The 958,226-nt window shown below is 38.4% G+C and overlaps 3 protein-coding genes and 5 pseudogenes across 4 annotated transcripts; 4 read left to right on the top strand and 4 right to left on the bottom strand.

The window, feature by feature from the left end:
* Positions 1-713: 713 nt before the first annotated feature.
* ORC5 (origin recognition complex subunit 5) lies at positions 714-95,561 on the bottom strand. Its single transcript, XM_045827932.1, has 14 exons — positions 95,391-95,561; positions 90,746-90,838; positions 87,641-87,841; positions 73,633-73,707; positions 70,298-70,409; positions 64,599-64,729; positions 55,635-55,683; positions 55,463-55,553; positions 44,972-45,024; positions 43,471-43,583; positions 42,476-42,523; positions 33,696-33,806; positions 9,852-9,964; positions 714-1,488 (listed from the first exon to the last, which is right to left on the bottom strand). The coding sequence occupies exons 1-14, from the start codon at positions 95,460-95,462 to the stop codon at positions 1,443-1,445; spliced, it is 1,308 nt and encodes a 435-aa protein (XP_045683888.1). The 5' UTR covers positions 95,463-95,561; the 3' UTR covers positions 714-1,442.
* Positions 95,562-249,740: 154,179 nt separating this feature from the next.
* Positions 249,741-871,107, top strand: LHFPL3 (LHFPL tetraspan subfamily member 3). Of its 2 annotated transcripts, XM_045828481.1 has the most exons (4): positions 249,741-250,186; positions 665,203-665,439; positions 793,449-793,495; positions 869,466-871,107. In XM_045828481.1, the coding sequence occupies exons 1-3, from the start codon at positions 249,763-249,765 to the stop codon at positions 793,463-793,465; spliced, it is 678 nt and encodes a 225-aa protein (XP_045684437.1). In that variant the 5' UTR covers positions 249,741-249,762; the 3' UTR covers positions 793,466-793,495; positions 869,466-871,107. The 2 variants fall into 2 exon arrangements, with proteins under 2 accessions (XP_045684437.1, XP_045684436.1); XM_045828480.1 differs by lacking the exon at positions 793,449-793,495.
* Positions 250,310-327,567, bottom strand: LOC123812069 (annotated as a pseudogene).
* LOC123812070 lies at positions 359,539-359,950 on the bottom strand (annotated as a pseudogene).
* LOC123811938 (F-actin-capping protein subunit beta-like) lies at positions 397,681-398,594 on the top strand. The gene has a single exon (XM_045828479.1). It carries the CDS (start codon positions 397,708-397,710, stop codon positions 398,524-398,526), a length of 819 nt encoding a protein of 272 aa, XP_045684435.1. The 5' UTR covers positions 397,681-397,707; the 3' UTR covers positions 398,527-398,594.
* LOC123811940 lies at positions 542,251-543,050 on the top strand (annotated as a pseudogene).
* Positions 871,108-941,517: 70,410 nt separating the features above from the next.
* Positions 941,518-944,010, bottom strand: LOC123811225 (annotated as a pseudogene).
* A 4,786-nt stretch (positions 944,011-948,796) lies between these two features.
* On the top strand, positions 948,797-950,818 carry LOC123811226 (annotated as a pseudogene).
* Positions 950,819-958,226: the final 7,408 nt, after the last annotated feature.

The following is a 958,226-nucleotide window of genomic DNA, read 5'->3' on the forward strand; positions in this document are numbered from 1 at the left end:
CACATGAACATTCTTTCCAAAGTTCTTCAGAGGATTATCCATAGGATATATACACAGGCACTGATGTATAATAAAAGTTCAAAAGTTTATGTTTCCAGGCCAGTTAAAGCAAGGATACGATTATTTCCTCAGCCTCAGCCTACTTCATTTTAGTAATTTATCAGCTTGACTATACTGGTTCCATTTTTTTTTCTTTACTCTTTTCTCACTACTGTAATGATACATGAATTTCTATGTGCAGGAAACCTAAGCTTGAATTTGCAATGCACATGGCTTTCCCTGGATGCTGGTTTCTGTAAACACAAAATTTTACCATCTTCTGTGGGACAAGAGACTCAGGGTGAGACAGCTCTATCACCCTTTGTGGATGCCACCCTTTGGGCAAGAAAGTCTTCCCTTGCTGTCATATGTAGGAAGACAAAAGGAATTCCAGTCTTCTCCTCCTACTCATTACCGCCAAGTAAACGCAAGTAGACAACAACTTGTTTTCTTTGACCCAGAATGTGTTATATAATCATATTTTTAAAAGGCTTCCTATCTGAGAGTGCCCAGTGTGAGAATTTTTCTTCAAGATGCCACTGAAATTTAAACTAGTTTCTGTAATTGAGTACTTCAAATCTGCTCAAAACAATTTTCGATTATTCAAATGCTAACAGAAATCTTCCTTAAAAATATGAACAGACAAGAAAATCATACTCAAGGTTACACTGATATAACAGAAAAAAAATTTTATTGTGGAACTATAAAGGTCAATGGTTAAATAAAGAAAACCATCATGTGCATTACAAAGCTAAGCTGGGTAGTTTAATTGCAGGAATGACCAGATGAACCTCCCACACTAGTTATCAAGTAGGCTGGGGGTGGAAAGTTGGCCTATTTTTAATCAAATTACCTTGCCTTTTGAGAAAAGCAGAGTGAAAAATAAGCATTACAAGCTTGGATTTAAAAAAAAGACTTCTATTTATTATTTTTTGCAACTATGATCTTTTAAAACAGGGGCCTTAGGAAAATCTGCCTTGGCAAGCAACTGCAAAGGCTCCTGTGGAGAGGAAGTGAAAAGACTGGGCTTATATACAAGGGCTGCTGGCACCTTCAAAGCACAGGGGATAGTTCACAGCAAAATGGAGTCCTAAGTAAATGGGTTTCAGGCAATTTCAGTGTTAAGATAACATCATTAAGAGTAGAACAGATTGTGTTCAAACCCTGCTGTTTATAATTAACACGTTGCTTCCAAATACTCCAGGGTCTCTGGTAAATAGTCTTCTGCTCACATCCACCCAGACCAATCAGAGTATTTTCATCAGATTCCATGCTGGGCCAGCACCTGTCTGGACAAATCCAATAGAGCCAAAGAACTCCTCTCCCTGGCCAGCTAAGTAGTTGGATGAACACAGCTTGGCTTAGTCATTGTCACAGTGTCCATATGGCTTTGAAGCTTGTTTTCACAAGAAATCATACAAGTATTTTATTATGTCAAAGTTCACCGTCCTATAAACAAAAACAGATAATAGGTTAGCATCCTCACCCCCCAGACTGCTCAGCTTTGTATGTATGACTCTGGGAAGCATATGCAAAATAATTCACAACTGGTGGTAAATAAATCTATAGTGCGGTCAAAAGCACCATGATAAGACTGACATTAATTTTTCAAAATATAACTAAGAAAAGAGTTTCTTTAAAAAGTTTATTTTCCCACTTATAAACTTTGTTTTTCCAAAAAAGAACAGTTAGAACTATTCAACATCGTGTCTTTCAATTATACTACATAAAGTTTAGATTTCATCTGAAAGCTATTTGCTTTTTGTCTAGTAACCAGAATAAAGTAATTAGAGATGCAAAAGTATTTAAATCTTTGCTTTTGAACACTGTTTATCTTCCAAAACACCTGTTTTATCATTATAGAATGCACAGCTCATCTGTCCTCGCTTGAAGTTTTCATTCTTTTCAGTCTTTTAACACTGGCTGACCTGTGTATGTATTGTAACTAAATCTGTGTGATCCAAGAATACGATACAACAGACTGATGTAAATGTATATTTTTGTACTCTGATAGCAGGCAGAATAAAATAGCAGGGAGAAAAAGACATATAATTATTTCCTTTTCTCCAAACTCATTTTTCACTATAAATATTCAGACTTGGAGGTTTATTTTTTGAATAAATGGTCAAAATAATTAGATATAATGATCTAGCAATAAGTATAAAATTAAAGCCTTAAAGTATTCAATTCTGCAAAAATAATCATCCATGTGAGAACAGCCTTTTAAAGATTCACTAATTGCATGCTCTTATTTATTAAACCATCATCAATTAATGTTTTTGTCTAGCATTTTGTAATATACTTTCTAAAAACGTTTCTAAGCAAATGACTGACATCTGAAATATTTTAAAAATTTGGAATGTGGAATTATAGATGTCTCTTATGAAAACACATTTAAAAATAGCTGAAATTCGATGCTATGGCTATTGTGGTACCTAACAGCGGATTGAAAAATACCTTAATTGTTTCATTACGACTGTGCCTCTCTGAAGAATACTTAACCTTTCCAGATGCATACAGCACTGCCAAAACAAACCTATTATCACCAGAAGTAATAAAACAACTAAAAATAGGCACTAAAATAAAAAAAATCTTATCTCAGGCATAAAAACATAAAAGGTATAATTATATATCATAAAAGCTATTTTATTTTTATGTACTTTTCTTTTATTGAACTATGGGACACTCCCACACCCCTGCCAAATGTACCATCAACAAGGTACTGCTAACAAATCACTTAAAAAAAAATCATGGTATTGGTTGGAAAAAAATCTTTTTAGAAGATCTTAGAAGAAAACAAACATAGTAGGCTATTTTTAACCACAAACAAAAAAGGAAGTGAAATTTGTACATCTCTCCAGGCACATTTCCCTATAATGACTTTGGATTTTAAGGTTATAAACCTAACGTGACAAGGTGAAGTGAACTTACTGTTAACTTTTAATGTTATTTCCTGGCATTGGGTGAAAAAAATAGTTTAGAAGAAGCTAAGATTAAAATAATTAAAATTCCAATACTATGGTATTAGAAGACATTCTTTGATAGAATATTACATAGCCATACAAAATGATCAAATGAGAGATACCTACAATATTAAGAGGGGACATGAGAACAGAGAATTGCACCTATGTTGTGACAACTAAGAAGAAATGTTTGTATAATGAACTAAAACTAGAAGAGAACATAAACAAATGAAAATACTATGATGTTAGTGGCAGAACTCCTTTACTTTATTCCATAATCTATTTGTGTAACTATAGCATAGTTTGTGCAATAAAATTTCCTTTAATGGAATGAATGAACTGACTTAAAAACACTAAGCAATTTAAGTGTATTTGTTTATAAAAGCTTCACTACATTCTATTTTTTTGCTTTGCCACTGGGAAATACTCAAGAATCCTGAACCATACAGTTAAAATTTTTGGACTTTTTAATTAAAAACTAAATTATTCAGGAACTGAATATGTAAGATCATTCCTTTAAAACATATTTGCTCCTCAACAAGTATGACTACCTTTTTTCTATCATCCCTCCATCCCCCAACAAAAACAGGTGAACCTGCCAATGGATCCCCCACATATATTATTCTAAGACATGGCAGAATAACCACAAGGACAACATAAAAAATTATGTAATATAGTCCAAAGAGAACTTTTTTGCTTTAAGGACCTGGAAACAAACAATTCACTTTAAAGAAAGTCTTAACTTACAAAGGGACTCATGTACTTTGCAAGTACTTTCTCTAGTTTTTCATAGCTTCGGATGCATACTAGATCCATACGAATACATTTTTGAGATTTTGGATAGTTTTCATAAACTACAAGGAGATATTCTCTCACAGAACCCAAATGAGTTATTTTCTAAAGTAAGCATCTAGAAAAAAATTGGATCAGCACAAACAGTGCTGGTGGCAATTTGTCTAGTAATTTTTAAATCAGAATTTAGAATATTTTAATATAAGTTAATTACATATATAGCTAAGGAGATAATTAGTCTTTATCCTTTTATTTCACTTTGTTGATTCTTTTATGACACCAAAATACTTCTTTCCTATGGGATACGTTTATTTCCTTTTACTTTAGTGGATGATTTGAGTTTGAATTTTGTTTGTTTGTTCTGACAACTTGCAACTGTACAACTTCAAGCTGTAAGCCTAAGTTATCTTGTTGTGTCTTCCTGCTGACTATGGAGGAAAAACAAATTGGAAACTCAGAACTACCTTTCACACAAAAACAGTCCAAGGACAATATTTAGTAAGCTTCTCAGTCATCTGTCTTTTCTCATACTCTACCTGTGTATTCTGTGCTCCCTTTCTACAACAAGTCTCCTACTGCTTCTCTGAACAAATCTTTCCACTGTTCCCTATGACCTCTATCTCTTCCATGAACTTGTTTTTCTCTTCTGGGCTAACTGAACAATGGCTCCTCATAAGGACCAACCCTCCTCTGACCAACGCAGTTATATTTGCTCCTGTACCCAGATAGTCCTGTCAGATGGGGTTAGTGTCCTGACATAAAAAAGCTCTTCGCTGAGACTCGGACCATTCCATTCACCACCCCAATTCCCTTTATCACTGAATAAGGTAGCACCCAGTTTAGACTACCTTACCATCCCAAGATTTATATGAGCCTTACGGACTTCTCTGCACACTTATCTTTTTTACCTTCTATGGCCTTTCCAACTCTCTCATGATCCATGATCAAACTCAGAAATATCCTACCTCTAAAACCATATGTGTACATTTTACCCTCTCACCCCCATCTCTTCCTTTAAGGTACCTGGAACAACTTGAAATAACCAGTTCATAAACCCCATTCATTTTCTCCTGATCAAATACTTACTATCTGTGTGCCAGGCACTGAACTACTAGCCATCTACTGGCTTTATGTTTTTCCTTCCCTTCCTAGCTTAAACTCCAGTTTGTTCCTTTAAGCTTTCATTTGCTAGCATTCACTGAATTCACCTGGCAAAACCCCAATCTTACATGATTTCAATTATATCCTTTTCCTGTCCCAGAACCTAGCATATCTCCAGAGTGCTGTTGGAGAAGATCACAAATTTCACAGATTCACGTCACTGTAAATTCAAGGTCAGGAACTTCAACTGGACCATCAACACTCCCAGCAAGTTGCTTTCTGTTGTCAGTACTTTCTTCCACTCCCCATAAAAGCTATTTCAAATCTCTGTATTCCCCTCCAACTGCTACCACTTCTGTCCTTAATCTCAATTTTGCCCCCTCCTTTACAGGTAAACTAGTAGTCATCAGATCAGAATTCCTCCAACTTCCTGCTACTATCTGCACCTTTTCCTCTTGTTTTAATATAAAAGGATTCCCCTCCTCATCCAAGGCTATTTCTTTCTAAATCCCATGCTATATACCATTTTAAGGTCTTCATGCTTTAAGTTAATCTCTCTTTTGTATCATTAACTCCCTTCTCTAGCAGTCTTGTCAGCATTTAAATATGCTCAAATCTTTAAAAATAATGACCCTCTCAACACCTTTCGTAGGTAATAATCCTCTCTCTTTATGGTAAAACAATCCAAAATACAGGGTCATGGACATGGTATATACATCTATTATACTTGTTATGATGTCACCAAAGCCTAGCATAGTGATTATAATGGGCAACACATTAAATGTTAAATGAATGAAGCCATTTTCTCTATCTGCAGCTTCAGCTTTCTTAGAAATACTACTTAAACACACTATTATCTGCCTTCCACTCCACTGTATTCCTGAAAGTATTTCTGATAGAGAAACAGTGACTGCTTTATCATTAAATTGGATGGACTCTGCTTTATTTCTTTGTAGCAATTGACAGTTTTGACCATTAATCCCTTCTCTTAGGTTTTTCTTGTATATACAACTTTATAAATAACTCCTTTATCTGTTTAAGCTCATAATTATCCATTTAACCTCATGTGTTCCTTCAATAGTATGATTTTTAATAACTATACAGTGGTTTTTAAATAAGAATTTACAATAAATTACTAACCCATTCCCTTATTTGGGACATTTAGGTTGTGTTCTGTCATCTAATTGTTGGTTTTCTGCCACAGGCATCTGAAACTAGGCCTACCTACCTCTCCTTTCGTAACTATCCTTGGGATAACCATCCTTGGAATCTCCTCCCCCCACTAGGCCTTGATTTGGAAGGAAACTTTGTCTCTTTAGCTTCCTCCTTCTTGCTGCCCCAAAAGACAAGTCCTTTTGTCTTAGGTTTTACTCTTTCTCACTATAGGAAAATATGTGATATTTATATATTTGGCTAAGTTCATATATTTATAGTAAGTTTAAAGCACTATACTAGGTTTGAAGTAAAGTGGAGACTGACACAAATACAGTCTCTTTTGACTTTTATGGACTTATGAAGACAGAAAGATGAATTCTAATTGTTAAATTAATTAATCAAAACTATGATAAGTATCAGAACACATCAATGGGACCTGGATGATTGTATGTGCGCGTGTGTGTGGGGGGATAATATGATGGTTGTCAGATGTCAGGGTATATTTGAGGCTTGTTAAGCAGTAAGCTAGATAAAGGAGAGAAGGAGTTGAAAATGCTACATATATGCAAAGATGGAAATCACAACAGTGAATATCAAGAACTGAAAAAGCCAGGCAGGCTGAAGTACAAAGACCTAGGAGAGAAGGGTGTGCCAGATATGGCAGGGCACAAAGGCAGGGGCCAGGTCCTGGAGCCTTGTCGGCTATTTCAAAGATTCTGTTGTTATCCCAATTTAGAATTAGGAAAAACTATTTGAGAATTAAGTAAGAAGGTGACATTAAATTTTTACATGATCATTTTGGCTATAGTGTGGATAACAAATTACAAGGAATAATAAAACCTGATAAAAGACCAATGAGGAGGCTACTAGAGAAGAGATGATGGTGGCTTGGTTTAGCAGGGTAACAGTAAAATGACAAAAGTGAATGATTTTGTGATCTATAGGTGGGAACTGTAGGCTCAACAGGACTAATGCTTACATGGTAGGAGTGTGAGAGAGAGCAATGTCAAGAATCCCAGGTTTTAGGCCTGTGCAGAATACAGTGCTAACTGCTGAATAAACAATGGAGGAAAGATAGATCATTCCATTTTTGTTGGCAAGCGGAAGTAGAGGTTAGAATTCCTGAGTTCGGTTTTGAAAATATATTGATGTAGCTGAGAAACATCCAATAAAGACAAAGAATACAGAAGAAAAATCTTGACTTTATAATGAGGGGGTTATTAATAATATAGGTGTTGTGGAAGTCATGGGTATAGCTAAAACTGACTAGGAAAAAACAGCCAAGCCTCAAGGACCAGCTACACTTAAAGGTTAGGTAGAAAAGATAAGCTAACAAATGTGCCTTAGAAAAAGCAGCCAAAGAATAAAGAGGAAAACAAGAGATTGGAACCATGTGCTTTAACAGAAGAGAGTTTTAAGAAAGAGAGAGCGGTCAACAGCCTTAGGTGCCACAGAGTAAACAAATACCCTGAGGAATAAAAATTGTTCTAGGGAAATGGAGAAAATAGAACTCAAAGCAGAGGTGGAAGAATCCACTCTAGATAGAAAGAGGCACTGCCCCTAGTGAAACAGGAAAGAAGAGATGGATACCAATGCAGGCAATCGAAGGAATACTCAACTGCTGCTTTTAATTTGTTCTGTGAAACAGAGAGAATGCTGAACAGAGTGAATACAGATGTTAGGATTTGTAGTTTGAAGAGTCAAGAGTCTAGGTTGAAGTCTGTGAACCACATGCTCCAGTCTTCAATACATGAAGGAGAATGGTTGCGAGGTTGATGGAAGATAATCACAGGAGAATAGGGAAATAGAGCCAATTGCACGAGTCTCAAAAAACCATTAATTTTTACAAAAATTTGGGGTAACAATCTGTAAGTGGCAATGAGAAAACAAGATGCCACTCAAAGTGCTGCAACCCCAACTGGGGTTTGAGAAATAAGTAGCTACCACTACAGAGAACTTCAGGGAGAACTAATATCCCCAGATAAGAATCAGGTTTTCATTAAGGCAGAATATTAGGAAAAGACAGAAGAATATGGGAAAAAAAGAAAGAATGGAAAGTTAAATCAGCAAAAAAGAAGTGGAAGGGGGCAATGTAGGACAACAGAGGTTTAGCCTTTGGACACTGTCCATGGAAACTGAGAAGAGTCAAAAAACAAAGGTAACAAAAGCAGGTTACAGAGTTGCCAAGTTCTATGGCAAAATTCCAGGTCTACAATTCCTGCTCCCTTTTGAAGTGCATTCAAAATTAAGAAGTGCACTCCTCTGGATGTGTCTAGTATCACTGATGCTGTGGATTAAGTAATGCTCAATTCAGTTGGTTCACTGTATATTCACCATATTGGGCATTGACAAATCTCTGTCCTATTCATGATTATGTTGGGGCATGGCCCAACATATTCAGAGCAATGACAAAATCCCTGAAATGAAGATATTTCATTCAAACGTTATACATTTCATAGAGTCTCTTAGATATAGAGTTATTAACATTGTTGTTTGGAAAAAGAAAGTTATTGCCTTATGTTACATTGAATACATTCAAAACAACGTTTTGCTCAATTTCTTCTGTGTAAAAATTTGCTCAGTTTTATAACAACACATTTCAAAATCTTCATTTTATGTTTTTAGAGTTTACATGCCATCAAAATATTTCAAATACCTGCAGCACATTATCATTTTTGATTCACAAGAGGCTTTCAGGGTACAGCTGCCAACCTGTACACTTCAGAACTTCAAATTAAAAGTCTGCAAATCCATAATGTCAAATTCTGTTTTAAGTCTGAATAAATAATGTGTCATGCCTATATGTTATTAATTTTTAATTTTTAAATAAATGTAAATATTTTCATGATTAATTTTAAAAGGATATTAAAATAAAATCTTCATATTCAAAAAGGCTAAGAAGCACTGTCTTATGGATTGTCTTATTCCACACACCAGTCTACACACATATCACCTCTTCTACCATAAATCCTAACAGGTCGTTATCCAGCTACAACCATGAGATGAAGTTATTTATTCATATAAATGGCTAGAACACTTTCCATAACAGTAAATATACTTCTTTGTGAGGAAACTCATTACATTTTTAGACAGTTCTCATGTTGCCACAGTTTTTTCCTAGAATTTCTAACACTCTACAATTACTCAGAATTAGTTTCATCCATTTTGCACATGACAACCCTGAAATACTTGAGACAGTTACCATATCCTTCCTAAGGCTTTTTTTCTCACACCCCAGCCCTCAGTCAGGGATGTGACATGGTCCCTCATTTTAGAATGTCCTCATTCCTCCTCAGCATGTACCTGTTTGTCAATGCCCCTCTTAAAACTCCAAGCACAGCACAGCACACCAGATTTGACCTGCCTAGGGCAACACATAGTAGACAGACCTATTACATTCCTTACATGAGACACCAGAATTTTTAAAACCTTATAGTTAGCTTAAATACTCAGAACTTCAGCCAAACCTCCCCGACCTTATTTGAGTATATATGAGTTTTTTGTAGTAAACTGTCTGTTAAATCCTACCTTGCTACTATGGGACCATTATTCTGTTCTGTTAAGGTCCTTCAGAATCTAGATTTTTGCCATCTAACATATTAGCTAATTCTCCCAATTTTATGTCATTTGTAAATTTGATGAGAAGATTCATTCTACAGTGAAAGTTACTCATTCTTGGTACTTCAATGATCTTTTCTTGCTTAAATGACTAATTGCATTTGGAAGACCATTAATTTTTATATTTAGTATATAATTTACACAATTCAAGACATTTTGTGGTCATCACCATTCTACGCTTACCTAGCAATAGCTCTGATGAAGTCCAGAGATACTGTGCATTTGTATTTTGGTCCATCAAGCTGGTCATCATGGCCAACCAGGGTCAACAGCTGCAGGGTCACTAGAGAGGTAATCTAAACATAAGAAAACATTTTTATGAGAAAATGTTGCAATGAGATTACACGAGGTCCTTTTTCTAAAACATTTTATAGTTCCTTTGATAAAGACATATAACTAAATTCACAAGAATATCTGCAAAGAATGTCACTACTTTGAAAAATGTATACACAAATTTGTAGATATGCTTCAAGTCCTAGTTAATCAAACTAACAGTCTTTAAGGATTCACAAGAAACACCTTTGTTTCATTAATGACTCATACATGACTGCTACCCTTTAAAAACTACAAATAAAGCACATTCCTTCTCTCTACATAAGGATTTTATGGAGTTCCTATCTAAATACCTCAGAATATCAAATCTACACTCCCTTGAGAATCAAGCAGTTAAAATGTAAATGTGGGGTTTTTTCAAAGTTGGGTAGCAGCTGGTTACACGAACAAAAAGTAATACATTCTTCAGACGTGGGTTTATTCTTGCTTTCAAAACGGTTCACTAATTAGGTAGTCAGGAAACACCAGAAGACTAATCCAAACTAAAAACAACCAAAGGTTTGCTATCGCACTCAAGGGACTGCACCTCCAGGAGAACGTGGCCCTAGTTAGGAGGTCTGAAATGTAAGGAATGAAGAATGAAGAAACTGGTAAATATGATGGTATAGCTGAATGAATTTGCCTGTATAAATTATAATGATAACGTGTTATAAGTTTAAAGATAAAATAAATACTCAATATTAGTAATATATAAATTACAACTGGAGAAAATAAAGTTTGAATGTTCTAAGGTCCTATGGCATCTGAGAGAAAATTAAAAGTACTCATTAAATTTCAACTTTACTAATTTAAGTATGAATATGTACGTACATTATAATTTTTAAAGTAACAACTAAGGGAGTAAAACAAGAGTGTTTGCTTCTAAATTAGTAGAGGGGGAAAAACTGAATTATAAAAATAATCCCCCCCAAAAGAAACAAAAAAAAGTTGGACAAATATGAAATATAAGACTTCCAATCAAGATGGTGGCATAGGTCAGTAAATAAGGCTTGCCTTCTTGTATAACCACATCAAAATTGCAATAAAACTGTGGAACAACCATCACTTGGAATCATCAGAAATTGAGCTGAGTGGAAGTCTGACAACTATTGAATTAAAGAAACCACATCCATCAGACTGGTAAGGGGGGTGGAGATGTGGAATGGGCTGGAACCACATCCACACGTGGTGGACAAAAATTTGGGAGGGATATCTTGGAAGTAGTATGTCTCAGCCCCACACCAGGCCCCCCAAAGCCCAGGGTTCCAGTGCCAGGAATATAAGTCCCCATAACTTCTGACTGCAAAAACCAGCAGGGATTGAGTCTGTGGAGGAATTTCTGGAGTCCTAGGCAGTTCCTCTTAAAGAACCCATACAAGGCTCAGTCACTCACTCCCTCAGAGCTCTGGCACCACTGGCATACAGGGAGGAAATGAAGTGTCTGGCATCCAGGTGAGAGCTGAGGGACAGCTTCCTCCAGAGACAGAAAGGTGAGTAGAGGTGATTTTCCCTTTTCTGAACCCTCCCCACAAAGAACCACCGAGTCGGCAGGTGGGTGCCATATCTGAGACTCCATCAACCACACTAACACTGTTAGCTCCACCCAGGAGATCCCCAGGGGTACCATCTCACCCAACTTATGGGCCTACCCAAGCTGTTAACAGTGGCTTTCCCATATGAATGGCTAGTCTTGGCTCATGATTCACAACTTCCTAAATCCTCTCAAACAAGCAAGAACCGGCCTCAGTGAGCTCCCAAACCCCCTACCTCTAGTTAGGTGGTCTCAGGCCCAGCACAAGCAGCCATCTCAGATTGCTGTGTACCTCAGACAGGGTGGCCTGGGGTGAAAAACAGACGGAGGCTGACTTTGGCCTGCACAACTTGGGAAACCCTAGAACCTGTGGATCCAGTGGACAGCTACAGACCACATCGGAGCACCACCACCTTATTGCTGCACAGCTAATATTCCACAGAGGGCAGAGTTTGGTGGTCACTGGTCATGGCATGTCCTTGCAGCTGACTGGCCTGGGTAAATCCCTCCCATTGACCTACCAATAGCAATCAAGGCTCAACTACAAGAGGAGGATGTACTCGGCTCTCACAAAGGGCACACCTAGAGTACCCAGCTTGGGTGATAGGGGAGTCTGTGCCACTGGGCCCTACAGGACACCTACTACATTAGGCCACACTACCAAAACAGGGGGTCATGGCAGCTCTACCTAATATATAGAAACAAACACAGGGAGGCTGCCAAAATGAGGAGACAAAGAAACATGGCCCAAAGGAAAGAACAGATCGAGACTCTACGAAAAGAGCTAAACGAAATGGAGATAAGCAATTTATCAGATGAAGAGTTCAAAACACTGATTATAAGGATGCTCAAGAAACTTAGTGAGGACCTCAACAGCATAAAAAAGATCCAGTCAGAAATGAAAGATACACTAATTGAAATAAAGAACAATTTATAGGGAAACAACAGTAGAGTTGATGAAGCTGAGAATCAAGTCAATGATTTGGAACATAAGCAAAAAGCAACCAAGCAGAACAAGAAGAAAAGAGAACTCAAAGAAACGAGGATAGCGTAAGCAGCCTGTGGGACAATTTTAAGCAATCCAACATTCGCTTCATAGTGGTTCCAGAAAGAGAAGAAAAAGAGCAAGAATTGGAAATCTATTTGAAAAAATAAGAAAGAAAACTTCCCTAAATTGGTGAAGGAAGAGAAACACAAATCCAGGAAGTACAGAGTACCAAACAAGATGGATACAAAGAGGCCCACTTCAAGACACATCATAATTAAAATGCCAAAGATTAAAGGTAAAGAGAGAAACTTAAAAGCAGCAAGAGAAAAGCAGATATTTATCTCTAGGAGAATTCCCCTAAGACTGTCAGCTGAGGAGCTTCCTGACAAGATGGGGGCATAGGTAGATATGCTTCACTTCCTCACACAACCAAAAGGATAACAACCAATTTAAAAGCAAAACAAAAACAAAAAACCAGAACTGCCAGAAAGTCAAACTGTCTGAAAACCAAGGAGTTAAAGAAGAACCATTCATCCAGACTAGTAAGAGGGGCAGAGATGGGCAGCTAGGGCAGAGAGGTAGTAGGGCGAGGCAGTGGGTGGTAGACTGGGTAGGTGAGGCAGCAGCTGGCAGATGGGTAAAGTTAAAGGAGTTCATCATCACAAAGCCCTTACTATATGAAATGTTAAAGGGACTTATCTATAAAAAAGAAGTTCATAACTATGAAGAGTTAAATAACAACAAATTCACATATCAACAACTGAACCTAAAAAAAAAAAAGGAACTAAGCAAATAATTAGACCAGGAACAGCATCACATAAATGGAGATCACATGGAGGGTTATCAGTGGAGAGGGGGCAGGAGGAAAATGGGGGAAAAGGTACAGGGAATAACAAGTATAATTAGTAGCTACAAAATAGACAGAGGGATATTAAGAATAGTATAGGAAATGGAGAACCCAAAGAACTTATATGTATGACCTATGGACATGAACTAAGGTGGCGGGAATGCTGGAGGGAATGGGGGTACAGAGTGGAGGGGCGCAAAGGGAGAAAATTAAGATAACTGCAATAGCATAGTCAATAAAATATACTTTAAAAAAGACTGTCAGCTGATTTATTAAAAGAAACTTTGCAGGCTAGAAGGGATTGGCAAGAAACATTCAAAGTCATGAAAAGCAAAGATCTACAGCCATGACTGCTCCACCCAGTGAAGATATAATTTAGAATTGAAGGGTAGATAGTTTCCCAGACAAGAAAAAACTAAGGGAGTTCATCACCACCAAACCTTTATTATATGAAATGCTAAAGGGACTTATTTAAGAAAAAGAAGATCAAAACTATGAACAATAAAGTGGCAATAAATATATATGTAACAATTAAATCTAAAAAAACAAACTAAGCAAAGAACAACAGAAACAGAATTATGGATACAGACAGCATTTGATGCCTGACAAATGGGAAGGGTGTATGGGGGAATGGGTGAAGATGAGAGAGGATTAATAAGTACAAATGGGTAGCTGTAAAATAGCCATGGGGATATAAAGTACAGTGTAGAAAATGGAGTAGCCAAAGAAATTATATGCATGACCCATGGTCATGAATAGGTGTGTGGGGACTGCCTGAGGGAGTAGGGAATGCTGGGTGGTGGGGGGCACTTGGCAAAAAATTAGGACAATTATAATAGCCATAATCAGTAAATTAAAATTTTTTAAAGATTTTATTTGTTTATTTTTAGAGAGGGAAGGGAGGGAGAAAGAGAGAGAGAGGAACATCAATGTGCAGTTGCTGGGGGCCATGGCCTGCAACACAGGCATGTGCTCTGACTGGGAATCGAACCTGCAATACTCTGGTTCACAGCTCGCACTCAATCCACTGAGCTATGCCAGCCAGGGCAGTAAAATGAAATTTTCTAAATATGAAATATAAAACAAGTTAACAGATATAAACAAAATTGCAACGGTAATTGTACGTAAACTAACTAAATGCTATAAGTAAAAGACAAAGATCAACTGATTGAAAAAATAAATCCAACTATATAATGCTTAGACAGATACATCTAGAACAGAATATGGGAAGATTAAAAATCAAAGGACAGATCCATCAACTACTAACAAAAATAAAAATTAAGGTATATTAACACAGACAAAACTGATTATAAAAGAGATTTAAAGAAAGGTTCATTTAATAATGATAAAATGCAAGCTTTGAGCTCATATGTCTTACAATATGAGTTGTCTGAGATCTTTACTATGAAGGAATGAGACAGAAAAGGATGGGAAGTCAAGGAGTAGGGGAGTCGTTGGGGGACAGTAAGTACTGCTGAAAAGTCAAGACAAACTTGTATCATTCCCAGTTTAGAAACAGGTAGGATCCATGATGAAAACAGGCCTCAAATTTTAACAAATGGAAGACAGAGAAAATCATTAATACAATCTTTCCTATGGCAAAATATATTCATTAACTTCAGTCCTTCCTATTCTTCTATAAGGGATTCATGTGCTAAAGTAGGTTAATAATAGTCATTTGAAACTCACACATTAATCTCCCTTTACTACTAAAGGCAGATTTCTTTAGTAGTTCTTTCTCTATTAATATAAAAGAAACCATTGATTACCTTTTATTCTGCCAGTGGCATTTCCATATATTATTCTTATGATTTCTACTTTCCTGTATTCAAATATCCTCATATATTTATTTAATCAATTATTTAACTCAAATAATGTACTGAAATACTCTTCCATGTGTTTTCAAAAACACAAAATCTGCCCTTAATTAAGTTAAAATTTCAAGAATATTTTCAGATATCATATAGTCTTATTACTTTCACCATATTAGTTACAACACATTTCCAATGATAGTAAGTTGAACCAGACAATCCCTTGAGGTCACTCAATTCTACCAGAATTCCATGGATAAATTAATCATGTAAATTGTGCAAAGAATATTACTTCAAGACACAGAGGTCAAAAGGCATTTCCAAAATACTAAGATAATTGGCTCAAGTTTTGTGGGGGAAGGGTCTGATTTAGGAAAAGCTAATACACAAAAAATTTAAACCAAAATGAAGCAATTAAATTAGAATGTGATTTTTCACATTAAAAAACATCAATTTCAGAGATTTGTTATTCCCAGGCCTTCTCATATGAACAAAAACAACATGCAAATACAGAGTTGAGGAGAACATTACATGAAGCACTGTACAAATGTATCAACAATGTAAAAGTACTTTGCCAGTTTATTAAAATATTGCTAGAGTAAAATGGAAAAAAAAGTACCAAGATTAACTTATGCGGCCAACATTCTGAAACTCAAACATATTAATTTATACCTATATAAAAAGTTCTGGAAAAAATATACACAACTTTGGGAAAATTGTTTCTATACATGCATAAGTACAAGAATATTCACTTTCCTCTCCATTATCCAATTCCTAAAATTATTTTGTTTTGCAATTGCATATTCATGAAACTCTTGAGGACTTGCTCTAGGTACTACACATTCAAAGATAAATAGATGACAAAAATATTAATTTATTTCCTTGCCCAAATTTAAATGTTCATGACAATGTGATGATGTCATATCTTCACACTGGCATTAACACCTAAACAGCTTGATATGGTCTGTAGGCACATAGTAGAAGGTTTTAGTGAAGGTATTTGGGACCAGATTCTTAGTGGTGTCTCGATTTTGTATGTATGCATGCGAATGCAGAATATGGAGGTGGGACCACAGTCTTTCCCATCTGCTGCAGTAACCATTCTTGTTGTTAGGGCCCCAAATGTGACATAGAGTAAGGGTCTAGTCCCAGTAAAGAAGTTTGGAATATTTTATAGCCAATAAAATCAATGCTTTAGAATGACAATCTTTGTTGGAGAAAAGCTCTCTAATGGTAAAACAGCCCTGGCTGGTGTGACTCAGTGGGTTGAGCACTGGTCTGTAAACCAAAGGGTTACTGGTTCTATTCCCAGTCAGGGAATGTGCCTGGGTTGCAGGCCAGGTCCCCAGTGTGGGGGACACAGGAGGCTACCACACACTGATGCTTCTCTCCCTCTCTTTCTCTTTCCCTTCTCCCCTTTCTAAAATAAATAAAATCTTTTTAAAAAATTACAGTAAAACATACTTAAACATGCTGAAATGTTTTTTAGCACCTAGTTATAAAAGGCTTCTCATGCAATTAAGCTTTGAATTACCTTGGAACATATTTCACAAATACTAAACCTAAATACTAAACTAAACCAAACTAATAACTAAACTAGAGAACCTAAACTGAAGGGTTAGAAAGAGGAGAAAAGTACAGGAAGATTTTTTCTTGAGACAAGATGGCACAAATTCTTCCCTGCTAAGCACAACTATAAACCCTGGAACTGACGTTAAGAGACAACAAAAGGAGGGTTCTGCAAGGTAAAAGAGGAAGGTAGACTGCACAGGGACCTAAGACTGGAAGAAAAATGCAGAGGCAAGGAATCTTGTGACTCCCCATCCAACAGCACAAGGTGACCCAAGCCCAGTATCCTTCAATCCCCAATTTAAAAGAGAATGCTATGCAGGTAAGTTCATTCTTCCCCTGGACTTAACAGGAACCCTGCCAAAAAAAAATGGAAGTTGTGAATTCTGTATCTCAAAAAACTATCCATCTTGAATAAAGTAGAGAAAAAAAAAGTTGTCACATGAGAAAAAACTAAAGAATCTGTTATTTGCAGACCTACATAAAGAAAGTTCTTAAAATAAAAAGGAAATGATAAAAGAACCTTAAGAAGAAAGACAGTTTGGTAGAAGAGCAGAAATATGAATAAATCAAATAGACTATCTCCCCCTAAGTTTTCTACATGACATTTGATTAAAAAGTAAACCACTTACCTGCTACTCTTAAAAAGTGGAGATGTAAAGAAATCTAAATGGAAGTGAGGGTATCATATTTCACTGAGAGAGGAAAAACATTGATACCACTTATAAAACTAAATATGCAATTACCATATTGCCCAGCAATTGCACCCTTGGACATTTATTCCAAAGAAGTTCATGTTCACACAAAAACCTGTACTATGGTTTATAGTAATTTTATTTACTTTAAAGTAACTATGTTCATAGTAACTTTATTTGTAATAGCCAAAAAACTGGAAAATACCCAGATGTCCTTTGATGGGTGAATGGTTATGCAAACTGTGATACATTCATTTCATGGAGTATTTACTCAGCGATAAAAAAGGAATAAACTATTAATATGTACAATAATCTAGATGAATATAAAAGGGTTTAATTATACTGAGGAAAAAACAACCTCACAATTTACTCACTATATAATTCTGTTTATATAAATTCTTGAAGTGACAAAAATTTTAGAGGTGGTGGTTAATAGCCACCAAGGATTGAGGGCAGAGGCAGTAGGAAGGGGGGTGAGGAGGGTCCTTGATAGGGACAGCCCTGGCCTGGACCTTGACCGGGGTGGCAGATATACAATCTTACACATGGAGTAAAGTTTCACATAACCAAATATGCACACACATATGCAAAAGTAAATACATGTAAAAATGTAAATTTTGAATAAGATCAGTGGACTGCATCAATGCCAATTTTCTGGTTGTCATATTTAGTTTTGTAAGATGTTACCATTGGGGGAAACTGAGAAAAGGGAACATGGGAAGAGAGAGCCCATATTATTTCTTACAACTGCAAGTGAATTTACAATTACTTCCAAAACTATTTAATTAAAAAATACACAAGAAAAAACATTTTAACTTATATGGTGATGCATGTTAACTAGACTTATTGTAATGATCATTTCACAATATATACAAATATGGAATCATTATTTATACATTTGAAACTAACAATGTTATGTCAATTAGTACCTCAATAAAAACATAAACAAACTGATAAAATACACAAAACAGAGAGGGCTTTTAGAAAGACCTTATAATGTGCCAGAATAAATTTTACTCAAAATGTTTAAGTACCTATGAAGTCATAATATTCTACTTGTAGAAATAAAATATTTTTTGACCCTAATTTACAGAATTTTAAAGAAACTACTTGATAAAATATTGCTCAACATGGGCAAATTAGAGAATGTTCATTATTTCATATTGATATGTTACTCGGGTGAGGCAATATGGGTTTTAAAAGTTTATAGATTTTTACAGATTTTCTTATTGAAAAGTCAAATGATTACTTATGACTTGTGGTTCAGCTGCAAGAGGGGTTTGTAACTGCTGGTTTCATGTTGTAAGCCCATAAGGCTGCTACAAACATGTGGCTTGCACAACTTATCTTTATAGAATAGGATTATCCTAAAACTATTATATAAATTCAAACCTGAGTGTTACTACATTTTCCAAAACTCTACTGTTTCTTTTCCTCTTCTCTTTTAAAATAGCAGATTTTTTTGTGTGCTATAAAAATCAACTTCACTTCAAGTTTATTAAAAACTGAAATGTTCCAATGTAAAAATTATTACCATTTAAAATTCAGAGCTAGCCTATCAGGACTAGCTGAAAATCAATGACTCATTTTACGGATGAAAAAACACACATCATAAAAGGGTAAATGACATTATCAGTCCCTATTCAGTCACCCCAAACAAATAGGTTGAGGCACTTAAACCGATGCTTCAAAATTATTTAACCCAAAAGCCCCAGTGAAAAAAAATATAGCACATTTACCATGCTAGAAAAAAACAACAAATTTTAAATTAAGCACTGAATCTTAAGAATGTTTAACATATTAAAAAATGTAATGCCTCATTTTGGGTGTTGATGAATATTAAAGGTGGTCTGCCAAGACTACTAACTATTGGACTAAAGACTGCAGTCAGTGCTGTTTTCTTCTATTGCCCTTCAAACACATATGTAGTCTTGTATCCACTCCTTTCCTCAGGATCTAGCAGAGGATATGGACAAAATTTGAGAGGGAGGGTAAAAAAAAAGCAATGAGAACTAGTTAATATCAGGACCATGGGTAATTAGGAGTATAGGGATTAGAATTTATCCAGGCACTCAGAGCAAGTCACTACAGACATTGATAGACCTCTACCTATAGATTATAGACAGACATTGTGCTAGGCACATTACAGTTGACCCTAGATCATGGGTTTAAACTGAGCAGGTACCTTTATATGCAAATTGTTTTCAGTAAGTATGTACAGTACCATAAATGTATTTTTTTCATAATTTTCTTTTCTCTAGCTTACTTTATTGTAATAATACATATAACACGAAATATGCACTAATCAACTGTTCATGGTATCAGTAAGATAGCCAGTCAATGGCAGGCAGTAACTAAGTTTTGGTGAGTCAACTTACATGTGTTTTGATGGTGGGAAGGAGTGAGAATCCATGTCCCTAACCCCTGCATTGTTCAAGTGTCACCTATAATTTCTTCAGTCCTCGTGACAACCCTACCATGAGTTAGGTACTAAAAATAAACCTATTTTTCCAGATGGGGAAACAACTTCAGAAAGGTTAGTAAATGTTCAGGGTCACTGAGGTACCAGCAGCTCTGGATTTGAATACCATATGAATTCAAAGCCCATATTCCTCATACCACCCCAAATAGGGAGCTGCAGAACCCAAGCAAGAGGTAACTTTGTTGGGAAAGACTAAGGAAAGTTTAACAGAATAAGTGAGTAAAATGACAGCTCTGAAAGCATTCCACACTGAAAGGGGTTACTATGAATATGCGGGAAGTTAGAAATGCCAGCCGCACAGTGTAGAAAAAAAAAACTTAAATGAAAGTGTAAGAAAAAGGATAAGAAAATATCTCAATATAGGCAAATATTGTGCCCACAGACAATCCTGTGAACAAAATGATCAGATATGAGGGATTTGATGTCACCAAAATAAAATACTAATGTGACTGTTCAAGGAGGACATACAGAGGGTCCAGAGACAAATGAAAAGATGCTCAGCATCACTAGCCATCAGATATATACAAGTTAAAACAACAATGAGATACCACTTCACATTGGTCAGAATGGCCATCATAAACAAAGCAACAAACAAGTGTTGGAGAGGATGCAGAGAAAAGGGAACCCTAGTGCACTGTTGGTGGGACTGCAGACTGGTGCAACCACTATGGAAAACAATATGGAATTTCCTCAGAACACTAAAAATGGAACTGCCTTTTGACCCGACAATTCCACTGTTGAGATTATACGCTAAGAACCCTGAAACACAAGTCCAAAAGAACCCATGCATCCCAATGTTCATAGCAGCACAATTTACAACAGCGAACTGCTGGAAGCAACCTCAGTGCCCATCAGTAAAGAAGTGGATCAAAAAGTATGGTACATTTACACAATGGAATACGATGCAGCAGAGAGAAAGAAGGAGCTCCTACCCTTTGTGACAGCATGGATGGAACTGGAGAGCATTATGCTAAGTGAAATTAGCCAGGCGGGAAAAGACAAATACCATATGATCTCACCTATAAGTGGAACCTAATCAACAAAACAAACAAGTGAGCAAAATATAACCAGTGACACCGAAATTAAGAACAAACTGACAGTAACCACAGGGGAGGTGGGAGGGCATAATAGGGGGAAAAGCGGAAAGGGTTTTCAGGAAAGGACACATGGACAAAACCTAAGAGGGGTAGGATTAAGGGCAGGAAGTGGGGATGGCTGGGGTGCAGGGGAGTGGTGGGGGGATAATGGAGACCACTGTATTTGACTAACAATTTTAAAAAGTAAAAATAAAATAAAATTTAAAAAAAACAAGTTGTACACACACACAGAATAAAATACTAATGTGAAATGTATTCACCTAAAGATTTAACTTTTCATAAATCCGATTGCATATTATATTAGACAGAAAATTACTGTTTTTAAGGTTTAACTTTTAAAAGATAAGTAATTCAAGGAGGAGAATGAAAGCACAATTTCTTAAAATGTGAAATTATTAGACAACACTGAAAATGTTCTCCTAATGCAAAATTTCTTATACATTCTGGATTAAAGATCATTTACAAGAAAATTTGTGACTATAAATCACACAGAATATACTAATTATTAAATAAACTAGGTTAGTATAAATATTAACATTTTAAAAAGCAAAGGCAATAAAAAGATCTTTCCTGAAATACTGGAATAATTTTAATTGTTTTAATTACTTAAATAAATTTAAAAACTTATGGGGAAATTATTATTGCCTTTCTTGGTTGCTGTTACCTATGAAGATATAATCTTTTGCCAATAATATTCAGATTTTAGGGTTTATATACTATTTTCCACAGCTGCTTTCTTGTCTATTGTATCAAGTTCAAATTTAAATAAATGAAATTCAAGTAAATAAGAGTAGCCTAGGGAACAGATTTTCTTTACCAAAGTGAGGACTTTAGAATGTATGCTAGGAAATACCAAAGTTTTTTTTTTTAAGCTGTACTCAAAGTCAGTGACTTTACCTCTAAGTTTCAGTCATATGTTTCCATTGTCAGTTTTCCTCAAAATATAAATTCTGGTTTAGAGTTCTTGGTTTAAAAATAAACAAAACTCCCTAAAATCTTAAATGTCTTCCTATCAGAGAGAATGGTATCTCCCTAAATTAAAAAACAATCATAATTGTATTTTTTCCATTACCATTTAGTCTTCTTATACCCTCTTTCCTCCAGCAATCACCACACTGTTGATTATTAGCAGCATATTGACACTAATTATAAAAGATTTTATTTTACTTTAGCTTTAAAAATCAATCTAATTCAAAGCCAAAGTATTTCCCTCTGACCAGCTCCTATGGTATGACTGATGCATTCACAAAGAAAGAGAAAAAAGTGAAAACTTCCTTATACATAGGATATATTTTAATTTACACCTTAAATGGCGTTGTGCAATATTTGCTTAGTTAATCTTTATTCTGTGTACTATTATGTTCTTTGTTCTCATTCGTGTAGGGGATGAGCTGATTAGTCTTAACAATAGGAGTTCATGTTCCACACTGAGGAATTTTTTTTCTTAATCTGAGAGGCAGTCACTAACAAGCTTCAGCTGGAAGTAAGTGCTTGATGTTAAAACAGTGTGAACCTGTTCCCAGGCTAATAAACTATGTTCATTCTGCCAAAAAAAGAAAATCAATTTACAACTGTAATTAATTTTGAACATGCTCATTATTTTTATACTTGCATAGGTTGGTATACATGTCAATTGATTTGTGAAACAGTCTATCCTGCCTGTCCTGAAGGAACTTTCCAATCTGAAACGTATTAAATTATTTAAATTTTAAAAAACCTTAGTGTGTGATATGTCACACACTAAGGGTCAACCCAACAAGCACTACATTTGATCTGATTTCAGGTGATGCAATAGTTCATGAGTATGTGGCATATAACAAGCAAGTTCAAATGACATTTTTACACTTACAAGGTAGAGGTGAGGAGTACAGCAATGGAAGAGATACACAAATATTTTTAAAGCTATTCAACTTAAAATCATCACCTCTGGAAAATCATCTTTTCAATTTCTAGTCAACCCCCCCAAAAAGGCAGGAAGTAGACTGTTAGTCTACAAATATGCTCAGATAGAAGACAAAAAGTGAAATATATACTACACAGAGGTAAATTAAAAATGACAACTCTCATCTCTGGAACCTGTTAGCATACAAATGACTGTAAACCTCTAGTACCCAGAAAGACCATAATGACAGGTTTAATGGAATAGAAAGTCATTGAGTGAGTGAATCTCATGTTCAAGGTACTGTGCCAGAGTCACAAAAATTAAAAGACAAGGTCTTTGCCCTGAAAGAGGTCAAGGTACTGGGAAAAAAATGCAATAAATGGCAGTAACAATATGAGAGCTATGCTAGAAATATGTATAAATGCAATTATGTGATTATAGAAAAGCGAATGACTAAGAGGGAGGGAGGCAAAAGGTAAATTCATTGAGAAATGACATTTGGGAGATGAACCATGAAGCCTAAAAGAGAGCTCAACAGTGGTACAGAAACAACACATGAAACAACACAAAAGAAAAACTGGTAGGTTTTAGGGAAGAAACAGCTTATTGTGAATGGTGTATAGGGTGACTGAAGGAGTGGCAGAAAATGGGGCCAGTCTGTGAAGTACAATGCAAGAAATGCTATGGAATGCAGACTTGATTTTACAGATAATGTAATTCATTTAAAAAGTACAGTAAAAAAATGAGACCAAATTAAAAAAAATTACTGATGAATGAATGGAAGTTGAATTGGAAAGTTTGTTGACAGGCAGACCAGATAGGATGCAGTGCAAGTCTAAGAAATAATGATGCTATGGATTCAAGAAGTGGCAGTAGGGTTGGGAAGAAAGGAATAAATTTAAGAGACCTTTGTATTTAGGAGGTAAAACAGATTGGACTTGTTGACCAACTAAATGGAGTGAAAACAAAAGAGGGTTTAGAGATAATTTCTTCATTTAACTAAACTAAAAACTAAAAAACATGTATTTGATTTTCTAGCATCTAACTGTACATACCACAAAGTATGCACTTAGTAAAAATGAGTAATAATGACTAGATTTGAAATCCAAAAAAAAAAAAGAACAGGAAAATGTTTAGGGAATATTTTGGTTTGACACATTTAGGTATTATTGTTCAGGTGGCAATTTGGGTCCAGAGCTAGAGGATAAGGGCTAGAAGTACAAAATACAAAAGATATCAGTGTACACATATCATGTGAAGCCAGGGGAGTAGGTAAGGGATATCCAGATAAGCCTAGTTACTTTTCTTCTTCTTAACTATAGGGACACAATTACTTCCTATTCTAAGAATTCAACTCTCCCATCACCATTCACAGTACCCAAAGTAAGGGAGCAACTAGGTTCTATAGTGACTTAGGACTGAGGATCCTAATTTCTCATCTAGGGAAAATGACAAGGGCTTTTCTGCAATACCAACTACTTAAAGATGTCTATGTATAGGCAGGTGAGGCTGGGCTTCCCCAAAGAACTCCAATTAGTTGTGACTTGACAAGGAATGAAGACAAATTTTCATTGGAAACCATTTCATTAAGCACCAACATTTCTTTTCATTATCTTTTTTAAAAATATTTTATTTATTTATTTTTAGAGAGGGAGAAGGGAGGAAGAGGACAGAAACATCAATATGTGGTTGTTTCTAGCATGCCCCCTACTGGGGACCTGGCCTGCAACCCAGGCATGTGCCTTGACTGGGAATCGAACCAGCGACCCTTTGGTTTGCAGGCCAGCGCTCAATCCACTGAGCCACACTAGGCTCAGGGCTCTTTTAATTATCTTTTTATAGGAATATTTTAAAAGTGTAGCAACCTTCCATAATGTAGATTTTTCCAAATCATTTATCTCCTAACTCATTTTCTTAAAACTCCTTTTCTAGACATAGATCTCTGAGGTTTGTGTTTGCCTATACAGTCACTATATTGACAGTACATATTTTCCTAAATAGGCATGTGCAAGCACACATTCACACAAACTTTCTTGTGTGTTTTCAGCAAAAAATCTGCCAAGTCAAATGAAACTTATTGCTGTTAAAAACATTTCCTCAAAAATGTGAATAAAAAGGATACATTTGGTATAGTTATTAGAAATAAGCTTTGAGAAAGACAGTTATAAAATATTGTCTACAAAATTATCGATGTATTATTTATTCAAAAGTTGAAAGCCTAATTTATGCATTTTTTAATCCTGTAAGCAGTATTTAGATGTCACCCTTAAGCAAAGGTTCTATTTTTCTAGAGTTCAATAAAAATGCCTACTGCTGGGCTGACAGATTCACAAAGGCAAAGTGGACACACTGAAGATATTTAACACCAGATTTAGGGAAGATGAGAATAGGAAAAAATGATGTTCTTTTACAAAGGAAAACAAGAAAGACAACTTTTTACTACTAGACAAGAGAGTAAAATATACCCTCCTTTTCATTTTTTTTGGTAACAATTAATATTAGTATCTCTTACAACAGAAGTGCTGCTATGGAAAAATCATAGATCAACTTTACCCTTTTCCAATATGAAGTATCCCAAAACAGTTTTAAAAATTCTCCTGAAACAGGCACCTATTGCATAGTGATGTGATGGCAGAACAGTGATACATCTACACCAGGGAGAAGAGGTTACGAATCTACTGCCCCGGTGGAGACTGAGCATCAGAGCTCTTCGCTGCTAGAGAAGGGCCTGTCTCTATCAAACAACACCCTTGCTGACCTATTCATCTGCTGATTAGGTATTAAGGAAGGTTTCTTCACCATCTTTGGAATGGAATGCCTCACAATCTCACTAGTGGTAAAGAGAAAAAAAACCCATAATAAGATTATTAGAAAATGTTAGCATTCAAGGTACTTCCTGTTATTTACATAATTTACCTTAATAGCATAAAATATTTAAGTTAGATATTATAGAGACAGTGGAATACTAGCACAATGCAAATGATGCATTGAAAAAGAATAAATAGTGTTTCACTTTTGCAAATATACTAGTGTCCAAGGAATTTGTTTTCAGGAAAACTGTCTCATTTATTCACCAACTTTAATACCTATAAAAATAATTCTCATACTTGAATCACTTTATGTGAATATATTATAGCTAGATTTTAGGATGTTACACTTTGTGTTTAACAGATTCCAATTCTTATCTGATCTTGTCTATCTGGAAAAAGTCCATCCATTGTTAATGTAACAAGAACAGTTTGCATGACATTGATGTAACCTGGCAGCCAAGGAGAGTGGACTGGAATGCACATAGGTGAACAATGACAACTTCACTGTACTAGTCAGTAGGAGCAGTAGATGCTGCTGAGTGAGCATGTCTACTGTGTAGCTATAGCATTCAAAATGACTGAGAAAGTAGAGCAATGAATCTGCATCAAATTTTGTATGAAGCTTGAACATTCCTCTGTGGAAACTATTCAGGTGATTCAGAAGGTTGAGCTATGGGCAACTGGTGATTGGCAGCTTCATCACGACAATATACCCACTCATGCATTATGTCTTGGTGCAGAGTTTTTGGTGAGACATCAAATTTCAACACCCCTACAGCCCAGAGTTGGTACCCCGTGACTTCTGGCTTTTCCCAAAACTAAAATCACCTTTGAAAGGGAAGAGATTTCTGACTGTTGATGAGATTCAGGAAAATATGATGAGGCTACTGATGGCAATTGGGAGAACTGTTTGAGGTCCCAAAGTGCCTACTTTGAAAAGGCATCATGGTCCTATGTACAATGTTTCTTGTATCTTCTTCAATAACTGCCTCTATTTTTTATATTACATGGTGGATACTTTCTGGACAGACCTCATATGCATTTGATAGTATTTCATTAACTATGATCTCTGATGTTATATAACTAGCACTTAATAAATGTTATTTTTTTTATAAAATAGAAATCAGCCACATTATATAACATATAAAAATAATTTTTTAGGGCAAAGGAAATTATAAATCAAGTTTATAAAGACAGTTATTTGGCTGAAGTGCTTTTGGTTAAAAATCTATAATAGTAATTTGAAATATATATATAAAAGTCATATGAGTATAATATTTAATCATAAAGTATTTGAAAGTATAGCCATGTAACTTTTTAAGGGCCACTTAGTTTGTAATAGGTCACATACAATACACTACTCATTTGTCCATACCTTAAGTTTCAAGTTTTAATATACCAATAAACATAACTAACTAGTTACAAATAAATTTAATTGATAAATAGCAAAATTTAGTTATGACATAGGTATCAAACAATCATGCTCCACAACACTAAGTTCAAGGCATGTCAGGAGACATTCAACAAGAAGATTTATTATTTTACTCAGAACACCCTTAAATACATATATTATCAAATAACAGGGACTACCAATGTGAAAAATTCTACTTTTACTTAGTTATTTTAGGTATTTAAGTTAACTTTCACTTAAGTATTCAAAGCAGCTACTTCAGTATGTATGTCCTCTCACTAAATACATTTACACACCACTAACTCTAGTATAAGCTAGAATCTGGCAACCACACCAAGTAAGTACAAAAGAAGGGCAGTAGAAGCCACAGACTGACTGTAAGATCCTGGAGGGCAGGAATTCCATTTTTCTAACTTACGTATTCTCTTCACTCAACACAGTACCTGGCACACAGTAGGCCTTCAATAAATGTCTCTTAAACGGAATGTTTAAGTACAGAAAGAAAAATTTAATTTCATCTAGGAAAAAAAAGTAAAAACTGACTTTGAATTTGAAGCTTGAATTAGATTAAAATATTTTATATTAAAATGTTTTTGAATTAAATAATATTCACAAAATCTTCTAAGTTGAAAACTGTATAAATTTACTATACATCAACCTATATTTGAAGGGAAAATCCAAAAATCTGTTTATGATTGAATAAAATGTTGGCTGCCCTAATAAGCATAGCATAAACATCTTCCTATGGCTATGGTAGAAATAAAGCATCTGCTTTGAAAAACTCTCCTAGATGTGGTAGGGAGGGGTAGAGGGGTGGGCTGGGATGGGAGTAGAAGACAGAAAACTGTACTTGAACAACAATTAATATTAAATTAAATTAAATTAAAAAAGAAAAGAAAAACTCTCCTAGATGAAATAACTAATCATTTTGCTTTCTGATTAATGACAAATTCATTTGGAAAATATAAAAATAATGTTTAAATATATTCTGCATGGTTCATAAACCAATACCCAAATAAGTAGAAAGCATAAGGTTTTATAAATGCTACTAGAGTTAATGTAACCTTTTTAAGAAAAGATCAAATTGATTCATGACTAATAATTAAAATGATGTAACAAAATTAGTCCAAAAAATATTCCAATATCATGATTTAAGTTCAAGAGCAAAGAGATTATAAATGGAAATGTATATTTTTGAAACAATATATTTGTACATTATACTTTGCTCCAAAATGCATTTTATACTTTAAATAAAGAAAATATCTTTAAGGACATTTAAATTTAAGTTTTTCTTAATTAAATTATACACAACTAAATATGAAGCCATATCAAAATTAGATCTTATTTATTAAAAAAAACAATGTAACCTGTCAATAACATACAAAGAACTATGTTTAAGGCACTATGCTCCTTTTAGCTATTTTTTAATATTAATTTAGAATACACTGTTTCTTCTAATAATTATAGAATTACAGTGATTTGCCATCAAAATTAATTTTTCAAAACAATAACTGATTAAATAAGTTTAATAATGTGATATAATGCATGCCCCTAATTTTTTAAAAGATAACTCTTCTTTTAAAAGTCACTTTAGAAAGCTGTAGCAATAATCTTAGAAATAAACACCAATAATTCTATCATCTGGAAGAAAATAAAGCATTATGGCTTAATATTTTAAATAAGTAAGATACCTGATGACAGTCATAAAGAACTGTGTGTACTCCACTGCCTACAGCTAACTACCAGACTGTGGTGAGGGTGGGCAATGATAATTAAGAGAGAATACAGAAATCACACAAATAAAATATACTAAAAATTTGCAAATAAATTATAAGTTTTTTTCAAGAAAAAAGTAAAAAGGCATAACTTGTTTTAATATACCTCTGGAAAAAATCGTCATTTTTCTTCAAGAAAAATGGCATAACCTGGTTTTAATATACCTCTGAGGAAAAAAGACAAGTCATTAATATTTCTTTAAAGGTGATAAAAGCTCTTCAATAATATATCTGATCAAAGTGTTTTGAAAGTAATAATCTTTACCATTTCCTGCATGTAAATAGCATAGTTTATACATTCTATCCATGCTGAGAAGGAAAGAAACGAAAACACCAGAAGTGAAGCTTTGTCATTCACAAGTTCAAATATATATAGGACTACATTTATTTTATTTGATTGAAAAGCTTTAAAATGATACATGGTCATGACCGTAAAATTGCAGTAAACTGCATAAAGCAAAAATTATCTCACAAGGGTTAGAAAATTTAAGAACCACATTTCTATTTCAGTAAATGAGAATTATTATAACATAAAATTTAAATGTACTAACATCCTTTTATTCACTTTTGAGATTAAAAAGTTAATAACTGTATTCAAAATTTAACTAAGAATAAAGAAATTCAGAGGAATACCAACTATAATATAATACTATTATTACTACTATGAATTTGAATATTATTAATTGCAATTTTAATAACTAAAGATTCCTTATACTACTATTTTTATAAGCTTATTACAGAATAGATTTAGATGAAATGCACTGGAAATAAACTTATGCTTCAAGAGATACTGAACATATATACCACATTTGATAAATTGATTATATTTAAAACATTATAAATAATTATGTAACTGGTAAATCAAGCTATTCAATAGCATATTGCTATACAACAGATCCTTAAAACAGTTGCCATAAAATAAATAAACAGAAAAAGTAGCAATTATCACATATAAACCCATTACAGCCAATAAAAAGAAATTTACTTCCAGGTGGAAAATGCTTATGCAAACACAATAACTTACCAATTTTATTTACATTTTCATGAAAGTGTGTAGAGCACCCACCTATATTATCATTAAATATCTCCAGTTCATTGTTTTTATTCAAATAAACCAATGTATTAAATGAACAAACAGCTTTTCTAAATATCAAAACAGTATTAACAAGTTGTTTCCAACTTCATCTTAAAGCTACAATGTAACAACATTGCCATCTAGTGTTCCTATTAAATGAGCACTTCCAATATAAATGTCACACTTCTATTCTTCACTTCAAAAATTAAGTGTGCCTAGGTTAAATACAAACTTCCATTTCTATTGACAAGAGTATAGTTTTGATAGATGAATAAAAGGAGAAAAACAGAAAAGGTAACTGGGAATCAATGGAAAGAAAAAGAAAATAAGGCATATGGGAGAAATATCCTTCCTATATATATATATGTGGTTTTTGCCACACTTGGTTCTTTTATTAATTTTTATTTATTGATTTTGGGGGGGGAGGAGAGAAAGACATGTTTTTCTACTTACTTATGCATTTACTAGTTGATTCTTGTATATTCCCTGACAAAGGATAAAACCTGCAACCTTGGCGTATCAGGATGACACACTAACCAACCAACTGATATACCTGGCCAAAGTCCACATTTTGTTCCTAAACACAGTATATTTGTGACTTGACTGTCTTGTATATTTTATTGACCAAGCAAAAGCAAGGGACAATACCATACTGTTGGTGGCATCATCCCTTTGTAGCCCTCTCACCCTTTGTATTGCAAATGGCAACCAAGTAAGATCAAGTCCTAAGTGATTTGTCAACAAATAAATATCAATTCTTAGAGCCAAATTCTATACAAAGTTTATCATTTTGATTACTGCTAATCAAAAAGAGATAAGAAAGCAAAAATTTATTTTGGGCTGTTAGGGTCAAAAAGAATATCACTATTGTTAAGGTGGAAAACAATTTAATTTGGTTAAAAAATAGAAAGATATTTTGGGCCAAACTGTTTCTTAATTACAGCATTAAAAGCATTGTTGAAAACAAAAAAAGTAAATCCAACCACCTCTATAAATATCACACTCAAGGGGTGAATTCAGTGGGAACCAGATCCCACTAAAGTAAGTCCTGCTCTATAGGGTAGGTCCCTGTACAGCTGATGCTCCATGGTGGTCAGCAGTCACCGCCAGTACTTGCAGCCGATTGGTTGGGGTACAGGGGCAGGTGGGTGAATCCCTCCCATTGACATGCCAACAGCAATCAACTACAAGAAGAGGGTGTACATAACCCACCCAAGGATGCACCTTGAGTGCCCCACTTGGGTGATCAGGTAGGCTGTGCCACTAGATCCTACACAATACCTTTAGTACATACATTTCTATCAACAACTGAACCTAAAAACAAAATAAGTGAACAAAGAGAACAAAAACAGATTCATAGATACAGAGAACATTTTGACAGTTGCCAGATGGGAAGCTGTTAGAAGGGAAGGATGAAAAAGGTGAAGGGATTAAGAAGTACAAATTGGCAGTTACAGAATACTTATGGAATGTAAAGTACAGCATAGGGAATATAGTCAATAATATTTTAATTACTATGTACAGTGTCAGGTGGGTACAAAATTTATTGGGATGATCACGTAGCAAGTTATGTAATGTCTAATCACTGGGGTATACACCTGTAACTAATATAATGTAGGTCAACTGTAATTGAAAAAAATAATTTAAGTATGGGAAATAATAAAAGTAAAAAGGAGATAAAGAAAACAAAGACAGATGACACTGTTCAATTATAATCAAAGCCTGCTGTTTGGAAAATCTTCAACTCTGGATGCTACCTACCAATATGGTAATTTACTACATAGCCTTGGACAAATCTCTTAGGCATTATGAGTTTCAGTTTCTTTTCTTTAAAGATTAACTTATTATGTAACAAGACTATAAAATGTAAAATGCCCTACCAATTGTAAGGTACCAAGAAGCAAGGTATGATGGGTGGTGGTAGCACTATTACCACTTACTAGATTGCAATAATGACTGCTACCACTACCACAATATAATATACATATTTTTCAATTAAACCAGCTTGAGAGTTGACAAATATGTCTTGTTTCTTCCTAATCCTATCCCTTTGGTCATATTATCTACCCTTCACAAATCTTTAGTCTACCAAAGTCTATCTATTGGAAATAAGGTGTTAGCTAATTTTATGTATTATTTTTCCTTATTTACCTATTTTCTCTTTTCTGTGTAATAAGAATGAATCATTATGTAAATCAGAAGTGTTAAAGAAAAAAACCCTACTTATTCTCCACAACTCAGCTCCATTTTTCATCTTTCTTGCATCCTGCCCAATCCAGAAGTGATCCCTCTGTTCTAAATCTCTCAGAAGCACTAACTAGGATTCATTTCCAGACATAAAACATTATTTTCATGTACCTGTTTTATCCCTCAAGAATAAATTAAAAGCTCTCTAAAGGAGAAAACCATTTATTATCCTTCTTTGTATCTCCCATAAAGGTAATTTTGGGGTGCCTGATAAGTACAATCACATGTATTTTAGGAGCACCTCACTTCCTTAGGCTTTAGTTCTCAAAGATTTACATGTGTCACATTGATTGGCAGTATCATTTAACCTCTCCAAGGCTCAATTCCTTACAGTAAAAATCATAATTCCCATTTTACAGTTACTGCAACAGCAAAAACAGACAAAAACCTTAGGTATCAAATGAAGAAAGCTAAGTAAAATGTAAAGTTTGAAAAGCATTTAAAAAATAAATAGGAAAAAACTCACTGTAAAACATTAAATCTGAATTGGAGTTTTTTAATTATTGGCATTAAGACTACCAATCTATCTACCTATTAGTTAGTTATATGCATAACCTAATAAATGACTACATTACCTCCTTTCAAGGACACAGTAAAGGTAGATGAAATTTTCTATAAATGCTGACATAAAAATTATGTAACTTAAATGCTGAGTTAAATGAAGAATGAAAAGTTACTACCACACACTGGATTACAATGGCTAACATCCATTCAAGAATCAAATTTATTTGCAGTGAATTAAAATGCAAATTCTATTATTTACATATTACTTAACCTAAAAACTTATACATAAAACAAAATCCCCACTGCAACATCTCATGTGACTTTGCTCTTCAATAAATACTAGTCACGTCATTTGCTTTTTCTTCTGCTTTTCTAGATCATTTACGAAATACAACAACTATATTTCTAATAAAGAAGTTTTTCTAAAAATAGCAACCAAAAAATCAACTTTATTAAATATGTCATGGTTCCTATTTTTAATACTACTGCTGCCATCTAGTGAAAAATTTGAGAACTTAATCATTCTAGAAATAGGAGCACTTTAAAAAAATCATGCACACTATCAACCTGAAAGGAATATATGCGAGGAATAAGAATATTACCTCCTTACCAAAAAAGTTTTAAAATTTTGTTTTCATTAAATTATATTTCTATCATCAATAATCACATCAATATCACAAAGCCACTTATTTGTTTAATTAAGATCATTATAATCATAATTTTTAAATTCCTTTATTAAAAACAGGAAAAAAAATCCAGTAATACTGAGCTGTTTCTAATCATCCAGTTATACTTATAAGGAAATTCAGTAATACCCTAAAGATTTGGAATTTTCAATTACTTACCAAGAACAAATTTTCATTACATAGTTAAAACAGTTATCACCTACTAAGCAAAATTATACATCCTGGAACTATACCATACCAACTATACTACCTGAAAAATTCCATAAAAATAAAGATGATAGATAATAATCTATCACAAAGCTTACCTGGGAAAAGATATTTGCTGTTGGAGCAACTCTGCTGTCCACAATACTATATAATATTGCTAATAATCTATCTAGTGGAAACACTTTTGGTCCGAGAAGATGATTGCTTGTCTGTAAGAAAAAAGAACATGGATTTTCTTCTTATAGCAGAAGACTCAACTCACTTTGTGTACTATAAATTCCCAGTAATGAAATATTTATGTCCTATGGTTTCCCAAAGATGCTACCAAATCTAACTTGCAATCCCTACGTGAAAATTTTACCTGATATAATCATGACTAATCCCTGAGCACTTTCTTCAAGATTTTCTGACTTAGCATCAACAAATATTATTAAAGAACTCACAAGTCATCCAGACGAGACATAAACATCACCTCTATTTTGCTGTTGTAACCAGATGTTAAGTGACTTAGACACATCATTAGTAAAGACAGTACATAACAAAAAGCAGGGTTGAGGTCCTAACTCCTAGCCTAGAACTTACTACTTTCTTCTCACCATTTGGCTTTGTGCAACAGACTGGAAAATGCACTTATTCAACATTAATAGTTCAAAAAACATCAGTTATAGTAAATACTACATTAGAAAACTAATAAAACATTTCATAATTTGTGAATAAGCCATTGGCTTAAAACAATGTAAAAGTCATAAAAAGTTTAAAGACTGTAAAATGTTCATACTGGTATACACAATCATGTGATACAATTATTTGTCATTAGAAAACCGCAATGTAAGTGCTTAAGTACTTTATATTAGCAATGGCAAATAAAATGAGAAGCTACATTTACATGCATGAAAATAATTATTTCTTTAAAGAGTGACTGTAGAGGAAAACAGCTACTTAGAATTACAAAATGAAGATATATTTACCTCAGCTATTTACATCTAAAACATAGTTCAGAAAATATTTTGCAAGTCTTGAATTTTATATGCTTTCATCATTAACTACTTCAAACACTTAGAAAGTAATGATAATACAATTAGTACCAACGAAACCTCAAATTTTATCAAACCCTAACATGCAATACAAAAGAATAAAAGTACAAAGAAATAAAACATTAAGTCACATTACAGATAAGCTGAAGCTCCCTTTCACTCCTCTCACATCCCATTCTCTCCCTCCATAAAAGAAACCACTATCCAGATCTGGTGTTTTTATCACTATTATGACAGTTTTTATACTATATACATGTTCATAAACAATATACAGCATTGAACTTCCCATCAAGATGGTGGGGTAGGTAAACAAATGGGATATGCACCTCCTCCCACAATCACATCAAAATTACAATAGAACTGCAGAACAACCATCATTCAGAACTGCCTGAAATCTGGCTGAATGGAAGTCCCACAACAGGGAATTAAAGAAGAGGCCACATCAAGACTTGTAAAAGGAGCAGAGACCCAAATGAGCTGGTTCCTCAACCATGTGTGGTGAATAAAAACTGGGAGGACTATCTTGGCTGCAGAGTCCCCCCTGTAGAGCAAGGGGTCCCAGCCCCACACCAGGCCCTCAAGCCTAGGGTTCCAGTGCCAGGAAGAGAACTCCCCATAACTACTGGCTGTAAAAACCAGGGGGGACTGAGGTTGAGGAAGGCAGAGGGCTTCTGGAGTCCCAGGCAGTTCCTTTTATGGCCAGTGCATGGACTTACTCAGGCTCACCCTCTCTGAGCTCCAGTGCTGGGGCAACAGCATGAAAGACACCAGAGACATATAGGGAGGAACTGAATTGTCTGGCACCAGGGTGAGAGCTAGGGGAACAGCTTTCCCAGAAAGAAGTGTGGCAGAGGCCATCGTTCCTTTGATGAGCCCTCCCCCACAGAGCCAGCAGGTGGGCACCATATATCTGAAATTCCATCAACCTGGCTCAGACTGTTTGCTGCAACACAGTGATTCCCTGAAGCCCAGCCCCACCCAAGCTGTTTCTGGTGGCTTTTCCACAGGAATGACCCGTCTTGCTCATTCTTCAGATTTTTCTAACATCTCTCAAACAAGCAGCATATGGCCTCAGTGTGCCTTGTACCCTTAGCTAAGTGTCCCAGGCTCAACAGTAGCAGCAGCTAGCCTTGGTTCACAGCCTGGACACCTCCAAGCCCAGCACAAGTAGCAGCCATATGCACTTCATTTTGTAGCTCATGCCAGGTGGCCCCAAGCAGAAAACAGGCAAAGGCTAACCTTGGCCTGCACCTCCTGGGAGGCTCCACAGCCAGAGCACCAATCGGACAGCTCTGACCACAATGAAGCACCACCATCCAACCACCTCTACAGGCAACATACACAAGAAGCAAACTCAGTGGCACAAGAGCCCCACTATATTAAGTCCTGCTCTATAGGGTGGGCCCCTGTACAGCTGATGCTCCATGGTGGTCAGCAGTCACTGCCAGTACTTGCAGCTGACTGGTTGGAGTGCAGGGGCAGGTGGGTGAATCCCTCCCATTGACATGCCAACATCAATTAACTACAAGAAAAGGGTATACATAACCCACCCAAGGATGCACCTTGAGTGCCCCACTTAGGTGATCAAGTAGGCTGTGCCACTGGACCCTACACAATACCTACTACTCTACCAAGCCTGGAAGACACAGCAGCTCTGCCTAATACATAGAAACAAACACAGGGAGGCTGCCAAAATGAGGAGACAAAGAAACATGTCCTGAATGAAAGAACAGAACAATACTCCAGGAAAAGAACTAAACAAAATGAACGCAGGTGACCGACTAGATACAGACTTTAAAACACTGGTTAAAATTATGCACAATGAATTTAGTGAGAACACCAAAAGCATAAAAAAGGACTAGTCAGAAATGAAGGATACACTAACTGAAATAAAGAATAATTTACAAGGAATCAACAGTAGCATAGATGGAGCCAAGACTCAAAGCAGTGATTTGGAATATAAGGAAACAAAAACCACACAATCAGAACAGCAAAAAGTAAACAGAATCCAAAAAAAATTAAAATAGTGTAAGTAGCCTCTGGAACAACCTCAAGCATAACAACATTCCTTAAGGGAGCTCCCTTAAGACTGTCAGCTGATTTCTCAACAGAAACTTTGTGGATCAGAAGGGATTAGCAAAAAATATTCAAAGTCATGAAAAGTGGGGACCTACAACCAAGATTCCTCTACCCATCAAAGCTAGCACTTAGAATTAGACATATAAAGAACTGCCCAAACAAGAACAAGCTGAAGGAGGTCATCACCACCAAACCAGTATTACATGAAATGTTAAAGGGTCTTCTCTAAGAAGGAGGAAAAAAATCAGAAATTTGAATGATAGAATGCTTTAGTACATACATTTCTATCAACAACTGAACCTAAAAACAAAATAAGTGAACAAAGAGAACAGAAACAATCTTACAGATACAGAGAACATTTTGGCAGTTGCCAGATGGAGAGCAGTTGACATCTAGGGGGTGAGGGAGGTTAGAGAGTGGAGGGATTGAGTAAAAGGGGAAAAAGGACTCATGGGCATGGACAACAGTGTGGTGAATTCTGGGTGGAGAGGGTAAAAGGGGGCTAAACAGTAATGGAAAAAATACAATAAAGGTTAAATAAAAAGTAAAAAGAAAGACATTGTGAAAGATGTTGACAGTTTTTAAATTTTCACTTTTATTTTTATTTTGTGGTTAGAAAACACATTTCTAAGTTAAAAATAAAGTGTTTTAGTTATTTTCATCACTGAACTGTATGTGCTATAAACACAAACTGACCTTCCACTTAGAGAGGAAGGCAGTCTGAGAAATACTTCTCCAGTTCCACTACAGGTTATTAGAGACTGAATGCTTATAACAATGGAAGAAAGAATCAAAAAAGGAAGCCAAGTAAAATAATTTTTGAGGTCGAATATGGAATGAAAAGTGATGTAACATGAAAAATAGCCCTAGCTAGTGTAGCTCAGTGGAATGAGTATGGGCTTCCGACCAAGGAGTCATTGGTTAGATCCCCAGTCAGGGCACATGCCTAGGTTGCAGACTAGGTCCCTGGTGGGGGCCACACAAAAGGCAACCACACACTGCTATGTCTCTCCTTCTCTTTCTCTCTCCCTTCCCTTCTCTCTAAAAATAAATAATAAAAAAAAATCTTAAAAAAAAAAAGTAAGTTCTGGCCATGATGGAGGCATAGGTGTGTTTCCTGGCACCAAAAGTGCCAGGAAATCAAACTACATGGAACTCCAACCACCACAGAATTAAAGAAATGGTCAAACAGAACAACCAGACCAGTAAGGCAGCAGACAGAGAAACTGCAGTGAGGCGGTGGACCATGGGGGCAGAACTGGCTCTGCTGGCAAGGTGGTAGGCTGAGCAGGAGGGGCTGACTTAAGCGGAAAACTGAGACTCAGAGGTGGCTGTGGACTATGCCAGTTTCTGGTGGGAGGAACTCCCAGTCTCACGAGAGTCCCTTGGAAAGTGCCCTAGAGATGAGCAGGCAAGCTCCATTGTTCCCTCTCTGGCCCCTCCCCCACAGGTAGTGCTGCAGCACAGCAAGAAGGTTTGCACTGCCTGGGTGAATACCTAAGGCCCCGCCCCCTTACAACTTAATCAGCTGTGCCAAGACAAAGAAATATGGCCCAAATGAAAAAACAAAGCAAAACCTCAGAACTAAGCAATGAGGAGATTGCCAACCTATCTGATGGAGAATTTAAAGCCCTGTCGATCAAAATGCTCACAGATCTGATTGAGATTGGTCAAAAAATGAAAGAACAAATGAAGAATACCCAGAGTGAAATAAAGCAAAATATTCAGGGAACCAACAGTGACAGGTAGGAAACCAGGGCTCAAAGCAACAATTTAGAACAAAAGGAAGCAGTAAACATCCAATCAAAACAGAATGAAGAAACAAGAATTCAAAAAAGGGGAGAGATTCTTACAAACCTCTGGGACAACCTGAAACATTCCGATATCTGAATTATAGGAGTGTCAGAAGGAGAAGAGCAACAGCAAGAAACTGAAAACTTACTTGAACAAATAATAAAGGAGAACTTCCCCAATCTGGTAAAGGAAATAGACTTTCAGGAAGTCCAGGAAGCTCAGAGAGTCCCAAAGAAATTGGACCCAAAGAGGAACACACCAAGACACATCATCATTAAGTTACCCAAGATTAAAGATAAAGAGAGAATCTTAAAAGCAGCAAGAGAAAAGGAAAGAGTTACCTACAAAGGAGTGCCCATAAGGCTATCAACTGATTTCTCCAAAGAAACCTTGCAGGCAGGAAGGGGCTGGAAAGAAGTAGTTGAAGTCATGAAAGGCAAGGACCTACATTCAAGAATACTCTATCCAACAAAGCTTTCATTTAGATTACAAGGGCAGATAAAGTGCTTCCCAAGTTAAAGGAGTTCATCATCACCAAGCCCTTATTATCTGAAATGTTAAAGGGCCTTATCTAAGAAAAGGAAGATCAAAACTATGAACAGTAAAATGACAGCAAACTCACAAGTATCAACAAATGAACCTAAAAATATACAAGAAAGAACAACGAAAACAAAACCTAAGCAAACAAGTATAACAGGAACAGAATCAGAGAAATGGACATCACATGGAGGGTTTTCAGTGGGGAGAGGGAGGGGAGGAATGGGGGGAAAATGTACAGGGAAGAAGAAGCATAATTGGTAGGCATTAAATAGATGAAGAGAAGTCAAAAATGGTACAGGAAACAGAAGTGAAAGAACTTACATGTACAACCCATGGACATGAACTAAGGTGGGGGGAGAATGCTAGATGGTTGGGGGAAGCAGGGGGAAGAGGGCATAAAGGGGGAAAAATGGGAAAACTGTAATAGCATAATCAATAAAAGTACTTAAAAAAGAAAAGGAAAAATAGTGACAGCAATATAAACTTAGTTATGAATATTTATATCAGAAAAACTAAAACTATAAACAGTTAAATGAAACTGTGTGGAAAGGGACTAAGGGTAGGAGAGGAAAAGGACCATTCCTTTTCCACATGAATTAACCGGCAAATAATCTGGTATAATATACATGCACTTATTGAATTAAAAAGTAAAATATTTAAAAAAATCAATGTCCACTGAGGTTACACAGTGAAAAAGAATTATATAATTGAAGATAGATAACAGATTTAAAAAGCAAACATGTGTTTTGCTTTTTAATGCTTGATGCCTGATTAAATCGAGAGCTTCTTGAGGGCAGAGACAATGACTATTTTGTTCTCCACATTATCTGTGGCATCTAGCAGAGTGCTTGGCATAAAGTTAGCATTCAATCAAAATTTCAGGAACAAAGAGAACAAAAATATAAAGAAACTAGTAAGTGAACATAGGGAGCTTTCAGTTAAGTTCAGACTTTAAAACATGAACCAAAGACAAAAGAGGCCTATAAAGGTCATATTTCAGAATAACATCAAAGGAACTAGAATTCATCTAGAACTAGATACATCTTTCTTCATGTCTTTGCTCAGACAGCTCCCTCAGTCAACACTGTCTTTTTCCGAGTTTTGTACAAATCCACCCGTTCTACATGGATGGTCTCAAGTGCCAGTTCTTTCATAGTCCTCATTGATCATCACTTTGTGTCTCCCTCCTAAAATTTCTTAAACGATTCTCTGTCTGAAAGATAAAATTCTTAATTTTATATTCATTCTTTAATTTTCTTCACTCATTAATTAAATTTATTCCTTTTTTTTTCAATAAACAACCATCAAGGATCACTAAGTGCTGAGACACAGAGGTGAATAAATGGGCTTCCTTCCCTTAAGAAATTGGTCAGTTGAGGACATTCCTCCATAATTTTACTTCAATTGACTTTTCTCTGAAACTCACCATACATGGCAGCCAATTATATTTCATTATTTATTTTATATAGCCTACACTTCTTCACATCTGCTTCTTGGCTTAACTCATTTCGTCAACTGAAAAGCTTTCCTCTCCCATCACTGCACATCCAATCCTCATCATTCCTGAGCACCCAAATGCAAGCCCTACCACAAATCAGTCCCTGACCATTCTAGCTATTAAGTACTCTCTTACCAATTCTTTATGATCCAAAGCAGTCACAAACAATAAAAGAGGGTACAAAATCAATAGTCTGCCTATGGTGGAAAGCCTAATTAAAGATGTCTCAGTTAAAGGGCATATTAGGAAAATCTTTCCATCCTAAGCAGATGGATTTATTAATAAAAATTCCCTTCCAGACTCTGGCATGGTATGAAGGGAGGAAAAAAGTCTTCCCTGAGAATTTTAATTAGAAACCAGGGCTAACAATGATTGGAGGCAGAATTCACACTCCTTGTGATCCGAAAATCACCAGGTGAGAGTTGAATTCCAAATGATCCCAGGTTATTGGTGTTCCCGAGTGACTGCACACAAGTAAATGTAAAACCTTTTTAAATGAGCACACCTCAGGTCTCAAAAATTCTAAAGATTAAGTTGAGCAAACATCTAAAAATAACAAAATGTTCAATAAACAAGGCATAAATGCATGAGTCAGCAAAAATGGAAAATTTAGAATTAGACCACCAAGGACTTCTAATATGGTGTAAAATATAGAATATAAAATAGGTGTTTTTATGTTAAAAATATTACTAGCAAAAGTGTAAAAGTGAAAAAACTTGAACCAACAGAACTTCTAAAAATTAGAAATAAGATTACTGAAACTATAAAGTTAACATAAACAGAAAAAGAACAGACAAAACTGAAGAGAAACATCTCAACACGGAACTGAAAAAATTACTCAGAATATAGTATACAGAGACCAAAGGGAATGAAGAATGAGAAGGACTTCAAAAAGTTGGGCACAGTGAGAAGACTTACCCATATATCTAATCAGTATATCATAAAGACATGTTAGAATGGAGAAGCAATATTTGAAAAGTTAATGACAGAGAATTTATGAGAACTAAATAAAGGCATTATTATTCAAATTCAGGAAGCAAAAGTAATTCCAAGTAAAGAAAACTTCAATCCAGACACACCACAGTGAAGCTATAAAAATGCTAAAGGAAAAGGAAAAAAGAACTTAGAAGCAGCTAGAGAAAACACAGATAAAGAAATTGAAATAAACAGACTTTTTAAAGCAGGAACACTAAAGCCAGGAGACAGTAAAACGATGTCTTCAAAGTCCTAAGAAAACACTATCAGTTTAGAAGTATATCCTGAGTTTGTAAGAGTAAGAGTGAGAAACAAAAGTCACAGCTTCTATAGTGCCAAGTTTATATTTCAAACTTCTTCATCTTCTGCCAACAGACACAGAAGTGGTTTAGATATACAACAACATGGAACAAAAATGCACCTTTGAAGTTCTTCTTGTCCCACACTTCCACCCTCAAACGTATTCAGTGCCTTTAATTCCTATGCATCTCCAGATTTCCTCAGATCAAACCAGCTTGCACTGGGGTTTAGGTTTCATTCAGCCTCTCTGGTCTGCTTAGTCACCTGCATATCTGTGTACTATGCAAGTCCAAATTTTGTGGGTCTCTCATCTACTTATTCCTTATATATTTACATTTTTATTTCTTCAATGCCATTTTTGTGGATGTTTCAAAGAAGAAAAGAGGAAAATCTTCTGTGTTTAATTAAAAACTACAGGGTGATCTTTTCTATCTATTAATTCACTAGAAAAAGTTGTCAATTTTTATCTCTAGTACCAACTCCCTTGAATGTACCTGCAGTCACTGTATTCAACATAGCAAAATACTAGTACTGTATTATAATGGTACTGTAGCGATACAAATAACTTCTTATGTCCAACTGACAGATAAAAGCATGCATTATCCCCATAGTATCCTAAATTCATGATTTTTTCTTACAGAAATTAAAATGTGAATACCTTTTCATGTTTCTTTAGAAAATTGGTTTTCTTGATTTTCCCATGATGCTGAAATTAAGGAAAATAATTTTAAGATTAAAAAAAGGTAGTATTCCACAAAACCAGAAAACATACTTTGTTTAAAATGTGGCATGGATAACACTAATTTATGTATCTTAAACTTTTTTATTTTATTCTGCTTATCACCTCAGATATCACCTTAAAATATCAACATATTTTAGCCGGATTTTACTGAGATTTTGATTGTAAAGATTACTTCTATATATAGAGAAAAAGCTCTTAAAATAGTGATACTTCCTAAAAGAACTTACTATATTGATTTATTATAGCATATTTATTTTTATAAAAACAATAATTCTAAAGATAAATGGGTTTTTACACATCCCTTAAGGCAGGCTGTTAATTCATTAAAAAAAAAAAAAACTTAGTTGAGAACATTTAATTAAGCACTTGGGATTCAATAATAGGAAAAAAAATAGATGTGGTCCTTAACCTCATGAAATGAAAGATATGACAGAGATGGGCAAAAAACCAAATAAATAAGTCTATTACAAATATATTTAATAATATATAAAATTGCATATTAATTTTTCAAAAAGAAATGAATTCTAAAATGGGATTTCTTCAGCTAATATATATGCAGAAGAGGCTCCTAAATGTTCTTGATAATGATGTATGGAGTGTACAATGTTGTGGCAGTTGTGCTACAATAAAGAAGTTACCAGCCTTAAATTTATTCCCATCTCTCATACTTCAAACAAAATCTTATGTGTATTTAAAATCCAGAATTATTACCTAAGGTATAGTTGAACTCTTCTGCGAAATTATCTATTTTTCCCACTTAGGTTGTGATTGTAATTTAAAGCCTTTAGAGGATGAGTCCTAATTACATATTTAGTAGTATCTCATTATAATCTCTGCCCCTTAGAAATGTACAGGTATTAAAAAATTTCAAACTATTCATGGGATCTAACAAAATAAAAAAGAATTATTACCTTTAGGAAGAACCTCTTGTCAGTTCTTGCTGGATTATATGAAGCAAGGTATGCAGCAATTAGAATAAACTTAGAGTAATACGGAAGTTCCACATGAGTGTATGTCGAGAGACCTATATAACAAAAAACTTTTATGAAGGTATTTAACAGGCTATGATGAGATTTTAAGTATCTCATTTTTTCTCACTTATCTTTTGACTTCCATATGGCATTACCTCATCAAAATGGCCTTCTCCTTGAGCTTCAAGTACCATGATAATGATGGTGGTGGTAGTGATTATTACTGATATGCTTTGCTCATTTTATTATTTTTGTTTGGCTCCTCCTATTCTAAAGTCTAAATCCTACCCAGCCTACCCTTCAAAGCCATACTCTCCCTTTAACCTTCTCTGATGCTCCCCAAACATACTAAAATGGAAAAATCTGTCTCTACTATTGTGAATCCCTACTTTGTGTTTTTCACTTACGGCCCACGTAACTTTATACCTATATTATTAAAAGTTAACTATACTGAAATTATATTTCTTACCAACCTATACCGTTCACTGAAGGAGCCATGTCTAATTTTTTTTCTATCACTACAGTGCCTTTCACAAAGGAAATAATGAATGAACAGATAAATAAAACAACTGAGTCACTCAAGCAGCACTGATTTTTACAGGAGAAGAAGGAATCTGATATTTACTGAAAATATAGTAGGTGTCACAAATTGTGCTAAGTATGCCTGAATCTTTGCAGTAACTTAAAGCTAGATATTTTTCCCATTTTAGATGAAGACACTGACTGAGTTGGGGTCAAGAGCACACAATTAGGGAGTAGTGCAGACCAATTATTGCAGGTTTTCTAACTCCAGCATCTATTTCTTTCCATTAAAACACACACCTAACAGTCACCTGTATAACATCTAGAGCACTGAGAAACCAAAATAGGCAAAATGCAATCTTAGTACTACTTCATTCCATACCAGTTTCCTCAACCACTAGCCACTGACCTATTTTTAAATACGAATATTTTAGATATTCTCTTATTTTTTTTAAAGTAAAAGCTGTTCTACTGGGATAAAACCAAAGTAACAGTTTCTTTAAAGAAAACAAAAACACAAAGCTTTTAAAACATAACCAACTGAAATGTATCCCGCAAACTAGATTAACATAAAATTGAATTTTATTCCATAAAACTCATGAAATATATATATATATATATATATATATATATATATATATATATACCGAGATGAAACTGTCATATAATTGTTTTAACAAAAGTATTTAAAAAAATAGAAACCACTTGATTCTTGCATGACAAAATTCCAACATTCAGAAAACAGAAAACTGGTATACTAACTTTACCTCCTCCTATTAAGGTGGAGGTTCACTTAAAATATCGGTATAGCTTACAAAGTAAATTTACTTTTATAACACTTCTGACTGACGTTATCTGTAGTATTAACCTCAGTATCTTGTTTATTAGTAATAAAACAGTCTTAATATTTTCTTAATACCTTCCAGTTGTCCTGGATCTGCATCATCTTTCTGTAGCTTTTCCCACTGTGAACTTAAAGAAAACAGAAAAGCAATAATGGGTTGAAAATATACAAAATCAATATACCATACTTAAAACAGAGTTCTAGAAAAACTAAAATTTATGTACAAAATAGACTCAATTTCCCTATAAACAAAATACATACATGCAATATGTATGTTTGTACCTCTACAAAATCATATAAAGTATATTAGACATAAACTTATATAACATACCCACATACTAATTATTTTTAAAACTTTGATCATAATTGTAAAGCTATCAAAAGGTATCAACAAATAATATTACTTGTCATTCAGTAAAACGCCCAATGTTCCAGTTACCATATTAAGTAACAATTGTTATACACTATGTCTAATTCAGTAACAATCCTTAAAATAAGCATCATTGTATCAGGACACTGAGGTCCACAAGTTAAGTTGCTAGAACTGAATCCTTGTAGGTGTCTGCAGAGTTAGTTCATGCAATTTCCATTGCCTCATTCTGATCTTACTTGCAATTACAACTATTTTTTTAAAGATTTCATTTATTTACTTTTAGAGAGAGTGAAAGGGAAGAAGAGAGGAAGAGAAACATTAATGTGTGGTTGCCTCTCACACACCCCCTACTGGGGACCTGGCCTGCAACCCAGGCATGTGTCCTGACTGGGAATTGAGCTGGTGACCCTTTGGTTCACAGGCCAGTGGCATTCAATCCACTGAGCCACATCAGGCAGGGCACAATTAAAACTAGTAAACAGCCCCAAATATTATTAAGACTATGAAGTGATTAACATATGTCAAATCCAGTTCATAAGAAAACATACCATAGTGTAGTGAAAAGACTACCCTGGGAGACCAAAGATTTAGTTGTATGACATTGAATAAATCAATAACCTTCACATCAAAAAGTAATGCAATTAGATGCATTGATCTGTAAGAACTTCCTCTGACTTTTAAACTCTCTAATAAAGCTCTTAAAATGCTAATTGAAAAGAAAATGCCAGAACAATTAAATATACTAAATAAAACTAAACAGTTTTTCAAATCTGTAAGCACAGCTGAATATTCTAGGAATACAGAAAAAGGGAAATTTTGAGAGGCTACTAGTAACCTATGTGAAGAGCAAACCTAGTCTAACAAGTTGACTTTCAAAACATAATTTCCAGCCCTGACCAGTGTGGCTCAGTTGGTTGGGCATTGTCCTGCAAGGCAAGGAGTTGCAAGTTGCATCCGGGCTGTCTGATTTCTGGTTGGGGCACATAACTGGGTTGCAGATTTGGTCCCCAGTAAGGGCACATTCAAGAGGCAACCAATCAAAGTTTTCGCTCCCATTTTTTCTCTTCTTTTCTCTCTAAAAATAAATAAATAAAATCTTTTAAAAAATAGATCATTTTTTCCATCTCACAGTTACTTGACAGCACATCACAGATTAGAAGGCATTTTCACGTTTCTTACTTCTTATAAATGGAAATAAAAATAAATTTTTACCAGTTACAATATTATAACCCAGGCTTTGAGACAGTTTAAATTAATATGATTTTCTTATATAGTGATCACCCATTTAAGGTTCTTATTTAACCTCTCAAAGGACAATAGGAAGAGAGGAGACTATAACATTTATTAACTGTCTACTATTAACCCAGGTCTTAACATACCCTATTTAATCCTCATAACCTTATAGGATAGACTTTCATTTATTCTTTAGTTTTTTTGTTTTTTTTTACAAATGGCAAAACTGAGAGTCAAAGGGGTTAACTAATTTGACAAAGGTTGCAAAGCTACTAAGTGTTGGAACCAGCTGTCAATTAAGATTTGACTAAAAAGTCCACCAATGTTGTAAATAAATATGAACTATTAATTCCCAAAGGTGAATCAGAGTCACAGAGTACAACTGTATTAATTGATAGAATAGGCTAGAAATCATAGCCCCGACCAGGTAGCTCAGTTGGTTAGAGCATCATCACAATATGCCAAGGTTGAGGGTTCAATCCTCGGTGGGGACACATACAGGAGGCAACAAGAAAATGCATAAATAAGTGGAACAACAAAAATCTATCTACCTCTCACTCTTTCTAAAAATCAATAAATAAAAATTAAATTAAAGAGAAACAGTAGGCTAGAAATCATAATTGTCCAAACTGCTTATAAAAGCTATATAAAATCAACATACATTCCAACAACAGCTTGTTGAGTCAGAATCTAGCCTTCTATGACTATTCTTTTTCTTCTGCTTATTCCAAGTATTTAATCTCAATTAGAAAATATGAAATATGTGGTTATTATTTTTAATTTAATAAAATTTATTTTACATGAATAAACGAGGTCAGGGATATTGTGGGGGGGGCAAGTCATTTAACTTAAGCAATTTAAACACTTTCAAATGGATCAGTAGATATCACCAGTCTTAGATGGAAAGTCTCACTGGTCCTTTATGCCACTTTGAGAGAAAATAATGGGACTATGGGCATTATGTGTAGTATGAGTAGAAAGGTAACCATTTGGAATCAAAATGGAAACTATCCTACCAAAACTTTAAAAAAAAAAAAAGACAGAAAATAACCACATAAAGAAATTCAGCAAATTAACATGACAAAATTATAAAACATATATACTTCATATCAATAAATACAAATGAGATAATTCACCCATTAAAGTAAAAGGTTTTCAGAATGCTTCAGTGAGACAGCAGGTCAGATCAGCTTATTTCTGTGCTCTATACCTTTTTGTGAAAAAAGCACATTGCAGATTACATATCATTGCAAATTGCAAAGGGAAGATGCTTTTGCACATGTAAAGATACATATGTACATATTTGAACACTTTTGAAAAAAGATACAAGAATAGGCCAGAAAATCTATACGGTTAGGAAAACAGTGAAAGGGATACAGATGGATATGTGGCTTCTTCATAGTTTTAACTTCTGAATTTTTCTGGTACCCTTCTCTTCCTTTTTCAATAATCAATGAGTTTGCTCTCCTTTGTCCTTTCTCTCTCCCTCTTCGCATTTTTAACTTTGAAACTATGTTATTCCTACCCTGTTAGAACATGTAATGTATATATTGTATTCTTTCAACCTTTTTCCCATCTTTTAGTTTTGAGCTAAAATTAATTAAATTAGTGCTCACCATAAATCCTTTTCGTAGTTTTCCCCAGTCATCTCTGTTGTACCAACATTGTCAGTAAAAGACTCTTCTGAAGGGGTTTGTGAACATAGTGTTCTTTGAGTTCTTACATATTTAAAACTGTTTTTCTACAGCCCTGATAACTTGAACAACAGATTGGTTGGATATAATATTCCTTACCTGAAGAAACTCCTCTCTCCTTGAGTTTTTTGAAAATGTCATTCTACTTGTCTTTAACAAAGATTCACTTTCCCTGGTAAGTGAACTTACCTTTCTGCATGGGAGCTCAGAGACTTTTTTTCTTTAATATTTATTTTTAAAGTGAAAAGCATAAAAAGATCTCTGCAGTAGGCTGAATAATAGTCCCTAAAGATGTCCATGCTATAAGCCCTGGACCCTGGGAATGTTACCTTACATGGTAAAAAGGACTTCTGAGGATCTTGGGATGGCGATGTTATTCTAATTATCTAGGAAATGCAATGCAATCACGGGATTCTTATAAAAAAAAAGATAGCAGTTCAGAGAAAAGAGAAAATGATACATTGCTAGCTTGGAAAACAGAGGAAGGAGCACAAGCTAAGGAATGCAGATAGCCTCCAGATGCCAGAAAAAGCAAAGAACCAGATTCTCCCTAAACACTTCAGAATGGATGCAATACTATGCACCCATTTTAGACTTCTGACATGCAGAAATATAAGATAATAAATGTTCCTTGTTTTAAACTACTAATTTGTGGTAATTTGTTACAGAATAATGGACTAGGACAGTCTCAGAATTGACTGTTGTGAGTGAAATGGAGAGATGAACCCCTTAATATACAGAGTTGCCTTTTAACTCTGGAAAAGTTTTCTTGGAGTATAGTTTTAGATCTTAATTCATATCCATTGTTTTATTTTATTTCTTTAAGAATCCCAATGATACATATATTGAATCTTCTTTGCTTGTAATATTTATTACATTCTACTTGATTATTTTTATGTCTTTAGGTTTGTCCTCTTGGTTTTCACTTTCCTCCTCAATATCCTTTATTACATAGTGGAACCTCTGTTCTTGAGCTTAATTTATTCTGGAAGACTGTTCAAGAAGTGATTTGTTTGGAAAGTGAATCATTCATATTCATGCATCCTCTCCTTTGTCAGTCACCTGAGAGATGTGTAACTAATCACACAGGTATCAGCACAAAAGGGCTGTTGGGTCAAGAACCAAAATTTTGTTCAGCAACCAAGACAGTTTTTCTGTGAACAACTTGGTCCAAGATGGGAGATGTCAAGAACCAAGGTTTGACTATGTTCTCAGTTAAATCCACTCTCCGTAGGAAACCTTAAAATTTCATTTTCATTTCTGAGACGATTAATTTTGCTTGAATTCCATTAGTGAGTCTGGTTAGTTTTTGTTTCCCAACCTCTTCTTCTTCAGCCATTTTTCCTGAGTTGTTAAATTTCTAAATTTAAAGTATTTTTCCATATCTGAAAATGCTAGTTTAAAATCTTTACATCAAGTTGGAATATTGTGTTACATCTTCCTCTACTCTATTTTGGGTCTGAAGGGGTAATTTCATCAGCTAAAATGTTTTTATTTACATATTCTGTTTCTTCCTATAATAACCTTTTCATGCCTTTTCTATTTCATTTTCTCTTCACTTTGAAATGCCCCAAGTTTGCTTGGATCAGTGAACAGATGATTCTATAAATGCAGGTGTGAGGGTTTTGGATGACTTAGTAGACTTCTTAATTCTAAAGTACTTTTTTTCTTTAAGAATAATGAAGCAGTTTCTTTAATACAGGTATAGTGCCATTTTAACTGGGATAGACTGGCTTATCTTCTTGTTTGACAGAGGTAGGTATAAGAACTGGAGAGGGTGTTAGCCTTAATTTCTACCCCTTTCTTCTTTCTTCACTGCCAAGCCTCCAAGGAGATGGCATGTCCTTCCAAATCATCTCTCAGCCTCCCTTCAGAAACAATACTTTCCCAAGACTGCCATACTAATTATTATCCTAAATAGTCATAAGACACTTCCTTTTTTTGGATTCTTTAATAGACAACACTCTATGCATAGGGTCCAGATCTGTTGTCAATATTTCCTAATCAGGGTTAGACTCCCTTTCTGGAGGAGATTTCATCTGTATTTCACCACTACTAGTCAACCCTATCCAAGGCCCCCACTACCCTCTTGTCTTTTCCATGCAGTCTTTAGCTTTTCACTTTAGCATGAGCTCCAGAGCTGGCTCCGCAGGCTTTAGTTACTTCACTATCTGCATATAAATTGAAGTTTTCAGTCAACTCTACAGACTCCTAGTATGCTGCAGGAAAGGGATACCCCTGCAGGAAAGTGGTGTTCTTTGCTCTTCTTATCAATCTTGTGGAGAGAACTGGATTAGGTGGCCATCATTATCCTATGGAAAACTACAGTTCTTTCTTTCATTGTTTTGTAAGAATTATTATAACAAATAGACAATTTTTCCCACATTTAAAATACCACAGGGTTTTCTATTCCATGACTTCCAAAACCTCTCATGAATAACTTTTTATAACTGAAAAGAAGAATAACAGGCCCTGGACCAGCCAGTTGGCCATGGGCACATTAAGAGACTTCCAGCCAAGATGGAGGCGTAGGTAAACACTCTTTACCTCCATGCACAACTACAACAAAAATTACAACTAAATTATAAAACAAGTATCACCCAGATTCATCAGAAAATTGAGTGCTATGTAAGTCCAACAACCAAGGATTTGAAGAAGCCACATTCATCCAGAGGGGTGCCTTTTCTACATAGGCCATGCTACCAAGGGAGTCAAAGCAGCCCTACCTAATACACAGAAACAAACACAGAGAGGTTGCCAAATTGAGGAGACAAATAAAGAAATATGGCAAATCAAAGAACAGAACAAAACGCCGAGAAAAGAACTAAATGAAATAGAGATAAGCAACCTGTCAGATGCAGAGTTTAAAATGCTAACTATTAAGGTGCTCAAAGAACCAGTGTGCACTGCAACAATACAAAAAAGACCCAGGCAGAAATGAAGGCTGCATTAAGTGAAATAAAGAAAAATCCACAGGGAACTAATGGTGGAGGGGATGAAGCCAAGAATCAAATCAACGATTTGGAACACAAGGGAGGAAAAAAGCATTCAATCAAAACAGCAGTAAGAAAAGGTATTTAAAAAAAAGAGAGAATAGAATAAGGAGCCTCTAGGACATTTCCAAACATAGCAATACCTGAATCATAGGGGTGCCAGAAGGAGAAGAGAAAGAGCAAGAAACTGAAAACTGAGTTCCAGCCAAGATAGAGGTATAGGTAGGAAACTTTCGCTTCCTCGCACAACCAAAAGGAAGATAACAACCAATCTAAAATCAATAAACCACCAAAAGCAACAGAAAATCAAACTGCATGGAACTCTGACAACCAAGGAATTAAAGCAAAAAAAAAAAATCAACCAGAACAACCAGACCAGTAAGGTGGCAGACTGTACGGGATGACCCAGAAAAACTGCAGTGAGGCAGTGGACCATGGGGGCAGGGCTGGCTGCCCAGCTAGGTGGGCTGCACGGGAGGGGCTGACTTAAGCGGAAAACTGAGACTCAGAGGTGGCTGAGGGCTATGGCTGGGGTTGCAGCTGTGGGAGAAACTCCCAGTCTCAAACTAGAGTCCCTTAGAAAGTGAGGTGCAGACGAGCAGACAGGTCATCTGCACTGTTGCCTCTCTGGCCCCTTCCCCACAGGCAGCGCCACATTCAGCAAAGAGGGTAACCTTGCCAAGGTGAATACCTAAGGCCCCGCCCCCTTACAACTTAATCAGCTGTGCCAAGACAAAGAAATATGGCCCAAATGAAAAAACAAAGCAAAACCTCAGAACTAAGCAATGAGGAGATTGCCAACCTATCTGATGGAGAATTTAAAGCCCTGTCGATCAAAATGCTCACAGATCTGATTGAGATTGGTCAAAAAATGAAAGAACAAATGAAGAATACCCAGAGTGAAATAAAGCAAAATATTCAGGGAACCAACAGTGACAGGTAGGAAACCAGGGCTCAAAGCAACAATTTAGAACAAAAGGAAGCAGTAAACATCCAATCAAAACAGAATGAAGAAACAAGAATTCAAAAAAGGGGAGAGATTCTTACAAACCTCTGGGACAACCTGAAACATTCCGATATCTGAATTATAGGAGTGTCAGAAGGAGAAGAGCAACAGCAAGAAACTGAAAACTTACTTGAACAAATAATAAAGGAGAACTTCCCCAATCTGGTAAAGGAAATAGACTTTCAGGAAGTCCAGGAAGCTCAGAGAGTCCCAAAGAAATTGGACCCAAAGAGGAACACACCAAGACACATCATCATTAAGTTACCCAAGATTAAAGATAAAGAGAGAATCTTAAAAGCAGCAAGAGAAAAGGAAAGAGTTACCTACAAAGGAGTGCCCATAAGGCTATCAACTGATTTCTCCAAAGAAACCTTGCAGGCAGGAAGGGGCTGGAAAGAAGTAGTTGAAGTCATGAAAGGCAAGGACCTACATTCAAGAATACTCTATCCAACAAAGCTTTCATTTAGATTACAAGGGCAGATAAAGTGCTTCCCAAGTTAAAGGAGTTCATCATCACCAAGCCCTTATTATCTGAAATGTTAAAGGGCCTTATCTAAGAAAAGGAAGATCAAAACTATGAACAGTAAAATGACAGCAAACTCACAAGTATCAACAAATGGACCTAAAAATATACAAGAAAGAACAACGAAAACAAAACCTAAGCAAACAAGTATAACAGGAACAGAATCAGAGAAATGGACATCACATGGAGGGATTTCAGTGGGGAGGGAGAAGGGAGGAATAGAGGAGAAGAGGTACAGAGAAGAAGCATAATTGGCAGGCATAAAATAGATTGGGAGAGAGAAAAATGGTATAGGAAACAGACTACTCAAAGAACTTATATGTGCAATCCATGGATATGAACTAAGAGGGGGAGGGAATGGTGGAGAGGTTGGGGGTGTGGCAGGGAGGATAAAATGGGGAAAGTTGGGAAAACTGTAATAGCATAATCAATACAAATACTTTAAAAAATGAAAAAGAAACCAAAAACTTATTTGAAAAAATAATGCAAGAAAATGTCCCTAATTAAATAAATGAAGGAAACAGACATACAAATCCAGGAAGTACAGAAAGTCCCAAACAAGTTGGACCCAAAGAGCACCACAACAAGACACATCATAATTAAAATATCAAAGGTTAAAGATAAAGAGACAATTTTAAAAGCAGCAAGAGAAAAGCAGAGAGTTACCTACAAAGGAGTTCCCATAAGACTGTCAGCTGATTTCTCAAAAGATACTTTGCAGGCTAGAAGGAACTGGGAAGTAGTATTCAAAGTAATGAAAAGAATGGACCTATAATCTAGATTACTCTATCCAGCAAAGTTATCATTTAGAATTGAAGGGCAGATAAAATGTTTCCCAGACAAGGTAAAATTAATGCATCATCATCACCAAGCCATTATTATATGAAATGTTAAAGAGAACTATACAAGAAAAAGATCAAAACTATGAATATTAAAATGGCAACAAACACAGAACTATCAATAGCTGAATCTAAAAGAACAAACTAAGCAAACAACCAGAGCAGGAGCAGAATCATATATATGGAGATCATTTGGAGGGTTATCAGCTAGGAGGGGGAAAAGAGGAATAGGAGAAAAGGTGCAGAGATTAAGGAGTACAAATTGGTAGGTACAAAAATATACAGGGGGAGGTTAAGAATAGTATAGGAAATGGAGTAGCCAAAGAACTCATATGCATGACCCATGGACATGAACTAAGGGAAGAGACTGCTGGAAGGAATGATGTACAGGGCAGAGAGGGGCAAAGTGGGAAAAATTGGGACAATTGTAATAGCAAAATCAATAAAATGTATTTAAAAAGAAGAACATTATCTTTGTAATGTTCATATTTATTGAGAAACTATTAAATTTTAACCTTAAATATTAACTATTAAATTTTCAGTAGCTAATTAAACTAAAGACAAAATTAATAAACCAGCTTTGAAAATAAGGTATTTAAGAGAGAGAAGTAATAAAAGACTAGAAAGTAAGAAGAACAGATAGCACTGTTTTTAAATTTCTAATGTTGCTTTGTAACCTAGGCTTCACATTTAACACCTATAAGGTACTTCATATTTCAAAAATCATTCTTATATATATTATTTAAATCTTCTAAGGATTATTATAGGAGGAAGCTGAGAAGTGGCATTTTTAGGTAACTAGCTCAGACCCCATAAGGCAAAAAATGTCTGAGCAGGAAATCAAAACCATGTTCTTCCTACTGTACTATGTGCCACTGTGTCTCTTGAGCAGTTTTGTTACAGTGAAATTCTAATAAAAGACAAATACAGATTTATAACTTGATTTACACATTTCTTTAATGATCAGAGTTTCATATCACTCAAATATCTCACAGAAATATATAGAACAAAGCTAAAACTGACTTTTCTGTAACTATCCAGATTTTTTAAATTTTACAATAGTTAGATATACAAGATCTGTCAAGAAAAAGTCCAACTACTGTTAATATAAACAAGAATGTTATGAGTGACATCAATGTAACCTGGCAGCCAAGAAGAGTGGACTGGAATACGCATTTGAGAACAATTTTGATTTCACTGTACTAGGCAGCAGGGACAGTAGACGCTGCTAAGTGAGAGTGTGTACTGGGTGGTCGTCACATCCAAAATGACTACATGAGTACAGCAATGACTCTGCATCATATTTTGTATAAAGCTTGAACATTTCTCTGTAGAAACTATATGGATGATTCAGAAGGCTGCAGCTATGGGCAACTGGTGATAGGCTGCTTCATCATGACAATGTGCCCTCTTATGCATCATATCTCATGCAGTTTTTTGGGAAAATATCAAATCATCCAGGTAATTCAGCACCCCCACAGCCCAAATTTGGCAAACTGGGACTTCTGGCTTTTCTCAAAACTAAAATCACCTTTGAAAGGGAAAAGATTTCAGACCGCTGATGAAATTCAGGAAAATACCATGGGACAGCTGATGGTGACTGGGAGAACTTTGTGAGGTTCCAAGGTGCCTAGTTTGAAGAGGCATCATTGTCCTATGTACAGTATGTCTTGTATCTTGTATCTTCTTCAATAAATGTCTCTATTTTTCCTATTACATGGCTGGATACCTGCTGGACAGACCTTATATAACTCATGTCAAATTATGTCCTTCCCTAAACAACAAGAAATAATATAAACCTCTAGAGTTTTTTACCTTGCTCACATACAAAAGAAAACTTGTATACTATAGTAAATATCCCAAATAAATATATGGAAATAATATACCTACTAAACAGAAAATTACCTTGATATTTCCCTGAGATAAACAGTCTGCATGGCCTTCTTCAAATGAGGTTCAATATTTCTCCAGAGTTTGCGAGTATCACGTTCACTTGCTACACCAAAGGGAAGAAAATTTCAGTAATTTAGAGCTTACAAATTTTTTTTCAAAAAAGTAAATAAAATTACATAGTTACCTTCTCCTTTAACCACAGGTTCACAATATTTAGGAAAATTAAGTACTGCCTGTAAATAACAACAACAAAAAAGTAGTTATCAAAGGGAGAAAACTGTACTTGAACAATGATTAAAATAAAATTAAAAATAATAAAAATAAAAATATCCATGTTTACTAAAAAAAAGTAGTTATCTACCACAATTAAGAATTATTTTTTAAGTAAAATTTTTATTACAATTCAGGCTATTTTATTTTGATATAATTGTTGAAATAGAAGGTTATTATAGCTTATTACTGCAATAATAAAACAGCAAATACCAATAATGGTAGTAAAACATTATGTAAAATATTTCTTAATTGGCTAAATTCTGACTAATCTATTAGTGCCTAGATATAAGACAATGCAACAAAGCTAATTTGCCATTTTAGAACAATTATGTTACAAAGGACCATAAAACACAATGAAATACCCCTAGCCCAAAGAATTAACCTGTTATTTGCCAAGGTCTCTTCATTCTCTCAAATTAAACGTCATCTAGTTCTGTATAACTCAAACTATTTTGACTGGCAGCACTGCTGAAGACTGTTATAAAATCAAATTCTTAACACCATCAGAATCCTGGGGATGAGGCCCAGGAATCTACGTTTTAACAATCTCACTAGGAATTCTATGGATTCTAAAGTCTAAGAAGCACTAGTTAATCATAATTACTTAGTAGTTTTCCATAAATCTACACTGAATTCTACTGAAAGGTAGTTTAAGCAAATTGAGTACAAGAGTTGTCCAAGCAGAGTCTCTATATTTAAGTACACTTATAAAACCTAGCTCTTACTAACAAGTGGAATTTTAAAAACAAAATATTTGTTAAATACAAAATACTTTTCACAACTTTGGTTACTGACATTTAAATGTGCTCTCCAACATTATGCCCATTTCTCCTATACTAATCCTTACAGATAGGCAAGTCCCCACTTCTTTACATTAAGGTTATTTACAATGGAACTGAAGTACCAGACCACTGGTATTTTAAACTGCCCTCTCAAATACCCAGAGAATGAAAATATATAGAATACTAACAAATCACAAAAATATCCAAAGACTAAGCAGAAATCATTTTTATATGAATTTTTATATTATGAATTTTTAAAACCACTGTACATTCTCCCATAAAACTTCCCATTATTCCTTACCATTTAAGTATACAATTTACTCTTAACTAGTCTCATTAATGTAAAGGGGGGGTAGGAGAAGTAAAACTTTATTAAGAAATGACCAAGTGCTCAGAGCATTTTAGTACTCATAACAGTAACAGAAGGAGCATAATTATCAAAAGTTAACTATGGACACTAGTTCTCATTACTGACAACTGAACTTTCATTATGCCCATTTGTCGGCTGAGGAGAGAGAAGCAAAAATTTGCCTATAGGCACACAGAGATTCCACTGCCTGAATTTATGATTGTGAATCTGTGAGATGTTCTGGGAATTTACCTCAAAACCAGTAAGATGTTGTGTTGTCAGGCCTGATTCAGGTGAAACAGAGAATACAGACATCCCTAGTTTTATTGTGCTTCACAAATGTTCTGTTTTTTTACAAATTGAAGGCAAGACTGTCGTCCACTGGACAAAAAGTTAAAACTCAATTTATTGCAAAACTGCAAAACTTAATTATGGTGATCTGAAATGCAACCTGAAGTCTCTCCAAGATATACCTGTATTTCCCTTACATTGCAAAGAAAAACCTGCATTACTTTAAGAAGCAAAACAATCTGCGATGAGTCCTGAGTAGGTTGCCACAAGATAGGACAGGCAATTTGAGAAGCTTTTCCACTCTTTCTCAGTGAGATTTTCAGAAAGCCCTCACTATTATATTTGAAATTGTTTGTTAGAAAATAATCTGATACATGTACATTGTAATAAGCAAAATCGTAAGACAGATGCCAAGACTCCTGGCCCCTAGTGTACACACATCTTCTGTTATTCAATCAAACATTTATTTAGGCACTGCTGTGAAGGGACACTGTAATACAATAAAGGTCTCAGAGATTATACAATACTATTTATGGAAGAGTTAAAACAAGGAAGTGATCAGATAAGTCAGACCTAATCACACAAGCCCTTGAAAAGCAGTTTCCTCTGGCTGGTCCCAGAAGAAGTTAGAGATTCGGTGTATGAAGATTCAATGTGCCCTTGCTGGCTGGTAGATGGAGAAGGCCAAGTGGCCAAGAATGTGTATGGGCTCTAGGTCTGAGACAGACTCTTGGCTGACAGCAAGCAAGGGAATTTGGAACCTCATTCTTACAACCAAGAGGAACTGGATTCTGTCAGAATTCTGAATGAGCTTGAAGAAATTTTTCTCAAAATGAGAATTTAGTTCAGCTAAAACTTTATTTTTAACCTTGTGATGTCCTGAACAGACAAGCCAGCAACACAGTGCCTGGATTTCTGACCTGCAAAGTTGTGAGCTAATAAATGAGTGTTGTTTTAAGCCACTAAATCTGTGGTAATTTATTTTGCCAAAATAGGAAACTAATACATGCATTAAGTACAAATATAAAAACATACTCCATGGCTAAGCACAAGTAATTTCTCAACTGCTTTGCCTTCTTTAAGAATACCTACATTTTATTTCAAAAACATGAGAGGGACAAAAATCAGAAGTGAGAACATTTACATTAACAGTAATTTTTAGAAATTTTCATCAAGAAATGAGACCTTACCATATTCCAGGTCTTACTATTTTAAGTGCTCTATATGCATTAACTTATTTAATCCTCCAAATGATGCTATAAAATAGACATTATCATAATCCCCATTTTACAGAGAAGTTAAATTATGCTTCAAATCTCTGCCTTCCACTTCTTTGATCAGCCAGAGAAAACTAGCCCCCTTTAAAGAAAGGACTCATGTGATTAGGTGAGAACCACCTTGATATCACTGTATTAAAATAGGATATCCTGAAGCCAGAATGATATAAAATATTAATAAGTTGAAGTTAAGATGAAGAATAAAATATTTACAAGGTTTCAAAGTACCTCCCCACAAAATACCACCTTAATCAAATAATCAAAATGAACATTATCAAAAATGAAATAAAATCAAATCTTGTAATAACTGCCAGGAGACAAAGAGAACACTGCATCATTTCTGTGATATTCCTGTCAGATACATAACCTAAATCTAATCAGGAAGAAACATAGATGAATCAAACTTTAGGGAGAATCTACATACAAAACAATTAGCCTATAACCTTCAAAGGTTTTAAGATCATGAAAATCAAAGACTGAGGAACTATTCCAGATGAAAGTTCAAGAGACATGACAACTAATTGCAAAATATGATTCTGAACTGGATTCTTTTGCTAAATCTGATGTATACAGGTCTGTCCAGAAGGTATCCAGCCATGTAATAGCAAAAAGAGACATTTATTGAAGCAGGTACTTGATACAAGAAATACTATACATAGGAAATGATGCCTCTTCAAAGTAGGCACCTTGGGACCTCACAATCGCCCAATCGCCCCATCATTTTTTCCTGAATCTCCCAGCTGCCCCGTCATTTTTTCCTGAATCTCATCGACAATTTGAAATCTCTTCCCTTTCAAAGGTGATTTTAGTTTTGGGAAAAGTCGGAAGTTGCAGGTTGTCAAATCTGGGCTGTAGTGGGGGCTGAGTCACCCGGATGTTTCACCAAAAAATTCTGCATGAGATGTGACACATGAGTGGGTGTATTGTCATGATGAAGCAGCCAATCACCAGTTGCCCATAGCTACAGCCTTCTGAATTATCTGAATAGTACCATTTCCATGGAGAAATGTTCAAGCTAAATGCAAAATTTGATGCAAATTTGTTCCTCTAGTCACTTAAGTCATTTTGAATGCAATGACCACACAGTATACATGCTCACTCAGCAGCATCTACAGGGGGGCCCCACTGACTAGTACAGTGAAGCTCTCATTGTTCACACATGAATATTACAGTCTGCTCTCCTCAGCTGCCAGGTTACATCTGCATCATGCAAACCACTCTCATTATATTAAAAATGGCTGGACTTTTTCTGGGAAGACCTTATATTATTGGAACAACTGGACAATCTTGAGTAGGGTGTGAGCATCAGATTGTAGCAATAAACCAATTTTCTAATTTCAAAGGGTGTACTGTAGTTATGTAGGCAATGTCTTTGTAGAAAATTGCACGCTAAAGATTCAGGGGTGATGGGGCATTGGTCACAAACTTACTCTCAAATATTTTGGGGAAAAAGAGGAAAAGTTCTTTTTACTATATTTGCATTTTTTTGAATATTAAAATTGCTTCTAAAATTTTAAAATAAATTTTAAAAGCATCCAACATTTTCACTATTTTGAAAATACCATACCTAATAAAATAACTAGAAGAAATTATTAATGTCAGTACCACTGAATGTGGTTGTGATGCAAAAGAATTCTTAATTATCAACGCCATTAATAAAGGCATCCTCTGCAGGCCTAACTAGGAAAGCTGTCTTAAATACCACTTTCTGCTTATGTCATATTTAAAGACTGTGTGACCTGTCAGATATGCCAGAGGTACATTTAACATGGATGAATATCACAAATAAAATGTTGAGCAAAAGTAGATAGATTAAAAAAATGCACACTGTATGTTTACACTTACAGATAGTTCAAAAACAAGCAAAACTAATCTTTTATATTATAAGAATAGTAATGACTTCTGAGGAGCTTCAAACACAAGCAACTAATCTTTTATTTTTTAAGTAAGAATTATGATTACTTCTAGGGAGGAAAGAAGAGGCAGAAATTGGAAGCATGCAGTAGGCTCCTGAGATGCTGGTAATTTACTACTGCTTGACCTGGATTATATTTACACAAATGGTTTTTGCTTTGTGATACATATTTATGGTTTCTGTGCTCTTCTTTATGTGTGTGATATACTTTAATCAAATAGTTAAGAAAACAGAAAAGGAAAACAAAGCTCACTAGATTATTTCTCCTTTACTTTACAGTAAGTAAAGACCCCACCTCTCCCTGAAGTACCCTTAACCAAAGAGTAACTCTTCTCTGTGAAAAAGTCATTCTCATGCATAAAGAAATCAGTGCAGTATATAAAAGGGTGCTAAAGAAAACCCATTTATCCAGCCATCTGTCAGGCCAACTCTGACAATCGATGGGGTGATATCTCTTCTGCCAGATCACCCTCAAACTTCATATGACTTTAATATCTGATACAAACTTACAACAGGTATTATCAGTCTCCATACTTTGGCTCCGGTTCATGTTCTTGCAGTTAGTAAAATCTCAACCTATTTTTAAGCCCATGACCTTTTTGCTCAGCAGAAGGAAGCAAACTAAAAGTAACTGATCCCCCATAGGTTATCAGGCATTTTACCTGTGTTCCTTTCTTTTTACTTCACAATATATCTACTTAACAGAAGAGAAAAATCACATTCAAAAAGGTTAGGTAATTTGGCCAGTTCACAGAGCTGGTAAAGGAAGAAGTTTCTTCATCTGTAAAATCAGGATTCATGATGGTACTTTCCTTCATGGGGCTGTTGTAAGAATTAATTGAACTAATAAAAGTAAAAAAGTTTACAACAGTGTCCAGCATACAGTAAGTACTCAGTAAAGGCTGGCTCTTATTTAAGAGGTAGCATAGTATAAAGCTTATGAACATATGCTATGGAGGCAGACACCATGATTCTTTATCCACAAGCTTCTATAATCTTTTTCATTTCAGTTCTCAGAAAGCATTTTTTCCTATCATACAATCAATCCCAGGGTAAACAAGCAAAAATAACTAGTATGTACAGAAACACTTTAGTGTATACTGTCTTTATGAATCCACTGACAGCTGAAGGACAAATCTGCAAGCATTTCAGAACAATCTTTCTTTCCCTCATCAAAAATATTGTTTTAAAAAATACATGAAAGAATTTGAGATCTGAGAATGTCATGATACCACCTGAACTAGCCAGAGATTACCTTGGGGTTAGTCAGATGCACATGAGAAAGCTAAGTTATGTGTGAGGCATCAGAAGTCTATCTGCACTTTATGGAGCTTCTCTGTGCCAGCTCCTTCGCTGCCCTGCTGCCTAGTGCCCTCACCTACTCTTCTAACATCCAAGAGCCCATCTACCTAGCCCCATGCGCAAAAAATGAATGCAAAACTTCTATTCCCCAGGAAATGCTGGGTCCTGGCTATAAAAAGCAGCTGAATTATTTAATTCAAATAATAGCAGTGATCCTCATAGGAACTATTTGTATTTTAAAAGGAGAATATTTATTCAAATGACAGTGTTATCAGTAATATCACCTAATATCTTTACAGATATTCTTTATAAGCACTTTAATGTAGAGCATTTCTTTTTACACTCATAAAAATCATGTGAGGTATATATTCTTAGTCCCACTTCAGAAATGAGGAAACAAAAGTACGGAAAATTAAATATCATACCCTACATGACACCACTGGTAAGCAGTAGAGCTAAGGTATTTCAATATAAATCCTCCACTCATTCTACCATATATACACTTCAGTTATTTGGCATTTTCTTATTAGTCACTATGTCACTAGCCACTACCACTAGCTACACAGTCAAACAAATCAACAACAACAAACAGGCATCAGAAAATTGGAATTGCACTCTAAAAGACTGCTAAGCTTTAGCTAAGCAATTCATTTTACTGAGTAATTTCTAAGAAAATTATGATATTGGGAGTAAAAGTTTGAAATACAATAAATATAATGTGTAACAGATGTTTAAAAATATGCAAACTATAATTTAGAAAATAAATTATTCTATGGACGGCATTTATGAGTATAAAAATAACTTCTTTAATTAAACTTTTTAAAAATTATAATTACTATTTCTTAGGAATAATATATGTAATGTCAGAAAAGACAAACCTAAATGAATTCTCAGAGTACTACTTTAATTTTTCCTATCTTGTGTTACCTGCAGAACTAGCATCCAAAAAATAAGCCTTAAAGAAATACCAATTCCTAAAGCAAATTTAAAAGCACATAGAAAAGATGACTGAAAAAGAATCTTTGGCAGGTGATTTATTAAATTTTCAAAAAATATGCCACTTGCAAACTTTGAAATAAGTAACACTATCCATTTGAAGGAAAAAAATAAACTATATTTTTAGTCTCCTGTGTTCTACATATGGAGGAAATAAGAACACTTATTTTTCCTCCAATGGTTAAAGATCATTTTTTAAATTTACTAGTATTACTAATAGTAATAAAGCCTTAGACCATACTTCAAGCTTCAAGTTTATGAATATGATGTAGTAACAAGAAAAGCTGTAATCTTATCCCTAAAAAGAAATCATTCCTCAGTGAAATCCAAAGGACTTTATAAAATATAATTATTTAAACATATATTTTTTCCTTTTACATTTTTTTTCTAGAAACAGTTTCCATAAATAATTCTTCCTTCTTGTATAATCTAGTTTTAAATGGCTGCCATCACAGATTCCCACCGATTTCAAGGACATCAGTGCTACAGAGCAGAAACTGCAAGTTATTTCCTAGGACAGACAGTGGATGACTACTTGCTCCCAATTCCATCTCACCCAAGGACAGCTCTCTCCTCTCCATAAACCCCTCTGCTGTCATTTCCCTTGGGCACCAGGGATCCAAGACATTCAAATCTGGAGAGATGTTGGTGATTGGCTTGAATTACAACACCATGTCATTTCTTTGTTCCTTACCCACAAGATGCTTGAATCTACATCTAAATCAGCAGAGGCCTAAAATCTGAAACTTCTGAAAAGTACTAAATGTGAATATAAGTTTTAGATGGTTATCTTCTCCTAATACTGTCTCAAACACACACTGAATCCTTCTCAGTTATACTTCAGAGAAAAAAGAAAAAGAGCAAAGCAAATGTGCCAATCAGAATCTGTTACTTTAAAAGTAACTGTTTTCCAAGGGGGTGAGAATCAGGGGAGGGAGCTGGGGATAGCTGGGGTGGGGGGCAGTGGTGAGGGGAAAAGCAGACAACTGTACTTGAATGAATAAATAAATAGACAAAAGTAACTGTTATCCAGCCTTAGATATGTTACTACTTGCTGTTATATGGAGAGATCTTAAGTATTAATTGAAGGTTTCTAAAAGGAAAGCCAAACTTTCTTGCCTCCTTTCTTTCTCATCACCACAATTAAAATTAAAAAGTTAAAAAAAAATTAAAGTAAATATAGGATCTGGCACAAATAATGCCCCTTTTTACTACAAAATCTTTTATTACAAAATCATAAGCATGTAATTCTGTAACATAATAAAATCACACTCAAGCACATTATATGACATTTTAAGTGAAATGTTCAAATTAAAACTAAAAATTATTACACCTACATTATTACCCTACCAACCACACTCAAGCAGGCCTTACTTCTGCTGGACCCTATATATTTTCCAAACTGCCTATGAAATATAAACAGCTTTTCTAATGTTTAAAAATATTTAAGTAAATTTTCTATAAATTATAAAAGTAATATATTTTATAATTAGTAACTCAAGGCTAATGGCTAATGAAAGACCTATAATTAAAGCTTCTGACCATTTTCAAGTTCATCTAGATTCCAGACTGCTATCACTATATACATACAACCTGAAAGATATTTCTTACAAAGAATTATCAAGAGATATAAAATTGCTTAAGTTTTTACACCTTTGTATTACTCTTTATTTTGATTTTCACAGAGTTCTACCTTTTCTGCAACTAGGGAAAAAAGGAGAAAGGTGGGAGGGAACACTCCAAAGGACAAGTAAAAAGACCTAACTAAAGATAATGGAAGTTTTCTAATCAGGTCAAAATTTGTACTAACCTACAGATTTCTTCCTTTGTATGGTGTATTAGCCTCAAAGGGCCAAATAAAAATTTCCAGAATAAATTTTCAATTTCCAACCTATCACACACCATTTCTTCATTGAAAAATTTTAAAAGGCATACTTTTCTTTACAACAAAATGCTCACTCACCAAATGACTGAGCTCTTTCAAATCCCGACAGACAGTGTAGAAAACTCCAAGAAGAATATTAATGTAAGCAGCATAGAAATCAGCTGAATATTCTGGAGGATGATCATGGGATAGGATCTTCTGAAGGTTCCCTGTTCCCAGGACACAAACATAGAATGATTATTACAGCACCCTACTTAAATCTTCCAGCATTTACAACAAAGGTTTAAAATAGCAATAATTAAAGAGTAATAAAACTGTTACAATAAAAAAGTAATGCAAATCTTGAAACTGAGATAAAACAATTCTAAATCTAATGTTTAAAAAAACTTAAATGTTGCTTGAGACAAATATTAAACAATGATATCTAAAGAAAATTTCAAGAATCTTATTACTGGCAAAATCAATATCAGAGACAAAAAGTAATACATCCTATTTTATTTTTCTGCCTATTAAGGATAGCAACTTGTGAAAACAGAAGGGGCACTACTTAAACTAGGAGTACTACCACTAAACTAAAAAATGCTCATTTTTTTGTAAAACTATTTACAAAAGAATTTTATAAAAACATTTTTGTAAAAGAATTCATAAATATTTTAATGACAATCATCATACTTACTTTGTCATTCCCCTTTTAATAAACTGTTTTCTTACTACAACTTTGGTATCTTAACTCTATATCTCTTCTATATTAAAGTCTTTATATAATATCATACATTTAGAGTCCTAAACTTGTATTTATTAATTTTTAATATTTATTGCTTTTAGAGAGAGTGGGGGAGAGAAACATCAATGTAAGAGAGCACCCCGACCAGGGACTGAATCTACAATGTAGCCATGTGCCCTGACTGGGGACAGAATCTGCAACCCTTTGGTGGTGAGATGATGCTCCAATGAACTGAACCAAACTTGTATTTAATCCTGCTAGAAATATTATAGAAGTGCAGTTAAAATTAAAAAGAAACAACCACCTATTATTCAAAATTTCCCAGATACAGTAATGAATCAATTCCTTATTGCAATCCCCTCTGACTTCTTGGTGCAATGGTCATTTTTAAATTAAATTTATTGGGGTGACATTGATTAATAAAATTATATAGGTTTCAGGTGTACAATCCCTCAACACATTATCTGTATACTGCACTGTGTGTTTACCACCCCATGCAATGGTTTCTTTACATTTCTCAATTAAGAACTCTTTGAATTTGACTGATACTTTAAACAGTTCCACAGGGTTCAAGACTTTTGCATAATTCCTTATACTTATAGAAACTATATACTTATAGAAACTCCTATAGAATGTTCTGATCATGTCAATTCCCTTTTGTTTAATGTTCCAAATAAGTGAGCATTTTTACCATGGTTAGTATGCCATCTACCAATAGCTCCTCACTTTAACCATTGTTTTATTCTCTTGTTCCTTAAAATAAGTTGGATATAGGTGCAAGATCAAACAATATATGTGGGCTATCAATAGCTATTCATGAACAGAAATTTAGAAAAAGCTATATTCAGGGAATCTTTTAAACAAGGCAGTGATTTAAAAAAAAGACTGTTACTTGATTTACATTTCCATGTCACAGCTACTATAAAAAATATACAGAGGACAAAGCTTGACTTTGAAGTGTATGTGTTTTTATATTCTAGTAACAAAATGTAAATCTAATGTCAGTAAGATTTTTCAGCTATGCATGGGAAAATATGATACACAGATAATTTCCAAAGATGCCTTAAAACTTGGAGGTAAGTGTATTTTCTAATACAAGTCACCAAATAACTGGATAGATGGAAGGAAAGACGGGCTAAGTGGCCAAACGGATGAACATACACAGGCAAAAAAGATGGTGTATGGATGCATGGATGAGGAAATTTGGAGAAGAGTTAAGTCTCCAGCACAGACTGCACTCCTGAGTTCCTCCTGAACATCTCTGTCTAGCTATCCCTTACTGGTGACCTTCAGTGCCACATGTGAAAGTTGATTAGATGTTACCATTGGCCCATTTCAATCCTGATGCAAGTCTTGTAAGAATCAGAAGTCTTACTGTGTTGCTATAGAAGTAATGAGCTGCTCAGTTATAGGCTACAGACAAAGTCTGAGACTACCACTTGGCATAAGCCATGTCAGCTCTAATAGTCTAGGACTATTCAAACTTATTTTAAAAATACCCCATCTCTAACAGGAAACTAAAAACAGTGCACTAACTGGTAGTAAATAACAGGAAGAAAAAAACCATTTGATTGGTCTTCTGGTGTCTTAAAATTTTGCTATCAAATTACCATTTCTAACTTGGAGAGGAACTTCAGTTTTCAGTCATGAGGGTGGAAGAGGATCCAGAAATTCTATCCTATAATAAACAACTAAAAACTGGACAAAATACAGAAAACTACTACTTTCAGACTCCAAACAATAGGCAGTAAAGGGCTGGGATATGTGAGAAAAGGGAAACAAATGAGATGAGTCCCACCATCAGGCAGGCTTTCTAACTACAGGTAATTTTAGAGTTCCAAAAGAAGTACATTAATCTCACTGAGTTAAAGAGACAGAGCTGAGAGTATAGGGAGCTAAGGTAGCTAGAATTTGTGGAGCACAGGACATAACAGAGCTATGTAAGAAAGAGCTCCAGAGATCTGCAGAGGTTCCCCTTGAGTCTTGGTTGAATACCAATGTGTATATGAACAGAGTAAACCCCTCTAAGGAGAAAAACAGTTATTGGAAAGCTGTAACTCAAACAGTTCCCAGAGTTCACACATGTAAACCATTCATGTTGTCACTAGTCAAAATTGAGAAACTGTTGAATACGTGGGACATTCAGCTGAGGTTCCAGAAGGGCTACATCTTAGAAGTGGAGCTACAATTAGCCATGGAATAAAGGCTAGATTTTATCTCCAAAAAAAAGCTTAAAAAATAGTCCTGAAAGGGTCAAATATATAGCTTCAACTAATTTAAACACTTACCAGAAAAAAGTCCAACATGCAAAAACAAAAAACACAATATCATACAATCAAAAATTGCTAAAAACATGAAAAAGCATACTGGACACCCGTAATAAAGAAAAATTAGTCAAAAAAGAAATACACAAAATGAAAGAGGTAATAGAATTAGTAGACAAGAGCACTAAAACAACTATTACAAATATGCTCAAGGATATAAAGGAAAACAAAAGTATAATGAGATCTGAAATGAAAAACACTGGATGGGATTAACTGCAGATCATATACAAAAAACAGTGAACTTTTAAAGATATAGAAACAAAAACTATCCCAAATAAAACAGAAAACAAAGTATTTAAAATTTAAAAAAACAGAGATTTGGTGGGACAATATCAAGTGATCTAACATACATATAATACAGTCTCAGAAAAAGGGGAGTGGTACTTAAATTTTTGAAGAAATAATGGCTGAAAATTTTCCAAAATTTACGAAACTTTACATTCATGTATCTAAGAAGCTCAACAAATCCCAAATAGAATAAACAAGATTTTTCTTACCATTTTATTTCTTTAAAGCCCAAATAATAAAGTATCATAGGATTTATAATAAATGTAGAAATAAAATGTAGGGCAACAACTGCACAAAGGTGGTAAGGTAGATAATTACAAGTCACTGAGATTTTCATATTATTATTAGGGCATAACTTATCCTAACTGTTACAATAACTAAACCAAAAACCTGATCAAGGGCATTATAATTCACTTGAAGAAAAGAAAAATGCACTTCCAAAAGATAAGCAATCTTCATGTGACAGAGACCAAAAAACAAGAATTCCAAATTTTGCCCCTAGCCTCCGAGTGACGAGGGTATCCTTAATATCAGACACCATATTCCTAAAGATGGCATATGTATCAAAGTATTACATAATTAGGTGACTTAGCTGCTAAAATTATCCTCTTGCTCTGGTTCCATGCTTAATTATTCTGACTCCAATTTGGCTTATCCAATTAATGCTTCCTTTCTGAATGCCTTTTTGTGTGATTTGGTATTTTTGCTTTAAAAAAACACTTAAAATGTAAAAAGCACTAGAATTTAATAATTAGACTAAATTAGCCTCATTATTATATACGTTTCAAAAATCTATTAGCTCACATTTTTCTAAAACTGGCAAGATCACTTTAGTAATTTAATTATGCCCTTAAATTTTCTCCATCTATGGTGCTTTGTATCTTTTCACTGTTTAAAATTTTAATCAAATTCTACAATTCATTATACCATACTTTAACTCAACTTTACTAAGATATAGAAAACCAGAATTTTTCAAGAAGATTTTATTTATTTATTTCCAGAGAGGGAAGGGAGGGAGAAAGAGAGAGAGAAACATCAATGTGCAGTTGCTGGGGGCCGTGGCCTGCAACCCAGGCATGTGCCCTGACTGGGAATCGAACCTGCGACACTTTGGTTCGCAGCCCGCACTCAATCCACTGAGCTACGCCAGCCAGGGAGGAAAACCAGCATTTTTATAATCTTAAGTATTTTAAATAATTTTTAATACTAACGCCCAAAATGGGTAATGAAAAAATTTAACTTCAGTGATGACATAGGTATAAAAATTTTTTTTAAAGATTTTATTTACTTTTAGAGAGAGGGGAAGGGAGAAAGAAACAAAGGGAAAGAAATATAGATATGTGGTTGCCTCTCGCACACCCCTAACTGGGGACCTGACCCACAACCCAGGCATATGCCCTGACTGGGAATCAGGCTGGTGACCCTTTCGTTTGCAGGCTGGCACTCAATTCACCGAACCATACCAGTCAGGGCAAGAAAACTTTTTAATGAAATCCTTTGATTTATTCTGTTCTTCCTACCCATTTCTCTTCTCCTTAGTTTGTGATTTTCATGAAATAGAAGCTATTAAAAATAAGGGCTCCTATCATTTATTTTGGGGTTTGTTTTTTTTAAATCTCAAGTTAATTAGTTAAGGCAGGAGGTATTTTTGATTGCTGTTCTTGTGAAAATAGGCAAAAATGTGTTGATCTAAATAATGAATGTTCACAGCTGATTAGTTCAAAAGGCTGGTGTTAGTGAGTCCAAGGTCAGGGAATACTATTTTTTTCAGAGCCTGCTAACCACCTTGTGCTTCACAGTTATAATCTTTGAATCAGAAGAATCATATTTGTACAGTGATATCACAGTATTAATCTACAAAACTATTCAGGAACACAAAAAACTATTGTTTTCTCCAAGATAAAATTATCAGGATCTATGAAATGCAAGATTAAAGACAAACCAAAAAGAAATAACACAAAGGCTAGCAATTGGCACTCTAAGAGTCACAGTAATAAAAAGTGAAATTTACAAAAAGAAAAATACATCTCACATAGTTCTTAAACCAAGTTCATGGTAAATAAAGATTTCAATACAATTTTAATGTGCTTTGCCAACCTGATCTGATCTTACTTGTGTGGGTGTTACAATTGCAATATATAAATATAAATTACTAGCTAAAAAATGTAAAAACACACCATTAGCACAATTGTTAGAAACTGCTTATTCAAAAAATTTGTTATTACACAAAAATTACCCCTCAGAGTTCCAAAATAAAACCTATATAAATGCAGAAACATAAGCAACATTTTATTTGAAATTGAACATAAACTTTAACAATTTAAGACATTAGAGTATTAAAAAAAAAGACTTAGAGTACTCCCAGCTGAACATGCTAGCTTAATCTTCCAAAGATTATTTTACTGAATTATCACTTGTCAAAACAATGTTTTAAAATTTACCTATGCTATAATCAGGGAAATACAAGACAAATGGCTCAAAGCATCCAGTATTTGGACGAAACTTTTCCCAAACAATTTCACTGAGAAAGATCACAGTCACATTTCTGTCACACTGGAAAAGAAAAAAGAAGTAACTTTGAAACATTTAAAACTCTTAATCAGAGTAGTAATTCCATTTGAATTTTTCTTTCAAATAAATCTAGCAAAGTTTCAACATATAACAAATTATTTGCATATTAATATGCCATATTTAGAAAACCTAATCAAGCAGCTCATCCACTTGCAAATTTTCATACATAATTACTTGGAATTTCCATAAAACGTTTAGGTTAATCAACATTTCAGTTACCATGAATGCTAGGACTTATTTTATAAAAATTAAGCAACACATTTGCTTAAATAATTAAGGCAAAACCTTTTTATGGAAATTTTCAAAGAAATCATTGTCTTTTAATCAGTAAACAAAAAAGGCAAAACTTAACATCTCTCATCATTAAAATGGCTAACAACAACCCAGAAAAAAAAAGAAATATGATTTGAAGAAAACACAGATAAGCCATACTATATAACCATATACCCATTATTGTTAGAAAAATTTAAAGTTTTTTAAAGGTTATTTTCACACAAATTAGTACGTAAAACTGACTTTACATATACATTAAAAATATAAACAAGTATGATCTAAAACACTAGCATTAAGTAACTAGACATCTTTTGAAGTATATTTACAAATTATAATTAGTTTTAAAAAAGAACACTAAGAGAAGAGACCCCGTGTATGTTATCCTTCTTCAGAGTGGCCATGAATGCCCTATACATGCTAGTTAGAATCTATCGGGAAGAATCTATTGGGAGACACCTCTGCATTCTCAACATAAATTTTAGCTTTTTCCACATTCTTTTACATCTCCCAAGTTGACAAGCAGCTTCACCAACAATTTTCTTTCCTGGTAGAGTGGAAATTACTGTGCATCTTTTAATTTTCTTCAATTTCCATAATTAAAACTAAAACAAAAATGAAAGCTGTTTTGTTCTGTAACTATTCTTAGGACCCTATTTCATAAACAAATTATACTATACTTTGATGGTGATTTACTATTAATTGATTCCTAACTTATGGGCAATTTTCATTATTTAGAAAATATTACTTTGGCTAACAAAGGCAGCTGAGTTCAATAAATTTATAATTCTACAAAATCTAGCATCTTATGAAATAAAGAAAAGATTTTACTTGCAAATGCTCTTTCTGTCTTTACAACATTAACTTGTAAGAATTCTTGAATTTACTTCTATAGGGATAAAAAAAAGTATACTCTGAACACAATCTTAATTCAAAGCATTAAGTTGTTTTGGCTTTAAAATAATTTCCAAGGGAGATCAATAGTAATAGAAAAAATATAATAATAAAGAGAATAAATTAAAATGATTATCCAAAAGAATTTTATAAAATCAGTTAAAAATATTAAGAGATTTTTAAAAATGTATTTTTCAGTCTGAAAGGATTTTAAGTTGGTAATATTCTCATTTGTTCATCTGAAAGTATTTCATTTCACTAAGATAAATATTTAATATAAAAAATGGGAAGTACTTTTGCTATATTACTCGTAAATGAAGTACATTTTTTTAAAAAATCAACCATGTTTTCAAAAATATCAAAAACAATTCTCTTTTCTGGTACAGTGAAGATTACAGTACATCTTTCCATTTTCTTCAGTTTCCATAATTAAAATTAAAACAAAGTGAAAGGCCTAACTAACTACTGTGAAGGAACACAACATCACCATTATTGGACAGGAGAGGAAAAAATGGGGTAAGCTATACTGGAAGGTCAAGAAGACATCAGGAATGCACTAGGGATAACAGATAGGGAGTCTGAGACCAAAGCAATGGGAAATACTGGATGGGGATGCAAACACAAAAAAAATAAGAGTAGTCCCTGATCTCAGTAGTAAAATGCTTAGAGTTAATCAAACTGAAAAAGGCTAAACTACTGGCTGGCGTAGCTCAGTGGATTGAGCGTGAGCTGCAAACCAAAGTGTCAGAGGTTCGATTCCCAGTCAGGGCACATGCCTGGGTTGCAGGCCATGGCCCCCAGCAATCGCACATTGACATTTCTCTCTCTCTTTCTCCCTCCCTTCCCTCTCTAAAAATAAATGAATAAAAAGAAAGGAAGGAAGGAAGGAAGGAAGGAAGGAAGGAAGGAAGGAAGGCTGGCTAAACTGTCTGAGGAAACTTCCAGGATAGGCCACCAGGAGCAACACATAATACACTTAATCTCTTCCTGCCCTTTCCATATTGGCCCCAGAAAACTATCACTAAAGGTGAATTTTAGGAGTTGGCCTTAGGCATACAATAATTTTGTGGTACTTGGAAAGCCTATCTGAACTTCTAGCAGTTTCTCATATTTGAGTGTGTTTATCTTTTCAAAGATGAAAAGCATTATCTCCCCAAATATTTACTTAATTTTTATTGTAATGTTACTTAATACTTAAATAATACAGACATAAAACTAGGTAGATATAAATTATTTATGCTCAAAGCAACTTACAAATTATAAAGCCAACATCAATTTGTAAATTAATGCAAAACTAGAACACCAATAAAATTTAAACTGGCATTAACTGACTAAGACAAACAATACTGTTGGCTCAAACTAAATCTTTGCTGGCTTTGTGAACATGGTTCTAACACAAAAACAGCCACTGTTCTTTTGAATTTAGCATAACTATACCAACTGGTATTGGTGAACAATGAATTCTCTCACCAATTTTCTTTACTTAAATGACTGTAAAACCCCATTGTTTGCCCTAATAATATTTGGCTTTCACCTGACACATACTCACGTGAAAAAAGATGCCTGCTCTTTTCCCAGGCCACAACAATTAGAGTAGTATTAATATTATTCAGTGCCAACACAATTGAAAATTGAAATATAAAGCTGGTCCTGTTGCTGAGTAAACATGACACAGAACTCAAGATAACCCAGAACAGACACACCATTCTTATTTTAAATTACTACAATGAAAAGAAAATTTTAAAATTCTTGCAAGTTTAATTCAAGTCTAGCCACTGCCGTTTAGCAAACACCTAAAATCTTTTACTAGAAAGCAGTGTTAGTCACAATTAGAAATAAAAGCTAAAGTTGAAGAATAAGTGTTACCAAGTCACAAATTGCTATGACTTTGAAAAGAATGCTAATATCACTCATACCAGATGAATGCAAATTAATATATCATGATATCATCTCTCACTTATCAGACTGGCAAAAGGAAAAATGTTGACAACACAATCTATTGATTAGGCCATAGGGAAAGGCCATCTCATACATTACTTACCAATTCTTGTAACCTAAGAAACCCAGGCAAAACATTCACTTCCATATCTCTGAGATACTCTGCTTTATCGAGAACCTTATAAGAAAAAAATGAAGCATCAAAATCAATTTACAAAGCTCTTTACAAAACATTTACTATTATGTTACAAATATTATAAATATTAATGTACAATTCAAGAATTAAAGTTTCCATATTAAAAATTGTAATTTTCAATTGCTATTTATATTTTAAGATATTTTAAATAAGTTTAAAAAATGGACTATAACGTCTTTTAACTCAAATTTCTAAATAGAAAATGAGTCATTTTGAGCTACATTAAAAAGGTTTACTTTAAGGTATACTATGAAAAAGATATTAATATGCTCTAAGGACATTTTCTTAGGTTTCCAAGAAATATAATCATGTGCATTTTTTATTCCACTTGATAAAAGGTAAATGTCCACTGTGAACCAAAAATTACAGTTCTGACTTCTGGCAAAGATGGAGGTGGTGGGTAGATATACTTTGCCCCTCCGACAACCAAAAGGACAATAACAAATTTAAAAACGAAAAATAACCAGAACTGCCAGAAAATCAAACTGTATGGAAGTCAGACATCAAAGACGTTAAAGAAGAAACATTCATCCAGACTGGTAAGAGGGGTGGAGATGAGCAGTCAGGGAAAGAGAGGACACTGGCAAGGTGGCACTGGCAAGGTGGCGCTGGCGGACAGGGTAAGGCGGCAACTGATGGACCCACAGCTGTCCCATATTTGTGTGTGGATAAACCGGGAGGAACAACTGGGGAGCGAGACAGACCACACAACCCAGGGTTCTAGAGTGGGGAAATAAAGCCTCAAAACCTCTTACTGAAAAAAACCTGTGCCAGCTGAGGCAGCAGGAGAAGCTCTCAGCCTCACAGAAGAGTTCATTGGAGAGACCCACAGGGTCCTAGAATGTACACAAATCCACCCACACAGTAATCAGTACCAGAGGGCCCAATTTGCTTGTGGGGTAGCAGAGGAAGTGACTGAAAGTCTCCAAGAGCTGAGCAAGTGGCATTGTTTCCTCTCTGACCAACCACCCCCCCGAACATACAGTGCCACAACACAGGGATGTGGGTTGCCCTGTGCCTTTGAATACCTAAGGCTCCACCCTTACTACATAACAGGCACACAGAGACAAAAAAATATGGCCCAAATGAAAAAACAGATCGAAACTCTAGAAAAAATACGACTAAGCAATGAAGAGACAGCCAACCTACCAGGTTCACAGTTCAAAACTGGTAATCAGGATGCTCACAGAAATATTTGAGTATGGTTGCAAAAGAGAGGAAAAAGAGATGGCTATGAAATGTGAAATAAAGGAAAATATACAGGGAATCAACAGTGAAGGGAAGGAAACCAGGACTCAAATACATGGTATACAGTAAGGGGAAGACATAAATATTCAACTAGAACAGAATAAAGAAACAGGAATACAAAAAAAGAGATGTTTAGGAACCTCTGGACAACTTTAAATGTGCCAACATCCAGATCATAGGAGTGGCAGAAGGAGAAGAGGAAGAGCAAGAAATTGAAAACATAACGAAGGAGAACTTCCCCAATCTGGCAAAGGAAATAGATTTCCAGGAAGTCCAGGAAGCTCAGAGTCTCCCAAAAAGTTGGACACATGGAAGTACACAGCAATGCACATCATAATTACATCGCCCAAGGTTAAAGATGAGGAGAGAATCTTAAAAGCTCCAAGAGGAAAGGAGACAGTTACCTACAAAGGAGTTCCCATAAGACTGTCAGCTGACTTTTCAAAAGAAACCTTGCAGGCAAGAAGGGTCTGTAAAGAAGTATTAGAAGTCAAAGAAAGGCAAGGACCTACACTCAAGATTATTCTATCCAGCAAAGCTCTCATTTAGAGTGGAAGGGCAGATAAAGTGCTTTCCAGATAAGGTCAAGTTAAAGGAGTTCATTACCACCAAGCCCTTCTTATACGAAATGTTAAAGGGACTTATCTAAGAAAAAGAAGATCAAAAGTACAAACAGTAAAACGACAACAAACTCACAACTGTCAACAACCAGACCTAAAAAAATAAAAATGAAGTATGCAAATAACTAGAACAGGAATAGATTCACAGAAATAGAGATCACATAGTGGGTTAACATCAGGGAGGGAAAGAGAAGAGAATGGGGGAAAAGGTACAGGGAATAAGAAGCATAAATGGTAGGTAGAAAATAGACAGGGGGAGGTTAAGAATAGTATGGGAAATGGAGAAGCCAAAGAACTTATATGTATGGCCCATGGACATGAAATAAGGGGAGGGAGTGGTGGTGGGGGGGTACAAGGTGGAGGGGAATTAAGGGGAGAAAAAATGGGACAACTGTAATAGCATATTCAATAAAATATATATATATATATATTTAAATTACAGTTCTTTCTGACCCAAGAGACACACACAGAAAATTCTGAATTTCATCACGTGAAATTTTTCTTGCCTGAACTTTAACATCATGCTAAAACCTGTTTAACTTAGATAATGAATCATGTTAAAAAAATAATAAAATTTTCAGTGTTAACACAATGCTATTGGCGCTGTGTTTTTTCAAAAAAAGGTACTTAACTATTAGAAACATATAGTACAGTACATGTACACAGATTTATGAATCAAATATATATGATATACATATACAGTAGAAATATAGCATAGATACATTATACACATATATTTTTATGTACTGATGTGATTCAGGAAACAATGAATGAGGTACAGGTGACATAAAAGTCTGACCACATGTTAGTAATTATTGGAGCTGGATAATGAGTTCATTTTGGTGTACTATACTATTCTTTTTATATTTTTGAAATTTTCTTTAAAAACTCTTTAAAATTTTTTAAAAAATCTGTTGAAGATGTTATCCATTTTTCCATAAAAAAATCAAGGTCTTAAAAACATTACTAAAACATTTATTCTAGCCCTGATTGGGTGGCTCAGTTGGTTGGAGTGTCATCCTATAGACCACAAGGCTGTGGGTTCAATCCCTAGTCAAGGCACATACCCAGGTTGCAGGTTCTATCCCTAGTCAGGGTGCATGCAAGAGGCAACTGGACATGGACGAGAGGCAAGTGATTGATGTTTCTCTCACATAATGTTTCTCTCACATGATGTTTCTCTCTTCCTATCCCTCCTCCCTCCCTCTCTCTCTGAAATAAAAAATACATATATTGAGTGAGAATAAAAAAATTTTACTCCAAAATTTTTTACTTTGTTATGGGAATTTTAAAATATACACAAGTTAGGGAGATTAGTGCCAGGAATTCCCATAAATTTCATCCAACAGACATCAACCAATAACCAATCTTGCTTCTTCTATCCACTCCCCACTTTTCCCTCTACCATCTTGCTGACAGTTTAAAGCAAATCTCAGACATACCATTTTCCACAAATACGCCAGTATACAGCTACAATTGGTGAGGTTTTTTTAAAAATATAACTACAATATCATTATGCCTAAAAACTTGAACAATATTCCTTAGTATCATCTAATAACCAGTATTCAAATTTTCCCACTTATTCCATGAATATCTTTTTTTTTCTATCCACACCAGAGGACATTATTTTTTATTGTTTTTTTGTTTTATTTCATTTTGTTTTTTTAAGAGAAAGAGGAAGGGAGAGAAAAACATCAGTGTGAGAGAGAAATATCAACTGGTTGCCTCCTATTCATGCCTGGACCAGAAATGTAACTTGCAACCTCTAAGTACGTGTCCTGACCAGGGATGGAATCCTCAACCCTTCTGTTACAGGACAACAATGCTCCAACCAACTGATCCACACCAGCCAGGGCCCATGAATGTCTTCTTAGAGTAAGCTTATTTGATCAGGATCCAAAAAGGTCCAAACATTGCATTTATTATACTTGACTTATTTGTCATCTAAGTCTGTTTCAAATAACAGTTCCACTGACCGTTCTTTTTTCCTTGCTATTTGTTAGAGAAACCAGGTCATCTGTCATGCAGAATTTTCCACATTCTGGATTGGCTGATTGCATTTCTCCAGTGTCATTTAATGTGTTCCTATGTACCCTACATTTACTATAAAATCATAGGTAGATCCAGACTTTTGATCCAGGTTTGAGTTTTGGGCAAGAATACTTCACAATTAATGCTGTCTATTTCTTACTGCAAGCATACAATACCTGCTGTCTCTCCTTTTTGTTAATTTATACTGACAGGTTCAGGTGGTGTCAGCCTGATCCATCCATTAAGTTCCCACAGCAGTGTTTCACCTAATGATTTCAGCATCAATTGATAATCATTGCCTATGTACATTATTTAATTAGGGATTCCAAAACTATAATCTTTATGGTTCTTTCTGCATATATTAGAAGGCATTTTTCTAGAAAGAACTTTCCCTCATTCCCTATTTGCCTACCCAGAAATAAAGTTTAAACAGTACAAAAGGGATTAATGCTTGAATCTTTCCCTTTCTGTACCAATTTTCAGAATAATGAGTGTGTAACTGTGTTAGCTCTCTGTGGTTGCTGTAACACATTACTACAAATTTGGTGCCTTAAAACAGACAAAAAATTATTCTTTCACAGTTCTGGAAGTCTTAACGTCTGAACTAAGTTTTACTGGGCCAAAATCAAGGTGTTGGAAGGGCCATACTCCCTCCAGTAACTCTAGAACATAATCTACTTCTTGCCTGTCCCAGCTTCTGGTGGCTGCCAGCACTCTTTGGTGACTGCACAGTTCGAATCTTCAGGACCAGCATCTTCAAGTTTCTCACCCTTCCTTGCCTGTTTCTGTTACCTGGCCATCTCCTTTGTGTATGTGGTATAATCAAATTTCCCTCACCTCTCTCCTACATGGACATTTGTGATTATACTTTGGGTCTACCCAAAAAATCCAGGTAAATCTCCTATCTCAATATTTAACTTAATCAAATCTGCAAAAACTCATTTGCCAAATGAAGTGACATTTACAAATTCCAGGGATTAGGACCTGATGTCTTCAGGGGCCACTTATTCAGCCTACTGCAGTGCCCTAGTAAACTCCCATGGTAACCAAGGAGCTGGGGTTTTATGCTTTTTATATATTTATTATCATGAATTCATGGGTTTTAACATAACTAATATGCTAGCATCTACTGAATTCATTATTCTTTTTGATGGTCAAATTGCCCCATCTTTAGCCAGTTGAAGCCCCTTCAAATTGACTTTGTCTTTTTTTACTCCCATCTTTAGTAAAATATAATTGACACATGACACTGTGTAAGTTTAAAATGTATGAGTTGATTTAATACACTTAAGTATTGCAGAATGATTACCACCATGACATTTGCTAACCCCTGTACCTCCCACATAGTTACCATTTCTTTTCTGTGGTCAGAATGTGTAAACTGTACTCTACTCAGTAACTTTCAAGTATATAATACAGTATTATTAACTATAATCACTATGTTTTACATTAGAATCCTCAGAACTTAAAGCCTATACCCTTTGACCAACATCTCCCCATTTCCCTTTACCACCTAACTCCTGGTAACCACCATTCTACTTTGTTCCTATGAATTTAGCTTTTTTATAGATTCCACATATAAATGAGAACTATAGCATTTGTCTTCCTCTGACTTGTTTCACTTAGCATAATGCCCTCAAGATTCATTCATATTGTTGCAAATGGAAGGATTTCCTTCTTTCTCATGGATGAACAGAACTTCATTGTAAAAAATACACTAAGCCTTTTCAAAATGGAGGCAATTCTAGAGCATGTCTTTTCCTTGAATCTTTGTGCTCGGTCAGACCTTTGCACTGGGTTAAAACATTCTTTTACAAACAATTGTTTGTAAAGCCAGCAGGAAAACAGATATCCTGACCACAAGACTGATGACTGTGGATTCTCTATCTGAAGACAGAATCAATAACCAATCATATACAGCCAAGAGTTGCTCAGCCTGTTAGCATCAACAGGAATTCCTTCTTCTTTTCATGTCATTATTTCTTTCCTTTTCTCATTAAAAACCCTTGTTTTCACCCTGTAACTGGGACAGTATTGGGTTTCTGCCTAAATCTGTACTACCCAAACTAGTTCTTTGATCCCAAATAAACACTTCTTGCCTCTCATTTCAGCTTTTTAATTTCAGGTTAACACCATATACCACATCTTCACCCACTGACAAATATTTAGGTTGTTTCCATATCTTGGCTACTGTGAATAATGCTGTAATGAACACAGGAGTGCATATCTCTTCAAGATTCTGAGTTACTTCCTTTGAATATACAAGGTCTGTCCAGAAGGTCTCCAGCCATGTAATAGGAAAGAGACATTTTTTGAAGAAGATACAAGATACAAGAAACATTGTACATAAGACAATGATGCCTCAGTCTCCTTCAAAGTAGGCACCTTGGGAACTCACACAGTTCTCCCAACTGCCCTCAGCTGTCTCGTATTTTCTTCAATCTCACCCACAATCTGAAATCTCTTCCCTTTCAAAGGTGATTTTAGTTTTGGTAAAAGCCAGAAGTCACAGGGTGCCAAATCTGGGTTGTAGTGGGGCTGAGTCACCTTGTGATTTGAGTTTCCCCAAAATACTCTGCAAGAGATGTGATACATGAGCAGGTGTGTTGTCATGATTAAGCTGCCAATCACCAGTTGCCCATAGTGGCAGCCTTCTGAATCATATGAATAGTTTCTACAGGAACATTCAAGCTTAACGCAAAATTTGATGCAGATTCACTGCTCTACTCACTCAGTCATTTTGAATGTAACAGTCACACAATACGCATGCTCACTCAACAGCATCTACCACCCCTACTGACTAGTATAGTGAAGTCATCATTGTTCATGCATGTGCATTCCAGTCCACTCTCCTTGCCTGCCAAGTTATATCAATGTACCAAAACAGTTCTTGCTATATTAACAATGGCTAAACTTTTTCCACACAGACCTTGCATACCCAAAAATGAGACTGCTAGATCATACAGTAATTCTGTTTTTAACTTTTGAGATACTTCCATACTGTTTTCCATAGTAGCTGTACCAATTTACATTTCCACCAATAGTGCAAGTGCTCCCTTTTATCATATCCTTGCCAACACTCAGATGTTGTCTTTTTGATGCTTGCCGTTCTAATAGGAGTGAGGTGCTGTCTCACTGTGGTTTTGATTTGCCTTTCCCTGACGATGAATGTTGTCAAAGGCCTTTTCATGGATCCATTAGCCACTGGATATATTGTCTCTGGAAAAAATATCTTAAGTTCCTCTGACATTTCTTAATCAAACTGGTTATTTTGCTACTGAGTTGTATGAGCTTCTTATATATTAACCCCTTATCAAATATATGATTTGCAAATTATTTTCTCCCATTCTATAGGTTGTTTTTTCATTTTGTTCATGGTTTCCTTTGCTGGACAGAAGCTTTTCTTTTTAAAAGCTTTTTTTTAAAAAAATATTTTTATTTACTTTTAGAGAGGGAAGGGGAGAGAGAAAGAGAGGGAAAGAAACATCAATGTGAGAAATATCAATTGGTTGTCTCTCATAATTACATGCCCTAACTGCGAACCAAACCTACAACCCAGGCATGTGCCCTGATCAGGAATCTAAGAGATGACCTTTTGCTTTGCTAGACGATGCCCAACCAAGTGAGCCACACTGGTCAGGGCTGGGCAGAAGCTTTTTAATTTGATGCAGTCCCACTTGATTATTTTTGCTTTTGTTGCCTTTCCTTTTGGTGTTAAACTCAAAATATCAATGCCAAGAGTGATGTAAAAGACATTTTTTCCTGTTTTCTCCAAGGAGTTTTACAGGTCTTACATTCAAGTATGAATCAATTTCAAGTTGATTTTGTGCATGGTATAAGATACTGATCTAGTTCATCCTTTTGTATGTAGTTAGCCAGTGTTGCCAGCACCAACTATTGAAGAGACTCTCCTTTCCCCACTGTATATTCTTGGTTCCTTTGTTGGAAATTCAGTGACCACGTATATATATTTGGCTTTATTTCTGGGCTCTCTATACTGTTTCAATGGCCTATGTGCCTATTTTTATGCCAGTACCATACTATTTTAGCTTTATACTACAATTTAAAACCACAAAGTGTGATGCTTCCATCTTTCTGAAGATTTGTTCTTTCTTAGGACTGCTTAGGCTACTCAGGATCTTTTGTGAGTCTATACAAATTTTAAAAGTATTTTTTCTATTTCTGTGAAAAACTCCCCGAGAATTTTCATAGGGATTGCACTGAATCTACAGTCACTTTGGGTAGTAACGACTTTTTAACAATATTAATTCTTTTGATCCATGAAATTCTGTGTGTGTGTATGTGTGTATAAATAAAAATATGTGTGTGTGTGTATATATATTTTATATTGATATTTATTTATTTATTTATTTTTAGAGAGAGGGGAAGGGAGGGTGAATGAGAGGAAAAGAAACATCAGTGTGTGGTTGCCTATCACATGCCCCTCACTGGGGACCTGGCCCACAACCCAGGCACATGCCCTTACTGAAAATCAAACCGTCAACCCTTTGGTTCACAGGTCTTCACTCAATCAATCCACTGAAATGCACCAGCCAGGGCAAGATTCTTTGTCTTCTTAAAGTAACCCTAGAAGTAGTTAATAGTTTCTCCGTTTTCTATTATGTCAAGATGTTCTAGGTTTCTCTTGTACATTTTCTTCCCAGAACTGAAATCACTCTTTTTCTAAAGACAGATGTTTAATCATTTATACTTTATTAATAAATCTTACTGCAAATTATAATTATTTAAGTAAGAAATAAATTGAAATGTAGGGAATATAATATTGTTTCCCAAAATGGTCCACATTTTTTTATATTTGTTTTATTAATAGACAGGTTTGAAACAGTATATGAGTAATCAACTTATTTCATTTCTAATTAGTTTAGATGAAATAAAGCTAAAATTATTTATTGCTAAAAAATACCAATTAGTTTCTCCACTATGCCTTCACATTATTCAATTTTCCCATCAATCTCCATTTAAATAGCTCTCTAATGCAGGACACAGTTTAATTCAAATAAACTGGTCAATTTTTATCCCTATTTTAATACAAAACACAAAGCTGGAACCACAAATTAATAGTTCATTCTGATTTGATATAATTAACCCACTATAATTTTATGGTATTTTAATAAATGATCCTTCTTCAAAAGCAATTATTAGCCCTGGCTGGCATGGCTCAGCAGATTGAGTGCCAGACTGAGAACTGAAGGGTTGCCAGTTCGATTCCCAGTCAGGGCACATGCCTGGGTTGCAGGCCAGGTCCCCAGTGGAGGGGCACTCGAGAGGCAACTATACATTGATGTTTCTCTGCCTCTTTCTCCCTCCCTTCTCTGTCTAGAAATGGAAAAATAAATTTTAAAAATAAGGTTATTACTAGATAACAAAGACAGAAGTAAAAATTTTAATTCGGATCCAAATTATTTTTCTTAATAATTTAGATGAAGGCATTCTAATCAACTCTTGATTAGTAAAGTGGTTTACTGACTAGAAAACATTTTCAACCACCTTTATGTGTTATTTCCTAAGTACTGAAGTTTACCAATTCATATATTAGATAGCTAAACAGGCCCTGGCTGGTGTGGCCCAGTGGATTGAGCACTGGCCTGCAAACCAAAAGGTTGCTGGTTCGATTCCCAGTCAGGGCACATGCCTAGGTTACAGGTCAAGCCAGGTCTCCAGTAGGGGGCACCACACATTGCAAGAGGCAACCACACACTGGTGGTGCTCTCCCTCTCTCCCTCCCTACCCCTCTAAAATAAGTAAATAAAATCTTAAAAAAAAAAAAGATGGCTAGACAGTCTATAGATTTACTCTAACAAATGTTCTACACTAAATATATGCAAACTTTTCCACCTATAACATTTAATCAACTAACACATAATGAATGCCTACTTTGATCCACTTGGTTTGAAAAATGAATAGGGTCTGAATTACTCCTCTTGGTTATTTCTAGAAATTGGTTTATTTTCCCTCCTCCCTAAAGACACACAGCTTTGAAATTCTACTTGTTGAAGCCATCACATATTCTGGGGTTATTCCTCTTTATTCTTTTTTTTTTAATTTTATTTATTTTTAGAGAGGGAAGGGAGGGAGATAGAGATATAGAGAGATAGAGAGATAGAAAGATAGAGAGAGAGAGAGAGAGAAAGAAACATCAATGTGCGGTTGCTGGGGGTCATGGCCTGGAACCCAGGCATGTACCCTGACTGGGAATCGAACCTGCAACACTTCGGTTCGCGGCCCGCGCTCAATCCACTGAGCTACTCCAGCCAGGGCTCTCTTTATTCTTAAATATTAGTTTCTGACTATCACTTCTCTAATACAACTTCAATGATATTGTCCCCTACCTTACTTCAGTGAAAGACCAACTGGTTTTGAAGTGTGATCTTGGCCCCCGGCAGCAGGGAGGGAAGGGGAGACGCATGTCCCTGAAACCTTTTCAGGAGGTTGGCAAGGTCAAAACTATATTCATAATAATATTAAAATATGACTTTCCTTTTTCATTATGTTGACATTTACACTGGTGGTGCAAAAGCAAGAGTAAGTTAAACTCGAGCCTTTTTAGTGTAAATCAAGGTGGTAATTATAGGGAACTGTTCCTCGAGGCATGGGAAATGTAGCCCAGCCCCCACTTGGAAAGACCAGTGGGGAGCGAGGTCCAGCACACAGGACCCACATCCACGGATAGGTTTTCCCGTGGGGAATCAGGCCTGCATTGTACCTGGACTGCTACGAGACTTGCTTTTGCTAAAACTCCCTCACCCTGGATTGAGGCAGCAAATGTTTACTACATAGCTCTAAAGTAACTTCCTAAAATCTGTGCTAAACCTTCCAGGTATGGAGTGTAACCAGTTCAACCACTTTTCCCTTTGATCTGAAACATCCTTCTCTTTGAAGTAATTAGCAACATTCTTTTCTTTGTTATCTGTAAAAAGTAATCATCTACAGCAAACCTGTGCATAGTAAGTGAGGACCATCCTCAGTGTAATGTACCCAGAAAAGCAATAAAAGCCTGTCTAGGCAGGACCCAGGGCCCTCTCTCTCCCTCAGAGAGTGGCCATGCCATCCCTTTTTCTCCACAGGACTTCTGTAGTCCATGCAAATTTGTATCTTGCAGCCAAAACGCATGGACTTTGCAGGCCAGAGTCCGCATCAGGTAATGATGCCAGACTTTACTAGTAGTTGCTGTATTCTTCACTATGCACTTGCATAAAAGAAACAGACTTATGCTTCTGGAAAGATGGAGCAAATGTACTTTTTCCTATTCTTCCTCCTAAGGGAAATTAAGAATCTTGAATATTACGTATAAATCAAACGGAGATCTGAAAGGTGAAGAGAAGGCAGACCAGCTAGGAACTTCAGATCAGAGGAATGGAAACTCATGTCAGGGAGTAAACTGCCTGAGTATCCTTCTGTCTCACATATCCCAGATGTGCAGCTGAAGAAGCCAATAGCACAGAAAGGCCAACAAGCATAGCCTAAAAAGTCCCAACAAAAGTCTGCTCTCTAGCCAAAGGACAAAGAAAGGGCCACTCAGCAAGACTTCTGGGACACTGCATTCTCCCAGTGTTCTTTGTACATCACTGATTTCTTCTGCCTCCTCGTTTGTTCTTTATCATTTCCTTATCCCTTAGCACTGGAGTGCTACAGTGCTCAGTCACTGGACATACCTCTTTTCTAACTCATTCACTCTCTTAGTGGCTTAATCCAGTTCACAGTTTAAAGTACTACTCCCTATAGGCTCATAACTCCAAAATAGCACCTCCACAATGGACCTCTCTCGTGACTTCAAACTCAAGTGTCCAAGTGCCGATTCAACATCTCTGTTTGGATTTAACAAGCTCAAAACTAAACTTCTGATAACTCCTTTCCCCACAGAAAGACTCTACCTACTATAGTTTTCGCCAAATACTGACACTGCATCCTTTCAGGTACACACAAACTTTTTTCTTTCTTTCTTTCTTCCTCCACACTCAACCTACCATAAAATTCTGTCAGCCTCTCCTTCAAATATATCCAGACCATTTCTTACAACCTCCATTGCTACTACCCTGTTCTAAGCCAATATGATTTTTGCCTAGATTAAAACACCTCATAACTAATCATATTAGTTTCCTGAGGCTGCCATAACAAAGCACCACAAACAGTATGGCTCAAACAATAGAAATTATATTGTTTCACAATCCTGGAAGTTAGAAGCCCAAGATCTAGGTGTTGACGTGGCCATGCTTCCTTTGATGTGCCAGAGAAAAATTTGTTCCAGGACCATCTCCTAGTTTCTGCTAGTCCCTTGGCCTGTAGCAGCGTACATTCAATCTCTACATGGCACTCTCTCATGGGCATGTCTTTCCCTATATTTGCTTTTTATAAAGACACCAGTTATACTAAACTAGAGGCCCAATCTATTTTATTATGACCTCACCTTAATTAATTACAACTGCAATAATCCTATTTCCAAAAACATATTCTGAGGTATCAGGGGTTAGAATTTCAACGTATGAATTTCTGGAGGAAACAAGTCAATACATAACACTAGTCTACAAGCTTATATCCTTGCAACTTTCTGTTGATCTCAACCTCCACCTTATTTAAACTATTTCAGCCTCAATCCCTGATATTCTTTGAATATAAAAGGCATGCTCCAACCCTTGTACTCTCATATAAATCTCTGCTTGGAATATTCTTTTTTGCAGATCTTCTCTGTCTTCCCTATTTAGAAAAAAATAACTACTTTCCCCCATCCACTGGATTTGCCCTTCCTCTACTAATATATCATATCAGACAGACATACTAATTGTTAACTTGCTTATTGCCTATTTTCTTCAACCACACTATAAGCTATAAGTGGGCATGAATTTTGTTCCCTGTTCTATCTCCAGTATCTATAATAGTGCCTAACACACAGGAAGTGCTCAATAAATATTTGTTTAATAAATAAGTGAAATTAAAATCTGGAAGAAACTGGAATCTGGAAGAAACTTTATACAAGAGTGAATAAGATTTGGTCCCTTCAGTTAGTTAATAACTTAGTGTTTTAATAGATTCCATAATACAATTCAATTCTAATTCAGAGAGAATCATTTTTTAAAAAACATTCAAGTGTTATAAAAAATTCACTGATGTAAAACACATTATATATTTTTAGTTATCTGCTGGTCGTTTTCACATTGGTATAACAACTACAATTCAAATGCAGCCAACCTAAAATTAGTTGATGCATCTTTCCCCACAAACCTACCCCACAGAGAACTGATAAGTTTGACCTTTACTATCTCTTCCATATATTCCTTTCTTTGTCTCCTGTCCCAACTCTAGTCCAGGCCCAAATTTCCTCTAATGTAAACAGCTACAAAAGCCTCAAAAATAACCTTTCTAGCCTTCAGTCTTTCATCCCCTCCAACCCACTTATTCAATAGGTTTTCAGGGTACTCTTCCTAAAGCATATTTGTAGCTCCAAAATTCTCACTACCTCCTCTCACTATCTAGAAAACAAAATAAAGTGTTTTAGTATAGTCTCAAGACACTCCATGATCTGCCACAACCTACTATTCTAGTCTTCTTTTTATCCCATCATATTTATAACCCAATAAAACTAGCCTATTTGATATTCCCTGGCCTCCACTCCCATCTGTATGTATTTGCTTATATAATTCCTCCATCTGAAATTCCTCTTCTTCAGTTTTGTCCTATTAACATCCTGACCATTCTTTTAGGTCTCTCTCAAATATAACCTCTTAAAACTGTACTAGATGTGCCTAAGTCAGTATTTTGCATTTTATGGTTATCACTTATCACATTCTGCATATAGTCATATGCCAATTAATGTGTCATAACTCTTCTATTAAACTAAAGCTCACTTTAGGTTAGAAATACACCTAAAACATTTTTGTACCCAAAAAGCACCTTGCATGGTGCACTGTACATAGTGAGACTCAAAACAAATATATGGCAATTGAACTAATAAACAAACCAATTTTCAAATAAGAGATGATATAATGAAATTAAATACTTACAATATATATAGTCTGGTCCTTGAGATTTTTAGCTTTGGTTACTTGTTTAAACAAGCGAACAAAGTCATTAAATGTGTCACAGGTTATTTGAGTAAAACATCTATCCTCTGAAGAACTAAGATGATTCAGCTTGTTTAAAATTTGTTCCAAAAGCAGCCTCAAGGTAAAGCATTCAACACAATTCATAAAGACATGTGGGAGCTGAAAACAAAATACAAAAAAAATAATGTAAACAGTAAACACACACATACAATTTGGCTCTGCTGTATAGTTCCCACTGGCCCTTCTAGACCTACACCCCATACTCTCCCAACCAGCTCTGTGTCCCAGGAGTCTGTACATTATACACTGTATCACCCAGACTCTCTTACTTTCCCACACTGACTGGATTCAGCCAATGGAAAGAACCAGCAGAGGACTGAAGGAGAGTAGTAAGAGAAAAAAGTTAAGTATTTATTCTCTTGATTCCCAGCCCCACCCCTCAGGGGCCTACAGTTTGACAGTGGCTTTGCCCTTCTACTAAAGGCCATACCTCCAGCTGGGTAGCCCTTAATGGAAGGCTACAGTTCTTAAAGGGGGCCAGTAACAACTCCTTCCTGTGACTCACTCAGGTCTGGGAGATAAAGACTATCTCTGCTTTACTACCCCTTATTGGTTCCCTTAACATTAATTAATTCAACCTTTGTAAAATAGTCCCTTCATTAAATTCATTTCAATTATGTAAGTTTGCCATTTGTTTCCTACAGGGATTCAAAGCAAACTTGTACTTCTTCTAAAGAATTATATAAGGAAACCCATGTATACTTGAAGGTTAAAATCCTTAGCAGAAATTTCATATTTATAATTTTAAGATAATAACCTTAGTGATCAATGAACCTCGACCAAAAAAAGAATTTTAAGAGTTAAAAACTCTGAGGATTGAGAACTAGCTCTTCGTTTAGAGAACCATCAAAATGGAGGTAATTTCTGAAATAACAAGGAAATAAAAGCCTTCCTCACAAATACGGTCTGTTATAAGGATGAAGTCACAAAAGCAGTACTGATAATTCAGAGGAACATAACTTATGACATATGGCATGAATAATGGAACCTAAAACTATTTTTAGTAATAGTCTATAAATCTCACCCAATAAAGGGGCTTTTCTTTCTTTGAGTAATGATATAACTAAGGTTACATTACATTTACTTAGGCACAGTTTTACCAACATTTACTCCTTTATCCTCATTCCTTTATAAACTAGAAGCTGCAAGCACTCCATTATGAATGTGTCTTATGTACGACTACGCCCTTGCACATGACCTTTAATGGCAGCATAGTCTAAGTGTCTCTTTGTGTACCTGTACCAGAAACAGCAATAATTAATTAAATGATTAAACAGCAGTGAAAATTGTGTGTTAAAAAGTGAAATATGTCTTAAATATGTAACTTCCTTATTCAGTTTTCATGCTTTTTTCAATATATATATATAATTAGACACTTCATACAAGGGGTTCTCAAATGCAAATACCTGACCCAGGACCTTGTACACTCAGATTCTGAGTCTCGAATGAATGCCAGGTATTTGTTAAAATGCACAGGTGTTTTTAGGTATTGAAGGCTAAAATTCAAAGTTGGTAAGGTGTTGAGGATAACCTCAATAAACTCATAGTCTTGAGCCAGCAAAACACAAATACAATATAAAAGCTAAAAGCACTATATATTATGACAGAATTAAGCACCGAATACTTAGGTTGAACAACAGAGGAGAATCTAACACACCTTAGGGAGTCAAGAACAGCTTCCCAGAGCATAAGCAGAAGAACACCTAGCAAAGTACATATGCATTTGCGAAGCAACAGGGTAATAGAGGCCAAGTGAGTGAATACATGGAAGCTACTCCAAGCAAAGGGAACACTAGGTGCTAAAGTCGGAAAGTAAGAGAGAGCAGGAACTAACAGTTGTGCAGTATGCCATATAAACATGCACCTTCAGAGCTAGAGCTTAGGACTGCAGCTAGCAAACTACACGGTCTGTGGGGCAATTGTTTTGATAAAATTGTGTGAGAACATAGCCACATCTGTTCAGATAGATAATGTTCACAACTGCTTTCATGCTAAGGCAGAGCTGAATAGTTGTGATATAAACTATATGGCTCATAAGCCTAAAATACTTATCATCTGGTCCTTAAGAAAAAGTTTGCTTACCCTGGATTAGAACATGATAGAGGGTGTGGCAATAATCATTAATAATAGCAATTAACCTTTACTGAGTGCTTACTATATACTAAGTACTGTACTAAGGACTTTTCATGTATTAACTCACTTAATCCTCACAATTCCAAATGTTGTCAGTATTAGTGCTAGTTTTCAGATGGAGAAAGTACTAAGTGGTAAATCCAGAAGAACATGAGTCTGCCAGACTCTATAGCCCAAATTCTTAGTGATTATGAAAGATAAACTGAATCCAGCTCATGAAGGGTCTTACATATCAGACAAAGCATGGATTGCACTGCAGAGACTATTACAGAAATACATGGAAGAAACAATGGTAACTGAAACTGAGTTAGTTATAGCTATGATTGAAGGTACATGAGGTTAAGACATTAACAATGTGGAATGAGTAGAACATATTTACTGGGTCAACTTACTTAACAAGAGAGGATGAAGCAGGAGTAAATAGTAAGTTTTGACAACTATGTGAATATTGAGACCATACACTGTGATAGACAATATGGAAAGAAAGACAGAGTAAAGGTGGTATATTCAGTTTAGTGTACATGGAGATTCAGAATCATCAGTATCAATATTCTAGATACAACAACAACAAAAAAACAGATTTTAATATTTTTGAAGAATTTATCATGTGTTTTTTTCCATATAGTGTACCAGCCAATTAAAATTAGAAATAAAAAATAACTTTCTAATATCAAGGCTAAAATTATCTAACAATCCTTTCTGAAGCTTACTGTCTTTGAAGGTATTCAAACAAAAGCTGGTCAGAAATGTTTTATGTATACAATATTTCTCCATAGAAAAGTAAATTGGATTAAATAATCTCCCAGATCCCTTCCATTTCTAAGACTCTGAGTAAAAATCAATTAACACTGAGTATGGGGTTATTCTTACCTCTAAAGTTTTCAACAAGGTTTGTGTGACATAGGTCTTTCCACTGGCAGTATGTCCATAAATAAAAATTGAGGGAAAGCTGAAATGATGTCTCTAGGGGAGAAAAGAAGATTATCAGCCTGGAAAATTGAACTAATTGAAAATTGAACAAAACAGAAAATTAACATTTATTAGCTTGCAAGAAAGTTTTATGTGATAAAGTAAAATATTCAATCCAAATTATTTCAACAGTGAGAATAATGGAGTCATCACCACATCTTAAATTTACTTGACTCAAGCCTAAGCACTTTCTCTAAGACATTAAAATTTCTTAAAAATTTTATTTGGCTTATTTATTATATACTACATGTTTATACTTTTATATTATTGTACAAGTTTATATGAACAAACTTATATTTTCAAAGAAGATTTAAGAAATTTTTCCAGAATAATTTTGACCATACTCCACTTTTATCTTAACTCTTTTGTAAAGAATATAATCTTACAAAAAACTACTTCATTATACATTTTAAAGCTCTCAGAGCTAGTAGGATTTCAAAAGTCCTCTGTTCTAGCCCTGGCTGGCATAGCTCAGTAATCTCATGTAATCTCACGTAATCACAGAGCTAGAAGGATTTCAAAAGTCCTCTGTTCTAGCCCTGGCTGGCATAGCTCAGTGGACTGAGTGCGGGCTGCAAACCAAAGTATTGCAGGTTCAATTCCCAGCCAGGGCACATGCCTGGGTTGCAGGCCACAGCCCCCAGCAACCACACATTGATGTTTCTCTCTCTCTCTTTCTCCCTCCCTTCCCTCTCTAAAAAACAAACAAACAAACAAACAAACAGATAAATAAATAAATCCTTTAAAAAAAAGTCCTCTGTTCTTAGGAAAACTTACAGGATACTTTTGAGGTATGCACATTAAATTTACTTCAGCCTAAATGTCATTTCACCAAATAAAACATAGTAAAATCTACAAAGCATGTATTTCAAAAGACCTACTTCCAAGATTTTCTTGCAGAACATTGTTAGCTGACTAGCAAAAAGTAATTATTACAAATGTTTTAGTCATACAACAAACATTTATTAGACACCTATTAAATGCTGAAAACAATTGATATTTATCAATTAAATAAAAATTTAATTGATAAATATCAATTAAAGCCAAAACTACTGTGGAGAAGTTCATAGTCTAGTGAGAAGACACACATTTTAAAAATAATTACAAGAAAATTGGAGGATTCAATTTTCATGAGAAAGTAGAGTATCTATGATCATCATCTACCACTACAGTAAGTTATAAACATTTATTATATTCTAGCCACTAAGTTATACATTTCCTTTTGCAAGACAAATTGGAAATGAGATTTATACAGGAAAAACTTTTCTAAATAAACTAAAAATGCATATTTTAACACACTGATCCCTTTTTGAAAATGTATATACAATCTTGTAAATTAACTGGCTCAAAAATTCTGCCCCAAGAGTTAACCACATGCTTGCTGAGCATCTCTGCTATACAAATACTATATTTTACCTTTAAAGAAAAATTCAAGACATCCTTTAGCCAATTTTTTCAAGCTACACTAAAACTCTCCTTTTCTGGAATTCTGCCACACTTGTCTGCATCCATTATTTGGTGCTTAATAATATCCCACCTCATAACATCTTTTCTTTTTTTTTTTTTAAATTTATTTACTATCTTTTCTTCCCTTTTCTTTCTTTTTTATATAATCTTTTTTTTTAAGATTTTATTTATTTATTATTTTTAGAGAGGGAAGGGAGGGGGGAGGAGAGAGAGAGAAAGAGAGAGAGAGAGAGAGAGAGAGAGAGAGAGAGAGAGAGAGAGAGAGAGAGAGGAAAACATCAATGTGCAGTTGCTGGGGGTTATGGCCTGCAACCCAGAAATGTACCCTGGCTGGGAATCGAACCTGGGACACTTCAGTTCCCAGCCCGCGCTCAATCCACTGAGCTATGCCAGCCAGGGCACATCTTTTCTATTGTTCCCTCAAATTAAACTGAACTCTTGCATTGTTATTTAACCTTTTACCTTCATAGACCCCCCTAATATAAACTGTAATAAGCCAGGATCTGACCCAGTGCCTGACACAGAGAAGGTGCTCAGTGAGTATTAGTTGTTGAACAAATAAATAAATTTGCTTAAAAGTATGAACTAGTTTTTTGTATGTCCCACATGCAAAGCACCTTGCAGAAAAGTGGTATTAACATTGTTAAACATGATCTGCAAAAAGAGTACAGGTTAAAACACTTTCTGTGGTCCATACCATGGTGATATGGCTCATCTCTATTTGTCAATATTCTCTTTCAGGAGGAGCATTTCTGGTTGGAGTGATCTAGGTTTAACAATTCCAGAGAAGGAATGCATAGAGAATAACCAAGAAAACATTTCAGTGATAATATAGCTAACTGTAACTGAAAGCATTATGACTAAAATACTGAGGATGCAGTCATTGTCCTCTTACTTCCCTAACTAAGGTGCCCCTTAAGAGGAATGGTACTTTTCCCCTAATACTTCATAGGCCACCTCAGACTGCCATCCAACATTACCAGTGTGATGAAAGTACTTAAAGGATTTAAGACTGCAAAACATAAAATGGGGGATGGGAGGGGGACACAGATAATAAGAGTAACTCTAAATTGCCATCTTCTCTCCTTACAGATAAGATCCAAGTCTGAGTAATTCCATGTCTAAATAATGTGCATATAAAGATGGTGCGAATTTAAAAAAAAAAAAAGAAATACAAAGAAAAAAATAATAATGTATATGGTATAAGTTGGTGGTCTAGTTTCGTTTTTTTTTCCATGTACCAGTCCAGTTCTCCAAACCTCATTTATTGACAAGGCTAGGGCAAGAGAAATAAAGGGAAAAATTAACAAATGGGTCTATATCAAATTAAAAAATACAGTGAAAGAAACCATCTTCAAAATGAAAAGGGAACCGACCATATGAGAGAACATATTTGCCAATGATACATCAAAGGTTTAATCTCCAAAATATATAAAGAACTCATACAACTCAACAACAGGAAAACAAATCCAATTCAAAAATGGGCAAAGGACCTGAACAGACACTTCTCCAAACAGGACATACAGATGGCCCAAAGACATATGAAAACATGCTCAGTATTACTAGCCATCAGAGAGATGCAAATTAAAACCACAATGAGATATCACCTCACACCTGTCAGAATGGCCATCATTAATAAATCAACAAACAAGTGCGGGCAAGGATGTGGAGAAAAGGGAACCCTAGTGCACTGCTGGTGGGAATACAGACTGTTGCAGCCATTTTGGAAAACAGTATGGAATTTCCTGAAAACTTTAAAAATGGAACTCCGTTTTGACCCAGCAATTCCACTGCTGGGATTATATCCTAAGAATTTTGAATCACCAAGTCAAAAGAACTTAAAGCACCCCACTGTTCATAGCAGTACTATTTACAATATCCAAATGATGCAAACAGCCTAAGTGCCCATTAGCAGATAAATGGATTAAAAAAATTTATGGTAAATTTACACAATGGAATACTATGCAGCAAAAAGAAAGAATTCCTACCTTTTGCAACAGCATGGATGGAACTGGAGACTGTTACGCTAAGTGGAATAAGCTAGTCAGTGACAGACAAATACCATGTGATCTCACTTATAAAAGGAATCTAATGAACAAAATAAACTAACCAGCAAAACAGAACTAGAGGCATGGAAACATGAAACAGACTGATAGTGGCCAGAGAGGAGAGGGGAGGGGGATAATGGTGAAAGAAGGGGAAGAGGCTAGTCAAAGAACATGTGGGAATGACCCATGGACATGGACAATTATGGGGATTGACTGGGGGGTGGTGCTGGGGAGAGGAGAGCAAAGGAGGAAAAATTGGGACAGCTATAACAACTAAAAATATTTTAAAATAAATAAATAATGCATATAATCAAAAGCCCCCTCCCCAGGTGAGATTATAATAAAAAACAGATTAAGTTTTGAATTCGTGAATACTACGTCCTGCCTACGATTAAGACTCCCCTGCTGTGTCCATCCAGAGAAGATACTTAACCTTTCCTCTCTGATAGCACCTGAGGTGCTAGTCTAGAAGTATGGACTAGATCTGTTCAGGGACCTTACAATTCTGGAAAAGCCGATGAAGTTTTAAACATGAAGCACTGCTTTAGCCCTGACTTGTGAAAACCACCACCTTTCTATCCATATTTGACTTACACCAACTGTTATAGTTCATACTGAAATGTGCGAACTTATATTTGAATAAGTAACATTATTCAAACACTCCTGTTGTATTAAATGCCATTCAGTTGGGGAAAGATAAGAAACAACTACTATTGGCTACTGTGAGCTAACACCATCTCAAAAGTGCGGCGTGTGTAAAGGAACATGCCCTGAGCTAACATACTAAGCCAACGTAGAGCAGGCCGGTCCTTCCGGTGCAGTTTTCTTTTAAAGGGACTAACACAAGTTACTCTGGATGGAAGAGTGGGGTAGGTGTACAACACTCTCTATCTCAACGCAAAAGATGATTTACTGCCCCTCAATCCACACACCAAAAGTAAATAAATAAACAAGTAAACAAACACATCACAAGACCACAGAAACGTTTGCCCCCAGGATTTGGAAGAGAAAAAATAGTTTGACCGTAATACCTCTCCAAATAGGGACCGCAACGTGGACACTTGCGACTCGCGACAAAGCACCAGGTTTTCGAAGTGAGGCATTCTGGCGGCTCCCAGGGAGCGCCCCCGGACAGCTAATCTCACGAAATTAGCAGTACCTCTACCTCCACTTCACGGTAACTGCTCCCGCCGGAAACCTGACCAGAGGGGTTATGGGTGGGACTAGCGTGGCCGTGCGTCAGCTCACGTCAGCGCGCACAAGTACCTTTGTCCCGCCTTAGTTTCCAAGGGAACGAAGTATCTGTGTGTTCTGCGCTGAGGGACAGTTTTGCTGAGGTTGCTGGCTTCGGATAGACATCTCCCTTCTTGTTCTTTGCCACAAAGGCCGAGAGGACGAGAGGACGCAGGGATGCGCAACGGAGTTGGGGCTAGAAAGAGCTAAGGAGGTTGTGTAAGGAGGTCCGCAAAACCGTGGCTTCGATTTTCCCTACTTGAGGCCTCAAATTTAGAAACTTTGGGTACCCAGGAGCTTTAGACATGGAGCTCCACTGAGGAATGGAAGGTGGTCGTGGAGCGGAGGCCCGCTGCCATTCAGGGACTTCGCCTCCTTAAAGAAGTAGGGAAGCCAGACTCAGGATTTTGTTTTATTATTATTTTTTTTAACCTGAGGAGGGGGTAGGAAATTAGTGTCATTGCAGGCCAAGAAAAAACAAAAATGTTTGATTGGTTGAACAAACAACTTGGAACTGCTAGCCTTCATGCAAGCCTGAAACCGGACCTTGAAGTTCCTATACCCAAAGGGAGGGAGATCTAATGTACGTCCGTTAAGGCGTGGCAGAAGTGGAAATAATGCTACCTTCAGCATAAGGCCTCCTTGTGTATTTATTTATTCATGGGACACCTGCTAGAAGCCACACACTAGAAGATTCTGGAAATAAAAAGATAAAGAACAAGACAAATGTATGGTGAAAAGAGGACTTGGGGCCCTGAAACCCTGGATTGGGGCCACTCAATGACTTCTGAACAGAGGCCTTAGAAGAATCACTGAACCATTCATCTTGAATCTCAACTTCATTATCTATAAAACAGGATCCCCTGGCCAATGTGGCTTGGTTGGTTGGAGGGTCCTCCCATAATAAAAGGTCGTGGATTGGATTCTGGTGAAGACATATACCTGGGTTGTGGGTTGGTCCCTTTGGAGCGCCGAAGGCATCCAATAAATGTTTTTTCTCCCACACATAAATATCTTTCTCTCTCTTCTACCCTCCCTCCACCTTCTTTCTCTAAAACCAGTTAATATATCCTCAGGCAAGGATTTAAAAAATATGATAATAATACTAATAGCTGTTATTTCCAGAAGTAAAAGATTATATACTTAGTGCCTGGTACACCTAGATTTAAATTGTGGACATCATGATAAGATTTTTGCATTTGTGATGGTCCAAAGGATCTTTTGATAATCATAAGCTCCTAGAACTTATTAACTAATCAAAATCATATTTTTAAAGCAATAACTTAAATGCAGTTGCCTAAGTACTTTAAGAGAGAATTACAAAGGATAAAATGGGACTGTCATTCTTTCAATAGCTCTTCCTAAGGGAAACTAGCCCTACCATCTTAAGACTGTTACACGTTTTTATAAACTACATTTTTATAGCATTCAACAAAAGTATAACTAAATAATTATCTAAGTGTTGGTCTCCCTCTCCAGATGCTTTATTAGAGCAGGCCACCATGTATTCTTCACAGCTCCATTTCAGCATATACTGTAGTGCCTAGTGCATACATAAGGCAGTAAATGATTGTTGACCTAAGAGGAAATGCTTTTTTTTTCATTGTTCAACTACAGTTGTGCCCATCTTCCCCCCACCACTCTACTCTGCTGCACCCAGCCATACCTTCCACACTCAATCCTACCCACCCCACCCCTGAGTTTTCTTTGTCCATGGGGTCCTTTATACTCGTTCCTTGCTGAACCCCTTCTTTCCCCTGTTATACCTGTCCCTCTCCCCTCTGGTTACTATCAGTTTGTTCTTTATTTCAGTGTCTCTGGTTATATTTTGCTTCCTTGTTTGTTTTGTTGATTAGATTCCACTTATAGGTGAGATCATTGTCAGGATAGATTTAGCAAAGTTTCCCAAAGGAGGGAACCTGGAAACTAAATCAAAAGAAGGGTTCATGTAGACACCAGTATGGTGATTGTGAGGGATATGGAGGGGATAAATGATGATTGACAGAGACTTGACTTGCTTTGGTGAGCACACAATTCAGCCAGATCATGTGTTGTAGAATTTTGCACCTGAAACCCATGTAATTTTGTTAATGTATTCATCTTAATAAATACAATAGAAAGAAAAAAATAAAATATATAAAATAAAGAAAGAAAAACTGTTCACCTGTGAGACCACCAAAGGCATTCTAAGCAAAAGAACAAAAAGGAAAGAAAAAGACAAAAAGTGGCAAATTGGCAATTTCATACCAGGGACTAAAAAAAACTGCATGGCAGTGTGTCAGGTTGGGGACAATTTATGTCATGCTAAAAGATGGTATCCTAAGGAAGTCACAGGGAGCCAATGAATTTTAGGCAGAGAGGCAAATGATGAGACTTGACTTGTAGAAAGATCCCTTTGGCTACAGCTTGGAAAGTGGAATCAGTTTGACTTGTTAAAAAGACTATTGTGATGTTTAATTTATAAGTCATAATGGCTTAAACTAAAGCAATAAGGACAGGGGTGAGAGGGAATGACAATGAAGGTTTATTAAACATAATGTGGCAAGCACTGTGATATGTATATTATCCCATTTAAGCTTTAACAATGTTATAATAGAGATACTGTTGTTGTTCACCAAGTGGACAAACTAGCCAAGGTTAAATAATTTATCCAAAGTCTCACAGTTACTGTATACTTGAGCTTAGGTCTGGTGGATGCCAAAGCCCTTAACCTTTTCATTATATGATACTGAGAAAAAGCTCAATCTAGAGAAATTTAGAAATACATTTCATAGACTTAGTAGCTGCGTATATGAGATTGAGGGGTGAGTCACTGAGAATAGTGTTTAGGTCTGACTTAGGTGATTTTACATTTGTCAGTAATTAAATAAAAAATAAAGAATGAGAACATTTATTGACTTAGTTTTATCTTTATGACCAAAGTGAGTTTGTTATATTAAATTTGAAGTGTCTTCAGGATAACCAAGTAGAGAAGTTGAGTAAAAATAAGATCTGGAGCTACAAACAGTATCCTAGAGAAGGAATTAACAGAAGTCATCACCACATGGGAGTTGAGCCAGTGCTGGTTTAGATTACCCACAGAGAATGTGTTTGTTATTCAAATAATCCTTTAACAAATGTAGTAGTAGATGAAATAGTGTTTGGTGTTCCAATACTATAAATTATTTTCCTTAGAAAGAATGTGTTTTTAAGAAATACTAGTAAAAAGCTCACTGAAATCTTCTGCATGTATAATAGCTATTGTTTTGCCTTACTGTACTAAAATTCAAGTTTTAGTTAAAGGAAAAGTCAGGAACACCTACAGTCATAAGTAGATTGTTGACAGACCTAGGTAGGCCTAGGAGAAATGGAAAATCACCGGGCAAGAAAACTGTACTGTAGGAAACTGTAGCCTGGGAAAATACCTTCCTGGGAAACTGCCTGCTGACCCTACCCAGGACAAACAGATGCCCAGCTAAGATTAGGGTCTGGGGTTGGCCTACCTGGCATAACAGGATGCAGCTTTAACTTGAGCATGACAACATGTATCAAGAACAATGGTCGGCAGAAATGGAACCCAGCAACCAGCTCTAGCCAATCAGACTCTGACACCCCAACCAGTTACCCTTGGTGGGTTTTTGCGCTTAAAAACCCTGCCCTAAGAACAACTGAGCGAGTCCTAACCTCCCTTGGTTGGCTCCACTTTTCCCTCTTATTCCCTGCTAATGAACCCTGTTCCTTAGCTCACTGTGTCTGATTTCTTAAGTGACTCTGACCTAACGATTATTTCACTAGGCTTTCTACTTATCAGACTTAATTTTGTATACCCAAAATTCTGACAATACATATGACCCTAGTTTAAAGAATATAAGAACAATAATGTAGGAATGGTTTCTTATAGAAAAGAAAAAGTGAACACATCACAAGCCATGGATCACCAATAGTTATACAGTAAGGATGTTTTAAAGGGTCTTGAATATTGCCAAGTCTTTCAATCTGTAAACATGGAGCAAATAAGTATAGTATTTATGAATTAAAAGGATCTTTAACCCCAATTTTGATCTCTTAAATCTCAAACATTAAATAAATATGAAATGCCAGGAAATTTTATTTTCAAAACATAGCTCAAATGATTTATAGTAGTGAAAAGGAAATAAATGAAACTGAGTTTCACTATACTTTTAATGCTATCAATAATATCTTTGTACTCTTTTAATATTTGGTTACTTATTCTCTAGTTTTTAACTTACTGAGGTGTTTGCAAAACAAACATAGAAGCTTTACTCCTAAAATATCAGGTGACAAAATGTGCTTTCAGGTTAAATTTTTTAATGCCATTTTGAAAGTCTGATATACATTATGATGTTCTGTTATCCTAGGACCAATAAAGTACAAATTAATTGTTTAAAAAGTAATCAGGTATATAAATGTCATAAAGTTGTACACCTGAAATTTATTAATTAGCTGTGGGGGACTCCGGCCAGCAGAGTCTGCCTGTTGTGACTGGAGATGAGAATAAATGCACAGGAGACAGCAATCCTGTAGAGAAAAAGGGGACAGCACAGCTACTCTCTCAAGGGGAGAGTGTGTGTGAATGCCTCAGCCACTCTCTCAAAAGGAGAGCGCCCCGACACTTGCCTAGACAAGTTTTTATTGTTTTTCTCTGGTCTTACACCAGAGAAAGATTTGTTATCTATTACATAGAATATTATTGTCTACATTTTAGGTACAACCAAGGAAATGAAAATTACATGCAGAGGGGAATGGCAGTGAGCTAATTAGCTCTGTCCTTGGGAGAATTCACACAGGCTTTGGAAATTACCTTGAAGATAGACAATACACATTTGTTGTTTTAGACCAGGGTAATGGAGTTTTAGCAAGAGCAAGCCATAACAGTTAGTGTGCATTTTCTAGGCCTGATTCCCAAGGGAAAACTTGGTTTGAAGGTCTGGCTTCTGCCCACCACTTTGCTTCTGTAGGTTTTCCATACAGAGCTGAGTCAAATTCGCCAGACTAAAACAAACCAGTCCCCTACAATTAGCCAATGTTATCTCAATAAATTTAATTTAAAAATGTGAGGGTTGGATAAGAAAAAAAATCAAGCTGAAAGAAAATCTAAAAAATTGTGGATCTTAGTAATGGTGTCATAGAAACTAAAGATAAGCCCAAAAGTAGATGGAAAGCTTCAAGAAGATTTTATTTTAGCAAGTTAATAAATTAACAGTCTGCAAGTAAATCCATTGTTCCCCTCTGCTCAAATCTTCTTTTCTCCCCTCCCCACCAGGTCCTCACAATATATAAGACGGCGTTGCCTCAGGCCAGCATGGCTCTGTTGCTTGGGTGTTATCCCACAAACTGAAAGGTCACCAGTTTGTTTCCTGGTCAGGGCACATGCCTGGGTTGCTGTTTTGGCCTCTGGTCGGTGGGTGCTCATACAGAAGGCACCCAACCAAATGATGTCTCTCTCTCACATCGATGTTTTACTTTCTTTCTCCTTCCCTTCCTTCCTCTCTCTCTAAAACAAAACAATGCAAAACAAAAACAAACAAAAAACAGTATAGAACCCGCTCCCCACCTCACCCCTTATTTCCTTACCTCATCTGCTCCTCTCCCTTCATCTCAGGACCCTTCAGCTTCACTGGTCTCATTGCTTTATCTAGAAAATGCTGAGTATGCTCCAGCTTTTTGTGAATCTGCATTTGCTCTTCCTCCTGGAGTCTTTTCCTCAAACTTACTCCTATGGCTCACTTCTCAACTCCTTCAGGTGTCTACTTCAATGTCATCTAATTAAAGAGGCCTTGTTTGACCACCAAGTCTGCTACGCTCCATTCCGTTTTTCCTTTGTTTTGGTCCACAGTACTTATCATCATCTCTATATTTTCCTTGTTTATTATCAGTCTCCCACACTAAAATGTAAGCTGTTTTAGGGGCTTAAATAATCTAGAAAGGTTCCTGGTACAAAGCAGCCACTCAGTAAATATTGATTGAATTAATGACTTAGTCCAAATGACTGACATGAGTTCTGGCACAGACTACATGCTTAACTACATTTGTTTACTAAAATAGACTACTAAGGGAAAATTACTGATAAAGCAAAATACAAAAAAAGTCCTAGTTTTAATTGCAAAGATGATTGCTTTCTGTGTCTTTTAAATATGGCAGCCCATCCTTACTCAGCAGTCTGATTATTGTAGTTATAGCCACTTTAAGGACTACCCTGAACCTAAAATAAAGTAAAAAATGGTTGTTGTGCAAAAAATAAACATATAAATAAATACAATTGGGGTAAAGTTCAAATAGTTTGCTCTGAAATTAAATTAACTTTAGGTCCTTTGGCCACCTACTGACAAGGAAATTTGAATGTTAAGGACCATCATGGTATTTAGAAAGTGGGTAATACATCCTTAGTACCATTTTAGACATTTATGAAAGTCACCCTAAATAGATGAGGACATTGTTTAGGGTATTATCTGAAAATAAAGCAAATATTTTTTCCAAAATAAATATATTTCATAACATATAAATAGTGAATAAATAACAATTATCTATATTCACATATTAGGAGAAAACATGAAGTAGATTTAAAAGCATGTCATACTTAGGCAGGTTGCTATATCATTACATGTACCTTCTCTAACATTATTATAAATCTCTCTTTAATTCAGTCTAAGCATAATGTCCAACTTTCTCCCTCCCTCTATTTACCCCCTGTAGTAAGTAGAATGATTGCTTTCCAAAGATAGCCATGACCTAATTCTAGGACCTGTGAATATATTAGATAACATGGCAAAGGGGAATTCAGACTGCAAATGGAATGAAAGTTATCAGCTGACCTTGAGATGGGGAGAGGAAACTGTATTATCTATGTGGGCCCAGGATAATCACATAGCTCATTATTAGTGGAGCAGGGAGACAGAAGGAGGAGAACCAGAGAGAGACAGTGTGAGAATGGTTTGTCCTGACATTCTTGCCTTGGAACTGGGAGGGATGGGGACATGAGCCACAGAATGCAGGCAGCCTCTAGAAGCTGGAAAGAGGAAGGGACTGGATTGTCCCTTAGAGCTTTCAGAAAGGGATGCAGCCTTGTCAAACCTTGATTTTAGTCTAGTGAGAATTATTTTAGACTTCTAACCTCCAGAACTATTAATATAAGAAAAAATTATGTTTCTTTAAGCCACTAACTGTGTGGTGATTTGTAATAGCAGCAATAGAAAACTAATACACCACCTGTTATATTAGAGTTCATTCTGATTTTTATGCTAGGACAAAAAGTTATATATACTCCACTGATTAACACTCATATTGATTAATTTTCATAAGAATCTAGTTTTGAAAAAACTCAGGGATATTGAAGTGATTAAAAAGGATATTTCTCTCATAGACTTTAAGAGTGAGGGTTATTATACAATATACCCTGAAGTATTATAACTTTTTTTATTGCATCAACATATAGAACAACTCCATTAGAATTACATCAAAATATAAAATACAAAAAATGGTGGAAACAAAAACCAGGAGGATACATACCAGACCTTTGCTTGACTAGTTTCAAGAGATCTTGCCTGGGAGAGTATTTCCCGCTCTGCTCCTAGGAGTAGAGGGTTTTTTCTTTTTACCCTTCTTTCAGCTCTACAGCTTTTCACATGTAGCTTGAAAGTGACAATGTTTGTTGCCTTTCTGCCAAAGACTTGTCATAAATCTTAAGACCTTTTGGGCTCACTGCCAATGTACATAGAAGCTAATATTATGGCACTGGCTTTTGAGAAAAGAAAAAGCTTTTATTGTGAAGTCTAATGGCAAAAAGACAGGAGGCAAGGCTCAAATGTGTCTCCATGATTCAGGGTGAGTTTTAAGGGTTTAGGAGGAACAGGCTGGTATTCACAAGTGCTGGCAGGGCAGGTTTTGGTTTGGAGGGCTTTGAAACTTGACCATTTATGATGAGATACGGTCAGTGGCTTTAGCACTGACCTTCCTGGACAATGGACTTTTTGCTTCAAAAAGGGTTTCTCTGTTCAAGTTCTAGTCATGTCCTAGTCCTTTGGTTCCATTGGGGTGGTGGGGGCAAGACTTTGGTTCCACTTGCAACTGGAGGTCAAATTGCTTTCCTCTGCACATGGTTTGGCTGCATGACCTAAAGTTTTGGTTGGTTGTCTCTTAAAAGCAACTCAATATCTTGTTAGGATCAGTTTGAGCAGGTTGTGCAGTTACAAATCTCCCATTTTTTGCTATTTAGTCTTTTATATAGAGAGAATAGGGAAAAAAAGCCTAGGCTCAGTTAAAGAGTGGATAGCTTCAAGATGGAGTCAGATTTGTTTATCCATTGTATTTTTTTCATTTGGCACTTACAATCTCACATGCCTATGTCTTCCTTCCATGATGGTCCCTGAGACTTACAGCAGGCATTCTGGGTGTTCAATCTGCAAGGGAAGACCACAGCAACAGTAGAGGTAGCAGCAGGCCAGGACACCTGTACCTTAGTTTGAGATAAAGAATAAAGAGTAACTTTTATCATTATGTCCTACAGCACCTGAACCATGACCACTGTGATGATCATTAGGGAGAAAGAAAATTTGAGGTTTGAAAGCTGCTTCCTGATGATTAGAATAGACTGTGCTGGTCTGCCTGCAGTCCTCTCAGTGCACTCTCAACCTCCTTTCCTTGATTTGTTCTGATTTTCCTCTCCCTCCTTATAAAAACCCCTGCCTTTACTGAAGTGGAGAAAAGGGCTTTGGGATGAGAGTCCCCCATTCTCTCATGTGGCCAGCATTTGAATAAATCTCTTTCCTTCTCACCAGCATCTGTGGAACGAGTTTGGCCTTTGTTGTGGCAGGCAACTGGCCCTGTGTTCAGTAACACTCCCATGCCTAACCCCCTTTCCCTGAGCCTCCTTAAAAATTGACAAAAGCACTACTATAGCAGGTGGTTTCAACAGAATATCTCTAAATTATTGTTAGGTTTGAAAAACAATTAACAAGCTTGATATACCAGACAAAGTCATGCAACAAATAACATAAAGAACTCACCTTTCTAAGTTAAGCTGACTAACAGCTACCAGGGAGTAAAGCAAAACTAACCAGATTTTAAAGGATTGGTTTCATAAAGATCATATGCATTTGGAGGTCAGCAAATGTTCTAGGGGTGAAATGCCTGAAGGTTGAGTCTTTATCTTTTGAAGTTAGTTCCTAGGATTCTTATACAAACATGCTGTTTATCGATAATTCCCATATTAGTCAGAGTCAACATTTACAGAGACAATGTCAGAAGAATGATGGAGTGGGTTGTAATTCCCCAATGTTACAGGAGGACCAATTTTAAAGAACACTTTCCAAGGGATCGCAGCTAAAGATACTGCTTGTATTTCTTTTGATTTTAGAAAGAATTTTTAAGGTGACTAGGTCAATGACTTCCCAACTTCAAGCCAATTAGTGTGGGATTCCAATATCCAAACTTACCATAATGCTTTGGATGCTGAATTTTGTTCCCCTCAATGTAGACAATGTGATGTGTGGTTCTTTGCAAGAACCAGACACCTTTTATTCACTCAAAGTGGAGGGGGCTGACATCTTGTCACTAATCAAGCAAGTATTCACCTGGTAGAACAGCCCTGAATTAGGCCTGCCTGGCTACTGTTGGCAACTCTCTCAGGACTTGATAAAGAGTAGCAAATTATAGAACCGTTCATTTAAAACAAAGCGTACACCTCACAAGACCAACACACACATACAATACAGTAAACTGAGTACAGAAAAAGAAGTCTAAGACCCTGGGACTTGAACTCAAGGTTGAGGACTCAAACCCGACCTTTGAGGACCTCAGCAATTATAACTTTTTTTCCAGTTGTCTCCTGAGGGTAGGGTTTCAACCCACAATCCTAGCACTGGGACTCTAACCCAAGTCTCTGAGGATGGGACTTGAACCAACAATTTTCAAGTGATTCTTAGACAATTTAGGCACAAGCAAATATTAGCAAGGTCATTCTCCCAAAAAGTATCTGATCCAGGAGCTGTTTCTTAAAAGTGAAAGTGGTACCAAGGATCCTGGAGTTCCAGCAGAGATACAACAACCTAGCAGCAGAGTTTCTAGACAAACCAGTCTTAAGTGGCCACTCAGAGTTGGTTGTGGGGACCCACATCATTTCCTCCAGGGTTGGGGTGGGGATACAGGGCCTTGGTGAGGCAGTTACAAGATCCTGGTTGCTTTTAGTGACCAAAATTGTTACTGAGCAAGAGCTCACTGCCTGCCATGGATAGCAGCCAATACTATAACATTGCTTTTTGAAAAAGGAAAAAGGTTTTATTATGAAATCAACTGGCAAAGAGACAGAGGGCAAGGTTCAAGTCTGTCTCCCATACCCAGAATTCAGGGGAGTTAAGGGTAACAGGCAGGGATGTGGAAGTGCTGGCAATGCATATTTTGATTTGAGAGCTTTAGAAGTTGGCCATTTGTAGTAAGGTATCAGTAAGGGGCTTTAGCACTGGATCTACCTGGACAACAGACCCTTTGCTTTAGAAAGGGTTCCTATGTTCAAGTTCTAGTCATTCCAGTCATGTCCCGATCCTTTGATCCTACGTGGGAGGAGGTAGTGAGACTTTGGTTCCAAGTGCACCTAGACATCAAAGTTCTCTCCCTCTGCACATGCTTCAGCCACAGGCCTTGTGATTTTGGTCTGTTGTCTCTGAAAAGCAACTCAGTATCTTGTTAGAAACCAGGTAGAACATTTTGAGCTGGTTCTGTGATTATATATTTTTTTACATAGTCAAGGTCCAGGCCCAGCTTTGTTCACTTCCCAATTTCCAACATTCCTATTCCCCAAAGAAGAAGTGGCCACTCCTCTTCCTCTAGTGTTTCACTTTTTAGGGAGGCTTTCTCTTGCTCTGCCCTCGATCTTGCTTTTGAGCATCCAGCAGAAGTCCATGGAGATGAGACTGTGAATGATAGTGAACTCCCTTTGTGTCTCTGACTCTAAATTAGCATTTAACAGATGATTTAAAATGTTAACTTTTAATATTTTCACCTGATTGTGTGGCACCGGCCTTCTCCCCCACCACCTATTTTGCCACAGGTGAGTCAGGTCTTGAATTCCATCTCTTCTAGAAGGAGCCTGTCTTTTCTTCCATTTTAGGCTACTTGGTTTCCCTGTCGTCTTAGCTATCTGATGAGTTAAAGAAAAATTATTTTTAAGTTATCCAACTGTGATATTGTTACCAAACAAAAGAGGGATTTGGCTGCCCACCATTGAACACAAGCATAAAACAAAGATTGGTGGGGAAGGAAAAAGATCTTTATTAAAATGTTGCATGATTTGGGGGAGTGGAAGGCTCCATGGCTCTAGGCGGCTCTCTTCTGCAAACTACAGAAAACACTCATTTGTTCTCTAAAAGACTGAAACCCAAAATTCCACTCCATTCCTATTTGTCCTTTGGAGCATGAGGCTGCTACTCAGACCCAGTTTCATGTTTCCTCTCTGGAGTGCATGCTGTCACCACAGCACCACAGTTGATTCCCACTCTGGGGACCTGGGGCCACTGCCAACCACTGCAGCCTGTCATGAAGGGGTTCTGTCCATGAGGCCCAGCACCCAAGGCTGCCCCAGCCCACAGGGCCAGTGAGCTCTCTGGCCCACGCATCTGTATGATGATCTCAGAGGAAGAGAAGAAGGCAGTCCAGGACCATCCATGTAGCTAAAGATGCTACAGTATCTTAACGGCCTCTGCAGAGGCATACATCCCTAAGGCATGGTCCAGCACATGAGACCCAGCCTTGGTACAAGCCGGCCCCCAACTTGGCGAGTGAGGGAAGGAGATGGGGGTTGGTTGCCAGGATAACCAACCTAGTGATTAGATGATTGGAACATTCAGTCCCATCCACCTGATTTCCAAGGAGTGGTGAGGAGGCTAGAAGTTGAATCAATTGTTGATGGCCAGTGACTGAGATAGTTATGACTATGTCATGCAACCTCCATAAAAACCCAAAAGGACAGCTCATAGATTCCTTTTTTGAATAGTTTGGGGAACCAGAACACTCCCAGAACAAAGGCTTCAAGCTCTACCCTTCCCTTTTTCCATCTTGGATGGAAAACTTCAGACATGACCTTAACTTACCACCTATTTCACTGCTCCTCCCTCACTTATTTCCTGTAATGAGAAGACCCCCAAAAAGTCACTATCTAGAGAGGAGAGAGAAAGATGAGCCATGTTGGCAGTTGCCCCACCAGCATCAGAAGCCAAGGACCACCCTAACCTCTCCTTGTCCATGTTTAGTAAGAATCTTTACCCAGACACCCTTCAACAGTGTGTCTTCTTTTCTGAGGTCACCTGCCCTCACTTCTCAAGTGTGTACTATCACTTTAGTAAACTTACTGTGCTTCGCTAAATCATTTTGTCACACTCTTGAATCTTTTCTTGGACCATGACAAGAATCTGAATCCTGGGTTGAGGCCTCCTTTGGCCTCCCTGGGTGCCCTTCATTTGGGACCTTCCCCTATATGTCTCTTCATCTGGTTCTTGATTCATATCATTTAATATCATTTTTAATAAATCAGTAATATAATGAGTAAATAAATGGGTTTTGAGTTCTGGGAGCCATCCTAGTAAATGAATCAAACTAGAGGGGGTCTGATATATAGCCAGCCATTCAGAAGTGGAGGGGAATTTGTGAAACTCAGCTCCTTACCTGTGAAATCTCAGACACCCTGCTGGTATCCTGTGCTTGGTGGTATGAGGAAGCCTCCACACACACATTAAAATTGGGTCCAGAAACCCTTTTCTCCAGTTTTTCTTGTTGTCAGGGTGAGATTAATGCTCTTTCTAGATTGTTATAATCTAGATAGTAGAACTCAACTAGTTATTTTTTAGAACCAAGTTCATATATGTTCTCTTATCTTATTTCCCTTTGTACTCATCCTTTCTGTTCTTCATGTGAACCTTCTATCTGAAAGCACTTTCATTATTGGCTCAGGAAACCAAACCTAAGATATCTGCCTATCTTAAGTCCAAGTTCCAATGTTATGAAACTACCCCAATTTCCTCAACAAATTTTCCAGTCTCTATGGTCTCATAAGATTTATTATTTACACCTGTTATAACACCTAAAATTCTTGACCTTGTATTATGAATGTTTTTATTGTTGTTTATTGAACACCAACTGGATTAAAATACCCAGAGACATTAACTTCATTTATTAATATAGTCTTTATTGAGGATCTATCATGTTTGATTGCCAGGGTTACAGTGTAACCAAGAGGGACATTGTACTCATGCTCGTAAAACTTACCATCTATTGGAGAAGAAAGAAAGTAAAGATGTGATTAGAAGCCTATCAAGTGCTACAAATGCCAAGTCTCAGTAAATAATAATAATATAAACACACATAATAAATAGATGTGTGATTGAATAAATGTGTGAATAATAATCCCTTCTCCACAATTTCCCCCTCTCTTCTTTATATCACTTTTAGCTTAAAATATGTTTCTTAAGGTCTCTGTCACATTATTTGAGAATTTCAGTGTGTATACCTCCAGGAAATATTTTCCACAAAACATTTTCTTTCATAAATAATCAAAAAGTAACTCTTTGTTTTGAAAAAATATTTTATTTATTTTTTAGAGAGAGGGGGAAGGGAGGGAGAAAGAAATGGAGAGAAACATCAATGTGTGAAGAACATCCATTGGTTGCCTTGCACATGCCTACAACCAGGGGCCCGACCTGCAACCAAGGCATGTGCCCTGACTAGGAATCAAACTAGCAACCCTTCTATATTCAGGCCGGCACTCAATCTGCTGAGCCACATCAGCCAGGACAAAAAACTAGCTCTTTCTTAAGTGTTGGATTTTCATTATAGGACCATAGTTTCAGTGCTTCAATTTCCCTGAGCGCTACTAATGTAAAAGACTTTTACATTAAAAGTCTTTTTAAATATTACATTAAGTAGGACAAATATTTTGAAATTCAACTCAAATTTATAATTTCTAAAATTATATCACAAAAGACAAATAAAGTAATAAGGACATGTGATGAAACTATATTCAAAAGTAATTTATGTAGTAAAATATAAGAAAATCCAATATCAGAGTGAAATTAAATCAATATTAAGTTGAGTCCTGGCTGGTGTAGCTCAGTGGATTGAGTGCAGGCTGTGAACCAAAGGGTTGCCAGTTCAATTTCCAGTCAGGGCACATGCCTGGGTTGCGGGCCAGGTCCTCAGTATGGGGCATGCAAGAGGCAACCACACATTGATATTTCTCTGCCTCCCTTTCTCCTTCTCTTCCCCTCTCTCTAAAAATGAATAAATAAATTTTTTAAAAAATTTAAAAATGTCAATATTAAGTTGAAAAAGCAATTCAGTTAACTTTCAAACTAGCAATAGCCAAATCCGTTATTTTTACATTCTTTTAAAACTTTCAAAATTGTATTTCTAAGGAAAATTTATTGGCTAGGTTAATCTGTCACTACTTAAAAGATATTATAGTCACTTTTACTAGTGAGTATTCATGAATACATTCTTACTCAAAAGATAAATAATAAAGCATAGTCTCTAGAGCCAAACAGACTTCATTAGAATCTTGGCTTCAACACCTGTTAACTGTAACCTTAGGCGTATTATCTTTTTCTAAGCCTTGGTTTCCTCAACTGTAAAGTGGGGGTGAATAAAAATAATAACTACCTCACAATGGTAACATTTCAGTATCTCCAAGGAGAGATTATCTCCACCCATAGTGAACTTGCTCAGCATCCTGACTGTAGCATGCAAGCACCACAGTGGAAGGCAGAGATTTTGCTGGCAGTGTTTTTTATACTGTATCTCCAGCTCCTACAATAGAGACTAGCAGGTATAAGATTGCTCAATTAATATTTTCAAATAAATGTATGTGATGTGTTTAACACAGTGCCCAGTACTAGGCAAATGCCTACTAAATATCATTATGATTATAATTATTCTGTTAAAATATTTCCTAATGTTTGACCAATAATTTTTCTAAAACACTAGAAATCAAAAAACTTTTTGAAAAAAATTAGAAAAAAAGAACACTTTATATATCAAAAAGATTATATTTAATATATAATGCCCAAACAAAACTTCTAATTCTTGCTCTGCTGCTACCATAGTCATTCCATCTCAGTAAATTGGCACTACTTTTTGCTTAATTGCTTAGGGCAACTATTTTAGGTCATATATATTTTCTTTATCTTCATATCTCACAAATCCATGTAAATCTTGGCTCTATCTTCAAGGTGTTGTTGTAAGACATATCCCATGGATCTCTCACATTTCTCCATATTTTGTGAGCAATGTACTGACTGACCATTTGTTACCAGGCTAAAGGGTCCATTTGCCTGGATGCATTAAAGCCCAGTAAAACATGAACAGGAGCTTGCAGCAAACAAAGTAAGGGTTTATTATCTGAAACAGTGGCCCACACCCAGAGCCACAGCTGAGTTAATGCTCATAGAACTGGCTCCCTGGTGGCTTCTAGGAGTGAGTTATATAGGGGAAAAATCATTAATCATGGTGACTAGGGAAGTTAGGGCCATGGTCAGCATTGTGTTCTCTACTAACTGGTCAGTGCTAGTGTAGGGGGTAGTTGATCAGTGCATCTGGTCCTGATAAAAATGATGGTGTGGCATTATCTAGTTTCACAAGAATGTAATCAATGGGGTCATTCTGGAGCTGAAGTACAACTCAAACCTAGATGTTATGTTTAGATTGACTGAAACTCTCTGGGTTAATAGGATTGAGACAGAATAGTAAGAAACTGGAAAATTTCTTAGCAAATGGAATAGGAAAACTGAGATAGCTGAACACAATGTCCAAGAAATTTACAGCCAGATGCAAAAGGTCACATCCCTAGAGATGACATCTAGACCTCAACTGTGTTTCAGCTGCAGGCCCAGAAAAGCAGCAAAAACAGGTAGGTGACAGCAGAACCAACTGCAATGACTGCCCTGCCTCTAACCCATCAGAGGAGACTATGACTCTGAAAGACCACACCTGAAGAACTGATGAATATTCTGTTGAAATCCTCCTCTGAGATCTCCCCTAAGATTCCTACCTGCAGAAAAGAGATAAAAGCCTCAAGACAAAGGCCCTGGCATGTGTGTGCCCTCCCTCTGTGGAGGAGCTAGAGCTATTCCCTTTCCTTTCTTCCACCACCCCCAACTCCTCCCAATTCCTTTCTTCACAGGCACGAGTCTCCTAAACTCGAAGGCAATAGGCAGCTGGTAGCTTGTCCCAGATTTATTCCCTGAACCCATCCTTAACACTCCTTTTCTCCACTTCCCAGTGATCTAAGGCAGCCTAGCCTAGGCTCTCCTGTTGCTTCTTCTAAGCTAAGTCTTTTCTAGCCATGCTTGGAAGGGCTGTTCTGTCCCTTGAAAATATACTAATAAAGCCCTTACTCATCCACTTTCATCTCAATGATCTGTAATTCTTCACTGTGTCAGTGAGAACCAAGCTTCCTGTAACAAGGACCAAGACTTTGTTCTTAGGGTTATTTGGCACTTACCAAAACTTCGTTATCCTGAGGGCTTAACGATTAAGGGAGTGGACATGCCAGGGAGAAGGAGGCAAATGAGTCAGGTTGGTATCTGTGGCCAGTTTAAATCAAAGGAAAGAAAGAAGAAAAGATCATATTAAAGAAATGAAGTTTCTATTTAGTTACTGTATCCTCTCCAGTATGTTTATTCAGCACACAGCTTTGGAAGGTAGAGATAGTATCTTTCCCTGGGGCAAAGGGGCAGACAAATTTTCTGTCCAGCATAATAAATATAATATCTCTTTCAGGAACAGAAATCAGGTATGTCTATAGCTAATTCTAAAAAGATTGAAATTCCTCAAGTTCAGGGTTTCCTCCTATAACAAAACTCACTGCATGGCTTTTGTTGTGTTGCCCCGTGGAAATTAGGGCTTGGGCAACTCACACAAAAATGCTGACACTGAGACACAGGAACAAAAGCACACATCATAGCCTTCCTAGAGGAAATGTCTGATATAAATGCTGAAATATAAGTAAGAGTTTGTCAGATGTGTAAGGATCCAATGTTAGAAAAAGTGTGAACACATTAGAAAAGTTGCAGATATTTCACTAGAGTAAGTGTTGGGTACAAGGTAGAAAGAAGAAAATAAAAGATTAGGGGAGAATGTCTGAAACTTTTGGAGAGGTAAGGGAGTGCTGGGCATTAAAGGTCATGAATTCCAGGATATGGAATTTAGATATGATCTTGAAGATTATAGGGAGCCACTGAAGAATTTTAAACCTGGATATTTGCGTTCAGGAAAGGTCACAGTGGCAGAAGTATTGAGAGCATTGAAATAGGAAGATTGAAAACCAAGAGACCTTTTAAGCCTCCGATTTAATAAACTGGTTTAGAATTTTTAAGGAATTCAAATAGTGAATGGCAGAAACTTGATGCAGACACCAGCCCACAGTGTCCGAGTCATTATGGATGAAATGGGACATTCACACTGACTACCGAGCCTGTGGAGGAAAAGGGACAGCATGGCTTTTCTCTCAAGGGGAGCAAAAACTGAGGCCTCAGCCATGACAGTCCTTTATTGGGTTTCTCTGCCAATTGCATGATGGTCCTCATTTACTATGCACAGATTTACTTTAGGTGGTTACCTTTTACAGAAAACAAAGGAGCCAATGCTGCTAATCACATCACAGAAGAGGGATATTTGCAAATGGAAAGGCAAAAGTGTTTGAACCCCTTACACTCATCCTTGGAAGGTTTAGCATGGATTTTAGGAAGTTACTTTGCAGTAAATGTCCTCAATTCAGGGTGAGGGAGTTTTTTAGCAAGAGCAAAACTCAAAGTGGCCTAGGTACATTGCAGGCCTGATTCCCCACAGGAGAACCTATCCATGGGCATGGGTCCTGTGCATCTCTGAGTGGGAGCTGGGCCCACACCACATAGAACAGTCTCCTACAGAAGCTGGGTCAGATTAAGGATTTATGTCTTGCAAGATTATGATGTTTTCAAGTTTCTCCCTATGTGGATTTCAAATAAAAACTTAGTAAACCATAAAAATATTTGTAAGTCAATTCAGTTATGTTCTTATTTTCTTATATTGAATATAATCTATTTTGATACCTCAAACATTCTTTTTCTAATTTTTAATTAAAAATTTTTTAATTCCTAATGTTTTAGGAAAATTATTGGTGAAACATCAGGAAAAACTTTCTCCTGCTTGTCAGGGAGTAAATTAATTACATGGTTTAAAAGTTGCAGAACATTAAGTGACAAAATTCAAATGGTTTTTAAACAAACTCTTTTTTAAAAATTTTCTTTAACACTTTTTAAGTAATAATCAGAGATTATCTATGTTACCAAATTAAAGTGGTTATTTGCCTGCATGCATCAAAGCCCAATAAAACTTGAAGAGGAATTGCAGCAAAGAAAGAAAAGGTTTATTTAAGAAAATAGCACAAATCCCAGAGAAACAGGTGAGATGGGTAAGCCAGTGTCCGAGACCAGATTCCTCGATGGTTGCAAGGAGATAGGTTATATGTAGAAAAAATTATTAATTGTTGTGACTAATGGAGTTGAGGTCCTGAGTTCCACTGATTGGTTGGGGCCAGGGAGTAGCTAATCACTGTATCAGGTCCTGATGTCAGCCATGGCTGTCATTCTGTCTACATACATGAGGGTGTGGTAGGTAGAGTCACTCCACTTTCACAGGCCTGGGACTGAAACACAACTGAGGTCACAATGTTATATTTAATTTGATCCAAACTCTGTTTCTCTGGTCAACAGGCCTGAGGCTTCTTTCTTAAGACAGTTTGATGCTGACCAAAACCAGATGCTCTAAGGACTTAATGATTCTGGAAGAGAAGGGATGTGCAGTATGTACAAAGGTGGTAGTGATGTCAGAGGGGCATGTCTTTAGTGGGGACTCAAGCCCTAAGCCAAGGGGGTTCTTTGCTTTGTGGAAGAAAAAAGTCAATAATGAGCGGTGGTATAAAGTGGAAAAGTAGGTTTTACTGAACGGAGAGGACAAGCAAGAAATGCCACTCCACAAATAGACTAGTGCTCTTCCCTCATAGGAGAAGAAAGAGAGGTGCTTAATTTAAGCCCTCAACTTAATTTAAGACTTCAACTGCTCCTAGAAGTTGAGGTTATATCTGTTTGTAGTTTCTATAGAATATTACTGGTGTTGGGAGATAGAGAGAGAAAAAAAACATTAGGTTTAACTTTCATCTTTACTAGGTATATTTTGTGGTCTGTTTTTCTTTTATGGTATGAGTAATTAATCTTATTTCATGACTGATTAGCCATGTTTTGAATTTGGTGGCATATAGCAGGCTATGAGTCTAACATGGCTTCATTTTGCTTTATTTGTTTAGTTCTCATGACCCTTTTCTATTTTAGAAGAATCTGGTTGAAAAGAATAAAGTGTGGCATGGTGTTATTAGACAGGACAAGGCTAGTTTGAATTGAGGGAAAAGTCATATGAAAGAAATGAAGTTTCTATGCAACTGCATCTACACACTGGTTTCTCAGTTCTCTACTGGGAAAATTTTTTTCCTGGAACTGTCCCATAATTCGAATAGTGAATGCCTCCCTTGTAACAAGAATAGCTGATAAAATAATGCATATTTACAATTTTATATAAACTCTGTGGAAACAACCTGGTCACTTCTTCTCTGGGTGATGAGTGGTGCAAATTAAGCACCTCTGTCTTGTGATTGAGATGATTGATAGCTGGAGTGTCTCAGTATAAGTTTTCTTTTCTTATTTAGGACAATTCAAGGTGGGCTTCTTTTATTGTTTATTAAAAATAATACAAAGTAATAAAACTGGATCCTAACACTGAAACCAGACCCTAATAGTTATTTTTCCTACACTTAAGTGTCTTTCTGGTGCTAACAACAGGACTCACAGTGCTCAGACTACCAGATCAAGTTGGATCAGACTGGTCCCAGAAGCTTGAGCAGCAACAGTTTAGACCTAAATAATCTTAAACTGACCTCAAAAGCAATGTGGGACCAAACTCTTGGAATTCAAGAAGCAGAGAGAGACAGTGGCTACCACTCAGGTGAGGAATATAGGGCAGAGAGGTTTTAGGAGGAGGAGGAAGATGAGTTCTGTTTGGGGCAGGCAGAATTTGAAGACCCTGGAGGACATCCAAATGGTGATACCCAGCTGGCTAAATGGTTTTGGAGTTTAAGAAAGCCATTTGAGCTAAACACTCAGATTTGAGAGTCATTAACATTTAAATGGTTGTTAAATTTGTAAAATAGTATTACCAGAGGGAACAGGGAATGGGAGGACATTTAAGACAGTAAAGTACAAATAAGTGGCAATGGAAGGAGACTTTGAAATAGGTAGAATAAATGTTCCGAAAATTTGCTCCATCAAGTCAAGCTTTGCTGGAACTATGGTGGTTATCAATAGGTAGTTATAAAACAATGGTCCAAGAACTATACTCACTTCTTTCTTTTTAATATTTTATTTATTTTTCAAATTTAAATTATTTTATTGTTGTTCAATTACAGTTGTCTGTATTTTCTCCCCAGCCCTCCTTCCCACTCCCTCTAAACCTGTTTCCCTCCCTTGCTTCTACCCTCCTCCTTGGTTTTGTCCATTTGTCCTTCATAGTAGTTCCTGAAAACACTTTTCACTGTTCCCTCCTGCCTCCCCTCTGGCTATTGTTAGATTGTTCTTAATTTCAATGTCTTTGGTTATATTTTGTTTGCTTTTTTCTTTTGTTGATTATGTTCCAGTTAAAGATGAGATCATATGGTATTTCTCCCTCACCACCTGTCTTATTTCACTTAGCTTAATGCTCTCCAGTTCCATCCATGTTGTTGCAAAGGGTATAAGCTCCTTCGTTCTCTCTGCTGCATAGAATTCCATTGTGTAAATGTACCATAGTTCTTAGGTTGCTTACAGTACTTGGCTATTGTAAATTGTGCTGCTATGAACATCAGGGTGCATAGGTTCTTTTAGATTGGTGTTTTGGGCTCTTAGGACATATTCCCAGCAACAAAATGCTGTGTTAAAAGGCAGTTTCATTTTTAGTTTTCTGAGATAATTCCACACTGTTTTCTATAGTGGCTGCACCAGTCTGCATCCCCACCAACAGTGCACTAGGGTGCACTAGGGTGCACTGTTCTCCATATCCTCTCCAAGATTTGTTTATTGATTTGTTTACGATGGCCATTCTGACTGGTGTGAAGTAGTATCTCATTGTGGTTTTAATTTGCATCTCTCTGATGGTTAGTGATGCTGAGCTTCTTTTCATGTGTCTCTGGGCCCTCTGTACGCCCTCCTTGGAGAAATGTCTGTTTAAGTCTTTTGCTCATTTTTTAATTGGGTTTTTTGTCTTCCTGGAGTGGAGTTGTGTGAGTTCTTTATACATTTGGAGATCAAGCCCTTGTCCAAGGTGTCATTGGCAATTATGTTTTCCCATACAGTTGGCTCTCTTTTCATTTTAATGCTGTTTTCTTTAGCCATGCAGAAGCTTTTTATTTTGATGAGGTTCCATTTGTTTATTTTTTCCTTTATGTCTCTTACTTTAGGGGACATATCTGTGAAGATGTTGCTGTGTGGAATGTCTGAGATTTTCCTGCCAATGTTTTCCTCTAGGACTTTTATGGTATTATGACTTATATTTAAGTCTTTTATCCACCTTGAATTTATTTTTGTGTGGTGTAAGTTGGTGATCGAGTTTCATTTTTTGCATATAGCTGTCCAGTTCTCCCAACACCGTTTGTTGAAGAGGCTATTTTTGTGCGATTTTATGCTTCTCCCTTTGTCAAATATTAATTGAGCATAGGGACTTGGATTTATTTCTGGGCTCTCCATTCTGTTACATTGGTTTATGTGCCTGTTTTTATGCCAGTACCAGGCTGTTTTGATTACAGTGGCCTTGTAGTATAGTTTAGTGTCAGGTATGGTGATCCCTCCTACTTTACTTTTCTTTCTCAAAATTGCTGCAGCTATTCAGGGTCATTTATGGTTCCATATAAATTTCTGAAATGTTTGTTCTGTATCTGTGAAATATGTCATGGGTACTTTAATAGGGATTGCACTGAATCTATAAATCACTTTATGTAGTATGGTCATTTTGATGATGTTAATTCTTCCAATCCATGAACATGGTACATGCTTCCATTTGTTTGTGTCTTCCTTAATTTCTTTCCTCAGCGTTATGTAGTTTTCTGAATACAGGTTGTTTACCTCTTTGGTTAGGTTTATTCCTAGGTACTTTACTTTTCTTGTTGCTATATCAAATGGATTTTTTTCTTGATTTCTGCTTCTGCTGTTTCATTGCTGGTGTACAAAAATGCCCTTGATTTCTGGATATTGACTTTGTATCCCACTGTTTTGCAAAATTCATTTATTAATTCAGTCAGCTTTTTGCCCCAGTCTATAGGATTTTCTATGTATACTATCATGTCATCTGCAAACAATGACAGTTTTGTTTCCTCTTTTCCAATTTGGATACCTTTTATTTCTTTCTCTTGTCTAATTGCAGTGGCTAGAACTTCCAGTACTATGTTGAATAGGAGTGGTGAAAGTGAACAACCTTGTCTTGTTCCTGATCTTAGTGGAAAAGCTCAAAGATTTTGTGCATCGAGTATGATGTTGGCTGTAGATTTCTTATATGTGGCCCTTATTATGTTGAGGAATGCTCCCTCTATTCCCACTTTGCTGAGTGTTTTTATCATAAATGGGAGCTGTACCTTATCAAATGCTTTTTTCTGCATCTATTGATATGATCATGTGATTGTTGTCTTTCATTTTGTTTATGTGGTATATTATGTTTATTGATTTGCAAATATTGTACCATCCTTGCATGCCTGGGATGAATCCCACTTGGTCATGGTGTATGATCTTTCTAATGTACTGTTGGATGCACTTTGCCACTATATTGTTGAGAATTTTAGCATCTATGTTCATCAGCATTATTGGCCTAAAGATTTCTTTCTATGTTGTGTCTTTATCTGGTTTTCGGATTAGGATGATGCTAGCTTCATAGAAAGAGTTTGAGAGTCTTCCATCTCCTCAAACTTTTTTGAAATCTGTGGAGGATGGGGGTTAGCTCTTCCTTAAATGCTTTGTAGGATTCTCCTGTGAGACCATCCAGTCCAGGGCTTTTGTGTGTCAGGAGTTTTTTGATTACTGCTTCAATTTCATTTGCTGTTATTGGTCTGTTCAGGCTTTCTGCTTCTTCTTCATTGAGTTTTGGAAGATCATATTTGTCCAGAAATTTATCCATTTCACCTAGGTTTTCAAATTTCTTTGCACACAGTTCTTCATAGTAATTTCTTACAATCCTTTGTATTTCTGTGGTGTCAGTTGTAATCTCTCCTCTTTCATTTCTGATTGTGTTTATTTGGGTCTTCTCTCTTTTTGTCTTGATGAGCCTGTTTAAAAGCTTGCCAATTTTGTTTATCTTTTCAAACAACAGCTTCTGGATTCATTGATCCTTAGAATTGTGCTTTTAGTCTCTATGCCATTTAATTCTGCTCTGATCTTGGCTATTTCCTTCCTTCTACTTGCTCTGGTTGTCTTTGTTGTTGTTCCTCAAGTTCTTGTAGGCATACAGTTAGGTTGTTTATTTGAAATGTTTCTATCTTTTTTTTAGGTAGGCCTGTATCACTATGAACTTCTCTCAGGACTGCCTTCATTGTGTCCCATAAGTTTTGTGTTGTTGTGAGTTCATTTTCATTTGTTTTCAGGAACTTTTTGATTCCTTCCCTAATCTCATTCTTGACCCATTCATTGTTTAGTAGCATGCTATTCAATCTCCATGATTTTCAGTGTTTTGGGTTTTTTCACTTGGGGTTGGTTTCTAGTTTCAGTCCAAACTGGTCAGAGGAAATGCTTGGTATGATTTCAATTTTCTTGAAATTGTTGAGGCTTGTTTTGTGTCCTGTCATGTGGTCTATCTTTGAAAATGTTCCATGTTCATTTGAAAAGAATGTGTATTTAGCTTCTTTGGGTCTATATACATCAGTTAAGTCCATTTCATCCAGGTCATTGTTCAATGCCACAATATCTTTGTTGATATTTTGTTTGGAAGATCTGTAGATTTTAGAAGTGGGGTGTTAAAATCCCCCACTATAATTGTGCTGCTGTCAATACCTTTCTTGAAGTCCTCTAAGATTTTCTTTATGTATTTGTGTGCTCCCATGTTGGGTGCATATATATTTACAATGTTTATGTCTTCTTGATTATTCTTCCATTGAATATTATGAAGTGACCTTCTGGGTCTCTTTTTATGGTTCTATTTTTGAAGTCTATTTTGTTTGATATTAGTATTGCTACCCTAGTTTTTTTTTCCTGTTCATTTGCTTGGAAATTTGTTTCCAGCTCTTCACTCTCAGTCTATGTAAGTCTTTTGTTCTGAGGTGTGCCTTCTGTAGGGAGTACATGTCTGGGGCATGTTTTCTTATCCATTCTACTCTTTTGTGTCTTTTGACTGGAGCATTTAATCCACTTACGTTTAAGGTTATTGTTGATAGCTACTTATTCATTGCCATTTTTTGTACCTGTTTTCCTCTCTCTCTCACTGTTTTACTTCCTGTTCTTAAAGCAAACTGTTTATCATCTCCTGCAGAGCTGGTTTGGAGGAGGTATATTATTTGAGGCTTCTTTTTTATAGGAAGCTCCTTATTTGGCTTTTCATTTTAATTGAGAGCCTTGCTGGATAAAGTAGTCTTGGTTGGAGGCCTCTGGTGTTCATTACTTGGAATATTTCTTGCCATTTGCTTCTGGTTTGGAGCATTTCCATTGAGAAGTCAGCTGCTAGCTTTATTGGGGCTCCTTCCTGTTTTTCCCTTACTGCCTTTAAGATTTTCTCTTTATCTTGGAATTTTGCCATTTTTAATTATGATGTGTTTTGAGGCAGGCCTCTTTGGGTTCCTCTTGATTGGGACTCTGTGTTTCCTGGATTTGTGTGACTTTTTCTCTAATCAAATTAGGGAACTTTTCCATCATTACTTTTTCAAATAGGTTTTCTATCCCTTGCTCTTCTACTTCTCTTTCTGGTACCCTATTATATGGATATTATTATGTTTCATGTTGTCCCCCATTTCTCTTAACCCTTCTCTATTCTTTCTGAGCCTCTTTTCCTTTTCTTCTTCATTCTGGGTGTTTTTTTTCCTACTTTGTCCTCCAGCTCACTGACCCAATCCTCTGCTTCATCAAGACTGTGTTTGATTCCTTCTACTGTGTTCTTCAGTTCAGAAATTGTATTCTTCATTTTTTCTTGCCCCTTGTGGATAGTTTCTATTTCCTTTTTCATGTTGGTATAGTTTGCAGTGAGTTCATTGTAGTTTCCCTGTGGTTTTTGGTAATCCTCTGTGAGCTCATTGAGGTTCCTTATAAGCATTGCTTTGAACTCAGTATCTGATAGTTGAATTGCCTCTATTTCATTTAGCATCCTTTCTGAGGATTCTTCCTTTCCTTTCATTTGGGGATTGTTTCTTTGTCTTCCTATTGTTTGTGAGACTCTTCTTATTAGCCTCTGCTTCTTAAATTTATCTGTTCTGACTCCCTGAGTTTATGGTGTGAACTTCTATGGTGGAATACCTGTGAGATTCATTGGTGTCATTTCATTGATCTCCCTAGCTCACTGGTCTTGGGCTGTAGTTTATGTTGGCTCTGTGTATGTCTTTGGTTTTGATATTGCTGGGTCTTTCTTTGGTAGGTCCTTCCCACCAGGTGGTTAACTGAGTGTCACTGTGCCCACCACGTCTTATATTCTGTTGTGCAGGTGTGGGCAGATTGTGTTGAAACTGGTTCTTCCAGGTGTACAAGGTTTTGAGGATTCTCTCTCACTCTTGTTCAGTTGTTTGTTTTAGGTAGTTTCTCCACCATTTAGTTGTATTTCCAGATAGATCCTGGGTTGAGTTAGTGTGGCTTCCACTCCCTCCTTCACCTTCTTCTGTTGTTATCTGTTGTTGGTTCCTTTGTTGGTGGGTTTCCTCCTCCATCAGGTAATCTGGTATTCACAGCTTCCACACACTCTTTTTTGTGATCACTTGGAGGGGAAGGAAGAAATGGTTTAAGACAGCAAGAGTGTGTTCTATGATATTTACAGAAGCAGCCAGTAGAGAAGAAATAGGAGATCCTTTGGATATGCATAGTGTTAACCATGATATTTCACCAACTAACCACTTTTTAGAAAGGGTGGAAAGAAGATAAGACTCTTGTCGAGAGGGAAGGATTGTGAGTTGGATCTAGAAAACTGAGGTTGTAGGAGGTCAGATTATGAGGTAAAGTGAGAGTAAAGGATAGAAAATAGGTGTAGTGTGTGAGAGAATAGAGTTAACCACAACAGTAATAAAGTTCAGGAAACCGTGAAGTGGGCTAAGACCTGGGAGCAGTGCTGTGTAGTATTTACAATTGTATGGACAGGCTATTATTTACAATAATAATGGAACAACAATCATATGACTGAATCTATGTGATCTGGATAACCAGAATAGGAAGTATAGGTCCTAAAGTAGTGTGCTAATAGAACACATGTGTAGTGAAAGACAGGAAATTAACAATACACTATGAAAGAGAGAGCAAGGGAAACCAGTCAAACAATGCAATTTAACCAGCCAAGTGAAGAAGACTAAACAGAAAGAAGAGAAATACAAAAATACTTATAAAAGATGTAAGAATAATGAAAAATAATAATAAAAATATGCAATAACTTGTAAGTTCTCTACAGTAGCAAAGTGAAATTTGTCTCATTGTTTCACCTGTTATGATGCCCCCTCTTTGGGCCCAACTCTGGTCTTTTCTCAGTTCCAGGATTTTTGTCTCACTTGTGGGAATTAAAAAAAAGAAGGAAGAAAGAAGATATAAAAAGGGAAAGAAAAGAAGAACAATAAAACAATAAAGGAGGAAAGAGAGGAAGAAAGAGTTAAAAGATAAAAAATAATAAAAAAATAAAGAATTACTTAAAAAATAAAAAAGAGCCTCCTGCTGGCTTCAAACTGGCCAAGTCAGTTTTGCTGGTCTTCCTGGCTGAAGCAGGCTGAGGGAGCATTGGTTTCACTTTTCTCCCTTTCTAATCAGTACTCACCATCCTCCATCCCAGTTCCCCAGCAGCCTCAGACCCTGTGGGTTTGGGCGTGCAATCTCCCAGGAGCTGCAGGCATGAGCACTTGGTGGGGCCACCTCTGATCCCTCTTGTTTGGGTGAGCACTCTTCCCAGGGCTACAAGACTGTGCTCAGGTTCTTCTGCATCACCTTCTGAGCACTTCGGCTGGGTGGGGAGGAGGCCAGAGTGGCTGCTGCAGGAGAATTCCCCAAACAACCACAGAGTGCCTCTTTTTTCACTTTTTCTTTTTGAGAAATTCCTCCTGTTCAAGCTTGCTGCATCATACAAGGGCCTGGCCTCTCATACAGCCCAGTTCTCCAACCAGACTGGGAAGTATCTGGGTCAGGGACCATCACAAGCCAACTCTCAACTCTTCCCAGTCGGAGTTCACAGACTCCATGGGTGCTCACAGCCCCTGTGTCTTTGCCACTTAGTCCTTATTCCCCTCTCTGTGACTTCAAGCAACCAGGTATCTCCTGGTGCTGCTCAAAACCTGTTTGGCAGGGGAGGGAGCCATTGACCCAACTCTCTCCCAAGAACCCTGTGGCAGACCCGGTGGGTGGCAGGCCTGGGGCTGTAGCCACCCTGCTCCCCGCACTGGTCCCAAGGACCTTATTGTCCCAAGCACTCTCCTTACCGTTTGATTTTTCAATGTCCTCTACAATTTTTCTTCTCCTATTTTCATATATGCTAGGGTACTGTTGGCTGTTTGCTCTGTTCCTCAGCAGATTGGCTAGGTGTTTCACCTGTGTACAGGGAGAAGTGGACTCTGCTCCCACCTATCTCACCACCACTTTAAGACTTATTGTTTATTTATTTTTAAATATTTTATTTATTTATTTTTAGGGAGGGGAAGGGAGGGAGAAAGAAAGAGAGAGAAATATCAATGTGTGGTTGCCTTTCATGTGGCCCCCACTGGGGACCTGGCCCACAACCCAGGCATATGCCCTGACTGGGAATCAAACTGGCGACCCTTTGGTTTGCATCCCATGCTCAATCCACTGAGCTATGCCAATGGGCTGTTGGTTTATTTTTAAAGAGAGGAGAAGGAAGGGAGAAGGAGAGGGAGAGAAATATCAATGTGCAAGAGAAAAATTGATCTGTTGCCTCTAACACACACCAACCAGGGACCTGACCTGCAACCCAGGCATGGACTCTGACTGGGAATTGACCTGGTGACCTTTTGGTTCATGGGACAATGCCCAACCCACTGAGCCACACTAGTCAGGGGTACTCTGACTTCTTTTAGGTTTGTTTTTCAGATCTAAAGCCAACAATACCCAGTTGGTGAAGCCCCTTCCTGCATTCCTTAAGTGCTGCACAATTCCAGAATGCTTTGATTTGCTCACATATACCTGGATATCAGTGTTTCAAAAAAGGAAAATCCTGCTAACTCACTCTCTGATTGGTTAACCACAGCAACTTCTACATTCCCAAGCCATAAAAAACCCTAAGCCCCACTTTTGAGACCCTTAACCCAGGATCTTTCTCAGTGTTCTTGCCTGCCCTCTGCAGAGCTTCAATAAATCTGCCTTTCATTTTACCAGTATCCTTGGTCTAAATTCTTTTATATCAGGAGAAAAATATCCAAACTCATTGGTAACAACTTAACTTGGGGTTGTGAACACACAATAAACTATACAGATGATGTATTATAAAATTGTACTTCTGAAACCTATATAATTTTATTAACTAATGTCACTGCAATAAATTCAATTAAAAATTAATATCAACAGAGCCATTTCAAAATGCAGTTGGAGCTGCTATCTTAGAGGAACTGTCCTTGAATATCTTTTTTTAAAGAGAAGAGGGAATTTCAGGGGAGAATAGGTAGGGTTTATAGGAACAAATTTAAAGGATACATGGACAAAAACTAGGGGGAGGGTGGTAATGGGAGGGAAGTGGGGTGGGTTGGATGGGTGGGCTGGAATGGGAATAAAAGGGAGAAAATTGTACTTGAACAATGATTAAAATTAAAAAATAGGAAAAAAATAAAGATTTTATTTATTTCTAGAGAAAAAGAGGGAGAAAGAGAGGGAAAGAAACATGGATGTGTGGTTGCCTCTCACACACCCCCAACCAGGGACCTGGCTGACAACCCAGGCATGTGCCCTGACTGGGAATTGAACCAGAGACAACTTGGTTCTCAGGCTGGCACTCAGTCCACTGAGTCACACAAGTCAGGATGCCTTACATATCTTACTCCTCAAACCCTTGGAATGTTTAATAGTGGGAAAAATAACTTTTGGATTGGGCCTAAAGCAGCATTGTATTCTGAACCAATGTTGGCAAAGCCAACAGAAAAGCAGATGTCATAACTACAGGACTGAAAATAAAAGGCATTCTTTAGAATTAGCATCATGGGTACTAGCTTAACTGCACCTATAGAAATTCCTTTCTTAGCTTGTTAACACCTTAGAAATTTATTTATTTTATTCAGGCAGTTGTTCCCCTTCACTTTTCATAAATAGCCTTCATCTCTTCATCAGAATACTATTTGGGTTTCTGCTTGAATCAATGATTCCTAAAAGCTATCCTTTAGGATCTCAAATAAATGCTTGCTGGCTCTCACCTTGGCCTTTTATTTTCAGGGAAACAAATTCAAGTAATAAGTAAAGTTACTTAAGGAGAGTGCATAGATTGAGAAGATAAAAGAAGGGAATAGGGAAATCTGAAAAAAAAATCAACATTCAGAAGTGGGCAAAAGAATAGATTAACAGATTGAGACAGTGGAGAGAGAGAATTAGGACTAATGAAACTGTCAATAAACCTAAGAATGGCTCAAGAAAGAGCAAACAATTAGCAGGGTCAACTAAAATATCTGTGGAAATTACATTATTTATGCTGTCCTGTAGACTCCTTTTTCCTTACAGGATGTTGCAAACAGTTTTTTTATTTTAATAACTATAGATCTGCATTGTAATTTAAATATACAATGTAGTTGCTACATAGAATTCGATTGTATGGGTGCATAATTATTTAACCAGTTACTAAATAAACCTTAAATTATTTCCAATTTTTGCTCTTATAGATATTCCTATGACTATTTTTTAATGTAGATCTTGTCAGGGTGGTTGGTGATGTGGGCTGTGAAAGAATTCACAAAGAGAAGAAAGTATAGAGAGTAAAGTTTTTATTCACTTTCCAAGGAAGGAGAGGGGCATGGTGTGGAGAGATAACACCAGCTTTGAGGTCTAGGGACTTTGAGCTTTTATTGGATTATAGTTGGATTAAAAGGGTGGGGGGAGGGGTTGCTACTGTGAGGCCCCTGGGCTGTTGGGGGCGTTGCAACAGGAGGCTTAAATTTGTTCCCATGTTATCTTATGCCTGTGGCTATAGGGAACAGTTAGTCACATTCTGTTCTTGCTTTTCAGTAATTTCCAGTCCTGGAGATATAAGCTCAGAAGACTAAAATAGCAGACATGTTTAACAAGGTCATAGGCCTGCTCAGCAAACGGCGCCGTAATAGCAAATGGTACTGACTTTAACCTTTCATTCTTCCCTCTGGTTTTAAAAGGGTTTCATAATGACCTGGCCTGGTTTTTGTTTTGGGGAGTATGGATGAAGATCTCTTCTTCTGTAACTACTTTATGCAGGCTAGGGTATAGAGCTGCTCTGTCTGTGGGTTGAGGTATGGGTCATTAAGGAGAAGAGGGTGGAATTAGACAGCCTGAATATTGAGAGCTGTGGCTGGAGGCCATTTCTGGAGGGAATCTTCTAGAGCCTCGAGGCTCTGTTGAATGAAGGATATGAGATATTTGAGGAGACATGACCTAAAAACAAGAATAAAGAAAGTCTGCTATGGATTCTCAAAAGGGAGTTAGCCAAGAGAACCAGGACCAGATATTGGCCTTAAAATCCCAAAAAGGGTCAGAGGCAGAGTAGGTACAGTGCATTAGTAATTTAATGATTCCAATTCAAAGGATGAAAGAAAAAATTAAACACTAGCTTAGAACAAAACTAGAAAAATTAAGATTTAATTAAGTTTGTAGGTAACAGTTGGATATTGTGATTTTTGTTTGAAACACAATTTCTTTCCCTAAAATCACCCTCATTTTTTTAAAGAAACTGCATGTAAGTCCATTTACAATTTGGCCTGATTATTTGCATGAACACAAGAATAGTAATTGATCATATAGGCACTTTCAAATCTACTTTGCTGGAATTTTACCAGCATCCTGCAGATTGAGCTTTAGTCAGCCCTTCAGGGCACAGAAGCCAAGCCACACAGTTGACACCTGGCTTTTCCTGCAATACCTATAGGGTTGGGTAGATTTCTCAAGTTCTACTGGTGCCTGAAATGTCTTGAGTTTCTTTCCTTGCCATCTTTCAGGAAAGCAACCTTCATTCCCTACCTAGAAAGATTGTCATGAACCAAGTGATCAAGAAAGGGGCTCTTGGGAGGGAAGATGGTGGTGTGGTAAGAGGGAGCAGATTCCACTTTCCCTACACATGGGAGAAAAACCTACCTGATCTACAGAGGAACAGAGCAAACAGCCAACAGTACCATAGCATATATGAAAATAGGAGACCAAAATTTGTAGAGGACATTGAAAAACCAGACAGTGAGGAGAATGCTTCAGGACAATAAGGGCCCAGGGATCAGTGCCCAGACCAGGGAGGTTGCAGCTCCAGGCCCAGTGCTCCTGGGTCTGCCTCAGGGCACTTGGGAGAGAGCTGAGTCAACCGCTCCCTCCCAAGCCAAACAAGGATTGAGCAACACTGGGGGAGGCCCAGTTGCTTAAAGGCACAAAGAGGGGAGTGAGGACTGAGTGGCAATCACACAGGGGCTGTGAGCACCCACACATAGCCCTGGGAAGAGTGTGTGCCCAAGCCTGTGTGACAAAGAGCAGCCTGGCTGTGGGCCCACACCTGTAGCCCAGGGAGAGTGTATTTTGTGGAATACCCAGAGCTCATAGTCATGAACCTAGGAAAGGTGGGGCACTCCACAGGATCCCGGGAGCCCACAGCCATGAACTTGGGAGAGCGTGCTTAGGAGGGCCCATCCCCTACCCAGAGCCCTACAGAGAGGCACCAGACTTGCTCTGGGGAGAGTGTGCAGTTAGCCCTGGGGAGAGTATGCACAAGAATGACTGAGTGCTGAACAGGAAGGGAGAAAAGTGATACCAATCGCCCCTTAGCCTGCTGAAGCCAGCAAGACCAGAAAAAATGGTTCGGCCAGTTGGAAACCAACGAGAGGTTTTTTTGTTTGATTGTTTGATTTCTTTAAGCAACTTTTTATTTTTTAATTCTTGTTATTTTTATATCTCTCAATTCCTATTGCTTCTCTTTCCTTCTTTCTAGGGTTATTGCTTCTTCCTTTCTTTCCAATTTTATCTTTTCCTTTTATCTTCTGCTTTTTTCCTTTCTTTCCTTTTTTGAAACTGCAAGTTTTTTCATATTGTGTTATCATTTTTTTCATTATTCTTATATTTTTTATTTTAATAACATTTTGGTATTCCTCTTCTTTCTGTATAGTCTTCTTTCCTTGGCTGGTAATATTGTATCATTTGACAGGTTTCCCCTGTTATCTCATTCATAGTGTACTGTTAATTTACTGTCCTTCACTCCATTTGTGTTCTATTATTACACTACTCAAGGTTCTATACTCCCTATTCTTGTTATCTAGATCTCAAAGAGTCTGTCATATGATTCTTGCTTTAATATTACTGTAAATAATACCCATTCCATACAATTGTAAATACTACACAACACCCCTCCCACATCTTAGCCCACTTCACAGTTTCCTGAACTTTATCACCATAGTGGTTAACTCTATTCACTCACACACTACATCTATTTACTATTCTTTATTCTCACCTTGCCTCAGAATCTGACCTCCCACAACCCCACTGCTTTTTAGATCCAACTCACAATCCTTCCCTCCCCCACAAGAGTCTTATCTATTTTCCATCCTTCCTAAAAAGTGGTCAGGTGAGTGGAAGATCACAGTTAACACTATACATAGCCAAAGGATCTCCTATCTCTTCTCTATTGGCTGTTACTGTAAATATTATAGAATACGCTATTGCTGTCTTAAACCATTTTGCCTTCCCCCTCCAAGTGATCACAAAAAAGAGTGGGTGGAAGCTGTGAACACTAGGATAACCAAAGGAAACCGCACCACTGAATCTCACAGGTATTCTACTACAGAAGTTTACACCATAAACCCAGGGAGCCAGAATAGATCAACTTAAGAAGCGGAAGCTAACAAGACGAGTCTCACAAACAATGGGAAGACAAAGAAACAACCCCAAATGAAAGGAAACAACCCCAAATGCCTCAGAAAGAATGACAAATGAAATAGAGGTAACTCAACTATCAGATATTGAGTTCAAAGCAATGATTATCAGGAAGTTCAATGAGCTCACAATGAGCTACCAGAAACTACAGGAAAACTACAACAAAGTCACTGCAAACTATATCAACATGAAAAAGAAAATAGAAACTACCCACAAGACACAAGAGGAAATGAAGAATGCAATTTCTGAACTGAAGAACACAGGACAAGGAATGAAAAGAAGGATTGATAAAGCAGAAGATAGGATCGGTGAATTGGAGGACAAAGCAGAAAAAAACACCCAGAAAGAGCAAGAAAAGGAAAAGAGGCTAAAAAAGAATGAAGAGGGATTAAGAGAAATGCAAGACAATATGAAATGTATAATAGCCATATAATAGGGATACCAGAAGGAGAAGAAGAAGGGCAAGGGATAGAAAACCTATTTGAAAAAGTACTGATGGAAAAGTTCCCTAATTTGATGAGAGAAAAAGTCACACAAATCCAGGAAATACAGAGAGTCTCAATCAAGAGAAACCCAAAGAGGCCCACCTCAAGATGCACCATAATAAAAATGGCAAAATTTCAAGACAAAGACAGAATCTTAAGGTAGCAAGGGGGAAACAGGAAGTAACATAGTAAGGCTAGCAGCTGATTTCTTGATGGAAATGCTCCAAACCAGAAGAGAATGGCAAGAAATATTTGAAGTAGTGAGAACCAGAGGGCTGCAACCAAGGCTACTTTACCCAGCAAGGTTCTCAAGCAAGATAGAAGGTCAAATAAGAAACTTCCCAGACAGAAGAAGTCTAAAAGAAGACACCTCCACCAAATCAGCTCTGGAGGAGATGCTAAAGGGACTGCTCTAAGGAAAGGAAGGAAGAGAGAGAAACGGTGAGAGAGAGGGAGAGAGAGAGAGAGAGAGAGGAACACAGGTACGTAAATGGCAATTAGTCAGTACCTATCAATAATAACCTTAAATGTAAATGGATTAAATGCTCCAGTCAAAAGACACAAAATAGTGGAATGGATAAGAAAACATGCCCCAGACATATACTCCCTACAGAAGGCACACCTCAGAACAAAAGACTTACATAGACTGAGAGTGAAGAGCTGGAAACAAATTTCCAAGCAAATGAACAGGAAAAAAAAAACTAGGGTAGCAATACTAATATCAAACAAAATAGACTTCAAAAATAGAACCATAAAAAGAGACCCAGAAGGTCACTTCATAATATTCAATGGAAGAATAATCAAGAAGACATAAACATTGTAAATATATATGCACCCAACATGGGAGCACACAAATACATAAAGAAAATCTTAGAGGACTTCAAGAAAGGTATTGACAGCAGCACAATTATAGTGGGGGATTTTAACACCCCACTTCTAAAATCTACAGATCTTCCAAACAAAATATCAACAAAGATATTGTGGCATTGAACAATGACCTGGATGAAATGGACTTAACTGATGTATATAGACCCAAAGAAGCTAAATACACATTCTTTTCAAATGAACATGGAACATTTTCAAAGATAGACCACATGACAGGACACAAAACAAGCCTCAACAATTTCAAGAAAATTGAAATCATACCAAGCATTTCCTCTGACCACAAGGGACTGAAACTAGAAACCAACCCCAAGTGAAAAAACCCAAAACACTGAAAATCATGGAGATTGAATAGCATGCTACTAAACAATGAATGGGTCAAGAATGAGATTAGGGAAGGAATCAAAAAGTTCCTGAAAACAAATGAAAATGAACTCACAACAACACAAAACTTATGGGACACAATGAAGGCAGTCCTGAGAGAAGTTCATAGTGATACAGGCCTACCTAAAAAAAGATAGAAACATTTCAAATAAACAACCTAACTGTATGCCTACAAGAACTTGAGGAACAACAACAAAGACAACCAGAGCAAGTAGAAGGAAGGAAATAGCCAAGATCAGAGCAGAATTAAATGGCATAGAGACTAAAAGCACAATTCTAAGGATCAATGAATCCAGAAGCTGTTGTTTGAAAAGATAAACAAAATTGGCAAGCTTTTTAAGCAGGCTCATCAAGAAAAAAAGAGAGAAGACCCAAATAAACACAATCAGAAATGAAAGAGGAGAGATTACAACTGACACCACAGAAATACAAAGGATTGTAAGAAATTACTATGAAGAACTGTGTGCAAAGAAATTTGAAAACCTAGGTGAAATGGATAAATTTCTGGACAAATATGATCTTCCAAAACTCAATGAAGAAGAAGCAGAAAGCCTGAACAGACCAATAACAGCAAATGAAATTGAAGCAGTAATCAAAAAACTCCTGACACACAAAAGCCCTGGACTGGATGGTCTCACAGGAGAATCCTACAAAGCATTTAAGGAAGAGCTAACCCCCATCCTCCACAGATTTCAAAAAGTTTGAGGAGATGGAAGACTCTCAAACTCTTTCTATGAAGCTAGCATCATCCTAATCCGAAAACCAGATAAAGACACAACATAGAAAGAAATCTTTAGGCCAATAATGCTGATGAACATAGATGCTAAAATTCTCAACAATATAGTGGCAAAGTGCATCCAACAGTACATTAGAAAGATCATACACCATGACCAAGTGGGATTCATCCCAGGCATGCAAGGATGGTACAATATTTGCAAATCAATAAACATAATATACCACATAAACAAAATGAAAGACAACAATCACATGATCATATCAATAGATGCAGAAAAAGCATTTGATAAGGTACAGCTCCCATTTATGATAAAAACACTCAGCAAAGTGTGAATAGAGGGAGCATTCCTCAACATAATAAGGGCCACATATAAGAAATCTACAGCCAACATCATACTCGATGCACAAAATCTTTGAGCTTTTCCACTAAGATCAGGAACAAGACAAGGTTGTTCACTTTCACCACTCCTATTCAACATAGTACTGGAAGTTCTAGCCACTGCAATTAGACAAGAGAAAGAAATAAAAGGTATCCAAATTGGAAAAGAGGAAACAAAACTGTCATTGTTTGCAGATGACATGATAGTATACATAGAAAATCCTATAGACTGGGGCAAAAAAGCTGACTGAATTAATAAATGAATTTTGCAAAACAGTGGGATACAAAGTCAATATCCAGAAATCAAGGGCATTTTTGTACACCAGCAATGAAACAGCAGAAGCAGAAATCAAGAAAAAAATCCATTTGATATAGCAACAAGAAAAGTAAAATACCTAGGAATAAACCTAACCAAAGAGGTAAAAGATCTGTATTCAGAAAACTACATAATCCTGAGGAAAAAAATCAAGGAAGACACAAACAAATGGAAGCATGTACCATGCTCATGGATTGGAAGAATTAACATCATCAAACTGTCCATACTATCCAAAGAAATTTACACATTCAGTGCAATACCTATTAAAGTACCAATGGCATATTTCACAGACATGGAACAAACACTTCAAAAATTTATATGGAACCATAAATGACCCCAAATAGCTGCTGTAATTTTGAGAAAGAAGAGCAAAGTAGGAGGGATCACAATATCTGATACTAAACTCTATTACAAGGCCACTGTAATCAAAACAGCCTGGTACTGGCATAAAAACAGGCGCATGGATCAATGGAACAGAACAGAGAGCCCAGAAATCAACCTAAGTCCCTCTGGTTAATTAATATTTGACAAAGGGGGCAGCAACATAAAATGGAGTAAAAATAGCCTCTTTAACAAATGGTGTTGTGAGATCTGGACAGCTACATGTAAAAAAATGAAATTTGAGCACCAACTTACACCATACACAAAAATAAATTCAAGGTAGATAAAATATTTAAATATAATTCTTGACACCATTAAAGTCCTAGAGGAGAACATAGGCAGGAGAATCTGAGATATTTCATGGAGCAACGTTTTTACTGATATGTCCCCTAGAGCAAGGGATATAAGGAAAGAATAAACAAATGGGACCTCATCAAAATAAAAATCTTCTGCATGGCTAAAGAAAACAGTATTAAAATAAAAAGAGATCCAACTGTATGGGAAAACATGTTTGCCAATGATACCTCAGACAAGGGTTTAATCTCCAAAGTATATAAGAAGATACACAACTCCACTCTAAGAAGACAAGCAATCCAATTTAAAAATGGGCAAAGGACTTGGACAGAAACTTCTCCAAGGAGGACACACAGAGGATCCAGATACACATGAAAAGATGCTCAATATCGCTACCTATCATAGAGATGCTAATTAAAACCACAATGAGATACTACTTCACACCAGTCAGAATGGCCATCATAATCAAAGCAACAAGCAACAAGTGTTGGAGAAGTTGTGGAGAGAAGGGGACCCTAGTGCACTGTTGGTGGGACTGCAGACTGGTACAACCACTATGGAAAGCAGTATGGAACTTCCTCAGAAAACTAAAAATGGATCTTCCTTTTGACCCAGCAATTCCACTGCTAGGATTATATCCTAAGAACCCTGAAACACCAATCCAAAAGCTCCTATGCACCCCAATGTTCATAGCAGCTCAATTTATAGTAGCCAAGTGCTGGAAGCAATCTAGGTGCCCATCAGCAAAGGAATGGATCAAAAAACTATGATATATTTACACAATTGAATTCTATGCAGCAGAAAGAAAGAAGGAGCTCCTATCCTTTGCAACAGCTTGGATGGAGCTGGAAAGCATTATGCTAAGTGAAATAAGCCAGGCAGTGAAAGACAAACATCATATGATCTCACCTTTAAAAGGAACCTAACAACAAAACAAAGAAACAAGCAAAATATAGCCAAAGACACTGAAATAGAGAACAGGCTGACAGTGACCAGAGTGGAGAGAAGAGGGAACTTCAGGGGAGAATAGGAAGGGTTTACAGGAACAAATATAAATGACACATGGACAAAAATTAGGGGGGTGGAAATGGGAGGGAGGTGGGGAGGAATGGGTGGGTGGTCTGATATGGGACAAAGAACAGAACACTGTACTTGAACAACTATTAAAGTAAAATTAAAGAAAGGAAAGGGGCTCTTATTGGCTTCAAAATTTAATCTTAATTCCTTAAAACTTTTTGGTGACATCCAAAGTCCAGGTATGACTCTTTCAATCATGACATTACAGACAAAGACTTCGTTAATAAGTCCCCCTTTAGAAACAGGTGCTATTATGAAGAGAACAGATTCTTTTTGGGTTTATGCAAATAAACATTTTGCCATGAAAATAATACTCATTTGTGAAGAGTGGCCAAATTTTGGAAGGATTAAATAGGCAGAAAAATATAAATGTTTCAATATTGCTTATGAGGGTATAATTTATAAATTATTCTAGGGAAAAACAAGTTTCCTTTTATCCTGAGAACAAAAAGATTTAAATTAGCCATATTTTAAACAAAGTGATAAGAATAACAATTTTTAGTTCATTTAGTCCCATATAACCAATTTTGTTTATCTTGATTATTTGCCAGTATTTCCATGAATCCAGTTATTCCATAGGGTTCCATGAATCTTCATTTACTTCAAAGATACACCCTGCTTAGATATCTGTAATTAAGAGTAAGTCAGAGTCCTTTCCATGAACCTTTTCAAAAAATGCAATATATTGTAAAGGCACTAGAGTAAAACAGTGCCTGTTTATAAATGACCAAATTTAAAATGACATGTTTGTAGATTCTATTACAATGCAATCAATAAAAAACTTTGTTTCTTTATAAAATATAATATTTCAAGATAAGAATTTCTTGGCAAGTAATTGCTTGAAATGTAATTATGTCATTATGAAATGACATAAAAGAACATTATAAAGCCCATATTTTTATATTTAACACAAAACCTTTCTGTTTAGCAAAGTTTTCCATGTAACTGAGTGCATTAAATAGAACTAATTAGTTCAAAAACTTTTATTTTATAAGGAGAGTGAATAAATCCTTGAGGTATTCCAGGGGCCCATTGGAATAACTCAAAGTCACTTCTCATTTTTTTAAATTTAAACTTTGGGAAGGTTGTCAAATATACTTAACCAAAAAAATATAAACTTTTGTAAACCTAAAAAGATATTAATTAAACTTAAAACTGGTTTTAATATCAAATATTTTTTCCAGAACATAGAATCCTTCTTAATTTATATCAATGCTTAATATATTTAGTCTGATAAAATATTATACCATAATTATGCCATCTGGAAGCAGAAAGTGCACCACATGTAACATACAGACAAGTATATATCATGCAAAGACCACACACATGAAGCCTGAACACATAAAGATTGTACACAGAATTTGAATTACTAATTTTTGTAGAGAAAGTATAAGATTTCTCTTATTTGCTTTTGACAACTTTTAAGAAGATTGGAAAAAGGATGGAAGGTCCTAAATACCAAGCAAGAAGGCCTGTTCAGACTCTCAATAAAAGCTTGAGGAACTGTTAGTTAGTGGTGGAAATAAAGCCTCAGTTCCAACGAGTTTAGTAGCAGGGAAGAGCCTGGACAGGGCTTCTCTGACTCCCTGAAATGTCAGAAACCTGGTGGCAGAATATATATGCTGCAGATGGAGGACTGGAGTTATAATCCATACCAGCAGAGACATACAAAGAGATAGATGTGTTTACCCTCTGCCTGAGGGTGACCTTACCAATTACAAGAGTGACAGTCAGATGTCTTGGGAGTGGATTTAGCCCACTCAGAGAGGAGATTCAATAGAAAGCCCTTTTGAGACAGCCACACTAGCAGAAAGAGAAGGCATGTTTGAGAGAGAAAGCCCATTTGACCTATAGATGTTTACCCCATTCCCTTAGGGTGGCCTTACCAATGACCAGGGTACCAGTCAGATGACCTGGAAATGGATTTACTCCATGGAGACAGGGAACTCAACTCCATGCCTGCCTGTGGATGTGTTATTGTGGATGGTGCCATGATAGCAAATGACACTGACTTTATCCTTTCAGATCTTGACATGTGTTCAAAGATGTCCTTAGTTTAAAATCCTAGAATCAGAATTGTTAGGTCAAGATGTCTATAGATTTTGAAGACTTTTGATATACCTACCAAACTGCCTTCTAGTAATGTGTTTTAATTAACTAAACTTGGGACCTCTGCATTAAACCCCAGAAACTGAGAAGAGTAGGTAGTCACAAGTAATAAAAAACTGGAAAAGTCATTATTCATGCTGCCTATCACTACCAGAACCAATAAGTGGAGACAAGGATTGCACCTTTACGGGCACTTTATTCAGATAGCCCTCTGAGAAGATGGGGGGTTGTGTACCTTGAAAGACTGTCTCACAAACTCCCAGCCTCATAGGAGAGTTTGTTGGAGAGACCCACAGGGTCCTAGAATGTACAAAAACCACCCACCTGAGAATCAGCACCAGAAGAGCCCAATTTGCTTATGGGTAGCAGATGAAGTGACTGGAAGTCTCCAAGAGCTGAGCAAGTGGCACTATTTTCTCTCTGAACCCTCCCTCACATACAGCACCACAATTGGCAAAGTGGGTTGCCCCACCCTGGTGAATACCTAAGGCTCCACCCTTTACTACAAAACAAGAGCACAAAGACCAAAAAATATGGCCCAAATGAAAGAACAGATCAAAGCTCCAGAATAAAAATACAACTAAGTGATGAAGAGATACCAACTTCAGATGCAGAGTTCAAAAACTGGTAATAAGGTGCTCACAGAATTGATTGAGTATAGTCAGAAAATAGAGGAAAAAGTGAAGGCTATGAAAAGTGAATTAAAGGAAAATGTACAGGGAACCAACAGTGAAAGGAAGGAAACTGGGACTCAAATCAATGATTTGGAGCAGAAGGAAGAAATAAACATTCAACCAGAACAGAATGAAGAAACAGGAAAAATTTTGAAAACTTTTTTTTCAAAAAAATGAGGAGAGGCTTAGGAACCTCTGGGACAACTTTCAACATTCCAACATACGAATCATAGCAGTGCCAGGAGAAGAGGAAGAGCAAGAAATTGAAAACTTATTTGAAAACATAATGAAGGAGAACTTCCCCTAATCTGGCAAAGTAAATAGACTTCCAGGAAGTCCAGGAAGCTCAGAGAGTCCCCAAGAACTTGGACCCAAGGAGGCACACACCAAGGACATCATAATTAAAGATATTGCCATATGATAAGGAGAGAGAATCTTAAAAGCAGCAAGAGAAAAGGAGACAGTTACCTACAAAAGGGCTCCCATAAGACTCTCAGCTGATTTCTCAAAAGAAACCTTCAAGGCAAGAAGAGACTGGAAAGAAGTAGTCTAAGTCATGGAAGGCAAGGATCTACATCCTAGATTGCTCTATCCAGCAAAGCTCTCATTTAGAATGGAAGGGCAGATAAAGTGCTTCCCAAATAAGGTCAAGTTAAAGAAGTTCATCATCACCAAGTCCTTATTATATGAAATGTTAAAGGAACTTTATCTAAGGAAAAGAAGATCAAAACTATGAACAGTAAAACAACAAACTCACAACTATCAACAACCAAATCTAAAAAAACAAACACAGAAACAAAAATGAACTAAGCAGACAATGAGAACAGGAATAGTTTCACAGAAATAAAGATCACATGGTGGGTTATCAGCAGGGAGGGGGAGGGGAGAGAATGGGGGAAAAGGTACAGGGAATGAGAAGCATAAATGGCAGGTACAAAATAGACAGGGGGAGGTTAAGAATAGTATGAGAAATGGAGAAGTCAAAGAACTTACATGTATGACTCATGGACATGAATTAAGGTAGGGGAATGATGGGAGGGGGAGTACAGGGCAGAGGGGAATAAAGCAGAGAAAAAAATGTGACAACTATAATAGCATAATCAATAAAATTATATTTAAGAAAAAGATTTTTTAAAAAAGACTGTCTTAGATTTCATCTCAAATGAAATGTCTTACATTTCAACTTGTACAAGAAAAGTTTAGGTAAGGGGTTTGGAGTTCAGGAAATTAAATAGGTAAGGGGTTTGGAATTCAGGGAAAACTTTAATCAGAAAAAGGCTGCAGTTCACCAGTTTTCCTAGCATCCTTTCATCTGTTGACTGATGATTATTTATCTGTGCCCTGGGTGATGAACATTTCTCTTTGGAGCACAATGACTCAGACACCATCTTGATTGCTTGCAGCCCTCCTGGGGCACAAAAGTCAGATTGCTTGTGCTCTCCTGTAGTCAGACTGTGTCATACCTTTAGTTCCTGGAGTAATAGCTTTTTACATGCTTTAATTACTATGCTTATTTACTATAACTTAAAACTAAAAATGTTCCAACTCTTGAGTTCCCTCATCAATAATATCACCTGATTATAGGCAGAAAAAAATGAACATCTTCTATAGAGGAAAGTATTTATGGACAGGATCTCCACTAATTAAGATCTACCAATCCAAGGTCCTGCTTTGCAGGGTAAATTGCTGTACTGACCAAAGAGGAGGGACAGTTAAACAGAATGGGAGAAGCCTAAAGGCATTCTCTGAGCCTGAGAGTGTGCCACCTGGACACAGCATGACAAGTTAGAAGAATCCCTCAACTCCCTGGCTGGCGTAGCTCAGTGGATTGAGCGCGGGCTGGGAACCAAAGTGTCCTAGGTTCGATTCCCAGCCAGGGTACATGCCTGGGTTGCAGGCCATGACCCCCAGCAACTGCACATTGATGTTTCTCTCTCTCTCTATCTCCCTCCCTTCCCTCTCTAAAAATAAATAAATAAAATCTTAAAAAAAAAAAGAAGCCCTCAACTGAGCAGTAGGTTTGTCAAGGAAAGCGATGTATTTATGCTCACGAGCAGAATTCTTTGGGTGTTTGTGGGCAGTGGCAGCTGTAGGGTGAAGAGAGAGAAAGCCAGCGTACTGATAGAAAAACCCTGATTGGATCCACACAAGATGCCCAGTGGATGGGTACATGGGAAAGAAAAAAGCTAGAGCAGTTTTTAGCGGTGGAAACCCTTCTGGAAGGTCATTTATAAAAGCAAAAAACATCCCTGGAGATGGTGAAATTCAATTTCTTTTAGAGATCAGGGATTTTGTCTTTGCCCTCCAAACCCCAGCCTCTCAGTTCCAGAATGTGAGGGTGACTGCCTGTCAACATAAGAAACATCCAGATATGTAAGAGATTTTATGAGCTTTTTTGAGCCAAACTGATGACTATTGTTAGGAAGTAAAGCCTCAATGGGTTGAGAATATGTCCTGGAAAATAGCAATTTTGTACCTTATTTTATACATTACAACAACAAAAAAGGAGGAATGGGAGTTACATGAAATCCAACGATGATAGATTAGGGAAGTAGAAGAAAGCAAAGTGGGGAAACCTTTGAGATTGGATAAAAAGGCAAAATGATAAGCAAATACTTCTTTTACATAAGGGGATATAGGACAGTTAAGTCAACAATTGAGGGGATTTGTGGTCTATGCTCTGGTGATTGTGCCCCAGGGGGTTGGAAAAAAAATGTTACCTGATACTCCAAAGGTATGTTATCATAGATGCAAAAAGACAACAGACAGGCTCAATTAAGGTAAAGATTGACTTTTTGTCACTGAATATTCTAACCTAGGCAGAGAAGATTCTAGCCTAGGGCAATGACTGTCAGCCATGACCTGCTTGCTGTTAATAAATTTTAATTTCAGACCCTCCTTCATGGTTACTTCAGGTCTCTGAGTTTGTAAGGTTGTCAGGCAGGCTTTCCTTGAACTTGTCAGGTTTTGTATGTGACCCCTTTTCATCCACACACCCATGCCTCTCCCATTGTTACAGAAATGTCCACATTTGTAAGAATTTTTATGAGTTTATTTGAGCCAAACTGATGAGAAATGCTGGCAATCTCGATGTATAGAGAATATCATCCAGAAAATTGCAGTTTTATCCCTTATTTTATGCATTAAAATCAAAGAGGAATACTTAGGGGTTACATAAAATTCATTGATGATAGATTAGGGAGGCGAGAGAAAGCAAAGCAAGGAAACCTCTGGGATTAGATACAAAGTAAAATGATAAATACACACTTGTTTTACATAGGTGGCTATAGGATAGTTAAAGGTCAACAACATGGTAATAATAACAATGAGATTTGTGGTCTCTGCTCTGGTATGGTGGCTACATTTTGAGGGGCCTGGAAAAAGATTTGCTTTGCTATTTCAAAGGTATGTTATTGTAGATGCAAAGACATTAAATATGTGCCATTTAGTAATGGCACAGCTACATACCATTACTAAAATACTGGCCAATTTCTTTAGATATGCAAAGTAACTCAATGGTTCTTCTCTGCTTCCCCTTGCCTCAGCCAGATTAATGTGGGAATTTCCTCATTTTGGGGGACCCCCACTATTCCCTGTTATACTTTTAGTTAGAAAGTTTTAATTTCAAACCATCCTATGTAGTTTGTATTTTCTCTGAATTTGTGAGGCCATCATGCAGGCCTCACCTGAGCTTGTCAGGTTTAGTATGTTGCCCCTTTCTCATCCACACCAAACATGGACAAGGCAGAAATGGGTCTGCTTCAGGCTGGCCTGTAATGTGTGGGTTCTTGACTTAGTGCAGGAAAAACTTCACAACATGAGTCCAGATGATTTTGAGTGTATGTTTATTAAAGCTGGGTGCAATGAAATAAGGAAGGACTTAGGACAGAAGAAGCAACAAGAGAGAATCTAGGCAGAGCTGCTTTGGCTCTGGGAAATTTTGGGTCTTTTGGCTCTGGAAAAGTTATGGCGAAAAAGTGAGCTAAGGTGGAGCTACTGTCAGCTCACTAGAAACTCAGAAAAAGAGGTCCTTGGGGATAGGTTCAAGGGGTTAGCCCAGGATGAGCTGCCAATGCCTATTGCTTTTTGGTTGCAAGTCTTGTGGGATACCTTGGAGTTTAGGAGATGCATGTCTATGAAGGAAGATGAGGGGGAAGGGAAAGGAGGAGAGAGAGCACATGCCAGGTCCTTCCTCTTGAGAGTTTTACAGGCTGGGAGCTTAGAGAAGGATGGATCTCAGTAGAATATTCATCAGCTTTTCCAAGTGTGTCCTTTCAGTGTCATGGTCTCCATTGATTGGTCACCATCAGGGCAGGAAGTTAATCATCCCAGCTGATCCTAGCATCACCCACCTGCTTTTGCTGCTTTTCTGGGCCTGGAGCTGAAATACAGCTGAGGTCTAGATATTAACTCCAGGTAGCAAAGGTTGGGGAATCTAAACTGTATAACCAGGGATATATCAGGGGAAGAAGATATACTTGGGGGCAGGATTCAGCACCAGTTTTGCTAGTTGCTTTGCACCCAGGGCTTTTCACCCTGGTGACCCCTATCTGGCTGTAAATTGCTGAGCCAGTTTGTTCAGCTGTCTCAGTTTCCTCATTGCACTTAATGCCAAGAACTTTTACTAGCTTCTTTTTAAAAAATCCTCACCTTGGGATATGTTTAGTGATAGGGAGAGAGAGAGAGAGAGAGAGAGAGAGAGAGAGAAACATCAACGTGAGAAAGAACCATTGATCAGTTGCTTCCTGTACATGCCTAGACCCTCAGATAGTGGATTGCCCTACCCAGGGAAACCTAGACATGTGCCCTGACCAGGGAGCAAACCTATAAGCAACATTTTTTGGTGTATAGGATGACGCTCCAACCAACTGTGCCACCCAGTCAGGGAGAATTTTCTTAGCTTCTTATTATCCTGTCCACCATCCACCCAGCTCTAGTATTGCCCTGCAAACCTAGCTAGTCTGGCCCAGGTCAGGTTGGGTCTGGGAATGAAGCCAGGTCTTGAAGTTGCTGATGTTCACAGCCAGAAGAACTCCACTTACCAGATTTAATTTTGGGTCTTTTGGTCATGAATGCTAATCATATCTTCATGTTGATGATTTTTAGTATGGAGGACAAGCCAAGTCTAACCAGAATGCAGTTCAAAATGGGCTGGAGGAGTCAGACCTCACAAGTGCAGTAATGGCTACTGCACCCTGGCAGGAACCCTGGTCAATGGGGAAAAGAGGGCCTCAGCAGGTGGCTGAAAGTACTGTATACAGATTGCTTCAGGCAGCTCCACAGCTACTCTTCTCTGCCCCTAGATGTTGCTATTAGAGTCAGAATAACAACTGGATCTACTAGAACACCACAGCACCCCAAGAAAAGGGTTTGGATTCTACCTTGTCCTAAGGGGGAATGACAAACCCAACTGGTTAAAGATACATACTTAGATACATACAACACCAAAACTGAAGGACTGTGAGTGTGGAAGTGGGGAGCAAATAACTGCTCTCTTTCCTCTCACGTCAAATATATGAGGGGACTGGAGGTTAGAGGCTGGAAAAATGGTACAGTAAGTGAACTGCCTGAAAGAGACTGGGAATCTCTGTTGCCCAGACAATAAACTAGTTTGGACCCAAGTTACCTCCTAACCCCAATAGGATAAGCTGAAACTTATCATCTTCAGGACCTCCAAAGTGCTGGGCAGTTGGGTTTCCCAGAAAACCCCTTGTAAACCGCTGATATCTGAGTAATCATTTCTGGGAAACTAGGGAATCTCAGTGGTTGCCCAACCGAGATCATTCTCATGCTTGCTTAGTAAAAGAGAGGGGTGAGGGGGATGAGTCTCCATGGCAACAGCAACTTGGTTGTGTGGCTCATAGTGGCATAGATCTCTATGAGGTGGAGGAAGAATTGAGACACTTAGGTCTTTGCTTGGTGCCCTTGGCTTGTGAATGTCCCCTAACAAAATCTATTTTTTATTTATGTCATGTGATATTGCAGAATCTACCTTTATCTGCCTTACAATACTGTAAAAAAGTGAAAACAAACATGAGATCATAAAAACAGCCCAAGAAAGTCATAAACATAACAAAAAACCACAAGCAGACTGGCAGTAGACCTCCTACTCAACAAGGAAGACCAGGAGAGGAAAAATATCTACCAAGGGCTGAGAGAAAATATCTATCTCAAATTATGTGCCCAAAAGAATCTTCTTTAAAGACTGAAAAGAAAATTAATTTTGATAACTAAAACTTAGAGAGTTTGCCACCAGTTTGCCATCAATACTTAAGATACATTTAGAAATTGTACTTGAAAAAGAAGGAAAATTATATCAGAAGAAAGCTCTAAAATGCAAGGAGCAATAGTGAAAAAGTGTTAAACATAGAAAAATCTGTAAAATCGCTGGCAAAAATATGATGATGATAGTGGACAGTATGAAAATTTATTTAAAATTATTTATCAAAGCAATAATAATAATAATAATAATAATAATAATAATAATAATAATAAAAGAAGTTCCTAGCAATAAAGCTAAAAAAAATAAGCAAGGCTTTAAAGAAACCATGAACTTATCACTCTAAAAATATACAAGGTGTGAAAACTTTGAGCTATTTGGTCCCACCTCTAGTCACTTGGCAGCAACACTGGCAAAATCTTCAGGACCACTTTCAGGAAGACCCTGGGAGATGGGAAGGGAGGATGTTGAGAAGGCCTAGTAAGAAGATGGATGTTTCTCTAGTTGCCCTCAACCATATATTGCTCCTTTTTCACAATACCCCCCAACCAGACAACTATGGCCCATTCAAGATATGGAATGATATCTGAAGAATCCATTAGTAATTGTTCATAAGCAATATTCTACCACATCTTGGGAAGGCCTTCCTAGTCCCTAAATATCTTTGACATATAATTCCTAAGGTTCATCCATACTTCACCTTTTTTTTGTTCTCATAAACATAACACAGACTGAGTGAAGTCAGTCATGGAGTATTGTTGTGGTTATGGAGGACTTTGTTCAAGGCACTTCACACATACTTATACTTGCCTACTGATATTCTCTGTCAGCCTAGCAGCAAAGAGGATAGACCTATTAAGTGCCCAAAGCATTCCTACTGTCAGTCTCTGCTCCCATTTGCCGGACTAAGCCGGAGCTTTACCTAAGAGAGGACACCACTGTGTCAAGGGTCTTAGGTAGAAACAAATGTGATTTTAACTATTTGCTTGTTTTGGTGTTTGTGTTATAGAAGGTCACACTCAAGTTTCCAAATTCTCTATTCTTGTCTTACTGGGTCATCACAAAATCTTCTGGGAAGAAATTCTTTCTCATCAAAAAAAGAGAAAAAAGAAAAGAAAAGGAAAAGAAAAGAAAAGAGAAAAGAAAACAGAGTGGTAAGGAAGAAATGTGAAGAAGCTTAAAATGTAAGAGAGAGAAAGAAAATATAAATCAAGCTGTGGTAACTAAGAGTGGATAGCAATAAATCTAAAAAAGCAGCCAAGAGATAAGAAAGGTGAGATAAAGATATTGGAAAATTAATGATGCCGAATATGAATCCACACACTTAGGTGCACACAATTATTACCTCACTTAAAGTGTAATTTAATATGACTTTGGTCCCAATTCCCATAACCAGGTGGGCAGAAAGTATAATCTCAGTCATATTAGAACCTCCTGCCCCCTCACCCCAATCCTAGGAGTCCAGGGAACTTAAGAAACATTATGGGTTATATTTCCCATCTCCAGTCCAACCTAGTTACCATTAATATTTCCACTGTTTTTTGCTAGACCTTCAGAGGATCTTCTTCTTTGGGCATGTGAATTTTTGCCAATGCTAGGTGACTGTCTTAGTCTGTTTGAGCTGTTTTAACAAAGTAAACACCACAGGGTGGGTGTCTTGAACAACAGACATTTCTCACAGTTTAGAGACAGGAAAGTCCAAGATCAAGCACAGAAGACGTGATTCCCAATGAGGTCCTTCTTCCTGGCTTGCAGATGGCTACATTTCTTGCTTGTCCTCAAATGGCAGAGAGAGAGAGAGAGAGAGAGCACACGGGAGCACGAGCTCTGGTCTCTCTTCTTCTAAGGACACTAATCTCATCATTGGGCTTCCCTTTCATAAACTCTTCTAAACCTAAATAACTCCCAAAAGCTCTACCTCCAAATACCATTTATTAGGGATTAGGGCTTCAACATATAAATTTGGGAAAAGGAAATAAACATTTAATCCATAACAGTAACCATGAACCCAACTTCCCATCCAAGTTCTGCCAACTTTCCCAACCTAGCCTCAGGTCCCCAGTCTCTGTGGGGACTGCTGACCTCCAAACTCTTCCAAGTCTTTGAAAAATCTATTTTCTGTCCTTTTCTCTCACTTTTCAAAATCATTCACTTTTCCTTTCTTCCTAGTACAATTTCCTCAGGGACTTCAGGCTTTTGGAGAACAAATGCCAAGGAAGGAGGTTGCCAATGCAGAGGCAAAGGAACATAAAAAAGCAGGCTACCTTCTTGGAATCAAGGGATTAGGGAAAACACTAAGAAAAAAATACAAAGTAATATCTCAAAAATTATCTTTTCACATTAAAGTAAAAAAACAAAAACAAAACAAACAACCTTGTATTTTTTTCAGCCAGACTCAGTATTTGTTTAGGAAACAAACAGCTCACATAGGAATGGGTCCTTGCACTTCCTAGACTCAAGGATAGGGAAGTTATGAGTGGCTGATCCAAGAACCTTGATTCACAGTGCTTATAATGCAACATCCTCCAAAGGTGATTGGCTACTCCTGAATAAATAATCAAGCACTACAATTGGCACCCAACCCATTGTTAGCTACTGTCTACGATACAGGTCCACAGTTCAAAAATGTAGAAATTTCTGAAAAATGAAAGGTTTTTGGTAATTATTTCGAAGTAATATCTGGATTGATCTGACTTGAAGCTATTCATAGTTATTACTTGCCTTATTTTGTGTGAATAACCATCTTTTGCTAGGGAGGGATTAATGTTTGATAATAGGGGTTTGTCTCAGCCTTTTTGGGGATAGTAAATAATTTATGTGGCCCATGCACCATATTTTCTTTATAAAGTTTGAAAAATTCTGAATTCCAAAAGTCTAATGATTCTGTGTACTTTAATCTTACTGGTTCCAGATAGAACAACTGTACAGGGATAGACTCCTCAAATCACTTATTTCCAACTATAGGGAACTACAACATCCCAGTAGATCCCTCCCAAGGTTGACTCACTGAAGACCTGTTTTCCTCTAAGGGTAGACAGAGAACAATGAAATGTAAGGAGAAGTAGCATATGGCTGGGGTTCCCTGGCTCTCTATGTGGTGTGTAAGTCTGTTGGTCAAGGAAGCAATAAATTTGGCATAGCAGTAATTTCTCCCTATTAAAGCTCCCTATTGTGTCTGAGCTTTATTTGCACATTGGGAACTAAAGCGGAAGCTGTTCTATGTCCTTGAGTTGGAGGTGCAGAGTAAGAGGAGAGATGAGTGGGCAATCAGCCTTACCCAGCCAGAAGCTTATTAGCAGAAAAGGATATTTTGGGGAACATAAATCCAGGTCTTGCAGCTTACTGGGATATTTTGCCAAGTAGCAACCACATGCTTATTAGATCTTAGTTTTATATGAAAAGGAAGATGTGGTTGGGAAAAGAAAGCAGTAAATGAAAGGAAATAGGAAGTCACTTCAATAGGAAATGGTTTATTTCTTTACATGAGAAGATCAGAGCTAATACACAAAGAGGAAATTCTCTAAGAGGTAAAGATGCAGACAAGAGTCAAAGAAAATCAAGAGATAAGGTAGTGACATGAGGGCCTCCTTGCAGCTGTTGTGTAGTGTAAAAACACATCTGGGTGTGATTTTCTCTAATAGAAAGCAACCTAATGTGAAGACTTTATTATAAAAGAAAAAATTCATATGAACTAGTTCAAATGCTTTACTGAAAAAAAGAGGCTTACTTAAATAAATAAACAAGTATAATATAGTTATCCACCAAAACAAATATAAAATATCTTGGAGATCTTCAGTGTATTTTTTACATAATACTATTACAGTGAGCTTTAAAGAGCTCACCATAGGATATGTTTGACTGGTTTATAATCTTTCATCATCATTTGAGACTTGGCAACCTGTCTGTCCTATAGAGATCCTTGTTAACTACATTTATTAGAGTAATGTTTGCTCCATAATGCACCTTCTCATGAAGAGGTTGGGGCAGAGGGGTGCAACCCTCACAGGCTGATTTACTCAGTAGATGTGGCAGGGTGGTCTTGGATCCCTCTGTCTCATTGCGGGTGGGGGGTCCACTGGCAGGTTTCCAGCACAAACTGTAGAAAGAGCCTCTGACCTACTTTCACAAGCTGCTTGTTCTCATCTGACATTACCTCCAGCATCTTGCCAATTGTCTTCACTCCCAGCTTTTGACTGTTTTCTCGCAATTTCTTGGCTGCCTCCTGGGATTACCTTCTGTTCACCTTTGGTTTGTGTTTTACTTCCTGGCTTTGGAATGTCATCCATTTTACTTGTTTGTGTGGTTCTCACCCGGCATCATGTCTGGCTAGATTCAGTATCTCTATTCCCTCAGGCCTCTTCCTGAGAGAGCTATATTATTTTACCTCTAATCAGCCTCCTTCTATGCCACACTGTTATCCATCCTCTTTTTGATTATTCACACATTTAGAGACCAGAGTGTGCCATGTATGTCATTTAAATTCTGCATAATGCCTATCTTTTTAGTTGGACAATATTAATTGCTCATTGAATATTTGTCAAATTAAATATCAATCAAACTAGTTTTTACAATTAACTGTAATCATAAAAAGACTTTGGTAAATCAGGACAAGGGTTTTTAAAAAGTGGAGTAGAATGTGAAGAAATAAAAAATAGGATTGCATTGCAAAACAGAGTATTGTTTTGTGAAACTTGTGTTTTATAAAAGTTGGGGCCTTAGGATCAAGTTATTTATTTTCATCACTGTAGGTCACAGTTAAAAATGTTCAAAAGTCATGAATTAGATTTCAGAGTGTGTTACACAGATGAACTAGACATTATTCTTGTGTGACACCTTCTCCAGTTGAATTTCTAACAACAGAACCACTTCAGTTTCATGCTTCTTGGACAGACTCACCCACCCAGCCCTATCTTTAGAGAACTCCATCCCCAGGTCATGTGTTTTACTAATGAGGAAGAAGAAAATACAAGCAAATTACAACCAGAGACATTGAAATAAAGTAATCAGAGAAGAGGAGACAAAGGGATAATAGGGGATAATGGGAGGGTGTCAAGGAACATGTATGAAAGACACATGGACAAAGACAAAGGGGGTGGGTTTAAGGGTGGGAGGTGGAGATGGGTGGGATGGGGGGCATGGTGGGGTGAAAATGGAGACAACTGTTCTTCAATAACAATTAAAAAATTAAAACATTAAAAACAAAAAATAAAGAACATACACACACACAAATAAATAGTCAAAAAAAGGAGCAAATGGCACAAGCTAGTCTAATCAAGTGCTTCCTGGGTTGTTGTTGTTGTTGCTGTTGTTTGAGCTATCAGGAAAAACTCATTCTGTCCACTGGAGTTGCTAAATTGGTAGAATATAATTTTTAAAAACATATTTTATTGATTATGCTATTATAGTTGTCCCATCCCCCCTCTTTATTCCCCTCTGCCCTGTACACCCCTTCCCACTTGCATTCCACCCCCTTTAGTTCATGTCCATTGGTCATACATATAAGCTCTTTGGCTTCTACATTTCCCATACTATTCTTACCCTCCCCCTGTCTATATTGTACCTACCATTTATGCTGCTTATTTCCTGTACCTTTTCTCCCTTTCTCCTCCTCCCCCGCTTATAACCCTCCATGTAATCTCCATTTCTGTGATTCTGTTCCTGTTCTAATTGTTTGATTAGTTTGCTTTTCGGTTTTTTTTTTTAGGTTCAGTTGTTGACAGTTGTGAGTTTGTTGTCATTTTACTGTTCATATTTTTTATCTCTTTTTCTTAGATAAATCTCTTGAACATCTCATATAAGAAGAGCTTGGTGATGAACTCCTTTAACTTGACCTTATGTGGTAAGCACTTTATCTGCCCCTCCATTCTAAATGAGAGCTTTGCTGGATAGAGTAATCTTGGATGTAGCTCCTTGCCTTTCATGACTTCAAATACAGAAGTATTTTGTACTTCCAGTCCCTTCTTGCCTTCAAGATTTCTTTTGAGAAATCAGCTGAGAATCTTATGGGAACTCTTTTGTAGGTAATTATCTCCTTTTCTCTTGCTGCTTTTAAGATTCTCTCTTTCTCTTTAATCTTGGGTAACTTAATTATTATGTGTCTTGGTGTGTGCTTCTTTGGATCCAAGTTCTTGGGGACTCTGAGCTTCCTGCCCTTCTTGGAAGTGTATTTCTTTTGCCAGATTGGGTATGTTCTCCTTCATTATGTTTTCAAATAAGCTTTCAATTTCTTGCTCTTCCTCTTCTCCTTCTGGAATTGCTATGATTCATATGTTAGAATGTTGAAAGTTGTCCCAAGGGTTCCTAAGCCTCTCCTCATTTTTTTGAATTCCTGTTTCTTCATTCTGTTCCAGTTGAATGTTTACTTCTTCCTCTGGTCCAAACTGTTGATTTAAGTCCCAGTTTCCTTCCTTTCACTGTTGGTTCCCTGTACATTTTCCTTTAATTCACTTTTCATAGCCTTCACTTTTCCCTCTATTTTGTGACTATACTCAACCAATTCTGTTAGCATCCTGATTACCAGTGTTTTGAACTGTGCCTCTGATAGGTTGGTATCTCTTCATCGCTTAGTTGTGTTTTTTCTGGAGCTTTGATCTGTTCCTACATTTGGGCCATTTATTTTTTGTCTCAGCATGCCTGTTATGTAGTAAGGGGCGGAACCTTAGATATTCACCAGGGTGGGGCAACCCATGTTGCTGATTTGTGGTGCTGTATGTGGGGGAGGGTTTAGAGAGGGAACAATGCAGCTTGTTGAGCTCTCGACTGGCCTCCAGTCACTTCCTCTGCTACCCATAAGCAAATAGGAACCTTCCAGTGCTGATTCATTTGTGGTGGTTTTTGTACATTCTAGGACCCTGTGGGTCTGTCCAACAAACTCTCCTGTGAGGCTGGGAGTTTCTTCCACCACCTCACCCCCCACAGGTTTTTTTCAGTGAGAAGTTTTAAGGCTTTATTTTCTCACTCGGAAATGCTCAGTTGTACAGTCTGTCTCACTCCCCAGTTGTTCCCCCTGTTTTATCTGCATGCAAATGTGGGACCACCTGCTCTGCCAGCCACCACCTTGCCCACCCCAGTTCTCCAGACACCCACCACCTTGTTGTGAGTCTTCTTCACCCAGCTGCCCACATCTGTCCCTCCTACTAGTCTGGATGAATGTTTCTCCTTTAAGTCCTTGGTTGTCAAACTTCCATACTGTTCAATTTTTTGTCAGTTCTGGTTGCTTTTTGTCTTTAAAATTTGTTGTTGTCCTTCTTTTGGTTGTGCAAGGAGGCACAGTGTGTCCACCTATGCCTCCATCTTGGCTGGAGGTCGATAGAATATAATTTTAAGGCTACCAGTGGAAATATTGGAGAGACTTGGAGAAAAGCATTGCCCTTATCTCAATGTTACACCTGAGCTTTTTCAGCGAATGATCCAATAGACTTTCTTTTTGGCTTAAGGTAGTTAAGCCAAAAAAAGCTACATGAGAAGCTATATAGGCGTCAGTTTTCTCTTCCTCAGAAATAAGAGAAGTGGATCAGATAGTAACTCATGATCCTTATTGGTCATCAGAGTTTCCTGTGGGGTTTTAAAACATACAGGTGCCAGAGCTGCCTACTAGATTTCCTGAATCAAAATTTGTAAGAATGTGGTCCAAGAATTTGTAATTTTTAAACAACCTTAGGTAATTCTGATGCATAGTCACCAAGGAATAAGTGCTGGACTAGGCCACCTCTAATGTGTTTTCTATCCTATGGCTCTGTGATTCCTCACAGATCACATGGTCTGATCAAATTTTCAGCAGTTGACATAGTGACAAATGCAGAATCTGGATTCATACTACTTTTGTTGACTGGTTTGAGATGAATAATGCAATGTAAATGGTAATAATTATTAATTAAGATGTGCTACCACTATCATTAATTAGCCTTACAGAGAAGAAACACTCATGCATCAATCACTTTTTCTCAGTGCATACATTTCCAGAATGGTTTGCTATCATAATGAATCCTCTTTTTTTTCTGAGAAGTTAAGGCTGGAGGTGAGGAATATCGAAGTAAGAAAAAATAATAATAGTAACTGCAAGAAAGTCAAATTATTAAGTTTGCTGTGTGTCATTACAAATATTTCTAGTATCCAGAAGTGTCACATTTTGGTTCTTTCCTGTGTCAGAGCACAAATGTAAATTAGAAATTTAATACAAATGACAATACAATAGCTTCAGTGATCTTTAAGTAATTTTTTTCCTGCCTAATGATTTCATTCTGTATAGCAAAGGCATACTTTCTCATCAATTAAAAAAACTCAAAGAGGTAAGTGTTATTACCCTTAGAGATTTGTGTCTATTTTCCTTTTTAGAATGCTTTAAAATAATTCATCAGTATTCCGTGTTTTTCACAGGAACACTAACAAGACTAGCAGACTTGAAATCCTTTGTCTAGGAGACTGATGCCTTAGTAAATTTTCATTATGCACCTCTCATTTTCACCCTTTGGTAAAAAATGCAGTGAATTATGGGACAGCTGCAGAGATGTATACAATGCCTTGAAACACACATATTCAATTCAGTGTTTTGGGGTCTCTGGGGCAGTGGCCACAGAGGGAAGAAATATGTGTAGGTCTGTTCTTGAATGATTGATGATGACCTTTGGGAGGGAGGAAGAGGATGCATAAGGACAAGCAAGTGGGCAGAATGGGGGAGGCAAGATGGGAGACAATTTTCCACCTAAGGAAATAACTATTTTTGAAATGTTAAAGTAGCCTGTCAGGCTTGAACAATGTTTTTTTCAGATTCAGAGGAAACTGGTATGAGTAATTATAGGCAGTAACTGTCATTGTCAAGATAGTTCTGTAATTAGAGAAACACAAAATATGTCTCTTTTAGAGGTAACTCAAATAAAGCCATGAGAGCAGCCATCACATAGAAAAGGTTAATAAAGTCAGAACAGTCAGACAATGGTGCCGAAGCTGAAGAGTATAACAACGTCCACGACAGGAGAGGACATTCTGTCATCCTTAAAGCACAGACTTGTTTTAAAGAAATCTGGACAGATCAGTCTGGAATGAGAAATAGGCTCTGGAATCTGCAGTAAAACTGAAGGGAGGACACAAAAGAAAAGCCTACTAAATTCCTTTCCATCACCTAGTCAGATTTTTATACTCATTTTTTTCTTATGTTAATGAACTAAAAATGCTTTGTTGGGGAGGAGGTAAGATTTTTTTTTAAGATTTATAATACAGTTGGAATTCATTTTTGCTCAGGTGGAAATCCAACAAATAGTTTAAGTGAGGCAGCTCACTGTCTAAGTAGTCAATGTTTTAATAAGTATTGAGCCAAAATTTTAATTACCTCGCAATTTGGAAAAACAAGAATACTCTACCCAAGAAAGTATGTAGGAAACAAATGTGTATGAATTGAGGTGCTCCTTAGAGAGATATAATCTTCACCATTTTTTTTCATAAACAGAAAAAGCAATTGACTGAAGCTGCCTTCAGGGATCTGGTTCAGATTTATGGGCCCAAATAGACATTCAAATTGTAATGAAAGCATGTAATCATAATAACCGATTGCAAAGATAACTTGTTATGTGTGGTTTTGTTTTGCTTTTAAATTCAGAAATATCTCTCTTGTTCTCACCACATCAATAAAAGGAACTTAAGAAAAAAATATCTTTACCTTTTTATGTACTGGTAGTCACATATTTAAAATGATTTTCAGAATATAAGAAAAATCCAAAGAAGTCTAAATTTCCCATAAAGCCAGGTAACGAAAGTCTCCCTTCCTCCTTCTCCTCCTCCTTTTCTCCTCTCTCCCCTTTACTTTGTGTTTTATGTTTAAGATATGAACTTTCTCTAAGCTAAATGTGAGGAATGTGTGAAAATTAGGCTAAAATGAACTTTCGTTTAGGAAAGCTTTATCATCAGCCACAATAGATGCAATCTTTAGATACATCATATTTTAATCTGGATGTAAGAATGATTTTAAAAGTCAGGTTTAAAAAAGAAAACCAAAGTATTAAGGTTTCAATTGACTAGACTAAAGTGAAGATGTTTGTCCATATACTCTTTCATTCCTCAAGTATTTATTAAGATATTAGGATAGAGGTGCTGGGGATATGAAGATGAAGGAGACATGGTCTCTACCATCAAGAAGCCCCAAATTTAAGCAAGAAGAAATTTACAAATACCTGTGTATTAAGTTCAGACATGGAAATATTTCAAATGCTAAGAGAGTGTAATCTGCCAGAAGGGACAAGAGAAAGCTTTGGAGAATATTTGATGTTTGAGTTGAGTCATGAGGGATAATGAGAATTTTCACAGGCAGGTAAGACTGTTCTAGAAAAGTGAATCACCTTTGAAACGTCAGGAGTTATGTGTGAATGTTTGAGAGGAACAATTAGTTTAATTTATTTAGAATAGTGATTGAAAAATTAGGTAAGATTAGAAAAATTAACTAAAAATAAGAAGACAAGAAAGACAGATGGAAGTCAGATGGAATTTACATTTTATCCAACTGGCCAGTGATTCTTAGCCTTAGAAAATACACACATACCATTCTTCAAGAAAATTCAACATGATTTGTAAATTCCCTTTCCCCATTTCCTGCCCACTACCTCAGGTTAAAAATCCCTGCTAAAGGCAATAAGGACCACTGAAGTATTTTAAGTCAGAAACAGACTACATTGTTGAGAAAGACTATACTTACAACAGTGTGGAGGATCTTACTTGATCAACTCTTATGTATCAGGTTTGAAGAGAGACAGACTACAGCCAAGAGAGCCATTAGCATCTCACTCAACAGAGTTTCTTTAAAATCTGGGTCTCACTCCCATAGGAAATAAAAACACTTGAGAGGGAGATGTCAGGAAACAAGTAGTATGTGTGTATCTCTCGTTCAGTCTAGCTTCTCTAACCTGTCACACCAAATGACTCTTCCTGATCTTTTCTTCGTGACCTTTTGATCTACTGTTTGGATTATGATTAAGATATTTCATTTTGCAGGAAATCTCACAGAGTAATAATTGGTTACAAACACTCTTTTGGCACAGCTTAAAGACCTCTTGCATGTTTCTCACAGGCTGCATATACCAGATTTTCTCTAGCTGGCTCTAGGCAGTAGGAGGCTAATGTCACCTCTAGGTGAGAGGTGATACAAGACTAAATAAAGATGGGGGTCTTGGGAATAAAGATGGGTAACATGAAAAATAATGAGACTTAGTTCCCAATTGAATGCACAGGATGAGGATAAGGGTGACACATTGATGACTTTCAGGTTTTCATCTTGAGAGACTGGGATGCCTGACAGAAGGATGTAAGAGGAAGAGAAAAATGAAGGTAAGTAAAAAAGAGATGAGGGGGTTTTGGGGACATGCCTGCTGATTTTGAGCCCTCTTAAATTCATCTAGGTTCAGTAGAGCATATTCTGGCCATCTATTAAATGTTGATGAACCCTAGGGTGTGATTCTTATTTGCCTTGTCTTACCCTTACAAACAGACTTTGCATGATCTTAGCCAGTCTCATGGCTTGAATCATCACCTGCCTGATTTCTGGTCTCTGTGCTCCTAGTTTCTCCCCTTTCCAGTTGGATTACAGGAACTAAATAAATATTCACTGAATAAATGGTGTGTGGCTAGGTAAAATCATCTTCCATAATGTCTCAAGAGTCTCTTTCTAAAATATAAACATGAGTCTGGAGTTCAGGATTATGATCACTCTGGAGCCAAGAAACAGCTTAGAATCAATTAAAGAAGGCCTGGCAACAGAAGAGTTCCCTCAGGGAGAGTATGTGACTAGAGAAAAGACAATAGAGGGCAGAATTTTGGCTATCAATAGCATTTATAAATTAGGCTGAAGAAAGTGGATCAGGAAAAATTACTGAGAAGGGGTAAACATGGATTGACAAAAAAACAGAAGAACCTTGTATCTTAGAAGTTGAACCAAAAAAATGTTTTGACAGGAAGGCCCATGGATAAAGTGGCCATAGTGGCAGGGTAGAGGAATGGGCCCAGCAGCATGGCTCCCATTTACCAAGACAGATCTAATTGCTGCTACTGCTGCTGCTATTATCCAATCTTTTATTAGCAGAAACCAACACTGATCTCCTATTGTGTTACTATATCTTGAAGACTACTCCGGCTACTTAATGGCAAGTTGACTGCATTGGATCTCTTCCACTCTGGAAGAGCCACAAATTCGTTCTGACAGAAATTGATACATATTTTTGCATAGGTCTGCCTGTCCTCCCTGCAAGACTTCAGCCAGCACCACTATTCGAGGACTTAAAGAAAGTTTGATCCACAGACATAAGATCCTACATAATATCATCTCACATTAGGGGACTCATTTTATAAAACAGGAGGATTAGGAGTAGGTCTTTGCCTGTGGGATCCATTATTCCTATTATTCTGCATTACCCAGAAGCACTGAAAACACACCCACACAAAAAACATTTATGTGAATGTTCATAATAGCATCATTCATAATAGCTGAAAAGATGAAAATGACTCAACTGTCTATCAGATAGTGATGAAGGGATAAGCAAAATGTGGTCCATTCATACAATGGAACATAATTCAGTCTGACAGGGCATTGGGATATCCTTATGTTAAAGGCATAAATGATGTATAAACTTGGATCCATTAATTTACAAGACTGTAAGGACATAATATAAACTCTAAATCAAAAAATGTAATACGGTTCTGTATCTCTAGCAGGAAGAATAGATGGGTCCCTAAACCAGAAGGTGAAAGCAAAAGTAGCTCTGCTTGCCGTCACTCCCAAGTGACTCCTATTGCTTCCCATATGAGGAATTGGTTCTTCCTATCCCTGAAACTCTGACCTCTGCAGGGTTAGGGGTCCTGATGACAAAAGTATAGTATATCCACCAGGGGACAAGGCAAAAATCCCATGGGATTATAAACTGTGACTACTGAGACACGAGGTTCCTTGTGAGAAGGGAGTGTGGTTAAGAAGGGAGTCACCATTTGGCAGTGATAACTGACCCTGATCATTGAGCAGGAGCACAGTTTCACAATGGAAGCAAAGAAGAATTTGCTTGACACTTAGGTGACTCACTGGGGCATCACTTGGTACTTACATACCCAATTTTTATGGTGGATGAAAAAGTGCAGCAAACTTGTCCTGGGAAAATCAGGGTCTGACCCCTCAGGGCTGTGCTAGTTGAGGGTGAGGAGAGTCTGGAATGGACAGTGTGGGAGAGAAATGCTAAGTATCAGTTGCAATCTTAAGACTAGCTGGAGTGGCAGGGGCATAATTCAACCCAGTAATCTTCTCTGCTAAGTTCCTCGAGGAAGAACAGTCAACTAGAATCCTGGCACAGCTGCTTCCAGAATATAAATGAAGTTCCAAGTCGCACAACTCTTTTACTGTGGTAGACACTGAAAAGCACTGTCCAGGTCCTGCTTCCAAGGAAGACCTGTTACCCCAGTTGCTGAGAGTGCTAACTTTGTTGGTCCTCTCTACCTCTAGGGTTCATCTTAAGGTCAGCCAAGGCTGCATCTCCACTTCATCTTCCTTCCAATCATGCCTGACATGTGATAGTTCCCTATTGACTAACCATGTCATTATACCTGGATGAGAGTTCCCTTAACACCAATGTTTATCAATACTTCAGACCTGTAATCAGTCCTCCTTAGGAGTCTCAAGCCCTTGGTTTCAGTTTATGGGGTCCTCTTCCATGTACAAGTCCATCTGGCCTGGCATCCTCTCTCAGCCAGCTTCAATCATTCACATTTCCCTGGAATGAATGCTGTTAAAACATGAAGCCTTGGAATAACACCCTCCTATTCTGGCCAGGTATTATACTTTTTTTAACAGATCACACAGAAAAAAAAATACAATCCAACTAATATTTATTGAACACCTACTGCAACAGAAACACCAAACTATCTTCTGGGAAGGTAGATGAGTTAAGTCTTTTCCAAAAAGAATTTACAAAAATGTACTGGACTAGCAATTTCTTCCTTTGGAGACTAACCCAGGAACAATGGGAGCCTTTAGTTTTTCACACACTATATGTTTCCTTTCTTTGAGAACCAACTATTTCTATGAGTGTCAAAAACAACATTCACAAGCACTGAATGAACACATCCCAGCCTATATGCTTGCTCTACAGACAGCCTTCAGCTATCAGCCCTATAAATAATTGTCTTAACTGCAGAGAGTGCCTTTGCCAAGATCATGTCCCTTCCCAGGGCATCCCCTATCTGATGACTGATTAATGTAGGAGTATAAAAATCTTACCATCTTGACCCAATTCAGGATAATTTTGAAGGTCCTTTCTAACTCTAGGGTTCTCCTTGTGGTCAGCCAAGGCTGTTCCAACCACAGGGTTCAGCATCCAGCAGTTTCTTTCACATATGTGCTTCATACCTTAGTCTGTGAATAGGCAAAATACCACATTGAGACTTGATGGTCTACTGACTTATTCTTACTGGGTGGTGGATAAGAATGATTGTACCAACCAAGATGCTCGTGGACTAATCACTGAGCCCCATTCTGCATGACAAGAAATTCTTCCTTTTAAATTTATTTTAATAATGTTATTTTTAATTACATCTTACATTCAATATTATTTTGTGTTAGTTTCAAATGTACAGCATAATGGTTAAACAATTACATATTTGGCAAAGTGATCTCCTTGATATTTCAAGTACCCACCTGGCAACACACATAGTTATTACAGTATCATTGGCTATGTCCCTTAATGCTGTAGTACACAAACCCATGACTACTTTGTAACTACCAATTTGTACTTTTTAAAATTTTATTTTTATTGAATTTATTGGGGTGACATGGGTTGGTAAAATTATATAGGTTTCAGGCATACAATTCTATAATACATCATCTGTATATTGTATTGTGTGTTTACCATCCCAAGTCCAGTCTCCTTCCATCACCATTTCTCCCCCTTTACCCTCTTCTACCTCCAGCATCCCCCTTTTCCCTCTTGCAATCACCATGAAGTTGTCTGGGTTTGTGAGCCTTTCTTTTTCACCCATCCCCCTAACCCTCCACCCTTTTGACAACTGTCAGTATGTTCTCTGCATCTATGAGTCTGTTTCTATTTTGTTTGTTCATTTATTTTCTTTCTTAGATTCCACATAAAGTAATATCATATGGTATTTTTCTTTCTCTGTCTGACTTATTTCACTTAATATAATATTTTCTAGGACCATATATGCTGTCTCAAGTGTTAAGATTTCATCCTTTTTATGAGCAAGTAACATTCCATCACATATATGTACCACATCTTCTTTCTCCACATATCTATTATGGGTACTTGGGTTGCTTCCATACTTTGGCTATTGCAAAGAATGCTGCAATAAACATAGGGGTGCATATATCCTTTTGAAATAGTGTTTTGGGTTTCCTTGGATATATACCCCAAAGTGATACTGCTATGTCATAAGGCAGTTTCATGTTTAATTTTTTAAGAAAACTCCATACTGTTTTCCATAGTGGTTGCACCAATTTGCATTCCTATCAATAGTACACAAGGATTTCTTTTTCTTCACATTCTTTCCAGCACTTGTCATTTGTTGACTTGTTGATGATGGCCTTTCTGTCAGGTGTGAGGCGATATCTCATTGTTGTTTTATTTGCATTTCTCTGATGACTAGTGACATTGACTACCTTTTCATATGTCTATTGGCCTTTTGTATGTCCTCCTTGGAGATGTGTCTATTTAGGTTTTCTGCTAATTTAGAAAATTTTTATTTATTTATTTATTCATTTATTATTAATTTTTTTACTTTAAAGAGAGGGGTCAAAAGGGAGAGAGAAAGAGAAACATCAATATGAGAGAAAAACATATATCAGCTGCCTTCTGTAGGTGCCCTGACTGAGAACCAAACCTGCAACCCAGACATGTACACTGACTGTGAATCAAAGCAGCAACCTTCTGGTTTGAGGGATGATGCCCAATCAACTGAGTCACACCAGAGAAGGTCCTCTGCCCATTTTTAAATTGATTTTTTTTACATTGAGTTGCATGAGTTATTTATAAATTTTGGATATTAACCCCTTATAGGTTAATATCTTCTCCCATTCAATAGGTTTTCTTTCTGTTCTGTTTATGGTTTTCTTTGCTGTGCAAAAACATTTTAGTTTAATGTAGTTGCAAGTGTTTACTTGTTTATTTTGTGTCCCTAGCCCCAAAATATATAGCAGAAAAAATGTTGCTAAGAGAAATGTCAGAGTTTATTGCCTATGTTTTTTTCTAGGAATTTTATGGTTTCAAGTCTTACATTTAGGTCTTTTATCCATTTTAAGTTTTTTTTTCTTTTATATGATGTAAGAAGTTCACCCAGTTTCATTTTTTTTGCATGTATCTGTCCAATTTCCCCAACAGCATTTGTTGAATGGACTATCTTTACCTCATTGTATGTTCTTGCCTCCTTTGCCACATATTAATTGTCAATATAGACATGGATTTATTTCTGGGCTATCTATTCTGTTCCACTGATCTACGTGTTTGATTTTATGCCAGTACCATGCTGTTTTCATTAGTATAGTGTTGTAGTATAGTTTTATAACAGGTAGTAGATTTCTCCCACTTTGTTCTTTTTTTTTTCAAGATCACTGCAACTATTTGTGGTTCTATATAAATTTTAGATTATTTGTTCAAGTTTTGTGAAATATGCCTTTGGTATTTTGATAGGAATTGCACTGAATCTATAAACTGTTTTGGGTAATATGTGCAATTTAACAATGTTAATTCTTCCTAGCTATGAGCACTGTATATGCTTCCATTATTTGTAGCTTTTTAAATTTATTTCTTTAATGTCATAATTTTCTGAGTACAGGACTTTTACATCCTAGGTTAAATTTATTTCTAGGTATTTTATTCATTTTGATGCAATTGTATATTGAATTGTTTTCTTAGTTTCCCTAATTGGTGCAACTAATTGGTTGCATAAACTGCAATCAATTTCTAAATATTTATTTTGTATCTTGCTACCTCACTGAATTTATTTATGAGTTCTAGTTTTTTGGTGAAATCTTTAGTGTTCTCTACATATAATATCATGTCATTTTTTAGTAATGACAGTTTTACTTCTTTCTTTCCAATTTTAATACATTTTATTTCTTCTTCTAGTCTGATTGCTGTGGCTAACTAAGACTTCATTACTATGTTGAATAAGAGTTGTGAAAGTCCTCATTCCTGTCTTGTTTCTGATCTAAAGGAAAAACTTTTAGTTTTTCCCCATTGAGTATGATGTTAACTGTGGGTTTTGTCATATACCTTTATTAGGCTGAGGTATGTTACCTCTATTCCCACTTTGCTGAGAATTTTTTTATCATAAATGAGTGTTGGATTTTGTATAATGCATTTTCTTAATCTATTGACATGATCATATAACTTTTATCCTTCATTTTCTTTATGTAGTGTATTATGTTCATCAATTTGCAAATATTGTACCAACCTTGCATCCCTGGAATAAACCCTACTTGATCATGGTGTATCTTTTCAATGTATAGCTGGATTTGGTTTGCTAATATTTTATTGAGCGTTGTAGCATCTATGTTAATCAGGGATTATGGCCTATAATTTTCTTTCTTTGTAGTGTCCTGACCTGGTTTTGAAATTAAAATCATGCTGGCCTCATAAAATGCGCTTGGGATTCTTCCCTCCTCTTGTATTTTTTGGAATACTTTGAGAAAGATGTAGGTGTTAATTCTTCCTTGAATGTTTGGTAAAATTCACTGTTAAAGCCATTCCATCCAGGACTTTTTTTGTTGAAAATTTTTAAATTACTGCTTTAATTTTGTTGTATGCAATCAGTTTGTTTAGATTTTTTAATTCTTTTTGATTCAGTTTTGGAAGATTACATGTTTCTATGAATTTATCCATTTCATCTAGGTTATCCAACTTGTTGGCATGTTGTTGTTCACAATATTTTCTTACATTCCATTGTATTTCTATGGTGTCAGCTGTTGCTTTTCTTCTTTGATTTCTGATACTATTTATTTGGGTCCTCTCTCTTTTTTAATGATGAGTCTGGTTAAATGTTTTTCAATCTTGTTTCTCTTTTCAAAGAACCAGCTCTTGGTCTCATTAATGTTTTGTATTTTTTTAGACTCTATTTCATTTACTTCTGCTCTGATCTTTATTATTTCTGTCCTTGTACTTACTTTGGGTTTTATTTGTTGTTGTTTTTTTAAATTCCTTTAAGTGTAAAATTAGATTATTGATTTGAGATTTTTCTTGTTTCCTGAGGTAGGCCTGTAATGCTATGAATTCTTCTCTTAGGATTGCTTCTGCTGTGTCCCATGGATCTTGGTTGTTGTGTTTTGATTTTCATTTTTATTTGTTCCAATGTTTGTTTTTATTTCTTCCTTGGTATCATTGTTAACCCATTCATTATTTAGTAACGTTTAGTGACATATTTAGCCTCTATGAATTTGTGTGTTTTTTAGGTTTTTTTTTTCTTGTGGTTGATTTCCAGTTTCCTTTCATTATGGTCAGAGAAAAGGCTTGATATAATTTCAAACTTCATAAATTTTTGAGACTTGTTTTGTGTCCTATATGTGATTCTATACTAGAAAATGCTTTATGTGCACTTGAAATGAATCTATATTCTGCTGCTTTGGGAGAAATGCTCTGAAGATGTTAATTAAATCTATCTACTCCTGTGTGTTATTTAATGCCACTGTTTCCTTATTGATTTTCTGCCTGGAAGATCTATCCATTGGTGTCAATAAGGTATTAAAATTCCCTAGTATGACCTTTTTTTACTGTCAGTTTTTCTGTCTTTCCCTTTATGTCCACCATAATATGCTTTATACATTTAGTTTCTCATATGTTGAGTGCATAAATGTTTACAAGGGTTATATTCTCTTATTGGATTGCTTCCTTTATTAAGTAGTATTCTTTGTCTCTTACTATACAGCCTCAGTTTTAAAGTCTATTTGTGTTTGATATAGCTATTGCTACCACAGCTTTTTTTTTTCATTTCTCTTTGCTTAAAACTTCTTTTTCAATCCCTTTACTTTTTGTCTGTGTGTATTTTTTTTTCCTGAGGAGGGTCTTTTGAAGACAGCATATATATGGATCTTGTTTTCTTATCCACTGAGCTATCCTATGTTTTTTGATTAGAGCATTTAAGCCATTTACATTTAATGTGATTATCAATAGGTATATATTTATTGCCATTTTTATTCTTTTTATTACCTTCTTCTGTGTTTTTTTTTATTCTCTTTCTTCTTCTAGTTCTTAAAGCATGCCCCTTAATATTTGTTTTAATACTGGTTTGGTGGTAACAAACCTTTTTAGCTTTTTCTGGTCTGGCAAATTCTTTTTTTTCTTTCTTACAAAACTTTTCTTAACGCCAGAAATAAAATAGTAAAAACACAATGAACTTTTAAAATCAGCATGATTGTGGGTACAAAGATGTTATAAATGGGGACTGTGGAAGCCTTGAGGAGATAGCTGGTCTGGGAAATTCTTTATTTCTCCTTCAATTTTAAATGATAGCCTTGCTAGGTAGAGTAGTTCTGTAGGTCCTTGATTTTTATCACTTTGAATATTTCATTCCAATTCCTTCTGGCCTGAAATGTTTCTGTTGAGGAACTCGCTGACAGTCTTATGTGAGTTCCCTTGTAGGTGATTAACTACTTTTTCTTGCTGCTTTTACAGTTCTTTGTTTGTCTTTATCCTTTCCCATTTTAATTATAATGTGTCTTGGTGAGGGGCTTTCAGGGTTCATCTTGTCAGGGACTCTCTGTGCTTCCTGGACTTATGTATCTTTTTCCTTTGCCAGGTTAGGAAAGTTTTGAGCCATTGTTTCTTCAGATAGGTTCTCAATCCCTTGCTCTCCCTCTTCTCTTTCTGGCACTGCTATAATGTGGATGTTGTTATGTTTTTTTTTCTTTTATATTCTATTTTTGGACTATGAAAAATTGAACAGAATTTATAATTCTGAACAACATATTGTCTTAAAGGTCCCTTAAACTATCCTCATTTGTTAAAATTCCTTTTTTCTTTTTCTACTTTTATTGAATGTTTTTTCTACCTTGTTTTCCAAATCACTGATTCAACCCTTTGCTTCACCCAATGTACTTTTTATTCCTTCCAGTGCACTCTTTTTTTAAGTATGTTTTATTGACTATGCCATCACAGTTGTCTCAATTTTCCCCCTTTTGCTTCCCTCTACCTGGTACCCCACTTCCTTCTAGCAATTCCCTCCACCTTATTTCAGGTCCATGGGTCATGTGTGTAAGTTCTTTGGCTTCTCCATTTCTTATGCTATTCTTCACTACCCTTGCTCTTAATCCCTGCATCATTTCCCCATTCTCCCTCTTCCCTTCTGGTAACCCTCCAAATGATCTCCATATCTATGATTCTATTCTTGTTCTAGTTGTTTGCTTAGTTTTTATTTTCTTTTAGATTTGGTTGTTGATAGTTGTGAGTTTGTTGCCTTTTTAATGTTCATAGTTTTTATCTTCTTTTTCTTAAATAAGTACCTTTAACATTTTCTATAATAATGGCTTAGTGGTGATGAACTCCTTTAACTTTACCTTGCTTGGGAAGCACTTTATCTGCCCTTCCATTCTAAATGATAGCTTTGCTGGATAGAGTAATTTTGGTTATAGATTCTTGCTTTCCATTGCTTTGAATACTTCTTGTCAGTCCCTTCTTGCCTGCAAAGTTTCTTTTGAGAAATCTGCTGTTAGTCTTATGGGAATTCCTTTGTAGGTAACTGTCTCTTTTTCTCTTGTTGCTTTTAAAATTGTCTCTTTATCTATAACCTTTGGCATTTTAATTATGATGTGTCTTGGTGTAGTCCTCTTTGGGTCCAACTTATTTGGGACTCTATGGTTCCTGGACTTGTACGTCTATTTCCTCCACCAAATTAAGGAAGTTTCCTTTCATTATTTTTTCAAATGTTTCCAATTTCTTGCTCTTCTTTTTCTGACATCCCTATGATTCTGGTGGTAGTATGTTTGGAGGTGTCCCAGCGGTTCCTTAGCCTCTTCTCATTTTTTTGAATTCTTGCTTTTTCTTTTTGTTCTGGTTGAATGTTTATAGTTCTTTATGTTCAAAATTACTGGTTTGAATCTCAGTTTCATTCCCCTCTCTCTTGACTTCCATTGGATTATTCTTTATTTCACTTAGTGTGACCTTCATTTCTTCCTTTATTTTCTTGCCATATTCAAGGAGTTCTCTGAGCATCCTGACAACTAGTGTTTTGAACTCTGCATCTGATAGGTTGGCTATCTCCATTTTGCTTAGTTATTTTGGGAGGTTTTGTTCTGTTCTTTCATTTGGGCCATTTTTCTTTGTCTCCTCAATTCAGCAACCTCTCTATGTTTGTTTCTGTGTATTAGGTAGAGCTGCTTTACCCCCTGTCTAAGCAGTGTGGTTTATGTAGAAAAGGCACCTGTAAATTGTGTGGGGTAAAGCCTTAGATATTTGCCAGGTTGGGGCCACCAGCTTCAATACTTTGTGTCCAAATGGGGAGGGCTCTGAGAGGGACAATGTTGCCACCTGGATTTTGGTAGTTTGCCCAGCACTTGCCCCATTTCTAATCACTTCACCCCCTTCCTGTGTGTGATGGCACCCTTCCAGCTGGTTCCCCAATGGTGAATCCCAGAATGGGAGGGTTTGCATATGTTCTAAGGCTGTACTGGCCTTTTAAATGGTGAAAATCTGGTAGTTTCTTCTGCTGTCCCTACCCCCACTGGTTTTTATAGCCAGTGGTAATGGGGATCTATCTTCCCAGTACTGGAACCCCAGGCTGTGTGGTCTGGCCTGGGCCTGGGATCACTTGCTCCCAAGGTGTATCTCCCATCCATTCAACCACAGCCATTGCTGCCACCCTTCCATGCCTCACCACTTCTCTACCCATCTCTGAGATCCTGACCTCCTACCTGTCTGGATAAATGTATCTTCTTTAAATCCTTGGTTGTCAGACTTCCATACAGCTTGATTTTCTGATGGCTCTGGGTGTTATTTGTTTTGAGATCCAGTTGTAATTCTTTCTATGGTTGTACAAGGAGGCAAAGCATGTCTACCTATGCCTCCATCTTGACTGGAAGTCCTCCCAGTGTATTCTTGATGTGAAATATGGTATTCATTTCCCACTGGTTATTTTTTATGTTTTTATGTCCATTTTCATGCTGTTGTAGTTTGCACTAAGTTTCTTGAGCATCTTTATAACCATTACTTTGAACTCTATATCTGATAAATTGCTTGCTTCCATTTCATTTAGCTCTTTTTTTGAGAGATCTTCTGTTCTTTTATGTAGGGCCTATGTTTTTGTCTCTGCATTTTGGCTGCCTCTTTGTGTTTGTTTCTATGTATTAGATAGATCTTCTATGACTCCCAGTTTGGGGAGAGGGGGTGGCCTTAGGTAGTAGATGTCTTGTGGGATCCAGTGGTGCAGTCTCCTGATCTCCTGAGCTGGGTGCTCTAGGAATATTTCTTGTGTGGGTTATATGAGCCCTCTGTTGTAACTGAGTCTTGACTCCTGCTGACCTGTCCATGCCTGGGATCAACCCTCAGGCTGACTGACTGTGAGGCTCAACCCTGACCACTATATGTGAGCTTTTGTACAGGTGCAGCCTTGAGGTGGCTTACTCTGCAAACCCTTGGTTATAAGACTCCTTTTCAGCTAGTTTTAGTTGGTTATTCAGGATAATTATTCTCTAATTTAGTTATACTCCAGCTTGGTCCTGGGAGAATGTGACCCCAGCTTTTACCTACTCCATTCTTTTGTATTGTTTTTTTAAATTTTCTATTTCATTTATTTCTGCTATGATCTTTGATCTTTATGATCTATGATCTATGATTTGATGTTTATTATTTCCTCTCTTCTACTCATTTTGTGTTTTTGGGTTTTGTTTTGTTTTGTTTTTTAATTCCTTTAGGTGTAAGGTTAGATTGTTTATTTGAGATATTTCTTGTTTCTTGTGGTAGGCCTTGAAGTAGATATTGCCATGAGTTTTCTTTTTAGGACTTCTGTCACCATGTCCCATAAATTTGTGATTGTGTTTTCATTTTCATGTGTTTCAAGGTATTTTTTTCTTTTTTAAGTATATTTTATGGGTTATGCTATTATAGTTGTCCTGATTTTCCTCCTTTGTCCACTCCACCCAGCACCCTATACTCCCTCAGTCAATCTCCCCACCTTTCTTCATGTCCATGAGTCATGCAAGGAAGTTCTTTGGCTATCCCCTTTCCTATGCTGTACTTTACATTCCCATGGCTATTCTGTAAGTATCTGTTTGTATTTATTAACCCCTTCACCTCTTACCCATTCTCCTACAACCCTCCTTCCATCTCTTTATCTTTAACCTTTGGCATTTTAATTTTGATGTATCTTGAGGTGGGCCTCCTTGCATTTATGTTGTTTTGGACTCTGTGCTTTCTGGGCTTGCATGTCTATTTCCTTCACCAAATTAGGGAAGTTTTCTTTCATTACGTTTTCAAATACATTTCCAATTTCTTGCTTTTTCCTTCTCCTTCTGGCACTACTATGAACTGAATGTTGGATTGCTTAAAGTTGTCCCACAGGCTACTTACACTATCCTCATTTCTTTAGATTCTCTTTTCTTCTTGTTCTGATGGGTTGTTTTTTGCTTCTTTATGTTCCAAATCATTGATTTGATTCTCAGCTTCATCCACTCTAGTTTTGTTTCCCTGTGAGTTGTTCTGTACTTGAATTTGTGTATCCTTAATTTCTGACTGGGTCTTTTTTAAGTTGTTGAGGTCCTCACTAAGTTCTTTGAGCATCCATATAACCAGTGTTTTGAAATATGCATCTGATAGATTGCTTATCTCCCTTTTGTTTAGATCTTTTTCTTGAGTTTTGGTCTGTTCTTTCCTGTGGGCCATATTTGTCTCCTCATTTTGCCAGCCTCTTTGTATTTGTTTATATGTATTAGGTAGACCTGCTATGACTCTGTATTGGCAGTGTGGCCTAATGTAGTAGGTATACTGTAGGGCCCAGTACTGTAGGGCAAAGCCTCCCATATCACCCAAGCTGCATACTCAAGGTGCACACTTCTTGTGGGCTGAGTACACCCTCCTGTTGTAGTTGAGCCTTTGTTGCTCTTGGTCAATCAATGGGAGGGATTTATCGAGGCCATTCAGCTGCAAGGATAGGCTGTGACCATTTACCACCAACCCCCACCCTCTGTAGAGGATCAGCTGTGCAGGGGCAGGGTGGTGGTCCCCTAATGTGGTCTGTAGCTGTCCACTGGATGTGCTGGCCCTGGGGTTTCCTGAGTGGTACAGACCAAGATCGGCCCCCACCTGCATCTTGCCTGGGGCCACCCTGCCTAAGTTATAAGGCAGCCTGAGATGGCTGCTACTTGTGCTTGGCTTAGAGATTTTGAGACGAAGCCAAATTGGGAATCTAGGCTGCTAGTTCTGGGCCTGGGGATCACTGAGGCCAGCTGCTACTTGTTTTTGAGGATTTAGGAAGTTGTGAAGAATGAGCCCAAACCTGACATTCATATGGAAAAGCAACTTGGGTGGGTCTCTAAGTTGGGTGTGGAGGAGTCTCTGGGGATCTCCAAGGCACTAGTTGATGGAATCTAAGGTATGGCATCACTTGGCCAGATCTCTGGGGGGTGGGTCCAGAAAAGGGACAATGGCCTTTGCTCACCTTGATGCCAAACACCTCAGCCTCCCCCTACATGCCACTGGTGCTCCACAAGCTGCCACTCCAGGGTTGAAACTCAGAGGGAGTAAGTCTGAGTAGGTGAGTCCACATGTGGGCTCTTTAAGAGGAAGTTCTTGCGGTTCCAGAATTTTTTTCCACTAACTCAATACCTGCTTGTTTTTGCATTTGAACATTGTGGGGGCTTATCCTCATGGCAGTGGAACCCTGGGCTGGAGGGGCCTGATGTATTGCTGGGACTCCTCGCTCCTGAGATATCCCTTCCAAATATTTATCCATTACATGTGGGTGAGGGACCAGCCCATCTGTGTCTGTGTCCATTTTACCAATCCAGATTGTGGTGGTTTCTTTAATTTTGTAGTTGTCAGACTTCCATTTAACTTGATTTCTCTCAGTTCTGAGCAATGGTTGTTCTCTGTTTTAGTTGGAATTATGTTGTGGTTGTGCAAAGAGGTGGGCCATGTCTGCCTATGCCACCATCTTGACCACAAGTCTCTTGATTTCTTTATTGATCTTATTGTTAACCCATTCATTGTTTAGTAAATATTGTCTAGCTTCCATGTCTTTTTTTTTCAGTTTTTTTCTTATACTTCATTTCTAATTCCATACTATTTTGATTAGAGAGGGTGCTTGATATGATTTTAATCTTCTTAAGTTTATTGATAATTTTTTATGTGGCCTAGCATATGGTCTATCTATGTTCCATGTACACTTGAAAAGAGTGTATATTCTTCTGCTTTGTGATGAAATGCCCTAAAAATATCAATGAAATCCATCTGGTCTAGTGTGTCATTTAAGACCACTATCTCCTTGTTGATTTTTTGTCTGGAAAATCTATCAGTGCTGTCAATGGGGTGTTAAAGTGCCCTACTTTGACTGTATTACTGTTGATCTCTCCCTTTATATCCATCTTTATATTTGCTTTATGTATATAGGTGCTTCTGTGTTGGTACATAAAGAGTTACATGGGTTATATCTACTTGTTGGATTGATTCCTTTATCATTATATGATGTCCTCCAGTTATGCCAAATAATTCTTTAAGGATGATGGCCCTAAAATGCTATTTCCACTGAACTATATTTAAGCACATTAATTAAGAAGGTCAGTGCTCAGAATCTTGGCTTTAGACAAATGAGTTCACATTCAGCATTGTATACTATGCTCAGGTGCTACTCTAAAAGGCTAGACTTTATGAGGAGACTTCCCCAGAGAAAAGCTGCTATACTGATAAACATCTCAGATAACCTTACTTGAATAACAATTGCAACCTCTTAGGCAGATAGGAGTGAGCTATATAACCTTTATTTTCTTGTCCATAAAAGAAGCATAACAATCCTTGTTCAGGTTGTGTTATTGTTTCTTGTTCAAGTCAACTGAAAACATGTGAGTTCACTTCATAAAAATTAAAGCAGTAATCCAATGACCTCAACCACATAGCTCAGTGATGTCTCTTTAAATTTTTTTTTCAAATTCAGCTGCCTTTAGAATGACAGTCACCAGGTTTAACACCTGGTAGGCTTCATTAATCTACATGTATAAACGACCTGACTCTAAAGACTTTTGAGCTTGAATTTTGCTTATGCAAATGCTTATCAATGCTTTAAAGGAAACTCATAATATTACAATGATGCATACACCATTAACAATGTCTAATAAATTATAGATTAATCTCTTATCAACTGCAAATACATACCATTTGATGTGAACTCACTAAAGAAAAATGCAGTATCTTATTCATTATTATATTTCCAAAGCCTAAGACAGTGTCTGGGCATTGCAAATGCTCAATAACTAACTCCTTGTTGGGTATAATTGAGCCAGATGGCGGGGAAAGTGGGTCATTGTAATAGGGTTGATGTTAAGGAGAAACAGGATATTAAAATGCAAAATATATATAGAAGTTATAGCTCTGGCTTTGTGCCTCAGTTGGTTGGAGCATCATCCTGTATACCAAAAGTTTGCAGGTTTGATCCCCAGTCAGAGCACATGCAGGAGACAACTGATTGATATTTCTCTCTCACATTGATGTCTGTCACTCTCATTCTCATGCTCTCTCTCCCTTCCTTCCTCTCTCTTTAAAAATCAATAAACATATCCTTGGGTGAGGATTAAAAAATAGAAATATAATAACTGTGGAAATAATTAGTTAAGTAGAAACTGGGCTTCACCCCTTTAAAGGAAAAAATACTAAAACAACAAATACTGAGAACCAAGTTGACACAGGGATATATTCAGGACAGTTTAGACTCCAAGAAGTGAGGTTCAGGTTCAGGAAAGACCAATAACTGAGAGCTGTACCTATCCTATAAGAGTAAAGCAAAGCTTCTGAGTGTCATTGATTGGCAAGCAATATCTGGGCGTGTTGGACAGATACATGCAGAGTTATGACATCAGCTGCCTCTGTTGCTTACACAGATGCCTCTCTGAGGATTATGGTATTCAATTCACCTCTCTTCTGTATCCAAAGTGCCCAAATCGGGATTATATCACCCAGTTCTGTCTGCACAGGTGGCCATATCATGGTTTATCTGCCTTCAATCTTTCTTCTCTCTTCAACTTCACATCTGTTAGTCACAAAAGCCTTTGATCTCCTTCAGTATAAGCCATAGACTGCACTGGACAGTAGACTTTAAGCACTCCATGCCACAGCCTAGATATTGGTCTAGATACTTTTTGGCTTCCGGACTGCAACTTCTTCCTGCCTCAACTCTTACAACATTGGGTGTGTTGCTCTCCTTCATAGTCCCCACTTGCTTTCCAAATTAAATTAAAATTCCAACTTCTTATCTTCCATGGAAACTTTCTGCTCTATTCATTCATGAATGTGCATGCTCTTTCTTCCATTAGGCTTTTCTCATACCCTCACACTCTCCCTCTCGTAAGTCTGGACCTATTATATTTTCCATTTGCAGTGGTATCCCCACTTTCCTTCACCAACTATTTGTAATTTTAATTTAATATTTTAATTTTGAAATGTAGACTTATTTATGATTTTTGGAAGTTCTAGCATAGGAATACATTGATTCAAAAAGTCATTGCCCCAAGAATGGCATATCTATCTGAGCAGATGACCTTGTCAATTTGGAAAGGACACACACCTATGGTGAGGAAGGAAGGGGAGTCCTACATATACCATCATACTGATCATCCATAGGAGTGTAGATATAGCAAAATTGCCTTCACTTGAAGCAGGGGTCAGCAAACTAGGGCCTGTTGGTCAAATCTAGCCTGCCACCTGTTTTTGTAAATGAGGCTTTATTTGAACACAGTCATATTCATTCCTTTACACATTGTTTGTGGTTGCTTTCATGCTATAATGGTTGAGTTGAGTAGTTGCTACAGAGACCAGATAGGCCACAAAACTTAATATTAAATATCAGTATCTAGCCCTTTACATAATGATTTCCAGCACTTGACTGAGTTTTCTTAATTATTTTAGCCTGTTTCATCTCCTCTGTTAGACTACAGACTACTTAAGAACATGCCCATATTTCTCCCGCTAAGACTTGTGATACACTTCATACAATGAAAAAGTTAAATTTCTGATTGAAATTCACCCATGAAACATTTTTAAGTGTATCAGATAAGCAGGAAAATCTAGATATGATTTGTATTTTATGTAGTAGAAAGGCTATATCCATGCCTTCTCAAAACATTGATTTTTTTTAAAAAAGTTTTACTCCACAGGGGCACCATAATAAAAATATCTCAAACTTTGTTGAAATTGTTTTTAGGAGACATAGTGTCTGATGAAGGGGACTGTCTCCTTCATGCGGCAGCCATGTCCTCTGCAGTGCTTGGTATAGAGATGCTAGACAGATATTAGTCCAATGAATGAGGAATAAACAAGCTTCCTCTTCATGTTGTAAATAACTTTATTTAAAATATGTTGTTTGGAAGCATATATAAACTTGAATTTCATAATGTTCATAGCTCCACAATAACACCCAGGCATATGTTTGTTTGGAGAATGCCAACATATGTGCAGGGAGATAATCTAAAAAATAAGCATTTTCAAGATGGTGACTTAGGAAGATCCTGAACTCAGCTCCTCCTCTATAAACACTCCATCTACAGCTACATCTGAAACACTTGCTTCTTAGGAAAATCTAAAGGCTGGCCGAGTAACAACTGTACATCGGTAAACTCTAAGAAAACCACATCCAAGCAAGAGAGGCTGAGACACAATCTTGCCATAAACCCCAACCCTCGTGTGGAGACCCATGACAGGGAGCAAAGGGTTTGAGGCTCACATAGGGCACCCTAACTTTTAAGACATACACTTGAGAGAGGAGCTCCCAAATCATGTAGCTTTGAAAACCGGTGGGGTACACATGCACGAGCCCATAAAGCTGAAGCGACCTGAGAAACTGCTCTTTTTTAAAAAATTATTTTATCATTGTTCAATTACAGTTGTCTGCATTTTTCACTCACCACTCCCTCCCACCCCAGCCAAATCCACCTCCCTCCCTTGCTTCCACCCTGTCCCTTGATTTTGTTCATTTGTCCTTTATAGTAGTTCCTGGAAATTCTTCCCTAACATTGTACCTTCCCCTCACCCCTTTGGTTTTTGTTAGATTGTTCTTAATTTAAATGTCTATGGTTATATTTTGTTTGCTTTTTTTTTTGTTTTTTTGCTGATTATGTTTCAGTTAAAGGTGAAATCATATAGTATTTGTCCCTTACCTTCTGGCTTATTTCACTTAGCATAATGCTCTCCAGTTCCATCCAAGCTGGCACAAAAGGTAGGAGCTCCTTCTTTCTTTCTGCTGCATAGAATTCCAGCAAATGTGTAAATGTACCATAGTTTTTTGATCCACTCATTTACTGATGGGCGCTTAGGTTGCTTGTAGTACTTGGCTATTGTAAATTGTGCTACTATGAACATTGGGGTGCATAGATTATTTTGGATTGGTGTTTCAGGGCTCTTAGGATATAATCCCAGCAGTGGAATTGCTGGGTCAAAAGGCAGTTCCATTTTTAGTTTTCTGAGATAATTTCATACTGTTTTCCACAGTGGCTGCACCAGTCTGCATCCCCACCAACAGTGCACTAGGGCTCCCTTTTCTCCACATCCTCTCCAACATTTGTTTGTTGATTTGTTTACAATGGCCATTCTGACTGGTGTGAAGTGGTATCTCATTGTGGTTTTAATTTGCATCTCTCTGATGGCTAGTGATGCTGAATATTTTCTCCATTTTATTGGTATGGTCAATAAAATGGAGAAACTACCCCTGGCGTAGCTCAGTGGATTGAGCGTGGGCTGCGAACCAAAGTGTCTCAGGTTTGATTCCCAGTCAGGGTACATGCCTGGGTTGCAGGCCATGACCCCCAGCAACTGCACATTGATGTTTCTCTCTCTCTCTCTCTCTCTCTCTCTCTTTCTCCCTCCCTTCCCTCTCTAAAAAATAAATAAATAAAATCTTTTTAAAAATAAAATAGAGAAACTGCTCTTAAAGTGCTCCTGCAATTGGACTCACCTACTCCAGGGCTCAGCTCAGGGGTAGCTGACCACACTCAGATTTAAAGTGAAGGAAGCTCACCTGCTTATATTAAAGGATAAGACTGAGGGGCAGGCATCTATTTAATATCTGTTTATCTAGAAGCTTGATCATATAGTCTCAGAGAACAAAGACTAGCAAATGCCATCTTTACACTCTCCCTTTGCAGTGCTCCAGGGCAAGTTTCTCCCAGAAGAGAGCTTTTACATATATCTGAAGTCCTGATTTTTGCAACTGCACCTGGCTCTGGGGGCTAGGGGAGCTTGTGTTCCCGATCCCATGAAACACTATGTATAATTTTGAGAATAGTTTCACCACCTTAAATATCCCCTATCCTTCACCTATTATTCCTTCTGCTCTCTCCTGAACCTCTGATAACTGCTGATTTTTGTTGTTGTCTCTCTACTGCCATTTCAAAAATATTATATAATTGGAATCATATAGTCTTTTCAGGCTGGCCTTTTTTTTCACTTAGCAATATACATTTAAGTTTTCTCCATATTTTTCTGTGGCTTGATAGCTAACTTCTTTTTATTGCTGAATAATATTCCATTGTATGGATGTACCAACATTTGTTTAGTTATTGCCTATTGAAGGACATCTTGATTGCTTTTAGGTTTTGGTAATTATGAATAAAACTGCTATAAACATTAGTGCACAGGTTGTTGTGTGAACATAGGCTTTTAACTCAATTGGGTAAATAAGTAGAGTACAAATGCTTAATTTCATGTTAAGATTATGTTTAGCTTTATAAGAAACTGCCAAATTATCTTCCAAAATTGTTATACCATTTTGCACTCCTATGAACAATAAATGAGTGTTTTTGTTTCACATCTTTGCCAGTTTAGTACTGTTCACTATTATTATTTATTTATTTTGACTTTAACTATCCTAATCGATGTGTAGTGGTATCTCATTGTTGTTTTTTTAATTTTTATAATTTTTTATTATTGTTCAAGTACAGTTGTTTCCATTTACTCCCCTCCACACACACCCCATCTCACCCCTCTCCACCTCCCACCCTTGATCCTATTCCCTTTGGCTTTGTCCATGTGCCCTTTATACATGTTCCTTGATGGCCCTTCCCCTATTTTCCCCCATTATCTCCCTCCCCACTCCCATCTGGTTGCTGTCAGTTTATTTTTTATTTCTATGTATCTGGTTATATTTTGCTTTTTTGTTTGTTTGTTTTGCTGATTAGATTCCACTAATAGGTGAGATCATATGGTACTTGTCTTTCACTGCCTGGCTTATACCACTTAGTATAATGTTCTCCAATTTCATCCATGCTGTTGCAAAGGGTAGGAACTCCTTCTTTCTTTCTGCTGCATAGTATTCCATTGTGTAAATGTACCATAGTTTTTGATCCACTCATTTACTGATGGGCACTTAGTTGTTCTTTTTTGCATTTTCCTAATAAAAATGATGTTTAGCATCTTTTTATATGTTTCTGTGTAGTCTGTATGTATTCTTAGGTGAAGTGTCTGTATGTTTTGCTAATTTTTTAATTGAGTTATTGCTTTTCTTATTGTTGAGTATTAAGAATTCTTAGTATACTTTTGCCCTGGCTGGTGTAGCTCAGTGGACTGAGCACTGGACTGCGAAATAAGGGGTCACTGGTTTAATTCCCAGTTGTGGTGCATGCCTGGGTTGTGGGCCAGATCCTCAGTGGGTCGCATACAGGGCACAGACACACATTGATATTTCTCTCCCTCTCTTTCTTCCTCCTTTCCCCTCTCTAAAAATAAATAAAATCTTTTTAAAAAAGAATTCTTAGTGTATTTTTGACAAAAGTTTTTAACAAAAATAGTATAGTCATACTTGGGATATACAGTAAAGAATTCTCACTGAATATTGTTGACTAGGTCATATTGAAGTACATCATATATAGTTATTGATTTTAAACACAATTATTTTATTCTGAAATTTACATAATTATACAGACTTTCCTGATTTATTTCTTTTTTTAATTTTAATTGTTGTTCAAGTACAGTTTTCTGTCTTTTACTCTCATTCCAGCCCGCCCCCCCAGACTTCTCCACCTCTATCCCATTTCCACTCCCTCCCCCCCAGGTTTTGTCCATGGGCCCTTTAACTTGTTCCTGTAAACCCTTCCCCTTTTCCTCTGAAATTTATTTCATGTTTAAATTCTTATATCCACTAATTTTTTAAAAATTTTCTTCATTTAGAACAGCTAGAAAATAATATGTCCTATGTGTATAAATAGAGATTGGCTGAAATTGTATGAGTAATAGAAAGGTAAAATGAGACCTCCTTCCAAAATATTCTGCTTCTCCAATATTCATTTATTAAAAATAGGAAGATAGAGTTAGAGAAATTTAAGATTTGTAAAAAGGCATTTTTAAACATTGCTTTGCACAGATAACAATAAATAGATTTTGCTATAGAGTTTTTATTATGAGACTGAAGGGATAGAAAATAAACTGTGGCAGTACAGGAATAGTTGATAGTAGCAATTAATATTCATAACAGCATCATGTACCTATAAAATAGTACTGATTGTTATAGCTAGTATATAAAATCCAGTTGACTTCCTCAGGATTAGCACAGAAATGCCATTATTATCTGAAATCATGTTATAAAACTGTAATTATACTGGCCTAAATAAAATGAGAATTTGTATCAGAAAAAATTAATTCATTTACTCACATTTTGTATTTGACTTAACTGAAATGCTTCCTATCTATATTGTACATCACATAATCCTATCAGAATTGTAAAAATGGGAGAAAATGGAAGGCACATGCCTTCCACCCCCTACCCCAATTAAAGATGGAAGAATTCTGAAAAAAAAAGAAAAAGAAAAAGAAAATGTTAGTTACTGTGGGGATATCTGGTAAATAAGAAACAAGCTTTTGGCTACTATCTGGGATGCAAGATATGTAAGAGCAAGGTCTCAAAAAGCAAAGCAAACTACAGAATCAAAGGAGGTAGTTAATCACCATTTTTTAGTTGACTGGAAGGAGTAAATGCATGGTTTAAATAATGAGCTACCATCCTCATTTGTATGTGATTTTATATTTTTCTGTGCACTAAATCAAATAAAAGTATCATTTGCAAAAAGTTATTTCACTATGTTTGAATTGTCCAGAGGACATTTTGATGAAATAAGAACTCTCAAAACTGGAGTTAAGAGATTTGGATTCAAGTCCAACTGCCAGTTACTAGTCGTATAATTTTGGACTGTGACTCTTAAAAGTGTGGCCTCCAGAAGCCAGCTTCTGGATTTTAATTTTCTCCATTTGTTTCTTCCCCAGTGCTTTGTCCTTCCCTTAAGATCTCCTACCATCCTCTAGTTTTTTTTTCCCCCATCAACATGTCCTTAAGCTTCTTCCCTCTTCCTCCTACTTCTCTCTTTCATCTCTGCCCTCTGTTTTTTCTCATTTTATTTCCCCTAGTCACTATTGTTTTCAATCTTTCTACTTCTATTTCTGAAATATATTCACAAAGCTTGTTTTTTAAACCATCTACCAAATGTTAATAAAATAGCTATAAGGTCTTTCATTAATGTCATTTTATTTTCATTATTGTGATTTTCAACTGTCATGTTTTCTTGCTGCCCAATTTATTTTTTAATATCTTTGCTACATTTGAGTAGTTTGCAGCTTATGAATTCAAGGCCTCCTCCCCAGCCTTCTCTGCAGCCAAAGCACAAGCATATGACTTCATTAGATTCCACCAACAGTATTTACCCACATGGCACTTAAGATCTGGAAGAAGGTAACTTGGAGCAGAAGAGTCTGAATGCTGGCAAAGAAAGGTGGCCAAAGTGTGGCAACTGTGAGGATGCATGCCAGACATCCAACAATGGGGAGCATAATTGACCACAGGCCCCAGCTGTTGCCCTCTGAGAGCCATTATAGAATTTGTACTGAGGCCACAGTTTCTACACAGCTGGTCAATGAATGATGCAGGAATACTCAGAAAGACCCATTCCTTTTCAGTGATGACCAACTTCAGCTGAAGAACTCCCTGAAGGACCTTCCAGAAACTTCCTTAGACAGCAGCAGTCTAGCTCACCTGTAATGACCTTCTTTCTCTTTTCCCTTCATTGAGGGTCACACTTGATTGGAGGTCTGATGCCTCTTCTATCCTACTACAGTACTCTCTATTTTCTCTCACATGGGCATTTTCCCTAATAAAATCCTTGCATGTGTAACTCTGCCTTGGTGTCTGATTCTAGGAGAATTCGAGAGGTTTTTCAACTGTGAGGGAAGGCAGTGGTTGTAAGGTTGAGTCCCTAGCACTGAAGTAGTGTAGCAAAGTGAGGGCTATGGTGGATGTTTCTTTATCAGATCAGTTCTAATGTGTGATTCTGGTATTACATGGAACACATGCAGCGGCAAAAAAAGCTTAAGTAATACAATTAACACCTATAACTACATGGAGTCAAGTGGCCATTAAAGGGAAGACTTTTATGATCAACTTCCTGCTACCACAGAAAAAATATGAAAGTGGTGAGGAATTTAATTTAAAGTCTGCAGGATAAGCTGGTTGCTTCTAATTGTGCTGACTAGCTTAAAAAAGAAAATTAAATCCTCAATTTATTAAATTCTCAGCACACAGAAAACCATGAAATACCTATGATTATGATACAGAATTTCTTATCAAAAGTATTTGTAGGATGATATTTTAGAAAACAAAACTCAAAATTTGATTCTCTGGATTGCTTTATTATATTAGTTGAATTCACAGTCGTCTGTGCTTGTTCTCTATAAGAAATTAAGGGAAAGAATGGGACCCCAAGAATTGGAATGGGGACTTATGGAAAGATTTGAGTGACTCAGGGTATTTCAACTTCACAAATCCTCCTGTGCTCTCTCTTTAGGAGAAACCCCAACTACTCCTCTGTCCAAGGAGATTCTTCCTGACTTATTCAAAAATGCTGTGATTATCTCACCTCAGTTTCCCTGCAAGGGGAAGGCAGTTCCCCTCATGCCACTAGTACCATCTCCCATTGTCTCCAGATCTTTATCTGGAATTAGTTCCCAGTAAGCCCAAAGTCAGCAAATATGAGGTTACCCAAGAGTCAAAGATTCACACTCCAAAAGAATAGCAAGATTTTGTTAATTTGTGTTGATGAATGGAAGGAAAGAAGGAAATAAAGAAAGTAGAGGAGAAAGAAGAAAGAGAATATGTATAGTAATATGTTTTAAAAAGAGATAGAACATGAAGAAGGGGATAAGTAATTTTATATTGGGTTAAAAATATGAGTGCCCTTAGTAGGGTTAATGGATTAATATTATGTAGATATTGTTTGCTTTGTTTGCTAGGTTGGTTGACTGAAACCTAGACTCAGTAGCATCTGTGAATGCTTATCAAATGCCCCTCTTAGTGATTCCCAGGATCTAGGCAAAGTCTGTCAGACAACTCCTCTGAACATCCAAGGCTTGCTTATTCAGTGGACTAATGTAAATCATAACTCACTTAGCCAGAGTCAGAATCTTGCTTAAACTAAAGACTCTGATACAACATATATCTTTAACTTTAAAAATCAAATACAAGGTGTATTAGTCAGGGTTTTCCAAATATATACACTCAAATGATACAAATATAGATTAATATATATGCTATTTAATTTGAATTTTTTTTATTTTAAGGAATTGACTCATGTTATTATGAATGATGAGAAGTCTAAAATCTGCATAGTGGACCAAGAGGCTGGAGATCCCAAAAAAGCCAATGTCACAGTTTAAGTCTGAAACCTATCTGCTGAAGAATTCTCTCTTGCTCAGGGGAGGCTAATCTTTTGTTTTATTCTGGTCTTCAACTGATTGGATGAGTCCCATCCAATGGGAGCCACTCTATTTTACCCAAAGTCCACCTATTTAAATGTTTATCTAGCAGAAGGTGATATTTGCAAGTAGCAGCTCAGAAAAGGGGTTAATATTAACAAATATAAATGTATAACCATACAATTCAACACCAAACAAACAATCCAATTAAAAAATGGGCAGTGGACCTGAAAAGACACCTTTCCCAAGAAGACATACACTAATCAGATATCTGAAAAGATGTGCAATTTTAACTAGCTATTAGAGAAATACAAATCAAAACAACAATGAGAAACCACCTCGAGGACTTTCGGCCAAAATGGAGGCATAGGTAGACACATTGTGCCTCCTTGCACAACCAAAATAAGGATGACAACAACAATTTAGAAACAAAAAACAACCAGTACTGACAGAAAATTGAACTGTATGGAAGTCTGACAACCAAGGAGTTAAAGTAGACACATTCAAAGGCAGCCAGACTTGTAGGAGGGGCAGAGTTAGGCAGCCGGGCAGAGGGGGGTTGCAACAAAGTGGTGGCTGGTGGACACTGGGTGCGCAAGGCAGCAGCTGGTGGACTCAGTGAGGCAGTGTATTGTGGAGGGGCATGGTGCACAAGGCAGCTGGCAGACCAGAAGGTCCTATATTTGCACACAGATAAACCAGGCGAAATTGGGGAGTGAGACAGACCTCACAATCCAGGGTCCCAGCATGGGGAAATAAAGCCTCTAAACACTGATTGAAAACACCTGTGGGGGTTGAGGTGCTGGGAGAAACTCCCAGACTCACAGGAGAGTTTGTTGGAGAGACCCACAGGGTCCTAGAATGCACACAAGCCCATACTCCCAGGAATCAGCACCAGAAGGGCCCAATTTGCTTGTGGGAAATGGGGGAAGTGACTGAAATCTGTCAGAGAGCAGAGCAAGGACCATTGTTCCCTCTCTGATCCTGCCCCCACATACAGCATCACAACACAGTGACATGGGTTATCCCACCCTGGCAAATACCTAAGGCTCTGCCCCTCACTACATAACAGGCACACTGAGACAAAAAGGAATGGCCCAAATGAAAGAACAGATCAAAGATCCAGAAAAAATACAACTAAGTGATGAAGACAGATAGCCAACCTATCAGATGTACAGTTCAAAACATTGGTAATCAGGATGCTCACAGATTTGGTTGAATTTGGTTGCAAATTAGATGAAAAAATGAAGGCTATGCTAAGTGAAATAAAAGAACATGTACAGGGAACCAGTAATGATGGAAATGAAACTGGAACTCAAATCAATGGAGTGGACTAGAAGGAAGAAAGAAACATCCAACCAGAAAAGAATAAAGAAATAAGAATTCAAAAAAAATGAGGAGAGGCTTAGGAACCTTCAGGACATCTTTAAACATTCCAACATCTGAATCATAGGGGTGCCAGAAGGAGAAGAGGAAGGGCAAGAAATTGAAAATTTATTTGAGCAAATAATGAAGGAGAACTTCCCTAATCTGACAAAGGAAATAGACTTCCAGGAAGTCCGAGAAGCTCAGAGAGTCCCAAAGAAATTGGACCCAAGGAGGAACACACCAAGGCACATCATAATTACATTCGCTAAGATTAAAGATAAGGAAAGAATCTTAAAACCAGCAAGAGAAAAGGAGAGCCTTACCTACTAAGGAGTGCCCATCCAGACTGTCAGCTGATTTCTCAAAAGAAACCTTACAGGAAAGAAGGGGCTGGAAAGAAGTATTCAAAGTCATGAAAGGCAAGGATCTACATCCCAGATTGCTCTATCCAGCAAAGCTTTCATTTAGAATGGAAAGGCAGCTAAAGTGCTTCCCAGATAAGGTCAAGTTAAAGGAGTTCATCATCACCAAGCCCTTATTATATGAACTGTTAAAGGGACTAAGAAAAAGAAGATAGCCCTGGCTGGTGTAGCTCCGTGGATTGAGTGTGGGCTGTGAACCAAAGTGTCACAGGTTCGATTGGGCACATGCCTGGGTTGCAGGCACAGCCCCCAGCAACCACACATTGATGTTTCTCTCTCTCTCTCTTTCTCCCTCCCTTCCCTCTCTAAAAAATAAATAAATAAAATCTGAAAAAAAAGAAGATAAAAACATGTATGGTAATATGACAGCAAACTCAAAATTATTAACAACCACACCCAAAATAAAAACAAAAATAAACTAAGCAAACAACTAGAACAGAAACAGAACCACAGAAATGGAGATCATATGGGAGGCTAGCAACAGGGGAGTGGGAGGAGGAGAGAGGGGGAAAAGGTACAGAGAATAAATATCATAGATGGTAGGTAGAAAATAGACAGGAGGAGGATAAGAATAGTATGGGACATGTAGAAGCTAAAGAACTGATAAGTATGACACATGGACATGAACTAACGGGGGGAATGTGGGTGGGGGGATAGGGTGGAGGGGAGTGAATGGGGGAAAATGGGACAACTGTAATAACATGATCAATAAAATATATTTCAAATAAAGAAAAAAAAGAAACCACCTCATATCTGATTTTTATCAATAAGATAGGTAATGACAAATGTTGGAGAGGTCGTGGAGAAAAAAGGTCCCTTATTCACTGTTGGTCCACATGGAGACTGGTACAACCACTATGGAAGATAGTACGGTGGTTCCTCAAAAACTAAAAATAGAGTTACTATATGACCTAGCAACCTCTCTTCTGGATATCTACCTGAAAAACTCAAAAACATTTATTTGCAAAGATATATGCACCCCTATGTTCATTGTAGCATTATTTATGGTAGCTGGGCCATGGAGACAACCAGTTTCCTATGATTCCTGTGGTTGAGGATTTGATAAATATGTGGCATGTATATACTATGACACACTACTGAGCCATAAGAAAAGATGATATACTGCCACTTTTTGACATGGAAAGACCTTAAGAATATTATGCTAAACAAAATAAGTCAGTAAGAAAAAGCTAAGAACCATATAACTTTACTCATTTGTAGGATATAAAACTGAAACCCATAGATTAACAGTATGGTGGTTACTGGAAGAAAAGGCAGGTAATAAAGTGGACCAAATACATGGTGATGGAAGATGATTTGATTTTGGGTGGTGGGCACATAATGCAATATACAGATCACATATCATAGAAATGTACACTTGAAAACTATATGACCCTATCAACCAATGTCACCCTAATAAATTTAATAAAATAAAAAATTGTGTATCTCATCTTAAACATTCTCACAGAAACATCCAGAGTAATGTTTAGCCACATACTTGGGCACTACAGTCCAGTCAAATTGACATGTACAGTTAACCATCACAGCAGATAAATATTTTTGTCAAAATACTGAGAATCTGCATTATAAATTAAGAATTATTTCTATAGATGTCTGTCTTTGATCTTTTTATAAGTAACCCCCAAAAATGAATGCTTAAGACAATGTAACTTGAGTCCAGTTTAAAATTCCAGTTGAACGTAAATGGTACAGAATTTTCTACTATACACCTTTTACAATTGCTTGTTCTAATGACTAATGGTTAGAGTAAGAGGGCACAAGTCTATCATGCTCACTCTCAATTCTTTTTTCTGAGTCAATATGCTTTATTCAGAGATTCCAAGCAGGAAAACCTGGTATTCATGGTACATGCCTAAATCAAAGCCTCTGAAAGATAATGGATAAACATTAAGATTCCAAAGTCCTGATCCATGGGGTCATCAGGCTATTGATCTTGCTTGTTTATATTTGTTTTACGAATGTAAATCCTAAGATATGTTGCCTTAATGTGTTATTACTAGAAAATAGCGGCAAAATCACAGAATAGGTCATACACTTCAGTGAAAGGAAAACAGATAAAAATGATTGAGATTTAGAGAACATTTTCCCTTAGACAAATGGAGACTTAACAATAAAAGTATATCCTTCTGTATTTAATTCAGTCAAGGTTATTTTTCATGATGTTAGGGTGATAGAGGCCCTAAGAATATTATGAGCTAATATTCTCATAAAATTTCCCTGCCAAATATATACGCTCAGATGAGATATTTAATAGAAGTATTCTATTGAAAGCAACATTTTATAAGAAAAATCTACAGAAAAATATGAATTAATGTTATGCATTATGATATAATTATTTGGCCTCTTTTGAGCTGAGAATTGCAAAGACTCTGAGAGTCAGACAAAAAAGCTGTTTAGTTTCACTGAAGGGTTTATAAATCTCCTCTTTAGCCAACCTGTATTCAAGGCTTAAGGTAATTATTACTTAGTGACTCACATCAGGATGTTCTTGGCCATTAATAGAAGTAGTACACTAAATGCCCTAATTTTCACCTGAGGTTTCCCATATCAGAACCCACGAGAGCTCCCCAATCCTGCATTTGCATAAGCCTGACTATTCTGGAAAGTGTCATAGAAGTACATATATAAATTTACCTTTTACAGTATATTATTTAGTTATTTTAAATCATCTTCAACAGTTTAATGATATAACTGTGTATGGTATGGTAAAATATCTCTCATGTCTACTTTCAGTTCATAAAATGCCAGTGCAATTTGTGGCTGTTGCAGTAGATGGCAGTGTTTTAAAACTTCCTCCATTTGTAATTCAGGACAACTGGATGATTATCTTTAATCAGCCCATTTACATTATATATAGATGAGTCTGTACAAAACAGTCATGCTTTGATTTTCACATTTGTTGCTTCCTGGGAAAATGCTGAAAAGCAATGAAACTTAAATTAACAAACATTACTTGTGTACTTGAGAGGTGCCAGGTATTACTTGGAGAGTACATGAAATTCCCTGAGCCATGGGTGCAGGAAAAGTTACATTAAATTGTGCTAATAATGGTTATCTACAAATAGAAAGAGAGCCCAGATAACATTAAATGTGTTTTTAAAAGAACCTGATGCTTAAACAGGGGCCTACATCTTATATAATAGGCATATAGTAATCCCAGGAGAGGGGGAATTACTCTCCATTGAACAATATTTCTGTCTCTCAGATTTTCATTGCAAATCTTTAGAAAATGCTTTTGCTGAGTATTATTTAGCTCCACTAATGTGTTATTTATTTTCATTGACTATTTTAGAATATATGTCCCTGCCTTTTATCAGCTTTACCTAGAAGCAATTATTTAAGTTTTGCTTTTTTTTTTTTTGTTACTGCACCTTTCACCACAGAGCTACATTGAAAATAATTATCCCTGAAAATAGGTAGAGGTTCCTATAATTGGAGGAAGGCCTGTAGAAAACCAACATAGCTCCTGATTATGCATTTGTGGAATTCACTCTTCTCCAACTCGGCACTTTATTCTCCTCCAACACTTCCTGAATGCAGAATATTAAACACTTCAACAACCAATGCTGAGTAATGATCTGGAAACTGCTTCACACACACTCAGTAAGTGGTTTTCCTATTTTAGATTAATCCTGTCATGCCCTTGGTCCCACTTCCCACTGCTTTCATGGGAGATTTGCTCTGCGAATTATGTATTCTGTCTTCCATCTCAATGTTTCCTTTTCATTGGCTTCCTCCTCTTAGCCTGAAAACATACTCAATCTTTCCATCCTAAAAAAAAGTTAAAATTAAAAGCCTTTCCCCCAAGACCTTATTTTGGTTACTGCCTGTGGTATTTTTGACAGGATGTCAAAATAAAATGCCATAGGAGTTTAATAACAGAAATTATTTTTTTCTCAGCTCTGGAGGTTGAAAGTTCAAGATTAGGGTGCCAGCATGATGGGGTTCTTATGAAGGCTTCCTTCTGGGCTTGCAGAGAACCACCTTCTCACTATATCCTGAGAAAAAGGGATCTCTCTCTCCCTCTCCTTCTTCCTCTTCTTTTAAAGCCACTAATCCCATCATGAAATTCCTATTCTCATGACCTAATTTAACCTTAATTATCTCCCCAAAGCCCTATCTCCAAATATTGCATTGGTGTATTTGTGATGGCACCCTACATCACAACATATGAATTGGGGTGAGAGGCACAAACATTCAGTTTATGACATTGTCCCATCAACCCTGCTCTGGAAATTTGCTGATAACATTTTAGAAAAAATAACTTTCACTTGCAACTTCTCTTCCTCACTTCTCATTTTCTCACAACTCTCCAAAGTTTGTCTTCTATCCTCATAATATGACTGAAATCACTAAGATTACCAGCAACCTTAATATTTAAGTTCAAATACTGCTATTCAGTTCTTATTTTATGTTTCTTGAGTGTTCAGTGCTGCTGATCATTCTATTTCTTCTTGGCTTCTTCCCCTGGCTTCCAAGACATGATGCTGTTATCTGACTCTTCCTAGTTCAAGAATTTCTCCTTTGTATTGTCTTCCTCAGGTACCCCAATGTTAGGGTTCCATCTCTGATATCTCTGATGCTCTTCTCTTTGTAATCTATATCCTCTCCTTCTACTCACTTCAGGGTTGTTGTTGTGTGTGTGTGTGTTTTTTTTTTTTTTTGCTGAGTTGCATATTTTATTTTATTTTTAATTTTTTTAAATATTTTATTTATTTATTTTTAGAGAGGGAAAGGGAGGGAGAGAGAGAGAGAGAGAGAGAGAGAGAGAGAGAGAGAGAGAGAGAGAGAGAGAGAGAGAGAGAGAGAGAGAGAGAAAGAGAGAGAGAGAAATCAATGTGCGGTTGCTGGGGGTTCTGGCCTGCAACCCAGGAATGTACCCTGTCTGGGAATCGAACCTGGGACACTTTGATTCCCAGCCCACGCTCAATCCACTGAGCTACACCAGCCAGGGCTTTTTTTTTTTAAGATTTTATTTTTATTTTTATTTTTTCTATTGTATTTTTCCATTACAATTTAATCTCCATACATCCCCCCCCCATTCAGTCACCACACTGTTGTCCATGTCCATGAGTCCTTTTTCCTTTTTGCTCAATCCCTCCACACCCTAACCTCACCACTCCCAATAGCTGTCATCTGCTCTCTATCTATGCGTCTGTCTCTATTTCATTCAGTTTGTTCACTAGATACCACATATAAGTAAAATTATATGGTATTTGTGTTTCTCTGATTGGCTTATTTCACTTAGCATAATGTTCTTCAGGTCCATCCATGCTATCACAAAGGGTAAAATCCTCTTCTCTTTTATGGCTTAGTAGTATTCCATTGTGTAAATGTCCCTTGTTGTTTTATCCAGTCATCTACTGATGGGCACTTAAACTGTTTCCATATTTTGGTGATTGTAAATACACTGCAATGATGATAGGGATGCTTATATTCTTTCAAATTAGTGCTTTGGGTTTCTTTGAATATATTCCCAGAAGTGGGATTGCTGGGTCAAAAGGCAGACCCATTTTTAATTTTTTAGGTATCAGGAATCACATTACCTAATATCAAACTATACTATAAGGCCATAGTAATCAAAACAGCATGGCACTGGCATAAAAACAGACACATAGACCAATGGAACAGAATAGAGAGCTCAGAAATAAACCCATCCCTTTATAGTCAATTAATATTCAACAGAGGAAACAAGAACATACAATGGGCTAAAGACAGTTTATTCAATGAATGGTATTGGGAAAATTAGACAGATATGTGCAGAAAAATGAAACTAGGCCACCTACTTACACCGCACATAAGAATAAATTCAAAATGGATTAAAGAGTTAAATATTAGACCCCAAACCATAAAAATCCTAGAGAAAAAACAGGCAGTAAAATCTTAGACATTGCTTGTAGCAATATTTTATCTGCTCGATCTCCCCAGGCAAGGGAAACAAAAGAAAAAATAAACAAATGGACTACATCAAATTAAAAAGTTTTTTCACAGCAAAGGAACCCATCAACAAAATTAAAAGACAACCCATGGAATGGGAGAACTTATTTGCCAATACATCTGATAAAAGGTTAATATCCAAAATTTATAAAGAAATTATACAACAACACCAAAAAAGCAAACAATCCAATTAAAAAATGGGCAAAGAAAATGAATAGACACTTCTCCAGAGGGGACATACAGATGGCCAATAGACAAATCAAAAGATGCTAAACATCAATAATCATCAGAGAAATGGAAATTAAAACCACAATGAGATATCATCTCACACCTGTCAGAATGGATATCATCAATAAATCAACAAATGACAAGTGCTGATGAGGATGTGGAGAAAAGGGAACTCTTTTGCACTGTTGGTAGGAATGCAGACTGGTGCAGCCACTGTGAAAAGCAGTATGGAGATACCTTGCTTTACATCTTATTCACTGCATCTGTGCTGTTATAACTCAGTCTGGGACTCTCTGTCCATAATGCAAAGGGAGCTCCTGCCTGGCCAGGCAACCTGTATCACTGTCCTAGTTACTGAAACAAGTATTGTTTCAGATGGAATAAAAATCTCCCTCCTTACTAATCTGATGTGTGTGTGTGTGTGTATGTGCGTGTGTGTGTGTGACTATAAAACAAATTTATTCTGTGTGTGTGCATGCCAATACACAACAAATTCATTCTCTCATATCTTTAGGAAAACACAATATATATTTTAATCTCTATAATGGATTTTCTTAATTTTCTCTTATCAATACTAAGTAGCCTATTACTTTCTATGTCCTCAGTAGGTATGATTTCCAGGCTGTTTCAATGACCTCTGGATACTTTATTATTTGTCAATTTCTATCTTAAAATGTGCCGCTACAAAAAATCAAACACAATGCCCCAGAAGTAAAGGAACTATTTGTCTCATGATCGGGACACTATTCATTTTAAGATAGCATGATCTTTTACAAGATGTTTTCATGAAAAACAACTTGCTTCCAAACCACACTTCCAAAGCACACTTGGGGTATTCTTTTTGTAATGAAAAATACACAAATTTTCATTTATTTCTATTGAATTTTACTCTATGGATTTTTATCTAGTGTTCTAGCTCATAGAAATAATAAATTGTAATTATATAATCTATTGTGTAGTTTATTTTTATTGAATAAATCATCATTTCTAATTTTACATTTTGAAATTTTAATAATCTTGCTTTCTGGAACTTTCTCAAAGTCGCTAATATCATTGAACAAGATGAAGTCAGGAAGAACCTCTAATTCTTTATTAAAGATGCTGCCTCACTGGCAGTGCTGTGTGCTTTACTCAGGGTTTGCTCTGGAAGTGGGCTGACTCACCCAGTGTCATTTTTAAGCACCAGCTGTGTTTTGTGCAAGCTTCCATAACTCACCAATGATGCTCTCATGTCAACAACCCACCCATGAGGCTGTTGTGGAAATCTCGAACATTTATTAAAAATCAACATACATTAAATGTCTATGATGTATCTGTGTTCCACCAAACTATGTCTTATCAAAAAAGGAAAAGGTTCATTTAATATGATAGTTCTTGCTGAACTTGTTTTTATAGCTAATGAGCACTACATTTTTTCGTTAAATGCTCTGTCTTATCATATGTCTTGAATTTTATTTCAATTTTCAGGCAAATTTTAATTTGCCTTTCCCATTCCTTTCTCATTTTTATACTTGCCTTGAATAGTTAGGCCAGGTCTCTGGCCAGAGAGAATTCCTTTGTTAGGAATTCCTTCATTGTTCTTTAGTATTTTGTTGACACATTTCTGCAGCATGTTTTGCCACAGTGATGAGAAACTCTCCATAACCTGGGAAATACAGATAACTCCTCTGAGGTGTTTTACCATTGTATCACACAAGATTCCCCTCCCCCCAAATAAAAATGATACTTTTATTGTCCCTGGCATATCAGTATCTCCCAAGTATGTTAGGAAAATTCAGAATGAGATTTTCATTCAATATTTTAATCCCAGGCACATGAACATAAACATGTTTCAGGAAATTCTGATTAGCTATATCATGGGTTTGTTTCACACACAGTTACAAACCTTCCAAACACTTTAATTGCAGTGTAAATGCTCAGTCTCAAAATTCTTCCACATTTGAAAATATTGCTTCAAAACTTCTGGTTGAGAATCTGTTTCTCATGTTTTCACAGCTTTCCAGAAACATCTTGATCAAGCACACATATATGAATAAATGGCATCACCATTTATATCTCATTTATTCAGTTTTGCCTCTTCTTAACTTCCCCTGATCTGGTTGTCATTAGGGCTCTCTCTGGCACATCAAAATACTCTAGCTGCTCTCTTAGCCCTCACCACCTGTACTATCAGGCTGCATTTCCCCTGAACTTCTACTGTCTCTTGTTCATCACTGACAACTTCACACCTTCATTGCTGCTGTTCTAACTTTTCTCTTCCCAAGCTTACGTAACTGATCCCCATGAACAGCATTTGCAGTTCTATTAAATCTCATCTTCAATTAAGTTTAAATTTTCCAGGTGTTTGCCCTTGATTTCTAGCTGTGAAAGGAGACACTTTGATTCCAGTGAAAACAATTTCAGGCCAGTCAGCAGGTAAATCAAAGTTTTTCTCCTAGTGGGAAAAGTTATTTTCTTCTTGTTCCTGAATCAGATTATGTCTAAGGCTGAACATGACAGTAAAGGGTTTTTTTTGGTTGTTTGTTTGTTTGTTTATTTTTGCCATCTATTTAGTGTTCCTATCATAAAGGGCACCTTGGTTAGAATGAGCAGTGGAGAGTCTGGGCCTGTCCATTAAGTCAACTATTTCAGGAAAACTACAGGGAAAGAAATTTGGGAAAAATAATAAACAGTTTCTCCCCACCCCAACTTTGGTGATATGTAGCGATAAATTTGACCAATTATACATAATTCTTAGACTGATAGTTATCTTAATCTGCAGAAAATTCCAACATAACAAAGCGTAAAATATCCCTAGGGTAGACTGAAAACTGAAATTACCACTTAACCTCTGGGATAGCCAAAAGGAAATGAAACAACAGATACCTCTTTCATAATTTTCTGGGCTGTAATTTAATTCTATAAGAACTCAATAGCTGCATTGACATTGTATTTTTGTTTCACAAGTCTCATAGGTTATAATGAGTTATTGAATAACATGGTGAGCAACACATGACTAAAGTTGATTCTACAGTAGGTTTACAGTTGTGAGGTGTGTAAAACAGTTTATTCTGGTACTATATTTATTAATGTGTTATTTTTCTCTTTTAAGCATTTTAATTGATTATGCATTACAGTTTTCCCAATTTTTCCCCCTTTATCCCCTCACTACCCTGCCCCCTCAACCCTCTAGCAAAATCCCCTCCTTAGTTCATGTCCATGGGTTGTACACACAAATTCTTTTGAGTCTTCTGTTTCCTATACCATTTTATCTTTCCCACCTATTTTATGCCTACTAATCATGCTTCTTTTTCCCTGCACCTTTTCCCCCCTATTCCTCCCTTCTCCCTCCCCACTTAAGTCCCTCTGTGTGATGTCCATTTCTCTGATTCTGTTCCTGTTCTGGTTGTTGGCTTAGTTTTTGTTTTCCTTGTTTTTCTTTTCTTTTAGGTTCATTTGTTAATAGTTGTGAGTCTTTTGCCATTTTATTGTTCATAGTTTTTTATCTTCTTTTTTCTTAGATAAGTCCCTTTAACGTTTCATATAATAAGGGCTTGGTGATGATTAATTCCTTTAACTTGACCTTATCTGGGAAGCGCTTTATCTGCCCTTCCATTCTAAATGATAGCTTTGCTGGATAGAGTAATCTTGGATGTAGGTCCTTGCCTTTCATGACTTCAAATACCTCTTTCCAGCCTCTTCTTGCCTATAGGATTTCTTTTGAGAAATCAGCTGATAGCCTTATGGGGACTTCTTTGTAGATAACTGTTTCCTTCTCTCTTGCTGTTTTTAGGATCTTCTCTTTGTCTTTGATCTTGGGTAACTTAATGATGATGTGCCTTGGTGTGTTCCTCTTTGGGTTCAACTCCTGTGGGACGCTCTGGGCTCCCTGGTCTTCCTGGAAGTCTATTTCCTTCACCAGATTGGGGAAGTTTTCCTTCATTATTTGCTTAAATAAGTTTTCAATTTCTTATTGTTGTTCTCCTTCTGGAATCCCTATAATTTGTATATTGGAACATTTCAGGTTGTCCCAGAGAATCCTCAGCCTGTCTTCATTTTTTTGAATTCTTGTTTCTTCATTCTGATCCAGTTGGGTGTTTATTTCTTCCTTTTGTTTCAAATCATTGCTTTGAATCCTGGTTTCTTTCTTGTCACTGTTGGTTCCCTGAATATTTTGCTTTATTTCATTTTTGGTATCTTTCACTTGTTCTTTCATTTTTCGACCAAGCTCAATCAGTTATGTGAGCATTTTGATTACCAAGGCTTTAAATTTTCCATCAGATAGGTTGGCAATGTCCTCATTGCTTAGTTCTAAGGTTTTGCTGTGTTCTTTTGGGGGGGCCCTATTTCTTTGTCTTGGAACACCTGATAAGTTGTAAGGGGTGGGGCCTTAGGTATTCACCCAGGCAGGGCAACCCTCTTTATTGCCCTGACTATGGGGGAGCAGCCCAAGAAGGAACAATGCAACTTGCCTGCTGGTCTCTAGAGGACTTTCCAACAGACTCTCGTGTCAGACTGGAAGTATTTCCCACTGTGGCAACCTCAGCATTAACCCAGAATCAGCTCTGAATCTCAGTTTTCCTCTTAAATCAGCTCCGACCCTCAGCTGTGGTTTTTCTGAGTCAGCAGAGCAGTCTGCGTTACCAGTCTGGTTGATTTTTTCTTTAATTCCTTGGTTGTTGGAGTTCCATGCAGTTTGATTTTCTGACACTTTTGGTTGTTTATTGGTTTTAGATTGGTTGTTGTCCTCCTTTTGGTTGTGTGAGGAAGGGAAGGGTTTTTACCTATGCCTCCATCTTGGCCAACTCTCCAATCACTGTGTTATTTTTCATATGAACAACTGTAAACCTACTTTTGCCCTTCCTTAAATATGCCTGATAGAAGAACAAGTCCCACTTGAGGTCAATTGTAATTTTTTAGTGAAAATTATTCATTCATGGCTGTTAACAAGATTAACTGAGACAAAAATATTGTTCCCTCTGACAAGTAGCCATGTTGGAGATAAAAAAGATGATACTTTCAACTAAATTTGGGGTTCTCCTGTAGCACTTTATATAATGACAAGCTACTGGTGATTCCCCATGCAAGACTAATCTTACTCAGGAAAGAGAAAGCAGAGGAAGTATAAAAGTAACCTTTTTCATAAAACCTCATCTATTTCTAAAATTAATTCATCATAAAAAATGTAGTACCTCATTTGAAAAAATTAAATTTGAACTTTTAACATTTAACATGTTGAAAAGGTGATATTTTAGCAAGGCTGACATTAGTGGAGGCAGATTAGTTGGTTGCTCAGATAATGCAGCCATTTCTGTGAATCTCACAAAAATTCTTTGCTTAGACATTTTGAGCAAATATCTTCCAAATAGCCCTCCCTAGAATGAAAGGGAGGAGCTGCATACATAGATATATTTATCTTCATTCATTTATATTGGTATGTTTTCAAGGAAATTGAAACCAGGGAAAGGTATGAAATCCATTATAAACATATGCAGTACAGGTTTCAGTGAAATTGGTATTCTGTCAGAAGGTAGGAAATTGTCTAGTTACCAAATGTGAATGAATGAATGACCTGCTGACATATCTAATTTCACTTATATAAAACAGATGGCCTTCTCAGATTCCCCACTATCTCTTGGTCATGTTTCTTCTCTCCAACTAGGGTTAATATCGATAGACTGAAAAAGATGGTGGCCTTCTTAATCTGTTTCTGTTGCTATGATATTAGTGTTTGTACTTCTGTCTTTTTTTTAATGTGACTTATAGAAAATAGTCAGAAATAAGTCTTCAGGTTATCTATTCCTATAAGAGTAAATACATTTAGCCAAATAGAGAGTCACAAGTATCTTATGAAACATTAGAGAACTCTGCACCAGAAAAAGCAAGTGGCCCAGGAATTGGAATCTAGTTCTTTGGTCCATCAACTTCATGGGAACTTCTGGGTATATAGTTTCAGGTTTAGCATCTTCTACAACATTGCATTAAAATCAGATTCTGCTGATCTTGCTTAGAATTTGCATTGTCTTTACATCAAAGCTCTGACTTTGGGAAAGAGTGGCAGCAGGGACCACAAATTGAGTGGCAATGAGAAGATTGCTGAAAGATTTCAGTGAAGGCAGACCATGAGGCAAAGAATGTGTGTTTTATTTGATTCAAGTTCTATAAATAGCAGTCTTTCTCAAGGAGTACCTCTGTCCTGTGGGGAAAGAAGAGCTGATCACAAATGGACATTTTTGGCTTCAGATGGGCTCATGTACTCAGGAGGTTACAATAGCAGAAGCTGTAGCAGCAGCAGTCGTATGAATGTGGATTTGCATGTTGGTGCCTGTGTGGTGTGTTACTTATATTTATGGATGAGATATATCTCAAGTTGTGGGTGAAGCTTATTCATTTAAGGAAGTGGCATTTGAGAAGTACTTTATCTTTCAGTAATCTGTGTTCTCCATTAATGTAAAAATAATCTAGTGCTCTCAGTAAAGACCCATTTTTGCATGGAAAAAAAAGCCAAATTTGCATTTGAAGAGTCTTAAAATATGGCAGGTGATGAGGAGAATAGACTGGTTTGATACATAATTCCCAAAGGCATGGAAATCAACATTTTTACCTCTTGAAAAGATATAAGGAAAAGGAAAAAAATATATTTAGCAATGGACTGACATTTGCCATTATTTGTAACTCAGCCCATTGCACATTGAAGAACAGTTGCAGTCCTTCATGATTTACATGACACGACAATTTATTTACAAAAAGATCCTTTGATGTGCTGTTTGAAACAGCCCAGTGAAGTAATATTTTTTCCATACAAATAACATTTGATCTGAACTCCAAATTCAATCCTAGAAGGGACTGCAGGCAGTCAAGCAAATTTGCGGTGGAGGTGAGCCATGTGCAAATCCCAGGCCTCCCAGAACCCAGGTCATAGTTGCTTTGTCCTCTCTGGGTCCCATAAGGTCTCCTGAGCCTGCCTTCTTTATCAGCATTGTACCCTGGAGTCAGTGGTGGTGGTCACTGGGATGTTTCCCTGTCTACCATCCAGTCTCTCTTCTGTCATTTTTATCCCAGTTTTGCTCTGAAAAATTATCCTTCCCTACTTCACTAGATGCAAAGTTGATGGGCATAATAATCGAGACATCCTGCCATTCTCTGGTTAAGGGGTAGGACTATGACCCAAGTGAGGCCATTAGAGACGTTCTTCTAAGAAGCTGACTCTTGAACTGAGGCTGATACAAGAAGCTAGCCCATTCCATTGATAGTGTTTAGAAGAGACTGTCCATTGGTACCGAAGTCCCCAGACTGCCCTGGGCCCTGTCCTTACAGTATATTTGCTAATTTGAATTTGCAAGTCACCCTGACAACATTCTCTCTCCCTCTCCCTTTTGCTTAAATTAGTTATTTTTTCCTCTTGCTTACAGATGAGAAACCTAACAGCTGAGCTATGCTTCTTAACCTGTAAAATCTTTCTGGAATACCTATCCCCAAGGCCCATCTTTCCATTTATTCTACTCACTTCACAATCTCTAACTGACAGTGAGTGATCTGAGGACTACTAAGTGGAGATTCTTCAGGAGAAAAGTGTAAGAAGAGGAAGAGACGAGGATTTTAGTAACAAATATTTGGTATTTTGATGTCAAATCCTTTTTTTCTTAAGATTGGAAGTACTTCCTTACACATCTGAACCCCTGATATACTGAATTTGGATCCTACTTCATCAGCAATTCAAATAAAGATGTTTATCATGGACAATCAGCAATTCAAATAAAGCACCTGGCAAACTGCCAGAAAAGTCTGCACATCCTACTGTTCTCAGGAGTGGTTTTTTTCTCTCTAGCAAATTGTGTACCAGGCAGGCTCTGTTGGGAGATTTCCCTTCAGCGATATCCTGGAAGCTACCCTGGTAAGAGCCAAATGTGCTTCCTCGAAACTTTCTCTCTACCCATATTTTCTCCTATACTTCCTTGTTCTTCAAAGTCTTCCAGCTCTATTTCATATTCACTTTCCTTAACACCTAGACTCTGGCTTGGGGTACAGAGGGCTGGTATGAGGTTCTTAATCCAAAGACATTGTTTTTCATTCATTTTTAAGTTTGCTTTTCCTCCTTTTTCTTTCTCAGTAGTCTCTTTGACATTCCAATATGTTTTTCAGTGATATTAGAACATAGTAAAATTTTTCTATTGCATTGAAAATAAAAAAATGTGTAAATCCTCACAACAAATCCTAAAGCAGTGTTCTTCCAACTATGGATCAAAATCCACTTGTAGGTTGTGAAATCAATGTAGAGGTTGCATCCAGTGTTTTTAAGAAGTAAAATAACATAGACTAGAGTAGAACTGAATAGAAAATATCACAGTACCTTACTCATAATATAAATTGTTTTAAAACAAAAGCTTTGTCTCTGCAATGTGTAATTCATAGTCTGGTCTCTTTGGACTAGGTCAGGACTCAGTTAAGCTGTCTGACATGATTTCCTCTCCTCTTCCACTCTTTGAGAACAGCATGTCTGCCACATCCTCCACCTTGCCTTCTGGCCTATTGGAGGATGCAACATGTCAATTTAAAGGTGGCATAACAGTCTGGAGCTTTGTCTTTCAAGTTTAGTATAGTAAATTTGCCAATGTGGAGGATGAGGGAATTTAGGAAATCCTCTTTCAAGATCAAACCTGGTTGCCTAATTCTATTTTATATGTCAGAAGCTAAGTTTCACATTACCATGTTTTACTCTGTATTTCTTCTTTAAATTTCCTAATCTCTCAGACATATTATCTTTCACCCACATGTAGATATTCCAGACCAATGGAATAAAGGTTAAGTACCTGAGAAGGCAAAAGAGAAAACCACTCATTTAAGAACTATTATTAGGTTACACATATAAATGTTTCATGTAGTACCAAACTTGTAGTGTTACCATGTTTCTCTAAATGAGAGTTTAGGTTTGACAGCCTCTAAATTCCTTTTCAATTCAAGGCTCTACTATTCCAAGAACGTCTGTACTATTTCCTCTTTGACCTCCCCACCTATCACCCTTTCCACCTTCCCAAGGGCCAAGGGCCCTTTTGTTGTTTTAATCTTCCTTCCTCCAGGTTCATCCATGTTGTTGCAAAGGGAAGAATGGCTGAATAATATTCCACTGTATATAAAGACCACAATTTCTTTATCTATTCTCCTGTCACCAGACACTTAGGCTGTTTCCATATCTTGGTTACTGTGAACAATGCTTCAGTGAACATGGGGGTGCAGATATCTCTTTGAGGTATTGATTTAATTTCTTTTGAATATATACCTAGAAGGGGAGTTGCTCGATCATATGATAGTTCTATTTTAAGTGTTTTGAGGAATTTTCATGCTGTTTTCCTTTATAATATAACCCTCTGAAATATGAACACTATTCTGAAAGGTCACAGATGACTTTTTATTAACTGATCTTTTCACTTCACATTCTACCTGATCTTTTCAGAGCATTTGATGCTGTTTTTCACTTTTTTTTCCAACTCCTTTTTCCTATCATGTTAATTACCATTTATTCATCAATAGATTTATTGACCACTTACAATGTGTCAGGCACTGTGCCAGAAGCTGGGATAAAAAACAATGAAACACAGCAATAACAAAAATTCCTGCCCTTATGGAACTACTTCTCAGCAGTGAAGGAAATTTTTGTTTTCTTGGTTTCCTCGCTTGTGCAAGTCTCCTCCAAGTTCTCTGATAGTTCTTCAGGCTTTTCCTTGGCTTCAGATTCTACGCTTCTTGTTGACATGTTTACGCTCTCCCACATTTCCTCCCATGGACCTCCTCTTTGAATTCTCTATCTGCTCTTTCAGGGTAATTTTGCTCCATCTGATGACTTCAACTTCCATCTACATAAATTAACATTTATGTTAAGATCTTTATCCTGAGCATCAAGTCAAACTTCTGACTATTTACTGGTATGTCCTACAGCTCCCCAAATAATATTTATTATATAAATTAAGATTAATAATCTTTCCTCTCAAAACATTTTCACTCTCCTAAACTGGTTTGTAGCAGCACCCATGGATTAAAAATTTGAAGTCATCTTTAATTTATATCAGCCAAATATTTCCATAAATCCTACTAATGTCCCTTTTCCATTTCTACTTTCTTTTTTTTTCTGCACTGAATTTATTTATTTATTTATATGTTTTTGAAGATTTTATTTATTTACTTTTAGAGAGGGAAGGGAGGGAGAGAGAGAGAGAGAAGCATCAATGTGTGGTTGCTGGGGTCCGTGGCCTGGAACCCAGGCATGTGCCCTGACTGGGAATCGAACCTGCGCTGCTTTGGTTCACAGCCCATGCTCAATCCACTGAGCTATGCCAGCCAGGGCCCATTTCTACTTTCAATGCCTAGGTTGTGGGTCTCAAAACTTATCAACTGTCCCATTGAAACAGTCTCCTAACTGGCCTCTTTGTCACTCTAAAATCCATTTTTCACACTGTCACCAGAGTATTCTGGGATAGAAATCTGATCATGGCATTCTTCTGCTTAAAAATGGCTAACTTCTTTTTTTTAAAGATTTTATTTATTTATTTATTTAGAGAGGGAAGGGAGGGAGAAAGAGAGAGAGAGAAAAACATCAATGTGCGGTTGTTGGGGGCCATGTCCTGCAACCCAGGCATATGCCCTGACTGGGAATCAAACCTGCAACACTTTGGTTCGCAGCCCACACTCAATCCACTGAGCTATGCCAGCCAAGTAAAATGGCTAACTTCTTAGAAGATAAAATCCACGGTCCTTATAGAACACCTGAGGCCTTACAGAATCTGTGTTGACTTTATTTCCCACCAAGATGCTTCACCCTTCTGCTGGAGTCAAACCAAATGCATGGCACTCCCATCAATCAAGCTTTGCACATATAAGTCTTTTTGCCTGAGGAAAAAAAAAAGGTAACCAATCATCACTACATGTCCACTATGTGCCAAGCATTGTGCTATCCATGTCTTCCTTCAATACTCCTAGAAATTGTCTTTTCTATTTTGTAAATGATAAAAATTGTGCACAGAAAAATTTTAGAAACCTTATTCAAATTAATAGAATGATTAAGAGCTAGAACCAAAATCCAAATTCTAGTATTCTTGTTTCTAAAGCCCAAACACACTTTTCACTAAATGTGCTCTGAAACTTATCCTTTCTTTGTCCTTCAAGATCCAGTCTAAAATGCCACTTCCCCTATAAACCTTTTTCTGATACTCAAGGCAGAGTTATAACCTCTGGTACCACAGTGTACACCTCCCTGTGTTTCTCATCACACTATTATGTACATGTTTGCCTTCTCCTCAGCCTATGGGACAAGGGCCACATCTAATTCATCAGCAAGGAGGCCAGCTGGGGAGGCTGAAACAGCAACAACTTGCCAAAAGTTTAATCCCATTTATATTATTGCCAATTTACTACACCTCACAGAATTTCTTCACCTGCCTAACAGTGGTAATTGTAGGCAAGATTTCTGGTACATGGAAGGTTCTCTGTAAATGTTGGAAGAAAAACTGGTAAGTATATTTGATAGTTTGTTCACCCTTTCAAGACCTAAATTCACATTTCAAAGAATTTTTTCCACAGAATTTTAATATTGGGATTTTTGGTATTTGCAGGAGACTGGAAAGAGAGGTGGTTTGGGTCAGGTAGAACATTGGTACCTCACCCTCTCCTTATATTTTGTTATTCCCTACCAAGAATTGACTTAGTGGGACAGACCTGACCCCTAGCAGAAACAACTTACTCTAAGATCTGTTACCACCTCTTAACAAGAGCCCAAGTCTAGCTAGCCCTTTCCTAAACAGGTGTACCCACTGATAGACTGAGTTGCTAATTGAAAACTCTTAGCTTTATGAAATAAAAATCATGTGTCTATTATTGTACATTCATAAAAAATACTCAGTAATAGACTGTTTCACAAAATATCTTTTAAGAAAAATGTAACCACAAAATATCTTTTATAAAGCTAATTATTGTGTTTTAATATTTATGTGAATCCTTCTATCTAAATAGACTCAAAAGCATTTTGCAAACAGATTTATTACCTATACAGTGTGTTCCAGTCAATTTAAGTAAAATTCAATTAAAATGCAGCCACCTCTGAAGTAGGGCACAGCAGATGTTTAACAGCTCACAGCGACACCTCACAGCAGTGTAACTTAAGCAATAGTTGACAAATGAAAATGAAGAATTACATTTTCTATTTAAGCTACAGGAGTAACAGAGAGAAGCAGAATGTAATTATCCAAATTAGATATTTTTTGTGACACTGAGGTCACCATTTACGTTATTCACAGAAGGACCAAAGGATATTTATTGATCACATGCAGCCAAGAACACTGCTTTATATTTCTGCTGATGGACAGCCCACCAGGCACATGGCCTCCAAATACCCAAGTGATGAAAATTCATTACAAAGCTGGGAATGCTCTTCAGGACTTAAAAAAGGTACCCCCTGACTTCTTATTCTCCTACCACAGAGCTCAGAAAAGGGCTTGACCACCAGACTATCTACTGAACAAGCAGAATACAATGTAAAAAAGAATGCAACTACAGTGTCTCTTTTGGATATTGTTCATATTTGACTCACTCCTAAGTCTGGAGGGAGTGGAAACTATTCTGACCACTTTATTCTGTGATTTTCACTTTCACTGCTGCTGAAGACCAAGGGATACTGAGGTGGATTGAGGTTTTATCTATACATAGAGATGTAATTTGAAGAGGGTGACTACACAATATCAAAACAGCCTTACAAAGAGTAAAAGAGCCAACCACTAGTCCTGGCCAAATGGCTTAGTTGGTCAGAGCGTCATCCCATACACCAACATGTGTGAGTTCCATCCCCAGTTGTGGGGTTCAGGAGGCAACCAATTGGTCTCCCTCTTTCTGTCTTTCCTCTCTCTCTCTAAAATCAATGAACATGTGCTTGGGTAAATATTTTTAAACAATTTTTTAAAATTCAACCACTATAGTGAAAAATGTCTGGATAGAGATTTGAGTATGTCTCCCTTTCTTCCAGATGTAAACTTGTTCTGCAGCCATAAGCCAGCTTAATTATCCTGTATGTACTAACCAAATGCCTGTTGTATTTCATTTAATTTAAATGCTTGATAGAATAGGTTTCCAGATAGAAATGAAAAAGAACAGCCTTTTGACTTCACTTTAGGTTGAACCTAATGATAATTTGACTCAGTTTTGCCTCAGATAGAATTCTAAAATTAGAAATAAGCAGAAACATATTAATTGATTTGTCTCTGGGTCAAATTTCTACATCAAATAGCCATTGCAACATTATATAATTCATTCATTTTGATAACTGACACCTGCAAACAAACTGCTGATACATATGGAATGAACAATTATGCTGTCTCTGCATGTTGAGGGACAGACATCTCTACTGTCTGAAGGAGAGGGGAGCCAGCAGCTTTTGGTTGAGGCACTGTTTACCTCTAAATCATGATCTTTTACATGTTGTTATAATAATTTTACCCACAAAGAAATATGACCTCACTTCTTGCCTATGGATTGTAGAGATTAAATACTGTGATAGATATTTTCCTCCTGTGTAAGAAGAATAGAAGTCTTCCTTAGGAGGTTTATATGGACCTGATTTTGTCAAGATCAAGCAGAAGCATATCAATATGTTTATTACATGCCCACTTTGAGCACACAACTGTGCTGAGCACTAAGCAGACATAAAAATGAATGCAATGATCTCCTGAATCCTTACAATATCTCAGAAATCTAAGCAGATGAGAAGGAGCAAAAACTAAGAAACAAAGCCTCACAGAGCATTTCTGGTAGACCCAGGAATCAGATTAGAACTTCCTTTTTAGTCCCATGCTTTTCCTCAGAAGACTTTTGGAGTAGGCCTTAGAAATTTGAAATTGTTTTCAAGAGTATACATGAAAAGTGATGGAACCAAGTAGGTGACTTTCAAAACAGCAGAGGCAGAATCTTTCCTGGTCACAGATGGTAGACTAAAATTGGAGATTAAAGTGAAGGCTGCCCTCTCTCTCCAGATTGAGATTTCTCCTATCACCTGGCAAACTTGATTCAATCAATAATCTTCCGCTTCTATATCTACCAAGCCTCTCCTTGACCACTAAGTCCTTCTCAGCACAGAATTTGATCAATTTCCTCATGTCTAAACTAATCATATAAATAAGCAAAATCTTATTTGAACCCTGAGTGCCTTCTACACATCTCAATCTTTCTCCTTCCCTTAACAGCCAGATTCAGAAATGGAGTTGTCTGCACTAACTGCTTTTGCTTATTTATCTATTCTCCCTGGGCACCAGCAATTTAGCACCATACTATTGAGATTGCTTCCCTAAGATCACTGACAACCACTTTCCTGTCCTTGTTGTCAGGGCTGCAGTGATCCTCTATCATCTTGAATCTCTCTCCTTACCATGGCCTCTGTGATAACACATTTTCTAATTTCCTTCCTCTCGGATTGCTCATTTGTGGCCCACTTCACAGACACCTCTTCTTTCACCCACCATTTCAGTATTATTCTTTCCCAGGATTCCATTCTTGGTCCTCCTGCTTTGTCAATGTCCCAGAGAACCATGGAGAGTGGAAGTAATATAAGCTTCTGTGACACTTATTAGCTATATGATCTTGAGTAAGTTATTCTACTTCTCTGAACTTCAGTTTCCTTGTCCTCAGTAATACGGGGCTCATCATGCATAATTCAGCAAGTCCTTGTGAGAAATAAATGTGAAATCATAAGTAAAGACACCACCTCAGATCTGCCTCATGGTATATGCTCAGTTAAAGTGCATTCTTCTTCACCTGCTAACTCTGTTGATAATGCCTTACTTTATTTTTCTAGCTCAGACCTTCTCTCGGTGAAGGTAAGCATCCAACAGGGCCTACAAGTCACCTTAGATTCTATCTTCTAACTCATTCCCATGTAGAGTCCCATTGTTCTTAAAGCTCTTGAATCAATTACTCTCTCATTTTCCAACTAAAACTCCCATCTCCTCTTTTATCTGGACTATTGCAGTAGTCTTCCTGTTTTTCTCCCTCCAGTTATTCCCACTACCATCCCCACTCCATTCCCACTTCATAGCTACAATCTAATACATCTTCTCTACTAGAGAACCTTCACTGGCTCCCCATTGTCTAAAGAAGAAAACCCACACCCTTTGAATGGCAGACAAAGCCTTTTAGAGTTTTCCTTTTATTATAACTTTCTACCTTTATCTCCAGCTCCTACCCACAGGTATTTTGTCCTCCATTCTTACCAATGAACTGATGAATTTCCTAACTCACAAGTCCTTACATTCTTTCTGTCTTTTCCTTGCTGATTCCTCTATCCCCTCTTGTTCATCCTTCAAACCTCAGATTAGTTATCACCTCCTCTATTGGGTTTTACCTAATATTTTCCATTTTTCTAAGCTTTATGCATTTTCCAATTTAACAAATACTTTTTTATTCAACAAATACTTATTGGACACTTAATTAATTATCTATCACTCCATAAAATGTTACCCCCATATTTATCAGGCTAAGCAACATTTGTTAAACAATAGTTGCTGTGGGTCAGGAATTTGGGCACAGTTTTGATCATTCTCTGGCTCAGTCTAGCTCTGTCACAAGCTTCAACAGGGCAGCATCTAGTGCTGCAGTCATCTTAAGTTTTGACTGGTGAAGGATTAACTTTCAAGCTTAGTCATGATAGCAGGATTGAGTTCCTGGACAGCTGTTGTACTGAGGACCTCAATTACTTGCTGGCTGTGGGTCTAAGGTAACCCTTAGTTCCTTGCCTCTCCACAAGTCATGTCATAACATGGCAGCCTACTTCATCAGGGAAAACAATGAGGGATTGGGGCAGGGCAACTGGCGAGATGAAAGTTAGAAGTCTTTTATAACCTGATCTCAGAAATGACACTCCCATCTAATGTACCATAAAATATTCATTAGAAGCAAGCCACTATTTCTAGCCCACATATAAAGGGAGGGTGATGCAATCACCTTCCAGCAGAGACCACAGAATGCTGTGGATGGCTCGTCAATATGTGAGAAAAACATATACAGAGACAACCGAGTCCTGTGGGGAAGTAGGAACATAATGGCCACTCTCTCTGGTGAAGACAGCACCCTGTCCCCCCTCTGGAGAGGCTTTTTATTGGTTTCATTTGCATAGGGATTCAGGTAAAAGCTCATTAAACATTGCTGGGAAGGATCAAACAATAGATAGTAAGGAAGTCTGAGGGCCTATTTTGAGTCAGGATCAAAGAGCTGTAAAACTTTAAAGAACAAACTTACTTCTTCCTTGGACCTTTATCATTCAACTGAGAGCATTCTAAACAAAGCAGGTTTCACACAATCTTACAGATTCTTTCTTAGGCCTGATCACACGGGGAACCCACCCTTTTCAGCACAGAGCTGCACCACCCTGTCATTGTTTCAGGCTTAGGTGGAGTAAGGGAAGTAAGGCAGCCAAGGGATAAGGAGATTTTCTCCCAGACGATGAGGACTCCGGCTATATCACATCCAAGGAGCAAGGGTCCATCACCCCCTTTTGCTGTAGCCCCCAAAATCCTTTCTTGGGGGCCTCCCACGTGATCGTGCCTGTCTTAGATCGTTCTCCCCTTGGGGAATCTTACCTGTCATTGGCTAACCGACCAAGCTTTGGGGTTCAGTTATTAATGAAGCAGCAGAAGCAGCACTCCTGCCAGGGAGATAAGCTTTTGTCTCCTAGCTGGCTTACCATCCAAGGCCACTCCCTCAGCCTTAGCCTAGGTGGGGCTTACAGCTTCTGATACCAGGCAGGGCAGTTCCCAACAGGAGGGGATAACATAAGGGCATGAATCCAGAAGTGGGGGTCATGGTACCATCTATTACCAGTATTAACTACTGCCAGTAAGGAACACCCAGTCTAGGAAAGGAGGGAGGTATGTGTAGAAATAGTTGCAGCAATTTGAAAAGTGATGTTGTTACAGAACACAACAAGGGGGGCCTGAGACAATATACTATTATTGAAAGAAGGCCCCGGGTCTGTTATGTCCGCCACCAGAGGAAAGACGTCTCTCAATGCCAGAGATTTGTGAAAAGGAAAGGAAATGTTCATTTAATGCTATACAAACTTAAAGTAGTGACCTAATGTCTTTATCAAAAATCCCAAGGTCCCTTAAAACACCCCCAAACACACAGTCCTTCCTTCCTTCCCCCTTTGCCCAGTCCAGAGTACCGTATCTCAGGGAAGGAAAATGAAGTCCATGGCTCAGACAGTCCTCTGGTTCTTAGTTAGTCCTCCTTCTCGACTGGGAGACCTTCCTGGGTTCCTGGCACCCTCGGCTGAGTCGCCAGGATCTCTGCTAAAACCAGGTGGTGGTTCCCCCTTCTAAAGGTGTGGGGGTCCCCGCTCTGTCCAGGCCTCTGGTTCTCCCTTTCAGGGCTGCGGGAGTCTCCACTCTGTCAAGGCCGCGTGGTTCTCTTTCCTAATGGCCACCAAGTCTGGGTTTTAAATCCCCGTGGCCAATCTTCCTCTGCAGCCTCATTTCCGACTCCTCCCACACTCGGCTTCACTTGCCAGAATTCATATCCTTCCATCTTTACTGGGCTGCCATTTTGAGCCTGGGCAGGCGTGGCCCCATGTCCTGGAGCCAATCTTCTCCGAGTTCCCACGCAGGCGCTGTAGCTTGGGGGGATCTGCCCCCAGTCACGTGTTGGTGGGGAAGTTACTTCCATTCCCCTGGCTCAGAGATGATCACAGCTATTTAACATATCTAAGCGACCAGCTAAAGGCTATAGATATGTTAAGTGACCACGCCAGAGGGTAGCTGCAAGGCTGTTGCTATGCAAAACAGATCTCAATGGCCCTGCTCCATTTGTCCCTTCCCCCAACCCACACCCTGGGGGGGGATGGAGACATCTTAAAATCTCCTGGACACCTTAAGTTCTGGACCCCATTTCAAATGCCCATTTGGGGTCCCCCCTCTTGGCTGCACCCTGTAACAATGTAATGGGGTAGTACACAAGTGCTTTGACTAGAAAGATGCTTAGCTACAAGTTACAGCGATCTGACCACAGTGGATTACACATATAGACGTTTAGTTTTCTCACATAATATGAAATCCAGAGGCAGATTATCATTACCATTGGTTTAGTGATCCACAACAGGAGGTTCAGAATCATTGCAATTTTCTCAGTCTTTAATTCATGCTTTTCCTGCCTCATGAATCCATGATGGTTACTGCACCTTCAGATATCATATCATGTTTAAGGTAAGAAGAAAGGGATCAAAGCACGAGACTTTCCCCTCCCATAGCTTCCTTTTGTGTTATGGAAGGAAAGCTGTCCTCAGGAGATTTTCCCTTGGAGGCAAGGAAGTGTCACAATGAAAGGTATGGATTTTAAAGCCAGACTCAGGGGCTCAAATCCAATCCAAGCCATTCATTAGTTATTTGACTTTGTTCATGTTACCTAACCAATCTGTATCTCACTTTTCTCATCTGTGAAATGGTTATACCAACTTACTTCACAGGATTATTGTGTGGATTAAATTATTTGACTTATGTAAAGATCTTAGAATAACACCTGTGTACACTTTATATATCTTGCCATTATATTATTGACAATTTAATCAGCCAGAACTAGGTCACACACTTACCCTCAGATGAATCACTACCTAAAAAGATCAGATTCTGGCAAAGATGGAGGCATATATAGCTATGCTTTGCTTCCTCACACAACCAAAAGAAGGATAACAACCAATTTAAAAACAAAAATCAACCAGAACTGCCAGAAAATAAAACTGTACGGAAGTCCAACAACCAAGGACTTAAAGAAGAAACATTCATCTAGATTGGTAGGAGGGGGCAGAGAGAACATGTTACAAGGCTGCAGTGAGTGGACCTGGGTGAGCAAGGTGGTGGCTGGTGGACCTGGCAGTAGTATACTTGCCTGTGGATAAGCTGGGAGGAATAACTGGGGAGCAAGACAAACCATGCAACCCAGGCTTGCAAATTGATCATAGTCCAGTGAGACTTATTTTGGATTTCTGACCTTCAGAACTTTAGAAAATACATGTATGTTGTTTAAGCCTCTAAATTTGTGGTAATTTGTTACAGCAGCACTAGGAAACTATGACAGGACAGAAAGGTGGAATCCTACCTCTGCTCCTTTTCTTCTCCACTTGCATCCAAGGACCACTGTCACTATAGCACTATCACATTCCTTTCACTGGACCAAAAAATCTTTGGGGGAAAGTATAGTCTTATTTACTTTTGTATTCTCATGGCCTACCATACTTTATGACACACATTAATAGACACAACTGTTTTCTTTTTTAAAATTATATTTTACTGATTATGCTATTACAGTTGTCCCAATTTTCCCCTTCCCCCCCTCTATTCAGCACCCCCACTCCCTCAGGTAATCCCCCTACCATTGTTCCTGTTCATAGGTCATACATGTAAGTTCTTTAGCTACTTCATTTTCTATACTGTACTTTACATCCTTATGGCTATTCTGTAACTACCTATTTGTGCTTATTAATTCCCTCACATCTTCATCCAACCCCCAAACCCTTCTCCCATCTGGCAACCATCAAAATGCTCTTCATATCCATGATTCTCTCTCAGTTCTTCTCATTTGCTTGTTGGTTTTTTAAATTCAATTATTGGTAGATATATATTTATTGACATTTTATTCTTCATAGTTTTGATCTTTTTTTTCTTAAATAAGTCATTTTAACATTTCATATAATAATTGTTTGATGAAGATTAACTCCTTTAGATTTTTTCTTATCTGGGAAGACCTTTATCTGTCCTTCAATTCTAAATGATATTTTTGCTGGGTAGAACAATCTTGGCTGTATGTTCCTGTTTTCATGACTTTGAATATTTCTTGCCAATCCCTTCTAGCCTGCAAAGATTCTTTTGAGAAATCACCTGACAGTCTTATGAGAACTCCCTGTAGATAAATATCTGCTTTTCCTTTCTTCTTTTAAGATTCTGTCTTTATTGGGTGACAGAAGATGGCGGCTTTACTCTAGGCAGAGTTTTTCTCAGCTTCTCTGAAGATGGGGGAAACTCGCGGATCGGTGGAGAAACAGAGCAAGTGGAGTAGGTTACCAAATCACTTTTGAAAGCAGGACATCAAAAATTATTGCACTCACTGAAAAACCAGATGGTAAGGAGGCTGCTTCAGGACAAAAGGGGCCCAGGGATCAGAGCGGGGTCTAGGGGTGTGCAGACCCCAGGCCTGGTGCACCCGGGTCTGCCTCAAGGTTCCTGGGAGAGGGGAGTCGCTGCTCCCTCCCCTGAATACGGGGGGTGAGCAACTCCAGGGGAGAGCGTGTTGCTAGAAGGAACAGATTGGCCAGTTGGAGTGGGAAAAAATCACCCAGGGACTATGAACACCCGCCCAGAGACCTGGGAGTAGTAAGGGCCTCTAGCCGACAGGACCAGGGGCTACCTGGAAGAGCACCTGCACCCCTAGCCCGGTGGAAGTGCAGATAGGTGGAGAGCACAGAGCCGGGCCACACTTGGCTCGCCCCCATAGGGAGGCCTGAATCCTGCCGTGATCCGGGGAGGGATGTGGTGCTTGGTGCATTCCTACAGTAGTGGCTCAGAAATTTCCAGCCAGGCCAACTGGGGGAGCTGGAAAAGGCGCCAACACCTGGTCCGAGTGCGGTTTGGCTGGGAACTTGGAGCTGGAAAGGGCTAGGCTCGCGCACCGACGGGAAGACTGACTCGGGAAGACTGACTCTCGCACGCTGTGATCCCGGAAGGGTCCCGGCGAGGCGCTTAGGGCGATTTTAGACCCCAATCCCAAAAGTTTGGGGGAGGGGCACGCTCTTTTACCATTCCTAGGGAGGGCACAGAGAATCCCAAAAAGTTGAGGGTGCCTCCTGAGATCAAAGAGCTGGAACCCTGCAGGACCCCGGAGTCCGGAAGAATGTGGAAGTGAGATCCAGAGAGCCAGTGTGTTCGGGAACGCCCAGGGTACCTGATAGACTGGCTGAGATCTGGCTGGGAGAGAGAGAAGCATTTCAAAGGTCCCTCAGCCAGCTGAAGCCAGCAAGATCAGAAAAACTGGTCTGGCCAGTTAGAAACCAACAAGAGGTTTTTTTTTTGTTTTTGTTTGTTTGGTTTTGTTTGGTTTGGTTTTGTTTTTGTGGCTGATGTTGGTTGATTGATTTTATCTTGTGTTTTATGTGACATTTTATTTTTCAATTCTTATTATTTTTATCTCGCAATCTCTTACGTTTCTCTTCCATTCATCCTAATATTATTCTTTCCACTCCAAATTTATCTCTTCTGCATTCCATCTTCTGCTTTTCTTTCCTTTTTGTTTTTTAATCTTGCAAGTTACTGTAAATTTGTATTATCTTTTTCTCACTTTTCTGACATTTTTTATTTTAATAATATTTTGGTATTCTTTTTCTTTCTGTATAATCTTCTTTGCTTGGCTGGTTATACTGTCATTTGACAGTTCCCCCTGGTATCTCAGTCACAAGGTGTTGATAAGTTACTATCCTTCATCTGCGTTCCATTAATACACTTCTCAAGGTTCTATACTCTTTATTCTTGTTATCTTGACCTCATCGATTCTGCCACAAGACTGTCACTTTACTATTACTGCTAGTAAGACCTAGTCTATACCATTGTAAATACTTCTCAATATCCCTACGTTATCTCAGCCTACTTTGCAATTTTCTGAACTATACTATTGTGGGGGTTGTCTCTATTCTTTTTACACTACTCCTATATACTAATCTTTAGTCCAACCCTACCTTAGAATCTGACCTCTCACAGACTCACATCTTTCTAGATCCAACTAACAATCCTCTCATCCCCAATAAGAGTCTTACCCTCTTTCCATCCTTTCTAAAACGTGGATAGTGGGGTGGAGGGTCACGGTTAACACTATAAGAAGCCAAAGGATAACCCATCTCTTCTCTACTGGCTGCTAATGTAAATATCATAGTATACTGTCTTGCTGTTTTAAACCATTTCGCCTTACTCCTCCAACTGATCAGAAAAAAGAGTAGGGGGAAGCTGTGAACACCAGGATACATGAAGGAGATTGCACCACTGAATCTCACAAATATTCTACCACAGAAATACACACCATAATTACAGGGAATCAGAACAGATCAAATGAACAAGCAAGAAGAAAAAAGAAGAAATCCACGAGCAATGAGAAAATAAAGAAACACCCCAAATTGAAGGGAAATGAGGAAGCCTCAGGAAAAATGCTAAATGAAATAGAGGCAATTCAACTATCAGATAGTGAGTTCAAAATAATGATTACCAGGAAGTTCAATGAACTCACAATGAGTTTTCAGAAATTAGAAGGAAACTACATCAATCTCACTGCAAACTATATAAACATGAAAAAGGAAATAGAAACTCTCAACAAAGGTCAAGAGGAAATGAAGAATACAATTTCTGAACTGAAGAACACAGTAGAAGGAATGAAAAGGAGGATTGATGAAACAGAAGATCGGATTAGCGAGCTAAAGGACAAAGAAAAAAACAACATCCAGAAAGAGCAAGAAAAGGAAAAGAGGCTCAGAAAGAATGAGGAGGGATTAAGAGAAATGCAAGACAATATGAAATGTAATAATATCCATATAATAGGGATACCAGAAGGAGAAGAAGAAGAGCAAGGTATTGAAAACCTAGTTGAAAAAGTAATGATGGAAAACTTCCCTAATTTGATGAGAGAAAAAGTCACACAAATCCAGGAAACACAGAGAGTTTCAAACCTATCAATAAAAACCTTAACCATAAATGGATTAAATGCTCCAATCAAAAGACATAGAATAGCTGAATGGATAAGAAAAAATGACCCACATATCTGCTGTCTACAAGAGACCCACCTCAGGATAAAAGACCTACACAGGCTGAAAGTGAAGGGCTGGAAACAAATCTTCCAAGCAAATGGACAGGAAAAAAAAAAAAGCCGGGTTAGCAATACTCATATCAGACAAAATAGACTTCCAAAAAAGGTCCATAAAGAGAGTCCCAGAAGGTCACTTCATAATACTCAAGGGAAGAATCCATCAAGAAGACATAAATATTGTAAATATATATGCACCCAACATAGGAGCACCCAAATACATAAAAAAAAATCTTAGAGGACTTCAAGAAAGATATGGACAGCAACACAATTATAGTGGGAGATTTTAACACCTCACTATCAAAAATGGGCAGATCTTCCAAACAAAATATCAACAAAGATATTGTGGCATTGAACAATACCCTTGATGAAATGGACTTTACTGATATATACAGAACCCTCCATCCCAAAGAAGCTAAATACACATTTTTTTTCAAATGTAAATTGAACATTTTCAAAGACTGACCACATGATAGGACACAAAACAAGCCTCAAGAATTTCAAAAAAATTGAAATCATACCAAGCATTTTTTCAGATCACAAGGGACTGAAGCTAGAAAACAACCCAAGGAAAAAAAACCAAAACATTCAAAATCATGGAGATTAAATAGCATGCTATTAAACAATGAATGGGTCAAGAATGATATTAGGGAAGAAATCAAAAGGTTTCTGGAAATAAATGAAAATGAACTCACAACAACCCAAAACTTATGGGACACAGTGAAGGCAGTCCTGAGAGGGAAGTTCATAGCGATACAGGCCCACCTAAAAAGGTTAGAAACATTCCAAACAAACAACCTAACCCTACGTCTACAAGAACTCAAGGAACAACAACAAAGACAGCCTAGAGCAAGCAGAAGGAAGGAAATAACCAATATCAGAGCAGAATTAAATGGCATAAAGACGAAAAGCACAATTCTAAGGATCAATGAATCCAAGAGCTGGTTCTTTGAAAAGATAAACAAAATCGACAAGCCTTTAAGCAGACTCATCAAGAAAAAAAGAGAGAAGACCCAAATAAACACAATCAGAAATGAAAGAGGAGAGATTACAACAGATACCACAGAAATACAAAGGATTGTAAGAAATTACTACAAAGAACTGTATGCCAAGAAATTTGAAAACCTAGGTGAAATGGACAACTTTCTAGAAAAAATATAATCTCCCAAAACTCAATGAAAAAGAAGCAGAAAGCCTGAACAGACCAATAACAACAAAAGAAATTGAAGCAGTAATCAAAAAAACTCCCAACACACAAAAAGCCCAGGGACCAGATGGTTTCACAGGAGAATTGTACAAAGCATTTAAGGAAGACCTAACTCCTATCCTTCACAGACTATTCCAAAAAATCCAAAAAGATGGGAGTCTCCCAAACTCTTTTTATGAGGCCAACATCATCCTAATTCCAAAACCAGATAAAGACACAACAAAGAAAGAAAACTTCAGGCCAATATCACTGATGAACATTGACACTAAAATCCTCAACAAAATACTGGCAAACCGCATCCAACCATACATTAAAAAGATCATACACCATGACCAAGTGGGATTCATTCCAGGGATGCAAGGATGGCACAATATTCGCAAGTCAGTAAATGTAATACATCACATAAACAAAAGCAAAGACAAAATCACATGATCATATCAATAGATGCAGAAAAAGCATTTGGTAAGGTACAGCACCCATTTATGATAAAAACATTCAGCAAAGTGGGAATAGAGGGAGCATTCCTCAACATAATAAAGGCCATATATGAGAGACCTACAGCCAACATCATTCTCAATGGGCAAAAATTAAAATCTTTTCCACTAAGATCAGGAACAAGACAAGGCTGTCCACTTTCACCACTTCTATTCAACATAGTACTGGAAGTTTTAGCCACAGCAATCAGACAAGAAAAAGAAATAAAAGGCATTCAAATCGAAAAGGAGGAAATAAAACTGTCACTGTTTGCAGATGACATGATAGTGTACATAGAAAGTCCTATAGACTCCACCAAAAAACTGCTTGACCTAATAAATGAATTCGGCAAAAGAGCAGGATACAAAGTCAATATCCAGAAGGCAAAGGCATTTCTGTACACCAACAATGAAACAGCAGAAGCAGAAATCAAGGAAAAAATCCCATTTTAAATAGCAAAAAGAAAAATAAAATATCTAGGAATAAACCTAACCAAAGAGGTTAAAGACCTGTATTTAGAAAACTACATAACACTGAGGAAAGAAATCAAGGAAGACACAAACAAATGGAAACATATACCGTGTTCATGGATTGGAAGAATTAATATCATCAAAATGTCCATACTACCCAAAACAATTTACACATTCAATGCAATACTTATTAAAGTACGAATGACTTATTTCACAGACATAGAACAAACACTTCAACAATTTATATGGAACCATAAATGACCCCGAATAGCTGCTGCAATTTTGAGAAAGAAGAGTAAAGTAGGAGGGATCACAATACCTGACACTAAACTATACTACAAGGCCACTGTCATCAAAACAGCCTGGTACTAGTATAAAAACAGGCACATAGACCAATGGAACAGAACAGAGAGCCCAGAAATAAACCCAAGTCTCTACAGTCAATTAATATTTGACAAAGGAGGCAGCAACATAAAATGGAGTAAAAATAGCCTCTTCAACAATTGGTGTTGGGAGAACTGGACAGCCACGTGCAAAAAAATGAAACTCGAGCACCAGCTTACACCTTACAGAAAAATAAATTCAAGGTGGATAAAAGACTTAAATATAAACCATGACACCATTAAAGTCCTAGAGGAGAATGTAGGTAGGAAAATCTCAGATATTTCACAGAGAAACTTTTTTTACTGACATGTCCACTGGAGCAAGGGATGTAAAGGAAAGAATAAACAAATGGTATCTCATCAAAATAAAAAGCTTTTGCACAACTAAATAAAACAGTATCAAAATAAAAAGAGAACCAACTGTATGGGAAAACATATTTTCCAATGATACCTCAGACAAGGGTTTAATCTCCAAAATATATAAAGAACTTACACGACTCCACTCTAAGAAGACAAGGAATCCAATTAGAAAATGGGGAAAGGACTTGAACAGACACTTCTCCAAGGAGGACATACAGAAAATCCAAAGACACATGAAACAATGTTCAATATCGCTAGCTATCAGAGAGATGCAAATTAAAACTACAATGAGATACCACTTCACACCAGTCAGAATAGCCATCATAAACAAAACAGCAAACAAAAAGTGTTGGAGAGGTTGTGGAGAAAAGGGGACCCTAGTGCACTGCTGGTGGGATTGCAAACTGGTACAACCACTATGGAAAGCAGTATGGAACTTCCTCAGAAAGCTAAAAATAGATTTGCTTTTTGACCCAGCAATTCCACTGCTGGGACTATATCCTAAGAACCCTGAAACACCAATACAAAAGAACCTTTGCACCCCAATGTTCATAGCAGCACAATTTACAATAGCTAAGTGCTGGAAGCAACCTAGATGCCCATTCGTAAATTGAAGGATCAAAAAATTATGGTATATTTACACAATGGAATTCTATGCAGCAGAAGAAAAATAGGAGCTCCTACACTTTGTGACAGCATGGATGGAACTGGAAAGCATTATGCTAACAGAAATAAGCCAGGTAGTGAAAAACAAATACCATATGATCTCACCTTTAACAGGAACCTAAACAACAAAACAAACAAACAAGCAAAATATAGTAAAAGGCACTGAGATAGAGGACGGGCTGAAGTGACCAGAGGGGAGAGAAGAGGGAATTTCAGGGTAGAATAGGAAGGATTTACAGGAACAAATTTAAAGGACACATAGACAAAAACTAGGGGGGGATTGGTAATGGGAGGGAAGTGGGATGGATGGGTGGGTGGGCTGTAATGGGAGTAAAAGGGAGAAAACTGTACTTGAACAATGATTAAAATAAAATTTTTTAAAAATAAGAAATGTCCATACTATCCAAAGCAATTTATAGATTCAATCCAATCCCTATTAAAGTACAATGACATACTTCACAGATGTACAACAAACACTTCAAAAATTGATATGGAACCATAAATGATGCTGAATAGCTGCAGCAATTTTGAGAAAGAAGAGCAAAGTAGGAGGAATCACAATACCTGATTTGAAATGTATTGCCAGGCCGCACTAATGAAAACAGCCTTGTACTGGCATAAGAACAGACACATGAACCAAAGAAACAGAATAGAGAGCCCAGAAATAAACCGAAGTCTCTATGGTCAATTAATATTTGACAAAGAGGGCAGCAGCATAAAATGGACCAAAGATATCCTCTTCAACAAATAGTGTTGGGAGAACTGGACAGCTACATGCAAAAAAAATGAGACTTGACCACCAACTTACACCATACACAAAAGTAAATTCAAGGTGGATAAAAGATTTAAATATAAGTCTTGACATCATTAAAGTCCTAGAGGAGCACATAGGCAGGAAAGTCTCAGATATTTCATGCAGCCATGTTTTCACTGTTATGTCTGTCCCCTAGAGCAAGTGATATAAAGGAAAGAATAAACAAATGGGATCTCATCAAAATAAAAAGCTTCTGCACAGCTAAAGAAAACAGCATTAAAGTGAAAAGAGAACCAACCATATGGGAAAACATATGTACCAATGATACCTCAGACAAGGGTTTGATCTCTAAAATATATAAAGAACTCATATGACTCCACTCTCAGAAGACAAGCAATGCAATTAGAAAATGGGCAAAGGACTTGAACAGGCACTTCTCCAGGGATGATATACAAAGGGTCCAGAGATATATGAAAGGATGCTCAGTATCACTAGTCATCAGAGAGATGCAAATTAAAACCACAATGAGATACCAACTCACAGTTGAGAATGGTCACCATAAACAAAGCAACAAACAACAAATGTTGGAGAGGTTGTGCAGAAAAGGGAATCTTAGTGCACTGTTGGTGGAACTGCAGACTGGAGCAACCACTATGGAAAATAGTATGGAAATTCCTAAGAAAAATGAAAATAGATCTGCCTTTTGACCCAGTAATTCCACTGCTAGGATTGTATCCTAAGAACCCTGAAACACCAATCCAAAAGAATCTATGCACCCCAATGTTCATAGCAGCACAATTTACACTAGCCAAGTGCTGGAAGCAACCCAAGTGCCCACTGGTAAATGAGTGGATCAAAAAACTATGGTACATTTACACAATGGAATCCTACACAGCAGAAAGAAAGAAGGAGCTCCTACCATTTGTGACAGCATGGATGGAACTGGAGAGCATTATGCTAAATGAAATAAGCCAGGTGGTGAAAGACAAATACTATATGATCTCACCATTAACAGTAACCTAATCAACAAAACAAACAAGCAAGCAAAGTAGAAGCAAAGACACTAAAATGGAGACGAGGTTGACAGTGACCAGAAGGGAGAGGGAAGGGGATAAAGAGGGAAAAGGGTGAAGGGTTTACAGGAGCAATTATAAAGGACACATGGACAACAACAAGGGGGGTGGAAATGGGGGAGGGAGGCGGGGAGGGTTGAGGTGGTGGGAATGGATGGGCGAAAAACAGTAAAAAAAAAAAGAAAACTTTGCAAGACATATTGAAATTGAGTTTTCATGGTTGCATTTTAAGCACTGTGTCTAACACGTAGCAGGAAAGATATTTTTGGGTAAGGTAGATAAGACCATAGTCTTCTTGGCCATATTATATACCCAACTGTTTACCCTGCTACTCGCATAGCAACCTCTCCCTCCACAATCTACCTCACCAGACTGGAAAGCCTGGTCCTATTCATTTATAGTATTGCCTATTGTTTTTGCCATATTCTTCCATAACTAACCAAACTAGCATTATGATTACTTCAACCATGACACATTTTAAATTTAAATTGAGGCTCAATAATTATTTTCATGTCTTTTAAAAGATTTGAACCATACAAACCAATGAATGTGGTCCGAAAGCAACTAAGATAGTTATTCATGCCTTGTAGTTTATCTGGTCATGGGTTATAACAAATAAGAAATAACACATACTGGAAAAGTGAAAGGCAGAAAACAATAATGCAAAAACTTAGTATTTTTTTTTGAATGATAGCAACAGCTCATCAGAGAAGAGCCTAGAAGTTGCCATGGCAACAGTGATACAGGAAGTGAGTCTCTAGTTTCTAAGTGTCCTTTTTCTTTCTCCTAGTGCTGGCACTAAATAGTAAAGAATAGTCCCAGATGATGTGTAAAACCCATAATGTTTGTAAATTAGTCTCAGTTAACTTGTACAATAACCTTGAATTTCTAAGCAAATAATGTGCTGATAAACATTAACAGAGTAGAGACATCTCTGATGAATGAATGTACAATGCATCCAGGTCCCATATGTTTGGGTTTACTAACAGTCTCTTCATATCAGTCCTGATTAGGATTATGTATCATTTCAAGTTCTGAATTTTGGTCCATTTCTATGACATTTTACTTTAATATAGCTCATATCAGCCTTCATATCCCTTGTCTTCAATCACATACACTTAGCTAGTAGAACAGGGTGGTTAACATACTGATGTTTGGGACTAGATAGACCTAAGTTCAGATTCCAACACTGCCACTCATTTGCTGGACAACCTTTGGTGACTCACATAATATCTCTAAATTTCAATTTCCTCATCTGTCAAATGGAGATAACTGTAATTATAATTATAACTCCTCACAAAGTAGTTGTGAGGGTTAAATGAGAAAATGTGCATAAAAGCACTTAACTCAGAACTTAGCACATATTGAACACTTTGAGTATTATTTATTATTATACGTAAAATACAGTTCAAGGCTTATAGTCATTGATATTTTAAGCAATTTTTATAATCACAGAAAAGGTAGAGTTTTTAGAATTGTAATTCTCAGTCACTTTATTCTACTTCTGTTTCTATTTCTGATTTGTTGTGCTTTATTTCTCATTTAATCCTATTCAAAAGCACTATTCAAAGATGACTTGGCCAACCTTCTGTAGTTCTTGCTGCTTTATTTTGCTTCTGCTTGGGTGCCAACCTTATTCACAATTAAGACTGGCAAGTTCTGAAAGACAAGGCTCAGTTTAGTTCCTTTTCATTTATAGTTTAGTAAGTGAGATAAATAAAGGATATAAATATGTCATGTCTGTGAATATAAAAAACAATAGGAGATTGGACAACAGCCAGCAAAAAGCTCAAATCCATAAGAATAATGTGAGATGACAATCCCATGGCAAGAATTAAAACACTTACTCAAAAAGATATATGCATGCCTATGTTTACTGCAGCTTTATTTATAATAGCCAAGATATGGAAGCAACCTAAGGGTCCAAATGGATAAAGAGGAAGTGGTACATATATACAATGGAATATTCCTCAGACAATAAAAGGAATGAAATCTTGCCATTTGTGAAAGCATGGGCAGACCTAGAGGGTATTATGCTAAGTGAAATGTCAGACATAAAAAGACCAATATCATATATTTTTATGCATGGAATATGTAAAACAAAATAAATTAACAAACAAAACAAAAACAAACTTCTAGATACAGAGAGCAAATTGATGGTTGCCAGCTGTGAGGGGTGTGGGTGTATGGGTGAAGAAGGTGAAATGGATTAAGAAGTATAAATTCTCAGTTATAAAAATAGTCACAAAAATATAAAGTATAGCATAGGGAATATAGTTAATAATGTTGTAATAACTGTGTGTGGTATCGTGTGGGTTTTAGACTTATCCAGGTGATCACTTTGTAAGGTATTTAAATGTCTAATCACTATGTTGTACATTTGAAACTAATTGTATGTCATCTGTAATTGAAAAATAAATTTAAAAAAGAATTAGTCAAAAATGTGCAGAAAAGACCTTGTAAGTTCTAATAAATTGAAGAAGATTATTATTTTTTAAAGATTTTTTATTTATTGATTTTTAGAGAGAGGAGAAAGGACAGGAGAAAGAGAGGGAGAGAAACATTAATGTGTGGTTGCCTCTCACATGCCCCCTGCTGGGGACCTGGCCCACAATGTGCCCTGACTGGGAATCAAACTGGTGACCCTTTGGTTTGCAGGCTGGCACTAAATTGACTGAGCTACACCAGCCAGGGATAGAAGAGGATTATGATAAAGCTCATTGTGTCCACTCTTTCCAAAGGCAAAGAAAGCTCACAAACAGCCAATTGAGTACCCATTCATTTTGGTCCAAGTACTTCTGGTAGTACAACAGAGACAGATTTGGAGAACAAAGAGTGAGTGTCTTGACCCAAAAATAAAACCTTCACCATCATCTAAGAGCTATGGGTTAGGAGTATAGAATTGAGCCAGGCTGCTTGCCGTTTTTAAAAAATTGAAGCATGATATACATATAGAAGCATAGACAGTTTGTGTACAGTCTGATGTACCTACTACGCAGAAAGATTAAAAAAAAAAAAGAACATTAGCAGCACAACAGAAACCTTTCTCGGGCCCCTTCCCAGTCATTACTGCTTTCGAATGTAACCACTCTCCTATTATTGTCAATTAGTTTGGCCTATCTTTGAACTTTGTAAATATTTTAAATATCTTTAAACAAAGATATAGTACAAGGTATGTCCAGAAAAAGTCTAACAATTGTTAACATAACAGGAACAGTTTGCATAACATTGATGTAAACTGGAAGCCAAAGAGAGTGAGCTGGAATGCACATAGGTGAACAATGATGACTTCACTGTATTAGTCAGTATGAGTGGTAGATGCCATTGAGTGCGCATATGTACTATGCGGCTATTGCATTCAAAATGACTTAGTAAGAAGAGTAACAAATCTGCATCAAATTTTGCATTAAGCTTGAACATCCCTCCATAGAAACTATATGGATGATTTAGAAGGCCTCAGCTATGAGCAACTGGTGATTGGCAGCTTCACCACAACAACACACCTGCTCATGCATCACATCTTATGCAAAGTTTTTTTTTTCCTGAAACATCAAATCACCAGATGACTCAGCATCCCCTACAACCCAGATTTGGCACCCTGTGAATTCCGGCTTTTCCCAAACTAAAATCACCTTTGAAAGGGAACAGATTTCAGATTGTTGATGAGATGCAGGAAAATACAATGGACAGCTGATGTTGATTGGGAGAACTGTGTGAGGTCCCAATGTACTTACATTGAAGGGGACTGAGGTGCCATTGTCCTATGTGCAATGTTTCTTGTATCTTGTATCTTCTTCAGTAAATGTCTCTATTTTTCATATCACATGGCTGTATTCTCTCTGGAGAGACCTTGTATGTACTTCTGTGCTTGGTTTATTTTCATCAACAATATTTTTGTGTGACTGTGCTCCATAATAAGAAATATATATATATATTTGATCTTTGACCTTGCTTTTGTTACAGAGCTCCTAAAACCCTTGGGATTTTCTTACTGATGAAAATGATAAAGGTGTCTTTTGTTAATGAAGTGATTTTTGGAAAACCCTGAGGTAGCTAAGGATGAGGCTCATTGCCAGGGGCACCAAGTTTACTGATTAGACAGTTGGAACTTTCAGTCTCAAACTCCCAACTTGATGGAGTAGAAGGAAAAGAGAAATGTTGGAGGTTGAATCAATTGCCAATGGCCAATGATTTAATCAATCATAACTATATAAAAAGCTTTCATAAAACCCCCAAAAGACTAGCTTCAAATAGTTTAGGGATGGCGAACATGTGGAGGTGCTGTGAGAGTTGTGTGCATAATGCTCTTCAGACCCATTCATACTGGTACAAAAGATAAGATTTCTTTCCTTTTTTATGGCTGATTAGTATTCCATTGTGTAAATGTACCACAGCTTTTTTATCCACTCATCTACTGATGGGAACGTAGGCTGCTTCCAAATCTTGGCTATTGGAAATTACACTGTGATGAACATAGAGGTGCAGGTATTCTTTCAAATTAGTGTTTCAGGTGTCTTTAGGTATATTCCCAGAAGTGAAATTGCTGAGTAATAAGGCAGTTTTAGATTTAATTTTTTGAGGTAACTTCATACTACTTTCCACAGTGGCTGCACCAATCAACATTTCCACCAACAGTGCAAAAGAGTTGACTTCTCCATTCATATCCTCATCAACACTTGCTATTGTTGACCACCATTTTGACAAGCGTGAGGCAATATTTCAATGTGGTTTTAATTTGCATCCCTCTGGTAATTAGTGATGTTGAGCATTTTTTCATATGTCCATTGGCCATCTGTATGCCCTCTTTGGAGAGGTGTCTGTTCAGGGCCTTTGCCCATTTCTTAATGGAATTGTTTCTTTTCTTGGTGTTGAGTCTTATAAGTTTCTTACAAATTTGGGATAGTAAACCCTTATTAGATGTATCGGTGAATGTGTTCTCCCATTAAGTGGGTGACTTTTCATTTTGTTGATGGTTCCCTTTGCTGTGCAAAAACTTTTTAGTTTGATGTAGTCCCATTTGTTTATTTTTCTTTTGTTTCCCTTGACCAAGGAGATATATCATATAAAATTGCTATGAGCAATGTCTGAAATTTTACTGCCTATGTCTTCTTCTAGGAATTTTATGGTTTTTGCATCTAATGTTTAAGTTTTTAATCCATTTTGAATTTTTTCTTGTGTATGGCATAATAACATTGTCTACTTTCATTTTTTGCATGTATTTGTCCAATTTCTCCAACACCATTTACTGAATACACTATCTTACCTCATTGTATGTTTTTGCCTCCTTTGTCAAATATTAATTGACTCTAAAAACATGGGTTTCTTTCTGGGCTCTCCATTCTGCTCTATTGATCTATGTGTCTGTTTTTATGCCAGTACCACACTGTTTTGATTACTATGGTCTAGTAGTAAAGTTTTATAGAAGGTTGCATGATTCCTCCAACTCTGTTCTTCTCTTTCAAGATTGCTGTGGATACTCAGGGTCTTTTCTGGTTCCATATAAATTTTTGGAATATTTGTTCTAATTCTGTGAAATATGTCTTTGGTATTTCAATAGGAATTGCATTGAATCTATAGATATCTTTGGGTAGTTCAGACGTTTAAATGATGTTAATTCTTCCTATTCCTAATCACAGTGTGTGCTTCCAGTTATTTGTATCTCCTTCAGTTTCCTTAATTAATGTCTTATAATTTTCAGAGAACAGTTCTTTTACATCCTTGGTTAACTTTATTCTTAGGTATTTTATTCATTTTGAATAAATTGTGAATAGGATTTTTTTTCTAAGTTTGTTTTCTTTTCTTTTTTCTTTTCTTTTATTTTTCTATTTAATCTTTGTTGTATTTTTTCCATTACCATTTAGTACTCTTACCCTCTCTAGCATTCACCACACAGTTGTCCATCTCTATGAGTCCTTTTTCTTTTTTTGCTTAATACCTCCACTACTTAACCTTCCCCTGCAACAATTATCTGTTTTCTGCTCTCCATCTATGAGTCTGTCTCTGTTCAGCTTGTTAGTTCAGTTTGTTCATTAGATTTCACATATAAGTGAAACCATATGATATTTGTCTTTCTCTGACTGGCTTATTTTACTTAGCATAATGTTCTCCATGTCCATCCATACTGTTGCAAAGTGTAAATTTTTCTTTTTCTTTTTTTATAGCTTAGTAGTATTCCATTGTGTAAATGTCAAATAGTTGTTTTATCCACTAATGTACTGATGGACACTTGGGCTGCTTGCATATCTTGGTGATTGTCAATAATACTGCAATGAACACAGGGGTGCTTATGTTCTTTCAAATTAAGTGTTTTGGTTTCCTTTGGATATACCCCCAAAAGTGGGGTTGCTGGGTCAAAGGCAGATCCATTTTTAATTTTTTGAGGAATCTCCATACTGTTTTCCACAGTGGCTCCACAAGTCTGCACTCCCACCAACAATGCAAAAGTGTTCCCCTTTCTCCACATCCTCACCAGCACTTCTTGTTTGTTAATTGATGATAGCCATTCTGATAGGTGTGAGATATTATAAGTGGTTTTAATTTACATTTCTCTAATAATTAGTGATATTAAGCATCTTTTCATGCCGGCCATCTGTATGTCCTTCTTGGAGAAGTATCTATTCAGATTCTTTGCTCATTTTTTAACTGGGGTTGGTTTAGTTTGGTGTTGAGTTCTGTAAATCCTTTATAGATTTTGGTTATCAACCCCTTATCAGATGTATCAACAAATATGTTATTCCACACTCTGGGTTGTCTTTTTATTTTGTTGATGATTTCCTTTGCTGTGCAAAATCTTTTTAGTTTGATGGAATCCCATTTGTTTATTTTTTCTTTTGTTTCCCTTGCCTGGGCAAATATATCTGATAAAAATTTCTACCAGCAATGTCTGAGATTTTACTGCCTATGTTTTCTTCTAAGATTTTTATGGTTGTGGATCTAACATTTAAGTCTTTGATTCATTTTGAATTTATTCTTGTGCATGGTGTATGAAGGTGGTCTAATTTTATTTTTTGTATGTACCTGTCCAACTTTCGCAACACCATTTATTGAATAAATTGTCTTTTTTCCATTGTATGTTTTTGCTTCCTTTGTCAAATATTAATTGACAATAAAGACATGGGTTTATTTCTGGGATCTCTGTTCTGCTCCATTGATCTATGTGTCTGTTTTTATACCAGTACTATACTATTTTGATTACTATGGCCGTATAGTAGAGTTTAATATTAGATAGCATGATTACTCCAACTTTGTTCTTCTTTCTAAGGATTGCCATTGCTACATGAGGCCTTTTGTAATTCCATGTAAATTTTGGGAATATATGTTCTAGTTCTGTGAAATATGTCATTGTAATCTTGATAGGAATCGTGTTGAACCTATAGATTGCTTTGGGTAGTATGGAGATTTTGAATATATTAATTCTTCTTATCCATGAACATTGTATGTGCTTCCACTTATTTGTATCTTCTTGAGTTTCTTTCTTTAATGTCTTATCATTTTCCAAGTACAAGTCTTTGTACAGGTATTTGTCATGCTACTTTGCTAAATTCATTCATCAGTTCTAGTAGTTTCTTTGTGGAATCTTTGGAGTTCTCTATGTGCAGCATTATGTCATCTGAGAATAAAGGCAGTTTTCGCAGTCCCTTTTGAATTTGGATGTCTTTTATTTCTTTTTCTCTGATTGTTGTGGTTAGGACTTCCAGTACTATGTTGAACAAGAAAAGTGAAAGTCAATGTCCCTGTCTTATTCCTGAACTTAAGGGGACCACTTGTAGTTTTTGTCCATTGTGTAAAATACTGGCAGTTGGTTTGTTGTATATGACCTTTACTATGTTTAGGTATGTTTCCTGTATTCCCAAATTGCTCAGAGTTTTTATCATAAATCAATGATGGATTGTATCCAATTCTCTTGTTAGGATCATGTAATTTTTATGTTTCATTTTCTTTATGTGGTGAATCACATTTATTAATTTGTGAATGTTGTACCAAACTTTCATTCTTAGAGTAAATTCCACTTGATCATGTTGTATGATCTTTTTGATGTAATTAGTTTACTAATATTTTGTTGAGGATTTTAGCATCTATATTCATCAAGGATATTGGCCTAAATTTTCTTTCTTTGAAGTGTCTTTATCTTGTTTTGGAATTAGGATATTACTGACCTCATAAAATGAATTTGGGAGCCTTCCCTCCTCTTGAATTTTATGAAACAGTTTGAGAAGGAGAGGTTTTAGTTCTTCTCAGCATGTTTGGTAAAATTCACCTGTGAAGCCATCCAGTCCAGAGCTTTTGTTTGTTGAGAGGTTTTTAATTACTGCTTCAATTTCATTATGTGTCATTTGTCTATTCAGACTCTTCCCAATTTATTTTTGGAAGACTGTATGTTTCTGAGAATTTATCTATTTTGTCCAGTTTGTTAGCATATAATTGTTCATAATATTTTCTTACAATCCTTTGTATTTTTTTGGTGTCAGTTGTTATTTCTCCTTTTTCAATTTTGATTTTACTTATTTGAATACTTTTTTTTTATAAATGTGACAACCTAACATTCATTTTATTTTATTTTATTTTATCTTATTATTTTATTTTATTTTTATTATTAATCATTGGTCATATACAGTTTTCTCCTTTTTACTCCCAATCAAGTCCCCCCCTCCCACCCTCCCCACTTCCCTCCCATTACCACCCTCCCCTTAGTCTATGACCATGTGTCCTTTAAGTTTGTTCCTGTGAACCCTTCCCACTGTCCCCTTAAATTCCCTCTTCTCTCCCCTCCGGTCACCATCAGCCTGTCCTCTATTTCAGTGTCTTTGGTTACATTTTGCTTGTTTCTTTGTTTTGTTATTTAGGTTCCTGTTAAAGGTGAGATCATATGGTATTTGTCTTTCACTGCCTGGCTTGTTTCGCTTAGCATAATGTTTTCCAGCTCCATCCACGCTGCTGCAAAGGGTAGGAGCTCCTTCTTTCTTTCTGCTGCATAGAATTCCATCGTGTAAATGTACCATAGTTTTTTGATCCATTCATTTACTGATGGGCATCTTGGTTGCTTCCAGCATCTAGCTATTGTAAATTGTGCTGCTATGAACATTGGGATGCATAGGTTCTTTTGAATTGGTGTTTTAGTATTCTTAGGATAGAGTCCCAGCAGTGGAATTGCAGGGTCAAAAGGCAGATCCATTTTTAGTTTTCTGAGGAAGTTCCATACTGCTTTCCATAGTGGTTGTACCAGTCTACAGTCCCACCAGCAGTGCACTAGGGTCCCCTTTTCTCCACAACCTCTCCAACACTTGTTGTTTGTTGCTTTGTTTATGATGGCCATTCTGACTGGTGTGAAGTGGTATCTCATTGTGGTTTTAATTTGCATCTCTCTGATAGCTAGAGATATTGAGCATCGTTTCATGTGTCTTTGGATATTCTGTATGTCCTCCTTGGAGAAGTGTCTGTTCAAGTCCTTTGCCCACTTTTTTAATTGGATTCCTTGTCTTCTTAGAGTGCAGTCGTGTAAGTTCTCTATATATTTTGGAGATTAGACCCTTGTCTGAGGTGTCATTGGCAAATATGTTTTCCCATACAGTTGGTTCTCTTTTAATTTTCATACTGTTTTCTTTAGCTGTGCAGAAGCTTTTAATTTTGATGAGGTCCCATTTGTTTATTCTTTCCTTTATGTCCCTTGCTCTAGGGGACACGTCATTAAAAAAGTCTCTTCGTGAAATATCTGAGATTTTCCTACCTACGTTCTCCTCTAGGACTTTAATGGTGTCATGTTTTATATTTAAGTCTTTTATCCACCTTGAATTTATTTTTGTATATGGTGTAAGTTGGTGCTCAAGTTTCATTTTTTTTGCACGTGGCTGTCCAGTTCTCCCAACACCATTTGTTGAAGAGGCTATTTTTATTCCATTTTATGTTGCTGCCTCCTTTGTCAAATATTAATTGACCATAGAGACTTGGGCTTATTTCTGGGCTCTCTGTTCTGTTCCATTGGTCTATGTGCCTGTTTTTATGCCAGTACCAGGCTGTTTTGATTACAGTAGCCTTGTAATATAGTTTAGTGTCGGGTATTGTGATCCCTCCTACTTTACTCTTCTTTCTCAATATTGCAGCAGCTATTCGGGGTCGTTTATAATTCCATATAAATTTTTGAAGTGTTTGTTCTATGTCTGTGAAATATGCCATTGGTACTTTAATAGGAATTGCATTGAATGTGTAAATTGCTTTGGGTAGTATGGACATTTTGATGATATTAATTCTTCCAATCCATGAACACGGTATATGTTTCCATTTGTTTGTGTCTTCCTTGATTTCTTTCTTCAGTGTTGTGTAGTTTTCTGAATACAGGTCTTTTACCTCTTTGGTTAGGTTTATTCCTAGATATTTTATTTTTTCTTTTTGCTATTTCAAATGGGATTTTTTTCCTTGATCTCTGCTTCTGCTGTTTCATTGTTGGTGTACAGAAATGCCTTTGATTTCTGGATATTGACTTTGTATCCCGCTGTTTTGCCAAATTCATTTATTAGGTCAAGCAGTTTTTTTGGTAGAGTCAATAGGATTTTCTATGTATACTATCATGTCGTCTGCAAACAGTGATAGTTTTGTTTCCTCCTTTCCGATTTGGATGCCTTTTATTTCTTTTTTCTTGTCTGATTGCTGTGGCTAAAACTTCCAGTACTATATTGAATAGAAGTGGTGAAAGTGGACAGCCTTGTCTTGTTCCTGATCTTAATGGAAAAGGTTTTAATTTTTTGCCCATTGAGAATGATGTTGGCTGAAGGTCTCTCATATATGGCCTTTATTATGTTGAGGAATGCTCCCTCTATTCCCACTTTGCCGAGTGTTTTTATCATGAATGGGTGCTGTACCTTATCAAATGCTTTTTTCTGCATCAATTGATATGATCATGTGGTTTTTGTCTTTGCTTTTGTTTATGTGATGTATTACATTTACTGACTTGTGAATATTGAACCATCCTTGCATCCCTGGAATGAATCCCACTTGGTCATGGTGTATAATCTTTTTAATGTATTGTTGGATGCGGTTTGCCAGTATTTTGTTGAGGATTTTAGCGTCAATGTTCATCAGTGATATTGGCCTGAAGTTTTCTTTCTTTGTTGTGTCTTTATTTGGTTTTGGAATTAGGATGATGTTGGCCTCATAAAAAGAGTTTGGGAGATTCCCATCTTTTTGGATTTTTTGGAATAGTCTGTGAAGGATAGGGGTTAGCTCTTCCTTAAATGCTTTGTAGAATTCTCCTGTGAAACCATCTGGTCCCAGGCTTTTATGTGTTGGGAGTTTTTTGATTACTGCTTCAATTTCTTTTGTTGTTATTGGTCTGTCCAGACTTTCTGCTTCTTTTTCCATTGAGTTTTGGAAGATTATATTTTTCTAGAAAGTTGTCCATTTCATCTAGGTTTTCAAATTTTTTCGCATACAGTTCTTCGTAGTAATTTCTTACAATCCTTTGTATTTCTGTGGTATCTGTTGTAATCTCTCCTCTTTCATTTCTGATTGTGTTTATTTGGGTCTTCTCTCTTTTTTTCTTGATGAGTCTGCTTAAAGGCTTGTCTATTTTGTTTATCTTTTCAAAGAACCAGCTCTTGGATTCATTGATCCTTAGAATTGTGCTTTTAGTCTCTATGTCATTTAATTCTGCTCTGATCTTGGTTATTTCCTTCCTTCTGCTTGCTCTGGGCTGCCTTTGTTGTTGTTCCTCGAGTTCTTGTAGACGTAGGGGTTAGGTTGTTTGTTTGGAATGTTTCTAACCTTTCTTTAGGTGGGCCTGTATCGCTATGAACTTCCCTCTCAGGACTGCCTTGGCTGTGTCCCATAAGTTTTGGGTTGTAGTGAGTTCATTTTCATTTGTTTCCAGAAACCTTTTGATTTCTTCCCTAATATCATTCTTGACCCATACATTGTTTAATAGCGTCCTATTTAATCTCCATGATTTTGAGTGTTTTTGGTTTTTTTCCTTCGGGTTAGTGTCTAGCTTCAGTCCCTTGTGGTCTGAGAAAATGCTTGGTATGATTTCAATTTTCTTGAAATTCTTGAGGCTTGTTTTGTGTCCTATCATGTGGTCTATCTTTGAGAATGTTCCATGTACATTTGAAAAGAATGTATATTTAGCTTCTTTTGGATGGAGGGCTCGGTATATATCAGTAAAGCCCATTTCATCAAGGGTATTGTTCAATGCCACAATATCTTTGTTGATATTTTGTTTAGAAGATCTGTCCATTTTTGATAGTGGGGTGTTAAAATCTCCCACTATAATTGTGTTGCTGTCCATATCTTTCTTGAAGTCCTCTAAGATTTTCTTTATGTATTTCGGGTGCTCCTATGTTGGGTGCATATATATTTACAATATTTATGTCTTCTTGATGGATTCTTCCCTTGAGTATTATGAAGTGACCTTCTGGGTCTCTCTTTATGGACCTTTTTTGGAAGTCTATTTTGTCTGATATGAGTATTGCTACCCCCAGCTTTTTTTTTCCTGTCCATTTGCTTGGAAGATTTGTTTTCCAGCCCTTCACTTTCAGCCTGTGTAGGTCTTTTTATCCTGAGGTGGGTCTCTTGTAGACAGCAGATATGTGGGTCATTTTTTTCTTATCCAATCAGCTATTCTATGTCTTTTGATTGGAGCATTTAATCCATTTACATTTAAGGTTATTATTGATAGGTACTTATTCATTGTCTTTTATGTACGTGTGTTCCTCTCTCTCTCTCTCTCTCTCTCTCTCTTTCTTCTCTCCTCCTTAAAGCTGTCCTTTTAGAATCTCTTGCAGAGCTGGTTTGGTCGAGGTGTATTCTTTTAGACTTCTTTTGTCTGGGAAGCTTCTTATTTGGCCTTCAATCTTGATCGAGAGCCTTGCTGGATATAGTAGCCTTGGTTGCAGACCTCTGGTTCTCATTACCTGAAGTATTTCTTGCCATTCTCTTCTGGCTTGAAGTGTTTCCATTGAGAAGTCAGCTGTTAGCCTTATTGGGGCTCCCTTGTATGTTATTTCCTTCTTCTCCCTTGCTGCCTTTAAGATTCTCTCTTTGTCTTGAAATTTTGTCATTTTAATTATGATGTGCCTTGGGGTGGGTCTCTTTGGGTTCCTCTTGATTGGGACTCTCTGTGTTTTCCTGGATTTGTGTGACTTTTTTCTCTCATCAAATTAGGGAAGTTCTCCTTCATTACTTGTTCAACTAGGTTTTCGATCCCTTGCTCTTCTTCTTCACCTTCTGGTATCCCTATTATACGGATATTATTACGTTTCATATTGTCTTGCATTTCTCTTAATCCCTCCTCATTCTTTCTGAGCCTCTTTTCCTTTTCTTGCTCTTTCTGGATGCTGTTTTCTACTTTGTCCTCCAGCTCGCTAATCCGATCTTCTGCTTCATCGATCCTGCTTTTCATTCCTTCTACTGTGTTCTTCAGTTCAGAAATTGTATTCTTCATTTCCTCTTGACCTTTGTTGAGAGTTTCTATTTCCTTTTTCATGTTTATATAGTTTGCAGTGAGATTGATGTAGTTTCCCTTCTAATTTCTGAAAGCTCATTGTGAGTTCATTGAACTTCCTGGTAATCATTGTTTTGAACTCACTATCTGATAGTTGGGTTGCCTCTATTTCATTTAGCATTTTTCCTGAGGCTTCCTCGTTTCCCTTCAGTTGGGGGGTTGTTTCTTTGTTTTCTCATTGTTCGTGGGTTTCTTCTTTGTTCTTCTTGTTTGTTAATTTGAACTGTTCTGGTTCCCTGTATTTATGGTGTGAACTTCTGTGGTAGAATTTTTGTGTGTTTCAGTGGTGCAATCTCCTTTCGTGTATCCTGGTGGTCACAGCTTCCCCTACTCTTTTTTTGGGATCAGTTGGAGGAGTAAGGCAAAATGGTTTAAAACAGCAAGATAGTATACTATGATATTTACTTTAGCAGCCAGTAGAGAAGAGATGGGTTATCCTTTGGCTCCTTATAGTGTAGCTGTGATCCTCCACCCCACTATCCACGTTTTTAGAAAGGATGGAAAGAAGGTAAGACTCTTATTGGGGACGAGAGGATTGTTAGTTGGATCTAGAAAGCTGTGAGGCTGTGGGAGGTCAGCTTCTAAGGTAGGGTTGGACTAAAGATTAGTATATAGGAGTAGTGAGTAAAAGAATAGAGACAACCCCCCACAATAGTATAGTTCAGAAAATTGCAAAGTGGGCTGAGATCAGGTAGGGGTATTGAGAAGCATTTACAATTGTATAGACTAGGTCTTACTAGCAGTAATAGTAAAGTGACAGTCTTGTGGCAGAATTGATGAGGTCTAGATAACAAGAATAAAGAGTATAGAACCTTGAGAAGTGTATTAATGGAACGCAGATGAAGGATAGTAACTTATCAACACCTTGTGACTGAGATACCAGGGGGAACCTATCAAATGACAGTATAACCAGCCAAGCAAAGAAGATTATACAGAAAGAAAAAGAATACCAAAATATTATTAAAATAAAAAATGTCGTAAAAGTGAGAAAAAGATAATACAAATTTACAGTAACTTGCAAGATTAAAACAAAGGAAATAAAAGCAGAAGATGTAGTGCAGGAGAGATAAATTTGGAGTGGAAAGAATAATATTAGGTTGAATGGAAGAGAAACATAAGGGTTTGCGAGATAAAAATAATGAGAATTGAAAAAAAAGTCACATAAAACACAAGATAAAATCAGTCAACCAACAACAGCCAGAGAAACCAATAAAAACCAAACAAAACCAAAAAACAAACAAACAAACAAACAAAAAACCTCTTGTTGGTTTCTAACTGGCCAGACCAGTTTTTCTGATCTTGCTAGCTTCAGCTGGCTGAGGGGCCTTTGAAATGCTTCTCACTCTCACAACCAGAACTCAGCAAGTCTGTCAGGTACCGGGGTGCTCCCGAAAACACTGGTGCGAGAGTGTCAGTCTTCCCGATGAAGGTGCTGGAGCCCAGCCGTTTCCAGCTCCGTGTTCCCCGCCGAACCGCACTCTGACTGGGTGTTGGCGCCTTTCCTGACTCCCCCGGTCGGGCTGGCTGGAAATCTCTGAGCCACCACTGAAGGAAAGCTCCCAGCCCCTTGTCCCTCCTGGGATCGCAGGGCGAGATTCCGGGATCGTAGCTCGCGATTCCTGCCTCCCTATGGGGCGGGAGCGGAGCATGGCCGGCTTGTGCTCTCCACTGATCTGCACTTCCGCCGGGCTAGAGATGCCCCTGGTCCTGTTGGCTAGAGGGTCTCACTTCTCGGCCTCTGGGCGGGATTTCATATTCCCTGGGCAATTTTTTCTCAGTCCAACTGGCCAATCTGTTCCTTCTAGCAACCCGTTCTCCCTAGAGTTGCTCACCCCCCGTATTCGGGGGAGGGAGGGAGCAGCAACTTCCCTCTCCCGGGATCCCTGGGGAAGAGCCCGGAGCACTGGGCGGGCCTGGGGTCTGCGCACCCCAGACCCCCGCGCTGATCCTTGGGCCCCCTTTTGTCCTGTAGCCGTCTTCTTACCATCTGGTTTTTCCAGTGAGTGCAATAATTTCTGATGTCCTGCTTTCAAAAGTGATTCGGCAACCCAGCCCACTTGCTCTGCCTCTCCACCGATCCACGAGTTTCCCCCCTCTTCACAGAAGCTGAGAAAAACGCTGCCTACAGTAAAGCCGCCATCTTCCTCCTCCTGAATCCTTTTTTTTTCTTAATGAGTCTTGATCTTGTTAATCCATTAATTGTTTAATAAAATGTTATTCAGTTTCCATGTCTTTGTGTGTTTTCCCCTGTTCTTCTTGTAATTGTTTTCTAGTTTCATGGCATTGTGGTTAGAGAAGATGCTTGATAGGATTTCAATATTCTTCAATTTATTGAGGCTGGTTTTGTGTCTTAACATGTGATCTACCCTAGGGAATGTTCCATGGGTACTTGAAAGTATGTACATTCTGCAACTTTGGGGTGAGATAGTCTTAAGATATCAATTAAATCCATTTGATCTACTGTGTTGGTTTTGGTCACTGTCTCCTTGTTGATTTTTTGCCCAGAAGATATGTTCATTTAAGTCAATGGTGTGTTAAAATTCTCAGCTATGACTGCATTTCTGTCAGTCTCTTCCTTTATGTCCATGAAGATTTGCTTCACATATTTAGGTGCTCTTATGTCAGGTGAGTAAATGTTTATTACTGTTATAGCCTCTTGTTGGATTGTTCCCATTATCATTATGTAGTATCCTTTTTGTCTCATACTATTGCCTTGGTTTTAAAGTCTATTTTGTCAGATATAAGTACTGCTACCCCAGCTTTTTTTTCTATCCCATTTTCATGAAATATGTTTTTCCATTCCTTTACTTTTAGTCTGTGTGTATCTTTCAAGCTGAGATGGATCTCTTGGAGACCGTATATAAACAGGCCTTGTTTTTTTATCCATTCAGCTACCTTCTGTCTTTTGGTTGGAGCATTTAAGCCATTTACATTTAAGGTGACTATTGATAGATACATATGTAGTGCCATTTTATTGTTAGACTGTTATCCTCTGTTTTTTTTTATTTTTCTCCTCTTCTTCCTCCTCATCCTCTTCCTCCTTCTTGTTCTCCTTCTTCTTCAAGCAAGTCCTTTAACATTTGTTGCAATACTGGTTTGGTATTAACAAATTCCTTCAGCTTTTTCTTGTCAGACAGCTCCTTATTTCTCCTTTGATTTTAAATGATAGCCTTGCTGGGTAAAATAGCCTTGGTCATAGGTCCTGGCTTTTCATGCCACATTCAATATTTCATGCTACTCCCTTCTGGCCAGAAATGTTTCTATTGAGAAATCAGATGGTAGTCTAATTGGTGCTGCCATGTAGGTAACTACCTGCTTCTCTCTTGCAGCTTTCAGGATTCTCTCTTTGTGTTTAATCTTGTCATTTTAATTATGATATGTCTTAGTGTAGGCCTCTTTGGGTCCAACTTGTTAGGGACTGAGCTTCTGGGACTTGTGTGTCTTTTTCCTTCACTAAATTAAGGAAGATTTTGGTCATTATTTCTTTAAGTGGGTCCTTGATACCATGCTTGCTCTCTTCTCCTTCTGGTATTCCCATGATGTGAATGTTGTTACACTTCATGTACAAAATGTTTTTTAAGCTCTCCTCATTTTTTAAAATTCTTTTTTTTTCCTTTTTGCTGCTCTGCTGGGTGTTTTTTTCTACCTTGTCTTCCAAATCACTGATGCAATCCTCTGCTTCATCTAACTTACTCTTTATTCTTTCTAGTGCATTATTTATTTCAGATATTGCATTAATTATATCTGACTTTTTTATAGTTTCTATGTCTGTTTTCATGCTTTTGAGTATTCTTAAAATCATTACTCTAAACTCAAACTCTATCTGATAAACTGCTTGCCTCCATTTTATCTAGTTCTTCTGGAGAATTCTCTTGTTCTTTCATTAAAGGTCTATTTCTTTGTCTTCCCATTTAGGCTGCTTCTTTGTATTTTCCACCTTAGCTATGAAACTAATCAGCTGTTAAACTAATCAATCTGTAATCATCTTCCACAGAGTTCCACAGCATTCCACCGGGTGGGGCAGAGTAATTCCTGTGGGCTTCCCCTCAGGCTGATGCCACTTGGAGAGGAGTGCTCTGACTGAGAAAGATAGCTTCTGTAGTATGGAGAATGACTGAGCACTGGGATCCTAGTAGCTGTTCCTTCAGTTCTCTCCACAGAGCCACCAACCCCAGACTTTCTACCGGCATCTCTACTCCACTCTGCCCTTCCTCTGCTGGAGCCTAGAGTAAGTAGCTGCAATAAAAATTTTGTGTGTTGGCCCTTTAAGAGGCTCTCTACATCTCCAGCTATCTCTCCCTGGCAGAAAGAAGCCATAATGCCTCTCACAGCTGGATGCTATCTGGCATAGCTTGTATCTAGGTTCCTTTCTGGCTCTGGTACTGTAGGCTAGGAAGCCCAGCTTGGAGTTTAGAACCCACACTTCTCAGGGGAACCCCAAGCCAATGAAATATCCCTCCAGATTTTAAGCTGCCACATCTGGGAGCCCAACCAGCCTCTTACACCTCTGCATTCCCTACCAGTCATATTGTAGTAAAATGGTTTCTTCTGCTTGTCCTTTGTTACAAAGCTTCTCTCCAGCAAATATTCAGTTGGTTATTTGGGATGATTTCTCTACAATTTAATTGTTATTCCAGATTGGTTCTGGGAGGATATTTGTATAGCCTCCACTTACTCCTCTGCCATCTTGGACCCCCTGCTGTTCCTCTTAAATAGCCCACACAGAGACTTACTCAAACTCACTTCTACTGAACTTTAGCACCAGAGGATCAGTTTGAAAGGCACCAGTGGCATTAAGGGGAGGAACTGAAGTGTCTGGCATCAGGACAAAAGGTGGGGGATAGCTTTCTCCAAGACAGAACTGCTGGCAGAGGCCATAGCTCCTCTTCTGAGCCCTGTCCCTATAAAGCACAGTGGTCACCATACCTGTGACTCCATAAACCTGGCTCACAGTTTGCCCCACCCAGGTAATTGAGACTCTGCCCCACTCAACTTACTGGCACACCCAAGTGGTTAACAGTGGCTTTTCCATACAATTGACTTGTCTTTGCACATACTTCTGATCTTCCTAAATCCTCCCAATAGCAGCTGGGCTTAGCAAGCCCCTATACCTTACTAAGTACCCCAGCCTTGGCACTAGCAGCATCTGGCTTTGGTTCACAGCCTGGCCTCGATAGGGCACCTCTAAAGCCAGCACAGGAAGCAGCCAGCTGCTGATCACTTTATATCTTATGCCAAGTGGCCCCAGATAGAACACAAGGGGGTGCTACAGCCCTGCTGAAGTAAGCCCTGCTCTGTGGAGTGACCCCTGCACAGCTGATCTTCCATAGACGACAGGGGTTGGTGGCCAACATCACAGCCAGTTCTTGCAGCTGATTGATCTTCAACTACAAGAAGACAGTGTACTCATTCCACATGGAGGATGCACATTGAGTACCCAGCCTGGGTGATAGGGCAGGCTGTGCCACTGCATCCCACAGGACACCAACTACATTAGGCCATGCTACCATGACAGGGAGTCATAGTAGCTCTACCTAATACATAGAAACAAACACAGGAGGCTGCCAAAATGAGGATACAAAGAAACACGACCCAAATGAAAGAACAGAACAAAACTCCCCCAAAAGAAGCAATCTTTCAGATGCAGAGTTCAAAACACTGGTTATAAGGATGCTCAGCAAATATAGAGAGTATTTCAACAGCATGAAAAAGATCCAGTCATAAATGAAGGATGCATTAATTGAAATAAAGAACAATTTATAAGGAATCTATAGTAAAGTGGATGAAGATAAGAATAAAATCAATGAAATCAAGGAAGCAAAAAACAAACAACCAGAACAGCAAGAGGGAAAAACACCCAAAGAAAACAAGGATAGTGTAAGGAGCCTCTGGGACATGTTCAATTATTCTAACAGTTGCTTCATAGGGGTGCCAGACAGAGAAGAGAGAGAGCAAGAAATTGGAAATCTATTTGAAATAATAATGAAAGAGGAACTTCCCTAATTTGGTAAAGGAAAGAGACTTGCAAGTCCAAGAAAAACAGATAGTCTCAAATAAGATGATGCAGAAAGGTCCATGTCAAGACCCATCATAATCAAAATGCCAAAGGTTAAAGATAAAGAGAGAATCTTAAAAGCAACAAGAGAAAATCAGGTAGTTACCTACAAGGTAGTTCCCAAAACACCATCAGCTGATTTCTCAAAAGAAACTTTGGAAGCTAGAAGAGATTGTCAAGGAATATTCAAAGTGATGAAAAGCAAGGACTTTCAACCAAGAGTACGCTATCCAGTAAAGCTATCATTTAGAATCAAAGGGCAGATAAAGAGCTTTCCAGACAAGAAAAAGCTAAAGGAGTTCATCATCACCAAACCATTATTAAATGAAGTTTTAAAGGGACTTATTTATGAAAAGAAGATCAAAACTATGTACAATAAAATGGCAATAAACATATATATATCTATCGACAATTGAAGCTAAAAAAAACAAACAAACTAAGCAAATAAAGAACAGAAACAAAATCATAGATATGGAAAACAGTTTGATGACAGCCAGATGAGAGGTGGTTTTGGAGGATAGGTGAAAAGGTGAAGGGATTAAGAAGCACAAATTTGTAGTTACAGAATAGTCATGGGGATGTAAAATACAGTATAAGAAATGAAGAAACCATGGAATTTATATGCATGACTCATGGATGGGATCAAAGATGTGGGTTTTCCTGAAAGACTGGGGCTGCTGGGCAGAGGGGTGCAATGGGGGAAATTGGGACAACTGTAATAGCAAACTCAATAAAATATAATTTAAAAATAAAAATGGTAATATAAGCTCTAAAGTTGGACTGATATGTTAAAATCCCAATTCTGACTCTTATCAACCCTGTGAGATTAGGCAAATTGTTTTACTTCTCTGAGCTTGAATTTTCTCATCTATAAAATAGGAATAATAATTTCATCTCCCTCATGGTACTACTTGTGAAGATTAAATAGGACCATTTGTATGAACCTCCTAGAATACTGGTAGGTGTGCAAATTGTTATTATTATGCTTCACATCATTATCAATGTAATGGTCATTATTTTACTTCTATGTTAAAATATCCATGTAATGAAACCACAATTTTAAAGTTCACATCATGGGGTAAACACAATCAATTTGTTCATAATAACTTTAATATAGGAATATAATTTTCTGGCACTGGTTGGTATTATATTACAGGCCTGGATCAGCAGTGGAGAAAAATTACCTCATTTTCTAGAATATATGACTAGAAAGTACTTGATTTGCCAGCACGGATGATTTTCAGTCCTCAGTTGTCTTAATCCAATTTTATATTTAACCGTGTCAGTCATACCTTAATATAATGAAATTCCACTGTATATGTAGACATTTGTTTGAAAAAGAAAACATACTTTATTATTCTCCCTTTAACATCACTGAGAAAACATTCTTTTGATCACAGTTAAACACTTATCTAGATTTACCTGGAAGTTTATTAAACAATTCCCTGGATGTAATGTAGGCATTTCTGGGAATTTGTTGAAAACACTATGGTATCAGTCTATGTACTGTGCTCTTAATTTTTTAAATGATATTCTGGTTCCCCAAGATCCTACAGCAAACTAAGAATTAGGATTGTTCACATAAATTTGTAATAAATGGAAACAAACATGAAGACAACCGAAGTGGGAGGGGGAATGATTTAATATCATGAAGGCAGTTTTAGAAATTGTAAACTAACTCATTTCCTTCAATATTGTTTCACACACACCATCTTTCAAGGTCATGCAGAGATTGGCTATCTAGAATGAAACTGGAAGCAATGAGTAGTGATCGATACAATGTAAGGCTTGGTGTTTAATGAGCACATCTATAGTAAACACTTTTCAATGCTTCATGTGGATTATCTCTTTTAACCTTCCCAACAACCCTCCAGAAGAGGTACCATCTTCTACCCATTGTGCTACTAAAGAAACTGAGCCTTGGAAAGAATAAATAATTTGGCTACAGTCATACAAATTAGTAAATAATTAGCCAGAATTCAAGCCCAGCTAGCCAGACTCAGTATCTTCCAATCTTTATTCAAAATATACTATGTTCTATTTGTATTTTGTCAGTAGACACTTCATTTTTCGGGGGGGGGGGCCTGAATAGCGCTTCTCAAAGTGTACTCCAGAGAGAGATTATAGTTAGGTATGTATCCCTTGACACAACTATGATAATCTTACCAGTTTAAGCATCAGCTTTGTCATGGTGAATCCATTAAGTCCCTCAATTTCCACATATCCAGTAAGACACATGCCACAAATCATGAACAAGTAAAATCAATAACTTATACCATCCAAGATACTTTTATCCAGAAGAGGTGTCACTGAAAATTTCCTTGATCATGTATTTCTATTGTCCTTGCAATGGTGTTTTAAGCTGCTTCTATAATAATCACATAATTTTCATCAGCTTGAACTCTATCAAAATGATTAGAATGAGAAAGGAAAAGGTTTGGTCAAAGAACATGTATGAATGGTCCATGGGCATGGACAACGGTGTGGGGGTTGACTGTGGGAGGAGGTGGTGGGCTGGGCAGAGGGAGGACAAAGGGGGAAAAATTGGGACAACAGTAATAGAATAAAATACCTTCTCTACATACACATTCAATGATTAGAATAAGGCTCTGTATTAGATTTCAAAATCATAACAATAGGAAATAAAGATAGGAAAAGAGAGACTAAATAAGAATAAGAGAGTGGCTAGAAATAAAGTTAGAGTTTGAATATAGGGATGTAGACTATGTAAAAAGACATAAATATGTAATTTCTTTGTTACTCTTTGATGTGCTGTTTTGGTGGTTTGTTCTACTCTGTTCAGTTACTAGAATGGTTGATTGAAAAGCACTCTATGAGTGACCCAATATTCAATCTTCCTTAGTGATCTTGACAAACTAATCTGGATATTTTTTTCAGTTAAATACAAATCTCACTTACTACATAGTCCAGTTATCTCTTGCTGTGTAATAACATCCCCCAAACTTCATGGCTCAAAATAATAGCAGTCATTTATTTGGGTGCAATGCTTTACAGAGCTGGCTTATCACTGCTTCCACACAGTGTTAGCTGGGATAGGTCAACTAAAGGCTGAAGGATTCATTTCAAGATGGCTCACACACAATGCTATAAGATGGTTCAGCCAAGACTGTGGAATAGAGGGTCTCAGTTCTTCTCCACAGGCTGTTTGGACTTCCTCATGGTTTGGTACCTGATTTCCAAGAACAAAGCTTCAAAAGGACCAGATACAAACTGCTGCCTTTATGGCCTAGCCTCATAAGCCACATAGCATCACTTATGCTGTAATCATAAGCCAGGCTAGTTCCCACCTCTCAACAAAAGAAAAATTCAAACTACACATTAAGAAGAGCAGGTGAAACAGAAGATATTGTCATGACCATTTTTGGAAAATGTATCCTGCCACACCATATGTGTTCATTCAGTCAGTCAACAAATATTTAATAAACACTAAATTGGAAGTTGTGTTTTCAATTGTGATGAAAAACATATGCTTACTGTCTAGTGAGGGAAATACACATTATGAAAATAGTTACATAGATAGATAATTATGATGGTGATAAATGGTGCAAATGAGAGATCATAAGGAAGGGTGAGGAGGTCTAAGAGGTCAGCAAAGGCTTCTCTCCAGAAAAATAAATGAGTTTAATTTAGATCTTAAAGATGAGGAAAGGTAAATTTCTCAGAGAACATTTCATGCACAGGGAAAAGCATGTGAAAAGGTCCTATGACAGAAGAACAGAACATGGTGAGAACAAGGGCACAAAGAAGGCTTGTGTGACAGTAGAAACAAGTGACAGAGAGAGAGAAGAGAGTAAATTGAGGCTAGAAATCTGATAGAAGTGTCCAAGCAGCAACGTGTTAAGGCATTTTGTCTTTAGTCTCAGAACAGTGAGAAGCCATTGAAGAGTTTTAAGCAGAGGCAATGGCATAATCAGATTTTCATTTCAAAAAGTATGCTGTCCTCAGTATGAAGGATAAATAGGAAAGGGTGAAAGCAAGGAGGAAAATGATGTGGCTATTGTAGTATTTCAGGCAAAAGGTAATTAATATATTACAGTAGCCTGGTGGTAGAAATGCAGAGAATGGAACAGATACAAGAAGCAGATAAGAGGTCCTACATTTACTCAGGTCTCTCCTGAACTACTGAACTCCAGTTCCTCTAGAGTAGTAATAGGGTCAAATTCTAATAACCTTTGAATCCACACCACTTAGCCCAGTATCTGGAATTTAAGAAATAATGAATGAATGTTTGTTTCCATGGATAGATGGATAGATGGATGAATGAATGGACAGAAGAATGAATAAGAAAATAGAAACACCTCTCCACTTCAATTCCAAGTTCTTATACCTCAGTGACATTATTCCTATTGTTCTCTCTTCTTATAATATCCTCTCTGCTTGTTCTTACTTCTCTTCATCCTCTCGTCAATCCAACCTCACCCAGGGAGCTTTCTTGACTCTCAGTCTAGTTAGATGGTTCCCCTCTGGGCCTTCAGAGGGCATCTCTATCAAATGTTAGAATGACAACACTGCAGAGCAATATTCAATCTGTATCTATCTTAAGTAAGAGCTCCCTCAAGCAAGGACTGTGTCTTGTTCATATCTGTAACCCTTGCAACTAGCACAGTGTACAACCTAGTAGGCTAGTATTTGTTTATATCAATGAATGATGGAAACATATTCTTTGAGTCTAAGACCCTCAAATGCAAAGGTGTCAGAGCTGACATTCTGTGGGGGAAATTAGGAGTTCAACTAGTCTTCTTTCCCAAAGGGTTTCCATTGCTTCTGCCTGGGAGTAGGTCAGAAGGTTGCTGGTGAGCTGTCTTCATTTTTCTTCCTATATCCCCAGAGTGCAGCCAAGATATCTGCCTTAGCTTTTGATGAAATACTCAACTGAGATTTCAGAGTTCTCTACCATAAAATACAGTAGGAATGAATTGTGCCTGGAAAATATTTAAAAGCAGGTGTTTTCAATTAAAAATTTAAAAGGCAGAATACCCTTTGCAATAGAATAATTAGTTGAAGCACTATTTCATGCTTTTGGTGTGGGCACTAATGAAATATAAATATTCATGAAACTGGGAAACACTATCAGGTAAAATGCATGATGATTTAAGCCAGTGAAATCCACATGACATAGTCTTTTTTGAGTTCTGCGGGGGAATTTTAATTTTAGTTTTTAATTAGGTGCTAATTTAAAATTTAATGTAAACATATTTTAAACCATCTGTACACTTACTGTCTGGTGGGGAAAGACCCTGAAAAATGGTACTGATAAGCAGTTTTAGAGCAGGGTGTGCTCTGTATTTGACTGCACTCATGCTGACTAATCTATCAAACAGTAGTTTTTTACTTTTTATTTATATACTTTTACATAGAGGGGAAGGGAGGGAAGAAGAGGGAGAGAAACATCAACGTGAGAGAAATACATTGATCAGTTGCCTCTTGCAGCTCCCCAACTGGGGACCCAGCCTGTAACTCAGGCATGTGCACTGACTAGAAAATGAACCAGAGACCTTTTGGTTCACAGGCTGGCACTCGATCCACTGAGCCACACCAGCCAGGGTCAAACAATAGTTTTAAATGTGTCGGTAAGCATGTCCAGCTCCACTGCACATCCTAATGTCCAGATGATAATACTCATCCCACAGCTACTATAATATTACACAAACCTCTTTTTTTGGCAGTGACAATTCGCAATTGAAAATCAATTTCATAGAATAAGATTTAGTGACTATGATATCATCATTTTAAAATGACATAGTGGCCCTGACTGGTCTGGTTCAGTTGGCTAGAGCATTGTCTGGTGATTAAAAGGTCACCTGTTGGATTCCTGGTCAAAGTTCATGTATAGGTGGTGGGTTTGATCCCTAGTTGCATGCAGGAGACAACCAATTGATGTTTCTCTCTGTGTCTCCCTTCCCCTCTCTCTTAAAGGGGAATAAAATAAACCTTTAAAAATAAAATAAAATAAAATAAATAAAAGATAAAGTGCATCAGAATAATATTATGAAGAAATAACATAATAGAAGTGGTCTTTATGTGGTGTAAATTCATTCATTCTTCTGATTTCTGCAAAATATCATGTACTGTTCTAGGCTTTGGGTCACAGAAGTGATTCAAAAGAAGTTTCTGGCCATGTAGAGCTTATGTTCTAGTGAATGACATCTAGGAACCAAGTAAAGACAAAACACATTATGGTCCAACTGTACACAGGAAAGTCATAAAGTAATTTGTAGGGAAAAATGTGGTGAGAACTGAGTTGCCACAGAGCACATTGTAGCCTAGACATTGCAGCCTCTAAAACACCTGTACCATATCAACCATGGCACAATGCACAGTGAGGGAGAACTTATTTGAGTTTATCTTGTTTCTATGGACATAAAATTGCATAAAGTTAATTAGTGTAAGTGAATAAATAATATTTAAGCAAAAGACTTTTGTTAGGTGATGCCTTTAAATTTCTTAGTTATATTCTAAAATGTTAATTTGAATTTTATTAGTTTAGTGATTTGTCATATTTAATTTGTAAATTTTGGGGGGTTGATAATTGCATGGGAAGGTTTTAAAGAAGTATAAGTATTAGGAATTTAAATTTCATTTTGGGAACAGTTTTATTGAAGCATAATTTATATGCTGTAACATTCAACCATTGTAAGTATGTAGTTCGATTAATTTTTAGTAAATTTCTACAGTTGTACAACAATCATCATAACCCAATTTTATAACAGTTCAATTTCCCCCAAAAGTTCTCTCGTGTCTATTTAAAGTCACTCCCTGCCTTTACCTCCAGCTTCAGGCAATCACTAATCTGTCTCTTGAGATTCTTCTTTGTTGGACATTTCTTATAAATGCTATCTTTTGTGTCTGGCTTCTTTTTCTCAGCAAAATGTTTTTAAGATTGATCCATCTTGTAGCATGTATCAGGTTTTCATTTCTGTGGCTGAATACATTTCGTTGAATAGATAAAATGCATTTGTTTATTCATTCCTAGTTCATGGATTGTTTTCTAGCCAGTATGACAATCACCATCTTTTCATTGGAGTGTTTGGCCCATTCACTATTTCTTTAAGTTTAAAGTATATATATGTTTATTTTTACATGTAGCTTTTAAAATTAAACTTTTTAATTTTGGTATAATTGTAGATTCACATGCAATAATTAGATAATACAGAGAGATTCTTGTGTACTCTTTAACCAGTTTCTCCCAATTGGTAAAATTTTGCAAAACTGTAGTACAATAGCACAATTATTATATTGACATTGATGCAGTCAAGATCCAGGTTATTTCCATCAATAGAAGGATCCTCCCCACCCACAGTTGCCTTTTTATGGCTATACTCACTGCTTCCTTAACCCTTAGCTAAGGGTTAAGCTGTTAATCTGTTCTCCAGTGCTATAATTGTTATTTTAACAATGTTATATAAATTAAATCATACTGTATATAATCTGAGATTGTCTCTCTTTTTTTTCACTCAGCATAGTTCACTGGGGATTCATCCAGGTTATTGAATGTATCAATAGTTTGTTCTTTTTTAAAAAACTGCTGATATTTAGTTTTGAAGGACAGTTTTCTTGAATATAGAACACTTGGTTTACAGTTATTTTTCCTTTTGACATTTTGAATGTGTCATCTCAATGCCACTGGCCCCGCTGTTTCTAATGGGAAATTAGCCATAAATTGTGCTGTCATTCCAGTGTTCTATGATTTTTTTCTGGCTGTTTTTAGTATTTTTGTAGTTTAACTATGAGATGTCTTAGATGTGCATCTCTTTGTGTTTATTCTACTTGAAAGTGATTGACCTACTTGAATTTGTAATTTTTTTTGTCAGGTGAAGATTTTAAGACAATAAATTATAGCAATTATAGATCCTGATTTCCCACCACCCTCAAGGGATTTTTTCAGTAACTTGCCTGTACTTAACAGAATCTGTCCTCCTCATGGTGTGTGGCTGCTGACATCTGTACTTAAGTGGTTTTCTTCCTTTTCAAATTTTCTTTTTAACTAATTCTTATATGAATATTTTAGCCTGGTTTCCTGAAAGTTTCCTCTGTGTCTGCATAGCTTAGCACTCAGGCAATGATTTGGGCAGAGATTATGTTGAAATGCATGAAACCTATAATGTTTCCTTCCTCTGACAGTGGATTCAGGTGTTTCTCAAGTCTTCCTCAGGTTTCATGCTCCATGGAATTCTTTTTTCTCTCCCCTTAGCATGCATATCATTTCTCAGTTTGCCAGAGATGTGTAATGAGCTCTCTAGCTTTCTACAGCTCTCTCATTTTCATTAAATTTCTGACTTCCCCACTGTTTGTCCCAAGTGGGACCTCAGGCTAGAAGAGTCAGGGGTTTTCCACCCTCATTTCCTATTGTGCTTGCTAGTTTCAGCAATAGTGTTGTTTGGCATGGACTTTGTCCTCTACACCAAATAAAGTCTTCCCCTTCTGGCAGAAGCTGGTGATGGTTACTGCTAGTCCACCTAGCCTCTAAAACAATATGCTGACTGAGCTGGGGGTAAGTAGGAAGGGAACTACCCCAAGCAAGAAAACTACAGATTCCCATTTTTCTTAACCAAATTCCAGAAGCTCTTCATGAATAAATACTCCCAATTTGTTGTTTGCTTTTAGTGATCCTTCAGGGTCTTAAAATGGCTGTTTTGAAAATTTCATTCAGTTTTATATTTGTTTTGGGGGAGCAGATTCACTTACTTTCACATGCTACCATGACTGAAAGTCAATAAAATTAAGTTTTATGCTTTCAATATTTACTCTGTACTTTTAGGTAACATTACAATAATAATTTCATAAGTCATTACTGCAAGTACAATAAGGTGTTTTTGCTTTTAAAAAGATGTATACTCAAGTTTGGAAAATATTATAGCTTTGTGAGAATTCATAAGATAACATAAGTTTTCTCCATTTTGAAACAAAATGTCATTTCTGCCCTGGCTGGCATAGCTCAGTGGATTGAGCGTGGGCTGCGAGCCAAAGTGTAGCAGGTTCGATTCCCAGTCAGGGTACATGCCTGGGTTGTAGGCCATGACCCCCAGCAACCGCATATTGATCTCTCTCTCTCTCTCTCTTTCTCCCTCCCTTCCCTCTCTAAAAATAAAAAATAAAATCTAAAAAAACAAAATGTTATTTCTGATCAAACACACCTTGCTAGACAGAATCATGTATCATGTTTGAATAGTATTAAGTAAATAAATTCATCATGAATTTAGCTGCTTATGGAACATCTTTTCAGTTTATTAATTTTCCCATGAATAAAAATGCCAAGTAGAATATATCCTAAGAAACCTGAAACACCAATCCAAAAGAACCTATGCACCCCAATGTTCATAGCAGCACAATTTACAATAGCCAAGTGCTAGAAGCAACCTAGATACCCATCAGGACAGCATAGATGGAGTTGGAAAGCATCATGCTAAGTGAAATAAGCCAAGCAGTCAAAGACAAATACCATATGATCTCACCTTTAACAGGAACCTAAACAACAAAACAAACAAACAAGCAAAATATAGCCAAAGACACTGAAATAAAGAACAGGCTGACAGTGACCAGAGGAGAGAGGGGAGGGAATTTCAGGGGAGAATGGGAAGGGTTTACAGGAACAAATATAAAGGACACATGGACAAAGACTAGGGGAGTGAAAATGGGAGGGAGGTGGGGAGGAATGGGTGGGTGGGCTGGGATGGGAGTAAAAGACAGAAAACTGTACTTGAACAACTATTAAAATAAAATAAAAAAATACCAAGTAGAGGTGGAATCTTTAATAAAAGAGTGAGGATGAATTGTCTTTAAGCAAAAATCAAATGTTCTTTCCAGGAAACGATGTTCTTTCCAGAAAACAATTGAAAAGTAAGTTGGTGTTAAAGTTTTGTCAGAGAATGCATGTAACAGATTGATTGAAGTTCTTGATTTTCCACTTGTTTGTTTCCTGTAAAGAGGTTTTATATCCCTGGCATGCTGACTTTTGTCTTCTTCATATGATATGTTTTGGCCCATGGAATATGAGATGGTATGCTGCATGCTACATTTGAGCAAGTTTAGATAAAGTTTTATAATTTGTCTCAGCCTCTTATATTCCTCTCCTTATGCCAACAGTATCTCCCAGATAAGGGCTACTCCTTCAATGTGGACCTCAGAATGAGAATGCCAGCAGACCTGACTGCAGGTCTGCGGCCTGGAGTTGGATCTCAGCCAACCAGCACCATAATGTGGTGTGGGTTAGAAGTAAGTGGTTTGGTTATAAACCAGTGAAAGTGTGTGTTACTTCTTCAGAAAATGTTGATAAATTTAGGCATAAAAATGTGCCTCCTCAACAAAAGCACTGAACTATCAAGATTAATATTTTTTGTGTGACTATACCAGTAAAGGAAAGCATTTGGAAGGGTTTCCTTCACGTGTAGAGGGGTGTTTGGGGTTATAAGACTTAAAATACATGTTCTGTGGCTTGAGGAGATTATCAGAAAAGCTGAAGCTGAAGTATGGCACACTCAAGTGATTGTAGGAAAGATAAGCTTTGTGGATAAAGATGCCTTTAGCAGACAGTCCAGGCAGTGGTTTCAAATAAGAGCCCCAAATGAAGGTAATAGGGTAGATGCTCCAAATGAAGGCTTTAACTTTTAGTAAAGGTGCACCTTGAATGGGAAACTTCATGAAGCAGGTTCAGATGAATAGCAAATAGAATTGTTTTAAGATCAGAAAGGTCATCAAGTACTACATTTAATGAAAACAGAATCTACATACCAAATTTATAACTTTAATATAATATCACCCCATATAGACTCAAGTGATGATCATGTTACCATAGTAATTTATTCAATAGAGGTCACTATTTACTTTCAAAGAGAATTGTTTTAAAATCATCAAGGACTTACAAGGTTAACAGAGAGATGGTCTTCTAGCATATGCTTTGGAGGTGATCAGCTTTATGAGAAAACATCTTATGCTTTTAGCTAGGTTCTGGAAAAGGGAAAAGGACTATAAAAGCAGTGATTTACACAGAATCCAATTCAAAACAGAGAAAAGGGGGAAAGAAGGGGGAATGACTGATATTCCTATTTCCCTTTTCTTTTCACGTGTGGAGCTCTCATGTCTTTGCAAATGGGTACAGACTAAGGTGCAAAGAAATCAGAGCCCTGTGATCTATTTGATCTTGATTTGCAGGGGGCCTTGAAATGCTAGATCTGTCTGATTGCCCCTGCTAATCTAGTAACTGATTAACTAAGAGGTGTTTCTGAAGAGCCCTAAAAGAAAACTAAGGTGGGGGAAAGATGGAAGAAAACCCTTGGCAAGTAAAAAAGCTTCATTATTAGAATTTTTATATTCTGAAGTGGGATCTGATACTGACCTTGGTGACAGCCCCAGAAATCAATTAAGTAACAGATTTTAGAAGTCATCTCTCTCCATTTCCCAAGGTCATAGCAATGACTCACCTGGGACCACTAAGTACCCATTGCCTAAAATACTATAACAATTTGATTTTAGTAGGGATTTTCAATTTTAAATAAAATGTCTGTATCACCAGAGTCTAATATCTTTTGTTAGGTCTTGCATCATTTTTTTTCAAGTACTGGGTTTTGTCATTTTTTTTTGCAAAGTCACTCTAGAATAATCTTTGTAGAAGAGAATAGAATTTTACTGAAGAAAGGGACCTTAGTCCCTCACCATAATTCTTGAGATGAGAAAATCATGCTCTAAGATTCTTAGACTCTCACAGTTAGGCAGAGATGGTGCTGGGTCTAGATCCTGTTTCTTGCCCTCCCTGGCTTTCACACTCTCCCAAGCCATCACAGATTAGTTTGGGATTAAAACATTTAATCCTTTAACTCATTCAGAATTTATTAGTAGTGTCTCGCAGTCCAACTTTCTGTTGTTCTCTTTTATGGTCGTGATATTTATTCAGACACAGTGAGGGAAAAGAATGGGTCTCAATACTGACTCTTTGTGTCAGTAAGAGAAAAACATTTTTAACGGTGAAGTTTGAGATTTGAGTATTCATTGTAATTCAATGCTGTCAATGACAGAAAATTCTACCAGTTATTTAGCACATATGAATCATGTTATTGTTTCAAAATAGTTTTCTATCAATAGTAACTTCTTAGTGTGAATCAGGCTAGTTTTATTATTTCCTCCTCCCCAAATCAGCTTTCCTGGTCACATCCTATTTGATTAATGTAATTAGTTGTCCACATGCTTAGCTGTCTGAACTCCTGGCACCAGACTAAGCTTTAGATTAAGGGTAGGGACAGTTTTACCCCTGGGGTTTCTGGTTGCTGAGGACAAAGTTAGAAATGGGCAGCGGCAGGATTTGGAAAGATGTAGGACATCTGCTTTCGTTGATGACAACTGAAAAGTTTACAGGTGTTCTAGCTCATCCCTAATTCCAAGTTTTGGGGAACCCTGCTACATTCTGGAAATCTGTTGTGGTGCAGGGCAAGATAAAGGTAGGAAGAAGGGCCATTGTCAGGGTTCAGTTTATCCCTGACTGATTCCTCACCTCAAGGGGAAATCCATGGGATCACTTTAGACAGTTGCTCTTGAAAAGAGGGGATACTTTGAGTATGCCCCTTGGCATAGTGATTCTGAGCACAACCCAGAGGCAATTTCAACCCTAGATTAAAAATAAGGGTTTCCTTGGTCATGACTCAAATAGAAAAGCTCTTTGAATCACAACACTTGAATCTGAGTCACTGCCAGTCTTTTCTTTGTCCTATAAAGGCAATTTAAGCATTGAGGTCTAAAGTAGGCTTTTTGATTCTCAGCCTTTCCCCTCTTAGCACACTTCCATCTTGGCCACCCCATGGGAACAGTAAGATCTCTTTAAAGCATTGATTTTAAAGAAATATCACTTCATATAAGTTGGTTTGGAGATTTGAGAGCCCCTAGAAATTACTGTCATTTGTGCTGTAAAGCTATCTCTGTGCCTGGGACACATGGCCTGCCAGATGGCCCCATAGATCCTCACCTTTTCTCTTCCTCCTTCTATGTTAAAACTCTTCTGATTTTCTGATTTACCAGCAACTTCAGAGGAGTTAAGTCAAATGAAACCTAAAGAAGTTCTGACCTTTCACTTCCACCAATGCACTAATAATGCATCATCACGAATTATATTTTTAAAGACTTGTGAGAGTTATATTGGGACAGCTCATATTTAGGTCATCCTCCCCACCTCCCCCAAATGCCTTCATTTTTTTAAAGACCTTCTGAGTCTCTACAACCAACCTGCAAGAAATTTTTAGTTGCCTGAACTTACATACCTTATGCCACTGTTTAATTCTTTACAAAGTCCTGCCTAATGGACCTTGAACTATAATACCTACATTTCATACCTATGGGAAAAGCTGAATGCAAGATTCCAACACTCACTCTTTAAATTCTTTCCAAGTTTCAGCACCTTCATAATTGTGTCTGCCCAATATTCCTCTTTCTACTCTCTCCATACAATCTCAAATCTTCAGGTTATTAGATGAGGGGCCTGGATGGTCTTATCACTTAGAGTATGACCCTTCGTCCATATAATAGACATTTATGTAGCTGAATACACCCCCAACCCCCAAACAAAACCATTCTAAGCTTTCTTATTCATTCCTGATAATTTCATATTTCACCTGGTATCTCATGTCTCTCACTGCTCTAGTAAGAGTGTGGGCAGATTGGGCATCATGGCAAGATGTTGTTAAGGAGTTTACATATATTTTATGCATTATAATAAACTATAGCTTATGTATGGACTTAGGGGTCAAATTCTAACAGAATTCTCTCCTTTCTGCTCAGAGAATTCAGTGGTCACATGGTTCAAAATGAGTTTGTTACCAAAAATCTGCCATTACTATGAAGCATTTTGGTTCCATTGTTTTGAGTGGGAATTACATGTTTTTGTCTCTGGTGTCTCTTATTTATTTATTCATTTATTTATTTATTTATTTATTTATTTATTTTTAGCAGAATCAGAGAGAACCAAGAAAGTAGCTAATGGAAATAAAGAAATGGAATTTTCAGGCAGGGACTATTAACAGAGCAATAGAAAGACTGGAAAGAGAAAACATTAAGGTAAGGAAACAGCACAAAGTACAGGTATAAAACAACAATGCCACATGCAAGTGTAAGGTATTATGTATGGATAATTCAGGGGAAATTACTCTGAAAACCACTCTGGTTCCTGGAGCTTTGGGTTGTGGGTCAGGGAGAAATACCTGTAAAGTCAATCATCATCTTGCTGGAAAGCAAGATATCACCTATCTTGCTTATTGAATCCTTAGCACCCAGCACAGTGAATGTTTGTGTAAGAAATGTAACACCGGCCAAACTACCCAATGTTTTCAAACTGTTTTACTGACCCAGTCACTTTACATGCCCCAGAAGTCCTGTTTTTGGCAGTATTTGTGGGGAAAGTGACTTGACTGAAAGGAATGTATAGGGAATCTGCTATAGTTCATCTGGCTGCAGAGAAAGGAAAACCGCAAACATGCAACCAGTTCAGTTGAACAGATATGAGACCACCCTTGAGTTTTGTCTTTTACATTATTGTCTGCCAGCTCCTGCCCAACTTCTCCCGTCCCCACCTTGTCGACCTCAGGTAACCGAGAAGTTAGCTAGGGGCAGTTCTGTGGTTGTGGTTGTAACAAGAAAGTGTCTTGGGGGCAGTTCTTCTGCTCTACCTGGCATCTCTGGCCAGCACCTGCCACTCTGACCCACGTGCCTCTGCAAAGATGCAGAGGTCGAAGCACGTTGCTGTGCGGAGCTGAACTGCTCCCAGATTCTGCCTTGCGCTCCTGCCCCCTAACACAAACCGGGATCCCCGGGATCACCTCCAGGATCCCTGTGGGTGTTCCCGCGCCCTCCTTAGATTTCCCCTTCACCAGCTCAGGCCTGCCCGCCACTTGCGGGGCATCCTAGGGTCCCGGAGGCCCTCCACACCCTGGGGCAGCCTTGGGCGCCAACCGGGCACGAAGGGGGAGGGGCAGAAGGCAAGAAGCGAGGTGGAGGGGTGCCGGAGCTCCAGCGCCACACTGCCCCGCTCGGGATTTGTCGCCTTCAGCTGCAGCAGCTGCAGTGGCGGGAAGAGGGGTGGGGTAGTGAGAAGGGCTGGAGCCCCGGCCAGGAGGGAGGGACAGAGAGGGCCCGCGAGGCTGTGCGGGAGAGCCAGAAGGGTGCTCTGAGCTTCCCCGCCCTCCTTCCGGAGCGAGGATGCAGACTCTGAAACTGGCGCTGCTGGGTTGAGGTGGAGGCAGGGGAGTTGCAGCGCGAGGCTCCGTGAGTGTGTCTCCTGAGCGAGGAGAGGCGGGGGAGGCGGAGAACCGGGAGGAGGAGGAGGAGAAGGAAAAGGAGGGGGAGAATGCCCGGAGCCGCCGCCGCGATGCTGCCAGCCCAGGAGGCTGCGAAGCTGTACCACACCAACTATGTGCGGAACTCGAGGGCCATCGGCGTGCTGTGGGCCATCTTCACCGTTTGCTTTGCCATCGTCAACGTGGTGTGCTTCATCCAGCCCTACTGGATTGGCGACGGCGTGGACACCCCGCAAGCCGGCTATTTCGGGCTCTTCCACTACTGCATCGGCAACGGCTTCTCCCGGGAGCTGACCTGCAGGGGCAGCTTCACGGACTTCTCCACGTTGCCCTCGGGCGCCTTCAAAGCCGCCTCCTTCTTCATCGGCCTCTCCATGATGCTCATCATCGCCTGCATCATTTGCTTTACCCTCTTCTTTTTCTGCAACACGGCGACCGTGTACAAGATCTGTGCCTGGATGCAGCTCACCTCCGGTGAGTGCGCGCTCACCTCTGCGGAGGCTAGGGTCCCCTGGGCGTCCGAGCTGAAGGGGCGGGAGTGGGAGGGACCCGGGCTGAGCGCGCCTTGGGAAGCCGAGCAACTTAACACACTTGAGCTTAGAGGTGTGGGTGGCGGGAGTCCTGGGAGGCCGGAAACCCGGGCTTCCCAGACCCGTCACAAGCCTCTTGTCCCAGGGCTTTGAGAACCTCCCAAGCGCGGGGACGCCACTCAGAGAGACCCCCTGGAGGCAGGCAGTTGCTGCACCGAGTCCACTCAGAACTAAAGACAGGGAGAAGCTGCCGCTTCAGGGCGCGTGCTGAAGGACTAAAGAGGGACTGACACAGCGAGGCGAAAAGCGGATTTGGAGAGGTTGTAGTGGAAGGAGAGTCAGCCTGCTCGGTCCCTGTCTGGGACAGTTTCTGTCATTGGTCTTTGTAGAAGGTGGTAGTGGCTGGAGAAGAATTGTTTCCCTCTGTACCAGGCAGTTATAAAAATTTTATCATGCATCTGGAAATGAATACATCCTAATTGTTTTGGGTTTGACCCTTTTAAGAAAAATGCAGCTTAGAATGTTCCTTAACAATTTCCCGATGTCGGGTCTTCAGTTTGCTTCCTTGACAGAGCAGAGGTGCTTCCATTCCATCTTTAAACAGAGAGAGGTCTTGAGGGAATCAAGGTCTCATTTGGGGGAAGTGGCTTTAGGGAGATGGGCTGAGAGCAAAACCTGTTTCATTAGTATCTCTGCTTGATCTTTGCCTGTTGGTGATAGATTTTTGCTGACTGGAGAATATGAAAGTATTTTTTTCTAAGCATCAGAGTTACTCTTAACCCAGAAAGGATGGGGTGCATTTCTTGGTGGCTTTGGCGAGTCACAAACCCAAACTGACTGCTTGCTCCACCTGCCCTGAAGCTGATTCCCTCTCTGTCAGACACCTTGGGTGCCCTGCCTGCTATGTCTGACTCCATTCTCTAGCACTTGACACCCCCTTTTTTCCAGCATTATCAGAGTCTTTTGGATTTTATGGATGTTCTGGTGTGGAGGAACAGATCTCAGGCAGCCAATTTTTCTCATTTGTGTTTTGTTTTATTTGTTTTCATATTTTAAAGATATTACCTTCAAGATTTTGTAGTTATGCCTATGCTCTGGAAGGTTTTCCAGGGTAGGGATTTGATCCCCAAGTTTACCAGAGAGTTCTAGGATGATTAAGACCTTAAAGGTTCTGGATGGGAGAGATAAGGTTCATGATCATATACTGATAGTTAGAAATGAGAAGCTGGTAGCAGACTCAATTAGAATTGAAGTATTTGCTTTGTATTGAGTGTGTCTGAGCTGATTTTGATTTGCCATGAACTGTGAACATGCCCCATATGAAAGGCAAGAAAAGAGCACCAGTAGAGGACCCCTCATCCCACATATAATTATCCTACTGAAATGTAAGAGTTCTTTGCTTTTCCTTCTGTCCTTCCACTCCCAATTTTTTGAGGCACTCTCCTGCACACACACACACACACACACACACACACACACACACAGTTTTTATATATAATGTAAACACTTATGGTCATTTCAACTGCAGTATAACTATAAGATTTGGAATAAATTAATGTATTATGTTTGTTCTTGACACTTAATTCTGTTTGACTTTGAAGACAATAGGATATTGAGAATACAGATGCTTTAGAAAAAGAGTTGACCCTGCACAGCTCATTTTAATTTTTCTAAGTTTAATAACCTATTTAGACTGTTGATTCAAATTCAGTTGTTTTTCAAAGGTCTGACAGTAATTTGCAGGGTCTAAATATTTCTAAACATAGTTCTAAATATTTTATTTTAATGAGATTTTTTACTCTAAACCAAAGTTTTTTTCTTTTAAAAAGAAAGAAAACTATCTTTATAAAAGAATTACCAGCTTTGAAGGTAACACTGTCCGAAACTATTAAAGTATATTTTCCTTCCTCATCCTGGAATAGAGTACACAAAAATAACTTATTCTGGGGTAGTAAAATATGCACAAATTTTGCATAAATATACTATAATGTTTCCTATATGTCAGTGTAAAATGTGATGATAACCTTTGTACCAAAAAAGATACAGGGGCATTTACTTCATTTTTGGAGTGGTACAGATCTTTAAGTTCTAGACATACTTTTTAAAGCCTTTATTTGCAATTTATTTGGTATTTTATTTCTAGATAAACCACAGAAAGACATAATTTTATTAATGAAGTATATGAATTAAAATGGGTAATGACAATGGAGCAATTGAGAATCAGAGTCAATTATATTCACAGATTTTTTAAGGAATGAGATATAGAAGATAGGTCTGAAGAATGTTTACATTTAACGTGGTTTGGGGGGTTTTGTTTTTAAGTATCATGACACAACAAGATATTTAACATACTGTATTGTAAGTTACTTTCAAAGTTTAGTTTCTAACATTTAGACTTTCTTTTTAATGTTAAGAAGATTTTTCATTCTTTTAACTGCACCAAGGCCAATCTCAAGTGTAATGTGCTAACTATGACAGATGAGACTTAGTGTACCATTTGCTTATTAGAAACTGTTTAACCCTCATTGAAAGTCAAATGATTAACTTGTGTATTTAGTTATCTAGGCATTTTAATATAGTATCATCATCAATTAAAGCCAGGTAGAATATAAAACCCCATATGAAATGATACAATAAGGTGATGAGGCAGGAGATTTTCTTGTGGCAATACCACATCAAGGATTATTCTTTTTATGATTCTGAACAATAAACTGGGAAAAATATGTAATTTATTGGACCTTGAAATGATGTTGCTCTTCTGTCTAGATGTATAAAGTACATGTAATTAACAGTGCTATTATGCACACCTGCCCTCTTCCTCGCACTCTCCCCTCTAAATCATTATTGACCTCAGTGGAGTGAAACTATAGAATTAGGAGCTAATAGTCACACTGTTGTTGGATATAATCCTATACTTATGGGTCATGCCTGATATAAAGACTAAGGACATAAAAATAATACATAAAATAAATAACAAAAATCAAAGATGCAAGGTTTTCAAATCTACAGAGACAACTTTTTGAGAAGAAAAGAGAGACTTTTCTTCTTTCTGTATGATTTCCCTAACACTAAGAGAAAAATAGGGTAATAAAGCCCAGATTTTTTAAAAAAAAATCTCAGGATGAGAAGAAATTTTGTCACTCTGGGAACTTGGTTTTCTGTTTCCCTAGTTTGGTCTTTAAACAGTGTTTTTAGTCTGTTTCCAAGTCACATAAGGATGTTTTGTTTGTTTTACTGACTATAAGCCATTTCTAGAAGCCCAAGTGTTAGCCATTATAAGCCAAAGAAATCTTTTTTTAAAACTAAACTAAAGCATTAAAGCAGAAATTAAGGGGGTTTTGTTTGTTTGTTTGTCTTTTAAGCCATTCACCATGTACTTCTTGGTTGAAGGCTAAGGATTACTCACTTTCATGTGTGAAGAAGGGGCACCTGAACCAGGTTGAATTTCCTTATTCAGAAGGGGTAAGGTTAGGAGAAGGGGTTACATTTGCCAGATCCCTTATATTTTGTCATTCTGAGTGTACCAACAAGAAGTGCCACCAAAAATGGCAAGGCTCTATGGCAGGGGTTAAAGGCTGAATTGCTAGTCATGTTCCCTGGCCTCCCCGCCTTAGTTTTCTCAGCTCGTTTTAGCCAGTTTGTTGTCTTAAATTTTATAACTGTCATTTAGGTGAGATAATTACCAGAGATAATAATCATTCCATTTTTTAGCTTGCAAAACTAGTCTTTATAATGTTAAATAATTCTATTTCATAGCACTTTGCATATTTTAATATATCCTATCAGTGTTTGACATAAGATATGCTTGTGTGTTTGTTTGCTTGTTTAATGTATGTCTTCTCCAGTACACTGAAAGTTCCATAAAGCCATGTTTGATTTTCTTCATATAGCATAGAGTCAAGATAATGGACAATGGAGTAAAAAGATGTTAAGATGTTGATTCTGACATTTACAGACTCAGTGACCTGAAAAATTAATATCTTCTACTTCAGTTTCTAATTGTTGTCCTTACCTCAGGAGATTGGTACAAGACAGGCATGGAAACATGGAACAGACTGACAGTGACCAGAGGGAAGGGTGGAGGGAGATAATGGTGGAAGGAAGAGGAAGGGAGTAGTCAAAGAACATATACAAATGACCCACGGATGTGGACAACAGTGTGGGAATTGACTGTGGGAATGAGGATGGGGATGGGTGGAGAGGGTAAAGGGGGAAAAATTGGGACAACTGTAATAGAATAACAATAAGAGAAAGAATTAAACAAGGTAAAGTATATACTGAGAACACTGCTCAGCATATAGTAAGCAAGGACTATTTGAATTTGAGATTTAGGTTTAGTTACTGTTCTTGTATTATTATTATTATTATTATTATTATTATTATTACTGCTGTATCCTGGCACACAGTAGTATGTGTATGGCTGGCACATAGTAGGTATGTTGAGCTAATGAATTTTTTAAAACTGAACAATTAATGGGACAAAGAATGAAAGGAGTGAAATAAAAATTTCCCACATGCCATGGTAAAAAGTGAATGCCATATAATTGAAAGCCATGGTGCTCATCTTTCTCAGTGGCTTGTGGCATCAGTAGTAAACACACTAAATGAATATTTCGAAAATGCTTTGGTGGCAATGGCTGTGACTTGAAAGCCTAATTCATGATGAGCTTATTCTCAAGTGGAGGTTTTAATGATGCAAATTTTCCCTTATCATTTAGTTTCACATGAAAAAAATCACATTATTCAAAATTGAACTTTTATGTAAGAACCAAAAGATCAGGCTTTTTTTTTAAAATAAGAGCGGGCACCTTGTTCCAGGTTGGTTTTCCTTATATGCCTTCAGGAGCAATCCAGACGGAGGAGGATGTGTTTTACAAATTTCTCATTTTTTCTTTCTGGGCATTGTGCAGATGTGCTTTTCTTTGTCCTGCCAAGGAGCTTGCCAGGCCTGATCAGATGGGTGTCCCTGTTGTGTGCAAAGCTATGATGCAGGTGCTCCATAAAGGGGACAAGATTGGGATTTGCTCAAGTGCAGACTTGGCATTCAGGACCAACACCAGTTCTTACCAATGGCTGGTGCTGAGCAGTATGAAGAGGCAAGATCTTGCTTCAGAGAGTTTCTAATCCACCCTAAGTTCAGTTATGAAAGGACCATGGAGGTGATTCTCCACTGCCAGAGCATTTTAAACATTCCCCTAGATTCAGAGCAAAGAATGTGTAGCCCAGTGAGGATGGTTTTCATTTTCATTTTGTTTTAAAAAATTTTATTTATTCTTTATTTATTGTTTAATTTAATCTTTATTGTATTCTTTTACATTACATTTTAGTCCTCTTATATCCCCCTCCAACCAGCAATCACTACACTCTTGTCCATGTCCATGAGTCCTTTATTCTTTTTGCTTAATACTTCCACCCTCTAACCCTCACAATCAAATAGCTGTCATCCTGCCCTCAATCTATGATCCTGTCCCCATGTTCCTTGTTAATATAGTTTGTTCATGAGATTCCACATATGAGTAAAATCATATGGTGTTTGTCTTTCTCTGACTGGCTTATTTCATTTAGCATAATGTTCTCCAGGTCCATCCATACTGTTGTAAAGGGTAAAAGTTTCTTCTTTTTTATGGCCAAGTAGTGTTCCATTGTGTAAATGTCCCACAGCTGTTTTATTCATTCATCTACTGATGGGCACTTGCGTTGCTTCCATATCTTGGCAATTGTAAATAATGTTGCAATGAACATAAGATGTTCTTTCAAATTAGTATTTTGGGTTCTTTCAGATATATTCCCAGAAGTGGGATCTCTGGGTCAAAACCCAGATCCATTTTTAATTTTTTGAGGTTTCATACTGCTTTCTACAGTGGCTGCACCCATCTGCATGCTCACCAAGAGTACACAAAGGTTCCCCTTTCTCCACATCCTCACCAGCACTTGTTATTTGTTGATTTATTGATGATAGCCATTTTAACATGTGTGAGATGGTGTCTCATTGTGGTTTTAATTTGCATCTCTCTGATAATTAGTGATGTTAAGTATCTTTTCATATGTCTATTTCCCATTTGTATGTCCTCTTTGGAGAAGTGTCTATTCAGGTCCTTTGGCCATTTTTAAATTGGGTTGTTTTTTTGATGTTGAGTTTTATAAGTTCTTTATGCATTTTTGGATATTAACCCCTTATCAGATGTATTGACAAATATGTTCCTCCATTCTCTGGGTTGTCTTTTTATTTTGTTGATGGCTTCCTTTGCTATGCAAAAACATTTTAGTTTGATGTCGTTCCATTTATTTACTTTGAATCCCTTGCTTGGGGAGATTCTGATAAAAACTGCTATAAGCAATGTCTGAGATTTTGCTGCCTATGTTTTCTTCTAGGATTTTTATGATTTTGGGTCAAACATTTAAGTCTTTGGTCCATTTTGAATTTATTCATGTATGTGGTATAAGAAAGTGGTCTAATTCATTTTTCTGTGTGTATTTGTCCGATTTTCTAAACACCATTTATTGAATAAACTGTTTAGCACATTGTATGTGCTTGTTTCCTCTGTTGAATATTAATTGATTATAAAGATGTGGGATTATTTCTGGGCTCCCTATCCTGTTGTATTGATCTATGTGTCTGTTTTTATGCTTGTGCCATGCTGTTTTGATTACTACAGCCTTCTAGTAGAGTTTGATATTAGGTAGCATAATTCCTCTGACTTTACTCTTCCTTCTCAGGATTGCTATTGCTAGGGGAGGCCTTTAGTGATTCTACATAAATTTTTGAAATGTTTGTTCTGGTTCTGTGAAATATGTCATTATAATCTTGATAGGAATTGTGTTGAACCTATAGATTGCTTTGGGTTGTATGGACACTTTAAAGATGTTAATTCTCCCTATCCATGAACACTGTATGTGCTTCCACTTATTTGTATCTTCTTCAATTTCTTTCTTCACTGTTTTATAATTTTTTGAGTACAGGTCTTTTACATCCTTGGTTAGATTTATTCCTAAGTATTTTATTCTTTTGAAGCATCTGTGAATAGGATTGTTTTATTGATTTCTCTTTCTGTTGGTTCTTTATTGACATGTAAAAATGAAACTGATTTCTGGATATTAATTTTGTATCCTGCTGCTTTGCTGAATTCATTTATCAATTGTAGTAAGTTCTTGGTGAAATCTTTGGGGTGCTGTATATACAGAATCATGCCATCTGTGAAAAGACAGTTTTACTACTTCATTTCCAATTTGGATGCATTTTAGAAAAAGAAATGGCAGAGCATATAGATATATTTGCAATATGTGATTCAGTGCACAACTGAGTGTGATGTGAAGAGATAAATTATGTGGGGAGGAGTAGAAAGAACTTCAAAACACACTGGTGTGAAGCAAAGACTATTTCAGAAAAATTCTAATTTGCGGGCTTAATAGCAAGACTAGGAGAGTATTAAAGTGTAATTTCCATAACATATTTGAACTTTGGGAGTCAGTACTAGCTTTAATTTTTGTGGTTTTTCCCTATTATGAGTCAACTGGAATTTTTATTGGATATGAGGAAAGACCAAGGAACTAACCTTCATTCTTTACAATAACAAGAACATAATCATGATGAAAAATAAGAGCCTGGCTTCTTTAGCAAATAGCAGTGGGTAAATTATTTGATCACTTAAACATAAATCTGTTATGAAAAGTAATTTAAGACTTCTGGGCAAGATGCAGGTGTATGTAAACATGGCTCACCTCCTTGCACAACCATATTAAAATGATAACTAAACTATAGAACAATCGTCACTCATATACATAAGAAATCAAGTTGAATGGAAGTACAACTATGAAACTAAAGAAACCACATCCAGCCCTGGCTGATATGGCTCAGTAGATTGACTGCTGGCCTGTGAACCAGGGGGTCACTGGTTCAATTCCTAATTGGGGCACATGCCTGGGTTGTGGGCCAGGTCACCAGTGGGGTTGCTCAAGAAGCATATTGATGTTTCTCTCTTCTTCCCCCTTCCCCGCTATAAAAATACAATAAATAAAATCTTATCACATCCAGCCAGATTGGTAGGAGGAGCAGAGGGGTGGAGAGACATAGAACATGCTGGTCCCACATTCACATGTGGTGGATAAAAATGCAGGAAGGATATCTCCCCTCAGGAGCTAGGATTCCACTGCCAGAAACATAAATGCCATGTAACTTCTGGAAATAAAAACTGGTGGGCATTGACTTGGTGTAACAAACTACTGGATTCTCAGGCATATCCTTTTAATGGGCCCACACAGAGACTTACTCAGACTCACTCCTTCTGAGACCCAGCACTGGGGAAGCAGCTTGAAAGGCACCAATGGCTTATGAGGAAGAACTGAAGTGTCTGGCATCTAGATAAGAGCCGGGAGACAGCTATCTCCCAGATAAAAAGATGGGCACAGTCCATTGTTCCTTTTCTGAGCTTTCTCATCCAACAGAGCCACAGACGTAGCAGGTGGGTGCCATATCTGAGTCTCCATCAATCAACTTGGCTCACATGGTTTGCCCCACCCTGGTGATTCTTGAGGCTTTGGCTCACCCAAGCTGATAATAATGCATTTTCCATATGAATGGTTTCTTTTAGCTCATGTTTCACATCTTCCTAGTTCCTGCAAACAAGCAACAGCCAGCTTCAGTGGGCCGCCAGCCACTGTACCTCTTGCTAAGTTGCCCCAGGCCTGGAACTAGCAGCAGCCAACCTTGGGTCATAGCTTGGCTTTACCTGGAACCTCCAAGCCCAGCACAAGTAGCAGCCACCTGCAGATTGGTTTGTAGCTCAGTCTGGGTGACCCCAAGCAGAACACAGGTAGTGGCTGACATTGTCCTGAACCACCCAGGAAATCCCAGACCCTGCTCACCCAATGGACAACTACAGACCATTTTGAAGCACCACCACCCTGCCCCTGCACAGCTGATTCTCAACAGAGGGCAAAGGTTGGTGGTTAGTGGTCCCACCCTGTCCTTGAAGCTAACTATTCTGGGTAAATCCTTCTCATTGACCTGCCAGCAGCAATCAAGTCTCACCTATAAGAGAAGGGTGTACTCAGCCCACATGGAGGGCACATGTCAAGTACCAGCTTGGGTAATGGGGGAGGCTGTGCCACTGGATTCTATAGGACACCTACTATATTAGGCCATGCTACCAAGACAGGGTGTCATAGCAGTTCTACCTAATACATAGAAACAAAAATAAGGAGGTTGCCAAAATGAGGAGACAAAGAAACATGGCCCAAAGGAAAGAACAGATCAAAATTCCATCAAAAGAAATGAAGGAAATGGAAATAGGCCATCCATCAGATACAGAGTTCAAAACACTGATTACAAGGATGCGGAAGTAATGTAGAGAGTACCTAAACAGCATAAAAAACATCCAGTCAGAAATGAAATATACACTAATTGAAATAAAGAACAACTTACAGAGAATCAAGAGTAGAGTGAATGAAGCCAACGATCAAATCAATGTATTGGAACACAAGGAAGCAAAAACAACCAATCAGAACAAAAAGAAAAAAGAATCCAAAAAACGATGGTAATGTAAGGAGCCTCTGGGACAACTTCAAATGTACCAAAATTGGCATCATAGGAGTGACAGAAGGAGAAGAGAAAGAGCAAGAAATTGGAAATGTATTTGAAAAAATAATGCAAGGAAACCTCCCTAATTTGGAGAAGGAACTAGACATGCAAGGCCAGGAAGCACAGAGTCCCTAACAAGATAGATGCATACAGGCCCACTCTAAGACACAATTAACATGCCAAAGGTTAAAGATAAAGGGAGAATATTAAAAGCAGCAAGAGAGAAGTTAGTTACCTACAGGGGAGTTCCCACAATTCTGTCACCTGATTTCTTAAAAGAGACTTTGCAGGCTAGAAGGGATTGGCAAGAAATTTCAAAGTCATGAAAAGCGGGGACCTACAGCCAAGATTGTTCTACCCAGCAAAGCTATCATTTAAAGTCAAAGGGCAGATAAAGAACTTCCCAGACAAGAAAAAAACAAAAGAGTTCATCATCACCAAATCATTATTATATGAAATGTTAAAGGGAATTATTTAAGAAGAAGAACATCAAAGCTATGAACAATAAAGTGACAATCAATACATATCTATCAGCAATTGAATATAAAAAGCAAACAAGAAGAACTGAGACAGAATCATGGATATGGAGAGCAGTTTTGATGGTTGCTGGATAGGTAGAGGGTGTGGAGGAATATGTGAAAAGGTGAGGGGATTAAGGAGCATAAACTGGTGGTTACAGAATCTCTATTAGGATGTAAAGAACAGAATAGGAAATGGAGAAGCCAAGAACTTATTTGCATGACCCATGGACATGAACAATGATGTGGGGATTGCCTGAGGGAACAGGTGGTTCTAGGTGGAGGTGGGCAAAGGGGGAAAAATTGGGACAACTGTAATAGCATAATCAGTAAGATATAATTAAATTAAAAATACATATAAATAAATAGCTCTTCATGAGGGTGATGCTTTCTCCAAGCTCTTGACTCAAATGAGCCTTACTCCCAATGCAGCTGATAATTGCGCAGCTGTCTCCCTCTATTTATCAAGGACAATAGCAGAGACACAGTTTATTTCTCAGTGAATGTCCCAGTTGTGGCATGATGTTGTGTTCTCCAGCTTCAGAATGAAGACAACTCCCCTTTGCAGGGTAGAGGTGGGAGGGTGGTGGAAATAGTTGGGGTTTCACCTGCTGCTGGAGGCACAGATGGTGCATCACCTGTAGAGCAAATACCATTTCTGAGCTCTGGATTCTCAGACCCTGACATGCCTTCCCTGCCAGCTGGCCACCATTCCACAGTCAAGTTTTTCATTAAGAAAAAAATCTCTTGTTATAAGGTATAAAGAAAAAGGGGGTACCTTAAGTCTTAGCAGTCATTGACACTTTAGTCTAAATTAGCATCAGTTATTTCACCACAGGCAGATTTGAATGATGCAAGGTAAGGCAAGAGAGTGATAGAGTATCCAGGGCCACAGAGGAAAGGCAGATGGGAAGGGAACCAGTCCTCATTTTGACCAGCCTCTGGCTCTACCTTACATCTCTCCAGAGGTCCATAAAATTGGCTGAAGGCCACAGAGCCACACAAGATATACAATGTACTTACTGCGTGCAGATGGTCAACAAACACATGCCCAGTATCTTCCAGATGCTAGGCTCCGAGTTGATTCCCAGGACAGAGCCTTGAGTAACACAAGGAAGTCCCTGGACCCCACTGGTCCTCAACCTGACACTTGCCATGTGGGCAGAGCCAGTGGAGTAAGTGATGTTTGAGCTGAGTCCTGGGGAGAAGACAGGAGGAGAGGAAAAGAAACAGCATGATGAATGACTGGGGCACTTAGGACTCTGTGTGGCACAGGTTAGTTGACACTCTCCCACTGTACCCTGAGGGAGTACTTACTCTGTCCCTGTGAGCCAGGCAGGGGCTGGTGAGGAACCATCTCCTAGAACCATGTGCACCTCTCTCTGAGATTGTGGAGGTGCAACAATTCTTCCAAACTCTGTACCCCAAAGGCAAGGCTGAAGCTAAGCTACAACATGGGCCACTCTCACCTGAGAGATGCCTGAATCCAGGAAGATGATGCCACTTCCTGAAGTGAGCTGGGGAACCCCCTGCAGAGCACTCAGTGAGTTGCTTAGGGCCTGAACCTGGAAGGCAGACACTAAGCCAGAGCCAGGGCTGCCAAGGAAGGACCTCTGACACCATGCCAACAGCTTAGGAACCCAGGTTCTGAATGGAGGTGGGAGGTGACTTCCAGGATTTTGAGGAAAGCTGAGTCTCCAGGCTGGTGGGAAGGGAGGCCTATCATTTTCTAAAAAACTCATTAATTCCTTCAAATAACTCACTGAGCATCTATCAGCATGAAAGCACAACTGAGTGGAAACTTGGAAAATCAGATACATTGCAAGAGCTCATTAAGAGTTAAGTTTCCATTAAAAAAATAAAGAAAAGAAAAGTCATTGAGGCATTTAAAAAATAAAGGAAAATCAACCACTTCCAGAATCCTAAATGTTCATCTAACTAATATCATACAACTGTCAAATTACGGCCATGATTCTCTGGCACTCATACACACAGGGCCATTTTACCATTCATAGTTAAACTGTCCTAACTATAATCTTGAGCACATTTCTCATGTCTTTTCCTCAAGTAAAACAGAAAAAAATCAGTGGCTTGCAAGAGGAAGATAAGTAATTTTTCCAACAATCTAGACATGAACTTTATTGAGTATCTATTGGACAATACAAATGAAGAAAGCAAACTTTTCTGAAATATAGTTGTTGGCCTGGAATTGCCAAATGTGTCTTGCATACCTGGATTCTGACACCTCCAACCTAATGAAATGAAAGCAGGTCTGTACTGCGGCAGGGTAGGGACTGTATGTATGTTTCATAGGAGGAGAGATCCTAAATGATAAGCTGAATGAAGTGAGTCTAATTGCATGAAAATTTGAGATTATGGCTTATCAAAGAGCTAGTGGAAGAATAGTGAAAGGTAGTAAAATGAATGATAAATAATTGTCCATCAGAAAAGAGGCCTTAGCTGAGAATCAGACATGCAGAACTTAATCAATCAAGAGTGTTCTCCATATTCTTTGCCTTATTAAAAAACAGTGGCAGACAGGAGTTTGAAGGGAATTCAACTTTAACTTTAGTACGGAATACATCATAAGCCTATTTATTTAAGTGTCTGGAGACTATTTGTGGATATAGTGTATGAGGGGAGTGCTCTGTGAACATCCCTTTTTTGTTTCAATGAAGATCAGGAGTGAGGCTGCAAAGTCAAAATGGGAACTGTGTATCATCACTGTGTAAAGACTCAGTATTTGAAAAACAGGCAAACATATCCAGCTGTGAAGAATGACAGGGATTAGAAGAGTGACACCAACATAAATGAAGTATGAATAAAAAAACTCAAAGAAATTCAAGCCTATGGAATCTGATAACACCAAAAGCCTGTTGAATTTGATATAATCAATGACTTAAAAATATATTTACACAGGACAAGCAGAGAGCTGGAATATGCATTACAGTGCAAAGCTGTGTGCAGATCCCAATTATCGAGAAAGAAAAATTATAATTACACCCCTTCCCCCATATAGAGAGTTACAATGGATTCTAAGATCAAGGTATTCAGAGGGAAAGATGTTTGAACTTCTTAAATTGCCTATAGGAATACAGAGAAGGATTAAAATAAACCAAACTAAGACAGAAAAGATCCTTGTAAAATTCAATATAAAGCATGCTATTTTTTCCTTTGGAAATCTAAAACACAATTCACAATTTCTTAGAATTCACAAATCTAAAACAACTCCCATTCACAATTTCTTCAAAAAGAATAAAGTACCTAGCAATAAATCTAACCAAGGATGTAAAACACCTGTACTTGGAAAATTATTAGATACTGAAGAAAGAAACTGAAGAAGACACAAATAAGTGGAAGCATATACCAAATTCATGGATAGGAAGAATTAATATAATTAAAATGGCCATACTACCCAAAGCACTGTATAGATTCAACACAATTCCTCCCAAGATACCAATAATGTATTTCATAGAATGAGAACAAATATTTCAAAAGTTTGTATGGAACCACACAAAGCCCCACATAGCAACAGCAATCCTGAGAAAGAACAGAGTTGGAGGAATCACACTACCTAATATCAAACTATAATGTAAGTCTGTAATAATCAAAACAGCATAGTACTGGCATAAAAACAGACACATAGATCAATGAAATGGAATAGGGAGCCCAGAAATAAACCCACACTTTTATAGTCCATTAATATTTGATAGAAGAAGCAAGCACATACAATGGGTAAAAGCAGTTTATTTAATAAATGATGTCGGGAAAATTGGACAGATATGTGCAAACCACCTTCTTGTACCACACACAAGAATAAATTAAAATGGATCAAAGACTTAAATGTTAGACTCAAAACCATAAAAATCCTAGAAGAAAACATAGCCAGCAAAATCTCAGACATTGCTCGTAGCAGTTTTTATTAGGTATATCTTCCCAGGGGAAACAAAAGAAAAAATAAACCAGTGGGACTATATCAAACTAAAATGTTTTTGTACCACAAAGGAAACCATCAACAAAATAAAAATACAACCCACAGAATGGGGGAACATATTCATCAATAAGTCTGATAAAGGTTAATACACAAAATCTATAAAGAATTTACAAGACTGAACACCAAAAAAACAAACAAACCAGTTAAAAAATAGGCAAAGAACCTGAATAGACACTTCTCCAAAGAGGACCTACAGATGGTGAATAAACATATGAAAATATGTTCAATGTCACTAATCATCAGAGAAATCCAAATTAAAACCACATTGAGATATTGCCTCACACCTGTCAGAATGGCTTTTATCAATAAATCAACAAACAGCAAGTGCTAATGAGGATGTGGAGAAAGGGCAACCCTTTTGTACTGTTGGAGGGAATGCAGACTAGTGCACCAATGTGGAAAACAGTATGGAGATGCCTCAAAATATTAAAACTGAATCCACCTTTTGATCCAGTGAATCCAATTCTGAGAATTTATCTGAAGAAACCCAAAACACTAGTTTGAAAGAATATAAATACCCTTATGTTCATTGCAGCGTTATTTCCAGTCACCAAGATATGGAAGCAGCCCACGTGTCCATCAGCAGATGAGTGGATAAAACAACTATGGGACATTTATACAATGGAATACTGCTTGGCCATAAAAACAAAAGGAAATTTTATCCTTTGTGACAGTATGGATGGACTTGCAGAACATTATGCTAAGTGAAATAAGTCAGTCAGAGAAAGACAAATACCATATGATTTCACTCATATGTGGAATCTAATGAACAAATTGAACTAACAAGCACAAATAGAGGAAGACTCTTAGATAGAGAGCATGGTGACAGCTAAGGGGATGGGGTGGCTAGGGGGTGGAGGGTTAAGCAAAAAGGTGAAAGGACTCATGGGCATGGTCAGCAGTGTGGTGGATGGTGGGGTGGAGGTGGAAGAGGCTGTAAGGGGGATAAATGATAAAAGGAAAAAGTACCATAAAATAAATTTTTAAATCTGAAAAATCCAGTTACAAATTGTGAAGCTAAATTGATTTCTATAGTGCCAATGGGGAAAGGGAACTTATAGTGAGCATCTAGGGTAAATATATTTACAGAGCATTTTAAGAACATGTATATTATGAGCTTGATTAATTGAATTTGATTCAGAAGATTAATAACCAGCAATATTGTAGATCTGTGTAACACCAAATATTAATTAACTGAATATTCACATTTTAACCAGTTAAGTGGACAAACTGTAGTATGACTACTTGGCATTCTTTTAAAACCTTCATAGGGAAAAGAATGCTGCACTGTGTAGTGTTTTACAAATATGGTTGGTGACACTTTGATGGGTCAGGATATCAATTTAATATGTAATGATCAGCATCAAAACTTGGATTAAAACAGAAGAGAAAATATGAAAGCAGTACAGATGCAAACAGTTTTATGAAACCTTTATTTTCTATAGTACATCCATATGTGTATATTGGACTAGATTTCAATGTACAATGTAGTACTTACTGTGGGCTGAAGTCAAAATATTTGAAAGGCACTCTTCCAGGGAAATGATGATAAAGTATGAATTTGAAAAAATAATTTCCTATTTTCTGGAAAATTGTGAAAGTTTTGCATCAACTCATAGGTAATTTTATATTAGAGGGTAGGGGATCGGTAAAATGCAGTCAACCTAAGCAATTTGAGACTCGTTTTTTTGCTTATCTTTTCTTACCTCCATTAATGACTTTTACTGCTAATATACCCCAATTGGATTACAGGTTGATTGAAAATAAAAAATATTTTTCCAGATGTGATTTCATTGTCCATTCATGCTATAAAAATGTCTTGGTCCACCCCTGAGCAACAATCTAGCTAAGTAAATATTTAAACAAGTGTGCTTAACCAGTGCCAAATGGATATAGACTCATACACTTTTAGGAGTTGGATGGATATTAAAACTTATGTATAAATAGTAATGGTAAATACTAACTATTGAGCAACTACTATTTGCAAAAACGTTTAGTATATTTAACCTTCAGAAGAATCCTATAGGTTTAATATTTTAATACCCATTTTTGAAGATGAGGAACTGAGGCTTAAAAATTGTTCACAGTCACAGAGCCAGTAAGTGATCTGAGCTAAAATCAGACTCTCCCACTGCCCCGTACGTAGCATAGTAGCTTGGAGTCTTGCCAAAATTACAACTTGGAAAAATTGAAACTAATACTCTGATTCTGAGTGTGGAGCTATTTCTACCCTTTCTTTTGCTTCCCAACTTAATGTCCATTTGTTTAGTATAAATCTTCTATATACACTTTTATATCACAAATCTATAACAACATGAAGGGAAGGAACTGCTTTTTACAGGGAAAGTAATTAATTGTCTACGTGTTTACCAGATTTCCCTCTTCAAGCATGTTTAGGTGTGACAAAGTACTCCTCACTTCATCCTTTTCATTTCCCAAACCTAGAGCCTGGGTCATTCTTTGCTCACGCTGTCCCCTTGATTGATCTCTGATCTCATTGCTACCACTCTTTGACTGTGATTCCTACAGGACAAGGGCACGTGTCAGCATTACTGGTTCTGTGTTATGTGTTCCTGCCCTGAATCAAATGTAGAAACATTCTAATAGATTTGCTTATTGATTGTGGTGGTGAAAGTGGTGCTAGTGGATAGGATTGCCAAGGCACAGACACAGTCCCAGTACTAATGGATTTGGCAGCTTCTGGAGGCATCAGCATTGGAAAGTGGCTGTAAGATTTGCATCCTGACTTTGCCACTTACTGTGTGGATGGCTTTGGTCCAGTTATCTAACTACTCTTGAGTTTTCACTTTTTAAATGTTATTTTTCTAAGTTTTATATAATTATATTCCAGATACATACAAAGAGATTGTAAGTTATGGACAGTAAAAATATATCTTCTGTATCAACTGTGTCAACTGTAGTACTGACTAGTTGGCATTCTAACCAAGTGTTGCTGAGCATTTACCAACAAAGCAAATATTAAGAAAATCATGAAAAATAGGGTTAAATTAAAGCAGAAGGCAAATAGGGTATGATTCTAGACAAACCGATAGGTATCCAGAATTAGATTTCCTTTATATAATGACGTTAAATTAAAATACCTATCCCTGTGTTTTTAGGATTATTGAATCAATCCTTGCAAAATACTTAAAAGTGGACCTAACACATAGTAAGCACTCAATACATTTTAGCTGTGATTACTGTTATTATTACTGGTGCTACGATTAAAAAGAGCAGGGCTGGAAGCATGGTTAGTATTCAGAAAATTTAGTAGACAGAATTTAGATTAAACTCGCAATGCACAATTTAAAGGACAATTTTGTTTCACAACTTGTATATGCCATACCTACCTTGTTCTGAGGATCAAGAAGGATAATTACTGTGAAATCCTTTTAAAAACTGTGCCATGTAATATAAATGTCATTGTGATTCTTATAGTGGGCGTTGTACATCACTAACAAATACCATATTCAGTTAAGGGTTTAATTTTTTGTTAACAAGGTCTAGCTCTTTGATTTTATTTGTGTCTAGAGTAATGACTCAAAGTAACAAGAATGTATTTTGGAGATAATTTAATTTAGTTTATATTTTAAGTATATTTTATAGATATTTTAAACTCAATAATTTCAACTGAACAGACTTGAAAAAAGGCCATATTTTAAAGGTATTGTGAGTCAATCTTTTGATTATGTTAAGACCTAAGCACTTAGGCATTCTTAAGTTCCTCCAAGTAATAGAGAAATGCCCAAATTATCTCTTATTCACAGTTATCAAAAGCAAAATGGAATATTCTCAATATGTAATTGGGCATCATGTAACAACAGGAACAAATCTGAAGCAGCATTTTTTCTGACTGTTTTAAATGTAGCTGTAATGTTTTGAAAATTGTTTCTCAATATTATATCTGTGAACCTTTATTTTTCTTTCTAAGCAAAAAAAGTAATTATTTAAGTTTCTCCAATTTATGCTCAAATGACAATTATATTGCTGTTTTTCATTAACATGTTAATTCCTTGCAATTCTTCAGATTTTCAGAAGAAACTTTGAAAACAAACCCCAACGTTGCTTGTTATTAATATTTTCATTTCAGGTTTAAAAACGTCAGCTTATAAAATAAAAGTATCAGTTTGTTATTACTACAACTATGACCTAAACCACTGGATTGAACAAATGAACAAATGAATATTCTTTGCTGTACTTATTATCAATATCCCTTTTATGGTGGATATCCAGAGTTGATGCTGAAGAGAGTGCTTATATAAGCATCATGAGAAGCGCAGTGAAGAAATGCTAGTGAGCACTGCTGGACAGTCTCTCACATGCATCTTCAAAGTGAACAGCTCTGCTCTTCCAGACCCTTTGGTCTCCTGGAAAGGGCTCTACAGCAAGATGAACTAGGATGCAGAAGTGGGCCAGGATCTGCCCAGGACCAGTGCCAGAACTAGGCCACTTTACTGAGGGCCCCTCCATTGACTGCAGGATGGGCTCTAGAGGGAGCTCTAGCCCTGTCATCTTGTGCTTTTCAGAACTTTGCCTTATATAGGGTCAGGTCCAGAGTCACTTTTCGCGATGACACTGCTTGTAAGATAACATTTTAGAGGATGGAGGGTAGAAAATAAAATATGAAAGTTGAAAAAGAATGAGGAAAGGGATTCATCCAGAATCCATGCAGTAAGAGGAAAGCTCCTTTTACCTGGAAGGAAAAAGCCAACTCCACCTAGACTTTCCTGCAGTGCATTGCCTTGATATACATTTTTTAAGAAGATTTTATTTACTTATTTTTAGAGAGAGGGGAAAGGAGGGAGAAGGAGAGAGACAGAGAAATATAGGTGTTATAGAAACATTGATTGGTTGCCTCTTGTCCATGCCCCAACTAGGGATCAAACCTGCAATCCAAGCATGTGCCCTAACTGGGAATCAAACCGGTGACCTTTTGCTTCATGGAATGATACCCAACCAACTGAACCACACCAGTCATGGCCTTATATAAATTCTTTTAAATTAGTTTATATAATTTATTTGACCTTCTAAGAAGCTTTTGTAACTCTCAAGTGGCCTACATTTTTAGAGGGCTCACTGGCATGGTCTTTTATTGGAACATTTTGACAGTTGTTTCTTAGTCTGGCAATGGACACTTTGGAATAACTTGAACATAACTAGAGAATTAGCAGGTCACAGGATAATTCAAAAGAAGTTGAGGTATTCAGAACTACAGGATTCTAAACAACCATTTGATCTTGATGTTCAGAAACTATGCATATGGTTAGCAGCCCAAGCATTTTGCAAATGAAAAAAGTAGAGCTGGAAATTCCATTTCTTGGGAAACTTTAGGGACTCTTCAGAATTTAAAAATAATATTTAGAATAACTCAAAACATGAATCCCAGCCATAGGCAAACAATGCTTCACAAAAAGTTCATTACTAGCTCCTACCTACTGTATTCCAATTTCTAGTTCCTTAAAAACAACAACAAAAAGAAGGAATGAGTGTCTGCTTTCTCCCTCACTATTGGAATTGGACACAATTGGACACTGCCACATAGCTTTCATCACTAGAAGCCACTCAAAAAACACACAAATTCCATTCTTTTGCTTTCTTTTTATAAAAATGGGACCTGAGTTCAATCTGGTTTCTATGTTATCTCCTTGGGAACCTGAAGTGCATAAAGTTTGTTAGAGGAAAATTTTCAAGAAAGCACAGTTTACTGTTCAACATGAAGCCACTTTTTCCATCTCACACTCAAGAACATTATTTTTAATTCTTATCAGAATTCCCCCTCATTAGCCCCAGTGCCCCACTTTGGCCCCAGCACATGCTGAAGTGTCTGTACCTGAACAGGCCAAGCAGAAACTCTGAGACTGTCCTGATCCTGCAGTTCAATATGGCACCCTGGCATTGCTGTGGGACCTCTTAGAATTTGGGAGCTGACTTAATGAGCATGGAACACAGGGAAAACATTCTACAATCAATATGAGTTCATTTGACAAGGGCTTTTCCTTTTCTTTGTGTACTGTTAGAGAATTAATTTAAACCAATCTAATCACTGAGAGGTGGTCCCTGAACACTCAAGTTTTCATTGTGATAAATTTATTCAGTTAATGAAATGAGTCTCACAGATGATTCTCCTTATCCAGGTTTCATGGTAACATTAGAATTTATCCCCAAAAGTGTCAAAGTATTATCTGTTTAGTATAGAAATATGACTTATATCAAGGCAAGCTTGAACTTGTACAATGAAAGAGGTCACTTAAATTTCTATGTAGTTATAGTATATTTAGCCTAACCATCTCTCTGGTTTTATTCAATATTTGCAAAATGAATCATTGTTTCAGTTCATCTGCAAACATATTATGAATAACATCTTTTACATTTTATGAATAGCATATTTTGCATTTGTGTATATATGCCTGTATGTTTGTGTATATGGTTTAAAGAATAATAATAAAATGACTATTTGTGTGTCTGCCAACCACTTTCCTGATTATATCCATCCAGAGGTAACCACTTTTCTGAGTTTGTATTATCAATCTATATTCCTTATAATACTAATGTACATATACATGTAATATGTACATTAATGTAATGTACACTAGTGTACATATTCTTGAGTAACAAATTCTTTATTTTTTATCTTTCTGTTTTTAAAGGAAATGTTTTTAATATTTCACTATTTAGCATTACATGTGGAGGAGTTTTTTTTCGAGTACTATTTATTAGGTCAAGGAAGTTCTCCTTATATTCCTATATTGATAAGAAATTTTCAGATTGTGAATATATGTTGAATTTTATGGAATACATTTTCTGCATCTGATGAGATGATCAAATGACTTTTTTGAATTAGCAGGTATTGATGAGATGAATTATAATACTAGATTTTCTAATGTCGAAATAATCATACATTTTGAAAACACCACTTTGATACGCACTGTCTCAGTCTCTACTATTTTATTTAATATTTTAAAAAGTATTTTCATGAATAAGGTTGTTTTTTTTCCATTGTCATACTGTCTGTATCTAGTTTAGGTATCAGGATTGTGTAAGATTCCTAAAAGTAATTGAGAAGTCTTTCTTTTTCAGCTTGTGAAAGAATTTGTGTGCTATTGGAATAATCTGTTCCATGAGTGTTTAATGGAATTATCTTATAAAACTGTTTGGGCTTCCTATTTCTTTGTAGGAAGATTTTAAACTATTGATTTCATTTGTTTAGTGGTTATAGAATAATTCAAATTTTTATATCCTCTTTAGTCAGTTTGTAAAGATATACCTTTCTAAGAATTTGTCCATTTCATCTACATTTTCCTATTTATTAGCATATAACTATCCATACTCTTACAATCATGTATTAGTTGTTCATTGATGTCAATTTTGCCAAAAGTTTGTCAGATTTATTATTTCTCTAGAAAAGCCATCTTCATTGTTCTTCTCTATTATCTTCTGCTATATAGCATTATTTTTTGCTTTTATTTTTTTTCTATTTGCTTTGTTTTAATTTCCTTGTTTTTTTTCTAACTTCTTAATTTGGTTACCAAACTCACTAATTTTTAACTGCTACAAACTTATGAAAAACTTTTTATTTAGAGTGAGACATTTAAAGACATAATCATTAAAAGTTTTGATCAAGAATTGCATGTAATTATCTCAAGCATAACTTAAAAGAAACAAAATAGATATTCATGAAAGAAGGCTCATTACTTGTTAGAATATTTACAAATCTGGTTGCATAGTTTATGCAAATTCAGTATATTTCATATTCTAGTTTTCTTTTATGAAATACATACAATAAATATTTTTGCAAAGTTTACATATAGATGTTCCCAAATGCCCTTCCATTTATTCTAGCCATTGCTATTGTAATAATATAATTTTTAAATGAGTATCATATGGAAAAGATGAACTCTAAACCACTAACAAGCAGTTGGTGCTACCAAGGTCAGTGTCAGCTTTACTGAGCAATTGCTTCTTTGGATTCTTGTTTTGTCTTTTTTCTTACCTCTGATTTCTCTTGCTATCAGCTCAGCTAGTTATGCATGGTAAAAAACATTCTGGATTTTTATGCAGCATTTTGAAGTGTTCTATTGAGAGGGTCTTTTGGGTCATCTGATCTGCCTTACTGCCTAAAATGTAAATCCCACAGGTAATATTCAGTTGACTTTGCTTAATTCTACAGCCACATAAACTCCAAACTTCAAAGTGCCAAATCACCAATTTATGTCATTGCTAAAAGAGGGATGGGATCAGAGAAATGTGGATTGATGTATGCAAAGTAATTATAATTTCTGAATCTACTACTCAAAATTCATGTATCTCCCATGGTGAGTTAGCATCATTTTTCTAGGATGAACTATATATTAAAAGCAAAGGAGAGAATGTCTCCACTTCCAATGGCAAATGTATGTAATGCAGTAGATTTATCTTAGTTTTAATATAAAAATACCAAATGAAATCACAGAAATATTGTTATTAGGTTCTTAGTCCTTCTTTTATTCTGTTGTTCATTAATTTATCTTTCTTTATTAGTGTCTCTGTTAATGTGTATTAGAGAAGATAAGAAGATTAAAATGCTTTCTGATATTTAGAATCTTTTTGTGATTGGTGTTCTTCTTAGGTTTAGAAAGAATTTTGTATTACTTAAAAAAGAGTGTCAAGGCAGTTTTGCTATACTAGATAATTGTATAAGCTCTGAAACATCTGAATTTGGGTGGTGGTTGCATCATTTATAAGGTCATTGAATGACCTTGGGATCGTTATTTAGCCTATCTGTATCTTAGTTTCCTCATCTGTAAAATAAGGGTAAAAGTAGTATCCATCTCATGTCTGGTACACAGAAAACACTCATAAAAGTTAGGTATTGACATCAATATGCTCATCATTGGAATCACCATCATCATAACTGTGGGAAGGCCATCCCAGAAGGAAGAAAAAGAAGTAAAGGACCTAGTAGGTTGTTGTTCTATATAAACCCCACATGACCTCATTATTTTATTTCTCTTTTAATCTAGAAAAGAAATCATGTGCATATTGGAGCTGTAAACTCATTGCTACTCCACTTTTTGTCGGGTGAAGCTGTTTCCATTCTAGGTTTGGGTGGGGATTGATGATAGAGAAAGGAGAACAGAAGAAGTTGTTGAACTTCCTGGAATGGGTGCCCCTTGAGCTCTCTTTTTGGATTGGAGATTGGGATCTGTAGAATGTTATCATTAGGGCTCACACAGGAAGTGTAGTCATTAGCAATTACAGCTCTTTGTCACCTTCTTACTAGAAGCTTCTTGAGGACAAGGATATTTTAGTCACCATTGTACATGCAGTACTGAAGGTCCTTGCTGTAAGTTTCCCTTATCTTCTAGTGCACTGAGACGATACCACAACTCAAAGCTCTATTCTAGGAACTGGTATAGATACAATTTTTCTGCTCTTTTTAGAGAAGAGGTCAACATAGTGATTTTCTCACAGAGTCAGCTTAATATCTTATCATTTCTGTATGATTTAGGTAACACTTAAGAAAGCAGGTCTTGTTTTTATGGTTTGTAATTTTTGACCTTAACACAAAGAATAAAAATGTTATAGAGCCAAGTCAACACTAACAAATTTGAGTATAAACCTTGTTTTCAAACAGATTATTTTCCAAAAGAAGTTCTTTCAGTTTTCAGCCTTTAAAGTAGCAACCATAAAATCTAAGAGTAGAGCAAGGTGAGAAGATTTAGAGGACAAAGGAAAAGACAAAAAGACAGAGCAGTATAATTCAAGAAGCTAAGCAGATGAGACTGGCATGTGACAGAGCAGCAGTAATCTTGTGCAATTTCCACTAACCCTGCTCCATTTATGGACATTTATATAATGGTTGCAAGAGGAGAACTGATCATATAATGTCTAATCAGGGAGCTGAAAACCCTTTTTATCCACCCCTCTACCCCAGCCCTTCTATTTCTTTGCAAATTTGTCTTAACATTCAAATTGTCTGGGAAGGAGAAAAAGAATAGAGTTTATAAATGAAAAAAACCTATATAGGTAGGAAAAGAACATTTTACTTGTATTTGGAGGCTAACAAAAAGACAATACAAAAAATTAATTTAAGGCTCTTTCAAAATACAGTAACATCAGTTTGCTGCTTTTGAGGACAATAATAAAGTGGTATCATAAGACATATTTCATAATAATTTTTTTCTGATAAAATAATTGTTTTCCCTTTTTCACTGTTGTGAGTTTTTTTAAATAAAAATAAACCCTCAGATATAGAAAATATGTAGAATATCAGGTGTGGTTGTAAAGTAGATATTGAAAGCTGGAGAAAAGTGTTGGGAAGTGAATTATTCACTATGGTAAAATCCAAGACATACCAGTAAACCTTTCATGATATTGTTCAGTTACACTGTTCACAAGGCTTCTTAAGAAGGTGTTCCTTGTCTTTAATTTTGAAAGAACTTTGTGATGTATGGATGTTATGGTAACTGCTATTTTATTAAAGAGTAACATTTATAGTCAACTAAAATTGTCAACTTGTTGGCATGCTATTTTAGATCTCCTTTATATTTACTCTATTTTCTGACTTATCACATATTTGATATAATCTTATATTTGGAAATGCCTATACTTCCTTATGTTTATTTACATATTAAATTAATATTGTTATGTCTGATGATAGTCATTCAGTGTTACTGCAAAGCCAGCTTCTTTTGCCCTCAATAGTACTATTTACTGAGAGTTCATTATGTGGCAGGTACTCTTCCAGTGCACTACATATACCTAATGTAATACTTATAAAAATCTATGGGGCACTATTTATTTTCATTGTTGGTGCTGTTACCATTTAACTGATGAGTAAATAGAAATACAGATTGATTAAGGAATGTTTTCAGGATCATACAGCTAGAACTGTACTGTCCAATACAATAACCTCTAGTCACATGTGATGACTTAAATTTAAATTTAAGTTAAATGATGTTAACAATGTAGTTGCTCAGTTACAATAGCCACACTTCAAGTGCTCAATAGGTCCACAGGGTTGGTGGCAACTGTATTGGGCAGTGCAGAACAGAATATCCCTATTGCTGTGAAAAGTTCTATTGGACAATGCTGTTGAGGGAACACTAAAGCCAGGCTTCAACAGAGGTGGTGTGGTTCCTGGGTTCATACTCATAACTACTACACTGAACTGTCTTATTTTTCTCCTATTAACTATAAAGGGACTGGTATCGATTCATTCATTCATTCATTCATTCCACAAATCTTAGTTGAGCACCTGCAGAGTGAGAGGTACTGTTCTAGATGCTGTTGATACAGCAGTGAATCACATGGATTCTCTAACCTCACAGAACTTAGATTCTGCTGAGTCAGGAAAACACAAACAAATGAGGTGGTGATAAGTGTTGTGGAGAAAGCACAGCAGGATAAGGATGATGACTGGGAGTGCTGATGAAAAGTCTAGTCTCTCTGGTAAGACATCATTTAAAAAGGGACTTACTAGAAGGAGGCCACATAGAGAAGTGAGTGGAGAAGTCAGGCAGTGGAAACAGCAGTGCAGAGGCCCTGAGGCCCTGTGAGTTCAGTTCACATGTTCAAGAATCCACAGAAATTCCTTCCCTTTCCAATCATCATATCTCATTCATTTAGCCTTTCTTAACAGTGGTGTGATGTCCCCTTTCTTTCCCAGTTCCTATATGTCTTCATTTAAGTCATTAAAGCAGATTGCATTTTCTGTTACAAATATTCTTAATTTTGTAGTTTTCAGACTTTTGAAAATAAAGAAATCTTAACACCCTTCGAGGATTATCTTAATAAGATTATAAGATCATATTTATTTGAAAAGTTTTTCTTTTTCTCATGGCCTCCTTCCCCCAGTAAACAGAAACTAATTGACCAGATCAGAAGTTACTACAAGTGAAGCCAGGCTGATAAAATTATTCTTAGAAGAAAATTAAGATGAAAACAAACTAAATCATGGTGTAAAATTTTATTTCTAGACTCAAAAAAGTCTTATGAATTTAATGCTTAGTTGTTAATATTTTGACAAAACACAGCAAATTAATTCCAGTTATTAGAAAGCTCTTCTTATATTGAACTGAAACCTTCTTTTTTTTCTAGTACTTTTTAAAAATTTTATCTTAATTGTTGTTCAAGTACAATTTTCTACCTTTTACTCCCATCCTGGCCCACCCACCCAACCCTCTCCACCTCCCTCCCATTTCCATCTGCCCCTGGTTTTTGTCCATGTGTCCTTTAAATTTGTTTCTGTAAACCGTACCCATTCCCCGCTGAAATTCCCTCTTCTCTCACCTCTGGTCACTGTCAGTCTGTCCCCCATTTCAGTGTCTTTGGTTATATTTTGCTTGTTTCTTTGTTTTGTTGTTTAGGTTCCTGTTAAAGGTGATATCATGTGGTATTTGTCTTTCATTGCCTGGCTTGTTTTGCTTAGCATAATGCTTTCCAGCTCCATGCATGCTGTTGCAAAGGGTAGGAGCTCCTTCTTTCTTTCTGCTGCATAGAATTCCATTGTGTAAATGTACCATAGTTTTTTGATCCATTCATTTACTGATGGGCATCTTGGTTGCTTCCAGCACCTAGCTATTGTAAATTGTTCTGCTATGAACATCGGGGATGCATAGGTTCTTTTCTATTGGTGTTTCAGTGTTCTTAGGATAGAGTCCCAGCAGTGGAATTGCTGGGTCAAAAGGCAGATCCATTTTTAGTTTTCTGAGGAAGTTCCATACTGCTTTCCATAGTGGTTGTACCAGTTTGCAATCCCACCAGCAGTGCACTAGGGTCCCCTTTTCTCCACAACCTCTCCAACACTTGTTGTTTGTTGCTTTGTTTATGATGGCCATTCTGACTGGTGTGAAGTGGTATCTCATTGTGGTTTTAATCTGCATCTCTCTGATAGCTAGCGATATTGAACATCGTTTCATGTGTCTTTGGATTTTCTGTATGTCCTCCTTGGAGAAGTGTCTGTTCAAGTACTTTGCCCATTTTTTAATTGGGTTACTTGTCCTCTTAGAGTGGAGTCTTGTAAGTTCTTTATATATTTTGGAGATTAAACCCTTGTTTGAGGTATCATTGGAAAATATGTTTTCCCATACAGTTGGTTCTCTTTTTATTTTGATACTGTTTTCTTTAGCTGTGCAAAAGCTTTTTATTTTGATGAGGTCCCATTTGTTTATTCTTTCCTTTATGTCCCTTGCTCTAGGAGACATGTCAGAAAAAAAGTTTCTGTGTGAAATATCTGAGATTTTCCTACCTACATTCTCTTCTAGGACTTTAATGGTGTCATGGTTTATATTTAAGTCTTTTATCCACCTTGAATTTATTTTTGTATAAGGTGTAAGTTGGTGCTCAAGTTTCATTTTTTTGCACGTGGCTGTCCAGTTCTCCCAACACCATTTGTTGAAGAGGCTATTTTTATTCCATTTTATGTTGCTGCTTCCTTTGTCAAATATTAATTGACTGTAGAGACTTGGGTTTATTTCTGGGCTCTCTGTTCTGTTCCATTGGTCCATGTGCCTGTTTTTATGCCAGTACCAGGCTGTTTTGATGACAGTGGCCTTGTAGTATAGTTTAGTGTCAGGTATTGTGATCCCTCCTACTTTACTCTTCTTTCTCAAAATTGCAGCAGCTATTTGGGGTCATTTGTGATTCCATATAAATTGTTGAAGTGTTTGTTCTATGTCTGTGAAATAAGCCATTGGTACTTTAATAGGTATTGCATTGAATGTGTAAATTGCTTTTGGTAGTATGGACATTTCGATGATATTAATTCTTCCAATCCATGAACACAGTATATCGGTATATGTTTCCATTTGTTTGTGTCTTCCTTGATTTCTTTCCTCAGTGTTATGTAGTTTTCTGAATACAGGTCTTTTAACTCTTTGGTTAGGTTTATTTCTAGGTATTTTATTTTTCTTTTTGCTATTTAAAATGGTATTTTTTCCTTGATTTCTGCTTCTGCTGTTTCATTGTTGGTGTACAGAAATGCCTTTGATTTCTGGATATTGACTTTGTATCCCGCTGTTTTGCCAAATTCATTTATTAGGTCAAGCAGTTTTTTGGTGGAGTCTATAGGACTTTCTATGTACACTATCATGTCATCTGGAAACAGTGCCAGTTTTGTTTCCTCCTTTCTGATTTGGATGCCTTTTATTTCTTTTTCTTGTCTGATTGCTGTGGCTAAAACTTCCAGTACTATGTTGAATAGAAGTGGTGAAAGTGGACAGCCTTGTCTTATTCCTGATCTTAGTGGAAAAGATTTTAATTTTTGCCCATTGAGTATGATGGCTGTGGGTCTCTCATATATGGCCTTTATTATGTTGAGGAATGCTCCCTCTATTCCCACTTTGCTGAATGTTTTTATCATAAATGGGTGCTGTACCTTATCAAATGCTTTTTCTGCATCTATTGATATGATCATGTGGTTTTTGTCTTTGCTTTGTTTATGTGATGTATTACATTTACTGCTGTAAATGTAATATTTGCAAATATTGAACCATCTTTGCATACCTGGAATGAATCCCACTTGGTCATGGTGTATGATCTTTTTAATATACTGTTGGATGCGGTTTGCCAGTATTTTGCTGAGGATTTTAGCATCCATGTTCATCAGTGACATTGGCCTGAAGTTGTCTTTCTTTGTTGTGTCTTTATTTGGTTTTGGAATTAGGATGATGTTGGCCTCATAAAAAGAGTTTGGGAGATTCCCATCTTTTTGGATTTTTTGGAATAGTCTGTGAAGGATAGGGGTTAGCTCTTCCTTAAATGCTTTGTAGAATTCTCCTGTGAAAGCATCTGGTCCAGGGCTTTTGTGTGTTGGGAGTTTTTTGATTACTGCTTCAATTTCTTTTGTTGTTATTGATTTGTTCAGGCTTTCTGCTTCTTTTTCATTGAGTTTTGGAAGCTTATATTTTTCTAGAAATTTGTCCATTTCATCTAGGTTTTCAAATTTCTTGGCATACAGTTCTTCGTAGTAATTTCTTACAATCCTTTGTATTTCTGTGGTATCTGTTGTAATCTCTCCTCTTTCATTTCTGATTGTGTTTATTTGGGTTTTCTCTCTTTTTTTCTTGATGAGTCTGCTTAAAGGCTTATCGATTTTGTTTATCTTTTCAAAGAACCAGCTCTTGGATTCATTGATCCTTAGAACTGTGCTTTTAGTCTCTATGTCATTTAATTCTTCTCTGATATTGGTTATTTCCTTCCTTCTGCTTGCTCTAGGCTGTCTTTGTTGTTGTTCCTTGAGTTCTTGTAGACGTAGGGTTAGGTTGTTTGTTTGGAATGTTTCTAACTTTTTTAGGTGGGCCTGTATCGCTATGAACTTCCCTCTCAGGACTGCCTTCACTGTGTCCCATAAGTTTTTTAGGTTGTTGTGAGTTTGTTTTCATTTGTTTACAGAAACCTTTTGATTTCTTCCCTAATATCATTCTTGACCCATTCATTGTTTAATAGCATGCTAGTTAATCTCCATGAATTTGAGTGTTTGGGTTTTTTTCCTTGGGGTTGGTTTCTAGCTTCAGTCCCTTGTGATCCGAGAAAATGCTTGGTATGATTTCAATTTTTTTTGAAATTCTTGAGGCTTGTTTTGTGTCCTGTCATGTGGTCTATCTTTGAAAATGTTCCATGTACATTTGAAAAGAATGTGTATTTATCTTGTTTGGGATGGAGGGTTCTGTATATATCAGTAAAGCCCATTTCATCAAGGGTATTGTTCAATGCCACAATATATTTGTTAATATTTTGTTTGGAAGATCTGTCCATTTTTGATAGTGGGGTGTTAAAATCCCCCACAATAATTGTGTTGCTGTCCATATCTTTCTTGAAGTCCTCTAAGATTTTCTTTATGTATTTCGGTGCTCCTATGTTAGGTGCATATATATTTACAATATTTATGTCTTCTTGGTGGATTCTTCCCTTGAGTATTATGAAATGACCTTCTGGGTCTCTCTTTATGGTCCTTTTATGGAAGTCTATTTTGTCACATATGAGTATTGCTACCCCGGCTTTTTTTCCCTGTCCATTTGCTTGGGAAATTTGTTTCCAGCCCTTCACTTTCAGCCTGTGCAGATCCTTTATCCTGAGGTGGGTCTCTTGTAGACAGCATATGTGTGGGTCATTTTTTCTTATCCAATCAGCTATTCTATGTCTTTTGATTGGACCATTTAATCCATTTACGTTTAAGGTTATTATTGATAGGTACTTATTCGTTGCCTTTTATGTATGTGTGTTCGTCTCTCACTCTCTCTTTTCCTTTCTTTCCTTAAAGCAGTCCCTTTAGCATCTCTTGCACAGCGGGTTTAGTGGAGGTGTATTCTTTTAGACTTCTTTTGTCTGGGAAGCTTCTTATTTTGCCTTGTATCTTGATTGAGAATGTTGCTGGGTAAAGTAGCCTTGGTTTCAGGCCTCTGCTTCTCATTACTTGGAATATTTCTTGCCATTCTCTTCTGGCTTGGAGTGTTTCCATTGAAAAGTCAGCTGTTAGCCTTATTGGGGCTCCCTTGTATGTTACTTCCTGTTTCTCTATCGCTGCCTTTAAGATTCTGTCTTTGTCTTGAAATTTTGCCATTTTAATTATGATGTGTCTTGAGGTGGGTCTCTTTGGGTTCCTCTTGACTGGGACTCTCTGTGTTTCCTGGATTTGTGTGACTTTTTCTCTAATCAAATTAGAGAAGTTCTCCTTCATTACTTGTTCAACTAGGTTTTCAATCCCTTGCTCTTCTTCTTCTCCTTCTGGTATCCCTATTATATGGATATTATTACGTTTCATATTGTCTTGCATTTCTCTTAATCCCTCTTCATTCTTTCTGAGCCTCTTTTCCTTTTCTTGCTCTTTCTGCGTGTTTTTTCCTGCTTTGTCCTCCAATTCACCGATCCAATCTTCTGCTTCATCAATCCTGCTTTTCATTCCTTGTACTGTGTTCTTCAGTTCAGAAATTGCATTCTTCATTTCCTCTTGACCCTTGTTGAAAGTTTCTATTTCCTTTTTCATGCTGATGTAGTTTTCAGTGAGTTCCCTGTAGCTTCCCTGGAGTTTCTGGTAGCTCATTGTGAGCTCATTGAGCTTCCTGACAATCATTGCTTTGAACTCAATATCTGATAGTTGAATTGCCTCTATTTCATTTGTCATTCTTTCTGAGGCTTCCTTCTTTTCTTTCATTTGGGGATTGTTTCTTTGTCTTCCCATTGTTTGTGAGACTCTTCTTGTTTTCTCAGCTTCTTATATTGATCTGTTCTGGCTCCCTAGATTTATGTTGTGAACTTCTTTAGTAGAATAGCAGTGAGATTCAGTGGTTCAGTTTCCTTGATCTTCCAAGCTCACTGGTCTTGGGCTGTCATTTAAGTTGGCTTTGTGTTTGCCTTTGGCTTTAGATTGTTGTTGAGTCTTTTTTTGGTGGTTCCTTCCCACCAGCTGGTTAAATGAGACTCACTCTGTCCACCACCTCCTGTATTTTGTTGTGCTGGTGAGGGCAGGTTGTGTTAAAGCTGGTTCTTCTGTGTGTATAAGGTTTAAAGGATTCTTGTTCAGTTGTTTGTATTGGGTACTGTCTCTACTGTTTAGTTGTATTTCCAGATAGGTCCTGGATTGAGGTTTGTGTGGTTACTACTCCCTCCTTCACCTTCTTCTGTTGTTATCTGTTAGTGGTTCCTTTGTTGTTGGGTTTCCTCTTCCAGTGGGTATCCTGGTGTTCACCACCTCCACCTATTCTTTTTTGTCATCAGTTGGAGGGGGAAGGCAAAATGGTTTAAGACAGCAACAGAGAATTCTATGCTTTTTACAGTAGTAGCAAGTAGGGAAGAGATAGGACATCCTTTGAGTATGTATAGTGTTAACCGTGATCTTCCACCCAGCTAGCTGAGTTTTAGAAAGGATGGAAAGAAGATAAGACTCTTGTTGGGGAAGGGAGGATTGTGAGTTGGATCTATAAAGCGGGGATGTTGCAGGAGGTCAGATTCTGGAGTAAGGTGAGAGTAAAGGATAGTAAATACGTGTAGTGTGTGAGAGAATAGAGTTAACCACTACAGTAATAGAGTTCAGGAAACTTTGAAATGGGCTAAGATCTGTGGTGGGGTGTTGTGAAGTAATTACAATTGCATGGAACAGCAGTTATTTACAATAATATTATGGCAACAATCATATGACAGAATCTATGAGATCTAGGTAAGAAGAATAGGAAGTACAGAACCTCGAGTAGTGTGCTAATGGGACACAGGTGAGTTAAAGGACAGTAGATTAGCAATACAGTATGGAAAGAGATATCAGGGGAATGCTGTCAGGTCATACAATATATCCAGCCTAGCAAAGCAGAATATACAAAAAGAAGAGGGATATAAAAATACTATTAAAAAAAATGTAGGAATACTGGAAAAATAGTAATAATACAAATATGCAATAACTTGCAGGTTCTCTATAATATCAGAGTGAAATTTATCTCACTGTCCCAGCTGTTGTGGTGCCCCTTCTTTGGGTTCAACTTTGGTCTTTTCACAGATCCAGGATGTTGTCTCACTTGTAGGTATTTAGAAAAAATTTAAAAAAGTAAAAATAGAAAAGGCAGGCGGAGGAAGGAAGAAGAGATAAAATTGGAGGACAGGAATGAGGAAGGAATAAAACAACAAGAAATCAGGTAAGAGAGGAAAAAAAAATCAAAAGAGAATAAAAACAATAAAAATTAAAAAATTAAAAATTGTTAAAACAATAGAATCAAATTAAAAAGTCTCTTGGTTTCAAAGTGGCCAAACCGGTTTTTCTGCTCTTGCTGTCTGAGGCAGGCTGAAGAGTGATTGGTATGGCTTTTCTTCCTATGCCAGTGGAGCTCACACTGGCTCCTCAGCCTTGCACCCTGGGTGTGGGAATCAGGTCTTTCCCCAGGGTTACTGCTGCGGACTGGGGTGCGGGGATGCTCCTCCTGCATGCGCATGCGTCATTGTGCCCGTGTTGCGGGGCACCCACCACTGGGTAGTAGGGAGGCTAGAGCCACTGATCACTTTAGGAGAATTCCCCAAACAGTGTCTGTGTCTATTCACTCCTTCCTCTTGAGAAATTCCTCCTGCTCAAGCCTGCCGCTCCCCACAGTGGCCTGGCTTCTCCCACCGCCAAACCCTCCAGCCAGACCGGTGACCGTGGGGGTCCGGTCCACTGCTCGACTCAGCCCCTCCGGTGTTCACAGCCTCTAAAGGTGCTCACAGCTCCCGTGTGTTTGCCAGCACCCGGATTCCTCCCAGCGCTGCTCAGACCTTGTTTGGCGGGGGAGGGAGCAGTTGTCCCGGCTCTCTCCCACGGACTTAGTGGCAAACCCAGCTGTGGGCCCTGGGCCTGGGCCTGCAGCCCCCGGACCACACGCTGTTCCCTGGGACCCTGCCTTGTTGCAGCACTCTTCTTAGGGTCCAGTCCTTTGGTTCTGCCACAATCCTTGGTCCCCTATTTTCAAAAATGCTGAAGTATGTTGGTTGCTTGCTTCTCTACTCCATAGATCGACCAGGATTTTCTCCCCTGAGCAGAGGGAAGCCGAATCTGCTCCTTCCTACTCTGACACCATCTTAGCCCCCCAGGATATAGTTTTTATAATAGAAGGAAAACATGAATATGGTTGCTTGCAGTGTACAGTTCCGTATTCAGACTTGGTCACTGCTCAGCCCAGAAAGGGAATAGTATAGCTGGTGAAAGAATCTTCCTTATTTTCTCTAGTCCTTAGTGTTGACCACAGACTTCCTCTGATGATGTATCCAGAGCAGTGGTAACACCTTTATCCCTTAAATTAGGTGAGGACCAGTTTGAGAAACAAATGATGGAAAGAAATAAGGAAGGGAATTGGAAGAGATATGTGAGTCTGGAATCATCCTTACCTGACCCTTATGGACCCTCCCAGATTCCATCAGTTCCAGGAAGAGTTTCATTTGGATCATGGCACTATGGATTTCTAATGTTTTTCTTAAATTTTCATAGAACAGGGCAACAGGGAGAGTGGGTGGTGGGGCATAAGGGAGCAGACAAAGAATGAAGAAAAGATAAGCCCAGTTCTGACTGAAAAGGATTAAAGATGGACTCTCTGGGTCCCATTTCTCCCAAGACCCTTAGAACTTAATTCACTTTAGCAAACAGCCACCTAATAGACACTGTGTTCATCTTTGTAGGGTACCAAAGATGAGTACTACATCACTTGCACAATCTGTTGGGGAAGGGATGGCAAAAGCACACAGACAACAAAAATCAAGTGTGGAGTGTGCTAAGTAGTCTAAGAGAGACAAAAGGTGTTCTAGGAGTTCAAAGGCAAGTCTTCACATTTAATTTAGTTTGAGGACTTGGGATGAACTATCAAGTAGATAGTCTTTGAGGTGAACATTAAAGAATGAGTAGGATTCCCACAGACAAAGATAAGCTGGAGAAGCATGTTAGGCTGTTCCTTCATAAGAAAGTCCCAGGTGGTATTATGCAGGCAGAATTCCTTGCCTACTATACTTAAAGAGCTAAGTAGTAAAGACTTCTATGTCTGGGCTTTCCAGTTCTCACAGTGTTGTGAACATAACCCAGAGTACTGTCAGAGCTGTGAGGCAAGTGCTTCCTTGACAAGTCATGTGCAGTATTGGCCAGATACCTGATCAACAAGTATGAGTCTGAACCCAGGATACAGATGAAGTCAGGCCTTTTTCTTCCTCTTAATGGCAAGTAACTAATAGCTATTGGCTAGGGCATCTGGGCAAATGACTATCAAAAACTACCATTTAAGATAGAACATCTTTATAGCTCTGTAACCACTAACTTCTAGGTAGCCAACTTCAGTGGACTAGAAAAAAGCAGAATACTATAAATTTAAGACTTTTTTTCCTCTTCCTATATCTATCAGCATTCATCCAGAGAAATAAAACCAGTAGGAGATATATATTAAGAGATTTACCCTAAGAAATTGCCTTATACAATATGGGGACTGTCTGGGCAAGTCTGAAATCTGTGGGTTAGGCTGTCAGGAAGGGCAGGTTGGAACTCCTGGGTATGAGCTGAAGCAGCTAATCATAGGTGACACTTCTTCATCTTCAGGAAAGCCTCAGTTCTCCTTTTAACATCCTTGAACTAATTATGGACTTTAATCACATTCATAAAATACCTGCATGGCAACACCTAGATTAGTGTTTGACTGAATAATGGGCCTATAGCCTAGTCAAGTTGACATGTAAAATGAACTATCACACCTCTCATAGACCAGACCTGATGTTAGGATGGGGGCAGGAAATATTAACAATGGGATCAGGTAACTTATAGCAATGGCACAGGGGACTCAATCAAAGATACAAAACACAATATATTAAATACATTTATTTACATATATGAATATCTGGAACAGACAAGTCCACAGGAACAGAAAGCAGATTTGTGATTTCCATGAGCTGGGAACAGAAAGGAATAAGGAGTGACTGCTTAATGAGTATAGGGTTTTTGCTTGGGGATGATGTAAATGTTCTGGCACTGAATAGTAGTGATGGCTGCACAACATTGTGAATGTACTAATGCCATTGCATTGTACACTATAAAATGGTAAATTTTATGTTATGCATATTTTTACCATAATAAAAAATAATCAAATGTAATTGTCATTAAGCAGTACTCTGCAAAGCTGGCTACTATGGACTCAACATTGGAACATACCTCTCATTATGGGTTGGCAGGGTGTAATTTAAAAGTGCCAGTTTACTGTGTTTATCTTTGGGGATTCAGATCCTTGACAAGTGGCAGCCTCTGCTCTTCAATACACTTGAGATGGACATTGTTCAAACTTATTGTTCTGAAACCTCAGTTTATAGTATAAGGGCACAGGCAGGTTTCCTTAGACAATTGGAAGTGTATTGAGTAATAAAGATAATACAGGATTGGTGGCTTTCACAGAGCCTGCAATGGAGATCTTCAAATGCAGAAAGATTTACTTTGAGTGTGATTATTGGGAATATGGTCACGAATCTCTGGCCTGTCAGAAAGAAAACTGAGATTTAGCTTGGCTACTGTATGTGGGTTCCTGGGAATATTTTATTGCCATGGCCCTTTTCTTCTCCATAAATGCTGTTCAGACTTGCTCTTTATTGGCAACTGTGATTTGTGGGGCCTTTTCTCTGTGTATAGCATGAGCTCTCACTTGGCTTACAGTGGATGTCAGTATAATGATCCTTTCACAGCAGTGACAGTTCAGAGAAAATGTTTTTCAAATTTGTGCCTACTGACAGACATATATGAATTCCCAACTAGAGTTATGGATCACCAAGAAAATAGGCTCTAACAATGCTCTGGAGCCAAGCAGTGAGATGGACCTTCCCTGGGAGAGGCTACATGGGGCTTATGTTCAGAGCTGATGTGCAGAGCCACACAGGGAAGGCCAGGCTTCTTCTTTCTGAACTGAAAACCACACATGGCATGGCTAATGCCCTCCATACAGAGATTTCCCCTTGGAAATATTTTCAACTACTTTAGAAGCAACATTAAATATTTGAAGTCACTAGGGAGAATCTGTTTATTGGCATAAGTGGGAGTTCAGGTAACTGAGAAAAGCTTTGGGAAGTCCTTTGTTGGGCTTCATTTATGCTACTTTTATAAATTAAAAAGAAAATTTAAAAGTTACTATTAACCATCATGTATGCTGGTTTCATATATAGATGATTTTAGCCTTAAAGAACATATTTTAGATAAAATAAATTTTGGGGGGTATAAATGTTCTCATCCTTAATGGCTCAATGGACATATTAAAAAACTAAGTATAATTTGATGTGGTCCTTTCGAAAAAATTAAATCATTAAACTTATACATCTAAGGCATTCTTTGACTTACTCAGGTTGCTGAGTCCTGCATATGGGAATGTATGAGCAGCTTTACATTTCTGAGAAGAAATTTTCTGCACAAATGTACCTACCAATGGTCTAACAATGTCCAAATGTCCACTGTTAGGATCCACATTTCAGGCTGGCCAATCTCTAGAGACATCTATTGAAATGCAGCTATTTATGAGTGTGATGTGTTATGTTAGAAGTCTAAGATGTGTTAGCACTCCATACATGTAATTTCATTTTTTTCTAACAGTTTGAGGTATGTGTCATATCATAAACTGACACTCGGAAAGGTGAGTAACTTGCTCAAGGTCACACAGATAGTAAGTGACAGGACTGACTTCTTACCCAGGACAGTTTGATCCTCAAACCTTGTCATGTTCTATTGCACCAGCCTAACAAGGAGTTTCAGGATGTTTAGCCACAAAGCTAATGTCTGAGTCTGTCTGAGTTGCCATAACAAACTACCACAAACTAGGTGGCTTGTAAACAACAGAAATTTATTGCTCAGAGTTCTAGAGGCTGGAAGTCAGATCAGGGAGCCAGCATGAGAGTTCCCTTCAGGAGGATGAGGGCTCTCTTCAGGGTTCAAGACTTCTCCTTACATCCTTACATGGCAGAAGGGACTAGAAAGCTCTCTGGGGTCTTTTTTGGTGCGCTAATCTCTTTCTTGAGAACTCCACCCTGGTGATTTTGATACCTTCAGAGGCAGCCTCTCTTCCAAATACCATCACCTTGAGGGTTAGGATTTCAACATATGAATTTTGAGGGAACAAAACATTCACACCATAGCAGCTGGTCACCAGAAAATGAAGGATAGGGTACCTCAGTTTTAAAGAACACAGGGAAGTTTTCTGGTAAGGAAACATGGATAAAGGCAAGTGATTCACTTAAAGTATTTCTGTATTTTTAGAAAACACAGTTTAAGCATAACCTCTGCTTTGGAGCCTTGCCCCCGACATATTATGTTCCACAGTTGACTGTGCTACCTTCCTCTGTGTTCATATGTGTGTAGTCATGCTTGTCATACTTTATTTTACCTGGCATAGAGCCTGACACAGAGTAAGACCTTAATGAGCATTTATTGAATTAATCGGGTACAGGTACCTAGGAACATCTTGGAGAGTGGGAGGACTAGTGGAAGACATCTTGGAGAGTGGGAGGACTAGTGGAAAACCAGAGGTGAGCTAACTGGACTTGAAGACAAGCCAACTATTTCTGTGCTTTCTGAAGATGGATCAGCTGGTACCTGAAATATAAATGTAGTGACAGACTTGATGATAAAATCCAGGCTTTCTATTGATTGTATTTTTAGCTGGAGAGGAGGTTGATTTCCACAATGGTTTTTTTTAAGTAAATGCTTTCATGTATGTTTGTACACTTTACATGCGTTTTTGCCCAAAATGAAAACAAAGAAAGAACTTGCAGAAAGACTTCAGAGAGAGTGAAAATGCAGAGATCATGTGTTCTGAAGATTCAAAAATCCCCACTTTGCCCTCTATGCTAAGGATTGGGTAACTATAGTCAGCAGGCCAAATACCTCTTGCCGTTCGTTTTTGTACACTTGCACAAAAAGTGAGCTAAGAATGATTTTTACATTTTTTTTAGTGGTTGGAAAAAGACAAAAGAATATTTGATGACATCTGAAAATTATATGAAATTCATATGTCAGTGAGCACAAGTAAAGTTTCATTGGAACCCATACACACTGATTCATGTATATGTGATTTGCGGTGGCTGCTTTTGATGTGTGGTTGCAACAGTGACCATATGGTTCACAAAATCCTCAAATATTTACTATCTGTTTTTTTTTGCAGAAAAAGTTTGTCAATTCTGCTGTAAGCTATAATAGTTTGATTCTAAGTCTGGTGGGAAGATAGAATAGTATTTTTTCCATTGTTTCAGGAGCCCTCTTACAGAGCATATTGATTTTATTTATAGATTTCTATTGATTTTTGTTGTTACTTTAATCTGTGTTGTCATGAAAGTCCTGGAATAATTATAGTACATTGTGAAGTTTCATTCTAAATAGTATCTGGAAAATTTCTCATGGCTGATTTTGGTAAAGAAGCTTTAGTTGTTAAATTGCTTTTGAACTTTTTCATCTGAGAGTGAACACTAAGGGGAAAGAAATGCTGAGATGGGCAATAGCAGCCCCTTGGCCTCATGCTACCTCATGGGATGCCACAAGCTGTATAGGCAGCGCTTTGTGCATCTCAAGGAAAGATGTTACAAAAGTATAAGGCATTATTAATAACACACAGAGGGCCTTGAGATAATGATCTTCATCTCTGACTTACAAAATAATACATAACTACTAAAACAATTTAGATCTGATGATTGAATACATGTTCATAATGGGGCCAAAGTACCAAGAAAATCTTGGAGCAATGAGAGAGACAATTGTGATTTCAAGATATATAAATCTGTCTTGATTTTTAAAAAATGACTTCAGGCAGATGCTTCTGAGCAATAAAAGTGAGGAAGCATGGAGAGTAGGGAAATGAAGAAGAAATGCCAATGGTGGGTGTATTTCTGGTATGGTTAACCTATGAACAACTGGGATCTATTTGCTGGGGACACCCTGAGGCACTGTATAGAATTAACCCTCATATTGTCCTCCCAAATGAGGTTGGAATTAGTGAATCCATTATATGATAAAAATGACCTTACCAGGTTTTGCAGTCATCCATTATGCCAGGAGCTTTGTCTAGGTAGTTTTGCATAATTCTGGGGAAAAAATCTAAAAGGGTATATTTAGTAATATTTAAAATTGAGAAACTGAGGAGTTAGTATAAATTATGTAAAGTCACTTAGTAAGTGTTAGGACCAGAATACAGATCCAGGTCTGTCTAACAGAAGGAAAGCTCATGTCCTTTCCTCTGTGCTATATAAGAATGCAATTGCCTCCTACTAAAATTTAACTTGTTTCTAATTTGCAATGTTGGGAGGATCGGTGTATGTCAGGAGACTATACTGCAGTAACAAATAACCCCCAGAATCTCAGTGATTTAACCACAACTTATTTCATTCACAACATGTTCATGAGGATGGTAGGGTGGTTTCATGTTGATAAGGTCCTCACTTGGGAATTCAAACTGATAAGACAATGCTATCTGGCAGAGCTAGCTCTAGATTGAGATAAGTGAGGCACCTCTGGTACTCCTGTCAGGGTCATGGAAGTGCCAACCCTGCATCTACCAGGGGACTTAAGTGCCTCCTTAACTGGGTACCATATTTTGGACCCTGAGAATAAAGATACCTACTACAAAGGAGTCCTAGTGGCTAACAGGCCTCAAATTAAAAAACAAACAACTACAACAAAAAACCCAAAGCCCAGCAGCCATTTCTACACAGGGAACTCTCATGCAATTTGCACTTCAGGGAGAAGTCCGAACTGAAATTTCTGCTTCTCCACTGAACTACTTTCTTGCACTATGTTTCTGCCATCTGAACCAGCCTTTATAAAGAAGTTCCTGGAATCCTGTCTCAGTCCTGGAATAGGACCGAGGTTTCCTTCATCTAATTGGAGCCACACAGCTATCCCCATCAGCTTCTTCACCAACCAATCATGGAAGCTCCATTCTGACCAATCAGGAAAGTGCCTTTTAGACCAATCAAACTGTGAGGATTGGGAGTCCTCATTTGCATGAGGATGAACCAATCAGAACCAGGGGTAGTTACTTATGTCTATGTAAGTTAGCTCCCCTCTGGCTTTGAGAGTGCACATTCTCTTTCCACCAAAGGCTGCATTTCCCAGAAGCAGAGAAGACCAATGCAGAGCAAACTAAAGCAGAGAAAAGCAGATTAGCATGAAGCTGAGCAGAGTAGATCAGGGAGGAGCAGAGCAGAGCTGTCTAGCCAGAGAGGTACCTGGCCCCAGGACCACCTCACAGCCATGCTATTTTCATGCTGTGTTATATCACAATTAAGATGTTTCACCGAATAAAGTTTTTTTCTTCACTGCACCCTAAATTGGGGATTCCTATTGGCACTGAATTGGCAACAATGACCATTAACCACAGGCTCACAACAGGCATCTTGTTTTCTTTACCCTAGTCCAGTCCAAATGGCAGAGAGATGGGAGCCTGGTGAAGCACATGTAGCCTCTTAAAGCTTTCATCAAGGTGATATGCTATTTCTGTTCACAGTTTATTGAAAAAAAAAGTGGGAAGAACACCAGATATTGGTAAATAATAATAATGTCTTCCAGAATAGTTTTGACTTAATTAACTGTTATAAGCCTCCTCCTTTTCTTATTAATAGGTTAACAAGCTTAAGCTATTAAGCAGATCATCATGGCTTGGAGTACATTTTAATTCAGATGTTGATTTTCCTGTGAGGTCTCATGAAAATTCATAGTAACTAAGTGCTGCAGCTGAAAGTTTCTATATTTGAGTATTAGAAGTAGAGTAATAAGGAGGATGCTCTGTAAAAGTTCCTAAGCCTCGTCAGCAATCCAAAGCTAATCTTGAGATTCTGTCATTTCCTAGATGTAATGGGAGACAGAAGAAACAATTATTACCCAAAGATTTCATCTGGAACATGCAATAAGAGCCTTTGGCAGTAGGCACAGTTTGATAATACAGCATGTTGGTGGCAGGGAACTTGTTTACCAATAGCTGAGCTTTTCAGCGTATGGTCCAGTAACTCTTTTTGTTGTAGGCTGCATTTTCTGTGAGCTGGAAAGAAGTGAAACAGTAAATAAAAAGGAACATTAACCATCTCCCCAAAGATCACACACACCATTTCAAAGACATATTTCAAGAACAAAAATGTCTTTGAACAAATAGCAGCAAAGCTGATTGATGACACACATAAAAAACAAGTATCTACTTAGCCCTGTTCAGAAGTCCAAAGAACCCAGGTCTTCTACCAAAATTCTGTTGCCTTGGGGACAAGTTCTAGGGGTCAAAAATGGTGTGGTTTAGTCAGAATTAGAATTTAGGTTTTAGGGAAAGGGTAGGGTAGGAAATCATATTGGGGTGAAAAACTGTTGTATCATTGCATGTTTGTGCACTATAGCATGTATAAATTGTGCAACCATAAGCAAGGCATTTCACTTTGCTTTCTTCACTTTTGAGATGAAACTGGAGGAGCCCTGGCTAGTGTGGCTCAGTGGACTGAGCACCAACCTGCAAACCAAAGGATCACCAGTTTGATTCCCACTCAGGGCATATGCCTTGGTTGAGGGCCAGGTCCCCAGTGGGGGCATGCGAGAGGCATCCACACATTGATGTTCCTCTCCCTCTCTTTTTCCCTCCCTTTCCCCTCTCTAAAAATAAATAAATAAAATCTAAAAAAAGAAAATTAAAAAAAAGATGAAACTGAAGGAGAAGATTGTAGCTCTAAATATGGTGATAACAATAAAGGAAGAGAGTGTTAGTTCAGAGGGATAACAGAACTAAGAAATTTTATTTTTAGGTTAAAAGAGGATTTAGAATACTTGTACTTGGGCTGAGAGAAGGAACTAGTTGAGTTACTGAAGGTGCAGGAGAAAGAAGAGTTCTGTTGTAGCCAGGATGTTAAGGAGGTGGGAGAGAGTGACTTCAGGAGGCCAGTGTGGAAGATTTAGCTCAGAAAGGTGGAGGTGCTCCTGTCTCTAAACTGGAGGGAGGACACAGTGGGGTGAGGATATGGGAGCATCAAGAAGATGAAAAGCCTTGTACCAGCTCATATATCTGCATAGGGTGGGGATGGGAGAGGGGCATACTAAGAAGTAGAGAAAAAGTTTGGAACAACTGTGTGGGGAGTGATTAAGAGAGTTAGCAAGAGAATGGAAACATTTTGGAACATAATGAAGGACTCAAATGAAGTTAAACAACAGGAATTGTGCTGGAGCCAGTCACCATGTTTTTCATTATTTGTCACACCTGGGCAAGGGGTGAAGGGCTCTAAAGGTGAAAGAGGGCAACTCTGGAATTATTGCCCTTGGCAACTTGGCTTGGGAGGAAAACAGAGTTGAGGTTTCCTGTGATCTCTGTGAAGGAGTAGAGAAGGGTTACTGGGCATAAGAGTATAGGAAAGATGGAAGGAAAGGAAGTTTTGGACATGCAGGAACATTAGAGGTAAAACAATACCCATCAAACATGTACTAAGACCTATGAGTGGTTGAAATGGAGTGGGAATTACATTCTCTTTTTGAGAAGGTTGAGAAAGAGGTGGACAGAGTGCTAGACTGAGCCCAATGAGGAAAGGGCCAAAGGCCTATATTTTGATATCCTAGTCCTTAGCATGTTGTCAGGCACATAGAGGATGCTCAGTCAATCAATACGGAAGTAAACTGAGCTGAATATCATCCAGGATGATGGCAAAAGGTGGAGTCAGGAAAAAATTTTACAATGACTAGTCTATAGACCAGGTTGGTATGTGCAGGCTTCATCTCATTCAGAGGAAGTGTCTCTCAGAGGAGGTAACCTAGTTTTTATTCATTTATTTATTTATTTTTTCCACATACCCTGTTGAGGGCTTTTCTCTCCTCTCTTCACAAATGCCTCCACAAATAGGGATAATTTCCCTAATTATACCAGCTGTGCCTCCCACTTCCATAGGAAGGGTTTCTGTAACCATCTTAATATAAAATTTTATCCTGCTTGCATGTATGAATACATTTTATGGTCATGGCCTTCACTATATTCTTGATACAGAGTCATTCCTAGAAATCCAGTAAATATAATACAGAGAAATGAAACAGAAATGAGAACCCAGCTAGTTTGTATTAGACATGGATGAGTTCATTGTGGATTACTGAATTTTGAAAAATATCCAGCAAAGAGTAAATAAATAAATCAAATAGCCAGCACTGCTGAATATAGATTTTTTCAGCTTGTTTTGCTAAGTGTGGATGGTTGTTAATTACATATTTATAGCTTAATTATGAATGTCCTGAAGCATGTTTTCTAAACGTAATGAAGTCTGGACTACGTAGGGCCCTCTTGCTGCATTATTTTCTATTAAACTTTATCTGACAAGTGGTTTAAGTCTGCTGTGGAGTTTGTGGATTAATTATATTGGGATGATTTACCTGGGTTGTCATGATCAAACTAAAATGCCAGAAAGACATTCTTATTTTTGAGAGATTCTGTAAAGTTTTTACTTTTACTTCATAGAAATAATGCATTTGATTTTCATAGAGGACTATTTTGGTGTTGACTTCTGAGGGGCTTATCTAATGGGCTATGTCAGGGCAACCCTTTAATTTCTAGTTTAGGAATTAGGTGCATTGTGTTTAACTCGTACCTTGAATGTACATATTTCTTATTCCCCTATTTAAAAAATTATTGTTGTTCAAGTACAGTTGTCTCCATTTTCCCCCCTCCAGTCCCCACCTACCCACCCATCCCCACCTCCTACCCTCAATTCTACCCCCTTTGGCTTTGTCCATGGGTCCTTTATACATGTTCTTTGATGACCCTTCCCCTACTTGCCCCATTATCCTTTTGCCTTACCCTCTGGATACTGTCAGTTTTTTTCTTTACTTCAGTGTTTCTGGTTATATTGTGTTTGCTTATTTGTTTTGTTGATTATGTTCTGCTTATAGGTGAGATCATATAGTATTTGTCTTTCACCTCATGGTTTATTTCACTTAGCATAATGCTCTCCAGATCTATCCATGCTGTCATAGGGGGTAGGAGTTCCTTCTTTCTTTCCGCTGCATTGTATTCTATTGTATAAATATACCACAGTTTTTTGATCCACTTGTTTACTGGTGGGCACTTAGGTTGCTTCCAACACTTGGCTATTGTAAATTGTGCTGCTCTGAACATTGGGGTCCATAGGTTCTTTTGAATTGGTGTTTCAGGATTCTTAGGGTACAATTCGAGCAGCGGAATTACTGGATCAAAAGGCAGATCCATTTTTAGTTTTCTGAGGAAATTCCACACTGTTTTCTACAGTGGCTGCACCAGTCTGTGTTTTCATCAACAGTGTACTAGGGTTCCTTTTCTCCATAATCTTGCCAGCACTTATTGTCTGTTGATTTGTTTATGATTGATTGCCATTCTGACTGGTATGATGGCCACTTCTGACTGAAGTGGTATCTCACTGTGGTTTTAATTTGCATTTTTTGATGGCTAGTGATACTCAGCATCCTTTCATATATCTCTGGGCCCTCTGTATATCTCCCTCAGAGAAGTATCTGTTCAGGTCCTTTGCCCATGTTTTAATTGGATTATTTGACTTCCTAGAGTGGAGTTGTGTGAGTTCTTTCTATGTTTTGGAGATCAAAACCTTGTCCAAGGTATCATTTGAAAATATATCTTCTCATACAGTTGAGTCCTTTTCCATTTTGCTAATGTTTTCTTTAGCCGTTCAGAAGCTTTTTATTTTGATGAGATCCCATTTGTTTACTCTTTCCTTTATGTCCCTTGCCCTAGGGGAAATGTCGGTGAAAATATTGTTGCATAGAATATCTGAGATTTTCCTGCCTATATTCTCCTCTAGGACTTTTATGGTGTTGCAACTTATATTTAAGTCCTTTATCCACCTTGAGTTTATTTTTCTGTAAGTTGGTGGTCGAGTTTCATTTTTTTCCCCATAGCTGTCCAGATCTTTCAAAACCAGTTGTTGATGAGGCTATTTTTACTACATTTTATGCTTTCCATTTGTTAAATATTAATTGACCCTAGAGACTTGGGTTTATTTCTGGGCTCTCTATTCTGTTCCATTGACCTATGTGTCTGTTCTCATGCCAATACTAGACTGTTTTTTTTTTTACTATGGACTTGTAATATAGTTTGATGTCAGGTATTGTAATCTCTCCTACTTTGTTCTTCTTTTTCAAAATTGCTTGGGCTCTTCAGGGTTGTTTATGGTTCTATATAAATTTTTGAAATATTTGTTCTATATCTGTGAAATATGTCATTGGTATTTTAATAGGGATTGTACTGAATCTCTAAATTGCTTTGGGTAGTATGGACATTTTGATGATGTTAATTCCTCCAACCCATGGACACAGTATATGCTTCCATTTATTTGTATCTTCCTTAATTTCTTTCTTCAGTGTTGCATAGTTTTCTGATTAAAGGTCTTTTACCTCCTTGGTTAGGTTTATTCCTAGGTACTTTATTTTTCTTTCTGCTATGGTAAATGGGATTTCTCCCTGATTTCTATTTCTGATATTTCATTGTTAGTATACAAAAATGCCTTCAATTTCTGAATATTGAGTTTGTATCTTGCTGTTTTGCCAGATTCACTTATTGGCTGGAGTAGTTTTTTGGTGGAGTCTACAGGTTTTTCTCTTTTTTAAAAAAATATTTTATTCATTTATTTTTAGAGAGAGAGGAAGGGAGGGAAAAAGAGAGATAGGGAAACATCAGTGTGTGATTGTCTCTCCTGCACCCCCATACTGGGAATGTGGCCGGCATCCCAGGTATGTGCCCTGACTGGGAATTGAGCCAGTGACTCTTTGGTTTGCAGGCTGGCCCTCAATCCACTGAGCCACACCAGCCAGGGTCTATAGGGGTTTTTTTATACACTATTGTGTCATCTGTGAACAGTGACAGTTTTACTTCCTCCTTTCCAGTTTGGATTCCTTTTATTTCTTTTTCTTGTCTGATCACTGTGGCTAGGACTTCCAATATATGTTGAATAGAAGCAGTGAAAGCAGACATCCTTATCTTGTTCCTGATCTTAGTGGGAAAGCTTTAAGTTTTTGCCTGTTTATTCTCCTATTTTTAAATTAGAGAATTAGTATATTGTTACACTCTAGCTTCTGTGTCTTAAGATGGGATTCAGTCTTAATTTCTATCTGATACTAATGCTGGGTCAGATAAAAGGGGCTGTTCATGACTTTGGGACATCGATGATCAGAATTTAAGCAAGCAGAAAATGGATACTACTGTCTTTTTGATGACCACAGCTAAAACTAGTAGATTTGGAAGCATCCACGTAATGATGTGTGTTTTCCAACTTGGAAATTCTAGAGCTTGCATAGTATTAGAAAAAAAATGTGTGTGTATTTGGTTTATTTGTTTGGTTTTGGTTTTGGCTTCCCAGACATATAAAATTATGTGTGTCTTGAAAATAAAAGTGGTTGTTGCTTAAGGCATTGCTGGGACTGAAGGAGGGGGGAGTATCTCATAGTAGAAATTTAAAAATATTTTATCTAAAGACAGAGGGCAAAAAATGCACAGATGCAATTATCTTTTTACTAAAGTAACTACATCTCCCAGGCTTACTTTCCTCTCTTACTTTTCAACTTTAAGCCTTTAACCCAGAAGCACTGAGAAGTCTGTCATTGTTGTTCTGTGAACCCAGCTTTCCTCTCATTGAGCATTTAGTGCTCTTGCTAGGTTGTTTATCCATACAGCAGTATGGAGTGAAGCTGTGATTTAGGTGCACCATGGAATTTAGGAGGGCTGAATTAGGAGGCCTCACCAGGCAGCCTTTGCCATTGGTCTTGCATTTTATTTTTCCCAGCAGGGCAATTTCAGTTTGAAAACTTTTTCCCTCTGGTTACATTTCTGTCCAGCTTCTTTTGGAAGGTGTGAGGGAGAAAGGAAGGAGGGTACCTGAATGGTTCAGTTTGGGACTTTCAAGACTCTGATTTTAGCTTATCAAGAAGCTACAAAACGTTACCCAAGACAAGAGGCTTGTACACACCCAGCTGTCTGAAAGGGGTGGGAGAAGCTGGGACCCACTTCTCTGGCTTGCACTCTGTTCCTTTAAGCTCACCAGCACTTCCTGACTCTAATTTATTTCTTTGTCCCTGCCTCTGTCTAAGCCCCTCCCTCACCCCTTCCCCAACTGCCAGCCCCATCATCTTTGTTGTTTCCAGACATGATTGAGTGTGCACATGTGTATGTGTGCATGCGTGTGTTTTGTTTTTGTTTGCACAGCATCCCACAGACCAGCAGATCTATGGTTCCCATAAGAATACCTTATTTTGGATACCTCTGTACTGGCCTCCTAGAAGGGCATGGCCAGTTCATTCTGTACTGGTACTAATATTTATAAAGTGCCTGCTGTGTGCCAAGCACTACACATATATATTTAATTTGTGGTAGGACAATTTAATATTGTAGCTGTTAACAGTTATGAAGCATTTGCTATGTGGCAGATGCTGTTCTATACACTTTTTGTATAGTATTAACTTCCTTTATAATCTCAGCAATTCTCTGAGGATTATATCAGTCAGGGCCTATCCAGTAGACAGAAACCACACCATTTAAAAATAGCATTATTGAGTATGTTTTACAGACCATGAAATTTATCCATTGTAAATATAAAATTCAATGATTTTTAGTAAGTGTATATAGGATTTACAGGATGTAGAGGGTAAGTTTTAGAGGACTTCTATCACCAGCCCCCCAGATTTCCCCAAGCCTCTGTGCAGTCAATACCTGTTCCTATTCCCAGCCTCATACAACCACCAGTCTGCTTTATATCTTTATAGACTTACCTTTTCTGGACATTCCATATAAAAGGAATCATATAACATGTGGTTTTTGCATCTGGTGCCTTTCACTAGCATAATGCTTTTGAACATCATCTATATTGTTGCATGTATCCGAAGTTTGCTCTTTTTCATTGCTGAATAAGATTTTAGTCTGTGAATATAATACATTTTTTTATGATTTCCTCAATTGATGGACATATACATTTTTCCAGTTTTGACTATTAAAGTAAATAATGTGGGCATATGTTTTCATTTCTTCTGGATATGACTGGAATTACTTCCTGGTATGATATATTTTTGTATAAATTTTTATGTATAACTTTTTAAGAAACTACCAAACTCTTTTTAAAGAATATATTTATTTATTTTTAGAGAGGGGAAGGGAGGGAGAAAGAGAGGGAGAGAGAGATCAATGTGTGGTTGCCTCTTGAGTAACCCCCAACTGGGGGCCTGGCCCACAACCCAGGAATGTGCACTGACTGGGAATCGAATCAGTGACCCTTTGGCTTGCATGCCAGCACTCAATCCACTGAGCCACACCAGCCAGGAGGAAACTCTTTTCCAGAGTGGATGTACAATTTCACATTTCCATAAGCAGTGTATGAAAGTTCCAATTTTTCTGTATTCTTGCCTATACTTGGTATTGTCTGTCCTTTTGATTATGGCCATATTAGTAGGTATGTTATAGCATCTCATTGTGGTTTTAATGTGCACTTCTTAAATGAATAATGATTTTGGGCATCGTTTTGTGTGCTTGTTAACAATTCACATGTATCATTTGGTAAGTTGTCTATCAAGTCTTTTCCTTATAATTTGCTTTCTTATTTTTGAGTTGTAAGCCTTCTTTATATTTTCTGGATAAAGTTTTTGTTAGATATATAATCTGCAAACATTTTCTCCCAAGCTATGTCTGGTATTTTCACATATCAGTTATTTTAGTAGAGAATATTTAATATGAGGAATTATTAACCATGTAAATATACATGTTAACTCTGTACTGAAAAACTGAAAAGGCAATAAAGAACAAAAAAGCTTTACAGAGGCAACCGCTGCAAGAAGCAGCAGAGGATGAAGGAGCAAAGGGGCAAGGTTAAAATTATAAGACTTAGAAGCTTGGAGAAGGGGCTAAAAGTTAGGCTTCCAAGGAGACTATGCAGTGCAGTGTGCTGGTGCATAAGGGAGGGGTACAATAAGGCTGGTTCTTAGTATGTTGGAAAAACTGCAAACTGTAATCAACTGCTACTACTGGAATGAAGCGCAACTGTTGGGAAGAAGAGAGGTTAGGGCAACTGACGGGAAGATCAAGAAGTCCCTTTTTCCTCCCCCACCCTTCCAGTCTCTCTCTGGCCTCCTTTACCCCAACCCCTGCCCCCACTTTGCCCCATTAGCAGAGCCTAACAAGGAGCAAGATGACAAAGCAGAAATGTGGTTTACAGAGTCTCAGCCCTAACACAAAGAAGAGAGTACAGAAGTATGGGTTTGAAGGTGATAGACAACAGCTTAATAACTAACATGGGTAGATGGCATCATTTCTGTTAGGGTGGTCAGTGATGAGGCCTGTGAAAGAATTCACAAGATAACCAGAAGGGAGGTGGGAGGGAGTATGAGGGGACAAGAGGGAAGGGTTTTTAGGAACAACTATAAAGGACACATGGACAAAACCAATGTGGGGGTGGAATCAGGGGAGGGAGGAAGGAATGGCTGGGGTTGGGGGAGATTGGTGGGGGGAAAATGCAGACAATTGTACTTGGACAACAATAAAATAATGTTAAAAAAAGAATCCACAAGAGAAGAAAGTTCAGAGTAAAGTTTTTATTTTACTTTTCCCTAGAGAGGGAAAGGGCTAGGTGCAGAGATATGCACCAGCCCTAAGGGGTTAGGGCTTTGAACTTTTCCAGTAACAGGGTGGTTGTAGAGAATGATATTTCAGTTAAGCTGCAACTTGTTTTGATGTTGTCTTAGAATGCAGGGTCTGGTTGTTTGGTTGTTGTGGTCTGGTATGTCCTAAGTCCCCCCGACCCAAGCCTCTGTGACTTCAGGGCACTTCCAGTAATTTTCTAGTCCTGAGGATAAAAGCTCATAAATAGTTAGGTTAGTCATGCCTTATGGGGTCCAGCTGGCTCTGGCAAAGAGGGCTTGAAAAAGGGTCTTTTGTCCTATTAATTCCCATTTTACAGATGAGGAAACTGAAGAATAATGAAGTCATTCCCTAGGATATTCAAGCTGATAAATAACAAAGCTGGAATCTGAACTCACATGTCTGGATCCAGAGCCCATTTTCATAACTGCTACATTGGTCTGCCTCTCTGTACCCACCACATGTTGTAATAAAACATGGTCTGCAAACAATACTCCTTCCTTTTGTAAACTCTTGGATCATCTGTGGTCCTATGGCCTTGTTTGGGTGTGGGGGGGAGCTACCATATTTCTGCTGAATTCTTGAAAGCATGAAAGAATTGTAAAATTCTGGATTCTACTTAGAGAAACCTCAAACAGTGAACTGTGGCTCCAGTCTTCAAAAGAAGCCAATCCACCTTGTTTATTCCATTTCTTTTTCATAACTGTTTCCCACTTTCAACTCTAAAGTTCCCACAACATTAGAATGGCTTACTAGTAAGGATACATGTTATTTTTTTCTCTTGGTGTTATCCATGGGGAATAAGGGCATTTGGCATTAGAGGAGAATCATTTGGAAATGGTTCTCTCAGGGCAAGGGTCTAATTGATTTGATTCTGTTTTCTAGATGATTATGTCTTTCCTAATTTTTAGTTGCCTTCTAGTTCTCTGAGTTTCAGAATATAGCTTAGTATTTTCATTTTGAACTTGATGCTTTCATTGCTTAACTTGCAAATTCTGGAATAGTAACATTACCATGACTTTTTCCAACTGAGGAACTATGTAAATTTTCTTTTTTTTTTTCAGATAAGTCCCAATATGGATGTTACATAATATAGATGCATGATCAATAGTAGGCTGTGTGGTACTCTTGTGCTTAGAATTTGAAAGTAAAAATTTTGGATACTTACAAGAGTATATAAATACATAATTTTACATAGACAAACAGTGTTGCAACAACTAGAAAAAAGATATGGATGTCTGGGATATATACATAGCTTATGAGCATTCCCCATTGTATGAATATACGTGTAGGATATATATATTTTCCATAACAGATTTATCCAGCCCAAAAGTCTGGACCAGAATTATCTTGCTTCATATTCAGAACCTCAGAGAGGATAAAATTTTTGGTAGGTGGCTTGTTAATAGCCAGTTCATTCTTTTTGTTTTTCAGTGAAAGTTACAGTCCACTTAAGAATAACCTAGCTCTTTCAGAACTATTGCCTCTTTGGTGATAATTTGTTACTATTCCAAGCAGCTATTTAAAACATCAAGAATTCAGCCAGAGTGGTCAGGACTTAAATATGACTTCAGTCTTGTAGCTGGAGGTACATGTCCACACACAACATAATCAGCCTCTAACAGCCTGTGTGCTGGTGAGGAGGCTACTCTCTCATATGTATTTTATCTTTTAGGCTCTTCTCTTTTCTGATCAGGGAGCCTATGAAATGGAAATTCAGGGTTGCAGTTATGAATGTATGATGTTGATGTGGGACCAACAGGAGCAGTAAATCTTGCATCTAAATATTAGCATGGTTCTTAATTCATCCGTGACTTCAATGTTCCCAGGATGCTGCTCACATTCTATTATATTTAGGATCAGCTGGTTGTGATTTCATTATATATTATCCAGTGAATGGCAGAATAATGAATTAATCCAAATAAAACACTCTGTGACTGTCATTGACCATACTTCTGAGTAAAGGAAAATTTCAATGGCTTAACATGCATTTCCCAAAGTTTTCCCAAGAGATACTTAAACAAACAAACAAACAAACAAACAAACAAACAAACAAACAGTTCCATTGGCAAGTAAGTTCTTGAAATGCTGCATGTTCTAGTTCTCTACTAAATAATCATAAAGCACATTAACATAGTGAAGATACTGAGAAGTCTCATGATGAATAGTGCTGGTGAATTTTGTTAATCCAACATGTCCTACTTATTTGACTATTAGCCCTTTTCTTCCAAATATCTAATGGAATAGTGTATCCATTTGGTATATTATGCTTTAAACAAAGTTTTCAAGATACCGGGTAATTGTATATCTGAAATAACAGAGAAAAAAGGTTTTCTTTACTTATTTGCACAGTAGCAGTCATGATTTCAGGAAAAATTATGCAATAAATGAAGTAAATTTTTAGTTGGATGAAAGTAGGAAACACTCAATTCAAAAGTATTATATATATTTTAATACTTCTGAAATTATTTTTGCTTTCTATTTATTGATGCTATGTTACATTCTACCATCCTTTCAATTCCCAAGCTGGGAAGAAACATGCCTTGAATATTTATTGATTTGCAGGGTGACTCTGTTATCTATGAATAGATATTGAATTTTTTTTGCAGACTAAGTGTGAGGGGTGTCTTAATTTCCATTCCTGGAAATTAATGGAAATTAAGACACATAGCCAATCTCTGTTATTCTAGGTGGGGAGGGGAGCTGTGGCTACACTCCTCCTCCTTATTGCTAGAATATATGGTGAATTATATAGTTTTAGTCATTTTGCCAATAATATTTATAACTATAAATATTTATATCTATAATTCAGAATGTGTAGTTTTTTCCTTGAAAGTTCTAGGTGTCCTGCAAAGCAAGTTAGCGTTGTTGTTGGTATGCAGTATACCTTGGTTATGACTTTAAAATTTTGATATATGATTTAGCATAAAGCTTAAGTTTTTTATTGGATATTTTGTTGAAGAGGACACACACACACAAATATCACAAATTGGCTACATTTTCCCAAATATCTGGATAGTTTTTAGTTCACAACTAACTCCATCAGGACTGCAGGAAAGTCAAAAATATACCAAACTGTTATGGATTGTAGGGGACTGAATGCATTGTGACATCTTGTAAAGTTCCATGCCTTGTTTAATCACAGGATAGAAGGCATGAATTTGCTGACTCACCAGCCATTTTAGGTGCCTGATTTAAACCATCCCTGGAAAGGTGACTGAGAGGGATCATGGGGTCCTGTTAGATGCTCAATACCTCTTGCAACACACACTTAATTGTTAAAATGTCTTTATTTCTCCACTTATTTGTCATTTGGAGGGAGACATAGCTCCATTCTTCTTCTTTTTAAAAAATCTTCATCCAAGGATGTGGGTCTTTTTAAAATGGATATTTTAGAGAAAGAGGAAGGGGGAGACATAGCTCCATTCTTTATAGGAAAAAGAGGGAAGTCAGGTTTTGATGTCTCACAAAGAGTCACATAGTTAGGAGGAAAAGGAATAGTTTAAGGAATTTCAAATTGAATGCTTGGAAAAGCATCTTTTTTCATACTTTTTATTCTTTGGAATCAATTTTTAAAGTAATGACAGAAGCCTCATTGTTTGGAATACTTAACACTATCTACTGGATTTTCTAAAGAATCAACTTGGACCTGTGAAGAACTGGGTCAATTAACCTAAGTTGACTCTCACCATTTTCTGTGACAGTTGGCAAAACAGTGACCGTTCCACATTTCACTCCCACCCTAAATTGTCAGCAGTGTGTCCTTCGCATCACATAACCCCTGGGAAGGACAAATCTAAATATTAAAAGAAACTAATAATGCTTCCTAAATTTCCTTTTGTCTTCTCAACAAAAATAGCTAAGCTTTTATTTACCTTTAACTTAGAAACCCAGAGTTTATGTGCTGGTGGCTTCTTCAATTCTTAAAAAAAATTCCATGTTGTGAAAATAAAATGTATACAGCACTGCCCTAGAATTCTGGACTTACCCAAATGAAATTTCCTTTTAGTCTAGTCTTTTTAAATATCAACACTTTGGGAGTATAATTTTCATATGAGAAAATGTACTTATTTCAAATGTACAGTTGAGTTTTGACAAGCTATACACCTAAGCAACACTATCAAAATCAAGAGTTAGACTACTTTCACCACCCCCAAAACTTTCTTCCTGCCCCTTTGCAGTTGTCCCCCTTATTCTTGACCCAGGCAACCACTGCTCTACTTTCAGTCATTATAGAAAGTTGAATTGTTCTTGAATTTCAGAGCATTGAAATATATAGTATGTTATCTTATGCCTCTTTGCAGAACATGCTTTTCAGATTTATCAAAATTATTGTGTTTATCAGTAGCCCATTTCTTCTCATCACTGAATAATATTCCATTGTATGGTTATACTACATTAGCTACCTCTTGGTGAGCATGTATGTTGTTTCTAGGTTTTAGCCATTATGAATAAGCTGCTATAAGCATTCAAAGTTTTCCAATTACAGTTTGCTTTCAATATTATTTTGTATTAGTTTTAGGTGTACAACATATTCCCCTGATATTTCTAGTACTCACCTAGCACCACACCTAGTTATTGCAATATTATTGACTATATTCCTTATGCTGTATTTTACATCCCTATGACTATTTTGAATTGCCATTAATTTGCATCTTTTAGTGTACTAATTGGCCACTAATATATCTTCTGTAAATATTTTCAACTCTTTGTAAGAGTTTGGTGTGAGAGTCTTCATATATCCTTTATATCACTCAATTGATGTATATGTAGACCTTGGATATTTTCTCCCAGTCTGTGATTTGCCTTTTAATTTTCTCTTTAATGGAATCTTTCAGAGTTGAGTTACTGTTTTTCTTTTATGCTTTAGGTTCAACTTATTCTCAAGCCTTCCAACACATATTTTAGTGAATTGCTTCTAAATTCTGAAACCAGGAACCAATCAGATCATGTGAGACTGCTGACTTTAATTTTATAAACTTAGCACAGAAGTTTGAAAGAAATAGTGCCAGATGGCCTGGAGATACAGACCTTGCTATTTCCTTCCAACTTCAGTCCAACCAGGTCCACTTCTAGGGCAAGCTTGAAAATCTAAATTGATTGGCAGATCCCTGGTGCTATTCCAGGATAGAGCCAGGTCTCCAAATTGGTCTCTCAGGGAACTCAATGTATTTTGGGGGAATAGTGTACACTTCCTGGGCCCTTGTCAGTGCAGACCCCTCTGAACCAGAGCACACTGTTGACGTAAGAGAATGTCCCTTGCAAGTTGTAAGTGTGCCTGTCTATTCTGATGTTTTCTTTAACACAAAAATGATGTTACTCTCTTATTCCAAGAGGCTAGTACTGTCTTTGAAATAATAAAATGCTTCTTTTCTTTTAAATCTTAGGTAAGTCAACTATTTTAATTGTCCAAGCTGGTAGCAAGGAAGCAGGACACCCAAGGAGGAAAGTGGTATAACGGACATATTGGCTAATGAACTTTCCTGTTGGTGAACTAGTTAATGCCCTCATATAAATATGTAGATCCAATTTGAACTTGAACGAAAATAGATAGCAGGAAAGGGCTTCTCAGCATAGCCACTGTTATGCTATGTTGAAGAAACAGTGATGTGGGTGAGGCCACAGTCAGGGACCCTCAATCACAATAATATCCCAGCTTTTACCAAATCTCTTGCTTATCATGATTGGAAACACAATAGTTGAGTATTTATTGGACTATTTATATGAAAATCCTCTGATTGGAGCAGAAGCATTGAATTCTACTGCTGGTATAGATTGAATGGGAAAAATATTACTTTATGTTTGTTGATATCATAAAGTCTTATCTGTTTCATTGTGATATACAAAATCTGTCCAGAAGGTATCCAGCCATGTAATGCAAAAGATATAGAGACATTTATTGAAAAAGATAGAAGATACAAGAAACATTGTACATAGGACAATGACACTTTAGCCCCCTTCAATGTAGGCACCTTGGGACCTCACAGTTCTCCCAATCGCCATTAGCTGCCCTGTTGTATTTTCCTGAATCTCATTGATGGTCTGAAATCTCTTCCCTTTCAAAGGTGATTTTAGTTTTTGGAAAAGCCAGAAGTCGCAGGGCACCAAATCTGGGCTGTAGTGGGGCTGAGTCACCTGGCAATTTGATTATTTGCCAAAAAACTCTGTGTGAGATGTGGTGCATGAGTAGGCACATTGTCATGATGAAACTGCCGATCACCAGTTGCCCATTGCTGTAGCTTTCTAAATCACCTGAATTTCTTCTGTGGAAGAATGCTCAAGCTTAATGCAAAATTTGATGCAGATTTGTTGTTCTGTTTACTGAGTCATTTTGAAGGCAACAGCCACATATTACACATTCTCAACAGCTAGTACAGTGAAGTTGTCATTGTTCATACATGCTCATTCCAGTCCACTCTCCTTGGCTGCCAGGCTACACTGATGCCATTCAAACCATTCTTGTTATATTAACAATGGCTGGACTCTTTCCAGATAGACTTCATATATCATATTCTTCTTAGTAAGCATAGTGGTTAAGAGCACTGGATCTAAGATCAGACTGATTTTTTTCCCATCATAACTCCATCACTTACCAGCTATATGACCTTGAACATGTAACTATATATTCTTTGAGCCTCAGGTTTCTCAACTGCAAAATGGGGATATAACAAAACTCATATCAAAGTGTTTTTTTATGAATATTCATTCAAATAAACCATGTGCCTGGCATGTAGTAGTGAGTCCTTAATAAACATTAACTATTACTTTAATTAAAATAATACATATGTAGCTATATTAAGAGAGGAAAATTAAGAAATGTCAGATATGGAAATGGGGAATAATAATCCAGCACATGATAACTGAAATTTTTGTAGAAGGTTTAAGAACAAATGGAACATAAACAATATTTATTTTTTGTTTTTTTAAAAGATTTTATTTATTTATTCTTAGAGAGGGAAGGGAGGGAGATAGAGAGAGAGAAAGAAACATAATTGTGCAGTTGCTGGGGTTTATGGCCTGCAACCCAGGCATGTACCCTGGCCAGGAATCGAACCTGCAACACTTTGGTTTGCAGCCTGTGCTCAATCCACTGAGCAACGCCAGCCAGGGCTAATATTTATAAATATAAATATAAGAAAACATTCCAGGGCTCGAGGAAGACCTGAATCTGCAGATTGAGAGGGTTTACTGTGTTTCAGGAAAAAAAATCATGAAAATAACTGTAATCTAAACATATCAGTGTGCAATTTTTGAATTTCAAGAAAAACTAAAAATTATGGCAAGTATTTAGCAAGGGAAAAATATTTCTATGAAGAAATACAAAGTCAAGCTAGCCAATGACATCTCCATAAGATGAAGACCATACATCAATAAATTTTCAGGAGAAATGTTTGTGACTGAAAAATTGTAAGCCATATATGCCTAAAAAAATCAGAGTCATTCTCAAATTTGGAAAAGCTTAGAAAATATGTCATTTATAAAAAATCCTGAAAAATTTACTTACTATTATTCTGTAGCCAAGAAAGAAGAAAGAAAGAAAGAAAGAAAGAACAAAAGGAATCATTGTGAATACTGAAATCAGTTGTATACATTTAATTCTTAATTGTTGAAAATCAGTTTAGTAGAATGTACTGAGTAGAATGTAGTTGCAATAAATAAATATTAAGAGAGAAGATAAACACTAATTTAGTATTATAAAGTTGGTAGAAAATCCTAAATTATTTTTAAAAATAGCCTATGTGAGGAGTAGTAAGGAGAAAAATAATAAACAACTTAATTTTTTAACCAGAGGAGAAGGAATTAATAAGTACTGTTTCACTCTTCTGCTGATAATTACATACAGGCTCAATGTGTATTTAAAGCTGAAAGGTACTTATAAGTAGAATTAGAAGTACAACTATAACTTTCAAAAAGCATAGGAACTGCAAATTGTCATGCATGATGGGTGAATTTTAAGGCATATAAATTATACATCAATAAAGCTGTTTTTAAAAGTCACAGGAATAAAATATAATCCATGTTACAGAAGACAAACTACAAAGGAAAGAGCAAGGTATTATACCAGATAAAAATCTTAAAGCATGATGATGAGATTAAAACCCAGCATTCACTTATGACTGTATTCAGGTTATGACTATAAGTTAAAACAAGTGTTATTCATCTATGTACTGACCAAAATTTACAGATCAAGTCAATTAAATAACAAGGGAGTTCAGCAGAATGCTGTATGTCAGAGCAGATGTTAAATAGAACAATAATTTTTTTAAAAAGAAAAAATACAGTGACTCAAAAAGGCCTACTACTTTTGAGCTTCTAGCATTTCCCTCATATATGCTTAAAAGTTTTTTTTATATTCCCATATTATGCTACCCAATACATAAAGATCCATGACTATTGTCTTTTTATTGTGGACTATAGCCCTTATCAATGTAAATGATCCCCTTTTCTCCATTTACTGTTTTTTACCTTCCTTGCATCCATTCTGAGTGCTCCCTCTCTCCTTCTGTCCTTCCTTTCCTTTGCAACATGCAGTTATTGAGTATTTAGTCTGTAGCAGGCACTTCACTTGTTTTGGATATAAAGTTGTAAGTAAAACAAACATGGTCCCTGCTCTCATGGAACTTAAAATCTAATGGCAAATTAAGATTGTAATTCCTGTTTTCATTGTTTTCCTGATAAATATCTGCTCATCCATTTACTATAAAACATTTTACAAATGAATAATGTTAAGTTGATTTTGACTTGAAAAAAATCCAATCTCATTCATGGAAGGCTTGGTGTTGGGTAAATATTATTGCTTCTATTGGAACAGATGCTTTGGAAAGATGAGACACTAATTTGATTAAAACTGCCAAAGATTAGCATAAAAGAGTACACCCTCATTCATTATTTAAATTAGCCTTAGGAAAGAAATTGTGGGGCAGACAAAAGTATATTTTGTTCCCTATGCCTGCTGTGGGTCCCTAGACCCCATTCTTGGATACTTAGACCTCCCTTACCCCACCATACATTCACCCTTCTACTCGATATTGGCTCCTCAGACTCATTCAGGCACATGGATGCAAAGAAAATTCTTGATTGTCTAGGGAACAGTTCTCAGTGTTTTCCCTGGACCAGTACCATCAGCATCACCAGGGAATTTTGTTAGAAATGCAAATTCTTGGGCTGTGGTCCATATCAACTAAATCAGAGACTCTGGGGCCCAACAGTTTATGTTTAACAGGTTCTTCAGCTGATTCTGATCTAATGGTTCTCAGTCTTGCTGCATACTGAGTCAGTCACCTGGGTACCTTTGCTAACTACTGATGCCAGGGTCCCACTTCCCATGATGCTGCCTTTAATTGTTCTTGGATGTATACTGAGCATCAAGAGCTCTGAACCTGTGCAGCAAAGTACCACCGCCTAGATCTTTACTAACTGTCATTCTCTGTATACCCCATTTCCGATACCCCATTCTATATATCCTATGTCCAATTTCTACAAAGAAATCTGAAAAACAAAACTGCCAGCTTCATTAACTTTCATACTGTGGTGAGATGGTAGGCAAAGTGCTTGCCTGGGCTTCCAGACAGATGGCCCTGATTACTGTTCAGGACTCCAGCACTTACCTGCTGTGTGATTGTCAGCAGGTTATCTCACTTCCTTATGGCTCAGTTTTCTCATCTGAAAGTATTAATCAAAATGCTTGTTACATACTTATCATGTGTCAGCCACTCTTAAAGACATTTTAAATGCAATAATTAGTGTACTGTTCACAGTTGTTCTATGAAGTATGTATGTACACTATTTGCCTCATTTCACAGATGAGAAAACTGAGGAACAATGAGGCACTACTATCTCACAGGACCAGGCTTCAAGTCCAGGCTGTCTACTTCTATGTGCACGTTCCTGACCAGCATGCCATAATGCCTCATCATAATGATAGTATCAATTGGACCTCATGAGGTTTTTGTGAGGATCAGTTGTAGTAATGAACGTAAAACTCCCTAGGAGTGCTTTAATATCTGTGCCTTTCCTCCTGGGAATTGTGATATTTTACTATCAATTCCTCTAGAGGCTTCTGTTTAACACAGTAACTCTGATGCAGAGGTTTCAGGGGCCAAGAGAAACTATGGGTGGGATCTTGGGCCATAGGACTGTCAGTTCCTCTTACAAATTAGTGGCTTCCTAATCTGCTTAGACATAGGCTGGCCTTGTCAATCATCATTGAAGTTAATTTTTAAGAAGGTACCTGCTAATCTGTCCCTGTGAGTATACTTTTACCCAGATACTCAGATGAACCAGCATTTCAAGAACTTCCATTTAACAGTTTTTGCCCTGAGATCTTAGGATTTCATTAGCATCTGCAGATTAAATACACAGCACCTGGCTTCTCTTTCAAAGTGTTGCTACAAAGGAAATGATCTTGTCTCCCAAGGCTCGAGATTTTAAATTTATTTGATTTCTGGATGGAAAAATATTGCTCTGTAAGCCTGGACCTTGTTGCTAGTTTGATTCTCTTTTTGATGGTATTTAAAGTCTTTTTTAAAAAATTGTTGTTCAAGTACAGTTTTCTGCCTTTTACCCCCATCCCACCCCCCCAGCTCCCTCCCCATTTCCACCCCCCACCTTGTTATTGTCCATGTGTCCTTTATACTTGTTCCTGCAAATTGTTTACCTTCTTCCCCTGAAATTCCCTCCCCTCTGGTCACTGTCATCAACAAATCAAACAAATAAGCAAAATATAACCAAAGACACTGAAACTGAGTACAGGCTGACAGTGATGGTATTTAAAGTCTTAAGGCAAGAAAGCAGTGGTTAGTTTTTCTTTCTTTGTCTTGTCAAAGGGGGAATAGATATCTTATGGACCCTCATTAAAGTTAGTACTGAATCTTGAATATACATAGATCTCATTTCTGTATGCCTTGTGGAATCCTTTTCAAGCATGCCATTGGTTATCTGACCTCAGCAATGGATTTCTTTCAGCAATCAGGAGGGCTTCTTATGAATTCTGGAAGTTCAGCTGACATGAATATTGCTCATCTGTCTGTCCCTTTCCCACCTGCAACCTATACCAGTGAAAGAAATGGAAAAGAGAGAAATTTTGAATAATTAGAGCAGAGAATGTGGGAAGAATAAGTTAAGTAGCAGACAATAATGATGACCAAGGAAACTAACTGAAACCAGCAATGAGGGTGCTGAGAATGGAAGAAGCAGAGACCTAGTTAATAAGCATGTTTGAAAATGGTTTTGACTGCAGAAATTGAGGTAGAATAAAAAATTAAGAATAAAGTGGAGATAGAAGACTAGACAGAGAATAAAGGGGAACAGGAAGGATTAGGAATCTTTTTAGACAGTTATTTGGATGCCAAATTCCACAGTAACCTGTTTGATGCTGACACAATAAATACAAAATTGGGTAGCAGAGTCAAGAGGTAGTGGCAAAACCAAGATGTCCCAAACTTTGGTCAGAGCAGTTATGTGTGAAGTCGATTTGAGGGACTTAAATAAAACCAAAGACTAAAGAATAAACATATTAAAAGAGGGTTTGTTCAGAAATGGCACAGACTAAAAGAAGAATCAGCAGCCCTAAGTGTTTTGGCTCAGTTGGTTGGGCATCACCCTGAAAAGTGAAAGGCCATCGGTTCAATTCCTGGTCAAGGCATATGCCTGGATTACAGGCCAGGTCCCCAGTTGAGGCACATGCAAGAGGCAACTGATTGATGTTTCTCTCAGACACCGGTGTTTCTCTCTGTCCCTTTGTCTCTTACTAAAAATGAATAAATGAAATCGTTAAGAAAAGTAAAAGAGGAATCAGCAGAGAGGATCTTGGTGACAACTATTTGAACTTTCTCAGGAGAGGGAAATATTTCTCACCAGAAGGTCAACAGCAGTAAGAAAATGAAGTCTTAGTTGTGTTTTGCAGTGAGGAATTCTACAAGTACCTTAGTCTAGTTGAAATGGTCTAGTTGAAAATCCACAGCTTCTGAGCACATAGGTACTGAATGTCTAGCTTCCTGAGCTCTGCCAATGCAGAACCACTTTCCCAAATCCTCTCCCTTCTCAATGAATTCTCAAGCTCAGGGAAAACCTGTGCTCTATAGGTCAAGCCACTTCCTCTTCTTGTTTAGGCTTCAGCCCCAGCTGGGCATTGTGACCATAACTCCTGACTGGGCTCAACATTTCAAAAAAGGCTGAAATAGCCCCCCAGGAAGCACAAGGAAGGTTCTTATTCCCTCCCTGTCCTCTAACCTCCCACCCCCAACCTGCTCCTTCGGGTGAGGAAAACCTTAGATCTTACATGGGAAGATTACTTTCATATTATTATTATTTTTCTTTTTTTCACATTTTTTACTGTTGTTCAAGTACAGTTGTCTCCATTTCCCCCCACCACTCCCCTGCACCTCAGCTGTCCCTGCTTCCCCCCTCGATCCTACCCCCTTTGGTTTTGTCCATGTGTCCTTTATCAATGTTCCTGAAAACCCTTTCCCCTTTTCCCCCCATTATCCCCTCCTAACTCCTCTTGTTTTCACTGTCTCTAGTTATATTTTGCTTGCTTATTTGTTCTGTTGATTAAGTTCCACTTATAGGTGAGATCATATGGTATTTGTCTTTCAGCACCTGGCTTATCTCACTCAGTGTAATGCTCTCCAGATCCATCCACGTTGGTGCAAAGGGTAGGATCTCCTTCTTTCTTTCTGCTGCATAGTATTCCATTATGTAAATGTACCATAGTTTTTTGCTCCACTCATTTACTGATGGGCATTTAGGTTGCTTCCAACACTTGGCTATTGTAAATTGTGCTGCTATGAACATTGGGGTCCATAGGTTCTTTTGAAGTGGTATTTCATGATTCTTAGGGTATACTCCCAGCAGTGGATTTGCCTGGTTAAAAGGCAGTTCCATTTTTAGTTTTCTGAGGAAATTCCATACTGTTTTCCACAGTGTCTGCACCAGTCTGCATTCTCGCCAACAGATATCTGGGATTTCCTTTTCTCTGCATCCTCTCAAACACTTGTTTATTGATTTGTTTATGATGGCCATTGTGAGTGGTGTGAAGTGGTATCTCTTTATGGTTTTAATTTGCATCTGTCTGATGGTTAGTGGTGCTGAGCATCCTTTTGTGTGTCTCTGAGCCCTTTGTTTGACCTCCTTGGAGAAGTGTCTATTAAAGTCTTTTGCCAATTTTTTAATTGGGTTGTTTGTCTTTTTTGAGTGGAGTCATGTGAATTCTTTATATATTTTATTATTATTTTCACATTATTCCTAAAGCAACAAAAATAAAGCAGGAATTAACCATTTACTAGATTCTCAAGCTTCAGTAGCCCAGTCATTAAACATGAATTTTATAACAGTTCTCATTGTCCTTTTTTTGTGCTCACCTGATGAATTTCTCAAAAGGATTTGTGTGCCCAGGTGGATCTACCTACAGAGTACTAGGTAGAAAATGCACTAGACCTGTTGATTTAATTATTGTGATCCTCATGGACCACAATATAGTTCTTATTATAAATTAATAAGTTGGCATGCTGATCTCTATGAGCTGGGTTAATGAGAAGCTGTCCGAGAGATATGGCCCCACTTATATGCTGACAGGCTATCTTTAAGCCAAGTCTGCAAAGCTGAAGGCTAGACTGGCACCAGGGTAAAATCACCAAGATAATGATTATCTCTTTAGAAGGCATCTTGGTAGGCAGCCAGCCTGCCTCCCCTAGTGACACTTGAGCTCTCTGGGAGAATGGATTTCATCATTTATGCATGCATTCACTCACTCATTCATTCACCCACTCATGTACCAATTCTCTCATTCATTCTCTCAAGAAATAGAGTTTTACTTTAATGCTAGAGTGAGCTAAGCTAACTGCATTTAAACTATGTCTAATGCTGTGAACTATATAAGTGGTTCTAAACTGAAGACAAATGCATCAACTGTCACATCCTGTTCTTTTGTTTTTTCTAGTATAGAAGTTTTAAAATGTGTACCTTAAAAAATTTTAAAGGAGGGAGCATTTCTGGAATGGACCTCCGAAAACTGAACCTCCATAAAAGCGATAAGAACACTGGCAAAAGTTATCAAAACCAACATTTTGAGCTCTGAAAATCAACCAAAAGCTTGCAAAAATCTGAGAAGCAGCTCTTTAAGAAAAACAGCTGAATCTAAATAAGAGCAGAGAGCTTTATGGCATTTTTATTTGTCTTATACTCACCCGACCCCAGCTCGGTAGTAGACTTAAATAGTGGCAACCTGACAGCTATGGTAGTTATGCAAACCAGCAGCCTAGCAGCCACTGGAGTGGGCATAGCAGGTGAGGAAAGCTTCAAAAAGTCCCATCTCCAGAGCATTGCCATTCTTTGACCTGTCTTACAGTTTCATGGAAAAGCTCTGTTCACAGGGCACTGTTATTATTTGATCCTATTCAGGGCTTACTCTGCAGAAAACTATCCCTGAGGAATGTGTACAAAACAATTATTGGCAACTATTTAATACCACACATGCCTGAGGCTGCAATGCCAATTGGGGCAAAGAAGACCCTGCATAAAAAGTAAAAGATAATTGTGAGGAAAAAGATGTCCATGGGAGAGCTCTGCCATACATAGTCCTGGGACTCTAGAAGGTCACACACATATGCAAGGCTATTATCATGTCAGTAAAGACCAGTGAATGTCCAAATTACTTAATGATGGTTTATGTAGAGGCTCTGTACAAACAGGAAGTGAAGGCACTAAGGCAGACTTACAGACTTTCAGAGCATTGCCAGTGTGGCCCACAACACACACAGGGCCCCATGGCAAAGGCAGGGTAACTGTGAATTCAAGGCAATTAAGAAAATCTTTATTCAGTTGCTGACCTTTAAGCTAATTGAGCCTCCTGTAGAAGAATGAAATTTGGCCTCCTACATCACACCATAAACAAAAATTAACTCATTGTAGATCAAAGACTGAAATGTTAAAACTAAACTATAAAACTCTTAGAAGAAAATATAAATATGGTGAAAATACAGCTCACAGAATGAGGGAAAAATATGTCTGTTAAAATATCATACATCTAGTATCCAGGATATATAAAAAAATTCATAAGTTATCAATAAATGACAACCCAATTTAAAAATGGAAAAAGATCTGGACATTTCTCCAAGAAAGATATACAAATAATAAATGAACACATGAAATGATACTCAGCATCATTAGTCATCAGTGAAATGCAAATCAAAACCTCAATTAGATACCACTTCACACCTACTGGGATGGCAAGAATAAAAAAGTCAGATAATAACAAATATTGTCAACAATGTGGAGAAATCAAAACGCTTATACACTGCTGGTGAGGATCTAAGATGGAAAATAGTTTATCAGGACTTCTTCAAACAGTTAAACATAGATTTACCATATAACCTATCAATTCCTCTCCTAGGTATGTACATAAGAGAAATGAAAACATATGTCCACACAAAAACTTGTACACATTTACAGTAGCCAAAAAGTGTGGAAAAATACCAAACAATGTTCATCAACTGATAATAGATAAAACACAATGTTGTATGTTTGTACAATGGAATATTATTCAGCAATGACAAGAAATGTTACAACATGATGAATATTGAAAACATTACACTGAGTGAAAGAAGCCAGCCACAAAAGACCACATATCATAAGATTCAATTTGTATGGAATTTCCAAAACAGACAAATCTGGGGAGGCTTAGAGTAGGAGGAATGAGGTGACTGCTAATGGGTGTGAGTTTTAGGGAGGGAGATAATAATATTCTAAATTAATCAGATAGTAGCAATGGCTATATAACTCTCTGAAATACTAAAAACTGATTTATATACTTTAAAGGAATAAATTGTGTGATATGTGAATTTTCTCTCAATAAAGATATTATTTAAAAATTCTGATTTAATGATTTGGCAAAGAAAGCTAAAAGTCTATCTAATTTAGTAGTTATCAACTTTACACCAAATCACCTGGACAACCTTATTAAAATGCAAGTCTGATTCAGTAGGTCTAGGATGGGGCCTGAGATACATTTCTCAAGAGCTCTCATGTAATGTTGATGCTTCTGGTCCTCAAATTGATAGACTTGCAAAAAAAAAGTTTGGAAAGATAACTTCAAAAATATTATCAACTAGTGGGCCTGGTGATATAATTTAGGTAATTTTAATTTTTTATACCCTTCCAAGTTTTCTGATTCTTTGAAAACTGTTTCTTTTTTCTTAATTATCATAAATAATTTAATAGTAACTTCTAAAAAAAATGAATCTTCTGACAGCATGTTATGTTTGTTTTAGGCTAGTTTTCGTTTACTATCCTATATTTTTAGAAGGAGAATTAATTTTGTAACAAAATTATGGATGAAAATCTAAATATATATACTCATTGATTTTATATTTCCTTTTTAAATGTTCTAGTTAGCATTAATAAGGCAATTGAGATTAATTAGTTATAATTACTAGTCATCATTTTCTGAGGATTCAACCCTGCCACACACTGTGATTGGTTCTCGCTCGGAGAGCTAATTTTAATATCACAGTTACCCAACATCCCCTGTATACCTCACTGCCTGGAAGACATGGAGGAAGAAAGGATTCTAAAGATTTGATGTACAAGAAGCTTAGTTATTTTATTAAGTACTGAATAGCTTACTAAATAATAAGGCTCATTTTAATATGACTAACAAATGGATATTTTGTGATTAAATCCATTTTTTTTCTAAATTGTGTGTCCATAGTTAAAAAAGTGAACCTGTGGTTAGTCATTTCAGAGCAGCTTAGCTGCCATTGTGATAGCTGGATTCTTCTGTCTGCTCACATGCTTTCCACATTCTGTTGAGGACATGCAGTGACTTACCTGTCCTCCAGCCAGCCTGCCATTTACTGTCACTTGTATCATTACAGGCAATGATTTTTTTTCTGAAACTGGCAGCTAGTTTCTTTGCCTCTTACTCTCAGATTTTCTCTTCCATTCTTACCCCAGAGACACTCTCCGTGATTTTATCTACTTAGTTATTAGAAGGACCCACTGACTGATAGGAAAAGCAGTAGTCACAGGAAGTGGGAGTAATTGTGCAACCGATGGAAGAAATAAATTGCCTGCCACTGAGATATTGTCTTCTGCAATTTTTCTGTCTCAATTTCTGCTCAGTTCCAAACATACTTTATGAGAACTTTCCTAGGGCAGAAGGTGATTTCATATACTGGATTAACTCATAATGACATTCTTTGTTTCTTAATGTTTATGGAGTTCAGGTAGCTTTAGATTTTACAACACCCTACAAAATGAGACAGCTTTTTAATACATTTGTATTTATTAATAAAGGTTCTTACTGACTAAAAGTGATAAAAATAGGCAAGTAAACCTAAATACCAAAAGAGAACTTCAGGGTTGTCCTGCTGGCCTCATGAACAGAAGGCAGGTGGACTTGAAGGAAGGATGTATATTGAAAAACCACCTATGCTCCTGTTCTTCATTCTTCTCTTTGTGGAGCACCTTCCCTGCCCTTGGGTCCACATGGTAGAAAACATGGCCACTCCATTGCCTTTGAATTTATGTGCTCATAAACCTGTAGGTTCATCCACACTAAGAGGGACCAGTTCTTACCGAGACCTGTTCCAGATTCCAGGAAAAAGAACTGGCCCAGTTTTTTTTTCAGTTGCCCACCTTAAGTTAGGGTCACATTGTACAGAATGGCTTCCAAAGACCCACTGGTACAGAAGGACATGAATTAAATCAAATGCATAGAAATGAAGATGAAACAAAATGACACAAAATAACATTGACGCAAGAGAAATAATAGATAGAAATGAAAGTCTCCAGAGTATGGTTAGGGTAGATACTGGAGAAAGTTGGTATAAGAGGCTGATCAACTGAGTGAAAGCAAAGGGCACAGCTGGCAAGGATAGAGTTCTGATGCTGTAACTCCCAGTTCATTAAAGGAAGGAATAACAGTGCTATAATATTAAAGGTTCATCAAAGCTCAATTTAGGGAAATCAGAGGCTTCCTCTTTGCTCCAACACATACTCTTCATTAGAGCACTGTGTTTATACCATGAAGTATTGTACAAAAGCATGATAATGAAGAGTTAAGGGGGGAAAAGTTGAAAAAGGAGATTTTCTTCTCTTTTTCATTGTCATGTTTTGCTTGGTTGGGTTAAAAACAACAGATTAATATACCCAAGGAGTCCCAATTAAACCTGGACATCAAAGAAGACTCTAAACAAAATCAAATGTGAAAATATATATTAGAGCATAAAGAACATTCTAATAGACCTTGGGACACATTTAATTTAAAGAAAATAAGAACAATCTAACAATACCAGAGGGGATGGGGGAGGGGACAGAGGGGAGAAGGGTTTTCAGGAACTACTATAAAGGACACATAGACAAAACCAAAGGGGAGTGTGGAAGCAAGGGAGGGAGGTGGGTTTGGAGGGGTTGGGGGGTGGAGTGGGTAGAAAATACAACTGTACTTGAACAACAATAAAACAATTTAAAAAGTAAAGTAACTAGTACCAAGTGAACTTTCCAAAAAAATTATATAAATTCTCTTAAAGTAAAAATTATAGGCTATAATTTTATACCACATGGCATTCTTATATTAAGAAATATGCATAGCTGTAACACCAAGAATAGAGAATCTACTCTTCATAAAAGCTACATATTCTTGTATCACAGCTCCTGTCACACCTATTTGTTTGTCTGGTTTTCTCCCTTGCTGGCTTTTGCATCTTGAGAGCCTGAAATAAGTTTCATTTGTTTGATATCCCCAGTGTTTGATATCCCCAGGGTCTGACATATAGTACTTACTTAAAAATAGTCAAGTCCCTTTCTAATGCCTGGGGGTATAGTCTCAGCTGGGAAGAAAACCCTGGTTTTCTGAAGCTTCTGTATGCTGCTCAAAGGAGGCAAAGAGCTAGGGGGATATGTCATTTGCTGTGGAGTTTTCTGAGGGAAGAGAGTTTCTGTGAGCAGGCCCTGATATCTCAGAAAGTGAGGACATTGGGGTTCTCAGGTGGTCAAAGCTCTGGTGCAGCTTCAGGGTGCTGGAGTAAACATCTAGGTACTAAACTGTTTGAAAACAGACAGTGTTGGTATGTTGTGCAATTTTAAATTTGAGATTTAAGATTTTATTTAAGATTTAAGATTTTTATTTATCCCTTATTATTGCTCTGATGATCACATCTACTTTATAACTGGGTGATATCAGAGCAAATCAAGAATTCCATTATGTTCTCTTCTTAAGGCAATTACGTTACCTTGGAGTAGCTACCTGAGATTCCCAAGGGTAGTGAAGGCTATATACTCTATGAGAGAATTTTAACTAGACCTGCCATATACTTTAATGGGTTAATATCTTTGATCAGTCATCCAGGGTCGAGTTACTTACTGAAGTTCGAAGACAACATGGATTGTCAGCTGTGATCATGGACAAGAGAAATGCCTGAATCCGCCAATTAATTTTTGTTAACAACAGTTTGACATAAATTATATTGCAATGTAAGTTGAATCTGGCAGACTTTGATTAATGGTAGAATATAATTAACTTCTATCTGGTAGGTCAATTCTTTCAGTTACCCGGGGTCATATTTTTAAGGTTATTCATCCTGATAATCTATCTAGTTGTCATTTTGTTAAAGAAAATAAAATATTCTACATAGACCATACTGAGGTTCTTTAGTTTATGCGTAATGCTTGCCTAGAAATTCTAGTTTCCTATTACCTGTCATCTAATTTTTATTAGATTTCATAAGTGGTAAATGAAGAAATCTAGAAATTTGACCACCAAAACAATATTCTTTTTACTCAGCTATACTAACAAACTCAAATATCTTTTATTACTATCTAAACTGGCCTAGTATCCATAATTTCTGTAAAAACCATGGACATTTCAAAAATTTTTTGAAAATATTTAATCTCATTTTTCTCTAAAACTTTCCTAAGAACTGTCGATTCTTGCATTATAATCATTTAGAATTGTTTTCATAATTTCTCTCCATTGGTGAGGACAGCCACCATCTATAAAGGTTTACTGAATTCTCACTGTGCCTTATTACATTGTTGTAAGTAATTTAGAGCTATTAATTTTATATTTACAACTATACTGGAGTCCTCTAGCAGTAACAACATGCATATAATTTCCTTGGTTGTTGGAGAGGATGCCTAGGGCCAATTCTAGTCTGGGGCTGGCCCTGCTGGGTCATTCCATCTCTTCCCTGTCAGTGGCAAGAACTCTCACTCACTATCTAGTGCTGTGATGTAGGACAACTTAATGAATTAGGTGTGGAAAAAATCAAGATATTCAGCTGAAAACTCTAGCCACAATAGGACATGGCTATTTTAGGTCCACTTCTAGCTAGCATTTATCCCAAATTAGTTATGAGGACCCTTGAGATTGTTAGAGGAAAAGAAAGTCTGAGAGAAAGTATTTTTGAGCATTTTTCAAAAGTTGTAGGATGGAATTTTAAAAAACATATTTGGTATAGTCTTTAAGCTAACACTTCATTAAATAAAAAAAGCCAAGTCAATTTCAGCAGTGTTCAGAAGACCAGAAAATAATTTGTATTTATCAAATAGAAAAGGGCAGAGACCAATGGAGAAGAAAAACTAATGAGTGTATCCTTTTGGATGAGTTAGAATTTGAAGAACAATAGCAGAAATTTCAAACTTGAATACATTTTATTGAAAGAACAAGAAGCTATCTGGTGTAAGAGACTTTTCAAAAATTAAACTTAGGGAACAGAATATTTAGAAATCACAAGTCAAAATAAACTAGATTTATACTAAAAACAGCCATAAATAAACTTACACATTCTGTTTTTTCCTGTTCTTATTTGAGTGGCCCACTGTGGATTTTTCATTAAGAGAAAGATTCAGAAGATTAAAGAAAAAATCCAGTGAAGAGAAAACAAATAATACAAATTATTAAGGGAACAATGGAATTAATTAACCAGGAAAGATAAAAGTAGCAAAGAATGCCTACCTCTGCTTTGAAGTTACTCAAGGGAGTGATAATAATGGTTTACAAATATTTAAAAGGTGTAAAACACCAAGAAGAAAGAGGAATTATTTAGCATGATGCCGTGTGTGTGTGTGTGTGTGTGTGTGTGTGTGTGTGTGTAATCAGAGATAACAGGATAAACTCAAAAAGATTACCAAAAAGGCTTCCAACAGTGAATACTTTGGTTAGCTGAATATTTAATCCCATTGATCTTTCTGAACAAATAAACACAAAAGGTCATCTTTGTTATTACTTAATAGTCTCCATAGTTAATCCACTAACAGCTCCAAATTCCAGAGAGGTGGGGAGACACCACAACCTAATTAAAGTTAAATGTATATAAAAGTTTTAATTAGCAAATTGTGTCTGGCTTACTTAGCCAAGGGCTTTTGCCAGTAGATTTCGCTTATGCTTTTCAGTTCACCTTATCTGGCACATTTTACTCTTTCTTGGAGACTTACAGGTTTTATTTATTTATTTTTAGAGAGAGGGGAAGGGAGGGAGAAAGAGAAGGTGAGAAACATCAATGTGTGGTTGCCTCTCAGGTGGCCCCTACTGGGGACCTGGCCTGCAACCCAGGCATGGGCTCTAACTGGAAATCAAACTGGCAACGCTTTGATTCACAGCCCATGCTCAATCCACTGAGCTACACCAGCCAAGGCTTTTTCTTGGAGACTTGAATATCTCACCCTGCAGAAACCTTTGCCACACAAATGAGCATTGGGTGTTTCACCGGGGTACTCCTGAAACAGGATGAGGATGCCTGTACCCATCCTAGCGCAGCAGTGTGATGGTATCCCAAGTTTACTTCTCTGTCTCACAAGGTAGACCATGGCATGGCATCCTTCAGGGCAAGGATCATGTCTTATTCATCCCTGCATCCCCAGCACTCTTAAGGCACTGTGCAGAGTAGGCACTTTGCAAAATTCTGTTACATCAGCAGTTCCCAACCTTTTAAACACCAGGGATCAGCTTTATGGAAGACAATTTTTCCACAGAGGACAATTTTTCCTCTACTGGGGTAGAGGGGATGGCTTTATAGCCTGCCACCAGATGCAGCTTAATTGTCACTTGCTACTTAGTGATAGGGTTTGATATGAGTCTACAAGCAACTGATTTTTTATGGTCTTGGGCAGTCAAACCTCTCTACTAATGATAATCTATATTTGCAGCTGCTCCCCAGTGCTAGCATCACCACCTCAGCTCCACTTCAGATCATCAGGAATTAGATTCTCATAAGGAGGGCACAACCTATATCCCCCACATGCACTGTTCACAGTAGGGTGCATGCTCCTATGAGAATCTAATGCCAAAGGAGATTTGACAGGAGGCAGAGCTCAGGCGGTAATGAGAGTGAAGGGAGCAGCTGTAAATACAGATGAAGCTTTGCTTCTTTGCCTACTGCTCACTTCCTCCTGTGTAGATCCTTTCATAACAGGCTACAAACTGGGGATTGGGGACCCTTGTGTTTCATGACTGACTGAGAAAAAAATGTAATTGTTGATGGAACTACTCACTTCTTCCTTTTGAATGCATTATTTTGATCTTTGGATAGGTTTTAATTCTCCAAGTTTAATTTATTTTTATTTTTAAAGTATTTTTATTGATTATGCTATTACAGTTTTCTCAATTTTCCCCCTTTTATCCCCCCTCCACCCTGCCCCCTCAACCCTCCAGCATACCCCCTTAGTTCATGTCCATGGGTTATACATATAAGTTTTTGAATCCTCTGTTTCCTATACCATTTTTATCTTTCCCCATCTATTTTATGACTACTGGTTATGCTTTTTTTTCCCCTGTGCCTTCTCCCCCCATTCCTCCCTTCCCCCTCCCCACTGAACTCCCTCTGTGTGATGTCCATTTCTCTGACTCTGTGCCTGTTTTGGCTGTTTGCTTAGGTTTTGTTTTCATTTCTTTTAGATTCATTTGTTCATAGTTGTGAGTTTGTTGTCATTTTACTGTTCGTATTTTTTATCTTCTTTTTTTCTTAGATAAGTCCCTTTAATGTTTCATATAATAAGGGCTTGGTGATGATGAACTCCTTTAACTTGACCTTATCTGGGAAGCACTTTATCTGCCCTTCCATTCTCAATGAAAGCTTTGCTGGATAGAATAATCTTGGTTACAGTAGTCCCTTACCTTTCATGACTTCAAATACTTCTTTCCAGCCCCTACTTGCCTGTAAGGTTTCTTTTGAGAAATCAGCTGATAGACTTATGGGGACTCCTTTGTAGGTAACTGTCTCCTTCTCTCTTGCTGCTCTTAGCATTTGCTCTTTGTCTTTAATCTTGGGTAACTTAATGATGATGTGCCTTGGTGTGTTCCTCTTTGGGTCCAACGTCTTTGGGACTCTCTGGGCTCCCTGGACTTCCTAGAAGTCTATTTCCTTTGTCAGATTGGGGAAGTTTTCCTTCATTATTTGCTCAAATAAGTTTTCAATTTCTTGCTGTTGCTCTTCTCTTCTGGCACCCCTATAATTCATGTATTGGAATGTTTCAGGTTGTCCCAGAGAATCCTCAGCCTGTCTTCAGTTTTTTGAATTCTTGTTTCTTCATTCTGTTTTGGTTAGATGTTTATTTCTTCCTTTTGTTCCAAATCATTGCTTTGAGTCCTGGTTTCCTTCTTGTCACTGTTGGTTCCCTGAATATTTTGCTTTATTTCATTTTGGGTATCTTTCATTTGTCCTTTCATTTTTTGACCAAGCTCAATCAGTTCTGTGAGCATTTTGATTACCAGGACTTTACATTCTCCATCAGTTAGGTTGGCAATGTCCTCATTGCTTAGTTCTGAGGTTTTGCTGTGTTCTTTCTTTGGGGCTATATTGCTTTGTCTTGGTGCACCAGTCTGGTTGTTCTGGTTGATTTTTTCTTTAATTCCTTGGTTGTCAGAGTTGCATGCAAGTTTATTTTCTGGTGTTTCTGGTTGTTTATCGATTTTAGACTGGTTGTTATACTCCTTTTAGTCATGAGAGGATGTGAAGGGTTTCTACCTACACCTCCATCTTGGCCTGAATTTGAATTCTCTGAGTATTAATACCATTTTTTAAAGCATGTTTAAAGTTTTCTTTGGGGGGAAAAAAAGTGGAGAGAGAAGATTGAAAAGTGAAACTTCAGGATCCTGCTAGAATGAGTCATGGTTTTGGTGGCACCTGAGACCAGAGCATGTCCTCAGTGAGCACAGGTGCTCTTACTCTCTCTTTATGGGATAGAAAACCTATAATGGAGGTGGCATTCCTGACCTTTGGCTAGAGCAGAGGTGAGAAACCTATAGCTACCAGGTCAAATCTGGTCCACCACCTCATTTTGTATAGCTCATGATCTAAGAATGATTTTTATATATTTAAATGGTTGAAAAAATAAAAAGAAGTGTTTTATGATATGTGAAAATTACATGAAATTCTATTTTGAGAGTCTATAAGTAAAGTTTTATTGGGACATAGTCATGTTCATTTGTTTACATGTTGCCTATGGCCTTTTTTGTGCTACAACAGCATAATTTGAGGAGTTGAGAATCACATGTCTTATAAACCTAAAGTGTTTATGTAGTCCTTTAAAGAAAAAGTTTGCTGAACTTACCCCAGAGAAATAATAGAGTTCTACCATATTGTTGAAAAGAATGGTATGTTGCATCTTGGTGAATAAGCTAAATCTTTAAACAGTTATTTTAATGAGATCATTTAGATAGTTAATTGTTTTCTGGTTTGCCTACTTTCTGTATTAGGTATTGGTGAAATAGCCAGTGTTTAAATATTTAAAACTAAACACTTTTTTAATTTTTCAAAATATAATTACATTTAATTAAACATCTTTAGAGGTAGACTCTTAGCCAAATGAGAGGCTTTTTAAAAAAAAATGCTTATGGGTTCATTAGAGATCAACAGTTTGAATATAGGTCCGTTTTTACTGAAGTAAAATTGATTGAGGAATGCTTGCTATATTTAGAGAGCATATTTTGAAAGGTAAAGTTTGACTTGTGAATCCAGGTTACTGATTTTTGACTCTCACTAGTTAAAGTAAATCACAGTAGTCACCTCTCCAGTCATAAAATGAATCAGAATTGAGTCATAAAAGTGTAAGATAAACTGCACTAGTTCAGACTAATACTTCTGTCTCCTTGGTTTCTTGCCTCTGCCTATGTCAGAGAAGAGCCTTTTTAGGCAACAGGGTAGCTGAGCTTCATGTTTCTGACCTAAAAAATTCCAGTAAGTAGGTGGTACTTTTCTTGCCAGTAACCAATTACCTATTTTGTACCTTCATCCTATGCTGCCTAATAGGAAGTGTAGATGAATTGAATTCATAGCTTATTATTAAGGTAGTTTAAACAAAAATAAACAAATAAACTTCTGTGGAATTACCTGTGTAAAGGAGGTGAAAATTAGGTTGTTCCCAAATGTATTGTTTCACCCTGGCCTATTGTTGATATCTGGCAATGAACTAATCAGGTCCATAAAACTTACTAAACATGTTGTCACATCCACTTTAGTTTCTTGGATTTTTAAGAAGTGTGTGTGATTTACTTGTTTTTAATAAATTCAGATAGGTAGTTTTTCAACAGCATTGATTCTATTTCAGACTTATTATTTTTTACTTAAGGTTAAATCATGAGATTTACTAATGTGTTTTTCCAATGATTAGATTTTGAGCTTAACAAAACAATTTCAGTACCACAGAATTATAGAAGGAAGCAAAAAATGACATTTTTATATTATTTTCTTCTAATTAATATTTTATGGTATATAAACTATTATTTCTCCTCCCTGTACTTTTACTTATTTATAATGTAGAACTGACTGAAAATAAAATGTTTTTCATTGCTGACTTTATTAGTACATTAATTCTTAATTTATCAGATGACCAGCAAAGTGAAAATAAAATCTAGATGTTCTCAAATAATGATAGCTGACATTTACTAGGAAATTATTACATGCCTGACATTCTCCTAAATGCTTTAAATAAAATTCTTTTTTATGATTATCCTCATTTTGTAAACTCAGCAAAGAGAAGATAAGTTGTCTAAAGTCACACAGTAACAGTGGATTCAGGATTCAAACTAATGCTTTAAATCAAAAGACTATGATTTTAATCACTATACTATATTCCCTCCCAATCATTATTTTTCTCACAACTTTTTAATTATAAATTTTGTTTTTACAACTCTGGAAAAATGCAGAACTTTTATTTATGTATTTATTTACTAATAAAAAATTGTGTTTATTTAGAAGCATTCAGGATGTCAACAAAACAGCTGCAACTTTTTTTTTTGCAGTTACAGACTGGTATTCAGTTAACAGAACAACAATTATTTTGTATAAGCTGCATTAGAGACAACTGAAGATGAAAAAACTACCATCCCCATATATAACTAATTTGTGCTGTGTACCAACAAGAACCTGCTTTAAACTTCCATGCCAATTTACAGCCCCCATACTGTACCAGGCAAGGTTAGTGGCTATTGAAAATACCATCAGGACACGATAATCTAAAGACACATTTAGTAGTGTGTTAACTATACAAAAAAAGACACTGTGCAGTTTAAAAACAAATCTTCCACAGTCTTACATTTCAATTTTCTTCTTTAAAAGGAGAGAGTTGTGTACAGGGGGATTAAATGCTTTGTAGACAAGAAAAATACTGTGCTAGAACCAACTTACCATCATCTTCTTGTTTTTCTTACTCATCTTCATCTTCCTCCTCTTCCTCTTTTTCTTGCTTTTTTTCAGCTTTGATGACTCCCTTTTTTGCAGTACCAGGCTTTCCTTTAGCTCAGTATGTGGCAATATCCTTTTCATATTTCTCCTTCAGCTTAGCAGCCTTCTTTTCATAAGGCTGCTTGTCATCTGCAGCAGTGTTATTCCACATCTCTCCCAGCTTCTTTGCAACATCACCAGTGGATAGGCTGGGGTGCTCTCCTTTGATTTTTGGGCAATACTCAGAACAAAACAAGAAAAAAGTTGAAGGAGGCCACTAGGGTACATTGGGATCCTTGAACTTCTTTTCTTGTTTCCCCTTTAGGAGGAATATAAGTTTTCATTTCTCTTTCATAACAGGCCTTGTACACCTTTGCCATATCTTCAAATTTTCCTTTCTCTTGAGCAGACATGGTCTTCCACTTCTCTGAGTACTTCTTAGGAAACTCTGAGGAGTTTACCAAAGCTCCTTGTGCTCCTCCCAGCAAATTTGCACAAAGAAAGCATATGATGACATTTTGCCTCTAGGCTTCTTAGGATCTCTTTGCCCATGTTTAATTACTTTTCCTCAGCCAACACAGTCACCCAATGCCTGTCTGGCTTGCACTTGCCCTGGTGCTATCTCTATGGAGCTCAATGTACTGTAGTCAAAAACAGAACTTTTAAAGCATGGTTATATTTGAGAAGGTCTGGATTCAGCATGTATTAATTGAGTGCTTGTTATATGTTACTTCCTATAATTCTCTTTAATCCTCATAGTGTTGAGATGTAGGACTCATTGTTCCTGTTTTATAAAATAGGAAATGGAAACTTAAACAGGTTAGCAAGTTTCCCTGAGTTAAATAAGTAAAGTGATGGCTAGAATCCTAAGAGTAGCTCATTTCTGCATGTGTCTGGCTGGGAGTGTTTCTTTTATTGTCCTTTAGATGAGGATTCATAGATTTTCAAAAATATGCTGTCAAGCCATAGTCACTTACAAACTTAAAGCTTTCTGTTTATTAATCAACCAGTCTCCACCTAGATCCTTGCCAATTGAGAGCTTCCTAGTGAACTGGGCCCCAAATGAATAGGGGTATAATTACATGGCAGATATATCCCTATTTGTCTGGAGAAGACCATGAGCCTAAAGATCATAGACTTGGACCAGCAAAACATTCTTGCAAGCAGAAGATAAAAGGAAGATTTTACCTATGGGATACAGGTCAAGTTGGACATGTTAAGAGAACATTTTCAGCATCATCACTAGCAGTGGTTATCTAAGAAAGGATCAAAGAGGTAACCAGTATGCATGGCCACTATATATAGACTGAGTATTTGTGTCTTGTGTCTCCTATCAAATTCACATGTTGAAGTCTAATTATGTATGAATGACCTATGGACATGGACAATAAGGTGGGGATGGACTGTGGGACAGGGGGATGAGGCTGGATGGAGGGCAAAGGAGGAAAAATTGGGACACCTGTAATAGAATAAATAAGAATTTAAAAAAAAGAAACCTAATCTCCAATGTGATGGTTAGAAGGTGAGGCCTTTGGGGAGTGATTAGGTCATGAGGGCTGAATGGAATAAGCGCTTTTACAAAAGAGTCCCAAGATTGTTCTCTCACCCCTTCCATCATGAGAACACATCTATGAACCAGCAATCAGAACCTTACCAGATACTGAATATGCTAGTGCTTTGATCTTGGACTTCCTGGCCTCCAAAACTGTGAGAAATACATTTCTGCCATTTATAAGTCACTCAGTTTATGGTATTCTGTTATAGCAGCCTGAACAGACTAAGACAATTGCCTACCTACCATGTACCAGGAAATTAACATATTTTCTGTGATTGATTCCTCAAAATCACCCTAAGATGTTGTTATAACTATCTCCATTTTAACTGATACATGAATTAAAGTCAAAAGGGGAATAACATGCTCATAGTTGGGTAATAGAATTCAAACCCAGGTTGTCTGACTCCAGAGCCCATGATCTTTCTACTGAACTAAGAGAAAAACATAGATAGGTGTTCAGGGAGAAAATGTAGATGTCATTGCTGCTGCACAGTGGTCACCTCATGTCCCTAGTGACTGATTGGCAAATGCAATAGAGAGAAGCTCTTCCTGTGATCAAACCAGTGGGATTCAAAAAGACAGATGGCACACATACTGCTTTCAGGGAATTTATAATTTAGGGGACATTCCAGGGTTCCTGCATAGTTTAATCTTTCTGGAAACTTGTGCTTGATAATTGATATTTCTTTGGTCACAAGTTAAAAAGACCTTGGTCTTAATATTGAGAACTAATTACCACAATAAGTTTAGTTAACTCAACCATCACATCATATAATTAACTCTGTGTGTGTGTGTGTGTGTGTGTGTGTGTGTGTGTGTGTGTTAAGAACATTTAAGATCAATTCTCTTAGCAAATTCCAAATATATAATAAGATATTGTTGCTGGAGGTTATGGCCTGCAACCCAGGAATGTACCCTGGCTGGGAATCGAACCTGGGACACTTTGGTTCCCAGCCCACGCTCAATCCACTGAGCTACGCCAGCCAGGGCTTATAATAAGATATTGTTAACTGTAGTCACCATACTATATGTTAGATACCAGAAATTATTCATCCTATAACTGGAAGTTTGTACCCTTTGACCAAGCTTTCTCCATTTCTCCCACCCCCCAGCCTCTGGCAACCACCATTCTACTCTTTGTTTCTGAGTTCACTTTTTGAAATTTCACATGTAAATGAGATTATGCAGTATTCATCTTTTTTTTTGCTCTGCCCCTTCCTTCCTTCCTCCCTCCCTCCCTCTCTCTTTCTCTTTTTCTTTCTCCCTTCCTTCCTTCCTTCCTTCCTTCCTTCCTTCCTCCCTCCCCCCTCCCTCCCTCCATCTCTCTCTCTCTCTCTTTCTTTCTTTCTTTCTTTTGTTTCCCATTATCATTTATCCCCCTTACCTCCTCTTCTACCTCCATCTAACCCCCTCCCCTCTGTCTGACTTATTTTACTTAGCACTATGCCCTCAAGTCCATTCATGTTGTCACAAAAGGCAGGGTTTCCTTCTTTTCTGCCCAAATAATATTCCATTGTATGTGTATACCACAACTTCTTTATCCATTAACACCTGATGGATCCTTAGGTTGTTTCCATGTCTTGGCTATTGTGAATAAATGCTGCAACAAACATGGGAGATGCAGATATCTCTGCAAAATGGTGATTTTTTTTATTTTTTGACAAAAAAAACAGACATGCAAGTGCTGGGTTATATAATACTTATATTTTTAATTTTTTGAGGAATCTACATATTCTATATTGGCTGTACCAGTTTACATTTCTACCAACAGTGTACCGGGGTTCCCTTTTCTCCATATCTTCACCATTGCTTGTTATATCTTGTCTTTTTTGCTAATAGCCATTCTATCTGGTGTGAGGTGATATCTCCTAATTTTTACAAAGAACATTTACAATTTCAAGGATTGAAGGAACTGCAAGGGACAGGCAAACCAGAGACAGACCAGAGAGTGGTCTAGGACTTCCACCATGGTGCTCTGTTTCCTTTCTTGCTGCTTTGGGCCAATTAACACAGGAGGTGTGTAAGTGATATGTGCAGCTGACATTGCTTGCACAGAAGGAGAATCTCCATTTTATATTAGAGAGTTCCATGGCTTATGTGACATTTTCTATTTTATGTCTCATAAGTTTATAGATTCCAGGTATATTTATTATAAGTAATCCCAGCTAGACCAAATATATCCTACTAAAAGCATTATATAGATGAGGACCATTCCACTTGTAAATGCCATTAATTATCTGTTAGAACTATGTTATTAGCATTTTTTACAAAGATATTTGAGTGGGTCACTTGCTTTCTTTTTTTCCAAAGTTCTTCATCCCCTCCCAGTTCACCTCATTATTCATACACAGTAAAGAAAGAGAATGTATTGCAAACCTGTTCTTGGCTTACTTTATTTTCTACGAACTTAGAGCAAGAAATGGTAGCCACTGGTCTCTTTTCAAAATCAATTACTGGCTCAAAAATATGTCAGGAAAAGGGAGGAAAAAGATAGGCCCTGGTTTATTGCCACCTGTAAATTCTTTCCCCATCAGACCAGACAGGTTAGTGGCCAGCATCAACCAAAAGAATGAGATTCCAGGTGGTACTGACCTGCTACTTTCCTCAGATGAATTAGATATAGTTAAACCAACATTGCAGAAAGGCTGTGATATAGGTATCACATCCCCATCTTGTTTGTCTTTGCCCATTATTCCAGTGGGACCCCACCCTTTGGTTCTGCTTCTCTGAAGTCTCGCCGTCTTCAAACATTACACTGGCTAAGACTCAGAAAGCACTTATTTGTCAGGTGATCTTCTAAAGTCTTTTTATATTAGTCTATTTAATCTTAACAAGAACCCTTATACCTACTTTTTGGGTGAAGAAACTGAGGCACAGAACAGCAAGATGACTTGCTAAAACTCACACAGTCTGTTAGAAGTAGAGTAGGAATTGAAACCCAGGTGGTTTGGTTGCAGAATCCATGCTCTTGACCACTGTGCTCCTGCCTTCTCTAAGAGAACTCATCTTGGTGTCCCTCACATCCAGTGAAACTTTCCTGCATAGTGTGATATAATAGAAATACCATCTAACATTGTTTTTTGTTTATGGTCATTGTTTATGGCTCCTCTCTGTTCCCATTACAGTCAAACGCCAGGCAAAGCTTTTGATATATGGGATCACCTGTTTTTTTGTTGTTGTTGTTGTTGTTTTGCTTTGCCAGGAACCCTGTTTTTATTTTCCATTTGACCCACTGGGCAGAATAATTTCTTTGGTATAGAAAAAGTGATTAAAATGTAAAATATGGCTCCGGCTGGCGTAGCTCAGTGGATTGAGCTCGGGCTGCGAACCAAAGTGTCACAGGTTCAATTCCCAGTCAGGTACATGCCTGGGTTGCAGGACATGATCCCCAGCAACCGCACATTGATGTTTCTCTCTCTCTCTATCTCCTTCCCTTCCCTCTCTAAAAATAAATAAATAAAATCTTTTAAAAAAAGCATAGCCATCTGATAAGGTTGAGGATATTTTTCAAAAAAAAGAGTAAAATATAATGTTCATTAGAAAAGGCATACTTTTAAAAAGTATAATATCAAGATGGAATATTTAAATGAGTGCCTTCATCTCTTCTAGATGTAGCACTATATTTCTTTATTAATTTGGTGAAAGAGAACTGTATCTTTCAGTTTATTTTCAGCTTATTTTTTTTATTTTCTTTTCAGCTTATTTTTTCTTTGAAACCTGTTTGTTGGCATTTAGTATGAATAGTAGATGGAGAACCAAAATTATACATAAAATGATTAACCGTCAGTCAAATCAGCTTTCATATTTTATCCATGTAAAAAATATACTCAATTAGAATTTCCCTTTTGCTTTTTAAAAAGCATACAGAGCTTCTGCAATAAGAAGAGGAAATTACAGCTGATGAGTTTTTTAGAATCTCTAGCAGAGGGATTTCTGCATGGATTTTTAAAAGGATCCTGCAGAAGGACAACATTGTTAGACATTTCACAGAGTTTCTTAGGAACCTCTATACTCAGAGCAGCACGTGATTGTGCCCAGATCCAAGGAAAGGGAACTCTGAAACAAAACACAGCTGTCCCGATATTTTTAAGAAAATTGTAAGGGAGACACTATGTGCAATCAATTAAATTGTTCTTTCCCCCCTTTCAGAAGACAGAAACAATTTGTAAATGCAGAGTTGCTGTTGAGAATGTAAATTGGCTAGAGTGACTGTTTATGCTGTTAGATTTATGCATAAACTGTAGATGGCACAAACAAGGTCTTATTGACCTTAACAGCTAAGCAGTGATCCAAAACAGGCTCATTGTATTCAATTTCATGCTGCCAACCAGCAGCCTTAACATTTCAGTTTTGAGGGTTGAATTCTCTTACTGATTTAAAAAGAACGTTGACAAATTCAGATAATGTTGCCATCTAAAAATTTTATCTACCATTCCAAATGAGTGTGTTTTCAATATTTAATAATGGCATTGCTTAAGATGTGTTTGTATTTAATGGTAGCTAACATTCATTCACAGGTCAGCTGAAGAAAACAAATTGCCCCATATAGTTATGCTACCAGTAAATGTTAACTCTGATTAGCAGATAATTGAGATCATGCTGCAAAACAATGGGTACAGAAATTTGTTTAAGAGCATAACTTTTTTTTGATCATCAACTGGTGTCAATTTGAGCAGAGCCAAGAAATTGGAACTAGAAACAGAAAAGTGGGGAGATAAGGTTTTTTTTATAAATCCTCATCTGAGGATATGTTAATTGATTTTAGAGAAAGAGGAAGCAGGTGAGGAATAAAAAGAGAGAGAGAGAAAGAGACAGAGGGAAAGAAATATGGATGAGAGAGAGAAACATCCATTGGTTGCCTCCTATATGTTCCCTGGCCTGGGATTATATACACAATGTAGATATGTGCCCTGATTAAGAATAGAACCTGCAACCCTTCGGTTATGAGACAATGCTTCAACCAATTGAATCACATTGGCCTGTGCATAAACATATTTTTAAATGTTATTTTTCACATAAATTATTTTAAATTAATAGTTTGTTTTGGGAACAGTTTTAGGTTTACAGAAGAATTGGGCAGAAAGTACAGTGAATTCCCGTATTACCCCCTCCACCTGCCCCACACACAGCCTCCTCTATTAACCTCTTGCACTTGTTACAATTGATGATCTAATACTGATGCATTGTTACTAACTAAAGTCCATGCTATACCTTTGCCCTTCAATAGATGAATAGCTAAATTGTGGTACCTCCAGACAATAGAATATTATTCAATGATAAAAAGAAATAAGCTCTCAAGTCAAGAAAAGACATGGAAGAAACTTAAATGCATATTTCTAAGTGAAAGAAGTTAACCCGAAAAGGCAACATGCTATATGATTCCAACTATATGACATGGAAAAGGCAAAACTATGGAGACAGTAAAAAGGATTAGTGGTTGCCAGGAATTAGGGAAAAGGGAGACTTGAACAGGTGAAGCACAGGATTTTTAAGGTGTATGATACAATAAAGGATGGATATATGTCATTATATATTTATCAAAACCCATAGATACATAAATATTTTATACTTTTAAATAGTTATATAGTATTATTGGTGAACAGCAACAGAAATATAGCCAATTTAAGCACAGAAAGAATTATCAAAGGACACTAGGTAGCTTTTAGAATTTATAGGAGGGCTATAGTTGGCTAGGCACCCCCAAACAAGGTCCTGGTCAGTCACAAGTATGAGTAGTAAGGACGTTCCACCACTGCCACCAAGCACTATTCATTTCAGCTTGCTCTGCAGACACATAGTCATGGGTCAGTAAATACCACGTGTTGTACCTCGCTCGGAATGTGATCTCATTTGGAAATAGTTGCAGATATAACTAGTTCAAATGAGGTCTTACTGGAGTGGGGTGTGTCCTTAATCCAATGGGACTAGTCTCCTTATCAGAGAAAAGAGACACACAAGGAGGAGATGGCCTTGTGATGACAAAGGCAGCAGAGAATCACAGCTACAACTGAAGGAATGCCAAAGATTGACAGCAAACATCAGAAGCTACGAAAGGCAAGGAATGATTTTTCCCTGCAGGTTTCAGAGGGAAGATGATCCTACTGACACTTTGATTTTGGACTTTTAGCCTCCAGAATCACAAGATAATAAATTTACCTTGTTTCTAACCACCCAGTTTATGGTACTTTGTTATAATAGCCCTAGCAATCTAACACATGATGCACCACCATCTTAACATATCATCTACTTGCTGCCCCCCTCCCCTCCATCTATGGATATCTCTAAAGGAAAACCTTCCCTGGCCCCTCTTTCTGGATCACCAGCTTCCCTTTGAATCATGGCAGGAGCATCTGAGCAATGATTCCTAGGGCACAAGCCCATGACCTAGTGTCAGGGAAGGCTGGGGAGATGAAGATCTGAAATTTTTTGCTTCTGCAGCCTCTCATTGAAACTCACAAGGTATGGGATTCCCCTGTACAGGAAGGGACTCAGAGGCCAGGCAACCAAAAAGAATGTCAAATGTCCAATGTAACTGACTATTATAATTATGCATTTTAAGGGGTGCATAGTATTCTGTTATTTTGACACATTACTAATTTTTTTCCTATTTTTATTGGACAGTTATTAAGATTTCCATATTGCCATTACTGTGTATGGTGACATAGGTGTGCCTCTAAGTTTTATTTCTGCTGAGCCATGTCTCAAGTGAACTATGACAGTCTTTATGACTTCAACTACATATTCACAGACTTTGTTTCAAAAGCATTTTCTCAATTTACAACTTCATAGATAGTATATACATGTAGCTATTTCATCATAACTCAGTATGAAGTGATTTATTAAAGTTTCTTTGTATTTATTTAATTGGTAAAATAGATATGAAATGGTACCTTAACATGTATTTGACTTGCATTAGTTGACCTTTAGAAAAAATAAATATTTTCCACATGTAGTTTGCACTTTGCATTTCTGCATAGCAAAAATGAATGTGTTAACTCCACACTTCACATGCAATTTCTGTTTAAATCCATTACTTTTTTCATTTTATTGATGAGAACACTATAACTCAGAGAGATTGTGTAATTTACCCAAGGTTACACAGCTACAAGCAGTAGAGTTCACAGCTTGAATCCTTGTTTGTCTAACTCTAGAGCCCAAGCTCTTTATCATGAGTGAGAAAATTGTCTCACACCTTAAAACTAGCAGATTCAATCTGGTTGCAATTTAGAATTCAAGTTGGATATTAATGAAAGATAAACCAGAAAAGGTATATTGATTAAAAACTACGGAGGGTGCTTAAATGTCAGGCGAATTGGTTTGAACTTCACTTAGTAGGAACGAGAGTCCCACTGGCATTCTGAGCTGCTGAGTGATAGGTTCAGTGTTGCTTTGGGAGAGCAGTCTTGTGGCATTGTATAGGATTTATTGGAAAGAGATAATGGAGCTTAGGAGTCAGTTAAAGAGATAAATTATCATTGGTAAGGTAACAAAGCTTGAAGTATAGTTGAGAGATTGATTTAGAACAACTGTGAATTTGAAAGACATTACTAAAATGAGTGAAGAGAATTTAGTAGTCCATGAAATGTGGGGGAAAGAAATAAGTCAAAGATAGATCATGTTTTAGATCTGGGTGACTGGGGGATTTGATTACACTAAAAACATATATATAGACATTAGCCAGAGAGTGGATTTTAGGGGGGAGATCATAAACTTGACTTCATCAAAAATGTTCAAGAATTCAGAACTAGAACTTGGCTGAAGAAGAAAGCTAAAACTATAAATTTGGGAGATATTAGGTGAGGGCAGTGACCACATGCATTGACTGAAGGAAAGGCACTAAAGGAAGAGATGGAGACTGGAAGCTCGGGAATATCACACTGAAAGGGAGGGAGGAGGAAAAAGGGGAGAGAGGGACACAAAGAAGTGAGAAGTAATAGTCTTACCTGTGTTATGATGGGGCGCAGATATGATTGGACTGGACATGGGCACCCAGAAATACCCTGGTCATGCCCTTGACAAGTTTATGCTCATCCTCAGAATCCAAGTGATAAACAAAGTTCAGAGAAGGCAAAGCAAGGCAGAACATACTTACTAGAGGAGAGTTTGGGCTCCAACCTCAGGAAGAATTTCAGGGGTCCATACTCAGCCATGTGGAAGACGCCATCTGCCTAAGCTAGATAAATCTTAGGAGCCCAGAAGCAACAAAATGGAAATCACTTTTCTGGGCCATATTCCAGAAGTTATAGCCAGGCCATCTTACTGCTTTTGCTATGTAGAAGGGAGAGAGAACCCAAGAGCCATGCTAGTAGTGGAACCCAACCTACCAGCATAGTGGTCAATAAAGTGTCTCTGGCAGCCTTCCCTCCCTAGTAGATGGAGTGGAGGAACAGGGACATACAATAGCTATGACTATCCTTTGCCTTGTATTTCATGAAAGACAAGACAAGTAAACAGGTAGACAACAAAGAGGCTTGCCAAAGAAGGAAAGGAGGTGAGAGATCGAGAGGTGGCAGTACGTGTTAAAGTTCCATATAAGGATGAAGAAGGTTAAAAATTAAAGAAAGACTCCATTGAAATTTTAAATAGTTACTGGTAGCCTTCTAAAGGGTGAATTTAGTAGAAGATTTAAACAAAATTGACAGGATTGAAGAATCAGCAGGTGGAAGCATGGGCAAGAATTCATGTTGACTATACATTGGGGTAATTTGAGTTGAAAGGAATGAGAGATGGGCCAACAACTCAAGGGCATAGGCAGACTGAGGCACTTGTGGTTGTTACTGTATATTGTTTGAAATATAAAGGAGATTGGCAAAAAGAGGAAATATTAAACATAGTAAGTTTTGCAAAAGAGAAATACGCAATTAATGAAATAAGATCCTGGAGGATGTGAGAAAGGATAGAATTAGAAAAGGACTTTTCACGGAAAGTTTTCATAAAAGGAAAGTGCTCTGAGTTTTAAATATAAGTGTAGTCTGAAAGGACTGGCGAGCAAGGGTAGCTTTGCTCCTATAGAGTTAAGGAAGAAAGATAAGATGTAGATAAAATGGGTGAGGGTAGAGAAGAGAAAGGGTGGAAGTGAGTCCTCACCAAATAAAAAGCATCATGATGAGAAAACTCAATCTGCTGCAGATGGCCACCAATTAACAGCTGATTTTTATGGAGTGACATAAAGTTAGAGGTTAGAAAGAAAAGACCATGAAGAGGCTATGGAGGTGATATGTTTTCTGTGGTGGCTTAAACTAGAGGACAGGAATTCTTCACTGAGTCTTGGAGAGGCTCAACCAGGGAAGCTATAGAGAAGATAATGGCTGTCAGCAGTGGACATGACTTAAAGCCCTGGAAGAGAAAAATAAAGGGGGAAGAATAAGGTAAGTTGCTAAGACATAGATAAGGAGGAAATGGATTTGGAAATTGTTCAGAGATGGAAAGCAAAGATTGGCATCTTCCTCCTAATGATGGTCCCCCTAATTCCCTCCTCCTTCCAAATAAATTAGGTTGGGTTATATGGATTACAGAGATTCACTTTTTTCAACTAACTTTTATTGCAGAATGGTTAAACAGGTCTAGAGTTAAACTACCTGAGCTTGAACCCCAACTCCATTGTGTACTATCTATATGACTTGGGCAAGTTACCTTATCTCTCTAAGCTTCACTCAGTTTCCTCACCTATGCAAATGTGATAATAATATAATACCTCATAGTGAAGATTATACATACATATAAGGTATAACACCAATAAAAGTTTACAGAACTGGCAGCCAGTCTACATTCAGTAGTATTTTCTGTTACCATGATGATGGTGATAATGGCAATGTAGAATACCTTGGGAATTTGGAGATGAATAAGATACAGTACCTGTCCTCAAGGACTCAGAGACTATTGGGAAATATGTTAATACCTTCCAGGAAATCAATGATTATAGTAAAATTAATTGATTCATTGAACAAGTACTTACTGAGCCCCTTACCCTGCTCCAGGTGCTGAGGATACGTTGGTAAATGAAACATACCAAGATTTCCTGTGCTCATGATACTTGCATTCCAGTGAAGTGAGAGAGAAAAAAAAACAAATGACAGAGTAAATAAGTATAGTGAGTAAGGAAGTAGTATGTTATGAGAGGAAAGGACAATAAGCTAATGGTAATAGAGATCAGAGTAGGGAGAACTAATGGTATGCCAGTAAAAACATAGTGATTAAGTTAGGTCTTATTGAGCAAGATGCTTGGGGGTTGTAATGGACATTTTAAAATGAAGTCCTCAAATGGGCTGCTGCTTATGGAAGTACAGAGGTGGGCCATCAAACTTGACCTGGCCATGGGAGAGAGGAAAGGCTTCTTAGTCTAGGGGATGTTTGAACTAGAAAAGGGCCAGAAGCAATCAGAAAGGCTGGCAGACCTGTAGAAAATAGTATAGAAGTTTCTCAAAATTCCACTTCTGAGTATATGCCAAAGGAAGTAAAATCACTGGCTCAAAGCAATATCTGCACCCCCATATTCATTGAGGCATTATTTACAATAGCCAAAACATGGAAACAACTTAAGTGTCTACTGATGGATGAATGGCTAGAGAGAATGATATTTAGCTTTAATACATATTCTTTTGCATATATATTAAAGATAAGATGTAGGCCAGATTTCGGTGGGGGTAGAGAAAAGGTAGAAGTGAATTCATATGTATGCAATGGAATAATATTCATCCATAAAAAGAAGAAAATCCTGTATCATTTGCAACATCATGGATAAACCTTGAGGGCATTATGCCAAGTGATATAAGTCAGACAGAGAGAGAAAAATACCGTTATGATCTTACTTATATGTAGAATCTGAAAAAAACAAACTCATAGAAACAGAGAACAAACTGGTGCTGCTAGACAGAACTGGAGGTGGGTGGTAGATTGGGAGAGGCTGGTCAAGGGACACAAATTCCCAGTTATAAGATAAATGATTTCTGGGAACTATAGTTAACAATACTGTATTGCATGTTTGAAAGTTGCTAAGGGAGTAGATCTCAAAAGTTCTGACCACACACTGAAATTGAACTCTGTGAAGTGATGGATATGTTAACTAACCTTAATGTGACATTTTGAAGTATATGCATATAATTACTACATTGCTTATCTTAAACTTTCACAATGTTATATATCAATAATATCTCAATAAAGCTGGATGAGAGAGAAAGGAAAAAAGCCTGCAGAGAAGTAGCCTGTGGAAAGGGAATGGCCTGGGCAGGGCTTTAGCTTTGTTTTTAAAAGAGGCAATATGATGCACCCTAATGTCCTCTCCAAAAACAGATCATAGTAAAAAAAAAATCACTCAACTAGTGCTTTAGACAAGAAATTATCTTATAAATACTTTTATTCCTTAAAAAGGGAGGGCAGACTGTGGTTTATAGTGTTTTTCATATTAAGTTTCTTAAAACTGTAACTACTTTACCAAATATGTGATTTATTGCTATTATTCCAGTGAAATTGGTTTTCTGATTTAGCAGTCTCTTGATAGGCACTTGCTGTGCAGGAGCCACCAGAGCCCCGCTTGGCTCAAGGTACTTTTGCTGGGGAATGAGAGAACTGTCTTTTGTATTTCACAGAAGTGCTGCTGAATGATGGTGCAGAGAGAAGAAAGGCCTTACACTGAGGCACAGAGGAGCTCTTATAGTATGCACACAGAAAGAAACAGCCTTTCAATTCCTTTCAAAATGCTCATAGCTTTCCATTACAGAAGAGGCTATGTAAGACCAAAGAAAGATAGAAAATAAAAGTATAAACTAACTGAATAAATATATTGTAGCCCCCACCCTTCCCTAAAGATGAATTCAAATATTGCTTAATCTAAAAGGTCAGCCAGCCAGGTCTGGAGACATTTTTGGTTGTCATAGCTAGTTGGAGGAGAAGCTACTGACAACTGGTGGGTAGAAGCTACCCAAGTGAGTACAGGTTAGGGATATTACTGGGCAGCCTGCAATGCACAGGACAGCCTGTACCACAAAAAATTATCCAGCCCAAAATGTGAGTATTGCTGAGCTTGAGCCCTGTGATAGAGCATAGAATTTAATCTGGGAAAGTGGGAACAAAGTCATGAAGTAGACGAGGGGTGGTGAGAAGTAGCACAATCAATAGATCGTAGGGTTCAATAAGAGGAAAAACATGTTTGGGTCAGATAGTGGAGGGGATGGGATAGAAAGCAGATGTGGGATTGGGATGTTCAGAACTGGGATTTTGGAAAGTAGTATCCAGTTATTGATGTAGTAGTTACACCTTATTCATCCACAGGAATATGTTCCAAGACCCCCAGTGGATGCTTGAAACCATGGATAGTACTGAGCGCTATATGTGCATATGGTTTTTCCTATACATACATACCTATGATAAAGTTTAATTTATAGATTAGGCACAGTAAGAGATTAACAATAACTGATAAATAAAAATTATATCAAAAAACTAATAAAAGTTATGTGCATGGCTTTTTAAGTAAAACAAGGGTTTCTGGAACATAAGAACTGCGATACATTCACAGTCAACCTAATAACTGAGCCAGCTCCTAAGCGACTAACCAGTGGGAAGCATTGACAGTGTGGAGACAGTGGACAAAGGGATGATTCACGCCCCGGCAGGAAGGAGCAGGGCAGTGTGAGACTTCATCATGTTACTGAGAACAGTGTACAATTTAAAAGTTATGAATTATTTATTTCTGGAAAATGCCATTTAATAGTTTTAGAATGGCTAGCCACTGATAACTGAAACCATGGAAAGCAAAACTGAGGATAAGGGGGAACTACCACATTGACAAAGGACATTTGTATGCCACATACACACAGACATGAACTTAAGTATTTATTCTAAGTTCCAGCCGAGATGGAGGCATAGGTAAAAACCATTTGCTTCCTCACAGACCAAAAGGAGGATAATAACCAATCTAAAATAAACAAACAACCAGATGTGGCAGAAAATCAAATTGCATGGAACTCCAACAAACAAGGAATTAAAGAAAAAGTCAACCAGAACAACCAGACTGATAAGAAACTGAGGTGAAGTGGGGCCAACTGAGAAAATCCCTGTGGAGGCGCCAGACCTTGCAGGTGGGGCTGGCTGAAGACAAAACTGAGACTCAGAGCTGACTGTGGACTACGGCAGTTCTGCATCAGATAGATGCAGAACTTAAAGCCCTGGTAATCAAAATGCTCACATAACTGATTGAGCTTGGTTGAAAAATGAAATAAAACAAATGAAAGATACCCAAAGTGAAATAAAGCAAAATATTCAGGGAACCAACAGTGACAGGAAGGAAACCAGGACTCAAAGCAACAATTTGGAACAAAAGGGAAAAATAAACATCTAACCAAAACAGAATGAAGAAACAAGAATTCAAAAAAAGTGAAGAGAGATTTACGAACCTCTGGGACAGCCTGAAACATTCCAATACATGAATTATAGGGGTGCGAGAAAGAGAAGAGCAACAGCAAGAAATTGAAAACTTATTTGAGCAAATAATGAAGGAAAACTTCCCCAATCTGACAAAGGAAATAGACTTCTAGGAAGTCCAAGGAGCCCAGAGAGTCCCAAAGACGTTGGACCCAAAGAGGAACACACCAAGGCACATCATCATTAAGTTACCCAAGATTAAAGACAAAGAGCAAATGCTAAGAGCAGCAAGAGAGAAGGAGACAGTTACCTACAAAGGAGTTCCCATAAGTCTATCAGCTGATTTCTCAAAAGAAACCTTACAGGCAAGTAGGGGCTGGAAAGAAGTATTTGAAGTCATGAAAGGTAAGGGACTACTACAACCAAGATTATTCTATCCAGCAAAGCTTTCATTGAGAATGGAAGGGCAGATAAAGTGCTTCCCAGATAAGGTCAAGTTAAAGGAGTTCATCATCACCAAGCCCTTACTATATGAAACATTAAAGGGACTTATCTAAGAAAAAAAGAAGATAAAAAATACGAACAGTTAAATGACAACATACTCACAACTATGAACAAATGAATCTAAAAGAAATGAAAACAAAACCTAAGCAAACAGCCAAAACAGGCACAGAGTCAGAGAAATGGACATCACACAGAGGGAGTTCAGTGGGGAGGGGAAAGGGAGGAATTGGGGGAGAAGGTACAGGGAAGAAGAAGCATAATTAGTAGGCATAAAATAGATGGGGAGAGATAAAAATGGTATAGGAAACAGAGGACTTAAAGAACTTATATGTACCATTCATGGATATGAACTAAGGGGGAAGGGAATGCTGGAGGGTTGGAGGGGGCAGGGCAGAGGGGGAATAAAAGGGGGAAAAGGGGGAAAACTGTAGTAGCATATTCAATAAAAATACTTTAAAAAGTATTTACTACTAACATGTAGTAGCTTTGCGATCTTTACTTTTTCTGAGCAAGTTCTTAATATAGTAGGGCCTGGCAATTACTAGGTGCTCAGTAAGTGTTAGAACTTCTCACTATTATGGTGATGGTTAGACAACTGTGTTTATTTGCTATTGTCACCTAAGAGGAAAGGAGGGACAAGAAGTGAAAGAAAAAGGAAAAAACAGTTCAGCTGAAATACTTTTCTTGAAGATCCAGTTTTCTCTTAGTTCTAACATCGCATTTGTTAGTGATTAATTATATTGCTAATTTTTATTTTTAGTAATGAAATTATATTTATATTTTTATAGATAGGAGTACCCGAGGGATTCTCTTAACTCTGGGAGATGATTTGGTGAAATAATTTCCTAGAAAGTTTTTCTGAAGCTTTTTGGTAGAAGACTTAATGAAGTTACTTATTTCATCCTCCTATTTTTAACCTTTTGCTTATAAAATAGACAGGTTCTTATCCTTTCCTAGCTCTCCCTTGTACTGAATACTCTTAAAATAAACTGTTATACATAGCAGATAAATTTTAGGGAAGTCATTAGAACCATTGTTTCATCAACACTACCTATTACTTCTGTTCACAATGGCAAAATTGTAGCTTAACATCCATAGAGCAGTGTAAAACGTTATCATTTCCCTGATAATGCAGTGTGGCATTAGGGTAGCTTCTGGTTTACTGACATGGTGTTTTCCACAGTGTCCTTTTAAACATTTTCTTTTAGTGAATGGTGGGATTTTAATTTTAATATTTATCACTAGTTAAGGGTTGAAATATCTTTATTTATATGTGGAATTTGTATTCCAGTGTTCTATACTATCTTCTAAAACATAATGAAGCCCTTAAAAAATGAAGTCAATGCCTATGAAAATGAGTAAATTAAGAGCAGATCAGAAGATTTAAAAATGTGTGTGCCAGTTATAACTGTTCTGACAGTTCTCTCCCTTATATACATTTTATTAAGGATTTTCTTGCCCTGACTGGAGTGGCTTAGTTGGTTTTAGTGTCATCCTGTAGACCAAAGTGTTGTGGATTCAATTCCTGGTCAGTGCACATGCCTAGGTTGCAGGTTCAATCCCCAGTTGGGGCTCATTCAAGAAGGTGGCCAGTCAACATTTCCCTCTCACATCAGTGTTTCTCTCTCCCTCTCCTTCTCTCTCCACCTGTCTCCCTTTCCCTCTCCCTCCATCTCTCTCTCTCCCTCCCCTCCTTCTATCTCCCCCCACCCCACACTTTCTGCTTTCTCTGAAAGCAATGAAAAAAAAATAGAATTTTCTTTTATTAAGGCACACTTTATTCTTTGGATGAACCTCCCATTTTCACTTACATTATTGGGTCACAAAAGTACTTTTAGATGGATATCTTAGCATTGAACTTCCATACTGCTTCATAATAACCTGCTATGGTCTTTCTGTTTTGCTAGGTGTGTTTCTTTGAGAGAAGAGGAATTGTATATTATTCATCACTCCAGCCCTAGCTACCCCGAGCTCAATGTGTGACACATAATAGACATTCAAAAGTCTTCACTGGATAAAATTGGATTAGTGAATAATTAGTAAACATTTATAGAGTACCTAATGAATTTTGCATTTGGTGCAAAGTTGTAGGCATTCAAAGACATTGTATCTCAAGGTGTTTAGAGTCTAGTCAAGTGCAGCACAGACTTGTTCAAACAACACCCAGTGATGTTTATGGAGGGATGGAAGGCAAGATGGAAGAAGGGAAGAAAGGAGGGGGGCGTAAATGCATGCAATGTTCTTTAATATCTCCAAGGAAACCAATACAATTCTCAAATGAAACCTCTGAGAACTTGAAAAGCTGGCTTTATAAATGAATGAAATATTATTATTCCAAAATCTATTTCAGCATACACTAAATGATCTAAGTAAAAGGGTCTGCAAAGAAATTAACTGGCAAAGCCATCACAGAGCTTTCCTTCTGCTCCCTAAGGAAGCAAATCATTCTTTTAATCTGTTGACTACTTATATAAAAATGATGCTGCTAGTGTCAGATCATTCTTTAAAGCACACCCAGCAGAATCTTTGCTTGAAAATATTTTGTCAACATGTAGTTTAAATTTGAAAGAAGCAAACCACAAATCTAAAGAAACATTATGTGATCAGGCTTTGTACTGACGCAGCCTGGCTTGTTCTCTGGCTGATTTGATCCACTTAGTGCTTTTCTTTGTTGGATATTAAAATCTCTTTGCTGTCTTCATCTGAAATTATAAGCAGATCAATGGCTTACATGGAATCTGAAGTTCTAAACCTTATTTTAAATTCAAATTGTCTCGTTCTTCAGGTACTTGACATTTTTATACTCAGGGTCATGAACAAAGTAGCTTAGATTGTTCCGTTCAAGTAATTGCAACTTGAAACACCTCATGTATCAGTTTTTCCTGTGATGAGCATCAGGAATGAGAACTTTCACCAGCAGTCCATATTGCTTCGTGAAAATATGAAAGCTGAGATTCTATTAATATGCCAGGATAAAACTTGTCTAATTAAAATGGTTGGAAAGTGCTATCCCAATGAAGTAGGAAATACCTCAGTGTCACAATGCATTGAGTAGGAAATGGTAGCATTCCACCTTTCTCACTTAGTTGTTAAATGATCACTTAGCCACTTAGAACTGCAGTCATATTACACCACTTTTACCTAATAGCATCCTAAACGATGATGATTTTGTAGATGTCTGTCCACAATTATCTTAAAATCTGTATACATAACCTGATAGTGTGGTCCCATACTGCCACATTTTCCTCATTTAGGAGAAACTATAAAGCAATTTATGTATGAAAACATGATCATAAAATAATCATTAATTAACTGGTTTCACCATATCCAAGAACGTGTTCTATCATCTGGTAATTAATATCCTGTTTTTCAGAGATAAGAACAATTTAATCTTCCTGATGACTTAGAAGGTAACAAAAATTGGCACTTGCCTTTCAGGTTTGATAGTTTAGTACATTCACTATCCAGTATCCACCTATGCATAGTTGACATAGTTACAATTGCTGACCTGATTATATTGTCTGATTAATATTGAATCTGGAATTTATATTCAATCAAATCTTCACAGAGCTTCATAAAGTACTAAAATATCTACCCGAAGCCCAAGTCATGGCTTCTGGCTTGTCAGTTATGACCTGCCTTTGTGGAACTATTAAAATTAACTATTAAAGCCCTGACCGGTATGGCTTAGTTGGTTGGGTGTTTTCCTACAAACTGAAAGGTTGCCAGTTTGATTCCCAGTCAGAGTATGTGCCTGGGTTGTGGGTTTGGTCTGTAGTAGGGGCACGTGAGAGAGACAACTGATTGATGTTTCTCTCATAAATTGATGTCTTTCTCCCTCCCTTTCCCTCTCTTTAAAAATAAATTAAATCTTTTTTAAAAATTAAACATTTAGGATTTATAAAATAATGTTGCAACTCTAGAAATTTTTATTTTGTAATTATGTTTATATTTCTGTTTTTTCATTGTTTAGAAATGAATGGCAATATGTCTTTCCATTCAAATGCCTAGTTTTTTAATATGGTATCAATATGGATTTCTCTGTCAGACTAATAGATTATCTTAGTAAATACCTCAATTGATAGAAATATGTCTTTGGAAATTTTCCCTCTGTATACATGTGAGCCTCTGGGAATACTGGCATCAGGGTTAGGTTCAGAATTTGACCAAAAATAAATAAAAAATAACCATCTTAACTTCCAAATGCCTGCACAAAAAGAAAAATCTTCTGAGAAACAGAGAAACATAATAAAATCAGTAACTATCAGTGATGTTATCTGTTGTTCTTCTTGGTCATAAGTATTTCTCATTTTATTCAGAGATATATGCTTTTGTTGATGAAATTGCTAGTGGACAAGAACTTAAAAATTAACCCCCCAAAACATAATCTGCCCTATTTAAAAATAGCAACCTAGATAATTTTTATAAGGAGTACATATTAAAATATTTCATGTTCCATCTTACACAAGAGTGAGACAAGATTTCACCTTTTCCTATAGAAATAGTTGTCAGCCCTTATTAATGTCCTCCCAGAGTCTTCTTTCCTCAGCTTTCTGAAGCAAACAAGAAGTTCCCTCTAAAACAGCTAAGTTTTCTCTGAAATTTTCTCTTCATATTCCTACAAGGCCCTCTGAAGTCTATTTGCTCTCCCAGCTAGGAGTTTACCATCTATGATGCTACTTAAACAACAATAACAAAAAAACACCAAAAAAAACCATTAACAAACAAAATAGCAAAGAAAATACCAGAGCAGAACAATAACCATTTAAAGATCCAGGGAAAAGTCCAAAGATGCACAGTTAGGGAACTATCTCTCATAATCTAATTTTTTTCTTACAAAAAAGGTTGGAAGGAATCTCAGCACTGATGCTTGGACTATTAGCACTACAACTTAGGCAAGTTACTTTGATTTTACTTTTCCTTCTCTATAAAAGTAGGGTATAATACCAAACAGGGTTGTTTTATGTAATGACATTTGGCCAATGATGTACAATGGTGGTCCTATAAGACTATAATGGAACTGAAAAATACCTATCAGCTCCATTGTAACTATTGTAATGTCATAGTGCCAAGGCTGCAAACACCAATAAGATTGTGGTTAAGATGGCAAACAACTTTAACTTGGGTGTGAAACAGGATAACATTCAGGAGTTTCTACAGGTGGAAACTGAGGAATCAACTAATGAGAGGTTGTTGGAACTGGAATAAGAACTAAAGAAGAAGCAAGAGAAAAGGAAACTGCAGGAGAAGAAAAAGAAGAAGCTGAAGCCTTTATAAACCTCAGCAAACTAACTAAAGGAGAGAGGGGAAGGAATTTCAGGGGGAAAGGGGAGGGGTTTACAGGAACAAGTATAAAGGACACATGGACAAAAACTAGGGCGGGTGGAAATGGGAAGGAGGTGGGGAGGGTTGGGGGGATGGGCTGGGATGGGAGTAAAAGACAGAAAACTGTACTTGAACAACAATTAAAATAAAATAAAACAAAAAGAACATGTAGGAATGACCCACAGACATGGACAACAGTGTAGGAATTAACTATGGGAATGGGGCATGGGATGGGCAGAGGAAGGAAAAGAGGGAAAATTGGGACCACTGTAATAGAATAGTAATTTTTTAAAAAACTTTAAAAATATTTATAATTTATGTATTAAGTACTTGAAGATAAATTACTCCTTATAAAATAAAAAAAATTGAAAATGTGGACCTCAACACCAAATAATTTTCATTAACAGAGAGGACTGTCCATGATGCATTATCTGCTTACAAACAAATTTATGATGAAGAAAAGGAAACAAAGCAAGCAAACTACCCTGATGTATTTCTGAAAAGAGTGACACCTCCTCAAGAAGAGCTTAAGGTGGATGGATCCTTCAGGATGTAATTTCAGAAATAGGAGTTTTTATCCTAGATGACAGGTCCATGCATATTATGTGCCCCTGAAGACCTGGAAGTGGGACAAGAATGGAGGTAGAAGACAGTGATAATGATGATCCTGGCCTTGTGTAGGGCTAGGCTGATATGTGTGTTTGTGTTTTAGCTTTTAACAAAAATGTTGTAATGTTTAACAGTTAAAACAAATTAATTTTAAAAATATAAAAAAGCTCCCACCCACAATGCTACCCCACTTTGGTTTTGTCCATGGGTCCTTTATACATGTTCTTTGATGACCCTAGGATTGAGAGTGGGAGGTGGGGGTAGGTGGGGTAAGGGAAAATAGTGGTGGGAAAATGGAGACAACTGTATTTGAACATTAATAAAAATGATAAAGAATAGAAAAAGCTTATAAAATAAGGATATAAAGAAGTGAAATATTTTGTACAGGTGTACTATGTGTTTGTGTTTTAAGCTAACTGTTCTTAGGAAAGAGTCGAAAAGTTAAAAAATTAAAAATTTATAAAGTAACAATTTTATAGTAAACTAAGGTTCTTTTGCTACTGAGGAAAGAAAAATATTTTAAAATAAATTTAGTGTAGCTTAAGTGTACAGTGTTTATAAAGTCTACAGTAGTGGACAGTAATGGCCTAAGGCTTCACATTTACTTACTCACCACACACTTACTGATTCACCAGAGGTAGTTCTGCAAGCTCCACTCATGGTAAGTGTCCTATACACGTGTGCCATTTTTTATTTTTATATTGTATTTTTACTGTACATATTCTATGTTTATAAACATGAATACTTACCATTGTTTTATAATTGCCTATATATAGTATTCAGTGCAGTAATATGCTGTATAGATTTGTAGCCTAAGAACAATAGTCTATACCATATAGCCATAGCAGGCTGTGCCATCCAGGTTTGTGTAAGCATACTCTATGATGTTCACAGAACAACAAAATCACCTAATAGTATATTTCTCAGAAGGTGTCATTAAGTGACCCATGTCTATATATGAATATATGGCATGACTGAGCAAATCAACAAAGAATACTACAGAAAGACTTTTGACATCTAATCCAGGAAAGAAAGAACAAGAACAACTGGGGTGGGCACATGGTTTATGAAAAGCAATGTGCCTGTTGATATTTAAACCATTCTTTAAGACAAGTCTTGTGTTCTACCGGAGATAAGGGAGGACAGAATCAAGGAGAACTGGCTAAGCGACTCCTCGTAGTATGGCTCTTGCCATGACTTCTGGCAGGGCTTCAATATCAACTGAATATGCTGGTGACAGTCATTTAGGAGACATGCAAGAATAAAAGAGACAATGGAAACAAGATGGAAAAAAAACTAAATTTAAGACATTTTTAAAAATCTGTGTTTTAGAAAGCATCCTTTTAGTCTTTGTTCTGTCTGCCTTTAAGTTGGAGTAACTGATCTCTCATCCACGACACATCTGTCCTCTGTGGAAGGTAATGAGGACATTAGAATAAAAAATAATGGACCAAGACAAAGACAGTCAGCTCACCTAGATCCTGTTGCAACATCCTATGTGAATGCAAGTTGATGTTCTAAATAAAATTCATACTTATGTAAGTTTATTTTAAGCACCCTTCTCCACCCCATCTTTGCAAGTGTATAAGGTATGCATTTTTGTACATACAATGACTATTTTTCCCACCTTTGTTGTGGAAAATCCACCCACACGCGGGGAGATAGTGAAGCACAAACTTTATTACCCGGGAGCCCAGAGAGGGTGGTTAACATCCAAAACCTCTGAGCACCGATCCTCACTCTCCTGGGGTTTAAATAGTCCCGGGCTTCCTACCTACGTGGCGAAGCAAGGTTACAGAAGCCGAATGCGGAAGTTAGGTCCAGCTACCTTATATGGGAGACAAAGAGAAAACTCAGGAGGAATTTGCAGAAGCTCCAGAGCACAGGAGCTTATCATCGGAGTCTGTGTATGACCTTGAGTAACTGGCTGTTGCTGTGGTTACCACTTGTCAGCTTCTACAGTCCTGTGTGAAATTTTGCAAGTGTTACAGTTACAGAGCATAAGAAACTTTTGGAGTTTTCTTTTCCTGCCACACCTTCACTTCCCTTTTTTCTTAATTTGTTCATTTGTATTGTATGTATTTCAAAACTACCTCAAATTTACTGTGTAATGATAAAATAAATAAAAACACACAATTCCTTTTCATCTGAGAAGCCCTTTCACAACCCCAATAACATGTGTGTGATTTTCTCTTCTTTCCTTTAGATTTTTAAAGAGTTTGCTATACTGGCCATCTCTGTTTCTTTATCTCTCACTCATAAATCTACTACTTCTGGTTTTAGTCCTTATTTCTTAAACTGATTATTCTAACAATCAAGAACAACCTCCTTCAGTAGACACTTCTCAGACTTTCTCTTGGCCTTTCTGCTATAATTATACCATTCTTATTTTATTAATTGTTATTGAATTCCTAATTTAGCATCATCTACATGTTTCCCCAATGAGACTTTCTCATCCTGGTGTTTAGAACTAAATTGTTTTGAGACATATTTTTCCTGTTTCTCTGGTCCCTCTTTTTGTAGAGGAAGCATATTTTCTAATTTACTTGATCATTCATATTTCCTGTATCTTGTGCAGGATCCTCCTGGATTTATGCTTGTCCCTTTTAAGCACTTCCTCTAATAATGTTTCCAAAGTAGGCCATGTGGAAAAGTTTCTGAGACCTTATGAGCCTAAGAGAGTATATTTATTTCACCATCACAAGTATATAATAATTTGGAGGGCATAAAATTGTAGGTTTAAACTTTTTCCCTTTGAAATTTTAAAATTAGTCTTATTTTTTGTATCCAATTTTTCTATTGAAAGATATGATTCCATTCAGATTATTATCCCTTTGGAGATGATAAGATCTTTCTTTCTGCAAGGCTTTAGATTTTTTCATGTCTTGCATGTCACTATCACATCAGTCTTCTTGGTTGATGGTCTTCTGGTCCTGGAGATTTGGAGGGGAGAAGAGATAAAGGAATAAATGTCCTAGGAGTCAGTTAGCTTCCCTGCTATAGTCCAGGTCCCTGTCCCATTGGGCTTTGGGCTTTCTTAGTACTATGGAAACAGGCTACTACTGCTGTTTTTGTGATCTTCTGTGGCTGTGCTGGCTGGACACTACAGCAGAATTTAAAAGCTCTCTCTCAGCCTGTTCTCCCATTGCACCAGTCTGCACTTAACCTTACTGATTCATGATAGACTTTTATCTTCCCAGGTGTTCCTCAGTTTTTATGTTACTGATACTTTCTGTCTGTTCATCCTCTAGCTTCTGTAGTTTCTCCAATGTTGACTTTGAGGAAGGAAGTCAACATTGGGTTAGGTCTGCCATCTCTTCAAGATCTGAAAGACTCCCTCAGCAATATTTTACATGTACTCATGCCTTCTTCCTAAAACTCTCTTGACTTACATTCCTGATAACACATTTATAAGGAGCTGCTTGTTTTTCTCCTTTGAAGAGTCCTCTTCTGCTCACTTCTGTTCTCTGCCAGGTCCTGCTGTCTTCTCACACTCCACTTTCTCTGGCTGATGATCTCATCTCCTTTAAAGACCTCAGTTACCACCTCCATGCTGAAGGCACTTAACTATTTATTTCCAGTTCCAGAGCCTGCTGCCCTCTAGACTCACATAGCTAACTCAGCATTGGACTTGGTGAAATAAATGCAAAACACACCCAAAGCTAAACTCATTCTACTCCTGACAACTCCTCTGAGTTGGCTCTGTGAGGCTTCCACAAACCAGAATCTGAGTGTTCTTGACCTCTCCATCACACCTGACATGTAATTAATTACCAACTTCTGTTGATTCTGCCTCTTCAACATATCTGAGACTCATCCCTTTCTCTCTATTCTTACTTTAAGCCTTATTCCATGCCACTGTAATCACTCACCTGTGATGAAAATGACCCTCCTGTTTCAACATCTCTCTCTTTCTCCCTGTTTCATTCAGTATAGGTCCATTTCATTCAGTGTAGTTGGAGTGAAACTTTTACTTCAGAAGTTCTCCGACTTTTTGGTCTCAGGCAACTTTTGCATTCTTAAAATTTGTTGAGGGCTCCAATTTGTTAAGAGAAATTAAAAACACGAGAATAACAAAGGCACATGTTCTACAAGCCATCACCCCTGTGATGCCATTGCTCATGTAGCCTGTGGAAAATTCCACCTTACACTCCTAAGAAAATGAGAGTGGAAAAGATAAACAATGCCTTACTCTTATTATGAAAATAATGTTGACCTCCATCAAGGTCTTGGGAAGCCCCCAAAGCTTTGTAGACCACACTTTGGGAACCACTGCTTAATTCATTCTTTGCTTCCCAGTTTAAATCACTTTAATGCCTAGCAATGGACTCTCAGGATGAAGTCTAAAAACTCTAGCAAGGTATATAAGACCCTTCATGATCTGGCCTCTGCTCATCTTTCCAGACTTACCTCATGTGATGTCCCCAGTCTGAACTCTGCTTCAGCCATACTGAAAGGCTGGCAGGCCTCAGCACTTGCCTTTTTTTCTTCCTTCTCCAGGTCACTGCTCTTGCTTTTCTATGGGCCTGGCATGCCTGTCCTTATCCTGGATGCAGCTTTATCTTCAACTATGCTTAAAAGCTTCGCTGAAAACTAGGTCTATCCTCTGGTTTTCTTGAACTTAGCCTTATTTTAGCATTTATCCTTTTCTTTTGTGACACCAAGAACTGTGGAATATTTGCCTGTGGCCTATCTTTGTATGCCAGTGATAGATTAATCTAGGATCAGAGGACCAGAGGAGACATTAGGGAAATTACACGCAAAAGCTTTTGTATATGTGAGTTTTTCTGGGGAGGACTGTATAGCTTTTACCTTTGAAAGGGGTTGAAGATTCAAAAAAGCATCAGAACCATTTTACCATTAATGAATTGGGTTCAGTGTGCAGTGAGTTATTTTATTTTTTATGAAAAGGAGTGAACTTAGATATAAGATCAGTTGGTATCCCAAGTTCCATTTTATGATAGCATGTTTATACTTAATATGACTGTGTGAGAATTCTTGATTGAATTTGTAGAGTTCTGTACTGTATGTAATGTAAATTGAGGATGTGAATCTTTGTAATTTTTGAATCTTTGAGGATGTGAATCTCAGACTTCTATGCAAATAGACTTGGAAGGTAATATTAGGCTAATGCTAACAAACCACATTGTGACAGCCATAAGCTCAGAAAGCTATTTTGTAAGATCAGATTTCAGTTGCTGATCAATTATGTAGACAAATAACTTTTAAAATCCATCAATAGCTTTCACATACTTACTAATAACATGACTTATTAGGTGTTTACTCAGTTAACTAGTGAATTATTAATTTATGAATATATTATCAATTATTTGTTAAGTATGTTAAGTGCTTAGTAAGTGTTTTGTTTACATCAGGGAAATGTCTTTTTCATTAAAAGTGTGACTGCCTTATTTGGTGGTACAACATTAAAGGGAAAGTAAACATTTTAAAATGAAAATGAATGGGAAAAAAGGGATTAAATTTTTTCCATAATATTCTTTTTTTTTTTCGTATTTCCCATTTGTTAACATTGTTGCCAGATTTGCCATAATATTCTTTTTAATGCTTATTTAAAAGACATTAGACTTGGATAATTTTACTTGCAAGTTAGATTTATTTTCTTAGTTTTATCACTCCTCTCTACCCAAGATATACACACTGGTACTCTTTATGATAGGACATATTCTGGATTTATTACAGCATAAAAGTGTTGTCAATCAATGGCTTCTTGCTTGGATTGTTGAATATCTTTCTTTCTTTTTCTCTATTTTGAAAGTTCATCTAAATGAAGTCTGTTTTTTATTGAATTTCTAAGCCTAAATGTACATTTCCTCCAGCATTCATTTCATATTTTGGGTAACTGTAGGATAAGTGATTATTTATACACTGACCCCATGTCCTGTGATTCAGTTTCATAAGGTCAACAGAATTCCTTATGATTTTTGAACAACAAAAATAAGGCCATTTTCAAGATTCTAGAAGAGACATGGCAATAACACTATTATATTTGACTTAGTGATATGTTTTAGATTTGTATTTGAATGTGAGGATGTCCGGTGTTTTGAGAATTATAGTAATAATAAAAATTTTCAAATAATAGCTATTATACATGTTCATTATATTCTAGACCTTCATCTCCCAATATGGTAGCCATTAGCTACATGTAGCTAGTGATCACTTGAAATGTGACCAGTGTCACATACTAAAAGAATAATATTTTGGAGATATAAGGTTAAATACCTTCAACAAAATATATTATTAAAATTAGTTTTACCTGTTTTTCTTTTACTTTTTTAATGAGTCTACTGGAATATTTTAAAGATTCATAAATGAGTTGTATTATATGATTATTATAAAAGTTTTATGATATTGTTATAATAAATATCAATATACCATAGTTATTATGATTGTTAATATAATAGTAACATAATACATTTTATTGTATAATGTTATGATATACAGTTACTCAAGTGGCTACCCACTGAGCTAGTTACTTTATATGCATTTTAATCTCATTTGATTCTTACATTAATTTTATGTGGCATGTATTTTTAATATTTGCATTTTTCCAAGAAAGGAATTGATAATCAGAGAGATTAAATATCTATCCTAGTGCTCATTCAGTACTCAAACCCAATTGGTACTCCTAACCAGTAGGTACTAGGTACTTCTAACCTTTTTGATAGTATACCTCATCAGGTTTTGTGTTGCCACCAGTGACAGCAATACGATTAAATATGCTTCTTTATTTTTTAAAATCCTTGTTTCTTACTTTGTGATATAGCAATTTGAAAGTCTCATTTTTTTATTTGTTTTTAAATGCATGCATTTAATTGATCTGATGGCTGAAATATATACCTCATAGCAATATGTACAAAAAAGGGTATCATTGACTGCACTTACTAAATCATAATGCTTGGGTTTTTTTGTTTATTCACTCATTAGTTATGCAAAGGTTTTTATTGAAATTCAGCTTGTGCATTTTTATCTCTGCTCATGTCATTAAATTGTTCTTGCAAACTAATTGGATGTAAAATTCTTTGTTTGAAAGGGTTTTTAAACAGGCTTAAAATGATAGGAGACTTTTTTAGAGGTAACACACAATTTTTATGAAGAAAAAATGGAAACATTTTCATAATATTTATCCTTAAAATTCCATGCATTTAAACATTTCCATATGTTTATCTTTTAAATCTCTGTGATTTCATTGCTAAAAATGACACCTTTACTTTAAAGGGACAGATTAATTGTGATTATATTTTTTCCAAAAATATCCACTAGGTAGCATACTACTGTTAATCACCACTTGTCATCACAAAGAAGTTCAGAAAATTTATAACAGTTGTTCTTTGTTTAAAAGCATGTACCATCCTTAAGTTTGACAATTTTCTTAAGTTCTTTGCCAAGAGATACCAGAGATAAAAGTTCTTATAGTTAGCATCAATCTTATTTGAAAGTATTGTGAAGATTCTGCCAGTTTCTACTTTTTAAAAAAATTTTGGTACAAAATGAACTACATTGATGCCACAGTGTGACACTATGAGCTTTTGGCCTCCCTTGTTTGTGGCATCAACTTCACTGCCCAGTGAATAAATTTCACATGTGATGCTTTCTCTGTAATCTTACCTTGGATATACTTTTCTTTTTAAATCCTAATTTTAAAATTTACTCCACCATAGATTGCACTTGTACAGGTTTCCCATGAAACATTGTTTTCATCAAATAATTCAAGTATTGTAAGCATACAGATGGATGTGTCTTGCCTTCATAAGTATAAAAAAGTGATTCTTTTTTTAAATCATTTTTATTGTTGTTCAAGTACAGTTGTCTCCATTTTTCCCCATCATCCCACCCCCAGCCCAGCCATCCCCATCTCCCACCCTCAATCCTACCCCCCTTTGGCTTTGTCCATGTGTCCTTTATACATGTTCCTTGACAACCCTTCCCTCTTTGCCCCCAATTATCCTCTTCCACCCCCACTCTGGTTACTGACTTAATTTCAGTGTCTCTGGTCATATTTTGCTTGCTTGTTTGTTTTGTTGATTAGGTTCCACTTATAGGTGAGATCATATGGTATTTGTCTTTCAGCGCCTGGCTTATTTCACTTAGCATAATGCTCTCCAGAGGATTCTTCATGATTTTGTTATTGAGGTGTAATTCATGTATGATGGCAGTTAGAAAGTATTTAAAACCAAATAATGAAAATATATCAATATTTGGGGATGTCTTTAAAGCAGTGCTTAGGAAATGTATAGCTTCTAAAACTTATATTAGAAGGGATTGGTCAAAGAACATGTATGAATGCCCCATGGAAATGGACAATGATGGGGAGATGAACTGTGGGAATTGGGGGATGGGCTGAATGGAGAAGGGCAAAGGGGGAAAATTGGGACAAATGTAATAGAATAAACAGGAATAACAAAGGAAAAAACGTATATTAGAATGGAGGAAAGGCTTACAGATCAATGATTTAAATTTCTTGTTAATAAGGTAGGAAAAATGAGCAAATTAACCCCAAAGTAAGTAGAAGAAAAAAATAATAAATTAAGAGCAGAAATTGGTGAATTGAGATGCAAACAACAGGAAAATTAACAAAGCCAAAAGTAGGATTTTTAAAAAATCAACAAAATTATTAATCTCTTGCAAGGCTGTTCAAGAAAAAAGAGAACAAATGCAAATTACACCATCAGGAAGGAAAAGGAAATCACTACAGATTCTACAAACCAAAAGACTAAACAGTATGAAAAAATCTATGCCAATAAACTCAACAACTTTAATGAAATGGGCAATTTCTTAAAACATAATTTATCAAAATTCACGTAAAATGAATTAGAAAATATGAATATGCTTATATCTATAAATAATATTAAGCTTTTTAACAAAACTTTTCTCACAAAGAAAACTTCAAGTCTAGGTCATTCCAATGGTGAATTCTGTCAAATAATTAAGTAAGAAATAACAATCTTATACAAACTCTTCTTTAGAAAACAGAAAGAGAAAAAATGCTTTCTTACTCATTTTATAAGGCCAAAAAAGTTTTTGATAACAAAGCCAGGCAATGACATTATAGAAAACCATGAATGAATGTCATAAATGTAGTCATAAAATCTGTTTAAAATGAACAAATCAGATCCAGCAATCCATATAAACTTAATATATATCATGACCATCTAGGATTTATCCCAAGAATGAAAAGTTGGTTTAACATTAAAAAATCGAACAGTGTAACTTACCATAGTAACAGACTTAAAATTAAATATCATACTATTGCTTTAATGGTGTAGAAAGAGTATTTGACAAAGTTCAATGTCCATTTATGATTTTTTAGGAAAACTAGCACTAAACTAGGAATAGAAATAAACTTTCTCAATTGATAAAGAGAACTGATGAAAAGCAATGACGGAACTGATCTCAAGGGAACTGATGAGGGCAAAGGGTGACTAACTAAAGCAATACTGATGAAAGATTGAATATTTTCCCCCTGAGATCAGGAGCAAAGCAAGATTATCTACTGTCATCATTTTTATTATTATTTTTTTAATTTCCTAATGCTCTACTTACATCCCTGTGACTGTATTTATAACTGGCAGTTTTTACATCTGAATCCCTTCCTGTTTTTCATTATTTTTATTCAACAGAGTAGTAGAGATTCCAGTTAATGGATAAGGCAAGAAAAAGAAGTAAAACAAAAATTGGTAAGAAGTAAACTGTCCCTATTTATAAATAACATGATTGCACAGAAAATTCTAAGGAAGCAACCACAACCTCAACCCCTACAACAAAACACACCAGAACTATTAAGTGTGTTTCAGAATATAATGTACAAGGTCAATATATGAATGATACAAAGCCATAACCGGGGATGTCCAACCTTTTGGCATCTCTGGGCCACACTGGAAGAAGAGATGTCTTGGGCCACACATTAAATATATAAACACTAACAGAAATTAATGAGCAAAACAAAAGTTTTGAGTACCCTTACAAGTTTGTGTTGGGCCACATTATTAGCCATCTTGGGCCATATGTGGCTCATGGGCTGCAGGTTGGACTACCTCGGAATCAAATAATTAGTTTGGCCATATGAAATTTTGATGTACTCAAACAGCAATTATATGGAACAGCCTAATAATAAGGGGAAGAAAACTGAGTAAATTTATATTCCCATATAGCTAATACATACATATGTGCACACAAAAGCAAATGATAATCAACCTACAGTTTATGCATCCTCTCTTCAGTCACTCTTCAGTTACAAATTAATGAGAACAATTCATTGGATTATATTTTCTCTGTCCTAGCTTCTTTTAGAGTATTACTAATTAGCACAGAAATGGCTGGAAGAGAAAAAGGGTGAGGAAAGAGGAAGAGATGGATAGCCTTATGAATTGCATAAACTTAATTGCATTGGAATGCTTAGTACAGATGACAGGAGAGTTCAACACCACAGAGACTTTCTGAATGGTTGAAGACATGGACTATGAGATTCTATTTCTAAGGAATTGTGTGATTACATAGATTAACCATCAATTCTAAGTATCTGAGCATCTACTTGTAGGATATTTACATACACTGGTATCTGATTAGTGATTTAAGTCATATGAGTGGTTTTTCCAGTTCTTTTTAGGTTTTAAGCAGCTTTATGGAGGTATAATTGGTATACAAAATAACTTCATGTGTTTAATGTGTATAACGATGATTATATATATATATATGTATACATCAGTAAAACATCACCATAATCAACATTACAGAAATATTCATTACCTCCAAAAGTTTCCTTGTGCATCTTTTTTTTGAGGATGTGGTAAGACACTTAACATAAGATCTATCCTCTTAAATTTTTTATGTACATAATATAGTACTGTTATTGTATTGTGTTGTTCTGTGTTGTGCAATGTATCTGTACAAGTTATTCAAGCTGCATAACTGAAACTTTATACCCATTGAACAGAAGTCTCCATTTCCTCTTCTCCTCATACCCTAGGAACCATCCTTCCACTCTTTAATTCTATGCATTTGACTCTTTCAGATACTTCATATAAGTGAAATCATGCAATATTTGTCCTTCTGTGACTGGTTTATTCCAGTTGTCATAATGTCCTCCAGGTTAATCCATATTGCCACATACATCAGGGTTTCCTTTCTTTTTTTTCCCACTGAGGTACTTTACTTGCACATATGTACTACATCTTTAGAAAAATAATCCCTGGTTTCCAACCCCCACCCTGTGTGTTTTTTACTTGCTTCATTACGGTCCAAGATACCTGTTGAGGTTGTCAGTTCAATGAAACCAAAATGACAGAAAGAGAACAGGTTGTTCTGCCATTTTTCTAGATCTCTGAGTTGCTCATCAAATCTGGGGCTGATCACTCCACACTTGTTTAACCTGCCCATGAGGATCACAACAATTTTCCCATCTCTGTGAATCTCAATGGTTTCAAGTTCACCAATGTGATCATGCTTCATTATCACAGTTAGAAACCAGATGATGACTTTGGAGCCTAATAAGAACCTGGCATTTGCCTCTATTTTTGGCATTGTTGATGCTCTTGAGAGCATCAGCCAAGATAGTCATGTGTACCACTGTGGTGGCACGGAAAGAGCCAGGATTTCCTTTTTTTAAAGGCTGAATAATATTATGGTACTTTGTATGTATATACCACATTTTCTTTACTCATTCATCTGTTGATGGATATTTACATTGTTTCCATGTCTTGGCTAATATGAATAATGTTGCAATGAACATGGGAGTGCAGATATGTCTTTAAGATCCCAATCTCAGTTCTTTTGGAAATCTATCCAAAAGTAAGATTGATGGATCATACAGTAGTTCTATTTTCAGTTTTTTGAGGAAGTTCCATATTGTTTTCTATGATGAATGCACCATTTTGCACCATTCCACCTAACAGTGTGCAGGGGTGTCCAAACATGTAGCATCTCTGAACTACACTGAAAGAAGAAGAGTTGTCTTGGGTCACACATTAAATACATTGTGACATGTAATTACAAAAAAGTCTCATAATGTTTTAAGCAAATTTATGATTTTGTGTTGTGTTGTGCAGCCATCCTGGGCTGCATGTGGTCCACTGGCTTCAGGTTGGACACCCTTGGTGTAAATAGTTCCAGTTTCTTTACATCCTCATCGACACTTGTTATCTTTTGTTTTTTGGATAATAGCCATCCTAACAGGTGTGAGAGAATATGTTATTATGGTTTTTATTTGCATTTTCCTGATGATTAGTGATATTGAACATACTTTCATATATCTTTTGGCCATTTGCATTGTCATCTTTGTAGAAATGTCTATTCAAGTGGGATTATTTGCATTTTTGCTTTGAGTTGTAGGATTTCCTTATATACTTTATATCTTAGGTATTAATGCCTTATCTGTTTCAATTCTTTTCAGAAAATTTTAGATTATTGTCATTCTTCTTCATGTCAGCTTATATATGTGTTGACATGAAGCTTTGGTACATGGATTCTTACTTTTTAAAATATAAAAAGAATAGCATTATATGTTGGATTTAATTGAATGAGAAATTTGGGGGCCCAAGGGAAATAGTATACAACATCTAGAAAAAATATCTGAAAGAGTAGATTGCTAAGGTTTTGTGAACCATTATCATTCTATGAAGCAATTTATATCTAGGCACCTAGATTTGTAGCTTACTGGGTAGAATCTGGGTTTTTAGGTTGGTAATTTTCTGAATATGTCTTCAGCCAGATGATTCTGTAGTCTGGGTGCCACCTGACCAGGTAATGTTAGCTAGATTATTTAGTTGTGTGTTTATTAAACTTGCTTTCTCTGGCAATGTATTGTACCTTTTTAAAATGTCTCCTTAGCAAACTGCTGAGTTTGGGGTGCTGATTATTTTTAAAGTATATCAGTGGGGCTTCCAGAGATTATTACTTACTCTCATATACTCTAGCACCCCAAGAATAGGGCTTCCTTACCTTGGGACCTCACTGCACTTCTACCATAGCTGCTTTTGATTTTTAAGCCTAATTCTTTATTTTTGTAATATTTGGAATTACCCTTTGGAGTGATTGTCATAGGTGATCTAGTGGCTGCTGATTGAACTCTGAATCCCCTCATTAATTTGGGTTTATCTTGGAAAGTACCAATAGTTTATACCTGGCAGTTGGTGACCATGTCAAGACCCCATTTTCAGATAGTGTGGTTAGAGTAACTTAAGAGGTAAAAGAGCAGGGTAGCTGGCGGAAGGTGATTTTGTGGTCCTGTGTAGGTAGCCACTGAAGCAGGCAGAAAACAGGTAAGATGTAGCTCTAACCCTGTCCTCAAAGTGAATAGCATCACACAATACTATCATCCCCCAACCGCACCCAACATACAGGATCGCACCCACAATGGATGGCACAGGTGAAGGTAAATGAGTTGTCAGAGGAGACAGGAGGGGTCCATGACCATTATTTTCAGTGTATAGATGTTTGGCCTTCAGGGTCTGTTTTCTTCTATGAGCCCTACTCATATTTCGACTGATTATCAGCACTGGAGGATATAAGCACCATTAGATGTCTTGGCATGACCACTTCTACCTTATCAGCACTGGAGGATATAAGCACCATTAGATGTCTTGGCATGACCACTTCTACCCACTAGATCTATCATTCATAGGTCAGGAAAATTGCTCAGAAATGCCAGGAGAAATTTCAGAAGCACTTAAGACAAAAGGGATGGGGCTGACACCAGGTGCTTCCCTTTAACCAACAAGGACATGTAGTTAATTCCAGAGCAGCTCTAACTTTTGGCCCCTTGGTACGTGGTCTAAGTGAGGTGTCTAGAATCCCACCTCCATTTCACACTAAAGCTGTCCTACTGTAGGTGGTCCTCCTGGTCTACACTTCTGTAGGTTGTTTGTGAAAGTGATCAGAGATATTTGTCATTTATCAGAAAAAAATAGAATGAGTGTATTTCTTTTCAGAATTGAAAGAGTAATAAAGGAGCATACAGAGAGTACAACAGAAATTATAGTGATAAAAAGATAATCAAAAGATGATTAAGCATCTAGATGAACTTATTGAACTAAAATGTAGATTAATGCAGTATTTATCCCCCCAGAGGTTGATCATTACCACATAATATGTGTTGTTTGCAAACTAACACAATCTTTGGACCTTTTATAGAGGGGTAGAAGACTATCATTTTACATGCAGTTAAATACATATTCTGAAAATAGATTTCTTTGGTGAGTTTCCCTTCTCAAATGTGGTTCACTACAGTGGAGAGACATACCAGCCAGGAGCCGTTCCTAACCAGCAGAATAGCTGTAACATGCCTGCAGAGTGACTTCATCATTTATTAGGGAAATCCATGCATGGTGACTCTGGCCAGGTGCACATCCCTGTAGAAAGCAAACAGTGGCATTGGCGTTTTTGAGTTGTCAGGATGATAGGTATCATCCAAGCAAGTGCTAGGCTGTGCTTACTCTGAAATTCCTTGAACTAGTGTTAACTTAATTGACAATTACTTTTTGCATGTAGTAGAAGCCACTCCTCAGTATTTGTAGACAATTGTTGTATATGGATTATGTTCAAAGGAATTTTAAATTTTAATTTTATCTGGGAACCCCCACTGTTTGGTTATAGAATACTTTCTATCAACCCAGCATCATTCTTTTTCAGTAATTTTAAACCATTATGTCTAAGTGGTGGTCATCATGTTTATTGAATCATAAATATGACTCAGTAGGATGTAACTGCAAGGAACCTGATTTGGGTAACTTGATAATTTTTTAAAAGAATATCATAGATATGAGAGCTTTTCTGATATTTGTTAATTTGAATGTATTCTATAGTTGATCTAAATTTTCTGTTGTCTAGGCAGTTTTTGGTTTGTTTATTCATGAGTTGTTTTTGTTTTTAATACCATTGGTCATCTGACCAAGATGTGGTGGTATTGTGTATCTGTTTGTTCTTGGAAACACTTAATATCATTTCTGTTATTAAAGCACAGGTTGGTGTTTTATGGAATTGAAAAATCAGTTTCCCAAGCTTCATGGATAGGGAAATGGTATAACATAATGAACAAGAGCATCAGTTTGTGAATCAGAGTTCTTGAGTCTAACTGCAGCTTTCCTTCTTAGTAGGTGTATCCTTGAGCAAGCCACTTAATCTTTCTAAAATTTGGTTTTGTCTTTGTTAAATGAGGATAATAGGAGAATCTACCATATAGGCTTGTTGTAAAGAATAAATGAATAATCCATTTAATGTAGGTCTTGGCACACAGTAAATTTTCCATAAACTTTTGTCATTTTATCTATTAATATTCTCATAGGCTTGAGAAATGGGGCCCATCCCTAGAGTTAATTCTCCCTTGTTTGGTTACTTTGTTTATTTTAAGGAAGTGACATAAAATGTCCAGAATTGTAGCCTAGTGCTTCCTTTTTATATAGATATCTTTTTTCTTTTATAATACTCAAATTCAACATGGACCAATGGAAAAGAACAGAGAGCCCAGAAATAAACCCAAGTCTCTACGATCAATTAATATTTGACAAAGCAGGCAGCAACATAAAATGGAGTAAAAATAGCCTCTTCAACAAATGGTGTTGGGAGAATTGGACAGCAATGTGCAAAAAAATGAAACTCGAGCACCAACTTATACCTTATACAAAAATAAATTCAAGATGGATAAAAGACTTCAATATAAACCATGACACCATTAAAGTCCTAGAGGAGAACATAGGTAGAAAAATCTCAGATATTTCACACAGAAACATTTTTTACTGACATGTACCCTAGAGCAAGGGACATAAAGGAAAGAATAAGCAAATGGGACCTCATCAAAATTAAAAGCTTCTGCACAGCTAAAGAAAACAGTATCAAAATAAAAAGAGAACCAACTGTATGGGAAAACATATTTGCCAATGATACCTCAGACAAGGGTTTAATCTCCAAAATATATAAAGAACTTACATGACTCCACTCTAAGAAGACAAGCAACCTAATTAAAAAATGGGCAAAGGACTTGAACAGACACTTCTCCAAGGAGGACATACAGAAGATCCAAAGACACATGAAACGATGTTCAATATTGCTAGCTATCAGAGAGATGCAAATTAAAACCACAATGAGATACCACTTCACACCAGTCAGAATGGCCATCATAAACAAAGCAACAAACAAGTGTTGGAGAGGTTGTGGAGAAAAGGGGACCCTAGTGCACTGTTGGTGGGACTCCGGACTGGTACAACCACTATGGAAAGCAGTATGGAACTTCCTCAGAAAGCTCAAAATGGATCTGCCTTTTGACCCAGCAATTCCACTGCTGGGACTATATCCTAAGAACACTAAAACACCAATACAAAAGAACCTTTACACCCCGATGTTCACAGAAGCACAATTTACAATAGCTAGGTGCTGGAAGCAACCTAGATGCCCATCAGTAAATGAATGGATCAAAAAACTATGGTACATTTACACAGTGGAATTCTATGCAGCAGAAAGAAAGGAGCTCCTACCCTTTGCAACAGCTTGGATGGAGCTGGAAAGCATTATGCTAAGTGAAGTAAGCCAGGCAGTGAGAGACAAATACCATATGATCTCACCTTTAACAAGAACCTAAACAACAAAACAAAGAAACAAGCAAAATACAACCAAAGACACTGAAATAGAGGACAGGCTGACAGTGACCAGAGGTGAGAGAAGAGGGAATTTCAGGGGAGAATGGGAATGCTTTACAGGAACAAGCTTTAAGGACACATGGACAAAAACTAGGGGGGGGGGGGATAATGGGAGGGAAGTGGGAGGGTTGGATGGGTGGGCTGGATCGGGAGTAAAAGGGAGAAAACTGTACTTGAACAATGAATAAAATAAAAAATTTAAAAAATACTCAAATTCATATCTAGGCAAAGTTGAAGACATGAAACCTAGATACAGTCAATTTCATTGTTTCATAAATCTTTTGAAAAGGTGTTTTGCACATCATAATACTCCACCAATGCTTTTGGACATCACCCCTCTTAATGTCTTTCCTTCAGTTTAATAGCAGCAAAGTAGGAAGAGAACAAAAACCATTTGCCTGTCCTTTGGTTTAATATGAACCTCTTGACCCTGATCCATAAAACAGGATATTTCATCTTCTGCAAGAAGTGCTAATGAAAGTCAAGTGTTATAAGACATTGTTTTTATCACCCGGAAGGTTTATTAGTGTGTTTGCAGAGGAATAAAGGGTAATTGGATGAAGCTGGATATTTATTTGATAAAATGCCTTGTAGGTCAGTTTCTATGAATTTTCCTCAAGAGGACTGGGAATTATTTCAAAAATAAAAAAAATTCTTTGGAGATTTGAGAAGTAAGTTTCAGTAGAAACTGAATTATCCCAAAAATGAAACAAAAAATTCTTTGGACTTGAGAAGTAAATTTCAGTAGAAGTTGCCTTACGGGAAATCAGTTCTCTTTGTGTTTTCTGCTCTCTGATCAGAATGGCCTCTTGTATTACTAGAGGACGGGGCCAGGTGGAAAAACAAAGATAAAAACATAATCACTGAAGATATGTCCATCAAAAGATCATCCAGAGCTGTATATATTCTTTCCCTATCTATAAATTTGTTGGGCAGGAAGAGTCTTCAACAGAACCATTTGTGGATCATAGTTATATTTGGCATTCACATCACATCTAGGTCTTGGCACTGTTATAGCTATTAACATTTTTTCTAATTTATCACTTTTTTAAAAACTATCAATTATAAAATAACATTCTCTGATTAACTCATACTAATAAGTAAATTCTTAACTTTAGGATATATTTAATTTTCAGAAACAGAACAACTGTCATATTAAGAGCAGTATTGAAATCTGAAGTTGTTATTTTGCTTTTGGGTTTTGACTGCAACTCACTAATATATTTTATCCTTTTCCTACAGCTATATTTCTAGTGTATTATATGATTAAATGTAAAATTACATTGGGTCTCAAACTGCAGAGTATGGGACCTTGCTGGTATTTTGGGGGTGGACGCTAGGAAGAAGCTAGGTTCTTTCTCTAAAAACACTAGTGATAACTTACGTTAATCTGGGCAAAAGAAAAGTTATAAATTTTCCTCCCCAGTGATCTTTGGGATTGGTTTTCTAAATACTGAACTTAAAAAGACCATGCTTCCAAAAATTGGTCAATCAAAACACTAATGAATGAAAACTATTTTAAGTACATTTTATTGATTATACTATGAAAGTTGTCCCATTTATTCTCCTCTTTATCCCCCTCTGCCCTGTACCTGCCTCCCACCATCAGTCTCCCACCTTAGTTCATGTCCATGGGTCATACATATAAGTTCTTTGGCTTCTACATTTACATTATTCTTAACCTCTTCCTGTCTGTTTTGTCTACTACTTATGCCTTTTATTCCCTGTACCTTTTCCCCCATTTGCCCTCCTCCCCCTACCACTGATAATCTTCCATGTGATCTCCATTTCTGTTAATCTATTCCTGTTCTAGTTCTTTGCTTCATTCTTTTAGTTTTTGTTTTTTTAGGTTTGGTTGTTGATGGTTGTTTGTTGTCATTTTACTGTTCATATTTTTTATCTTCTCTTTTTCTTAGATAAGGCCCTTTAACATTTCATATAAAAAGGGCTGGGTGATGATGAACTCCTCTAACTTAACCTTATCTGAGAAGCACTTTATGTGCCCTTCCATTTTAAATGATAGCTTTGCTGGACAGAGTAATCTTGGATATAGGCCCTTGCCTTTCATACCTTGCAATACTTCTTTCCAGTTCCTTCTTGCCTGCAAGTTTTCTTTTGAGAATCAGCTGACAGTCTGATGGGCACTCCTTTGTAGGTAACTGTCTCCTTTTCTCTTGCTGCTTTTAGGATTCTCTCCTTATCTTTAATATTAGATAATGTAATTATGATGTGCCTTGGTGTGTACTTCCTTGAGTCCATCTTTTTGGGGACTCTCTGGGCTTCTCAGACTTCCTAGAAGTCTATTTCCTTTGCCAGATTGGGGAAGTTGTCCTTAATTATATTTTCAAATAAATATTCAATTTCTTGGTCTTCCTTTTCTCCTTCTGTCACTGCTATGATTCAGATGTTGGAATGTTTATAATTGTCCTGGAGGTTCTTAAGCCCCTCCTCATGTTTTTGAATCTTGTTTCTTCATTCTGTTCTAGTTTAATGTTTATTTTTTCCTTCTGCTCCAAATTGTTGATTTGAGTCCCAGTTTTCTGCACTTCAATGGTGGTTCCCTATGAATTTTCCTTTAATTCACTTTTTATAGCCTTCACTTTTTTCTCTATTTTGTGACCATACTCAGCCATTTCTGTGAGCATCCTGATTACTAGTGTTTTGAACTGTGTATCTGATAGCTGGTGATCTCTTCATTCCTTAGTTATATGTTTTCTGGAGCTTTGATTTGTTCTTTCATTTGGCCCATCTTTTTTTTTTGTCTCTGCATTTCTGTTGTGTAGTAAGAGGCAGAGCCTTAAGTATTCATTGGGGTAGTGCAACCCACTTTTCTGCATTGTGGTGCTGTATGTGGGGGAGGGGTCCAAGAGGGAACAATGCTATTTGCTTGGGTCTTGATCAGCTTTCAGTCACTTCCTCATTTTCCCACAAGTAAATTGAGCCCTTCTGGTACTGATTCCCAGGTGGGTGGTTTTATGTACATTCTAGGACCCTGTGGACCTCTCCAACAAACTCTCCTGTGAGATTGGGAGTTTCTCCTGCTGCCCCAAACCCCACAGGTGTTTTCACTCAGAAGTTTTGAGGCTTTGTCTCCCTGCCCTAGAACCTTGGGTTGTGCCATCTGTCTTGTTCTCCAGTTGTTCCTCTTGGTTTATCTGCATGTAAAGTGGGACCACTGCCTCACCTTGTCTGCCAGCTGCCATTCCACCTACCCCCGTCCTCCAGTTACCACCTTGCCAGGAGTCCTCTCTGCCCTGGCTGCTCATCTTCTCCCCTCCTACCACTCTGGATGAATGTTTCTTTTGTAACTCCTTGGCTGTTAGACTTCCATACAGTTTGATTTTCTGGAAGTTCTGGATATTTTTTGTTTTAAAATTTTTTGTTATTCTTCTTTTGGTTGTGTGAGGAGGCAAAGTGTATCTATCTATGCTTCCATCTTGGCCAGAAGCCCTTAAATGCAAACTATTGAACAACCTTAGTGAATTACAGAATTACAAGTTTCTTACCTTCAATAATTTTTTCATCTAGCCCTGGCTGGTGTAGCTCAGTGGATTGAGTGAGGGCCTGCAAACAAAGAAAGGGTCACTGATTCGATTCCCAGTTGGGGCACATGCCTTGGTTGCTGGCCATGGCCCCCAGCAACCACACATTGATGTTTTTCTCTCTCTCCCTCCCTTCCCTCTCTAAAAATAAATAAATAAAATCTTTAAAAATAATAATTTTTCATCTAATTGGTCTTACAAGTCAAATTCTTTATAGAATTTATAGAATTGGTTTTACAGTCAGATTCTTTATAAAGCAAGCTCACCAATGGTCTCTAAATCTTCAAATCCAATGGTATTTACTTTTCTTTTTAAAATTGAGATGTAATTGATATATAATATTAGTATAGTTTCAGACATACAAGAGAATGACTTATTATACATGTATATTGAAAAATAATAGCCACAATAAATCTAGTTAATATTCATCACCATATATCATTTTCAATTTTTTTCTTATTTTCTTGTGATGAGAACTTTTGAGACATCTTGTGATGAGATCTGCTTTTTTAGCAACTTTCAAATATATAAGACAGTATCCTTAACTATGGTCTCCATACTGTACATTACATCCCAAGGTACAATGACATTCTCTTAGTATTATTTTCTGTAGCCGTCAGTAGTGTTTAGCACCAGTGACTGCCCCTTATTCTGGAAACCCTAGACTGTTACTCCTCATGAATTTTTTACTTCTTTATTCCCTAATAGAGATTTTAAGGTTCATATCTTAGGTATTTTCTATTCTCTCTGAAACATTTGTGTTTTTTTTAATGCTTTAAAAATATTACTTTGGCTTCCAGTTAAGATGGCAGAGTGGGTAAATGCTGTGCTCCCCTCCTCCCATGACCACATCAGAATTACAGCTAAACTACAGAACAACCGTAACTGAGGACCACCTGCAGTTTAGCTGAACAGAAGTCCTACAACTAAGGATATAAAGAAGCTACATCGAGACTGGTCAGAGTCAGGAGATGCAGCATAGGCAGGTCCTATATTCATATAAAAATTAGGGGGAAGGGAAGATATCTCAGCTGTGTAGGTCCTCCCTGAGGAGTGAGCAGTCCCTGCATCATACCAAGCTCCCAGTCCAGAGTTCCAGTACTGGGAAGAGAAGTCTCCATCTTTTGGCAGTGAAAAGCAGCCGATTGTGATTGAGTGAGACAGGAGCTTCTGGAGTCCCAGGCATTCCTTTTAAAGAGCTCATGCAGGGACTCACTAACAAACTCACTGGCTCTGAGCTCCACCACTGGGGCAACAGGTAGAAGGGCACCAGAGACAAGAGAGAGGAACTGAATTGTCTGGCCTTAGGGTAAGGGATGGTGGGACATGTTTCCCAAACAGAAGTCATTGCTGGCAGAAGCCATTGTTTCTTTGTTAAGGCCTCCCCTAACCCAGCCTGCTAGCACCACATGTGAGTTTTCATTAACTTAGCTAACATCATTTGCCTCACATTGGTGATTGCTTGAGATCTTGCCAAATTGCAGGCCCACCCAGGCCATTGCCAATGCTTTTTTTTTATATAAATGGCCTGTCTTGGCTTGTGCTATGGACCTTCGTAAAATCTCCCAAAGGTTCACAAACCCAAAGCAAGCAGAAACTTGCCTTGGCATGCCCCATACTTCTCACTAAGCAGCCCCAATTCTAGCACTACTGGAAGCTGACCTCAGTTCCCAGCTTGGTCCCTCCCAGGCATCTATAAGCCTAGAACAAGTGGCAACCATCTACAGATCACTTTGTAGCTCATACCAGGTGGACCCAGGCAAGGCACAGGCAGTGGCTGACCTTGGCCTGCACCAGTACTTCTCTCAGGAAGCCTCAGAACCAACACACCTGGTGGCCAACTTTAGACCACACTAGAGCACCTCCACAAATGACACACCCAAAAGGGGAATTTGGCAGGCATCACAGCACTGCTGAAGTGAATCGTGCTCTGTAGGTTCTCCACTACACAACTGCTCCTTCACTGTGGTCACAACTAACTCTCAAACCATTTGGTTAGATGAGAAATCAGTTTCTTTGAGTGTCACAGTTATAAAGGCTCAGTTCAACAAGAGCACACACACAACCCACAGAAAGAATGCATCTGCTGCACCTGGCTCAGGTTACCAGGGAAACTGAGCCACTGAGCACCATAGGACACCTACTACATAAGATCACTCTACCAAGACTAGAAGATATAGCAGCTCTACATTATATAAATTGTAGAAACAAACACAAGGAAGCAAGCAAAATGAGGAAACAAACAAACATGTCTCAATTGAAAGAACAGGACAAGACTTCAGAAAAAGAACTAAAAATGGAGACAAGCTACCAAATGCAGAGTTCAAAGCACTGGTTATAAGGATGCTAAATGATCTTGGTGAGAACTTCAAAAAAGAAATAGGGAAATAAAAATGGAGATAGAAAACATACATAAGAACCAGTCAAAGTAAAGAATATAACAACTGAAATAAAGACTACATCAGAGGGATCAACAGGTTAGGTTAAGCAGAGGATCAAATCAGTGATTTGAAAGTAAGGTAGCAAAAAATACCCAATCAGAAAGGAAAAAATAATCCAAAAAATGAAGATAGTTTAAGGAGCCTCTGGAACAATATCAAGTGTACCAACATTTGCATCACAGGGGGATCAGAAGAAGAAGAGAGAGAACAAGGGATTGAAAATCTATTTGAAGAAATAGTGAAGAAAAGTTCCCTAACCTGGAGAAGAAAATAGACATACAAAGAAGTGCAGAGTCTCAAACAAGATGAGCCCAAAGAGGCCCACACCGAGACACATAATTAAAATACCAAAGATTAAAGACAAAGAAAAAAACAATAAAAACAACAAGAGAAAAGCAGTTAGTTATATACAAGGGAGTTCCCAGAAGACTGTCAGCTGATTTCTCAACAGAAACATTTTTAGCCAGAAGAGATTGGCAAAAAATATTCAAAATGATGAAAAGCAAGAACCTACAACCAAGATTACTTTACTCTGGAAAGCTATCACTTAAAATCAAAAGACAGAAAAAGAGCTTCCCAGACAAGAAAAAGCTAAAGGAGTTTATCACCATGGAACCAGTATTACACGAAATATTCAAGGGACTTCTTTAAAAATAATAATAATATAAAAATATGAATAATTGAATGGCAATAATTACATATATATCAACAATTATTTTAAATGTAAATGTATTAAGCACTCCAAACAAAAGGCATAAGGTAGCTAAATGGATACTAAAATAAGAACCTTACATATGCTGTCTACAAGGGACTCACTTCAGGTTGAAAGACACACACTGATGGAAAGTAATGGGATAGAAAAAGATATTTCATGAAAGTGGAAATGAAAGAAAAAAAGCCGTGGTAGCCATGCTTACACCAGACAAAATAGACCTTAAAGTGACTATACCAAGAGACAAGGAAGCATCCAGAAATTTCACTTCTGAGCATTTATCCAAAGAGACCCAAAAAACTAATTTTGAAAAGACATATCCATTCATTTGTTCATTACAACATTATTTACAGTAGCTAAGAAATGGAAGCTACCAAGCATCCATTAATAGATGAATGGATAAAGAAGAATTGGTGCATATATACAATGGAGTATGGCTCATCCTTTAAAAAGAATGAAATCTTACCATCTGCAACAAAATGGATGGACCTAAAAGCTATTATGCTAAGTGAAGTAAGTCAAACAGAGAAGAGATTCACAGATATAGAGAAAATTTTGGTGGTGGCAATATGGGAGGAGTTTAGGAATTTAGAGGGAATGAGTGAAAAAGGTGAAGGGACTAAGAAGTACAAATCAGTAGTTGCAAAATAGTTGTGGGGATATAAAGTACAGCATATACTTGATAGAATATATTTGATAATACTGTAATAACTATGGTGTCAGAAGGGTATTAGAGTTATCAGGGTGATCACCTCATAACTTATATAAATGTTTAACCACTAAGTTGTACCCCTGAAACTAATATATTGTATGTTAACAATAATAGAATGAGAAAAATTTGAAAAAAAATTAAACTTACATCTTTCTATCAGTCAATTTAAGTAAATAAAAATATTCACTTATTTTAAAGTAGGTATTCAGGACATGTATGACATGATGTTGGACTATATGAAATTACTGTTTTTTTGTAAGTCAAAAGTGGTCAAATATTGGCAATTTTTTCTTTTTCTCTTGTATTTTTATTTTTTCTCTACCTCTGTATAGGAAATCCATCTTCAGCTGCATGAATTGAGATATGATTTATCCTTAAGCTTTCTAATACATTTTAATGAAAAAAACTTATTTTCAACTAAATTGATTTACTTTGATGTTATATTTTCCTCCTCAAGTCAATTGGGTAACTTCCATTATAATTAATGTGATACAAATATCACAAAGGAAGATGGTATCCTTGAGGGATTTTTTTAGCAAAATAATTCATTGGAAACATAAATTTAACTGGTAGACTGTTTTGTGTTTTGAGGTGCATTGAATAATGAAAAAGATAGGGAAATTCTTATACTTTTATTTCAGTATGAAGTTTATTCATTTCTGTCTGTGGTGCCAGGGTTAGAAATAATTGTAGCCAAATTTCAAGGTCTCACCCTGTAGCAGGTTCATCTCCTTCCTTGGCAGACACAGACATTACTTTATATGATGACTCTATAATTACTCAGTTTTGGTAAACACTCATTATTTAGCCAATATAGCAAAATGGCTCCTTCAGAACCATCACACTGCAGTTCATCAAGTAAATAGTGATTTAGCCATTTTCATAAAAAATATGTGTTATTTCATTGATAGCCTGTAAATCCACAGTGTTCAGCTAATTCCCTATCGCTTTTTATGAGTATTTTAGAACCTCTTTTTGACAAGCATTACTATACTGTATGAAAACTATACAATGTTTATTTCAAAGTAAAAGTCACTTAGGGTGATTGTTTTTATAGATATTTCCATTATGAACAGTATCTCAGTGTTAGAGAGACTGACACAATGCCCTGACTATTAATGTGAATTAATAGTGAATTTAATGAAAAGAAAGTGATTTGATTGCCTTTAAAGAATGAAAAGAAATTATTTCCATTATGAAAATCCATATAGAATTTAAGCCCTTTCAATATTTTTCTTAATCATTTAAATCTGGAATAATTTAATGACAGAATTATGGAACCCATTTAAGAAGATACACTGAAGCATCATCTGTCTACTGCTGCTGTCTGGAACCAGGTGTATGTACACTGGTGAATCTGAGCTTCAATACAAATACAGGTAGTCTCACAAAGATGCTTTTCTAATTAAAATTAAGATATTGTCTATACTTACTTTTCTAAAGGATAAAAGGATACTTTTTCTTCAGGATAAAATTACAGTGGGGTTTGGATATTTTTTCCTGAGGGACAAAGACTTGGAATTGAACTCCGAAGTCAAAGAGAATTGCATAGAGGCAGTGACAGGGAATCTTTACTTATTTGTTTTTGTGGCGATGCATCATGCAAGGACTTCTAACAAAGCAATGCATTAGGATGTAGACAGTGCTCCTACCTGCTGTACTGAATTTTTTTTTCCTGAGAGTCAGAATTAGCTGCTTTGGCCCACTGGTGCTGGGCCTTGGTGGAAAGTGTCATACTGTCTCATGCTTCTTCCTTTAGTAGCATGATACATATGTTGAACTCAGGTATGACATTCTAAATGTATTTAACAAATCTCTGCAGGGCACAGAAGTAGGAATTTAGAATGGAATCACACACATAAAGACTTCAAAATGGAATCCCACAAACCACATCAGGCCTTGCCGCATTCAATAACTCTAGGAGAACAGGAGAAAATCTTGATTACTCCTCACATATGAATTAGCAGTGGTTCATATTTCAATGTATCTTTTTAGGCATCAATGTGAGGATTTGCCTTAATTCATTTATAATTCTTGGGAAAATTTCTTCAGTCCACCTTGCTATTCCATGTGTAACTTAATCAGGGCAGAACTGAGTTTGAGGACAAAGGGCTTTTCTCCATGATTCCTTCCCATCAGCACTTGGGATAACAATGACCTCACACTTTACCTTCTCTCTTCACCTAGTGACTCTAGGCTGTCTTCCCTAAGAATGCTAAATGTTAGTAATATCTTCTATCTTGGATGACCACTTGTTTGATAATCAGAGGTGTCTGCCTGGATTCTCTTGGTTGGTGACACAAGAGGAGGACAGTTCTTTAATACCTCAGCTGCTTTCCTCAGCTCATACAATTCTCTGGCTTTGTTTTCTTTGTTTTCATCTCTCATTTGAATAGAAATATTCAAGAAGAGGGACCAAACAAAAACCTTATGAAGGATACTGTATGGCAGTTTGTTTTCTGTGTTTTTTAAATTTCTCTCCCCCGCCCCCAGAAACATCTGTTGTCTTCTGAGTTTTCCTGAGTACTCTCAGGAAAAAAAGAATTTCCCACACCTATCAGAGAAATGTAGAGACTGGGGAGAGGCAGAGAAAATAAATGGAAGAAAAAAGTTGCTTTACTTATGGAGATTGGCAACAAAAGTGTCATCCTTAGCATTAAAAGCCCTTTGTGACTTCTGAATTTTAAACAGTGCCTTTTAAAAAGTAGTTGCCAGAAATGAAGTTACCCTTCAAGATAGAAACAGACCCTAAACAGACTCACTGCTTATCTTTCTGAAACCCTTCACCAAAGTCAAGTTGTGGTAAATAAAGCAGGCAATCACAATGTGTTCTAAGATGGGTCCTCACCTGTGAGAAATAAGAATTATTGTCATTGGACGCTCAGAACTAGGACTCTGCTGGTTCCTACTTGACTTACTACATCCTCACCTGCCATAAATTGCAGCTATCAAGGGTATCAAGAGGTAGTATCCATAACATAAAAAAAAGCAAGAGTCCACATGCAGGCCTGAGTTCTAATCACAGCTGTATTATCTATTAGTACATTGTAGACAAGTAACTTAACCTCAGTGAGGCTCAGTGTCCTTAGCTGTAAAATGGGGGATAACAAGTTTATTCAAGATTATTGGGATAACTCAATGAGGTCATGTATACAAAACCCTACCCAAGTACCCCACATAGAATGAGCTCAATTAGTTTTTGTTTCCTTCCCTACCACGTTACCTCCCTAACCCAAGTACTGCTCCTCTGCTTTCACTAAAAATCATGAGGGGTGTAATTGCCTAACTTCAACTCTTTAATTCCTATATAGCCCATACATAAAGGTATAAAATACTTATAAATCCTGTCCATTGCTCTAGTCTAGTCTATGAATGCTGAATGAGAAGGAAACAAGGTATGAAACTTCCTTCTTCCATCTTGTTTTATTAGCTGTGATCAGTTAGCTGGCCTCTTCATTGTGCATCCATGATTTTGCCTCAGAACCTCCTCAATATTTTTTTCTTTATAGTTTCATTTCATCTTGGTGCACAAACTAGGTATGGATTGCAGCTTTTTACTTCATCACCAGTATCAACATTGACTTCTGGCAGCCCTGTTCACCAAAAGTTAATCTTATGATGTAAAAATGCACATTAATTAGCATTTTGCTTTTAATGAGTTTTTGGTGATGAGGAAAACTGATTGTCACAAAATGCTGATCTCAGGTCTATAATGTGCAAATTAGTTTATTCACAACTAATTGAAAAGTTTCTGATCTTAAAATTTGGACAATGTATGACTTTAAAAAAACAGAATCTAAAACCTGAGTCAAAAAATAAAAAAAGAGGGAGCCCTGGCCAGTATGGCTCAGTTGGTTAGAGTATTGTCCCATAAACTGAAAGATCATGTGTTCAATTCCTAGTCAGGGTACTTGCATAGGATGCAGGTTTGGTCCTGGTCTGGGAACATACGAGAGGCAACCAATTGATATTTATCTCTCACACTGATGTTTCTCTCCCTCTCTCTCTCCTTTCCTTCCCCTCTGTCTAAAATCAATAAGCATATCTTCAGGTGAGGATTTTTTTTAAAAAAGAAGGTCTTGGACTTTGAATTTTATATTAGTACTAATTTCTCTCAAACTGCTGAGAATCAGCAGCTGAAGACAATGACAAAGTATATTTTTATAAGACTGTACAAACATTTGGATTATTTGTAAGAAAAAATACTGGAAAAAATAAAGCAATCTTTATTTTTGTAAATGATTGCATGCAATTATTCAGTGGTAATAACTGTATATTTTAAGTATTCACAATGGGAATTTAGTTAGTTCATTATGGCTTCTTTTTCCCCCTGTTTTCCAAAAGAGCATGGAGCACCTAAGTGCTGGGAATACTTTTGTTATCTGTGTTTGTCAGTGTAACTACAGAGTTAATTTTCAGTGAATTGACTATTATAGCTTTGCATATATAAAAAATTATCTTTTGCAATTTTATGTACTCTATGAATAAATAAAGCCTAAATTTGAACATACATTTAATTTATAAAGTTATATTTATACCTTATGATTCATAAGCTCAAAAATTATGATGAAATAGTTAACTCAAGATAGAGATAATGAGAAGCTCTCAGAAGAACTTTAAGTTTCCTGGTAATACTGAAGGGTGGGAGGGGGAATTGCATAGATGAGAACTAATGGTGTACATCTTTTTTTAAAAAAAAATGACACTTAAGAAATTGAAATAATAAGTGTTCAGACTATAGTTTAAAGAAAATCCCACTATGTAAAACTAATTAAGTTAGGAGATAATGCCAAGAATACAGTAATAACTGTACAGTGGCTCCACATTTTAGCTTTAAATGCTTTAAGATCATTTTCAGTTTTATCCCCAATTCCTTTTTAAAGGGTATCTATTTCTTCTATTTTTTAAAACTCATGTACTATTATCAGCTTATTTGTTGTCAGCCGTCCTGTTCTGCTTAAGTCCCAGCACTCTCAGACTACATATCCTATTGTCTGTGGGCTTCCCATCAGGGTCTGCTATTAAAAGGCACTGTTCAGGGATTAGGAAGTATGAAAATGGCAAGTGTCTTGTTTCTGGAGGATTTACAACAGTGCACTAGAAGGTACAACAGCATTTTTTACCTTGGCCATGGAGTGGGATGGAGGGCAGGAGGGTGTCTGGGCAGCAGAACTTTCAGCAGCAGGCTCCTGGGCTCCTGTGCCCACACTAGGGTGAAACATTCAGCTGGAACCTTGCAGCACAGAGCCAGGGCCTGAGAGTGTTTCTGCTCCTCCAGCCCAGGGCAGCAGTGGTTTTCTATAGTGGCTAATATTTTAATAATTTCACCTTGTCCACTTTGGCTTCTTAAGTGTTGCCAACACCTCTATAACCAATCCTCTATTAAATTTCTTCTTTTTGAAATATGTGGAGTGCTTTCTGTTTTCTGGTAGTTCCTAATGCACTGTGTCTACCCCACATTTAAGTACTACTTGTTATTTGCTAATGTGTCTCAATCCTAGTATATTAACATACTCTGTGAATTTTACTTGAAGTAACATTTTTATTATATTTTTAAAATATTTTCATTTTTCAAATTAGGATAGTAATCATATTTTCACTAGAATAATGTATATTAATATGCTGAATTAAGTCCTAAGTAAACAGTTTTTATCTCTAAATATTTTCTTTTATTTTTCTATTGTTGTTCAAGTACAATTGTCTCCATTTTGACCCCAGAATGCCCCTCCTCTCCAGCCATCCCCACCTCCCACCTTTGAACCCACCTCCCTTGGCTTTGTCCATGTGTCCTTCATACATGTTCCTTGATGGGGCTCCCCCCATTCTCCCCTATTATCCCTCTCCTTCCTCCTCTCTGATTACAGTGAAATTGTCCTTTATTTCAATGTCTCTGGTTGTATTTTGCTTGCTTGTTTGTTTTGTTGTTCAAGTACAGTTGTCTCCATTTTCCCCCCACCAGACCACCCCCAACATTTTTAAACCCTAAATGAAATTTTAGCCATGAGCAGTAGGTATCATTCCAAATTTTCTTTAAAAGAAACCAATATAACAAAACAGAGTGGGCAGAAATACTAGTCTGAGGAGATCAAAATTCATGCCATAAATTGCTACCACTGACCACCAAAGAATACTTTTTTATTGCTTTGCTATAGAGGACATGGAAGGTAGGAATGATAGGGACCCCACTACTTTTACAGTTAGCTAACTCTACCCATCTCATTCCTAGCTGTGTCATGCATCCCCTAAGCTATAGTCTTGAAAACTGACAGAAGTGTCCCATTAATGACTTGTATGGGAGAAGAAATAAGTAATTAGAGGCTTATGTACTTGTCTTTTTGTTCCAGGATTAATAATGGGAGCTAATATTTGACATGGTATCCTTCTTTTTGTGTATGATTTCCTAGGGAAATATTAACCTTAATTTTAAAAAAGAATGCATCTTTCTTTTTTAAACAGATTTATAAAAATTGCATGAATAGCAGTTTTGCCCAGCAACAATTTACATATCTGGAAAGTTACATCTCTTAAACTATTGCTATCAAGAGTGTGCAAAAAACAAACAAACAAACAAAAACCTCAATATTATTAGAATTATGGGTATGCTTCTGATTTCAGTTTTCTAAAACTGTAGTTTTGGAAGACCTCTTAGAGACCAGGAATACATTTGAATGGAAAGGAATTGAATTTGAATTGAACTGCAGAAGTTCAACATATAAATGTGGTTTCAAACAATAGGTACATCGTTGCCCTTCTCCAAGAGAGAGGGAAATGTCAACTTTAGAAACAGATAAAATAAGTAGACTGTGTCACCATTCTCAGACAATTGTGTGTATGTCTTAGTCCATTCAGGCTACTATAACAAAATACCATAGACTAGGTGGCTTATAAATAACAGAAATATATTTCTCACAGTTCTGGTGACTGGGAAGTCCAAGATCTATACACTGGCAGATTCCATCTCTGATGAAAGCTGGCTTCCTGATTCATAGATGGCATTTCCTCATGTGTTCTCACATGACAGAGGGGCAAGGGAGCTCTCTGGGATCTCTTTTACAAAAGACACTAAACCCATTCAGAGGGCTCTGTCCTCATGACTTAATCATTTCCCAAAGGCACCACCTCCTAATATCATCACATTGGTGGTTAGAATTTCAAAATATGAATTTGATTCTATAGCATTATAATGCTATTACTAAAAATATCTGGGTAATTTGGGAACGAGCTATTTTTCCACTGCTAAAAAAGAGATCATCGGTTGTTTTTTTTTTCAAAATTTACATTATCTAGTTAAATCCCCATGTCATTGTTAGTCCCTGTTCAGCTACAGCTCTGCCAGTATTTCCATCAGTCCTGCATGATTGAAACAAACTGGCTTTTACGTTGTTGGTTTTAGTTGGCCCAAGACTTTATGGATAGATAGAAATGAGTATTTGACCTAGCTATAATTCCTTTGTGTGGATTAAAAGGGATTTTAGCTGGAATTGAAATCTTGTGAAGAGAATCAAATGAAACCATTTGTAGGACTCCATATATTCCAACAACATAGTATTTGGCCAGAATTACCATCTGAGTTGTAGTTCCTGTATCCATTTTTCTTCTTTCTCAAGAACTGTATTTCTGACCCTTTCATTTAATTCTGTTTACCTCCCTCCAAAGCTCTTTACTTCTAGTAATTAACTCATGAACTGATTCTCCATTGGTCAATTCCAGTATTAACATCAATTTCCTCTTTAGTTTCTTGCTGGTATATCTCTTTCCCAGAATTCTGTAGAACAAAATGTTTTTTTTTATTTGCAAAGTTTAGTGTTTTCCAAAGTTAGTTGTAAAGCAGGGCAAGGTTAGTGACTTTGAGATTATTGTTCTTTGGTGGTGTCAATAAGATTCATTTAAAAAAACAGGATGGGAGGCATTCCTTGTACTACCTGACTCACATGATTATGTGAGAGTGAAACAAGAGCAGATGGTAGGGAGTAAGGGGTAATATAAAGAACATCAGATTGTGGGAGGGACAGAAAACTTCAGTTTAACTCATATCTCGCAACTCAACAACATGGGGCCTCCTTGAGTGTCATTTTCTTCCACTGTGAAATAGGAGTAATAATAATTTCTACCTATTTCACGAAAGTGCATTAGGAGCAAATGAGATATGGTATGTGAATGTACCTTTTACATTGTGAAGTACTATAAAGGTAGGTTATACAGGTTTATCTCTGATCAGGAAAAAGTGACAAACTGACTTTGAGACTAATTTAACTGACGTTAATTCATTTCATTATTCCTGTATTAGATGGTAGTGCAAACAGGTTATCTTCTGTTGTTTGGCAAACTGCATTTGGAGGCATATCCAATTTAATAGACATTCCTTGGTTTAGTTTCTCCTCACCCAATCGAGAAATTAGATACATTTTGATAAGACAGTATTTGGTAATAAACAAATTGAAAACATGGATTGACAGTAATTGAGAAAGTGAATTCAGCAAATTATGAACTTGGACATCATATCATTTGGTTTCTTTCTTTACTCCTTCCTTTCCTTCTCTCCCTCTTCCTGTTCTTCCTTCTCTTTCTCTTTCTCTCTCTTTTTCCTCCATGTTGTTTTCCATGTCTTTCACTTAAAGGCTAACCCATTAATCTCCTTACTATTCAGTGTTTTTGCCTTTCCACAACATTAACAGTAAGGGGTAAGTCTTTATCCAACTCTCACCCATAAGAGATCTGACAGTATTCAGTGCACTTGAGATATTTTAAACAGAAAGATTTAATATACTGAATTAGGTATTTATAAAATCATTGAAAAGTCTAGAGGAACAGAAATCATTTAAACTATTGATTTCAAGGTCAAACTACCACAGCTGCAAGCCAGAGGTCAGGAAGCTGCTACTGCTCTCCCTCACTCCCTCCCTGCCTCGATCAGCTTGCACCCTTGAAGCTGGTGACTACCACTGGAATATGTAATCCAGTTACTGAGGTCATAACTACCTATCTTCCAGCCAAAACTTACATGGGAACACTTTATTGGCACAATGTATATTGCCTGTAGAACCCTAGCTGCTAAAGAGTCTAGAAATGCAATTCTTAACTTCCCATCCTCTACAAGACTGGGGTGAGAATAGAAGTTAGTGCCAATAGGTTTTGCTTGGGAGGCTGGCTGGCTCATCCTCTGGAAGTTTTCGGAAACAAAGGGAGAAAACAATGATTTTGGGTTATATAAAACCAATAAAATAGATGTATCATTTGCACCCTTGTGAGAGAGAGAGCAAAGATGAGAAGATCTACTCTGACTGAGAGTTATACAGGCATGTTTCAGCATGGAGCAGTTTCTATGGAGAATAACAAGTTCTCCAAAGAAAGAAGGACTTGTGGAAACATTTTCTACCTTCACCTATTGGGGCTTCCCAGGGAAGATAACTGTGGTCCACTTAGCTTGTGTCATCCATTTAAATAGGAGACTCCAATTTAACAAGCTCACATCAAACCTTTGCCCTGTGGACACATGGATGGTTTGATCCAGCCTCTCTGGTCATTTGAGTAAATAAAGTGGACACTGATAGCTTCAGAGCTGATGGATTTATTTATGAAATGGCTGCTCCAGATTATTACAAGTGCTATCTGGAAACAGAGAAGTAATGTCACTCAGTGGGGGCTAAAAGCAGACTTTTGTTCTATTCCCAGTTCATCAGCAATGTGTTTTGTGTAGTAGGAAAAAAGACAGGGTTTTTTTTTCTTTTTAAATTATTTTATTGTTGTTCAGGTACAGTTGTCTGCATTTTCCCCCTACCTCTCTCTCCCCCAACTCCAGCCATCCCTACTCCCCTCCTCTGATTCCATACCACCTTGGTTTTGTCCATGTAAGGACAGGGTCTTTTAAATCATCAGCCACCTTTTGTGGCATGGCCCATGAAATCACCTTATCTGATGATGTAGTTTTAAAGTACTATGCAGTGGTATTCATTTTGTGAATCTTCCTGATAAGCATAAATTGAGAGTGGTGCCAAACTGGGTTTTGTTTTGTCTGTTTTTTCTCTTAGGGAAAGTTTCCTCCCAAAATAAGTAGACTCTTAATGGTTCTTAACTATTTTTACTCTTACTATTATTTAGCAGGTTTAGCTAACTCATAGGACAGGGTATAAAATTTCTCCAAAGTGTGGATATGTACCTGAGGTAACTAACTTTAAATTTCCATTTCCTATTAGTCTTCCTGTTTACCCCCACTTGAATTTAGCTTTTGGAGATCTCTAAGATTCATGATGGTTCCCCCTTCTTCATTACCTGTAACAGTGGTAGAGCTCTGTTCCCTAATAGTAAACATTACATTTTGTTTTCTAGAAGTCCATGAAAAATGGTTGTCAGAGAAACTTAAATCAATCCAGATTAATATAGCATTTTTCTGTTGATTAGACAAAGGTGATATTCTTAAACATCTACAACATGCACGAAATGCAGTTGCCATCCTAGATGTGAGACAAATTATGTATTAATATATATCCCTAATTTAACATTTCCTCTGAGCAGAATTATAGCACAATTATAGAAAAGTGAAAGGAAGTAAGTGACTGCATTAAATGCCAGGCTCTGAGAATGCCCAAATCCCAGATAAGGGCACTTGCTATATGTGGTTTAGGTGTTAGATTAGAACATGCATTGCCTTCTGCTTCAGTGTGAAAGGAAAGAACAAAATTAATCATGAGATCAAAGAACAGACCAGTTGTGAGATAATGAGAGAAAAAGAAAATGGCTTCTGTTGCACACCTCCCACCCCTGTTTCTTAGTATCTAGCCTCATAGCCTCATATTTTCAAAAGCAATAAAATGAAAAAATAATCAGTGGCCTTAGACAAAAATGGCTTTTATTGATAATTCCATTCTACTTCTGTTCACAAATGGGTCAGTCCATATTTATCCTCTTATTTGTAATTACTATTCTTTCTTTGTGAGACCATCTACTATGCAGTTACAGTCATGTACAATACTATGTATAAGACAGGGTTTTAAAGCATTTGTAGTATCTCAACTCATATTAAACTTGGCTAAGACAAAGCACATCATCTTTATGACCATCTCCATGTCTGGCCCAGGAACAAATGCCAGCATGTTACATTTATCCAACACTCTAGTGCACACTCTGCAACCACAAACAGCTCTATATACATTAAATCACTGAAATCTGATAACAACTCTATTGCTCCCTGATGTTCAGATAAGGAAACTGAGGAACAAGGAGGATAGGGAACCTGACCAGGGTCCGTAACTAGTGAGTTTCAGATTGAAATCTGAATCCAGAAACATTGACCCTGGAGTTCATGTCCTTAACAACCCTGCCTCTCCAACACAACCACAAGCACAAATGCTTGAGATAGTCTTTTCATTGATGCTTTCTCTTCATAGCAATTCCTCTGGCTTCTCCATCTCTTCCCTTTCATTCCAACTGTCAATCCATAATCTGGATTCTAGTAGGACCTTTTCTGTGCAGCCTACATGCCACACTCAGGACACTGCTCTCCTACCAGTTCTCAGCACAGCTTACACCTTTCCACCTTTTGCCTTGTTGAAATTTTCTGTTTCAATTGAGTCCAAGAAATCTCAGCTTTTCTACAAAGATGTTCCTGACCAATAAGAAGACAATTTCTCTTTAAATACATTAAAGATAATTCCCATGATTTTCTCATTCATCATATTCCCGATGCACAATCATTATACTATATACAATAAGATAAATATTTTTTCCCTAAGGTATGTTCTTTTAGTACTTTTTCCATGTTTGGGTTAATATTCCCTCCCTGGAAGTCAGGAATGGTACTTGTAATTCACTTCAAAGTACCCCATGGAATATTCTTAATAAATATATTTGATGGCAGTGATAATAGTTATTGACAGTGACAATACTCAGTTGCAGGATGAGAACGTAGTATTTTGCTGTTGTCATTGAGAGGAGGTCAGGTGGCTTCCTTATTATTGTTGCCTTCCTCCTCCTCCTCTATCATTGTGGCTATGTGCTTATGGCGCACCAGCTACAGTTCTGATCAGTGTTGCTTCATTTAATCCTCATTACCAATACAAGTTGGGTATCAATACTCTTATGTTACACAAGAGGAAACATGTGTAGGTAACTTGCCCTAGTTCATACATGGGAATGCCAAGCTTTTAAAATCAAGACAATTACTTTAAATCTGTGGTCCTGTTTATGGCTTATAGAAACCTTGATGAACCCTTAGATAAAAGGTTCTCTACTGTGTGACCTTGGGCAAGTTACATAACCACTCTAATTTTACTGGCTATATTTTATTATAATTAATAGAATCAGGAGTCTCCATGATATAATTTCACATTTAGTACTTTCTATTTGGAGTCATACCTTAAAATTGAATTATATTAACAAATGTGTATAGATACTGTGAGAAATCTTACATTGAAGTTGGATCATTAATGCTTTGATCAAGTATTTTATTTAATGTAAAATTTTCATTATTCAAGGTTAGTGTGTTTTAGTCACTATGATTGAGCTAAACAAAATAGATTAATTTCATGCCACTGATGAATTTTATATGCTTTTTAGAAGGAAAGGTGAGAGGTAGATAGAAGCTACATTGTTTTAGGAATCCAGCCTCATTTCTCATCAAATAGGTGATGTGAAGTACTGTCCTCAAAAGCTGCTTCACTCTATTTTTAATTACCTTTAGGTACATTTGCTTTGTAGAATATTGGAAAATATAGGCAAGTAAAACTAAAAATAAAATAAAACATGTTTCTACCACTCAGAGATTGTCACTGTAGCACTCTCTGGCATATCTTTCCAGATCCCTTTGTATGCACATATGTGTAACAGTATTTGCAAATATTCATTTTTAATTAATCAAAATGTTTTTCCAATTATACCCACTATTATACAATCTGTTTTTTTAGCCTCATAAGTTTTTTTTCATTTTTATTGTATTTTTCCATTACAATTTAGTCCACTTATACCCCTCCTGCCACCCTGCAATCATCACACTGTTGTCCATGTCCATGAGTCCATTTTCCTTTTTGCTCAATCTCTCCACACCCTCCCCTATACCACCCTTAGCTGTCACCTTGCTCTCTATGAGTCTGTCTCTATTTTGCTTGTTAGCAATTTCAATCTGTTTTTTACTGGTGATTTTCTTTTCATTCAGATGAAATTTTGTATTATCTAAATCAAATTCAAATTCATGTTTCCTCAATAGGCCCAGTATTTTTCTGTATATTTGGTTTGTTCAAACCAGTGTCATTATATTTGGTTATTATCTCTTAAGTCTCCTTTAATTTAACATAATTCTTTTTTATGACACTTTAAAAATGAAATTTCACTGTTAAATGTCACAATCTAATTCTTGATTGAGGATTTCAAACCTAATCAGAATAAAACCTGATGAGGCATTAGAGGAACTCCTTCATTAGACCCTCTCAGAGACTGATAATAAATATTAATGATACTAATAAAAGAGATTTCTAATTTCAAATAGCTGTCATTTTAATGAAATTAGGGGTTTCTGTGGAAATGTAGGCAGTGAAATGGAGACATTTTCAAACCAATGGCTCAGAATTATACTGACATATTTTGTGAAATATAAATCATATCAGCATATAATCAATGGTGAGAACAACTACCAGAACCCCAAGAACCCTGTTGGGAATAAATGTGTCTTTCTTGCACATATAAGTTTACAACCTATTAAAATGTTTTTCTGTACAATTTATGGTTGGCCTTTTCTAAAGTTTTTTCTTAATGACAATAGAAATTTTCTTTATGCAGATTCTTCCCAGTTGGACTTCTCAGTGGAATACTTTTACTCTACAATTTTTCATTGTATCTACTACAGAATGAATAGCAAATGGCAGGCAAGTCAACTAACATCATAAATGTTTTAACACCAAAAAAACATAATTATAATCTTCTTACTGTCTCATCATTTGCTTCTACTATTTGCCAAGAAAACAGGTATTTATTCATTGCTAACTTTGTGCCTATCTATCCATGCATTGTTGTGAAAAACTTGGACTCTGGAGTCAGAATAGCCTGTTTTATTTTTTAATCTTTTCTCTATTGTGTGACCATAAGTAAATTACATAACCACCCTGTGCCTCATTTTCCTTGGTTGTAAAATTAGGGTAAAACAGTCTCTATCTCATAGGGTTGTTATGGGGGTTAGATGAGATACCCATTTAGAATAGTGCCTGTACACAGTAAGCACTAAGTAAATCTCACAATAAATTTGTTAAAAACTGAATTTGACAAATAGCATCTGAAGGCACTGCTCTGAAAATGTTCCTTGGTATTCATCCTTCACTAAGGGAAACAAGAAAAATGAAACTTAATACATTTATTTTGGGAAAAGAATTTATAACTGCATGACACACATACCCTTCTTCTCCTACCTTCACATACATGCACACATGTGTGCATGTACTCACTGTGCATTATTTGCCCACAAGCTCACCACTCTGCCCTCAGACCTTTCCAAGGAGCAGGAAAACATTCTAAGCCAAAAGGCACACATGATCTCCTCAGCAAAGTAGTCATGTAGAATAAATCCTAAGACCACTTGCTTCTACTCCTATTCACCATGGTACAAGAAAATCATTCTGGAAGGTGCAGATGTAAGTCATCCCTGAAAAAAAAATGTTTGATCTGCTTCTAAAGACCCTTGAAGATCTATTTTGGGATTCAGTTCAACTCAATTAGACAAATACTTAAGTGTTTATTATGAAAAGGAACTATTTTAGGGCTAAGGAGAATAACAAGATCAAGAAATTATCTCTGAACCTCAAAGAACCTGTGATTCCAGAATGGGGGATGTATTAATAGCAGAATGAGAAATATGCTGAAAAGACATAAGGGATCATGGAGACAGTTTATTTTCTGTTGCTGAGAAAGGAGATGTGTTCTTCTTAGTGGAGAACATAGAAGAAGTACATGACAAGATAAAATCATAAAACAGATAAAAGTATGGGTCTGTAAATAGCATATGGTGTGCTAGGGAATAGTGTGATGTCTGAAGCACTGGGTACTGAGAAAAAAGACTAGAAATACAAACAGAACAAACTCACAGAGGGCATAGAATTCTTGCAAAAATGTGTGAACTTCATGCTTTAGGCCAGAGATATAATGTGATCATTTTAATAGTACTCTTCTGGGAATTTTTCCTTATATATAAAACACTGCTTATTAGTTATAAACTCACTCTCATTAAGTTCTTAGTATTCTCAGTACAGATAATAAACCATTGCTTCTAATAATATCTAAACATTATTTCTTAGTTTTTATTCTCTGTCATGAGAGTAAAATAATAATTAATAGAGACTTACGGAAATAATGGTGCAAAAGGAGATTCAAAAACATGTGACCCATTATCATCAAAGGAAATTACTAAATATCTTTTGTTAATCATCCCCTACCTCTATAATGGTGGTTTCGATCTTTGAACAAAACCAGAATTCTTTGGCATATTACATGAAAACTCTAGTTCTTTGATATATTAAAAATCATGTCTTACAAAATGTAGAAATGGTGGTTACCAGGAAGAGAGGCAAATGGGAAGTTGTTCAGTGGGTATAGTTTCAGTTGTGCAAAACATGAACATTCTAGAGATCTGATGCATAATGATATGAATATATTAAAAACTACTGAATTGTAAATATTTAAAATAATAAATTTCATGTTATATACTTTTACCACAATTAAAAATGTTTAATAAAAATTTATATCTTACAGAAAGGGTTCTGTGGTCAAGTATATTTATGAAACACCCATGCTTATAATTCCATTTTGGTGGTATGAGAGTTCACAAGCCTCTGAGAAGTCCTGCCTTTAAAAAATCCCACTGAACTTTGTTTAGAGCTGAATTTCCACACTAGTTTTTTCTCAAAACAATTTTGGAAACTTTGTTAGATGTTATGACTACTAATAGTGAATGATTTGTTTTCTATTCTTTCTTGACTGGAATAACAGGAAATTCATCAAACATTGGTTTTTACTATTAGTTTTCAGTCTCTTAATTTTGAGAAAAAATTTTAGCAGATATTTTCACTGACTCTAGCCTATTTCAGAAGTAATTTTTTCATCTTGCCTGAGTGTAGTGTGTCTAGAGGTTGTACTTATTAAGCTTAGAGAAATTGGAGTGGTGACATTTGCTTATTATTGAAAACACTTATGAGATGTTCTCCCAAGCATTTTTCATTGGCAGATGCCTACTTCCATCTAAAATGCGCAAGCTCAAAGGAGCCTCATTGTCAATGTTTATCATAAAAAAATAAAACAAACACAAAATACTATGAGAGATTTTCCGACTTGGAAATACCACACAGAAGGTGCAAAACAGAAATAATGTAGCAGAAGTGTCCTGGTAAAATGACTGGAAAACTAGATTTCAGATGATGTTGATTTTATTCCTGACTTTTGTCACACCTTAATTATTATAGGACCCAAATGTTGAAGGAAATGGGAGTATATAAATGACATCTACAGAAAGCTTCCTCTCTTTTATTGCTAAATGAAAAAAAGAAAAAGGACATGTTTTAAAGGAATGATTTTCGCTAAAATCTTCATATTAGATAAGTTGGAAACAATTTAGGAGAACACATCTAGAGTGACATTAACTACTTTAAGGTAGGAAAAGAAATGTTTGATAAATTATTATTGATTTGTGTTGAGCATTTCATTGTGATATATGGGTAGTTTTATTCATTTATTCAGTCATTCAATATATATTTATCAAATGTTAGCTATATCCCAAGCACTGTGCTAGGCAATTGGCATAAAGTGGTAAATAAATCCAGTGTGGTCTCTGCTGTCATAGGTCTTGCTATGAAGAAAAGATTAACATTAATCAAATAGCCACACAAATGAGTGCATGATTATAAACACAGTGATATATTTTAAACAAATATGATCTCACCTTTAACTGGAACATAATCAACAAAAGAAAAAAGCAAACAAAATATAACCAGAGACATTGAAATTGAGAACAATCTAACAATAGCCAGAGGGGCGAAGGGAGGGGACAGTGAAGAGAAGGGTTTTTAGGAACTATTATAAAGGACACATGGACAAAACCAAGGGGGAGGGTGGAAGCAAGGGATGGGGTGGGTGGGAGTGGTGGGGAGAAAATGCAGGCAACTGTAGTTGAACAACAATAAAGTAATTATTTAAAAAAAAGGAAAGAAGGAAATGCTGCTGTAACATGAGCATTAAAAAAAAAAGAACCTAATATGTCCAAGAGGGCTTCAGTGAGGAAGCAACACTTAACTGAGATTTGAAGGAGGACCAGGAATTAGCCAGCTGAGGGAAAGGGAAAGCTTTCCAGACATATGAAGAACTTATGGAAAGGACTAGGGACTGGTCTGTGTTGAACCTCATTTGGTGGCAAATAATTACTAAAATCTTCAAAGCTGTCTCTATTTTTTGAATGAAGGAAAGATTGGAAAATAAGCATTAAAATGTTAAATGTGATTACTTTTTTTGTATGCATGTATTACCTTTCTGTTTTATTTACTTTTCAATAATGAAAATATACTATTTTTAAAGTTAAAAGTTATAAAATATTCACAAATCAAAGATGACATTTTTTAGATTGATAGTTTTATAGGAACCTTTTTATGAGGCTCTGTTACCTTAATGAAACTCCTGATTAGTTGAGAAATTATTTCAATTTTCACAGAATTACCTGGAGTAGGAAGAGGTGTGGTATGCTAGTTTGGGAGGCTTCAGTCACCAGGGATTCCTGGAAGTGATAGTTTCTGAATGAGTACAAAGATCATGGCTCTTGGGGACTCAGGACAGTTTGGGGGTTTGCTTCTTTAGTCCTTTCTTTTCTCTCTACTCCTCTACCTGGACACAGAGGGTCTTAGTGAGGCATGGAGTCCTCCAGAGGGGAAATGGCAATAGGTAGAGGGTGGAGAAACCACCAAGGTACTTCAGCTCATCTTGATCCACCACTAGCCAGTGGTTTACCCTTTTATAGTACTTGTTCTTGTATTGCCCATGCCCCTGGTATAAAGATTCCAAGAAGAAGGAATTTGGTGTCCTCAGAGTGCTACTTCCAAGTGTGCTCCATGCATTCCTTCCCTGCATCTTCAATCTCTTAGGAAAACTCAGATAAATATTTAAAGGCTACTATTAAGGAGTCTTACCAAGTTGCAGGCACTCCTCGGTATGCTGCTGCACAGTTAGCTCTCAACAATTAATCTTAATTACAATGTTCAAATAAAACCCTCCCTGGTTATAGCAAGAATGTCCTATGGAGACAGCATTGACTGAAGGTAGGGTAATAACAGGACAATATTGCTCTAGAACCATATTAGGAGACAGTAACCTGGTTAAGATAGGTTACTGTTTGTTTTTGTTTTTTGTTTTGTTTTGTTTTGTTTTGTTTTGTTTTTGAGAGCTGTGCAAAGTGACTGGTGAAACCACACACTAATACTATAGTTAGTGGGAGGTTTCCCTCCACTGTTGAGGAGAACCACTCCCAAGAAAACCTGCGTTGGCTGGATTCTGCAGTGTGCTGGGATTGGCTGAGGCTGGGATTGGCTGAGACTGGCCTCAGCTGTTAGCTCTTGACCGAAAGGCAGGAAAGACTTCCTGCTGAGAGAAATCTTCAAAAGCTCTGAGGACTCTTATCTGAAAGGAGAAAAAACAATGGGTTAGTTTACCTGAATCTTGTCCAGGTGTGTCCTTCACAGCGCTAACATGTAAGTACCGACAGTTTTTAAAATAAAAAGTTATTATTTTCGGCAGGTATTTAATTCTCTAAAGGCCATCAGGAGGGATCCCTTACAGGCTCCTAGGTATGTTACTTATATACCACCCCTGAACTAACACAAGATGTTGAGGGGACAAATAGGGCACGTCTTCCACTTCTGCTAACATTAAACAGCTCCCAGGGGGAAATACATTCAATTTTCAGATTTCCCAAGTCTGCCACATCTGCAAGACTCAAGCTCTCACTGCCTCAGCATCTGTTTTCTCTTCCCAATGTCCACAGTTGGGCATACTACATACCACACATAGAGTAATACTTCCTGTTTGTGTAGCAGTTTATTTTCTAGAACTTTCTTGTTGGTTATCTCATTTGTTCCTCATGACTAGTCTGTAAGGTTGGCAAAACAGATTTCATTATCTTCATATGCAGAACAGAAAATGGAAACTTTCATATGAAGGTTAAGTGATATTTACACATCACACTTTTATAGTAAACATTTTGAAGCATTTTGTCAGGATATAAGTACAGAGAAGAAATGTTGCATAGTAGGTAATTAGGGCCTTGGAGAAAGATAGATCCTAATATGAAACCTGGTACTGTGGGACCTATGGTGAATCATTCAACCTCTCTGAGCCTCTCTTCTTAACTGTAAATGGAACTGTTAACTTAAAATGGAAATAATGATTCTACTTACAGAACTGTTGTGGAGATCAAATGAGATTACATATGCAAGTCCTTTACTTCAGTACCTGACACATAGCCAATGCTCAACAAATGACAACCCCCCACCATTTTAAAAAGGCATAGATATTCATACTAACACTTAATTTTGACTAGCCAGTCACAGACACTCTAGCCAACCGCAGATGAAAAATTACAGAGAAAATTCCCTTCCATAATATTGAAACAGTATTTGGAATAGAAATGAGAATGCACAACTTTACTTGGACAGTTGGAGTAGCTTATTCTCAGAATGTTTCAAGGCTATGTAACTGTGAGGTTGAATATCAATTATTTATGCCCAGTTGCCAAGTTGAGAGTTGCCTACTTGCATAGCTCTCTGTTGTAAGCTGTTTTGAACCACTTCATTAGAAACTTAAGTGCCTGAAAAAAAATAAACTATGGAATATTTCCTACTATTGTTCTACTCAAAGAGGAAGGTATGACCAGAACAGGGTCATGCATAAAACAGGAATTTGGTATGCAAGTAAGCTAACATCAATGAAATCTTGAATAACCCATGGACAAAATCAGGAATTTATATCAGTAGATATTCACAGCTGGCATTTAAACTAGAGTAGTTGAGGATGTAGTGGTAGGAATTCTGATGTATTTAGAGAAGTGTGATATGCATTTGTTTATGAAATAAAGCACTAGTTCTGGCCTTTTAAGGAACCACTTGTTGGGAATTGCTGGGATGAAATGAGAAGACAGAATTCTAGTCTCATTTCTGCTATTAGTCAATCATGTCACTTAGCCTTGCTGGGCAACATGATTCTCATCTGTTAAATGCTGGGCTATTCTAACACTGACATTCTACACATCTATGAATAAGACCCTTGAATAAGGACACTCCTTAATAACAAAAAAAGCCATCTGTGTTTTACTGTCTGTTCAACTACTCCTCCTTAGTTCATGGTCCTATCATTGCTCATACAGATGACCACAGTAGTCCTGATCAAGTTCTCTGTCTCCACGCTCACTTCCTCGAATATCTTGATCATATTTCTTTAGAAAGAATTATCTTTCTGAATTACCAAACCCAAGTCACATCCCACTTTTCCAGCCTTCAGTGTCTTCTCATTAATCTCAGGATAAAGTGTTTATGTGGTGTACAAGGCCCTCCATAATCAGGCTCTCCACTTCTCATTCTGACCTCATCTCTCATTTTTCCTCTTGCTAGGCTCTAGCCACACAAAATTACTTGTATGTCTCCAACAGTTCTGGACACTTCTTACCTCTGTAACTTTGCTTATGCTGTTCTCTCTGCCTGGAGTGCTCTCCCTATTGTGTGGTCTCCCTCTAATAAACTAAATCCCTGGAACATAGGGACTCTGCCTGATTCATTGCATGCTCTGTGCTGTGCCTGACATGTAGCAAGACTGGATATTTACTGAAAGAATGTATGAATAAATATTGATGGTTCAGATTTCAGACTAGACAGTCAAAAGGGTATTTTATTTTCAGTGCTCCTTAAATTATAGTTATAAGCTGCTTACACAAAAAGCTCATTCTGCCTGTAGTAAAAATGGTAATTCAGAAGCTAGAGACCAAACTCAGCTAATTTTTGGAGATAGCTGGTACAGAAAAGAGGCTCCCTGTACAGAGTTCTTGCTTTTTGAGTAAAGAGTTCTGAGCTCTGGTTATGTGTGTTTCCTTCTGTAAAGCATAGATGCCATCATTAAGGAGCAGTGAGAATAGAGCATGGGAAGTCTTATGGGTATAGAAGGAGAAGAAAGAGGAAATGTGGTTGGAATTTGGGAATCAGAAAAGAGGGTGGGGGCATGGGGAGCTGGTGAGGAATCTAGTATGTTCATGAAAATATGGGGTAGTACGAAAGTAGATTTACAGTTATTTGTATGGAAAATCATACAGTAATTAACAAATAATAATACAGGAATAAACACTGTGTTTTGCTTACTCACAACTGTAAACACTGCCACATCCTGTACTCTAACAGAGTACTGCTGTGCATAAAGAGCAGTTGAAATTTTTAAATGTCTTCTATATACAATATATATGGCCACCCACCCAAGAATTTTTTAGTGTTAATAAGAGCCATTGCTTCTGAAAATAACTCTTTTAAAAGGTGATAGGTTCAAGGACTGAGCAGTTGACCTTTCAATCTAGGATATGTCACTGTGTGGTAGCAGCTATTGGTGCTCTGCTCATATCTGTAACAGTGCACCCACCTATTCCTCCCACCTCTTGAGTGTTGGCTGCTATAGGCTCACATTCATACCTTTTTTTTTATTGGAGGGTAATTGCCCTGCCTTTGTAGTTCAGGCTTCCTCCCCTCAGGGTTGGTCTGCAACTGAGGACTGATTAATAAAGGAGTAAAAAAGCGCAGCTCCTTTTTCTCAAGGTGAAAGAATTCTGTTGTGCTGGCTACTCACACTGTAGAGTTCCCTAGGAGATCATACTGAGGTTAGATTTCAGTTGAATCAAATCCTTGTTTATCTTCTTCTCCTGTCATCTTCCCCTTCCTTAATCCCCTTACAAGTTTGCTTCTTGACAACACTCCCTTGGTAAATCACTTGCAAAATGACTTGGCTGGGGCTCTGCTTCTAGGACCCGATCTAAGCCCCACTAGTGGACTGGAAACCCTTTCATGGAGCCAGATCTTCCTGGTTAAGGAGTTCTAGAGGTTGCAGTCAATCATGTATTTGGTCAGATGGAACCTCTTTCAAGCCGCTCTTCTCACCCTGAGTAGATGTCCTATCAGAGGGGTAGTTAGAAAAGCTCTTCTTCGAGTCTGTCCTTTTAGACCCTTGTGTATTTACACCCCCATGACTCTCTCTCCCTGCTCCAATGAGTGTAGCAGGAAGAGTGAGTCATTTGTCACAAACAGGGCTAAAAGAAGATACTGCCTTTCTGAGGTTTGCTTTTCTTGTTTCTCCTTCTCCCTGCCACCTCCTTGAACCCTAAAACAGCAATTGCTTACATCTTCTGAACATTGAACAGATTTAGAATCCAAAAGGCATCTGGCAAGTTGCCCAGTGTGCCATATGCCACCTTTTCTTACTCCAGATGTTCTCCTTCTTGACTCACAAGCTGGCTGTGGTCCAGTCAGAGGAATGGAGAAGATCTTGGAAGAAATGCTCAGCATATCTTGTTATAAAACCAAGTCTCCATCTGGGTTTTAGTTTTTTGGACAGTGTTTACTAACTACCCATATGTAAATGTACACAGGATTACAGGAACTATGTTGTATATACTTTGTGCCCTGATGAGGTGGACACATGTGGAAACACGTGGATATACTCTCAACTTTGGTTTGTCAGAGTTCGAAGTGATCACAGAATTTAGGTATTGACTCCAAGTAGATAGAAGTCATTAAATTCTGTGAAAATGTACTCAGTGCAATAAAAACAAGCTTGGGGACCATTTTACCAACCGATCACAGGGCAGGACCCACTCATTGATTCTCACGCTTAGTCCAGACTTGTTTTGCAAGATTGATTATGTTCCCTTAGATGCCTGTTTTGTCCTAAAGTAGGATGGAAAACAATCTTCAGCAAGTGGTAATGCTTAATTAATTTTTGATAAATTGTTTTTGAGTCCTGCAATTAAACAAGTAAGGTATAAATCATTATGACTGCCACTCAAATTCACCATCTTATAAATGTTATATTGGTTGTGAAGTGTTTTAAGGAACAAGTATAAAGGACACATGGACAAAACCAAGGGTGGGTGGAATCAGGGGAGGGAGATGGGGATGGCTGGGGTAGAGGGGAGAAGAGGGGGGAAAAAGGCAGAAAACTGTACTTGAACAACAATAATATTTAAAAGTATTTAAAAATGAATAAATAAATAATATAATTAATCACAAGTAAAAAAATGTTATATTAGTTGTGATTTTCTTTCTTAACCAAAGAGCAAGGTTTTCTAATGACATACAGACTTTTGAACAGTTATTTTTAATGTTTGTCTCAATGACAAATAGTATATCACATAAATGAGATTTAAAAATAAATATGTAGGTAGGTAGACACACTGTGCCTCTTCACACGACCAAAAGAAGGACAACAACAAATTTAAAAACAAAAAACAACCAGAACTGACAGAAAATCGAATTCTATGTAGTCCGACAACCAAGGACTTAAAGAATAAATATTCATCCAGACCAGTAGGAGGCAGCCCAGTGGAGGGGAGCCCAGTGGAGGGGACTCGCAGTAAGGGGGTGGCTAGAGGACTGGGGTGGGCAAGGCAACGGCTGTCAGGCAAGGCAGTGGCTGGTGGACCCAGTAAGGTGGCAGATTGTGGACTGGGCAATCCCACATTCTTGTGCAGATAAACCAGCAGGCAGAACTGGGGGGTGAGCCAGACTAGACAGCCCAGGGTTCCAGTATGGGGAAATAAGCCTCAAACTTCTGACTGAAAACACCTGTGGTGGTTAGGGCAGCAGGGGGGAGACTCCCAGCCTCATTGGAGTGTTTGCTGGAGAGACCCACAGGGTCCTAGCACATACACAAAGCCACCCACACAGGAATCAGCACCAGAAGTGCCCTAGTTGCTTGTGGGTAGCGGCGGAAGTGATTGGAAACCAGCAGAGATTGGAGCAAGTGCCATTGTTCCTTCTCGGACACCTCCCCCACATACAGCATCAGAACACAGTGATGTGGGTTGTCCCACCCAGCGAACGCCTAAGGCTCCACCCCTTACTACATAACAGGCACACCAAAACCAAAAAAAAAAAAAAATGGCCCAAATGAAAGAACAGGTCAAAGATCCAGAAAAAATACAACTAAGCAATGAAGAGATAGCCAACCTATCAGATGCACAGTTTGAAACACTGGTAATCAGAATGCTCACAGAATTGGTTGAATACGGCCGAAAATTAGATGAAAAAATGAAAGCTATGCTAAATGAAATAAAGGAAAGTATACAGGGAACCAACAGTGATGGGAAGGAAACCAGGACTCAAATCAACAGTGTGGACCAGAAGGAAGAAAGAAACATTCAGACAGAACAGAATGAAGAAAAGAAAATTCAAAAGAAAAATGAGGAGAGGCTTAGGAACCTCCAGGACATCTTTAAAGGTTCCAACATCTGAATCATAGGGGTGCCAGAAGGAGAAGAGGAAGGAGAAGGCAGAGGAAGAGGAAGGCAGAGGAAGAGGAAGGAGAAGAGGAAGAAATTGAAAATTTATTTGAGCAAATAATGAAGGAGAACTTCCCCAATCTGACAAAGGAAATAGACTTCCAGGAAGTCCAGGAAGCTCAGAGAGTGCCAAAGAAGTTGGACCCAAGGAGGAATACTCCAAGAAACATCATAATTGCATTAGCCAAGATTAAAGATAAGGAGAGAATCTTAAAAGCAGCAAGAGAAAAGGAGACAGTTACCTACAAAGTAGTGCCCATAAGACTGTCAGCTGATTTCTTCAAAGAAACCTTGCAGGCAAGAAGGGGCTGGAAAGAGGTATTGCAAGTCATGAAAGGCAAGGACCTATATCTAAGATTACTCTGTCCAGGAAAACTATCATTTAGAATAGAAGGGCAGATAAAGTGCTTCTCAGATAAGGTCAAGTTAAAGGAGTTCATCATCACCCAGCCCTTCTTATATGAAATGTTAAAGGGACTTATCTAAGATAAAAACTATGAACAGTAAAATGACAAAAAAAAACTCACAGTTATTAACAACCACACCTAAAACAAAAATAAAAAACTAAACAAACAACTAGAACAGGAGAGAACCACAAAAATGGAGGTCACATGGAGGGTTATCAGTGGGGGAGGAGTAGAGGGGGAAAAAGGTACAGAGAATAAGTAGCATAAATGGTAGGTGGAAAATAAACCGGAGGGAGCCACAGATGCAGGGGCAGGGACTGGGACCGCCGCCCACACCACCACCATGAGTGATCAGCAGCTGGACTGTGCCTTGGACTTAATGAGGCACCTGCCTCCACAGCAGATAGAGAAAAACCTCAGCGACCTGATCGACCTGGTCCCCAGTCTATGTGAAGATCTCCTGTCTTCTGTTGACCAGCCACTGAAAATTGCCAGAGACAAGGTGGTGGGAAAGGATTACCTTTTGTGCGATTACAACAGAGACAGGGACTCCTATAGGTCACCATGGAGTAACAAGTATGACCCTCCCTTGGAAGACGGGGCCATGCCTTCTACTCGGCTGAGAAAGCTGGAGGTGGAAGCCAACAATGCCTTTGACCAGTGCCAAGACCTGTATTTTGAAGGCGGCATCTGGTCTGTCTACCTCTGGGATCTGGATCACAGCTTCGCCAGAGTGATCCTCATAAAGAAGGCTGGAGACGGATCAAAGAAGATCAAAGGCTCCTGGGACTCCATCCACATGGTGGAAGTGCAGGAGAAGTCCAGTGGTCGCACTGCCCATTACAAGCTGACCTCCACGGTGATGCTGTGGCTGCAAACCAACAAATCCAGCTCTGGCACCAGGAACCTCGGAGGCAGCCTGACCAGACAGATGGAGAAGGACGAAACTGTGAGCGACAGCTCGCCGCACATAGCCAACATTGGGCGCCTGGTAGAGGACATGGAAAACAAAATCAGAAGTACACTCAATGAGATATACTTTGGGAAAACAAAGGACATCCTCAATGGGCTGAGGTCTGTGCAGACGTTTGCAGACAAATCCAAACAAGAAGCTTTTAAGAACGACCTGGTGGAGGCGTTGAAGAGAAAGCAGCAATGTTAAACCTCTGCTTCACGCTGCGGGACCTGCCATGCACTCGATAGGTTCCTTTCTTAGAAAACTCACTTTCTGCTCCCTGCCCTGTCCCTCCCCACCCCGACAGGTCACACCACAACCTGCATCCTGACCTGCACAGCGCCGTCACACCCTGAGAATAAAGCTGCTAACACCCTCCTTGTTTCCAAGGCCTGCTGTCAGACTCGATGTTTCCTAGAGACCTGTGCATTTTGTTCGCCCCGCCCCCCGTTTACAGGCATCAGATACACTGTCTGCCTGCCTCCCCTTCCTCCCACCTTTTTGTTACATTGGTGTAAAAAAATGGAAAACAAAAAATTTTTATGAAGTAACTGTGGTGTGTGAAAGATAGAAGAAAAACTGGAAATCTAATTCCAAGTGTGTTTGGGAGTTGCTTGGGTGTGGGGGCGGGGACGGCTCTGGGAGAAAGAAGAGGTGGCCCTGGGCACTGTCCTGCACAGCCCGGACCTGCCCCCGTGGAGGCCACCGTGTGGGGGCACAGGGGCGGGCCGCTGGCTGTTCTGCTTTTCTGGTCAGGTGCTTTTCTGTCGATTTTTATGGAATGCAAAAGGAGTTTTTTGTTTTATTTTGTTTTTTTGTAAAGCTTAAAAAAATCTACATCTTATACTTGAGCTTCCATACTTAAAAAAAGGGAAAAGTAAAACAAAAAAATAAATAAAAAGAAACTGGGACACAATTTAAAAAAAGAAAGAAAATAAATAGAGGGAGGTTAAGAATAGTATAGGAAATGTAGAAGCCAAAGAACTTATATACTTATATATATATGACCCATGGACATGAACTAAATGGGGGAAATGTGGATGGGAGGGAGTGTGCAGGGCAGAGGGAAGTAAAGGGTGGAGGAATGACACAACTGTAATAGCATAATCAATAAAGTGTTTAAAAAATAAATATGTAGGTAAGATAATCTTGACATTTTGTAATACAGTTTTTCCAAGTAACTTAATAATAATTCTTAAACTTGTATTTTAGACATGTAGTAATTTCATGTAAGACATTGAGTAAATGAAAAGAGTTGGCTTATATATCAACTTTAATCAAATGCTTTTAAATAGTATCCTTGAGATTTTCAAATCTTATTAGACCTGGAGATTAGAATTTTTATTTCTTTCCCTTCTTCTCCTTCAATGATTTGATATTATTTAGGTCCTTATGTCCTTTTAAAAAAAACAAATCTTGTCTTGCTGCACTGTGACAGCATCCCACTTCTTCCTCCATCTGACTTTGATTGGTGTCACTGGCCATGAAAGATGAAAGAAAGCAAGACAGAAGAGACAGGTACGAGTGACACTCCCCAACTCATACTGGGTCTCAAGGCCTGCTCCTTACCTCACTCACTCCATCCTCACATATAGACACCTTTGATCTCCTTTCCTCCTTCACGCCATCTCTCATGGACATCTCTTTGTCAAGGTACTGGAGGGCATGATGGGGAGGGGAAGAGAGACGGTTAAACATAAACACTCTGGGGTGCACAAGGAGTGTACTCCTGTTGATGTTGTTGGGTTGTCAATTCCTTTTGAACTTACCCTCTTGAAGTCTCTCTTCTCCCCCTAGGTGGGTGATGCAAAAGGCTTAAGGTAACTCAAACAGAATAGAAACAATTTCCCAAAGATGAAAATGGAGTGGCAAGCAGGTGAATGAAGACCTGATGAAAAGGTCTTTTCTTTTTTAACATATTATTTAAACAGTTTTTCATAGGTAATTCATCCATGTGATTTAACATTATGTTGTATTTAAATATATACAGTGAAAACTCTGTCTTCCATATCTTATTCCTATCCTCTCAGTTGCTAGGCACAATGTTGACTTTTGCACTAAGAGAACGATATTTTATTAAGCAAAGATAGTACCACTTAATTCTCATTTTATAGAGTGTTCATTTTTTAAAGAATTAAAATTGTGATGATCTTATGTTTTTATTTTCTTGGAACTACTGGTATAGTGAATTATATTAATATAATTCTAAATATTGAACCATCCATTTGGTTATTATTACTTAAGCCTTAAGGTACTGTTGGGTTTCATTTACTAGTATTTTATTTAAGATTTTTACATTGAGCCCTGGCTGGTGTGGCTCAGTGAATTGAATGCTGGCCTGCAAACCAAAGGGTTGCCAGGTGGATTCCCACTCAGGGCACATGCCTGGTGTGCAGACCAGCCAGGTTTCCAGTAGGGGGTGCGTGAGAGGCAACCACACATTGATGTTTCTCTCCCTCCCTTCCCCTCTCTCTAAAAAATAAATAAATAAAAACTTTATTAAAAAGATTGTTACATTAATGTCCATAAGTAACATTGACCTGTGGTTTGGGAAATTTTTCTGTGCACTCTCTATTTTTTGATATTAATATTATGCCTACCACATAAAAAGAGTTTATAAATATTCCTTTTATTGTTTTTCCTTGGAACAACAATAGCATTGTTTAAATAGCATTGTACTTATGTTCCTTTTAAAGTTTTTGGATGGAATGGAATTTTCCTGCACGTTTTAGGCATGGAAAAGATCCCTTTTTTAGTTTCCTCTGCTTCATCTATGGAAACTAGACACTGGGTTTTCTATCACTTTTTTACTTTTAATTGAAGGTAGGGAGGCACAAGGGTAATACTGCATGCTATCTGGGATTCACAAACCTGAGGCTTTCTTCCTCCTGACTACCACCAAGGCAAGGTGCTTCCTGCAAATATGGCTTGTCTCCAGAATTTGTCATGTAGTCCATTCTCCTTTGCTTCTCTGAACTAAACCTAGTTAGCTCACTTCCCTTTCCACTACCCTTGTTGCAGGCAAAGTCCCCTTGAAATAGGCTTCTTAACTTCAGAAAGTGTATTTTTGTCATTCTTTTCTGAAATCTCCCACAGTGGAGTTCTTGCCATAGAAATCTCTGCTTGGCTCCTCTCCAGTTCCCCCATGCAGCTCCTGAGTGAACTGGATTACTTTTGGCAACCTCTACAGATATTTTAGTTTCTTCTTTTAGTTTTGCTAACAACTGAGTATGCTTTTGGATGATTTTCTAGAGGAGAAAGGAAAATGCTGAGTTACAGAACCATGTACTTACCAACATTCCTTTTTGAATTTTGAATTCTTTAGGGACAAATGCTCTTTTCATTGGTTTACTTTTCCATGAAAGGGGTAAGATCTTTGGTATAAAAAGGCCAAGATGGCAGTCACACTGCTTTTCATCTGGTCTACTTGAGTTTGGGATCCTGGGACATTTCTTTTCACTATAGGGTAATGACTATACAACTACTCTCACCTCCAGAGCCTGAGGATTTGGAAGATCCAGAACCTGAATTATACCTACATTTTCATTCCTTAGTGGAGTGTCAACTGGTGAAGAGCGTGAGAAATTCCAGCTGACCAGGCAACATTGGGCATCTAAACATAAGGCAGCAGACTGCAGGTATAGATTGGGTGGGAATGCAGTGTCAGGGAGCCTCACTGCATGTAGAGAGTCCAGAGCATGCAGCAAAGTTCCAGGCATGCATCAAAGTCTCAGCACTTAGTAGGAACCAGACTCAGCCACTGAGAATGAGTAGAGAGTGGTAAAAGGCAGGTTCCAAGTAACGGAGAGACTGGGGCTTTAGGCAAAGAGAACAAGGTTCTTCATGGCTTCATGGAAGTGTGACCTATGCAGTCACAATGTCCTATGCTCAGAAGCCCCCCCCCCCCATGATTTATGGCTTTACTGTCACTGTTTTCAAATTCTTAATATTTTCTAAACAAGGGGCCCTGAATTTTCATTTGCAGTGAGCCTTGCAAATTCTATGTGTAATTCAGGATAGAACCCAGGGAATTCCCGTTTATTCTTTGCATTTCAGTTCAAATCTGCAAACATGTCATCTCTTACTTTTGTGTCCTCATTATCTAGTGTGTCTCAATAAATACTTATTTAATAAATTAGTGTAATGGTCACCAGAGGGGCAGCACAAGAACCAAATAACTGACCTTGGGCTCTTTCAGTTCCCCCTTGCCAGGGATATGTTGCAACTCAAAACCCCAGGTAAGAATGAAACCACAGGTTATTCAACTCTAGGCAGTGAGAAGTATGAGGACAGGGACCTGGCTCTTACTAATACCTCACCCAAGTCCAGGTGGATGTGACTGTCTAGGTCACTGGAATAACTTGGAAACAGAGATTTTTGTGGAGGGTCAGTTCCCTCTTATTTGCCATGTGGCTGGGTACAAACAGCTGTGTGTTTTACAGCCCTTTTACTGCTGACACCTGACCTTTAAATTCCTGCCGTGGCTCACTGCAGGCTTAATCAGTGCTTCTCAGGAGAGTCTCTATGTTCTACCTATCCCTCAGGATACTGTAGGGGCTGGAGAGAGATTTGCACCAACCACTGAGTCTGCCTCATCATCAACCCTTGTTAGGCAATTTTGTAGCTTTTCAGATAGTTTCTATAGTTTTATCATTAGCCCCACATTTAACCTTCCTAGCTGTCCACTTTCTTTTTCTTTAGTAACTAGACACTATTGCCTAACCCTTTTTTCCTAATTAATTTGTTAATTAAGATAAAAAGAATCCCCAAATGAGTGGCCAACATTCTCTCATCCTTCCAGGTACTTCCCTTTGCTCCAATAGTACCAGGTGACCTTTCCATAGAAGCAGCTCAAATCACCCCCAGTAGAGTGAGATCTCTCTCTAATTCATGAGGTTTATAAATAAATAATGATCCCTCTCCAGAGAAACCAGAGGCTGAAGTCAGCGCTTGGGGGCATTGATTCTTCTTGACCTGGCAGAATATCTGAAAATCAACCCCTGAGTACTCAGATTCAAGAATTCGCCCCTGCTCACAATAGGCAGCTTAAAAAAAAAAAAGGAATCAAACTCTTCACACTCCATTGGGTACACAGAAAACCACAAAAGAATGTTAAGACCTAACGTTATTAAAATAAAAAATTAAATCACGCATGTTTAAAACATAGTAATAATGACCAGAAAGATAAGCAGGAAAAAGTTGATGTAATATTTTGCCAAAAATCTTGCCCTAATTCTTTTTTTAGATAGAGCCTTTCTATCTAAATACTACTCCCTGGAATTCACTTTTTCCCCCCTCTCACATGTTTCTTTTTGAGGTGCCACCCCCTGTTTTAAGGCCTTCTTAAGGAGCTGCTGTTAAAATAGACAGCCATCCATGCTCAGTCCTCTTCCTCTCTTGTCCTCAAACTAAATGCTGGTGACCCCTCCAGGCTCCCTCAGGAATTTGCATAGGAGTTTATTTACATACAGAATTCATTTGGAAAGTTCCTGGAATGATTGACATCTAGATCCCAGGGCCCCAGGATTTAGGGATGGGCAATGCAAAAAGCAGAGCCCAGAGAGCAGGAACTATAGGTCTCACTCCAACTGTGGCTTTGGTAGTTTACATTGGACCAGAGACTCAGATATGCAATGCTGAGATTTCATTTCTATCCTGACACCATAGATTTACCTTTTGCATCAGCACTCAGCTAACTAGGAGTTCTGTCAGTACTCTGCTTTCCCATAGAATATATAGATTGGGGAATGGTTTGGAAAATGATCACTTTCTGTCAAGCTTTAGGGGATTTTTAATGTGTGCATAGGTGCATCTATCCCCTTGTAGACCATAACATATTTCAGCTGAAGTTCCATATTCATATTTCTTTTAGGTATTTTCATTGAGCATTATAAGCGATGACCCTATCAAGCTTGGCAAAACTGCAAGAACTTTTCCCTGTAAAAAAAAAAGTACAGATGGTAGAAGGGACCCAAACATAAAAATACTAGCCCACACATTGCCTCAGGGTGGGCAGGGAAATAATGGGGCACTACCAAATAGCTGCAGTGGGTAAGTTAGATCCCAGTAGGGGAGGGCTGATTGCCAGCTGCCCAGCCTTCTCCCACCATGCCCTTTCTCAATGACAGTGCTGAGTAAGTGGGGTTGGGAGAATGGAGGCATAAAATCAACAAACAAGTATAGAGTTATAATCATTTTACATATAAAAACGATTCCTGTTGTAGTCTATGTTTATATGATCCACATTAAACATTGTAACATATCCAAAACAAAATATAAAAAGTTTTCCCATCCAAATTCAAATGACCAACATAGGACACCAAGTACCAAATTAGAAAAAAAAATCAAACTTGCTAATTTACATCCTCAATTTCATTCCCATCATATTTTAACACATTCTTAATATTTAAGAGTAAACATTCTCATTCAGCAGTTACACATAAATTAAGATGTGTTCTAAGAAAATGTGTGTGTATATATGTGTACCAGTGCCGAATGTCAATGTGGAAAAAGTTAACTTGGTTTGAATGTTTCCTTTAGTATGTGCTGATTCACCAAGAGTTAATTTTAAAAGCTTTAAAGATGTTTTCCTGTTCTAACATAAATGATCAACCAATAAATGAGAACTACAGGATTGTTTGAATAACAATACTATTATTAATTGGATTTTATTTTTAAGTGTTGGTTTTGCATTTGATATCTCATTAAATAATTGTTTCTCTTATTTACAAGTAGTTAACAGGAAACAACATTAAAATTTCTATAATAGAAATAGAATAGTAACACTTGAAGCACTGGGCCTTGAGGGCAAAGAGGACATTGCCTTGCCCCAAATTGCTTAGTATTGACTCATTTAGGGAGAATGTTTGAGTTTCAAACCAATAATCTCTGAAATGGATCCATTCAGAACATTACTGAACCCAGAGTGAGACCCTAGACTATAGTGAAATCATCCCAAAAATGGTGCCTTGCAAGGTGTACTGGGCAATAGCTCTGCCTTCATGCTTTGCCTGGCACATACAGCTGTTTTGTTGGCTGTATTTTCCATTTGGAACCTTGTATAGTTAGCACAGACAAGCTTAATAAATATTGTGCAATAATAAATATTCAAGACACATGGTTCTGGTTGTTATAGAAATTCTATGAAAATCTATTCTGCTTTTACATTTATTTATAACTACCCTGTCTGATAATTTGAAAGATACTTGACTTATTAAAACCCTCAAATTCCTTGCTTTTTCAGTTTAAAATGTTTCCATTTTAACCACCCTCTCTCCTTTCCTTTCTGTCTTTGCGGAGGAGGTAGTTGTTCACCTTGTTCCCTCTCTTTGCATCTTTGATTCCATTTCCTCCTGTCTTTCTGAGGACCTTCATCTACCCATTATCACTCCTACTTCCATCCCTTCTTTTCCACCAGATCTTCTTCCTGAATCTGTAAACAGCGATAAGCAAGAGGCAGAAGCCAAGATTATAGCTGGTCATTCAATATGTTGCCCTCTCTACTTCCATCCCTCCTAAAGCATTTCTATTGTTCAAATATCTCCTAATCAGAGAAAAGCTCAACTCCTTCCCTCCACGCCTAACCAGCCGGAGTCAATACCCACTTTGGACTTTATGGCACCTTTATGTGAGCAGTGCTTCACTTCATTTTTTCTCAGTGCATGCCAGACACTCTGTGTACATTCTCTCATTTAATCCTCACTTATAACTTCACTTTGAGAAGATGAGCCAATGGTCTGAAATTGCACAGCTACTAAATAGAAGAACCAGGATTTTAAACAAAGTGTTGCTGGTTCCAAAGTCTGTGTTTAGCTATTAACCTGTATTACTTCAGCTTAAGTCTAATTGAACATATGCCCTTGAATACGTATCTTGTCATCACTGCTAGATGTTAAACCCACTGAGGGCAAGAGCTGGGCTTGTTTTTTGTGTATAGTATGGAACAGTACATACAGGATGTGAATACAAAGCTTTTCTGGAAAGGGAGAGAGAGAAAACCTAAAATTTTTTTAATCTAAGTTTTTATAAACTTTCCAGTTCTTATGAACTTTCTCAAATAATTTTTTAGATGTCACTTGTGCATCTTTGTAATATAAAATTAAAAGCATAAATGGAGAGCAAGGTCCCTTTTGCTCACTCTGTCAATCCTACCCTAAACAGCCCCTAATTTCCCTAGAAATAAAATAAATCATTCCACAGCTTCTTTTATAGTGAGAGACCCAGGTTTTATAGGTGATTTTCTTGGTAGCTGAGAAGCAGAGGGTGTGAGAATAGAGGAGATTATCTTATTACCATTATAATGGCCATCAAGTGTGATTGACAAAAAACAAAAGCATTCTTCTCAGAGCATGTTTTATGCATTTATAAGCTTTACTTACATGTAAGAACAAAGCACTGCTAATTCATGTGGTAAAGAAGATCCTTACGTGTCAATCCCAAAAGGTAAAATTTCTTTTGAACATTATTATTTTTTAAAAGATTTTATTTATTTATTTTTAAACAGAGGGGAAGAGAAGGAGGCAAAGAGGGAGAGAAATGTCACTGGTTTGCCTCTTGCGCACCCCCTACTGGGGACCTGGCCTGCAACCCAGACATGTGCCCTGATTGGGAATTGAACCACTGACCCTTTGGTTTGCAGGCCACCAATCAATCCATTGAGCCATACCAGCCAGGGCTGAACATCATTAATTTAAAAAATATACACATAATATGAAGGTACACATATATTTTAAAAGCATTGTTAATTTGTCTGATAAAGAAAATTCTTAGATTTCAATCTTAAAAGTACAATTTCCTTTTGAATATTATTAATAAAAATATACACACATACATAATGTGAAGATATATATAATGCATACATATATGTATATATTAAAGGTAGAACAACAATAAAGTCAGCTGAAAACCACACCAGAAGCCTTTGTCTTCATCTGTGAGAGCTCACAGATCTGCCACTTATAGTAAACAGCCTATGATATGCATTTTTGGGGTGAAATTTCATTTCTTTTATTCTGTCGTTACTATGGTTACCATCCTACAATAAAAAAAGGAGGAAAGGAGAGCATAAACAGAAACTTCAATCCTTTCTTAAGAATGTGAAACTGAATACAAGATCTGCTGGGATGAGGACAGTGCCGGCCATTCTTCCCTGCAGAGAGTCCCACTGCTGGACACCTGCCTGGAGCCCAGTCACACATCTCTGGCACTAATGTCCCAGTGCTGCCCATTAATCTCATCTGCAGTGCCACCATGGAAGGCAGCAGGCACCTGGAGTGGTGAAGAGGCAGAGCCAGAGCCTGGTTCATTTTGACATCAGAGTCTGGATACCTAAGTCACAGTGTCCTATCATGCTGTAGCCTGGCACAGATGAAACATGGGAAGCCAGGATTTATCAATGGCCTGGGTCTTAGGGAAGCCAGAAAACCTAGGCATGTGGGTGGGGCAGACACAGGTGCCCTTGGCCTGAATGATTTTTGCCTAGTTTCTTTTTTTAAGGCAGATTTATCTTTGATCCTGTTTCTTAATCTCTAATATGACGACAAAAATATAATAATATTTGCCACATGGAGTTATTGTGAGGATTAAATAAGATAATCACGTTGAATGTATTTTGTGAGCTTGAGAACCAAAAAATGCAGTTTTTAATCACTGTGGTTATGGTTATTACTATGAAAACAAAATCAATCACTAATACCATGACTGTTAAAAAATCCCCATAAATTCTCTCAAAACGGGACCCTGAGGCTTCCCTCATCACACCTTTCTTCTGTCCTTTGTTTTAGACATTTTATCTTTGCCCTAAGAGATAATTGGTCCAAGAACTTTTCATCTGAAATGGATTTTAATCCTCATTTATTACATTCACTATGCTTCACTCACTGCACATGGAAACAATTTTTAATAGCATTTTCTTTTTTGGCAATACACATGCTTATAAATGCCAGCTGTTGGGGTGAAAATGGGTCCACAATCAAATCTAAGCTAAGCTAAATGTTCTAAGCTAAAAATAGAACATTTAAGTAAATTTTTAAATGGAAAGCTGTATTCATCTATTTTTCCTTTGAAAACCAATTCCAAAAATGTTCAGTGAATGTCCTTCCATGATGACAATAGGTGTAATGTTTGGGCATGGACATTTCCAGGTACAGTGACTGATGAAAGCTCAAATTAAGTGAAGCATGATTGAAAGTCATTTCTTACTCCAAAAGTGATGGAATGGAACATAGCTAGTAAGGACTTTTACTGCCTTAATCTTATTCCTGAGGAAAATGATATAATTTTAAATACTTTAGGAGGAAAAGAAAACTATAGGGATATGAGTCAGGAGACAGGGAGTCTGGGCCCCTCTTTGTCATCACCTGGATGGGTGATCTTAGGAAAACCACTTAACTCTGGTTTATCTGTTCCCTCATTTGCAACATGAATCACACCTCCCCTCCTCAGCTTAGCAGAGTTCTGGCTATAAAGTGATTGATGTCCATGTGCTTTCAAATGAAATATTTTTATTGCTATCCTAAGCCTGCATTGTTTACATTTTTTGTGTTTACTTTTAAAGGGAGAAACACATTAAGGTCATAAAGAAGCATGACCCAACTCTTCTCCTTTAAGTTGTACCTTAGTATATCACCTTGTGTGGGCTCTGTTTGGAAAGTTCTACTGCCAGCCAGCCATTCTCAGTGGCTCCCAGGCCCTTGGAGAAAGGCTGTCATTGGAACGAGGGAATTCTTTGTGTTTGTGTTAGCTTTCAGTGTACCAATATTGCTTTATTAATTACAAAGTGTTTTCCCTCCCCAAAGAGACCTGGTGACTAGTAATAAGATGAATTAGCTTAATCTGTTATGTTAATTTCTTTTATTGGGAGGTTTAAATCATTAAACTAATGATCTCATCTATATTTTGAAGCAAGATAATAAAACAAATGCAGTTATAATCACATTTAACCCCAAAACTACACAGAACTCGGTAAATTGCTTTAAAAGATTCCATTATATTTCAGTAGTGTATTCTTACTAGTAGAAGAAAAAACATTGCCAGAAATAAAGAAAATAAGAAAATGACCAACAGATTAGAAAGATGTTGTGCAATTTTAATTTTTCTAAATGCAATAAATGTATTATTCTATTAAAGAATTATTAAGGGATTGTTAATACAGTCCTTTTAGCAGAGGATTGAATCATAAAGACGAGGACAATACATGTGGATGGGTGGAGGTTTGCATTGGCTCTGCACCATCCCTGACTGGATGACTGTTTCCATGACTGATTCAGCCCCAGAAGAAATGGGAATGTGGGTAAATATTGCTGCCTCAGAGGTTTCACAAGGTAAAGAGACTTTTGTTTAAATGGTGACATAGTTCTCAGAGACAGTTGAGGGGACTAGTCAGCTTCTGAAAATCTATTTCAGCAACCTGCTGATTTTATTAATATCTTTGTAATCTCTTCTAATCAAGTGGAGATCAATACCAGATATCTTAAAAAGAAAGGGGAATTTGCTATAACCTAGTTTGTGATTTTACCAAGTATTGCTTACTAAATTTTGCATTATAAAACTGAAAATATTTTAACATTTCACCTTTATGAAGGTAACAAAAAGATAACTATTGAAATTATATATATTTATATATAAATTATATTGTTAAATATAATATGATAATATAATTATATTTGAATTATATATATATCCACAATTTCATTACTGAGCATTTTGTGTGTTGATAATGGATGAGACCCCAGTGGTTTTTGTGCTCTCTCTGAAATCCACTTCCCATCTCTCTATACTCATTATTTCTGGGCCAGTTCAGGCTTTTATTCTTTCTCACCTGGACCACTGTAATTAGCCCTTCTTAGGTCCCTACGCCTCACACTTTTCTTCCTCACCTCTCCCTGCCCACAGAAGACTGAGTGAATTTTCTAAACGCATCAGTATCACCCACCAGCCTGAAATCCTTGAGCAAATCCCTGCCCATAAAATAAGCCCTCTCTTCTGTGTGCTCTTCTCTGAGTGCTCCAAGGTCCTTCCTGTCTCCCAGGCTCCTTGCCCAGAAGTATCCCTATTGCCCTTTCAAATTCCTTGTTATTCTTCAAGTGTCATATGTCCCTGAGATGCCTTCTCAAACCTGTGGCATCCCTTCTATACTTCCAGGCAGCTTCACCTGCTACCTTACCTTGTCATTTTATATTGTAAGTTTGTACTTACATCTTGCCTCCTCGTCTTTATCATTAATATATCCCCAGAGTTTACCACAGTGTCTGGCAAAGTTCTTCATAAATGTTTACTGAGTAAAGGAAAGAAAGAATAAAAGAACAAACTAATTGGTTTTGCGTATCCTTTTGAATTTGAAATATTATTCCTTAATTAATCATAAGTATCTTTTCACGAACTCTACAAAATACAGATAATGTCATACACCACTTTTTATGCTGCTTTTCTTTCAACAAATGTCCCAACACTTGGAGACTTGAAGTCTTCAAATCCAGTCAAGTAAACTGCTCCAGTCGCTGGAGAACAGTTAGTGCTCTATACAATTGCTAGTATGATTTAACCTGAAGAAAAATGTTTTCAGATTTGGAGTTAAGAGCAAATAAGATGTTAATAAAATTTGGAGCTCCATCTATATTTTTCCATGTGGTTTTATGTTGAGAATGTAGAACTTAAGAGACTCAGTTTATCCCCTAAACATAATGGTGAGTCATACTGACAAGCCAGTCACTTCCAAGGGTTTAGGGGTTGTATTTCCCAGGCCCCCACTCTACCCTGACATCCACCATAAAATACCCTAATTCAGAGATTGTGGGCCATTTGCCTTGATATATGTATTTAGCCAGTGGCCCAGGTATGTTATGAGAAATGAAAGAGAGTTCTAGAAATAATAGCTTCCCATTTAAAATAAGGAGAAAAGGAAAGTTTGTAGCTTAAGAAAAATCTCAAAGAAAAGCCAAACCAACACATTCTGCAGTTATGTCTAGATTCTGATATTGATTAGCTATGGCATCATTGATTTGATGGTTGTCCCTTTTCTTTTCTTCTTCTGGCTATAATAACTGGGTTTCTTAGCAATAAATTAGATCTATTGTATTGTACTGGAAAGCAAATTAACTGAAAGGAATTTTAAAATAATTATATCATGGTCTGTTTATTGTAAATACATTTGGTTAGGAGGTGGAAATTAGATTCCTAAGGATAGCTACAAGGGAAAAAGTTCAGTGAAAATAGACATGAATTATCAAAACTTTGCATGTCATTATTGAGATTTTATGGGTATTAAAACAATTCAGAATTGTTAGTGTCCACAAAAATGGTATCCTACATGTAGCACATTACTTTCTATGTTCTGTATAAAACATAGGAGTACAAAACACAATTTATTTGCTAACACCTGAACTAGTTAAAATTTGTTCTCTTTGTCCCATTGTTTGGAATTTAGAACTAAGTTCCACCTTTACTTAAAGAATAGGGAAGAAATCAGTGTTAAATGCTTCAGTTCTCAAAATATATAATGCTTACCATCAAATTAGGAAAAAAAATGGTTTTATATTCTTATTTGATGTCAAAAAGATGTGTAGGAAAAGATGTGTAGAGAGACAGTGTCCATGTGTTGGCTAAGCCACCTGGCTAGTAGGCTCTTGCAGAGGTCCTGACTCTGATGGCATGGACTATTACTGCTCCACATTAAGATAGCAGAAGATCATATGTGCTGTCCAGGGTAGATCTAAGATGTTGTGCTTCATCTGCCCCCATCATATATATTACCTCTAGAAGTATTTGGGTATGCTCCTTTCAGGGAAGGTGAAGTACACTTATGTAGTGTAACTTGTCTAAAGTGCTTTTCCAATCCTTACAAACCACAGGATTTCTAGTGACATTTTTTTCATATTAGCGTTGTTAGGGGATAAATAATATTTCTTATTGTTTCTTCAACTCTATTTTATACCAATTGGATAATAGGATGGTTCTGGTAGGTCTAGTTTTTAGAGCATTATGGTTTAAGCTTTTTAAATTTTTAAAAACATTTTAACCATAGTTGATATGCAGTATTATATTAGTTTCAGGTGTACAACCTTCTGATTTATATAACTTATGAAGTGACTACCTTGATAACTCTAGTACCTATCTGATGCTATACATAGTTATTACAATATTATTGACCATATTATATTCCCTATGCTGTACTTTAATTCAATTTTTACTTCTTAATCCATCCCCCAAAAAATACCCTCCCATCTGGCAACAGTATAAATATTCTCTATAATTATGTCTGTTTCTGTTCTGCCTGTTCATTTATTTTGTTTTTCAGGTTTCACATATAAGTGAAATTATCTGGCGTTTGTCATTCTCTGTCTGACTTACTTCACTTAGTATAATACCCTCTAGCTCCATCCATGTTGTTGCGGATGGCAACATTTCATTCTTTTTTTTATGGCTGAGTCCTATTCCATTGTATATATACAACACTTCTTTATCTGTTCATCTATTGATGGGCCCTTAGGTTGCTTCCATATGTTGGCTGTTATAAATAATGCTGCAATGAACATGTGGATATATATGACTTTTTGATTTAGTGTTTTGCACTTCTTCAGTTAAATACTCAGAAGTGGAATTGCTGTGTCATTCTTTGTCTCTTATAGTTTTTGTTTTAAAGTCCATTTTGTCCCCAGCTTCTTTGTTTGTTTCCATTTTAATTAATACAGGGTCTGGCACAAATAACACCCTTTTATTATAAAACCTTTTATTACAAAATTATAAGCACCTAATTCTGTAACATAACAATATCACACTCAAGCATACCATCTGACATTTTAGGTGAAATGTTCAAATTAAAACTATAAATTATTACACCCATATTATAGCCCTACCAACCACACTCAAGCAGGAGTTACTTCTGCCAGACCCCACATCCATATCCATTTCATTACTTCCAGTTTGTGTGTCTTTAAACCAGAAGTGAATCTCTTCTAAACAGCATGTGTAAGTATCAGCCACACTATGTCTTTTGAGTGGAACATTTAATACATTTGCATTTACAGTAATTGTTGATAAATATGTACTTATTGCCATTCTATTGTTATATTTTTATTTTCTTCTTTTTAAAGAAGCCCCTTTAACATTTCTTGTAATACTGGTATGGTGGTGATGAACTCCTTTAGCTTTTTTTTTTGTCTGGGAAGCATTTTATCTGTCCTTTGATTCTAAATTATAGCGTTGCTGGGTAGAGTAATATTGACTGTAGGTTCTTGCTTCTTATTGCTTTTAATATATTGTGGCAATCCCTTCTAGCCTGCAAAGTTTCTGTGGAGAAATCAGCTGACAGTCTTATGGGAACTCCCTTGTAGGTATTTGAGTGCTCTTCTCTTACTACTTTTTGTACTTTCTTTTTTGTCTTTAACCTATGGCATTTTAATTATGATATGTCTTAGTGTGATCCCCTTTGAGTTAATCTTTTTTAATTGAATTTTTGGAGTGATGTCAGTTAATAAAATTATATAGGCTTCAGGTGTACAATTCTATGATACATTATCTGTATATTGTGTGTGGGTTCACCATCCAAAGTCAAATCTTCTTCCATCACCATTTATCCCCTTTTACCCTCTTCTACTTCCCCCACTCCCCTTTCCCTCTGGTAATCACCATGCTGTTGTCTGGGTTTAGGAGATTTTTTTTCTTTGCTTAATCCCTTCACCTTTTTCTCCCAGTCCCACAACCAACCTCTTCTCTGATAGCTGTCAGTCCATTCTCCATATCTATCTATGTGTCTGTTTCTATTTTGTTTGTTAGTTTATTTTATTCATTAGATTCCACATATAAGTGAAATCATATAGTATTTGTCTTTCTCTGACTGGCTTATATCATGTAGTATAATATCCTCCAGGTCCATCCATGTTGTTGCTAAAGGTAAGATTTTCTTTTTATTTATTTTTTATGGCCAAGTAGTATGTGTAAAGGTGCCACAGCTTTTTTCCTTTTTATTGAACTTAACAAAATTATACAGGTTTCAGGTGTATAATTCTACAACAGATTATCTGTACTTTGCATTGTGTGTTCCCCACCCCAAGTCCAGTCTCCACTCAACAAATAGTACTAATGCCCCCTTTACCCTCCTCCATCATCTCCCACCCCTCCTCCCCCAGCAATCATTACATTGTTGTCCATGTCCATTAGTTTTATCTTTCTCTCTCTCTTTTTTTGTTATATCTTTCCTCCCCCACAGTCTCCCACAAAAGGTGTCAACCTGCTCCAACTGTGAGTCTGTCTCTATTTTGCTTGTTAGTTCATTTTGTTCATTAGATACCACATATGAGTGATATTATATAGTGTCTTTCTCTAACTGGCTTATTTCACTTAGCATAATACTCTATAATTCCATCCATGCTGTCACAAAAGGTAGGATTTCCTTCTTTTTATGGCTGAGTACTATTCTACTCTGTAAATGTATCACTGCTTTTTTTATATAAGCCTATTTGATTTTACTTTATTCTAGAATTTATCAATAATTTTATTGGATCACAACATTCAATTCTAGGCAGCATCCCTGAATTTAAGTAATACATGTGTGTTTTAGTGAATATGGTGTGGAGAGGCATCCATTCCATTTACTGACTATTTTCCTCTTCTTTCCATGCCTAAAATCCAGATGTTATGTTATTAATAATTTATAAAACTTAGATATTTGAACTGACATTTGAAATTGAAAAACAAATGAGAAATGTTGTTATTACTTGGTGACACATAAAACTTATAAGTCCCCAAGGAGCTGACTACTTCAGTTTCCTTATTTTTTGGATCTTCAGCTACCTTTTTTTTCACATTTTTTATTGTTGTTGAAGTACAGTTGTCTCCATTTTCCCCCTACTACTCCCCCTCACCCCAGCCATCTCCACTTCCCACCCTTGATCCTACATGCTTTTGGCTTTTTGTATGTCTGGTGGACATCTGTATGTCTAATTTGGGAAAATGTGTATTGAGTCCTTTGCCTAGTTTTTAATTGGATTGTTTTTTCTTTTTCTTTTATTTTTTTAAATTTTAATTGTTGTTCAAGTATAGTTTTCTGTGTTTTACTCCCATCCCAAACTGGGATTGTTTTTTTTATGTGATGATTTTTATCAGTTCTTTATGAGTTTTGGATATTAACCCCTATATCAGAGGTATTATCAGTGAATATGTTCTTTTATTCAGTGGGTTGTCTTTTCATTTTGTTGATGGTTTCATTTGCTGTGCAAAATCTTTTTAGTTTGATGTAGTCCCATTTGTTTATATTTTATTTTTTTGTTTCCCTTGCCCAAGGAGATATATCAGAAAATATATTGCTACCAGAAATATCCAAGATTTTACTGCCTATGTTTTCTTCTAGGACTTTTATGGATTCAAGTATAACATTTAAGTCTTTAATCCATTTTGAGTTTATTCTTGTGTATGATATAAGAAGGTGGTCTATTTTCATATTTTTCATATATTTGTCCAATTTTCTCAATACCAATTATTGAATAGACTATATTTACCTCATTGTATGTTCTTGCCTCCCTTTTCAAATATTAATTGACTATAAAGATGGAGGTTTATTTTTGGTCTCTCTACCCTGTTCCATTCATCTGTATGTCTGTTTTTATGCCAGTACCATGCTGTTTTGATTACTGTGGTCCTGTAATATAGTCTAATGTCAGGTAGATATTATCAGATGATTCCTCCAACTTTATTATTTTTTCTCATGATTACTGTTGCTATTCAGGGTCTCTTGTTTTGTATAAATTTTTGAAAATTTGTTCTGATTCTGTGAAATATACTATTGGTATTTTGATAAAATTTTTTTGGATATACAGATTGCTTTGAGTAGTATGGAAACTTTAATGAGGTTAGTTCTTCCTCTCCATGAACATGGTATATACTTCCATTTATATGTACAATATCTTCTTCAGTTTCTTTCTTCTGTGTCTCATAATTTTCTGAGTACAGGTTTCTTACATATATTTCTGATGTTTTTTTATGCAGTTCTAAAACTGTTTCCTCAGTTTCCATTTCTGATAGTTCATTATTTGTGTATAAAAATACAACTGATTTCTGATATTTATTTTGTATACTACTATTTTACTGAGTTCATTTATCAGTTCTAGTAGTTTTTTGGTGGGATATTTAGGGCTGTCTATATTCAGTATCATATCATCTACAAATAATGACAGTTGTACTTCTTTCTCTCCAAATTGGATATATTTTATTGCTTCTTCTTGTCTGATTGCTGTGGCTAGGACTTCCAGTACTATGTTCAGTAAAAGTGGTGGAAGTGAACATCCCTGTTATGTTCCTGATCTTAAGAAAAACACTTTTAGTTTTTGCCCATTGATTGTGATGTTGGCTGTGGGTTTGTCATATATGGCCTTGATTATGTTGAATTATGTTCCTTCTAGTCCCACTTTGATGAAAGTTTTTATCACAGATCAGTGCTGGATTTCATTAAATGCTTTTTCCATATCTATTAATATGATCACATGGTTTTTATCCTTTATTTTGTTTGTGTGGTGGATCACATTTATTGATTTGTGGTTATTGTACCAACTTTTCATCCCCAGAATAGGTTCCTCTTAATGATGTTATATGATTATTTTAATCTATCACTGGATAGATTTGGTTTGTTGCTATGTTATTGAGGATTTTAGTGTCTATGTTTGTGAGGGTTATTGGCCCAATTTTCTTTCTTTGTAGTGTTTTTATCTGGTTTAGAATTAGGATAATGTTGGCCTTGCAAAACAACCTTAGGAGCTTCTCTCCTCTTGAATTTTTTAGAATAGTTTGTGGAGGATAGGTGTTAGTTCTTCTTTGAATGTTTGGTAAATGTCACCTGTGAAGGCATCTAGTCCAAGACCATTGTTTGTTGAGAGTTTTTATTTTTGTATTTGTTTTATTGCTTCAGTTTCAGTAGTTGTAACCTGTCTATTCAGATTTTCTGATTCTTCCTGATTCAGTTTTTGAAGATTGTATGTTTCTAGGAATGTATCCATTTCTCCCAAATCATTCAATTTGTTGGCATATAATTGTTTGTAATATTTTCTTGTAATCCTTTGTATTTTTTTGGTGAAAGTTGTTATTTCTCTTCTTTCATTTCTGATTTTATTTATTTGGGTCCTCTGGTTTTTATTTTTTTAAAGATTTTATTTATTTTTAGAGTGAGGGAAAGGGAGGGAGAAAGAGGAGGAGAGAAATATCAACATGGCCCCCACTGGGGACCTGGCCTGCAACCCAAGCATGTGCCCTGACTGGGAATGAAACCAGCAACCCTTTGGTTTGCAGCCCTCACTTAATCCACTGAGCTACACCAGCCAGGGCTCTTTTTTTATTTTTGATGTGTCTTCCTAAATGCTTGTCAATCTTGTTTATCTTTTCAAAAACCATCTCTTGATTTCATTGATCTTTTTATTAATTTTTTAGACTCTTTTGTTTATTTTTGCTCTGATCTTTATTACATCTTTATTATTTGTTTGTTGTTGTTTTTTTGTAGTTCCTTTAAATGTAAAGTTAGACTGTTTATTTGGGATTTTTTTTGTTTCCTGAAGTAGGCTTGTAATACTATAAATTGCCTTCTTAGGATTGCTTTCACTGTGTCCAATAGATTTAGGATCATTGTGTTCTCATTTTCATTTGTTTCAAGATATCTTCTGATTTCTTTCTTGTCCTCACTGTTGTCTCATTTATTGTTTAGTAACATGTTATTTAGCCTCCAAGTGTTTGTGATTTTTTTTCTTGTGATTGATATGTATTTTCATACCATTTTGGTCAGAGAAGATTCTTCACATAATTTCAGTCTTCTTAAATTTATTGATACTTGTCTTGAGTTTTAACATGTAGTCTATCCCAGAAAATGTTCCATGTGCACTTGAAAAGAGTATATATTCTGCTGCTTTGGGATGAAATCCTCTGAAGGTATTAAAATCCATTTGACTTGGTATATCATACAAGGTTGCTGTTTTCCTGTTAATTTTCCATCTGGAAGCATTATCCACTGATGTCAATGGGGTATTAACATTTCCTACTATGACTGTATTACTGTCAATCTCTCTTTTTATGTCCATCAAGATTTGCTGTCTATATTTAGGTGCTCCTATGTTCTGTCCATAAATCTTTACAAGGGTTATATCCTCTTGTCAAATTGCTCTCTTCATCATTTTGTAATTTCTTCCTTTATTTCTATAGCCTTTGTTTAAAGTCTACATTGTCAGATATAAGTATGGATACCCCAGCTTATTTTTCTTTTCCCTTTGCATGAAATATATTTTCCCATACCTTTACTTTTATTCTGTGTGTATCTTTCAGTCTGAGGTGAATCTCTTGGACACAGCATGTAGATGGGTCTTGCTTCCTTACCCATTCAGCTACCCTGCATCTTTTGATTAGAGAATTTAAGCCATTTACATTTAAAGTGATTCTTCAAGTATTTATTTATTACCCTTTTATTCTTTTAACTATGTTTTTCTTTTTTAAAAATCTTTTTCTTCTTTTTAAATAAAGCTCTTTAACATTTTTGTAATACTGTTCTCATGGTAACAGACTCCTTTTGATTTTTCTGGTCTGGAAAGTTCATTTACCCTTCAATTTTAAATGATAGCCTTACTGGGTAAAGTAGTCTTGTAGGTCCTTGCTTTTCATCATTTTCAATATTTCATGCCAATTCTTTCTAAACTGAAATGTTTCTGTTGAGAAATCAGATGACAGTCTTATGGGACTCTCTTGTAGGTAACTAACTGCCTTTCTCTTACTGCTACTTCTAAGATTCTCTCTTTGTCTTTTACCATTTCTGTTTTAATTATGATGTTTCTTGGAGTGGGACTTTTGGGTTCATCTTTTTGAGAACCTCTATGCTTCCTGGACTTGTGTGTCTTTTTTTATTCCCACCAGGTTAAAAAGTTTTTGGTCATTTTTTTTTATTCTCACTTGAGAAAGTTATTGGTTTTGATTTCAGAGAGAGAGGAAGGGAGTGGCAGGGAAGGAGACAGAGGGAGAAGGAGAGAGAAACATCAATCAGTCATCTCTCAACCAGGCTTTGAAATCACAGCCTATGTATGTGCCCTGACCAATAATTTATCCCACAACCTTTTGTGTACAGGATAATGCTCCACCCAACTTAGCCACCTGGCCAGGGCTTGGTCATTTTTTTTTCCAAGTAAGTTCTTGATCCTTTGCTTTCTCTCTTTCCTTCTGGTACCCTTATGATTCCAATGTCACACTTCATGTTGTCATAAACATTTCTTAAACCATCCTTATTTAAAAAATTTTTTTCTTCGTGTTGCTCTGAATGGGTGTTCTTTTTTTATTTTGTCTTCCAAATTCCTGTTGATCTTCTTCAAATTCCTTTTGATCTTCTGCTTTATACAACCTACTATTTGTTCCTTCCAGTATATTTTTCATTCCTGATATTTTATTATTCATTTCTAACTCATTCTTTTTTATAGCTCCTGGTTTTTCATGCTGTTGTAGTTTTCACTAAGCTCCTTCTAAGTTCTCACTAAGTTCCTGAGGAACCTTATAACCATTTTTCTGAAATCCATATTACCTCCATTTTATTTAGCTCTTTTTCTGAAGATTTTTCCTGTTCTTTAATTTGGGTTATGTTTCTAAGTCTCTGTATTTTGGCTGCCCCTTTGTGTTTGTTTCTATGTATTAGGTAGATCTGCCATGACTTCCAGTCTTGGTTGTTTGGTCTTATATAGTAGGTGTCCTGTGGGATCCATTGGTACAGTGTCCTTGATCACTTGAGCTGGGCACTTCAGGAATGTCCCTTGTGTGGGTTATATTGGCTGTCCTATTGTAATTGAGTATTTTCTCCCCTTTTTAAATTATTTTTTAATTTTTTTTTATTATTATTATTTTTAATCCTCACTTGAGGATATGTTGATTGATTTTAGAGAAAGAGGAAAAGGGAGAGAGAGATACATTGATCTGAAAGAGGAACATCAATTTATTGCCTTCCATATGTGCCCCAACCAAGGATCAAACCTGCAACCTAGGTGTGTGCCCTGACCAGGAAATGAACCCATAATCTTTTGGTATATGGGCCAATGGTTCAACTAATTGAACCATCTTGCCAGGGCTATAATTGAGTCTTGATTGCTATTGGTCCATTCATGCATGGGTTTGACCTTCAAGCTGGCTAACTATGAGGCTCAACCCCAGCCATGGCATGCAAGCTTCTATGCAGGTGCTGATGGCAGGACACAGAATTTGCATGAGCAGAGTCTCATGCCTGCTGAGATCTCCCTTTGGATATGCCACTTGTGAAGCTTATTGAATCATATTTTGATGTTGTCTGAAGGTGGGCCCTAGGTAGGTTGGTTCTGGGCCTCTCAGAGAGACTCTAGTACAAGCCACTGTCAGATGCTTCCTATGATTGGCCTTGGGCAATCTATTTAAAACTACGAAGCAATCCACAGTTCATGAATGTCTCTCTTGGGCCTTGGTGTGCACAGGAAGGACCAAACTGCACACCAATGCCAGCTGTGACCAATACCAGCCCTAGGGGCAAGCCAGCAAAAGTCCCAGCATACCCTAATATTTACCTTCACCTGTGTCTGCCTGCTGACTGACTGTTAGGTGCAGTCACTGAGAGAATCTCTGGCAGTACTTGAAGAGCCTGAGGTATATTCTTAGTGTGTCACCAGGTAGTGACTAGTGGTGTTCACCAGATTGATACAGGTTCAAATGCAGTGCCAGTGCTAGGTCTGAGGCCAATCAGCAAATGTCCCAGGGTATACTAAGTCTAGCTGCCACTTGCCAGGTGCCCATAGACCTTTGTGATGGGGCAGGAACTAAGGGAGTCATGAGGGTAAGGCCAGCAGAGTTTATCATGCTGAAACAGACCAAGATTTGGCCATGGGAGGTGAGGGCTTTTCACCAGTTGGCTGTGTAAGGAAAAATGACCCCATCCTAGAGCCATACAACTCAGTCTTTCCATGATTCTGCCAGGAGCCTGTGCTCAACAGTATGGGGCTGTTGGTAATCAGTAGGTTGGAACTGGTGGATCTCTCCTGATGGAAAATGCTAGTTAGACCTGAGGGAATGTGGAAGCCACACCACTTAGTCACTGTCACCTCAAGGCTGCCCAGATTTTTAGACCCTAGCCCAGTCAGCTGACTCCCTACCAGGGCCTGACAAGTTGGAGTGAGAGAATGTCAGAGGGTGGGGCTCTTGCTTTCCTCCAGGCTGATGCAATATGTAGTGGTATGCTCCACCCAAGAAAGATGGTGTCTATGGTGTAGGAAAGTGACTTAGCACAGGGGTCCTGGTAGCTGTCTCCTCAGCTTTCTCCCCAGAGCCTCACACACCAGTCTTACCTCACACAACTTCAATCTACTTCACTCTCTCTCCACTGGTGCCCAGGTTGAGTAGCTGTTAATGAGATTTTGTGTGTTGGCCTTTTAATAGGGTGCCTATGTCTCTAACAGACTCTTATCTCTCCCTGGCTGAGAGAACCTCCATTGATTATCACAGCCAGATATTATGTTGATGCCTCTTCCTAGCTCTGGTGCTCTGGGGAGCCTGGCTTGGAGTTGAGACCCTACACTCCTCGGGAAGAACCTTTGCAGCTGCAATATTTTTATGGAATCTCAGCTGCCACCTGTTGGAGTGGAGCCAGCACTTTTCTCATCTCTGCCTTTCCTACCAGTCTTGATGTGGCTTCTGTAAATCCTTGGTTATGAGACTGCTCTGCAGCCGGTCTTCAGTTAGTTATTCAGGTTGATTGTTCTATATTTTAATTGTAATTCCACTTTGGTCCTGGGAGGCAGTGAGTTTAGCCTCCATCTACTCTACCACCAACTTGGATTGACCTCTTCCCTTGAGGTTGAAATTCTTCTAAAGCCCCCTCAGCTTCTATCTCATTTGGTTCTACTCTAGAAGGCTGAGACACCAAGCAGTCAGCTATAAAAGTAGTGACAGGTACTTTCTTCATCAATTCTTAGACTTCCCCTCACCCTGGGAGAGAATAGGGTAGGATACACTGAGCATCAGTGATAGCTCAGAGGTCCTCTTTGGATTCATCTTGTTTTAGACTCTCTGTGCTTCCTAGATTTGTATGTCTATTTTTTCTCCGGGTTAGGCAAGTTTTCTATTATTATATTTTTAAAATAGATTTCAATTTATTTTTTCTCTTTTCTGTTTCTAGCACTCCCATTATGCAAATTTTCATATCCTTGAAGTTGTTCAAGAGGCTCCTTAAACTATCCTTTTTATCTTGAATTCCTTTTCTTTTTGCATTCTGCTTCCTTATCTTCCAAATTGATGATTTGATCCTCTGCTTTATCTAATCTACTGTTGATTCCCTGTAATGTAGTCTTCATTTCAATTATTGTACTCTTCAGTTCTGAGTGGTTCTTCTTTATGTTTTTTATCTCCATTTTTATATTTTCTAACTGTTCGTTGAAGTTGTCACTAAGTTCATCTACTCTTCTCCTAAGTTCATTGACCATCCTTATAACCAGTGTTTTGAACTCTGCACCTGATTGTTTCTCTTCATTTTGTTTAGTTCAGATTTGCTTCAGCAAGACTCTGGTGCCTGCTCAGTCCACCCCTCAAGTGTGTCCCTCATGGAGGTTGTTGAGTAGTGCTTCAGCATGGTCTGAAGCTGTCCACAAGGTGTGCTGGCTCTGGGACATCTTGAGAAGTGCAGGCCAAGGTCAGCTGCCACTTATGTCCTGCCCAGGGTTATCTGGCATTAGCTACAAAGTGATCAGCAGATGGCTGCTACCTGTAGTAGGCTTAGAGGTACCTAAGTGAGGCCAAATTGGAACCAAAACTGGCTGCCTCTAGTTCCAAGCCTGGGGCCACTTGTCAGGAGGTACAGGGCACACCAAGGTGAGATACTACTTGTTTGAGAGCTTTTAGGAAGGTCAACAGCATGTTCTAAGACAGGCCATTTGTATAGAAAACCAACTGGAAATAGCTTGGGTGGGCCCACCGGTTGGGTGGAGCTGGGTCTCAGGGAATCACCAGTGTTAGCCAGGTTGATGGAGGCTCAGATATGGTGCCAGGCTGCCAGCTCAGTGTGGGTAGAGTTCAGCAAAGGTACAGTGCTTCTCCCAGCACGTCTGTCTGGGATAAAACTGTCCCTCTGGCCCTTGCCCTAATATCAGACAATTTAGTTACTCCCCACATGTCCCTTGTACTTTTAAGCTGCTGCCCCACTGCTGGAGCTCAGAGCAAGTGAGTTTGAGAAAGTCCTGTGCAAGCCCTTCAAGAAAAATGTCTGGGACTCCAGAAGTGCTCCATGTCACCCACAATCTCCACTGGTTCTCACAGCCAGAAGTTATGGGGCTTCTCTTCTTGGCACTGAAACCCTGGACTAAGTGATAAGGTATGGGGCTGGAACATCTCTCTCCTCAGAAGTGACCTTCACAGCCAAGATAATCCCTCTCAATATTTAACCTGCCATGCATGTGTGTGGGACCAGCCCAGTCATGTCTCTGCCCCTTCTACCAGTCTCAACATGGCGGCTTCTTCATATCCTTAGTTATAGGACATCTTTTCAGCTAGATTCCAGGCAGTTCTGAGTGATGGTTGTTCTGTACTTTTGTTGTGATTTTGATGTAGTTGTGGGAGGTCAAAGTACAGCATTTACTTCACTGCTGTCTGCTATTTTGAACAGAAGCCCCAGAGCATTATGTTTAAAATAATAATATTTAGTTATATTTGAGTCCTTAGAAAAGGGCATGCTTTCACATTGTCAATGATAATATAAATCATTTCAAATTGTATGGATGAGAATTAAAAATTAGTTATTAACAACATTATAATTCTGCAAATCTTTGATCCAGCAATTTTCCTAGACATTAATGCTAAAATTTAATTACATATGCTTGCAAATATTTAATTCTCTAAATGCTCATCACAAGTTTGTAAAAAGAAAAACTAGGACAATTTTTAAAGCCTCATATAAGGGATTGGTTAAATAAATTAAATCTTAGAGCAGGGGTCCCTAGCCCCTGGGCTGTGGACCAGTACTTGTCTATGACCTGTTAGGAACCAGGCCACACAGCAGTGAGTGAGAGGTGGGTGAGCAAGCGAAGCTTCTCTGGCTTTGCCACCTGAGCTCCTCCTCTCCCCCCAACCCTGGCCCATGGAAAATTTGTCTTCCACGGAACCAGTTTCTGTTATAAAAAAGGTTGGAGACTGCTGTTTTATAGTAAAGTAAGATACTATTAAGCTATGAAAAGTTGTTCACATATACTTTAAGTGGTAAGAGCAGGTTAAGATCTAGAATGAATTAAGCTATCTTGTTTTGAAACAAATACATATATTCACACATGCATACGAAGAAAAGCCTGGAGAAGATTTAGTTTTCTCTGGCTTCTGGAATTATAGGTGCTTTTTATATTCATCTTTTTTCTTAACTGTTTTTTCTAGATTTTCTATAATCAAGTTGCTTATTTTATAAGAAACAAAATATTTTTATGTACTCAGGCAATAATTTTCAAAATGCTATCAAGTATTCTATTTCATGTTTTGATAAGTTCCATATTTAAGAAAAAATTTTAAATTCAATCAACATTTCTTTAGCTTTATGTAAGCCCATTTCTTTTCTTTAAGCCCTTGTTTTATGTGTATGTTTTGTTTTTATTTGGTTAATAATAAAAAAAAGACTGTTCAACACACTTACATAGACTCTCCTGTGCTTGAAGATAGCAATCAAGTCATCTGTTACTCATTTTTCTCTTCAGGTCTAAGAAGACCCCATTCTTTTCATCTTTCTTCATGAACCAATTTTCTATTCCCTTAATCTTTATTTGTTGTTTATCTCTGAACCTTCTCTACTTTCTTCACATAGGACTTAAAATGCAGTTACCTAACTGGAAACAATCATGGGAAAATGTAGCTAAGATAGACTGTAATGGAAGGAGTTTTCTTTAACTCTTAGCGATAGCTATTCCAGAGCATGTAGGGGTTTTTTACTAGTCATAAATAATTCTTTATTCACTTCACATTTATAAACAGTTAATATTTGCTAAGATTTTCTTCTTTGTTGCTACATTTTTCTTGTTACACTTTATTTCAATTTTTAATGTCTGCAGTTAGGTTTTTGGCTTTGGTGTTTTCTCTTTTGTATGCTTACCCTTATGGCATTAAATTACAATCTTTTGGTAGAAAAATAGCCCAGAAATGTGAAGGTCATGAGGTATTAAGAGCAATAACAACCCTTCAGATTGAGAATTCTCCACAGATCTGGTAAGTACATTCCTGATTCTGGGTCATGAATGTTGAATACAAACACATCGGTCTTAGGGCTGATTGCAGTACACACCACATCACAATTTCCTCCATGTGGCAGCCTTAATTCAGCTATCTTCCCACATTACAATAGGGCAATAAACAACTTACTTCCTACCTTGTTGATGAGACATGATATGTAAGGCATTAAAACCTTAGCCATATTCCAAGATAAATTCCTTGCATCACTATCCATTTGTTTTTGCTGGGTGGCAGTATCATAAAAAGAAATACAGTTGGTTTAGCATGCTTTGTTCTATATACAGTTACTGTGACAGTTGTTTGTTGGCTGATCATTAGCAGTGGAACAATTGGCCTGATAAAAGTTCCCTAGTCCTCAAGGATTGCAAAATCACACAGCTTATATGTAGTAGGTAGTGCATCAAAGCAGAACCCTTCAACATTTATAGTTGTGTAAGATGGCACTAGCCTCTGAAATCAATATTCAGAAAGATGAACATTAAAGAAAATATATATTCCTTTTCTGTCCTCTGGTATATACATCATACAAACAGCAGAATTTTGATCTTCTAACTCCATGATTACATTCAGTCATGGACAGGAAAAAATATTTTACCTGGGCTGTATTTTTTTTAAGCCATCACATTGAAATGAGATATGGAAATGAAAACTCTCACACTACTGAGATGAAGTGCAAATTAGAAGCAAATGATGATAATGATAAAGCACAATTTTGTGTTCTCCTCTATCTGCCTAAAGGTAATGAGAAAGTACAGGGTAAAATGTTAGAGCTGGTAAAAATGGAGATAGTGAGCTTTCAGGAAAATGGTAAGTTCCCGGTGAAAAAGGGGTAACAATATCAATGGTGTTGGGTGTCATGGGAAAATTGAGCATGGAAGACTATTGTTTGTTAGAGAGGAGAAAATAAAATTATATTGGAATATTATAATTGGTTAATTGTCTTACATATGAAATATATTTATATATCAAAAAGAGGTGATGAATGAATGGCTACTACAGTAGAAGAACTCAATCAAGTATTCAGATATGAATAAATGCAATTAGCAGAGTTAATGGCTATTATAATTGCCCGAGCATGTCATTGTAATATAAAAGTTAATCTCTCTCAAGTAGATTAATAAAAGGTCTTTAAAAAGCTACTCTTTTTCATTTTCAAAGATCAGAGTCATAGACCAGAACTCATATAGTGCAAAGACTTATTATACATATCTTTTCCTCCAAAGCTGATAATGGACTTAATTACATATAATTTGTATACATTTCTTAAATGTAAACTGCACTTTTAATTCCCTGGAATGGCATGAAAAGGGACCTTATAAGGAAAATAAGTTTTCTCCCAGTACCTCAAAGTATGCAGAGAATATTCCATACTTAACATTTACTCATATTTCAGGACTCGGTTTAATATACCTCCTCTGGGAAGCCTTGCATGAGCGCTCATGGTTCCTATGTGTTCCCATGGAAATTGATGTGTATATCATGTTCTCGCACTGAGCCCATGGCCTGTTCACCTACCTGTCTCTGACACTAGACTATATTTAGTCCTTGAGGCTATATTATATTCACTGGTATATATCCAGAGCCTACCATAGTGTCTAACACTAATTGGTATTCATCAAGTACACATAATATCACTTGAGCCTCAATTCAATCCTAAAGAGTATATGTTGGGGTTATAATCCCTATTTTATAATTTAAAAAATGAGGTTCTAGGACTTAGATCTCTGTTTCTGTGATTTGCACAAGGACATACAGACAGTGAAAGAACTGTGATTCAAATATTTGTCATAGAAACCAAGGAAGATAGAATTTTAATGGGAATAACCAACCATCTGGATTTAATTTAAAAAAGGGAAGGGTACAGAGATAAATGATAATCTTTGAGAGCAGTCTCAGCAGAAGACTGAGGAATAGAAGTGCAAATCCAAGAAATTTAGAAAAAATAAATTGCAATGAAAGGAAAGTAATAGAAACAGCTGACTGATTCACAAAGTTTTCCTTTGGAGGCCACAAAAATGTGGAGGTCATTAAGAAGGTATATTTAAAAAAAGTCTTTTTCAGAAGGAAAGACCTATTGTACATTTAAAGCACAAAGCTAAATTCTACCTTCAGGAAGATAGAGTAGATATGTTTTCCTCTATTTATCCTGCTAAGTACAACTAAAATCTTTGGACATTACATACAAAACAAATGCTAAGACACTCTGAATGGTGGAGGCAAGTCAGATGGTCTGGAGACCTTCAGGCCTCAAATAAGAACATGGAAGTGAGTTCCTTGGGTTTTCCCAGACTTAGAGCTGAAGGAACCAAGAACACAAAAATGCCAATAGGCAGAGAGAAAAAAATAGTCTGAACAACAGCCTGCTCTCTCTACCCAGAGTACCAAGGAACAGGCATCCTACCAACACAGAAAACCTTTAGATTATAACCAGTCTCCTCCAGCAAAATATTACAGATGAAATTGTGTCCCCACCCCACCCATGCCAGCAACAGCCAAGCAGGGAGCTTAGACTTCCACTCTCTTTCATTTTCTCCATGCTGTCATGAGTCTCTTCCTCTCACCCCCAACCTGTGTTGGTGTCAGTGGAGACCAATAAGAAACTTGGACTTCCACTTCCACCCAACAGTAATATGGCCACAAGCACTGCAGTGTCAGTGGAGACCACACAGGGACCGGGACTTCCATCCCCCACCCAGGAGTAACCAAAAACTTGTACCTTGGGTGTCAGTAGATCCCAAGTGGAAAACATGGAGTTTTATCTATACATAGAAGTAACAACACAGTGAACATCCCCTTCCACTGCCAGAGTGATGTCAGAGAAAACTAGCTAAAACAAAAAGTTTAAGAAAGATCCTGGGCCTCATGACATAACAAGAAAAGGCCCAGGTTTCAATTTTAAAAAAATCACTTACATCAAGAACCAAGAAGATCTTGCCCTGGCTGGCGTAGCTCAGTGGATTGAGCACGGGCTGCAAACCAAAGTGTCGTAGGTTCGATTCCTAGTCAGGGCACATACCTGGGTTGCAGGCCATGACCCCCAGCAACCGCACATTGATGTTTCTCTCTCTCTTTCTCCCTCCCTTCCCTCTCTAAAAATAAATAAATAAAATCTTAAAAAAAAAGAACCAGGAAGATCTCAAACTAAAGGAAAATTTAATCAATAGGCATCAATACTAAGATGACAGAAATGTTAGAATTATCTGGCAAAGATTTTTTATAGCAACAATGATAAAATACTTCATTGAGTAAGTACAAATAAGCCTCAAACAAAAAAAAATAGAAAGCTTCAGGAAAGACATGGAAAGTACCAGCAAATAATAGAGGATGTAAGAAAAAGCCAAGTGAAAATTTTAGAATTGAAAAACACAACAACTGAAATTAAAAGCTTAGCAAATGGGATCAGCAGTAGAATATAGGGATCAAGGGAGTTTGTTGTCTGAAAGCTAGAATAATAGAAATTGCTGAACCTAAGAAATAAAGGAAAAAGAGACAGAGAGAAAAACCCTCCGGGACACATGGGAGATAACAGAAGGTCTAACATTCATGTCATTGACAACGGAGAAGAAAAGGAGAAAGAGAATGGGGCTGAAAAAGTACTTGAGGAAACCTTGGCTGAAAATTCTCAAACTTGGCAAGAGATACAAACCTACTGATCCAGGAAGCTGAGCAGGATAAACAGAATAAACCCAAAGACATCCACACTAAGACTCTTTATAATTAAGCTTCTAAAAACAGACAAAGAAAAAAAATTTAAAGCATCCAGAGTATAAAACAGTACCTTACCTCTTGGAGAAAAAAAATCAAGTGACAGTGGATTTCTCATTACAAACCATCGAGGAAAGCAGGATTGGAACACTGTTTTCCAAGTACTGAAATAAAAGAACTGTCCACCCAAAATCCTAAACCCTGTAAAAATATTCTTCAAACAAACACATGAGAAGATACTGCACATCATTAACCATTATTAATATGCAAATTAAAATCACAATGAAACATCACTAGACACAAATCAGAATGACTATAATAAAAAATAAAATACTGCCACCACCAAATTCTGGCACGGGTGTGGAGCACTGAATCACTCATGCATTGTTGGTGGGAATGTAAAGTGATACAACCACCCTGGAAAACAGTTTGGCAATATCTTTAAAAACTAAACATTTAACTACTATTAAGATTCAGCACTTATACTTCTGCATATTTATCCCAGAGAAACGAAGACATATTCACACAAAAGCCTGTACATGAGGATTCCTAGCAACTTTTATTCTTAATAGCCAATAATCAGAAACATCCCAGATGTCTTTTAGTAGGAAAACAGTTAAAACACTCAGTAGTACATTTATACCAAAGAATACTGCTCAGCAGTTAAAAGAAACTGTTGATACATGCAGCAACCTGGGTTTATTTCCAAAGAATTAGTCTGAGTGAAAATGCATATCCCAAAAGGTTATATGCTATATGATTTTATTTATATTACATTCTTTAAATGACAAAAATGTAGAAATAGAGACCAGAGTAGTGGTTGCCACAGGTAAGGGTAGAGGGCAGGGGCTATGGCTAGTAAAGGACAGTGTGAGGGATCCTTGTGGTGATGGAAATGGTCTTCGTCTTGAATGTATCAATGTCAGTATCCTGGTTGTAGTATTGTATTATAGTTTGGCAAGATGTTACCTTTGGGGGAAATTGAATGAAGGGTGTAAAGGGTTTCTGCATCATTTCTTACAACTGCATATAAATCTACAGTGCTCTTCTGGAGCAAAATGCACAGAACCAGTAGAAAGGGAAAGATTGAAGATAAGAAGAGAGACTGAGGGAGAAACAAGGAATTTTTTTTCATTTAGGAGCTCTCCCCAGTGTTCCCACAGTTTGAATTCCAATCCAGCTGTTTATTAAGAAGTTATAACAGAAGAGATCTCCATTACATGGTGAATCCTAATACATCAAGTGGAGGCAATAACTAAGGATGGAGAGTGACAAATTTATACAAACACGATTTATCTCTTCCCTCCTTGTATTCTCCCTGATCAGAGCCCCACCCTAGAACAGCTGTTCTCAATCTTGTCTGCAACTTGGAAGGAAGCTTTGAAAAAAATGCCATTGCTTGAATCCATCCCATGCCTGAAGATTCTGATTAAATTGATCTAAGATGTCTCTTGAGTCTTAGCATTTTTAAAGGCCTAGAAGTCATTGGAAAGTGTTGCCAAGGTTGAGAACCAGTGATCAAGTGGAAGTCCACAGTTTGTTTGAATCTTATATGTGGGTACACATTATGTGTTAGTTTCAAATTGAAAGTGAGACAAGGTTGTGATGTGTATACATCATTTCACTGTGCCTATAGTGATGAGATTAAGTACATGTTTTAAGGTAGAGGTTAAATTTATAAATGAAATCAGTTAACATGGTTGTTAGCCCTCCAAACTGGGATGTCCTCAGACTTGCCTGCTTGCCTCACTGTCCTTCTTTCAGCCCCTGAACATTCCATGCTTGTTTTTGTTTTGTTTTGTTTTTGCCATAGAGCTTTCTAACATATGCCATTCTCCTACACAGATCCAGAAGTCTCTCCCTGTCCCCTCACTTTGTCTCCTTCTCCGTCTCTTCTGTCTCACATACAACCCCAATCTTCTTTTCCTTCTTTGCCTCATCCTTCTCCTTCAGATCTCATTCAGTCTGCACCTCCTCAGAGAAGTCAGCCTTTTATGATACCAGGAACCTCTCTTTCCCAGCACTTAACACAGTTAAAATTTTATAATTACTTCATCATTATTTCATTAATGTTTGTCTCTCCCCCTAGAATGTAAACTCTGTGATGGAAGAAATCCCACCTGTTTTTGCTACTATTTTATCTTCATCTACCAGCCCAGTTTCCAACATAGTGTAGGTGCTCTATAAATAATTTGTTCCCTAAATGAACCAGCCAGTCTCTATTTAAAAACTCGGGGAATGTTCACAGAGATAGAGGATGTCATAAAATCAGTTGACTAGGAATAGTTCAGCTGAAAGCTAGTTAATCTGACTTTGGGCAAATCACTAAGTCTCCCTGTGGCTCGGTGTATAAATCTGTGAAATAAAGATGGTCCTCAAACTTGACTGTACATTAGATAGATGGGGAAAACTTTTAAAATACCAAAGTCTGGGACCCAGCACAGATGTCCTTATTTAACTGGTTTGAGGTGAAACCCAGGTATTAGACATTGTTAAATGTGATTGAATGCACAAAGTTGAGAATTGCTGGACTGGGCTTAATGAAGTCTAAAATCTAGCACAATAATAGAATTTTAGGATCACATAAAGCAACCCACCTCCTTTGGTAATGACCTTCCTTTTCTATTCAGATAATCTGCACTCAGAGCACACTAGGCTCAAAACAACTTGTGGATAGTCACAAAGTGAAAGCTGTTTGTAACCTACCACATCAATTGCTCCCTGCCCCTTTTACTTTCAATAGTGGTGGTGCTTGCACTGCCATCTCACTACAGACTTTGCCTGTTGGCACCCTATGAAGTGAGACTGTGGGATGGTGCTATGTGAGGCACAAAGAAATTGGAAATTAATTACAGACTTAAAAACAGAGTAAATGAAAAATTTCAAAATAATAGTTTAAAAACACATCTTTCCATCCAAAGGCCTAGAGAGATTAATCTTCACTGAAGATTAATTCCCTGAGATGTTTCACTCTTTAAGTCTCCTGGTTTGATTTTTAATATTTGGCCCTAAAAATGAAGTCTGATGCCAAATTTCCTTTGTTGCCCTTTTTTAACTGTACTTGACTCTAAGATATGAAAGAATTCACTGGGTCCTGTGACTGTTATCCGTAACAGAGCGGTAGAATCACAAAATGCAAATAAGGAGGAAGCTTGTTACCCTATTGTATGAGAGGCTGCTCTAGAAAGAAAAGCCCAGGGTTGCATCTTCCAGCTCCCTCCACATTGTGTTAGTTTTTGCTGTTGTTTTCTGTGGTTATAACATAAACCTCAGCCAACTAGTAGAATAACTGGAATTAAAAAGAAATTGTGCTTCAAAGTAATATGATTTCATTCTATTAGAAAAGTTTGTTGCAAAGCATCTCTGGTTTGATTCCCAGTCAGGGCAGGTGCCTGGGTTGCCAGTGGTCCCCGGTTGAGGGCGCAAGAGAGGCAGCCATACATTGATGTTTCTCTCCTTCTCTTTCTCCCTCCCTTCTCCTCTCTCTAAAAATAAATAAATAAAAATATTTTTTAAAAAAGTTTGTTGGCATAAGAAACGAAAGCAGTATGGAGCTGAAGAATTTTTTATACTTCTTTGCAGCCCTGGAGATGAAGTGCATCTCTGTGGTGGTCCGTTCACAGCATGTGTGAGAGCTGTGTGTGGAAAACACCAGGATAATTTCAGTCCTGGGCAAGAAGAGTTGCCCTTCTTATTCTTGAGCAATGTAGACAAATACATCTCCTTTGCCAGAGTCACTCGGATACTCAGGTGTATACCCCTGAAGCATGTTCACTTCTTGCAGCCAGAAAAGAGGACTCTTTGAGACCACTCTTTGAGTTACTTACTATGCCTCCCTGAGCACTTAACTGAACTACTAAAAGATAGAGGCCTGAACATGCTTGAAGTAGGTTAGGCATAGAGAAACCTTTTCACTGGGCTAGGGCAGGCAAATGACTGGATTTCTATTCTTCCCTATTGGAGAAGGGAGAGTAAAAGAGAGAAATTCCACTTTCTTCTTTGCTTCAAAAAATAGCTCTGTCCATAATCCACCAATAACTCCTCTTCTAAAATGAAGGCAACCTCTGGGAGAATTACACAATTTGATCATTCACACTTTAGTGTGAATTAGTAAATCAGGTCACTTTCCTCCTCAGGGAAGTCATCCATAAAGAGAGACTGAGATCGATTTGGAGGTAGATGAGGAGTGAGGTTAATTTCAGAGCACAAGGAAAAAAGGCATGAGGGGGCCCAAGGTAGGGGATTTCAAATAGAAGCTATCTGAGAACTTCTGATGCCCGAGAATGGCAGTAAAGTTCACAAGTGGGGGGTTGTTTAGGCAGGGCAGACCAGAGGCCATTTGAAATAAGGTTTGTCTACTTTGTACATTTGCCTAAATTTAGCTATTGAACTATAGGGCTATGAAAAATATACTTCCAGCTACTCTAGGTGTATATATTTCTATAGGCAAATAAGAGATTTTGATCTCTTAAACAAAAAATTGGGAACTATGACTTCTTTAGGAAAATGGGGGAAGTTGGTCAGAGTGTAGCCAACTGCCCTCACAATCTGTCTGGAGACTCAAACAGATTGTAGCACTGTCTTCATTCTCCCCCTTGGTTCTGAGGCCAGAGAGCTCCACACTGGGGTTCCTGTACTCCCAGGACTCACAGAATATAAGCAATAGGCACAGAGAAAGCATAATGGAATCCACTTCCAGATACTCAGGGTCTTTCCTAAAATTGATCTACTCGAGAGGAGACTTGCAATCAACATGTCAATGTTCTTTCCCACTTCTCCTTTCATAGTCACTTTTTTCCTACTTTATGAAAAAAAGACTCTTTCACCCTTCCAACATCTCACTATGGCAGCCTCCAAAATGTCAAACAAAGGGACCACTGGCAATATTAAAATTGGGTAAGACTCCTTTATTCAGAGCACATAGGCATGTGTCTTTCCTGTCTTAGGCACATTTCTGATATAGACCAAGCATGGTGTTAGGAAGCAAGTATGCTGGTCCTTGTTGAGATGTTCTGAGTTCCCATAGTGATGGAAGTTTGTCTTTAATGACCTCATTTTCTTATTCTCAACTATTTTTAAAAAATGCATTGATCCTGAGGGAAAGTTCTTTAAGAGCAAAGCCAAACAAAGCATAAAAAGAAATATTGAAGATGGCAGCACTTTATTACATCCTTGCAACAAACTCTTGATAGAGCTATCTACCTGTCTATCTGAAAATTAAAACTCTGAAATGAGGTGGCTGTCATAAGATGAGAATTAACACATTTGTTAGAACTTTAACCTGAGGCCAAACTTTCTAACAAAATGTGAGGTTGTCGAGCCAACTCTTTGACAACAAGGATGGCTTTGCCAGTTATCAAAGATATCAAAGACATTGTCCATAAATTGAATAAGCTAGATCTTCAGCTTCAAAGTTTTGATAAAAATTGAAGTTGTTATAAAAAATTTTGTATTGGAAAGTTAGTATTTAAATTAACAATGTTTTTAATTCTCCAATCATTTAGGAGCATATTCAGTTAAAGAAGATGCCTTTAAGTGAAATAGAGACAAGTCTAATAAATAGTTATTTGAAAAAATCTTGGTAAAATTTTTTTTGGTATGATTCCCAGAACATGGTAAAGTTAATGCTGCTAATGAATGAGTGTCAACTGTTTTTGCAAGACAGGTTTCTGTTTTCCAAAGTTGTTAGTGCTGGGAGTTAGGGGGTGGGCAAATCAATGAAAGGACTCAAATGTACCCACTTCAGTTATCAAATAAGGCCTGGGGATGTAATGTACAGAATGAATAGTGAATACAGTTAATTATACTGCATTGCATGTTTGAAAGTTGGTAAGAGAGTAGATCTTGAAAGTTCTCATCACAAGAAAACAAATTGGTAATTATATATGGTAATGGATATTAACTAGACTTATTTTTGTAGTGATTATTTTGCAGTATATATGAATATCAAATTATTATGTTTTACACTGAAATTAATGTCATATGTCAATTATACTTCAGTTTTTAAAATTAATTAAAGATCTAAACATTAAGATTAATTTTAATAATTATTGACATTAGATTTAATTAAATTTCTTTGACAAAGTAATTTTAAATTAAAATTTTTTATTAATTAAATTACTAAGTAGTTTTTCATTAGTGATCCCTCTGTGATTTGGGAATATAACTCAAAATCTGTTCAAATACTTGGTTGGCATTATTACAATACAATCCCATCTACTCATTTATGAAAGCAGCATTTCACAACATAGTCTATGTAAATGAGAAATAGCAATCATGTTGATGATGAGCTCTGTTTCATCCTAATAATAAGTACCAATCTAGGAATATATGAATTGGATTAGCAATGAGAGTAACAAAAAACCATCCAGAGATGAATTTCCAGTAACATTTACTTTGATAGTTTATCAAAATTTATCATCTACATATGTTTTTTGATTAGTTATAATAATAAGTAAAAACTAATAATATTTATATGTTACTAATAATTAAGTTTTTTATTCAGAAGAAAAATTTAAAAAATTTACAGCCTTTTATTAAAAGGAGATTTTTAAAACATTCTAATTTATATATATTTTGTTTGTGTGTTCTGGAGAATTTTGATAGAGTAATCAGTAAAAAGTTTTAGGGTGAGAATAGGTCATGTTTGAATGATAATTAATAAAGGAAGTAGATGGCAAATACAAGTTAGAGGAACAAATGAATGGTATAATTATTTCGACTAAGAAGAGCTTGGGACTGTTTTTTTAATGAATGATAATAGGTATTCATTCTCTATGGTATTTAAATTTCACTAGATATGTTTAAAAGAGTGGTAAAAGTTTTGTTTTAGAATATTGGCATTCTTTATAACTGTTGAATTTCACAATAAAAAAATTCAAATATTAACTTGAAAATTTTGTAAAGAGGTACATAGTTTTTTAAAATTTGAGGGGCTAGAATATATGAGTAAAAATGTCTTAATTCAGCTCATTTTGGTATGGGTGACTGCTAATCACATACTCTTCCCCAAAGACATTTGTGTTATACAAGGATTCCTGGAAATAATAATGTTACCTATAAGAATGATGTTAGAGAGAATTTTCAGCCATGAACAAAGACATTTAAGGCAAGAGAGAAAGAAAATTCTTAGAAGTCACATGGGTGTTTTGAGATTGGCTAGGCTTTGGATTACAGGTAATACAGGGCCATCAGGAAAGCACAACTGGAGGGAGGCAGAAAGCATTGCCAACTTTGGGGGTCAAATAGAATTTAGGTTAAACTCATGATTGAGAAATTAAACTCACTAGATATGTGTTGCTTTTTATGTTTTCATGAAATTTCTGGCATTGCCTGCTACAGTGTTATGATATATGTGTATATATATCCAAAATATGATTGAAACTAGTTCAGGAGTAGAGGAGGGAAACAAACACCTTCAAAAAGAAGCCAATCATTTGTATTCTTGGGGTTTTTTCACATTGCACCGAATCAGTCCTCATCCAACAGAGCTGTGTGTCAAGAAAACACCTTTGTTTGTTTGTTTGTTTTCTGTTACAAAAAACAGGCCAAAGTCATGGCTTTAATGACTGTTGACTTTTAATTTTGTTACCTCAGAGCCAAGGATAATAATTAGTACAGATGAGACAAGCCAGCGGTGCACAGAGGCCTCCATGTGCTTCTGGGAAAACAACTGTATTGAGGGATTGTCAGGAGCATCATTTTTACAAATAAAAAATTATAAATTTTAAATGTGTCTGTTCTTGGCAGTAGTGGAATTCATCCTGCTAGTTTATCTAGACTTCCTGCAATTGTCGAGGTCTTGCTGAATGTTAAATATCAGCTCACTGAAAAAATAAATTAGTGAGTGCCAAGTATAAAGAATTTTATGTAACGTAAGATAGGTCCCAGCCTCAAGAAACCTAAAATTGAGCTGAATAAAGGGATTTGGTCTTTAAAAAATTAAATGCAGTACAGATAAGTCTTTATTATCATTTGTCCTGTTGTACAGTGTATGTGAAGCGGAAGGGGATTTCATTTGGAGCTAGACCCATAGGAGGAGGTTCATGGCATGATGCAAGACTTAATGGGGCCTTGAAACCAGGGTAAGACTGACAAAAATGGAGAGAAAATGGTTCCAAGCAACAGGAAAATGCTCACTGAGTCTTTGGGAAATAAGTATTAAACCAGCTCCTTAAAGTAGTGAGTTTGAGGAGTTTGAGGGGAGAGGGGCAGGACAGGGTCATCTGCAAAGTATATATTTATACATATATGTACATATACATACATATATACATATACATATATATCTATACACACACATATAAGCTTAGTTTTTCTAATTGTTAATTCACAACTTTATACAAAGTATGCTTCCCAAATTAATCCTGTTTAACAGCACCTTCCTGAGCAATAATAACCTACTATTCCTGAGCCCCTACCATGTGCCAGGCACTGCTATAGACCCTTTATGTAAATACATTATTTGTAAATCTAATGATCTTATGTAGAAAATTTGTCTCTGGACTATATAAAAGACACATATACTGGAGAATCTAAAAAAAAAATAGTGTTTTTCCAACCTAAGCATCTAGTGATGGCTGAATGGTTAAAGAAGTTGTGGTACATATATACAGCAAAATATTATTCAACCATTTAAAAAAAAACAAGGAAATCTTACCATTTGTAACAACATGGGTAGAACTTGAAGACATTATGCTAAGTGAAGTCAGCCAGAGAAATACAAATACTGTGTGATCTCACTTATATGTGGAACCTAATCTAAAAATATATACACACTCACCAAATACATAGAAAAAGAAATCAGAATTGTGGTTACCAGAGGCAGGAGGTGGAGGGAGGGGGAATTGGAGGAAGTTGGTCAAAAGGGACAAACTTTAATTTATCAGAAAACAAATACCAGGGATGTAATGTATAACATGATGATTACAGCTAACACTGACATATGATATATAGGAAAGTTATTAAGAGAGTAGATCCTAAGAGTTCTCACAGGGAGAACTTTTTTTTGTTTGTTTTATTGTATCTATATGTGATGATGGACATTAACTAAACCTATTGTGGTAAACATTTCACAATATATGTAAATCAAACCATCATGTTGTACACTTAAACTTATGCAGTAGTGTATGTTAATTATTTTTCAATAAAACTGGAAAATAAATGGTGTTTTCCAATTCTTTTATAATGCAATAAGACATTTTTAAAACTAGGGATAAAAAGTTAGTTATAATAAAAATTCATTTTCTTTACATCTGTATTGTATGTGTTAACAATGTCAAATGTATATAGTATAACTTACCTCATGACCCATTAACCAAAGCTGATGCTGCCTCTCATTTTTCCCCTTTCTATGCGCTAGTCTATAGTCCAGGTATATTTTCTATTTTCCCCATTAAAAATCCATTATAATGAATGTTTAATATACATGTAGCCTCTTAGCTGTGTGCCACATTGGTATGCCCTCCAACATGGAAATAGATTATCACCCATCAGTGAATACTTACAACAAAAGTCCAAGGGGGGACTTGCTGTCTTTATTCTTGTTTGGTAATACAGTAACAGAGCCTGTGAAGTGGTAATCCTGCAATCTGGCTATACTGCTGTGGAGAGTTTAAAACATTCAGATTCATGGTACTCATCCCAAACTTATTAAGTGGATTCCCCAAAACCCAACTCAGAAATCAATGACTTTAAATTTCCTTTAAATAGTTCTGATGTAGTCAGTCAATCTAGGATCAGGTGTTTAGGAACTTTTTCTACCAATTAACATGTTAAAACCTTGATGAATTTAACAGGACTGCTTTTGTAGCAGTATTATATTTCTGTTGCATTAAATAACAGTGATAGATACATATGTAGAAATCTAGTCACAGAATATAGTACAGGTAAATAATATGAGGACAGGAGTTAAATAAGCAAATAAGATCATAGAAGAAGAAGAAATTGTGGCAAAGAAAGTGAAGAATATAATATATACCAAACATGGGTAGAAATTAGACTGAGGCATGGCCCACACTGACACAGAGTCAAGATCACAGGAAGACCACTAAGGAAGGCTAAGCAAAAGACCCAGTGTAAAGGAGATCTTGATCTACAGAAGCTAAAGCTCATAGCCTGTACCTCATAGGAAATCAGTTTACTTACTGATTTTATGGGAGGCCAGCAAGTAGCCCTTCTTCTCCTGATGTCAGTGAAATGATCTGCTTATAGATCTATGTCTTCTACCCAGCCTGGTGCATCTACAGAGCAAACTAGGTGTCCATCCTATATCCTCAGGCCTAACCCAGTACTTGTTAGTATGTATTGAGTGAATTAAACTAAATCAACCACCCCTGATAGAACTTATGGTATTGGTCAAGAGTCTTAAAAATATTCCCTGGCCAGGTAGCTCAGTTGGTTGGAACATTCATCCTGTACACTAAAAGTCTGCAAATTTGATTTCCAGCCAGGGTATATACCTAGATTGCAGGTTGATCTCCTGCTGGGGTGAAATCTCCTGATAGGAGAAAACCAATCAATGTCTCTCTCTCTCTCTCTCCCTCCCTCTCTCTCTCTCTCTCTCTCTCTCTCTCTCTCTCTCTCTCTCTCTCTCTCTCTCCCCCTTTCTCTCTCTCTAAAATCAGTGAACATATTGTTGGGTGAGAACTTTTTCCAAAATAGTCTTAAAAATCTTATCCACAAGAAAAACATATGTTTTAATTTTGGAAAACTATTTACAACACTACTTTGCATAAAGACCAAGGATAATAAGGCTGTTTTAATTCTGAGTTGTATTTGGCCTACAGTCCTTCAGATTTCTTCCAAAATTTGTAAGGTTTAAACCCCCTTATTAAATACTCTTGCAGTCCTATTCATCTTAACCTTAATTGTTCTTTTACATTCTCAGCAGTTTGCTCTAAAAAAAGAAAAGGTTTTTATTCATTTTTCCTGGTTTGGTTTGCAGTACTTCAAGCCACTGCAAATTATATACATCTTGCATTTCTGTTGTAATGTTGGCTTCCTGCAGAAGCAGGATATGTTGTGCCCATATGCATTATTGCAGAAATATGAGAAGGTGGTGCTGATTTAACAACTCCTTCAGTTTGTGTTGGAGTAACAGTTCCCCTTGAAGTAGTGGTGGGTGTGTTTGTTTCCCACTCAAGAGTTGAGTTCCTTAATGTGTATCACACATTTTAAATCTCAATATGCTGCTCACTGTTTTAGCTCCAAATCTCACTACATTCAAATTGTCCCACAAGCAGCAATTCTTCCCCTTTCCAAACTGCTCATGTCACCAATTTTATATGCACTTATTCCACTTGCAGTGCAACATATTGATATCAACCAGGCATTGGAAGTCTAAGGGCAAACAGCCCTAGTATAAACATATATGATAAATATTCAGAGTCTTCCAAAGCCTCCTGAATTTATAATTTTCATGGACTTTATTTTACTCTAGGGTATTGAGGATACTTTGGGAAGTAAGAAAAACCCAAGTCAATGAATTTAAGCAAAAGGAGAAAGTGTTGGCTCATGTAACAGAGAAGACTACTGAGGTCATTCACAAGACCTAAAGTACAGCTTAAGGAATCAGACTACAGAGACTATTTCAGAGTAATTGCTCCCAGATCTCTGTCTTTAACTTCTCTTGACTGTGCTTGTTTCTCCTTGGCTTTATCCTGCAGGTATGGAGGCTGTCCAGTGTGTGGAGAAAAGGGCTTCTGGAAGACCCAGATTAATACTTCTCTCCTTTACAACCCTAGTAAAAAGAGAGAATCTTTCTCTCAGAGCCTACATATCAATCCAAGAAAAGATTTGTATTGATGCCATTTGAGTCCTATTCTTACCCCTTCAATTAGAGGTTTTTTTTTAACTTATATTGTGCATAACAATTATCTCAGGTGCTTTGAAAATTTAGACTACCAGGTATCACCAGCAGAAATTCCATCTCAGTGGGTAGGAAAACCATATGAAGTGGGGAAGAGGTGGTTTTCCAAACTAAGGGCCACAAGCCAAACAAATAGATATATCCATGGAAGAGTTTCATTTAGGATTTGTGATTCCATTAAAATGTCCACAGGCAGATGCAGCAATGCCTTACAAATATAGAGGTGGACCAGAAAAAGGAGACTTCTGGTTGAACATGTCCCAGCAGTACCCAGTTCTCTAGTTACAAATGACAACTTTATTAGCTACTTAAGGGCATTATATCTTGTCCATATAAGTAAATAATGACCAGTGTCATCTTGAAAAATGTGACAAATCCCTTAGTCATATTAATTAATTAAGCATTTCTTTTTTAAATATATTTTATTGACTATGCTATTACAGTTGTCCCATTTCCCCCTTCACTCCCCTCAACCCTGCACACCCTTTCCCACCCACATTCCCCCCTTTAGTTCATGTCCATGTGTCATAAGTTCTTTAGCTTCTATATTTCCCATACTATACTTGCCCTCCTCCTGTCTATTTTCTACCTACCATCTGTGCTATTTATTCTCTGTACCTTTTCCTCCCCTCTCCTCCTCCCACTCTCCTGTTGCTAACCCTCCATGTGATCTCCATTTCTGTGGTTCTGTTCCTGTTCTAGTTGATTGCTTAGTTTGTTTTTGTTTTAGGTGTGGTTATTAATAATTGTGAGTTTGCTGTCATTTTACTGTACATGTTTTTTTATCTTCTTTTTCTTAGATAAGTCCCTTTAACATTTCATAAAATAAGGGCTTGTTGATGATGAACTCCTTCTGCTTGACCTTATCTGAGAAGCACTTTATCTGCCCTTCCATTCTCAATGAAAGCTTTGCTGGGTAGAGCAATCTGGGATGTAGGTCCTTGCCTTTCATGACTTGGAATATTTCTTTCCAGCCCCTTCTTGCCTGCAAGGTCTCTTTTGAGAAATCAGCTGACAATCTGATGGGAACTCCTTTGTAGGTTACTGTCCCCTTATCTCTTGCTGCTTCTAGGATTCATTTTTATCTTGGCTGATGCAATTATGATGTGCCTTGGTGTGTTCCTTCTTGGGTCCATCTTCTTTGGGACTCTCTGAGCTTCCTGGACTTCTTGGAAGTCTATTTCCTTTGCTAGATTGGGGAAGTTCTTTATTTGCTCAAATAACTTTTCCACTTGTTGCTCTTCCTCTTCCCCTTCTGGCACCCCTATAATTTGGATGTTGGAATGTTTAAAGATGTCTTGGAGGTGCCTAAGCCCCTCCTCATTTTTTTCAATTCTTGGTTCTTTATTCTTTTCTGTTTGGTTGTTTCTTTCTTCCTTCTGGTCCACTCTATTGATTTGAGTCCCAGTTTCCTTCCCATGACTATTGGTTCCCTGTGCATTTTCCCTCATTTCTCTTATTGTAGCCTTCATTTTTTCATCTAATTTGCCACCAAATTCAACCAGTTCTGTGAGCATTCTGATCACCAGTGCTTTGAACTGTGCATCTGATAGGTTGGCTATCTCTTAGTCACTTAAAAGTATTGGCTCTGAGGCTTTGATTTGTACTTCCATTTGAACTTTTTTTTTTTTGGTCTGGTAGCACCTGTTGCATAGTGATGGTCGGAGCCTTAGGTGTTCACCAGGGTGGGGCAACCCAGTAGCTGGGTTGTGATGCTGTATGTGGGGGCGGGGTCTGAGAGGGAACAATGGCGCTTGACCCTTTCTCCGTGGGATTTCAGTCCCTTCCGCCACTTCCCCCAAGCTAACTGGGACTTTCTGGTGCTAATTCCTGTGTGGGTGGGTTTGTGTACATTCTAGAACCCTGTGGGTCTCTCCAACACACTCTCCTGTGAGGCTGGGAATCTCTCCCTGCACCTCAACCCACACAGGTGTTTTCAATCAGTGTCCCAAGGTTCTGTTTCCTAGCACTGGGACCCTGGATTGCAGGGTCTGTCTCACTGTCTGGTTTTGCCTGGTTTATCTGCACTCAAATGTGGACTGGACAGCCAAGCACCTTATAGTCAGCGCCTCACTTCACAGTCGCCACCTTGCTAGGTCCGCCCACTGCAGTCTTGCACTTGGGGTGCCTTACATGCCCAAGGTGTGTTTTGCGTCCAGTGCTGCAGCTCGACCCCTCTCCGCCCAGCTGCCTGACTCCGCCCCTCCTACCAGTCTGAATGGATGTGCATATTTTAACTCCTTGGTTGTCTGACTTTCATACAGTTCAATTTTCTATCAGATCTGGTTGTTATCTTGTTTCTAAATTGTTACTGACCTTATTTTGGTTGTGCAAGGAGGCACAGTATGTCTACCTATGCCTCCACCTTGGCCGGAAGTCCTCTAATTAAGCATTTCTTTAAAATACTGATTGCTATGTTCTGAATGTTCGTGTCCCTCCCCCCCAAAAAATTATAGGTTGAAATTCTAATGTCTGACTTGATGGTATTATCAGGTGGTACCTCTGAAGGGTGCTTAGGTCATGAGGTGGAGCTCTCATGAATGGAATTTGTGCTTTTATAAAAAAGAGCCCTCACAGCAGAACTCCTTTGCCCTTTCCACTGTGTAAGGAGATAGCCAAAGGCACTAGCTCTCACTCACCCATGCTAGTGCATCAATCTGGACTCCCCAGCCTCCAGAAATGTGAGAATTAAATTTCTGTCATTTATAACCTACCCCTGAAATACTTGTGAACAATGCTACTTACTCACTTGTTATTCAAACTTTTGTTGACATTGTAGTTAAGACTGTTTTGATGCATGAATAGCAGAGGCCAGGAAGCAGTTTTAAGATCCCAGAAATTAGTTCTGATTCTGTGGATCCAGTATTGATAACATGGAATTCTTATCGGCAAAGACAGAGAATCACTCATTCAATGGTTGTACTGAGTATCCATTAAATGAGAGGCATTACTCCAGTGATAAGGAAGCTTCAAAAGTCCTACCCTCATGGGGCTAACACTTTAGTGGAGAAACAGACAGTAACTGAACACACACTCACATACTAAAATGCCAAATAATGGTAAGTGCAATGAGGAAAAATAAAGCTGGGTAAAAAGAGTAACAGGAGGTGCAACTTTAGCTGCAGGGTCAGGGAAGACCTTTCCAAGCAGATGACACTGGGATGAAATGAGAACACCAGCCATGCACAGACCTGGCAGTAGAGCACAAAGGCAGAGCCCTGACATGAGGGAAAACTTGGTGCATTCACACCAGCGTGTCTACAGCAGCAAGTGGTGGGCAATGAGGTTGGAGAGGTGGGAAGTGGTAGATACTGTAGGGCCTTGTAGTCCATGGCAGGGAGTTGGGATTCTATTCTAAATGTGGTGGGAAGCTGTTGGAGCATTTATGGAGTGGCAGTGGTGAGATCTTGTTTCAAACTTTTATAAGGTCTCCCTGATTTCTGTTTCTGGTGTAGACTGAATGACCAGAGTAGAAACTGAATGATTGGGTAGGAATTCATAGTAGCTTGTCCTCAGTTGGTAGCAGTGGAGGTGGTATGAAATATGGACACATTTGGGATATATTTTGAAGGGTAATGAACTGAATTGCAGACCAAGGGGAAGAGAGTTTCAATAAGAGGGTAGGATCTAATGTTAAGAATCCCAAAAATAGGGGAAGTAAAGAAAGGGAAAGGGCCTTACATTTGACAGTGGGTCAGTTACTATATTTAAATAGAAATAAGAATATCAGTAGTGATCTTTGAGAGAGGTGTATGTAGAGTGTTGGGGAAGGAACTGGACAGCAGAGCAGTGAGGAAGGGATGGATGGGTGAGGACGAAGGTCAGGCAACAGACCCAAGATAACTCCTTTGAAAGTCTTGACCTCAGTAAGACCATGCAGCTCACTTTGTCCTCAACTGTAGGTCTGAATACAGAGGGAAAATAACTTGTCATCTTCTAAACTTTTTAAGGAATATCTATTTACTTCTGCCTCCCAACCCAATACAGTATAGCCTGGGACTCAAACTATAACAAGGGCAGAAATTATACTTTTAATATTCAAACAGGGTGACCATATATATTTAAATATAAATCACAAATCAAAGTTTCTGCTTGGTTATCTTTGGGGACATTGATCTCTATTTTTTCCCATCTTTTGGACATGGCTGTTTCATTAGACTCTCAAGAGAGCAGAGGATTCTTGTAAAATGCTGATAATTATATGAATAGCTCCTTAGACCTTTGATACATTATTCACAAAGGAAACTAAAATAAGTTGCTTTTACATCAGGAATTCTGTTGGTTTGATCATTTCAAATGTATTGGTGTTTTCCTTTGGGGTTCAGCAGTCAACAGGGGATTTATCAACATATTTCAAAGTAATTATGTGTGTTGCTATGATTGGTAGAAACATATACAGGAGCAGGAGGACTTTGCAGTTATGTAGAGTCTCGTACGTTCATTTTAGAGAAAAGCAAAGGATTAAAACCAGATGTGATAGGAAGGATTCACAGACATCAATAAAATGATTTTGGCTTCCTTTTTCATGCTTTCTATCCCAGGCAGTTAAGCAATGAAAAAAAAAACAACCCTACTGGATACTCAGGACTGTGTGGTGCAGGCAGAATTGCTGCTTCTGGTATCAATAAAGAAAGGCTGATAGGGTTAATAAGATGAGCACATAAGAAGCAATGACAAACAATCTAAGGCAGCAAATTTCAAACTTTTTTTAATCACATAGCACACATAAACTAATTACTAAAATTCTACAACACACCAAAAATATGTTATATTTTTTGCTAATCTGATCCCCCCAAAAATAGGTACAATTTTGATTCATGCACACTGGACAGCTATTGTTTTGGCTGTTTTCATTTTTTTATTTGGCAATCTAAGAGAAAAGAGGTCAGCACCCCTGACTAAGTAGTCAGGTGTTTGATATTTTAAAAATTCTTGTGGCACACCAGTTGAAAATCACTGACCTAAGGGAATATATAATGAAGGGCCAAAACATGTACAGCAGAATATGTTAAAGAATGTTCCAGTGTCTCGTGGGAATATTTATTGTTCCCTGAGAACACGAGGCCTTTCTCAGGATAATGAAAGATTAGCTGCAACTTCCACATTAATTAAGAGAGTCAAAATTATGTAGGTTCCATACCCTTACATGCCATCTTCTTATTTTCTAGAGAATTAAGTCTAAGATATATGGCAGCCAAGATACTGGGTTGGCCAAAAAGTTCATTTTTTTTTCTGTAAGTTGATTCTAGTAATGCTTTCCTTGGAATGTTAAAAGTCCCCATCTGAAGCCCCATCTGAAGGTGGGGCTCTGAGATATTTGGAAAGAAAAGATGTTATAATTGAATAATCCTCATTATGACTGTAACTCAGAGTTTGAGACATGGGCTCTTAGTTCTACATCTGAGTCATTTAACACCCCACAAAAATGAACACAAGTTAACTCCTGTAGAATTGCAGATATTGGTTGTATTTTCTGATGATTCCAATATAGCCCAAATCACTTTGCACTAGGGGCCACGTGGCTCTTTATGGCCACAAACAGCGAACATATGGCCTAGAAAGTGCTTTCCTACCCAGCAGTTTCATTTCCAGCACACCCAGGGCGGGAACAGCCACAGCTGTAATTGGCAGATAACTGACACAGCTGGTTGTTTGCTTGTCCTTGTAAAATTGAGCATGACAAGCCAGTGAGGGGTGGTGATGTGCCTGTTGTAAACACATTTAAAATTCAAGAAAAGCAAAGTATAGATTTGAGAATTTGATTTGCAAAGTCCATAACTATTCCATTCATAACAAAGTCCATAACAAAGTCCATTCATTTCTTAACCATAGTTCATTTAACTGAACAGTTATATGACTCCAAATTCACAAATGACAACCGCAACATATTTTGGGTAATGAATTACTAGATGCTTTAAGAAATGGAGCTGATTTAACGGTGTTTTGTAGAATAGTAATCAAAGCACTAAAATCTGTCTTTCTACTTCAAAGAAGTTTGTTTTAAAGGTTTTGATTACAACAATAATGATTCCTGTAATCCTTCACCGCGCAAGCAAGTCCACTTTCAGAGGCTGTCCTTTACTTGTATTATAACAAAAAGTAATTTATGATACATGATATTGATTTATATTTATACTTTCTCTCCATGGTACTGTCATAATGTTCTCTCATTGTTCCAGTGGAAGGTGCTTTACAATTATCTGATATCCGAAACAAAAATGTTGCTTGTATTTAAAAAAAATAAATAACAGTTCTGAAAGTTGGAGCATGGCCTGGAATGGGTCTGAGTTACAAAGTCAGCACTGAAGGGACCCATTTAACATTTGCTTCTTGAACTAAATACCCCAGTGGATATATTTATGCACAATTACTGCACCTGTCTATTTAATTTTATTTTTGTTGGTACTGAGTATTCTCTTTTTTCTCTCTACAACCCTTTCCCCTCCCCAGAGATGTCCAGACTGATCAGCTTACTTTGTCAGTAGAGAACTTCATGGAGCAGTAGGTCTCCAGTAAAGATATAAGCAGCTATCACAAACTAACAACCAAAACATCTGTTAACCACTAGATAAAATAAGAGTGGGCAAGGGCCATTGGGTCTGAACTTAGTATTTTCCCAGTGGGAGGGTTAAACTTCTGCTGATTCACACAATCAGGACCCCAATTAATTTTGTGGCACAGTGTTTACATAATTATGTCATTGGGCTTGAAATGAGAATCTTACTTTCAGAAATGCTTCAAAGGCATTTGTTCCACTTTCTTCTGAAACTGGGACCTGTACGGAGAAAGCCTGATTCACCTTTTATCTACAAACATGTCTTTTAGGGTTTTCCCAAGGATCCCATGAAGATGTATAACAAAGGGACCTATATGAGAAATCATTTATGTTGTGGGTATGAATAGAGGACCACAAACTCAAGAGTATAGGAAATACTATATTTCTTTTTCTTTAGTTAATTACTTAATTCTGACTTTTTGATACATCATATTTGATGAGCTATAACCTTAGCTATCTGTGGGGCTCTCCCCACCATGGTTTTGCTCAAGTTCTAGCAGTCAGGATGGCCCCTGTAGTCATCTAGCATCTGTTCCTACATTATCCTAGCCCATGTCATCAGTAAATCAGTTGATGGCTTTAGTTTAACACTGAGAACACAAGAAACTGTCAATGCTGGGAGTCCTGGGCCTTGATTTCTCCTGAGTTCTGCCACTTCTTGCTACTGCCTCATAGACTCTTGCCTCATAGACTCTAATGCCTAAGGAAACACATCTCTTTCCTTCTTCTAGCTTAGATCATCTGCTTTTAACCTTGGAGAATGTTCCCCCTTTTCCCTAGTTCTATCAGAAGCCTGCACATAGATGTCCCTTTCTTCTTCCTCTAACCCTGGGGAATCTATTTTTGTCTTGGGGAAATCCTCTCTTTTTGTTTTCCTCTCATACTTACCCTCATCTCCTTACACTTCATTAATCTCAATGGGCTTTGGCTTCTGGAAACAAAAGCCAAGAAGAAAAATTTCTTTAGGAAGTCTTTGTTTCTTTCCTTTAGAAGGGGAAGATAAAACAGAAAATATACAGTGAGAATGATAAATGACTATCCCAGAAAATTATACTAGAATAGACATATACATACATTTTCCAAGGCAGTTGCCTGATTGATTCATTTTGCACTGGGAAAAAAAAAACTAGACAAAAGGACCTGCAAATATTATACATTGAGTAATTTATAAATTTGTCACTGTGTTCAAGGTAAAAGAGAAACTGGGTTTAATGTGTCAATAAGGAGAGGGTAGGAAGATCAGCTTCCCAGAATTCTTCTAAGGACCACATGCTTGTCAGGCTTGCACTTCCAAATTATACTGTTTTATCCATATGGTTATATGAAGAGGGATCCCAAGACCCCCAGAACTTATTTATAAATAATTGTGTACTTATTCTTAAATGTTTAAACTTCAGTCACTTCAGGATACTCTCCATTGGATGCAATACACCTATCAAGATGTTTTTTTCCACTGCTCAAACAGCTTTAGAACTCATCTATTTTAATGCCTTTTAAGTGCTTCTACCATTTTTTTGTTTCACCTTTTCCATATCGGCAAAACATTTCCCTTTAAGGACTGTTTTCATCCAGGGAAACAAACAAAAAAAAGTCAGTCAGGGTGAAATTGGGTGAATAGGGACGGTGGGGCATGGGGGTCATGCCATTTTTGGTCAAGAACTGCTGAACACTCAGTGCGGAGTGGGTAGCTGTGCTCATAAATCATCCATTATGAAATGGGAAAAGGCATTGAAAGAGTCTTAAAAAATTCACTGAAGCTGAATACAACCTTTCACAACAATGCTAGCTGGTATACTGATACAGATGGGCTCCTAGAACACTCATCTAGTGGGAGGAGGCTGTACTACAAGGGGCTCATCCCCCACAAGATAACTCCATTTTTTTGGAGGTTTCCCCCTCCTATGTAATTCAGTGATTTTTGTAGTCATCTTTTACATATTAGCATTAGCCAAATCCTATACATTAAAATGTTTTTTATGACAATCCATATTTACAAACATTAAGTGGCGGGACTATGGGCTGTCTCTTGACCTCTATCTGTAGTGGACTAAAGTGACAACTATTCTTTGAAATTACTTTTTTTTTGGATTCCATAGAAGTACTCTTTCATGGTTCTCCTCCTACCCTTCTCACCTCTCCTCTTTGAAAGTTTTCATGAAGCTTTTCCCTTCATACACATCTGAATACTTATCAGTGTACAGTTCCAGGCTTCCATTCTTGGTCCTCTGTTCCTCTCACAAGATGATCTCACTTGTTCTTGGTATTTTGACCACAAACCATCTGCCAATGATTCAGTTCTGTCCAGCCCACTGATCTTCATACCTCACATCCAAATGCATGCTGAACCCCCCCATTTGAATGTTTTGTAGCTCCTTACACTCAACATTTCCAAAGCAGAATGCCTCAACTTCCATCCCACTGACTTGCATCCCTCACTATGGTTCTTTTTAGCATTGAAGCATTCCTGCTTCTTAGTCTTGACCAGTCCTACCAGGCACACCAAATCAATACCAATGCTAAATAGTTGCTGCAGCAGCTCCAGATTTACTCGCTGTCTGCTTGTTACTACTATCCAACTGGCTCTGGAGTCCAGGTTTGACTGGGCTTTTTGCTTCTGACCCAGACAGTTTGATAATCTTTGGTCTTTCTATTTGCTTCTTGGACTCCAATTTCCCTTTTAATACTTGACTGTGTCTGTCTGATTTCATTGTCCCCTACAATTTTGGAAGAAAACTTCCTCAATTTGTCAGGCTAACTTCCTAGTCTGCCCTCCACTGGCGAAGAATAAGCCATCTTCCTAATTCTGGACTCTGCTTTACTCCTCACTTTCCTTCACCTCCTCACATGGAGTTAACCACTAAGTCATCTTTGAACCTGCTCTGGACTCTCCTTTATACCCCTGCTTACACTGCCTGAACTTAAACCCTCATCCTCTCTTCCCTGGATGATTCAATTTCCACGTGGACTCCAGGTCCTATTCTGTTCTCCACGTAGTCCCAATGATTATTCTAAAAGAGTGTTATTCATTCCTTTGCTTAAAACTCTTCAGCAAATATTTGCAGCCCTGATAGCTCATCAAAAAAGAAGTCATGAAATATTTAAAATATACTGATTTTGGCTTCAACTCCAGAGATGGCAATTCAGTGGATCTGAGGGAAGGCTATTGCATCAGTGTGCTGAAAGAGGCCTTTGAGAAACTGTGATGTGCATGCAACCTCCTCAGCATGGCCTCCCAAGTCCACAATGGCCTACTTCTACACACATTTTCATCTCACCTCCTGCTCCAGGAGAGCTGGAGGGTATCTCTTACCTTTCTCTATCCTGGGGTCTATTACAGCTTTGGTGTTCACTGACATAACTGGATAACTGCAGGATGGCAGCAGTATTATCAAAGAGTCAGAGCTCTTTTTGAGGCAAGTGTCCTAGAGTTATCACTTAAAGAATTCCTTTGTAATTGTTTGCACCATAAGTCAATATATTCATTTTCTTAATTCCATGTTCAGTGCTGTTTCTGTAGAGTACTAGACAAAATAATTCCTCACTCTACTTTACATTTACATCTTTAAAGTATTTGTAGACTACTTTTATGTCCTCACTCTGTCATCACTTAACTAAGTGGCTATGCATTTTGCTTCCACTCTATTAATTTAGAAATCTATTTCCCCATAAGGTAATAACATTTCCTTAAGTATTCCATTCTTTTATGTAGTTTTTAAATTGTGCTTTTTCTGTTTTGAATAGCTAGATTGTAAGCCTATTGAGAATAGCAACTATGACTTACAATTATGACTTCAGCTTCATTGTTACCTCTCCCCTGCTTGGCCTAAACCTGGGTATAAAATACAGGGAAGGAGAAGGACAAGTAAATTCATCAAGACCCCCACTTCTGTCATTTTTTGTCCTGTTAACCCATGTATAAATGCTCATTACTCCTACCACCTGATGTTTTAGGTGTCATTATTTCTGATTGAACTGCAAATAAGATTATTCAGGATGCCTTATTCTTTGGTAAGAAAGAAAACCTAGGAGAAAATGAAATACTTTGTATTATTGTACATCTCCAGAAAAGGATCAATCATGTCATGTAACTTGAGATCTTTACAAAACTCCAAACTATGCCTCTATTAGGTAGTATAAATCATTATTCTGGATCTATATTACAAAAAGTTGTATTTAGCTACAATCCAATGAAATGTTCAAGAATGCAATTTCCAAGGCATTCAGAACTATACGTTTCATTTGATTCTGTGCATGCCCATGTAGTATGTTTATTACTGGAGAATGTTTGTTAAATTTCTATTACTGAGTGAAATAATTCAGGACTTCTTCAATAAATCCTTGATAATTCATAGACACCTTCTGCACCAACAGCCACCTCAAGCATCCAGTTCTGTTCTAAACACAGGTGTAAGTGGAGAAGGGTTTTTACTAGCAGAGTCCTACAACAGTGAAAGCTACAGAACACATAAATTTCAGGCAGAAAACACCACGATTTGTTGCTTGACACATTAGAAAGAAAAAAGCCCTGTGCCAGGGGAGAAATACATCAGGGCCATAGGCTTTGAGAGCTAAGGAACATGGGAAAAGCCTTTGAGAGCTAAGGAACAAAGAGACAAGAAAGAAGGAATGCATAGACATGAGAGTGGTGAGTGTTTAAAGCAGCAGGGTTGTCAACCTGTGGAATTCATGATCTTGTTATAGATGTTGGGATGGAAGCTATGAGAAGACAGAGAAGAGAATAGTTATGTCATTGGAAAGTGGGAAAAAGTTGCATCAACACACACCTTAGCAATCCCCAGAGCCAGTTGTGCATGCTCATTAGTACATTAATGTAACTCCACCATCTGGAGGGGCCATCACTGTGCCTACAGGACCCCCTTAACAAGCTACACCATCTTCCTGTGGCCTACACCATCTATGTATTCATCTGCAGGCATAGCTGCATGGTGAGCATACATAATCATGAAGAGGATCCAAACTCAAATCAAGAAAAGTAGTATTTAGCTTTCTCTCTTTAGGAATGTACTGATATATGTAGTATATTTTTAAAGATTTTCTAATTTTAAAAATATTTAATACAAGGGTGTCAAACTCATTTTCACTGGGGGCCACATCAGCTTTGTGGTTGCCTTCAAAGGGCCAAAATAATTTTAGGACTGTATAAATGTAACTACTCCTTAACTGTTAAGGAGTTGAAATTACATTCGGCCCTTTGAAGGCAACCATGAGGCTGATGGCCCCCAATGGAAATGATTTAGTATAAATTCTTGAACAAGGAAAACAAAACAGAAATACAGCAAGTCTCCAATAAAAGTGCAAACACCTGTAACCCCAAACTGCAATAAATGAAAATGGAAAACAGACATATGTTATAGGACAGTAGTCAAATTTTGACTAATTCATGTGTCTTTTAATGGTTGACCCAGGCCATGTGCCTAGGAATGTTTGTGGTTTCATCTCTAAGCCAATTTGAATGTTTTTCTCCAACTACAGTGTCCCAGCCCATTACATCGTCTTCCCTAAAGTGGAAATAAATAATTGGCTCCTTCTTGATATTAATTAAAGTTCTGTCAGAGGAAGATATTAATCCAATCTTCTGTAATCTGATCTTGCTCATAAAACATAACTTTTGACTTCTGGCTCCTCACATCTTTCCCCTCAAGTACCAGCCTCAAGTTTTTTTATTTAATCCTTTTACACTGATGATAAGATGCCTCTATTGTTTACTTCCCCTCTATAGCCTATACTATTTATTTCAGAATGGTGACAAATTAAGCTTGCATTTACACAAAAATTCTTTCACCGATTCCTTTCAAGTCAATATATTTGTAATAGAATGCACCAAAAAGTACCAAGGAATGTCAATAAAGGGCAATAGCATTAGGCTTAAATGACCATTAATTTCACCCTTCTCCTATATTTTTTTCTGTAGTCCTTGATAGCAATGTTCGGAACTATTTAATCTCCCAACTTTGGTTAACCTCTTTTTAGGTTGCAGAATATGCTTCTGTCACTCAGGATGTGAGGATAAAAAGAAATTTTAACTGTCAAACCCTTTCAGTTTCTTTAATGAACCTGGCTGATCTTTAACCCAAGAAATTGGTGGTCCATCTGTTCGAGAGGAACTTGACTCCTACAACAGTTTGGCTCACTTCACAGAAGGCATTTCAACACACAGCCTCCATCTGGTAACTGCTGCTTGCTAATCTAAAAAGAGACTTGGGGACATGGGGAAGAGTGACATTTCCAGTTAACAGTAATTGCATGTAAAAGCTCTCAGCTTCTCATGTTTTCTCCTCCTCCTGACACTTCCGTTTCCCATGGAGGAGTTTTAGGAAATGAGGTTATCAGTGGACTCTTTGGATTATTTATAATAAAGGTATTCTCATGCTAAATTTCCTCGATTAAGCTACCTTGGTTTCTCTTGTTAGTTATTTGTTACTCTTCCTACTCAATTATGGTTACAGACTGTTTGATTTTCCTAGTTACATTGCCCATATCTGAGGCACATGTGAACGGTGATCTCACTAAGCCTACATCTTAACCATCATCCAACCTCTCTAGCTGTTTTATCTGTCTTCATGATTGATAAAAGTTGTACATGTAAATTTATGAATCCGTAAGCTTTGATTAACATGGATAAAATTGTTGAATTCACTACTTCATGGATGTGAACATTTGAAACTAAAATAATCATATGTAGATGAAGAATTATCATCAGTGACACTCCTCTTGCTAACCTAAATCAAGACAGCTCACTCACAATGTGCTCTATGTTTTCAACTGAATATTATTAGGCCTTAAAAATGGGTATTCTACCATTTACAAAAACATGGATGAAGCTGAAGTACATTATACTAAGTGAAACAAGCCAGACAGAGAAAGACAAATACTGCATTATCTCACTTACATGTAGTATCTAAAATAGACTCATAAAAGCAGAGTAGAATAGTGGTTGCTAGGAGCTGAGGGGTGGAGGAAATGAGAGGTATTGGTGAAAGAGTATAAAGTTTAATTTATTCAAGATTAACAAGTTCTAGAGATCTAATATACAACATGGTGACTATAGTTAATGATGCTGTGTTATATACCTAAAATTTTCTAAGAAGGTAGATCTTAAGTGTTCTCACCATAAAAAAAAAAACAATGAGAAGAAAAGAAAATGGCAGCTATGTGAGGCGATGGATATGTTAATTAGTTTATTGCCCTGATCATTTTGCAATGTATGCAGACATAAAAGTTGTATACCTTAAATATATATAATTTCCATTTGTCAAGTATACCTTAATAAAGCATGGGGGTGGGGAGAAAAGTGAGAGAGCACTCTCTCCCTAGTAGTTTCTAATGCAAATGGATGAGGGAAGTTAAAGATATTTGTGTCTAGAATAATTTATGTACAATCCTGCCTATAAACAGATAATTTTTTTACCACCAATGTCCTTCTTTGGTAGGTAAAGGCTATTCTGAAGCCAGAGACAATTTTAGGTGATGTCTAAACCTCATAGTAAACATACTATACCTCATAGTAAACAGAAGTCAAGGCAGAGTTTTTTTCTGCAAGAAACAGTCTCTCCTGAGCCCTGCTAGAGAAAATAAAACTCTGAACTCCAGGTTTTGGTTCATGTAGTAAATTCTGCCACAAAGACCTTACTTACCACACACTATTATATTAATTAAGCCTTGAAGTGCCCAAGCCTTGCATCAGCACTGGATAGTCAATGCTAAATGTTTAAACAAAAATAGCTCTTTTACTCCACACAAGCGTTGCAATCTGATCACTGTGACAGCTAATGGGTAGCTTGTGAGAAATGTGTTCTTAGATCAAAGCTCAGGAAGCTTAACTGTAAGGTTCCAAGATACTAAAAAAAAATACCCTGACACTAGGGATAAATGTCCCCTGACTACACTCAATTCAGTTACAAAAACTGGAGCCCAATTTAGAAGATTGTCTTTCAGATGTCTTGTGTGGTCATGGACATTTGTCTTTGAATGTAGAGTCATAAATAACCTGTGGGCTGGGGGAAAGCATCTCTGCATTCTCAAATGCCAGCTAAAATGTGTCTCAGAATACATTTTTACTGCCTCATCATCCATTTCACATGGTGGCTGCCCACTGCACAGGTCACATGCTTGGCTTTTGCCTTCTTCATCAGAAAGGTATTAGAAGAAGCTGTGTATCCACATAGACTTGGGTTCAAATCCTGATTTTATCATTTATTATTTTTGTGATCTTGAGCAAGTTTCAGACCATGAATAAAGATGACTGTGAATTGATAAAGAGCAGTAATGGTGGATGTAATAGGCAGGATAATGATTCCAAAAGATGTCCACAGCCTAATGCATAGAACCTGTGAATACAGTAGTCCCTCATAATCCACAGGGGAAATGTTACAAGACCCTCAGTGGATGCCTGAAATCTCAGATAGTAGTGAATCCTATATGTACTGTTTTTTGCTATTTGTACATACTTTTTCACTTAAAGGAAGCACTTCAAGTCTTGTTTTTAATATTTTTATTGCTTGTGCTATTACAGTTGTCCCATTTTCCCCCCTTTATTCTCCTCCACCCTGCATACCCCCTCTCACCCACATTCCCCACTTTAGCTTATGCCCATGGGTTGTACATATAAGTTCTTTGGCTTCTACATTTCCTATACTATTCTTAACCTTCCCCTGTCTATTTTTTGCATATTTGAATTGCCAGCATCAGTGTTCTCATGGTTTTAGGCATTATTAAGTAAAATAAGGGTTACTTGAACACAAGAATTGAGATACCTTGACAGTTGAGCTGATAACTGAGATGGCTACTAAGTGACTAACAGGTGGGCAACAAATAAGGAGTAGATATGCTCTGTAAGATTGTGTTTTTATTTTCATTTGTCTCAAGGTAGTTTTTGATTTCCTGTCTGATTTTTCTCTTTGATGTATTGGTTGTTTTGAAGCATGTTGTTTAATCTCCATGTGTTTATGTTTTTTCAAGATTTCTTCCTGTGGTTGATTTCTAGTTTTATGCCATATGGTCAGAAAACATACTTGATATGATTTCAATCTTCTTGAATTTATTGAGGCTGGACAAAGGGATGATTCACATCCTGGATGGGATGGAGTAGGATAATGAGAGATTTCTTCATGCTCCTCAGAATGGTGTGCAATTTAAAATTTATGAATTGTTTATTTCTGAAATTTTTGATTTAATGTTTCAGACCATGGTTGACTATGGGTAACTGAAACTGAAAACAGCAAAACTATGGATAAGGAAGACTATTGTATGTCACTTTACATGGTAAAGATAATTTTACAGATGTGCTTAATTTAAGAAACTTGAGATAGGGAGGTTATCCTAGATTATCCAAGTGGGCTCAGTCTAATCACATGGGTCCTTAAAAATCAGAGAACCTATTCTGACTCAGGTCAGAGTCAGAGAGAGGTGTGACAATGGAAGAATGGTCAGAGAGATACAATATTGCTGGCTTTAGAAATGGAGGAAATAGGCTACGAGCCAAGAAATTCAGGTAGCTTCTGCAAGCTGGAAAAAAAAGCAATGAAAGAGAATCTCCTTTGCAGCCTGCAACAAGGAACACAGCCCTGCCGACACCTTGATCTAAGCTCAGTGAGACCTGTTAGACTTCTGACCTATTGAACTGTAAGATTATAAATTGGTATTGTTTGAAGCCATTAAGTTTGTGATAATTTGTAGAACTGGTATTCCTGGTACAGAAAATGGAAAATCCAAAGCCAGAGTCCATTCAACCACTTAACACAACATGCTTTTATTGGATGCCCACTATTTACTTGCACATCCCGTTTATATAAACTAAGGAGATGTTGCTATCTGTAGCCTATATTAAAACAACTCCAGTGGGTAAAATATGGGAAGTACTCCAAGGAGTAAATTAAGTGAGAAGAAAGGCCTCTGGTTCGGGCACAATTTTTTACATGCTGACTTTGAAGGAGTAGAAGTTTTCTATGTAGGGATATGTGGGCAGAGTATATTGGTATGGGGGCAGACTGCTCATGGGGCAAGAGGTTCAGGTCAAGGGAGAAAATAACCTAGTCAGATCTGGTTGACCAGGAAATGAGATCAGTGGTTCCCAAATACTCGTCCATGATAAAATAAACACCAGTGTTTTCTCAGACATGAGGAACACAAGAACAATATAATGAGATCTTCCATAAAAATAATTCATTCCATTTAAATGCCTTCCTTTTGTTTAGAGATTATGTTCCTTTCTATTTTTGGTATTAAAATTCCCTTTAATGAATTGATAGTGGGGTGTTTGTTGTCATTGTTGTTTTAGTTCAAGTGTATTTACCGGAGAAAAATTAAAAGTTGGCAAACTTATATTGGTTTTCTTTGTGTGTGTGTGTGCTGAGGTGGAAATGGAGTCCATGAAATGTAGAAGTCTGGAATATGAGTATTATGGCAACAAATGAATTGGGGGAAATAATAGGTAATAATGAGATTCACTGGAGAGGTTGGGGGTAGATTTAGGCAATGCTGACTGCCATACTAGGAATTTGGGCTTTAACCACTTCATAATAGAGAATGGCATTCACTGTTGCAAGTTACACTCATTTAAGGTATGGGGAAATTATGTGGTGTGAGATGAGAATGAGATGGTAATGCACCTTATCTGGCTTAAGTGGTAGTTTGTAGAGGGAAGCAATCAAATACTATATTTTTGAGAATAGGAAGTAATGTGGAAAGTATGGTTGGCAAGAGGGGCAGAAAATTCTAGAGCCTTGACTGGTGATTCTAAACCACAGCTAATTTTCCCCTGATGTTACAGGGAAATTTGACAATGTCTGGAGACACTTTTGATTTTCATCACTGGGGCTGGGATACTACTGGCATCTCATGGGTAAAGGCTATCCCACAATGCACTGGACTCTCCCCCACAGCAAAGAATTATCAGTCAGTTATCGATTATCCCACTTCTGTCCATCCCCACTGCCACTATCCTAGTTCAAAGCAATGTTAACTGCTGCCTGTGTAACTGAGTGCAATAACCTCCTACTGACTTTCCTCTCATCTCTTCAGACTGTGGTCAAAGGGAGCTTTCTAAAGACTGCTCCTGACCTTATCACCTTTCTGCTTAAAGCCCTGTGGTGCAGAGTCACTGGCAGTTTCTCTCCTTCACTATGCTTGTGCTTGTTTTACTTATATCCACATCCTCCCCACCATACACACACACATGCACACAACCAGCTATCTCTTGCTGTAGTTCCTTCAGAACTCACTGCCAGAGGGAGAACTTCTTTGATTCCACAGCTGAGGCTGGTGCCATTCCCATGCACTCCCAGGGGCACCTGTGCATATCCCATTATTGCCTTTACCACCCTTTTCATTAGTGGTTCACTAATCTTTCTCTCTCCACCTAAATGTAAACACCTTGAGAGCAAGGACTGTGTGATCCGAATATGTATCCCCAACACTAGGCACATAGTAGGTGACAAATGATATATGTTGAGTGGGTGACTGCCCCCCCCCAACTCTGTATTAATGTTGAGTTGGGTTCAGTATTCTTGAGACACAGGAGTGCCGGATAAAAGGCTGTTTTCACCCCTTAGGCACAAGGTGATGATGATCTTGAGTAAGATTTGACCATGGGGAAGGGAAGGGAAGATATGAAATATACAAAAGAAACAAGTCTATGAGACATTTTGACAGACCAGCAATGTGGAGGGAGATTACTTGAAAGAATTTGTAAGTGAAAAAATGTGTAGGACCAGGATGCTGAGGTCATCATAAGTGATAATAAAGAAGCATGCTTCTATACTTCAAATCTCAGTAAATGTTGAATAAATAAACTTGAATATATCTCTCTACATTTGAGCACCATCTAAACAGAGCATTTGGGTGGTATGTAAAACCATAGGAATAAATGGGGTGCCCCAGGGAGAATGCAGAGCAAGGAAGAGAAAGGAAACTGAACCTGGCACCAAGCCCAGGAACACCAACAATTATAGGCTATTAAAGGAGAAGCCCAGGAAGGGGACAAAAAGCAGATGCAGAGAGAACTGGAAGAGTGAGAACATTTTGTGAAAGCCAGGAGGGGTGAGTGTTTAACGAAAGGTGGCCATCAGTACAGTGCTCCTGAGATACTGAGTAAGAGCTTCCCTTCTTGGTGAGTAAAAGTACCAGGAGTGCTCGTTGACACTGAGGAGCAAAGATGATAGCTCTGTTCTTTGAGGCCCCAGTTTCAACATCTGGTTATGGAGACCTAGATTTAAACAGTTTTCATTCCTTATATCACTTGAGCTTGTTTTCCTAAGCAAGATAAGGCAATTTTGCTAATGAAGATTAAAGCCCTCCACTTGTCTCAGTGGTCTTAAGGAGACAGTGAATGGTGTATTCAATAACTTGAATGGATGAGCCAGTGAGAAGTGGTCTCATCTTCTGATGAACACCAGTAGGTGTGGGAACTGCCATAAAAAAACAGGAACCTGATTGCAGACTCAAGCTGCTCTTTGAGACTTCCCAAATTAGTCCTGTATATGCTCTGTCTGATACACAATTCTATTGCACCATCATCCCCCAAATGGAATTTGGGCTAAGAGAACCTTCCCAGGCAAGCCATGGTATTCAATAAGGCATGACCCTTGCCTACTCATGAGACACACCCACCCCAGATGGGAGGCTACTGGAATGACCCTGTGTGTGGTGGAGTAAGGGGACAATTGATATTGCTTCCTTTTTCATCTACTTTTCTCTCTGTAAGAGAATTGAAATTCTGAGAATGAAAATATGCCTGGTATTTAAAATATACCTGCTATTAGGAGTTTTCCATTCATTAAACACACAAGAGTGGGTGAAGAAAAACAGAATTATCTGATTTTAATTCTTCTAGCTAACCTAGGTGACATTTAGTGCAAATGGGAATAAATCAATGTACTACAATACAAATGCTGATGGCTATAAAACCACTAATAACTGGAATATCAGTCTCTTTCCAGTGCATTTTAAGATCCTGTTTTTAGATAATGAAAGTAACTCAAATAGTGAATTCACATGTATAGGTTCAGGGGAAAATTTGTATAGCTCCAAGCTCATCTCAGAATATAAACTAACCATGTAAACAAGTCACTTTGTGTAACGAGTGGTGATCAGATTAGCAACCCCAAGGTTATAATTTGCCTTCATAAAGACAGAAATTTGGAACATTATAGGGTCAGATGCATTTTGATGGGACATCTGTTGTTCTCTCCCTCAGAAATATAATGTTTTCTTTTCCCATTAACCCCAAGCCCTGAAGTCATTTATCTCTCAGTTCTTTCTAGGACAACCAGGAGTTTTAGCTGGAAAATGTTTGCAGAGAGCTCTTCAGTGTCAGTGATGGGGGCTCTTGACAAAGATAAAAATAGCCCACCCAGTAGGTCAGTTCTCCTTCCCTCTATCCTTCATATTGCACCTCTGTCTACAAAGATGATCTCTGAATAAAACAGATGTGTCTTTACATGGTAAATAGAAAATGCTACAGGGTAAAGGAGTATGCAATTGTGCGAGTCTTTGAAATGATAGGTCCTCTTCCTGCCCCTCACCAAAAGTGGAGTTGTTATAAAGCAGGCTCTAGAGAAATGAAGACATGCCTTTTTAGCCTTTTGAAATGGGCAATCTCACTTAAACCTGAAAGTTAGGATTTCTGGATTAGGCATTAGAGAAAACCTGACAGTTTGTCCATTGGGATCTATAACAAAATGGATCCTGCATCATCTTATCTTGAATTCAAGCCTCTGTCCCTCCCCCTCCCCCAGTAAGCTCTCAAACCATTTTTACCCTTGAAAGTTATCCAGTTCCTTCTTTGGTTTGATTAGTGCCAACTGAATAATACAAAAAATCATCCCTATTTCAAACATTTGTATGAAAACACATGCTTCTCCGCAGTCACTACCTTCTTATCTTTATCTTTCTCTGGCTTTATTATTAGTCACTGAAGAAAGAAAGATTGAGTACCAAATAAGTCTCAGCAAATGGTATCAGCCCTGCTCAGCCATGAGCTTTTTACCTCTGTCTGAGTGGCCTGCTCTGGGCCTTCTCTCCAATGTTCACCTCTGCCAGTTCCCATTTCACAGAATCACTTTGTAGACTCTTCCTCTTGTCTGGTACTGGCCTCCTGGGAGTATCCAGACCTTGTTACCAATGAGCTCATCTGCATCTTTGCCTGCTTGCTTGAGTAGAGTATGAACAGGGGTTCTAGTCTTCTGAGGGCTTTCCTGATCTGGTGGCTCTGGTAGAATACTGAGTAAGGCCTCCCCTTCCCTCCAATTGTTTGGATAGCCCCCAGAGATACCTCTGAGCCCAAGGGACTTAGTTTAGACATTTGCAGAATTCGAGCCAGCAGATCCTTCCTACTACAATCTAAAGGGTTCCATAATTGGAGCTTGCTGCTTCAACAAACCTATTTGACAATATAAGAGCAAGGAAATGACTCTGTTACAGTTTTCCTGGGTCAGCCTCCTGCCTCCACCAGACCTGCTTCCACATGGGGCATTGCAAACTGAAAAGTGCACAGCAGCCAAGAATCTCCCTTCTACATGGAACAAACAGGCATTTTGCTTTCTTTCTCAGCCTCTGTGAAAATCTTCATACACTAAAATGTAAAAGATTTTTGGCTATGAACCCACTGGGAGCTAAAAGTTTTTCAAAGAATAGTTGACATAAATCCAAAAATTACAAAAGAATATTTTTGGCTTGCTATTAGCAAAAAAAAAAATTGTTTCAGAGGCTACTTCTGAGCTATGGAGGCATGCTTTGTTATGTCATACATGTTTTAACAACTTTTTGAGCCAGAATGTATTTAATGGGTCTTTAGTGGATACACCCTGTTTGCAGTCTGACTTTGAAAGAAATGTCCCAGGAAATAACCATGGAATTTAACTTAACACATCTTTTGTAGTTTGTACTTAGTTGTATATTTTTAGTAGAAATACATGAATCCATTGCAAAATATTTAATATAGCTCCTTTGGATCAATAAACTAATTTATTTTTGAAATTATCTTCATATGTAGCCAAGATTCATTGCCAACTACTTATCAACCACACATTGTGTAATGAAGGTTCATAAAGCATTATATAACAAATGTAACTTTGTGGAAGAGAAAGACAAAAGACACTCAAAATAAAGTCAAATAATGAAACTGTTGAATGCTCTCTTAATGAATGGGGTTTTCACTATAATGTGATTGTCAATATAATGTAGATTTCTTTCATTGTAATCCAAATTGTTACTATTGCTGATGTTATTAATAACATATTGAATTAAAGATCCACTGTAGCTATAGAGGATCATATAGAGAGCTCATCACCTGCAATAAATTCTTGGGTCCCCCAGAGGCTGCACAACTGAGTTATGAACATTCTTTCTTTGGTTTGGAGGCCTGCATTCAGATCTTGGCCTCATGACCTACTCTCAAAAAAACTGTGTGACCTTGCTCTGGACAGTGTGGTTGGAGCATCATTCCATAAACCAAACAGTCACAAGTTTAATTCCCAGTCAGAGTACATTTCTGGGTTGCAGGTTTGGTCCCCAGTCAGGGTGTGTACAAAAGGCAACAGATCTATATTTCTCTCTCACATCAATGTTTCTCTCCATCGCTCTCTCCTTTCCTTCCCCTCTCTCTAAAATCAATAAGTGTGTCCTTGGGTGAGGATTAAAAAAAAAACTGTGTGACTTTGGTCATTACTTGAGTCTCAGTTTTCTCTTCTGTAAAAATGAGGATAATAACTCAAATGTATCTCACAGGGTTATGGAGAGGATTAATGAGAAAATGTAAGGTTTCTGGCATGTATGTTAACAAGAACTCAACTTTGAAATAAGTATAATCTATGTCAGTTAATTCACCTGCTTTGAGGTGGAACTAATTTATTCACTTGTCAGTGAAGATGCTTGCATTGATTATTACAAAGTACTTCTTTTTTGATAGTATATTTCAGGGGTTGGAATCTGGGATTGAGAGCATGAGAATTATTACAGGTCTGAATAATCAATAATGACATGGTGTTGGGGTGATCCTTCAAGACTGCCTCTTTAATGTGAAAGCCGTTTACGTACATGTGTATAGTGTATAAATAAGCCATGATGGTGAGAGTAAACAGGAATCTCTAGCTGTCCAATAGGCCATGTTTCTGCATTCTGTCCCAGGTTTAGAAAACTTCCAGGCAGCACATTAACCTGCCAGTTTATTGGCCTTTCTCATAGCATAGAACATGAGGAAAAGTTGGAGAATGAAATAGATTGATACCCTTCCAAATTCCAGGGACCAGAAGGCTTGTAAAAGAAATATTTGAGAGGTCATTTTTCAGTTTTCATTTATATCAAATGCATCTAATGAAAAGTAATATGACAACCAGCTAAAGTTTCAAAATTTTAGAAAAAAAAATTGTCATTTGCTCTCTTGGTAAATATCAGTAAATACAAGCTAAATCCCAATTATTCCAAGTCTGGAAAAAATGATATACTGTAACCTTGTCTTTCAGAAATATAAAATGCATCTAGGCAACTATAGCAACATATATAATTAATTAATACTGAAAGAGTGAAATGCTCACTAACATGTTTTAGAGTGTTATTTTATACTAAGTAGTATTAATATTTTCATCCTAGGTTTAAACTAAATAAGAACTAAAATATCTGAAACCAGTAATCTTTTAACCATAAAGTTTTTCAGTTTTCCTTTCATTCAGTTTTGGTCTCTTTTTATTTTAAGCATTTGTTCTCTAGTTACATGTGTGTATGTGAACACATAAATAGTGCTACGTTAAATAAAATGAAAGTAAGCAATGAAGAGAAACAAATGGATGATTGCCATTCTGACAGGTGTGAGATGACATCTCATTGTGGTTTTAATTTGCTTTTCTCTGACAATGAGTGATGATTAGTATCTCCTCATATATCTATTGGCTATCTCTATGTCCTCTTTGGAGAAGTGTACATTCAGGTCTTCTGCCCATTTTTTTTTACAACAAATCACACTTTTTTTTCAGTGTTCATGAGATTTTTGTGTTGAGTAGTATGACTTCTCTATAAATTTTGGATATTAACCCTTTATCAAATGTATCATCAGTGAATATGTTCTCCCATTTAGTAGGTTTTCTCTTTGGTTTTGTTTGGCTTGGTTTGGTTGGTTTGTTTGCTTTGTTTTAGATAGCTCCCTTTTCTGTGTAAAACCTTTTTAGTTTGATGTAGTCCTATTTGTCTTTTTCTTTTGTTTCCCTTGTCCAAGGAGATATATCAGAAAAAAAATATTGCTAAGAAAAATATCAGAGATTTTACTGACTGTTTTCTTCTAGGATTTTTTATGGTTTCAAGTATTACATTTTAGTCTTTAATCCATTTTCACTTTGTTCTTGTATATTGTATAAGGAAGTAGCCTAGTTTCATTTTTGTGCAAGTATCTTTCCAATTTTCTCGGTACCACTTGGTTCGAGGCACTGGGTAAAAAAGGTAAAGGGACTAAGAAACATAAATCGGTAATTACAAAATAGTCACAAGGAAGCAAGTAAAGCTTAGGAAATACAATCAATAATATTGTAATAACTTTGTATGGTGCTATTGCGGGCACTGGAAATATTGAGGGGAGCACTATCTAAGGTACATGATTGCCTAAGCACTGTACACCTGAAACCAGTCCAAAATAAAATTAAAGGGGAAAAAAGGAGCAAAAGGAGAGTTTAAGTAAATATAAATATGTATCACTTATATACATCCCCAAACTGCCTTTTAAAAAGAAAAAACATGAGTTTTTTAAATTAAGCATTCTGTTTGCAGCTGATGCTGGAGAAAAATCCTTTCTGTAAGTGCTCCAGTAGGAATCACCACCAGGGAGAGGTGGTGAGAATTTGGTGGAGAGAGAATTTGGCCAGGCTGTAGTGGTTAGCCAGCCCAGGTGAATGGTAGGAAGAAAGAGGTGCCCAAACCTCTTTTCTGTGTCTTCCTGTGAGAGAGACATAAAGCAGCAGTTTTCTGTCAATTGGGTCACAAGGGCTAGCAGCCCCCAGCCATAAAGGAGCTCGAGAGGTAATGAGGCAGCCACCACTGTGCTTGCCTTCTAGGGCCCTGCCATCTGGCTGCCTGCACAAAACCACTAGACACAATCCTTAAGGGATTTTGGGAGTCGGATGTTAGAGTCAGGAAATATTTTTGGAGAACTAGACTTTACTTCAAATTTGAAAAATTCTTTCACTGGACTTGTGGAAAAGAAACTCGTATAGTTTGAGATGAAAGTTCATAAGATCTACACAGGGAATAATGGGGGAACCTGGTGCATCAGCAGATAAAGAAGTAAATAGTGAAGAGGATTTAAAAAGTACTGTGTAAGTCCACATTTGATGCAATAAGGTATTCTGGATGAAAACTGTGGATAAGGAAGGATACTTTTTGGCCCTTACTATGTAGCAGACACTGTTCTATACCCATGCATGCACACACACACACACACACACACACACACACACACACACTGTGTATGTGTGTATATATATATATATATATACCATATATATAATATAAATATACATAATATATACATATATTATATATCAGGAAAAGGAGTATATATATGTATATGTGTGTATATATATACATACATATATACACACTCATTTAACCCTCACAACAGTCTTACAAAGTGGATATTGTTAATCCCCATTTTTCTGATAAAGACATTCAAGCACAAGGAGGTTAAGTAAACTACCCTAGATTGCATAGCTAACCTATGATGGAATTAGGATTTGAACATAATCAGTTAGTTCCAAAGAGTACCTTCAACCACTACATTATAGTTCTTTAGAAAGAAAGTGCTGAAAGGAACATCGTGTAATTCTCCTGTCATTGAGCTCAGTATAATGCAAGGGAATAAGTAGGAAATTGGTCCAGGACACCTGAGGAGTCATTTTTTTAATTTTTAAAAATATTTTATTTATTTTTAGAGAGGGGAAGGGAGGGAGAAAGAGAGGGAGAGAAACATCAATGTATGGTTGTGTCTTGAGCACCCTCTACTGGGGACTTTGCCCACAACCCAGGCCTGTGACCTGACTGGGAATTGAACCAGCAACCCTTTGGTTCACAGGCTGGCACTCAGTCCACTGAGCCACACCACCCAGGGCAGGAGTCTTGATAAAAGTAATCTTGTGCAAGTGAGATCTGTCTCCTGCCATGTAAGAATGGTATAAAATGAAGGTGGACCCTTTTTTTTTAACATTCTTCAATGCTATGCACATAGTAACTATTATTTCTTGGCACAATTAATAAAAATGAATTAAAATAGAGCTAGAGGAGTCACTAGCCTAGTCTCTTTTCAGAGTGCACTATTTTCAGCACTTCCTACACCCACGTGTACATATACAACACACATACAGTATGCACTTTCTCTACCTAAATATGGTTGAAATGGTGGGAAGACACAAGGGACATTGCTTTCAGGATTTTACTTTTATAATTGACAGATAATGAGGAGGGAAAGATGAGGTTAGAAAAGAAAAAGTGTAACAGCTTTGAAAAATCTGAGAATATCTTTACACAATGAGGAAATTTTTGCCTAACTTCTGTATTTCTCTATCTGTCTGGAGACATTGATTATTTGTAATTCAACTTATATACTAGGCAGTATACTAGGTGGGGACTGCCCTCCTGAACTTATAGCCCAGGGGAAGGCAGAGATGTTAACCAATAAGTATGATACACGTGCTGAGTGTTATATCATAGGCCTGTAAAAGGTACAGTGGAGGCCAAAGGAAGAGCAATTATTTTTGCTCTGGAGTAAAGGAATAGAGGTGGAGCAGGGATGTCAGGCTATCAGGTGCTGTGACTGGGGAACTAACAGCTCAAGGATGAGGAAGAGTCTGCAGACAATGGAGGAAGAGACATTCTCTCCAAAGTCACACGGTTATATCACAGGTCATTTGAAGGACCACAGAAGGAGTGGGAGGAAAACCATAATAGTTAGCTGGAAACATAATTATTTGCCAGAAAACCAAACACCTTGATTGCATGACAGTGGCATTTTTGGACTTTCTCCTTTAGGTCAGGAGGAGTAATTAGGGTTTTAAGTAGCAAAGTATTTTTTGTCACCTGTGTGTCTTAGGAAGGTCACAATGACCTATTCTTTCACAAAAGCAGCAAGATTATCAGCTCTGTTTAAACCTATGAAAATTATTTAATTTTCTTAGAAAATATGATAGAGGAATATATAGCACTTTTATGATGTTTAAAAGTGAGAAATTATTCTAAATTTCTCTTTAAAGTTATTTGTATAAGAAGTTATAGTCATCCTTGATATCTATTTTTTAATAACACACTTCATAAAAAGGAATGAAATCCCTTCACAAAATGTTTTTGTCTTCCAAACAGCATGAAAGCCTCTCAAAAATTTCCAGAGCTCTCTGAGCTATCTCTTGCCAGGTTATATTTAGCTCAGCTATAGACCTTGACCTTTTCAATAGATGCACAGCATGATGTACTAATCAAAACATTTCTTAGTACATTTGAATGAGGTTAGTTGTTCCAATCCCAGCCTTGTACACACACACACACACACACACACACACACACGACATTCATGTTTTGGAATCTTTTGGAAAACAGCTATTAGTTGGTTCAGAGGAAGACATATGTTTTGTAGTTTTGCAAAAAATACAGGTTTTAAGTAGGCTTTATTTCTTTGAGCTTAAGAAAAACAGATTTGCATCCCTTCTTTCCTTAAAAATATTCTGTTTGAATATTTTTGGTATGTTTCTAGTTGCTATAAATCTTACTTTGAATAGCTCTCCCTTGGGCTTTATTTCTTGGGTATGGTTTGGTTTGCAGGCAGGATCTGTATGATTGACCTATAAGAGTATAGTGTTCTTTCTAGGAACATGAACCCTCTCTTTCTGTCCCTGCACCTGCGTCTCTCCCCTCAACCCTCACTTGGCTGTCCCAGCATCTGTGGATTGATTTTGTGCAGGGAGACCTCTGTCAAGTTGTCAAGGTACTTTTGATGTTGAACCAAGTTTCTTTATAAACACCTCACTATATTATTTATTGCTGTAGTATTAATAGTAATACTAGTTTTAGTGTTCATGGCAAAGTGGGACGCCAAACATGTCCTCTTGGCCCTTGATAACACAACTACTCAAAAATTAATCTAAATTTGGCAATCCTATTAAAAATAAAGTTGATTATCAGAAATAAAAAGAAAGGAAAACAATAATTAGGGAAATAAAGGGCATTCTCTCAGTTATCTCAGTTACAGTGTGTGAGGACAAGAAGAGAGAGTCCTTTGGAAGTGCATCAGTCTCCATGAGGAGATTCGTTACAGCAACTTGACCAGCTGGCCATTTGCTTATTTTATGGTTTTCTCCACTTATCAGCCACCTTTTCCTACCCAGAATGTTCAGCTTTATGACCTGGTTCCTTCTGCCTCTGCCTGTGGAGTACTACCTACCTAAGCTTGAAAACCCTTATTCAGGGAGGTGGTTGCATATGGAGGTTAAGGGTGTGGTCTCTGCTACCAGCCTGGCTGGGATTGAATCCAGTTTCACTCCTTTCTAGTTATATGTGGGTAAATTATTTAACCTCCTTGTGCCTCAATTTCCTAATCTTTTTTTTTTAAGATTTTATTTATTTATTGTTAGAGAGGGAAGGGGGAGAGAGAGAGAGAGAGAAACATCAATGTGCGGTTGCTGGGGGTCATGGCCTGCAACCCATGCATGTACCCTAACTGGGAATCGAACCTGCGACACTTTGGTTCACAGCCCATGCTCAATCCACTGAGCTACACCAGCCAGAGCTCTCAATTTCCTAATCTTTAAAACCTTACCTTGACAGGCTACAGGGCTTAAAGTTTTCCACAGTAACATTAAAGATGTATCATGCAGCAACCAAATGAGCAAAACATGAACAAAGTAACCAAGATGATGAAGGATAAACCCTAGAAAGATGTGAGTAGATCAGCAGCATGTACAGCACTAAGTAAGCAGGGCTGTGGTCTTTCCAATAAGGAATGGTTTTGCTTTCTGACTTCTGTAGCAATTTCCTCCTGATTGATTAGGGTTCACTGGATTTTAAAGGTGACCGGAGTATCACCCTGTTCATGGTCGGGGTGTTTTAAATCTTTTAACCTAACTGAGGGTCCTGTGAAGAGGATTTAAGTTTCCTAGGGTTGGAGTAAGAGTGTGAAGGCATCTCTTACTCAGAAAAATTATCTTTGGGAGTCACATCACTTTTGAGTTAAGCAATAGAGGTCTGAATTATGATTGGGGACTGAAAAGGAACAAATTCAATTATTGGCCATTTCTTAGAAAGTGCATATATTAACCTGTAATTAAACTATGTTATAATATTTGTATATATGTAGACTTTATAATTGAAATATTTTTTACATTTTTTGTTTCTTTTTTTCCTCTATAACTAACTTCAGCCTTGGGAATGGGAAGACTAGGCAAAGTGATTCTATTTCTTCGTTACCTTTCCCTTTTCTTCATTTGCTTCATCAATTATCCTTACTATCAACTTTTCTGAATTGAGCTAAACATCAGAGACTAGTCTCTCTTGTTTGTCTTTTGAGTGACACTTTCAACTGTTCTAACAAACACATGCTTCCTCTAATCAGCTAAGGCAAAACTATACAGTGCATGATGTGTGCCATGGTATATTCCCTGCCTGGATCTCCCCCATACAGTTTGTATTGCTTTTATTAATATCCTTTCCAGTGGTTTCACATAGTAGGTTGGAAATCCAGCTCTAACAATCCAGCTGAACAATACCCTGTGACTTTGATCTAATCTCCACAGAAGTCTCAGTTTTCTTATTTGTAAACTGGAGACAATAATAGCACATGCCAGCCCTGGCTGGCGTAGTTCAGTGGATTGAGTGCAGGCTGGGAACCAAAGTGTCCCAGGTTCGATTCCCAGCCAGGGTACATTCCTGGGTTGCAGGCCATAACCCCCAGAGGCCACACATTGATGTTTCTCTCTCTCTTTCTCCCTCCCTTCCCTCTCTAAAAATAAATAAATAAAATCTTTAAAAAAATAATAGCACATGCCTTTTATGGTTGCTTTGTTTTATTTTTATTTATTTTATTTTTAAAAAATTTTTATTGAATTTTGCGGTGACATTGGTTAAAAAGTTAGATAGGTTCCAATTTACAGCTCTATAATACATCATCTGTATATTATATTGTGTGTTTACCACCCAAAGTCAAGTCTCCTTCTACCACTATTTATCCATTTATCTCACCTTTACTCTCTTCTACCTCCCCCCACCTACCTTTCCTTCTGGTAATCACCATTCTGTTGTCTGTATCTGTCTTTATTTTTTTGCTCAGTCCTTTCATCTTTTTCATCCAGCTCCCTAACCACCCTCACCTCTGAGAGCTGTCAGTCTGTTGTCTGTGTCTATGAGTTTATCTGTTTTTATTTGTTCATTTATTTTGTTCATTAGATTCCACATATAAGTGAAATTGTGTAGTATTTGCCTTTCTCTGGCTGGCTTACTTCATTTAGCATAATACTCTCCAGGTCCATCCATGCTCTTGCAAGGGTATGGCTTTTTTTTTTCTTTATTTATGGCCAAATAGTATTCCCACATATAAGTGTACAGCAGCACTTTTATCCACTTATCTACTAATGGGTGCTGGGGCTGCTTCCAAATCTTGGCTGGTGGAAATAGTGCTGCAATGAACATAGGGGTGCCATTGTTCTTCTGAATTTGTGTTTCAGGTTGCTACAGATATGTTCCCAGAAGTGGAATTGTTGGCTCAAAAGGCAGTTACATTTTTAATTTTTTGAGGAAATTCTATACTGTTTTCCACAGTGGCTGCAACAATCTGCACCCCCACAAACAGTGCATGAGGTTTCTTTTATCCTCACATCCTTGCCAACACTTGTTCGTTGATTTATTGATGATAGCTGCCATTCTGACAGGAGTGAGATTGTTATCTCATTGTGGGTGTTTTTAAATTATTTTATTGTTGTTCAATTACAGTTGTCTGTATTTTCTCCCCATACCTCTCTCTTCCCCTTCCGAACCCACTTCCCTCCCTTCCACTCTCCCCCTTGGTTTTGCCCATGTGTCCTTCATAGTAGTTCCTGAAAACCCTTCCTACTGTCCCCTCCCACTCCCCTCTGGCTATTATTAAATTCTTCTTAATTTAAATGACCCTAGTTATATTTTGTTTGCTTTTTTCTTTTGTTGATTATGTTCCAGTTAAAGGTGAGATCATATGGTATTTGTTCCTCACCGCCTGGCTTATTTCACTTAGCATAATGCTCTCCAGTTCCATCCATGCTGTTGCAAATGGTGGGAGCTCCTTTTTTTTCTCTGCTGTGTAGAATTCCATTGTGTAAATATACCATAGTTTTTTGATCCACTCATTTGCTGATGGACACTTAGGTTGCTTCCAGTAGTTGGCTATTGTAAATTGTGCTGCTATGAACAATGGTGTGCATAAGTTCTTTTTAATTGCTGTTTCAGGGCTCTTAGGGTATAATCCCAGCAGCAGAATTGCTGGGTCAAAAGATAGTTCCATTTTTAGTTTTCTGAGGAAACGCCATACTGTTTTCCACAGTGGCTGCAACAATCTGCATCCCCACAAACAATGCATGAGGTTTCTTTTATCCTCACATCCTTGCCAACACTTGTTTGTTGATTTATTGATGATAGCCATTCTGACAGGTGTGAGACTGTCATCTCATTTCATTGTGGTTTTAATTTCCATCTCCCTGACAGCTAGTGCTGTTGAACATCCTCTCATATGGCTATTGGCCATCTGTATGTCCTCCTTGGAAAAGTGTCTGTTCAAATCCTCTGCCCATTTTTTAATTGGATTGTTTGTTTTTTTGGTGTTGAGTTGTGTAAGTTTTTTTTATTGTTGTTCAAGTACAGTTGTCTCCATTTTCCCACCACCACTTTCCCCCGCCTCACCCACCTGCATCTCCCACCTTCAATCCTTCCCCACTTCATGTTTCTCCGTGGGTCCTTTATACATATTCCTTGACTATCCTTCTCCTTCTTTCCCCCACTATTCCCCTTCCTCCTCCCCTCTGGTTACTGTCAATGTGTTCTTTATTTCAATATCTCTGGTTATATTTTGCTCACTTTTTTGTTTTGTTGATTAGGTTTCACTTATAGGTGAGATCATATGGTATTTCTCTTTCACTGCCTGGCTTATTTCACTTAGCATAATCCTCTCCAGTTCTATCCATGCTGTCTCAAAGGGTAAGAGCTCCTTCTTTCTTTCTGCTGCATAGTATTCCATTGTGTAAATGTACCACTGTTTTTGATCCACTCATTTACTGATGGGCACTTAGGTTGCTTCCAACACTTGGCTATTATAAATTGTGCTGCTATGAACATTGGGGACCATAGGTTCTTTTGAAGTGGTGTTTCATGATTTTTAGGGTATACTTCCAGCAGTGGATTTGCCAGGTCAAAAGGCAAATCCCTTTTTAGTTTTCTGAGGAAATTCCATACTGTTTTCCACAGTGCTGTGCAGTCTGCATTCCCACCAACAGTGTACTAGGATTCCCTTTTCTCTACAGCCTCGTCAGGACTTCTTTGTTGATTTGTTTATGCTGGCCATTCTGGAGAAACAACAACAAACAAAGCCCAGAGTGAATAGAAGGAAGGAAATAGCAGAAGTAAAATCAGAGCAGAAGTAATAGACATAGAGACTAAAAGAATGATTCAAAGGGTCAATAAATCTAGGAGCTGGTTCTTTGAAAAGATAAACAAAATCAACAAGTCTTTAAGCAGGCTCATTAAGAAAAAAAAAGAGAGAATCCAAATAAACAAAATCATAAGTGATAGAGGAGAAATACAACAGATACCACAAAAATACAAAAACTTGTAAGAAAGTACTATGAACAACGATATGCCAAGAAGTTTGAAAACCTGGGTGAAATGGACAATTTTCTAGAAAATATAATCTTTCAAAACTGAATGAAGAGGAAGCAGAAAGCCCAAACAGACTGGTAACAGCTGGTGAAATTGAAGCAGTAATAATAAAACCACCCACCACATAAAATCCCGGGACCAGACAGTTTCACAGAAGAATTTTAGAAAACATTTGAGGAAGAGCTAACCACTATCCTTCTCAGACTCTTCTCAAAAATACAAGAAGAGGTAAGACTCCCAAACTCCTTTTATGAAGCCAGCATCATCCTAACCCCAAAACCAGATAAAGATACAATAAAAAAGGAAAATTCAGGCCAATAATGCTGATGAACATAGATACTAAAATCCTCAACAAAATATTGGCAATATATTAAAAAGATCATACACCCTGATCAAGTAGGATTCATCGCAGGGATGCAAGGATGGTACAATATTTGTAAATTAATAAGTGTAATATATCATATAAACAAAAGAAAAGACAGAAATCACATGATCATATCAATATATGCTGATAGAAGCATTTGATAAGGTACAGCACCCGTTTATGATAAAAAACACTCAGCAAAGTGGGAGTAGAGACAGCATACTTCAACATAATAAAGGCCATATATGAGTAACCTACAGCCAACACCATACTAAAGGGGCAGAAACTAAAAGCTTTCCCAGTAGGATCAGGAACAAGATGAGGATGTCCGCTTTCACAACTTCTATTTAACATAGTATTGTAAGTCTTAGCCACAGTGATCAGACAAGAAAAAGAAATAAAAGGCATCCAAATTGGAAAGAAGGAAGCAAAACTGTCATTGTTTGCAGATGACTTGATAGTGGACATAGAAAATCCTACAGACTCGGGGAAAGAACTGCTTGACCTAATAAATGAATCTGGCAAAACAGTGGGATACAAAGTTAATATCCAGAAATGAAAGGCATTTTTGTACACCAACAATGAAACAGCAGAAGCAGAAATCAAGAAAAAAATCCCATTTGATATAGCAAAAAGAAAAATAAAATACCTAGGAATAAACCTAACCAAGGAGGTAAAAGACCTGTACTCAGCAAACTACACAACACTGAAGAAAGAAATTAAGGAAGACACAGACAAATAGAAACATATACTGTGTTCATGGATTGGAAGAATTAACATCATCAAAATGTCCATACTAACCAAAGCAATTTATAGATTCAACACAATCCCTATTAAAATAGAATCGAAATATTTTTTTAAGTGTAATAGGATTTTAAGCTTGTTGAATGTAATCTAATGAAACCAGGGAAGAAATTGCTATCTCCTAATTTCCCTTTCTTTAATCTGGATTTTTATGATCTGAAAATATAAAGTAGGAATTAAGCCTATGGTTTCAGATTCTGGTTCTGCCTTCTATTAGCTGTGTGATGTGGGCATACTATTTAGCTTTGGTTTCCCCTCATTAAATGAGACTGTGAGTATTGCATGTTTTATGTGCTATTTTGAGGATTGGGTGGATTAATATCCATAAATCACTTAGACTGCTGCCTCGTTGAATGTTAATCTCTATTATGATTATGATTATTTACATATTAGACTTCATTATTGTAAGGTGCCTCTCCATATTTCCAGTCCAGTGTGCAGTTTTCTACCATGTTATTTCTATCCTGAATCTAAAATGAGAACCCAGATCTTGTTTTATCGATGTTTTTGCAATATCCTTGCCAAAGAAAAGCAACATTTCACATTCTTAGAGTTAGCACCTCCTGAATTGAAGCCAGAGTTAGGCCTTCAGATTAATAACTCGGGGCAGAACAGAATCAACAAACACTGTGCTGTAAGACACAAAAATATATTCTATGCTGCTTTGCCACCTTTCTTTATATTTTGATAATAAATTATAAAGGACACAACATCCTCAATCTAGGTAGAGTAATGTTCTTCTTTATTGGCCTAGAATCAGGGGAAGAAATTACTTGAGACCACTTGCTACTTCCCTAATTTCTGAGTACCTTCCAGAAAAATTGTAATCCTGACTGGATATGAAACTATCTCTATGTCCAGTGAAATTAGCAATATGAATCTAAAATACAAGTGATTTAATGTCTCCTTGTTCCCACTTCCCTTTTTTTTTTAAGATTTTATTTATTTATTTTTAGGGAGGGAAGGCGGGGGGGGAGAGAGAGACCGACAGACAGACAGACAGACAGACAGACAGACAGACATCAATGTGCGGTTGCTGGAGGTTATGGCCTGCAACCCAGGAATGTACCCTGGCTGGGAATCGAACCTGAGACACTTTGGTTCCCAGCCTACGCTCAGTCCACTGAGCTACGCGAGCCAGGGCTTCCCACTCCTCTTTTCAGTTTAACTTTTCTTTTTCTGTGCCTTACTGATCTGCATCACATGTCTCATGAGCCTTAAGGCAATTTACAAATTAAAACCACAAAATATTGAGATCATTTCACACCCTGCAAATAACAAGTCCTCTCCATTGCCATACTAACATTCCAGCTGTTATTGACATTTCATGCTGAGAAGTAAACACTGGAACTTAATTAATCCAGGCCTGAGGAATCTTCCTTTCCCAATAACTAGTGTCTGGCTAGACTAGAGGCTTAGGTATTGACCATGTGATTGTGAATTATTATGAATTGTGGATTCAGTCTGATATATACCCAGTGTTTACTCATGTTGTCCCTGTCCCAAGGTCTTTTTCATATGATACTGAAGATTCCTTATAATGTTAATATCACTGGTTGATGACAATTCACCAGTAAAGAACCTCTGATCTTTAGCACCTTATTTTATGTTGTCCATCAACCTTATAATGGGTCATCCTTGTCTCTTTCATTTGGATAGATACCTCAATATTTTTCTGGCAATATGTTTTTTGGTTTTGTTTTTGGGACATTCTTACCAATCTCAGTTGACTTGACATTCTTATCTTCATATAGGAAAGGGATTATAATATTTTCATAAATATTTATTTTGTTATTATGCATTCCATATTATTTTAAAAGTTTATTCATCATCTAGTTTCTCATCTTACAAATCAGCTAAGTGAACTGCAAGCCAACAATCTGATTGGTATATCCTTGAGATATGTTTTATCTCCTTGAAATATAGCATCCTATATATAAAACTCAATAAATGTAAACTAAGAAATCATCTGACTAAGCAGAAATATTAAAATCAGCATTTAATCAAACTTAGTGATTAAGTGTTAGGCAAATAGACTTGAAATGACTGATTTTTCTACCATAGAAAATTCCCAATAACAATAGCAATAGCTACCATTTATTGCTTATTATATGCCAGGCATTGTGCTAAACATTTGGCAGCAATATCTCTTTTTTAATTTTTTATTGGTTTTTATAGAAAGAGAGGAAGGAAGAGAGACAGAGGAGGAGAGGGAGGAAAATATCAATTTGTTATTACACTTATTTATTCATTAATTGGTTAAATCTCATATGTGCCCTGACCAGGGATCAAAACAACTACCTTGGCATATTGGAATAACACTCTAACCAACTGAGCTACCCTGCTAGGGCCTTGAAATATCTCATTTGATCCATTCAAAAATCCTACAGTATGGCTAGAGATGTTAAGTAACCCATGCAAAATTACACATCTGAAAGAATCAGGGTTTATAACCACATTTTTCTCACTTAAAACCTATGTCATAACCCCTGTTATGAGCTTTATTGCCTCTACTTTTACTGATATTCAGAGGCCTAAGTTAGGGTCAGAGCTTTGCTTCTCATAGCCAATATTCAGTAATTCTTGATATAGTGGTACCACTTTTGGAAAGTCTGTCCCTGCATTATAAAATATACCACTAAGAAAGGTAAAACAGCCAGTAGTAGGAACTGCCACATTCAATTCTATTTAATTAAATTCAACATATATTTATTGAGAGCCTGTGTTATGTAAGATATAAACCTGGTTATTGCAAAGATACAAAGATATTTGAATAATAATGAACTCATCTAGATGCCTCACAGAATCTGATCATCTATATAAAAATTGTTTTATATTAGAAAGAAATTAAACAGACAAAATTGGACATGGAGTAATGTGTTCTCCAAATGCCTTTCTCTAGGGTATCTTGTTGATAATGCCTTATGACTTCGGCAATTGGATGTGAGTGTGTAACCGTTCTGCTTCAGAAAGTAGTAAGAAGGAGCTAAGGACTGGAAAGTTGGTCTTGAAATAACAAAACATTACTGGACTCTCTGGGTCTGAAGCCTAGGAGGACAATGCCAAATGCCCACCTTTTCTCTGTGTAAGAAAAAAAAATGTGCCTAGATTTCCATGAAGGTGAGAAGACTGGAGAGGAGAGGGCCATCTCCCTTTCAGTGCTGGAGTACAGGCTCCTATGTTGGCTGTGTATATGTAAATTATCCATTCTCACTGTGCCCTTTAGCAATAACTCTCCACTAGTCAAAATGAAATATAAGCTAAAGGAAGTCAGTGATAATGTTACAGAAGAACCCCCACCCCCCGAGGGACCTTTGTTACCCTAGGTTCTTTATGTCTACTGCCATCATGTTAGGAATGGTGGCTCTCAATGCCAGAGTTTGCTAAAAAGGAAAGGAATTATTTAATTAAAAGTTACACAGGTTTAGGATAATGGTGTAATTCTGTCGTTAAATCTCACTACCTTTAAAAATGAAGATACACCCATAAACACACAGTCCTGCCCTCCCCTCTTTTCCCTGTCAGGCCAGTATCAGAGCATACCAGTCAGAAGTATGGCCTTCCAGAAAAAGAAGAAGTCTGCAGCTCACTTCTCCCATTTCCTCACAGTAATCTCTGCTGGGCTGGGCAAGTCTCCAATGGTTCCCAGCACCATCAACTGTATCACAACAATCTCCAGTTCTTTTTCTTTATATATATACATATTTTTTATTTTAATTGTTGTTCAAGTACAGTTTTCTGTCTTTCACTCTCATCCCAGCCCACCACCCGAGCCCTCCCCACCTCCCTCCAATTTCCACCCCATCCCCCCAGTGTTTGTCCATGTGTCCTTTACACTTATTCCTGTAAACCCTTCCCCCTTCCCTCTAAAATTCCCTTCCCTGTCCCCTCTGGTCACTGTCAGCCTGTTCTCAATTTCAGTGTCTTTGGTTATATTTTGCTTGTTTGTTTGTTTTGTTGTTTAGGTTCCGGTTAAAGGTGAGATCATATGGTATTTGTCTTTCACTGCCTGGCTTATATCGCTTAGCATAATTCTTTCCAGTTCCATCCATGCTGTCACACAGGGTAGGAGCTCCTTCTTTCTTTCTGTTGCATAGAATTTCATTGTGTAAATGTAGCACAGTTTTTTGATCCATTCATTTGCTGATGGGCACCTAGGTTGCTTCCAGCACTTGGCTATTATGAATTGAGCTGCTATGAACATTGGGGTGCATAGGTGCTTTTGGATTGGTGTTTGAGGGTTCTTAGGATATAATCCTAGCAGTGGAATTGCTGGGTCAAAAGGCAGATCCATTTTTAGTTTTCTGAGAAAATTTCATATTGTTTTCCATAGTAATTGTGCCAGTCTGCAATCCCACCAACAGTGCATCAATCAGGGTTCCCTTTTCTCCACAACCTCTCCAACACTTGTTCTTTATTGCTTTGTTTATGATGGCCATTCTGACCAGTGTGAAGTGATATCTCCCTGTGCTTTTAATTTACATCTCTCTAATACCTAGCGATACTAAATATCTTTTCATGTGTCTCTGGATCCTCTGTATGTCCTCCTTGGAGAAGTGTCTGTTCAAGTCCTTTGCCCATTCTTTAATTGGATTGCTTGTCTTCTTAGAGTCGTGTAGTGTCTTTATATATATTGGGGATTAAATTCTTGTCTGAGGTATTATTGGTAAATATGTTTTCCTATATGGTTGGTTCTCTTTTTATTTTAATATTGTTTTCTTTAGCTGTTCAGAAGCTTTTTGTTTTATGAGATCCCATTTGTTTATTCTTTCCTTTCTATCCCTTGCTTTAGGGGACATATTAGTAAAAATGTTGCTGCGTGAAATAGCTGAGATTTTCCTGCCTATATTCTCCTCTAGGACTTTAATGGTGTCACATTTTATATTTAAATCTTGTATCCACCTTGAATTTACTTTTTTGTATGGTGTAAGTTGGTGCTTGAGTTTCATTTTTTTTCACGTAGCTGTCCAGTTCTCCCAACACCATTTGTTGACGAGACTATTTTTACTCCATTTTATGTTGCTGCCCCTTTTATCAAATATTAATTGACCATAGAGACCTGGGTTTATTTCTGGGTTTCTTGGATTTATTACTTGGGCTCTCAGTTCTGTTCCATTGGTCCATGTGCCTGTTTTTATGCCAGTACCAGGCTGTTTTGATTGCAGTGGCCTTGTAACACAGTTTGGTATCAGGTATTGTGATCCCTCCTACTTTGGTATTCTTTCTCAAAATTGCAGCAGCTATTTGGGGTTGTTTATGGTTCCATATAATTTTTGAAGTGTTTGTTCTATATCTGTGAAATATGCCATTGGTACTTTAATAGGTATTGCATTGAATATGTAAACTGTGTTGGGTAGTATGGACATTTTGATGATGTTAATTCTTCCAATCCATAAACACAGTATATGTTTCCATTTGTCTGTGTCTTCCTTAATTTCTTTCTTCAGTGTTGTGTAGTTTGCTGAGTACAGGTCTTTTACCTCCTTGGTTAGGTTTACTCCTAGGTATTTTATTTTTCTTTTTGCTATATCAAATGGGATTTTTTTCTTGATTTCTGCTTCTGCTGTTTCATTGTTGGTGTACAAAAATGCCTTTCATTTCTGGATATTAACTTTGTATCCCACTGTTTTGCCAGATTCATTTATTAGGTCAAGCAGTTCTTTCCCCGAGTCTGTAGGATTTTCTATGTCCACTATCAAGTCATCTGCAAACAATGACAGTTTTGCTTCCTTCTTTCCAATTTGGATGCCTTTTATTTCTTTTTCTTGTCTGATCACTGTGGCTAAGACTTACAATACTATGTTAAATAGAAGTTGTGAAAGCGGACATCCTCATCTTGTTCCTGATCCTACTGGGAAAGCTTTTAGTTTCTGCCCCTTTAGTATGGTGTTGGCTGTAGGTTACTCATATATGGCCTTTATTATGTTGAAGTATGCTGTCTCTACTCCCACTTTGCTGAGTGTTTTTTATCATAAACGGGTGCTGTACCTTATCAAATGCTTTTATCAGCATATATTGATATGATCATGTGATTTCTGTCTTTTCTTTTGTTTATATGATATATTACACTTATTAATTTACAAATATTATACCATCCTTGTATCCCTGGGTTGAATCCCACTTGGTCATGGTGTATGATCTTTTTTAACGTATCATTGGGTGCAGTTTGCCAATATTTTATTGAGGCTTTTAGCATCTATCTTCATCAATGATATTGGCCTGAAATCTTCTTCCTTTGTAGTGTCTTCATCTGGTTCTGGGATTAGGATGATGCTGACTTCATAAAAAGAGTCTGGGAGTCTTCCATCATTCTGGGTTCTTTGGAATAGTCTGTGAAGGATAGAAGTTAGCTCTTTCTTAAATGCTTTGTAGAATTTTCCTGTGAAACCGTCTGGTTCAGCGCTTTTGTGTGTCAGGATTTTTTTGATTACTGCTTCAATTTCTTCTGCTGATTATTGGTCTGTTCAGGCATTCTGCTTCTTCTTTATTGAGTTTTGGAAGATTATATTTTTCTAGAAATTTGCCCATTTCCCCTAGGTTTTCAGATTTCTTGGCATACAGTTCTTCCTAGTAATTTCTTACATTCCTTTGTATTTCTGTGGTATCAGTTGTAATCTCTCCTCTTTCATTTCTGATTGTGTTTATTTGGGTCCCCTGTCTTGTTTTCTTGATGAGCCTGCTTAAAGGCTTGTTGGTTTTGTTGATGTTTTCAAAGAACCAGCTCCTGGCTTCATTGATCCTTAGAATTGTGCTTTTACTTTCTATGTCATTTAATTCTGTTCTGATCTTGGTTATTACCTTCCTTCTACTTGCTCTGGGATGTCTTTGCTGTTGTTCCTAAAGTTCTTGTAGGTGTAGAGTTAGGTTTTTTGTTTGAAATGTTTCTATCTTTTTTAGGTAGGCCTGTATCGCTATGAACTTTCCTCTCAGGACTGCGTTTGCTATATCCCATAAGTTTTGGATTGTTGTGAGTTCATTTTCATTTGTTTCCAGAAACTTTTTGATTTCTTCCCTAATTTCATTCCTGACCCATTCATTGTTTAATAGCATGCTACTCAATCTCCATGATTTTGAGTGTTTTGGGTTTTTTCACTTGGGGTTGGTTTCTAGTTTCAGTCCCTTGTGGCCAGAGAAATGTTTGGTATGATTTCAATTTTCTTGAATTTGTTGAGACTTGTTTTGTGTCCTATCATGTGGTCTATCTTTGAAAATGTTTCATGTGCATTTGAAAAGAATATGTATTTAGCTTCTTTGGGATGAAGGGCTCTATATAGATCAGTTAAGTCCATTTCATCTAGGGCATTGTTCAGTTCCACAATATCTTGTTGATATTTTGTTTGGAAGATCTGTCCATTTTTGACAGTGGGGTGTTCAAATCACTGTTATAATTGTGTTGCTGTCAATATCTTTCTTGAAGTCCTCCAAGATTTTCTTTATGTATTCGGGTGCTCGTATGTTGGGTTCATGTATATTTACAATGTTTATATCTTCTTGGTGGATTCTTCCCTTGAGTATTATGAAGTGACCTTTGGGGTCTCTTTTTATGGCCTTTTTTTTGAAGTCTATTTTGTCTGATATGAGTATTGTTACCACAGCTTTTTTTTCCCTATCCATTTGCTTGGAAAATTTGTTTCCAGTCCTTCACTTTCAGTGTGTGTAAGTCTTTTGTTCTTAGGTGGGTCTCTTGTAGGTAGCATATATGTGGTTCATGCTTTCTTATCCATTCAGCTACCCTATTTTTTTGATTGGAGCATTTAATCCGTTTATGGTTAAGGTTATTATTGATAGGTACTTATCCACTACCATTTTTCATATCTTTGTTCCTCTCTCTTTCACTCTTTTTTCTCCTTTTCTTAAGGCTGACCCTTTAGCATCTCTTATGGAGCTGGTTTGGTGGAGGTGTATTCTTTTAGACTTCTTTTGTCTGCAAAGCTCCTTTTTTGGCCTTCTATTTTGATTGAGAGCCTTGCTGGGTAACATAGCCTTGGTTGCAGGCCTCTGGTTCTCATTACTTGGAATACTGCTTACCATTCTCTTCTGGCTTGGAGTGTTTCCATTGAGAAGTCAGCTTATCAGGACTCCCTTGTATGTTACTTTCTGTTTCTCCCTTGCTGCTTTTAAGATTTTCTCTTTGTCTTGGAATTTTGACATTTTAATATGATATGTCTTGAAGTGGGCCTCTTTGGGTTCCTCTTTATTGGGACTCTCTGTGTTTCCTGGATTTGTGTGACTTTTTCTCTCGTGAAATTAGGAAAGTTTTCCATCATTACTTTTTCAAATGGGTTTTCTATCCCTTGCTCTTCTTTTTCTCCTTCTGATATCCCTATTATATGGATATTATTACATTTCATATTTTCTTGCATTTCCCTTAATCCCTGTTCATTCTTTCTGAGCCTCTTTTCCTTTTCTTGCTCTTTCTGGGTGTTTTTTTTTTCTACTTTGTCCTCCATCTCACTTATCCGATCTTCTGCATCATCAGTGCTGCTTTTGATTCCTTTTACTGTGTTCTTCAGTTCAGAAATTGTATTCTTCATTTCCTTTTGACCCTTGTTGATAGTTTCTATTTCCTTTTTCATGTTGATATAGTTTGCAGTGAGTTCATTGTTGTTTCCCTGTAGTTTCTGGTAATTTGCTGTGAGCTCATTGAGCTTCCTGATAACCATTGCTTTGAACTCAGTATCTGATTGTTGACTTGCTTCTATTTCATTTAGCATTCTTTCTGAGGCTTCCTCCTTTCCTTTCATTTGAGGATTGTTTCTTTGTCTTCCCCTTGTTTGTGAGACTCTTCTTATTAGCCTCAGCTTCTAAATTGATCTGTTCTGGTTCCCTGGATTTATGGTATGAACTTCTGTGGTATTATACCTGTGAGATTCAGTGGTGCAGTTTCCTTGATCTCCCAAGCTCACTGGTCTTGAGCTGTCATTTAAGTTGGCTCTATGTTTGTCTTTAGGTTTTGATTGTTGTTGGGTCTTTCTTTGGTGGGTCCTTCCCACCAGCTGGTTAATTGAGGGTCACTCTGCCCCCCACCTCTTGTATTTTGTTTGTTGGTGAGGGCAGGTTGTGTTGAAACTAGTTCTTCTGTGTGTACAAAGTTTTGAGGCTTCTCTCTCACTCTTGTTCAGTTGTTTGTTCTGGGTAATTTCTCCACTATTTAGTTGTATTTCTAGATAGGTCCTTTATTGAGGTTAGTGTGGCTTCCACTCCCTCTTTCACCTTCTTCTATTGTTATCTATTGGTGGTTCTTTTGTTGTTGGGTTTCCTCTTCCAGCGGGTATCCTGTTGTTCACAGCTTCCACCTACTCTTTTTTGTGATCAGTTAGAGGGGTAAGGCAAAATGGTTTAAGACAGCAAGAGAGTATTCTGTGATATTTACAGTAGCAGTCAGTAGAGAAGAGATAGGAGATTTTTTGGCTATGTATAGTGTTAACCATGATATTCAACCCAACTAGCCACTTTTTAGAAAGGATGGAAAGAAGATAAAGTTCTTGTTGGGGAGGGAAGGGTTATGAGTTGGATCTAGAAGGCAGTGAGGTTGTGGGAAATTAGATTCTGAGGTAAGGTGAGAGTAAAGGATAGTAAATAGGTGTAGTGTGTGAGAAAATAGAGTTAACCACTACAGTAATGGAGTTCAAGAAACAGTGAAGTGGGCTAAGATCTGGGAGGGGTGTTGTGTAGTATTTACAATTGTATGGAATAGCTATTATTTACAATAATATTAGATCAACAGTCATATGACAGAATCTATATGATGTGCATAACAAGAATAGGGAGTATAAGACCTTAAGTAGTGTGCTAATGGAACACAAGTGAAGAACAGTAAATTAGCAATACACTATGAAAGAGAGAATAGGGGAAACCTGTCAAATGATACAATATAACCAGCCAAGCAAAGGACACTAAACAGAAGGAAGAGGAATACAAAAATACTATTAAAATAAAAGATGTAAGAATAATGAAAAAATGATAATACAAATATGCAATGACTTGCAGGTTCTCTGTAATAGCAAAGTGAAATTGGTCTCAGTCTCTCAGCTGTTGGGATGCCCCCTCTTTAGGGCCAGTTCTGATCTTTTCACAGTTCCAGGGTTTTTTTGTGTCACTTGTGGGTATTAAAAAAAATCAGAAGAAGGAAGGAAGAAGAGATAAAATTGGAAAGAAAGGAAGAAAGAAAGAAGGAATGAAACAAGACCAAAAGAGAGAGAAGAAAAAGAAATTGAGAGAAAAAAATAAAAATGAAAAATTGCTTTAAAAAAAGAAGAAAAGAAAGAAAGAAAGAAGGAAGGAAGGAAGGAAGGAAGGAAGGAAGGAAGGAAGGAAGGAAGGAAGGAAGGAAGAAGGAAACTTCTTGCTCCTTTCAAACTGGCCACACTGTGTTTTCTAGTCTTGCTGGCTACAAAAGCTGAGGGGCTTTTCTCCCTTCTGGATCCTCCACACTCAGTCAGCCTCGAGCACACTCTCCCCAGAGCTAGCCTGGTGCCTCTCCGAGGATCCTTGGGTGTGGGATCCAGGCCTTACTCAGAGTGAACTCTCCCTGGGTTGCAGGCATGCACTCCACCAGGCCACCTCTGGCCCCACAGGTTTGCAGCTCACCCTTCCCGTGCCACCTTAGAAGCTCTGACCAGGTGGGTGGAGAGGAGGCCAGGGCGACTGCTGAAGGAGAATTCCCCAAACAGTGTCTCTTTTTCACTTTTTCTTTTTGAGAAATTCCTCCGGCTCAAGCCTGCCACTCTGTACAGCGACCTGGCCTGTCACACAGCCCAATTCTCCAGCCAGACTGGGGACTATCCGTTTCAGGGCCTGTCACAGCAGGACTCTCAACTCTCCTGAGCCACAGTCCACAGACTCTGCGGGTGCTCACAGCCCCTGTGTGTTTGCCACTTAGTCCTTATTCCCCTCTCTGCAACTTCAAGCAACCAGGTCTCTCCTGGTGATGCTCAAACCTTGTTTGGCAAGGGAGGGAGCAGTTGACCCAGCTCTCCCCCAAGAACCCTGTGGCAGACCCGGCAAGTGCTGGGCCTGGGGCTGCAGCCACCCTGGTCCCTGCACTGGTCCCTGGGACCTTATTGTCCTAAGCACTCTCCTTACCATCTGGTTTTTCAATGTCCCTTACAATTTTTGGTCTCCTATTTTCATATGCTGGGGTACTATTGGCTGTTTGCTCTGTTCCTCCATAAATAGGCTAGGTTTTTCTCCCATGTGTAAGAGGGGAATGGAATCTGCTCCCTTCTACCTCCCTGCCATCTTCCTCTATACAATCTCCAGTTCTTAATCCAAAACCACATGGTACCTTCTTATGGCTGGCCAGCAAGAGTCCTTTCACCCCCTTTTTTCCCCACATGGTCCTGCCAGATCCCTGTGAAGTCCCCATCCAACATAGCAACCCACCTTTTTGTTTAAATCCCAACTGGGAACCTCTTCCATAATCCCATTTCCAGCTCCTCCCACAATCAGCTAAACCTGCTAGTACAGTGTATTTTCTGCCTTTTTTTCTCTTTTTTTTCTCTCTCTTTTTTTGTTGTAGTAGTTGTTCAAGTACAATTGTCTCCATTTCCTTCCACAACTGCCTGCCCCAGCCATCCTCACCTCCCACCCTCCATCCTACCCTCCTTTGGCTTTGTCCATGTGTCCTTTATACATGTTCCTTGACAACTCTTCTCCCTTTTCTTTCTGCCATAGTTAGTCCAGGCAGGAGTAGCTCCATGATGCAGAAGCCGCCTCCAAGCCTCTGAGCTTCTCTCATAGGCACAGGAAGCCCCTCAGCCAACATCGCCTCACGGGTTAGAGCCATGCCCATCTCCCTGGCTCCAAGCACAGGCATAGCTTTTTAACATTAAAACACTGGCCAAGTTAACCCATTACAATGAAATATTAAATAACAATGTGTGGCCTGCATTGATCTAGAGTCATTTTGTAAGTAGTTTAAATATCAATGGAAAATACTATTAATGAGTTAAAGTTAGAGTGGACCACTATACCTTAGTAAAGTAAAAATAAGTCTTTGAAATCACCTAAGTACTCAAACATGTGGGACAGATTTATTTTAAAACATTAAGTCATGGGGTTTGGGAAGATGGTGGTGGGGTAGGAGGATATATTGCACATCTCCTCCCAGAACCAAATTGGAAATAAAACTAAAGAGAGGACTAGACACTCCCCAAAACCAAAGACTACCTGGAAAAGAGACTTTTAACCAAGGATGGGGGGGGCGGGAACACCACAACCATTAGGAAGGGTGAGGCTATTAAAGGGGCCAGCCGTTCACATGGCAGGCTGTCTGAGGCAGTGGTGCAGCTATGGGAGCCTCCCCTGCAAAGGAGAGAAGTTGGGACCACAAACTGGGCTCCCAAGCACAGAGCATCAATGCCAGCATCAGCAGGCTATGAGGCCCCCAGTGGTGAAAGGCCATGAGGTTTGTCTCTGCTGGGGAGAGAGGAGACATGTTGGAGAAAAAGCCACTATTTTTTTTTCTTCTTCCTTAATTCTTAAAGGGGCCAAAGCACAGGTTTGTTGTTCATGACCACTCACCTTGGGCCCAAGAGAAGGGAGTGTGGCACAGACTGGAGTGGCGTGAGGAGAGTCTGGAGCAGGAGACACAGGAGAGATGTGGGGCAGCAGCCATGGGCTTTTATGTGCTGGGATATACCCAGATTCTGCAGCAGCCATCTTTCTTGAGAAGAGCAAGCCCCTCCCAGGGGAAAAGCAGTTACCTTACCCTGTGGGATACCTATTCCCCTGCCCTCTGGAATCCTGGTTGCTCCACATGCATCTTTGTTTTCCTTTTTTGTGTTTAGTTCTGTTTCATCTTGTTTTGTTTGGGGGGGTTTTCTTCTTTCGTTTCTCCCATAATGCATCTGAACCCTTGCAGAGGAGACAATGTATGTGGACTCGGAGTGTGTCAGAGATAGGCTGTAGGGTGCAACATATCATACACTTTCCTGGGAAACAGACTAGAACTTTCCTCTCACAGGAGAGCCATAGAAACACCCACTCAGTTTCCAGCAGACCCAAAATTTGGGCTCTGAAGACTCCACCCATTAGCCTACATCAGGCCCACCCTGCTAAGTACTGGAAAAAAATTTCAGATAGACTCAAACTAGTGGCTTGAGGACAGGGGAACACCCACCATCTTCTCTGAAGTCTAAAAGGCACCTGCCAGGGATGATCCAGGAGTCCCAACTCCCCTCCTACAGAAGCCCTCTCAGAAACAGTTGGGTCTGCAACTAGTCTAAAACTGACAGCAGGACAGCAGGCAGAGGTGGATCCTACAGTGACTTGGGTTACTTGCTGATGACCCCCTAGACCCAGAGCTAATAAAACCCAGCTTGCAGAATAGCTGGGCCCATCCTGGCCCCAGCCAAGCCTGGAGGAATCAGCCACAAATTGTTGATCACTTGTAGCTTCAAACAGGCTGCCAAGGGCTAGACATGGACAGCACCTGACATTTGATTACACTAGCCTCAGACTACATCAGAGCCATATCCATAGGTAGAACCCAGCAGCATGCAAGATGTGGTGAGGGTTGAGCCTCTATGTCAGCAAGCTAGAGGGGAGACTGCACCAATGAACAAGCCAACAACATTCAAGACCCAACTCCAGCAGGAGAGCCCACATAACCTACATACAGGGCATTTTCAGAGCATCCAGATGAGGAGGTCAAGGAATCTGCACCACTGGGTTCCACAGGACTTATACCATGTAAGTCCACCCCACAATACATGGACTCAAAGCAGATCTATCTCATACATAGAAACAAATAAAAAGAGACAGCTAAAATTGGGAAACAAAGAAACAACCTCCAATCAAAAGAAAAGGAGGCATCCCCAGAAAAAGAGGTAAGTGAAATTGAGGCAAGCAAATTATCAGACATAAAATCCAAAGTAATGGTTATAAGGATGCTCAAGGAACTTAATGAAAACTATACCAGCATGAAAAAGGACATAGAAGCTATGAATAAGAACCAGTTGGAAATGAAGAATGCAATATCTGAAATGAAGAATATACCAGAATGAATTAAAATCAGGCTAGGTGAAGCAGAGGATGGAATCAGCAATTTGGAAGACAAGGTGAAAAACAACACCCAGTCAAAGCAAAAAAATGAGAAAAGACTTAAAAAGAATGAGGATAGTCTAAGAGAGCTTTGAGACAACATGAAACATAACAATATTTGCAGCATAGGGATAAAAATGACAGGAAAGAGAACAAGAGTTACAAAGCCTGTCTGAAGAAATAGTGACAGAAAATTTCCCTAACTTGGTGAAGGAGATAGTCACACAGGTTCTGGAAGTGCAGGGAATCCCAATCAAGATGAACCCAAAGAGGCCTACACCAAGACACGTCACAATTAAAATGGAAAAGTTTAAAGACAAAGAAAGGATCTTAAAGGCAGCAAGAGAGAAATAATTAGTTAATTGCAAGGGAGCTTTGATAAGACTCAGCTGATTTCTCAACAAAAACACTACAGACCAGAAGGAATTGGCATGAAGTATTTCAAGCAATGAAAAGCAAGGACCTGCAACCAACACTACTCTATCCAACAAGGCTCTCATTTAAAATGGAAGGTAAAATAAAGAGCTTCCCAGAAAAAAAAAAGCTAAAGAAGTACATTACCACCAAACCAGCATTGCAAGAGACTGTTTAAGAAGAAGAAAAGATAGAGAAAAGAATACGAGAACAAAGGGGAAAATGGCAATGAATAAATACCTAGCAATAATAACCTTAAATGTAAATGGTTTAAATGCTCCAACCAAAAGATACAAGGTAGCTGAATGGATAAGAAAACATGGCTCACATATACTGTCTACAAGAGAGCCATATCAGAAAAAAAAATGTTTACACAGGCTGAAAGTGAAGTAATGGAAAAAATATTCCATGAAAATGGAGGCAAAGGGAAGCTGGCATAGAAATATTTCTGACAAAATAAACTTGAAAACAAAGACCATAACAAAAGACAGAAAGGTCATGACATAATACTTAAGGAGTCAGAACAACAAGAGGTTATAACCCAAGTACACATATAAGCACCCAAAATAGGAGCACCAAAATATTTAAAGAAAATCTTGAAGGACTTTTAGAAATAGATCCACAGCAGTACAGTCATTGTAGGGGATTTCAGCACCCCATTGTCAACAATGGGCAGATATTCCAGACAAAAAATGAACAAGGATATAGTGGCTTCAAGACACATTAGATCAGTTTTGTGAGCATTTTGATTACCAGGGCTTTAAATTCTCCATCAGATAGGTTAGCTATCTCCTCATTGCTTAGCTCTCTTTCTGAAGCTTTGCTCTGTTCTTTCATTTGTGTCATATTTCTTTGTCTCGGCACACATGTTAAGTTGTAAGGGGGTGGGGGCTTAGGTATTCACCAGGGCAGGGCAACTCTCCTTGCTGTGATGCTGTGCTGCCTGTGGGGGAGGGGCCAGAGAGGGAACAATGTGGCTCGCCTGCTGGGCACTAGCCCACTTTCCAATGAACTCTGTGTGAGACTGGGAGTTTCTCCTACTGGGGCAAATGGTATAGTCCATGGTCAGTTCTGAATGTGTTTCCCATTCAGCCAGCCCTGCCTGCAAGGTCCACCACTTCATCACAGTTTCTCTCAGCTGGCCCCACCCTCTCAATCCACCACCTTGCCCTGGGTTCTTAACGGTCTGGTTGCTCTGTTTGACTGTTTCTTTAACTCCTTGGTTGTCAGAGATCCATGCAGTCTGATTTTCTGTTACTTCTGGTTGTTTATTGATTTTACATTGGTTCTTATCCTCCTTTTGCTTGTGCAAGGAAGTGAAGAGTTTCTACCTACACCTCCATCTTGGCCTGAGCTCTCCCAGGTTTTTATCAGTTTCCTGATTTTTAATTGTAAACCCTTTCAAAAGTCCCCAGACTAGGGGGGTAGGACTGATTGTTCACTATTAGCATAACACCCACCACAAGATTTTCCATTTGCTATGAATGTTTACCAGAGAATGTTGCCTCAGAAACATATGATATACTGAATGAGCTTTGTCGAAAAATGAAAAAACAAATGAAAGATACCCAAAATGAAATAAAGCAAAATATTCAGGGAACCAACAGTGACAGGAAGGAAACCAGCACTCAAAGCAACAATTTGAAGCAAAAGGTAGAAATAAACATCCAACTGGGACAGAATGAAGAAACAAGAATCCAAAAGAATGAAGATAGGCTGAGGAATCTCTGGGACAACCTGAAATGTTCCAATATCCAAATTATAGGGGTGCCAGAAGGACAAGAACAATAGCAAGAAATTGAAAACTTATTTGAACAAATAATGAAGGAAAACCTCCCCAATCTGCCAAGGGAAATAGACTTCCAGGAAGTCCAGAGAGTCCCAAAGAAGTTGGACCCAAGGAAGAACACACCAAGGCACATCATCGTTAAGTTACCCAAGATTAAAAAGAAAGAGAGAATCTTAAAAGCAGCAAGAGGAAAGGAGACCTACAAAGAAGTTCCCATAAAACTATCAGCCGATTTCTCAAAAGAAACCTTACAGGCAAGAAGGGGCTGGAAATTCAAAGTCATGAAAGGCAAGGACCTACATCCAAGATTACTCTATTCAGCAAAGCTATCATTTAAAATGGAAGGGCAGATAAAGTGCTTCTCAGATAAGGTCAAGTTAAAGGAGTTCATCATCACCAAGCCCTTGTTATATGAAATGTTAAAGGGACTTATGTAAGGAAAAAAGTTTGTCAAAATATGAACAGTAAAATGACAACAAATTCACAACTATCAACTGGACCAAAACAAACAAACAAACAAACAAACCCAGAAACAAACAATTAGAACAGAAACAGAATGACAGAAATAGAGATCACATGGAAGGTTATCAGCAGAGAGGAGGTGGGGGAGAATTGGAAAAAAGGTTCAGGGAATAAGAGGCATGAATGGCATGTACAAAATACACAGGGGGATGTTAACAATATTATAGGACATGGAGAAGCCAAAGAACTTATATGTACAACTCATGGACATGAACTAAGTGGGGTGGGGGAATGCTGGTGGAAGGGCATGTGCAGGGTGGAGGGAAATAACAGGGAGAAAAAAATGGGACAACTGTAATAGCATAATCAATAAAATATACTTAAAATATGATAAAACTGGAGCTATTATTTGACCCAGCAATCTGCTGCTGGGCATATACCCTAAGAATAATAAAACACCAATTCAAAAGGATTTATACACTAACATGTTTATAGCAGCACTATTTACAATAGCCAAGTGCCAGAAATAACCTAAATGCCCATCAGTAGATGAGTTCATAAAAAAACTGTGGTACATCTACACAATGGAATACTAAGCAGCATGAAGAAAGAAATAAGGAATTCCTCCTTTTTGCAACAGCTCAGATGGAACTGGAGAGTATTGCACTAAATGAAATAAGCCAGTTGTTGAAAGAAAATTACCATGATCTCACTTATAAGAGGAATCTAATGTACAAAATAAACTAATGAGTAAAATAGAACCAGAGACATAGAATCATGGAACAGACTGGCACCTGTAAGAGGGAAGGGAGGTGGTGGGGATTGATTGAAAGAAAGTGAAGGGGTTAATCAAAAACATATATGAAGGGCCCATAGACATGAACAATGATGATGGGACTGATTATGGAAGTGGGGGACAGGCTGGGTGGAGAGGGGCAATGGGATGAAAAAGTGAGACAACTGTAATAGCACAAAAAATAAAACAAAACACAAATGGGAAAACAAACTTTAACTTCAGCAAAATCAGAATATTTAGTTTTAACTTTTCTCCAAAATGAAACAAATAAACCGTTATTTCCAAAATGTATCTTTAATTCTTCATCAGAAGTAAGTTTGGACAATTTGTCCTAAAAAGTTCAATTTAAAATTAGTTTAACTTTCAGTAAAAGAATAGATTCATATATAGATACACATATATATTTTATTTATTTATTTATTTATTTATTTATTTTTATTTATATATTTATATATATTCATAACATTGTCCTGTGGAGAAAACCTTATTTAGTGTCATGGTTCATAGATATTTTGAAAGAAACTAAAACCCTCTAGGAGGTCATAATTTCAAGTCTACCTCCTGTTCAGAAAGTTCTGTGCTTTGAATAATACATTTAAGAGACTAATGCATAAGATGACATGCTGCTACTTGAGCACTCTTTAAAAAGCTGTTTAAAAATCAGGACTAAACTGACCTTTTAGTTTAATTGGTCCAACTTGCCCAAAATAGGTTTATTCAGTAGATTTGCACAGGAAAGATAAGTGAAGGGAGAAGAGAGAGAACTGACAAGAAATAGAGAAATAAAAGCTGTCTGAATGTTTAAACTGGGAGAATCCTAAATTAAAGTCAGATTACTTATTGCTTGTCACTTTAATGAAGCCCATGCAGCAAATGCATGCACTTCATCTGGTTGGAAAACAGCTATCTTTTTTTTATTTCTCAAGTTTCCCCAAGCTTGCATAAGTAGCACCACACTTTATCTTCCTGACTATGTGTATATACTTCCCAACAATCTTGCCATGTGATCTATCACTCCAAAGGATCAGTTTTGTGGCAAGTGTAGTCATGAGTACATTTCATGTTACATCTCAATTTATCACAAAATATGATAATAAGTGGCTTATGTACAAAAACTGAATCTGTACAGATATGGAAGCCTTTTAAAAAAACATTTCCTTTTAAGTAGTCTTTATATTACCAGTCAACATGTATTCTGGGCTCCCATTCTGGGGCAACCACTACTAAGTGATGACTGTTGTAACAGGGCCAAGAAGCCTAGTACACTGCTAAGTCCCACCACCATCCATTCACCACAAGAGCCAAAGAGAGGTAGGAATTGGGAGGGAAGTTGTGAGCATTTTTGTGACTCAGAACCCACCTTTTCCCTGCAGTTGTTACTTACCCTCCACTTTCACATCTGGAAATGCAAATACCCTGACACCTCATGACAAGTCATTTTATTCATGTCTAGAAAGTGAGTTGTGAATAATAAATATTTATACAAGGGCTTCCAAGGTTTCCTTTTAATATTAAGGAGGAAAAATAATGGGTTTTCAAGTAAGATCCAAAGATTGCTTGTATTATTAAAACTGAGAGATGTGGAGAGGGACACATCTAAAGCCTTGTTCTGCTCTTTCCTACTTGTCAGTTGATGACTCCAGAAGCCTGTCTTTCTTCCCCAGTGATGATGCCAAGGCAGTTAGTTGTGCACCTTATTTAATGAGAATTAATTAGTATTTTTAAGATGAAAAATTTTGAAGAAATACATGTGATTGAGCCAAGTTTTCTCTGTGCCATTTACATCTTTGTTTTACCCAAGCACCAAGGGAAAACATATTTCTCTTAAATGTGATTCTCTGTTTAATAACTGCATTGCATGATGTACTTCAGAAGGAGAAAATGTTACAACTTTTCAAATGAAAGTAAAAATTCTTTTTGACCTTCTGTCAGGATTTCTCTTCTCCAAGTAATGTCCTTGTGGCTCATCCCTCACACTACTTTTGCCAGTCTTCTCCAATGACCTGTAATTCTTGGCAAACTTAGTTTAATTTGCATAGCTTCTTCCCAGGCAACTATATACAGATGCTTCTCAAATTACAGTGGAGTTATGTGCCAATAAACCTACCACAAGTTGAAAATATCTTAAGTCAAAAATGCTTTTAATGCACCTAACCTACTGAACATGATAGTTTACCCTAGCCAGTTTTTGCTGAATGTGTATTGCTTTCACATAATCATAAAGTGGAAGAATCATTAAGTAGAACCATTGTTAAGTTGAGGACTACCTATACTTTCTATGTATATTTTGTATTCAAAATAGAGTCAGCTTCACATAAAAGTAAGTTTTTAGGTGACACAGTTTTTCACTTTGGTGAAAGCATGGTTTCCAAAGTGATTTCTAGTGATTGAGAAACCATGCATATTTTAGAAGACTCTATTTTCTTTACCAATGAATTGAAAACTTTTCTCAGTAATTGTATCCAAAGTAACACATGTGCAATGTTTTAGGCCCTCAAATTCTTTTCAGGAGATGCTGCTGAGTTGTGTAGCCTTCTTCAGGAGGAGCTAATGGAGCTTTCATTCACCTTGGTTATGTACACCCACATTGTATCAGGAGATGTGGGCATTTTATATTCTCTTTGAATGTACTGACATTCTCAAAGCTGATGTGTCAGTCCGTCTATGGCATCAAATGAGGACCTCAACAAGCTTTAGTTTCAAAACCAGCAAACAACTATGACAAAAGCAATCCTCTAGTGTGTCCAGTCCTCATTTTGGAAAGTTCTAGAATCATTTTAGACAGCATAAGAAAGCTATTTTGCCAGAGACCAGCCTACCATGAAGAAAGTGACTGGGGCTGGTGTGAGGGAATGATCTTCTTTCCTTTTAGTTTGTGCCATGAACCCAGTACAGACTTCCACATGTTCCTGCAGATCCCTGCCTCATTTTGTAGAGGGCATGCCTTCAGTCCATACAGAAAGCCCTGTTGTTGCACTAATGGTCATGCCAGCTGCATTGTATGCAGAGCCTTACACCTCTTTTACCCCTAAGATACTTTCTCTCCCATATCTCTGAGCCCTGGACCCAGGTGCATGTCTGCTCCCCTCTCAGTCAGGTCTTGGATACCAACAATGTAGGTACTATAGGCTCAAAGATGTTGAGGTAAAAGGGGCCTGAGTCCAATATTCTTATTTAAATTATCCTTCTTTTCTGTCCCCATATCCTTTGCATGGGCCCTCCAGAAACCCTGGAGACAAAACAGCTTGTAATAGAATCCTTAACAGGTGTGTACCTGAGAATCACCTGGGAAGAATTTTCAAATTCAGGCTCCATAGAGAGCCATTGACTTGGCAGTTGTAAGGTGGAACTCCCAAGGTGATTCTGATGTGCAGACCTGGTCAAGCACCTAATACCATGTGGCACTCTCTCTTGAGCTGAAGGTACTTATGTTTTGCTCATCTCTCTCACCAAACTATGAGCTCCTTGAAGGCAAGAACCATGTCCTATTCTTCTTTGAATCTTATGGTATTTGTAGAAGAAGCGGGAAGTTCTTCTGAGAAAGCCAAGTCTGATGAACGTGAAATGACTTAGCCAAGGCTACACATAATGAATTTGTTGCACAGTTAACCCTAAGACTCTGATCATCTCACTCAAGTTGACTGTTCTATTATTCCGGTACTGATATCTAAAGTTTACCTTCTAATATTATGATATATATACATCCTCTTTCTAATGGGACCTAACCCCTGATAGCAGCCTATATTACATCCTAAAAATCACACTGCCCACCTGGCAGCTTCTTGTTACCCTCCAGTTTTTTCTCTTACTACCCATGGCATGGTGGAGATTCTTTATCCCCCAAAATATACTGGTGGTGCCCTCCCAGAGGCCAGAGAAACCAGAATTCATCTCCTAAAGCATTATAAATTAACACCAACTTTTCAATCAGTTCTGAAGATTATTGTTAAATTTTGCATGACTCTGTTCCTTGGTATATAAAAGAGCATAACATTACTAAAGATCTAGTGAGATCTTTTTGATTTATGTGAACTAATGAGGAAAGAAGCTTTATGTTGACTGAATACTGAAGCACATATTGAACATATGTGAAAGTGACAGGCTAACAAATATATTTTAACAAAAAAAAATTTCCCTAAGAATTAATAGGTTTGATGAGTAATCTTTATTAGAGGATTCAAAGCCTCTACCATCATATTTATTAAATTATGTTTTCAACTCATCTTTTATTTTGTGGCCCTAGATAGATGTCCAATTATAGGCAATATAGTGATTGTAGTCAGAGAATCAGAGGACGATTTCTTCCTGTGTCCTTACTTTCCTCCCTTAGACCATAGTATCTTATACTAATCTCTAGTGTAGCACTCATAACATAGTACTACAAGTATTTGTCTTCATGACTGTGTCATCTACTAGATTCCAGGCAACATAAGCACAGCAAGCCCTATAAAGTAGATGCTATTTTCCCCCTACGTACATGATATAAAACAGGCTGCCACCCAGTTTTCAAGATTATCTTCAAGGACAATCTTAGGACAAACTCATGAGTATTTGCTATAAGAGAAAGATGTCTCATTGTGTTTTGGAGAGCAAAATCTTGTATTAAAGTGCTAATTTTTCCAAAATATGTTTGCTCCTACATGTTTAAAGTGCTGACTGAAATTAAATTAGAGCGTTTCTGTATTATGAAAGTTGTGCTTTCCCCTGACTGGCATAGCTCAGTGGATTGAGCGTGGGCTGGGAACCAAAGTGTCCCAGGTTCGATTCCCAGCCAGAGTACATGCCTGGGTTGCAGGCCATAACCCCCAGCAACCACGCATTGATGTTTCTCTCCCTCTCTCTCTCTCTCTCCCTCTCCCTTCCCTCTCTAAAAATAAATAAATAAAATCTTTAAAAAAAAAAAAGAAAAAGAAAGTTCTACTTTCCAGCAGCCATTGGAAAGTTGTAGGATAAATGAAATTTATCATCACAAAGTAAATACCCAGGCATTTTTGATTGATTAATTGGAGTCTTCCCATTTCCACCTTTGGCCTGCTTTTGTCAGTCCTACCATGTGCTCAGCATTGCTTGTCCTCCTCACGGTGGCACCACACTCTAGCTATAAGACGGCTCATGTGCTAGCATTCCCTTGAGTGACTTCCATATATGGGAATGCTGCACCCAAAATAGTGACTTTCTACTGTGGGATTTCAGAGTTCATTTGACCATGTCCTCAGTGACAACACCTACTCAGCCAACATGTTAGGTAAACCTGGATTCAAATCAGAACTTGGACTTGATGGTATGATTTGCACTTTTAAATTATGCTGCAAGCCAAAAAAGGGGCAATTGCTTTGAACTTCAGTCTCCTTTATAGCAAGAGCAAATTTATTTTCAGTACCTGTCTTGGTTTATCTTGGGATAGATGTCAAATAGCTGCATTGTCTCTATTATCATCAGTTTCCACCAACAGAACTATTTCTCATAAGCTCTAGGCTGCTTTCTTATGAACTCACATACATGAATATACACACTACATAAATATACACCCTACCTTCTAATAATTATTCTGGAGTGCTAGCTGTTCTTATTTTATAAAAAAAAAATCAGACATTCTCACATTACTCAGATATCGTGCCTTTAGTGTTCACCTGGTAAAAGAAAGAGCTCTTCTGGAAAACCCAGCAAATGTGAATAAGAGTAGCATCTGAGACAAAATGTTAATTTGATTATATTTTACAATCTGCTTAAATTCATGTTGCCTTAATATTAAAAACCTTTTAAAAACTCTTTCAGCAACTTTGTCCTAAATGGTTTATGATATCAGTAATTTTATGCTTTTCATTTTTATATGATGTCCTGAAGTGTCTACTTTAGACAATAATAAAAAGGCCATAAGTTATCATAAAAAGTTCAGAATTTTTCATTTCATCCAGTCAAGAGGCCATAAATGATTCTCCATTTAACCAAACTGTTTCCTCTGTTTTTCAATCTTCAGTCAATGGCAGAAGATGAAGTACGGAATGAAGTTCTATGTTTCAGCACAAATCCATCCTTTGCCTCTTTACAGTGTAGCCATCTCATCTCAGAAGCCCCTGGGAAGTGGTTCCCAAGCCTTTCCTTAAGCACATGTAGTTATAAGAAAAGTGCTCATTGAATTGAGACAAAAATCTGCTTCCCTATTTTCACCAATTAACCTGGATTCTGCCTTGAAAAGAAACACTCCATTTATTTCCTCCTTTTTCCCCTCTGGCAACCCTGTAGGTATTTACAGACAATCAAGTCTTCTCCAGGCTAAACATACTCTACTCTTTTTCTTCCTTAAGAGGAATGGTGTTCAGTAGATTTATCACCCTGATGATTCTCTAGATGCACTCTATTTTGGTAAAAAAAATATTTTTTAAGTTATACCTTTTCTTATTTAAAAAAAATCCAAGAATATGCAATATGAGGAGTAGAATATAAAAACCTTCTAAGATCTTAATACTCCCTCCCCAAACAACCACTCTGAGCCATTTGGTGGATATTTTTCTGGCTGTCAGTCTGTCTTAAACTGTAGATTTTAACTGAGTAATTCTCTTCCTTTAACAGATACACCACCTGAGTTTTGAAAAAACATGTTTCAGACCAAAAAGTATAGTGGTATTTTTAGAATTCTCCCCACAGATTTGCATTTATATTTTGTTATAAAGACAGAATCTTACAAGTAACATACAACTATAATTTTAGGCCCATCTATGGTTCATCTTTTGGAGGTAGTTTGGAAGCAAGCAGAAAATGTGGATATTGAACTCAAATGATCAAATCTGAGTTCAAAAAAATCAATATTCTACATGAGAAGAGGAAGAATGCTATAGCTTCATGATCTCAATTGGGGCATGAAAATCAAGGTTTGCGGGGATATTTCCTTGTTTTCAAACACTAAGAATAATGTTGTCCAACAATTCTTATATAACCCAATGTCATAGAACTACATTTTCTATTTCTCCTAGAAAAATATGATCTATGTTGCATTTCTGCTTGATAATTTTTCATAAGAGCAAAAATGGTTCTTATTACTCCACTAATTAGCTAACTTATAGCACATATTTCCAAACAGTACTCTATTTTTAAGCATTAATCTTGTATAGGAATTAAAGTAGATCAGTGTTCTCATAAGTCTGGAACTTTATCCTTGTTATTACAGAAGGTGATTTTAGGTATTAGGCACCAAACTAAATAACGCTGAATTATAAATGAGAAAAGCATTTCTTCTTCAATTATCTTTCACTTTTGTTAGTTAAAAAAAGAACAAAGTCACCAACATTAATTAGTTTCTTTTTAAATAGAAGGAGTGGGTATTCAACAGAACAGAACAGAGAGCCCAGAAATAAGCCCAAGTCTCTATGGTCAATTAATATTTGACAAAGGAGGCAGCAACATAAAATGGAGTAAAAATAGCCTCTTCAACAAATGGTGTTGGGAGAACTGGACAGCCATGTGCAAAAAAAATGAAACTTGAGCACCAACTTACACCTTATACAAAAAATAAATTCAAGGTGGATAAAAGACTTAAATATAAAACATGACACCATTAAAGTCCTAGAGGAGAACGTAGGTAGGAAAATCTCAGATATTTCACGAAGAAACTTTTTTACTGACGTGTCCCCTAGAGCAAGGGACATAAAGGAAAGAATAAACAAATGGGACCTCATCAAAATTAAAAGCTTCTGCACAGCTAAAGAAAACAGTATCAAAATTAAAAGAGAACCAACTGTATGGGAAAACATATTTGCCAATGATACCTCAGACAAGGGTTTAATCTCCAAAATACATAAAGAACTTACAAGACTGCACTCTAAGAAAACAAGGAACCCAATTAAAAAGTGGGCAAAGGACTTGAACAGACACTTCTCCAAGGAGGACATACAGAAAATCCAAAGACACATGAAACGATGTTCAATATCGCTAGCTATCAGAGAGATGCAAATTAAAACCACAATGAGATACCACTTCACACCAGACAGAATGGCCATCATAAACAGCAACAAACAACAAGTGTTGGAGAGGTTGTGGAGAAAAGGGGACCCTAGTGCACTGCTGGTGGGACTGCAGACTGGTACAACCACTATGGAAAGCAGTATGGAACTTCCTCAGAAAACTAAAAATGGATCTGCCTTTTGACCCAGCAATTCCACTGCTGGGACTCTATCCTAAGAATACTAAAACACCAATTCAAAAGAATCTATGCATCCCAATGTTCATAGCAGCACAATTTACAATAGCTAGATGCTGGAAGCAACCAAGATGCCCATCAGTAAATGAATGGATCAAAAAACTATGGTACATTTACACAATGGAATTCTATGCAGCAGAAAGAAAGAAGGAGCTCCTACCCTTTGCAACAGCGTGGATGGAGCTGGAAAACATTATGCTTAGCGAAACAAGCCAGGCAGTGAAAGACAAATACCATATGATCTCACCTTTAACAGGAACCTAAACAACAAAACAAAGAAACAAGCAAAATATAACCAAAGACACTGAAATAGAGGCCAGTCTGACAGTGCCCACAGAAGAGAGTAGAGGGAATTTAAGGGGACAGTGGGAAGGGTTCACAGGAACAAACTTAAAGGACACAGGGTCATAATCTAAGGGGAGGGTGGTAATGGGAGGGAAGTGGGAAGGCGTGGGAGGGGGTATTGGATTGGGAGTAAAAAGGAGAAAACTGTATTTGAACAATGATTAAAATAAAAAAAATAAAAAATAAAAAAATAAAAATAAAAATAAATAAAAATAAACAAAATTTTCACCTCAAAAAATAAATAAATAAAAATTTAAGAAAATGAAAAAAAAAGAGTGGGTCTTGTCCTATACAACTTTTGGCTGACCACAAGATTTAGCTAGAATTAAATAGAATTTTTCATTATATTTATGTTAACAATTACCTTATATTTATGGCAATCAATATTTGTTTTCTATGGAAAAAGTAGTATAGGAAGTTCCCTTTAAATCAATTCATTTAGAGAAGAACAGTGAAATTATTTAAAGAAAAATATTAAATAAATAATATTCAGATGGTATTTGACTATTAAATGGTATATGGATGAATTTAGGAAACTGAGATTTAAAGGAAATACCAACTAGTAGGAGATCATTTTCCATGTAGGTGTTTGCTCCACTTGGAACTATTTTGTCCCTCCTATTCTCAGTTAGTCATACTTATGTCTGTCACTACACGGTCTTTTCCTCCTAACAGCAAGAATTCTGGGTATAGGCTCAGAGAAGCCAGTTACTGTGTTAGTCTTTCCTCAATAAGCTCTTTTCAGTAGCCCTTCCTGATTTTTTTTTAAAAAGAGTTATTAGTGGGTAACATTCCTCTTCTTTCTCAATACTATCATTTACTCTGGCCACAGTACTTTGCATGGGAAAACTGCATGTTCATGCTCCTCTCCCTTTAAGAATTCCCCATCAAAGATTTCTCCTTTGTCTTTGTTAAAAAGGAATAGTATTCTGCTTTAATTTTGGTGTCAGTGAGAATGACATCCATTCACAAAGGAGCATGAATTGGAAGAGGCAGAAAATGGAATGACTAACATTTGTAATGAAAGATTATTGTATTGCGGCTTGAAAATATTTATACTAATTCATATCTCTTTATTGTCTTCAAAGCAATGTAAGTGGACTAAAAAAATAGGTAACTATGAAAAACCCCAGCAAAATTTTTACTGAATTTATTGGGATGACATTGGTTGAAAAAATTATATAGGTTCCAAGTATATAACTCTATAATACTTCATCTGAATGTTTTATTGTGTTCATCAACCCAAGTTAACTCCCCTTCTATCACCATCCATCTCTCCTTTACACTCTTCTACCTCTCCCCATCCCCCTTTCCTCTTGTAATCAGCATATTGTTGTCTGTGTCTATTAGTTTTTTTTTCTTTGCTTAGTCCCTTCACCTTTTCACCCTGCCCCCAAACCCCTTCCCCTCTGACAGCTGTCAATCTGTTCTCTGTATCTATGAGTCTGTTTCTATTTTGTTTGTCAGTTTACTTTTTCATTATATTACACATATAAGTGAAATAATATCATAGTAGTCTTTGACTGGCTTATTTAATTTAGCATGATACTCTCCAGGTCCATCCATGCTGTCACAAAAGTTAAGATTTCCCTCTTTTTATGACAGTAGTATTCCATCGTGTAAATGTACCACAGCTCTTTTTATTCACTCATCTACTGATAGGCACTTGGGCTGCCTCCAAATATCCACTATTGTAAATAATGCAGCAATGAACAACAAACAGGGGTACATACATTCTTTGGAATTAGTGTTTCCAGTTTCTTTGGATATATTCCAAGAATTGGAATTGCTGGGTCATAAGGCAGTAGACACTTTTCCAAAGAGAATATACTGATGGCCAATAGACATATGAAAAGATTTTCAAAATCTTTTGAGAATCAGAGAAATGCAAATTAAAACTACAGTGAGTCACCTCACACCTGTTAGAATGGCTATTGTCAATAAATCAACAAACAAGTGTTTTTGAGGATGTGGAGAAAAGGGAACCCTTGAGCACTGTTGATGGGAATGCAGACTGGTGCAGCTACTGTGGAAAGCAATATGGAGTTACCTGAAAAAATTTAAGAAATTGTAGAATTTCCCATTAATTTAAGTATTATATCGAGTTTTCTAATTATGTTTACCGCTAATGATTGTCAACCAAAGAAAATCCAACTAAGAGAGAGTTTGTCTACTTGAGAACACCATTATTTCAACTGAAAAGAAACATGTAATGTCAGTCCATTGCCATACATGCTCATACACTAAATTTTATAAGGGGCAGAGACAGGGATAGGAACAAACTGTGATGGATAAAGAACATAAAAACTCTATAGTATCATTAATGGGTAAATACTTTTTAGGGCATTAGAATAGAGAAAAAGACACTTAAATAAAATTATGCTGAAAATATAACTATCATCTTTTTATTCAGAAAATCCCTTAAAGGATTTTACATTTTTAAAGTAAGTGTTTGGCAAATGCTAAATCTGTGAAAAACTGCTCAAAGCAAACAACAGCTTTCACAGTATCTAATCCTACTGAAATCTTTTAGCAGGTAAGGGAGAGGAAATAGCAAATGCCCTCTAAAAATAAAATAAAAATATTCTGTAAGAATTTGAGGGTAGTAAACATGAGTATTGTCAAAAATCCATCTATATTATGTTTTCTTGACAAATAGAAGCCTAACTATTTTAAAGCGGTATGACATGTGGGATCTTTTTTAACTTTGTAAAGCTTAGTTTAAGAATTTGTTTATTTACAATTTCCCTGAGTTTTTCATACTCTTAGAGTGTTGTACATGTAACTGTTCTAGAGAAAGAGAAGGCAACTGGATTTAAAGCAGAGCAGCCCTAGAATACCACTTGGATAACATGTTGCTCTATGCATGCAGGTCCTGTGGAAAGGGTGAGAAAGGGCACTGGTCCATTTTAACCACAATATAATCTTTGATAGTTTTACTAAAAAGTGGCCACTGCTTTTTTTCACCTTTTTTGTTGTTCAAGTACAGTTGTCTACATTTTACCCCTGCCACTTCCCCGCACCCCAGCCATCCCCACTTCCCGCACTTGGTCCTACCCGCCTTTGCTTTTGTTCATGTGTCTTTTATACATGTTCCTGAAAACCCTTCTCCCTTTCCCCACCGATATCCCCTCCCACCTCCCCTCTGGTTACTGTCAGTTTGTTCTTTATTTCAATAACTCTGGTTATATTTTGCTCACTTGTTTGTTTTGTTGATTAGGTTCCACTTATAGGTGATATCATATGCTATTTCTCTATCACTGCCTGGCTTATTTCACTTAGCATAATGCTTTCTGGATCCATCCATTCTGTCACAAAGTGTAGGAACTCCTTCTTTCTGCTGTGTAGTATTCCATCATGTAAACATACCATAGTTTTTCGATCCACTCATTTACTGATGGGGACTTAGGTTGCTTCCAGCACTTGGCTATTGTAAATTGTGCTGCTATGAACATTGGAGTACATAGGTTCTTTTGAATTGGTGTTTCAGTGTTCTTAGTGTATAGTCTCAGCAATGGAACTGCCAGGTCAAAAGGCAGTTTCATTTTTAGTTTTCTGAGGAAATTCCATACTGTTTTGCACAGTGGCTGTACCAGTCTGCATTCCCACCAACAGTGTACTAGGATTGTACTAGGATTCCCTTTTCTCCACATCCTTTCCAACATTTGTTTTTTGTTAATTTGTTTATGATGGTCATTCTGACCCATGTGAAGTGATATCTCACTGTAGTTTAAATTTGCATCTCTCTGATGGCTAGTGATGCTGAACATTTTTTCATATATCTCTGGGCCTTGTGTATGTCCTCCTTGGAAAAGTGTCTGTTCAAACTCAATATTCAGAAATTGAAGGCATTTTTTATACACCAACAATGAAATATCAGAAACAGAAATCAAGAAAAAATTTCCATTTACCATAGCAACAAGAAAAATAAACTACTTAGGAATAAACCTAGCCAAGGAGGTAAAAGACCTGTACTTAGAAAACTATACAACACTGGAGAAAGAAATTAAGGAAGACACAAATAAACAGAAGCGTGTACCATGTTCGCAGATTAGAAGAATTGACATCATCAAAATGTCCATACTACCCAAAGCAATTTATAGATTTAACACAATCCCTATTAAAGTACCAATGGCATATTTCACAGATATAGAACAAACATTTCAAAAACTTACATGGAATCATAAATGACCCCAAATAGCCACAGCAGTTTTGAGAAAGAAGGACAAAGTAGGAGGGATCACAATACCTGATATGGTCATTGCTTTTGATAATAAATATTAACCCTTTAATCATTATAAACATCTACTAGAACTAATAACTTACTTATTCATACATTTGTTTCTCAGAGAATGAAAATGAAACACATACTGCAAAAGACTTTCTTTAAAAAATGGCTAAGGCTCTGGCTGGTATGGCTCAGTTGGTTGGAACATCCTTCTGTAACCAAAAGGTTGAAGATTTGAGTCCTGGTCAGGGCACCTATTTGGGTTGTGGGTTCCATTCTCAATCTCTGGTCCAGGCTGGTACAATCCTCAGTCCAGGCAAATACAATCTCCAGTCTGGGAACTTTCAGGAGGCAATGTACCGATGTTTCTCTCTCACATCGATGTTTCGCTCTCTTCCTTCCTCTATCTCTAGGCAATGAGAAAATGTCCTCAGGTGAGAATTAAAAAAAAAAACGGAAGGAATAATGGGGAGAAAGTGTGGAAAGGTTTTCAGGAACAACTATAAAGGACACATGGACAAAACCAAGTGGGGTGGAATCAGGGGAGGGAGGTGGGGATGGCTGGGGTTGGGAGAGTGTTGGGGAAAAAATGCAGACAACTGTACTTGAACAACAATAAAAAAAAAGTGGCTAAGAATATTTTGCATATTACCAATTATTTGTGTGGGTGTGTGACATTTTTTATAAATATATTTTATTGATTATGCTATTACAGTTGTCCCATTTTCCCCCTTCCTTCCCCTCCACCCTGCACACCCTCTCCCACCCACATTCCCCCCTTTAGTTCATGTCCATGTGTCATAAGTTCTTTAGCTTCTAGATTTCCCATACTATTCTTGCCCTCCCCCTGTCTATTTTCTACCTACCATCTATGCTACTTATTCTCTGTACCTTTTCCCCCTCTCTCCTCCTCCCACTCCCCTGTTGATAACCCTCCATGTGATCTCCATTTCTGTGGCTCTGTTCCTGTTCTAGTTGATTGCTTAGTTTGTTTTTGTTTTTGTTTTAGGTATGGTTGTTAATAATTGTGAGTTTGCTGTCCTTTTACTATATATGTTTTTTATCTTCTTTTTCTTAGATAAGTCCCTTTAACATTTCATAAAATAAGGGCTTGGTGATGATGAACTCCTTTAACTTGACCTTATGTGAGAAGCACTTTATCTGCCCTTCCATGCTAAATGAACGCTTTGCTGGATAGAGCAATCTGGGAAGTAGGTCCTTGCCTTTCATGACTTGGAATACTTCTTTCCAGCTTCTTCTTGCCTGCAAGGTCTCTTTTGAGAAATCAGCTGAGAGTCTTATGGGAACTCCTTTGTAGGTTACTGTCCCCTTATCTCTTGCTGCTTCTAGGATTCTCTCCTTCATTTTTATCTTGGCTAATGTAATTATGATGTGCCTTGGTGCATTCCTCCTTAGGTCCAACTTCTTTGGGACTCTCTGAACTTCCTGAACTTCCTAGAAGTCTATTTCCTTTGCCAGATTGGGAAAGTTCTCCTTTATTACTTGTTCAAATAACTTTTCCACTTGTTGCTCTTCCTCTTCCCCTTCTGGCACCCCTATAATTCGGATGTTGGAATGTTTAAAGATGCCCTGGGGATTCCTAAGCCTCTCCTCATTTTTCTGAATTCTTCTTTCTTCATTCTGTTCTGTTTGGTTGTTTCTTTCTTCCTTCTGGTCCACTCTATTGTTTTGAGTCCCAGTTTTCTTCCCACCACTATTGGTTCCCTGTGTATTTTCCTTCATTTCACTTAGTGTAGCCTTCATTTTTTTATCTAATTTGCCACCAAATTCAACCAATTCTGTGAGCATCCTGATCGTCAGTGCTTTGAACTGTGCATCTGATAGGTTGGCTATCTCTTGGTCACTTAGTTGTATTTGCTATGAAGCTTTGAGCTGTTCTTCAGTTTGGGCCTTTTTTTTTTTTTGTCTTGTCGTGCCTGTTAATATGAGGGGCGGATCCTTAGGTGTTTTCCAGGTTGGGTTAGCTGGGTTGTAATGCTGTATGTGGGGGCAGGGTCCGAGATGGAACAATGGCGCTTGCTCAGCTCTCAGATTTCAGTCCCTTTAGCCACTTCCCCCAAGCAAACTGGGCCTTTCTGGTGCTGATTTCCATGTGTGTGGGCTTGTGTACATTCTAGGACCCTGTGGGTCTCTCCAGAGAACTCTCCTGTGAGGATGGGAGTCTGTCCCTGCACTTCAACCCCCACAGGTGATTTCAGTCAGTGCCCCGAGGCTCTTTTTCCCGGTGCTGGGACCCCGGGTTGCACAGTCTGTCTATGTCCCCATTTTCACCTGGTTTAGCTGTGCGAGCGAGTGTGGAACTGCAGGGTCAACCAGCCACCTTGCATGCAGTGCCTCATTTCACAATCACCACCTCACTGGGTCTGCCTGTTGCTACCCTGTGCGAGGGGTCTGCCAGCTACCGCCTGTGCACCCAGGGTCCACCTGCTATGGTCTTGCACACCTGGTGCCACTGCTTTTTGTGCGGGGACCCCTCTCCACCCAGCTGCCCGACTCCACCCTTCCTACTGGTCTGGATGAATGTGTCTATTTTAACTCCTTGGTTGTCTGACTTCCATACAGTTCAATTTTCTATCAGTTCTGGTTATTTTGTTTCTAAATTGTTGTTGTCCTTATTTTGGTTGTGCAAGGAGGCACAGTGTGTCTACCTATGCCTCCTTCTTGGCTGGAAGTCACATATTACCAATTCTTTAAATTTGAGACTTGGAAGTAGCTTTAGAGGGAACCCAGTTTATCCAGGTTGGAAATCAGAAACCTGAAACCCAGAGAAATTGTGCTTTATTCAATTACCCACCAAATCAAAACTAGATGTCAAGACCTTTGCCTCACACTAGTCTTCTTCCCACTGTACCATTATTCTTCTTTCTTGGTTTTAAGAATTCACTGTAAAGATTTGCATGAAGTTGATGATATGTCCCTAGTTACATTGAAAAGAATCAACCTTAAAAAGAAATTTGGAGATTAGTTTATTTAAAGAATATAATAATAGAAATTGAGTATGACTAACTAGATGATTATAACCATAAATTTCATTGAAAGTGTTCATGTGCATTTTAATATGTTATTAACAAATAGGTATTTTTAACATGTGGGAAGTGGATGATAAAATTGCAGACAGTGCCTTCAGAGCTTTAAAATACAGAAGCATGCAACCTTCCCAGAAAGTCCCCAGAGTAAGTTCTTTCACTTTACCCTTCAGAAATGAGAAAGGACCCTGCTTTCTCTACCCTCAACTGCTATTTTGAAAGCAGTGTCTCCAAAACCACCACATAGAAAGGGAGCTTAAGGGAGGCAATCTTTTTGATAAGGGTGGTTAAGGAATTTACCTTGTAGCCAAGATTGCAAACATGCAGTTTATATTTAGACTGTTCATTTTCAGTAGTTTGGGGAAGGAAACTAACAGAGATTATAGTTAGGCTCAAGTACTGCCCAAATCCATCCAATGCATTGGTATTAGTTCTTAACCTTTCAGAGTGCCTTTCTGTCTAAACAGAGGAGAGATTTGCCTACTCCACAACCATGGTAAAGATAGGTCTTCCTCCCAGGGAAGACCTACTGATCTTCTGTGTTACTGGAGAGAGTTGCTGTCTCTTTTGTCATGAGTTACACTGTTTCATGGACCATTCATTTTCCAGTGCCCTTCAATTAGAAAGCATATATCTTCACCTCCAAGTCCTTTAAGAAATAAACGAGTTATAGTTATAACCACATCATGGCTAAGGCTTAAACAAGAAAGTGATTGGTGCCAAATTTCCAAAAACCATCAGTCTTATCTGTTATCACTTCCTCAGGATCCTTATTCTAAATATGTTTTAATTTCTCTGACAGTCTCTCACTGGGTCCATGTCCACAGTGAATCCATCTCCAAAAGTTCTCTTCTTACCTTTCTTGGGCCCTGGGCTCTAGCTGAATGCTCTGTTTAATCAGTTGCCTTCTGATGACACTTACCCTTATGAAGTACTTCAAAATCAAATGAATTTATATAGCTTCAGCTTTCCTGTCTTTCATGAAAAGGATCCAGCATTTCACTGATTTATTCATTCAACAATTTACTAAACATCAAACAAGAATCAGGAACTGCAATTCTAAGGATATAAGCACTCAATTTTTGCCCTCAGGAGAGGGACACATTGTATAAATGGGAAGACTACACATATTAAATAGATAATCAAAGACAAGGTGTTCTAGAAAAAGCCATGGGAATATGTAGAGAAGTAGGTGGGAGTGCAGATGTCATGGAGAGCTTTCTGGAAGAACTCACTCCTAACTTGAATCTTAAAGAATGAATAGGCATGAAATAATGACTAGAGAAAGAGGGATATCCAGGCATAAAGACAGCATAAACAAAGGCCTGGATGTAAGAATCAGTACTGAGTATATGGAGAATTTCAAACAGTTCAGCATTTGGTAGTATGCATGTTAAGAGAAAGTAAGTGGCTAGGCAGTCACTGGAGAGTTTTAAGCCTGGGAGTCATGTCAAACTTATAGTCTAGAAAGATCACTTTCACTAAAGCATAGAGAATGAATTGAGATTTGCAAAGCTGTAGGTAGGGAGATGAGTGAGGCTGTGTCTATAATCTATTAAAAAATTATAAGGGCCTGAACTAGACCAAGTATAAGACAAATTTCAAAACTATATAAGAATTAAAAAAAAACAACAAGACTTTGTGATTACTTGATCTTGGACTATATGAGAAAGAAGAAGGAAGGAAATTAGGACTCAGCTTCTAGCATAAGGAATGGATGGATGTCGATGCCTCTAACTGAGGAAGACAATAAAGAAGCGAGAGCTGGCTTAAAGGAGGGATACAAAGTGGTTTTGATTGTATGAGTTTGAGGAGACAATCAGATATTCAAATATGGAAGTGCAGAAATATAAGAAAGTTATGTACTAAAAATCATTTTGGTGGATAAATTCACCCAGGGAAATTAGAAAAGTAAGAGGAGAATGAAATTCTGCGGGAAATCCACATATGAAGAGCAAGCAGAAAAGCAAGCAGAAACGAAGATAAGGAAAATTAATGGTTAGAAAGGAGCCCATAGTGTCATGAAGGCCAAAGAAGTGGATAATTTCAGAAATAAAAATGTTAACATCAGTTTGAAACTTAACATGGAGATTTAATATTTTAATAACTAAACGGTTTTTAGTTGGCAGACTGCGATATGTATGTATACAAATGGGTGGAAAGAAGTAAGAGTGCATTTGAGAGTTTAGATGAAAAGGGATGAGAAAAATGAATCATAACTAGAGGGAAACAACCAATGGAAGAAAAGCATCGGAGGATTGGTAATGATTGAAGATATGGGGACAGCATAAGGAATGACAGATAAAATATGGTTCTAGAGTTTACTGGACAAGGTATGGTGAAGTACACAGGTAGAGTATTGGACTTGATCAACTTCTTCCTCTGCAACTTGAGTATGCATACAGAGATGGGTTGGATGTAGGTAAATTTGGGAGGAGTTTAGGGGAGCCTGAAACAGGAATTGTATGAAATCATGCCAAGTGGCCATTTGTGGGGTGAGTTTGAAATTCCAAATGAGGGAAAAGGTGGTAGGAACCAACTGAAGACAAGTGAAGAGGTTGATGGGAGATACTTCTCTGGGCATTTCTGGGCACTTGGGAGGCAAGGCTATTGAAGCTGGGACCAATTAGCAAATAAAGGGCCTGGGTAGTTGTCCCAGTTTCAAACCCATCCCAGTAGGTGATGGTAGCAGAAAAGCTGCCATGGGTTGTTGGGAACAGATGCTGGAATACAGAAAAAAAAGTACTCTCCCTCTTTTCTGGAAGTGCTAATGCCCCAAAAGAGTGTAACTTAATTGAAGCTGACTGTGGGCAGATCAGACTTATTTTTATGATGATGTTTTCAAAGACCTGCTCTCAGTGGTCAGGGATCAGTAGTCAGTGGTGTGTTTATATGGGTATGTCTGCATTAACAAAGAGCCAACAGTTGAGTTCAAAAATCTAGACTTCCTGTTCTCTTTATTCTTATGCCTTCTTCTTTCCCTGACTTGAGTCCCCTTCTCCTGGATCTTAGTTTGTTCTAGTGTCAACTGTATTATAACTGATTTAAAAGAAAAATATTTGATGTCAAAGAAAGTGTTTAAATGCTAACTGTTAAAATTTAGGCATCAGTCTTCTGATGGCTGCTGACTTGGAATAGTGTCTGGTATGTCAGAGACACTTCTTACTTAATGGGTAGGATTCCATCATAGAAAGAATGAATGAGACTGTTTAGCTTGAACAGTTCTCCCTTCTGAGAGAGAACATTTGAAAAATCTAGAATCACCAGTTCTGTTGATTTTTGTAGTTTACACATCAGTCAAAATCAAAGATAACCATCATTGCAAAGAAGTTTTCTTCAAGTCAGAGTTTAAATGTTTTGCCAGCCATCTTGGCTCATGTTTAAAATTTCTGGAACTAAGAAGAGTAGGAGCCCCACCAAATCCCTTGGGGAGGCATTTCACCTTTGGAACTCATGATCTTGAAACTTTCCACCCATTGAGACTGTATATCCTTTAATTAATTTCTAAAGTCCTCTTTGAATATCCTCTTCAAAAAATCTATTGGTTTTGACATTCAACAAATATTTATTAACACCTAGCATGTGCCAGACTGTGTGCTGGGGCAGGTATACAAAGATAAGCAAGAAACTAACAGTGCCTCCATGGAGACAGAGATGCCCCATCATTGTCATTGTGTGGAGACAACAGGATGATTTGGGGTATCCAAATCAGACTGTCCCAGTAAGGAAAGGAGATGGCAGTGCCACCATCAGATTTGTTTTAAAAAGCTCATTTTTGCTTGGAAATTTAAATGGTTCAGAATCAAGACTCATAAACATTTGGCTAATATCATCCAGGAATAATTAGTATGATCTCTAGTCCAGAAACAAAGCAACAAGGAAAAATTCAAGATTCCAAGACCTCCCTCACAGTTTAGTGACAGAACTGCAGATACAGGCTAGCCTTTTTTGGATTATCTCAGCATTCCTAAACTGTATTATTTTGTTAGGGAAAATCTACTTTCCTCTCTTAATAGATTATGGGTAGCAATATGCAATTAGGTTATTTTTCCACATGAATGTATCCTTATGAAGTACTTAAAAGAGTAGAAAAATAGGTTGTCATATCAGAGAAACAATGGAGGGCTCCATTAGGCAGAGATATAGTGTCAGAGGTATGGTTATGAAACTCCACCAATTAAATTATGTTTCTCTGGTTTAAACCTAGTCTTTGTCATTAGCTAAATAGCATTCATGCTCCTGAAAATATTAGTTTTTCTTTATTTCATAGATCCATTTTCAAGGAAACTATGATTATTATCAAAGGAAGAGTATTTAATGAGTCTTTCCCATGAATGTTAATGAATAAAGCATCCTTGGAGAATATGAAAACCTGTCCTTGGAGTTTTATCCAAGGGCAGAGGGGACAGGATTGCATGGGAACTCAGTAATGTATGTGTTCATGATTTCATTTAAAAGAATTTATTTAAATGATCTTATTTTAAAGAATCAACCATAGGAGTTAGAAAGGGCCTAGGAGCTCACTTAGTTCAACTCCTTCCTTTTACAGATGAGGAGCCTGAGCTGTAGCTCTCTGCCCAGGTCATAAGATTGTCTAGACCACAACCTAGTCTTGAGTTCCATACTATATTGATTAGTCTTACAAAAAACCACCCATGTAGCATTGAGGTACTACAGGTACAGGACACAGGTACAGAGATCAAAGACCATAGAATCATACTGAACTAAGTGAGGTGTTTTGTCTATTTCAAGCATACCATTGATATTTCAAATTTCTATTTCATAATAACTTTAGACAGATTTGGTTAATTTTATTTACTTTTTCAGTTAATGTTCACTGAAAACATACTCTGGAACAGGCATTGTGTTTAGTACCTTATTTATTCTTATTAAATAATAACAAAACATACCTTAAATTTAATGGAGGGTTTAGCTTGGCATCTTATTAAAAAGTAGCCAATAAAAGGTTGCATAGGACCACACCAAAATTGCAACTAAGTTATAGAACAATCATCCTGGAGAATCACCTGAAGACTAGCTAAACAGAACTCCTATTAAGATATACAGAAGGTGTGTGAAGACTGGTAGGAAAGGCAGAGACATAAAACAGGCTGGCTGCTACCCATGCGTGTGTGGTAGTTGAGAATGCACAGGGATATCTCAGCTGCAGATGTTGCCCCCATGCTGGGCTTTTGGGAGAGGAGCCCCTATAACACCTGGCTGTGAAAATCAGCAGGAATTTGTTCTGTCAACCCAGAAAGCTGCTGGAGACCCAGGCATCCCTTTAAAGGGCCCACACAGACTCACTGGCTCACAGGCACTCACACTGGGCTCTATCTGGGGGACAGTGGCTTGTTGGGGGTGGGGGAAGGGAATGCCAGAAACATACAGGGAGAATAGTATGGCTTCAGGCCAAGGGCTGGAGGGACAATTGCCATTGTCCCTGTGTTGAGCCCTCCCCCTACACAGTAGACAGGCAGCCATGAGTTTTCTGGTACTGAACCCTCCCCCTAATACAGCCAACTGTTCCATACTTGGGAAGATGGGCTAAGTGGATTAAATTCCAGTAATATATAATTATAAGTATATGAGTACATATGTTGTATATTTATAAACATGTATGTGTTCGTGTGTGTGCATTCCCTTTAAACAAAATAAATTTTTATTTCTTATAAAGGTTCTTAAACTTGTAGATGGTTTTCCCTAGTGTCCCTCTGATATTCACTGCTTTTCCTGAAGTTCTGGTTTCATAAATTATACATTCTATAAATGTTAATGGTGAAACAGGAGATGGAGTTGATTCTCCACAATGCGAGGCATATTGTGCTGTGGTTTCTGTGAGTGGTAACTCTCATTATCACCTTGTATTTTCTAGAAAACCGCCACTGTGCCCATTCTGCCCCAGAGCTCTTAATGTATTCTGACATCTTTCATAATGCTTAAAGCATTTCTGCTATAATACAAACTCCTTTTTCCCCTCAATCATGGGGAAGTGAGAAAAATACATTTGGGTCTGCTTCTCTGTGGAAAAACAAAAAGAAATTCTGGAAAGAATTTTTGTCAGTTTATCATCTTTTATTGTGGCATATACAGGATGTCAGGGAGAAGGGTACCTCAGGTCAAAAAATGCAGTAGAGGCCCTGGCTGGTGTGGGTCAGGGGATTGAGCACCGGACTGCAAACCAAAGGGTCACTAGTTTGATTTGCCAGTTTGATTCCCAGTCAGGGCACATGCCTGAGTTGCAGGCTAGGGCCCCAGTTGGGGGCATGTGAGAGGCAACCACACATTGATGTTTCTCTCCCTCTCTTTCTCCCTCCCTTCCCCTTTCTAAAAATAAATAAATAAAACCCTTTAAAAATGCAGTAGAGGACAATTATTTAAGGCATTTTTCTAAGTCACTAAATATTGCTTGCTTGTGTCCCAAGTGTCAAAAACAGGTTATAAGCAGTTAGCTTTTCCAGGAAGGAGATTTCTGAAAGAGTAACTGTGATTTATGTTTTATGATTCACAGTATTATAGACTCATTCTGAAAAGGCCTCCTCTAGGCATGAGAAACTCCTAGTGAGCCCTTCTGTTGAGGAGGCTCCATGGAGCTGCTCTGTGATGAGCTTGCTTCAGTTATAATCCTTGCCACTTTCCATCCCTCTTCATGAGATGTTTGAACACAGGATTACCCACCCATGATGGACAAATTCTGCCTTTGGCTGCCACATCCACAGTCCTTGTCTCCAGCCAGGGGTACCCCTGGCATCACCTGTGGATTCTAGGCCTCAAGGCAGCCAGGCAAGAATGTTCTGAGGATCAAACAGAACTGTGAATATTTTAAATCCTTAAAAGTTTTGGTATTATATTGTATTAAATCACGTTATGTCATATCAAATCATATTCCATTATAATCTCCTATTTTGCACTACTTCATTTTTTCAGATATCCTATCCTTAGCATTGTGCCCCTACCCTAGGCATGATGGATGCTATTTGACAGTGCCCACCTCCAGCAGGGGCCACTTGACACCTTGCCTTAATTAGATTTTAGAACCCTGCCCTACAGTTTCCTGGAGCATCCTCATTATTTTACCAACAGAGGGTGCTTAATTATGCATTTTGTAAGCATTCAAGAGGTCTACTGGGCTAAACTACATTGTGTAATCCTAGCTTATGATTATCTCTTCCCCATTTCCAAATCAGCCAATGAGTCAACATTGGCTATTCTTAAAAAAAGCACTTACTTTGTATTTTGTAGTTATATAATTTACTCCACTCAGAGGTAACCTACAGAAACCAATTTAGAACTCTAGCAAGAAAACTGAGCCCAGCTCACAATATTTGCCTGCCATCCAATATGATAAATATTTACAGAGTATTTACCATGTTCACTGAACTGTGCTAGCACTGAGGTACACAGTTAAGACAGCCTCCTGGACCTCCCTAGGTAGCTTGCTTACAGTTCATGTTATAGCTCTTGGGAGTTGAGAGTTAAGTCTCTTTACTAGTTGATAGCAAAATTGAGTTGATACAACACAAAACTCAGCTTTTTGTAATGAAGTATGTATTTAAATTGTTAACTATTGATTATAGATTTTTGTGCTGTAAACATAAAACCTTCCAATGTTCAGTCCTAAATTGAAAAGGTGAGATACCCAGCGATGTGCTTGCAAAAACTCTCAGAAGACTTACATAAAATTGAAATACTGATCTTTAGCCAAAATAAGTTCTGAGAATGTTTTCATGCTTAATAAACTCTTTTCAGCTGACTAGTGAGGTTCCCTCTGAAGTGCTGATATATGCAAATTATTGGTGACTATTTGTGAAGGTCCAGGAGTACAGCCTGTGAAAGACGACAACTGCAATACATGTTATCTTCTCCTTTTCCCAAACATTTTATTATGAACATTTTCAAACATAAGAAAAGTTGAAAGAACTGTGCAATGATCACCCATGTACCATCCACCTTACTGTCCACCTCGATTTTAGAATTGTTAACAAGTTTGTTTTGTGCTTCCACCTTACTTTTTATATATTTTAAAGTGAGTTTCAGGCATCAGTGATCTTAAGAAGTAAGCACTTGAGTGTACATACCATTGACTAGAGTTCAATATTTCATTATAGTGTAAAGTACAAATCTTAAGTGTACCATGAATTTTAGCAAATGCATACACCCCTATAACTCAAACATCTATAAAGATAATAGAACATTACCATCACCCCAGTAAATTCATCCATACTCTTCCTAGTCAACCCTTAAAATCTGTCCTCAAAGGCAACCACTGTTTTGATGTTTTTCCACAACAGATTAGTTTTCTCTGTTCTAAAACTTCATATAAATCAAATGAGCTCTTCTGTGTAAGGCTTCTTTCACTTAGGATATTTTTAAGATCTATTCATATTGTTGTATGTAGCTTAGTTCTTTTATTGTTCAGTAGTATTCCAATGTGTGAGTGTACCCAGTTTACCTACTCTCCTGTTATTATTGAGATTATTTTCCATTAATAAGTATTATAAATAAAGCTGTGATGAACATTCTTATACAAGTCTTTTTGTGGATGTGTTTTATTTCCCTTGGGTAGGAAGTTAAGAAGGGAATTGCTGAGTCACACAGTAGGTATATATTTAGTTTTTTTTAAGTATGTTTTATTGATTGTGCTATTACAGTTGTCCCAATTATTTTCTCCTCTATATCCCCTTCATCCTGCACCCCTCCAGTAGGGGGCTTGCCACACACATTAAGAGGCAAGCACACATCAATGTTTACCCTGGCTGGTGTAGCTCAGTGAATTGAGTATATTTAGTTTTATAGGAAAGTGCCAGAACATTCTCCTCAGTAGTTGAACTATTGCCAGTCCCATCAGCAAGATATGAGAACTCCAGTTGCTCTACATCTTTACCAACATTTTATGTTGCCAGTCTTTCTAGTTTTAGCCATTCTGACAAATGTATATCTTACTCAAATCCCCAAACACTAATTATGTTGAGCACTTTTTCAGGCTGCTTATTGGCTTTTCACATATCACTTTTGTTTTTCTTTTCATTTTTTGAAATTGAATTTATTGGTGTAACAGTGTTTAATAACATTATATAGGTTTCAGGGGTACAATTCTATAATACATCATCTATATGTTGTATTGCTCACCACCCCAAGTCAAGTCATGTATCTTCTTTTGTGAAGTTTTTGTTCAAATGTTTTCCACTTTTATTTATTTGTTTGCCATTCTTATTAAGTAGTAGATTTTTTAATGTTCTGGATATAAAAGCTTTGTCAGATATATGTTTTGTAAATATCTTTTACCAATGTGTGGTTGGCCTCTCCATTTTCTTCACAGTGTCTTTTGACGAATAGAACTTCTAAATTTTGAAAAAGAATAATTTAAAATTTTTGTGTTATGCCTATTTGCTGTGTCCTATCTATAAAAAACCCTTCCTACCCTCAGTTTGTGAAGATATTCCCTTCTGTCTCCTTCTAGAAGTTTTATAATTTTAGCTTTTACATTTGTGTGTATGATCTATCTCAAATTAATTTTTATGTATGATGATGTTCACTTTTTCCATATAGATAACTAATTACTCCAGCATCGTTTGTTGAAAAGGCCTTATTTTTTTCTATTGAATTATCTCGGCACATCTGTCAAAAAGCAAATAACTATATAAGTATGGATCTATATTTGGGTGCTCAATTCTCTTGCATTAATCTATTCATTTATTTTCATGCCAGTACACTATCTCAATTAATGCAGCTTATTAGTAGGTTTTTAAGCAAAAGCCTAAAGTCTTTAACATTGTTCCTTTTTTTTAGATTGTTTAGATGTTCTAGATACTTTTCATTTCCATATACAATTTTAAATGCTCTTGTTAGTTTTTAACAAAGAAGCATTGGTGGAATTACTAGCAGAATTGCATTAAATCTATGACCAATTTCAGGAAAATTAATATCTTAACTACGCTGGTCCTCGAATCCAAACAGGGTATATATATATGAACTTATTTAGTCTTCTTTAGTGTTGCTTATTAGTTCCTCAAAGTTTTCAATTGAGAGGTCTGTATGTCTTTTTAAAATGTATTAATCTTTTTAAATCTCTTTTTAAATTTTATTTTGTTTTGACAGCATTATTAATGAAAATGTTATTTATTTTTATTGCTAATATATAGAAATGTTATTGGTTTTTTATGTTGACTTGTATCCTGCCAACTTACTAAGTTCTAATTATTAATTCTAATAATTATCTTTTCATTATTTTATATTTTCTACTTAATTATATTATTGGTATATACAGGCAGTTCTTTTCTCTTTTCTTTTATTTGTATGCCTTTTATTTATTTTTCTTACTTTATTACACTCACTAGCATCTCCAGAACACTATTAAATATAAGTGGTGATAATGTACATCCTTGCTTTTTTCCCGATCTTAAGAAAAAATATTCAACATTTTACATTAAATATAATGTTACCTGTAGCTTTTCAATAGGTGCTCTGTACAGATTTGAAAAGTTCCTTTCTATTCCTATTTTGCTAGTATTTATGATGAATGGGTGTTAAATTTTTTCAGTGCTTTTTCTTTATTGATTGAGATTATTGTATATTTCTTTTTAAGTATAATTTATTGATTATGCTATTACAGTTCTCTGAATTTGTTCTCCCCTTTATCCCCCACCACCCTGCTCTCTCCCTCCTTCCAGCATTCCCTCCCCTTTCAGTTCATGTCCATGGGTCATACATATAAGTTCTTTGGCTTCTACATTTCCTATACTATTCTTAACCTCCCCCTGTCTATTTTCTACCTACCCTCTATGCTACTTATTCTCTGTACTTTTTCCCCCATTCTACCTCTCCCCCTCCCCACTAATAACCCTCCATGTGATCTCTATTTCTGTGATTATTTTCCTGTTCTAGTTGTTTGCTTAGTTTGTTTGTTTTTTTAGGTTCAGTTGTTGATAGTTGTGAGTTTGTTGTCTTTTTACTGTTCATAGTTTTGATCTTCTTCTTTTTCTTAGATAAGTCCCTTTAACATTTCATTTAATAAGGGCTTAGTGATCATGAACTCCTTTAACTTGACCTTATCTGGGAAGCACTTTATCTCCCCTCCCATTTTAAATGATAGCTTTGCTGGATAGAGTAATCTTGGATGTAAGTCCTTGCCTTTCATGACTTTGAATACTTCTTTCCAGCTCCTTCTTGCATGCAAGTTTTCTTTCGAGAAATCAGCTGATAGTCTTACGGGAACTCCTTTGTAGGTAACTGTCTCCTTTTCTCTTGCTTCTTTTAAGAGTCTCTACTTGTCTTTAATCTTCGGTAGTTTAATTATGATGTGTCTTGGTGTGTTCCTCCTTGGGTCCAATTTCCTTGAGACTCTCAGAGCTTCCTGAACTTGCAGGTCTATTTCTCTTGCCAGATTGGGGAAGTTTTTCTTCATTATATTTTCAAATAAATTTTCAATATTTTGCTCTTCCCCTTCTCCTTCTGGCATGCCTATGATTCAAATGTTGGAATGTTTAAAGTTGTCCCAGAGGTTCCTAAACCTCTCCTCATTTTCTTGAATTCTTGTTCCTTCAGTGACTATCTCTTTGTCATTTAGTTCTTTTTGTGGAGTTTTGATATGTTCTTTCATTTGGACCATGTTTCTTAGTCTTGGTGCACCTGTTACATTGTATATTTCTTTTCTAATCTTCTGATATGGTGAATTACAATGATTTATTATTTTGCTAAGGATTTTTTTATTTAATGTATTTTATTTTTATAATAAAACTAGATTTTAAAAAATGCATTGAGTAGCTGATCAGGCACTTCTGGGGATATTACAGAGAGTATCTACATGGTGACATTTAAAGTACTTCCAAAATAGGCTTCTCCAAAACATTGCAAACATCTTCCTTCTACCCCTGTAGTCAAGCATCTAAATAGAAAATAGAAATCACATGCTTCATCTTTATTAACAAAGTTTTGGCATGATTTCATTTTCTTCTCTAGCAATTAACTAAAATATCTTCTAAATGTAAAAGAACTGGTAAGCCATTATTCAGTAGTTAAATTGAGTTGTTATATATCAGATTAGAAGACTAAGTAATGAAGATAAGGAAGTCTCTCTGAGATCTTAGTATGGAATCTTGAATATTTTGAAAGAATGTATTTTCTTGGGGAAATATGCTTATTACCACTTGAAAGAAGTAGTAAAACCCAGAAGTAATCAAAATAAAAAAGAATCACTAGATAGTGGTCCTTAAGAGAAAAAAACTCACTGGTCATAACGATCCACAGAATAAATAGAAGTTGGCATAGTAGTTCAGTTAACTCAACTAACCTAAATCAACCTGGAAGTATTGAACAAGTTTACTGACATAGGAGGCATCTGTAGAATTATTTTTGGTTTTATGTTTTTATATCTCTTATAATTACACTAAAGCTTAATGCACATACATGAAGGGTAGCCATCCTATCACACTGCAGTCCCTCAGTGGCACCTGAGCCACACAGGTCTCTGCTGTGATTGGCACTTTTTCCTCTCTTTGATCCTTTCTTCCTACTCCTAACACTTTTGTGTAATCTATCTGTCCTTTTTCCCCTTTTACTATCTGCCCTCTGTCTCTCCTATGCCATTAGCATGCCACAACTCCTTGTGATACCTGTTGATTCCCACAGGGGCTTCTTTGCCTGGGGTGATGCCTAAGATTACCAGGATTCTCCCCAAGAAAACATTGTAACTAACTCTTTTTTCCTCTAAAGGAAGATATTGACATATACCATTAACAAGTTTTGCTTTTGTCAAGATCTGCATGAGGATTTTCAACATTCTCCATCATTCCCCTTATCATTTTAATCCACAGATGCTTCATTTGATTATAATGCAATAATGGTGCCAGTGGAATAAGACACTGAGGGGAAAACAGCACACATACATTAACAAAGCTTTGTCCCTGATAAGTGTTGAAGAGAGCAGAAGCCTTTGCATGCAGAGGGTTTTGGCAGGCTTCATTGTTCTACAATTTATCAGTGGATAACTTTTGTTGCCTCCAAGTCATTGTGTTTTCCCAAGTGAAGAACTTTTGGCTGAGTGCTAGAAATATACATGCTCCACAGAAATGAAAAGTTATTAAACCAAGACTGCAGGGGAATGCAGAGAAATGCTCTATTTATAATCCTGGGGAAACAATTTAGAGTGTACTTTTTAAAGCTTAACAAAATTACTTAAAATCTGGCTGGGAAATAACCAGCCTTTTGAAAATCTAGTCCCCAAGGATTTCATTTATCTTTTTGATCTAGTTGCTGCAAAATACTGATAATGCACAAATTCTGTGAGGTGTTAAATCTGCATCTACCAGTGACTTGCAGAATTAATCAAATTACCTTAATGTTAATTCAGTTGGTGAGAAGAATGTAATGATATTCCGAAACATTCATGGTAATAATTACAGATGAAGAAGGCCAGTCAGTTGAGAATTAACAGGAAAAGTGAATAGAATGAAATCCAAATTAGGATATCAGGACATGCATACATTGTGGAGAAGGTGAACCATGAAAATAAAATTCATTTATGTTCCTTTGGAAGGAAGAAATAAGAAAAGGGTAAGGGTCTAGTCAAGGAACATGTATAAAGGACCCATAGATATGGGCAACAAGGTGCGGATAGACTGTGGGACCTGGGGGTGGGTAGGAAAGGGGAGAGCAGTGGAGGAAAATTGGGACAACCTAATAGAACAACAATAAAAGGAATAAAATAATAAAAAAAGGAATTTGGACTTTCCTTTGGAATTTGAACCTAGGGACATTTTTAAGGATTGGATAGTTCTAATGGGGAAAGAGAAAGAGGAGTCATGATGGTTAGGAAAGTAAGTTAGAGAAGATCAAACATTATTCTTTCTTACACCTGCTTCTTTCATTTTTTAGGATGCTGAAAACAGCTACTATAATTCCCTTATGATTTTCACCCACAAGTTTTTTTCTCCCTGATGTTTTCTGTACAAACACCTTTTATTTCTCCTCTGTACTTTAAAGAGAAAAGGTAGCACAGTATATAAATCATCCTTCCTGTTCAAAAAATAATTGACTGTACAAACATTACAAAGTAGGAAGTAGAGATGAGTTAAAGTAAAATACATTTTCATCTTGTCCATCTTACCTTACTCGGATCCTTTTTCTTAAAAGTTGGAAAGGTATTGTTTTATTAATGGAATTTACTTTAAATGTTATTTTAAGATTTCTAATAGGCGAAAACATCTTAAATACTTTGAAATTAGCATTATCTACTCACTGTATTTTTATAAAAGGCAGTCACAACAGATGGTACAGTAACTTTTTAAAAAGTGATTGGTTCAATAAACAAATGTGGGTCTCCTATGGTACATGTCAGACAACTGTTTATAAAACTCTCTGCTGCAGAGAACACAAGCCCAGTCTGTAGGCCCCTTACAGTAGGCATTTCTGGGGGTATGTGAAATGTTGAAAAGTCCCTTCTTTTAGGTGTACTCTGTTGAAAGATTATATCCATTCTCTCCTCCAGTTCTGAGATATAAAGTAGGAGATTGGTAAGTATAATTGAAAAAAAGAGAAAGATAGACATTTTCCCTACTGTGAGGCCAAAACTAATGAGGGAAAATGCTCATTGAGTTGTTCATTCATTCAGTGTGTTTTTAGTGAACATTTCCCATGTTACAGACACTTGTGATATGCACTTGAGATACAGAAATGAATATGAAGGTGTGGTCCCTGCCATCACAGAGGCCCCTGTCTGGAATGCAGAGATATCTATGTAAACCAACAAATGCAACAACATATTTTGAGTGCCATGATAGAAGAATGCAGAAGGGCATACAGAAAGATGAGGTAAGAGATGTTTTCACAGTTAAGTCTTACAACTGAATGTATGTCCAACTGCTTGGCGAAGGGAAGGAGGCAAAGGAAAGAAGGCAAAGGAGACAGGTACAAAAGCAGCCTGGGCCACCATGAAATGGCCCAGTTGTGGAAGTTACAATTAAGTTTGGCCAAAGAGTCATGTCACTTTCAGGGATGAAATGTTAGAGGAGCAGGTAGGTTCCAAATTACAAGAGCCTTCTTAATCTCTACCAAGGATGTGGACATTATCTTCAAGGCATTTGGGAGTCCTGAAGGTCTTAAGCAGGAGTAATAAAATCAGATCTGATAGTTATGAAGATCACTCTTGTGGTTGGAAGCAGGACTTGAATATAAGGAAAAATGTTTTAAAATATGTCATTTTTATCAGAAATTAAACATTCAGCAACTGTAGCATGCAAGTCACCTGGGTGATACAGAAAGCAGGTCATAACAACACCACAGATGGCAGAAGCCCTTCTTCCAGCTGATTTCCTTGTCTCTACCTATGAGCTCAAAGGCTGCCTCCACTTCTGTTGCTTCTCCACCACCTTGCTCAACAAATATGTTCATTTATTCAGTGAGTGCTCATGTGCTAAGTCCTATGATGGGCTCTAGAGCTTGTGAGACAAAAATAACTCATTGTCTCTGCCTTCAAGCTGTTCACTGGGCCATTCCCAATTGTCTCTCTGGAGCTGGACATGACCCTTGAGGAATTGTAATCTAATTCCTTCTTATGTAGCCACATGTGACCTTTTCCTACCCCTTTCCAAAGTCAAAGTCATTTGTTGTATTCACCATCTTCAGGTGTCAACTACAGAGTGAGAAGATTCACTAGGAATAGCAAAAGTTTCATTTTTAGAATTGTCATGAAAGGAAGGGTGTGAGGGTTTAGTACAAGGGTTCCTAAAAGGCTACTGTTGAACCAGAGCCTCATACACCAGTTTAAACATTTAACAAGGTGACCCTGATTTGCACAGGTTACTGTATATGAACTGGCAAAAAGTTCTGTGTATTATCATTACTCAAAGAATCAAAAACTTCAGATGCCCATGATGAACTTTTAGGTTAACATATTTTTTTAAATAATTTTTTGGCTTTCAGTTATGGTTGATATTCAATGTTATATTAGTCTCAGATGTACACAAGTGATTTGATATTTTTATAGCTTACAAAGTGATCACCCTAATAAGTCTAGTACCCACTATACAATATTATCAACTATATTCCTTATGCTGTACTTTACATTCCCATGAATGTTTTTATAACTGGTAATTTGCACATCTTAATCCCTTCTCTCTTTGACCCATCCTTCCACCCACTCCCATCTAGCAACTATCAAAATGTTCTCTGTATTAATGAGTTTATTTCTGTTTTGTTTGTTCATTTTTTTGTTTGGTTTGGTTTTTTTATATTCCACATATAAGTAAAATCACATGGTACTTGTCTTCCTCTATTTGACTTATTGCATTTAGTATAATATCCTCTAGTTCCATCCATGTTGTTGCAAACAGCAAGATTTCATTTTTTTCTATAGGTGAGTAATATTCTATTGCATAATGTAACATTACTTCTTTATCCATTCGTCTATTAAGGGCCACTTAGGTTGCTTTCATTTCTTGGCTATTGTAAATAATGCTGCAATGGACATAGGGATACATATGTCTTTTTGAATTAGTGTCTTGGGATTCTTCTGATACTCAGAAGTGAAATTGCTGGGTTCTTCTTTGTCTGTTATTATAGCCTTTGTTTCACAGTCTACTTTGATATAAGTATTGCTACCCCATATGCATAAACTATATTTTTCTATCACTTTACTTTCAGTCTGTGTGTATCTTTCAACCTGAAGTGGGTTTCTTGTAGGTAGCATATGTTATGGGAATTGTTTTCTTATCCATTGGACCACATTATGTCCTTTGATTGGAGCATTTAATCCATTTACATTTAAATTAATTATTGATAGGTATGTATTTATTGCCATTTTATTTCTTCTTCTTCTTCTTCTTCTTCTTCTTCTTCTTCTTCTTCTTCTTCTTCTTCTTCTTCTTCTTCTCCTTCTCCTCCTCCTCCTCCTCCTCCTCCTCCTCCTCCTCCTCCTCCTCCTCCCTCTCCTCACCCTCTTCCTTCTCTGCCTCCTCTCCCTCTTCCTTCTCCTCCTTCTTCTTTAAGAAGTCCCTTTAACATTTTTTGGCAATACTAGTTTGGTGGTTATGAATTTCTTTAGCTTATTCTTCTCTGGAATAATGAATTTTTTAATAGCTATAAAATTTTCCCATTGAGCGGATTCAGAGCATGGATTTTATTGGACCTGTACTACATATGATGAAATTTATCCTTAGTGGTACAACTTTTTCTTGTATGATCTTAGTTTGGAAATAACACCTTCAGACATTTCTTGCCAACTTCCTGGGGTCAAGTTTTTCTAGTGACATGAATTTCTTGGAAATTGATTCTTAGTATTGTGAACAATTCCTGAATAATTTCTATGCTGCCCCTCATTATAAATTGAAACTTCTCTTTGATGATGCTGTAGACCTCACAGAATAGGTTTCAATAATGAAAACTTATAATCATAGCTTTGAAGGCTTCATGGTGACCTTGTCACTTTTGGTAAAGGGCACATACTGTTCCATCATTAAACAAATGTTTATTTGAGAGCCTACTGTGTGACAAGCACTACTTCAAGTGCTATTTTCCATGCCTGGACACAACTAAACCCCCTCCCACACATATCCCAACTCCATTTCCATGTAGTTTTTCTGCAGGTCTCCTGCTGAACATCAAGAAAGACTTCCATCAATCCCCTTGACTAGGTTAGGATCTGAAAATTCCAGGGATCTGACCCAATTCCAGTATATGTATGGAACTTTCCCCACACTGACAAGCAATTCTCAGATGCTAACAAGATGCTGAGAATTCAACTCAGTTCTGGCACTATCTAGCCATAGATAGAATCATATTCCACAGGTTAAGGTCTTAGTCTCACAAGACCACCCTCCACTTCAGACGCCATCAAAAGCCCAAGTTGTTACCTGTACATCAGACTGGCTATAAATTAGAGGTCCCCACAATGCACTCCTGAGGTTTGATTAGTTTTCTAGAATGGCTTGAGGAACTCAAGAAAACCTGTTTACTCACTGTGTTAAGGATATTAAAGGATATGAATCAACAGCCAGGTGAAAAGATACAAAGGGTGAAGTTCCGAACAAAGGAGCTTGTGTCCTTGAGCTTGAGGCACAGAACATTGGAACATAGAAGTGTTCTGGTTCCTTAATGTGGAAGTTCTCCAATAAAAGGACAGAGGAGCTGTTCTTTGGGAGTTTTATGGAGTTTTCATTACATAGTCATGACTGACTGAGTCATTGGCCATTGGCAATTGATTCAACCCCAAGCCTTACTTCCCTCCTTGGAAATCACAGGGTAGACTGAAAGTTCCAGTGTTTGTAACCACATAGTTGGCTCCCACAGACAACCAGCCCTCACCCTTAGGTGGGGTCCAGTGGTCACTTTACTATCACAAGAGAAATTCCAAAGGATTTGGGAGCCATGAGCCAGGAATTGTGGATAAAGACCAAATATATCTGAGAAATATATTTTGGTCATCTGAATGACCAAATATTTGTATTTCTTGTAAATCACAATACCATAGGATCCCTGATAAATGTTTTCATAACCCTCCACAACTCTCCTTAAAAACATTGAACATTATTAAAATTTTGTATTTATTTCTTTAATTTGTTGGGTAGAGCCCATCTTCCCCACTAGACTATGTTTTGAATTGGTTAAAATTGTTTTTTTTTTTTTTACAGTTACTAGTACAGGAACTGGTTGGAACATAAGTAGGAATAATGAAGTGTGAATTGAAGTGTGAAGAGTGAAAATGAAACTTTATTTTGTACTTAAATTATATTTATCATATTGCAATTATAATATTCCAACTAATAATATTATAATAGGTAGTAGAAAGTCCTGAGGCATGTCATATGATTCTCTATCATGTAAATAATCAAGATTGCTGAATGCCAGATGAGATTTTCTAAGAGTTTTTTAATGGAATACTCCTTTTAGATGCCCCTTCCTCTTGCAAAATCGGCTTCAAACATCCTTTGCAGACATGAAGATAACTTCACACCATGGGGATGGTTGTTTATTTGATGGTGCTGTAGATGGTCTGGAGCAAGCCTTTTCTAGGCTCCCTGGCTACTGCCAGCAAGCTCTCTAGCCAGCTGCTGTGGCAGTGCCCATACTTCAAATAATTCCCTTAGTTTTTATCACATGGGATACAGTCTCTCTGCTTAGACCTTCTCAATGCTCTTAAAAGTGTGTTTAGTCAAGAATTGCCAAAGAAGAGCTTCACTGTGAACTCCACTTCCAAGTGAGCCCACAACACATTTAGATATGTAGAACTGATTTGTTGAGACAAATCACACAAATTTTCCTCAGGAGCAGCAGCATCTTCATGAAGTAATTTCCTCCATATGTGATTTAAATCTCAATATGATTGGTGGATGGCTTTAAGTCTAAGTGAGCACTTTACAGCTTTCTTTGTCCAACAGAAATAGAGATAAAAATAGTAAGTATGCATCTTTTTGGATCTTATCAAATCTTATGAAATTAAATCATATTCAGATCTGTTTGTTTCAAGATAAATTAATGGCACATGAATAACAAAATATAGCTAGTGACAGAAAACTCTTCAGTGTGCATTATACCCACCTCGGTAATCATAAATCTACTGTTGTAGAGTAGAGGTTGTATTAAAATACCTGATAATGCAACTGAAGGTTTACACTCCTAGGCTTGACAAGCTTTCCCCTTATTAGCACCCCATGTTCATTGCCAGAGGATGAGTGGCTAGACCTTTGAACTCTATCTTTTAACATTTTTTTTAATCCTCACCTGAGGATATATTTTTATTGATTTTAGAGAGAAAGGAAAAGAGACAGGGAGAGCAAGAGAGAGAAAGGAAAACATGGATGTGAGAGAGAAACATCAATCAGTTGTCTTCTATATGTGTCCTGATTGGGGATTGAAACTGCAATGTAGGTATGTGCCCTGACCAGAGATCAAACCCTCAGCCTTTCAGTGTTCAGCACAATGCTCCAACCAAGCAAGCCACTTGGCCAAGACAAGACCTTTGAACTTTTTATTGGAGTCACTAATGAGCTCTAAATCATTATATTTTTACATGCCCATTTTCCCCAAGTGACCATGGCTCATTGAAGGAATTAGTGATCCTATCTTATTCATCCACTTTATACCCAAGCATTAATCCCAGTGACTGACCCCTATGTAGGAGCTGAATAAATATTTAACAACAGGGACTCACAAACATCACTCCTTTTTGTTCTTCCCCACTGAAAGCAGCTGTAGTCATCTTCCTTCCAGATAAATTGACTCTGTCTCTCTGCCTAAGCCACATAGCTATAGGATGATAAATGGATGTATAAGATATCACAAGAATAAAATTTTGCCTAATGGGAGTGACATCCTTTTATTAATTTGCATATATAGCAGATTAAGTCATTTCTATTTAAACTTATTTTTGGATAATTGTTCTTTCTTTTGTCTTTTGCATACTACTTAATTCAATTCAGTCATTCTTTCTGTAAATAGCCATTAAAGTTGCCTTTAGAACTAACTACAAAATAAAGTTTCTGCTTCCACTCCTTACATTTCAAGCTTCTATACAACTGAATCATTAAACACTTTAGTTAAAACTTGCAGATGCATCTTTAAATTGATCCACCTTGATTAAAGCTAGTTTGCAGGCTTCTGATAATACAGTCATACCAGAAAGAATTAAATGCTTATCATTCTCATTAGATTATTTAAGTCTACTTTATTCTACTATATAAATACACAAGTAGAGCCTGACTCTATTCATATGTGGCTAAAAAAAACTGTGGTTATTTACTTGCATCAGTTCAGAGGAAATGTAATCTTAATTAAAGTCTGAACTAGACTATAAAAAATTACCTTTGCCAAAATTTTGGCTAGAATTATTCTCTTTCAATCAACATAAAAAATTGCTTTGTATATTGACAATACTGGCTTCTTCTCTTAAATAAATAAACATTTTCCCAACTGTGTCCACTTACTATTTTTATGGATAATAGAGGAGAAAATCTTACTGTGGCTCCCTTCTGAGTGATCACAAGTTGAGAATTAGTGACCCAATAAATCAGTTATTTCTGTAGATTTCCACTAGTTTATGTGATTTATAAACCCATACATGTAGAATAACTAATATCAACATTGATTATCTCTATTCCAGAAGTGTTTTACATTTACTTTCTTTACATTTTCATTGGAATTAAACTTGACTTTCAAGTTCCATCTTGGAACTAAATTTTTCTTGTAAGCATATTGAGTTTCTTGGACTATCCATAATAGAGATAGAAGCAATGGTATTAGATGGTCCTTTATTGGTCAATGAATCCTGTGTTCTCTTTATAGGTAGGGCTGCATTAGGGTTTGGCAGTGAAAGAACCCATCATAGATTTTATGCATTCTGTCCTCATTCATCCAACTCACATAGTACCTTATCTATGCCAGGGAGTGTGCATAGCATTGGGGATGTGAGGATAAGCCAAGCACATATCACTGTCTAATGGGGGAGACATTAGAAATTGAGCACTTAGATACAATGAGGAATGTCAATGATGTAGATACATCATTGTAGAAGGACCATGATGTAGAAGGACCTAAATCAGCCTTCTCTTCATGGCAGCAATGGTAAGGAGGGGCCCCGAAGCCTGGTCTCTCTAGTTTTCCCATCCAAACAACCAAAGTGCCTCTACTAACCACACATCAGCAGCATGAGTCCATCTGATATCCAGGGCTGGTAGTTCTGAGCTGCAGTAGCTTAAAATTTTGTAAAAGCCCCACAGCTCTTAAACCCAGACACCACCCAAAGCATCCCTGGCCCTACAACTGCAGACTGAGGTAGCACTGTGGCATTGGTGCTTTGGCTCCACCCCAACCAGGCTTTTTGACTGCATCTTAGTCCAGAAACCTTAGATAAGAACTTAGGTCTATTGCCCCTGGCCAGATGTGATGTCTACACATGGTAGGCCTTCCTCACCACTCTTATTTTGTATTTAACCATTAGAATTGTAACCTGAGACACTCCTAGTCCACTGACTCACAGGTGACATTGAGGAGTGAGGAACCAGGAAAGTATCTGAACTCAGAATAGAATTGTTAAGTAGACTTTATCATCATAACATCACTTCACAAGTAAATACTTTCTGAACTGTTTACTTTTTGAGAATTAGTCCTTCATTTTTTTTTCATTCAACAAATATTTATTGAGATAATGATCCCTGTTTTGTGGAGAATACAAACCATCAGGGGCATAAAGAAATGGCATTAATTTTGTATACCTTTCATATCACCAGCCTGATCTATGACTAAACAATTATTGTTATTTGGGTCCTAATAGGACCTTTATTATTCAATTGTGTTGTCACTTTAGCCATCAGAGCCATCATTTTGATGTTGATGATGGTGATGACAAAAAGCTTATTATTCATAATGCTTTTCACTTTTACAAAACATTTGCTAAACTATTCTCTAATTTTACCTTCACAGTGAAAAAGTAGATAATGCTTATAAAATCCTCTTTACCAATAAAGAATCTGAGGCACCTGAGACTGAGTTAGTCACTCAGCGGGTGGTGAAGCCAGCAATAGAGAGCCACATCTTAAATGACACTCGTTAGCTCGTAAGTGTCTGTACTATGTTATTATATTTGTTCTTCAGTGTTGCTGTGAGTTGGAATCACCATTCTTTTACAGATAAGGAAACTGAGGTACATCAAAGTGATGTATCTACTTAATGACGTGCATATTCATATCCAGCTCAGAGGTATTAGCAACCACTTTGGACTAGGCACTGTGTTGAGTGTATTCATACATACTGTCATATTTCATCTCCTAGCAATCTGCGAGGTAGGTACCATTATCCATATTTGATGGAACAGCAAACCAATTAATCACCCATGTCTCCACTTACTGTTAGTGGAATCAGTTCTTAAACTCCTTTCTAATGTTCCTTCCATTAAGCCAGAGGTGCTCAGCCTTTTTCCCATCTCTAATCCACTTATAAACTGAGCTATGTGCTCACTGATAATGTCTTCTTACACAACAGATATTTTTTATAAGGGATTTGTTCCACCAGGAGATATATCAGAATCTGCTAAGAGAGGAAGGGGGTGAGAAGAGGAAGGGGGTGAGAAGACGGCCATTCAGGTGACAGGGTAATTTACATGAGTACTCTTCTTCTCCCCTATTAGTGACTAAACTATATCTCTTATAGAAGTATTCTTTTTTAAGATTTTATTTATTTATTTCTAGAGAGGGAAGGGAGGGAAAAAGAGAGAGAGAAACATCAGTGTGCAGTTTCTGGGGGCCGTGGCCTGCAACCTAGGCATGTGCCCTGACTGGGAATCAAACCTGTGATGCTTTGGTTCACAGCCCATGCTCAATCCACTGAGCTATGCCAGCCAGGGCTAGAGGTATTCTTTTAAAATTCAACTTTATCTCTGTTTTATCATTTTAACAAAAATTTATTTAGTACCTATATGTGCCAAGTGTATTCTAGTTGCTGAAGATACAGCAATGAACAAAATCAGTGCAGTTCCTCATGAAGTATATATTCCAGAAAGTGACAAGTTTTCTGAATGAAATTAAACAGGATGGTGAGATAGACATGGGAGAGAGTGGCTGTTAGATAGCATGATCAGGGAAGACTTCTTTGAGAAGTGGCATTTAGGCCAATATCTGAAAGGCAAAAAGCAGCCAGCAGTGTAAAGACTTGGAGTCAGGTCTTTTTCTTGCCCATAGTGGGCACTGGCACTGCTCTCTCTTATTCCACAAAGGCACTAAGTGTGAATTCAGCCTACTTGACTCTCAACTTGAGCCAGAATGCCAAAATCACCAGCCAGGCCTGGTCCTCACCAGCCTTTCTCTATGCCAAAGCCTGCAACTGGTTTGGGTCCACATGACCTGGCATCACAGACTGCCCTACACTTTGTCACCTAGCCCTCCAAGTCATAGGAGTACCTATTCCATCTCCAGCAAGGGTGGGCACCTATATAAAGAGAGCCCCCAACTCACATAACAGTGGACTTTCAAAATGTCAGTTCTTTCAAAACTGGAAAACATTTATGTAAATAGTTTATTTTCATATAAGCAATTGTCTTTGTTAAGGATCCAGATTCTTTTCTTTCCCCACCCTCAGTGGGAAGTTTAACATACAAGCAGGAGGCAAGACAACTAGTATAGTAGATGGGTACTTGAAGATTCTAGAGAGCAATTTTCCTCTCAGTTTCTTCCTTGACATGACCATACCCCATGTCCTGTAACTTTTATATATAGTGACTGGCAATTAGGTTTCTATTCAGTACTGATTACAGAGGGAGACTGAGTCATTAAGTTCCCCATAGTTAAACCTCAAGGACACAGAATCAATGGTATTATGTTAGTAGAAGTGTTTCATACAAACTACTCACTGAAATAGATCAGTCTAGGACTTACACTGAATTGAAGCCAAGTTTATGTTTGTACAAAAGTGAATAATAAACTAAAACCCAACCTAAAATATCATGATGGGGATAAAGGAGGCATGTGACCCCTGGAGATTTTTTAAATTAAAACATTTCTTTCTCCCCTTGTAAAAGTTGTGATACAAACCCTGGAGATATGACTCCTTTGACAGTAGTCATTATACTCAGATCTTCTATGGTCTGTGTTGGAAGAAAGAAGATTCTGGAACCTACTGGAAGAGAGTTTTTTACAAAGCCAAACTTAAACAAATTATAACTTGTAGAAGCTATCAGTTTGGGGCCAGGATTTGCACAGCTTTCACTGATGGCACCGACTTGGAACTAACAGACTCCCATCCTTCCACAATACTTGGTATATTAATCGTGGCATCCTGTATTATACTGCACTTACCTGTAATTTGTGCTGTCTCTCCCACCTCAGTGGGAAGACACACTGATATCTTTCACCTTTATAGCCTCACAGTGTATAATGATGCTAAAAATTTGTTGAATAAAATTTGTATTCAGACCTTTAGACATTTACTAATTTTTTGCATTAATGCATTTGGTCATAATTCTGAATTACTAAGCTAAGCTTCTCAGGTAGAAGTTGGACTATAAATCAGTTTATTTATTCAGCAAGTATTCATTCACATATACTATGTTGATCAGCTTCCTCTCAAAGATTTTAAAATACATACTTAAAAATAACAGGTACCACTTTGAAATCTGCATATGTCCTAATGATTTAATTTTTATATCCCTGTAACTTAAAGTGCTTAAATATCTAATTTGAACCCGCTTTTTGACCCAGTGAACCCACTGCTAGGAATATATCCTAAGAATCCTGAGTCACCAATTCAAAAGATCTGATGAACTCTTATGTTTATAGCAGTGCTATTTACAATAGCCAAGTCCTGGAAACAGTCTAAGTGCCCATCAATAGATGAGTGCATAAAAAAGTGTAGTGCATCTGCACAATGGAATACTATACAGCAGAAAGAAAGAAGGAACTTCTACCTTTTGTGACAGCATGGATGGAACTTGAGAATATTATTCTAAATGAAATAAGCTACACAGTGAAAGACAAACACCATATGATCTCACCTATAAGGGAAATCTAATGAACAAAGTAAACTAACAAACAAAATAGAACCACAGGCATGGAAATATGGAACAGACTGAAAACAACCAGAGGGGAAGGGGGGAGGAGATAATGGTGAAAAGAAGGGGAAAGGACTAGTCAAAGAACATGTATGAATGATGCATGGACATGGACAAAAGTGCTGGGATTGGCTGTAAGAGTGTGGGTTGGGATGGGCAAAGGAAGGCAAAGGGGGAAAAACTGGGACAACTGTAATACAATAACAATTAAAAAATGATTTAAAAAAAGAATCTACCTGAGTTGGCAGAAACTCTGAAATAAGCTTTTTCTGGATAACAGAATAAACCATGTCTGTCTCTATGACATAGTTTTATTTTTTTAACTTTCAGGAAAGCAAATAGCAGGGAGATCAATTTCCTGCAATAATGGATTTTTCCACTCAATTATTCAGCTTTCAAAGCTGCTGGTCCATGCAGAACTGGCTTCAGAACTGCCCCACTGCCAGATGAAGCTATCAGGATTGTCAGTTTCCAGGGAGACTAGGAATTGTTTCAAAATGGCCACAAAGGACCATCAGAATTAAATGTACTTTATTGGGGGAAAATATTTCCCTACTAGAATTTACCAGCTATCTCCTTTATCCTTCAAAGTTGTGAAATGACTCTCAATATACACAATTCTGTTATGTTCAGCTGTCAAGATATCTGTAACTATATATTCAAGTAACCTAGGTTTTGGTAGTGTAAACACAACAGCTATCTTTTTTAATCCATAAGAAAACTTCTGCACTTTAAAATAAGATTATCAAAACTTTGACTGATAGTTCTCAACCAAAATAATGGTTTATGCTTTTTCATAAAAGCAATCTCTTAACCTCCCTCTCCTTTCTAATAATCTGACTTTTTCAAGAATTACCTTCTTACTAATGGAATAAAAGAAATAAGGTTTTCTCCTATTAAAGTATTTGAAGAAAATGGTCAATTCCTCTGATTTCTAGTGACATTGATAGGCATGTATCTCAATATATTAATTTTCTTATTGACCATCTTAGCTGTCTTTGATTAAGCTTTAAAAATTATGCTCTTATAACTGCTGCAGTAGTACAAACTTAGAACTTAAAAATGCTGGCCACAGAGTAATGAATGAAAATACTTAATCAATATGTAATTACAAATTATGCACACAAACACACACATACACACAAAAAAATCCACGGTATAATCTCATTTGTACAAGCCACCTGTGATATTATAAACTCACAAACATCAGTAAGTGATATTTCCTGTAAAAGCAATCTTTAGTTTAAGAGTATCAAATCATGTTTTTGGTGATTCATTTTATAGATAACTCTCAAGAACATCCCTGTTTCATAAAGCAATGTTTACCACTGTTCACACAACTATGGGAAAAAAACACCAGATTTACTCCCATATTAAGAGGGCAGAAAATTCAAGTCCTTTTTGAAGCTGGTCAGAACCAAAATAATAGTTTCTAAAAAAAGAAATGATAGTTTCTAGAAGAAATACCTTAAAAAATATTGAAAAGTTACTGCAGATTTTGACAGGCTCTTATTTTTAAATACAGAGGTGTTGGTTACAGCCAACCGAGAAGACACATTTAGATGACAGAACTTGAAAGCTGACAGGACTGGAAATTTGCAATATCAACCACATCCCTATTATCATTATCTGCCTTTATTGATTACATCACTTTAGCATGTTTGGCTCTTGGCCAGATAGTAGTGAGTGAGATTTGAGAGCAGAAAAACAGAGGTATTGGAATCAGTATTGCTTTTACCATTTTTTTCTTTTTTGCAAATTCATCATTTGGCCATGTCTACAGACAACTAGCTTTGTCATTTTGAACAGCCTGACAGGTGTCCAGGGCTGATTTGCTTTGACTCTTTATTTGAAGAGCAAGTTTGGCAAATCACTTATCCTCTTTGAATCTCAGGTTTCTGTAAAAATGTAAAAAGGATTGGGAGAAAGGTCAGGGAGACCCATATGACATGGGGCTTTGAAAACCACACAGTGCTACACAAATGTACAGTGTCATTCTGATTGTCTCAGAAGAGTTGTCTGCCTGAAGTGCATCAAGCAATCTTAAAAGCTTAACTTGTGTGCAGAACTGTATGTTCAGATCAGAGTCACTGGTATGTCTACCAAAGGCTTCACAAAACTTCCTGTGTGAAGTTTCATATATCAACCATCACTATGGCTACATCCAGCAAGACTGAAGATTCAGGGCTCATTGCAGAGGGTCAGCACCTATAAGGTGCCATACATAATACCAAAGGCACAATGCCTGGCATTTAGTAACATGTCTTCCTTTTCTTGAAGTGTGAATGAGGAGAGACAGTGATGCTCTTCTAGACATTATGTCAGTACTCTAGACATAATCAGGACAATTCTGGAAGTAATCTAACCTCTAAGCAAGTGTGTTCAAATCTAGACATTGTGATTAAGCTAGTCCAGCACAGAGTTTAAAAAGTGAGTTCTGCTGGATTCACCTGTGTGGGCAAGTTACATACCCTCTCTGTGCTTCAGTGTTACCTCCTATAAAATGGAGACAGTAATAATGCACTCCTAGTCGGGTTGTTTAAAGAATTAAATGAGGTAATAAAACACTTAGAACAGTGCCTGCAACATAGCAATCTGTCAATAGGAATCAGCTGCAACTAGATTTATTTTTATTGGCCTAATTGGGACATTTTTGGCTATTATTTTCCTTATTGTTGTTCAAGTACAGTTGTTTCCATTCCCTGCCACTGCCCTCCTCTACCCTACTTCCCACCCTCAATCCTATCCTCCTTTGGTTTGTCCATGGGTCCTTTATACATGTTCCTTGATGATGTTTGCTCTTTTTTCCCCTATTATCCCCTTCACCCCTCCCCTCAGGTTACTGTCAGTTTGTTCCTCATTTCAATGTCTCTGGTTCTATTTTGCTTTCTTGTTTGTTTTGTTGATTAGGTGAGACCATATAATATTTGTCTTTCACTGCCTGGCTTATTTCACTTAGCATAATGCTCTCCAGATCCATCCATGCTGTTGTGAAGGGTAGGAGCTCCCTCTTTCTTTCGGTTGGTAGTATTCCATTGTGTAAATGTACCATAGTTTTTATCCACTCATTTACTTAGGTTGCTTCCAGCACTTGGCTACTGTAAATTGTGCTACTTATTTGTTCATTTATAATATAAGCAACAACCTATCTTATAGAAGTAGAAATTTTTTCAGTGGTTGGGATAAGTCTTGAGATAGACACATAGAAATTTTTACTTTGTGGAAATAATGTTAAAAAATTCTTTTTGATTTAAGAAGTTGGGCACAATAAGGTATCTCAGCTTAAGGTAGCAGGGAGAGGCACAGAATCACCAGTAATGAAAATGGCACAGACTATAACAACCCAGGAGAACAGTGAAGTACATTTAAAATGACAATATTGGTATTACACAATGCCTATAAAACAGCTAAATATGCAGTTCTTGCCAAACTTGTTTGACATCACTTCTTAAATTTGGCTGGTGAACAAGGAAGACATCTGGAAAAAATATTTAAAACAAAACACTGTCTAATTAGCTTTTAAATATTTTAGTTAAAGTACAGTAATTAAATAATGCAATTCTGAGGGGATAAAAGGAAGTGACTATTCTGGGAAGGCACAGTGTTGCATTCTCAGACGTTGCCAGTGGAGAAACACTTGGAGCTTGTGAGGATGTGTAATTATTTCTTCTTCAGTTTTTCATTATGAAACTATTCAAACTAACAAAAATACCAAAAATAATAGAAGGCAACTTTTCTTTACCACTAACTTCAGATACATATCAATATAATGCCTTACTTCCTTCATATGGTTATTATTAAAACCAAAATATATTACTGTGTTAGCTGGTCCTTATTCTAGTATTGTTTCCAGTTGGCTATATTACTATTTTCTGTGCCTAGAGATACAATACAGTAAATTAAAACTTGATGGTGAACTTTAGATTCTGAGTTCTGAATAAAAACACCTCCCTCTACCCTCAATCTTCTGAGATACTCACTAAATATCTGGGCATCTTTGATCGAATCAGTCAGGTTTTTTTAACTGATTAAAGCAAGGTCAATCCTCTACATTAGATTGTATAATTTAAAGTACCTTAGAGCCCTGGCTGGTGTGGCTCAGTGGATTGAGTGCTGGCCTGTGAACCAAATGGTCAACAGTTTGATTCCCAGTCAGGGCATATGTCTGGGTTGCAGGCCAGGTTCCCAGTAGGGGGTGTGTGAGAGGCAACCATACAGTGATGTTTCTCTCCCTCTCTTTCTCCCTCCTTTCCCATTTTTCTAAAAATAAAATCTTTTAAAAAATTAAAGCACCTTAGAGATTCTATTTAATATTTTCCTCATCAACTTACCAATTCCCCTATTGGTTATTGGATTCTTCTCAATCCTATGGAATCTATATTAGTTTGGCTTCTCCAGAGAAAGGAGAAATAAAGAGCTTGCCACACAAAGAAAAGCTAAAGGAGTTCAATACCACCAAACCAGTATTACAAGAAATGTTAAAGGGTCTTCGTTAAAAAGAAAAAGAAGAAGAAGAAAGCAGAGGAACATAGTTATAAAGAATAAAATTACAATAAATACATACATATCAATAGTCACTTTAAATATAAATGACTTAAATGTTCCAATCAAAAGATATAGGATAGCTAAATGGATAGGAAAAGCCATATATATATATGGCTATATATATATATATATATATATATATATATATATATATATATATATATATATATATATATATATGTGGCTTTATATATATATGTGGCTATATATATATATATATATATATATATGGCTTTATATATATATGGCTATATATATATATATATGCTGTCTACAAGAGGCCCACCTCAGAATGAAAGATACACACAAACTAAAAGTAAAGGGCTAGAAAAAGTTATTTTATGCAAGTGAAAAAAACTGGGGTAGCAATACATATATCTGACAAAATAGACTTTAAAACCAAGGCTATAGTAAGATACAAAGAAGGATGCTACATAATGATAAAGGGAGTAATCCAACAAGAGGATATAACCCTTATAAACATTTATGCACCAAATATATGAGCACCTAGAGATGTAAAGCAAATCTTGATGGACATAAAGGGAGAGATTGACAGTAATACAGTCATAGAAAGAGATTTTAATACCCCATTGACTTCAATGGATAGATCTGCCAGGCAAAAATCAACAAAGAAATGGCAGCTTTAAATGGCACGCTAGATCACCTGGATTTAATTGATATCTTCAGAGCATTTTACCCCAAAGCAGCAGAATATACATTCTTTTCAAATGCACGTAAAACATTTTCTAGAATAAGTCACATGTTAGGACACAAGTCTCAATAAATTTAAAAATATTGAAATCTTATCAACCATCTTCTCTAACCACAATAGTATGAAACTAGAAATGAATCACAAGAATAAAACTGAAAAACACACAAGTACATGGAGGCTAAATAACGTGTTACTAAACAATGAATGCATTAACAATAAAATCAAGGAAGAAGTCAAAAGATATTTTGAAACAAGTGAAAATGAGAACACAACAACCCAAAATCTATGGGACACAGCAAAAGCAGTCTTAAGAAAGAAAGTCATAGCAGTACAGGCCTACCTCAATAAGATATACAATCTCAAATAAATGATCAAACTCTACATGTAAAGGAACTAAAAAAGAACATTGTTCTACAATGTACAAAGTGTGTAGAAGAAAGGAAACAATAAAGATCAGAGTAGAAATAAACTAAATAGAGTCTTAAAAAAAAACAGTATAAAGCATCATTGAAACCTAGAGCTGGTTCTTTGATAAGATAAACAAGATTGACAAACCTTTAACCAGGCTTACCAAGAAAAAAAGTGATAGAACCCAAGTAAATAAAATCAGAAATGAAAGAGAAGTAACCCCTGACACAACAGAAATACAAAGGATTGTAAGAAAATATTGTGAGCAACTAACTATATGGCAACAAATTGAAAAATCTGGATGAAATGGATAAGCTCTTAGAAACATGCAGCCTTCCAGACTCAATCAAGAAGAATCAGAAAACCTGAATAGACAGATTACAACTAACAAAATTGAACCAGTAATTTTAAAAAAATTCCCAACAAAGTTCTGCACCAGATGGCTTCACAGGTGAATTTTATAAAACATTCAAAGAACTAACACCTCTCCTTATCAAACTATCCTGAACAATTCAAGAGGAGGGAAGACACCCAACCTCATTTTATGAGGCCAGCATCATCCTAACTCTAAAATGAGATAAAGACACTACAATTGCATCAAAAGAATAAAATGCCTAGGAATGTATTCTTTTTAATTTTATTTATTCATTTTTAGAGAGAGGGGAAGAGAAGGAGAAAGAGAGGGAGAGAAATATCAATGTGTGGTTGCCTCTCACATGCCCCACAGTGGGGACCTGGCCTGCAACCCAGGCATGTGCCCTGACTGGGAATCAAACTAGTGACCCTTTGGTTCATAGCTGGCAGTCAGTCCACTGGGCTACACCAGCCAGGGCCCTAGGAATATTTTTAAACAAGGTTGTAAAAGATCTGTACTCAGAAAATTATAACACACTGAAAAAATATTGAAGAAGATTCAAATAAGTGAAAGCATATGCCATGTTCATGGATAGGAAAAATTAACATCATTAAAGTATCCATACTACCCAAAGCAATCTATAGATCCAATGCAATTCCTGTCAAGATACCAATGGCATATTTTACAGAACTAGAACAAATATTCAAAAAATTTTATATGAAACCACAAATGACCCCAAATAGCCACAGCAATCTTGAGAAAGATGAACAAAGTTGAAGGATTCACTCTACCTGATATCAGACTATACTTCAAGGCCATAGTAATCAAAACAGCATGGTACTGGCATAAAAACAGACATATAAATCAATAGAATAGAGTAGAAAGTCCATAAGTAAACCCATGCCTTATAGTCAATTAATATTTAACAAAGGAGGCAAGAATATACAATAGGATACAAATAGTCTATTTAATAAATGATGTTGGTAAAATTGGACAGATATGAGCAAAAAAAATGAAACTAGACCACCTTCTTACACCATACACAGAAATAAACTTTAACTGGATTAAACACTTAAATGTTAGACTCCAAACCATAAAAAATCTACAGGAAAACATAGGCAGTAAAATATCAAAAATTTATTGTAGCAATATTTTTTCTGCTATATCTCATGCAAGGGAAACAAAAGAAAAAATAAACAAATGGGGAGTTCCCCCCAAGATGGAGGTGTAGGTAGAAACCCTTCATTCCTCACAAAACCAAAAGAAGGATAACAACCAAAATTAAATAAACAACCAAAAGCGCCAGAAAATCAAACTGCATGAAACTCTGACAACCAAGTAATTACAGAAAAAATCAACCAGAACAACCAGACCAGTAAAGCAGCAGACGTCTGGGGTTGACTCAGAAAAACTGCTTTGATGTGGGAGACTGTGGGGGAAGGGGCAGTATGCCGACCTTAGCACCTTAGTGGGCTGCACATGAGGGGACTGACTTAAGGGGAAAACTGAGACTCAGAGCTGACTGTGGGCTATGGCTGTGGTTGCCACAGTGGGAGATATTCCCAGCCTCACACAAGAGTTTGTTGAAAAGCGTGCTAGAGATGAGCAGGCCACCACATACTTCCCTCTATTGTTCCTCCACCACAGGCAGAGCTGCTGCCCAGCAAGGAGGGTTGCCCTGCCCTGGTGAATACCTAAGGCTCCACCCCCTTACAACCTATCAGCTGCACCAAGACAAAGAAATATGGCCCAAATGAAAGAAAAGAGTGAAGCCTCAGAAAGAGAACTAAGCAAGGAAGAGAGAGACTACCTATCTGATGGAGAATTTAAAGCCCTTGTAATCAAAATGTTCACAGATTTGACTGAGCTTGGTTGAAAAGTGAAAAAACAAATGAAGGATACCCAAAATGAAATAAAGCAAAATATTCAGGGAACCAACAGTGACAGGAAGGAAACCAGGACTCGAAGCAACAATTTGGAACAAAAAAAAAAAAAAGAAAAGAAAAGAAACATCTACCCAGAAGAAAAGGAAGAAAAAAGAATCCAAAAAAATAGAGTTTTGGAACTTCTGGGACAACTTGAAATGTTCCAATATCCAAATTATAGGAGTACCAGAAGGAGAAGAACAAGAGCAAGAAATTGAAAACTTATTTGAACAAATTAATGAAGGCAAACTTCCCCAATCTGGCAAGGAAAATAGACTTCCAGGAAGTCCAGGAAGCCCAGAAAGTCCCAAAGAAGTTGGACCCAAAGAGGGACACACCAAGATACATCATCATTAAGTTACCCAAGATTAAAGACAAAGAGAAAATCCTAAAGGAAGCAAGGGGGAAGGAGAGAGTTACCTACAAAGGGGTGTACATTAGACTATCAGCTGATTTATCAAAAGAAACCTTGCAGACAAGAAGGGGCTGGAAAGATGTATTCGAAGTCCTAAAAGGCAGGGACCTACATCCAAGATTACTCTATCCAGCAAAGGTATCATTTAGAATAGAAGGACAGATAAAGTGCTTCCCAGATAAGTTAAAGGAGTTCATCATCACCAAGCCATTATTATCTGAAATGTTAAAGGGACTTATTTAAGAAAAAGAAGATAAAAAAATATGAACAGTAAAATGACAACAAACTCACAACTATCAACAAATGAACCTGCCCTTTTAGCTCTCTGAGCAGCACCATCGCGGTGGGCAAGAACAAGTGCCTGACGAAAGGCGGCAAAAAGTGAGCAAAGAAGAAAGTGGTTGATCCATTTTCTAAGAAAGATTGGTATGATGTGAAAGCACCAGCTATGTTCAACATAAGAAACATTGGGAAAACGCTAGTCACAAGAACTCAAGGAACCAAAATTGCATTGGATGGTCTGAAAGGCCGTGTATTTGAAGTGAGCCTAGCTGATCTGAAGAATAATGAAGCTGCATTTAGAAAATTCAAGCTAATTACTGAGGATGTTCAGGGCAAAAACTGCCTGACTAATTTCCATGGCATGGATCTTACCCGTGACAAAATGTGCTCCATGGTCAAAAAATGGCAGACCATGATTGAAGCTCATGTTGATGTCAAGACTACTGATGGGTATTTGCTTCATTTATTCTGTGTTGGTTTTACTAAAAAAAAGCAACAATCAGATTCGGAAGACCTCTTATGCTCAGCATCAACAGGTCTGCCAGATCCGGAAGAAAATGATGGAAATCATGACCCGAGAGGTGCAGACTAATGACTTGAAAGAAGTGGTCAATAAATTGATCCCAGATAGCATTGGGAAAGACATAGAAAAGGCTTGCCAGTCTATTTATCCATTTCATAATGTCTTTGTTAGAAAAGTCAAAATGCTGAAGAAGCCCAAGTTTGAATTGGGGAAACTCGTGGAGCTTCATGGTGAAGGTAGCAGTTCTGGAAAAGCTACTGGGAACAAGACAGGTGCTAAAGTTGAACAAGCTGATGGATATGAGCCCCCAGACCAAGAATCTGTTTAAATTCAGACACTTAATGGTGGCAAATAAAAAGGCCTATTTGTGATTTAAAAAAATGAACCTAAAAGACAAACAACAAAAACTAAACAAATAACTAGAAAAGGAATAAAATCAGAGAAGTGGATATCACACAGAGGGAGTTCATTGGGGAGGAGGAACAGAGGAGTGGTGGGGAAAAGTACAGGGAAGAAGAAGCATAACTAGTGGTATAAAATAGACAGAGTGATAAAAATGGTATAGGAAACAGAGGACTCAAAGAACTTGTACATACAACCCAAGGGCATGAACTAAGGAGGGTTGGGGGGCATGGTGGAGGGGGGATAAAAGGGGAAATTTGGAAAAACTGTAATAGCATAATCAATAAAACAATACTTAAAAATAAACAAATGGGATTACATCAAATTAAAAAGTTTTTGCACAGCAAAGGAAACCACCAACAAAATGAAAAGACAACCCACTGAAAGGGAGAACATATTTACAAGTGATTAATCTGATAAGGGGCTAATATCCAAAATTTATAAAGAACCTGTGCAACTCAACACCAAAAAAAACAACAATCCAATTTAAAAATGGGCAAAGGATTTGAATAGACACTTCTCCAAGGAGGACATACATATGGCCGATAGACATATGAAAGGATGCTCAATAGCACTTGCCATCAGAGAGATGCAAATTAAAACCACAATGAGATAATAATCTCACACCTGTCAGAATGGCTATCATCAATAAATCAATAAACAAGTGTTGGTAAGGATGTGAGGGAAAAAAATCCTCCTGCACCATTTGTGGGGATGCGGATTGTTGTAGCCACTGTGGAAAACAGTATGGAATGTCCTCAAAAAAATTAAGCCAGCAATGTCCTCATGAGCCAGCAATTCTGCATCTGGAATATATCTTTAGAAACACAGATTCAGAAGAACAATGGCACCCCTATGTTCATTGCAGCATATTTCCACCAGCCATGATTTGGAAGCAGCCCAAGTGCTCATCAGTAGATAAGTGGATAAAAAAGCTGTCATACACCTACATTATGGAATACTATTTGGCCATGAAAAAGAAGAGAGAAGAAAAAGAAGTTATACCCTTGCAAGAGCATGGATGGACATGGAGAGTATTATGCTAAATGAAATAAGCCAGCCAGAGAAAGGCAAGTACTATATGATTTCACTTATATGTGGAATCTAATGAACAAAATAAGTGAACAAATGAAAAACAGACTCATAGACACAGACAATAGACTGACAGCTCTCAGAGGTGAGGGTGATTGGGGAGCTAGGTGAAAAAGATGAAAAGGATTAAGCAAAAAAATAAAAACAGATACAGACAACAGTATGATGATTACCAGAGGGAAAGGTAAGTGGGAGGAGGTAGAAGAGAGTAAAGGTGACATAAATGGATAAATAGTGATGGAAGGAGACTTGACTTTGGGTGGTAAACACACAATACAATATACAGATGATATGTTATAGAGCTGTAAATTGGAAACTGTATAACTTTTTAACCAATGTCACCCCAAAATTCAATAAAAATTTTTAAAAAGTAAAATAAAGCAACTGTAAAATGCATGTACTATTATTGTCTCCAGTTCACAAACAAGAAAACTGAGACTTCTGTGGAGGTTAGGTCGAAGTTACAGGGTATTGTTCAGTTACAGCTGGATTTCTAACCTATGTGAAACCACTTGAAAGGACATTAATAAAAGCAATACAGACTGTATGGGGAGAGATCCAGACAGGGAATATACCATGTCACACATCATGCACTGCATAGTTTTGCCTTAGCTAATTAGAGGAAGGATGTGTTTGTTAGAACATTTGAAAGTGTCAGTCAAAAGACAAACAAGGGAGACTAGTCTCTGATGTTTAGCTCAATTCAGAGAAGTTGACAGTAAGGATAGTTGATGCAGCAAATGAAGAAAAGGGAAAGACAAAAAAGAAATAGAATCATCTTTGCTCGATAGTCCCATTCCCAAGCTTGAAATTAATTATAGAGGAAAAGAAGAAACATGGGGACAAAAATAAGGCAGTTGATTAAAAGGCAGAAAATATTAACATAAAAGAAAGCCAGATGGGTTTTTATGTAGGAATAACAATAGAATACAAGTAGTTTCAAGTACCAGTATATCAATTAAATCCAAATTTAGGTTGTTTGAGAGAAAGAAGATAATGCTGAGGTGCTGTGCTTTGTATAACAGATAATGCAGTCCTAGCTTGCCTTGTCCACTTCAGGCTGGTGTGTAGGCTGTTAGGGAACTTCATCCACTTCTGACATCTGGCTTCTGACACAGTAAGTTCTCCAACATTGAATTGGATGATTATCATAATAACTACTTTTACATTATTAGGAAACAATCTACCTGTTTTTCTTTTATGGACTCATGTGGTATGTGAAACATTAAGTATGTGTGTAATTTCGAGGCCAAAGTCTAGGAATCTAAACTTTGTAGTCAAACCTGACTTTCAACCCCAGATCCTCCACCTATTAAATCTATAAACAGGTTATTTAATCCATCTGAGCCTCAGTTTCCATATTTTTAAAGTCATGCTGATTAAAGCCACGTCCAAGTTTGTTGAGAGGTGAATAAAATGTGTCCATCATTATCCTAATGCCTCAATAAATAGTGATAATGCACAGAGAGTCCCAAACAAGTTGGAAACAAAGAGGGCCACCTCAAGACACTTCATAATTAAAATGCCAAAGGTTAAAGATAAAGACAGAATCTTAAAAGCAGCAAGACAAAAGCAGATATTTACCTACAAAGGAAACCCCATAAGACTGTCACTGATCTCTCACAAGAAACTCTGTACGCTAGAGGGGACTGGTGAGAAGTATTCAAAATAATGAAAAGCAAAAATCTACAACCTAGATTACTCTATCTAGCAAAGCTATAATTTAGAATTGAAGGGCAGATAAAGTGCTTCCCAGACAAGGTAAAACTAAAGGAGTTCATCATCCCCAAGCCATTGTTACATGAAATGCTAAAGGTACATATTTAAGAAAAAGAAGATCAAGACGATGAACATTAAAATGGCAACAAATTCACAACTATCAGCAACTGAACCTAAAAAAACAAACTAAGCAAACAAGCAGAACAGAAACAGAACCATAAATATGGAGATCATTTGGAGGGTTATCAGTTGGAAGGAAGAAGGGAGAGAACGGAAGAAAAGCTACAGGGATTAAGAAGTACAAATTGGTAGGTACAAAATAGACAGGGGTATATTAAGAATAGTATAGGAAATGGAGTAGCCAAAAAACTTCTTTGTATGACCCATGAACATGAACTAAGGTGAGGGGATTTCCATAGGAAATGAGGGGTACTTGGTGGAGAGGAGACAAAGGGGGGAAAATTGGGACAACTCTAGTAGCATAATCAATAAAATATATTAAAAATATTAAATTTAATTTTTTAAATAAATAATCATTGTAGTTTTATAAACATTTTAAATCACCACTCACATTTATCCTTGGACTAGAAGAATGAGTTCTAGTAGAAGAATTAAAGAGTTTACAGAACCTGGAACACAAGTTCCTCCATAAGGACAGTTTCCCTAAACTCAGTATTTGGCTGCCTTTTAAATAAAATAAAGATGATTGTTAACTGAATGTAAAACCCCATGAAACAGACTTTATTAACTTAAAAACTTTTTCTAGTTACCAAGAATCACCCAGGGTTTCTCATGAATGACATTGAACAAGAGCATTTTTAATTCATAACAGAAATTAAAGGCTTTCATTTCTGCCAGGACCATCCTGTGTTTGTACCATAAGGACAAAGGCAATAGCTACTGTTTCTTTACATATTTAATTGGTCCCTTCCAAAGTTTCAGAGTTAAAAGAGTTTTAATAATGACATCTTACATTTCTTTTGTTTTTCCTAGATATAATTCATGTTTACATAATACTAATCTATCTGTTGTTTCTTTCTAGATGATATCTGATGTCCAGATATTTCCAGATGCCTTGATTACAGGGACACATAGTTGAGAACAAATAATTTTAGATAAGTGTTCTTACTTCATCCAAATGTTCCAATTTCAAGTAGCCCCAAATCTCACTGCTCAGTGGCTTCAGTAATGACTTCTAGCTGAGACTTCAGATATATAGGATTTTCTTTAACATATTCATGACAATAGTAATTCCATAGTTTGTTGAAGACAAAATCTGAGCCAATGTCTGGATATCTAGAGGAAATTTGTAATCTGTGCATGCTGTATCAGTTACAATGCTTGTAGCTGACAAGTAACAGAAAACAAACTCAAAACATTTTAAGCTTTTAGCTTCAACAATAAGGAATTGAATTATCTTACTGTGAAATTGTGGAACTTCACTGGTGGGGAAATTCCACACTAGTTGAATATGTAGCTTAACAATACCATCACTGTCCATTGTTTCTGTTCTGCAGTCTTCCGAGTGTCTTCCTTGTCCTCAGAACCAACACATAGCTGCTCCAGCTCCAGATATTATGTGGTGAAGAGAAGGGACACCTTTTACTACAAGTTTGTTTTTATCAGCCAAGGAACATTTCCCAGCAATCTTTCTGCTGTGTCACACTACTTAATCATATGGCCTAAACCAGTCATTTGCAAGAAGAATGAGACCATCATGAAAAACAAAATAATCAGAATTTTCCCTAATCATATGCCCAAATGAAGCCAGGTTCTACCAGCTAAGGAAGGAAGGAATGGCTTGAGGTAGGTAACCCTTAGGGTATTCTGAAATTCCTAGAGCACATTGAGTCATTTACTCACATGCAACTATTTTCTGAGTTCTCACTTTAGACCCTAGGGATAGAGCAGTGAGCAAAACAAATTAAGCCCTGCCCACATTAAGCTACGGTCTAGAGGCAGAAAATATTTAAAAATAAAAACAAACAAAAAGCAAACAGACAAGGATATAAGTGGCATGGAGGAGGAAAAGGGGAAGTAAAGAGACTAGGGAGCTCTGGTTCTGAAGGCAGTGTGTGTATATGTCTGTCGGGGGCAGGCAGTGGGGGATGTTGCTATAGTATATGGGGCATTTTGGAAAGACTGCACATAAGATGTTATATGAACAGAGATTTAGAATGTAATTCTCAGTCAAATGAGAAGATACTGACAAGTTTGAACAGAGGAGTGATGTGCTCTAACTTTCATTTTTAGAAGAAAGACTCTAGGTGGACAAGGGATGCCATAGGTACAAAGAAATACGATTGTCTTACTCCAGGTGTGAGATGATGAAGACCTGACCCAAATATTAGTGCAGGAGGTGAGAAGTGGTAGCATTCTGGATATGTTTCTGAGATAGAGCAAACAGGATTTCCTGATGGGGGATTGGGTAGTGTGTGAGAAATAAAGTTCAGGCTGACTCCAGAGGCTTTGCAACCAGGAAAACAGATTCATCATTACCTGGGATGAGGAGGGTGGACCAGGGATCCACCTCATAAATAGAGGCAGTTTGGCACTGACCATTGGATTTAGCAACATAGAAATCACTGGTGACCTTCACAAAGAGAACAGTCTTTGTTGGGCGAATGATGGACATGGACAGCTAGTTTGGTATTGTTGGGGGTTATTGTTTTATCAGGTGTTTAATTTTTCCAACACATTTTCCCCAACATCATGAACAATTCCAAAGTCATTATTTTCTTATACACAACCCATTTTATTCATCATTGTATCCCAGCATCTAGAAGAGTGTCTAGCACAAAATAAGATTTCAGTACATATGTGTTTATTGAATACATGTGTATCTCCAACAGGACTCCCTGGATTATGACTATAAAAAGGATTATGTTTAGTCCTTGGTCATTAATGTTTTCCCATAATCTCTTTCCATACTAGCCCCATAAAACAGCTGTTTTTTAAATATAGCCAGAGACTTTTTCACCCTGGCTGCTTATTGCAATATATAATACTTATCACTTTGACAGTGTGTTTCACAACCATGAAAAAAGTAAAACCAAAGAAATTCTATAATGAAGAAAGTATCATATCAACAGGGCTTCAGTGAACAGATGCTTGATTAACAACCACCAACTTACACAGTGCCTACTACAGACATCACAATACCTACTCCTATAATTCTTATCACAGCCCTGTTGGAAGGTACTATTATTTTTGCCCCTGTTTTACAGATAAAATTAAGGCATAAAAGCTTAACTGTCTTTCCTCAAATTTCATGTTGGTAAGCACAAAAACCAGGATTCATACCCAGGTAGTCTGGCTCTGGAATTCATGTTCTTAAAGGCCATCTCTACTGCCTCTACCCAATTTTAAAGGCCCTACCACTTCCAATGTATGATATAGTAGTTCCCCATTATCCATGATTTTGCTTTGTGCAGTTTCACTTACCCATGGCCAACCACACTCTGAAAATATTAAATAGAAAATTCCAGAAATAAACAATGCATGAATTTTAAATGTGTCATTCTGAAGAGCAAGATGAAATCTCATGCCATCTTGCTCTGTCCCGCCAAGACGTCCAGTGTATCCATGCTGTATTCACTCCCTGCACATTAGCCACTTACAAGATGTCTCATTCATCAGATCATGTGTCATAGTATCATAGTACTTGTGTTCCAGTAACCCTTATTTTACTTAATATTGGCCCCAAAATGCAAGGGTAGAGAATTTGGACATGCCAAAGAAGCTGTAAAGTGCCTCCTTTAAAAAGTGAACAGGTGTGTATGTATATGAAAAAATGCATAGTATATGCAGGGTTCAGTACTATCTGCAGTTGTTCAGACATCCACTTGAATCTTGAATCATATCCACTGTGAATAATAGGAACTGTTATACATTTTTTTATCACTTAGCTTTACATGTCTTCCCATTTCTCAATGAAAACCTTATAGTGGCTATGGTAGAGACCTAAACAACCTAAAGAGACACAATAAAATGGTTCTTGTTTCTGGAGAGAGACACTCTGTACTAGGATTTTGAAAGATAAAAATACTGTAAAAATCACTAGATTGTTACCAAACAACAACAACAATAACAACAACAACAACAAAAACAGAGGTTCAGCTGCCTGTGCCACAAAAGCCAAACTCGTAAGGTGGGTACTGATGCAAAAGGAAAAAACTTTTATTTGAATGCTACACCATCTTGGAGAATGGAGGACTCCTTGTCTCAAAGCTCATCTCCTCCACAAAACCCAGACAAAACTCAGCCATCCTCAGCAAGACCAGAGCAAAAGGCAGTGCCCAGAGTTCCTGTTCCATTTTAAAATACTGTCATTTAGAGTCCTAGGCAGCTGTTAAGCAGTCATTCAGGTAGCTTATCTTGTTCCCAGCTGCTGTCCAGCTTCAGGATCCCTCTTGGAAGCTGTATGTGGGGATGGCATGGCCATGCAGTGGCTAGGCCCATAAAGTCACATGCTCCTGGGTGGGAGAGCATGGGAACACACTGGTGAATGCTTATTCAGGTTAGCAAGAGATAGAGGGATTTCCTCCTGGAGTCCATGGGCCTCCATGGAAAAAACAGCACAGCATACATCCTAGTGCAGGTCCCAAGCATCAAGAGATGAGCAAGAACAGAGCCAATCCAGAAGAGCAGCAATGGGCAGGAAAGAGTGGTTTCTTTTTTCCCCAAGGCTAATCTGTTTTGTGTATCCTAGGCCAGATACTTTCTCATAAAGACCAATTAACTTCCTGAACTTTACATTTTTTGGGTGGGTCCACCTTTCAACCAATCCCTCTTTCCCCAGGCTAGACTGACAGGCTTCTTTGGTCCAGCACCTCCCTTGTCACCATTCTGATTTCTATGGGTCATGCCTTCCCCTGGTCCCACCCACAATCTGCTACCAGAAGGGCCCAGGCAAGGGCTTTCCCCCTTATCCAGTTATGTTTCTAAGCTTTTGTCAACATTTAAGGCCTGTCCATTCATATTTCCAGGTTTCAATAGGCTCAGTGTAAGAACTTCCCCCCTGCCATCTCTGTGGGTAGGGGTGACTCCCCTAACTCCTCTTATCCTAGGCTGCCTGGTTTCCCTGTCCTCGGGGCCCACCTTATGATAGCTGCAGCAATTCAGCCATTGCAGGTGAAAGCTCCATTGCAGTTGGGCCCAACCACCACCCCACTTGGGGGAGGTGGTGCCCTGCTGCTGGCAGTGATCACCAGGGTTCCCACAGCCTCTGGGCTGGCAATAGTGGCTGATGCTGCCATCAGCTGAGCCTTGGGCTCTTCCCTCCACCCACAGAGGGGAACCCTCTCCTCCCTGCAGGAGTGTGAAGTCTCTGGGCTCACTGGGAAGGGGCAGGCCAAGGGTGCCAGCTTCTCCACCAGTAATAAGATTATTTGGTTGAAATAGGAAGCTATATGAACTCAAGAAAGTTCACATGACTTAGCCAAAGTCCCACAGCCCCTTAATGGTAGAGCTGTAACTAACATACATATATCTTGCCAGCTACTTACCTGAGTTTGGAGAGGATATCTTAAGTTCAAAATGATATGAAATGCCATTTGTCCTAACAGAGTAGATCACTAGAATGCAGTACAGAACCCTTAGTAGCTTTTCAGTTCATCTCCCACCTAGACATTCTTCACTCAGTGATCAAATAAAACCATTAGTTATTGTATCAGTAGCATTGCTGAAGCTTAACATGGTCCCTTTGGACTCTGTCAGAAATGAGACAGCATACTGTGTTCACTGTGAATAATGGGAAACTGGGAAAGCTTTTTAAAATGATAGGAATTAATTTCTTTAGATATAAATCACTGTAATAATAATACAGCTTCTCATCTATTTTCTTATATGTTCATTTCTGATACTATTTTTAGACCCTGATGTGGAAAATATCCTATCATTAATTCCATTGCTTTTCTTTACCCCTCCTCTCTACTTCTGTTATTTTTCACATATTACTTTTACCATGACTCATTTTAAAATGTCTAATAGGATGTCACTGGTATTTTAATGCTAGATACCAGCTTGAAGTCATAGTCCCTTTTTCTTGTTTCAGAATCATTCATCATATTTTTATATAGTTCAATTAAACTTTTTATTCTGAATGATTTGGGTGAGATACATGCTGATTAATAGAATGATACATACTTTTATAGTTAGCAGAATATTGCACATTTATTAAATCAATATCTGATATACCAATTTTCAAATAACACAAACATATGTAAACACTCAATGCTTATCAATTTATTCTTTAAATCAGAAAACACTTAATTATCTGGATCAAGCAATGTTCTAGGTACTAGAAAAATAACAATATCATAACTTTGCTACCCAAGGAGTTTACAGTGCACTTAGGCAGTTAGACAAGTATCATTCAATTAGCAAGTATCAGGTGATCAGGGTAAAAACACGGCACTTAGAGGACATTTACACAAGCCTGTGACCCAGCCTTGGGAGATTAGAGAAGCAAGCAAATCTTTTTTACTATAATTTGATCTTGGACAATCCAGAGGACACTTTGGGACTTAATAGTGCTTTAGGTTTGTTATTGGACACAGTTGTCACTCTACTGCAAATTTATAAAGGTGTTTGTCAAGAGTTTTAGATGGAAAAATGATGAACAAATCCTTATGTCTATAGCAATTTTGTTACTTTTTTTTGCTTTTACCTCATCTTTGCTTCATTGCCAAATTGTACAACTTTTGCTTCCATTTTGACCATTTATCATTGTATGACAGTCTCTGCTTTCCTCTTGATTTTTGAACATTTCCATTTCTACAGGTACTCTTTATCAGTGTAAACTCTTTGTCTAAGCTTCTAGGGTGGTCCTTTGTTCCACACAGCAATTCTAGCCAAATAGAAATACTTTCTATCTTTAGTGTAGCACTTTTTTCCTCCAATGATTTCTCACTCAAGGTAAATAGCCAGAACTCTCTGATTCATTATTGAAGATCTTGAAATGGCAATAATTCCTTTGTATAGGATCCCAGTTTGGGGTTTATGATGAACAAGAAAGCTAAATGAAGTACCCAGCTACATTTTTGGTAGTCACAGTACAACTGCAGGATAAAAATGTCCTGCAGTCATGACTAAGGGTGGCCTTCAATGGCATGAGGTTGGGGAACTGTCTAATTTTCTTCTTCACAGAGAAGGCTTTTCCCTCAACATTTTACAATATAAATCTCTACCCACTTTAGGAAAACCTCCATCCCCTGTTCCCAGGAGATGGCTCTGTTCAGGCATTTGTCCTATGCATCTCCTTTTATATAAGCAATCCATGGAGTAAAATCAAGACTCAGATTTTCAAATTTCTTTACCTCTCAAATCTGTGGACCCATCCCCAGATCTACCAGTTTTCAGTCTTCAACCACACCTATAATGCCATGGGTGGGGTTGTTCATCCCTTCTGCTGTCCATCCAAAACTTGAATGAGATCTAGTCCTGAAAATTAATTTTGCAGCTCTTGAGGTTTACTTCAATTGGGTTTTTCCCTTGTTGATAGATTAGTAGAAAACTCCAATATTCTATTAGAGAGGTTTCGCTGAAATAGTTCTCCACTCTAGAACCAAGCATGCTCATATTTTCATGTATGGCTTTTCTTGAAAGTACAATGCTAATGTGGGCAGGGGGGGGACACCTGCAGGGCCCCCCCGGCCACCGCGGATGAGAATAAGTCTACCAAGACATGATCTGCTTGGGGAGGAAAGGTGGCCAATCTCTCAAAGGAGAAGGGCCCAAGAGCCTTTTCCTGAATGGCTTTTATTGGGTTCGTTTGCACAAGAGTTCAGGTAAAGCTCATTAACCATTGCCAGGAAGTAAGGATCAAACAATAGATAACAAAGAACTCTGAGGCCCTATTTTGAGTCGGGTTCAGATAGCTAAAGAGCTGTAAAACTTTGAGGAACAAACTTACTTCTTCCTTGGACCCTTATCAGTTAATTGAGAGCATTCTAAACAAAGCAGGTATCACAGGATTTTACATATTCTTTCTTAGACCTGATCACCTGAGAAACCTGCCCTTTCCAGCACAGGGCTGCACCACCCTCTGCCATTGTTTCAGGCTTAGGTGGAGCAAAGGAAGTAAGGCAGCCAAGAGATTAGGAGATTTTCTCCCAGACAATGAGGACTCAGGCTATGTCAAAGCTGAGGGGCAAGAGTCCATCATCCCCTTTTGCTGTAGACCCCAAAGTCCTTCCTTGGGGGACTCCCATGTGATTGTGCCTGTCTTAGGTCATTCCCCCCTTGGGGAATCTTACCCATCATTGGCTAACCGACCAAGCATTGGGGGCCAGTTATGGATGAAGTAAAAGGAGCAGAAGTGTCGCCCCTGCCAGGGAGATAAGCTTTTGTCTCCTTGATGGCTTACGGTCCAAGGTGACTCCCTCAGCCTTAGCCTTGGCAGGGGTTACAGCTTCTGATACCAGGCAGGGAAATTCCCAACATGCTAATATGTGATTTTCCAGAGTTAACACATTCACAAAATGAATTACTACCCACTTCAGCAGACTCATACTGGAAAAAAAAAAAAGTAGCTTCAACTAGAATGAATGACAAAAACAACCAAAAAATGAGCTGGGCAAGAGGAGGGACCAGAACTTCTAGAGCTGCTGACATCAACCCCTTTCCATCCTTGATGCTGACAGATCACTTCATCTTATTGCTGTCTGTGAAAATAGTGACATGCTAGGGAATTGCTATGTCTCTCAACAGGGGATTGCAATTGACTTTTAATTGCATCTGTAACTAGGAAAAGAGATGGCAGCATGTATACTTGGACTTTGGTCCTCTCATTTTACCATAGAATTGTTGAAAGGAAGGAGGGCAGAAAGAGAGGATGCCACCACTGATAAGTAGAAGTTATAAAACTTTAACTTTATGGCAACTTTGAGCCATAAATTCTCTCTTTAAGTCTCTAAAGAATTCAACACCAACAAAAAAATAGGCCTTTCACAACTAGTCTTCTGGTCTTTTAGTAATCCATATTGACTCAAAAAAATCATCTTCCACCCACCAAAAAATACTCCTCTCACCCCAGAAGATAAAACATATATGTTTATAATAAATTAAATTTCCTTGATTTCTATTTATTGTGGCATAAACAATGAATCCCTCTAAGTGTGGTAGATTGTTTCCAAAGACGGCTGCACCAGTATCTCACTCCCACCAACAGCTTATTGAGATATAATTCATAAATAACATAAAATTTACCTATTTAAAGTGCACAATCCAATGGTTTTCAGTATATTCATAAGTTGTATAACCATCAACCACAGTGGATTTTAGAACATTCTCATTACATTCTCTAAAAAACCTTAAAGCTCTACTCTCCCTATCCCATGCATCCTCTCTGCTCCAGAGCCCGATGCAACCACTAACCTACTTTCTGTCTCAAGAAATTTCCCTCTTATGGACATTTGATATGAATGGAATCATACAACATGTGTTTTTTGGTGACTGACTTGCATTTAACACAATGTTTAAATGTGTTCATTTAAACAGGGCTGGAAAAGGTCAGCGTGAGTGTGGAGCACTCCCTGCCTCTGCCACACTCCCTGAGGCACCTCCCTGCCCAATGCATCATCAGATTCCACCTCTCTTCAGTCAGCTTCCCTGTGTCTTCTTGCCAGCCCTGTTTTCACTGTTTTCTGTTTGATGGCCAGTGGGACACCATTGGGATGGAGGAGAGAGGCCCCAAGAGGGGGCCCAGCCTTCCTGTAGACCTCCCAAGAAAGTCTCGGTAAAGATAACTGGCCTCCTCTTTACCTTGCTGCTCTCTCCAGGGCAGCAATGGGTGTTTCCCCTGTGCCAAGGTGGAGTTGGGATACACACAGAGCAGGTTCCTGGAGCCTGTTAGTTAGGATTCCCAGGGAGAATTCAGGGTTGGAGATCCCAGGACTCCTGCTGACCAGACACTCCTCTCAGTGCCGGGGGAGTGCGCTCTGCAGCCTAGGGAGGAGCCTCAGTTCCAACCCAAGCCTCAGAGTAAGGCCTCAGCTTCCCCTAAACTCCCTTGGGCAGAGGTTGCCCTTCTCTGACCACACCCCCTCAATCCCAAACTTGGAGGGACACAGGAAGCTGAGGACTGCTCACCTCTGCCAGGGGCTGTGGAGCAGCTGGAGGAAGAGAAGGGGCACATGGGTGGAGGGTCAGAGGATCTGGTAGAATTGGCAGGTCATGGACTGGCTGGTGGAACCAGTCTGAGGGCCAGGCTGCTGATGTCAGCAGTGTGTACCTTGGGACCAAGGAACCTCCCTGGGCAGGATCAGGACCAGGACCAGGCCAGTGTCACAGAGCTGAGCCTGACTGGGCTGCACGGGAGCTTGGCAACAGGGGCCTGAGACCACAGGCAGGCAGCCTGAGCTTGGCAGCAGAGGGTCAGCTGGACAGGGGTGCAGGTGAAAGGGGTTCCCTGCCCCACTGCCCTCAGAAGGGACTCCTTAAGTACACAATCTGACAGGAGTCAGCCTAGTGTGGCAGTCCCAACAAAGCCTTCCACTTCACCCCAGCTTCAGTCCTGAGAAACTCCGACCCCCACCCCTACCCCACGACCTCCCAAGCTCTAGCCCCAGCCACATCATCCCATTTCCATGGTTCCTCAGTTCCTCAAAAGGGAAAATGAACACATTTAAACATTGAACAATGGTTCATCCATGTTATTGCATGCATCCGTACTTTATTACTTCTTAATGCCAAATAATATTTCATTGCATGAATACACCATATTTTATTTACCCATTCATCAGTTAATGGACATTTGGATTGTTTCTACTTTTTGCTGTTACAAATAATGCTACTCTGAACTTTCATTAACAAGCTTTTATGTAGGCATGTTTTTTTGTTTCTCTTTGGTACATACTTAGGGGTGGAATTGCTGGATTCTATAGTAACTCTTATGTGTAAGAGTTCTCATTGGAGAAATGACCAGACTGTTTTCCACCATGGCTGCATCATTTTACTTTTCCACCAGAAGTGAATGAGGGTTCTAGTTTTTCCACATCCTCACCAACATTTGTTATTATCTCTCTTTCTTTTTATTATACCCATCTTAGTGGGTGTGAGGTGTTCTCTCACTGTGACTTTTATTTGCATTTTCTTTATGGATAATAATACTGAGCTTCTTTTCATGCATTTATTGGCCATTTATATATCTTCTTTGGAGAAATGCTTATAAATATTGATCAGCTGCCTCTCACACATGCCTCTCACAACCCAGTCTTGAATATTGTGGATGTTTGGGAGATTTTTCAGCCGTTTAAGTAGTAGTGACCTCTCAACTCTGGTATCACTTTAAATTTAAACCAGACATCCTGAGACTTTTACACACATCTAGAAGTGGAACATCTACCTCCAAAAAAAAAAATCTCAGGGTGCAGTTTGTGAAGCTTCAGCTATCCTCATTGGCCAGTATTGAGAATCAGAGATCTCTCTAGTTTATAGATAAAGGAGGATCTGCTGAAAATCAGGAACTCCTGTGAAATTTCAAGTCTTCTAACAGTCACTCGGGGACAAGTCATCTTCCTCCTCAAATCCACAGAGTCCCATAGAGTGTGTGGAGGTGCTTCCACACACTCCCAGTGAGGAAGAAGTGTGAGAAAGGAGGATGCGGCAAGTGACTAGGCCATCTCATTGCCATCCCTTCAGCCAAAGCAGCTTTGCTTCTTTTTTTTATTATTACTTAAATATTAGATCAGCCTTGGATGGTGTGGCTCAGTTGGTTAGAGCATCATCCCATAAACTGAAGAGCCTCAGGTTCAAGTTCGATTTCTGGTCAGGGCACATGCCTAGGTTGCAGGTTCAGTCCCAGGTCAGGGCATGTGCAAGAGGCAACTGAATGATGTTTCTCTCTCACATTAATGTTTCTGTCTTTCTCTTTCTCTTTCTCTTTCTCTTTCTCTTTCTCTTTCTCTTTCTCTTTCTCTCCCTCCCTTCTTTTCTCTCCAAAGTCAGTAAGTGTGTCTTCAGGTGAGGATAAAAATAAATAAATATCAGATTAAAGTAAGGAGTCATTATTTTGAATTATTATTATTTTGAAGCAACAAAAAGGGATGGATGGATGGGTGGATGAATGGATGGGTGGATGGATGGATGATTGGATGGATGGATGGATGATTGGATGGGTGGATGGATGAATGGGGGGAAAAAGAAAGAACAATGTTTTTTGAAAGACTATTTAGTGGTGTCTCTTCAACTCAAAAAAATTGCAATGTTACAAAAAAATGGCGGTTGAGATTTATAAAGAGTATGCTTTTCTTGTATCTTTCCTTAGTAGAAAAAGTTGAATGTGTCTTTAGTTTTTCATATAGAAGAGATATTTATCTCCAGAGAATTCATTAAAGAGCAAAGAAGAATAAATCTGAATTCAGGTATAAAAAGGACTTTCTGATCATGTGGGATGTTAAGCCTTGAGATGGTTTATAGATAATAAGCATTGTATTTTCACCTCCATATAGACTATGAAGAATTAGCCCTAGCTGGTGTGGCTCAGTGGATTGAGCACCAGACTGAAAAGCAAAGGGCCGCTGGTTCGATTCCCAGTCAGGGCACATGCTTGGGTTGCAGGCCAGGTCCCCAGGGGAGGAGGGGACTGTGGGTGAGAGGCAACCACACATTGATGTTTCTCTCCTTTTTTCTCTCTCCCTTCCTCTCTTTCTAAAAATAAATAAATAAATAAATTTTAAAAATACTATGAAGAATTAAATATTCATATGCATTCTTCTCACAGTTGTTTAGGTAACACTTACATACAGGTTATATGTAGAGACCCCTTTCTGCTTCTAATTTTTAAAAATATCTCTGAAAATCATATATAGTCCATTGAACTTTTCACTAAGATGGCTCTTGCAATAAGTCCCACCTGGATAGGTTTAAGTATCTTTCAGTTATTTAAAATACACCAGTTAAATTGAATATGTTATTTTCCTTCACCAAGCAAAATGTTTGAAAAGGTGACCATTCTGTATTAATTATGACACTTATTTTAAAACAATTATTGTAATTGCATTTGCATTTTGGAGCCTATCACAGAGCATAGCCAGCTTAAATAACAAATTTATAAATTTGTCTTTTTGTTCTACAAGCAAAGTGTGGCTTGTCTCATTTCCACAGTACGTGAAACCAAAATCCTCCCATTCATGAGCAGAAGGTAGGCAGCAGTAACAAGCATGGCATTCCAGCAGAGAGAGAAAAGTAACACTTGGCATTGTCTACCTTCAAAGTGTCTACCATACCTCCCTTCATTCCTTACTTCTATATCTTATCCATAAAGGAATGATAAGACCATATTATCCTTTTTATTGTTGGTCTTTCTGTTGAAACTAATATTGCCAATAATTTGTGATAGGAATACCAGCCTCCCTTGCTTATTGGCTGTCCTCCACCTCCAAATTACAAACAACTTTCAGTCACTAAGTGGTCAATGGCCCACCTAAACTTGAACTTCAAGAGGAAATTTTTCCCAATTTGTGAACTCTACCCTGGGAGCTTTCATGCACTGTACATGACTCTATCAACAAAATACAATCACAGTTACCCCCACAAAGATAGCAATGTTTAAAACATGTACACAGTACTCATATTATGGAACTTCATCAAAGTTTCCAAAGTAATACCACAGCTAGCCAGCTGTCATCTTCCCTCTCATAGCTGTGCCAGAGCCAATTTGCCTGACAGGCCTTAATCTCCATTCTCACACTTGGCATACACTCAGTAAGAATAAACAACAAAAAGTACTATAGTCATCCCTTTTATATAAATAAAAGTAACATTGTGGGGGAGGGCCTCTAAGCCCATGTGATTTTTTCACTTTAATCAAAATATGCACACCTCTAGCACCTGACATTTTAGACAGGAGTGCCTGTTCTTTCCAAGATTGCTTTCCAGAGAGGTTGGTGTGTGTGACTAATTATCAACACCAAAGACACTTAGGCTCTTAATATCATACTTCCTGCCTCAAGAGTCCAACTCTTCACAGCTACAAATGTTAATAACAGAGGCAGAATGTGTCAAACTTGTATTCTTTTTTGTAATTCCCAAAATAGGAATATACAATAGGCTGAATTGCTCTGATTTTCATAATATCCTTTCTTTCTTCCCTCATTTAAGCACTTTAATGTTTACCTTAATACTAAGTACATTTATGACCCCCTTTATAGTGACCTTGGATCCCCAAACTAGTAAACAAATCTATGTAATTTAGCATTTTTGACATTTGGATGCTGGACATTGTGAAGTTACAAAAGAATTTTAGACATTATGAAGTACTTGGATGCCTTGGTTGAGAACATCTAAAAACTAAATTATTTAATTGATGGAACACACTTCCCACAGCTTTTTTAACCAAATTATGCAGTGTAGATTGGTCTGGTGATGTAAGGGACATCTTTAGGAGGAACTAGAAGAAGATACTGCAATCTCAGACAGATTTGGAGTGATTAGGCTTATCCACAAAATTAGGGCTCCTCCTGGATTATTCTTCCAATTCAAAGACCCTCCTACTTTTGTAGGCGCCCTTAAAGATATGATCCCTTTCATTATTTGTACTGAATGACTTCTGAATAACAAAGGAAGAAGAGTTCAACACCTAAGATAGTTTCTTCCATAGTGTACCTGCTTTGTGTTGACAATCTGAGATTAGAACTCTGAATTTCTAAAGTTTGAACCATGATCAAACTGGCAAACAATCCTGGCCCTAAGGCAGAATCCAAAGAAAATACTTCTGACTCATTATTTGGTATTACAGCAGAGTTATTGAAAAATCTAACATTGTCCTCTGCCTCTGAGAGCATCAGTTGACTGATGCTCTCACAATAAAGGATATCAGGAAATTACCATAATCATGACTTATCCAAACCAGATGTCTATAACCCATTAAATGTTATAAATGTATGACCCTTTTCATCCTGAATCATCAAGGTAGATAGGATTTCTAACATTCCTCTGGAGTCAGGGGAGCTGTGCCCACAGGTAACTCTTGAATGCCTTGAATGGATATGCTTTAAGAGCAGACAGAGGGAAACACAAGTCAAAAGTATATGACAGTAATAGCTGTTCTTTGTCCATTGACAATGAGATACACATGGCCCACTACTGTTTTACATCAGTGCTGGTAATTGTGCATGGGTATTGAATTTCAATGGAGGTAATGTATTAGATACCTTATCAAGAAAGTCTTAAATAGAACAGTACTTTACTGCTGCAACTACTACCCTAGATTAAGCCTTCCCTGAATTACTGCCATATTGAGCTAAGATAAAGTGCCATAAATCAAAACACAACACTTCTCTGGCATAATAATCCTCAAATACTGGCAAATCAAGCTGTAAAATTTGACAAGCAACAAAAATCAATGATTTTTTAAATCTGATGATTTATCAGTGATCTTTCCATATTTACAAAATGTCTCTTGTGGAGACATCAATGTGACATTAATATTTACTTTGTACCTGCTTGTGTTGTTGGAATACTTAATTTGTCTATAAACCTTCCTTTGTGGTCCTATAAGGTGAAAATTGTCAAGGATCTCACTGCCTGAGCAGAATTGCCAAATTACTACAACTGGTAGCAGAGTTTTCTGACCATCAGAAATAAGTAGCTGTTTGTATGTGGAGAGAAAGAGAGAGACATTGATTCATACTACTAAGATTACCTAGAGCTAAATTTAGGCTTTCCCAGTTAAAATTAAGTGCACCACTTTTATAACATTTTTCTATGTAATTTTTACTAAATGTTAGTTCTTTTTAAACAAGTTAAGAACTGAACCCAATTCTATCTTGTTAATTAATAATGATGCCTTTGAAAATTTAGGTCATAATTTTGGGAGGCTACACCTTAAGTGGGAATGTTTCTTGGTATCAGATATGAAGCCAGTGTCTCAAATCCAGGGGATCAATGACTGTCTGCAGCACAAGTCACATCAGTATTAACTTAAGATATCTTGCAAATGTTCTTTGCCTAAGTTTATGAGGATACTTCTAAATAAAATACCATCTTTTCTTCTGTCAAATAAATTTTGTTTGGCTTTTATTCTTTTTGTGTTGTTGTAATACTACCACTAAATATATCTTATATGTGTTAGCAGCTGATGATCAGAAAAGTCCTTCTCTCCTTTACAGTTCTCATTGTTCTCCCTTATTTCTTCTGAAATATTAGATCCTGTCTTCCTTGCTGCCCTTTGTAGTCATAGAAAGATGCTGTTGACATCACTGATGCTCATGTGCTTCCACACGTGCTCTGATGAGAGATCAGAAGCTCCCTGCTCATTGCACATCTCCCAGAAAGTTAGCTGCTGGCTTGCTCACTGTTCACAGTTCTGCTTCTTTACTCTCGAGGATTTCATGGTATCACAGGTCAAAATGATTTACTCTGCCTCTGAGAACCACAAGCCAGGTTGATTAGCTTACTGCTTCTGCAGTACTTATAGTGTAGGTAGCAGCACCTTAGGTCTTCCTTAAGAAGTCTTCACCACATTTCTTTGCCTGCCTTCCTATCTCCACATGGAAGCTGATTAGCAGGTCTTCTGGGATCCGTCACTGTATATTTCCAACCCTGCAGAGCTAATGCTACTCAAAGCCTGGCTTCAGGGCTGATGCAGTGGCTATGTTCCAGCTCACCACTCATGACTCAGACTTGCCAACTGATGCATAAGAAGTGTTGAGAAAACTATTTAAGAAGATACTTGCAGTAGCTATAGCCAGTCTGTATCTCAGCCATATTGGCACTTCAATATGATCCGTAGTCTGTAACCTTTAGCTGACTCTTCAGCTTGACACAGTGTTGATGCCACCTTGGATGGGGTTCACTCTGACTATTACCCTTAAGTAGAAAATGTATAAACTGGACCATGTGCATTTTTAATGTCACTTATGCCTCAGGGTATGGGCATATCTTTGTACAGTTTTATTCTCCTGCAGCAATTGTCAGCACATCATTTGTCAAATAGCTGACAAAGCACTGAAATTTCCAGCTGTCCCTAGTGATTCAGTTAGCTCCAACTAAGTAAGAGGCCTACAGTGAGCATAGCACCAGGTCCCTCAAGAAAGACATATGGGAGAAATGAAAGACAAGGTCCCTAATTTTGAGACATTGGTGATTTACTCTCAAAGTTGCAACAGATTTATAAAAGAGATTTCAAACATTTAAAATGCATATTTTATATTGCATGTGTATACCAAGGCCGCAGAAGTGCCAAAGGCAGATACAAGACAAATGAGCAAGTGGTATATGATAAGGTTCATCTAGAAACAATTTTTAGAACTGAACTGATAAGCTACATTTATAATGTGGTAGGAATTGTTCAGAGGAGAAAACCAGCATTCAGGAGAGAGATAATCACATGCAGAAAAGGCAAGAATATAGGTGGTGGTGAGAATATAGGTTGCCTTATGGAAGGCAGCATACAAATTTGTCTGGGGTAAGAATGCTGACAGGAAAAAGGTATAAACTGAGATGGTAGAACAAGATGGAGAGCATCAATGAGGAGCCAGGAGTTGATTCTGGTAACTCGGCACTGGATGATTCAAAGCAAGGGAGAGCTCTACTGTTTTGTTTTACATTTGCCAGGCATTGTGGTGTTAGTTACTTACTTGACCTTTCCCAGCTGAAGCCAGTTCTTCCTCATGATCTATGTAGACAGTCAGGTCCAATTAGGAGGGGAAAACCACATAGTAACTTCAACAGGGAAAGTTAAATATAAAGAATTATTATTTATAATAGGGGATTAGAACAACAAGAAATTGGCTAAAGAAAAAGTAAAAATCTCTAAGGAAGATAAGAAAATCAGACATAAGGAGCAGCCACTACCCTTAGAGCTTAGAGTGTGTATGGAAGAGACTCCTCTATAGCCTCCTCAAGGTTGAGAGATCCAGACCTTGATGGAGAGTAACAAGCTGGGACCCACTGAATGGCAGAAAAGTCATTGTGGTGCTGCAGTGATGGAACCTGCTGGAAATCTGCCCTTGAGTACCAGAAAAAGCTGTTTACAAAAAAAACAACAACAACAACAACAAAAAGACCTCATCTCCTACAATATCTCTGCAATACCCTTAACTGACAAAGTTCAATATCATACTAGCTGACAAAGGAAAACTATTTTAAAGGCCCATCTCAATCTTTGCAGAGTAGGTGATAAAGTTTGATTTGCAGCTGAGGTAATAAATTAATAACAGGAACATCTTGACTTCTCATTTCTTAAGTTTACCAATGTCCTCTTTCACTTTTTCAAATAATAAGCAGTATTAAATATGCTTTTTAAACTAGTCACCAGTGTCCCACCCACCCACCCAACTCCACCTTTTCAGAGATGATAATTGATCCTTGGAGGGAACATGACCCATGATTGTAAAATCAGTGGTCTAAATAAACTAACATGCTTATATTCCATAAGACTATCAATCACCTCTACATACAAAGGATGGAGAAAGAATGATTTAATCATTGTTGTTTGTTTGTTTGTTTGTTTGTTTGTTTGTTTGTTTGTATTTGTGAAAATGCCCTAGGGATGCAGGTTGGTTTGCTGTAAATACACTATGGCCACAATTTGATATGATCCCTAAAAAAATCACAAATGCAATCTTAGGATACATTAATGGGGTTCAGAACAAGACATATATTGGCCCAGATTTTATCTGCTCAGCTTTTGATATGGTTAAATATTGCTTTCAATTCCAGGCACCTTCTTTTAGAAAAGACAGTGAAGAACTACAACAGTTCCAAAACAGTATGATGAAGAAACTGAAAATGGTGAAGGACTTGAGGATATTAGCCTAAGAAAAAGATGCAGAGGCAAGACCTAGTTGTAAACTTTATAAGTGCTTTCATATCAGAAGATAGTTTTAAATTATTCATTATCATACCAGAGGGCTGAAGAGGAACCATTGGAACAAGTTATGGGACAGAACCTGAGATTCGATCTAAAAAGGATTTTCTTCTTTCTCTGGTCCCTTATAAGATTCTATAAACAGGCCAAGGTAGTCCTGCTTATCCTAATATTTCTTCAAAGGGACAGGCTCAAACCTCATATTTAACCAATTCTTTAAGATATTAGCATCTGATGAGGTAACATCACTTTGAGGAAGAAAACAATGAATAACATCCCAGTCCTAGAGACCCAAATAATTAAATTCTTGAACATAATTAAGTTATATTGTACCATTACTAATACCACAATTTGAATGTGCTTTTCAGGGTATAGATATTATTATCATAATAAAAAGAAGGACTTGGTGGTTCATTTTAAACTGTTATGTGAATTCTTAGCATAAAGGTTATTACAGTCTTATAATATTAAATAAAACTTGATTCAGTCCCTCTAGTTTTCTATACAGGTAAAACTTTAAAATTAAGTCAGGGTTATTATATACAATTCAGGACACCAAGTGAGACATTAAATGATAAGGGTATGGATATAGAAACTCTGAATATCATACAACTAATTGGATAGTCTCAATAATGCTTTGAGCGCCTCTGATAAGTGTGTTCTCAGTGCAAAGGATGATGATGGTATTAATGACAATGATAATAATGTAGTCCATTCTTAATAGTATGAGAGGCTTTTGAAAGCTTCCCAATCCAGGTTAAGGCTTCTATTTTGGTTGTCTGAAAGTGATTCAGTTTCTCAATGTTAGATACTCTCTGGAAAACAGTCAATCTTGAGTGCTACTTAAACATTTAGACACAGAGTTTAGTGATTTGTCACTTATTTCAAGTTCTTAGATTATATTCAACATATAACAACTTTCTCAGGAAAAAATATTCATTACAGTACACAAATGATAAATGACCACCTACCTGGTGACAGGCATTTGGTGTGTTTCTACTCAAGTGGCTGGAAAACCCACTGATAAACTACGAGCAACCATAATTTAAAAGGAGTCCACAGTGGTGTCTGGTCAAGAGAGCATCGTGGGTGAAGGCTGTATTTGATTCCTCTGATGGCAACATCAAAATTACAACTAAACTACAGAACAACTGTTATTCATAACCACCTGCAATCTAGCTGAACAGAAGTCCAATAAATGAGGATATAAAGAAGAGGCCACATCAAGACTAGTAGGAAAGGTAGGGAAACAAAATAGATTGATACCATACCCACATATGCCGGCTAAAAACTGGAAAGGATATCTCTAGCTGTGGAGGTCATCCCTGAGGAGGGAGTGGTCCCAGTACCATACCAGGCCCCCAGCCCAGGTTTCCAGTGCCAGGAAAAAAAGTCCCCATAACTCTACTTGTAAAACCAGTGGGGATTGTGGCTTAGTGAGATGGAGGGCTGCTGGACCCCAAACATTTCTTATTTTTTAATATATTTTATTGATTATGCTATTACAGTTGTCCCACTTTTCCCCCTTTATTCCCCTTCACCCTATACACCCCCTCCCACCCACATTCCCCACCACTTAGTTCATGTCCATGGATCATGCATATAAGTTCTTTGGCTTCTCCATTTACTATACTATTCTTAACCTCCCCCTGTATATTTTCTACCTACCATTTATGCTACTTATTCCCTGTACCTTTTCCCCCATTCCTCCCTTCCCTTTCCCCACTGATAACCATCAATGTGATGTCCATTTCTGTGATTCTGTTCCTGTTCTCATTGTTTGCTTAGTTTATTTTTGTTTTTGTTTTTGTTTAGGTTCAGTTGTTGATAGTTGTGAGTTTGTTGTCATTTTACTGTTCATATTTTTTATCTTCTTCTTTTTCTTAGATAAGTCCCTTCAAATGTTTCTTTTAAAGTACTCTCATACTCTTATTCAGACTCAGTCACTCTGAGTTCCAGTGCTGGGGCAGCAGCTCAAAAGGTACCAGAGACACATGGGGAGGAACTGAATTGTCCTGTATCAGGATGAGAGCTGGGGCAGGGAGGGTAGCTTTCTTACAGACAATAGTGCTGGCAGAGGCCATTGTTTCCTTGTTGAGCCCCCTCCCCCACCGACAGAGCCTGCCCACTGGTGCCATATCTGAATCTTCGTCAACCTGGCTAACACTGTCCATCTACCCTGATGATTCCCTGAGACCACACCCCACCCAACTTTTAGGCCCACCCAGGCTATTTCCAGTGGTTTTTCCATATAAACAACCTGTTTTGACTCATGCTGCAGACTTTCATAAAATCTCTCAGACAAGTAATATCTGGCCTTTGCATACCCTGTACCTCTTGCTATGTGGCCCCAAGCTCAGCACTAGCAGCATCCAGCCTTGGTTCACAGCTTAGCCTATTCCTGGCACCTCTAAGCCCAGCACTGTAGCATCCATCTGCATATCTCTTTGTAGCTCATGCCAGGTGACCTTGGGCAGAAGTCATGGGCAGGCTAATCTTGGCCTGTGATTTTCAGGAGGCCCCAGAGCCAACATCCCTGGTAAACAGCTCCAGACCATGCTGAAGCACCACCCAACCACCTCTAATGAGCAACACGTTCAAGGGGTGGACTCAGCAGGCACCAGGACCCTGCTGAAGAGAGTCCTTCTACATGGAGTTGGCCCATGCACAGCAGATCCTTCAGAGTGGTCACAGGCAGTCCTCACAGCTGATCAGCCTGAGGAAAAATCCCTCCCATTGGCATGCCAACAGCAATTAAGGCTTAACTACAATAGGAAAGTGCACACAGCCCACAGAGAGGGGCAGGGAACACCTGGGGCATCCAACTCTGGTGGCCAGAGAGGCTGCACCACTAGGCCCCTCAGGATAAGATACTTACTACATAAGTCTACTCTACCAAGACTGGAAGACATAGCAGCTTTACCTAATACACAGAAACAAACACAGGGAGACAGCCAAAATGAGGAGACAAGAAACATCCCAAATGAAAGAACAGGACAAACTTCATAAAAATAACTAAGTAAAATGGATACAAGCAGTCTACCAGATGCAGAGTTCAAAATACTGGTTATAAGGATGCTCAGTTATCTCAGTGAGAACCTCTATAAAGAGAAAAGAAACATAAAAGTGGAGATAGAAACATAACAAAGAACCAGTTGGAAATGAAGAATACAATAACAAAATGAAAATACATTATAGGGAATCAATATTAAAGTAGATAAAGCAGAGGATCAAATCAGCAATTTGGAAGAAAGGAAGTGGGAAATATCCAATGAAAACAGAAAGAAGAAAAAATAATTCAAAAAATGAGTATAGTTCAAGGAAAAAGACACATAAGCCTAGGAAGTGCAGAGAGTCCCAAATAAGAGGAACCCAAAGAGGCCTACACCAAGACACAGTATAATTAAAATGGCAAAGGTAAAAGAAAAAGCTAAAAGAGTTCATCACCAGCAAACCACTATTACAAGAAATGTTAAAAGGTCTTTTTTCAGAACAAGAAGGAAAAATGAAAAACACAAGAAGTAAAATGGCAAGAAATACAAATCTGTTAACAATTATTTTAAATGAAAATTGATTAAATGCTCCAATCAAAAGACATAGGGTGGCTGAATGATAACAAAAAAAGCTTTAGTGCCTTCTGTTCTAGACAAAAAAAGATCCATACATATGCTGTCTACAAGAGATTCACTTCAGATTGGAAGACACACAGACTAAGAGTAAAGGGATGGAAAAACATACTTCATAAAAATGGAAACCAAAAAAACTTGAGGTAGCAATACTTATCCCAGACAAAACAAACTTTAAATTAAACAAAGGCATAAGAGGAAGACTATGCTGGTGCCTTGATCTCGGACTGCTAGCCTCCAGAACTGAGAAGATAAATTTCTATTGTTTAAGACACCCAGTCTATGGTATTTGTTATGGCAGCTTGAACTGTCTAGTACAAATAATGATAATATATTTTATTTTAAAAATGTTTATTAGCCTTTGGAATTTACATATTTGCTGCAGAAAGTTTAAGAAGACATCAGTGAGGAAACAAAGATATTTGTTATACATTCTTAAACAAGCTTAAATATCTTTAACCAAAGATATTTGTTATATATTCTTAAACAAGGGAATCTTATATATGTATTAGATTCCCTGAACTATGTATGTGAATAGCTAGGGTTGTTGACACTACCAAAATTGCCTTTATAGTGCCTTCAGTTCTAAATGATAGTCTTGCTGGATAGAGCAGTCTTGGTTGTATGTCCTTGCCTTTCATCACTTTTAATATTTTATGCCAATCCCTTCTGGCCTGAAATGTTTCTGTTGAAAAATAAGGGACAGTTTTGCGGGAACTCCTTTGTAGATAACTGTCTCCTTCTTGCTGCTGTTAAGATTCTCTCTTTTTCTTTATCCTTTGCAATTTTAACTATGATGTGTCTTGGTGTGGGCCTCTTTGGGTTCTGAATTGAGACTCTATACTTCCTGAACTTATGTGACTTTTTCCCTCACCAGGATAGGGAAGTTTTCATCCATTATTTCTTCAAACAAGTTTTCTATCCATTTCTCTGCTCCTTCTGGTACCCCTATGATGCAGGTGTTGTTATGTTTGATGTTGTTTCAGAGTCCCATAGACTTTTTTCATTTTTTAAATTTCTTTTCTTTTTGTTACACTACTTGGGTGCTTACTGTTATCTTTTTTGTCCTTTCAGTCACTGATTTGATCATCTACTTTATCTAACCTGTTGTTGATTTTGTCTAGTGTATTGTTCATTTCACATATTGTATTCTTCATTTCTGACTGGGTTATTTTTATGGTTTCTATATTTTTTAATGATTACTATCTGTTTAAGTTTTCACTGAGATCATCCATTCTTCCCCTGAGGTCCTTGAGCATCCTTATAACCATTGTTTTAAACTCTGCATCTGGTATCTTGGTTGCTTCTATTTCATTTATTCTTTTTTTTTTAATTTCCATCATAGTTTTGGGGGTTTTTTTTACATTTTATTGTTCTTCAAGTATACTTGTCTGCATTCTTTTTCAGGGACCTTACCTTGTTCATTTATTTAGGTCTCCACATTTTGACTCTGTGTATTAGGTAGATGTGCTCTGACTTCCAAACTTGTTATGGTGTCTTGTTGGGCTCAATAACACAACAGGTGCTCCAGAAATGTCTCCTGTGTGGGTTATATGCACCCTCTTGTTGTAGTTGAGTCTTAATGCTGTTGGCCCTTTAGTGGATGGAGTTGATCTTTCAGGCTGACTGACTATAAAGGTAAACCTTGATCTCTGTGTATGAATTACTGTGTAAGGGCTGCCCCCTGAGGCAGAGCTCCTCCCACCAGGGCCTGGTGCCTGCTGGGACCCCCTTTTGTGTGTGTCACTTTTGTGGCTAGTTCAGCTGAACTTTGATATGGTCTGAAGCCCACCACTGGTTATGCTGGTTTAGGGTCCACTTGGGTGGGGACCAGATACAAGTTGATGTTAGACATGTGTAACCATCATTGAGCTACCTATCTGGAGCTACCACTCTATTCACTATTTGTGTCTGCATCTACCAGGCCTCTACCATGAGAGGAACCAATATGTTTACAAGAATTGGCTTCTTCCACATTAGAGCTGGGGGCAGATCTATTAAAAGTCTGAGGCTCCCTGAGGTCTGCTTCCACTTGTCAGCTACTCTGAGGTTGCCTGGTCTTCCTCCAGAGCCTTCTGAAGAAAGACTTTAGAGCAGGCCCAGTCTGGCCTTGACCCACAAAACATTTCACAGGTTGCTAACTCAGGAGGACAACACTATTAGGTACCCTACTTGGTGGCCATGCTATCAGGCACTCAATGAGGGGAAAGTGGCCCCTACGCCAGAGCCAAACCACTCAGTCTCTGCCAGAGTCTCTAACTGTAGCTCCCCCAAAATGAGCACACCACAGGTTCAGGTTTGATGTAGCTAGCCATCCCTTTTGCAGAAGCAAGCTCAGTAGGGAGGAGCCACCCAGACTTGGGAGGACAGATCAAAATAGTCTCCAGATGGGGGTGGTGCCAGCCAAGCCTGTAGGAGGGAGCCAAACATTTCATCCTGTCCCAGGCAGTAACCTCCAAAGGAGACACACTTTGATTTTCCTAACTTTGAGCAGCACATCCTTCCCCTGATGGAACTGAGCTCAGCAGAGAAGGGCTACCAGGACTTGGGACAGATCCAGTCTCCTGTTGAGGGTAGTGCCAGAAAACCTGTCAGAGCAGGGAGGATACCCACAATGTAGCCACACATCCCAGCACCTGCCTCTCTGATTCCTGGACAGAAGCCTCCTCAGGAAACACACCCCTTGTACTGCATGACTGAGCTCAGCAGGGTGAGACCACAGAGTGGCAGGGCCAGCCAAGTGATTCAGTAGGAGGGGGGTAGGTACACTGGCTGTGCACTCAAGGTGGGGAAGAATGGTTCTATTTCCAAAACTATACAGTTCAGTCACTGTCTGAGTCTCTGCCAAGAGCTTCTCCAGAGAAAAGAGTTCCCTACTGGGTGCAGCCAGCATACCCCTCTGTAGAACCTGAGAACATCAGAGCAGCATCACCAGTAGTTGGAGGACTGTGCAATGCACTTCCCAATCTGGTGGGTGGAGTTGATCTTTCAGGTTGGCTGACTATACAGGTAAACCTCAATCACTATGTATGAATTGATGTGCAGGGGCTGTCCCTGAGGCAGAGTTGTTCACAGAAGGGTCTGGTGCCTGCTGGGATCCACTCTTGCATGTGCCACCTTTGTGGTTAGTTGGCATCTGGGTTTCTAGCAGACTCCCTTTTCTCCCAGGCAGACTGAATCCCCACTGATTTTCACCACCAGATGCTATGTGGGCTCCTCTGCCTGTCTCTGTTGTTCTGGGCTGGGGAATTCTCGTGTGGCATTGAGAACCTCTGCTCCTGGGAGAGGGAGTATTGTAGCAAACCCTTTTGCTTCTTTGTCAGCCCTTTCCGCATCTCTGCCCTTCTTACCAGTCTCTTTATGGCTTCTTTTGTAAATCTTTGGTTATAATATTTCAGTTCAGTGAGGCTTCAGTTGGTATTTTAGGTTGATTGCTCTATAATTCAGCTGTAAATCTGGTTTAGGACAGGAAGCAGATAAGTGTAGCTTCCACCCACTCTGCAGCCATCTTGGATTCTATTAGCCAATGTTTTTGAAGTAACATATAAATGGTAAAAAACAACTCAAATATTATAACTAGACATAGCAAAATAGACAGACACCAAGAATTATAAATCTTTTGGCTATTGCTCTTAGAGATTCCTTGGAAGCAATATTTAAATTGCTACACACAGATTTTCTACTGGTGCATAACTTTTGTTTCACAAATTGGTTTATTTTCTATTCCTCCTGTAGAATAATCTAGAGTAGAACACAGAATATAAAATAAAGTAGAGAGCATATGGTAGACAAAATGTGGTGTAGAGCAAACATTAGTAAGAATGTTTCCAAATGCAAAGTTTTGTTTTACTCCCTCTTCTAATTTTCAAAGCCTAGAACATTTTATGTTCACAAAAGGAAGCCTCTCACTTGTGAAGTTTTTCTCCTCTCTCCTTGTTAGTTATAGGTAGAAAGGTTTTTTCCCCTTTATGTAGGAAGAAAAGTCAATTTTTACCCCTCTCCCACATTCTTTCCCATAACCCTGGCTCCCACTCTCCCATGCAGAGAGTGATAGGAGAGGATTGGAGAGGATGGTGCTCCCATCTGCTGCCAGAACTGATTATAAGACACCTGGTGGGAATTCCTTTACCAGCTGGCATTCTGAATGTTAAAGGATTACTGAACTATAACCCAACATCTGCCTCTTAAGCTCTTGTTGTTTTTAATATCTTGTAATATGCAGTGATTTTTCTCCTTAGTTTTCTCCACTTCTATGAAGGTAAAAGCTTACCCCCTGTTTAGTCTAATTTCAGTGATATTTAGCCAAGGGGTTTTTGCGTTCATTTACTTATTAGCTCTTTTGTTTTAGATATCTTCAAAAAACTCAGCTTGGTCATTATTCTGCAGAGGGGGCACAAATGCCACAAGAATCTGAAGCCTAAACTTCAGTTAAAATTGGCTCATCGGAGTGGCATTTACCCACAAATCTCTTCTGTCAGTGGAGTCTTGACTTCTTCATCTGGCTCTGTCAGCAGGAGGGCAACTTTCCTGGCCTCATTTCTTTCCGACTCCTTCTCCGCCAAGTACCCATGCAGGAAATTAGAAAGGGACATTGTAAATACAAATTTCTCTTAACCTTTCTGTAGGTTCCTGCAGTCTCCATAAGCCTCAGTTTTCTTATTGTATTTTTTAAATGAAGGTAATAATAATACCTACCTCACATGGTTTCTCTTATGATTGATTGAGATAATCTATAACATTAGTTATTGTTTTTATACTCTGACTTCTATCTATACTACAGGGTCTGTTATATATAGAATCACATACATTCTGTATACATTATCATATACATTATGATTCTTTTATATAAACTTTCTTGAAAAGTTCCTAGAAATTTCTACATTTATCTTGCAATCTCCAGGGTAAAGCTAGAACAGTAGAAGTGCCCTATGGAGAACTGTAGGTCAGTAGGGCTTATTCTACTTGCACATTGGAATCACCTGGAGAGCTTTACAAACTATTGATTCCTGGACCCCATCCCAGAGCTATTAAATTATCTGGTCTGGGACACAGCCTGGGCTATTTTAAAGCTCCCCAGATGATTCTCATTAGCAACCAAGACTGAAAACTACTGTTTTCATTTAAATTTAAGCCACATAAGCAAAACCAAGCCAGGCTGGGGCAGGGGTGAGGGCTCTATCTTCAATGTACAGCTTCCTAAAATGCCAGCACACAGTCCATTCACAAAGGAACTCCCCACTCCCTGTGCAAAGAACTACAAGATTTTCTTAGGTATCTATTGAACTATGATCTTATCCATGAGAAATTCTGAGAATTCCATTAATGAGCCCTTGTAAATGAAGGTAGTTCAAATCCAAGCGTCATTAATGGATGTCAGCTATCAGTTCTCTGCTGAGTGTTGAACTAAAACACTGTAGCCACTGATAAAATATTTCCCACTCTTGAAATGACAGCAGTCAAAATAACTTATTGATATCACAGAGTAGTAAAAACACTAATTATCAAGTTTCTCCTTTATGACCAGAGAAATATTTCATTGGTGCAGCCATAAATTACAATTGCAGTTTCTGAGTCTTTCTAATAGATCAGGGACCTATGTCTGTAGAATGATCAGTTATGTAGCTGTCGGTGCAAACTTCATGCACCTTCCACAACTTCTCACCTAGAACTCTTCTTAAAACACTAACCCAAGCTCAACTTGCCAGCACTGTGAGAGTTCTTTACTTTCTTTAACACATTAATTTCCAAGAAACCTCTTGCTCACACACTGCCTGTAACAATGGCATAAAATAATATTGAGTGATTATAAGAATGCTGACACACACAAGAAAAAGCCTGGATTAATTAGTGAGTGTCCATGCCCACTCTTGGGAAGGTAACATCTAGAATCAGTCAGAATAAAGCTGGGTTAATGGCATTTTCTTCTTTCGTTGAGCTGAGCACTTACTTTATGATGGGCAAGACTGAGTTATTTTTTACTGCGTTTATTTTTTTTTTTTTGGTAGAAAGAGTTCTTGATATCTGACAGAGTGTGACATCAAGCAGGAGTAACGGCTTTATCTTTAGCCATTGGTGCGCTGCTCAGAGTTGTGAGAGAATCTTGGGCAGCCTCCCCTCCCCTGTCAATGCTTACTGCTCCCTCTGGGACATACCCTCTACCCCTTCCCAACCTTCCACGTGTCTATCATCTGTCACAGTGGTTTCTTAGCCCTGGCTACATAAGAATCATCTGGAGGAACTTTTAAATTATAGCCACCCAAGCTTCACAGCAGATCAATAAAACAAAACCAAAAAATCTGAGTATTGGTGTTTTTTAAAAACTCCCACATGGTTTTGATCTACTGTGAGTGTTGCAACCTCTGACCTGGGTCTCTTGTCCATCACTATAACCTCGCCAGCTGCTGCCTACCTCACCATTCCTCTACAATACTTTGTCTCAGCTCTGATCTCTCTGTAAAACTGTTCGCACCATAACAAAGAGGCAGTCACCCAGGTTTTTCTTTTTTTTCAAGATTTTATTTCTTTATTTTTAGAGAGGGAAGGGAGAGAGAAAGAGAGAGAGGGAAAGAAACATCAATGTGCAGTTGCTGGGGGCCATGGCCTGCAACCCAGGCATGTGCTCTGACTGGGAATCGAACCTGCGACACTTTTGGTTCACAGCCCGTGCTCAATCCACTGAGCTACGCCAGCCAGGGCGGTTTTTCAATGAGATCTAGATTATCTAGATTCTCCCGATCTCCTTGCCCATGTGGGCACAGACTTTACTTTGCTGCTTACATACTTGCAGAGCAACCGCAGTTACTCTTCTTTTCATAGAAGGAAAGCAGGGCCAAAAAATGAATTATGAGCTAGACTGGGACAAAGGTGCATAATATGCATATAATCCAGACCTTAGTGAATTCAGTGAACACTTAGGTCAGGTAACTTAGTGACCTAAGTGTTCACTGCTGTGGCACAAAAACCTCCCTCAGCTTACCAGTGCTCAGCAGAGGTGAAGAGTCAGAGTATGAGAAGTCCCAAAAGTACACTAAAGCCTTCTGTTCCCAAATGCTTGCTTTTCAAAATTCATGTTTTAACATATTTTATAAATTAATTATTATATTTCAAGGTAAATGTTGTGTGCACACCTGGAAAGTAGAATCACATATTTGTTTGAAAGAAAAAATAGACCCCAAAAAAACTCTTCTACTAATATTAAACAGTTATACCCAAGGCATAATTTCTGATTGTAAAGCTCAGTACTTTGAAATCGTTTTCTTTTTCATGTGGCTTTATTTCTTAAGACTTAAATCAATTCCTAATAAGCAGTTCTCCAACAGAACACAGTATACCTGGTATTCAGGTTCAGAGCTCATTTCTAATCTGGGGTCTTGTGATTCAGCCAAGAGGAAGAAATAGGCATACCTCTCTCGGAAGTACGTGTTAGTTCTTGTATTCAGGTCAGCACTTCTTCCCTCAACTCTTCCATCATTGAACTGCCAAAGTGCACACCTCTTGGCAGCCCCAGTTGAAGAAAGCTCAGGCCAGCTTCAAGAGTGAGTAACTTAAACCTTCCCCCTTAGTCTTGTGAGACAAAGTCAGAGATTGGGGTCATGTACCTCACAGGTGATATCTTAGGCTCTAGGTTTAAATCTTGACTTTCTTAAAACTGTGAGCAGACAATTTATTTGGCATACCTGTGCTCAGTGTTCACATTAAAAAATAGAATTGACTTGTGGGGATTGACTGAGAGAGTATGTTGAGTGCTTAAACTCAATACTTGGTAAGCATGCAATTCATTATTGCTATTGTTAGGTATTTAAGAGCATTTTTAAATTTGGAAGGTTTTAAAAGTTTTTTCATATTATTATGGGATTATGATAGATCATTTCATTGCTGGCGAGGATGTCAAGAAAGGGGAACCCTTTTGCACTGTTTGTGGGAATGCAGATTGGTGCAGTCACTGTGGAAAGCAGTATGGAGGTAACTCAGAAAATTAAAAATGGATCTGCCTTTTGACCCAGCACTCCCAATTCCTTCTGGGAATGTATATGAAGGAACCCAAAAGGATAATTTAATAGAACATAAGCACCTCTATGTTCATTGCAGCGTTATTTACAATCACCAAGATATGGAGGCAGCCCAAGTGTCCATCAGTAGATGAGTGGATAAAACAACTATGGGACGTTTACACAATGGAATACTACTTGGCTGTAAAAACAGAAGAAAATTTTACTCCTTGCAACAGTATGGATGAACCTAGACAACATTATGCTAAGCAAAATAAGCCAGTCAGAGAAAGATAAATACTCTATGATTTCACTCATATGTGGAATCTAATGAACAAACTGAACTAACAAGCAAAACAGAGACAGACTCATAGAGAGAAGGATAACAACTAAGTGGTGCAGGGGGGATATTGAGTGGAGAGGAGTTGAGCAAAAAGGGAGAAGGACTCATGGACAACAGTGTGGTGATTGCAGGGGGTTATAAGAGGACTAAATGGTAATGGGGAAAAATACAATAAAAAATGTTTTAAAAGTATCAAGCTAAACATAAAGATAGATCACTTCACATGGAAGCATTGACTGGCTGTATTAATTTACTTTTATTTGAAAGTAAATTAAGCAGCTTGAATCATTACAAGGATACAAAGATGCATAATAGAATCCACAGATGTAAGGCAGCCTGGAAAGGGCTAAAGCCAGGGACCACTCTGTGTTTCCTGTCTTTACTCTCCTCTCATTCTCTGCATCTGCTTCTTTCTTCTCTTTCTAAACCAGCTTTGTCTCCTCCTCAGTCATATAGCAGAGCTTAGCTGCTAGCCAGTTTAGCCACCAAAAGAAACAAAATAGTTCTGCCTTAACCCCAACTCTAAATTTCTAGATACAAGTCCAGTCATTGAGGCCAGGGCAAAGCAATGTTTTATAGAAGAGGCAGTCACTGAGAGCCTAATACTGTATATGGGGTGAGGGGAAGTGAAGGGCCACAGAGGAAGAGTTGGGAGGTTCATTAAGGAACTTCGAAGACACAGCTAATCTATAGTTTAAATGATTATGGTTTGTATTATGAACCAACTATACTGTAAGGACACAATACTTTCCATCTTAACAAATACAACCCCTTAGAACTCAAACTTGTCTGATGGTTTGCATACCCTCAGGGATGATTCAGAAATGTGACTTGGCATTGTTTCTCCCTGGAAGCACAATTTTGCGACATGATTGGAGGTGGGGAAGAATTTTATGCAATATTAAGTAGTTACTTCTACAAGTGACCAGGCATGCCATGTTGCATGTAGATGGAAACACTGAAGCATCATAAAGATGTCAACTCTATTTGTAAATTTAGAGCAATCATAACAAGAAAGATATTCAGACTACTGTTTACTCTCTTTCCCTCTCTTCATCTTTTAGATTAGGCAAGGTAATTTGGTTGAAATAGGAAACTAGACAAGCAAGAGTAGTCTGGGAAACTGAGAATGAACAATGATCTAGAACTAGCCCCTACTAGATATTATAACATTATAAACCCTTAAGTAGAATGATGAGAGGCTAGACCACTGGAGACCACTGGAACTGACTAAAAGTTCAGAAATAGACCTCCATACACACTGGATTTTTGTTTATGACCAAGGTGATAATTCAAATTGTTGGAGATAGACTAGTCAATAAATGATAATGGGACCATTGAGGGCAATTGGGAAATAAAAACAAAATTTGGCTCGTATGTCACCAGACGTGACAATAAATTATAAATTGAAGAATGAAACTATGAAAATACAAGAAAATACTGAAAGAATTTTTATATAATGTCAGAGTGGGAAAAAAAGCATTTCCAAAGGTGATTTAAAATCAAAGAGCAATATAATTAAACATTGATATCTTCAAATACAGAGCTCCAAAATCTTCTAGGTGGCAAAAAAAAAAAAAACACATTGAACAAAGTGAAAAATCAAACTGGAGAAAATATTTCTCCCTCATAGACAAAGAGCTAAACTCATCAATTATACAAAAAGCTCCTAGAAATCAATAAAAGAAAAATTGAAGGAGAAAGAAAATGGGCAAAGGATATAAAAATAGGTCACAAAAAAAATTACAAATAGCTTAAATGAAAAGATGTTCAACCTCACTCACAGTAAGCGAAATGAGAATTCAAATTGCACTTAAATACCATTTGATAACCCATTGTGTTGGTAGGCCATGGAGGAGAAGACTTTCATATGTAGCTTATGAGGAGTACTGTAAACTGGCTCAATTCCAATAAATGAAATATGGCAATATCTATCAGATTGTAAGTGCATACACACACCTTATGACCTAGCAATGGAAGTTCTGGGAATTTCTCTTATGAGATGCTTGGAAGTGTACAAATATATGTATAAGATTACTCATTCTGACAAAAAAAATCATCAAATAAATGTCCATCAAATGAGGACCAGTTAAATTATGGAGTATACATGCAACAAAATACAAAGCAGCTGTGGGATAAAACAACAAGACGCAGAATAAAATATAAATACATTTGAAGAAGGGAGTTAAAGAATGTGTCTGTGTGCATGCACTGCACTTACTTGGTTTTGCCCCAAACATTATTGAAAGGATAGACAAGTGACTAAAACTTGCTGTGACCTATTTAGCAGGAGGATAGGAATGTAGAGATGAGGAGAGTGATGAAGCATAGAGATTTCATGTAAACCTGTTTAGACTTTTTATTTCTGATCCATGTGAATATATTATAATTATAATCTAGTCAAAACTTTCAATACATAGTCAAAAAAAATAAGTAGACCTGGCTGGTGTGGCTCAGCACCCACCTGAGAACCAAACAGTTGCCATTTCTATTCCCAGTCAAGGTACATGCCTGGGTAGAGGGCCAGATCACCTGGGGGTGAACAAGAGGTGGCCAATCGATGTTTCTGTCACACAATGATGTTTCTCTCCCTCTCTTTCTTCCTCCCTTCCCCTCTCTCTTTAAAATTGATAAATAAAATCTTTAAAAATAAATAAACAAACAAACATACATACATACATGTTGGCCTAAAATATATTTGCCTATGCTTTAAAAATAAAACAGGAGTCTTTTTTTTAATTTAGTAGTTGCCTCACCCACTGTGTACAGTCTAAACCTCCCAACCTCAGCCTTCAGTCTTGGAATCTTTCCAAATAGGTTCATCCTTCACTCAATCATATTCAAAAGAAGAAATTAGACTGAATAACATTTGGCTTTATCAGATGAAACATAATCACCAAGGGAAAAGAATTTTTTAAAACTTTAGTGGTGCATGATGTGTTCCTTCAGAATATCTCACAACAACTTGTTCCTGACAGAAAGAGAGTGTGAAGTAATTCTGTAAAATAAATCATTTATAAATACAGCAAAGTGTTTGTAAAGGAACCATGTCTAACTCCTTAATCACACTCCTGACATTCCTGCCCTGTCGGGCTGGATTTTCCATGCTGCTACTCTTCAGGATGGACTCTCGTGTTCAGAAAGCAGTGGTGTTCTCTCGGACAGGCTCCCATACTCAACCCAGGAACTGTGCACCATGGCCTCAGACATGAGGCTTTACCCTCAGACAGGCCTGAGTTTGACCACTAAAAATTAGGTACTTGATCTCTCTGAGCCATTTTCCCTGTTTATATAGTAGAGGAGTAATAATACTGTTGGGGAGTAAAAACTTTTCCTCTATCCTCCTAGGTTCAGTGAATAGGAGGCCATGAATTTAACCTACAGAAGATGTATTAACAAAACCAAAGGGGGATAGGATTAAGGGTGGGAGGTAGGGATGGTTGGAGTGACGGCGAGTGATAGAGGAAAATGGAGACAACTTTACTTGAACAACAATAAAAAATGTGAAAAAAGAAAAACCTACATGAGGAGTTAGCAGTTTGGGGACCTATGTTACCTCCCCAGTCCCCTACATATCTTCAATGGAGGGTAGGCCTCACACCTCCCTCTTGACATAGAAGACTGCCTTTGATTGCAGACTTTAGATCTTTAAATCTTTTTAAATACTTAAGTTTTAAATTATTTTAAATTTGTAGTTCCCAATAACAGAGGAAAACCCTTTGGAAGCTGCTTTCACCCATTCACCTCCCTTTCATGCACATGTTGAAATCTCCAATCTACTCACATCCTCCCTGTAGGAAGATGCTCACAACTTATAAATAAATAGGTCTCAACTCTAGCTGCACATTTAAATCACCTGGAGTTTTTAAAAAATATTGATGCTTTCTCTTATTCCAAAGAAATGTTTATAAGATAATGTAAGTAAGTAAAAAGCCAATATATTAAAGGAAAATACATAGACATCTCAATTTTGTTTAATATACATATGATTTAAAAAGATATATAGGTGTACATATATATGCCAAAAATGTCTCAATTCCTTTGGATAGTATGATTATTTTTTAATTCTCTTCCTTATATTTTTTGCACTTCTAATTTTTACATATAAAACATGCATCATCATTATAATCTCCAAACAAAAAAATAATTTATTGTTTCTAAAAAACATAAAGAGATTTGATATATATAACAATGTAATATTACCCATAAAAAGGAATGAAATTTTGCCATTTGTGACAACATGGATACATTAGGAGGGTATTATGCTAAGTGAAATAGACAGAGAAAGGCAAATACTGTATGATTTCATTCATATGTAGAATCTAAAAAACAAAACAAACAAACAAGAAAAAAGCAGAAATAGATTCATAGATACAGAGAACAAGTTGGTGGTTTCCAGAGGGACAGGGGGTGAAAGGATGAGCATAAAAGGCGAAGGGGATCAAGATGTAGAAACTTTGAGTTATAAAATAAATAAATCACAGGAAAGCAACAAACAGCATAGAGAAAAGAGTCAGTTATACTCTGATAACATTGTATGATGCCAGAAGGTAACTAGAATTATTGTAGTGATTGCTTCATAATTTCTATAAATATCAAATCACTGTGTTGTACACCTGAAATTAATACAATGTTGTAACTCAATTATACTTCAAAAAAACATAGTAAGTGTTTAACAATGAAATAAATTGTTCTTATTAAACATCATGGTAAACATCAAAGACATATTAACAGGAGGAAAAGAATATAAATGTGTAGATATTTTTACATATGTGGAGGTTTACAGAAAAGAAGTGAAACTCAAAGAAACTGTTAGACTCAGTTGCCTATATATCCTTCTTAACAAAGGAAAGAAGGTTTGAGCTTTAAGAGGACATAAATTGTCAAGAAATGACAACAAAATAAGGCATAGGAAAAAGTAGCTTAATAATAATAAATACAATAGTTAATAAATAATAATACAAGAATAAACTGCTTTGTGTGCTCACAACTGTAAACCTACTTTTGCTTACCTCTGTATATGGAGAAATTAATGGAAGATAAGGATATTTTGGTAAGATTTGTTTATGCATACTGATCTCAGTGCTGGCTCTCCACTTCCAGTAGTAAGGCTCACTCTCCTCATCCTACTGCAGAAGAGAGGGAAATTTATGCCCTGCTTTTAGGCAGAGAATGGGAAGGGCAGAGAGCTCTTCCTGTATCTGCTGATTCTTAATTGCCTTCAGTTCAAAATTATCCTTGTGTCAAAGGGCATATTTTGGGATGGGATACTCTGATCTCCTTCAATGATGATAGGAGGCTTAAGTAAATTATGTACAGCAACAATTCCAATGCTAGATTTATTGTAAGTGGTCAGTACATTTATTGTTCAGTTTGTAAATGTATATTTTATTTATTTAGTTTTTATTTTTTATATATTATTATTGTTGTTCAAGTACAGTTTTCTGCCTTTTCCCCCAACACATCCCCACCACCCCAGCCCTTCCCACCTGCCTCCCCTGTTTCCACCCCCCCTTATTGTTGATCATGTGTCCTTTATAATTGTTCCTGTAAATCCTTCACCCTTTTCCCCTATAATCCCCTCCACTCTCCCCTCTGTTCACTGTCAGCCTGTTCTCAATTTCAGTGTCTTTGGTTATATTTTGCTTCTTTGTTCATTTTGTTGATTAGGTTCCTGTTAAAGGTGACATCATATGTTATTCATCTTTCACCGCCTGGCTAATTTCTCTTAGCATAAAGCTCCATCCATCCATCCATGCTGTTGCAAAGGGTAGGAGCTCCTTCTTTCTTTCTGCTGCATTGAATTCCATTGTGTAAATATACCATAGTTTTTTGATCCATTCCTTTACTGATGGGCACTTAGGTTGCTTCCAGCACTTGGTTATTGTAAATTGTGCTGCTATGAACATTGGGGTGCATAGGCTCTTTTGGGTTGGTGTTTCTGGGTTCTTACAATATAATACTAGCAGTGGAATTGCTGGGGGAAAAGGCAGATCCATTTTTAGTTTTTTGAGAAAATTCCATACTGTTTTCCATAATGGTTGCACCAATCTGCAATCCCACCAACAGTGCACTAGGGTTCCCTTTTCCACAACCTCTCCAACACTTGTTGTTTGTTGCTTTGTTTATGATGGCCATTCTGACCAGTGTGAAGTGATATCTCCCTGTGCTTTTAATTTGCATCTCTCTGATAGCTAGCAATATTGAACATCTTTTCATGTGTTTCTGGATGTTCTGTATGTCCTCCTTGGAGAAGTGTCTGTTCAAGTCCTTTGCTCATTTTTTTAATTGGGTTGCTTGTCTTCTTAGAGTGGATTTGTGTAAGTTCTTTATATATTTTGGAGATTAAACCCTTGTCTGACGTATCATTGGCAAACATGTTTTCCCATACAGTTGGTTCTCTTTTTATTTTAATACTGTTTTCTTTAGCTGTGCAGAAGCTTTTTATTTTGATGAGATCCCATTTGTTTATTCTTTCCCTTATGTCCCTTGCTCTGGGGGGCATATCAGTGAAAATGTTGCTATGTGAAATATCTGAGATTTTCCTGCCTATGTTCTCCTCTAGGACTTTAATGGTGTCTTGACTTATATTTAAATCTCATATCCACCTTGAATTTATTTTCGTGTATGGTGTAAGTTGGTGCTCGAGTTTCATTTTTTTGCATATAGCTGTCCAACTCTCCCAACACCATTTGTTGAAAAGGCTATTTTCACTCCATTTTATGCTGCTGTCCCCTTTGTCAAATATTTATTAACCATAGAGACTTGGATTTATTTCTGGGCTCTCTATTCTACTCCATTGGTCTATTTGTCTCTTCTTATGCCAGTCCCAGACTGTTTTGATTACAGTGACTTTGTAATACAGTTTGGTACCAGGTATTGTGATCCCTCCTTCTTTGCTCTTCTTTCTCAAAATTGCAGCAACTATTGAGGGCTGTTTATAGTTCCACACAAATTTCTGAAGTGTTTGTTCTATATCGGTGAAATATGCCATTGGCACTTCAATAGGTATTGTGTTGAATCTATAAATTGCTTTGGGTAGTGTGGAAATTTTTTTTAATATTTTTTAAGATTTATTTATTTATTTTTAGAGAGGAAAGGGAGGGAGAAAGAGAGAGAGAAACATCAATGTACGGTTGCTGGGGGCTGTGGCCTGCAACCCTGGCATGTGCCCTGGCTGGGAATCGAACCTGCGATGCTTTGGTTTGCAGCCCGCACTCAATCCACTGAGCTACACTAGCCAGGGCAAAATTTTGATGATATTAATTCTTCAGATCCATGAACACAATATATGTTTCCATTTGTTTGTGTCTTCCTTAATTTCTTTCTTTAGTGTTGTGTAGTTTTCTGAGTACAGGTCTTTTATCTCCTTGGTTAGGTTTATTCCTAGGTATTTTATTTTTCTTGCTGCTAGAGGAAATGGGATTTTTTTTCTGATTTCTGCTTCTGGTGTTTCATTGTTGGTATACAAACATGCCTTTGACTTCTGAATATTGACTTTCTATCCCACTATTTTACCAAATTAATTTATTACGTTGAGCAGTTTTTTGGCAGATTCTCTAGAATTTTCTATGTACACTATCATATCATCTGCAAACAATGACAGTTTTATTTCCTCTTTTCCAATTTGGATGCCTTTTATTTATTTCCTTTTCTTGTCTGATTTCTGTGGCTAGGACTTCCAATACTATGTTGAATAGAAGTGGTGAAAGTGGACAACTTTGTCTTGTTTCTGATCTTAGTGGAAAAGACTTTAGTTTCTTCCCATTGACTATGATGTTGGCTGCAAGTCTCTCATATATGACCTTTATTATGTTGAGGAATGCTCCATCTATTCCCACTTTACTGAGTGTTTTTATCCTAAATGGGTGCTGTAACTTATCTAATGTTTTTCCCACATCTATTAATGTGATCATGTGGCTTTTGTCTTTGTTTTTATTTATGTGATGTGTTACATTTATTGATTTTCAAATATTATACCATCCTTGCATCCCTGAGATGAATCCCATTTGGTCATGGTGGCTGATCTTTTTAACGTATTGCTAGATGCGGTTTGCCAATATTTTGTTAAGGATTTTAGCATCTATCTTCATCAGCAATACTGGCCTGAAGTTGTCTTTCTTTGTTGTGTCTTTATCTGGTTTTGGGATTAGGATGATGCTGACTTCATAAAAGAGTTTGGGAATCTTCCCTTTTCTTGGATTTTTTGGAATAGTCTCTGAAGGATAGGGGTTAGGTCTTCCTTAAATGCTTTGTGGAGTTTTTCTGTGAAGCCATCTGGTCCAGGGCTTTTGTGTGTCAGGATTTTTTTTTGACTACTGCCTCAGTTTGTTCTACTGTTATTGGTTTGTTCAGTCCTTTTGCTTCTTCTTCATTCAGTTTTGAAAGATTATATTTTTCTAGAAATTTGTCCATTTCACCCAGGTTTTCAGATTTCCTGGCATATAGTTCTTCATAGTAATTTCTTACAATCCTTTGTATTTCTGTGGTATCAGTTGCAATCTCTCCTCTTTCATTTCTGATTGTGTTTATTTGGTTCCTCTCTCTTGTTTTCTTGATGAGCCTGCTTAAAGGCTTGTTGATTTTGTTTATCCTTTCAAAGAACCAGCTCCTGGATTCATTGATCCTTAGAATTGTGCTTTTAGTCTCTATCTCATTTAATTCTGCTCTGATCTTGGTTATTTCCTTCCTTCCACTTGCTCTGGGCTGTCTTTGTTGTAGTTCTTCAGGTTCTTGTAGATGTAGGGTTAGGTTGTTTGTTTGAAATGTTTCTCTTTTTTTAGGTAGGCCTATATCAGGATGAACTTCCCTCTCAGGACTGCCTTTGCTGTATCCCATAAGTTTTGGATTGTTGTGAGTTTGTTTTCATTTGTTTCCAGAAACTGTTTGATTTCTTCCTTGAGCTCATTCTTGACCCATTCATTCTTTAATAGCATGCTATTCAATCTCTATGAGTTTGAGTGTTTTTTGAGTTTTTTCCTTGTTGTTGGTTTCTAGTTCAACCCCTTGTAGTCAGAGAAAATGCTTGATATGATGTCAATGGTCTTGAATTTGTAGAGGCTTGCTTTGTTTTGTGTCCTATCATGTGGTCTATCTTTGAAAATGCTCCATGTGCATTTGAAAAGAATGGGTATTTTCCTGCTTTGGGATGAAAGGTTATATATATATATTCATATTCAGTTAAGCCCATTTAATCTAGGGCATTGTTCAATGCCACAATATCTTTGTTGATATTTTATTTGGAAGATCTATCCATTTTTGACAGTGAGGTATTAAAATACACTACTATAATTGTGTTGCTGTCAACATCTTTCTTGAAGTCCTCTAAGATTTTCTTTATGTATTTGGGTGCTCCTATGTTGGGTGCATATATATTTACAATGTTTATGTCTTCTTGATGGATTCTTCCCTTGAGTATTATGAAGTGACCTTCTGGGTCTCTCTTTATGACCCTTTTTTTAAAGTCTATTTTGTCTGATATGAGTGTTGTTACCCCAGGTTTTTTCTCCTGTTCTTTTGCCTGGGAAATTTGTTCCCAGTCCTTCACTTTCAGTCTGTGTAGGTCTTTTGTTCTTAGCTGGGTCTCTTGTAGGCAGCGTATGTGTGGGTCATGTTTTCTCATCCCCTCAACTACCCTATGTCTTTTGATTGGAGCATTTAATTTGTTTACATTTAAGGTTATTATTGATAGGTACTTATCCATTGCCATTTTTTCATACTTGTGTTCCTCTGTCTCTCACTCTTTTTCCCCCCTTTTCTTAAGGCAGACCCATTAGCATCTCTTGCAGAGCTGGTTTGGCAGAGGTGTATTCTTTGAGGCTTCTTTTGTCTGGGAAACTCCCTATTTGGCCTTCTATCTTAATTGAGAGCCTTGCTGGATAGAGTAGTCTCACTTGCAGGCCTTCGTTTTTCTTACTTGGAATGTTCTTTGCCAATGTCTTCTGGCTTGGAGCGTTTCCATTGAGAAGTCAGCTGCCAGCCTTATTAAGGTTCTTTTGTATGTTACTTCCTGTTTCACCTTTGCTGCCTTTAAGACTCTCTCTTTGTCTTGGGATTTTTCCATTTTAATTATGATGTGTCTTGAAGTGGGCCCCTTTGGGTTCTTCTTGATTGAAATGCTCTGTGTTTCCTGGATTTGTGTGACTTTTTCTTTCATCAAATTAGGGAAGTTTTTCATTATTACTTTTTCAAACAGGTTTCCTATCCCTTGCTCTTCTTCTCCTTCTGGCACCCCTATTATACAGATATTATTACCATTCATGTTGTCCTACAGTTCCCTTAACACATCTTCATTCTTTTTTAGTCTCTTCTCCTTTTCTTGCTGTTTCTGATTTTTTTCTACCTTGTCCTCCAGCTCACTGATTCAATCCTCTGCTTCATCGAGCCTGCTTTTGATTCTTTCTGCTGTGTTCTTCAGTTCAGAAATTGTATTCTTCATTTCCTCTTGGCCCTTGTTGATGTATTGTATTTCCTTTTATTTCCTTTGTATTTTATTTCCTTGTATTTCCTTTTCCTGTTGATATAATTTGCAGTGAGTTCATTGTAGTTTCCCTGTAGTTTCTGGTAATTCTCTGTGAACTCATTGAGCATCCTGACAACCTTTGCTTTGAACTCACTATCTAATAGTTTACTTGTCTCTATTTTATTTAGCATTCTTTCTGAGGCTTACTTCTTCCCTATATTTCGGGGTTATTTCTTTGTATTACCATTGTTTGTGAGACTCTTCTTGTTAGCATCTGTTTCTTAAATTTATCTGTTCTGACTCCCTGGGTTTACGGTGTGAAGTTCTATGGTAGAAGACTTGTGAGATTCATTGGTGCAGTCTCCTTGGTCTCCTGAGCTCGCTGGTCTTGGGCTGTTGTTTATGTTGGCTCTCTGTATGTTTTGGGGTTTTGATTGTTGTTGGGTCTTTCTTTGGTGGGTCCTGCCCTCCAGCTGGTTAACTGAGCATCACTCTGTCCACCACATCTTGTATTCTATTGTGCAGGTATGGACAGGTTGTGTTGAAGCTGGTTCTTCTGTGTGTACAATGTTTTGAGGCTTCTCTCTCACTCTTGTTCAGTTGTTTGTTCTGGGTAATTTCTCCACCATTTCATTGTATTTCCAGATTGGTCCTGGGTGGAGGTTAGTGTGGCTTCCACTACCTCCTTCACCTTCTTCTGTTATCTATTGGTGGTTCCTTTGTTGGTGGGTTTCTTCTTCCAGCATGTATCCTGGTGCTCACAGCTCCCACTACTCTTTTTTGTCATCAGTTGGAGGGGGAAGGCAAAATGGTTTAAGACATCAGCAAGTGGGTATTTAAAATGCCATGTTCTATGGTATTTACAGTACCAGCCCATAGAGAAGAGATAGGAGATCCTTTGGATATGTATAGTGTTAGCAGTGATATTTCACCCAAGTAGACACTTTTTAGAAAGGGTGGAAAAAAGGTAAGACTCTTGTTAGGGGCTGGGAAGGATTTTGAATTGGATCTAGAAAGCAGTGAGCTTGTGGGAGGTCAGATTATGAGGTAAAGTAAAAGTAAAGGATAAAAAATAGGTGTGGTGTGTGAGAAAATAGAGTTCAGCACCACAGTAATGAAGTTCAGGAAACAGTGAAGTGAGCTAAGAGTCAGGAGTGGTGCTGTGTAGTATTTACAATTGTATAGAACAGCAAATTATTTAAAATAGTAATGTAGCAACAATCATATGACAGAATCTATGTGATCTGAATAACAAGAATAGGAAGTATAGGACCTAGAGTAGTGGGCTATTGGAACACAAGTGAAGGGAAAGATGGAAAATTAAAAAGACCTGCAACTTCAAGATCCTGGTTTCCATTTTACTCTGAAAAAGAGAACAATGGAAACCAGTCAAACAATGCAATTTAACAAACCAAGTGAAGATGACTAAACAGAAAGAAGAGAAATACAAAAAATAGTAATAAAATGAAAGATGTAACAATAATGAAAAATAATAATACTTATATACAATAACTTGCAAATTCTCTGGAGTAGCAAAGTGAAATTTGTCTCACTGTCTCAGTTGTTGGGATGACCCATCTTAGGGTCTAACTCTGGTCTTTTCACAGCTCCAGGTTTTATTGTCTCACTCGTGGGTATTAAAAAAAAAAAGAAGAAGGAAGAAGAATTAAAAAAGGAAAGAAATGAAGGAAGGAAGAAGGAATAAAAATAGAAAGAAGGAAAGGAAGGAAGAAGGAATTTAAAAAAAAAATTTAAAGCCTTCTGCTGGCTTTAAACCGGTCAAGCCAGTTCTGCTGGTCTTCCTGGCTGCAGTAGGCTGAAGATGGATTGGTTTTGCTTTTCTACCTTCCTGAGATGTTCTCTTGGCAGTTGCCCAGCCTCCAACCCCGTTCCTCAGTTCACTTCCAGGCCCCCAGTACCCTTCTGTGCCCAGCCTATGCCTTCAGTCCACCAGTTGCACCGTCTTTGAGGTGTACCAGTTAGGGGCAACTCACACAACACTCTCTTTCTTTGCTGTCCTAAATGCTATGGACTCTCAGCACCCCTTAAGCATCCCCCAACACTGAATTAAGTCTTTCTGGGGATTGCTGACTCCCTGAGCCCTGCAGCTCTCCTCTGCAGGGCACCTCTCCACCTTCCTCTTAGGGAGCCAGTCGGCTGTGCAGGGCCCTGGGCACTGGGCAGGAGGTGTGGCAGGGCCAAATGCACTCCATCCAGGGGCTGCAGGCTGAGTCTGAGCACTCAGTCTCACTGCTGGGGCAGGATGGCAGCCACCAGGCCACAGGATCAGATGCACACCATCCCCAGTGCTTTAGGTGTGAGCTCACAGCCAGATGGGAGTAGGGGCACAGGAGACAGGGGTAGCTACTGCAGGGAATTCCCCAAACAGCCACTGAGTACCTCTCGTTTTCTCTTTTCCTTTTTGAAAAATTCCTCCTATTCAAGCCTGTCACTCCAAATGAGCACCTGGCCTCTCACACAGCCCAACTCTCCAGCCAGACCAGAAATTGACTGGGTCAGGTCCATCACTGACCAACTCTTCCCAGCCGGTATCCACAGTCTCAGCAGGTTCACACCTTCCCTGTGTGTTTGTCACTTCATCCTTATTACCCGCCTGCAACTTCAAGATCCAGGTCCTTCCTGGTGCTGATCAAACGTTGTTTGGTGGTGGGGGAGCCGTTGACCTGGCTCTCTCCCAAGAATCCTGTGCCAGGTCTGGGGCTGCAGCTGCCCTGGTCCCTGCACTGGTCCCAGGGACCTTATTATCTGGAAGCACTCTCCTTACCATCTGATTTTTCAATGTCCTCTGCAAGTTTTGGTCTCCAGTATTCATATATGCTGGGATACTGCTAGCTGTTCGTTCTGTTCCTGAGATCAGCTAGGTGTTTCACCCATGTGCAGGGGGGAGTGGACTCCATTCCCACCTATCTTACTACCATCTTCCTATCCTTGTAAATGCGTATTTTAAAGAATTGGCTCACTTCCATTTGGATTGCTGGTTGCTCATTAAGAACTCTAAGTTTTATTTTCTGTAGCACATGTTGTTTGTCATTACATTCATTAAGTGATCATCCCCATCATTGTAACCAAAGAAAAACAGTGCTATATGTGTGTGTGTACTGAATCATGATTCAGAATTTTATTTCTGTGAGAATATAAAAATTGGCAAGCATAGAGAAAAGATATCTGGAAACTTTTTGGCTGCATTATCTGGTTTCCATTGGGAAAATAAATTCTAAAACTCAATAAGAAAATTGTTTTAACTGGGAAGCCTCTTCAAGTTTACTTATAATATGTATTGTACTAAAACAAATTAAATGGGCAGGCATAAACTATAGTTGCCATAATCAAACATAAACATAATTATAGGAGACTGCTATTGAATGTTTACATAGCCTAAATAACTAGTCACTAAGTTGATTTCCTGCAAGTACAATACACTTAGAGTAGAACAATGAGATTTGAAATACCAACTCACTGTTAATAAAAATTGTTTTATTTATTCAGTATTTACCAAACTTCTATTGAGTAGCAGATTTTGTGTTAAGTGCTGAAATACAAAGATGAATAAGCAGAGCACCTGCCCCATGCCACCCCTAGGAGACCCCATGGAACTAAGATCATGAGCATCTCCTTTTGGTCTGCTCAGTGCTATGGTGCCCATTGGAAATAGGCATTGATTATCTCAAAGTCACAGATCCTCTTCTATGTAGAGCAAGAGGTGTCAGAAATACCTTTCAGATACCTCAGAACAGTCTGGAAGTCTTAATTATTTACTTTTTCCCATTTAGTCTAATGAAAGCACAAGTCTCCCAGTTTTTTACTATTTGCTGAAGGGTATGAGTTTTTCAGAAAGAGCAAATTCCTCTCTTTGGACCAACTCTAGAAACCTTCCTTCTTAGGTTTGTAAATTCTCATGTCCCCAGAACCGAAAATGCTCTGAACTAATCCAGGTGGACATATTTTAACACAGGGTAGCTCTGGACTTCTAGTAGCTTACCTTGGTTGAGCAAGTGATTCTTGACCAAGAAAAATACTCATTCAGGCTCCAAGAAAATGAGTTTGGACTGGAATTATGAATTTGAGTTGAATAGACATTTTGGAAGAGCCTTGAATAACTTGTCAGTTTGTCTTCCTATTGTTGCACTCATTCTTAGCACATATTTGCAGGGTTTTGCCACATAAAGTACTCATTTTAAAAGTGCAATACTGTATTCATTAGAAATGCTTTCAGCTGCAAGTAGTAGCACATTCAACTAGAATGGCTTAAACAGTTATTTTTCTCATGTAAAATTGCTGAAATTGCTGAAATTGGTTGCAACAAATCTACAAGGCCAGTGTAGAATTCCCCTTGATTCTCTTGTCCTTTCCCTCATCATCATTGGATGGCTGCTGCAGTTCCTGCCATCTTTGTTATATTCCTTTAGGAAGAAGTAAGTGGAAATAACATCTGTATTAGGAAAGCAAAATTTTCTCAGGAAATCTATAGCAGACCTCTGCTGTCAAGTCAGTGAATCAGAAAGGTGAAGGGAGTTGGGAAGGGGCTGAATCTGTCAGTCACCAAAGTCTGCTGATCATTCCTTTCATGGATCTAGTGGATGATGTCAAAATAAACAGAGAATTGGCCTTACATCTTTACTGATTAAAACAAATTGACTTGTCAGCAGTGACATTTGATTTCTGAGGAAGACTTCTAATGAACAGATTGGAGAGAGAAATACCTGCTATTTCTATTAGATATTTAGATGTGTGTTCTCTACTTTCTTAGTTGGCTAGACCATTTCCATCTGACAAATCAAAGCATTAATATAATTATTATCTCCAAAGTACATCTCCTATATAGGAAGCCAGTGGCAGAAACACAAGTCCTGAAGCATGTGCTGTTCCAATTCCACAGCTCTGTGTATTGAGTGCTTACCCACTGCAAAACACTGTGCTCAGGAGTGAGCTTCCCAGGATGGTCTCATTGAAACCTCCAATCAGCCATATTTCCTCAATTCTAAGCCAAAGCCCTCAGGTGATATCTATCTAATAGTTTCTTTCTCCAGACTCTATCAAAAAGAAAGTTGTCATTAAATCAATGAAGAATCTTTCATTGGTGATATGACAGAACCAAGGAACTATGATATTATTCCAACACAAAAACTTACAAAGCTAAGGTAAGTTCTGGTAATACACCAATGTCACCCAGCTAGAGACCTAGATTACCTGGCTCTAGCCCTGCACCACTGTATCATTCTCTCTCCCAGACTAATGTGGTCTATGTGACACAGTAACTACCATGTACAAAGTGAGATAAGTGCTGGTCATGGATCAACTCATTTTATCCTCACAATAGCTGCCCTTAACTACTGGTAGCAGTGACTACCAGTCCTATCAAGAAAATAAGCTCTAAAAGCCAAGTTGCTTGCTCAGATTAAACCTAGGTGGTCTGTTACCAGAGGCCATGCTCTTCACCACAAGGCAATACTGCCTCTCAGAGTAACACATGGGGATGTTTAATTTAGTTGTATTTGATGTGATTTGTTCATTCTCCAACCCAAACCACAGGGAGCTTTGTGGACATGTTCTGGCCTTCAGTCCTTGTAACTGCTTTCCTCCTCCCTTTTTTTCACTCCCCATGTTCCAGTAGAGTGATCCATGAACAGCATCACTTTGATCTGGGAGTTGAAAGAAAGTTTGACTCTTCCAAAGAGCAGGTATGTTAGCTACCAGAATTTGCTTTATTGCAATAATTTTAAGGGTAGGGGAAGACACTGGGATCAATAGTAGGAATGGCATGGCACTTTGCAGGCCCCTAAAGAACTCATGGTCTAGAGGATGCATTTGGGGAATAGAGACAGGCAAATGCACAAAGTAAAATCTGTTCTGGAAGATTTGGAAGCACAGAGAAGGGTGCAAACAACTCTGCCTGGGAGAATCCCAGAGGAGGTGACAAAGACCCCTTACTACTCAATGGCAGAGGAAAGGAGAGAGGACTCCTGGTAACAGGGCAGTGTGTGCAAGAGTCCTGGGGAATGAAAGAGCATGGAGAGTTTGTAAGGTCTGAGGGGCAGGGTCTGGCCCATAGTATCCTCTCAGCCAGTATTCATTATTTAGAAGGTGGGTAGGGTGAGAGAAGGGGCAAGAGACCAGACCAGAAACATACACATGATGTTTGCTAGATGTGGGATTTTGACAAACTGAATACAAGCTCTGGTTCAGAGGGCACAAAACTGCCAAATGCACTGAAGTCCAGGCAGAAGGATGGATTTGTATGCAATTAGTACAGACATGTGACTTGATGGGGAACAGCAGGAAGGAAAGTGCCTGTACTTCCCAAATTGGAACATGGGCTTTTTGGAGGGATCCCCTTAAGATGCTAGCACATGCTCTTGTGTGATGGTTGTGTCCAAAAGCACATGCTCTGACAGCTGTCCTTGTGACTAGTTTTTTTTTTTTGTCTTGCCATCAGAAGCCATGCCTCACTCAAGAATAGGATGTCCTTTTGCTCCTGGTCTCTTTTCTTTCTTTTTTTAAAAGATTAAATTCCCCAACATATCAAGGAGAGTTCTGAGAGTGAAGCAGTGAAGGGGTGAGCACTACCACAGGAGATGGCGGCAACCTGCCTCCCCTGAAGACTGAGCCCCCACACTCACCTCACAAGGAGAATGAACAAAACAGGAGATTCCACCTCTTTGGGGACAGAGAGGCTGTGTGCTGCCCCAGTTCAGGGTGCCTTTTCCCCTGGGACTATGGGGCAGTTTGGGAGCAAAAGCAGAAAGGACAGTATGCTCCACCCCCAACTGAGTTTTTCTCTTTGTACAAGAACAGATCTGCCATTGCTCTCAATACTGTGTATTCAGATGGAAGCAGGTGGGTGGTTTTCCTATCTCTACATATAGATAGATGATTGACTTTGCATAAAAGGAAGATTGTCCATAAAAATAGAGAGATAGATGCTATCACAGCATCACAGAATGTAGTAACTTATACTCAAAATTGTGGTCTGCGGTTCACTTTGACAGTACTTGGGATCTTGTTAGAAGTGCAGAACCTCAGGCCCCACCTGAGATCTGCTGACTTGATCTGCATTTTGAATAGGATTCTCAGGTGATTCATGCCCAATGAAATGTGAGCAGCACAGATCTAGGCTCTAGTGCAAAGGGAGAAAGAGATCTTTATCAATGGGCATGTTTCATCCAACAATGACTCCCAATAAAAGGTCTTTACATGAGGGAACATAGCAACCAAGAGTAAACATGTTCTGTTGTCCAAGTGGGAGCAAATGCGGAGCCCAAACTGCTGAAATCAGATGCCACATGCTGCAGCACAGTGAGCTGGAGAAGTTGTCTCTATGGCAGTTAGAGGCTGCAGTTATGTGAAGCTCTGGCTTCTCCAAGGACTGACTGCACCATCCTTGGTGGGGGCACACATCCCCAGCAGCCTAGGAAGATGATGGAGAAACCATTAAGTGAAGCAAGGAGAGGCACTTCAGCAGACAACTCCCAGATAATCCGGGTAGAAATCATTATCCTCACTTGATTCTTCCTCCTTAGCAAACTCCCTTCTAGCAAGAGTTAGCTAGTTAAATATCATCAAGACTTAATGAATCTGGAATATTAGACACATATTTCACACAAGGCTAAATAATGACAATGCATAGCTACACATAATCAACAATAAATTATTCCATTCAGATTGGTGAATTCCTTGCTGAAAGCATTGCTTTCATTACACCTGAATGCTCCTAGAGTTTGTAATCTTCAGAAAGTGTTTACAGCCTGAAGTAAATGAACACTTTAAGGTTACAAGCTACTGATTGATTACCCTTTCTCATTTCAACACAAACAAACTTTGGGGCAAGGTAGGGAATCCACAGTGTGGAGGGAAGGCTATCCTTGACATTGTGGAGAGCTGCAAAAGAAGGCAAGGGACAGGAAAAAAGATGACAGGGAAAAGGTACAGATTACAACAGCAAAGTGGACAATCCCTAAAGTGAATCAAAATTTCTATAGGGCATCATAGTGAAGCTTCAAAAGTGAATGATTCATGTTGTCAAAGAGTGTCTGGTAAAAAAAAAAAATCAGACTCAACAGTGACTTACTTTAATAAGAGACTATCTTCACCTGAAAGGACTTTTTAAGGGTCTCACCAGCTTTCTTCTTCTGAGGTGTCATAGAAGATGCAGCCACATGAGAATAAGTCAGACTATATAGCACTACATGGGGTACAGAACAAGGGTGAGTTGGAACCAAGCCATGGAGGCAAGTTTGTCAAGTCTGTGAATAAGTGGGAAACAGGCTGCAGTTTAATGGGCCACACTGAGAAGCACTTTCCTTGGGAATGCAGTTTCTCTTCCATAAAGCTGAAAACCCAAACCTCCTAAAAAAAATTGGCAGAAATTTGAACAAAGGCTTAATTATGTGGGCTTCTTATTGCCATTATTCTGAAATAAAGATTTTAAATCATAGGCTAAGTGGCCAGAATGTAGTGAGCTGTGTGAGCCCAAGGTGTGGGAAGGATTAAGGATCTCTGGCGAAATACACCTGTGAGCAGCTCTGAGCCCTGGAGCCTTAGCACCTGCTCTGAGGCACCTCTGCACCTGGCAATGGATCAAATACTCGCCCTGGCACATACCCTCAGCAGTACAGTTTGTGAAGAGAAGGGACTCGGGATGCCAGTCTTTGTCATGCAGTCAGGGCTCATTTGGATACAGGAGATCTAGCATCATGATTCTTTCATAGAAGTGGACAATAAATAAAGGCAACCTGAGCCATGCCATCTTCCCTCTGTCTCCAATTCCAGGTACAATGATACATTTCTGGTTTCGCTCTCTTTGCCTCCAGAATGTATCACCACTTTAATCTTGCCCAAGTAGCACATCAGAGCATGCACTCTGGAATCACTCTGTCTCTCACTAATGGTGGGACTTTGGGAAAGGTAGCAACCTCTCTGACTTTCAATTTCCTGATTTGTAAATGGTGATAATAATTCTAGACTCACAGGGGGTTGTGACAATTTAGTGATATCACACATGTGGGGTGTGTAGTATGGTTTTCTGATCCATAATAGATGCTCAGTAAATGTTGGTTACCTTATCTATGTCCTCCATAGGATGTAGTGGGTTTTGAGATAAGATGTAGGAAAGGAGAAAAGAAGTATCTACATTTTTAAGCTTGCTAGGTAAATGGAGTTGCTTTTGACCAAGAAAAGAAATAGAAGGTCTGGCAGAAGTAATGCCACGGAGCGTGGTTGGTAGGGTACATGAATGTTTCTTTTTAAAAAAATATATTTTATTGATTATGCTACTACAGTTGTCCCATTTTCCCCTCTTCATTCCCCTCTGCCCTGCGCACCACCTCCCACCCACATTCCTGCCCTCCAGTTCATGTCTATTAGTCATATATATAAGTTCTTTGGCTTCTACATTTCCCATACTATTCTTAACCTCCTCCTGTCTTTTTTCTACCTACCATTTATGCTACTTATTCTCTGTACCTTTTCCCCCATTCTCCCGTCCCACTCCCCTGCTGATAACCCTCCACATGATCACCATTTCTGTATTTCTAATTCCTGTTCTAGTTGTTTGTTTTTGTTTTAGGTGTGGTTGTTAATAACTGTGAGTTTGTTGTCACTTTACTGTTCATAGTTTTTATCTTCCTTTTCTTGGATAAGTCCCTTTAACATTTCATATAATAAGGGCTTCGTGATGATGAACTCCTTTAACTTGACCTTATCTGGGAAGCACTTTATCTGCCGTTCCATTCTAAATGAAAGCTTTGCTGGATAGAGTAATCATGGATGTAGATCCTTATTTTTCATGACTTTGAATACTTCTTTCCAGCCCCTTCTTGCCTGCAAGGTTTCTTTGGAGAAATCAGTTGATAGTTTTATGGGAACTCCTTTGTAGGTAACTGTCTCTTGCTGCTTTTAAGATTCTCTCCTTATCTTTAATCTTGAGTAACTTAATGATGATGTGCCTTGGTGTGTTCCTCCTTGGGTCCAACTTCTTTGGGACTCTCTGAGCTTCCTGGACTTCCTGAGAGTCTATTTCCTTGCCAGATTGGGGAAGTTCTCCTTCATTATGTTTTCAAATAAGTTTTCCATTTCTTGCTGTTCCTCTTCTCCTTCTGGTACCCCATATGATTCTGATGTTGGAACCTTTAAAGATGTCCTGAAGGTTTCTGAGCCTCTCCTCATTTTATGAATTCTTTTTTCTTCATTCTGTTCTGGTCAAATGTTTCTTTCTTCCTTCTGGTCCACACTGTTGATTTGAGTCCTGGTTTCCTTCCTGTCACTATTGATTTCCTATATGCTTTCCTTTATTTCACTTAGCATTGCCTTCATTTTTTTCATCTAATTTGCGACCATATTCAACCAATTCTGTGAGCATCCTGATTACCAGTGTTTTAAACTATGCATCTTATAGGTTAGCTATTTCTTCATCGCTTAGTTGTATTTTTTCTGGAGCTTTGATATGTTCTTTTGTTTGGGTCATTTTTTTTTGTCTTGGTGTGCCTGTTATGTAGTAAGGGGCAGAGCCTTAGATGTTCACCAGGGTGGGGCAACCGACACCACTGCTTTGTGATGCTGTATGTGGGGAAGTGGCTAGAGAGGGAACAATGCCACTTGCTCCACTCTCTGCCAGTTTCAGTCACTTTCCCTGCTATCCACAAGCAAATTGGGCCCTTCTGGTGATGATTCCCAGGTGGGTGGGCTTGTGTACATTCTAGGACCCTATGGGTCTCTCCAACTAACTCTCCTGTGAAGCTAGGAGTTTCTCCCACTGCCACCTTAACCCCTACAGGTGTTTTCAATCAGGTTTGAGGTTTTATTTCCCCATACTGGAACCCTGAGTTGCTCAGTCTACCTCAATCCCCAGTTGTTCCTCCCAGTCTATCTGTACAAGAATGTGGGATGGCCCAGTCCTCAATCTGCCATCTTTCTCGGTCTTCCAGCCGCCACTTTGCCCACCAGCCACAGCCTTGTCCACCTGCTTGTCCAGCCACTGCCTTGCCACAAGTCTTCTCTGCCTGGCTGCCCATCTCTGCCCCTTCTGCTGGTCTGGATGAATGTTTCTTCTTTAACTCCTTTGTTGTCAAACTTCCATATGGTTTGATTTTCTGTCAGTTCTGGTTGCTTTTTGCTTTTAAATTTATTGTTGTCCTTCTTTTGGTTGTGCAAGGAGGCATAGGTAGGTCTACCTATGCCTGCATTTTGGCCAGGAGGGTACATGAATGTTTCACATGAGGATAGCAATTTGAACATTTCACCTAAAATTTCCAATAGAGTGCTTGAGTGTGGTATTGTTCTGTTACAGAATTACATGCTTATGATTTTGTAATAAAGGTTTATGTAATAAAAGAGGGGTGTTATTTTGCTAGACCCTGTATAAGAGGAGGAAGGAGTAAAGGGACGAGATGTTTGTTTTGGCACATGCTGAATTTAAGAGGAGATATCCAGAGACATCTGAAAAGTTAACTTGAGACAGTAGATGGTGCTGGTTGAAGCTGTTAACAAGGGTGCATAGAGTGTGAACAAAGGGCCAAGGAAAGGCCCCAGGGAGCACCAACATTGAAGGTTGGACTGAGGAAAAGAGCCAGATTAGAGAAGAAGGAGTATAACCAGCTGACAGCAGTGCCCTGGACTCTTCCAAGATTCAGAAAGGACTAAGTACAGGGTCAGGGGCTGCATAGGCCCCAGATGATGAAGGTAGAAGGAGGCCCCTAGGAGGTCAGTGAGGACTAGGGGGAGATAGCACCCTGATTTCTGGGAATTGAGGAGTGGTTGGGAGGGGAGATAGAGCTCAGAGGTGGTAAATGAAGGCCACTCTAACAAGGGACCAAATGTGGGAGGTGTTAGAGACAGAAGGTGCACTAGTTAAAGGCTGATTTTATTCAATAATCTTTACAATAGGGAAGAGAATCCATACAAATGGAGCTCACTTTTGATCCATGCAGAGGTGATTGGGTGTTTTAAGGAGAGAATGATGCAGCGGGGAATGGTGGGGCAGGGCTTCAGACAGCATCAGAGAATTGGAAAATTACAAAATTCAGGTAAGGGAGTTGGTCAATGTGATTGGGTCCTCTGGGTTTACTAACTAATCCTCATCCAAGTTAGGCTCCTACCTTCCCACAGAGACTGAGAAGTAGGGGTCCTATCATGAGGTGTTAGCTAGAACAAATAGTAAATGCTGATAGCAGCCTTGAGCTTTCCCAGGCAGGAACTTAAGGGGGTAGTGGGGAGTGGTCAACCCAGGGACATAGCCTTATGCTGTTAGAAGCTGTTCTAGAGTTTGTTCAAGTCTCCACTGTGGAGTGGAGGTGGGGAGTGGATGAAATTGTTTGTGCTGAATGTCTGTAGTCCTTATATGCTGAGACTGAGGCCTAATCTAGAAGAAGACTCAGAGGAGCCTGCATTTGGTCAAACAGAAAGTCCTTATCAGGCGTGGTAGGGCCATGGAAACACAAAGATGTTTTTAAGCTGAATGGAAGAGTCCAAGAGAGAAGAAAGATTAAACCAAAAATTGAGGATGGGCTAAAAGGCACAAGTGATTAAATACCCAGAGTAGAACCATGAGGCCTTAGAGTCCTATCATGGCAATGTTCAAGCCAAGGGTCAGCACAAAAAGGCCAGATAATAAATATTTTAGGTTTGCAGGCTATGTATGTTCTCTGTCTAATATTATTCTTTCTTTTTTAACCTTTAAAAATGCAAAATTCATTCTGTTCACACCAAAACATACCAGCTCTGGTTTGATCCCATGTATGTGGGATCAGATTTACGTAGAGCATGTTGACATTCCTCCTGCCTATGGTGACTTCCTCAGAACATTCACCTGAAAAATTTTATCCCCTCCTCCTGGCCAAGAAAAGAGAAATTACAACCTCATCTCCTAGATGCAAAACTAATTTGTTGCTTGGCATCCCCCCAAATCCTCAAGCCTGATTCATTCCATCAAGCTGCATGCCAGCAACCTCCATTCAGAACCAGGCAATATTGCCTCCCTGGAGACAGCACTTTTTTGCCCACTACTTAAGCCTAATTGGGAGCAACTTCCCGCATGACAGTGCTCACATTAAAAATATCTTAGGATGGCACCTAAGATCTTCCCATTCACTCCTTGCCAAGAAATTCTTGGCTTGCTTCCCAAGAGAAACCACAAGAAGGCAGTTTCTGGTCCCCTTGGACTACAATCCCACATACAGCTTAATTTCTAGGTTTCTTAGTTGGTTGCATTATCTAAGAACAAAAATAGGAAAGCAAGTGTGATATCTGTCCATGGCATCATGCTGGTACTTCTGTACCAGAAGTACCTGGCAGAAAATTGAAGGGATGACCAAAGGAATTTTCTCTTCTCAGCTCAAGATAATGTCTGACAATTTTATTTGTTTCAAATATTTGACCATGTTTCCAGCAACAGAGGATTTAGGTGGCCTACCATGCGGAAATGACTTCCTGAATCTCATGCCCTCTGAAATGCACCTCTGAGCATGCTGTAGTGGGATTGTTCAAATTTGGGAAACAGACCTGGAACTGAATCCCAGAGGCAAACAGCTGTGTGATCTTGAGCAAGTTACCTAACTTCTCTGAACCATAGACTTCTCATCTGTGAAATGAGAATAGTTGTGCATACCTTACAAGATTAGCATGAGAATTAGACATAATACTCATAAATTTTGACTGATGCACCTGGCACCCAGAAAACACCCAGTAAATGGTTGTAATTATATTTCTAATGTCACAGAGTCTCATTTCAGAAAATATAAAAATCAACAAGGTGCCACATTATTTGCCCAATGGTGTGGATATTCATCTGCCTGAAGATGAATGGCTGAGCAGTGTACCTTTTGTTTTCAAACTCTCTTTTAGTTCTAATTCTATAAACTCCAGATTCCTAATCTCATGCTTCTTTACCCCACCAACCTCTTCTTAGACTGCAGGTTAGAGTCCATGTTCAAGCCAAGCAAGCCCCGTTACACCCATACTCACTTGATTACACCAAGTATGAATTGTTCTCTCATATTTTGGAGCAGTCACACCTGCCACATTCCCTACCTCAGAAGCTTTCTGTGTCTCCTTCCCACTCTGCTTCCTCCTCCAGCTGGTCCAGAAAGCCAGCTCAAGGCTTTCTAATAGCAACTCTTGTTCCACTCATTCCCTCTTTCCCACATATACTGCTATGTAGTTAGCTTTGGCAAAGTAGTTTCTATGTTTGCTCTTGATATTTTTCCAGTTGGGTATCTTTCATCTTTTTACTCAGTATGTTTGTTCTGTCTCTTTGGTTGTCTGTTTCTTGGCGCAGGGTTCTACATCTTGTTTGTTCTGGGTGCATGGCTGGCATCCTATGTGTCTGGTGACTTAAAATGGAGAGAGATGATTGTGTAGGCAGATATCCGGGTGCACATTACGATGAGGTACAGTTATCAATGTTATATTCCAGAAATGATAATTTAGCCATCACAACAGCAAATATTTTGGCAGAAAATAGTGTCTGGTGTGCACTTTGTGGTAACAGCCCTTAAGGGAAAAACTGGAGAAACCCAAAGGATCACAAGCAGATGAAACATTACTGTATTTTATTACAAATCACAATTCAGACTAAGGCCCAAAATCAGTATTCCTTGTGCTGAATTGTTTGTATCAGCGAATTTTGTTATTTAAAAAAATCAGCAAAATGCAAATAAAGATGGTATTTACAGGATACTTTGGCACAGCACATCTTTTCTTGCTGTGGGATTTAACCTATGTCGCATTATCTTTCTCCTACCCCTTCTTATCTTCCTTTGAAAGAGTCCCAGTGATACCCGACCATTTATTGTTTGTTTCCTTGGTTACCAATGACTTTCAGTTTTTCATTTGTGGGTTTCTGGTGTTAAACAATATATCTCTGTGCTTTTGTGCTGCGTTGACAAAGGTTTAGAACTAGAGATTGTGCTTTTGTCTCCAGAAAAGCATTGTAATTTTTTTTCAGTAAAATTACTACAGGAACAAAAGAACCAAAAATGACTCATAGGGGTTTTCTTTACTGAAGAGGTTTTATTTCTGTTGTCACAGATTTCAGAATTTTGACATTTGATTTAAAACTCTATATAATCAATCTAGTTGTGCAAAAAATAATTTCAGTTTCTCCCCTAAATAAATTAAACAAGATTACTGCTACCAATTTTTTTCATTTGATTCTCTCCAATATCCCTGAATTGGCTAACTGTGTTTTATATGATTCTGGGAGAAAGTAGGTAAGATGGGAGCTAGGGAGGGCAGGTGAAAAGCCAGTCCCCCATAAAAATGAAAGTGTTTTTGCATGATTACTAGGTACCATTCTAGGTAATAGTGAATTCAAATGAGCTTAACCCAAATGAATCTGTTGAACTGGTGAGATCTGGTATAGGCCATGGAGGAGGCAGACATGAGCTGGATTGCATCTTGCTGGGAAATAAATGTCTATGCTGCCTGAGGGCTGCTCTCAAACTACTGATTGAGAGAAGCTCACAGCCCTGCTTGTCAGCTTCCCTCCATGCTTCCTGGAACCTAGTGATATGCAATCCTGACTCTGGGGAAAACATATATGAGCAACATCCCCTTTCAGGCTTCCTGAAGAGGGTAGCCCCTCAGAAATTGCTCAACCTGAGAAGGACGTGCCCAGAGGAAACCCACAGCACATGCACGACAAAATTACTCTGATCACCATCCTAACAGCATTCTCCCCACACTTTTCTAGGACTCCATAAGCTGAGGGGTTGCGGACCTGTGTGGCCAGATACCTCCTGTTTGTAAGACCATTTGCAATCATGTTTTATTTTCCTTTTAAGACTTCACATAGAAATTCTAATTCCCTGTGTGAGCATCTTCACGTTCTACTGTCCTTTTAAATAAGGGTCATGGGTGTCTACCATTTCCCTTTGGAGCCAACGTTATTTACATTTTCTGAACTTGTGGTTGTCCATCAGTTCACACCTGAGAAAAACAAGCCTGGCTGGAAACAAATTCCTGGCATCCCACTTTTCTCTGTTTAAAGGATATGACTAAGAGCTTGACTTGACTCAATTTTTCCATATTCCCCTTTTTATGCGTAATCTACAGAAGATAATAAATACATTTGCTTTGTAAGCACAACCAGCCCAGATCTGCTCATCTCTGATTACGGTCTGAGATCTCTTTCCAATCAACTGTGGCTTGGGAAAAAAAAGAGGACTTTTTCTCCTCAGTCAGTGTGGACAAGAATGTTAGTCATACTAACTGATGTTATGAATCCCTCCCCAATTCCTAAGCATCAAAATATTCCAGCACCAGTGTTTTCCAACTCTGTGTAGTTAAAACCAGTAGCTGTTTTTAAAACTTCATTTTTTAAGAATTCAGCCTAAATGAAATGTTGCCGAAAGGAACCCTGCTTCCCAAGAGCATGCTCTGGCAAGCCTGCCCATCAATAGGTTTAACTGTTCTAAGCCTGTGCAGCTAACGACATTGGAAAGGGAGAGTTTATGTTTGATTCTTCAGCCACCAAATCATTGCTTGAAATTCATTCTGAGGATTAAAAGTAAAATATATGTTTTTTAAGTTGCTGTTGGGTATATCTGTGTTTAGTTTTTAATAGTTATCACTTGCTTAATGTCCAGTATCTGCTGATACTGAATCTTCATAGCAGCCCTGTAACATAGATGACAATATTCCCATTTTACTGAAAAAATTGAGGATTATATTGCTCATTACTTTGCCAAATACACGAAGATGCCTGGGTGTGAATACAGGTCTGTTTCCAAATCCCACCCCTTTTCACTACCACTGGCTCTCTCTATGTGAATTTCATGCCCACACACCCTCTCTCCTGCCATCTGCCTTCCCTGGAGCTTCCTTCTTGACCCACTACAGACTTCCCCTTCCCAGCTCAGAAGTCATGGCTTTAAACTCTCTCTTCTACACTATAGTGAAAATTCCACAATCACTTCAATTTGAACTATATTAATGATAGCAAATCCTGAGTCTTGACAGTTGAATAATACCCCATTTTATTTGGCTACTAACTTGCCAGTAAAAAGCAATTACAATGATATGTAGGCCCACTTAATCAAGTATTTTTTTCATAGATACTAGTACAATTATTTTCAGTGCTGAGCTTTGAAAAAAAGACTTTGACAGAAAAAAATCAGGTCATAATATTAAATCATAAAGTGCTAATTGGAAGAAAATAGTATGTGATTTCAAGTAAAATTATGGAGAGTTTTCAAATTTGCTGCTGCATTGCAGTTACAATTGCTTAGTATTTAATGCTGACTTTGGCAAATAATATGCATATAGCACTTTATGCACCATTGAATGCAATACACACACACACACACACACACACACACACACACACACTATATATATTCTTGCAAGTCCTCAGTTCTGACTTCTTTTAAATATCAAGTACATTTCTATAGATCAAGACAGAAGACTCATGGGAAATATCTCTTCTCAATATATGTACTCTTATATCTTTCTGTATTTTTTCTACTTCAGTCCAGCTTTGGAAATATGCTGACCTAGTCCTTTAGCTACACAGTGAGTCTTTGAAATCAGTTTAGTTCGCCTCTGAATTGCTCAGGATCTCTATAGAACAACATCAGTGATTCTCCATCATTAGTACCTAGGTCCTTTTAAAAAGTTGTTTCCTTGGTCTGCACCCCAGATTTAAATCCAGGATTTCTGACTTGAGGTGTCATATTCTGGATTTTTTACAGGTACCTCAGATGACTCTGACACAGGTGATCCCCAAACCCTAGTTTGAGATAAAGAAGTTAACATAACATCACCTTATTGCATTCTCAGGACAGTCCTGTGCAGTGGAAATTTACCAGTGGAAAATCTGAGATTTCATGAGGTCTTACTACTACACACACCATCTGGTTCCCCAAGCACACCACATGCCTTTGCACATGACCTTCCCATTTCTTAAACCTCCTTACTTACTCTCTGCCTGATGAAACCCCACTGGTCCTTCAGGAATCAGCTCTGGGTGCCACATCATTTTGCCCTTGCTCACAGCACCCTCTGCTTGCTTGAATTGTTTGATAGCTACCACATTGAAGATGACTGATTGTACCCCTGTCCAAAGGCTGTCACCTCCTCTATGGCTTGCTTCATCTCAGGAATCCAGTGCCTCTCCTGGCACATGAAACTTAGGGGATGCCTCTCAAATATGGCGCCCAAATTGTGGAGCCAGGATCCAGCTACCATCTTCTATCAGCCATTCAGTGCTCTTTGCCCCTCACCAGGAAAGTCCAGTGGCTCCAGCAAATCATGAGCTCTTACATGCCTTCCAGGAGTGCTCTGTAATACACAGGACAGCCACATGCTTTTCCTGTATGCTCTGCTAACCCAAATTCTTAAGGTGAATTTTTAGCAGGATTAAAGGAATGATTTTAGACCCTGAAACAGACCAAAGAGACTACTTTTTAATATAACAATTAAAACTGTTGACTTGGTATCATAGTGCAATATTCTAAGTAAGAAACTGAACTGAATGGCAGAAGGCTTTTACATCATTTGCTGCTTCTCAACACTTCAGATGGTGAAATCAGGAAAGAAGCTGGGTTGTCTTCCCTGGGAAGCTGTCTTGTTTGAGTATGGTTTATACACAGACCCCATTTCTGAACCAAGTAGCACTAATATTAGTAAGCATTAATTTGAAGCGCCCTCTGGTGTGCCCTGCTGGCCTTCTACCTCTGAGAAGGGCCTCATTGTTACTTCCTTCCTAATTATTAATAAGGTGTTCCAAATTGATTCCTTTGTAGCCCTCAAGTTTCCCATAGCAACCCTTTTTGTTTAACTGCACCTGATATACAGCAAGTGATCAGTTTACCATTTGCTTTGTCAGTACAACCAGCCCAGATCTGCTCATCACCAATTCCAGACAAGATCTCTTTCCAGTCAACTGTGACTTAAAAAAAAAAAAAGAATTTTTTTCCCCTCAGTCAGTGTGGGCAAGAATGTTAGTTGTACCATGCTACCCATTTGTACTCTGCTGAGTTGTCTATTTCTATCAACTGAATGCAAATTTAGCAGAAATTACATGATTTGCATGTCAGTGTGTGTTAGAAAGTTGCTATATAAACAACTCAGTGTGAACTCACCTTCTGGTGTATGTGGAGGAATAAGGAAACAGATTACTCTCTAGTCAATGTCAATTAAATCATCCTTGAAGACTTTCATCTCTATTTTGAAAGTTATATTAATAGCCACATTTGCATAGCTCTTTCCTTTTTCAAAAATGTCCACATTTGGCTTCACAACAGCCCTTTGGGCATCAATATTCATCATCTTGAATAACACACAGAAGTCAAATGGTTTTCCCAAGGTTACATGCTGCATTGTACACCAGTGTGTCTGGTCTCCTGCTCATTACAATAGGGCATATCCCCTAAAATTCAATGCCACAGATCCTCATATTATACATAAGAATATAAACTCAAATGTGCTTAAATCTTAAAACTTGGAGTGCTGCTAGGTGGCAATGTGGTCATGGAGACATCACATTTCTGTTAGTAGTACAACTAATTCTCTTAATGAGATGGATACCTCTAATTTGAGGTCATGTGAGCACTGGTAACAGGTAGGCTCAGGGATAATGCAGTAATGGTCCATGAAATTGCTGGTCTCAGAACACCATGAGCTTAATTAAAATGGTATCAAAGGAAATACAGGTCCCCATGAGGTGGTAATGACAGCTAGATATATAGATATAACCTAGTACAGAATCTCCTTTACCACTGGAAGTGTTGCCCTGCTGGTTGGCATGTGGAAATGTGACTGTCCTACCTATGCTATCCAAACACACTCTTCCTGGAGTCATTTCCCCATATAGTTAAAACATCCATGGCAACATTAACTGTGCTGACTCATTGTAGATCACCATTTGAGAAAACCAGCCCCTTGAACTGCCCTTCTCTGAACAGGTGATTAAACCAGGAAGCAAGAATGCCTTTGTCCTATTTCTTCTTTTAGTTTACTCAATTGAGAGGATAAAAAAATATTTTTGTGTTATTTTGGGATGGTTACAAGGGAAAATATTTGGTAAATATAAAATGTTTTTCCTTTATAATATATAGGCATGAATAACTTTGGCAACAGGACACAGCTTGTTATATGTTTGAACTAAACCATATTACAGATAATTATTATAGCAGAAGAATATTACTCCCTATTTGTCTTGTCTGCCCCAGGAATTTTTCAGAGTATTTCATTTAATCCTCCCAAAGACCCAATGATATAGGAACTGTTATTAATTTCCATTTTGAAGATGAAGACACTGAACAAAATGACCTTTAATAACTTGTCCAAGGTTACACAGCTAATAATTGGAGGTGCTTAGAGTCAAACTCAGGCAGCTTGGCTTTGAAGCCAACTCTCTTGTACAACCTTGTGCCCCACAGGGTATGGTAGGCAATACCCAGCTCCCAGGGCAATGAGGATGCTTTACAGGCACTTAATGAATGTTTGTCAGATGAATGAGTGAACAAACAAATGAATGAATATTCAACAAGCTTTCGGGTTTTTTTTATTTTATTTTAATCATTGTTCAAATACAGTTTTCTCCTTTTTACTCCCAATCCAGCCCCCACTTCCCTCCCATTACCACCCTCCCCTTAGTTTGTGACCTTGTGTCCTTTAAGTTTGTTCCCGTGAACCCTTCCCACTGTCCCCTTAAATTCCCTCTACTCTCTTCTGTGGGCACTGTCAGTCTGACCTCTATTTCAGTGTCTTTGGTTATATTTTGCTTGTTTCTTTGTTTTGTTATTTAGGTTCCTGTTAAAGGTGAGATCATATGGTATTTGTCTTTCACTGCCTGGCTTGTTTCGCTTAGCATAATATTTTCCAGCTCCATCCACGCTGTTGCAAAGGGTAGGAGCTCCTTCTTTCTTTCTGCTGCATAGAATTACATTGTGTAAATGTACCACAGTTTTTTGATCCATTCATTTACTGATGGTCATCTAGGTTGCTTCCAGCATCTAGCTATTGTAAATTGTGCTGCTATGAACATTGGGATGCATAGGTTCTTTTGAATTGGTGTTTTAGTATTCTTAGGATAGAGTCCCAGCAGTGGGATTGCTGGGTCAAAAGGCAGATCCATTTTTAGTTTTCTGAGGAAGTTCCATACTGCTTTCCATAGTGGTTGTCAAAAAAGAAAAAAATAATGTTGGTAGTTATGTTGATGGAAACTATATTCTGAAATATTTTATTAAAATGATTTAAAAAAGCAAAAGGTCTATAGATTAATATTAGATCATTGATTTTTAAGGTTTTGAATCAAAATGTGTGATTTTCCAGAAATACTACTTAGACATTTTGAATTGATTCTCTCATAGTTATCTCATGTCATCTCTATCTGTGTTTAAAAATACTTTCCTCATTACAACAATTTCTTTAAGTCCCAATTCCTCATTAAGCTTTTCTTCTCAAATCTAACAAGACTTGGAATATTTTTTAATGTTTATTTAAATGTCTATCGGCCAGTATTAACTTCAGTATATAAAATAAAATAACTTTGATCACAAACTCAAGAACTTGAAGGTTTTCTAGTTCAGCCTCTTGAGTTTATAGTGAAAATGTTTATGGTATATATTAATATGAATTGCAAGCGCTTTATGGATTTTTAATTATATCTATTGATTATACTATTACAGTTGTCCCATTTTTTCTCCCCTTTATTCTCCTCCATCCAGTACCCTCACTCCCTCCAGCATCCCACCCTCTTAGTTCATGTCCATGGGTCCTACATATAAGTTCCTTGGCTTCTCCATTTCCTAAGCTATTTTTAACCTCTCCCTGTCTGTTTTGTACTTACAAATTATGCTTCTTATTCCCTGTACCTTTTCCCTCATTCTCCCCCTCCAGTTCCCTACTGATAACCCTCCATGTGATCTCCATTTCTGTGATTTTGTTCCTTTTCTAGTTGTTTGCTTAATTTGTTTTTATTTTTGTTTTTGTTTAGGTTCAGTTGTTGATAGTTATGAGTTTGTTGTCATTTTACTATTCATAGTTTTGATCCTCTTTTTCTTAGATTAGTCTGTCTAACATTTCATATAAGGTCATGGTGATGATGAACTCCTTTAACTTGACCTTATCTGGGAAGGATTTATCTGCCCTTCTATTCTAAAAGGAATCTAAGATTAGTCTATCATGACTTTCATGACTTTGAATACTTCTTTCCGGCCCCTTCTTGCCCGCAAAATTTCTTTTGAGAAATCAGCTGATAGTCTTATCAAAACTCCTTTGTAGGAACTCTCTTCTTTTCTCTTGCTGCTTTCAGAATTATCTCACCTTTAATCTTTGGCAGTGTAATTATGATGTGCCTTGGTGTGCTCCTTTTTGGGTCCAACTTCTTTGGGATTCTCTGAGCTTCCTAGATTTGTATGTCTATTTCCTTTGCCAGATCATGGAAGTTCTCCTTCAGTATTTTTTCAAGGAAGTTTACAATTTCTTGCTCTTCCTCTTCTCCTTCTGGCACCTCTATGATTCAGCTGTTGGAACATTTAAAGTTGTTCCAGAGGTTCCTGAGCCTCTCCTTTTTTAAAAATTCTTGCTTCTTCATTCTGTTCCAGTTTGATGTTTATTTCTTCCATTTACTCCAAATTGTTCATTTGAGTCACAGTTTTCTTCCCTTCACTGCTGGTTCCATGAATATTTTCCTTTATTTCACTTTATGTAGCCTTCACTTCTCCCTGTCACTTCTCAGTCACTTCTCTGAGCATGCTGATAACCAGTGTTTTGAACTCTATATCTGATAGGTTGTCTATCTCCTTGTCACTTAGTTCTTTTTCTGGAGTTTTGATCTGCTGTTTCATTTGGGCCATATTTCTTTGTCTCAATACACCTGTTACATTGTAAAGGGAGGAGCCTTGGGTATTCACCAGAGTGGGTCAACCCACTTTGCTCTGTTGTGGCACTGTATGTGGGGAAGGGGTCAGAGAGGGAACAATGCCACTTTCTCAGGTTTTGTTCCATTTTCTGTCACTTCCCCTGCTTCCCACATGTGAATTGTGCCTTTTCAGGTGCTTTCCTGGTGATGATTCCTGGTTGGGTTAGCTTGTTTACATTCTAGGACCCCTTGGGCCCTTGCAGCAGACTCTTTTGTGACACTGGCAGTTTAGCCCACCACTGCAGCCCCCACCTGTGGGGGTTTTACAGCTAGAGGTTTTGGTGCTTTATTTCCTAGTGCAGGAACCCTAGGCTGTATGGTCTGTCTTGCCCCCAGTTAATCCTCCCAGTTTATCTGCATGCAAATGTGGGAATGCCCAGTCCACCAGCCATCAGCCACCATGTTACCATGCATCCTCTCCACTCAGGCTGCCCATTCCAACCCCTCCTACCAGTCTGGATGAATGTTTCTTCTTTAACTCCTTGGTTGTCAGACTTCCATATATTTCAATTTTCTGGCAGTTCTGGTTGTTTTATGTTTTTAAATTGGTTATTATCCTTCTTTTGGTTGTGTGAGGAAGCGAAGCAAATCTACCCACATCTCCATCTTGGCTGAAAGCCAATACACTATTTTATTATGGATTTTTAAAACAAATTATTTTAACTGGAAATTATTTACGTGCTGGAAGACCAACTCATACACTGAGGGGGAAAAAAAACACCAGCAGTAACACATAGCCAACACATAAAGAGATTATGTATGGATTTCTCCATTTTCCTCAATATCTTTGGGCAGCCCGTTGAGTATTCCAATCTAGGAAGTATTAAACTGTTATCTGAAGGTTAATCAGCTAAAGAAAACTATGCACTGGTTCTGGCTGGTACTCCCTGTCTGGGGGAGGAGTCAAGTCTCACTCATCCTTCACTTAGCACAGATCCAGGCTTCTGATTGCAAACATGCACCATCTGGCTAGAGAATTCATACACAACATGCAGAGCTGTAAAGATTCCATTCCCCACTAGCAGCCTTACTGTCATGAGTAAACCAAGGAGCATTAGAGCATATGGCAAAATTTTTCAGGTTACCATATGGGACAGCAAGTTTGGGAAACTACATATTTTAAGCTGAAAGGGAGAAACCAAAAAACCAAAAGAACCTGGACTTTGTGGTGTATTACAAAGATAAACTTGTGTTTACTATCACAGAATCCCATGATTCTGCAATTAAATCATGTAAATTCAGTCACTCAGTCCGTATTTATTTACCTCAATAGCCAAAAGATATTACTGCATATACTTTTTAGTATTCAATGCCGTAATAGTTAGCATATCTGCCTGGGAATTATCTGATTCTCTAGATGTGTGTTCCTTTATTTGAATTGCTACTTATTGTTGATTAGTAGATAGATAATGACTTCTAGAAAACTGATAGTAATGAAAATGATTCTTATCTGATAACAATCCAGTGAACTTCTTCCAGTGGTGATAGAAATAATTTCTCTTTCATAGAAAAGATAACTCAAAGGTTACATTTTTATGAATATATAGAGATGTATTATGTTATATTGACTGTCTCTCTGAAATAGGAAAGTATCATACAACTGTAATCTTATATCAGAATAGCACAAAACTATCCTATTTACTGGTGATATTTTCTTTTTTTTTTTTATATTTTATTTACTTATTTTTTAGAGAGGGAAGGGAGGGAGAAAGAGAGAGAGAGAGAAACATCAATGTGCGGTTGCTGGGGGTCATGGCCTGCAACCCAGGCAGGTACCCTGGCTGGGAATCGAACCTGTGACACTAAAGGTTACATTTTTATTGCCCTGGGACATTAACCAGTTTTATACCAAATTATCAATGTTATTCAAGTATTTCTATAAAACTTTGGCCCTCTAGTTCTCTTTGAACATGTACTAACGTATACAATTTTTAAATTAAAAAATTTAAGATGCCTTAAGTGCAGAAATTTCTTTTTTTTTCTTTCCTTCAGAATGGAAATGGGTATTTATGATCAGGCACTTTGCCTCATTATGATGATTCAAGAACCCAGGCTCCTTCTATTCTCTGCCTCCAATAACCCCTCTGACAAAAGCTGCAAAACTTTTTCTTTAAAAGGCCAGATAGTCAACATTTTAGGCTTTTTGGGCTACACAGTCCCTGGCAATTCCTCCATTCTATAGCTGTAGTGCAGAAAGCAGCCATAGATGACTAAATATGGCTGTCTTCCATAAAATTTATTCACAAAATCAGGTGGCAGGCTAGATTTGGCCCACAGGCCACATTTTGCTGACCTCTGACCTTGGGCCTCACAATCTTCTTGGAAGAGATAAATGATACATTCTCCTTACTGGGTCACCTTGCACTGAAAGTGTTACACATCACTTCCATTGGTGAGAGTTAGATTTGTGGTTTTACCTAGATGCAGAGGTGCTTGGGAAATGCAGCTCCTGGCTCAGAAGTGACTTCCCAGCAACACCTACCTCTGCATCATGGAAGAGAAACATGAGTCCTTGATAGAAACCTAGCCTTCTCAGCCATAGGCATATGGCACACATAGCAGCTGTTCTGCTGGTCCTATAGAAGGAATGTATGTGGAATTTCTGATTTCTTAAAAGCAATACTATTTATGGAAATGAATTTTTGCACTTAATCACTAATTTACTCATTATAAATTTCTCAGCCCAGGCTGCTATTATAAAACTAGTTTTCAGAAGAAGTAATTCATTCTGTGTTAAAAATGATATGTCATGTTTTCATCAGGACATTGTTGTTACTTACAAGTATAGTATCTAATAAAAAGTTGTAGTCATATACCTATAATTACTTGTTGGCTTTTCTGTAGAGTTTTCATCAGAACACTCAGCAGGTGGGTCCATCCATGAAGATCAGACATTGAATTGTTTCTGTAGTTGAAGTGCTTTCCTCATGAGGAAAACATGATTCAGAGATGTAAAAGCCAGGTTCTAATTTTAATAATCCATTCAATTAAAAATACAACCATATGGAAATTTTTTATTGTAAAAAAGATTACAGGAATTTCTAAGCTGTAGTGTCTATAGTAACTTTGACTCTCCTATTTTCATAAACTGTTTTACATAGCTACAGAGCAATTATATCAAAGACCAGTTTGTGTTTAAGACAACAAGAACTATGATTATGGACAACCTAATTCACAGGTATTCCTTGTTCATAACTTATCTGAAAGAAAATGTGATTTATTTCAGTGATGCTTTACATATGTTTTATCTCTGCTCAGTTATTATAGATGCATGAAGAATGAATGGCCTATCTCTAATGAACTTGTGGATGAGGGAAGAATTTATCTTCTGTTTTGTCTTTGACTTTTTCCAGTGCCTAGATTGACAGGTATTTTCATAATCTCTAACTATCAGAGAAGACTGTCTGACTCAGACAGTGTAAATTCTGCTGTTCATCTCTTTCATCTCCTACTCAGAGTTCTCTCTCTGGCATAAAACCACAAACTCCAAACTCTTTATACATACATGTTCCTTGCTTTACTTTACAAGCACTGTTTAAGATATTACATTACTGCTTTTAAATGACTTTTGGTGAAACCTTTAAAAAGTGCAAATCTCCAATGCAAACATCCCCTTTTATAATTAATTGGCTTGCATAGCACCTGGTACAAATAAAGGTGTAAATATGTTTTACAGTGTCTATGCCCACATTCTTATAATCACAAATCACTTTCACACCCCCTGCCTGTATTAAACATCACATGCTTCAAGGCATTGCTGTCACTTTATAGATTTGACTTTTCAAGGCTGACAGCCCGGCAGCTGCTTCCATTCTCCTGGGTGTCTCTCTGCCTGTAATTGAAATTAGCTGTCCCAGCAGTGTTGGTGTCATCTGGATGATAAACTTATGGTCAGCTTAGCCAGTCTTCCTGTAAAGCCTTGCAACTGGATCACATAGCAGCATAACTAATATTAGTTATCCATTTAATGTCCCACATTGAACCTGTCAAAATAGCCAAAGGTGAATAATAACTAAGGTTAACATGCCATTATATTTGCAACTTATAACTTAGAAGAGTAATTATAGAAATACCAGGAAAAATTATAGGCTTTTCCACTATGTGGTCATTTAGTGATATCAACTTCCAGCTTCAACACTAACTAGTTATTAAAAGAAGTAATTAACTAATAAATTACTTAACCTCTTTCAGCCTCAATTTCCTCATTGTAAAAAAGACATTAATAGTCCCCATTTATTCCAGACCCTCTAAGTACTAAGCACAAAAATAGTTCCTTGACTTGTGTTATTTAATTAATTCCTATAACCCAGCAAGGTATTATTGCTCCCATTTTATAATCTAGTTGAAAAGTTGGTATTTTACTTTCTTTTTCTCTACCAACTTCAATGTCCCTATGTCTTTTGAAACAGTTATCCTTTCCTTTCATTACTTTTGCAGGTTATTATGGTAGTACCAAAGAGCTATTGATACAAGCAAGAGGGAGAGTATTTACCTTTTTTTAGTATCTTTTATCTTCTTGGAAAAATTACTTTCACTTAAAAGTGTATCTTCTGTTGTTGTTGCTGCCGCTGCAGCAATAGTTACTCATGCAAACTTCCTAACATTCATTCAGTGGCCAATTTAGTGGGTAATTTTTTTTAATTGTAAAAACATTCTACAGGAAAGTATGTGTGATTATTTTATTAAATTTGAAATAGGAAAAGGACTTTGTAAGGCATGGAAGCAATGGAATAAACTATGGGGAAAAAGATTGATACACATAGCAACATGAAATTTTAATATTTATACATTTCAGAGGCTATCATAAGTAAAATTGTAATACAATTCAAAATTAGGAGAAAATGTTTTCAACAAAAGGTAAATCTATCCCAAATATAAATCAGACCTATAAGTCAATAAGAGATACACTAAAGTCTTAAAGAAAAAAGGAATCAAAGATCTGAGCAATTCACAGGGAAAGAAATACAAATGTATGCATTAAACAAACACCAACTCTGTCACAAGATACTACTCTAGGTGATAGAATATACAGGTTAAAAAATGCTGAGTTTCCACCTTCATGAAAAAAAATTGATGTGGAAAGACTAGCAATAAGAAAATTATAAAAGTAAGTAAATATATACTGTCTGATGGGCATAAATACTTTGGAGAAAAATAAAGTAGGATAGAGCAATAAAAAATTTCAGGGGTTGAGAAGCTGTGTACCTAAGGTGACGTTTGAAGAGAGGGAAATGAGGGCACTAGCCAATTAGATCTCTAACAGAAGAGCTTTTTAGGAGAGGAAATAGCAGGTGCAAATGCCCTAAGGTAGAGAATACTTAGTGTATTCAAAATAAGAGCCACCTGTGTGGCTGAACAGAGTGAGCATAATGCACAGGTGGTAAACACAAGGCCTATGGGCTAAATCCAGCCCTCCACTTTGTTTTATCCAGCCCAGCACCTTGTTTCTAACCAGCGGCAGCGCTGGAGCTCTTGCTTAACTGTTGAACAGTAGTTACATTTCTACAGTCCTAAAATTACATTCAGCCCTTTGAAGGCAACTGCAAGGTGGATGTGGCCCCCAGTTAAAATGAGTTTGACACCCTTGGAAAGGGAACAATAGACAATGAGGTGAGAAAATCAGCAGAAAGGAGCAGGTCACGCAGGATCTTCTCTGCTACCCCTTGCCTTTGCTGTGAGTGAGACATGAAGCCCTTGGAAGTTTTGAGCAGTACAGTGACATGATGTGGCTGAGGTTTAAAAGGATCATTGTTCAAATTACTATGGGGAAAAAGAGTCAACAGAACAAAGGCTTAATTGCAGTTAAGAGGCAATTGCAATGATCTGAGTAGGACATGAAGAAGTTTTGGACTAGGGTAAAACAACAAAGGAGCTGTGAGAAATGATCAAAATTTTGGATATATTTTGAAGGTAGAGTCAATAGGTATTGATGACGGATCTAATGTGAGGTATAAGTGTCTCAAATGATAGCTGCTTTTTTTGACCTGAGCCGCTAGAAGAATGGGTCACTGATTTACAGTATGCAGCGGGCTGTGGAGGCAACTGGTTTAGGAGAAAAACTCAGGAGTTTCGTTCCAGACATGTTATATTTGAGATGTACCTCCTAAGCTCTTGGATGTATGAGTCTGGAGTTCAGAGGAAAGAATAGGGCTAGTGATAGACATTGGGAGTCCTTAGCATATGGATGATAAAGACACAACAAAGAAAGACAACTTCAGGCCAGTATTGCTGATGAAGATAGATGCTAAAATCCTCAACAAAATATTGGCAAACCGCATCTAGCAATACGTTAAAAAGATCAGCCACCATGACCAAATGGGATTCATCCAAGGAATGCAAGAATGATAGAATACTCTCAAATCAATAAATGTGATACATCATGCAAACAAAACGAAAGACAAAAGTCACATGATCATAGCAATAGATGTGGAAGGATCAACCAATGAATGCATAAATAAGTGCAACAACAAATTGATGTTTCTCTCTTTTTCTCTCTCCCTTCCTCTCTCTCTGAATTCAATAAATAAAAATTTAAAAATAAATTAATATATTAAATCATATTCTTATTCTATAATGTAGGTTTTTCATAATTTATATAGTTTATTATTATCATAAAATTTATAATTAAAGAACTCTTCTCTATCCTGGCAAAGTTAGGATTCTGGACAGGGTAAATGTTATCCTAATATTGCAGGCAAGATTCTGATGCCCAGAGGAGGTAAAGAGTACCCTTTATTAAATATTCCTTTTTAAATAGGCTTATTTGTGTCTGCATGTGCTGCATGTTAAATTTACACAAAATCCTATCTTTTCTGATGCTGTGTTTTGTGGTTAAAGTTTTAAGAGATATTTTCTTCTGTTTTGTGTTTAAAAGCTTCTAAAAACTGTTTTTTAACTCAAAAGAAAAGGCAGAATTTTTAATTCTTCTTAACCAGGATTACAAAATTTTTAACACTTAAGGTAATGTAACTGCTATACTCTGCTGAGGGAATAATGTCCTAAAAATAATGAAATTATGGCATAAGCATATAAATATAATTATATAGCCATAATAAAAATTCAATTAGGCTTGCATTACATTGCAATTAACTCTGCATTTGAACACTAACATTAATGTGTCTATCAGTTTTGTTTCTTTCTTGCTTTTTAAAATTAACATGAAATTTTTTTATTTTTTTTTAATTAGTCAAGAAGACTCAAGGAAAATTTCATCAAAATCTAAATAAATTTTCCAAAAAGTAAGCAAAAAGTAAGAGAAAATATACTTCAAGTTGTAACTCATAATTGCACAGTGTATTTATTCTCTATTTCTGTGTGACAAATTAAACAAAAACCTTGCAGCTTAAAACATGTCACATAGTTTTTGAAGGTGAGGAATTCCACAGCAGCTTAGTCAGGTGGTTCTGGCACCAGGTCTCTCATGAGATTGCTGCCAAGTGGCCAGGGCTGCAGGTGTCTGAAGCTTTAACTTGAGCCCCCAAGTGGAGTGTCCATCTCCAACATGACTGTCAGAATGAAACCTCTGTCCTTAATGGGTGTGTAGGTAGAAACTGTGGCCTCAACACATGGATCTCTCCACAGGGCTACCTGAGTCCCAGAATTAGTAATCCAAAAAAGAAAGTCTGAAGCCTCAGTGTCTTTCATGGTCCCCCCTAAAGTCACAAGCCTCTCTTCTGTTTTATTCTGTTCATTAGAAAAGAGTCACTAAGTCCAACCCATATTTGAGAGGTAGGGAATGAGACTCCACTTTTAGAAGGCTATAAAGCAGTGTCAAGGAACATGTGTACTGCCTGTAAACCACAACATACATAAAATGCTTTAGGCTATTAACTAGTTTGATTGGTGTATGTTTATTTTATTTTACTATAGTGAAATAGGAGAAAGCAAAGCCATACTTAGAACCCAAATAGAACTTACATGCTGAGGTTCATAGACAACTGTCAGATTTGCAGTACACTTTTTCTTCCAATGTTTCTTGGAGCTCTGTTGCAGTAATACTAATGTTATGCCTGATACATTTTTCCCACTAAGAATGTACCTTTGAGAGATCATAAGTCAAAAATGAGTGCTACCCTACATTTTCCAAGATTTCTACTAAGCTCATTGTGAAAGAAGAGCTCAGAAGAGCTGTGTTCTGGCAAAGTTAGGATTCTAGACAGGGTAAATGTTAGTCAGGCATTCTCTCAACTGTGAAGGAAAAAGACAGAAAAGTTTAATAGTGGTTGCAGCTTTGCTGTCACAAATAGAAGGCATTCTATCTGAAATAACTTCTTGCCCTTTTCTTGTTCCTATCTGCTTTCTTTCCCTGGGTGACCTCATGCAATTCAACCAGGTTTAAATTTTTATCTGTAGCCCACATCTCTTTCTGATTTTCAGACTTGTATATCTACCTACCTACACAATATCTCTGCTGGGATGACTAATTGGGTCCTCAAACCTACCATGTCCAAAATAGAAAATTGCTTCAGAGTCAAAGGGAAGAAAAAAGCAGTAAGATAAGCATGCAGAACACTGGGCACTAGTTGCTTTCAGTGAAAATGGGCTATTTCTGTCCACATGATGATGTGGTTACTTAGATGGCCTGCCTCGCCCATAGGCTGTGCCATTCCTTATGCTGAGGATGGGAGGAATTGTGTCCCAGTCCTCTGGCAGAAAAACTAATGTCCTGGTCAGGCTCCAAGCTGAAAACAGGTTTCCCCTGTTTGGATGTCATGGCACTTATTATGTGACAGTGTTCATCACCCTCATGGCTGCAGGAACATTTGCCAGCAATGGAATTATTCATTGATCATTTCTGCCCAGGATTGTGTGGGCAACATGAGTGAGTATTCTGATGGTGTGATTCCAGGCTACTTCTAGCTCTTTCTACACCCCACCCACCTCAAATATCTCCCTATTGAGTCCTACCATCTTCTGATTCTCACCATATCATTCATTTCTCAGGGGCCTTAAAAGTAACTCCCTCACAGGACCAAACACTTCTCAGGTCCTTTCAGGGAAGTCCACTCAGGAGCTTTCTGTAGGTTTTGTTCTGTGGTTATACAGGAAAGAATGTTTACATTACAAAGTTACACATTAGCAGAGATAATTTAATATGAGATGCTTACTGTCATCTCCAAGAGATCATTGCTTTGGAAAACCAGGATAAAAAAAAAAAAGATGAACTTGATGCTGGTGAAAGAAAAATAAAAGAAAGGAATCTTGAGCGTTGCCTAGATGGGAAATTCTACTTGAGGGCCAAACTATAACAAGGAAAACATCTAAAGGAGAAAAAACTAGCTTGGTTCTAAATGTTTATTGAATGAGTGAGTTACTCTTTGAATGAATATAACTACAATATCCATTAAACTTAAATGAAGCTTAAGCTTTTTAAAAAAATTATTTTATCATTATTCAATTACAGTTGTCTGCATTTACCCTCTACACTCCCTGCACCCCAGCCATCTCCACCTCCCTTCCTTGCTTCCACCCTCCCTTGTTTATTTTGTCCATGTGTCCTTTATAGTTGTTCCTAAAAGTTCTTCCCCCCTCCCCCCCATTATCTCCTCCACCTCCCCTCTGGTTACTGTCAGATTGTTCTTAATTTCAATGCTTCTGGTTATATTTTGAACCAAGCTTAAGCTTTTAAGATATTGCTATTTCATATCAAAAAGTAAACACATATTTGAACAGATAGTGTTATATGAGATCTAGTCTCTTTCCCAGTGTATTCACAACAATATCTTGTTTTATTAGGCAGTTATTAAGTTAAAGGCATTGTTCTACATTCTTAACATATCTCTTTTCTTTGGTTTAGAGGGATGTTTTGGTATGTCCCCTGTTTATTGTCCATCTCCCCTAGTAAATGGAAGGCCCATTGCATAAGGACAGGAGTTTTTGTTTGTCTGATTTACTGCTATATCCCTAGCCAACATCTAGAACAGTTTTGGCACAACGTGTATATTCACAATTATTTACTGAAAGAGGAAGGAAGAAGATCAAGGGATACAAACTTCCACTCCTCAGATGAATAAGTTTTGGGGATCTAATGTACAGCATAGTGACTACAGTTTACAACACTGCATTGTACACTGGAAAGTTGCTAAGAGCTTAAATATTCTCACCACCACCATCACAACAAAAAACATAGTATGTGAGGTGAAGGATGTGTTAACTAAACTTATTGTGGCATCAAATCATCATGTTGTATACTTTAAACTTACATAATATGTCCATTTTATCTTAATAAACTAGAAAAAAAGAAGGAAGGAGGGATGGAGGGAGATAGAAAGGAAAAGAGGGAGCAAACAGAAAAAAGGAAGGAAGGAAACATTATCACATTTAATCTCCACAGGGCCTTGTTATTCCTATTTTACAAAAAGGATATCAAGGCTTAGAGAGGTTAAGTGCCTTGCCTAAACCACACAGCTGACAATGAACATCATTGTCACACGTATTCATTCAATGAATGTCATTCTCCTAACTTTTAAATAACAACACTAAGGTACGTATAGGCCAGATCCCATACACATGATCCTCATTTAGATTCTCATACATGTCTATGCGTTGCATGCATAATACTTAAGTAGCTCAAGTTAAATCCAGATTCTGCCGCCACACTACTGTAAAGGTTTTGTGATACTGTGTACAACTAATGGATCATAGTGCACAAATGATAATAGTTACCTCTCTTCATGATAAGCTGGTAGATTAGCAAATTAATAGTTACCAAAAAGCCTTGAAAATATAATGAACTTCATAATTGCCAAGCATTGCAATTAGCAGCCTAACTGGTTATAAAAAATAAATTATGGAAGCATCCTGAAAAAGGTAATGTTTTACATGTCCCATTTTCAAACTCATTTCATTTTATTTACAAATAGCCAGAAAAGTAGAAAGGTTCTCCCATGGCCATATTTTACTAGCTGCATGACTTTGGACCATAGATCTCCCTCTGTAAACTGTTCTTTCTCCTCCAAGTGTCATCCATATGAGGACCATAGCACAGGCTCCACCTGGGAGCTTGTGAGAAATACAGGATCTCAGACCCCACCCCAGACCCACTGAATTAGAATCTGCATTTTAAGATCCCCAGGTGACTCATAAACATCTTGAATTCTGAGAAGCACAGCTTTAAGTTTCAATGACCTCATCTGGTAAAATGTGAGAATTAAAATGCCCTACATGGTGCCTGACAGTGCCCAACAAGATTTTGTTTCATATGCTCCAACTCAGTACAATAACAGTAACCTTGAAACCTCTGGGAAGACCAAAGTGTTCTGGCTCTTCAAAGTAAGGTGAGGATATGGCTTTAGAAGGTCCTGGAACAGGACTGTGCCAACTGGAAAATAATTTTTAAATAAATATGACCCCTTTTTCTGCTCTAATATGTATTTGAAAGTTTGTTTTTATCCTCTCAATTGCTGAGCCATTATTAGGTTTTGATTTTATCATGTACTTTGGCATTAATTTTATTTTTTTAAGATTTTATTTATTTATTTTTAGAGAGGGGAAGGGCAGAGAGAGGGAGAGAAACATTGATATGTGGTTGCCTTTCACACGCCTGCAACTAGAGACCTGGCCCACAACCCAGGCATGTACCCTGACTGGGAATTGAACCAGTGACCATTTGGTCCACAGGCTGGCACTCAATCCATTGAGCCACACCAGCCAGGGCATTGGCATTAATTTTAATATGTAATAGTTTGAATTCAAGCTTATATTGGATGGAATTCTTTTCTTTAGTGCTTATTTATATCTGTCTATAAAAGCAATATATTCTTACTGTAGACAAATAAGAAAAACAAACCATTGTTGCTAACATGTATGTTTCTTACCAGTCTTATTTTAAGCAAATGTAGGATTATACTAGTGAATTTTGTGACCTGATTTTTGTACTTGTCCTGAACACTTTCCCACATTATGCAATTTGAAGATAATTAAATGGATATCTATTATTCTCTTTTGTGACTACATCAAAATTTAACCACCCCTAATTGAAAGGATATATAGTTTCTGGTTTTATTTGCTATTTAAATCACGTTATGGTGAACATTCTTTTTTATAATCTTTGTCCACAATTAATCATTTATTCATATTGGCTGCTTCCAAAATTAACTGAGTCAAAGAGTATTTGATTCCTTTACTTTGATACATGTCACCTTCCAGAAAAATTCCAATTCATGGTCCAAAAGCAGTCTAAGTACTAATATGAATACAAAGCCAACTAACCCTGGAGTTAGTGTATGTTTTAAAGTTTCTACTATAATTGATGGGCAGTATAGTGATAGCAATATAATTACTTTGATTTGCATTCTTTTTTCTTAGTAAAACTTCAGTAGTATCACTGAATTGCACAATCAAAACAATAATCAAAACTCCACATTCCTGTAGTTCAATTTTAGAAGAATTGATGCTTGTACAATTTTTAGTGCTATTAGCCAGGAACTTGATATTCCCCTCCATTTATTCAAATTAAACACACAATTTTTTTGACATTAGTATATACTGCTGTTATTGATAGAGAATCAATTCCCAAAAGCATATCTACATTTTAGAGTAGAAATTAGCCCTTTTAATCTTATAGTGAAGAAAATACCAGGATTACTTTTAAAACTTTAGTTCCCAAAACATTCATTAGTGGTAAGCTTGTTAATTTATGACTCTAGATTTAAGTTTATATCAATTTTCTTTTGTTTCCCATTTTATTGTGGCACTAAAGTTAAAATATGTTAAAGAATTCTTTCCTACTTAAATGAGATTTAAGTTGAATCATTCAATTCTCATATAAATAATGAGTTCTACTAGTTCAGAGTTTTTCAAAATTGGGCCCCTAAAGCCCCCTCTCCTAAAGCACATTCACAGACGAAGATGAGGATGAGGTAGGTTTCTGGATACCCCTTCCCCTGACCCAACCTTCAATCTCCCCGTCAACCAGCTCAGCTCAGCTTTTTATCTGTTTTTTATACCATGCTTCTGCCCCAGGTTTTTTTAAACAAAAAAAAAGTGTGTAAAATAAATAAATAGAGTGGGATGGAGTGGGATGGGATCAGATGGAATAAAATATAATCCCATTTGTCCATTCAGGTAGAAGAATCAGATTCTTGCTTTTTGAAACATCTTTAATATTTTTTGAGGAATAGGTTTGATTTAGATATATTTTCAATGAAGCTTTTTAATCTATGTTATAGCCAAGTCCTAAAACATCTTCCAACTTACAACTACATAGTATAACATGGGTAGATTTTTTTTTTAGAATTTGCAGCTTTACTAGTTGGTTGAGATTCTATCATGCTCCACCCTACCCAGAGATGGCATTTGAAAACAAGAAGGCACTTTAAGACAACTCAATAAAACTTATGTAGAAGTCTTATTCCACAACACTGATATAATAATCACATTTATTTTACCTCTCTAATGGTTTACCATGAACTCCGGCTGGTAAGAAATTTCACTTCGGTCTTTATGAGGCTTCTCTCATTTATCTAATGAAAGTCCCAAAGGTTCTTACTAGGTCCAGAACTTTCTTCAAGGGCTATTTAGTCAAGGAATCAGCTTTTTCTGTAATAGGCCATCTATATCTTAAGCTTCACAGGGCAAACTGGTCACTATTGCAACTGCTCGGTTCTGACATTGTAGGAACCAGCCATAGACTATACATACATAAACAACTGAATGTAGTTGTGTTCCAATAAAACTTAATTTTTGAACACTGAAATTTGAACTTCATATAACTCCCATGTGTCACTGTGTTGGGAAAACATTAGTCCCCCTCCTATGTGTCTCTCCTTTACTCTCACACTATTACCACACTCACAATACTTCTGATACCAGATGTATGGGGCTTTTCCCAAACCAAGCAATTTTGTGACACCAGTTGGATATCCTCCAGCTCAATTCTGTCACTGTCTCCCTGGAGATAACATGAGATTTCACAGAGTTGGGGCTCAGTCCCACAAAACTGCCCCCCAATACACACTTCAGATGCCAATTGTAATACCCTGTTGTCACCAGTGTTTCTGACTTATAGACGAGTGGCTATAAAGCAGAGGTTCCCATGAGCCCCACCCCAGGTTTGATTGATCTGCTAGAGTGGCTCACAGAACTCAGGATATGTTTATTTACTATTTACCAGCTTATTATAAAACATGAGAAAGGGTGAAGATGAACATCGTGATGAAGATGGGCAGGGCACCGTATGTGAGAAGGGACAAACAACTTCCATGCCACCCTTCCATGCCACTCTCCCAGCACCTCCATACGTTCACCAACCTGAAAGCTCTCTGAGCCCCATATTTTGGGGGTTTTATGAAGGTTTTAATCATATAGGCATGTTCAATCATTAACTGGAGCTTCTTTCCCAGCTCCTTTTCCCTCTGCAGAAAATAGGGGATAGGGCTAAGAATTTCAGGCTTTGAATCATGGCTTGTTTTTCTAGTGACCAGCCCCCATCCAGGAACCCAAGAATCACCTCATTAGAACAAAAGAGACTGCCTATTGCCTAGGAAATTGCAAGGGATTTAGGAACTCTGTGTCTGGAACCAGGGTCAAAAAACAAGTATTAGAACAAAATGTACTCCCAGTGCTTTTATCACTTAGGAAATAACAAAGGTTTAAGAGCTCAGTGCCAGGAACCAGGGGCAGAGACCAGCATATATATTTTGTTATCTCACAGTCATAAAACATTTTCTTCTTTTCATTTCTTTCAAATCATTTAAGAATGTAAAATCCATTCTTTGACCCAGTTGTATAAAACTAGGCAGCAGGCCACATGGTTTTCTGACTCCCACTGTGGTCTTCTATTGTCACTGGATGCCACTGATATCTTCAGGGCAAAACCCACTTGGTGCCCAGGGGGAAAGCAATTGCAGAGGCTGGAGCGCAGACCCCCACTGCCAGCAGTAATGGGCACTCTACTCTGCTGGGCAAAGCACCTCCAGCTCAGACCCTCTGGCTCCTACTTCTTAGCCAATTTCATCCTCTTTTGAAAAGTCGGAATTTAGGATACTCCTGATGTCTACCTCTCAATGCCCTATTTGTACTCTTTAGGATAAAAAGGAAAATCAGACTCATTTTGCTTCTTTGGCATCAGTAAAAACAAAATGTGGATTAATCATCTCATATTATATTGCTTTCATAGGTACTTTGAGAAGAAAATAGGTATCATTCTTCAAGAAAAACTTATGTATTTATTATTGTGACCACTAAGTAAAGAATTAGATATAGGATTTTAGGACCATGCAGCTCTAGTTCAGCTGTTCACTTTTTCAGATGATAGCCCAGGAAGATTCAGTAACTCATAAAAAAAACATTCATAAAGGAGATTCTATAACTCATATAAAAAACACCCAGGTACTCTTTTGCACTCTTCCACATCATCTCCTTAATCATGCACTTTCCTTACCTTACTCAACTAACAAGATCTTTAAAAGTCTTTAAAAAGATAAGAGCACCCAGGAGATAGTCCTACAGGTTCTCATCACAGAAAGCCTCCAGAAGGTATAACCAGGTAGCTGTAGCCACAGGAGACCAACCAGGCATCAGAACTGCAGGACTCCAACCTCTAAGATTCTATTCTTTCAACAAGAAACATTACATAGTATTGTCTTACAGATTCCATGATACACTCATTCTGCATGGTCACTTCTCAGACCTGCCAGTGAATGTATAGAAGTATTTCCCATATGAAGATCAGTTGCTCCTTAAAAGTAGTTGTTTAAATGTCTCTGAAGACTTGGATGCAGAAAATTTGAGAAAAAGGATAGCAAATCCAAGCAAGACTTGAGGACACAAGGCATTCAGGTGGTTCCATTTTAACTTAATGAATAGGAAACAAACAAACAAACTATAAACAAACAAAAATGGAGGTTCAGCTACCTGTCACCACAAAAGCCAAGCTTGTGACATAGATGCTGGCACAAAAGGAAAGAGGTGTTTTATTCAGATGCTGCATGACCAAGGAGAATGGTGAACTCCCATTTCAAAGACAATCTCCTCTTTCTGCCATGAAAAAAGTCTAAATTAGCCTCAGCAAGGCTAAGACAAATGCCAGTGTCCAAAATTCCTGCTCCATTTTAAAGTACAGTCCTTTGGAGCCCACCAGAGGCTGAGAAGTGGTCTTAGTCTCCATTTAGGTACCTTAGCTCATTCCTGGATGCTGTCTACTTCAGGCTCCCTTCTGGAGCCTGCATGTGGGGCCCACATGGCCATGGGTGATGGGGCTACCAGAAGAACCACATGGTTGCATGCTCCATGTGAAGGGGTACAAAAAATGCACAGGCAAGAGCATCATCAGGTGGGGAAAAGTAAGAGAGAGAGAGAGAGAGGGAGAGAGAGAAGCTCCTCTTAGATCCCATCAGCCATGTGGCTGCTAAGGCCACATGGCAATGGAGAAAACAGGGGAGTGCACTGTGCTAGTGCAAGTCATAGCGAGAGAGAGAGAAAGAGTGAGAGCACTTCTTTGTTCCCCTAGTGTTAACCGGAGAGACCTGGTTCTTCTTGCTGACACATATAAAGAATTACAGATCAGCAAATCTATTAGCATGTAATGAGTTTATTAGTGACTCATTCCCATGGAAGAGAATGAGACTGGGTACAGTAGGGGGTGAAAGGCAAAGTTTCAGGGCAAAGCAGGGCAGCAAAAGTAAGAGAGGCTGAAGACCAGGGTGGCAAGCCCCTGGACAGCCTGAGACTGGGTGGCCAGAGGCTCAATGGCCCAGGAGCCAAGAGCACCCTGAGCCCCCAAGAGAGAGAGCGAGTCCTTTGTTCTGAGGACTTATATAGTTGGTGGGATAGGAAAAAAAAAGTTACATATTGATTAACAGGTAAATGTGGTACCAGCTTTTCTGAGGGAATGTAACTACCCAAAATTAGGTATGTGTGGGGGTCTGTTAGCCTGAATCCTTCCTTATCTTGCTTCAGACTCCATTTATTCATCTTATTGTTAAACAAATACGTGACAGGAGGCAGTTAATTAAAATTGGGGCACTTTCCAAAGTTATTTATGAGCTCTTTCTGTGAGTATCAGGGACTCCCTCATAAAACAGATAGTGACCAGGGGTAGGCAACTAACCAAAGTTGTTTTATGGGCTTCTTCTTAGGGCACCTGGACCCTCTCCCACATTCCAGGCCTTGGGACAAAAGCACAGTTTTAAGGTTTTCTTTCCCAGATAGTGGAAATGCTACATAGAATTTCAAGGACTTCCCTTCTTTCTTGCTAACATAGTGTTTCTTGTGATGTTGGAACACCTGGTGATATCACCAGACCAGGCTCAGGACTGCTGAGTTAGCTTGTGAGATTTGTCTCCTTCCTCCTCCCTGCCTCAGTTTACTGTTTAATCTACCTAATTGGTAAAAGGCGTTTCCTGGCAACCAGGATACTAGACACTGGCCAGTAACAGTATTGCAGTCTCAGAGTTCTTCCTATGCTGTCTCCTGCCTCAATAGGATTATATTAGCTTGGGCTTGGGACAGACCAGGTGCTTTCTCAAAGTGACCCATCAACTTCCTAAATATTCACATGCTTTGGGTGGGTCCACCTCCCAACCAATCCCTTATTTTCCCAAGTCAGACTGGCAGGCTTCTTTAGCCTAGCTCCTCCCCTTGTACCATTTTGACTTCTATGGCACATGTGCCTGCCTTCCCCTGATCTCCCCCAATCTGGTACCAGAGGGAGGGGAAGTGCTATTTTCCTTTCCAAATATCTTTCTAGCTTTTTGCACACTCAGAGTAAGAACCTCCCTCTACTGCCATCTTGGCCAATGTGGGAGACTTCCCAGTCCTCCAACTGACTGTTTTAGGGTAACTATACCATTTAAGTAACTATGGCAGTGAAAAGCAGAGGCCTGACTGTGCCTTTTAGCCAGAGGGGAAGAAAAGAGGAAGAGGATAGAGACTGATCCTGTCTTTATTTAAAATTAGATGGATACCTTCTGAAATTTCTGGTTAAGAGAATAAATTTCCGCTTGAAATTTTTATACTGTATACTTCTTAGTGCTTTGCTCCTCTTTGGAGAAGAGCTATATAAGCAAAGTTCCAAACATGAAGAAGAGTGTACATGAAGTTCAGTTCAATCTTCAAGGCCAGGTTCAGAATAAATTTCTCCATGTAACTGGTATAGCCAGAATTAACCAGGTTTTGAATGTGAATAGACATCATTATGCTCTTAGCCTCAGTCTCGATACTTCAAGCTCCCCAGTTTTTTGACTCACAAAATGTCTGTTTCTTCTGGAGGTGCCCTTTCCAAATATTTCTAAGAATGACTAGGTACAAATAAAAAGAAGTCACTCCTTCACCACCATCTTAGGCCCCAGTCTGAGGTTAAGCTTCTTCTTCCAAAGCCTAGATTCTAAGTATAAGTTAAAAGTTTAAATAGCACAGCAGATGCAGATTCTTGGGAGGGAGGGATGGAGGGAGGGAGGGAGTAAGAGAAGGATGGAGAGGGGAAGGATTGATTCTGAGGTAGCTTATGCATTTAAAATATAAATGGGCACACCTATTAGATTCACTGAGCACTTCATTCTCAGATGGGTAGAGCATGTCTTGCCCTATTGAAATAGAGTTTTACTGATGAAGATGTGTTACAGATGAAAACAATATAGACAAAAAGTTAGTAACTAGTCCTTCAGAGAGAAGCACATGAAGAATAAGTACCCAAGTATTAGTGAGATCCTATTTCACTGCTAATGTATGTTTTCACTTCCAGTATTTTATATTACCCCTACTCTTTCCATATCTGGGAGAGCTGGGCAGAATTTGCAGCAGGACAAAGACAGCCAGAGTGAAATTCTTGGCTTTTGAGTTTCAAAAGCCTAAGTCTTGGCCTAAGGCAAAAGATCTGGAAGAACTGTGAGTGATGAGAGCCAAGTGCCTTCAGGGTATGTGAGGGTTGAGGGAGTAAAGGTGGCCCCTGAAGAGAAGTCCCATCCCCACTCCCACTGCAGCGTCATGTCTCAGGCAGGGATGTGCTCTAACCCTTAAAGTACACAGAGCCACCAAGAGCCCAGATCCACAACCAGCATATGAAACAGCTTTGTCTAGGCAGACAGGCCCCAGACAGCCTCTAGGGTTTCTTGCACCAGCCACGGGACTGTGGGTGAGCCCTGGTGCCTGATAGGAGAGAAGTAGAACTCACTACAACATAGTGGTGTGGGAACAGTGGTGTGATCCCCATGCACCAAGAGTGGAACAGCTGAGGACAAAGAACTGGCCAACTTGAAGGGCTTTGTGGTTGGACACAGGTCCAATATAACAATGCCAGCAACTAAAAGCCTTCAACATTAACAGCAAACTCAGGAGCTCTGTAAGCCTGCCTGGGGCTTAAACAACACCCCAAAGAAAAGAGAACCTTGAATTGCCTGATATTAAATTTCTACCATCCAGTGGGAAGGGAGATAGAAGTTAAGTTCCATTAAAGTAAAATACAAAAAGTTGGGTTCTTGCACACCTGAATTTGTGAGCCGAGATTCTGAATAAACACACACAAAATTAGTAATGAGTTTATAGTCTGCATAAACTAGGATGTAGCTAGCTCTACTGATAGGGTCTTGAAATGGAAGGAGTGTTGCTTTTCCTCCCATATTAAAAAACACCAAGGACCATAAAAATTGTTCTAGAATTTTTCAATATCTAACTGGTTTCATAGAATTTACCTTGGTGGTTTATGCATTCATTTTCAATGCTAACAATATCAATTTGCAATGGTTTGTGATCCCCTCCCAAAGGTCTATGGTACATAATCATATATACAATACATTTTGATATTAAAAGATCTTAGTGGCAGGCCTGGCCAGTGTGGTTCAGTTGGTTCAGCCTCATCCTGTACTGAAAGGTTGTGAGTTCAATTACCGGTCAAGGAACATACCCGGGTCACAGGTTCAATGTTTGGTCTGGGCACACAATGGAGGCAGCCAATTGATGCTTCTCTCTCATGTTGATGTTTCTCTTTCTTTCCCTTCCTCTCTTCCTCTCCCTCTATAAAAGCAGTGAAGAAATTATCCTCAGTTGAGAATTTAAAAAGTTATTAGAGGGGCCAATTAGGAAAAAGTTCTAAAAATGCTCCTTACCAGATAATAATGAAGAAACAAAGGTGAGAAACACTGGTCTATGGCAATATGGGAAGTCTTAGGACCCAGTTTAATAATCTTGACCTAGATACATCCACAAAACAACACTAATTAAAGCCCTATGGCAATCGTATTGATTTAACATAGTTAATTCACTACTCGCAATTAAAAACTTAAAAACCCTTGTTTAAATTTTTTTACAAGTGGAAGTGATGGTGATAGAAATCTATATAAAGATTTGTGAACAAGATGTCAATATAGAGTGAAAAATTCAGAGTTCTATGGATACGTATCACCACCACCCCTCCCCAAAATGAAAAAAACGTAGTTTTTCAGGTTTTCAATTGAATGTGAATGAATTAACTACGTGGATTCAATATAATGGTCATAGATGAGTCATCCTTATTTAACCAGAACTAAAAGTGTTGTAATAAAAGATACAAAGCAACAAAGAAGCAAGAAGAGAGATGAAACCCTTGTCAATGGGATACAACTTTATCTGTTGGGTCTCTGAGTTTTTTCAATCCTCAGTATTGTGGTAAGAAAAATTAGCTGGCAAAGAATGCCATATGAACAAAAGTAAATATAGTAATTTGTAAACGATGCCAAAGAAGCTACTAAGACTAGGAAAATAATGAGCTTTACATCTGGGTATTTCAGATCTGGAAGATTTACACATTGTTTCTGCTGGGTGAAGCCCATGTGGATGAAGTAAGGTGACAGAAGTAATGGAAGGTATCCAGAGGAAACTTACCACCTACCCAAGGAGCTAGAAGCAATAGCAATACATTTACTAAGTCTAGAATGCATCTAACTTGATAGACAACAATTCTGCAGAAACCTGGGGTCAAAACAGTAGACTATAACAGAAAGACAAAACAGATTTGGGCTCTCATTCTTGCTTCCCTACTTTCTAAATATGTGTGCCCTTTGCCAGATTACTTCATTTCTGAGCTTCAGACCTCTCATTTATAAACCGAGACTAATTCCTATTTGCAAGATTGTTTTGAGGATTAAATTAGAATATGTGAACTACAGAGTACCAGTGTCTAATAAGTATGCTCAGCAAATGGAAGTTTAAATAAAGAGATGGGTGAAAATTTAGGATGAAACAAAAAAAATAAAATGTCACTAAGCTCTGTGTGTGTGTATTTAGATTGTAAAATTTCTCAAAATTCACCTTGTAAAAGCTACTGAGAATATGGGTTACCTTAGCTAAAGGGATGAGAAAGAAATGTCTTAAACAGAAGGAAAGGGTTTTCAGGAACATGTATAAAGGACACACAAACAAAACCAAAGGGGAGAAGGCTCAACGGTGAGAGGTGGGGATGGCTGGGGTTGGGGGTGGGGGAGTGGTGGTGGGAAAATGGAGACAACTGTACTTGAATGACAATAAAAAAGTTAAATAAAACAATTAACTACTATAAAAAAAGAAGCTATAAACAGGTATAGGTTCTTGGTTCATCATCACTAGAAAAGAGGAATAATCACAGCAAAAATGAAAAATTCAAGGTCATGCCACAAAAGATAAGAAATTTATGGTTCTGAGGATTTTTAGAATCTTCTGCAGAGTTCTAAACCAGGAATTTGTTTGGGAGTTGACATTTGAACTGTTTTATAAAAAAATAAATGCATAGCAGCAAACAGACTCATTGGAAATGGGGGTCCATAGCACAGAAATGCATTTGTAAATATGGCACTAGTTAGGAAACGATGGATATGAACCACAGGAAAAGATAAATGTGGTATGTCAGCTGGTGAAGGTAAAATAAAATCACCCATCATTTTATCCCTTTGTTAGAAATTATTCCTATCAGCAGGTCATGGGAGAAAATGAATTAGCACTCTGGGCAGGATTTCTCTTTTCCATGTCAAAGAGACCTTTGATAATAAGGAAATAGTTGTAAAGTCAGGATGAAATGTAAAATGATACAATAAGAAAACACTATGTCCAAAGTTAAAGGCAAGCATTAACAACTAATAAGAGATAAGCCCTGAGAAAGAACTTAACAAACAGTTTAAGTTCTTGAAGAATTTATGTGAGAACCTGCAATTTATTTCAGATTGGAAGATATATGAGGGTCACATAATTTATATGTTGCAAGAATCCATAAACAAGAACTGAGAAAATATACTCCTTGAGAATATTAATAGCACATGAATTAAAAAATCAACAAAATATAGAGTGTTGTTTCCTGCCAAAAGCATGTTTGTAACCTTCTTTGAAGCACCAGTGGAACAGAAATAAGATTCACAATATATTAGGTTAAAGAATATAGGTATAATAATTTATTTGCCCCTTCAAAAATAATAAATAGTGTGCTTTGAAGACTGGAATAGTTTCTCCACATCTGATTTCAGAAGTACAACAAAACTATAGAGCACTTTTACTTTGAGCTTTTCATTTAACTTGTCTTTAGAGTTGAATTTTACCCTAGTGCTGATGCAATATTTATTTTCTTAAATTTAAAGAGAAAGCCCTGGCTGGTGTGACTCAGTGGACTGAGTGACATCCTGCAAACCAAGGGGTCATGTGTTTGATTCCCAGTCAGGGCACACACCTGGGTTGCAGGGCAGGGCCCCAGTAGGGGGCACTTGAGAGGCAAACACATTGATGTTTCTCTCCCTCTCTTTCTCCCTCTCTTCCCCTCTCTAAAAATAAATAAATAAAATCATCAAAAAATATATATAAAGGGACAAAAGCCAGGTTGGCAGTTCTTTAACTTGTTCTTGAACATCAGCACAGAGAGAACATCCAGTTAATGAATTTCTGTCCCAGGGACCTGGTGGGAAAGCAGCAGGTATGATAGCACATTGATTCCTTCTGAAATTCTGTTTTGCTTTTTATGGCTTTCTATTTAACTTCCCATCTTTACCATAGTTGTATTATGGGTTTCATATTCCCTCATTGATGGTTTTCATGCTCTTAAGGAGGAAGAACAAACTAACCTAAATAAGTTCCAAATCCTCATCCAACACAAGGCCTTTGTGTCTAACTTTCAAATGCCAAGCAAAGTGCACTCCAGCCAGATTTCATTTCAGGCAGGTTCTTGGTGAGGGAACAAGATTGTATCAAAGCCTTTATGGGCTCTTGTTACATTTTGCTTATGAATTTTCTGCCATTCTTTTGAGCAAGGGTCAAAAACATATACACTAAAATTCAGATGTGCAAGAAAACAAAAAAGTAAGTTTTATGTTCTATAACTGATCATATCTTGCATTAGAGTTCTCATTGCCACTTAGTAGTAAAAAATAAAAAACAAAAAAGTCATAAATTTATCTATTAAAGTTAACAATGTCTCTTTCTGCTTATTAATCTCTGAAGGGGTTGACTTAGACTCTTGGTTCTCTGCAATTCAAAATTTAAAAACTTATAAAGACCAAAAGCACAAGCAACCAAAGAAAAAATAGGTAAGTTGAACTTCATCAAAATTTAAAAATGTTATGCATCAAAGGACACTATCAGTAGAGTGAATAAAAAATCCAATTAATGGGAGAAAATATTTACGTCTCAGGTATCTAAGAAGGACTGATACCCAGAATATATAAAGAACTCCTTCAACTCAGAAGGAAGGAAGGAAGGAAGGAAGGAAGGAAGGAAGGAAGGAAGGAAGGAAGGAAGGAAGGAAGGAAGGAAGGAAAAGTGAAAGAAAACTAATTTAAAAATGGCAAAGGAGCCCTGGCTGGTGTGGTTCAGTGGATTGAGTGCCAGCCTGAGAACCAAAGGGTCACCAGTTTGATTCCCAGTCAGGGCACATGCCTGGGTTGCAAGCCAGGTCCCCAGTAGGGAGCACACAAGAGGCAACCACACTTTGATCTTTCTCTTTCTCTTTCTCTCTCCCTTGCCTTCTCTCTAAAAAATAAGTCTTTAAAAAATGGCAAAGGACTTAAATAGACATTTCTCCAAATAAGATATACAAATGGTCAATAAGCACATGAAAATACACTCAACATCAGTAGTTATTAGGGGAATGTAAATGAAAACCACAATATCACCTCATACCCATTAAGATGGCTACTATTTAAAAAAATAAAATATCAATATCAAGCACTGGAGAGGATATAAAGAAACTGGAATCATTGCACATGGCTGGTAGGAATGTGAATGATATAGTCACTATGGAAAATGGTACTGTTTTCCACACACAAAAAATTATACATAGAATTACCATATGATCCAGCAGATCCACATTTGAGATATACCAAAAGAGAAAAGACAAAAAGAAGGAAAGCACAGGCTCAAATAGATACCTGTACCCTAATGTTCAGGGCAGCACTATTCACAATAACCAAAAGGTAGAAGCATCCCAGGTGTCCAGTGATGGATGAATACATGAACAAAATGTGATATACATACAATGGACTATTATTCAACCTTAATGAAGAAGGAAATTTTGACACATGCTATGACATGAATGATCCCATGAATATATTATGTTAGTGAAATAAACCAGTCACACACACAAAAAAAACATATATTGTACAATTCATCTTATATGAAATTTCTAGAGTAGTCACATTCATAGAAACAGAAACTGAAATGGTTTTTGCCAGGGCTGGGGCAGTTGGGGAATAAAGAAATAGCACATAATGACTACAGAGTTTCAGTTTGGGAGATGAAAAAGTTCTATAGATTGATGATGGTAATGACTATAAACAATGTGAATATACTTAATGCCACAGAACTTTACACTTAAAATGATGTAAAGGGTAGATTTTATGTTGTGGATACTTTACTGGATTAAAACTGTAAGGACAATTTTTCCCACTTCCCAGACTTCTCCTGTCTGCATCCTCCTTCCCAGAACTTAGGTACCTTATAGAATCAGTGTCAGGCCCTTGGTTTTCATGCTGACATCAGTTGGGGTGTCTTGACCTGGGGAGGCTCTGGCCATATTGATCCAGCATTGTATCTTTGCTCTGTTCTTCCAGGGAGTTTGCTGTCATCCTCTGATGAGTAGATCCCCCACTTTAGCCATCGGGCCTCACAGATCACTTGAGGTTAGCTGAGATCTCTATTTATTCCCCACCTGAGAATCCAAACTTCAGTCCTTGACTGTAAGCTGATTTCACCCCTTGCTTCAATGACCCATCCTGGAAAGACCACCAGTCAGCATCTTTAAGCTTCTTCCAAATCCCCTACATGTGAGGACCATGCAGGGTCTGCAAGCTATGGAGGTTCACTGAGCGCTGCCTTGTGTCCTCTCTTGACATCAACATGCCAAACAACCACTTCACTTTCTCCTGTCCCTTACCGATATAGGCTCAAGGAGATACTTGTCCCCTCTGTTTTTGGCTTTCCTCTTAGCCTACCTGAGGTTTCCGTGATTTCTCCACTCACCTAACCCCTTTTGGCCAACATCCAGGTTGATGCAGCACGACCCAGTCAGGGTCTTCACTCTTTTTAACTCATTGGGCATAAATCTCTCCTTTTCCTGATTCCACCAGCATGAAGTGTTCTGCACTCCTTCAGTGGGGTGGGGAGTGTATATGACTTTCTAGATGACATAGCCTGCAAACACTATTAAGTCATCTGTACTGTGTCCATTGGTTGGCTGTAAAAATTAAAAATGCCTGAACAGCCTTTACATTAATGTGACCTGCAAATATGGTTTGTCTTGTGTCACGTGTGTGTGTTTGATTATATTACCTTCCTCTGTGAGTGACTTAAAGGAAAGTATTTTTAGCATTGAAATTAATGGATTCACTTTTCTTACATTCCACCAGTTGTTTAGATGCACATAATATTTTGGTTTACAGTTGTGAGTTTCCTAGTTTTAATTGCCTTTTTGCCTTGCATTATTTGACTCTCTTATGTCCTCTGTCTTTTCCCTTCATCATAATTTGTATTCTGTCAAATCCCTTTTTTTCCTAGAACCCTCCATCCCATTATCCAATCTGTACCACTCTGTCTCCAGGCCTGCTGCTCACCTGGTTTGAATCTCCTGTTTCAGTATCCCATGCTTTCCTCTTTCTTTGTTTACATTCTCATTTTCCTGGAGTATGTCCTCAAGTGACTTCTAAAAATAGATGTGAGGGTAGTAAACATTGAGTAAGGTGGTCTCTAAGTGTCTTTACTCTGTTCTCCCATTTGATTAAAAATTGTATAGTATTCTGGGATGCAAATTCTTTTTCTTAAAAATTTTAAGGGACTGCTATTTTCAAGCATCCAGTGTTGCTGATAAACCTGGTGTTAATCTTATGCTTACCTTTAATATGTGAGTTATTTTCTCTCTAGAAACTGTTACCATTATTTTCTTATCTTTAGCATTCTACAATACAATTTACAATGATGTGTTGTCTAGTTTTATTCATCCTACTCAGCATTTAGTGAGGTTTTTAAATTCACAAATTTACATTTTTCAGCTTTCGGAAATTCTGTATTTCTGAGAACTCTGCTTTATTATGATGTTTTATGGAATTTTGTTTTTTCTCTTTAAATGGTACTAATCAGGAATTTCTGTGTGTATCAACAGGGAGTGTTAGGATTGTGTTTTGTTTTCTAATTCTGTTCTTTACATTTTTTCTTATTTCTCCAATGTCATATTTTTCTGTTTGTTTTCTTATTCTCATGTCACAGATTTCCTGAAAGACCTACTAATCTATTATTTTCCATTCACAATTCAGAATGAGGCAAAACAAGCCCACAGTGGACTCTGCATATCTGAGTAAGGCTTACTGACTAGTGGAGCAGATAGTAAGCTGGCCTTCAAGCTAAGCAACAAAAATACCCAAACAGGAAGACTTCTCTTAACAGCTAGTTTGCACACTGGTTGACTCATTTTTCCTAATCAGTTAATTTTCTTTAGAGAAAATTCTCCAATTATTTTGCCTATGATATAAACTCCTGAATTATGGGCATTATGCACCTAGGAAGAGAATAGGGCTAGCTGTTCTGTACAGGCACCTTCAATTAAGCCCTGTTTTCTACTTTGTATCCCATCCTCAATTCTGTCTTACCTAGTACCTGATGTAGGGTCTCTCCTCAGCTCTTGCCCCTTCATGTCATAGCCTAAGCTGTTCAGTCATTTACTGTTCCTCCATATTCTTGATCCTTTAGCATAATTCTGGTAGGTCTCAGCTTCTGATTAGAACCCTCCCCTCACTTCTACTCTTGTTAATTGTGGGATTATATCTTTTTTTTCCTTTGTAGTCATTTTAATTAGAGTTTCAGAACAATGAAATAATCATGTGTTTTTAGTCTGCTACCTTGAAAGGAAACTTTGTCCTAAAGATTTTGATATAAAAACCCCTCCTTTCCATTTTTTCTATATCCTTTTTTTAAACCTGAAATATTTATTTAATTATTTAGAAAATTAGCAAGTAGTTTTTCTGGTCATCTTTTCATTGTTAATATCTGGTCTTTTCAAATCAAGATGTAATTTCTAAATCCCAACTTTGATTAATTTATTTAGGCCTTCATCACTAAATTGATGTTTGTAAGTGTTCTATAGGCTCAAATTATCTATTCTGTTTATAGGATAAAAATTCTATAAATGTCAATTAACTTTACCTTGTTGATTATGTTATTCAAACCCTTTAGTTTGTTTTTATTTTTAGACTATTTTATTCATCAAGCTCCAAAAGCAGTTTATTAAAATCTTCTACTATGGTTTTATCATTTTTCTTCCAAAATCTTTAGTAACTTTTGACCTATATATTTGTCTCCTATGTTTGTACATAACCTGGTACATAAGGTCTAGGCTTACTTTTCATTGGATATCATTTCTGGCAATATATAATCTTCCTTGTCTCATTAAAATCTTTTGACTTTGAATTCTGCTATTCCTGCTTTCTTTGTTTGTATTAATTATGTCTATCTTTGCATATATCTTTATTTTTAATCTTGATTTGTCATTTTATTTTATCTGTGAGTTTTATTAGCATATAGTTGGATTTTTTTCTAACTGAATATGATAATATAATTTGATAGGGAGGTGAAGAGTTTTCACATTTACTGTGATAACTGATATTCTTTGTGCTATTCCTTCCATTTATTTTATGTTTAATATTTAATATATTTCATGTTTTCTTTTTCCCTCTACTTACTTTTCTTCATAAGTACTTCCAAGTTTTTCCCCCACCTTACATGGGACAGGATGACTAGAGAGAGCCACAGTTGGATATTTCTCTTCTCCCAGGTTGATTAGGCTCTGATAAAACCCCGGTTGGTTAGGCTCTGGTAAAATTTCTCTTGACAAATCTGGTTAAAAAGAACATATACTCTGGTACATTTCAGAATGGTTCCTTTTCCCCTCCCCCTGCTGGAAGCACAAGCATATTTCTCTTCCATTTTTACTGTGAGAATCTCTCCCATTTTTACTGGAGCTCCCGGAAGTAAAACGCAAAAGTGTGAGAGCCACCCTATGACTGGGTTCCCCTGGAGTCTTTAACTCTCAGCACTGTTCATACTGAGCATCCAGCAACTTGTCTTTTACAGTTCAAGTTTTCCTACCCCAGTTCTGGTTCCCCAGCAGGTTTCTGCTTGTGCATTTCTGTTCTGCTAAGTTGTAAACTTTGTATCCACCTGTCTCACCAATTTTGGGGGCAGCATTTTGCCTTGTGACCACACTTCCCTCACAGATTTAAGAAGAACTGTTGATTTTTTAGTTTGTTCAAGTTTTTACTTATAAGATAGAAAAGAGTAACTTCAAAGAGTGACTTTGAAGCTCCTTACATGACAGACAGGAAACCAGAAGACCCTCTCCTTACTTTTCTGGTTTGGTCAGTACTCTGTTCATTCCATTTTTGCCCTGTTAGCTTAGAAATGCTAATTAATTATTTTCAATTCTTCCAAGGCCTACCTTCTCACCCTAATAGCTGTAATCACACTTGTATTTTTTCTATTAACATATTAAAATTAAAAGTGTCCCCCTACCAAGGTATTTTCTTTACCTACTCATTCAGCATACCACAAAGATAATATATTTAGGCTGTTAAAACCTCTCCTGTCTACATTACCCCTCTCAACAGTAGTGTCCTAGAACTGGTTCATACCAACTCATCTCCCCCCAACTCTGTATTTGGTGACATCACCTTGATAGCTTGAAACTAGCCATGGGGGAGTATTAACACCATGAAAATTAGCAAACACTGGAAAGTGAGTCTTTGTTTTTTGCTTATCATTTTTTCATTGAGTTGGTTGTTATTATTTACAAGTATACCACTGCACTGCTGTTTCCACTAAAATTTGTAGGTTTTGCTGAACTGCTTCAAAATTTTAGTTCAGGGATGTTATTTCTCCTTTTAGTATATATTTACTTTCAAAATGCTGTACCACATAGTAACTATTGCTTTAACTGATCTGCCTTGTTGTTGTCATTGTTGTCATAATTTTCTATGTGGGAACTTATAACATTTTTTAACCTAAGGAATTTACATATGTCAACAAGATATAATAGGTATGTAAATTTTTCCTATTAAACTCATCTGAGTCTTGGAAACCATTATTAGTATAAAAATTTGTCTTTCTACAGAAAAATTTTCTTCCTTTTTAAAAAATTATTTCTTCATATATTCCTTTCTTCTTCTCAGAGCTCTTAATATTTATATTTTAAGTCTCTAACCAATAGATCTCTTGCTTTTTCCCTCAGATCCTTGAGATTTTGTCCTTTTGTGCCATTTTTTCCTACTATATCTTCCAAACCACTATTTCAGTTCTCAGCAACAACAATCTTCTTCAATTGTTTGTTCTTTTTAAATTATGGTTTATGTTTAGCTCTAGGAAATCCTATGCATTCTAACTGAATCTTTCCAAGAGCCTCAGTACTCTGTTAGGGTCTTCCACTTTTTTCTTCAATTCTCTGGCTCTGGGAACTTCCCCAGGTTTAGTTCTGCTTTGTCTTTCTCCCTTGAGTCTCTGATGTGCCTTAAATAAATTCTCATTTCTTTGCCCACCCATTTATTGACCTTCAGCACCCATTCAGCCAGGACTTTGAGATTCCCCAGGCCATGATGTCAAGCATGAAAACATATGCTGTTACTTCATAAAAAATTGAGCTGGTAATTGCTACACTGAGGTAGGAAGGGGCCTCTTTGGGAAAAGATGGCAGACCTCTGCCCCTAAGGAACTAGAAGCAGCCCAGAGTACCAAAGTATCTCTCCTCTAAGCCAAGGCCTGGAAGCTCCTTTGAGGAGCACATGCAGCTCATGCAACAGGTCTCTGCTCATCTGGGCCCCTCAAGGAGCAGGAAATAAGGAGTTTTCACCTCACAATTCTCTCCACCCTTCCTCAACACAACAGGGAGCAGTGACCTTAACTCTCAGGTTGGCACACACACCCCTGGCTCTGCCTGCAACCTCAATTTGTTCATCGTGTTTTCAGAGGAGGAACATAGATGAATGAGTCAGGAATGTGTTCTCAGTCTTCCATGTTTCAGTACATATTTTTAATGGCAAAGTAACTGACTCTGCCATAGGCCTATAGTCTGATTCTATTTCATGGTTTTAGTAGCTACTCAACATGATCAGACCAAAGCAACAACAGGTATAGTACTGGTCATTACCTGAAAAATTCTAGGATATCAACTGCTGTCAGCCAGTGATAACCACTGGCAGGTGAGTAAGACAGGGATATCACTCAGAGACAGGCCTCAATAAGGACACGGTTACATAAACCTACCTCTGGCTAGTGACTCAGCATCCCAAAGACCACTGGGAAAAAGCACCTCCATACATTGTCAGAGCTACACCAGTTGGACCAGAAAGCCAATATTCTCAATTTTCTGACTATCAATGTCTCACATGCAAGATAGCTGGTATCCATGATATAGCTCTTATTCTAGGTTGAGGCAGAGTCAAAATTCAATAAAGAGTGCACCCCAGAACCACACTGTTTGAAGGTGTATGAACTTAAGTTATGTGCACTAGGATAGTAAAAGTTGTAGATGATAACCATTCACTGGAAGTCAGTTTTCAGTTTGATAGACCATATCTTACAAAATACCCCATGATGGCCTTCTAATTTATTAATCTTCAGTTGTATTGGTGGTGTTTGTCTCAGTGATGAAATACCAGTGGTCATCACTGTTACAGATTATGTAGCACAGCCAGAATTCTCATTCTTGGCAACATCTTCTAAAAAACAAGAACTAGCTAACATGAGTAGCTTCAGTTGTGAGACTCCAGGGGAGGAAGGGGGTGATTGTATATAAATTTGAGGCTCAGGTAGACTAGTATATGATGCTGACCAATACACTGGTCCCTCACAGCATGGTGATAAGAAAACAGAAAGAAGCCCTGGATGGTGTGGTTCAGTGGATTGAGCACCAGTCTGAGAACCAAAGAGTCGCCAGTTCAATTCGCAGGCAGGGTACATACCTGGGTTGCAGGCCAGATCCCTGGTCAGGGCATTCAAGAAGCAACCACACATTGGTGTTTCTCTCCCTCACTTTCTCCCACTCTTCCCCTTTCTCTAAAAATAAACAAAATCTTTTTAAAAAGAAGAAAATAAAAGTAAGCCTTATATCTTTATTCTAAATTTGACAACAAACACTCAACATTCTGGGTGTGCCAGGGGAGCACTTGCATTATTACTCAGCCACATATGGAGTACCACCTCAAGTCAAACCCATTATGTGAATGTGCCAGACAACAGGTGGATAGAGACCCAAGTTCATACTCCATTAGGCTTAATTCACCCCAGAGTTTCCAACCAGTTCACTGAAAAATAAATTCTGTCAAGTTTAGGATTGTATTGGCCTGAGAGGAAAAAGTAAACATCCCCAACTTCTGTGCCCCAAGTGGGGAAACTTCATGGTCAAGTTGATTTGCAAAATTGGGAGCCTATAGGAACCATGAGAATGTACTGACCAAAACTGGATAAGAATAATCTATAGTATTGCAGCAATTGATATGGGGAAACCAGACTGCAATAGTCACATGTCAGCTGGAACCTCAGGGAACCTCAGGAAACCTCAGTTAACTTAAGAGTTTAACCATCCCTGATAGAGGTCCTGCTGGTACCACAAGGAGGATGTTCCTTTTCTCCTCTGACCCATGAAGAATTTGGAGTAGAGGTCTATGCTTTTTCCATTTTCTCTAGTACATTTTTTTGTTTTTCTGTATGCTGGTCCCATTCTGGTGAGTTCTCAGACTGCATCTGTATGACTGAAAACACTTCCTGCAGAATTTAAGGATCCAATGTGATCCCCTACCCAATGCAGGTAGAAGGATGCATAAAGGAAGAAAAGGTAAGTTTTGAGAGGTTATATTCACCCATGATACTACCAACCAAATCAAACAAGGGTAATCTAAAACCATGAAATTGTGCTTAATTCCAAAAATAGTAAGAGAAAAGTCCAGAGGGACATCAGAGAAGCCAAAGACCTATAGGTCAGAAATAAAAAAAGGTGAGAGGTGAGCAGGAGTCTGTGTGCCTAGAACTCTTCCCCTCACCTTCCAAAAGCGAGGTTCTTGTCAGCTTTTGCAGTCCATAGATCACTTCAGGTCCCTAGGAAGCAGCATTCTATACCCACCCAAAATATGGTAGTGGTAAATCATCTTTTTTTGTGATTTGAACTCTTTCAAGGAAAAATAATTTTTACTCTGGAAACATCCAGTGCTGGTATTTATTATACTTCCAGTAGAAGAGAGGAATAACATATCACACTATTGATGATAGAGGGAGCTTGAGTTTGAATCTCACTGTAATATGAGACATCTCCCAACCCCCTCAGCTTGAGATTATAAACAAATTTCACATTCCTTTTGCCAGAGTTATTACCTTTTTAAAAATCCCTCTTGTTCTTCCTGATCATTGTAAGCATATTTCCATTTTGATATTGGTTATCTTCCTATTCTTAAGTTATATTTATATTTTAACATTCAAATACTATAATTTAAAGATCATGCCCACACATACTGTTTTACCTTCCTTTGTCAATTCTAAGTCCTCTTCTAACTCTTGGATCTGGTTGAAAGAATAATGGTTTGGGACTAAAAATCTTCAATTTTCCTTTTCAGTAAATTTTTGAAATTCCAAAGCATTACACTCAGTAGCCTATGTCTCCCTTTTTTTCTTACTTGGTTACTCATTATAGCACTTAAACTGGGTACTTTTTAGGTTACAAGTCCATTAAGAGAAGGAATAAAATATGTCTTAATCACCACTATCCCCAGACCTGAAATATAAGTAATGGATGTTTGACTGAAAAGGCTATTTGTCAAGGATATGTAAAATGGCTTTATTTCTGGCCATACAAAAAAAAAGGCAGTTATTTAAGACTCATCAGATGCTGACAAGATCTCCCTTAACTGGGAATATATTACTCTAAAGTTCAACAACAAAAATCGATGAAGTTTCTGCATTTTAGTTTACTGAGATTTTTTGTACCCAGGGATGACATTTTGATAACTCAGAATGCCAATAGTTTGAGATAAGTTGGCCTATTTCTTAAAGTTCATGGGAACCCTTATATTGTTCCACCACAAGACCATTCTTCAATAATGACCTTCTAGCCATGCATTGCAATAAAAATATTTATTGGTGAGTTCAATTTTACATTTTTCCAACCCACTTTAACCTTAATTATTCATTCTATTTAATTAAGTCAGGATTTGTCTTTTTTAAGGATTTTATTTATTTATTTATTTTTAGAGAGAAGGGAAGGGAGGGGAAAAGAGAGGGAAAGAAACATCAATGTGCAGAAATTATCAGTTTCCTCTCAAACACCCTCAGCCAGGGACCTGGTTTGCAACCCAGGCATGTGCCCTGACCTGGAATCTAATCAGCAACTTTTCAGTTTGCAGGACAACACCCAACCCACTGAACCACATCATTCAGAGCAAGATTGGTCTTTTGTCAGATTATCAACATCAGCCTCAGCAATTGTTAGATGAATATGTCTTCATTGGTATTTTAATTTTACTGTGAGAGGAAAGCTCTGTGTTTTCTTGAAATAATAAAAATAAAGCTCTATAATTATATAACAGTTAAGGGATATAACAGCAGTCAGACAACCCAAAGGGTCAATCCTTTGACATTACATTTTTCAAGTTTCTTAAAGTCTCTATTCTTGTTTCAGTACCTTTAGTACCCAATTCAAAAGGTTGTAAAGAGTTTAAAATGAATTGATTCATATAAGTGAGTGCTCAATAATGTTAGCTATTATTTTTACATTATCAAAATATTTTTGAAAAATGAGGCACTATTAATTTTTGTTCCAATTTCCCCAACAAACTTTTTATTTCCTTCAACATTTGTTCAAACTGCTAGTCTCATCAGGGATTCAGGCCTCTCAGATACCTAAATAATGACTCTGTCTTTATATAAAATAATACCATTAGTGCCCAGGGATCAACATGATAACATGGAAATAACGAGTAACAGTTGAGGTACTGAGTTTATCTTACACGCTATATCCATAAATAATTCCATGCAACTACACTGGACCTCCAAATATGTTGCCTATTTTTGTGACAATAGGTTTGAAGGTTGAGACCACAGCTTGAGTGCGTTAATACCTAGAGGTAAGAGGACAAGACTCATACACACTCTTACTCAAACTTCCAAATGTGACAAATGACAAAAGTTTAGGAAACTTTACTTAGCACCATCACCCTGTAGACAGTAGAGGTATGCACATTGATCACTCACATTTTGAGGAAATGAAGACGACATTGTCTTTGAAAACAGGACTAGAGTTGTTGAGATGGCCTTGTTTGCTGTGGTTTAGATGGGTTCAGCCAAATAGCATGCTGTTTGGGAGAAATAGAAATGCTGAAAGGGAGAAAGTTGGGACTAGCAAACTGACATTACACAGAATCACTAATGGGAGTAGCCAGTATTCAGTCCTGAAGGATTCCAAAGTTAGGCTGATTCAAGCTGGAGGAAATATTTCATGTCTCAGGGTGGGTAAGCAGTGAATTGTGTCTTACATCAAGAAAGCCCCCAAGTCATGATCTTTTTGAACATCACTTGCTTTGGTCAAGGTGATCCAGCCTTAGAATATGATTCAAGCTTGCCTTTAAGTAAAAAAAAATTACATAGCCAGAGCCAGGAAAGATGCTGGGCTCCAGAAAATCAGGCTCAAAATAAGGTCAACTGTTGGACCCAACAAGACTATAACCAGGAAACCAAGAAAGAATTATGTAATAAGCTGAGAAAACCCAGCAGAGACCTATGCATGAATAACCAGACTAAGAGATCTACAACTGATTTTATGCCTCTTGGTCTGGACCATTTTAATGACATATCAGAAATCAGGAACAAGATCATACAACACACTACTTATGTGTAACATTATGTGGTATGCAAAATGTTGCTTCCCCCACCCCTAAAGATTTCTACACCCTAATCCCTGGAACCTGTGGATATGTAATTACATGGCAAAGGGAAATTACCGGTAAGGTTGAAGCTGCAATTAAGTTTGCCAATCAGTTGACCTTATGATGGGGACATGATCCTGCATTACCTGAGTTGGCTAAATCTAATTATATGAATCCTTAAAAGTAAAAGAGGTAAAAGAGAGGGTCAGAGATACAGTATATGAAAAGGATTAGACTCGTTGCAGGCTTTGAAGATGGAAAGGGACCATTATCCAAAGAATTCAAGCAGCCTCTGGAAGCTGGAGAAGGCAAAGAAATGGATAAACCCCTAGAGCCTCCAGAAAGGAATGCAACCCTACCAACACCTTGATTTTAGCCCAGTGAGGCCCATATCAGTATTCTAATCTAAAAGAACAATAAGATAATAAGTTTGTGTTGTTTTAAGCCACTAAGTTTGTAATGATTCATTACAGCAGCAATAGATGATGAGTGCACATTACAAATGAAGAAAGGTCTAATCTAAATTGTGTTTGACTCTAAAATCCATAAAACCACAGTTTGTCCCAAATGATATTTCCTTTATATATAAAAACCAATTTCTCTTCAAAGACTACAGACTACACCTTAAAGAGGGGGAGCAGGCAGTGTCATAAGGTAGAAAATGTGTGTTTATCTTCTTTTTAGTCCCTAGAGCTGGGCTCAGGTAAAGATAGGGACCAGGACCAAGGCCCAGATCATGGCTGCTCTATACTCCTCTCAGTGTCCATTCAGGAATTTTAAGTTCTCATGGTCATAGGTTGGTCTCCCACTAGAATTAATATTTCCTACTCTAGGGGTAACTGGTATTCTGGATTCAGGTAGTGGGGTAAAAACACATGAAATAAGCACACAGGAATTCTTTCATGAAACATTTGAACAAGTGTGCCATCCTGTCACTGTATTAAATGTTTCTAAGTAGCAGAGTTTATCAATAATTTACATTAACATCATCCCAGAATTTTAAGTGCCTTAGGTCAGCAAGAACTATAATTCCATCAGTGTACCCCAGCCTCAGTTATGAGAGTGGTAAATGAATTACAAGTTTTTTTTAATGCCAAGAAGGAACCTAGAGCCATAGTTAAATTGTGAAAATACAGAGCCTCAAGGGGAGGGAAGACTTCCCAAGGGCAAATAAAGCAAATGCCCAAGCTTCATGCCCAGAACTTTCTAGAACTTTCCCCTCAGATTCTCTAGTGTCCATGTTCCATGTTAAACCACCTTCTGGGCATTTCACTGACAGGTTAAAACTAGGCTAAACTTCCTTTTAGTCAAGGGAAGGCATTGTTCTTCAGGCACTATTTTTCAAATGTCATATTAGTCAAGGTTTTATCTATTAAGTTTTGGCTACTGCTCTTAGAATTTGAAGTTGAAAGATGTGCAAAAATTTTTGACAGAACATTTAATATGCTGACTTCTCTGATCCTCTCTTGACCTGGTTTTTGTCTTATAACTTTTTTTTGATACCTACTGACAGTTCCAATTTGGTTTCTCTGGGGACAGTTTCTTGTTCTAAAGCAGCAGCATTCTCAATCAATATGTAAATTACTAGAAAATCCTACCACACATAGGTCATAACCTAACATATCTCAAATTATTTTCCAAAGTCTGAATAAATATTTTTGAAGGAACAGCAAAAAGAATTGAAGTCTTAAAAACTAAAACATTTTCAAGAAAATCTGATGGGGAAAGGGAACAAGAAATTTTTTTAAAGATCTCAAATAATTTGCCACAATGGCCTTTTTCTTTAGCCATTTTTTGTTTTAAATGTGATAAGTCAGTCCCTTTGATTCCACATAATCTTGATCTTAAGTATCCAAGGGGCAAGGGGATCAGAGGGGACACTGAAAAGTAGGAGACTAGGCATAAGGAACATCAGCCCAAATATTTTGCTAGCCAGAGCCCAGTGGTGCTGTGCTGCTCTTTTCACTGCAATGGAAAAATAATTAAGTGCTCTAGATCATGTCTATTCTGAATAATATTATAAGCCCCTCCCTGCAAGGGACTCACAGCACTCCACAGCTTATGCAGCTTTTCTTAAACTATATAAGGACCAGAACTGGGGCAAAGGGATAGATAGATGATAGATAGATAGATAGATAGATAGATAGATAGATAGATAGATAGATAGATAAATAGATAGATAGATAGATAGATAGATAGATAGTAGATAGATGATAGATAATCAGCTAAACTGTGAAAAAGTATAGGCTGAAAGCCTACTAAATAAGTGTAAATGTGTGCATCTGATGCCCCTTTGAAAGTAAGGACCTTCCTTATGAAGGATGGTGGGAAAAGCACTCATCTTTCCTAAACTTGGTTCCACTCCAACATTTTTAGTGTACTATATTTTTTCCACGAGTTTTCTTTGAACAATTTTTGCTGTTTGAAATTTCTATACATTAAAATGTTACCTCAAAAGAATAAGATTAAAAGTGATAAAGCTGGGTAGCTAGGTTGGTTGGAGCATCAGCTGTACACTAGAAGGTTGCGGGTTCGATTCCTAGTAAGGGCACATACCTAAATTGCAGGTTCTATATTCCCTGAGTATGCATACAGGAGACAACTCATTCATGTTTCTCCCTCACATCTCTCTCTCTCTCTCTCTCTCTCTCTCTCTCTCTCTCTCTCTCTCTCTCTCTCTCTCTCTCTCTCTCTCTCTCTCTCTCTCTCTCTCTCCATTTAAGCATGTCATTGAGTGAGGATATTTCTTTAAAGTTAGCCATTCTGACAGGTGTGAGATAATATCTCAATGTGTTTTTAATTTGCATTTCTCTGATGATTGGTGATGTTGAACATCTTTTTTTATGTCTATTGGCCATATGTATGTCCTCTATACAGAAGTGTCTTCAGGTCCTTTGCCTACGTTTTAACTGAGTTGTTTGTGGGTTTTTTGGAGTTGAGTACTGTAAGTTCTTTATAAATTTTGGATATTAACCCCTTATCAGATGTATCAGCAAATATGTTCTCCCATTCCGTGAGTTGTCTTTTTATTTTGTTGATGTATTTGTTTTCTGTGCAAAACCTTTTTACTTTAATGTAGTCCCATTTGTTTATTATTTTTCTTTTATTCCCTTGCCTGGGGAGATATATTGATTAAAGTATTGCTATGAGCATTGTCTAAGATCTTGCTGCCTATGTTTCCTTCTAGGATTTTTATGGTTTTGGCTCTAACATTTAAGTCTTTAGTCCATTTTTAATGTATTCTTACATGTGGTATAAGAAGGTTGTCTAGTTTCATTTTCCTGCACATATCTATCCAATTTTCCCAACACCATTTATTGAATAAACTACTTTGGCCCACTGAATGTGCTTGCTTCCACTGTTGAATATTAATTGACTATAAAGTTGTGAGTTTATTTCTGGGTTCTCAATTCTATTCCATTGATCTATGTGTCTATTTTTATGCCAGTACCATGCTGTTTTGATTACTATGACTTTATAGTATAGTTTAATATTAGGTCAGGTGGTTCCTCTGTAAATCAACACACAACAAGTACTGGCAAGGATGTGGAGAAAGAGAAACAGTTTTGCTGGTGAGAACTGCTGGTGGGAACACAGACTGGTGCATCCACTGTGGAAAGAAGTATAAAGATACCTTGAAAAAATGAAAATGGATCTACCTTTTGACCCAGCAATCCCACTTCTGGGAATATATCCGAAGAAACCCAAAACACTAATTCAAACTACCATAAGTACCCCTGTGTTCATTGCAGCATTATTTACAATCTCCAAGATACAGAAGCAGCCTAAGTGTCTATCAGTATATGAGTGGATAAAATAACTATGGGACATCTACACAATAGAATACTACTTTGGCATAAAAAAGAAGAAAATTTTACCCTTTACAACAGTATGAATGGACCTGGAGAATATTAGGCTAAGTGGAAAAAGCCAGTCAGAGAAAGTCAAATACCATATTTTACTCATATGTTTTATCTAATGAACAAACTGAACTAACAAGCAAAATAGAGACAGACTCATACATAGAAAGCAGGATGACAGCTAAGTAGGGGGAGGTCAAAGAATTGAGCAAAAAGGAAAAAGGACTCATGGACATGGACAACACTGTGGCTATTGAGTGGGGCAAGAGGTATAAGGGGACTAAATGGTAATGAAAATATACAATAAAAAAAAGTGACCAAGCTTTGTAAAAGAAAAGCTTGCTGCCAATTGGTACAAACTTCTGTTTTAAGACAGTATCTATAAATGGACACTATTTCCAGGGGTCCGGCAGGATTGGGAGAATTCATCATCTGAGGAGGATTTCAGTTGCTTCTAAGGTCATTCCTTCATTTGAGAAATGAATTGCTGATAGCCAGATTGCCATGAGATCCCTGACTTTGTCTAACTCTAACCAACGGAGACTTTCAGTGAGCCCTGTGGTGAGTCACATGGAGAGTGAGTGTGCCACCCTCTCTCTGCCTGCTGAGCAGGAAGACATTGAGTCAGTTCATGAATTATTTCTATGAGCACAGTTATTTCCAATAACATGTGTATGTATGGAACATCAAGTGAATACAAATTTATCCCTGAATATATATAATTCCATGTAAATAGTAGGTAACCAGTTAATAATCTAGACTGGGGATCCCTGTTTTACAAATAAAGTAACCATGGCACAAAGGGCCACTCGCAAAAGTATGGCAGAATATCCATTACTCTATGTTGCCTCGCTTTGGATGTTAGGATAAAGCAGATTTTGCTGGGAGAATGGTGATAGGTATACCACTGCACAGGGTTCTGTTCATCTGGCCATGGAGAAAGATCATCCTGTCTTCCCTTAAGATCCTGTGTCTGAACTGGAGTATAGCTTTTGGCAAGTGAAAATGTTGCTGAAGTTCCAGCCAAGATGGAGGCATAAGTAGAAACCCTTTGCTTCCTTGCACAACCAAAAGGAGGATAACAACCAATCTGAAATCAATAAACAACCAGAAGCACCAGAAAATCAAACTGCATGGAACTCCAACAACCAAGGAATTAAAGGAAAAATCAACCAGAACAACCAGACCAGTAAGAACTCTTGCCAAGGCCATGCAGGTGGGGCCGGATCAGAAAAATCAGAGCCAGGCAGTGGAACTCGCAAGTGGGACTACCAGAGAGAAACCTTAGCAAGGCAGAAAACCACGTAGGTGCGGTGGGCTGAGAAAAACCAAGGTGAGGCAGCAGACTGCACAGGTGGGATTGAATGAAGGTGAATCTGAGACTCAGAGTCGACTGTGGACTACAGCAGTTGCTGCGGTGGGAGAAACTCCTAGTCTCACACACGAGTTTGTTGGAAAGTGGGCTAGAGCAGCACTGTTCCTTCTCTGGCCACTCCCCAACAGGCAGTACCACAATGCAGCAAGGAGGGTTGATCTGCCCTGGTGAATACCTAAGGCTCTACCCTCTTACAACTTAACAGCTGTGCCAAGACAAAGAAATATGGCCCAAATGAAAGAACAGAGCAAAACTTCAGAAAGAGAGCTAACTGATGAGAAGATAGCCAACCTATCTGATGAAGAATTTAAAGCCCTGCTAATCAAAATGCTCACAGAACTGATTGAGCTTGGTCGAAAAATGAAAGAACAAGTGAAAGATACCAAAAATGAAATAAAGCAAAATATTCACGGAACCAACAGTGACAGGATGGAAACCAGAACTCAAAGCAATGATTTGGAACAAAAGGAAGAAATAAACATCCAACTGGAACAGAATGAATAAAAAGAGACTTAGGAACCTCTAGGACAACTTTAAACATTCCAATATCTGAATTATAGGGGTGCCAGAAAGAACCACAGCAAGAAATTGAAAACTTATTTGAACAAATAATGAAGGCAAATTTCCCCAATCTGGTGAAGGAAATAGACTTCCAGGAAGTCCAGGAAGCTCAGAGAGTCCCAAAGAAGTTGGACCCAAGGAGGAACACACCAAGGCACATCATCATTAAGTTACCCAAGATTAAAGATAGAGAATATTAAAAACAACAAGAAGAAAGGACAGAGTTACCTACAAAGGAGTACCCATAAGACTCTCAGCTGATTTCTCAAAAGAATTTTTTGCAGATAAGAAGAGGCTGGAAAGAACTATGTATGTCATGAAAAGCAAGGACCTACATCCAAGATTACTCTATCCAGCAAAGCTTTCATTTAGAATGGAAGGGCAGATAAAGTGCTTCAAGTTAAAGGAGTTCATCATTACCAAGCCATTATCATATGAAATGTTAAAGGGACTTATCTAAGAAAAAGAAGATAAAAAATATGAGCAGTAAAATGACAACAAACTCACAACTATCAACAAATAAACCTAAAAGAAGAGAAAAACAATGAAAACAAAAACTAAGCAAACAACTAGAACAGGAATAGAATCAAAGAAATCAAACATCACATGGAGAGATTTCAGTGGGGAGGGGGAAGGGAGGAATGGGGGGAAAATACAGGGAAGAAGCAGCATAATTAGTAGGCATAAAATAGACAGAAATAAAAATGGTATAGGAAACAGAGAACTCAAAGAACTTATGTGTACAACCAATGGACATGAACTAAGGGGGGAGGGAATGCTGGAGGATTAAGGGGGGCAGGGAAGAGGGGGGATAATGGGGACAAATTTAGGAAAACCATAATAGCATAATCAATAAAAAATACTTTTTAAAAAAATGTTGCCTAAGTCAAGGGCTCACCGGCAAATTTCAGACATGTTTGTGACCTTACAGCACTTTCAGTTGTGTGTTTATTGAAATGTTCATTAAAACACTGTATCTACTGAATCCAAAGAAGTTATTTAAAGAAAAAAATCTTCACAAAACTTAAACAGTACCTAATTGATTCATGAATGACCTGAATTTTAACCTGAAGCACAAATCATTCTACACATAAGTATCTAAATATAAATTAATAGTAAGGTACATATATATTCATAGTTATACACACACACACACATAGTCCTAAGAGGAATATATGCCTTTTAAGAATATGTAAAATTTTTGGCTAACATATAGCCAACTTAAAATACCAAGCCAAAAGATAAGGATGATTTTCTTGTGAAATGTGTATAAAACCAAACATACACATATTTATGCACTAAAATCTCTTAATTTCCATTTCACACACTTAGAATTTATAACTACCCTGATGTTCTTGGTACCACAAATAAGATTAAATTATGATTAGGTGAAATACAAATGTAAACAAAACAAATATTTATACATATAAAAGCTAACCATTTCTAAGCATTATTTTAGTACTAGCTCTTGTACTTGAAGAATAAATGTCTAATTATAAACATGTTAAGCACTGCCAATACTCTGTGAGTCTTCTTAGCACTGAAACCAATATTCTAGATTTCCAGCCAAGAGGAAGGCATAGATAGATACACTTTGCCTCCTTGCACAGCCAAAATAAGGACAACAACAAATTTAAAAATAAAAAATAACCAGAACTGTCAAAAAATTGAACTGTATGGAAGTTTGACAACCAAGGAACTAAAGAAAAAAATATTCATTCAGACTGGTAGGAGGGGCAGAGATGGGCAGCTGGGGTGAAGAGTACTTGCAGCAAGGCAGTGGCTGGTGGAGCAGATGGTCCCACATCTGTATGTGGATAAACTGGAAGGGAAAACTGGGGAGCAAGACAGACCATACAGCCCAGGGTTCCAGGGCAGGGAAATAAAGCCTCAACACCTCTCACTGAAAAAACCTGTGCCAGTTGAGGCAGCAGAAGAAACTCTGAGCCTCACAGGAGAGTTCCTTGCAGAGACACACAGGGTTCTAGAACATACACAAACCCACCTACCTGGGAATCAGTACCAGCAGGGCCCACTTTGTTTGTGGGTAGTGGAGGAAGTGACTGAAAGCCAGCTGAGAGCCAAGCAAGCAGCAAGCCCTTTCGCATGCCTCCCTGACACACAATGCCACAACACAGCAACATGGGCTGCCACGCCCTGACAAAAAAACAAGGCTCAGCTCCTTACTATGTAACAGGTACACCCAGACAAAAAAAATCTGGCCCAAATGAAAGAACAGATCAAAGCTCTAGAAAAAAATACAACTAAGCAATGAAAAGATAGCCAACCTATCAGATGCAGAGTTCAAAACACTGGTGATCAGAATGCTCATAGAAATGGTTGAGTATGCACTTAAAATAGAGGAAAAAGTGAAGGCTATGAAAAGTGAAATAAATGAAAATGTACAGGAAATCAACAGTGAAGGGAAGGAAATTGGGACTCAATCAATGATTTGGACTAGAAGGAAGAAATAAACATTCAGCCAGAACAGAATAAAAAAAAAATTCAAAAAATGAGGAGAGGCTGAGGAACCTCCAGAACAACTTTTAACATTCCCACATCCGCATCATAGGGATGCCAGAAAAAGAAGAGGAACAGCAAGAAACTGAAAACGTATTTGAAAACATAATGAAGGAGAACTTCCCCAATCTGGCAAAGGAAATAGACTTCCAGGAAGTCCAGGAAACTCAGAGAGTCCCAAAGAAGTTCCCAAGGAGGAACACACCAAGGCACATCATCATTAAGTTACTCAAGATTAAAGATAAGGAGAGAATCTTAAAAGCAGCAAGAGACAGTTACCTACAAAGGAGTTCCCATAAAACTATCAACTGATTTCTCCAAAGAAACCTTACAGTCAAGAAGGGGCTGGAAAGAAGTATTCAAAGTCATGAAAAATAAGGATCTACATCCATGATTACTCTATCCAGCAAAGCTTTCATTTAGAATGGAAGGGCAGATAAAGTGCTTCCCAGATAAAGTCAAGTTAAAGGAGTTCTTCATCACCAAGCCCTTCTTATATAAAATGTTAAAGGGACTTATCTAAGAAAAAGATGAAGATCAAAAATATGAGCAGTAAAATGACAACAAACTCACAACTATCAACAAATGAACCTAATAAAAAACAAAAACAAAAATGAACAAAAACTAGAACAGGAACAGATTCACAGAAGTAGAGATCACATGGAGGGTTATCAGCGGGGAGGTGGTAGAGAATGGGGGAAAAGGTACAGGGAATAAGAAGTATAAATGATAGGTACAAAATAGACAGAGGGAGGTTAAGAATAGTATGGGAAATGGAGAAGCCAAAGAACTTATATATATGACCCATGGACATGAACTAAGGAGGGGAATGATGTAGGAAGGGTGGTACAGGGTGAAGGGGAACTAAGGGGAGAAAAATGGGACAACTGTAATAGTATAATCAATAAAATATATTTTAGAAAACCAATATTCTAAAATGATTACAGCAAGCATAATTAGTATTGATAAGTAAAAGATAATATCATAGATGATGTTGAAAGAACAGATCCCAAAACTAGACTGCCTGAATTCAAATCCTGGTTCGAGGCTTTGTATGATTTTGAGCCAGCTATTTGAAATGTTTGTGCTTCAGCTTCATCGTCTATATAAAAGAAAATAATGTTAGGCCCTGGCTGGTATGGCTGAATGGGTTGAGTGCAGGCCTGTGAACCAAAGGGTTGCCAGTTCAATTCCCAGTTAGGACACATAACTGAGTTGTGGGCCAGTCCCCAGTAGGGGGCGTGCTAGAGGCAACCACACATTGATGTTTCTCTCCCTCTCTTTCTCCTTCCCTTCTCCTCTCTCTGAAAATAAATCAATAAAATCTTTTTTTAAAAAGAAAATAATGTTGGTATTGGTGGAGAAGCAACGAGTAACAGCCCTTGTTCCCACTGTGCAATGGACTGAATACTTATGTCCCTCCAATATTAGTAAATTGAAACTCTAATTCCAGTAATATATTGTGGAGCTTTTGGGAGGTGATTAGGTAATGAGCATGGAGCCCTCATGAGTAGGATTAGTGACCTTATAAAAAGAGGTCAGAGGACTACGTAGCTCTCTCTGCTATGTGAGGATAAGACAAGACAACTTTCTACACACAACACAGAAGGTGCTCAATAGAACTGGACAATGCTGGTACTCTAAACTAAGACTTCCAGCCTCCAAAACTGTGAAACCCTTCCAAGCTCTGAACTGAATGAAAGAGAGAATAACTGGCATACCTAGACAAAAATATCCTCTTTATTGTGAGAAAGGTTGAAGAACATGGCTCTGGGTTTCTTAGCCAAAAGGACATCTTCATGTGCACCCCCCAGAAGTCAGCATATTTGTCTTCCTACTCCCAGGCAGCATGAGGAAGTCAAGCCCAGACTGTGCAAAATTTGCAGCACAGGGCAGTGGAACATATGTTCATGTAGACAAACAGCTCTTAAGGTAAAGAGAGGAAAACTAGAAAAGCCAGGAAGAAGTGTTCTCTTGTTTCTATTAGCTTTGTTTGAGAATTAGATGATGCATGCATAGTGCACCTCATTCATGGTGAGCATTCAATAAATATTAGGTTGGGGACCCAGGATGGCAGAGGAGTTAGTGGAAGTGATACTAACATCCCCTCAGGACCAAACTGGAGCTATAAATAAATTAAAGAAAAATCATCCTGAATAATGAACTGAACACTAGCTGGAGAGAAGTCTTATAACCAAGGACATACAGAATGAACCATTTCACAACAATGAGATTAGTAGGGAGTACAAAGGCACAAGAGGGATGGCTTGACTCCCACGGGTGGCAGTTGAAGTTCTGGAGGGATACTTCAGCAGCTGTGTTGGCAAGGGTTCCTCCTGAGAAGTGTGGAGTCTAAACCCTAAGCTGGACTCCCCATCCTAAAGCACCAGAATCAGGAAAGGAACCCAAATAACATCTGGCTGTGGAAAGCAGCAGATTCCTGCCTGCCAGGGAGAGATGGCTAGAGACACAGAGAGCCTCTTAAAGGGCCAATGCACAAAATTTTGTTTGCAGCCACTTACCCTGGTTTCCAACAGAGGGAGGGCAGAGTGGACTAGAAACACATAAGGAAAGTCTGGTTGGTGACTGTGGGGAGAGAGCTGAAGGATCAACCTCCAGGATCCCTGTGCTGAGTCATTCCCCATACTGCAGAGTCAATCTTTCTCAGGCAAAGGGCTCCCCTCCATGTGGCATCAACCTGAGGGGAAACAATAGCCTCACCCAAGAAATCCATCTCACCTCATCCTGTGGAGCTTAAGCCAGGCTGCTGAGTATAGCTAGAGGCTACATTGTGATTAAGCCAAACAGCAAAGGTGGATCTCTGGGAGCTCTGAGACTTTAGCTGACCCTTCCTTAGTCTGGAGCTGGTAACAGCCAGCTTTGGTACCCATCCTGCTTCTTTCTGTACACACACAGGCCCAACAGAGGGAGCCACAAGCTGTAGATCAATGACAGCTCCAAACACATTGCTCAGGGCCAATCACAGAGTGTCTGACATAGACCTGCACCGGAGTCTTTGTAGATCTACCTGACAAATACAAAGAAGCAGGCAAAATTGGAAGACAAAAAAAAGCCCCAAATGAAAGAATGAGATAATTCTTCAAAAGAAGAACTAAATACAATGGAGGCAAGCAATTTATTAGATAAAGAGTTCAGAGTAATGATTATAAGGATACTCAACAGCATGGAAAAAGACATACAAACCATAAAAAAGGACCAGTATGAAATAAAAATGGAATATCTAAAATAAATAATACACTGGAAGGAATAAACTGTAAGGAAGATGAAGCAAAGTATCAAATCAGCAGTTTGAAAGACAAGGTAGGAAAACACCCAAGCAGAGAAGAAAACAGAATTTTAAAACTGAAGAGAGCTTAAGAAACCTTTGGGACAACATGAAACATAACAATATTCATATCATGGGAATACCAGAAGGAAAAGACAGTGAGCAAGGGATCATAAACCTATTTGAAGAAATAATGACCAAAAACTTCCCTAATCTGGGGGAAAAAAGATATGCAAATCTAGGACGTGTAGATAGTCCCAAAAAGATGGACCCAAAGAAGCCTATACCAACACACATCATAATTAAAATGACAAAACCTAAAGACAAGGAGATTATCCTAAAACCCACAAGAAAGAAGCAGTTAGGGAGCTCCAATTAGACTGTCATCTGATTTTTCAACAGAAACATTTCAAGCCAGAAGTGACTGGCAAAAATATTCAAGATGATGAAAAGCAAGGATCTACAACCAAGGCTACTCTACCCAGTAAGGCTATCATTTAAAATTGAAAGAGAAATAAAGAACTTCCTAGACAAGAAAAAACCAAAAGAGTTGGTGAACTCCAAACCACTCTTGCAACAAATGTTAAGTAGCTTGCTAAGGAGAAGGAGAAAAAAAAGAAAAAGAGGGGAAAAAACAGGAAAATAGTTAAAAATAAAATGGCAGTAAATACATATCTATCAATAATCTCAAATCTCAATAAATGTAAGAAGACTGAAATCATATCAAACAACTTCTCTGCCCACAATGCTATGAAACTAGAAATCAATCACAAGAAGAAAACTGAAAAATACATAAAAACATGGAAGCTAAATAACATGTTTTTAAACAATGAATGGGTCAGCAATGAGATCAAGGAAGAACTCAAAACATACATGGAAACAAATGAAAATGAGAACACAAAGCCCTAAAATCTGTGGGACACCAGAAAAGCAGTGCTAACAGGGAAATTCATAGCATCACAGGCCTATCTCAAGAAACAAGAAAAATCTCAAATAAACAATGTAACTTTACACTTAAAGGAACTTGAAATAGAACAACGAGCAAAGCCAAAAGTGAATAGAAGGAAGAAAATAATAAATATCAGAGCAGAAATACACAAAATAGAGTCTAATAAAATAATAGGAAAGATCAATGAATCCAAGAGCTCATTCTTTGAAAAGATAAACAAGATTGACAAACCTGTAACCAGACTCATCAAGAAAAAAAGAGAGAGGATCCAAATAAATAAAACCAGAAATGAAAAAGGAGAAATAACAACTGACACCAAAGAGATACAAAGGATTGTAAGAAATTATTATGAACAACTATATGCCAACAAATTGGACAACCTGGATAAAATGGATAAATTCCTAAAAATGTACAATCTTCCAAAACTAAATCAGGAAGAATTAGAGAATCTGAATAGACTAATTACACCTGATGAAATTGAAGCAATAATAAAAAAAAACTCCTAATGAACGGATGTCCTAGACCAGACAACTTTACAGGTGAATTTTACCAAACATTTCGAGAAGTACTAACACCTCTCCTTCTCAAACTATTTCAAAAATCTTAAGAGGAGGGAAGACTCCCAAGCTCATTTTATGAGACCAGCATTATCCTAATTCCAAAACCAGATGAAGACAATACAAAAAAATAGAAAATTATAGGCCAATATCTCTGATAAACATAGCTGCTAAAATCTTCAACAAAATATTAGCAAACCAAATGCAAATGCAGCAATCCATCAAAAAGATCATACACTATGATCAAGTGGGGTTTATTCCTGGGATGCAAGGTTGGTACAACGTTCACAAATAAATAAATGTGATCACCACATAAATAAAATGAAGGATAAAAACAACATGATCATATCAATTGATGCAGAAAAAGCATTTTATAAAATCCAGCACACATTTATGATAAAAGCTCTCAGCAAAGTGGGAATAGAGGGAACATACCTAAACATAACAAAGGCCACTTATGAAAAACCCACTGCCAACATCATACTGAATGGGCAAAAACTACAAGCATTCCCCTTAAGACTGGGAACAACGCAGGGATGTCTGTTTTCACCTCTCTTATCCAACATTGTAATCGAAGTCCTAGCCATAGCAATCAGATGAGAAGAACTAAAAGGAATCCAAATTGGAAAGGAAGAAGTAGGTATAAATATAATACCTTTTCCAAATGTATAAATACCATAGCTCAAGTTTGCTGGCACTGTTAATGAAGAAGCTATAGGAATGATTCTTGACTCTTCTTTACGAGGTATTTAGAGTGACAGTCCACATGTGAACATCCCCCTCCACATTCCGGCAGCTCTGATGGCATCAGTTTCTTCAATTACTGTATGCCTGAATAAATGATAAAAATACAGGTCCATTTTTTTCACCAAGTTCCCTTTGAGTGCTTCAGCAGCATGAGGTAATTTATCATGCTTTTTATGCGACATGCATAGACTTTTTAAAGAATGAACATAGACTTTCTCCTCCTGTCCAAAAAATAAGGAGTTCTCGGGTTCACAACATTAATAGTTCTGATTAAGACAGTTGGACCAGAAGTATCAGTGGGCCCAAGTAACCCAAACCATAGATCCCCTATTGCTCTTTTCATCTTGCTTCATTTTCCTTTGGAGAAAGACCCAATTTAAAACATTTGTGGATTTTTCTAAGGATGTTTCCTTCACAGAGGTTGCATTCAGCTTTTTGCAGGGGGAGGGGAAGTGCCAGAGCAATTAGTGGCTCTGGGGAACCACTAGTTGTTTGTGTCTTGTTTTAGAAGAAATCATTATGGACCTCGGTCTCTACACAGAGGTCCTTTCAGAATATGAACGCTTCCTAATCATTTGGAATACACTTAAAATTGCAATCAACAGTCATGCCCTTACAAGGGTGCCTTTATTGTACATTTTAGATTAGAAGTCATGACATCATGCAGCAAGTTCTTTTCATCATTCTTCTCTATTCACCTCCAGCTTGTCAGCTGTCATTTCTCTTTAACATTCAAGAACATTCTCTAATATACTTGCAGAAAACCTGCTGCTGAAATGAAGGAATATATACCTGCAAGTTAGTCATTTCCTAGGTGACATTCTAATAAGAAACCCATTTTAGGATAACAGCCCAACTGGAACTAATTCTCCAGTATCCCCTGTGGTCAGGAAGTAGCATGTCCAAATTAATCAAATGTTCTGGTGCTTCATATATTCTCTTATTTAGTGTAGTTATGGTTTTACATCTTACAGGATGAAGAATTTGTAAAGAATTAGAAATAATTAATTGTAAAGCAAAGAGGAATAGTATTTAATTTTTCACTGACTGAGACATTAGCCTGGGATCTTGCTGGCACTCCTCAGTCAGGATTAGGAACAGCTGTTAGTCTTCTGTGGCTACACAAATCATACAGGTTAATACGTCTCTGGTTAATAGAATGCCAGCAAACAGAATTTATTGTAGCACTCAAGCATCATTGCAGAACATAATAGTAATATCTTTCCAAAGAAACCAACAGAGCCTACACTATTTTAATGGTTTAAATTAATCTTAAATACACTGTAATTTGGGGGGGCCTCAACCTTTTAAAAATAAAACAAGATAGCCAAGAAGAGGAAGTTTGGATAGGGGAAGAAGAAAATGTACATTTTGATAATACATTGTCAGGAAATAAAATTTGTTATACAATGGCCATCCAGAAACACAGCTTTCAAAAGGATAGAACTTATTCATTTAAAAAATGAAATTTAATCACAAATTTCACTTACAAAGTTTTAAAAGCTTTCAAATGCAATTGTTTTATTTTTCAGTATCTTACTATATAACCACTCAGATTTTCCAAACAGATAAATTAGAAAAAGATTGCAGCTTTCACTTTAGGAGAAGGCAAATAAAATAAAAAGGGAGTAAAGAGTCCAATATATATTGCAGTGCCTTGTGGCCAGCAGGACACTTGGAGTATCCAAGTGTTAAGGGTGACTGAAACACTTTTCCCCAAGAGGACAAACCCTGACCTTGTTAGCCCAGTTTTTATATTAAGGTTTTTCTGAACAACCAACTCCCTTAGACTATTGAAAATAAGAATTTCATTTTAAAAATTCTGTATTTACAAACAAGCAAGCAAAATGTAACCAGACATTAAAATTAAGAACAATCTGACAGTAACCAGAGGGGAGGTGGGAAAGGGCGATGGGGGGAAAGGGAGAAGGGATTTCAGGAAGAACTACAAAGGACACATGGACAAAATCAAGGTGGGGTGGAATCAGGGGAGGGAGGTAGGGATGGCTAGGGTGAGTGGGGAGTGGTGGGTGGGAAATGCAGATATCTGTACTTGAACAACAATAAAATTTTAAAAAAGCAACTGAACCTAAAAAAAAAACAAACTAAGCAAATGACTAGAACAGGAACAGAATCACAGAAATGGAGATCACATGGAGGGTTATCAGCGGGGGAGGGGAAGGGGGAGGCTGAGGAAAATGTACAGGGAATAAGAAGTATAAATAGTAGGTACAAAATAGATGGGGGAGGTTAAGAATAGTATGGGAAATGGGGAACCCAAAGAACCTATATGTACGACCCATGGACATTAACTAAGGTGGGGGAACATTGGTGGGAGGGAGGTGCAGGATGGAGGGGAATAAAGGGAAGAAAAAATGGGACAACTGTAATAGCATAATCAATAAAATATATTTTTAAAAAGAAAAAAATTCTGTTTTTATAAATTTGAGCAGAATACTCCTTGTATAAAATTAAGCACAAGTGCATATTATATCGCCTATTTTCCTTGACTCTGAAGATAGGAAACAAGGGGTTGCCATTATCCTCTCATGGTTTCAGTTTCAGAGTGTTAATTTTACCTCTGTTCTTTTTATTTTGATTCCTAACTCAGAGTTTCCAGAAGTGGAAACTTTTAAGATAGTCTACCCTCAGTGCAGAAGACCTTGAGAAAAAGATGTCTTTGTTATGTCACCATTCCACAAACATCCTCTTCCAGTGAATTTATCCTGTGATATCCAATAATCTGTATAAATTTGTCAGTGGTGATTTCTATATGTGTACTAAAGTTGTAAGTTATTCTCCAAGTGATTTCCATTCATAAAGGCAATTTATTTATTTTTTATGAGAAAGTAATTTTAATATATAAAAAACCTTTAGAATATTTGTTCAGTATTTTAAGTAACATAGCATCCTTAGAGGTGACTTTTTTGAACTATGGTTTGGATTCAAAGATATTCTATGTCTTTCAAGTAAAATAAATTTTTGCTCATGAAAGCCACATGTTTTAAAATACACAGGTTGTTATTGTTAGATAGTACCTTGAAGAGCATGTTGGTACCAAGTGCTGAGAGATACAAAGGGAACAGGAATTTGAAAATGTTTTCAAATGATTTACTTCATTTGTTTCTAATTATTCTCCCAAGTACTTACCAATCTGTTTTCTCAGTCATAGCAAAATTATCTTTGCTATGTGTCACCTGAATATAAATCCATCTTTAATTAGGCCTTTTATAGTTTTCATGACCTTGAGTAGTTGTGATATTAACTTCTATAAACTATATTTTATTTTCTAACTATTATAATTCACATATTCATTCATTCACTCCCCCATTCAAAAGTATGTTAGTGCCTACGATGTTTAAGGCACTGTTTTATGTACTGTGAATATGATGGCTAACCAAAGATTCTTTCCTCAGAAAGGTTATAGTCTATTAATTTAAATAATAATTGGAAATAAATAACAAATATAAAACATAACAGGCACTCTAAGATAGGTACAGTCAGCTGCTGTGGGAGTTCAGAGGCAGACAATTATGATACTATGATTTATAATTAAAAATATGTATTTTGTCTTCTTCCACTGTTCCTAGCACAGAGCTCCTAAAATCCTTGGAACTTCTTAAGTGTGACAGCTATAAAGATTTCTCTTGTTATTAATAATAAGGTGACTTTTGGAACCTAAGGATGGGGCTTGGTTGCTGGGAAACCAACCACGTGACTAGAGGATTGGAACTTTAAGTCCCATCCCCTTGACCTCTCCAGAGTGAGGAGAGGCTGGAGGTTGAATGGCCATTGGCCAATGGCCAATGATTTAATCAATCGTGCCAATGAAGACTCAGTAAAAGCCTCAAAGGATGGATTTCGAAGAGCTTCCAGGCTGGTACATATGAGGAGGCGCTGGAAGAGTGAGAGAAGACATGGAGGCTCTGCTCCTTTTCCCATACCCTGACCCTATGCTCTGTTCAATCTGACTGTTTTTTAGTTATATAGATTCTTTTGTAATAAACCAGTAATCTAGTAGGCAAAATGTTTCCTTGAGTTCTGTGAGCTGCCCTAGCAAATTAACTGAACTGGAGAAAGGAGTCTTGGGAACCTCTGACTCATATAGCCAGAGGATCAGAAATACAGGTAATAATGTAGTTTTCTAATTGGCATCCTGAGTTGGAGGAGTCATTGGAACTTCCAATTTGTAGCCAAGTGTCAGAAGCACAGGTAACAGTCTGGCCTTGAAACTGGCATCTGAAGGGGGATGGAGGAAGTTGTTAGGACTGAACCCTTAATTTGTGTCATCTAGTGCTATCTCCAGGTAAATAGAGTCAGAATTGAGGTGAATTATAGAACATCCATTTGGTGTCCAAATACTATTTGTTGGGGTGGTTGGGAAACCCCACACACACATCAGAATTGGTACCAGAATCAATTTAACAATATTCTAGATTGAGTATTTGAGATGCCTTGCCTTGTGGAGGATGCTGCATTTGACTTGAACGTTAAAAAAATTTAAGAGTGAACATTTAAGGACAATAGTGGGAAATAAGTCCAGGCAGAGGAGAAAATAAAGAGATTGAAAAACTTAGTGTGTGAACAGGGTCATGTTGAGCTCAACTCAAGTGAAGAGTATAAAGTGGATGGATGGGAAAATTAAGTAGGGATTGGATTATGGAGCCTTTGAATTCCTGACCAAAATATCTGAGTGTCCTTCAGTACTAATGTGGAGGCTACAAAAGGCTCTGAGCATGATGGTCTAAGTGGTAATGTGTAATCTGGATTAGAATGAGGGCAAACTGAAAGCTGAGGGAAAGGAGGGTTCCCTTTGAAAGATAATGAAGACCCTGGCTGGTGTGGCTCAGTGGATTGAGTGCTAGCCTGCAAACCAAAAGGTCACCAGTTTGATTCCAGCTCAGGCACATGCCTGGCCTACAGGCCAGGTACCCAGTTGGGGATGTGCAAGAGACAACACAATCAGTGTTTCTCTCATATATCATGTTTCTGTCCCTCTCTTTCCCCCTCTCTAAAAATAAATTTTAAAAATCTTTTTTTTTAAAAAGAAAGCTAATGAAGGCTTCAAATAGGGAAGTGTTGATGACACCATAGGAAATACTGAATAAGTAGTTGTTGAATTAATGAGTTGAATGAATTAGTAATTAATGAGTGAAACAACCTGTCCAGAAAGCTCTTTATAACCTAAACTATTATCATTTACCCCTAAATAATTCAATTAAATATAATGAGAATGGCAACAATAGCCACTTACCTTCTTTAATCTTCAAAATAACATATTTTTAAAAGCATTCATATGACTCCAACAGTGGTAGTTAGGAAATTGAATATAAGTATTCTCCTTAAATTTCTGAATTTCCACAAAAGCTCTGTGGTACCACACCATGTTGCAGCATTTTTCAACCTTTTAAAAATGAAACAGAACAGAGAATACATTAGAAAATATCAGAGTAAATTGCATACAGAAAGTACAGTTTCAAGAAACTTTTCAATGTGTGTGTGTGTGTGTAGATCACAACATGAAATTATATTTTGATGTGACTCAAACTCATTATACTCTCTGGTATTTTCCATGTTATCCTAATCCCTTATCTGGCTCCTGCCATGGCTCTTCAGAGCCAGCAATGAATAGTTGTTCTACAGTATTATGATTTCTTATGTATGTGATTCCTATTTGCATTGAAAGCCTTCCAACAAATGCACACCAAAATTCATTTTTTAATTTTTAGTATTATAGATCAACATACCTTCCCTTCTTTCAGAATGCTTGGGCTTACCATGAAGTGCATTCCTAGAGCTCCTGCAGAGTACTGGGCTGCTTTTAAGTTAAAGGGTTGGGGGGCAGGGATTGGGAGAGCAGTCATTCCAGGTAGGACAGCCATAAGATTTGCTGTTCTTTAAGTCAACAATTTTAAGCAGTTAAATCACTGCTATTTGCTAAAATAAAATTTATTTTAACTTCTTTTTTCTTTTTTCCCCCCTCTCTCTCAGCTGCCTGCCTTGTGCTTGGCTGTATGATTTTCCCTGATGGCTGGGATTCAGATGAAGTAAAACGAATGTGTGGAGAAAAGACGGACAAGTACACTCTTGGGGCTTGTTCAGTCCGCTGGGCATACATCCTGGCTATTATTGGGATTTTGGATGCTCTGATCCTCTCATTTCTGGCATTTGTGCTTGGTAATCGACAAGACAGCTTGATGGCAGAGGAACTAAAGGCAGAAAACAAAGGTAAGATTGCTTTGGGGAACATTTACCTGGACATCTAAGCACAAAAAATAATACTCTACATTCTTTCCTATCAAGTACCAGTGCTTCCCCTGCGCATCTAATTTGCTGCATCTTTTAATGCTATCTAGTTTCCCTCAGACTTAACTCAAAAGTTCATACCATTAAAGTATCATATTTTTATACTCAACTTTCTGAGTCTGATTCCATTATTATTATTCAAATATACTTTTTCCAGTTTTTCTTTGCTGCTTTCCTGAGTTAATGGCTATGAATACAACGTTTTTCCTTTCTTTTTGTCTATTTGACTAAATGGAGAGTGCTTTCTCTCCATGTATTCAGCTATTGTCTGGGTTGAAGTAAATGCCAGGGGAATCTCAGGAAATTATCTATAACTGTCTTTATTAAACTGTTCACAATCACTTTATTTGAAATCAGACTCATTCTCACAGAAAGATAGTGATACTGGCCCCAAATGGTTTACAGTTAGATATTTCAGTACTTACCTAATTAGCTGAATTTTAAATGTGTTATCTGGGTAACCAAAAGTCCTCAGATTTCTCTTCAAAAAGAAAATACCTTCTGAAGCACAAAGAAACTAGGATATAAAATAGGAAATTGACTAGTGAATGATACAGAAATATTATAAGAGGCCAATAAGGGAGCAAATCATTATTCAAGATAAATCTTTTAATTTTCTTTCCATATTTCTAAACCAATTTCTTGGGATAGAATTTACTGTCTCTGTATAGACTTAAAGTCATTTAACTGTTTTATCTTTATAGCACCTCTAATATTTTGAACTTATATTAGTACCTTCAACTGAGTGGCTTCTTCTTCTAGCTTTTATTCCTAGTTGGGAACTAAATCCATCTTTGAATTATGAAATTTAGCTCATGTCAGGTACTTGCTAACTTCAGAAACTTTTCACTGCTTCAACAAGCCTCAAATATAAGCATATGTTAGTATCTATATGAATATCTCATGTAATGTTAATGTAGCAAGCTTTAAATTTAGACCATCACTGTTTATGCTTATAAACTATGAACTATAAGGAGAGAAAATTGAGAAGTCTGGGAAAGCAGCATGGTTCACCCACAAACCCTTAATCATCCTGATTTATAGACAGAACATATATTAATTTACTTGGTTCTAGCAAAAACATTCTAAACACAAAAATAATACTTTCACGGGGAAGTAGTACTGATACTTCCTAAAAATAAAACTACTTTCCAAGTAAAAAGGATGACATGAAGTTAATTATTAACTTTGTAAAGCACATTACAGATTTAAAGTGCTTTCACATGTACTCATTAACTAGCGCCCTTGTCTGTTGTCTTTGTAACTTACTGGATGTACACAGGTCTCTGTCTGGTAACTTCACTTCAAAATTAATAATAAGGATAACTCAATATTAGAATAAGTTGCCTTTCTCTAAAGAATGAGTTAAAGAAAATGACACTTCAAGAGTTTGTATTTTCCATGTATCTTTATAAGGATATTGCTTAGATCCATGAATCCTTCCTAACCACCACCCTGATGGACAAAACAAGAATCACTTTTACATAAATTCTAGAATATAGTAAAGAAGGAAAGAGAACTCAGTTCTAGTTAAACTATATCCCAACTACAAAGTCTTAAAATGAAATATAGGATGCTGCTGAGACATAAATTAACAATCACAAAGGTGCTATTCAAAGGGAAGACAAGTGGGGCTGGAAGCAGACAAGTGAATGACTTCATCTGTATAGACCACTGCCTTTTAAGATAATTTTCCAGTGAATTCACGGCAATCCCACTTCATTGTCTCCTTTCAACACCTCCCATAACATATCTTCAGCCCCTCCTTTTCCAAAAGTGCAAAAAATAAATTAAAAGAGGTGTTTAGCAGAAATGTTTCATAAATTGTAAAATGGCAAAATTGGAGTGACTTTTAACATACAACAAACAGAAGGCAACAACTTTGATGATGCAATTGCTGTTTTAGAACAAATTTCCATGAGACATAAAGTTAATTATCTATGATACACCTTCAAAATCCCAGAATACTTTCTCATTAAAAAAAAACAAACAAACAAAAAAAAAAACAACAAAAACAAGAATCTCTGGCCAGATGGCTCAGTTGGTTGGAGCGTCATCCCCTACACCAAAAACATTGTGGGTTTGTTTCCTGGTCAGGGCACATACCAGAGACAACCAATCAATCTCCGCCCCCGCCCCCTGCACACACCCTATCTCTCTCCACCCTTCCCTCCTCTCTCTATCCTTGGGTGAGAATTTTTTTTAAAGCCCCTCACAGGGAAGTGAAAACTTTCTAAATAATCAACTAACTTTATGCAGGAGTTGGTGCATGCCAGAAAGCTACCGCCTGCTCTGATTTTGAGGAGCCAGGCTTGCGGGCTGCATGCTGCCCCTGCCTCTGGGGAAAACAGCAGACAGGCAGGTGTTCATTCTTGTTTGGGAGTTCAGCAGCATGATTTCTAAATGAGCAAACAACAATAGGCATTTAACCCTGATATATGTTCTTAATTGCATATTTTAACACACTGAACTGTGAAGTCAATTTAATTACGTAAAATTAAAGTTTCACCCAGATAAAAAGGATTTGAAATGAAAGCTTCATTTTTTTATTTCTTTCATTAGTTGTAAAAGGATAAATAATTACATTTGCCATAGCTTCTGTGCCACACAAGCTCTTACCTTGTCAGACACCATTCACAAAGAGGTCTGTTTCTTCATTTATGTATATGGTCTTTGGAATCGCTTATCAGGTAATTGGATCCTCTCATGAGCTGTTTTAAAGTCACTTTGTCTTCTAGTACTTACACTGCAAATGAGAAAACATGATTATCCATCAAGAAATGACTCCAGCTACCATTTATTTATCAAGTGGCTTAAGCTCTTTTTAATGCTATAATAAACAGAGTTAGAATAAATTTATTTTACTTTAACTAATTGAGAAAGGCTTTGGAATTTTGATTTAAGGCTCCACGCCATGCCATGCCCTAGCCACACTGTGAGTGGCTGCGTGGTGTAGCAGGAAGAGCACACTGCCCAGAGCCAGTGCCATCTCTGACAGGACCTAAGGAGACTTGCACCCACATCTTAGTAGTCCCAGAATTAAGCTTCCTCATCTGTAAAATGCTGGTTTGTCTCAATGGTGTCTGAGGTTTCTTCCAGCATTCGAAAATTCAATTCTGAGAATACCCTCAAAGGTGTCCTATGAAGACTCTCCAAGAGTGGTAAAAGCTCTTGCACAGTAAAACACACTAAAGGCTTTTTTTAGGGGCTTGTTATCAGTGCATGGCTGACTAGAGAAGGGAAAGATGAAAATCAAGGAAAGGATGTCCAGGGTTTCTCCCCCAGCCATGTACCTGCCCCCTGAACCATGCTGTCACAGCCCATCCATTCACATCACCAGGAGTAAAATGGGTCAAATTTAGAAACTCTGGCCCATGCGGACACCTCAACAGTGGACAGAGCCCTGGATCAGCGATAAAAAGTTTGTTTCTGGTGTCAACTCCAGCAGGTATTAGTCATGTGACTTTGAGCAAGTCCCTTAGCATCATAGAGCCTCAGCTTCATTGTCTTTAAAATGAGAATACTAATACCCAGTCCTGCCTCCTCCTTAGCCTTGGAAGAGTCCAACAAAAGTATGTGTGTGGAAACAATATATAAGCAATATGTATATAGGCTTCAGTTGTTATGAATTATTCTCCCATATAACATTTATTTAATTTTTGCAATCATCCTGTGAGATAGTTATTATCATTCTAATTTTTGAGATTCATAAAAGTTTAAGATTTGGTCTAAGTTTTTACTGCTAGGAAGGAATGGACCCAGGGCTCAAACACAAACCCCCTTACTTGAAATTTCAAATTGTTTCAATTACACAAGATGAGGTAATGATTAATTCTTAATAGATGCTGATTCTATCACTTTCAACTTGAACAATCAGCTCTTTAGCAAGTAAAGAGTTTTGTCTTACTTTCATTTGGTAGCTTATAGATAATGTTATTTAATCAAAAGTATAATACACTTAAGAATGGAGAATAGCCTATAAATTGATCCTCTTATTTGACTGTGTAATTTTATAAAAACCCAATGAAATACAGAGAACAGATTGGTGGTTGCCAAAGGCTGGGAGCAGGGTGGGGCCAGGGAATGGGTGAAGGTAGTCAAAAAGAACAAACTTTCAGTTATAAAATAAGTAGTTAATAATACTATATTATATATTTGAAAATTATTAAGAGACTAGATCTTACAAGTTCTTACAAGATTAAAAATGTATAACTATGTAAAGTGATGGATATCAACATACACAAACATCAAATCATTATATTGTATACCTGAAACTAATATAATGTTATATGTCAGTTATATCTCAATGAAAAAATAACAAAAAAAAACCTAGTGAGGTAAGATCAGAAAGGTCAGGCAAAAGTATCTTCAAGTGCTTTGAATTAAAACTTTATTAATACCGTGGTGAACTGTTTGTTTCCCAATGGGGTTTTTGTGGAACAAAATCCTTGGGGTCATCAAAGCATCTAAGAATGTGTCTCTAAAATACTGAATATATCCTGATGCCTTTTCAGAAGGGCTCAAATTAATCTAAGAGGTGGAGCAGATCCTAGAGGTCCTCATAGATTTGTTTTATGTCCTTGCTGCTGCTAGTTACTCACCTTCAACTTCTTCATAAAGTCCCTGTATTTAGGTTTTAACCCCAGCACTTCACAGACACTGTCTTCTGAAGTTTACCCCCCAGTCACCTAATGCTAAATTTTATTGTCAATTTTCAAATATTATATTGTATCAGCATCTTTTTACAGTTGACTACAGGACCCATCTTGAAATTCTTTTTTTAGTTGACTTCCAGTAGCTGATCTTGCTGAGATTTCCTTCCGCCTCTCTGGAGCTCTTTGTGCTCAGTCTTCTTTGCTGATTCCTCCTTCTCTCCTAACTCTTCCTATCTACAATCACTTCCTAGGTTATCTCATTTTATGTCATGGCTTTAAATAGCATTTATACCTAAATGACAACACAATCTCCAATTCTATGATTCTGTTCCTGTTCTAGTTGTTTGCTTAGGGTTTTTTTTTTTTAACCCCTTCTTGCCTACAAGGTTTTTTCTGAGAAATCAGCTGATAATCTTATGGCTACTCCTTTGGAAGTAACTATCTCCTTTTCTCTTGCTGCTTTTAAAATTCTCTCCTTATCTTTAATCTTGGATAATGTAATTATGAGGTGCCTTGGTGTGTTCCTCCTTGGGTCCAACTTCTTTGGGACTCTCTGAGCTTCCTGGACTTCCTGGAAGTCTATTTCCTTTGCCATAATGGGGATGTTCTCCTTAATTATGTTTTCAAATAAGTTTTCCATTTCTTGCTCTTCCTCTTCTTCTTCTGGCACCCCTATGACTCCAATGCTGGAGCATTTAAAGTTGTCCTGGAGGTTCCTAAGCCTCTCCTCATTTTCTGAATTCTTGTTTCTTCATTCTGTTTTGGCTGAATGTTTATTTTTTACTTCTGCTCCAAATTGTTAATTTGAGTCCCAGTTTCCTTCCCTTCACTGTTGGTTCCCTGCGTATTTTCCTTTATTTCATTTTTCATAGTCTTCACTTCTCCCTCTATTTTACAACTGTACTCATCCATTTCTGTGAGCATCTTGATTACCAGTATTTTGAACTCTGCATCTGATAGGTTGGCTATCTCTTCACCACTTACTCCTGTTTTTGGAGTTTTGATCTGCTCTTTCATTTGAGCCATATTTCTTTGTCTTGGCACATCTGTTATGTTGTAAGGGGTGGAGCCTTAAGTATTCGCCAGGGTGGGGCAACCTATATCACCCACTGTGGCACTGTATGTGGCTGAGGGGTCAGAGTGGAAACAATGACACTTGCTTGACTCTCAGCCAGTTTTCAGCCTCTACCCCTACTACCCATAAGCAAATTGGGCCCTTCTGGTGCTGATTCTCAAGTGGGTGAATTTGTGTATGTTCTAGAACACTGTGGACCTTTCCAATGAACTCTCCTGTGAGTCTGGGAGTTTCTCCCACTACTGCAACCCCCAAAGATTTTTACAGCCAGAGGTTTTGAGGCTTTATTTCCTGCCCTGTAACCCTGGGTTGTGTGGTCTGTCTTGCTCCCCAGTTGTTCCTCCTAGTTTATCCACACGCAAATGTGGGGTCACCCGGTCTGCCAGCCAAGGCCTTGCTGCATGTCCTGCCCATCTCTGCCCCTCCTCCAGGTCTGAATGAATGTTTCCTCTTTAACTCCTTGGTTGTCAGATTTCCATACAGTTTAATTTTTCTGGAAGTTCTCATTATTTTTTTGCTTTTAAATTGTTGTGGTCCTTCTTTTTGTTGTGCAAGGAGGCAAAGTGTTTCTACCTATACCTCCATCTTGGCCAGAAGTCCTATTTTACCTCGTTTTTGTTATTGTCTATTTTCCCCAAGAAAAGCTGCACAGGGGCAGGAATTTTTGCCTCTTTTGTTCACTGCTGCATAGAGCAGCTATTTTCAACCTTTTCATCTAGTGACACATATAAACTAATTACTAAAATTCAGTGGCACATAAAAAATATATTTTTTGTCTATCTGACCAAAACAAAGTATGATCTTGATTCGTGCATGCTGGATGACTATTGTTGTGTTGGCTGTTGTCTTTTTTTATTTGACAATCTAAGGAGAAAGACATTAGGGCCCTGACTAACTAGTCAGGTGTTGTATGTCTTAAAAATTCTTGTGGTACACTGGTTGAAAATCAGTGGGCTGGAATAATGTCTAGCATATGTAAGTATTCAATAATTTTGTTTTGAGTGATTGAGTGAATGAATGAATGAATGAATGAAAGAGCATACTAATCTCTGTCTCATGAATGACTCCATTGTTCCAGAGAACTTAGAATGTTTGTGTTTCCTATAAGTTGAAATGTGACTGCTTATAATGTCCACCCACTGCTACTCCCTCTTCTATCTTAAGCTATTGACTTCTTTAGAAACAGTTATTGCGTCAGTAATGGTTAAAGTTACACATTTCTCAAGCAGCATAGTTTCCACATCTTGCTGAGTGTCTGGAGACACCTATATTGTCAGTGTTCTCTACTACCTACCCAAGGAGCCAGGACAGAGGACCACCCCTGGTGAATAAGAGGCAGAGGGAGAGAGTGTATGAAGGTGTGGTGGAAGAAAGAGAACTTCACAGGAGTCACTTGTGGATGTTTTGTTGGAGATTGTCTCCTTCAATTTACCCTCTATGCCTACAGGTAATTCATAGAACATCTGAATTTCTGAGACTGATTCTGGCTTATTTAAAAAATATACATTGAGATCATGAATGTACCATGGTGCACTCATATAGGGAGCTCTCTCTTTAACCTGTACCCGACCTCAAATGATACCCTCAAAGTCATACCTTTTCTCTCAGCCTTCTCCAATTAGTGGACTTAAAGTCAAATGTGGTTCAAGAATCTGAGGGCAAAGGCAGTGCTGACTTTGAATGACTGTCATATGCTCTATTATTCACTCTAGTTCAATAGCTAAAATAATTTTGACATTTCATTGATCTTTTCAGTCCCTGATAAAGGATCTCTGGATAAATATCAAACCAGCTAGAAGAAAGAAAGGAGGAAGGAATAAAAAATAAAAAACCTTAACAAAGTTATGATATTCAAGATTTGGCTCTATGAGTAAATTTTTAATCAGCATTTCAGCATAACTTTATGAAGACTTGCAGTTAGGTTAAATCCTGCCAGCTTCACCCCCTCACCGTTCCACCTCTTGCCTTCTCCCTTTTAACAGCATCATCATGAAAACTGAAAACAAGGGCTACCATGACCTTTAGAAGAAACAGCCTAGGTTTATGGATTATATTTATTACCAAATTACTGATCTGTGGCCAATTCTTTTTTATTTTTTATAAGACTGAGTCTAATTTCAGTTCTCTACACTCTGAATAGCATTGGTACACACCTCAGTATTTGAAGTTATTTAGCCATCAATTATGTCTTTTTAAATTTACTGTTTTTATTTTAATATGTAATACAAACTTAGTCATTAAATTGATTTTTATTTCATAGCAAATCTGTCATTTCTAGTTTTTTCATCTATACATTTAAGCTTCTAGACTAAAAATATATCTATGAAAAATATTTTCCACTATTACTATACCCAAAGTAGTTTATTTTCTTCATGCATCTGGTTAGTTTCCCAAAAAAAGAACCTCTTTGGCTTCTCTCTTACTCATCCCAGTGCCTCTGGCTCTTGTCCATGTGCCTTATTGAGAGAATATGTACTAAGTAAAATCTTAGTGTTCTTGATTTCAATTCTAGTTAAATCTCCTTGGGTCTCAGCTTTCCTATTCAGATTTTTTTTAATGTACATAGAACTTTTTTTGGCAGAGTGGATCTTTACATTCTTGCTACATGTTCAGTGATTTCATTGTGAGGTTAAAGAACACAATGAAAATGTAACCTGTCACTTCACTTGCCCCACAAAGTAGAAACATAGCTGTTCTGAACTTCCAGTAGGCTAGGTAAGAACACAGTGCCAAGCAAACTACTGCTGAGATAAATGTATTGAGGTTAAGTTTGCAGAAATACATGTCTCTATTAATGATTCACAAAATATGACATCCTCCCAAAATCTTACAAACTTTATTTTTTCTCTAAGGATGATGTCTTACCTGTTATCTCTAGTGAGATATTTCCTAGGATACAGTAAGCACTTAATATATTTGAGCACTTGTTACTGTTTCATTGAATCAGTTTCATTAAAAAAAACTGTGTAACATCTAATTCATGTCTCCACTTAGTGTCTTCTGTACATGAAGCAGTTTGTCCCTTGCTTCACTGATTGCAAAGGAAATAAATTTACCTGCACATTACACATAGATACACATATTTTAAAAGAATCAAGGAGTGGTATGTTAGAACAATATACTATAACTGACACTTTAGGCAACTCACTGCACCTCCTTAGGCCTTATATCAACAGCCACAAAAGTGTACTGTGCACTTGACTGTGTGATAAACAATGAGTAAAACTATGGCATTCAACTCACCAAACATTTTTTGTGTGCCTCAAGCATGCCAAGTCTAGTAATAGGCACCAGGGACTTAAAAATGAGTGGAACAGGGTTTGCCCCAAATTTCTTTGGGAAAGACATGTAGTGTTATAGGCACCAGGTTGTATTTCTGAGATGCAGTCCTGTTTTTACATCTTTGGCTTCATGAGGGTACTTTGTTAGTGTCACCTCTGTATAAAATGAGTGAATGCCATCCCCTGACAGGTGACTTACTCCAGCACCAGTGAAAGATGATGGTATAATAAGCAAAGACTGCATCCCAAGGACAATTTGACATCCAAGATTTCATCTGTTAGGCAGCCTTTTAAAAAGCAGCTTGTGGAAAAAAATAATATTAAACAAAGGAAAACAAAAATATGAAGAAATTGAAAATACAGTAGATAGATATGTGTGGCTTAGGGACAAGGAAGAATGATAAGAGAGGAGTTCTCATATCACTAAGGCATTCACTTTAGAATAGCCTATTTAAAATCTAAAATCCAGGAACTATTTTGAGGAAAAGTCTCTTTAATTGTCGACATTATCACTCTTGAACCATGTCTTTTTGTTGTTGTTGTTGTGGAATTACAGCTGTCTCCATTTTTCCCCATTGCTCTCCCCTGCCCTACCTACCCCCCTCCTCCCACATTCAGTCTACCCCACCATTGACTTTGTCCATGGGTCCTTTATACATGTTCCTTGACTTGACCCTTCCCCTTCTTTCCCCCTTTATCTCCCTTCCCCCTCCCCTCTGGTCACTGTAAGTTTGTTCTTTATCTATATGTCTCTGGTTGAACCATGTCATTACAATCAGTTGGCCAGCTGATACTTACTATATTTATGCATTTCACTGATTTTTTTTCTTCCTGCTTTACTGCCCAGAATATCTGGGCCTCGAGTCTAGTGGGAGAAAAATCAGTTTGCCGTGAGTAGATATCATCTCCCTAAATTAACTTGACCATGTCGCCTTTGATGATGTGCCTCGAATAATCAAGAAGTGAAATGTGAATTCTGGGAACTACCACATGATACTGTCTGCAGGTCAGTGTGCTGTCAAAACCCAGAAAAGAGAGAGTAATAATGTTGTCAAGAGATCTGGAGGGCAGAATTTACTCAGGGAGAAAAGCAGCTGTGGTGTTAGTATCCATCATCCCAACATATGTTCTGACAAAACCACTAGACAGACTGGTCACCAGAGAGAAGCCCAGGCAGGAGGCGGACACAGCCCATCAGGTGGCAGATGAGGTGGCAGCACTCACTGAAAGACAGATTGACCCAGTGTCTTCTAAGGGGCAGCTTCCAAAGAAACTCTAAAACAACTGTCCCTTGTCTCAGAGAAGGTGGAAAGTCCAGTGGTCACATGAGCAAATCCATCTGCTCGCCTGATACTTCTTCACCACAGGACGGCCTTTGGTGCCAAAGTGCAAACCGAGCCAGACATCTGTAACTGGCCAGGTGAGAGAAACACAGCAAAAAAAAAAAGAAAAAGAAAGCCTTTTCTTGCCCTGGCTGGTGTGGCTCAGTGAATTGAGTGCTGACCTGCGAACCAAAGGGTCACCGGTTCAAGTCCCAGGTGGGGCGCATGCCTGGGTTGCAGGTCAGGCCCCAGATGGAGGAGTGAGTGAGGGTCAGCCATACATTGATGTTTCTCTCCCTCTCTTTCTCTCTCCCTTCCCTTCTCTCTAAAAAAATAAGTAAATACAATCTTTTTTTAAAAAAAAAAAAAAGGAAAAAGCTTTTCTTGACCTTGGTAAGTGAGGCCCAAAGATGCTGTATAGATCAGTACATGGTAGCAGATAAAACTGTCTTGAACTTTCTTTTTCAGGAAAATCTTTTAAAAGCATAAGTAACTGCTCTTTTTGGCCAGGTGGGGTGGTGTTTGGCCTAGGGGAAAATCTTAGTAGTGGGCTTAATTACTTTTCAGACATTGAGGTGATAATGACTAACTGTCTCCTCTCATCTCCACCAAGGATAAAACTAAAAGAATATTGAAATATAATCACACAGTGAGGACATTTAGAGCCAGAAATCATTTGATTCCTCACAACCACCTAGGGGTCTTTAAAAAAAATATTCCAGTGCTTGATCCCACCCCAGATAATCTAATGCAGTTGGTGTGAGGTGGATCCAGGTATGAAAACTCCCCAGGAGGTTCTAATGTGCAGCCAAAGGTGAGGACCAGTGGGTTCACCAAGCACACTCATTTTACAGATGAGAAAGCTGAGGGACTGAGAAGGGAAATAAAAAACATCACCTCAGTTTGAATTTTCATAATTACAAAGTGGTAGGTAATCAATGACATATAGTCAAGTTTCATTCAATAACAGGCTATACAATCATCTCTCTGACAGAGTTCCATTGCTGCCTTTTTTGGAAACAGAGCTCTGTGCCAGCCCTAGGAAATTTATTTATGCCACCTGCTGGCTCTATGAACTTGAACAACCCTAAGCTTCAGCCTTCTTGTCTGTAAGGACATTAATAGAAACTGCCTCATAGAGATTTTGTGAAAATGACATAATGCATGAAAACTGTCACAATATCTGACACATATCAACTTATTTTAGAGTTTTGATTTTACTTGGAAAACACACAAAGTGTTTATTATATGTCATGATTCATGTCAAACAGGGCCCATGCCCTAACCACTTTGCCCTGTTGTCTCCCTTTGTTCCTGCAACTCTGCATCATAATGGAGGCCTCATTAAGATCTAGAAGATTGCTCCCTCTACATGCTTAAATATTATTTTTTCATCTGGTATCTTTACAAATTGTTTTAATAAAACTGGTGAGGGTTAGTTTTTTGGTTAGGGGTTTGCTTTTCTCATTTGCAATCTTCCCACATACACCCATATCTGGGAATTAGGGGCATGGGGTAGGGGGCTGCTATTCTTGTGCATTTGCCATCCAGAGAGCTCAAACTGTGTAACTGGCTGTGTAAATTCAATGAGAGTCACCAGGAAGAGCTTATGATCCCTTGACAGAAATATGACTCAATCCTTTACAGTAAAGTTCCTTTACAGTAAAGTTCCTATTTTCAACCTAGCTAAGAATCATCACTGCATTGATGGACTGATGAAGGACAAAAGCCTGAGCCTCAAAATTGTCTGTGAGAAATGGAGATCACATGAAGGATTAGCAACAGGGGAGTGGGAGGAGGAGAGAAGGGGAAAAGGTACAGAGAATAGGTAGCATAGATGGTAGGTAGAAAATAGACAGGAGGAGGGTAAGAATAGCATGGGAAATGTAGAAGCTAAAGAACTTATAAGTATGACACATGGACATGAACTGAAGGGGGGAATGTGGGTGGGAGGGGGTGTGCAGGACAGAGGGGAGTGAAGGGGGGAATGGGACAACTGTAATAGCACAATCAATCAAATATATTTAAAAAAACAATAAAGCAAACAATCAAACATTTTTTTAAATGTCTGTGAGAGGTACACTTCAAAAGTGATAGAGGGAAGGGATTCCACCTAGGCAGAAGAAGCAATAAAAACAAGAATCTACTGAATATAGGAGGATATGATCACTTTAATTTTGCAGGGTGATAAAAATTTAGTGCCACTAGTCTAGCAGGTCCTTGTGTTTTGGTTAGAATACATATTTATTTTCCTCACCATAAACATGGCAAATAAAATCCATGTGTCAAACATTAATAATAAAATTATTAGAAGTAAAAATAAATCATAGGGAACTCTTTCCCCATTGTTGAAAAACCCTTTTCTTTCTGGCTGTCTCTCCTGATGCATTCTGAACTGATACCTTCTTTCACTAGCTAATTCATACCCACTAGGTAACACCTACAGTGTATTATTATTATTGTTATTACTATTATTAAAATAATAATTGTCAGGTAGTACCTATCAAAATTCTATGAGCATGGTGTTTACCTGGGATGCTTATTTCAAATGATATGAAGTTCTAGGGATTAGCTCTGCTATTTTTTACATTAGTAAACTGTATTTTTTAGAGAAGTTTTTGGTTTACAGAAAAATTAAGTGGAAAGGACAGAGCTCCCCCATGCCTCCTTCACCATAAGCACAATGTCCCCCACCATCAACATGCCACATCAGTGTGGTCCACTTTTTACAATCAATGAACCGACATTGACCCATTATGATCAGCTACAGTCCATAGTTTACATTAAGGTTCACTCTTGGTATTGTACATTTTATGGGCTTTATCAAATGGAATCTTTATTTGTTTAAGTACATTCAAGTAAATGTGCTACAGTTGATTTGAAGATCACACTTGAAGGAACACTGCTCTAAGTCATTTATAATCAGATTTATACTATGATTCTAGTGTAATGATACTGAAGCCAATGGTCATAGCTAGACCAGTACTATAGAGTTCCTTTTTGTAAAAATCCTGGCAACCTTCATTGCATAAATAGGCTCAAATCCAAAAGTTCACTTCTATGTTTGTATTTTGGAACTCATATCACATATTTTTCATGAAAACAATTGATATACACAACAAAGTTCTTGGACCTGACCACCAATGCACATTTTACTCATAATGTTATAGAAATAAGGTTATTTTGGCAATCACACTTAAAAAGGAAGCAATAAAAATGTAAACCCATAGTCAACAGACAAAAGTATCTTTTTAAAAACTTTGAGAACTGGAGGTATGATAGAATTTTTTTAAAGATTTTATTTATTGATTTTTAGAGAAGGAAGGGAGGGAGATAGAGAGAGGGAAACATCAATGTGCGGTTGCTGGGTGTTATGGCCAGCAACCCAGAATGTATGATAGGATTTTTAAACAAAACTTTAAAGGTATAAATCAGAAGGATATATATATATATATATATATATATATATATATATATATATATATATATATATATATATATATATATATATATTTGCATCAAAATAGGATTTCTATTTTCTAGACACTATGGTCACCACCACCATCACCTCACAGGTTTTGGACTATGGGCCAGAGAGCCACAGTGGCCACATCACTGAGCCTTTCTCTTGGCTTAAGCCCAGGAATGGGGTGCTATGCATGGAACTTGGCCAACTCCTTTAAAGCTGATGTCTTAGACCATGTAAATGGGAACAAAACCCTTTCAAATCTCCTTTACTTCACTTTACCCTGATGGGCCTTTGACTGTAGAGTTTTTTGTTAAAAAAAAAAAGAAAAGAAAAAAGCTTTGGGCTTGTCAAGGTTATTTAATAGATACTAACTTATTGACCACAGAGAGCAGAGCTATGGGTTTAGTAATGGTGTGTGGGTCTGCACTTCCTTAACAAGAACTTGAAAACTTTACCCTCTAAGAAGAAAATCTATTTGCACAAAGGCCATAGATAATCATCCTTTTACTTAAGTCACCTGCTAAATAAATGAGATCCTGCAATGAGACTGAGTGGGACAATCTATTCTCAATTCTGTTTCTGATTTAGGTGCAATTCACTTTTATTTTTTATTTATTTTTAAGTATATTTTATTGATTATGCTATTACAGTTGTCCCATTTCCCCCCTTTATTCCCCTCCCCCCTACACACCCCCTCCCACCTGCATTCCCCCGGCTTACTTCATATCCATGGGTCATACATATAAGTTCTTTGGCTTCTACATTTCCTATACTATTCTTAACCTCCTCTGTCTATTTTCTACCTACCATCTATGCTACCTATTCTCTGTACCTTATCCCCCTCCTTCCTCCTCCCACTCCCATGCTGATAACCCTTCATGTGATCTCTATTTCTGTGTTTCTGCTCCTGTTCCAGTGGTTTGCTTAGTTTATTTTTGTTTTTGATTTAGGTTCAGTTATTAATAACTGTGAGTTTGTTGTCATTTTACTGTTCATAGTTTTGATCATCTTCTTTTTCTTAGATAGATCCCTTTACCATTTCATATAATAAGGGTTTGGTGATGATGAACTCCTTTAACTTGACCTTATCTGGCAAGCACTTTATCTGCCCTTCCATTCTAAATGATAGCCTTGCTGCATAGAGTAATCTTGGATGTAAGTCCTTGTCTTTCATGACTTTGAATACTTCTTTCCAGCCCCTTCTTGCCTGCAAGGTTTCTTCTGAGAAATCCACTGATAGCTTTATGGGAACTCCTTTGTAGGTAACTGTCTCCTTTTCTCTTGCTTCTTTTAAGAGTCTCTACTTGTCTTTAATCTTGGGTAATGTAATTATGAGGTTCCTTGGTGTGTTCCTCTTTGGGTCCAACTTCTTTGGGACTCTCTGAGCTTCCTGGACTTCCTGGAAATCTATTTCCTTTGCCAGAATGGGGATGTTCTCCTTCATTATGTTTTCAAATAAGTTTTGAATTACTTGCTGTTCCTCTTCTCCTTCTGGCACCCCTATGATTTGGATATGGGAACATTTAAAGATGTCCTGGAGGTTCCTGAGCCTCTCCTCATTTTTACGAATTCTTATTTCTTCATTCTGTTCTGGCTGAATATTTTTCTTCCTTCTGCTCCAAACCATTGATTTGAGTCTTGGTTTTGTTCCCATCACTGTTTGTTTCCTTTACACTTTCCTTTATTTCACTTAGCATAGCCTTCATTTTTTTCTCTAATTTGCAACTATATTCAACCAATTCAGTGAGCATCCTGATTGCCAGCATTTTGAACTGTGCATCTGATAAGTTGCCTATTTTTTCATTGCTTAATTGTATTTTTTCTGAGACTTTGATCTGTACTTTCACTTGGGCCATTTTTTTTTCCTCAGCATGCCTGTTATGTAGTAGGAGTGGAGCCTTAGGTGTTCACCAGAACGGGGCAACTCAGGTAGCTGCATTGTGATGCTGTATGTGGGGGAATGCTCAGAAAAAGAACAATGCTGCTTGTTCAGCTCTCAGCTGGCTTTCAGCCACTTCCTCAGCTACCCACAAGCAAATTGAGCCCTTCTGGCAATGACTCCCAAATGGGTGGGTTTGTGTATGTTCTAGAACTCTGTGGGTCTCTCCAATGAACTCTCCTATAAGGCTGGGAGTTTCTCCCACTGCCACCTCCACCCCCACAGGTGTTTTCATAGGTTTTGAGGCTTTATTTCCCCATACTGGAACCCTGGGTTGCTCGGTCTATCTTACTCTCCAGTTGTTCCTCCCAGTTTATCTGCAGGCAAATGTGGGACCACCCAGTCCACAATGCTCTGCCTCGCTGGGTCCACCACCTGCTGCCTTGCCTGCTCTGGTCCTCCAGCCACTGCCTTGCTGCAAGTCCTCTCCGCCCAGCTGCCCGGCTCTGCCCAGCTGCCCATCTCCACCCCTCCTACCGGTCTGGATGAATGTTTCTTCTTTAATTCCTTGGTTGTCAGACTTCCATACAGTTTGATTTTCTGTCAGTTCTGGTTGTTTTTTGTTTTTAAATTTGTTGTTGTCCTTCTTTTGGTTGAGTAAGGAGACATGGCATGTCTGCCTACACCTGCACCTTGGCCAGAAGTCAACTCAATTCAGTTTTATTTTTTAAATAGGTTTTATTAATGGAAAGAAACAAATTTTTTCAAGAAAGCATCTTGAAATAGTTAGGGGAAGGAGATATTTGCACTTTAAGGCAATAGAGATACTTTATAGAGACACTCCTCTTCTCATCCCTACTGCAATGTGAGTTTTGGTTGCTGAGTTCCTATCAATAGCTTGCTCTGTGCAATGTACCAGTGACTGGCCTTGAATTCTAGTGTTTCTATTTTGACATTATGAGCTTTTTTTCTGAGCACCTAACTGATTCAAAAAATCACAAAATCTTTATTAACAAAGACATTTTCTCCAACAAATATTTATGAAGTGCTTGCTGAATGCACAGGGCATGGGGTGGTGAGCCAAAAGGAAGTGGTTCCTGTGCCATGTTGCAACAAGTGAGTGAGGGAGGGACTCACTTTTAATAAATCTTGTGGGACATTTCAGAGGCCTTGAGATTGCCTCTTTATGCCTCTGAGAGGTCCTTAATCTTTAGAAAAGCCATCTTTTTACTTGGTTATATTTCAGCTAGTGTATCATTGGAAAGGAGTGATAATGAAGGAAGGCTCAATGGGTGGAAGGAAGGGCAGCAATAATTAGTTGCTTAATGGTAGGACTAAGTGTTGCTTTTCTTAGGGACGATGTGCCCTGATCCTCAGGCAGTCTATATGCTTAAGTAGCTATTATCCACCTTCCCATTTTTCCATCAGTAATTGCTTTCTTTGCTTAATTTCCTCAACCCTTTACCCAAAAGGTGGATGAATGATATTAATGCAGCAAAATAAAGTGGTCCAAAGTAAAGAAGAAGAAGAAGAAGAAGAAGAAGAAGAAGAAGGAGAAGAAGGAGAAGAAGGAGAAGAAGAAGAACTTCTCTTCATAAAGAATAATTAGGACAAAAACCAAGTGACAGATTAGGAGAAATTATTTGGAATGTTTTCAACTATCAGGTACCTAGAATAAACAAGGAATTTCCTCCAAATTAATAAGAAAAAATGCAGTTACAAAATAAGCAAAGATTATGAACAAGCAGTGTGTAGCAGAGGAAACTAAAAAACTGAAACAACATTTGAAGAAATGTCCCCAAATCATTGCTAATTAGAGAAAAATAAAGTAAAGCACCAAAGGGTTATCAATTTACACCTTCTAGGTTGGCAAGGGATTTTCAAGGCAGGGATTTGCCTCCACAGTCAGTTCATGGATGTGTGGTGTAGACTGGAGCAACCATTCTAAAGAGCAGTCTAGTACAATTGTTAAACATACCCTGTGATCTACCAGGTTTCCTCTGGATTCATATCCAGGAAATTTTCACTAGGGCCATAAGGGACTGTGTATGAGAGTGCTCACTGAAGTATTAGTTGTAATGGGGAGTTGGAGAAAATCTGGATGTTCATTAAGGAGTGGCTAAATAATGTGGGATGAGTGGAAGCCATACACTATTATGTAGCAGGTCAGAGATGACAAATTAAATGAACACATATCAACTACCAACATGGATGGATCTTAAAAATGGATACAACCCTGGCTGGTGTGGCTCAGGCCCTGGCTGGTGTGGCTCAGTGGAATGAATACTGGCCTGCAACCAAAGGGTCACTGGTTCAATTCCCAGTCAGGGCACATGCCTGGTTTGCAGATCAGGTCCCCAGTAATGGGATGAGCAAGAGGCAACCACATATTGATGTTTTGCTTCCTCTCTTTCTCCCTCCCTTCCTCTCTCTAAAAATAAATAAATAAAATCTTTAAAAAATCTATACTTAGTGAAAAAAGCAAACAATAAAATAAGTTATAAAATATTTATGTAAATTAAATATGAACCATACACATTGTGCAAAAATATATTCAAACAAAACATTTACATTGCCCTACTGGGTGGCTCAGTTTGTTCAACATCATCTCATACACCGAAAGGTTGGGAGTTCCATCCCTGGTCAGGGCACCTACCTAGGTTACAGTTTCGATCCCCAGTTGGGGCAACAATAGAAGGCAACTAATCAATGCTTCTTTCTCTCTCTCCCTCTCTCCCCCTCCCTTTCTCTCTCTCTAAAATCAATAAAAACTTATCCTTGGGTGAGGTTTTTTAAGAAACATATATATTAGTGGTTGCCTCTGGATGGGACAGGATAATCATACTGGGAAATGGAGATACTGGGGATTCAACAAGAAGAGGAGGTGTGGTGTAGGGACAAGAGCACAGCTTTGACAGCAACTACTTGGATTAGAATCTCAGCTCCACCACTTACTAGCTGTGGATTTGGGAAAAATCATTTGATGTCTCTTAAGCTTCTTCATGTGTAAAATGTAGATCACATTATATATCTTTTAGCATCATAGTGAGGGTTTAAAAGAGATAATGCAAGTAAAGTAGTTAGCTCAGTGTCTAATATATACAATTTAGCATTTAATAAATGTTAACAATAACTATAATAGAACTCCAGCCTCTTTGTGAAGATTGATTGTGGGAACACAAAGCATTAAGGGTAGGAAATAAGGACTGGAGGTGAGAAAGAAGATGGGACAGTTGATGTAGGAGCAGGCTGAGCATGGTGACAAGTTTCCCATCTTTCCCATGAGAATTTCATAGTTGGCATCAGTCTTCTCTCCTTCACCCTATTTCCTCTCATTTTTTCTCCCACTTCCTCAGTACCACAGAAGATCCCACTTTCTGCCAGCAGGTGCTAGGACAGAGTGACACTAGGTAGGGAAGAAACCTAAAGGGTAGAAAAGGGGAGAACCTGGGATATATGGTGACGAGGAAGCAGGGAGTGTCAGTCCATTATAACTGTGTACAAACCACAGTTGCTGTGGCTTCAGAAGACAATCATTTATTATTCCTTACAAATATGGAGCATCTGGGTTAGATTTGTCTGGTTTGTGTTTCTGATCCATATGTCTCTCATCTTCCTCCTGGAATGAATAGGCTAGAATGTCCTTCCTGTGGTGATGATAGGGGCACAGAAAAATCAGCCCCATAACACAGGGACGGTTGAAGCCTCTGTGGTGTTACATCTACTGAAATCCCATTGTTCAAAGTAAGCCCTGTGGCCATGAGGAATTATACCCCACTTGCAGGAGTAAGGCACTGAAAATTACATGCCAAAGGATAGGGAAGGGTGAAGAATTAGGACCATTCATAGAGTCAACATGGAGCCACATACTTCTTATGAATGACAGGAAAGAGGAAACACAGCCAAGCTGAAAAAGCAGGAACAGTGTTTGAGTGCCAGAGGGTGAACAGCCAGGCTTACCCAGGACTCTGACCTTCTCTCTCTCTCTCTCTTAGAGAGATACCCACACACAGTACAGCAGAAGCCTTGATGGATATTAGCTTTAATAGAGTTGGTAACCAAAGACAGTGTAGTCTTTTATGTGGCCTCTGGGTGGGCATCTAGACATCTATCCTGAAAGAAATAGAGAACTGAATAGATAGTGCTGTTTCGGGATATATATATCCCGAACTAGTTTAATATATAAACTAGTTTATATATATATAAAAACTTTCTTGAATCCAGAGCAAATGTGGAGATGTTAACTAAAGACTAAAATGAACTCACAAGTTTTTATAAAATTTCTCCCTAGCCTTTAAGTTAACCATACATTTTCCCCCCATTTCCTCCCTCTGCCCCCCTCTGCCTCCCTGCTGATATCCCTCCAGGTGATGTCCATTTCTGTGATTCTGTTCCTGTTCTACTTATTTACTTAGTTTGTTTCTGTTTTTGTTTTAGGTTCAGTCACTGATAGTTGTGAGCTTGTCATCATTTTACTGTTCATAGTTTTGGTCATCTTCTTTTTCTTAGATAGATCCCTTTACCATTTCATATAATAAGGGTTTGGTGATGAACTCCTTTAACTTGACCTTATCTGGCAAGCACTTTATCTGCCCTTCCATTCTAAATGAAAGCTTTGCTGGACAGAGTAATCTTGGATGTAGGTCCTTGTCTTCCATGACTTTGAATACTTCTTTCCAGCCCCTTCTTGCCTGCAAGGTTTCTTTTGAGAAATCCACTGATAGCCTTATGGGGACTCCTTTGTAGGTAACTGTCTCCTTGTCTCTTTCTGTTTTTAAGACTTTTTCCTTGTCTTTAATCTTGGATAATGTAATTATAATATGCCTTGGTATGCTTCCTTGGGTTCAACTTCTTTGGGACTCTCTGAGCTTCCTGGACTTCCTGGAGGTCTATTTCCTTTGCCAGACTGAGGACATTCTCCTTCATTATGTTTTCAAATAAGTTTTGAATTACTTGCTCTTCCTCGTCTCCTTCTGGCCACCCCTATGATTCAGATGTTTGAACGTTTAAAGTTGTCCCAGAGATTCCTAAGCCTCTCCTCATTTTTTTGAATTCTTGTTTCTTCATTCTGTTCTGGTTAAATGTTTATTTCTTCCGTCTACTCCAAATTATTAATTTGATTCCTGATTTCCTTCCCTTCACTGTTGGTTCCCTGTGTATTTTTCTTTATTTCACTTTGCATAGTCTCCATTTTTTCCTCTATTTTGTGACCATACACAACCAATTCAGTGAGCATCCTGATTACCAGTATTTTGAACTCTGAACCTGATAGGTTGACTATCTCTTCATCACTTAGTTCTACTTTTGCTTTGATCTGTTCTTCCATTCAGGCCATATGTCTTTCTCTGGGACAGCTGTTACATTGTAAGGCGTAGAGCCTTAGGTATTTGTCAGAGAAGGTCAACCCATATCACTACCTTGTGGCACTGTATGTGGGGGAGAGGGTTTAGAGGGAACAATTCCACTTGCTCAGCTCTCAGGCAGCTTTCAGTCTCTTCCCCCACTACCCACAGGCAAATTGGGACCTTCTGATGCTGATTCCCAGGTGGGTGAGTTTGTATATGTTCTAAGACCCTGTGGGTCTCTCCAACAGACTCTCCTGTGAGGCTGGGAGTTCCTTCCACTGTCTACAACCCTTGCTGGTTTTTACAGTCAGGGGTTTAGAGACTTTATTTCCCCACACTAGAACCCTAGATTTTGCAGTCTGTCTCACTCCCCTGTTGTTCCTCCCAGTTTATCCACATGAAAATGTGGGACCACCTGGTCCATGAGCCACCACCTTGCCATGTGTCCTCTCCAGCCTGGCTGCCCATCTCCACCCCTCCTACCAGTCTGAATGAATATTTTTTTCTTTAGTTCCGTGGTTGTCAGACTTCCATACAGTTTGGTTTTCTGACATTTCTGGTTATTTTTTGTTTTTAAATTCATTTTTGTCCTACATTGGTTGTGTGAGGAGGCAAAGTATATCTACCTGCACCTTCATCTTGGCCAGAAGTCAGCTGTCATTTATTTCTGTTTTAGTCTAAGTTAGAACTAGAACTGTGTCTCTCTCAGTTCTGCACCTTCAGGACCTGGCATAGTGTCTGGCATCAGCAGGTGCTCAATATTTATTTGAACTTACCTAGCTGGGAAATTTCTACACCCTATTGAAACAAAAGAAAAACCTGAAATGAAAGGGTAATCAGATATTATACAGGCAATTTTACAGACATCAATTCATCTTTACCATCTTACCCATTCCTTGGGTCATTAGTTGCTTTTAATGGGGAACCATCACCCAAAAGAGGTATCAGGCATGCACATAATCCTTCTAGATACTCACACAAGGGCTTCTTTCTGTTGTTAGAGTGCTCTCTGTGTGTCCTGGAAGAGCTGGGTTCTGAAAATAAGACAATATTTAAAGCACAGAGTGCCAACTTTCCTTAATCCTAAAATCTTTTTAATAATTAGAACAAGCTTGTATTCTCTTGAATAATTTAAGAGGTATAAATATGAAATTGTCATTTAAAACATCTTAACTCAGGTAATTCCATGAATGTGTCTCTGTAATGCACATGATTGACACATGATTTCCTGAGCCAATTTTTAAGTGGAACTGAGGACAAATGCACATCCAAGGAAATTGCCTTTTTCTGTCTTCTGTTAAGCAGAAGATAGAGTGGGCTGATTCTTAAAGAGTTCTCATTTCTGAAAACTGACTTTTAAAAATATCTTAAGGGTTAATCAAGTCTAGATTCTGCCAGAAATAAAGCATGGTGGGGTGGGAGAGAGGGGTGATGCTGGATGGGATGGGGCCTCTTGGTAAACTTTACTTGGGAGTGGACATTAATAGCAAGCCCAAGTTATTCTGAGTTAGCCCCACATTTGCATTTGCTCCCACTCCCACCCTCTGCTTTGTTGTTCTCATCATTCCTTTGCAACCCATTTCACTACTATGTGAGAGTGTGTGCCTCCACCAGCCCTGAAAGATAATCACATTAATGAGTCTCAATTGAGCAGGGACCTGCCTCATAGACTATGTTGTGAGGGATAACCAATGAAAAGATTGTGGAATCTTTTGCAGCTACAAAATGCTGCAGAGATGGCAATGAGGAACAGTTCCACAGAGATCATAAATTTTATAGCAAAGAAGCTAATAAGCAATTTTTAGCAGAAGCCTCTCCCATTGTCCCCTGGGTCTGGTGTGAGGACAACACAGTGACCCTCAGGGTTCCTAGACCAGCATTGTCCAACAGAAATGTCATGTGATCCACATATATACTTTTACATTTCCTTATAGCCACACTTTTTAAGTTTTTAAAAGGTGAAATTAAGTTTAAGAATATATTTATTTAACCCAATATATCCAAACTTTCAATTCAACATGTTATTAATATAAAAATGTAAAATAAGTATTTTACAGTTTTCATACTAAGTCTTAAAAATCCACTGTGTATTTTATACTTGCAGCTCACCTCAAATTCAGATGCACATTTCAAGTGCTCAGTGGCCACACATGGCCAGTGGTTCCTATATGGGACAGCACAGACCTACACAGCTGACAGCCCACTTAATACAAGAGGTCCAGTTTTCACTCTGTAAGGTCCATGAGCAGGTGAAAGTGCTCTTAATTTTACATGAGTATTGGTTAATCTTACATGCTGAATTTCCCAGCAAGAACCCAACTTCAGGGAAGGAAATAGGAAAATCACCAATGTGTTCTGAGCTACTGTGAATCCACCAATGAACAAGGACTTAGGCCTTCTCATTTGCCCTACAGCAAGAGAGGAAATGGTCCTTATTTTGCAGGAAAAAAAAAATGAAAATTAAGGGAGACCAAGGACTTGCCAAGGTCACACAGCTGGCCTTAGCAAAGTGGGGAAGGAACTCAGACTTGGCTTCAGAGCCTGGGTACCTTCCAGTGTATTGTGTTCCCTGCTTAGATACCACTGAGCAGCAGTGGTTCTCAAACTGGGGAACATCCAAGTCACTTGGAGGCTATGTTAAAACACTGGTTGCTGGGCCCTACCTCCAGAGTTTTTCATTCAGCAGATTAAGGTGGGGCCTGGGAATTTACATTTTTTTAATATATTTTATTGATTATGCTATTACAGTTATCCCATTTCCCACCTTCTCTCCCCTCCACCCTGTACCCCCTCTCCCACCCACATTCCCCCCCTTTAGTTCATGTCCATGTGTCACACTTATGAGTTCTTTAGCTTCTACATTTCCCATACTATTCTTGCCCTCCCCCTGTCTATTTTCAACCTACATTCTATGCTACTTATTCTCTATACCTTTTCCCCCTCTCTCCTCCTCCCACTCCCCTGTTGCTAACCCTCCACGAGATCTCCATTTCTGTGGTTCTGTTCCTGTTCTAGTTGTTTGCTTAGTTTCTTTTGGTTTTGCTTTAGGTGTGGTTGTTAATAATTGTGAGTTTGCTGTCCTTTTACTATACATGTTTTTTTCTTTATCTTCTTTTCTTAGATAAGTCCCTTTAACATTTCATAAAATAAGGGCTTGGTGATGATGAACTCCTTTAACTTGATCTTATGTGAGAAGCACTTTATCTGCCCTTCCATTCTAAATGAGAGCTTTGCTGGATAGAGCAATCTGGGATGTAGGTCCTTGTCTTTCATGACTTGGAATATTTCTTTCCAGCCCCTTCTTGCCTGTAAGATCTCTTTTGAGAAATCAGCTGACAGTCTGATGGGAACTCCTTTGTAGGTTACAATTTCCCAAGACAAGTTGATGCTGCTTGTCCAGAGACCACACTTTGAGAATCTCTGCTGTTTACAGTAGATTTGATGCCATTCATAGGGATTTGTCTGTCTTAAGCTAACAATGATGCTTCCCTGTGCTGTCAGAAACCAAACTTCATTTTATAAATGTGTCCATTGCTGTTCTTTTAGTCACTAAAGTTGGCTACCACATAGTATGGACTGGGATAATTCCACTCATTATGAACCTTTTTATTCATTTATAATCAATCACTGAACTTAAGTACTTTTTTGCAAGGGAAGCATTCATCTCTTCACTCAGTGCCTCCAGGGAAGAGGAAATGATGCAAGTGAATGTCTTGTATCATGTAAACACTGGGTAGTCTTTTCTAAAGCACACGCACTTCTAAGTCATCACTACTTGCTTTTAAAATTTTTATGCAGACAAAAAAATAAAAATAAATAAGTAAAATAAAATTTTATGTAATGTCTTTTATTTAAAATACAACCACATCATCAAATATTTTCTTCGTGGCATTTTTAAAAGTGACTGACAGTCGCTGTGTATTTATCACAGCTTAGAAAACTCTGATCCGAGCTGAATTTTAACTTATTATACTTTAACTATCATTGCTGTGCTCAAGAAGCAAGAAATTATTTACCTTTCCATCTAACTGTAAGTTCTACCACCTCTTGAGTTATGAAGTGGTGTGAGGGTACTTTAAATCTTTCTAGCCATTGACCTCTAGCCCTTTTCATTCTTGTGGTGGGGAGATGGTTCTTTTCATTCCTTTTATTTACTTTTAATGACTTTTAAGCCCTCTATTTTCCCAAACTATGTCACATCTGAAAAAAAAAAACAGATTACCTGAGCCCTTCCTTTTCACAAGATGACAGCAGACCCAGGTGTGCTGATCAGATAGAACCAGGTCAAACTAATACCAGTGCCAAGAATGGACATCGTCTTCAACAGGAATATGGGTAACATCTGTGTGTTCAAAACAGACAAGAGGCAAGCTGTGTTTTTCTCTCAATCAGTAAAAGTGAAAGTAAGGTGGTGTGTGGCCATTAGGCTGGAGAGACCTCTAGGTCTCTGAACTTCACTCACAGCCTCCACCTTTCATAACAGATGCATTAAGCCTGTTTCCTTATCTGAATATGGATTTACTGAATTGGTTGTTTTTTTTAATTTTAGAATAGTTCAAACTTGTAGCACTTAGAGCTTTTAAGAAGGAAAAGGGTGGGATTTGGGTATATCTAAATAAGTACAAAAGAACAAAAATTTTATTACCCCAATAACACAAAGAAATGTTTTAAACAAAAATGTTAGAAGACAAGTCTACCATTTCTATCATGTCACCAAAAATACCTACCATTCCTCAGCTTTCCCCCACCATTTATTTCCTCCATAACCTCTGTGCTCTGCTCTGTACCTGAGTGCTGGTTTCAGAGGAACTGGTGAAATAAAGGGGTGGTGAAGGCCAGGCTGGAAAGAGGGAAAAGCTATAAGATTTTTTTAAAAAACAGGCTTTAAGAGTTCTTTCTCATTCAGTGCTTAAATGCAGAATCCCTTCATTTTATTGGGTTCAGAAACAAGTAGAACTGTCTTGCAGTGAATTTCTTCAAACACATAGCCTACCAGAATTTTTATTTAACTGCATCTTGAGATAAGCCTAGACTTTATCCTTAAAACACAAAGCTTGCATCCTGGATGAAAAGACACAGAATGCTGTGTTACAGTCCTTCTGATAGAAGTACCAGCAAGCCATATCAGGAAACAGCAGTTTGTGTCTAGAATATCACAAGGAGGAAAGTTAGTAGACTTTGCCAGACACCACCTAAGTATTTTCTAACCTAGCCACATTTCCTGGCACTCTGCTTCTCAAACTTTCATGTGCCAATGAATCACCTAGGAATCTTGTTAAAATGCAGATTCTGATTCAGAATAAGCTTCCAGCAATGCCAGTGCATCCCACTTTGAGCAACAAAGACCTAGAAGTCTGTTTCATATCTGAAAACACTACCTGGCATGAGAGGGTTAGTGAATAGATTTATTCACTAGAGCAGGAGGGGAAGAAAGGGAGATGGCAGATAGCAAAAGAAAAATAGGGACCCAACTACAAGTGACAAGAAAAAGGCAGGTGGAACTTGGTATCCAGAGAATAATATAACAAATAGCAGGAGGTAGCCCAGGCAAGCAAGCAGTAGCAAACTAGAGTGTCATGATCATTTGAAAGGGTGATACACGCAACGGGGAATCTCAAAAATATCAGATACATGCACAGGCAGGCAGCTGAGAAGCAGATACCTAGCTATATAACTAAATATAGAATTGGAGGTGAAGGAGGGAGAGGGGAAAAGGGAGATATGGGTCCTTGCAAAAACAAGAAGATTGTGGGGAACTGAGACACAGACTCAAACCAAGGACAAGAAAACAAGGGTCCATTTACCCAAAGTGGAGCTTAGAAACATGGTTGAGTTATGAAAACTCAGTTATGAAAACTCAGTTATGAAAACTCAGCCTTAAAGAAACTAATATTTAATTCAAAGTACAGTCCATGTGGCAGGCACTGTTGCAAAGGGCTTTGTCTTTACTATGTCCTGTTGTTCCCACCAATACCTATGCCAGGCTTTATTACTCCATTTGGGACAAGCATCTGAGATTCACAGGGATTGTACGCTTACCTAGGGTTCCTCACTAATAAATGCAAAGCAAAGGCCTCACATTCTATGGTCCTCTTTCTATGACCCCACACATGACCCTAGCAACACATTGATGAAGTAAACTATACTAGCTCAGGGCTCCTGAAATCTACCCTCAGATTTAAGGAAGGAGGAGGGCCTTCAGTGGAGTAAGTGGCCTGAACTAAAGATGAAAAGGTGCAGGTGCCAGACATTGCATGACATAACAAAGAACTGCTCTTTCCTAAGGCTACAATTCAGAATTGTGATTGTGCCAAAAATAATCCAGTCTCTTTGTTAACTCTTCTACATCATCTCAGGTCATATAGGAAGAACCCATACCTTAAGCTCTGGGCTTGTCAGCAAGTGGTTGAGCATGAAAAGTGTTGAAAAAAGACAGGAAAGATATTACTAAGGCCACACTGTCCCCTCCTTACCCTGACCTTGCCCTTGTTTCTCTATTCATCTCTGTGGTGACTGTCCCTGGACTTCTCGTGAAGGAAACATAATGACTCCATTGCAGCATACTCAAGAGACTGTCAGTCACATGGATGTGTTGATGAGTACCCTTCAGCAGAAATGAACATAAACAGACTGAACCTAGTTTGAGGAGAAAGAAGTCAAGGTAGACATGGTAGGAACATGCAGATTACCTTACTAACCCCACTGTATCCCATGCATGGTTTTCTGCATGCTGCAGGCTGGAACCATAAAGACTACTTGCTAAGACTCCTTAGAGTGCAGAACTGCCCACCACAGCACTTCCAATGAGCAGAGATTACCTCAAGAGCTGGAGACCACATACCGCAGTTGGTGAGGGGATGTCTGTGGGGTGGCGATGCAAATGGTTGCAGATATCCCCGTGGTTTGTCTTGGCTTTACAGATATCAAGAATCTTCCTGGTATGGATCCTGATAAAAGCAGTGTGGTTCTAAAACCAGCAGCTGTGGAAGCAGCTTCTTGCTTCCCCAGCTCTCCGGAAAGAACAGTACCTCCTTTGGTGGGCCACTTCTGTGGGCTTGTTTGGGGAGTAGTCCTGAAACCTTGGCCTGGAGCCTGCTCCTCTCTCTACCAACTACTTTGTAAGGACCTAATTTTTGTATTAAATCCCTTTCTTCTTAAACTAGTTAGAATGGATTCTCTTCTCTGCAACTGAACCTTGACTAATCCAGAAGGAATTTACAATAGTGACACTGGGATGTCACATAGAATTGGGGTAATAAAGAAGTCAGAGTGCAGAGAATAAGTAGCATAGATGGTAGGTAGAAAATAGACAGGGGGAGGGCAAGAATAGTATGGGAAATGTAGAAACTAAAGAATTTATGATACATTGGCATGAACTAAAGGGGGGGAATGTGGGTGGGAGAGGGTGTGCAGGATGGAAGGGAATGAAGGGGGAAAATGGGACAACTGTAATAGCATAATCAGTAAAATATAATTAAAAAAAAGAAGTCAGAGTATACTTTTCCCCCTTACTCTCCATGTATGTGTACATCTCTCTCTCTCTTCTACTTCATTCTTCCTTCTCAGTAAATCTTCTTTCTCTGCTAACCAGCACTTTGAGTTCTCCTCTCCCTGACACTCTTGTTCAGAAGTGAAGAACAGTCCTTTAATCCTAATTCCAAATTCCTAAGGAAAAGAATCTGTTTGACAGAGTTTAGGCTAGATGTTTACCCCTGGTTTATATGGTTACTATTTCAGTTACAAAACCCTGTGAAGTTTTCAGTCATTTAATAATCCACATTTACAATTAAGGAGACTGAGTCTTAGGCAGTTTACATGACTTCCCCCAAATCACACTATGGTTAAGCAGAAGGTTTAAGATTGACAGCCATGTCTCCTGACCTCAAATTTAATGTTCATTTCACTATGCTATCACTGCCTCTTTAGCATTTCTAATTATATCTATGCAGTTCTTTACAATTTACAATGTGTTTTTATATACTCTACCTCATTTAATCATTCCAACAGTCCCATTATTATTGTTATTACCATTTTACAAAGGAGAAAATTGATGCTGAAAAAAGTTAAGGTGCCAAGGTTCAAACCTCCATCTTCTGGTTGTTACAGGAATTAATGTTGGTGTGGGATGGGAGAAGACAAAATGTCTATGGAGCATTTCCACTCCCCACTGTTTGTGTGCCATGCAGATATCTGATTACTTGTGGTATAGTGACGAAGTCCAGGCTCCACTCTTCTGTGCAGAAATCTTGCCCATCAGGAAAAGCTCTGGCAGCTCCTTCCTGGTCAACATCAGGCCCAGTTCAACCCATTGCATTTCTGACAACTACTTAAGAACTGTTTTAAAACCCCAACATATTCTTTGCTGTTTAATAGTTTACTCTTTTAATTCCCTAAACCTCACTCTATGGCTTGTTTCAATATCTTTTCTGCTATAATATCACTGTATAACAAAATTCTTTGTTCCTAAGTTCACACAGACATCTATAATGATTGTCTGGAATGACCCTACTGTAATTTCTGTGAATGGTAAAGCTGAGTTTTTGTTATCTTGGCTTTCTAGAGAGAGAGAGAGAAGAAAGAAAAACATTTAGGAGACATGGGAGACAATCTGGAGAGCAAAGAATGGAATGGTCTGAAGCTAAACTGTATTTTCTTGGGAGTCCAAATGCCAAGGGACCAAGGCTTTGGAAGAGGCCAATGTGAGAAACATCCACTTTGTCAAGGCCCTAAGCCTAGAAAGTTCAGCCATGGGGGGCAAGAATCAGCAACAGAGAGGATCTTCCACTTGTTTTTTGGATTTTTTCTGATCTTTGCAGGTTTTCTCCACTTTGTTCATTTTGTGATTATCTTAATTTTAAAACTAAAATACTAAATGGGTTCATTTTACCTGGAACACTATAACTGGCCCTCTTTTTAGGATTCCATTTTATGGCCAAGCCCATTAGACGTCTGAGGGGAAAGGATGGAGACTTTCTTTTCCTCCCCATCTACGAGGAAGTCCCTAAAAAGAACCTTAGGGGTTTCTTGGCACACAATTGGAAAACCACTGCCAATTCTTTTAGTTTTGTGCATGATTCTGTGATCCCAAACACCTCAGATGAGTAACAGAAGTCTGATATCAGAGAATGAGAAAAAGAGCAAAATAATTTTTTTATTCTCCCACCACTACCTACCACATCCCCCCTCCCTTTTTTCCTTCTTCTTATTTCCTTCTCTCCTTAATATTTCTCCTCTATGTTTTTACCAAGCTATGACAAAGTTCAAACTGTGGGTTTGGAGAATCATGCCAGATGTCCTAGAAAAGTCATACTCAACACCCCCACACATACGCAAATGATGTTTTGGGAAAGAAATATTCAAGGGTTTTTAGTCAAGATCTCTGATCAGCACCAAATCCACAGTAGCTTAGCCTTGGTTTGCATACCAAGTTTATACATTCTATTTCTGTTATTATTTGCATTTGGCAAAGTTTATACCCATGGAAAGCACAGTAATTACATGTCTTTATCTTAAGAAACTTGGATTTTCTTTCTAAAAAGCTAAAAATAAAAATAACTGAACATCTCTAAATCTAAAATGATGGAGTTATAATCCAAACCACTAAGTAAAGGGGTTAAAGTTGTAACTTAATGAGACAAGCTTGGACTTTCTGAAGGTGCTATTTGTTAGGGTGACCATTATGTAAAGGCTTTGTAGCCTAGTTTGGTGGCCTCAGTGCGCAATCCAATAGTGATCACATAGAAACTGTCAGGTCTAGAAAAGCTGGATGTCAGATCAAGCTGAGGTCATTTTAGCCCTGCAATCAGGACATGAGCTCTGGAAGATAAAGTGTGAATGCTGGCAGATCTGGAAATCCAGAGGTGCCTCTGGCAAATTGCCTCCATCTTGGAGAAGACCTAGAAAGAACATCTGAAATTTCAGGTAACTCCCAAAGGGACAGGATCACCCTAATAATCACCTCATCTCTGATATTATGAAGCCCATGAATCTGATTTGATTCTTTCCAACTGGTATATATATAGTTTCTGGGTAAAGTTTGCATTTAGGATTCTCCAAAATAAGTTTTAGGTATCCTGTGTATTTTTCATTTTTTATAAGGTATCCTCAGCTTTCTTTGTATACTACTTTGTATTTCTAAGCCCCTTTTCACTGAGATTCTCAAACTACAAACCCTGATTAAACCAACCTTGCAACTTCCACATGGGGAGTTGACATGGGGAGTGATACTGCTGAAAAAAAAATCATGAAAGTTGAATGGATTGGCCAAAGCATATTATCAAATCCACAGTTTGGCTTGAGAATAAAACCCAGAGAATTCAGAGACTTCTGACTCTCCTAACAATCACACCACCAGATGTAGGTGTTTTTCCCTACTTGTAAGAAAAATTTTATTTATATTATCCTCATGTGACATGACCTGAAAGGAGGTGATAGAACAAAGGAGAGAAATAAGGCATGTGATTTTATCTTTGCCTAAAAGTAAATACTCCCAGACTCTCTACTGCTTGGCATCTCCAATTTTTTAATCTCTGATCTATGAGCTAAAGACTCTTTCAACAGAGAAAAAGAAGCTACTGACTTCCACATCAGCCTCCAAGAAAAACACTCATGGAAGATTGAAGCAGGCATCCCAAACACCCTTGCAATTCTTCTATTTAAAAAAAAAAGACAGAGATAGTTTCTCTTCCTTCTTCTTGCTGGAAATAGCTCAGATATCTAGATTTGACCTTCAAGTTTTATATTATTTTTTAGTACAATGACCTGGTCAGTTGGTTGAGGGAGTCTGACAACTTGCTGAGAACACTTACCTTGGCTCAGTGAGGAGAAGTTAACACCACAGGGTAACATCTCACTGGCCTTCTGTGAACAGACTTCACACTCCTGTCTGTGGGCAGTGAAAAACCACTCTCCATGTTGCCATTTTTATTTGTAAAGTCAGCAGAGTTGAGCTTGAGCCTGCTCTTTCACCCACACAGCTACAGGTACTGCGTGACTAAGCAGGATGAAATGACCATGCAGGGGACTCCTAATACCTCTTAATATCCCTTTGTTTCTATAGATGCTCCCCTTCTTGGCAGCCAAATCCTTGCTAATTAGCCATCTGTTTACTTTATTTCTATGACTAACAATTTTCATTTGATGAAAAACAAGGCCAGCAGTCAAGGCCCCTGTCACAAAGAGATTAGTTTGAATTTTATTTCCAGGAACAGAGCACTACTTCCAGCATCCCCCTTTTAAAAGAAGTGTTAGTTTGTTACCACATTCTATCAAACTGAAACAGCCCTCTCTCTAATGTGCCTATTCTGTTGCACCGCAATATTTCATACAAGTGTTAATCAGAATACTCAGGTACTCCATAACCACATGCACACACAACCATTAGATTGTATGAGTGAAATAAAATGGAATGCCTGGACAAAACTTCTCTAAACACCAACCTAGACCTCCTGCAAGCTTTGATCAGCTACTATACAGATGCTATTCTGTAGTTAATGAAGGAACCAGATTGCCCTCAGTCATTTGAGAAACAAACAGGGGTGTAGACATCATTTCAAACATCCTAGGTGTTTCTCATTAAATACTTCCTTTTTCCATCCAACCAGTCAACACTAAAGGGGACAAACTGCCTTCTGGCTTTATGTAATCTATAAAAGCTGAACTGAAGGGCATACAATTCTTCAAGTATTAGAAGACAGGCCTTTGAGCAGCTTTTTTTTTTTTACTATCATTAAGAAGGAAATAAGAAGAATGGGCTTTGAAGAAGAGACATGTCTAAACAAAATATTAATGTTCTTTTCTCTTTTGCCTTTCTAAGTATAAAACATTCTCCCTAAACAGCCTAAACCCCAGATCCTCAAATTGGGATTGTTAAAGAAGGTATACAAATATTGGGTTGAGCCATAGGAAATCGCCAATAGTCAACCTTTTACCTAAAACATGACAATTTCCTATAGTTGTTCTACTAAAAAAGGTTACAACTTACTTTTGTTTTCTTGTTTTTTACATTATTTTTCATTGATTATGCTATTACAGTTGTCCCAATTTTTCCCCCTTGGCCCCCTTGACCCAGCACACCCCCACTCCCTCAGGCCATCCTCACACCATTGTTCAAGTCCATGAGTCATTCATATAAGTTCTTTGGCTATACCATTTCTTATATTGTATTTTACATCCCCATGGCTCTTCTGTACATGGCTGTTCTGTAACTACCTATTTGTACTTCTTTTATTGTTTTTATTTTTTTATTGTTGTTCAAGTACAGTTGTCTCCATTTCCCCCCAAACCCCAACAACCCAACCATCCCCAACTCCCACCCCTGATCCCACCCCCCTTAGTTTTGTCCATGTGTTCTTTATAGTTGTTCCTGAAAATCCTTCCCCTTTTCCTCCATTATCTCCTCTCACCTCCCCTCTAGTTACTGTCAGTTTGTTCTTAATTTCAGTGTCTCTGGTTATATTTTGCTTGCCTGTTTGTTTTGTTGATTAGGTCCCTCTTATAGGTGAGAACATATGGTATTTGTCTTTCACTGCCTGGCTTATTTCACTTAGCATAATATTCTCCGGTTCCATCCATACTGTCGCAAAAGGTAGGAGCTCTGTCCTTCTTTCTGCTGTGTAATATTCCATCATGTAAATGTACCATAGTTTTTTGATCCATTCATTTACTGATGGGCACTTAGTTTGCTTCCAGCATTTGGCTACTGTGAATTGTGCTGCTTTGAATATTGGGGTGCATAGGTTCTTTTGGATTGGTGTGTCATGACTCTTAGGATATAATCCCAGCAGTGGAATTGCTGGGTCAAAAGGCAAGTCCACTTTTAGTTTTCTGAGGAAATTCCATACTGTTTCCCACAGTGGCTGCACCAGTCTTCATTCCCACCACCAGTGCACTTGGGTTCCCTTTTCTCCACAACCTCTCCAACACCTTTGTTTGTTGCTTTGTTTATGACATCTATTCTGACCACTGTGAAGTGGTATCTCATTGTGGTTTCAATTTTCATCTCTCTGGTGGCTAGTAATGCTGAGCATCTTTTCATATGTCTCTGGGCCCTCTGTATATTCTCCTTGGAGAAGTGTCTGTTCAAGTCCTTTGCCTATTTTTTAATTGGGTTGTTTGTCTTCTTGATGTGGAGTCATGCAAGTTCTTGATATATTTTGGAGATAAAAACCTTGTCCAAGGTATCATTGGTAAATATGTTTTCCCATACAGTTGGTTCTATTTTCATTTTAATGCTGTTTTCTTTAGCCATGCAGAAGCTTTTTATTTTGGTGAAATCCCATTTGTTTATTCTTTCCAGTATGTTCCTTTCTCTATGTCCCTTGGACATATTGGTGAAAATATTGCTGCATGGAATATTTGAGATTTTCCTACCTATGTTCTCCCCTAGGACTTTTATGGTGTCATGACTTATATTAAAGTCTTTTAACCACCTTGAATTTATTTTTGTATATGGTGTAATTTGGTGATCAAATTTCATTTTTGTGTATGTAGCTGTCCAGATATCCCAACACCATTTGCTGAAGAGGCTATTTTTATTCTATTTTATGGTTCTGCCCCCTTTGTTGAATATTAATTAACCATAGAGACTTGGGTTTGTTTCTGGGCTCTCTATTCTGTTGCATTGGTCTATGTGTCTGTTCTTATGCCAGTACCAGGATGTTTTGATTACAGTGGCCTTGTAATACAGTTTGATATCAGGTGTTGTGATCCCTCCTACTTTGCAATTTTTTCTCAAAATTGCTGAGGTTATTCAGCCTATTTGTACTCCTTAATCCCCTTACCTCTTTATCCATTCCCCCAGATATCTTCCCATCTGGCAATCATCACAACAGTCTCTGTAAAACTTCTGGCCAAGATGGAGGCATAAGTAGATACACTTTGCCTCCTCATACAACCAAAAGAAGGACAACAACAAATTTAAAAACAAAAAATAACCAGAACTGCCAGAAAATAGAATTGTATGGAAGCCCAAAAATCAAGGAGTTAAAAGAAGAAATATTCATCCAGACTGGTAGGAGGAGTGGATATGGACAGCTGGAGTGCAGACGACATGCAACAAGGTGGCAGCTGGAGGACGTGGAGGGCAAGGTGGTGGCTGGTGGCCCCACATTTGCCTGATGATAAACTGGGAGGAAAGCTGGGAGCAAGACAGACCACACAACCCAGGGTTCCAGCATGGGAACATAAAGCCTTAAAACCTCTGCTGTAAAAACCTATGGAGGTTGAGGCAGCAGTAGAAACTCCCAGGCTCACAGGAGAGTTCATTGATAGGCCTACAGTGTCCTAGAACATACATAAACTTACCCACCTGGGAATCAGCACCACAAGGGCCCAACTTACTTGTAGGTCGTGGGGAAAATGACTAAAAGTGGGGTAAGAGCTGAGCAAGCTGTGTTGTTCCCTCTCTGACCCCTCACCCACATAAGCACCACCACCCAGAGATGCAGGTAGCCCCACTCTGGTGAATACCTAAGGCTCTTCCCCTTACAATGTAACAGCTGTCCAAGACAAAGAAATATAGCCCAGATGGAAGAACAGATCAAAACTCCGGAAATGAAACTAAGTGACAAGGAGACAGCCAACCTCAGATGCAGAGTTCAAAACACTGGTAATCAGGATGCTTACAGAAATGGTTGAGTATGGTCACAAAATGGCGGGAAAAGTGAAGGCTATGAAAAGTGAAATAAAGGATAATGTACAGAGAACCAACAGTGAAGGGAAGGAAACAGTACTCCAATCAACAATTTGGAGCAGAAGGAAGAAATAAACATTTAACCAGAACATAATGAAGAAACAAGAATTTAAAAAATGAGGAGAGGCTCAGGAACCTCTGAGACAACTTTAAACATTCCAATATCCAAATCAGAGGGATGCCAGAGAGAGAAGGGGAAGAACAAGAATCGTAAAACTTATTTGAAAAAATAATGAAGGAGAATGTCCCCAATCTGGCAAAGGAAATAGACTTCCAGGAAGTCCAGGAAGCTCAAAGAATCCCAAAGAAGTTGGACCCAAGGAAGCACACACCAAAGCACATCATAGTTACATTACCCAAGATTAAAGAGAAGGAGAGAATCTTAAAAGCAGCAAGAGAAAAGGAGACAGTTACCTACAAGGGTATTCCCATAAGATTATCAGCTGATTTTTCAGAAGAAACCTTGCAGGCAAGAAGGGGCTAAAAACAGACCTAAGAAAAAATAAAAACAAACCTAAAAAAACCTAAAACAAACAAAAACAAACTAAGCAAACAACTAGAACAGGAACAGGATCACAAAAATGGAGATCACATTGAAGGATTTCAGGGGGGTGTGGGATGGGAGAGAATGGGGGGAAAGGCACAAGAAGTAAGAAGCATAAATGGTAAGTACAAAACAGACAGGGGGAGGTTAAAATAATATAGGAAATGGAGAAGCCAAAGACTAATATGTATGACCCCTGGACATGAACCAAGGGGTGGAGGGAGGGAGGGACACTGGTGAGAGGGGCAGTGCAGGGCAGAGGGGGATAAAGGGGAGAAAAAATGGAACTGTAATTGCGTAATCAGGCAAATATACTCAAAAAAATAAATAAATAAATATTTGTTTAAAAACTCTCTGTATCCATGATTCTGTCTCTGCTCTTTTTGTTTGCTTCATTTTTTTAAAATTCAATTGTTGATAAATATGTATTTATTGCCATTTTATTTTTCATAGTTTTTATCTTCTTTTTTTTAAATAAGTCCCTTTATCATTTCATATAATAATGGTCTGGTGATGATTAACTCCTTTAGTTTTTTCTAGTCTGGGAAGCTCTTTACGTGCCCTTCCATTCTAAATGATATCTTTGCTGGGTAAAACAATTCGGCTGTAGGTCCCTGCTTTTCTTGATTTTGAATATTTCTTGCCAATCCCTTCTAGCCTGCAAAGTTTCTTTAAAAAAAAAATCAGCTGATAATCTTGGGATGCCCCTGTAAATAATTAACTGCTGTTCTTTTTCTGATTTAAGATTCTGTCTTTATCTTTAACATTTGGCATTTTAATTATGATGTGTCTTGGAATCGGCCTCTTGGTACCTATCTTGTTTGGGACTGTCTGTGCTTCCTGGACTCGCACATGTATTTCCTTCACCATATTAGGGAAGTTTTTCTTAATGTATTTTTTCAAATACATTTCCAATTTCTTGCTTTTTCTCTTCTCCTTCTGGCACACCTATGATGTGAATGTTGGAAAACTTGAAGTTGTCCCATTTGCTGCTTACACTGTCCTCATTGTTTTTGGATTCTCTTTTTTTCTTGTTTTCTGATTGCTTGATTTTTACCTTCTTATGTTCCAAATCATTGATTTGATTCTCAGCTTCATCCACCCTACTATTGTTTCCCTGTAAATTGTTCTTTATTTCAATTAGTTTATCCTTCACTTCTGACTAGATCTTTCTTATGCTGCTGAGGTCCTCACTAAGTTCCTTGAGTAACCTTATAAACAGTGATTTGAACTCTGCATCTAGTAGATTGCTTATCTCCATTTTGTTTAGTTCTTTTCCTGGAGTTTTAATCTGCTTTTCCATGTTTCTTTGTCTCCTCATTTTGGCAGCCTTTGTGTATTTGTTTCTATGTATTAGGTAGAACTGCTATGTCTCCCTGTCTTGGTAGCCTGGCTTCATGTAGTAGGTGTCCTTCAGTGTCCAGTGGCACAGCCTTCCCTAATCACCTAAGCTGAGTACTCAAGTTTGCCCTCCATGGGTCTGAGTAGACCTTCCTCTTGCAGTTGAGATTTAATTGGCATTGGCAGGTCAATGAAAAGGACTTACCCAAGCCAATCAGCTGCAAGAACTGGCTGTGACCACTGACCACCCAACCTCTGTCCTCCACGGAGGATCAGCTATGCAGGGGTGTTGTGGTGGTGCTCTGATGTGGTCTGTAGTTGTCCACTGGGTATGCAGACTCTGTGATTTCCTGGATGGTGCAGGCCAAGGTCAGCCCTGACCTGTGTTCTGCCTAGGGCCAGCCTACATGAGCTATAAAGCAGGCTGAGATATCTGCTACTTGTGCTTGACTTAGATATTCCCAGGTGAAACCATACTATGAATCTAGGCTGGCTGCTGCTAGTGCCAGGCCTGGGGCCACTTAGCAAGAATTAAAGGGGCTAAGGGCTCACTGAGGCTGGCTGTTACTTGTTTTATAGGATTTAGGAGGCTGTGAAGTATGAACCATTGATGCTTAGTTGTGAAGACTAGCCATTCATATGGAAAAGTCAGTTACCAGTTTGGGTGGGCATATAAATTGGGTGGGATGAAGTTTCAGGGGCTCTCCAGGGCAGGGCAAACAGTGTTAGCCAGGTTGATGGAGTCTCAGATATGGCACAGGCCTCCTGGCACTGAGGCTCTGTAGGTGGTGGTCCCAGAAAGGGGAAATGGCCTCTATCTGCCTTTCTGTCTGAAAGAAAACTGTCCTCCAGCTCTTGCCTTGATGCCATGTACTTCACTTCCTCACAATATGCCACTAATGCCTTTCAAGCAGCTCCCCTGGTTCTGAAGCTCAGAGACAGTGAATCTGAGTAAGTCCATGTGTGAGTTCTTTAAAGGGAACTGGTGGAGGCTCCAACAGTTTCTTCCACCAACTCAGTCCCCACTGGTTTTTGTAACCAGAAGTTATGGGGTCTTATCTTCCTGGAACTGGAAATCTGGGCTGTGGGGCTTGGTGTGAGGCTGGGACTCCTTGCTCCTGAGATATCCCTCCCAAATTTTTATCCACCACACATGGATGTGGAATAAACCCATTCTGCTTCTTCACCCCTCCTACCAGTGGATGTGGTTTCTTTAATTCTGTACTTGTCAGACTTCCATTCAAGTCCATTTCTGATTCTTCTAAGTAATGGTTGTTCTATATTTTAGTTGTAATTTTGATGTGGTTGCACAAGGAGGCAAGCAGTGCTTACCTATTCTGCCATCTTGACTGACAGTCAATTAACAGCTTTCTTTTGACATACAAAATATAATTTTGCAACAAGACAATGGCTTAAAAGCAATACAATCTCAACAGAGTAAGGGATTTATAAATTTACTTATTTGACATATCAAGAGCTAAATAACAGGGTTTTCTCTCAAATTTTCATCTACCTTTAAGGCCCAGGCATAAGCTGGAATCAACCTAGTATGAGATATTCTGGAGCCTCAACATACTGTTAGAAATATAAGGGAAAGAAGGTGAATTAACCAGGAGGGCTATAAAGTTTCCTCAAGAGACTTAAAGGAAAGAGATAGATCACTATCTTTCTAAAATGCTGGGAGGAGTTGAATTAGATAATTCCAAACAGAAGACAAGAAGAGCAAATAAGCAACAAAAATTTTGAGAATAGAGGAGGTTGATCCTAACCTTGAGTTGGGATCCAGAAGGGCAAAGAAGTGGAGCCATAAACAGAAAGAGGTTCTGTGGAACATAGTTGAGTTACATGACTACTTGTGGTCTCAGTACAGATGAGGTGAAAGATTGGAGAAGTAGACCAGTAATAATTACATTTATGTAGGACAATCTTTCTCTGAGAATATCCAAATGATTTTTCATGTACACATAAATGCTGGACTTAATAATACTTGCTTATTGAGCTTCATTACATTCTCAGGAAACTGGAAGAGCACAAACCATAATGAGACAGGTATAATCTAGTCACATGGGACCTCGCTGGGAATAGCAAGTATCTGGCACACATAGCCCAATTCTTCCCCCTACACCCATTGCAGACATTACTACAGTCAATCCTGGCACTCTACCACAGGAGCCAGAAGGAAGCCTCAGGATCCTCCTCAAAATAGATTCCAGGAAGCTTCTACCAAGTCCTGTGAAATAAAACCAGAAATGAAGCCTATTTTCCATAGCCCCTGTGAGTTCCCCTTCTGTGTATTTGTTGACTCCACTGTCTCCTCCTATATGATCTTTCCTCCCCCTTGAAACTTCTTCAGCCTCACCCAGCCCTTCCTGCCACCCCCTCATCCAATACCCTTTCCCATTATAATGTAAATTCCTTAAATGCAGGTATCTTCCTTTTATTCATTAGTAAATTCTTAAGGCCCTAGTACAGTGCTTGGCACAGGAGTAGAGCTCAACAGACATCAATGGAATGAATGAGTAATGGATGAATGAATCTTTACTTGTTCAGTTCACACATCACCTCTGTATTGAACCCTCCCTAGCCCTTCCAGCCAGAAGCCCCCTCTTTCTCCTCTCACTTCATGTAGGCACACAGTATGAATATCTCTACCCAACTTACACCTCCTGTAGAACCTCAATCAATATTTGTTAAATGAAATTAGAATAAGAAGACACCAACTAAATAATTAAAATAATGTACCTCACAGGTATGTGGTACTTTTTCAGATATGTATTTCATTTCATTTCATTTCATTCAACCCTGTGAGCTGAATAGAACAGAAATTATCTCCATTTTATACATGGGAGAGCAAAGGCACTGAAGTGGGTTTTCCATGGTTTATGTCAGAGGTAGCATCTGTCTGCTCAGTGCTCTTTCTAATAGATAATTTGATATACCATTTACTCCAGTTGAGAATATTTTTATATTCTCCAATTCTACAGGTTTTGAAAATATAAACTTGTTATATAATTGTAGTTATATTTGAGTATTTCAATAAATGTTTTTAAAAGAAAACTAGTTTTTGAAGCCCAAAAAGTATTGCTATTTTGTCTCTATTTTGTAGTTACTAATTAATAATGCTCATATTGCTCAGAACCCTCATCCCTGAGTGATTTGCTTACCCTTACAACCCTCTCTGAAGAAAGTAAGAGACTTTGGGTTTTTCTCCTTAGTTTTATTTTTTATCTATATTTTAAATATGTATGCATTTAATTTTTAGAGGGAGGGGAAGGAAGGGAGAAAGAGAGAGAGAGAAACAGAAACATGAAGAAAACATCAAGAGGAACAAGAGGAAAACATCAAGAGAAACAAGAGGAAAACATCAATCAGCTGCCTCTCACACATGCCACAACCACCAGTGACTGAACCAGCAACCCAGGCATGTGCCCTGAACAGGAATCAACTGGCAACCTTTCACTTTGCGAAAGCACACCTAACCCACTGAGCTACACCACTCAGGGCTATTTTTTATTTTTATTAGTTTCATTTTGCCTTTTTAATATTCTAAAATGACAACTTCCATGCTGGTTAATCACTTAAGGTTAATAATAACTACTCATATTCATGGTATTGCCATGTCTATTATTCTTTTTATTTGCTCACCCCAGAGGAATAGAGTGAATTTTTTAACCCCCAATTGACAGATGAAAAAAATGATGCATAAAGGAGGGAACTGACTTGCTGAAAATCATTCAATCAGTTAGTGACACAGTGACTAATAAACCCAATTCTTTTGAACCCAGTTCCTATGCTCTTTCTGCTCAAACTGATGGCCTTTATGTGAGGTGTCACATCACTCAGGCCCAAGGGTGCAGACGGGAGAACTGAGACAAAGAGCTTTGCTGCCTCTTCACGCCAGCCCCACAAGGACACTGGAACCCACACAGCAGTGTCCTTTCCTGTTCCAATGTCACCTAGCTCACAATCTTCACCAGGAAGGTGCAGGCTGTGCTAAACTGCCCTGCTGCCCTGCAAAGTGAATGGCAACATCAAAGAGATAACGTAGAAAGCAGAAATCTCATTCCCTTGCTGCCTGAAGGTAGAGAAGAAAGCATCCTTGGGGCTCCTCCTTCAAGAGTGGGTTCACCTTCAGAATATAAATACCAATCTCCTTTCCATGACGTCTCCTTTTCTCAAGGCAGACAAAACACACGTTCAGTGGGTAAGACACATGACTCGGGCTTCAATCCTGCAATCAGATATATTTTAAATTCCAGTTCTGTGCAATTTGGCTAACATTAACTTTATTGGATACTTTTTCAAAGTGATGTTAACACCACTATCAACAAGAATGTCAGCTTGCTATAAGAGAGGTGCTTTCCGATAGCAACACAAAGAGAGGCTGAGGCAGGTTTTTCTTGTAACCTATTTATTATTTTTTTATTTTAATTGTTGTTCAAGTACAGTTTTCTGCCTTTTACTCCCATCCCAGCACACTCTCCCAGCCCTCACCACCTCCCTCCATTTTATTTATTAAAAATTTAAGTCATTTTCTCCTTTGTGGGCTTTTTCTTCTACTTTGTATTGGATCACAGCTGTTTGAATGTAAATGTTGCTCAGCCTTCATGGCATCCACACCAGCTGCCAGAGAGGTCCCCTGGAGGTGTGTTGCCCACTTCGGTACTGACAGGGCAGTGAGGGGCTACTGGCTTCACTCACCATCCCAGTAAGGTAATTAAGAACAGGCAGGGTGCCACTGAGGGAGAGCTAGGGTGCGCTCTGCCCTGAGATGGAGGGAGGACTCCTGTGCTTTGTTCTGATCAACCCCGATTGTTGTCCCCATTCATATTGTCCAAACAGACATAGCTGTACCACAGGCATAGCACAGAGCCATCATGGCATTCCACAGCACAACAAAAGTGCTCTTAAGTTAGATAAGTTTGAAAAATACCATGCATACTTTCTGACCCTCTTGGAAAACCATAGAGCACAGCAATATCCAGAAGACTCTGAAAAATGTTTCCCAGTGTTATGGGTTGAATTGTGACCACCTCCAAATGTGTATGTTGAAGTCCTAACCCCCTGTACCTCAGAATATGGCCTTATCTGGAAATAGTCATTACAGGTATGATTAATTAAGAGGAAGTCACACTGCAGTAGGGTGGGCTCCTTATCCAGTCCTCTTTTGTCTACCACATAACACTAAACATGCTCAACATTTATTACTTGGCTTCATGTTCCTTTTGGAATGAGGCAAAGAAATAGAAACAGAAAGAGAGAAAGGTGACAGAAGAAAAGAAAAAGGAGAAAATACAGGAAGAAAGAGGTACTGCTTCTTCTTATAGGGCTCTCATTAATAAGAATTAAAATGATATTTGTAGTAATAACTAAATTTCTTGAGCACTTGCTAATGCCAGCATGGTTGGAATAAAACCTATTCCTCACAATCAGTTAGATGTGGCTCTTTTCTCCAATATACAGATGAAGAAACTAAAACAAAAGATTTGTAGATATCTTGTCTAATGTCACTCAGCTAATAAGCAACCTAACCAGAATTTTGTTCCAGGCAGCCAGCATCCAGAACTCAATTCTAACCTCTTTGCTATACATTTCCATACATTCACTCAAATAATATGGGGAGAATGGTTCTTTGCAACCTGAGGTCAAACAAAGCCTTTCCCTTTTCCAGTGTTTAACCCCCAGTAAAGCTTCTAACAAATGCTTATCACTGTGTCCCAGTGTTTTCCTAGAACTTGGGCTTTGTAGAAAAAGAGTACTTTGATCACTTATATTCTGAGCATCAAGATACGGTTCATTTTATTCAAGTACTTTGGTATATTCAGTTCTTTCTGATCATGTTCCTTTTATAGAGCTTTGCTCTGAGGATCTCTGTTTGCAGTACAAGGAGTGTGCTGGATTAAAGTCCTCACTCAGGCATCAAAATATGTAAGTCTTAGCAACTTTATACATTAAAGCAGAACCACACTATAAAATTTCCACTTGCCCTGCTTCTTGGGTGCAGGGCAAGTGCTGAGCTGTCAGCTCTGGTGTTACAGTCACAGCAAAATCATTGGCTTTTCTGGGCCAGGTTTCATTTCACCGGCCCTGCCCCACTGTCAACACACACATCAAAGGTGGAATCACACCAAGGCTCAAAAATGGGGTAAACATAATATGATGCATTTCAGGTAATTAAATACAGGAACTAATTTTTATAGGTTGCTAACCAAACAGTATTTCCAAGGAAGCCTCAACTCTCTTAATATGACCCCAAACCAACCTTTCTTGTACAAAAAAATTTTTTTTTTCATTTTCTTGAGAGAGAAATAGGGGCCAGCTAGGGAAAAAGTTAAAAGATTAAAGAAATAGTTTGCAAGAATTTAAAATACCCTCTCCTGCAAGACTGAAGAATATGATTTAAAACCTCAAAGATTTTTTGCTTGCCCTGAAGCAAACAGCCACCATACTACTTTAACTGGAATCTTTTTTTACATTACTCATTAACTTCAAGAATAAAAACCTTCTGAATATATCCAATAACTAACAATCGTTCTTTCTTTCTTTCTATCTAAAATGCTTATTCTACAGGGTTTCTTCTTGTAGATACGCTTTCTCTTCCATCTCTTTTTCTTAGCTGGTCAGAATATTAGAAACGTGTGCTCACCCTCTTCTTACATCTTAATTTTTCACATGTGCTCTAAAATGAATTTGATTTGCAACCGAATCTTGGACCACATTATTTAGAAGAAAAAAAGAATGTAATTTCAAATATCACCTCTATTCATATTTTCTGGTTTGGTTTAAAGTATGAGCTGGATGGTACCAGACCAAAGCCAAAGAAGAGTATCGATCCAGTGGATCTAAATCTAAGGTGGGCTGGGATGGGAGTAAAGGGCAGAAAACTGTACTTGAACAACAATGAAAATAAAATAAATAAAATAAATAAGTGTGTTCCTAACAACAGCGAAGCTTTATGTGAGCACTGTAGATACAAAGGACTAGGAAATGAGTCACCTCTGGGAGTCCAAAGTCACTCAGGCTGCATCTGAAATTATATGCCCACACTGATGAAAAAATGTATTAAAAAATATGACACTTTAGCCAATTACATTATTATTATGCCAAATCCAGCAAATTTTTAAAAATCACACCCAAAATCTAAATGTTATCAAGGTAACTATGAGTCTCTCCACCCCCACTGCTCTTCCTCCCATGCTCTGAGGAAGACTTATATCTGAAATGCCCTGAAGCTCTAGTCCAGGTACAAGAGCCCCCTGACTGCTCCCTGTTACTCAGAGTCTAAGCCAGTTTTCTCACCTAGCAGTGTGCATCAGAACCACCTTTCAAGCCTGCATCCCCAGTGGGCTCCACCCCAGTGTTTCTAATTCCGAAGGCCTGGGATGGGGCCCAAGAAAGTGCATTTTTAACAAGCTCCCAGGCAATATGAATCTGCCAATTGTAGGACCACACTTGGAGACCCTCTTATCTTAAACTAACAAGAAAGTGTCAGTTTAATGCCCCAAATATTTATATTGACATTTAGATGTTTTGTTTTCATTCCATGTTTCTCCTGTGTTTTTTTTATTTTTTATTTTAATTGTTCAAGTACAGTTCCTTTTATTCCCATCCCAGCCACCCCACAGCCCTCCTCACCTCCCTCCCATTTCCACCGCCACTCTTGTTTTTGTCGATGTGTCCTTTATACTTGTTCCTATAAACCCTTCCCCTTTTCCCCTGAAATGCCCACCTCTGTACCCTCTGATCACTGTCAGCCTGTTCTCTACTTCAGTGTCTTTGGTTATATTCTGCTTGTTTGTTTGTTTTGTTGATTAGGTTCCTGTTAAAGGTGACATCATATGATATTTGTCTTTCGCCACCTGGCTTATTTCACTTAACATAATGCTCTCCAGTTCCATCCATGCTGTCACAAAGGGTAGGAGCTCCTTCTTTCTTTTTGCTGCATAGAATTCCATTGTGTAAATGTACCATAGTTTTTTGATCCATTCATTGACTGATGGGCACCTAGGTTGCTTCCAACACTTGGCTATTGTAAATTGTGTTGCTATGAACATTGGGGTGCATAGGTTCTTTTGGATTGGTGTTTCAGGGTTCTTAGGATATAATCCTAGCAGTGAAATAAAACAGACACATAAACCAACGGAACAGAACAGAGCCCAGAAATAAATCCTGTGTTTGGTTTCCTATTTTATAGCACATAGAACTGTAAGGATCAGATTAGATGGCTGAGCTACTAGACTGAAGGCTAACTAATCCCAAATTGTGAAAAACCTGTGACAGGTTCTATGACAAGGGGAACTACTTGTGGCTGAAAACCCTGCACCCTTCTGCAAAAAGCCCCACTTGAGAAATAAAATGATGCTCAGTTCAGTGACTTCTGTCCTGAGATCTTCTCCCTGGAAAAGAACATTACATTCCAGCATCATCCAGAAGGAACAGTGCTATCTGGTTCTGAGTGTCATGACCTCTAGGAGTCTCAAGTTGTCTGGGCCACAGGAAAGAAAGGCAGGGAGCTAACTATAGCCCCAAAGATCATGGTGTGGCCTCTGAAGAAAGGCTCTTGTCTTCATTTTCTGCCTTGAAAGCAAAGTATTCTGCATATAGTTTTTGTTGTTGTTGTTGTTGTTGTTGTTGTTATTGTTGTTGTTGTTGTCCATGTGGTTTTTAATGGCACATTCTTTGATGTGTGTGGAGATGAGCACTCTGGCTTAAGTACTTGGTATTTTCCCTCCCAAGGAAGACAGGGTTCAAGAGGTTAGCAGGAATGGTACTTTAATAAGCCCTGTGCCCCTTGACAGACACCCTTGTGTAGCCCATCAGTCACAGTCCTGGTTCTGTTGCTGCCATAGTACCAAATCAGAAAATGCTGCAGGCCAGAGTCTGATGGGAATAAGGAGCCCCAGGTTTCTCCTAAGGATACCTTCAGGTTGCTAAGCCTGCAGTTTCTCATTTCCCTTTGCAGCTAATTACTCCCTTGGCCTGATCCAAACTTCCAAAGGCAACCTTCCCAGAGATCACCAGTGCCTAATCACTAGCACTTCAGAGATCATCATTTGTTTTATTAAATTATTCTGCAGAAAACTAGTCTTCAGCTGGCCAGTATTTGGCCCAGTTGCCATAGATGAACCACCTGACTGAGTTGGACTGGGAACACACCAGAAATCACATTCTTTTTTGAAATTCCTGTGACGAAAAGAAAGAGAGCAAGGGTCACTTGTAATTTAAGTTGATTATTTTGGCAGCCTTACTTCACCAGCTGTTTATCAGCATGTGCAGATTTGATATGTAGGAAAAATCTGGGACATATTTAATCTGTTCTCCTTCCCCAAACAGAGCAAACCCAAGCTCCTGGGCTCAACTTGCTGGAACTAGAGCCCTGCCTTCCAGGAAGGAGAAGAACTGAGAAGGAAGTAGACCCAGGCCCTATAAGGGCAGTGGAACCATATGGCTGAAGAGGTCCTGAGCCCCATAATCCTCATACTATCTTTCATGTGCTTTCAGAATCAGAATATTGAGTGGGGTTTAGGTTGTTGTTGTGGACCCTCAAGGGTCCCTACCTCCTTGACTTATCTAAAGTCCAACCCTCCTTCTCATTCTCCCACAAATTTGTGTAGAGGTGGCAATGATACCACCTCAGCTTGGATGCCTTCATCAGCTGTTGCCTCACTAGCCTGAACTGGTTGACTATTGGAATGGCTGAGTTGCATGAAGTTCAGAATATATGTCTGGTGTAGGGGAGAGGAGGCAGGAGTACATCAGTGACACACTTGACTACTCCACAAATATGCCCAAGAAGTACTTTGAGCTCTACATACTCACATGGAAGGAACAATTATCCTGATTTCCAAATGGAATTACAATCCTTCACTCAGTGTTTCTCCAGTTTTCCAACAATTATGTGCACCCTGCAGGAACTCACTAAGCCCACTCACACCCACTGCACTTTCCACACAAACCTTTCCTCCTTGGCCAGCACACTTCCTCTGCCCTAGGCCCCCTTCCTGTCCCATAATCACCTGTCATTTCCTTCCCTCCCTCCTGACCCCTGGAGCTCCTGGGTTGAGGCACCTGCAATACAGACTGCCTCTGTTAAAACCCAGGCTCCCATGCATGCTCTGTCACAGACAGCAAGTACTAAACCCATCTGAGTTTCAGCATCCTATTCTCTAAAATGAGGATGATGCTAACAGAGCCTTCGGCAGGGGAATATCAGGAGGGTTCCATTCAGTGGAACTATTTTATGTACAATACTTGCCATAATGGCTGGCTAAATGAATGTGAACTATCATTATTCTTCAACACTCAATTCAAATACTGCATGTGTCCTCTAGGAACCCATCCTTCCTTCTTTTGTTCCTTGTATGTGGACTGCCTGTAGCTTTTTTACATATGTTATAATTACAAGTGGCTAGATGCTATAGAGCATAAATTCTGCAGCCTGACTACCTGGGTCAAGGCCTGGCTATTAACCCACTTCATAGTTATGTGATCTCCATGCCTTGGTTTCTTCTTCTATAGAATGGGGATAATATGGCTCACTTGAGAGGGTGATGTAGGGATTAAGCAAGTTATATGTGTAAAGGGCTTCAACAGTACCAAGCACACAGTAAGCACCACATAACCATAGCCTTTTATCAGTGCATATTCACTTGTTTGTCTCCCTCATAAAACTTTGAGCTCCTTGAGGACAAGTAGAAGCTTTATTAATTGTTTGTATCTCCATACTTAGAATATAATTTGACAGATGATAGTCCAGAACTCCTGATCCCTTGTTTTCATTTCCTTCCTTTCTTCTTGAACATAGATTCAGCACTGACATATGCTGGCCACTGACAAACCTTATAGACATGTGCAGCAGGTCCCACTAGATAACAGTCCCTAGACTTCTTATGTTAGCTGTAATCCAACTCTAAGAGACAAAGCTGCCTAAGTGTGGCTAATTCCTCTAAATAGTGTAAATTTGTTTTTGTTGAAAGTGATCTGTAATTTACTTCACAACTTATAGTTGTGCTTGTAAGTGAAAGAACTTTGAATTTTTTTAGTATATAACCAACTCTTGGTTTCCCAGTGGCCACTCCTCTTGTATAAATCTATACAGTTGTGGCTTCTGTTGGGGGCAGAGAAATCTTGCATCCACAAGAACAGGACCCACCCCACACACTAGTGGCCACTTCCAACTCTTAAGTGAATTCTGGTGCAGAACCTCACTTTCCTTCATTGGAACCAAGACTCCCTGAAAAGGAGAGAGCCAAAGCAAAGACTCAAGCAGGAGTCCCACTCCTGCTGTTGAAAAGTCCCTGACACCCACCCCATTCTAAGATAAATAAAATTCATAAGTCCTCAACCTCCTCCTTGAATTTTTTCCTCCACTTCCTTACCTCATCTAAAACTCAGCCCTGCCCTGGTGACCCCATTTTTGCAGCCCTGTCAAGAGGATGTAACTCACTGTCCCACAGCTTTTTAAACTGGAGGGGACAGTGTCCCGCTTGATTTCTAGTGTGGCTTCCAGGACACATCCTGGTACCCTTAGGTTAAAAACAAAAAGACTCCTTGAGATCCATGTCACCAGGCTGCCTGTCTCCCACTCTCTCTCTCTCCATCACTGTAATTTACAACTTCCTAGGCCTGCACACTTTCTGAACACTTTGGCAACTTCCCCCAGTCTTCTTCCTTCACTCTCAAGCCCTGCCACCCTCCCAGAGACCTCATCAGTGACCATTCACATCCATGTAAACTCATTTCTTTGATTTCCTCTACTTCAATACTCTTCAATTTCTCTCTACTCCAACTACCCACTTAAGACACTGGATTATACTGTTACCTAAAACCCCTGAAAAAACAAAACCAGATATCCATTTTCTGTCCTTCAAGCTTATCAAGACATTGAGCCCTCAAACGTGACTCTCTCTGTCAACACTTGTCTAATGAGTGCACCCCCACTTCAATCTTTTCTTTGCCAACATCCTCAAATCCTTTGCCATGTGTCCTTATATAAGTCCAACAAGACTCCAGCCTAGATTAATCCAGCTGTCTGCCTTCTTTGATTCTACATCTGGACTTTTAAGTGGTACCAAACAGAAAAGAAAGTCACAGAACCACAACAATAGGCACTATTATCAAATATGCAGTCCTTCTGTTTCTCTGTTTGGTCCCCCTGCTCAGACCCACAGTGGCTATTTCAAGTCTTCTTCATTTTCTAAAAGTCTTATCTTACCAACTCCCCCATCGGACTGAGCACACAATGTTTTCTCCTACCTCACAGGAGAAGTAGGTTCCATCACATGAAGTATCCCCTCATCTTACAGCAACTAACCATCTATACATTTATCTTCTCCAACATCATATTCCTGCTCTCTCCTGTCACAGTGGAACAGAGGTCCATCCCAAGCAAACCCCTCTGCTTGTATGCTGGAACACATCTCCTCCAGCTTGCACAGAAGCTTACAGTAACCCTCAGGAGAACCACTCACCCTCAGGACCTCCCATCAGCCTCTCCTGCATTTTCTGTTCTTCCCATCAGCAGTGAAATATGCACAAATCTAATAACTTAAAAATAAAAATATTTTTTAGCCCTGCATATCCCCAGATCTGTGCTCTTTCTACATCATGAAGCTTCTTGACAGAGTTACTTTCATCTTCTGCCTCCTCACTACTAATTGTCTTCATGACTTCCCAGATTTCACTAATGTCACCAGTGACCTCTGTGCCATTATACCTAAAGAGCACTGTTTGGTCCTTATCTTTTTCTACTTCTTTGCAGCATTCAATACTAATAACTACTTCTTTCTACCTGAAGTCCTCTCTTTTTCTTTGGCTTCCTTGTTTTCCTCCTTCCTTCCAATTTATTTTGCTTTGAGGATCTCTCCTCCCTGCCTGTCCTTTAAATATTGATGTTCTTTGTGGTTTAATTATTGAAGCTGTTTCAATTATCTATTATCATAGAACAAATTATCCCAAAACTTGGTGGCTTAAAGCAACAACTATTCTACTACATTCATAATATTGTAAGTCAGAAGTTCAGGCAGAACACTGCAAGGTAATTTTTCTGTTCCACATCGCACTGATGGGGGTCACTCAATGATATTCAGCTAGTGGCTGGGCTGGGCTTGGCTAGGCTTGGCTGGGCTGAGCTGGAAGTTCCAAAGTGTCTTCATTCACATGCCTGGCACCAGACAGCTGGGACCCTATACCTCTCCACAGATTCTCAGGACTCTTCACAGGGTTGTAAATCCCACAGGCAGGTCAGGAATCCAAGAATAAGTGCTCCAAGATATAGAAAGAGAAAGCTTAGAGCCTGAGCCTGGAGTCTGGCACAACATTACTTTTGCCCCATTTTTTAGGTCAGCTAGTCATAAGCCTACCCAGTTTCAAGGCAAGGAGACATAGACCCCATCTCTCCATAGGAAGAGGGATCCAAAAATTCATGGCCATTGTCAATCCACCACAGCCTTCTCCTCAACAATCAATAGTCTGCACAGCCACCATCATCCTTCTCCTCAGTTGGCCTTCCTAACTAGTCTCCCTGCTCCCATGTTGCCCCTTTCATACCATTATCCACAAAGAATTCAGAGCAACCCTTCAATAACACATATCATGTCACATCACTCTCCTGAATAAATAGCTTCTCATTGCAATGACTAAACTCCTTAGCATGGCCAACAAGATCCTTTGTGAATTGTCATTGCTGATACCAGCACCTTTATCTCTTACTATATCTTATGTTCTTCACTCCACAATATTGATGTCCCCAAGCATTCCATGCCTTCTTTTGTCTCCAAGGCTTTACATGTCTGTTCCCTGTGGAATGCCCCCCTACACAGAATTTTCCATGCCCCTTCTCCTGTGAGACTTACACATACACACATTTCCCACTTTTACTTTCCTTCAGATCTTGGCTTAACCACATGATTCTCAAAATGTGGTCCCAGAGCAGAAAGTATCATCAGCATCAACTGGAAACTTGTTAGAAATGCAAATTCTCATGCTCCACCCCAGACCTATTAAATCAGAAATTCCAGAGATGAGGCCCAGAAATCTCTTTTAACAACTCCCCCCAGGTGATTCTGGTGCACAGTAAAGTCTGAAAAATACTGATTTAGTCACCACTTCCTTCACGCAGATTTCCCTATTCTAACCCTCTACCCAAATACTGAGATAGAGATTTCTGCTGTGTACTTCAACAATCCCCCATCCTTCCAGGATCATATCCCTATCACAGGGATATGTGTAATTGCCTTACTTATTTTATTCCAGTGGATTCTTTCTGAGCTCCCATAAACAAGGAGTCTATCTTGTTTATTGCTGTATCCTCAGCATCTACATAATTGCTATATTCCCAGCATTCACACAGTATTAGCTCAATACAAAGTGATGAAGCCAAGATTCAAACCCAAGTGCATGTCCCAATTTCCTAGAAAGGTAGACTACAAACTCCAAAAACAAGAGATGTAATGCGTTGAGTAATCATCAACTGGGATCAAGCTTCAAGCAAATGTTTTTATCCCTGAATAATAATGAGACACTGAGTAGACATAGTGCCCACACAAGATTTTAATAAAACCCCAGAGTGGAAAGATATGCACACTTGAATAAACCTAAAACCCTGAAAATGGATCACTTGACTCTAGCCCTGAAGTCAGATAAACCAAATACACCATCTTCCCATTTCTATATGGTCACTTACTCTATTGTTTGCATTTTAATATACACTGTCTTACTGTGTTTACTGGAATTTTTTAAATACCACTAAATCTTTGGAAATTTGGCAAGAGAAGAAGAATTTGGGTCATGCAACTGTGAAATCTAAGTAAGGTGTAATTAACACATCCATCAACTTTCACAGAAGTGATGCTAGTTTCCAAACTATTCATTAATTCTGTACAATAACAGCAACTGGATACAATGCAGACACCAAGCTGAAGATGAGAGGCTCAGTGTAGTGTTCACCAGAGTTGTTGGTGATATGCAAGAATTAACTGCTTCTATTTTCTGCATGGAAAGATATGACTATTTAAGAATTTGAGGACAGAATTATCAAAGAGTGGCAGTATAATAACTGGCTCCATCCTTTTAAATGTTACCTTGTGAGTAGCAAAATACTCTGCAAATTATGAAAATCATTTCATGAATCACAAGGGAATGGGAGAAAATGAACCCTCCTCATCAGAAAACAGCAAAATGTCTACATCTGAAAATCAAGAGAGACATGAATTCAAGTCCCAAGTATTAACTAGCCCTGTGAACTACTTAACACTTCTGTACCTCACCTATAAAGTGTGGTAATAACATATCTCTTCAGAATGTTGTTTCAAGGATTAAATAAGATAAATACACATATTCTGCTGAACACAAAGCTAATATGCAAAATAACTATTATCTCTATTCTTCCTAGTCAGATATTGGCAGTAATATTAAAAAACAAATGGAGTATAGAAAATAGTATTGTGGTGCCTCAAAAAAATTAAAATATAACTACCATGTGAATCAGAAACCCTACTTCTGGGTATATAGCCTAAAGAATTGAAAAGATCTTGAAAAGCTATTTGGATACCCTTGTCATAACAGCATTATTCACAATAGCCAAGAGGTGGATTAAAAAATACAGTATATTCATGCAATAGAATATTATCCAGCCTTAGAAAGGAAGGAAATCTAGCCCTGGCTGGTGTGACTCAGTGGGTTGAGCACTGGCCTGCAAATCAAAGAGTTGCTGGTTATATTCCCAGTCAGGGCACATGCCTGGGTTGTGGGCCAGGTCCCCAGTAGGGGCACGCAAGAGGCAACCACACATTGATGTTTCTTTCCCTGTCTTTCTCCCTCCCTTCCCCTCTTTAAAAATAAGTAAATAAAACTTTTAAAAACTTTTTTAAAGGAAGGAAATCTTGTCACATGGATACGCCTTGAGAACATTATGCTATGAACATAAGCCAGTCACAGAAAGAAAAATGTTGTATAATCTTGTTTACATGAGATATATAAAGTAGGGAAACTCATAGAAGCAAAAAGTAGAATATTGGTTACCAGGTTTGGGGGAGGGAGAAATGGAGAGTTATTGTTTAATGCATATCATTTCAGTTTTATAAGATGAAAGAATTATGGAGATCTGTTATACAACAATGTAAACATACTTAACACTATTGAACTGCACACTTACAAATGGTTAAGATGGTAAATTTTAGGTCATGGTTTTTTTTACCACATTAGAAGAATTTTGTAATTTAAAAAGTAGACCCAATTCCATCACTTTGTATGCTCAAATACCTTGTGCTCCTGCTCTGCTTACCACTCAGTCTAAGCCCCCTTTGCTCCCTTCCCCTCTTCTTCCAGCTGCCCTTCAGTTGTGAAGGCTCCTCAGGGCTCTATCTTTGGTTCTCTTCTTGCTCTCCCTCTCCCAAGGATTTCAGCCACACCTCCTGCTTTACCAGCCACTTACATATTGATGACTATTTACTGCTCATCCCAAGTTGCTAAAATAGGGCCTGTAACTTAATGGGCACTCGATACATGTCATGTAAGTGAATATCTAGATCCCTACCCAACTCAAAGGTCCAGAAGCATATTTTCCATTTACACTCTGAACATATCCACTTGACTGTCCCATAGGTCCCTCAAATACAACTTATCCAAAATTTAATTTATTTAAACCTTCCTAGGGGAAATAAAAAAGCTCCTCCTCATGATCTTGGTTAATATTATCCCTGATCCTTTCAACCTGCTTTCACTGAATATCCAGACTCTATTGGTATTCAATTAGAAATGTGTTGAGAATCTGGCCACTTCTCTCCTTCCCAGGGTTTCATCTTCTCTCAACTGGACTACCGCAGTGGCTTTCTTTCTGTCTCCATTTGCTCCTCTAAGAAGTTTACTCTCTACATTAGTGTAAGATTTTTCTTTCTAAAGGGCAAATCTTATCAAGCTTTAACCCTACTGACACTTCCATGGAGTTCATTTCACTAGCACTGGTTTGACCAACAATGCCCCTGTATTCTGGCCCCACCTGTTTTGCCAGTCCTTGTTCCCTGACCCCAAATCTACTACATTGCAGACACATTTTGTCCACTGTGTCTTTTTCCAGGCCCTTCCATAACTCCATACCAGACCTTCTGTGTAGACAGACTCTTCACCACCCCCATCTTCTCCTGGAAACAACTTATTCTTCGTGCTGAGTATTAAGTGAACACTCAACAAAGAGCAATATAGCTATGATGGACATAATTTCGCCTTGAAAAATTTCTTACCTCAGCACACTGGTTCAAGCAGCTTAGCTACCCGTGTTGGACTGAAATGTTTATACAAAATTCAGCTACCTATGGAGAAGACATAAGGGCAGGGATTGTAGTCTTTGACTGACAGTATTTAGAATTAAAATAGTCAGTTTTATTAAAGTAGAAGTAACAAAGTGGTTAGGACCCAAGCTGTGGAATTATGTGTAGCTCGTTTGTAATTTGCTCAGCATTCTCATTTGTCAAATAAGGATAAGAATAACACCTACCTCACAGAGTTGTCAAATTTTGGGTGAGATGAAGTACAAAGTAATTAACCCAATACCTGGAAAAATGTAATGGTTAATAAATGGTAGCTATTATTACTATATAGAATTAACTTTCTCAATCTGTTACTTAGACACACATCCTCACTAACAGACTTCATTAATATCTCTAGTACCACTCTACAATTCCATGTAGACAAGAAAGTAAAAGGGATCAATCAAAATTATAGGTGCCATCTTGACCAACATGGTAAGATGGAGGTTCATGGTCCTGTTGGGTAAGACAACACTGTGTCTGTGTGTGCATGTGCATGCATGTGTGTATGGGTGTGTGTGTGTTCCATATAAAACTTGAAGAAAACATTTATATACCTAGTAATTTGTTACATATTGTTAGTGCAATCTAATTCTGTTCATTTGTTCTAATTACACAATTAAGTTTAATTATACAGATCACTCACATGAATACTTTTGTATTTTTAGAAAATAATGTTTAAAGAAACATTGTGATGTATTTACTAAAGGTTCAGCACTGTTCAGAACCAATAAGACAGTTCTAGGAAATTCTCCTACTGTGTTCTGTGTATGACTAAGCCTAGTTGCAATCTGTAGTTATTAAGGTAGATTTTTACTATTACAAGGCACTTACTTTTATCCTTCATTTTGTTTTGTTCTGTTTTGTTTTGTTTTCAATGTTCTCATCATTAGACATTGTGGCAGATAGTCTTCCACTTCTTAAATGGGCTCGTTCTCACAGTTGCATTAGGAACCACCCAGAAACACTTTTAATATCACTGGAGCCTCATGTTATTTAGCTTATACTCTATCCTTTGAGTATAAGAAAGTCTTGCAATTGCTTTTAGTATAATTTGAGTGACTTATTGGAACACAGAAGCTGTGAGGCCAAAAATTAATGTTAGTTCATTCCCAGTAGAGTCACATGTCCTAAAACAACAGAAGACATGAGAACAATAGACTTGGGGTGATTATCCTCTCTGCATTCTTTCTCATTGAATTTTTAAAGCCTGTGCAGTGCAACCCATCCCCCATGATCTTTTCATAAGTTGTGTGTAGTGCCATAAGAAGAGTAGAAACCATTTGTTTCTGTTCATACATGGGAGAAAATGTAATTCCTTTATGAAGAGTGTTTTCAGCAGATTTTCTGGTTCTGTTCTTGCAATCTTTGACATATGATGTAGGTCACCTACTTTATAGTTTAACAATCAGAATAGAATATCATATAGCCTAACTATTTGGGACTGATCATGTACATGTCTATCAAGAGATAAAATGGGCTACTGAAGACTGTGTTCTCTGGACTGTGCTTCACCCAAATGCTGGGAGGTACATCTTCTCACATGGACTCCTCCATTAACTTACCTCATTCTCTTCACACACCATTTCACACTTTATCTTTTCAATCTATTGTAGAGTTTCATCCAATGGAACTATAAAAAACTTTTGTTGTTGTTGTTACTTTTGCTCTCACTTTGTTCAGAAAGCATGTAGTGTTCTATTTTTGTGCTTCAATTACACATATGAGTAGATAAACTGAGTCTGGAGTTCAATGCTTTCTCACTGATGCCAATTAGTACCACGACTCTTACTTTCTAAATAATGGTAAGGCAATTTTCTCTCAGCAGTCCTCATGTGAGGGTTGTGAGAACTGCCGAAGTCTAAGAGAATAATGTCATCAACAATTGAAGTATGTCATCATTTATGGCAAGAACACATTTTCCTGACGCACTTTTGAAGAAGTCATCCAAATCATACTTGCCACAGTTTTTCTCTTTACCTTCATCCATTCTCTCTCTTATCTTCAACAAGACTGCATTCACACAGGAGCTGTGGTTAAAGGATCTGGCAGGGCAAAAGTTATGTATAGCTAGAATTGCCCTTGAAAATCTCTTTAGGAAAGCACCACCATTTCTCTAAGTTCAACATATTAAATATTTCTTTCCACTATTGTGAGAAGCAACTGCTGCTTCTTGATTGAGTACCATTCTTGCATTTATGGACTACTTCTTTCTGTCTTGAATTCATGGACTATTTCTTTTCTAAAAACAAATAAATATTCTTTTAGTTGCAGCCAAGATGAAAGTGTAGGCAGAAGTACTTCGCTTCCTCACACAAACAAAATAAGGATAACAACCAATTAAAAACAAATAAATAAGCAGAAGTACCAGAAAATCAAACTGCATGGAACTCTGACAACCAAGGAGTTAAAGAAACATTCACCCACAATGGTAGGAGGGGTGGAGATGGGAGACGAGCAGCCAAGCAGCAGACCATGCAGGTGGGGTATGGCTGGCTGAATGGGAAACTAAACACTCAAAACTAGCTGTAAAATACTGTGGTGGTTATGACAGCAGGAGAAACTCCCAGTCTCACAGGAAAGTTCATTGGAAATTGGGGCTAAAGATGAGCAAACGAGCAGCATTGTTCCCTCTCTGACCCCTCCCCCACAGACAGCACCACAATGCAGCAAAGAGTGTTGTCCCACCCTGGTGAATACCTAAGGCTCTGCTCCCTTACAACATAACAGGTGTGCTGAGACAAAGAAATATGGCCCAAATGAAAGAACAGAACAAAACTCCAGAAAAACAGCCAAGTGACGAGGAGATAGACAACCTATCTGATGCAGAGTTCAAAACACTGGTAATCAAGATGCTCACAGAACTGAATGAGCTTGGTCACAAAATGGAGGAAGAATTGAAGGCTACCCAAAGTGAAATAAAGCAAACTATACAGTGAAGGGAAGGAAACCCAAACTCAAAGCAACAGTTTGGGACAAAAGGAAGAAATAAACATACAACTGAAATAGAATGAAGAAACAAGAACTCAAAAAGATGAGGAGAGACTCAGGAACCCCTGGGACAACTTGAAACATTCCAACATCATAGGGGTGCCAGAAGGAGAAGAACAAGAATAAGAAATGGAAAACGTAATTGAAAACATAATGAAGTAGAACTTCCCCAATCTGGCAAAGGAAATAGACTTCCAGGAAGTTCAGGAAGCCCACAGAATCCAAAAAAAATTGGACCCAAGGAGGAACATACCAAGACACATCATCTTAAGTTACCCAAGATTAAAGATAAGGAAAGAATCTTAAAAGCAGCTAGAAGAAAAGAGACAGTAACCTGCAAAGGAGTGCCCATAAGGCTATCAGCTGATTTCTCAAAAGAAACCTTGCAGACAAGAAAGGGCTTGAAAGAAGTATTCAAAGTCCTGAAAGACAAGAACCTACATCCAAGATTGCTCTATCCAGCAAAGCTATCATTTAGAATGAAAGGGTAGATAAAGTGCTTCCCAGATACGGTCAAGTTAAAGTTCATTATTACCAAACCCTTATTATGTAAAATGTTAAAGGGATTTTTCTAAGAAATAGAAGATCAAAAACTATGAACAATAAAATGACAGCAAACTCATGATGATATCAACTAAATATCTACTATCAACATTATATATATAATACCTAATATAACTATCAATATATATATTAACTATATAACTAAAATAAAAAACTAAGCAAACAACTAGAATAGGAACAGAATCAGAGAAATAGCAATCACATGGAGGGTTTTCAGTGGGGAGAGGGAGAGGAAGAATGGGGGGTGAAGGTACAGGGAATAAGAAGCACAATTTGTAGGCATAAAATAGATGTGAGGAGGTTAAGAATGGTATAGGAAATGGAGAAGCCAAAGAACACATATATATATAGCCCTGGACATGAACTAAGAGGGGGAGGGAATCCTGGAGGGTTGAGGGGTTTAGGGTGGAGGAGTCATAAAGGGGAGATAAAATTGGGAAAACTGTAATAGTGTAATCAATAAAATATAAATAAATAAGATTTTTAAACTACAAAAGACACAAAGGCCAACACCCACAGTATGGAAAACAGGGGAACTGAGGACTGCGTGAAGAATGGAATTCAAAGCCTCTGTCACATACTCACTGACATCTCATCTTCCACAACTCTTACCTATAGTGAAGACCAGTAATCAACCTACAATAAAATTCTCTCTTTCCCCACACACATGTGTGCACACATGCACACCAGGTGTGTCCAGAAAAAGTCCAGCCATTGTTAATATGAGAATAGTTTGTGTAACATCGATGTAACCTGGCAGCCAAGGAGAGTGGACTGGAATGTGCATTCATCAACAATGATGACTTCACTGTACTGCTGAGTGGGGGTGGTAGGCACCATTGAGTGAGCATGTGTACTGTATGGCCATCACTTTCAAAATGACTAAGTGAGTTGGGCAACAAATCTTGAGTTAAGCTTGAACATTCCTCCATAGAAACTATTCAGATAATTCAGAAGGCTTTCAGGGTCAATGCAATGAGTGCATCACAAATAAATGTGTGGCACAAGCATTTCAAAGATGGTCTAGATTTTAGGCCAGGGGTTTCAAACTCATTTTCCCTGGGGGCCACATCAGCCTTGCAGTTGCCTTCAAAGGGCCAAATGTAATTTTAGGACTGTATAAATGTAACTACTCCTTAAGTAGGGGTAAGGAGCTCAGCACTGTTGCCAGGTAGAAACAAGATGCCAGGCCAGATAAAACAAGGTGGAGGGCCAGATTTTCCCCTTGGGCCTTATATTTTCCACCTGAGGTCTAGAATCTGTTGAAAGTGATCCATGTTCTGGAAGGCCTGCAATAAGGAGAACACCTGAGAATGTTGATAGTATATGAGTTGCAATCAACAAAGATCAACAACTGACAGTGTGAGAACTAGAAGCTGATCTGGGGATTCCAAACACTGCTGTGTCCAAGATTTTGACACAGGATCTTGGTGTGAAATGTGTCATGGCATAATTTGTTCCACAGTTTCTGCTACCAGAGCAGAAGGGATATCAGGCCACAATTGCTAATGACTTGATTAAAACCATTACCAATGAACCAGATTTCCTCAAGAAGGTCATACCCAGAGATGAATTGTGGGTCTACAGCTATAATCCATAAGTGAAGGCTCAATAGTCCCAGTGGAAGTCACCTAATTCTCCACACCTGAAGAAGGTGTAGCAAAGCTGCTGTAAGATCGAGACCATGTTTTGAACAGTGGAATTTGAACAGTGGAAAAGACACTGGGAGAACTGTGTGAGGTACCAAGGAGCCTACTTTGGAAGAGACTTTGGATATCTTTTTCCTGTGTACAATGTTTCTTGTATCTTGTATCTTCTTTAATGAATGTCTAAATTTTTCAAACTATGTGGCTGGATACTTTCCAGACAGATCTTATATGTCTCTTTTCTGGAATTGGCTTGCACTTTGTTTGTTTGTTTGTTTGTTTGTTTGTTATCATCAGTTTTTCAATGACTTATTTATTCCTTATTTCAGGGCACTCTTCCCAACAAAATTTTACCTGTGAGCAGCATCACATCTCATTTCCCTTTTGAGGTTCATGGTGCCTAAAATAGGCTATAGTTATCTTAGTGATTATTTGACTGAAGTCAAGATGCCAAACCCATCTTTTGGAATTCATCCACCAGAAATATGTCAAACAGGATATTCTAGTACACTACAATTCATACGTGACCAGTTGCCAGAAGACTAGATTCCTAGTTATTCATGATTTCAAATAAGTCACATAACCTTTTTGTGCTTCATTTTCCTTGTATACAAAATTAATGTATTATACATATACTTTTCTACTTTCCAGATTCAAATAAGGATCAAATAAGACAGAATAAGCAAAAGCAATTTGTATCTATAAAATGTTATTCAAATGTGTGGTTTTATTATTAAGTCATTTGGTCTTTCTATACATTGTTGACATAACTGAAAAGCATGGATAGAGCATCTTAAACTTCATGGAAAATCTTCCACAAATTTTACACTTTATTATTGTTTTTCTGTGATTAATATTCTATTATTATTTTCATAACCTACCCTCTTTTTTCTTCCTGCTTTTTATTGGTACAATTGGAACTGTCTTTCTGAGTTGATTTCTCTCTAGTAACCAAGCTCTCACTTTTGTGAGCTGATCTAAGTGGGAAGGGTGTAATTGGCTCCAGGGAAACTTCCTGATCACTCACAAAACAAAAAGTACAAAGGACATTTCAAAAGGCTGGGAACTGAACCCATGGGCAACACTTCTACTGACAGGGCTAATTCTGGCATAATTAAAAAGGGTTTGGTCAATGAATAGAGTTAAGTATAAAGAAACCGTTTCTGGCAGGCTTACATCACAGGTTCCTTGATATTTTTAGCCTCCATTAGCCTCCAATCATGTGATCTCTACAGTTCAGGGGTCTTCTTTCCCTCACCCCATCAGGAACATCTTGGGAAGCATGGCTGGAACAGCTGACTGCCTTGCCATTTGTGGGAATCTCAACTTCTTGGGCTATTGCCTCTTCTGCCAATCAGAGCAGATGGAAAAAAGATTCTGATTTTGGAGGATCTGATGGGATATACTCCCTGCCTCATTATAAATAATATTTCTGGCCTATCAAATTAGGACAACCTTTTCTGACAGTCAGCTTTTAAGAGACCTTTAGTGGTAGCTGCAGGATGATTTCAGGTTTTTCTTTCTTGAGGCTATATGCTCTCAGGAGCCTAAGAGCTTGCTGAGAGAGTTTGCCTACTGGATCTTTAAGAAGTTCAAAATAAAAAAGTTTCAGTATTGGCAATAGAAGGGAAACATAACATTCTGATTCAAATTCAAAGATAGTTTTCCATCAGTCTCATCCCTCCTTTTCCACTTCCTTTCTCCTCTTTCTCTCACCCCAGAAAGGCAAGGGCTTGCCACCTACAACCATCCAATGGATAGTGAGACACTTAGGTAGACATCTTGGGAAAGAGAATGGGTAGAAATATATGCCTCCAGCCCCTTCAGTATCCAGAATGCTGGAAGCCTATAAATTTTTCTAATCTGAGAGATTATCTCTTTATGGGCCAGCTTCTTCCCTGAAAATTACAGTATGTCTTTATCTCTCATTTGAGTCCAAAAACTGCTAGAATTCTCTGTGAATCCAAACCATTACAGATGAATTAATCACCTTTGTCATGACTACTTATTTCAGTTCCTTTTGACATGGTATTATCCATTACCAAATATTCCCTTTACTATTCACACTTATAATTCTTCAAGACTCAAATGTCAGTAGAATTCTGCTGCCTTTTGGGAAGAAGCCACTTGGCTGTATAAGATGTCCTCTGGAGAGCAGACCCAAGTGCTTTGTTCCTGGGCCTTGTTTTTACTACTTTAAGTTCATTTACTAGATGAGGAGGATTTATTCTGTTTTTCCCATATTCAATAACTTATAAAGCAGAAAAATAATGTGTTTCACAGGTATGCTGAAAAGTTTGGACAGCTGGTAGACCCTACTGGGCAGTCACGTTTCAGTACATAGAAAACTGCTTTAGAAAGTATCTGTATGCAAAGAGGCATATGTGACCAAAAGATACAAATTTCACAGATATCCTGTGAGCTGATCATTAGCCTGTATCAAATCCTGCTATTTGCTAACATTTATAAGATGCAGTCAGCTGCACAATTGAATGATAAATGAAGTATGTAGATTTCCTCCTGGAGAAAAGAGAGAAAACAGAGGAAATGCAGGAAATGTCAGTCATAGAAAACTAAGTGTTTAAATAAAAGTGAAAACAAACAGAAAACTAATGTTGCATTCTAGGGAATGGCATATACAAAGTTGGTTATTCATTGTGAAGGAATTTAGGAAGTACTCCAGTGATATTTTTGTTTCTGGATCTATTAAGATGTCAGTGATGAAAAATCAATATTGTCAAGGATAGTAATATATCAAGCTGAAAATAGCAGACACAAAAAGTGATAAATTTTTCTAAAGAATGATTGGGACTCATAAGATTATAACTGTCATCAGAGTGGCCAATAAGAAATTAGGTGGCCTGCACTCACAGCTGAACAGACAGGAGCTGGGTTTGGTTTGCTTTGTTTTTTAGAAACTTGTCCCCAACTGTTAAAGATTATAGAGCTGCCAACTTGTATACGATGGAAATTTAACTTCAAAACAGAATTTGATTCTCCTTCCAGCCTCATTTTTGAAACTGCTAAGCTCTCTTATATTATCTCCTTTAGAATAATGTGGCATTCAAAGAAACTGTGGTGGAAAGAGCACTGATATAAGGGCTTTTGAATCCACCAATATAAAGTCTGGATGCATGCAAAATTAGTCAAAGGTATTAGAAATAAAGATGGTGTCACCCTGAGAGGGACATGGCACAGTTGGGAAGGGAGCATAAAGGTACTGATTATTTCCTGCACCTTCTGAATTCACTGAGTTTAGACATGTAACATTTATTTTTCTGTATCTACTACAGAAGTATAATACATATCATACTTCAATACAGCATTAGAAAGCTTTTGCATTCTCTTGCCAGCTCTACTCTAAATAGCCAACAGATTTAGGGGAGGTCACTTGAACCCTAGTTTCTTCTACCAAATGAGAAGGTAGACCAGATGATACCAGCCCCAAAGCTTCCTGGTGCTGTTATTATTGGCTCATGATAAATGCATAGCTATTATTGATATTCTGCTATTAGTGACTCAAATAATAATCAGAACATGGGCAAAGTTGCCATAGGCCTTCCCAGAAGAAGCAAAGAATGAAAAGCTATAAATTTGCCACATGGGGAATGATGTAGAATAACTGCAACTTCAGGGTGCATGCCCATAGCAAAGAAATAGAATTAGGGCAGTTGTCAATGTGAGCCCTTACTTTAAAAGCAGATATTCATTACACTGCTGGTGATGTGTGTGATCACATTAAATTCAGGAGCCGATGCTTTGCTAATAGTTTCTTCTCAAAAGTAGCTGCTGGAAATTATGATTTTGTTAAAATACACTACAGAAACTTACAGCCAGTTCTGCCATTGGAGGTTTCAAGAGGTTGCTTTCCTTTCTTGTTTAACATATAGTGAATTTAAAGGTGACCTGTATGACTGACTAGACAATTAGGGAGAATCATCATCTTTATCATCAGTGAGAATTTGTCAATTGCACGTCACAATGAATGGGAAAAGTCCTGTGTCTGGGCTAGAGAGGACTTGCTGGACAGATAAGAGAAATTCCTGTGATCTCCAGTTGATTTTCCTACAACTTGAGCCTCTTCCAAGGCAAAATATTTTTAGCAGAACACAGAAGGGAAAGATAAATGATTTCGATAATCCACTGTACAATCAAACTAGGTAGTCAGCACCTGGATAATAGATCCATAGGGAAATTTCTTAAATTTTATGATCCTTTTCTAAAGTCTCTGAGGTTACCTAGAGATGGGTCACTTGATTCTACTGAGCCACCTGCCTTCCTCTGAACACCATTTTGGAAAACCAGGCCAGACATGCTCTCTGATGGCCTTCCCTATTCTGAATCCAAGAATAACTCTTTGGTACAGACATAGAAGTGTATTATTTAGTCTCCCAGCAAACATGAAGGGAAACAATGAAATGAAGGAAATGCAAATCATGAGCTGCCACATAAGATTCTAATTACCATAATTTGACCCGTCCCCCTTCACATTGCCGGAAAGCCAGCCTTCTGGATGAGAGAGAGCCAAGCCAGCTAGATAACAGCCTTCTGTTCTCTTTCCCCATCCCTTGCCTCTTTTTCCCCCTCTTCCTTAAATGATGTTCATTAAGACAAATTCTTCTAACAGTTTGTAAGCCTCAATTGTGTTAGTGAAAGCTTTGCATGGCTTGATAAAATGAGCTAAGGAAAGGAATAGGAGGGTGGGGGGTGGGAGGAAGCAGACACATGCTGTCTCTTTATTTTCCAAAGCAACTGTCAGTCTCAGAATATTTCTCTAGAACCTGCCAGAAATCTCTCTGGAATCATCTTTATTAAATACAAGGGCAGTAAATCTAAAAGGTCCAGGTCTTCCATGGGAAAATTTTAGAAAATATAAATAATTCAGAAAAGGGCCAATTTAGTCCAGCCACATCAGTAACACAATGCCCTCCACCCACACACAGCTCCTAGAACATTTCTGTTTCTTAGATTACTCACAGCTTTGCCTTTTCCCTGACTCCTCCTGAACTATTTAAGATAAATTAACTTGGCATAACTTTTTATATTTATGGTGGTAAATGAGCCAGGCTGGAAGACATACAAAATGTGTTAACTTCATGCCTATTAAAATTCACCTAAAATATGCCCATTAAAATATGGATCTGGATAGCACACCCCTGCCCACATTAGTGCTGGGGCTTTGGTCTTTTGCTATGACAAGTACCATAAAAAACGGGCTCTGTTGTCACCTTCCAGTTCATGTAACAAATGTGATGGAATGTTTCAATGGTAGCTTTAAATGAGCTTTCTAAATCTTCAATAGTGCAGCCCCAATTTAGGACTCAAGAAAACAAGTCATTAAATCTGAAAGCTCACAGCTCTGTGATAGTATGTATGGCTGAGAGTAGAGGGTGTGTTCCACTGACCTTTTGTATTTTATAGCATTTGACCACGAAGGTTGCTTCAGTTTCAACCAGTGTGTAGGCAAGATAAAATTTAGTGCTATAAAAGACATGTTTTCAGGAACCAAAAATGTCCTTGAGAAGCTGCTCTTCTTCTTAGCATTAGTGTGGGGACTGCCAATCAAGACAGACCAGGAACAGACCATGGAGTTATAGGCAGAGAGAAAAAGACCAGCAGGCCATGTTTGAAGGTCATGAAGTTGGTAAGCAAAAGGAGGAATTCATATAATACTGAAAGTTTGAGACAAGCCTATATTCTATATGCAAGTGAACTGCGATGAGGAAGAGGCAGCCAATAAGGTATGCGTCAGGGGCCACAAACAAAGCAAAAACACCATAACAGGAAACCTATTTAAATGAAAATATTAATTTGGATACTAAATCCAACTCAAAGCAGCTTAAAAAACAAGGACATTTTTGGCAAGGAGAATTGGACATCAAAAGATAGGATAGACATTAGGTATGGCTGATCCAACAGCCAATCATTTTATTAGGAACCCAGGTTTTTTCTATCTCTTTGCTCTACCATCCATGGTATCAGCTCAATCCTGAAACCAGTTCTCCTGTTGGTCACAGAAGGGATGTAAGCAGCATTTGGGCATCCATGATTTCTCCTCATATCCAGAGAAAGCCAAGGAGTTACTCCTAGAAGTTGTTTTACAAAAATGAGAAAAAACTTTCTCCAAAGCCCCCACCAATTAAAACCAAGTTAAGGTGATTTTGCTTGACTAAATGCATCAAGACCCATCCTTGGAACAATAAATAAAGTCAAATTTACCTAACTTAATGTGTAGCATGGGAGACAACATTCTCCTAGGAAGGCAAAAGAGATGTACACTGCATGGGTGAACATAATAATCATTAGAATGTTCAAGTATTTCTAGATTTCCACCATAATAACTAAATGTTATTTAGTATTAGTTTCATGTGCACAGCACAGTGGCACAGTGGTTAGACATTTATTTTGCAAAGTTATCCACCTGATATTTCAAGTACCCACCTGACATCATACATAGTAGTTACAATATTATTAACTATATTCTCTATGCTGAACTTTACATCCTCATGAGTAGTTTGTAACTACCAATTAGTACTTCTAATCCCTTCATCTTTTTCATAAAGCCCCCCAACCAACAGTCTATTCACTATATCTATGATCTGTTTCTATTTTGTCTGTTCATTTATTTTGTTCTTTAAATTCCACATGTAAGTGAAATTATAAGGTATTTGTCTTTCTTTCTTTGACTTATTTCACTTAGCATAATACCCTCTAGGTCCATCAATCCTGTCACAAATGGTAAGATTTTTTTTAATGACTGAGTAATGTTTTGTTGTATATGTATACCACATCTTCTTTATCCACTCATCTATTAATGGACACTTGGGTTGCTTCTATAGCTTAGTTATTGTAAATAATACTGTAATGATCATAAGGGTGCATATTCTTTCAAATTAGTGTTTTGGGTTTCTTCAGATATATTCCCAAAAGTGGGAATCACTGATCATAAGGCAGTTCCATTTTTAATTTTCTAAGAAAACTCCATACTGCTTTCCACAGCAGCTACACCAGTCTGCATTCCCACCAACAGTGCACTAGGGTACCCTTTTCTCCACATCCTCTCCAACATTTGTTGTATATTGATTTTTAATGATAGCCATTCTGACAGGTATGAGGTGATATCTCATTGTGGTTTTAATTCACATTTCTCTGATGATTTGTGACACTGAGCTTCTTTTCATCTGACTATTGGCCGTCTGTATGTCCTCTTTAAAGAAGTGTTTATTCCCCTTCACTTTTTTAATTGGATTGTTTGCTGTTGTTATTGTTGTTGTTACTTTGGTGTTGAGTTCTATGAGTTCTTTATAAATTTTGGATATTAACCTCTTATCAGATGTATCATTAGCAAATATGGTTTCCCATTCACTAAGATGTTTCTTCATTGTGTTGATTGTTTCCTTTGTTGTGCAAATCTTTAAATTTTATACAGTCCCATTTAGTTATTTTTTTCTTTTGTTTCCCTTGGCCAAAGGGATATGCCAGAAAAATTATTGCTCAAGACATGTCAGAGATTTACCACCTATGTTTTCTAGAAGCTTCATGGTTTGGAGTCTTACATTTAATTCTTAAACCATTTTGAGTATATTCTTGTATATGGTATATGAAGATGATCTAGTTTCATTTTTTTATGTATCTGTCTATTTTTCCCAACACTTTTATTGAATGACTGTCTTCACCCCATTGTATGTTCTTGCCTCTTTTGCCATATATTAATTGACCATATAGGCATGGGTTTATTTCTGGGTTCTCTAATCTGCTCCATTGAACTATGTGTCTGTTTTCATGCTAGTACCATGGTGGTTACACTACTATGGCCTTGTAGTATAGTTTGATATCAGGTAGCATGATACCTCCAACTTTGTTTTTCTTTATCAAGGTCACTGAGACTATTCATGGTCTTTTGTGGTTCCATATAAATTTTTGAATTATTTGTTCTAGCTCTTTGAAATATCCCATTGGTATTTTGTTAGGAATTTCATTACAGCTATAGATTACCTTGGGTCATATGAACATTTTAATGACATTAACTCTTCCTATCCATGAACACGGTATATGGTTCCATTTATTTGTATCTTCTTCAATTTCTTCAATGTCTTATAATTTTTCAAGTATATGTCTTTGATATCCTTGATTAACTCTATTTCTAAGTATTTCATTTTTTGACACTGTTGTTAGTGGTATTGTTTTCTTAGTTTACCTTTCTGATACTTAAAGACTGGTGTAGGTATTTCTGAATATTAATTTTGTATCCTGCTACTTTACTAAGTTCATTTATCAGTTCTAGTTATTTTGTGGTGGAATCTTCAGGGTTCCCAATATGCAGTACCATGTTATCTGCAAATAATGATGGTCTTACTCTTTCTTTGAAATTGGGATGCCTTTTATTTCTTTGTCTTGTCTGATTTTTGTGGCTAGGACTTCAAGTACTATGCTGAATAAGAGTAATTGAAAATGTACATCCTGTTTTGTTCTCTTTTTTAACTTTATTTTTTTTTAAGATTTTATTTATTTATTTTTAGAGAGGGAAGGGAGGGAGAAAGAGAGAGAGAGAGAAACATCAATGTGCAGTTGCTGGGGGCTGTGGCCTGCAACCCAGGCATGTACCCTGACTGGGAATTGAACCTGCGATGCTTTGGTTCGCAGCCCGCACTCAATCCACTGAGCTACGCCAGCCAGGGCTTTGTTCTCAATCTTAGGAGAAAAGCTTTTAATTTTTGCCCATTGAGTTGATGTTGGCTGTGGGTTTGTCATATAAACTTTTATTACATTTATGTATGTTACCTCCATTCCCACTTTGCTAAGAGTTTTTATAAGTAAGTGCTGGGTTTTATCAAATGTTTTTTCTGTGTCTAGTACTATAATCATGTGGTTTTTATTTTTTTTTATGTAGTATATCACATCTATTGACTTGTGAATGTTGTACCAACCTTGCATTCCTGGATAAATCCTACTTGATCATGGCATATGATCTTTATACTATATTGCTGGATTTGTTTCCTAGTATTTTGTTTAGGACATTTACATCTATGTTTATCACAGATATTGGCCTATAATTTTTTTCTGTAGTGTCTTTATCTGGCTTTGGAATCACTATAATGTTTACCTAGCAAAATGAGCTTGAGAGTTTTCTCTCCTCTTTAGTTTTTTAGAATTGTTTGAGAAAGAGAGGTGTTAGATCTTCTTTGAATGTTTGGTAAAATTCATCCAGTCCTGAACTTTTGTTTTCTGGGAGGTTTTTTTTTTGTTACTGCTTCAATTTTATAGTTGTAATCAATTTATTCAGATTTTCTGATTCTTTCTGATTCAGTTTTGGAAAATGATTTGTTTCTAGGAGTTTACCCATTTCATCCAGATTGTCCAATTTGTTGGGATATAGTTGTCCATAATACTTTCTTATAATCCTTTATATTTCTGTGGTATCAGTTGTTACTTCTCCTTTTCTTTTCTGATTTTACTTATTTGGGTACTCTCTCTTGCTCTCTCTTTTATTATGGGTCCAGTTAAAAGTTTATCAATCTTGTTTATCTTTTCAAAGAACCAGCTCTTGGTATCAGTGATCTTTTATTATTTTTTAATAGATATGCTTATTATTTTATTATAAAACTTATATACATTCATTGCAGAAAAGGAAAAAAGTGAAGAAAATAATAAAAATTACTTATAATTTCACCACATAGATAATTACTGTTAATATTTTGCAGTATATGATTTTTATTACCAAAAAGGTTTATCTGGCACCTTCTTTTCATCATCTAAATTTTTTATTTAAAGTATATAATAATATTTTTCCATACCATTAAATAGAGATATATATTATATTTTTGCAATCTACATTTTTTTAATAAATGAAAGGAATATAATCAATTCTAGCTTATTGCTTAAATAAAATATGGTATCAGTGGTATTTTGTTTGTTTTCATTTTTATTTGTCTCAATGTATCTTTTGATTTCTTCTTTGATCTTATTGTTAACCCATTCCTTGTTTAGTACATGTTATTTAGCCTCCAAGTGTTTGTGTGTTTTTCAGTTTTATTCTTGTAATTGACTTCTGGTTTTATATCATTGTGGTCAAAAAAGATACTTGATATGATTTAAATCTTATTAAATTTATTAAGACTTCTTTTGTTAGTTAATGTGGTCTATTTTAGAAAACGTTCCATTTGTACTTAAAAAGAAGGCATATTCTTCTTCTTTGAGGTGAAATGCCCTGAAAATATCAGTTAATCCATTTGATCTAATGTATCATTTAAAGGCACTGTTTTCTTATTGATATGTCTTAAAGATCTATGCATTACTGTTAATAAGGTGTTAAAGTCCCCAGTTATGACTCTATGTCCATCAAAATTTGCTTTATATCTTTAAGTGCTCCTATGATGGATGCATTAATGTTTACAAATGTTATGTCCTCTTGTTGGATTGATCCTTTTATCATTATGTAATATCCTTCTTTGCCTCTTAAAATAGTCTTTGTTTTAAAGTATTTTTTCTCTGATATATGTATTGCTACTCGGCTTCTTTTTTGTTTCCATCTGCATGAAATGTCTTTTTTCATTCCTTTACGTTTAGTCTGTATGTATCTTTCATTCTGAGGTGAGTTTCTTGTAGACAGCATATATATGGGTCTTCTTTTTTAATTCTTTTGGCTACCCTATATCTTTTGATTGGAGCATTAATTCATTTACATTTAAACTGATTATTGATGGGTATGTATTTATTGCCATTTTTATTTATATTTATGAGGTTTTTCTTTCTTTCTTTTTAATTATGTCCCTTTAACATTTCTTGTAATACTTTGTTGGTAGTAAACTTCTTTAGCTTTATCTTTCCTGAGAAACACTTTATTTTTCTTCATTTCTAAATGAAAGCCTTGCAGGACAGAGTAATCTTGATTGTAGGTCTTTACCTTTTTATCACTTTGAATATTTTATTCCAATCCCTTCTGTCTTAGAATATTTCTGTTGAGAAATCCATTGATGGTCTTATGGAAGCTCCCTTGTAGGTAACTGTGATTCTTTTCCTTTCTTTAAGACTTTCTATTGACCTTAACATTTGGCATTTTAATTATGATGTGTCTTGGTTTGGGCCTCTTTGGGTTTATGTTGTTTAGAATTCTCTGCACTTCCTAGACTTGTATATCTATTTCCTTTACCAGATTAGGGAAGTTTTCCATCATTATTTTTTCAAATAAGTTTTCAATTCCTTTCCTCTCTCTCTTCTTTTTCTGGCACCCCCATATTGCAAATGTTGGTATGCCTGAAATTGTTACAGAGGCTCCTTAAACTATCTGCATTATCTGTGATTATTTTTTTCTTTTTGCTGTTCTGATTGGATGTTTTCTATGTCTTTATCTTCCAAATCACTGATTTGTTCCTGTTTCACCTACTCTACTGTTGATTCCCTGTAATGTATTCTTTACTTCAGTTATTATATTCCTCATTTTTGACTGGGTTTTTGTCAAGTTTTGTATTTCTTTGTTGAAATTCTCATTAAGTTTATCTACTCCTCTCCTAAATTATAACCAGTTTTCTGAACTCTGCATCTAGTGGGTTCCTTATCTCCATTATGTTTAGTTCTTTTCCTGGAGTTCTGTTCTTTCATTTAGGACACATTTCTTTGTCTCCTCATTTTGGGTGCCTCTCTAGGTTTGTTTCTATATATTAGGTAGAAGTGCTATGTCCCTGTACTTTGTAGAATGGCCTTATATAACAAGTGTCCTGTAGGGTTCAGTGGCACAGCCTTTTGGGGTGCCATCCCCCAAGATGGGCAGTCCAGGTGCACACCACTCACATGGGCTATATACATCCTTCTGTTGTAAGTCTTGATTGTTGTTGGCACATCAATTGAAGGGATTTACCCCCAAGCCAATTGGCTGTGAGGGCTAACCACTAACACCATGGACGATCAGCTGTGAAGGGCCTGACCCTACAGAGCAGAACTTACTTCAGTGGGACTCTGATGCCTACTGAGTTTGCTCCTGGAATGTGTCCTTTACAGAGGTGGTTTAGTGGTGCTTCAACATGATCTGAAGCTGTCCACAAGGTGCACTGGCTCCAGAGCCTTCCTGGAGGTGCAGGCCAAAGTCAACCACCACCATGCCCTTCCTGGGGCCACTTGACATGGACTACAAAGTGATCTTCAGATGGCTGCTATTTGTCCTGGACTTGGAGCTGTCTGGGCGAGGCCAATGCCAGTTGCAGCTACTGTCAGGCCTGTGGCCACTTAATAAGAGATACGCAGCATGCTGAGGCCAGATGCTGCTTGTTTGAGAGATTCTAGTAAGTCTGAAGCATGAGCCAAGACAAGCTGTTTGCATGGAAAAGCCACTGGAAAGAGCTTGGGTTGGGCTGCAAGTTGGTTGTAGTAGGGTCTCAGGAAATCAACAGGGGAGGGAAAACTATGTTAGCTACATTGAAGGAGACTCCTTGTGACCTGCCTGCCAGCTCTGTCACAAGGAGGGCTCAGCAAAGGAACAATGTCTGCTTACAACACTTGTTTCTGGAAGACAGCTGCCCCTCAAGCTTTAGCCCTAATTCCAGACAATTCAGTTCCTCCTCATATGTCCCTGGTGCCCCCGTGATGGATCTCAGAGTGAGTAAGTCCTACTAAGTCCATGACTGGAATCTTTAAGAGGAATGCTTGGTACTCCAAAAGATTTCTATCTCACTCAGCCACAGTCCAAGCTGGTTTTTATAGCCACAAGTAATGGAACTTCTCTTCCTGGCCTTACGGTTTTGGTGTGTGGCTGAGACCCCTTTCTCCTCAGGGGGAACCTCTGCATCTGAGATATCTTTCCCAATTTTTAACCACCACATATGGGTGTGGAACCAACATGTTTCATGTCTCAGTGTGGCGGCTGCTGCTTTATATCCTTAGCTGTAAGACTTCTGTTCAACAAGATTTTAGATGGTACTGAATGATAGCTGTTCTGTAGTTTAGTTGTAATTTTGATGTGGTTGTAGGAGAATTTGAGCAACACATTTACCTTCACTGCCATCTTGATTGGAACCCACCTTGAATGTATTTTTTTATCTGGTTAAGGAAGTTTTCAGTCTTAATTTCTTCAAATAGGTTTTCAATCCCTTGTTCTCTCTCTCTCCTCCTACGATGGGGATGTTGTCTTTGTCTATTTATTTTGGCCGCCTCTTTGCATGTGTCTCTATGTGTTAGGTAGATCTGCTATGTCTCCCAGTCATGGTCAGGTAGTCTTATTTAGTATGTGTTCTATGAGGCTCAGTGGTACAGTCTCCCTGAGAACCTGAGTTAGGTGCTCCAGGAGTGTCCCTTGTGTCAGTTATTTGAGCCCTCCTATTGTAGTTGTCTTGATTGCTGTTGGCACATTGATGGGTGGGTTGACCCTCAGACTAGCTGACTCTGAGGATTGACCCTGACCACAGCTTACCAGCTGCTTTGTGGAGCCCATGAAGCAGAATTTGCCCCAGCAGAGTCTGATTTTTCTGCCAAGACCTTCCTTTGGGTGTGCTGATTGTGGAACTAATCAGATCATGCTCTGACATGGTCTTAAGCCCACCTTTGGATGTCTTGTTTCTGAGACCCCTTAAGAGGGACTTCAGTGCAAGTAAATATCAGTTTCTGCCTGTGATTGGCCCTGGGCTACCCATTAGGAACTACAAGGTGCTCCATGTTTGGTAGCTGCCTTTCTGGGCCTCAGTGCTTTGGGAAGAACTAAACTGTATACAAGGCCAGCCACCACCAATACCAGGCCTGGGAAAGATCAGAAAATGGCCAAAGGCATCCCAAAATCTACCACCACCTGTTGGCTGCCCATTAGGCTCAGCCACTAAGAGAACGTCAGGTGGTATGGGAGTCACTTGAGGCAGGTTCCCAGTGAGTCACAAGAAAGGGGTGAGTGATGTTCACCAGGTTAATACAGATTCAAATTTGGCACCCGTGCTGTGTCTGAGGCCACTCAGCAAAAATCTCAGGGTATGCCAAGGCCAGATGCCACCCACCTCAGGCCTACAGATTTTTGCACTGAGGTGAGGTTTCTGGAAGTCATCAGGGGACATCCAGTAGAATTCATCAGGCTAAAATAGATTAAGATTTAGCCATGTGTCGGGAGATCCCTGCACAAGAAGAGTGGGGCCTGTCTAGGATTTTTTTTTTAAGGAAGGTTACAATACCCACCCAAGCTCACCACCACCAGCAGGCGCCTCCATCAGGTGTGAGCTTCACAGGGTGGGGCCTCATGGAGTCAGCAGGGTGGGGCTAGAGCATTTCCCAGGTTGATGTCGTGGAGATGGGGTGTAGTTCTCATGGAGGAGCAATGGTGCCAGTTGGGCACATGGAGAAAAAATGGCCTTGCTCTAAAGTCGCACAGCCCTGCCTCTCCCTGTATGTCTCTGGCACTCCCTGAGTTTGCCTGAAATTTCTGCAACACAAGTCTGGTTGGCCACCACCATCAGATCCCTCCACTGACAGTGGGCTTGGCATGGCAGGGCCTCAGGAATTCAGCAGGTGGGGCTAGTGCATCTTCCCTGGCTAATGTTGTATGGAGGGGGGTGCTCAACCAAGAAAAGATGGCATCTGTGGGCAGCGTGGGAGAGGGACTTAGCACAGGGACATTGGTGGCTGTCTTCACAGCCCCCTTTGAACTGTCATCCTTCTACAGGAGCAGGGTGACTTGATACTTGAGTATCTTCAAGTCATTTTGTGCAGTGGTCTTTCAAGAAGTCACCTGGGTTTCCGGCAGTATCACAGCCAGATATTATATGGGCTCCTCTTTCCAGCACTGGTGCTCTGGACTAGTGAGCCCAGCATGGAGTTGAGACCCCTCACTCCTCTTGAGGAAACTCTGCAACTGAGATATCCCTCCAGATTTCCAATTCCTACACACTGGTGTGTGGCTAGCATTTTCAAGTCTTTGCCCCTCCAACCACAGCTGACATGGCTTCTTCTATATATTCTTATAAGACCTGGCCCTGGCTGGCGTAGCTCAGTGGATTGAGCACGGGCTGAGAACCAAAGTATCGCAGGTTCGATTCCCAGCCAGGGCACATGCCTGGGTTGCAGGCCACGGTCCCCAGCAACCGCACATTGGTGTTTCTTTCTCTCTCTCTCTGTCTCTCTCTTTCTCCCCCAACCCCTTCCCTCTCTAAAAAGAAATAAATAAATCTTAAAAAAAAAAGACCTGTTCAGCTAGTCTTCCAGTGGTTATCCGGGTTGATTGCTCTATAATTCAGTCTTAATTTTGATGTGGTCCTGGGAGGAGGTGTGTGTCCTGGCTTTCCATCTTCCTGGCACATGAGATTGTACTTCCTGGCTCCTAGAGGTTAGGTAAAGCCATGAGACTTGTTGTAGCCAATGAGTAGTGAGCAGAAGTGACACATGTCACTGCCAAGCCAGAACTTTTGGGGCCAACATGAGGCCTCCAGACCTATCATTACTTCTGCTTGGGAGACAGGTGAATGCTCAAAATAGTGGCTGCTGCTTCAGTCATATATCATCAAATGAGGAAGCAAAGAGCAGAGCCCCTAGCCAACCTATGATGGAGATAAACAAGAAATAAACCTTTGTTGTAAAACCCATTAAGACTTTTTTTATTCTACCATATATATTCTTGTCTATCCTTCAAACCACTACAAACAACATCCATGGCAACAGCTGATGTTAGCACTTGGTGTCTTGTCCTAAGTAGGGGGACCATGTGAGGTAGATACTAGTATCACACACCAGTGAAGTATGAGCAGACCAGGGTGAGCAAGTATGTACTAGAGCCAGGAACAAAGCAAAATTTCCTGAGAGTTCCCTTCTATTGACAGCTGCCACTACAGGTTTTGTTTGTTTATTTGCTTGTTTGTTTGCTTGTTTATTTTCTGAACAGATGTTATTACACACAGAGATGATGGGGTTTAGTCCTTCTTGACTGCTGTCTTCCTTATGGCTGAAAGGACATTACTCAGCTCCTCTCTCTTCTTCTTGGCACAGATGTATGTTCCCAACCCTTTCCTTGATGAACTTCAGGCCCTCTTATGCTTAAGACTGTGAGCAACTCCATGGTGCACCACTCATAAGGGGCAAAGCTTCTGGGATCATGTCCCACACTAATCTGATGTGCTTGAGTCACCCACAATGGCAGCTGTGCCTCATTTTGCCTACATTCTTGGTCACCCTGTGGCCCTTGTTGAGACCCATGGCCATGCGGTAGTGCCGAGCCATGGCTACTGCTCCTCACTGGGTGCCACAGCAGGAAGAAGTGCCACTACAGTTCTCGTCCTCAAGAAAACAAAAGGATTATTCTGAATTTGCATCTTTTAAGTAATCTAATGATTACTTAAGGGTGTAGATTTCTTATATGCCTGGCATATAAGAAATAAAAAGGAATCTACTTTCTATTGACATTTTAATTAAAGAAATTACTCAAGAGTTTTGAAAAAAATTACCCAGATCAAGAAAATCTGAATTCATGTAATTACTTAAGATCAGAAATGTATTCATGGAAAAAATAACTGACAAAGTAAAGACAAAAATTTTAAGTCTCACATTTATTAAAATAAATTTTAGTTTTTGAAATGTATTTGAAATATGAAAGTCATCACTAATTGGTATGTACATATAACTACACATATTCAATGTTTATTACTCTGATGAATAGTCTACCAAAAATTATAATTTGATACTATTTTATTGTATAATTGACTTTTTACTGAGATATAATTGGCATACATTGTATAAGTTTAAGGTATACACATTTATTTGATACATTTATATATTGCAATATGATTGCTACCATAGAATTAGCTAACACTTCTATCATGTCACCTAATGATCTTTTTTTGTGTGGTGGGAACAATTAAGATTTTGAAGTTTGTAATATGGTCTGTAATTACCATGATATGCATTAAATCACCAGGATTTATTTGTTTGCTGGTTACAAGTTTTACCCTTAAAATTCCCCCATTTCCCCTAGTCTCCCACCCTCTGATAACCACCATTCTACTTTTAATTGACTTTTTCTAAAATGACAGCATTTTTAAACAAATAGATATATATTATAAGCAAAAAGATATATAATGTAGATTATCCTAGTACTAAGAGAAAGATAAGTGCTATAAAGGCTCTGGATAATTAATTTCTGATTTTTAAAAGCCTAGTTCTCAAATGAAAATGGAAAATAGAAAAAGTCTCATTTGTTAGTAATTAATAGCTAAAATGCCTCTTCCATATATTCATAGACATTTTCTTTCTTTAAAAAATTTAAAACCAACTCCTATCTTTGCTGCTGCTTCTTTGGGATTGACTCTGACCTGTGTATATTGTAAAATTTTTCTATTCACCTAAACAAAAATAAATTTGTGTGAAATTTCTTAGTATAACCTGAGTAATTTGGAGAAGATTCCTTCCCCCCAAGAGTAATATTAAAAATTCAATGTGCTTTTTCTCCTATGGATAATTTTATTACTGCATTTGAAAACATACTACTTGATTATTGAAAGCTTTCAGAACAGAATACCTGGGTAATGATGAGATTCATTAGGTCATAATTTTGAAAACATGCTATAATTGCACAGTGACAAGATGCTCATTTTTCATGTTCTAAAATGCAGCCATAATTCCCAACTGGGAAGCTATTTTTACCATCCTCCTTTCAGAGATGAAAATACAAAAGCACAGACATTGTTATTAAGTTGTCTGCTGGTTTATGAAAGGTAACTGGCACAGGAGCCAGAGGACCTGGGCTCTGGGTTCTAGTCCCCATTGGCTGGTGCTCAGGTCACCCAAGTCTAGACAGGAGCAGAGTCTCAGACATTTGCTGATGGAAAAGTACCTGGCACATTTATAATCAGGTAGCCATACAAGCCTCACCTATAGAAGAGATCCCTTTCCTTTGACAAATGATCCTCATGGTCTGTCTGGTCAACATGAAAGATGAAGTACCAGCATTGCCTATGCCTTGCCAAGTTCTCTTCTAATAGTCAGTCCCAAAAGGAAAACATCCCAAAGCCCCAGACGCTGGTCTCCTTCTGTGTTGGGAAACACTTGGGAACATCACCCTGGGGCATTTATCATCATGACCTCTGACCTCTCCCTTCCTCCTCCTTAGGAGGTGGCAGCAGACTCTGCTAACAAAAGGGCCTGCTGGACAACAGGTCATGGACACCTCTAATGATTTCCATTACACTGTAGCTTCCCACACACTGTGTTCTGAAGCACCTCATTTCCCTTTTGCCTTTAATACAAAAGATTAATTCCCTTCATAAATTTGCCTTTCTATGACTTCATCCTATAGCCTCTGTCCAGGCATAAACTCAGCTGTCCTGATCTCTGGGAGTTGTTTTCTATCTTCTTTCTTGGCACTGCCTCAGTAGACTTCTTCCTCCTGACCCAAAACCAGTAGGTGCTGGAGTCTCTTGTTTTGGTCTTCCATGTAACCTTCCTTTGTACAAATACAAGATGCCAGGTCTAGGCTTTTCCCTATGTTGCTATTATGTAAGTGAGCTGAAATTTTCAATACTTGCAAAAGCTGGTCATACAGGGACTGCTATCCCTAAACCACAGTTGTCCTTAAACCTAAGGATGATGATGTCTTTGTTTGAAAATATGTCTCATCATGAACATAAGTAGGGGCTGACCTGGGTCTGCACCACCTGGGAAACTCCAAAGCCTGCATACCCAGTGACAGCTACAGACCACGTCAGAGCACCTCCACCCTACCTCTGCACAAGTGATTCTCCACAGAGGACAGAGGTTGGTGGCCAGTGGTCACAGCCAGTCCTTGCACCTGACTAGCCTAGGTAAATATCTCCCATTGACTGGCCAGCAGCAATCAAGGCTCAACTATAAGAGGAGGGTGTACTCAGCCCACATGAAGGGCACAATTTGAGTACCAGTTTGGGGATAGGAGAGGCTGGGCTACAGGACCCTACAGGACACCTACTACATTAAGCCATGCTACCAGACAGGAAGACATAGCAGCTCTACCTAATACATAGAAACAAACACAGGGAGGATGCCCAAATGTAGAGACAAAGCAACATGGCCCAAATGAAAGAAAAGCTCAAAACTCCCAAAAAATGAACTAAACAAAATGAAGATAAGCAATCTACTAGATGTAGAGTTAAAAACACTGTTTATAAGGATGCTCAAGGAACTTAGTGAGGACCTCAACAGCATGAAAAAGATCCAGTCAGAAACACAGGGTACACTAATTGAAATAAAGAACAATTTACAGGAAAACAACAGTAGAGTGGATAAAGCTAAAGATCAAATCAATGCTTTGGAGCATAAGGAAGCAAAAACAAGCAATCAGAAAAATGAGAAAAAAAGAGAAGCCAAAAAAGGAGGATAGTGTAAGCAGCCTATGGGACAACTTCAAGTGTTCCAACATATGCATCATACAGATGCCAGAAGGAGAAGAGAAAAAGCAAGAAATTGGAAATGTATTTGACAAAATAACGAAAGAAAACTTCCTTAATTTGGTGAAGGAAATAAACATGAAAGAACAGGAAGCACAGAGGGTCCCAAACAAGATGGGTACAAAGAGGCCCATTGCAAGACACTGATGTGGACCCCAATTCGTGGGGTCCGTGTCATTATGGATGAAAATGAGACATTCACACAGATTACCGAATCTGGTGGAGGAAAAGAGATAGCATGGCTTTTCTCTCAAGGGGAGCAAAAGCGTCCACCCTTGCTCCAATGAGCTTTTATTGTCTTACTAGACACATTACAAGAAAGTCCTCATTAACTATGCACAGGCTTGCTTTAGGTGGTTACCTTTTACAAAAAACAAAGGAGCCAATGCTGCTAATCACATCACAGAAGAGGGATATTTGCAAATGAAAAGGCAAAAGTAGTTGGACCAGTTACACTCATCCTTGGAAGGTTTAGCATGGATTTTAGGAAGTTGCTTTGCAGTAAATGTTCTCAATTCAGGGTGAGGGAGTTCTAGCAAAAAGTAAGACTCATAGCAGCCTAGGTACATTGCAGGCCTGATTCCCCATGGGAGGACCTATCTGTGGGCGTGGGTCCTGTGCATCTCTGAGTAGGAGCTGGGCCCACGCCATGCAGAGCAGCCTCCCACAAGACACATCATAATTAAAATGTCAAAGCTTAATGATAAAGAGAGAATCTTAAATGCAGCAAGAAAAAAGCAGTTAGTTACCTATAGGAGTGTTCTCATAAGACTGTCAACTGATTTCTCAAAAGAAACTTGCAGCAATAGGGGACTGGCAAGAAATATTCAAAATCATGAAGCAGAGACCTGCAGCCAAGATTGCTTTAACCAGCACGGCTTTCACTTAGAATCAAAGAGCAGATAAATGGCTTCCCAGACAAGAAAAACTAAATCATCATTAGTGAACTATTATTATATGAAATATTAAAGGAACTTATTTAAGAAAAAGGAGAAGATCAAAACTATGAACAATAAAATGGCAATAATGCATATCTCAACAATTGGATCTAAAAAAAAAAATGAAGCAAACAAGAAGAACAGAGATAGGATCAGGGATGCAGAGAGTATTTTGATGGTTTCCAGATGGGATGGGAGTGTGGGGGAATGGGTGAAGAAGTGAGAGGATTAAGGAGCACAAATAAGTAGTTACAGAATAGCCATGGGATGTAAAATACAGTATAGGAAATGCAGAAGCCAAAGAACTTATATGCATGACCCATGGACATAAGCAATTGTGTCGTATTGCCTGATGGAGTGGGGGTTGCTTAGTGGCGGGGGGGGTGGCACAAAGGAGGGGAAATTGAGACAACTGTAATAGCATAATCAATAAAATATAATTTTAAAAAAACATAATCTGCCTCATCAATAACTGAGTTTACATTTCAACTTGCCTGATGTCCTTCTCTCTTACTTGAAAAGCAAAATGAGCTTTAAGTATTGCTGTGGAAGTGCAGTTTTGTGAGTGTTCCAGGAGGCCTCACACTCTCTGATATCTGTGTGTGTCAGGCTCAGGCTTCATTTCTAAGAAAGAACAAGAGCCGTCTCCTCCTGCCTCTCTAATCACCCTCCCAAGGGCGCCCCCAGCTTCTCTTCCCCAGGAGTTCTTTCTCTCTCTCCTCTTCCTTCTGCCCTCCCTAAACTCAACCATTACCATTAGGTTTTCAACCATCCATAACCAGCAACTCTGGCCACAACCACTCTTGGTCTCCAAAACCCATTTCCAACAGCCAAATATAGGATGTCCTGGAATACTTTAAACACCTCAAATTTAAACTGTAGTTTAAACTAAACTTTTATCTTCCCACCCAACATGTGCCTCCTCCCACCATCATCATCTCACCTACCCAAACACTTCTGAATGTTCCCCAGTGATCTACTTCCTTTCCTTTCTAACTAAAGAGACAGTGTGGGAAAGAGGAATTGAACAAAAGGGGTAGGAATTGAGATGCTATAGTTTCTACATAACCTCCCAACTCTAGGACACAAACAAGGGAGGGTATAGCATCTACAATTGAAGCTCCAAATAAGTTTAGAAGGCCTCAGAGTAGATAGGACCTTAGCCTGGCTTTCCCTTATAAGGCCCATGTCTGCCAGCCTTGTAAAGAAATCCATATTCAACTGAGTTACAGATGAGAAATAGCTGAGATAGACGTCCAGGTAAATGGGCTTAAGAATATGTTTCCAGTTTTCCACAGGCTTTTCAAGGCATACAGGCATCTCAGAAGTCCCTGCTTATCCCATAAAGGACCAGAAAAGTTGAGAACACCAGTGGTCCAGCAGAGCCATGGGATCTGGACAAAGAGGCCACAGAATTTGAGTACTCTGAACTGGGAGTATAAGCAGCAGGTAACTTCAAGGACTAAACATGACTTGGCTCACTGTAGGAACACCAGTACAAAGCACCCAGGCCTCAGACCAGCCTGATCCAGCAAAGGCTTTCACAACAAAGACCAGCCAGGACCCATAAATGCCCCTCCCTGTCACCATGAGGACAGATAAGCTGTCCTCCATACTCACACAAGATGAGGTTGGAGGGAAGGAACAAGAGGGAAGATCCTGAATGTCTGAGGGTAACCACAAGAGGTTGAGTAAACCTAAAAGGAAACATTTTAACTTGAAAGAGTAAGATTTCTTTAGTTGGTATAGAGGGTTTCTTTAGTTTATGCTTTTTTTTCCTTCCTCACCTTGGGATTGAGAGCTATCAAAGGTGATTAGGTAGTAGACAATAAAAGGGGGATTTGTTATCACAGTTTTAGTTGTAGTAGTAAATTTTTGACACTGCTACACAAAAATCATCACTAACCTCCCTCCCCTACCACACTATCTACCACCATCTAACAGTAGACTAGAGACTATACCTCTGAACTATCTCATGTATGTTCTATTTTTTCCATTCCTAATGCCAGTGCCAATATTTACCCTAGTCATTTCTTACCTGAATGTAAGGGGTATACTGTTCTCTATCTCTCCTCTCTCTAACCTATCTTCATCCACGTTGCTGGATCTTCCTAAAATATGGTGATTTCCACAAGTAAAGAATGATGTCCAAACTCCACAGCTTGGCCCATAAGCCTCTTTCTAAGGAATTCCCATTCTAGCCTCATCCCTCTCTCACACATACTCTGCCTTCTCTCACACATTGCAAGTTGAAGCCATAAGCAACTATTAGCCCTTCTTAGTATAGACTAAGTGCTTTCACTCACTGCCACCCTTCACACTTGCTATTTCCCCTGCTTACGGTGCCTCTCTTCTCCTCTTACCAATTTCTAGTCCATCCTTCAAGATCCAGATCAAATGTACCACTCCTTTAACATCTTCTCTAACTTTCTTCATTCCCTGAGTCAAACCCATTACCAATTCCTTTGTATTTTTTTATACTGTATACAAGCCTATGGAACCATAAAGCCACAAGTACCAGTTTCAAATATTCTGTCCCATTCACACAGAAGGAAAAATGTTTGTGGACCATATTTCTCAACTTAGGGTTTCAAGACCCATAGCCAGGTTTTCCAACATCAAAGCAGGGCAACTGGGCTGGCAAATACAAAGAACACTTGGTTCCATTTTTTACTTACCTCCTTGGCTAAGTTCCCAGTTATATGCCACAATCCTGGGATCTAACATGTAATAAGAGCAAAATAAATCTTTTTTGATGAATTAACTTGCCTAAAAAACATCCCCTACCTTTGTCCCTCTTACAGAATATGAACTATGTGCCTGTTATTTACATACTTTTGGCATCATACTATATCAGTTTAACAATTATGCCTCAGGGTGCCATTGATAAATTAGTGACAGGCTTAGCCACAGAATCTGATTATCCTATATTTGAAACATCATTGAAAAATTAATTCTTTACCAGCACTTTGTAATACCAGTACCAGTACCTCAGCATAGGTACTCCATATATACTTATTAAATAAAACTGACATTAATATTCAAAGTTGTATTGCAATTCCTTTAATGGTTACAATATAACTATTATTCCCATTCTGTCTCAAAATAAGTGAACTGTATTTAAAAATTAGATTTTAGGTACCAATTGACTCTGTCATAAAAATAACAGCAACCTGAACATTAGAGCCCAGAAAAAATCCAGTAAAAGACTCTAATGTAAATTGAGGTTAATTAAAATGTTAACATATGTCCCTTCATTTCTAGAGTGAGTGTGTGGAAGGGAGTAATAGAATTCTAGAATCTACAAAGGATATATGTATTTCAATAAAGGTATTGTGTTGTAGTATACCTTGATTTTTTATATAAAGTATACTAGCCATAAATCTGCTTTAGAACAAGCTATAAATTCCTATGCAGGATATATATATATATGTATGTATTTTGGAACCCTATGTTTCCCTGGGCTACTAAAAACACAACAAAGTCAAAAATGGAAGCAAGGAACAATTATGGGACCTTTATCTCAAACCTTGTTTACCTCATCTTAAGACAATTCATTATGAGCTAAATATTTTAGGTAAAATATTTATCACTATAGGTAAAATGATTTGTCAATTCTAAATAAAATTGTGGAAGATTCAAAAGTTGCCTTCAGATGAGGTATGGGATGTTCATGACCCTAAAATATGTCAAATAAACTTTAGTTTCTTCCTCTGTGTCAGTTAGGACCCTTTTAGTTGCAGATCACAGAAAACTTGATCCAAACTGGATTGAGCACATTAGGAATAATCACTTCAAGCACAGCAGGATTCAAATCTTGTTCACAATAGCATAAGGACTCATTATCTCTTCTTTGTTCTCCCTCTATTCTGTCACCTGCAGTCTTGGTACTTATAGCACAGTAGATGGAGACAGCAGTTTTGGGCCCTACATCCTTTCTAGTTTTAAGTCAGTCTGAAAAATGGGAAATATCTTTGCAGGATTCCCAAGAAAGTTTCATTGTTTTCCATTGGCTCTTGTAGGATCATGTGTACAACTCTGGGCCATTCATTGTCACAAGACGTGATATTCGACTTCCAGCAGAGGTGGAAGCATGGGCAGATACTCTTTACCTTCTCACACAACCAAAAGAAGGACAACAACAAATTTTAAAACAAAAAATAACCCTAACTTCCAGAAAACTGAACTGTGTGGAAGTCTGACAACCAAGAAGTTAAAGAAGAAACATTTATCCAGACCTGTAGGATGGGTAAAGATGGACAGCCAGGGTATACAGGACTCACAGCAAAGCCACAGCTGGGGGAATAGGCAAGGCGGTGGCTGGTGGGATGGTGGCCCCACATTTGCATGTAGATAAACCAGAAGGAACAACTGGGCAGCAAGATGGACCACACAACCCAGGGCTCCTGTGAAGGGTAATAAAGCCTCAAAACCTCTGACTGGAAAAACCTATGGGGGTTGAGTCAGCATGAGAAACTCCCAGCCTCACAGGAGAGTTCCTTGGAGAGACCCTCAGGGTCCTAGAATGTACACAAAACCACCCACTCAGGGATCAGTGGCAGAAGGGCTGAATTTGCTTGTGGGTAGTGGAGGAAGTAACTGAAAGCCAGCTTAGAGCTGAGCAAGCAACATTGTTCCCTCTCAGACCACTTCCCCACATAAAAAACCACAACACAAGGATGTGGGTTATCTCACCCTGGTGAATACCTAGGTTCCACCCTTTACTATGTAACAGCTGTGCCAAAACAAAAAAATATGGCTCAAATGAAAGAACACATCAAAGCTCCAGAAAAAATACAACTAAGTGATGAAGACATAGCCATCCTATCAGATGCATAGTTCAAAACACTGGTAATGAGGATGCTCACAGAAATGGTTGGATATGGTTGCAAAATAGAGAAAAAAGTGAAGGTTATGAAAAGTGAAATAAAGGAAAATACACAGGGAACCAACAGTGAAGGGAAGGAAACCTGGACTCAAATCAACAATATGGAGCACAAAGAAGAAACAAACATTCAACCAGAACACAGCAAAGAAACAAGAATTCAAAAGAATGAGGAGAGGCTCAGAAACCCCCATGACAACCTTAAATGTTCCAACATCTGAATCATAGGGGTGTGAGAAGGAGAAGAGAAAGAGCAAGAAATGGAAAACTTATTTGAAAACATAATGAAGGAGAACATCCCCAGTCTGGCAAAGGAAATAGATGTCCAGGAAATCCGGGAAGCTCAGAGAGTCTCATAGAAGTTGGACCTAAGGAGGAACACACCAAGGCACATCATAATTACATTAGCTAAGGTTAAAGATAAGGAGAGAATCTTACAAGCAGCAAGAGAAAAGGAGACAGTTACCTACAAGGGAGTTCCCATAAGACTATCAGCTGCTTTCTCAAAAGAAACCTTGCAGGCCAGAAGGGACTGGAAAGAAGTATTCAAAGTCCTAAAAGGCAAGGACCTACATCCAAGATTGCTCTATCCAGCAAAGCTATCATTTAGAATGGAAGGGCAGATAAAGTGCTTCCCATATAAGGTCAAGTTAAAGGATGTCATCACCACCAAGCCCTTATTGTATGAAATAATTAAGGGAATTATGTAAGAAAAAGAAGATCAAAAATATGAACAGTAAAATGACAACAAACTCATCACTATTAACAACTGAACCTAAAAAAACAAAAACAAAACAAACCAACAAACAACTAGAACAGGAACAGAATCACAGAAATGGAAATGACGTTGAGAGTTATCAATGGGGAGGAGGAGGGGAGAGAATGGGTGAAAAGATACAGGGAATAAGAATCACAAATGGTAGGTACAAAATAGAAAGGGGGAGGTTAAGAATAGTATAGGAAATGAAGAAGCCAAAGAACTTGTATATATGACCCATGAACATGAACTAAGTAGGGGGGATGTCGGGGGGACGGTTTTCAGGGCAGAGGTGAATAAAGGGGAGAGAAAATGGGACAACTGTAATAGCATAATTAATAAAAATATATTTAAAAAATGAGATATTCTGATTGGCCAGGCTTGAGTCACGTATCCACCTCTGAGCTGGGACTGCCAGAATCACTTTGGAATTATGGAGAAAATTGTCCCACAAAGGAAATTCTTGGTATAATTACTAGAAGAAATATGAATGGATATAAAGGTGAATGGAAAGATGAATGGAATAAACACAATAGATGTCTGCTATGCCTCTTTTTTCTCTGTAGTAGGTAGCCTCTAAGTGGCCCCTAGTGATCTCTATATCCTGGCATTCTGTCCTTTTGTAATGACCTCTTCTTGAGTGCGAATGGGATTTGTGACTTGTTTATAACCAATAGAATATGACAATGGTGATGGAATGTCACTTCCATGATGAAGGTACATAAAATTGTGACTTCCATCTTGCTAACAGATTCTTCCTATAACCTTCTTGGCTTGCATACTTTGATGGCACAAAGTGCCACGTTGAAGAAGCCCACATGGCAAGGAACTGAAGGTAGCATTTGGATAGGAACATCTGTTCATTAGTCCAGCAGTCCTCACAGTACTGAATTTTGCTGACAACCACTTGAGCTTGGAAGCGCATCCTTCCCCAGCTGAGCTTTCAGATGATACTCGAGCTATGGCCAGCCAACACCTTGATTGCTATTTTGGGAGAGATACTGAGATAGAAGACACAAAAACACTAGACTACAAACATGTATTTTTTTAAGCCAATAGGTTTATGGTAATATTGTTATATGGCAATAGAAACCAATGCAGTTCCTTTTCTTGAAGGGTATGGAAGCACTTTGGGGTTTTTGTTTGTTTTGCTTTTATTTTTCAATTACAGTTAAGTTAATATTTTATTAGTTTCAGGTTATAGTATAGTAGTTAGACATTTATATAACTTATGATCACTCAATAACTCCAATACCCATTTGACACCACACAGTTATTATAATATTACTAACTATATTCCCTAAGCTGTACTTTACAACCTTGTGACTATTTTGTAACTGTCAATTTGTACTTCTTTTCTTTTCTAATTTTATTATGTATCGTTTCAGGTGTACAGCTTAGTGGTTAGACAATCATATACTTTATACAGTGTTCCCCTCAATATTTCCTATACCCCAACTGGCACCATACATAATTATTACAATATTATTGACCTCCCCCCACCATGACTGTTTTGTAACTACCTATTTGTACATCTTAATCCTTTCACTTCTTTCACCCATTGTCCCAAGGGTATGGAAGCACTCTGGACCCCAAAATAACTGTTCCTTGAAAGACAAGTGATTCAAATGAATATGTGATCCTTGTTAATGGCAGATCGTGACTGCCTGTGATGATGTGGATGGCTGTCACCTGCTACTGTTTTGATTTCTCTCCTATCTGGAGTCACCATGACTAGCCAGAGTTGACCTGTGAGGTCCCATGCCAGCCTTCTTTCTGTTTTCAGGTCCTTCCTCCTCTCTTGCTTCTTTATCTCTTTCCAGGGGTGCACAGCTGCAGCACCATAGAGCCCAGACTGCAGTGCACTGAGGGAGGACTCACAGGGGTGCACAAAAGCTCAAACCTACCAAGGCACAAGCCTTTCCTCCAGTCAGGTTCCAGGGCCTCCCAGTTCTTAGGGGAACCATAATTCTGCATGAAGAGTCATACTTCCCCTTTTCTATGGAATTTTCTATGTTGACCCCACACTCTTTTTTTTGCTCACACCAATCTTCTCCCAGCCTGATCCATAATTGTTAGACTGAATCCCTCACCTCTCTGGAAATAGTGTTTACCAAATTTACCTTAGCCACATTGCTTTATCTGAAACCTGGGCTTTATTCTTCTGTGGATTCTGTGATTCTGCAACTTAGCATAGCATTTCAATCACATTGCACAGTAAATCATGATATGTTTCATGATTAAGCACTGAAAAGGTGGCAGGTGGTGCATTTATGGGTAATTAAAGCCTGCCACAGGCTGTGCACATGAGATAGTGCAGGAATTACTGCAATTCTTGGTGAAGAAACATCTCTGCCTATGAAATGACTCTTGCCACATGCAAGCTTTCAAACAGATTAAGGAGGAAAAGCTCACTAATTTTTTTTTCTGACATTTAGGTCATTTAGGTCATAACCACTTGGAGGTTCTCAATATTTGTTTTGCCTTGGGGTTTTTTTCAGAGTCCTGATGCTATATGCTACAAAGCATAAAGCAAATATTCACTAATATTTAAATATCAATTAGTTCTGGATGGAATTATCCATACACTGTTTAGAGTTGCATTACATCTTTTAAATTATTAATTCAAGATAAAACATTCTTTTAGGGGAAATTTTTCTTCAACAGTTTATTCCAAGAATCTTCAAATGGTCCTTGATCTCTGCAGATTCCTAAACTGATGAAGAGATTACATTGACCCCAAAGTTGTTTTTGGTACAAATACAAGTCATAGATTCTGGGAAGCAAAGTATCAGAATTCTCTTTCCAGAAATGACACATGTGCTCTTGGTGATTGTGAATACTTTCTCTTGATGTCACCTGAAATAAAGAGCACTTAGGGTCTTTTTAGGATGTTTGTCCATTATATTCTTCTATCTGAACATCATCAGAATATTTTCAACATAAAAAAATCACAGTGATTAAATTACATTGACACTTCTAGAATGGAGATTATCTATTAGTGCAAGGAAGTCCTTTTGCTTTCATTTAGTTGTGAACAGAATATTTTTCAAGAACAAGTAGGGCTGGGCCCTGGAATGAGGAAAGAGCACCCAGCAAAGTCCTACTGTGGGCCACGCCTGCTATCAGGCATCTGGCTTCACTCTCAACTGCCAGAGTCAATGGCCTCATTTTACTCCCAATGACCCTCAACCATTAAAAACAACTTTTGGAAATTCTCTTCTCCTTTTATCAGTCCTGTCCTCCTTCCACATGTTCTTCCTAATTATTTCATTTGTTCTTGTGACCCTGTTGTGGGTTGAGTGGTGTCCCCCACCCCCGAAAAAGATGTTTGGTTCCTAACACCCAGTACCTTAGAATGTAACTTTATTTGAAAATAGGGTATTTACAAAAGCAATAAGTTTAAAATGCAGTCATAGAATAGGCCCTAATCCAATATGATTGGTATCATTATGAAAGGGGAAGTTTGGAAAGACACACATGGAGAACGCCATGTGAAAATGAAGGCAGAGATTAGGGTGACGGTGCCTTGCTGATGCCAAGTAATGCCAAAGATTGGCAGCAAATCACCAGAAGGTAGGGAGAAGCCTGGGACAGATTCTTCCTCACAGCCTTCAGAAGGAATCAACTTGCCAGCACCTTGGTTTTATGTTATCTACCTTCCAGAACTATGAGACAATAAATTTCTGTTATTTAAGCCATACAGTCTATACTACTTTGGTGTGGTAGCCCCAGAAAACTAATACAAATCTCTGTATTATTTCCAATTAAACCCCTCTTCCTAATTGCCTGATTGATGAGAGATACACAGTTTTCTCAAAGTTATATAAAAGGCTTATTGAGCTCAATGCCTAGACCATAATAAGTTTCCATTCCAATAAAGTTTGTGCTGCTACTGCTGCTGCTGATTTCATGATGATGCTAATGAAGTAACAGAAGAAGGAAGAGGAGAAGAAGCAGAAGGAGCAAAAGAAAAAAACAAAGGGAAAAAGAGAATGAATTAATTGAGCCTACTCCCCTCTCACCCAAAAAGTATAAAACAGGCTCATTATGGAATCTTCTGAATGTTTGTCCTTACTGAATACACTGGAACACTGATATTTAATCACAAGTGGACACCCTTGAGAATAAATCATAGTTCCTGGCTCCTGTGTGCAATCAACAGAAGTATTTCTTTGTGGTCAGGTGGTCTGGAGCACCACCTTCTTAACCATCACTATACTTCATCCAGGTAAAAGAGGAAAAGGTGGTATGAAATGTTCACACAAGGGCTGTGCCTGTGATTTAAGTAGCAGTCTGATTCTCAACCTACTCTTCTTGCCTTCAACTAGACTCTTCCTCTGATAGAGAAGGGGAGACATAAAGCAGAAAACTATGTCCACCTCCCGCAGGAACCAGAGTGCCCAGAGTATTTCAAATTGTACCATTTATCAGCCATCTGCTAGATATTCAAAACACTGTCAGACATTTCATGTTCGGTATTGCAGCTGAACCCACAAACTGCAACTTCCAGAGTAGAAGAATTATTATACCCATTTCAAAAAGCATCACCCTATCACAGGTGGCTAGAATGCCCAAGATCAGCCAGCTAGGAAGTGGCAGAGCTACAATTTGAACCTATGCCTCTGTGACTGGTCTGCTTAGGCCCCAATTCCTGGAATAGTGTCTGGTGCATAGTAGGTGCTCAAGTATTTTGTGGCATGACTGACTCCAAAACCTGTACTTTTTCCACAACATGGTGGAAATTCTGTAGAATAAAAAGATAAGAAGTGAACTAATATTATGGTAGTAATCATTTTTCAATATATGAGTGCCAAACCTGCATGTTCTACCCCTTAAATTAATACAATGTTATATGTCAATTATACCTCAATAAAGCTGGGGGAAAATTTTTAAATTAGGTGTAGGCCATTCTATCTGTATCTTTCCAGAAGTTTATAAATCATTTAACATCTTTTTCCTAAATGTCAGATTCGCGGGACAGGCAAAAGAGGTACATGTGCCTTCATATTCTTTCCTTAGTACATGTGCAGAAAAAGTGAACAAAACATGAGCTTTTTCCAATTTCCACTTCAGAGAACAGATTAGTGAGTAGTGCAGACCATCCACATCTGCCTTTCAGGGGTTTGGCCTGAGCATAGGATAGGCTTTTACTGGGAAAAATCCCAAAACCCTTGATTCAAGGTGAACTCTGTTTACTTGTCCTTGACACCTTTTCTTTTTTAAAATAAATTACCAGTGCTCTCAAAAAAAAACTTTTACTTTTGAATTGCTGATAAATAGTATTTCTTATATATAAAATCATATATCATAATATATAACTCTCATAATATCTGTAGTACTAAATGAATAACTCAAAGAGATTGTTGTGGAAGGCAAAAAAAAAAAAAAAAGAGAGTGAGAGAGAGAGAGTCTGACCCAAACAGTGCAGAGGGAGCTCATTCTACTTCAGTTCAGATAGTCATTTTATTGAGGAATCTTTTCTGAGCACCACTAATGTGCTGTGCACTGAGCCAGTTCCTATGGATGTAATCATGAGCAAAATGAACATAGCTTCTGGACACTCAGAGCATGTAGTCTATTAGAAAACAATTAGAATAAATTGTGGTAAGTGCTCCAATAGAAAAAATGCAGGCTGTACCTGGCAGGAACGCTTAATGTAGTCTAGAAGGGTTAGAGGCTTCTTGGAAGAAGCAACAACTAAGCTGAAATCTGAAAAGGTAAACCAGTCCAAATGGAGGAGTATGTCTGACTAGAGAATTGTATGTGCAGCAACTCAAAGAGAAAGAAGGCAAAGTGCTTCCTAACACCTGAAGTCTTGAATGCCTAGAAGACAAAAGATAACATGAGGAATGACAAATGGAGCATCCAGGAGCTAGCCATGATAGGCCCTGTAACTATGGACTTCATCCAAGGGCATTGAGAAGTCACAGCAGGGATTTAAGCAGGGGTTACATGATGAGAGGTCTGGTTTAAAGGGTAGAAATTAATTTGTAAAGGAGCCAGTCTAGGGACAGGGGATCAGTGAGGCTACATGGTAGATCCCAAGTAAAGGATGGTGCTGTATGCAGAAATACAGGGACAGGGAAATAGAAGTGCTTCATTAGAGAGAGATTTCAGAGATAGAATCCTCTGTGAGAGATGGTCATTCTTCTGCTTTGCTTTGGGCCATGCGAAGAATGATGGTGCCAGTAGTTGAGAAAGGGGACAGCAATGGAGTAGCAAGTTAGAGACATGGAGGGAGGTTGGAGAAGGAGGGACATGAGTTTGTTTTGGGTAGAGTGAGCGTGTCCTTTATTGTCCAAACTGACACACATTTGAAAATAAAAGGAGGCACTATTAGTGTTATTGCAACAACATAAACTGAGCCTGTACCTGGCAAACCAGATATATAGTCATTCTAATCTGGGGACATATTGAGATTGGAGGTACCAAGAAGTTATTCAAGTGAAGATGTTGAGTAGGCAGCATATATATGTGTCTGAACTTGAGATAAAATTCTTGACCAAAGAGTTTTCTATCAATAAAATAATTAAGGAAGTTGTTTCTTTCTGATTACTTTATGGTGTTTAGTTAGGACACATTTTATGGCTGTTGTCATGGTAGATGCCAAAATAAACTGTCCGCTAAGGATTGTTGTCCTTTCCTTATAGTATATGGCATATCAGGTGATCCAGGAAAGCCCCTGGATGAGACCAGGAGAACTGTCTCCAGATTGAAGTTAGAGTCAGGATGAAATATAATCAAAGGCAACTTGCCTGAGGTCAGACTTTTGATGGGGGTCAGTTAAGAGAGCAAGGATGTATGAACACACATTATATCCCTAATCCTAGATGGGGAAAAAAACCTCATCTACTGACTCTGGATTAGAGGCATCATTTTATATCTGGATGACAGCATGTTGTTGCCTTGGCTGTTATAATCATTAGCAATTATCATAATTATTATGACTGATGCCATACTAATGCTAAGCATCAGTCTTTGCCAACACTAGCATAAAAGAATTCATATATTAAAGTTCTTTCCACTTTTGATTCTTTCTCATTTTGAAGGCTAAATCTGAAATAACATGAAAATATTTATTGCTGTCACCTACTAACTGGTTATATCATCATAAGAGAAAGCTATTTTAGAGAATGCTCCAACAATGAAGGATTCATACAGCATGTCTGCAGAATTAGTGTCCCATGAACATTAAAGGTTTAAATTATTATTTTATAATTATTTAATAATACAAAGAATTACTTCTCTAATACTGACAAAATTGCAGCAAGTGAAAATTCAAGAGTTACCAGGTGGAGACTCAGGCTTCTCTTAGTGGCCATGCCACCATGACCCCTCTGTTGCATATGCTGTCTTAACTGCAAAGTAATTTATAACACTTTCTCAGTGACTGGTCTCTGTGGCAATCTATAGAGTCTCCATCAGCCCTCCAATTCACTATTCCCTTGGCATGGCTACTGCTGACAGAGAGCTAACAGCTGCTGAGGAAATGATGGTCTCAAAAAAGCAAAGGGAAATGACTCAAATGGCCATCCCAAGTGGAATGGGTGAACAAATTGGATATGTTCATATAATGGGATACTATAAAGCAATGGAAATAAAAGAACCACAGCTACCACATCAATATGGATGAACCTTAAAATGCACAATATTGAGTGAAAGAAGGAATCAGAAAAGAATACATATAATATTATTCTAGAATCAAAAATCAGACCAGAAATGCTGATATGTGTATATAGCTGATAACCCCATAAAGAAAAGCAAGGAAGTGATTGTCACGAATACCAGGACAATGTTTACCCCAGGGAGGAGAAGGTCATTGACTGGGAGGGACTCATGGGGTATCCAGGATGCTGCAAGTGTCCTATTTCTTGATCTGGTTGCTGGCTGCATGGGTGTTTACTTTACAATTATTTGTTGAGCAATGCATTTGTATTCTACACATTTGCCTGAATGTGTGCTCTACTTCACAATAAAAAAAAATTAAGATAAAGAGACTACTAAAGTAGTAATATAGAGGGACCTAAATCTGTACATTCTTACAATTCTAACTACAATGACTTATTCAAAGCCAACATGAATTCTTCCAGTTCTATCTTTTCTTTCTTCCATCCAGAGCTCTTTGCCACTGCCTACTCGCTCTCAAATAGCTCTTTAACTCCACTCAACTCTCTGCTGCCCCTAACCCCACCCACAGTACAATCTCATACCCCAGACCCTCTCTTGGTTTCTGACACAATGGGAGGTCACCTCTTGGTATGGCTATTGGAGAACGTAGGAAAGCCATCACACTGTCTCACAGCAGTACTGGGGAAGAGCCTTCGTAGTGAGGATGGCCTCTCACCCAACTTACAGTATTGACAATGTAGCAGCCCCCCACCCCACCCCGCTGCAGCTTCTTTGAAAAATGAGGGATTTATAGGACTGCTTTGCTCTTTCAGAATGAAGGGGTCAAGCTCATCCTCATAGCTGGCATCCTATACAGGCCAGCACCCCGTTTAACATGAGGAGAATTAGCACTATGGTGTACTTCCTGCCACCTGTTCTAGAACATTCTACAACAGTCTCAACCCTCATTATGAGTATGGGACAAAGATCCCTGCCTCAAAGAAAAATTTGAAGGACCAAGCCCTATAAGACAATCTTTTTTCTTAGTCTCCTGAGAATCACCTTTGCTAGTAGAGTTCAAGCTTTTCCCCAACTAGGCCCACAAGAGTCTACAAGAAGCAGCAGTGTGGTAAGAATCATGTCAAAAAAGCTCATACCTGTTACAAACCTAGTTTCCTTTCAGTGTAACAGGATTCCACCCTGCTACCCAGGATTTGGGGGTCTTCAGTAAGCTTCAGGGCTGCATGAACCACTACACTGTCTCCTGAGATTACTTCACAAAAGAATGCATTTGCCAAAGATGATCAGATAGTCTGTACAAAGCATACATGTGAGCTCTACTTTGAATTTATTCTATTTCCTTGGATTTGAAATCATCACCTTTGATCTTAATTTTAGTTTTCTGTGGTAACCATGGTTTCAGAATCCTCCTTTCAATTACTATGAGCAGTTGCATAAAGGAGATATTGGGTTTAATCTCTTAAGACCCATCTGAAATTTCTGCACTGGCCTGAGTGGCAATTCACTTAAAAAATTAATATCAGATCTTGCTTTCCAAGGTAGACAGTGCCTGTCAGAGCCAAGCAGTTTCCATTTTAGGCCAATCAAGTTGGCAGAGGGCTCAGACCTAAACAGCCTTTGTCCCAGTCTGGAAACATCTCTTCTTTCTCCAGTTACTGCCTTCCCTTGGCCTCCCAGCCTCAGAGAGTTTTAACACTGCATTTGTGAAGAAAATGTATTCTCCAAGCCTGCCTCTTTAACCATCTATCTTCTGGCTTTCCAGAGTCCTTTGGGTCAAGCACACAATTCAGACCAAGACCACCTTAACTTCTGAAGAGCTAGCTCCTCCAATCATTCTGTAGTTCCCCTCCAATGGATTCCCCTTCTTCCTCCTCCACTGCCCCCCAAGTCAAACTCTTCAAGACCCAGCCCAAGCTCCATTGCACCCTGGTCACCCCAACCCACAAGGGCTTCTCACTGCCCTGAAGCTGGGAGTTCCCTGTCTCTGCTTCTCTGAGCACTTCATTCCAGTGTTGCTTTGTATTGCTGTTTATCTCTTCTTAAATTGAACTAGTTTGCCAGTCTTGTTTATCACTTCCTTGAGAGTGGAACCCTATACAAAACTCTGTATGCACAAAGGATGCCTGCACTTTACTGGGTGTTCAGCATTGGTATACTGAGTAAAGGCTCAGGTTTTTTAAAATTCACCCTTAATCTTCATTCAGCCTACATGGCCTCCCCCTTTTCTCTTCACCTGATTCATCTCCTCTAACCACTGCCTTAACCTGCCCAAGCCCAAATCAAAGAGCTTTGCTTTCTTGTTCTTGGGAAGTTTTCTTAGTATATGCCACCTTCTTTTGACAACTTTACAACACAATCTTTGAAAATTCATCCTTTTCCCAACCTTTTACAATAAATATTTGCTTGTGTTTAGCTCAGTAGTATAGCTTTTACTTTTCTATCTCTCTCTATTAGACTAGGAGAATCCTGAGGACAAAAACTATACCTATGTATTGTTACTTAGCCCTGAGGGCTGCACCTCCATGGGAACTCAGAGGCCTTTCCTAGTTTGCTGGTTGACAGCTTTAGGTATAGATTCACAGGAGCCTTCTGCCTCAGACAGTACCATTTTTCTCATCCTAATCCCAGTTTGGAACAAGAGGAAATCTTGCTCCAAACAGTTCCTCCCTCACACCACATCATCAACTGTTCTTTGAAATCCTCCCGTTGCTGACTCATCCCGCAGTCTTTGGTTAAAACATTATTTCACATTAATTGGAGGCTTCCAGTCAAGATGGAGGTATAGGTAGACAAGCTTCACCTCAATGCACAACCATAAGAAGGAAACAGCTAACTTGAAAACAAAAACACCCAGAACTGTACGGAAGTTGGACAACCAAGGATTTAAAGAAGGTATATTCATCCAGATGGGTAGGAGGGGTGGAGACGGAGTCTAGGAGGAAAGGACACAGTGTGGTGGGGGTGAGCAGGGGGACAGTAAGGCGGTGACTAGAGGAACAAGTGGTCCCACATTCACATGTGGTGGATAAAAATCAGGGACATACCTTGTGAGCCAGTGATCCCACAACCTGGGATCTAGGGTTCTGCAGCCTAGAGTTCCAGCCCTGGGAAAATAAAGCCTCATATTTCTGGCTGTAAACCCAGTGGGCCCTGGGGCAGCAGAAGAAACTGCCCATTTCTCGGGAGAGCCAAAGCATGTGCAAACCCACCCACTCCGGGAATCAAAACCAAGACAGCAGCTGGAGGGGTTCCAGTCACATACAGGAAGTGGATGAAGTGATTGGAAAAGGGGCGAGTGACAGGTAAGGCCCCAGAGGTCAGCTATCAATGGCATTGTCCCCTCTTTAACCCCTCCCCCACCCACAGAACCACAAATAATGAAGCAGGTTGCCCTGCCCTGGCCAACACCCAAGGCTACACCCCATACAACTTAACAGGTGTGCTAAGGCAGGAAATCAAAGTGGATTTACCTAGTACACAGACACAGGGAGGCTGCCAAATGAGAAGAAAAGAAATATGGCCCAAATGAAGGAACAGAACAGAACCCCAGAAAAACAACTAGGTGATAAGGATATAGCCAACCTATCAGACACAGAGTTCAAAACACTGGTAGTCAGAATGCTCAAAGATGGAGGTGTAGGTAGACACACTTCACCTCAAAGATCTCAGTGAATATGGCAAAAGCATAAGGAAAGAAATGAAGGCTATACTAAAGGAAATAAAAGAAAAATCCACAGGAAACCAACAGTGAAGGGAAGGAAGCTGGTCGTCAAATCAATGATTTGAAACATTAGGAAGAAATAAACCATTAAGCAGAACAAAATTGAGAAACAAGAATTCAAAAAAAATGAGGCAGGTTTAGGCAGACTCTGAGACATCTCCAAAAGAGCCAACATTCAAATCATAGGAATGCCAGAAGGAGAAGAGAAAGAGCAAGAAATTGAAGACTTATTTGAAAAAATAATGAAAGAGAAATTCCCTAATTTGGTGAAGGAAATAGACATAGAAGTCCAGGAAGCACAGAGAGTCATAAACAAGTTGGACCCAAGAAGGTCCACATGAAGACATATCATAATTGAAATGCCAAAGGTTGAAGAAAAGAGAGAATCTTAAAAGCAGCAAGAGAAAGGCAGTGAGTTCCCTACAAAGGAGTTCCCATGAGACTATCAGCTGATTTCTCAAAAGAAACTTTGCAGGCAAGAAGGGACTTGCAAGAACTGTACAAAATTATGAAAAGCAAGGACCAACAACCAAGATTACTCTATCTAACAAACCTACCATTTAGAATTAAAGGACAGATATGTGCTTCCCAGACAAGGTAAAGCTAAAGGAGTTCATTATCACCAAGCCCTTATTATATGAAATGTTAAAGAATCCTAAGAAAAAGATCAAAATTATGAACATTAAAATGACAACCAACTCACAACTATCAACAACTGAATCTAAAAAACAAAACAAAACAAAAACCAACTAAGCAAACAACTAGAACGGGAATAGAATTATAAGTATGGAGATCATTTGGAGGGTTATCAGTGGGGAGGGAGAAGGGGGAGTTGGGGGATCAAGAAGCATAAATTGGTAGCTACAGAATAGACAGGGGAATGTTTAGAATAGTATAAGAAATGGAGGAGCCAAAGAACTTATATGCACAACCCATGAACATAAACTAAGGAGCGGATTGCTGAAGGGAAGAGGGTGCTGGGTAGAGGGGAGCAAAGGGGGAAAATAGGGACAACTGTAATAGCATAATCAATAAAATATACTTTAAAAAAAACATTATTCCAATACCAAGCACTAGACCCATGATGTCTATTTAAATTTAAATTAATGAGAATTAAAAACATTTTATTTTCTCAGTCACACTAGCTATATTTCACAATAGCCACATGTGGCTACTATATTGAGCAGTACAGATATAGAATATTTTGAACATCACAGACAGTTCTATTGGACAGTGCACTTAGAGCAAGCAAGAGAAGTAATGAGACAACAGGAGAAAGAAGGATTTATTGAGCCAACAGGGGTCATCTAGTTCATTTCAGAGTTCTTAGAGACCTGTGTGTCTAAACTCCTCTGAGGAATATGGTAGTTCATTTTCCCATTCTGTTTTATTTTCTATCAATTTTGAGGAGAGTCTTTTCATAACCTTCTAGGTAACCTATTAAACCTGTCACAATCAACATGGCCAGAAAGGTCTCCCTGAAGTCTAACCTTGTTTGTGGAATCCCTTGCCTGCCTAAGGCATCTGACCTGGGCAGCCCAATATATGTGCATCTTTAAATATCTATTTTCTTCATTTTATTAACACCATTCACTGAATTTTCAGTTTTATGCTTTACTCTACTGAGAGTCTTTATAGTATTTGATCCTGGGGTAAGCATATGATTACAGACCCAAGTTTATAAGTAAAATAATTAGTAACCTAAATTTCAGATCTTCAGAAGTATTTGGAGAGGGAAAAATGGAGCAAAGCCAGAAAAACAGACAAGACATTTTCACCTTTCCCTTTCACCTTTCACACCTTTATACAGGTTGGGTTTGGGAATTTGTTGGCTTATTAAGTGCTCACGCTCTCTCTCTCTCTCTCTCTCTCTCTCTCTCTCTCTCTCTCTCTCTCTCTCTCTCTCTCTCTCCAACTCTTCTTACTCTTTTTTTTATCTCTGGTACTGCCATCACTGACATTGAGATTTTCTTCTCTCATCATACATCTGCTACATAGAAGAAACTGCCTGTACAATTCATAGTTACATAGAACTTTTTGAGAATATATTTCCTGGCCCCCTGGTGGTGTTCATAATGTTTCTTTTACATGCTTTCAAGCATGAGGCAAAGCCCTGAACCATTCCAAGCATTACTGAAGAAATTTAATATCAGCTTAATTTGATCCCTGTAAAAGCAACTGAAAATTTTTCATCTGATCCTGCTAAGAAAGAAGTAAATCATATGAATGATACAAAATATGCTTGCATTTCTCATAATAATTCCAAAACAGATGGCTCCTATTTGCAACCATCACAATTAACATACCACTAGAAATCCACCATGGCTCACCATAATTCAGTTTTATGCAAACGTCTTCTGCTGCCCTTCATCTGTATCTAAAGAATATATTCCTCTTGTCCATTTGGATCTTGGGTGGGGGGGACACTGCTCTCTCAAATATTTACACTTAGCCTTGCATGGAGCCTCCATGAGATTACACACAAACACACACACACACACAAAAAACTCTAATCCTCACTCCTGGATGATTTCTCAATATCCCAGCAGAAAAATGTTTTGCAGTAGGAAACCTGTGCCTTTTTTCTCCTGTCATAAAAAGCAGTGGTTGTATTACTCCTGTAACATAAAGTATATGTCCTTCAGTACTAATACCCCATGTCATTGCAGCTAAATGAATTTACTTTAAATGCTGTTCATAAGGAAGCCCTCTGCTCAAAAGTAATCATGACCATTCAGTATTTCAGTTGTTTCATATCAGAGCTCATTGGTATTTGCATACATTAATGGGGATTCCACACCATCTTTAACAAATCCACCACTGCAGACTGTATTTTTGAAGATACATGGGCCACTTGGCAAGGAACAGTAAATTTTTTAAATTACAAAGAGACACACATGGCTATAGAGAAGCTTCAGTTGCCACAGCATCCCCCACTGTCACCAGGCCTCTGATAGAAGGGGAACTAGGATCAAACCAATGCACAGGAGCTGACTGTGACTTTTTTAATGAGAGAGAAAGCTCTCTCTCTCTGCTCTATTGTCTCATGTTTTTAACAACTTGAGTTCCATATTTGTATTATTGCAGGATTTTCTCCAGGAAAATTGGGCTCATCGGGACATTTACACCTTCTCACTCATACATATCTGGACATGTTATATATGAAAATTGGAAAATGCAAGTGCATTCACAGACCATGCAAAAAATGAGAGTGGGAAATGCCAAGTTCATTTATCATTCTTGGGGGGAAAATTATAGAGGTGGCTCCTCCTGCAAGAGAAGCAAATGAATGAAAGGGTGAGCCAAGTGCTAATAATGTACCATGGATCCAGATTAAAGTGTCAGTGCTTCTGCTCAACATCTGAGCAGCTGAAATGCTTCTCTGGTTTTTGATTAGGAAAGGAAGATACTTAAAGAGATGTGAGCTGCATGCCCATGATACATTCTCAGAAGTCAACCTCATGTCAGACCAGTAACAGAGATGCATGCCAGGCTGAAGCCCTTAGCAAAATCAGGAGGCAGATCAATTGGTGTTTCCAGGACTCTTTCTCAAGGTTCCCAATCATTCCACCTCATGCCCAGCTTTCTTCAGTTCACTAGCAGGACACATGTAGAACCTGTATCACCAGCATCCTCCCAGTATCACACAGAACCCATTTCTCCCTTCAATCAGCAGCTCTCCTCATTCTCATCATTCTGACCCTTACTGCCTCAGTGAGTACCAACACGGGAAGACATGTCACCTCCTCACCAGGCAGACATCTTTATGCTGTAAGGGAAATGCCTGTCATTCCTTTGCAATGAGCCCACTACCAAGGAAAGCAAACACAATTAGATTCTCAATCAGTTTGTCCTGACATTGATTTTAAATATTTCATGACCTGATCCCAGACAGAAGCCTAAAGAGACTCCCCAGAGTTTTCCCACTTAAACACAGACTGCATTTTTCTCTCCCCCTGGGAACTTCAAACACCTCCCAGGTGCCTTCTTCCCAACATTTTCATTGTCTTGATTGTGTCTTTTGCTGTGCAGTTTTCATTTGTTTTATTGTATTTCTATTTATTTATTTTTGCTTTTGTTGCTTGTGCTTTTGGTGTCATATCAAAAAAAAATATTGCCAAGACCAATGTCAAGGAGATTTTTCCCTGTGTTTTCTTCCAGGTGTTTTATGGTTTCACATCTTATATTTGAGCCTTTGATCCATTTCAAGCTTTTTTTGAGTGGTGTAAAATAAGGGTCCAATTTCATTCCTCTGCTTGTGATTATCCAACTTTTCCACCACCATTTACTAAGGAAAGTATATTTTCCCCATTCAGTATTCTTGACTCTCTTGTCAAATATTCATCAGTCGTATATGGAAGGGCTTATTTCTGGGCTCTCAATTCTTTTTTTTTTTTTTTGGTCCTTTATTTATTTATTTATTTTTTTATTTATTATTTATTTTTATTTTTTAAATATATTTTATTGATTATGCTATTATAGTTGTTTCATTTCTTCCCTTCATGCCCCTCCACCCTGCACACCCTCTCCTACCCACATTCCCCCACTTCAGTTCATGTCCATGTGTCATAAGTTCTTTAGCTTCTACATTTCCCATACTATTCTTGCCCTCCCCCTATTTTCTACCCACCATCTATGCTATTTATTCTCTGTACCTTTTCATCCTCTCTCCTCCTCCCACTCCCCTGTTGATAACCCTCCATGTGATCTCCATTTCTGTGGCTCTGTTCCTGTTCTAGTTGTTTGCTTAGTTTCTTTTTGTTTTTGTTTTAGTTGTGGTTGTTAATAATTGTGAGTTTGCTATCATTTTATTCTATATGTTTTTTATCTTCTTTTTCTTGGATAAGTCCCTTTACCATTTCATATAATAAGGGCTTGGTGATGATGAACTCCTTTAACTTGACCTTATCTGAAAAGCACTATATCTGCCCTTCCATGCTAAATGAAAGCTTTGCTGGATAGAGCAATCTGGGATGTAGGTCCTTGCCTTTCATGACTTGGAATACTTCTTTCCAGCTTCTTCTTGCCTGTAAGGTCTCTTTTGAGAAATCAGCTGACAGTCTGATGGAAACTTCTTTGTAGGTTACTGTCTCCTTATCTCTTGCTGCTTCTAGGATTCTCTCCTTCATTTTTATCTTGGCTAATGTAATTATGATGTGCCTTGGTGTGTTCCTCCTTGGGTCCAACTTCTTTGGGACTGTCTGAGCTTCCTGGACTTTTTGGAAGTCTATTTCCTTTGCCAGATTGGGAAAGTTGTCCTTTATTATTTGTTCCAATAAGTTTTCCACTTGTTGCTCTTCCTCTTCCCCTTCTGGTACCCCTATAATTCAGATGTTGGATAGTTTAAAGATGTCCTGGAGGTTCCTAAGCCTCTCCTTATTTTTTTTTTTGAATTTTCACTTCTTCACTGTTTTCTGGTTGGTTGTTTTTTCCTTCCTTCTGGTCCACTCCATTGATGTGAAACCCAGCTTTCATTCCATCACTATTGGTCCCCTGTGCATTTTTCTTCATTTCACTTATTGTAGCCTGCATTTGTTCATCTAATTTGTGACCAAAATCAACCAATTCTGTGAGCATCCTGATCACCAGTGCTTTGAACTGTGCATCTGATAGGTTGGTTATCTCTTGGTCGTTTAAAAAACTGTTTGTGGGGCCTTCAATTCTGTTTGAGCCATCTTTTTTTTGGGGGGGGGGGGGTCTGGTTGCTCCTGTTATATATGAGGGGTGGAGTTTTAGGTGTTCACCAGAGCGGGGCACCCCAGTAGCTGGGTAGTGATGTTGTTTGTGGGGGTGGGGTCTGAGAGGGAACAATTGCACTTGCTCCACTCTCCATGGGACCTCAGTCCCTTCTGCTGCTTCCCCCAAGCAAACTGGGCCCCTCTGGTGCCAATTTCCATGTGGGTGGGCTTGTGCATGCTGTGGGACTCTCCAAGGACCTCTCCTGTGAGGCTGGGAGTCCCTCCCTGCACCTCAGTCCCCAGAGGTATCCTCACAGTGCCCCAAGGCTCTATTTCCCAGTGCTGTGATCCTGGATTACACCCAGTGCCTTGCTTCACAATCACTGCCTCGCTGGCTGTGCTGTTTGTTACCCCTCAGCCAGGGTCTGCCAGCTGCTGCTTGTGTGCTCAGGGTCCACTTGCTGTGGTCCTGCACACCCCAGATCCCTCACAGGCCAGTCCCAATGCTCTCTGCCTTCTGCACCGTGACTGGTGCCCAGCTGCCCGACTCTGCCCCTCCTACCGGTCTGGATGAACAGGTCTATTTTCTTGGTTGTCAACTTCCATTCAGATCAATTTTCTGTCAGTTTTGGTTGTTATTCTGTTTATAAATTGTTGTCATCTCTATCTTAGTTGTGGGAGGAGGCACAGTGTTTCTACCTATGCCTCCATCTTGGCCAGAAGTCCAAATGATGAATGTCTTATTCAGCCATCTTGCTGACATCACCCCTCCTACATATATAGTCCTTATAGCATGTTTCCTACCTCTGAAAAAATACAGTTATGTGTGTTGAACTTTTTAATAAATGTACTTGCCAGAGAATATCCATTTTGTGGGTTTTAACAGTGTCCTTAATGATGATAACACAAGGAAAGTGAAGCTTGGCAAGCTTCTCCCTGCCTCCTTCTTGAAGCCTCTGTGGATCACTCCTGAACAGCACAGGCCACTGCTAAGAACATCAGCCCTGTCATGTGGTAGGGCTGCCAGTGCATAAGAAGAGTCATGGCAATGAAGAGTTCTGACTCAGAAGCACTTGCAGCTGTGGACAAGAGGTAGTTTGATGCAGATTCACTCTGAAGTGAGGACTGAGGTGGGAAATATTCTCTTGGTTGTGAAATGAAATCCTGAGTTATCCCCTAAGTACATTTACCTGTCCCTGCTCCTCAAATACAGCCTAATTTTTGTGTTTGGGGCAATACCCAGCCCAAAGGTTCTGAAAGACAAAGACTAGACCCATTTAAAGGCATTTCATGTGATGTGAATGAGGTGAGACATGGAATTTGGAAAATCTGATTTAACGTACAGTGTAACCACCTTACTACACTGCTGTATAACCTTGTTTTTGCCATCTTTCAAGGCCTAAAGTAACTGAGCTTCTGGAGTTGCAAAAGGAAGCATTCACAAAGAATTATCAACTCTCCCAAGTTCAAGTGAAACCTCATTTAGATATAGTAAATGACACAAAAGGAATATAGGTGAAGCACTTGGCAAATACAGGTTAAGTACTGAAATCAAAGGCTAGTAAATTTACCAAACGTTTTAGAGAGCTACTTAGCTCCCTTGAATTGTAGGGTGGAGGTAATAAAAGCCTGCATATATGAAGACAGGTCAACACCAGGGAGAGAAAGGGCCTATTTGTTGAAAAATGAGGGGCTATAACTTAGAGCCTGTTGACAATATCAGCTGGAGGAGTAAGGGGGGAGCATCTTTCAAGGATTCACACACAATGACTATAAAGGGAGCTTTATCCCTTTAAGGAGGTGTTTGTGAGACTGTGATGGGGCTGCAGTGGCTCAAGGCTCATACTGTGTTCCAGAAGTGATCTTTGAAGGGTCCTTCTCAAAGGTGGAAAAACTTAAAGCCTAAATACAGCTCTGCTGCAGTCACAATGTTTCTAAATACAAATTTCTAGGAGGAGTTAGACTTGTTATTAGTACACATTAGATGCAAGAAATTCTAAATTCTTAAAAATAAAACTCATTTATCATGTAAAAAGAAAGTTCCTGAAATTTTATCCCAGTCTAATTCTGAAAGTTTCCTTTCTACTGCAGGGTTTCTCAGTCTCACCATTATTGACATTTTGGACCAGCTAATTCTATGTGAGGTTAGGTGCTATTCTGTGCATTGGGGGATATTTAGCTGCATCCCTGGCCTCTACCCACTCTAGCCAGTAGCACCCCTCAGTTGTAATAAACAAAAATTTCTCTAGTTATTGTCAGATATTCCCTAGGATCCAAAATTTCCCCTGGTTGATAAGCACTGAACTAGAGGCAGTAGTGACTTTTTTTCTAATTCATACAAAGGCACTTTATGAGCTGGCAGTTGCCTGTTAGCAAACTCCTCTGTGTCCATCACTAAAACCAGGTGAGCTATATCAGCTTGGAGGAATTCCAGATGAAACAGAGGTTGAAAATAACTGTGTTTTCAGAGAGAAAGGACATTGATGGGAGACTAAAAGTAAAATAGAATTTTGAAGACTTATGGGGTGATACCCATAGATTGCACTGTTGAATTTCATTGTGCATTCTACCAACAAGTGCTTGTTGATTGTCTACTATATGACTTGCTTGGGCATATACCCTGCAAGGAATACAAAACCAAAGTAACATGGAGACCCAGGCTTCCAGAACTTTACAGTCTGCATGGGAAAATAACCATAGACATATCTGCCAGCAAAATTGCAGTCCAAAACAATATGTGATGCACAAAAATAGTGAGGTAAGACAGTAGATATTGTAGGACATGGGAGAGTCCTGCAGCAAAGGATGTGGAGAATATTATCAACAGCTCCCCAGATTAATAAGCAAATTCAGAGAAAGAAGATGGGTTTATTTTTTAAAAATCTGTTGCAAAAGGGGTAAAAGCATAAAATGGAGTAAAAATTGCCTCTTTGACAAATGGTATTTGGAGATCTGGACAGCTACATGCAAAAAAATGAAACTCAAGTTCCAGCCAAGATGGAAGTGTACATATAGACCCTTTGCTCCCTCACACAACCAAAAGGAGGACAAAAACCAATCTGAAATCAATAAAAAAACAAAAGCACCAGAAAATCAAACTGTATGGAACTCCAGCAACCAAGGAATTAAAGAAAAAATCAACCAGAACAACCAGACCAGTAAGGTAGTGGACCAGGCCAGCTGACTCAGGAAAACCGAGGTGACTCATGGACATTGGGGGTGGGGCTGGCTGCCCAGCTCAGGGGCCTGCGTGAGAAGGGCTGACTTAAGCAGACTCAGAGGTGGCTGTGGGCTACACTGGAGTTGCCATGGTAGGAGAAGCTCCCAGTCTCACAGGAGAGGCTAAGAGTCCATCAACAAGTGCACTAGAGACAAGTAGGGGAGCCACACCATTCCCTCTCTGGCCCTGTCCCCCACAGGCAGTGCCTCTGCACAGCTAAAAGGGTTGCCCTTCCCTGGTGAATACCTAAGGTCCCACCCCCTTACAACCTATCAGCTGCACCAAGACAAAGAAATATGGCCCAAATGAAAGAACAGAGTAGAGCCTCAGAAAGAGACCTAAGTGAGGAGGAGAATGCCAACCTATCTGATGAAGAATTTAAAGCCCTGGTCATCAAAATGCTTACAGATCTAATTGAGCTTGGTCAAAAAATGGAAAAAAAATGAAGGATACCCAAAGTGAAGTAAAGCAGAATGTTCAGGGAACCAATAGTGATGGGAAGGAAACCTGAACTCAAAGCAACTGTTTGGAACAAAAGGAAAAAATAAACATCCATCCAGAGCAAAATGAAGAAACAAGAACCCAAAAAAGTGAAGAGACTCTTGCAAACATCTGGGACAACCTGACACATTCCAATATCTGAACTATAGGGGTGCCAGAAGGAGAAGAACAACAGCAAGAAATTGAAAACTTATTTGGACAAATAATGAAGGAAAACTTCCCCAACCTGGTGAAGGAAATAGGCTTCCAGGAAGTCCAGGAAGCTCAGAGAGTCCCAAGGAAGTTGGACCCAAGGAGGAACACACCAAGGCACATCATAATTATATTACCCAAGGTTAAAGATAAGGAGAGAATCTTAAAAGCTGCAAGAGAAAAGGAAAGAGTTACCTACAGAGGAGTTCCCATTAGACTATCAGTTGATTTCTCAAAAGAAACCCTGTAGGCAAGAAGGGATTGGAAAGAAGTATTCCAAGTCGTGAAAGGCAAGGACCTACATCCATGATTACTCTATTCAGCAAAGCTTTCATTTGGAATGGAAGGGCAGATAAAGTGCTTCCCAGATAAGGTCAAGTTAAAGGAGTTCATCATTACCAAGCCCTTATTATCTGAAATATTACAGGGACTTATCTAAGAAAAAGGTGATCAAAATATGAACAGTAAAATGACAACAAACTCACAACTATCAACAAATGAACCTAAAAAAAAAGAAAAACAACAGAAACAAAAACTAAGCAAACAACCAGAACAGGAACAGAATCAAAAGAATGGACATCACACAAAGGGATTTCTGTGGGGAGGGGGAAGGGAGGAATAGAGGGGGGAAGTATAGGGAAGAAGAAGCATGGTTAGTAGGTATAAGGTAGACAGGGAGAGATTAAAAAATGATATGGGAAACAGAGGACTCAAAAAAATTATATGTATGACCCATGGACGTGGACTAAAGAGGGGAATGCTGGAGGTTTTGGGGGGGGGCAGGGTAGATGGGGATAGATGGGGAAAAATTGGGAAAACTGTAATAGCATAATCAACAAAAAATATGTTTTGAAAAAGATACAACTAGTTGAATATGTTAAAAAAAAGAAACTTGACCACCAAAAATAAACTCAAGATGGATACAAAAATAAACTCAAGATGGATAAAAGACTTATAAGTTGCAACACCATAAAAATCCTAGAAGGGAACATAGAAAAGAAAATCCCAGATATTCCAGGCAGCAATGTTTTCACTGATATGTCCCCTAGAGCAAGGGACATAAAGGAAAGAATAAACAAATGGGACTTCATCAAAATAAAAAGTTTTTTCATGGCTAAAGAAAATACCAGCAAAATGAAAAGAGAACCAATAATATGGGAAAATATATTTGTAAATTATACCTCAGACAAGGGTTTGATCTCCAAAATACATAAAGAACTGATACAACTTCACTCCAGGAAGACAAACAACCCAATTAAAAATGGGCAAAGGACCTGAACAGACACTTCTCCAGGGAGTACATACAGAGGCTACAGAGACACATGAAAGGATGCTCAGTATCACCAGCCATCAGAGGGATGCAAATTAAAACCACCATGAGATACCACCTCACACCAGATAGAATGGCCATCATAAACAAATCAACAAACAACAAGCATTGGCGAGGTTATAGAGAAAAGAAACCCTAGTACACTGTTGGTGGGAATACAGACTGGTGCAACCACTGTGGAAAACAGTATGGAATTTCCTCAGAAAACTAAAAATGGAACTGCCTTATGACCCAGAAATTCCACTTCTGGGACTAATCTGTAAGAATCCTAAAACACCAGTTCAAAAGAACCTATGCACTCCCAGTGTTCATAGCAGCACAATTTACAGTAGCCAAGTCCTGGAAGCAACCTAAGTGCCCATCAGTGAATGAGTGGAGCAAAAAATTATGGTACACTTACATGATGGAATACTACACAGCAGAAAGAAAGAAAGAGCTCCTACCCTTTGCACCAATGTGGATGGATCTAGAGAGCATTACGATAAGTGAAATAAGCCAGTCACTGAAAGACAAATACCACATGATCTCACCTTTAAGTGGAACCTAATCAACAAAACAAACAAGCAAGCAAAATATAACCAGAGACATTGAAATAAAGAACAAACTGAAAGTAACCAGAGGAGAGGAAGGAGAGGATAATGGGTGGAAAGGGGGAAAGTTGTCAGGAACTTGTATAAAGAACACATGGCCAAAAACAAAGGTGGGTAGGATTGAGGGTGGGAGGTGGGGATGGCTGAGGTGGGAGCAAGTGGCTGGGGTAAAATGGAGACAACTGTACTTGAACAACATTAAAAAATAATTATGTTGTATATAAAACTCAACACCAAAAAATCATATCGTTCAATTTAAAAATGGGCAAAGGACCTGAACAGAACACTTCTCCAAAGAGGACACACAGATGGCCAATAGACATATGAAAAGATGTTCAACCTCACTGATTGTCAGAGAAATGCACATTAACATCACAATGAGATATCACCTCACACCAGTCAGAATGGTTGTCATCAATAAATCAACAAGTGCTAGTGAGGATGTGGAGAAAGGGGAACTCTTTTGCACTGCTGGTGAGAATGAAGATTGGTGTAGCCACTGTGGAAAGCAGCGTGGAAATTGTAGTGTTATTTGCAATCGCCAAGATATGGAAGCAACCCAAGTGTCTATCAATAGATGAGAGGATAAAAGAACTATGGGACATTTACCCAATGAAATAATACTTGGCCCTAAAAGAGAAGAAAAGTTTATCCTTTGTAACAATGTGAATGGACCTGGAGAACATTATGCTCAGTTAAATAAGCCAGTGAGAGAAAGACAAACACCATACGATATCACTCATATGTGGAATCTAATGAACAAACTGAACTAACAAGCAAAAACAGAGATAGACTTAGAGAGAGAGAGCGGTCTGACAGATCTGCAGTGGCATGTGGGGAGGGGGAAGATGGAGGGGGGATCAAGGAAAAAGGACTCATGGACATGGACAACAGTGTAGTGATTGCACAGGGAGTGGGTATATTGGGGATAAATGGTAATGGAAAAATATAATAAAATAAATAAAATTTTTAAAAAATTCTATTGCAAAAAAAAGTAATAGTATAAGTATCTTTCATCTGAATTAAGAGTTTGGAAGACCTGGGTTCTTGGCCTAGCTCTGCCCTAACCAGCTGTATGACACATGACAGCCACTTAACTGCACTAGGTCTCAGTTTTCCCATCTCTAAAGTGAGCGGACTGGACCAGATGATCTCTAAGGCTGTTCCAGCTACAACATTCCTTGACTCTGAACCCTTTTAGTTGATTGTCCCCAGGTCATTGTACTTATTAAGCAGTTTTGGGTTTTTTAAGATTAATTTCTCATTTAGTGATATAGTTCATCCCAGAATGTTTTATATTAAAAAAAAAATTGTGTTTCCAAGTCTGCAATTGCTTTAGCTTGAAATACATACTATACCATAAAGATCACTATAGATTTGTAGAGCAAGATTTGGAAACATTAAATAGCTTATAAGTGCTTTAAAATTAATTTGATCTTAAATGTGTCTGTGAATGAATGAGCTTGACATAAGCCTTTCAATTTTTTGCTCCGCTTCAGAGAATGCACAAAGTACAAACTGTAAATCAACCTCCACATTTACTAATATGACCACTAAGCTTGGAAAAAAGAAAAAGAAATATGGCTAATAAACTATTCAAACAAGATTTAGGAGCTTGAGAGGCACAGGACCCCAGCTTGTGACCTGCCTTCTTTGAATTACTCTTCCTCGTGTGGCTCAGATCATGTAAACACAGAATAGCCATTGGAAGCAGTGGGTCCAATAAGTCAAGACATAATAGCATTCAGATTATCCGTTTCAAGCTGGCATGTGAGTGGGAGGAAGAGGGAAGGAATATGTGTTAACATGAGAGGGCTTTAAGAAGGAACTGGAAGTGAGGTCAGAAGGATACAAATGACAGCTCCACCTCCCCACTAATGGGTCAGCATAAATCAAGCATTGCAACAGTAAGCCTGATGGACTGGATATATTTAGACAGCAAGAGATGTCTGTGCAATGAATTGGTTCAGAACTTGCTATCACACATTAACTGCTTTGTGAGAAGAGAGGCAACATGGAGGTATAATGGACTTGGGGTCAGATTGACCCAGAATTAAATCTTAGCTCTCTTACCACTTTCCACTTGTGTGTCCTTGAACAAGTTAGGCTCAATTTTTCTATCTATAAAATGGATGTGATAAAGCCTATTACCCATGAAAGAATTAAATGAAATAATGTGTGCTTCAGGACTAAATCAGAAAATATATAACAGAAAACCCAAATCATAGTTCTTTAAACATGGTAGAGGGTTATTTTCCTTCATATAATATGAAGTCTAATGGCAGTGGTTTAGAGCTAGCAAGAGGACTCCATCACATCAAGAATTTCATTCTTTGTTTTGCTGTAGTATCTTTAGCATGTGGCTTCCATCTTCAAGATCACCTTGTAATCAATCATAAGATGTTTGTTGCAGTTCCAACCATCACATTTGCCCTTCAGACAGAAAGAAAGAATAAGGACAAAAAGAAGCCTGCCTCCCAGCTGAGTCTTTAAAGAATTTTTCTAGATGCCCCACCAAACAACTTTTATTTATAATTCCATAATTGTACCTATCTTCAAGGGAGACTGGAAAAGTTAGGATTTTAGTTGAATACATTACCCCAATAGTATATAGAAGATTAAGGCAAAGGGGGAGTGTGGATAGTGGATAATTAGACCCAAAATGGTGGAGGAGTAAGTAGAATCTATACTAACCTCCTCCCAGTACCAATTTGGAATTGCAACTAAATTATAGAGAAATCATCCTGAATAATCAACTGAACACTAGCTGGAGAGAAGATTTATAACCAAGGACAGACAGAAGAGACCACTTCACCACGATGAGACTGGTAGGTAGTGCAGAGGAGGCATGAGGGTGCTGGCTGGGCTCCCACAGGTAGCAGCTGAAGTTCCAGAGGGATATTTCAGCAGCCAGGGGTCTGGGTTACCCCTGAGAAGTGTGAGGTCTAAACCCCAAGCTGGGCTCCCCAGCCTACAGCACCAGGGCTGGAAAGGGACCCAGCTGTGCAAAACAGCAGGGTTTCTGTCTGCCAGGGAGAGACGGCTAGAGACATAGAAGGCCAATGCACAAAATTTTGTTTGCAGCAACTTACCCTATAGAGAAAGGACAGAGTGGACTAGAGACACTTGAGGAGAGTCTGGGGTTGGTGGCTCTGGGGAGAGAAATGAAGGACAGCCTCCAGGATCCTTGTGCTGAGTCATTGCCCATACTGCAGGAGCCATCTTTCTCAGAGCACTCCTCTGCAAGTGGCATCAGCCTGTGGGGAAGCAATAGCTCCACCCGCAGGAATCACTCTGCCCCACCCAGCAGTCCTTAATTAGTAATCTCTTTCATAGTATATAAAGCACTTGGCAAATGGAAGTTACTTAATGAATAATAACTGTTATTATTCAATATAGTCTTAAAGCTATTTTGGAAATGCTTGGCCCATCTCACCATGCTGACTCCCTCAGAAGGCCTTTCCCATCTTTGGGTCAAAGTCTATCTCTCCTAGGCCTCCCACCCTTTGGGGACCTCACAAAGGAGACAGACCCTCTTCCAGACCACAGACCTTTATATTTTGGGAAGCAGCTGTCCTGTGCTCATTGAATCACTTTAGCCCCAGAGACTGTCCACAAGGTACTTCCAGTCAGACAATATTGTTAGAAGTCCTGAACTTTCTTCTCTGAACTAATCTGTTTTTAGCTGGGGCTCCCACAGCAGAATACAATCATGTATGGGCAACCCAGGGGGAAACAGAGAAGGCCTGTCAGTTCCCTAGTCGTAGTCATGGTCCTTACATTTCACTCCTGCCATACAAGACTCTCTCAGCAGCAGCTCTGAGACAGCCCCAGGACACTTTCTATAGGACAGTCTAAGAAACACAGTCAACCCTCCTGAGCTCTGGTGCCCTCAGAGCAGAGATGCTGGGCCCCTGAGTCTCTGTCCCCACCACCCTCAAACTCCCAGACCAGCAGATGGTGCTGTCTGCTCACTGAATTAGCAGGCAAAAAGTCAAGGGGGAGAATCTTAGAGGATAGCCAGGTAAGAGCCCCTGCCCCAGCAAAAAGAACTCAGTAACTCAAACCCAATCCCTTCCTCTTGTCCCTTGTCTAAAACCAAGAGACCTAGCTGCCAGGTACCTTCCAACAAAGGAACAGCGTCCCAAGGGTACAGGCCTAACAGCACTTTCCAGGGGGTGAGGCAGCCAGCTGTCCTCTTGTTCTCCAAACACAGGGGTGTTGAGTGAAGGCTCCCCAGGCCAGGGAAGCTGAATAGGTTAAACAGATGACATACGTAGGAAGGTAAAAGAAAAAAATCATCCATAAACATACTGACTCCCAAATCCCGTAGTTAGGAGGCCCAGGCTGTGGTTTGGCCCAAGCTGATGACCCCAGGACTTAGTCCCAGCCCTCCCCTCCAGAGGAGACAAGTAGACCCCATGGAGAGGTCCCTGACAGGTGCCATTCTCACTGGCCAGGGGTCCACAACCTGGCTTGCCCACTATCAAAGGCAAGCAGAATTGGGGGAAAATAGAGGAAGAGAGCCAAAATAATTAAAAATTCACACTCCTGAAGTAGGGAGAAGTCATGGGTACCTTTTAAGTCATGGATTGGTGGGCTGCTCATGGAATCTACACAGAAAAAGTGGCCTCCCTTTGGATACAATGGGTATCCATCCTGGTTTGCCTAGGACAGTCCCAGTTTACACCTGCTGACCTGACGTCATTAATAGCACCCACTTGCTCTCTCAGAAGTGACCTGATTGGATAACAAATGACTTGGTGACTTTACATTGGAGAGGGACTAAAAAGTATAAAAATTATTCTTTTGGTGACTTTTCTCCCATAACTTATATTTATAACTAGAAATTGGGCATTTCACCGTATTAACTATAATTATACTCTTAACCAAACTAAATAATCTTAATCAAATTAATATGTCATCAAGCTGCACTCTTATTCATAATTTTTTAAAAATATTGTCCATGAATAATGGTGATACTGAAATTAACCAGAAAGAGTTTTGACGAAAGTGAAGTCCGTGCAGTTTTTTATTCCCCTGATTGCTGGAAAATTCAATGCAGGCAGTTCCAACTTATGGAAAGAGAGCTTTGGAGAGAGAGTAGTCATGCTCTCAAAAGTTTCCTGTACTGGGTTTGTTACTTTCGAAGGAAACAAAAATTTAGAAGACCAAGAAAGTAGCAACATTTAGAGCCTGGAGCTATATGTCAATCTATGTGTAAGCACTTCCACAGTGGGAAGGTGGTCTGCAGCTTCCCCTCCCGCACCCCATTCTCCCTCCCAGTCCCCACATGTACCCTACTTACACCAAACCACCAGACACCCCAATAAGATTTCCAAATTCTCTGAGAGCCTCTCTTCAGCAGTTTTATCATTTGAAAAATAAAAAGATAGCAGGGATTTCCCTACAGCACAAAGAGATTGTGAAGATTAATGAAGCAACATCTCATAGAACATCTTACATCAGAAACAGATGCTTCAGAATGCTGTACGACTCATGTAGTATATTAGGTAGAGTGAGCAGCTAGACCTGTGTTTGAGTCCCCACTGAATCTGCACTACTGCTGACTAGTTATGTGACTTTGTGGAAGAGACTCACTTGGACTCACTGTCCTGCTCTGTAAAGGAAGATTAGTAATACCTGCCTTCAAGGATGTCATGAAAATTAACAGAGGCATAGGAAATGCCTGTCATACAGTAGACACTCTCAGTCCCTCTCCCTAATTAGCCCTTCAATTATTTGAGGATTAAGGATGTGTGCACTATGTAAAATTATTCAACCCCCTTCTTTTATTTTCCTGTCTTTTGTCATTTCCATGTATATTGGTGAAAGTCAATCAGGAACAGTGAGAAAACCTTGAAATGAAATGAAACTTACAGAAATAAGCCTTGTCCTTTGTTATTTTCTGCTCCAGTAAAAGAGCTTGGCACAGAAGATAGACTAGAATGTCTGGGAGTTTGGATGCAGACAGCTGTCATTGGTGCTTTATGGTAGAAAATTTTAAATTGGTTGTATTGTCCATCATTCTATTGGCAATATTGGTATCCACAGCATTACATCCCCCATTGAACACAAAGAAAATGGGTAATTGTGAAGGACCCAAGTTTTCTCCCAGTTAGACATTCAATGACTCATTCATTGGGCTTGAATGTATACATCTGAGAGAATTTTCTTCATAACCAATGTTCATTCTGTCCAAATGTGTCATGGAATAATAGTCCTGGAAAACATATTTAACTTAGCAAATTGAGTCCTAAAACATTTCTTTTACTCTGTTATTCCTCATTTAGAGTACTCTTTCATCTGCCTCCAAAAGCTCTTTCCCTGTCATGGCTCATCACCTTGTCTTAGGATCTTTCTGCTCAGTATTTCTGTTTGATGCAATACTCAGACCAGATGGTTAGAATAACTAAATCTTCAGGAGGACTCTCCTGCTCTGGATTCCATCAGAGTCCAGTCACAAGCTCCTTCTGAAACCTTTCTCTCTTTCTCACTCTCTCTCCCTCTCTCTCCTGGATGCTCTTGCACCTAGGTCACCAGTACTTGTGCCTCCTGACCTTAAATATTTTATAGTATCCTTTGTTTCCTAAAATCACCTGTTTAGACCTATTAGACGTCAGTGGACTGAGTGAAAGGGACCAAGATGGCAAGTCCAGATGCCAGATAAGGGGCAGCTTGCCATTGTCCAGTAGAGACAAACATTTGCAAAATGATAGTGGAACAGAAGGAAGACTCAGAGTCAAATGTCAGCTGACGGGCTTCCAACATTCCATTGACTGGTTAACCAACACACTACATGTGCATAATCCATTCAGCGTGGTCTTCTCACGTCTGGGAGGCAGAGAAGGAACCTTCAGTTTCATTATGGTGGCTATGGTACACGCTCATGGAATTCCTTTATTAGATCTCTATAGTGCTGAGAATCTTGTTCATCTCAATTGACATTCTTAGATCACTGAAGGCCAATGTAGCCTTGAAGAGATAGAGATACCTTTTATTTTGATACAAGTAGGGGACAATTGTCAGCCATATTTGTACTTATTAAACAAATATAAATTCATGTTTTCTGGCATTTTATTTTTGCCATTTATGCCATCCTTACATTGTTTACACTGGTATGGGTTTCACTACAAATTTTCTGTAGCTCTTAACAGTGAGGCCTCTGAAGTCAGATGCCCTGGGTTCAAATTTTGGCCCTTTAATTTACTATTTATATGGTCATGGGTGATACATTTAACTGTTAGGACTTCAAATTGCTGATACTCTCTAATGCAAATGACAATAGTGCCTACCCAATTGACTGACTGAGATTAATTGAGTTAATTCTGATAAAGACCTTAGTATCAGAAAGAATAAGCACTCATTAAATATTATTTAATCAACGAACAGTGGCTATGTGTTTTGCTAGTAAGAGTGATTGTTAAATTTGCTTTCCATGGTGCTCCACACTTTGCATTTAGGCAGGCAACATCCAGAGCCTAGGAGATTTGCTATAGGCACAAATAGCACCTGAAAATAATTGTCTTAGATGTGCTGATTCTTGAGCATTGGGTACTCACTAGTTCATTAATTCATTTCTGTCTGTAAATACTTATTGAACACCTACTATGCACTAAGCCTAGTTCTAGGAGGAGGAGATAAAGTAGTGAACCAAGTAGACAAAATCCTACTTCTCTTAGTTTTTCTTTAATGGGAAATGCAAACAATAAACAAATTCATAAGGCAAGAAAATATTGAGACTGTAAAGTGCCATGCAGAGAATTTAAACCAGGTAATATGATAGGCAGTGAACAAGTACCTCCCTCAGGTTGGATGTTCAGGGAAGGCCTCTGAGGATGTGGCATTTAAGTGATATATGGAGAGACAATACAAGAACAATCACTGAGAAAGAATTGCAGTCAGTGGAAAGGGCAAGTGCAGAGATCAAAGATAGGAATGAGGATCAGAAAGAAAGCCAGTGTGACTGTACAGTAATAAGAGGGAGAGTGTGAAATGAATCTGGAAGGTAAGCAAGGACAGGACCCTATAGGCTTTGCAAGCCAGAGAAAGGAGCTTGGATTTTATTCCAACTGTGATGGGAGCCATTGTATGGCTGTGGACAGGGAGCAATACAATCTCAAATTTTTAAAGGTACTTCCCAGCTGTCTTGCCCCTTTCCTTGCTGTCAGTGGGCATAGCTGGTCCTGTACGCTGAGGAATGTATCATCTGGAAGAAGCTATCTCACATAGCCACACAGGAATAAGTGCTCAGAAGACCAAGAGGCCATTACATTCTGATCTGAAAAGCCCCTGGTTCATTCACTATTTGTGCTTTTAGGAGGATACAAGAGAAAAGCAGTGGTTGAAGCAAGAAGTTGACCATTTGCCCTAAGAATTAAAGACTAAGAAAAATAGTATCAAGACTGTGGTGAACATGCACATTGGGTCCTACCTTCCAGCACCTGTTCTTCATGAGTTCACTGTGCTCTTCTAATCATTCTAATATTCTAGAAATAACTGAAAGTTTACCACTGCTGGAGTGATATTGGTTCACAAAATCATACCAGTTTCAAGTGCACAACTCAACAAAACATCATCTGCACCCATCACCCCAAGCAAAGTCTCTTTTCATCCCCATTTTCCCTGCTTTGTCCACCTCCATATACCCCTAACCCTTTCCTTTGAGCCAGGTTAACTCTTGGGGTATGCCACAAAGTATATCCCAAGAACACTTTCTGGGCTGTTACAGATTGTGAATCTGCATAGAGTCCCTTCTGGGAGCTATGTCTCATAGGATATCAATTTATCTCAGAGGAAAATGAAAATTGCACACAGTGTGGTGTCTGAGTTCCACAAGTCATGCAAATGTATTTGGAAATAGTCCCAATGACAGTAAAATAAGCATCTTTCCTCGTACTTTATATTGATGAAGATTTTTGTTCCATTAGGAAACTATCAGTGTGTGTATAACAAACACTGGGCAGGGAATCAGGAACCCAGGTTCTGGCCACACCTCTGCCACCAATCTGTTGTGTTTAAAGTTTGGCAATGTACTTTCACTCAAGTTTACTCTGCTCATCTCTGAAGAAAGGAAATTGGACTGACTTCACCTGGGATCATTCTCAGCTCTCATATTTGATTGCCCTTATACCACCATCCTGATTTTTTCAGTGGTCCCCATTTGTCAGCTAGCAGGACTAAAGCAGAGGCATCTATTCTACCCCACAGCTGATTGAGCCATACAGGGATTGAACCTATAGCTGTGACATCTTTAACATCATTTCATTATCAGTTAAATTAGCCATGTCTGCAGTGAGGAAAAGTACAGCTTAAGTGAGTCTATCTTCCTCACTAAACTATATACCCTTTAATAATGCTATAGTCATTAAATTTTACTGAATGTTTACTATGTGTCTTCATCATTCAATCCTCATAATAACTTCATGAAGTAAATACTAGCATTCTCTCCAATTTAATACAGGAAGCTGAACCTTAGAGAAGTTACTTATCTGAGGACACAGCTAGAGCATACAAGGTTTGAACCCACATTGACTTCAGGGCCCGTGCAGGAAGTCAACTGCCACACTCCAATGCCATCACTTACTGACTTCACCATATTTCAAATACATATCAAGGTGTTTGACAGATATTATTAGGTACTCAATAAGTGATTCTTGAATGAATAAATGTTTAATGTTCTAACTTGCCTTTGATACTTACTCATACTGCTTTGGAGAAGCAATGTAGCCTTGCTGATCAGAAGGCTTACTCATGCTACTTAGACTGTGGGGATTGTCCATGAGACCAGCCCTAGTAAGCCCAGCTTAACCTATGTGATGATTAATTTTATAAATCAACTTGACTGGGCTAAGGGATACCAGGATAGCTGGTAAAACATTATTCCTGGTGTAAGCATGTATGTGAGGGCATTTATGGAAGAGATTAGCATTTGAATCAGTATACTGAGTGAAGAAAATCACACTTACTAATGCAGGTGGGCATCGTCCGATCAGTGGGGGCCTGAATAGTATACAAAGTTGAAGAAAGGGTCAATTTGTTCTTTTTTTTTAAGAAACAGGGGAAGGGGCAGAGAAAGAGGAACATCCATTGATGTGAGAAATACCAATTGGGATTCAAACTAACTACCTTTAACTTTGCAAGATGATACCCAACTAACTAAGATACACTGGTCAGGGTGAAGTTGCTGTCTTGCTTGAGGTAGGACATTCATCTCCTCTTGCCCTTGGCCATCGGAGCTTCTGGTTCTTAAACCTTAGGACTCAGACTGTAACTTACACCATCAGCCCCCAGATTTGAGGGTCTTTGGACTCAGGCTGGAACTTATGCCATCAATTCCCCTGGTTCTCAGGCTTCTGGTCTTAGGCTGAATTACACCACTTACTTTCCTGCCTCTCTAGCTTACAGATGGCATATCATAGGACTTCTCAGCCTCCATAATTATGTGAACCAATTCTTATAATAAATTATATGTATATGTAATAGTCACTAACTTTTATATCTATATATCCTGTTAATTCTGCCTCTCTAGAGATTCCTAATACAACCTATGTAAACACTTATATACTTAGCCTACATAAATGGTCCCTGACATTCTGCAGCTGAGCACATCTTCCAACCGATTTAGCCATTTTTGAAGCAATGGTTTCCACATATAGGGATGGAGATGAAGAAGATAGATGAGAACCACTAGAGGAGATTTTCAAGTTACAATATCTGAAGTATTTCCCTTCCCCCAGTGGATTCTAATCCTATCTGAGTACAGGAGCAAATGTCTAGTTTGACACATGTTCCTAGGTGTTTCTAATATGGTTCCCCATATAATTCTACCACTCCCACCACTCCCAACCCCACAATCACAGCTCCGTGGAGAAGAACCATCACTTTAATGAAAGCCCATTCTATCTTTTAAATAAAGCTGACCTTCTTATAATCTAAATTAAATGATGAGGCTATGTGTCTCTGTCTTGAACATAAAGACACCCAGACTTCCAACTGTATTGTTTATTGAATAGTTACACTCAGCACTTTCCAGATGAGTTTTGACTGACAATGACTTACATATTTATGTTTCAGTGTATCTAAATTTGACTTACAAAGTATAGTACACAACTTGCATTTGAATTTTATTAAGGCATAATACATGTTATAGAGCAGCACTGTCCTACAGAACAATGATGGAAATGTTCGCTATCTGCTCATTTTAATACAGTGTCCCAGACACATGTGGCTTTTGAGGACTTGAAATGTGGCTAATGAGACTGAGAAACTAAATTTTTTATTCTACTTCATTTTACCTATTTTAAATTTAAAGAGCTCCAGGGGTGGGGAGGAGAGCAGAAAGGGGAGACATGGTAATAGGAAGAAATACAATAAAATCAGACTTCCGGCCAAAACAGAGGCATGGGTAGACACACTGTGCTTCCTCACACAACCAAAAGAATGATAACAAGAAGTTTAAACAAAAAACAACCAGAACTGCCAGAAAATCAGACTGCAGTAAAGTCTGCAGTTCAATTTAACCAGTTCCTTTAACCAAGAAGTTAAAGAAGAAACATTCATCCAGACCAGTAGGAGGGGTGGAGACAGGCAGCCTGGTGGAGTGGGAAGTCTCACATTTGCGTGTGGATAAATGTGGAGGAACAACTGGGGAGTGATACAAACCACGCAACCCAGGGTTCTAGTGCTGGGAAATAAAACTTCAAAACCTCTGACTGGAAAAACCTGTGGGGGTTGAAGTGGGAGGAGAAACTCTCAGCCTCACAGGAGAGTTTGTTGGAGACACCCACAAGGTCCTAAAATGTACAGAAACCCACCCACCCAGGAATCAGCACCAGAAGGGCCCAATTTTCTTGTGGGTAGCAGAGGAAGTGGCTGAAAGCCAGCCAAGAGTTGAATGAGCAGCACTGTTCCCTCTCTCAGCACTCCCCCACATACAGTGCCACAATACAGCAACATGGGTTGCCCTACCCTGGTGAATACCTAAGGCTCTGCCCCTTACTACATAACAGGCATACCAAGACAAAACGGAAATGGCCCAAATGAAAGAACAGATCAAAGCTCTAGAAAAAATAGAACTAAACGATGAAGAGATAAGCAATCTATCAGATGCAAAGTTCAAAACACTGGTAATCAGGATGCTCACAGAAATGGTTGAGTATGATCACAAAATAGATGAAAAAGTGAAGGCTATGAAAAGTGAAATAAAGGAAAATGTAGAGGGAACCAATAGTGATGGGAAGAAAACTGAGGCTCAAATCAATAGAGTGGACCAGAAGGAAGAAATAAACATTCAACCAGAACAGAATGAAGAAACAAGAATTTTTAAAAATGAGGAAAAGCTTAGGAACCTCTGGACAATTTTAAACATTCCAACATCTGAATCATACGGGTGCCAGAAAGAGAAGAGGAAGAGCAAGAAACTGAAAACTTATTTGAAAACATGATGAAGGAGAACTTTCCTTTGCCCAATCTGGCAAAGGAAATAGACTTACAGGAAGTCCAGGAAACTCAGAGTCCCAAAGAAGTTGAATCCAAGGAGGAACACACCAAGGTACATCGTAATTACATTACCCAAGGTTAAAGATAAGGAGAGCATCTTAAAAGCAGCAAGAGAAAAGGAGACAGTTACCTACAAGGGAGTTCCCATAAGACTATCAGCTTCTTTCTCTAAAGAAACCTTGCAGGCAAGAAGAGGCTGGAAAGAAGTATCCCAAGTCATGGAAGGCAATGACCTACATCCAAGATTACTCTATCCAGAAAAGCTGTCATTTAGAATGGAAAGGCAGATAAAGGACTTCCCAGATAAGGTCAAGTTAAAAGAGTTCATCATCACTAAGCCCTTATTATATTAAATGTTAAAGGGACTTATCTAAGAAAAAGAAGATCAGAACTATGAATAGTAAAATGACAACAAACTCACAACTACCAACAACTGAACCTAAAAAACAAAAACAAGAGCAAACAACTGGAACAGGAACAGAATCACAGAAATGGAGATCACGGGGCGGGGGGTTATCAACAGGGGAGGGGAAGGGGGAGAGAGGATGAATAAGTACAAGGAATAGGTAGCATAAATGGTAAGTAAAAAATAGACAGGGAGAGGTTAAAAATAATATAGGAAATGTAGAGGCCAAAGAATTTATATATACGACCCATAGACATGAACTAAAAGGGGGGGAGATGTTGGTGGAGGGGTGTGCAGGGCAGAGGGGAATAAAGGGGGGGAAACTGGACCACTGTAATAGCATAATCAATAAAGTATATTTAAAAAAAGAAAGAAATCAAGAAAAATACAATAAAATGAACTGTTATCAGTAACATTGAAAAATAAATAATTTTAAAGAGCTATATGTGGCTAGCCCTACCACAATGGAATATGTAAGTATAGAGAAACAGCCTTTCATTTAAAAAAAAAGATTTCATATATTTATTTTTTAGAGAGGGGAAGGGAGGGAGAAAGAGAGAGAGAGAAACACCATGTATGGTTGCCTCTCATGCACCCTCTACTGGGGACCTGGCCTGCAACCCAGGCATATACCCTGACTAGGAATAAGAACCTACAACCCTTTGATTCTCAGGCCAGCACTCAACCACTGAGCCACACCAGCCAGGGCAGCCTTTCATTTTTTTTTAACCAAAATTATGTAGAAATAGAATCCATTACAGTCTTTTAAAAAATCACTTTTCATAAAATCCAAAACAAAAACAACAACACTGTGAGAGCCAAACAGAAATTCTAACATACTTGCATATCCACTGGGGATAGAATTCTTAACAAAAAAGAAAATTCTGACCCAAGAGGAGAAGAAAGCAAGTAGACAGGAATAAGACATTCCTAAGGGGAGCTCCCTGGCAAATTCCTGATGGGCTATGAGACACAGCATGGTGAAAGACTGTCAAAGAGAGAGAAATTCCCCCTCTGAGGAAAATCTAATGTGTTTTTGGCCACCTGTCACCCCAGAGGACAAGATGGCAATGTTCAATTCGTAAGACTGTGAAACAGGGAACTTAACTGCTACACAAGGCCAGCTGAGATGTGTAAAGTGCATTTCACCTGATACAACTTCATTCCTGAAATCTAGACAGTGGCTGATGCACCTAGATGACAGAATGGAAACCTCTATCTCTTTTATTCTAGGGAACTAGCATTATGCTGAATTTTCATCTAAAGCAAATATTAGGAAAATCACAGAGTGAGCCAGGATTCAGAGAGAAGTAAGGTGATGAGGTAATGGGAATACAGGACACACAGCTTTGGTCATAAAAATGTAAATGAACTAAAAAATTCCATTCAAAACAGATGACATAGCTACTAAAGGAGCAAAGGTAGAAGGGGATATAAACTGAAGAAGTTCCTTGATGGGCCCAGAGAAGAAAGCAGAGAGTCATTCTGAGCTAGGACAGTGTTTCTCAAGCTGGATTTCAAGGGTATATTCATGAGGGAAGATGGAGGTCTTTGGGTTTAACAAGAACATTCAAGATTTGTGCTTTCTTTTTGCCAGTTCTAAAGATAAAACTTGCCTTTTTTCAGTGAGAATTCTCAATTAAAAATCATGTGCAATAAAGGACATTTTAGCTCTCTTAAATAAGTGTTTCTCAAATGCTGGTTAACAAAATTCATCGTGGGATCTAGAGGATTATTTTCCTTTAAGGTTTTCTATAGTTTATTCAGATTTAGGAATCAGCGGCCTAGAGGCAGACCACACACATCCTTTGATTTTTATCTTTTTGAGGGGTTAAATCAGTTTCCTAACTTGCCCTTAGCTTACTTATGAAGAGATTAAACCTTTCTAAACTCAGAGGGCAGGTTGGGCATATTCCTCATATTTTTAATGAGTGTCATTGCTTAGAAAACATAATTCTTGTATTGAAAATGGAAGCAGCATGGTGGGATAGTGCTGGATCATGAGTCAGGAGACCTACCACTAACCCTGACCATCTCCCACAGACCATGTGTCACTTGTCCTCTCAGAGCCTTCGTGTCCTTACCTGTAAAATGAAGCAGTGGACTAGATAATTAATTACCAAGGTCACGTCCAGCCTTGATTTACCTGATTCTAACAATAAATTACAGTACCATCTTATATATCTTCTTTGAAAGGCCTATCAACTAAAAATCTTTTTCACTAGGATTTTATTTCATTTATGTCCTTTTCATTGCTACCCTCCACCACTGAGCACTGAAGGCCCAGGAGGTGATGCATTTAAAGGAAAAATCAGTCAACATTCAGTGTTCCACCTGTTGTCTACTACCATTGAGGAAGTGGGAAATTGCATTACAGAACCCAGACTCCCAGGGTTTAGTGCAAATCACACAGTGAAGAAATACTTACTCGACATTTTGTGTGCTTTTTATAGTTTTAAATGAATGAGACAGCTGTTCTCTGTATCGTGAATAGATCAAATGGAAACATAAAGGCTATGTCTGTTCTTATAGATAAAATTATTTAATGAGTAGAATCTCAGCTTGTTATTTGATTTAGCACTAAGAGGGACTTATATTTAGTGAATCCTCTGAACAAAGGTGCCAGTACAAAGGGTGATAGAACAAGACCTATCTGTGTCTGTAGCAAAGACAGAAGTGTTTGCACACATGTGCATGGAACCACCATGCCACAAATGCTTTTCCATGGGAATAAGGCTATTCCTTTTCTCTAAGAAATCCTCTCCCACTCTATGGAAAGATGGACATAGTATGTCCCATTGCCTCAGCCTTGATTGCAATATGATACCTGTGGTCAGAGGGTTCCAGAAGAGGTTTGCTTTAAAACCCGACTATGCAGCTAAAAACATCAAAACATGCAAATGATGCTCAAGCATCAGCCCCTTGTCCAGTAATAGAACTTATTCTTTTGCCCTTTTGCCTACATGGGATACCCACTGGAACTTGGCCTGACCACTTACACCTGGGAGTATCTGTTGTGCCTTGGAAGAGAATTGGGCCCTGGGACTCAGAGCAGAACTTAGAAGCTACTGCCACCAAACTCTTTAGTAAAACTCACAATGTCCTGGATGATGATGCCACAGCTGTTTTCATGCACCAAGGGCTGCAACCCTCCAAACGTGGTCCTATGGCCTGATGGACTCACTGACCCTCCAGGAGACAATGACATTGCTTGTCCCATCAACAAGAAAATTGTGGCTGCCTCTATCACTTCTGTGGAATGAAAGCCCTCCAAAGCAAGAGAATGACTTATTTGAAATCACCCTGTATTTCCCATCCTAGTTATAATTTGGCTAATTGCTTAATAATTCTGTTTAAATGTCTTTATTTCCACAAACATCAGTTCACTAGGCTACTTTTTCTGGTTGGAAATCCCTTTGCTTCTCTAAGTCTCTTGTACCCTTTCTCCCATTTTCATTTTTGCCTGAGCAACATTCTGATGCCATAAATAGCATCCCTTCAAAGAGGTGTTGAACATATCAAGGTGTCCCTCTGTGCTCCAGAGCCCAACCACTGTAATCTACATCCTTGAAATAGTACCTGTGATTGGAAGCTAAGATATAAGACTGTGTTTTTAAAAAGCCTGCTTCCCAGCCAAACAAATGAAGCTGCAATCTCTGGCAGCCCTGACCCACTCCTGCTATACTTGACTTAGTGAGAAGCTACCCAAGAAAGAAAATCCCAGACCCAGCCTTTAGAAGCCTTTAGCCTAACTGGCAGCTGAAGAGTTCAACTCTAGGGTACACTCACATATGAGAATATTATCCAGGTTTAAACTCTGCTCTAGGCAGATGCCTTCTCCAAGCACAACACTTGTGGTTGGGCACCACAGAGGTACAGACACACAAGCACGTGCCCTGCCTGTGGGAGACTGCACCTAGCTGGAAGCTGAGCACCATTGTGGGAGTAGGCTAGGCTACTAAACAGATGCTGACATGTTCCTTGCCATTCTTCCCTTATGTTTATCATGTGAAATGATGCTTTTAGCACCTGACTTTCCAACTTTAATAAGAAAATTGCTTCTATGCAGCAGAAAGAAAGAAGGAGCTCCTACCCTTTGCAACAGCATGGATGGAGCTGGAAAATATTATGCTAAACGAAACAAGCCAGGCAGTGAAAGACAAATACCATATGATCTCACCTTTAACAGGAACCTAAATAACAAAACAAAGAAACAAGCAAAATATAACCAAAGACACTGAAATAGAGGACAGGCTGATGGTCACCGGAGGGAGAGAAGAGGGAATTTAAGGGGGACAGTGGGAAGGGTTCACAGGAACAAACTTAAAGGACACATGGTCATAGACTAAGGGGAGGGTGGTAATGGGAGGGAAGTGGGGAGGGTGGGGGGGACTGGATTGGGAGTAAAAAGGAGAAAACTGTATTTGAACAATGATTAAAAAAATAATAAAAATAAATAAATATTTAAAAAAAAGAAAATTGCTTCATCCAAATGTTCACATCCCAGAGAGGCCCAACAGAGCCCCCCAAGCCTTTGAGAAAGTGAAAGAGGGCTTGAGATGACAGAGTGACAGAGGAGAGGCCTTGAGCTTCTTCTATCCTAGAACTTTCAGGGCCAGTGACAAATAAGAGACACTGGCAGGTAACAACCAAAGGAGAGAAGTAAGAAGAGGTCCAAATGGGAAGCAGGAATCAAGAGGCTATAACATCAGATTTGAGTTGTTAGAGGGAAGGAACTAAGTGGCCCTGGGTCAGAGGAGAGGACAGCCCAGGAGAGGGCTGCCCTCTCCTCTGACCCTAATCTGGGGTTTATGGAAAGTTTCACTTGTTTAAATAAGGCCTGTCTAGGGTGGCCTGTCTACATGTGCAAATGTACTATGACAAGGTGAGGGGCAGAATTACTCTGAGGGAAACTGAAGAACTATGTGGGCACTGGTACTGGCAAGCCAGGGACACAGAGTCATTAGCAAAGGCAGACTCAGCCCAGGTCATCTTTACTTACAGGTTCCTCTTAGGCTAAGGTCCCATTCTTCTGAGCTTGATTGCAATATCCTGCCAAGTGATGTCAGAGCTGATGAAATGATTCAGGGAAGGAATGGGAGAGAGAAGTTTGTCCTCCTGCATGACTTAGTAAACCACTTGGTAGTTATGACCCAACCCATCCTTGCACCAACACCTTTTAGCAATTCTCTGTGTGAGGCCCTGGATGGAAGCCAGTTAGAAAATGTGAGATGCCATCAATCCAAAGGGTCATACTTGATGATTTGTACACAGCCTTGAATTGTCCAACACAAGCCAGGCCTCAAGGTTCTAATTAATCTGTATAATTGATATTTCTTTGGAAATTTCTGGGATTTTTTAAAAAATATTTTTGATCCATGATTGGCTGAATCTGCAGATGCAAAACTGTGGATATGGAAGGCCAACTGTATTCATTTTTCTTAAAAAGCTACTCCAGATTGCTTTGGTATTTGAAATGATGTCCTCAAGAATTATAACAACAAATGGAACTATTGCTCACCCAGCAGTTTTAACTTTTTTCTTTTCTCCCAAACATTTTCATTTCTTCTATTGTTTTTCTTATTAAGTACCTAAAATTCTCTCTGAGGCTTGGCTTTGTAGAAAACTTTTGATTGTTTGTTCTTGGTGGTCTGCTCTCTGGGATGTGTGTTAAATGGGTGTTGCCTGAGGAAGCCAAAGATAAAGTAACAATGACATTAGATACTGCTTGGTATACAATAGATAATACTTGGACTGTTCCAACTATTTCAAATATAGTATTAATTCATTTCATCCTCATCACAATCTTATGAAGTGATACTATTAGACCCATTTAACAGATGAGGAGATGGGGGCACAGAAAGAGAAGACACTTGTCCAGAGTCACACAGCTAGCAATTGGCAGAGCCAACAAATGAAACCACAGTCTGAATCCCAGAAGTGTGCCGTTCATCATGGTGAATCATCATGCGTGAATCTCTGCACACTATGAATGGCATGGCCAAGAAAAACATTGTTATTTTTAACTTTTAAAAATAAAGTGTGAGCTCTTATTGTATTTTACCTATAACTGTTCTGTTTTTCCCTCCCAAACTCTCAGATGATGGAAATGCTTAAAGCAAATAAGGTAGTGTGAGACCACACCATGTAAGTGTGAGCATGGCTCCTATGGGTCCAGCTGTGTTTTGCGCGCTTCTGCCTATCATTCCCGCATGTTCTCTTCGCTGTTCGATTCCTGCTTTCGCTGCTTGGTGCTTGGGCCGCATGAACCTTCACTTTTAAGCCATAGATCTTATGTCTTTGTTCCTGATTTTATCATTGTGCTCATGGGTAGGAGCCATAGCACTTGCAGCTGTCAGCCTGGCACCTCCTAGGGAAGCAGCTGGGAGCCCCCGGGGAATGTGTGTGGATATTGTTCTCTGAAAATGAGCCCTCAGATTGTCAGCTTTTAGGATTCTAATCATGTGTCTACATTCTCGCTGCAGAATCCTAATCCACAGTGTGGAAATGAATGTAGGACTCTCCCTATGGGCCAAGGTCACCCCTGGTGAGCCTTAATTAGACAGTGCTCTTCAGGGGCCACCAGCCTACACAGACTATTGCTCTATGAGTCTTTATAGGAGTAGATGCTACATGAAAACAAATACCACTGTGCCAGATAATGGGGCTAAATTAGAAACATGTTAATCTTCTCATTCATTATTTTCTCTGTAACTGTATATTGCTAGATTATGGACATACATATATTGAACAAACCTGTGGTTATAAAGGATTATTAAGGCAGGTATGGGCTATATTGGCCCTTCATTATATACACATATGCAGACACACACAATCACAATCTCTTTTGGTGTTCCTTGAATCTATATAAACTATATTTCCACTTTAAGTGGATCAATATGTGAAAAACTAGGTTTATAGATAAACTGGGAGAGAGAAATTTGTGCCTGATAAAGAGTATACCTGGAACATTTAAAATAAGGCCCCACATGACTATGATTTCAGAGTGGTAACTGCCTCATTTTCTTTCAATCTCAAAGTTTCGTGTATGTGTTAAATGGGAATTAGGAGGAAACTTCTCAAGTTGTCAGAAATCATAAGAATTTAAAAACTGAAAGGGATCTCACAAGATGTGACTGAGCACTACTCAGTCCCCTGCAGTGTTGAGCCCACAACCCTGGAATCCTGGAATCCTGGAGCTGAAGCATCTTTAGAGATGCTTCACTCCAAACCCCTTAGCTCATAAACAATGACTGAGGTCTTGAGAGAGAAATTAATTTGCCCAAGATGGGGCAGAGCCTGGATTGAAACTCAGTCCTCTTTCCATCAAAGCATATCATCAGTATATGGTCCCAGCTCCTTTCTCTCTGGTTGAAAACCCTCCTACACAGCCAGGAAAGGTTTGCTTGTTTGTTTTAAGTGAATAAAAGTGAAGGAGCTTACATCCCAAAAAAGGACTCAAGTCCCAGTCCTGGCTCTATCACCAAATATCTGGAAGAGCTTGGAAAATTATTATGCCTCCCTGGACCTCTGGCTCTTCATCTGTCATAAGAGTTTAAGAGCAGTGTTTTCAAAATGTACACCATGCTAAGTTTGCTTCTAGCCTCAGGCTGTTTTTTCATACAGTTTCTTCCCAGCAGCATTCATTTCCCACTATAGGGTTAAGGAAAAAGTCATAGTCAGGCTGTGCAAAGGGGGATGACCCACGGAAGCAAAGGCCCTGTGAGTCTGTTTTTACCTGAAGCAGGATGAAGAAGGTACAGATGAGAAGTGAATAGCTGGCCCCCCTTATATGGACCTATGAAACTGAGGTGGACATGGCAAACATCTGATTTGGCTATCTCAGTTATGCTGGTTTCTGTACTTTGGGGTTTTCTGGCAGGTATCTACTTCTCTCCTTTCCAAGACACCATTGATTAGAGCTCTGGAACTGAAGGAGACCCAGTAGGTGAACAAGATTATATTTTCTCCTTTCAGTGTATGGCTTACCAAGTTAACAGGGCCAGGGAAGTCTCTGAGGCAGTAAGAGAATAATTTGAAAGACAGTAAGGCAAGAGTAGAGACCCACACATGCCAGCTCCCAGCATAGTTTTGAGATACACACCTTGTTTACATAAAATTATAGAAGTACAGATGTTAACCATACAGGCAGTGTCATTTTAACAGAGATTTTTTCTTCTATGGTAAGCCCATGGTACTTTTATAATGCACCTTTTTTTTCCTTTTTTTTTCTTTTTCTTTTTTTTAGAGAAAGAGGAGAAGGGAAGGAGAAAGGGAGGGAGAAATACATCAATGTGAGAGAGTAACATAAGTTGGCTTCCTTTCATACATGCCCCAACTGGGGACCAAATCACAGCCTAGGCATATGCTTTGACCACAATTGAACTGATGACCTTTTGGTTTACAGGACAGCACCCCCACCAACTGAACCACACCGGCCAGGGCTATGATACACCTTTTACCATTACTTGTCTTAATATTTTGGCCCATTTTGGTTTCCAAGTTTGGCTTAACATGCAACTTTTTCCAACTGGCCTATAGTAGCATTCCCTGAATCTGATGCTGATTGAAAGTTGGATGAAAAGAATGGAAAGGGTATGGTGGGGTGGGGAAAATTACAGAGGTTGTTGACTTCCTGTGCACATCTGAGGTTAATGCTACTGGATGAAACAGCACGGCAAAGAGCTGTGACCTCAGAAAGTACTAGTGGTGAAGAATTTCAGCTTCAGAATTTTGGTGGAGAAGGGGCTTTTGAGGCAGCAAATGTGGCTAGAAAAGTTGTACTAGAGGATACTCACAGACGCATTTCAGTGGCACTTCACATAAGATTAAACATTTTCAGTTGAACATGGCATTTGGAGGGAGCCGCTTCTGGAAATTATGTTAAGGGCCCACAATTCCCCTTCTTGGCAACCGTCATTGATTGCCCTGGTGTTACGATTCTTTCTCCTGTGACAACCGTAGTGCTGTTTGAAGAGGAAAAATAACATCCTAGGCAGCCACACAATACCAGTGAGGCAGAGGTCATGCACTCCTCACCTTATTTTTCCCTTTCTTGGTGAGCCCCCTTAAACTTAAACAAGTCTGAGAGGGGAGGGACTTCAAGCTTCTTCCAGTTCCTTGCCTTCCCCTCGCTGGGATCACCATTGTCCTGCTGTGACCTCTGGTGGCCATTTTGGTAACTGCAGATGTCTGAGGACCAAGGAGAGGAGCCAAAGGTAATGTGAGCTGCCCCTGAACCACAGCCAGCACACCACCGCAGTCGGTGGGGGCCTCAGCCTGAACTATTGTACTTTCTAGATAGAAAAAAGGAAGCATCTGTGTCCTGAGATCCCTGAGGCCCAGAGGCCTGGTGATTTCTTGTATGTGAATATTGAACCCCTCAACTCCCCACACCCAAAAAGCCTGGCTTTTTACTGATGAGTTCTGCCTGGTTAGCCATGGTAATGAGAACTCTGCCTTCCTTTGTTTTTCAAGTTATTCCATCTTAATTCTGGGACTTTCTGGAAGTGCTAGATTTAGCCAGTCCTTCTTGTCTTGCCCTAGAACAGACCTATAACCCCATTTTTATCTGAAACCAAACTGAGCTCCTGAAAGTCTGAAGCTCCAGCCACCAGAAGCCTGGTTGCCTGACAAATTCTGGCACCATTTGCTCCCTGAGGTCCCTGTGTAGGGGCCTGGTTCCTGGGGCTGGTGGACTGCACTGCTCTCCTAGACATTCACCTCCTGGACAAGGAGAAAGCAAGCCCTCCACCACCACTGCCTCCTACACGCTGACCCTCAGTAAACAGGTTACATCTAACTGACACAAGACTAAAGCATTGTCATTGCTTTAACCCAGTGCTTCTCAATGTGTGCTCCCCAGACCATAAGTATGAATATCACCCAGGAACCTGTTGGAAATGCAGATCCTCAGGCCTCACTCTAGACCCACTGACTCATAAGCTCCAAAAGTGGGGCCTAGCCATCTGTGTTTCCCAAATCCTCCAGATGCTTCTGAGGCCTGTTCAAGTTTGAGAACCATGTCTCCAAGCACAGATTTGCACCTGTCAGTGCACATAGGGCTGCAGACTCTTACCTTCTTTAAAATGTAGGTACTGACCCCTCACCCACAGAGATTTAGTAGTTCTGCCATCAGGATGAAGAAATCTGAATTTTAAACCATCATTCCATGTTATTATGATGTGGGAGAGCCACAGATCACCATTTTGAGAAATTCTGCTCCACAAATTCTCTTGAATTAGATGTAAATATTGTTCCCATAGCTCACCAGTCATGAAAGAGGTTTCAGGAGTATATCATGGCATGCCAGGTCTTTAGGGAGTGTCATATTGTTCCCCTGACATAGTTTTTACTGCCACTGTGAGGAAAATCTCAGTGAAGTCTGTATCATAATCCTAAAGGGAAATCTTCTTCTGGAAAGAGATGTTAATTACTGAGGGAACAGAAAATACAGGAAACCTGGGGCCACAGAGAAACTAGATGTGTGGGGTGCCGTGCCAAGCTCGGTCAACAGCCATGGGTCATCTTTAGGCTGTGAGTCCATCAGACAGCATTGCCCTTCCTTCTCCCTTCTCAAGCAGAGATTTAGTGGAGGCTTCCCCATAGAGCCCAAGAGGCTAATTCATGATAACGTTGCACTACTAGGAAGAAAGGGTTTTTGAAGCTTAAGGTTATGAATGCATTTGGTTCATATGGCCTCTGCTTTGATCACCCTGGAAAAATAGAGTTCGTTTTTGTGAATGAGAAATCCCAACTCTCCTCAATGCAACTCTGGACCCTACTGGGAGCTCCAGAAGGGATTTTCCATTGCTTTTCTGGCCCATTTAACTTCCCCATCAACTCCACCCCACCTCTCCAGTTCTCTCCAGAGCATCACCCCTTGGTAGGGCCCCAGTTCATTAGGATTGCTCTGAGAAGACAGAAATACTGAGTCTCATTTTAAAGGATCTGACAGGAGCAGAGCAGGAGATTTGGCGCTGATACTTCTTGCTGCCACCTAGGATCCTCAGTCATTGTTTAGGACCAGCATACACAGACATTGTCTGCTTGGAGCAGTAGCTCTAACAGGTGAAGCCTCTATTCTTTCAATTCATGGGAATAAAAGAGGCAAAAATCTGTCTCCCTTCCTTCCTTTCCTTTTTTCTTCTTTACCCCCCTGCCTTCCATTCTTATTCCCCTAACCATTTTCCCATGCTCCCTTTCTGATATTTCCTAAGCTGTGATTTTCTCCAGCTCTTTTCCTTCCTTCTCCTTTCTTCTTGTTGGGCCTCCCACAATCCTGAAAAGCAGACACCCCCACCTCAGGACTTCCAAGGGCGTCACAAGCATTCACTGCTGAAGCCACATGCATCCTGCGAGGCAAGGAATGCCAACTTAATTTACTGTAAAGCATAATTAAGAGACAGATCTCCCATCTCCCCTCATGCAGGTGGGAGAGAGAGAAGGGAAGCAAGGAAGGGAAGAGCATCAAAGGAAGGTCCATACTACTTAAAATCCTGAGTGGCCAGGAAAGAGAGGGAGGAAGAACTAGGGGCACTACTGAAAAGACAGTTGTCTCTTCACACCAAAATGTTCCCAGGAAGGAGAAACCCTGGTTGGGAGCCAAGGAAGGGCAGGTCTGGGCTCATTCCCAGGAAGTATTGGCTCCCTTCTCCCTTCACCTACTTGTTCTTGGCTCCTGCACCCAGGGCCAGTGTAGTCCCACTGGGTTCTGTGCTCAGTAGAGCCCCTGTGTGGGGCCTAATGTTATGCGGCCCCAGACTTGACACTGTATGTTGTAAGTGAAGTCTGATGGGACAGTGGAGTGTTGGGGAGCACAGGGTGTCCTGCTTCCTGCCGCATCCCTCTCCCTTCTCCCTGGCCCAACCCCATCCCATGTCCCCAGCTCCCTGGAGGGGTGGATTCTCACCTCACTCTCCTACCCTCTAGAACCTGAGTCTTGCCTGGCCTCCCTTCCCTACACCCATCCGTGACCACTGCCCCAAACAAGGGCCCGGGTGCAGGTGGGGAAGGTCACAGTTGGCTGCACCTATCCTGCAGCCTCTTGGGACACAGCATAGCCATTGCCCTCCCACCCAGGACTGGCAGCGCTGCAGCTTGCCTGAAACATCAGGCAAAAGGCCTCAACATCTCTCCTGATATAGATACAGACACTGAAATAACCTGGCATCAGTCGTCCCTGGGTGGTGGGGGAGGCATCTGCTCTCCATGGGTTTGGGGAAACCACAAGGGAAAGGGAGATTCCCCAGGGCCTGCCCCAAGCTAGGGAAAAACATGTCAATCTGGGACCTGGGGGTGGGGGGATCCCAGCATCCCAGCAGCCAGCAAGCCTGATAACACAGATGGGGCTCCTTAGCACCTGTGAAGGCCCTGAATAACCCTGTGCCAGATGGAGCACTCAGCCAACTCCTTCCTTCTGTGCCTGTGGAACCCTCTAGTCCTTCCAACTTTCCTGAGAATGTCCATGTTTATCTTTTCTAGCCAGCTTGAAGCATCCTCCAGGGACAAAATATAAAGTTTGATTTCAATGACTGCACAAATGAGTTAAATGCTCTGACCTTTGCATTTAACACTGACATGTAATGAACAGCAAAATTCATGCTAATAATTTAAAATTTTTTACTTAATATGGCATTAAATATCAAATAAAAGACACCATGACTGGTGGTGGTTGCACAACAATGTGAATGCATTTAATATAGCTGAACCACACACTTAAAAATGTACAAGATGTACCTGTAATGTGAACATGTAAAAAGGTTAAGATAGCAATTTTCTGTTATATGTATTTTACCACAATAAGGATTTGGAAAGAAATAAATAAAAACAAACAAATGCCATGACAAGGCACGAGAGAGGCTACATTAAAAGGGGAAAGCTTTGTATTTTAATACCTTTAATGGCTCTTTTTCCTGCTTTTTGGACAATTTGCACCTAGCAGTGGGCCTGCAAATTATACACTGGTTCTGCTGGCACCACACAGTCACCCCTACCATGGAGATGATTATGTTAATTATTACACAGTGCTGGGGGGGGAGTTCTAATCTTGTGAGGGGGTGGTAATCCCAATCTATGGCTGAAGCTACTTTCAATCTTAGAACCCATTCATCCACAGGGAGAAAAAATACCTAAACATAAAAACACAAAGAGATTCCTGCATTTACATGAGCATCCATCACATTTCTAGGAGCCCTCAAACAGGGACAGGGCAGAGTGAGAGTTCTATGATGTGGTTAGTTTGTTAGTCACGAGACCTTCCTCAAGAGCACAGCTGCTCAGAGATCCAAAATGGAGTGAATGAAAGCTACACTCACCTCCTCCCAAGACCAAACTTGAATTACAACTAAATTATAGAACAATCAACCTGAATAACCAAATGGAGACTAGCTGAACAGAAATCTTAAACCAAGAATTTACAGAAGAAATGACATCCAGAATGGTGGGAAGGGCAAAGATGCAAAAATGGCTGGCACCACTCCCATGGGCAGCTGCTGAGATTCTGGAGGTATATCTCAGCTGCAGGGGTTCCCAATGAGGAACATAGAGTCTCAACCCCAAACTGGGCTCCCCAGCCCAGAGCACCAGAGCTAGGAAGAGGCACCCATATAACATCTGGCTGTGATAATCAGGGGAGATTCTGTCTGCCAGCAAGAAACAGGAGTCTGCTAGAGACACAGGAGCCCTCCTAAAGGACCAATACACAAAACCTCATTAATAGCCATTCATCCTGGGCTCCAGCAGAGAGAGAGTGAAGGAAATTCAAGTTGTGTGAGGCAAGACTGGTGTTTGCAGCTCTGGAGAGAAAGCTGAGGAGACAGACATTAGGATACCTATGCTAAGTCATTCTCCCACACCACAGATGCCATCTTTCTTGGGTGAAGACTCCCCTCTTAATGGCATCAGCCTGGCGGGAAAGCAATAGCCCCACTCTCTGGACTCTACGTAGCCCCACCATGTGGACTTCACACCCAGATGAGGAGTCAGCTGCCTGGCCCAGGCTGTAGAGTTCTGGACTGACTCGAGGGTGTAATGACTAAGTTGTGTGGCTTTGGGGTAGAGGCCATTCCCCCACTTTCCTGTGAACCTGGTGAACCTGACTGGTGCCTCCCCTTCATGGGAGATCTACTAGCTCCACTCTCAGGGCTCCTAGCACCCTGCTCAACCCACCAACCCACCCCAAATTCCTGGTGACTCTGCCCTGCTGAGGTCTGGGCAGACTCCAGGACATACTTAGTTGTATGGCTCTGGGGCAAGGGCTATTCCACTCACCTTACCCCAAGCCTAACCAGCACCTCCCCCTCACCAGAGATCCACTAGCCCTATATTCCTGACTTCCAGTGGCCCCACCATACTGAGATCAGGCTCCTGGAAGAATCTGGCACAAACCAAGTTGTGTGGCTCTACGACAGGGCCTATCTTTCCCTCACATGGACAACTGGTGCAAAGTCCTCCCTTCACACAGCCAAATCTTGGTTTGTTTGGGCCTGATAAACTGTTGTCTTTACTGTAATGATTTATGAGACCCTGCCCCATCACAAAGGTGTGCAAGCACCCAGTGCATGGCAATTAGGCTTGGTATACCCTAGGACATTTGCTAAGTACCCAGCACTATCACCAAGTTTGAACGTGTATCAATCTGGTGAACATCACTCTCCCCTAACTGGTGACTCACTGAGAACCTAAACCATGCAACTTGAGTACCACCAGAGGCTCTTTCAGTGACAGTCTAATAGTCAGCCAACAGATGGAAGCAGATAGAGGCAGATTTCAGGGTGCCTTAAGATTTTTGCTGACCTGCTCTTGGATTGGTGCTGATAAAAAAAAAAAACAGCCTTGGTGAGCAGCTTGGCCCTTCCCATGCACACCCAATCCCAGCAGAGGCAGCCACAGACTATGGGTCACTTCATTGCTCCAAAAAGGTTGCCCAGGGCCAGTCACAGACAGCATCTGACATTGGGCTGTACCAAAGCCCCTCCCAAAAGGCCCCAGACCCACAACACCCAGTGGCCAGCTTCAGACATCACAGCAGGATCCAATTAGCTTCACAAGTAGCATATCCAAAGGGAGACCTCAGCAGACACCAAATTCTGCTAAGGCAAATTCTGCTCCATGTAATCAGCACCTGCACAGCAGCTTGTACACTGTGGTCAGGGTTGATCCTCATAGTCAACCAGCCTGAGGCTCAACCACCTGCACAAACAGGCCAACAACAACCAAGACTCAACAAAAAGTGTGTACATAATCCACCCAAGGGACATTCCTGGAGCCTCCAGCTCAGGTGATCAGGGCAATTGTGCCACTGGGTCACACAGGACATGACTGAGAGCCATAGCAGATCTACCTAATAAATAGAAACAAACACAAAAAGGCAGCCAAATGGGGAGGCAAGGAAACATGCCCCAAATAAAACGAGAAATCTCAAAAAAGAGAGCTAAATGAAATAGATATAAAGTTCAAAAAATGGTTATAAGGATGCTCAAGGAACTTAATGAGAACTACAACAGCTTGAAAAAGGTAATAGAAACCATAAAAAAGAACCAGTTAAAAATGAAGAATATCTGAAAAGAAGAATATACTGGAAGGAATAAAAAGCAGATTGGTTGGATGAAGCAGAGGATCCACTCAGTGATTTGGAACACAAGGTGTAAGAAAACACCCAACCAGAGCAGCAAAAAGAAGAAAAAATCAATAAGTACAGTTTAAGAGATCTCTGGGACAACACAAAGTGCAATGACATCTACACCATAAAGGTATCAGGAAGAATTGAGAGAACAAGGAAACAACAAACTATTTGAAGAAATAACGATTGAAAACTTTCCCAGCCTGGTGAAGGAAAAAGACACAAAAGTCTAGGAAGTCCAGAGAGTCTTAAACAAGATGAACCCAAAGAGGTCCACGCTAAGACACATCATGGTTAAAATGACAACGGTTAAAGACAAACAGAGAATCTTGAAAGCAGCAAAGGAAAAAGTTACTTACAAGGGCCAATATCCCTGATAAAAATAGATGCTAAAATCCTCAACAAAATGTTAGCAAACCAAATCCAGCAACACATTAAACAGATCACACACCATGATCAAGTTGGATTGGTTCCAGGGATGTGAGGTTTGTTACAATATCTGCACATCATTAAATGTGATACACCCCATAAATAAAATGAAGGATAAAAATCACATAATGGTATCAATAGATGCAGAAAAGCATTTGATAAAACCCAGCACCCATTTGTGATAATAATGAGGTGAGAATACAGAGAACATACCTCAAAATAGTAAAAACTTTAAGTGACAAACCCACAGCCAACATCATATTCAATGGGCAAAAACTAAAAATGTTTACCTTAAGATTGGGAACAAGACAGGGATGTCCACTTTTCACTACTCATATTCAACACAAGACTACAAGTCCTAGCCCTAGCAATCAGAAAAGAAGAAATAAAAAGCACCCAAATTGGAAAGGAAGAAGTAAATCTGTCATTATTTCCAGATGACATAATACTATCTGTAGAAAACCCTAAATATTCCACACACAAAAAAACTAATAGAACTGATAAATGAATTCAGCAAAGTAGCAGAGTACAAAATAAATATCCAAAAATTAGTTGCATTTTATACACTTGTAATGAACTATCAGAAAGGGAAACTAAGAAAACAGTTCCACTTACAACTGTATCAAAAATAAAATAAAATACCTAGAAATAAATTTAACCAAGGACATAAAAGACCTATACTCAGAAAATTATAAGACACTGAAGAAAGAAATCGAAGAGGACACAAATAAGGGTAAGCATATATCGTGTTCCTGGGTGGGAATAATTAACATAATTAGAAAGTCTATACCACTCAAGGCAATCTATACATTCAATGCAATTCCTATCAAAATATTGTACCAATGGCATATTTCACAGAAGTAGAAAAAATATTCCAAAAATCTATATGGAACCACAAAAGACCTTGACAAGCCACAGCAATGTTGAGAAAGAAGAACAAAGTTGGAGAAATCATGCTACATAATATCAAACTATACTATGAGGCCACAGTAATCAAAACAGCTTGGTACTGGCATAAAAACAGACAGATAGATCAATGGAACAGAATAGAGAGTCCAGAATAAAACCATGCCTTTACCGTCAATGTCTGATAAAGGAAGAGAAAACACACAATGAGGTAAAGACCATCTACTCATAGTATTTGGAAAATTGGACAGATACATTAAAAATGAAACTATACCACCTTCTTACACCATACACAAGAATAAACTCAAAATGGATTAAAGACTTAAGTGTTAGGCACCAAACCATAAAAATCCTAGAAGAAACAAGGCAGTAAAATCTTAGACATTTCTCATAGCAACAATTTTTCTGATATATCTCCTCAGGCAAGAAAAAATTAGCACATGGGACATCAAGTTAAAATGCTTTGCACAGCAAAGGAAATCATCAACAAAATTAAAAGACAACCCCCTGAATGGGAGGACACATTCGCTAATACATCTGATAAGGGCTAATATCCAAAATTTATAAACATATATAACTCAACACCAAAAAAAAAACAAACAGTTCAATTTAAAAATATGCAAAGGACTGAATAAACATTTCTTCAAAGAGCATATACAGATGGCAAATAGACATATGAAAAAATGCTCAACATCACTAATCATCAGAAAAATGCAAATTAAAACCATAACGAGATATCACCTCACGCCTGTCAGAATGGCTAACAAACAACAAATGTTGAAGATGTGGAGAAAAGGGAATCCGCACACACTGTTGGTAGGAATGCAGACTGGTGCAGCCACTGTGGAAAGCACTACGGAGATAACTCAAAAAATTAAAAATGAAACTGTCTTATGACCCAGTAATTCCACTTCTGGGAATATATCTGAAGAAACCCAAAACACTAGTTTGAAAGAACATATGCACCCCTGTGTTCATTGCAGCATTAGTTCCAATAGCCAAGATTGGAAGTGGCCCAAGTGCCCACCAGTACATAAGTGGATAAGAAAGCTGTGGTACATTTACACAATGGCCATAAAAAATAAAAAAAAAAAATCACTTTGCAACAGCATGGATGAATCTGGAGAGTATTATGTGAATTGAAATAAGCCAGTCAGGGAAAGACAAGTACCATATGATTTCACTTATATGTGGAATCTAATGAACAAAATTAACTAACAAAATGGAAACAGACTCATAGATACAGAGAACAGAGTGACAGCTGTCAATGGGGAGGGGTGTTGTGGGGCTGGATGAAAAAGATGAAGGGATGAAGCAAAGGAAAAAAAAACTCATAGACACAGACAACAGTATGGTGATTACCAAAGGGAAAGGGGTCAGGGGAGGTAGGACAGGATAAAGGGGGGATAAATGATGATAGAAGGGGGCTGATGAACACACAATGCAATATACAGATGATATTTTAGAGAATTGTACACCTGAAACATTTAATTTTATTAACCAATGTCATCCCAGTAAATTCAATTTAAAAAAAGAACACAGCTTCTCACACTCGGCACAGATTGTTATATTTCCAGCATATTGCAAATGACTTAGGTCATTTATCACCCTCCTGTGTGAAGTCTGACACTTAATAAGCTTCTAGCTTTTCATAACTTTTGAATGAAAAGAAGGAATATAGCAGATTTAAGTGCAGAAAATGTTTCTGTAGCACTGTTTATCTAAGTAAAATTTGTAAGGCTACATTATAAATGAGATTTTAAAAAGAGAGGATAGCAACCTGGCCCTTCTAGGTGAGAGAAACTTTATCTAAATTGAGGCTGCTATGGTTTATAACTTCCTCAAAATTACTCTTCATGGACTCTTGATGTAGTCACCCAAACACACCCTTCTCTGCACCTTTGTCAACCTCAGTAAGCTCTTTAGGAATGAGTGGGAAGCTTAATGTATTTCTTGTGAAATAGTACCATTCTCTTGATCAGCTTATCCCAGCTTTGCAAATTGAAAATTTTTCATTCCTGGCATCAATAGCCTGTTAAATTGGTTCTGATTAATAATTGAATCATAAGACCTTTTCAAGGCAACACTTACAACAACAAATTAGTGAAGAAGGGATAGTGGTACTGTGTGGCACTGTGTTCCTGATGGAACAGACTGCTTACCTTACCTGGAGGTTAAATGCAGAGGCCAAATTCCAGGAGAGTTTAATTTCTTTAAAAAAAAAAATAGAAATACACAGAGACTTCTGCCCCGCACACTGAAGGACCTAGCATTTATTTCCTATTAATATACTTTTAGTGCTGATGCAAACATATCCCTCTTGTACTTGAAATGTTACTACAAGTCATATTCTTGTGGTTCACATGAAACCTTAGATTTTTAATTCTTTATAGTGACACTGCAGAATATTTCTTCCTTTAGTCCTAAAGGTAAATATACAGTCCTCCTGGACTGTCAGACTGAGAAACAGGCTCTTAGCTTAACTATCAAAAAGAACGGTCCTTCTGGATGATTTGCAGGCATGTAGTGTGTCTGAATAACTCTAGATCTTTATGGCAAATCCTTTAAGCATATGCATGATCATACAAATACAACACCAGAACTTACATGAGCCCAGATCAGTCTATGACTAAAGGTCATTTCAATCCTATTATCATTCTTTAACTCACTGGAGAGAAAAGAAGGAAACCTAAAAGTAAAAAACAGTTGGGGGGGAGGGGCGGTATTCTTGCATTTAGATGGGTATCCATCACATTTTTAAGTAACCCCTCGTTTCTCAATAGAAGCCTTTAGGCTACCCTAAAGTGTTGCCTTAGAACCATCTGGAGATGGGCTTTAAATTCTGTCACCTGACCCTGACCAGTGTGGCTCAGTTGGTTGGGCTTCATCCCAGAAACTGAAAGATTGCTGGTTCGATTCCCAGTCAAATAACCCATTGATGTGTTTCTCTCCCTCTCTTTTTCCCTTCCTTCCCCTCTCTCTAGAATCAACTAAAGAAAAAAAAATAATGCTGTTATCTGTACACTTTCCAGATCTATCAATTCTGAGTCTTTGGGAATTTTTGAGGTAATTAGGAGGCTTTTAACATAGTAAAATTTGAAAACCACTGACCTCCAGATATTTTCATTAATTTCAGTGACTCATTATTTTTTCATAATTTAAGGATCCAACAGTTGTATTACACATGTGAGAATATTTAAGTCACTTGCTTAGTGGTATGTTTTGTAATTCCCAAAGTTTCTGTAAATTTCTTTGAATAATCATTCTTTCAGTAAGCATGTACAGAGGCCGTACAAGACCTGGGCACTGTGCTCACTTCTATAGGTTAACTAATCTTCACAGCCTCTCTGTGCACAGTAGCACCTGCATATTTGGTATACTTAGAAAGACACAGGCTGCAGGGAAGGCTGAGAAGTGAATCAAAGAATTAAGGCAAAAAGTAATCATAACAACTAAAAGATTCCCCACTCCCTTGGATTATTATAATTTTTCTATATGCTGGGGCTCTGCCCATGTAATCTCATTCCATCTACACAATAATCTATGAAGTCTACACACATATTGTCCCTATTTTACAGAGGAGAACACTGTAGCTCAGAGAGGCTATTCAACTTGGAAGCAGTGGAGCAAGGACTCACTCCCAGCAGTGTGCTCCCAGAATGCAGGCTCTTAATCAAAACTATTCCAACCATCACAGTAGTTTTCCCTTTGGGGAGGTGAGGCTATCAAATGTGAATATTTTGTACTCTCTCATCCTCACCTAATTCCTATTCCAATGGTGACTTATTTTATATAAATCCATGAAGCACACATATATACCAGGCTGTGGGGATACAAAGTGAATAAATGTGTGACTCAAGAATCTCTTAATTACTGCCCTAAGCAGGTAGCTCATTTGGTTAGAGCATCATCTCAATAGGCCAAGGTTGTGGATTTGATCTCTGGTCAGGGCACATATAAAAAGCAACCAATGAGTGGAACAACTAATTGATGTTTCTCTCTCTCTCGCTCTCTCTCTCTCCCTCTCCCTCTCTCTCACTCTCTCCCTTCCCCCACTCTCTCTAAAATCAATAAATAAAAAAGAAGAAGCTTCCCATTACTAAGACATTCAGTCATATAGAAAGTCCAGAGTTAAAACTGAGAACTCCCAACTTCCTTGGCAATCTCAAGGCCATTGTACTGCCTGGTCTGCCTTTCTAAGATTCCCTCAGGAGTAGTTTCCAACTGCCTTGCATTACTGAGATATCTAAATAACTGCCAGTTCATTTGTTTTTATTAAAGCACAACCATGCCTGGGGGCTATAAATTTGGAACCAAATCCTCTTTGCCATACAGTCTGGGAAATTATAATATTTTAATACCTTTCAGTGTATTAACATCAGTGTTTTTCTTCCTTCCTAAATGCTGGTAAAATTTCCTGGGCTCTCAAAACTGGCCCCCTTGATATAATCCCTAACAATAAAGAACAAAGCCATGCACAAGAACAACCAGGAGGTTTACAGCTAAAGGTTCTGCAGGAGAGAAATAGGACACGTGGTTTGCAATCATTACTACGTAGAAGTTTCTGCGGCAGTTAGTCTAGTTAAAATAAGTTAGTAGATTTTAGCTGTGTCCCAGGCAACTTCCTGCTATGAAGGCTGAATGCAAACCAGAATACCTCACTGTAAATATGAAAACTATGTAAAAATGTCTTGAAGACCCTTTAGACTTGCCCTGAAAGCTAGCATTGCAGATTTCGTTCACCCCAAACCAATCAATAGGTAAGAATTTTCCTCCGTGCTTTTACATTACAGGTGTTCCAGTACTGGCGGAGACTTCCTAGGGGCAAGATAACCCTTAAGGCTCAGTTTCAGACTTGGGATGTGGGGCAGGCTCAGATCTTACAGCAAATGACAACCACAGGCCTCCCTGCCACCTCACAATTTAGTCTCCCAAAGCAAAGCTACCAGAGAACCCCTCCCAAACATAAATATAGACAGAAAATGTGTCCCACCCTACTCTGCTCAGACTTTGTCAACTTCCCAAGCTGGTTCCCCCCACCCTCACCTTGAGAACCCTCAGACCAGGATGACTACCAACACCCAGCCTGCTTTTTCCACTTATATTTCTAGATAGCTGGATAAAGACCCAAACATGATGATGCATCTACTACACCCTCATACAACTAACCTCCAGTGAGCACACCTTGACACCTGGCATCTGCTTCATTCATTTCCTGTTGCTCTTCACACATCCCTTCCAGAAGTGGCTCCAAACCTCCTTCTCTTTGCTCAAGCCTGCAACACACCTCCACCCTCCTTGGGCCCCACAAGACCCTCTGCTGAGATGAAGCTCATCCAATGACCACTTCAAGTTCCTTTTTGTCCACCTCAAATCTTTCCTTTACTTTCACTTTTTTATTCCCTCACCTCATTTCTGTTCCTGTCCTAGAGCCTACTTTTCCTCTTGAGCTATTTTTTAAAGATTTTATTTATTTATTTTTAGAGAGAGGGGAAGGGAGGGAGAAAGAGAGGGAGAGAAACATCAATGTGTGGTTGCCTCTCACATCGCCCCCACTGGAGACCTGGCCCACAACCCAGGCATGTGCCCTGACTGGGAATCAAACTGGCAGCCCTTTGGTCCGCAGCCTGCACTCAATCCACTGAGCCACACCAGCCAAGACTTTTGAGTCATGTTTTAAAAATAAGTGCCCATCCTGCCCAACCCCAGTCCCTAGAAATACCATTCTATGTTCTGTCTCTGTGAGTTTGACTACTCCAGATACCTTATATAAGTGGAATCTATACAGTATTTGTCTTTTTTTAACTAGTTTATTTTACTTAGCATAATGTACTCAAGGTTTATCCATGTTGGAGCATGTGTCAGAATGTCCTCCTTTTTTAAGGCTGAATATTCCATTGTCTGTATATACATTTTGTTTATCTATTTATCCATCAATCAGCACTTGAGGTCCTTCCACATTTTAGCTATGCTTCTTGAATTCTTCATACTCTCCCCTTTAGCTCCTCCAGAGTCTCAAGTCTATCAGTTACTTCTTTTTTCCCACATTGAAGTGAATTCTCTCCATTGATGTCTTCCCATTATCCTATACAGATGTTCAGGATGGTGAAATCCATCCTCTACATCTTGGGTTTTACTCTTTCTCTTGTCTTTTTACTACTACAATTTCACTTTTTAAAATAATCTATTCCCCACATTTCTACTTCAACACTACCTATTCACTTTTTGAAAAAAATAGTATAAATATTTCCTGCATTCAGAAAAGTATAAATAATGATGTGATAAACACCTGTTTACTCACCACATAGGCTAAGAAAAAAATTACTGATATCCCCATTCAGAGCTACATTGGGGTTTAATCTTACTCCTAATCCTTCTACCACCATCCCCCAGACACACACACACACACACACACACACACACACACCAAATGACCTTTTTTCTCATGCCTTCTCTGCAAACTTAGTCGATCCTTCTCCCTGGCACTATCTCCTCTTGGCTACCATGATGCCAGGCTGTCTTGATTCCCAGCCTATGTCTTTGATCCCCTTTCTCTACCCTTTTTTTTAGGGAGGGGTGGAGGGGAGAGAGGAACATCAGTGTGAGAGAAAAACATCAATTGGTTGTCTCAACCAGGGATCAAAACCACAACCTAGGTGTGTGTCCTGATGGGGGATCAAACCCACAACCCTTTGGTGCACAGGAAAATGTTCCTACCAGCTGAGGCACCTGGCCTGGGCTCTTCTCTGCTTTCTGTAGCTCCTCTTCCCCTTCCAAGGTTCAGACATTTGTCATCTACTCCTCTCTCTATAATCTCTCTTCTCTATGTTACCCATTTCAATTATTTTGTCTCTCATTGACTATCAATTCTCAATGACTTCCTAATCAAAATCTTCAGTCTATATTTGTTGCACATGTTTCATTTCCAAATTTCTATTTGCATGATAGACATAACTAGACTGTCCTAATAACACCTCAAGTCAGCAAACCTCAGGGCTTTATCCTCAATCCTGCCCAGTTTGACATTCTCAACAATGACTCAGATGGGAATGTATAAACCTATAAAATTGTGGGGCATTGTATAGCTGGAAAACAATATGAAATCAAAAGACTTATGTTGAATACAATAGGAGAAAATTTAACAAAGGTCAATGTAAGGACCTGACCATAGTTCTAAGCACCCAACCACATAATTGGAGAGGTCATAGATCAGGAGCTATTGAGAAGAAAGGCACAAGGGATTTCATTAAGTGGCAAGGGTACTGGGCAGCAACTGTGAAAAAAGCTAATGGAATCTGAGGCTGTAAAAGATAAAATATCTAGAGCAAGGAAGACGTGTCCTCTTTACCAATGTTTGAGGCCTACAGTGCTGATTCAAAGCAAGGCTACAGGAAACTTCATGGTCATTGAGACTGGAGCAACTGGAACCATGAAAGTATCTAAAATGGGTCATATGGCCATGTCCTCAAGTCCATCCAGAAGAAGAGACATTAGACAGGGTCTTTGTAGCTCCATAGTGTACAGCACCATTAGGAGGCACTACAGGACACTGATTCAACCCAGGCCAATGAGGAACTCTCCAACTCTGAGCTGCAGATCAGGGAAAGAACTTTTGTGGAGTAGTAGGCAACTAGGGAAGGTTTCCAAATTCAGTGAATATGCAGATGGAAATTCCAGCATCATCTCTTCAAATTTTCAGCACCACCAGGATCCTTGATTATATGTACCTGCCTATAATTGAATTGCCATGTAAGATAGTAAACTTAAAAAGCCAATGTTCATCCTTATAGCCACAGGAGGGGAAAAAAGCATTTAGTAATTTAAGAAAATTTTTAATTCAGAAAACTTGTAATACAGGAGAACTTCCTTGACCCATCAGAGGGTATCCATGAAAAAACAAGGGCTAACTAGTATCATTCTTGGTTGTGAAACACTGAAAGTCCTCTCTTTAAGGTCAGAAACAGGAGAAGATAGATGCCTCCACCACCAGTACCATTAAGCAATTTGCTGGAAGTCCTAATGAAGTATCAAAAATGTTTCGCCTACCTAAGAGACCATAAGGCAGAAAGGGTGTGATACTGATCTGGGTTTGATACCCAGCTCTATAGCTTACAATTTATATGACCTTGGGTAATTATTTAATCATATATTATTCGTATCTATAAAATGAGCAATCTTATGTACCTCAAGGAATTTTTGTGAGAGATATGCCTCAATCAGGATAATTTAGGAGAGTTTAGTGAAGCAACTATGTACAAAGTTGTGGGCAGGACTACGGAGACCTGGGAGGATGATGAAACCTCCCCAGATCAGCAGCAGAGGGAGCTATTACCTAAGGGAGCAATTACCAAAAGCAGGAGAGAAATGGAGCAGGAGCTGTCTCTCTGTAACTGCCTGTGGGAGAAGCCACCTGTGGTTTCTCAGGACCTGTGGCTTTCAGTAGAAGAATACTGCCATCCAACCTGTGGCCTTTAACGAAAAAAAATACCCCAATATTTCTCTCCTTCCATCTGCCAATCTTCTGCCTGTGTCTCTTATCAGCTAAAGTCAGAGAGCAAAAGATCCTATTTGGTGCAGTCTAAGAGGCCTGCCCTCTTGGGGCATAGACCTGGGTGGAGAATGGATCTGGAGGGGCAATTGGAAAATACCAACTAAGGTGCTTCATAAACTTTAGTCTTTTTCCTCAATCTTCCCAGCTGCATTTTTCTCATCAAGCAATGCTGAGCTGTAAATTAGATTTTTTTTAGCCACTCTTATACGTTTTCAAAGAGTCTCAATTCAAAGAGCATTCATTGTTTTATTTGATTCCCTTTGCACTTTATTAGGTAGACTGGGTAAGTGGTATTATACTGAGGCTTAAGAGATTAAATGACCTTCTGAAGATCATAGAGGGTTCAAGGCTATAACCCAGATTCATTAGATTTGTAAGATATCCCAGATATACAGATGCTAAAAAATATTATTTGAGGGGGAAACCTTTGAGTAAACTAAAGGGTCTTAAACATTATCATCATCCAGCTACTTTCATTAGACAGAAAGTTGCATCTCCAAACAATGATTTGACTCCACTCACAACAAAGAATATATATAATTTATAATAAAGAATATATATATAAAACAAAATATATTATTAATAAAAGAGAAAATTAGAACTAATTAGTGGAGCCTAATTCAAATATGCTAATTATAAAAGTTACTCTAGTGGCTGTGGGTGAGCATCAGATTGGATTCTGAGATCCTTGGCATCAGTAAGTTATACAATTCTCATTATCGGAAAAGAAGCAATACACTATTTTCTCAGAGAGGAAAAAGGGAAATGTTCCTAGAAAAAAAAACTATGTTTCTTGTGGAGAAACCTTCCTTTTATGTAAGAAACTGAGTGACATAATGGACAGTGTCTTTGACAACAGTTTCATAACTAATAAAAATGAGCATTTTCCATGGCTGTTTCTTGAAATGAGGGCATAACATTAAAGTGCATCTCAGTGAAAGTGATTCTGGAAGAAGTTAAGATAATGGTCCAGGCATAAAGTTTCTTGGTGTTCTAATGGTGTTGCTAGTGGTCCTCAGAGACCCTGAGGAAAAAGGAGTGTCCTTCCCTTTGAGACCATCTCCCCAAGTAGCACTTCTGTCAGGCAGGCTTTTGAATGGCAGATATCTGGAGGTTGTTCTCTCCATCAGGGTCAGCAGTGAGTGCTAGGGTTGGACCCTGCTGACTGAGGGAATTCTTGGGCTTTGGGGAACAGATCAGGAGGCAGTAGGACTGGGCTGAAGATCTACCATGACAGCATTGTGACTTCTCATTCATGGATCTGTCAGTTCCTGAAAGGCAGCAGCTTAGAACTCACTGAGGCAAGTGATGCACACACTGCTTCTCCCACCATCCTCCAGCAATGTGTTTTCAACTATCAAGGAGTAAAGGGACGCTCCATAAGGATAAAAAAGAAAAAGAATAGAATCTCCCAGATTCACCTCATTCAAACTTAAGCCTCAAATACAACTTCACCAAAACGCCATATAGTCTGCCAGCAATAAGAATCTGCCCCTCACCTCTTGTGGGAAGTTACAGAACAGGGTTAGTTGGAATTCTTATCTCTAAACTTTAACACAGGTGAAATGAAATGAAAATGAACTTCAGGGGTACACTGGAAAGGAACTGACATAGGAGTTACCACCTATTGCCACCTCCAGGCACCAAGCACATTAAAATATAACCTCTAATCTTCCCTACTTACCATTCAGGTAGGTGGTATTACCTCCATTTAATTTCTTGGATTAGAAAATGATATTCTGAGATGATAAGCTATTGGCCAGGATTACACGTTGACAGAGCTGTATTTTTTTTTCAACATAAATTTATTTATTCAATTTTATACAGTTCACTCTTTTTTTTATTAATCATTGTTCATATACAGTTTTCTCCTTTTTACTCCCAATCCAGTTCCCCCTCCCACCCGCCCCCATTCCCTCGCATTACCACCCTCCCCTTAGTCTATGACCATGTGTCCTTTAAGTTTGTTCCTGTGAACCCTTCCCACTGTCCCCTTAAATTCCCTCTTCTCTCCCCTCCAGTCACCATCAGCCTGTCCTCTATTTCAGTGTCTTTGGTTACATTTTTGCTTGTTTCTTTGTTTTGTTATTTAGGTTCCTGTTAAAGGTGAGATCATATGGTATTTGTCTTTCACTGCCTGGCTTGTTTCGCTTAGCATAATGTTTTCCAGCTCCATCCACGCTGTTGCATGGGGTAGGAGCTCCTTCTTTCTTTCTGCTGCATAGAATTCCATCGTGTAAATGTACCATAGTTTTTTGATCCATTCATTTACTGATGGGCATCTAGGTTGCTTCCAGCATCTAGCTATTGTAAATTGTGCTGCTATGAACATTGGGATGCATAGGTTCTTTTGAATTGGTGTTTTAGTATTCTTAGGATAGAGTCCCAGTAGTGGAATTGCTGGGTCAAAAGGCAGATCCATTTTTAGTTTTCTGAGGAAGTTCCATATTGCTTTCCATAGTGGTTGTACCAGTCTGCAGTCCCACCAACAGTGCACTAGGGTCCCCTTTTTCTCCACAACCTCTCCAACACTTGTTGTTTGTTGCTTTGTTTATGATGGCCATTCTGTCTGGTGTGAAGTGGTATCTCATTGTGGTTTTAATTTGCATCTCTCTGATAGCTAGCGATATTGAACATCGTTTCATGTGTCTTTGGATCCTCTGTATGTCCTCCTTGGAGAAGTGTCTATTCAAGTCCTTTGCCCACTTTTTAATTGGATTCCTTGTCTTCTTAGAGTACAGTCGTGTAAGTTCTCTATATATTTTGGAGATTAGACCCTTGTCTGAGGTGTCATTGGCAAATATGTTTTCCCATACAGTTGGTTCTCTTTTAATTTTCATACTGTTTTCTTTAGCTGTGCAGAAGCTTTTAATTTTGATGAGGTCCCATTTGTTTATTCTTTCCTTTATGTCCCTTGCTCTAGGGGACACGTCAGTAAAAAAGTCTCTTCGTGAAATATCTGAGATTTTCTTACCTACGTTCTCCTCTAGGACTTTAATGGTGTCATGTTTTATATTTAAGTCTTTTATTCACCTTGAATTTATTTTTGTATATGGTGTAAGTTGGTGCTCAAGTTTCATTTATTTGCACGTGGCTGTCCAGTTCTCCCAACACCATTTGTTGAAGAGGCTATTTTTATTCCATTTTATGTTGCTGCCTCCTTTGTAAAATATTAATTGACCATAGAGACTTGGGCTTATTTCTGGGCTCTCTGTTCTGTTCCATTGGTCTATGTGCCTGTTTTTATGCCAGTACCAGGCTGTTTTGATTACAGTAGCCTTGTAATATAGTTTAGTGTCGGGTATTGTGATCCCTCCTACTTTACTCTTCTTTCTCAATATTGCAGCAGCTATTCAGGGGTCGTTTATAACTCCATATAAATTTTTGAAGTGTTTGTTCTATGTCTGTGAAATATGCCATTGGTACTTTAATAGGAATTGCATTGAATGTGTAAATTGCTTTGGGTAGTATGGACATTTTGATGATATTAATTCTTCCAATCCATGAACACGGTATATGTTTCCATTTGTTTGTGTCTTCCTTGATTTCTTTCTTCAGTGTTGTGTAGTTTTCTGAATACAGGTCTTTTACCTCTTTGGTTAGGTTTATTCCTAGATATTTTATTTTCCTTTTTGCTATTTCAAATGGGATTTTTTCCTTGATCTCTGCTTCTGCTGTTTCATTGTTGGTGTACAGAAATGCCTTTGATTTCTGGATATTGACTTTGTATCCCGCTGTTTTGCCAAATTCATTTATTAGGTCAAGCAGTTTTTTGGTAGAGTCAATAGGATTTTCTATGTATACTATCGTGTCGTCTGTAAACAGTGATAGTTTTGTTTCCTCCTTTCCGATTTGGATGCCTTTTATTTCTTTTTCTTGTCTGATTGCTATGGCTAAAACTTCCAGTACTATATTGAATAGAAGTGGTGAAAGTGGACAGCCTTGTCTTGTTCCTGATCTTAATGGAAAAGGTTTTAATTTTTGCACATTGAGAATGATGTTGGCTGAAGGTCTCTCATATATGGCCTTTATTATGTTGAGGAATGCTCCCTCTATTCCCACTTTGCCTAGTGTTTTTATCATGAATGGGTGCTGTACCTTATCAAATGCTTTTTTCTGCATCAATTGATATGATCATGTGGTTTTTGTCTTTGCTTTTGTTTATGTGATGTATTACATTTACTGACTTGCGAATATTGAACCATCCTTGCATCCCTGGAATGAATCCCACCTGGTCATGGTGTATAATCTTTTCAATGTATGGTTGGATGCGGTTTGCCAGTATTTTGTTGAGGATTTTAGCGTCAATGTTCATCAGTGATATTGGCCTGAAGTTTTCTTTCTTTGTTGTGTCTTTATCTGGTTTTGGAATTAGGATGATGTTGGCCTCATAAAAAGAGTTTGGGAGACTCCCATCTTTTTGGATTTTTTGGAATAGTCTGTGAAGGATAGGGGTTAGCTCTTCCTTAAATGCTTTGTAGAATTCTCCTGTGAAACCATCTGGTCCCGGGGTTTTTGTGTGTTGGGAGTTTTTTGATTACTGCTTCAATTTCTTTTTGTTGTTATTGGTCTGTTCAGACTTTCTGCTTCTTTTTCATTGAGTTTTGGAAGATTATATTTTTCTAGAAAGTTGTCCATTTCATCTAGGTTTTCAAATTTTTTGGCATACAGTTCTCGGTAGTAATTTCTTACAATCCTTTGTATTTCTGTGGTATCTGTTGTAATCTCTCCTCTTTCATTTCTGATTGTGTTTATTTGGGTCTTCTCTTTTTTTTCTTGATGAGTCTGCTTAAAGGCTTGTCTATTTTGTTTATCTTTTCAAAGAACCAGCTCTTGGATTCATTGATCCTTAGAATTGTGCTTTTAGTCTCTATGTCATTTAATTTTGCTCTGATCTTGGTTATTTCCTTCCTTCTGCTTGCTCTGGGCTGTCTTTGTTGTTGTTCCTCGAGTTCTTGTAGACGTAGGGGTTAGGTTGTTTGTTTGGAAAGTTTCTAACCTTTTTAGGTGGGCCTGTATCGCTATGAACTTCCCTCTCAGGACTGCCTTGGCTGTGTCCCATAAGTTTTGGGTTGTAGTGAGTTTGTTTTCATTTGTTTCCAGAAACCTTTTGATTTCTTCCCTAATATCACTCTTGACCCATTCATTGTTTAATAGCATGCTATTTAATCTCCATGATTTTGAGTGTTTTTTGGTTTTTTTTCCTTCGGGTTGGTTTCTAGCTTTAGTCCCTTGTGGTCTGAGAAAATGCTTGGTATGATTTCAATTTTCTTGAAATTCTTGAGGCTTGTTTTGTGTCCTATCATGTGGTCTATCTTTGAGAATGTTCCATGTACATTTGAAAAGAATGTATATTTAGCTTCTTTTGGATGGAGGGCTCGGTATATATCAGTAAAGCCCATTTCATCAAGGGTATTGTTCAATGCCACAATATCTTTGTTGATATTTTGTTTGGAAGATCTGTCCATTTTTGATAGTGGGATGTTAAAATCTCCCACTATAATTGTGTTGCTGTCCATATCTTTCTTGAAGTCCTCTAAGATTTTCTTTATGTATTTGGGTGCTCCTATGTTGGGTGCATATATATTTACAATATTTATGTCTTCTTGATGGATTCTTCCCTTGAGTATTATGAAGTGACCTTCTGGGTCTCTCTTTATGGACCTTTTTTGGAAGTCTATTTTGTCTGATATGAGTATTGCTACCCCAGCTTTTTTTTTCCGGACCATTTGCTTGGAAGATTTGTTTCCAGCCCTTCACTTTCAGCCTGTGTAGGTCTTTTATCCTGAGGTGGGTCTCTTGTAGACAGCAGATATGTGGGTCATTTTTTTCTTATCCAATCAGCTATTCTATGTCTTTTGATTGGAGCATTTAATCCATTTACATTTAAGGTTATTATTGATAGGTACTTATTCATTGTCTTTTATGTACGTGTGTTCCTCTCTCTCTCTCTCTCTCTCTCTCTCTCTCTCTCTCTCTCTTTCTTCTCTCCTCCTTAAAGCTGTCCTTTTAGAATCTCTTGCAGAGCTGGTTTGGTCGAGGTGTATTCTTTTAGACTTCTTTTGTCTGGGAAGCTTCTTATTTGGCCTTCAATCTTGATCGAGAGCCTTGCTGGATATAGTAGCCTTGGTTGCAGACCTCTGGCTCTCATTACCTGAAGTATTTCTTGCCATTCTCTTCTGGCTTGAAGTGTTTCCATTGAGAAGTCAGCTGTTAGCCTTATTGGGGCTCCCTTGTATGTTATTTCCTTCTTCTCCCTTGCTGCCTTTAAGATTCTCTCTTTGTCTTGAAATTTTGTCATTTTAATTATGATGTGCCTTGGGGTGGGTCTCTTTGGGTTCCTCTTGATTGGGACTCTCTGTGTTTCCTGGATTTGTGTGACTTTTTCTCTCATCAAATTAGGGAAGTTCTCCTTCATTACTTGTTCAACTAGGTTTTCGATCCCTTGCTCTTCTTCTTCACCTTCTGGTAACCCTATTATACGGATATTATTACGTTTCATATTGTCTTGCATTTCTCTTAATCCCTCCTCATTCTTTCTGAGCCTCTTTTCCTTTTCTTGCTCTTTCTGGATGCTGTTTTCTACTTTGTCCTCCAGCTCGCTAATCCGATCTTCTGCTTCATCGATCCTGCTTTTCATTCCTTCTACTGTGTTCTTCAGTTCAGAAATTGTATTCTTCATTTCCTCTTGACCTTTGTTGAGAGTTTCTATTTCCTTTTTCATGTTTATATAGTTTGCAGTGAGATTGATGTAGTTTCCCTCTAATTTCTGAAAGCTCATTGTGAGTTCATTGAACTTCCTGGTAATCATTGTTTTGAACTCACTATCGGATAGTTGGGTTGCCTCTATTTCATTTAGCATTTTTCCTGAGGCTTCCTCATTTCCCTTCAGTTGGGGGTTGTTTCTTTGTTTTCTCATTGTTCGTGGGTTTCTTCTTTGTTCTTCTTGTTTGTTAATTTGAACTGTTCTGGTTCCCTGTATTTATGGTGTGAACTTCTGTGGTAGAATTTTTTGTGTGTTTCAGTGGTGCAACCTCCTTCGTGTATCCTGGTGGTCACAGCTTCCCCCTACTCTTTTTTGGGATCAGTTGGAGGAGTAAGGCAAAATGGTTTAAAACAGCAAGATAGTATACTATGATATTTACTTTAGCAGCCAGTAGAGAAGAGATGGGTTATCCTTTGGCTCCTTATCATGTAGCCGTGATCCTTCACCCCCCTATCCACGTTTTAGAAAGGATGGAAAGAGGGTAAGACTCTTATTGGGGACGAGAGGATTGTTAGTTGGATCTAGAAAGCTGTGAGGCTGTGGGAGGTCAGCTTCTAAGGTAGGGTTGGACTAAAGATTAGTATATAGGAGTAGTGAGTAAAAGAATAGAGACAACCCCCACAATAGTATAGTTCAGAAAATTGCAAAGTGGGCTGAGATCAGGTAGGGGTATTGAGAAGCATTTACAATTGTATAGACTAGGTCTTACTAGCAGTAATAGTAAAGTGACAGTCTTGTGGCAGAATCGAGGAGGTCTAGATAACAAGAATAAAGAGTATAGAACCTTGAGAATTGTATTAATGGAACGCAGATGAAGGATAGTAACTTATCAACATCTTGTGACTGAGATACCAGGGGGAACCTATCAAATGACAGTATAACCAGCCAAGCAAAGAAGATTATACAGAAAGAAAAAGAGCACCAAAATATTATTAAAATAAAAAAATGTCGTAAAAGTGAGAAAAAGATAATACAAATTTACAGTAACTTGCAAGATTAAAAAAAAAAGGAAAGAAAAGCAGAAGATGTGGTGCAGGAGAGCTAAATTTGGAGTGGAAAGAATAATATTAGGTTGAATGGAAGAGAAACATAAGGGATTGTGATATAAAAATAATGAGAATTGAAAAAAAAGTCACATAAAACACAAGATAAAATCAGTCAACCAACAACAGCCAGAGAAACCAACAAAAAACAAACAAGACCAAAAAACAAACAAACAAAAAACCTCTTGTTGGTTTCTAACTGGCCAGACCAGTTTTTCTGATCTTGCTAGCTTCAGCTGGCTGAGGGGCCTTTGAAATGCTTCTCTCTCTCACAACCAGAACTCAGCAAGTCTGTCAGGTACCCGGGCGCTCCAAGACACACTGGTGCGAGAGAGTGTCTTCCCGATGAAGGTGCGGGAGCCCAGCCGTTTCCAGCTCCGTGTTCCCCGCCAAACGGCTCTCCGACGGAATGTTGGCGCCTTTCCCGGCTCTCTGGTCGGGCTGGCTGGAAATCTCTGAGCCACCACTGACGGAACGCGCCCAGCCCCTCGTCCCTCCTGGGATCGCAGCACGGGATTCCTGCCTCCCTATGGGGCGCGAGCCGAGCGCGGCCGGCTTGTGCTCACTACCGCTCTGCACTTCCACCAGGCTAAAGATGCCCCTGGTCCTGTTGGCTAGAGGCTCTCACTTCTCGGCCTCTGGGCGGGATTTCATATTCCCTGGGCGATTTTTTCTCAGTCCAACTGGCCAATCTGTTCCTTCTAGCAACCCGTTCTCCCCTAGAGTTGCTCACCCCCGTATTCGGGGGAGGGAGGGAGCAGCAACTTCCCTCTCCCGGGATCCCTGGGGCAGAGCCCGGAGCACCGGGCGGCCTGGGGTCTGTGCACCCCAGACCCCGCGCTGATTCTTGGGCCCCTTTTGTCCTGTATCCGTCTTCTTACCGTCTGGTTTTCCAGTGAGTGCAATAATTTCTGATGTCCTGCTTTCAAAAGTGATTCGGCAACCCAGCCCACTTGCTCTGCCTCTTCACCGATCCGCGAGTTTCCCCCCCTCTTCACAGAAGCCGAGAAAAACGCTGCCTACAGTAAGGCCACCATCTTCCTCTCTCCGATAGAGCTGTATTTGATCCCAGCTTTCTCTGACTCATGCAGGGCTCACACTGCCAGTTCCCTCAAAGTAGCAGAAGGCTCGATGCTTTGGCTTCTGTGATTTGGGGAAGGGTGTTTCTGGGCTCCCTGGCTGCCTATGTATGAGCAGCTTGTCTTACCTGAGTCTCAGGTCCCTGGCTGGGTACTGGATACAACTGCCCTTGCCCCTGCAGAGCTCAAAACTGGACAGATCTTGACCTGCCACATCCTGGGGCCAGCTTTCCCAGGAGATTTATCCACATCTCATTGGCCTTCACAACAATCTGGAAGTCGATAGAACCAGATAGATGAAACTCATTACAGAAGAGTCAAAAAGGTAAACCTGCCTCACACACACATGTGCATACACACACATGTGCACACACACACATGTGCACACACACACACCCTCTCCCAGCTGCCCAGATCAGAGCTGGGGGAAGAGCCCAGCTGCTTGCAGTACCCAGTCCCAGAAGAACACATGTGGGAAGATGTGTAGCTGAGAACCTGGGTGCCTGTCAAATCCCATATGCTCTCTCAGATGTAGACAGCATAGCCCTAGGACACAGCTGGAGTGATGCTCTGCTGAGTGCCCTGCATATCTGGGTTAGTGGGTTTTTCCTAATTAGAGCCCATAACCCACATACCCCTACACCCTTGCCCCTTAAAAGAAATTAACAATAGAAATGGCTCTGTGTTGTTGATTCCATATTATATTTTGTGTTGTTTTCCTTGACCTTCATTTGACTTACTCTCTTCATCTCAAAATCCTATAAAGTGAACAGTGCAGAAATGATGGGTAGAGGTTGATCTTCTGGTTAGAAACATTTTGATTTATTCTTATGGATGTACTGAATTTCATTCTGGCAAACCATAATTGGCTCAACTGCCTCCATTTTTAAAGAGCCTCTGCCAACACCTGTGATTGCTGACCTATTACAAATAAACCAGCACAGTTAAAACTTCTATTTGTTTCAGTGACATCAAGGGCTATCCAAAATATAAGCACTATGTTTTCAGGGTCTTATATTAGCTCCTTTTCTGTTGGGATCTCCTTGGCAGAAGTCCTGAGTTGCCTCAGGCAGCTTGTGGTCAAGATGGCAGAGCACAGCCAGAAAAACAACTGACATTTACAGAATGCTTACTGCATGCCAGGCACTTTCCTTCAGTCATCATTTGGTTCTAACACAATGCTAAGGGGTAGGATTTACTGTCCTCATGGAGAGGTGACAACACAGACTTACACAGTGAGTCACTGGCTGGGTCAGGATTTGAACCCATATTCTCTGATTACAAAGCCCATTTTCCTCTTCAGCCATGTTCCTCTTTCCATTTAACCCCTGGGAGAATCGGGCAGTGAACTCCATAAATCAGTCATTCATGATAGACAAGCAGCCCTGGAGAGAAAAATCTCTCATATTTTGCTGAGCAGGTCTCATCCTGATGCAAACAGATGCATTTCTCTGGAGGGAAAAATAAATCTTCTTTTTTTAACTTAGTGTTATTCTTAATTTTAGTCTGATTCTTTCTCCTACAATCCCATTTTCATCTTTCTTCCCAGCCTTTATCATTCTTTTTCTCACCTCCCAAATCATTTCTCAATTTTCCTTTTTTCCTCTTTGCTGATTTCTTGCCAAGTCAAGGAATGGCTTTGTTCAGCTAATCATTCACCTAACATATATTGAATCACCTACTACCTGCCAATGAGAGACAGAGAAGAAAAGCAACCGTGAAGGACTGGTTGCTCCTGGAACACAGAGGAAGAAGTAGTTGAGCAGTGTTGCAGGGGTCAGGAGAGCTTCCAAAAATAGTTTCCTCATTCAGGATAACCCACCCTGACACCAACAGAATCTTTTACAAACAGAACAGAAGTCTCACCATTACTCTTTGGATATTCTTACATTCATTCAACAGCAGTAGCATGTGTAGTGTTCAAGATCTCAAACTCTGAAGCTACCAAACTGCCTACAATAAAAATCCCATGTCCACCATCTGCAAGCTACAAGACCTCTCCACACCTCTCCTTCTCTATCTGTAAAATGGGGATAATAATAATGCCTACCTCTTGGATTGTTCATAAAGTGCCTAGAGCATTGCCTGGCACAAAGTTAGCACTATATAACTGTTAGCTGTTATCCTTCTTCTTCACTCAGTAACAAACATTTATGGAGCCCCTTCCATGTAAAAGTTCCATGCAGGAGACAGCACTGAATACCAAGAAGCACCATAGGCTAACAGCTAATGGCATGGAGTTTAGTGTCAAGTGCAAATTCCATGACTACCCTTGTGACCACAAGCAAGCTACTTATACTCTCCAAGCCAACTTGCACTTATGTAAAATGGGAATAGTAATATCTGTCTCACAGTACAATGATTACAGGTGAAAAATAATAGGAGACTCTTAGCCCAGAGCCTGCCTTACACATGGTGAGGGCAGAATACATGACAATGCTAATGTAACTCCTACATTAGTTCCTGCTGCCTTTTAGGAACTGATGGCAGGCATGGTTGCAGGCCTAAGAAACTGACTCCATGGAGCTTCAGCCAGGTAGAAAAGCAAACTCTACCACTCCCAAAGTGGGGAGGCTTGTGATAGCAAGAACTTCACTGAAAACTTAATGCTCGGTTTATGTATTGAGGAAAGACACTCTGGGCAGTTTTCTCATGGACTCAGCCATCCCCCAGGATGCTCACTTGAGACAGATCAAACAAACTGCCATGTAGGACCTGGGTGTCTAGAGAACCCAAACTGTACATGTGTGAAAGATGTATAGCATCCTCAAATACATTCTAAAGGGAAAGAAAAGATCTCAAATGTGACATCTTTTCCTCAGCTAAGTGAGGAAGGGGCAGGCACCCAATAGACAGTTCAATGTGGTACTGAAGCCAATAAGAGCACTTGACTGAGAGTCGGCCTACTTGGCATCAAACACTTCACAAGTATGTTTTAATCCCTTAGACAGTGTAGGTTGAAGCACTGGGCTGCTTAAACTTTTCAAAAGAAGACAAAGTAGGTATGTGTGTGTACATAAATGTTTGTCCAGTTTACTTGTTCATCAACTCATCTTCCTGAAAGAAATGTATAAAATGTGTTGTTATTAAGATTATTTTAAAAGAAAAATAGTGACAGACAATCCTATTAAGGAAAAAAAGAACTGAAACCAGTATGTTAATTTTTAAAATTCTGATTATTAACAATATATGAATGTGCTCATACTCTCCCACACACACATTTTATTTACTGTTCTGTATATTTCCAAAGGGATTTCGGGTACTGACAGCAAACTGCCTTTGATCACCATTTGCCTTCACTGAGTAGTTCTCAGAATGGGATGCAAGGACCCTGGCAAGATGTTCAGTTGCACCTATTTTACAAACCTAGTCCTGGCAGTCCTCAGTATGTAACATCTAACAGTGTTTTGTGGGGCAATGCCAGGGAGGAGGATGGGTGAGCAGTTAAGCCCTCATTTGGGGATCCCTCACTGCCATGAGCACTGATGTTGGATGAGCAGGTGAGCCGGGAAATGTGAGAGGACTCCCAAGAAGTGCTGTCCACGTGTGGCTGCCAGCAGCTCTAATCTCATTTCTCTAATTCTCTTTATTATTAGAATGGAAACATTAACCTCACTCTGGATATTAAATTAATTTGGACAAATCACAATTGTTCCCAATTAACTATATGAGTATTTCCTCTTAATACTACAATACACAATTGCACATAATTGCAACCTAATTTATTTGCTTTAATTAATATTTGACTTATATAAAAAGAGATGGGAGAAATTGTTCAGGAGTGTCTCTCTGCTAACAGTGTTTTAGTGCCTAAAAGGAAGACTTTTTACACTAAGGTAATTCTTTCTTAAATTCAAATGAATTGGGTTTCAAGGAGCTCTCAGAATAACAATACACACAGGTTAATTCAGGCCCATTGGTTACCCCTAATCCTGCATTAAAACTCTATAGTTTGGTGGCTCTTAAATTTTTGTCTCCCTTTATAAGTTGAAATACTTATTCTTCATATACAGGGCAGGCCTGGGCACAATTGTGAAATCAAAATTTGTCTCTGATGCTCTTCCATGGTCCTTTCTTTGACTCCCTTGTCAGTGCCTCCCTATAAGCCCACCCCCAGATCCACACCTTTGGCCTCCCTCCCTGTAGCCCACCAGACCTAAGCCAGCTCTGAGTTCTCTGGCCTGAGTTCTGGCAAGTCCTGGGGAAGGAGGGGTGGGAGTGAATTGATTCACAGTAATATATCACCTGACTGATAATAGCTCTCAGATAATCACATATAGTATAGCCCTTTGTAACCAAGAACTTCAAAGCCTTAGGCATGTTTAATGGTGATGGAAATCTTGCTTATTAGTAGTAGAAAAAGGAGATTTTTCAGATCTCAAAAAGCCCTTTAGATTAACAAACAAAAACATCTCAACTCCACACCCACAGTAGAGACAGAAGGATCCCCAGTTTAGTCAACTGCTGATTCAATCTGTATTTTAAATATTTATCAATCACCACTGTGTGTCCCACATTGCAGCAAAGGCTAGAGGTAGAGGAAGACCCTCTATATTTACAAAACTTTTCCCTTTCCACTCTTTCTAGAATTATTTGTTTTAACTTTGGGGAACACAGGATTAAAAAGAGACTTGTTAGACAATCTACAGAATGGGAAAAAATATTTGCAAGTTATATATCCAATAAGGGATTTATATCAAAATATATAAAGGCCCTGATTTGTGTGGCTGAGTGGACTGGCGTCATCCTGCAAACTAAAATGTTGTCAGTTGAATTCCCAGTCAGAGCACATGGCAGGGTTGTGGGCTAGGTCCCCAGTTGGGGATGTGCAAGAAGCAGCTGATCGATATTTCTCTTGTACATCAATATTTCTCTCTTTCTCCCTCCTCTCCCCTCTCTCTAAAATAAATAAAAATAAAATCTTAAAAATATATTCATATAAAGTACTCTTAAAACTCAACAATAAAAAGACAAGTGACTTACCCTGACTGATGTGGGTCAGTGGAATGGGTGCCAGGCTATGAATCAGGGGGTCACTGGTTTGGCTCTCAGTGGGGGGGATGTGCCTGGGTTGCAGGCCAGATCCCCCATGGGGGACTCTTGGGAGGCAACCACACATAGATGTTTCTCTCCCTTTCTTTCTCCCTCCCTTCCCTTCTCTAAGATAAATAAATAAAATCTCTGGGGGAGGGGGAGACAAGTGACCCAATTAAAAACTGGGATTTTTTAATTAGAAAAATTATTTCTGCTCCTTTCATATACTTTATTGTTCAGGAAACAGTCTTACACACAAATCTGAAATAATGTACTATCACATACTCTGTTTAAAAACAAAGCACCATAAGTAAGGCTGATCAGCTGTCCAGAGTTCTCAGCTTATGGGATCTTGCTTCCTGATTTAACATTAATTTCTGAAAGTTGGAAATGTCATCTCCCCCCAAAAAAATGTTAAGAGCATTGTAAAAAGTAATCACTCTATTCAATATTATGCTTATAGAAATGGAGTGTATTTTCTTTAAGAAATCAAAATCTGAGAAGAAAATGCCACTTAATATCACTGGTATATCAGTATAGGTCAGCAGGATAATATACTGTGATAAACTTGTCTTTTTGATATCAAGAAGATATTCTAGTCCGAGTTTTAATATGCTTCCCATGTTTTCTACTAGATGCTTCTTTTCTACTGCTTCTTATCCTTTTCCATATTTCATGTCAGAGGATTGGTACAGCCTTTAAAACTTCATTAACAAGAACAAATCCAGTCAATACCCATTGATTCCTTCTCAAAAAGCACTCTAACCCATCAGATAGCCAGTAGTTTCATTCTCTAGAGTAGTGAATACTCTAGCCATGAAAAATCTCAATAGGACACATACGAATGCAATGAATAGAAGAGAAGATCTATTGAGTTTTGGAATGTTTGATGCATTGGATCCATCTAGGATTATGAAACCTAAACCTCCCTTTGTAAACAGGAAGCTAGATACGAGTCCTTTTGTAATATATTGTCCATTTACTCGGTAGGCTAAGAAAGCTACTGGCCTCTGATGCCCATGTTCATCAGTCATAGAGTCAACACTTGGAATTTCAACAATAACATCTAAATTATTCCTCTGGTGGTGAGGAAGTAAGACACCACCACCAGAACATACACCATCATGGCCGAGGGCATGGACACTGAGGGCCGCTTCTTCAGCTTTAGGTTGGAGCAGTTGAGCACTAAGAATGGGACTCGGTACAAATTCTCCTTGTTGGGGATGGCAAGGGCAGCTCTCAGTTTCAAACCAAAAATTTAAATTGCTATTTCTTCACATGGTCATTAAACATATGGGAGATTCTTAACATCTTTAATCATTAGGGTAATACAAATCAAAACCACAATGGGATACTGCTTCACATCCATTAGGATGGCTATGATCAAAAAGATAGAAAATAGCAAATGTTGGTGAAGATACAGAGAAATTGAAACCCTCACATATTCCTGATGGGAATGTAAAATGGTGCAGGTGCTTTGGAAAACAGTTTGGAAATTCTTCAAAAAGATAGTAAGTAACCATATAATGCATCAAATCTATTCCTAGGTATACACTAAAAAAAATTAAAATATATGTCCACAAAAATCTTGCACAAGAATGTTTACAGCAACATTATTCAAAATAACCAAAAGGTGGAAACAGCTCAAATAACTAGCAGCTAAAGAGTGAATAAACAAAATGTGGTATAGTCATACAACAGAATATTATTTGTCAATAAAAAGGAGTGAAGCACTAATTCATGTTATAGCATGGATAAACCTTGAAGATATTAGGCCAACTAAAAGAAGCCAGTCACAAAGGACCTCATCCTGCATGACTTCATTTATATGAAATGTCAAAAATGGGCAATTCAGAGAAACAGAACATAAATTAGTATCTCCAGTGAATGTAGGGAGGGGAAAATAGAAAGGTACAGATTTTCATGGTGATTAAAATATTCTAGTAGCACAACTCTGTTAATACAATGAAAATCAATGGGTTGTACATTTTAAGAGGTATTTTACAGTATGTGAATTACATCTCAATAAAACTATTATATTTTTAAATGTTCCTCTCCCATAAGATAGTGAGTGGTAAATCTTCAAGATGGGGTATGGTTTATGTTGTAATTTAGGGTAACTAACTGTCCTCACTTGCCTGGGACTGAGGACATTCCTGAATATACAACTCTCAGTGGTAAAACCAGGAAAGTCCTAGGCAATCAGTACAATATTGGGGACTTACTACAAATAAACTGTTCAGTGTTTATCTATAATTTAACTAGGCATGCTGTATTTTTATTTGCTAAATCTGGCAACTGTTGTTTCACAAGATGATCAAGTTCACCTAAATCAGGTTGATGCAAAGAATTAAGATTAAAAAGAAAAAAAGGAACCAAAGAAGTTTTAAATTAAGTAAACCAGCTCCTAAAGCATTTTAAAATCGTGGCCAAGACTATGTCAAAATGGTTTTGTAGAAACCTCTTTTTACAACCTTCTGATTGAAGTTCTCTCAATCCCCACATCTATAGCAAAGGGTTCATTTCCAGCACTCTTAAAAATGATTTTCACAGACTTCTGACCAAGATGCAAGTGTAGATAGATACACTGTGCCTCCTCACACAACCAAAAGAAGAACAAAAACAAATTTAAAAGCAAAAACACAGAACTTCCAGAAGTTGAACTGTATGGAAGTCCAGCAGCCAAGGAGTTAAAGAAGAAACATTCATCCAGACCAATAGGAAGGATGGAGACAAGCAGCCTAGGTGGAGAGGACTCCCAGCAAGGTGACGAGGACTGGGGCAGGTGAGGTGGTGGCTGGTGGAGCAGGTGGTCCCACATTTGTGTGCAAATAAGCTGGGAGGAACAACTGTGGAGCGAGACAGACCTCAAAACCCAGGGTCCCAGCATGGGGAAATAAAGACTCGAAGCCTCTGATTGAAAAAACCTGTGGGGGTTGAGGTGGTGGGAGAAACTCCCAGCCTCACAGGAGAGTTCCTTGGAGAGATCCTCAGGGGCCTGGAATGTACACAAACCCACCCACCTGGGAATCAGCACCAGAAGGGTCCAATTTACTTGTGGGTAGTGGAGGAAGTGACTAAAAGCCGGCTGAGAGCTGCGTAAGCGGCATTGTTCCTTTTCAGCCCCTTCCCCACACACAGCACCACAATGCAGCAACATGGGTTGCCCCACCCCAATGAGTACCTAAGGTTCCACCCCTTACTATGTAATAGGTGTGCTGAGACAAAAAAAAAAAGAAAAGAACAGATCACAGCTCCAGAAAAAAATACAACTAAGCGATGAAGAGATAGCCAACATGTCAGATGCACAGTTCAAACACTGGTAATCAGGATGCTCACAGAAATGGTTGACTATGGTTGCAAAATATAGGAAGAAGTGAAGGCTATGAAAAGTGAAATAAAGGAAAATGTACAGGGAACCAACAGTGATGGGAAGGAAACCGGGACTCAAATCAGTGGTTTGGAGCAGAAGGAAGAAAAAAAACATTCAACCAGAACAGAATGAAGAAACAAGATTTCAAAAAAATGAGGAGAGGCTTAGGAACCTCCAAGACAACTTTAAACATTCCATCATTGAAATCATAGGGGTGCCAGAAGGAAACGAGGAAGAGCAAAAAATTGGAGACTTATTTGAACAAATTATGGGGAACTTCCCCAATCTGGCAAAGGATGCAGACTTCCAGGAAGTCCAGGAAGCCCAGAGTCCCAAAGAAGTTGGACCCAGGGAATCACACACCAAGGCACATTGTAATTACATTACCCAAGATTAAGGATAAGGAGAGAATCTTAAAAGCTGAAAGAGAAAAGAAGACAGTTACCTACTAAAGAGCTCCCATAAGACTATCAACTGATTTCTCCAAAGGAACCTTACAGGCAAGAAGGGGCTGGAAAGAAGTATTCCAAGTCATGAAAGGCAAGGACCTACATCCAAGATTACACTATGCAGCAAAGTTATCATTAGAATAAAAGGGCATTAAAGTGCTTCCCAGATAAGGTCTAGTTAAAGGAGTTTATCATCACCAAGCCCTTATTATATAAAATGTTAAAGGGACTTAAAGAAGATGAAAACTATGAACAGTAAAATGACAACAAACTCACAACTATCAACAACTGAACCTAAAAACAAAAACAAAAACTTAAACGTACTAAGCAAACAACTAGAATAGGAACAGAACCACAGAAATGGAGATCACATGGAGGGTTATCAGTCTGGAGGGGAAGGGGGAAAAGATTCAGGGAATAAGTAGCATAATTGTAGGTACAAAATAGACAGGGGAAGGTTAATAATAGTATAGGAAATGGAGAAGCAAAAGAACTTATATGTACAACCCATGGACATGAACTAAGGTGGGTGGGAATGCAGGTGGGAGGAGGTGTGCAGTACAGAGGGGAATAAAGGGGGTGAAATGGGACAACTGTAATAGCATAACCAGTAAAATATATTTAAAAAATAAATAACTAACAAAAAATAATTTTCACAAATGATTACATGAAATATTGTGTTTTCTTAAGCTATTTCATCTTGGATGAATCTTAAGCTTCCTACTAGCAGCTGAGTGCATGATTAATTGTATTATACGTCTATTTTTAGCCCACTAGTGCTTTGGCAGACAGGCTGTGAAAAATAGAAGCAGACCTAGTAGAGTACAGAAGCAGGGAGCTTTTCCTTACTGATGACTGAAAATGAAGCTGGTTCTCTGAGCCTAAATGATTGGAGGGAAGGTGGGTGCAGCTATGATCAGGTTAAAAGCCTCTGGCTTGTAATTTGGAAATTAGTGTGTCATGTATCACTGAGGCAGAAGATCAGGGGCATAGCTCTAAAGTGAGTTCCCTGGAAAGGCTTCCGTACTGGGAGTTAAAGATTTGGGTGTTTGATCAGAGAAGTATTTGATTAGTTTTAAGAATCATTTGAAAATGTATCTGCCCTCAGAAGCTATGACTCAGCTCATTGCTTGTTCTCCTTGTGGTTTCTCAAGCATAGCAGGTTAGTGGCTACCGGGAAGCATCAACTCAGACTGTCCCAGAGGAACGTGTGGTGCTGGTCACTTGAGTTATTTACACTCCTAAGCACCTATCTTGGTGATCATCACAGCCTTCCCTTTGAGCTGCTATTCCTAGACTGTGCCTTTCAGCTCCAAGACTGTGCCTTTCACTGTACCAAGTTCAACTCCAAGCCATGTTGGACTTAGAGTATCCCAGACAAGGGCTCCAGATCTGACTCTCCCACTTTCAACCACAAACAGGGATTGTACAATAATAAATTACCTCCATCAGAGGCAGGTGGTAAGAATTCAATGACATAATACCACGGTGCTCAGTTTCTCAGTGCACCCTGGAAGTGATAGTGTGGGTTCAGGTGCTAACAACATCACAGAGAAGGCATGAGCTTTCTTCCATTCCCTTCTATTCTACAATCTCTTCCCCATCCTCTCTCCTTTCTTGGAGACATGTGAGACCTCCTTCATTCACTGTCTGTTCAAGGGTCTTCATTCTGGCTGCTTGCCAAGCATATTCTCCACAGAAATGCCCTGTGAACCCAAAGTTCTGGTCAGTCCTCTGTACCCTAGTATTCTCCCAGTGTGGTTCATGAGGCACCTGTATCGGAATGATCTGGACCTATGAAGTTGGAAGTTCTGGGAATGGAACCTGGAAATATGCACCTTAATGAGTTTCTTATGTGAAACTTATGCATGATAAAGCTTGAGAATATCTGCCAAATTTAAGTGAGGTTTTTTAATGGAGAAGGAATGTACACAAATTGATCTCAACCAGCTGTTAAGGAGGGAAATTACATGATTATCTGATTAAAGTAATTCACACTGAACTGTGAAGAACAAATAAACTCCCCTTTTAGGAGAATTTGCATTCTGACATTTTGCAAGCCTTAATGAATTTCCAATTAGTGAAGTGTGTGGGATGGATGTTTGAAGAAAAACTAATCTTGCCTATGACCAGTGCCTCTGGGAAGCCTTTATATGCACATCAAAGGAAGAGTGTGTGACTTAGCAGCTGGTCCCTCCTTCCCCAGCCACCTAAAATTCAGCCCAAGCCTTCTGACTGATGGAGAGGAGGGAAGAGGAGGGAGACAAGTTGAAGGCAAAGGAGGAAGAATGGGAAATTGAGAACAGGTTAACAGAGGAGTGAGGCAGGGAGAGAGGGTGGGGAAGGAAGGAGAAACCTCTCAAATATCCCCACCTCCACAGCATTCAGTGCTCCAAGCTTGTCCAAGTGCGGAATAAACTGTTGGAAAAAGGGCCCAGCTGCTATTTTTTTTTTCACTATCCCAGAGACCAACACAATGAGAACTTCTATTTTATTTGCAATGCAGTTTAATTCTTTCATATGAAGCTGCAAGGGGGAGGTAGTTTCTCTTTGCTGCTCGCAGACCACTTCTCCCTCTGCTAAAGGTAAGTAGGGCATAGGACCAGTCTTTGGGCTTCCCTCTTACAGCCCCAAGTAAATTCTTCCAGTCTCACCATTTTAAATATCAGCTGTACAACTGATGGATCCAGCTCCATCCTCTCCCTTGCACTGAAGACCCTTATGTCTAATGTCTATGCTCTCTCACCTCCTAGATGTCTAACAGGCAACTCAAATTTTAGCATGTACAAAACTAAACTGATTTTCCTCCAAAATAATCTGTCCCCCCCCAGTGTTTCCCATCCAAGTAAATAGCACCCCACTCACCCAAATGGATCAAAACCTGCAGAGTCATCCATGAGTCTCTCCCTCTCTCTCTCTCTCTCTCTCTCTCTCTCTCTCTCTCTCTCTCTCTCTCTCTCTCTCTCTCTCTCTCTCTCTCTCACACACACACACACACACACACACACCCTTCATCCAACCTATCACCAAATCCTGCTGGCTCTACCTTAAGAATGCATCTTGAATCTGACTGCCTGTCACCACCTCCACCACTACCAGCCTTGTATGAGACAGCATCACCTTTCAGCCAGACCCCTTCATTGTCTCCTAACAGTAGCCCCTGCTTCTATTCTTACCCCTACAATCTCATTGACATATACAACATAGCCAAACCTTTTATTACATAATTCTCATCACCTCCCTCCCCTTCAATGACTTCTTACTGCATTAAAAGTAAAATCAAAATGCCTTGTTTTGGTCTAAGGGCCTTACAGGACTTGCTGCCCTATCTCCTGCCTCCAGCTACCCTGGTTTCCCTGCTGTTTCTTCTGTCTTTGCCTCTGCTGATACCTCCACCTGGAGGATGGAGATTCCAGATACCATGTTCCCTCACTTCATGCACAGAAACCATCCCTAGCCCCCTGGCCCAAATTAGCAACTCTCTTCTTACCCCAATTTTTTAAAGCACTTAAAAATTAAAAAAAAAGACTATTTATTTGTTTATTGTCTATCACCCCATTTGAATGTCATCTCTGTGGGAGCTTGGACTTACTATCTTTTGTCCACCACTTTTATCCCTAGTGCCTAGAACAGGGCCTGTTACATCAGGTATGCACGATTGTTATTTGTTGAATTGAAGCAAAACTAAGCAGAAGTAGGAATGTAAATAAGGATGACTACTGACAGATGGTTTCAGGGTAACTTCAAAGGTCTTATTTATTAGGAGAGTTGGAGCAAAGAATGGAGTAACTGGTTCCTCTTTTTCCCCTCCCTTGTGTTATTTTATGGTGGCTACTCAAAGATACGGCATGTTCTTATTTCATTCCCTATTTCAATAAAGGTTCATTTCTGTAGCTCTGGACCTCCTCTTTGCACACATATAAAACCTCTTCTTTATTCTACATTCTAAGCCCTCAACAATTATATATTCACAATTACCAAATCACAAACTCAGCTGTTACTCACTTACTATACATAAAACAAAGCTAATGAGATTAGGCAATAGGGAAGCTTTTCTACTGCAAAATTATACTAAGGGAATTCTCCCAGGGTCTAAGCTGATTTCTCTCTGAAAGTTAAGCACATTCCAGAAATCACATTAAAACCCTTTCAGGCCTCTCTGGTCTCAGGGGTCAGGGGAAGGAAAACCTGACATGCAGCTTCACAGAGCAGCTTATGGCTCTTAGCATTTAACTATGAACCTGAGAATCTGCTTTGTGACTTTCTTCTTGTGTCTTAAAGAAATCCATAGGGTTTTCTCTTTTCACAGTGTGTTATACTGACAGCCATTTCCCCATAAACGGCACACACAAAGATGGGCATCAACTTCCACTAGTGGCACATCAGCATCAGCTCCACAGAGCACAGCAAAAAGCAAAATTTATTCTTTTGTAGGAAATAGCTGAAGTGAAAAGAAGGTGATCATCTAACTTATTCTATAAGGATATTAGCTTAGCTTAGGGTCCCCCATAGGCAGATCCTGAAACAAGGAATCAAGTGTAAGCAGTTTATTTAGGAAGAGATCCTAGGAAACACTGGCAGAGGATGAGAAAGCGAGACAGGAGAGGGAGGGCAGCCATAAAGTATGTGTGACCAAGCAATCACTACCTGGGTAAGTGGAGCCCAGTCCTTCCTGAGAAACCTGGGAGTCCAGGAACAAGGGAGGTGATATTTATGCATCCATTTTCATCAGTCATGGACTGAGAACTGCTGGGGATAAGGGCCATTAATTCCCTGTCACTTCCAGTCTGCCCTACAGGTAAGCAGAGAGGGCTCTGGTGTCCAGAGAAAGTCCTCTGACAAAAAAAAATAAAATGCAGGGGCTGAATTGCTAAAGCCCAAGGGAAAGTGGCAGAGAAACAACAACCTCTGCTATGAGTATTGACTTTTTCCAAAAAAGCATTCCTAAAAAATGGGTGTTCTCCCATATCATCTTCAAAATGAATAAAACTTAGCAGGACAACTCTGGAGAGTTTTCAGTGAGGACTGAAATCTTGGAGAGGTGTTTGAAAGCAGGTCATCTTGGCTCAGATGGAGTGAACTGGATCTATGGGTGGGACTTCCTGGGTGGGTTTGGGTTTTGTTTGTGACAACTCTCAACAGCCTGGGAGTCAGAACAAGTTACAAAGAAGAGAGGATCTGGTTAACCTGACTGGAGAAAGCAGCCTTGGATTTCTCTTGGGAAGCTGGCACCTCCCTGGGGTGCCATCAGAAAAGCAGCCACCTGCTGTGGGGTGCCCTTCTTCACAGAGCCAGAGTGGCCAAATGTCACAGCCAAGAGACATTGAGGGCTACCTTGACCCATCATTCTTCTGGGTCATGGGGATCTAGAGATGAAACACCTGGTTCTTATCATTGATGCTCACACAATATTAGTAGGGAAGATGCCCTGGTAAATAGATATATGATACTCCAGTGCCATCATAGCTATATGTGTGAACAAAGCATGAACAGTCATGTGTAGGAATGTAGAACACAGAAGCCTTAAACTACCCTGGATAATGTTTAAAATGTACTTTCAAAGGACATTTGGATATTTAGGATAAATCTATATTTTCTTGGAGAAGGAAGAGGGTAGGTTCTGCTCTAAATTGTTTTCACTGATTAATCTGCTGAAAATCACCATGTTGACTTTTGAAAGTCAAGTTCATGTCAGAAAGTCAAATAGGAAGGAGGAAAAAGAAGAGTTACATGACAGCTTCACCTCAAATAGAAGTGACTTGAGTCTGAATAAAGTCAGAAAGGGAACAACAAAAAGAGGCAAATATATTCATATTATTTAAACTCACAAAGGCAACCAACTCAAAACTGGGAGGAAAAGAAGATGAGTAATGAAGGCAAATCCTCACTTTTCTAGAAGAAACTCTATAGATAGTATCTAAACCTAATAAATAAATAGGGGAATAGTTCCATATTATTTTGACCATTAAAGTAGCTACTGTAATAAAACTGAAACTATTAATAGAGGTTATCTCCAGGGAGTAAGACTGGGTATGAGAAGCGATAAAGTAAGGTGGCACTTTTCATCACAAGATCACCTGTTTTTTTCATTTTGAAACAAAAATCTTATTAATTTTTAGAAAGAAAGAGGAAGAGAGAAAGAGAGAGGAAGAGATCAATATGTTGTTCCACCTAGTCATGAATTCATTGATTGATTCTTGCATGTGCTCTGGCCAGGAATCAAACACACCACCTTGGCATATTGGGATGCTACTCTAACCAACTGAACTACCTGGCCAGAACTATGGTTTGACTTTTTTTTACCAATATGCACATATTGCATTCATAAAATAAAAAATTTAAAATTCAAGCTACTATATTCTACACTGTAAGTTCAATGAGTTTTTCCTACTAAGGAGCAACTCTAATAATATTTCATAGAGGTATTCCTTCATTCTCTCTTCTCTCATTCAGTCCTTGGGATCAGGAAACATCTAAGAAGATATTTTACAGATCAGCAGAATAGTGCTGAAAACTTTCCTCTGACCCACCCCTGCGGAGCAGACCAAGACACTAAGGAAAGTGCTAAGTAGTTACCAGGTCACTAGACATGTTCATCTTTTTTAATTTGTACTCCATCCCTCCCTTCCCCACATTTCAGTTCCCTATGGAGCTCAGAAAAAATGTTCCAATAGCTCTGCCCAGAGGTCCTGGCTTGATGTTCACACACAGGGGCTGAAATTAAGCCCATAAATTGAGTATATTTGTCCTCTTAGAAGTGACAGTCCCTTCCCCTCAGTGGGATCTGAACACTTGCCTGGAGAAAACCTCCGTGCCCAGAGCCAAAACTGTTAGCAGGAAGGAGAAAATTTCAGGCCAGAGGCCACAGAAGGAACAGAATGGAAGCTAGGCTCTGCCAAAACCACCTTCAGCAGCCACTCAGGTCTAGGTTGAGGACCACCTTCACACTTGGTGGTGTTTTGTCTTTTTGTTTACCTGCAACAGAGATTGAGTGCAGCTCCCTGGAAGGCCTGTGGGGGTGCTGCTGGTGCTTCCCTGCCTTTTGGTAAATGAGAGCAGAGGGGATATGGTGCCAGGAAGGTTGCCAGCAGTGCCAGTTTGCCTCACACTCTGTCTGCTGAGGACCAGAGTAGGTGATCATTGAATGTTTGTTTAATTTTCTTTTAATGTCCAAGTAGATCATTTCTATTTCTACCATGGCTACTGAAGCACCTATGCAGCTGCCAGGACAAATCTATTCAGAGTTCCTGCTAATCTGGGTGCCTTGTCTACTTGCACCCCAACTTTCTCCCATATCAGAGACATCCAGTTGCCAAAAACAGTCTGTTTTGAGTGGTCCCTGAATTGGGATTGTCTTGTATTGCTCAAGAGCCATTTCCCTGAATGATGAAAAAAAACACACACACATCAAAACCAGGTGGGAGGTTGGGGAGACTTTCTAAAAACCAGAAATCTGTCCCTCATCTGTGGAAAAAGATTACAGATTACAGTAAAAGATTACAGTCCTATTACAGTGAACAAGCAATGGAAAAGGAAGAAATGGCATGTGCTCTGGGGAAGCATCATTCAGACCTCCTACCTGAGACAGCCACCAAAGGCAACAATGATGAAGAAAAAAGACAGGGTATAGACAGGTTGACTGGATGCATCTGTTGGAGGCAGTTCTCACAGTGACTTAGCTCCTGCCCTGCTCTGCCTTGATTCTAGGACCAACTGGACCCACTGAATCATTACCTTGAACACAAGTTAACCCTGCTACCAAGAATGTAAGAAAAAGAATTGGAAGTTATTCTTTTCCATTGTTGTGATTTCTTCCAGTCCTTATAAGAGTGCTCATCTTTTGCAATATTTTGCCTATCATCCCACTTTTAAGTGTTTATTCAATCAACTAGAATGTGTTGAGTGAAATATTAAGGAGTGCATTGAGTATATGGGGAGGTGGCAAAAGGGATGCTTAGAAATACCCACAGGGCTATTGCTTTGGTGTGCTCTGTCTTCAGACCATCTCCTAGTCACCACCTTGGAGATACAAACATAAGTCCATGAAGACATTGAAGATGGTAGAATGTTTAATTTCATTTTCTTCCCAAGGCATTTAATGTTCAAAATGATGATAACACATTTCTTCTAATTATTAAACTACTGCATGCCTATTTCACTGTGAAAGAAAGAAAGAAGAAAGAAAGAAAGAAAGAAAGAAAGAAAGAAAGAAAGAAAGAAAGAAAGAAAGAAAGAAAGAAAGAAAGGGAGGGAGGGAGGGAGGGAGGGAAAACCAGGTAAAACAGAAAGTGATAAACATCCTAAATCTATCATTCAAAGTTTAGTTAGTTTATTATGGGGTGGATCCTTACATGTCTTTTCTATATTTCATTTTCAAAAATAGGATCACACCCTACATGCTGTTTAATGACCTGCTTTCTTCATTTAATATGACATGAATGTCACTCATTTAATATAGATCCACAGTTATTTAAGTAGCTTTATGAAAGTACCACAATTTCTTTATTCAATTTTGTACTAGAGGTATTAAGTTTGCTTTTAGCTTTTTGATATGATAAAAAATCTTATTTGTATAACTTTTTTCTATTGATATCAATATATTCAGAGCCTCTTTACAAACATTGATTGAATGCCATTCAATGCACTTCAAGCTCAAGCTCATATCCAAGTATTAACTGAGACTCCAGTCTCATATGTGCAGAGCAGAGAAAGGAATAGAGTGATAAGTAAAACTATACCTCAAGACTCAGATTTGTCTGGGGGAGTAGAGTGTTCAAGGAAATAGTAGAGCAACATCTTGTTTGTCTTTAAAATTTGTTATCCTTACAAATACTACTTCTTATAATCCTTGAATTCATTTCCTTATTGGTAAAACGGAATTAATGATATTACCTGCCACATAGGAGTGTTTGTGGGGATCGAACAATGTAAGGTATGTGCAGTACTTGGCATAATCAGTGGCATACAGTTAGTGCTCAGAAAAGGTTACTGTTATAACCATAGAGAAACCTTAAATCCCTGCCAATAGGCTTATGGGGAACAAGATCCCAGGTGATTTCAACATTTTAGGGAAATATCCTTGATTTGACTGAGGGTATGACCATATCCATAAAACAACCAATAATCCTCCCCCAGGGTTAAGTCTGTCAGCACCTTCCCTCGTCCTTCCAGCCAAAGACTTTCCTCAAATGGAGTTGTATTTCCAGCACTCGGATGTTATCCTTTGTGCCTACAAAACCCTTGAGAGTTATTTAAAATGCTTAATTCCAATAAGCAATAAGAAACTATATGGATTTCTTATCTTCTTTGTCAAAATGGGAAAAACTTCACAGGGAGATTTCAGAAACTGCTTTTCTCGATTCTACTCTCTTTCATCTCCTATGTGTCTCTCCCTGGGGAAGAAGAGTGTTATATGCTAACCTTAATTCCTCCACCAACCCTATAAAATAGGTTTTATATCCATCTTGCAGGTGAGAAATCCAAGGCTATGGTAAGTAAAATGACTTGTCCACATCTAGAAAGTAGCTGGCCTAGGATTGACACTTTCCTCTGATTCCAAAGCCTGGGTGCTAACAATCTTAAACTTGAATATAAACAAGAATTACCTGCGGAGCTTGATACTGGTTCACTAAGTCCAAGCTGGGATCTTGGGTTCTACACATTCACACATACCCTGGTGGTTGAGATGCAAGAAGATCCAGGGTCCACAACTGGAGAAGCACAGTCCTTGACCATATGGCATTTTCAGAGGCAGGCTTCTCTGGGGCCATAGGAGTTTCTTCTCCTAGTCATAAATAAATAGCTTTACTAAAACTTCAGTCACCTTGGGATGGAGCCATGTATATATTATATTTTGGATATTTGCTGACTTACAACAGGGGTCTCAGACCACAGTTGGGATACAGCTGGTTTTGGGGTAATTTTCTTTATCTATTGAAATCTTTTTTAGCATCTCCCCAGAAAAGAGTCAAATCATTGCAGCGATCTTTCCTTCTCTGAAACCCTCATAATCTATCCTTTCTAGACCATCTTATCTTATCTTCTAGGACCCTGTTGCCTTTCCTACCTTAACATCAGTTTCTAATGCTTTCCTTCAGGGTGAGGGACATGATAAATGGAAGATTTCTGATATTGCATAAAGAAGGCAGCCTCAATGCAGCATTAGTTTTCAAACTAGGTTCCATGGGGGCCTAGAGAGCTGCAGAGGTGCAGTATAGAGGAGGGTGGGGGAAGGGAGGAAAGCTAGGGCAGGGTGGGGTTCTACCTCAATTCTGTTTCATATGTAGAAATGAAATCCCTTAAAGATTCACTTGAAGAAAGTTTTTCACTGGAAAATAAAACTGAAAAACCAATGGAAACATCAGTGTAGGTCTGAAGTATTCTATGTCTTCAGCTAACTAGCTGCATGGCTTGCAGAAAAACATAAGGAAAAAAAGGTTGGTTTTGTTGATACCTGTCTTCATCTACTAGGGTTGCCATAACAAAATACCACAGACTAGGTGACTTAAATAAGACAAATATATTTACTCACAGTTCTAGAGACTGAGGTCCAAGATCTCCTCAGCTTACAGATGGCCATCATCTTATTGTGTCCTTACATGGCCTTTTTTCTATGTCTGCATGTCCCTGGGGTCACTTTCTCTTCTTATAAGGACACTAGTCCTGTTAGATTAGGGCCCTACCCTTATGACTTCATTTAACCCTAATTACCTCTTCAAAGTCCCTACCTCCAAATGCAGCCGAATGTGAATTTTGGGGGATATGATTCAATCCATAACAATGTCTAAGTTTCAAGAAACATCAGAGGTTTGTTAAGGATCTACTATGTGCTGGGCCCTGCTTCAGGTGCTTGGGACACAGAGGCTTATCAGAAGTGGCCTTTTCTCTCCAGGAGTTCATTACCTAAAAGGAATAGGCAGGCTCCAATAAGGGATGACTGGGGCAAATGGGGACCCAAAAGAGAAGGAAACATTCTGGAAATTCCTCCCAGGGAAGTGACTTGGATGAGATTTGAAATATGCAGCTAGAAAACTGGAGGAAGGGCATTTCCTGCAGAAGGGGAACAGTCCTGGGAGGTTCATTGCAAGACCCGCAGGTCTCATTCAGGAGGCCAGAGCACAGTCTGGAGCAGGGCACCCCTGAGGAGAAGCTGGAGTAGTGAAGCAAGAAGGCCACAGAAGGCCTTGTAGGTGCTGCTGTGCAACTGGACTTACTTGGCAGAGAGTTACTTCTAAACAGTTTTAAGCCAAAGAACAAACTATACCCTTCTGCATTTTAAAAATCCCTAGAATTCTTGTTCAGTTTATCTCTGGTGTTGGGATTGTTGAGAAGAATATCTTTGTACCTCCCCATTCTTCCAGCAGTGTGCCACAAATTTCCTTTTTGCTCCAGCAGGCTTAGCACTTGATGGGGTACATAAATGATGATAGGTTGTCCCAAGGAAAAATTTTCAGCTTCCTGTAAAAGCTTGAAGGTATCTACCACAGCTCTCAAGTAAACTGACCACCCATGGGAAGTATGATCTAGTTTCTTTGACAAGTATGCCATGGGTTGTGAAATATCAGTATGCATTTGGGTGAGGACTCCTAGGGAAATACCTGCCTTTCATGAATATATAATTGAAAGGGCTTTCATAGGTTTGGAAGACCCAGGGATGGTGCATTCTCGGAGCCTCTTCATTTGCCTTATATAATACCAGCCTCTGCTTATCCCCTGTAAGCAAAATATCTAGTAAATTTTGTGTGTCTGCCCAGTTGGGATGGTGGATGGCAAAAATTGATGGAACTAAATCTGTAAGTTTAGTAGGGTCATCCCTATAAGAAGGATTTGAGCTTTTTCAGTTTAACACATGTGATATAGAAAATAAAATATGTGCCCAATAATATCCAGCAGTCTGGCCCTCTGGCCCTACTCCCACTGGAAGTCTTGGCAAAGTGTATTGCAATACCGTGATAGGGGCTTGTCCTCCACCAAATTTGGTTTCCTGATGAGTTTGGGATGGAGAGATGAATTCAGTCTCATTCCCCCAGCTCCCTCAGAAGAGTAAAGATGAAGATCCCCCAGGGCTGGAGGGGCTGTGGGAACCTTGACCATGCTCATAATATCTAGCATCCATAATATCTAGATCTTCCTGGTCCCTCTCCTCTGAGCTTCTGCTATCTGCCACAGGTAAATTCCCCTTTCTCTGGACTATTAATCTATTTCCTTTTAATCCTTCATCTTTATTATGTAAACTCATAAGAGCATGTATGTAAGTAATTTCAACCCTATTCTCTAATCTTTGGCAAAACAATTCTAATTGCAGTATAGTATAGTAATTTAAAGACCTGTTCAGTGGACAGCACTCTCTTGAGTCCAGATTATACATAAGCCAAATGGGTACTGCAATAAAAAAAATTCTTTTCTAGTCATAAGTTTATAAGCATAGGTTGACCAATCAAACAAAACTCATCCCAAAGGGCTGTTTCCCAGTATGGAGGCTTTTTTCCCCATTCTACCAGACAGAACTCTGTAAGATCACACAAACCAAACAAGAAAGTACCTTAATTCCTGACAACCTACCTAAGTCATGACCCAGGGCTGTAACCCTAAACCAAAAAGTTCAACAATTCAATAAAAAAAAATGAAGGTGACGGAGTGCCAAAAGTCAGAGGAGAGCCTCAAAGCAAAATCCCTTGACAACTGCTAGGGAGTCTTCACATTCGCACCCCAGGGCAGACAATGGTATGTCCAGGCAACCAACAGGATGTCTCACCAAATACTCTGACTTACTAGAAGTGCTAAAGTCTGTCCCACTGGAGTCACCACCAGAACCAGTAAGTAGAGACATGGATCAAACCTTTATGGGTTCTTTATCCAGATGGCCGGTGATCTGAGAAGACAGCACATTATGTACATTAAAAGACTCATAGGGAGGGTGGGAGGGGGGACTGGATTGGGAGTAAAAAGGAGAAAACTGTATTTGAACAATGATTAAAAAAATAAAAATAAAATAAATTAAAAAATTAAAAAGAGAAAAAGAAAGACTCTTACATTTCATTTCAAGCCACACTTTTCTATAAAGGAAAAAAAAAGTGTAAGTAAAGGGTTTGGAATTCAGGAAACAAGTTAGTCAGATAAAAGCTGCAGTCCGGCAAAAACCTTAGCATCCTTTCATCTGTTGACCAGTGATTCTTTATCTGTGTCCTGGGCAGGGTTTCTCTCCCTGGAATTCAGTGGTTCAGATACCATTTTGATTGCTTGCAGTCCTCCTGGGGCACAAAGGTGGAATTGCTTGTGGTCTCCTAGAGTCAGGGTGGGCCATATCTTTAGTTCCTGGAACAGTAGCTTTTTACATACATTCATTACTAAGCTTATTGATTATTACCTAAAACTAAAATTTTCCATTCGTGAGTTCCCCCATCAGTAGGAGGAGAGAGGCGGGGGGAGAGGGAGGGAGAAGGGAAGAGAATACAAAGGTTTTCTTTTTTTTTTTAATTTTTTGTGATGGTTGTAATATACTTTATTTTTAATGTATTTTATTGATTATACTATTACAGTTGTCCCAATTTTTTCCTCACTCTTATTCCCCTCCACCCTGCACCCCACTCCCACCAGCATTCCCCCCTTTAGTTCATGTCCATGGGTCATACATATCTGTTCTTTGGCTTCTACATTTCCTATATTATTCTTAACTTCCCCCTGTCTATTTTGTATCTGCCATTCATGCTTCTATTCCTTGGACCTTTTCCCCCATTCTCTCTCCTCCCCACTGATAACACTCCATATGATCTCCATTTCTGTGATTCTGTTCCTATTTAGTTGTTTCTTTAGTTTGTTTTTGTTTTTAGGTTCAGTTGTTGGTCATTGTTTGTTTTCATTTTACTCTTCATATTTTTCATCATCATTTTTTCTTAGATAAGTTCCTTTAACATTTCATATAATAAGGGCTTTGTGATGATGAATTTCTTTAATTTTACCTTGTCTGGGAAGCACTTTATCCGCCCTTCCATTCTAAATGAAAGCTTTGCTGGATAGAGCAATCTTGGGTATAGGTCCTTACCTTTCACAACTTAGAATACTTCTTTCCAGCCCCGTCTTTCCTGCAAGGTTTCTTTGAGAAAGCAGCTGATAGTCTTATGGGAACTCCTTAGTAGGTAACTGTGTCCTTTTCTCTTGCTGCTTTTAAGATTCTCTCTTTACCTTTAAACTTGGATAATGTAATTATGATGTGCCTTGGTGTGTGCTTCCTTGGGTCTTTGGGATTTTCTGAGCTTCCTGGACTTCCTGGAAGTCTATTTCCTTTGCCAGATTGGGGGAGTTCTCCTTCATTATGTTTTCAAATAAGTTTTCAGTTTCTTGCTCTTCTTCTTCTCCTTCTGACACCCTTATGATTCAGGTGTTAGAGCACTTAAAGTTATCCCATAGGTTCCTAAGCCTCTCCTTTTTTAAAAAAATTTTTGTTTCTTCATTCTGTTCCTGTTGAATGTTTATTTATTCCTTCTACTCCAGTTTGTTGTTTTGAGTCCTGGTTTCCTTCCCATCACTGTTGGTTCCCTGTATATTTTCCTTTATTTCACTTCTCATAGCCTTCACTTTTTCATCTATTTTGTGATCATACTCAACCATTTCTGTGAGCATTCTGATTATCAGTGTTTTGAACTCTGCTTCTGATAGGTTGGCTATCTCTTCATTGATTAGTTCTACTTTTGGAGCTTTGATCTGTTCTTTCATTTGGGCCAGATTTTTTTTTGTCACAGACCACTTGTTATGTTCTAAGGGGCAGAGTCTTAGGTACTCATCAGGGTGGGGCACCCCATGTTGCTGAATTGTGGTGCTGTATGTTGGGGAGGGGTCAAAGAAGAAACAATGCAGCCTGCTTGGCTCTCAGTTGGCTTTCAGTCACTTCCTCCACTACCCACAAGTAAATTGGGCCCTTCTGGTGCTGATTCCTGGGTGAGTGGGTTTGTGCACATTCTAGAACCCCGTGGGTCTCTCCAACAAACTCTTCTGTGAGGCTGGGAGTTTCTCCCACTGCTGCAACCCCCATAGGTTTTTACATCCAGAGATTTTGAGGCTTTATTTCCCTGTGCTGGAACCCTGGGTTACGTAGTCTGTCTCACTCCCCAGTTGTGCCTCCCAGTTTATTTGCACACAAATGTGGTACCACCTGGTCCTCCAACTCTTGCCTTGCCATGCATCCTCTCCACCCTGGCTGCTTGTCTCCACTCCTCCTACCAGTCTGAATGAATGTTTCTTCTTTCATTTCTTGGTTGTCAGAATTCCATACAGTTTGATTTTCTGGCAATTTTGGTTATTTTTTGTTTTTAAATTTGTTATTATCCTTCTTTTGGTTGTCCTTCTTTTGGGGAGGCAAAGTGTATCTAACTGCACCTCCCTCTTGGCTGGAAGTCCAAAGGTTTGTTGTTGTTGTGTTTTTTTTTTTGAAAAGGAAAAAGAATCTAGTAGAAGGAGAAAAGAAATGCACTATGATTATCTCAGGTTGTACATTTTTTTATTTCCCAGATACCTCTCTATGTATTTTTTAAGATTTTATTTATTTTTAGAGAGGGGAAGGGAGAGAGAAAGAGAGAGAGAAACATCAATGTGCAGTTGCCTCTCACATGCCCCTCACTGGGGACCTGGCCTGCAACCCATCATGTGCCCTGACCAGGAATTGAACTGGCAACTTTTTGGTTTGCTGACTGGAACTCAATCCACTGAGCCACACCAGCCAGGGCCCTCTCTATGTATTAATACTCCCCCCAAAATTATTGTTACAACTGAGGGATAAAATCTCTATCTATGGAACCAGGATGAGACAACACAAGCCCCATCTCTGCTCCCTCTGCCTAGCTCTCTAATGGTAATGGAAGGACTTGAAAGTCCCCAGAAGTCCACACTGAGCTTGCAGGTCATTGAGTACCTCTACCAGACTCTTGAGATTTGCTTTGCCAGGTTTTTCATAGATCTTGTACCTGGTTTTGTTTCATGTATTCAACAAAGAACTTTTGAGCACCTATTATATACAAGCACCTCATTAAGTTGGGAATACAAAGCTGAACTCTCTGCCTCAGGAAGTTCAGTCCAGTGCCTTGCTTCTCAGAGTGCGGTAACAGCAGGACTAGCAGTAGCACCTGGGAGGTTGTTAGAAATGCAAGTTCTCAGGCTTCACCCCAGACCTACTGAATCAAAACCTTCATTTTAAACAAGATCACCAGGTGATTCTTAAATACATTGAAGTTCAAGAAGCACTGGCTTAGTGGAGTACTGAAAAAGGGAGATTACCTCTATTTACTAACTCTTCCATTTGTTCAGCAAGTACTTCCTGATCACCTGTCATAGATCAGGCTCTGAGCTAGGAGCTGGGGGTGCACTGTGAGCAAAGCAGAGGAGGTCCTAATGGCCTGGAACTCACATTCTGAATGGGGATAGGAACAGAAAACAAGAAAATACATGAGATAATTGCAGATTGTGAGTAGTGTTATGAAGCAAATAAACTGTTATGTGATTGAAAGAGGCCAAAATGAACTGTGACAGGTAGGGTGGTAGAAGTCTTTGGGAGTAATTTATTTCTATTTTGTATCTTGCTTTCTGTTCTAAAAATGTAAACCCAGACACTGATTTTACCTGGAAAGAGCCTATGATTATAATACTTGATCCTTCTTTCTTTTCTCCCAGCTCCCCATCCCTCTACCTCACCAGCTGACACTGAACTATATATGCCACCAAGCAGGTAGTCACATGCATTAGTTCAGGTCCAACTAAGTACATGGATTCAAACTAACTTATAACACTCAGAAAGAAATACAGATGTTGTCCTAACTGGTGTGACTCAGTGAGTTGAACATTGTCCCAAAAACTGAAAGGTCACTAGTTCAATTCCCAGTCAAGAAACATGCCTAGGTTGGGTCTCAGGTCCCCAGTTCAGGGGTGTGCGAGAGGCAACTAACCACTTTTTCTCTTGCACAATGATGTTCTCTCCCTCACTTTCTCTTTCCCTCCCCCTCTCTCTAAAAATAATAAATAAAAACAAAATTTAAAAAAAAAGAAGTACTAATGTCTCTTTCCTGGTCAAGGTAAGAATGTATTAGAGAATATAGAAGGACAGACAGCAGTCATAGCTTCATACAGAGTAGTCTTCCTGCAGCACCATGGTCCAGCCAAGAGTGTGCTGACAAGAGTGATGAGTGGGAGGGTGCCATACAAGTAAAGATGAGCAATGGGAATAGTTTTCACTCAGCTCACTGGTCAGTCACACAACAAACAACTCAGAACCTTGAATGACCTATAAAGCTCATGTTAATCAACCTGCAGCCAAAAATCAGTGTCAGACCTTAATTCAGCCCAAAAGTACATTTGAGCATGCATTTATTTCAGCACAAATCCAAACTTCCTGCAGTTAAACCACATGAGGGACAAACCAACAGTTGCCCAAAGAGAGAATATGTTTAGACCAATAAGTGAAGTTTGGAGGTTCAGGTGTGTCAGGAAGGAAAAATCAAGTCAAAGACGTAGGCTCACTTTCTGATCTGTGAGCAGTGTGCCTATTGTCCAGCCACACATGTCATTATAGCATATTTAATACAATGATTCCAAACCACACTAGGAGAAAGGGCATTTGCACTCTGCTCCAGTTATCTATTGCTATCCTAAAACTTAATGACTTATAACTTTGTAAAGTTATATTTTAAAAATCTCATACCAATTAGGATGACTACTATTAAAAAAAACAGAAAATAATGAGTGGTAGAGAGATATGAAAAACTTGGAACCCTTATGCACTGTGAGTATAATTATAAAAATGGTGCAACAGAAAATATTATAGAGATTCCTCAAAAAATTAAATATAGAACTACTATATGATCCAGCAATTCCACTTCTGGGTATCTATCCAAAAGAATTGAAAGCAGGGTCTTGAACAGATATTTGAACACCCATATTTATAGTAGCACTATTCACAACTAAGAGGCAGAAGCAACCCAAATGTCCACTGATGGATGACTGGATAAATAAAGTGTGTTACAGTCATTCAATGGAATATTATTTAACCTGAAAAACAAAAGAGGACAGACCCAAGACAGCAAAGAATAAGTGGAAGCTACAATAACTTCCTCTCAGGACCAAACTGGAATTACAATTAAAGAAAAATCATCATGAATAACCAACTGAACACTAGCTGGCAAGAAGCCTTATAACCAAGAACAGATGGAAGAAACCACTTCACTACAATGTGACTGGTAGAAAGTGAAAAGGTGCAAGAGGGCTGCCACAGGCAGCAGCTGAAGTTCCTGAGGAATATTTCAGTGGCCAAAGGGTTCCCCCCCTAAGAAGTGTGGGGTCTAAACCCCAAGCTGGGCTCCCCAGCCTAGTGTATCAGAACCGGGAAAGGAACCCAACAACATTCAGCTATGAAGAGCAGCAGGGTTTCTATCTGTCAGGGAGAGATGGCTGGAGACACTGAGAGATTCTTCAAGGGCACAAATGCACAAAATTTCATTTGCAGCCATTTACCCTGGGCTCCAACAGAAGGAGGGGAGAGTGGACTGGAGATATGAGAGGACAGAATGGGGTTGGTGGCTCTGGGGAGAGAGCTGAAGGGTCAGTCATCAGGATCCCTGTGCTGAATCATTCCCCACACTGCAGAAGCCATCTTTCTTGAGCACAGCATTCCTATCAAGTGGTATCAACCTGGGGGGAATCAAGAGCTCTGCCCACAGGAATCTATCTAGTTACATCCTGTGGAGCTTAAGTCAGGCTAGAGGCTATTTCAGTGATTAAATGTAACAGCAAAAGCAGACCTCTGTAGCGCTGAGACCAACTGACCATATCCCCAGGCTCAGTGCTGGTAAAAGCCAGCCTTGGTGCCTAGCCTGGTTTTTTCTGTATATACTCAGGCCCAGCAGAGGGAGCCATGAGCTGTAGATCACTGATAGCTCCAAACAGGTTGCCCAGGGCCAGTCACATGCAGCATTTGACATAAGGCTGAGCCAGTCTGTGCGGATTTACCTAATACATAGAAACAAATACAAACCAGCAGCCAAAATGGGAAGACAGAAAACAGTCCCCAAATTAAAGAACATAATAATTCTCCAGAAGAAGAACTAAATGAAATGGAGGCAAGCAATTTATCAGATATAGAGTTCAAAGTAATGATTATAAGGATACTCAACAGCATGAAAAAAGATAGAAACCATAAAAAGTCAGAAATAAAAAAATACAATTTTTGCTGAAATAAATAATACACTGAAAGGAATAATAGCAGGTTAGATAAAGTAGAGGATCAAATCAGTAATTTGGAAGACAAGGCAGAAAAAAAAACACCTAAGCAGAACAGCAAAAAGGAAAAAAAGAATTTTTAAAAATGAGGAGAGCTTAGAAACCTTTGGGATTACCTGGCATGTAACAACATTCACATCATGGCAATATCAGAAAGAGAAGAGAGTAAGCAAGGGATCAGAAACCTATTTGAAGAAATAATGACCAAAAATTTTCCTAATCTGGTGAAAAGACACACAAGTCTAAGACGTACAGGCAGTCCAAACAACATGAACCCAGAGAAGCCTACAAAAAGGCACATCATTATTGAGATGGCAAAGCTTAAATACAAGGAAAGAATCCTAAAATCTGCAAGAGAAAAGCAGGTAGTTACCTACAAGGGAGCTCCAATTAGACTGTCATCTGGTTTCTCAACAGAAACATTTCTTCCCAGAAGAAACTGGCATGAAATATTCAAGGTGATGAAAAGCAAGAACCTACAACCAAGGCTACTTTACGCAGCAAGGTTATCATTTAAAATTGGAGAAAAATAAAGAGCTTTCCAGACAAGGGACTTCTGGTCAAGATGGAGGCATAAGTAGACACACTTCACCTCCTTGCACAACCATAAGAAGGATCACAACTAACCTCAAAACAAAAAACACCCAGAACTCCTAGAAAATTGAACTGTAGGAAGTCCAAAACCAAGAATTTAAAAAAAGCCATATTCATTCAGACAGGTAGGAGGGGTAGAGATGGGGAGCCAGGGAGGAGAGGATGTGATGTGGCCACAGCAAGGTGGCAGTGACCAGCAGAATGGGTGGTCCCACATTCATGTGTGGTGGATAAAAATTGTGAAGGATGCCTAGGGAGTGAGAGATCCCAGCCAGGGGCCAGACCGCACAGCCCAGGGTTCCAGCGTTGGGAAAATAAAGCCTCATAACTTCTGGCTGTAGAAACCAGTTGGGTTGGGGCAGCTGAAGAAATTGCTAGTCTCTCAGGAGAGTCTGTTTAAAGGTCCCACACAATCTTAGAACATATGCAAACCCACCCATCTGGAAACCAACACCGGAATAACAGCTAGAGGGCTGTCAGTTGCATATGGGGAGTGAGTGAAGTGGCTAGAAGTGGGGTGTGTGCTGAGCAAGCCTCCAGCAGCCGCATGTTCCATCTCCAACCCCTCCCCCACACACACAGAGACACAAAGAGGTGAAGTAGGTTGCCCCACCTGGAGATACCTAAGGCTCCACCCAATACAACTTAACAAGTGTGCTAACACAGGGAGTCAAAGCAGCTGTATGTAATACACAGACACAAACACAGGAAGGCTACCAAATTAAGGAGACAAAGAAATAAGACCCAAATGAAAGTACAGAACAAAACCCCATAAAAAGAACTAAACAAAATGGAAATAGCCAATTTATCAGATGCAGAGTTCAAAACGCTGCTGATAAGATGCCCAAGAACTCACCAAGTATAGCAAAAGCATAAGGGAAGAAATGAAGGCTACACTAAGAGAAATAAAGAAAATTCCACAGGGATCCAACAGTGAAGAAAATGAAGCCAGGGTTTAAGTCATTGATTTGGAACATAAGGAAAAAATAAACAGTCAACCACAACACAATGAAGAAACAAGAATTTAAAAAAAAAAAAAAAAAAAAACAAGCGAGAAGAAGACTCTGGGACATGTCCAAAAGTACCAAAATCAGAATCATAGGGATGCCAGAAGGAGAAAAGGAAGAACAAGAAATGGAAAACTTATTTGAAAAAAAACAATGAAAGACAACTTCCCTAATTTAATAAAGGAAATAAACATACAAGTCCAAGAAGCACAGAGAGTCCCAGACAAGTTGGGCCCAAAGAGGGCCATACCAGGATGCATCATAATTACAATGCCAAAGATAAACAGAGATCTTAAATGCAGCAAGAGAAAAGAAAAGTCACCTTAAAAGGAGTTTTCATAAGATCATCAGCTGGTTTCTAAAAAGAGACCTTGCAGGCAAGAAAGGGCTGGAAAGAACTGTTTGAAGTCATAAAAGGCAAGGACCTACATCCAAGATTTCTTTGTCCAACAAAGCTATCATTTAGAATGATAAACTTCCCAGAAAAGGTAAAGCTAAAGGAGTTCATCATCACCAAGCCATTATTATATGAAATGTTAAAAGATCTTATTTAAGAAAAAGAAGATCAAAATTATCAACAGTAAAATGACAACAAATACAACTATTGACAGCTGAACCTAAAAAAAAAAAAACTTAGCAAACTAGAACAGGAACAAAATCATAGATATGGAGATCATTTGAAGATCAGCAGGGAAGGGGAATGGGATAATAGGTGGAAAGGTGCAGGGTTTAAGAAGCATAATTGATTCTGGCTGGTGTGGCTCAATGGATTGAGCACTGGCCTGTGAACCAAAGGGTAACTGGTTCAATTGCCAGTCAAGGCACATACCTGGGTTGTGGGCTGGGTCCCTGGTTGTGGGTATATGAGAGGCAACCACACACTGATGTTTCTCTCCCTCCCTTCCCATCTCTAAAAATAAATAAAATCTTTTTAAAATATTGATTGACTATAAAAGTGTGTGTTTATTTTTGAGCTGTCTATTCTGTCCCATTGATCTATGTGTCTGTTTTTATGCCAGTTCCATGCTGTTTTGATTATCACTGTTAGATCTAGGCTGGCCTAGGAGGAATGAAAATTAACAGGCAAGAAAATGGCACGGTGGGAAGCTGCCTGCAGACCCTACCCAGGAAGATTAGGGTCAGGGGTCGGTCTACCAGGCATAATAGGATGCAACTTTCACCCAGCAACTGCTCTAGCCAATCAGACTCTGATACCCCAACTGCTGGTTTGTGTGTTTAAAAACCCTGATCTAAGAACAACCGAGTGAGTCCCAGCTTCCCCTGATTGGCTCCACTTTCCCCCCATTGAGTCCTAACCTCCCTTGGTTGGCTCCCCAACCTCCCTAGGTTGGCTCCACTTTCTCTCTTATTCTCCACTAATAAACCCTGCTCTCCTTAGCTCCTGCGTCCCTCTGTCCCTCCGGCTTCTTGAGCGACTCAAACCTAATATTTGGTGCTGAAACCTGGGATGGGGCACCCAGCCGAAGGCCCACGCTCGCCCCAATTCCCAGACCACGGAGTCATTCAGAAACCCTAGGGGACAGCGGATAGAGCTTCCCCTTCGGCTCTTCCATCCTATTTTGCTCCTCATTCAGGAGGACCTTGCCAAGGCACCGGACCTTTCTAGTCCACACCGGTCACTATTCTGTCGGGTGAGTCCTTGACCTTTGACTCCAAGGACTCTGGGGGTTCCATCTAGGCCGCACTGGCCTCACTTCTAACTCTAGGAGTTAGCACTTCAAATTGGGGGTTCCATTCAGGGCCGCTCTGGCCCCACCTCTGACTCCAGGAGTCAGCACTTAAGTCGTAGGACTTGGACTCACCCTCCTAGCAATCTCACTCATTACCGCTCTCATTATCAGCATAATTATGGGGACATCTGGGTCTCCTCCCGCCCGGGACACTCCTCTTAGCTGCCTGGTTCTCAGCCTTAAGAACATAGCCAGGAAACTGTAGCGATAGCCAGAGAACCGCACTTTTTCGATTCCAAAATCCTCACGGATCTTGACAGTTCCCCGTGGTTCACTGGCAAGCAGTTTGACCTCCCTACCCTTCCCACTCCTCCTTCTCTCCCGACTCCTCCTCAGCCACCTCCTTTGATCCGGCTGACCACCCTCTGCCCTCTGCAGGCGCCTCCCCCCCCACCCCCGCACACCCCCCCCCCGCCACCCCCCTCCCGCTCTTAGACGACTCATTTCTTTAGGTCTTTAGGGGACTCACAGCCTCCCAGCCCTGACTCGACTCTCCTACCCCGGGACAAAGCCCTTATACACCTGCCTGTTATCTCTCCACTTCACACTCCTGCTTGAAGGTCTGTCTCAAATCCCTCAGTGTTGGCCCTCACTGAGGCCTCCTCAGGGATGTTTCCACTCAGGCAAGCAGCAGGAGGAGAGGGAGTAGTGCCGGCTCATGTTCCTTTTTCACTCTCAGACTTAGCACAAATAGAGCGCAAGCTCGGCTCTTTTTCTGGGGAGCACAAATGTTAGGGAGTACAAATTACCCAGGGCCCAGATAAAAATCCTGCGGCCTTCATGAGCCGCCGCAGTGAGGAAGTTCTCACACACACGAGTCTGGACCCAGGCTCTGCAGACAGGCGTTTACTCGATATTTGGGAAAAGCTCCAAAAACTAGAGGACCTCATTAAGATGGCTTTCCGGGTATTCAGCAACAGAGAGGAGGAGGGAAAAAAACTAGAACAAAAAAGGAGCCGGGGTAAGGAAAGGCAGGAAAGAGAGAAAGAGAGATACCTAATGCTTGCTGCTGCCCTCCAGGGACAAACCCCTAGGGGTCTCAGGAAAGGAAATCAGGCAGAGGCTCCCTGGGGTCCTTGTTTCAGGTGTGGAAAAAAGAGACATTGGGTGAGGCTCTGACCAAACACACAGCCACCTTCCGGACCCTGTCCACTCTGCAAGAAGACAGGGCATTGGAAGGTTGACTGGCTGTCAGCCCCAGCGGAGGGAATAGACTTCCTTCTTCTGCAGGAGAAGCAACCCTGAGTTCACAGTCCCTGACCTACTCGGTCTAGCCACAAAAGACTGAGAAGGCCCAGCTTCAAAAACCCTGACCATTACCATCACCACCACTGAACCCAGGGTAACCCTGGGAGTGTCAGGTAAGTCTATCTCCTTTATCCTAGATATGGGAGCCATGTTCTCAGTTCTGCCAGAATATCCCAGGCCTTTAACCCCCTCCTCAGTCTCTGTTATAAAAATAGATGAAAAACTAATAAAACCATGGGCCACTCCTCAGCTCTTCTGCCATACAGGGGGACACACCTTTGCTCTCACTCTTTCTTAGGTACACCTACCTGCCTGTCCCGCTAATAGGGATGAACGTTTCAGCCAAGCTACAAGCCTCCCTTCTAATCATTACAGAGAGTAACACATGCTCTAAACCCACAACAGTTCTGCTGCTAACCTTAGGAAGCCACCCTAATTCCCCAACACCTAACAACACTATGGGCCCAATCTAAGGTCCATAGCTTATTTCACTCCTAAGATGGCTGGCTTGCCTGCAGGCCCTGGCAGCAGTAGCCATCCCTAGTTCTATGCCAACCTCATGGTATATTCCTCCCACCCCATAAACCCTCTCCATGCTCCAAATCCATCCTTCCCCTTGAAGTCTTAAACCAGCTTCTTTACCACCTCTCTTTAACTGGTCTGCAGACTCTACACCATAATCCAGCACAAGAAAAGGTGGTCCCCTTGCTACGCTTTCTACTCAGCAGGAAGTAACCTTAAGACAACACGATGTCCCTTATCCCTATACAACCTCTCCTGCCTCTTTATCTAAAAGAAAAAGCAGGAATGTTTTTAACAATCACCTTTTAGTATAGTTTGATATTAGGTAGTGTGAGTCCTCCAATTCTGTTCTTCTTTCTCAGAATCACTCTTGCTATGCAGGGCATTTTTTGGTTCCATATAAATTTTTGAACTATTTATTCTAGTTCTGTGAAATATGTCATTGGAATCTTGATAGAAATTGTATTGATTTTATAGATTGCTTTGGGTAGTATGGACATTTTAATAGTGTTAAATTTTCCTATCCATGAACACAATATGTACTTCCACTTATTTGTATCTTCTTCACTTTCTTTCCTCAGTGTCTTATAATTTCACAAGAATAGATCTTTTACATCCTTGGTTACATTTATGCCTAGGTATTTTAATCTTTTTGAAACAATCATGAATGAGGTTGTTTTCCAAATTTCCCTTTCTAATAGGTCATTATTGGCATATAAAAATACAACTGATTTCTGGATATTAATTTTGTATCTGCTCTTTTACTGAATTCATGTATCAGTTCTAGTAGTATCTTGGTGGAATCTTTAGGATTCTCTATGCATGGTATCATGTCATCTGTAAATAAAGACCATTTTATTTCTTCCTTTCCAATTTGGTTGCCTTTTATTTCTTCTTATGTGATTGCTTGGCTAGGATATCCAGTACCATGTTGAATAAGAGAGGTAAAAGCATACATTCCTATCTTGTTCCTGATCTTAAGGGAGATTCTTGTGAGTACTCAGCCCATTGAATATGATGCTGGTGGTGGTGTTGTCATACATGGCCTTTATTATGCTTAGCTATGTTCCCACTATTTCCACTTTGCTGCGAGTTTTTATCATAAGTAGATGCTGGATTTTATCAAGTGATTTTTCTTCATCTATTGATATGATCATGTGGTTTTTATCCTTCATTTTGCTTATGTCATATATTGCATTTAATGATTTGTGAATGTTATACCAACCTTGCATTCTCAGAATACATCCCACTTGATCATGGTGTATGATCTTTTTGATGTATTACTGTATTCAGTTTGCTAATAATTTCTTTTTTTATTTTATTTATTTTTACAGAGAGGAGAAGGGAAGGAGAAAGACAGGGAGAGAAATATCAATATGTAGTTACCTCTTGTGTGCTCCCCACTGGGGTCCTGGCCTGCAACCCAGGCATGTACCCTGAATGGGAATTGAACCAGCAAACCTTTGGTTCACAGCCCACACTCAATCCAGTGAGTTTTACCTGCCAGGGCTGCTAATGTTTTCTTTAAAATAGTTAAGATGGTAAATCTTATTTTATTTGATTTTTACCACAATAAAAAATAAACTTCCTGTGTTATACATCCAAATAAACAGCCCACCACCCATAAATTCCAGAGGCAGAGAGATTTGGTAAAAAAGAAAAGGGCTGTTTATTTAAAAGCTATACAATTTAGAAGAATAACGGGCTTCTGCCTCAAAGTTTATTCCTTTTAAAAAACCCAAAAGAAAATAACCCCTTCACCTCTTGTCAGCTCAGTTCAAGGACACACTTGGAATTCCCTTTTCCCATTTAAAAATACAACATGCAAGTGGCTGCAGCAGGATTATCCAGGCAGCCTGGCAGGTTCTCAGCACAGTCTGGCTTCTGTTTGTGCCAGTCACCAGTGCTGCTGCCACTGCTTTTTACACAAGGAGGGACATGAGGCTTGTAGCCTGGGGATGCGATGTCCAGGGCCCCCTCAGCATTGGAATACCCAGGCCCCCTATCCCTAACCAGGGGTAGTGAGGGTGAAGGAAAGAGATAGAGTTTATGCTGAATTGCCACTTTTAAAGTCCTGGCCCAAAATCTCACATACTGTGGAAACAAGGAGGGTCTTTTCCTGTGTTGCAGCCTGGCAAGGCCTGGCAAGTCCACTCTAGATTCAGGCAGACAGAAGAATATTGATGGAGCCCTTGGGATGTCTGACATGCCTTTATTATGGGTGAGCAATCCATGCACACTGCAAGCTGTGTGTTACATTGCATGTCACCTGTCTCCCTGCGTAGCACCCAGCAGGGAAACCCTACCCCCTTAAATACTGAATACAAACAAAGCTGACAAGGTGCCAGCAGATATGCACCAGAACTTCACACTGTGCATACAAGCCCACTCAAGGCTATGGGGACAATTTATCAGACCCAGTCTCAAGGCTTTGAGAACACTATTTATCAAGCCCATTCTCAAGATTATGGGAAACTGCTTCCCTTAGTTACCCAGGCATCTGGGTGAGGAAGCCAGACTGCTTCCATTTACCCCCACATTTCCTTGTCAAAACATTTTGTTAGCCAGGTGCATGGGCACAGTGGCTCTGCCTGGAGTGGGTTGTCACCTTGTTACATGTGTGTTGTGATCTTTTCAGCCTGTGCAGGCTCTATGCAAGCTATGTCATAAGCCATGTTAGTTCTTTACCATTCCCTGGGGCTATGGAGTCAGTCAAGCAGTTTCAGTTCTGAATTCATCTCCTGCATTGGGCACTTCCTGACCCCTCTCGGGCATCTCTCTCCTCTATCAAGTGGTCTGACCAGACCTCTCTATTATACCACCACTCTTACTCTTACTCTTCTCACCACTCAGATTCAAGGGGAGAGGAACAAATACCCCACCTCTCAATGGGAAGAATGGAAAAGAATCTGTAGCCACCTTTAACCTGCCATGCCCACTGTGGGGCACATCTTGTCTAAAGCACCTGAGGACACAGGTGGGGGGTATTGTTTCCAGGGCACTGTATTCAATTTCCCAGAGATATGCAGTTCCAGAAGGCCCTGTTAAAGGTGGGTGCAGTCTGAAACAATAGAATGGGATAAAATAACTAAGTCTATATAGCCAATGAGAAAAAAATGACCTGGAATTCCTCCTGTACACGTTTATTTTTAATATATTTTTCCAATTTCAGTTTACATTCAGTATTATTTTATATTAGTTTCAGGTGTACATCATAGTGGTTAGACAATCAAATACTTTACAAAGTGTTTCCTCCAATAATTGCAGTACCCACCTGACACCATATATGATTATTATAATATTATTGACTGTATTCCCCTATGCTGTCCTATTTATATCCCATGACTATTTTGTAACTACCAAACTGTACTTGTCAATCTTTTCTCCTTTTTTATCCAGTCTCCCAACCCCTCTGCCCATTGGCAAATTTCAGTCTGTTCTCTATATCCATGAGTCTGTTTCTGTTTTGTTTGTTTGTTTGTTTGTTTGTTTGTTTGTTTGTTTTGTTCTTTAGATTCCACATATAAGTGAAATCATATGGCATTTGTCTTTCTCTGACTGACTTATTTCACTTTCATAACAAAGATTCTGTAAGCCATTCTGCTAAAAGCCTGATGCTCCCATCAAACATTTTTTTCACTCAAACAGTACCTGCTTCCCAGCTATCCTGAGAGTGGGAGCTCTGGGCCCTAACTGGATAGGTCAGATAGAAACACTCAGCAGAACTTGACAACAGGAGACCTTTCAAAGTCCACAAACACATAGGAAGTTCAACAACAAACCATTTAGATAGAACAATGCGGCCATTGCATTCTGTTCTCATGGGCAGTAGTTCAAATGACAGCTTCAAAAAGGATTTGCAAAGATCCCCGTGGAAATGGAACATAGGCAAGTCAGATCCCATGACATGTCACAAGGACAAACCTGACTGAACAAAGATTCAAAGCATTATTGAACAACTTTTTATTCAGTTCTGCTATATAGAAACCTGAGAGAATAAGACATCTTTTAAATTGTCTCCCATGAGCTATTCAACATCCATGATGTGTAGGAAATGTTAAGCAAAGGTTTTGAAAAAAGTAGAATATTTTACAAAGCAAAGATCACAGTGTAACCACACTAATGTTTCCACTAAATTCTGCACACTGCCTTTATGTCTCACAGTCATTAGACTGAAGGAGTGATGGTGGCATCTGCAGAGGAAAATCCTGCCTTTTATCTTTTTTTACCTACTGGTTTTGTTTGGAGGGATAGCCCTTCCCAAGACTTCAGGTGGAAAATTCTTCATTTTGCATGCCATTTAAATCATTGCAATAGCATTCTAATTTTATTCCCCACAATAAAGTATTTTCCTGATATTGTGTAGGGAGTGTTTGTGTTGTGATCACCACTGAAACAAATGTGTGTTGGTTATTTTTAGCCTGGCATGGTCTGCAGAATTCTCACATAACCCTAGGGTTCCCATTGCATGGTGCTGTCACACACTAGGAAGAAAAAATAAGCAATGGTGGCAGTGCCTAAGTAACTCAAGCTCAACCTAACATTTCTAGGAGGCTTTGTGATGACAGCTGGTGTTCACCAGTAGGACTGGGACTAGGATGAGGCCAATTAGGTACCTACTGTACAAAATTTGAGGAGGAAATCACTCTACATTTGCACAACTCTGAGAGTTAGCACTTTTTGAATATTGTACCCTGGAGCCTCACTGGCCTCACCCTAGTGTGGGGCTGGTTCACTGACTTTACTCTCTTTATTTTTTGTTGTAATTTTTTAAAATTACATTTCATTGATTATGCTACTACAGTTGTCCTCATTTTTCCCCTTTGCCCCCTTCTACCCAGCACCCCCCACACCCTCAGGCAATCTCTCTACCATTATTCATGTTCATGGGTCATGCATATAAGCTCTTTGGCTATTCCATTTCCTATACTGTACTTTACATCCTCATGGCTATTGTGTAACTACCTTTTTGTACTTCTTAATCTCCTCACCTCTTCACCCATTCTCCCCTTCCCCCCTCCCATCTGGCAACCTTCCAGTAAATAACTTCTTTTCTCTTGCTTTTAAGAGTCTTTCTTTATCTTTAACGTTTGGCCTTTCAGTAATGATGTGTCTTGGAGTGAACCTCTGCCTCCATCATAAATGGGACTTTCTGTGTTTCCTGGACTTACATGTCTATTTCCCTCACCAAATTAGGAAAGTTTTCTTTCACTCTTTTTTCAGATAGATTTCCAATTTCTTGCTCTTTCTCTTCTCCTTCTGGTACCCTTATGAGGCAAGTGATGGACCTCTTAAAGTTGTCCCTAAGGCTGTTTATACAATCTTCATTTTCTTGGATTCTTTTTTCTTCTTGTTGTTCTACATGGTTGTTTTTTGGTTCCTTATGTTCCAAATCATTGATTTGATTCTTGGCTTCATCTATTCTACTGTTGTTTCCCTGTAAATTGTTCTTTATTTCAATTAGAGTATCCTTCTTTTTTTAATATATTTTATTGATTATGCTATTACAGTTGTCCCATTTCCCCCCTTCACTCCCCTTCACCCTGCACACCCTCTTCCACCCACATTCCTCCACTTTAGTTCATGTCCATGGGTCATACTTATAAGTTCTTTAGCTTCTACATTTCCCATACTATTCTTATCTTCCCCCTGTCTATTTTCTACCTACCATCTATGCTACTTATTCTCTGTATCTTTTCCCCATCTCTCCTCCTCCCACTCCCCTGTTGCTAATCCTCCATGTGATCTCCATTTCTGTGGTTCTGTTCCTGTTCTAGTTGTTTGCTTAGTTTCTTTTTGTTTTTGTTTTAGGTGTGGTTGTTAATAATTGTTAGTTTGCTGTCATTTTACTGTACATGTTTTTTTTTATCTTCTTTTTCTTAGATAAGTCCCTTTAACATTTCATATAATAAGGGCTTGGTGATGATGAGCTCCTTTAACTTGATCTTATCTGAGAAGCACTTATCTGCCCTTCCATTCTAAATGAAAGCTTTGCTGGATAAAGCAATCTTGGATGTAGTCCTTGCCTTTCATGACTTGGGAGTACTTCTTTCCAGCCCCTTTTTGCCTGTAAGGTCTCTTTTGAGAAATCAGCTGACAATCGTATGGGAACTCCTTTGTAGGTTACTGTCTCCTTATCTCTTGCTGCTTCTAGGATTTGTTCCTCATTTTTATCTTGGCTAATGTAACTATGAAGTGCCTTGGTGTGTTCCTCCTTGGGTCCAACTTCTTTGGGACTCTCTGAGCTTCCTGGACTTCCTGGAAGTCTATTTCCTTTGCCAGATTGGAAAAGTTCTCCTTTATTCTTTGTTCAAATAACTTTTCCACTTGTTGCTCTTCCTCTTCCCCTTCTGGTACCCCTATAATTCAGATATTGGAATGTTTAAAGATGTTATGAAGGTTCCTGAGCCTTTTCTCATTTTTTTGTGAATTCTTGTTTATTCATTCTTTTCTGTTTGATTGTTTCTTTCTTCCTTCTGGTCCACTCTATTGATTTGAGTTCCAGTTTCCTTCCCATCACTATTGGTTCCCTCTACATTTTCCTCTATTTCACTTAGCATAGCCTTCATTTTTCTCATCTAATTTACTACCAAATTCAACCAATTCTGTGAGCATCCTGATTACCAGTGCTATAAACTGTGCATCTGATATGTTGGCTATCTCTTCATTGCTTAGTTGTATTTGTTCTGGAGCTTTGATCTGTTCTTTCATTTTGGCCACTTTTCTTTGTCCTGACATGCCTGTTACATAGTGAAAGGCACAGCCTTAGGTGTTCACCAGGGCAGGGCAACCCAGTCACTGGGTTATGATGTTGTATATGGGAGAGGGGTCCAAGAGGGAACAATAGCACTTGCTCCACTCTCTGCTGGATTTCAGTCACTTCCGCCACTTCCCCCAAGCACTGGGCTCTTCTGGTGCTGATTTCTGTGTGGGTGGGCTTGTGTACATTCTAGGGCCCTGTGGGTCTTTCCAACAAACTCTCCTGTGAGGCTGGGAGTCTCTCCCAGTACTTCAACCCCCCACAGGTGTTTTGAGGCTTTACTTCCCCACTCTGGAGCCCTGGGTCTGTCTTGCTCCCCAGTTTTTCCTGGTTTATCTGTGCATGAATGTGGGACCACCTGGTCTGCCAGCCACCTTGTGCACCACTCCCCTCCACAATCCACCACTTCACTGGGCCCACCAGCCACCACCTGCATGCCTGGGGTCTGCCAGTTGCCACTTTTTTTGCAGCGACCCCTCTCCACCTGGTGCCCAACTCTGCCCCTCCTACAGGTCTGGATGAATGTGTCTACTTTAACTTCTTGACTGTTGGACTTCCATACAGTTCAATTTTCTGTCAGTTCTGGTTGTTATTTTATTTCTAAATGCTTGTTGTCCTTATTTTGGTTGTGCAAAGAGGTACAGTTTGTCTACCTACACCTCCATCTTGGCCAGAAGTTCTTCTTTTCTGAATGGATCTTTTTTATGATGCCAAGGTCTTCACTAAGTTCCTTGAGCATCCTTATAAACAGTGTTTTGAATTCTGCATCTAATAGATTGCTTATCTCTATTTCACTTAGCTCTTTTTCTGGAGTTTTGATCTATTCTTTCATGTGGTCCATATTTCTTTATCTACCTCATTTTGGCAGCCTCCCTGTGTTTGTTTCTATGTATTAGGTAGAACTACGTTGACTCCCTATCTTGGTAGTGTAGCCTAATGTCATAGGTGTTCTGTAGGGTCCAGTGTCACAGCCTCCCCTATCACTCAAGCTGGGTACTCAAGGTGTGTCCTTTGTATGGGCTGAGTACACCCTCCTCTTGTAGTTGAGTCTTGGTTGCTGTTGGCAGATCAGTGGGAGGGATTTACCCAGGCCAATTAGCTGCAAGGACTAGCTGTGACCACTGACCACCTACCACCAACCTCTGCCCTCTGTGGAGGATCAGCTATGGAGGGGCAGGATGGTGGTACTCTGACATATTCTGTAGCTGTCTGGTGGGTGTGTTCCTCTCTCAAGGCCCTGGGGTTTCCCAGATGGTTCCTCTGTGAGCCATCTTCCTCTCTCAAGGCCCTGGGGTTTCCCAGATGGTGCCGGCCAAGTTCAGTTCCACCTGTGTTTTGCCTGGGGCACCCTGCCTAAGCTATAAAGCAATCTGAAATAGCTACTATTTCTGCTGGGCTTGGAGATTACTAGATGAAGCAGAGCTATGACTATAATATGCTAAGGCTCACTGAAGCCAGTTGTAGCTTGACTGATAGGACTTAGGAGCCAAGACCAGCCAACCTTGTGGAAAAGCAGCTTGTGTGGGCCCATACACTGGGTAGGACAGAGCCTTTGTACATCTCCATGGTGGGTTGCACAGTGTTAGCCAGGTTGATGGAGTCTCAGATATGGCACCAGCCTATCATCTTTGTGGAGAGAGGGCTTAGCAAAGGGACAGTGGCTTCTGCTCACCCTGATACCAGACACTTAAGTCTCTCCCTGTATACCACTGGTGCCCTTTAAGCTGCCATCCCAGTTTTGGAGCTCAGAGGGAGCAAGTCTGAATAGCTGACTCCATGTATGGGTTCCCCAAGAGGAATTGCTTAGAGCTCCAGCAGCCTCCTCCACCTACTTAATCCTTGCTAGTTTTCACAGCCAGAAGTTAGGTGGACTTATATTCCTGGTACTGGAATACTGGGCTTGGGTGACTTAGTATGAGTCTGGAATCCCTTGCTCCCAAGACAGCCCTCCCAAATTTTATCCACATGGGTGTGGGGCCAGCCTATTCCACATCCATGATCCTCCTATCAGTCTGGGTGGATGTGGTTTCTTTAGTTCTGTAGTTGTCAGACTTCCAATCTACTTAATTTCTGACAGTTCTGAGTGATGGTTGTTCTATATTTTAGTTGTAATTTTGATGTGATTATGTGAAGAGGCAACCCATGTCTTACCGACATCACCACCTTGACTGGAAGCCCACTCTGTTATTTTTAATTCACTCCTAAACTCCCTACCCAACAATGACATGAGGGATAAGCAGTATAGTCCCAATTTTAACACTTGAACAAAGAAAAGAGCTTTCAGAGAGAAAGATTGAGGACTTCCAGTAAAGATGGCAGTATAGATAAACATGGTATGCAAATCCTCCCACTACCATATCAAAATTACAACTAAACCCCAAAACAACCATCATCAGAATCACCTGAATAAAAATCTTACAATTAGAGATTTAAAGAAGAAGCCACATTGAGACTAGAAGGAGGGGAGGAGATTTGGGACAAACTGATCCCACACCCACATGTGGCAGATAAAAATTGGGAGGGATATGTCAGCTGCCAAGGTCCTCCCTGAAGAGCAAGGAGTCTGAGACCCACACCAAACCCCCAAGCCCAAAATTTCAGAGCTGAGAAGAGAGGTCCCTACATCTTCTGGCTATAAAAACCAGCAGGAATTGAGGCTGAGTGAGAAAGAGGGCTTCTGGAGTCCCAGGCAGTTATTCTTAAGGGGCCCATGCATAGACTTACTCAGATGTACTCCCTCTGAGCAGAGGCAGCAGCTTGAAAGGCACCAAGGACATACGTGGTGGCGGGGGTGGGGGGGCAGAACTGAAGTGTCTGGCATCAGGCGGAGTGCTGGGGTGGGGGGGCAGGCAGCTTTGTCCCAGACAAAAGTGCTGGCAGAGGCCATTGTTCTTTTTATGAGCCATCTTCCTCTCTCAGGGCCAGCAGGCAGGCACCATATCTGAATCTCCATCAACCTGGCTCACGTTGTTTGGCCTGCCCTGGTGATTTCATGAGAACCTACCCCACGAAAATTTTGGGTCCACCCAAGCTGTTTCTAGTGCCTTTTCCATATGAATGGTGTCTTGGTTCATGCTTCAGGCTTTCCTAAAATCTCTCAGACAAGCAACAGTTGGCCTCAGCGTGCCCCATACCCCTCACTATGCAGCTCCAAGCCCAGCACAAGTAGCAGCCAGCTATAGATAGCTTGGTAGCTCAAGCTGGGTGGCCCTGGGCAGAACACAAGCCATGGCTGACTTTAACCTGTACCTCCCAGGAGGCTCCAGAGCCATAGACCAGGTGGACAGCTTTAGACCATGTCAAAACACCATCCAACCACCTCCACAAGGACACACTCAAGGAGCAAACTAAGCAGGCACCAGGCCCCACTGAAGTTAAGTCCTGCTTTGTGGAGCAGGCCCTGAACAAGCAATACTTTATGGTGGTCAATGGTTGCAGCCCGTCATTGGGGTAGATTGGCCTGGGGGTAAATCCCTCCTATTGAGATACCAACAGCAATCAAGGTTCAACTATAAGGGGAGGGTGTACACAGCCTTCAGGATGGGGGAGGTGGAGGACACAACTGTAATGCCCAGCTTGGGTGATTCAGGAGGCTGTGCCACTAGACCATACAGGACACCTACTACATTAGGCCACTCTACCACACCCATGACACATAGCAGCCCTACCTAATACCTAGAAACAAACACAGAGAGGCTTCCAAAATGAGGATACAAAGAAGCATATCCCAAATGAAAGAACAGAACAAAATTCCAGGAAAAAAAAACTAAACAGAGACAAGCAGTCTACTAGATGCAGAGGTCAAAACACTTGTTATAAAGATACTCAATGAACTTAGAGAAAGAGTAGTTGAACTTAGAACTTCAACTGCATAAAAAAGGACATGTAGCCCTGTCTGGGTGGCCCAGTTGGTTGGAGCATCATCTAATACACCAAAAGACTTTGGGCTCAATCCCCAGTCAAGACACATACCTATGCTACAGGTTAGATTCCCAGTCGGGGTGCATATGGGAGGCAACTGATTGATGTTTCCTTCTGACATCGATGTCTCCCTCTCTCTCTCTCTCTCTCTCTCTCTCTCTCTCTCTCTCTCTCTCTCTCTCTCCCTCCCTTCCTCTCTCTCTAGAATCAATAAACATACCCTTAGGTGAGGATTTTTTAAAAAGGATATGGAAACAATAAAGAAGAACCAGTCAGAAATGAAGGATACACTAACTGAAATAAAGAATAATTTACAGGGAATCAACAGAGTAGATAAAGCCAAGAATAAAATCAGAGATTTAAAATATAAGGAAGCAAAAAAAAAAACCACTCAATCAGCACAGCAAAAAGAAAAAAGAATCCAAAAAGAAATGAAGTAGTGTTAAGGAGACTCTGAATCAACTTTACACATACCAACATTCACATAATAGGGGTGCTGGAAGGAGAGGATAGAAAGCAAAAATTTCAAAACCGACTTGAAAAAAATAATGACAGAAAACTTCCCTAATTTGGTGAAATAAATTCACATACAGGTCCAGGAAGCATAGAAAGACTCAAACAAGATGAACCCAAAGAGACTCACACCAAGGCACATCACAATTAAAATGTAAAAGGTTAAAGACAAAGAGAGAATCGTAAAAGCAGCAAGAGAAAAGCAATTAGTTACCTACAAGGGAACTCCCATAAGACAGTCACCCAATTTCTCATCAGAAACTTTTCAGGCCAGAAGGAATTGGCAAGAAATATTCAAAGTCATGAAAAACAAGGACCAAGATTATTCTATCCAGCAAAGCTATCATTTAGAATCAAAAGACAGATAGCTTCCCAGACAAGAAAAAGCTAACGGAGTTCATCACCACCAAACCAGTATTACATGAAATGTTAAAGGATTTTCTTTATGAAGAAGGAAAAAAGATAAATATGAACAACGAAATGGCAATAAATACAAATCCATCAGCAAACAAATCTTTAAAAAAAAACAAAGTAAACAAACAAGCAGAGCAGAAACAGACCCATAGCTATAGAGAACATTTTGACAGTTGCCAAATGGGAGGAACGACTGAGGGGATGGGTGAAAAGGTGAGGGGATTAAGAAGTACACTTTGGCCCTGGCTGGCATAGCTCAGTGGATTGAGCGCGGGCTTCGAACCAGGCATTGCAGGTTCGATTCCCAGTCAGGGCACATGCCTAGGTTGCAGGCCATGGCCCCCAGCATGTTTCTCTCTCTTTCTCTCTTTCTCTCTCCCTTCCCTCTCTAAAAAATAAATAAATAAATAAATAAATAAAATCTTAAAAAAAAAAAAAGAAGTACACTTTGGTTGTTGCAGAACAGTCATGGGAATGTAAAGTACAGCATAGGGAATATAATCAATAATATTCTGATAACTATGTATGGTGTCAGATGGGTACTAGATTTATCAAGATGATCACTTAGTAAGTTATATAATGTCTAATCACTGGGGTGTACACCTGAAACTAATATAATAACGTATGTGAACTGTAATTGTAAGATAAAAGTGATTTAAAATTTTTGGTAGAAAATATTGAGTAATCAATGGTGAGATTACAGTGGGGGATCCACTAAAAGATTTAACCACATAGAGGCTACAGGTGACCCAAGACTAGAGAAGATCCGAGAACGGTTGGTGATAAATGACCTGTCTTGGTCAGTGCCTGGGCTGTGAGCCCAAATGGTGGTGTGTAAACAGGAACCTTTGTGAGACTGGTCACAGATGTTCCTTTCCTACAAGGGAGATGCCTACACTGCAGGAAACTCCCTTCTCCTCCCCCTAAGCTTGGGTGTTATTGCTCTGGGTGCTGTTCTAAAAGCCTTCCACCCCTATTTGCTCTCTTTCCAGCCCAATGAAATATCATAAAGCCAAATCAGGGGGCTTAGAGCTGGAGAAAGAGAAAGAGGGAGTCTCTGGTCCTAGATACCAACAAATGGTTTACACCAAAGAAGGCTTTTCTATCATGAAATCAGTGTATTTATTTGAGAACTCAAGAAAATGGGAACTACCTCCTCACATCCCTCTTCCCTGGTATCACACACATATAGCCCTGGGAACTTCCATATGCTACCTTCTCTTCCATATGCACAGCCACTTTTCAACACCCATTTCCCTATTCTCCTTGATGTATTTGCAACCCCATTCCCTTCTCTCTCCACCCCAGCTGGCATCTTTCATGGATCTAGGTGGAAAAAACAGACATTCAGCTTTGTGGATTTTAAATTTAAAGATATCCAGAGTGAAGAATGCTAGAATAGTGAAATTCTGGACCCACAAACTCAACTTTGAATTCCATCTAGCAAGAGCACCTTGATGGCACCAGAGCAGAAACCAATCAAGGTTAAGAAGTTCCCATAGCACTGTGTAAAATCTGTAGATGGCTTACATTGCTTTTAACAAGATCTGAAGAAACATTCCATTCCTTAGGGCTTCTGCTGGCATGACTCAACCTCAGAAAATCATTACAGAATTATCATCATTATGACATGATCATATTACAATTATCCCCTGTGTGGTCTGGGTACATTAAAGTAACTGAGTTCTCTCACTAAGAGTTCATTATAATCATAATGTGCATAAGATTTTTTAAAGTGTGTTGAAAAACAAGGGCATAAATACTGGGAACAATAGAATCTTGCAGAGAATTCTCTAACATTCATTCAGACACCATAATCTTGTCTTGTGATATGGAATGAGGACTGTAACTGAATAATGGGCCAATTATTTTAATATAATTTGTGCTTCTAAGTTTTCTGTGATGCAAAACCCAATAAGCCGTTTTCTTTCAGCCCAAATCTGGCCAGCTGGGTGCATTCACCCATCTTCACAATATTTAAGGGTACCCTTATAAGCCCTGGTAAGTAATGCCAAAGTCTATGAAAATTATCCAGAGAATAGAGTCAGTCTAGTTATATCAATACAGGCATAGTCCCTAATATGTTGAAGAAAAGGAAAAGCAACCAGCCCCTGAGAATTGTCTTAAACAAAGAATGTAAAAGAATAGCTTTATATGCAAAGATATTTATTATTGACAATAATAAAAATGAAACTTACCTATGTATCTGATCACGGTAAAATAGTGGAGAATGGAATATTGAGCATGGAATGAGAATAGAATGGAATATTATGCAGCCATTAAAAATTGATACTGGTGATGCTGAGAGTGGAAATATAGAAAATTGTTTCCAATATAATGTTAAAAGTGTCATCTATACTATGATTCCAACTACATAAAATAAGAGCATATTTAGATAAGTAATGGAAAGAAAAGAGCTATTTTCTTAAGGTGATTGGACTATAAATGATTCATCTTTATAATCATTTTTTTCCTAGCTGTTATAAGGTTTATTATATAATAAATAAATAAAACGGAGGAGAAAGGAAAATACTTAAGTGAGATATTTTCTGTATCAGGCCAAAAAATATTAATGCTTAGGATAGTTTTGCATTCTTCCTTGCTCCTTCAAAGCAGCCTCTAACTTTTACCAGGATATGGGGAATATGTATGTCTGGGTTGGTGGGCTGGAGCAGGGGGTTGGGCCTTGACAGAAGACTGTGCTGTTTGTTTAAGGGAACAGAAACCCTTCTAGCTTCTTTGATGACAAAAGCATTTGAATCATTTGTTGATATGGGTTTTCTGTGATAAACATGCAGAAAAATCTTGCTAAAATATGATGCATTTTCTCTTTCATTTCTCTTTTTCTTCCCCACCTCTCCCCTTCCCCTTTCTGCAGTTCTGCTAAGCCAATATTCTCTAGAATGAGCACAAGCTAAACAAATCGAATTAACAGCTTTCGTACATCAACATCAAGAAGGAAGACACTTGGGAGAGACAAGAGTACAGCGATGAATATGAACAAGAGTGAAACATCCACTTGTCAAATCTAGATTGGCAGAGATGGGAGTGATTTTCTAGAAAGAAATGTGATTATGGATTAAACACCAGCTCACTGGAAACTATCATTGTACAAGATCAGATAACATTCACAAGAAATTGCATTCATACAAAATCACATTCAGGAAATATTTCAAGGAAGAGGAATGTAAATGTGCTAGAATTAACATGTAAAATATATATGTACTGAGGTTTGTAAACTGTCCTTTTTTTTAATCAAACTGAAAACAAAAAGCTTTAATTTTTCAACATTATTTTAAAAAAAGGCAGTCAATCCTAACATTTCTATCTCAGTAGCCAAAAAGCTAGTCAAGCATCATTTATTGAGGAAGTGTCTTAGAAAATGCCTCTGAATACCTTCATAGGAGCCATGATCTTTGGTTCTCCCATCTCTGCTGTTCTATTTTTTTTCATGTGTAATTAGTTACAATCACTCAGTTAAGAGATGTAACACTGCAAAGTTTTTACCAAGTGTGTGTTCAGTTTAAAGTCTGTACAAGTCATCACTGAGAAAGTGTTTCTGAGGTATACTGTTACTCCATCAAGCTGTATATTACAGGAAGTACATCTTTACATCATAGGTTCCCGAGCAGCATAGATTTCCCTATCTTTCAGGAAATAGCATCAAGGAATTTTGAAAATATAGAAAGTTCATATTCACCTCTGATGCTCACATGTAATACATAGGCTGCTATCAAATAAATACTTTTTCTAATTCTCCCTAGTATATGCATAGGAATTTAATATACTTTATAAATAGGCATATGCAATATCTCTTCTTTTCCTTCCATATCATTTCTTTGCCATACATATCATGAGAAATCATATTCTTTCTTTCCTTTACTGACAGGCACTCATTTTTGTTTTTTAAAAAAATCATTTCATTAAACCTATTTCTAAATGATAGTAAGTGGTACTAAATAAATAAATAATAATTTATTAGCCTTAGAAATAAATGAATATATACTTATACAGGTCAAAGAAACTTGGTAGAAATAAATTGCCTTTTGTTTACTAACATTGGTTTCAAAAATGTTCAATTATTTCTAGTTGGTTGACATCTGAAGGTAGCTACAACTGGTTAGTTGTCTTCAACAATCTTGCTCCCAGGTTTACCCCCATCCACCACTATCCTCACCACAAATTCTGCCAATATGCCACAACAGAAAAAAATATTTAGTATTGAAGTAACCAATTGCTTGAGAATGATCACAAGCTAAAAGGTACATACAGGAATAATCAATGTAAGCCAAACCATGTCCCATACCTGAGCAGAAAACATGCCTTCATTTTGCAACTCAAAATTAAGATAAGATAATACAAGATGTAATACAGATCACAGTTGATCTCTCCTACCTTCTCACTGTTAGGGCCGTGCTCCTATTTTTGCCAAATACAGGGTCTGGCAGAAGTAACTCCTGCTTGAGTATGGTTAGTAGAGTATGTGAATGTCTCTCATGAGATGGACAGCAATTTGAACATTCCACCTAAAATATCATATGGTATGCTTTGAGTGTGATATTATTATGTTAAAGAATTACATACTTATGATTTTGTAATAAAAGGGGGGCATTATTTGTGCTGGACCCCAGTATTTCTGACAATAACCATCTTTTCACCAAAAATGAGATTATTTTTCAAATGGCTAAAAGTATGTTACAAGTATGCTCAAATCAGTGAAATCCAATTCACAAAGACATGGATTTTCTAAAGAACTAAATTAGGGAATAATTATCTCTAGTGTAGCCATTCTAGGAGTTATTGTTTTGCATTAAATGTTAGCTCTCCCACTGAATTCAAATAACCCTACTTACTAAATTTAATTACACACAACTTTTCAAAAATTAATCTTTTATTTAAAGGGAGTTACTCTCTACTTTATCTGCAATAAAAATAGAAGGCATTGGGTTTCCCTAACCCATATAAATTACAGATTCCATTGGTAGTTTTACATCACTAATAGTGGTGTTTACAAAATTGAAAAAGTGTTTTCTAACCATATACAAATGTTTTTTAAAAGTTGTTTCCACAAAACCTAAGTGTAATTTAGCATACCACAGTGCTCTGAAGATGAATCATTGATGATATACGATTTGTACATAGGTAATACACATATAAATCACTAAATGTGAAGTATAAGAAACATGTTTTTATCTTTAAAAAAATTAAGTGACTCCCTTTCTCATTCTGTTATGTTGTATTGTGTCCAAAAGTTGTGCGTAATTTTTTAAGGTCCAAAAAATATTTAAAAATTTGTTGGAATACCTGAATTTCTGTAAAAAATAAAAATAAGATTTTGTTATTTTAAAGATTGCTTGGTTGTGTGGTACACATTCAGTGCATTCAGTGTCTGTCTTTGTCCAGTGATGCAGGGACAGGTGATGATTTTTCTTTTTTTTTCACTGAATTTGTCATTTTTTTCTTTTTCTCATTCAATTACAGTTGATGTACAATATTATATTAGTTTCAAGTGTATAACCCCATCATTAGACATTTATATAACTTAACAAAGTAAGCACCCACAGGTGATGATTTGACTGAAATAACTATCCTCAAAACATCTCCTTGCTATCACATGCCATAATAATGTGTCACCAGCAGACATTTATTAGATAAAAAGGACCTTCATGTAAAAGGTATGATTAATATCTCCAAAGCCTCTTTTAGCCAAATATAAACATACCTCAGACTAAATCTTCATATACTCATCAGAATAAAATTGATAAGTGAAAAGCCTGACTATTCAAGTAAAACTTGACCTTAAATATTGAATTAATTGTTCAGTCTTTACTTTGCAAATTGAAAACAGCCACCTGTTCCTCAGACATAAGCAACACTTTTGCTTACACAATAGTTCATACTGAACATGTGTTGTCTAGGTGGATTACAGTGTCAGATTCTTCATTTACTATATGAGTCTGAACAACTCTAGATCTCAGTGTCCTCATCTATAAGATGGATATAAATAATAATCCTTGGCCCCATAGTAGTGTATGAAAATATAAATTACAATGGTGTTACTATGCATGACAGGTAGGAGATAATCAATGATGGTTAATTCCTTTCCTTTCTACTATATGCAAGTCACTGAAGGAAGAAAAAAATAGAAAGCACAGCCTCTGCTTTCAAAATGCTGAAGACAATTAGAGTAACATTTTTGATCAGGGATTGAAAGTTCAAATGCCTATGAGGCCAGGTAGGTAAATAAAAAAGCAAAGTAGGCTTGGTTGGGGACATAATAGGAAGTAGTGAACACTGGAGAACATAGGTCCTGTCTAAAGAGAATAAGTAGTCAATGTTCGGATCTAGTCACTCAACAAATAAGTATGGAGTTCCTACTGTGTGCCAGGTATTGTTCTAAACCCTGAGAAGATAGTGGTAAACCAGACTAGCAAGATCCCTTGCTCTTCAAGGTCTAGTAGAAAAAGAGATGAAAAACAAGAAAATGTCAGCTGAAAATAGTTACCTTAGAGAGAATTAAAACATGGTGATATTTGTCTTTCCTTGACTATCTTATTTCATTTATAATATTCTCCACTTCCATCCATACTGTCATAAAAGGCAAGGAGACAAATACCATATGATCTCACTTATAAGAGGAATCTAGCCCTGGCTGGTGTGGTTCAGTGGATTGAGTGCCGGACTGTGAAGCAAAAGGTTGCCAGTTCGATTCCCAGTCAGGGCACATGCCTGGGTTACCAGCCAGGTCTCCAGTAGGGGGCGCATGAGGGACAACCACACATTGATGTTTCTCTCCTCTTTCTCTCTCCCTTCCCCTCTCTCTAAAAATAAATAAATAAAATCTTTTTTAAAAAGAGGAATCTAATGAACAAAATGAACTAATGAGCAAAATAGAACCAGAGACAAAGACATGGAAACATGGAACAGACTGATAGCAGGCTGAAGAGAGGGGGAAGGAGAATAGTGGAAAGAAGGGGAAGGGACTAGTCAAAGAAAATGCATGGATAACCCATGGACAGGGACAACAATGTGAGGATTAACTGTGGGAATGGGGAGTGGGTTTGGCAAAGGAAGGCAAAGGGGGGAAAATTGGGAAAACTGTATAGAATAACAATAAAAAGTAAAAGACAAAACCTGTGATAATGGGGAGGCTAATCAAGAAAGGCTGCTATGAAAAGGTGACCTTTAAATGAGAATGATAATGATCCAGGCCCTGGCTGGTGTGGCTGGATGGAGTGCTGGCCTGCAAACCAAAGCATCACTGGTTCAATTCCCAACCAGGGCACATGAATGGGTTACAGACCAGGTACCCAGTTGGGAGTGTGAGGGAGACAACCACACACTGGTATTTCTTTCCCTCTCTTTCTCCCTCCCTTCCTTTCTCGCTAAAAATAAATAAATAACATATTTTTAAAAATGGACTTCCTGGAAGTCTATTTCCTTTGCCAGATTGGGAAAGTTCTCCTTCATTATGTTTTCAAATAAGTTTTCAATTTCTTGCTCTTCCTCTTCTCCTTCTGGCACCCCCAAGATTCAGATGTTGGAATGTTTCAAGTTGTCCTGGAGGTTCCTAAGCTTCTACTCTTTTTTTTTTTTTTGAATTCTTGTTTCTTCATTCTGTTCTGGTTGAATGTTTATTTCTGCCTTCTGCTCCAATTTATTGATTTGAGTCCTGGTTTCCTTCTCTTCACTGTTGGTTCTCTGTGTTTTTTTCTTTATTTTACTTTTCATAGCCTTTACTTTTTCCTCTATTTTGCAACCATACTCAACCATTTCTGTGAGCATCCTGATTACCAGTGTTTTGAATTCTGTATCTGAAAGGTTGGCTATCTCTTCATTGATTAGTTCTACTTTTGGAGCTTTGATCTGTTATTTCATTTGGGCCAGATTTCTTTGTCTTGGCCCACCTGTTATGTGGTAAGGGGCAGAGCCTTAGGTATTCACCAGTGTGGGGCAACCCACATTGCTGCATTGTGGCACTGTATGTGGGCTAGGGGTCCGAGAGGGAACAATGCTGCTTGCTTGGCTCTGGGCCAGCTTTCAGTCACTTCCGCTGATACCCACAAGCAAATTGGGCCCTTCTGGTGCTAATTCCTGAGTGGGTGGGCTTGTGTATGTTCTTGAACCCTGTGGTTCTCTCCAACAAACTCTCCTGTGAGGCTGGGAGTTTCTCCTGTGATGTCAACCCTCACAGGTTTTTACAGTCAGAGGTTTTGAGGCTCTATTTCCTCAGGCTGGAACCCTGGGTTGTACGATCTGCCTCACTCCCCAGTTGTTCCTCCCAGTTTATCCAAACACAAATGTGGAATCACCAGCTGCCATCTTGCCCACCCAGTCCTCCAATTACCACCTTGCCACCTGTCCTCTCTGCCCTGACTACCCATCTCTGCCCCTCCTGTCAGTCTGGATAAATATTTCTTCTTTAACTCCTTGGTTGTTAGATTTCCATATAGTTCAATTTTCTGGCAGTTCTGGTTATTTTTGTGGTTAAATTTGTTGTTGTCCTTCTTTTGCTTGTGCATGGAAGCAAAGTATATCTACCAATGCCTCCATCTTGGCCAGAAGTCCTACAGTGAGTTTATTTTTTAATACACAGCTTAGTTTGCGAGAAAGTAAGTGAAATCCCAAAGGTGTAAAAACAGAAGAAATAGAATAGTAAACTGAAGACTGAGTGTGAAGTGTAAGCAAATGCAAAAATTGGGACTGCCTGAGGCAGCTCCATATATCAGAGTAGGGAATGAGAGACAAAGCCTTGGGCAATGGAACTGAATGAGCTAAATTTGAGAATCTCACTCTAAAACAGGATACCTGAAGGTGACTACAACCTTAGACAAGGGTGGCCCAGGAGAAATATTCATGCTAGGCAACAAAAGAAGCCTATCAAGAACTCTCGGTGGGAGGGGGGCTGGATTGGGAGTAAAAGGAAAAAAACTGTATTTGAACAATGATTAAAATAAAATTTTAAGAAAAGAAAATTTAACTCAATTTTTAAAGGACATTTTAAAGTGTTTAATTATTAAAATTTCACCTGTGAAAACAAACAAACAAAAAAAGAACTCTCTACACTGGCTCTTGATGGAGGGGAAAAAACAAAAAACAAAAACAAAGAAAAAGAGGAATAGCCACCTCTGAAATTTTTAACCCATGAATCTGGCCCCCTCAAGCCTGCAATTTAATCTTACATACTCCATATGGTCAAAGAAATTACAAACCAAGAAATTAAAGAGCTTGCTAGAGCCCTGTAGCTGACAGATACAAGCACATCTCTTGGCTGGGCCAGATCCATGTTAGAGAAAGCATCTCTAACATGGATCCCACCAATTAAGGTCAACAAAGTATGAGCCTCTTCTGTTCCTGAACATCTTGCAAGCAGAGATACTGACTGCCTCTATTCCAGGCTATGTTTTCAAGGCTCTGGATGGCCAGCAGCCTGGAAAGACAGAGGGAAGCTCTCCCTCCACAGAAAAGAATAGGTTTGTTCATTGTTCTGTAATAAAGATAATGTGTCCTTCTGGGGCAAAGGTCAGACTGGCTCATTGCTCATTATGAAAGAGTCATGGTCCCTAAGCTCAGCGTTTCTCTCCTGTAAAGCAACCCAGTACGATGCAGGCATCACCCAGCCCTCTTCTCCTACCATTCTGGGAATGTGGCAGGGGAAACCAACACCAGCTCGCTGCTTTCTGTGCTGACCCAGGAGTCTTGTATTCCGCCAGCATCCATGAGACTGGCAGCTTAGCTTCCTAGTTTACAAGTAGGATAAAATCTCAGACTCTTCACAGCTCTTTATGGTTATCTACTTGGAAGAAAAGAATATTAGATATCTAACTCATATTGTGCACAAAAACCTACTCCAAGTGAACTAAGAAGTTAATTGTGTTCAGATATTTCACGAAGAAACTTTTTTACTGACCAGCAGCCTGGAGCAAGGGACATAAAGGAAAGAATAAACAAATGGGACCTCATCAAAATTAAAAGCTTCTGCACAGCTAAAGAAAACAGTATCAAAATTAAAAGAGAACCAACTGTATGGGAAAACATATTTGCCAATGACACTTCAGACAAGGGTTTAATCTCCAAAATATATAGAGAACTTACACGACTGCACTCTAAGAAGACAAGGAATCCAATTAAAAAAGTGGGCAAAGGACTTGAACAGACACTTCTCCAAGGAGGACATACAGAGGATCCAAAGACACATGAAATGATGTTCAATATCACTAGCTATCAGAGAGATGCAAATTAAAACCACAATGAGATACCACTTTACACCAGTCAGAATGGCCATCATAAACAAAGCAACAAACAACAAGTGTTGGAGAGGTTGTGGAGAAAAGGAGACCCTAGTGCACTATTGGTGGGACTGCAGACTGGTACAACCACTATGGAAAGCAGTATGGAACTTCCTCAGAAAACTAAAAATGGATCTGCCTTTTGACCCTGCAATTCCACTGCTGGGACTCTATCCTAAGAATACTAAAACACCAATTCAAAAGAACCTATGCATCCCAATGTTCATAGCAGCACAATTTACAATAGCTAGATGCTGGAAGCAACCTAGATGCCCATCAGTAAATGAATGGATCAAAAAACTATGGTACATTTACACAATGGAATTCTATGCAGCAGAAAGAAAGAAGGAGTTCCTACCCTTTGCAACAGCGTGGATGGAGCTGGAAAACATTATGCTAAGCGAAACAAGCCAGGCAGTGAAAGACAAATACCATATGATCTCACCTTTAACAGGAACCTAAATAACAAAACAAAGAAACAAGCAAAATCTAACCAGACACTGAAATAGAGGACAGGGTGATGGTGACCGGAGGGGAGAGAAGAGGGAATTTAAGGGGACAGTGGGAAGGGTTCACAGGAACAAACTTAAAGGACACATGGTCATAGACTAAGGGGAGGGTGGTAATGGGAGGGAAGTGGGGAGGGTGGGGGGGGACTGGATTGGGAGTAAAAAGGAGAAAACTGTATTTGAACAATGATTAAAAAAATAATAATAATAATAAAAATACAGGACTCATGGGCACGGAATGGGGGGATTGACTGTGGGAGTTGGCAGGGGTATGGGGCAGGGGAGAGCCATGGGGAAAAAGGTGGGACAACTATAATGGCCCAACAATAAAATAATTTAAAAAAAAAGTTAATTGTGAATGGCAGAATTTTAACTTTTAGAAGAAAACATAGATAATCTCAGAAAAGGATTTATTGAACAAAACAATATCATAAAGGAAATAACTGATAAATTCGACTATATTAAAATAAAAGACTTTTGTTTGCCAAAATATTCCATTAAAAAAATTACTAAAACTGCCCTGGCTGGCATAGCTCAGTGGATTGAGTGTGGGCTGCAAACCTGTGTCGCAGGTTCAATTCCCAGTAATGGCACATGCCTGGGTTGCAGGCCACGACCCCCAGCAACCACACATTGATGTTTCTCTCTCTCTCTCTTCCTCTCTTCCCTCTCTAAAAATAAATAAATAAAATCTTTTTAAAAATTACTAAAACTCCCGAATTGGAAGAAGGTATATATGAAATATATTACTGGTAGAGGATACCAATGCAGAGTACATAGAGAAGTCTTAAAAAGCAATTTCTTTTTTTTTAATAATAGACACATACTTTTTTTTTTAAGATTTTACTTTTAGCCCTGGCTGGCGTGGCTCAGTCGATTGAGCACAGGCTGCGGGCCAGAGCGTTGCAGGTTCGATTCCCGGTCGGGGCGCATGCCTGGGTTGCAGGCCATAGCCCCCAGCAACTGCACACTGATGTTTCTCTCTCTCTCTCCCTCTGTTCCCTCTCTAAAAATAAATAAATTAAAAAATCTTTAAAAAAAAAAAGATTTTACTTTTAGAGAGCAGGGAAGGGAGGGGGAAGAGAGGAAGAGAAACATCAATGTGTGGTTACCTCTCACACACGCCCTACTGAGGACCTAGCCTGCAACTCAGGCATGTGCCCTCAGTGGGAATCAAACCAGCAACCCTTTGGTTTGCAGGCCTGGTGCTCAATCCACTGAGCCACCACAGCCAGGACTAAAAATCAATTTCTTAACAACCAAAAAAAAGGAAAAATGAGCAAAAAATACGTACAAGAATTTATCAGAAAATACAAATGACAGACATGAAAAGATATTCAATTTTATTAGCAATCAAAAATATCAATTAATTGCACAATGATATTATACATTATACTGACATGAATAAAAGTCTAAAATATTAAGCCTTAGTACAGTACTGGAAATTCTTATTACTATTGGTAAGAGTAAAATTTGGTATAATCACATTAAAAAACAATTTGGCATTATCTAGTAAAACTGAACATTTCATACACTAAATTCATCAGTTCTATTCCTAGGTATACATGCTGCAGAAACTCTTGCACATAAGGACCAAAATACATGTACAAAAATGGAAAACTTTAACATTCATCAACAGAGAATAGATAAATAAATTATGGATTATGCACAATTTATTTTCCAGTTAATTAATTTACTACTACTGTAAGCATGAACATGAATAATTTATAAACACTGACATAAATGATTATATTATATTAGATATATAATGTTGAGTAGGAAAAAAACAAGTTGCAGCAGATTCACTATGGCTCCATTTTTTAAACTATAATTTGTTTAGTGATAAATATTTAGATGGTAATACTATAAAGATAGAAGCAAAGGAGTTATAAAAATAAATCTCAAGATTGTGGCTACTTCTAGGGGGTAGGGAGGGATTGCAATCAGGAAGTATACAGTGCTGGCTGGGTGGCTAATTTGGTTGGAGCATTATTCAGTACAGAAAATGTTGTGGTTCGATTCCCATTCAGGGCATATACCTAGCTTGTGGGTTTGAACCCCTTTCAAAGCATATACAGGAGGCAACCAATTGATGTTTCTATTTCTCTCTCCCTTCATTCCTCTTTCTCTAAGAATCAATAAACATATCCTCAGCTGAAGATAACATTTTAAAAAAGAAAAAGTATATAGGCAACTTCAATAGTTCCAGATCTTTGTTGAGTGGAAGGTTCATAGGTTCATTTGATTATTGCTTCCTAAATTGTATACATATATCAAATATGGTCCAATGAAATAAGATAAAATGAACTGAGTAGTTAAAAAGAAAACTGACGCCCTTGCTGGTGTGGCTCCAGAAAAAGTGGATGGAGCATCAGCCTGAAAACCAAACAGTCACCAGTTCAATTTCCTGTCTAAGGCACATGCCCAGGTTGTGGGCTAGGTCCCCAGTAGGGGGCACATGAGAGGTAACCACACACTGATGTTTCTCTGCCTCTCTTTCTCCATCCCTTCCCCTCTCTATAAAAAATAAATAAATAGCTAAAGAAAACAATATTAAAATAAAAAGAGAACCAACTGTATGGGAAAACATATATGCCAATGACACCTCAGACAAGGGTTTAATCTCTAAAATATGTAAAGAACTTACATGACTCCACTCTAAGAAGACAAGGAACCCAATTAAAAAATGGGCAAAGGACTTGAACAGACACTTCTCCAAGGAGGACATACAGAGGATCCAAAGACACATGAAAAGATGCTCAATATCACTAGCTATCAGAGAGATGCAAATTAAAACCACAATGAGATACCACTTTACACCAGTCAGAATGGCCATCATAAACAAAGCAACAAACAAGTGTTGGAGAGGTTGTGGAGAAAAGGGGACCCTAGTGCACTGTTGGTGGGACTGCAGACTGGTACAACCACTATGGAAAGCAGTATGGAATTTTCTCAGAAAACTAAAAATGGATCTGCCTTTTGACCCAGCAATTCCACTGCTGGATTATATCCTAAGAATACTAAAGCACCAATCCAAAAGAACCTATGCACCCCAATGTTCACAGCAGCACAATTTACAATAGCCAAGTGCTGGAAGCAACCTAGACGCCCATCAGTAAATGAATGGATCAAAAAACTATGGTACATTTACACAATGGAATTCTATGCAGCAGAAAGAAAGAAGGAGCCCTACCCTTTGTGACAGCATGGATGAAACTGGAGAGCTTTATGCTAAACTAAATAAGCCAGGTGGTGAAAGACAAATACCATACGATCTCACTTTTAACAAGAACCTAATCAACAAAACAAAGAAACAAGCAAAATACAACCAAAGACACTGAAATAGAGAACAGGCTGACAGTGACCAGAGAGGAGAGGGGAGGGAATTTCAGGGGAATTTCAGGGGAAAAGGGGAAGGGTTTACAGGAACAAGTATAAAGGACACATGGACAAAAACTAGGGGCGCGTGCAAATGGGAAGGAGGTGGGAAGGGCTGGGTGTGTGGGCTGGGATGGGAGTAAAAGATAGAAAATTGTACTTGAACCATAATTAAAATAAAATTTTAAAAAATGAATAAATAAAATCTTTTTTTAAAGAAAGAAAACTGACAATTATGAGGGAAAGGGATGTGAGGTCAAGAGAAGAAGCACAGAGACTGGGGAAAGTGTACTGCAGTAGTCAAGGTGAGAGAAGGTGGTGGATCAAACTGTAATCGTCAGAGTGGGGATGGAAAGAAGGAGATATATTTGGGAGAGAGTGGCTTTCCTGGGAAGTTGACTCTGAGAAAGGTCAGGCTGAAGTAAGTTTATTATGCAGGGCTCACAAAATCAACACCTGTGAAAGGGAAGTAAGGGGAAAGGAAGGAAACAGCATGGCAGAAGGAGAAGGTGGGCTGTGGCGCAGTCTCAGTGAAGGCCTTGGCCAACTCCAGGGAGCACGGCACCTGGGATAACTTTTCAGAGTCATCCTGCATTACATAAGTGTGTCAGGCTTTGTATATGGGGTGTGACCTTGGGTGCAGTGGCTCTCTTCAGCTGAGGGCAATTTCCAGAGAGAACAGAGGGCTAAGATGTGGCAGCACATCCAGCAACTGGGGAAGAACTCCTCTGGTCCTAAAGAGGGCTGTAAGGGACAGCTTGCAGCATCAACTACAGATATCCATTTTTGCAATGTGACACTTCTTCATGGATTGAATGTGAAAGATGAGGAAACAGAGCTACTAATTTTTGCTATGAGAGTGGATGGGGACTGATATAGAAAGAAGAGGAGGAGGAGGTTTGGGAAACAAAAATCCAAAAAATATTTTCTGTGAAGTGTAAATTCAAGTTGTTTATTAGAAATTCAAGTGGAGATATCAAGTTACACAAGTAGTCAGATGTATATTTACAGAGTTCTAGGGAGAAGTCCAGACTAGAAACCCAAATTTAACAGACATGGCAAACAGATAGCTCTTTAAAGTTGAGACTGGATGCGATCATTTAGGAGGAATGTATAAACATAAAAGAGGACCACAGGCCAAACCTAGACCACTCTGACTTTAGAAATAGAGTAAAGGACAAAAGCCAGCAAAGTAGATAAAGAGGAACCTAGGAAATGGGGTTTTGTGGAAGCCAGGGGGGAAGTATTTCAAGAAACAGGGAGTGAAATTTATTTTCTGCCCAGCCAAGATGAAGGCATAGGTAAAAACAATTAGCTTCCTCGCACAACAAAAAGGATAACAACCAATTTAAAAACAATAAACAACCAGAAATACCAGAAAATTGAACTCCATGGAACTGCGACAACCAAGGAGTTAAAGAAACAAACATTCACCCAGACTGGTAGGAGGTGCAGAGATGGGAGATGGGCAGCCAAACAAATAGGATGCACAGCAAGGTGGCAGACAGCACAGGCAAGGCAGGGCTAGCTGAAGGAGAAACTAAAGACTCAAAACTAGCTCTAAAATACTTTGGGGACTGCAGCAGCAGGAGAAACTCCTAGTCTCACAGGAAAGTATGTTGGAAAGTGGGGCTAGAGTGGAGCAAGCTGGTGGCATTGTTTCCTCTCAGACCTCTCTGCCATAGACAGCACCACAACACAGTCAAGAGGGTTGCCCCACCCTGACGAATACCTAAGACTCCACCCCTTACAACATAACAGGTGGGCCAAGACAAAGAAATCTGGCCCAAATGAAAGAACAGATCGAAACTCCAGAAAAAGAGCTAAGCGACAAGGAGATAGACAACCTATCAGATGTGGAGTTCAAAACACTGGTAATCAGTATGTTCACAGAATTGATTGAGCTTGGTCACAAAATGAAGGAAGAAATAAAGTCTACCCATAGTGAAATAAAGCTAAATATACAGGGAACCAACAGTGAAAAGAAGGAAACCAGGACTCAAATCAATGATTTGGTACAAAATGAAGAAATAAACATCCAACCTCTGGCCAAGATGGAGGCATAGGTAGACACAGTGTGCCTCCTCGCACAACCAAGATAGGGACAACAATAATTTAGAAACAACATAACAACCAGAACTGACAGAAAATTGAACTGTATGGAAATCAGACAACCAAGAAGTTAAAATAGACCTGTTCACCCAGACCAGTTGGAGGGGCAGAGTCAGGCAGCCAGGTGTGGGTCATAGTGTGGAGAGCAGAGAGTGTTGGCACCAGGTGTGTAAGGCATCTGGGGCATACAAGACCACAGCAAGTGGACCCTGAGCACTCAAGCGGCAGCTGGCAGACCTCAGCTAAGGGGTGGCAACCAGCAGACCCAGCGAGGCCGAGATTGTGAAGCAAGGCACTGGGTGCAACCCAGGATCCCAGCACTGGGAAATAGAGTCTTGGGACACTGATTAAAAACACCTGTGGGGACTGAGGCACAGGGAGAGATTCCCAGCCTCACAGGAGAGGTCATTGGAAACTCCCACAGGGTGCACAAGCCCATCCACATGGGAATTGGCACCAGAGGGGCCCAGTTTGCTTGGGGGAAGCAGTGGAAGGGACTGAGGTCTGAGGGAGAGCAGAGCAAGTGCTGTTGTTCCCTCTAGGACCCTGCCCCCATCAACATCACAACCCAGCGACTGGGGTGCCCCACCCTGGTGAACACCTAAGGTTCCACCCCTCATACATAACAGGCGTGACCAGACCAAAAGGGGGGGGGAGATGGTTCAAACATAATTAAAAGCCCCAGAGCCAATACTTTTAAGCAACCAAGAGATAACCAACCTATCAGATGCACAGTTCAAAGCACTGCTGATCAGGATACTCACAGAATTGGTTGATTTTGGTCGCAAACTAGATGAAAAAATGCAGGCTACAATAAGTGAAATGAAGAAAAATGCACAGGGAACCAATAGTGATGGAATGAAAGCTGGGTCTCACAACAATAGAGTGGACCAGAAGGAAGAAAGAAATATACAATCAGAAAAGAATGAAGAAACAAGAATTCAAAAAAATAAGGAGAGGCTTAGAAACCTCCAGGACATCTTTAAATGATCCAACATCCGAATTATAGGGGTAGGAGGAGGCAGAAGGAGAGGAGGATGAGCAAGAAATTGGAAACTTATTTGAACAAATAATAAAGGAGAACTTCCCCAATCTGGCAAAGGAAATAGACTTCCAGGAAATCCATGAAGCGCAGAGAGTCCCAAAGAAGTTGGACCCAAAAGGAACACACCAAGGCACATCATAATTACTCTAGATTGCTCTACCCAGCAAAGCTTTCATTTAGAATGGAAGGGCAGATAAAGTGCTTCTCAGATAAGGTCAAGTTAAAGGAATTCATCATCACCAAGCCCTTATTTTATGAAATGGTAAAGGGACTTATCTAAGAAAAAGAAGATAAAAGAACATGTATAGTAAAATGATAGCAAACTCACAATTATTAACAACCACACCTAAAACAAAAACAAAAAGAAACTAAGCGAACAACTAGAACAAGAACAGAACCACAGAAATGGAGATCACATGGAGGGTTATCAACAGGGGAGTGGGAGGAGGAGAGGGGGGAAAAGGTGCAGAGAATAAGTAGCATAGATGGTAGGTAGAAATAGACAGGGGGAGGGTAAGAATAGTATGGGAAATGTAGAAGCTAAAGAATTTATGACACATGGACATGAACTAAAGGGGGGGAATGTGGGTGGGAGAAGGTGTGCAGGGTGGAGGAGAATGAAGGGGGGTAATGGGACAACTGTAATAGCATAATCAATAAAATATATATTTTTTAAAAAGAAACATCCAACTGGAACAGAATGAAGAAAAAAGACTTCAAAAAAAAAATAAGGAGAGGCTTAGGAACCTCAGGACAACTTTAAGTGTTCCGACATCTGAATCATAGGGGTGCCAGAAGGAGAAGAAGAGCAAGAAATTAGAAACTTATTTGAAAAAATAATGAAGGAAAACTTCCCCAATTTGGCAAAGGAAATAGGCTTCCAGGAAGTCAAGGAAGCTCAGAGAGTCCCAAAGAAGTTGGACCCAAGGAGGAACACACCAAGGCACATCATAATTATATTACCCAAGATTAAAATTAAAGAGAGAATCCTAGAAGCAGCAAGAAAAAAGGAGACAGTAACCTACTATGGATTGCCCATAAGACTGTCAGCTGATTTCTCAAAAGAGACCTTATAGGTAAGAAGGGGCTTGAAGGAAGTATTCCAAATCATGAGAGGCAAGGACCTACATCCAAGATTGCTCTATCTAGCAAAGCTATCATTTAGAATGGAAGGGCAGATAAAGTGCTTCTCAGATAAGGTCAAGTTAAAGGAGTTCATCATTACCAAGCCCTTATTATATGAAACGTTAAAGAAACTCATCTAAGAAAAAGAAGATCAAAAATACAAACAGTAAAATGACAACAAATGCATAACTATCAACAACTGAACCTAAAAAAAAAAAAAACTAAGCAAACAACTAGAACAGGAACAGAACTAGAGAAATGGAGATTATATCAAGGGTTTTCAGTGGGGAGGGGGAGGGGAAGAATGGGGGAGAAAAGTACAAGGAATAAGAAGCATAAATATTAGGCATAAAATAGAGGAGGTTAAGAATACTATAGGAAACAGAAAAAACAAAGAACTTATATGTATGACCCATGAACTAAGGGGGTGGGGGGAATGTTAGAGGGTTAGGGGTTGCTGGGCAGAGAGGGGATAAAGGGGAGAAAAAAACTGGGAAAACTGTAATAGCATAATCAATAAATATACTTAAAAAAGAAACAGTGATCAAGTGACAGATGCTATTGAAATCTCAAGTAAGGCAAAGCAAAGAAGAGCACTGGATTAGGCAGTTATGGAGGATACTGGTAATGTTGACAGGAACAGTATTTGTGAAGTAGTAGAAATATAAGCAGTGAATTGGGAAAAAGAGTTGAAACTGAGGAGGTATAGGAAGGAGTACAGACAATTTTTGCAAGAGGTCAATTGTAGCCATTTGAATCTGAGAAGCTAGGGTTGCTAGCTTTTCTAGTTTCTTAAGACAACAGAATTTTTTATAATATTAATTGTCTGATGAGTTGGTACATTGTTAAAGAGTGCAGACCAATACTAGGAGTGTCAAAAACACATTTAGGAGTCAAGTTCAGCCATCGGGTTTTAAGTATCCCACTGCCATTGAGAGGACATGCTCCTAAAAAGTAACTAAGTGTCATGGAAGAACATGCCAAAAGGCAGAAGAGTGAGTGCAGGGATACTTGGGGAGGCTGGAATGGGTAAAAAGTTGAGGAAGAGCCACTTAAAATGACCACAGAGAGGACTTTCTCAAGGTCAAGATTGGGGAAGTGAGAAACAAAATTTTTTTTGCAAACCCTGGGGCCATATAGCCTATCCTCCAATCTGGCACTGATCAACACTAACACCAACACCTTTTGATTGCTGTGTGGCCCTCTCATGAATGTTATTTTTTTTTAATTTCTGTTGTTTAATATTTTATTTATTTATTTTCAGATAGAAGGGAAGGGAGAGAGAAAAAGAGGGAGAGAAACATCAACCTATTGCCTCTCACATGACCGGGCCTGCACCCAGGCAGGTGCCCTGACAGGGAATTGAACCAGCAACCTTTTGGTTCACAGGCCAGCATTCAATCCACTGAGCCACACCAGCCAGGGCTCATTGATGTTATTTAGGTAGAAGTGCCAGGCTGTTAAAGGCTTTTATTCTAGCTTCTTTGAAGTTAGAATTTTATTCTGCAGGCAATGGGAAATCAGTGAAAGTCTTTGAACAAGAGAAAGATGTAATCCAAGTAGATTTTAACAAGATTATTTCTTCAACTGTGAACTGGACAGAGTCAAGCCAGGCTACTTTAGAAGCAGGAGGGCCACTTAGAGACTTCCAGTTAGACACTAGGAGATAAAGACTGACTGGGTGTGGGACATGAGAGAGAGAACAATAATGGTCAGGCTTCCAGTCTACATTATTTGAAGGTTGTGTGGGGAGTGGGGACAGGTGTCAAAGGGGGAGGTGACAAGGAGGTTAGGTGGGCTAACATGATAAGATAGCCAATAATTTGGATAGCACCAAATAGCTTACAAGTGCTTTCATGTTCATTATCTCATTTGCTCCATGAGGCATTAATGCCCATTTAAAAAATGGGAAATCAGAGGCTCAGAGAGGCTGAAAGATTTGCCCACAAGGTGACAGAGGATGATCTCTCCCACAGATGTCTTCACTCTGAAGTTTGGCAATGGCTTTCAGATACTTTTGGGTTCTTGATGGTCTGTGGGCAGAAGTCAGTCTGTGTTTGCCTTTCAAAAGTCATGCTCTGAAACTTCTGTTTCTTAGAGGGATTAGCTGGATTCCATTTCTTTGATGCTGGCTGGTTTCCTGTGATCCTTCTATGAGGCTAATAATTTGCATATGACAGCTAGAGTTAAAAAAAAAAGACTCTTTCTAACTCAGTTTTCTATTTGAAGAACATTTAGCATCCAGGTACACATGTACAGCCTCTCTAAAATAGAACATTAATTCTCTCAGTAAGATCTTTTTCATTATCTCAACCCCAAGTTGATAGGCCCAGGGTCTCAGTTGTGGAACCAATGTGTGGGGTGATCCCACTTTCCCAGATGACTTAAATATGGCTTTTTCCCTAGCATTAACTGAAAGAAACTTCCCCAAGAACTAAACTGGCAGCTATATTTGTAATTAATGAAACAAAGGCTGACTCTTAGCCAAACCAAAATGGTAAACCAAAAGAATCCACAAAGTATGTGGGTATGATGTTATCTTGCTGATGCAGTTTACCAAGTCTAAACATTTACTTAAACCTTTGGCTTCCTCCTAAGCAGGAATTTCTAAAATTTTGGAAGCAGCTTTACTTATAAGAAACCTTTATACTTTTCAGGTCTTTTGATTTTGAAAAGCTTGTGAATTCTAAGTGATTGAAACTCATTTTGAGTTAAATTAACAGCTGCCCTGATCATGTAATGAAGTGATGACAAATGATAAAAGTGCTTTCTAGAGTTTTATTTACTACAGATTTTCCCTTGCTATCAGAAAGTAGAGCATTCCTATGAAAACTTTCATGAGCAAAAATGTCATAAAACAGGAGTGTCCAACCTGTGGCCATATGTGGCCCAGAATGGCTATGAATGGAGCTCAACACAAAATCATAAATTTACTTAAAAACATTGTGAGATTTTTTTGTGATTATGTGTCTCAGTGCCACATAAAATAAACATACATACACTCTCACTATGTGTCGGCATATGTGGCTTCAGTTTTAAGGTGATATGCCGCTCCCAGTGTGTTATCTTCCAAGTGCAGACAGTAGAACTGACACTGCCAAATGTTGCATGTGCTCTTGGTGACTTAGCAAGGCAGAAATTATCAATAATATTTCAACCTACCATTGCAATGTTAGGCATTTAATGTTATTTAGAAGTCAGGTAAGCATTCTTATTTGATTATTGAAGGTGTTTCCACACCTCAGTGGTGCCTCACACACTGTCTGCTATACTTCACAATCAGCCCTCACCCTCACCCTGCATCAGCAGCCGAGAGGGCTGTGGAAGGATCCAAATCTTGCTTTATATTTTCTTGTCAATTAATTTTCATAATAAAAGTAAACAAAATCTTATATTATTATTATTTTTAATTCAAGCATGGCTTCTACAATGTCTCAAAAGAAAAAAGAACTCCCAAAAAGAAAAATTATGAATAAAAGAAGATTGTTCAGTGAAAAGTAGACAGATGACTCCTTTTTTGTTGAGGCAAACAGTAAGGCACTCTGCTTAATTTGTAGAGAATTTGTGCAAATTTTCGAAGACTATAATTTGAAAAGGCATTACACGCAAAAACATGCTGCCAAACTCAATGTGTATGAAGGATTGTGTTGTAAGGACAAAATAGTGGAAATTAAAAAAGTCTGTCTTCTCAAGAAAAGTATTTTCAAAAAAGTTACAACTTGAGTGGATTCCATTGTAAAAGCTAGTTATGTGGTGGCATATTTAATAGCAAAAATATCAACACCATTTATTGATGGTAAGTTTATTAAACAATGTATAGAAAGAGTGGCAGATAAAATTGGCCCTGACAAAAAGGGGATATTTCTAAAATCTGTTCATTTCACTAGACTATTGCCAGGTGAATTGTAGAAACTGTAAAATCTATTGAAAGAAGTTTGGAGAGTAAAGCTGCTAATTTTAAATTTATGCTTTGGCAATAGCACTGATGCTACAGATATAGCTCAACTTGCCATTTTTATTATTTTTACAACAAATATAACATTACTGAAGAAATGACTTCTTTAGTGCCATTAAAAGACACAACTAAATCAAAAGATTTATACAAGCAGTAAAAAATATGTTAAGGCAGTTTTCTTTGTCCGTTGTCAACACATCTGGTATAGCTATTGATGGTGCCCCAGTGATGGCAGGTGAAAGAGAGGGGCTTGTAAAATTAATAGAAGACAATTCAATTGCCACCCAAAACTCATGTTTGATGAAATATCATTACATAGTACATCAAGAAAATTTATGCATGAAAGCTTTAAAAATGGACAATGTCATGCAAATCATCATCAAGACTGTAAATTTCATAACAGCTAAGGGACTGAATCATCGCCAATTCCAGGAATTCCTTAAAAGTATTGATGCTGACTATGGCAACATCATTTACTTTTCAGAAGAAGGTGGCTAAGTTGAAGCCAAATGCTGAAAAGACTTTATGATTTGCAATCTTATTGAGTCATTTATGGTATCAAAAAAACAAATTTGTGCCCGAACTTGATAATGAAAACTGGCTTACAGATTTAGCATTTTAGTAGATTTAATTGCTCATTTAAATGAGTTAAACATGTGTCTTCAAGATGAAAACCAACTTATTTTAAACCATATATTTTAAAACCAACCATATTTTAAACCATAACAGTGATCCAAATGAAACTGAAATTATTGCAAGCTCAAATTAGGCAAACAATTTTATGCATTTCCACACGTTAGAGAAAGCAGTGAAAAATATGCAGCCTTGCTTTTCAATTTGATAAAGAATTTGAAAACAGATTTCAATATTTCTGAGAAAAGAATCAATATTTTGCTATATTTGTGACTCCATTTTTAGCTGACATAAATATCTTACCTGTCAATTTTCAAATGGAATGCTTGGTGCTGCAATCTGCATTCAACTTAAAGAAAAATTTCAGAAGATAGGGGCATAGGTAGATACACTTTGCCTCCTTGCATAACCAAAAGAAGGACAACAACAAATTTAAAAACAAAAAACACAGATCTGCCAGAAAATCAAACTGTATGGATGTCCAAAAATCAAGGTGTTAGAGAAGAAACATTCATCCAAGCTGGTAGGAGGGGTGGAGACAGGTAGGCAGGGCAGAAAGGATGAGTGGCAAGGTGGTGGATGGAGGATTGGGCTGGCAAGACAGCAGCTGGAGGTCCCACATTTGCATGTGGATAAACCAGGAGGAACAACTGTGGAGCCAGGCAAACTGTGCAACCCAGGGTTCCAATGTGGAAAATAAAGCCTCAAAACCTCCAGCTGTAAAAACCAGTGGGGCTTGTGGAGGTGAGAGTGACTCCCAGCCTCACAGGAGAGCTCATTGGAGAGACCCACGGGATACTGGAACATACACAAACCCACCCACCTGGGAGTCAGTACCAGAGGGGCCCAATTTGCTTGTGGATATCAAGGGAAGTGACTGAAAGCTGGCCCAGAGTCAGACAAGCAGCATTGTTCCCTCTCGGACCATTCCCCAAATACAGCGCCACAATGCAGCAATGTGAGTTGACCTGCCCTGGTGAATACCTAAGGTTCTACCCCTTACCACATAACAGAAATCCGGCTCAAATGAAAGAACAGATCAAAGCTCCAAAAATAGAACTAATCAATGAAGAGACAGCTAACCTTTCAGATGCAGAGTTCAAAACACTGGTAATCAGGAATGGTTTCTGGTTCACAGAAATAGCTGGATATGGTTGCAAGTGGAAGAAGTGAAAGCTATGCAAAGTGAAATAAAGGAAAATATAGACAGAGCCAACACTGAAGAGAAGGAAACCGGGACTCAAGTCAGTGATTTGGAGCAGGAGGAAGAAATAAACATTCAACAGGAACAGAATGAAGAAATAAGAATTCAAAAAATATGAGTAAAAGCTTAGGAACCTCTGGGACAACTTTAAGTGCTCTAATATCTAAATCATAGGGGTGCCAGAAAGAGAAGAAGAAGAGCAAGAAACTGAAAACTTATTTGAAAACATAATGAAGGAGAACTCACCCAATCTAGCAAAGGAAAGAGACTTCCAGGAAGTCCAGGAAGCTCAGAGAGTGCCAAAGAAGTTGGACCCAAGGAAACACACACCAAGGCACATCATAATTACATTACCCAAGTTTAAAGGTAAGGAGAGAATCTTAAAAGCAGCAAGAGAAAAGGACACAGTTACCTACTAAGGAGTGCCCATAAGACTATCAACTGATTTCTCCAAAGAGACCTTGCAGGTAAGAAAGGGCTGGAAAGAAGTATTCAAAGTCATGAAAGGCAAGGACTTACATCCAAGATGACTCTATCCAGCAAAGCTATCATTTAGAATGGAAGGGCATTAAAGTGCTTCCCAGATAAGGTCAAGTTAAAGGAATTCATCATCACCAAGCCCTTATATGAAATGTTAAAGGGACTTATCTAAAAAAAGAATTTGATCAAAACTATGAATAGTAAAATGACAAAAAGTCACAACTATCAACAACTGTACCTAAAAAAATAAACAGGAAGGAAAACATACTGAGCAAACAAGTAGAACAGGAACAGAACCACAGAAATGGAGATCACATGGAAGGTTATCAGTGAGGAGGGGGAGGGGTTATAGGGGAACAGGTAATAAGAAGTGTAAATGGTAGGTACAAAGTAACAGGAGGAGGTTAAGAATAGTATAGGAAATGGAGAAGCCAAAGAACTTATATGTATGACCCATGGACATGAACTAAGGGAGGGGGAGTGGAATGCTGGAGGGAAAGGTGGTGTAGGGTGGAGGGGAATAAAAAGAAGAAAGAAAATGGGACAACCGTAATAGCATAATCAATCATATGGATATATACTTTTAAAAAGGAAAGATTTTTTCATGTCTCCTTACTGGACTTTTATAGGTCCTATTTTCCCATAGACACCTTTCCCTTGCTTCACAATCACACCTTATTTGTGTCATCATTATTTGCCAGCACCTACATTTGCAAGCAACTGTTTTCAAGAGTGAAACACATTAAGAGTAAAATTAGAACCAAAATATCTGATGAGCACCTTAAGAACTCACTGAGAATCACAACTACTTCCATCAAACCAGATATTCATGCAGTAGCTCCTCAAATATAATGTCAAACATCCCACTAGTTTTATGTTGCCCTCTTTATTTTACTTTTATAATAAAAATATATTTAAAAATCCATGATATTTTATTACTTAGATATGTACATTTTCCATATTAGTGATTACAAACTTGGAACATGCTCAACAATTTTAAAAGATTATCGAAAGGGCCACTGCATAATTAGAGTTATTATGTGAGGACTTTTTTGTTTATTGTGACAGATATCATGAAAGTTATGCACAGAGCTTTTTTTTGTTCATCAGTTTTGGTTAGTGTTTGTGTATTTCCTGTGTTCTTCCAGTGTTTGGCCAGAGATGCCGGAAGACTGAACAGTCCTGGCATGAAACAAACAAGAAGTTACCTTGGGATACATCTTGCTAACGGATGCACAAAATAAACTGAGTTAAGTAAAGCACAGAAGCTCACAGACACAGGTCAAAAATATGGGGCTTGGCACTGAGATGCTGAGTGCCTGGCTCCCTGGGAAGAAGCTTGGTGGTACCACTCTCACTGCTCTAGGTGCATGCTGCTTCCACGAGGGTTTGCTGTGAAACAAATGCTGAATGCTGTTTTCCCTTTTTGCCCTTTTTCACTAAAGCAAAAGTCCTCTTTGATATCTTTCAGTTAGCAAAAGCAGGTACTAATATAGGTGCTATGTAAAAGTGAAGTGGCTTAATATGAACTTTGGAAAAGCAAGAGATACCTGTGTACAGATTTAGAAAGCAGTTAGATAATCAAAATTTGAGTTTTACTGCCATCTTGTGGTACATTTTATTGCAAATTTCAATGTCCTACAATACATTTGTTAGGTCCAGAGGGTTACCCTTAAAAACATTGTAAACCACCAGGTGGCTCAAGTGCTTAGTTTGCAGGAGCATTGTCCCATACACCATAAGGTTGTAGGTTCCATCCCTGGGTAGGGATGTTTTCCTCTCTCTTCCTCTCTCTGAAATCAATGAACATATCCTAGAGTGAGAATTTAAAAAACAAAAACAAAAAGCTTTGTAGAATGCAACATACAAGGACCTCCCATACTACTAACAGGCCAAGAAAAAAAATTTAACTTAAATGTGGAAAAGAGATCTCAACAGAAATCCTCTTAAACCACAGAGGCTTCTTACAGTAACTTTTAAACTTACATCTTCGAATTCTTACCATAATTACTCCACATAAGCTATTTATTTATCCTGGATAAATAAATACAATCCTGGCCAACCAATGTAATGGTCACTCTGTTTGGCTGTCTGGGTTCAAATTTTAGCTCAGAACTAGCAATGTGTGTTCTTGAACTACTTATGAAACACCTCCATGCTTCAGTTTCCTAATCTGTAAAACAGGGATAATAATCAAATGTACCTGACAGAGTAGTGTAAGAGATACTACACTCAGTACAGAAACTGGCACAAAGTAAATTCTCAATGGAAACATAAACTACCTTTATACTGGTAGATCACAGTGAGCTTAATTTGCATAGCCCCTCAGGATGCTGAACTACAAGAACAGACCCCTGTCTGATTCTATTAGCAAACATATCCTTAGACACAATGAAGACTCAAGGTTAGGTCTCTAGACACCAGAATTATCTAATGATTTAATAATTCTGGATAATTACCTAAAAGAACTGAAAACAGAGAATCAAACAAATGTTTGTACACCAACACTCACCAAACTATTATTCGCAATAGCTAAAAGATACAAACAACCCAAATGTCCATCTGCAGATAAATGAATAAACAAAATGAGAAAGGTACATAAAATGGAATATTATTCAGCTTTAAAAATAAAGGAAGTTTTGACACACAGATGAATGTTGAAGACATTATGCTAAGTGAAATAAGCTAATAATAAAAATACTGTATGACTCCAATTATATGATGTATCTAGAGTGGTCAAGTTCATAGAGACAAAAAGTGGAATGGTAGGGCTAGGGGGAATAAGGAGTTATTGTTCAATGGACACAGAGCTTCAGTTTGTGATGATAAAAAAGTTCTATGTATGAAACAGTGGTAATAATTGCACAACAATGTGAATGTACTTAATGCCACTGAATTGTTCACTTAAAGTTATTACAATGGTAAATTTTATGTTATATGTGTTTTACCACAATAAAAGAAAACAGGTAGGGCCAGAGCCCTGGTCGCACATTTCGCTTCCCCACTCTCTACCTTCATTACCTACAAATGCTGGCTGAGCAACTTTGGGGCAACGCCAGGGGCCAGGGACTCTATCCAGGTGCACAGGACTTAAAGGAGGCCCCAGAGCCTCTGTGTCACCCTCCCCTGCCACCACCACACACACACACAGGGCACCTTTTTGTTTTACCTTCTGACAGTTGGAGGGCAGACAAAGAGACAGTCTGGGAGAGATACCAGGGCTTGTGTACAATGGCTCTTCAACTCCAACCTGGGCCCTTCTTTTCTTCTGGGCCTGTCTGGGCCTGGGAAGTCATGGTTATACTTTTAAAAGAAGGGAAATATCAGAAAAGTGCACATGATTCTAATTTTCATTTGTGGATAGAGCAAGGAGTAATGTGAATAACTTCGGTGTCTATTGATTAACACTGAGATACAGTTTAAATGAACCAGTGAAGCAAAAAATAAGCCAGATCCAGAAACAGCTGTGGAACTAACCTCTGTCAGGGACTGGAAATCCATGACACCACTCAGCAGACTGAGAACTAAAAACTGCTCTTTTATGCTTTATACTCAGAATGTAACCAGGACTTAACATTTCTTTTTTTAACTTTATTTTGTTGTTCAAGTACAGTTTTCTGTCTTTTACTCCCATCCCAGCCCACACACCCAGCCCTCCCACCTCTCTCCCATTTTCACCTCCCTACTTTTTGTCCATGTGTCCTTTATATTTGTTTCTCTAAATCCTTCCCCTTTTCCCCTGAAATTCCCTCCCCTTTCCCCTCTGGTCACTGTCAGCCTGTTCTCTATTTCAGTGTTTTTGGTTATATTTTGCTTGTTTCTTTGTTTTGTTGATTAGGTTCCTGTTAAAGGTGAGATCATATGGTATTTGTCTTTCACCACATGGTTTATTTAGCTTAGCATAAAGCTCTCCAGTTTCATCCATGCTGTCACAAAGGGTAGGGCTCCTTCTTTCTTTCTGCTGCATAGAATTCCATTGTGTAAATGTACCATAGTTTTTGAATCCATTCATTTACTGATGGGCGTCTAGGTTGCTTCCAGCACTTGGCTATTGTAAATTGTGCTACTATGTACATTGGGGTGCATAGGTTCTTTTGGATTCATGTTTTAGTGTTCTTAGGATATAATCTAGCAGTGGAATTGCTGGGTCAAAAGGCAGATCCATTTTTAGTTTTCTGAGAAAATTCCATACTGTATTCCATAGTGGTTGCACCAGTCTGCAGTCCCACCAACAGTGCACTAGGGTTCCCTTTTCTCCACAACCTCTCCAACACTTGTTGTTTGTTGCTTTGTTTATGATGTCTATTCTGATTGGGGAAAAGTAGTATCTCATTGTGGTTTTAATTTGCATCTGTCTGATAGCTAGTGATATTGAGCATCTTTTCATGTGTCTCTGGATCCTCTGTATGTACTCCTTGGAGAAGTATCTGTTCTCTTTTTGTTTTAATACTGTTCTCAAAATAAAGAGCTTCTGCACAGCTAAAGAAAACAGTATCAAATAAAAAGAGAACCAATTGTATGGGAAAACATATTTGCCAATGATACCTCAGACAAGGGTTTAATCTCCAAAATATGTAAAGAACTTACATGACTACACTCTAAGAAGACAAGGAACCCAATTAAAAAATGGGCAAAGGACTTGAACAGACACTTCTCCAAGGAGGATATACAGAAAATCTAAAGACACATGAAATGATGTTCAGTATCGCTAGCTATCAGAGAGATGCAAATTAAAACCACAATGAGATACCACTTCACACCAGTCAGAATGGCCATCATAAACAAAGCAACAAACAAGTGTTGGAGAGGTTGTGGAGAAAAGGGAACCCTAGTGCACTGTTGGTGGGACTGCAGACTGGTACAACCACTATGGAAAGCAGTATGGAACTTCCTCAGAAACTAAAAATGGATCTGCCTTTTGACCCTGCAATTCCACTGCTGGGACTATATCCTAAGAACACTAAAACACCAATCCAAAAGAACCTATGCACCCCAATGTTCATAGCAGCACAATTTACAATAGCTAGGTGCTGGAAGCAACCAAGATGCCCATCAGTAAATGAATGGATCAAAAAACTATGGTACATTTACACAATGGAATTCTGTGCAGCAGAAAGAAAGGAGTCCTACACTTTGAAACAGCTTGGATGGAGCTGGAAAGCATTATGCTAAGTGAAATAAGCTAGGCAGTAAAAGATAAAAACCATATGATCTCACCTTTAACAGGAACCTAAACAACAAAACAAAGAAACAAGCAAAATATAGTCAAAGGCACTGAGATGGAGGACAGGCTGACAGTGACCAGAGGGGAAAGAAGAGGGAATTTCAGGGGAGAATGGGAAGGGTTTACAAGAACAAATTTAAAGGACACGTGGACAAAAACTAGGGGGAGGGTGGTAATGGGAGGGAAATGGGGAGGGAAGTTGCTTGGGTGGGCTGAGTTGGGAGTAAAGGGGAGAAAACTGTAGTTGAACAATGATTAAAAGAAAAAAAAATTTTTAATTACTTTTAAAAAATCAAACAAACAAATAAAAAAAACTCTTGCTGGTTTCAAACTGGCCAAACTGGTTTTTCTGGTCTTGCTGGCTGCAGCAGGCTGAAGGGCACCTCATTTTGCTTTTCTCCCTTCCTATTCAGCACTCAGTCAGCCTCAAGTCACTCTCCCCAGGGCTGGCCATGCATTCTCCCTAGAGCTAGTCAGGGCCTTGGGTGTATGATCTGGGCCTTCCTAAGTGAGCGCTCTCCCCCGGTTAACAGCCCTGGGCTCTGGGCCACCTGCAGTGGGTGTGCTCTCCCCCAGTTTACAGGTGTGGGCTCTGGGTCTTCCACAAAGCACACCCTCCCCAGTTTACCCGTGGCCACACGGGCTCACGGCCAGGCTGCCTTTGGTCACACAGGTTCACACATGCACTCTCCCCAGGGCTATATGTGGGTATTCACAGCCCCTGTGTGTTTGCCACTTAGTCCTCACTTCCCTCTCTGTGACTTCATGCAACCAGGTCTCTCACAGTGCTGCTCAGACCTTGTTGGCCAGGGAGGGAGCGGTTGATCCAGCTCTCTCCCAAGAGCCCTGTGTCAGACCCGGGGAGCGGGGAGTGCTGGGCCTGGGGCTGCAGCCTCCCTGGTCCCTGTACTGATCCCCAGGGCCGTTATTGTCCTGAAGCACTCTCCTTACCATCTGGTTTTTCAATGTCCACTGCAATTTTTGATCTCCTATTTTCATATATGCCCTGGTACTGTTGGCGGTTTGCTCTGTTCCTCTGTAGATTGGCTAGGTTTTTCTCCCATGTGTAGTGAGAAGTGGGATCTGCTCCCTCCTACCACGCTGCCATCTTCCCTCCCCCAGGACTTAACATTTCAATTAAGTGATAAAGGGTGTGTATTCTGCTTTTTCTTAAGGCTGCAGCCAACCCTCTGTTTTCTTTTTTTATCTTTTAAATTTATTTTTTTATTGTATTTTTCCATTACCATTTATTCCTCTTATACTCCACTCCCCAACCCCGCCACACCACCACCCCAAAGTCACCATACTGCTGTCCATGTCCATGCATCCTTTTTCCTTTGTGCTCGATCCCTCCACCCCATAATCTCCCTGCCAGAGCTGTTAGTCTGTTCTCTATCTATGAGACTGCCTCTATTTTGCTCCTTAGTTCAGTTTGTTCATTAGATTCCAAATATAAGTGAAATCATGTTATAGTATGTAAATAAAGCCCTGTGTTTTCGTTTGGCTGCTTGGTGCCAGCCAGGAGGATCCACAGGTATCAGTAGTAAATCCACAAATTCCTGTTTGAAGAGAGAGAGAGCACCAAAAGAAGGGGAGGAAGCTCCAGAAGCGGCAGAGTCATACTCCCTCAGCCCCCTCCCTTTCCTGTGCTCTCTTCTCAGGAAAAGCAGCTCTTCACATTCCCCTCCCCCTGACCTCTTTGATCTGCTTTCTCTCTCCATCCTTATAAAAGCCTCTGCATCCATTGAGTTTGGAAAGATGGTTTTTGAGAACAAAAATTCCCACAATCTTCATGAATTGCCAGCAACTCAAATAAACCACTTTCCTTCTCCTCAGCACCTGTGTCATGAATTTGGCTTTCACAATGACAGGTAGCCTGGACCTCGGTATGGGTCTTCTCACAGTTACAAGAATAAGTAATCTTACCTGTAAAAGAAACCATAAAGAACAAAATCAAACAGTCCCTTCCCCAAAACTTTACCAAGAAACAGTTGGCTTGGAAAAAAACAGAAATTTCTCCCAGCTTTTTTTTATCTTACTTTTTGTTGAGGTAACATTGGTTCATAATACTGTATAAGTTTAAGGCGTACAACATTATAAATTACATCTGTATGTGCTACATCATGCTCGCCACCAAAAGTCTAGTTTCCATTCGTTACCATACAGTTGAGCTCCTTGTTTCATCCTCCCTCTACCTCCCACTCCCCACTGGTAATCACCAATCTGCTATATGCCTCTCTAAGTTTGCTTTTGTTTTGTTTTGTTTCTGTTTTTACATTCAACATATGAGTAAAATCATATGGCATTTGCTTTGACTCCTTTGTCATAAACTTGTTACCCACATAGATGTGGGTTTATTTCTGAGCTCTCAGTTTTGCTCCCTTGATCTGTGTATCTACTTTTCTGCCTGCACCATACTGCTTTGTAGTATAGTTTGATATCAGGGAGTGTGATAACTCTGGCTTTGTTTCCCTCCCCGCCCCCCTCAGGATTGCTTTGGTTGTTTGGAGTCTTTTAAAGTTCCATACACAGTTTAGGATTTTTCATTTTACTTCTGTGAAAAATAATGAGGATTTGACAGGAATTGCATCGAATCTGTAGTTTGCTTTAGATGATATGGAAATTTTAACAATGTTAATTTTTCTAATCCCTGAACGTGGAATGTCTTTCCATTTCTTAGTCTTCTTGAATTTCTTTCAACACTGTCTTACAGTTTTCAATGTCCAGGCCTTGCATCTCCTTGCTTAAATTTATTCCTAGGTATATTTTATTTTTTGTTTTAATTATAAATGGAATTGTTTTCTTAATTTCTTTTTCTCATTTTTCATTGCTGGTGTCTAGAAATGTAACAGATTTTTGTGTATTGATTTTGTACCCAACACTTTTACTATATTTGTTTATTATTTCAAATAGTTTTTGGTGGAGTCTTTAGGGTTTTCTATATATAAAATCATGCCATCCACAATTGGTGATGGCTTTACTTCTTCCTTTATAATTTGGATGTCTTCTACTTCTTTTTCTTGCCTTATTGTTCTAGCTAGGACTTCTAATACTTTGTTAAATATTAATGGTTACAGTGGGCATCCTTGTATAGTTCCTGATCTTAGAGGAAAAGCTTTTACTTTTTCACCATTGACTATGGTATTAGCTGTGGGTTTATCCTATATGGTTTTTATTATGTTGAGGTACACTCCTTTTATACCCATTATATTTACAATTTTTATCATAAAGGAATTTGAATCTCGTCAAATACTTTTCCTACATCTATTGAGATGATTATATGATTTTTATTCTTCAATTTGTTACTGTGATATACCACACTGATTGATCTGTGAGTGTTGAATCATCCTTCATCCTTGGAATAAATCCCATTTGATTATGGCCTATGATCCTTTAATGTATGGTTGTATTAGGTTTGCTAGTATTTTGTTGAGAATTTTTAATCTATGTTCATCGGATATATTGGCCTATAATTTTCTTTTTAGTGTGAGTTGTCTTTGTCTGATTTTGATATTTAGGTAATAGTAGCCTCATAAAATGAATTGAGAAGTGTTCCCAACTCTTTGGGTTTTTGGAAGGCTTTGAGAAGGAGAGGCATTAAATCTTCTTTGAATATATGGTAGAATTTACCAGTGAAGCTGTCTGGTCCTGGACTTTTGTTTCTTTGGGAGGTTTAGATTACTGTTTCATTTGATTACTATTAGTTATTGGTCTATTCAGATTTTCTAATTCTTCATGATCAATCTTGGAAAGTGGTATGATTCTAAAAATTTACTCATTTTCACTAGCTTTTCTAATTTGTTAGCATATAGCTGTTTATCATTGCCTTTTGTTATCCTTTGTATTTCTGTGATATTCATTATAACTTCTCTTTCATTTCTAATTTTAATTATTTGAACCCTCTCTTTTGGGCAAGAGCCCTCTCTTGCAAGTCTAGATAAAGGTTTGTCAATTTTGTTTCTCCATTTGAAGAACCAATTTTTAGTTTTATTGATCTTTTCTACTATCCTTTTAGTCCTTATTTCATTTACTTTCACTCTGATTTTTATTATTTCTTTCCTTCTACTGACTTAGGGCTTCATTTGTTCTTCTTTTTCTAGTTCATTTTAGGTATAGGTTAGATTACTAATCTGATATTCCTTCTGTTTCTTGGGTAATCCTGTGTATTGCTACAAACTTCCCTCTTACAACTGCTTTTGCTGTCCCACAGATTTTGGTATGTTGTATTTTCATTTTCATTTGTCTCCATGTATTCTTTTATCTTTCCTTTGATTTCCTTGTTGACCCAATAGTTGTTCATGAGCATGCTGTTTAATCTCCACATATTTGTGATTTTTTCCAGTTTTCTTCTTGTAGTTGCTTTCTAGTTTCTCGCTGTTGTGGTGGGAAAAGATTCTTGATATGATTTCAGTTTTCATTAATTTATTGAGACTTGTTTTGTGTCCCAATATATGGTCTACTCTTGAGAATGTTTCATGTGCACTTGAGAAGAATGTATATTCTGTTGTTTTGGATAAAAAGTCATATATATAATGGGTATTATATACGTGTGTGTGTGTATAAATTACATCTGGTCTAGTATGTCATTTAAGGCTGCTGTTTCCTTATTGACTTTCTGCATAGATGATCTGTACATTGCTATAAGTAGGGTGTTAAAGTCTCCCACTATTGTTATGTTGCTGTCAATTTCTCCCTTTAGGTTTGTTAATAGTTGCTTTACACAGTTTGGTTTTCCTATGTTGGGTGCATATATATTAATAAATGTTACATCTTCTTGATGGATTGTCCCCCTTATTATCATATAATGCTCACATTTGTCTCATCTGACCCTTTTTCTTTGGCTTGCAATTTATTTGGTCTGAAATAAGTATAGCTATACCCTCTTTGTTTGGTTACCATTTGCTTGGAGTATCATCTTTCACACCTTTACTTTGAGCATATGTTTGTCTAGAACTGACATGAGTCTCTTGCAGGCAGTATATAGTTGGATCTTGTTTTCTAATCCATTCAGCTATTCTGAATTGGATTGCTTTTTGATTGATGAGTTCATCCCATTACATTTAGGGTAATTATTGATATGTGAGGGCTTACTACTGCCACTTTATCTTTTGTTTTCTGTTTGTTCTCTATCTCATTATTTCTTTTCCCTGGTGTTTCTTTCTGTTTGTTATTTTAGTTTGATGGTTTTCTATGACATTTTTCTCATTTTTCTCTCTTCTTATGTTTTGTATCTCTGCTCTACATTTTTATTTTGTGGTTACCATGTAGTTTATGTAAAATGTCTCATAGATAAAATAGTCCTTTTTTTCTGCTGATAGCATCTTATCTTTATTTGTCTGTATAGGTTCCATCCTTTTCCTTCTCCTCTTTTACATATTAGTTGTCAGAAATTATTCCTCTTTAGATTTGTTACCAAATTGAAATAGCTATAGTTATCTTAAATTTTTCTTTCTCTTTACTTTCTGCTGCACTTTAGTGTTTAACGCTCTAGTCTGAAATGCCTTTGCATTGGCCCAGCTTTTTGAAAATATCTTGCAATGAGGCACATCTTAAAAAATGTCTAACCCAGAATTTATTGATCACCTATTTTCAGATACTGTACTGGGACAATTTTTATGGATATTATCTTGTGCTGCATAACGAGTTACTCCCAAAACTTTGTGGCTTAGAACACCAATAATTGTGTATTATTTGTCACATTTTCTGTGGACCAGGAATTCAGAGGGCACAGTAGGAATGGCTTATCTCTGTTCCAGGCTGCTTGTGACCTCAACTGAAACATTGGAAGGCTGGAGGCTGAAATCATTTCAAGACTCTTCATTCTCATGTCTGGTGGTAGATGCTGGCTGCTGACTAAGGGCAAGCTCAAACACTTGTATGTGGTCTTGCTATGTAACCTGGGCTAGGATTGAATGGCAAGCATCCCAAGACAGAGAACCAGTGAAAACCTTACTGCCTTTATGACCTAGCCCTAGAATAAATCACTGCAGCATCACTTTGACTACCTTCCATTGATGGGTGCATGTCTGCCAAAATTTTATCCAAGAGAAAGGAACACAGACCCCACCTATCCCGGTGGAAGAGCACTTAGGAAATGATATGTGTCCATACAAGTTGGTGTCACATCTTCAGAAAGCACAATTTTGCACATTGTGCTTTATCTGTGTTTATCATTTTTTAAAACCTATGAGGTAGATATTATTAGCCATTTTTTAATATTACAGGCTCAGAAAAGTCTCAGAGAAGTAGGTTTCCAATGTCAGACACCTAGTAAGTGGCAGCAAGGGACTGACCCCTGTGTCCAATCTCTTAACCCCAAACTGCCCTTCCTGCTTAAGGTTATATTGCCTTATTGACAAGTATATATATACTAGAAGTTCATGTTTCAGGTCTAATTATGAATATGAACAAGTTCTTAGAGGAAAAATGATTTATTATTATAGGAAGATTAGGTCCTTTGCTCTTTCTATACTCAGGATGGAGTTTCAGAAGCAGGCTGTAGAGAAATATTATATCAGGTTAAATAGTACAAAGTACACAGGCAGTGCAGAGTAGACATGAATGGGCTTCATGGGCCCCCAAAGAATAAGCCCACGTATCTGTGGTAGCCAGCCTCCAAGATGGCCCCCAATGATTCCCAGCTCCTGGTATTCACACCTTGTGTAATCTCCTCCCACACTCTACCAGGGTTGGTCTGTGCGACCAAGAGCATATGTTAGAAGTGATGATGTGTCACATCCAACATGTGATTTTAAAATACTGTGACTTCTTGCCCTGGCTAGTGTGGCTCAGTGGGTTAAGTGCCAGCCTGTGAACCAAAAGGTTGCCTGTCTGATTCTCAGTCAGGGCACATGCCTGGGTTGCAGGTCAAGTCCCCAGTAGGGGGCGAGCAAGAAGCAACTGATCAATGTTTCTCTCCCTCTCTTTCTCCCTCACTTCCCCTCTCTCTAAAAATGAATAAATAAAATTTTAAAAAAGATAAAAATAAAATACTGTGACTTCTTTATTGGGCTTTTCTTTCATTACTCACAGAAAAAAGCCAGCTGCCATTTTGTGAGGACATTCAGATAGGCTATGGAAAGTCAACACAGCAAGGAACAGAGACCTCTAGTCAAATGCCAACAAAAAATTGAAAACTGCCACCAATCTAAGTGAATTTAGAAGCAGGTTCTCTAGCCATAGTCAAGCCTTGAGATGATGGCAGCCCCAGTGAACAACCAAGTCACTTCTGGATTCCTGACTCTCAGAAACCACTGAAGATAACAAGTGCTTACAGCATTAAACTGCTACTTTTAGGGCTCATTTGTTACATAGTAATAGTATCGCTACAGTTGAAGAGTGAGAGCTTTGGAGACAAACACCTGCTTTTAAATTCTGGTTCTACCACTCCCTGGGCAAATAGCAGGATCTCTGTGAGCCTCAGGTTTCTCCTGAGCAGAAATGAGGATGACACTCCAAAGGCTGAGTAGCGATAAAAAAAAAAAAAGAAGAAGTTAACACAGGGAATATTCTGCTTCTTCCTTCTTAATAGTTTAAGCCAAAGTTAAGAATTTCCTCAGAGCAAGTTTCTCTCTGATAGTGACAGGCGATAATTGTACAACCAGCATTGAATGACAATAATAATAATTGCTTATTTCATGCCAGACAATGAAGGTTCCAAGAACTTAAATTTCAGGTACAAATCTCAGATACTATCACTTCAGCTATGTTTTTACTCTTTCTACAGATACATGTGAAAGATTGTAGTATTAAGAGTAACATATACATGTTCAAATTTTGTTTTACAGACATGATATTTTAAAACCCCTCTGTGTTCTGACTGGTGTGGCTTAGTTGGTTGGGTATCATTCCACAAAGCAGAAGGTCACCAATTAGATTCCTGGTAAGGGCACATGCCTAGATTGCAGATTCAGTCTCAGTCCTGATGTGTGGGAGAGGCACTCAATCAATGTTCTTCCACACATCGATGTTTCCCTCCATCTTCTTCTCTCTCCCTTCCACTCTCTCTAAACATAAACAAATAAAATCCTTTTTTAAAAACCCTGTCTGTTTATAGTACAAGAAAGTAATTATTAAACAAGGCACACTGAACATAGTTTAGCTGTTTTCTATTCAAATAATCATTCAATAATCCACAGACAAGCATTTTTCAGGTATCAGTTTTAGCCAAGATATTGTCCTAGGCATCATGAGGTATGACAAATAGCTTAAGGAATCATCTCTGACTTTTAGGAATTTTTAAACTTTTTAAGATAAAATAACACAAAAACCTAAATACTATAAGTGAGTGAAGTTGCAAGGAGGTAAATGAGTAAATAACACAGCAAACTAGATTGATAATGAAGATATACATATCTGGACCTTAATCTTAGATTTACTGTTTAGTAGCTTTGTGGAGTTAGGCAAAATCTCAACTTCTTTCTTCATCTATAAAATTGTGCTAATCAGATATAGGTGAATTGGATGACTCTTATGGTTGTTATAATCACCAAATTAGGAGACAGACAGAGAGAGAAAGAGAGCGAGCTTGATATAGAAAGAACGCTCCGTTTTTAATATGTATAATATGTGAAGGTATTTATGTGGAGGTTACAAGCTATTAAAAAGAAAGAGATAAACCAGACTGGAATATGGAATGTTCTAGGAGATATTGAGAAATGGTTCTTAAATTTGCCTGAAGACCAGGCCAGCTTTAAATGTGCAAGGAGAAAATCAGGATGAGATGGAAGGACCCTATGGGGGAATTAGAACAGCCTTGACATCTTCCTGCCACCAAGACACTGTCACCAGTAATGATTCCACTCTGCTAAATCTCAAATACCAGAACAAATCCTAATAATGGTAAAACCTTATGTAACACTAAAGACCTCACATTTATTAGTTCAATTAATCCTAACAACACTATGACATAGTTCCATGGTGACTGACCCATTCTACAAAGAAGAAACAGAATCTCAGAGACCTTAAATAACTTGTACAAGATTATGCAGCTAGTGATCAGCAAAGCTGGACCTTGGACCCCAGCAGTTTGGCTCCAGACTCTGGGCTCTTAACTTCTATATTAAACTTCCTCTGGTTCATCATCTATACATTTCTCACTCTACTTAACATTTTCACACCACCTAGCCAAATCTCAAGACACCAAACAGAAATCTTGTAGGAAAGGTAAACTAATTTTAAATTAGCTCAAGTTAATATTAAATCAACAAAAATATCTGGAATAGTCCCAAAGTAATGATTCTTAACCTTTAGGGGTCAGAGACTCCTCTGAAATTCAGACAATTAAGTGCGCTCTTCCAGAAAAATGTCCATACACACAAATATAAAATGTACATAGAATTTCACGGAGTCCCTGATGCCCAGGGAGGGGCCCTAAGCTGACACCCCTTTATCTCACAACTTTCCAAGCCAAATAAATCTCCCCTCCAAGTGCAATGGTCTGAGGATCTCGCCTGGTCCCAATGTCACTCCATTAGCACAGGCAATCCAGGGTGCTGGGGCAGGGAGCTGTTCTGCTTACACATATATTCAAATCACAAACTTTCTCTTCAGCCGTGTACACATCTGAGTTTTTAATGAACCACCTGGTCTAGGAATGCTGATGCTTTCTTGCTGCCAGTGTGCAGGGAGCAGCCTCTGGGTGGGGCTTTTTGGGAGGAAGACTGTGTGACCAGGAAGTACTGCTACCACCCTCCGTACTGTCAGGTGCCTCTGGCCTGGAGTAGTGAGAACCCATTTCCAGTGCAGGGGCCAAGATGAAAACAGAATTAATCTAACTCTGGTCCTACCCTCAAGCAGTCCTGCCCCATGTGTACTGGGCAGATCAAAAGCATAATAAATAGTTTTTCTCCCTTCATTCTAGCTTTAGCAGTAGTATTTTTCTCCTCTCTAATTTTCTTCTATGAAAGGAACAAAATACAGAAAATATGGCACAATATTAAAGAATGAGTTTAGGAGACAGACACAGGTTCAAATCCTAGCTTCACCACTTACTCAGGCAACTTACTTAGCATCTCTGAACCTCTGACTTCTATTCTATAAAGTATGAACACTAATGTTTATATTGCAGAATAGTGAGTATTAAATATGACAATACACTTAAGTTCCTGGAATATAATAAGTACTTAAGAAGCAGTCACTAAAACCAGACTTCATGGTGTTTCTGGGTATCAAATTTCCACTGAGATTAGTAACTCCCATAGATGGGTGGTACATTTAAGTCCTTGAATATTAAGACCCATTGTGATCTCAGGGATACATAAAAGATTCATTAATCCTAAACCCTCTAGTCAGAAGCCGTTACTGCTTCCTTAGATTTCTCACCATTGCTGGTACAGAGCTTGGTGAACAACTGAATGTTGGCAGGTATGCATGGAACAGAGGTATTCTGGGAAATCCAGGATATCCTTAAGACAGAAACAATGTTAGATCATAACTTCCTTACAGAGTACTCTGTGCAGGGGACAGGCTTGGTCTTTGGGTGTTCTGTAATCCTTTGGTTCTCTGAAAAAAGCCAGCTGTAAAGAACCTTTGGGTAATATCTTCATCTCTCAGCTTAGAGATGAGGAAAGGCCTTGGAGAAATCACTGGATTTATATACATCCTGCATCTTCAAAGCAAACACACAGAAAAGAATTTGAAAATTTACAATGACAAAATAGAACCTAGGATTGAGGAGAAGCAGATATGATAACACTAAAATGTGCTGCAGTTGTAAATTTCAATCTACACTTCTTGAATAGAAAGACAGTAGGTTTCATAGCTGTCATCAGAAAACAAAAACAAAAACAAAAACAAAAAACATGTGTCAATTGTAAGGAAAGTGAGAACTCCTTCCTGACACTAAATTTTGGTGAAAATTTCTCATATGGAATGACCATAAGAGAGTGGAGACATGCCAGGTACTGTTTTATAGTAAATAAATGGTTTTCACGTAGCTCTGTATTATAATAACCTGAAATAAAGCACCACCTCAAGGGAGATGATCAGTGAAGGGGTTCAGAACAGGCCTCCCCAAGATGTGCCACTTTGGCATGTGGATTGTTTTGAACTGAAGGCAACAAAGACCCTACGAGCTCAAGAGAAACTTTTACTTCTTCCTTTTAAAGAATTTCAGTGAGAGTTATTACCAGAAATAATGTTTTATGACTTCTCTGTATGGCAGGGCAAATATGTAATTACTAAACATCTGCTCTTCTTATTGTCCTGTGAATTACTTTCCTCCTTTCTGAGTCCCCACACTCTTATCTCATTCCTTGGCTAAGATAGCATATATGTTCCCTTAGTGTCTTCAAAAAGTCATTATCATGAGAATTAAAGGTAGGGGAAAAATATTTAAGATGAAAAATACTAGATGCTTAAGAGACATAACCATATTCAATGCAGGAATATGGTTAGGCAGGAATATTTTTGGGTGGTGAAGAAAAACATTATAAGACATTTTGGTTATAGCCTAAGAAATTTGGACATGGAGTGATTATTGTTACATATGATAATGGTACTGGGCTGAGTAAAAAACAGAAAGAGTTCTTTTATTTCTTAATTTATTTTTGAAGAAGTACCCTGAAGTATTTAAAGGTAACTTTGAATGGTGCATATATATATACACACAGACGTGAATTACATTTGACAAAATGCTAAGCAGTATTGAAGTTAGACGAGGGATACATGAGCTAGTATAGATTCTACTACATGTTTGAATATTTTTAAAATAAGAAGTAAGGAAAGGAAGACAAAAAGGAAAATCTCAGGGGAGCATACACCCTACATGTGCCAGGGAGAAAAGCCTGCAGTCTACACTGAGCACACCAGGCTGAGAGGAACGAACTTGTTATGGACTGAATTATGTCTGCCCAAAAATTCATATAAGGAAGTCTTAACCCTCAGTACCTTATAATAAGACCATATTTGGAGATAAGGTCTAAAATGAGGTCATTAGGCTGGGCCCTAATCCAGTCTGACTGGCATCCTTATAAAAAGAGGAAATGTGGACACAGACACACACAAGTAGATGATATGAAGACACAGGGATAAGACAGCAGCCATCTACAAGCTAGAGAGGCCCTCAGAAGGAACCAAACTTGTTGACAGACAACTTGATCTTGAACTTCTAACTTCCAGAAGAAGCTGAGAACAATACATTTCTGTTGTTTAAACAACCCAGTATGCTGTTCTTTGATAAGGCAACCTCAGAAAACTAATACAGAACTTGTTGATTTGCCACCAAAGCCCAGGGGTCTTTTCCCATATCCCCACCCCAGCCCTGTACCTTGGCACTGCAGTCTGGGAACTGCAGAATCCACATCAGGCAGAGCATGACAGCAAGGCCCAGTCAACATGGCAAAGACCTTTGTCTCATCAGAAGGCCGATGCCCTGAACAGGGTGTGGGCACATACTCTGCCGGGTCCCAGAGACTGTGCATTTGAACAGCTGCAACCCAAGTCTGACCCATGCTGGCCCTTTACCTTTCCTAAGTGCTTTCTGGTTTTTCACTTAAAAATTAAGAAGGGGTGTGTGTGTGTACATGTGAATGTATGTACTTGTGTGTTGGGGAAGAAAGACTCTAGCAATAAAATCCTGTAGCTAACATTTCATTTATACTAATAAGAATTAATATTTAACAATATGCTACCATATTGATTGTTAAACATTTAAGTAACTTCATCCTTGCTGATAAATAGCAGTACCCTTCTCCATCACTTCCACCCCTCTCTAAAAACTCCCCATCTTCCAGCAGCTAATGAGTTAATGCCTGGCATCCAAGGCCCTCCAGAACCAGCTCCAGCACAGGCTGCCCTCCATTCCTGTAAGAAGTATGCTGTCCCCACCCATACTTGTTGTTGCACGCTTGTCAAGTTCATCCCTGCTTACTATGATCCCAGCACCATCCTCTAAATCTCTTATATTATTTGGAGTTATATTCATAACCCTGCAGCATATACAATTAGTACTTTCTTTTACATAGAAAGAAACTGAGGCTCAGAGAAATTAAGTAGTTAGCTCAAGGTCATGGGCAGAGTTTATAACCACTGCTCCATATTTTCTGGCTGTACCCCCTGGAATTGGTATGTCAGACTTCTTTTCTCCTTAGAAGAGGAAAGAGCAGAGGAGCCAGAATAATTCGGAGGTTGCAGCCCCAGGTTCTGGGGAGCGTGAGTGTTCTCAGGGCTCTCTTTTTTTCTGGTAACATCTCCCCATATGAAAACACTTCACAAGTACAAGCAGTCCTGAAAACAAACAACTTTTTAAGGCTGCACGATGGTTCTGGGCACTCAGTGCGGAAACTCAAGAGGACTCCTCACCTGCAGCCATGGTACCCCTTGAAGGGCAATACAGGGCTAAGCAGGTAGGGGTGACCCATTTTAACCATTTAAAGTAGTGACAAAAGACTGCATAGCTGTCTGAGGAACACTTGGACATTTTTTTTTGGCCCTGAGAGTCTTGCTGCAGGAACATTGTACTTAAATTCCAAATAGCATCCTGCCCACTTACTGGCGCCTGGTGTTACTGACCTTGCAATACATGGAGGCCCACCTCCGTCCTCCCTGATTTCCTGGTGACCTTTTCACTTTGTTTTTACCTTTCCCATGGTGTTTGACTCCTGTGTGACCTGAAGACTTTATAACCCTAAAAATTGGTCCTGCTGACCAGCTGGCCTGGGCACAATAGCACTGGGAAAGCAAAGTCATGGGACTGAAACCAGAGGAAACCTACTCAGGAGAGGAGCAGCTGGCAGCTGGAAAATAGGAGAAAGAAAGGAAGGCCAGTTTCTATCCCCCACAGGACTGGAAATTTCAGAGCAAGAGCAACTCAACCTGCTGAAGATCCCCACCCTGTCCTAGTGAAGGCAGTGATGCTTATCACAGCTCCAGCAGGGCTCCCAAGTGCAATCCCACTGGCCAGAGCTTTGAGATGGAAAGCAGTCAAGAGAGGGGATGGGCAGGACCACAGTGGCTTTGGCTGTCATCCTAATGCCACTCCCCAGTTAAACACCAAAGAAGTATTTCTGAGGGCATGTGTTATTATTAAACAATTTTATTCACTTGTGATTTTTGTCTTTTTAAAACATGTTCAATTAGAGTTGATATTCAATATTATATTAGTGGCAGATATATACTTCATGTCTTTTTGAAAATAGCCATTCCAACAGGTTTGAGGTGATAGCTCATTGTGGTTTTGATTTGCATGTCCCTAAATCATTTATGGTTGTGGGTGGAAACTGAACATTCAGTGGTGAGCACGCTGAAGTGTATACAGATATCGAATTGTAAGGTAGTACACCTGAAACTCACATAATGTTATGAACCAATGTCACCTCAGTTTTTAAAAATAAAAAATACTAATTAAAAAATTTCACAAGTAATATATTTTATTGAAGAAAAACCAGAAAAATAAAAAGAATATGGGAAAGTTGCCCATAATATAACTAGAACAGTAGCACTTTCAACATTTAGTATATATATGTGCTTTTCACACACAAAAAACTAGATACTACTATATATATCCTCAACAACAGATTGTGAGTACCTATCCACATCAGTAGAGCCATTTCTACCACTACATTTTCATTGCTGCAGTGTGTTTCATTATATGGATAAAAGATAATGATTTAAGCCAATTCCCCAGTGTTGCAAATTTGGATTATTTCTGATGAAATTTAAATTTCATCAGAAATTATTATTTTATGAAGTGGAAGATGATGAGACTAGAGAAGGTGATGTAGCAGCCTTATATAGTTTCAACCTCATCATCCCCATCACCCACCATCACATTCCAGCCTGGCTCTTTGCATTTCTACCTTGTGTTCCCTCACACTCCCCTCAGGGCATCTCCAGAGGTTTTCCTGGGTCAGCCCTGTCCAGAAACATGTGTCGTGGGGGTCAAAGCATCATCTCTTACCAGGGCTTCCTCTGCCTAGCCTTCGGACATAAGAGATCACAAAGAAGATAGCTTCAGCTAAATCTTGTTTCCAACATACTGTGTTTTATTAGTGGTGACTTTCCAGTTGTACTGGTGAAATCCCTCCACCCACCTTCGAGTTTCTGCCTATTTAGACAAGAGGCCCGGGAACTGGCTGGCAGAGGGTTAAAATCCTCCTGCAGTGAGAGAGGCCTGAGACAGGATAGGAAAAGATGCCAAGTAGGGAACAAACACACATGCTCCAGAGTTTTGCACTTAGGCATGAGGAACTTTCACAAGGAGACAAAAGTTGTATCTTATGTATATCAGACAGAGAGAACCAAGGACTAAATATAGGCATCTATTTTGCCCCAAAAGGAGGGATACTATTGTCAGAGGTGTCCTGGGGGTATAAAGCCAGCTTTGGGCTGAGATTATGTTTTCAGAAACATATTTTACACCACTGCAGTCTTCATTTTTTCTGGTCTCCATGATATTGCTTTAAGGTCTCTCCCTGTTCTCAATTCATCATTGTGACATCAAGAACACCCTTGAAACAACCAGGTGCCTTATATGATTTAGAAACAACTTCTGAGGAAAAAAAGAAGCAAGGTAGGGACCAAGAGAGGCCGCTCCTGCTCTAAGCAATTAAAGGGAGGTGGGAGGAAGGGGAGGAGCCAGTTTCTTCTTTGTGCAGAGAGAGCAAGTACGGAACAGCCACACCCTGGACTTCCCTGTTCCCTTCTCTTAATAGAATCCATCCTCTCCAAATTGCCCAGACTTGAAAACCTGAAACCCTGTTTGTCTCCTCTTTCCTCTCCTTTCACACCTAGTCTGTTGTCAAGTTCTGTAAGCTCTTTCTTCCCAAACACTTTCCCATACCCATTCCTTCCTTTCCATTATAATAGCAGCCGCCCTAACACAGATCTTTTTCTCACATTTGAACTACCAAAGCCTATTTGTCCTCATCTTCCACACTCAGCTCTTTAACTCCTCCCAGCCCATTCTTACTGACAAAATTAGTGTCCCTAATGATTTGCATTATGTTGCCCTCCTGCTAGAAAATTCTCAGGATGACCCCATGGCCTGCCAAGAAAAACCCACCAGAATTAGGTTCTGTCCCACTCGCCCACTCTTTTCTCACCTGACTGCTTCCATCTGCCTCCTAAATATGCCAAGCGATCCAGCCTTCCTTGGAATGCTCACCTTTCCCTATCCCTAACCCTAACCTTGACCCTCACCCCCAGAAATGCCTAATCTTTCTCATCGTTACCTCTGGAGTCAAATTAGAATGACCATTCAAAGTGAATCTGCACAAATCTTTCTCTTAACTCTCAATCATGAGAAAGAGTTCCTCTTCTATGGCTTTATTCTTCATACATTTCACTGCTCTGTATTTTATCTGGTCAATATTTTATCTCCCCTTTTGGGTTACATTTCCTGAAGGGTAGAAGCTGACTTCTGCTGGTCATTGTGTTTCCCACAGCCCCAGGAAATTCTGAGTTTACGTGAGCTGGCTTGGTCAGTACCGGCAATCATGCCAGCAGCACCATGGGTTATAGGACACACTTGAAGACATGCTCACTGGCCCTGGAAGGCTCTGAGTCTTGCCCAGCTCCTGGATTACCAGGCATAGAGCAAATGCCTACAGCTTGCCAAGGGAGCTTAGGCTAGTGTGATGGGTTAATAGTGTCCCTCCAAAATTCACATGTTTAAATCCTAAATCCCAGTTCCTCTGCATGTGACCTTATGTGCACATAAGGTCTTTAGCAAGGTAATCAAGTTAAATGTGGTCATTAGGGTGAACCCTAATCCAATTTGATTGTGATCCTTATAAAAAGGGACATGTGGACCCAGAGACAGAAATGCATAGTGTGCAAATGTGAAGACATAGGAAGTACACGATTTATAAGCCAGGGAACTGCAGAGGCTGCCAGAAGCTAGGAGAAAGGCCTGGAATAGATCTTTCCCTCACAGCTCTTAGGAAAAACCAACCCACTGACATCTTGATTTCTGACTTCCAGCCTCCAGACTATGAGACAATAAATCTCTGTTGTTCTAAGCTATACAGTTTGTGATGCTTTGTTAGGGCAGCCCTAGCAATACAGCTTGGGTCCTGAAAAACATGGGGAGGGCAAAGCCAAGTCTTAAAATGCTCTGGACAGAGCAGCAATTAGCCCAAGCCAGCAAGCTAAGCAGAAATGGCTTGTTGCCAGCACCCCTGCCCAGGGTGAGGACCAGCATTTGGCCCTCCTGACAAAGCTGTCTAAAGAGAGTGTTTTGATTCTGGATCTGGGCAGGGGAGGGTGGCAGCAGGGTTGAGGGTGGGAGTGAGGAGTTGGGGAGGGACAGGAAACTCCCACCAAAGGGCAGACCATCCTTCAGGCTCTAGGTAATCCGAGCAAAACTCTTGAAACTAAAAAAAAAGGGAAGGAAGGACCTCATAAGCTCTTTGGAGATGCCTTGCTCTGTCCTGGAGACACCTCCCTAATTACCACCTTCCACTGTGGCTCCTGGTGCCTCCCTCCTCCTCAGCCGGAGAGCCGGGGATGTGGAAATACTTCTTCTCCTGACTCAAAGGGGTGTTTTCTAAACCTTCCTTACCCAAAATATGTCCTCCCACCTCTGGGGAGACCCAACAGACATACTAATTATATTAAGATTAATTCCATATAATTAGGTTAGCTAAGTGTAAGGGCTCACCATTAGCAGACAGGAGAACTAAGGCACAAGGAGCTTCACATGAAGGCTGGCTGCTGGTGGGAAAGAAGCCAGAACTTCTGCCTCCCTGGAGTCAGCACCAAAACCTCCTGTGGTGAAGGCAGTAGGCAGGGAAAAGCAAGAGGAAAGCATGAGGGTGTGACCGAGCAGTGAATCTGGGACCCAAGGCTATGGAACAACCACCACTATAATAGTGAACACTTGGTGTGAGCACTCTAAACCTACACAGCTCAGGACTGCAGCCACTTGGCCACATGAAATGTGCTACTCCAAAATGAGATAGGTATTAAGTGTAAATTACACAGTAGACTTCAAAGGCTTAGTATTAAAGAAGAAATAGAAAATATCTCATTAATACTTTTAAAATGTTAAAGGGCTCAATTTCCTCAGATGGAAATTGATAATAATAGAACCTCTCATAACAGAGTTGTCATGAGAAGGAAATAGGATGATGTATTGAAAGTGCTAAATAAATGTTTGTGTGTTAATCATTGAAAAGAGAGTGAGAGGTTTTAAGGTCCAGAAATATGCCTCTCCTCCCCTTTCTTGTCATTTCCCAGGCTGCTACTTCAATGATTAGTCCACGGGACACCTCCCCTGGGAAGAACATCAAAGACAGCAAAAGTGGCTTTGCTCTCCCAGAGAGGCTGCCTCCCTGGGGTCACAGCCCCTTTCTCACCAGGAAAAGCTGAGCCAGAGCCACAAAACCAAACAGATTCCCACAGTGTTATGCCAGCCCTGGGCAGAAATCCTAAAGGTGAGGGCCATTTGGGCTCCTCTTCCCACCCTACCCCACTAGGGTCAGGATTTCATGTGCACAAGCCCCCAAGATGCACAGAAACAGACCTTCGGAGACAAACTCACTCCTCTCCCAGAGATGACCTTCACTGTGCCAGGACAGAACCCACCAAACCCTGTCCAGTGCCACTAAGCCCTGCATTATATTCCATGAGAATGGTGTTGCAGGCATTCCATGCCTGGTGTTGTGCCCAGGGTGTCCTTGAGTCAAAGCGGATTTCTCCCTTCCTCCTCCAGTCCTACATTGGCCCAGGCAAACATGAGATATGGGTGAGGAGTGTTTTGAGAGCTCCCTCTGTCCCTTTCTTCCTCTCTTTCTAGTAATTCCAGGCAGAAACCTACCCTGAATCCTAATCTTCTTCAGTTGCAGTTCCACTGGGAAGGAGATCTGAATTGAATGAGGAGCCCTTCCACCATTCTGCCCTGGCCTCTATCCTTACCTTAGTACACTAAGTTGGTGTTTCTATCTGTCATTCTTAACTTGTGTGTGGTGATCAGTAAATGTCTGAATGAGTGAATGAATGAATGAATAGGTAGGTCTCTGCTAAGATCTTTACTGAAAATGGTTTCCCACAGAGATGGTTGTATTTTAATGGAAGCTTCTTTAAAACAAAAATGACTTCAAGCCCTGGCTGGTGTGGCTCAGTAGATTGAGTGCCAGCCTGCAAAACAAAAGGTCACTGGTTTGATTCCCTGTCAGGGCACATGCCTGGGTTGTAGATCAGGCCCCTAGTTGGGGGCATGTGGGAGGCAACCAATGGATGTATCTCTCATACACTGATGTTTCTCTCCCTCTCTTTCTTCCTTCCTTCCCGTAACTCTGAAAGTAAATAAATAAAATGTTATTTTAAAAAAAGACTTCAACCAAAGGATTTATCATTCTACTGATGTCATACCCAGTTGTAAACCTTAGGAAAAAGAGTCTTTTCAATTCTTGTAAGAGAATGCCACATAAACAATGCCCTACTGCTCACACTTACTCCAGCCTCTGCATGCAACATTTCAGGTGGACAGACTAAGGCTCTTGGAGGTGGATTTTTCCAGTTGCATTCCCTGGCAGAATTGTCACACATCTGGAGACTATGACAAGGCTGACTTTTCTCACATCTCCACCCTAAATTTCAATATCTAGGCCTTAAGAAACATGGCCTGGGTTATCCTCCCCACCCCACCAGAGGACCCTCACCTCCTGATGAATCCTCATGGGCCTTTTCCATGTCTCTTATTTCTGAATGTTTGTGAACAACATCATTTCTCAGCAGGGCTGGTGTTACAGGGTGCAGCAAAGAGGGGGGACCCCAAGTAAGCATTTGAAATGGGGTCCAGAACTTAAGGTGTCCAGGAGATTTTTGGATGTCCCCACTCCCACTCCCCAGGTGTGGGTTGGGGGAAGGGACAAATGGATCAGGGCCTTTGAGAGCTCTTTTGCATAGCAATAGCCTTGCAGCTAACCTCTGGTGTGGTCATTTAACATATCTATAGCCTTTGGCTGGTCACTTAGATATGTTAAATAGCTGTGGCCATGCTCTGAGCGAGGGGAATGGAAGAAACTTCCCCACCAAGATGTGACTGGGGGCAGGTCCCCTGAGTTACAGCGCCTGTGTGGGAACGTGGAGAAGATTGGCTCCAGGACATGGGGCCACACCTGCCCAGACTCATGATGGCAGTCCAGTAAAGCTGGACGGATATGAGTTCTGGCATGTGAAGCCGAGTGTGGGAGGAGTCGGAAATGGGGCTGCAGAGGAAGATGGGCGCGGGAATTTAAACCGAGATTGCAGCAGCCATTGGAGGGAGAGAACCACACAGCTTTAGCAAAGTGAAGACTCCCGCGGCCCTGAGGGAGAGAACCACATGGCCTTGACAGAGTGGAGACTCCCGCAGCCCTGAGAGGGAGAACCATGCGGCTCTGGCAGAGTGGGGACTCCCGTGGCCCAGGGAGAGAGGACCACGTGCCTTTGCCAGAGTGGGGACCCCCGCAGCTTTAGGAGATATGGTACTCTGGACTGGGCAAAGGGGGAAGGAAGGACTGTGTCTGTTTGTGGGTGTTTTAAGGGACTTTGGGATTTTGGTGACCTAAAGACATTAGGTCACCACTTTAAGTTTGTATAGCATTAAATAAACATTTCTTTTCCTTTTCACAAAACTCTGGCATTGAGAGACGTCTCTCCTCTGGCGGTAGACATAACAGACCTGGGGGCTTCTTTCAGTAATAGTATATCGTCCCAGCCCCCGCCCCCTTGTTTGTTCTGTAACACTGGGACTAGAGTGAGGCCAGTGGGGCATTCAGCTCAGGTGCAAAGTGCTTTTGGTGCACTTTAAGGAGGCACCAAAAACTCAGTAGTCAAGATAAACAATATTTTGATGAAATAATTTTAAAACTAAAAATTTGTGCAAAATAATCTAAGATGAACAACATATCAAAAAAGTTTAAAGATTGCATTAAGATATTATTTGTCTTGTTTACTGAGGGGTTTTTTTTTTGGCACTACTTTAAATGTTAGGCTGAGAAAGTACCTCACTCAATTGTAATCTCAGTTTCCCAAGAATAGGAGTTTCTAATTTCAGATTAATCTCTAATGGGTACTGGCTTCAGCACTGACTTTAATTTGTGAGAATCAACTTTACGAGGTTGGTAATCTGGAGAACAGCTAGCTGGGGGCCCTTTTACTTATTTCAGAAAGCTATGCAAACAGGTAGGCAGGGGGCCAAGTCTATTGTTCTAAAGTTTCCAAAGGCCTTGAAAGGCCCTTGGTCTCTGGTCTGGTGATCAGAGGTATAAGGGTTTCTGAACATTCCAAGGCCTTTGATATGGTTGCCAACACTCACATTTTTCATTCTGGGAACAATGCCACCAGGACCACAGCCACCCTCCCCAACCTAAGAGAGGAAGTATCTGCTGGTTGTGGGTGGAGGCAGGACCTGTGAGGACAAGGGTCAGAAGGACAGGAGTCTTTCTCATCCTGTCTATGGGCCCTTTTCCCTCTGGTACACACTGACATGCCCACCTTTCCTCTTTCAACATCTGTACTTGTTTTGCCACTCTTGTCCTTTTCCAAAGCCAACACCCATCTCAGTTCCTTCTTACAGAGGAGCTGTCCGTAGCACTAATTCATATTGTGGCCCTGCTCTGTCATTTCCTGGCCCCACGGTAGTTTCTATTTTCAGAAAATACAAAAGAGAGAGAATCATATCATGGAGGTGGGGAGACACAACTTCAAGTTCCTTCTCCAAATGATGCCTTGAGGACGTTCTTCAGAAGAATCAGCATATCAAATTTATTGACAATGTCCTTTAGGGGGAGTGCACCATCTGGGGATACCCCCCACCCCTCCAGAAAAGTAGGTGTCTAGGCTCATAGGCTGCTGTTTTGGAAGATTGCAGGTGAACGAAAGGGAGTTTCCCACTACGCAAACTGTTTTTTCCACTTCCTGTTCTTTGCTATTTTGCTTTGTTCTGGTGTTAAACCACAGAGTTTCGGAATCAGATGAAACTTCTCATAATGAAGGCCTGCTATAAGGTCTCCATCAATCCCATAACTGGGTGACTAAACTAGATTTCATGATATCAATCAAAAGACAGTCTTTGCAATGACCAAACTCACTGTTCTATATTAGGCCTTTGCTATTGAGCCTGAATCTCTTGAGATCTCTCTTCCTAATGCTGACCTGTGCATTTTTTTCCTGGGAAAGTATCTTCTGGATTTTACTTCAGCCCCCACAACTTCCTAGGAATGACTAGGGGCTTCTTTCCCTGTCAGCCGGCCCTTGTGAGGAAGCAGGAAAAGCTGTCGAGTGGCTGGGACTGGGAGAACCCCAGTGGACAACAGTCTGACAGAAGATCAGCTGTTATCACTCTCAGAAAAGGACGCGTGGGCGTGTTATGTTGCTGTAGAAACCAAAGGCTAAAGAGCTGCAAACCTCAGAAAGCAGATCTCATTAAACAAGAGGGAGTTTCAAGCACTCTGGGCAACCTCCCTCCCCCAGCGCCCCCCCGGGACTGGGCCTAGCTCAATTAGGGGAAAAGTCAGCATCCAAAAGCCCTCACTGACGTAGAGGAAGCCAGGGGAAACAGTCAATGGCTAGTCATCATTGATTCACAGTCACAGAACGTTAGAATAGGAATGAGTTGTGGAGAGCTGCCAGTCCTCACTTTACTGAGAAAGGTAAGTAAGATCAGAAGGTACTTGATCAAGATTCTGCTGCTAGTGAGCGTCAGAACCTCATCCACCACCCTATGGCCTTATGTTTGCTTGTACAGGTTTACATTTGCAAACATTCTTAGCGGCTTTAATTCCATCTGACCCTGAACCAAAAACAAATATTTATCCTTCTTCAACGGAGTGGCCAAATAAGGACTGCCAGTTTTCTCATCTGGGAGGAGGATTGATGCAGACCCGGGCTCGTGGAGTCTGCGTCATTATGGATGAAATATGAGACAAATTCACATGGACTACTGAGTCCTGTGAAGGAAAAGGGATGGGGTGGGGTGGCTTTTCTCTCAAGGGGAGCAAAAGCCTCAGCCCTCACTCCAGTGAGCTTTTATTGTCTTACTGGGCACATTAAAAGAAGGTCCTCATTAACTATGCATAGGCTCGGTTTAGGTGGTTACCTTATACAGAAAACAAAGGAGAGGATGCGGGTAATCACATCACAGAAGAGGGATATTTGCAAATGAAAAAGCAAAAGTAGTTGAACCAGTTACACTCATCCTTGGAAGGTTTAGCATGGATTTTAGGAAGTTGCTTTGCAGTAAATGTCCTCAATCAGGTGAGAGAGTTTTAGCAAAAAGCAAGACTCATAGCGGCCTAGGTACATTGCAGGCCTGATTCCCCACTGGCAAACCTATCTGTGGGCATGGGTCCTGTGCATCTCCACGTGGGAGCTGGGCCCATGCCACACAGAGTGGCCTCCCACAGAGGGTACTTTCCTAATGGAATTCTTATTAGCGTTCAGTGAGTTAATAGTTTGTGGATTCAAGTGGATATAATAAAGGGCATCCCTCAAGTAAGGGTGGCCAACCTTTTGGCATCCCTGGGCCACACTAGAAATAGAAGAAATGTGTCTTGGGCTACACATTAAATACACAAGCACTAACGAAAACTGATGAGCAAAGGCAAAGGTCTTAAGTAAATGTACAATTTTGTGTAGGGCCGAATTCATAGCCACCCACAGGCCACATGTTGGACACCCCTGCCAGAGTTCTGATTAATTAAGGATGGGCAACAAATGGGATCAGAATATCAATTTTATCACTTATAAATTTTATATTGGAATTGTAGGAGGGTGCAGCCAAAGGGTGCCTAAAAGAAGGATTTGTAATGGAGTTCAGAACTCAAGGTGTCCAGGAAATATTAGAAAAATATATAGAATGTCCTCACCCTCCACCCCAGGGGAAGGGACAAATGGAGCAGGGCCATTGAGAGCTGTTTTGCATAGCAACAGCCTTGCAGCTACCCTCTGGGGTGGTTATTTAGCATATCTATAACCTTTAACTGGTTGCATAGATATGTTAAATAGCTGTGACCAGCTCTGAGCCAGGGGAATGGAAGTAACTTCCCCACCAAGATGTAACTAGGGGGCAGGTCCCCTGAGTTACAGCGCCTGCGTGGGAGCTCAGAGAAGATTGGCTCCATGACATGGGGCCACGCCTGCCCAGACTCATGATGGCAGCCCAGTGAAGGTGGAAGGATATGAATTCTGGCATGTGAAGCCGAGTGTGGGAGGAGCCGGAAATGGGGCTACAGAGGAAGATTGGTGCAGGGATTTAAAACCCAAACGTGGCGGCCAGTGAAGAGAGAACCATGCAGCTGTGGCAATGCAGGGAGGACTGCAGCCACTGAGGAGAGAACCATGCAGCTTTAGCAGAGTGGGGACTCCCTCATCCATGCAGACATCGTCCGCGATGCAGCCACCTGCAGCTCCTCTACCACCCAGCTCTGAGCCCCAGCTGGCTCTGCAGCCACGGCCACGAGAAGGGGCCACCAGTAAGTGGCTCAGGAGCACCAGGTCACTGCCCGGCCACCGCAGCCACCGCCAGGCCTCCGCACGCTGTGCCCGTGCTCTCACCACTCGGGCTCAGCCAACCTTGCAGCCACCTGCCTCTGGCCAGGACACAATGAGCTCCGCGCTAGCCCTCTTGGTGCTGCTGCTGCTGCTGCCACCGCCGTCGCTGTCCCAGAAAGGGGGATCCTTCCCCACCCCCCGCCCCACCCCGTAGCCATGAGAAGAATCTCCACGAGGCTTTAGCTGGAGATCCTGGCAATACAACCAATGGTGCTGGGAACTAAGGAAGGCCTGCCAGCTGAGCACAAATTACTGGGAAAAACCGAGAGCTGCCTAAGCCACGGACTTCTATTTCTTTTCCTAAGATACGGTACCCCAGACTGGGCAAAGGGGGGAAGGAAGGACTGTGTGTTTGTGGGTGTTTCAAGAGACTTTGGGATTTTAACAAAATCATTAAGTCATTACTTTTAGTCTGTATAACTTGAATAAATAACTCTTTTCTTTTTCACCAATCTCTAGCATGGAGAGCTATAATTCTCTGGCTTAGGGAAAAGTGAACCTAGTACAGGGGGACTCCAGGAGAAACAGGGATCAATTTGGTAGCATTGTGGGACCCTCTTCCCTGATGGCCAATTGGGGAGAATCATGAGAAACCACATGTGCAGTAGCTTTAAAGTAATGCAACTACTTGTATATACTCAGTAAAAGCCCACCAAAACTAGCCAGAAAGGATCCTCCCTATAAGAATAGAGTCCCTCCAGCCCATGAGGTCCATCTCTGCTTGGAGTTGGCCTGCTCCCATGTTCTCTTCTATGAACTCTGGGTGTTCGGTTCAATTCTTTGTCCCAATCACTAAGAACCTGGTTACCTGTGCCCACCTGTGACAGAATCAGTGGTTTATATCTGTGGGTAAGTGAACCCCAAAATTAGAAAGGGCAGCTACACAGGTAGGGCAGGACTTCCAGCTGGAAGCTGTCCCTGGGGCCATGCATTGTGGGGAAACAAAGCCAATCACATGCTTGGCTGCCAAGAAGAGAAAAGGGCTGAGCAAAGCATTTGGGTTTCTACCCCATACTCAGCACTGAAGATGCTCCTTCTTCCCTTCTCCTGGGAGGAGTAATTCATGAAGGAAGGAGAGATATCAAATCTTCCACATGGAAGAAAACATCAGGGGTGATGAAGAATTTGTTTCACCCTAATAAATATCTATAAGCACTTAGCATGTGGTACAATAATAAGTGCTCAATGAAAGCTGTTCTATTACAATTCTAGCTATAGTCTATTAATGACACCAGAGACTTCTTCACCTTCATCAGTGTGACTTCTCTAATGTGTTTGCCCTCATCAGATATGTGATCTCAGCATGCTATTTAAGCTCACTAAGCCTCAGTGTCCTCCTCTGTGCTAATAATAGTACCTACCCTGTAACTGGAAGGACTACATGATTTAAGTGTAAAGAGCTTAGCATGATGCCTAGTACTGTTGGGAACCACCCTGACTGGTATCAGAGGCTGAAACCCCCGCCTAGGCTAAAGCTAAGGGAATGCCCTTGGAACCGTGAGCCAGCAAGGAGACAAAAGCTTGTCTTCCTGGCAGGAATGCTGCTTCTGCTGCTTTATTCATAACTGAACCCCAAAAAGCTTGGTCGGTTAGCCAAAGATGGGTAAGATTCCCCACGGGGGAGACGACCTAAGCCAGGCACGATCACTTTGGGAGGCCCCCCCAAAAGAAGGACTTGGGGGGCTGCAGCAAAAGGGGGTGATGGACCCTCGCTCCTCGGCTTTGACATAGCCTGAGTTCTGAGCATCTGGGGAAAAAAAAACCTCCTTGTCTCCCAGTTGCCTTAGTTCCCTTGCTCCACCTAAGCCTGAAACAATGACAGGGTGGTGCAGCTCGGTACTGAGAAGTGCAGATTCCCCAGGGTGATCAGGCCTAAGAAAGAACATGTAAATTACTGTGAAACCTTCTTTGTTTAGAATGCTCTCAGTTGAATGAGAAGGGTCTTAGGAGGAAGTTATTTTGTTCCTCAGTCTTACAGCTCTTTGACCCCCAACTCGATAGACCAGCAGAGTTCTTTGTTTTCTATGGTTCCTTACTTCCCCCAAATGAGTACTGTACTTTAGCTGAATTATTATGCAGAATGTGCCCAATAAAAGCAGGTATGGACGGTAAATCAGCGAGCTCCCCACTAGGGGGGGTGGCCATTTCATCCCTACTTCCCCACAGAAACTAGTCTGTCTCTGTGCATGTGTTGTTTTTTCTTGCGTGTTTTGTCGAGCCATCGACAGCGTTCCATGGTCACTGCTGGCCGGTGACCCACGCGCAACATAGTACATAGTAAATATTCAATGAATGGTGACTATTGCTATTGTTGGGAACAAGGAAATTAAGAACTAAATTCAACCTTAATAGACAAGAACCACATTGTAGCTAAAAAGAAATGATAAAAGAGACAAAGTACAGTTAAAGCAAACATCCTGTGTCTAGCAGACGCTCTCCCCTGGGTAGGCTAGATAAGCAGTGCTTTGTAGTTTTTAATGAGAAAATAGAAAACTAGCTAGCTAGAGCCAGGAGATTACTAGGTTAATGAACAAACATCCTGCCTTCCCGCCTTATGAAAGAATGCTTGGTTTGAAATTCCCTGCGCGGTCTTTGTAAGCGAATTACTAACTGCCACGTCTGCTTCTGTATAACGCTTGCTTGCCCGCCCCTATATAAGAACGTAGTTGTAAGCGCTCAGCGCGGCTCTCGTTTGCAGCTCCTTATGGGCACTGTGTCGCTGGACACTTTAAGAGTTCGCCCCTGTGCAGGTTAAACTTGGCCAATAAAGTAACATCTTTGATACCCTGAAAGTCTCCGATATTTGTTCTCGAGTTTGCTGGATGCTACACTATTGTAGGAGGGTGCAGCCAGAGGGTCTCCAAAAGAAGGATTTGTAATGGGGTTCAGAACTCAAGGTATCCAGGAAATATTAGAAAGATACAGAGCATGTCCTCACCCTCCACCACAGGTGTGAGTTGGGGGAAAGGACACATGGAGCAGGGCCATTCAGAGCTGTTTTGCATAGCAACTAACCTTTGCAGCTAACCTCTGGCATGGTCATTTAACACATCTATAACCTTTAACTGGTTGCATAGATATGTTAAATAGCTGTGGCCATGCTCTGAACCAGGGAGATGGAAGTGTCACAGGTGGGCACAGGTAACCAGGTTCTTAGTGATCGGGACAAAGAATTGAACCAAACACCCAGAGTTTGTAGCAGAGAACATGGGAGCAGGCCAACTCCAAGCAGAGATTGACCTCATGGGCTGGAGGGACTTTATTCTTATAGGGCGGATCCTTCCAGGCTAGTTTTGGTGGGCTTTTACTGAGCATGTACAAGTAGTTGTATTACTTTAAAGCTACAACTCCTTCTCCTGGGGTCTCCCTGTACTAGGTTCACCTTTCTCTTCCCCAGAGAATTATAACTCTCCATGTTAGAGATTGGTGAAAAGGAAAGGAATTATTTATTCGAGTTATACAGACTTAAGAGAAATGACTTAATGTCTTCATCAAAATCCCAAAGTCCCTTAAAACACCCACCCACACACACAGTCCTTCCTTTCCCCCTTTGCCCAGTCTGGGGTACTGTATCTCAGGAAAAGAAATAGAAGTCCATGGCTCAGGCAGCTCCCAGTTCTTCTCAGTAATCCGTGCTTAGCTGGCAGGCCTTCCTCAGTTATCAGCACCATCGGCTGTGTTGCCCGGATCTCCAGGTAAAGCTGTGTGGTAGTTCTCTGCTAAAGCCGTGTGGTGATTCTTCTCATGGCTGCGGGGGCGGGGGGGGGGGGGGCGGGATTGTGCCAAAAGTACGTGGTTCTCCATGGCTGAAGCCGCGTGCTTCTCTTCAATGGCTGCTGAATCTGGATTTAAATATCCTTCTAGCTTTACTGGGCTCCATCATGAGTCTGCGCAAGGGTGGCCCCAAGTCGTGGAGCCAATCGTCTCTAAGCTATCACACAGGTGCTGTAACTAAGGGGAGTTGCCTTCCAGTTACCTCTTGGGGGGGGGATTTCTTCCATCCCCCTGGCTCAGAGCATGGCCAAAGCTATTTAACATATCTATGCAACCAGTTAAAGGTTATAGATGTGTTAAATGACCATGCCAGAGGTTAGCTGCAAAGGTTAGTTGCTATGCAAAACAGCTCTGAATGGCCCTGCTCCATGTGTCCTTTCCCCCAACTCACACCTGTGGTGGAAGGTGAGGACATCCTCTGTATCTTTCTAATATTTCCTGGACACCTTGAGTTCTGAACCCCATTACAAATCCTTCTTTTGGGGACCCTCTGGCTGTACCCTCCTACAGAAGGAACTTCCCCCCAAGATGTAACTGGGAGGCAACTCTCCCTAGTTACAGCACCTGCATGAGTGCTTGGAGATGATTGGCTCCATGACATGGGGCCACCCCTATGCAGACTCATGATGGAGCCCAGTAAAGCTGGAAGGATATTTAAACCCAGACTTGGTGGCCATTGAGGAGGGAACCATGTGGTTTTGGCTGGGTGGAGACTTCTGCAGCCATGTAAGGAGGGAGCCACACGCCTGTGGCAGTGGAGAGAAGACCATGTGCCTGCAGCCATGTAAGAAGAACCACCCACTTTTGGCACAGGAAGAACCCCCCCCCCATCCCCCGCAGCCATGAGAAGAATCACCACGCAGCTTTAGCTGGAGATCCAGGCAACACAGCCAATGGTGCTGAGAACCAAGGGAGGCCTACCAGCCAAGCACGGATTACTGGGAAGAACCAGGGGCTGCCTGAGCCACAGACTTCTATTTCTTTTCCTGAGATATGGTACCCCAGACTGGGCAAAGGGGGGAAGGAAGGATGTGTGTGTTTGTAGGTGTTTTAAGGGACTTTGGCATTTTGATGAAGACATTAAGTCATTACTCTTAAGTCTGTATAACTTGAATAAATCATTCCTTTCCTTTTCACTAATCTCTAACATGGAGAGCTACAATTCTCTGGGGAAGGGAAAGGTGAACCTACTACAAGGAGACCCCAGGAGATACGGGGGTCAATTTGGTAGCATTGTGGGACCCTCTTCCCTGGTGGCCAGTCAGGAAAAGTCATGGGAGACCACATGTGCAGTAGCTTTAAAGTAATACAACTACTTGTACATGCTCAGTAAAAGCCCACCAAAGCTAGCCTAGAAGGATCTGCTCTATAAGAATAGAGTCCCTCCAGCCCATGAGGTCATTCTCTGCTTGGAGTTGGCCTGCTTCCATATTCTCTGCTATAAACTCTGGGTGTTTGGTTCAATTCTTTGTCCTGATCACTAAGAACCTGGTTACCTGTACCCACCTGTGACACTTTAAAAAAAAAGTTTGGAATCGGAGCAAAATAAATGCAAAATTAAAATGGAGACATAATTGATTTAGAAAATGCATGTAAAAGAAAGGCTTTGCATGCCATTAAAATTAGAGCAATGGCTTCCATTGGATCCATAATTTAGATGCCTTTCCCCCTTATTGTAAATAAAATAAGGAGAAAGTCCCCGTTTGGTGTTCCCCATGGGAAGATGATGACATTCTTGAGACTGCAAGCTCCTTGGGAAAAGATAACTAAGTGCTGTTTAATGTGTGAACCAAAATGGCTTGAGCCAGTCACACAACCTAAGTGTCATTGTCTGAGCTCCAGGAAGATAGATAACAAGTTACCTGCCTCACTGCTTTGTCTTTAGCACCTACCCATAGTGTCTGGCACATAGCACATGTTTATTAAATGTTTGCTGAATAAGTGAATGGAGCAGGTTGCTCTCCATACCAGCGATGGGGAGATGAGGTCTAAATGGACATGGTCTGATTCCTTTTCTAGATCTAAATCATGCTGAACCAGAGAATCTGTATAAGCTCTGGCTTTGGTCTTGCTTAGGAAAGGCAGGAGGGATGACAAAGTAACCCACAGAAATATAGATTGTCTTTTTTTTTTTCTTCAAAAGCCCAGTGAGTGTCATTTTGAATATAGGAGCTTGAGATATTGATGGTACAGATTCCCTATGCAAAGTGAGATAAGAGTGAAAGATGTAATGTCTTAGCAATTAGGATAAACTATAGAAATAGCCCACTTTGAGACAGGGATGGATGTAGGACCCTGGCAGACTTAATCATATTTCATCCTAAAGCCTCAGACACCCAAGGAAGCTTACAAGCACACTTTATGTAATAGCAAAAGATTGGAAACAATGCAAATGATCACCTATAGGGAGCATATACGCAATGGAGTATTGTAAGTGAAAAAAGCTATTTTAAACTTATGCACAAAATATGACCTCAAACTATTTGAAAAACTATGTGTTATGATGGCTGCAACTTTCTCAACATTACAGAGGGGGGTTGACTTCATGAATCTACTTTATGTCTTGTCAGCTCCGGCTGCCATAAAAAAATACCATAGGCTGGGTGCCTTAAACAGGTATTTGTTTCTCACAGCTCTGGAGGATGGAAAGTCCAAGATCAAGGCTTCAGCTGATTCAGTTCCTGATGACAGCCCTCTTCCTTGCTCCTAGATAGCAGCCTTCTGGCTGTGTCCTCACATGGAGAGAGTACCTTGGTGTCTCTTCTCTAATCCCACATGAGGGCCCCATCCTTGTGATCTCACCTAACCCTAATTATCTCCTAAAAGTTCTATCTCCAAATATCTTCACATTGAGGTTTAGGGCTTTAACCTATGGATTTTGGGGTGTCACAATCATTCCACAGCAATAGTCTTACTTTGGTGAGTCTTCAAGGTATGGGACACAGACCCAACTGCATCAAAATCCATTGTTGAATTTTTAAAAATAATTCAATATCAGAAATCTTGCCCCAGACTCAGTAGGTTTGAGCTGGGCCCTGGCTTCTGACTTTTTAAATATCTTCCTGGTCATTCTCTTGAGCATTACAGGTGAGAACCACTGAGTGAGAAATGTCCAGTCCATTAGGGTGGCCACACTTGGGGAAGGGTCAACTTAAACATTAAATTTCACAAGACATTTTCATCCCCTAGTTTCTACTTTCTACTTTGGATTTTGAATTTATTTTGCATTTCTTCTGTTTTTGTAGTTCAAAGACTGATCACTGACAGACATACCTCTTCACTCTGGGTCATGACACCAAGCTTCTGCCCTTGACCAGATACTAATTCTTCCACTTATTGTAATCTCCCATGTCTGAACCTATTCACTATTTTGTAGTCACCTGACTTAATCCAGCTTAGACGTGCATTATGTTCTTTGGCTGAAGCACTTTAGAAAGCAGCATGAAGTTCTGGTGTTTTAATTTTTGTTTCTTTCCAGAATGGGAAAACTCTTCCTTAACACAGGACTTTTGCATTTTCTTTCCTGGTCTTATAACTTCATTTAACACCTTTGCACAATTCCAAGAAAAATATAATTTTTTAGACTGTTTCAAGGAATTACCTACATGGTTTATTAGAATATAAATTCCTTATAAAATTGTGGCTTTGCTTTAATTCACTAAAATGTGCAACACATTTTATGTGATTAATTTTTAAAATACTTCTGAGTCTTGGAATGGGCTTCATTCAAGATTCTACAATTAACTATCAATTACCTGCAAGCTACTTTTTAAGGTTGTTGACATTTGCCTCTTCCCCCCTTAATCTTGCTGTTGCCTGCAGCATGTGTGGCTTCCCTGCTTCCAACCACCAGCTGAAAATGACTAAGTGTCCTGTCCCCTGTGTGCCAGGCACAGTGAATGACAGCATAAAAAGGAAATGTACATTCTCTACCTTCAAGATTAAAATGCAGATGCGGAGATAAATCACAAGGTTATAAAACAGTTTAAGTTTTGAGCATGTTCCAAGTTTTTGTATCTACAGCAATGACCATGTTCCAAGTTTCCCCTTTATTCAAACCTATGTTAGTCTGCCAGCTTAACTGACTAAACAGAGTAATTTGCCGTCTTTATTCCTGTTTGGCCAAGTGTGGGCTATCAGAGAAGGCAATCTGGCATTTTCTCAGGGGCGTATGAAATAACCTGAGCTTTGTATATATTTACAGAAAAAATAAAGGAGTAGCCATGGTCTGTGTCACTGTATCTTCTGCTCAAAGCTTAGGCATCACTGGAGCACTTGACTGAGAGAGGATTCGCCTGCCAAGCGGTGCTTGGAACAAGCTGCTGTCAGGGAAATTCTCTACCCTCCTCCCTACTCTCGCACTTCAGTCATTGGTGTTATGTAAGCTCAGTCACTTTTTCCCTTCAAGCTCAAGTTTGCTTATCTGGGCAGTACCTCTTTCCAGTGGGCCAGCCTTCTATAACCTCTATATTGTAAAGTCTACGGTGAGCTTTGTCACAAATCCAGGTTCATGATTCACCTCGTGTTCTGGCCAAAGGATCCTTACTCTTATGTACATGCCTTTTAAAGCAATATTTTGTAATTTTCAGACTCTAAGAAAGCAAAACCATACCCCAGGGCCCAGAGAGAGGCTATATGACAGCTGGCTAATTAGGTTTGTGTTTGTTTTAAATAGCTAGCTTGTCCCACTACTTCAAAGCACTTTCTTTAATGCTCAGCACTTTTTTCTTACAATCTGCTAAATGTACAACATCATAGGACAGCAAGTTCTGTATCCTTGGTCCTGTGGTCTGGTTCTGAGTCTGTGACTCCCCCAAAGTGTACATTTCATTTTAAACCCTCTGTACCCTTCTCTTATTCAATCAAGACATAGAAATAAAGTAAAATAACTATTTCATACTTACTGAATTCCTCTTGGGAAGACAATTACAAATAGTAAGCAGATTAATTTCCCAAGAAACACATCTGAAAGGGTACAGCTGGACTCCAGAAAATTTGCCACCTAGCCTGCCAGACAGAGCTGTTCAATGAGTTCTTCATGTGATTACATGTGCCTTGTCCATTAAGTGTCTCTTGGGACCTCTTTTGATTGTAAGTCAAATTTTTATGGAATCTAGGAGTTCTATTTATTTAGTTCTGCTAGAAATTCAGGGTTTCTGACTTCCTTACTGCTTAGATGTTTGGGTTTTTTTTTTTTTTCCTGTTTCACTAAGATGAGTGGTGTGACCAGTATCTTTGGGAAGTGAATGCTTGGTCTGGTTATCTTGTTGTCCTGACAAGATTTAAACTTATTTTACCTTAAAAAAAATTGGTCAAAATCATGTATGTACAAAATCATGTATGATTACAAAATTGTGTAATCAATTGCATGATTACATTTCTATGAAATGTGAAGAATAGGTACTGGTAAATCCCTAGAGACAGAAAGTAGATTGGTGGTTGCCTAGGGTCTGTGGAGTTTGGGGAGGGGGAGTAGGAACTGGAGTGGCTTTTTGCAGGTATGGGGTTTCTTCCAGGGGTGATGAAATATTCTAAAATTGTTTGTGGTGATGGTTACATCACTCTGTGAATATGCTAAAAACTATTGAGTTGTACATTTTAAATTGGGTGAATTGTATGGAATGTGAATTACATTTCAATGAAGCTATTATTTTTCAAAAAGTCAGAAAATGCACAGCCAACACTGAGGAGGGTATGTACATGAATTTGTTCCAGTGAAGGAAACAAACCACCTTCTGTTACTGGAGTGAGAGTGTCTGGTCTCTTACCCTGTCTACCCTTGCTATATACAGTTTCTTTGGGGAGCCTTTTGATAGTCTTGTTATAGTTAATGAGCAACAGCAAGGCCTTGGTTACAGCTTACCCTTGTTTTCAATCAACAATAAACATGACTAATGTCACCATGGCTCAACTCAACCACACACGGATTCAGGAAGTTTTAGACATGTGCTTGGGGCTGACCAGCCAGATATTTGGCTCCTTGGGGGGACAGTGGTTGGCTAAACTTGGGCTCCAGGGCCAAGATGTTGATGAAGGCTAGGAAAATGTCTTCACCTGAACTGGGGGTGGAAGAAACCCTGAAGGAAATAGAGTTCTCTGGGTTGGCCTGGACATGGCAGTCTTGGAATTCATGAGAATGGATTTTGAGTTCGACATTTCCCTAATTAATTTCCAGCCCAAATCCCTCTTCTTCCTCACCCTCTGCCATCAGTAACCTCCAAGGGAAGCCATACCAGGTCAGGGGGCGGGCGGAGAGGACAAGAAAGTTAGGGGAACCTGTGATGAAGTGACTGCATTGGATGCAGGATGCAGCACAAGAATAAGAATATGAGACAATTCTCCATTGTCCTTTAGTAACAAGGCTCTGTAAGGGTTAATTCTATGTGTCAAGTTGGCTGGACCATGGCATCCAGATATATAGTCAAATATTATTCTGGATGTTTCTGTAAGGGTGTTTGGGATAAGATTTACATTAAATCAGGGATTTTGAATAAAGCAGATTGTCCTCCGTAATGTGGGTAAGTCCACCCAATCAGCTGAAGGCCTGAATAAAACAAAAGACTTACCCAAAGCAAGAGGGAATTCTGCCAACAGATGACCTTTGGACTTCATCTGCAACATCAGCTCCTCCTGGCTGCTAGCAGAACCTGTGGACCCAGACTGCAACTGTTTCCTGATTCTCCAGTCTGCCAGCCACCGCCCCCATCAGATTTTGGACCTGCCAAGTCTCCAAAATGGCATGAGCCAATTCCTTAAAATAAATCTCTTTTACTACATATACACATTTTATTAGTTCTGTTTCTCTGGAGTACCCTGCCTAATACAGGCACACACTTCCACTTCTCCCTCTCCAAGGATGACACTTGGAGCAGACGGAAGGAAGTACAGCTCCAGTCTCACCAAAAGGAGACTAGAAGACAACAAACCAGGGCCAGGAGCTGAGGCCTCGGTGCAGCAACTTAGTAAGCACAGTTGGTGGAGAGTCACGGGAGAAAATGAGGACTTCGACTTACAAAGAGGGATTCGGAGGTGTTAGGGCTGGTATAACTTGGAGAAACATGGGTTTACTAAATTACTTAAGCAATTCATGCCAGCCAAGTCAGAGTCTTCATGTAGAAAGTGCTTCATGTAGAGAAGGTCAGGCCCTGGTGGGCTCTCCAGGTTTGGGAGGGGTTATTTCAAATTTCTGTTCTTTGTGGACAAAGCTAATCACATACTCCTTAGGCAGGGCAGCAACACACAACTCCACGTTCAGCTTCTTGAGCAGCATGGAAGCTGATCCTTGCAGTTCGCATAACAAAAAACAAAAAGTAATTCTTGAGAGCCCTCATACACATGGAATAATACTTGGCAATCAACAGAGTCTCACATTCTGAAATAAATGAATAAATAATATCCTCATGGGCACACTTACTACAAACTATAAAATTCTGTGAAACATGCAGGCACATGCATTCTCTGAAACAGTAGTCACATTGGTAAAAAGATGAAGGAGAAAATGGGCTTGATATTTAGGAGAAAAGGACAGGAGCTCCCTGTGTGAAGAGTTACACAAGAGAAGGTATGAAGAAGGAAATGAGGAAGCAGGGGGCAAGGCAAAGGCCAAGGTCAACTGAAATAGGAAAATAAGCCAGAAAGCATATTGCTCTGTTTTTGAGGACATTTCCTTCAAGTTCCATCTTGCCCCAGAGCCTGACCAAAGCTGGATGGTGAGTTGTCTCATCTCTGAGCCTCTGCAATATGCATTGTCCACCCTGTACCTTTGGCACATGGCACGGTTTTCTGGAATCACAAGCATTTCTGTACAACTATCTGGACTCTCCAGTTAAATTTAAAGGCAGACATTTTTTAATGACATATCCTTAGTGTAAGAAATATGAACTAGACTAGGTTTTAAGCCCAAAAGAAATTAATACATTGGAGTCAGTGCTTACGAAATAATTGGAAGTACTGAAGAAACAGGCATCTAGACTGGGGCCTTCTGGAATGACTACCTAAAACCCACAGACTCCTGCCTTCCCCAACCAAGAAGCTACTACTTCTGCATAAATTAGGAGGGTGTGGGGTTCACAGGGCTCGTGAACACACTGCAGTTGCTGTACTCAAGAAATATGGAAGTTGGGCTCAGGAACCACTGCTAATTTGGAGTTTGACCAAGCAGCCAAGAAAAAATGACCCATGGCCTCCACCTTACTTCCACTTTCTGAAACTCACACAGTTAGTGCGTTGTACATCCACAACTACAAGGGAGTCTGGGAGACATAGTCTGAAGCTTTCCAGGCTCTGAAACACAGAAAGGCACCCAGGAACATGTAGGAATGGATACGAGGGGGGACCCAAAAAACCTCGGAATTTATTTGTAAAAAATTATGTTTATTCTTCCATGTTTAAACTTCAGTCACCTTCAATGTACTCTCCATTTGATGCAATACACCTACTGAGATGGTTTTTCTACTGCTAAAAACAGTTTTTGAACTCGTTGATTTTGATGCCTTTTAGTGCTTCTGCCCTTTTTTGTTTCACCTCTTCCACATCAGTCAAATGTTTCCCTTTGAGGACTTTTTTCATCGGGGGGTGGGGGACAGAAATAACATTGCTTGGGGCAAGATTGTGTGAATAGGGAGGGTGGGGGATGTGGATCATGTCATTTGTGGTCAAAAACTGCTGAATACTCAGTGCAGTGTGGGCAGGTGCACTTGCAAATCACCCATCATGAAATGGGCAAACTCACTATAAGAGTCTTCAAAAAAAAAATTTACTGAAGCTGAATGCAGCCTCTCACAACAATGCCAGTTGGTACACTGATACAGATGGGTTCCTAGAACACTCATGCAGCAGAGGAAACCTGTACTAGAAGGGCCCCCCCTCCAGAAGATAATTCCATGGGTTTGGGGGGTCTCCCTCATACTCAGTGCCAATCAACTTCCAACACAAGCTTATAACTAAGGTGTTATCCTTTTTCTGTCTTAGGGTGATCTTGTCCTGGGCCTGTTTAACTCCACCCAAGATCAAGTACAAGGCTTACTCTCCCTTTCCTACCCACCATGCCATCTCCCAGGGTCCCACCTTCGTTCTCAAAGGCTGAGGAGCATTTCAGGATGTTGCAAGGAGGGACTGTCCTTATAGAATAGAGAAGACAGAGACGCAACAATTTCTCTTGCCTGCCAGGGAGTAGAGAGTGCCTGGTTGCTGTCAAGTCCTCACAAGATGCCTGCTAGAAGGCAACTAGCATAGCCCTCCAGCACAGGCAAAATATACGGACCACTTAGATGCAGGTTGGCACTCAAAACACATTTTCTCCTCCTGGCCCCACCAACTCCCTCTCATCACTTCTGTTCTACTTCCATCATCCCTCAGCCAGGGGAATACTTTCTCAATCCTGGTAAGCTTTGCTTTCACTCCTGATGTTTCCTCTGAAATCTGTTGCCTATCTGTCTTTTCCAGTCCACTAGACCAGTGGTTTTCAAATGTTGCCTGTATCTGAATCACCTGGAGGGCTTGATAAGACACACTGCTGGGACTTATACTTAGAATTGCTGATGCAGTAGGTCTGGGGTGCAGGTGATGCTGATGCTGCTGATGTGAGGGCTGCACTTTGAGAACCACTGGTGAAGTTTCAGTACTTCCAAATGCTGTGCTTTCCACTCTCAAGTGCTATCCCTCAGGTATCAGCAAATAATGGCTTATCTGTTCAGATGGGAAGATGCAGCAAAGGGGAAAAAAGAAATCTGGGAGACAAAAAAAAATCAATGTTTCAAAACATCAAAAAATCTCACCACTCAGTAATAATAATGTAACCCCTTTGTAATGCTCTTAATGTTTGAAAGGGTGGTGAGTACTTGAAAAGTTTTTAAGTACTTGAAAAACCTTTCTATTAGATGGTGCAAAATAATTTTCCCTTTTCCCCTTGAATCTTCCATCTGCCCCTACCAAATATATCTTAGAGTACAGAAGGGGGTAAGTCCTTCCACATCTTCATGATCTTGTGTAATTTTGCACCCCCAGCCCATAGGACAGAGACCTTCAAAAGGAAACCCACAAGACCACGGATACACTGAAGAGACACAAGGTAGGTGTCAGTCTCTAGGCCAAAGCTTCACAGGGCGCATCACCCCTGTAGGGGCTGCAGTGCCATCGTTTCCACCCAGGAGGCTCTCCTGCTCTGTATGTGTTCATTTCTGGGACATACTTTTTGTAAATATAGTTGGTGGGAATTATAGTTTCACCCCCAAAAAAATCCCACAAAATTTCCAGCAAACCCAAAATCATGTAGGTTACATGGATGAGGCATGTTGTTTTTGGCAGAAAGTCTTATCTTGGCAGTATACACCTAAAAACATAATAAAAGTGCTTTTTAACATTTTGGTTTTTTCCCCTTTTATTGACTTTTGAGCATTTCTTCCCTAGCAAGGAGTTATACAACAAGATTTGGAAGTTGCCAAACTTTGATTTTACTGGTAGTTTTATTTGGTTCTTTTGTACATTTCTGTGCACTTTTATCTGCTTTGAACTTTAAACTTAGGGACTGAAGTGACTATCAAGCACTCTGAGAGTAGGCCAGGAACCACATGGGGTGGGATAACAGTCTTCTAAGAGCAAAGTGAAAAGCTCTGAAAAGTTAATTGCAGGTGGAGGGGCTTGGGGAGGTGGTAGGTAACCCTTGAATCCAGGAATATGCATATCTCTACTAAACAATCCATGCTCTTCTTACTGAACAAAATATTTCAGATCCTTGTGTCTTTCTAAGTGTTCTCAAAAATGTTCATTCCCCATTTCCCATGAAAGCCAGGCTGGTGCAAGGGGTTGGGAGTTTGGATGCTAGAAGTAGATGGCCTTATCCAGACTCTGGTTCTGCCTCTTCTTAGCTGTGGTATCTTAGACACAGCACTTGACCTCTCTATGATTCAGCCTCCTTATGTATGAAATGAGATGGTAAAGCACCTATTTAATATGGTTGTTGTGTGGATTAAGTTAATACACATGACGTGCTTGCTTAGAGCAGGCTTTGATGTATAGTAAATGCTCAGTTAAAGTTACTATTCTTAACATGAACTTGCTCTTGCCTTGTAGTGTAAATTAGATTATGATATGAGACTACATCTATAAACATCTTTCTAGACTGGTAATGGGCTCACAAAATCCTGGTCCTTGCCAAAGATAGGCGGTAGCAGCAGTTCCTCTTAAACAATATGCTCTTTGTAAGCAACACTTGCCATCCCTTTATTAGTCCTCTTTGCTGTTGCTCCTTGTCAGAGATTAAAATACAGAGGCAAAAGTCACAGCTTCAAACAATGTAGCTTGTCATCAAAAGCCCTGCTGCAAAATGTGGACTTTCTTATTTCTAGCCTACTCAGTGTGGCCTGGAAGCTGTGAAGTCTCAGCCCTCAACCTGCCATTAACTAGCTTTGTGACATGGGACAAGTTAGTTCAATTCTTTGAACTTCAGTTAAAAAAAAAGACTTGGCTCAAAACCCTAAGAAGTGGGACTTTCTAGATCCCAAGGAAACCTGCACAGGCCTCGGCTGATGGAAGACTGCACTCTGGTGACAAGTTTGATCATTGCCAACAACCCGTGTCTATTGACAGTGAAACCAGCTGAATTGGTGGAAACATAAATAGAAGAGGCAATTTTCAAAGGATGGTGTCCAAGGCCTATTGGGTGACAGCACACCTGAGATTCTGCAAAGCCAGAGAGTGCTCCACACAACAACCGTACCTTGAATCAGAATGATGTAGAGGCTAAGTGAATTTTGAGAACCCCAAGCCTGTGGTTAAGAGTATTTACCTGGTGTGATATTTGTGATTTATAATGAGAAACATATATTTGGTCTTTGTCCCCAGTCCTGACATGGAGCTAAAAAAACCCTAGGAATTTCCTAAGTGATGAGATTGATAAGGGTGTCTTTTGTTATGTTAATAATGGGTGCTGGTTGCCAGGGGAACCAATCAAGTAGTTTAGAGGGTTGGAATTTCAGTCCCAACCCCCTGACATAAGGGGAGGGAAAAGGTGCTGGAGATTGAGTACAATCACCAATGGCCAATGATTTAATCAATCATGCTTAATTATTGAAGCCTCCATCAAAGGGATAGGGTTTGGAGAGCTTCCAGATTGGTGAACAGGTAGAAATGGGAGGAGCATGGCATCCTCAGAGACAGTACAGAAGCTTCACAGCCTTTACCCATACCTTTCCCTATGCAACTCTTCCAGCTGGCTGTTCCTGAGTTACATAATCTGGTAGGTAAAATGTTTTTCTGAGTTCTGTGAGCTGCTCTAGCAAATTAATGAAACCCAAGGAAAATGGTTGTTGAAACCTCCAATCTATTGCCAGTTGGTCAGAATCACAAGTGACAACCTGTACCTGAGATGGCACCTGAAGCTGAGGGGCAGGGGTGGGCATTCTTGTAGGACTGAGCCCTTAACCTGTGGGATATGATGCTATCTCTTGTATATAGTGTCAAAATTGAGTTGAATTGTAGGACACTTCATTAGAGTCTGAGATAGACTAAGCTCTTAACTTACTGTTACCATCATCAACATTTTAGCAGTGTCAGCTAGTGGAAAGAGGGAAACAGGGGGACTAACTTGGCCAGCCAGGCTGGCTCTGGAAAAGGTAATCAGGTGGGCTCAGTAGATAAGGCAAGCTAGGATTTGGCTTAAGCAACTAATTGATCTTCTGGGAGGGAAGTAAGGTAAGGGAATGACTGTGTCTAGCTGGTGACTAAAGTCTTGAAGGAGTCATTACTCTTAAATTGACTTATCTCCAGCAGAATCCCAGCCAGAGGGTGCAGAGAAAGGGTAGATAGGAAGGCATATAGCTGGCAAGGAGTAAGACAGGGTAAATGAACCTCAGCTAACTACAAGGCAGCTTTTCAGTCCTAATGAGGAAAACTGAGGCACAAGGGCAGGGTAATGAATCTAGGTCACTGCAGGATGGATATCAAATAGAGGAAAGAAGGGGAAGAAAAGCTGTGATGTGGAAGACCTTGTGGGACTAACTAATCATGGCCACCAATGACTCCAAGATTCAGAGCAGAGTTCTTAGCAATGTAATCATTTGGTGTCCAGGAAGGTGAGGGGTCACTATACAGCAAATTGAGGAAGATAGGAGTAAGAAAAACATTTCTTAACAGTGAGAAGGGCCTGAGCTTGGAAGAAAAAGACATTTCTTATCTGCCTAGGATGTATGTATAGTTTATGCTTGGAAAAGAGAGTTTCTAGGTCTATCCCACCTCTCTACCCAATTTTTAAACAACTGCTGAAGCAAAATAAAATGGAAAGGTTGGAGTGTAAGAATAAATAAAATTATTTGGCCTGCAGACTTAGTGGAATTTCCCCAAATAGTTTACCAAATATGAAATATTTTAGGCTCAAGTTGGAATTTTTTTCTTTTTAATTTAGAAGTAACACTAAATACATTTTGGACCCAGTTATGAGCTGTATTACCAGAAATTTGGAAGTTTATACTTCAAATTTCCTGTCATTTTTCCTCTACTCATTTGTTTGTAGTCATGTACTACTCATATGGGGTAGGGGGATCAATATCTGGGACAAATGGTAATTTTTCTAAATTAGTATTTTTACCTGCCTTTAAGATTTTAATTTACTTTATTTTTAAAATATTTTCTAGTTTTTAAAGATTTTTTAAAGATTTTATTTATTTATTTTTTAGAGAGGGGAAGGTAAGGAGAAAGAGAGGAAGAGAAACATCAATGTGTGGTTGCCTCTCACACACCTCCTACTGGGGACCTGGACCGCAACCCAGGCATGTGCCCTAGACTGAGAATCGAACCAGCTATCCTTTGATACACAGGGCTGTATTCAACCACTGAGCAACACCAGCCAGAGCAATATTTTTTATTTTTATTGTTATTTTTTCCAATTTAAAATCATTTTTATTTTTCAATTATAGTTGACATACTTTATATTAGTTTCAGGTATATACACCAGTGATTACATATTACATAACTTAATAAGTGATCATCCTGTTAATCTTGCACCCATCTAACACTATGTAAAGTTATTAGAATATTAATGACTATATTCCCCATGCTGGACTCTACATCCCCATGAATATTCTAAGCAACCAAAATGTATTTCTTAATCCATTTACCTTTATCACCCATTCCCCAAACCCCTCTCTCACCTGGCAACTATCAAAATGTTCTCTGTATGTGAGTCTTTTCTGATTCTGCTTGTTCATTTGTGTTTTTTTTTAGATTCAATTGTTGATAGATATGTATTTATTGCCATTTTATTCATTTTTTAATCTTTTTTTTCCTTTCTTAAAGAAGACCCTTTAACATTTCATATAATACTGGTTTGGTGGTGATGAACTCCCTTAGCTTTTTCTTGTCTGAGAAGTTCTTTATCTGTCCTTCAATTCTAAATGATAGCTTTGCTGGGTAGAACAATCTTGGTTGGAGATCCTTGCTTTTCATGACTTTGAATATTTCTTGCCAATCCCTTCTAGCCTTCCAAGTTTCTTTTGAGAAATTAGCTTATAGTCTTATGGGAGCTCTCTTGTAGGTAACTAACTGCTTTTCTCTTGCTCCTTTTAAGATTCTCTCTTTGTCTTTAACCTTTTGCATTTTAATTGTGATGTGTCTTGGTGTGGGCCTCTTTGGGTTCATCTTGTCTGGATCTTTCTACATTTCCTGGACTTGTATGTCTATTTACTTCACCAGGTGAGGGAAGTTTCTCCCATTATTTTTTCAAATAGGTTTTCAATTTCTTGCTGTCTCTTTCCCTTTTCTGGCATCCCCATGGTGTGAATGTTGGTATGCTTGAAAGTGTCCCAGAGGTTCCTTTCTCCTTACAGTATCTTCATTTTGGGGGATTCTATGTTCTTTTTACTGTTCTTTTGGGTGTTTTCTGCTTTCTTATATTCCAAATTGCTGATTTGATTTTTTTAAAAGATTTTATTTACTTTAGACACAAGGGAAGGAGAAAGAGAGGGAGAGAAACCTCAGTGTATGGTTGTTTCTGGAGTATGCCCTACTGGGGACCTGGCCCACAACCTAGGCATGGGCCCTGACTGGGAATCAAACCAGAAACCCTTTGGTTCATGGGCTGGCCCTCAATCCACTGAGCCATACCAGCCAGGGCTGCTGATTTGATTCTTGGCTTCATCTACTCTACTGTTCATTCCCTATAAATTATTCTTCATTTCAGTTAGTGTATTCCTTATTTTTGATGGATTCTTTTTTATGTTGTTGAGATTGTATGCTATGTCCTCACTAAATTTACTGAGAACACTTACTAAATTCATTGAGCATCTTTATAACCAGTGGGTTTTTTTTTTTTATTTTTAAAAATATATTTATTTATTTATTTTTAGAGAAAGGAGAGAAACATTAATGCATAGTTGCCTCTCGTACTCCCACAACTGAGGACCTGGCCCACAACCCGGGCATGTGCCCTAACTAGGAATTGAACCTGTCACCCTTTGGTTTGCAGGCTGGCACTCAGTACACTGAGCTACACAAGCCAGGACCATAATGAGTGTTTTGAACTTTTAATCTAGTAGATTACGTGTCTCCATTTTGTTTAGTTCTTTTTCTGGAGTTTTGATGTGTTCTTTCATGTTTCTTGGACTCCTCATTTTGATAGCCTCCCTGTGTTTGTTTGCATGTATTAGATAGAGCTGTCATATCTCATGGGCTTGGTAGAGTGGCCTAATGAAGTAGGTGTTCTGTAGGGTTCAGTGGAACAGCATCTTTGATCACCCAATCCAGGCACTTATGATGCACCCCTTCCACCCATGTATATACTGTGTACACCCTCCTTTTGTAGTTGAATTTTTATTGCTGTTGGCACATCAATGGGAGGAATTTACCTCCCAGGCCAATCTGCTGCAAGGACTGGCTGCAACCATTGTGGAGGATCAGCTAATGCAGGGGCCCACACCACAGGGCAGGGCTTACATCAGTGGGGCTCTGATACCCACTGAGTCCACCCCTTGAGTGTATCACTTGTGGACATGGTTGGGTGGTGATGCTTCAACACAATGTGAAGATGTCCACTGGGTGTGTTAGCTCTGGGGCCTCCTGGGACATGTAGGCTAAGGTCAGCTGCCACTTGTGTTCTGCCCAGGGCCACCAGGCAGGAGCTACAAAGTGATCTGCAGATGACTGCTACTTTTGCTAGGCTTTGAGGTGCCCAGGTAAGGCCAAGCTGTGAACCAAGGCCAGATGCTACTATTGCTGGGCCTAAGGCAACTTAGCAAGAGGTATGGGGCATGCTGAGACCAGATGCTGCTTGTTTGAGACATTCTAGGAATATCTGAAACATGAGGCAAGACATGCTATTCATATGGAAAAGCCACTGGAAACAGTTTGGCTGGACCTGAAATTGGTTGGGGTAGGGCCTCAGTGAATCACCAGGGTAGGGCAGACAGTGTGAGCCAAGTCAATGGAGTCTCAGATATGGCACCCACCTGCAGTCGTTTTTGGAGGAGGGCTCATTAAAGGGACATTGGCCTCTGTCAGGACTTCTGTCTGGGAGAAAGCTGTCCCCCACTCCCAGCACTCACCTTGATGTCAGATAATCCAGTTCCTCTCTATGAATCTTTCAATCTGCTTCCCCAGTGCTGGTGCTCAGAGGGAGTTTGAATAAGTCTGTGGGTGGGCCCTTTAAGCAGACCTGCCTGGGACTCCAGGAGGCCTTCCTCTCTCTCAGACTCAATCCCTGCTGGTCCATATGTTTTATTAACCCACCTATGATTACTGGTCTTCTGGTTTGATGAAGCCGTAGGTCAGACAACATTTGCCACAGTAATGCAATAATTTCTGTCAAAGTGGCCGTCCATAAAAACTCCAGCACCAGATTCATCTGAAGGGCATTCCCAACAAAGGCAACTGACTTTGCCATTCTTATCCACTTTGTAGTATTTCAGGACAGCCACTTAACCCTTTTTCTCTTACGCTTATTCTTCTTGGGAGTGGTATAAAGTAACTGAACCCAGGTTCAGTTTCCTGCCACAACAAAAGCCAAACTTGTGAGACAGGTGATAGTGATAAGAAAAGAGGTTTACTCAAGTGCCTGCCACCTGAGAAGATGGGGTGAAGGACTCTTGTCTCAAAGCCCATCTTAACATCTCAGTGTAGGTAGAGGCTTTTATAAGGAGGGAGAGGGGAAGCAGAACAAAGAGATCGGAAGAGGGGCTGTGGACACACTGGCAGTGTCTTTGCTGGTCCTGAAATGGATTTTCATGGTCAGCATCCTTGAGTTGGCTATCTGGTTGAATTCCTGTGATTGGTGGCCTTGAGGTCAGGCTGTTCCTTAGATTCACACAGGAATTGAAACTGCTGATTCTAGTAAAGTATATTAAAAAAAACTTTTAACATGGAAGTTTTAGTTTTGAGAGGAAAAAATCAGGTTCGAATAACAAGCTGGATTTAACATTTACTAAGATTTGTATGGGTAGTTATAGTGTATTCATTCTCCATTACAGTAAGGTTTCCTCCTTTTCTTCCCACCACCATGAAGACTAACACAAGATAACAAGTAAACTCCTTTTGAATGTTATAGTCAGACAAAGTACATCCATCTTCCAGTTGCTTACTAGCAAAGATTAGTCTTTGCTGATGAGAAGAAATTCCTCCCCTATCCTAGACCTTAGCCTGTACATTTTCTATTGTATCCTAGGGTTCAGCCTCAAGAGTGATGGTCTTCCCTGTGTAAGGGTTTTCACGAAAATCGGCGTCTTGGCAGTCGCACCGCAGATGGCACAAAGGAAAAGAAGATCACTATGCAGGCGCACTGAATCAGAAGCTTTTATAAAGGCCTATTCAATTGGTAAACAATGCCTTGCTCTCAAGGCTTTTATTAGTGTTACCTTTAGACTTTGTCATTATAAAGAGATTCCCTCTTGATTCAATTAGAAATAATTTTGGTTAGGAAATAAATATTGGTAGATTTATTCTTGGATTTTAATTTTACTTGCAAATGATTAAAAATGAATGAGAAAGAAATTTTTTTTAAAAAACTGAATAAATTTAAATTATTTCCTTGCATTGTCATAAAAACATGTTTAAAATAGCATTTCCAAACCAATGATGAAAGTTATGGCACAACCCAGGGGTGATAATTGATTTTATTCTGTGCTCTTGAGGTCCATTTTTTAAAATAGAATATAAAATATTATAAAGGAGAAAATCCTAAATTGTGTGTACTTGCATGTGTATCGAGCAGTCATGAAGTAATATTTTGGGTACCACAATTGGAGACATTTTTAAGATGTGGAATTATTGGAGACATATCAAAAAGCAGGAAAGGAAGAGAAAAAAGTAAACTGAAAAAAAGGAAATTGAAAACACCTGATAGCATTTCTTCCTGCTCAGTGTTGGTAAAATGGTAAAAAGTTGTTTTTATAACATACAGCTAAAAATGACCAATTAAAGTGTAGAAAAAGTGTTCCTTTGCATAGTCAAATGCTAGGCAGAGAAATATAATGTCAGTAGGAATTACTATAGTAAGTTTCAGTAAAGGATTGCAGAACAATAAGGCTTTGTTAATCTCACACTGGTTTATTCAGATAGTGTGTAATTCAAAGCAATTGCTGCTCCCCAGGCAGGAATTTACAATTGCTGCATTTGGAGGGAGGATAATGTGTCATTCCAAGGGGAAATCAGGTCTGGAAAGGGCCTCATGGTTAGAGAACCTCATATGTCCCCAAATAGCTCCAAAGCAGGCCAAGTAAAACAAAATGACTGAGAAGCCGCCCTGTGAAGTCAGTCTGCCTGAACTGAGCTGTATTTCTCTTGCTTCTCTTGCCTTTTTTGATGGTACAATGTCCTGGAACAAGGGGGAAGGCAGAGAGTATCAAGTCCAGAAAAACTGTCACTTTGAAAGTGACCCTTTCTTGCCTCCTGGCAAGGGTTTACAAGTTTATTCCAGAGAACTGCATCTTCCCTGCATGGGTTGTATGTATATTTACTAATGATGGTGAATAAAGAGCATCCTCCCTTGGCAGAAACACACTGGACATGAGTCATTTGCAAGAGGAGGCATGAATCATATTTTGAACACTTTTGGTCAACAGTCCTTCAGAGACAATCCTCCAGTTTTATGTTGTCATTTATATAGAATTAAATGTGAACAGTTCTTAAAATTCTATGATTTTTAAGAACTGAGCTTTGATTCCAGTGACTGACTGATTTGCTTCCAGGAACACCAAGATATGTCAGTTCCCCAGCAACATATTTTGAGGCCATGTTGAGAGGCCAGTTTCTGTGAACTACCTCATTAGGTAAATAAGTAAATTATGGGGTTGGGAAAACCCTTACATAGAATCCACCTTAAATGGGGTGGACCATTTTTGACCTGAGAGCTGCTGCCTATTAGACACTCAGGAAATTGGTAAGAAAGACCCTTAGATGGAACATCTCAGATCTGAATTCAAATGATCTTTTCATGGTCTGGGATTCTGAGCTGCTGTTACCTGTCATAATATACACTTAGCATTAAAGTGCTGCTATAGCTGAGGCATTTATTGCTCACCAAATATTTATATACTTCTCCATTACTCCCAGGCTCTCTGTAGCTTTTTCTGTCCAACCACTGAAAGAAGAGTACATGGTCACTTCCAAGCTGATGTGTAGATGAGCAGGTGTGAATTTTCCATGCATTCTCTTCCTTTACTGCCGGGATGGTGGAGGCCTAAGATGTCAGGATGTCAGAGCCTCTAATAAGCAGGGTTCTTGAGCAGGATTCCCTTATCTCCACCTCCTACTCCACCACCAACCTGCAGTGGTCACATAATGGAAGCAAGAATAAACTTTGTGTTAAGCCAAGATTCTAGTTTTAATTTGTTACTACAGCATAGTCTAGGCTAATACAACTACTTTTCCAGATTTTTTTTTCTTTTCATAAAAAAGGAAACACCATCTAGAAAAAAGATGAGCAATCTGAGTTATACAGTCCTTGAATACACAAGCCACTGAGGCTTTGCCTGGTTGCCTCTGTGTCATGTGCCACCAAAATTATGCAACTCACTCTACCAGTTGCCACTGTTCCTTCAGGGTGTGGCAACTGAGGGAGTGATGAAGAGCACTGGGCAGTTGGGTTTTGATACATGACAGTTCCCTCCTGATGGTTTCTTTTCTTATTCACCAATCTTCTCTTGGGATTTTAGGCTTGCTAAATGTACAGTACAAATCAGTGAAATTATTCACTGTGGTTTTCATTTGAGTAAGCTAGTTTCCGCTCCTAAGAACAGTCTTAACAAAACAGGAAGTTTTTCTTGGATTTAGAAATGGAACTCTACCTTCTGACATTCATCTTCACCAGCTTCTACAAATCTCTATTTTCCCACTTCCCTGTCACAGGGTGGGGCAAATAGAAGAGACTAGATAAAACCAGAACATGCGGATTAGTATAGTAGTAGAGTTAGGGCTGATTCAGTTTGGAGGGGAGGCGGGGAGTGTAAAATGGCAGCCTGACCAGGCCAGACCACATCCTCCCATCTGACCATGTTATCTCCTACCTCCTCTCCCACTCTGGTCTTGGCAAAGAGGTGTAAAGGGCCAAGAACTTTATGATAGTAACCCTTGACATGTGTATCCTAGCTGATATTCATCAAAACGTTTTGATATGTATTACCCATTAGATTCCACTCCATGGAAACAGGGAATAGGTCTGTGTTGTTCTTAATGCCTACCATATAGAGGGCACCCAAGAGTACTTGAAGGAATACAAGAAGGAATACTTGACTTTCATAACTGTCTTATCATGAGGATTGAGAAAATAGAATGTAATTAATTGCCATTGTAGGGTGGACAAATGGATACACTAAGAATCTGTTACATGCTGGGGTCACACAGGGGTCAATTAAGATATGGAACTAGAACTTGGAGAACATTATGCTAAGTGAAATAAGCCAGTCTTTTGACAAAACCATGTGATCTCACTCATATGTGGAATCTAACGAACAAAATAAACTCACAAACAAAGTAAAACCAGAGACATGGATACATGTAACAGACTGACAGATCTCAGAGGGGACAGCAGTGAGGGGACTGGAAGAGATTAGCCAAAGAACATATATGCATACATGCATAGTCCATGAACACAGACAACAATGTAGTTAAGATGGGGAAGGCGGGTGGTACTGGATGGAGTGGGACATCTGTAATAGTGCCAACAATAACAAAATTAATATTCTTTTTTATTTTCAATTGTAACATTGTAAAAAAAAAAAAGTGGAACCCAAATCCAAATCTATCGATTTTAATTTTCTTTCAACTACATGATAGGTTAGCTTTAAAATCCTCTTTCCACCTCACCCCACACTATGTATCATCACCACCATCATGTAATATAAATTACCATCTCAGAATTATATGTTATATCTGCAATTTTATTAGATCAGTCTATAAGGAAAAATATCAATATCCTAACATCATTATCACTGGGGAATGGAGTCTCATTATACAAATTCTTAAGTTCTTATTGATTTGTATTTTCTGCTATCCAAATAATGGAGGGGGTAAATATGCCTCTAGGTTTAAACATTTTCTGTACATGAGGAATTCAGTGGGCTTCAAAGTCAGCACTTTGAAGTATTAAGTAAGTTTGGAGTGGAAAACAATAGGAAGGGAATCGTGGTGGAAACTTCTAGCTGTCCTCCAGTTGGCTATCTTCTTATATAATAGAATTTCTAGCTGGACACACATTCTTCCAGTTTCCTAGCCTCCCTAGCAGCTAGATATAGCCTATTTGGGAGTAGAATTGATGTATACAACATCTGGATTGTTGCCCTAAAAGAAAATGTCTTCACTTTCTTCCTTCCTGCTGGAATGTAGGTGTGAGGGTTGGAGCTGGAGCAGTTATCTTGGACTACAAAATGGAAGTAATATATTAAAGGTAACAGCACAAGAATAAGAAACTGGGCCCCTGAGATTGCTAGACTGCCACTGTATTTCCGGCATCTTTTTGTAGTTGTTGAAGCCATATCCTAAGTAATACCAAATCTAAACATTTAGTAGAACAGCAGTCCAACTTCCTGACCTTGAAAACAAATGTGCTCTTTGGAAAAAACATACAGTTTAGTTAGTCAAGCTTCCTTTTCTTTATGGGCACAAGGACCCAATTCTATTTCAGTGGTCAAGAGTGAGTCTTTAATTAGGACATGTTATGTAATAGGGATGGTGAAGAAACTGCAGAAATTAATGTAGTATTTTTCAGATTATACTTGAGCTCTTTCCTTTTTTAAAACAAATATTTTATTTATTTTTAGAGAGAGAGGAAGGGAAGGAGAAAAAGAGGGAGAGAAACATCAATGTGTAGTTGCCTCTTCAATGCCCCTACTGGGGACCTGGCCTGCAACCCAGGCATGTGCCCTCACTGGGAATCAAACTGGTGACCCTTTGGTTCACAGGCCCATGCTCAAGCCACTGAGCTACACCAGCCAGGGCTATATGTGAGCTCTTTCTGTCTGACACTGACCAACCCCTTCATACTCCCCTTCCTAAGACCAAATTCAGAATGTATGCATCTTGTGCCAAGGGTTTTGTGTAGGAGGGATGCCCAAAAGGGGCTTCTTGGTCATCTAACCTCTCAGGCAATGTGGTTAATTGCAGGTCATATCTGGCACTTAGTACAAATTCAAACAGATTATTGAGAATTGTAAATATTCATGTATTAACATAAAGGACATCTTAAAATGATTAGGAATAAACCAAGGAGTAGCCATTTCTTAATAGAAATTATGGAGTTTTTGGATGACTCTTAGGAACACAAAATATGTTTACCTTCTGAACCAAGTTGCTCATTGGCTAGATTCCTGCCAGAGACTCTAGTCTATGACCTTCCTGGTTCATGCTAAGCCCCTTTATAATCTATAACCAGAATGTCATCATTTAAAGAGAGGTTGGTGAAACCCACCTAACCCAAGTTACTTAGCAGCTCTGATCTGCTCATGGAAATTTGTAACACAAACATGCTCCTCCCAGATTAAAATAATACCTGACTGAATGCTGGATATATTTCATGGTTTTGTCTGAGAATTCCCTCACAATTTTCTATTACCACAGTCAAGGTACTTTATACTGCTTTATTTCCCCATTTTTCAAATGAGGAATCTGAAGTCATACAACAGCATCAGGATTTAAACCTTCCACTGAGGCCCAAGCCCTTTATGTTTCCTGTCAGTAAGCAGAGTTGGTCCAGGGGTTGAAGTCACTTGACAGCATGCCACCCCAATCAACTTCATCTTTGAGTAGCTTTGTTATTTGCTGTAAGCAGTTGTAAATTCCCAGAACTCCAGACACACCCATATAAAAATGTTAATGACTAGAAATGCCTCATAAAACCAAATGTAAATAACCAGTAAACTGAAGTCCCACTGGAATTCTCTCTCTTGATCACCTCCACTTATTCAGACAATTGAGAACTGATAAGGTTTAATTTTTCTTATAGTCAGATCTTTCAAACTGAACCCTTCTGTCATTTTGTGAAACTTCTCAATTATGAAGAAAATGATGGTTGATTCTATGCATTACGGTGCTTTTCAAATGTGAAACCTATTTTGCAAAGGGGAGAAACTGAGGTTCATTGAAATAAAAGAACTTCTCCAGGTCCCCAAATTTTGCTAAAACACAGAAGACATACATTTGGGCAACTCTGTTGTTAGTGCTTATTCTTTCTAAAAGTTTCAGGAACCATGGCTCCTGGTCAAGTGCTCTGCTGAAACAGCAAGCTTTAGAAAAATGAGAAAAATCCCACTGGAATGAAAGAGTTTCATTTGTTTCCAAGTTGTGGCCCTTCTGTCTTCTGGGTGGCTCCTCCCCTATTGTCCATGTCTTCAGCTCTGATTTATAATCTTCCACCCACACATTATAGGATTCACTGAGATCCTGCAATGAGGTTAAGGTATAAACTTGAAAGAAGCTTTTAAGGACAAAATTGAGTTTGGGATGGGAGAGATTTAAAGAGGGGAAAAGCATTTAAAGATCCCATGGTTGGCATAGTGAATGAGCACATGCTTGGAAGGGCGAGCGGATGGAAGGACTGCTGAATGTAGTTCTGGTGGCCAAGACTGTGCCTTTGGTTCTGTGGCACAGCTTCCAGTGGGAGAGCTCACTGACCAGTGAGTGCACTATGACCAGATCTTTAACATATGACACACAGGAAAAATAATGTGAACACCCTCCCCCATCAAGATTTCTTTTACATGCTTACAGAGACATATCTCAGTGTTCCCAGAAGTAAGGCTTGGGCTTTGCAGTGTATCCCCTAAGGAGTAAATAACAGCTGCAATCTTCTGCCAGAAAAGAACTTGCTGCCCCAACTGGGAGGTTCAGTGGATGATGAGTGCAAAAATATTTCGGGGAGAGAAAATGAGATGTCCTACAGGCCAGCCTTTGATAACTGCAAGGTGCCAAGATAATGTGAGAGGGCTAGGTAGGTGGGCTTTCTTGCAAAGGAGAAAACCTCAGAACTGCTGGCTTAGCTCCTGAAGGGAGTAGCAAGATTCTCCTTGCATTTCTGAAACTGCGTAACTCAAAATTCTCTTTGGCAAGTGTTTCTGATGCTGTTGAGGCCATGGGCTCTAGAGGATGCCTCAGGTTAGAAGTCTAGCTCTGATACTTGCCTGGTTACCTACTGCAATTTTCTCCTCTGGAAAAAGGGGATAATATCCTCTCTCTTACTGGACTGTGATTGTGAGAGTTAGAACTAATGTTTTTTTGTTTTGTTTTTTTTAATTTTATTTTAATCATTGTTCAAGTAGTTTTCTCCCTTTTACTCCCAATCCAGCCCACCCTCCCAGCCCTCCCTACTTCCCTCCCATTACCACCCTCCCCCTAGTTTTTGTCCATGTGTCCTTTAAATTTGCTCCTGTAAACCCTTCCCATTGTCTCCTGAAATTCCCTCTTCTCTCCCCTGTGGTCACTGTCAGCCTGTCCTCTATTTCAGTGTCTTTGGTTATATTTACTTGTTTCTTTGTTTTGTTGTTTAGGTTCCTTTTAAAGGTGAGATCATATGGTATTTGTCTTTCACTGCCTGGGTTGTTTCGCTTAGCATAATGCTTTCAGAAATAATGTTTGTAAAATACTTAGCATAGTGTCTAAGCATATAATAGCAGCTCAATAAATGGTTATATGGTAGCTGTTTATGAGAAAATTAATCTGATTTAGCACTGAGGAAGTGGAAGGGAAAGAGATATATTGAGATCTTTAACATATGACACACAGGAAAAATAAGCACAGGGAGATTTTTATTTCCAGGACCAACCAAAGACTCCAGAGAGACTCAGGGGTCAGAAGTACCCAATGCTTTCTTCAAGAAATTGTGTTCTTGGGGAGCCCAGGACCTAGCGATGTTAAACAGCAAAGTCCATGTCTGTCAATGCAGGATGTTCTTTTAGAATATCTAGATGAGAAGATACCTCTTTAAAAGATATAAAATAAATTTTACCTGTATAGCCTAAACAATGCTGGAGTTAGGTGAGAATGGTTGAGAACTCTGAAATTTACTGATCTCATTGATCTGTAAATCCTGACTCACTTGGTCTCCACAGGGCCAGTCATACTGCTTTCACACTGTCCACTGGTAAGACAAATACTATCCACACTTGTGGAGCAACTACACTAATTCAGAAAAAAGAATGTGGAGCCTCAGGCTTAAAACACATAAGTTTGAACCCAAGTCTTCAAATTTTTAGATTATTTTCCCTTTCTAGAATCTTGCTTCTTCTATATTTTCTGAAATTTACCATATAACCATTTACCTTGAACATTAAAATTAAGTAGAGCAGAGTGGTGCAGCTGCTGGAGACACCTGAGGTGGTTTGAGGAGTGACCAGCAGCACAATACAGCAGTCCAGGGACCCCTTAAACTTGAGATGGATTACAGAACAGCAGGTACCAGAGGTGAAAGTTGAGGTCAAATGTAGGACAGCCTTCCTGAGCAACAAAGTATCAGCTGTACCCTAGGTGGTCTCAGCAGCAGCAACTAACTGTAGTGAACTTCAAGGCAGAGCTGAGGCAAGCATTCCTAGCTGAGACACCGAGAGGTGGTTAAAGCTGTCTTGGAAGATCCCATGTAGCAGATTTCAAACAAAAAATCCAACTGACAATGTAACCAAGACATTATCCATGAAAAAATAAGACAAGTAGTTCTTAAGGACGTGCAATTCTAAACACTATGAAGAATGCGAAGAAATTCAACATGCTTCTAGACTTCAGAATTGGCATGAGTTGACTCAGTAAAATGGAACCAGACTAGAATCGTACCAAGGCTTTTATTTATTTTTTTCAGCTACTCTTTAACATTCTTCACATTCCCCAAATAGCAGAGTATGCCACTCAAGATTGTTACTGTCTTCAACCATGGTTAGTATTTACTGTATCTATATATATGCACAAAAGAGTTAGCAATTATTGAGCTCCTACTATGTGCAGGGCATCCACATTATATGTATTAATTAGCTTAGTCCTAAGAGGAACCCTATACAGTTTACATATTTATTCTCCTCATTTTACACATGAGGAAACCAAAGCTTAGAGATTTAGGAACTAGTTTAAGTTCACACTCTCATGGGCAGGCGCAGAGAACAGTCTCTTTGGGTGTCATGAAAAGAAGCAAGGTCAATCTCACTGGGAAGGTGGACTGAAATTTACATTTTATCCTCTTAATAGTTCCAAGATCAAGTATGCTTGTCATTTAAAAACAATACACTAGAGGACGCCAAATACACAACCTGTGACTTTAAAACTTTTCATAATGCAGTTCCCACAGTGATATAAGACATATAATCAGTAATGGATTCAAGCCAAAGGGCCCTCCCAAAAATACTATGATGCAGTTTATAATTAAGAGGCTGTATTTCTACCCCCTCAATTAAAAAAAGAGAACCTTATGCTTTATATTGAGCAATTCATAATTAGTCTCTACTTGATACTGAGTGTTATTCAAAGAAACTTTCAGGTAGGTGTTTGATTTATCTTGCTCTGCCTGCTGAGTGGCAAAGGGAAAGGGTAGCGTAATCTGTTAAGGGTAGGATAACCTGGATAAAAATAAATTTTAAAAAATTGCATGGAGATATAGTTCATCTTTTAAAATTCATTTACCAAAATAAAATATACATGTATTTTAAAAAGAAAAAAACACATCAAAGAGTTTAAAATGAAAAGGAACTAAAACCCCATTCTCAACCTTATATTCAAGAGGCAACAACTTTTATAGGTAACTTTAGATTTTATAAGGGAACTCCAGATCTTCAACAGATGTTGGGATCAGATTTCACTGCACAGTGGGAACTGTGTTTGATGGTATCATTCAGTTTCAGTTAATGTCTGAAGGAGCAATAAGTCCTGCAGAGATTGCACAAACCAACCAATTTAGGATAACAACTCAGTCTGGAAAGAAAAAGTTCTAATTATTCTTCAACATCACAAAACTCAATGGGTCATTAATGAGTTTGTCTTGAGTTTGGAATTTGTCCATTTTGGGGTAGAAGATAATCTCTTTTGTGGTATGTTTATCATTCCCTTATAAATGATCACAACAAGCACTGACAAGAACTACAGTCACTGGTGCAACTAAAAGAAAAAATCCAGCCCTCATGGGGGTGGCTCAGTTGGTTGGGCAGTGTTCACCAAAGTAAGGGGTCACAGGTTAGATGTCCTGTGAGGGCACGTACCTGGGTTGTACGTTCCCAATTGTTGTAGGTGGGAGAGGCAACCCACGGATGTTTCTCTGAGGCATGCTTTTTCTCTCCAGCTCTTTCTCCCTCTCTTCCTCCCGCTCCATAAATAAAAACAATTTTTAAAAAATCTAGCACCTCTCCCATGCACTCTTTTGTAAGATCTGTCTCTGCCCCTTTACTTGATTCCAAACTGCACGGGGCAAGTATTTAGCAAGCATTATGGTCTCTTGTCAGACACCAACCTAAAATGAACCTGGGAAGAGGCTAGTCTACCTCTTCACTCCCTGTGAAATAAAATCGCAGGAAAGTTAAGAGTTGCCCACCATCCCACCAGAGTACTCATCCAGTACAAAGCTATGCAAAAAAGGGGTGAGTCAAGTTCAATAAAAGCATAACATTCCTTAGGAACTAGAGCCTGGGAAATGGCAAATTTGCTCAAGACACATCAAATAAACACCAGCTCACTTAAGGAAAGAGGCCATTTCCATGGGGACAGAATCAAAAACACTTTATATACCCAACAGACAGCATGGCATTGGACACACAGGTGCTCGACAAATCCACATAGCGTTTCTTTTACTTTTATTCAACCTTTATGCCAGACACTACTCTACACCAAGGATTTTTTTCTAAGGGATTTGCATGCATACCAGTCATTCGATCCATTAACAAACTAAGAGGCTCAACAGAGATGAACTTCTTCAATTTACACAAAGCTGTTAAGGGGTGGAGTCGTCAGAATTGAAACACAGGTCAGTCTCATGGCAGGCCATCATTGTTCCTGCCTCCTCTAGCAGAGTGTAATGAATACCGAACAATCATGCGATCATTTTCTCCGTGCACACAGGACATTGATACGCCGGCCGCTTCCAGCAATTCGTGAAGATGGCGGTTGCGCCAGGCTCCGAGTCTGCGCACAGTAACTCTCAGCAGAAGGAAGTTGGAAGTGGCGTACTGTTTTGCGAGGAAACAAGGAGCGGTGGGATAAAATGGAGTTATGTAAGACCCTAAATACCGAAAATGCTAAAGCCCTGGGCCTTGGGGCCGAGGAAGTGCTGCTGGGAGGAAGTGGGCCCGGCAGAGGATGTCCTGCGCCATCCTGGCGCGCCGCCGCGGAAGTGCGTTTCTGGGGCTCCTCTAGAGATGCTGCAGCTGGCGCGTCTTTCCGGCCCGTCTTTGCCCTCTTCTGACCCCACTGTATTTCTAGCCGCTAACAGCCCAGCATGATCGGCCTTAGGGTCTCCCAGCCTCTGGAGTACTGTGCTGCTTTCTTGCTTCAGCTTCGGCCGGACTGAGTCCGCCTGCCCCACCCAACAGGGAGGGCGGGCACCCTTTGTGACGCCGGAAGCGGCCTGGGCTACGCCCTTCCCGGCGGAAGCCAGCCTGCTGCTCTGATGGGGAAGCACCAGACCTTCACTCGCGAAGCCGTAAGTTTGCATCTGCTGCGCAGCCTCCACGGCGCACATTTCCAGACCGGGAGCAAATGTTTGGACAGTTTGGTAGAGTTCACCAGGACAAAATACCACTGCACCATGAGAGCGTGGGAGAGATCGCAACAAGCAGGTTTCTTCTAAAGTGTAAAATGGTTGGTGGGCTCTTAATGGGTTCTTGGTTGTGACCATGGTTTTGACATATCATAGACAATAAAAGTGCCCATTTCCACCAAAGGTTAAAACTCTCCTCTGAATTGATCGGACTGCTTGAAGAGGACTGAACTCTTAATGTTTCTTACTAGGTTAAGATTACTCGGTGTGGCTTCCCACCGCAGTTTTAAGGGATCAAGTTTCCCTTAGGTCAGTTGACACAGGGGTCATTCTAATTGGAAGCTAGAACGACGTAATCCCAAACTGCACAGGGTGTCATTAGTTACAGGCCTCATCACTGAACCTTCTCTTAAAACTTTTAACACCTGGCAAGGGATTTCTAACTAGCAGTCCATTGATAGAATTGACTTGTGTCTTACTATAAAATACATGTTTAATATATCCTGACAGATTTGCAGGCTTTATGCCCCGGGCTGTCAAAAGGTAGTTAAGAATATCTGCCGTAGCACTGGCTGGGTTGCTCAGTTGGTTAGAGCTGAGCGGTTCCATCCCTATTAGGGCACATACAAGAAGCAACCAATGAATGCATAAATAAGTGGAACAAATCAATGTTTCTCTCCCCTAAAATCAATAATAATACTAATACCACTACTACTAATAAAGCATCTGTGTTTTTAGGGGTGAGAGAAACATCTCTGTCAGTCAGTCATATTAAGGTAATTTAAACTTATTTTCTGGGAGCTTTAAACAACCAGTTTATCTTGTGCCTTGGGAAAAGGAACTCATTTTCATAAGCAGTCCTATTTCAAAAATCTACTCCAGAAATTAGGCTGTCATGTTGCCTATCGACATTTTCCATCCTCTATTGGGAATCAGATTATTGGTTCTTTATTGCAAATAATTTGGTTCCATTAACCATCAGAAAAAGGAGGATTCTGATCAGTCACTATCTTGTTCACATTTTGGTGTTTTAAAGGTGTATTCCTTTTGTACAAAAGAACCACCTAATCAAGGGGATTGGCTGGCTGGGTTCACAGGATACTAATGTAACTTGTTAAAAATTTTTTTTAAAGCCTATCAAAAAATGGTCATTTGGGTAGCACTGTTAGTTTTTGTTACCATTACACAGATAGGTAACTTTGGTAAAAATTTTGTTATTCCCTTTATTTGACCAGGTAAGTCCCCTCCCCACAAAACTAATCTTTGAAAATGGCATTCTTCTCTGACCCCCTACAATTAAATATTTTTCTTATATGGTTGCCTTTAATCATGTAATTTTCCTGTTCAAAAGAAATAAAGTGACTATCAAATCTCAGGTGTGATGCAATTTTGTATGCAACCCAAAATAGTTTTCTTCTCTTCCTTTCCTTGTAGGATTGCCTTGTAAATTCATAGCTCCCTTAAAAAAAACCAACCAGATTCAAATTCTCTCCTAATACTCCAAGGTTGCAGGTTCCATCCCTGGTCAGGGCACATACAAGATCAAAGAATGCATAAGTAGGTGAAACAACAAATTGATATTTCTCTCCCCCCCCACCCCCCTCTAAAATCAATTTAAAAATACTTATCTGGATTTCATAAAATATCCTTTAAATAAGGAGTCTACTATTATGTTATCATGTCTCCTAATATTTTAAATGCTGAGATGGTGTCTTCACTGCAGTTTCAGTATCTTAAAAAAACATTAATTTGATAATTTTCTCAAAAACTCATAGGACTGAATTTTGACTTGGGAGGTTTGTCAAGAATCTGCACTCTAAACAGGCACCATAAGTAATTCTAATGCACTTTGACCCAGGACCCGTATTTTAAGAACCACTGCCCGAGACAAATACATCAAGCTTTCTCTGGTTGGTCCCAGGTTATCCTGGCAACTTGTAGACTTAGTAGAATCAGATGGAAAATATCTATGGAGGCGTAACAGCCACCAAACTAATTCGAGCCAAAGCACCAATTTGCTTTGGAATTCTTTAAGTTCTCTTGTATTATAAAGGAGCAACATAACCAAATGAAATGTGCAGAGTGGAGAAAACTGTTTTACAAATGCTTTATGTTAGTAAAGGTGTTCAGGCTCAGATAATAGTCTGAACTTATTAAACAAGTTTAAAGTTCTCTCCATGTTTATGATTAAAACTTAAATTCTCTATTACCTTGTTTAATGTTGACTAAGGACCTAGGCTGAGAGAAAAATACTGGAGTTGGCATATAGAGCCTTTGCAGGTGCAGGACCTAAATTGAATGGTTAAAAACAAAAACAAAATCCTGTACTGCAGTCACACCTTGCCAAATACCTGGTGGTCAAATTTATTAACTAAATCGAGATGCTCCCCAAAGATGTTAGAAGTTGCCTATAGCTTTGTGCCTCTGTTGACAGGGAGGTACAGAGTTCCTGTTACTATCATACTATACTTTACTTAGTGGGACCTTCCACCAACAATCAGTGCCATATGGTAGGACACAGAATCTATTTGCCACCCCCTAAAAAGTATAAAAATATACGGTATTCTGCTGTGTATAATGCACAACCATGTTCTGTGTGCATTATACACAGGATTATTAGATTCATGGTATAATCATTATATCCACATATAATGCACATCCTTATTTTTCCCTCAAAAATTTGGGCAAAAACTGCACATTATACCTGACAAAATACAGTACTTGCCCTGGCCAGGTACCTCAGTTGGTTGTCATCCTATACACCAGGGTTGTGGTTCAATCTCAGGTCAGGGCACATACAAGAAGCAACCAATGAATGCTTAATAATGAACAAATTGATGTTCTCCCCCTTCCTCTAAAATCAATAAAATGTATGTGCTAATTTTGTATATACTGCCCACAACCAACTACTGAATTGTTCCGCCTAAGGGACTTAAAGGAGAAAATTTTTAGACTGGCCAGTTGAAAAGAGATACAAAAGCTTATGAGGAACAGTATGTACTGTACACTTTAAAATTTAAAAGATTAACCACATGGGATTTTGTGAAAATAGGTATTTTGCTATGTAAACTCCCTATTCAGTCTCTGCTGTGAAACTTGCCAGTAAAATATGTGCACCTACTTACTGAAGACCCATGAATTCTCATTTTAGGAAACATGATGGAGTACATAACCTTGTTTTAAAATTCGGCATTTTGCCCCTGGGATATACATGCAATGATGACCAATTTTTAAATCTAATATAGCTTTGATAATTACTTTATAAAATGCTAACACCTCACTGAAGAGTCCATCATCTTAAATCTTGTGTATTATGTCTGATCAACTTTATTAGTCTGTCAAATAAAAAGTATTTATAACTTGTGATTCCACTGCATTAAAACTTTATAAAATTACTTTATTGTTGTTGAATTACAGTTGTCTGCATTTTCTCCCTATCATTCCACCCCACCCCAGCCAAACCCACCTCCCTCCCTTGCTTCCACTCTACCCCTTGGTTTTGTCCATGGGTTTTCAGGGACTACTATAAAGGACACATGGAAAAAAACATTGCATTAAAACATTTAATTTAGTACTGCCATTTTTAAAGTTTACCAATGAAGCAAATAATTCTTTGCATTTATTAATGTCACTTATCCCATTACACTTTTTGAATACTGAACATGGTACAGGGTTTGGCTCACAATTTAACCTACTAGTTTTAAGAGTATTGCCAATATACTTCAGAGAATGTTGTACAACTACCTAGAACTCAGTAGGTAAGGGATTAAAAAAAACTACTAGATATGTACTAAATCAAACTTTTATCTGCTAGTTGCTGTGCTGTATCTTCAATGACATTTTCTTCCTATATGCGTGTCACTAAGTTGTGGGGTATAAAGCCCTATATTAATATTGAAAGTTTAAATATATCAAAAGTCCTTATATTTTAAATGGTGTAAGTTTATCTTAATGATGGCATTGCTCCACCTACTAGCTGTGATATGGTATATTTAGTTATTTGCATGTTAATATTTGTATTGTGATCTCCTGGCTGACTGATCCCTTGATGACCTGCAGGCTCTCTCACTTACTAGTTACCATATAAGTTTAACAGCCTATGTTTGTTTACTTGGTTAATCTGTTTATGGAATGAGCTACAATTCCAAATAATCTATGCTGTTGGTCACCTATCTACCCAGTTCCTCATTTTACTTGTTTTGTGGGACAGACTTAATTGATGATGTTATAATCAGTTCTATGCATCCAGGAGAAAAAAAGCTGTCCAAAAGTACAAATAAACTGCCCCAGTATGACT

This window comes from Phyllostomus hastatus, unplaced genomic scaffold (assembly GCF_019186645.2).
Source record: "Phyllostomus hastatus isolate PE091 unplaced genomic scaffold, TTU_PhHast_1.1 phas_scaffold_78, whole genome shotgun sequence".
In the NCBI taxonomy this organism is placed as follows: domain Eukaryota; kingdom Metazoa; phylum Chordata; class Mammalia; order Chiroptera; family Phyllostomidae; genus Phyllostomus; species Phyllostomus hastatus.

Excerpts from the sequence above, each read along its gene's own strand:
- LHFPL3 (XM_045828480.1), top strand. The coding sequence starts at position 249,763 with ATGCCCGGAGCCGCCGCCGCGATGCTGCCAGCCCAGGAGGCTGCGAAG. Across the intron at positions 250,187-665,202 it reads CTGGATGCAGCTCACCTCCG|CTGCCTGCCTTGTGCTTGGC; the intron begins GTGAGTGCGCGC and ends CCTCTCTCTCAG. Across the intron at positions 665,440-869,465 it reads ACTAAAGGCAGAAAACAAAG|TTCTGCTAAGCCAATATTCT; the intron begins GTAAGATTGCTT and ends CCCTTTCTGCAG.
- ORC5 (XM_045827932.1), bottom strand. The coding sequence starts at position 95,462 with ATGCCTCACTTCGAAAACCTGGTGCTTTGTCGCGAGTCGCAAGTGTCC. Across the intron at positions 87,842-90,745 it reads CCTTGTTGAAAACTTTAGAG|CTCCCACATGTCTTTATGAA; the intron begins GTAAGAATAACC and ends TTTTGTTTTCAG. Across the intron at positions 42,524-43,470 it reads ACAAGAGGTTCTTCCTAAAG|CATCATGGGAAAATCAAGAA; the intron begins GTAATAATTCTT and ends CCTTAATTTCAG.
- LOC123811938 (XM_045828479.1), top strand. The coding sequence starts at position 397,708 with ATGAGTGATCAGCAGCTGGACTGTGCCTTGGACTTAATGAGGCACCTG.